The sequence below is a fragment of the Penicillium vulpinum genome, assembly GCF_028829585.1.
Source record: "Penicillium vulpinum strain IBT 29486 chromosome Unknown utg000001l_segment0_segment0, whole genome shotgun sequence".
In the NCBI taxonomy this organism is placed as follows: Eukaryota; Fungi; Ascomycota; class Eurotiomycetes; order Eurotiales; family Aspergillaceae; genus Penicillium; species Penicillium vulpinum.
This window is the reverse complement of record NW_026643241.1, coordinates 3,250,751-4,317,628: the sequence shown is the minus strand read 5'-3', so window position 1 is coordinate 4,317,628 and position 1,066,878 is coordinate 3,250,751. Positions and strand designations below refer to the sequence as shown.

At 47.4% G+C, this 1,066,878-nt stretch overlaps 383 protein-coding genes across 383 annotated transcripts; 199 read left to right on the top strand and 184 right to left on the bottom strand.

The window, feature by feature from the left end:
* Nucleotides 1-1,426: 1,426 nt before the first annotated feature.
* N7479_001558 (DDB1/RSE1 family protein) lies at nucleotides 1,427-5,492 on the bottom strand (the record flags this gene model as incomplete). Its single annotated transcript, XM_057249255.1, has 4 exons — nucleotides 1,427-1,453; nucleotides 1,509-2,793; nucleotides 2,983-5,056; nucleotides 5,249-5,492. 4 exons carry the CDS (start codon nucleotides 5,490-5,492, stop codon nucleotides 1,427-1,429), a joined length of 3,630 nt encoding a protein of 1,209 aa, XP_057113687.1.
* Nucleotides 5,493-6,001: 509 nt separating this feature from the next.
* Nucleotides 6,002-7,487, top strand: N7479_001557 (ubiquitin domain-containing protein DSK2; the record flags this gene model as incomplete). Its single annotated transcript, XM_057249254.1, has 2 exons — nucleotides 6,002-6,469; nucleotides 6,546-7,487. 2 exons carry the CDS (start codon nucleotides 6,002-6,004, stop codon nucleotides 7,485-7,487), a joined length of 1,410 nt encoding a protein of 469 aa, XP_057113686.1.
* A 2,008-nt stretch (nucleotides 7,488-9,495) lies between these two features.
* Nucleotides 9,496-11,846, top strand: N7479_001556 (transmembrane 9 family protein; the record flags this gene model as incomplete). The annotated part of the gene is made up of 5 exons (XM_057249253.1): nucleotides 9,496-9,580; nucleotides 9,646-10,997; nucleotides 11,048-11,500; nucleotides 11,551-11,771; nucleotides 11,828-11,846. The coding sequence occupies 5 exons, from the start codon at nucleotides 9,496-9,498 to the stop codon at nucleotides 11,844-11,846; spliced, it is 2,130 nt and encodes a 709-aa protein (XP_057113685.1).
* A 2,994-nt stretch (nucleotides 11,847-14,840) lies between these two features.
* On the top strand, nucleotides 14,841-16,670 carry N7479_001555 (putative choline sulfatase; the record flags this gene model as incomplete). The annotated part of the gene is made up of 3 exons (XM_057249252.1): nucleotides 14,841-15,251; nucleotides 15,310-16,287; nucleotides 16,353-16,670. 3 exons carry the CDS (start codon nucleotides 14,841-14,843, stop codon nucleotides 16,668-16,670), a joined length of 1,707 nt encoding a protein of 568 aa, XP_057113684.1.
* Nucleotides 16,671-17,252: 582 nt separating this feature from the next.
* Nucleotides 17,253-17,633, bottom strand: N7479_001554 (uncharacterized protein; the record flags this gene model as incomplete). The annotated part of the gene is made up of 2 exons (XM_057249251.1): nucleotides 17,253-17,399; nucleotides 17,598-17,633. 2 exons carry the CDS (start codon nucleotides 17,631-17,633, stop codon nucleotides 17,253-17,255), a joined length of 183 nt encoding a protein of 60 aa, XP_057113683.1.
* A 1,758-nt stretch (nucleotides 17,634-19,391) lies between these two features.
* N7479_001553 (nitrilase) lies at nucleotides 19,392-20,823 on the top strand (the record flags this gene model as incomplete). The annotated part of the gene is made up of 2 exons (XM_057249250.1): nucleotides 19,392-19,865; nucleotides 19,957-20,823. The coding sequence occupies 2 exons, from the start codon at nucleotides 19,392-19,394 to the stop codon at nucleotides 20,821-20,823; spliced, it is 1,341 nt and encodes a 446-aa protein (XP_057113682.1).
* A 440-nt stretch (nucleotides 20,824-21,263) lies between these two features.
* On the bottom strand, nucleotides 21,264-23,369 carry N7479_001552 (uncharacterized protein; the record flags this gene model as incomplete). The annotated part of the gene is made up of 2 exons (XM_057249249.1): nucleotides 21,264-22,345; nucleotides 22,400-23,369. The coding sequence occupies 2 exons, from the start codon at nucleotides 23,367-23,369 to the stop codon at nucleotides 21,264-21,266; spliced, it is 2,052 nt and encodes a 683-aa protein (XP_057113681.1).
* Nucleotides 23,370-24,426: 1,057 nt separating this feature from the next.
* N7479_001551 (MBL fold metallo-hydrolase) lies at nucleotides 24,427-25,120 on the bottom strand (the record flags this gene model as incomplete). Its single annotated transcript, XM_057249248.1, has 4 exons — nucleotides 24,427-24,558; nucleotides 24,624-24,885; nucleotides 24,934-25,064; nucleotides 25,112-25,120. 4 exons carry the CDS (start codon nucleotides 25,118-25,120, stop codon nucleotides 24,427-24,429), a joined length of 534 nt encoding a protein of 177 aa, XP_057113680.1.
* Nucleotides 25,121-26,500: 1,380 nt separating this feature from the next.
* Nucleotides 26,501-28,089, bottom strand: N7479_001550 (glutamate decarboxylase; the record flags this gene model as incomplete). The annotated part of the gene is made up of 2 exons (XM_057249247.1): nucleotides 26,501-26,615; nucleotides 26,666-28,089. The coding sequence occupies 2 exons, from the start codon at nucleotides 28,087-28,089 to the stop codon at nucleotides 26,501-26,503; spliced, it is 1,539 nt and encodes a 512-aa protein (XP_057113679.1).
* A 446-nt stretch (nucleotides 28,090-28,535) lies between these two features.
* N7479_001549 (acetoacetyl-CoA synthase) lies at nucleotides 28,536-30,846 on the bottom strand (the record flags this gene model as incomplete). The annotated part of the gene is made up of 5 exons (XM_057249246.1): nucleotides 28,536-28,688; nucleotides 28,759-29,099; nucleotides 29,337-29,611; nucleotides 29,677-30,689; nucleotides 30,742-30,846. 5 exons carry the CDS (start codon nucleotides 30,844-30,846, stop codon nucleotides 28,536-28,538), a joined length of 1,887 nt encoding a protein of 628 aa, XP_057113678.1.
* Nucleotides 30,847-31,492: 646 nt separating this feature from the next.
* Nucleotides 31,493-32,433, bottom strand: N7479_001548 (uncharacterized protein; the record flags this gene model as incomplete). The annotated part of the gene is made up of 3 exons (XM_057249245.1): nucleotides 31,493-32,138; nucleotides 32,198-32,355; nucleotides 32,395-32,433. The coding sequence occupies 3 exons, from the start codon at nucleotides 32,431-32,433 to the stop codon at nucleotides 31,493-31,495; spliced, it is 843 nt and encodes a 280-aa protein (XP_057113677.1).
* A 2,644-nt stretch (nucleotides 32,434-35,077) lies between these two features.
* On the bottom strand, nucleotides 35,078-36,497 carry N7479_001547 (uncharacterized protein; the record flags this gene model as incomplete). The annotated part of the gene is made up of 3 exons (XM_057249244.1): nucleotides 35,078-35,973; nucleotides 36,031-36,365; nucleotides 36,415-36,497. 3 exons carry the CDS (start codon nucleotides 36,495-36,497, stop codon nucleotides 35,078-35,080), a joined length of 1,314 nt encoding a protein of 437 aa, XP_057113676.1.
* A 1,955-nt stretch (nucleotides 36,498-38,452) lies between these two features.
* Nucleotides 38,453-39,172, top strand: N7479_001546 (uncharacterized protein; the record flags this gene model as incomplete). The annotated part of the gene is made up of 2 exons (XM_057249243.1): nucleotides 38,453-38,783; nucleotides 38,853-39,172. The coding sequence occupies 2 exons, from the start codon at nucleotides 38,453-38,455 to the stop codon at nucleotides 39,170-39,172; spliced, it is 651 nt and encodes a 216-aa protein (XP_057113675.1).
* A 1,090-nt stretch (nucleotides 39,173-40,262) lies between these two features.
* N7479_001545 (uncharacterized protein) lies at nucleotides 40,263-41,642 on the bottom strand (the record flags this gene model as incomplete). Its single annotated transcript, XM_057249242.1, has 1 exon — nucleotides 40,263-41,642. The coding sequence occupies one exon, from the start codon at nucleotides 41,640-41,642 to the stop codon at nucleotides 40,263-40,265; it is 1,380 nt and encodes a 459-aa protein (XP_057113674.1).
* A 2,709-nt stretch (nucleotides 41,643-44,351) lies between these two features.
* On the top strand, nucleotides 44,352-45,967 carry N7479_001544 (uncharacterized protein; the record flags this gene model as incomplete). Its single annotated transcript, XM_057249241.1, has 6 exons — nucleotides 44,352-44,406; nucleotides 44,502-44,676; nucleotides 44,787-44,830; nucleotides 44,900-44,967; nucleotides 45,032-45,132; nucleotides 45,193-45,967. The coding sequence occupies 6 exons, from the start codon at nucleotides 44,352-44,354 to the stop codon at nucleotides 45,965-45,967; spliced, it is 1,218 nt and encodes a 405-aa protein (XP_057113673.1).
* Nucleotides 45,968-46,743: 776 nt separating this feature from the next.
* Nucleotides 46,744-47,924, top strand: N7479_001543 (SDR family oxidoreductase; the record flags this gene model as incomplete). Its single annotated transcript, XM_057249240.1, has 3 exons — nucleotides 46,744-47,278; nucleotides 47,341-47,543; nucleotides 47,610-47,924. The coding sequence occupies 3 exons, from the start codon at nucleotides 46,744-46,746 to the stop codon at nucleotides 47,922-47,924; spliced, it is 1,053 nt and encodes a 350-aa protein (XP_057113672.1).
* Nucleotides 47,925-48,770: 846 nt separating this feature from the next.
* N7479_001542 (uncharacterized protein) lies at nucleotides 48,771-50,720 on the top strand (the record flags this gene model as incomplete). Its single annotated transcript, XM_057249239.1, has 4 exons — nucleotides 48,771-49,011; nucleotides 49,084-49,240; nucleotides 49,316-49,564; nucleotides 49,640-50,720. 4 exons carry the CDS (start codon nucleotides 48,771-48,773, stop codon nucleotides 50,718-50,720), a joined length of 1,728 nt encoding a protein of 575 aa, XP_057113671.1.
* Nucleotides 50,721-51,530: 810 nt separating this feature from the next.
* N7479_001541 (uncharacterized protein) lies at nucleotides 51,531-60,042 on the bottom strand (the record flags this gene model as incomplete). The annotated part of the gene is made up of 3 exons (XM_057249238.1): nucleotides 51,531-54,550; nucleotides 54,625-57,763; nucleotides 57,829-60,042. The coding sequence occupies 3 exons, from the start codon at nucleotides 60,040-60,042 to the stop codon at nucleotides 51,531-51,533; spliced, it is 8,373 nt and encodes a 2,790-aa protein (XP_057113670.1).
* An 808-nt stretch (nucleotides 60,043-60,850) lies between these two features.
* Nucleotides 60,851-68,929, top strand: N7479_001540 (type I polyketide synthase; the record flags this gene model as incomplete). The annotated part of the gene is made up of 6 exons (XM_057249237.1): nucleotides 60,851-61,054; nucleotides 61,115-61,201; nucleotides 61,279-61,769; nucleotides 61,844-62,028; nucleotides 62,089-65,326; nucleotides 65,401-68,929. The coding sequence occupies 6 exons, from the start codon at nucleotides 60,851-60,853 to the stop codon at nucleotides 68,927-68,929; spliced, it is 7,734 nt and encodes a 2,577-aa protein (XP_057113669.1).
* Nucleotides 68,930-70,967: 2,038 nt separating this feature from the next.
* On the top strand, nucleotides 70,968-73,325 carry N7479_001539 (FAD binding domain-containing protein; the record flags this gene model as incomplete). Its single annotated transcript, XM_057249236.1, has 3 exons — nucleotides 70,968-71,244; nucleotides 71,365-72,286; nucleotides 72,359-73,325. The coding sequence occupies 3 exons, from the start codon at nucleotides 70,968-70,970 to the stop codon at nucleotides 73,323-73,325; spliced, it is 2,166 nt and encodes a 721-aa protein (XP_057113668.1).
* Nucleotides 73,326-73,720: 395 nt separating this feature from the next.
* Nucleotides 73,721-74,090, top strand: N7479_001538 (hypervirulence associated TUDOR domain-containing protein; the record flags this gene model as incomplete). Its single annotated transcript, XM_057249235.1, has 3 exons — nucleotides 73,721-73,816; nucleotides 73,883-73,945; nucleotides 74,016-74,090. The coding sequence occupies 3 exons, from the start codon at nucleotides 73,721-73,723 to the stop codon at nucleotides 74,088-74,090; spliced, it is 234 nt and encodes a 77-aa protein (XP_057113667.1).
* A 2,723-nt stretch (nucleotides 74,091-76,813) lies between these two features.
* Nucleotides 76,814-78,349, top strand: N7479_001537 (tryptophan synthase; the record flags this gene model as incomplete). Its single annotated transcript, XM_057249234.1, has 1 exon — nucleotides 76,814-78,349. One exon carries the CDS (start codon nucleotides 76,814-76,816, stop codon nucleotides 78,347-78,349), a length of 1,536 nt encoding a protein of 511 aa, XP_057113666.1.
* A 521-nt stretch (nucleotides 78,350-78,870) lies between these two features.
* N7479_001536 (guanine nucleotide exchange factor SDO1) lies at nucleotides 78,871-79,959 on the bottom strand (the record flags this gene model as incomplete). The annotated part of the gene is made up of 2 exons (XM_057249233.1): nucleotides 79,879-79,959; nucleotides 78,871-79,820 (listed from the first exon to the last, which is right to left on the bottom strand). Exons 1-2 carry the CDS (start codon nucleotides 79,943-79,945, stop codon nucleotides 78,871-78,873), a joined length of 1,017 nt encoding a protein of 338 aa, XP_057113665.1. The 5' UTR covers nucleotides 79,946-79,959.
* A 602-nt stretch (nucleotides 79,960-80,561) lies between these two features.
* On the top strand, nucleotides 80,562-82,267 carry cp3 (carboxypeptidase C PRC1; the record flags this gene model as incomplete). Its single annotated transcript, XM_057249232.1, has 2 exons — nucleotides 80,562-81,048; nucleotides 81,102-82,267. The coding sequence occupies 2 exons, from the start codon at nucleotides 80,562-80,564 to the stop codon at nucleotides 82,265-82,267; spliced, it is 1,653 nt and encodes a 550-aa protein (XP_057113664.1).
* A 1,346-nt stretch (nucleotides 82,268-83,613) lies between these two features.
* Nucleotides 83,614-84,583, bottom strand: N7479_001534 (40S ribosomal protein uS13). Its single transcript, XM_057249231.1, has 3 exons — nucleotides 84,512-84,583; nucleotides 84,200-84,365; nucleotides 83,614-84,005 (listed from the first exon to the last, which is right to left on the bottom strand). The coding sequence occupies exons 1-3, from the start codon at nucleotides 84,513-84,515 to the stop codon at nucleotides 83,708-83,710; spliced, it is 468 nt and encodes a 155-aa protein (XP_057113663.1). The 5' UTR covers nucleotides 84,516-84,583; the 3' UTR covers nucleotides 83,614-83,707.
* Nucleotides 84,584-85,783: 1,200 nt separating this feature from the next.
* On the top strand, nucleotides 85,784-89,159 carry N7479_001533 (uncharacterized protein; the record flags this gene model as incomplete). The annotated part of the gene is made up of 2 exons (XM_057249230.1): nucleotides 85,784-86,492; nucleotides 86,557-89,159. The coding sequence occupies 2 exons, from the start codon at nucleotides 85,784-85,786 to the stop codon at nucleotides 89,157-89,159; spliced, it is 3,312 nt and encodes a 1,103-aa protein (XP_057113662.1).
* Nucleotides 89,160-89,737: 578 nt separating this feature from the next.
* N7479_001532 (peroxidase) lies at nucleotides 89,738-90,762 on the bottom strand (the record flags this gene model as incomplete). Its single annotated transcript, XM_057249229.1, has 2 exons — nucleotides 89,738-90,545; nucleotides 90,656-90,762. 2 exons carry the CDS (start codon nucleotides 90,760-90,762, stop codon nucleotides 89,738-89,740), a joined length of 915 nt encoding a protein of 304 aa, XP_057113661.1.
* A 696-nt stretch (nucleotides 90,763-91,458) lies between these two features.
* Nucleotides 91,459-92,082, bottom strand: N7479_001531 (uncharacterized protein; the record flags this gene model as incomplete). The annotated part of the gene is made up of 1 exon (XM_057249228.1): nucleotides 91,459-92,082. The coding sequence occupies one exon, from the start codon at nucleotides 92,080-92,082 to the stop codon at nucleotides 91,459-91,461; it is 624 nt and encodes a 207-aa protein (XP_057113660.1).
* A 366-nt stretch (nucleotides 92,083-92,448) lies between these two features.
* Nucleotides 92,449-93,657, bottom strand: N7479_001530 (3-isopropylmalate dehydrogenase; the record flags this gene model as incomplete). Its single annotated transcript, XM_057249227.1, has 3 exons — nucleotides 92,449-92,653; nucleotides 92,701-93,124; nucleotides 93,186-93,657. 3 exons carry the CDS (start codon nucleotides 93,655-93,657, stop codon nucleotides 92,449-92,451), a joined length of 1,101 nt encoding a protein of 366 aa, XP_057113659.1.
* Nucleotides 93,658-94,436: 779 nt separating this feature from the next.
* N7479_001529 (HSP70/90 family co-chaperone CNS1) lies at nucleotides 94,437-95,824 on the top strand (the record flags this gene model as incomplete). The annotated part of the gene is made up of 3 exons (XM_057249226.1): nucleotides 94,437-94,719; nucleotides 94,781-95,053; nucleotides 95,109-95,824. 3 exons carry the CDS (start codon nucleotides 94,437-94,439, stop codon nucleotides 95,822-95,824), a joined length of 1,272 nt encoding a protein of 423 aa, XP_057113658.1.
* A 1,613-nt stretch (nucleotides 95,825-97,437) lies between these two features.
* On the top strand, nucleotides 97,438-98,865 carry N7479_001528 (putative endo-1,4-beta-xylanase; the record flags this gene model as incomplete). The annotated part of the gene is made up of 5 exons (XM_057249225.1): nucleotides 97,438-97,490; nucleotides 97,556-97,712; nucleotides 97,762-97,894; nucleotides 97,953-98,066; nucleotides 98,129-98,865. 5 exons carry the CDS (start codon nucleotides 97,438-97,440, stop codon nucleotides 98,863-98,865), a joined length of 1,194 nt encoding a protein of 397 aa, XP_057113657.1.
* Nucleotides 98,866-99,082: 217 nt separating this feature from the next.
* Nucleotides 99,083-100,254, bottom strand: N7479_001527 (DUF2841 domain-containing protein; the record flags this gene model as incomplete). Its single annotated transcript, XM_057249224.1, has 3 exons — nucleotides 99,083-99,609; nucleotides 99,666-99,851; nucleotides 99,903-100,254. 3 exons carry the CDS (start codon nucleotides 100,252-100,254, stop codon nucleotides 99,083-99,085), a joined length of 1,065 nt encoding a protein of 354 aa, XP_057113656.1.
* A 4,069-nt stretch (nucleotides 100,255-104,323) lies between these two features.
* Nucleotides 104,324-104,641, bottom strand: N7479_001526 (uncharacterized protein; the record flags this gene model as incomplete). The annotated part of the gene is made up of 1 exon (XM_057249223.1): nucleotides 104,324-104,641. The coding sequence occupies one exon, from the start codon at nucleotides 104,639-104,641 to the stop codon at nucleotides 104,324-104,326; it is 318 nt and encodes a 105-aa protein (XP_057113655.1).
* Nucleotides 104,642-104,825: 184 nt separating this feature from the next.
* Nucleotides 104,826-106,116, top strand: N7479_001525 (uncharacterized protein; the record flags this gene model as incomplete). Its single annotated transcript, XM_057249222.1, has 2 exons — nucleotides 104,826-105,024; nucleotides 105,398-106,116. 2 exons carry the CDS (start codon nucleotides 104,826-104,828, stop codon nucleotides 106,114-106,116), a joined length of 918 nt encoding a protein of 305 aa, XP_057113654.1.
* Nucleotides 106,117-107,003: 887 nt separating this feature from the next.
* N7479_001524 (putative nuclear serine protease HtrA2/Nma111) lies at nucleotides 107,004-110,584 on the top strand (the record flags this gene model as incomplete). Its single annotated transcript, XM_057249221.1, has 4 exons — nucleotides 107,004-107,717; nucleotides 107,792-110,095; nucleotides 110,154-110,351; nucleotides 110,420-110,584. The coding sequence occupies 4 exons, from the start codon at nucleotides 107,004-107,006 to the stop codon at nucleotides 110,582-110,584; spliced, it is 3,381 nt and encodes a 1,126-aa protein (XP_057113653.1).
* A 1,256-nt stretch (nucleotides 110,585-111,840) lies between these two features.
* Nucleotides 111,841-115,887, bottom strand: N7479_001523 (uncharacterized protein; the record flags this gene model as incomplete). The annotated part of the gene is made up of 5 exons (XM_057249220.1): nucleotides 111,841-112,416; nucleotides 112,471-112,785; nucleotides 112,837-115,506; nucleotides 115,565-115,655; nucleotides 115,712-115,887. The coding sequence occupies 5 exons, from the start codon at nucleotides 115,885-115,887 to the stop codon at nucleotides 111,841-111,843; spliced, it is 3,828 nt and encodes a 1,275-aa protein (XP_057113652.1).
* A 304-nt stretch (nucleotides 115,888-116,191) lies between these two features.
* N7479_001522 (uncharacterized protein) lies at nucleotides 116,192-117,304 on the bottom strand (the record flags this gene model as incomplete). The annotated part of the gene is made up of 1 exon (XM_057249219.1): nucleotides 116,192-117,304. One exon carries the CDS (start codon nucleotides 117,302-117,304, stop codon nucleotides 116,192-116,194), a length of 1,113 nt encoding a protein of 370 aa, XP_057113651.1.
* Nucleotides 117,305-117,717: 413 nt separating this feature from the next.
* N7479_001521 (Proton-dependent oligopeptide transporter family) lies at nucleotides 117,718-119,833 on the bottom strand (the record flags this gene model as incomplete). Its single annotated transcript, XM_057249218.1, has 7 exons — nucleotides 117,718-118,372; nucleotides 118,422-118,608; nucleotides 118,666-118,805; nucleotides 118,856-118,964; nucleotides 119,019-119,167; nucleotides 119,238-119,415; nucleotides 119,467-119,833. 7 exons carry the CDS (start codon nucleotides 119,831-119,833, stop codon nucleotides 117,718-117,720), a joined length of 1,785 nt encoding a protein of 594 aa, XP_057113650.1.
* Nucleotides 119,834-120,588: 755 nt separating this feature from the next.
* N7479_001520 (uncharacterized protein) lies at nucleotides 120,589-121,096 on the bottom strand (the record flags this gene model as incomplete). Its single annotated transcript, XM_057249217.1, has 2 exons — nucleotides 120,589-120,870; nucleotides 120,929-121,096. 2 exons carry the CDS (start codon nucleotides 121,094-121,096, stop codon nucleotides 120,589-120,591), a joined length of 450 nt encoding a protein of 149 aa, XP_057113649.1.
* A 783-nt stretch (nucleotides 121,097-121,879) lies between these two features.
* nrps14 (PKS-NRPS hybrid synthetase psoA) lies at nucleotides 121,880-133,875 on the bottom strand (the record flags this gene model as incomplete). Its single annotated transcript, XM_057249216.1, has 4 exons — nucleotides 121,880-126,346; nucleotides 126,402-132,472; nucleotides 132,536-132,985; nucleotides 133,047-133,875. The coding sequence occupies 4 exons, from the start codon at nucleotides 133,873-133,875 to the stop codon at nucleotides 121,880-121,882; spliced, it is 11,817 nt and encodes a 3,938-aa protein (XP_057113648.1).
* A 389-nt stretch (nucleotides 133,876-134,264) lies between these two features.
* On the top strand, nucleotides 134,265-135,518 carry psoB (hydrolase psoB; the record flags this gene model as incomplete). Its single annotated transcript, XM_057249215.1, has 1 exon — nucleotides 134,265-135,518. One exon carries the CDS (start codon nucleotides 134,265-134,267, stop codon nucleotides 135,516-135,518), a length of 1,254 nt encoding a protein of 417 aa, XP_057113647.1.
* A 353-nt stretch (nucleotides 135,519-135,871) lies between these two features.
* On the top strand, nucleotides 135,872-136,614 carry N7479_001517 (glutathione S-transferase family protein; the record flags this gene model as incomplete). The annotated part of the gene is made up of 2 exons (XM_057249214.1): nucleotides 135,872-135,925; nucleotides 135,988-136,614. 2 exons carry the CDS (start codon nucleotides 135,872-135,874, stop codon nucleotides 136,612-136,614), a joined length of 681 nt encoding a protein of 226 aa, XP_057113646.1.
* A 1,223-nt stretch (nucleotides 136,615-137,837) lies between these two features.
* On the top strand, nucleotides 137,838-139,520 carry N7479_001516 (MFS general substrate transporter; the record flags this gene model as incomplete). The annotated part of the gene is made up of 1 exon (XM_057249213.1): nucleotides 137,838-139,520. One exon carries the CDS (start codon nucleotides 137,838-137,840, stop codon nucleotides 139,518-139,520), a length of 1,683 nt encoding a protein of 560 aa, XP_057113645.1.
* Nucleotides 139,521-139,899: 379 nt separating this feature from the next.
* N7479_001515 (aldehyde dehydrogenase) lies at nucleotides 139,900-141,706 on the top strand (the record flags this gene model as incomplete). Its single annotated transcript, XM_057249212.1, is given in 6 exon segments — nucleotides 139,900-140,181; nucleotides 140,257-140,311; nucleotides 140,331-140,459; nucleotides 140,601-140,658; nucleotides 140,712-140,927; nucleotides 140,983-141,706. The coding sequence occupies 6 exon segments, from the start codon at nucleotides 139,900-139,902 to the stop codon at nucleotides 141,704-141,706; spliced, it is 1,464 nt and encodes a 487-aa protein (XP_057113644.1).
* A 383-nt stretch (nucleotides 141,707-142,089) lies between these two features.
* Nucleotides 142,090-143,720, top strand: N7479_001514 (cytochrome P450; the record flags this gene model as incomplete). Its single annotated transcript, XM_057249211.1, has 3 exons — nucleotides 142,090-142,227; nucleotides 142,281-142,381; nucleotides 142,433-143,720. The coding sequence occupies 3 exons, from the start codon at nucleotides 142,090-142,092 to the stop codon at nucleotides 143,718-143,720; spliced, it is 1,527 nt and encodes a 508-aa protein (XP_057113643.1).
* Nucleotides 143,721-144,957: 1,237 nt separating this feature from the next.
* Nucleotides 144,958-146,128, top strand: N7479_001513 (uncharacterized protein; the record flags this gene model as incomplete). Its single annotated transcript, XM_057249210.1, has 2 exons — nucleotides 144,958-145,163; nucleotides 145,204-146,128. The coding sequence occupies 2 exons, from the start codon at nucleotides 144,958-144,960 to the stop codon at nucleotides 146,126-146,128; spliced, it is 1,131 nt and encodes a 376-aa protein (XP_057113642.1).
* Nucleotides 146,129-146,442: 314 nt separating this feature from the next.
* On the top strand, nucleotides 146,443-147,642 carry N7479_001512 (NAD(P)-binding protein; the record flags this gene model as incomplete). The annotated part of the gene is made up of 5 exons (XM_057249209.1): nucleotides 146,443-146,547; nucleotides 146,606-146,817; nucleotides 146,874-146,955; nucleotides 147,085-147,319; nucleotides 147,341-147,642. 5 exons carry the CDS (start codon nucleotides 146,443-146,445, stop codon nucleotides 147,640-147,642), a joined length of 936 nt encoding a protein of 311 aa, XP_057113641.1.
* A 218-nt stretch (nucleotides 147,643-147,860) lies between these two features.
* Nucleotides 147,861-149,174, top strand: N7479_001511 (aspartic peptidase domain-containing protein; the record flags this gene model as incomplete). The annotated part of the gene is made up of 1 exon (XM_057249208.1): nucleotides 147,861-149,174. The coding sequence occupies one exon, from the start codon at nucleotides 147,861-147,863 to the stop codon at nucleotides 149,172-149,174; it is 1,314 nt and encodes a 437-aa protein (XP_057113640.1).
* A 2,335-nt stretch (nucleotides 149,175-151,509) lies between these two features.
* N7479_001510 (Zn(II)2Cys6 transcription factor domain-containing protein) lies at nucleotides 151,510-152,001 on the top strand (the record flags this gene model as incomplete). The annotated part of the gene is made up of 1 exon (XM_057249207.1): nucleotides 151,510-152,001. One exon carries the CDS (start codon nucleotides 151,510-151,512, stop codon nucleotides 151,999-152,001), a length of 492 nt encoding a protein of 163 aa, XP_057113639.1.
* Nucleotides 152,002-152,406: 405 nt separating this feature from the next.
* Nucleotides 152,407-153,312, top strand: N7479_001509 (uncharacterized protein; the record flags this gene model as incomplete). Its single annotated transcript, XM_057249206.1, has 1 exon — nucleotides 152,407-153,312. The coding sequence occupies one exon, from the start codon at nucleotides 152,407-152,409 to the stop codon at nucleotides 153,310-153,312; it is 906 nt and encodes a 301-aa protein (XP_057113638.1).
* A 1,257-nt stretch (nucleotides 153,313-154,569) lies between these two features.
* Nucleotides 154,570-156,072, top strand: N7479_001508 (uncharacterized protein; the record flags this gene model as incomplete). Its single annotated transcript, XM_057249205.1, has 8 exons — nucleotides 154,570-154,611; nucleotides 154,665-154,674; nucleotides 154,744-154,767; nucleotides 154,828-154,944; nucleotides 154,997-155,028; nucleotides 155,088-155,205; nucleotides 155,263-155,459; nucleotides 155,521-156,072. 8 exons carry the CDS (start codon nucleotides 154,570-154,572, stop codon nucleotides 156,070-156,072), a joined length of 1,092 nt encoding a protein of 363 aa, XP_057113637.1.
* A 3,458-nt stretch (nucleotides 156,073-159,530) lies between these two features.
* On the top strand, nucleotides 159,531-161,284 carry N7479_001507 (uncharacterized protein; the record flags this gene model as incomplete). The annotated part of the gene is made up of 3 exons (XM_057249204.1): nucleotides 159,531-159,828; nucleotides 159,881-160,000; nucleotides 160,050-161,284. 3 exons carry the CDS (start codon nucleotides 159,531-159,533, stop codon nucleotides 161,282-161,284), a joined length of 1,653 nt encoding a protein of 550 aa, XP_057113636.1.
* A 664-nt stretch (nucleotides 161,285-161,948) lies between these two features.
* N7479_001506 (DNA topoisomerase 2) lies at nucleotides 161,949-167,494 on the bottom strand (the record flags this gene model as incomplete). Its single annotated transcript, XM_057249203.1, has 3 exons — nucleotides 161,949-166,952; nucleotides 167,020-167,352; nucleotides 167,417-167,494. The coding sequence occupies 3 exons, from the start codon at nucleotides 167,492-167,494 to the stop codon at nucleotides 161,949-161,951; spliced, it is 5,415 nt and encodes a 1,804-aa protein (XP_057113635.1).
* A 2,119-nt stretch (nucleotides 167,495-169,613) lies between these two features.
* On the top strand, nucleotides 169,614-175,173 carry N7479_001505 (putative GTPase activating protein (Evi5); the record flags this gene model as incomplete). The annotated part of the gene is made up of 8 exons (XM_057249202.1): nucleotides 169,614-169,961; nucleotides 170,026-170,636; nucleotides 170,699-171,055; nucleotides 171,116-172,465; nucleotides 173,241-173,464; nucleotides 173,520-174,135; nucleotides 174,196-175,030; nucleotides 175,084-175,173. The coding sequence occupies 8 exons, from the start codon at nucleotides 169,614-169,616 to the stop codon at nucleotides 175,171-175,173; spliced, it is 4,431 nt and encodes a 1,476-aa protein (XP_057113634.1).
* A 379-nt stretch (nucleotides 175,174-175,552) lies between these two features.
* Nucleotides 175,553-176,027, bottom strand: N7479_001504 (uncharacterized protein; the record flags this gene model as incomplete). Its single annotated transcript, XM_057249201.1, has 2 exons — nucleotides 175,553-175,825; nucleotides 175,899-176,027. 2 exons carry the CDS (start codon nucleotides 176,025-176,027, stop codon nucleotides 175,553-175,555), a joined length of 402 nt encoding a protein of 133 aa, XP_057113633.1.
* A 287-nt stretch (nucleotides 176,028-176,314) lies between these two features.
* N7479_001503 (uncharacterized protein) lies at nucleotides 176,315-176,509 on the top strand (the record flags this gene model as incomplete). The annotated part of the gene is made up of 1 exon (XM_057249200.1): nucleotides 176,315-176,509. One exon carries the CDS (start codon nucleotides 176,315-176,317, stop codon nucleotides 176,507-176,509), a length of 195 nt encoding a protein of 64 aa, XP_057113632.1.
* A 234-nt stretch (nucleotides 176,510-176,743) lies between these two features.
* On the top strand, nucleotides 176,744-177,745 carry N7479_001502 (SDR family oxidoreductase; the record flags this gene model as incomplete). Its single annotated transcript, XM_057249199.1, has 5 exons — nucleotides 176,744-176,819; nucleotides 176,870-176,928; nucleotides 176,981-177,355; nucleotides 177,408-177,605; nucleotides 177,662-177,745. 5 exons carry the CDS (start codon nucleotides 176,744-176,746, stop codon nucleotides 177,743-177,745), a joined length of 792 nt encoding a protein of 263 aa, XP_057113631.1.
* Nucleotides 177,746-177,946: 201 nt separating this feature from the next.
* Nucleotides 177,947-180,594, bottom strand: N7479_001501 (glycoside hydrolase family 92 protein; the record flags this gene model as incomplete). The annotated part of the gene is made up of 6 exons (XM_057249198.1): nucleotides 177,947-178,526; nucleotides 178,585-179,268; nucleotides 179,323-180,140; nucleotides 180,195-180,304; nucleotides 180,353-180,385; nucleotides 180,441-180,594. The coding sequence occupies 6 exons, from the start codon at nucleotides 180,592-180,594 to the stop codon at nucleotides 177,947-177,949; spliced, it is 2,379 nt and encodes a 792-aa protein (XP_057113630.1).
* An 863-nt stretch (nucleotides 180,595-181,457) lies between these two features.
* N7479_001500 (PHD finger protein) lies at nucleotides 181,458-182,421 on the bottom strand (the record flags this gene model as incomplete). Its single annotated transcript, XM_057249197.1, has 2 exons — nucleotides 181,458-182,188; nucleotides 182,241-182,421. The coding sequence occupies 2 exons, from the start codon at nucleotides 182,419-182,421 to the stop codon at nucleotides 181,458-181,460; spliced, it is 912 nt and encodes a 303-aa protein (XP_057113629.1).
* Nucleotides 182,422-182,718: 297 nt separating this feature from the next.
* On the top strand, nucleotides 182,719-185,108 carry N7479_001499 (Zn(II)2Cys6 transcription factor domain-containing protein; the record flags this gene model as incomplete). Its single annotated transcript, XM_057249196.1, has 5 exons — nucleotides 182,719-182,775; nucleotides 182,831-182,998; nucleotides 183,052-183,590; nucleotides 183,646-184,125; nucleotides 184,178-185,108. The coding sequence occupies 5 exons, from the start codon at nucleotides 182,719-182,721 to the stop codon at nucleotides 185,106-185,108; spliced, it is 2,175 nt and encodes a 724-aa protein (XP_057113628.1).
* A 546-nt stretch (nucleotides 185,109-185,654) lies between these two features.
* On the bottom strand, nucleotides 185,655-187,544 carry N7479_001498 (putative MFS multidrug transporter; the record flags this gene model as incomplete). The annotated part of the gene is made up of 5 exons (XM_057249195.1): nucleotides 185,655-185,923; nucleotides 185,974-186,103; nucleotides 186,163-186,275; nucleotides 186,326-186,450; nucleotides 186,505-187,544. 5 exons carry the CDS (start codon nucleotides 187,542-187,544, stop codon nucleotides 185,655-185,657), a joined length of 1,677 nt encoding a protein of 558 aa, XP_057113627.1.
* A 1,500-nt stretch (nucleotides 187,545-189,044) lies between these two features.
* On the top strand, nucleotides 189,045-191,065 carry N7479_001497 (putative MFS transporter; the record flags this gene model as incomplete). Its single annotated transcript, XM_057249194.1, has 8 exons — nucleotides 189,045-189,068; nucleotides 189,127-189,137; nucleotides 189,191-189,332; nucleotides 189,388-189,578; nucleotides 189,634-189,787; nucleotides 189,840-189,935; nucleotides 189,985-190,695; nucleotides 190,751-191,065. 8 exons carry the CDS (start codon nucleotides 189,045-189,047, stop codon nucleotides 191,063-191,065), a joined length of 1,644 nt encoding a protein of 547 aa, XP_057113626.1.
* Nucleotides 191,066-191,202: 137 nt separating this feature from the next.
* N7479_001496 (uncharacterized protein) lies at nucleotides 191,203-192,213 on the bottom strand (the record flags this gene model as incomplete). Its single annotated transcript, XM_057249193.1, has 1 exon — nucleotides 191,203-192,213. The coding sequence occupies one exon, from the start codon at nucleotides 192,211-192,213 to the stop codon at nucleotides 191,203-191,205; it is 1,011 nt and encodes a 336-aa protein (XP_057113625.1).
* A 243-nt stretch (nucleotides 192,214-192,456) lies between these two features.
* N7479_001495 (uncharacterized protein) lies at nucleotides 192,457-193,802 on the top strand (the record flags this gene model as incomplete). The annotated part of the gene is made up of 3 exons (XM_057249192.1): nucleotides 192,457-192,778; nucleotides 192,834-193,428; nucleotides 193,490-193,802. 3 exons carry the CDS (start codon nucleotides 192,457-192,459, stop codon nucleotides 193,800-193,802), a joined length of 1,230 nt encoding a protein of 409 aa, XP_057113624.1.
* A 561-nt stretch (nucleotides 193,803-194,363) lies between these two features.
* On the top strand, nucleotides 194,364-196,185 carry N7479_001494 (Carboxylesterase type B; the record flags this gene model as incomplete). The annotated part of the gene is made up of 3 exons (XM_057249191.1): nucleotides 194,364-194,519; nucleotides 194,573-195,067; nucleotides 195,121-196,185. Coding segments are annotated over 3 exons (1,716 nt in total), but the record flags the coding sequence as incomplete, so codon positions are not given.
* Nucleotides 196,186-197,548: 1,363 nt separating this feature from the next.
* On the top strand, nucleotides 197,549-198,580 carry N7479_001493 (uncharacterized protein; the record flags this gene model as incomplete). The annotated part of the gene is made up of 2 exons (XM_057249190.1): nucleotides 197,549-197,683; nucleotides 197,732-198,580. 2 exons carry the CDS (start codon nucleotides 197,549-197,551, stop codon nucleotides 198,578-198,580), a joined length of 984 nt encoding a protein of 327 aa, XP_057113622.1.
* A 693-nt stretch (nucleotides 198,581-199,273) lies between these two features.
* On the bottom strand, nucleotides 199,274-200,862 carry N7479_001492 (Beta-lactamase-related protein; the record flags this gene model as incomplete). The annotated part of the gene is made up of 2 exons (XM_057249189.1): nucleotides 199,274-200,680; nucleotides 200,734-200,862. The coding sequence occupies 2 exons, from the start codon at nucleotides 200,860-200,862 to the stop codon at nucleotides 199,274-199,276; spliced, it is 1,536 nt and encodes a 511-aa protein (XP_057113621.1).
* Nucleotides 200,863-202,762: 1,900 nt separating this feature from the next.
* Nucleotides 202,763-203,723, top strand: N7479_001491 (CFEM domain-containing protein; the record flags this gene model as incomplete). Its single annotated transcript, XM_057249188.1, has 4 exons — nucleotides 202,763-202,846; nucleotides 202,913-203,090; nucleotides 203,153-203,403; nucleotides 203,457-203,723. 4 exons carry the CDS (start codon nucleotides 202,763-202,765, stop codon nucleotides 203,721-203,723), a joined length of 780 nt encoding a protein of 259 aa, XP_057113620.1.
* A 1,027-nt stretch (nucleotides 203,724-204,750) lies between these two features.
* Nucleotides 204,751-205,946, top strand: N7479_001490 (carnitine:acyl carnitine antiporter; the record flags this gene model as incomplete). The annotated part of the gene is made up of 4 exons (XM_057249187.1): nucleotides 204,751-204,999; nucleotides 205,058-205,106; nucleotides 205,187-205,203; nucleotides 205,284-205,946. 4 exons carry the CDS (start codon nucleotides 204,751-204,753, stop codon nucleotides 205,944-205,946), a joined length of 978 nt encoding a protein of 325 aa, XP_057113619.1.
* Nucleotides 205,947-206,831: 885 nt separating this feature from the next.
* On the top strand, nucleotides 206,832-207,980 carry N7479_001489 (uncharacterized protein; the record flags this gene model as incomplete). The annotated part of the gene is made up of 2 exons (XM_057249186.1): nucleotides 206,832-206,981; nucleotides 207,033-207,980. 2 exons carry the CDS (start codon nucleotides 206,832-206,834, stop codon nucleotides 207,978-207,980), a joined length of 1,098 nt encoding a protein of 365 aa, XP_057113618.1.
* A 410-nt stretch (nucleotides 207,981-208,390) lies between these two features.
* On the top strand, nucleotides 208,391-209,094 carry N7479_001488 (putative ubiquitin conjugating enzyme; the record flags this gene model as incomplete). The annotated part of the gene is made up of 3 exons (XM_057249185.1): nucleotides 208,391-208,547; nucleotides 208,683-208,775; nucleotides 208,841-209,094. 3 exons carry the CDS (start codon nucleotides 208,391-208,393, stop codon nucleotides 209,092-209,094), a joined length of 504 nt encoding a protein of 167 aa, XP_057113617.1.
* A 501-nt stretch (nucleotides 209,095-209,595) lies between these two features.
* N7479_001487 (RTA1 domain-containing protein) lies at nucleotides 209,596-210,592 on the bottom strand (the record flags this gene model as incomplete). The annotated part of the gene is made up of 3 exons (XM_057249184.1): nucleotides 209,596-209,686; nucleotides 209,748-209,822; nucleotides 209,877-210,592. 3 exons carry the CDS (start codon nucleotides 210,590-210,592, stop codon nucleotides 209,596-209,598), a joined length of 882 nt encoding a protein of 293 aa, XP_057113616.1.
* Nucleotides 210,593-211,432: 840 nt separating this feature from the next.
* N7479_001486 (Zn(II)2Cys6 transcription factor domain-containing protein) lies at nucleotides 211,433-212,665 on the top strand (the record flags this gene model as incomplete). The annotated part of the gene is made up of 2 exons (XM_057249183.1): nucleotides 211,433-211,501; nucleotides 211,574-212,665. The coding sequence occupies 2 exons, from the start codon at nucleotides 211,433-211,435 to the stop codon at nucleotides 212,663-212,665; spliced, it is 1,161 nt and encodes a 386-aa protein (XP_057113615.1).
* An 848-nt stretch (nucleotides 212,666-213,513) lies between these two features.
* On the bottom strand, nucleotides 213,514-214,761 carry N7479_001485 (Male sterility NAD-binding; the record flags this gene model as incomplete). The annotated part of the gene is made up of 1 exon (XM_057249182.1): nucleotides 213,514-214,761. One exon carries the CDS (start codon nucleotides 214,759-214,761, stop codon nucleotides 213,514-213,516), a length of 1,248 nt encoding a protein of 415 aa, XP_057113614.1.
* An 807-nt stretch (nucleotides 214,762-215,568) lies between these two features.
* N7479_001484 (metal cation transporter MSC2) lies at nucleotides 215,569-218,356 on the bottom strand (the record flags this gene model as incomplete). The annotated part of the gene is made up of 4 exons (XM_057249181.1): nucleotides 215,569-216,433; nucleotides 216,483-216,701; nucleotides 216,757-217,905; nucleotides 217,956-218,356. 4 exons carry the CDS (start codon nucleotides 218,354-218,356, stop codon nucleotides 215,569-215,571), a joined length of 2,634 nt encoding a protein of 877 aa, XP_057113613.1.
* A 423-nt stretch (nucleotides 218,357-218,779) lies between these two features.
* N7479_001483 (uncharacterized protein) lies at nucleotides 218,780-219,333 on the top strand (the record flags this gene model as incomplete). Its single annotated transcript, XM_057249180.1, has 3 exons — nucleotides 218,780-219,026; nucleotides 219,090-219,286; nucleotides 219,328-219,333. The coding sequence occupies 3 exons, from the start codon at nucleotides 218,780-218,782 to the stop codon at nucleotides 219,331-219,333; spliced, it is 450 nt and encodes a 149-aa protein (XP_057113612.1).
* Nucleotides 219,334-219,492: 159 nt separating this feature from the next.
* On the top strand, nucleotides 219,493-220,299 carry N7479_001482 (uncharacterized protein; the record flags this gene model as incomplete). The annotated part of the gene is made up of 1 exon (XM_057249179.1): nucleotides 219,493-220,299. One exon carries the CDS (start codon nucleotides 219,493-219,495, stop codon nucleotides 220,297-220,299), a length of 807 nt encoding a protein of 268 aa, XP_057113611.1.
* A 177-nt stretch (nucleotides 220,300-220,476) lies between these two features.
* N7479_001481 (uncharacterized protein) lies at nucleotides 220,477-222,855 on the bottom strand (the record flags this gene model as incomplete). The annotated part of the gene is made up of 5 exons (XM_057249178.1): nucleotides 220,477-220,673; nucleotides 220,738-221,484; nucleotides 221,537-221,726; nucleotides 221,788-222,696; nucleotides 222,748-222,855. The coding sequence occupies 5 exons, from the start codon at nucleotides 222,853-222,855 to the stop codon at nucleotides 220,477-220,479; spliced, it is 2,151 nt and encodes a 716-aa protein (XP_057113610.1).
* A 2,433-nt stretch (nucleotides 222,856-225,288) lies between these two features.
* N7479_001480 (thiolase family protein) lies at nucleotides 225,289-226,691 on the bottom strand (the record flags this gene model as incomplete). The annotated part of the gene is made up of 3 exons (XM_057249177.1): nucleotides 225,289-225,489; nucleotides 225,546-226,490; nucleotides 226,545-226,691. The coding sequence occupies 3 exons, from the start codon at nucleotides 226,689-226,691 to the stop codon at nucleotides 225,289-225,291; spliced, it is 1,293 nt and encodes a 430-aa protein (XP_057113609.1).
* Nucleotides 226,692-227,165: 474 nt separating this feature from the next.
* Nucleotides 227,166-227,922, top strand: ubc2 (E2 ubiquitin-conjugating protein RAD6; the record flags this gene model as incomplete). Its single annotated transcript, XM_057249176.1, has 4 exons — nucleotides 227,166-227,207; nucleotides 227,384-227,448; nucleotides 227,507-227,731; nucleotides 227,796-227,922. 4 exons carry the CDS (start codon nucleotides 227,166-227,168, stop codon nucleotides 227,920-227,922), a joined length of 459 nt encoding a protein of 152 aa, XP_057113608.1.
* Nucleotides 227,923-228,712: 790 nt separating this feature from the next.
* On the top strand, nucleotides 228,713-231,735 carry N7479_001478 (putative kinesin family protein (KinA); the record flags this gene model as incomplete). The annotated part of the gene is made up of 5 exons (XM_057249175.1): nucleotides 228,713-228,717; nucleotides 228,773-228,798; nucleotides 228,869-228,963; nucleotides 229,018-231,443; nucleotides 231,507-231,735. 5 exons carry the CDS (start codon nucleotides 228,713-228,715, stop codon nucleotides 231,733-231,735), a joined length of 2,781 nt encoding a protein of 926 aa, XP_057113607.1.
* A 741-nt stretch (nucleotides 231,736-232,476) lies between these two features.
* Nucleotides 232,477-233,376, bottom strand: N7479_001477 (EF-hand domain-containing protein; the record flags this gene model as incomplete). The annotated part of the gene is made up of 4 exons (XM_057249174.1): nucleotides 232,477-232,656; nucleotides 232,715-233,010; nucleotides 233,083-233,168; nucleotides 233,366-233,376. The coding sequence occupies 4 exons, from the start codon at nucleotides 233,374-233,376 to the stop codon at nucleotides 232,477-232,479; spliced, it is 573 nt and encodes a 190-aa protein (XP_057113606.1).
* A 548-nt stretch (nucleotides 233,377-233,924) lies between these two features.
* N7479_001476 (transmembrane 9 family protein) lies at nucleotides 233,925-236,040 on the bottom strand (the record flags this gene model as incomplete). The annotated part of the gene is made up of 4 exons (XM_057249173.1): nucleotides 233,925-233,992; nucleotides 234,049-234,484; nucleotides 234,547-234,884; nucleotides 234,939-236,040. 4 exons carry the CDS (start codon nucleotides 236,038-236,040, stop codon nucleotides 233,925-233,927), a joined length of 1,944 nt encoding a protein of 647 aa, XP_057113605.1.
* Nucleotides 236,041-245,575: 9,535 nt separating this feature from the next.
* On the top strand, nucleotides 245,576-246,721 carry lcp5 (small subunit rRNA maturation protein LCP5; the record flags this gene model as incomplete). Its single annotated transcript, XM_057249172.1, has 1 exon — nucleotides 245,576-246,721. One exon carries the CDS (start codon nucleotides 245,576-245,578, stop codon nucleotides 246,719-246,721), a length of 1,146 nt encoding a protein of 381 aa, XP_057113604.1.
* A 497-nt stretch (nucleotides 246,722-247,218) lies between these two features.
* On the top strand, nucleotides 247,219-247,975 carry N7479_001474 (uncharacterized protein; the record flags this gene model as incomplete). The annotated part of the gene is made up of 3 exons (XM_057249171.1): nucleotides 247,219-247,231; nucleotides 247,282-247,494; nucleotides 247,566-247,975. The coding sequence occupies 3 exons, from the start codon at nucleotides 247,219-247,221 to the stop codon at nucleotides 247,973-247,975; spliced, it is 636 nt and encodes a 211-aa protein (XP_057113603.1).
* Nucleotides 247,976-248,184: 209 nt separating this feature from the next.
* On the bottom strand, nucleotides 248,185-249,812 carry N7479_001473 (flavin-containing monooxygenase; the record flags this gene model as incomplete). Its single annotated transcript, XM_057249170.1, has 2 exons — nucleotides 248,185-249,471; nucleotides 249,522-249,812. 2 exons carry the CDS (start codon nucleotides 249,810-249,812, stop codon nucleotides 248,185-248,187), a joined length of 1,578 nt encoding a protein of 525 aa, XP_057113602.1.
* Nucleotides 249,813-251,666: 1,854 nt separating this feature from the next.
* Nucleotides 251,667-253,664, top strand: N7479_001472 (uncharacterized protein; the record flags this gene model as incomplete). The annotated part of the gene is made up of 3 exons (XM_057249169.1): nucleotides 251,667-251,998; nucleotides 252,090-252,420; nucleotides 252,483-253,664. The coding sequence occupies 3 exons, from the start codon at nucleotides 251,667-251,669 to the stop codon at nucleotides 253,662-253,664; spliced, it is 1,845 nt and encodes a 614-aa protein (XP_057113601.1).
* Nucleotides 253,665-253,955: 291 nt separating this feature from the next.
* On the top strand, nucleotides 253,956-255,542 carry N7479_001471 (FAD-binding oxidoreductase; the record flags this gene model as incomplete). The annotated part of the gene is made up of 1 exon (XM_057249168.1): nucleotides 253,956-255,542. One exon carries the CDS (start codon nucleotides 253,956-253,958, stop codon nucleotides 255,540-255,542), a length of 1,587 nt encoding a protein of 528 aa, XP_057113600.1.
* Nucleotides 255,543-255,742: 200 nt separating this feature from the next.
* Nucleotides 255,743-257,945, bottom strand: N7479_001470 (putative 5'-nucleotidase; the record flags this gene model as incomplete). The annotated part of the gene is made up of 4 exons (XM_057249167.1): nucleotides 255,743-257,234; nucleotides 257,300-257,493; nucleotides 257,554-257,764; nucleotides 257,842-257,945. The coding sequence occupies 4 exons, from the start codon at nucleotides 257,943-257,945 to the stop codon at nucleotides 255,743-255,745; spliced, it is 2,001 nt and encodes a 666-aa protein (XP_057113599.1).
* Nucleotides 257,946-258,736: 791 nt separating this feature from the next.
* Nucleotides 258,737-259,657, bottom strand: N7479_001469 (HNH endonuclease signature motif containing protein; the record flags this gene model as incomplete). Its single annotated transcript, XM_057249166.1, has 1 exon — nucleotides 258,737-259,657. The coding sequence occupies one exon, from the start codon at nucleotides 259,655-259,657 to the stop codon at nucleotides 258,737-258,739; it is 921 nt and encodes a 306-aa protein (XP_057113598.1).
* Nucleotides 259,658-260,028: 371 nt separating this feature from the next.
* Nucleotides 260,029-261,872, bottom strand: N7479_001468 (uncharacterized protein; the record flags this gene model as incomplete). The annotated part of the gene is made up of 2 exons (XM_057249165.1): nucleotides 260,029-261,787; nucleotides 261,838-261,872. 2 exons carry the CDS (start codon nucleotides 261,870-261,872, stop codon nucleotides 260,029-260,031), a joined length of 1,794 nt encoding a protein of 597 aa, XP_057113597.1.
* Nucleotides 261,873-263,983: 2,111 nt separating this feature from the next.
* On the top strand, nucleotides 263,984-265,225 carry N7479_001467 (uncharacterized protein; the record flags this gene model as incomplete). Its single annotated transcript, XM_057249164.1, has 2 exons — nucleotides 263,984-265,031; nucleotides 265,089-265,225. The coding sequence occupies 2 exons, from the start codon at nucleotides 263,984-263,986 to the stop codon at nucleotides 265,223-265,225; spliced, it is 1,185 nt and encodes a 394-aa protein (XP_057113596.1).
* A 123-nt stretch (nucleotides 265,226-265,348) lies between these two features.
* On the bottom strand, nucleotides 265,349-269,236 carry N7479_001466 (5-oxoprolinase; the record flags this gene model as incomplete). Its single annotated transcript, XM_057249163.1, has 2 exons — nucleotides 265,349-266,668; nucleotides 266,720-269,236. The coding sequence occupies 2 exons, from the start codon at nucleotides 269,234-269,236 to the stop codon at nucleotides 265,349-265,351; spliced, it is 3,837 nt and encodes a 1,278-aa protein (XP_057113595.1).
* A 545-nt stretch (nucleotides 269,237-269,781) lies between these two features.
* On the bottom strand, nucleotides 269,782-272,146 carry N7479_001465 (transcription factor domain-containing protein; the record flags this gene model as incomplete). The annotated part of the gene is made up of 9 exons (XM_057249162.1): nucleotides 269,782-270,290; nucleotides 270,357-270,728; nucleotides 270,785-270,869; nucleotides 270,926-271,001; nucleotides 271,059-271,183; nucleotides 271,232-271,740; nucleotides 271,800-271,928; nucleotides 271,986-272,074; nucleotides 272,133-272,146. 9 exons carry the CDS (start codon nucleotides 272,144-272,146, stop codon nucleotides 269,782-269,784), a joined length of 1,908 nt encoding a protein of 635 aa, XP_057113594.1.
* A 2,302-nt stretch (nucleotides 272,147-274,448) lies between these two features.
* Nucleotides 274,449-277,566, top strand: N7479_001464 (uncharacterized protein; the record flags this gene model as incomplete). Its single annotated transcript, XM_057249161.1, has 7 exons — nucleotides 274,449-274,550; nucleotides 274,583-275,075; nucleotides 275,128-275,489; nucleotides 275,588-276,434; nucleotides 276,493-276,676; nucleotides 276,733-277,375; nucleotides 277,429-277,566. The coding sequence occupies 7 exons, from the start codon at nucleotides 274,449-274,451 to the stop codon at nucleotides 277,564-277,566; spliced, it is 2,769 nt and encodes a 922-aa protein (XP_057113593.1).
* A 1,056-nt stretch (nucleotides 277,567-278,622) lies between these two features.
* Nucleotides 278,623-279,834, top strand: N7479_001463 (putative 3-hydroxyacyl-CoA dehydrogenase; the record flags this gene model as incomplete). Its single annotated transcript, XM_057249160.1, has 3 exons — nucleotides 278,623-278,686; nucleotides 278,741-279,057; nucleotides 279,142-279,834. The coding sequence occupies 3 exons, from the start codon at nucleotides 278,623-278,625 to the stop codon at nucleotides 279,832-279,834; spliced, it is 1,074 nt and encodes a 357-aa protein (XP_057113592.1).
* A 633-nt stretch (nucleotides 279,835-280,467) lies between these two features.
* Nucleotides 280,468-282,267, bottom strand: N7479_001462 (MFS transporter; the record flags this gene model as incomplete). Its single annotated transcript, XM_057249159.1, has 1 exon — nucleotides 280,468-282,267. One exon carries the CDS (start codon nucleotides 282,265-282,267, stop codon nucleotides 280,468-280,470), a length of 1,800 nt encoding a protein of 599 aa, XP_057113591.1.
* A 773-nt stretch (nucleotides 282,268-283,040) lies between these two features.
* N7479_001461 (dihydrodipicolinate synthase family protein) lies at nucleotides 283,041-284,018 on the bottom strand (the record flags this gene model as incomplete). Its single annotated transcript, XM_057249158.1, has 1 exon — nucleotides 283,041-284,018. The coding sequence occupies one exon, from the start codon at nucleotides 284,016-284,018 to the stop codon at nucleotides 283,041-283,043; it is 978 nt and encodes a 325-aa protein (XP_057113590.1).
* Nucleotides 284,019-284,558: 540 nt separating this feature from the next.
* N7479_001460 (Aspartate aminotransferase) lies at nucleotides 284,559-284,789 on the top strand (the record flags this gene model as incomplete). Its single annotated transcript, XM_057249157.1, has 1 exon — nucleotides 284,559-284,789. One exon carries the CDS (start codon nucleotides 284,559-284,561, stop codon nucleotides 284,787-284,789), a length of 231 nt encoding a protein of 76 aa, XP_057113589.1.
* Nucleotides 284,790-285,811: 1,022 nt separating this feature from the next.
* On the bottom strand, nucleotides 285,812-286,128 carry N7479_001459 (uncharacterized protein; the record flags this gene model as incomplete). The annotated part of the gene is made up of 3 exons (XM_057249156.1): nucleotides 285,812-285,830; nucleotides 285,905-286,013; nucleotides 286,056-286,128. The coding sequence occupies 3 exons, from the start codon at nucleotides 286,126-286,128 to the stop codon at nucleotides 285,812-285,814; spliced, it is 201 nt and encodes a 66-aa protein (XP_057113588.1).
* A 1,067-nt stretch (nucleotides 286,129-287,195) lies between these two features.
* Nucleotides 287,196-288,596, bottom strand: N7479_001458 (aminoglycoside phosphotransferase family protein; the record flags this gene model as incomplete). Its single annotated transcript, XM_057249155.1, has 1 exon — nucleotides 287,196-288,596. The coding sequence occupies one exon, from the start codon at nucleotides 288,594-288,596 to the stop codon at nucleotides 287,196-287,198; it is 1,401 nt and encodes a 466-aa protein (XP_057113587.1).
* Nucleotides 288,597-289,480: 884 nt separating this feature from the next.
* On the top strand, nucleotides 289,481-289,762 carry N7479_001457 (uncharacterized protein; the record flags this gene model as incomplete). The annotated part of the gene is made up of 1 exon (XM_057249154.1): nucleotides 289,481-289,762. One exon carries the CDS (start codon nucleotides 289,481-289,483, stop codon nucleotides 289,760-289,762), a length of 282 nt encoding a protein of 93 aa, XP_057113586.1.
* Nucleotides 289,763-290,532: 770 nt separating this feature from the next.
* On the bottom strand, nucleotides 290,533-291,325 carry N7479_001456 (uncharacterized protein; the record flags this gene model as incomplete). Its single annotated transcript, XM_057249153.1, has 3 exons — nucleotides 290,533-290,991; nucleotides 291,063-291,165; nucleotides 291,285-291,325. 3 exons carry the CDS (start codon nucleotides 291,323-291,325, stop codon nucleotides 290,533-290,535), a joined length of 603 nt encoding a protein of 200 aa, XP_057113585.1.
* Nucleotides 291,326-293,351: 2,026 nt separating this feature from the next.
* Nucleotides 293,352-294,853, top strand: N7479_001455 (putative amino acid transporter; the record flags this gene model as incomplete). The annotated part of the gene is made up of 2 exons (XM_057249152.1): nucleotides 293,352-294,731; nucleotides 294,794-294,853. 2 exons carry the CDS (start codon nucleotides 293,352-293,354, stop codon nucleotides 294,851-294,853), a joined length of 1,440 nt encoding a protein of 479 aa, XP_057113584.1.
* Nucleotides 294,854-295,734: 881 nt separating this feature from the next.
* Nucleotides 295,735-296,342, top strand: aspf34 (cell wall protein PhiA; the record flags this gene model as incomplete). Its single annotated transcript, XM_057249151.1, has 2 exons — nucleotides 295,735-296,026; nucleotides 296,086-296,342. 2 exons carry the CDS (start codon nucleotides 295,735-295,737, stop codon nucleotides 296,340-296,342), a joined length of 549 nt encoding a protein of 182 aa, XP_057113583.1.
* Nucleotides 296,343-298,028: 1,686 nt separating this feature from the next.
* On the top strand, nucleotides 298,029-298,630 carry N7479_001453 (Six-hairpin glycosidase; the record flags this gene model as incomplete). The annotated part of the gene is made up of 3 exons (XM_057249150.1): nucleotides 298,029-298,223; nucleotides 298,259-298,399; nucleotides 298,484-298,630. The coding sequence occupies 3 exons, from the start codon at nucleotides 298,029-298,031 to the stop codon at nucleotides 298,628-298,630; spliced, it is 483 nt and encodes a 160-aa protein (XP_057113582.1).
* A 945-nt stretch (nucleotides 298,631-299,575) lies between these two features.
* tcsB (putative sensor histidine kinase/response regulator TcsB/Sln1) lies at nucleotides 299,576-303,170 on the top strand (the record flags this gene model as incomplete). The annotated part of the gene is made up of 7 exons (XM_057249149.1): nucleotides 299,576-299,659; nucleotides 299,708-299,742; nucleotides 299,792-300,358; nucleotides 300,418-302,664; nucleotides 302,720-302,843; nucleotides 302,893-303,032; nucleotides 303,089-303,170. The coding sequence occupies 7 exons, from the start codon at nucleotides 299,576-299,578 to the stop codon at nucleotides 303,168-303,170; spliced, it is 3,279 nt and encodes a 1,092-aa protein (XP_057113581.1).
* Nucleotides 303,171-304,070: 900 nt separating this feature from the next.
* N7479_001451 (aminotransferase class IV) lies at nucleotides 304,071-305,030 on the bottom strand (the record flags this gene model as incomplete). Its single annotated transcript, XM_057249148.1, has 1 exon — nucleotides 304,071-305,030. The coding sequence occupies one exon, from the start codon at nucleotides 305,028-305,030 to the stop codon at nucleotides 304,071-304,073; it is 960 nt and encodes a 319-aa protein (XP_057113580.1).
* A 453-nt stretch (nucleotides 305,031-305,483) lies between these two features.
* On the top strand, nucleotides 305,484-306,808 carry N7479_001450 (FAD-dependent oxidoreductase; the record flags this gene model as incomplete). The annotated part of the gene is made up of 5 exons (XM_057249147.1): nucleotides 305,484-305,509; nucleotides 305,573-305,710; nucleotides 305,776-305,879; nucleotides 305,934-306,037; nucleotides 306,095-306,808. 5 exons carry the CDS (start codon nucleotides 305,484-305,486, stop codon nucleotides 306,806-306,808), a joined length of 1,086 nt encoding a protein of 361 aa, XP_057113579.1.
* A 593-nt stretch (nucleotides 306,809-307,401) lies between these two features.
* N7479_001449 (uncharacterized protein) lies at nucleotides 307,402-308,208 on the top strand (the record flags this gene model as incomplete). The annotated part of the gene is made up of 1 exon (XM_057249146.1): nucleotides 307,402-308,208. The coding sequence occupies one exon, from the start codon at nucleotides 307,402-307,404 to the stop codon at nucleotides 308,206-308,208; it is 807 nt and encodes a 268-aa protein (XP_057113578.1).
* A 596-nt stretch (nucleotides 308,209-308,804) lies between these two features.
* On the top strand, nucleotides 308,805-309,500 carry N7479_001448 (uncharacterized protein; the record flags this gene model as incomplete). Its single annotated transcript, XM_057249145.1, has 1 exon — nucleotides 308,805-309,500. The coding sequence occupies one exon, from the start codon at nucleotides 308,805-308,807 to the stop codon at nucleotides 309,498-309,500; it is 696 nt and encodes a 231-aa protein (XP_057113577.1).
* A 568-nt stretch (nucleotides 309,501-310,068) lies between these two features.
* On the bottom strand, nucleotides 310,069-311,352 carry N7479_001447 (putative extracellular sialidase/neuraminidase; the record flags this gene model as incomplete). Its single annotated transcript, XM_057249144.1, has 1 exon — nucleotides 310,069-311,352. The coding sequence occupies one exon, from the start codon at nucleotides 311,350-311,352 to the stop codon at nucleotides 310,069-310,071; it is 1,284 nt and encodes a 427-aa protein (XP_057113576.1).
* A 749-nt stretch (nucleotides 311,353-312,101) lies between these two features.
* On the top strand, nucleotides 312,102-313,180 carry N7479_001446 (dihydrodipicolinate synthase family protein; the record flags this gene model as incomplete). The annotated part of the gene is made up of 3 exons (XM_057249143.1): nucleotides 312,102-312,255; nucleotides 312,305-312,849; nucleotides 312,905-313,180. The coding sequence occupies 3 exons, from the start codon at nucleotides 312,102-312,104 to the stop codon at nucleotides 313,178-313,180; spliced, it is 975 nt and encodes a 324-aa protein (XP_057113575.1).
* A 116-nt stretch (nucleotides 313,181-313,296) lies between these two features.
* Nucleotides 313,297-315,102, bottom strand: N7479_001445 (Zn(II)2Cys6 transcription factor; the record flags this gene model as incomplete). Its single annotated transcript, XM_057249142.1, has 3 exons — nucleotides 313,297-314,123; nucleotides 314,176-314,269; nucleotides 314,338-315,102. The coding sequence occupies 3 exons, from the start codon at nucleotides 315,100-315,102 to the stop codon at nucleotides 313,297-313,299; spliced, it is 1,686 nt and encodes a 561-aa protein (XP_057113574.1).
* Nucleotides 315,103-316,227: 1,125 nt separating this feature from the next.
* On the top strand, nucleotides 316,228-317,533 carry N7479_001444 (aldo/keto reductase; the record flags this gene model as incomplete). The annotated part of the gene is made up of 5 exons (XM_057249141.1): nucleotides 316,228-316,431; nucleotides 316,484-316,676; nucleotides 316,738-316,991; nucleotides 317,049-317,129; nucleotides 317,198-317,533. The coding sequence occupies 5 exons, from the start codon at nucleotides 316,228-316,230 to the stop codon at nucleotides 317,531-317,533; spliced, it is 1,068 nt and encodes a 355-aa protein (XP_057113573.1).
* Nucleotides 317,534-318,307: 774 nt separating this feature from the next.
* On the bottom strand, nucleotides 318,308-320,031 carry N7479_001443 (Major facilitator superfamily domain general substrate transporter; the record flags this gene model as incomplete). The annotated part of the gene is made up of 4 exons (XM_057249140.1): nucleotides 318,308-319,244; nucleotides 319,293-319,738; nucleotides 319,796-319,864; nucleotides 319,924-320,031. 4 exons carry the CDS (start codon nucleotides 320,029-320,031, stop codon nucleotides 318,308-318,310), a joined length of 1,560 nt encoding a protein of 519 aa, XP_057113572.1.
* Nucleotides 320,032-321,233: 1,202 nt separating this feature from the next.
* Nucleotides 321,234-323,562, top strand: N7479_001442 (N,N-dimethylformamidase beta subunit family domain-containing protein; the record flags this gene model as incomplete). Its single annotated transcript, XM_057249139.1, has 2 exons — nucleotides 321,234-321,314; nucleotides 321,409-323,562. 2 exons carry the CDS (start codon nucleotides 321,234-321,236, stop codon nucleotides 323,560-323,562), a joined length of 2,235 nt encoding a protein of 744 aa, XP_057113571.1.
* A 2,257-nt stretch (nucleotides 323,563-325,819) lies between these two features.
* Nucleotides 325,820-327,094, top strand: N7479_001441 (uncharacterized protein; the record flags this gene model as incomplete). The annotated part of the gene is made up of 1 exon (XM_057249138.1): nucleotides 325,820-327,094. The coding sequence occupies one exon, from the start codon at nucleotides 325,820-325,822 to the stop codon at nucleotides 327,092-327,094; it is 1,275 nt and encodes a 424-aa protein (XP_057113570.1).
* A 212-nt stretch (nucleotides 327,095-327,306) lies between these two features.
* Nucleotides 327,307-327,643, top strand: N7479_001440 (uncharacterized protein; the record flags this gene model as incomplete). The annotated part of the gene is made up of 2 exons (XM_057249137.1): nucleotides 327,307-327,405; nucleotides 327,455-327,643. The coding sequence occupies 2 exons, from the start codon at nucleotides 327,307-327,309 to the stop codon at nucleotides 327,641-327,643; spliced, it is 288 nt and encodes a 95-aa protein (XP_057113569.1).
* A 652-nt stretch (nucleotides 327,644-328,295) lies between these two features.
* N7479_001439 (Transferase) lies at nucleotides 328,296-329,693 on the bottom strand (the record flags this gene model as incomplete). The annotated part of the gene is given in 2 exon segments (XM_057249136.1): nucleotides 328,296-329,597; nucleotides 329,613-329,693. 2 exon segments carry the CDS (start codon nucleotides 329,691-329,693, stop codon nucleotides 328,296-328,298), a joined length of 1,383 nt encoding a protein of 460 aa, XP_057113568.1.
* A 922-nt stretch (nucleotides 329,694-330,615) lies between these two features.
* N7479_001438 (uncharacterized protein) lies at nucleotides 330,616-330,947 on the top strand (the record flags this gene model as incomplete). The annotated part of the gene is made up of 2 exons (XM_057249135.1): nucleotides 330,616-330,819; nucleotides 330,873-330,947. The coding sequence occupies 2 exons, from the start codon at nucleotides 330,616-330,618 to the stop codon at nucleotides 330,945-330,947; spliced, it is 279 nt and encodes a 92-aa protein (XP_057113567.1).
* A 310-nt stretch (nucleotides 330,948-331,257) lies between these two features.
* Nucleotides 331,258-332,025, top strand: N7479_001437 (uncharacterized protein; the record flags this gene model as incomplete). The annotated part of the gene is made up of 2 exons (XM_057249134.1): nucleotides 331,258-331,475; nucleotides 331,539-332,025. The coding sequence occupies 2 exons, from the start codon at nucleotides 331,258-331,260 to the stop codon at nucleotides 332,023-332,025; spliced, it is 705 nt and encodes a 234-aa protein (XP_057113566.1).
* Nucleotides 332,026-332,423: 398 nt separating this feature from the next.
* N7479_001436 (uncharacterized protein) lies at nucleotides 332,424-332,660 on the top strand (the record flags this gene model as incomplete). The annotated part of the gene is made up of 1 exon (XM_057249133.1): nucleotides 332,424-332,660. One exon carries the CDS (start codon nucleotides 332,424-332,426, stop codon nucleotides 332,658-332,660), a length of 237 nt encoding a protein of 78 aa, XP_057113565.1.
* Nucleotides 332,661-333,311: 651 nt separating this feature from the next.
* N7479_001435 (MFS transporter) lies at nucleotides 333,312-335,186 on the bottom strand (the record flags this gene model as incomplete). Its single annotated transcript, XM_057249132.1, has 8 exons — nucleotides 333,312-333,560; nucleotides 333,624-333,768; nucleotides 333,833-333,842; nucleotides 333,930-334,257; nucleotides 334,319-334,436; nucleotides 334,511-334,749; nucleotides 334,819-334,918; nucleotides 334,981-335,186. The coding sequence occupies 8 exons, from the start codon at nucleotides 335,184-335,186 to the stop codon at nucleotides 333,312-333,314; spliced, it is 1,395 nt and encodes a 464-aa protein (XP_057113564.1).
* A 1,236-nt stretch (nucleotides 335,187-336,422) lies between these two features.
* N7479_001434 (GNAT family N-acetyltransferase) lies at nucleotides 336,423-337,379 on the bottom strand (the record flags this gene model as incomplete). The annotated part of the gene is made up of 1 exon (XM_057249131.1): nucleotides 336,423-337,379. The coding sequence occupies one exon, from the start codon at nucleotides 337,377-337,379 to the stop codon at nucleotides 336,423-336,425; it is 957 nt and encodes a 318-aa protein (XP_057113563.1).
* Nucleotides 337,380-338,989: 1,610 nt separating this feature from the next.
* On the top strand, nucleotides 338,990-340,727 carry N7479_001433 (uncharacterized protein; the record flags this gene model as incomplete). Its single annotated transcript, XM_057249130.1, has 3 exons — nucleotides 338,990-339,188; nucleotides 339,324-339,997; nucleotides 340,107-340,727. 3 exons carry the CDS (start codon nucleotides 338,990-338,992, stop codon nucleotides 340,725-340,727), a joined length of 1,494 nt encoding a protein of 497 aa, XP_057113562.1.
* A 436-nt stretch (nucleotides 340,728-341,163) lies between these two features.
* Nucleotides 341,164-342,199, bottom strand: N7479_001432 (glycoside hydrolase family 43 protein; the record flags this gene model as incomplete). The annotated part of the gene is made up of 2 exons (XM_057249129.1): nucleotides 341,164-341,786; nucleotides 341,848-342,199. The coding sequence occupies 2 exons, from the start codon at nucleotides 342,197-342,199 to the stop codon at nucleotides 341,164-341,166; spliced, it is 975 nt and encodes a 324-aa protein (XP_057113561.1).
* Nucleotides 342,200-342,915: 716 nt separating this feature from the next.
* On the bottom strand, nucleotides 342,916-344,567 carry N7479_001431 (Winged helix-turn-helix transcription repressor DNA-binding; the record flags this gene model as incomplete). Its single annotated transcript, XM_057249128.1, has 6 exons — nucleotides 342,916-342,972; nucleotides 343,024-343,110; nucleotides 343,160-343,324; nucleotides 343,378-343,641; nucleotides 343,696-344,474; nucleotides 344,525-344,567. 6 exons carry the CDS (start codon nucleotides 344,565-344,567, stop codon nucleotides 342,916-342,918), a joined length of 1,395 nt encoding a protein of 464 aa, XP_057113560.1.
* Nucleotides 344,568-345,639: 1,072 nt separating this feature from the next.
* On the bottom strand, nucleotides 345,640-345,996 carry N7479_001430 (uncharacterized protein; the record flags this gene model as incomplete). The annotated part of the gene is made up of 1 exon (XM_057249127.1): nucleotides 345,640-345,996. The coding sequence occupies one exon, from the start codon at nucleotides 345,994-345,996 to the stop codon at nucleotides 345,640-345,642; it is 357 nt and encodes a 118-aa protein (XP_057113559.1).
* Nucleotides 345,997-346,038: 42 nt separating this feature from the next.
* On the bottom strand, nucleotides 346,039-347,112 carry N7479_001429 (Aminoglycoside phosphotransferase; the record flags this gene model as incomplete). Its single annotated transcript, XM_057249126.1, has 2 exons — nucleotides 346,039-346,749; nucleotides 346,825-347,112. The coding sequence occupies 2 exons, from the start codon at nucleotides 347,110-347,112 to the stop codon at nucleotides 346,039-346,041; spliced, it is 999 nt and encodes a 332-aa protein (XP_057113558.1).
* A 1,420-nt stretch (nucleotides 347,113-348,532) lies between these two features.
* Nucleotides 348,533-350,935, top strand: N7479_001428 (fungal specific transcription factor domain-containing protein; the record flags this gene model as incomplete). The annotated part of the gene is made up of 7 exons (XM_057249125.1): nucleotides 348,533-348,567; nucleotides 348,608-348,772; nucleotides 348,834-349,025; nucleotides 349,087-349,225; nucleotides 349,291-349,739; nucleotides 349,794-350,349; nucleotides 350,429-350,935. 7 exons carry the CDS (start codon nucleotides 348,533-348,535, stop codon nucleotides 350,933-350,935), a joined length of 2,043 nt encoding a protein of 680 aa, XP_057113557.1.
* A 204-nt stretch (nucleotides 350,936-351,139) lies between these two features.
* N7479_001427 (TauD/TfdA family dioxygenase) lies at nucleotides 351,140-352,480 on the bottom strand (the record flags this gene model as incomplete). The annotated part of the gene is made up of 3 exons (XM_057249124.1): nucleotides 351,140-351,803; nucleotides 351,866-352,131; nucleotides 352,184-352,480. The coding sequence occupies 3 exons, from the start codon at nucleotides 352,478-352,480 to the stop codon at nucleotides 351,140-351,142; spliced, it is 1,227 nt and encodes a 408-aa protein (XP_057113556.1).
* Nucleotides 352,481-353,138: 658 nt separating this feature from the next.
* N7479_001426 (formate/nitrite transporter family protein) lies at nucleotides 353,139-354,265 on the bottom strand (the record flags this gene model as incomplete). The annotated part of the gene is made up of 3 exons (XM_057249123.1): nucleotides 353,139-353,320; nucleotides 353,389-353,917; nucleotides 353,987-354,265. 3 exons carry the CDS (start codon nucleotides 354,263-354,265, stop codon nucleotides 353,139-353,141), a joined length of 990 nt encoding a protein of 329 aa, XP_057113555.1.
* Nucleotides 354,266-355,072: 807 nt separating this feature from the next.
* N7479_001425 (DUF3140 domain-containing protein) lies at nucleotides 355,073-355,490 on the top strand (the record flags this gene model as incomplete). Its single annotated transcript, XM_057249122.1, has 2 exons — nucleotides 355,073-355,209; nucleotides 355,289-355,490. 2 exons carry the CDS (start codon nucleotides 355,073-355,075, stop codon nucleotides 355,488-355,490), a joined length of 339 nt encoding a protein of 112 aa, XP_057113554.1.
* A 1,337-nt stretch (nucleotides 355,491-356,827) lies between these two features.
* N7479_001424 (acyl-CoA dehydrogenase family protein) lies at nucleotides 356,828-358,525 on the top strand (the record flags this gene model as incomplete). Its single annotated transcript, XM_057249121.1, has 10 exons — nucleotides 356,828-356,848; nucleotides 356,907-357,133; nucleotides 357,191-357,218; nucleotides 357,274-357,326; nucleotides 357,378-357,522; nucleotides 357,585-357,827; nucleotides 357,876-357,937; nucleotides 357,987-358,033; nucleotides 358,085-358,143; nucleotides 358,208-358,525. The coding sequence occupies 10 exons, from the start codon at nucleotides 356,828-356,830 to the stop codon at nucleotides 358,523-358,525; spliced, it is 1,203 nt and encodes a 400-aa protein (XP_057113553.1).
* A 1,084-nt stretch (nucleotides 358,526-359,609) lies between these two features.
* N7479_001423 (putative MFS transporter) lies at nucleotides 359,610-361,245 on the top strand (the record flags this gene model as incomplete). The annotated part of the gene is made up of 2 exons (XM_057249120.1): nucleotides 359,610-360,244; nucleotides 360,300-361,245. The coding sequence occupies 2 exons, from the start codon at nucleotides 359,610-359,612 to the stop codon at nucleotides 361,243-361,245; spliced, it is 1,581 nt and encodes a 526-aa protein (XP_057113552.1).
* Nucleotides 361,246-362,601: 1,356 nt separating this feature from the next.
* On the top strand, nucleotides 362,602-374,926 carry N7479_001422 (Acyl transferase/acyl hydrolase/lysophospholipase; the record flags this gene model as incomplete). The annotated part of the gene is made up of 7 exons (XM_057249119.1): nucleotides 362,602-363,571; nucleotides 363,626-366,722; nucleotides 366,790-367,010; nucleotides 367,065-369,285; nucleotides 369,348-370,039; nucleotides 370,091-371,935; nucleotides 371,994-374,926. 7 exons carry the CDS (start codon nucleotides 362,602-362,604, stop codon nucleotides 374,924-374,926), a joined length of 11,979 nt encoding a protein of 3,992 aa, XP_057113551.1.
* Nucleotides 374,927-376,127: 1,201 nt separating this feature from the next.
* N7479_001421 (zinc-binding alcohol dehydrogenase family protein) lies at nucleotides 376,128-377,276 on the top strand (the record flags this gene model as incomplete). Its single annotated transcript, XM_057249118.1, has 2 exons — nucleotides 376,128-376,684; nucleotides 376,745-377,276. The coding sequence occupies 2 exons, from the start codon at nucleotides 376,128-376,130 to the stop codon at nucleotides 377,274-377,276; spliced, it is 1,089 nt and encodes a 362-aa protein (XP_057113550.1).
* A 710-nt stretch (nucleotides 377,277-377,986) lies between these two features.
* On the bottom strand, nucleotides 377,987-378,706 carry N7479_001420 (uncharacterized protein; the record flags this gene model as incomplete). Its single annotated transcript, XM_057249117.1, has 3 exons — nucleotides 377,987-378,499; nucleotides 378,553-378,594; nucleotides 378,650-378,706. The coding sequence occupies 3 exons, from the start codon at nucleotides 378,704-378,706 to the stop codon at nucleotides 377,987-377,989; spliced, it is 612 nt and encodes a 203-aa protein (XP_057113549.1).
* A 499-nt stretch (nucleotides 378,707-379,205) lies between these two features.
* Nucleotides 379,206-380,898, bottom strand: N7479_001419 (Zn(II)2Cys6 transcription factor domain-containing protein; the record flags this gene model as incomplete). Its single annotated transcript, XM_057249116.1, has 2 exons — nucleotides 379,206-380,321; nucleotides 380,395-380,898. 2 exons carry the CDS (start codon nucleotides 380,896-380,898, stop codon nucleotides 379,206-379,208), a joined length of 1,620 nt encoding a protein of 539 aa, XP_057113548.1.
* Nucleotides 380,899-383,196: 2,298 nt separating this feature from the next.
* Nucleotides 383,197-384,994, bottom strand: N7479_001418 (cytochrome P450; the record flags this gene model as incomplete). Its single annotated transcript, XM_057249115.1, has 4 exons — nucleotides 383,197-383,377; nucleotides 383,436-383,599; nucleotides 383,664-383,748; nucleotides 383,868-384,994. 4 exons carry the CDS (start codon nucleotides 384,992-384,994, stop codon nucleotides 383,197-383,199), a joined length of 1,557 nt encoding a protein of 518 aa, XP_057113547.1.
* Nucleotides 384,995-386,441: 1,447 nt separating this feature from the next.
* On the top strand, nucleotides 386,442-387,897 carry N7479_001417 (acyl-CoA dehydrogenase family protein; the record flags this gene model as incomplete). The annotated part of the gene is made up of 3 exons (XM_057249114.1): nucleotides 386,442-386,566; nucleotides 386,733-387,663; nucleotides 387,709-387,897. 3 exons carry the CDS (start codon nucleotides 386,442-386,444, stop codon nucleotides 387,895-387,897), a joined length of 1,245 nt encoding a protein of 414 aa, XP_057113546.1.
* Nucleotides 387,898-388,779: 882 nt separating this feature from the next.
* N7479_001416 (uncharacterized protein) lies at nucleotides 388,780-390,566 on the top strand (the record flags this gene model as incomplete). Its single annotated transcript, XM_057249113.1, has 3 exons — nucleotides 388,780-388,975; nucleotides 389,038-389,055; nucleotides 389,116-390,566. 3 exons carry the CDS (start codon nucleotides 388,780-388,782, stop codon nucleotides 390,564-390,566), a joined length of 1,665 nt encoding a protein of 554 aa, XP_057113545.1.
* A 264-nt stretch (nucleotides 390,567-390,830) lies between these two features.
* Nucleotides 390,831-392,347, bottom strand: N7479_001415 (Major facilitator superfamily domain general substrate transporter; the record flags this gene model as incomplete). Its single annotated transcript, XM_057249112.1, has 4 exons — nucleotides 390,831-391,619; nucleotides 391,692-391,952; nucleotides 392,004-392,101; nucleotides 392,167-392,347. 4 exons carry the CDS (start codon nucleotides 392,345-392,347, stop codon nucleotides 390,831-390,833), a joined length of 1,329 nt encoding a protein of 442 aa, XP_057113544.1.
* A 1,790-nt stretch (nucleotides 392,348-394,137) lies between these two features.
* On the bottom strand, nucleotides 394,138-395,421 carry N7479_001414 (putative phosphatidylglycerol specific phospholipase; the record flags this gene model as incomplete). The annotated part of the gene is made up of 1 exon (XM_057249111.1): nucleotides 394,138-395,421. One exon carries the CDS (start codon nucleotides 395,419-395,421, stop codon nucleotides 394,138-394,140), a length of 1,284 nt encoding a protein of 427 aa, XP_057113543.1.
* Nucleotides 395,422-396,890: 1,469 nt separating this feature from the next.
* N7479_001413 (uncharacterized protein) lies at nucleotides 396,891-399,209 on the bottom strand (the record flags this gene model as incomplete). Its single annotated transcript, XM_057249110.1, has 4 exons — nucleotides 396,891-397,763; nucleotides 397,822-398,819; nucleotides 398,892-399,001; nucleotides 399,055-399,209. 4 exons carry the CDS (start codon nucleotides 399,207-399,209, stop codon nucleotides 396,891-396,893), a joined length of 2,136 nt encoding a protein of 711 aa, XP_057113542.1.
* A 292-nt stretch (nucleotides 399,210-399,501) lies between these two features.
* N7479_001412 (NAD(P)-dependent alcohol dehydrogenase) lies at nucleotides 399,502-400,767 on the top strand (the record flags this gene model as incomplete). Its single annotated transcript, XM_057249109.1, has 3 exons — nucleotides 399,502-399,832; nucleotides 399,883-400,511; nucleotides 400,564-400,767. 3 exons carry the CDS (start codon nucleotides 399,502-399,504, stop codon nucleotides 400,765-400,767), a joined length of 1,164 nt encoding a protein of 387 aa, XP_057113541.1.
* Nucleotides 400,768-400,978: 211 nt separating this feature from the next.
* Nucleotides 400,979-401,310, bottom strand: N7479_001411 (uncharacterized protein; the record flags this gene model as incomplete). The annotated part of the gene is made up of 3 exons (XM_057249108.1): nucleotides 400,979-401,084; nucleotides 401,135-401,179; nucleotides 401,231-401,310. 3 exons carry the CDS (start codon nucleotides 401,308-401,310, stop codon nucleotides 400,979-400,981), a joined length of 231 nt encoding a protein of 76 aa, XP_057113540.1.
* A 767-nt stretch (nucleotides 401,311-402,077) lies between these two features.
* Nucleotides 402,078-403,606, top strand: N7479_001410 (uncharacterized protein; the record flags this gene model as incomplete). The annotated part of the gene is made up of 3 exons (XM_057249107.1): nucleotides 402,078-402,392; nucleotides 402,444-402,816; nucleotides 402,876-403,606. The coding sequence occupies 3 exons, from the start codon at nucleotides 402,078-402,080 to the stop codon at nucleotides 403,604-403,606; spliced, it is 1,419 nt and encodes a 472-aa protein (XP_057113539.1).
* Nucleotides 403,607-403,654: 48 nt separating this feature from the next.
* On the bottom strand, nucleotides 403,655-405,559 carry N7479_001409 (Zn(II)2Cys6 transcription factor domain-containing protein; the record flags this gene model as incomplete). Its single annotated transcript, XM_057249106.1, has 5 exons — nucleotides 403,655-404,334; nucleotides 404,400-404,763; nucleotides 404,992-405,267; nucleotides 405,319-405,467; nucleotides 405,532-405,559. The coding sequence occupies 5 exons, from the start codon at nucleotides 405,557-405,559 to the stop codon at nucleotides 403,655-403,657; spliced, it is 1,497 nt and encodes a 498-aa protein (XP_057113538.1).
* A 917-nt stretch (nucleotides 405,560-406,476) lies between these two features.
* Nucleotides 406,477-408,831, top strand: N7479_001408 (uncharacterized protein; the record flags this gene model as incomplete). The annotated part of the gene is made up of 5 exons (XM_057249105.1): nucleotides 406,477-406,504; nucleotides 406,551-406,954; nucleotides 407,008-407,765; nucleotides 407,816-408,617; nucleotides 408,676-408,831. 5 exons carry the CDS (start codon nucleotides 406,477-406,479, stop codon nucleotides 408,829-408,831), a joined length of 2,148 nt encoding a protein of 715 aa, XP_057113537.1.
* Nucleotides 408,832-408,968: 137 nt separating this feature from the next.
* Nucleotides 408,969-411,455, bottom strand: N7479_001407 (Zn(II)2Cys6 transcription factor; the record flags this gene model as incomplete). Its single annotated transcript, XM_057249104.1, has 6 exons — nucleotides 408,969-409,433; nucleotides 409,484-410,723; nucleotides 410,784-410,921; nucleotides 410,987-411,066; nucleotides 411,100-411,292; nucleotides 411,379-411,455. The coding sequence occupies 6 exons, from the start codon at nucleotides 411,453-411,455 to the stop codon at nucleotides 408,969-408,971; spliced, it is 2,193 nt and encodes a 730-aa protein (XP_057113536.1).
* An 874-nt stretch (nucleotides 411,456-412,329) lies between these two features.
* On the top strand, nucleotides 412,330-413,653 carry N7479_001406 (aromatic ring-hydroxylating oxygenase subunit alpha; the record flags this gene model as incomplete). Its single annotated transcript, XM_057249103.1, has 2 exons — nucleotides 412,330-413,111; nucleotides 413,170-413,653. 2 exons carry the CDS (start codon nucleotides 412,330-412,332, stop codon nucleotides 413,651-413,653), a joined length of 1,266 nt encoding a protein of 421 aa, XP_057113535.1.
* A 561-nt stretch (nucleotides 413,654-414,214) lies between these two features.
* On the top strand, nucleotides 414,215-416,539 carry N7479_001405 (putative C6 transcription factor; the record flags this gene model as incomplete). The annotated part of the gene is made up of 5 exons (XM_057249102.1): nucleotides 414,215-414,276; nucleotides 414,328-414,439; nucleotides 414,508-415,003; nucleotides 415,057-415,970; nucleotides 416,021-416,539. The coding sequence occupies 5 exons, from the start codon at nucleotides 414,215-414,217 to the stop codon at nucleotides 416,537-416,539; spliced, it is 2,103 nt and encodes a 700-aa protein (XP_057113534.1).
* A 178-nt stretch (nucleotides 416,540-416,717) lies between these two features.
* On the bottom strand, nucleotides 416,718-417,704 carry N7479_001404 (uncharacterized protein; the record flags this gene model as incomplete). Its single annotated transcript, XM_057249101.1, has 1 exon — nucleotides 416,718-417,704. One exon carries the CDS (start codon nucleotides 417,702-417,704, stop codon nucleotides 416,718-416,720), a length of 987 nt encoding a protein of 328 aa, XP_057113533.1.
* A 781-nt stretch (nucleotides 417,705-418,485) lies between these two features.
* Nucleotides 418,486-420,308, bottom strand: N7479_001403 (uncharacterized protein; the record flags this gene model as incomplete). Its single annotated transcript, XM_057249100.1, has 6 exons — nucleotides 418,486-419,246; nucleotides 419,301-419,720; nucleotides 419,777-419,859; nucleotides 419,911-420,024; nucleotides 420,082-420,152; nucleotides 420,201-420,308. 6 exons carry the CDS (start codon nucleotides 420,306-420,308, stop codon nucleotides 418,486-418,488), a joined length of 1,557 nt encoding a protein of 518 aa, XP_057113532.1.
* Nucleotides 420,309-421,768: 1,460 nt separating this feature from the next.
* N7479_001402 (uncharacterized protein) lies at nucleotides 421,769-422,307 on the bottom strand (the record flags this gene model as incomplete). Its single annotated transcript, XM_057249099.1, has 2 exons — nucleotides 421,769-421,911; nucleotides 422,079-422,307. 2 exons carry the CDS (start codon nucleotides 422,305-422,307, stop codon nucleotides 421,769-421,771), a joined length of 372 nt encoding a protein of 123 aa, XP_057113531.1.
* A 257-nt stretch (nucleotides 422,308-422,564) lies between these two features.
* Nucleotides 422,565-422,774, bottom strand: N7479_001401 (uncharacterized protein; the record flags this gene model as incomplete). The annotated part of the gene is made up of 1 exon (XM_057249098.1): nucleotides 422,565-422,774. One exon carries the CDS (start codon nucleotides 422,772-422,774, stop codon nucleotides 422,565-422,567), a length of 210 nt encoding a protein of 69 aa, XP_057113530.1.
* A 1,329-nt stretch (nucleotides 422,775-424,103) lies between these two features.
* N7479_001400 (arylsulfotransferase family protein) lies at nucleotides 424,104-425,977 on the top strand (the record flags this gene model as incomplete). The annotated part of the gene is made up of 2 exons (XM_057249097.1): nucleotides 424,104-424,598; nucleotides 424,664-425,977. 2 exons carry the CDS (start codon nucleotides 424,104-424,106, stop codon nucleotides 425,975-425,977), a joined length of 1,809 nt encoding a protein of 602 aa, XP_057113529.1.
* Nucleotides 425,978-428,008: 2,031 nt separating this feature from the next.
* Nucleotides 428,009-432,360, bottom strand: fphA (putative sensor histidine kinase/response regulator; the record flags this gene model as incomplete). Its single annotated transcript, XM_057249096.1, has 3 exons — nucleotides 428,009-428,320; nucleotides 428,373-429,976; nucleotides 430,047-432,360. 3 exons carry the CDS (start codon nucleotides 432,358-432,360, stop codon nucleotides 428,009-428,011), a joined length of 4,230 nt encoding a protein of 1,409 aa, XP_057113528.1.
* Nucleotides 432,361-434,042: 1,682 nt separating this feature from the next.
* On the top strand, nucleotides 434,043-435,863 carry N7479_001398 (BCS1 and AAA domain-containing protein; the record flags this gene model as incomplete). The annotated part of the gene is made up of 1 exon (XM_057249095.1): nucleotides 434,043-435,863. The coding sequence occupies one exon, from the start codon at nucleotides 434,043-434,045 to the stop codon at nucleotides 435,861-435,863; it is 1,821 nt and encodes a 606-aa protein (XP_057113527.1).
* Nucleotides 435,864-436,260: 397 nt separating this feature from the next.
* On the bottom strand, nucleotides 436,261-437,339 carry N7479_001397 (glycoside hydrolase family 43 protein; the record flags this gene model as incomplete). The annotated part of the gene is made up of 2 exons (XM_057249094.1): nucleotides 436,261-436,935; nucleotides 437,016-437,339. The coding sequence occupies 2 exons, from the start codon at nucleotides 437,337-437,339 to the stop codon at nucleotides 436,261-436,263; spliced, it is 999 nt and encodes a 332-aa protein (XP_057113526.1).
* Nucleotides 437,340-439,798: 2,459 nt separating this feature from the next.
* N7479_001396 (Major facilitator superfamily domain general substrate transporter) lies at nucleotides 439,799-441,677 on the bottom strand (the record flags this gene model as incomplete). The annotated part of the gene is made up of 5 exons (XM_057249093.1): nucleotides 439,799-440,026; nucleotides 440,098-440,198; nucleotides 440,257-440,656; nucleotides 440,724-441,392; nucleotides 441,456-441,677. 5 exons carry the CDS (start codon nucleotides 441,675-441,677, stop codon nucleotides 439,799-439,801), a joined length of 1,620 nt encoding a protein of 539 aa, XP_057113525.1.
* Nucleotides 441,678-442,413: 736 nt separating this feature from the next.
* On the bottom strand, nucleotides 442,414-443,267 carry N7479_001395 (uncharacterized protein; the record flags this gene model as incomplete). Its single annotated transcript, XM_057249092.1, has 4 exons — nucleotides 442,414-442,617; nucleotides 442,669-442,952; nucleotides 443,034-443,133; nucleotides 443,193-443,267. The coding sequence occupies 4 exons, from the start codon at nucleotides 443,265-443,267 to the stop codon at nucleotides 442,414-442,416; spliced, it is 663 nt and encodes a 220-aa protein (XP_057113524.1).
* A 331-nt stretch (nucleotides 443,268-443,598) lies between these two features.
* Nucleotides 443,599-445,280, bottom strand: N7479_001394 (MFS transporter; the record flags this gene model as incomplete). The annotated part of the gene is made up of 4 exons (XM_057249091.1): nucleotides 443,599-443,747; nucleotides 443,804-444,555; nucleotides 444,616-444,999; nucleotides 445,057-445,280. 4 exons carry the CDS (start codon nucleotides 445,278-445,280, stop codon nucleotides 443,599-443,601), a joined length of 1,509 nt encoding a protein of 502 aa, XP_057113523.1.
* A 1,821-nt stretch (nucleotides 445,281-447,101) lies between these two features.
* On the top strand, nucleotides 447,102-448,646 carry N7479_001393 (SNG1 family protein; the record flags this gene model as incomplete). Its single annotated transcript, XM_057249090.1, has 1 exon — nucleotides 447,102-448,646. The coding sequence occupies one exon, from the start codon at nucleotides 447,102-447,104 to the stop codon at nucleotides 448,644-448,646; it is 1,545 nt and encodes a 514-aa protein (XP_057113522.1).
* Nucleotides 448,647-449,276: 630 nt separating this feature from the next.
* Nucleotides 449,277-449,936, bottom strand: N7479_001392 (uncharacterized protein; the record flags this gene model as incomplete). Its single annotated transcript, XM_057249089.1, has 1 exon — nucleotides 449,277-449,936. The coding sequence occupies one exon, from the start codon at nucleotides 449,934-449,936 to the stop codon at nucleotides 449,277-449,279; it is 660 nt and encodes a 219-aa protein (XP_057113521.1).
* An 880-nt stretch (nucleotides 449,937-450,816) lies between these two features.
* Nucleotides 450,817-451,656, bottom strand: N7479_001391 (RibD family protein; the record flags this gene model as incomplete). The annotated part of the gene is made up of 1 exon (XM_057249088.1): nucleotides 450,817-451,656. One exon carries the CDS (start codon nucleotides 451,654-451,656, stop codon nucleotides 450,817-450,819), a length of 840 nt encoding a protein of 279 aa, XP_057113520.1.
* Nucleotides 451,657-452,464: 808 nt separating this feature from the next.
* Nucleotides 452,465-453,913, top strand: N7479_001390 (uncharacterized protein; the record flags this gene model as incomplete). Its single annotated transcript, XM_057249087.1, has 1 exon — nucleotides 452,465-453,913. The coding sequence occupies one exon, from the start codon at nucleotides 452,465-452,467 to the stop codon at nucleotides 453,911-453,913; it is 1,449 nt and encodes a 482-aa protein (XP_057113519.1).
* Nucleotides 453,914-455,716: 1,803 nt separating this feature from the next.
* N7479_001389 (uncharacterized protein) lies at nucleotides 455,717-456,265 on the top strand (the record flags this gene model as incomplete). Its single annotated transcript, XM_057249086.1, has 1 exon — nucleotides 455,717-456,265. The coding sequence occupies one exon, from the start codon at nucleotides 455,717-455,719 to the stop codon at nucleotides 456,263-456,265; it is 549 nt and encodes a 182-aa protein (XP_057113518.1).
* A 1,570-nt stretch (nucleotides 456,266-457,835) lies between these two features.
* On the bottom strand, nucleotides 457,836-458,773 carry N7479_001388 (uncharacterized protein; the record flags this gene model as incomplete). Its single annotated transcript, XM_057249085.1, has 2 exons — nucleotides 457,836-458,337; nucleotides 458,391-458,773. The coding sequence occupies 2 exons, from the start codon at nucleotides 458,771-458,773 to the stop codon at nucleotides 457,836-457,838; spliced, it is 885 nt and encodes a 294-aa protein (XP_057113517.1).
* A 418-nt stretch (nucleotides 458,774-459,191) lies between these two features.
* Nucleotides 459,192-460,670, bottom strand: N7479_001387 (ankyrin repeat domain-containing protein; the record flags this gene model as incomplete). Its single annotated transcript, XM_057249084.1, has 1 exon — nucleotides 459,192-460,670. The coding sequence occupies one exon, from the start codon at nucleotides 460,668-460,670 to the stop codon at nucleotides 459,192-459,194; it is 1,479 nt and encodes a 492-aa protein (XP_057113516.1).
* A 449-nt stretch (nucleotides 460,671-461,119) lies between these two features.
* Nucleotides 461,120-462,140, top strand: N7479_001386 (uncharacterized protein; the record flags this gene model as incomplete). The annotated part of the gene is made up of 2 exons (XM_057249083.1): nucleotides 461,120-461,586; nucleotides 461,648-462,140. 2 exons carry the CDS (start codon nucleotides 461,120-461,122, stop codon nucleotides 462,138-462,140), a joined length of 960 nt encoding a protein of 319 aa, XP_057113515.1.
* A 1,608-nt stretch (nucleotides 462,141-463,748) lies between these two features.
* N7479_001385 (uncharacterized protein) lies at nucleotides 463,749-464,159 on the bottom strand (the record flags this gene model as incomplete). The annotated part of the gene is made up of 2 exons (XM_057249082.1): nucleotides 463,749-464,056; nucleotides 464,120-464,159. 2 exons carry the CDS (start codon nucleotides 464,157-464,159, stop codon nucleotides 463,749-463,751), a joined length of 348 nt encoding a protein of 115 aa, XP_057113514.1.
* An 849-nt stretch (nucleotides 464,160-465,008) lies between these two features.
* On the top strand, nucleotides 465,009-466,439 carry N7479_001384 (uncharacterized protein; the record flags this gene model as incomplete). The annotated part of the gene is made up of 1 exon (XM_057249081.1): nucleotides 465,009-466,439. One exon carries the CDS (start codon nucleotides 465,009-465,011, stop codon nucleotides 466,437-466,439), a length of 1,431 nt encoding a protein of 476 aa, XP_057113513.1.
* Nucleotides 466,440-467,774: 1,335 nt separating this feature from the next.
* Nucleotides 467,775-468,658, top strand: N7479_001383 (uncharacterized protein; the record flags this gene model as incomplete). Its single annotated transcript, XM_057249080.1, has 2 exons — nucleotides 467,775-467,988; nucleotides 468,075-468,658. 2 exons carry the CDS (start codon nucleotides 467,775-467,777, stop codon nucleotides 468,656-468,658), a joined length of 798 nt encoding a protein of 265 aa, XP_057113512.1.
* Nucleotides 468,659-472,383: 3,725 nt separating this feature from the next.
* N7479_001382 (glycoside hydrolase family 11 protein) lies at nucleotides 472,384-473,097 on the bottom strand (the record flags this gene model as incomplete). The annotated part of the gene is made up of 2 exons (XM_057249079.1): nucleotides 472,384-472,786; nucleotides 472,844-473,097. The coding sequence occupies 2 exons, from the start codon at nucleotides 473,095-473,097 to the stop codon at nucleotides 472,384-472,386; spliced, it is 657 nt and encodes a 218-aa protein (XP_057113511.1).
* A 2,972-nt stretch (nucleotides 473,098-476,069) lies between these two features.
* N7479_001381 (SLC26/SulP family anion transporter) lies at nucleotides 476,070-478,350 on the top strand (the record flags this gene model as incomplete). The annotated part of the gene is made up of 3 exons (XM_057249078.1): nucleotides 476,070-476,298; nucleotides 476,346-476,491; nucleotides 476,551-478,350. The coding sequence occupies 3 exons, from the start codon at nucleotides 476,070-476,072 to the stop codon at nucleotides 478,348-478,350; spliced, it is 2,175 nt and encodes a 724-aa protein (XP_057113510.1).
* Nucleotides 478,351-478,564: 214 nt separating this feature from the next.
* On the bottom strand, nucleotides 478,565-479,939 carry N7479_001380 (uncharacterized protein; the record flags this gene model as incomplete). The annotated part of the gene is made up of 2 exons (XM_057249077.1): nucleotides 478,565-479,506; nucleotides 479,547-479,939. 2 exons carry the CDS (start codon nucleotides 479,937-479,939, stop codon nucleotides 478,565-478,567), a joined length of 1,335 nt encoding a protein of 444 aa, XP_057113509.1.
* Nucleotides 479,940-480,594: 655 nt separating this feature from the next.
* On the bottom strand, nucleotides 480,595-485,561 carry N7479_001379 (kinesin-3 motor protein uncA; the record flags this gene model as incomplete). Its single annotated transcript, XM_057249076.1, has 2 exons — nucleotides 480,595-485,432; nucleotides 485,498-485,561. 2 exons carry the CDS (start codon nucleotides 485,559-485,561, stop codon nucleotides 480,595-480,597), a joined length of 4,902 nt encoding a protein of 1,633 aa, XP_057113508.1.
* A 969-nt stretch (nucleotides 485,562-486,530) lies between these two features.
* On the top strand, nucleotides 486,531-487,043 carry N7479_001378 (uncharacterized protein; the record flags this gene model as incomplete). The annotated part of the gene is made up of 3 exons (XM_057249075.1): nucleotides 486,531-486,698; nucleotides 486,741-486,751; nucleotides 486,965-487,043. 3 exons carry the CDS (start codon nucleotides 486,531-486,533, stop codon nucleotides 487,041-487,043), a joined length of 258 nt encoding a protein of 85 aa, XP_057113507.1.
* Nucleotides 487,044-492,080: 5,037 nt separating this feature from the next.
* hapB (CCAAT-binding transcription factor subunit HAPB) lies at nucleotides 492,081-493,166 on the top strand (the record flags this gene model as incomplete). The annotated part of the gene is made up of 1 exon (XM_057249074.1): nucleotides 492,081-493,166. The coding sequence occupies one exon, from the start codon at nucleotides 492,081-492,083 to the stop codon at nucleotides 493,164-493,166; it is 1,086 nt and encodes a 361-aa protein (XP_057113506.1).
* A 2,540-nt stretch (nucleotides 493,167-495,706) lies between these two features.
* On the bottom strand, nucleotides 495,707-496,528 carry N7479_001376 (uncharacterized protein; the record flags this gene model as incomplete). The annotated part of the gene is made up of 1 exon (XM_057249073.1): nucleotides 495,707-496,528. One exon carries the CDS (start codon nucleotides 496,526-496,528, stop codon nucleotides 495,707-495,709), a length of 822 nt encoding a protein of 273 aa, XP_057113505.1.
* A 1,811-nt stretch (nucleotides 496,529-498,339) lies between these two features.
* N7479_001375 (putative arsenite resistance protein Ars2) lies at nucleotides 498,340-501,159 on the top strand (the record flags this gene model as incomplete). The annotated part of the gene is made up of 3 exons (XM_057249072.1): nucleotides 498,340-498,439; nucleotides 498,497-500,529; nucleotides 500,581-501,159. The coding sequence occupies 3 exons, from the start codon at nucleotides 498,340-498,342 to the stop codon at nucleotides 501,157-501,159; spliced, it is 2,712 nt and encodes a 903-aa protein (XP_057113504.1).
* A 373-nt stretch (nucleotides 501,160-501,532) lies between these two features.
* On the bottom strand, nucleotides 501,533-502,927 carry N7479_001374 (uncharacterized protein; the record flags this gene model as incomplete). Its single annotated transcript, XM_057249071.1, has 1 exon — nucleotides 501,533-502,927. The coding sequence occupies one exon, from the start codon at nucleotides 502,925-502,927 to the stop codon at nucleotides 501,533-501,535; it is 1,395 nt and encodes a 464-aa protein (XP_057113503.1).
* Nucleotides 502,928-503,669: 742 nt separating this feature from the next.
* Nucleotides 503,670-505,484, top strand: flbB (the record flags this gene model as incomplete). Its single annotated transcript, XM_057249070.1, has 5 exons — nucleotides 503,670-503,721; nucleotides 504,098-504,208; nucleotides 504,256-504,343; nucleotides 504,397-504,963; nucleotides 505,022-505,484. 5 exons carry the CDS (start codon nucleotides 503,670-503,672, stop codon nucleotides 505,482-505,484), a joined length of 1,281 nt encoding a protein of 426 aa, XP_057113502.1.
* A 912-nt stretch (nucleotides 505,485-506,396) lies between these two features.
* N7479_001372 (eukaryotic translation initiation factor 3 subunit D) lies at nucleotides 506,397-508,253 on the bottom strand (the record flags this gene model as incomplete). Its single annotated transcript, XM_057249069.1, has 2 exons — nucleotides 506,397-507,967; nucleotides 508,046-508,253. The coding sequence occupies 2 exons, from the start codon at nucleotides 508,251-508,253 to the stop codon at nucleotides 506,397-506,399; spliced, it is 1,779 nt and encodes a 592-aa protein (XP_057113501.1).
* Nucleotides 508,254-509,908: 1,655 nt separating this feature from the next.
* On the top strand, nucleotides 509,909-510,384 carry N7479_001371 (hydrophobin family protein; the record flags this gene model as incomplete). The annotated part of the gene is made up of 3 exons (XM_057249068.1): nucleotides 509,909-510,158; nucleotides 510,217-510,281; nucleotides 510,343-510,384. The coding sequence occupies 3 exons, from the start codon at nucleotides 509,909-509,911 to the stop codon at nucleotides 510,382-510,384; spliced, it is 357 nt and encodes a 118-aa protein (XP_057113500.1).
* An 883-nt stretch (nucleotides 510,385-511,267) lies between these two features.
* On the top strand, nucleotides 511,268-511,701 carry N7479_001370 (uncharacterized protein; the record flags this gene model as incomplete). The annotated part of the gene is made up of 2 exons (XM_057249067.1): nucleotides 511,268-511,535; nucleotides 511,562-511,701. The coding sequence occupies 2 exons, from the start codon at nucleotides 511,268-511,270 to the stop codon at nucleotides 511,699-511,701; spliced, it is 408 nt and encodes a 135-aa protein (XP_057113499.1).
* An 884-nt stretch (nucleotides 511,702-512,585) lies between these two features.
* N7479_001369 (terpene synthase metal-binding domain-containing protein) lies at nucleotides 512,586-513,599 on the bottom strand (the record flags this gene model as incomplete). The annotated part of the gene is made up of 1 exon (XM_057249066.1): nucleotides 512,586-513,599. The coding sequence occupies one exon, from the start codon at nucleotides 513,597-513,599 to the stop codon at nucleotides 512,586-512,588; it is 1,014 nt and encodes a 337-aa protein (XP_057113498.1).
* Nucleotides 513,600-515,692: 2,093 nt separating this feature from the next.
* Nucleotides 515,693-523,183, bottom strand: N7479_001368 (type I polyketide synthase; the record flags this gene model as incomplete). Its single annotated transcript, XM_057249065.1, has 4 exons — nucleotides 515,693-517,055; nucleotides 517,124-517,539; nucleotides 517,589-517,873; nucleotides 517,928-523,183. The coding sequence occupies 4 exons, from the start codon at nucleotides 523,181-523,183 to the stop codon at nucleotides 515,693-515,695; spliced, it is 7,320 nt and encodes a 2,439-aa protein (XP_057113497.1).
* A 1,262-nt stretch (nucleotides 523,184-524,445) lies between these two features.
* On the top strand, nucleotides 524,446-525,097 carry N7479_001367 (FAD-dependent oxidoreductase; the record flags this gene model as incomplete). Its single annotated transcript, XM_057249064.1, has 3 exons — nucleotides 524,446-524,491; nucleotides 524,655-524,739; nucleotides 524,791-525,097. 3 exons carry the CDS (start codon nucleotides 524,446-524,448, stop codon nucleotides 525,095-525,097), a joined length of 438 nt encoding a protein of 145 aa, XP_057113496.1.
* A 1,591-nt stretch (nucleotides 525,098-526,688) lies between these two features.
* On the bottom strand, nucleotides 526,689-527,204 carry N7479_001366 (uncharacterized protein; the record flags this gene model as incomplete). The annotated part of the gene is made up of 2 exons (XM_057249063.1): nucleotides 526,689-526,823; nucleotides 526,878-527,204. 2 exons carry the CDS (start codon nucleotides 527,202-527,204, stop codon nucleotides 526,689-526,691), a joined length of 462 nt encoding a protein of 153 aa, XP_057113495.1.
* Nucleotides 527,205-534,467: 7,263 nt separating this feature from the next.
* N7479_001365 (uncharacterized protein) lies at nucleotides 534,468-535,181 on the top strand (the record flags this gene model as incomplete). The annotated part of the gene is made up of 2 exons (XM_057249062.1): nucleotides 534,468-534,959; nucleotides 535,020-535,181. The coding sequence occupies 2 exons, from the start codon at nucleotides 534,468-534,470 to the stop codon at nucleotides 535,179-535,181; spliced, it is 654 nt and encodes a 217-aa protein (XP_057113494.1).
* A 955-nt stretch (nucleotides 535,182-536,136) lies between these two features.
* N7479_001364 (uncharacterized protein) lies at nucleotides 536,137-538,766 on the bottom strand (the record flags this gene model as incomplete). The annotated part of the gene is made up of 3 exons (XM_057249061.1): nucleotides 536,137-537,696; nucleotides 537,901-538,708; nucleotides 538,762-538,766. The coding sequence occupies 3 exons, from the start codon at nucleotides 538,764-538,766 to the stop codon at nucleotides 536,137-536,139; spliced, it is 2,373 nt and encodes a 790-aa protein (XP_057113493.1).
* A 267-nt stretch (nucleotides 538,767-539,033) lies between these two features.
* On the top strand, nucleotides 539,034-539,909 carry N7479_001363 (uncharacterized protein; the record flags this gene model as incomplete). Its single annotated transcript, XM_057249060.1, has 1 exon — nucleotides 539,034-539,909. One exon carries the CDS (start codon nucleotides 539,034-539,036, stop codon nucleotides 539,907-539,909), a length of 876 nt encoding a protein of 291 aa, XP_057113492.1.
* Nucleotides 539,910-541,855: 1,946 nt separating this feature from the next.
* Nucleotides 541,856-543,016, bottom strand: N7479_001362 (uncharacterized protein; the record flags this gene model as incomplete). Its single annotated transcript, XM_057249059.1, has 2 exons — nucleotides 541,856-542,868; nucleotides 542,935-543,016. 2 exons carry the CDS (start codon nucleotides 543,014-543,016, stop codon nucleotides 541,856-541,858), a joined length of 1,095 nt encoding a protein of 364 aa, XP_057113491.1.
* Nucleotides 543,017-543,729: 713 nt separating this feature from the next.
* N7479_001361 (putative oxalate decarboxylase) lies at nucleotides 543,730-545,511 on the bottom strand (the record flags this gene model as incomplete). The annotated part of the gene is made up of 8 exons (XM_057249058.1): nucleotides 543,730-543,860; nucleotides 543,915-544,419; nucleotides 544,479-544,599; nucleotides 544,654-544,721; nucleotides 544,772-544,943; nucleotides 545,002-545,017; nucleotides 545,072-545,161; nucleotides 545,229-545,511. 8 exons carry the CDS (start codon nucleotides 545,509-545,511, stop codon nucleotides 543,730-543,732), a joined length of 1,386 nt encoding a protein of 461 aa, XP_057113490.1.
* A 6,149-nt stretch (nucleotides 545,512-551,660) lies between these two features.
* N7479_001360 (uncharacterized protein) lies at nucleotides 551,661-551,985 on the bottom strand (the record flags this gene model as incomplete). Its single annotated transcript, XM_057249057.1, has 2 exons — nucleotides 551,661-551,806; nucleotides 551,886-551,985. The coding sequence occupies 2 exons, from the start codon at nucleotides 551,983-551,985 to the stop codon at nucleotides 551,661-551,663; spliced, it is 246 nt and encodes an 81-aa protein (XP_057113489.1).
* A 1,896-nt stretch (nucleotides 551,986-553,881) lies between these two features.
* On the bottom strand, nucleotides 553,882-558,763 carry N7479_001359 (ABC transporter integral membrane type 1; the record flags this gene model as incomplete). The annotated part of the gene is made up of 9 exons (XM_057249056.1): nucleotides 553,882-554,587; nucleotides 554,642-555,421; nucleotides 555,473-555,544; nucleotides 555,594-555,717; nucleotides 555,769-556,122; nucleotides 556,176-556,338; nucleotides 556,394-557,139; nucleotides 557,213-558,479; nucleotides 558,548-558,763. 9 exons carry the CDS (start codon nucleotides 558,761-558,763, stop codon nucleotides 553,882-553,884), a joined length of 4,428 nt encoding a protein of 1,475 aa, XP_057113488.1.
* A 2,532-nt stretch (nucleotides 558,764-561,295) lies between these two features.
* On the bottom strand, nucleotides 561,296-562,174 carry N7479_001358 (class I SAM-dependent methyltransferase; the record flags this gene model as incomplete). Its single annotated transcript, XM_057249055.1, has 1 exon — nucleotides 561,296-562,174. One exon carries the CDS (start codon nucleotides 562,172-562,174, stop codon nucleotides 561,296-561,298), a length of 879 nt encoding a protein of 292 aa, XP_057113487.1.
* Nucleotides 562,175-562,732: 558 nt separating this feature from the next.
* Nucleotides 562,733-563,774, top strand: N7479_001357 (oxidase ustYa family protein; the record flags this gene model as incomplete). The annotated part of the gene is made up of 2 exons (XM_057249054.1): nucleotides 562,733-563,030; nucleotides 563,119-563,774. The coding sequence occupies 2 exons, from the start codon at nucleotides 562,733-562,735 to the stop codon at nucleotides 563,772-563,774; spliced, it is 954 nt and encodes a 317-aa protein (XP_057113486.1).
* A 684-nt stretch (nucleotides 563,775-564,458) lies between these two features.
* Nucleotides 564,459-566,252, bottom strand: N7479_001356 (MFS general substrate transporter; the record flags this gene model as incomplete). The annotated part of the gene is made up of 5 exons (XM_057249053.1): nucleotides 564,459-564,769; nucleotides 564,845-565,049; nucleotides 565,128-565,557; nucleotides 565,626-565,752; nucleotides 565,817-566,252. The coding sequence occupies 5 exons, from the start codon at nucleotides 566,250-566,252 to the stop codon at nucleotides 564,459-564,461; spliced, it is 1,509 nt and encodes a 502-aa protein (XP_057113485.1).
* Nucleotides 566,253-566,819: 567 nt separating this feature from the next.
* Nucleotides 566,820-567,551, top strand: N7479_001355 (uncharacterized protein; the record flags this gene model as incomplete). The annotated part of the gene is made up of 1 exon (XM_057249052.1): nucleotides 566,820-567,551. One exon carries the CDS (start codon nucleotides 566,820-566,822, stop codon nucleotides 567,549-567,551), a length of 732 nt encoding a protein of 243 aa, XP_057113484.1.
* An 883-nt stretch (nucleotides 567,552-568,434) lies between these two features.
* N7479_001354 (uncharacterized protein) lies at nucleotides 568,435-569,330 on the bottom strand (the record flags this gene model as incomplete). The annotated part of the gene is made up of 2 exons (XM_057249051.1): nucleotides 568,435-569,233; nucleotides 569,311-569,330. 2 exons carry the CDS (start codon nucleotides 569,328-569,330, stop codon nucleotides 568,435-568,437), a joined length of 819 nt encoding a protein of 272 aa, XP_057113483.1.
* Nucleotides 569,331-569,971: 641 nt separating this feature from the next.
* On the bottom strand, nucleotides 569,972-571,867 carry N7479_001353 (putative ab-hydrolase associated lipase; the record flags this gene model as incomplete). Its single annotated transcript, XM_057249050.1, has 1 exon — nucleotides 569,972-571,867. The coding sequence occupies one exon, from the start codon at nucleotides 571,865-571,867 to the stop codon at nucleotides 569,972-569,974; it is 1,896 nt and encodes a 631-aa protein (XP_057113482.1).
* Nucleotides 571,868-572,229: 362 nt separating this feature from the next.
* N7479_001352 (putative MFS multidrug transporter) lies at nucleotides 572,230-573,908 on the bottom strand (the record flags this gene model as incomplete). The annotated part of the gene is made up of 3 exons (XM_057249049.1): nucleotides 572,230-572,800; nucleotides 572,853-573,670; nucleotides 573,726-573,908. 3 exons carry the CDS (start codon nucleotides 573,906-573,908, stop codon nucleotides 572,230-572,232), a joined length of 1,572 nt encoding a protein of 523 aa, XP_057113481.1.
* Nucleotides 573,909-578,064: 4,156 nt separating this feature from the next.
* On the top strand, nucleotides 578,065-579,144 carry N7479_001351 (putative glycosyl hydrolase; the record flags this gene model as incomplete). Its single annotated transcript, XM_057249048.1, has 1 exon — nucleotides 578,065-579,144. One exon carries the CDS (start codon nucleotides 578,065-578,067, stop codon nucleotides 579,142-579,144), a length of 1,080 nt encoding a protein of 359 aa, XP_057113480.1.
* Nucleotides 579,145-581,595: 2,451 nt separating this feature from the next.
* On the top strand, nucleotides 581,596-583,348 carry N7479_001350 (cation diffusion facilitator family transporter; the record flags this gene model as incomplete). The annotated part of the gene is made up of 4 exons (XM_057249047.1): nucleotides 581,596-581,674; nucleotides 581,731-581,777; nucleotides 581,828-581,914; nucleotides 581,975-583,348. 4 exons carry the CDS (start codon nucleotides 581,596-581,598, stop codon nucleotides 583,346-583,348), a joined length of 1,587 nt encoding a protein of 528 aa, XP_057113479.1.
* Nucleotides 583,349-584,037: 689 nt separating this feature from the next.
* N7479_001349 (putative manganese ion homeostasis (Fr)) lies at nucleotides 584,038-586,100 on the top strand (the record flags this gene model as incomplete). Its single annotated transcript, XM_057249046.1, has 2 exons — nucleotides 584,038-584,364; nucleotides 584,442-586,100. The coding sequence occupies 2 exons, from the start codon at nucleotides 584,038-584,040 to the stop codon at nucleotides 586,098-586,100; spliced, it is 1,986 nt and encodes a 661-aa protein (XP_057113478.1).
* Nucleotides 586,101-587,476: 1,376 nt separating this feature from the next.
* On the top strand, nucleotides 587,477-589,167 carry N7479_001348 (sugar porter family MFS transporter; the record flags this gene model as incomplete). The annotated part of the gene is made up of 3 exons (XM_057249045.1): nucleotides 587,477-587,574; nucleotides 587,632-588,422; nucleotides 588,479-589,167. 3 exons carry the CDS (start codon nucleotides 587,477-587,479, stop codon nucleotides 589,165-589,167), a joined length of 1,578 nt encoding a protein of 525 aa, XP_057113477.1.
* Nucleotides 589,168-590,481: 1,314 nt separating this feature from the next.
* Nucleotides 590,482-591,090, top strand: N7479_001347 (oxidase ustYa family protein; the record flags this gene model as incomplete). The annotated part of the gene is made up of 3 exons (XM_057249044.1): nucleotides 590,482-590,503; nucleotides 590,565-590,692; nucleotides 590,764-591,090. The coding sequence occupies 3 exons, from the start codon at nucleotides 590,482-590,484 to the stop codon at nucleotides 591,088-591,090; spliced, it is 477 nt and encodes a 158-aa protein (XP_057113476.1).
* A 1,175-nt stretch (nucleotides 591,091-592,265) lies between these two features.
* On the top strand, nucleotides 592,266-593,227 carry N7479_001346 (uncharacterized protein; the record flags this gene model as incomplete). The annotated part of the gene is made up of 4 exons (XM_057249043.1): nucleotides 592,266-592,532; nucleotides 592,682-592,807; nucleotides 592,863-593,037; nucleotides 593,100-593,227. The coding sequence occupies 4 exons, from the start codon at nucleotides 592,266-592,268 to the stop codon at nucleotides 593,225-593,227; spliced, it is 696 nt and encodes a 231-aa protein (XP_057113475.1).
* A 645-nt stretch (nucleotides 593,228-593,872) lies between these two features.
* On the bottom strand, nucleotides 593,873-594,238 carry N7479_001345 (uncharacterized protein; the record flags this gene model as incomplete). The annotated part of the gene is made up of 1 exon (XM_057249042.1): nucleotides 593,873-594,238. One exon carries the CDS (start codon nucleotides 594,236-594,238, stop codon nucleotides 593,873-593,875), a length of 366 nt encoding a protein of 121 aa, XP_057113474.1.
* A 1,415-nt stretch (nucleotides 594,239-595,653) lies between these two features.
* Nucleotides 595,654-596,530, top strand: N7479_001344 (uncharacterized protein; the record flags this gene model as incomplete). Its single annotated transcript, XM_057249041.1, has 4 exons — nucleotides 595,654-595,709; nucleotides 595,730-595,953; nucleotides 596,026-596,156; nucleotides 596,234-596,530. 4 exons carry the CDS (start codon nucleotides 595,654-595,656, stop codon nucleotides 596,528-596,530), a joined length of 708 nt encoding a protein of 235 aa, XP_057113473.1.
* A 1,027-nt stretch (nucleotides 596,531-597,557) lies between these two features.
* On the top strand, nucleotides 597,558-598,172 carry N7479_001343 (GNAT family N-acetyltransferase; the record flags this gene model as incomplete). The annotated part of the gene is made up of 2 exons (XM_057249040.1): nucleotides 597,558-597,708; nucleotides 597,796-598,172. 2 exons carry the CDS (start codon nucleotides 597,558-597,560, stop codon nucleotides 598,170-598,172), a joined length of 528 nt encoding a protein of 175 aa, XP_057113472.1.
* A 632-nt stretch (nucleotides 598,173-598,804) lies between these two features.
* Nucleotides 598,805-599,794, bottom strand: N7479_001342 (putative extracellular guanyl-specific ribonuclease; the record flags this gene model as incomplete). Its single annotated transcript, XM_057249039.1, has 4 exons — nucleotides 598,805-598,917; nucleotides 598,968-599,195; nucleotides 599,277-599,447; nucleotides 599,509-599,794. The coding sequence occupies 4 exons, from the start codon at nucleotides 599,792-599,794 to the stop codon at nucleotides 598,805-598,807; spliced, it is 798 nt and encodes a 265-aa protein (XP_057113471.1).
* Nucleotides 599,795-600,517: 723 nt separating this feature from the next.
* N7479_001341 (DUF3632 domain-containing protein) lies at nucleotides 600,518-601,609 on the top strand (the record flags this gene model as incomplete). Its single annotated transcript, XM_057249038.1, has 2 exons — nucleotides 600,518-601,076; nucleotides 601,128-601,609. 2 exons carry the CDS (start codon nucleotides 600,518-600,520, stop codon nucleotides 601,607-601,609), a joined length of 1,041 nt encoding a protein of 346 aa, XP_057113470.1.
* A 941-nt stretch (nucleotides 601,610-602,550) lies between these two features.
* Nucleotides 602,551-602,978, top strand: N7479_001340 (uncharacterized protein; the record flags this gene model as incomplete). The annotated part of the gene is made up of 2 exons (XM_057249037.1): nucleotides 602,551-602,612; nucleotides 602,660-602,978. The coding sequence occupies 2 exons, from the start codon at nucleotides 602,551-602,553 to the stop codon at nucleotides 602,976-602,978; spliced, it is 381 nt and encodes a 126-aa protein (XP_057113469.1).
* A 691-nt stretch (nucleotides 602,979-603,669) lies between these two features.
* N7479_001339 (uncharacterized protein) lies at nucleotides 603,670-604,835 on the bottom strand (the record flags this gene model as incomplete). The annotated part of the gene is made up of 2 exons (XM_057249036.1): nucleotides 603,670-603,749; nucleotides 603,833-604,835. The coding sequence occupies 2 exons, from the start codon at nucleotides 604,833-604,835 to the stop codon at nucleotides 603,670-603,672; spliced, it is 1,083 nt and encodes a 360-aa protein (XP_057113468.1).
* Nucleotides 604,836-605,852: 1,017 nt separating this feature from the next.
* N7479_001338 (acyl-CoA thioesterase) lies at nucleotides 605,853-606,782 on the bottom strand (the record flags this gene model as incomplete). Its single annotated transcript, XM_057249035.1, has 2 exons — nucleotides 605,853-606,632; nucleotides 606,693-606,782. The coding sequence occupies 2 exons, from the start codon at nucleotides 606,780-606,782 to the stop codon at nucleotides 605,853-605,855; spliced, it is 870 nt and encodes a 289-aa protein (XP_057113467.1).
* Nucleotides 606,783-606,936: 154 nt separating this feature from the next.
* On the top strand, nucleotides 606,937-608,431 carry N7479_001337 (uncharacterized protein; the record flags this gene model as incomplete). Its single annotated transcript, XM_057249034.1, has 3 exons — nucleotides 606,937-607,326; nucleotides 607,386-607,969; nucleotides 608,026-608,431. Coding segments are annotated over 3 exons (1,380 nt in total), but the record flags the coding sequence as incomplete, so codon positions are not given.
* Nucleotides 608,432-609,258: 827 nt separating this feature from the next.
* On the top strand, nucleotides 609,259-609,741 carry N7479_001336 (uncharacterized protein; the record flags this gene model as incomplete). The annotated part of the gene is made up of 2 exons (XM_057249033.1): nucleotides 609,259-609,423; nucleotides 609,511-609,741. 2 exons carry the CDS (start codon nucleotides 609,259-609,261, stop codon nucleotides 609,739-609,741), a joined length of 396 nt encoding a protein of 131 aa, XP_057113465.1.
* A 411-nt stretch (nucleotides 609,742-610,152) lies between these two features.
* Nucleotides 610,153-610,599, bottom strand: N7479_001335 (uncharacterized protein; the record flags this gene model as incomplete). Its single annotated transcript, XM_057249032.1, has 1 exon — nucleotides 610,153-610,599. One exon carries the CDS (start codon nucleotides 610,597-610,599, stop codon nucleotides 610,153-610,155), a length of 447 nt encoding a protein of 148 aa, XP_057113464.1.
* Nucleotides 610,600-611,329: 730 nt separating this feature from the next.
* On the top strand, nucleotides 611,330-612,232 carry N7479_001334 (thioesterase family protein; the record flags this gene model as incomplete). The annotated part of the gene is made up of 1 exon (XM_057249031.1): nucleotides 611,330-612,232. One exon carries the CDS (start codon nucleotides 611,330-611,332, stop codon nucleotides 612,230-612,232), a length of 903 nt encoding a protein of 300 aa, XP_057113463.1.
* A 13,174-nt stretch (nucleotides 612,233-625,406) lies between these two features.
* N7479_001333 (homocysteine S-methyltransferase family protein) lies at nucleotides 625,407-626,351 on the bottom strand (the record flags this gene model as incomplete). The annotated part of the gene is made up of 1 exon (XM_057249030.1): nucleotides 625,407-626,351. The coding sequence occupies one exon, from the start codon at nucleotides 626,349-626,351 to the stop codon at nucleotides 625,407-625,409; it is 945 nt and encodes a 314-aa protein (XP_057113462.1).
* A 566-nt stretch (nucleotides 626,352-626,917) lies between these two features.
* N7479_001332 (sugar porter family MFS transporter) lies at nucleotides 626,918-628,812 on the bottom strand (the record flags this gene model as incomplete). Its single annotated transcript, XM_057249029.1, has 4 exons — nucleotides 626,918-627,603; nucleotides 627,684-628,014; nucleotides 628,066-628,619; nucleotides 628,698-628,812. The coding sequence occupies 4 exons, from the start codon at nucleotides 628,810-628,812 to the stop codon at nucleotides 626,918-626,920; spliced, it is 1,686 nt and encodes a 561-aa protein (XP_057113461.1).
* Nucleotides 628,813-629,852: 1,040 nt separating this feature from the next.
* N7479_001331 (uncharacterized protein) lies at nucleotides 629,853-631,294 on the top strand (the record flags this gene model as incomplete). Its single annotated transcript, XM_057249028.1, has 5 exons — nucleotides 629,853-630,034; nucleotides 630,087-630,412; nucleotides 630,480-630,817; nucleotides 630,886-631,048; nucleotides 631,113-631,294. The coding sequence occupies 5 exons, from the start codon at nucleotides 629,853-629,855 to the stop codon at nucleotides 631,292-631,294; spliced, it is 1,191 nt and encodes a 396-aa protein (XP_057113460.1).
* A 577-nt stretch (nucleotides 631,295-631,871) lies between these two features.
* N7479_001330 (putative UDP-glucose,sterol transferase) lies at nucleotides 631,872-635,134 on the top strand (the record flags this gene model as incomplete). Its single annotated transcript, XM_057249027.1, has 7 exons — nucleotides 631,872-632,025; nucleotides 632,084-632,720; nucleotides 632,777-633,013; nucleotides 633,073-633,840; nucleotides 633,891-634,662; nucleotides 634,721-634,859; nucleotides 634,932-635,134. 7 exons carry the CDS (start codon nucleotides 631,872-631,874, stop codon nucleotides 635,132-635,134), a joined length of 2,910 nt encoding a protein of 969 aa, XP_057113459.1.
* An 890-nt stretch (nucleotides 635,135-636,024) lies between these two features.
* On the bottom strand, nucleotides 636,025-637,870 carry N7479_001329 (uncharacterized protein; the record flags this gene model as incomplete). The annotated part of the gene is made up of 8 exons (XM_057249026.1): nucleotides 636,025-636,117; nucleotides 636,172-636,455; nucleotides 636,515-636,902; nucleotides 637,257-637,371; nucleotides 637,423-637,448; nucleotides 637,504-637,628; nucleotides 637,655-637,728; nucleotides 637,788-637,870. The coding sequence occupies 8 exons, from the start codon at nucleotides 637,868-637,870 to the stop codon at nucleotides 636,025-636,027; spliced, it is 1,188 nt and encodes a 395-aa protein (XP_057113458.1).
* A 718-nt stretch (nucleotides 637,871-638,588) lies between these two features.
* Nucleotides 638,589-639,540, top strand: N7479_001328 (class I SAM-dependent methyltransferase; the record flags this gene model as incomplete). The annotated part of the gene is made up of 3 exons (XM_057249025.1): nucleotides 638,589-638,633; nucleotides 638,685-638,974; nucleotides 639,039-639,540. The coding sequence occupies 3 exons, from the start codon at nucleotides 638,589-638,591 to the stop codon at nucleotides 639,538-639,540; spliced, it is 837 nt and encodes a 278-aa protein (XP_057113457.1).
* On the bottom strand, nucleotides 639,537-641,116 carry pfa4 (putative palmitoyltransferase with autoacylation activity Pfa4; the record flags this gene model as incomplete). The annotated part of the gene is made up of 5 exons (XM_057249024.1): nucleotides 639,537-639,976; nucleotides 640,030-640,108; nucleotides 640,175-640,474; nucleotides 640,522-640,693; nucleotides 640,743-641,116. Coding segments are annotated over 5 exons (1,365 nt in total), but the record flags the coding sequence as incomplete, so codon positions are not given.
* A 1,130-nt stretch (nucleotides 641,117-642,246) lies between these two features.
* Nucleotides 642,247-644,088, top strand: N7479_001326 (uncharacterized protein; the record flags this gene model as incomplete). The annotated part of the gene is made up of 3 exons (XM_057249023.1): nucleotides 642,247-642,558; nucleotides 642,612-643,054; nucleotides 643,110-644,088. The coding sequence occupies 3 exons, from the start codon at nucleotides 642,247-642,249 to the stop codon at nucleotides 644,086-644,088; spliced, it is 1,734 nt and encodes a 577-aa protein (XP_057113455.1).
* Nucleotides 644,089-644,131: 43 nt separating this feature from the next.
* N7479_001325 (uncharacterized protein) lies at nucleotides 644,132-645,793 on the top strand (the record flags this gene model as incomplete). The annotated part of the gene is made up of 1 exon (XM_057249022.1): nucleotides 644,132-645,793. One exon carries the CDS (start codon nucleotides 644,132-644,134, stop codon nucleotides 645,791-645,793), a length of 1,662 nt encoding a protein of 553 aa, XP_057113454.1.
* An 809-nt stretch (nucleotides 645,794-646,602) lies between these two features.
* N7479_001324 (uncharacterized protein) lies at nucleotides 646,603-648,459 on the bottom strand (the record flags this gene model as incomplete). Its single annotated transcript, XM_057249021.1, has 4 exons — nucleotides 646,603-647,739; nucleotides 647,790-648,100; nucleotides 648,154-648,229; nucleotides 648,280-648,459. Coding segments are annotated over 4 exons (1,704 nt in total), but the record flags the coding sequence as incomplete, so codon positions are not given.
* Nucleotides 648,460-649,419: 960 nt separating this feature from the next.
* Nucleotides 649,420-650,622, bottom strand: N7479_001323 (Semialdehyde dehydrogenase NAD-binding; the record flags this gene model as incomplete). The annotated part of the gene is made up of 4 exons (XM_057249020.1): nucleotides 649,420-649,916; nucleotides 649,968-650,282; nucleotides 650,351-650,556; nucleotides 650,606-650,622. 4 exons carry the CDS (start codon nucleotides 650,620-650,622, stop codon nucleotides 649,420-649,422), a joined length of 1,035 nt encoding a protein of 344 aa, XP_057113452.1.
* Nucleotides 650,623-652,651: 2,029 nt separating this feature from the next.
* Nucleotides 652,652-653,566, top strand: N7479_001322 (DUF2985 domain-containing protein; the record flags this gene model as incomplete). Its single annotated transcript, XM_057249019.1, has 2 exons — nucleotides 652,652-652,735; nucleotides 652,799-653,566. The coding sequence occupies 2 exons, from the start codon at nucleotides 652,652-652,654 to the stop codon at nucleotides 653,564-653,566; spliced, it is 852 nt and encodes a 283-aa protein (XP_057113451.1).
* Nucleotides 653,567-653,902: 336 nt separating this feature from the next.
* On the bottom strand, nucleotides 653,903-656,767 carry N7479_001321 (putative sterol glucosyltransferase; the record flags this gene model as incomplete). The annotated part of the gene is made up of 7 exons (XM_057249018.1): nucleotides 653,903-654,105; nucleotides 654,163-654,809; nucleotides 654,869-655,219; nucleotides 655,283-655,646; nucleotides 655,699-655,818; nucleotides 655,893-656,597; nucleotides 656,653-656,767. The coding sequence occupies 7 exons, from the start codon at nucleotides 656,765-656,767 to the stop codon at nucleotides 653,903-653,905; spliced, it is 2,505 nt and encodes an 834-aa protein (XP_057113450.1).
* Nucleotides 656,768-657,357: 590 nt separating this feature from the next.
* Nucleotides 657,358-660,009, bottom strand: N7479_001320 (beta-glucosidase; the record flags this gene model as incomplete). Its single annotated transcript, XM_057249017.1, has 3 exons — nucleotides 657,358-659,173; nucleotides 659,238-659,715; nucleotides 659,766-660,009. The coding sequence occupies 3 exons, from the start codon at nucleotides 660,007-660,009 to the stop codon at nucleotides 657,358-657,360; spliced, it is 2,538 nt and encodes an 845-aa protein (XP_057113449.1).
* A 2,352-nt stretch (nucleotides 660,010-662,361) lies between these two features.
* Nucleotides 662,362-663,534, top strand: N7479_001319 (Major facilitator superfamily domain general substrate transporter; the record flags this gene model as incomplete). Its single annotated transcript, XM_057249016.1, has 3 exons — nucleotides 662,362-662,519; nucleotides 662,661-662,877; nucleotides 662,935-663,534. The coding sequence occupies exon 3, from the start codon at nucleotides 662,935-662,937 to the stop codon at nucleotides 663,532-663,534; it is 600 nt and encodes a 199-aa protein (XP_057113448.1). The 5' UTR covers nucleotides 662,362-662,519; nucleotides 662,661-662,877.
* A 1,423-nt stretch (nucleotides 663,535-664,957) lies between these two features.
* On the top strand, nucleotides 664,958-666,783 carry N7479_001318 (uncharacterized protein; the record flags this gene model as incomplete). The annotated part of the gene is made up of 3 exons (XM_057249015.1): nucleotides 664,958-665,257; nucleotides 665,324-665,721; nucleotides 665,772-666,783. 3 exons carry the CDS (start codon nucleotides 664,958-664,960, stop codon nucleotides 666,781-666,783), a joined length of 1,710 nt encoding a protein of 569 aa, XP_057113447.1.
* Nucleotides 666,784-667,614: 831 nt separating this feature from the next.
* N7479_001317 (GNAT family N-acetyltransferase) lies at nucleotides 667,615-668,364 on the bottom strand (the record flags this gene model as incomplete). The annotated part of the gene is made up of 2 exons (XM_057249014.1): nucleotides 667,615-667,844; nucleotides 667,977-668,364. The coding sequence occupies 2 exons, from the start codon at nucleotides 668,362-668,364 to the stop codon at nucleotides 667,615-667,617; spliced, it is 618 nt and encodes a 205-aa protein (XP_057113446.1).
* A 1,320-nt stretch (nucleotides 668,365-669,684) lies between these two features.
* On the top strand, nucleotides 669,685-670,950 carry N7479_001316 (D-isomer specific 2-hydroxyacid dehydrogenase family protein; the record flags this gene model as incomplete). Its single annotated transcript, XM_057249013.1, has 4 exons — nucleotides 669,685-669,832; nucleotides 669,888-669,954; nucleotides 670,004-670,287; nucleotides 670,367-670,950. The coding sequence occupies 4 exons, from the start codon at nucleotides 669,685-669,687 to the stop codon at nucleotides 670,948-670,950; spliced, it is 1,083 nt and encodes a 360-aa protein (XP_057113445.1).
* Nucleotides 670,951-671,407: 457 nt separating this feature from the next.
* N7479_001315 (S8 family peptidase) lies at nucleotides 671,408-674,363 on the top strand (the record flags this gene model as incomplete). Its single annotated transcript, XM_057249012.1, has 4 exons — nucleotides 671,408-671,629; nucleotides 671,689-673,515; nucleotides 673,565-673,894; nucleotides 674,313-674,363. Coding segments are annotated over 4 exons (2,430 nt in total), but the record flags the coding sequence as incomplete, so codon positions are not given.
* Nucleotides 674,364-675,476: 1,113 nt separating this feature from the next.
* On the top strand, nucleotides 675,477-678,423 carry N7479_001314 (uncharacterized protein; the record flags this gene model as incomplete). Its single annotated transcript, XM_057249011.1, has 3 exons — nucleotides 675,477-676,555; nucleotides 676,586-678,023; nucleotides 678,127-678,423. 3 exons carry the CDS (start codon nucleotides 675,477-675,479, stop codon nucleotides 678,421-678,423), a joined length of 2,814 nt encoding a protein of 937 aa, XP_057113443.1.
* Nucleotides 678,424-678,914: 491 nt separating this feature from the next.
* N7479_001313 (DUF1295 domain protein) lies at nucleotides 678,915-680,014 on the bottom strand (the record flags this gene model as incomplete). Its single annotated transcript, XM_057249010.1, has 2 exons — nucleotides 678,915-679,242; nucleotides 679,311-680,014. The coding sequence occupies 2 exons, from the start codon at nucleotides 680,012-680,014 to the stop codon at nucleotides 678,915-678,917; spliced, it is 1,032 nt and encodes a 343-aa protein (XP_057113442.1).
* A 492-nt stretch (nucleotides 680,015-680,506) lies between these two features.
* Nucleotides 680,507-683,277, bottom strand: N7479_001312 (putative DNA mismatch repair protein; the record flags this gene model as incomplete). The annotated part of the gene is made up of 3 exons (XM_057249009.1): nucleotides 680,507-682,374; nucleotides 682,425-682,813; nucleotides 682,871-683,277. The coding sequence occupies 3 exons, from the start codon at nucleotides 683,275-683,277 to the stop codon at nucleotides 680,507-680,509; spliced, it is 2,664 nt and encodes an 887-aa protein (XP_057113441.1).
* A 3,478-nt stretch (nucleotides 683,278-686,755) lies between these two features.
* N7479_001311 (uncharacterized protein) lies at nucleotides 686,756-688,596 on the bottom strand (the record flags this gene model as incomplete). Its single annotated transcript, XM_057249008.1, has 4 exons — nucleotides 686,756-686,933; nucleotides 686,986-687,097; nucleotides 687,164-688,337; nucleotides 688,387-688,596. The coding sequence occupies 4 exons, from the start codon at nucleotides 688,594-688,596 to the stop codon at nucleotides 686,756-686,758; spliced, it is 1,674 nt and encodes a 557-aa protein (XP_057113440.1).
* A 934-nt stretch (nucleotides 688,597-689,530) lies between these two features.
* Nucleotides 689,531-690,427, top strand: N7479_001310 (OPA3 family protein; the record flags this gene model as incomplete). The annotated part of the gene is made up of 2 exons (XM_057249007.1): nucleotides 689,531-689,590; nucleotides 689,645-690,427. 2 exons carry the CDS (start codon nucleotides 689,531-689,533, stop codon nucleotides 690,425-690,427), a joined length of 843 nt encoding a protein of 280 aa, XP_057113439.1.
* A 329-nt stretch (nucleotides 690,428-690,756) lies between these two features.
* Nucleotides 690,757-691,570, top strand: N7479_001309 (uncharacterized protein; the record flags this gene model as incomplete). Its single annotated transcript, XM_057249006.1, has 3 exons — nucleotides 690,757-691,033; nucleotides 691,087-691,119; nucleotides 691,173-691,570. Coding segments are annotated over 3 exons (708 nt in total), but the record flags the coding sequence as incomplete, so codon positions are not given.
* A 2,047-nt stretch (nucleotides 691,571-693,617) lies between these two features.
* Nucleotides 693,618-697,668, top strand: N7479_001308 (class I myosin myoA; the record flags this gene model as incomplete). The annotated part of the gene is made up of 5 exons (XM_057249005.1): nucleotides 693,618-693,620; nucleotides 693,683-693,919; nucleotides 693,994-694,039; nucleotides 694,102-697,200; nucleotides 697,250-697,668. The coding sequence occupies 5 exons, from the start codon at nucleotides 693,618-693,620 to the stop codon at nucleotides 697,666-697,668; spliced, it is 3,804 nt and encodes a 1,267-aa protein (XP_057113437.1).
* Nucleotides 697,669-697,970: 302 nt separating this feature from the next.
* Nucleotides 697,971-699,003, bottom strand: N7479_001307 (uncharacterized protein; the record flags this gene model as incomplete). The annotated part of the gene is made up of 2 exons (XM_057249004.1): nucleotides 697,971-698,108; nucleotides 698,176-699,003. The coding sequence occupies 2 exons, from the start codon at nucleotides 699,001-699,003 to the stop codon at nucleotides 697,971-697,973; spliced, it is 966 nt and encodes a 321-aa protein (XP_057113436.1).
* A 953-nt stretch (nucleotides 699,004-699,956) lies between these two features.
* N7479_001306 (WD40 repeat domain-containing protein) lies at nucleotides 699,957-702,246 on the bottom strand (the record flags this gene model as incomplete). Its single annotated transcript, XM_057249003.1, has 2 exons — nucleotides 699,957-701,398; nucleotides 701,448-702,246. 2 exons carry the CDS (start codon nucleotides 702,244-702,246, stop codon nucleotides 699,957-699,959), a joined length of 2,241 nt encoding a protein of 746 aa, XP_057113435.1.
* A 1,221-nt stretch (nucleotides 702,247-703,467) lies between these two features.
* Nucleotides 703,468-703,947, bottom strand: N7479_001305 (Carboxylesterase type B; the record flags this gene model as incomplete). Its single annotated transcript, XM_057249002.1, has 2 exons — nucleotides 703,468-703,752; nucleotides 703,816-703,947. The coding sequence occupies 2 exons, from the start codon at nucleotides 703,945-703,947 to the stop codon at nucleotides 703,468-703,470; spliced, it is 417 nt and encodes a 138-aa protein (XP_057113434.1).
* Nucleotides 703,948-705,752: 1,805 nt separating this feature from the next.
* Nucleotides 705,753-705,978, bottom strand: N7479_001304 (uncharacterized protein; the record flags this gene model as incomplete). The annotated part of the gene is made up of 2 exons (XM_057249001.1): nucleotides 705,753-705,832; nucleotides 705,864-705,978. The coding sequence occupies 2 exons, from the start codon at nucleotides 705,976-705,978 to the stop codon at nucleotides 705,753-705,755; spliced, it is 195 nt and encodes a 64-aa protein (XP_057113433.1).
* A 1,544-nt stretch (nucleotides 705,979-707,522) lies between these two features.
* On the bottom strand, nucleotides 707,523-711,249 carry chsF (chitin synthase CHS3; the record flags this gene model as incomplete). Its single annotated transcript, XM_057249000.1, has 3 exons — nucleotides 707,523-707,608; nucleotides 707,670-708,475; nucleotides 708,530-711,249. The coding sequence occupies 3 exons, from the start codon at nucleotides 711,247-711,249 to the stop codon at nucleotides 707,523-707,525; spliced, it is 3,612 nt and encodes a 1,203-aa protein (XP_057113432.1).
* Nucleotides 711,250-713,678: 2,429 nt separating this feature from the next.
* Nucleotides 713,679-715,763, top strand: chs3 (putative chitin synthase activator (Chs3); the record flags this gene model as incomplete). The annotated part of the gene is made up of 1 exon (XM_057248999.1): nucleotides 713,679-715,763. The coding sequence occupies one exon, from the start codon at nucleotides 713,679-713,681 to the stop codon at nucleotides 715,761-715,763; it is 2,085 nt and encodes a 694-aa protein (XP_057113431.1).
* Nucleotides 715,764-717,427: 1,664 nt separating this feature from the next.
* Nucleotides 717,428-718,832, top strand: N7479_001301 (DUF2855 family protein; the record flags this gene model as incomplete). The annotated part of the gene is made up of 2 exons (XM_057248998.1): nucleotides 717,428-717,597; nucleotides 717,677-718,832. 2 exons carry the CDS (start codon nucleotides 717,428-717,430, stop codon nucleotides 718,830-718,832), a joined length of 1,326 nt encoding a protein of 441 aa, XP_057113430.1.
* A 180-nt stretch (nucleotides 718,833-719,012) lies between these two features.
* On the bottom strand, nucleotides 719,013-720,065 carry N7479_001300 (uncharacterized protein; the record flags this gene model as incomplete). The annotated part of the gene is made up of 3 exons (XM_057248997.1): nucleotides 719,013-719,291; nucleotides 719,342-719,788; nucleotides 719,853-720,065. 3 exons carry the CDS (start codon nucleotides 720,063-720,065, stop codon nucleotides 719,013-719,015), a joined length of 939 nt encoding a protein of 312 aa, XP_057113429.1.
* Nucleotides 720,066-721,381: 1,316 nt separating this feature from the next.
* On the bottom strand, nucleotides 721,382-723,502 carry N7479_001299 (fungal specific transcription factor domain-containing protein; the record flags this gene model as incomplete). Its single annotated transcript, XM_057248996.1, has 3 exons — nucleotides 721,382-722,133; nucleotides 722,188-723,328; nucleotides 723,374-723,502. The coding sequence occupies 3 exons, from the start codon at nucleotides 723,500-723,502 to the stop codon at nucleotides 721,382-721,384; spliced, it is 2,022 nt and encodes a 673-aa protein (XP_057113428.1).
* Nucleotides 723,503-726,167: 2,665 nt separating this feature from the next.
* Nucleotides 726,168-726,896, bottom strand: N7479_001298 (Carboxylesterase type B; the record flags this gene model as incomplete). The annotated part of the gene is made up of 2 exons (XM_057248995.1): nucleotides 726,168-726,563; nucleotides 726,840-726,896. The coding sequence occupies 2 exons, from the start codon at nucleotides 726,894-726,896 to the stop codon at nucleotides 726,168-726,170; spliced, it is 453 nt and encodes a 150-aa protein (XP_057113427.1).
* Nucleotides 726,897-727,155: 259 nt separating this feature from the next.
* N7479_001297 (uncharacterized protein) lies at nucleotides 727,156-729,780 on the top strand (the record flags this gene model as incomplete). The annotated part of the gene is made up of 5 exons (XM_057248994.1): nucleotides 727,156-727,222; nucleotides 727,311-727,424; nucleotides 727,708-728,160; nucleotides 728,219-729,064; nucleotides 729,122-729,780. 5 exons carry the CDS (start codon nucleotides 727,156-727,158, stop codon nucleotides 729,778-729,780), a joined length of 2,139 nt encoding a protein of 712 aa, XP_057113426.1.
* Nucleotides 729,781-730,055: 275 nt separating this feature from the next.
* N7479_001296 (uncharacterized protein) lies at nucleotides 730,056-730,933 on the bottom strand (the record flags this gene model as incomplete). The annotated part of the gene is made up of 3 exons (XM_057248993.1): nucleotides 730,056-730,265; nucleotides 730,322-730,804; nucleotides 730,859-730,933. The coding sequence occupies 3 exons, from the start codon at nucleotides 730,931-730,933 to the stop codon at nucleotides 730,056-730,058; spliced, it is 768 nt and encodes a 255-aa protein (XP_057113425.1).
* Nucleotides 730,934-732,355: 1,422 nt separating this feature from the next.
* N7479_001295 (ribokinase) lies at nucleotides 732,356-733,417 on the top strand (the record flags this gene model as incomplete). The annotated part of the gene is made up of 1 exon (XM_057248992.1): nucleotides 732,356-733,417. One exon carries the CDS (start codon nucleotides 732,356-732,358, stop codon nucleotides 733,415-733,417), a length of 1,062 nt encoding a protein of 353 aa, XP_057113424.1.
* A 79-nt stretch (nucleotides 733,418-733,496) lies between these two features.
* Nucleotides 733,497-735,454, bottom strand: N7479_001294 (uncharacterized protein; the record flags this gene model as incomplete). Its single annotated transcript, XM_057248991.1, has 4 exons — nucleotides 733,497-734,275; nucleotides 734,338-735,103; nucleotides 735,178-735,314; nucleotides 735,376-735,454. 4 exons carry the CDS (start codon nucleotides 735,452-735,454, stop codon nucleotides 733,497-733,499), a joined length of 1,761 nt encoding a protein of 586 aa, XP_057113423.1.
* Nucleotides 735,455-739,056: 3,602 nt separating this feature from the next.
* Nucleotides 739,057-740,907, bottom strand: N7479_001293 (sugar porter family MFS transporter; the record flags this gene model as incomplete). Its single annotated transcript, XM_057248990.1, has 4 exons — nucleotides 739,057-739,493; nucleotides 739,552-739,812; nucleotides 739,869-740,734; nucleotides 740,789-740,907. 4 exons carry the CDS (start codon nucleotides 740,905-740,907, stop codon nucleotides 739,057-739,059), a joined length of 1,683 nt encoding a protein of 560 aa, XP_057113422.1.
* A 697-nt stretch (nucleotides 740,908-741,604) lies between these two features.
* N7479_001292 (uncharacterized protein) lies at nucleotides 741,605-742,734 on the top strand (the record flags this gene model as incomplete). Its single annotated transcript, XM_057248989.1, has 4 exons — nucleotides 741,605-741,769; nucleotides 741,962-742,330; nucleotides 742,453-742,585; nucleotides 742,615-742,734. The coding sequence occupies exons 1-4, from the start codon at nucleotides 741,693-741,695 to the stop codon at nucleotides 742,732-742,734; spliced, it is 699 nt and encodes a 232-aa protein (XP_057113421.1). The 5' UTR covers nucleotides 741,605-741,692.
* A 294-nt stretch (nucleotides 742,735-743,028) lies between these two features.
* On the bottom strand, nucleotides 743,029-744,459 carry N7479_001291 (putative C6 transcription factor; the record flags this gene model as incomplete). The annotated part of the gene is made up of 1 exon (XM_057248988.1): nucleotides 743,029-744,459. One exon carries the CDS (start codon nucleotides 744,457-744,459, stop codon nucleotides 743,029-743,031), a length of 1,431 nt encoding a protein of 476 aa, XP_057113420.1.
* A 423-nt stretch (nucleotides 744,460-744,882) lies between these two features.
* N7479_001290 (uncharacterized protein) lies at nucleotides 744,883-746,361 on the bottom strand (the record flags this gene model as incomplete). The annotated part of the gene is made up of 1 exon (XM_057248987.1): nucleotides 744,883-746,361. One exon carries the CDS (start codon nucleotides 746,359-746,361, stop codon nucleotides 744,883-744,885), a length of 1,479 nt encoding a protein of 492 aa, XP_057113419.1.
* A 1,101-nt stretch (nucleotides 746,362-747,462) lies between these two features.
* Nucleotides 747,463-748,680, bottom strand: N7479_001289 (uncharacterized protein; the record flags this gene model as incomplete). The annotated part of the gene is made up of 1 exon (XM_057248986.1): nucleotides 747,463-748,680. One exon carries the CDS (start codon nucleotides 748,678-748,680, stop codon nucleotides 747,463-747,465), a length of 1,218 nt encoding a protein of 405 aa, XP_057113418.1.
* A 1,265-nt stretch (nucleotides 748,681-749,945) lies between these two features.
* On the top strand, nucleotides 749,946-758,024 carry N7479_001288 (uncharacterized protein; the record flags this gene model as incomplete). The annotated part of the gene is made up of 13 exons (XM_057248985.1): nucleotides 749,946-750,490; nucleotides 750,540-751,053; nucleotides 751,120-751,795; nucleotides 751,856-752,305; nucleotides 752,361-754,519; nucleotides 754,579-754,675; nucleotides 754,724-754,761; nucleotides 754,801-755,664; nucleotides 755,722-756,018; nucleotides 756,056-756,130; nucleotides 756,189-756,529; nucleotides 756,584-757,061; nucleotides 757,137-758,024. The coding sequence occupies 13 exons, from the start codon at nucleotides 749,946-749,948 to the stop codon at nucleotides 758,022-758,024; spliced, it is 7,422 nt and encodes a 2,473-aa protein (XP_057113417.1).
* A 1,101-nt stretch (nucleotides 758,025-759,125) lies between these two features.
* Nucleotides 759,126-760,181, bottom strand: zrfA (high-affinity Zn(2+) transporter ZRT1; the record flags this gene model as incomplete). Its single annotated transcript, XM_057248984.1, has 1 exon — nucleotides 759,126-760,181. The coding sequence occupies one exon, from the start codon at nucleotides 760,179-760,181 to the stop codon at nucleotides 759,126-759,128; it is 1,056 nt and encodes a 351-aa protein (XP_057113416.1).
* A 1,658-nt stretch (nucleotides 760,182-761,839) lies between these two features.
* On the bottom strand, nucleotides 761,840-763,883 carry N7479_001286 (putative bZIP transcription factor; the record flags this gene model as incomplete). Its single annotated transcript, XM_057248983.1, has 2 exons — nucleotides 761,840-763,046; nucleotides 763,102-763,883. The coding sequence occupies 2 exons, from the start codon at nucleotides 763,881-763,883 to the stop codon at nucleotides 761,840-761,842; spliced, it is 1,989 nt and encodes a 662-aa protein (XP_057113415.1).
* Nucleotides 763,884-768,015: 4,132 nt separating this feature from the next.
* Nucleotides 768,016-769,558, bottom strand: N7479_001285 (CCCH zinc finger protein; the record flags this gene model as incomplete). Its single annotated transcript, XM_057248982.1, has 5 exons — nucleotides 768,016-768,587; nucleotides 768,656-768,708; nucleotides 768,757-768,868; nucleotides 768,917-769,465; nucleotides 769,513-769,558. 5 exons carry the CDS (start codon nucleotides 769,556-769,558, stop codon nucleotides 768,016-768,018), a joined length of 1,332 nt encoding a protein of 443 aa, XP_057113414.1.
* A 1,275-nt stretch (nucleotides 769,559-770,833) lies between these two features.
* N7479_001284 (transcription factor IIF subunit TFG2) lies at nucleotides 770,834-772,105 on the bottom strand (the record flags this gene model as incomplete). The annotated part of the gene is made up of 4 exons (XM_057248981.1): nucleotides 770,834-771,211; nucleotides 771,271-771,467; nucleotides 771,517-771,784; nucleotides 771,848-772,105. 4 exons carry the CDS (start codon nucleotides 772,103-772,105, stop codon nucleotides 770,834-770,836), a joined length of 1,101 nt encoding a protein of 366 aa, XP_057113413.1.
* A 1,239-nt stretch (nucleotides 772,106-773,344) lies between these two features.
* N7479_001283 (acylamino-acid-releasing enzyme) lies at nucleotides 773,345-775,081 on the bottom strand (the record flags this gene model as incomplete). Its single annotated transcript, XM_057248980.1, has 1 exon — nucleotides 773,345-775,081. The coding sequence occupies one exon, from the start codon at nucleotides 775,079-775,081 to the stop codon at nucleotides 773,345-773,347; it is 1,737 nt and encodes a 578-aa protein (XP_057113412.1).
* Nucleotides 775,082-775,761: 680 nt separating this feature from the next.
* N7479_001282 (PCI domain-containing protein) lies at nucleotides 775,762-777,089 on the top strand (the record flags this gene model as incomplete). The annotated part of the gene is made up of 2 exons (XM_057248979.1): nucleotides 775,762-777,000; nucleotides 777,060-777,089. The coding sequence occupies 2 exons, from the start codon at nucleotides 775,762-775,764 to the stop codon at nucleotides 777,087-777,089; spliced, it is 1,269 nt and encodes a 422-aa protein (XP_057113411.1).
* An 837-nt stretch (nucleotides 777,090-777,926) lies between these two features.
* On the bottom strand, nucleotides 777,927-779,082 carry N7479_001281 (uncharacterized protein; the record flags this gene model as incomplete). The annotated part of the gene is made up of 3 exons (XM_057248978.1): nucleotides 777,927-778,712; nucleotides 778,773-778,843; nucleotides 778,896-779,082. The coding sequence occupies 3 exons, from the start codon at nucleotides 779,080-779,082 to the stop codon at nucleotides 777,927-777,929; spliced, it is 1,044 nt and encodes a 347-aa protein (XP_057113410.1).
* Nucleotides 779,083-780,577: 1,495 nt separating this feature from the next.
* On the top strand, nucleotides 780,578-782,307 carry N7479_001280 (aldehyde dehydrogenase; the record flags this gene model as incomplete). The annotated part of the gene is made up of 4 exons (XM_057248977.1): nucleotides 780,578-781,038; nucleotides 781,148-781,541; nucleotides 781,622-782,067; nucleotides 782,163-782,307. The coding sequence occupies 4 exons, from the start codon at nucleotides 780,578-780,580 to the stop codon at nucleotides 782,305-782,307; spliced, it is 1,446 nt and encodes a 481-aa protein (XP_057113409.1).
* Nucleotides 782,308-783,525: 1,218 nt separating this feature from the next.
* Nucleotides 783,526-785,460, top strand: osm1 (putative fumarate reductase Osm1; the record flags this gene model as incomplete). The annotated part of the gene is made up of 2 exons (XM_057248976.1): nucleotides 783,526-783,580; nucleotides 783,632-785,460. The coding sequence occupies exons 1-2, from the start codon at nucleotides 783,544-783,546 to the stop codon at nucleotides 785,458-785,460; spliced, it is 1,866 nt and encodes a 621-aa protein (XP_057113408.1). The 5' UTR covers nucleotides 783,526-783,543.
* Nucleotides 785,461-786,050: 590 nt separating this feature from the next.
* Nucleotides 786,051-787,211, bottom strand: N7479_001278 (uncharacterized protein; the record flags this gene model as incomplete). Its single annotated transcript, XM_057248975.1, has 1 exon — nucleotides 786,051-787,211. One exon carries the CDS (start codon nucleotides 787,209-787,211, stop codon nucleotides 786,051-786,053), a length of 1,161 nt encoding a protein of 386 aa, XP_057113407.1.
* A 1,502-nt stretch (nucleotides 787,212-788,713) lies between these two features.
* On the top strand, nucleotides 788,714-790,537 carry N7479_001277 (protein phosphatase 2A regulatory subunit CDC55; the record flags this gene model as incomplete). Its single annotated transcript, XM_057248974.1, has 6 exons — nucleotides 788,714-788,757; nucleotides 788,896-788,936; nucleotides 789,018-789,115; nucleotides 789,194-789,842; nucleotides 789,900-790,462; nucleotides 790,514-790,537. 6 exons carry the CDS (start codon nucleotides 788,714-788,716, stop codon nucleotides 790,535-790,537), a joined length of 1,419 nt encoding a protein of 472 aa, XP_057113406.1.
* A 695-nt stretch (nucleotides 790,538-791,232) lies between these two features.
* On the top strand, nucleotides 791,233-791,441 carry N7479_001276 (uncharacterized protein; the record flags this gene model as incomplete). Its single annotated transcript, XM_057248973.1, is given in 2 exon segments — nucleotides 791,233-791,236; nucleotides 791,251-791,441. The coding sequence occupies 2 exon segments, from the start codon at nucleotides 791,233-791,235 to the stop codon at nucleotides 791,439-791,441; spliced, it is 195 nt and encodes a 64-aa protein (XP_057113405.1).
* Nucleotides 791,442-791,851: 410 nt separating this feature from the next.
* Nucleotides 791,852-796,838, top strand: N7479_001275 (transcriptional regulator SIN3; the record flags this gene model as incomplete). The annotated part of the gene is made up of 4 exons (XM_057248972.1): nucleotides 791,852-791,952; nucleotides 792,023-792,087; nucleotides 792,178-796,130; nucleotides 796,185-796,838. 4 exons carry the CDS (start codon nucleotides 791,852-791,854, stop codon nucleotides 796,836-796,838), a joined length of 4,773 nt encoding a protein of 1,590 aa, XP_057113404.1.
* Nucleotides 796,839-798,034: 1,196 nt separating this feature from the next.
* Nucleotides 798,035-799,736, top strand: coaT (acetyl-CoA hydrolase ACH1; the record flags this gene model as incomplete). The annotated part of the gene is made up of 3 exons (XM_057248971.1): nucleotides 798,035-798,177; nucleotides 798,238-798,478; nucleotides 798,543-799,736. The coding sequence occupies 3 exons, from the start codon at nucleotides 798,035-798,037 to the stop codon at nucleotides 799,734-799,736; spliced, it is 1,578 nt and encodes a 525-aa protein (XP_057113403.1).
* Nucleotides 799,737-800,432: 696 nt separating this feature from the next.
* N7479_001273 (uncharacterized protein) lies at nucleotides 800,433-800,794 on the bottom strand (the record flags this gene model as incomplete). The annotated part of the gene is made up of 3 exons (XM_057248970.1): nucleotides 800,433-800,448; nucleotides 800,521-800,648; nucleotides 800,702-800,794. The coding sequence occupies 3 exons, from the start codon at nucleotides 800,792-800,794 to the stop codon at nucleotides 800,433-800,435; spliced, it is 237 nt and encodes a 78-aa protein (XP_057113402.1).
* Nucleotides 800,795-805,244: 4,450 nt separating this feature from the next.
* btgE (putative cell wall glucanase (Scw11)) lies at nucleotides 805,245-807,029 on the top strand (the record flags this gene model as incomplete). The annotated part of the gene is made up of 1 exon (XM_057248969.1): nucleotides 805,245-807,029. The coding sequence occupies one exon, from the start codon at nucleotides 805,245-805,247 to the stop codon at nucleotides 807,027-807,029; it is 1,785 nt and encodes a 594-aa protein (XP_057113401.1).
* Nucleotides 807,030-807,655: 626 nt separating this feature from the next.
* On the top strand, nucleotides 807,656-808,117 carry N7479_001271 (uncharacterized protein; the record flags this gene model as incomplete). Its single annotated transcript, XM_057248968.1, has 1 exon — nucleotides 807,656-808,117. One exon carries the CDS (start codon nucleotides 807,656-807,658, stop codon nucleotides 808,115-808,117), a length of 462 nt encoding a protein of 153 aa, XP_057113400.1.
* Nucleotides 808,118-808,434: 317 nt separating this feature from the next.
* Nucleotides 808,435-808,743, top strand: N7479_001270 (uncharacterized protein; the record flags this gene model as incomplete). The annotated part of the gene is made up of 1 exon (XM_057248967.1): nucleotides 808,435-808,743. The coding sequence occupies one exon, from the start codon at nucleotides 808,435-808,437 to the stop codon at nucleotides 808,741-808,743; it is 309 nt and encodes a 102-aa protein (XP_057113399.1).
* Nucleotides 808,744-809,616: 873 nt separating this feature from the next.
* N7479_001269 (uncharacterized protein) lies at nucleotides 809,617-809,874 on the top strand (the record flags this gene model as incomplete). Its single annotated transcript, XM_057248966.1, has 1 exon — nucleotides 809,617-809,874. One exon carries the CDS (start codon nucleotides 809,617-809,619, stop codon nucleotides 809,872-809,874), a length of 258 nt encoding a protein of 85 aa, XP_057113398.1.
* A 673-nt stretch (nucleotides 809,875-810,547) lies between these two features.
* Nucleotides 810,548-810,795, bottom strand: N7479_001268 (uncharacterized protein; the record flags this gene model as incomplete). The annotated part of the gene is made up of 2 exons (XM_057248965.1): nucleotides 810,548-810,637; nucleotides 810,703-810,795. The coding sequence occupies 2 exons, from the start codon at nucleotides 810,793-810,795 to the stop codon at nucleotides 810,548-810,550; spliced, it is 183 nt and encodes a 60-aa protein (XP_057113397.1).
* A 2,322-nt stretch (nucleotides 810,796-813,117) lies between these two features.
* Nucleotides 813,118-814,931, top strand: N7479_001267 (MFS transporter; the record flags this gene model as incomplete). The annotated part of the gene is made up of 3 exons (XM_057248964.1): nucleotides 813,118-814,042; nucleotides 814,111-814,552; nucleotides 814,619-814,931. 3 exons carry the CDS (start codon nucleotides 813,118-813,120, stop codon nucleotides 814,929-814,931), a joined length of 1,680 nt encoding a protein of 559 aa, XP_057113396.1.
* A 717-nt stretch (nucleotides 814,932-815,648) lies between these two features.
* N7479_001266 (GNAT family N-acetyltransferase) lies at nucleotides 815,649-816,236 on the bottom strand (the record flags this gene model as incomplete). The annotated part of the gene is made up of 1 exon (XM_057248963.1): nucleotides 815,649-816,236. One exon carries the CDS (start codon nucleotides 816,234-816,236, stop codon nucleotides 815,649-815,651), a length of 588 nt encoding a protein of 195 aa, XP_057113395.1.
* Nucleotides 816,237-817,362: 1,126 nt separating this feature from the next.
* On the top strand, nucleotides 817,363-817,859 carry N7479_001265 (uncharacterized protein; the record flags this gene model as incomplete). Its single annotated transcript, XM_057248962.1, has 2 exons — nucleotides 817,363-817,460; nucleotides 817,502-817,859. 2 exons carry the CDS (start codon nucleotides 817,363-817,365, stop codon nucleotides 817,857-817,859), a joined length of 456 nt encoding a protein of 151 aa, XP_057113394.1.
* A 2,897-nt stretch (nucleotides 817,860-820,756) lies between these two features.
* N7479_001264 (MFS transporter) lies at nucleotides 820,757-822,365 on the top strand (the record flags this gene model as incomplete). The annotated part of the gene is made up of 4 exons (XM_057248961.1): nucleotides 820,757-820,966; nucleotides 821,101-821,502; nucleotides 821,571-821,933; nucleotides 821,994-822,365. The coding sequence occupies 4 exons, from the start codon at nucleotides 820,757-820,759 to the stop codon at nucleotides 822,363-822,365; spliced, it is 1,347 nt and encodes a 448-aa protein (XP_057113393.1).
* A 608-nt stretch (nucleotides 822,366-822,973) lies between these two features.
* On the top strand, nucleotides 822,974-823,909 carry N7479_001263 (uncharacterized protein; the record flags this gene model as incomplete). The annotated part of the gene is made up of 4 exons (XM_057248960.1): nucleotides 822,974-823,189; nucleotides 823,249-823,313; nucleotides 823,371-823,407; nucleotides 823,535-823,909. The coding sequence occupies 4 exons, from the start codon at nucleotides 822,974-822,976 to the stop codon at nucleotides 823,907-823,909; spliced, it is 693 nt and encodes a 230-aa protein (XP_057113392.1).
* A 262-nt stretch (nucleotides 823,910-824,171) lies between these two features.
* Nucleotides 824,172-825,608, bottom strand: N7479_001262 (tetratricopeptide repeat protein; the record flags this gene model as incomplete). Its single annotated transcript, XM_057248959.1, has 6 exons — nucleotides 824,172-824,202; nucleotides 824,254-824,318; nucleotides 824,379-824,685; nucleotides 824,739-824,832; nucleotides 824,892-824,931; nucleotides 825,006-825,608. 6 exons carry the CDS (start codon nucleotides 825,606-825,608, stop codon nucleotides 824,172-824,174), a joined length of 1,140 nt encoding a protein of 379 aa, XP_057113391.1.
* A 784-nt stretch (nucleotides 825,609-826,392) lies between these two features.
* Nucleotides 826,393-827,303, bottom strand: atp4 (F1F0 ATP synthase subunit 4; the record flags this gene model as incomplete). The annotated part of the gene is made up of 4 exons (XM_057248958.1): nucleotides 826,393-826,418; nucleotides 826,471-826,693; nucleotides 826,753-827,207; nucleotides 827,273-827,303. The coding sequence occupies 4 exons, from the start codon at nucleotides 827,301-827,303 to the stop codon at nucleotides 826,393-826,395; spliced, it is 735 nt and encodes a 244-aa protein (XP_057113390.1).
* Nucleotides 827,304-827,508: 205 nt separating this feature from the next.
* Nucleotides 827,509-829,256, top strand: noc4 (ribosome biosynthesis protein NOC4; the record flags this gene model as incomplete). The annotated part of the gene is made up of 3 exons (XM_057248957.1): nucleotides 827,509-827,913; nucleotides 827,964-828,175; nucleotides 828,224-829,256. The coding sequence occupies 3 exons, from the start codon at nucleotides 827,509-827,511 to the stop codon at nucleotides 829,254-829,256; spliced, it is 1,650 nt and encodes a 549-aa protein (XP_057113389.1).
* Nucleotides 829,257-830,563: 1,307 nt separating this feature from the next.
* On the top strand, nucleotides 830,564-831,440 carry N7479_001259 (GPI anchored serine-threonine rich family protein; the record flags this gene model as incomplete). The annotated part of the gene is made up of 2 exons (XM_057248956.1): nucleotides 830,564-830,713; nucleotides 830,766-831,440. The coding sequence occupies 2 exons, from the start codon at nucleotides 830,564-830,566 to the stop codon at nucleotides 831,438-831,440; spliced, it is 825 nt and encodes a 274-aa protein (XP_057113388.1).
* Nucleotides 831,441-832,071: 631 nt separating this feature from the next.
* Nucleotides 832,072-833,167, top strand: N7479_001258 (uncharacterized protein; the record flags this gene model as incomplete). The annotated part of the gene is made up of 2 exons (XM_057248955.1): nucleotides 832,072-832,255; nucleotides 832,314-833,167. 2 exons carry the CDS (start codon nucleotides 832,072-832,074, stop codon nucleotides 833,165-833,167), a joined length of 1,038 nt encoding a protein of 345 aa, XP_057113387.1.
* A 1,236-nt stretch (nucleotides 833,168-834,403) lies between these two features.
* On the top strand, nucleotides 834,404-838,880 carry N7479_001257 (uncharacterized protein; the record flags this gene model as incomplete). The annotated part of the gene is made up of 6 exons (XM_057248954.1): nucleotides 834,404-834,460; nucleotides 834,530-834,555; nucleotides 834,608-834,662; nucleotides 834,713-834,814; nucleotides 834,873-835,208; nucleotides 835,260-838,880. The coding sequence occupies 6 exons, from the start codon at nucleotides 834,404-834,406 to the stop codon at nucleotides 838,878-838,880; spliced, it is 4,197 nt and encodes a 1,398-aa protein (XP_057113386.1).
* Nucleotides 838,881-839,896: 1,016 nt separating this feature from the next.
* On the bottom strand, nucleotides 839,897-843,559 carry N7479_001256 (ankyrin repeat domain-containing protein; the record flags this gene model as incomplete). Its single annotated transcript, XM_057248953.1, has 2 exons — nucleotides 839,897-841,871; nucleotides 841,971-843,559. 2 exons carry the CDS (start codon nucleotides 843,557-843,559, stop codon nucleotides 839,897-839,899), a joined length of 3,564 nt encoding a protein of 1,187 aa, XP_057113385.1.
* Nucleotides 843,560-843,896: 337 nt separating this feature from the next.
* On the bottom strand, nucleotides 843,897-847,326 carry N7479_001255 (MET18/MMS19 family protein; the record flags this gene model as incomplete). Its single annotated transcript, XM_057248952.1, has 5 exons — nucleotides 843,897-846,293; nucleotides 846,345-846,533; nucleotides 846,581-846,818; nucleotides 846,904-847,177; nucleotides 847,245-847,326. The coding sequence occupies 5 exons, from the start codon at nucleotides 847,324-847,326 to the stop codon at nucleotides 843,897-843,899; spliced, it is 3,180 nt and encodes a 1,059-aa protein (XP_057113384.1).
* A 154-nt stretch (nucleotides 847,327-847,480) lies between these two features.
* On the top strand, nucleotides 847,481-848,280 carry N7479_001254 (uncharacterized protein; the record flags this gene model as incomplete). The annotated part of the gene is made up of 2 exons (XM_057248951.1): nucleotides 847,481-848,131; nucleotides 848,182-848,280. The coding sequence occupies 2 exons, from the start codon at nucleotides 847,481-847,483 to the stop codon at nucleotides 848,278-848,280; spliced, it is 750 nt and encodes a 249-aa protein (XP_057113383.1).
* Nucleotides 848,281-848,490: 210 nt separating this feature from the next.
* N7479_001253 (ER membrane complex subunit EMC3) lies at nucleotides 848,491-849,529 on the bottom strand (the record flags this gene model as incomplete). The annotated part of the gene is made up of 5 exons (XM_057248950.1): nucleotides 848,491-848,681; nucleotides 848,733-848,894; nucleotides 848,950-849,316; nucleotides 849,393-849,426; nucleotides 849,480-849,529. The coding sequence occupies 5 exons, from the start codon at nucleotides 849,527-849,529 to the stop codon at nucleotides 848,491-848,493; spliced, it is 804 nt and encodes a 267-aa protein (XP_057113382.1).
* A 284-nt stretch (nucleotides 849,530-849,813) lies between these two features.
* On the top strand, nucleotides 849,814-850,504 carry N7479_001252 (signal peptidase complex subunit 2; the record flags this gene model as incomplete). The annotated part of the gene is made up of 3 exons (XM_057248949.1): nucleotides 849,814-849,850; nucleotides 849,894-850,204; nucleotides 850,277-850,504. 3 exons carry the CDS (start codon nucleotides 849,814-849,816, stop codon nucleotides 850,502-850,504), a joined length of 576 nt encoding a protein of 191 aa, XP_057113381.1.
* A 543-nt stretch (nucleotides 850,505-851,047) lies between these two features.
* On the top strand, nucleotides 851,048-851,772 carry N7479_001251 (uncharacterized protein; the record flags this gene model as incomplete). The annotated part of the gene is made up of 2 exons (XM_057248948.1): nucleotides 851,048-851,084; nucleotides 851,153-851,772. 2 exons carry the CDS (start codon nucleotides 851,048-851,050, stop codon nucleotides 851,770-851,772), a joined length of 657 nt encoding a protein of 218 aa, XP_057113380.1.
* A 498-nt stretch (nucleotides 851,773-852,270) lies between these two features.
* On the bottom strand, nucleotides 852,271-853,623 carry N7479_001250 (methylenetetrahydrofolate dehydrogenase (NAD(+)); the record flags this gene model as incomplete). Its single annotated transcript, XM_057248947.1, has 4 exons — nucleotides 852,271-852,354; nucleotides 852,429-852,518; nucleotides 852,580-853,213; nucleotides 853,427-853,623. The coding sequence occupies 4 exons, from the start codon at nucleotides 853,621-853,623 to the stop codon at nucleotides 852,271-852,273; spliced, it is 1,005 nt and encodes a 334-aa protein (XP_057113379.1).
* A 735-nt stretch (nucleotides 853,624-854,358) lies between these two features.
* N7479_001249 (F1F0 ATP synthase subunit alpha) lies at nucleotides 854,359-856,473 on the bottom strand (the record flags this gene model as incomplete). Its single annotated transcript, XM_057248946.1, has 5 exons — nucleotides 854,359-855,615; nucleotides 855,699-855,819; nucleotides 855,878-855,934; nucleotides 856,067-856,224; nucleotides 856,402-856,473. The coding sequence occupies 5 exons, from the start codon at nucleotides 856,471-856,473 to the stop codon at nucleotides 854,359-854,361; spliced, it is 1,665 nt and encodes a 554-aa protein (XP_057113378.1).
* Nucleotides 856,474-857,323: 850 nt separating this feature from the next.
* N7479_001248 (2-hydroxy-palmitic acid dioxygenase MPO1) lies at nucleotides 857,324-858,110 on the bottom strand (the record flags this gene model as incomplete). Its single annotated transcript, XM_057248945.1, has 3 exons — nucleotides 857,324-857,803; nucleotides 857,881-858,019; nucleotides 858,088-858,110. 3 exons carry the CDS (start codon nucleotides 858,108-858,110, stop codon nucleotides 857,324-857,326), a joined length of 642 nt encoding a protein of 213 aa, XP_057113377.1.
* Nucleotides 858,111-859,322: 1,212 nt separating this feature from the next.
* Nucleotides 859,323-860,138, top strand: N7479_001247 (DNA-directed RNA polymerase II subunit RPB7). The gene is made up of 4 exons (XM_057248944.1): nucleotides 859,323-859,605; nucleotides 859,665-859,745; nucleotides 859,805-859,974; nucleotides 860,036-860,138. Exons 1-4 carry the CDS (start codon nucleotides 859,357-859,359, stop codon nucleotides 860,043-860,045), a joined length of 510 nt encoding a protein of 169 aa, XP_057113376.1. The 5' UTR covers nucleotides 859,323-859,356; the 3' UTR covers nucleotides 860,046-860,138.
* A 754-nt stretch (nucleotides 860,139-860,892) lies between these two features.
* On the top strand, nucleotides 860,893-862,754 carry N7479_001246 (uncharacterized protein; the record flags this gene model as incomplete). Its single annotated transcript, XM_057248943.1, has 2 exons — nucleotides 860,893-861,204; nucleotides 861,258-862,754. 2 exons carry the CDS (start codon nucleotides 860,893-860,895, stop codon nucleotides 862,752-862,754), a joined length of 1,809 nt encoding a protein of 602 aa, XP_057113375.1.
* Nucleotides 862,755-863,622: 868 nt separating this feature from the next.
* On the bottom strand, nucleotides 863,623-866,910 carry N7479_001245 (putative RNA interference and gene silencing protein (Qde2); the record flags this gene model as incomplete). The annotated part of the gene is made up of 4 exons (XM_057248942.1): nucleotides 863,623-865,095; nucleotides 865,148-865,398; nucleotides 865,475-866,599; nucleotides 866,667-866,910. 4 exons carry the CDS (start codon nucleotides 866,908-866,910, stop codon nucleotides 863,623-863,625), a joined length of 3,093 nt encoding a protein of 1,030 aa, XP_057113374.1.
* Nucleotides 866,911-868,233: 1,323 nt separating this feature from the next.
* Nucleotides 868,234-869,481, bottom strand: N7479_001244 (Cytochrome P450 E-class group I; the record flags this gene model as incomplete). The annotated part of the gene is made up of 4 exons (XM_057248941.1): nucleotides 868,234-868,428; nucleotides 868,489-868,620; nucleotides 868,682-869,290; nucleotides 869,341-869,481. 4 exons carry the CDS (start codon nucleotides 869,479-869,481, stop codon nucleotides 868,234-868,236), a joined length of 1,077 nt encoding a protein of 358 aa, XP_057113373.1.
* Nucleotides 869,482-870,955: 1,474 nt separating this feature from the next.
* On the bottom strand, nucleotides 870,956-872,624 carry N7479_001243 (carotenoid oxygenase family protein; the record flags this gene model as incomplete). Its single annotated transcript, XM_057248940.1, has 2 exons — nucleotides 870,956-871,563; nucleotides 871,760-872,624. 2 exons carry the CDS (start codon nucleotides 872,622-872,624, stop codon nucleotides 870,956-870,958), a joined length of 1,473 nt encoding a protein of 490 aa, XP_057113372.1.
* A 492-nt stretch (nucleotides 872,625-873,116) lies between these two features.
* N7479_001242 (zinc-dependent alcohol dehydrogenase) lies at nucleotides 873,117-874,417 on the top strand (the record flags this gene model as incomplete). Its single annotated transcript, XM_057248939.1, has 4 exons — nucleotides 873,117-873,247; nucleotides 873,325-873,373; nucleotides 873,433-873,586; nucleotides 873,648-874,417. 4 exons carry the CDS (start codon nucleotides 873,117-873,119, stop codon nucleotides 874,415-874,417), a joined length of 1,104 nt encoding a protein of 367 aa, XP_057113371.1.
* Nucleotides 874,418-874,812: 395 nt separating this feature from the next.
* Nucleotides 874,813-878,941, bottom strand: N7479_001241 (uncharacterized protein; the record flags this gene model as incomplete). The annotated part of the gene is made up of 2 exons (XM_057248938.1): nucleotides 874,813-878,185; nucleotides 878,253-878,941. The coding sequence occupies 2 exons, from the start codon at nucleotides 878,939-878,941 to the stop codon at nucleotides 874,813-874,815; spliced, it is 4,062 nt and encodes a 1,353-aa protein (XP_057113370.1).
* Nucleotides 878,942-879,409: 468 nt separating this feature from the next.
* On the top strand, nucleotides 879,410-880,252 carry N7479_001240 (uncharacterized protein; the record flags this gene model as incomplete). Its single annotated transcript, XM_057248937.1, has 1 exon — nucleotides 879,410-880,252. The coding sequence occupies one exon, from the start codon at nucleotides 879,410-879,412 to the stop codon at nucleotides 880,250-880,252; it is 843 nt and encodes a 280-aa protein (XP_057113369.1).
* Nucleotides 880,253-882,379: 2,127 nt separating this feature from the next.
* Nucleotides 882,380-884,023, top strand: N7479_001239 (cytochrome P450; the record flags this gene model as incomplete). The annotated part of the gene is made up of 3 exons (XM_057248936.1): nucleotides 882,380-882,658; nucleotides 882,724-883,767; nucleotides 883,835-884,023. 3 exons carry the CDS (start codon nucleotides 882,380-882,382, stop codon nucleotides 884,021-884,023), a joined length of 1,512 nt encoding a protein of 503 aa, XP_057113368.1.
* A 1,627-nt stretch (nucleotides 884,024-885,650) lies between these two features.
* On the top strand, nucleotides 885,651-887,393 carry N7479_001238 (uncharacterized protein; the record flags this gene model as incomplete). Its single annotated transcript, XM_057248935.1, has 4 exons — nucleotides 885,651-885,776; nucleotides 885,833-885,901; nucleotides 885,966-886,411; nucleotides 886,466-887,393. The coding sequence occupies 4 exons, from the start codon at nucleotides 885,651-885,653 to the stop codon at nucleotides 887,391-887,393; spliced, it is 1,569 nt and encodes a 522-aa protein (XP_057113367.1).
* A 350-nt stretch (nucleotides 887,394-887,743) lies between these two features.
* On the bottom strand, nucleotides 887,744-890,030 carry N7479_001237 (MFS transporter; the record flags this gene model as incomplete). Its single annotated transcript, XM_057248934.1, has 12 exons — nucleotides 887,744-887,820; nucleotides 887,875-888,053; nucleotides 888,126-888,399; nucleotides 888,457-888,503; nucleotides 888,555-888,604; nucleotides 888,657-888,683; nucleotides 888,735-889,145; nucleotides 889,205-889,244; nucleotides 889,308-889,502; nucleotides 889,554-889,741; nucleotides 889,787-889,840; nucleotides 889,899-890,030. The coding sequence occupies 12 exons, from the start codon at nucleotides 890,028-890,030 to the stop codon at nucleotides 887,744-887,746; spliced, it is 1,674 nt and encodes a 557-aa protein (XP_057113366.1).
* A 581-nt stretch (nucleotides 890,031-890,611) lies between these two features.
* Nucleotides 890,612-891,516, top strand: N7479_001236 (nuclear transport factor 2 family protein; the record flags this gene model as incomplete). The annotated part of the gene is made up of 3 exons (XM_057248933.1): nucleotides 890,612-890,681; nucleotides 890,743-890,810; nucleotides 890,866-891,516. The coding sequence occupies 3 exons, from the start codon at nucleotides 890,612-890,614 to the stop codon at nucleotides 891,514-891,516; spliced, it is 789 nt and encodes a 262-aa protein (XP_057113365.1).
* A 1,393-nt stretch (nucleotides 891,517-892,909) lies between these two features.
* Nucleotides 892,910-893,996, bottom strand: N7479_001235 (fungal specific transcription factor domain-containing protein; the record flags this gene model as incomplete). Its single annotated transcript, XM_057248932.1, has 3 exons — nucleotides 892,910-893,065; nucleotides 893,139-893,602; nucleotides 893,660-893,996. The coding sequence occupies 3 exons, from the start codon at nucleotides 893,994-893,996 to the stop codon at nucleotides 892,910-892,912; spliced, it is 957 nt and encodes a 318-aa protein (XP_057113364.1).
* A 1,457-nt stretch (nucleotides 893,997-895,453) lies between these two features.
* N7479_001234 (aldehyde dehydrogenase family protein) lies at nucleotides 895,454-897,092 on the top strand (the record flags this gene model as incomplete). Its single annotated transcript, XM_057248931.1, has 4 exons — nucleotides 895,454-895,516; nucleotides 895,572-895,641; nucleotides 895,702-896,135; nucleotides 896,193-897,092. The coding sequence occupies 4 exons, from the start codon at nucleotides 895,454-895,456 to the stop codon at nucleotides 897,090-897,092; spliced, it is 1,467 nt and encodes a 488-aa protein (XP_057113363.1).
* Nucleotides 897,093-898,176: 1,084 nt separating this feature from the next.
* Nucleotides 898,177-902,831, top strand: N7479_001233 (uncharacterized protein; the record flags this gene model as incomplete). Its single annotated transcript, XM_057248930.1, has 10 exons — nucleotides 898,177-898,292; nucleotides 898,341-898,749; nucleotides 898,801-899,023; nucleotides 899,076-899,107; nucleotides 899,167-899,940; nucleotides 899,995-900,708; nucleotides 900,763-901,033; nucleotides 901,546-901,603; nucleotides 901,732-902,151; nucleotides 902,225-902,831. The coding sequence occupies 10 exons, from the start codon at nucleotides 898,177-898,179 to the stop codon at nucleotides 902,829-902,831; spliced, it is 3,624 nt and encodes a 1,207-aa protein (XP_057113362.1).
* A 782-nt stretch (nucleotides 902,832-903,613) lies between these two features.
* Nucleotides 903,614-905,030, bottom strand: N7479_001232 (heme-dependent oxidative N-demethylase family protein; the record flags this gene model as incomplete). Its single annotated transcript, XM_057248929.1, has 5 exons — nucleotides 903,614-903,936; nucleotides 904,002-904,074; nucleotides 904,138-904,328; nucleotides 904,389-904,463; nucleotides 904,520-905,030. The coding sequence occupies 5 exons, from the start codon at nucleotides 905,028-905,030 to the stop codon at nucleotides 903,614-903,616; spliced, it is 1,173 nt and encodes a 390-aa protein (XP_057113361.1).
* Nucleotides 905,031-905,641: 611 nt separating this feature from the next.
* On the bottom strand, nucleotides 905,642-907,259 carry N7479_001231 (uncharacterized protein; the record flags this gene model as incomplete). Its single annotated transcript, XM_057248928.1, has 2 exons — nucleotides 905,642-905,679; nucleotides 905,732-907,259. The coding sequence occupies 2 exons, from the start codon at nucleotides 907,257-907,259 to the stop codon at nucleotides 905,642-905,644; spliced, it is 1,566 nt and encodes a 521-aa protein (XP_057113360.1).
* Nucleotides 907,260-908,329: 1,070 nt separating this feature from the next.
* Nucleotides 908,330-910,846, bottom strand: N7479_001230 (GMC family oxidoreductase; the record flags this gene model as incomplete). Its single annotated transcript, XM_057248927.1, has 10 exons — nucleotides 908,330-908,461; nucleotides 908,524-908,708; nucleotides 908,771-908,896; nucleotides 908,951-909,236; nucleotides 909,288-909,348; nucleotides 909,402-910,017; nucleotides 910,077-910,120; nucleotides 910,185-910,438; nucleotides 910,497-910,650; nucleotides 910,704-910,846. The coding sequence occupies 10 exons, from the start codon at nucleotides 910,844-910,846 to the stop codon at nucleotides 908,330-908,332; spliced, it is 2,001 nt and encodes a 666-aa protein (XP_057113359.1).
* Nucleotides 910,847-912,329: 1,483 nt separating this feature from the next.
* On the bottom strand, nucleotides 912,330-913,181 carry N7479_001229 (uncharacterized protein; the record flags this gene model as incomplete). Its single annotated transcript, XM_057248926.1, has 1 exon — nucleotides 912,330-913,181. One exon carries the CDS (start codon nucleotides 913,179-913,181, stop codon nucleotides 912,330-912,332), a length of 852 nt encoding a protein of 283 aa, XP_057113358.1.
* Nucleotides 913,182-913,516: 335 nt separating this feature from the next.
* N7479_001228 (YjgF/Yer057p/UK114 family) lies at nucleotides 913,517-913,909 on the bottom strand (the record flags this gene model as incomplete). Its single annotated transcript, XM_057248925.1, has 1 exon — nucleotides 913,517-913,909. The coding sequence occupies one exon, from the start codon at nucleotides 913,907-913,909 to the stop codon at nucleotides 913,517-913,519; it is 393 nt and encodes a 130-aa protein (XP_057113357.1).
* Nucleotides 913,910-914,959: 1,050 nt separating this feature from the next.
* Nucleotides 914,960-916,670, top strand: N7479_001227 (Aldehyde dehydrogenase N-terminal; the record flags this gene model as incomplete). The annotated part of the gene is made up of 5 exons (XM_057248924.1): nucleotides 914,960-915,017; nucleotides 915,069-915,523; nucleotides 915,583-916,425; nucleotides 916,476-916,596; nucleotides 916,648-916,670. 5 exons carry the CDS (start codon nucleotides 914,960-914,962, stop codon nucleotides 916,668-916,670), a joined length of 1,500 nt encoding a protein of 499 aa, XP_057113356.1.
* Nucleotides 916,671-917,037: 367 nt separating this feature from the next.
* N7479_001226 (tetratricopeptide repeat protein) lies at nucleotides 917,038-919,077 on the top strand (the record flags this gene model as incomplete). The annotated part of the gene is made up of 2 exons (XM_057248923.1): nucleotides 917,038-917,205; nucleotides 917,281-919,077. 2 exons carry the CDS (start codon nucleotides 917,038-917,040, stop codon nucleotides 919,075-919,077), a joined length of 1,965 nt encoding a protein of 654 aa, XP_057113355.1.
* Nucleotides 919,078-922,755: 3,678 nt separating this feature from the next.
* On the top strand, nucleotides 922,756-923,711 carry N7479_001225 (uncharacterized protein; the record flags this gene model as incomplete). The annotated part of the gene is made up of 2 exons (XM_057248922.1): nucleotides 922,756-922,766; nucleotides 922,826-923,711. 2 exons carry the CDS (start codon nucleotides 922,756-922,758, stop codon nucleotides 923,709-923,711), a joined length of 897 nt encoding a protein of 298 aa, XP_057113354.1.
* A 526-nt stretch (nucleotides 923,712-924,237) lies between these two features.
* N7479_001224 (uncharacterized protein) lies at nucleotides 924,238-924,783 on the top strand (the record flags this gene model as incomplete). The annotated part of the gene is made up of 1 exon (XM_057248921.1): nucleotides 924,238-924,783. One exon carries the CDS (start codon nucleotides 924,238-924,240, stop codon nucleotides 924,781-924,783), a length of 546 nt encoding a protein of 181 aa, XP_057113353.1.
* Nucleotides 924,784-925,790: 1,007 nt separating this feature from the next.
* On the bottom strand, nucleotides 925,791-927,384 carry N7479_001223 (class I SAM-dependent methyltransferase; the record flags this gene model as incomplete). The annotated part of the gene is made up of 3 exons (XM_057248920.1): nucleotides 925,791-926,000; nucleotides 926,057-927,027; nucleotides 927,081-927,384. 3 exons carry the CDS (start codon nucleotides 927,382-927,384, stop codon nucleotides 925,791-925,793), a joined length of 1,485 nt encoding a protein of 494 aa, XP_057113352.1.
* Nucleotides 927,385-927,719: 335 nt separating this feature from the next.
* Nucleotides 927,720-929,263, top strand: N7479_001222 (putative cysteine synthase; the record flags this gene model as incomplete). The annotated part of the gene is made up of 5 exons (XM_057248919.1): nucleotides 927,720-927,977; nucleotides 928,039-928,098; nucleotides 928,170-928,288; nucleotides 928,354-929,030; nucleotides 929,085-929,263. The coding sequence occupies 5 exons, from the start codon at nucleotides 927,720-927,722 to the stop codon at nucleotides 929,261-929,263; spliced, it is 1,293 nt and encodes a 430-aa protein (XP_057113351.1).
* Nucleotides 929,264-929,390: 127 nt separating this feature from the next.
* Nucleotides 929,391-931,358, bottom strand: N7479_001221 (Myb-like DNA-binding domain protein; the record flags this gene model as incomplete). The annotated part of the gene is made up of 1 exon (XM_057248918.1): nucleotides 929,391-931,358. One exon carries the CDS (start codon nucleotides 931,356-931,358, stop codon nucleotides 929,391-929,393), a length of 1,968 nt encoding a protein of 655 aa, XP_057113350.1.
* A 261-nt stretch (nucleotides 931,359-931,619) lies between these two features.
* N7479_001220 (beclin 1) lies at nucleotides 931,620-933,257 on the top strand (the record flags this gene model as incomplete). Its single annotated transcript, XM_057248917.1, has 2 exons — nucleotides 931,620-931,704; nucleotides 931,747-933,257. The coding sequence occupies 2 exons, from the start codon at nucleotides 931,620-931,622 to the stop codon at nucleotides 933,255-933,257; spliced, it is 1,596 nt and encodes a 531-aa protein (XP_057113349.1).
* A 2,684-nt stretch (nucleotides 933,258-935,941) lies between these two features.
* N7479_001219 (Clr5 domain-containing protein) lies at nucleotides 935,942-937,353 on the top strand (the record flags this gene model as incomplete). Its single annotated transcript, XM_057248916.1, has 3 exons — nucleotides 935,942-936,117; nucleotides 936,263-936,507; nucleotides 936,641-937,353. The coding sequence occupies 3 exons, from the start codon at nucleotides 935,942-935,944 to the stop codon at nucleotides 937,351-937,353; spliced, it is 1,134 nt and encodes a 377-aa protein (XP_057113348.1).
* Nucleotides 937,354-940,052: 2,699 nt separating this feature from the next.
* Nucleotides 940,053-941,550, bottom strand: pex13 (peroxin PEX13; the record flags this gene model as incomplete). The annotated part of the gene is made up of 3 exons (XM_057248915.1): nucleotides 940,053-940,831; nucleotides 940,887-941,408; nucleotides 941,502-941,550. 3 exons carry the CDS (start codon nucleotides 941,548-941,550, stop codon nucleotides 940,053-940,055), a joined length of 1,350 nt encoding a protein of 449 aa, XP_057113347.1.
* A 691-nt stretch (nucleotides 941,551-942,241) lies between these two features.
* N7479_001217 (ER oxidoreductin) lies at nucleotides 942,242-944,202 on the bottom strand (the record flags this gene model as incomplete). The annotated part of the gene is made up of 3 exons (XM_057248914.1): nucleotides 942,242-942,386; nucleotides 942,447-944,038; nucleotides 944,101-944,202. 3 exons carry the CDS (start codon nucleotides 944,200-944,202, stop codon nucleotides 942,242-942,244), a joined length of 1,839 nt encoding a protein of 612 aa, XP_057113346.1.
* A 1,317-nt stretch (nucleotides 944,203-945,519) lies between these two features.
* N7479_001216 (uncharacterized protein) lies at nucleotides 945,520-946,479 on the bottom strand (the record flags this gene model as incomplete). The annotated part of the gene is made up of 1 exon (XM_057248913.1): nucleotides 945,520-946,479. One exon carries the CDS (start codon nucleotides 946,477-946,479, stop codon nucleotides 945,520-945,522), a length of 960 nt encoding a protein of 319 aa, XP_057113345.1.
* A 2,402-nt stretch (nucleotides 946,480-948,881) lies between these two features.
* N7479_001215 (alpha/beta hydrolase) lies at nucleotides 948,882-949,700 on the bottom strand (the record flags this gene model as incomplete). The annotated part of the gene is made up of 2 exons (XM_057248912.1): nucleotides 948,882-949,232; nucleotides 949,290-949,700. The coding sequence occupies 2 exons, from the start codon at nucleotides 949,698-949,700 to the stop codon at nucleotides 948,882-948,884; spliced, it is 762 nt and encodes a 253-aa protein (XP_057113344.1).
* A 720-nt stretch (nucleotides 949,701-950,420) lies between these two features.
* N7479_001214 (putative integral membrane protein) lies at nucleotides 950,421-951,430 on the top strand (the record flags this gene model as incomplete). Its single annotated transcript, XM_057248911.1, has 4 exons — nucleotides 950,421-950,651; nucleotides 950,731-950,954; nucleotides 951,006-951,139; nucleotides 951,201-951,430. 4 exons carry the CDS (start codon nucleotides 950,421-950,423, stop codon nucleotides 951,428-951,430), a joined length of 819 nt encoding a protein of 272 aa, XP_057113343.1.
* A 570-nt stretch (nucleotides 951,431-952,000) lies between these two features.
* Nucleotides 952,001-952,728, top strand: N7479_001213 (uncharacterized protein; the record flags this gene model as incomplete). Its single annotated transcript, XM_057248910.1, has 2 exons — nucleotides 952,001-952,624; nucleotides 952,681-952,728. The coding sequence occupies 2 exons, from the start codon at nucleotides 952,001-952,003 to the stop codon at nucleotides 952,726-952,728; spliced, it is 672 nt and encodes a 223-aa protein (XP_057113342.1).
* Nucleotides 952,729-955,766: 3,038 nt separating this feature from the next.
* N7479_001212 (glycoside hydrolase family 95 protein) lies at nucleotides 955,767-958,765 on the bottom strand (the record flags this gene model as incomplete). Its single annotated transcript, XM_057248909.1, has 8 exons — nucleotides 955,767-956,467; nucleotides 956,540-956,708; nucleotides 956,766-957,066; nucleotides 957,117-957,281; nucleotides 957,354-958,067; nucleotides 958,127-958,434; nucleotides 958,492-958,574; nucleotides 958,630-958,765. 8 exons carry the CDS (start codon nucleotides 958,763-958,765, stop codon nucleotides 955,767-955,769), a joined length of 2,577 nt encoding a protein of 858 aa, XP_057113341.1.
* Nucleotides 958,766-966,155: 7,390 nt separating this feature from the next.
* N7479_001211 (uncharacterized protein) lies at nucleotides 966,156-967,715 on the bottom strand (the record flags this gene model as incomplete). Its single annotated transcript, XM_057248908.1, has 6 exons — nucleotides 966,156-966,475; nucleotides 966,545-966,622; nucleotides 966,684-966,874; nucleotides 967,111-967,358; nucleotides 967,432-967,497; nucleotides 967,563-967,715. 6 exons carry the CDS (start codon nucleotides 967,713-967,715, stop codon nucleotides 966,156-966,158), a joined length of 1,056 nt encoding a protein of 351 aa, XP_057113340.1.
* Nucleotides 967,716-971,999: 4,284 nt separating this feature from the next.
* Nucleotides 972,000-973,637, top strand: N7479_001210 (FAD-dependent oxidoreductase; the record flags this gene model as incomplete). The annotated part of the gene is made up of 4 exons (XM_057248907.1): nucleotides 972,000-972,304; nucleotides 972,383-972,651; nucleotides 972,715-973,094; nucleotides 973,149-973,637. The coding sequence occupies 4 exons, from the start codon at nucleotides 972,000-972,002 to the stop codon at nucleotides 973,635-973,637; spliced, it is 1,443 nt and encodes a 480-aa protein (XP_057113339.1).
* A 267-nt stretch (nucleotides 973,638-973,904) lies between these two features.
* On the bottom strand, nucleotides 973,905-975,298 carry N7479_001209 (GTPase domain-containing protein; the record flags this gene model as incomplete). The annotated part of the gene is made up of 2 exons (XM_057248906.1): nucleotides 973,905-975,034; nucleotides 975,106-975,298. The coding sequence occupies 2 exons, from the start codon at nucleotides 975,296-975,298 to the stop codon at nucleotides 973,905-973,907; spliced, it is 1,323 nt and encodes a 440-aa protein (XP_057113338.1).
* Nucleotides 975,299-976,287: 989 nt separating this feature from the next.
* On the top strand, nucleotides 976,288-977,622 carry N7479_001208 (uncharacterized protein; the record flags this gene model as incomplete). The annotated part of the gene is made up of 1 exon (XM_057248905.1): nucleotides 976,288-977,622. One exon carries the CDS (start codon nucleotides 976,288-976,290, stop codon nucleotides 977,620-977,622), a length of 1,335 nt encoding a protein of 444 aa, XP_057113337.1.
* Nucleotides 977,623-977,855: 233 nt separating this feature from the next.
* Nucleotides 977,856-978,983, bottom strand: N7479_001207 (PAF acetylhydrolase family protein; the record flags this gene model as incomplete). The annotated part of the gene is made up of 1 exon (XM_057248904.1): nucleotides 977,856-978,983. One exon carries the CDS (start codon nucleotides 978,981-978,983, stop codon nucleotides 977,856-977,858), a length of 1,128 nt encoding a protein of 375 aa, XP_057113336.1.
* An 877-nt stretch (nucleotides 978,984-979,860) lies between these two features.
* On the top strand, nucleotides 979,861-981,295 carry N7479_001206 (uncharacterized protein; the record flags this gene model as incomplete). The annotated part of the gene is made up of 3 exons (XM_057248903.1): nucleotides 979,861-980,349; nucleotides 980,424-980,713; nucleotides 980,770-981,295. The coding sequence occupies 3 exons, from the start codon at nucleotides 979,861-979,863 to the stop codon at nucleotides 981,293-981,295; spliced, it is 1,305 nt and encodes a 434-aa protein (XP_057113335.1).
* Nucleotides 981,296-983,757: 2,462 nt separating this feature from the next.
* On the top strand, nucleotides 983,758-984,508 carry N7479_001205 (terpenoid synthase; the record flags this gene model as incomplete). Its single annotated transcript, XM_057248902.1, has 4 exons — nucleotides 983,758-983,924; nucleotides 983,992-984,115; nucleotides 984,151-984,187; nucleotides 984,258-984,508. The coding sequence occupies 4 exons, from the start codon at nucleotides 983,758-983,760 to the stop codon at nucleotides 984,506-984,508; spliced, it is 579 nt and encodes a 192-aa protein (XP_057113334.1).
* Nucleotides 984,509-984,541: 33 nt separating this feature from the next.
* Nucleotides 984,542-985,341, top strand: N7479_001204 (terpene synthase family protein; the record flags this gene model as incomplete). Its single annotated transcript, XM_057248901.1, has 5 exons — nucleotides 984,542-984,672; nucleotides 984,725-984,814; nucleotides 984,877-984,910; nucleotides 984,964-985,187; nucleotides 985,239-985,341. The coding sequence occupies 5 exons, from the start codon at nucleotides 984,542-984,544 to the stop codon at nucleotides 985,339-985,341; spliced, it is 582 nt and encodes a 193-aa protein (XP_057113333.1).
* A 1,014-nt stretch (nucleotides 985,342-986,355) lies between these two features.
* Nucleotides 986,356-987,813, top strand: N7479_001203 (uncharacterized protein; the record flags this gene model as incomplete). The annotated part of the gene is made up of 2 exons (XM_057248900.1): nucleotides 986,356-986,538; nucleotides 986,590-987,813. The coding sequence occupies 2 exons, from the start codon at nucleotides 986,356-986,358 to the stop codon at nucleotides 987,811-987,813; spliced, it is 1,407 nt and encodes a 468-aa protein (XP_057113332.1).
* Nucleotides 987,814-989,556: 1,743 nt separating this feature from the next.
* Nucleotides 989,557-989,763, bottom strand: N7479_001202 (uncharacterized protein; the record flags this gene model as incomplete). Its single annotated transcript, XM_057248899.1, is given in 2 exon segments — nucleotides 989,557-989,742; nucleotides 989,758-989,763. 2 exon segments carry the CDS (start codon nucleotides 989,761-989,763, stop codon nucleotides 989,557-989,559), a joined length of 192 nt encoding a protein of 63 aa, XP_057113331.1.
* Nucleotides 989,764-993,537: 3,774 nt separating this feature from the next.
* N7479_001201 (polysaccharide lyase family 20 protein) lies at nucleotides 993,538-994,296 on the top strand (the record flags this gene model as incomplete). Its single annotated transcript, XM_057248898.1, has 1 exon — nucleotides 993,538-994,296. The coding sequence occupies one exon, from the start codon at nucleotides 993,538-993,540 to the stop codon at nucleotides 994,294-994,296; it is 759 nt and encodes a 252-aa protein (XP_057113330.1).
* A 177-nt stretch (nucleotides 994,297-994,473) lies between these two features.
* Nucleotides 994,474-995,358, bottom strand: N7479_001200 (Mpv17/PMP22 family protein; the record flags this gene model as incomplete). Its single annotated transcript, XM_057248897.1, has 4 exons — nucleotides 994,474-994,623; nucleotides 994,773-995,090; nucleotides 995,207-995,208; nucleotides 995,256-995,358. 4 exons carry the CDS (start codon nucleotides 995,356-995,358, stop codon nucleotides 994,474-994,476), a joined length of 573 nt encoding a protein of 190 aa, XP_057113329.1.
* A 1,188-nt stretch (nucleotides 995,359-996,546) lies between these two features.
* N7479_001199 (Major facilitator superfamily domain general substrate transporter) lies at nucleotides 996,547-997,806 on the bottom strand (the record flags this gene model as incomplete). The annotated part of the gene is made up of 2 exons (XM_057248896.1): nucleotides 996,547-997,534; nucleotides 997,622-997,806. 2 exons carry the CDS (start codon nucleotides 997,804-997,806, stop codon nucleotides 996,547-996,549), a joined length of 1,173 nt encoding a protein of 390 aa, XP_057113328.1.
* A 1,708-nt stretch (nucleotides 997,807-999,514) lies between these two features.
* N7479_001198 (uncharacterized protein) lies at nucleotides 999,515-999,703 on the top strand (the record flags this gene model as incomplete). Its single annotated transcript, XM_057248895.1, has 1 exon — nucleotides 999,515-999,703. One exon carries the CDS (start codon nucleotides 999,515-999,517, stop codon nucleotides 999,701-999,703), a length of 189 nt encoding a protein of 62 aa, XP_057113327.1.
* A 785-nt stretch (nucleotides 999,704-1,000,488) lies between these two features.
* N7479_001197 (uncharacterized protein) lies at nucleotides 1,000,489-1,001,601 on the bottom strand (the record flags this gene model as incomplete). Its single annotated transcript, XM_057248894.1, has 1 exon — nucleotides 1,000,489-1,001,601. The coding sequence occupies one exon, from the start codon at nucleotides 1,001,599-1,001,601 to the stop codon at nucleotides 1,000,489-1,000,491; it is 1,113 nt and encodes a 370-aa protein (XP_057113326.1).
* A 36-nt stretch (nucleotides 1,001,602-1,001,637) lies between these two features.
* Nucleotides 1,001,638-1,002,153, bottom strand: N7479_001196 (Glucose oxidase; the record flags this gene model as incomplete). The annotated part of the gene is made up of 2 exons (XM_057248893.1): nucleotides 1,001,638-1,002,092; nucleotides 1,002,135-1,002,153. The coding sequence occupies 2 exons, from the start codon at nucleotides 1,002,151-1,002,153 to the stop codon at nucleotides 1,001,638-1,001,640; spliced, it is 474 nt and encodes a 157-aa protein (XP_057113325.1).
* Nucleotides 1,002,154-1,002,927: 774 nt separating this feature from the next.
* Nucleotides 1,002,928-1,004,232, top strand: N7479_001195 (uncharacterized protein; the record flags this gene model as incomplete). The annotated part of the gene is made up of 4 exons (XM_057248892.1): nucleotides 1,002,928-1,003,085; nucleotides 1,003,184-1,003,294; nucleotides 1,003,358-1,003,838; nucleotides 1,003,912-1,004,232. 4 exons carry the CDS (start codon nucleotides 1,002,928-1,002,930, stop codon nucleotides 1,004,230-1,004,232), a joined length of 1,071 nt encoding a protein of 356 aa, XP_057113324.1.
* A 3,510-nt stretch (nucleotides 1,004,233-1,007,742) lies between these two features.
* N7479_001194 (uncharacterized protein) lies at nucleotides 1,007,743-1,008,273 on the top strand (the record flags this gene model as incomplete). The annotated part of the gene is made up of 1 exon (XM_057248891.1): nucleotides 1,007,743-1,008,273. One exon carries the CDS (start codon nucleotides 1,007,743-1,007,745, stop codon nucleotides 1,008,271-1,008,273), a length of 531 nt encoding a protein of 176 aa, XP_057113323.1.
* Nucleotides 1,008,274-1,010,841: 2,568 nt separating this feature from the next.
* N7479_001193 (uncharacterized protein) lies at nucleotides 1,010,842-1,011,300 on the bottom strand (the record flags this gene model as incomplete). Its single annotated transcript, XM_057248890.1, has 2 exons — nucleotides 1,010,842-1,010,993; nucleotides 1,011,066-1,011,300. The coding sequence occupies 2 exons, from the start codon at nucleotides 1,011,298-1,011,300 to the stop codon at nucleotides 1,010,842-1,010,844; spliced, it is 387 nt and encodes a 128-aa protein (XP_057113322.1).
* A 1,375-nt stretch (nucleotides 1,011,301-1,012,675) lies between these two features.
* On the top strand, nucleotides 1,012,676-1,013,148 carry N7479_001192 (uncharacterized protein; the record flags this gene model as incomplete). Its single annotated transcript, XM_057248889.1, has 3 exons — nucleotides 1,012,676-1,012,725; nucleotides 1,012,828-1,012,966; nucleotides 1,012,987-1,013,148. The coding sequence occupies 3 exons, from the start codon at nucleotides 1,012,676-1,012,678 to the stop codon at nucleotides 1,013,146-1,013,148; spliced, it is 351 nt and encodes a 116-aa protein (XP_057113321.1).
* A 3,248-nt stretch (nucleotides 1,013,149-1,016,396) lies between these two features.
* N7479_001191 (terpene synthase family protein) lies at nucleotides 1,016,397-1,017,641 on the top strand (the record flags this gene model as incomplete). The annotated part of the gene is made up of 3 exons (XM_057248888.1): nucleotides 1,016,397-1,016,570; nucleotides 1,016,629-1,016,950; nucleotides 1,017,013-1,017,641. 3 exons carry the CDS (start codon nucleotides 1,016,397-1,016,399, stop codon nucleotides 1,017,639-1,017,641), a joined length of 1,125 nt encoding a protein of 374 aa, XP_057113320.1.
* A 1,980-nt stretch (nucleotides 1,017,642-1,019,621) lies between these two features.
* Nucleotides 1,019,622-1,021,273, top strand: N7479_001190 (uncharacterized protein; the record flags this gene model as incomplete). The annotated part of the gene is made up of 3 exons (XM_057248887.1): nucleotides 1,019,622-1,019,684; nucleotides 1,019,727-1,020,235; nucleotides 1,020,271-1,021,273. 3 exons carry the CDS (start codon nucleotides 1,019,622-1,019,624, stop codon nucleotides 1,021,271-1,021,273), a joined length of 1,575 nt encoding a protein of 524 aa, XP_057113319.1.
* Nucleotides 1,021,274-1,023,390: 2,117 nt separating this feature from the next.
* On the top strand, nucleotides 1,023,391-1,027,132 carry N7479_001189 (LEA domain protein; the record flags this gene model as incomplete). The annotated part of the gene is given in 2 exon segments (XM_057248886.1): nucleotides 1,023,391-1,023,731; nucleotides 1,023,742-1,027,132. 2 exon segments carry the CDS (start codon nucleotides 1,023,391-1,023,393, stop codon nucleotides 1,027,130-1,027,132), a joined length of 3,732 nt encoding a protein of 1,243 aa, XP_057113318.1.
* A 474-nt stretch (nucleotides 1,027,133-1,027,606) lies between these two features.
* On the bottom strand, nucleotides 1,027,607-1,029,198 carry N7479_001188 (uncharacterized protein; the record flags this gene model as incomplete). Its single annotated transcript, XM_057248885.1, has 6 exons — nucleotides 1,027,607-1,028,510; nucleotides 1,028,561-1,028,638; nucleotides 1,028,690-1,028,733; nucleotides 1,028,797-1,028,922; nucleotides 1,028,993-1,029,096; nucleotides 1,029,171-1,029,198. 6 exons carry the CDS (start codon nucleotides 1,029,196-1,029,198, stop codon nucleotides 1,027,607-1,027,609), a joined length of 1,284 nt encoding a protein of 427 aa, XP_057113317.1.
* A 601-nt stretch (nucleotides 1,029,199-1,029,799) lies between these two features.
* On the top strand, nucleotides 1,029,800-1,033,590 carry N7479_001187 (transcription initiation factor TFIID subunit TAF2; the record flags this gene model as incomplete). The annotated part of the gene is made up of 2 exons (XM_057248884.1): nucleotides 1,029,800-1,032,109; nucleotides 1,032,163-1,033,590. The coding sequence occupies 2 exons, from the start codon at nucleotides 1,029,800-1,029,802 to the stop codon at nucleotides 1,033,588-1,033,590; spliced, it is 3,738 nt and encodes a 1,245-aa protein (XP_057113316.1).
* Nucleotides 1,033,591-1,034,024: 434 nt separating this feature from the next.
* N7479_001186 (putative small nuclear ribonucleoprotein SmG) lies at nucleotides 1,034,025-1,034,513 on the bottom strand (the record flags this gene model as incomplete). The annotated part of the gene is made up of 4 exons (XM_057248883.1): nucleotides 1,034,025-1,034,084; nucleotides 1,034,146-1,034,220; nucleotides 1,034,338-1,034,409; nucleotides 1,034,484-1,034,513. The coding sequence occupies 4 exons, from the start codon at nucleotides 1,034,511-1,034,513 to the stop codon at nucleotides 1,034,025-1,034,027; spliced, it is 237 nt and encodes a 78-aa protein (XP_057113315.1).
* Nucleotides 1,034,514-1,034,734: 221 nt separating this feature from the next.
* N7479_001185 (uncharacterized protein) lies at nucleotides 1,034,735-1,036,039 on the top strand (the record flags this gene model as incomplete). The annotated part of the gene is made up of 2 exons (XM_057248882.1): nucleotides 1,034,735-1,034,816; nucleotides 1,034,895-1,036,039. 2 exons carry the CDS (start codon nucleotides 1,034,735-1,034,737, stop codon nucleotides 1,036,037-1,036,039), a joined length of 1,227 nt encoding a protein of 408 aa, XP_057113314.1.
* A 2,488-nt stretch (nucleotides 1,036,040-1,038,527) lies between these two features.
* On the top strand, nucleotides 1,038,528-1,039,586 carry N7479_001184 (uncharacterized protein; the record flags this gene model as incomplete). The annotated part of the gene is made up of 1 exon (XM_057248881.1): nucleotides 1,038,528-1,039,586. The coding sequence occupies one exon, from the start codon at nucleotides 1,038,528-1,038,530 to the stop codon at nucleotides 1,039,584-1,039,586; it is 1,059 nt and encodes a 352-aa protein (XP_057113313.1).
* Nucleotides 1,039,587-1,040,129: 543 nt separating this feature from the next.
* Nucleotides 1,040,130-1,040,638, top strand: N7479_001183 (uncharacterized protein; the record flags this gene model as incomplete). Its single annotated transcript, XM_057248880.1, has 3 exons — nucleotides 1,040,130-1,040,152; nucleotides 1,040,185-1,040,239; nucleotides 1,040,507-1,040,638. The coding sequence occupies 3 exons, from the start codon at nucleotides 1,040,130-1,040,132 to the stop codon at nucleotides 1,040,636-1,040,638; spliced, it is 210 nt and encodes a 69-aa protein (XP_057113312.1).
* A 3,297-nt stretch (nucleotides 1,040,639-1,043,935) lies between these two features.
* Nucleotides 1,043,936-1,045,667, top strand: N7479_001182 (uncharacterized protein; the record flags this gene model as incomplete). Its single annotated transcript, XM_057248879.1, has 2 exons — nucleotides 1,043,936-1,045,390; nucleotides 1,045,458-1,045,667. The coding sequence occupies 2 exons, from the start codon at nucleotides 1,043,936-1,043,938 to the stop codon at nucleotides 1,045,665-1,045,667; spliced, it is 1,665 nt and encodes a 554-aa protein (XP_057113311.1).
* Nucleotides 1,045,668-1,046,099: 432 nt separating this feature from the next.
* Nucleotides 1,046,100-1,046,591, bottom strand: N7479_001181 (uncharacterized protein; the record flags this gene model as incomplete). Its single annotated transcript, XM_057248878.1, has 1 exon — nucleotides 1,046,100-1,046,591. One exon carries the CDS (start codon nucleotides 1,046,589-1,046,591, stop codon nucleotides 1,046,100-1,046,102), a length of 492 nt encoding a protein of 163 aa, XP_057113310.1.
* Nucleotides 1,046,592-1,049,544: 2,953 nt separating this feature from the next.
* N7479_001180 (D-mandelate dehydrogenase-like dehydrogenase) lies at nucleotides 1,049,545-1,050,673 on the top strand (the record flags this gene model as incomplete). Its single annotated transcript, XM_057248877.1, has 2 exons — nucleotides 1,049,545-1,049,851; nucleotides 1,049,934-1,050,673. The coding sequence occupies 2 exons, from the start codon at nucleotides 1,049,545-1,049,547 to the stop codon at nucleotides 1,050,671-1,050,673; spliced, it is 1,047 nt and encodes a 348-aa protein (XP_057113309.1).
* Nucleotides 1,050,674-1,051,153: 480 nt separating this feature from the next.
* N7479_001179 (D-isomer specific 2-hydroxyacid dehydrogenase NAD-binding) lies at nucleotides 1,051,154-1,051,438 on the top strand (the record flags this gene model as incomplete). Its single annotated transcript, XM_057248876.1, has 1 exon — nucleotides 1,051,154-1,051,438. The coding sequence occupies one exon, from the start codon at nucleotides 1,051,154-1,051,156 to the stop codon at nucleotides 1,051,436-1,051,438; it is 285 nt and encodes a 94-aa protein (XP_057113308.1).
* Nucleotides 1,051,439-1,051,713: 275 nt separating this feature from the next.
* On the bottom strand, nucleotides 1,051,714-1,052,553 carry N7479_001178 (LITAF-like zinc ribbon domain-containing protein; the record flags this gene model as incomplete). Its single annotated transcript, XM_057248875.1, has 3 exons — nucleotides 1,051,714-1,051,939; nucleotides 1,052,020-1,052,229; nucleotides 1,052,279-1,052,553. The coding sequence occupies 3 exons, from the start codon at nucleotides 1,052,551-1,052,553 to the stop codon at nucleotides 1,051,714-1,051,716; spliced, it is 711 nt and encodes a 236-aa protein (XP_057113307.1).
* Nucleotides 1,052,554-1,057,292: 4,739 nt separating this feature from the next.
* On the bottom strand, nucleotides 1,057,293-1,058,404 carry N7479_001177 (uncharacterized protein; the record flags this gene model as incomplete). Its single annotated transcript, XM_057248874.1, has 2 exons — nucleotides 1,057,293-1,058,228; nucleotides 1,058,279-1,058,404. 2 exons carry the CDS (start codon nucleotides 1,058,402-1,058,404, stop codon nucleotides 1,057,293-1,057,295), a joined length of 1,062 nt encoding a protein of 353 aa, XP_057113306.1.
* A 475-nt stretch (nucleotides 1,058,405-1,058,879) lies between these two features.
* zfpA (uncharacterized protein) lies at nucleotides 1,058,880-1,060,899 on the bottom strand (the record flags this gene model as incomplete). Its single annotated transcript, XM_057248873.1, has 2 exons — nucleotides 1,058,880-1,060,342; nucleotides 1,060,398-1,060,899. The coding sequence occupies 2 exons, from the start codon at nucleotides 1,060,897-1,060,899 to the stop codon at nucleotides 1,058,880-1,058,882; spliced, it is 1,965 nt and encodes a 654-aa protein (XP_057113305.1).
* Nucleotides 1,060,900-1,066,878: the final 5,979 nt, after the last annotated feature.

The following is a 1,066,878-nucleotide window of genomic DNA, read 5'->3' as shown; positions in this document are numbered from 1 at the left end:
AGGATCCGTTCTGTCCTCACGCCCTTGGATTGACATTCCGCTTGATCAAAGTGCATAGGACTAAAAGAACCCGTCCACTAGCTCAATTCAAGGATCTGATATTCATTTGGTGTATTTCCAAGGTGCTTGAAAGGCCTGTAGAATAGTACTTTTCTTCTTTCCGGGGGGGTTTTTTTCCAGAATTTCCAGATCGTCATTTTCCTTTCAAACCAAAAGCCAGTCAACTTCAAAGCAAGTATATTGTACAAGCAGCGTGGGTCAAGGGGGAGGGGGAAGAAGTGGAGTGCGCCGTACTACGACATGTACGCCTTCACGCCCTTTGGACTCCACACGCCTAGCTACATTCCCCCTAGGGAGCCCGAGCTTCTGCAATGCTCGTAAAGTGGCCAATCATTGTGCTGTGTGGAACTCTGTTCAAGGATCGATTTCAAAGCAGTATTCCATTGACTTTCATTCCACGTTTGTAACACCCTTTGGCCATCACTGAGGACCTTCGGGTTTTCAATAACACACCCATGAGGTATGCATCAGGTTTCCCGCGGAGAATAAACGATGGAACCCGGAACTAGTTCCGGCCCCAGAGATTTCCGGCCATAACCGAGATTTTTGCTAGGCCGAGTTGCTGTTTTTTTAATCTTTCCCGGGGTGTCGGAGTGAACAACCGGAGAAGAAGGGGACTTGTATGGCGCAATTCAATCTCGGTGTACAAAGTAGAAGTCGGGAGACCGATGTCTGATGGTCAGGTGATCCATTGATTATACATCGAAGACCTAATGGATGATGCTTTTCGCCATATTCTACAGTTTGCACTTAATTATTTCAAACGACGTTCAAAGATATGGTAGATCATGACTCCTATAAAATATAACGTCCTTGACATCATCTTGAGCCAAATGGATCGGATTATTGAACTACTTCGTCAACCAAAGAGGCCGACTATTGTTGTACACCACACCTCAAACGGAAACACCATCAACAGTTTATAAAGAAAGATTTGGAATGGATTTATTTTTCATTCGGTCGCTAGAATATAACAAAAGGATTTACAAGGTTGTCCCAACTGATAAATTACGACGTAGACCCGTGGTGCATTGCGGATCAAATCGTACTCAAAAATCGTCGACGCGTTTTCACGCTTCTTCTTGTCTCATACAGCCAGCACTGAAAGTGACCGGCTGCATCCAGCTCAAGATTAGCCGAGGGGAAACGGCAGACCGAGCGAGGCAAGAGACATCATGAAAGAGTCTACGCGGCTAGAAATAGCCAGAAAGGGGAAATCTATGGAGTGCCATGTCGAGGCAATTAGCTTCAAAATTAGTCGCGGTGCAAAGCCGCACAATCATCATCCATTAACAAAGACGGAGGTATCTGAAGCCCGTATACAGGGCAGAAAGGAACACCGGTAGACGCCGCAACCAACCCGAAATCAATACGCCACCCTGGTTCGCATATCCTGAGAGATGTTAGTGAAATTCCAAACACAAACGGGTAAATATCTGGAAACTCACAGAAATCTTGCGCTCGATCTCACGAACAGAGCGATCGAGTTCTGCCGCAATCATCATCTTGGTATCATTAGGCAGCAGGAGATACATTTCACAAAGATCTCCATCAATGACGCCCTTCACAGGGGCATAGTAGCCGCGGTACATCAAATGGTCTCGTCCAGCCAGAGGCGGTTGCTGGGAAGCCAGCTGTGTCTCCAAAAGTTGGAAAAAGTCGACATCCTCACGACTGGCAAAAGGAACAAACATTCCAATTGTACCTTGAAGACCAGTCCAGACAACAATGTCACGGCCTCCGGCGACTAATTGAGTCTTGTGGATACTGGTGGGGATGTCTTGGGCGTAGAAGTGAATCATCAACTCCAGACGATGAGGAGTTCCATGGAGATAGCCCTTTTCATGAATGAGGTGCGCCCCAGAGCCATCCTCATCGGCCTGTTCGGAGACCTTGCTGGGGCAACGGACCAGCCACAGGTTTCCAAACTTGTCACCACCAGCAGTGGTTTCATAATCAACCATTGTTGTACTCGATGTCCAGCGCGCGATGGAATCATCAGCGAATGGAATCAAGACATTGTCCTGGTACTTGTAGACAACATAGGTGACACTCTCGCGGACGTCGCTGACAATGATTCGACTGCCTTGTGTCTGCAGACCGACGATGGTCTTGGGGGCCACGGGTGCTTGACATTTGCGTAGTAGTTGTTTCATGCCAAGGTCGTACACACGAAGAATGGGGCCGATACCTGCCAGGAGACGGCCTTGGAAACCAAGAAGAGCGAGAGGAGGCTCATCAACCTGGGTCTTGTGAATGAACTCCAACTCTCTGCCATCATCCTGGAATCGATAGATATGGATGAAGCCACAAGAGGACGAGGGAGGGTTGACTACCATATCCTTGGCAGTTCCCACGACCAGGAAAGTCTCATTATCCTGGCTGGCAAACGACACGGCGGCAACGCTGACTGCTGCCTCATTTTCCTCAAGGTCAAGAGTGGATATCACAGATTTGGTGGTGATCGGGTCCACAATCTGAACACAGGAAGCCCAGTGGCCAGTGCCTCGGGGATATCCGAAGTCTGCGGGTGGCAGCTCAGCAGCATCGCCATTCTGAGCTTGGGAATCCTCAATAAGTCTTTGGCGGGTGGCAGGAGATAGGACATTGTTGTCAGATTCAATGACATAGAAAAGGGGTTGCTCTGGGTGCTTCACAAAGCGTCGAGGAGTGTAAGAGAGAGGGATAGACTCTTGGAGCATGTTGTTGTCGAGTTTTTCCACAGTGAAGATCCTATTTTCAGTCAGTACCAGTCAAGAATGATTTGAAGATTCAACATAGTATGAGAGATGGTTGATCTCAGAAGGAACAATTGGAATTTTTCTTTTAAAGTTTCATCCACATAAAAGTTCGGATTGATTTTCTCATCACAGGATCAGGGGGAGCATTGGGGGAAATTTAGAGATGGAATGAACCACGTACCGTAGACTGCGGCCTTGAATACCGATCATGCCCTCCACACACTGCTCACTAGAGAAATTCCATCCCCATTCGAGCCCGGTGTAGTCCAAGGGTGTGAGCATAAAGCTCTTGGTTTGGACATCAGAGTATCCCAGCCAGGGACGGGCGCTGAGCGCCAGAACGGCTGTTTGGCCCTTGACCGACACCTGGGATAGTTTCACAGGCTTGGCACCGATGAACCGAGTTCTGGTATCCGAAAGCTCGCCAGTCACCTCGTCCAAAACAGTACGAAGGTAGACACCGGAGTAGAGACCGATGTGAAGATAAAGGGTCGTGCCTCCGGAGCTTGAGTCGGCCATGGCCATGATTTGCAGGGCAGATGGTGCAGATGTCAATGCTTGAACTGATTTGTTCTCGAGTGTTGAGTCTGGGTCCAGACTGAGAATGCGGACAGTAGAGTCATCACATCCAACAGCCAGGAACGAGCTTCGCATGCGGCCCTCGGGAACCTCTCCCATACTCAGAGATGTTACGGTACCAGACATCTGTCGTCGCTCATCATATTCGGCCAATGTTCCGTCTGCATCCATCTCAAAGTAGACAATTTCACCGGAGCTGAGTGCCACGGCAACTTGGCGTTCATTTGTGGCTGCTGCAACGATAGACCGATGCTGTGGAGCAGGCCATTCATTCACTCGCTGATCTGCGAGGATGTGGCGAATACCCCGGGGGTGAACTTGGACTAACGAATCCTCACCAAGTTGTTGCACTGCCAGAGTTGGAGCCGAAGAAAGGAATCCGGTGTCTGAAACTTCTTCGACAATTTCGCCGATGCTCAGGACGAGGGTACCATTCGCAAAAGAGAGAATGATGTATGTGTGGAACTCATCGGCGCGCAACAACTTAGTTGTCCATACAGCCGAAGGCACCTGTTGAAGGTCTGATTCCACGATCTCAGAAACCTCAAGTCCGTGCTTCAGAGTCCGGAATGTGCTTCGGGCCCCAGAACCACAGATTGTGTATATCTGGGGGGCATCATCCTGGCTCAAATTGAGAATTTTACTGTCAATCAGAGGACTCAAAGAATTCATGCTTTCCATGAGGTTGACATTTTCAGCGCCTCTTGGGTGGAAGTAGATAGGCGCCGAGGGAACGGAGTGATCAGCTGAGAATGAATCACTAGTAAAGAAGAGTTCATCAGGGTCGTCGCCAAGCTTTTCGAACTGGTAAAAGTTGTGGTTTCCAGATTCACTGGCGGCATAGAGGAAACCGCTCTTTAGAATCAGAAGGTTCGTTGACACAGGAATTGTATCAAAGTATTTGATCGTCAGTCTCTTCACTTCTCCGGTAGGTTTGCCCTGCTTGTCTTCGACCATTTCCAGGTTCAACTTGAACAGATCACCATCCTCGGTTTGGAGAAGGAAGAAGAAAGCGCCTCTCATCTTGTGCATGACTCCCGAGACGATCGAGCGCTTACGCTCAGGGTTCTCGGTGGCTCCGCTGCGTCGCGGGATAGGCACGCGGAACGCACCTTGGTTGGAATGACGGTAGGTTATGTTATCCTCCGCACACACCAAGACACCACTGGGACCATCATCTCCTCCTGGTACCTGGAAGAGCATGGACGCCGTGCGATCGACAGGGTCAGACCACTTGCGAACAACGTGGTTCAAACCGAGGTCAAGTTCGTAGTACACCAAAACCTTCTCGATTTCCTCGTACGCTTGACCGGTGGGATCCTGGTCAGCTTCCGAGTAGTCCACCTCGAGAGCAGCGAATACGGGGTTGTCATAACCAACGTCCAGGCAGATCATGGCGAACACCAAGGTCTGGGGTTTGTGGGCTTCCAGCGGTGAGGAGATGGTAAGCTCCGCCTGCGAGTTGCGGTTGAGAACATAGACCAGCTTGTTCTTTTCCACGGAAGCAATCAAACACGCACGTCCCTTCGGATCTACTGCGAGGTACTGTCCTGGCACGACACGACGAACTCCAGACTTTCCAAATGTTTCCATATGGATGCGACTGAAGCGGTTCTGGGAGGGAACATATTCAATGATCGTGATGCGACCCGAGTCAGAGCCGATAATGATGTAATCTATGATATTCACTCAGCACAGTCCGTTGATAATAAACCATTGCGAGTATCAACATCGCTGTCCAGGGCAGGACACAACCCTCCTCCAAGGGATTAGGTCGTAAGAGGACTGTGCTGCCCGGGAAGCTTGGAGAATCACTAAATTGTACTCGTAAAGGGGGAGACGAGGGGTGTAAATAAAAAGTGGCATACCTTTGTTACTTCCAGCTACGCGGAAAGCTGCGAGGGAGCGAATGATGCCAAAAACATCTTGAGAGAAGAGTGGTGTGATCTTGCCCTGTGCCGGGTCAGGCCGATGGATGGTCAGTTTTGAGCCTGACGCGGTGACGATCTGCTGGTCCCTAGTGCCTGCAAATTGGCCTAAGATGGCCTGTGTGATGGCAGTTGGGGGCTGGATCGTCAGGGAGTACATAAACATATGCGATGTGGTAGCCATGGTGGGCGACTAGGTATCGGTTTCCCGGTAACACACAGAAGAGATAGGAGCTTTGTACATGCAATTGCAAGTCAGGGGGTATGAATATTACATCAGTCCCATCCCTGCTGGGTGGAGTTAAGAAAGAGAAACTCCTCAAGTCCACTTGCCACGGATGGAGAGATGTGTAGCCGTGTGAACAGCTTCGAAGAGGTGAGGAAGAGAAAATATTCCTTCACGTGTGGGAGCTTCCACTAGCGCGTATTGCACGTGACATATGTTTCGACCGCCTTCTACGCCGCACCGATTGAATGCAAGGCAGATCACCTCCGCATAGCGGCCTCACTGACTCCCCTCTCTCTCGTATCATCTCATTTTCACGGCTTTCATCCATATCACAAGAGTTTATTCGATCAGACGTTTGATCAGCCCTTCAATACTCTTGGGGAATATACCCTTCGTCATTGGCCCATCTCCCGGTCATCACCCCACTTGCTCTACAATCATCATACATCATACATCCTTCAGTCATGGCCGACGAGATGGCTACCACAGAGCAGGCTCCCATTACCTTCACTGTCAAGTCATCCACCGATGCCAAATATACCCTGACTCTTCCCCTCACCACTCTGGTGTCAGATCTCAAGCAGAAGCTCTCAAGCCCCGAACATGCCGATACCCCCGCAGAACGTCAGCGATTGATCTACTCGGGTAGGGTTCTGAAGGACACTGAGACATTGGAAACGTACAAGATCAAGGATGGCCATACTATTCATCTAGTAAAGAGCGCTGCGAGCAACCAGCAGCGTCAGAACACAGCTGCCCAGCCCAGCTCAACTACTGGAGCCGCTGGAGCAACCCCAAGCCCCGCAGCAGCTGGTGTGCCCACCAACCTCGCCGCTGGTACTGGCAACAACCCACTTGCTGGCTTAACTGGTGCAAGATATGCTGGGTTCGCACAACTTCCCGGCGCGGGTCTTTTCGGTCCTGATGGTGGAGTAAGTGATCTATCATTGGGGATGGAAGTAATTTGACATACCTCCAACAGATGGCTAACATTTTTCGGCTACTTAGATGGGTCCTCCGCCAGATACCGAGTCGATGCTCAACATGCTCGAGAATCCTCAGTTCCAATCTAGCATCAACGAAGCCCTGCAAAACCCCGCTATGATCGACATGATGATCCAGCAGAACCCTATGCTTCGCGACATGGGACCCGGAGTCCGACAGATGATGGAAAGCCCAGAGTTTCGCCGCATGTTGACCGATCCGAGCTCTATTCGGCAGATGATGCAGATGCAACGAGCCATGGGAATGGGTGGCGGACTTGGTGGTGGTGATAATTCATTCCCCGCCCCGGGAGTGACGAACACGACCGCTGAGGGGACCCAAGGTTCCGGGCAACAGAACGCGCAAATAAATCCATTCGGTCAGATGCCTCAAAATCCGCTTGGAAATGCAAACCCTTTCGGTGCCCTCTTCGGAGCTAACCCGTTCGCAAACCCAGCCCAGCCTTCTGCCACCCCGGGCGCTACTCAACCTGGCGGTGCACAAGGTGCTGACTCTACGGACCGGTCAACAACCGCCGAGGGACAGACCCCTCAGGCTGCTCAGAACCCTTTCGCATCTCTCCTGAACCCAGCTATGTTCGGCAACGCTGGACAAGCTGGTCAGGGTGGCGTAAACCCGTTCAATCCTCAGCAGAATCCATTCCTGCGTGATCCGGCGCTACTTTCCCAGATGATGCAGGGAATGGGTGGACAGGGCGCAGAGGGTGGAGCCGCTGGTGCAAACCCTCTGGCTGCCCTACTTGGGGGTGGCGGCCTTGGTGGTTTCGGGGGTGGTTTCGGTGCCCCACAGCCTCCAGACACCCGTCCCCCAGAGGAGAGATACGCTGATCAGTTGCGGCAGTTGAATGATATGGGATTCTTTGAGTTTGAGCGGAACATTGAAGCCCTGCGTCGCGCAGGCGGCAGTGTTCAAGGGGCGGTGGAATATCTTCTCACCCACCCATGATGATTTCTGGGCTGCTTTCCTTTTTCTAGCACAGCCTTGCGGTTACTTTTCCGATGTATTCAACTTCTACTGATTTTGCGAGGCGCTGACAGGCTCCCTCGGTACCTATGACTTTTTCATTCCCCTTTTAGCATGCTTATCTTCTGTGTGGTCCTTAAAGTACCTAGTTTTCTGGATATCTAGTCATCATTCCAGATCAGAATAGCATAGGATTATTTCTAATTGATATGTCGGTCTTAAGTCCCATCCAAGTCTCCAAGAATTTCTAGCCATATAAATTATGTTAACCCGGAGCGCAAGTAAAAAGAACATGAATTTTATATCTTAAAATCAAAGAGCCTTGAATATACTAGTGGCCTTGAGATGTCCTGCTCTCACAAACGTCTCCCCGCCATCACATATCCCCCTGAATATATATCTGCAGTCCATCGTTCCCTTGTCTGACACACCCGATCGTACGAGACGAGGCTGCAACTAGTGTATAATATAGAGAATGATTCGTAGTACCTCATTTGAATAATTTTTTGTATCTTTCGATCAATTTCCGCTTCTAAGGGACGAGGTTACTTTGTTGACCACGGTCTGACTTGCACTGACGATTGCTTGTGCCACAACCTTCAACTGGCGCCGACCAACGGAAAAATCCAGACCCCTTCTTCTAGAGAGGTAGAGAACTGATAACTCTAGCAATAAAAATATGGCTTTCTCTATCTCATTGGCTACTAGAGAAAAAAACGCAACGAAACATAATTCTATCGGGTAGAGGGAGGAATAAGACCCAAAAGCCAAGTTATTTGTTTCTCAAATCTACATACTCGATGTCGCTTTAAAATATATATATTGAATATTCCAAACTCTCTAAATATCAGATTGATCATATAAGGAAGTTATAAGTACTCAAGTAGGGGAGAACAAACCATTCCCCTAGTATAAGATTCAAGGAAAGCAAACCAAAGAGGTAAAAAAAGGTCGAAACTAGCATAAGATTAACACTTGGCTATCGTACACAGCTGCCGTTATATCCCATGTTTGACTGCAAGGGGAGGTATTGCTAGGCCTAGAAATCTACGATTTGACATCTGATGCTGAGTGGAGGTTTGTTGTGATGTATATTTTGTTTTCATCTTGCGAAGCTTGATCGCTCCTCTCGCTTGAATTGGGACCAGGAAGAAGGATATCAGCGTAGACACTAAGTCATAAGGAAACTGCCGAGGATAAAACTAACCGTCCCACATATAGCACCGAGGCTAAATTATTGCGCGCACTAAATAATAGCTTATTTGACACACGTTGTATGATTGGATTTGCAAGCTCTTAGCGCATGAAATTTGAATCTACGGCATGAAATTGAGTACATATAGTATATTGTACAATAAATCTAGGGTTGCTCCAATTTTTGTATCTGCCTTTGAGCCAGTTGAGGATATACATATCTTACAGGTCTTACAAGTATTCTAAGGATAATTCTGAGATATGCGAACAGGTGTGGCCATCCATCCTTTTAGTGCCTTTGTCCGCACACGGCCCTGGCCCCTGCGCGTGGCATGCTGGTTATGTAATCCGGGGACACGCTGGAGGAGGCTACCTAGGGAAGCGTGAAGCTCACTATTATCACAAGCTCTCCACACTTGCTCAAACCCCTTTGTCAACAATAATATCACTGTGGCATTAAGTGCCAGTTTCATTCGTTACTTACCTGTCCCTTTGCAGGTTGTGGGCGAACTGAAGCAATCTAGTGATCTTCGGCAATCTACTATCCAACACGCTTCCGAGATCAAGTCTACCGTCGGACTGTCCATCGATCATCCCGGCGGAGAATCTCTTGAACTAGATACTGCTTACAAGATAATCGTCATTGGCTCGCTCGTTTCGATCTAACTTTTACTGGTCGACACACCATAACCCACCGACATACAACCCCCCTCCATACCTTGTGTACATGCTGGTTCGATAGCTGCCCGTCCACCCCGGGTCAAGCATAAAACAGGTCTATTTGCATCTATTGAATATGGCCATTGGTCAATTCCGTCCCCGCCAGTGGGCGCTGTGGGTGCTGCTGCTCGTGTCCTGTGCCAGCGCATTCTACATCCCTGGTAAGCACAAAGGCGTATTTTGGTTGGAATAAGCATATGATACTTACACCTTTCCCTCTCACCAGGATACTCGGTTACCCGATATAATGACAATGATCCTATTCCTCTTCTTGTGAACAAGATCTTCTCCGATCACACCCAGCTGCAATATGCCTATTTCGACCTGCCTTTCGTATGCCCGCCGAGCGGCAAAAAGCATGGCGGCTCCCCATTTGGATCTGGCCAAAGTATCTCGCTCAATATTGGAGAGGTGCTGCGTGGCGACCGAATCATGACCTCCGACTTCGAGCTTGCGATGGGAAAAGATGTTGAGTGTCAGTCGCTCTGCACCCGCGATCTTAGTCGGTCAGATGTGAAATGGGCTCGTCAGCTCGTTAAGGACGGATATGTGATCGAATGGATTGCCGATAATCTGCCCGGAGCCACGAGCTTTGTGACAGTGGATCGAAGCCGCAAGTATTACGCTTCCGGATTCAAGCTTGGCTATCGAGACATCTCCCCAGTCACCGGGCAGCATCGGTACTTCATCAATAACCACTTCACGATTGTCATCCGCTGGCGGAGCGCACCGGAAGGAGGGAAGGTGATCGTAGGCTTTGAGGTGTACCCAAAAAGTATTACCGCCGAGAACCGCCTGGAAAATGGATGTCCCAAAGCTCTACACAATAACAACGAGGGATTGGGGCTATATATCCCGCCTAACCTCTCGCGAATGCAAGAAAAGTATTCCGGACTGTCATACATCCCAGACGATGACGAGGATGACGACGGAAGCACAATGAAGGTCCCTTACACCTACTCTGTTTACTTCCGAGAGGATACTAAGGTTGAATGGGCCAACCGCTGGGATTTATACTTTACCAACCAAGGTGAAAGCTCGATAACCCATTGGCTGGCGATCATCAACTCGTTGACAATTTGCACCGTGCTGGGAGTGACCGTGTTCGTCATCTGGAGCCGTACCGTGGAAGGCGATCTCAAGGGTCGCGGCGATGGTGCTATGGACGATCGGAAGATGAAGGGCCAATCTCGACGCCGGAGTGGCAAGTCCGGCGAGAAGAAAGGCGAGGGTCTTCTCGATCATGGTGTGGATGTGGAGCGCGATGCGGACTACTCCTCGGACGATGAGGCTCTCGAAGATACAAGTGGTTGGAAGCTTCTTCATGGAGATGTGTTCCGTACCCCCGCTTATAGTGGTCTTCTTGCCCCCTTGGTTGGATCGGGAATGCAATTGTTATTCATGGCTTCAGGCTTGCTCCTACTTAGCTGCCTAGGAGTCTTGAACCCAAGCTTCCGTGGTGGCTTTGTTAGCGTCGGCATGGGCCTGTTCGTCTTTGCTGGCCTTTTCTCCGGTTACTTCTCAGGAAGGCTTTACAAGACCTTTGGTGGAGCAGCTTGGCGTAAGAACACACTAATCGTGCGTATCCGCTCCATTTATTCATGTGCTATGCTAATCTATGGTTTCAGACTGCTTTGCTCTTCCCCGGTCTGGCATTCTCCCTCGTGTTGATTCTGAACTTGTTTGTCTGGGCTCAAGCATCCAGTACGGCAATTCCTTTCAGCACTCTAGTCGGCCTCCTTGCACTTTGGCTCCTCATCCAAGTTCCGCTGGTATACGTTGGTAGCTGGGTCGGCTATGTGCGTGCGACGCCATGGGAGCACCCCCTGAAGACGAATGCGATTCCCCGCCAAATCCCACCCCAGCCCTGGTATCTCCGCAGCCCTCTCGGCCCTGTGGTGACTGGCGTCATTCCATTCGCGGTTCTTTTCATTGAGCTGCTATTCCTTTTCAAGAACTTGTGGCAAGACAAGTCTGGCTATTACTATGTCTTCGGTTTCCTGAGTGTTGTCTCAGGCGTGCTGATTGTCACGGTCATTGAGGTGACCGTGATTGCAACATACAGCCAGCTTTGCTCCGAGGTAAGAATGTTCTTGCCTTGCATTATATATCGCCATACTAACTTCCTTAGAACTATAATTGGTGGTGGCAGAGCTTCCTCACCGGCGGCAGCAGCGCTTTTTGGATTTTCGCCTACTGCATCTGGTATTATCTGTTCAAGCTCCACATCACCGGCTTTGTGTCAAGCCTGCTGTTCTTCAGCTACAGCTTCCTCGCTTGCGCTGTGTATGGGTTGTTAAGTGGAACCGTTGGCTTCTTGGCCGCTTATGCGTTCGTCCGGCGTGTTTACAGGTAAGACCGCTCCATCGAATCTGGTAGGCAACGAGCTAATTGTGAGAATTACACAGTGCCATCAAGGTCGACTAAAGGTTTGCACAACTACACCATCTCTTTTTTAACCTTTTCAACCTAGAGACTTCTTGTCTCATCTACCTCTTCATGCCCTGATCTGTCCGATAAGCATAGGTGAAGTCATCTACCACCACGGCGTATAGTGTTCTATTTTCTGCATTTTCTGACCCGTCCGAAATATTGAGTCTTCGTTTCCCACCTGTGTTGAACACAAGCACAAGACGCTCTTTCTCTTTCTCTTCCCTTCTTTCTTGTCCGTGCCCAGTAAACCAGTATTTCTATCAGACGCCTTGGTGAAGGCCTGTCATCTTGCGTCATATTGTTATATTTATATTTCGTATACGTTCGCCTGAGACAAATGAGGCTTCATTACAAATACACGTCTAAGTTTGAGTATTCATTAGTTATAATGTGTTGCAGAGTATCTCATCCTTAAGTTAAAAAATTTGTTCACATGAAGGAAGTCAAATGTTTGAAACCTATCTCTCGCCCTCCGATATCTAACCTCATTACTTAAATACACCCCTCAGTATCGGATCTATCTTTCCTTCTTCTCCTTCTTCAATCACTTCCATATTTCTCATATCCTTAACAAGCTAGAAGACACGTGCCTGACGGCAGGTACAATTAGCCAGAAAGCTCTACGGAATATTATCTTACGTTTGCTACATCCTATCATCCTAACAAGAACACTCCTTTTTGAAGGGACATCTCCCGGGTGTCTGATATACAAGATATATCGCCTTTTGAGGCCCTGTTTCATTCTTCTACTCGTTACGGAAATGAATACATTCAACACATTCCATTCCCCCTCCCACAGTGGAAGGGTTTGATTTTTAGCTATAGTTAAATTTTCAACATCAGATATTCTTGGATAGCCTAGAGGAGAAGGAGGGGGGGGGTAAGGCCTGATTCTATTAATGACTAGAACGGGCCTTGTAGCCCAAACGAAGTCTGATTTGATTTCAGCTAGAAGCCTCAAGCAAATAGGCATTTATCATATTAACAGATATTCTCTAAACAGCAACTGATGCTGCGAAAAGAGGTCACATTCACAGTCCATTACTCATCTAGGGTTTGCCTGAGCAGTCCTCTTCCCCAATCCCGCATGTGGATTCACTTCGACCATGATGATCGCTCTCAGTCAATGTATATCAAGTCATTACAGATGGATGGCAGTATTTTCGTCTAGAGGACACAGGCTTTTTTTTCTCTAGCAGAAAACCCTTTGTATACTATGGCGTGGTTAGACCTATTTCTGAAAGGAAAAAAAAGGCAACGTGTCACATGCCTCGGGGAAAAGATACTGATCAAGGCCTGCATATCGCAGTAGACTACGGAGTAGAGAATCTGACTATGTACATCATAGGTCTACATCGGGAGAAATCATCCCGTGCTTACTCGGCAATCTGTACGACGATGCAGACGTGGCCATGTGGAGTAAATCGGACATATAGCAATCGTGCATACAAGATACAACATAAAATGCAGGTTGATTTGGAGGTAGACGTGACCCTATGCTAAGAAACGGCGGTGACTGTGTTTCGCCTCCGAAGTACGTAAAGATTGTAAAAATCCGGGGATGATCTTAGACCGCTTCTCATGGCGTGCTCGGAAAGGGGGATTGCTCATTGTGGAGCTATGAGACATTGACATTGGCATTCCAATTCCGTCTCCTGGATTGTTTCTTTTTTTCTTCAGGGAAATGGAAATTGTTAGAAGAACCGATATAACAGAAAAAAAGAAAAAAAAAGAACAAAAACCTAAGAGGAAAACGAGTCCCACCGGCGGACTACTCCGTTGGCATTCTCACGACGTCTCGTTTTCCTCCCCGGTAGTGTAAAATGATGCAATGTGATTGGTTGTTAAGATAAGCAAGTGGAACCTCTGCCCCTAAGCCTCGCCTCTAACCTTGTTGGGCTATCCCAGGGAAGAAAGGACTGAGATGATTGGCTGACAAGGTAGATGACACGATCCTGTGGAGCTTAAGGTTTGGCTAGTGGTTAGCAATGGGATTGACTAGCCCTAAACAGGTTAGTGTTTACAAGGTGCTGTCACACTGGAAACGCTGCCATGGACGTGGGCTGTCAATGCCGTTATCCACTCCGGGGTCGAGTGCGCGTGTGAACTGAACTGAAGATAGACTTCGTACTAAAACAAGCTACTTTAGATTGATATACTTTAATTCTTATTATGGACTTGAAGGGGCGGAAATATCCCGTTGGTTTTACATGCACAATTGGTATTGAACTGGTATTGTTGTACTTCTCAATGTGACTGATGCAACTGGACCACACGCGACCAGTAAAGTGGCGACTCTCTGGGCACTTCCCCCTAAGGGAATTAATTGCCTACAATTGATAATGATCAAGTCTTGTGACTAGACATTCTTATTTACAATCTGGTTATTGCTAGAGATAACCAAAAATCCAATTGGGTAGGAATAAGTAAGTTCGGAGTAGATGATTCACTCCGTAGATCTAGTTCGGTATTATATTCATTACCATACCATACATACCATACCCAATATGTAAAATCACACCATCGATGCCTCGAATGATCCCATCTCTTTCAAAGCCTGAGAATACGTCAGTACCGGATCACCCCTGATCTCCGTTGCAGGCGGGAACTACTGTAATCTAATTTGGGCTACTACATATGTACTACTTTGTACAATATCGTTCTACAGGGTTTATGAACAAATAGGAATAGAATGATGTTATCTTTACCGTTATCGGGAAATATTACATTGAAAATACATACACCTTTTGTTTTCAGCCTTGGCCTTCATGGGGGTCGAGTTCTCTCGTTTTTTCCCCTTTTGGTCTTTTTGGGTTATTTTCTTTTTCTTTTTTTGGTCTTTTTTTCTTTTTCTCCTTTATTCCCCACATTCTCTCTCTACTTCATATATCATCCGCTCTCCCACACTTTTTTCCTTTTTCTTTCTCTCTTAATTTAGTTTCAACTTTCAATACATATTTTGGCCGTCCATTGGAACACATATTCATCATGGCGACCAAGAAGCCCAATATCCTTTACATCATGGCCGACCAAATGGCCGCGCCCTTGTTGTCTCTGCATGACAAGAACTCCCCCATTAAGACCCCTAATCTGGATCGCCTCGCCGACGGCGGTGTGGTCTTTGACTCCGCGTACTGCAACTCACCTCTCTGTGCTCCCTCACGCTTCGTAATGGTCAGCGGCCAGCTGCCCTCCAAAATTGGTGCATATGATAATGCGGCCGAGCTGCCCGCGGATACCCCCACGTATGCCCACTATCTGCGAAAGGAGGGATACCACACAGCTTTGGCTGGAAAGATGCACTTCTGTGGCCCGGACCAGCTTCACGGCTATGAACAGCGCCTGACCAGTGATATCTACCCCGGTGATTACGGCTGGTCTGTCAATTGGGACGAACCTGTACGTTTTTATGAACCGTGGAACCACTTTGTAGAACCATACTAATTACAATATGTAGGACATCCGTGCCGATTGGTATCACAACATGTCTTCCGTGATGGAGGCAGGCCCAGTCGTACGCACCAATCAATTGGATTTTGATGAAGAGGTAATCTATAAGTCAACCCAATATCTGTACGACCATGTTCGTCAGCGCACTGAGCAGCCTTTCTGCTTGACTGTCTCCATGACTCACCCTCATGATCCTTACGCCATGACCAAGGAGTTCTGGGACCTGTACAATGATGTCGAGATCCCGCTTCCCAAGAACGGAGCTATCCCCCACGACCAGCAGGATCCGCACTCGCAGCGCGTGCTGAAGTGTATCGATCTGTTTAACAAGGAGATGCCCGACGACCGCATCCGTGCCGCACGTCAGGCCTACTATGCCGCCTGCACATACGTCGATACCAATATCGGCAAGCTGCTGCGCGTTCTTGAAGACACCGGTCTGGCTGATGATACTATTATCGTTTTCACTGGTGATCACGGTGACATGCTTGGCGAGCGCGGCCTGTGGTACAAGATGACCTGGTTCGAGAATTCGGCTCGTGTCCCTTTCCTCGTCCACTCACCCAAACACTTCGCTCCGAAGCGCGTATCCGAGAACGTCTCCACCATGGATATCCTCCCTACATTCGCCGAATTGGCAGGCGTTAGCCTCATCCCCGGACTTCCCATGGACGGCGTCTCCCTCGTCCCGTATTTGACCGGCGGTGAAGGCCTCCGCACTGATACCGTCTACGGCGAGTACATGGGCGAGGGCACCCAGGCCCCTCTGATGATGATCCGTCGCGGCCGCTGGAAGTTCATCTACTCAACCATCGACCCACCCATGCTCTATGATCTCGCCAACGACCCAGAAGAGAGAACAAACCTCGCAGCCGGCCTACCCATCCCATCCAGCTCCACCCGCGCAGCCATTGCAGCGAAGCCAACCAACCTGGCCTCAGCTATCAACCTGCCAACTCCAAATGAAACCCCGCACGCATCGCCAGTTCCCCAGCGCGCAAACACGGCAGACTACCCCTTCCCCTCGGATACGCCCCCTCGCACCCCGAGCCCCGCCAAGATCCCCCTGCAGTGCCCAACACCACGGACCCAGCTAAGATCCTGGCTTTCTTCCTCGATGAAACTCATGCCCGCTGGGATTTGGAGAAGATCCGCCAGGATGTACTGTGCTCCCAGCGCCGCCGCCGTCTCGTCTACTCCGCTTTGATCAAGGGTACCAAGTCACCCTGGGACTACGAGCCGCGCGTTGACGCAAGCACCCAATACGTGCGTAATCAGGGTAAGGGTGTTCTCGACGATGTCGAACTCATCTCGCGTTGGCCCCGTGTGCTGCAGCAAGCTGCTACTGCCAATGGGATGTCTGTGTGAGCTATCCAATTGGGGTTACGTGGATATACCTATTGGTTCAGATATTCGTTGAAACGTTTTGATTGATTGCATCCTTTTATTTTCTGTGTTCCTCTTGCATTTCAGCATTATGATCTCTGGTTACATTTTGCGGCATTCCCGGCATCCATTTCATTTTGGGTTCCAATTTTTTTCTTTTTTCTTTTGATGATCATATTTTTGGATTTTATTTTTTGACTTCTCATTCTAATCATGAGACGCGTGCTATACCCGGGACTTATTTCCCCAATTTGCATCTTTTCATGTGGGTCGGTTGTGGTTCAGGCTGCATGGATTATTTTGTATATATTTGTGCTTTTGGTCCCCCGGGTTGGATGTCTTGTCCTGTACATTTGCTGTTGATTTTGGATTCACATTAAGTAATTATATACAATCAGACTGTCAATTGGGCTTTTGTATTTTTGTTTCTCCTTTAACTCTAGCTGCTCTTTTTGTATTTCCTTCCACGTTTGTCTTCAATTGTTCAAGTCCTGTGATAAACCATGGCAAACCACCCTTTTCGATCACGGGCTGCAATAGGATAAGCTTGTTCCGTGAGATATCTCACATCAATTCATCTTTGTAGTTGCGTAGCGAGAATGCGCTGGACAAGGATTTTGGGGCCTTGTACAACTCCCAGTTGCGTTTCCGGGACATCTCGTCACCTTCTGCATTTTTCCCGTCTTCGCCGGTCTTCTCACTGGCATTGTCCTGTTGATGACATACAGGTAAAAATAAATCCTTTCCACAGCAAGTGAATCTAGAGATAATCATGTCAGCCATATCATCAATAACTAGGATTGATTTTTGTGTCGAATAGTAAATGTCAAACCTGACTTTATGTGAAAGCGGCTCAGTTCTTAATATCTCTATAATTGGAAAGAGAAGAAACAAAGGCCCCTTACCTACTGCTTGCACACGGGTTGCACGAATGAGTTCCTTCATTTTCCGCACTGACTCAAACCTCTGGTCATCCAAGAGAACCGCCGAGGCGACTCGGAGTACAGACAGAGGTTTTCATTAGCTTCGGGAGATCGAGGATGCCTTGCTGAGTTCACATGTCCGAAATTGCTTTTGTCATGCTTCATGTCGACAAGATTGTCAAAATAACACGTTTTGTTTGGGTTCGTGTTGCTATGTAGCCACTTGGTGGGTTCGAGTATCACCTCCTCGTTAATACTCGGTCGATGGCGTGTTGTTGGTGCGGGCGGGGCTTGACATAGTTATACTTTCGACCGCTTCGTTGGTAGGAAATATGCTATAGACAGATCCACGTTGGGTCAGCAGAGAAGAGGAATTTCAGGGGAGGCAAGCTTACCTTTACCCAATCCCCACCGTAGAGGGAGATTCAGATGGCTTAGAGTAGGTAGAGGGAATCAGGGAATGATACGGGGAAGAGGAGGGTGTAAACATTTGAACTTTTATAGGCTGTCGATTAGCAAAAAGTCACATGTAGAATAATATTAGACAAACATCTTATTCGTTGATAAGAGAGCTCAATAAAAGCCTACATACGAAAAATCAACCTGATTTACGCATTATCCTTCTATCCTTTTATCCCCATTATACTAGATACAGAACTTCCAGAGCCTGCGTAGTAGTCTAATTCTACGTCGTATCCCGCACTCCTTGTTTCACCAACAGTCGGCCCTGGATAGTAATAGTCAAGAAGTCATGGATCTGAATTGCCATTGGATACTGCCTATATACAAAGGAACTCCCAAAATTTGTAGGGAACATCAAGCAATTGTGTGATATTATTTAACCTGAGGTAACGTGAAGGGAGCTGTCGCCTTCACTGACAGAACAGTCCTTACCGTTCGAATCAAATTCAACGACGCAGGTAGTTTCACACCAATGGTGATACCAATGAATGCAGGATCTTTCTATAGCCCGCAAAGGCCAAAATGATCGACAGATATAACGATCGGGTAGCAGGTCAAGCCGAACGCCACCACGGTAGGCGTATTTAGTTGAACTATAACGGAAATTGCAGCGCATCGTACTTGGTATGTACCCGGAAATCATACCGCAGATCGGTTTGCCAAAGAGGTGGCTATTCCGGAAAAGTCTACTATCGTGAGAGATAACTGCAGAAACTGTAATGCATGTCCTACTGGACTATCCCAACCCAGGAGACCTACGAAAGGAGGTACGGGGTAGGCTAGGCGGTGCATTTGACACTGCGCCGACTCTAGTGGCAACAAAATCACCTGAACGATAATTGTACACGAGACAATTCGTTTATTTCTACAGGTACCATGTTATCTCGGTGGGAATGAATCCATGAGCCTTAGCCCCAGGAATCTTGCGATTTCATGTACTTTGTAGTTAGCTACTTTCTTGTTGTTTCAGCTTCAACCCTAGCGGTACTTTAACCTCCTCTCTATCTTCTTCTAAGCTTCTGCGCGGGGAAGTCCTAGTTCTCCTATAAAGACTCGCCGAGCAAATAGAATGTTGATATATACAAAATGACCACTGTCGAAGTCCTACGACGCAGCTAATTACTCCTTGATATTAAAGGTATACAACACTAATATATCCCGATCCTTGAAAACTAATATAATGTCCTCTGGTACCCCACAGCCAATCTTCCAAGCGCACCCAAGGTTCAAAGCCCATTTCGTCATTGCCCAACCCAACCCCCTTCTCTTCACTCTCCCCAATCGCCAATCCCACCTCTAATAAAATCTCAATCCCAAGATGCCCTCCCTCACAGTAGCAGTCGCCCAATCCCGTACCCACGAATCCCTGTCCGCAACGCTCCGTGCCCTCGAAAGAACAAGCGCCCTCGCCGCCCGCCGCGGCGTCCACCTTCTCCTCTTCCCAGAAGCCTATCTAGGCGGATACCCGCGGAGCTGCACCTTCGGCTTAGCAGTGGGAAGTCGATACCCACGCGGCCGGGACCAATTCCTCGCGTACTTCAAGGCAGCCGTTGATCTTGGCGATACGCCGGCCGGTGCCGGGAATGAGTGGATTAGCCGTAGGCTGGAGATTGCAGAGGGGAAGAGGTTCCGGGGAGACGGGACGAGGGAGTTCCTTGAGCGTGTTGCGAGGGAGACGGGGGTGTTTATCGTTACGGGGTTGGTGGAGAGAGCGGGAGGTAGTTTGTATTGTGCTGTTGTTTATGTTGATCCTGTTAGAGGGGTTCTGGGGAAGAGGAGGAAGGTAATGCCGGTATGGATTGGATTTCTTTTACTCTATTTCTTTGCCTATTGTACTCTCTATTATTGATGTTCTGTCATCGGTGCTATACTGACCTCCATAGACGGCAGCTGAACGCATGATCTGGGCACAGGGTTCCCCCTCAACCCTCCGTGCCGTCACAACAACCCTAAACGGTATCCCACTAACAATAGGATCGGCAATCCGCTGGGAGAACTATATGCCGCTCCTACGTCAGAGTCTGTACTCCCAGAACGTCAATATCTATCTCGCTCCCACAGCCGACGCCCGCGAAACCTGGCTCCCGCTCATGCGCACCGTCGGCATAGAAGGCCGATGCTTCGTGCTCTCGGCGAACCAGTGCGTGCGACCCTCCGAGCTGCCGGAGTGGGTTACCGAGAATATCTGTGGAAGTCCGAACCGGAATTCAAACCCAAGCATACAGACAACTTCAAATCCGGATACTCCTGGCAAATCACAAAGCCAGGAAAGAAAACTGTCGGTCACTGCTGAGGGTCCGCATGAGATTGTCTGGCCGCAGAGTCACGGTGAGGCTCAGGGTGAGACCCAAGGTCAGGGTCAGGGTCAGGGTCAGGCGGAGAATCCCTCTACGAGGGATACTAAGCAGTCCCTGGCTACGGACTCGGGATTGCAATTGGATTACGTCTGTCGTGGTGGAAGTTGTATCGTCTCGCCGCTTGGAGAGGTTCTTGTTGGTCCGCTGTGGGAAGTCTGTACAGATGACATGCCGGACAGTAGCGATGCTGCTGTGACTGATTCCGCGCCTGGTCTGTCAGCTACCGAGACCAGTCCTGCTGTGGCGGCGGGTGATGGGTTGGCTATTGCGTGCATTGATATGGATGACTGTGAGCGTGGACGACTCGATCTTGATGTTGCTGAGAGTTATTCACGGAGTGATGCGTTTAGATTGGAGGTTGAGGGGTTGGATCTGACACCGCCGCCTTTGTAGAATTTTGATTTTACTGAGTAGGTAGGGTATATGGTATTGATTGGGGGCGTTTACGTGTCTGGGTATGGACTGGAAGTAATGGACCGAAGAAAGGAATAGGAATGAGATGAGCTACGAAGAATGCCGCTAAAGAAATATGCAATTGAAAAACTTTCCACTAGAAAAGACACAATCATCGCAGAATCACAGATTCTAGTCGTCAAGGTAAAAAAATAAAAATAAAACTCGTCCCAAACCCCAAACCCCAATTGCAAACTGCAAACTGCCACCGCTGTACGAAACGCTTTGGGATATCAACGGATATTAACAATCAATGATCTTCGTCGCCATGCCAGCACGTGAGAGCTCTGCCCGTCCTCTATATACACCCTCCACCGTTTTAGATCGAAACCCCTTCTAGCGGTTACCAATCTAATCCAGCTCTATTTATATACCACTGTTTATTCAACCAGCCACACAGGCGACTTGATCAGCACTGTTGCAGGGCCCTTGCCATGCACTTCAACGGCCAAGAACGCTGCAAACCGAATGCGCGGGGTGCTTGGAGCTACCTCTACAGGCTCGCTCTTTTCTTCAGTTGGTCCGGGCGCCGGCGCCGGACGACTGATCTCGGAGGCATGCTTTCGGCTTATCAACCCGCCAAATAAGGACTTCTTTGTGGACTTTTGCTGTGCCGGTGAAGTATTCTCTACTACTGTAGCGGTTGAGATAGATGAGATCTCTCCTTCTGTCGCAGCAGGCTCATCGAGCTGCTCTGGGTCAGCTGGTGGTGGGGGCGGGTGGCTCAGTGCTGGTAGTTGGCCTTCGACCTTCATGTATTGCTCGGCGAGAGAGATGCCCGGTAGGAAGTAATCGACGCAAACATCGCGGGCTTCGAGAGGGATTTTCTCGATGATGTTGATTGAGTTCTCAATGATCATGCGCACGCTTGCTTCTAACCCTGGCAGTGCAATTTCGTGCAGCTGAGATCCCATGAAGGTAGCAAGTTCCGCGATTAGATGCTCAACTAGCTCAATGCGATGTTCTTGGGCTTCAGGTCCGACTAAGGACTCACTCAATCCATCGAAGGTCGTGCGACGCCAGAAAGAAAGTCTGGCAGAGGCATTCTCTCGGTCCTCATCAGACGATGGTCGCTGCCGTCGCAGGTTCATTTCAATATTCTTCAACTGCATGCTGAGTCCTGGATCCAAGGATGGATGGAAATAACGCTGGAATACTTCTTCTAATAGCCATCGGCTGATTACCGCCCGTCCGACCGCGGTCATTTCTTTCGTGCCGACCGATAAAGCATCGTCGGTGACCATTCCATTTAGCCAGGATGGAATAATACGCCAGTATTTGCGCATGGAGAATGCTAGATCTTTAATCGCTCCATCAAGTCGCTGGAATCTGTTGGTATATTCATTATCGTCAAGCACGGTACGCGACACCGCCATCCGTTGGTGCGCTACTGTGTTCTGGAGATGCTGAACCTGCGCATCTTTCTCAAAGTAATATCGTTTCACCTTGGAATACTTGGCCTCTGCTCATCATTAGTTGTTTATCAAAAAGCGCCCAAATAGAAAAAAAACCTTACGGAGTTCATCATGCTTCTGGATCAATGCCCGCACATCCACTTCTCCGGACTCGCGGCGGTGTGCATTGGTGGGTGTGCACCGTCCGGGATCAGGCATGTTGTTTGACACACTACCCTGCCGACTCCGGTCTTGCTGATTCCTCTCCTGTTGCGGGGAACCTGCAGATTTTTGTCTGTCCAGCTGTAGAGATTGACCTTGAGTTTGTGATGCCCGCCCGGAAGACTGCATGGCGTCAGGATAATTGGACTGTAACGGGGAAAGCGCCTCGAGAGTCTGCCGGGATGGGGGGCGGGTATTCAATACCGAATCCTGCCCAGGGGAGAAAGGCTGTCCCTGTTGAATATGGTCCGGCGCGTATTGTGGCGAGTCGGGGACGATATCGGCAGGCGACGGTCGGACGTACTGTTCAAGCAGGGCTGGCTCGGGGTTGGACCGCTGGGTTTTGGTATAAAGTGGTTGGGCAGGTTGTACTGGCTGCTGCGACCAATCGGAGTTGTCTTGGGTGTGAGCAGGATGGGAAGGTCTGGGAGTTCGTGGAGCCGGTTGGTGTTGCTGTTGATAGGTGAGAGATTGCGGTGCGGTCACAGGTGAGGGGTTCTCCGAGTAGGAATGCCGGAGATGCGATGGAAATTCGTCGGTCTCGTCTAGGGTCTCCGACTGTAAAATCCCGGGTGAGGCAGGTTGTGAGATGGGAAGGGAGATTGGTTTGCCCTTGACAGAGATGGTGCGCTCGACACTGGACGAGAATAGGCCCTTTCTGCGCTGAGAGTCCTCAGGGGCAACGACGTTGACGGTCGGTCTGTCACGTAGAGGTTTCTGACGCTGGCTTTGCGACCGATTTAAAGTCTGGGGCTGATTCTGTTCAGGGCCAGGAACAGAGTACTCGAATTGTGAAAAGCGCCGGTCTAAATCACTGGTGTTGGGGTCCGGAGCAAACGCGGGGTGGGTCAACTGTTCGGCGCTGCGCATAGGATGATTACTTGTCCGATTCGAAGGCGACTTCCTTTTAAAGATGTGGTGCATCACTGCTTCTGATCCTGATTGAAAAAAAAAGGTAGGTGAGAGAGAGGGGGGAGAGGCTGATTTGGTCGATCTGGGGTCGATGGGCGGTGATTGGAGAGATCTGTTCTATATATAGGGTAAACAATGGATGAACTTGATCGGCTTGCACCAGAGTATAAAAGGGGAATTGAATGTCTTAAGTGATATGTTAATTCAATGAATATATATAGTATCTAATACAGTGATAATATCAATTAAATGAAATGTCTACAGAGACATATTTCATCTAGTCTATATCAGTCCTAACCCCAGGTCTATATAGACAGACATCCATCAAAGAAAAATCAATATCTGAAAGAAAAGCCAACTTCCTATACAGGTCGTTTTGAATACTCTCGATATCAGCAAATGAACACGAGCCCTATACGAGCCTCGTCACATACTACATACCATACTTCGGTTATAAACCGCCCCCAAATCCCTCAGGCGTTAAAAAAAAATAAAAAAAACAGGTCCGCTCTTGAGGGCGAAGCAAATTATAATCCTCGTATGAGGTACCATTCCTCATATCAAGAATAATAAGAATGGTGGACCTCGAAATATGTGATGGAGGGTTATTTTCTCAGCCCCAGGCCAACGCGTCAAGGGCTGAGCCCAAGACCAGACACGCGTACAATGTAAACAAAAACTCAATATCTTTCTAGTAGGATTTTTCTATTCGTGGCTATTTCATAACTCGAAAACAATACTGGTCCTTACGATCCAAAAACACAACCTTGTTCAATAACCCCGCTGCCTCGACGAGGCGCCTAAAATCTTCTAGCGGGCTTGCGAACACGTCGTAGTCATCATAGTGGATCGGAATTGTCAGATCTGGTTAGATCAGCTGAATCAACTGCAGACCCTGTTCCGCATCCATTGTCACCAACAGCGCTAGCGGTTCCATTAGTCTTCCTACTAAGGGAGAAGGAATTGTTGTGCCGCCGAGGTGAGCGAGCACGAGGTCAATTCGTTGGCCGGCGTATCACTTGGGAATCTCGTGCAGCTCGTCTACCATCACAGTATCTCCTGATATGTAAATGCGATAACCACAGGAGAAGTCTGCAGTATCGGTGTCATAGCCTAGCTCGAGCATCCAGCCATTGGTCGGCGGGAGCTGTTGGTATGTTAGATTGATAGCCGTCTAATTAGGAACATCCAGAAAAAGAAACCCCCACCCACCACATTGGCTAGCGTGTTGAGCTTCTCCACTACTCGATTAGGAGGCACATGTTTTCCCGGCATTCCTGTCACACGTAGTCGGGGCTGTCCCGGCCCTTTCGTGCCTTCAATGTTAACCTCAATTAACTCAAATGGATCGAGCGCCGACACAGATGTAAATGAGTCCTGTTTCTTGGAAGTGAGATGCTCCTTCGCATGTGGTGTAGTGATAATGAGTAGATCATGCCTCAAGGAAGCCTCGACCCTTTTATCGAAGTGGTCCCTAGAAATATCAATGGCCTGATCAACTACTCTAGGCTCTGAGACCTACTCGTGATAGTGGGAGAGAAGAACAAGATCAATCCGAGGGAGGTCGTGCAGGTCGACGGCTGGATCAGTGAGGCGCTCACTTGACACGCCTGGACCGAAGTGGACATGGTCGCCTGCGTGGAGGAAGTTGGGCTAACACGCTCAGTCTGTGAGCAATGAACTTCCGATCAAAAGCTGACATCAGTCATAGTCCGTATTCCAGCCCACTCTCTGCTTTATTTAGTACATGCTGATATATTTCTAGATGTGAACTGACATTATTGTTGTGGCTGTGCCCACGAAGAATAGGGATGCGTTCTCCTCCAGCTTCGTCGCCTTCGCTGGGGGAAGTTAAGCCTGGGTGGAAGTCTGCAGTGGAAGGTCTCGGGTTGGAGGATAATTCCTTCTCGGGTCGATTGATATTCGCTCCATGTCATATGGGTAGTGAGGGGATGTATTACAGAAAAGACAAGCATTACACACGGGGCTTTGGCTACTCTTTATACAAGTCTACGTATACATGACATCATAAACGGCGATAATTATCTTGTCATTTAGTAGGACGGAGCAATGGGATATCCTGGGTTGGATATTCTATGTTGTAGCCCTTCATGGGTGCAGCAGCACTTTGCCCCGACTGTGAAGTGTCTCTGTTGGTGGCTGCGTTGTTCAGACATTCGCTGTATTTTGGTCTGTTGTCGGTTTAAATGAGAGTAGCATGGCCTGAGACCCTGTCGTGGGATTGCATTTCTAGATGTAGTGTTAACTTATTGTCCCTCTTTTCAAAGTATGATTTGAGACCATATCCTTTTCTTTTAGCGTCCAAAAACGATGAAGACGATGAGGAATCCTCGATGCAAAGCTGTAGTTCCAAGGGAGTTTGATTGGGATTAACCTCAACGAGAGACTAGTCACGTAGCAGCAACTAGAGGGTCTGCTGTTCTGCCTTCCATTTTGTGATCTCTCAGATCATTCCCTGGTCTGATTCTTGCAGATAAGTAGGCACAGTGGGAACAGCGAATGTAGGGCCGCAACAGCACGGCTAAAGCAATTCTGTGAAGTAAATGGAAGGAGGTAGCGCCTGTATGCTCACACTTCAAGACATCTGATGAATCTTCGATAGATGTGTGAGAGAGGAAGAGCTAAAAGAGAGTAGAATGGGAAGGTGCGCAGTCAAAGTTTTCACGTCACAGTTCTCTTCATTCTCGCTTAATCTTACCTCATCCTGATTTTAATTTGCGATTATGTGGACTGTCATAGTTCTTACAAGTCTGAACTGTGGTGTAGATAGTCTATGTACGTAGTGACCAATAGAGATATGTGAAAGCTATTTCCCATACCCAATCAGTGGGTATTATGTTGTTCCTTATAAAGCTCCAAGCCATGGCCAGTACCTCAGGTTTAGTAGTTTGTTCATCTCAATTTCATGGCTCGTATGCTACAGCTATAGATCAACCCAGTGAGTTGGATCCTATTCTACCCTGCATGTGGCACTAACATAATTCATCCTCAAAATTACTCTATCCATCTCAAATCCTTTGGGAAACATGTTCCGAAGATACGCAAGAAACGTCTCGAAGAACGGAGAATTAACACACGCCATGTGTCTTGCCGGTCTTGCCCTGCAGTGAGTGTTTCTCTCCCTTGTAGTGAGGGTGAGTGCGCGACTCGTGCCGAGGGTGGTTGCGGTGGCTCTGCATATGCCTGCGGAGCTGTCAGTATGAAAATAAAATCATCTAGGGGGGAAAACATACGTCCTGTACTTGGCAATCATGGCCTTGTCCATAGAATTCAACGTTTCGATGGCAAGTTTGAAGTCCTGAAGCAAGCTGTCGCATCGGTTCATGCTGAAGTCTTCGCGGATGACGATTCGCATCATCTGCAGCTTCTCGCAATTGGGCGCCATAGTGTACGCAGGTACAATCCAGCCACGTTCACGTAGTTGGTGGGCCACAGCGAATTCATCATAGACACGACCGTGGTTGGGGGGAAGACGGAAGGCCACCAGAGGCAGGCCACGGCCACACTTTTCGCTCAGGATGATCATGCCCATCTTCTCAAGCTCCTGAGACATATAGTCGCTGATGCGAGTCAAGTTGGTCATGATTGCACGGTAGCCGTGCTTGCCCAGACGGATCAGCTGATAGTACTGCCCAATAACATGAGAAGCGCCCTTGGAGAAGTTCAGAGTAAAGCTGGCCTGGTCGGCTCCTAGGTAGTTGATGTTGAATACTAATTCCTGGGGCAAAAACTCTGGAGAGCGCCAGATGACCCATCCGACACCAGGGTAGACCAGACCATACTTGTGACCCGAGACGTTGATGGAAACCACCTTTTCCAGGCGGAAGTCCCATTCAAGTTCAGGGTGGATGAATGGAGCGACAAAGCCACCACTGGCTGCGTCAACGTGGATTGGGCAGTCGATGTTACGCTCCACCAGTAGATCGTTGATCGCCTTGACATCCTCGTATTCACCGGTGTAGGTGGTACCCAAGATAGCACAGATACCAATTGTGTTCTCATCCACCAAATCGACTGCCTGTTGGGGGTCGAGAACGAAGCGAGTGTCGGTGCAGTAGACGTACTTCTCCTCGATATCGAAGTAACGAGCAGCCTTTTCCCAGCAGACCTGGACAGCACTGTTCATGATAATGTTGGGGTGCATGTAGTCCTTGCCCTCAGCCTTGCGCTTGTTCTGCCATCGCTTCTTCATAGCCAGTGTTCCAAGCATGATAGCCTCGGAAGACCCAATGGTTGAAGTACCCATGGCATTATCACTGGAGGGATCAGTGGGAATATTGAAGAGTCTAGCAATCATATTCACACATCGGTTCTGGATCTCGGCGGAGTGCGGGTATTCCTCATAATCAATGAAGTTCTTGCTGAAAGATTCGGTCATGATCTGCTCAATCTCCTCTTCCATGTAGGTTGTGACGAAACTAGCGAGGTTGAGCTTGGGATTACCGTCCAGACTCAGCTCATCCTTGATCATCCGAGCGGCAACCTGGCGGGGCATCTCTCGCTCTGGCATTACATTCTGAGGCATATGATCAGCGGCAAAGTGACTGCCGTAGACATTGGTATCGAAGTCATTTATATCCGGAGGATCAATAGAGACAATGTCATGAGTAGGGGGGAGGACCTCATTGTCCTTCTTAACTTTGGCGAGATGAACCATAATTGCGAATAAAGAAAAGATAGAAGATCAAAAATAAAAGACCAAAAGGACTAAAGAGATCAACAATCTACAATTTGAACGAAAAAGCAGAAAACCCAGGAAAGATATGAGAGGGGGGAAAGACGCCGGCTACGTACCTCTGTCTCCCACGTGCGGGGGAGCTTTTAATGACGCACTTGATCAGCCCATCACTTTTTTTTCCTTTACTTCTTCTACTTCTTCTACTACCTTACTCTTATTCCTTTATGATCTTCGATGTTTCTATCCAATATCTACTTTCTCTCTCTTCTATGTATTCATGTACATAAAATTCCCGAAGGATGATCCCTAGTTGCGAAAGCTTGGTCAAAGCTTGGCAAAGCGAATTGATGATCCCGATGGAGCCGGCCTGCCCCCCTCTCAAACGCAGCCACGACATGGAAAAGGTCTAAGAGTCCACTCAGAGTTCAGAGCTTACTCTGCCGCAGAGTTTCCACTGTGGCGAACTGATAGTAGAAGTCCAGGCTCTTCGGATTGAGCAGTGTACCCGAGGGCTTAATGGTTTTCCCCGAGACAATCTGCTTCACAGGGAGCTCCACCTTTTTCAAGTTGACCGTGGTCTATGACGATAGACGTGGGTCAGTCCCGCTTTAAATATCTTGTTTTCTCTATGGATTACGATTCACATACCGGAATTTCAGGGGTCTCGAATATGAACATCGGTACATGGCGGGGGCTGAGCTCTGAACGGATCGCACTCTTCACTCGTGTAACAAGGTCCGGTGTGAAAGATACCCCTGGCTTCATGAGCAAAAATAGTATCACTCGCTCGTCTGTATCCATTGGTCGTCGCTGGCCTACGCATATGGAATCACCAATCTCTTTCGAAAATTGGCCCTCCAGTACCCGATAAATCTCTGCTGATCCGAACCGCACTCCTGACGGGTTGAGCACCCCATCAGCACGCCCGTGAAACACGATCTGTTTCGTAATTGGGTGGATTGAAATGAAGTCACCGTGTGTCCATACATCTGTAGAGTATTAGCGACCATAGTCATATGCACACAGAGGGAAAAGTAGCCCCACTATCGAATCTGCCAAAATACGCATCATGATACTTCTTGCCGCCCTTGTCACCCCACAAAAATGTGGGCATATTGGGAAAAGCAGATGTGGCAACCAATTCACCCGGAACACCCTCCTCCACGGGTACCCCCTGACTCCGTCGCCGCCCTCAATAGTAGAGTCGTAAACCTCCACGGGAATACCTAGACTGCCTCCACTGCACCCGCCAACATATAGCGGGACAACAGGGTTGCCGGTTCCAAAGCACCCTGCGATATCAGTACCGCCAGAAATATTATTCAAACGGGTATGAGATGGGAACCCTTCGTCGTAGAACCACTCAAACAATGCATCCCGCAGGACCATGCCAGTGCTTGTGACGACCCGTAAGGAGCTGAGGTTAAATTTCTCACGGGGCTTGATTTTAGCCTGTTGCAACTCATGGAGCCATCGGGGTGATATTCCAAGGTGGGTGACCCTGCAATAGATTAGCCTGGGGCTGTATATCGTACACCGTGGAGTAAATTTCAACAGACGACTTACTTCTCCTGTGCTGAAATGTCAAGCAAAGCAGTGATACTTGGAATAAATGGGCTTCCATCATATAGCACCACCCGCACCCCAAAAAGCAAACTCTGCACGGCGCACATATACATAATCCATCCCGTGGTCGTGTATTGCAAATTGACACAATCAGGCCCGAGTTCAGTATACAAACTCCCCTCCTTGCTCGTGTTTAGAAGCACGCCGCCAACTGAATGAACGATACACTTCGGCTGTCCTGTCGTGCCAGACGAGTAGACCACCAAGAACGGATCGCGGAACCTAACTCTTTCGAATTCGAGTTTCTCATTCCCGTCTGCCTTTGCAAGATACTCCGCCAGAGTCTTCACCTTAGGGATCGAACTGATATCTGCCGGCCGCGAAGAGAACCGAGGTAGTGAGACGACACCTTCGAATTCCGACTCGGACTCCATGCCTTGAACAATTTCCTTAATCTTCGATCGCAAGTCGATGGTCTTGCCATTGTAAACCGCCAAGTCGTCCATAAACAGCCAGCGAGGTTTGATCTGCACCAGTCTATCCAAAACGCCCTTGGTACCCATATCTGTGGAACTAGACGAGAAGATAGCTCCCAGAGCTGTCGACGCTAGGAACACAAGTAGTGTATCTATACTATTCGCCGCGCAGAGAGCAATGCGATCACCCCGAACGACCCCATTTGCCTTCATAGCCTGAACCATAATTCCGGTCCGTCGTCGGAGCTCGCCCCAGGTCATATGGACGACTTCATGCGCAGCACCTTCTCGGACTTCGCTAACGGCAATTTTGTCGTCTTCTTTGCCTGTTTTGTCGCCAACAACATGCGAGAAGAGTAGGTTCTCGGCGAAGTTCAGACGCACACCGGCGAACCATTCAGGCACGCTGTCCATTCGAGCAGATTCATCGACTACTTTTGTGTAGGATCCCTCGTGAATCAATTGGAAGTATTTCCAACAGAATTCCCAGAATGCTGAACGGTTCTTGATTGAATACAGGTACATATCATGGAATGACTGAGAGGGGTTAGATAATATAGTACGGCTTACGCAGGCTGGTTTCACTCACGTTGAACTTGCGTCCGATGGATTTCTCTAGGTCTCGCTGAAAGTGACCCATCTGGGTCGACTCTGGAGCCGGATGCTGCCATACTTTACGTGGAAGGGACGCCATGATGAATTGAAGGTGATATGTGGAGAATATAGAATTCCTCAAGCCAGTTTTATGCACATCTTCCAGGCTTACCGAGGCCCAAAACATCTGTCCGCGGGCCCAGTGTGCGGGGGTGGGGATGTGGGATCTGCATCTATTTTGGACACATCTCACATCTGCAGACTTATCGGAGTTCAATCTCACACCGCTCACCGCTCACATTTTTCTTTTATGCTGTATACATGAAGGTATTTTATTGTATCCTCGAGGTACCGAATCAGCACACAGCACGAACCGTGCGAGCTTATCCCGTCGTGGTGCGGACCTAAATACCAGTGCCGGACATCTAGCCGATTTATGTACTTATGTACGATTATTATTCCCATGCTGCATTTCCGAGCTTGCTTAGATATAGGAAAAATACAGCTCGCCTCATGGATAGACCATTACGACAGGCCTTAGGACAGCAGGCTAAGAATTATAGGGAAAGAAAAACCACTCAACACAAAGTAGGATATGTACATGTAGTTAGAATACACACCAGCAATATCCACTAAAGCCTATCGAGACAACCCACTACAAAACTTCCGCGTCACCAATGCCCGAAGCAGGCTACTATCACACGGATAATATAGGTGCGAGAGAATGTTATAGCATACCAAGTACTTCAATACCACCACGACGCCCAGTCTGCCGAATGATCCTCGAATCCACGTTTCTCCAGTAACTTTTGGACCTCCGACCTCCACCAGTGCGTCTCCTCGCCGGCGCCCGGATTGGGAAGATCTAATCCACTAATCAATCGAAACTTCGTTCGTATCCATCCTCTCGGGACATAACCAGCGATCTCCCAATCAATGATCCCAATAGTACCATCTTTCGGTACATCTTCCACAATAATGTTTCCAGGACCGAGATCGGCATGGTAAAAGACGAATGTCGAGCAATCCATACCCATCAATTGACAAACTTCAGTAAGCTTCTCAGGACGAAAATCCATAACAGTTCCGCGCTGGGTAAGATACTGTTCAGGGATGCTTTTTCCGTCCACACCACCAAGCACGTCTCCTTTCCAGCCTGCAAGGGTCTCGCAGGTTTTCACCACTGCCTCCACATAGCGATGTTTCCAAGTTTCATCTAGAGTAGGCCAGGCATCTCCAAGCGTCCGGCCAGGTACTCTACTAAGAAAGAGATAAGACCGGGTATCATCCCTAGCGTCGTGCAAGACGCGAGGAGTCTCAAAGTGAGGCTTTTGCTCGTGGACAAAAGCCAAGGTAGTAGCCTCTGATGTCGCGCCTCCATATGCAACTTGACTTTACAAAAGGCACTTCTTCCTATAGACCGGACCGCAGATCTCTCCCTGGCTTCATACACGAGTACAATTCTGGGATTATCGGCAAGTAGTGGAACGGTTGGAGGCGGAGGGGTGGGCGCGTTGGTGAGGGTGTAGCTAAGATTGTCGGCTGAGTCATACCAGGAAGAGGCATCGGAAAGATCGCTCGAAGAACGGAGAATCAGGTCGCCAATAAGCTAGGTGCTCTCATCTATTTGCTTGATGAAGTCTCTAACATGGTCTTCCATGGTCTGAGCTAGGGCAAATGGTGACATCTTTCGCAAGGGCTATAGTGTCAAATGAGTTGTAAAATGATGGGACACGACAAGCCAAAATATTTGAACGATGACACCGCGAACAACTGGGAGGATAAATATATGCGTTCCATAGCGGGGCGGAATGTAAACAACCTGGGGCCTTCACCGTATATACGTGCCAACCTTGGAAACCGCTCTAGGCCCTGGGGCCCCCTAAAAAAAATAATTACCTAATTATAGATTTCCATGTAGGTATGTAGTACCTACATACCTAGGTAACCCCGGCCTAGTGAATCATCTGGAAGCGGGGCCGCAATAATAACGCTATGTACGGAGTACCTATAGAGCCTTTAGTCTTCGTTTCAAGATACCGAATTTCATGCCACAATTTATTTGCTCCATCGTAGCTCAGCTTTCAGGACTGCTATTCAGAAGTTTGATGTAAATTCCAGGCTGCCGAGGACTCTTCTGTCTGAAAAGAGCATAAAGTATTTAGATAAACTTTGGATTCCTTAATAGTGTCGACAAAATTAGGTACAATAATAGCATCCATTGAAATAAACAGCACATGATATGTTGAATATCGAAAATCTCGTTGAAAATCAAATCTGAGAACTTAAAGACATCGAATTGGCCTTATATGGATGGGTGAACAGGCCACTCAATCCTCACTTGACATATGAGCAAATCTATACCATTGCCTATCATCCTGATAATCAGTATAGCTCCTGAAATTTTCGAAGATTGGGAAGAAAGAAGAGGACTCCTTTACCGCAATTTCGAAAATTACTTCGTACAAGAACTTCAATAGATCGAAACTACTCCGTATACTTGGAGCTATAAGGTAAAATCAAGTTCAAGATCTACACATAATATTTCGTTCCATAGCTTAATCTATCATTCAGAAACCAGTCCCGTTGGGTCTGGTTACATCTTCCTACTTGACCTTTTCCTTCTATACAAAGGTTCAGCTCTTTGCTTGGACTTTCCTTCCTTCTTTCATTCCCTTGTCTCCTTGTCTCCTTGGAAACGCCCAACGGCGCTAATTACAAAAACCACACTCGATTAAGTCGACTTTTCAGAGAATTTGCAGCCACAAAGACGCCATTCAATCTTGGAAGGCGTGTCTCCTGTGCATGCCGCAGGAGACGATATTCATAACCTATCTCATGAAATAAATCGGCCATCGCAAAGATCGAATGGTCTGTTGCATGGCTCAACCCGATACTTGCCACCCCAGCATAACCTGGGTGTTTGGAACCCGGAGAAGGAAAGAATCGACGACGTCGAGTGCCTGGACATTGGAGGTTTTTTTTCTTGGGCCAACCTATAACAGCAGGCAACCCTTGACTACTCCAAAAAAAAAGGAGCCGGTTCACGTTATCTAGTAACCATCCATGATCGCTGGAGCCGGATACGACCTGGTACCGTGGTCAAGATACACGAGTGAGTATCTTACCTTGGAAATACATTTCTGCTATTGCAATCTAACTCATTCTAAGGTGGGCTCCCAAAGATATTGGGAAGTAACATCTCGATGTTATCGTCTCGAGTAATGACCGAACGTCCGGCATTGAGGTCCTTTTGAAGGTCAGTCAGATAGCTTCATAGGAGCTAGTGCGATAACTAATACAGCCTTGTTGCAGCCAAGGCAATCCGAACCTGACTATGGCCTCCCAAATGCTGTTCCGAGACAGTGCACTGTACATTGTTATTCCTCTGGCCTAAGAGGCAGGCCCTGGAAATCTTTGAAGGAGGCAAACACCCCCGACGCATGCCCTGATCTCTGCAAACCTCATTGTGTGGAAGCAGGAAGGTCATCTCACAAACTCGACTTGCGAGAGCTAGTCGATTACTTTCTCTCTCAATTCCACCCAGCGTTGACTTACTCGTCAAATTCTTCAACATCGCGAGCGTGGTGCTAGGACGAGTTGCAGGCATTCTGTGGTGGAGATAGTTTCAGCGTGGCGTTTGTCCCTGAATCCCTTGTGCATCACAACCCGCCTCTACTCGTCTTCCAGGTACGCGTGAAACTGGAATTCCTGCGCAGAAGATTAAAGTTATACAAAAGCCTACGCCGAAGTGCGAAAAGTCCAAGGAAAGACTGCTCGTTCTGAAAGATTCACCTTCGTCCCCACCAAAGGACCAAGATAGACTTCATCGTGACCCCCTTATGGGGAGGAATCGGTTCAAACGAATGATGAAAATACCACGGAGCATAGGACCTCGCGATTACCACTGACAATACTGGGTGTGCAGCCAGCCTTACGTGATATTGGTGATAAGCTGGGGAGGAACCTTGGAAGATAGCTCGAGTCTTGAGGCTCCATAGTATATCTGGAGCTACGCATTGACGCCTGACTAGCGGTGTACATCAGCCAACAATTTTGGAAACCCAACGACTTCGCGGCCATCCACCAACTTAGAAACAATTAATCCTTTACATTATTCCAAAGCTGCTCCAAGACGCAAATAATAAGCACTATGATTCTGATTCTGATATATAATTTCAACTGGTGTATCATCAAAGCCTGACAAAAGAAAGAAAAAAAAACAAAGCCCGAGGCAACCCTGAGGGTGCCTACGAGTCCCTCAACAGCCTCAATTAGCGCACAACGGATATCATACACCGGCTCCCCACCGCGATTACTTTATGTTGTACTTATTTGAACTTGCGCTTCAACCAGTTCAGGAACCCACCCTTCTTCTTCTCAGCCTGCTCGGCCTTTTCGGCCTGCTCTGCTGCGGTCTCAGATGTGTTCTGAGTCTCTGGCTGGGCCTTACCAGCCTCCTCGACAGGCTCAGCCTTGGTCTCGGGCTTGGGGGCATCAGTCTTAGGCAGCGGCTCCTCGCCACGCTTCAAGGCAGCCTCGGGCTTCTTAAGCTCGGCTTCCTTGGCAGCAGTCGGAGCAGCGCCCTTGTCGCCCTTGTCGCCCATGGAAGAGAGGAGGGCAGCGTTCGCGGCGGCGACTGCTACAGGGGAGGAGGGAGTCTTGCCGGCGCCGGACTGAGGAGGGGGGCTCTTGGGGGCGGGCTCGACGGCCTTCTTTTCCTCAGCAACCTTAGGTGTCTCGGCCTTCTTCTCCTCGACGATCTTGGGTGTCTCAGCGACCTTAGCAGTCTCGGCAACCTTGGGTGCCTCAGCCTGAACAGACGCAGGCTCAGGGGTTGTGAGCACAGCAGCTGAAGCGGGTCCAACACCGGCCAAGGTCTCAATGGTCTTCTTGTCCTCGTCGATGGTAGCCTCGATCGGCTCCTCGTCGGTCTTGGGCATCTTGTGGGGCTTCAGGTTCTCCTCGGTGTTGAAGATGGGCTTCTCGTACGGGCGCTTGGGGTGGGCGCCATCACTCTCGGGAGAGGTGGCAATAGGCTCGGGCGCAGCGACAGCGGGAACGGCAATGGGTTCGGGTGCAGCAGGGGCGGCGACGGGCTCGGGCGCAACGGCAGCAGGGGCGGTGGTTGATTCCGCGGTCTTGGGACGCTCGACCAATGTTGCGGGAACGCCGGTCGCGGCGACCGAGGAAACGGGCTCCTTGGTGGTGGTCTCGGGGAGAACAGCTGCAGAGTCCAGGTTAGTGGAAATCATTGTCGCGTTTTTACTAATTCGCGCCATACCAGTGCCTGCGGCAGCGCCAGCTTCCAACTCGCCCATCTGGCCGGCCTTGGAGGCCTGTGCTTTCTCCACGGCCTCCTCGACTGTACCCTGGTTCTCTGTCGCGAGAGCTTTCTCGGCCTTCACGGCCTCCTTCATCTCCGCTTCCTTGGTCTCCTCCACAGCTGGGATCTCAGTTGCGGGAGTCTCGACCGCGGGAACGGCCTCGGGCGCCTTGCTGGGCTCAGCGACGGTTTCGGTAGGCTGTGTTACAGCCTCGGGTGCCTCAGTCTGCTCGATGGCCTCAGTCTGGCCTTCGGCTTGCTCGATCTGGTCATTGGTCTCGTGATCGGGTTCACTGAAGAGTTAGATTGATGTGGGTATAATGTTTGAAATTTTCAACTTACACCACGTCCTTGACGTTGTCTACCGCAGCGGCGGCGACGGGCTTGCTGCCCTTCTTGTTCTTCTTTCCTCCTTTCTTGGCCATGGTTGAGATTCAAGTGATTCTGCACTGGTCAGAATATGATGAAATGGTAAGTGGCAGAAGTCGACTTACTATAGTGAAGTGTAGGAAGGAAGAAGACAAGGCAAGGGATGACGCGGTATGTTCTCGTCTCTAGGGTTCTTGATCCGTGGTGAGGACAGTTCTGGAACACAAAGTATCACAAATTTAATCTCTTTTTTTTCGCCCTTAGTGTTATAGTTATTATTAGATTCAGAATGCTCTTTTTTTTTCAAATTTCAAAATCAAAATCAAAGACTTGTATTCGCTATATTTGTTCTCTTGTATTTTTAATTCTACATTCCTCCGCATGCGATGTCTTCTTTCATACTTCCCTTGTCGTGTGAGCTTGGGCCAGCCCTAATGTCTGCATCGGGTAAATAGGGTTGTGCCTTGCACGACTAGGGGCCGTTCAGGGGTAAATCAGGGCTCAAGGATGATCTGGGGAACAGAGCTTAAGATATCCCTATTCATTTGAGTTAATGGGGATTGGACACATTCCCGCTTGGAGAAGGGGCTGTAAACAGCGATTACATCATCTCTGAAACAGGCCTGAATATAGGTAGAAGATCACAATAAAAGACAAAAAATATTAGTAATTTAGAAAAATATGTACAATATATATATACAGTTATAAATAGTAAAATCAGCACATAAAATAAGTACAACATACATAAAATGCAAGATTCATCTTTGAAAGAGACCAAGTCAGAAATGGGTGCCCCCACTAAGATGTGTATGCTGCGCAGTAGTGGGTTGGGGGCGTTATTACATGCATATATAGGACGTCAAATAATGCCACTTTCTGTCTTTGATCCTATGAGGTCATCAATATTACACACAAAAAAGACACAGTAACAGAAAATGAGTCAATAAAACAAAAACATAAAAATTTAAGTGACCGACGCAGGGATCGAACCTGCAATCTCTTGATTCGTAGTCAAGCGCCTTGCCATTGGGCCAGCCGGCCAGAGTATATACGACGTGGCCAAAATGTGCATTATAAACCAAAACTAACACCGGGGACCAAAGTTACCTAAATAGGGAAAACCGGCAAAACTGTGCCGAGTGGGGGGCGCCAAATTCGACCTCGAGGCCCACCTGGGCAACTTTCTGATTCCGGTTTATTCCCGTGGGGTTGGCATTGACACATCCTGTTACGAACATCAAGTAATGATGTAACTCTGAGGCTCACAATTATTATTAATGGCCGATCCGTGTTTCTGGAAGACTTCGATGCAGATACGCCACTGACATTGTCGGGATGATCATGTATATTGACTGGACTTAATGACATATATGGAGATCCATTTATTTCGCCGATAGTACGGAGTACTTTATGTGCAATAGAGGATTGTAACAGTGACATTGTGCAAAGTTGGCTCGGGTCAATTGCTCGGGAAATTAAATAGAAATAGTACTATGTACTCCGTAGTATAATCTACAACATACGGAGTAAACTACTGTTTTAATCTCAATTATACGGGGAAATCCGAATAATAAGATGATAGGATAATAATAATGTCATAGTTCTTTGTGGATTTCATAGTACGTACAAAGTACAGAGGCTAATAACCAAATTTGCCCCAATATCTTCACCGGATATGGACCGGAGACGCTTCTGGGGAACCCGACTCTCTTATCTCTTGCCGTCGCATCCACGTTTACTTGGACTATTAAGCCCATAATTCCCACTTTTCCTCTCCTCTCATTTTACTCTTTAATTTCTTTCTACTTTTTCTTCTCTATCCTCTCATAGAATGATAAAATTGTCTTTGATCAAAAACCCCCGCTATTCGTGCTTGCACAACCTCCGCGTCCGTTCCCACTCTGGGTGTGGTATGCACTGAGCCATTTTCCCAGGAACCGCCCGCATTGATCTCTGAACTTCTTGAATTTGAATCTTGAATATCTCTGTTCACAATTCTTTTCTATCCAATATGACGTTCCGCGAGAAGGTCAAGCGGGTGTTCCGCTCAAACTCCAACTCCAAATCCAAAAACGATGGAAAGCCCAAAATCGATGGAAAGCCCAAAATCGAATACTACAGACGATCCGAGTGCCCTCCTTCTAAATTCCGCGGTCCATTCGACCGTGACCATCAAAAGAGCCTAGCCGCCTGGTCTTTCGCCGGTGCAACAGTCGAACGATCTCGTTCATTCGAAGTATCCCTGTCACCTCTTGACATTGATGAGGGTTACGGCGGTTACTCCCGACCCTCCAATACGGACGACTCGGTGTCTCCGGATAATGCAGTCGATGTCGATCCAGGTACGCATTGCCCCAGTCCAAATCGAAATAAATGAAAAAATCAATTCTAACTTTCATTTTCTCCAATAGTCTCCTCCAATCAAGAGATACTGGCTGAATCCTCGCCACGCGGTGCTGACTCCGGCGGCTCTCAGTCCTCCACTATCATCAACCCCTCCAGCTATAGTGGCTCAATGATGACCCTTATAAACGAGGGTTCCATCTATGAGATCCCGGAGGATTCCAAGGACTCGAAGTTCTTCCTCAAGGAGTCAGTTCGCTACTCGTCGCCCCTCGTCCGTGCCATCTCGCCCGCTATGTCCCCGTGCGTGATCTCCGCCCGAAAGCACCTGCCTTTCGCCCCCGAGGACCTCACTCGCGCCTTGGCCGCCGTACAGGTCTGCTCTTGATTGATCGATCCTCTTGATTGATCGATCCTCTTGATTGATCGATCCTCTTGATTGATCGATTCCTTCGACAATTTACTTTCGTCACATCCAAGCGATTGTTCCTTTTTTCATTATCCCTTCCATTCCTAAAGGCTCGATGTCTTTTATTTATTTAACCCTTTTTTTTTTTGGGGGCTCCTTTTGGATCCCTTGGGACCACGGTCGGACTTCGGACATCGTCCTCTTGGTACCTTACCGTTTTTGGGTATCAATGTCCACCATCCCTCAACCAGCGTACTGGACACGCTACTTCACACCCATCGCGGAATCTTTCGGTCGGCGATAGTCTTTCTCTCATATTTGTCACGCATTTGCATTGAGCGTATACCCGTTAAGGTTTTTGGCTGTTTGTTTTATTTTTTGGTGTGGTCTTTTGAGTCATTTCTGCTTTGATGGGTTTAACCCCCCTGGCTTCGTGAGCCATTGCTCTCTATCACGATATACACGTCGCGAATTGTCTCTCTTGGAAGGTCTAGAGAAAAGTTAAAAAGTCGCTAGAGATAAACTTCTAAACTTTTGGTCTTTCGTCTTAACTGTATACTCTTCCTAAACCTCCAAACTAAATAAAAGGTACACAAGAACTATATACTCCGTAGATCGCTCTAGATCTCACATCTTGCAGTTGTTCTCGAAGAATCTCTAACCCCGCCTCAGGCCAAGCTTTCTTCCCCCGCGCTAACATCGAACATCGTACTGTTTCGGTAATGGTTCGTGCGACCGGCGAGTTTAGTATTGATGGGTTTTTCGGTATGGTATCCGTCTAAATTCTAAATGGGATGACGCTTGTAACTTTGAGCTTAAATAACTTTGTTGTGAGGCTATTTTGATGTTGTCTTGATAGTATTGCCGTATATAGTTGGAGATGTACAATGTACTATTTGAAGTCTAAGTGTCGTTTATTAGTGTTACACCTAGAATATGAGGACCTGTGAAATCGACGCCAGTTTATACCAAATTACTTTAGAACTGTCCTTATTTTGTATGAAAAGTTATGTCTAAGTTTCACTTATAGAACTTGAATCCAATGGCATACTGAGCATCACACCACGACTCATGTGATAACCCGCTCCTTCAGCTCAATGCCAAATTTATCTTTTAGTTCGTCCCGCAACAGCCTGGCAATTTCCGCACTCGACCAAGGCGCCACCATACCCGTCGCCGGAATGCGCCCCTCCAACACAGCCAGAACCCCAACAGCACAGGGAAGTCCTACAAGTTTCGCCATCGCACTGCGAGCCCTCGGACCAACAGGCTCTCCATATTCAACTAGAGTACTCGATCTCTTTTCCACCGAACCACCCGCATGTTCGATATCAAAGATGTGCTGCAACACAATCATATCTCGTTCTCCAAGCTGGTAGGCCATTCGGGTCTCCAGCACGGCACAGAGCGTGTCAAGAGGTGTACCATATCCACCAACAGGCGTGGGATCAAAGAGACCAATCCACCGTAGACCTGACAATACACGATCGACATCGTCTTTATCCGTGACGAACGCCTCAATTTTCTGTCTAACTGCATTTTCAACCTCCTTCGGTGACAAGGACTCCGAAAGTCCGAGTAGGGAAATAGTCAATTGCACCCAAGTTGTACCCAACCTCTCCAGCACAGCCATTCGCTCTTGCGAGAAGTACCCAATGGCCACCAACGCGCGAATTATCTCAGGGAACCCGGCATATCGCAAGGTGCCCCGAAAGACGGTGTGTGCTTCGGGGATGTTATAAAAATCGCGGAAACCGACTGAGTCTCGGTTGGGGTATCCAACCAGGTTGAACCCCGGGAAAATGCGCTGTGGTGAGGCAGCCGCCATCAGATTCTTTCCGTCCACGGTTGTGACGTCGTTATCGCGGTACCATTGTGCGGAGTTGAGAAGGGCAAGGAAACCTCCTCGAGGACTCCAGGAGAACTTGTAACCCAGCGGGTTGTCGGAGTTCTCTGGTGCAGGGAGAGCACCACAGTAGCTCGTGAAGGCTTTTACTTTTCCGCCCGCTTTGTGAACCTCGTCAATCGTCTTTACGGCGTAAAGGTGGTCGATGCCAGGGTCGAGACCGATCTCGTTGAGGACTGTTATTCCTGCGGCCTTGGCTTGGTCGTCGAGTGCCCAGAGGGCGGGCGAGATGTAGCTCGTTGTCACGACTGGTTTGCTGTATTTGATGGCGGCTGAGACAACGAGGGCGTGGTGGACGTAGGGGATGAGGGAGATGACGATATCTGTTTGGGAGATGGCCGCGCAGAGGTTCTCCGGCTCGTTGACTACATCGAGAGCCATAGCTGTGGTAGACTTGTAGTTTGCGGTGAGGGCCTGGGCGGCACTTAGAGTGCGGCAGGCTACGGTGACCTCGACGCCTGCTTCGGAGAGCGCTTGGACGGCGGGCTCACAGACAAAGCCTGCACCCAGAAGAAGGGCTTTCTTCCCGATTGCAGAAGGCATTGTAATGATATTTTCTTGGGTTTGAATCGTGCTGAGTCACTGTTCCCGTATGGGAGGAACTGGATATGAACAGAATGAGAAGTGCAGACTATTAGCAATGCGAGATGGCTCGACAGAGTGCACACCTAGTGATGATAGGTTATTACAGATGATTGCAGGTGATGAAAGGTCACGACAGATGATGACAGACGATGACTATCTCTATGGGGCACTTGGTCGAGGCTAACATCGCTAGTGTCGTGCCAAGTAGGCCAAGCATCGCTAAGCAGTGGTTTTTAACCCCACCGAAGTTTACAGTCACGCCAATGATGGGATTATGTGTAGAAGGTTCATTGCATTGGCAAATGTGGCCTTTGAGACACTTGAAACGGAGTCCGTAAAGTCAAGGCTATGTTCCAACGTACTTAATCAAAACTGACGGATTTATTATCTGTATTTATACCCTTAGAAACAAAAACCAAAAACCAGCCGTAATAGCAAGTTGTAAAACTGTCAAACACCCGTAGAAAGTAGTCATATTAGGATCTTTTGCAACTTGCGAAATCGCAATGCCCAATGAATAGTTGATGTACAAAGTAGACACCAATATGCTATATATAAGTTTGGGAGAAGGATATGCTCCTAGGAGGACCACTGTATTCTCTTAAATTCACCATAGAATATGTGTAGAGGGCAATAAGCCGAGTGTGCCATTGACTTTAGGCTTCAATGGCAAACTATTTTGCCTTCTTTATGTCTCGTTTGTGGCCATGAATAATAATAACTATGTAAGCGCCCGGTCTTGATTCCGGATGTATTCCAAAGATTCACGCTTCGGCAATTGTACAGGATAACCCGGCTCGACCGAGATCCCAAAGTCAACACTTGGGAGGATCCGAAAGCTAGGTGGAGAAGGTGATGTTGGTTGACCAATCCTTTACAATCAACACTCTATTGTTTCATCCAGAGGACGGGACAGATGGCCTGAGCGGCGTAAGCAGATCTAGAAGGACACATATATTACTATGAACAAGCATTCTTGAAGGATCTTGAAGTCTTATCATAAATGTCCTAAAATCTTACTTAATTGCTGCGGTAATAAAAATCACAATCGACATTTTGCTATATTTGACGATCGACTTCCTGCCCCTCATACCAAATAAGCAAAAGCCCCTCGATTGTATTCGCTAGTTACTATTTGATATGACTATATAATGTTAGAACTGCGTTTCTCATGTCAATTTCTTAATACATATTCTTTATCACTACTTGGGTATGATGCAACGCGAAGATTGCTTAGTATTAGTACACTGCTTAGAAGATGCTGCCTGGAAGACGGCTGCCCATAATTCACGATCTCTGCCATTTCCAAGGCTTACAAGTTAGCTTGATGTGATCTAGCGATATGTAATCTTTCTAGTGTAATATACGTACTATGCTATTTATTTAAATATTCTCACCGTGTTACTATGCAGCATAGGATTATGGACGAGCGAACCTAAGCCTTTTCATCCTGTACTGCTTACCGCTAGCAACTAGCGTGGATAGCGGATATGGTGAATAGGAGCTTCCAGCCGGTATAGTCTAGGGTAGTATAGTAGGTGCTTTTCAACTCAGGTTTATCACCAAACATCAATTGGGCACACTTGTTACCTCCACTGTGGTCCTGGTTCAAGGCATTCTATGAACCGGTTATTTCCAGTTTTCCATATCAGCTACAGTGGACCCCATTCTATTTTGACATCATCGGCGGGAGTACCCGCCGGGGTGTCCCGCAGTCGGTCCCGTAGGTAGTCCGGTAGTCCGTCCCGTCGCCCATACGGAGTACGGAGTGCAAATGCCGTATGTGTACGGAGTACATGGATATCAGACTATCTGTGCGACCGTGCCCAGTGGAGACCCACACAAGATCCATAAACCTACCCCAGAGACAGGCGCCACCTGCACAAGAAAAATTCCGAGAGGTGTACGGAGTACGAAGAGCATGTATTCTCAATCTATACGGAGTAGCTAGTATCTTTTACTATGTAGCCCCTGTATACCAAACATACGTACCAAATGCGGAACGAAATCTGACTAGGTACAGTACTGGTAATCCATGGATGTGTAGAGGGTTTCTTCCCCGGCGGGCCGGACCCCACTACATAGATACTACATAGTCCTCCTCAACGTCGCATAAATCGTCGTCTGCCCGAGCAAGAACTCTACTACAACAATGCGGGCAAGGTAGATGTCGAACAGAGTGGATATTCAACGGGATGCTCTGCAGGAAACAAAGGCTTATCTGATAATTTACAGTCCTAATGCTTGGCATCTATCCAGTCTATGGCAAGTAAGCCACATCACTGATTAGGATTGGGGCGAAGGATTCAGACAAATTGCTTGGATTGCAACGTGAATTGTAACTGGTAGAGAGCCATGAGGGCGGCTGAAAAAAAGGGTTAGAAGCTCATTCAGCCGTAAAATCCCCGCCCTGGTCCCGAAGACTTTTATCTAGGTGATTGCTATTTCGCTGACGCCTCGTTGATTATTTTCTACGCTGACGGCGTGAAGTACACGCACAAATCTCAAATTGTACCCCGCCATCCCCTTTATTTGTGATTTCGGTCAAAGAATACTCGATAGCTAATGTTAAACCAGACATCAACCCAGCTGCAGATCGTTGAGGGCGAAGTACCTTCGTGGTGAAACTCTGAGATGAATGCACCCGAACACGGTGGCAGCATGCCAATGCGGTGGGGAAGAGAGGAAGATGAAATTCTGCGCGCTTGCGTTGAAGAATACAGTGAGCTTCTCTAGTTTGACAGACAGCCCTGATCTTGGAGAAGGAAATTATCAAAGGGCTTCCTTGAATGCAAAGCTTATGTTGGCTGTCGATAGCACAAATAGGCCATTCAACAGACTGGAGCCGCGTCGCCGCGAAGCTACCCTTGCGAACAAACAAGGACTGCCGCAAGCGATGGATCAATCGCGTGTGTGGCAGCCTTAGAAAGGGACCATGGGAAACCGATGAGGACATGACGTTGCGTGAAGCTGTAGCGCAGCATGGTCGAAAGTAAGCACTCCGTCGTGTGCTCATCGACACATTCCCATTCTCCTCCCCGTACCTTCTATCGAGCCCGCAATTTTTTCAAGTAAACTGACTCAGTAATTCGTTTAACGCAGATGGACACTGGTCGCCGGTGAAGTTGGGTCGCGATCTGCTGACCGTAGGTGGATGCTTCTCTCATTGATTAAATTCTCTATGTACCACAGTTCGCTAACAAGGTGGCTTCAAGAATGTGCTAAGCGGTGGCAACACAATTTGGATCCCAGATTGGATCATCAGCGGTGGACTCCTAAAGAGGTATGTATCCCTTCAAGCTATCGCAGCAGAGTGGCAAAAGTTTACCCGCTGAGGCTGTGATCAGGATGAGCTCCTTCTGGAGTCAGTAGAGCGCTACGGTCGAGAATGGAGGAAGATCCAAGAGAAGCACTACAGCACCAGGTCAGCTAATGACTTGAAGAATCGGTTCGTTTCATTTTTCGATCATCAGGAACTCTACTAATTTGCCGCTATAACAAGATTTAGTATTCTCTCGAAAAAGGTCACAAGCAGGCCGCCGTCTAGATCGGAGCTCGGATGTTTATCATCTCCGCCCTCCGTTGGTACGGGTGATCTGGGCCAGGATAGTACGGGCTCGGACACGAATTCAGCCAACACATCCGGTCTGGACCCAGTTGTGTTTCATGCAGAAGGGTGGGGCGGGATCTACAATTCTAATGATCTATTAAGCGACGTGGATCAGGCTATGGGGTCGACTATCAACGTACAACAACCACAGAATCAACAAATGCAACCTCAGAAGCAGGCCGTGCCATTGCAGCCACTGAGCCATTTTGATCCTTTGATGATTGATGATAACACTGACCATCTTCCTGTCACTTCAAGCTTATTCTGGCCTGTAGGCTTGACATCGCCGCAAAGAGCATGTTCAGGACTATCTACTCACGGGAGTTTCTCAAATACCATCCTCACCAGCGGACCTGACGCGATGTCTTACGACCTGTATAATCCCACCCAGACTGACGCTCGCGATGGCAATGGGCTTGACGGGAGTGGCAGGACTAGCAGCCATGTGGCAGATCTGCAGCTTGGATTTGACACAGTTGATCCTGTTCCGGACGGCATGAAAAACGACAATCTGAGTTCGCTTCTGGCGCACAAAGCGGGCCGACTTATCAACTGCAGCCCGGGCGGCAGTGTCTCCATTCAAGCCGAGGGGTGTGACAGGGAGGTTCTAAATTATGTGCTTGACGTGTTGCTCCCCATCCGACATTTGGTCAAAATGGAAATCAACATGTGAATCATGGGTTGCCCATAGGTATCGACTCTCCAAAGCTCAATCGCCAAGAACCTATTATCATGTATAAAGCTGTGTATAGGTGGGATTCACCCACCTACTCTCATGCATTAGCGTATAAAATTTTTTTTGCCGTATTTAATTGGTATTGTTATATCTTGATACTAATAAAACCAAGCACTTTACTCTGCATATATGCATATAAGCATAGATCTATATATATTTACTACTCCGTACTACTAGCATAAATTAACAAATCTATTTGCATACTAGCTGATTTAATGTAGTATTTAGTAGCCGCCCGTGCCGCTTCAATAACTGCCTGGCATCTAGCAGGCATACTGTCAATTAATCCAGAAAACAACTGCTCCGGGACTGCATCCTATACGCCAACGCATGAGAGTGGGTGGGCGAATCTCACGTACCTTTGCACAGAGATTCTAACTTCCGGCCTAAATATGCTCTTCGCAATTGCTAGGTCTATTATCAAACAAAGAGATGGGCTTAGCTCTGGGACCCGAGTATAGTATTTCCACTCTTATCCAGCTTCCGGCCCACCATCCATGCTCTCCCCTCGCATGGCGTCCCCCTCCCACTATGGGCCCCTCTCCTCTCGGATAGTGGGGTTATATGGTAGGCGAGGGGATTTGGGGTCCTCTTTATCTCTCTAGGCAAGCCATTTTGATCACTCACCCGCCTCCAGCTCTCCGCCCTCCAGTTACAGATAAATTCCCCTCGTGGAACCTATTAGCCCACGAGTCCGAGTCTCAACACTAAAAATGACCCGTCGCGTTCTTCTCACCGGGGGTAACGGCTTTATTGGATCCCATATCCTAGCCCAGCTTCTTGACCATGGATGTACAGTCTGCTGCACTGTTAGAACTAAAGAAAAAGGCGACAAGATTTTGAAGGACTTTGCCGGGCAGCAATCTCAGATATCGATTAAAATCGTCCCCGATATCGTCGCATCTGGAGCATACCACACAGCAGTACAGGAGACCCCTGCCTTTGACACCGTCTACCATACCGCATCCCCTTTCACATACACAAATGTGGAGAGCAATCTTGAGTTCCTCGAGCCGGCGATCAAGGGGACCTTGAACCTACTCAAAGCCGTGAAAGACAATGCACCGAACGTACAAAGGGTTATTTGGACTGGTAGCTGTGCCAGTGTGATTGATTACAACAACCTGGTCTCGGATCCCCCAAAGATTTACACGGAAGCGGACTGGAACCCGGTCACATGGGAAGAGGCAGTTCACGGCGATCCGTCGAAAGCGTACAGGGCGAGTAAACTCTTCGCCGAACGGGAAGGTATGTCGACTATTCTCAATTCTGTTGATGGAGACAGTACTAACGAGGTCTTCACTATACAGCATGGAAGTTCATGGAAGAAGAAAAACCGTCTTTTGACCTGGTCACCTTAACTCCGCCGGCGACCTTTGGTCCTTTGCGGCACTCTATAACAAGCATTAGAGAGCTGAACGAATCTAATTCTCGGTTGTGGAAACTTTGCCTAAACTCAACCAAGGATGCGCCTGTGCCGTACATGCCAGTACACACTTATGTCGATGTCCGGGTAAGTCGCCCCAAGTTGCTCAGCGCGAGCGATCGTGCTAATATAACTGAAACTAATTTTCTTTAGGATCTTGCAACCGCCCAACTCAAAGCTATGACTGTCCCAGAAGCTGGTAACCAACGGTTTATAGTCTGTGCCAGGCAATTTGACTTCCAGGATGTTTGCGATATTCTCCGATCGCACTTCGCCGAACTGGGGGAACGCACACCGCTTGGGAAACCCGGGACACGTTCCTTACCAGCTGGAGCATACAGCATCGATAATTCTAAAGTGAAGCAGTTCTTAGGCCTGGAGCCCCGGAGTCTTGAGGACACCATTTTGGATGTTGCGCGTTATATGTTAGATCTTGAACGTAAGGAAAAGCAAGCCCATGCTACCTAGATTGGTGTCATCATCCCACAGTCGCCTAGCCCAAAGAAAACGCCGAAACGGCAGTACGAAAAAAAGACAATTACCTATGTCTCTCATCCTTCTCAGCCCTGCGGAGCTTAGGCCGTAGTGTTTTATATCTTGAACCTGTCTGCAAGGGGCCGTAGCGGCCACGAGCCTCAAAATATTATCAAGACCACGGAAGCTTCAATAGAGCAGTCTCATCTGGAATCACTTCTAAGGTTGGTGTAGAATCTGATGCTTTATACTAGTCTTAGAAACGGTGTTAGTTGTACTATGTGACTGAATAGCTTTCAGTCCTTCCCCGTGGTAATAAGATATGCCTAGGAACAAGTTACCCAAGAGACTGAGATTGTACTACCTAGACCCCGGCTGCTCTATGAAAAATGAAAGACACCAACGTTGCTTATGGACCTCGGGAGTGGCTGGATTTAAGGCGAGTGGGGTTTGCCGCCATCGCTCCACTACTCGGGTCCAATGTGCGGAGTTTACCGTTATCTCCGGCCGTCTTTAACACCGAGGGTACCTATCATTGGGCTATAGCTCTGAGAGCTGCATTCAATGAAATAAGTTATGCAAAGGGTGGACGGACCCGAGTTGGGAAGCTCCACTTTGTCCACTCCTATCGTTAGGTAGGAAGCATATCTTCGTTGCTAGCTGGGTTAACGCCGAAAATGAATGCGTACATGTAGGTATGTTTGTAGCGCTGGATAAGGCTAGCCCTTATTCTAGGACGATCAAGATGCACCAAAGAACGCGGACCTCCTTTTTCTGACTCTCGAATCGCCTCGGGAATCACTCACAACCTCACCTCTTCCTTCACCCGTGTTCAACACAATGTCGGAAACCACCACCACCGACACCGAAATGCAGCATCAAGGGGCCGCGACTGGCTGGACCGACTCCAGAGCAATCTCGCGAGGCTTGAAAGTGCACCAAGATGAAGGCCGGTCACTCGGCAATGCAGTAAACAGGAATCAATCAGGCAAGGCGGTGTCTAATCGCATACAACCGTTGACCCTGGAATCATCGGATCGTCCGCCCCGAGATATACACGGAACAAAATGGGTGTTTGCTCGTAAGTTCTGATATGACTTTCGTGTTCTATAACTCCCGCGTTGGATGTATTCCCTAACAATTCGTGTTTTAGTGACGGCCATATTGTCCAGCGTGTTCTTGTTCGCGCTGGATCAAACGATTGTCGCCGATGTTCAGCCAGACATCATCGCCGAGTTCGAGTCAATAGATAAGTTGCCTTGGCTCTCAGTTTCCTTCCTTCTCGGAACTGCCAGCACCAATCTGCTCTGGTAAGCATTTGCACCGATTCGACCCGGCGCAGCCAAGTTGCCTTGGGCTAACTGTGAGATTATGTACATATGCAGGAGTCGGATCTATAGTCAATTCAATCCCAAATGGATCTATGTGCTCTGCGTAGCCTTGTTCGAGGTCGGTTCGGCTATCTGCGGCGCAGCGCCAAACATGAATGCACTCATTATCGGACGTGCTCTGGGTGGCCTGGGCGGTGGAGGAATGTACTTGGGTGTGATGATGATGCTGTCCCTGTTCACGACACCTGTGGAACGACCAAAGTATATCGGAACTATCGGGGTGGTGTTTGGTTTTGGCACCGTGTGAGTGCTCTTTCACCGAGTGGAGAGCAGACTGAATCTGATTACTGATTACTGACTATGCCATCTTTGCTCTAGCCTTGGACCGGTCATTGGAGGTGCCTTCGCTTCTAACCCCTCCACAACGTGGCGATGGGCGTTTTATATCAACTTGTGCATCGGCGGCGCTTTTGCGCCAGCGTATTTCTTCTTGCTTCCGTCCCGGGACCTGCGACCGGGTGTGAAATTCTGGGACCGGATGAGAGCAGTGGACTGGATCGGAAACACTCTTGTCATCGGAGTGTACGTCTCTGGGCTCATGGCCATTTCCTTCGGTGGCACCACCTTTGAGTGGAACAGCGCCCAAGAGATTGCAATGTTTTGTGTCTCAGGCGTTCTTCTCATCATGCTCTGCGTGCACCAGGTTTTGTCTGACCCGAAGAATCGAATGTTTCCGGTCCATTTCCTGAAGCACTGGGGCCTGTTAATCCAATTCTTGGTCGGGGCCTCTGCGGGGACATCGTCTTTTGTGACCATCTATTTCATCCCGCTCTACTTCCAGTTTGTGCAGCACAGTGGTTCCCTGCTGTCCGGTGTGCGGTTATTGCCATTTATCGGCTCCCTAGCGGCCTTTACTATGTTAAGCGGGAACTTCATGGTCAAATCAGGATACAGTATGCCATGGTATGTCATCGGCTCGGTCCTCGTCATCGCCGCCAACGCCATGCTTTACAAGCTTGATCTCTCGACGTCCAATGGATTCATTTACGGTGGGATGGTTCTCAACGGTATTGGTACGGGAATGTTTCTTAATGCTCCCTTTGCCGTCGCCCAATGGCTGGCTCCACCGCAGGAGACATCGAGTGCTGTTGGATTCATCATGTGTGCTCGAGGCGGAGGCCTTGCCATTGCACTGTCTATTGCAAACAGCATCTTCCTGAACCTAGCCGAAAATGGGATTCGCCATCAGTTTCCAACAATGGACAAGACACAGATTCAGAGTCTTACCTCCGGCGTCGGCAGCAGTCTCTTGGACAGCCTCAGTGAGGGCCAAAAGCAGGAAGTTCTCGCAGCGATTGTGTACGCGATCAGTCGTGTGTTCATCCTGTCCATCGCCTCCGGCTGCTTTTGTCTATGCCTGTCGATCTTCATGGACCGCAGAAAAATCAAGGTTGGCTAGGTAGCTGTCTGATTATTTTAGACTCAGCGGTCGAACATTTCGCTTTCATGACATGAATCTCGGGCTTTTCAAGTTCATATATATCTACCAATCGCATAGAATAGAAAGTTTCCTCATGAACCTCTAGCTACATTAATATAACTCTTTCAAGTTAGCTTGACAATTTCCAAGATTTCAACAAGCATCTTATTTATCATAATGTTGCAAAGTTCCTCGACACTTAAATCCTATGGTCTATATTGTTGTAAGTACTGCGGCGGCCCATAGGTTGGATGAGAGATCATAATTTTAATTTTTAGACTGGCAGAAAGTATATTACTACGTACTGCCTATACTATATGTGAAATCTAATTTAATATGATATTGGTAATTTGTCTAGCCCTGGAGGTACTATTCCTCGCTATAAGATCCCCTTTTTGTTAGAACTTGACATGTGCATACTGCCGCTTCAAGTTCGTCCTAGATATATTATTACAACGGTATATAGAGAAGTCAAGTTCAACTTCAAATTCGAAATGATGATCTGTGTGAATAAGGCAGTTTGATCCAAGGAAAAGAGTCCATTCAACAAGATATAGCTCAGGCTGGAAAGGAAGGAAAGAAAGAAAGGCAGGAGGAAATAACAATGTGGGGCGCGCAGGCGCGTATCCCCAGCACGTGATCTAAACGCCCAGGTCCATAACAATCTGGGATAATGCACACCCGTGGACTTCACTCAAGATCTAGGGTTGAAGGTTTGAATGAATGTTTGAACGTTGGATTCAAATTCTATACTGCTTTAAATAAGGTCCAACTTATACATAAATCGCATCAGTGCAAAAAGCCCGCTTTCCTCCAATACTCTACAAATCTAGACACCACTTCCTCACCGACAGGCCCGACTTCTCTCGCCATGGTGCTGCTATGCGCCTGGGCTTGCTCAGTATCTAGAATTAGTCCCCCACAAGCCATCCGCTCAAAGTTTGACTCGAGCCAGTCCGGCATCCCAGGTCGGGCGGCGGGATTCTCGGTCTCGGGTACGAGCGGCGAGGCCCTGACGCGCCGGACCCATTCCTTAAAGGGTACCAAGTCAGTCGAGCTGGGAATCCCCAGGGCGCGGGCGAAAAATTGATTCATCTCGTTCCACGGCTGGCCGACGGGGTTGTCGACGTGGTAGACAGGGTGAGACGCGTTCGGATTCAAGACGAGGTCGGCCATTACGGCGGCGCTGAGATCGACAGGCACCCACTGCATGATCCCGTTTAGTTCGGGCCACGCGCCCAAAGCCTGAGCTGACTTGATGAAGAAAGGCAGGTGCTCGACCGTGTTCCAATACCCACTGGTTGATGAGCCCGCGATCTGCCCTGGGCGGGTCACCTGGGGACGAAACAGGGCGGGAAACTTGTGAAGTGTCTCATCGAGAAGAGCCTCGCAGACCCACTTGGCCTCAGCGTAACCAATAGGCACAGTAGATGAGACGGGGACGCGGCGCTCTAGTACGCGGCCTGTGGTGCCAGACTGGCCGACGACGCCGATGGAGGAGACAAACTGGAAGCCGACCCGGACCCGGTTCCGACCAGGCGCAATGGCTGCATCCCGTGCCAGGTCCAATAGGTTTCTCATAGACTGAAGTTGGGGCGCAAACGCGGCGACAGGGCGGGTCCAGCTCATGGGCCAGGCGTTGTGTATAATGTGTGTGATATTTTGCACAAGCCAAGTGTATTCATGCACCGGCAGGCCGAGTTGCCGCTTGGCCGTGTCGGTTGCCAGTACACGCAGCTTCGCGCGGGATCGCGGCGCCAACTTGATACCTCGTTCCTGGAACGCCTCTTGTTGTCTTTGGAGGCCGGGCACGCTGGCGGAATCGCGGTTCACACATACGACCTGGGCAACCGTTGGATTTTCCGCCAGCTTTTGGACAATGTGGGACCCCAAGCTACCAGTCGCGCCAGTTACGAGAACAACAGCTCCACGACTAGGAGCTTGCCCATTGTTTTGCATCTTTGCCTGTAGTCGAAGCATATTTGGCGTAGCCCAGCCGTTGGCATACTGCTGCACCAGTCTCTCTGCCTCGGTTGTCCGCGCCCCATGATCAATCACTGTTGCCTCTTTCAAAGGAGATGCCTTAGGTGACCGTGGACCCTGGGTGCCTGATGCCATGGCCATGATGACTGTTTGGTACGCATTGGCCGACATGTGTCCATCCGTCCAGTCGACATGCCCGAAGCCGGCGTCGTGCAGTTCGCGCTCCCAATGCTCGGGCTCGGCGGTGGCATGCCTGAGGCCGGAATCGACCAGGCCGAAGACAAGAGAAGCCCAAGGGACATCCCGGGTCATCTGTAATGCCAAGAGGAAGCCGTCTGAGCGCAAAACCGGCCGCACGTTGGAGAACGATGTCACGTTAGAAGAGGCGTTGATCAGCACCAGATGTTGTCCATGTAGCGCTTGGTCCACGATATTCGTGACATCATGCACCGCAAAACGGATAAATGGGTACTGCTGCTCTAAACGCCGGCGGGCGCGACCGACCATGAGATGGGATGAGTCAGTGACGATATACTCGACCGGCCTGTCGAGAGCGGAAAATAGAGACGCCATCACGAGCGTCAATCCCCCGGTCCCAGCTCCTACTTCAAGCACCTTAAACGTCTCTCCTGCGTGGCTGGCAGGAAGGCGCTCAAGAACGCATTTCACGACCTCCTGGATCTGGTCATAACCAGCACGGAAGAAAGGGTACTCAGTATGTAAAGCCTCGAGCAGCGCCACCCCTTTGGCGTTGTCTAATATGATAGATGAGCCATCCAATTGGCTACTCAATATGGCTGTCAACTCCTGACCGGCATGATAGGCCAGCCGGGTGGCTGTTGCAAAGTTTGGATGCTGGGCCAGCAGATCTGGCACCATCGTGTGGCTCGTCTTAGATGGCACTGCCAACCAGGTGCGCGTTACTTGCCCTGTAGTAGAGTCAATATCTACCAGGCGTGCATCTCGCTCTAAGAAGCGGTTTAACCACTGTCCAAGTCGAGCGTGTTGCGGAGGAAATGACACTCGGTTTAGTCGCTGGCCCGGAGTGGCAGAGTGCAGAGGGCACCCAAGCTTGTCAAATGCCTCGACTATGAGTGCCGTACAGAGACGGTTGCTGCTGGCTAGAAAAGCCCGCTCGAATTGATCGACATGGTACTGGCCGAGTACTTTGTCAGTTGCTTGCTTGACTTGGTCAAATGAGATAAGAAGATCCGAAGCCGACAAGGCCAGCTTGCTAGGGGAGCTTGTTGGCACCACGATGGTCTCTGATGGCGGCGTCAAAAGAGGGCTTGAATCGGACCAACTATCAGACGAATCCACGTCATGCTCTCCTATAATTACCGCTGTCGAGTTTCCAGAGGAATCGTCCTCATCGCCAGACTGCTCCTCGTCATAATTTTCTCCGCTTGCACCGTTCGTCGCCTTCAGCACAGCATTCTCAACGCATGCTATAAACTTGCGAAGAGTGTTGGCGCTCATCTGTTCGGTCTGATCTAGCGTGCATCCAAATGCCCGTTCTACTTCACGACCGAGCTCCATGCCCATCAGAGAATCGATCCCGAACTCCGCGATATCGGCATCGAGGCCCATTTCATCAGTATCAAACCCCGTCACGGTGGCGACCAGCTTACAGACTGCCTCTGTCATATCCTTAGTCTGGACTTTAGATGATCTCTTTTCCCGTTTCGGGGGTTGGAGGTGCTCATTAGTCCTCTCAGGAGATCCCGACCCAAACATCGCATTCTCTACACAAACAACAAATTTGCGTAGCGTGGTAGCTTCCATCTGCTGGGCTGGATCCAGCGCGCACTTGAACATTCTCTCCACTACGTTCGAAGTTAGCCTTGTGGAACAACTGGAATAGATATATCCATGTATATATATATGCGATTTCACTTACCTTCACGACCAAATTCCATTCCCATGAGTGAATCAATGCCGTATTCGGCAATCTCGACATCCAGCTCTAGTTCGATGCTCTCGATCCCCGTCAGGCGGGCCACCAAGCTGCGCACTTCGTCTGTCATATCGCGTCGGACGGAGGCTGAGACCAGTTGCGCATTACCTCTCGGCGGAGACTTCGCTTGGATGGCATGGTTTGCTGTCGTAATACTGGCGTCGACGCTCCTAGCAGCGGCCTTAGGTTGATGCAAAGAGACATTTGGTGCAGATTTGATGCGCAAAACTGAATCATCCTTGGTCCTCATCTGCAGCATCCGGCTCATGGACGTTTTCGCCACGCGCCCCCACTGCACACCTAGCATGACTTCAGCCAGCTCTCCAGTCGTAGGATCGAAGATGAAAATGTCCGTCATGTAGGATCGCTCCCCTTGTCGTGCATGGCGGCCATACACGTGCCACGCGTCGATCCCCGCATGCGCGGCCCTTTGATGGGTCGGCGCCCGCATTAGCAGCTCAACTCCCTTAGCAATATAGATATCCTCGCTCAGCCTCGATGTCTCTGGACTCATCAGGTTGGTCCACATGCCGCCGATTTGCGCAAATGAGTCACTCAGTGGCACATCTAGCCAGGTGTTCGGCCGCCGGTGCTTCGCGTCCAGCTGCACCAGACCGGCGCACTCAAATCCGGAGCCCACGACATAGCGCACGCCGCGGTAAATATCTGAGTAATCAACTACCTGACCAAAGGCTCGGTAGACCTGACGGCCTTGAAGGATTTCTACCCCGTCCTCGTCAAGACCAGCGTGAAGCAGTTCCTGAGTCCGATTGTAACTGACCAGCCTCGCCAGCTGTGAAAACTCTTTGATATACTGTTGGTCTTCCTGTGAGCGCACTTGCACACACGCATCCGCATGCGTTTCCTCTCTGGCTGATTCATTCTCCACGCTGAAGAATCGAGCCTTCCATTCTTGAGTGGCATCAGCCGCCACCAGATCTAGATAGAAGGCTCGCGACGGATCGAAGCAGATTGGCGAGTGGTTGACCATATCACGCACCACAGGCTGCATGGCGCCGGCCTTCGCCCACTCTGGATGCAGACTGAGCACAGCCTCGATCATGATATCAAATTCGAGTGTGGCCGGGCAGATAGGCGCCGTGTGGGCCACCACGTGGGCCGACACCAGTTCCATGTATTGGTCAGACTCTGTATTGATGCGGAAACGGGCGTGATTCATGCTGCTGTCTTGATATCCGATAAATGTCCACAACGCTGATGGCTTCTGCTTGCCGCCTGCCTCTGCTGGAAGCAAACCGGTTTGGTCAAGGAGCATTTGGGCAGCCCTCTTATTGACCTCTTTCAACGGCGATTGGATAGGAAGCCAATGCCGCGAGGAGGGCGATTTGTCAAACTGATATGGTGGCAAGACCATCGTCGGGTAATCTGATGCCTGCAGCAAGTGGTGAGCCCAAAACTTTACCCGGAGACCCTGTTTCCAAAGCGCGACCGTGGCGTCGGCCAGGCCGTCAAGACCAGACTTGCAGTTGGTTACGGAAAGACTTTGGAAGTGTTGATCCGATTTTGTTGGCGCCAACGCTCGTGCGGCCATGGCCGTGATGGTGGAGTTCGAACCAGCCTCTAGGAAGATAACGTCCGGATGTTTCTTGGACAGGCGTTGCACGGCATGGTTGAAAAAGACAGGCTGGCGCATTTGCTGGGGAACGAAGGTCCAATCCAACTCTCCTTGGCTCGCCTCTGCCGTAGCGCGTTCGATGGGGATGACCGCTGGGTGGAATTTCAACTGCTTCCCAACCTCCCCCAAGCCGTCCACCAATTTGTCGACCAACTTGGAATGAAATGCGTTGGTCACGACGAGTCGTTTGCTCTTGACCTGGAAAGATTTGCCGTCTATCAGGAGTTGCACGGCGTCCAACGCTGCTGTAGTGCCAGCTAGCGTGAAGCTGCGCGGACCGTTATAACATGCAATGCTAACCGAGCCATCTGAATCAGAGGCACCATTGGCCGCTTGGACAAGATCGTGAACCCTCGATTCGTCGGCCTCAACCGCCATCATGGCACCGGATTCTGGTCCCCACAAATCACGCACCAGTGTGGCTCTCGCCGCAACAAGCCGCACCGCATCCTGCAGCGTTAATACACCCGCCACGCACAGAGCAGTAATTTCACCAAAAGAGTGGCCGACTACTGCGACAACTTTCGACTGGAGACCACAATCTTCCCAACTCTTGGCACAGGCATACTGCATGGCAAACAGCATAGTCTGTAAGTGGATGACATCTCGTACCTGTTCGCGCATGAAAATATCAGGGTAGATACTCGGAACCCCAAGAGATGTGACAACAGAGTCAACTTCATCCAGATGCTGGCGAAAGACGGGGATAGACTCATATAGATTACGGTCCAAGCCTATCGATTGGGAAATCTGGCCGCCAAAGCACAGGATCACCGGTCTCTCTAGCTTGATTGAAGTGATGCTAGTTGGGACAGCAGCATTTGACTCAGCTTCGACCCCCTGCCGCAGCTTTTCCTCAAGCTCATGAAGAGAACGACATGTGAAAATATAGCCATGCGGAAGGCCCCGGTTGGACTGTTGGCTCATGTTGAATGATATATCAGCAAGAGAATAGGGCGTTGTGGCCAACGAAGACAGATATGAAGCCAACTTGGTCCTGTAAGCAGCGATCGCGCGAGGATCCATGCCGGGAATCCAAAACGGGTACTGGCAGTTCTCGCTCGTGATTCTCGATCGACCACGCGAGGGCGCTTTGGCTTGCGCGACAATCATGGATGCATTGCTTCCGCAAGCACCATAGTTGTTGATAAGGGCCACCTTGTGCTTATCGTCCCATGACCGCAGCTTGGTGATTACCTCCATCATGTCATCCGGTCGCACGTCAATGTTATGATTCATTTTGGTAAAGCTGGCTTGGGGCGGAATGAATCCTTGGTGCATCATCATAATGACCTTAATGAGTGAAAGCACCCCGGAAGCACCTTCTGCGTGGCCTACAAATCCTTTGACAGACCCAATAGCCAACTTGTTGCGACGGCCAGACACGGGGCCTCCAAGAGCGGAGCGAATACTCTCATACTCTGCCGGATCGCCCACCGCCGTACCCTGTACTGAGTAATTAGCAGTGAAACAAGCTTTGTCAAAGAAACAATACGAGCTTGAAAACTTACCGTGCCATGAGCCTCCACCAATGATATGTCTTTTGCCGGTACCCCCGACTTACGTACCACGTCCGTGAGCAGACGGGAGAGAGAGGGTGCATTTGGTACAAATAAGGGCGTTGAGTTCTGATTCTGGTAAACGCCTGTACTGGGAATCGTTGCAAGCACAGGATTTCCGTCGCGCACTGCATCGGACAATTTCTTGAGAAAAACAAACCCGAATCCCTCAGCGCGACAGTAACCATCCGCATTGTCGTCGAACGGCTTGCACTGGCCAGTTGGGCTGAGAAAGTTCCCAGCCGCCATATCCTGGTGCCACAGCATACTAGTGATGATGCTGGAACCGCCGACCAGAGCTGCCGTACACTCGCCTGCCATGATGTTGAGACAGGCGGTATGGAGCGCCACCATAGAGGATGAGCACGCCGTATCTAATGTCATACTGGGGCCGGTCCAGCCGAAGAAGTGCGAAAGCCGCCCACTGATGAAGCTACGGAGTTGTCCAGTGGCAGTGAACGCGTTAGGCTCGTTGCTGAACGCGTTTTGATCGTAATCTACGGCCGCGAGTCCGTGGTAGACGCCGACATGCTTGTCTGGCTGGGACATTGCGAAGTAACCGGATTGCTCCACGGCTTGGTAGGCTGCCTCCAGAGCAATTCGGCCTTGTGGGTCTATGGCGGCCGACTCTCGCGGGCTGCGCTTGAAGAACCTGTGATCAAACGCGTCCGAGTCGCGCACGAAGCAGCCATACCAATTGCGTTGGCCCTCTGGGCCTTCTCGAAACAGTACATCCTGCGGAAGACGATCTCCGGTGATGATCTCGTGTTGACTCTCTCCCGTCTTGAGCATATCCGCAAACTCCAGCAGATCATCGGCCCCCGCCGTCTTCACAGACATTCCAATAACCGCAATAGAGTCTTTTTTGTCGTTGAGGTCCGGCGTGGAGGGTACCGGAAGTTGGAATTGACTGGGGATAAAAGAGGATGAAGGCTCTGGTACCCTAATTTCCGTGAGAGGCTTCACAGGAGGTGAAAGGCGTGCTGCATCATCCGGGACGTATATCTGGCGTTTTCCTACACGCCGCATCATACTCGGTGGGACACACTTTTGCAGACCCAGAGTCACCAACAGTGGCTGCTTATCCGCCATAACAGAGGAGAATGTTCCGAACCAGTTGCATTGGTGCACTAAAATTCCTTGCACTAGCATTTCGGTAACATTCGGCGCCTGCACCGCCTTCCCTTCGGCGCGGTTGTTGTACGTTGTCAGAGCCATTTTGTCCGCAGCCGCGTACTGTAGACCCTCCATGGCATTGCACATTTCCACGAGCATGTCGGCATAGATTTTCCATGCCGAATCCGGGCTATGAATGTGCGCCCGCATGCCCAGCTCCTGAACGATCGCCCCAGCCTCTGCCCGAAGCCGGTTCGATAAGAGCGGCGCGGTGTTCTCTGTTGTGATGACAGTGGCACGGGTGGCGTCGAACATCACCGCCAGGTACGAATCCGGGGATAAGGACTCAATGATGCGCCGTACCTCATCTTCTTGCTTGGGGCTGATCCAGGCTACAGCAAATGCCGTCGATCGGCCTTTGCCTCGGGCACTGTCCCACACGTTGCGGGCATCGGCGAGTGCGCCCAAGAGCATCGCCAACCGTACCGCCACCGAGCCATACTTTTCTAGCTCGTGTCGGTTATGTGCGCTGGCCACGGCGATAGCGCTTAGCATCCCCCCGCAAAACCCTAGGGACTCAAAGCGGTTCGTTTTTTCTGACTGTTGATGCAGCTGCTGTTGAGCAACAAGGTTGGCGTGAAGGTCTCCTCCGGCAGTGCTATCCTGGGTGAGCTCCAGGTACTGCCAATATTGCGTGAGCTGGATTAGGACCATTAAAGGAGTAATGATGATGTTTGGTAGTTCAGCCTCGGGCAACATGTTGGTCTGTTCATGTCGAAACCATGCATCCAAGTCGCTTAGCTGCTCGTGGCCCGGGATGGCAGCCCCAACTTCGGGAATCTTTTCTGAGAGGGTTTCCCAATAACCGGTTAACCCTGTGATCGCCTTGAGAATCCATTCTCGGTGAGGGCCTTGGGCGATGGGTCGAACATGTTTGTCCATCGCCTGCTTTGTAAAGGTGCCAATATGTGGGCCAAAGATGAATGTCGTCGCGAGCTCCCGCGACGCATCGACCGCGGGCCCTGCGCTATTGGTCTTTGTCCGTGACATAGTGTGTGTAAGATGGGCGGACGATGTCAAAATTTTGGACAAGGAAGAGTAAGAAGTATCAACAAAACAAATCGACAGAAAAAGAGGAGGAATCCGATGCACGACTACATAGGTCGTTTGTTTATCTCACTGGAATCCATTAGGATGCAATATTATAAGGCTGTAATTCAGTCCGACCAGAAGGAGTAAGGCTTAGGGCCTGGTTTGCTTCTGAGTGGCTGAGCGCCTCCCGTAATGCGGAGGGAGTAATACTCGGGCCCATGTCGACCGCGCACAAGGTCATTACGGGCCCGAGTATGATCCCGGGGCTTCGGGAGTAGAGTAATGATTGTACTGGATTCCTTATGGCACAGAGTAGAGCAGGATTACGATAACGAAACAGCATGTGAGCCAGAACAAGCCTCATTGGCTTATGATTCACGGTTCAAGAGTAGGACCGCGTTTTTATGGCTTGGAGGGCCGCCGTCGGATTTCTCTGCCTGGTGCATAATAAGCCTTTTTTCGGTCGACAATACTTATCTCAGAGATTCTAGATAATATCTAACGATACGAAAGACGACCTCGGGACGCATTCTAAGCCACCAAACAGAGGCCTGAGAAGATCTGCAGACTTGCGGATATTCACCCGTTCACGATCTAGGAATTCCAATTCGACGTCAGACTTATCTGGACGAATGAATGAACGCTGTGATTGATCTCATAGAAGTTTCCCGGATTGAAATTTATTTTGGCCTTCTCGTCACATCTATAGCCTGACAGGTCCGATCTACTATTTCCAGCTATCATCAATACCTCCAACCATCACAACATGGGCAGCACCAGCGTGGACGCTCAATGGGCCACTGAGCCCATTGCTATTATTGGCCTGAGTTGCCGGTTCGGGGGTGACGCCAGCAACCCTGAAAAACTATGGAGTATGCTAGCTGAGGGCCGAAGCGCATGGTCCGAGGTACCGTTGTCTCGGTACGGCCACAAGGGACAATATCATCCCGACAATGCAAAGCTAGCCACCGTGAGAGACGCTGCTTTCGTTTGAGGAATCGATCCTAAGTTGCTAACCAACGAACTCTAGACAAGCGTGAAGGGAGCTCACTTCATCGAAGAAGACGTGGGCCTCTTTGATGCCGCCTTTTTTGGCTTTCCGGCCGAAGTTGCTTCGGTAAGATAACCTCTTCAACAATACCAAGACATGCCGGTGTAATAGAACACTCACATACTTATGGTGACTCCCAACAGGCCATGGATCCTCAGTTTCGGCTCCAGCTCGAGTCGACTTACGAGGCGCTGGAGAACGCTGGCCTCACACTTGCTCATGTCGCCGGCTCTAACACATCAGTATACGCCAGCGTCTTTACGCACGACTACCATGATGGGATTCTACGGGATGGGGACAACCTACCGCGGTCTACTCTACTTGGTACGTTTTCGGCCATGGCATCTAACCGAATCTCGCACTTCTACGACCTTCGGGGTCCGAGCATGTCAATCGATACAGGCTGTTCCGGTGCTCTTGTATCACTGCACCAGGCCATCCTCGGTCTGCGCGCTCGTGAAGCCGATATGTCAATTGTTTGCGGAAGCAACCTGCTGCTAGCACCAGACTGTTTCAAGTTATTCTCTTCACTTGGCATGCTCTCGCCTGACGGCAAGTGTTACGCCTTTGATTCGCGCGCAAATGGCTATGGCCGTGGCGAGGGAGTCGGTGCTGTTATCATCAAGAGGCTAAGGTTAGTCCATATACGATTCGAAGAGATACAGAGAGTAGTGGGTGGTGGAGACTAATGAACATCAATCTCTGTAGCGATGCCCTGGCGGCTGGCGATCCGATCCGAGCCGTTATTCGCGAATCGGCTCTGAACCAGGATGGAAAGTCCGAAACCATCACGTCGCCATCAGAAGCGGCGCAAATTGAACTCATGCGGGAGACGTACCGCCGAGCCGGCCTTAATCCCAACGACACTCAATACTTTGAGGCCCACGGTACCGGTAAGCCAACTGGAGGCAATTCTGATGAAACTCTACTGACTTCAGCTTTTCTCTTCCCAGGCACACCAACGGGGGATGGCATTGAGGCGCGCTCTATCGCAACTATGTTTGGACGAGAAAATACAGGACGGACCCGGCCGCTGTATGTCGGCTCAGTCAAGACATCTCTCGGCCATACCGAGGCAGCATCGGGCATAGCGGCGCTGGTCAAGGTTGTCCTAGCCATGGAAAGGGGCCAGATCCCAGCCAACACTAATTTTGAGAAACCAAACCCCAAGCTGAAGCTAGATGAATGGGGCCTGAAAGTCGTCACGGAGATGGAGTCCTGGCCGGCCGCCGAGGGTGAGACGCGCCGTGCTTCCATCAATAACTTTGGCTACGGCGGAACAAATAGCCACGTCATCATGGAGGACGCCAGGCCCTTCCTCTCTCAAAGCTCCACTAGAACAAGGATAGAGAAGGATTCGGTTTTGAAGAGAGAGGTGCTCATTATGTATGGCCGCGACGAGCAAGCCTGTCAAGGCATGGTTTCTGCCGTTAAAGGGTACCTACAGGGCCGCACTTCCTCGACTGCTGACCCGGAACGCCTCATAAAAAATCTAGCCTGGACTTTCGGCATGCACCGGACGCGCTTTCCGTCGGGTTGGGTCTCGACACACACCGTGCAGTGGTCCGGCAATGAAAATGTGCTGGAGCAAGTCATCCATTGCCTGGACGAGCCTCAGTTCAAGCCAGTCCGCCTTCCAGGAGACAAGGTGCCGCGCATAGGAATGGTTTTCACTGGTCAAGGAGCCCAGTGGAATGCCATGGCGCGCGAACTGATCGATACATACCCCTTATTCCGGTCTACTATTCAGGAGGCGGAGGAACACCTCGTCAAGTTCGGCGCCAGTTGGTCCCTGATGGAGGAGCTGATGCGGGATACGGCCACGACTAGAGTCCACGACCCTGCGCTGAGCATTCCCATATGCGTTGCCGTACAGGTGGCCCTGGTTTCCTTGCTCTCGTCATGGGATATCAGACCCACGGCCGTCAGCAGCCACTCATCAGGTGAAATTGGGGCTGCATATACCGTCGGGGCCTTGGATCTGCGTCAAGCGATGGTGGTTGCGTATTACCGAGCAGCCATGGTGGGTGAAATGTCGCAGAGATCTCAGGGCCCCAAAGGTGGCATGGGTGTTGTTGGAGTTGGGGAGAGCGCCGCCCGGGACTATCTTGACCAGCTAACAAAGGCAAACGGCAAGGCAGTGGTTGCATGTGTCAACAGCCCCAGTAGTATCACAATTGCGGGCGATGAAACGGCCGTTCAAAAAGTCCTAGACCTGGCCACCCAGGATGACGTATTTGCACGCCGACTCAAAGTCGACACGGGCTACCATTCCCACCACATGATCCCCGTTGCTGAAGGCTACCGACAGGCCCTCCGTGCTGCTCTTAGCTCTGGAGACGGTGTAGAGGACAAAGAGCTAGATGTAATTTTCTCGTCACCTGTCACTGGGAGCCGCATTACGCGCACAAAACAGCTGGTCGATCCGGAGCACTGGGTCAACAGTCTGACACAGCCAGTGGAATTTGTCAATGCATTCACCGATATGGTGATTGGCGACATGAGCGAGCCGGCCAGCCACGGCCACAACGTGGACGTTGTTCTTGAAGTCGGACCTCACACTGCGCTAGGAGGTCCTATCAAGGAGATCCTTGCACTCCCCGAATTCGAAGGCCTTAGCCTGCCCTACATGGGCTGTCTCGTGCGCAACGAAAATGCACAGGACTGCATGCTCAAGATGGCCCTCAATCTCCTGCGTAGGGGCCAGCACATTAGCCTCTCTCAACTCGGCAGTGATACCTCACACGAGCCCCGTGTTTTGACCGATCTGCCTCCTTACCCGTGGAACCATAACGTTAGGAGCTGGGTGGAGTCACGCCACACCCAGTCCTATCGCGCGAGAGAGGAGGATTTCCACCACCTTCTCGGTTTCCCTGTGCCAGGCACGAATCCTGATGCAGCGTACTGGAGACAGCAAGTGCGAGTTTCCGACAGTCCGTGGCTGAGAGACCATGTCGTGCAGGGAAGCATTCTGTACCCCGGTGCGGGCTATGTTTGCTTGGCGATTGAGGCCATGAAGCAGCTTGCAGAGAAGAGTGACAAGGGCGCATCGCTGGCTGGTTTCAGCCTGCGCGATATCGAGATCCACCAGGCCCTTGTAGTACCTGACAGTGCGGACGGTATCGAGGTACAGACGGTGCTTCAGACTGTAAGTGACAAGGAGGTCGGCTCCCAAGGCTGGAAGAAGTGGGAGGTATGGTCTGTAACAGCAGACAGCCGCTGGGCACAACATGCTCGTGGACTCATCCAAGCCGATTTCAACGGTCTAGCGACAAAGACCGTCGGTAGCTTTCTGTCGGAGTTGGGATACGTCCGACGTATCGACCCTGATGACATGTGGGCCCATTTTCGTGCTCTGGGCCTTTCTCACGGTCCCTTATTCCAGAATATTTCAAGCATCCTGCATGATGCCAGCAACAAGGATACTAGACGTTGCGTGACAACCATCGACGTGCCGACCGAGAATTCCCCACTGGAGAAGCATCTAATCCATCCAGCGACATTGGACTCAATCGTTGTTTCGGCCATTGCAGCCCTCCCCAGTGCCGGTGCCTATGATCAGGGCCCTCGAGTACCACGGTTCATCCAAAACTTAAGAGTTTCATGTTCGATGCCTTCCGCGGCCGGCCACCAATTCATTTGCAACACCACGCTACCACAATTTGACGCACAGAAGCTCACGGCCGATATCACGCTCGTTAATGGCCATGAAGCTGTACTGGAGATGGAGGGCCTCGTGTGCCAGTCTTTAGGGCTCAGCGCCACCGCCCAAGCTTCGAAACCAGAGACCAAGGAACTATGCACCGAGATCAAGTGGGCACCAGACCTGACCAGCACCCTCTCGCTGGGGTCGTATGGTGCGTCACAGCTTCTGGAGAGGCTCGGCCCAGCAAATGAAATGCGGAAGTATGAGAAAGATGTGCTAATGCGCCTGAGGCGTATCTGCATTTACTTCTATCACGATGCGGTGCAAAGTCTGACTGAGCAAGACGTGGCTAACCTCGCGCCGCACCTGGTCAGGTACCATGATTGGATGAAGGAAGCCCTTGTACTTGCAGCCGCACAAATTCTAGGCCCCAACAGCGATACGTGGGCAAAAGACTCGCAGCAGATGCGCGAGAGAAACATCATCCTTGCCTCTTCACAGAGCGTCGAGGGGGAGCTGGTATGCCGGCTTGGTCCTATGCTTGTGTAAGCTTCCCTCAGAAAAAGAAGAAAAAAAAGGAGAAAATACCTCTTGAGAGCACGATTCTAACTTATAACAGGCCCATTCTCCAAGGCAAGTTCGATCCGCTCCAGCTCATGACAGAGGAGCTGCTGAACAGATACCAAACAAATGCCTTACGGTTGAGCCCGGTTCTTTCCAATCTCACCTCCCTGCTGTCCACCATCGTTCACAAGAACCCTCGCGCCCGTGTGCTTCAGATCGGCACAGATTCGGGAGCGGTCCTACGCCACGCGCTGAAGGTACTTGGTAGCGACGAAGAAGGCGGCCCATTCGTTGACAGTTGGCATTTTATCGACAAAGCATCGTCGACTTCCTTTGAGGCCACCAAGAAAGAGCTTTCAGCGCAGAGCGAGTATTTGGAGGTGAGCTTTAGCGAGCTAGATATTGAGCAGGACCCATCCGACCAAGGTGCCAAGCTGGGAAATTATGACCTTGTGGTTGCCATCGACACGTTGCACAAAACCAAGAATCTCAGGAATGCAATTACAAACGTACGCAAGCTGCTGAAACCCGGTGGCTCACTCTTGTTTGGAGAGACGACACAGAGTCAGATCGACCAGAAACTGGTCTTTGGACTCCTTCCCTCTTGGTGGACATCCGAAGATGCTGAACGTGGTTCGGGTCCTCATCTGTCCGCTCCCATGTGGCAGGACTTTCTCGTAGGTGGAGGCTTCACGGGCCTTGAGGCTGAGCTTCGCAGTTGGAGGTCAGATGAGGACATGCATACGATGAGCACCATGCTTTCATCGGTGCCTGCGACGTCCTTGGAGCTGCCCGAAAAGGATGTCGTCATCGTGGTAAGTAGCCAGGCGCCTCCACCGACGTCCTGGCTAGACGCTTTGCGCAAGTCCATAGCGCAGGTGCCGGGCAGGGAAATTTCTGTTTCAACAATCGAAGCTACCACAGCATCAACCTTCCTTGGGAAGGCTTGCATATTCTTAGGCGAGGTGGACCAGCCATTGCTGCACAATCTCGGCGACTCGGTCCTCCGAGGTATCAAGGACATGGTCACCAGTTGCTCGAACCTGGTTTGGGTCACACGTGGCGGTGCTATTGAGTGCGACAGACCCGAAATGGCTCTGGCCTCCGGTTTCTTGCGTGTCTTGCGAAACGAGTCTGTTGCTCACAGCCTCATCTTGCTGGACTTAGACCCCAGCCAACCCACGTGGTCTGAGTCAGCTTCCTCGGCCATTGTGCACATGCTAAAACATGGCTTGGCTTCCGAGGACGACGTCTCTTCCGCAGTACAAGAAAACGAATTCGCCCTGCGTGATGGTGTGCTCATGATCCCGCGCCTTGTTAAGGATCCAAAGCGAAACAGACTGGTCTCACCGGAAGGACCTGATTGGACGTCCCCTAGTTCTTTGCCGGAGGTACCTTTCCTTCAGGCAGATCGGCCGTTGCGTCTGGAAGTTGGCATTCCCGGCCAGCTGGATACGCTGGCATTCGACGTCGACCGCGAGGACGAGGACACCTCTGATGCCAACCTAGTTGAAATTGAGCCTCGAGCGTACGGGCTCAATTCCCGGGATGTCTCGGTAGCCATGGGTCAACTGCGCGACCGCGGGATGGGACTGGAATGCGCCGGCATTATCACGCGGTTAGGTCTGGAGGCTGCCGACCAGGGATTCGCAGTAGGTGATAAGGTTATGGCTCTACTGCCTGGCCACTTAGGCAGTCGTGCCCTTACGAGCTGGCAGCATATGGCGCATATGCCTGATGAAATGGGCTTTTCTGAAGCCGCATCGCTTCCATACATATTTAGCACCAGTTATATCGCCCTGATGGATATAGCAAGAGTCCGCCCAGGCCAGTCGGTCTTGATCCATGCGGCGGCAGGTGATGTTGGCCAAGCAGCAGTTATCCTCGCTCAGGACTATCTAGGTGCCGAGGTCTACGCTACCGTTGACTCCCCAGAGGAACGCGACTTGCTCACAGGTGAATACGGCATTGCGAATGAGCGCATCTTTTCCAGCAGGGATGTATCCTTTGCAAAGGGCATTCTCGCCGCCACAAGTGGACGTGGTGTTGATGTTGTACTCAATTCGCTGTCTGGGGCTTTACTGCAGGCCAGCTTCGATGTTGTGGCATCTTTTGGCACCTTTGTCGAACTAGGTAAACACGATGTGGAGAACAGCAGCCTTCTTAACATGGCCAGCTTCTCCCGGGTAGCAACCTTCGCGTCGCTCGACTTGATGGCAATTCTTCGAGAGCGAGGGGATGAGGTGCACCGTGTTCTTAACGAGGTGGTTCGCCTCACTGAGCAGTTTATTGTTCGGCCTATTCGCCCAGTCACGGTCTACCCTATAGGAGAGGTCGCACAAGCGTTCCACCATATTCAAGCGGGCAAACCCGTAGGCAAGGTCGTGCTGTCGATCGAGCCTGATGAACAGGTCCGGCTAGTGCCACGTGCCCCGATACCCAAGCTCCAACCAGACGCATCATACCTGCTCGTTGGTGGTTTGGGCGGTATCGGCCAATCTATTGCACACTGGATGGCTGCCCATGGCGCGCGGAATATCATCGTCCTTTCCCGCAGTGCCGGTCGTGCCGACAAGTCCGGGTCATTTGTGGCTGGCCTGCGCGAGGTTGGTTGCCACGTCGTAGCTATCTCCTGTGATGTCGCCGACAAAAATGACCTCGCGAGAGCTCTTAACATCTGCACGCACGACGAGAAACTGCCGCCGATCCGAGGAGTGGTGAATAGTGCAATGGCACTGCAAGATTCACTTTTCGAACAGATGACGCTAGAGAACTGGCAGGCCTCCCTTCGTCCCAAAGTGGCCGCGACGTGGAATTTACACGACCGGTTTTCGGATCCGGGCTCGCTTGATTTCTATATAATGCTCTCATCCCTCTCGGGCATCCTCGGCATTGCCAGCCAGGCCAACTACGCAGCAGGTTGTTCGTTCCAAGATGCGCTGGCACGCCGGCGACGATCCATGGGACTTCCAGCTGTGTCGCTCGATTTAGCTATTGTGAAGGATGTCGGATATGCATCCATATCCGAGGCCCGCGCTGTCTTGGACAGCTGGCGCCGAGCGGGCCACTCGATCATTCTGTCCGAAGCGGACGTTTTGCAAGCCTTTGCGGCGGCCGTTCTGTTTCCTCTCGACCAACCTCAAATCATTGTCGGTCTGAACACGGGCCCGGGGCCACAATGGGACTCCGTCATGGGCCACGATGGACGATTCCAGCCTCTGCGGTTTCGGCAGTCGACCGCCGCTCGAAGCCAGGCGCTTGAGACTGAGACGGACGGCGTGACAAAATCACTGTCTGTGCAACTGAAAGGGGCCAGCTCGCCTGACGAGGCAACGCAGTTGGTGGGTGAAGCAATTGCCAACAAGCTTGCGGAGGTCTTCATGATTCCAGCCAGCGACATTGACTTGACTAAGTCGCCTGTCCAGTATGGCGTCGACTCGCTGGTCGCAGTGGAGCTCAGGAACATGCTTACGCTTCAAGCGGCCGCTGAAATTTCCATCTTCAATGTTCTCCAGAGCGTGTCGTTGGCGGCACTGGCGGCGGATGTTGTAGCCAAGTCAAAACATGTGACTAAGGCGTTGTAATTACACCTCGCGAAATGCTGCTACTCAGAACTCACGATTATGACAGCAGATACCTGCCCGGCAAGTAGTCAAGGACTCAGGAGTCACGCCTCAGGACAGATGGCAATTTCAAAAATCTAGCTCACACCGCCCTACCTACGCCTATATTATGAATACATACATTTCCATTAACTATTCTAGTACTCCATACATATACTACATAGTATGTAGGTGTAGTACATATAGTTAATAATGCATATTTGATTCATACTCGTAACTATCAATATTTGATATTACCCAACTCCTAAATTATTAGAAAATACCTAGTTTCAGTACATTGATATATTATAAATTCGTAGGGAAACTGTCAAAGGGATATATAGATAAGCAAAAGGTCCGGTACAGAGCGGTGATGGCCAGATTCAGCTCTAGAGTCATAGGACTCTTAAAACGATCAGCCGTGTGGATAATATAGCTTAAGTACGGCTGAGTGGACGGGAAGCCCTGTTCTCCACGTAGTATGGTCGTATGTACCAAGACTTTCATTAGTATGTACATGTTTAGGTACGCCCGGAAATCTAGCTTTGTATTTAGCGATCTTGGATGTTGGAATTGATGTTGTTTGTGGGTGCTTTCCATTCTACTCCGTATGTGCTATCATTGATAGGCCTCTACAAAGCCCAAACCGCAGTGGGCTATGGGTTGGGCCGGGCTTCGAGGGCCCATTTTGCTATATAAATATCATCTTGGCATACATAAAGTAGCTGATTGATGACTGTATTTTACGTATGTTCCAACCTGTATACTCAGTAACATTTCATTATCATAGTAAGAAGTAGGAATTATCAACACTAATTCTAGTATTATAATACCGGATTTCATATAAAATTAATAATTCCCACGATGATCATAATAATGGTGGTAGTATTTTGCAATTGCCAAGCACTCAAAAAGTAATCTCAATACCCAAAAAAACCAGCAAAAAATGTATTAATTATGCAGTTGCGATGGATTGGTATGTTTGTATTGTTTGATGAATAATGGGGACCCAGTATAGGCCTAAATAGGCCCTATGGGCTCAAGGTATAAGCCCATAACACATCGATGGGCCCGAAGGATAGGCCCAAAGCCCAACCCATTAGTGGGCTGGGTTGGGTTGGGCTTTGGGCTTTGTGGGCTTTGCAGAGGCCTAGCTATCAATGTTATCGAACATTCTCCCGGCGTCAATACAAAAGCCTTCTTGCCGTAAAAACACCAGCTATAATATATCAGCGAAAAAGTGCCAAGATTAGTAGTTAATGAGAAGCATCCTAGAACATAGGGTAGTAATAGATATCTTGATGAGCAGGCTGGCGAATCGACCCCTCTTCGGCATATTGAGGCTTGTAAGCTTACCCGTACCCTCCATGAATACTAGTATGTCCATATGTAGTATATAACATTGAATGAATTGGACTGAAAGATACTGTTGGTAGTGGTGGTCGCGGCGAAACGGAGTGTATAAATTGTTCGGAAATTTCATGATCGGGACCGGTGATCTTTTTCTTTCTTTCTCATTCCAATTATTATAACCTGCCCCTGGACTGGCGAGTTACACACTAGGCACAAAAAGACCACTACATCTGAGCATTATGCTCAGATATTCCAGGCTCCGATATATATAGTGCGACATGATACCAATCCATTTAAGGCCCGGCGTAGAATTTCCGAATCAGTTGGAAGCGGCCCCAAACCTGCCAATATTTCGCCTTCTACGCTCTACGCGGCTCCGTAAGCAGGAATACTCCGTAAATTCCTACAGCAACAATCCGATGCACGTAGTATGCGGACCGGAGTGTACTCTTCTCAACACGAAACAACAGGAGCGCCTCCGGAGTAGAACAGCCAAGGTATAGCATGGTTGGAATCAATTTTGACATGCCATACCAAACCTGGCTATCGCCTTAAAAAGGGCATGGCATTGACCCGTTCGGCACACGAGTTACGGTAGGTACTGTGAGCATCTACGACATTTTCTAGCTGTCACGAAATTATTGGTGTCCGTGATTCAACAAGAAAGATGTCGAAATCTATTGAGCCAACCACTTACAAGAATGGCTTTAAGCAGCCATCCGAAGGCGAGCCTTGGCTATACCCACAGCCAGGAAAGGAAACGCCACCCAAGCCGCACTATGTTACACCACAGTCCGTTGACATTGCGACTGCGCCAGTCAATAATTCCCTTGGAGACAGCAAGCTGCGATCGTGGCCGACTATCTTCAATGGCACAAACAGTCCTGATGGAATCCCGGATTGGTGGAATCCGTCTTCGGATGTAGACGTTCTGATCATCGGTGGTAAGTAACATATGAAAGCACGTACCGGAGGGGTCAGCCCTGCTGCCAATTGGGATGAGAGGGGGAAAAAGGCAAGGCGCAAAAGGGCAAGCAACTAACACAAATATATGTATACTTCAGCTGGACCCACCGGTCTTGAAACTGCCTTGAGTCTGATTCGACAAAATGTGAGCTTTCGCATTCTTGACCAGGGAGAGATGCCTCTGCCGACGGGCCGGGCGGATGCAGTCTTGCCACGATACGTCGAGACACTCAACGCATGGGGCATCTCAACCGACGTTAGCGAGGAGGGTCCCATCATCGAGCGGACAGCTGTCTATCGAGACGGCAAGGTGCTCTTTCACGGACGAACTCATCAGTCAGACTCACGGTTCCGAGGCTTGCACGTTATCACGCAGGGTCAGCTGGAGCGTATCTTTGTGCGCGACTTGCTCCGCCATCAGATTCTAGTGGAGCGCTGCACCACATTGAAGGAATTCGAGATCTCCGAAGCGGAAAATCCAGAACGCCCCATCAAGGCGGTCATTCGTAATAACAAGACCGGACGGGAGGAGAGCATTCGCGCCAAATTCATGGTCGGCAGCGACGGCGCGTCTAGCATGATCCGCAAAAAACTCGAGATCCCCTTCAACGGCGTGAGTACCGATCTATACTGGGGTATCATGGATGGGAAATATGAGTCGGATTACCCCCATGCCTGGATATTTGGCTGTGTCCTCAGCACCGAGCATGGGTGCTGTATCATCATTCCTCGCGAAGATGGGCACATTCGACTGTATACACAGCTCAACATGTCTCTGATCGAGCGCGCTCGCCAGGCAAGGCAAGAACGAGACCCGGGCTTCCAGGAAGCTGGTGGACGAGTTGATGTCCACTCCATTACCCCAGAGGAAGTCTTGGAGCAATCGAACCGGATCTTTGCCCCTTACACGGTGAAGTTCGCCTCGCCATTGACCTGGTACGCTATCTGGAAGGTTAGCGAACGAGTTGCCGAATCTTTCTCCTCCGAAGACCTGAGAGTGCACTTGGCAGGCGACGCTGCGTAAGTCGAATCTAAAAGCAACCCCCAACTGGCAACCAAACCACTTCTTGGCAGAGGCTAACCGGGATATAGACATGTTCACAGCGTTTTCGGTGCCTTCGGCCTCAATGCATCAATTCTGGACGCTGCCAATTTAGGTTGGAAGCTGGGATATTGCGCTCGTGGTCTGTCTCCAATTGAAACTTTGATGCCAACATATGATATGGAGCGTAGGCTGCATGCCTCGAATGTGGTGTATCTCTCGGGCAAGTATCTTCGATACTGCTGCAATTCCGACATCCCAGTGCCGCACACCCATGAAATGGGTAAGGATCTCGGTGCCAAAGCAATCAAACACGCCGTTCGAGGTGAGCCGTATGGGTTCGCCAAGCCCGGAGAAACCCTTCCAGAGCATCTCTACCTCGCCGACTACTTTCACAAGTACGGCGCATTCATGCTGGGTCTTGATGTTGCATACGGCAAGTCAATGCTATTCCCCGCGCAAGATGAAGATTCCGCGCCGGTGGTTGTCGACAATGGCGTTCGCGCACCCAATCCACGAGTCAGTCTCAGCTCGGGAACTACTGGGTATCTCTTTGATGTGATGAAAGGTGCGGGCTATTTCCATCTTGTGGTCTTTGCTTCGTCAATCGAGGGACAGGCGAAGTACAACGTTCAGAAATTTTCTGAATCTTTGCGTGATCCGACGGGCTTCTATTTGCGTTATGGAGCCCGGGAGGTGTTCAACGTCGTCTTGGTGGCGAAGCGACTGCCTTTTGAGATCGATGGCATCTTGGCAGAGCCAGAGCTTCAGGGGCTTAGAGAGGCGGCAACCATTGTGTTTGACGATCAGGCGCCGGATGAGGACGGCCATACAATGTGGGGGGTTGATCACGGTACCGCTGCGGTGATTGTTGTCCGTCCCGATCTGTGGGTTGGACGAAGCGTAAGACCCGACCAGGTCGATGAGCTGGATAAGTATTTCTCTGGGTTCATGATCCCACAGGTAACAAAACAAGTCAATGGAGATGGGCCCAATGGAAAATCTCAGACATCCTAGTTACATTCTGATCGACCGAGATCAGGAAATATTAGACTGTCGCCGAACCCAGTAAAACCCGGGTCCGGGGGCCCAATCCAGGGTTTTTTATACAAATAAGTAGAAACAGTCTAAAATACGAGGTCGTATATCTTATACAAATACTGGCTGTTATATGCACTGGTGTCTATAGACTGCCGTACCCAGAGTCATGATTGTTGCACGTCTGAGATAAAATCCCTTGTGCTATCTGTTCGTGGCAACCATGTTAGATATACGGATGAGGTACATATGAGATCATCGTGACTCCATACAGTGCAATCCTCATTCAAACGAATATATGTAGCGAGATGCCATGTTAACGATATCTAGCATCCAGTACACTTCTTCTATCTTTGCCAGAAACACTGAACATCATGGGCGGTAACAAAGTTACAGATAAACACGGTAATATTATTAAACCTGGCAACTATGTTAGCACCAAAATCCGCGGCGGGACGCATGAAGGACATGTAGGTAAACCATGGCCGGAAAATTTTGTTGGGATTACAGAGTGCGCTAATTGCTCATATGTTTAGGTGGAAGAGATAATCACGGACAAGGAACGAGCGGAAGAGGTTGATGTGAAAAATCCGCCAAAAGTGAGTAGAATAATATGATCCGGGAATGTGATTAGATGCATCATGCTAAGGGCGTCTTGTCTTCGAACAGGTACGCTTCGAGAACAAGGATGGTAAAATGGTGGCACACAACCCAGGCACCTTGGAAATAAATGACGCGCAATAAATGAAAGCAGTCAGTATATTCTTATTTAGGTGATTGTGATGGGCCTTGTATTTGATGTCGAGTACTACGGGCCTACTGTATGGCGCAAATCCCAACTCTTTCAATTATTTTGTCGTGCGTAGCTGATTAAATAGGATAGCACGGAAATAATAAATGATCGCCATTGGACTGATTATTGTAATGCAATTCTACTCTATTTTACCCATAATATTGTACATGAGAATATCATATCAATATCAAGCGACTTGAAGACATTGCATGGACTGCTCAACGATCTCATAAGTCGATGCACTTAGCCACTAGATAGCGGGAAAGGCTAAGGACTAACTAGTACATTTCGTAGACCTTTCGCATTAGGTCGATGATCAGAACAATGTTTGTTCAGTAGCTACTTAGGTAGGCTCTACTCCGTACCGGAGAGCGAAATCAATGCTTTTAGGATCCTTACTCTGTTAATTCCCGGCGCGGATCGCCGAAATCTGGATAATATGTGTCGGGGGAAGGACCCTTCACGGATTTTGACGCTTCAAACGGACACAAATATAAGGGGTAGGCAATGCCATTTTGACTAATTGGCTTCTACTGCTATATACGTTTATAGGGAAGAGATCGATTCAAGTCAAGGATGCCATGATCAAAAGCATCGTAATTTAGGACAAGGTCTTAAAGTCTAAGCGAAGACCTGTCTCATTAATAGGTATGTAGGATATTAAGTTATGTCATCGTGAGGTTTATTTGCCCCTATATGTACGATCTTATAATCTGTCCATCTGTTAAAACAGCAGATCCAGTGACTACCTAGAGACACATTCCAGCATCACAGATACGGAATAAATTGTGCGAACTTCTAGGTTTGTATCGGAAGTAGTGTTCCAAATACGCATGTAGCACGTACGTAGCCTCTGAACATATATTCGTATTTCGATCTCATTTCTCCTACAAAAACTCAACAACTTCAATATTGGTTGATATATGCTTTTTTAGTCCCAATGGTTCACTGGGCAAAAGTAATACATCGATGGAAAACAAAGAAAATGCATTGGCTGTATGGCGGAGTGCCCATTGGTTGAAATTTGTCCCATTAAGTTTATCACATGATCAGCTTCGCCCTAGGTCGATTTAGATGAGATATTTACATGAGGACTACAGAACATAAGGGAAGCTAGGAAGCTCAGTTTAGTAAATTGCATAAGAATTGAGTGGAGCGTATGCTCAGCGTGCTGTGACGGCGAAGGCGCATACAATAGAAAACGCATTGCCAATAATAAAGCTGGCGGTGAAGTGCATTTTTCATCGGGGATTAGCAATTTCCCCAATAATTTCGGAAGTACTCCATGCTCCGTACTAGTTGGAAAGGTAAAATTTGGCGTTGAAAGAAACCTAGAAGAATGTGTAGTTGAATGAAAGATGTCCTCGGGTGGCTGAAAGAGACCCTTGGGGAAATAGGATCCACAGGCCAATTGAGGGCATAGGGGTATATCCAAAATATGACCTGTCAAATTTATACCCCTGTACTCGGTAGAATGCAAAATATCTCATTTTTAGGATAAAGTAATGCTCATTCTATGAACCGAGTCTGAACGTAAGACTGAGAAACGGCAACACGTGGAGCGGGAGCTGGGAAAGAATCACATCGTGGATTTGAATTCGGCCTGAGATAAGGCTCGGTCTGTGAAACAGTAACAACACTATTGGGAAAGCGCAGATGGTGTAACACGACATATAGAATTATGCCTTGGAAAGGCCTCAATTTTATTAACAATCAACATTATCGGCTTTGGTGGTAGAAGGAGCTAGATCCCTGCAAAGTAGCACGCCTCAATTACGATGTGGAATCTGATCATACTAGATTGAGATTAAGTAAATCATTGGCGAGGTTTAAGTCCCACTACTGTCACCGCTGCGGTTCATTGCATCTAGAAGGATTTCGGCTATTAGGACAATGATCGATTGAACTATTCCGTATTCCATACGGAGTATTCTAGCCTGGTTCTTGATAGCAAGATTCCAGACAAAGAATTCAAAGAGTACGGAGCAATCGACCTCGGGAAGTCTGATGATTGAGTGCGTTTGCTGTCAGTATGAGAAGCAAGGTCGGTGAGGATTGATTACCTCAAACCATCTCCTACATGCCCAGGTGGATAGTTCTAATGATGGGAAATAAATCTTACCGTAACTGCATCCGATCTCATTATTTTTTTAAATTGAGAGCCATATTGAACTTGACATAGCATAGCCTGTCAGATCCTCAGTTTATGCCCTTAGATGGTGAGTCAGATTCATGCTGTCAAGTGGCCCAGGTGTGGCATGTAATTTTCTCTCTAGAATAGACTGAATGATATATATTTATATTCTTATATTCTGCTGTATATAAATTTTCTGTACAACCAAATATACCCCATTCAGAAGTGAAAGAAGTTGGAGGAGCCAGTCAGATAATCTCAGTAAGACTAAATTGAGCTTCCTATCCAATTGGCCTGACCTGAGAGGTGACTATTTCCATACGGAGTACCTAAGGCAGGAAATTCCACAGTGTACTTAACGCACCTCCTCCCCACTGGTACCACGCTCTGACTTCTATTGCATGGTCTGAATAGGCAAACCTCACATTCATCCTGTTTCTCTTTTATGGCTCTTTCTGATCTGATTGTCAACCACTACACCCAACCATCTACCAATCCAACTTCTACTTTTCATCCCTTTATCTTAAGGATAAGAACATCATGCGTCGCTCTCTGCGCCGTTTTCTTTGCTTTTCCTCCAAATCATGGGACCCCGCTGGTTCCACAACACATAACACGGAAAATGTGGAAGATTCCATTCGCCTGAGATCTACTGGCAGAGCACCTGCTCAGTCACGGGTTGCTGGTCCCTCCCTGGAGGGGCTTGGAAGCGTACAGCCTCGGACTCACTCAGTTGCTCCCTCGAGATGCGATAGCAGCACACAAACCGAGTCGACAATTGCCTCAGAGAGTGTAACCAGAGCAACAACAGTATCAACCGTCATTGTCAACACTTCCACGGGCCCGGAGACTCTTGCCAAGCTCACTTCAACCTCGATATTGAACACGACCACACCGTACACTCCCATAATGCAGCCAGATGGCAGTCTGCGGGCCCCCCAGCTTACATTTGATGGCTATGACTCTTATGGGGGCCGGTTTGCTCCTGAATCAATAATGGGATTTCTTTACGAGCTTACATCATTCTTCGAAGCCACCGTCTCAGACTCTTCATTCTGGGAGGAATATGTCACGTTCCAGCGTGCCCGAGTCACACCACTGCACATGGCTGGAAAGTTAACCAGTCTGGCAGGAGGGGCCACTATCTGGCTGAAGCGCGAGGACAAAAATGAATATGGCAGCCACAAGACCCGCAACATCATCGGCCAGCTCCTGCTAGCTCGCCGTATGGGCCGCTCGGAGATCGTCACAGAATGCGCCTCAGCCAAACATGGCAAGTTCACCGCTGCAATGTGTGCACGTCTGGGATTGCGCTGTGTGGTCGCCATGGGTGCAGATGACGCTAGTGCCCAGGAAGAGGACGTGCTCGAGATGAAGTCACTCGGCGCTAAGGTTTTGATGGCTCGCGCCCCCTCTGGCATGGGTAGTCTCCGCTCTGCCATCACAGAAGCTCTGCGATATGCGGTCTGCAATCACGAATCTGCCTACTACCTCATGGGTAGCCCAGTGGGGCCCAGTCCACTTCCGACCCTAGCTCGCACGTTCCAAGCCCTTCTAGGCGAGGAGGTTGCAGCCCAAATGCACGAGGCAGTAGGTCGCCAGCCGGATGCCCTCGTCACCGCCGTTGGTAGCGGTAGCGGTGCAATTGGTCTCTTCAGACCGTTCCTTCATGACCCAGCTATTCGTCTGGTTGGCGTGGAAGCCGCGAAGGCAGCTGCCCTGACAGATGGTGGACTCGGAGTCCTTCAGGGTGCCCGGACTCTCCTGCTTCAAAACGACGATGGCCAGATCCTTGACTCGCATTCTATTTCACCCGACATGAACTTGTCTACCGTGAGCCCTGAGGTTGCCCATTGGAAGGACTCTGACCGAATTGAAATTTCCACGGCTACCGACGCAGTTGCCCTGGATGGATTTAGAACACTTCAGCACCACGAGGGGGTCTTGGCTGGTCTTGACTCGAGTCACGCAGTAGCCAAGACACTCGATCTCGCTAGAGAACTCGGTCCGGGTAAGAATGTGGTTTTGATGGTGACCGGATGCGATACTATTAGCGTTTCTGAGTTGGATGGCTGAGTTGCTTGAGGGGCACAAAAATGAGTTATGATGACGACTTTCTTCTTTTCGTTGGGAATATCCCATATCGCTTTCATTTTCGGAGTTACATTCTTTGCTTTCATTTGCCAATATCCTAGGCGTCTTATTGTACCATACTTTTAGTTACTTGCGAGTCAATGATATGCCCCAAAGCTATTGTACTTGAGATACTTCCAAGGTTGCCTTTTTTCCCCGTAGAGAGGCTCTTCTATGTTGAGTGGCTTCTTATTTACAAGCCGGTGCTTGATGCCATGTATGTTTTCCTTCCCTGCAAGGATTTCTTCATTCAAGGTTGTGGTCATCTTTGCTTTTTCCATGAAAATAGACTTTCTTCACCCCTATGTTGTAGTGCATTACCTCCAAATGAGACAGAACAAGTTGGCGAGTTGGCAAGTCAAAATTCAGTATATTCCAAGATTCTTTTTTACTTTTTGTCATCAGTCATATCGGTATATTGTATACAGTAAAGCCCCATAGAGAAATCAAACGACGTCATAATTTCAATCCTCATGTGTGACCGACATATCCAGAACCTCAACCCGACCTCTTCCGCGGGTCTCATTGCTCACCAGATCATTCAATCCCTTGAACGCACCGGGCTCAGCAAACCCAACAATCTCCCATTCATCCCCACCAACAACTTCTTGCGATTCAATCGATTCAATGAAGGCCATGATTTTGTCCTTGACGGTGCTTGGGGCTTTGGGCGTAGCTTCCCCATCAGACTGACCAGCCTCGATGTCTGAATCGTCCCTCTTTGAAGACTTCTTCGATCCCTTATTCCCCTTCTTGTTGTTCTTCGAGCCGCCGGAGGGGGCTTCCTTCTCCTTATTCGACGCAGCACCTGGAGCAGCCTTGACAGACTGTTTCAGCAGGGATACCGGGCATGTCACACGAAGACGCATGCGAGCTCGCATAACGGGGATGGGCTGCCAGGCGATGAGAGCCTTCATGGCATCCAACGCTTGACTCTTCGCCGAGCGGGTCGCCGAAAATCCCGTCCAGAGCGGCTTCTTCGGCTGAGAGGGTTTCTCCTCGCCATCTCCATTGGCCTCCGCGCTCGCTTGTGTCTGTTGTTGTCCGCTGGCCGAGGTCAGTTGATCCAACGCCTTGTGGATCATTCCGGTAGTGTACACGCGCTTGGTTGAGGGGTCGACTAGTCGACCTGACACGATATCCAGTACTTCCTTCTCCACTCGCTCGAGGATGTCTTTGCGCTCACGCTCGCCAACTTGCACTTCGCCTTTACGGAGGATCTCTTGTAGGATTTCCTCGCGAGAGGTACCGGCTCCGAAGGCTTTCACTAGCTCTGCTGATGGGGCGGTTTGTGCTTTGGAGACTGAGAGGAACACGGTTGGGACTTGGAGGACATTGTCGAGATCTTTTTCCGCGCCGGAACGGTATTCGAGCAGTTTGTTCTTGTAACAGGCGAGTTCAAAGCGCTTCTTGCCTGGATTGAGGTGAAAGGTTAGAGAAATCAAAGCGACACAGATAAGACAGAAGTGTACCCTTTTTTAGTCGGACTACCGACACGTTGGTGAATTTGATCTGGTTGGAGGGTTGGTTGATAGGCATTTTGGTTGTGAAGCCACTGAGGGCTGGTTGCGTCAATATTTGAGAAAATGCAGACACTAGAAAATGCGGTGATATTCAAGATATGTTTTTGAATACTATTTCCAAATGGATGACACGGTCAAGAGTGAAGAATATGTAGACTGAGTACAAAGTATTAAAAGTTGATTTGCGTCAGGAAATATACCCAAACAGGCTTAGTAGCAAAGCTCGTGCCCCTCCAGCCTGAAGGTAACCTTGGAATCCCGTGACTCATGCTGAATCATCCCATCATGGGGTCGGGCCCCCTCTTAGAGCCACTTGATTGGTCCAGCCAGCTCATCTTATCAACCCCGTCCCCAGCGTCATTGGCCTTGGACGGGACCTGCTTCTTCCTCATCTCACAAGACCAGGACATCATCGTCTTGCTTCTTCAAACTCATCAGCTTCATTTCAATCATCAGTATCTTGTGATATCTTCAAATTGTAGGTGATTGTCTTCCTTTGATTCATTTTTGAGAGCCATTCCGCAAACGGTTACTGATAAGAGGTGCCTGACTCCAGACCCCAAGGTACCCGCTCCCCATCAATAACTCATCATTACCATCATTTTTGCTGTGAAATCCAAACATATTTTGCAATGAGAGTCCTGTCTACCGCTCTCTTGGCGGGAGTCGCTTCTGCTGCTGTCCCGTCTTTCCAGCAGGTCCTCGGAGCTCCCAGTGAGAATGTGGAGAACGTAGCCCAGCAGGGTGCGGATGCATTCAAGCCCCTGCAAAACCTAAAAAAGCAGTTCAAGTCTCTCTCTGGTGAGGCTCGTCAGCTCTGGGAGGAAGTCTCTAACCACTTCCCGGAATCCATGGAGAGCGCTCCTTTGCTTTCCCTACCCAAGAAACACACCCGCCGTCCTGATTCACACTGGGATTATCACGTCAGTGGTGCTGATGTTCAAGACATCTGGGTAACTGGTGCTGAGGGCACCAAGGAGCGTGAGGTTGACGGCAGACTGGAGGCCTACAACCTCCGTGCTAAGAAGGTTGACCCCAGCGCTCTCGGCATCGATCCCGGTGTGAAGCAGTACAGTGGTTACTTGGATGACAACGAGAACGATAAGCATCTATTTTACTGTGAGTTCGGAAAACATCCGTTTATTACCTCAAGTTTATCTAACCTCCGAAAGGGTTCTTCGAGTCTCGCAATGACCCCAAGAACGACCCCGTTATCCTGTGGTTGAACGGCGGTCCCGGCTGCTCGTCCCTCACCGGACTTTTCCTGGAGCTTGGACCCAGCTCCATCGGTGCTAACATCAAGCCTATTTACAATGATTTCTCATGGAACAACAATGCCTCTGTGATCTTCCTGGACCAGCCCATCAATGTCGGCTACTCCTACAGTGGCTCCTCTGTCAGCGACACTGTTGCTGCTGCCAAGGACGTTTACGCTCTTCTCACACTGTTCTTCAAGCAATTCCCTCAGTATGGTACACAGGACTTCCACATTGCTGGCGAGTCCTATGCTGGCCACTACATCCCTGTCATGGCTTCGGAGATTCTCTCCCACAAGAAGCGCAACATTAACCTCAAGTCTGTTCTCATTGGTAACGGTCTTACCGATGGTCTTACTCAGTACGAGTACTACCGCCCCATGGCCTGTGGCGAGGGTGGCTACCCCGCTGTTCTAGATGAGAGCACCTGCCAGTCCATGGACAACTCCCTTTCTCGCTGCCAGAGCATGATCCAGTCTTGCTACAACAGCGAGAGCCCTTGGGTTTGCGTCCCGGCCTCGATCTACTGCAACAACGCCATGCTTGGCCCCTACCAGCGCACCGGCCAGAATGTTTACGATGTTCGTGGCAAGTGTGAGGACACTAGCAACCTGTGCTACAAGGGCATGGGCTACGTCAGCGAGTACCTCAGCCAGGAGAGCGTCCGCGAGGCTGTCGGTGCCGAGGTTGATGGCTACGATTCATGCAACTTCGACATCAACCGTAACTTCCTCTTCAATGGTGACTGGTTCAAGCCTTACCACCGCCTCGTGCCCGGTCTCCTTGAGCAGATCCCCGTCCTGATCTACGCCGGCGATGCTGACTTCATCTGCAACTGGCTTGGCAACAAGGCCTGGTCCGAGGCTCTTGAGTGGCCTGGCCAGAAGGAGTTCGCTTCCCTCGAGCTTGAGGACCTCAAGATTGTACAGAACGAGCACGTTGGCAAGAAGATCGGTCAGATCAAATCCCACGGCAACTTCACCTTTATGCGTATCTTCGGCGCTGGCCACATGGTTCCTATGGACCAGCCTGAGTCTAGCCTGGAGTTCTTCAACCGCTGGCTCGGTGGCGAGTGGTTCTAAACACTCGACCAAGTTACTCTATGATACAATGCGTTGATGAATTTATCATTACACTGCGTGTTATTGATCTTGTGACTGGCTATTTGCACACAATTTGACACCAAGTCCTATGAGGAATTGAGAATGGCCGTATTTTCGGCCATCTGTTTTCCTGCTGATTTCCGGTGGTTTGGCTTCTGTTTATATACGTCTACGCAGCTTTGAATTTAACCAATCTTGGATAGACTTGAACATTGAGTAATGAACAATCATAAAGCGTTAAGTATATGTAACCGGCCCTTGAATTTTTACAAAAATTACAGACACTCGCAAGCGAGGGTCCGCCACCTATATATGCAACATACCACCCATATAACACTGTACCTTTTACTAGGCACACCATACAAAAGGTACATGTGTAAATTCTTCTTTTTCCAACAATATTACATTGGGACCTTTCATTTTAAGTATAGCACTAATATTCTAGTGCTATCCTAGTACTGTTTTAAAATTTTAGGGCCAAGTTTCAAGGACGCCTTCTAGGTTATATATCTTATGTTAGGTGTATAGTAGGTTAAAATTTCAAATCGTGATACTAGAAGAAGGCTCCCTAAACCTTTTCTAGAAACTTGAATTTCGGATTGAGATAGATAGGGCTATGATATATGTGAGATTATAATAAGATTTCAAAGAAAATTCTAGTACTAAATTTCTATTTTCTATATTTCTGACATCGTCGACTTCGACGACGATTAGGAACCGCGAATTCGCACGTAATTCTTATGATATCGCACGTTTTGACTCGGATGTTTAGTTTATACCTTATTAATATAAGCTTATATGTATTTTAAATTGATTTTAGGCATAGTGGGTGGAGTGGTTGATAGTTAAAGAGAAAGTTGTGAATTGTCAAAAAGTGTCATATGGGTGGCGGACCCTCGCTTGCGAGGGTCTGTAATTTTTTTTAAAAAAAGTAAGAGGCGGTTAGGTGTAAGTTGAAGCTAGAGGTACATACATTAGATGTAGGCAGTGTAGATATCCATGGTATATGTGAGTGGGGTTGTTTGTGATAGGCGTAGATAGTCACAGATGGAGGGATATCGATTAAGAGTACCCCATAGTTGTTGATTGATGGCAAGCATGGGCCTTGTTCCACACCAATGGTCTAGGACATCTACCCCACAGCAAGATATTCTACCCTACGAGGGCCGAGGATATAGACCGGATCAAGGAGTTGGCTTGATGCACAACGGATGATCCCATAAAATCCAAGGCTGATAGCAAAGTACACGTATCGAAGAGATCGGGTCATTTCATTGATATGGTTCATTTTCAATTTTTTGAACTGGATCATGCCCAGCCCAGCGGGGAAAAGATCCCACGAGTGCTGCCCATAGAAACACACCGGAAATAACGGAATCCCTCCAAGAACCCCCGGCAAAAAAAAACGAACAGAATAATTTAGCCCTTCTTCTTGCTGACACCGACGGTGCGACCGCGGCGGCCAGTGGTCTTGGTGTGTTGACCACGGACACGGAGGCCCCAGTAGTGACGCAGACCACGGTGAGAGCGGATCTTCTTGAGGCGCTCAAGATCCTCACGGAGCTTGGAGTCAAGACCGTTGGAAACAACCTGGGTGTCCTTGCCGTCGGTGATGTCGCGCTGTCTGTTGAGGAACCACGAGGGAATCTTGTACTGAGTGGGGGTCTGAAGGATGGTCACGATGCGCTCGAGCTCTTCGGTGGTGAGCTCACCAGCACTATATAAAAAGTGTCTTGTCAGCTTTGCTGGTCTGGAAAATTTGTGCGATTGTTGTGCGATATTCCGCCCCTGTTCCTATTCCGCGTGTCGATTCAGGTCGAAAACAGCTCAATTCTCTCTCTTCAAGGGGTTCCTCCAATAACAGATGCATGGGAATGATTGATATTCGATGGGGGTTGTGGCGAAACGTACCGCTTGGTGAGGTCGACATCGGCCTTCTTGCAGACCAGGTTGGAGTAACGGCGACCGACACCCTTGATCTGGGTCAGCGCGTACATGATCTTCTGCTTGCCGTCAACATTGGTGTTGAGCAGACGCAAGATGAACTGGAAGTTCGTCTTCTCGCCGGTCACGAGCGCTGTTATCGAGAAATCCACATGTTAGCCAACATTCAATTTCGAGAACCGCCGTCTCTGCCACCGGTTCCTGCTCTTCTTCTTTTGGCAAATTCGTGGTTGTATATCATATAATTCTCTCAGACTGAAAGGAGGGGTCGTCACGTACACATGATGGGCGATGGGCGAGGATCGCGATGGGTTGTCGACAGAGGGATGGAGAGAGGAAGTCCAACTGAGTGACTTTGCTTGTGGGATCGGGTAATTGGGGCGCTAACCTTATTTGGAAGAGGGCTCGCTTGTGAGAGGCTAGGCCCGAAACGGCTAGTACATATAGCAGATCATGTGAAATCACATGACTGTTTATTTCAGTGTAAGATTCTTGTAATTTGCTCTGTTATTTACGAATATCTTACCTATCTTAGCTGAAGCCCTGACAGAGCGGCTTTGTTTTCCTCGACATGAAACTGTGAAGAACCCAGTCATCAGCCACTATAGTTTCTCTTTGTGCTTCGAGTAATCTTTCATCAGGTCCACATAGTGGGTTTTCCTGGTACTGTCAACCCTTTGATACATGCGCTTTTGCTCTTTCTCTTTCTTCAATCTTTGATTGAGTTGATTGAGTGATTCGATCAGTCTCTATTGGCATCCACTGGTCCATACACTCTTGGCTCATATGTTTTTCAGGCCGGACGATGCCAAACGTGCCCAATTGACTTCTTTTCATGGAAACCTCAGAGATTTCTGCTTCAATACCAATCACCTTCGCACTTTAATGGTACTTTCTCGGCTCGTGTTAGGTTTACTCACGGTCAAGCAAGATGGCAAGATGGCAACATGGCCACAACATCATTTGCCTGCAATGGATCCGGAACCTTGGTCTATGTGTACAGCCTTCCAATCTATTCAACGATCTTGAATAAAATTCAAGTTCTTTGTTTTGTAAAAAGAATCCCAAAACTCCACTGTTGTTAATATTAGAAGCTTTCTATTTTTATTCTGTTCTTTGATATCCTCTGGATTTGGCCTCGACTAAGAGACTATGAGCTAATGTGACAAATATAGAATTCCCCCACGCTCATGCTGCCCTGGCTCTAAACCTTTCCTGGAATGCAAATGCTTTGCTCATCAAGAAACAAGATGTTCCCATGGGTATTGGATTCGGGGCGCCCGGTGTGTCCTTTCATCTCGTGCTTACCATCTACATTATGACACTCTATTTCTTTCTGTTGGTAAATAGGGCATTCAAGCTGGCATTTCCGACAATGGATGCTCCTCGTTATCCATTAAAGCGCTTGGTTCGCACTGTTTCGGCCTTTGGTCGATAGTTTCCAATCTCCTCGGACCAATATAGGACACCCAAGTATTAGGAAATTGCCCTTGATTGAGCCTATCGTGGTAGATTTTGAGACCTCGATCTCTTCACTGCCAGTTTATCAAGATGAGTAATAATGGTTTCTCTCCGCTGGAGATCCCTCCGCTTTCCGATTTCCCAGACAAGCCAGAGGAACTCGAACATCCATCTCCGCCCTTACCCCTTTACGATTTTACTGTTCTTCCTGATCCGCCTAACGACTGGTCACATTTCAATGTCAAGTATGGAAGTATTCTAGGTGGCCGTAGTCGTTCCTTGAGGCTCCCGCAGCTGCAAGTGTTGTCGAAGCATTACTTCTGGGGAATGCATTATGAGGAATCGCATAAGACCGCGAAGACAACGAGAAAAAAGCCAAGTCTCAGGGCTCAACAGGCGATGCTCTTCAAACTTATCTACTACATGCAAGAACGCCATCGTCCGAAGACTTGGCTTGAAATGCTCAATGTTAACCGAGATACTGGACCACGACTCTTGAGATACGACCTCGATCCGCGCCCAAAGCCACTAAGTAGGTGGTACAATTCTCTTCCGGGTGTGAGCACAGCTATCTTGAATGCGTATATACGCCCTCAGGATGCACCACCAGATATGCCCGACTACGTCCTTCAACAGTATATGTACTCGGTTGACAGCTTGCACACACCACCCCCACCTGCACCACCTCCAGCGCCATCATTTGACGCACAACAAGAGGAAATCCTCCGTATGCATCTATTGCAACACATGAACCCAGGAGTCGAATTCACACCGGCTTTTTCATTGACAGATCCGCCGGGTGTGAAGATTCCGGGCCCTGCACCAGGCGAAAAAAGGCGTGCAGATGACATGAGGGAACCCAGAAGCAAGCACTCGAGAGAAATTTCACCCGGGGCTCCTGCCTACCGAGGTCGCCCTCGCTCCCCCCACCCCGCCGTTTCAAGATCCCGTCTTTGCTGCTGAGGATATCACAACTTTTACCTGGACGCCTAGTCTGGCACCTTCTCATACAGTGGCCCCCCTTGGAAATCACCAATTGGGTCCCGTTATGGCGAAAGCTATGGGCCCTGTTGACACGCGAGCGATTACGGATGCCGTGGAACAAGCCGTGATGAAGATCGTGTATGCTGATCTCGACCGTGATCCCCACATCCCGTCTATTGAAAAACCCGTTTGCCACCGGACCGCCCAGTCCTACAAGGATTTGCTCCCGATGAAACTCGGATCCTTCCCTACCACGGGGTATGTAAAGTTGTCGCCATTGACTTTTGACTGGGATCCAAATGGCACTACATTTCCGGTCCGGGGCCGTGGCCCTATCTGGGATGCAATGTCTTGTGCCACGGATGCTGTTATTGTAGCGGGAATGCTACTCGATGCTGGTTGTACCAATATAGATCGCGCAAACAACCGGGCGTCTGAGTTCAAACAAATTGAAAAAGCATTCATCGAAGTGACAATGGCGAGCTGGGAGACCATGGACGATAAGACTTCTATATTTGTGCGTGATGAGTGGCTCCGTATGTTTATCGATGGCTCAAGCGGCTTGCAAGTGGGACAGCCGATTCCTCCTTGGGCGGTATGGTCAGTGGCCACGAGAAGCTTTGCTCAATTCCGCTATTTTCACGTTGAGCGAGTGACCCCTTGCAAGTGTCAGTTCGGGATCCCGTTCTATAACTCCCATCAAGGATCTTGCATTTTACCTGGTTATCAACCGGGCGACGAAGAAGGAGTAGATCTCCAAGTGCTGATCGAGCGATGTTTCTACCCACGAAAGTCTTTCAGGTGTACTAGGTGTGGTGATCCGATGGGAGTTACTGGAGAACGAAAAATCGGTCAACTCCCACTGCGTCTAGTGGTAACGTCCGATATCAAGACGCGGATCCGAAATCACACGGAGAATCTCAGTTTCAATTACATAGACTATGAAGATAAGCAACAAGTCGCACATTACCGTTGGCTTGGCGGCATCTATAACAACGAATCTCATGCTCGTTTGTTTTGGACAGATACGAAACGAGGCGAGAAAGATAATGGGAATATTATGATGTACGACAGCCAAGTCAATTCCGGGGTTATTATCGGTGGAATCCCAGCATTTCAAAATGAAGAAAAAGTACCAACTGAATGGGTCAGCCGTCATGCTATTCCGCTCATTTTCTATGAACGAATCATGAATCCCACCAGCGATCTTTTGGCAAAGGCCAACAATGCGATGCTCGAGATGAGCAATTGCCTGAGCGAGAACAAGAACATTCTTGAAGAACATATCCCTTGGAAGCGATCTACTCCGCCACGGCAGCTGCAGGATCCATGGCCTCGTGTACTTTCATATAATGGTGAACGCTTCAGCAGTTTCAACCCCGGCTGGGCAACATCGAGTGCACCCGCCAGATCAGCCGCTCCACAAGCTGCTGTACCCTCTCAACCACAAACTCACATTGACCCGATGTTTCTTGATCCATTGGTTATTGACCCGTCGCTCATTGATCAATCGCTTTACTCGACAAACACACCTCCAGAATTCGATTTGTCCTCATTCTTTGACCCGACAAGGCTTGAGGACCTATCGAGCCCTGATCAAGCCCAATCTCAGGAGGATTACACCAATAACCATATATTCCAGTCGATGTTGGAGACTCCGCGCTGGCTCGGTCCACAATCTGAAATGTGGCCTGGGGGTCTGCCTAGAGATGAAGGAGCTTTGGACTTCCCTGAGCTGCCTATGTTGCCCGACTCGCCCGGACTAGGCAATAGCAGGGGTACTGGGTGGTCAGGTATTGCCATGGGAGATGCAGAGGAGACTATGTCCGAGTTTCGAAGCCGACACTTCCGCAGTACGCATGGTGATAAGCTCAAGAAGTCCGCGATGGCAAACTATGCTATGGCGAAGCAGGCCCTGGATCCAAGGCAGAGATATGCTATGAATTCATTCAAGATACATGGATACAGCTCAAGGAATAGATTTAGTGATGCAGATGAGGATGCGGAGGAGCAGAGAAGGGAGAAACTCACCCAAAGGAAGATAGAGATGCAAATGAAACTGGATCATGATCGGAAGAAGAGAGAGGAACGGAAGAAACAAGAGGAGCTCGACCGAAAGCGGAGAGAGGAACGGAGGAAACAAGAGGAGCTCAGCCGAAAGAGGATAGAGGAACGGAAAGAGCAAGAGGAGCGGAAAAGACAAAAGAAGCCTGAACTAAAGAAAAAGAAGAGAGAACGGGAAGAAGAAAAAGAAGATGAAAGTGAAGAGTTACTGGAGAAAGACCCGAAATGGGCGAGAGAGGAATACTATAAACAACAAAGACAAAAGGATGAACAGAAGAAACGGGAAGAGGAGAGGCCGAGGATATCAAGAAGACCGGGGTTGAGGAATTCGAAGAGGAAAAACACCGATCCAACATGGAAGCCTGGTGATAGTGACACCGATGAGGGAGATGAAGTATATGAAGCGGACTTGTCTTGATTTGATGTTATGTTGAATATATTTGAATATGTTACATATTTTAGTTCATTTACTTTGTAGTTCATTTCTACATAAAATTCAATATACGCCATTAATACTAGTCCGCACAGTCATCTGCCAATCAGGGGACTCTTATTTGATAAAGCCGAAACCCGAGTCTGTATACCGCGAGATTAGTATATATATTTAATACTAGTACCTTTTGACTAGTATGTACAAATCATTATTACCCCTTAATGCATAACAAGTCTACTGTAGCATATTAGAGTACAAAGTAATGTACTATTATTTGTAAGATAATAGTGAATGCAACGTTTCCCCGCAGTTTACCCCAGACTTGGACTTCCCCTTTCCCTCTTTTCTGTTTCTATTTCATCCTTCAGTTTGATTTCGCTACTTCAATAATTTGCTACAACACTAACAGCCAGTCATCTAGTCAGTTAACTTAGTCGCTTTCTATGATCTATGATCTATTTACATGTCCGGATCCTGCAGTTTGCAGTCCCAGATCTACCAACGCAGTGGGGAATTAATCCAAAAACAAGCCAGAAAAAAAACAACAACAAAAAGATGTCACTCTATAGACGCGCTCTGGGCGGGCCTGTAGCAGTGTTGCTCTTCTTCGGTGCTGAGACATATCCACCGAGAGTGCCGTCAGTGTTGGTCACATTACCTTGAGTATCACGACGGATACCAAGTTCAATCAACTTCGCAAACACCTTGGAGAAGTGATCAAAGAACAAATCTTTATCCTCGGCATACTGCTTAACCCATGGAGCAAATGACGGATCCGTTGAGAGCGCCATATCAGTCGGCAGCATCATCAACGGCTCCTCATCCTCATCAGCATCGGGATCCTCATACACAAACTGCGTGTTACCGGTCGCCAACGTGCGAGGCTTCCAGTCAAGCTGGAGCAGCAATTTGAAGAAAGAGTTCGAGAACCGTGTGGGGTTGGTCACCCACGGGCCCTCGAATCCACTGCGGTCGCCGTGGCACCGGCCCAGGTTGTGTCCGCCAGTCAGCGCTACGATCTCCTGGTCGTTGAATCCCATGCGGTTGAAGATGAACCGCAGGTGGTCGGCGCCCTGGGCTCCGTCTGGCAGTCGTCCCCGGGGTGGCAGCTTGGTGTCGTCGATCAGATCTGTTCGTCCGCCTTGCCAGGGAATGTCCGGTCCGCCCATCTCCTTGATCGCCACCACGCCGGCCAGAGTCCACAGATCAGAGTACGTGATCCAAGGGTGCTTCTCTTTAATCGGCTCTAGGAATGCCCGTCCGTGCTGCAGACCAGCGTTGGCCGGATCGCCACCCTCGGCTTCGTACCGCATACCGGCTCCGTTCGAACCACCGGTGTCAGTTTCAGCATCGTACGTGCCAGAGGAGTGCCTGTTTGAAATCATTGTCAGTCACATTGCGTTGGCAGGGGCTTATCGCGCCGTGGATCTGGGGTGGCCCGATCGGGAAACGACAAGGATTCAAGAACTATATTTACTTACCATGCTAGTCGCACGAAAACAGGTCCTGCGCTGCCATCGTCATAGCCAGGCTTCTTCAGGATGGACGCGATGTCCTTGCGGACGGCATCATAGTCGTGAGTGCTCATTCTCGGGTCTCGGCCGATAACGCTTTCCGGGGTAGATTGTTCGGGAAGAAATTGAACAAACTCAACGTCGGCTTCAAGAGGATCTTTTGAAGAGGCTAAAGTGAGAGGATTAAGGATCAGAAAGAGAAAAAAAAGAAAGAGAAAAACAGAAAAGGAACGGAAGACAGAAAAAGGGACCTCCAGACTTTCCACATGGAAGAGTGTCGGTGGATCCGCGGGCCGAATCAGCGTGTATTGAATGACCAAAAAAGATGCCGAGGTCCTGGAGTTCGACGACCATGCACTTGCACACCGTGATTCGATTACGACAATTTCCGACTGGATCCCTCAGTTCCGATGGTGATGGCCTAGATTTCCCATTTCAAATGAATTATCTTACAATAATCAGCTGAATAGAGGATGCATATGAAGTCACATTCGCCATCAAATGCCGACTCAGACCTCGGAATTCAAACGCCGACTTTGAGATTCAGATATCACACTAATATTTATAGGCAAATCCGCTTTGAACTACGCAGTACTTATGTATATTATTTGCAAGGTACAGTCGAAATGAGTGTCATATTTGACATTAGTCAAATCTCTTTTGCCCTAAAAATCCGAGCAAAACAAAGAAAATGTGTAAACGGCTTCCCATGAAAGCTCAGAGCAAACGAAGAATTATTTGAGAAACATTCAAGAGATATCTGAATGACATCAAAGATCTCCCTCATACTTAGATTCATCTCCGCTCTCTGCAATTTCATAATCTCCATCGACATCCTCCCCCATATCAACTTCAAATCCTCCATGGATATTGTCACTTGGAGTACACCTCCCCTCAATGACACTCCGTTTCAAGGAAGCTTGCAACATATCCAGCTCCCTTCGTAATTGTGCCACCTCCCCCCGCGCCTCTCGTAGTGAGATTCTCATCCGCTGCATCTTCGCCTGATATGCGCGACCCAGCCCATCAGCCTGTCCAGCCAATCTCGAATACTTCTTCTGCATCCACTTCCTCTCTTTACGCAATCTGCGCACCTGTCGATCTAGCAAGTGCCTCTGCTTAACGTCCGTGTCGCGGATCGTCTGGATCACTTTGTCGATGACGCCTGTGTGTTGTCCTTGGAGGATACCTTCTTCGGAGTACTTTGCGATACTTATGAATGTTGCGCAGATGTCGGCTGCGACTGATGCCATCAGCTCGCCTTTTGTAGTGGAGGTTTGTTGCTCTAATCTTTCAAGACGTAGAGCGCAGGATCCTGGTGTATTTTGTTGCTGGCTTGGTTGGTGCGGTGCCATCGCTGATTGGAATGGGATATTCGGCTTTTGGAATGACATGCTGAGGGCCCGGTTTCTCGTGAGAGACTCTTCTTGAAATGGACTCTGTGGAGGTATGGACGCTCTGAGCTTGAGTGGATGTAATGTTTTAGACATAGAGAGGAAGAAGAAGAATGGAAGAAGGATGAAAATGTCTCTAAGAATATGCCAATCTAATTATAACTTTGGAAGAATTGTGAAATCATGTAATATGTTATCTAATTTCCTTTCAACCCCAGTTTTCAGCTAACAAACATTGCCTTTGATCGATTTCTGTCTTTATCAAAGTTACACGCATTGATTGATCGGTGGCCAGTTTGACGCATATGCTTAGGGCTTTGTCTTTGAACCGATCAATCATAGATATAGCTATTCCTAAGTTCTATACTACAATGCAGACACAATCGCGTCGCCCAATTCTTTAGTCCCAGACTTACCTCCAAGGTCAGGTGTCCGAATCCCTGAGTCCAATACTTTACGCACCGCATCCTCCACACGTTGAGCCTCATCTTCCATGTTCAACGAGTATCGGAGCATAAGCGCGACACAAAGGATCATTGCAACCGGATTGGCAATATTTTGTCCCGCAATACTATAACAAAGTTAGCACAGGCGTATTTTCATCCTTCAAGCACTTACGTCGGAGCAGATCCATGTGTGGGCTCGTACAGCCCGTAAGGCCGTGTCTTCATCGTCTTATCACCAGGCAGACCGTTGAGACTGGCACTCGGCAGCACACCTAGCGTACCTACAATAGACCCAGCTTGGTCAGAGATCATATCGCCGAAGGTATTGTCAGCCAGAATAACGCCATTCAGGGATCGCGGGTTCGTTGCTAGAATCAATGACGCGGAGTCGGCAAGCTGGTGCACCAACTTCACTTGCGGGTACTCGGCTGCCATAGTCTTGTCTACTACCCGGCGCCAGAGTCTCGAAGAAGCTAGTACATTAGCCTTATCTAGTGAGATGACAGGCCAGGGGGGATTGTGTCGCAGTGCCACTTCGGCGGATAGACGGGTAACTCGTTGGATCTCGGCTTCGGAGTATCCCCATTCATCCATCGCTGTAGTAAAAGAAAAAGTTAGGTTGTTCTTGATTCACAGCTGAATCTCAGCCCAACCCACCGTATGTTTCTTCTTCGACCTTACGGCCAAAGTAGGCACCTCCGCAATTTTCCCGAACAACAACGAAATCAACACCTTCAATAACCTCGTGCTTGAACGGGCTGAACTCCTTGGCGACAGAGGCACTGGGCGAGGTAGAACAGCACGGGCGTAGATTTGCATAGATGTCCATGGCCTTGCGTATTTGGAGTAGTCCTCCCTCAGGTCCATCAAGACCACGACGTTGATTGTCCCATTTTGGTCCTCCAACTGCGGCGAAGAGCACTGCGTCTGAGTCCAGAGCTGCCTGCTTGACTTCTTCTGTCACGGACTTGCCATAGGCGTCAATGCTGCATCCTCCGATCAACTCCTGGCGCAATTCAAACTTGCGTTCGGGGGTCTCAAAGACCTTGAGGACTTTGATGGCTTCGGCCATGACCTCAGGGCCGATGCCATCGCCGGGTAGGACTAGGATGTTGAATGTTTTGGTCATGGTGCTGTGATCTTTGTTGTTACAAAGTATTACCTGGGATAAATTAGATGGTCTTTAGACCACTGGGACCCAGGACTATATACGTACTGCCTAGATCGGAGCTCGGTCTTTAACCCGACTGATGCGGGGTTTAGTTTGGTCGGGTTTTCGCCGATGATATGGCCTCCGATGTGCGGAGTTCTGTTGCAGCTAAGGAGGCATGCAAATTTTGTGGAGCTGTCAGTTGCGGGGATTAGTATACAAGCTCGTAGATGTCCGCTACCATCTACGGAGTACTAGGTAGTATTGTCATCGCTTGGTAGAGTAGCTCCTCGGGTATCAAGTAGTATAATATATGCCTCTTTTCCTGTTATAGCAGAAGTTTGATAGAATTACGCTCAATATTAAAGCAGATATAGTGAAGTATAACCCAACGGCAGGAAATTAATAGACTGATTGCCAACTAAAGAAGGATATCAAAAATCGATGCCTCAGGCACCAATATTAATATCCACATGCGGTTATCCGACTAGAAACATCCAGTACATCATGGAATATTTGCATGATTTTAAACCCAAAAATCTTCGTACAGTAGTCTATTTTCTTTTGGTCCATTCCTTTTTCGTCGCAAATCTTACATCTTTCCTCATCTCCAGCCCGACTAATCCGGTAATAGGGTTTAGGGCCGATAAGATCCCCCTCCTGTTTGCATCGTTTGCATTGCGGGCATCATTTCTAAGCATCTGGATCTCCAATCATCTCCAAAAGCGCAATATATTTTCCTGTGACCAACCCTCAAGATGTCGCGCATTGAAGAGCTTCCAGATGACTTCAATGAATCGCTCAACCTCAATGATGCCCCTCCCGAGGTCACCCAGCCCGGGTTCGACTTCTTCGCTCCTACAAACGAAATTCCCTTTCCAATCAACGAGGAGGGACTAAAGGCGCGCAAAACCGATCCATATGCCCCCGATCTTCCGCCAGCTATTGCCGCCGTTCAGTCGCACTCTTCAGAGGAGTTGCAGGCAATGATGAATAAGACTCCTCTGTTCATGACCGATATTGAGAACGCAGGTGACGAGAGTACGTCGGATCATTCCTTAGACATGATCGTTCCATTTGACTGACATAAATGGCTTCACAGAGGGTGAAAATGTACTTCTCGATGCCCTCCAGGCTCTGCAGAATGAAGGTACCAGGAGCGAGGTTGCGAATACCTTCAAGGGACAAGGCAATGACGCCGTGCAGGAACTCAAGTGGATTGACGCTAAAGAGTTCTACTCAAAGGCTATTGCTGTCATTAATGCCAAGGTTGATAAGTGGGAGGCACCCGAAGATCCTGTAGAAGAAGCTGCGCTGTTGCGCAAGTTGGAGGAGGCGTCTTACATCAACCGGGCATTGGCCAACTTGGAACTAGGTATGTCTTATCTCTCTACATATATGGGACGTTGGCTAATAAATTTCCTCTGCAGGAAACTACCGTGCCTGTACTCTTGACTGTGCTTCCGCCCTCAAGTTCAACCCCAAAAACGTGAAGGCCTTCTACCGCTCCTCCTTGGCACTCTTCAAGTTGGATAAAGTCGCTGAGGCTGAAGATGCTGCAGCCCGAGGATTGGCAATTGACCCAGCAAGTAAGGCTCTCCAAGAATCTGCCAGAAAGATTGCCGAGCGCAAGACCCTTTTGGAGCGTGCTGCCGCAAGGAGGAAGGCCGAAGAAGAAACGAAGCGCAAGAAGAATATGATTCTCAGCACAGCTCTGCGCGCCCGTCAGATCAGAACCCGCAAAACCGATCAGCCTCCTGATATGGAAGATGCTAGGATCCGCCTTGTCCCTGATCCTCTCTCGCCAGAGAGCACAATCGAGTTCCCAGTCGTCTTCCTTTACCCCATGGACGCCCAATCAGACTTTGTCAAGTCGTTCTCAGAGATGACTGCTATTGAGGACCATCTGAGTTACATCTTCCCCCTTCCTTGGGATACCAAGAAGGAATACACAGTTGAAGGTGTTGAATGCTTCATGGAGACTGTCACTGGTGGTTTGATCAAGGCTGGCAAGAAGCTGCCTTTATTGGAAATTCTCTCTGGTGGTAAGGTTGAGGTTATTGATGAGCTCGTCAGCATCCATGTCGTGCCTCTCTCCAAGACCGGTAAATACATTGCAGAGATGAAGGCTCGGAAGACTGGCTGAGCGGAACTTCATTAATATGAAGCTCAGCGCCCAACTTTCAACCGAAACCGAGGACTTTTATGGAATTTGAGTCCACAAAATCTTCACGCCCATGGGAGGAACTGTCTCCCTGCCCATCGACCTGCTGGTCTGGACTTGGCTGGAACAGTGGTACATAACCACTGTTGACGCTGTGCTCTGGTCCTACCACGGAGCAATATGGTGTTACAAAATCTCTGATACCCCTTAAAAGAGCCAGCCTTGTTTGTGTACATAGATGCATTTTCAGATTCTTATAGATATCATTGAGGCGGAAACGCCCCTCTGGAAACAAAACGTCCCATCATTCATCATAATCCAATATATCCAAGGCCAGTTAAAAATCATCCAGTATTGGCTTAAATTATCTGTAGCTATTCTTTGAATTATCTTGACCGTGCGATGTTGATCGCAGACTACATCTCCTATTGACGATAAATACGCAGTGCCTCCGGGAACATTGATGCTTGTGGAAATAGTGGGAAAAAGCCCAAAAAAAGGACGAGCTGAAAAGTGAGAACTTAAGGTCTTCGCTCTCAAACTACTACATTCTATTTCTAGCATCTCTTTCTTTCATACTCTGCTCCAGGATGTCGGATGAAGTCGGCCTAGGGGCATTAGCCGAAAATTGCCAAGCTCACAGGGGCAGCAGACCCTAGAAGTGTCGCTGGACCTGAATATTACCAGCATCCATCTTCCCGGTAACACATGTGTGTATGTCAGGGAACATGTCTGTCACAGCAAAGCTTATGCTTCCTGCAAGGAAAACAACTGACCGTGCGACGGTTCCAGCCCCAGGGATCCCCGGGGCTCGAGAATGTCGCTGCACTATGCAAGGATGGGCGGCTCGAGCCAACTCGGAGTAGGAGGAAGTCATGTCCGGCATAGAACGCATGATTGTATGATGTGTACTAAGCGCTAATGTAGGTTCAATCATCCAAAAGAGGGGATAAGCACCTGTCTAGCCTGAATGATTATTGTGGGGGAAACTAATTCACCCTGGATTATCAAATTGGCTCTGATTCGGGAAATATTGTACCTTTGGGGCTAGGCCAAGATATACCCCAGAGGAGTTGGAGGGGAGGAGAAGACTCGATTGACGACAGCCTTGAAGATTCCCCGGATTTGTGGAAGCGGAGAAGAGCCCATTTACCCGGTTGCTCCTTTTCTTCAGCTTCATTCTATGGGGAACATAAAAACGCCTCATTTTTTTTCCCTGAAGAAAATACGGAAATTGCTCCGCTGTGTCTCCATTCGTTTCTCCACCATGTGGCGCCGGGCCCCATGTCTATTTCTCTGGCTAAAGTGACGAATTTCATGCACGAACTCATACTTCTCCGGCATCTAAGGAGTAATCAAGCCTATTTGACTATTTGAAACGGCCGCGACAACTATGCCACGGCATGTCGGTCCGTCAAAATTGTCAGATGGGAAATCTACCTAGCGTCGGGGCAAATGCTGAACATTCTAAGACCCTGCCAATTTGGCTACCGCTGCTTATTTCTGACTATAAAAGGAGCTTGATTCTTTTGATTCTTCATTCCAGATCTAGGTTGTGATCAATTCGAATATTGGCGTTGATTATTCTCGTCGCCATGGTTCACTTCTCTACTATTGCCCTGGCATTGGCCAGTGTTCTTCCTCAGCTGTATGGTTGATCGTTCAGTTCCCAGCATAGTTTAACAGTGATTGATGCCCGTTTCTTTTCAATAGGACCCAAGCAACTGGATTGAATACCGCTGCTGTTGCAAAGGGAAAGCTATACTTCGGATCAGCCACCGATAACCCTGAGTTGACTGATGCTCCGTACCTTGCCCAATTGAGCAATACCGATGACTTTGGTCAAATTACACCCGGCAATGCGCAGAAGGTTGGACTATACTTGCTGTGGTATCCAGGTACTCGCTAATCATCGCTAGTGGGATTCGACTGAGCCTTCTCAAAACACCTTCTCCTATACCAAAGGAGATGTCGTTGCCAACCTTGCTGCTGCTAATGGTCAAAAGCTGCGGTGCCATACTCTAGTTTGGCATAGCCAATTGCCCAACTGGGGTAGGTTTCATTATCTCACGTTCCTTCAATCTGTGAATAGCTATTGATTCGTAAATAGTCTCAAGCGGCACCTGGACCAACGAGACTCTGATTGCTGCCATGAAGAACCATATCACCAACGTGGTGACTCACTACAAAGGCAAATGTTATGCTTGGGATGTTGCCAACGAAGGTCAGTACCGAACCTAGGAGCTGACGATATTATCATCAAGCAGCTAATGTCTAGATTGCTAGCTCTTAACGAGGACGGCACCTATCGTAACAGTATCTTCTACCAAACCATCGGCGAGGCATACCTCCCCATCGCGTTTGCAGCTGCTGCTGCCGCAGACCCAGATGTCAAGCTCTACTACAACGATTACAACATCGAGTCTGCCGGCTCCAAGGCAACAGGAGCCCAAAGAATCATCAAGCTCGTGCAGCAGTATGGAGCCAAGATTGACGGTGTCGGCCTCCAGGCACACTTTATTGTCGGAAGCACCCCTAGCCAGAGCGCGCAGACCAGCAACTTGGCTGCATTCGCAGCCCTGGGAGTCGAAATTGCCTACACTGAACTTGACATCCGCATGACTCTGCCATCAACTGATGCCTTGCTTGCTAAGCAGTCAAGCGATTACCAAAATACCGTTGCGGCGTGCATGGCAAACACTAAGTGTGTTGGTATTACTATCTGGGACTACACTGACAAGTACTCTTGGGTGCCTAGCACCTTTTCTGGTCAGGGTGCTGCCCTTCCATGGGATGCGAACCTGGCGAAGAAGCCGGCCTATGCGGGTATCTTGACTGCCCTGGGTGTTACATCTGGCACTACTACTACTACATTGGTTACTACCACAACTACTGCCAGCTCTGGTGGTGCTACTGGCGCCCCTCTCTATGGACAGTGTGGTGGCTTGAACTGGACTGGAAGCACAACCTGCGCAAGTGGAACCTGTACATATGCTAGCGAATGGTACTCACAGTGCCTGTAGGCTTATCAGGGTAATAATTCCTGACGACAAATGGGAACTAGACTAGCCTGTCCCCATCCACATTTGTATCTATCGCTGGATTTTTCACAAACACGAGCCCATTGTTGATTATACAAGTTCAAGTTGTCTTGTTCCAATGCAACCCAAACAAAATTCATTATCGTAAAAAGACATTATATGTGCTCCGGTCCGTGTGCTCCGGTTTATGCTAAGGCGCTCAGTAGTTGAAATAGTAGGGGTGCCCGTATGGCAACATTGTTCCTGCTGGCAAGTTTCCTGTCGAGGTCTGTGTATTTGGAACACCTGTATCCTGGGATAAATCAGGGGTACCATAGAACTCCATCTGGTTTGGGTGAATGCCAGAAACGCCAGGGTATGAATAGTGCGGCAGGCCACCGGGGTGTCTCCGATCAATCAAGTGCGACCCAGCAGAGTGTGATTCGTGTTTCGGCCTCAATTCTAACTGTGATGTCGACATGTCTGTAGAAGGGCCGACGGACTGGTATTGGGGGTTGTGGCCCAGGTGCATTGCTGGGTTATACGGATTGGAAGGGTTGTAAGAAGGCGCCCTCGGCAGGTCGCCCGGAGGAAGGTGGGCTATATCGATTCCGGGGATTCCGTCGCTGCAGTCGGATTCGGCGATGTCATACGATGAGACCGGTTCGATTGGTGAGCTTTGTCCGCTGGATGTGTCTTCGGCGATCTGAGGAAGATTGGTACGAGATATACACACGTTTTTTCCGTCTGTAAAACACATGTGAGCATTAGGGGCTTGGAAGGTAATGTGAGGAAGTATGTACCGGAAACTCCATCCAGAAACTTTTCCTCCTCCTCGCGAACTCGATATGCCTCATCCAAGATTTGTAAACGCTCGACCGGGAGAATCTGACGACGAATGGGCTGATCGCATTGTTTTAATCTGGCGGTTGTAATTCCGTGGGATTTACGCATCTCGCAGAGAATGTATACCAAAAGTCGGATGCGTTCTGATCGTTGTCAGCTTGGTAGACGATTCGGAATGAATAGTTCTTTCTTACCAACTTTCGGAAGATGATCCGGCTCCCTGTGGCTCACTCCGCGCGGCCACCACGGTGGCTTAGTTGCCTCTGGATCAAGCTGCTGAGTCCTTCCTTCAACAATCTTCCGCCCATTGTATGGGTAGTTCACTTGCTTGCGTGGCTCGACTAGTTTGACGTAGGCTTTGGCAATAATTCGACAGTTTGTTTGTTGTAGATTCTGGAAGATTTTCTCATAATAGAGACGCAAAAGGCCTCTATCTTTTATGGAGATCGAGGTTATTTGTTGTGAGGCCAAGCTAAGGTGCCGAGATCCAAAATTTTTCTTAGGTTGTGAGCTGGCTTGTAGAGGCCACTCGCCCGGCGGCCACATTGTGGGCCTAAATGGGGAGTCTGGTTGAGTGAGAACTTGCATTCTCTGCTGAGGGACCCCGCTAGACGGCACTTGGGCCTCCGGAGAAACTGTACTAGATCAGTAAAACTCTTCACGTGGGGCAGATATAAACCTTGCTAGTACTTTGACCGTGTGTTGCCTGTGCTTCTCTCGACAATGCCACTGCTCTGAGGAATTCATCCGTGACCCTAGGAGAGAGGATGGCTTGGCGGCTCTCTGAGATGGACTCGGAGGCCCTTTGGCAAAGATTCCCATCCCTATCTATATAGATCATTGCAAAGTGGGTATATTCATGTTCCTCGGGGGATTGCCGACACATCTTTTCTAGGGCCTGGCTAGGGTCAGCTCTGTCAAGGTCATTAGTCCCATAAAAAGGATATAAGTACCCTATAGTATAGACCTAGGGGCTGACCCCGGTTTTTGTACAGTTGGCAAGCAAACTCGTCGAGTTCAGCCCCCGAACCAGAAGGAGGGGAACGGAAGAAGTGGGGGGGGGGGGGGGGTTTCTACAGCAGATTTGGGATGGAAGAAGCGGACGAAATGAAGACCATGCTGCGACTACGGTCACACAATATCAATGCTTCTCGCCAGCTTGCGACTGTCGATCAATGAGTACCGAGCGAAACGATGTGCTTACACACATGGATTTATAAACAGTCGATGGGTCTATTCGGTTCCGGCATACTGCCTATCCGTACCTATGTACACAGCTAACTATAGTGTGCCAAGGTGGAGGCCCAACTTCAAAGAGCAAACCCCTGTGGGGACAAGAAAAGGATGGATCTGCAAAGCGCCAAAGCAGATACATACAGTATCGAAACGGACTGCGGAGTACAAAGTATTTTAGTTTAGGGCCTGAACTCGGACTTCTTTTCCCTTTAATTGGCCTATCATAATACCAGTGTATAGCCGCAGGAGAATCCCCCGAATAACACGATCTGCTTGAACTTGACGTTGTAACGCTCAGCCGCTCAGCTACTGTATATGCAGTCACCTCTCAACGGCATGTCATTTGCTATGGTGCAGAGTGGCTAAATGGCTAGGTGGGTATTTCCATGCCAAACTCTCGCTACTGGTTTGGTCTACTGAAACATACCCCTTAATAACCTGTCACTAGGCGTCTTGCTGTACAACTAATATCAACCATACCCTAACAGCACAATCAGAAATCTACAGGATATAGAATTGAGTTACCGCAGGATAAGAATAATAATCAGCCTCAAAAAGCCCTGTGGGACCTGATGGATATCAATTGATATTCGGTGAGCGAATAACAGGGGAAACGGATAAGAACCGTAAATGACAAGAACCACCTATTTTCCAAACCAATATTCGACTTTTTCACCAGAAAAATGTCATCTAAAATTGAATGAGTGATCGGCGGAAGTTTGTAGTGGACTTGTGCCCAGTTGCCTTATGCCCACCAATATTCCCGAAGTTGTATGTGTACTTTGTACGTGCTACTCCTACATCTCCTTGCTTACCCTCACGGGCTCAAATGCAGAATCAAACCCCGAAAAAGAATGCTTTGACTCCTGACCAGAGTGCTGGGTCACACCGTTTACTCTAGACACAGAGCACTAGTATACGGGCGCATCTGATGCATGCATACGGAGTACTCCGTAGATGCGCACTGCATTTCTGGTATATCTCTACGGAGTAGTTAGTTTGACAATATCACTGTACCCATTCCTATGCATGAGAAGCTTTCATCTAAGCATGCACTATGTTGTCATAAGTGGCTGGGATGAATACGAAGTATAATTCAAATTACATAGAAATTATAACCAAAAAATATCCCAAAAAATGTACAAAAAATATACAAAAAACAACACAAAAAGAAACAAAAAAGCACCCACTTTTCCGGCCGATACGGGCTTAGCTCGGTCTCACCTGAAAAGCCTCAAGTCCGGGACTTTTGGGTGATCGGCATGCGCCTGAAAGGGGTTGCTGACTCGCGAAAATGAAGATGCACGAAGATGTAATGAGCCACAGTTCAATTTGCCACAAATTTGCCACTATATGTTTCTCATACAGCAATCTGGCCAGAATTCTACATAGAAAGGACCTTATTTATAGATGTATAAAATATATAGACTTTGATCGGTAACATCGGCGACTACGTATGTAGTCATACATGTACAAAGTAGATTCTGTACTTTGTAAAAATGCACGTTAACTTCTCCATTCTAGGATGTTCTATTGTGGGGAAGAGTTGTTTTTGTTACTTTTCTTTGGGGGCATAGAGTCTTCTTCGAGGGAACATCCATGGATACTACTTCTTAGGGTGAGACACTTGATTTGACATGGGGCTTCATACTCCCATACAAATCATGCCGGAGAACATTCAGCAGCTAATTCCGAGCCAAAAATGAAGTCATAGTTTCAGCCCACATTTCGTAACCCTAAAAGAGTAATCTAGTAGGTAAACATAAAAAATCGGTTATCTGTCTAACGGTAAATCGTCGGGAAAGAGATTGAGTTTAAACTTTGGACTCATCCATGGGTAACTTTGGACTAGAAACTATCTCCTTCAGGTCTTGGCGAGCTAACAGCCTGTCAATCGCCATATTATGGAACCCCATTATCCAATTCGCATAAAGTGCGCATATCCGACTTGCATTTCCTGGAAATCGGGTCCCCTAATCGAGCCTGTGGCGTCTAGATGACGCTGTACCATGGCCCACAGTCCCCCTTTTAGCGTCCTGCATAGTGGCGATGCACAACTATGTGTGTTCGTGTTTACTTATCCAATAGACCTCTTCCCCTTAGCACAAAATTTTCCAAGTTGGGCTTCGCTTACACGCAGATTTTAACAATATGTTTTCGTTATCCCCTGCAGTTCCTATGAGCATAACATCACATGCCTTTTATGATGGCTAGACTTATGTTCTATAAACAAAGTTTAAAGGATCGACTACCAACATACATATGTATTACGTGATGTGTCGCTTACTCCGTAGTGCTGACATGCCCTAACCTTGGAAGTTCCTATCTAGGTGCTCCGTACAGGTTGGATGGTTTGTCATTCTTTTCTACAGAGTAGAATTCTCCATATGAATCTATGCCGTTCAAATAGTAGTTCCTGACCCGTCAGGTTTGCACGGTTTATCAATCCTTAGATCTTGTCAAGCCCTCCAAATCCCCTTTGTCATGTAAGAACTGTGTGCCCAATTCCCCGATACCGGGGCCATGGGTACTGATCGCTAGTATAAATGCCAAGCGATTGCTGCCAAATACATACATGTAGCCCTGGAGATAGTTACCTACTTTGTAGATGTACAACAAAGTACTAACCTTATTAAGGATATCTTTTTGTTATTCTTCTATATTCTTATTCTTATCGGAGAACTCGGCAAGCTTTTTTCCGTGAATAATTATCGCCACCAACCCCCCCCCCCCATAGATGTGAGCCGTCGGCAGTCTAGAATGAGAGGGAAGTCTAACGACGGTAGATAACGACCAAAGTACCAACATGGCGGTAAGCGGTATGACCGAATGTACAGAATAATAAGGGACTGAAGGTTGCTACCTACATAGGTATAAACAAGAAAAATGTCATATGGCAGGAAGCAGTTTGTTATCAAAGAGGCCATAGGCTGGACAGCCTATGGGTTAGCTTTCATAAGTTATAGTTGAACACTCGTTTGATATTTGTATGGTTTTCTGGTTATACTTCCTCGGATATTCTGCAATTTGTCTACGTCAAATTTTCAGACCTCTAGGTAGAAAAGGGAAATGGCACACAAAAAGATATGATAGTATTATCTTCCATAGAACGTCTCCATATCGGCTCATGCTAATAGAGTATACTCCGTATATTGGGACCACTTAATTCCTATGTTGTATGTTTTAAAGAAAGAGGCATCATCAGCCAATTATCCTCAAATATTGCCCAAAAAAAAGAAGGAAAAAAAAGGAAAAAAAGGAGTTGGATGTCGAGACAAAATGATGGTTCTCCTCCATATATTTCAGGCAACAATATTTATCGCCTGAGGCATAAAAATGAACCCGTGACCTTCGAATGTCACTTCGTTGTGGACGCCATTTACTCTCTCCGGTAAACATCAAGTACACTCTTAGAACTCTGAATCACAAAGTCAAGTTTCAAGTCAACTTGAGATATTGCCGTTATCATTCCAACATCATTTGAGTCTGTGTCTCCACCATTCCAAAAGCGCTCCGCTGCATTAGCCCGCCCACGGCCGGCTGATCCCTCTGAATCTGGGCACCAAAATTTGTCTTGTTCCGAGTCCCAGTACGCTGTGAAGGCCGTGTTCTCAATACATCCCTGCCTTTTGACTGAGCCAATCACCACTGTCGTTTTTGTTTCTAGCAGCTTCGGGGTCACGCCAAATCTCCCCATCCCTGGATTCCCCGTCAACAAGCGCCGTTGGGCCTTCACCGTCTCGTCCGTGCGGCCTGCGTAATCCAACTTATTGCCCACAGTAGCTTCCCTAAAACAAGGGGATCGCTAAAGAGAAGAAGTATTACAGGGTGAACAGAATCCCTGAAGCCACCCCTCAACCGTGATGGTCCCTCATTACACAATGGACCCCAATACTGGTTATCCCGCAGGCTATCCCGTGCCGACTCAGAGCCCCCAAAACCAACAGATGTCTTTTTACCCTAACTCCGTTCCCCAATACCCCCAATCAAAGACACCCTCGGCTCAACATTTTGGTGCTATGCCCATGCAGCCTGGTCCTGGTGGAGCTATGATGCCGTCAGGTTTCCCACAATCTTCCGGTTCGTTCCCCCCTCTCCCCCCTTTTTTCGTTATCATTGGTACGGGGCACCTGTCACCTTTGCCCCGATAGAGTAAAATTGTTACTCAAATTCTTGGGGAAAGGGAAGGGGTCTCAGGCGGCTCAAGATTTGATTGAATTATTTCCACTCAACCTCTCCCCCCCCCCCCCCCCCCCCCCCCTCCTCATACTTGTGTCACCTTCCCTTAATGACCCTACCGCTTGGATGAAATTGACCATGCCGCTATCAATGCTTTGACCCTTAGCACTGCTTGGCTTTTTGATCATTCGTCTCCTACCTACTGTGGCCTCTCCAGGTCGCTTTATTTTATTGGAATACATTGGACTGACCATATGCTTAATCATAATAGCAGCACCTATGGATAATTTCTCAGCGCCCTACACCCAGGCTCCCATCCCTAGCCCCATGGGCCAGTTCGTCCCCCCTCAAGGCACATCCGGCGCAAACATGCCATCTCAAGTAGCGCAGACCTTCTCTCAGAACATGGCTTCCATATCAGCGAACAACCTACTCGGCACACAACCCAAACCCTCTTCGCAAATGAACTCGCCCCAAACCGGCGCCACTTCTGCAGCTCCAAACCAGGCCCAAGCCCAGGCCCAAGCTCAAGCTCAAGCTCAGTTTGCGGCGCGTGAGAAGGCCCGCGTCACGGCCCTCCTCGACATCAACTCAGCCTTGTTGCAAGAAGTAGTGAACCTTCAAGCGGCCGGCAAAGCTGGCCCCGCTTCCAACCCCGATTCAAATTCACCGGCATCAGAACAACCGGATGCATCCAAAGCCAACCAGAAGCCGACTCCCGAATACATTGAGTGCATGCGACGCCTACAAGCCAACCTAGCCTACCTTGCGACTATCGCTGACCGAGCGAAGAAAGCAGGTGGCGTCGTTCCTCAAACGCCAGCAATCATGACACCACCTCCGAACCTTCCTGCTGTGAATGAGCTATATGCCAGACTCAATGAGCTTTTCGCGCGGTCTGGAAAGTCTTCTACTCCACAAAGACCCAGTCCTCCATCCATGCAAGGAAATGGCGGACCTAGCCCTGGCGCTATGAATGAGTCGATTATCTGAGGCAACTAATAGGGAAACATACAGTCCTCCACTTGATAAAACATGTCACAGATTATATCGAGCTCCTGATTCGCCCGCCATGGTGAATCATGCCACTATGGTTTAGGCCACCGACGCAAGCTTTGTGGGAGGTGTCGGCCCATTCTCTCCAACACCATGCATACTGGCTGAAGCATGGATCTTCCACCATGCGCACCATATCTACTAAAAGACCGAATGTATGACCAGTTAAGAATTTGGAAACAGCCATGATCTCTGTGATGTTTGACTGGGTAATACTCCAGAGTCCTCTCTTTGAAAGCATAGGATCATTTACCAGGAACTCTCATGTTTGAGTAAATCAGGCTACAAAGCTGACCCCCAAATTTGTACATTAGTTGAATGTAACATCTTATGCTTCCTATCCACATGCAAATCAGGCAGAGGCAGTCGGAGTTGAACAGTTGGGCGCATGAGGCTGCCATGGGATCATATCGTGCAACTACGCCATTTTTAACTTTAGTCTTATCGAAATTACCGCCTGTTTTTTCCGCCTTCTTTCAGCCTGATACCCAACATCCTATTATTTTTCAAGGCGAAGCATCTTCCAATGCTAGATATGAGAATTGATATGCTACAATATTGAGCCTGTTAATAATTGTAACCTGTCAAAACATAAAGATAATAGGCATGTATAGGTCTTGGTAATTGGTGATCTAGCTTTTTGCCGGCAATAATACTGAGATGTGGAAGAGGAGCCTCACGCCGCCCGTAAACCATCACGTGCCAAATGAAGCTCTCGGCCAATAATATGGGGCTGTTATTTCTCCGCCTTTGGGACTTGTGTTGAAGGGTCCATTTTGCCTCGATATCGGGGCGCGTACACATTTTCCCCAATTGTCTAGTGGATGTATCGTTCTTTGTCGGCTGTATCCAGAAGGAGCTTGCAAATCGCTACCGACTTCCCTTTGACATCTTATCAAGCTTCAAATCAATCCTCCACTCCTTCAAGGTCTCTAGCCGCTGATCGGTCATCTGCGTCACATTCCTTAGCTCCGCATCGTCCGTATCTTCAGGTGTTCCAATCGTCTTACATCCCATTCTCTGTTGCCTCATTAGCCGCAAGAGGCTCCCGGACCATCTCGTCCCTTGCCAAACACTTACGACCCCGTCTATCCCACCTCCAGAACTCAGATATCTTCGCTATGGATGGCAAGGGCGACATAGGTGCAAAGCGAAAGCGTAGCACTGCGGCGGCCAATATTTCCGAACATCCCAACAAGCAACTCAGACCTGAACCCGCGATCTTGACTCCTGATGACGCAACACCTGCCAACGGAACTGTCTATGAGGTCGAGGAGGGTGTGGATGAAGCTCCCTCGCCAGCTGTCATCCCCGCTACGGCGGACTCGCCTGAATGGCAGGCTACCATCGAGAGGGTCGTGAAATGTGCTGTCTCCATTCACTTTTGTCAGACTTGTTCGTTCGATACAGAGCTCTCAATGTCTAGTCAAGCAACTGGTTTCGTGGTGGATGCAGAGCGTGGCTACATATTGACCAATCGCCACGTTGTCGGTGCTGGTCCTTTCTGGGGATACTGTATATTTGATAATCACGAGGAGGTAAGTCGATCCTGCGCCATGTTTTGGTCAAAGCCCTTGCCTGATAAGTAACTAACCAACTTGTCAAATCACAGTGCGATGTCCAACCTGTATACCGAGACCCTGTTCATGATTTCGGTATCTTAAAGTTCGACCCCGCAAAAATCCGATATATGGAAGTCACTGAGCTTAAGCTCCAGCCAGATGGAGCGCGAGTCGGCACAGAAATCCGTGTCGTGGGTAACGATGCTGGAGAAAAGCTGAGCATTCTGTCCGGTGTGATCAGTCGACTGGACCGCAATGCGCCTGAATATGGAGAGGGCTACTGTGATTTCAACACAAACTACATACAGGCCGCTGCTGCAGCCAGTGGCGGTAGTTCGGGAAGTCCTGTGGTCAATCTTGCTGGCCATGCAGTTGCTTTGCAGGCTGGTGGTCGAGCTGATGGAGCCGCGACAGACTACTTTTTGCCGTTGGATCGCCCGCTCCGGGCACTGGAGTGTATCCGCCAAGGCCAGCCTGTCACTCGTGGTACAATTCAAACACAGTGGGTCTTGAGGCCTTTCGACGAGTGCCGCCGTCTTGGTCTGAGCCCGGAATGGGAGGCTGCTATACGTGCCGCAGCGCCCACCGAAACGAACATGCTTGCGGCGGAAATCATACTTCCAGAGGGTCCTGCGGATGGTAAGCTGTTGGAGGGAGACGTGCTTATCAAGGTGAATGGAGAGCTTCTTACTCAGTTTGTTCGTCTCGACGATATCCTAGACTCGAGTGTCGGCAAACCTGTCAAGTTGCTGGTTCAGAGAGGCGGTCAAGACGTTGAGGTCGAGTGTCAAGTGGGAAATCTTCACGATATCACCCCCGATCGTTTCGTGACAGTTGCTGGCGCCAGCTTCCATGATTTGTCGTACCAGCAGTCACGTCTCTACGCCATTGCCACTCGCGGAGTCTATGTCTGTGAGTCTGCAGGCTCTTTCAAGCTGGAGAACACCGTGGCAGGGTGGATCATTGATTCAATTGATAAGAGGCCCATCCGTAACCTCAATGAGTTCATAGAGGTCATGAAGAACATTCCCGATCGCACTCGTGTCGTGATCTCCTACCGTCATATTCGCGACCTCCACACAAAAGGAACTAGCATCATCTACGTTGACCGTCACTGGCACCCCAAGATGCGGTTGGCAGTCCGTAACGACGAGTCTGGTCTCTGGGATTTCTCCGATCTCGCCGATCCCATTCCTGCCGAACCTCCTGTCCCAAGAGAGGCCAATTTCATTCAGTTAGACGGCATCAGCCAGCCTGCTGCTGCTGAGATTGTCCGTAGCTTCGTTCGTGTATCGTGTATCATGCCGTTGAAGCTGGATGGATACCCGCAAGCAAAGAAGACTGGATTTGGACTGGTCATCGATGCTGAGAAGGGTCTAGTGGTAGTGTCACGAGCCATTGTCCCTTACGATCTTTGCGACATCAACGTCACTGTGGCCGACTCCATCATTGTCAGTGCTAAGGTTGTCTTCCTGCATCCGCTTCAGAACTACAGCATCATCCAATACGACCCCAGCCTCGTCAAGGCTCCGGTCAAGAGCGCCCAGCTCAGCACCAACTATATCAAGCAAGGCCAGGATACCATCTTTGTCGGCTTCAACCAAAACTACCGCATTGTCGTGGCCAAGACCACTGTCACTGATATCACAACTGTATCAATCCCCGCCAACGCAGCTGCACCCCGTTACCGTGCAATCAACCTAGACGCTGTGACCGTGGATACTGGACTCAGCGCACAATGTTCAAACGGTGTGCTCGTCGGCGAAGACGGTGTGGTGCAGGCCTTGTGGTTGAACTACCTCGGTGAGCGCTCTGCAAGCTCTCACAAGGATGTCGAATACCATCTCGGCCTTGCCACTCCATACCTGCTTCCTGTTACTTCCAAGATCCAGCAAGGAGAGGTCCCAACATTGCGAATCCTGAACATGGAAAGCTATGTTGTGCAGATGAGCCAGGCTCGCATCATGGGCGTCTCGCAGGAGTGGATTAACAAGGTCACCGAGGCCAACCCATCACGACACCAGCTGTTCATGGTGCGCAAGGTTGACAGCCCTCCAGCAGGCGTCGTCCCCGACCCCAGCACCAGCTTCCAAGAAGCCGACATTATTCTCACGCTGGATGACCAGCTCATCACCCGCGTTGCAGAGCTAGATGTCATGTATGAAAAGGAATTCCTGGATGCATTGGTCATCCGAAATGGCGAGGAAGTGCGCATCCGCGTCCCCACCGTACCAACTCGGGATATTGAGACAGACCGTGCCCTTGCCTTCTGCGGTGCTGTTCTACAGAAGCCCCATCATGCTGTTCGCCAGCAGATCTCCAAGGTCCACAGTGAGATCTACGTGAGCGCGAGGGTGAGTTCCGATCCCTCGGTTTTACATCCATTGGACAGCTGCTAACACTAATCTTCAGAGCCGTGGTTCCCCCGCTTACCACTACGGTCTTGCACCCACCAACTTCCTCACTGCTGTTAACAGCGTCTCGACTCCCGACCTGGACAGCTTTATCCGGGAAGTCCGCAAAATTCCCGACAACGAGTACTTCCGTATTCGCGCCGTCACCTTCGACAACGTTCCCTGGGTTGTTACCATGAAGAAGAATGATCATTACGTGAGTCCTTTGCCTTTGCAACTCATGCGCCAGGATAAAAACTTGAACCACGTGCTAATGTTTAACAGTTCCCCATGTCCGAGTATATCAAAGATCCCACCACTGCATCTGGCTGGCGCACCATCTCTTATGAGACCCAAGCTGGCGCTGCACCCGACGCTGCCAATAACCCCGATGCCATGGATGAGGCTGCTGGGGGAGGAGCTAGTGATATCGAGCCGGATATGCAGTAAGTTCTGGCTCAGTGTCGATATTTACTACGTTGGGGCTAGAGAATCTTGTATTATATTTTTCTCGGCGCTGCCAGGGGGGGGTGGGTTTGGACCGGGGTTTTCATTTTGTCTTATTTTTCTGTCTTTCATTTCCATCTGGTGTATCTGCCGCAAATGGGCGGCTGAGTACAAAATCATAAATAATGCACATGTGCCACATCTTCTTTAGTTTTCTTTCAGGTTGAAATACGGTTGTACAAGACTAGGTCGATTCTTTATAGATTGGCTATCAAATTATCATGTTCCTAGGACATTTGTGTCTTTGGACTATTTTTCTATTCTAGTAATCATTCATAGCCTGTACAGTCATGTTCCCGGCCCCAGGTCTTTTTGGGCCTGATTGGCCCAGATACAAACAAGGCTGGAGGTTCTGGAGTATGTCCCGTAATGGACCCCAACTACCTATGTAGGCAAGTGATTGTACGTCAACAACCATATCAGATACAGACTCTCCGGAATTATATAGGTAACAAAACACCATTTATTCGGTGTTTCTTTGGTTTTGCTTTTTCTACTTTAGTCTAGACACCCTTTGAATTATAGATTAGGTAGAAACAGTGGAGTGGCGCACCTATATATATTTCAGTCAGGATACTATGCTAAAAGGAAAACAACAACCATATTAGAACCGACAATATTGAACAAATTATGAATAAAGAAGGGCGATAAAATTAAAACATAAAAGATATAAAATGAATAGAAGCTCGAAAAGATAATAAGTACACCAAGAGCAAAATCAAAAACAAAAAAAAGATGTGCATCATCCGTGAATCGAACACGGGCCTCGTCGATGGCAACGACGAATTCTACCACTAGACCAATGATGCTAGTTGATGTAATGGACAGCCCTATTATGTCACATGAGCCTACAAAAGCCCTTGGCCCTAAATGAAATCCCAACTATCCCATCCATGGATGTACTCAACTTCAGCAACATGATAGCAAAACAGGAACATAAGAACATCCAATGTAGGCCAAAATAACAATTCATTAACCCGATGCACCGATGGATGCAAGTATGCAGCTGTTGTCTAAGACCATAAAGAAGTGACCACAAGAATAATACAAGATAACGCCATGAGGTAGATACACCCGTAACACCGACATAAACCAATGTCCACCACTAAATTCATAACCTCCAAAAAAGGCCGCCGCTGTTCGATGTACAGAGCAAATTACAATCCAATAAAAAAAATCCCGTAAGGTCATGTTGACCACTAGGTGTTGAATCTCCAACCACCATTGAGTCGCAGCCGCTGTCGTTCGGCAACATCCCTCCGAATCTCCTCTTGAGTAAGTCCATCAGGTCCGGACCAGTTTGCACTGCTGGTGCGGTCACGGTATTTCTTGACTTTCTTGTCGGCCTTGAAGGTTTCTTCAAGTGAGAATGGTGCAATTGGCCCGAAGATCGAGTCAACTTCCATACCATCCTGCTGCCGGAGAAGACCTTCCAGTTCCTTCGCCTGTGCCCACTTGGGAACAGGGAACATCTCAGAGTCAGAGTCGTCATCGTCTTCACTGTCAGTGTTGATCTCCGGCAAATGGATATTTTCGCCATTGGGGTACTTGGGAGATGACTTGGCTAATGGGCGCTGAGCGGAGCTGGGAGCAGCCTTATGTGCGCTTGGTGGAGGAGGCGCATGATTTGGTTCAGCAAACGGTATCTTGCCGTTCGTGTACGTGATTATCGGGTGAGCAGGACGTTGAGGTTGAGCATTTCTGTAGCTGGAAGAGCCCGACTGGGGCGCGATGGAAGACTGCCCACGGCCAAGGGTAGAAGGCTTCATAGAGTCCTGAAGTCAGCAATTTATTCGTCAGGATATTGCATGGGATCAGATGTTACTAACCTTTCTGATATTTGATTGACGGATGGGCTGCGCCATTGTGCGCACAGGTGGCATAGGATTGTGCTCATCCTCTGTCTTTCGCCGTTTGAACTCGCCAGTTGATTGCACGTTACTGGGTTTAGACTGCGCGGGTCGGTGGTTGGCTTCATCATTGCCTCTCTTTGGCGGCTTGGCGGGATTAGGTGGGGGTGGGTTGATGCTGCGGCCACCGAATGGCTGAATTGAGCTACCCAATCGAGAAGCAGGGCGGGAAGAACCCAGATCACTTCGCTGCGAAGACTGAGAATATGTCTGCTCATGCTGTAGAATTGGTCCCTGAATGCTGTTAGTGGTAGAAAAAAACCCTGATCGAAATACCATGCTTACCTCGTTAACTATCTGCTGGCTGCCTTGCCTGCCATGCTTCCGAGCATTCTCTGCTTGTCTCCTTTTGATTACCTCCATATGGGCAGCTTTGTTTGGATCTTCCTGAGCTGACCGTTCGCGGCGCTCCCGTTCGGCCTGGCGCTCCCGTTCGGCCTGGCGTTCCCGTTCAACCTGGCGTTCCCGTTCTACCTGACGCTCTCTTTCGGCCTGACGCTCCCGTTCAGCCTGGCGTTCCCGTTCAGCTTCAGCACGACTCCGCATCTCCTGGCGACGGGCCTCTTCCTGTTGTTGCTGTTGCAGCTGGGCAACGCGTTTGCGTTCTAGCTCACGCTTTTGTTCCTCCTTCTTGCGTGCCTCACGTTCTTGCTCCTTCTTGCGGTCGCTGGCGACCTGAGCCTTGCGCTGGGCTTGCGTTTGACTGGAAACGGAGCTCTTAAAGCTACTTGCAGAAGATGACGCATGTAAGGATGCATTGCTACCCTTCTTTTTCAGAGTTGGTTTCGGGGCAGAGCTAGCTACGGACACAATCGACTCCTGAGATGATGGGACAGGGAGTTGCTGGCGAGACATGGTGCTGCCAACACGAATCGACATGGGTTGCGGCGTTGGGCGTTTCATGGGCTCGCGAGTGGGTTTGAGAGGACGACGGTCATTTTGCTTGGGCTGAGGGATCGCAAATCTTGAGCTAGACCCCTGAACCGATTCAGGTTCGCGCGATTGTTGGCGCTGTGACTGCGAGGTCTTGTGTACTACCGAGCCTGCCCTCTCTTCTGGCTCGACTGACGAATTGTCTTGAGCGGATTTAACCTGGAGGGCTCTTTGCTTTTCTTGTTCCCGAGCTCTCTCAACACGCGCTTCTTCTTCTTGATCCTCACGCTCCTGTTCTTGCCGTTCGTGCTGGCGCCGTTTCTCTTCTTTCTCAGTTGAGCTTCGTGTCCTACGGCCTTCCGGACGTTGAGGACTGGGGATAGGAAGAGGGAGTGGTTGAGAGAGATGTTTGGCATTTTTAGCAAATATGTCAGCAGTTGACTGGAGGCGTGCTGGCTCAGGCGATGAGGGTTCCATCCGGGGGGTGTTGCCAGTGCTTGAGAATAAGCCTTTGGCAGATTTCATAATCGAGTGCAGTTTCAGTTTTGATGCACTGATATGACCATCGAAGCGCCTCGGCGAGCCCGTCGGGGTAGTAGACGCATCGGCAACGCCATGAGAGAAAGAAGAGTTTTGTTGGTGACTGTGCGGTCGTGGGGAAGAAAATATCGAGGCGGATGATTTGGGACGTTCAGGCTCTGTTTTCAATGTATCTTTTTTGTTGACCGCTCGCGCCTTTTCGAATTCAGCAAGCTTCTCCATTACATCTGTGGTCTTGCTCTTCGAAAGCTCAGATTTTTGGGGAGAGCTCAGAGGCTTGATCCAGTCATCGTCCACCGACATAGGCTCTGCAGTGGAAGACTCATGTGCCCTTTCATTCGAAGCTTCAGACTTTGCCTCAGCCTTGGAAGCTGCAAGGTCTGGGTAGGGAACCTGACCAGCTGGTAGCCCAGAAGCGGATGGGATTGACTTTCTGGGTCGAGATGGCGGGAGTTTGCCTAGCATGCTGATTCTATCATGCAAGGACTGGGTAGACTTTTTGCTGTGTATCCTGGTAGCCTGCTCAGGATCCACTTCTTCACTTGGTTCTTTCTCATCATCAATTTCTAACGCTCTGGAACCGGAATTATCATCTGCTGTAGCTTGCGGAAACCTTTGGCCGCCAGTCTGCCTGCCAAAGTAACTGGGACGCCCTGCGGTACTCATTTTCGCTAGGTCAATATGGCTTGTACGAGTCTTCAAAGGTTCCCGCGCAGGAAGGGTGGCAAAGCTCAGGCTGCTTTTACGAGCGAATGGCCGCTCTGGAGTAGAACCATCTGAAGGAGAGCCGATATCATCGAGATTGTCGAGAACTGTGTCGTCTTTCGTAGGATCTTCAATAGCATCCTCCATATCCCTGTCTACTAGGTGAGACTCTTGCGTCTGGATAGGTGAAGCCACCGGGGATACTGGGGCCTTTTCTGGGGATGGATCAGGAGTTGAGACTGCCAAATTACTCTCCTTTGGTGGTTCAGGATCCTCGTTCGGTTGCTTTTCCGAGATTTCAACATTTGGCTTCGATTCTGTGTTCTTAGTCGGAGTCGAGATTATTTCAGTCTCAGATTCTTTGGGAATCGATGTAGCCGGAAGCGTTGTTCGCTCCTGTATTGGAGTTGGGTTCTTGTTCGGCTCGACAGTCTCTCCGCGGGAGCGGATCTCTTCCCGCGCAGAGTGGAAGGAATCTTCATTTGTTTGTTGACCAACCGAAATTTCGACCTCTTGAGTACCCAGATTCATGCGTTCGTCGTCTTCAAAAGGCTGGGTAGAAGCCTGTGATTCTTGTTGCACGTCAGGCAGTACCATTTCATCATCATCGGGCATGCCATGATAGCCCGAGTCAGTATTGTATGTTGGGAACGAGTTCAGATTTTGGGTGAGATCAGGGTATTCGGATTGCGAAGCTTCCTCAGGCACGTTCTTGGTGCGGGGCACAGGCGATGCCGCCACGGGAGCGGGCTTAGAAACAATTCGATGAATGAATGGGCTCGGGCTGCCTTGGTTTTCCAATTGTTTCTGGGCGGATGAGAATATTTCACTCAAGGGCTGCAAGGGGACATTAGACAGGGACCACTGGAATCAATTCGATATGGAGAATACTCACCACTCGAGACTCCTCGGGGATACGCTTTCGAGCAGTTCGAGGCGTCTTGCCTCTCATCTTTCCGGGAGTCTTGAACACGTCCGCAAAGTTCCTGTGTCATTGTTAGCACTGAGCAGACGCAAAGCATAGTGTGCGGTCGCAACTTACGTCTGGCCCTTGGAGAAGATCTCGGTCATATGTTCATTCAACCAATCCATTTCGTGTCGGACAGGATATTCCACTTCTTCCATTTCTTGTTCCACTAGTTCGGCCATGTTTTCCTTCTCTGCTGCAATCCATGGTGCTGAGCCGACGGGCTTCTGCGCCCTCGCGCTTGCCGCCATAATCTAAACAATGCGCCGTTGGCGAAAATGGAGGAGATAAAATTAAGAATTAACGGCGTATGGAGATTTGTATGAATTGTAAATGCGCAATCATGGAGATTGTGGTTGTGGGTCGCGCTGAGTTGTCGGAGAATGGAGATGTCAAGAATCAAAACAGACCTAATCGGGTTCGATGGCAACGCGTGGGTCACGTGCTCCTTTGTGTTGTTATGGCACTTGACATTTTCGTTTTTATCAAACTTGAATTTCAATTGAAAAAGGAGACATTGGAAACACATTATATCACTTGTTATCTTTCACTACTTTAAGAATCCTCGTCGGAGTCCTCGTCGAAGTCCTCATCGGACTCCTCATCGGAGTCATCCTCAAACCCATGTGGATCCAGTTCACTCCTTCTAATGCGATTAACTCCATACCCATCAGCGATGTATTTAGCAACCACTTCCTCAGTAGGAACTGTCATGGGTATCCCTGCTTTCTCCAAGTATGATTCATTGATATATTTGAAACCAAAATCCCGAGGTAATGGGCGGCTCCAGTTGACTCGGAGAGGGGGATTCAAACGTTCCTGATCATCCAAGCGCTCTTGCGAGGGCCGCCAGGTCACAGTCGCAAAATAGTACTGAAGCTGACCTGGCGCCACCTCATCACGTACCCAGCGCCGTTTGCCAAGCATGGAACTTCCTGTCCATCTAGAAACCGAAGTATCAGCCTTGGCTGCGAGCATGTTGGTGCCGTCAGCTCGTTGGAATCGCCATTTGTCGGCCATTTCGCCCGCAATGTAGTTCACTTCATCTTTGCGTCGCTCGATGCTTTCAATATCGATATAAAACCTGGTGACGCTAGAGGGCAGTACGAGTCGTTTCCCCCAGGCTCCTTCGATGTGCAACTCCTCGTTTTCTTCCCACATCCAGGTGTCGGTGTATCGGACAGTGATCGTGACGGACTGGGGATAAAAATGACGCATCTGAAAGATTCCATCGAAGTCTCTGGTGCTCTCGAGCTTCCATAGCTGAGGAAACACTCGAATATGGCCGCCCCGCACTTCGCCATGTCGATCATAAATCAAATCTAGGCCTGTTTGCATTTCCTTGACCGTAATCATTCGCCCAGGAGTGCGATCCTGGACGGCCATCCAGAATGCATGCTCCGAACAGATGAAAGGCATAAACCATGCCTCCATATAAACCTTCTTGCAAGTTCGGAGCAATTCTGTGTAAGTCCGATGGCGGGTCTCATACCCTGGTCGGGTGCAGTATCCATATTGCCCAGGTAGTTGCGTGGTATCTGGGGCGCTTGTCAAAGAGTAGGCGAAGATCACATAGCGAATCTCTGGGGGGAGGATTGAGAATAGATTGCTTTGGGTCTGCTCGTTGTACTTTGTAAAACAAGCAGGAGAAAGGTTCAGCTCTGTCATTTTGAGCAAGAAATTTGTTTTAAGTGAGAATGGAAGTAAGAAGAGAAATTTTGGATATCGCTGTGCACAATATACGTCTTACTGCGCGGGTCGAACTCGGACCTTGATGCTGGCACGGTGCTGCCTGCGATATTAGCGGGGATTGACCAACCACATCATCAGGAATGTGTTTGTAGGTTATGCCTAACAGGGAAGCGAGATACATTAAGACTAAGAAACTAATCTCTATAATTCACAACGATGCACTTCAACTAACAATTTTCATTCTTTTCAAAAGCCAAATTATCATTGCAAAACTGCAAAGTCCATCGATTCCTTCATATCTCATCCATATCTCCCGCAGTCCATTTCAAAATGTCCTTCCTCTTGGTAATGTTTATCAATGAGGCATTTACTTGAAATAAGGGGTTTCCTTACTCAGAATCCTCTTTGATCTTCAACTTGTCCAGGCGTCGGAATAGAATCCACAGCAGAACGGTCGCTCCACCCAGAAGCCCCGTCAGGATGGCATACATCGTGGCCAGATACGGGTCCTTGGTGAGTGGGGTGAAGGCTAGGGCAAGACATGTCCCGATCCCAGCCATGGCGAGCCAAATTGCTTGGACTAGGGTCTTCATAGTCTTGGGTGCATTGTTATAAGCATACTCGGTCCCGGTGGTGAGGCAAAATACCTCTGCCAATGCTCCTCCAAAGTACGTTGGAACCTGGAGAAAGACTGAAATCTGGTTGGGAATAGTGTGATCATTGGCAGCAGCACACGCGAGTGGCGCATTGTAGCATGGTCCGGTCTGGTAGATAAGCTTCTGAATCACCGTGGTGTAAACCATGGAGAGGGTCAGGAAGACGAATCCGACTGTCATCCGTGAAATCGGTCCAAATGAGACTCGTCTTCTTGTTAGGTAAGGATAAAGTCCTTTTTGAATGATAGGCGCAATGATGATCCCCGATATGGCCCCAGAAATCTTCATCATGTCATTTGGAATCCCGTACGTGACCATCTGCCCAGCCTGGGAGATCAAGTTGTTGAATGTCTGATTATAGCAGAGCCAGTGAATAGGGAATAGGAGCCTATGTATCGGTTAGATTTTGCTATATAATAGAAATTGCATTGACTTACAATACTCGGCAAGTCAGAAGACTTCTCTTGATTTCTTCAATAAATGAGTCTGTCCAGGGGACTGGGCGACTGTGTTGATGAAGCTGGGCGCCTGGTTTTGCGGCATCCATTTTGAAACCACCGGTGATCCCATATTTCAAGGCAGAGCATACCTGGGGCATAATGTTGCTTGTTGGCAAATGCTGGACTGTTGTATCCAAATGTTAGTTAATGGATTTATTACCGTGATAGTAAGCACACTCACTAAAGTATTTGCGACCAAATAGTATCGGGATCAGGGCTAACCACATGGCGCAGCATGGGATCAAGTAGGCGAGCCAAAAACCAACATACCGTTCCAATAACGGCGTGGCATCGGCCACGAAGCCAACAACGTTAATGGCCCTGTTTTCCAAATTAGTCAGATAGCAAAAGGGAGATATCAGTATACTTACCAGTAAAATACATTATAGATATAGGTGATGGTCAACTCCCGGCTAGTGACAACCCTCACTCCGTTTTTCTGAGTCTTGATTCGAAATTCAGCTTCGTCATATTGGTCGGCTAAACAATATCAGCCTCTGGAGTGGTGCACCTGAGTATAAGATATCAACTCACCAATAAATGGCACTACAGTAGTTTTGAATGCGCCTGATCCAATAGCCAGCAGTATACAGGCAGTTATTACCCCGGGCAAAGCTGCGCCCTCACGAATGGCGATGGGCAGGGACGTAGCAAACAAAATAGTTGCCCCGATGGCCTCAATGCTGCTGTAGTATTAGCCATCAAACAAGTCGAAAGGGAATGATAAGATAAAGAAATAAAACTTCACAGTACATAGCAGAGTATATCATGGTTTTGTAGCGGCCCAGCCAGCTATCGGCAACAACAGCAGCAGGCACAGGCACGATATACGACCCGATTATCAGTGCATTGACGATGTTCGATGCAGTGGCCTGATGCAAGCCCAGTGCTCCTGGCACCTCACCACCGGGTACATTTTGCAGGTAATTCTCTGTAGACACAGTCAGTCAAACAATATTAGAAACAGGGAGGTAACACGCACGTAGAGGAGCGGTTGCCCCGTACCAGACAAAACGTTCCAGAATGCCCGCGAGGCATGCTATCCACAGCCGAACAGGAATTTTGTCAACGATGTGAAGAAGATTTTGCACTTCATCTTCGCTGGCCACACGACCGTCATCGTTGTCCGACGGGTTCGCTATACTGCGAATGGCACGGAGAGCCACATGGTCTTTGACATCAGAAGAAAGACTTGCATTCTGTTCTGTTTTCGGCAAAGAAAGAAAGGCACAGGCATCAGTATCATCACTCGCATTACGAGTTTCAAGAGCTATCACCAACCGTGACTGTAGGCTAGGCTCTGCGGTAATATCCGTAGAGCCGTGAACATCAGGCATAGGGCCCGACATTTTTGAATATAGATTTGTTTGGTAGCAAGGACACGTTCGACTTAGTTGACGGGAAAATCTTCACTAGGAAATGTGGATGCAGAGACAAGAGGGAGGGGGTTTTTAAGCTGGAAGAGCGAAGACGCTCTAAAATTTGGAGCCGTCGGGGACCGGCGGGCCTTCTAAAGCTCTTAACTGCATTTGGGGCTCCGAACCCCGTGATTTGGTGACAGGGATTAGATTTAGGACAAGCGAGTGCAACATGTTTATATGATGTGGGAGAAAATACTGCCATTTTACCACTAGACCATAACGAAAACCAAGTTCCTGTTTAGGGCCTAGGGCCATATCCCAGTCTGACATATGATGAAGAGATACAACCCACGCTCTCCAAATACCAGCGTGTTTCCCCTACTATCTTCAAATAGGCCCAATAACACTAAAATGCAGCTCTAGAAAATCAATTGCGCTTGAACCCTGAGTTGCGCCACAGTATACGGAGGCCTCGTTCTGTTGCTTATTAGCATTTCTTGCTCCCTCGCTTTATTAGTGAGGGGGTTTTCCTTCCAAGATTACTCTTTACTATTACCGCAGCGCGACCTCGTTGTATTAAGCAAGAAAGATAAAAATTTTGCAAGATTTCTTTTCCTACATGCTAATAACCCCTTTAGACTAGAGATGCAGCAGGTTTAGTATACTAGGGCAAGGTATATTGATAGATAGACAGGCTGCATTATAGAGTGTATACATGAATGCCAATTTCTCGTGCAAACGATTCAGCTCGAATGACCCTGCGTATACCACGAGGCAGCAGCCTTCTCCCCGTCGAAATACAACCTCTCACCCGTCATATTCGTCCGATCATAATACGCCGTAGCGCTATTCTGGCCCGAGGTGAAGGCCGCTGTCTCCTTGCCCAGTTGTGCATTCACATGATACCCCTTTCCCTTATCAGAGGGTTCGGCAAAATCGTAGTCGTCGCGGATAGTAAATGACTCTCCTGTATCGACAACGTGGCCGGAGACACCCTTGATGGCAGCTGCGTACGATTCTTGTCCCTGGAAAAGAGTGGTTAGAATGAAAATATGTGAAATTCCACACATGCGCAATCCATACATTGGGCATGGTATGATGCGTCACATAGGAGCTGTGCGAGTCGGCTCCACTTGGTCTGCCGGCCTCGATGAACTCTTCCACCTTGAGAGTATGTTCGCCATTTTTGGTCACCCAGTTAAGGGCATCCTTGCGAGGATTGCTGCTTGGAGTGACCTTTTCTCGACCCATGATAAGATTTGATAATATCTGTATGGAGATGGAGTTGATAAGAAATTTATAGTCAACAGTCAACATAATCCTTGCAAGACAAACAGTCCCATTTATATTCTGCTTCTCTCCCACAGCAGAGCCTCGTTTCCAACCCCGCATCAACACGAGCGACGAGGATAAAGCAGTGGTGTAGACGTAAGTCCACAATCAGCTCCACTATACGAGGCTGATTGAGGCAGTGCAATTCAAAGTTTGTATTATAAGTTCGCATCAGCCTTGCTCGACGTCAAACACACCTTCGATTGGAACTGCCGAGTGAACGCCCACTCACATGCCCCTTAGGGCCTCCGTTATTACCTTGATTTATTATTCTTATTTTTTGATCGGGTTTATTATCCATATCGAGGCCTAAAGCTATGACAGACTGTGACTCCGAGGCAGGGAGGAGGCTCTTTTGGTTCTTGGGTGTCTTTCAGATCCAACTTTTGATGCAAATTTATGTAGAAAAATGCAAGAATATGCCAAGATCTTCCTAGTTAGTCCTATTGATGCTTATTTATGGATGAAGTGTAGGAGCATTACTAAGATAGTTCTATGATACCGAACAGCATAGAGCTGGCTACAGAGCTTTCAAGCCAAAATACAAACTACTCGTGACGCAAGGGAGGCATAATGAACAAGAATTTGATGATATTGGTGAACTGAGAGGGTGGAGTCTAGCTACTAGGTAGATAAGCTGGCCGATTGAGCCTCATGCATTCTCTTAACACAAACCTAAAGTGTCTACAGAATACGAGTTCCTTATTCGCTTTTTAGCAGGCTGGGGAACACCGCGTCGGACTGATCCTGAACACCCCGAGCCAAAGCTTCAGTGGCTGCGTCCAGTTGTCCCGCCTTAACCGCCTTGTTCACCCATTCATCTATAGGCAGAGCATCCAATTTCTCGCCATGTTTTGTCTCCAGGTGAGCTTTCAGCTCTGCCACTGGGACCTTATGCTCTGCGCAATGATGCACGAACTTGAGACCCGTCAACGGCGCAGAGTGCAGAGCAGCTACTACGCCGCCCGCAACTTCCTCCACTGGCACCCAGTCGAAGTTTCCTCGCCACGACGTGAGAACAGGCACTGACTGGATCTTCAATGATGCATCGATGATCCGCTGCAACAAGTCGGTTTGGGGAGTTCCATCGCCAGTGATGTTGCTAGGTCGATGAATCCATACCGGGAGCTGGTGGGCTTCGGCGCATCGCTCCAGGTATACTTCGCTTGCCCATTTAGACGATGAGTATCCATTTTGGCCACCAGATGATGGGTGGTACTCTGCCAGCGAGACTGGTGCGAGAGTATCCATCTCGAATAGTCTCGCGACACCCCCTGAGGAGATATAATGGAAGGGAATGTGTCGGGGGGCTGCCATCGCCGCCAGTGCTTTTGTACTGTCCAAATTAGGCGCACGGAGAGAGATGTAGGTCCGCAGGAAGGACACGGCTGCACCGTTATGGATAATGCGGTGGACGCGTTGGGATAAATCCATGTATTGCTCAGACGACAAGCCGAGAAGAGGCGAGGAGAGGTCACCGGGATATTGGATAATTTTCGGGGATGAGACAACCGGAGATCGAAGAGTTCCATCAGGGCTGGTTCGGATCGCAATGCAATGGATTCTGACCACGTTGGGGTCATCGACTAGTTGTTTGAGGATAGCTGATCCAAGGAAACCAGTGGCACCGGTGAGAAGAACTTCCAGATTCGTGGTTACCTGTTGAGCGTTGTCTGTTTCGTCTGTGACTGGCATAGTCGAAGGCAAAACAGGCAGAGTCTCTTCATCCCAGTCAATGTGCGTAACGGAACGCAAAGGGTCCGCGGTCTCTAGTTTGCTGGCCATGGCTGCAAGCGTGCTTTGCTGGAAGAGGTCGGCTACTGGGACTGTGATGCCGAATTGACGGAAAACTAGGGATTGAAGCTTGACCAGCAAAACTGAATTGCCACCGACGCTGAAGAAGTCGCTGTCGGTAGAGATGGTAGCATCACCCAAGATGGGAAGGGCCTCGAGCCAGAGTTCCTTGAGCTGGAGTTGTGTATCGGTGAGGTGACCTGCATCATGCACAGATTGCAGCGTCGGAAGTGGCAGGGCATCCACCGCGGGTTGGTCTAATTTTCCAGCTGAGTTCACTGGAAGGCTGTCCACAACAATGATCCGGGATGGACACATGTACTGGGGGAGTGGTAGGCTGGTGCGCAACCCCTCGATGAATGAACTGGAGTCGGATGATAAGACTTCCTTGGCTGACAGAACAACGAAAGCCACCAGAACTTGATTACTGGAGTCTCCGGCCTCCAAATCTCCTCGGATGGTAGCGGCCGCATTGCTCACGCGACCGACTGACGTCCGGATAATTGTACTAGCGATGTCATCAAGTTCGATGCGGAAACCCCGGAGCTTCCTTTGGTTATCGCCCGCAATACGACCTAGGAACACGATGCGTCCATCTGGCAAGAACTTGGCCTTGTCGCCGGTGCGGTACATGCGATTCCACCCATTCTCGATCCATGCAGCTTCCGCAAAGGGATTAGGCAGGAATTTGGATGCTGTCAGGTCATCCTGATTGAGATAGCCCTGGGCCACACCGGCACCTCCCAGATAGAGCTCCCCAGCGAAGCCAACAGGCACCACTTGTTGGCAATCATCAAGGATGTATGCTGAATAATTGGGAAGAGCACGACCTATCGGTGGATGGCGAGTGTCTCGGGGTGCCGAGGGACTCAATTCGTTGGACCCATGGCAGGCGAGGACGGTGGCTTCAGACGGACCGTATGCATTTGAAACCTGCAGATTAGTGAGATGGAGCGCTCGGAACTCGTCGACCAGGTGTGAGGTCACTGGCTCTCCGGCCTTGAGTGCGAACTTCCACAGTGAGCATTGTCGCAGATCATCCGACCCGTACCGGATCAGGCTCAATGCCTGAGTGGTAGTCATGATGGTAAAGGTGATCTTCTCCTGATGCATCAAACGCGCCAATTGAGCAGGGTCTTTTCGAGTCGGAGAAGAAGCAACCACGACAGTGCCACCTCCGAAAACGCCTTGATAGATTTGTCCTAGAGAAACGTCAAATCCCCAAGACGTTTGTTGGAGCACGGTCTCTTGGCCAAGAGCATATCGTTCTCGTAATCCCGCAACACTATAAGCCAGATTGGAGTGTTTGATCACCACTCCTTTGGGGACGCCAGTAGTGCCACTCGTGTACAGGATACAGGCCACAGACGAACCCTTTGAAGCATCGGGATACTGGACAGACCGTGTCTCGCTTGCTCGTGGAGTAAACTGGGTGATTATAGCGTTGGTCTCAAATTCTCGAGCACGAGGCGCGGTGGTTTCATCACACAAGATCAGCGCCATTTGGCAGTCTTGAACCATGAGATTGAGTCGGCCGACCGGATTTTGCACATCGAGGGGCACATAGACACAGCCCGTCTTGTGAATTCCAATGATATACACGAGTATATTGCTGCTGGGCTCACAGTAAACGCCCACGCGGTCTCCAGGCTGGATGCCTGCCTCAACGAGTTGATGGGCGAGATCATCTGCAGCAGCGACCACCTGATCATACGACAAACGGGCGCCTTGATCGTCTAAGATTGCCGTGGCAGTGGGCTGAATGGATGCCCAGTGCGCAGCCCACCTAGAGAGGGTCAGAAATCGAGGAGAAGGGCTACCTGAGACTTGGCCGAGATGGAGGGCTTGCTTGGATTTCTCTGGTGGCGCTAGGTCGACGGTCTTGATGTCACGGCTGGGATCCTGGCACAAAACACTCAGAAGATGAAGGTAGGTCTCAACCACAACAGAAATTTCGTGCTCGGTGTAGAGATAGCGCTGTGACTGCACCGTTAGGTGAGTTGAACCATCCGAGAGCGTCTCAATTTCAAAGTGCAAGTCATATGCATTTCGAGCATCTTCAAAGTCAAGGGCATGGGCCTGGCATTGGCCTAGGGGGACAATTTGGGTGGATCCCATCTTGTAGTTGATGGCCACCTGGAACAGCGGCTGATGCAACGTGCTGCGAGGAACGTGCAGTTCATCCAGCAACTTGTCGACAGATACACGCGAATGAGCCAAGGCTTGGTCCGTCTTCTTTTTGGTCTGCCCCACAACGTCGGCAAAAGTTGGGGTAGTCTCGAGGCGGAATCGAATGGGCAGGAGGTTGACAAAAAACCCAATGGTCTCTAAAAACTGGGGGTCATTCTTATTGGCATCCGTCATTCCAATACATAAATCGGTAACCGAGAGTAGCCTGTGCAGAACAATCTGCAGGATGGAGAGGTGGAAATGGAATGGAGTACACCCCAGACCCCGGGCAGCTGATCGAATCCCTTCAGTCAAATCCGAAGGCAGCATCTGTGTCATGCTTCGTAGCTTGTACTCCGTCAGCGGAGCGCGAGATTTGGTCTCCGCAAAGTCTAATAGAGGTAGTGTGGGAGGAAGATCGGGGAACTCCTGCTTCCAGTACTCTAGATCACACTGGACGCGTTCTAGCTTTTCGGATCGTTGCTTGATGGCAAAGTCAATGTACTGCGGGGGCGCGGGGGGCAGTGGCCGACCAGCATATGCTATGGCTAGATCGCGAATGAGAGTTTGCGCGCTGAAGCCATCGAAGGCGATATGGTGGAAGCCAATCACTAGGAAGTGCTGCGATGGAGACGGCGAAATCATGATGGTTCTCAGAATTTCACCGTTCTCCAGGTCATAGCAGTGGTGGCGTATCTGATCAAATGAGGCCTCAACCGATGCCCCAACCTTTAATTCCACCTGGAAGTTGCTTTCTGTGAGGACTGCCTGGGTTGGGTTGTGGGATTTCGGGTCATTATAGAAGCACGTCCGGAGAGCCTCATGCCGTTGGATCACGGAACAAAAGGCATTCTGAAGAGTTTTCCGGTCCAATGGACCCGCCACTTTGTAGGAGATTGTCACATTGTAGGTAGTCGGGTCTCGGAGGTAGCCTCGGAGGAACCAGAGTCGCTCTTGGGCAAAGGACATGGGACTACTTCTCTCGATAGGGAGTTCTTCCTGGCGTGAAAAAGAATTTCCCGCATCCGAATCAGCCTCCCCCTTTTCTGATGATGCTTGGGAGAGATCTGGGCTTTGTGATAGACTAGAAGGGACACTGGAGGAATCGAATATGGAAGTGGCGGAAGACGAATTCTCCGTAATCGAGGGTGTTGGAACAGCTGACACACATGGTGATTCTTTGATGGCCGGCTTGTTTTGGACAACCTGGATTGCATTAGTGGGTGACAATATAACAATGGAGTATGCGATGAGAACGAACCTGCTGGGCTGGTGGGGCTTCAGTCTGGACGACAGGGGCTGCGTCTGTCCAGACCTTGGTTGCCGACTCGTGGCAGAGTTCAGCTACTGATGCACCTCCCAGAACCTTCAACACCGGAATGTCGACGTCGAGCTCCTTGAAGAACCAGGAACGGATCTCGACGGCAATGAGCGAGTCCACGCCCAGGTTGATCAGCGGCTGGTGCCGTTCGATGGAGTCCTTGGCTGCTTGCAACATGCGCTCCAGTTTCGTGCAAAAGGCGTCTTGGATGGCGGCATCAACATCATCCAGGTTTTGGGCCTGCTGGATGGATTGCGTCAAGGATGCCTTGGCCGTGGTAGCGGCCTCGGTCTGATGGATTTCAGTCACTGAATGATGGGAGAATCGGTGGTTCTCATGCCAAAACGGCTTCTGGGTGTCTTCGCTCAAGCTGTGCCGGCTCAGACCAGTGATGAGCTCTGGGGAGTGATCTGACTGGGGACGGCCCACTAGGATGGCCTCAGAGAACATGTCCAAGAACTCGGGCTCGGCAATGGGCATGTAGTTGTACTGACGTAAAGTCGACTCGTAGATGCCCGTTGAAGATACGTAGCCTACACCCAGGACCATGCCGATGTGGAAGACTGAGGCAGCTAGCCCGCGCTGCCGACGCTGTTCGGAAATAGTGGACATGAACATATTGGCTGCTACGTAGTTGGATTGACCTCGGTTGCCGACAATGCTGGCCAGCGACGAGAATAGGATGAAGAAATCCAACGGGCGATCATTAAAAATCTCATCCAAATTCTTGGTGCCTTCGACCTTGGGTCCCCAGACGTCATGGAAGTCTTTTACCTTGAGCTCGGCAAACGACCGATCTGCAAGGACCATGGCCGCGTTAGCAACACCGGCAATGGGAGGCATACTGCTTTCAATCAGCTCACAGGCTGCCGACAGCGAGCCTTTATTGGCCACATCACAGGCAAAAACTGAGACTTGGGCGCCATTTTGCCGCAGCTCTTCAAGCCAGGTCGAGCTGACTCGGGCTGGGTTGCGTGTGGTGAGAGCCAGGAAGCGCGCTCCTTGAGAGACCATCCATCGACAAAGAGCCTGTCCTAGACCTCCTGTACATCCGGCCAGCAGATATGTCTTGTCAGAATGGAATAGACGAGCTGGATCCAAGGATCGTGCAATTGACTGCACGACACCGGAATCAGTGAAATCGACAACACTGGAGTAAGGGATATCGGCCCGTGCGCGGCCAGCCAGATTGGCGATAGGAATAATTTCCACCACCTGAGAAGTTGCGATTTGCTGGCGTGCCCAACCGAATGCCTTTTCAAAAATACTAGAGGCAACAGGAGTGCTGCCTTGAGATCCATCGGTAAATAGATCGTTCAATGTTAGAACCTCACATCCTGCCGGCACGATCTGCTCCCATGGGACCGATGTTGTTGATGCAAAGTCCAGTACGAGCTTAGTGGATGAAGGCACACTTTTTTGCTGAGACTTCTGCGAGGCATAGGGATGAATTGAGACATTGCTCACTAGAACACCCAGCTCGCCTGCGCGTTGCTGAATGACAGCACCCAGCTTGTCGTCCGCTTGGTGTAGTACGACCGCGTTTCCAGGAGACACTCTAGACAGCAATTGCTCAGCCAATGCGCCAAACGCCGTGATCTGGAGGAGGGCCTGTCCTGATACAGCGCTCAAGACAGGGAAGACGCATGTTGGCGAAGTGATGACGGTGGAGCTGTTGGTCTCGGCAAATGCAATGACGTTGACATGAGGGTTGTCCACAAGAGAGCCGTAAGAAACAAAGGCCGTCGTATGCGGGCCTACTTGAATAGCTGAAAGGAGCGAGTACAGGACCTTCACCTTCAATTGGCTGAGGTGCATGTCCGTCACCGTGGCGATTGGCTCGGAAAGAATATAACCGTTGGCCCGAGGCAGAATCTCCACGCCGTCCTTTATCGATGAGGATGTTTTGATCACCATTTTCTGCGCGTTCAATCTATCGTTTAGGCGCTGATCTGGCAGAATTCGGGGAATGAAAGTCTGTCCGTTCTTCAGCAGCAGCTCTGGCTCTGAAGTCCACAATAGGTCACTCTCCGGCTTGATAGCCGATCCAAATGCCAACCGGACCAGAGTTTCAGCAATCACGGTTGGGGTGAATTCATCTATCTTTGATTCCATGTCTAGATGCTGAAGAGCAATATGGGGATGCTCAGCGGCAAGAGCGCGACATAATCCGATGGACATGTTTCCGTACGGGTCGCCAGATTGACATTGACGAGAAACCCACAGAAGACGTCGACATTGCGGAAGAGATAGCTGGAGTGCTTTGAGTTTGTGCTGGGAAAAGTCCCTGAGAATGCTATCATCCAAGTCCTCCAGGATTACAAGCACGGGAGCTTGTAGAGCGGCAGGATGGCCCAATAGATCCGCCAAACTGTCAATTTGGTAAATTTGAGCTTGGTGACTGAGCAGAGGAGTGAGCATGTGCTGTGCTTGGACAGCAATGTTGGAGGTGCATCCGCCAATGATGGTGGTGGAAGGCAATGACCACTGGGAATTCTGATGCAGTGGTTGCCGAAGCAGCATGACATTCTCATCCACCGCTTGAGAGACCATAACCGACGTCATATGCTTTGATGTATCGATAAAGTCGTGGGTAACATTATCGACGCCCGAGAAGCCAGTTTCTTTCAGGAGGGAGTCCCACTGGTCTCTAGTGATGGTTGGTCCCATACGACGGCCGTCATCACCTCCGAGCCACCAACCCGGTAACCCAGACATCATCAATTTCACTCGGACAATTTCACTTGTAACCTCCAGCAAGACCAGGAAACCACCTGGTTTGAGCAGCCGACGTACGTTCTGCATGGTGGCAGACAGGTTCTTGGTCGCATGGAGGACGTTGGAGGCCACGATGACGTCGAAGGTTTGGTCTCCATACGCTTGCTCGGAAAGATCTAATTCTACATTCAGGGGGCGGAATTTGATCTTGTGCGCCCAAGGCTCGAAACGAGTTGCGGCTGCTTCGAAAAATCCTGTGGAGATATCGGTGTACGTGTAGCTTTCAAAAGTCTCCCCCAGCGACTCAAGAATTCCCTTGGTAGCGCCACCAGTGCCAGCGCCAATCTCAAGGATCTTTGATCGAGGGTACCTGTGTGCAATTTGCTTGAGAACTTGGCCCATGAATCCGTTGGCTCGCTGGAAGCCGAGGCCAAATTTGTAGAAGCGATTCAGAACGTCATCACGAACCATGTGCTCTAACATGGTTGTCTCGCGGCGGACGACCTGGGGGAGGTGTGTTCCCACGGCTGTAATTAGCTGCAGGTCGACCGAGTCTGGGAATCGAGTGACCTGGTCAAGGAGCCATGATGGATCATCAGTGGCCCATTCCTTTCGGATAGTTGGGTGCGTTCCTGATTCAATCCACGGGAAGAGGTAATCAATCCACTCGAAGATGCATTGGAAATTCCACTCCATGCCCGGCACTTCACTTCGGTCAACCTCTGCATTCAACAGCCGTAGATAATAATAAGATAGTCGTTCACAAAGATTAATGAGCTGCAGGTCTTCGGGAGCATCGTTTTCGACGGCGGCTAAAGAGGAAATTCCACTTCCAATGTCCAGCTCCCATACATTTTGTGAGTAGAGCTCCTTGTAGTCGTTGGGACCGGGAGGCGTGAGGCATGAGCAGCGCAGACCTTGGATCTGCACGAGGGCTTTATTTCCTTCCCTCAAGGCATAGAGATCTAGATCGGCAGAGATCGCTTGTCCGGAGGCTTCTGCAATTGATGCGACCACTTGCACCTGGTCTGCGGCCTGCACTAAGGCCCCGTTGACAATGCGCAAGCTGGTGAGCTTTGTAGGAACGAAAGGGGCTCGCAGACTGCCATCCCCAGGCCAACAGAATGCGGCAAATATGGATTGGAATGCGGCATCTAGGATGGCTGGGTGAATGGAGCCAGCCAGCGGAGGTGATGGGATCTGATGTAGGGTCGCACTAGACACACCCGATCGGCGGCAGATGGAGTTGAGACTGCGGAATGCCCCTGTATAGTTTAGTCCAATCTCAGTTAGGGCTCCATAAAATCGATCGACGTCGACGTCGACAAAAGCTCCCTCCAAAGCCGCCCTAGGAGGGAGAATTTCGGAATTGACATCGCCAAACACCATTCGGACATGACCGCGAGCATTAAGTCTCCATGATCCCTTGCCCTCGCCCATTCGTGAATAACAGGCCCACTCGGCGGTGATCATGTCGGATTGAGAACCTGCATCCCTCGGGCTCAAGGAAAAGAGAACGTCAACACCTGGAGCATCCTCGGATAGGGAGATAGCGTTGGCAATATCTACATCGTATAGCTCCAGAAGCTGGATGCCGCGGTCCTTTGCCACGTCGTTGCACGACTCTATGGCCATTACCAGATAAGCCGCCGCTGGGTAGATTACCTGGCCCTCGACTTTATGTCCATTCAGCCAGGGCAACTCTCCGAGGCGCAGAGTCTGCATCCAGCGGAGGTTCTGGTCGATGTCTTCGGTGGAACGGGATCCGAGTAAAGGATGCCGTGGCTGAGCCCGCCGGCGATAGTTGGCAGATTTGTTGGATTCCCTCCAGTACGACTGCCGGTGATCCCATGAGTAGGCGGGTAGGCCTGGGATCCATTGAGGAGCGATGGAAAAGGCGGCAGCAAACCGTTCAAAGTCCACGGAGGACGAGCCTAGTCTCGTCCATAGGAAGCCAAGAGTGTCACTCAAGGCGCTAACATCATGGCGATCCCGCGACAGAGTGCCACTGTAAGCGATAGAACCAGTAGTCGCCTGTTTAAACGTCTGATTGAAGGGCGACTTGAGGGCGGGATGGGGACCCAGCTCAAGGGCGATATCACAGGGCAGTTCTCCTGTCACGGCCACCTCCACAGCGATGGAGAACAAGACAGGGTTGACCATATTATCGTTCCAGTACTCACCTGTCAGTGACTCGACGTGTTCCTCGCCCTGCATGCGGTACCCATGTACACTCGATACCCAGGTACAATCGTCGCGCGCTGGCTGAGGGCGGATTCCGCAGGCAGCCAGAGACGTGGAGTAGGGGATTGAGCATTGCTCCATGTGCGGCGAGTGATACGCTGTGTCGACGAGCAATTTCCGAGCAAATTTGCCCTGGTCATCCAGAAGAGCTTTCGCTTCATAAACAGCGTCCTCATTTCCAGAGAGCGTGACGCTTCCGGGAGCGTTCGAGGCTGCCACATCCAGACGACCAGGGAAGTACTGTTCACAAAAGTCGCATGCATCTTCATAGCTCATACCGGCTGCCATCATTGCCCCTTTCTCGCCATCGGCGCCTCTAGCCAGTTTCGCGTGCACTCCGCGATAATAGGCGATACGGATAGCATCCTCTGCTGTAATCATTCCTGCGGCATAGGCAGCACCAATCTCCCCAGACGAATGACCAATTACAACATTAAATGTGACGCCAGCTATTTTAAGCAGATCGACAAGAATGATTTGGACTGCAGTGCATAATGGTTGAGCGACACTAGCTTCGGCCAGTCGTGACGAGGCGTGATCGGCCTGAATTTGATCGGCCAGCGTCCAGGAGGGAGGATCGGGTAATTTTTCCAACGAACCCTGTAGCCGTTGCACAATATCCTGTGCTACCGAAGAGGTTCGCAGTAGTTCTCGCCCCATTGTGGGCCACTGCGCACCCTGTCCAGTGAAGATTCCGAGAATTCGTGGACGATCCACCTTCTGGTCGATTCGCACACCCATGGAGTCCTCTTTTGTGAGGGAGCCTTGGATGCTTTGAAGAAGTGATGCGCGGTCATGCCCAGAGAAAGCCACTCGAACGGCATGCTGGGAGCGTTTTGACTGCAGAGTCAACGAGATATCTACCGGCGATGCCCTGTCGGGTGATTCGAGGAGATGGTAATAGCTTTCAATCTGGGAACGGAGGGAGATCTCCGAGTTGGCAGAGAACACCAAGGGAATGGGGATGACTTTTTCACAGGTCTGAGAGAGCCCGAGATGCTTGTTTTCAAAACTCTCGATAATAGCGTGGGCATTAGTGCCACCGAAACCTGAAATTTTGCTGGTCAGTCAATTATTACGTGGCAAGGAGGAAAGCCCTCAAGGGCACCCACCAAAAGAATTGACGCTTGCCCGCCGGGGAGATCCGTCGGCTACTGTGGGCCACGGCAAGGCGACAGTGGGCACTTGCAATCGGTTCACCCATGGAAGTACGTCTGGATTGAGGGTCTCAAAGAGCATGTTAGGAGGGATCACACCACGTCGCACCGCCTCGGATGCCTTGACTAGGCCTGCTAGTCCTGCACAGCCTTCCAGATGGCCAATGCCTGTTTTCACCGAGCCCACAAACATGGGCTGGGTGGATGCCACCTGGCCCTGCGATGGTGGAAAGAATGCCTCGCAGATGGCTCGGGCCTCAATGGGGTCTCCAGCTGGCGTGCCAGTACCGTGTGCTTCAAAGTATTGACAAGGTTCCTTTTCTAAGTCAATACCGGCACGTGCATAGGTTTGACGGATCAAGGCCGTCTGTGACACAGAGCTGGGTAAGGTAATTCCGTTGGTCCCTAGAGGAGCACGAGTTAATGGATAATGGCCCGGATCAGGGGCCAAACAAGGTTGACTTACGGCCATCGGAATTCACGCCTGTCTCTCGGACAATGCAATGAATAAAGTCGCCGTCGGCAATGGCTCGAGACAGAGTCTTCAGGATAACGGCGCTGAATCCTTCTCCCCGAGCGTAGCCATCAGCTGCGGCATCCCACATGCGGCTGCGCCCAGTGGGAGAAAGCATATGCAGTTTTGACTCAGAGATCATCATCTCAGGGCCCAAAATCAGGTTGGCACCTGCCGCACACGCGACCTGTGATACACCCTGTCGGAGTGATTGCACAGCCTCGTGCAGGGCCACCAGACTAGATGAGCAAGCCGTGTCGATAGTCATCGATGGACCCTTCCAGTCGTAAAAGTACGAGATGCGGTTTGATAGGATACTTCTGGCAGTTCCTGTCGCCATATATTTTGGCATATCTTCCGGATCGCGGAGCAGCATTTCATGGTAGTCTCCGGTCATGCTGCCTACATAGACCGAAGTGTCAGAGCCTTGCATGCGCTCCATGGCACAGCCTGCCGACTCGAGGGCCTCATACACAACTTCGAGGAGAATGCGTTGTTGTGGATCCATGGCCTCGGCCTCGAGCGCGTTTGTCTTGAAGAACGAGGCGTCGAATTGACGAATGTCTTCGTCCAGTGTGTATGCATGTTGCACATTCATACATCCCTGCCGTTCTCCGTCGGCATCAAAGAACCCCTTTGCATTCAAGCGGTCAGATGGAATGGGCTTCAAGATATCACGCCTCTGTTCGAGGAGTTCCCATAGTTTTGCCGGAGTGTTGGCGCCGCCAGGGAAGCGGCAGCCGATGCCCACAATGGCCACGGGCTCTGGTGTGTTGATCATTTTAGGAGGAATCAATTGGTGTAGTAAAGAGAGAAAAGAGACAGAGTGATAATGAGGATATATGACTTCTATTCAAACAGGATATTGTTGAACCTGTGACACCAAAGTTGATGTTGAAGAAGTTGGTTGCAAAACGATCATAAAAGCATGCGAGGCCACCCAATTGATATAAAATTGCATACCAACGTTTTATTGGCCTTTCGCATCGCCCGTAATAATAAGTATCCGCATGCTGTCTATTCTCGGAGTCAAGAATTGAAAGTCGCCGAGCACCTAGTTAGCATCATAATATCAATCCCACCGATAGTCGTCCCATCCTCCAATTGCTGTTTCTTTGTTTTTCTTTCTCTTCCATCTGATTACAACCTTTATCATTGTATACTTACACGATGTACAAGATCTTTTCGTCAGACTTCTTCAATTTTGAGTTCCTGAGAATTCTGGGGAACGCCGGCTGTTTGGGGGCCGAAAGTGGCGAGTGTCTTGTTGCACGCGCTCAGATTAAGGATGGAGACCCTGAGAGCTGGTATAGAGCCTGGACAGAGCAGGCTGATAAAGCTATCGCCCTAGCAGAAGAAGCCCGAGCCAGTGATGACAACGTGGGTGCCTCGTGGGCGTATCTGCGCGCCGCCAACTATTATCGAGCGAGTGAATTCTTCCTGCATTGCAATCCTGAGGACCCTCGCCTGCTCTCTGCTATCACAAAAAGTGTCAAGGCATTTGATACAGGGTCCCAATTCCTCGACGGCGAGGTAAAGATTCTCAGCATTCCTTATGAGAATGGGGCATCGCTGCCAGGACGGTTGTTCCTCCCTGCCAAGAGAGGCCCTCGACCCCTCCCACTAATTGTTCAAACGGGTGGCTTTGATTCGACACAGGAGGAACTATACTTCTATGGTCCAGCAGGAGCGTTGCCTCGAGGATATGCTGTGTTGACGTTCGAGGGACCCGGTCAAGGAATTGTCCTGCGACGGGACGGTCTCCACTTCCGACCAGACTGGGAGAAGGTGACCAGCAAGGTGTTGGATCTTGTTGAACATGAGTTAGCAGGCCTGTATAACCTCGACATGAATCGGATTGCGGTCCAGGGGGCGTCGTTGGGTGGCTATCTCGCCCTCCGCGCAGCAGCGGATCCCCGGGTGCGGGCCTGCATCTCGTGCGACGGATGCTACGACCTCTTCGACATTACACGCAGCCGTATGCCAGATTGGTTCATTAATGGCTGGATGAGTGGATGGCTAAGCGATGGCTTTTTCAATGGGGTCGTGGGCTTCTTGTCGGCGACTAACTTCCAACTCCGGTGGGAGTTCGGACATAGCCAGTGGATCTACGGTGTCGATACCCCGGCTAATGTCATGCGCATGATGCAGAAATTTACATTGAAAGGGGATAAGGGCGGGGACTATCTATCACAGCTCAAGTGCAGCACGCTCGTTACCGGGGCTGGCGATACCTTCTACTTCACTCCGGACATCAATGCCCAGCGGATCTTCGATCAGCTAGGCCACCTCCCTGACAACCGTAAGCAATTGTGGATTGGAAAGGGGGCCGATGGGGGTGGTTTACAGGCTAAGATTGGTTCGATTGCGTTGATGCATCAAAAGATGTTTGCTTGGTTGGATGAGCAGTTTGGGAAGCCGTGATGATGACCCCAGGTCACGTTGATCTTCCATAAGCCTGAAATTTAGATAGTACAAGGCCATTCAACTTTCATAGAATCTACAAACCTCTTAGGACAACGAACGAATGTCATTGAGATAATGGAAATTTCGGTGGTACGCATTTTATTAGGTATATGTTAGACTCACAATCAAGGCGTACCATAATATCAAGCACGAGCAAACGAAATGGGGGGCAGCGGGGGCTGCATAACAAGTCGCCGAACATATATCAAGAATCTATACCTCTATGTATAAACACCGGTCGCTCCTGCGTTTTATTTAGCCCCCTTCCACTTTCCATCTACCTCGAGTATCGGGTAGAGAAATATCCAGCAATGGCCTACATCGGTAAATTATACTCGTACATGCCCAATGCGCGGGTCTTGAAGGTACAGTTACTCAACAGTTCGGAGCATTTTTATTTGCCCCATCCACCGCTGACCTGTCTCAGATCCAAGCTGCCGCACGACTCAACAACGTCAGCCTCGACATCCCTACCGACTTCCAATTCGGCATCACCAACAAGACGCCCGAGTTCCGAGCCAAATTCCCCGCGGGAAAGGTGCCGGCTTTTGAAGCAGCTGATGATGGACCCTATATCGCTGAGTCTGACGCCATTGCGCAGTTCGTCGCAAGCTCCGGACCCCAGGCTACCATTTTGCTAGGTTCCACAGCCGTGGAGCAAGCACAAATTCGTCAGTGGATCTGCTTCGCTGAGAATGAAGTCTACGGGCATATGTTATCTGTCGTTCTCTGGCGCGTTGGGTACCAACCCTACAATCCGGATAATGAGACGAGGGGTGGGAAGGCGCTTCGGGATGCTCTGGAGATCGTTGAGACACACTTGAGTCGAGAGAAAGGCTTCCTAGTGTGTGGAAGACTGACTTTGGCGGATCTGAGCCTAGCATCTGCACTGTATTGGGCTTTTATGCATTACTTGGATGAGCAGCTTAGGGGCGAGATTCCTCAAACAGTACAATGGTATAAGCGGACTATTGAAGAGGAGGGGGTTAGGGAGGTGTTTGGGGAGCCGAATCTTGTAAGTGTGAGGCGGATGCCGGAGGAATTTGTTGCGTAAGAATTGAAAGGGAGTTAAGAAGTACTGATCCCATTTATTGAAAGGTACATAGTATGTAGACTTATGTTCATTTGAGCCAAGGCATAATCATCTCTTCTCATACAAGATAATATATTCACTTGTGGTATTCCGTGAACTTTCTTTAACTATGTTCCTTTGAATGCTTCACTCGAAATTTGATATTCCAACTGCAAACCAGGCCCATGAAGCGAGATCGACTGTCCACGTGTATATACGAAGGAGGATCAGCCAGCCCTCGAGGTCCTTTGTGGATAAGCCATATTACGTATCCTCGACCATAGCGTGGACTTTAGGCACAGTCGTGGGCACGAAAATGAATGAGGTGACTAGCGGCCAATAGTGTGCCACCAGTATTACCAGTATACTAAGCTAGGCAGGCCGAGCTACCTAATCCCGATTGTTACCCCATTAAGATATTATATCTGCCTCCAGTTAGGGTTAGCGCGAGAAGGAAGCACGCGTACGGTATTGGGACCGAAGAAGACGCGGAAATAAGATGTGGCAGAAATTTATTACTTCGGGTGCGGTAGTCGGAGCAGAGGAAGATATTAGGAGAAAGTCCTGTTCCTGATTGAGCCAGTACTAGAGCATGCAGGTTGAGGTGATAAGTGGGGCGGTCCACAGGAGTTTACATGAGTAAAAAATGAGTCCGGGTGTCATGATGGTCGAAATAGGGGCAGATGGCGAGAAAAATCACAGACGAAGCAGAAGGGTTGCACTGGTAGCGAAAGTGTCAAGTGATACCGTGGTTTTGGAGGATTGAGGTGATGTTGAATAAAGATGCTACATGATTTCGGATATAAGGAACGGCGTACAGGCTGGTAATTGGTCGGAGGATCAATAGTGGCTTGATAGATCATATATGGAGAACGATCGCCATTGAAGGGTCATTCCGTACTCTGATGCGAGGCGCTACTAGTAGTATTGTAACCCTGTACTCCGTACACGGAGTACATATTCGTTGAACTGATGGCATGACATTTGAAAATTACCCTCGGGTGTGAAGTTGAAAAGGGGAAAATACCTCTCGGCGAATTTCCTCTCTACGGGGATAGACAAAGGAGAAAAACGCCGATATAGATAACATAAGGCAAAAACGCCAGCCAAGACCGACTTAGTCTAGTTTTACTATTCTCGTTCCTTTAAGCTATTGTCCCGGTCTTGTTCTTGATTTCCTAGTGTATGCTCCATCACCACACACCATGGCGGCATCGGAAAAGGACGCAGAAACCACTACCACGCCAGCCGCGGCCATGCCAGACGAGGCCACGCCAGACAGCAATTCTTCATCAAAAAAAGACTTGCGATTCTGGCTCGTCTTTCTGTCTATAAGTATGGCCACTTTCTTGGCCGCCTTGGATACCTCCATCATCTCGACTGCCCTGCCGACAATTTCGGCGGAGTTGGGATCCGGAGAGCTGTATATCTGGGTCATAAACACCTACCTGCTCTCCTCGACTGTCTTCTCGGCCGTATTTGGCCAGGCATCTAATATCTTTGGGCGCCGACCGATGACTGCCGCAGCTGTGGTAATATTCGCCGTAGGCAGCGCGGTGGCCGGGGCGGCACACAGCACGGGAATGTTACTTGCAGGACGCACAATCCAGGGTATTGGAGGCGGAGGCATCGCTACCATGTCGGAGGTGGTCATCTGCGACATGGTGTCTCTACGCGAACGAGGTATGTATGCCGGTATCATCGGGGCCGTCTGGGCCGTGGCGGCTGTCATAGGCCCTATCATTGGTGGCGGATTCGCGCAGGGTGTATCCTGGCGCTGGATATTCTACCTCAACTTGCCTATTTCCGGAGTGGCATTGGTTCTGATCTTGACACTATTGAATCTGCGCAATCCCCGCAAAAGCACTAGTATGAGAGAGCGCCTGCTTAGCGTGGACTGGGTAGGCAACACTCTGCTCACGCTAGGCGTCACTTCCGTTCTGCTCTCACTCACCTGGGCCGGTACGACGAATCCCTGGTCATCATGGCGAACAATTGTTCCCTTAGTGCTGGGGTTAGTGGGATTGGGTGGCTTCATGGCATACGAGGCCACGCCCTGGGTCAAAGAGCCCACAATGCCTATCCATCTCTTTGCCAACCGCAGCGCCGCCGCACTCTTCGCAATCAGTTTTGTGCACAGCATGATGCTTTTCTGGATCTGTTACTTTATGCCCGTGTACTTCCAGGCCGTGCGCGATGCCTCGCCTACCCGGTCCGCCGTCATGCTGTTCCCCATCGCCACCACTACAGCACCTGCGGGAATTTTGGCAGGTGGTATGATCACGAAGACAGGCAAATACCGCGTCTGGCATTTCTCTGGGTTTCTGCTTATGACGCTGGGATGTGGTCTGTTTACCCTGCTCGATGAGAACTCATCGACAGGCCGATGGACTGGATTCCAGATTCTATTCGGAGTTGGTACGGGCGTCGTTTTCACCAGCGTGCTGCCGCCAATCTTGGCCTGCTTGGACGAGTCGGACGTGGCCACTGCCACAGCAACGTGGACCTTTCTCCGCAACTTCGGCTCCATCTGGGGCACTGCAATCCCAGCGGCTGTGTTCAACACTCGGGCAAATGATATGTTAAGTTCCATCGCTAACAAACAGGCTCAGGCCTTGCTTGTAAATGGGGGCGCCTATGAACATGCCACTAAGGCGTTTATGGAAACCTTCCGCGGCGATCCCAGCCTACTCGCCGCCATCAAACATCTTTATGTGGTTAGTCTGAAAGAAGTGTGGCAGGTGTCCATAGCCTTCAGTGGGGTGGGCTTCCTCCTTGCGTTCCTGGTGCGGTCGTATACCCTGCGCGACCAGCTCAACACCGAGTATGGATTGAATACAGAGAAAACAGCTTCTCCGGAGGCCCCGAACCCGGATCCGAATATTTGAAAGGGGCGGCGCTCATGTACCGTGCCTTCATTTAAGCGACTCCTCTAAATATGATCTGTTAGAATATCCAGATGGAGTGGGAGACCAATCAAAATATAGAAGTGATCCAAGGATGAGGCGAATACCAGCTGATATTACGAATTGAGCCCAAAAGGCTCATCAAATCTCCTGCAGGGAAAGCCCTCATAGAGTAGAATGAAGATAATCACTGCCATAAAAACCCCCATACCGGATCAGCTCGAGAAGCCGCCGAATGAGTGAAAAATTCACCGACAGTGGATCAGGCCAGGTAAAGCCTTAAACATGGAGCTTAGCCACGTGTCTAGAAGTTTTCCGATGTACCAAAATTCTCTACTCCGTAGTAGGAAACACACGGGCCATGGATTTCACCACCTTCCACAACATCATCGCAGGCGAGCGGCGGAGTTCGTCAACTGAGTATTCAGGCACTTCACCTACTACCTTATTGTCGCTCTGGCCTGCACCGGTGGCATCTTCGGACGATGTTGACGATGCAGTGGCTGCAGCCCAGGCGGCTTTCCCATCATGGGCGGCCAAGTCTTACGTTGAGCGTACGCGGTTGTTAGATCGGTTCGCCGATCGCTACCTCGAGCTTGCCGATGAATTTACCAAGTTGCTACAGGTGGAGACTGGACGGAGTGTATGTTTTGCCCAGATTCTTCGCTAACACTCCGAGAATCATATTGGATGTTGACTGAGGTCGGTGGGTTTGTAGACCCAGGCATCGGCGATTGAAGTGATATGGGCGGCTAACTGGCTGCGATACCCTGGTAAGTTCTGGTTTATAAGGGATGAAGGATAGTCTAACCAAGGAAGCCCAATATACACTTCCGGAAAAGCGTCACGAGGATGATGAGAAAACCGTGCTTATCAAATACGAGCCTCTGGGGACTGTGGCTGCCATTTGCCCGTGGAATTGTAAGCTGTCATAGGTTCCAAAGTTGTCCCTAGGGTTAACTGTGGTTTGTGTGCTAATCTGTATAATTGGGATGAGTAGTTCCCTTGATGCTAGGTTTGTTCATTACACTTTCTTGTTGTCTTTAATACTGACTAAGGTAGCCATTGGTAAGATCGCCCAGGCCGTTGCAACGGGCAACTGTGTCATCGTCAAACCATCGTGAGTTTTAAGCCTGCTATTTCCAAGTCATCAGTCGGTTAACAGGAGTCGAGGCCCTTCACACCCTACTCTGCCCTGAAGCTGGTCGAACTAGCACAGGAGATTTTTCCGGCCTCGGTGATTCAAGCGCTGGGGGGCGATGACCAACTTGGTCCGTGTCTGGTGAAACATCCTGGTATTCATAAAGTCTCGTTCACAGGGTCCTCTGCCACCGGCAAGAGGGTAATGCGAGCATGTGCCGATACGCTCAAGAGACTAACACTAGAATTGTGATCACCCTATCTATCATTGATAGTAAACTGTAGACTAATCTACCTTGTCTAGGGCTGGTAACAATGTATCCATTATACTTGATGACGTGGACGTCGAACAAACTGCCCTTCAGACTGCACACGCCCTCTGGTTCAATGCCGGACAGGTGTGTCTCAATGCTCGGAGACTCTTCATCCACGAATCTATCTATGAACCTTTTGTCCAGGCATTGGTCGCCGCCACAAATGCACTAGGTGGTGATCTAGCCTCAAACGTTGGACCTATCCAAAACGAAATGCAGTTTCAACGCATCAAAAGCTGCCTAGAAAACTGCCGGAATGAGGGATATCGATTTGGCACGGGCGAGAATCACAAGGCTGTTGGACTGTTTGTTCACCCCGTCATCATCGACAATCCGCCCAATGAAGCGTCGGTCATGCAGGACGAATATTTTGGTGGGAATTTCCTTTCATGCGCTGGTTATCATGGATATTTCGCTTATACACAACTAGGACCTGTTGTTTCATGCAAACCATTCTCATCTCTGGACAATGTGGTGGACTTCGCCAATCAGACAAAAAGTGGCTTGGATGCAATTATTTGGAGCAAAGATATTGATTTGGCTGAGAGTGTCGCTGTCCGCCTGGATGTCGGCAGTGTGTTCATCAATGGGCCTCCAAAGCCGGATCCTTTTGTGCCTTTTGGAGGCCATAAGCAAAGTGGAATTGGAGTGGAGTATGGATTGGAGGGTTTGCTGGGGTGCTGTCAGATTAAGACGATTCATCGGTATAAATAGATATAATGAGAGTTTGGTAATGCATATATCTGAGTCTTTGCTCCATCTGTTCGATTGAGCTTATTTGGCCGAGCGTCCTTTTACATCCGTCATCTGTGTCTCTTGCAATATATAAAAGCACAAATAAGGCCTAGAATCCTCGGCAGCAGCAAGACAGGTGGGGTGGCTATAAGCCAACAAGATGTGCGGCAATTGGTGATTTTCCGAAGCCTGACTGGGCTGATGGTGTCGGCGACTTTTAGAGACTCCACACAGAGAGATTATTGCACCACTTGCTCGAATAGAGGACAAATTTTATGTACACAGTAGGACGTTTATATTTAGATAAGTACTATTCTTCCGTGTAAGGCAATTGTCTCCATCACTACCGATTTGTCCTCAAAATGAACACCAACAACGGCACCACGACGTACCATGTCGCGACGCATACCCAAGAGGAGTCTCTTTGGGACTACTTGACTTTCAAAAATATTGTAGTCACAGTTATCCTGTTTACTCTCATAATTCCAAAGGTTTTGCAGGTAAGGAAACCTATGAATGATGCTGCCGAAGCATGACTGACTGGCCAGCGCAGTTGATCCAGAGGGTGTTTTCGCCCCTCCAAAAGGTCCCTGGTTCTTTTGTACACAAGATAACATCATGGCCACTGAAAATATCTATCACCAAAGGTGAAAGGTAACGTCTTTCACACCAGTATTCTATGATTATGGTTCTTATGATGAACAGCCACCACTTTACCGTCAACCGGCATAAAAAATACGGCCCCGTCGCCGTTCTCGCTCCGGGTATGATCTCAGTTTCTGATGCCCATGAAATCAAACGCATTATTCAAACGGAGGACTGGCCCAAGTCCGAAGCCGTGTATGGCAACTTCCGCCAGGATCCCGACCGCCCAACTCTCATCGCTTACACCGACAAAAAGGCGTACTCACAACGCAAGCGCCTAATCTCGTCCATGTTCGGTCTCCGCTATATTCGCAGCATGCAGCCATCTATGTTGGACTGCATCACGGTACTAGTCAAGCAGTTGGAAGCTCGATGCCAAAGCGCCGGTGACGGCATAGTGAAAGTCGACATGCAGCATCTCATCCAAAGCTTGGCAGTCGACATCATCGGCATCACCACCTTTGGCCAGAGTTTTAATGTTGTCGATAATGGGTCTCACCCCTTACCGGATCGACTCAAGCAGGGTCTCAAGCTCTCTGGTCTCCTACAATTCATGCCCTGGATCCGCAGCATCCCTTTTCTCCCCACACGCGACCCGTACGTGAACAGTTTTACAGCTGGTGTTGTCGATAACCGACGGTCGCTACTTAAAGGAGAGGGAAAAGCACCCCAAGACCTGCTCCAGAAGCTTGTCGAGGCGTCGGACAATGAGATCGCGTCGGAATTCCGCCTTTCGGATGTCCAGGACGAATCTGTGATCTTACTAGCAGCAGGCAGTGAAACCACTGCAAATGCGGAGCTCTTCACCCTCATGATGCTAATAAGGAACCCCGACAAAATGGCCAAACTGTACAACGAGATTGACTCCTGGTATCCCGCCAATGATAGCCGCCCTACCGACTGCGAATACAGCTTTACAGGCATGACATATCTGCAGGCGTGCATTGACGAGGCGATGCGTCTTGTGCCAGCTCAGGCAACAGGAAGTCCACGTCAGTGTCCCACTGATCAAACCATCCTCGGATACCGGATCCCTAAGGGGACGACTGTTTTCCCTGTTACACAGCAGGTGCAGTTGGATGAGACGTGGTGGCCGAATGCTACCGAGTATCTGCCTGAGCGATGGCTCAAAACAAATGAAGAGGAGAAGCCGTACTGGCCGTTCTCAGCGGGGAGTCGTGTGTGCATTGGCAAGCATTTTGCTTTGCAAGAGATGCATTTGACGCTTGTGTCGCTTCTGAGGAGGTTCAAGTTTGCGTATATTCCGGGGCAGGATGAGTCGACTCATTTTAGAATTGCACAACAGATGAAGGCGCCGCAGTACATGATGAAGGTGGAGAAGAGGTGAAGGGATAGTTAGTCATTGTGTATAGTTATCAATGGAGCATAGTATGTGGAAATGTTTATGAATAGATACATTTGCCACTTGATTCTAGTGATAGCAGATATGCCGTAGCTATAAAAATTCTCATAGATACTAGCACATTCCGGCCTTTGTTTTTAAAAATGATCCTTCCGCAATGTTACTTTTGAACAAGAGATATAGATGTTTGCTACCATTTTTCACTACGAGAGTCTAACCTGTACAAGGAATGCTCTATATCTAATTATTCCAACAGCACTAGATACTGCCGTTATTTTGTCATTTGTGAAATTTCCATCAGCCAAGAATACTCAATTTCTTCTAGTAGTGACGTTGAGTAGACCTCCGCAAAGCCCACAAAGCCCAAAGCCCAACCCGCCCCAACCCACTAATGGGCTGGGGCTTGGGGCCGGCCCATAGCCCACCGGTGGGCTATGGGCCCAAAAGCACCAAACAATACAAATGTTCCGAAAAACGTGACTTTTTTAATTACTATACATATAGACCCCGTTTCTCGCCTTTATCTAGGGGTGATATTTTATTATTCTAATTGATATATAGTAAATTAATAGTGAAATATATTAATCACGTTTGAAAACGCGAGAAGACGCGCGGTTTAGAAATTTTATAAATTATAGAGTTTCACCAGGAAAGTGGTAGTGCTCCTATATACATAGATCTAAAATATATATCTGATATCAAAGCATACATTGACCTTTTTTCGACCTCCACTGGTTGGATTTTATTTAAAACTAGAGTATACACTTATATAGTAACTGCAACTATATCTTCCAAATTTAAAGTCTATACAATTAGTAGAAGGGTCAGAATACAGCGATTACAAGATCCTAGTTGAACCCCCTTAATGGGCTATAATGGGGGCCTTATGGGCCCCCACGAATGGGCTGTGAGTTGGGTTGGGCTTTGAAGGTTAAGCCCATAGCCCACTGCTGGTTGGGCCTTGGGCCCGAGGTCCGGGCCCATTTATGGGCTTTGCGGAGGTCTAACGTTGAGTGTACTAGTACTATTGTAGAAAAGTTGAACTGCCATAAATGGTTAGTGATTACCCAAATAGGCCTAGTCAGATGTTACACTGAATCTCGCCGGAAGTCGCCGTATACTAACAAAATCCGCCGCGAGTGGAGACCGTATACATCAGATCTATCATGGCATCAATAATGTATGACACTTCCAGTATAGTGCCTACTATCAGACACCAAACATGGCGTCCGACAAGACTCTCGCCAACAATGTTCCCATGCAAGGCAATGGCTTCTACAGCTCAAACTCAGCACTCCAGTATGCGGCCATGCTGAATGCACTTCCATTACTGTCTGCTTCAGTAATCCAGAAGAACACCAATGAGGGTAAAATGCAAAAGCGCCATCTGGCTGCCATTGAATATGGCTCTGCGCATGGCAATAACTCGTACGTTTATTCCGTCGAGACAAGCCCTGCACACAACCAGGACGCTAAATAATATTTTCAGTGAACTTCCGATGAAAGAAATTATAAAACTCACCGAGCAAAGCACAGACGTGCAGCTTCACTTCAACGATCGCCCTGAGAATGACTTCACGACGCTATCGCGAAATGTCACAGGGTTCCAGTGGCCGACAGAGGGAACTAGACGGGTATTCACCTCCATGGTGCCCCAGTCATTTTATGAACCCGTGGTTCCCCCGTTATCCGTTGATATCGGATTCTCTCTGGCCTGTCTGCACCATTTGGATCATGTCGATCCTCGTCCGGAAGGCCGGAGCCCCGTCGACCCAGAACGTCAGATCGCCTTGCGGCACCAAGCAAAGAAAGATCTCCGTCGCTTCCTGAATCTACGCGCTGAGGAATTTGCTCCTGGCGGCTCACTTGTTCTCTCATTTGTCAGCAAGGCATCAACAGGAGAGGAGAACTATCCCGGTCCTGTCGATGCGTGCCGCTCAGCTCTCATAGATATGGTCAAAGAGGGCTTGATTCCCCTAGAGGTTGCGGGAGAATTTGAAGTGCCGACGTATAATCGGACTTTGGAGGATGTTCGGGAATCCCTTGAAGAGGTGAAGGGAGAATGGGCAGCCGAGGAGGTATACGAAAAGAAGGTTCTGCATCCTGCGGTAGAGGAGTTTGCAGCAAAGAAACAGGCCCATCCCCAGGATATTGACGCCCATCGAATCAATTATGGAAACACCGTGATTGATTGGCTGATGGCTGTTGTTGGGGGATATTTTGATAAGATGCTCCGTCTTGGCTTGGGTGAGAATTACAGTAAGGCTAATGGAGAGCTATTGCTGGGTGAGTGGGTCAAGAGAACCAAAGATAAGTTCTTGGAGAAACACGATGTTGAGGATGTTTACTGCTGGTTTATCTATGTGCGTCTGACGCGGCTTGAGGGACAATAGATGTGATTTTTGTGTTTTACTTGTGCATACAGGCAGATAGATAGACACAGTCAGGAAAAGGACCTTCAGCTCACATTCGAGCTGGGTAGTAAGCTGAGATATTCTACGAGACTCTATTGGAACCTCCGACAAATTTGAATATATTTACACAGTTAGGCTATAGTTCTTAAAGTCCACCCATCCGATGGAGATCGTCACCGGGAAAGTCGCCGATACTCAACTCGCATATATATTGGTCAGTTTATCGCGAGTCGTTTCGTCTAGTAATTTTTCTATTCATATATCTGCATAAAATAAGCAGATACCAAGAGAAAATGGTGCGAATTGCTTTAGCTGGAGGACATGGCGGACTTGGGCGGGAAATTTTGGACGTACTAGCTGCAAGTGGGCAACATGAAATTCTTATCCTCTCTCGCCGGGTGAGACCGACCTCTATAATGTCTCCATAGCAGACATGACTAACCGAGCGACTCTCAGGACAAACCAGCCGATGAAACGAGAGAGATGGTGGGCTGGGCAAGGGTGGATTACAACGACAAGGAACAGCTAGTGCAGGCGCTGCAAGACATCCACACCGTTTTGTCCTTTATTGTCGTTGCACAGGACAAGGGGAATGTTTCACAGCGTAACCTGATTGATGCCTGTGTTATAGCTGGGGTGAAACGATTCGCCCCGAGTGAGTGGGCAGGGTATGAACATAGCCCTAAGTAAGAAGCATCCGAATATGAAATAACACAACCTCCAGTGCGAGCACCGACGGTCTTCCCTGGTACGCTGGAAAGACAGCAGTCCATCAATACTTGCAGGAAATCAACCGAGAACAAAAGGTAGTTGAATCTAATCTAACAAAAGAGTGCTTGAATGCTTCCGAGTTAGGATAATGATACTAGACCTAGGTCCTGGAGTACTGCTGTTTCCGCCCAGGCGTGCTAACTAACTATCTGGCTTACCCCCAGAAAACTACCAAGCACCTAGAGACCTGGGGAATTCATGTGGATATGCAGAACCGACGGGCCATTCTCCTTGCCGACGGGAAGAATCCAGGGTACCTATCTCTCACGACTGTCGAAGATGTTGCAAATGTCGTGGCCAAAGCCGTCCTGTACGAGGGCCAATGGCCAGAGGTTGGAGGTATTCGTGGGGATGAATTGTCTATGACTGACCTGGTGGCACTTGGGGAGAAGGTCCGAGGTAAGAAATGTATCAAATAAGTCAAGGCTCAGATCACTAATAAGGGTTTCGACAACTACATAGGCGGCAGCTTCTCGGTGGAAAAAATAAAATCAGTACACGCGCGCATGGGGCGGTTAACGGCCTCCTGGGCTCCCGAGATGGGCCACACTGTTGTCTCTGAAGGGATGCGAGAAGCAGCAGCCAAAATCTTTACGGCAAAGACTATTCTGTCCATCTATCAGGCCACCTGGAGGGTCTCGGATGAATGGAATCAATTACTTCCAGATCATAAGTTTACTTCCGTGGGGGCCTTTTTGCAGGAATGGTGGTCTGATAAATAATTCAGCTCAAGGTGTTCAATATTGTGGGCGCAATGGGGGCCGACTGCTACGGCAGGATCTATCTATAGGCTTGAAATTGGCCGACCCCTTTCAAAGCTTTTTCACTGGGTATTCGGTGCTTTTATCGAGTAGCTTCTATTAAGATGTCAAAAGGAATCCTTAGAATTGAAAATTATCAACTACTTTACTACCTAGACGATTAAATACCCTGTAGCACGATGTATTTTCTTTTCGCCTTCTTGGTCCTCTGCCTGGCTGCCATAGGGTATTCACACCCGTCAGGTCCATCCGCGTCCCGCCCGGTCTCCATTCCGGCTTTCTGGACAACATACGGATACGTCTTCAATATTACCGTTGGCACGCCTCCACAACAACTTGCTGTCCTAAGTGATTGGACATGGGTATCACTTTTCACAAGATCCGGACGGTGCAATGACGTGTACGATGTCTCGCGCTGTGTAACCGAAGGACAAGAGTACTTTGACGAGAAAAAGTCCACCACTTTCAAAAACACAACGCTTGGATCATTCACCTGGCCCAATACAGCCTTTGCGCCCGACTTCACCGTTGACTATGGCCGTGATTCGGTGTGTACAGGCACTCTGTGTACCAAGCGTACCATCCTCCAGCTATCCGACTTTCCCTACGACGGCGACATCATCCCAATCCAAGAATTTGGAGGCATCTATGGTCTAGCGCCAGTAACCCCCCATGCCGACCCCCGATTTGTGCCCCACTTCTACCAAGCCTGGAAGCGCGGCGAGACCAGCCCGCGGGTGGGCTGGAACTCATGCGCAAAGCTCTCTTCCTCCCAGCCCTGTCTGGACGGAGACGCTAAATATGTTTTCGGCGGATCCGATACCACCTTGTATAACCAGTCCGAACTGACATGGTTCCGCACCAAGAACACATCATACATTACCGCCACCAAATCACTGTACTATCCCCAGCCTAATGATCTTTGGGCTACGCGCTGGACTGGCGGGTGGATTGCAACGCAGGATGGGAACTGGTCCCGCAACTATGCCGTGGACTTCACTAATGTGGGCCATGACAAAAAGGCTATTACCACTACGGCCATGGCTATTTTGGATGAAGGGTCTGAGGGCCTGGGAACAGCCTTGTCAGCGGATGCGTATGCGCAGATGGTTCAAATGACCTCGGCTTCACCCGCGAGTAATGAAACTATCGCTGCGATCCGCAGCCAGGGAACCTCCAGCGGTACAGGCACACAGCAGCAGCCGTGGTATCTAGTCAACTGTACCAATACGGCGCATTTCCCGTCTATTGTCTACGAGCTGGATGGTCGGGCCAATTATACTGTTGGGCCTGAAGATTACATCCAGAAGTTGTATGCTACGGGAGAGTGTTATCTGAATATCAATATATGGCCGTATGTTGATCAGAAGGGAAATTGGAAAAAAGGGAATTCGAAGGTGTTGCTGCTGGGGCTGGGCTTTTTGCAAAAGTTGTACGTCGTTTTCGATTATGAAAAGTCGAAATTTGGTTTGGCACCGTTGAAGGCGCAGTAGACCAAGGTCAGGAGATGCTTTGTTACTATCCGATTATACATATACTCTAGGTCTTTCAAGGTCGGCGGTCCTAAAACTGCTGATTTATCTTAATAAAATACCCTCCGTGGATTGTTTATCACTGTGCTAGCTAGTCATTTTATTTAAGTTGACAATTCTGGGCTGCGCTATGTTAAAAAGATACAAGTAAGGAACTATGCAGCATGTAGTAAATCTATATAGGTAATTCTAAAAGGTTGATTCGTAGATCAATCACTATATTTAGTAAAATATGCGTAAGTTTCAGATATATACAAGCATAGTAGGTAATACCCCTATATTAGGGATACTATATTTGTTCGAATACATATTTTGAACAACAAGGAATATAATATATTGGCACGGGCCAGACCACTCAGCCCCATTGGATATACGACTTCTCGCCTTAGGTAAATTAATCAGGAGAATGTTCGTCAAGAAAGCTCAACAGGAATGCAAGTATCACATCATACTAACAGATCGGTTGGGGCAACAACGGATTTACGGATAAAGATCGACAGGAATCCCTATAAGTGTCAGACCATACTGGCAGATCAGTCGGGCTACTTGGCCAATCATGTCAGCATTGAGAGGGTGGAGACGAAGGGAAGGAATGAGCAGAGAAGCGCGAGTTTTCCTTATCGTCCACGTTGTCTTATGTTTTCCCGTGCCCAAACCTTTTGTGATTGGGCTTACGTTGCTCCAGTTGTGTTGTCAAATGGCTCGCAAGTTATGTTCCATCTACGTATTTTTTCATAAAATTTGGGGCCAATGTCGGCTCGGACCGAGGGGACGGTAGGCCCAGTGGGGAGACCTGCCCACCTGGCGGCCATGTGCGGGTCCGCACGGCCCCGGGGGCTGATTTGGCTTAGAATTATTACCCCCCGGGCTAAATCAGAAACCCCCTAGATCTCTATGTACGGTTATTTTTTAAGGTATAGAATCCATGTTTAGAAAACAGGTTGGGATCGTTTATATCCATACTGGCGATCCAAAATCTACTCTAATTTGACCTCTATACAGGGCGCTTTCTACTTCTAGCTCTTGCGCTATGACGTTGGGGACTCCAACCTCGCCCCTTGAGGTTCGGAACGACATTAAAATCCGCTCTACCTTTACTGTGGGTAAATTAGAGGAGCCAACCCGCCAACTTAGGTTAGTTCAAGCCCTGTGAGTGAAGGATTGCCTCAAAAGCGTAACAGCCAGGATTCGTACTTTTCCGCTAATGCAGCTAGATACGCTGGACACGTTGCATGTAGTACTACTGGGCAATAGATAGTTATAGAAATTTAAATGAATTAAGATAGCAGAATAGAAATGGGCGAAAGGATTCTTTCCCCAGCATAAGCACGCCTTTGTGTATTATGGCCGTTATAGACAAGACCGCATATGGGAAGAATGAGGGGAAAGAGGCGGCATACAAAGTAAGCCTAGGGTCAATATGTTTGTATAATTGCTCCACCTTCGATCGACTCTTCAAACCCCTCAATCCGGTAACCTCGACCGATTTTTAGACTCAAAGTACCCATGTCCAACAGACGCAAAATCTACGCTGTTCGATATGCAGAAATGCAGAGATTGCTGTGCCAAACGATAGTAGATGCCAAGCCCAGAAATTGTGTCGTCCACCTAGGAACGCACACCCGGTAGATCTCGAACCTGAACCTAATGTAATATACAGGTCCACAAGTTCTTGGCGGATGGGTAAAGGCATTACCGAAAAAGCAATATCGCGAGATCTAGATGTAACTGCGCCATTTGGGTAATTTGAGAAGAGCACGGGCAACCTAGTAAGTCCAGAGTTATGCCAAGCTGGACCCTTTTCCCGCCCGTTTTAATGATATCACTAAGGTTTTGAATAACCTACTGATTTCATAAGGATTTATTTATACGAGTTCGAAGAGTTCTTGATAGGACAAGCTGTCAACAGACATGGCTCCACCAGGCCCTACACAAATATCTTATGTAGTGGGAAAATGGCTGTATTATTTTCAATATAACCTAAAGAAATAGTGAAATGACAAGGGATACTATCCACAGTGCTGCTTATTGTTTGCCGCTGAGATTGTGGCTTAAATAAAAGCATCCGACCCCAAGATCCTTTATTCATGGTCGGCAACATAAGCGAGGCCATTATCTTGGGGGCCAAATACCAAGCCATGGTGAGATCCCATATAATGATACAATACTGAAGCCCACACCTCAAGCAAGGCCCCCAATTGCAAGTGGAGACGGTTGAATATATTCCTGGGTTTATCAAAGAAGCAAAGCCGGTTTTATCTACGGAGTACCAAGATTATTCTTCTAAAGTATCATAATGGCCAGCCCAGACTCAACCATACCCCAAAAACGACCTGTCGCACGGCAGGCCTGCAACCGATGCCACGCAGCTAAGCTGCGATGTATCCAATCCCCTAGAAACCAGCAATGCGCTCGCTGCATCAAGGCAGGGGCCGAATGTGTACATGATCCCCCACAAAAGCTGGGCCGACCTCGAGTACACAACCTCCCACCTCCTGACACCAATTCGCCGCCGCCAACCCAGAAACAAGACACGAATTTCAACACTTCATTGATAGACGATTCATGTTGGTCAACGCAAGATCTCAACTTGGTCCACACTACCGGCACCAGCCCTAGAAGCTCAGTGAATGCTGACACGGAAGATGCCACAACGGGGAGCAAGAAAGATGTCAATAGCAAAGGACAAAATCCTCCTCACTTGGAGCTGGAATTTTTGGCCGTCCCCCAGTCCCATTCAACAGAGCTAGAGTTTGATATTGGTAAGAATCTATGCACCGAACCTTGAAAGACTAAGGCAGCATGCTGACGGAGAGGGACGACAGACTTATACCAAACCGGGGACCAACCAATGCAGACTGATGACTCCTGCTTTTTCACTGATTTGTTAACCCCCGGGCACAACCTTGACTCCCCCCTAACTCCGCCATTATCGATGGAGTCTGCTGGTGTATGTCATGACTATAGAAGTTCTGGATACTCAAACCCACCGGCCCCGCCCACCTCGTCCTCTAATTCAGCACCCCTTCCATCCCTTGCAGATGAAAGGAGCTACTCCAGCATATCACCCCAAGAGTGCCCACCAGAAAACTTAGTGCTGGTACTGAGCCAGTTAACCGCCAAGTTGACCAAAGTCCACCGCCAATTAACCGGCAATAAACAGACACAATCACATTTGTCTCCGGGCCAAGAAATGGGGCAATTATCAATCTCCGATGACTGCTTCAGGGCCCAGCTTCGGGCCAATATTGAAGCCTCGGAGCAGATATTGGAGACCTTGGGTTGTATCAATGACCAGTCCCGCATCGACACTCCCGATTTAGCAGGGTCAAGGCAACCAGACACCTCGAATCTATTCGAACGGGGGCGGCCGCGGAGGCCTTCCACCTTTACCCATCGACAGAGAGATGGCCAGTCGTTTTCAGGTCCTTATTCAACGATGGGAAATGATCAAAATTACCCAGACTCTCCTCCCACAGATCCGCAGGACAGTATCATAACCATGTTGGTAATCTCGATCTATCTACGCCTGCTGCACAACTTTGACATCTTGGTGTCAATCATGTACATGCGCCTCACAGAGTTTGGACCGACCACGCGCAACTCTCAAAGCTCGACATCGGGCCTAGAAGTCCCCAAAAATGAACCTGGACCCAGCTATAACCCCGCGCTGCATGTTTCAATGGGCAATTGCTCCTTTTCTTCTCCCTCCACAGCATCGCTACAAGTACTCTTCAATGTGCAATTGATCAACACTTTTCTCGCGAAGGTAAAGATTTCCATCCAGCGCATGGTTTCACGGCAGAAAATATCGGAGGCATTTGGGATGGGTCACGATTTGTTCAACTCTGCATTTTCCAATGGGCACCAACATTCGGCGTCTTCGGCTGGTGTGCCTGGGTTACACTACCACTATCACGGAATCAGGCATGAGACGCCGCCAAGCTCCTCGCATGGGGCCCCGCGTCCTGATGAAGGGGTCTTTGCCGCTGGAATTTATAGAGCGGTTCGGGGAGTTCTGGGGGAGATTGACCATATGGAATCAAGCTTACAAGGTAGAGCTGACTCCATCCAACAATGGACGATTGAGAAGACTTGACATAGGAGTGAGTGAATGCGTGTGGTTTCACATCCCGATCGTCATGATGTATATAGATAGCTCTGTAATGAGATTCTTTAAGGATCGTATACTTTCTATTAGATCAGAGCTTGCGGGATTGCTGTCGCCCTGTTCTCATTAGTGTAGATCATATATGGCTGTCTATTATGATACTCACCGGTATAAACGCATAGAGGAGATCAAGTATACCCACCACTTCCGATAAGACCCCGTAGGCTCATCGCTGCCACCTAGTGCAGAAATACCTCTAGAAGAACAGTCGTATATTTTCCATCGCGAATGTGAAACCCGGAATTCTTTCGAGATAAATTATCTAGTTGTGACAAGAGTATTTCAATTCCGGTAGTAAATACTAGCGGATATGTCGATGTCTGCCCTATAGGTTTTAGGGCTTACTAGATTGCAGACATCCCTCTATAAATAGACGACTCTACATAGGTAGCTTTAAGATGTAACTTAGTAATCTATCTGTGGGGTTTCCTTTAGCTTATATACAAGAAATTTGGATCTAAATTATGTTTGTAGACTAAAAAAATCCCCAAATAGTAGATATGAATCCTTATACTATGCTGATCTCGGCTATCGGCAATGCTTAAACCTGAGCGGAATAAATCTAATCGATTGCTAATCTAATCTACTCCTATCCTGCATATGTACATACTTTGAAGTAGGAAGCAGCGAAAGCACATTTATAGAAAGCGGAATAGTTAGAAGGATGATATCGATTATTTCCTGAACTCGTCTAGGAGTTACCACGAGGGAGGCATCGTTTGAGAAGATCTGGAGGTCTGTGCTAGCATCGTCTCATCGTTGGATAAAAATAGTACGAAGGGGGAGGCATTATTCGCCGTCTCATTGTCAAGTTAAATATATTCAGTTATTTTTTTCTAGTATTTAGTAATTTTCATGTTGATCTCATCCTAATACAAGGGTATATTTTCCTAGTCAAATCAAGATTAATAGAGTCTTTCGTAGTGTACTTTGGAAATTCGTCATTCATAAGACCTGGAGCTGTTCGGGCTTGGCAACGCACATGACAGCATCACAACAACCTTGGAAGTCAAATCTTCCCTTATCTTGTTCTGGGCTCACTTTCTCGTCCTTGACTTCCCCCTTTTCTCCCCTTTAGTTTCTTTTCTAGAATTCACGCCTCAGCTCAGTTGATACGCTTCTTACGAATTTTCTAAGTTCACTTCTAAAAAACCCCCCTGAGTGCTTCTCAAAAATATCACCGTTATGGCTTCTGGTGACGTGACCTACCCTAACACGGGCAGTAAGGTAAGAAAATCAATAGATCACTTCAATCCTGCAGAACGGATATGCTAACTTAGTCAACTTGCAGTATTATCCTCTTTTCTTTTTCCGAGATTCCGTGACCATGAGACTGACCTTGACCCCTCTTACATTCAGGCATCAGCGATGTTATTACCAAGGGTAAATAGGAATTCCGAAGACATTGAAGTCACCAAAGCAAGCTGACCAGTTTCTCGACAGGCCCAATTGTCGATAATATGAAGTCCGAAGCATCCCGCACCAGCGAGGAGCTTCGCGATCTGAAAAACTCGCGTGTGACCCCTTCGACTACCACCCTCGATGGTCAACCATTGACCCGTATGTCATGAGACTGGATTGATCAGGTAGCGGGATATTAACAAGCGTTTAGCCTACCACTCCTTGATGTACAGCCTTTTGAGCGTGAGTTTTCGCCCGAGTCTTCAATTTGGATAACCCGACTAATATCTGTGTGTATAAAGTGGGAACAACCCCGTGCGACCGCCGTTTCCTACGCCAGTGTGATCTGTTTCATCTTCGCCGCTCGTTATCTGCCTCTTCTCCGCTGGGTCTTCAAGTTCCTGTACATGTCATTGGGATGTGAGTTGGTCGCGTGACCTACAGTCAACAGAATGGTTGGTTAACAATTGTGTGCAGTGACCGCTACCGTCGAGATTGCTGGCCATGTCATCCTTAATCGCGGAATCGCCAGTGGATTCCGCCCCCGCCGCTACTACACTGTCCCCAAGGAGACCGTTGAGGCTGTCCTCGAGGACCTTGAGCAACTTGCGGACTTCTTCCTGATTGAGTTCCAGCGCATCCTGTTCGCTGAGAATATTCTCCACACTCTTTTGGTAGGCTGCAACTTGCTAAGATTAAAGACGAATCAAAGGGCAGAAACTAACGGTTTCTCAGGCTTTTACTGCTGCTTTCACTGGCTACTGGCTGATCCGCTTCGTTCCCTTCTGGGGCTTGGCTGTGATTGCCGTGACCACCACATACTTCGCCCCTCTTATCTATATCAGCAACCAGGAGATCATTGACGAGCAGATTGTCAATATCCAGGAGATCATCCACTCCCAGACCAACCAGCTTCGGGACATGGCTGGCGAGCGTACCTCGCACGCCACCGGCTTGATGAAGCAGTATGTTGGCGAGTACAGCTCCAAGGCCCAGGGATACATCGGCTCCCGACGCTCTACCTCCCCGGAGGCGACCAAGATTGTGAGCCCGATCAAGCGTGAGACCGTTACCGAGCCCGTGAAGGCTGCGCCTGTGAAGTCTGAGCCCATTGCCGACTCCCCTGTCCCTATCACTGCCCCTGTTGTCGAGCCCGTCGTCAAGCACGAGGACTTCCCTGAGGCTCCCAAGGCCGCTCCTATCGCTCATGCTCTCGATTCTGACATTGTTGCGTCTGTGGAGCCGGCAGAGGAAGCAGGTGACCGTGAACCTCTTCTGGCTATTTGAATAGGTCTCAATGATACTAGGTCATTCTAACTAAGAATATTAATTGACCTCAAAAGTTGGGGGTCAATCAAATATTCTTTGGTGAATGGATATCATTATTCTGGCCATGGTTATTACTGGATATGCCGGATGGCACGTGAGATCGGTTTTTGAGTCACCTGTTCTTGTTGGGGATCCCTTGAGAATACATGGGACGCGCTCTGATCGCCAAATCCTCGTGTCGACGACGAACAATAAAAATAAGGATTCTTGAGCGATGAATAGGTTGTCATGTCTCTTGTTTCCCCTTTTCATTTTTCTATTTCACCCCGTTTCAAACCCACTGGACATTTTTATCTGTCTACTTCTTTTCTTCAAACACCCCTTGTCTATGTCTTTCTCGGGTTCATATTGTTTCTAATGGAATTACATTTACATCTACATAAATTCATCATCTTAACCTGGCTTTTCCATATCTCCCCAATCAAGAACATCCCTGCAGTGTGCCCGTCCTCGAGCCTCGCGCAAGGACCTCGACCACTATCTAGGCAACTATCATGGAATATTGTATGCGTACTACTCAACAGGAAACTAGATCCAATCCATATCCTGCCACATCCGTGCGTCATGACTCCCATCTGCGCAAAAGGCCTCGACCCAACCCACTTGGGTAGTTGCTCATTCCATGCAAGCGGCCTTGACCACCCAACCGTGCAAGGCAGCCGTTGAGTTTCATCCCGGTTCACCGACCCGGCTCCCTATTCGCCGCATCGCAATTCGGGCCAGCCTGTGACGGTTTTGCTTTTCCTTTTCATTGAACTTCCCCTCATCCCTCGAAGACTTGCCTTGTTCAGTCGTGCTTGGAACTGTGTTTCCTATTCACCTCTCACATCCCCCATATACCCCGGATTCGAGAGCTGTGGTACAGATTCCGGAATGTTGTTTGATATCTGCGGGGAGTGGGTATCTCGTGGAATCTCAACTGTCTTGAAAATCAAGTGGGGGTCGGGTCCGGTTTGTCATTCTGTGTTCAACGGGTCGAGGTCTGGATTGATAAAAGTGAGTACTTTGTCTGGTTGAAACCTCGATTTAGTATCGAGTCTTGCAGGTTCAGATGGGTATGAACGCTCCGTTTATTCCTTGTCCGCGGTTGAGACCTTGCTATCATGATACCACAGCATTCCCTCAGGAGTACGCTCAGCTCTGATCTGAACAATGAGTCTGCCGACTCACTTCTCGATAAACATGTGAAAAGAGGAACACCCCCCAAGGGTGACCTGAAAGAGCCAATGTTACTAAGAGCACTCAGATATAATTTACAGAAAATGAATAGGAAGGAAAATAACCGCTTGAAAAAGGCCTGAACACCAACAGCAACATCCCAATTGAGACATAGCATTCTTGCCCCTTTTCCAGAAGCCCGGGGTCTGAGACGCGTCGCAGATGCTGAGGGACACGCATGCCTGGGTTTACCGCTCTTTGGGGTTTTAATAGAGAGCAAGTTTAGCTAGCGGCAGAGTGTCTAAGACATTGGAAACCAGTCCTCGTTTCTGAACTCTCCTATCGGTCTCGGCTGTTGGGCACTCTTTGCAGACCGACTCCAATTCAATCGAGCCCATCTCCCCTCGAAAACTAGCCCGGTTGTGTTGACATCTAGTTGAACGCCTCAGTCCTCGACCTTCGCAATTTCTGACCAGCCAGATTGTATAGCGTCCTGCCGGCGTCTATATGCACCGTTTTCTGCAGTGCTCTGTAATGCTGCTGCCCCGACCCGGCACCGATTGGCGGATGGACCCCTTGTACCTGTTGGAAGTTTTATGCAGAATACACTAGACTGGTAGGTGGGTACAATAGTGGGTTGCAAAACGGACTGGGAGATGTTAGTGTGGTACTATGGTACAAGTCAGTTCAAGCAGAGAAGGAGGAAGAAAAAAAATACGGGCAGAAAAAGTGGGCTCTGACAGCCACCAACGTGTCGGACTACTGCATAGAAGGATGCATGGAAAGTTCTTTGAGGTCGTTATTATGTCTCTTGTGTCTCCGGAGAGTGCATGTCTCTGTTATACGCACGCTCTCAGACTTTAATAAGCGGTCTAGTAGAGAGTGCTATGGCTCCCAGAATGTGTATTCGACCAAGAAGGAAAAAGAATAAGTAGTGAAGAGTAAAACTACATACATTCAACATATAACAAAGAAATACTCCAATATTCTCTAATATGATCAGCATTTGTTTGTATCATTCAGCCTTACCCCGTTTATCCAATGTATAGACCGCTTGTACAGCCTAGGGAACACTCTATAGGCATGGAAGCGTGGGGTGCACCTAAGTAGATCCCTGTCAATTTTCCCAGAATCTTTGATCCGGTCAGAAGTTTATCTTTGCAGCACAGCTTTTCTTAGATGCACTTCGCGGACTCGCTAGGTGATGCAGCTTCCCGTTATACAAGGAGTAGTTGCCCTGCAGCTTGCCGTGGGTCTGAGACCTCTTTGATGCCCATCCTGTCGAGCCACCATGGGGTATATGTCTTCTTATTGGACCATTGAACTAGTATCCTAATGCTCCGGTTACTGCAGCACCCTAGCTCTAGTCCGGTGCCAAGGAAGATCTGGCATGGGTTCTTCGATAAGATTCTGAAGGAAATACGGTGGGACAACGGTTGAGCTCTCTACCCCGGGATATTAGGGCATCGTTAACATACTTGAGTATAGTATACATGTGTAGTATGTGCTTTGTGCGTGCCTATCACTGTAACGGGCTGTTTGCATGCAGCGGTGACTCTCTGCGTTTCCAAAAGGAAATCCAGGATATCCACATGGTCCCTGAAACGGTTGCTGCCATGCTTTTCTTTCACTGATCTCTTTTGGGGGAGATGTTTGGGTAGTCGCAGTTAGTGAATGTGAAACAGGTTATACCTCGAGATATGAGAGACACTGGTCTCAAATTCTCTGTATTTTGTAATTGCTTCCAGGGGCATCAATGGAAATCAATGCGCACTGCATCATCAGTCCAGAGTCGAAGATCATTGGAACTTTCGCTCCCACGCGGAGATACAAACAGCCCGTGGACTCGTCCGACTTCAACAAGGACCCTTGTGATATGAGAAGAGAGATAGAGAGAGAGGGAGAGGTAAAGTAACGGTGAAGCCCATTTCCATTCCGAGTGTCAGACACTCTCAGATCCGAGTTCTTCTATTCACCGCTGTCTTCTCTGTCTCCTATCTCCTCGAAAGTTGTCCGTATTTGCCAACAAACAAAACACCTGTGCTCACCTCTAGACGCTGTACAGAACAAACCTTCGAACAAAGGTCTTGGGTTGTCTTGCTTTACTTTGTTGCTTCTCGCAGGTTTGACTTCTCTGTCTTTCAGTCCTTCTGGAAAACTCCATTTGTTCCAAGAGACATTAAGCTCCTTCCTTCCCCCGGAGACTCCGTATTTCTTCAAATCTCCCCTTCCTTCAAGGCTAGCACTTGAACTTCTTAATGCTATCTATCAAATCCCTTCTGAATCCTCAGCCTGAAAGGCGATCTCCTTATCCATTCCCTTTCTCACGTGAAAAGCGGCAGAAGATGGCCAAGGACGCTCCAATCTTCCGTCGTGGCAAGATCCAAGGCGAGTGCCGCTATCCTCCTTGCGAGGAAAGAGATGCAGAGTTAGAGAAGGCTCACAGAGAGCTCTCCTTACGTCCCATGGGCAATATTGCCGACTATCCTCGTCATATCCCCTATGCCAGCGACAAGAAAACCTTCCAAGAAAAGACCGGCCGAGATAGTTTCCATGGTAAGTGCCCTTGAACATGCTTTGATATTCACGTCTGACTTATTCCATCTAGTTTTTCAATACACATTCCAAATACCCGGCGAAGAAAAGGAATGGCATGTTATGTGGGACTACAATATTGGCATTGTTCGGATTACACACTTGTTCAAATGCAACGGCTACTCCAAGGCAAGTTGATAAGATAGCTCTTCTATATATTCGGCATTTCTAACACGCCATAGACCACTCCAGCCAAGATGCTAAACCAGAACCCCGGTCTCCGCGATATCTGCCACAGCATCACTGGCGGGGCACTTTCCGCTCAAGGTATGATCTTTATACCCTCATATCCTGCCCACTGCCTCCTTGGATAGAGAGAGCTAATACTCATTTTGCTTTGCACATAGGATACTGGATGCCCTACGAAGCCGCCAGAGCTATGGCAACGACCTTCTGCTGGAAAATCCGATATGCCCTGACTCCCCTGTTTGGCACCGAATTCCCAGCCATGTGTATCCCTCCAACAGACCGCAAAAGCCACGGCCGCATGGTCATCCCTCCAGAGATTGTGCAGCGTGCCACCAATACCTCCAACTACTATCGCACTTTGGAGACGAAGTCTAGCACCAACGCCAGTCCTCCCGTAGTCAATGTGCCTTCCTCAACACATACTCTTCTCCACGATATGGGATTATTGAGCCGACACGAGTCATCCTTGACACTCCCGCCGCTCAAGATCCCGCGTACCAAATATGCAGATAGTAGTCCCAGTGCCAGGGACTCTTCTATGGAACCTTACTGCATGTCTCCCAAGAGCCAGTCGCCGATGTCTACCTTCACACCCATCAACCCCCCTCGCAGCTCCAATATACCTCGCTCGCGGATGGAATCACCTCGCACTATCCTCCGTGCTATCTCCGATGCTATGCGCCCGGAGAATGTCCCTGGGGGAATCAGCGAAGACAGTGACACGGAAAGCGATGGCTCATCAAACATGTACTCGACTCCAAATTGTCCTTCTGTGGATGAACATATGGAAACCGACAAGCGCGGTGTGCTCGAAGAGCCCAGCAACGTCGTATCAGACGTGCATACCATGCAAAGTGACTATGATGACCTAACTGACTCGGATGAGGATTGGCAAATGGATGATGCTAATGATGAAGACTACCGTGGGCCCCCTCTCAAGAGAACCCTCGGTGGAGCTTCGATTAGCAAGGACGGTTCTATAACTCCCGGATCCCAGACTAAGAAGTACCCCAGCCGGAAATCTCGCGCTGCGCATCCTCAGTCGTCGCCTCATTTCGCCCGTGAAGTCAAGGCTGCTGAAGCCCTTCTTCGTCTGCACATGAATGAGCTTGAAAGCATCGGGACTGAGACTGAGATGGATGATGATGAGTTGATCTCACCCTCCAGCTCTCGCTCTCTTCGTGGTGACGATTCTCGTGGTCGTAAGCGACGTCGAGCTTCACTTTGATGACTGATTACGCTACAAATTTGAAATGGGAATGGCGTTTATGGTCTAGGGGCTAAAGGATTTTGTTTTGTGTGGCGGTGCTGTCTCTATGCATTTTGTGAGGAATATTTGTGTGATTTGATGATCCCTTTAGTTGGAGCTGATGGTTTGCATGTTCAAGTTAGTGTTTGTTTTATTTCGCATGAAACAGGATTGAGAATACTAAATGAAGGATTAGCTGACACTTTATCAAAGGTTTCAAACAGCCTGTCTGAGGCTACGAATGCGACTTCGTTCTCTTAAGGGATAATTCCTTGATGGGCAATGGGCTAGACTGGACGGTATTAGGTGTTGAATGGAAACTGGAGACATGAAGCTATCATTTTATGAAACAGTTCCCTATGTTTGTCTTATTTACCAACGTTAGTGCCTATCACTGCATTCTAGTCTTTAAATCTAGAAGAACAATAACGATACTATGGAGGCCAAATATCAGATACTAGATGTTACTGAAAGATTAAACATATGTATTTGCCTTGCATACACTGGCTCTGCCAGATCTCCATAAAATACCAATAAACTAAGACATGGAGATGAAAAAAATAAAATAAAACCACAATAGAGAGCCTTGCAAAACAAAAGCAGAATATCCCGAATCAGCTTCTGGGCCTCAGTATTTCACTACTTAGTCGCTCTCATCTTCATCTTCGTCAAAGTCATCAGCCGATGCTTCTTCGTCGCTCTCATCCTCAATGACGTAGGACTTCTTCTGCTGTGCGGCGCCACGACGAGCAGGACGACTTGCGGCGGCGCGACGAGGGGCGGGAGCGGGCTCATCATCGTCCGAAATATCCACATTCACCTTGCCCATTGGGGAATCCAGGATATCGTTAGCCATTGCGTCGATGTCATCCTCTGAATAATCATCTACGATCTTCTTGCTAGTCTTGGCTTGCTTCGAAGCATAGGCCTTGGCCGCGGGGGATAAAGCTGGGAGAGCAGACTTGGGTGCGGGCTTGGGAGCTGGTTCTTTCTTGGGGCGACCACGACCCTTTGCCGCCGAGGTGGCGGCAGTGGCCTTCGGGGCAGCCTTGGCTTTGGGAGCAGCTTTACCCCGACCAGTTGGCTTGACTGGCTCCTCCTCCTCCTCCTCCTCATCGTCGTCGTCAAGCTCGATTGCCTTGGGAGCAGCCTTTGGCGCAGCCTTGGCTTTGGGTGCAGGCTTGGCACGTGAAGCTGGCTTGACTGGCTTGTCCTCCTCCTCCTCATCATCGTCAACCTCTATGGCCTTGGGAGCAGCCTTTGGTGCGGCCTTGGCTTTGGGTGCAGGCTTGGCCCGAGCAGCTGGCTTGACTGGCTTGTCCTCTTCCTCATCATCATCTTTGTCGTCGAGCTTGACGTCCTTGGGCTTGACCTGGATGGAGCGCCGTGGGGAGTTTTGAGGAATGAGCTTGCTGTAATCAGTCTCATCCGGGTCAAAATCGTCGTTGGCTTTAGAAGACTTCGCGGCAGCCTTCACGCTGGCACTGCTTTCTGAACGGGGGCGCTCCGAGAAGAGTTGTCGAGAATCAGCAGCCGAGTCACCACCAATGCCCTTGACCATCATGCTAACGTCTCCAAGAAGATCATCACCATTATCGCTGTCAGAGTCGCTAGGCGCTGAGTACTTCACAGGTTTGCGAGCACGACCGGGCTGCACTGCGGGCTTGGAAGCCTCAGCCTTGGCAATTTCCAAGAAATCGTCATCCGAGTCCTCTTCGACCTTGGGCTTGGGCTTAGCTACTCGTTTAGCGGCTGGTTTCGCCGCTGCCTTGGCTGTTGGTTTGGGCTTCGGTACCTCATCCACATCTACGTCCATCGTATCATCAGCTGGCTGAACTGATGCCCGTGAGGGATTGGGCATGTCGTCGATATCGACGAAGTCGTCCTCTTGTTTAGGCAGAGTCTTCGGCTTTGAGGTAGCACGGCTCTTCTTCGGAAGGATCTCCATGTCCATGTTGAATTCATCATCCGAGTCACCAGTTCCATCTGCTGCAGGAGTTGGGGTTGAGTTGTTCGAAGATTGATTGAGGAAATTCATCAAGCTGTTCTTGGGCTGCTCTTTTTTCTTGGCTGCGGCAGCCTTCTTCGTCTTGGGGCCCCCGAAGTCTTCATCGTCTGGATCATCGCCATTAGCAGCCTTACGCTTGCGCGAAGCCGCAGCGCGACCACCGCTAGTGGCCAGCTTAGTCGAGGTCCTTCGACCCATGCTAGCCACCTTGCGTGCTCGACGATCCTCATCTTCGAGCTGGAAGCGCCACTCGTTGATGAACTCGTCTAGATCGTGGGTCCAGATGTCTTCCTTGGACAGCTTGATTAAGACATCGATCTCTGTTTCCTTGTCACCAATCTGGCGACGGAGCTTCTCCACCCGCTCTTGAGTCAGCGACCACATAGGCATACCCAGAAGGTAGTCAAATGAACTGGATGAAATTTCAGCTTCCTTGTCATCTGACTCCTCTTGCTCTTCTGCTTCTTCTACCACAGGCTCATCTTCACCCATCTTGGCAGCCTCGGCCACCTTGGCAATTGGCCTGAAGCCCTTTTCCTTTAGTTCTGTGATGAGAACAGGCTTTTTCTTCTTGGAGATGACCAATTTGCCATCAATAATCATCTGCACGAAGCGAGCTTGGTTGCTCAGCTTATCCAGCTCTCTCTGTAGATCGGAAAGTTGGAATTGCTTGCGTCGCTCATAATACTTGAGACGGACGACGAAGAACTCCTTGAGAATATCGTCGACAGTGGCGTACTTGGTGATGCGGCCCTCAGGATCGAAAGCAACCAAATTGGTTGTTGCAATCGTCTTGGTCAGCTTGAATTTTTCTTCCAAGCCTTCAGTCAGAGCAACCTTCATGTGTTTCTCATCGAGTTGGATGATGAAGTGCACCTTGAGATGATTGTTGTAATCCCGGTAATCCTTGATGAAGGATGGCACCTTCTCAGCCTTGATGATCTCCTCCAGCTTGTCCTTGAAATCCTGTGTCCAGGTTCGAATAGGCAATTCGGTGATTTCGACCTCCTTATCACCACATTCCCTGATGATACCGCTAAATTTGAATCGATCCCCACCCACGGCCACAACCTCACCGGTGAAGCCACGGAACCAAGGCTGCATTGTCTCAGTAGGCTGGCCTGCCATCAGGCGCTTAAGGTTGTTCACAACGTCCTCGGGATTGTAGTTGGGTATAGACGAACTCCAACCAGTTCCGATACCGTCCGCGCCGTTGATCAAAATCATCGGGACGACAGGCATAAAGACCTCAGGCTCAATCTTCTTGCCATCGTCCTCGTTATATACCAACAATGGTTCATCGGCGGTATGGAAAATCTTGCGTGCAAAGGGGGACAGGCGAGTGTAGATGTAACGAGCACTGGCACAATCGCCACCACCTTGAAGTCGACTACCAAAATTTCCACTGGGCTCCAAGCAGTTAATATTGTTGGAGCCAACAAAGGTCTGGGCAAGACCAACAATGGTCTGCTGAAGGGAGACATCACCGTGGTGGTAGGCTGTCGTTCCGGATACATGACCTGCCAGCTCAACCACCTTCATGTCCTTCTTCAGGTTGCGGCGGAAACAGGTATGAAGCACCTTGCGCTGACCTGGCTTCAAACCATCCACAACGGAAGGAATTGAACGTTGGTTATCCGCCATACTGAACAGGATAAGCTCCTTGTTGATGAAGTCGGTATATGTGATCTTCGCGACCGAATGGTCCAGGAATGTGCCAGGTTTGTATTGACGAAGCCACTCTTTACGTTCATCGGCCTTCTTTTTGGAGAAAGCCAGCTCAATGAGTCCATCCTCACCCTCTTGCATGGTGTGGAACTCCTTGAGATGACGATCGAGGTCGCGGAAATAGACCTGGGCATCATCCGTGGTGCTGGTTCCCAAACCCTTGTAGTACTTGTTTTCCCAGCCGCGTTCGTGTTTGTGAGCTTCACGCCACTCATCATGTTCGGGCATGGTGAAGAACGACTTTTGCTTGGTCGGATTCTTCGGGTCACCCTTCCAAACTTTGATAATAGGTGTGATAAACTCAATGAGGAACTCAGGAATCTTGAGCAAGCTGGGGAACTGTGCTTGAAGGAAATTTATGAGCAAACCCTTGATGTGACTACCGTCGTGATCCTGATCAGTCATGATCATGAGATGGCCATATCGCAGTCCCTTGGTATCGGTGTACTCCTTCTTGTGCTGCAAACCAAGGAAGTTCTTGATGCTTTGGATTTCTACATTCTTTGAAATTTGGTCAAAAGAAGCATCGCGGACATTAAGAAGCTTTCCGCGCAGGGGGAAAACACCGAACAAGTCTGGTCCAACAACTGCTCTGCCCGCCATGGCCAATCCCTTGGCTGATTCACCCTCAGTCAAAATGAGGGTGCAGCGGTGACCATCTCTGGTACCCGCTTTGTTGGCGTCGACCAACTTCGGGTTATTCATACGAGTGCGTCGGCCAGTATCACCCTTCTTCAAGATCTGGTCGGCTTTTTGCTCCGCGAAATGCAGAATATTTGACATAACCTCAGTCTTCAAGACCTTCTTATAGAAATCTTCGTCGAGGGGACACTTGCTACCGAATTGACTGGCCTTTGTCGTCAACTGTTCCTTGGTCTGGGAGGTGAAGGCCGGGTTGACAATCAAGGCCTTCACAAAAATGAAGATGTGATTCCGAATCTGTGCCGACTTCAGAGTTGCTCCAGACTTATTCTTCTTCTTCACCTGGTCAGCCAAACGGGTACAGATCTGATCTGCGATGTAGTTAACGTGTGTTCCACCCGAGGTTGTTGCGATCGAGTTAACGAATGAGACTTGTTGGAAGGAACCATCCGAAACAGCAAAACCAATCTCCCATCGAGGATCCGGGCTGCATGTAATAATTTCATCCTTTGAGGGAGGGCCATCATCACCACGCTCCTTGCGAATAGCTTTGGTGTACATTTCCATATACCTTCGGAAATTGCGAATGGGGACACGTGTGCCGTTTAATTTGACAGCAACATCGGCGGTACCTGCCAAATCGTAGACTCTACGCTTCACGAGAGCTTCAAAGTCATCATCGATGCCGTCCATGCCGAATTTAGCAAAGTCTGGCTTGAAAGTGACCTTGGTGTAGTCATCTCCCTTAGCATCTGTGATCTTTGCCTTGCCCATCTTCGTCATGTTCTCAGTCCATGTTTGCTTGTACTTCTTCTTCTGACGGGAGTCCTGGGTTTCGAGATTGAATTCTGTCGAGAAAACGTTACAAAGCTTCGCACCGAAACCGTTGCGACCTCCAGTAACCTTCTGCTGGGTATCATCGTAGTTGGAAGAAGTGAGCAAATGGCCGAAAATGAGTTCAGGCACGTAGATTTTCTCTTTGGAGTGGATCTCGATAGGGATACCACGTCCGTTATTCCACACGCTGATTTCACCGGCCTCGCGGTCAATTGTGATCCGCATCTCGTTCATATTCTTGTCGTTGTGCTTATTATCAGCGGCGTTGACGACAATCTCGTCAAAGATTTTGTAGAGACCAGGGACGAAAGATACATCGCGGTACTCCATCGACTCGGTTCCGGAGTTGTACACCCACATCTGCTGGGTGGTGCGTTCGGTGGATCCAATGTAGGTATCGGGACGTTTAATAATGTGTTCAAGTTGAGTGAGCTGTGTTAAAGATTAGAAATAAGTATCCGGCCAAAATTATATCGAGCCAAAGGCCGCGGAAACTTACTTTCTGATACTTCTCTGATGCATTTCCACTCTTGCTCGCACTGTCAGCAGCAGCGTCTCCTCCGTGAGACTCATTTTCGACATCCGCAAGAGGCTTTGAGCCAGCTCTCTTAGGTGCAGCCGTCTTCTTAGTCTTGGGAGGGGTGTGAGAGAGCACAGAATCAGCATCGGACATTTGAATATCGGACATTTCGTCCTCGCTCTCGGCCTTGACCTTCTTCTTAGTGGCAGTTGACTTCACAGCAGGCTTGACCTTCAGTGTGGTCTGGGTGGTCTTTTTTGCGGCAGGTTTGGCAGCAGCAGCTTTCTTAGGAGCCGGCTTAGCTTTGGGTTTCTGGGGGTACAATGTCAGTAATCCAAGTCAAGCCTGGTTTCAACATGCTTTGCGCAATTCATACTGGTGCAGGTTCGGGAGCAAAGTCAGAGCTACCTCCGTCATCCTCGAAGACCGAGTCTTCCATCATTGAATCATCCATGATAAATATCAGTAAACAAATTCAGCGCGATGGAACGCTATGGGTAAAAAAAAGGAGCCCAAGTCAGGCCTCGAAATTTAAGCAAACAAATGATGTTAAGCAAACGAATGATGCTATCTTTCAATGCTGAAGAATGAATCAATCAAACTCCGGCATGCTCAAGCCGGAAAAAGATAAAGCAAGCAAAAGAGCGAAGAGAGAGAATAACGCGGAGGGGAAGCGCCTGTTGTTTTTTTGCCCGGGGAAGTCGCGACTGACAGGGGGGGCGGTGGGCACTTTGTAACCACTCGGATCATAATTATTCCTCACCGCCTACAAACGCGACCCGAATAGGCAATTCACAAACAAACGTGTGGAAACACGAAGTTCCCCTCACTTTGCATGGTTTGCATCTTCAGATCAATTCGTAGGTGAAATATAAGATAAAGACAGATATCTACAGATTACTGCCCGCGTGCAATAGCTTTGAGGTGACAGATCCCTTATTCTTTATTGAAGTTAGCACCACTACTCCAAAGTGAAGATCTAAATATAGTTTGGCGGGTAAAACCAGACCAAGTACTCCGTATAATCTCCCTCGAAGGTCAAATCTAACTGAATTCTATTTGTCGTCCCCTCTAACACATGTATGAGGAATCTCTCATATTCTTTTTAGGCAGTGTATGTCAGTTTATATTGCACAAGGAACACTTGGATGATGATATAAAGCAACTTTCATAAACAGGACTAGTTATATACAGTTACAGTCTACAACCCAGCCGCGGGGTCGCCTCTAACCCTAAAGTGATTCTGAATACAATGTATATTATCAAGATTGATACAATGAACGGTTGTCGTAATGGCCATTGGTTGAAATAAAGTCAATGTTGTGATGCATGGCTTTATTGTTGCAAGTCTCTTTCTAGCGGATGTGAGAATCAATATCGGTCTAAAAATCTATATACTACCTAGGTACATAGTTGTCGCAGGAACTCACCCCACCGCCTGGTGAAGAGGATATGCAACCCTAAACCCAAAGGTCACACGATACTAAACAACCATAACTGGCTCGTCCAGAGTCCGAGAAATCCCTCGAACTCCCGAAAAGCAGGCTAGAAACCATCACACCTTTGACAGCCAGACCGCATAGACCACGTCCTGTAGATCTCTACGAACATTTGTGAGCCCAGGGGACGGTACGGAGTAGTACGACCTACAATTTAGGTAACTAGTCTTCAAGGATTTATATAATCCTTTTCGAGCCAGCCAAGGTACGAAGCAAGTACAACAACGTTGGCTAGCCTTAATATTGAAGTGAAACGGGCAAGCCAGGGGGTGGTAATGGCGTTTCAATATAAGCCCGAGGGGCTCACCAATGAAATTGACCATATCTGAAAAATGAACCAATGAAAGACATGCAAAAATTACAGATGGATCCTAGGATGTATGAAAGATACAGGGCTGTAAAATGACAGTGCCCCTTTGACATTTAATCTTCCAAATGTGAGAGCGTACATGCAGGTGATATGCAGTTCAAATAACGGGATTCGAGACACATGCACATTCCGTACTTACATATTGTTCATAACTTCAAACATACTAGTACGGATTACTACAATATACTTGAAAACCATCCGACACCAACTTTGGATGGGGAATGAGTGTGAACAAATGAAATTAACACAGTTAATATCTTTATATTTGATACGGAGTACAAATATACAATATAGTCATTTCATCTTGGAAGCACAATATAGTTATTTCCACCAAAGTCCCATAATATATCCTTTTCAATGGTCAAACAGTCGGTGTATGAGGATCTACGGGGCCGAGACTCCACGAGGGGAAAGCTAAAGGGGCTAGTGAAATAGGTGGGATCTCTCCTGACTCCCTTTTTTTCCCTTTCACCAGCCTTTTCTCCTTGTACTGGATACAAGTCTAGATCAACATCCAGGCCCACTTCTGCTGGAAGGAATTGGTATTTCTTGAATACTCGAAATTTTGTCCGAAGTGCATAAACTATGCAGTTGAAACCCGCCTGAAATACTCTCCCTGCTATCCTCCGATATCAAGCATTGTCAACATTAATAACGCGTCTACATCCTTGGGATCACATACGATATTTTCGAATCGCATCAAAATGGAAGGTTCCGAGCCAGCATCTCCTACCGTTAGCCACGCGCTTAACCATGACTCGATGGTCACTGTCGCGTTATCCGATAACCAGTCCAGTTCAGAGCACACCCAACCGGATTGGCGCACTCTTGACATCCCTCCAACCCCAGTGGAGATGAGCCATCTCGGGAAGGAGAGTGAGGAGTCCTTTGGACCGGTGCCACTACGGGACGCGACGAGGACCACCCCTACCCCCGAAAGCCGAGGTACAGATAGGCAGAGACAGGCAGGCAAAATGTTTGATAACGAGGCGGATTGGGAGAACCTTGATAAGACAGAAGAACAAGAACCGCGTGGGGAGGGGTCCGATGAAGTACATGTGACAAGCTGCCACAGAATTCTGGAATGGGTGCTAACATTCTTTGACCTAATTTTAGTCTACGGCCCTACTCCTCGCTCGACTCGAACAAGAGAACAATGCTTTGGCGACCAATCCCAAATCCCGGATACCCGAGATTCCTGATGGCAAGATACACCAGCGGCAATCCCGCTCCGAGTCATTACACCAGATCAAGCGGCTCATTAGGGATCCCGCTCGGGCAGAGTTGCGATATTCGCAGCTATCTCCTCCTCCGATGACCGAGTTAGAGTTTTGGGCTGCGCTTGTTGCTGACTACCATCAGACTGCTCAGCGTTTACCAACATTGACCTCGAATAAGATTCAAAGGGGTGTCCCCCCGCCATTGCGAGGGGTGGTATGGCCTAGCCTAGCGGGCGCACGCGATCCTAATCTGCTGAGTGAATTCCAGAGACTTTCGGGCGAAAGCAGTCCGTACGATGGGTTGATCGGAAAAGACATCGGTCGCAGCTTTCCCAATGTCGAAATGTTCCGCGACCCGAACGGCGAAGGTCAACAAATGCTCGGCCGAGTGTTGCGATGCTTCAGTCTTTATGATACCAAGATTGGCTACTGCCAGGGTCTTGGATTTGTTGTAGGCCCTCTGCTCATGCACATGTCAGATGCTGAGGCCTTTTGTGTTCTTGTCCGGTACGCCCCCTCGGACAACAATATAATTTGGAGAAGTTGTACTAATGTGTAACGTATTGCAGTCTCATGGATCACTATAACCTCCGATCTTGCTATCTTCCAGACCTCTCGGGTCTCCATCTTCATGTTTATCAGTTCCAAAATCTTCTAGCACGACACAGGCCGGTCCTGTTCCAGCACCTAGAAGCATTGCACGTTGAGCCGGTCTACGTATCGCAGTGGTTCTTATCATTTTTTGCAGTGGCCTGTCCGCTGCCGATGCTTCTCCGAATTTATGATGTTATTTTTTTGGAAGGGGCATGCGAGACTTTGATGCGAGTTGCACTTTCCCTGATGCAACGCAACGAAAAGAGAATTTTGGCTTGTAGCGAATTTGAGGATGTGATGCAACTCTTGTTATCTCGAAGCTTATGGGACACGTGAGCATTGCACAAAGGAAACCTTGGCAACAAAGAACCCCGCTAATCCGTGATATCTAGATATGCCTTCAATGCTGATGATCTTGTTAATGATTTCGTGTCTCTCACTTCTCTCGTGACGAACGAGAGTCTTCAAACCCTTGAAGCCAGCTACAACCAATCTAAAGGCTCACCGGCCGGACCCTCTTTCCCGCAGATGCAGGCATCGGCTTCTGGCTTCCTTGGGCGCCTATGGGCTGGCTCGTCAAATTCTCACACATCAGTCAAGTCACTCAATCCGAATACTGGCTCGTCACGTCGCAATAGTACTATTCGTCGCACCACCTCTAAACAGAGCCTGACTTCCACTCTCAGCTCCATTGAAACCACGTCAGACGCTAGTACTGCTGCCACTGAATTATCAGCGGCTGCAGCTAACAACGATAGTCAAAAATCGCGTGTTAAATCTATCATGTCTTCACACCACAAAGACCGCGACCTCCACACCCAGATTGAAGACCTCTTGATGGCGCTCAGCGATCTTCAGCGCCAACAAGCTAGCCTCACACGTGAACTGCAGCAGGAGAGAGAGGAGCGCGAGGAAGATCATACCCTGGCCAAAGAGATGTTGAACCAAATCAGAGAACATTCCCTTGAGACACAACCAGCCGAACTAGTAACAAAAGCTCAAGCACGTTTTGAATCGGTCAAACCAAAACGTGTTTCAATCACACAGACTAAGCTCCAACTCAATGACGATGTGACTCGGTGGAAGGAAATGTACGAGGTGGAAGCCGGTCGTTGCTTGAATCTTACACGGCGCATAGACGATTTTGAACAGGAGAACTCGTCCCTGAAGGAGCAATTACGGGAAGCCCGAGGCCGCATTCAAGACGGTCATCGGGATCGACAGCGACTCGAGCGCATGAACCGGGAGCTGCGTACTCTCAAAACTCCTATCTCCGAAATGCCGCTAGACACAAGTTATGGGGTTGACTCTGGGGAGTCAATATCTCCTACTAGTGGTCTGCGCGAGTTCAAGCTAGCTCGCACCAACTCGACAAAAAGCCCCACATATACCAGGCGAACAAGCAGCCTGGGCCCCCAGAGCGTTTTGTCGACGGAGAGTACCAAACCTGCCGCCGAAGAGAAGCTACTCATGGAGTTGGTAACTGCTAAGACGGCAGAGGCAGTTGCTAGGCAAGACCTTGAAGAAGTAAAGTGCCAGTTGGATGCATTGCGGAAAATGGTCAAGACTTCTCAGGGGGTAAATCCTGGAGGCCGCCATTCCTTTGTTGGACTGTCGCAATCACGGATCAGCTTGGCTAATAATACACCCATTGAAGGCCCGAAGACACTTGGGACACCGCCCAGCAGCAATGGCGGTGGAGGATTTTTTAGTGGATGGGGCCGACGAGCTGGAACTGACTAGTGAAATCCCATTATGATGGGGATTCTGGAAGAGATACGTGTAAACTTATTGGAATGGCTGTTTGATATATGCATTGTTCGTATCACAGGCTGGTATTGGAGGTATGTTTTGTGCCCAACCTGGTGATTTAGTAGTTAAGTACATAGTGATATCCTATTGAGACGAGTACATATTCTGGCCTGGCTATGGAAATTAGGGCTATCAAGACCAATAAAAAGAGAAACAATAGATCCGGACGATCCGGATGCTGGCCAAGGCCCGGCCAAGATAAGAAAACAACGACACCTGATACTAATTTGGAATTCATGGACTAACAGCCCAGAAAGACTGCATTCTGGCCAAAATACTACTTAACAGGAATCATGATTACCTTAATCAATAGTCTTCCTCCCCTTTATTGTTCGGGTCTCTCGGGAGTCTCTCGGCAGTCTCCCTCTAGTCTCCCTGAATTATTCCGTCTATTATTGGCCGAACAAACAGATCAAGCCGAGCCAAGCCACTAGGGCCTCAAGAATAAGTAGAGAGTACAAAACGCGCGAGGCTCCCATATTAAATGTTTGGCTTCTGCAGATTTTAGATTCTAATGCATTTCTTTGTGTTGCTGCGGTGGATTTTCGGTTCTTCAAGGCGCCGCTTCGCTGCCGCCGCTGTGTGCCTGTCGGTGTTTTTGATTATTCCTTATTCTAGAGAAGCTCTAGTAGTTCCATTGCAAGTGAAGCTGTCAAAGTAATTGAAGATCCCTCCCCCCAATTGGTCAATTCTGATCTTTATCAGCGCCACCCCTACAGAACAATCCGTTGACCCGTTCCCGAGCGATTATGCTTGTCAACATCGAATTTCTTCTCAAGTGATCAACGACCCCTATCCAAACTATGATAGTGAGGAATGGAAATCGACATCAAAGGGGTCTTACCAGCCGTGTATTGGACCCCAAGGGCGACTCCTGAGCCGCAAAGATGAAGATATGATGATGAGCGGGTTTCGCTGGAACACTTCAGGTGCGAAGAGGAATATTTTAAGCGCCGACGGGAGAAACTAATCATCAGAGGCTAGATTTCCCAACACCAATTTTTGGATCGTATGAGTCGTGGAATTTGAACAACAGTCTCTGTGCCGATCGCTACTCCCGATATGGCGCATATGGTTACCTAAAGGGCAACAAATCCACCCAAATCCAGGATTGGCAGGGTAAATTCGGTTCCAACGAGGCCGCCGAAATAGATTGGGAGAAGGTGAACTGGGCCAATCTACAAAATGAGTGCCTGAAGCGCAATATCGTTCGGTATCGCACGCCACGATCCGAAAAGAAGATATTCGCTTTATACAAGTCACTGGATTCGGATTTGCAGCCTCGAGAGCCCTTGAACGAAACAAGCAAGACCCAACCCCGGACAGCCGTTATACTGCGCTCTTGGATCGGCATGAAATACACTGAGAATGACTTGTATCACATTCGATCTATGATTGTGGAGTTGTCACTGTATTCCGGTGCGGAATATGAGCTTATTCTCCTGATTGACTGCCAGGGCGAGGAATTGCCCAAAGAGGCTGATGATGCTGCCTGGAAGAAATTCCATGAGAAACATTTGCCACAGGAGCTGCGCAGCCTGGCGGTTTGGTTTAACGCTGATATGTTGAACGACTGGTATCCTGGGATTGATGTTCACGTGTATGTACCCGGGGCTTTCAGAGCTAGCCTTGAAAATTTGCCGTACTGACATTCTATTAGAGCTATATTACAGTACTTCCAGCCCACGCAGATCTTCTCACGACTACACCCTCAGTACGACTACATCTGGCAGTTTGAGATGGACTCGCGATACACCGGCCATATGTACGACCTTTTGCACAAGGCAACAGAATTTGCGAAACAACAGCCACGCAAGTACCTGTGGGAGCGCAACTCCCACTTCTATATTCCCGCTGTCCACGGCACCTGGGAAGAGTTCATGAAGAAGGTAGACAAGGGAATGCCCGGCCATGACAACAGCAGTGTTTGGGGCCCCCGCCCCGCAGAAGGCATCGACATTCAAGGGCAAGCTATTTTGCCCCCTGTGCCACATCCAAAAGATGAGCCAGGGAGCTGGGGTGTGGGCGAAGAAGCCGATCTGATCACCTGGTTGCCGCATTTTAATCCTGTTGATACGGACTGGCCTTTCCGTGACCGTGTCTTCAATTTCCCTCAAGACCAAGAGACCCCACGCTGGGCAGCTGTCGTGGCAATGTCTCGGGTCTCGGCGCGACTTCTCGGCCTGTTGCATAAGGATAAGGTGGATTCCGGAGTTGGACTCGCATCCGAGATGTCTCCTATATCCTGGGCTTTGTATTACGGTCTGAAGGCGGTCCAGATACCTCAACCGGTGTACCATAATGCCAAATGGGACCCCGAGGAATTGAACCGCCACGCCAACCCAGGTGAACCTGGCAAGGTCAACGCTGGGCACGACAGTATCTGGAGCTGGGGCAAGCATGATAATATCATATACAACACGACATTCATGTTTAACTCTGAATTCGCAGAGAGAATATACAGAGCCTGGTTCGGCTTTGATGGCGCGAAAGAGGTGAGTTCTTGGTCTTTTGGTCTTTGATATATTCCAGTGCTAATTGTATGCAGTGGGAGAAAACAAACCCCCGGCTCTGCCTTCCTCCTATCTTTCTACATCCAGTTAAGAACCTCGAGTCCGTGAAGACAAAAGGTGCTTGATTCTTTGCCCCGTCGCCCGCTTCTAACTCGCTTTTTGTTTTGATCATGGTCATATACCCCAAATTGATAGATTAATATAGATTAATATATATAGAGAAGGACATATTCAGCTTTTTCAGATCTGTGAGAGCATCAAATTTTCTACTTCCTTCTCCAAATACTAACCAGTTTATCTTTACTTGGCCTAAAAATAAAGCAGAAGAAATAATTAAAGATTGCACAAAAGGAGGTTCAGCTTCACTCATGAACATTTGGTAAAGAACATTCTGCGTAGTTCTCATTAAACTGAAAAGACACCCTCATAGGCAGACAACAAATGCCAGAAGAAAGACTGTGACAAAAGATCATAGTATGTCCCCCATTCCATGTATTTCTCTCCCTACTCGCTCTCCGAGTGGATTTCCTGCTTGATATTGCCGTCATCACCCTCAATCTCGGAATCAGCATCGTAAGTCTGATCCTTGGTCAGAGCCTCGTCCTGGTCATCATCCTCGTCCTGGTCACCATCCTCAACCTTGGCCGCATGGGCCTTTTTCTCATCACTCTTGGTAGAAGCTTCCATCTCACTGAGCTTAGTCTTCAAACGCCTGAATCTACATTCAGCGGCATTCTTCGTGATGCCAAAGTATTTGGCGACGGCTGGGATGTCAACCTGTGAGTTAATATTGTTATCATAATTCATGAGCAGACGAAGGCCAAGCGAGAGCTAGCCGGGAAAAACCAACGCGAATACCCGAGACCTCGTAGCAGACCCATAGGAATAAGAGCTGCTTTTTCAAATCAGAGTCTTTGGGCTCTTTGGGTTTAGATGGGCTTTTTCCAGCTGCCTTTAGGCTGGACTTCTTTGGAGCCATTTTAAGGGTGAAGGAAGGATGGGGTTCGGCGAAGAAAAATGCTGAACTGTTTGTGGAAAGATATCGGAAGTTAAATGGCTTCCAGGGAAGATAATGCAGTTCTGGAGGAACAGGATGAATAGTAAGAGAGAGGTAGAAGGATAGTTGAATACGTGAGAAAATAATCATAAAAAAGCAGACTAAGGAAACGAAGAAGGTGGAAGTGTTTTACATAGTCCCGGGTGTCATCTCCATTTCTTTCCTCTTTCCCTTTGCCTCTCTAAATTTCATCTGAATCAGATCTTACAATGGAAAATACAAATCCCAACGAAGCCCTGGCCCTCCTATGGGCCTATGAGCTCAACCGGGAGAACAAACAGTTGTTCAAGGGACTCAAGAAAGTGAATCGTCGTCTCGATGCTTGCCAGTCAACCACGTCAGCCAATTGTGCCAAAGGTCCACATCGAGGCGATCAGAAATTGAATCAACAATCGAAGTCATAGGTTTTTAGTGGGCATGGAGTGAAGCATAGCGGTACTGCATCATTGGCCTTAGGTCGCTTTCGCCAGAATTACCTTATCGAGGTCAGGCCGATTTTTAGCTGCAGGATATCGGAGATGACCCGATGCGGGGATACAGGGATGACACGTCTCATATCCAAATTCTTCCTTCTCTGTTGAAGCTTTGATTGTGTTCATACTATTATCTCAAGTGCAAGCGACGAACTATACGACAAAATGGTCCTCGCACAACCCCCAAACCAGCATGTCACGAAGGCCTTCGATCTCACGGGCAAAGTCGCAGTTGTGACTGGTACGGTATCTCCCAATCCTCAAAAGCATGTCAATAACATTTTCTTACAGGAGGCGCTCGTGGAATCGGTCTGGAAGTCTCAAGAGGATTGGCTGAAGCTGGTGCAAATGTAAGCCACACTACCTGATGATACAAAAGAATCAAATTCACAAACTATAAAGGTTGCCTTGATCTATCACACATCCGATACCGCAGAGACGATTGCAGCAGAGATTGCATCTACCAACAACGTACACGCAGCAGCGTACAAAGCCAATGTGGCCATCCAGTCTGAGATTGAGGCGGTTGTGCAACAGATCGCGAAGGATTTCGGGAGACTTGACATCATGGTCGCCAATTCTGGGATTGCCTCGAACACCGCCGCCGAAGACTACACGTCCGATCAATGGAGCGAGATCATGAAGGTTAATCTTGATGGTGCTTTCTATTCTGCCCAAGCCGCCGGTCGGATATTCAAGGAACAGGGTCGTGGAAATGTTATCTTCACGGCCTCTGTCAGTGCGACTCTGGTCAATCTCCCACAAAAGCAAGCGGCAGTATGTTTTCTATTAAAAATGGTCCTCCTTCATGTCGCTAATCCTTGCATAGTACAATGCGTCCAAGGCGGGAGTTGTTCAGCTCGCTAAGTGCTTGTCTGTCGAGTGGATTGACTACTGTCGTGTCAACTGCATCTCACCTGGGTACATCGCTACCGAAATTCTGGATACTTTCCCCAAGGAATGGCGCGATAAATGGTTCGACTTGATTCCTGCCAAGAGAATGGCCCAGTCTTATGAGTTGAAGGGAGTAAGTCTCCACCCATCCAGTTCTTCTAGAACTCAACTGACAACAGCCCCATCTAGGCCTATGTGTTCTGCGCCTCGGATGCATCTAGCTATATGACTGGCGCAAACCTCATTATTGATGGAGGGTACACTTTGCCTTAGGTTCAGGGAATAATGATGTTGCCATGGTTATGGATCAAGAGGCTACTTTAGGTGTTATGCGCGAATGAAAAGAATATTGCCGGACGTCCATATTTGGCCCTATAATAGCCAAACAGACAGTTATGCATGCAGTATATATATAATGTAGAAAAGAACTGCCACTTTCTCGGCAAATTTGATCCCCGATCCTAAATCAACAATTTACTGATAATCGCTCAAACTCGGCGGGAGATCCTCAATATGAGTTCCCCATTCACTCTCCTTAGGTCCCAATTCAAGTTCAAGCACACCACCATCAGCGAAGAAGTCATGAGTGATCCAGTTCTTTGTCCACGGTTTGCCGTTCCACTTGACACTCTGGATGTAGATGGACTTGTAACTAGGGTCGAAATTGATGTTGCGGATAGTGGCGACTTTTCCATTAAGGGCGTTTCGAATGCTGACTTCTTTGAAGTAGGGTGGAGTGATCAGGTAGACGTCCTGACCAGGCACTGGCCAGAGACCCATCATACTCAAAAAGACAAAAGAGCCCATGGCTCCGCTATCATCGTTACCGGCGATACCATTGACCGTTGTATTAAATTGGGATGGAATATAGAAGTGGCTCTGCTTTGCCGAGAGACCTGGCCGTCCTGAGTAGTGGAATTGATAAACGGGCAAGAATGCCTGTTCATCCCCCACGTAGAGTAAACCAGAGTCATGGAGATAGCTTAGCCGAGAGGTGAAGGATTCGGCACCGCCAAGTGTCTTGATAAGAGAGCCCATATCGTGGGGAGCATAGCTGCAAGTAAAATGTTAGTTGGGAAGATAAGCAAAATTAAGCACAAGTATGCACATACAAGGTATACATCCACGCGCTACCTTCATAGGTCTCATGGCCATCGGGATTGAGATAACACGAGGTGAAGTTCAACAGAGGACTGCAAAAGATCGGGTCCTGGTAGCCCCATGTGCCGTTGGTGTATCGAGGCTGTAAGAATCCAGTGAAGTTGGTGTCGACGCCATTGATGTTCGACTTCTGGTCAGGATTGAACATGTGGGCCCAGTTTCCAGATCGTTTCGTGTATTTCTCATAGTCAGCCTGGTGGCCCATGCCCTGTGCCATCTCGGCAATGCAAAAGTCGTTATAGGCATATTCTACCGTCCGCGATATACTCCGAGTGTGTGTACCTTTGCCATCGGGATCATAGTCATCAAAAGGAATATAGCCGAGGCTTTTCCAACTCTGCAAGCCACCGCGGCCTTCCAAATCCCAGTTTTCGGGTTCTACCTCTGCGTCCTTGACAACAGCTTCATATGCAGTATCCCAGTCGATACCCGGGACCTTTTTCAGATACGCATCTGCCATAACCACATCTGCATTGGAACCGCCTTGCGTGAATCCCTTGCAAAGCGACATGCGACAGTCAGGCAGATATCTTTCGTGCCTATAGGTATCAACCAAGCTGCGAATCATGAGGGATTGTGAGAAAGGATCAACCAGGGTCAGCATTGGATGAATACTACGGAAAGAATCCCATATGCTAAGCCATATTATTAGCATGCTACTCATCTGTTTCGAAGCTGAATTTGCTCACCAATAGTAGCTGTCATAATACGGCTCGTCACTTTCCCAGAGAGGGTTTTCACCGGTGTAGTCTTGGGGGCTGATGAATGTTCGGTATGCTCCACTCCAGAAGACTTTTTGCAAATCTGATGAAACTCCATCTGCATCCACAGAGATGGTATCCAGCTTCTTTCGCCAAGCAGATTCAGCAGCGGAAATTGTGCCCTCAAAATCAAAGTCGGGTTGTTCTCGCTCCGCGTTGGAGCAAGCCTGGTCAACACTTATGAAACTAACGCCAACGCGAGCAAGAATATTGTTGTCTTTGGGGGCGTGGAATCTAGCAAATGTACCGGCCGAGAGGGTAGACGCCGAGTTAGACGCAAGTGTCAGCGTCCGTTTGCTGGTGTCTGGTTGCTTTTTCTCCCAGATGCCTGTATCACGAAGCTCTGCTCCTTTGAAATCAACGCAGACATACGATTTATAACTGCCATCACCAAAGCTTGGGCTAAAAGTACCACTTCCCGTAAAGCGCCCAGTCGATCGGTCCACCTCGGCACTTCCACTTGATCGAGATTGAGGTAGATCCATCAAATCTAGAAGGACCACTGGACTGAGCGACTGGCTGGAGGTTTCATTAAACGTGAACCGATATAAAACAGATCGATTTGTAGTTGTCATTTCTGCGTGAACTCCATTTGCCAATGAAATGCTGAAATATCCCGGGCGAGCTTCAGGGGACTTTCTGTCCCAGAGACTAGCTCTATCGGATTGTTGCCATTTGCACTGCTTAATATCGTCATCGGGGCAATTTCCTTGCGCAAAGATAGGGAAATTTCCCATTGATGGGGACTTAGGAGCGAGTCAGATACAGGGCGTGTTTTCTAACTCTCTGCGAGAACTTACGCCGCCAGTCCCAGAATCATGCATGTGTGAGAACCCGGTCACAACCTCCGTATCATAAGCGAAGCCAGCCTGGTTCTCACCTGTTGTGTCTGCCACGGCTTTGGCCATACCTTACATTTGTTAGCCTTGCTAGATGCACGAAGTATGGTATGAATTACCAAATGGCAAAGTCGCGCCAGCAAATACATGGCCTGTAGAAGTTGTTAGCGTTCGCTGACAGAAAGGCTCATCATATTGGAAACAAACCTCCATTTGCGGTTCCAATTAAAGGATCAACATATTTCAAGACGTCAATTTCATCTGCTGAAGAATCCTTTGCGCCTCTCACGTTGGAAGCATAGAGGGCTGTTACGATGCCACCGAGTAGCCCCATACGGAGGGAAGGATGCTGCGATGGCATAATGGATTTAGGGGCTATCCACAACCACAAAATAATTGAACAAGTTTCCAACGGCTTGGCAATTAAGATGTAGAAAATTCGCGTTCTGCTTCAGAATTTAAGCTCCTTATTTATGGATTGGAACAAGTCGCGGGGAAAGCATTCCGAGCCAGATCGGCATGTGAACTGCCTTTCCAGGGGGAAGAGGGAAAATAGGAAACCGCCAGTCATGTCTCATCCCCTTAGGAATTTTTGGTCCAAATGACAATATGCAGGAGCAGTTCATCCATCGACGTAGCATCTCGATGCTTGGCCAAAGTGGTGTCACATCTATCTCCAGAATACACCATGCGACGTTCGTTTGTTCCACACAAGTGGAGAAGTTAAGGAGCGAAAAGCAACATGAAGATGCGCACGGAAGATACTTGAACAAGTATCCGATAAAACTTCATAATGACGCAGGTTCCTGATTGTCGATCGCTGAGGTTGAGGGGAAACAAATTACCCCGAGCTGCGGGGAACGTTGTCTCTCCAGGGATGGGATGGTCCGTCAGTTCCGAGAGCAACGAGACCGAGCTAAAGCCGTCGCTTCATGTAACCCTCTCCGCGTTACTTTGCGTCAAAAAAATATGGAGAGGGTTACTGGGGTGACATGATCAACATGGCGATCGACCGGTCGGGTTTTCGGCGAAATAAGGATTTCTAACATGCATCTAGAACGTCGAGAAATGGCGATTGGCAGTTATCACCATTGGAAATGACCATATCGAATAAATTGAAATCTCCAGACATTCGAGGTTTGTACTTTCACTGCAGTTGCAACTCTTCACCGGTCACTTCAACCTTCCTCGTTGAATATGAGTCAAAAAATGCTTTATGAACAGTCAAAAGAGATCAGCGGCAATGCTGTCCCAAGCCGTTCCCCTTTGTTCAGACACTGGTCTCTGGGTGGTGCTGTGTAAAACAGTCGAAGGGCTGGGAATGGCAGTGTCTCGGGGCGAGCCCCTAGAATCAAGGTACGCTTTGATTTGTGCATTTTCGCGCCGTAATCTTGAATATTCCTCTCGGATATTCGCCTTGTCTCGCATTGATGCCCGATTTGATTCAATCTCTTTCATCGCCATTCCAAGCTGATGCTTGAACTGTGACGATTGGGCCAAATTACCTGCCGCAGCATCTGGCAGCGCTAGATATTCCAGAAGCTGAGGGTACATCTCTGCAACAGGAGATACCTCAGCTGGCGTACTGCAAGCATCGACTTCATCAATACGGTTTAAAGTAGGGGGAGGCATCATTCGTGGGACCACTGAGGATTTACGCCGTGATATTGTTGATGATTTATCGCCTTGAATTGGAATATTTCCAGATAACGGGTCTGAACGGCTGATTGGAGTTGTCCCACCAGTACTTGGGGCAGGAGATGGTGGTACAGGGAACTGGGGTGGTGCATGATCCCAAGCTCTTGCCTGGCAAGACGGACAATGGAAGTTATTGGCAGAGCGGACCACATCCAATAGGCATGCTGTATGATAAGATCTACAGCATGTCTGGCAACCAATCAGACTGTCAGGGAGACGACACTCCCAACAAACTACATTATGAGGCTTCCCAGCATCTGCAAACATCCATTAGCAGATATCGCTGGTCAATTCGATGTAGTGGCACACCAATCCATTCGTGATATACGCGAATTTGTTCTGGGCCTGAAAGAACAGGCCGTGTTGAAGATATTGAGCCCCATCGGATTGGAAAGCTCCTTGGGTGTACATCATTGTCTTCAACAGACTGGGCTAATGGATTAGATTTACCGCATTGGCTATCAACAAGAATTGATGGTTTTCGGAGCATGATGTATAGTTTTTTCTAGAAGAGAAGTAGATGACGACAGGATGTACAAGAGGGAGAACGTGACCAAATTCCGAGTTCCAGGCGAGAAATCTCCGCGTTATTAGGTAATCACCACTTCAACGGCCAAGCATCTTGCATCATTCATTTCTAGAATTCTTGCCGTGGAATTGCATCTTCGCTGATGTATATCCGATATGTGAAGTAGCTTTGTCTGTTATAAAGACGCAACGCGGAGGTTCGTCGATGACCTCAAAACCCAAGCACTAAGCCCTGGAGATCGCAATACCGGCACCCACAATGCCTGGGGTGCCGTCTAATAAAGCCTGCGAGCGTTGCAAAAAGAGGCATCTCAAAGTTAGTTCGACTTCATTTGAACATGTATTTGCAGTTTGTCGCTAATCTGTGGCAGTGTGATGAGACTCGCCCTCATTGTCAGCGGTGCACTACCGCGGGGGTAGAATGCCCGGGGTATGTTCAAACCCGCAAGTTCATCGATCAAGGAGCCACAGTAAGGCGCCGTTATGCTCCATATCAGGAGCCCCACCCGAAACCAGGTTCTTCATTTAATTCAAGCAAGGTAGGTGGAACAGCCAAATATCCTTCCGCCCAGCCACTCATGCTTTGTGATAGGCCCCTGCGGAGCTGGTATCAGGCCCAATGCAGCCAAAAAGCTCGCAAGCAGCGCTCAATGAGCACATTTTGCAATGGAACCAACCTCAAGAGCAAGGTGATCCTGCTCTTCCATTGCAGTTAGGGGAGACAATGTTAAACTCCCCAAATGATCCGATGATAGTAGAGATGCATGGTCCTTCTAGCCAGCCAGAGATTGCTATGGGGGGTTCCCAGCAAACAGCTATGCATGCCCCAGAAAGCCCAGCTATCTCTATTCCTAGCTCCATCTCTGGCATCGAGGAAGGCAGCAGATCTACAAGAAACAGGATCTATAAGTCAATTTCACCAAATGCGGCAACAGCAGGTTTCCCAGCGTTTGATAACACCTACAATGCAATTCCAAATAAGAGCCCCGATTACCAAAGGGTCATCTCCGAAAGCTCATCACATCGAAGTGAAAGAGAGGAATTCCAAGATATCTTCTCGGAGCTCATGACTGGAACTGAACACGAGATCGCGTTCCTCACTCGACATTACTCAGAGACCATAGGTCCATGGTACGTACAACTGACATTTCTTTTTGCATGTACGGCGTATTGATAATGCAACTAGGTTGGATTTGTCGGATGCTCAAAAGTTCTTCACCGTCCATGCTCCTATTCGAGCCATCAACAATATGTCTGTGAAGTACGCAATTTCAGCGCTAGCAGCAAAACACCTAGCCCGTTTAAAAGGGGTCAAGTCTTCCACTGGTGGAATGTTCACGAGCCCTGCGACTACGGAAACCTACCCAAATGCAACTCAAGTGGACTGGTTCCTCAAGGCTGCCAATTACTATTACATGGCAGCATCAGATCTAAATAACACCACGTCTGATGGCTATACCACTGTGTCTAGCTCAGCTATCTTGGAATCCCCCTTTGAGATCGTTGGTCGATGGATCAGTTCCCCTCAGACTCAAGCAATCATGAAGCCCGCGAGTGAAGATCCAAACGACGTGGCGGTCATTCGAAAAACAGAGGAGATGCTGGCGACCGCCACACTCCTTACCATGTACAGGCTTATAGATATGCCCGGGGACGAGTGGCACATGTAAGATTTTCTCTTTGGTGGCTGCTATTTTATTACTAACACTTAGACCCAGGCAACTTGCTCGCATTCGTCCTTTGTTTGAATCTCTTCTCAGTTTACATTCGCCAGTATCGGCCCTGTTTTCTCATGGCATTCAGGCTGCCTTCTGGAATTTCGCTCGCCAAGATTATCTCGGCTCTTATTTCACCCGATCACCTACACACTTCGACCCAGAAAATCTGCCCCTCTGGCGGGCAGCAGGAATTTCAATTAATGATCAGAAATCCTTCCATCTTATCCGGAATGGGTCAACTCTATCACAAGAAGATCAGGCTGCAAATGGCTTGATATGGCTTGTCACGAAAGTCATCAACTTTCTCGCCAGGTCTAAACAATTACAGCTCGCGCAGTGGACAGGATCTCCGCCGGCAGCTTCAACTGGAATCCAGGGCGCAACAACAAACACCACTCAACTGCCATATCCGGACACAGATACCTGGCTCAAACTATGTTTCGATTTTCAGACATGGTTTGAAAACGTACCCGAAACGTTCCGTTCCTCTGTGCGGATCGAACGCCCCAGGGACTTATCAAAGACTGCCGATGGAAGTTACTTGCCATTTCCTGAAATCTTCCATGGCTTGACAACCTGTGCTGCTACCATGCAACATTACCATTTCGGGCGCATCGCATTGTTGCTCAATCGTCCGGCAGATGCGATCAGTGCGCCGTCTACAGCCTTTGACCGTTTACAGGGATATCGGGAGGTCACGAAAGAGGTCGAGTTCCGTTCCCGTGAAGTCAACGGCATTGCATTAGGCCGACCCCAGGGTGGAGTTCGCATATATATGGTCCCGCTTCTTGTCGCCGTCGGACAATGTTCAGAAAATACCGAGGAACATCAGATTATTGTTGATCTGTTACGGGGCGTCGAAGCCGATTTAGGCTGGACTACCGAATATGCTATTCGGAAACTCCAGGATTATTGGAATCAATGTCAATGATTTTACTTGTTTCATGTTTAAATATTAGGGACGATCAACTATAATGTTTCTATACGTCTATATTGTTTATTTTTAATTCGAAACATTTCTGTCTACAAAGTACTCTTGTTCGATATTGAAGTATTGCCGCTTGGGCTTCATCGGGAATTATTTCCGTGTTGGCTATGACATGACTTGATGGGATGATGGCATTCTTTCATCACGCATAATTGTGCGAGAGCAAATATATCACAAAATGGTTCGAACTTGAAAGTAAGCCCATTGTAATAGTAGATCAATTTTAAATTAAAATAAGAAAACTGATTTCTGGTCTAACGATGAAGGAAGGCCAAAAAGAACATCGACCAGCACGAAGAATGTCTCCATAAAACCAAAGAAACCAAAGAAAAGCTTTTCAATGCGACCGATTCCTATATCCTGTATCAATGAATGCATACTCCCTCCTTCCACTGTTTTAATGAGAATCTCAATCCAAGCCACGGCAAAGCTAGAGACATATACCATCTTCATGTTTCATTGGTATAAACAATTATTCCCACGGAACATTCAGACACTGGCTCTAGTTCTGGTTTCGCTCGAGGAACGCTCAGACAAATACCTCTCGACTGGATCTGGATCACCGGAACCACAGGAAGAAACCCTGCGGCCAGCCTTCTTTCGGTCCGAAGCCAAGGTCTGCGCGAATGGTGACAGTTCCCGAATCCTAGGACCTTTCCAATAGAACACGTATATTGGAATGGTGAAGAGGATCGCCATGAAGCCCAGGAAGGTGGATGGCCATTCAAGATGGTTTGTTGTACCCATATGGGTATACACTATATTTCACTGTCAGTGGATATTCTACTATAGAGTATTGGTAACTTACTCGGCACTGAATACATCGCTGCAATACCAGCCAGGAAATCACGGGCGAATCCATTTCCTCCTGTGGCTGAGGCGGCGTATGGACCATACGAGGCAATCATGTAGTCGATTGTGGCCATGTAAATGGCATACTTGATCATAGAAGGAGTTATTAGTGCTGTATCAAGAAGTAATTTTTCTCTTGACTTACATTAGCAATGGCAATCAAGGCTGAAAAGATCATAGGTGCAATCCAATGGACATGGGGTGGACCGAGACTAGTCCACGAGAATCCAAATAGGCCAATTGTCAACAGAGGAGCCACTGTTGCGAGTGAGTAATGAGACCAACAGACCAAAGCCGAGAATACTTACCCCATAGCAACCAATAAAGACGAGCTTCCGGCTGAAGGCCATCTGGGTCTTGCTTTCTAATCCTGCCATGCCGATGAATCCATGGAATGAACGAGAAATAGGCAATGAAATAGCCCACCAAAAGTCTGCGTAATCAGATTATCAGAACCAGTCTAAAATTCAAAGTCATGTGCACTCACGGAAGGAAAGAAAGTCCAGTGGTAATTGTATTAAAATGCCACTGCTTGTATACCGGCGTATACGATTGAAGGAAAGTGAAGATGAGAGAATCACTGAAGCCGCTGAGCAGAGAGAGGCACAAGACGATAGGCTCACGCACGAACATGATAAACGGGCGTACCCAAACCATGAACACCCAGCGGAAAGACATGCGAGTTTTCTTCAGCTCGTCACCACTCCATACCATCTCCCCGTTTTTGCGTCTTCGCCTAGCCTCTCTCGTGACGAGGATGCTGCACCTGGTCTCTGGAATGAAGAAGTGCAGTATCTGCACAAAGCCTCCGAGGATAAGCTGAAGCCAGAAATTCCAGCGCCAGCTGAGGAAGGTTGCCACAAAGCCCCCGACGACTGGGGCAATGACCGAACCTGCCACGGAGGATAGCACAATGAACGCTACGGCGTATTGTTGGTTCTCTGGCTCCCACATGTCTGCTACCATACCGAGAGTTACAGAACCACCGGCAGACGATAGACCCCCGAGAATGCGGCAAATAACAATGGTTCCAAAGTTGGGAGCCAGAGCACAGGGGATTTGCCATATGTTGACGAAGAACAAGCTGAGCTGCATGATTGGCCATCGACCAAACTCTTCACTGAAGGGCGCCCAAAACTCGCAGCCAAATGCATAAGCAACCAGAAATCCCATCTGACCAGTACGCGCAGCCTGCTCTGAGATGGCGAAGTGCTTCGCATACAGAGTGATGCTGCTGGCATAAAAACTAGCATTGAAGTTCATTGATGTTTGGACAGCAAAGATGACGGAGAGGATAGTCCATTTCTTCCACCAGGAAAAAGAGTATCCTAGCTTGTCGTAGCAGGCCCATTCTTTCAACTCTTCTCTGGCCTGTCCATCGGCAGCTCCATCTGCACCCTCTTTCTTTTGGCGGCTGGCCCTGGGATTTCCCCCAGGAGAGCCGATTCCATCATCACTATCATCTTGCTTCTCCACATCTCTTTCTCCATCTGTATGATTGGAGAAAGGATCTTCGTGATGGCTCATTGCAGTAAAGTATCCGATAAATATAATTCAAGGGCTCTCAGCAGAATAACACCCAAAAGGACAAAGGCCGCCATCCTGGGTATCAGGCATAAACTGGGGCCCCAGAGCCTAATTAAATGCTTTTGGGGGTTGTCCAGAGAAGTGCCGAGACTGCATTACATAGATAAAGCACCGGTGTCTCCGATTGGTGCGGTGGCCAGCACAGTCTGGCTCGAACAAGCTTTACCAAGCTTCTTCGCGTGGTTGGTGGTGTGGAGGTGACATCCGGGGATCATGACTCGGTCGATCATCATTGGGCTCATCAAAATTCTTCCCTCCACGGGGAATTAAAGACAACGCCACGACGACAGGCCGCAACTATAATCCGACAACGCGGAGATGTTTCGGGTCCAAATTTTTGCACCTTTTGAGCTTCGAAGAGAAGAAGAGAGCAGGTGAAATGGTCCGGAGCATCCTCCGGCACGGTACCTACTCTTCCCAATAGGGGTAATCTTGATGGCGAAGCCGGGATCAAAGATCGTGAATGACTATGGAAGAAAGAAGTGTCCATTATATCCTAGTGCTGGCAAAACAGCATAGCCTCAGGCAGCTACTAGTACCTCTCACCTTATTTCATATATTGCACATGTGCTATGGATTCATATTCCACAACTTCCTAATGATAAATCTCACATTGTATAAACGACTGCTGCGATTTTGACCAATTCCGTATGTAGTAATATGAATATATGAACAATATTCTAAAGTTCCCTTGTTATTAACTCAACTTTGCCACATCAATCGCTGCATATGCACGTCGATCTCCAAATAAGCGTCCCCCCTACTTCATTTTTCTTTTTCACCCTTACTTGGTTTGGACTTTAATTGAAAGAGATCTATCTCGGGAGATCAACACCCAAGATCAGCTAGATACATACATTTGACGACTCCCATCCCAAAGCAGTCTAGATAGACCCTTAAATACTACAAATATGCGGGGAAGTATCAAGGGACCTCCAGACGCGGCAATATTCCGCCAGGCATTTACCGAATGCCTATCAAAACAGACCTCGGGATAATTCTGATGTGAAGAGAACGGTTTAGCCTATGAGAATCTTAGCAAAAACTTAAAGCGCATGGAGACTGCGGGGAACCTGGGGGGTTTTGTGGAGTGTTTCAGTCTCACGTAGAGATAGACCTCCATGGAGCTACGATGTATGAATATCACTTGGGCTAGAGCCGTTTTTTGACTAGTCAGAGTCTCGCTAGTTGACTTGAAAATATGATAGATGCGCCACGCTTATGGACACAGGGATGCTATCGGTAGTTGTTTGCTTTGCTTTCCCGAATCCTATCTAGGGGTCCAATTTCCCCTATACGTTATGTTTGAAATATAACTTACACCGGAGCCAGCCCGACCTCATGAACTTGAGTTTAGCCATAGCTCCAAGATCACTTTTCAATTCTACCCAGCTACTTGTGACTTCGTCTCAAATCCAGCTTAAAAGGTAAATCGAAAACATGGAGATGAACTATGATGAAGGGGTGAGTCTTTCTTCTCAATTGTTTTTTGTGTCTTTTGGCTAATAGACCTCACATCTAGACGCTTCATCGGTATGTCGCATTGTCCAACCTGCAACAGCCATGCCTGCTAACTATCTGACTAGAATCGAGGAGGAACTGGGAACAGTGATCTACCCAGGGACGGAGATCATGACGGATGTTGGCTCTCATCATTTCGTTAAATCGTCCTCCAACTCCGATCGGGTGCTGGTGCCCCAGCCATCGCAAGATCCTCACGATCCATTGGTAAACACTTCTTAGGAAATTGACCGGATCACTCAATAACCAATTATGTTTATAGAACTGGAATCGATTCTGGAAAATGAGTGCCATGACAATATCCACTTTGACATCCTTCAGTCAAGGCTTGGGCCCTTTGGCACTGGCGCCTATGTTCCCACAACTGATGGAGGCGTTTAAGTCCGATTTGGCCGCCGTCGTGCAGTTCACGGGTGTCTGCATTCTGGTGCTAGGGTTCAGCAATTTCTTCTGGTGAGGATGGTTCATGTACATCGGTACGATCCTCGCTGACTCTGGCTTGATATAGGATACCACTTCAATCATCCTACGGACGACGACCAGTCTTGATATTTTCAACGCTGATCTGTCTGGTCAGCAATATTTGGCGAGCAATGGCAACCAGCTATAGCAGCTATATGGGCGCTTGTGTGCTCAATGGATTCGGAGCTGGTCCTGCAGAAGTATGTGTCTCGATCTCCCTCCAACGGATGAAGCCTAACCGTTCATATCTAGACGTCTCAACCAGAGATCATCGCGGATATCATGTTCTTACATGAGCGCGGTGCGTACAACACAGTGTATTTCACTGCCTATTTTGGGTCTCTTATGGTAAGTAATTTGGCAGATCAAAGCTTTGCTTGTTACTGACGTCGTCTAGGTTGGTCCTATCATCGCGGGTCCTATGGCCGAGCATAGTGGCTGGCGCAGTTTCTTCTGGCTGAACGTCGGCGTCCTTGGATTCGTGCTTCTACTTCAGATATTCCTTTTCCCCGAGACGAAATGGCATCGCATTCATCCAGATGAAATCGCTCAGTCCGCATCTCCCTCTGAGTCGGCAATCAACGAACCGGAGGCAGAGAAGCCGCCAGTCAAAGTCACAAATCAAGAGCACGAGAATGTGGAAACTGCCGAGCGCGATCCTTATTTGCACAAGGGTACTCCATCAAAGCAACAGTTCAAGCTCTGGCAATTGGATGGAAGCAACATCAAGACTGTTATTGTCAGTTTCTATATTCCATGGAAACTGTTGACCTTCCCCATTGTCGAACTGGCCGCGTTCGTTGTGTCATGGTCAGCTAGTTGTTTCCTCACTCTCAATCTCACCCAGAGCCAAGCATTTGCAGAACCCCCATACAACTTCGGCAGTCAAACTATTGGTTTCTTCAACTTCGCCATTTTGATCGGGAGTTTCATTGGATTGGCTACCAACGGTCTTCTTTCAGATTGGGTCTCCATGAAAGCCACAAAGAAGAACCGCGGTATTCGAGAACCTGAGATGCGTCTCCCAGCAATGATTCCATACGTCATCATCTCGATAATCGGCAATTTCATTGTTGCATTTGGGTACCAGTATAAATGGGACTGGAAGGTGAGTGCAATCATTCCTTGCTCGGCGGCTGTTCGACTAACTGGTCCATGTACAGATCATCGTCTTCATTGGATACACTGCAGCAGGCATTCAGGTTGCAGCCCTTCCGGCTATTACCAGCACATATGCAGTTGACAGCTACAAGCCTGTGGCGGGCTCAGTTTTCGTGGCTATCACGGTCAACAAGAACCTTTGGGGCTATGGCTTCAGCAAATTCATCACTGAGTGGGTGGAAAAGAGTGGCTTTGTCAAGCCAATCATGCTGAACATGTCGTTGGCAGCATTGTGGTGTTTCTGCGCCATCCCCTTCTACTTTTATGGTAAAAATTTCCGGGGATGGACGGCCAAGTCTTCAGTCCATAAGATGTGACAGCTGGATTCAGGAGTCCAATACAAATGCGAAATGAGAAACAGTTGAAAAGAAAAAAATTATCTTAAATGGCTTTTTGTGCTGTTGTAGCTGGTATCATTATGAAAATCGAAATGTAACGCCCGCTTTAAAAACACTCAATCGTCATCTTCGTCTGGGTCGTAGAGATCAAGGTCCAGCATCGCCTTGGGTTTCGGTTTCGGAGCTGGTGCTTGAGCATGCGCCCGCGGCATTCCAGCGGCCGATGATCCAGCTTGAGCTGCGGCCTTTGCAGCCTCGCCCGCCTGCTTTGTGCTTTCTGCGGGTGCCATCGGTGCCGGCGGTTCTGCGGCCCCAAGACCCTCAGCCTCGCGTATCAACCGCTCTACCTCCTTTTCTGGGTCGTCGCCAGCAGCAAGCTGAATTTGACCCATCAGTCCCATCCGTATCCGTTCCTCCATCGGGTAGGGCAGCATGTAGACCTGGCGCGTAACGTTCGCGGACTCGTCCAACCACTGCGTTGCGTTTTTGGTGACAGATGCCACTGGCTCTGCGCCCTCCTCTGTTGGATGTTCTCCATTTGTTCCAGTCATCGCCACATCTTTATCGGCGGGGGCATTTCCATGTTCTGGCCGTTTCACAACGCCTGTTGCGGCATCGGCTGCCGCTTCGTGGTTGTATTTGCTGATGCGACGTGCGAAATCCAAGAGTAATCTGTAGTCAATCTCTTTGATTCCCCGTAGCACTGATTTCTCTCCCCCAAGGTCGTCATCCGAGTCGGAGTCGGAATCGAAATCGCTGTCGCTGTCGCCGTTGTCTCCACAAGCTGTGCGGATCTCTTTCTCGAACCCTTCAATGTCCCCCACGATACCCTTGACTCGATCCTCCAGTTGCTGTGCCTCTGTTCGCAGTCGAAGAATCTTTGCGTAGTTTTCTTGGTGCTGTCGAAGGGATTCAATGGCGGAGGTTAGCGCATCGTCTGCATCGAGCAGGGCGACAGCTGCGGCAGGGGCTCCTGCAGCAGTGGGTGAGGTTGTGAGGCTAGTCAGGAGAGCATTGAGTTTAGATTCGACATCAGTCAGGGCAGACTGGACAAGTGCGTTCATTGTTGGGTTGTGCTCTTGGGAGAGCGACAGCTTGCGCGTGGAAATGAACGGGCCGAGCTCCATGATAGGTCACGTGGATGGTACCATCTAAGATGAATGCAATAAATGCGACAATGGCAATAATTACATGATGACTTTAGTTTTTTTCCCTCGTTTTTGAAAGGATATTCTTTGCACAGCTAAATATCATCCTTCTCCTCATTTGGTCTGAGTGGGGATGACAGCCCCCCCGGATATATAACGATCTCCCCAGCCACTTGGAAACCCCCGGATTTACTCAACATTTCAATTTCTATTTAACTGAAAATGACCGAATCGAGTTCATCCTCTGCTCAAGTGGAGTTGAGTCCATATGTGACCATTCAGCCTCCTCTTTCCCGATGTGGACACGGTCCAGGGCTGATCCTCATACGGCCTGTTTGTTATGCAACATGCCAGCAGCAAAACAAGACACTTGACCCAGAGCCTCTCAAGAAATGGGCTGAGGAAAGCTTTACAGTAGCACAGATCACTGTGGATGAAAAGTCTGCCATTGACGTCTCATCTCTACGAGAGCTTCTTCAAGAAGCTGAACGTGGCCTAACAGAGAGGCCAGAATGCGATACGAAGGAAAAGCTTGGATTGATAGGTACGGAAGTGTCAACCCGGCTCTTTCACTAGTCTTTACTGACTTCAAAAATCAGTCTATGGATCAAAAAAAGACTATGTTTCTCAAATCGAGGACAGTCTGCAAGGTGCACTACTTCAAGGCACGGCTCTGATCGCCGCAGTATTCTTCGAGTCTTGGAACATACCCTTCTTCCAGTCAACCCTGTTCCAGTTATCTATTCCAATGGAAGGCGAGAAGAAGGAAGGGCAAACTACACACATCTACTCAGATGTGTCATCTCCAGGCTTCATGATCCCAGGCCACCCGGATTTCAAGATATCAACAGCAGGGGTAGCTCATACTCGGATTGTCGGATTTGTTAAAAAGCACATGGGTGGCCCATTCTTTGACCTTGAGAAGATCTGGGATGAGCACACCTATTATGAATTTGAAGCTCGCTCGGTCGAAAAGACAATGGCGACGATGGTCGCAGAACCTTACGTGAATCATGTGCCAACTCTGACAGGAGGCATTGGACGAGCCCGTTTAAGCCACTTTTATCTCAACCACTTTATCTTCAACAACCCCGACGATACAGCTTTAGAGCTTATTAGTCGGACAGTCGGCACTGATCGAATTGTGGACGAGTTTATATTTGTCTTCACTCATGTGAAGCAGATGGACTGGATGTGAGTGATTTGGTTCCTGTGGTTCGATCGAGCAATTAACTGACGTCTTCGCCCACCTTAGGATCCCCGGTATCCCTCCTACCGGCAAGCACGTGCGCGTTCCGTTCACATCTGTAGTCAACATTCGCGGAGATCGCTTGTTCCATGAACATATTGCATGGGACCAAGCAACAGTTCTTGTGCAGCTGGGTCTGTTGCCCGAGTATCTACCCTTTCCATATGCACTGCCCGACGGATCTGTGCCAGCGCACGGGAAACGATTCGAGTACCGTGTGCCAGCAGCGGGCGCTGAAAGTGCCGCCAAACTCCAGGATGAGCATGAAGTGCCTTCTAACCAGATGTTCGAGTATAAGATTCGCGAGGTCGATGGTTGAAGGGTTGAGCCATGTCACTGTGTAAAAAATGAACATTCCAAATAAACAGCTCGTTCTAGGCAACAATCGTATATACCTTTCGGGATCTCCGGCTGAGGTTATGTTGCAGTTGGAGCCCAAGTACGGAGCAGGCGGAGTACCCCGCAGTCTGTGCTCGCCAACAATTCCCTTCTGTACTTTTGTATGAACGGAGCTCCAACCCTGATTTAGTGTAGCGTTGATTGATTCGAACGCAAATTCCGGGGAATGTCATCTCTTATTGGTGTGTTATTGCCGAGCCCCAAAGTAATGTCTCGCTTTGACATCATCATGTGTTTTGTTCGCAAAAAGGAACTGACCGCTGACTAGCCTTCCCACATTTCTCGCCCTGGAGGTAAGCTTAGGTTGCAATAATTGGTAGGGAAGCTTAGGCACTAGTACTACCTAGGTATCTCCCATTCTCCGTCCACCGGTTGGACCGTCATATATGGAGTACTCCACTCGGACCTATGAAATTGATTCTAGTCAATAATAATAACCTGACCCGACTTCGTTCATAACTAGTATTAATATAAACCTAGAAGCTCATGGGATTCCCTCTTCCCCGCGTGCTTATTCTGCTCTTCTGTGGTTAAGATGGTCCTGGTATTGTTGCTGACGCTGGCTTCAGCGTGTCTGGCCTCCAAATTACCGGTGGTTGATCTGGGATATGAGCTACACCAAGCAATTTCATTCAATGTCAGCTGACTCTTCTTTGGTTTGATTTTCATTACCCCTGACCCTCGAAATAGAGCTCGCATGACCTTTATAATTTCAGCAATATCCGTTATGCCGCACCTCCAGTTGGCGATCTGCGATTCCAGGCACCTATACTTCCAAAGCAAAACAGGGAACACATCCAGAATGGCTCTATCGGCAGGATATGCCCACAAGCAGACCCATTATGGTCGACAAAAGTCCAACCAGCCTTCCTCTTGAGTTACTTCTATAACCAGTCCGTCTCTCTATCCACCAACATCTCTTCCTTTGAGTACAAGCCGGCGGAGCAAGACCCACGCACCAGTGAGGACTGTCTATTCCTTGACGTCGTTGTCCCCAAAAAGATATTTGAACGCACAAAAAATAAGACTGCAGCATCTCGAAAGCACTTGGCGCCGGTGCTGGTGTGGATTTATGGCGGTGGGTATGTAGGGGGAGACAAGGGGAACTCAGACCCAACTGGGTTGATCCAGCGAAGTAGGCTGGGAGGTAATGATGGCATTGTCTACGTTGCTTTAAATTATCGAGTAAGTCAAACGATTCCTAGGTCGATGCCATGAGAATACTAATTCCTCTGAAGTTGGGTGCATTTGGCTGGCTTGGTGGTGACAGTATCACGGCCAATGGCACCGCCAATGCAGCACTCCACGATCAACGCTTTGCTCTTGACTGGGTATATAAGAACATTCACCTTTTCGGTGGAGACGCAACCCGAGTCACAGTTATGGGAGAGTCTGCTGGAGCCGGATCAATTCTTCATCAGATCACCGCCTATGGAGGCACACGGGGTGCTTCACCTTTCAAACAAGCCATTTTACAGAGCCCAGGCTGGGTCCCAGTCATTAGCGAAGAGCAACAAGAAGACACTCTGCAGCAGTTTTTGGGAATTCTCAATGTCAGCACGATTGAACAAGCCCGGAAATTACCATCGCACAAATTGATCGCCGCCAATGCGTACCAGGTCGCGACCAAATCTCAGTGGGGACAGTTCACTTACGGTCCTGTTGTGGATGGCAGCTTCGTGCCTGCTCTGCCGGGGCAGCTTTTGCTTCGAGGCGATTTTGATCACAACCTGAACATCATGGTCGGCCATAACGCGAACGAAGGGTTGATCTTTACCTCGCCGGACAGCGTCAATAGCACCGGCTTGGCAATTCAGATGAAGACCTTGTCGCCGAATACTCCCAGAAACGTGTCCGACTTTGTCTTGGATGTCCTCTATCCACCAGTCTATAACGGCTCCTATGGATACACCGACTCGGTCGCGCGCACAGCGCTCGCAATCTCGGATCTCATATTCCAGTGCAATACCGATTATCTCAACCGTGCTTTCTACAATGAGACCTATGCATATCAGTTCAGCATTCCGCCTGCGCTACATGGACAGGATGTCTCGTACACCTTCTACAACAATGGGAGCAGCTCTGTCGACAATGCGACTGTGGCGTTGGCTATGCAGGACTATTTTACTAGCTTTGTCCAGCATGGCGCGCCGAAATCCCATCTGACCCCGGTCTTCAGGAAGCATGGTGAGCACGCACAGCTCATGAACATTGGCAATAATACTATCCAGCCGACGCCGGACCTGACCAATAATCCACGCTGTCGGTTCTGGCAGACTGCGCCCTATTATAAACCGACATGAGTCCTGTATCGTGTTATAGGCATGGTGTGCACAGTGTGTTTATTAAATAGGCAAGGTCCGTTGGTGGAACTTCAGAGAGGATTTACTGTGTTCGACTTGGAGAGATAATTAATTAGGAATGACAAGATATCCTTCACACATACACTCCGTGTAAATGCCACGTGGTAGATTGAGGCCAATGGGACGTCCTGGGTGGGGAAAGTAGAGGGCTAACTCTTCAACATTGAAGTCAGATGAAAAGCGTTATTGGTGAGATCTCAATTTCTTGGCACACACGGCTTTTCAAGCACCTCCCGATTGATGTTTGGCTCGAAGGCGAACGCCTAGCGAGAATCTCTGGGGATATTATATGCCTATATCCCTTGGTAATTTTAACCGTGATAACCGGTCGCGATCCTGGTGTTATTCACACTTCCTGAAGAGGCAATTCCTGGGCGTGAGGTGGACTTGGAATTTTGCCGAGCCGTGTATGTAATGACTTCTCTTATTGATCTATTCTCAAACAAGCGATCTTGCAAGCCTAGCGTCCCATTCATTGGCGAAAAGTAACAAGAAGACACGCTGCGGCAAGTGTTAGGGATTTTCAATCTCAACACGATTGAACAAGCCTGGAAATTATCACTGAACAAATTAATCGCTGATGCGTACTAGGTCGCGACCAAGTCTCAATAGGGGTTAGCACAAAACGTTGTATACAACGTTGTGCAGCAGTGTGCGGCGTCGAGCAGATGTGGAAACTCCTCTTGGAAGAAAGCGCAATTGCACAATACAATAGAAATGGTAAGAACCAGAGTTTTTTTATTTTGTTTTGCCAAGAATTCCAATAATGATCATGCGGCCAGGGGATTCTGAAGTTCTTAAGGCATTTTTTTTATCCTATCGCGCTAAACAAGGGGACATGGAACAGATTTTCAGGGTCCAATAATGTATGAATTTGCTTGATCATGTCTGCAACTTTTTGACATCAATTACCACATTAGGGTTCGGCAGTCGAACCGAATAATGTTATTAGAATAGATAGATTTGATTGGTCCACACAATCCACGCTACGCTAGAACAAAGCCCGTTAGTGTGTTGATGTCACCATGAGAGACTAGGCTGTATTAAGGGATTGGTGAAAAGAGAGAACTACAAAATGATCGAGGTAAATTCGGATCCATTCGCTATTCTAGTATTAACCTATACCAAAGTGCTTTATAAGTTTGGTCGGAGTTGGATGAAAAAGAGATTGAGATATATATTTATGATAAGTCTACCTACGTAGATAACATTATAGACATCTCTCTTTTTCTTTCTTCTCTTTCTTTGTCTACTTCATCCTCGATCTATTTTTGTCTGTACTTCGCATCCCAAGTTGCTCACTATGCGGCTGCTATGGGCCATCCTCTACCTGGGCAATGCCCTCGCTGCTTCCATCCCGCATGCGGATTCTCATCAACTCCGACTTCCCTTCGTTCCTTCCCCTGATGACCTCGCAAATGGCGTCATATCAAAACTCGTGGGTGACATTTTACCAATTCATCACCAGTATACTAACATAACACAGTCTCTCAATTTCTCAATCCAGAATGGATACCTATACGCCAATGAACACCAAGTCTATCCTCCATCAGTGAAAATGCAGCTCCACGCACCTCTCTATGAAGGCGTAAACCTAAATAAACTCAGTACCAGGAGCGTGGATTTATCCTACACGCTCGAGACTCAACAATTGAGCAAAGATGACACGGGATCCACGGCGGATATGATCCGCGTGCGAATCGAGTTGCTCAGTCTGCAGGGCAACCTGGTGTCACCGCACGCAGTAGCCATCAATCTTCTCGTCCACAAAAGTGGCCAGTACGAAATGGACCGTCTCCGTATCGAGCCAGCTCGCAGCGGTGACCAGGAGGATCATTTCTCCCAGAATAGCCAGCCGTGGGTGATCAGGTACTGGAATACACAATTCGGTTCTGCTTTCGACAATCCCAAGGCCGAGACCATGATGCCAGCTCAGGGGCTAGCGCCGGTTAAAAAATATTACCCCCAGATCGTTGCTACCAACGCCGAACCCAGTGATACCGCAGTTGAACCTCAGTCTAAGGGTCCATTCTGGGCTGAGCAGGCCAGGTTTAACCGTCATCTTTACCACGACTATCATCCCAAGGACTCGCCTACGCGAACCATTCCTCTCATCGTTCTTCCTGTCTTGCTGGTTATTGTAATCGGGCTGGTGGTTTGCTTAATTGGGTTCCCTGCCGCAAATCTGCTGATGTTCTTGGGGGTGTGCCTTGGAGGGCAGAAGGTACAAAGCCACAGATCACCGAGTGTCTCAATGGAAGAAGGCACATTTTACGAAACTGTCCTCATGATCCCGCAGATTTGCGTAACAGACGCTTCCGATTCGAAAGTCTGACTTGGTCTGGGTGATTTGGGCGGCATATAATTTTCGGGGGAGGGGAGGGGGGTTTTACGGCGTTTTCTTGCATTAACATACCCTTATACCATTCATTTTTTTTTTGCTTTTCTTTTCTTTCTGTCATATATGTTGTTACTGGTCTGTATCTATGGCTCTATTACACTGTACAGGAGTGATGTCGATGAAAATATACTTAACATGGTCTTTTTCAATATAGTGCATAATTTGACCAAATCACATATAGTACGGCCGGCTGGCCCAATGGCAAGGCGCTTGACTACGAATCAAGAGATTGCAGGTTCGATCCCTGCGTCGGTCAGTATCTTTTTGCTTGTTAAAGTTGAAATTTTTGTTAAACTCCACCGGAACCCGAGCCGAATCGGCCCCGGCATGGCCGAGGAGTTGCGGATTAAAGATGTTAGTACGGAACTATACTAGTACATACAAGTACTGCTGTGTATTGATGTATGTATGTATTTGTATTTTTCGTATTGTCATCTATAAATTTTTCTTTTGGTAAAAAGCTTAATCTTGGAACTCGTCGACGTCCGGGACATCCGGGGATGTTCACGTTAGAATTGCTGCTATATTCAAAAAATTATTGATTCGAGCTATGGCTTCGGATCTAAAGTATATCTACTCCGAATCTCTATGTCGTATGCAGAGTAACAAGCTGGAAATCATAAGCCATCAGTCCTTGCGATCGAACCACATCTTTTCTCCATTCAAAGCGGGTTCCATATCCATACCCATTGCTGTGGCAATCCCATTGGAACCCACTATGAATTCCGTGGCGTAGTAACCAGAGAGAGATCCGATTTTCTTGGGTTGGTAGTAATGCGCCACAAAGAACTCCCCGCTTGCATGGGTGAGAGTGATAAGGGAAGGTATAGCACGGTCTAGCAGTTCTGCAACCAAATATCCGTCTTTGAGGGATAGAGTGATGGAACTGTACGCCGGATGCTCGTATCTCCCAACATATTGGTGTAACTGTAAAGAGTGGGAAAGAACAGGATCAGGAAGAGACGGATAAAGCCGTTTGGTGGCTTGTTCCAAACACTCGGACTTAGCTCCGACCTTGCCGTTTTCTGGTTTTGTCGCCTGACCCACTGAGCGCGGGATCCCTGGTCCACCAAAAATCTGATCCAGAAGGTGCATGTAGATCCCCAGCTCTGCATTTCGGGCATTGACTGTGTTACCCATCATAGCAAAGCCGAACCCCTTGCTCGGTAGGAAGCCCACTTTGATTCCAAATCCAGGCCAGCTCCCGCTGTGCCAGTAGAAAGGCTCGCCGCGGTAACTATCCACAAACCACCCCAGGGCATAGAGGTGGCATGGGGCCGGCGGTGGTCCGACGAGCTCTTCCCAATTCGAGATCACTGTGCGCGGCTTCAAGAGCTCTGCGTAGCCCTCCGGAGAGATGGGACCCTTTTGGTACATCATCGCGCGTAGCCACTTGGTGTACTCGAGTACGTTGCTCACCATGGCGCCGGCTCCAGTCACGGCGACATCGTTCATGTAAGGTTCTGCAATGTAGGTGTCTGTGTCTGGGTCCCAGGTGTAGCCTTGCGCGAGTCGAGGACGAAGAGATGGGTCCTGCGAAACATCTGTCACGGAGAAATATGTATCGTTCATACCTAATGGATCCCAAATGCGTTTCTTGAGAGTCTCGCCGAGAGGTCGGCCTTCGATTTGTTCCAATGCATGAGATACTGCCATATACATATTGTTGTTGTAAGAGAAGGTAGTGCGGGGAGCATATGCCATAGGAAGATATCGCAAGTTTCGAACTGCTTCGCGCAGTGATCTTTTGGGATCCACTAAATTTAAACACGCATCGTGTGTTGATAGCCCCGAGCGATGCGACAGAGCGTCTTCTATGGTAGTATGCATTGTGCTATAATCGTTCTCCAACACAAAATCATCTCGAAGTATGGACGCAATTGGTGTATCCCAGCGAATGGGAGATTCAGTATCCTTGCTATCGTCGATGGCGAGAGACATGGCCGCTGCAGTGAATGCTTTGGTCGTGCTACAAGTGCAGAAAAGAGAATCGGTGGTCATTTTGCGATCAGGAAAATCGGCAAATCCATATGCCTGAAATGTAGTTTTAGTGGTTTGTACTTGACAAGTGGATTATATCTCTATACTTTTGACCAGGTGCTAGAGCCATGAACCACTGCCATGGATAGTCCTGGGACTTTCCATTTGTCCATCTGCTCCTGTACCAAGGCATCGAACTCCGAGGTCAATGGCGAGTTCGAGTTTCTGAGAACCATTTTGGTAAACAAAGCTTGTTTTGCAGTCTGATAATTGTAACTATCTAGGTAGCCCTAGAGGTTTGAAGAGTTGAAGTTGGAGGATTTGGAGCGGGGAAGTCTAGATAAGCGGCTCGTAGTCCAGGCAGTAGCGCTGTACTCAATGTAACGTCAATATCACTAATCCTTGTTGGGAATTTGTGATCTTAGTGATTATACCATATAGAGTAAATATTACTCTGTACCGCCTAGCCTTGTCAGCATGATGGATTACGATATAAAGAGCTTCAGCATTGCGGGCATAGGAAGTCAGGGATAATAGTGTCTGAAACATGTCAAGGGACCAAGGGAAATCCTATGCAGGTTTCCAGGGACATAGTCCTCGAAGCGGGGTTGACATCTGCATGAACAGGAGCTTCAATTGTTGCAGGCTGGTTAGACAACAGCGGGAACATGCCGTTGAGTACGAAATACGGAGTACACCTGCAGTTGAGACGCATGCTTGACTTGGCGCGTATCCTAGACAACATCAAAATACTCTCCCAAGGCCCAAAATTGGCGATTGGGTATTAGGGCTTGATACTTGCCACCATGGTCACAATTTCACGTGGAGTCAGGAAGCCTGGTATATAAAATCTTCAGAGGCTTAGGGAAGTACCCGCAGCATTTAATAATATTATTGCATGGAAGCACGGAAGTACGGAGTAGCTACTCCATATTTTGAGAATAAAATTTATTTGGTACGTGACCTTTATGTGGCGTACAACAGTGCTATATCACATCCAATGCGGAAGTTTGATTTCGATCTGCAAAAGATTTTGGTTTTTGGAGAAAAACAAAAAACAAAAAGCGAAAAAAGAAAAAGAAGGAGAAGATACAAGGCAAATTGGTTTCAATTCTGATAGCACTCCTCCGTACATACGGAGTGTATAATTAGTATGTCCTGCAGGGGGTATCCCTTGAACTTGACGCCTTTCCCCTAAAAACAAAAAGTAAACAAATGGAAAATATAGTATGCATGATGTAATAGTATGATAGTGATAACTACTCCGTAGTTAGTGATACTAATCAAGGTAATAATAGCCTGTGTACGGAGTACTCCGTGTACCTTAGTGTGTGGCTGAGCACAGCCACAAATAGCGGTGACCAAATCCCAAGTTCCTTTTTTTGATTTTCAATAGTGCGATCGAATGTCTCCAGCCATTCAAGCCATTCAACTACATTCGGATTAGTCTCAGCTGGATCCCCGATTTGAATCGAATAATGGATCCGATTTGATCTCTACCATTCTTCCGGAGGAAAGGATGAGCCAATGTTAAGCTTGGTTACGGAGTACACTTACCATCAAATATTGCAGCCTACTCCGTACGGAATACCCCGTCGGCAAAATTGGAATCTAAGAAACACAACCTTGGAAAACCTCAAAAGCTGAAAATCCAATTCCTATCAGCCCTAACGATTGGATGAACCTATGAGATCTGCATAGGGAAGGGGTGCAAGCTATCTCCTGGGCGATCATCCCCCATTTCAGAGCCCAGATCCAGGATTGAGAGGGCGTGATGACTTCATAGGAGATCAGGCAATAATGGGCACTCTCTTTAGCCACGTTGGCTGGGTACCATAACAATCCGAACTGCATGGCCCTGTGAGGTAGCCCACACAGCCGATCGTCCATGGTGATTGGACTTTACCGCCAGCTTTGCCCACTTTTGTCCACTTTTGTCCAATATGGAGTCTCAATTTCTAGTCTGGGGCAGGTGGCTGGTGTTTTTTTGATGCAGAGTTTGTTTTTCAAAAACACTGAGAGCTCTGTATAAAAGGACTGCCCCCAGCTCTGGATTTCATTCAGTTCCCACTTTGCCCACAAAATTTCCTCTTTCTTTAACACTGACCCCCATAATCTTCCCTTTCATTTCCAATCATGAAGTCTTTCTCCCCCGTTGCTGTCGCCTTGATGGCCGCCTTTGGCATGGTCGCAGCTGAGATTTCCGCCTCTGATTGTGCTGTGAGTAATTTGATCCACCCCATTGAGTTGAAATAATACCCAATGCTAATCCTATCCGGTCTATAGACCATGTGTCTCTCCAACATGAACGCCCAGGCCTCCGAGTTGGGTTGCAAGACTGGCGACTTGGCCTGCCTGTGCAAGAGCGACAATTACAAGTTCGGTATCCGTGACTGCACCAAGGAGGCTTGCCCCAACGACGACGCCGAGAAGGTTCTCGCTGAGGCCGTCGCTAAGTGCCCTGGTATGTAACAAGTATCAATCATTTCTCAACACTTGATACAGTGAACTAACATTATATCGCAGGCGGTGTCGCTGGCTCTGACTCCAGCTCTAGCTCTACCTCTGGCTCTAACTCTACCTCCACCTCTGCCTCTGGTTCCGGTGCTGGCAGCGACGCCACTACCTCCGGCTCTGGCTCCGAAACCACCACTGGCGCAACTGGCTCCAAGACTGCCACCGGCTCCGACTCCAGCGTGACTGGCACTGACGCGTCTGGCTCTGCCTCCGGTGGGAGCGGCTCTGCTACCAAGACTGGCACCGATGCCAGCGTGACTGTAAGATGCACTTCATTATTTCTCTCCCTGAACCATGCTAATCATATCTCTAGGGCTCTGACTCTGCTAGCTCCACCTTGGTGACCAAGACCAGCACCAGCACCGGCGATTCTACCACTGCCACCACTACCACCACTTCCGCTGTCTCTGGCAGCGACTCTGACTCTGGCAACGGCTCCGGCTCCGACTCCGACAGCTCTTCCAGCTCCGCTTCCGGCACTGCTGCTCCCACCTCCAGCGAGGGTGTCGCTGCCCCCATGGCCACTGTTGGCACTGGTGCTATGGGCGTCCTCGGTATGCTCGCTATCCTCGCTCTGTAAATTTCCTACATGTGAAGGCGCAGAGGCCACTCTCATGTTATCCATGGTAATTTATGGGTTATGATTATGTGTCGCCGTTGTCTGGCTTGTACAGGTACAATATGGAACGGGTTCACGGTGTGTTCCATCATGTTTTGTCTTCTCTTTGCTCTACGGAGCTGTTATTTAATGTCAATCCAGCTTAATGAATGAAATCTATATTATGACATCTATCCTCAGTCTCAGGGTGTGAATATCAACCAAGTACACACTCCTTACTTCGTACTGAAGGCTTGAATAGTAAATCAAGCTCTCGTCATACTCTAATTCTCTTGGATTTGAATACCACTGCTATAGTATATATCTCACTCTATGGATGGAGTACAAAGCATGGATGTTTAAAAATATATATTTTATCATCACGCGTCCCACTGATGAGCATGTGGATTTCCATGTGATTGCGACCGGTCTACTATGTACCCATATTTCCAGCTTCTGACACATGTGCAATGCAGGTGTGCGCTTTATATCTACCCTGCATCTATGCATCTTAGGAACGGTTGCACGGAGTAGAGAGAGCTAATAGAACCTAGCCCTAATACGGCCATCCTTTATTCCGCGGGGAAATGTGGCGTGGTTGAGCTCTCCCGCTCACCCGGACTTGACGCACTCGGATATTACCAATGTTATAAGGAGCGAATATAAAAGCTCTTCTAGGAAAATCCCCCATTGATCCTAAAGTCTTTACAATATTTGATGCTACAGTACCGTTGTCTTCCTCTTTACGTGCTATTTACTACGGGAAGTCGGTTTTTCCGCTGCCGAGCCGAGGTTCACCTGGGTCCGGGGAAGCCTCCAGTCGGCTTCGGTGTGTCGGGTGGTCTGCATCGTCGCAAGATCTTCGGATATTTTTTTTTTTTTATCACACTATTAATTACCTTTTACATCTTACTCTTGGCTCCTGTTCAGTCTTTTGTTTCCTCTTCTCTTTCTCCTTCTCATCCTCCATCTCCGTCCCTATATCTTCCCCCGCTCCGACCCGCACACAATGTCCTCCTCTACTTCCCCCTCGGAGCAGCTGAAAGATGAGATCAAGGTCGTCGAGACCAAGGCCGTCAACCAGACCATTGTACAGTTGCGCTCTCTTGCAGCTGGTGCTGCCGGTGGTCTCTGCGCTGTTGTTGTTGGACACCCATTTGATCTGGTGAAGGTGCGCCTGCAGACGGCCGAGAAGGGAATTTACTCAGGTGCCATGGATGTGGTCAGGAAGACAGTTGCACGTGAAGGATTGGCTCGAGTATGATTATCACAAGCACATCGAATATTTCGCGACCGAACTGACAATGGTTTCGTAGGGATTGTATGCCGGTGTCTCTGCCCCACTCGTTGGAGTTACTCCTATGTGTAAGTTCCCCATAATCAGCTATGATGGGTCTCCCATCAGCAATCGGTCGAGTTATGAGCTAACCAGTACTGTTTCACAGTTGCTGTCAGCTTTTGGGTACGTTGTGTTTTTTTCTCTCTTGGAGCCCAGAGCCAGCTGCGCGCGCCCGGTCGGAAGCGATGCTAACTATACATTAGGGTTATGACGTGGGCAAGACTCTCGTGGACAAGTTCTCCGTCGTCCCCGTCAAGAACAACACCCCGCAGTACTCCATTGCACAGATCTCTGCTGCCGGTTTCTTCTCCGCCATCCCCATGACCCTGATCACCGCACCCTTCGAGCGCGTTAAGGTCCTCCTCCAGATCCAGGGTCAGAAGACTCTGGCTCCCGGCGAGAAGCCCAAGTACTCCGGTGGTACGGATGTCGTGCGCCAGCTGTATAAGGAAGGTGGTCTTCGCAGCGTGTTCCGTGGTAGCGCCATGACATTGGCGCGTGATGGTCCCGGCTCGGCCGCCTACTTCGCGGCCTACGAGTACATCAAGCGCACCTTGACCCCCAAGGATGCCGAGGGCAATGTGACGGGCGAGCTATCCCTGTCTGCCGTTGTGTGCGCCGGTGGTGCTGCCGGTATCGCTATGTGGATCCCTGTCTTCCCCATTGACACCATCAAGTCCCGCCTGCAGAGCGCACCGGGCAAGCCTACCATGAGCGGTGTTATCCGCTCGGTTTACGCTAGCGGAGGTTTCAAGGCCTTCTTCCCTGGATTCGGACCGGCTCTCGCTCGTGCTGTGCCTGCCAACGCTGCCACTTTCCTCGGCGTCGAGCTGGCACACAAGGGCATGAAGAAGCTCTTTGACTAAAGTTGATGAGAATGCTTGTGTGTGTACATACCTTCGGTTGGTCTCTTTTTGCAGCGTTTTGTGTCCCATCCACGGATGGTTGTCTGTGACCATGATTTGACTTTGATTGTTTGCATCTTTCTGGTCACGTTTTGTGTCATTTTAGATCTTTGGTCGATTTCCGATATTCTATAGAAGGTCCTTTTTTGTTTGATTGCTGGGAGTTGGCCATGTCACATTCCAAGATTAGATCTAGAATGTGTACAAGCTTTGAGCAAAATTTTCAGCCAATAAAATTTGTAGGAGGAATTTATCGATGGAATATAGGCAAACATATCCACTTTGCCTGGAAACAATTGAGGCTCAACAGGTATTTTTTCCATTTTTCTCCAACTCTCCACCTGCGCTATATCCGAATGGGTCTTAAACGAAGAAGTGGTGGCAGGATTGCCGAACCTCGCCTATGAGCGTGCGCTACGGCCTGGACTTAGCGCTAACACGTCCGGGGGCCATTTCTGATCGGGGCCATGCATGGTGGGCACGGAACAATTGGATGCCGATAATATCAGGGGGTTCTATTTTTAAACATTATGATATTGTACACTTTTGAGAAGTAAATAGTAAATTTATGAGCTATCAAAGTGGTAAAAAGGAAAATGGGCAAGTTTCAACAACTGGAGTGAGGTTGATAAAAGGGTACTTGGCAGGTACCTCGAGTTGTAAGTGGAGCGCGAACGAACTTAAAGTACTGTAAGAGTACCCATTGACTCCGGCGCTAGCGGTCTGCTGCCTGCTTTGTATCAGATAAAAGCCCCATCCTCCCCTCTATTTCATCTTTAATCTTCTCAAAGTTCCATCTCATTTTCATCGAATATATCTATATTCACCATCGGTGCCGGCTTCATCATGTCCGTCACTAATGCTCTTATACGTCGGGGCACCGAGCTTGCTGTCACTCACATGCAGTCGGATGATCCTGAGCGCTACCGGCCTAATGGAGGCTTGTTGGCTCTATTCGCCATCACTATTGTCTTGCTTAGTTTGGTTCTCTGGACTGTAAGTAATAAACATTTTTAGATGTAGTCTTGTGGAACTAACACTCGGTAGATCGAGTATACCTACGGAATGGTGATCGCTACTCTGGCTGCGGTTGAAGATACCAACCCCGATATCTACGTGCGCATTACCTCCGATCCTGCCGATCCCACCAAGCCATCCAACGAGGAGGATCCTGAGCTGGTTTCTGCTACTCCACCCAAGCCTATTACTGGCAAGCTGCGCACCACTCTGAAGCATCTACGCTCCCGTGCTGGCTTCTCGTCTCGCTTCCGTGGAATCGGCATGTTCATTGCCTATAACTTGGCCCTTGGCTTCCTGTCAAGCTTCTTCCCTGTTTCTGCATATCTGTACCAGTTTTTCGTTCAGTCTGCCGGGAGCCTTCTCCTGGCTACTTGGCAGATGGCCTGGGTGCACATTGTCATCTCCGAGCCCTCCCCAAAGCGCTTCTATCAGCGTATCCCCAGCTTTAAGACCTGGATTAAAATTGCCCCAGCTGCTGCTCTCCAGGATATCCTCACCGCTGCTGCTTTCTTCATCCCTATGGCCATTGCCAAATTTGCTGGCTGGCTCGATGTTTCCCATGACGAGGAGGTGCTGCCTTTGGTGGTCTTTTACCGTGTCATGGGTGTCACTTTGGTCCCTGCTATCCTGGCATTGCTGATCTCTCTGCCTGCTCGTGTCATCTTCATACGTGTGGCTGCCTCCATGCTTCCCGAGGAGGATGAGACTATCGTGCCATTTGATCGCTCTTTCGGAGGCAAGGTCAGTCCTGCTATTACCGGTGGCAGCGGCAAGATCGGCCTCATGGATGCATGGACTACCTTTGACTGGCCTGCCCGTGTCCGCTTTGTCAAAGTTATTCTCAAGACATTTGCCATGGAGGTGGCGTTTGGTATCTTCGCCATGCTGGTGCTTGGTGCTCAGGTCTTTTGGATTGTTAAGACTGCCAAGCCTGTCGACTCAGATGCTCCTGGGATGCAAATGAGCTGGACTTAAAAAATCACCGAGATCCGATGAATCTCAAGTGGTAGGTTGTGAAGAGTGTGGAACGTTGGTGTAATTGCTGCCTTTGCTATATCTATATCAGTGGGGTTAAAATGTTTGCCCCATGCAATAAATAGTCTTTCATCTTCCTTATGAGCTACTAGATTCGAACATCCTGACATTCCTAAGGTCCTCAAATTATATCTATATCTGGGTAGGTACAATAGCCGATTACATCCAAATGGTGTATACCGCCTCCCTATCTAGGCCATTTAAACCCCGCTTTAGCCTTACCGCCTTCATTTCTTTTTACCCCCCCCTCATCTTCTCCTCTTTGTTCACTCTCGACATTGAAATCAACTTCGGGTATCGACCGACCTACACATCTTTGTCCTTCTGCTTTCTCTTCCGCAGATATCAGCATGGCGACTTCTCCCGCCGGGCGCATGCTGTCCCGCCAACTGCAGCAGATGCAGTCCGATAAGGACATCCCCGGCATCAGTTGCGGCTTGGTTGATAATGACATTTTCGAATGGGAGGTTATGCTCATGATCTCAGATGATGTGAAGCTGTATGGAGGTATGTCATGATTCTGTTACACCTGAATTTCAGATCAAATTTTCAGACTGGTACTGTGGCAAACATAACGCCGCCTGCGATATTCTTACCCTGCGATAAGTGTGTTGAAGAATACTAACAAGTTTGCTTGTATAGGTGGTTTCTTCCGGGCTCGTCTGTCTTTCCCAACAGAATACCCTCACCGGCCGCCAAAGATGAAGTTTGAATCTCCTATCTTCCACCCGAATAGTATGTGGTTCCTGTTGAATTGCTGCTCACGGATAATTTACTCACAAGTTACTGCGCTTTGATAGTTTACGAGAACGGTGATGTATGCATTTCCATTCTGCACCCACCCGAGGAGGATAAATACGGCTATGAGTCGGCTGCCGAACGCTGGTCTCCCGTGCAAACCCCCGAGACCATCCTACTGTCCGTCATTTCTATGCTTTCCAGCCCGAACGATGAAAGCCCTGCAAATGTGGAGGCTGCACGACTATGGCGTGACGACCCTGCGGAGTTTAAGAAGCGCGTCCGCCGATGTGTCCGTCTCACATTGGATGACTAGTACACGATTTAATAATTCACGGCAATTTAAGATGGCGGGTTATGATCTGATTTAACATGGTGTTGCCGGGGCTTCTTTCTCTTCTTCTTTCCACTTCAATCTGCCGCGGTAAGCGGTACGGTTTTCTTCTTTGTTGCATAAAGCGAGCAATGCTTTGCCATGCTCTTGATCTCTGGTTACTTTGCGGTGCATCTCTGCGATTTTCATAAGGGCTGGAGTTTCATCCTGACATCTTTGTTTCTGGCTTGGGAACAAATCTATTTATGTGAACACTTCAATTCATTTATGTGAACATTTCAATCTATCCATGTGAACACTTCATACCACTTGACGTAAAATAAGCACAAATGTAGAGTCAATTCACTTTGGGTATTCATCATGAGAGGTTGCCCAATCGAAAGGGCACCATGATTAAAAAGCCTATCATTCCTGGTACAGGCAAACATGCTGAAAGAAATGATCTAAAATAAGGCCAAGGCGACTCATCAACGCAAGAAACGATTACGTGCGGTTCTTGGGCGCGAAACGCAATGATTTAAGGAAGATTCCAGGATGGAAGATCGTGAAGGCCAGACAGGCCAGAGCAACCATCCTAATGAGCATGTCAGCTAGGGTTCTCCCAGTACTGTCAAAGGAATTAAAAGACCACTTACATTCCATCCAAGAGAAGGAACTCATTCTCCTTCTGCATCAGCGGGTTTCCCCAACCACCAGCCATCTCCGGGAGACTAGAATTCGTGGTCAGTAAAATGGCATGTTTTGACTTGAACATTGGCTCTTACCGATAGATGCACCGAATCAGGACAGTGACATAGGCAAAGATCTCTGTACCGATGACGAACGGCATCCACTTGGCAACGAATGCCGAATCACCAGTGTCGAGGTTCTTCTCGCCTGTAAACCCATCACCACTCTTGTAGACCCTCCAGAAGAAGACGGCAGCAAAAAATGCACACACAATCATAGTCGCAATCTGGAAGGCGATACCGGCGATGATGATGTTGTCGCCTGCTTTAAGCATTTCAAAGTCGGCCTTGCCAGCGGCTGCAGCGACACCACCTCCTGCAGCTTGCAAAAGAAGAGACCCAATGTCGCATCCGATGAAAATCCAGGTAAACAGGCGCGGCTTCAACATTGAGTGTTCGGGTCCCAAGCTCATAATGATATGCTTCAATGTTAGGTAGACACCCGCTGCGACGAAGGTCGGTGCGAGAATGAGACACACGATCTGAAGTTTGAATGCAGGTCCGGACCATGGGTTATCGTTCATAAGAACTCGGCCAATGTATCCCGCCATTTCCATGAAGGTGCCAACAAGGAGAGCTATCAAAAATGTCCATGTTCGATAGTACACGCCGAGACCGGTTTGGCATATTCCGAGCACGCCAAAGAAGACAGTGAAAAAGATATTTCCGCCGAAATTAGGGTAATAACCATATGTTGTAAGCTCGACAGGACACCGTGGGCCTACTTCGGAGCAAGTATCGTAGCTCGCCATGTTGAGAGATGCAAATTCAAAAGAAAAGAGAGATGAAATAGAGGAGGAAAGAGAAGAATAGAGAGCTGGGGTAAAGGAGTGTAAAGTCCGAGCAATAATATGATAAGATGATAAGACCGCAAGGGAAAACAAAGGGTCTAGAGTCTCTCACCTCTCAATCCTAGGGAAACTCCTGGAGCATTTTGATATCAAATCAAAAAAAAAAACCCATCATCTTTCGGGGTCAACGCCAAGGGGTCGCAGCAACAATCGTTCTCACAGGTGGAGCCTTAAATTGAATTAAACAGGCTGAAACTGACCCAAATGCATTGTTATTGGCTGCTTATTGCCGTGCTCGTTTTCGTTCTCGTTTCCGTTATCCCACGTCGCTTACACTGGGCTCCACTGTTTTTCTATACGCTTTGATCTTGTCGGAGAATTGTTGCTTTTTTGGCCATCTTGATCTTTTTGTCCGATCTTTCTTTTCTTCTAGAATCTATATAGAATACACATTCTGACAATGTCGATCCATGTTTGAGTTTAGATCCTCTCTAGCGGTCTATTGCCACAGGGCTGATGTCTAACCTTGGTAGTCCATATTGGCTGACGTGGGGGTGAAATGGCTCTTTTTCATATCAAATGAGAATAATCTGACAATGAAGTAAAAGTAGAAACTGCACAAAATGACACTTCATATAGAAAATGGAAAATAGGACAAGTCACTGAATAGTCTTTTTATAGTTCTAATACACGTGACACTCCGCATTATCTTCTCTTCTCTTCCGCGCTTGGACACTTTCCACATCTCGAAGGATCCGAGCCAACCGGTTACATGGACCCTCAGGCACCGAGGTTTCCGAGATGCCTCCTCGCCGAGCGCATACAAAATCTCGCCAAGGCTGCGACCAGTGCAAAAGTCGTCGCGTTAAGGTTAGTTTCGGCTCAGGGTGGCCCCATAGATTGCCCCCAGGTTCTATCAAATCATAAGACTGACAGCTGCAGTGTGATGAAAAGGGGCCACCATGCTCCAATTGTATCTCGCGGGAACTCTCATGCACATATTTGAGAGCACCGTCTCGGTCTGATTCACGAGCTAGCCAGACCCCGGCCCCAGCCCCGTTGGCTATTGTAGAACCAACTCCCCTGCGGCTGGGTATACCTAGCCTAACATCTTCCGTTTCTCCAACCATTTCAGGAGTGCGAGATCTGGAACTTATGCATAAATTTTCCACCGAAACTTTTAAAAGTCTTTGCTCTTCCCCCTCAGAGCATGACGTCTGGCAAATTGCCATCCCTCGCCTGGCTCTTCGGTATGATTTTTTAATGAATGGCATATTGGCCCTTGGAGCTCTTCATATTGCTGCCACAAGTGAGCCACCGGAATCGCTGATGTACATTGATATCGCCCTTCAATATCACAATCTCACATTTGCACCATATCGCGCAGCGGTTGATAGTATCAACCCATTGAACTGCGAGGCTGCGCTGGCGCAGTCAATCATCACCACCGTTATAGGCATTGCTCTACCAAGGGTAATTGCTGCCCGTGGAGAAAGTTCAAGCATCACGGAGAATATTATCGTCGTATTTGAACTCTTGCAAGGTGTGAAAAAGATCCACCGGATTGGCGAATCTTGGATCAAATTAGAGCTCTTTTCCCGTCGAAGAAACTTTCGGGATGCCGGATCACTTAGTCTAGATACCGACACGCGCGCTGCCCTTGAGCGACTCGGCTCTTTGAATGACGAGGTCCTCGCCAGTATCGACCCCGAGCAGCATCGGGTCAACAACAATGCCATTGTCTACCTGCGGCACTTCTCAACCAGAGTTGCCAATTCCATTGACCCTGCTAACGTCCTGGCCTGGCTTGCCATGATCGACAAGGAATTCGTGGACAATTTGCGATGCCGACAACCTTTATCATTGTTAATCCTCATGCACTGGGGTGTGTTGCTCGGGGAGCTTAATGGTCAGCATTGGTGGTCTCGAGATTCAGGCCGGGCATTGGTCTCTGAATTATTGGACGCACTGCATCCCGGAGACATGCAATGGGCTAACGCTGTGGCTTGGCCCCGGAAAAAGATGGGACTCTGATGTATTATAGTTATTTTTTGGAATTTGCATATGTGGCTTTGTTTGAATCAGTAGACGAAAGATTCAAACCCAGATCACCAATAATGTATCTGGAGCCCAGATGGCGAGATCTGCCCAGGATTCCTTGAGAGTCTCAAAGTATGATCTCAACAACCCAGTTTGTACTTTGTATTGCCCTAATTCTTGAGCAATGCAATATACAATCTAAAGGCACTACTAGTCTGTGAATCAAAAAGTAAAGAAGGAAAGAAAAAAAACACCTGTGAAGAAGTTAGTCCTATAGATCAATATTAATAGATGATGTTCTATTGCTGTGTACTACGGACCATTTGTACTCGAGAGGGCTTGTTACGCAGATGTTATTCTTGGTGGGTGAGTGAAGATGACGAGGGGTACGTTGCTTGAGGGTGAGTGGCTAGGGGCTAGTTCTACGCTATTAAAGAAGAAATTCCGCCATTTCTCGTGCAGTAGAAGGGCTGGGAACTGACCTGCGATAATCTATAGAGGAAAACCATTTTGTTGGGGTGATTCTTCTCCAATCACGGTCAATTTAGAACCATGAGCGTGGGTTTCGGCGCGAAAGCTAGTCCCATGAAGACGCGTCCGGAGCATTGATTCGGGTCCGCTAAAACGGCACGCTGCTTTGCGAACAGCGCTGATCTATCGATTCTTTATTGCCTGGATGGCTAATAAGCTCTAACCCTCTAGCTCCATTGAATTTCGAGAGATTCCGGAGAGAATTGGGGGCATAAACTTGTAGATATTATGCATTCGAGCAACCATCAATCTGACCAATTTCATACATGTATATATACTGCAGCCAGCCTCCAGCTTTCCTATAGCTCATTTTACATCCGAGCTTTCTCCTTTCTAGTCCCGAGGACATCGTGAGTCCGTATCAGATTGAGCGCGTCTGCCTCATGCTTGCACACCTGCACGCTCAATGGCCCACTCACCTGCTTGAGCCAGTAGGACCGCCCGCAATCGAACAACCAGCTGCGAGTTCCTACTTGAATCAACTCAGCAAGGAAGCACTGCGGCATGCTGCGATCTTGGGTAAAGATGATCTTTGGGAACTCTCGCTGGACTGCAGGCGCAGCATTCTCCAGGCCTAGGCGGAATACATCATCGAAGGTAATCGGGTGATAGAGCTCGGAACCAACCTGCACAATCCCCGTGGTCCGTGCTGCTGCGTGTAATAGGCATGCATTTGCTACGAGATCTACGGGGATCTCATCCAGGATATTGGTGCCTGTCTGATAGCCTTCTGTGGCGTGCCAAACTTGTGTGGTATTCCGATCGGAGAACCAAAGCCTAGTAAACTTGGTGAGAGGCGTTGAGTCCTCCGATCCATATAGCGGGTAAGGGTGTCTCAACGCAGGACCGAAGATTGTTGGCCGCAGCAGTAGGATTGGAAGAAGAGGGAAGCGGCTCAGTAATAGACGTTCCATGAGATGCTTGGCTTCGGTGTAGGTAGACGAGAATTTACCCGCGTGCGGTGATGTGTTTAGCGTCAACATGGATGCTAGTTCATCCTCTGGATCTTCTTCGCCTCCCAATTGATATATCCGCTCCAAAACTGGGCCATCGGGAAGGTGACTATTGACATATGATGTAGAGATCTGGATGAGGAGTTTCAGTCGCCGGAATCCAGAGGCAACCCGCGCCATTTCCAGCGCAGGAAGGCAATTGCTTTCCAATGCATCACGAATGGGACCTTCAAGCTTGATCTTGGCTGCTGTATGAATAGCCAGCGTCACTTGATCTTGAAGTTGTCCAAGGACATCGGTTTTGATACCGAAGTTCACCGATTTCATATCGCCAATCACAAATTCCACTTTCTTCGTGTCTAAAATAGCCTGTGCATGATTTGGCATCGATTCTCTCAATTTTTCGATAGCCCACTGAGAGCTCCCTCGAACCAAAACGAAAATCTTGCGGGTTGGCAGTTGTAAAGCAAGCTTGTATAGGAGACAACCTCCCAAACACCCGGTACCCCCGGTCAGGAAGACTGTATGGCCCTCAAATATCTTTCCATATCCTCCTCGCACGACTTCGTCGGCATATGGTGATTTTTCGGTCGAAGCTGATGACATTGAATAGGCTGCATAAAATATTTGGGAGAAGAGCAGAACTAATATCTCTATAGAAGTATCTGTAAAAGAATGACATGAAGGGTTGGTTGGGTTGCGAGAATGTCGGAAGGTATATAGAACGCCGTAACATCTTTCGTTCAAGCCTGGAAGTCGATTGGTTGGTAGGACAAGACCCAATGTTACTCTTACATTTGTACGGTCTTAGGTGCTGGAGGTTATTTTTCTGGGGCTGCGGCAAGTTGGCTAGTGGCCCCGATTTGGCCAACAAGGCTGCATGTGGAAACCTCTAGGGACATGGAACGGGGGTTTCGCAGAATAACACAAAAGGTAGACCTTGACTTTCACGCCATGTGCTGCCGAGGTTCAATGTGATTGTGTGACCTGAAGAAGCATCGTGTTGCAATTCCTAGAGATCTGGCCCAAGGGGCACAGGCAGAGCTGCAGTCCATTTGGTGGGAAATGCAGAGCCCGGAGTAAGTATATCAATTCAGGACAGCCCATAACGAATAGACGGGTTGTACAAGTCTCACCTTTGAATGATTTCAAGATAAATTCCGCCTACATGTGATGCGATACAGAATTGGGTTTCGTAATTGAATCATTGAAATATATGCCTTCCACTTCCGATGAAGACTGTGGAGAAAACTATGTGCTGTTGACTGGTATAATTCCTCGGCGAACCGATCCAATCCTATCTGTACAAGAGAGATATAGACATCCGCCGGGGCGAAGCGATGGTAAACGCACCGTAAATCCTGGCTCCCTTTTGAGAGTAGTTGGTAATGGGTAAAACATGGTTGTCACCCATCAAAAGCCCTTGCTTCCACCGCCACACCAACAGCGCGCATCTCCGTCGCGCTCAACCTGGACGAGTATATCCATATTTTTCTCTCCAAGAAAGTCAACGGTCCGTTTACGTACGTCTTCCAAATCTGCGCCCCGAGAAGCAATGATGTGAATCACTCCGAAAATGGTCTGGGGTTTCTTTTCATGCGCATGTTCGTGGTCATGGTCATGGTCATGGTCATGGCCGTGGCTGTGACCGTGATCGTGGTCGTGGTCGTGGTGCTGCTCATGATCATGACCATGATGATGTTGACTGTGGCTATGATCATGGTGATGATCACAATCCCCATGGGTGGAATGGTCATGGGAATGGCTATGCCCGGAAGATACCGTCCCCGTATCATCAAGCCAGAATTTAGGCACTGTATAACTCACCACGCCCCTCAAAGTGCTGACTCCCGCTAGTGTTTCCCGGATATTATATTCGGTATCGGCTGGCAGAGTGAGCAATAGTGTTTTGGCCGTGCTGCTAACTAAAGGAACGGCCGAGGCGAAGATCAATATGGCAATGAAGCACGATGCCAATGGATCGTAGCCAGCCCAACCGGAGTAATGGACGAGAATGGTCGAGATGACGACTGCCACTGAACCAAGCGTATCGGCAAGAATGTGCAAGAAGATACCGTGCATGTTCTCATTGCCATGAGAATGATCATGACCATGATCATGGCCGCCATGAGCATGACCGTGTTCGAAACTGAAGATTCCGACCAAGTTGACTGCGAGACCAGCAATACTGACGATCAATAGCTCGCCAAGACGATGCACCTCACTCCCAGATGAGAGACGTTCCACCGCTTCATATACGATCTCCAGGCTGATAATCCTGCATAATGTTAGAATTTGCACTGACACACCGCTTTGAAAATACTCACATGAGGAAAATTCCATTGGCAAATCCCGACAAAGTATCAACTTTGCCATAGCCATAGGGGAACCGAGCGTTGGGGGGCCACTTGCTCATGACAGCGGCACATAAACCAACAACCAGCGCAAGACAATCAAAGAACATGTGAATACTGTCACTAAGCAGTCCCAGTGATCCAGTGAGGAAGCCATATGATAACTGGACAAGCATAAAGGTGAAATTCAGGCTGCGAAATGTTAACAGTAATTCAACAGCGACGGCATTTATATTTGATAACTCACCACATAAAGTAGAAGATGCTCCGGGAATCCTTTTCCTTGAGAATGCTGTGTAGCAACGGGTACGATTCGCTTTTATGGAGAAGCCACTTTGATACCCTGGAGGATTCCGAGGTGGCGTGCGAATATGAATGGCTGTGCGTGTGGTTATGTGTATGCGAATCTGTATGCAAATGCATGTCATCTCTTCGAGAGACGAAGAACGAGGCCGTAGCCAAGATACCACGTGTGGCATAAACCATGATTAAGTCATCCTGGGAATGTGGGGAACACAGAAAAGCTGCAGCTCCGGCGCAAATGGCGAGTCCGGTCTTTTGGGGAGAGCGGAGGCTAGGGGGCAGGGAAACCATGAGAGAAGTAGCAAAAATACCTGTGGGAATAAGAAGGTATATCAGTTCCGAGACACCGAAGACAAACTCTCGGTTGAAAAGTATTGTTAGGAGCGCAAGGGATAACCCGGATACAACAGCCAGTGGTGCATCAGTTGTAACCACAACAGAGGAGCGGCTCGGGTGTGAAGTCTTGCTCTGTGCAGCAACCAGACCTGGCTCAGGAATAGGTCCATTCTGGCGGAGGGAGGGGAATGGGGGAGGGGCCACAAAAACAGATCCTAATAGGGCAGCATATCCAATGGCTGGAGATACATCCCAAGCATGGTTTAGACCAAGGAAACTCGATATAATAATCACCATTAGCAGAGCAATGGATAGAATCTTGCGACTGTATTTCTCTTGAGTGTGCGAGGCCCCATTGATGAAGGCTGGAACCCCCGATGCGGTGGCAAGGAGCAGCGCAAATGCAACCAAAAAGCCTCCGACCTTGAGTGCTGCAAATATTGGCAGTGCCACTGAAACAATCTGTGAAAGTGAGGCTTGGATGCTCTTCACATTTAGTTTCGGCAAGTTAACGGATGAGAGCCTGGGCGAGCCAGCCTTTTGGTGGTTGATCCGTAGTATTTGACCACAGCCGAAGAGGACGAGCGCGATCGCTGTCAAAAGGCAGGTCTTTTGACCAACTTGTCCGATAGAAATACTCGCTGTCGTACCAGGTATACCTTCGCCAGATAGCTTTTGGTTTTGAGCGCATTGTCTCTGGTACCAAGAAAGCGCAACCCACGGCAACACGATGAGTGTGCCAATTAAAAGCTCGTGGCTGTGATTATGGTCAGCCTTTACTTGACAATCACATTCTAGCCCACATACACTTTCTCTGAACTATAGCCTGCCTGTATAGTTGTATCCGTAGATAACATTCCATGAACACCATTGGAGTTTTTCAAATGGTGATCATCTAGTGCATCATGGTGAAGAGATGACACACTATGGTTGTGATTGTGGTGAATACTGGAATGCGAGTGCGTGTGTGCGTGCTGATTGTGCCCCGATGATTGATGTGTATGTCTATATGAATAACTCGAGTTCACAGCATTGATTGGTTCCGGGTGTTCAGGAAAGCTGGCATCAACTGGTTTTGAGAGGGGTGGTGGAGGTTGCGCCCAGCGGTTGGATCGAGAGTGACCACCACGACTGCGACTGTGACCATAATTGTGTCCATTGGATGGTGGTGTGAGATCCACGCTCAGCGACGGTGCCCCCGTCGACATGGTCTTCAGATGCTGACGATGCGCAGCAGCTGGAAGATCCAGCAAACAGGATAGGAGATGGGGCACTGCCAAGATATCGGGGTGGAGCAGGCGATAGCTCAGATTAGCGGACAAGTTGTCGGCAAAAACAGCATTGCGGAATAGGATAATAAAGGAAAGTAATATAATTGGGAAAAGGGAGCGCCAGTTCAGGCTCAAAGAGATTGGCCACTTTGTCCGGGGAAAAGCCCGTCTTCCACCAAGGTTCTCATTAGGGGAATCACGTGAAAACTTATCAGATTACGTATCAAAGAAAGCTGCCCATGTGTACAGGTGTTAATATCCCACCTTGAATTACTTAAACTGCTGTTTAGGTCTCTATGGGCCATCAGATTGAAAGCTGATCAATACCATGAGCGACGTACTTGAAGTACAATTGCCATCATGATCGAGACCCTTATCAGCATAGTGTTCTGCCTGTCTAGCGCCATCACTGTGTTGATTTTGTTACTCCCTTCGCAATATCAGCCAAAACAAGCAGGACCTCCTCTAAGGTCCCCTGAGACAAAAAGTCGCAAGGCATATGTTCAAATCCTTGTTCTTGGCGATATTGGCCGAAGCCCGCGCATGCAGTATCATGCATTGAGTATTGCGAAACATGGCGGGGAAGTGGTAATTATTGGGTATAATGGTTAGTGTAAATATCTTGATTGAGACTGTAATATAGAGTCGCTAACTACTATATATGGAACAGAATCTGATCCTCACCCTGATATCATGTCAAACCCCAACATCTCGATTGTTCCGCTTCGCCCGCACCCCGCTTTCCTACATACTAGTAACAAGCTGCTGTTTACAATTTATGGCCCCTTAAAGGTGTTATTCCAGATTGCTTGTCTCTGGAAGTCCCTTGCATATACTACAAAGCCGTCCCAGTGGCTTTTGGTTCAGGTATGTTTGTGAAATGGAGGTTCTTTAATACTCATTTGAAGTACTGACTTGTCTTGTGGTAATAAAAGAACCCGCCTTCTATACCTACACTGGCTATAGCCTCTATTGTCTGTTTTTTGAGGCAAACAAGGCTTATCATTGATTGGCACAATTTTGGATATTCCATACTCGCGATGAAACTCGGCCAAAGCCATCCATTGGTAAAAATGTCGATATGGTATGAGAAGGTATTCTGCAGATCTGCTTCAGCCCATTTGTGCGTCACAGACGCCATGAAATCAGTTCTCAGGAAAGATTTCAATCTCCAAGCTCCTGTCCTGCCACTGCACGACCGCCCTGCCAGTCACTTCAGCCCTATCCTTGATTCCAATGCCCGGATAAATTTCCTCGCAACTCTACCGGAAACCAAAGAATTCCTCTTCTCTTTGAAAGCAGGATCTCTCCGGGTTCTGGTCAGTTCAACCTCATGGACTGCAGATGAGGATTTCTCGGTCCTTATCGATGCCCTTCTTCAGTACTCTGAACTGGCAAACACAACGAAGCCTCATCTACCCGAGGTTTTAGCCATCATAACAGGGAAGGGTCCACAAAAGGAAATGTACTTGGAACAGATTGCTACGCTGGAAAAGTCGGGAAAGCTACAGAAGGTCACAATTCGAACTGCGTGGCTGAGTGTTCCAGACTATGCTCAGCTGTTGGCATCTGCATCTCTAGGGGTCAGTCTGCATACCAGTAGCAGTGGGGTAGATCTTCCCATGAAGGTTGTAGATATGTTTGGAGCTGGTCTTCCTGTTGTGGGATGGGATCGTTTTGAAGCATGGCCCGAGTTGGTCACCGAGGGTATCAATGGGCTGGGCTTTGGAAGCTCGGAAGAGCTGGCTGAGCATTTGGTCAACTTGTTCGGCGAGAACGATAGACTGGACAATCTTCGTCTAGGTGCCCAGAAAGAAAGCTCTCGGCGATGGGACGACGAATGGAATCCTATTGCGGGCACCCTTATTGGCCTGACATAGATAGCTATTTGTAATGACATGAATATGTATGATTAAGTAGGCATTATTTGAAATCATCATTTGGCATTGTCATACTATTATTACATTTGCTGGCAAGTTTCTGGTCCTGTTGTGGGCATTGGCCACCACCAAGGATGCCTTCTCGGTGTTCTCAATGAAAATCCTGCCCAGGGATAACTAGTAACTAGCCTGGAATTTGACTGCGCAGTGCAAGCAGATATCAAACGTCTCAAAGAGAGCATCGAATGTTCGACCTTGTTTCTCGCCACGTGTGTATGCCACAAGTTCTTCATCCAAGGCTTCTTTGCGACAGACAGAACAATACTTGGACACCCCAGGTTCTTGAATGGCGAGGAAGGACAATCCGCATCGTTCTATATGAATAAAAGGTTAGCCTATTCGAACCAACAAATTCAAATCACAGAAAGTGTGACCTACCCCAGACATGGCCATTGGCGCACTGAGCCGACTTTGCCGTGGGCCACCCAATTCCCACATCGCAAATTTCGCACTTCTCGTAAATATGACCGCCAGGGCCAGTGAGTTGATCCATAGTCTTCGCAGCTATCGGGGCGGGGCCACTGTTGCATTTGGAAATCTCATCCCTCAGATCTGCGCCTGTTACTACTGCGAGGCGCTCTAGAGACCGCTGAGCGTGAAGTCGAAGCGACTGATCCTTTTCACCCACAATGGCACGACAGGCAACGGCATAAACCAAGCGTTGGCTCTCCGGGTCAGGTTGAATGTCGCCACTTTCACCAGGTAGCACAAAACGTATCACTTCTCCTGTCTGGTTGTGGCCGGAAGTTTGACGATCGGGGACGTGCGCTGTAAAAAGGGATTGTGTATTTGCCGTCGGCTCACCCTCTTCTGTAAAGACAATCATAGACCTGTCATCAGAGGTGATGCGATACTCAATCATGTCCGTTGGATGTGAAGTGAAGATAACCGCAGTCATGTTGCGATAGGATGCGAGCCCCCAGATTCTTGAGACTGACATTCCTCCTAAGTTGTGCTCAAGGTCATAATCATCCTGGAAATCTTCAATCATACGTTTCCACTTTGGCTGTTGTAGAGCGTTGTTACTTTGGAGTTGGTGAAGTTCTGTGACTAAGCCAACTCCGCCGAGTGTGCCTAGGTGGAGCTTGCATGTGTCGCTTTGTTGATTCATGGAAGTGAGCATTGCTAGAGCTTGTCAGCACTGCCGAAATGGCCTTATAGATATTGTATGACATACCAGCAATCGGTTCCAGGTGCTTTCTTTGTTGGCCCTTGTTGTCCTCTGTTTGTGGCTCATAGATCGGGTAATCACGGAATTCGAAGGCATCAGAATTGGCAACACTACCCATGTACACAGCGTAGGGCATAGATATGGTTATAAAACCTGCCATGGCACCCACTGCCAGAGCAATGGACGTGGAAGATCTCTGTTAATGGTTCATTAGCGAGACAGCCCATTTGAGCATGAATGTAAGAGATCGAGCGTACTGTATGGAGCCATCTAAGAGGGCCAGCGGTGTTGTGATATCCCCATTTGTCATTCAACCTGTCCAAGGGATGCTCAACCAAGCATGTGGCTAACTTGTACTCTTGTGAGAACTCTCCGAGCGAGCTTCTGATAGTGACTTCAAGTTTCATGAGCCGAAGCTGCGTTCCACACACCGCAGCTATCATAGCGACTGCGCAGCCGAAGTTGTCTGGGCTGATCGCTGGTGAAATCTGCCATGGACCACAGGAAAGTGCAGTGGTGCGCTTTCTCTCTCTGAGCGCCTTCTCAAAGAGTGACCCAGGGCAGACCATACTCTTTTTTGGTTCCAGGTTATTGAGAGTGTGGCGCGATAGAATTTGAAGATCATAAGGTCTGGAAGGGTTATTAATTCTGCGGACCTGCAACAGCATCACTTCATTGAAATCGTTCACTACTGTTAACAACGGGATTCCCCAGCGACTTTCGTGCGAATGTAGAAAGGAGGAGCCTGCGGTAGGCGCTGAAGGCTTCAAAGACTCGCACCAGGTGAAAGATCGAATGTTGACCTTCCGGAAGCCATGGCTTTTTGGATCCTGTGGTGGCTGTAGCTGTGGATAAAACACATGATTGGCGACAGTAACCCTAGTCCATTGCTTCTTAAGGCCAACAGGCTCCCAGAGCGACAGTACCAGATTCGACGTCAGCACAGCTAGCACACTACGTCGATATTTACCTAGTCCGGCAGGTGACCAAGCCAGGCTGATAACATTGCTTTCTGAAAGGTCAGCGGCGACTGAAAAGTCATCTCGATTTCCCGGGAGGTAGGCTGGCCATTCAGAGTTCGTAAACAAGTTGGCTCTAACACGAGCCACGAGCCAATCTTGGGTTGAGTTGGGGGCGGAATCATCATCCTTGCCATTCTTTGGCGTCTGTAAAAAAAGTCAGTCATATTCAACCCCATCAGATAACTAGATACATACCAGGATTTGGAAGTATTCACCCGCAGCGATAGCAAGCTCACCATCCGGGGACCAAGAAATGGCATTGGGACAGGATGGATGTAATGGTAGGGCCACAGGGTTCAACATGGTATCAAATATCGGGTTTTTGCTGCGCCAGCATTCTTGATAAATGAATTGTCTGCGAGGTAGAGTATGTGAAGAAGGAAAGCCGGGCTTTTGTTTGGGCGGCATTCTGCTGGTTGATTCCTGAGGAATCAGGCTCCAACCACAACCCTAACGTAATCCACTACCGAGTGACGCACACTACCGAGTGACGCACCCCCTCCCAAAACGCGTCAATTAATATAACCCTCTCTCTTCAACCACCCACTATGCCACCAATTCGTTCTCGATCGTCTAAAGATTCAACCGAGCAAGAGGGTAGGATCTTATTAGCTATCCAAGATTTTAAGAATGAAAAATTCTCTTCAATTCGTGAAGCTGCGCGCTGTTTTAAAGTGCCTGAGGCTACCCTCCGCCGCCGCCTCCGGGGTGTTCAAAACCGCGCGATTTTACGCGCTAACTCATATAAACTGACTGAGCTTAAAGAGCAATCTCTTGAAAAATGGATACTCTCTATAGATCTACGTGGAGCAGCCCCCCGGCCTGCTACTGTACGAGAAATAGCGAATCTTCTTCTTGAAAAGCGCGGATCTAGCCCGGTTCTTTCGGTTGGCGAAAATTGGGTTACAAAATTTGTTAAACGACGTCCTCTTCTCTCCTCTCGTTTCTCGAAACGTTATAACTACGAGCGTGCGAAATGTGAGGATCCAAAAATTATAAAGGAGTGGTTTGATCTTATTCAAAAAACTATCCTACAATTTGGGATCGATCCGGATAACGTTTATAACTTTGATGAGACGGGTTTTGCGATAGGATTAACGGCGACTGCGAAGGTTATTACGAGAAGCGAATACTACGGTCGGCGAGCACTTTTACAACCTGGAAATCGTGAATAGGTGACGGCTATTGAGTGTATAAATACTACTGGTTGGGCCCTTCCACCGTGTGTGATTTTTAAAGGCAAAGTCTTTATTGAATCCTGGTTTGACGGCCTCCCGGACGATTGGCGATTTGAGGTTAGTCCTAATGGATAGACCTCTGATAAAATTGGACTTCGCTGGTTAAAAAAGCTCTTTATTCCTACCACTTCTATACGTATAAAGGGGGTATATCGGCTTTTGATACTTAACGGCCACGGAAGTCATTTAACCCCGAAGTTCGATGAAATCTGTGAAGAAAACAAAATTATACCGATCTGTATACCTCCGCATTCCTCTTACCTTTTACAGCCTTTGGATATAGGCTGTTTTGCGGTGTTAAAACGCTCGTACGGCCGGCTGGTTGAAGCAAAAATGCGGGTTGGGATAAATCATATTGATAAACTTGATTTCCTCGAAGCATACCCTCTCGCACGAATTGAAGCTTTTAAATCAGAGACTATTAAAAACAGCTTCGGAGCAGCTGGTTTAGTCCCTTTTACACCGGAGAGAGTGATTTCGAGGCTTAATATTCGTCTTCGAACCCCTACCCCCCTTCTAGCCGGGGTAGTGATTGGGATCCAAAAACACCTTCGAACTATATGCAATTGCAAAAGCAAGCCTCCTCAATAAAAGCACTACTTCGTACGAGATCAAGGAGCCCCCCTAGCCCGCTCAATTCCGCTATCAACCAGGTTTTAAAAGCCTGCCAGATCACGATGCATTCCGCCGCACTACTAGAGAAAGAAGTGAGCGATTTACGCGCTGAAAACGAGAAGAAAAAGCAAAAGCGAACCCGATCTACAAGGACGATAGTCCACGAAGGGGATCTCTCAGTTCAGGATGTTCGTGAGCTACGTTCAGAGCCATTTAAGGCTCAAGTAGCGCGTATCAACAACTATCGTGAGCAGGTTTCGGAAGGTTTAAGGCCGCCCCCCCAGGCTGGACGAGCATGTGGAATATGTAGGAAGCCAGGACATAGGAGAGAGACATGTCCAGATAGATGATGATTTTAGTTTATTTAATTTAATGGCGTTTTGGTTGAGATAAATGCATTTGAATTCAGGAAGTTGGGTGGGGGTGCGTCACTCGGTAGTGTGCGTCACTCGGTAGTGGATTACGTTAGTTAACAATAACTTTGAAAGTCACGTCAAAGTTACTTGACGGGCGATTGATAAGAATAACGATATTGAAGACCTCACGCGCAGTGAAAGGTGAAAGAGAGATTGATTATTGGCTTTACAGAGGTATCTAAGAGATTAAGAGAGCAACAGAAGAGAGGAGGGGGTATAACGAGACTCCACGCTGCGTTGCGCAGTACATAATCATATACATGGAAAGGTCCGGAAAGAAATAGATGGATACTCTATGCAGAGGGAAACCTGGAAAGCAACCGCGGGTGAGTGAATATGTTATTCCAAACCGCAAGCAAAGGTAGTTGCCCCGACTAAATGGGATGACATCTAAGCTTAGATCGTTCATTGAAGGATATCAGTCATAACCATATTACCACCGAATACACTGCAAAATTTTGGTGAAATTAATCCACCCGATCCACTCTCTGCACAACCATCGCAGTCGCAGCACCGCCGCCGTTGCAGATGGCAGCCACTCCATACTCGCCGGGCTGCAGTTGGTGGAGTAATGTGACGAGAATACGCGACCCCGAGCTGCCGAGAGCGTGACCGAGAGAGATGGCACCTCCGAGCATGTTGACTTTGGCATTTTGCAAACCGAGAATCTAGAAAAGTTAGTCCCGGAGACGGGATATAAATGTTAGGTAAACACGGCACTGACCTTTTCATTGGCTTTGATGACAGCTGCAAAAGCCTCGTTGAATTCCCATATCGCCACTTGGTCCTTGGTAATACCAGCACGCTCCAGCGCAATCGGAACTGCCTTGGCAGGGGCCACTGGGAAGTCTACAGGGTCAATGGCGGCATCGGCTGTGGAAACAATACGGGCCAAGACACGGCTGCCAGCACCATATTCACGAGCAATATCCTTGCTGCCCAAAATCAGAGCAGATGCTCCGTCATTCATGGTAGATGCATTGCCAGCGGTTACGGTGCCAGTCCCATCTCGCAAGAAGGCAGGTTTCAGAGTCTTCAACTTATCGGCACGCAAATTTTCGAAGCCCTCATCTCGCTCGACAACGGTATCGCCTTTCTTACCTTTCACAGTGACCGCGGCAATTTCATCGGCGAACTTGTTCTCCTTCCATGCCTGCTGGGCCCGCTCATATGATTGGATGGCATATAAATCCTGGTCTTCCCGCGAGATGTCATAGTTCTTCGCAGTATGTTCTGCGCAGATTCCCATATGGAACTTGTTGTAAACGTCCCATAGACCATCCTTGATGAGACCATCCTCCAGCTTGATATCACCAAAGGGGGGCAATTGGCTGGCACGTGCCATATAATAGGGGACTCGAGTCATGTTCTCCATGCCACCAGCTACCTGTGCCTCTGCCAAGCCCAGTTGAATATTTTGTGCGGCAAGTGCCACTGCTTTCAAGCCAGAAGCGCAGACCTTATTAATTGTCGTAGCTTCGACGGTGGAAGGCAGACCGGCAAAAATAGACGCCTGACGGGCAGGTGCCTGGCCTACTGAGCCCTGCAAGACATTTCCCATATACACATCCGTAATCTTCTCGACAGGTACCTTGGATTTAGCTAGGGCGGATTTGATTGCAACAGCGCCAAGCTCAGGTGCTGATACGGAAGCAAAAGAACCATTGAACTGGCCAACCAGAGGTTAGTGAATTGTTCAGAACATTTCTCCAAATTCACACACCTTTGCTGTTGGTGTCCGAGAGGCACTCAAAATGTAAGCTTCCTGAATCTCTTTGCATGCCGGGCGTGTGGAACTGAACTGTCGCTGGGCGCGGAATGCGGGGAAGGCCCGCTTGGGGAGACGAACAGACAGGCCTGGGGAAATCATCATTTATTTTAGATAAGGATGAGTTGGTGAATCGATAGGATCTAGTAATGGAAGGGTTATTGAAAGGAAAGAATAAAGAATGAAGAGCTGAGGAATACTGTTGCATGTGCATATCGGAAACCATGTAACCGCCTATAACCGCCTCTCCGCTTGGGCCGAGGCACCCAAGGCGGTCGGGGTTATGACATACTTTGGAGCCCGGAGCACTCTTGATTCTAATCTAGCCTTTTTAGGCTAGTTTCTCCATTAGGGTATTTTATCCGATCTTCCCCTCTATCGCTTCGCTGCATATCGCCTTACCGTATCAATGACTTTCGGGTTTCCTCTCCTCCCTCCCTCCCCTCTCCTCCCTCCCTCCCCTTTCTTTGCCCTTCTCATTTGACTGCCTTCGGAAAGTCCCAATATCTCTAGCCACATACACACAGCTTTATAACACTTTTTAAATCGCCTTACGTCTTTCCCGATTGTTCTATCATGTCTACATCCGCCCGCCGTCGTCTCATGCGGGACTTCAAGGTACGCGTTAATATGATCATCTCGCCTTGGATTCTTCGAAAGTTTCTGCTGTATCCATAAATAAACTTAACTTAAATCATTCCTATGTTTCTTTTGGGCCCAATTTGCTTTCTAGATTCTTCCTCAGTGTCTGTGTCCAAGATGATTCGCCCCCGCTAATATTTCCATGCTCACAGCGCATGCAAACCGATCCTCCAGCTGGCGTCTCTGCATCTCCAGTCGCTGATAATGTCATGACATGGTGGGTTTCTCCTAAATTATCTTTCAGGGTCTTCACAATGGTTCTAATGAAATGTTAGGAATGCTGTCATCATCGGTCCCGCCGACACGCCGTTCGAAGATGGCACATTCCGTCTAGTCATGAACTTCGAAGAACAATACCCCAACAAGCCCCCGGGTGTGAAATTTATAAGCCAAATGTTCCATCCCAATGTGTATGGAACCGGTGAGCTCTGTCTCGATATTCTGCAGAACCGCTGGAGCCCGACATATGATGTGGCAGCGATTCTTACTAGTATCCAAAGGTAGGACTGGGTTAGTCATGAAAGATAAATATACAGATGCTAATATGCGGCTTATCAATTCTAGTCTCTTGAATGACCCTAACACCTCGTCTCCGGCCAACGTCGAAGCCTCGAACCTCTACAAAGACAACCGCAAAGAGTACACCAAGCGAGTGCGAGAGACAGTCGAGAAAAGCTGGGAGGACAATTGAAGAATCAAATTCGCTGAGCTGAGTTCGATGGGCTGATATTCTTATGAATGAGCACAACAGCTTGACCGTTTGATCTGCACAGCGTGGGGTTTCTGGCGCTTGGTATCTTATTCTTTCAGGTTGTGTATTCTTTTCTCGTTTTATTCTTTTTTCTTTTTTTTTTTGATATCTCTAGTTCATGGTTGATTCTTCATCCTGCGTCGGGTCATGTCAGTCATGTCAGGCGAGTTTACAAGGTTACATAGTTAGTAGTCGTCTCATAGTTAGTTTAGTTTTAGTGCATTAGCCTGCTTTTCCTGCAAACATTGTGCTTTGGTCCCTTGAGATATGCACTATAAAAACTAGAGCTGTACGAATGAGGATCCAAGCATATAATATGTTCAAGCATTATATCCTTGTATAGGTGGTTCTCGATACATTAAGCTTATCTACAGGGCTGTTGCATCTCCGAGTCCGGGGGCGGTAAGCCCAAACGGGGTGACTGTCAACAGTTGAAGTTCCACTCTTTCGCGTCTACCCCCCTCCCCTGCAAAGTCCCGTTGTAGGCTTCTTGCTTTGGCCGTTCTTTCTTTGCGGTCTGGCTATTGCTTTTATCTTTTTGTTCATTCCTTGAGCGTTTTGGTCCACGGTGCACGTGGACCCCCTGATCGTCAAACCCCTCCTCCAAGCCACACCGCAACAGACGAGTTCCCATTTGAAACGCCTCTGACGAACCCCGAAACCTATCTGCCCCTTCTTGGGGTCCATCTTCTAGCTTGTGCGTGTCATAGCCAAGACGTGCTCTACAAATATGGCGTGAGTATACGCTAGGCCCTATCTTGAGTTGGCCGTCACTAATATGGTTCCAAAGGTCCGCGGGGTCGAACACCATTAAGGGTATGCACAAAGCTGTCGCAACAAAATAAACCGCACTTTACTGGGACTGAGATTGATTGAACATATATAGTGGTTGCTAGATTCCGTCCGCAAAACAAGGTCGAATTGGCCTCCGGAGGTAAACCTATTGTCGAATTCGAGAATGAAGAGTCATGTAGCATCAACGTGGGTCTGAACTGAAGCCATAAACTGTGAGGGTTATACTGACAAATATTTCAGTCCCGAGAGGGCACAGGGGCCTTCACGTTTGACCGGGTGTTCCCTATGGACACCGCGCAAAACGACATCTTCGACTTCTCTATCCGACCGACTGTGGACGATATTTTAAATGGATATAACGGAACGGTTTTTGCCTATGGCCAGACTGGTGCCGGAAAATCATATACGATGATGGGTTCTGACATCGATGATGACATAGAGAAAGGTATCATTCCACGCATGATCGAGCAAATCTTCGCCAGCATCCTCACTAGCCCAAGCAACATCGAGTACACCGTACGGGTCAGCTATATGGAAATTTATATGGAGCGGATCCGTGATTTGCTAGTGCCCCAAAACGACAACTTACCGGTTCATGAGGAGAAAGCTCGAGGAGTTTACGTTAAAGGATTGCTGGAAGTCTATGTATCCAGCGTACCAGAGGTCTATGAAGTCATGCGCCGGGGAGGAGCAGCACGTGCCGTTGCTGCAACCAACATGAACCAGGAATCGTCTCGCTCCCATTCTATCTTCGTTATCACCGTCACCCAGAAGAATGTCGAGACCGGGTCCGCCAAGAGTGGTCAATTATTTTTGGTTGATTTGGCTGGTAGCGAAAAGGTTGGAAAGACCGGTGCAAGCGGCCAGACTCTGGAGGAGGCCAAGAAGATCAACAAGAGTTTGAGTGCGCTAGGAATGGTCATCAACGCGTTGACCGATGGCAAATCCACACACATTCCTTACCGTGACTCCAAACTCACTCGAATTCTCCAAGAATCCCTCGGTGGTAACTCTCGAACGACCTTGATTATCAACTGTTCGCCCAGCAGCTACAACGATGCGGAAACAATCTCAACCTTGCGTTTCGGTGTGCGCGCTAAGGCCATCAAGAACAAGGCCAAGGTCAATGCAGAGCTAAGCTCCTCGGAGATGAGGCAACTGCTGCGCAAAGCGCAAAGTCAGGTCATGAATTTCGAAAACTACATCTCAGCGCTTGAGGGCGAAATCGTCATGTGGCGCAGCGGTGATAGCGTTCCGAAGGAGCAATGGACTCCCTCACGGGGAAACGAACTTGTCAGTGCTGCGAGGGCTGAAGCCCGCGCCCCACGGCCGGGTACCCCCTCGCGTTTACAGGAAACTGTGCGTTCAGAAACCCCGCGCCCAGATTCACGGGTTGGAGATCGGTCCAGCACTCCCAGCCTAGTGCTGGAGAAGGACGAGCGTGAGGAATTCTTGCGCCGTGAGAATGAATTCCAAGACCAGCTTTCAGAGAAGGAATCACAGATTGTCAGCATGGAGCGCAGCCTCCGTGAGGCACGCGACGAGCTTAGGTCGATGAAGGAGAATGGCTTACGAACTGGCAAGGACAATGAGCGCTTGGGCACAGAAGTGAATGAGCTCCGCATGCAGCTCGAAAAGGTCTCCTATGAGAGCAAGGAAGCCGCCATCACCATGGACGGCCTCCGGGAGGCCAACTCGGAACTCACAGGCGAGCTAGATGAAGTGAAGCAGCAGCTTCTGGATGTCCGAATGAGGGCAAAAGAGACCAGTGCGGCACTTGATGAGAAGGAAAAGAAGAAGTCTGAAAAGATGGCTAAAATGATGGCTGGGTTTGACCTCGGTGGCGATGTGTTCTCCGATAACGAGCGCAAACTACAGGCCCTCATCCAGCGCGTCGATGCTCTACACCAAATCAGCTCGGAAGGTGAAGTCATTGCGCCAGATGACATTCTTGAACTTCGCACGAATCTTCTCGAGACGCAAGGCTTTATCCGACAAGCTGAGCTGACTGTAAACGACCGAAGTGACTTTGGCGAGCTGCAGGACAGCCGTCGTGCAGACTTGGAAAAGAGGCTAGATGACCTTCAGCGAGAGTACGAGGGTCTCTTGACCCGCAACTTGGGCGAGGGTGACGTGGAAGAGATTCGAGGACGACTAGAGCAGGTTTATTCAACAAAGAAAGATGCTGAGACTGCCGCGGCTGAGGATCTTCGTTCTGACATTTCACGCAAGGATGAGGAGCTGACCAAGTTGCGACAATCTCTTGTCGACACCCAGTCTCGGACCTCCACCAATGGTACCGCAAGCAAGACTTTGCAACAGCAGATCACCGAGTTCGACGCCATGAAGAAGTCTCTCATGCGTGACCTGCAGAACCGCTGCGAGCGTGTCGTTGAGTTGGAAATCTCCTTGGATGATGCACGAGAGCAGTATAACAACGTCCTTCGATCATCAAACAATAGAGCTCAGCAGAAGAAGATGGCCTTCTTGGAGCGCAATCTCGAGCAATTGACCCATGTACAGCGTCAACTCGTGGAACAAAATAGTAGCTTGAAGAAGGAGGTAGCAATCGCCGAGCGGAAATTGATTGCAAGAAATGAGCGCATTGCCAGCCTGGAAGCCCTACTTCAGGAGAGCCAAGAGAAGCTTACTCAAGCCAACCACCGGTACGCTTTGACTTATTCCTCCAATTTTTACTTAACATCGCCTGATACTAACTACACTAATAGATTCGAAGCTCAACTCACCGCTGTTAAGGAGCGCCTTGAAGCAGCGAAGCAAGGTTCCACCCGCGGCTTACCGAGCATGGATGGGAATGCGAGTTTTAGCTTTGGGGGGTCGCGCATCGCGAAGCCACTACGCGGGGGTGGTGACGGGCCGGCGAATGCGAACGTCGCGGGCGTACAATCGCAAGAAGCGACCGGGAAGCGCAGCAGCTGGTTTTTTGATCGCCGATGATCTCAACTCACCAACAGAAAGCTGCTCGTTCCTTGCCCAATTGCTTCTGAGGCTCGATGGCTGTCTGCCGTGCACCCCAGATCTTGTGCAATTCGTGCTTCTTTCGCTAGCATGTGGTTGATATTGACTAACATTGATCTATCTCGATTCCTCTTTACGCTGTCTCACGAGTTTCTTCTTTTTCTTCTTTGATCATCTGATCAGCAGCCTTTTCTTCTTGTTCTGATGTGATTTTGATGCATATTTTCTTTCCCATTTTTCCTTGCATTCTTCATTCCAGTACATTAGATCGAGCCCTGCATGCCGGGGACTGGCTCTTGCGTCTTCCAGATACCCTTGTACATCAATTCCAGATAGAATGGAGAAGAGCTGGTAGTTAGTCTGCGGCGGGGCCGAGTCGAGTGATTTTGATGTGACATTACTATATACGAGACCCTGTCAAAGCCAGCTCACCATTCCCACTCTATCTAAAGGTTATAGTCAAGTAAAGGAAAAAAGTCAGATCAATTTTCGAGTCGAAAATCAAGTTGATATAGACACTGTATACATTTCACTACCAAGTTTGTACTTGTCTCAAATATACAAAGACATGGGGGCTAATCGAAAAGATAAACACAAGAACACAAAATAAACTAAAGAGACATAGAGAAAGCAAAGAAAAACAGATAATACGCAATGCATCCCCTCGCCTGTCCAAAAGAGAATGCCTCACATTGCGCCAGTATTCGCCCAAGCAACAATCTAAACCAATCCGTCGTAAAGCGACAAGGCACTGACGATGGTTTCGTCCCGTTTGCTGCCTTCTTTGAATTCCTCGATGTCGAGACTGCCATTCTCATCTTTGTCCATCATCCGGAAGATCTTCCGTACGCGCTTCTCCGGGGTATCTTCGTCTTCGGGGAGTTTCACCATGGATCCGACCTGTATCCCCATTATGTATTAGCATATGACATCGTTCACAACCGTCATTTATACATACCATCTTATAGATCGCCTCGACAATGGCCAGCATTTCGTCATAAGTGATCTTCCCATCCCCGTCAATATCGTACAATTGGAACGCCCAATCCAGCTTATCCTCCATCTTGCCCCGCGAAGTCACGGAAAGCGCGCAGATAAACTCTTTGAAATCGATCATTCCACTGTTGTCCGAGTCGAAAACACGAAAGACATAGTTCGCAAAGGATGATGGGTCGCCGAATGGGAAGAACTGCCGGTAGATTTTCTGAAACTCTTCCTTGGTCAGGGTACCGGACGGGCAGTCCTTGAGGAATCCTAGACATGTCCACAATTAGCGATCGCTCTTTATAAATTCGTGCCTTATGCATGTCGCAAATATCCACATACCTTTATACCACTGTTGTAGCTCCTTCTTATCGAAATGTGTTGCCCGTTGCAACTCATCGAGCTGCGTCGGCGAAAGCTTGGATTGACTGCGGAACACCGGGTTAGCACTGGTTTTCTCCTCCGCATTCAGGTCGCGTGATATTAAACATGATCTCAGACCGAAGGTACGGCCCCGGCGACTTTCAGGCTTGGCTTGTTGTCCCATGAGAGAAAGGCGCATGCTGAATCCGCGAGATCCGTTCCCCCACGTTTTCGAACAGCGTGAGAGGATGGTAACACTTACGACTTTCCCATGATCAAAAACACCCCTCTGAATATTATCAAGCGCTCAAGCTCAAACCAAATCGTGGACTGACGGCCTTGTAATGAGCTCGGAGTGGTGACGCGGGGTAAAAACAAGCGGGATGTGTGGCTGAGTTGTGGCGAATTGTGGCTAGTATACGCAATAGGCTCCCCCAGCGATGTAAGATGAAATGAGATGATAGTTAAGTGAACTATTACAAGAATATCGGTGGATTTGAAAGATTGAAAAGAAGTTGAAGTTGAAGGTGGCGAGAGAACAATGGGGAAGGTCCAGAACATCCGAGGCCCTGAGCTTGGCACTTTTCTATCAACTTTACAACAATCTCATTACGCGTATATACATATAGTCAGTCCTCTTTCATTTCTCCATATCAAAAAATTTCTAGTCTATCTGAGATAAGGCAAACCTCTCCAAGCAATGTATGGGGCTTCTTTCTTTTAAAAAGAGGAAAATAAAGAAAAACAAGAATAGGGAAGTTTTCTTTCGTAAAAACCCCAAGATGCAAGGCTAAATGTTAAAAACACGAATAGGAAGACCCTTAGTCCACCTTAATTGAACCGTATATACGGTGGATGAATGCCCAACTGGCAAAGAAACCAATGGAACCTGGACAGAAGTCAGCAAAAAAGGCCCATCCGGAAGAGACGGGAATGAAAACGTACCAGTCAGAACAAACACAACGAAGGCGATCAGCGCCGAATAGCCCACATAGAGCACCGCCCCCGTTAATCCACCAAAGCTGACGCGGGTCGCCCAGAAAATGAGCGCATTCACAAAGACATATCCTCCGGTCATACCCGCGCCTATAAACGCGCGCCAATGCCACCGGTAGTTCTCTGCGCACAGCAAGAAATACACTAGCAAAATGGTCGTAGCTGCAGAAGTGATGACCATTAGGCCGTAACAGAGAAACAAGAACCCGAACATGTAGTATATCTTGTTGGTCCAGAGGGAGGTCATAATGAAGTACAGCTCGACGAAAATCGCAGCGAAAGGGAGAATTCCGGTCAGCAGAATCGATGGAATTGTGCGCAGGCTACCAGCCATCGGAGGAACCTGCCGAGGAATTTGGTTTGTCTTGGTAGGACCCTCAAGCGGCTATTGAAAAGTGAGGTTAGTCATTTGAATGCCTGGTTATTGGGGTGAGGTTTTGATAGTACCGATTGCTTGAATCCCAACCAGCTACCTGCCACGCTCAATGGCACACTGATAACAAACCAGATCAAGACCAGTGCCAACATAGTTCCAAATGGTACGGCACCGCTGGATCCCTTGGCCCAAACAAAGAGATTCAGCGTGAAGAAAGTACCAAATATAATGCCAGGGATGAACAGAGGTGTCATGATAATGTTGCGCCTCCAAGCATCGCCGCCGAATGCCTTATACACTCGCGCTGACACGTAACCCCCGATGCCACCAAAAATGGCGGAAATCAGGAGAATGGCAGTAGCCAGGAACCCACGGTTGGAAGGAGAGAGGAGGCCAAGGAGGGCAAATGCTACAAATGAAAATTAATACCCAATAGGAGAACAGCACCAGTCGGACTACCTACCGACAGTCACACCAGCCATCATAAAGAGCTGGGCGCCGCTGCCAGCCATCACACTCAGCAGTAGTGGAGACTTAGGACACCGGAAGACATCGCCATGGACCAACTTCCAGCCAGAATCCTCCTGGACCCCGTCTTCGATCGCAGCCGAAGTACCATCCAAATCATCGAGGTTGAACGATTCCAGCCGATTGTAGCGAGCAATATCCTTTTTCAGTGCGCGGACTAGAATCATACTGACCATGCCCACGAGGAAAACCACAAAGACAGCCGAGTTGATGAGAGAGAACCAGTGAATCTTTGGGTTATAGACTTGAAGATACTTATCCCACCGGGTAGCCCAGGCTGTAGGGGACTCCCTCCAGTACACACTATACGTCCAAGTGAGTTTGGTATCCCCATCCTCGTCGAGTGTAAGACCATTGCCCGGAGTACCACATTCAACGGTCCCGTCTTCTAAAGTCCGGGAGTCCTTCCGCGATTCGGGCTGGACAAGTACTCCAACAACGCGATATTTATTCTTGCCGCCGAAGCCCACCTTATGGTAGTCAATCACAATGTCGTAGTGGTTGTTGATCAGAGACTGTCCGTTATCATCTACATCACCCAGTGAGAAACCAGGGCTGTAGGATTTGGTCTTGGTAACACCGTCATAGTTCAACTGCGCGGCCGGCAGCCCATCCACAATCCAGTTTATATTGTAGCCCTGAGCTATTCGCCTGTTGACCCACTTTGCCCCACGAGCATCGATTTCAATCTCTCCACATACCGCTTTGCAGGTCTCGTTCTTCGCCATATGAAGCTCGAATGGCGAGGTGCGAATTCGATCACCGAATAGAATGCTCCCCAGAGATTCCCTTATATCTTGAGGACCATCTTCGGGTCGGCAGAACCCAAATGCCGGATGATAGTAGTCAAATGAGATGACTGAATGAAGCTGGTCATCACGAGAGAGGCTGGGAGTGAGGCGGTTGACGTAAAGTGGAACTGCCTGTCCTTCGTCGTAGGAAGTTGGTGCAACACCTGGCAAATAAAAGGCCGTAGTCAAAGAAGGGATTGCTAGTAGAGCCGATGAGAGAAGAAAGGCTCGGTCGGTGAACCGCATGGTGATTATCTCTATAGAATTTGGGAGCCTGGAAGTCGACCTCAATTGGTTGTTTGGGAGAGAATAGGAGTAGAACTCGGGTCTCAATGGATGATCGCAAAAGAATAGGGGGTTGTTTATAGCTAGAAGCTACCCTAGAAAGAGAGAGTCACGGTCTCATCCGTGAGAAACTCACGATACTCGAAGGGAGGTAAAACGTCAAAAGAAACAAACTGCGACCTAGTGACAGATTGGCAATGACGATCACTGTCGGCGCAGATACACCAGGATACCGGAGGATTTATTAATCCTAAGTATGCAGTAATATTTCTTATGTAATCAGGACAGTATAAATTGCCAGGAAGTCAATACAGCAATACGGAGGGTTGAAGACCATTGATTGGACCCATACATTTCCACCATACGGAGTAGTCGGACAGTTATGAGCCCGGTTCGCACTGAATAAGACTACTATATCGGTATATAGTACCTAGCAACTTGCTAGAAACTGTCTTATAAACCTCCACGAAGCCACTCCGCAGAAAGTTATCCCTTGTTTTATATCAAAACAACACAGTATCCAGCAATAGAAACAGCATCGATTCTCTCCGCCATAAAGGGCGATAAACTGAAGGATACACCGCAATGGCTCACCTGGTTTGCGAAGGTGCAGCTATACGCAATGCAAAAAAATGTCTGGGATCACTGCAACCCGGATACCCCGTTAACTGAACGACCTGATACTCTAAAGGAACCGGTACAACCAGAATATCCTGAAGAGGGCACCGAAACAGATCGAAGGAAATAGAGAGACTAAGTAGACGTATATAAAATAAGCTATACTCGATAGGAGAAGCAAGCAAAGGGACTGAGTGATATAAATAAATATATCCTTACCTATCTTGACCTAGTACACCACCTCGCACTGATTATATATCGTACACCGTATGATAGACTTATATATCTAAAGTCTCGGTTCGCTCGATCGACCGCGTATAAGGAGGAAATCCGAATAAGTTAGAAAGTGTTTACAATACAGAAGCCGACTAGAGATATCGATAAGTGGCTCTAAAAGTGGAACTCGCTAAGGGAGTAAGCGGTTAGTCTTAGTATCAAGGACAGAGATACTAATAGGGACTTCCTGCACACCGTGAAAGAAGTTCTACCTATATAGTAGTAAGGCAAATACCAGGAAATAGTGATAGAAAAGAAGGTGTACGATACCCGAGATCTCCTTAAATCATTCCGCGCGATAAATCGCGAGATAGGAGTATAGGTGGTGTTATTAACCACTCCTCCAAAAGGCGCTTTCTCGACCTAGTAAGGTTACTAAGAGGCGAAACCGGAAACAAAGTAAGAGAAGCTTCCGTTTAAGAAGAGACACTACCCTTATAGTAGCTCACACCCGAAGTATAAAGTTGCTACTTACTAGCTCCTAAACGAAGCGATTCGGCCAGAAGGGTATACCCTAAACGAAGGGAAACTAGAGAAAGCAAAGAAGAAGTTAGGAAAGGACTACGCTTAGAAGCAATAGGTAGATAAAGTGATAGCTGAAGCTCAGTAAGCTCAGTAAGTATAGGAAAAACCAGCCGAATCCGCCAACTAAGTTAGCTTTGCAACCACTTTTCGAAGCAAGCTAAGTGAAGCTATATAGATTAGCAAGTATATACTCTCTGTAGCAAAGGTAGGCGAGCCCTCCCTCCGTGACCGGTGGATTCTTGATACCGGATCAAGTGCGTATATCTGCAATAACCGAGCCCTATTCGTCGACTTCACACCTGATATAATTGACCTAACAACCGGAGATAGTACTACGTAGGTGCTAGGGAGAGGTAAAGTTAGACTTTTAGGGAGACACCCGGTAAAGGGAAGGATAGAGATCACCTTAAGCGACGCTCTATACTCACCAAGTTTCTATATAAGTCTCGTGTCGTACGCGATACTAAAGAAGAAAGGCGGCCTCTGGTACCAATATACAAACTGTATACGGGACCCAAATAATAGACCTATCGTCTGTGTGAACCTATAGGATCAATTCAATCTCTGGATCTTTGATAAGCTAGGCGAGGCTCCGCTACAATAAGTATATACTGTGTAGTAAGCACAACGGAAATCAGTGAAGCCATAGGAATCAAGGGCTTCCTCTGAAATTTAGCACCGACACCTAGTATATATTCAACCGCGGACTGTAGCAAAGCTTGCTACTATAGTAGACGGCGTTGTTCTTGACGATAAAGGAGGAGTAAGCACAGAGCAAGAATCTCTATATCAGACCTATAAGATAGGAAGTGCTCCGAGGCAGATTTCAAGACGATAAGTTAGACGTACCTTTAGACGTTTTAGAAGGGTGTATTTCGACCTAATTCAGCTGCAGCCAGCCTACAATAAGCACCGCTGGATATCCCACTTCTACCTAGAAGGACCGAGATTCCACTGGATTATGACTTACGAAGTGAAACCTGAATATCAATTGGCTAGACTTCCGCACAACCCAGTTTGGGTCGAAGGTCTCGACCCAGAACCCAACCCAGTCTGGGTCTGGGTCGAAACCTCATAACCCAGGCCCAACCCAGACCCAGTGACTGGGGCCCCAGAAAACCCAGTATAGCCCCAGTTCGACCCAGTTTCTGCATAAATTATGGCATAAATATTTAAATAACATACTGTCATTTTCCCCTATTATGGTTTCTATATCGAAATACTACACTCTCTACCAACAAGGGAAAGGAAATTTTAAGAAATTACCTCGTTCTTCAAAGCAATATATCTGGTTCAAGATTAATTACTTCTTCAAATGCTTTATTTCATATAGAAAGGTGGTATATATTGGCTGCTGGTTTTCTCAAGCGTACGATAGCATTCCATTTAAAATACAAAGTATACCCCAAGTTATAGATATATATATTCAATATATATCAATATAATATATATTTTCATCTATAGAGTAAAATAATTTTTGAATTCATTTATTTCTCTTCTTCTGTTTAATTTTAGAGCTTATATAACTATAGATAGATATCTAGTAAACCTTTACATTCAAAACTACTTACTACCTCTTAATCTACTTGGTATATACGACTTGAAGGGAGGGTAGGAAGAAATATTTTGAGAAGGATTAATAGAACTGGGGTGGGAATTGGGGTTTGACTGGGGTTTTACTGGGTTTACTAGGTTCTTACCGGGTTAAATAGGTTCTTACTGGGTTCTTACTGGGTTAAATAGGTTATGACTGGGTCTTGACTGGGTTATCTCAGGGGTATTTCTTTAGACCTATATAATTTTAGTATAATAGACCAATCAACAAGAGTAGGATGATTTACTATATTTGATATATCAATATTCCTAGACACTTCTACAACTTTAGTATATTTCTTCCTTTGTACGTTAAAGAATTTCTCCCCTTACATCCCTTTGTATATATTATATATCATTCTTATATTATATCTCAAAGCTAACTTTCCGACTTTGCATTGTCGCTCTATAGTGGTGATCTTGACGATCTCTTATATATTTCAACTGGACAAGTCACACCATCCGCAAGTTAACACACAATCGACTCAAACTTCCGAAGACCAGATAATCCCCTCCTAATCCCCCCTTTATTGAAACGCGTTGGACCCGACCGTAGGAAAGGGTTTATTCTATACGATACAATATTATATAACGATTTTGTGGACTAGTGGTTAGAGACTGACTACGGGAGGAAAAGCAAGCTTAAATAGGATTCGAACCGCTATACAGAGATCTGGAATAGCTACTATCAGGTAGCTCAGGGTATTGATAGCGCACCAAAGGTTATATACAAGCGCTGTGGGAAGATCCTAGAGTATCCTTATACACTAAGCCCGAACAGTACAGGCAAAGCGCAGTATTATAGTATATCAACCATCCAGAAACATCGGAAAACGGCTGGTTGTTTACGGTCGGAAAAGGGGAAGAAAGCAGAGATTACAAACTTCCTACAAAGAGAGGTATATTTTATATTATAAAACTAAGTAACTATACTAATTTATTATTATTCTAGGGAGAGGTTTCAGCAAGCATACCCTTCTTACAAGAAGATTGGGAGGAGGATCTCCTCCAATTTCTTACTCTCAACCGGCTCCCATTCTATCTAATCGAGTATCCATCATTCAAACGCATCATCAATAAAGCTCGTTCCGCCCTATCCCCTCCAGTGATCCTATCTACCGATACTATCCGTCGCCGATTGGGTAGTCTAGTCAAAGACCGGCAGCAGCGTATCCTTCGTACGCTACCTTCTGGCTCAAAGATATCCATTACGCTTGACTGCTAGATATCTCTATTCTCGTAGGTATTTATAGCTATTACTGGCTATTTTATTGACAGTGATTGGGTATATCGTGAGGTACTACTTAGGTTTAAGCCGCTTTATAGTATATATACCGGCTCTTACCTAAGTAGTGTTCTTATAGAAACCCTAGTAGAGCACAATATTAAAGATAAAGTATTCGGGTTAACAACAGATAATATATCAAACAACAAGACATTAGCTACTGCTCTCTAATAGGCTTTATCAGATGATACTATTATCACCCGAATACCATATCTTACCCACGTTATCCAGCTTAGCCTAAATCAGCTTCTTGCTCGGATTAAGGCAGTTCCATTAAATAAATCAGCCGAGACAAGGTAGACAGAGAAGCAGTTAAGGCTAGCCCAAGAAAATACGAAGCAAAGTCAGATCTCCTCTATACTAAACAAAGTCCGTTATCTTACGATTTACGTTAATATAAGTCCCCAGCGCAGAGAGACCTTTTACAATCTTCAGACAACTAATATCAAGATCGTTCCAATCCAAGATATAAAGACACGATAGAATTCTACGTTCCTTATACTTCGCCGGGTAAAGAGGCTACGTACTATCTTCTCTTTATTCTATACAGAGTATGATTGTGAGGAGATACTACTCAGCGAGCAAGAGTGGCGTTAGATCGACTATCTTCTTTGTATCACCGAGCCCTTCTTTAATTATACAACACAGCTATCAAAGACTCGAGATATCACTGCCCACTATATATTCAAGATCTACAACAAACTATTCGATCATCTTAAGCGATTATAGGCACAGCTACGCCGAAAGCGTATCCTATAGAAGAAACAGATACTAGAGGCCCTTAAAGCTGGTCGGTCTAAGCTTAATAAGTATTACTCCCAAGCTGATGATCTTCGAGGGAATATCTATACAATCAGTACAATACTTACACCGGTGAATAAATTCAAATTCTTCCTCTCCAGTGATTGGGATCAGAAATAGCGAGATACCTATCGACTTACTTTTGAACAAGCCCTTATTCTATATCAAGCACAAGTTAGAATAAGCAGTCGTGATCTACAAAGCTATCTAACGATAGCCTATCCAAGCTCAAGGCTAGAAGAGATACTTAATAGAAGGGATATACAACCACGAGCTATTACTGATGAAATCAGTCAATATCTTGATAGCGGTAAGTAAATACAAAGAGTATATACAATAATAATACTAATATATATATAGATACTGTTTCTATTAGGCCGCTTACTTTCTGGAAAGAGCACTAGGCTCGCTTTCCGGCCATTGCTGCCCTTGCGCGAGATACACTCTTATTTCCAGCAACTGGCGCAGGAGTTAAACGCCTCTTTAATACCGCTCGAGATATTTGTCACTATCGTCGTGGTAGAATAAAGAGTGAGACTGTCGAGGTATTAATGATATTTCTTTGTACAACGAAATTTAATATAGAGGAGCAGGAAGTAACACTTCTTGAGAAATTCTTCTCCTAGGATAAGCTTGAGGCGGTAAAAGAGGAGAGGGAAGAGAAGCTTAGTGAGATTGAGGTTGATCCAATTAGTGATACAGAGGAGCAGGAGGATGAACCGGAAGATAAACCAGGGGATACAATTGAGGTTGTAATTGAGGATAGACCAGAGGATGTACCGGAGGAGAGGCCCTTACCTACAAGTGAATATAGTCGTCCTTGCTCGCTATTATTACCACCAACCTGTACACAGACACGAGCATCAGGGAGAAAACGTAAAAGCAGGGAAGATGATTTATTTGAATACTATTAGCTTGCTTGACAAAGAATCCTCAATTATACGCATCTCTTTTACCCTTTTTACAAATAAAATTAGATATAATCAAGTAAAGCAAATACTCAAAATTACCGCGAATAAATATATAAGTTATATATTTAGAATCCTTAGTATGTTTGTTTAGTTTGTAACCCAGTTTGGGGCCCCAGACCCAGTACTGGGTCACCCAGTCCGACCCAGACCCAGTACTGGGTCGAAGGGTTCGACCCAAAACCTAACCCAGACTGGGTTGGGTCTGGGTTGGGTCTGGGTTTTACTGGGTCGTGCGGAAGACTACAATTGGCTATCAACCAGTTTGTACAACTTGTAAGAAATCAGTGGAAGCTGCCAATTAAGGCCTTCCACTACGACAATAAAGCAGCAGCTGGCAGAGCAGCGGAGTATAGTCTCACAAGCGATAGTATCCTGATATATCACTCCCCCCTAGGGCACTCAGAGATAAATAGGTATACTGAGAGATCAGGTAGAATGATTATCACCCGGATACGTATACTCGCCCTCGAAGGGAACCTCCTAAAGGAGCTATAGCCGGAGTTCGCAAGCGCCGCTGTATAGTTATTAAATCGTATACCAACGTATATCGCCGCCGAGAATCGGTGGGTAGTACCATAGGAGGAAGTGAGGAAGGAAGTCGCACCACAGGCGCCGAGGATAAACCTATCAAATATTAGGTTATATAGAAGCTTAGCGTACTGCAGGATTGAGAAGTAAGTACAGTCCGATAAGATAAACCTACGTGCAGAGATTGGCTTCGTAGTGGGATACCTTACCTCGAATATCTAGAAGATCTAGTTCCTATATAGTGGGAAAGTGAGGTATATCAGGGATACAGTCATTGACGAGACACGAAAATATACCCCTGATTATAAGAAATATCAGCCTATCCCACTACCAGCTATAATAGGACTATAGGAACTCACCGTTAAGGAGGTCGTATAGGTGATAAACCACCAAATTACTAGTTAAGAGGAGACTAGTACAATAGAAGAGAGGACTCAGGATCTACAGGAAGTATAGGAGCCTCAGTAAGTACAGTAGTAAGAGGAGGTTCCGCAGTAAGCAGAGGTCCAAAAGATAACAGTCAACCAACGAGGGACTACCCTAGTCTAGGGGGTAGGTGATAGGTTATATTGGCCGACCCCAGACCCTCTACTACAAGCACTACTAGGTTCCTTTCCGATTGAACAGCCCCTACTACCACTACCAATCACCCCACCGCAGGAGCAAGAGAGGTATACTAGCTCTGGTCAGGGGGTAGATACCGAGGGAGATCAAAGGGACCAGATCCAGTAAGAAGAAGCGGATCTTAAAACCACTGAAGACGAACTAGAGAAGTAACTTTAGGCAGAGCTACTGGCTCCGAGAAGAGAGATAATCGGAGATATAGATACCAGCAATATACTCAGTGGTAGGCGTAGACGCTAAGTAAGGTAGGAAAAAGACTTCGCCTACGCGATAAGCACTACCTAAGAAGTGGAACCGCCGGCGCTACTCTATACTTTTACCGCTGGCTTATACGCTGAGAAACTAGACACTCGCCGCTACCGAGACGACCTCCCACCACCGCTAAAATACTGGAAGGATATAATAAACTACCTATTTCAGGAAGGTTTTCTCGCAGCGATAAGGAAGGAGATTAAGTCCCTCTCTGAAAAGGGGACTTTTAAGGTTATTAAGAAACTAAGAGACCGAGGGAAGCAGATTCTCCCTCTTTTATAGGTGTTCTTATACAAATTTGACTAGGACGGGTACCTTTTGAAGCTTAAGGCCCGTATCTATATACGCGGAGACCTTGAAACTATCTCTCACGAGGAAAAGAGAGCTGCTACGCTAGCAGCAAGGACAGCGAGGATGATTTTTACCTTGGTTACTGCCTTTAATCTTAACCTAAGACAGAGAGATACTGTCACCGCGTTCCTAAACAGCAAGTTAGACCAAGAGACGTATATATATATACCTGAGGGATTTCAAAACCTAGGTAAATACTGGAAGTTACGTCGCGCGCTATACGGTCTACGGATTTTACCACGACTTTAGCAGCAAGAAGCAGTAAGCGTGCTCCGTAAGCTAGGTCTACAGCAAGTACCAGAAGACCTATACGTTTTTATAGGAAAAGGACTACTGGTTTTCTTCTATATAGATGATATCCTAATCGCTAGTTATACCAATATAAAGGCGTAGGCACAGCAATTAGAGCGAGATCTCGAAGTACACTAGGAACTGACCGATCATAGAGAAGCAGTATAGTTCCTAAATATACGAATCATTCGAGACCGGCAACAAAAGAAGCTCTGGTTATATTAAGATAGCTATATAACAAGTATTGCTACCCGATATCACTTAACAGAAAGGGTACCAGTCTATACTCCACTGCCGGTTGAGGAATTGACCCCTTTTCAGGGGGTAGCAACGCCAAAGGAAATCCTACTATACCAGCAAAAGGTGGGCTCAGCAGAGTATACCACTATTATCACTAGGCCCGACGCTGTAAAGGCGACCGCGAAGCTCGCGCAATTTCTTACGAACCCCGGTCCACAGCACCAGTAAGCAGCTGATCGAGTTATCACCTACCTCTACTCCACCCGGAACCTAGCGATTGAGTACAGAACAGCCAATACTAGGACCGACTCGGTGCAGTTTGTAAGTGACGCTTCGTATAGAGACCACCCGGATAGAAAAAGCTCAGCTGGGTATATCTGTTAAGTATACGGCGGTCTAATTGACTGGAAAGCAAGTAAGCAACCTACAGTGACAACGTCAACCACAGAAGCAGAGCTACTCGGCCTATCGGAGGTAGGAAAGCAGCTCCAATAGTGGCGCCGATTATTTCAAAACCTCGCCTTTACTCCGTCACACCACCTAACAATCGACTGTGATAACGAGAGGACTATCAGCTTATTGACAAGCGAGGACACAGCTTTTGAAACGAAGCTTCGATATATCGATATTCACCACCATTGGCTCCGCCAGGAAGTCCAACAGGGTCGAATACGGGTGCGCTGGGTGCCTATAGCAAGCATGGTTGCTGATAGCCTCACCAAATTGCTCACTCGGCAAAAGCATGAGAGCTTCGTGCGACTGCTCAACATGGTTGATATAGGCCATCTTATAGACTAGGAATTACAAGATGATACAGCGATCTCAGCAAGCATACTGGGACCGCTGAGGGGGTGTGTCGGCGCAGATACACCAGGATACCGGAGGATTTATTAATCCTAAGTATGCAGTAATATTTCTTATGTAATCAGGACAGTATAAATTGCCAGGAAGTCAATACAGCAATACGGAGGGTTGAAGACCATTGATTGGACCCATACATTTCCACCATACGGAGTAGTCGGACAATCACAGGATGCCTTGATGCCTTCCTTTTATCGCACGTGACCTGTGTTATCTTCGAAGCGGCCAAATTTTTTTGTTCCCGAATTATTGTTTTCATATAAACCATCAACTCTCAATCATGGCTCCAGTACAGGCGTCTGCACGCCCTCAAAGTCTATCGACATTGCTCGAGACTCTAAATAACTGTCTGTCGACAACTGCTCCCTCTCTACCCAAGCCACACAAGGATGCGCCTTCCGATGTGACGATCGAACCTCCCCAAGACGGCATCTCTCTCCTCGACACCAAGAGCGAAATTCTCCTCTCCTACTTGCAAAATCTCGTATTCCTGATTATTTTCCAACTGCGAAATGTGTCAGCGAAACAAAACCCGAAAGAGAAGAGCGAATCCACGGAAAATTCCCTCGAAGACGATATTCGCAAGAAGTTGATTGAGCTTCGAGTATTCCTCGAGCGCGGTGTTCGTCCTTTAGAAGGAAGATTGAAGTATCAGGTGGACAAAGTCATCAAGGCTGCAGAGGATGCGGAGCGGACAGAGAAGGCTCAGCCGACCAAGACCAAGACCAAGAAAAGCCGCAAAGTCGCGACATCAGACAGCGAAGCCTCATCGGATGAGGACGAAGATGCGAGCGGTAGTGACGATGAAGAGGACATCGATGAGATGGCGTACCGACCTAATGTCTCTGCCTTCGCCAAGGGAATGGCCGAAAAGAAGAAGGCCGAGCCCTCCAAGGGCGCTGTCGAAGCTCCTGGCGATGGCATTTATCGCCCCCCGAGGATCATGCCAACTTCCTTGCCTACGACGGAGCGCCGCGAACGCAAGGAGCGCAGACACATGCGGTCCAACGTCATCGACGACTTTGTTAGCGCTGAAATGTCATCCGCGCCCATGGCCGAGCCCAGCATCGGCAGCACCATCATCGACGGTGGCCGAACCGTCAAGACAAAGAAGGACCGAGAGCGCGAGGCAGAGCGTACCACCTACGAAGAGACCAACTTTGTCCGATTGCCGAAGGAGACTAAGAAGGAATTGGCCAAAAAGGGTTTCGGAAAGGCTTCCACATACGGTGGTGATGAGTGGAAGGGGCTCAATGAAGGTGCTGATAACATTGAACGTCTCACTCGGAGATCTAAAAGCAGCGGAGCCGCACTCGACAAGAGTCGGAAGCGAGTCCGCAACGAGGACGGGCAACGCGGTGATGGTGTGGGAATGGGCCAGATTTTCGATAAGAGACGAAAGAAGGTTGACAGCTGGAAGCGGTAAAGAGTGGTTGCAACAAGCAATTTCTATGTTCAAAGGCGTTTCCTTCTGGAATCCAATCACTTTGGAGTTTTCTTGATTACCCAAGGTCCATCTTGACCAATGCATATCTGTATCTATACTCTACGACATACATTGAAGGATATGATTTCATTTGATCAATTCAGTCTACGGCTGTCTATGTGTATATTTTATGCCTCACCGCCAGAATATAAAGACTCGGCATGCCGATAAAGACCAGCATCTAATATAACCCTCCAGTGCTCATACATATCAACCTTGAAATGATTGTGTATGGCCTCGATAGATCATGTTGTATCGAAAGAACAAACTTATTTATGTGGGTAGATTCCAACTTGGTATGACTGGGCGCATATGAAATTCACATGTTAAATCTAGAACTGAATATGACGTCATTGGATCCCTGGACCAACTCTTGATATCTTTGTTTCTTTTCTTCCAATGTTTGTTTCCAACAGCACTCTTGAACTTTGATCACAATGGAAAACCCAGGTGCGTTGTGAATTTGATCTTCTGTATTTATCTCCTACTAATCCTTACAGTGGCCGACATACCTACCGTTATCCGGCGACTGACACAGTCGCCGCCGTCTTTGCAAGAAACGGTCATTAAGCAATACTTCACCAACAATGCATCTTTTGTTCATCCATTCTGCCGAGTACCCAACTTCGAAGGTAGCAGATGGTGGATAACAAAGATATTTCAATGGTATAAGATCATGTCACCCCGGATTGAGCTAGAGATTCGTTCTATTGGTATGTCAATACGAGAGCTTCAAGGTGGTGGACAGCATAATTTTGACTACAAACTCTGACCAATAATCTAGCATTTGACGAGGAGAAGCTACGGCTCTACGTGAATATGTCCCAAATCTTCACAATTTGGCTTGTTCCCTTCCATGTCGCTCCGGTGACTCTCACAACGGTCTTGGATCTGACATACGAGTCGGCCAAGAGCAACGCTAAGACCAATGGCGAACATAGACTTTACTACATTTCCAAACAAGAAGATCTGTATCAAACATCGGAGTTTGTCAAGTTCCTAATGCCGCACATCGGGTATTGGGTTGTTTTTGTTTGGCACATCATTGCAACCCTCTTCTGTGTCCTGGGTGTGGCCTTGCTATGGCCTATACTGTGGTTGGAAGAAAAGGGTTATATACCGGGCCGCTTTTTGCGGGGGGGCAACTTGGCTTATAACATGGAGAGGAAGATTCCAGAAATCAAAGGGCAATGATAGGATTGATTTTCTATCTATATGTGGATATCATTGAATACAAGCGCTACCTAGGTTTTCATATCACATCCAATACATGAGTGCTTGGCAACTGTCTTTCGAGCCAAACCAACCAACAAAGCATTCCATTCAAATTAAGATGGCTCTTGGTTTTCACTGCGCATGTATCCTTCATCAGGATACTGGCCCAAATATCATATCAATCTAATTCAATGGGTTTTGTTTGCCTTGCGTTGTTTATTCAGCTCTCTGCGGAACGAGTTCTCTTGTTCCACAAACGTCAAGGGCAAGCCACGACCAATACCAAAGAACACAAACAACGCCCACTTCCAACGGAACGGGTTGACGACAAGAACGAAGAAGTACCAGTAGATCAGCTCAGCATAGGTAAAGAAGTCAAATGCTGCGGTGGGTGCCAGACGCTTCATGAATCTAGTGAAATCGATCCAGGTCTTCATCCACCCTTCAGTAGGCCTCGTCAATGGGTCGGTCAAGAACATGAGCAGGAATCGAGTGTAGATTCCAATATGCATATTGCCAACTGTACCAATCGCATCGACGTAGGTACTGTTGTTTGCGCAAATGTCCGGGTATTTAGGCGGGAAGACTTGAAGATACCAACTAGGCGGTCCGTAGGGTTCATCGAAACACTCATCGGGCAAAAAGTTCAATGAAGGCCGTTTGAAACCAGTTGCCATGACGATGATGTCTCCCTCAACCAGTCGTGCGCGGCCAGGCCCTCCCTTTGGGGCGCCTTTAGATCGGTAGTTGAACACCACACCCTTCTCTTCCACAGAAACGATGTCACCTCGTAACCAGTGGGCTTTGCCCTCGCGAATCTGGTTAAACAACTCGTCATTTGCCATAGGAGTTCCGGTAAATATTCCCTTGTCTGCTGGCGCAATGTCTTGAAGATCACGGTAGAAGAACTTGCGTAGCAACCATTCGGGAATCCATGAGAGTGATGTTTCCTGACCGAAAATATTGCACGCTAACAGAGACTGCACGAGTATATTTCGAGGGATAATCCATTTATCGGACCGGGAAAGAACATCAATCTCGGCAGCCTCATTCTTGACGGCAAACTCCAAGGCCTCAATGGCGCTAGCACCGCCTCCCACAATGAGCACCTTTTTGCCTTTGGCATTTTTGCCATCCAACTCAGAGGAGTGGTAGATTTGGCCCTTGAATTTTTCCTGGCCGGGGAGCGGTGGCATCTTAGGATCTCCACACACGCCGACCGTAGCCAAGATGCCATCGAAGAGGCCATACTTCTCTTCGTCATTGTTGATAATCCACTTGCCGTTCTTGTTCTTTTTCGTAGAGGTGACTTTAGTTTCGAAGGAAGTACATTTCTCTAGGTCATATCTCTTCCAAACATCAACGATTTGCTCTTTGATCTGTTGCTGGGTCGGATATGCGCTGTCGAATTGGACCGAAGGATGGAAACGGTACATCACACTGTGGACTTGTAATGCGGATGTGGAATTGACTCTCTACAAAGGTATTAGCAGATGTATTTTAATAAAAAAAATGCAGAACTGACACTCCAGATACCGCCCAATCCTTGTTCTTTAGGTCTGGATTCGAACAAATGGACATCGAAGCCATGGCCAGCACAGTGGGCAGCCGAAGACACACCGGTCAGGCCTGCGCCAATGACTGCAACTCTCTTTCGAGGAAGATTCGCGTTTTTCTGATTGGTAGGAGGTGGAGGTATAGGAGAAAATACATAAACCAACACCGCTTGCATAGCCATGTAGAGCCAGGTATATGTCTCTACGAATGGATGCCGGATGAAGGCCGAGAGCGCCGAGATGAGGGACCCAGAACCCATGATGTTTGCATAAGTGAAAATTGAGGTAATTGAGGACAATTGAGAAAGAAAAAGAATTAATAGTCAAAATATTTGTACTTTTCCTGCTGGAGTGACGTTATACCTTCTTTTACATCCATGTGATAGTGTATGTAGTTATATGACATCATCTATGGAGCCCTGGAGTGAACCTGAATTTTGGCGAAAGCCTAACATGTGATAATCTATAAAATATACTGCCTAGGTACACTACAATCTATTATGATATGCATATTAAGGCTTGTATTTGCTTGATTCATTCTTCATGAGAATCTCGGAGTATGTCTTCCCCATTCTACCATACCAGCTTTCCAAGGTGATACAGCAACCTTAGATCATCCCACCCCCCTTTAGATATGATCTCGGGACCACCCCCCTTGCCGGAAAATTTAGGTGACTATCTACCGCTCTTCTCACCGCCTTCCTGGCGAACTCCCTATAGTAGTAGACAGTAGGTACCCACAATTTGTATGTAAACCCCATACAAATGTAAGTCACTTTTGTCACATGAATCAGATAACTACATCTGTATGTAGTTAACTAACAAAACAATGAACTCAATAAACAAACAAATTGATACTCCAATTCTAGTTTACACCTATCAACTTACCTTTCTCCTTACCACTTCCTCATCAATTCAAGCTTCAATTTCATCCAAAAGCATCATTACTATGGCCTCCTTAGGCCTCGATTATGTACCTATATTCTGACTCGGAATCCGAGTTAGAGCGGGTTCCCGAGTCTCTATCCGGTACCGCACCAATTAACGAGTCGCCGCGGGGACGAGGACAGGGACGTAGACGTAGAGCTACCACCACTACAGCTGATACCACTATAGCTGCTCCTACTGCAGAACGTGGCCGTAGCCGAGGACGCCTATTACTGAGGACGCTGAGGATGGCACTGATACCGAGACCGGAGGACGGGGACATGGAGGAAAATGTGCACGAGGAGGTGCTTGTGACCTAGTATTATCAAATTGTAGAGGAGATCACTGCAGAAACCAATGAAATGAGCAATTTTTTCTGATCAAAAAACAGGTTTTTTTACTATGTAAAACAGAATTAAATATAGTAGGCAGAATATATGGCAGTTTGAATTTTAATTAGGAAGGTAGTACTGAAAAATCAGGTAAAAATCAGGCATAGAGGGTTGCTGTATCAATCCCCGTGGTCAATCCCCTACATACATATTTAACATGCATTATGTATGTAACTTTGGAAGTCTTCATGTGATGTACGGAGTATAGATCGTCAAATTATACTCCGTACCAACATGTCGAGATTGCGAGGAGCTTGACTTTGTTTATTTCTTCTTCGCCATTGATCTCTCTTATTTTTCAGCGCAATAACTGAAGAACTCGAGATGCTAGTATTTTTTATCAAAATTTGAAGGAAGAGAGCTCGTTAAAGAAGAATAGATGTATGTAGTTAGTAGACAAGTATATACTGTATATGTATATAGGTAGCAATCCAGATCTAGTAAAGTTTACATGTAGATACTACCTAGGTAGCTCATTTAATTTAGATCTAGATTACTATTACAACAATTGCAACTACTCAATCTCTATTGAGATACCTAATTGCTTAGCATGATTGAATATAGTTTAAAATTGAATCAACCCTTCATGGACATCTATGGATGGTTGTATACAAAGGGCGGTCACGAGTTCTGCCATCAATGCCGTCAACAGATGAGCCTCTTGATTCTGAAACCTTCCGGGGTTCAGTTTCTTTCACCGTTGAGACTCATGAAATGACACAATGATCATTCAGTCAAATTGATTCTTCTGGCTTGACTTTACCAGTCAATCGTCGACAATTTCGCTCTCTCAACATGGCCCAAACCCTCGTCCTCGACCAATTCCTCAGCAGTTTGCAGGAATTGGTCGAGAAGCGTGATGGAGCCAAACTTCAGGACTTTCTTCAACTCGAACCGCCGCTCTCTGATATCTACCAGCGCATGATCAGTGAACTACGACAGAACTATGCGCCGGGCTCCCAAGCCGACTCCAAACTTCTTCAACGATGCGAGCCTCTCGTGCCGCAATCCAAGGGTGGCTCATGGACGGCGTTTCCGACATTTATCAAGCTCTATTTGATCTTTCTACGTGATATGAACACGGATAACTTATTGGAAACATACAATCAATTGAAGGCACTGCTCAAGTAAGTTTTGCTGTCCCCGGAGGGATTCCGAATGCACTCTGTCCCACATCTTCGAGCTTGAAAGCTGACTCAACCTTCTCATCAACTGTAGTCAATGTGTGCTCGCCCTCGGAGATAGTCAAATGGGGGTGGTCGTTCTTCCTACTGTTCTCTACTTGTCCAAAGTTCTGGCAAAATTGGCAATGGGCCTCGACCGTCGACCGGATCTGATTGCGCATATTCGACGAATGGAAGGCCTTGCGGATCAGGATGAGAGCACCGAGAAGGTTACTTTGGTGGAAAAATCGGCCAACGTGGTGCGCGAAGCTTTCATCAAGTGCCTCACAGATCGCACCGGCACTCCAGGCCCTAATGGTAAGCCGGAGGGCAAGCGCATTGGTATCTATCTCATGGCCAATCTTTGCCTAAAATTGCTGTTCCAGGTACGAAGGCCTATCCCTGAATATCTCACCCTATTTCGGATCTTGATGCTAACGGAATGCAGTGTAACAAACTACGCAACGCCGAGCAGATGTTTGCAAGCATTAGCGCTCAATCCCCTCCCCTGGCCCACTTCCCAGCCTCACAGCGCGTCACCTACCTTTATTACCTCGGGCGCTACCTTTTCGCCAATAATCTTTTCTTCCCTGCCCGCATTGCTTTGCAGGCTGCCTACGACCAATGTCACCGCCAGGCCATAAGCCAGCGGCGCTTGATCCTCTCATACCTCATTCCGTGTAACATTATCTTGGGCCGATTCCCTTCCCAGGCACTTCTTCAACGACCAGAAGCACAAGGATTAGCAGAACGGTTTCAGCCACTGTGTCGATTAATTATCCGTGGAGATTACCTGGCTTTCCGACAACATCTCTTATTTGGCTCGCCGACCGCTGAATGGTTTGCGCGTAAAGGAATTCTGTTTGCTCTCCGAAACCGATGCGAGATTCTCGTGTGGCGATCTTTTGCGCGCAAAGTTTTCATGTACGGAGGTTCTTATGGAGGTCCGCAGGCGCAGGCGCAAAGAGGACCTCCACCAGTCCTTAACCTTAAAAAGGCTGTTGTGGCTATACGATGGCTACAAACACAGCACGCACAATCCGGAAATGGCCCGGCCAATGCTATGGTGGCCCCCAACCTCTATGGATCACAAGTCGTTTCCGAACCTACAGACATTGACTACGCCCGCCTGGAAGGGGCAGATGGAAGGGCCAGTCCCACCACTGATCAAGAAATACTAGAAAAATATGGTGATTATTTGGCCCCGGATGGATTTTACACCGAAGAAGGGCGATCACAGCCGAACCAACCGGGTCTATTGATCGATGGAGACCCAGAAGAGGATTATGGCGATTACGAACTAGATCCATATGCGTATGACTTCGACGACACGGAAGCAGACATATCCTTGATGCACGAGATTGAATCGATTTTTGCATCCATGATTGCACAAGGGTTGATGGGCGGTTACCTTCTTCATCGTGAGCCTCGATTCGCCGTTCCTGGTGCCAAAATCAAAGGCATCTTGCCCACAGGATTCCCCAATGTTTGGCATACTATCTCTGCACGCGAAATTCATGATGCCAGTGTTCCCGGTTGGGTGCAGTCTCGGGCGCCCGCAGCAGTCGGAGCAGCTGGAGGTGGTAGGGTAGTCAATCTCGCTGGAGCACGCCCAGTTGGGTCTCAATAGGGTTGGTTTTGCCTATTTTGTTTTTATTCCTTTTTTTTTTATGTTGATGATACCGATATTGTAGTTCTGAATTTGATCTCCTACATACAATCCTACCTAGCCATCTCACAAGTGTTACGCCGAATATCAAAACTTTAAATGCGGGGAGATATCGGGCCGGACTCTGATTCTCCTCATTCTCCTCACAGTTGCCTTGCATCTCATATCCCTTGCATTTCTTGCATTTCTTGCATTTCTTGCGTATTTTGGTTTTTTGGTTTTTTGCGTATATTTAACCTTCTTTTATCTACAATGGATCATACTGCAGCTGTACAAGAAATCTCAGCAAGGGTAGCTGACTTCCACAGTCGCCAGCAACCATTTCGTATATATCATGGTGCTACCAACAGTACTCGGCCCTCCAACCGATCTCTCTCCAACACCGTCAGCACAGAACCTCTCACGCGGGTCCTCGAAGTCGATACCAACCGATGTACAGCTATAGTCGAGCCCAATGTCTGTATGGATGCTCTGGTGGCTGCCACCAAGGCCTACGGCCTGGTGCCTTTGGTCGTTGTCGAGTTCCCCAACATCTCGGTTGGAGGTGGATTCTCAGGCACATCAGGGGAGAGTAGCTCTTTCCGTGAGGGATTTTTCGATCACACAGTCAATTGGATTGAAATGGTCCTAGCAGATGGCCAGGTGGTTAAGGCATATAACGATCGTGTCGAGACGGGATCGGGACCGGAACCGGCGGATAAGCACTCGGACTTGTTTTGGGGCACGGCATCTTCCTTCGGAACGTTGGGAGTAGTCACTCTATTGGAAATTCGATTGAAAAAGTCACAGCCATTGGTGGAACTGAAATACTATGTCAATTCCAACATGAACGACGCGGTGCGTGCCTTTGAAGAGGCTAGCGCTGATCCAACCACTGAATATCTGGATGGAATCGTCTATGCACGGGATAAGATCGTCGTTTGTGCTGGAAAACAAGTTGAGCAAAGTTCCAATGTAAAGCCGAGATGCTTTACTCGCCGACAAGATGATTGGTTCTATTTGCATGTCGAACGAATTGCTCAATCCAAGATCTCCAGCATCTCCGACCAAGAGAGTTCTCCTCGCATGCCAGATGCAGTGGACTTCATTCCTCTGACTGACTACCTCTTCCGTTATGACCGGGGTGGTTTCTGGGTTGCCCGTTATGCATTCCGCTACTTCTGTACTCCATTCATCTCCCTTACACGCTGGGTTCTCAACCGATTTATGCACACCAAGGTGATGTATCATGCCTTGCATGTCAGCGGACTTGGGCGACAATATATCATCCAAGATGTTGGTGTACCAATATCCACTGCTGCCGAGTTCTTGGACTGGCTGGACCGCCCTGAAAACTTTGGACAATATCCGCTTTGGCTCTGTCCGCTGCCACCAGGAAGTGCCGGTGGGTTGGAAGGACAGTCGACAAATGATGGCAAAGGACAACTCCTCAATTTTGGAATTTGGGGGCCTGCCATTACTACGGATCCGACCGGCTTCGTGGCTCAAAACAGAAAGCTTGAACACAAGGTCCACAGTCTTGGAGGAAAGAAATGGCTATATGCACATACTTACTATACAGAGGACGAGTTCTGGGCCATCTATAACAAGCCAGCGTATGATTCTCTACGGGCCAAATACCACGCACAGCATCTTCCATCCCTGTATGAAAAGGTCCGCGTGCATGAATCCGATCTCCCTGGTCCGCATCGGGGAGAGTTCGAGAGTGGCTGGAAGGGAACAGTCAAACGTGCCCTTTGGGACGTCTGGCCATTTTGTGGTCTTTACGGAGTTTACAAGGCTTGGAGAGGAGGAGACTATCTGTTACAAAAAGAGTCTCCCAAGAAAAAGGTCGATTGAATAGCATATTTCTAGAATATTCAGGGTATCGATGGATTTTGTCTAGCCAAAAACGCGAGGCAATCTAGCGCATATGCATGATGCAATATAGGTAAACAGAAAACATGATAAGTTGAAGAGGGCAGGAAAATCCCTGAAAACAAAAGAAAACGCAGAAGCCGAATCCGAAAGAAAAAGAACCTAAGGGGTGCAGAGTATGTCTATTCTACTACAATGCGTCCTTCTAGTCGAGGAGATATTCCTGACGTCCAGGCTGGAGTGAATTCACCTTCGCCGTCCATGGTATTCGGATTTCTGCACTGCAGACCTGCGTGCCGCATCCACTTTCGGACAACTCGCCGTGCAATTTGTAGACGATACTCTTCTTCAGCGGATGATTTCGCTGGGTGAGTGACGTAATTTGTGATTGGCTCTGAGGATGTGAGGATATTTGGATCCTCATCTGAGTCAGAATCCATGGCAGTGCCATTCGTCTGATCCCCGGTGATAACGTCAGTCTCCTGATCGACCTCTTCGGGAAATCGACCATAGTAATATGATGCCCGGCCTGTCCGTCGGAGAGGAGGCTTTGTGTGCCTTTCACTTGTTTTTGCTTTCTCGGTTTTGGGAGACGCTGGTTTCAGCCAGCCATCACCGTGCAGATTGCGATGTACAGTACCCCAGTGTCGGCCTAAACTGGCGCTCCAACGGCTCCATTTCCCGAGTACTTTGACACTTAGAAAATATTGCCGTAGGATTGTACTGATGAGCACACCATTTTCCTCAGACACAAGCTCCTCCACCTCACCTCCTTCGGCTTGGATAAGCAATGATGTGAACCCATCTTTTCCTCGGGCCATATAGCCACGTGTGGCAAGGAGATACTCACGATCCAAGTCAATGGGCTCGCCGCCAACACGAGCGAATGTAATACGTGACCCCGAAGGTGCGTCCAGTTTAAAACCGTAGGTGATATTAGATACTTGCGAGAATCGACCCTCTAGTGCAGGGAGTTGGCTAACCCCATTCTCGAGGGCAGCTAGCAATGCATGGCCACGAACGCGCAACAATACGACAGGGTCTTCGAAAGGGAAGCAGTTCAGCAGGTCCTTCAGCTTCAGTATTCCTGGCGGGTAGATTTGATCGCCGCGAATTGTGCCGCCTGCCATCATGGCACAATCAGCCGAATAGTAGAAGCGCATCAGGTCGCAGACAAAATTACCCAAATTAGATTCACGCTGGCGCACAGTAGAAAACCGGCCGTCGAGTGGGGTGACTGTGAATCCTATTGGCTTTTCTAATTTGGCATGGAGGCTGGCAGTAAGCCTGCCCACCATTGCCACTGTATCCTGATCTTCAGGGATTGAGCGAACAATGTCTCGCCGCACAATGTTGAAGTCCCAACCAGGCAAACCATCGGGTTTGCGGAAAGCCTCGATGTAACTTAACTGTTTGAAGTCAGTACCTGATCGCATCACATGGATACCATTGACAACGGCATGGGCGTAGAAGTGGTCATGGCCTCCAAGAATGATGTCAACAAGATCGGATGACAGGTTGTTAGCCAGTTTGTAGTCATTCGGTTCACGTTGGTGAGTGACAGCGACGACGAGGTCTGCGCCCTCATCTCGGAGCTGTTTCGCAAGCACTCGAGCTGTTTCAGATGCGGATTTGTAGATTAGATCGGGCGGAAGAGAGTTTATTGTACCGAGCCTAAAGTAGACCCGAGTAAGCAAAGAAATACAAGCACTAGAGGGATATATTCTAGGAATGCATACCATTCTCTTTCTCCAAGACCCAATACGCCAATCTTGAGCCCGTTGGATGAGATCAACATGTGAGTCTTTCCGCAGTCAGCTATTGGGGTATCATCTCCCAGTGCCGGGTCAAGAACATTCGCTAAAAGCCAAGGAAATTGACATTGGCTGGCCAAATGGCGGAATTGAGCGACTCCAAAATCGAGATCATGATTCTAGATAACTTAGATTAGCGGTGTACATATCCCTGGCGGACAGCTGGTTGCCATACTCACACCCACACACGCTACATCGGTGCCCACTGTGTTAAGAAATGGTACCATATGTCTGCCCTTTGTGACTGTACTTTCGATACTCGGGTTGAAAGCATCGCCGGAGAAGAAGGTGAGGATATCGGGCTGCCCGGCATACTGCGGGTGATGACGGTAGTGGTTTAGAATGGATTGGAACCTAGGCACCCCACCAACAGGCTCTGCAGAGCCAGCTCTATAAGAAATGATTTAATATCACGCTAGATTAAAGGTCATGGAGCTAGGGAGAGGAAAGGGGAGAGAAACGCATACTCGACGTGGTAGACATCATTATAGTGGATCAGCCGTAGATCCGGAGATCCAGTTCGGTCAGTGGAATAAGTGACGGATAGACCGTCTGTTTCGATGTTTGACATGACAGTCCTAACTTTAGGAAAGAATTATGGAGAGATAGTTGAAGAGAGAGAAACAAAGAGAGAGGATGAAAGGAGAGTAAAGAGGCGGAGACATGAGGGGAAGCCGCGGCGAGACCAGTGGGGTACAACAGAACCTATTTATAACGATACCGGATACAAGGATATCCCGACTATAACGATCAAAGTCCGTGCTTGAATTGATTTACTATACAAAAATCGTCAAAACCTCCTTTCTACGAACTTCGTTAATTCGCACCCTCATTATATACAGATTTCGTGACGTCATTTTCAACCAATTCCAACCAATTAAAATGCTCCACCGATCGATCTTAACCTCCTAGCCCTCTTCCTCGATGGCAGCTGTGATATCGATCATGTCGGATTGTGTCCTGCGAAGAAGGGATAAAAGCATTCGTTTTGGCGTTTCGAGGCCTCAATCGGTCAAAGAATCGATGAATGACGTTTATAGACACGATACGATATATGAATCAATGAAGTGAGATTTATTCGAGGAACTTTTTTAAAAGGAGAAAGTATGAGGCATGGAGGGATAGTAATATTGCTCTCGTTTCATAAATTCTAGCAACTGGTCTGTTGCATGGGGATAATAGGTACATGAGTTCTAGTGGTGGTCAGCAAGTATTTGTCTTGAAAGAAAACTAAAGGTGTGTTTAGTAGCGCGGTGATTGTTCCTCGTAGGTAGCCTGCTCTTCACCCAGCCGACTATCCGCATTTGTAACTTTTTGAACGCTCTGGGCACTTTTTTTAGAATTTGGGAACGCTGCACGGGTCTATTGGATGCTGCCAGCGTGGGAACCGAGGACACCTAGTGTTGTTGCGGCCAACATAGAAGAAATATCGGTGCTACCATCCTTTGCTAGCGCACAGTGGTCTCCCAGATCACGGAGTGCCTTGTCAATCTGTTCCGCTGCGCCAGATGCATGAAAGATGCGCGCGACAATTGCATGAATCTTAAGAAGCTCGGGACTCGGAAGATCATACCTTTGGTCGTACCAATTGAATTCAACGGTTTGAGGGAGGTCTAGTCGAAGTCGTGGGCGGTAGTTTTGAATGCGGTATTTGTGGGGCTGGGAGGTCTCTTCAAACGAGAAATCAAATCGCCCAAAGGACCGATGCAGCTCACTCGACATGGTCATCGCATCGGTAGTATCGTTGATATTCTCCCGTTTGAAGTTTATCGACTGGATGGTTGGAAAATGGCGGATAAGGTTTGTCCATATTATGTCTTTCGCATAGCCTTCAGACTCCGTTCTCCACCATGCAAGGGAAAACGGGATGATGTGCACGCACTCTGTGTATGTTGAGAGGCTGGTGCTGCTCGCATCAAGAGAATATTCATCGTAAAGTCCAGTCACAACAAATCTGCCACCATCACGGGCAAGGCACTCTGTTTTGAGGCGAGCTTCTCTTTGCATAAGCCCATCAGACTCAGAAGCGATATTTTCAATAGAGTCGTCCATTCCAAGAGGCGGGGAAAGACTTGGGGTCGAACGCAGCGCTCGCAATGGTGCCACCAGCCCCTTTATCAATGACTTAGCATGATCATGCAGTTGTTGATTGGTCTGAAGTGACTGGAGATGGTGGAGGAAATTGACCCTCCCATTTGCCGGAAGGTAGGCGTAGAATGCTCGTAATATTGGAATTGTCTTATCTTTGGGACCGATGGACTGGTATACATCAACTTTCTCCATGTTGGTAGTGAATCTTTTGATAGCAGATATTGTTAGAAAGATGCACTTGAAGAGAGACCCGTTAGAAGAGTGGGCCTTCCTATCTAGGTTTAGTTCCCGCGACAGGTTCCCCAATGACATAATTAAACTGCCAAGCCCTGGAGCCATATTTTAGTTATTCTTCCTCAACTACCACTTTGATAGCTGGGCACATACTACTGAGAGGTCGGGTATACCTCCCTGGTGTGTGATCACAGCCGCGACATTGGTGCCTGGTGCCTCGTATATGCCTGAGTGTTGGGGTATGTCATCATAGCTTGAATATAAAAAAAGCCAAAAATAGACCACAACGCCATGCAAGAGGTATCCTAGAATTCAATTAAAAAATTATTTCACAGCTTTTGTTCCGCCACTGTCCATCGCCGCTTCGTTCCATTTTCACGATCTACCGAGGACTCAGAACCTCCCCATAAACCACGCTGCGACTGTGTCCGTTGTGGTAACTGCTTCGTCCAGCCAATATCTACAGGCTTATCAAATCCACCAGGGATTACGGAATCTTGACTGACCGGCCGATCACCAAAGTTCGGCACAAAATTCTCCTCTGCATCCGCTTTATCAGTGGGCGATGAGATCGAGTTCCAAAGCCCAGACACAGAGGGAACACGAGAAGTAGCTGAACTAGTTGACGGACGCATCGGCAGCGTCCATGCCTGAGGACTAGTACTAGATGGCCGGTTTGGCGATTTCGGTTGGAATAGCGATGGGCGAGAGCCAAGACGATTCCGATAGGAAGGGGCTGGAGGCGGTGGAAGTACACGGGGGACGGAGGGAGATAACAGCGAGGTGAGCTGTGAGGGGTTGATCCCTGGGCGCAGATGGTCTGTTGACGCCACAAGCTGCAAGGAGTATTCCCGTGACACCGATTGGTTGGCTGGCCCCGGAGATTTAAGTGTGTGATCCATGTCATGCGGGGGCTTATTGACACGGTTGCGTCGCACAGCCATAGTGAGTGAAGCTGTGTTAATATCAAGTAAGACCGAGTGCCCGTTCAACGCGCTGATCAAAGCATTGCAATCCGCACCATGGGTGATGATAACAAGGACAGTTTGTGTATTACCATCATTTACCTCACCGTTCGACTTCGCCATGGAACCGTGTTCAGATATATCCTGCTCCCGGTACCAATTAATCATGTGTTGAAATCCATCGTGCACTCTTTCGTGCATGGTGCTCCATTCCTCGCCGAATTCGCCCCCTGTGCCCCAATAAGGCGTACGCATACTGTCCCACTGGTAGTCGATTCGCGTACATGCGTTCCGTGCATGAGCAACATAGCCCGTAGGAATGGGATCCGAGCTGGAAACGGCGTAACTGGGAGTTGGGGGTACGTAATATGCGTCTAGAGTAGGCGGCAGGTTCGTTTTCAGGCGACCAAGAGTCTTTTTTGCATGTTTGAGATGGATGGGTTTCTGAGTGTCCGTGCTGGCACGCTGGCGCTGAGATGTTGCCGAATGCAAGCGGCGGTCTTCATCAACCGGCGAAGTTGGATGCGACTGGCTGCGCCAACCACCAGGAAAATGGCCGGACGGCGTTCTTGTCAAACCATCAGTGGGTGGGATGACCTCGGCACGACGGAGCAATTCCCCTTTGGCAGACGCCACCATTCTATCCGAGCCCGGCGGGGGCGTGATTTGATCGAAGTAGTCAGGTGATAGCCATTCGCCCAGAAATGCGTCGACGCGAAGCAGACATCGCTGGTCGGGGGTTGATGAAACTGCGGGGGCAGTGGGAGCTGAACTAGTTGCTTCCGATGCTTCTGTGCCCGACGTTTGTTGGTTAATACCAGCACTCACTCCTATGGCAGTTTGCAGACATCGAAGGTAAGGAGAGGTATGGACAATGACGTTATATCGGGGGGGTAGGTCCGAGGATGTGGGGGTGGGGTTTGCCTGTTTATCCGAGGTCGGATGATGGCTCTGCTGACTCTCTGGATCTTCCCCGGTGAATTGTCGGGACCTTAGGAGACTTCCTATACGTACACCAAGAGCCCGAGACTGTACCCATCCACCGTAGGAAAGAGGTGGATCGAAAGGGCTTGGAGAGGTTAGGTGCCAATTTTTGTCTGCGGCATCAAGGCGGGCGCCATGTCTAGCAGCTTAGTGAGTAGTAGAAGCAGTACAATAGAAGTAAGTACCTACCTGGCAATAAACACAATAGGTGGTGATTTTTTCATCGAGGTTAATGTGTCCTTGGACCCCACGTCACTTTGTTTTTTTTGGTTCGCGGGGAAGATGGAGCGTTGTGTATCCGAGGCTTGCAGAGAATGAAGCAACCGAAATGGAAATTATACCAGAAAATATCAGAAAACGAGCCCTATGGCTAGTCAACCAGGTATCGCAACAAGCATATTGAGACTTGCAATAAGAAGAGGATGCGAACGAAAGTGAAGAGCGCGAAAGTTGAAAGAACCCTTGTTGCCAACAGGTGCATGTGCATGTGATGCTTACTAACCACCCCTCACGACCTTCCTACCTAGGGGACAAATATTACAACGTTGTATATAACATATGGCATCCCATAGCATATCAGGGAATATATTCAAATATACCAAGCTGATACTGTGGTGACATTAAGTTGGACTATCTGGTTTGACGTTTTCAATGCAAATATTCAAGGGGTTGTTATATGTAGTTCTTTCCGTGAGTATAGATCCTTTCCAAGGTTAAACTAATGATTTAGCCTAATAAGAGACGGCATAAACTATATATGTAGCCAAACGCCACCCTACAGAAAGCAATCTAAACCCAATGAGTCCATCTTATGTATATCAAATTTGCCAAAGATTTAGATCGACAACTCCAGTCTATCGGGCCCGAAAATGTCGAACTCAGGATTCAGCTTTGTGATTAGATACAAAGGCAGCTTGCTCCCGATTTTTGCTTAGTTTCTTTTTTACTATAGATTTGATCATTGAGCTATAAAGCACACTCATCGCACCCAGCCATTATCGGACATGGAAAAATATGATATCAATCTAAAGGCCTATGCAACATGGAAATCAAAGTCTTTGTCATGAATAGATGATGAAACTACCAAAATAACTTTTCTGGAAAGCTGTCTTTGTCAGTGGGGTCTGTATGGCACAATTCATGAATCAAGCTTTGATTTTGGCAGCGTCTTGATCTACTTGGTGCTACCGCAGGAATTTTAGGTCTAGTGCTGATCAAATTTTCTGGGAACCAGTCCGCGCTTGTATGCTGGAAGAGCCCCGGTGAATTTAGTTTTCTCATAGTTTGTTTTATTTGCCTCAGCGCCTTTACAATAATCGAACGCAAGACGCCATCTCTATTGCTCCTACGGTTAGACTGGACTGAATTGGACTGGACTGGACTGGGTGCCTGGGTTTATCGCAGCGTTCTTCGAATTTTAGGATTCTTTTCTACTACTGCTTCCAATTCGAGGAAGGCAATTCACCTTCCAGCGTGCCCTTTTCACGGTCTTTATCCTCCGTTCGGTCCAATTATTTCATCCACCTCAACCCAGACTTGCGAAAGTAATTTACGGGGCTAGCTTACATTTGAGTTTCAAATATTGATCACCTTTTCATCTATCATGCATCTACAATTAGTTTGTACGCTGCTTATGAGAACTATGATTGCTATTCCCTGTGGTAGTCTGGAAGTAAGTCTCTCTGTTATCCAAAGATATATTCGATCTTGAGCTCACCAACTGTTATATTACACTATCGACAGGTATGCTTAGCAATATAAACATTTATTTTTACTTCAGCGTAACATGTCTTTGAGGATGTGCAGCAGCTTACAACTTTGACCATGCCTACTCCAATTAGAGGGTGACTACAACTGCTAGCACACAGTCAATAGATGCCCAGAAGAGAATATTGCCGTATGAATATGAGTCCTTTGAGCCATTTTGATAACATAGGCTAACATGAATTGAAACGGATTTTGAATGGCAGACTGGTTCCCCGTATAGATCTCTGGTGTTAGTCGACCCTCCATAACACGGGACCTCATTTCCGACACATAAAAGAAGACAAAAAAATAACTATACGGCTAATTAGGAGAAATTGTTGTATAGAATACATCTACTATTCACGATTCAAGATTTAAGAATTCAAAAATTCAACAATCCAATATATAACTATAGCAATTCGGCAATCGCTTTTACTAGAAATGGACATAGCCGTGCCGAAATCAGTGGCCGATCGGGGCCGACTTCGGGGCCGTTATCTGATCCTCCATCTTTTATAGAGCCCCATGTTCCTTGTTCGTTTTCTTTTTGCTTCATATCCCAATATTGGAAGCTATAACTATAACTACGATGGCAAACACAACTCTTCCTCATTCTTCTCTGTGCGTCACCGCAACAGACTTTGAGAAAGTCGCAAAAAATGTCCTACCAGAGAAGTCATGGGTATATGCATCAAGCTCAGCTGCTTCTGGCCTGTCAATGAAGGCCAATCTCGATGACTGGGCTTTGATCAACTTCCGACCCCGGATCTTGAGGAAGGTTGATTCACTAGACACTCGAAGGAACATCTTGGGACATACCTCCCAGTTCCCATTCTTCGTATCAGCTATGGGTACACTGGGCAGCTCACACCCTGGCGCTGAACCCTTGCTGGTGAGAGGAGCAACCCGTAAAGGCATGCACACCATGATCAGTACGGCGTCTACTAAGCCGCTCGAAGAAATCATGGATGCTCATCTGGACGAGCAACGGTTACTCAACAATCAAAGCCCTTCGAACTTGTCATTCCAGCTCTACGTGCCTGTGGATCGGACAAGAGCCAAGTCCCTCATTCAAAGAGTCAAGGCAGCCGGATATCACAGCCTGTGGGTCACAGTGGATACTTCAACACTAGGAAAGCGTACTGCCGACCGCTACCTCCAAGCACAAGAAAATCTCGAGGCTGGTGCTGGAGATGCAAGAGACATTCACAATGAGAACGACTTTGCACCAGCGTTCGGAGGTCGGCAGGTTCCCGGTTCGGTAGATGGTGGTCTCACCTGGGAAGATTTGGACTGGATTGCATCAGAATGGAAAGGGCCACTTGTTCTCAAGGGAATTCAAAGTGTAGAGGATGTGAAGCTGGCTGTCCAACATGGCGTACAGGGAATTCTATTGAGCAATCATGGAGGCAGACAGATTCATTCCGCCCCAAGCTCATTGATGACCCTCCTAGAGATTCGCACATACTACCCAGAAGCCTTCGACAAGCTCCAAGTGTTTGTTGACGGAGGTCTTCGCGATGGAGCAGATGTCCTCAAGGCGTTGTGTCTCGGAGCCACTGCGGTTGGAGTGGGTCGGCCTTACTACTATGCCCTCGCGGCATACGGCGCCGAAGGAGTGGAAAGATGTACAGACAGTAAGTTGGGACTGGAACCTTGGAATTCAAGTCAATGTTGAGCTAACGGACTTGTAGTCCTCTCCGAAGAAGTTGAAATCACCATGAAGATGCTTGGAGTCTCTTCCCTATGCCAACTGCGACCAGAAATGGTAAACACCAGCCGGCTAGCGAATGAAATGTGGCGACCAGGATTTGGGAAGTCTAAGTTGTGAAAAAGGAACATTTGAACATTGTGTAAATTTATTCATGAGGCCAAAAAGTGCCACTGTATCTCTACCTGTGTATTTAATTGAGACTGGTATCCTAAAAAAAGTCACGCTCGCTATATAACCCATTCAAACAGCTCCCCAACCACCGCCACCGGGAGTGTTGATCACAATCCGGTCGTGTGTCTTCATCGAGACAGTATTTTTGCCGCCGATGTTGATACGGCGCTCAGCACCAGTTTCTTCATCCCGCGTGATCCACAGATTGAATCCGGTCTCCGCATCCTGGCCACCTTCGATTCCGTAAGGCCGATGGACGCGGCGCTCAGACAGAATGGAACATTGAATTGGTGAAAGGAATTCGATGTCACGAATCACACCCTCGCCACCCGGGTTCTTGCCCTTGCCGCCAGAGCCTTCACGTAGGGTGAATTGGCGGAGCATTGTAGGATAGCGCTTTTCTAGGATTTCAGGATCGGTGATCCGCGTGTTGGTCATGTGAACATGAATACCAGACTCGCCCTTCCAAGTTGGGCCAGCACCACTGCCACCAGCGATAGTCTCGTAATATCCAAATCCGGGCTTGATGACAGCCCCGGTGGATGGATCAAGCTTGGCGTCTGTACCGAAGGTCAGGTTGTTACAGCAACCCTGGGACGCAGCACAAGCCTGGAAGGCTTTGAACACGACGTCAGTGATGCGCTGGGAGGTCACAACATTGCCACCAACAACGGCAGCGGTCTTGCTGGGTGACAAAATGCTGGACTTGGGGACACGAATGTCAATTGGCGCCAGGCATCCCTGGTTCAGTGGCACATCTGCGTTGATCATGCAGCGCAGACAGTAGATGATGGCTGAGTGAGTGATGGCAATAGGAGCGTTCCAGCTGCCATACACCTCAGGACCTGTGCCCTCGAAATCGAAGACGGCTGATCCGTCGGTACCGTTGATGGTGACCTTCAATCGAATGGGGGTGCCATCATCCATGTAGTCGACTGACTCCAGTGGCTGGCCATTGAACTTCTTGTACAGCTCCTTGAGAAGATTGCGCACGGCAGACTCGGCGGTTTCCTGGATGGCGTACATGTACTTTTGCACGGTCTGGGTTCCATATTCGTTGAACAGAGTTTGGATCAAGTTGATTCCACGAGTGTTGGCAGCAATCTGCGCCTTGAGATCAGACAAGTTGTCGCTGATGCAGCGTGCTCCAGCGCAGCCGGGGTATTGCGAGGGCTTTGTGACAAGCAACTCGATCAAACGTGCCTCATCCAAGACACCATCACTAACAATCTTGTCGCCTTCTATGGCGGCGCCTTCTTGCCACAGCTCGGTGGATTTGGGAGGCATGGATCCAGGCAAGATACCACCAATATCAGCGTGGTGGCCACGGGAAGCCACGTAAAACATGATCTCAGAGCCGCCAGGACGGTCAAAGACCGGTGTAATAACCTATAAACATATCAGTATCTGACGAGAGTATTCAATGTGAAGATGACTTACTGTAATATCGGGCAGATGGGTGCCTCCACAACTGGGGTGATTGGCCACCAGCACATCACCATCCTTCAAGTTACCTAGCCACTTCTCGTGCTGATAACGCACGGCAAATTGCATCGATCCAAGATGGACTGGAACGTGGGGTGCATTAGCCACTAAACCTCCGTCAGGGGAGAACAGAGCGCAAGAGAAATCCAGTCGCTCCTTGATGTTGGTTGAAACGGAGGTCTTCTGCAGCGTACGACCCATCTGCTCAGCAATGGACATGAAGCGATGTCCAAAGATAGTAAGTCTGATGGGGTCAATTTCCGATGACACAGCGACGCCTCCGGAAGAGGCTGGGACTTCGTCCTCGAGATCGATGACAATGCAGGTGTCAAGCAGGTTCGCCACTGCGTTGGGAGCCACGACAATTGTTTGAGTTTGATCAATGATGACAGCCGGGCCGTGAATGCGAGAATGCTTCTGCAATTCACCGAGAAGATAAACCGGTGTATCGATTCGGCTCGAATCGCCGAAGTAGGCTGAAGTGGTGCTGTTGGGAGCGGTCGCGACATCTTGCATATTGGCTTCTTTCAGTTGAACCAAGGGGCTTTGCTCGGTCCGTACCTTGGATGAAGCGATAGTTCGCACTCGAACGTCATCAACAAGAACAGGTCGGTCGGAGTTGAAGTTGAATTCGCGGCGATGACGAATGCGGAATTCCTCCAGGAAATCTGTCGAGTTCTCGGGCTTCAGGATCATCAGACTGGTGTCGGAACCTTCGTAGCGCATGTTCAGGTACTGTTCATGGCGCACTTGAGTGGAAGGGAAGCCTTGGGATTCCATATCTTTGGTTGCTGCTGCCGACAACTCATCGATATGTTGAAGAAGATCAGACTGTGAAGACAGGTAGACTGACGAGACAGGCTCCTGCGACTCCTTGACAACCTCTGCCAAAGCAAGACCGTACGCTGATAGAACGGAAGAGTACTTGTGAATGATGATGCGGGAGATTCCGAGCGTTTTGGCCACTGAGCATGCGTGCTGGCCACCAGCACCTCCAAAGCATGCCAAATGATGAGATGCGGTCTCATATCCACGAGCCTCCGTGAGGTTACGGATTGGCCGGGACATAGACTCATCTGCGACCTTGAGGAATCCAAGTGCAACCTCCTCTGGGGAGAACTCTGACTGGCCTTGCTCTTTGCGTTCAATGTTGATTTTTTGTGTGAGTTCATTGAAAAGACGAGCAGTCGTCTCTGTGTCCAGAGCCTCATTCTCATTCGGGCCGAAGATCTTTGGGAAGTACTCCGGCAGAAGACGGCCTAGGAACAGATTGGCGTCTGTCACTGTGAGAGGGCCGCCCTTTCGGTAGCAGGCCGGACCAGGGTGAGCACTAGCAGACTCAGGACCGACATAGAACAAGCCATTGCGCCAAGTGAGAATGGAACCACCGCCAGCAGCGACAGTGTTGATATCAAGCTGAGGGGACTGGATCATCACGCCTGCAACCTTGGACGCAAATACATGTTCAAGGTGGCCATCAAATCTGGAGACATCTGTGCTGGTACCACCCATGTCGAAACCAATGACGGGAGTCTTCTCAGTGGGATCCCAGCTAGTGGCTGCAAAGCCGACCACACCAGCTGCGGGGCCGGACAAAATTGCCTTCAGACCGCTGAATTTGCGGAAATCAACCAGTCCACCATCGGATTGCATGAACTCAAATCGGCAATCCTGCTGGCTTTCCAAGCCACCTTCAAAGCTGGAAGATATGGAGTCAATATATGTCTTAATAACAGGCGTAAGGTAGGCATCGGCGGCGGCTGACATGCCACGAGGCACGATCTTGATCATGGGCTGAAGTTTTGAAGAGAGGGTAACCGAGAATCCCATCTCTTGGGCGAGCTCGCCGATTTGACGCTCGTGCTCAGGGTATGCGTAGGAATGCAATAGCGCCACAGAGATTGACAGAATCCCTTGCTCCTTGAGTCGTTGGAGCTCTGCCTTCACCTGAACAAGGTCAAGTTCTTCCACCACACGGAATTTCTCGCCGGTGATTCCCTCTACTATGCGGCAATCGGAGAAGCAATCGCTATCAGCAGAGGGATGGCAGGACAGCACACGTTCGTTGACCTCGACGACACTCTCCGGGAGTACTCCGGGACGAGCCATTGATAGGTCAAAAATGGCCGGGCGAGATTGGTCGCCAATTTTTAATAAATCTTTAAATCCTCTAGTTGTGAAGAGTACTGAGCGAGCGCCCTTGCGCTCGAGCAAGGCATTGGTTGCAACGGTTGTGCCCATGCGTAAGCAACCAATACGGTCGAGCTTCAATGGTTGGCCTCTTGGATGTGACTCCCCAGTGGCCAGCTCTAAAATTCGACGAATACCCTCAGTTGGAGCATCTTGATAATTAGAAGGATCCACAGAGAGAAGCTTCAAGATAATGTCGGGGCGGCCAGGTTGAATGGCGTGGACATCAGTAAATGTGCCGCCACGATCGATAGAGATGGTGATCTTCCCCGAGTCAGACATTGTGACTATGTAGTGTGAGTGGGAAGATGTGGGGTGGGTATAAGAAAAGAAAAATGCAAGAATAACAGCTAGAGAGTATCAGAAGGGATTTGTATTCATTTATATTATAAAAGCTCGTCCCGATACCCCAGCACTTCCCCAATGATTATCGTGCAGCTCGCTATTACATGCAGGTCACGTGTCGGGCCGATGGGTCCGTTTTCGGTTTCCTCGGTCCGACACATCCACGGCTTGATAATCCACGGCTTGATAATCCACGGCTTGATAATCCACGGCTTGATAAGTTATCAAGCCGCGGGGTTTGAAATTGATGGAGGGGAAGATAGGGGCTTATGTATTTGATCTAGTACGGAGTTAATAATAAGAATAATAATAACAATTTGTGGAGAAAATACTCCAGTGTATGTGGGTCTGGTCAATTCATGTTTGGCTCGTAGGATATGTGTCAAGCCATATAAATACTACGTAGGTACTAAGTCCTACACATAAGATACAATTATGGAATCATTTCGGAATGATACATATACATATACATTTGTTTTTTTTTATCGCTTTAAAGTATTCTCAATCCAGTCAGTATCCATGTCAATATCGATTTGATCCAAAGCCCCTTCCCAGAGTGCTGGATCATCGTTTAGATCGAACTGGAAGGCAATATCCCGGAAAGAGGGGAGATCTGGCTGTTGTGGCCAGTTATAAGTAAGCACTTGCGAGGGTGCTAACTCTGCACTCGGATCTGGAGCATCGTCTGACACATTTGCACCGCTTTCAGTCATCGGCGTCACAGGACACCTTTGACCTGCAGCAACAGAATTTGCCGCTTCGGTGTCCTTTTCTTCAGCAGATCTAGGTCCAATAGCCGCCCGTAATTCCAACAGTAATGTGTGACGCGAGTCCAGATATGTATTTCCGCGATCTGCCATCCCGCGAAGAAGGTTTAGTGCAGTCTCCATGGCCCGGGCACTGGTTTCATTAGGCGGAAACGCGGCATTGACCATGACCAGCAGCAGTGCAGCGGAGAAGATATATTCGCCATCAAGGTATCCATATGTAGCTAGAAAGTTCGGTTAGTCGGGGGGATTTATGACAGAATAGATGGAGTTATATCGCGATGGCCTACCAATAAGATTGTGTTTTGCAGCTGCATCCATGATTACAGTGGTTGCTCGTGCTGCCGTGATGCAGCTATCAATGACGGCGACGGTATTAGGGGCCAGCCCTTCTTTCCAATCTTCTGTTGCGGATCCAGGGGTTTCCGCGTCAAGTCGCCGTTGGATGACATAGAAGACCAACGGGCGCGCAGTCATGTTCACGCATGAGTAAAAGTGCAGGTTGATTGAGACAGACTCTCGATTTATATGGGTGTCGAGTGTTGTGAAATCAATGCGGAGCCGGTCTGGTACCTGTCGTAGCCAGCCAGAAAGATCATTTGTGATACTTTGGACAGAAGCAACAAGGTTGGATCCAGATCCAGGTTTCTTTCTGTAGATTTCTGATGTGGTCATTCAGATCAGCTTCAATACGAGAAAAGGCGAAGAGACTGTTTACCTTCACCAATGCGCCCCAATATACGGGACAGTTTTGTATAATGGGTAAGAACCGTTGATGGCCATGGATCAAAGTTTGATCCGCCCTAGGTGGAAACAATCAATCAGCTAATAGCTAGACATACCAGGGGAGGCAACATACCACAGTCGTAGGCCAAGTTATCCCAATGTCCTCATCGTGGATTGTAATAGGATTGCCAGATTTGACCGAGAGTAGCCTGTCCATAAGTGTGAGTCTTGCTTTCGGAGAAAAATAAGATCATTGGCCAAATTACCGGTCCAAGCTGTAAACAGACCACCAAGCCCGACGTCGACGGTTGCGATCTGCTTCACTTATTGAGGGGTCAGACACCTCTTGATGTAGGCCTAGGGATATAGCCATGCGCAGAGCGAGTCCGATCTGATGTCGTTAGCGGTACAGCGGAAGGCCAATGGAATCAATACATACGTAGAGGAAAGCAGCGTCCCGTCTGTTCAGATTCTGCATATAGTATGCCACATAGCATAGAACTTCAACGAAGAGAATTGAGCCCTCTTCGTGAATATCTGGCAAGAAACGTAACGCATGCTTGAAATACTTGAAGCCAGGAGGACCTTCCTCACCAATCCACTGGTTCACACTATACATCAAGCCAAAAGAAATAACTAACAGTGTCTGACAGTATACTAGGCAAGATTCACGATGTGAAAAGTCAAGTGGTTGGTGGTAGACTAGATCGAGCCGTTCTTCAAACTCCAAGGGTTGAATAAGGGAGAAGATGGTACCAATGTAGGCATATTGTACCCAGAATAGTCGCTTCGCAAACTCAAAAGGAGGTAATTGAGGTAATGAGCCACCAACTGGTCTTCTCAATGATGAAGGGTCATCGTAAAGTGGGCGCACATCCCATGCAAGGTTTGTGGAGCCGGGATTGAGTCGTTTCGCGAGATGTGTGGTGGACGAAGCACCCACGAAATCTGAGGAAAGATTAGCAGGACATTGATAAGAATAAATTATATTTCAACTGGATACCTACGATGTTCTCCTGATCGATTCAAGAATAAATTATCCGTCCCTTTGTACCACCAGTCGTCGCGTTCTGGTGGCCCCTCAGAGTAACGATTGGATATTGATGGCTCACTTGACGGCGTTGGATGGCTACCTTCTATTTTGACTGGTTAAATTGCTTCCAGATGACTACCTACGTAGATATGAAACCAACCTACCTCGCGACGCAGGAACTTGCGCTTGTAGTTGACGATAGTAACTGCGAGGGTCAGCCTTGACTCTTTTTCAACGATCTTGGACTGACTTCACCTCTCCGTTATTGAGACTCGCTTTTCAGCCTCTGAATATACACAATTCTTACCCGCATCCACGCATGCTGCACAAGGGTGGGGTGGATTGCCGGCACAGCGAGTTTTTCTAGAACGGCAGCGGTTACAGGCTACCATCGACCTTCTTGAGCGATCTTCCGTATGACGTGAGATGCCTGCATTTCCAAGAACCATATTGTTTGATGCTAGATGTTAGATCTGTACACAAATAGACTGGTGGTGAAACATTGTAGAATCAAACACTCAGACCGGGACGGAAAGCCCCGGTTTCTCCGCTTTTCGCTTCATCTTTTTCGGCCCGACCTCCCAAGGGAATATGGTACGACGATAGGAGACAATTAGCCTATATTACTTCTTTTTATTATACCGATGTGTCTGGGTAAAAAGAAAATGGTGCATTCTGACGCATTCTGATATATCCACAATTTTTAAGCGTCTTCGGAGGCTCATTGTCCATAAACGCCCACCCCACTTACAGAGAGTTGGACTGTATGATCAAGAACGACAAGGGTCAAAGACGAAAGAACCGTTCAAAACATAGCAACGCCATTTGCGGGTCTTGCAACACCACCAGGAACCTGAAATACTGTGGTCAGCTGGGCACTGGAGAGTGTAATTTGGCTAAACATGTCTTCAATAATGGCGCGCCAAGAAAAGGGTCCAGGGCCATCTCCTGAGACACTCCTGGCTAAGCTGCTTAAGATAGAATAAGTTCCCGGTCGGGACACCCTAGTCTGCCAGCAACCACTCAGCGAGGGAGGAACAAACCCAGATTATGGCATGGATATGCTTCAAAGCTTGGCATATCTCCCCGAGTTTTGGGCGGGCATGAAGTATGTAAAGCATTAGTGGTCGAAATCTTGTAAATAGAGAAACATAACAGAAACAATGTTGTTTTCGCAACAGAAAAGCGATAAATTTGAGTCAAACCAAGCTAAACCCAATAAAAGAAAGATACTACATCATCCATAAGAAATGAGAGACCTTGTGATTATGGCCTAGATGTCTCAATCTTGTGAAATATATATTTCCTTTTTGAAATCTAAAATCTGAAACCTCAACTTTTATACTTTGTATAGAGTAAACTCATTTACTTTAAAAATGGAATATACTAAATGAAAGAGTTTAAATGTCTAAAAATAAATGATGGTCATCATGAAGAGATTCATATTTATGTGCTGTACTTTGTACATCGCATAAGGACAATTGTGTACACGTATACATATCTTCGAGCACGTGACACCCCTGGACAACACATGACACACATTATTCGCACTGCATATCTCTGTTGCTGTGGTAGCGCTACTCCAGTATTCTTGTTTTTTTCTTTTTACTCCCCACATACTCAATTTATAATGGCTGGATAAGTGGAACCTTTATGGGCCAGTCGCAGATTTAAAATTCAGCCCCCTGAAAGACACGGCCGATCGTTTTCTGACGCCTTGTCGTCATCCCCAACAGTCGCCACCCCCCAGCCACGCTGTGATTGCTTGGCGGGGAGGCATTGCACGGCCTGCCCTTGTGAGCATGGAGGCTATACTCCGTGCAGCTATTCAAGATCAGTCTCTCAGGGGGTGTTTCGGATGGTAGAAGGGATATGTATATTAATTGGGGGAGCCTGTGATGGGTCATAGAAGACGCCTATTGACCAATGCTATGGGGCATTGCGTTCTTGACACGCAGCTTTTTACATGTTCGACGAGTTATGTTCGTCGCAGCAAGGCTCAGATCACAGACTTAAATCCATACCCATATAGCAGTACCTTGGATATCGCGAGAAGTACGGAGTATAATCAAGGGGAATGTTATTCGGTGGTTGGGTCTATGGGTCTCGCAGCCCCCAATCGTTATGCGATGCGTGCGCAGGGGAAAAGCGGTTGGCAATGCCCAATACAAGTGTATGCCCTGGGATGGGGATCCCTGGTGGATACTCAGAAAGGTTGGATGACGAACAACAATTGCTGATGTGCCGGGGTTCCACCTAAGTCGCCTTTCACAGCCCGCATCGTTGGCACCTCCAATCAAATTCTGCACCAAAAATATCTCCTGGGTTAGTCGATGGCATCTGGAGCCATTCTCTTACGCACATCTCTCTTTGAACGTCAACACTCGCTCTTTTCTACTCGGGTCTCATATTGTTTCTCACATAGGTTCGATCTCTGGACAGGTCGCCTGGAATAGCTTGCTTTCAACCTACCCCGCGAGATCATTGCTGCGCTATTGCGCCGTTGTACCTGGAGTTTAAAGTTCTAACCTTGATATTTTCTTTTGATTTTTGAGATACCATTCCACCGGCTAGATCTCTATTCCCCTTTGACCAGTCCTGGAGGGCACGCGAAACACGCATCATGTCTTTTCCCCATAGAAGCACATCGCCTCATTCGCCTCATTCGGGTAACTCTTCTCATTCACCCCCGGCAAGCGAGAATAGCATGTATGGTCCACGAGAGGTGAGTGACAAGAAATCTGGAACGAAAGACAGAATAAATCCCCGCCAATGCAGCAGCGGATGCTAACACAGTTCGTTCAACAGCAAGCATACGGCTACGAGGACAAATCAGAGAACATTGACAGCCAGCAATCTTTGCTCTACCGCAATCAGCCCAGCCCATTCAACGCTTCCTTCGACGACCCATATGCCTCGAGTGAATCCCTCCGTCGCTACACACTACAAGATCCTGGAGTCACGGTCTTCCCCGATGGTCCATACCAGGAGCCCACAGCAGGCGTTAACCGTCGCTCGGGCATTCCATCGGGCATTCAATCACCTATGTCAGAGACCCCATCAGAAGCCTGGCAGAACCGACAGGCACCTGGCTCAGGGCTGCGGCGTTATGCTACGCGAAAAATTAAGCTGGTCCAGGGCTCTGTCCTCAGTGTCGACTATCCGGTCCCGAGTGCCATCCAGAATGCGATTCAGAAGGAGTACCGGGAATCGGAGGAGGGCTTCCCGGAAGAATTCACCCATCTGCGTTGTAAGTCTTTATGTGAAATAATGGTGATGCGACTGGAGCTAATCGCATACAGACACCGCGGCCACCTGCGATCCTGACGAGTTCACCCTACGCAACGGATACAATCTGCGACCCGCTATGTACAACCGACACACCGAGCTTCTGATTGCCATCACCTATTACAACGAAGATAAAGTTCTGACCGCCCGCACACTCCACGGTATTATGCAGAACATTCGGGATATTGTGAATCTGAAGAAGTCGGAGTTCTGGAACAAAGGTGGCCCGGCCTGGCAAAAGATTGTGTGCTCCTTGGTTTTTGATGGTATTGATCCTTGCGACAAAAATACCCTTGACCTGTTGGCCACAATTGGTATCTACCAAGATGGTATTATGAAGCGCTCCGTCGATGGCCGAGAAACAGTCGCACATATTGTGAGTTCCCATAGTTCTTTTGATTCGCCCCAGCAGAATCTGCCATCCCTCTATCCCGGTGATTTTATAGTCGACCAAAATCCACTAACAAGACCTAGTTCGAATACACTACGCAACTTTCTGTTACCGCCAACCAACAATTGATCCGGCCCCAGGGTAACGATTCGTCAAACCTTCCTCCTGTTCAAATGATTTTCTGTCTTAAGCAGAAGAACAGTAAGAAGATTAACTCCCACCGCTGGCTTTTCAACGGTTTCAGTCGTATCCTTAACCCCGAAGTCGTGATTCTTATCGATGCCGGAACTAAGCCGGGGAAAAAATCACTCCTTGCATTGTGGGAATCCTTCTACAATGATAAGAACTTGGGTGGATCTTGTGGTGAGATTCATGCTATGTTAGGAAAAGGGTGGAAAAACTTGATGAATCCTCTTGTCGCTGCACAGAACTTTGAGTACAAGATCTCTAATATCCTCGATAAACCCCTTGAAAGTGCCTTCGGGTACGTCAGTGTGTTACCAGGTGCCTTCTCCGCGTATCGCTATCGCGCTATTATGGGTCGCCCCTTGGAGCAGTACTTCCACGGTGATCACACACTCTCAAAGCAGTTGGGAAAGAAGGGTATTGAGGGCATGAACATCTTCAAAAAGAATATGTTCCTTGCTGAGGACCGTATTTTGTGCTTCGAGCTTGTAGCAAAAGCTGGATTCAAATGGCATCTAACGTACGTGAAGGCGTCAAAAGGCGAGACCGATGTGCCAGAGGGTGCAGCCGAATTTATCAGTCAGCGACGTCGTTGGCTGAACGGTTCGTTCGCCGCTAGTTTGTATGCAATGATGCATTTCGGACGAATTTACAAGAGTGGCCACAATATCCTACGGCTGTTCTTCCTACATATCCAGATGATGTACAACTTCGCGGGTCTTGTTATGACCTGGTTCTCCCTCGGTATGTATTGGATCCCGTGTTCTTTGGTGAATTTTATACTAACTTATGACTCAACTAGCCTCTTTCTGGCTGACTACTAGTGTTATCATGGACCTTGTCGGAACTCCTAGTGAGGCCAACAAGGATCAGGGATGGCCTTTTGGTAATGACGCCTCGCCAATTGTGAACAACTTCCTAAAATATGGATATATTTTCTTCTTGATGCTGCAGTTCATCCTAGCGCTAGGAAATCGACCAAAGGGGTAAGTCAAGATCCGAAGAAATTGCCTCGAAGTGCCTATCTGACCATTTGAAACAGTTCACGTCTCGCATACACGCTTTCGTTTATTTACTTCAGTGTCCTTCAAGTCTACGTCATCGTTCTATCCTTCTACCTTGTCAAGAACGCCTTTACTGGAGGTACACTTGATTTCTCTATGGACGACGGTATTGGCAACTTCCTCCAGTCTTTCTTCAGTTCTTCCGGGGCAGGTATCGTTCTGATCGCTTTGGTTTCGACTTATGGCATTTACTTCATCGCAAGTTTCCTGTACATGGATCCCTGGCATATGTTCACGTCCTCATGGGCATACTTTGCTGGCATGACCTGTTCGATCAATATTCTGATGGTTTACGCTTTCTGCAACTGGCATGACGTTTCTTGGGGTACTAAGGGTTCAGACAAGGGCGATTCCCTCCCCGTCGTTGAGACGAAGAAAGATGATGCTAAGTCAAACTTCATTGAAGAAGTTGACAAGCCTCAGGCCGATATCGATAGTCAGTTTGAATCGACAGTGAAGAGAGCGCTGGAGCCGTATGTCGTGCCCGAAGATAATGATGAACCAAGCATGGACGATGGCTATAAGGCTTTCCGAACCAACCTGGTGTTGATTTGGATTTTCAGCAACTTGATCCTTGTACTGTGTATCACCAGTGAAGGAATTACCCGTCTCTGTCTCACAGTATGTATCTTGTTTAACTCTACGCTGCGGAATACACTAACTGAAATGTGCAGAACACTTCTACCGTCCGTACCTCTAAATACTTTGCCGCTATTTTGTGGACGACCGCCGGTCTGTCGATTTTCCGCTTTATTGGATCTCTCTGGTTCCTGGGCAAGTCCGGTATCTTGTGCTGTGTCTCTCGCCGTTAAGACCTTTCGACGCATAGCCAGTTGTAAATATCTGTCTTTTGGCTTGCGTTGTTATTTTCGGTCTCCTTTGGGGTAGAATTTCGCTGGTTTGATGTTCATGCTCTGTATTCCCCACGTTTGCAATCGCAATGGCATCTATGTTTTTTTAACTCATGTATATTGGAAAGGAGTGGCCTTTTTGTTTTGCATACACGATAGAACTAATTTATCGACTTCAACATATTATGAGAATGAGTTTGGACCTTCAAGTGTTACACTCTGACTTGTACTTTTGTTCTTTTCCCCCCGCGTCCCCCGACATGCCGTTCCCGCATATGCACCCCAGTTCCTACTCCATCCGATGTAAATCATATATTCGAGCCGATTTTCCGAGAAGTGGAGCGCAGATAGACACAACCGTATCATCTTCTGCTGAGCATCGGTGCCATCTTTTAAAAGTGGCCAGGCTGTCGGAGGACTTTTGAGCAAATAGTAAAAACAGACCTCGGACCACAGGATTCCGAGAGACCCCCTGGTATAGGCCAGGGAAAGCCAATGCCAACTTAGCTTGGTTTCCTCCCGCCCGTGTGCTTTGGCTGCTTTGGCTTCGCATCCTATCTGCACACCAGCGTCATTGGCTGATCCCCCCGCATCATCTAATATTGATTTCTTGTCTGACTGGTCTTTCCCATCAGCCCGGATGCCCATGGAATCGCTCATTTGCTTATGCAAAAGCCCTCAATGGAGACAATCTGGGCATGCATTCTTGGCTCTCGGCTGAGTTACCGTTGTTCCCGGGTTTATTTCCATATTCTGCAATGCCATGGATTAGGGAATGGTGTTATCCAAACGGATTGGTTCGTTCCCCTCAGTATTGGGGATTTTGTCTGATTAGGACTTTGTAAAACTGTCTGACTACAACCCCCTGTGTCCGCACAGGCAACTAACTTGTATAAAAGCCAGCTTATGGTCCGCAGTTAGTAATTTTCTTTGCTTATCTGTAAATCTCACTGCTCTATCTAGCCCCAAGATCGTCTCTATTGATCCACTTGAATAACCCCAATTGATCTGCCCTCAATGTCGCAATATATCCCCAATATTCCTACCAATTGCCTTGCCAAAAAGGTCGTTCTTATCACAGGTATGCCGAACCCTTCCTGACTTCACTGCTGTCATCTTATCTCACCTTATACAGGTGGTGCTAATGGCATTGGTGCGAGCCTGGTGACGCAATGCTTGGAGCGTGGTGCCAATGTATGCATTGGTGACCTCGATAACATCTCCGGCGAGCGTCTACTAAAGCAATGCTGCGACAAATTCCGCCCAGAAGAAGACATGCCGCCGCGCGTGATTTTCCAGACCACGGATGTCACCAACTACCCATCGGTACTGGCATTGTTTGATCTTGCTTTTAAGACATACAAGCGCATTGATCATGTTGTCTCGGCAGCTGGTATCGTAGAAATAGGGAATTGGTTCGATACTTCACTCACGCTGGAGACCGTTCGCCAGGTAAGCTATTGCTGATTGGATAAAAACGGCTTGGTCAGGCCTTCCTTTTTTTGAAAGCATCTAACAATACGATCTTACCTCAAGACCCCCTCTCACAAAGTCATGGATGTCAATCTCCTTGGTTCGATGTATGTTACCCGAATCGCCTCTGTCTACTTACGCCACAACCGTGGATCCAATTGCGACCGATCGATTCTACTATTCTCGTGTGTCTCTGGTTTCAAGGACAGCCCGTCTCTTTTCATATATCAAGCTTCCAAGCACGGCGTCGTTGGCCTCATGCGTTCCCTACGCAACTATATCTCCTCTCCGTACAAACACTATCTTCGTATCAATACCGTTTGCCCCTGGGTGACCCAGACAGATAGCATCAAGAAAGTTGAGGCACAGTGGAAGCATGCTGATCTTCCTATCAATACCCCCGAGCAGGTTGCTACTGTGGCCACCGGAGTATTGACTGATCAGTCTCTCAACGGCACATCCATGTTCATTGAAGGTGGCCGTGCTTGGGAAATTGAACAGAACATCGACCGACTAGAGAGCGAATGGCTAGGTGAAGCGCCGTCTAAGGCGCTTGCGTTGGGCCAGGGACTGCTCGATGATGGTTCTATCTGGACTGCACCAGAGCGACCCCGGAAAAAGAGCACTATTTGTGTTGGAGTGCCGCCGGGAGTACCTCTTGACAAAATCAATGGACTCACTAATGGTGTGAAACATGTTGTTTCTGGTGGAGTGACCAATGGGATGTCAAATGGGTTGACCAATGGTGTGCACTAAAAGTGGTTGCTTTTGGAATTTATTTTTCTTTACTCATGACGTGATATTTGATATATCGGACACGGGCAATATAGGATACTAGGGATGGCCCCGGGAGGTATCAAGAATGACGAATGACGACTGTTTACTGTTTATATCCTCCTACTTATAGTTCGAATTCAATCATGGTTTTGTCTCTGAGGTTCAAAATGGCTTGGATGGGATAACGGTCTATACCGATGGAGTAATGAATGTCGATCTGATCTTCATACTGACAGTGATGGGTAAGCTGTGCCCATGCGCCGCCATTGACGTCATTCCCTATCGAGCCGTAGAGTGTCTCTACTAAATAGAGAATAATATAAAAGCAAAATGATACATCAAAAACCTGAATGTTTCCTACGATTTGGAAGCCTATATTAAGAGCTCAAGTATGAGTTAAATAGTAGTACAAGATCAAAAATCTTGAAGTAGAATTATAATTAACAGTGATCTATGGTATATGAAATCCAACAAAACAAAAATTAACAGACGAAGCAATGCAACATTCCCATTGGAAAAGGACCAGTCCAAAAAAACCGGATCTTTTCCCTATCGATATGCCCGACATCATCCAAAACGCCCATATTCCCCTTCTATAATCGATGGCTTGGATTATTTGAACGACTCCCGTGTATGCACCCGGTCGATGTTGTAAGGGTTGGCCTCATACGTGGGCACGCGATGGATGGTGTGGGTGGCATTGGTGGAAGTGCGCGAAAGTGTGTGATGAATTGAGTTGACATCCGCAGAGGTCTCCTTAATGTGAGGGAGCGATGCGACTTCATCGTCTCCCGAAGTGGATGGGCACTTCTCAGGCTCAGGTTCAGAAGGCTGCTCAGAGGCCTTTTGCATGCCTCGGAGAAGATTTTGAACAAAGGCCTCCGACTGCGCAGAGAACGTGCAGTGTTTCCGAATGGACAATCCATATTTATAGAGCAGGAATGGGAAAGGCACGCATGCAAGAGCCAAGAAAGCCGGAACACAGGACGCCCAATGGATTCCGAGATCTTGGTACATGTAGGTGGTGAAGAGCGGGAATGCAAATCCGAACAACGACCGCAGCAGTGCGTTGGCTGCCAAGACGGATGCGGCGAAGATGGTGTAAGCATCGATTAGGTAGTTGAAGACACTAAGGAAGACGAGCAACATTCCGAATCCGAAGGGAACTCCAGCAGCGACGCTTGCAAGCCAGTGGACAGATGGATCATTGGTCCATGCAAACCAGAAGAGTCCGATAGGAAGGGCAATCGAGCCCAGCATACATGGTGGGAGGCGGGATTCTGGAGGCGCATAGCCACCGTTCTTCTGGAGGAGTTTCGCGTAGCGCTTGTTTTCAGGAATTGAATATGCAACCGCACCAAGCATACCAATCATGACGCCGATGAAAGCTAAGCCGCCGACACCTTGGCTCCATCCACGATGGACCTGATATACAATGGGGAAGGCACCAAAGAGCATATAAAGGGTTCCGTAGATGATGGCAAGGTAGATTGAGAGTAGTAAGACGATGGGTTCCTTGAAAAGAAGAATCATAGGTCGCGAAAGAGAGAGTTTTAAAGCGGCTTTCAAAGTCAGACGTCCCTGATCAATATCTAACTTACTGCAGTACACCTTGCCTGTAAGCTTAGAGAGAGTCTCTGCACGCCGGCGAAGAAGAACGGGGGCATATGTCTCAGGCTTCAATGCAGCTCCTAAGAACCACATGGTACCACAGAGGATAGCCAAGAGACCCATCACCCACTTCCAGCCTCCGCTAGACTCACCGAGGAAGCCACCGACGATAGGCCCAATAACAGGTCCTAGGAATGGAGCTAATGCGAAGGCCGACAAGGCCAATCCTCGTTCGCGAGCCATGAACATGTCGGCGATAACACCTCCCGAGTTAGTGAGGGGAGAAGAACCAAAGGCCCCGGCAAAGAATCGGAAGACCAGCATGGTCTCGATGTTTGTAGCGCCCGTACAAGCAGCACAAAAGATTGTTAACCCGCAGTATGTTGTGACGAAGACAAGCTGGCGACCGAACATTTCACTCATCGGGGCCCAGATCAGAGGACCCAGGGCAAAGCCCAGTACATAGAGGGATACCCCCAAGGTCGCAACCTCAGTTGTTACGCCAAATTCTTGTTTAATTTGAAGGAGACCACCAGTATAAGCAGACGAGACCAGAGCAACGACCAAGGTCTCGAGGGCGGCGACCACGGTGATGAACCATTTCATGGATGTTTTCAACTGGAGAGGGTTTTGAAAGTCCTTGGGCATCCATTGCACAGCATAAGGATCTTCTTCGGTCCCTGAGCCAGCATAAGGGTGGTCAGCAACCTCTTGAGTGATAGCGCCGGGGTTGAGAATGAGTCGCCAAAAAGGGATAGAGGTTGGCAGCTGCAAGGAGCTGGCAGTCTCGGCTACCTCCATTGTTGATCTGCGTGTGATCTGCCTTAGGAGATATAAAGTATGGAGTAGAATTTTGACAATGTAAAAATTTTACTAGAGACGATAGACCTAGTTTTATCCATATATTTACATGATTTATAAACGAAAAAGCAATATCGGAAACACTTCTTGTTTTAGTTGTTAGTGGAGACATAGAATAACAAGCTGCATATTTGCTCGACAGGAAATAAAAGAAATATGGCTTTTTCTTAGAAAGAGAAAGAGAAAAGAGACCCAAATATACTAGAAGACCCTCTCATTGGCCTTCAAGATCTTCGAGAAGCCGACTATCTCCACTTAGACCCGGCCCGATCAGTAATCCATTCGGTTTGCCCGACATTTTGCTGATTAGACGAGTTTTTTTTTTCTTTCGAGCCGAGGTTCATTTGGTAGTTCTCGTAATATTATACGTATTTAGGGCTATATTATCTATGTTCTTTTGGCAAAATACCATTTTTTTATGGACAAGCACCTAATACTATCACAAATAATAGCAGTGGACCGCATTTGAACCAAAATTATAGTCCATTGGGGATGTAGTCACGGTGTGATGTGATTATCAAATGTCCCCATTATGGACATCATGGACGATTAGAGTGCGTGTGATGGATGCTAGCGCTGCAATTACCCGGTGGGGCTAAGGTGACTCAAGGAAAGGGGCTAAACGACAATCTTGACTACTCCGTAGACAATAAATTACAGTCAAAAAGATACCAGAAACTGATGCTCATTTTCATTGACACATGTCTAAATCATTACAGACTCTTCTCGATCTCAGCAACCTCAGCCATGACTTCACGGATCGTAACCTTGGCCCCCTCCCCCACCTCCTCGTAAGGGTGTCGAGGGGCCAGGTTATCTACCGCATTCTGGATCCCGGCCAACTTGGCAGAGTAGCAAGCCACAGCATGCTTAGTTGACGCAATTCCACTTTTGATGGCGCTTTCAGCGAGCGCCGCTTTCCTTTGGAGTGCCACCGCCTCCTCAATCTGTCCCTTCTGATACAAAGCATAGATCCGAGCCGTGACTTTAGGAAAGACGTTGGCGAAAGCGGCAATACACCCAGCGCTTCCAGCAGCTAGACCGCCAATCAGGAAATCAGACTGCCCACCAAAAGTCGCAAACTCCTCGGGCGCAAATGCTGCAGCCAGTCGGGTGATCTTCCCCACGGATCCACAAGTCAACTTGACCCCGACCACGTTCGACCGTCCACTAGACGCCGACTCTCGTGCGATAGCGGTAATGGTCTCGGAGTCCATGTCTACCCCATTGCACACACCGGGGAAATTGTAGATTACTACTGGAAGAGGTGCCTTGGCTGCCACTTCGGAAAAGAAGCGCTTCACCACGTTCATGTTGGTGGCTTTGCCGAAGTATGCGGGAGGCAGGACAAGGAGGTAGTTGGCGCCGGCGGCTGCGGCATCCTGTGCGAGCTCGAGTGTCTGCTTAGTCGAGTGCGCACCGACTCCGGTCATCAGTGGGAAATCGGGCCCTACGGCGGCTCGGGCAGTGGAGATGAGCTGAGATCGCTCTTCTCGAGTGAGGAGGAAGGCTTCTGAGTTGGTCCCTAGAATCACTAGACCCGCTAGCCCGGTTGTGGAGAGATAGGAAAAGTACTTGGATTGAGAGTCGAGATCTAGTGAGTCGGTGTCATGGTGGAAAAAAGTGACCGCGGGGCACCAGACTCCGGATAGAGGGACATGAGGTTGAGGAGAAACGGGGTGAGAAGCCATTGTAGAGGTTGTAGAGGTATATGTCGGAGTATGTACTATGTAGTTAAAACTGTAAAAATGGCACTATTATTGTTAGTAGTCTCCGTACAACGTGAATCTCTTATAAGATATCCATATCTGATGAGATATTCCCCTCTCGGATCAAAGTGAGGGGCAAACGGCCATATCTCCGATGAATTTAAGCTATTTGGCCGCTGTTTTGGCGTTTAACTTGCCATTGTCGGATCCCAGAACCGATGAAGCCAATCTCATACATAGATCAGCACTCTAAATGAGTCCGATCTCGGGTTCTCCACCCGACCAACGAATCAGAAGTCTTTGTATATGGTTTGCTTGACTCGGTCCTATCTCCGACCTAGATTTACTTGGGTGGAGTCATACAAGTGCAGTGAGCATTTGGGTAGCTCGGCCTGGAACCCGAGTATGATATCACGTCAGGTATGACTCCCGTCAACATACAGCTTCCTTTAATACTAAATACGGGCGCAGATCAACTATGCAGTTTCTCCATCGTACTCCTATATTGAGCCGATTTACACAATGCCCTCTGAACCCATCACCCGGAACGGTACTACTCAGTCCTGGTTCGATCAGGCTCGTTTAATCAAACCCGATGCAATTTTTGCATTGACTGCTCAGTATCTTGCAGATAAATCTCCCACAAAAGCCAACTTGGGCCAGGGTACGTACCGTGTGACGAGCATGCGAACCCGTGGGTTCTTCCCTCGGTCCGCAAGAGTCGAATTTGCTATCGCAGGAGTTGAATCATGAATATATCCCTATTGTCGGCATCGCAAATTTTCGCAAAGAGGCTGCAAAGTTGGCGCTGGGCCCACAATCTTGTCAAAAGCAACAGGACAAAATACTAGCAATTCCAACTTGGGACTTGTCATACCATTGGAAAAAAAGGCTGATCAGCCTGTAAATAGTTGGCGACTTGCCAAAGTCTCTCTGGCACTGGCGCACTGCACTTAGCTGGACTGTTGCTAAGAGCTTGCAAGACGCCTCTTCCTAAAGTATACATCCCTGAGCTGACTTGTTCAAACCACCATCAGGTGTTTTTGCCCCTTAGTTTCCAATGTGAATCTTCGAGATCCGGCAACCCAGGGACAAAAGATTTGGACATTGGTTCTAATTATTCTGCATTGAAATCGGCCGAGCCCAATTCTGTGTTCATCGTCCATATATATGCTCACAGCCCAACAGGATGTGATCCAAGCAACTATATGTACATAATTTTATTGACCTATCCGTATGCTATAATACTGTTCTTACAATAACATGATACATACGACCATAGGGTATGGAAAACAGGGCTTCCCGTTCGCTCAGCCGTACTTAAACCATATATATCTAAGGATATATATGCCAGTCAAATATATAACTTCTTTTCACACCCTAATTATCTTACATACACTACTACTATCATTTTAGTACTATTATGCTAACACAACCCCTTGCCGCACGTAACACCGGCCCGCAATTCCCCTGGTTATTCCAGCAAATGAAATTCTAGAGGCATTCATAAAGCACAACGGCTGTTGCTCACAGGCTTCTGCAGTCTGAATGAGTATGTAAGATACGATCTACTTTATAACCACTATTATACCTACTTTATTTGATAGATAGATATTGACCTCATAGTAGATAATGTATCTAACTGCATTACTGTAAGAGAAGCAGAAACACCAAGTAAATCTTTATTGCAGAGCAATATGAAGAGAGGGTCCTCTCATCACCTGCACAAAGAGCTGCTTCGCCTTGATTACCCCTCACGAATGATGGGGTATAGTTCACGCAGCTAACGCCTCACTTTAAGAACTATGAGTTAACGATAAGAGACTTCATTAGAAATTATGAAGAAAGAATGAAACGCACTGACGTACAACGCAAACCCTTCCAAAGCAACCAGACCGGAAACAACGGTTGGCGCCTGGGCACCTTCCTGTGTGGGGCTTACCCATCGGGTACCCCGCACATCCTCCGGGGCTGAGCCTGCAACTAATATGTGTATGTGATTCAGTCACTATAACATACATATGCGGCGCTGGATTGAGGGGATGAAGGCAAAGGAAATGCTGTCAGCTCTTGAATGGGGCGCTTTTAGCATAACAATGGAATTCGTTGGCGGAGTGTGGCCTACGTGTACCAATTAAATTTGTCCTGCGCCCGAGAGTTTACCCAGGTCCATGCAAGCTCTACGGCGACTCTACCATGGGGTTTAACTCTTCCAATCATCTGTACGATCACCACCAATATTTCAACAATCTTATTCTTTTCAATAAAATAACCCTGTGAGGTGCAGGTGCGGCTGTAGCTGTAGGGGGAAAACGTGACCTTCCGTCACGCACATAAGTTATGTGCTCTCGAGGTCTATTTCTCCTCTCTCCCTCCCCCTTCTTCTGAAGTTTTGCATGTTCCGTACAGCTGCTGTTTCTCCAGCTTGTTTGGCACTTGAATTTATATTTTTATTGTGACAAATTACGAGAGTATCATGGGGGAAGCTGACGATGCCCTCAAAGACTTCATCGACGGTATACCAGATGATAAGCTGACTGGGATCAGCAATCATACCTTGCACAGTGATCAGAACTACAGGCTTGATAACCAAGGAGTAAGCCAACGGCGGTTTTGAGTGCAGCCCTTCGAGTCTCGGGTCAACAAGGCCCAGTCGAACGGTCACCTGGTGCTTAATATTGGTTTCACTAGATCAGACGAATGTGCAAGAAACTAATCATTCAATGTTATCTCCCGCTAGCTCACATCCGGCGATCCCCAATACTACAACCTTCAAGTTCAAGTAAACTCGAGCCCGAGAATCAAGTCTCTTAAATCCAGTAAAAAGAGGGGGAGCCGCACGGGTACCACTGTCGCCAAACTCCTTGTCCCAGTCAAAGATACCTGGTCGGCCAAGGAAATCCGGGAGAAGCTTGGGAAAGCCATAATGATTTAAGACTTCGTCGTTTGGGAGCCAATCAAGGCAAAGTGCGGCTATCAATAAACGGGTGAGAGCAACAGTCCCGTGGCCCGTTGCATTTGATTCGGAGAACTAATACTCATGAAAAGGATGAATGTAAGAAGTAGAAGACTCTTATTTGATATTTGGGGGTTTTTGTGGCGCACAAGTCATGTAAAAAGCGCATACCGGGACAAGGTAGAGGTGCTTGCCCGCCTATTCTATGACATAAGGCCTCGAGGATTGTCTAGCAGTTCCTGAGCCTTATCAATCCTTTCACACAGGCCCTCAGGGTTGTTTCCAGAGGTGACATCTTCAATCCACTCTCGTATGACCCGCGCCTCGAAAACATTATCGCAACTCCGTACTGCATAATCAAAATCTCTTTCGCGCTGGGTTTTTTCAAATACATCCACCCATCCAGGTTCCAGAGCTCTCATCGTATTCATAAAGACGCCACGAAGAAGAGTAAGCTCATAATTCTCCAAGTGCTCTAAGTAAAGATCGCAGGGTTCTCCATCCTCTTCATGGTAATATGTTGTTCGATCGGGCTCTGTGCGTCTAATTGGCCCTTCTAAAAATGCGGGATAATTGCAGGCAGCCCACAAAGGAAGTGCTGCGACACATTCCCAGTCTAAGACAGCAGCCAGCTCTCCGTTGTCTTGGACGAGAATATTTCGGTTGGAAAGGTCATCATGGACGATGATCGATGGTTCAGGGCTGTCTTCAGAGTGGTCCTCATTGGGCTGAAAAACCAATGATAGGAGGTTTTTCAGCTTTCCAATGATGTCCAATGTTCTTGTGGCATCTTCCTTCCTAGCTTCCTGCTTACGATCAAGATCACTTGATGGTAAACTAGAGAGCTTTGATTGATAGTTCCTTTCCTCTAGTACCAGACGGGACAGCATCCAGTCTTTGCTAGAATTGAATGGCCCCCGGTGAACATCCTCATGAATACTCGGCCCCCAGAAAAAGTCCATTGAAACGATTCTACCCACGTCGGGAGGGCCTGGGATTTTCGATTCATTCAGGGCCGATGCGTTCGAACATACTGAGCCCTCAGCAGGCCAAATAGCTTCATCTAGCCGGGAGCCATCGGCAGTACATGGCTTTTCATAAATATTCCCAATCCTCTGGAGTTTGTTCTGAAAAAGCTTAGCGGAGTAAGCTGCGAATTGTTTGACCAAGGTCCTTTTCGTAGGAAATGACAAAGAGTGCCATGCATCTGCTAAAGGCGTCCCCGACGCTTTAGTCATGAGGATCCATTCAAATCCAATTGAATTCGCTCGGGAAGTTTGGTAAGCGAGAACCCGAGGAATCGGGATATCTGTGATATGGGAAATCCAGGCCATGGTCGACACTTCGCTCATAGTCTTGTAGTACGGATCAACTGGCAACGCCACCCGCATAACGAAATCCTGATCATCGACTTTTGTGACATAAATTTTGTTCAAGCCACCTTGGGCGAGGAAGGACACACTCACTGTGCTTTCTGGGCGTAGCGACTGTATTGTGTGTTCGATTTTCTCAAGATCGGGTTCCATTGTCCACTCAGGCTCTAGGCCAAAGAGGTGTTGAACCCAGACGACGCCCTGAAACCGGTCCTCTAGGGAATCTTTCATCGTGGGGGGAGATGCAGTTTTCCGTAGCTATGATTTGGGTATGGAAAGCTAAGATGGGGTGGGGAAAACGGGTGAGTTGAGAGTTAAGGTTTAAGAGTACGCGTGGGTCGCGACCCGGAACAAGTTAGGCAAGCTTAGGAGTCACCGCTTTAGAACTGCAAGACTTTCTGCCGTAGCACCGGAGCAGTTCATTATTGGTGGCATCTCACCGCCCTGGGCTTAATCCGATGCCTCCAGGGCTGCTTTAAACGGTAAACCTACCGTCTACGTAATTGCACCAAGCGGCAGAATAACCAAGGAAACGATGAGTCCGTGATGGCTTTGTCCAAATTCAAGCTGCATAAAGGCAGCTAACGCACTACCCCAGTCTCTATAGCTGCTGCTCCCCCCCCAGTCATCATCAACGCAGACCAACGTTTCTCCGGAATTTGATCACGGCCATAATTTGTCGGCTCTTGCTAGACCTTCCTGTAAAAGGTGATCACCCGACTCATTGCTGCGTTATAGAAGGCAGATTAACAGGTGTAAACCAGAATCAGGTTCTCAATTTGTTTGATTTAGTCTATAGGACAAACGACGAAGTAGTAAAGCAACAAGGTATGGCCGTATTGTTGCATCAACGTCATGCTCTGCTAGTCACTAGCAGCCGTGCTAGCAAGGCTTTTGAAGACAGAATTTCATGTTTCTCTCAAGTTTGAAGAATCAACGCCCTTGGTTGATTGAAACCTACTGGATTGGGGCTTGCGCAGAACTCCTGGGGTCTCATTTTGTACAATCAGATTGCAAATGTCAACAGCACTGACTTTTTGTAAAGGAAACATTGATGTCAACAAATGTAATTGCTGCTTTATTTGTTGTTGGAATATAGATTCACCCGTTCAAAAATGTCTCAATTTAAATTACGCACATTCGCGTTAGTTGTTTTTTGGGGGTCCGTGTTCGACACAAGACTTCGTCACTTGGAAAGCTCCGAACGAGAACCAGCACAGCCGTTTGCGGATAATAGCCCGGTGACAGATGGCACCCCTACCGATATGAAAGCTATGGTCATAGCAAACTACCTGGAAGATCTCGGACCACTGAAGAGGTCCCTTAGCCATTCCACCCTGGTCACTGCCTGTCAGCTCGCTCTTGAGGGCCGTGGTCCTCTAGATCTTAAAGACTAGGTTATAGCCACTATTGCCTGGCAAAAAGCCTAGATGCGGCGGGTGGACGGGTCATTAGAATATATGGCTGGGCGGGGGCTTATCATGGATATTGTCGACACAGAACTCGCCAATCAAGCACTAGCGGACCGCCATGAAGACCTCGTGTAGCCTGTGGCTGAAAAGTTGCTTGAGGACTATAGGCTGGATTTTCTATTAGAGCCCCCAATATGAGGCCATGTCCGTGTTCACTTCAATGATGCACAGAGCCGGTTGATTAGAGTTGTGGCTTACAACTGGCTGATGCACCCGGACGAGTTCGATCTTGACCGCGTGTCGAAGGAGATATTTGCGTTCTTTTGTTAGTTTGTTTCTCGCTCTTATCATTAATGCTAAATACTAGTACTACAAAAACTACTACAAAAACTACTACAAAAACTACTACAAAAACTACTACAAAAACTACTACAAAAACTACTACAAAAACTACTACAAAAACTAGACTTCCCACCCACTCGATTGTGTCGTGGGTGTGTCGCCGTAATTGCAGTCAAATGTTCAACAATGGACAAATTGACTGTCTCCTCATCGTCCCCATTTTCCTCTTCTAGGTTTCGAACGACCTGGATCGGGCGGAGGCGGCTGCTCGTTATATTCGCAAGGTCATTACTTGCCATATTCCCCGGATACCAGGTTGGAATTGATGCGTTGAAACAGACTAGCTTCAATTCCTGTCTCAGGTGATAAGTCTGTCAATTGCCGACCAGACGCACGGATTGCTCACAAAGGCCCTAAGTCTTCTCAGTCTGTAGGAAACTTAGGCTGCATGTCATCCACCGAATGATCGCATCCTTGCGTTCCTCGTTCTCGTTTTCATTCTTGCTGGCAAGATCCATTGTCTTACCCAGCTTCACCGTGAGCTCAGGATCTCCCTCTTTCCCTCCTTTCTTACACTTTCCTTTGGAATAGAAGGCTTGGATCACGCGTACTTGACGAGCGCCAAAAATGGAGATCAACAAGGCAGCGATGCTCGGAGTCCCCGAGAAGGTAGGCTGACGGGATCGGATACCAATCATTTGTACTAACACGGAAAGCTTACTTGCGAGTATACTACTATCGCCAGGGCAGTCGAAGCTGAAAATGGCTATCTGTAAATGCGGGTAGGGTATTTCCTGGTCCTCAGGATCTCGAATGCAGAATTCATCTAGACTCAGCGGGCACCACGCCCAGGTAAATGGATAGCTGAGGGTCTATGATTTTTGTAAAAAAAAAAAAGTAAGGGCCGGTTAGCGATTATACATATCCTCTATTGTATATACACCGAGTTTTGATCGAGGATTGCGTAAGGAGGGGAGACTCTGTAGCCGTGGCTGCAGATATTGCGTTCCAAGATCGCAAGATAGATAAGACACGACAGCTTGGAGCTGGATATTGTACGGTGGTATATAGATATTGTCACCGAGCTCGGGGGTTTGAGCTTACTAAAAAAGAAAAGATAGAATTCCTTACGGGTTTTTATATTGTGAATGACAGTAGTCTTTACCGCCTAAGGATCAATCGAGGTTCAATATCAACCTTTGCCATCGTGGGTCTCACCAGCACTCTTTCCAGCAGTCCTTTCAAACGTATTTTTTTTTTCGCCAACGTGGCCTGGTCTATCTAAGATGTGGCGGACAACTCTCGCCTCGCATATCAATTGCTGGCCTCAACAAACAAAACGTGGATTACGTTGGACAGTCGATTACTGAATGTTTGAAGCAAGGATGCTAGTCGAGACCTAAAGAATTTTCGTGGTAGTGGGATTTTAGTGTGTAGTCAATTGCCCAGGGGCTTGGCTACAGGAAAAGGACTGATTATATGCATAGAATATAGGAACACGAGACTCCACATATTTGTCCTGAAAATCTTACCTGTTTAGGGAGGCCAATTGATGACAAGATGACACCCTATCAGGGCATCAGGGACCTAGAAACTCTACTAGTCAGAGCTGACCATCACCCCGGTGGAGCATCGGTTGCCTGAACATGATCGTTCGTTCCTGTTATAGCAGCGATATTGTCTATTAATTAAGTGCTTGCGTGATTGAGTAAATAGAAGAGATAAATGTCAAGCGGAAAACCTCTCTTTATAGACCATACTCTTGCATATTGGACCCATCTAGACTTTCTCATCGGTGTGTTGAGCAGATAGTATTATGTCAAGATAGCCATAATCATCATGTAAGGGTTATCGGCTTATTACCGAAATATAAGACAACAGGCTGAATTTTGCAGTGATCCACACGGTCGGGGCCGCGCGTGAAAGGTGGAACTAGTCAAGTACATAGCGGGCACAAACTTCTAAACTTCTATACAGGGATCTTCAGTGGAACTACTCCGTATACGCATTGGGTATAAGCAGGTTAAAATCACGCAATGTGTGTGCAGCCGTTTCGAGTAGCATCATAGCCGAGATGACCCGCAGCTTCCGTGTACTCCGGTGTCTTTGAGCGGGGGAACCAGTCTGGGGAGGTTAAGCGATATAAGCAATGGTCATGAAGTGCATTGTACCTTAATACAAAGTACTAGAACAAAAGTTGGGGGAATTAAGTTCATTACGTATATAAGGATATATCTCCAGTGGTGATATCCATGACCAGCTCTGGGGATCTCCATTCCCCCATTTTGAGTTTTTGAGAATATAGCGAATCATATGGAATGAAAAGTTGCGGTATTTTCCCACATTGAAACTCGATGGCGTTGGTGGCGCTCCACATCTCCTTTACAACATAAAAATAGGATGGTGTCTGAGGGTAGATAGGATGACTTGTTATGCATATAGGATATATGTAGAAGTGGAAACCTTGTATTCTGCACAAAGTAAGGAGGTAGGATAGTGTTAGATATTACAGATATCATATTACACAGTCTCCCGAGGCCCTTCCGAGGTCTGTTTGCGGTAGTCACATGACCCAGCCAAATCTTATCGGTTGCCCAGACGGGTGCGAACGCCCAGCCAACGCACCCCGAGTCTTTCATTGGCAAGTCGGCTCTCGGGATCTACTGTGGCGTGATTTAAGAAACATGCTCTATATCACTTCAAATGTTCTTTTTACGGAGTAGAGCTTTCTATCTAATTGCTCTTTCCCCCGCAATTAATAACGCGGGGAGAAAACTCCATGTAAAAACGTCTTGTCAATGCGTAAGTATTAAAGTGGTCCTTTAAAGTGGCTCTTCACTGTCTAACACCAATACTGAATTTCCTTTACATAAGACTTGTCCCACATCTTATCGTGGCGTTGGGGGCAGTACATTTCGCTTCCATTTGCCCGGTTGACTTGGACTTGTGGTCTTGTTCCATCCACTTGTCATCCACTTCTACCCATTTCCAATGGATCTCTCTGTTTCCGGTCAGCTCGTTGGATAGCCGATCTATCGGAGTGGATCAACGTCGTACTCCACGTGCTGGAGTGACCAAGCAGAGTTCACAAATAATCGTTAGTCATGGAAATCCTGCTTTGCCTCCCGATAGTGCCGCATTCGAAATGCGCCGAAATTTGTCTTTCTTTATATACCCGCTTCCCACTTTCCCCCCCCATTCTGACCGTAGACTAGCCTCACTTCCATCCACCATGGGCGTCGATAATATCTCTAACGACCATGAAACTGACAAGGTGATGGATACGGAAGGCGAGAAGGTCGCATATGGAGATGTGCCTCCTCCACCCTTTGAGGCGGATATGGTCGGGGAAATGAGTGAGGCCGAGAGGAATGTCTATGACCACGGCATCAAGAAGTTCAACCGTCTCGGTTGGAAACGACTCACCATTGTCCTCATTGTCGAAGCGATTGCGCTCGGTAGTTTGTCCATTCCCTCCACCTTCGCAGTACTAGGCATGGTCCCCGGTGTGATCTGTTGTATCGGCATCGGTCTCATCGCCATCTATACCAGTTACATTGTTGGAATGGTCAAATTGGCTTTCCCCGAGGTTGCCAATTATGCCGATGCGGGTCGGTTGTTGGGAAATCGGTTGGGGTGTGGTCGCTTTGGATATGAGCTCGTCAATGCCATGCTCGGTCTCCAATTAATCTTCCTCACGGCCTCGCACTGTCTGACGGGAACCATCGCATTCCTCGACATCACCAAGAGTGACATTTGCTCGATCATTTTTGCTGTCGTTTCCGCCATCATCCTGCTCTTGCTTGCCATTCCCCCCAGTTTCACCGAGGTGGCTATTCTGGGCTATGTCGATTTTGCATCCATCATCACTGCCATCGGAATCACAATTATCGGTACTGGTGTGCAGGCGACCAACTCACCCGGTGGACTTTCCGGAGTCCCATGGTCTGCGTGGCCGAAGGAGAATGTCACCTTTACCGAAGCTTTCATTGCTGTGACCAACATCGTCTTCGCGTACAGTTTCGCCATGTGCCAGTTCTCCTTCATGGACGAAATGCACACTCCTCGCGATTTCATCAAGTCGATCTGGACCCTAGGTATCACCGAGATCATCATCTACACCGTCACCGGTGCCACGATCTATGCCTTTGTTGGCCAGGATGTTTCCAGCCCTGCGCTCACTTCGGCTGGAACTACCCTCAGCCGCATTGCATACGGTGTTGCCCTCCCTGTGATCTTCATCAGTGGTTCGATCAACACCGTTGTATTCGGGCGCGTGGTTCACGGTCGCATCTTCAAGAACTCTCCCATCCGCTTCATCAATACCAAGATGGGATGGTTGACATGGTTGGCTATCATCACCGCCGCCACAATTGCCGCATTCATCATTGCCGAGGTGATTCCTTTCTTCAACGACTTGCTTTCGATCTCTTCTGCTCTTTTCATCTCCGGTTTCACTTTCTATTTCCCTGCCATGATGTGGTTCATGCTCCTTCGGAAAGGCGACTGGAAAGAGCCCAAGAACTTGGTCCAGGCAATTGCCAACACCGTGATTTTCCTGATCGGTATGGTGGTGCTTGTTGGAGGAACCTATTCCAGCATTGACGACATCGTAAGTTTTTTTTCCCCATCATCTATCTTATGACAGGAATGGCGGTGCTAACTCACTCATAGATTATCAAGTACGACAAAGGAGAAGTCGGCGGTGTCTTCTCGTGTGCTGCTCCCAAGTAAGGCCAATCACTTCCTTATTATTAGCATATCTCAATATGGGTTATGAGCGTGCTCAAGCTCGCGCTTGTACGGAAATCCCCTCAGCCCTGGTTTGGTTTGAGATGGGGAATTCATTTCTAGGCGTTGCATCTTCATGATTCACGATGGAATCATGGAGCAAGCGAAATATGTAGATATATTATAATGTTCTCATTCAATATTCATGATAAAGTTATGTTATTCTTTCCAAGATTGACAAGAGTATGATGTGTTCGAAGACTTCGTGCTTTTGCCCCTGAAGAAGCAAAGGATGAGCTAGTGAGAACGATGAGCTTCAATGCTATTTATAGATATATTGTTTCGCCGATACAGAAAGCCATTAGACCCTGATTGGCCTTGATTCGGATCTCATGGGTATAAATCGGAGAAATATGGAAAAATGTGGGGAGCACATGAAGTCATTCAGGGTCTGCAAGGTATTTTGCCTCGATATTGAAGCTGGAAATTAACGTCTTGAAAACTTTCATGCTCCAAATTCAAACAATCACTTATGGATTACTAGATATTTCCAATGAATGATATGGATCTGGGATAGTATACCCCGTTAAGTATACCCCGTTAACGCTAAGGGATAAGACACTGATTGAACAACGAGAGAGATCGGCAACACCGCCCCATAAAATAGTCATACTGGTGTCATTTTGCGGGATATCTGCGCCTGTAGTCTGATATATAGACTCTATAAGTGAGACAACCTCGGCGACGGCAGTGGCGCTCAAGTATAAAGAGAGGAAGCATTTCAGCATCCCAGTCAAATCCAGAAACATCAACCATCAATCCTCTCAATTCAACCATTCCTACATCTCCCCAACCCAATCTTCCCATCCCCCCAATCCGCCAACATGCAACTCAAGAACCTCGCCATCGCTGCCTCCGTCAGCGCCGTCGCCTCAGCCGCCCCTTCCACCCAGTCCAAGACCTTCGGCGTCGTAGCCATCCACTCCGGCAGTGCCGTCCAATACTCCGCCTTCAACGCCGCCCAGAGCAGCATCTTCGCCGGTCTACCTAACCAGGGTGCCAGCTGCGCTCGTCCAAAGGAGCAGCAGGCCACCTTCTACATTCTCGACGGTGCTCTGTACCTGTATGATCAGTCCGCCACTCCCCAGCAGATCTACGTCGATCGTTCCGGCATGGGTATGTTATCACCCTCAACTCGTAATCCAACTAGGCGCAAATAACTAATTGATATACAGGCCAGGGCAAAATTGGATACACTACCGGTGCTCAGCCAGCTCCCAAGAACTCCGAGCGCAAGGGCTGGACCGAGAAGAATGGCCACCTCCAGTTCGGTGGAAACGATCTGATTGCCTGCCCCAATAGCATTGACGGTGCCTGGAGCATTTGGGCTTCGGCGGGTGTTTCTAACCCTGCTGGTAACTCTGACTGTGTCGGCATTGCTGCTCGTGTTGAGGAGACCTCCAACCCCAATGGCTGCAGCTACACCCAGTAGATGTTACTGTGGAGGATTAGTTTGTAGATTTGTTAAATGTATATACTTTTTACATTGCATAGCCTAGGTGTGGCAAATGCAGGCAATGGTCGCACCTTCTTGGACAAATTGAAGCTTCAAAACATATATCTCGACAATATCATTCTATTGTAGGAAGGGGAGATAAAATCAAGAGCGTAATCTACTCAACTTTAAAAGCATACCTTTTATCCAACAGACTCTCATTGGTATCTCAAAGTAGAAAAGTTAAGAACAGTATTGTAAGAGAATAGTGCAAAATCTTTCCGGAAGGGTTTCTTTTAGACCACAATTTTATTTTGAGTTACCTTTTATGTTAGTATACCGTATAGGCTATTTCCATTGGATGCAAAAATAACGATAGTTAACTATGGTCGAGATATAACGTATTTCACCTGCAAGTTGGACACAAGCGCTACTCCGAAACACATAATTAACTAGAGTAGGACCTCCACAGTACAATTCTGTGAAATACAACTTGACGTGGAAACAACGGCAGCATATATAGTCTTCCTGGTAGCTCAATGCTTCAAAATGTTTACTTGATATCCAGCATATATCTAGCTTCTTTGCAAAGTCTAGAAAGTATTTGTGACCAGGATTGATATATATATATATATTTTAATCTTAGAGCAATGTAATTCAATACCATAATACTGCAGCCTGTCAATCTTCTCAAAATTGACTGTATATGGCGTTGAAAAGCCTAAAGTACCTTTTATATATGTATCCTGTAGAAAAGGTACCTAAAATCAAAACTTTGTATTGGACCCTTGCGGATCCCGCAAAGATACAGGAATACACAAATACAGATTACGAAACGATATTACTAGGTGATTTTCCAGCCAAATATTGCGGTATCAATGCCTGGTACGTATATGGTACCGCCAATGGGGCCAAACCCCTGAAACAGAGCCCCTAAATTCTGACTATTTCAAATTAAAAAAAGAAAACATTTCCCCTTCTCTTCAGGGCTTATTTTAAGTTTACGTATTTGTTCTAGGGCTTGCTTCTGTGTGACCGCAGTATGTTCAATAATTTCCAGACATTCGTCGTTGCCCTCCTGGTAGGCACTACTGCGGCTAGGCCTCTGCAAAGCCCACAAAGCCCAAAGCCCAGCCCATCCTTCGGGCCCATCGATGGTTATGAGCTTATACCTTGAGCCCATAGGGCCTATTTAGGCCCATACTGGACCCCTATTATTTATCAAACAATACAAACATACCAATCCATCGCAACTGCATAATTAATATATTTTTTGCTGGTTTTTTTGGGTATTGAGATTACTATATAGGCTAGGCTGTATATAAACATTTTGAAGCTAGTATACGTGAATCATTATATTCTTCCTCTTCTTCACCTTCTTCTTCCTTTACAAATTTACAAGTAAAGGTATAGAAAGAAATGATTCAAATGATTTGATTTGATTAATAAGATACTAGAATTAGTGCTATATTCATATAATTCCTACTTCTTACCATGATAATTAAATGCTGAGTATACAGGTTGGAACATGCGTAAAATACAGTCATTAATCAGCTACTTTATGTATGCTAAGATGATATTTATGCAGCAAAATGGGCTTTGCAGAGGCCTAACTGCGGCAATCGATCTCAAAATCAATGATGAAGGTAGGTGATTCTATTAATATATCGATTGGTTCGAATGATGCCTGGCATGAAAGTAGAATCTATCAAGAATGCAGCAGCGATTGCGGCCTTCAACACGATGTCGACGTACACATCCAACATGACAGGTCGTATTCCAGGCAAACTTGATGGGACATGGGGGGAGGGCGGTGCCTTATTCCAGACGATGATCGAATATTGGCATTTTACTGGCGACGCTTCCAACAATAAGGCTGTGAGTCAAGGCATGCCCGATATACTAAAAACCAGACCTATTCCGACTGGGCGGAGAAGATCTGGAGTGCCAGTGTTCCGATTTTGAACACCACCAATTGGAGGATTGTCGATGGGTTAAAAGCTGATTGCAAGTCACACCAGGATATGCAATGGACTCATAACTACCATATCTCAGTGGGGCCGCCTATATGTACAACGTGGTGAGTACTCGAGTCTACTCAAATTGGAGACACGTAACGATCGCTAACATGAATAAAGATAAATGGGGAAATATCCAAATGGAATTCAGGAATCGATGGTCTCCTCAACACAAGCTTCAAGCTCTTCTTCCCACAGAGCTACGGTGGCAAAATCATGACAGAGACCAGCTGCGAGATTACCAAAACTTGCAACCGATATCAATAGTTTTTGAAAGGTCTTTTTACATCCGATCTTGCGGCTGTCACCCGTATGGCACCTTATACCAGATCCTCGATCCTCCAAAGATTGCAGGGGTCTGTTGTTGCAGCCGCCAAGCAATGTACCAGCAGAGGCAATGGGACTCTTTGTGGCCAACAGTGAAAGTCAAAATGGGATGGTACTACAAGTATTGGAGGCACAAAGCGCTACCAATCTATTTACCTCTAACCTGGTTGCCTTCGAGCACATGGATGTTGCCACCCCAAGATACGTCAACCACTCCTACTGAGATCCAAAGTGAAGCCGCAGGCGGTACTACCCGGGAGAATGCAGGCAATCTCCTAAGAAGCCCCTTCGATTAAGATGTAAATCTATATTTATAGATGGGAGTTTAGAGTTATTTTCTATCAGATCTAATAAGATAAAAAAAAAAAAAAAAAGATATCCAATCGGGGGTCGAGAAAGCCGACCGACGATGTCCAATCGCGTTGGAGTTTGTTCGGCAATTTTCTCCGAAGTTCAAAAGCCAACGATTCCGATATTTTAAAACACATAACAACATAAAACAGGATAAAAACAGGGTAAAACAAGACCAGTCGCGTGTCAGATCCGCCACTCGATGCATCTAGTTCCCCTCTGGCCCGTTTTTTGCCTGTTCTGGAGGGTCTTTTGGGGTTGACGGTTTTCCCTATTGCCTCCCCCCCTTTTGTGGCCGAATTTGCCATTCCACTTTTCACCGTCGGTTCTCTAGGAACCTATTAAAATTATAGAAAAAAAAAGAAGAAAGAAAAGGAATACCTGAAGAACTCATGTAGGTGTGACAAGACGAGGTCTTGGCACGGATGTTAACTTTCAATAGGTATCTGGACTTCTTTACTCTTCTGTTCCTTGACCGTGATAGCTATCACGCAGACTCATCTATTTTACCAGTCCTTGGTCTTATGTGATCGGATGCGGATCCCCATTGCTCTGCAGCTTGGGCTGCTGGTGTTGCTGACTGCGCTCTTGGGGGTCGCAGCGTTAGCAATTGCAACGGTAGAGAGTCCCCAAATCCGAATGAGAACCGAATCTGATCAATTTTAGTGGTTTACCACCTACAACTTTGTAGTGGATGTTGAGTATGTGCTGCTCTCTAAATATGCAAGCCCAAATCTAACCTTTGAGCAGATCGCAGGGCCTCGAACTCGTTGCGATCACTAAGGCCAGTCAGATTGCTTCAAATTTGGACCTTCTCGAAACAACCTGCAAGACCATCGCGACGCGAATCCTGATACAATCAGCCCTGAAACGTTACTATGCGGGAAATAGGTCCGAGGAGAACTGGACCAATCCTATAGCGGATGTTCAATCGGCCCTTGGTAGTCGGGGATACTTGGACCTTTACCAGGCCATCATCTACTCCAAGAATGGCCAAGGAGGAACGACCCTGCTTAACCAGACAAGTGAATCTGTTCCGGAAATCATCCTTCCATATACGTACTCGAACGGCACTTCTGTGCAATTGGGAGATGATGGACCAGGCTATCCCCCTTCTCTGTATCCGAATATGACTTACCGTGGCGGGTCAAGCGATAACGATCCGACGACCGCCTTTTCATTCCCTGATTATGAGCTTGGATTGAACTCCGCACTGCTTCTTGGTCCATTGAAAGTCAACAACTCCTTCTCTCTCCTGTCATTGACCCTGCCGATTGTCAATAACACTTCAGATACAGAAATCTTGGGCTTCATAAGGTGAGTAGCTTTTCCAAAGGTCGAATAAATGCAAGACATCGAAATTGATCATCCCCAAGTATTGTCGCTAGTGCCGCGAACCTACAAAGTGTCGTTAGCTCGCGAGATGGGTTAGGAAACACCGGCCAGGTCCTCCTCATTGGACCTTCACGACGAGCAAACACCTTCTCTCCCACCGAGCAGCCCGCAACAGCCACATCTTCCGCTCATGCTGCCGCTCTTAGTGGAGCGGAGGTTCACTACGTCTTCGAGCCTACCCCTTTGCCCAGCCAGGCTAGTCGGCACACTGGCATGTCGACCGATATTCCGTTTGTCCTTTCTACATACCCGATGGCTCTAAGAGCCATGTTGCAACCATACCAGACCGTGAACAGAGCCATCAGTGACCTGTCAAGCCGAAATGAGCGAGGGGCGAATGTTGCCGTGGGCGCAGTCCGTCCTCAAAACACACTCGTCGAATGGGTTCTTCTCGTAGAAGAGACCCACGCGGAAGCATTTGCACCAGTTGTCCGATTACGGAAGATTATTCTTGCCTGTGTTCTTGGCACAGCGGGAGCCATTGTCCTCATTGTTCCTCTTCTAACCCATTGGGCAGTTGCTCCTATACGAAGATTGCGTGCAGCAGCCCAAAAATCCGTCGAGCCCGATATGTCACCACATCGTCCTACCTCGGGGCCACAGCAAATTGGGTCGGTAACTGAGGATGAACACGGCGATACAGTTGAGCAAATTGAGGAACTGAATGAGAAAGGCTCCGCTGGCATGTGGGTGAAACGTCTGCGACGTCCCTTGGGGCGATTCAACAGTTCTGCAAGCACGAGCAATTCAAAGAGTTCCCGAGGCTTCCAGATACCGGCCAGGGTCAAAGAAAGAAAACATTGTGTCACGGATGAGCTCACGGAGTTGACAAAAACTTACAACGAGATGTCGGATGAGCTCACAATTCAGTACAACCGGCTAGAGGAGCGAGTCGCTGAGCGCACTAGAGAGCTTGAAAAGGCCAAATTGGCAGCAGAGACCGCCAACGAGAGCAAGACATTGTTTATCGCCAACATATCTCATGAGCTCAAAACCCCTCTCAATGGAATCCTCGGCATGTGCGCTGTGTGTATGGGCGAGGATGACCTGTCCCGGATCAAAAAGTCGCTCCAGGTGGTCTATCAGTCTGGCGATCTTCTGTTGCATCTCTTGAATGATTTGCTCACATTCAGTAAGAATCAAATTGACCAGGCTATCCAGATCGAGGAAAAGGAGTTCAAGTTGTCTGATGTTCGATCGCAATTGGCTATCATCTTCCAAAATCAAGTTCATGAGAAGAATATTGACTTCAGCGTCAGATTTGTTTCTGGTGCAGTGACCGAGCCAAAGGGCGCCATATATCGCGAAAATACACTGGAACGGACCCATTCAGGATTGGGTTCAACACAGTCTGGCAGAATGGCAGACATGGTTCTTTGGGGTGATCAACATCGAATCCTCCAGGTACTGATCAATTTGGTCAGCAACAGTCTCAAATTTACACCTGAACATGGGAAAGTGGAAGTTCGCATTCGCCTTGCGGAGGAACCTTCGAGTCTTGAATCCCATGTGGCTCTGAAAGACACGCCTCGACGCAACTCAAGAATACGATCCCATACCGCCTCAAGTGCCAACTCCTCGGTGCACAGGACTGCCCTTGTGACCGACGGTCAAACCAAAGGACAAAGAGTGTCGCAGTCTAATCTTCGCCAGCTCAAATTCCACTTTGAAGTCCAGGACAACGGCCCAGGTATTCCTGCCCATCTCCACCGGCGTATCTTCGATCCTTTCGTTCAGGGTGACCTAGGATTGAATCGGAAATACGGTGGAACTGGCTTGGGTCTCAGCATTTGCGCTCAGTTATCCCGTATTATGGGAGGTGACATTCTGCTAGAGAGCGAAGAAGGACATGGAGCTCTTTTTACTCTGAGAATCCCCTTGGGATATGTCAAAGAAGTGCCCCCAAGCACGCATGCCTCAAGCATTCCAGGATCACGGACCCCAAGTGTCCTGTCCTTGGAAGAATTTTCCAACACTACGCGAACACCCTCAAACCACGGATCAGTGAGGAGCGAACCTCCTGCGCCTGGATTCGAGAAGTCAGAAATCCAACCACGTTTGGTTGGATTGAGTCAACCATTTTTCACGCCGACTGTTCCATCCCCTCCTACCACATCGTCCGGCAATTTGCCATCCAATAAAAACTCAATTGACAGCGGCGATGGCTCCAAACGGATACGCGTACTAGTTGCCGAAGACAACACTGTTAATCAGGAAGTAGTTCGACGGTGAGTGCTGATGAACTTGTGTATGAGATATTTCAAATGCTAACCTCGATACTAGAATGCTTGCGCTGGAGGAGGTGTATGATGTGACAATTGTCAAAGACGGCCAGGAGGCATATGATACTGTCAAATCAAAGATGGAGAAGGGAGATGTGTTTGATCTCATCTTTATGGACATCCAAGTAAGAAGCCCTTGCTTTCGCAAAGTTATGAAGATGCTAATCAATGCAGATGCCCATCCTCGATGGTCTCGAGAGTACCCGACTTATACGACAGATGGGCTACTCCGCACCCATTGTCGCATTAAGTGCTTTTGCAGAAGAAAGCAACATCAAGGACTGCATGGATTGCGGGATGGATATGTTCATAAGGTTAGTCGATGAGAAGCAAAAAAGCATTCATCTTGATCTGCAACTAACAAAAACAGCAAACCCATTCGAAGACCTGCGTTGAAGCAAGTCCTTAGCAAGTTTTCCACCATCATTGAGGAAACTGAATCTGGCTCTTGAGAATGATACATCATCCTTCACATATACGGAAGAGAGATGATGTAGCTAGCAGCCAGCTAGGCTAGGCGTTTATCTATTCAAGACATACGGTGTACATAATAAGCCTATCTAGGCATCCTACAGCGTTTCAAAAGCTGGCTCGAAGTATGTGATATAAATATGTAAATAAGGCTATGATCTACTAAACAGTTTATCATCTACTCATGTTACTAGTTGTTCCTAGATATTCTGTTTAGATCTCCTTTCTTCCAACCACTTCTTGGTTTTATATCTAGATGGCAGAAGAAGGCTGATGATGAATTGCCACAGAGAAGTCCCCAAGAACGCAACCTCACAGACGGAAGTTGAAGGGAAAATCAGAAATATGGGTGGAAACCATAAGAGTAAATGAAGATATCGCTGGTACCTACAAGCGAAACACTTATAATTCGTTCCTTAAAAACTATGATACTCTCCACCAAAAATGGGTTTTTGGGACTGATTCCATACCCCTTACAAATCAGCCTCTGTACCTATATACCTACTCTCTAGTAGTAACCCCAACTCGGCGTTTTAGCCTAGTTCATACTTCAGTTGGATGGAACATCTGCATAGTCATATGCAACTAGTTAGACTGCAACAGGTTAATTGAACTTTGATTGATTGATTGATTGAATATATGTAGATTTGGACAACTAAGTTTATAAGGGGCTCAATACGCTTAAAAATGTGAGCAGCAATGGGTTTATAGAATGTCAATTAAACTGTGACTTGAACTTTAGTTGTTTTAGAAACTCGGATTCATTAATAACATTGGCAATCCCACACTAGTAGCTTGCAGTGATCCCCTAACTTCTATATATTGTCCTGAATAACCAGATCGTGCATCGTGAATGGTGAAGATAACAGAACGGGAGTAACCTAGTAGGCAATCTCGAAGCTGTAGGTAGGATCATAGTGGATAGCCCAGTATCCATCCCAGATCTTCTTGGTGACAGGTCCAACCTTTCCATCCTTCACAGGCTTGTTATCAAGGCTGGTAATGGGCATGATACCTCCAGCAGTGGTACACATGAAGATCTCATCGGCATCATAAGCGAGTTGGACAGGAACCAACTCAACCTTAATCTCAAGGCCGCTGGCGTGGGCGACATCAATCACACTCTTGCGAGTAACACCCTCGAGAACTCCACGGGCAGGAGTGTACAAGACATTGTCCTTGACAAGAACGATGTTGAATCCGGAACCCTCGGTGAGGTTGGTATCACCGTCAGTGAGGAAGGGGTATTCGGCGCCACGATCCGCAGCCTCGAAAAGACCGCGAACGAGATCACCCCATTGCAGGTTCTTGACAGTGGGGTCAATGCAGCCAGGGGGCACGCGGCGAACAGTGCGTGCGATAATGGCGCTTCCACCAGTGGGCTGGACCTCGGGCTCCATGCACCAGACGTAGGGCTGAATGAACATATAGATACGGTTGACGATATCGCCGGGGCGAGCGCCGCGGACACCCTTCAGTCCACGTGTGACAATGATTTCGACGAACGCGTCACGGATGCCACTCTGTGCAACCATGTCGACCAGGATCTTCTTCACCTCCTCGCGGGGGAGAGGGAGCTGCATGCGAATCTTGGTGCAGCTGGCTTCCAGACGGGTGATGTGGTCATCGAGGCGGAAGAAACGTCCATCCCAGACGGAGGGGACATCGTATGTCAAGTCGCTGTGCATGAAGCCCTGATCGAGGATGGGGATGCGGGCCTCGTGGAGGGGAGTAAGTTCTCCCTCAACCCAAGCGACACCCTTTGCGTAGGGGTGGGTGCTTGTCGCAAGAACGGCCTGGCGCTCCTGGTAGGCAGCGAAGATCTTTTCCATGGTAGCCATGATGACTGATTTGTTTGGGAGTGTTGGGGAGTTTGGATGTCTGATCGGCACAATTGCTTGAGGAGGAAAGTGTGTGAGTAAAGCTAGATATTCAAGCAGATATAAGGACTTTTAAGTGCCTCTGTATGCCCTCGACATCGCGATCGCCTCGAAGGGAAATATCTGATACGATGCTTATGGCTCAATATGGAAGGTGGCCATCGGAGCTGTTTTGCGACGATGCGAGGATCCCTTGCCTCCCCGATCGGGTAATATATAGATCTCCCGATCGGGAAACCAGGTTAGTCATCGGGTCCAGCGGGCCTAGACCCACTCAGGTAAAATCGGTGAAGCCAAGAAAAATATTTGGAGATATTTAATTTTAATTGCAAAACAAAGCCGTTCACTGCTATATTACCCTCTTTACCCCGTTTTTGTTTAGGGGGTTGGATCTCGAAGTAAAAAAAACACATCATGACGAAGAATATTTTGGTTATCGGGTATGTTGACCATTGAGGATGACCTATACCGATAAACAGAACAGTTGTTGATGTTTTGATCAGAGCTGGTGTTGCCGGACTGACGACAGCTCTTTTGCTGTCGAAGAAGTCTGGCTATAGCATCGTTGTTGCAGCGAAACATATGCCTGGCGACTATGACATTGAATACGCATCGCCATGGGCCGGTGCAAATTACATGCCGTAAGTCAAACACATGGAGCCAATTGAAGATTTTATAATGATCCATACCTAATTCATGATTTCAGCGTATCTATCACCGGGACAGACGCCGCGGAATGGGACAAAAACACATGGGGCCCACTTGAAGATCTCGCGAGAAACAACCCTGGAGCAGGTGTACACTTTCAAGGTATAGGGCATATCGCTTTCTATTCGGGTCCCCTTTACTAAAAAGTTGGGATAGAATGTGAGATTCACAACCGAACGAAGGATGTCGGGTCAGCAACAGCTGAATGGTTCAAAGAGCTGCTATCCTCTAACCCTTGGTTCGCCAAGGTTGTCCCAAACGTGAGCTTTAAAAGACCGTTGATGTTTGTTTTTTTACCATGATACTAATTCGAACAGTTTCGGGCACTCCCTAAAGAGGCTCTTGGTCCGGGCATAGATTCGGCCACAGTCTTTACCTCCGTTTGCATCAACACGGCAATCTACCTCCCATGGCTTGTTTCTCAATGCCTGTCCAATGGAGTCGTTTTCAAGCGAGCCGTGTTTGATCATATTCTGGATGCTACCGCATCAGGCGTTCACCCGAACGGCCGTGTTGACCTAGTGGTCAATTGTACCGGCCTGATGGCGTCCAAGCTTGGTGGAGTGCAGGACACCACGGTGGTCCCTGCACGAGGACAGATTGTTATCGTCCGGAACGATGCAGGAAAAATGCTGGACATGTCTGGAACGGATGATGGCGAAGAAGAAGCCTGCTATGTTATGACCCGAGCGGCCGGTGGAGGCACCATCCTCGGCGGGTCTTACCAGAAGGGTAATTGGGAATCTCAGCCCGACCCGAACCTGGCAATCCGTATCATGAAGCGAGCTGTCAAGATGTGTCCTGCATTGACTGACGGAAAGGGAATTGAACATCTGGATATCATCCGTCACGGAGTTGGGCTGAGGCCTGTTCGAGAGGGCGGTACGCGAATCGAAAAGGAGCGCATTGGAGGAGTTTTGGTAGTCCATAACTATGGCGCTGGAGGTGCTGGGTATCAATCCTCGTATGGATGTGCACAGGCCGCGGTCGACCTGATTGACCAGGCCTGGAACGTTCAAGCTAAGCTGTGAAAGCGCTAGTAATTAGACCTAGAAAGATTACATCCTTAATCCCTGTTAGAAAGCATTTCGAGCATTCCTTTGTATTAACAATTATCTCATTTAACCTAACAAAACCTATTGTGACCGATACACCGCTAGGTATGCACCTGCATCAGGTAACTGTGCGAGATAAGAGACACCTCGTGAGGGGTAAAGGGGGTAAATCTATCAATTGCTAATTCCCCAGAGGGTTTATCTTTTTTTGAATTAGTCTAGATGTAGGCTCAAAGGAGAGAGATGTATGGAGTATAGAGTGGGAGTATAGAGAGATAACCAAAGTCCCGAGGCTAGTCCCGAGGGAAGGTCACCTGCTCAGATTAATTCCCTATTCTAGAAGGAGAGCGGGACGTTTACTTCCCTACAACAATACACTAAAAAAGAGAAAAATAGTCTATCTTTCAGCATCTGACGTGATGATTTCTGATCAAGGAAAGAGAACAAATTCACTTGGATTTGCCCAAACAGATTGCCATACATGTGCTTCTTTGGGCGAAAAGTGCGACCGGCGTCGACCGCGGTGTTCAACATGTCTCGGTCAAGACCGCAGATGTGGTGGCTTTGCAATGCCTCTCTCATGGGACCCTAGGCGGATGTGGTCGGACAATCCTTCGGCAGCTGGTACATCCAAAGACCTACCGAATGAGGAGATCGTCACCGACGCCTCCCCCAAGGCTGTCTCCACTGCATTTGCCGCACGGTCAGACTCACCCAAGCGTTTCCGCTTTGTCAAGGGTGCTTCTAGACCAAAGAAGCGTCGCCGAGCCAACTCGCCAAAGGAGCAAGCAAGCCGAGTTGTAACAGAGAGCTCGTCGGGTAGCCCAGAAGTCGTGCCTAGAACCGCACCCCAGCACCTGGAGATATTTGATGACCACCAAAGGGGCAATAGCTTATCTGGCCTAGGTATGTTCAACTTTCCATATACTTGCAATGTTTCAAACATATATGTTGCTTACAACTTCTTAGAACTCCAAGACGCACATTTCTTTGATGATTTCAGTGTGTTTGACTCCATAATTCCTAACATTTTTGCGTCCACTCCCTTTCTCGATATCGACCCACAGGAGACACTGGCAACAGGACCTCCTGGTCTGATGGAATCACCCAAAATGACAATGACACCTCTTTCCCCATCAGACAGGTCTATTGAGCCAGCGTTACAGAGTCTTCCAACTAGTTCAATGGTTCAAAACATTGACCCAATGTTTCGAGATCAAGCAGAACAAAGTGCTCTAGTTGATTTGGTCCCACGAACAATACAAGAACCCACAAATCCTTACGCTTCGGCACGTCTTCAAGCTGTTCCTATGATATCTGAAATCTCATCTAATGACCATGAAAGGCTCCTTGAATTGTGTAAGACTTCTGCATGACTTCCCATTTTATGAGAAGAGATCAAGCTTATGATACCATAGATGACTCCGAATTCTGTGTGCTGCCCCTCACAGGGGACATACCTGGGACAGTGAATCCATTCCGCTGCAAACTTCAAGCATCTCAACGCTCCCGCCTTCTATTTCATTCCATACTAGCACTATGCTGTCAGCACCTAGGCCGTTTGGCTGGCAGCTGGCCAAGTGCAGCTGCTGAGCATCGCCGGAAAGCTGTTCAGTTACTTGAATGCGCATTACAAAGTAGCCCAGTACTGAGCTTATTGGAGCCTATATTAATACTTTTTACTCTCGATGCAAGTCTTTTGCCTCGACCATACATGTGGCTGAATGCTAACCCATGGTCCTAGTGTACCCTCTCCGCTACCGGGAATTGGTCAACTCACCTGATGCGGGCACACTCAGTACTGCAGGCCCATGGTGGCCCAAGTGCATTGACGACACCTCGGATTCGGTCACAAGTCGCAATGTTTATCTGGTAATAACCTGAAAACTCTTTGGCCCTGACGGTTGTGTTGCTGACTATCAAAACAAGGTGGGATGCCACACTCGCCTTGATATCCCGACAGAGTCCTATTATGGACCAGGCATATCTGGACTTTTTAGTGCGATGGGAAAAACAAGATGAATGGTCTTTCTTCGATCTGACTGGGTGTCCCCGAGAACTACTGGTTCACCTATTTCAACTTGCCGAGTTAGCCAAGCAGTGCGAGATCGCCTTATCCATGAAATGGCTTACTTTCAACATGACTCCTATTCAAAAAATAGAACATGAACTGATCGCGTGGAAGAACGACGCAGACTCTTCATCAAGTTCAGATAACTCCAATTTGACCGAAGAAGAGGCAATAAAGCAACTCCACGAGCAACAAGATCGCTACCACTGTGCTGAGGCTTGGCGATATGCATTGCTCCTCTATCTTGAATATATCTTCAAGAGCGATCGCAAAAGACGGTCTATCGGCGTCAGTAGACTGGCACGCAAGACAATTGACCACATTCGGTGCTGCCGACGAACATCCCAAACACAAAAGCAACTTCTTATTCCGGTTTTCCTCGCTGGTAGTGAGACCTCAGATGAAGATATGCGCCATTTTGTGAAAGAATACTGTTCTTACTGGGGTGAGAAATCTCGATATAGCATGTTCAATTCTGTTCCGGTGCTTTTTGACGAAATTTGGGCCTCGGGAAAATGGTGGGGTGCCGTGATTGACAGCAAGACCCGACCTGGTCCTGGTCATGGACAGGGAACTACGCAATTATTATTTGGATAGTGCTGGTGATAGTAATTATATTGTTAACGAGGTTTGAGTCTACCAACTACATCATTCGTTCATATTGGTAATCATGTTCATATTTCAAGTTGTGATTAACACATAATATAGACATCATACACTTATTCACTTATTCACCGATACTTTTGAAAAGGTGGGGAGGTATCACTATAGAAGGTGCAGCAGCGATAGGTAGAGAGACAATTAGCAAACAGGAAGCTAACTCGTTTTGTTCGAGGATACGTGATATATATTGCAGTGGATTCCAGGGAGGCCTGGGACATCACACCAGCACAATTTACCCACGAATCCCACAACTGATCTTTATTTTGAGCAGTTGGAATCTTTGTCTCTACCACTACTAGTGAAATAATTTAATGAAAATCATGATATTTTCTGTAATAAATTGCCTAGCTACAGAATTCATCCTTCTACCACCATCCTACCACCATTCTCGTGTCCTTCCCTCAATCATGCTATCTGAAATGACGCTCTAGTATATACATATACACCCAGGTACAATGTAAAATCAAGCCTTCAAGTGAGCACTCCTCCAAGCGGAGTATAATTAGCAAGAAACGCCAATGAATTCCTTGGAGACCTCAATGTAGACGAGGTCGTTGTTGGTGCCCTCGTAAAAGATTCCGTATCGGTTACCGCCGAGGTCAATGATATCGGAATAGGCCATTGCACCAGCCTGGAAGACGACACCAGCAGACCAAGTCTTTCCATCGTCGCAGGAGTAGCGGACTGTGCCGTTGCTTCGGCTAGTCTTGCTGTTTGCGTTGGTGAACAGGAGAATCTTGGAGTTGGCGGAGCCCTGTGCCGCATCAGGGTAGGCTCGCGTAATTGCTCCATTGTTTCCTGGATCAGGGAGCTGGGTCTCTGAAACTGGGACTGTCCAGTTCGCACCACCATCGGTTGAGGTTGCCACCTTGCGGTATCCGCTGCCGTCACTGGGGCGCGAGTTCATCATCAAAGTGCCATCGGACAGCTCGACGACTTTGTTCTCGTCCATTCCGGTGCCGATGACATTTCCCTTCTGCCAAGTAGCGCCACCATCGTCGCTGAAAACGCTGTAGGCTTGCGAGATGATGTTACCGCTGGGTTGGACGACTCTGCCGAGGAACTGCTGAACCAGGCGGCCGGCGTATGTGCCATATCTGATCTGAATGCCTGTTCCAGATGAGGCAAACAGTCCAGCGATTCCACCGACATTGGCAACTCCGTTCACAGTGCTACCCAGGGGCTTGATGGCCTTGGTAATAAGAGGGGGTGCACCAAGAACGCTCGATGCAACAGGAGGTAGAGAGGGCTGGTTGGTTGGGTCGGTGGACCAGCTAATTCCCTTATCGGTCGAAACCGAGACTTCGGCACTAACGATACTCAGATTGGTATCGTCGTCTCCGACAACGCCACCGAGGTATCCCTGATTCTTCGAGAAGACATGGAAATTGAAAACCTTTCCAGTCTTGTAGTCGGACACGTAGCTTGGGTCACTGAAACCGTACTGCTGGAGGGTCGAGGTCCCGGCTTGACCTTTGGCGATGTATGTGGGCGCACCCCAAGTCCGGCCGCTATCAGTACTCCGTCGCTGCATGATGGAGTTCGGGGCGGGCGAATCACCTCCATTGGGGCGCCCGTCATACGAGGCTAGGATGATACCATTCCACAGGTTGACCAAGCCAACAATTCGGTAGTACGGATAATCTCCGACACCCCTGCTGGCCAGAACCTGTGTGGAGGTGATGTTCACACTCGCTGCAGGGGTTGCAACAGCAAGGATGGCACACAGAGATAAAGCGCGCTTGATAGAACCATCGTTTCCAGACTGGAACAATGTGGAGAGCATATTGAAGTTACTCCACCGAGAATGTTTCAAACAAGTGGTTTTGTGAGTGAAAGAGGAGATATAGAAATAACAGGCTGAGAAGATAATGGATTACTATTTTCCTGGAGAACAGGGATACATTTATAGAAGATTAAATCCGATTAGATTCGGGGTTGATATCTCAATCTGGACAAGGACAATATGGACGAAGGGAAGTTGCAATCTATTGAGTTTGATAGACGGGAAAACATAGTATAGTAGTCTAGTAGTAGCATACCTAGTAAGAGTAGCATAGTAACATTGCATCAGATAGTACCTGGTACTTTTGACTTGGCACACGTAAGCTTCCCCGCAAAATGCCAAAATGCAGATATGGGGAGAGATACCCACTGGTCCCCACTGCCCAGGTGGCTCCGCTGGTTTATCTTCACCATGCTGACTGCATTATCGCAATCTTGTTCCTCTAACCTTGAAGAACATAAGTGAACAACTAAATCAGCCACCCGATGCCACACGGCGCCATGCGATATCAACCCCTCTTCATGACCCCACAAGATATCTTAATGCGATCGCGAGGATCCGATCGGAGATCCGATCGCGTCGCAAACACAACCCGATCGGGTCCAATATCAACGTATCAATCCCCACACAAGGTGGGATAGGCAGGCATCTACAGCAATAAACCGCAGTACTTAATAACTCTGAAAATTCGAAATAATAATGGAGAAATACTATTATTCATAGCATTCACAGTGATCTACTCTTCAAAAATGGCATCCACCAGCACCAAGATTAACAAGTCCTTTCCTCCGGGAATTCACGGCCCTTCTATCACCTTTTTCCAAGATGATCAGCAACAGGAGATTGACTGGCCCACCCAAGAACGGCACTTGGAGTACATGATCACTTCTGGAATGCACGGCAGTAAGTTTCGATAGTCCAAATCCACAGAGTAGAGCTAATCGAATCACAGTTGTTCTTGCCGGCTCCAGCGGTGAATCAGCCACTCTTAGCGTCGCAGAGAAGAGCATGTTGGTCAAGAAGTCTCGTGAGATCGCTGACCGCCACGGAAAGTCCGATTTCACTATCAGCATGGGTTGCTTGGCTGGCTCCACCCGCGACATCATGGTCCAGATCCAAGCCGCCTACGAGAGCGGTGCTGATTTCGCCCTCACTTTGGTTCCCTCTATCTTCCACTGGGCCATGACCCAAAAGGCCATTACCGACTTCTTCGAGGAGATCGCCGACCGTGCCCCCATCCCCATTGTCATCTACAACTTCCCCAACCTTCTCTCCGGATTGGATGTCAACTGCGACATGCTCGAGAAGCTTGGTGCCCACCCCAATATCGCTGCCGTCAAGTTGACCTGTGGAGGTGTTGGCAAGGCCTCAAGAGTTGCAACCCAGTTCGAGCCCGCTCAGTTCACCAGTGTATCTGGAATGAGTGACTGGCTGGTCGCCGCCTTCGCCGCCGGAAGCACTGGTTGCATTTCAGGTGTTGCAAACATTTTCCCTCGTGTAAGAGCAGACCTCGTCCTGGACAGAAATTACAGATTACTAATATGTTCGGCAGGTTATGGTTGAAATTTACGATCTGTACTTTGCCGGTAAGTTCGCCGAGGCTACTGCACTGCAGAAGAAGCTTGTTCTCCCTGAGTGGGGAATCGGAACATCGGATGTGAGCGGAATGAAGTGGATTATCTCCAAGGAGCGCGGTTACCCCCTGTCTAGCGCACACTGCCGCCGACCATTCCCCAAGTTCGACGACGTGGAGAAGCAAGAACGTGTCGTCCGCTTGGTCGCACCCCTTCTCCCCGTTGAGGAGGAGCTGAAGGCGAAGAAGGTGTAAATAGAGATGAACATTATACATATTGATGCCCGCTAGATGATAGAAGAATGAAACAAAAAATCGCAAAATCACCAGTTCCATCACATGTCATGTCAACAGTCGCTGATGATTAGAGTTCAAACAATAGCGAATGTGGTATAAAATAGCTCCAAACACACAGAACGAATGTCCACGCGCTTTCCTCCTTCACGCTGTCTCCTTTGGGTCTCTTGTAGTACGTCGGCAGTCATGTTCGCGTTGGTGAAGACATGCTGAAGACCACGAATGGTTTCAAGAATCCACTGAAATTCCTCATAGTCATCTTCTTCAGTGCCCCATAAAAATAACGGCCACAGCATATTGACCGGTATAGATTCATTATTGTTGACCATGCAATGCACTATTTCCTTGATTTTAGCCAGCGCTGTAACCGCCGCCTTAGAGCGAACCAAATGCCGGTGTGCAACTCGATGGAGGTGAATGTAGCAGGCGTAAAAATTAGCAAGATATGTCTGGAACGAGCGAACAATAGTGGACGCGAGCGGCTCGGCCAGAGTATCAGTACCAATATTTCCAGCCACAGCATGATCTGTGAGTGGTGGTCTCCGGTCATACAAGGATGACAAGTCCGCCAAAATATCAGCGGCGATAGCCATCACTTCAGTTTCGTCCTCCACGCTCCCTCGGCTACGATGATTATGAGCAATTCTAGTGATGCGGCCGGTGATGGTCTGGACTTCCATGAAGAAAGCAATTCCAGGCTGGCATAGCAGATCATAAATCACCTCGTGCGCTCCGGGATTATGGGCAGAACCCATGCTTTGTGGCGTCGAGCTCGGGGAGGTCGTGTTTTGGGGAGAGGTACAGGTATAGATTCCAGATGTGTCGTTGACCAAGACCCCTTCCCCACCAGCCGATGCCGCGCGAGCGTCCAACAGACGAATCCAAGAGATTATTCGGAGCTCTAATACGCCGTTAGTAAGACGAGCATCAAATCAACTACTTCTTCTACACACCTGTGGAGCCCAAAGCACTCCTCTCTGCTGCTTGTAGCGCATCATGCGCCTTTCCAAGATTCAAATAGGCTAGATCCAGCCGCGCAGTAAGGAACTAAATAGCAAGTCAGCTAAAATGAAAAAGAAAAAAAAAAGTTTAGTGCGGGGTCGAGTGAAACCGACATTTATGTATGTAAGGAAAAAGATGGTCGCCAGAACATATCTGAGCTCACCACTACTAATTATTAATTCCCCCATGGATTTTTCAAACCGCTGCGACAACTCTGTCGCAGCATTATCATAGTACTGTTGGTAGTCCGCTGTGCCCCCTGCACTTCCGGACTGTATAGCTTCAAAGGCCGCGATTGAAGAGCGGAGCATTGTGGAAGAGGTTGCCATGGTTTCAAGCAGTTCCCGCGCAGAAGCACATCTCGGGCCATTCTCAACTGGGTCAAGAATTGGTGGCAGTTGTAAATGTAGCGAATTTTCAGCATCCGGGTTGGCGACTGGAGATTGTTGCGGTGACTGTCGCGGAGGGAGAGAATTCGGGGAATCTGCGTCGCTAGATCGCGCCTGCTCATAGGAAGCGTTTCCTAAGGTGGTAAAATCACCAAAGTCTGGGAAATAGACATTTTGGAACATATGAAAACCCTCTGTGGGGGCATTCAGGGATTGGAAGTCAAAGAGCTGGGGCGGAGGAGACATTTGATTGACCTCCAAAGAGACGTTTGACTTGAAAGGATCGTCGTTCTGCAAGGGGGATTGTCGTTGCGGCTCGGGGGCTTTCCAATCACATTCTAAGTTCAAACGCTGGCAATGATAACATCGAGGTCTGCGTTCGTTGCATCTAACCTTGCGACGTTTACAGGTTAGACAGCCATTTCGCGACCGAGGACCGTATGGACGACGGTGAGTCTCTTCTCGAGCGATGAGAGGTAATGTACTCATTATTCTTGGATTTTTTTTTTGGTTAAGGCTATGGAAGAAGGGGAGAGAAAAAAATAAAAAAACAGAGGCCAAAGATCAGGCCGCGATACCATCACGAGCCGATTGACTCTCCACTCCGATAGCAAATAGCAAAAGTATTCAACCTGCACCATGCCACCATGCCAATCCCCGCCTATAGTTATTATTGGCTTGTCCAATCAGTTGCCTATTACAGGACCCCCGCACGCCAAGGTTTGATGAATAGTTCTATGATTTCAAAATGGAGGCGCTAATTCGATCCCCCATGGAGATGTGGTATTCAATGTGGTTCTGCAACACTACCATATCCCTGCTACACTGCTGCAACATTGACATTTCGATACATGCCATGTGAATAATGTGAAACTACTCCGTAGGTAGAATTACTACTAGAATTACTAGTGGTTAGATAACGGCTTAATACCCAGATAGGCTTTTGCGGGGGACCCGTTAGAGCTTGCAAAATGAAAATATTTTTCTACAAAATTAATTAGATTGGTCTATTGATTTAGTGGTTTATATATTAAGCTATCTCATATATGCACATACGGATAGGTTCATCAGGTACTCGGACGTTGGGCATTAATTTCAACTTAGTAAAATCTACTAAGTAACACTAGTATATATACTACTGCACGTTGTAGATTAGTAGATTAGATACGAAGTCGTCCACGTGTGTATATGTAATATGGGTTAGTCCCCGTGATACTATACTATAGCACTACATATTAAGCTAGTACACACTAAGTAATAACTAGAGTACCCCGCGACTTTCCCCAAAACAGAAATTCCCCTATCTGCCTGCCTATTCAAGATAAAAATACCCCTTTCCCTTTTGGGTAGGCGAGCGGCTTTTCTGTAATAGGCAACCGACATCGGCTCTCTCGGTTTCATCGGTCCCAATCGGTCCCCATTATCTTCCCCAACATGCATTCTCCTCTCCCCCACCATAACCGACCCGACGATCGGAAGCTTCGTACAACGTAGATGTATGTGCTATCGTGAACAACATTAGGAATTATAAAAGGCACGTTGCTCAGAAATAAACCAAAATACAAGCCAAAATTAAAAACTGTTCAATCCTCAACCCTTTAAAACTCATTCATCATGTCGTCTCTTCCTCCTGGAGTTGCTAAGTCCATGGCCGAGACCAAGGTCGAATATAGACGCCTTGGCAACAGCGGTCTGCGTGTCTCTGTTCCCATTGTTGGATGTATGAGCATTGGAAACCCCGAATGGGCAAACTGGGTCATTGGCGCCGAGAAGGCCCTTCCCCTACTCAAGGCCGCTTATGATCGTGGTGTTAACACTGTTTGTGCCCTCCCTGTCTCCTGATTGGAAATTGAAAGCTAATTGCGCCTAGTGGGATACTGCCAACATTTACTCCAATGGCGACTCCGAGAAAGTTATTGCCCAAGCCATCAAGGAATACCAGATCCCCCGCCACAAGCTGGTGCTCATGACCAAGGCATACAGCTGTGTTGGAGAGCAACAGTTCCACGCCTATCCCATCATTGAGGATTTGAAGAAGACCAAGGATTATGTCAACCAGTTCGGTAAGTTTATACCAACTACTACATTTGTGAAGTAGTCAGACTTACTAACTGTCGTTCAAAGGCCTCTCGCGCTCGGCAATCTTCACCGCACTTGATAACTCCCTCAAGCGTCTCGAGACAGATTACATTGATGTCTTCTGGATCCACCGCTTTGACCCCGACACACCAATTGAGGAGACCATGCACGCTCTTCACGACCTTGTCATTGCTGGAAAGATTCGCTACATCGGAGCCTCATCTATGTGGACTTACCAATTTGCTATGATGCAGGCATACGCCGAGAAGATGGGATTGACCAAGTTCATTGCCATGCAGGTATGTACTAGTCAAAATGCCCCGACTAAGACATTCAGATTGCTAATTTGGAAACAGAACCGTTACAACCTGCTGTACCGTGAGGAAGAGCGTGAGATGATCAAGTACTGCAACCTGACCGGTGTTGCTGTTGTCCCTGTAAGAAGACCCTTACCATCTTGAACCATTTACAATTCTTTTGACTAACTGTTTTGCTTTCGTATTAGTGGGGCCCACTTGCCGAGGGCCAGCTCGCTCGTCCCCTGAACATTCGCGGAACCACTACCAGATCTTCTGGCGGTGATGAAACTCCTTCAAGCATGCGCCCTGAGTCCATGGAAATTATCAACAGAGTCGACGAGCTTGCCAAGCGCAAGGGATGGACTATGTCGCAGGTTACACTTGCCTGGCAGCTAAAGCGTGTGACCAGTCCTATCATTGGTTTCAGCAGCGTCGCCAGAATTGAGGACGCTTTGTCCGCACGTGGCAAGGAGCTCACAGCCGAGGAAGAGAAATACTTGGAGGAGGTATACACCCCCGTCGAGGTTGAGGGCCACTTCTAAGGGATTAATCTTTTACATAATCTCCCTGTTGAAGCGTCATGGTCCTCCCCCAGCCATGTCCATCCTGGTTTACCTCTTTTCGCCGATTTTATGATTCATGCATCATAGGTCTATAGATATTATGAAATAAAATTTTTGGTTATAAACATTGCTGCTACACTTGTAATTGGTCAACCTCTGTTGCCAATTGGGGCTATATGAAAACGCTTCAAACTAAGCTAACCCTTACTAATATATATATCCACAACTAACTACCCAAAACGTGCTTCAAGGTTCGCTTATTTTAATTCACACATAACCTAATATCTACTCTTGCTTAGTCGAGAGTAAGAAAAAGTTTAACATTAGATTTTATGTGTTTGAATGTGAGTATATATTATGAAAATGAGAAAACCATGAAGGGAAGGAGTAAGACTGTACAAATCTACCTCTCCTAGGTGTGGGAAAAAATACATATTTTACCACTAGGCCATAACAAAAACCAAGGCTCCTTTATGGCTTGGGGGCTTATTTTAGTCTGTACCTGTGGAGGTACTAATGAATTGGATACGATCATGTGACACCAGGGATTCGAACTGTATGGATAGGCATTCTAAGTGTTTTGCATGTCAACCTTTTCGAGTCATGAGAGAAAATATTTTTTCAATAGCGAAATTTCTAAATACAAGATATATCATGTCCAACCTCTATCCCAATTCACAACCGAATTTTATCTATAATGCTGTAAACCAAAATATGCACCGATACCGTCACAGGGGTCCACCGAGACCTCCATTAATAAACATACACAAAGTCCTCATTCTTCCGGTCAGTCAAGTCCACAAATGGTGCTGCGTCCTCCCCTGAAGTTGGTGCCTGCACTTTCCCGTTTGTTTCAAACCCAGTGGTCATGGAGTTGTCTTGGACCTCCGCCGACTTTCCATTTCTGACTCTCTGTTTACTATGCTGCTTATTCAACCAGAAAAGATTGAAGACTTGGATGACCACAAGGCCAATCAAAGCAATAAAGATCCCGAGAACAGCCCGGATGCCGGGAAGATAGGAGGGGGCCTGCTCTGCGGTGAACAGAAGCGGTCCAGCGAGTGCTCCCGCAGATGTACCAGCTTGGTAAAGTGCCATCGTGGTGGAGGTCTTGGCGGCACCAGCCGTGTTTGCCACGACCCATGACAGAAGTAGGGGATTTGCGGCAAACAAAAAGGCACAGAGATAGTAGGCCAGTAGCAGCGGTCCCTGATTTTTTGATACGTCGTGTGGAAGTGCGTAAAGAATTGCGATGCCCACCACTACAGGGATCATAAAAGTGATGATGACAGCAGATTTCAGCTTTAACTTATAGGCGCACCAGCAACTCGCAAGGATGACGATTGTTTGCATAGCACCAAATGGTATGTTGAGCAATGAAGTGTCGAATGCGTCAAACCCGAAACCTTGGACAATAAGAGGGCCAAAGGTGCTCGTCATCGCTGATCCCATATTTGGCAGTAAGGCCATAATAATCCAAAGCCAAGACTTAGGGTCTAGGACAACTTCGACAACTTGGGACCAGTCAAAGTCGTAGGAGGCAGTACCGGTATGATTTGCGCGGAGGCGCTCCACACCCTGTCGTCGCTCGTATTCGGTGAGGAAGCGGGCGGTAGTGATATCGTTGTCGAGTCTCCAATAGACCACAGGTGCGCTGACAATAGTAACCAACCCAACAACAAGGAAGATACTACGAAACAATTAGCGACATTCAATATCATGATTCCGAGTGACTTACATTTGCCATGGCTTCAGCACCTCCGAGGGAATATGGCCAAGACCATACGACAAAGCAGAAGCTACCATAGTCGCCGTTCCGTTCATGGAATTCCAAAACGAAACTCGGAGTGGTTGTTCGACGCGGCGATACCACTGGCCAGTGAGGATAGTGAAGAGAGGCAGGCATCCGGCTTCAAAGAGACCTAGGAAGAAACGAACGGTAACCAACCCTGCGAAGCTGTTGCATGCAGCAGTACTTGCCGCTGCAATTCCCCAACAGAGGACCATGGATGGCATCAGAATACGGGGAGGGACCTTCACAATGAGCCATGCCGAGAATGGCTGCCACGCGATCTGTGCGATAGGGGCAATGGACGAAACAAGAGAATACTGGCTTCCCACGAGACCCGCATCCTTCTGGAGACCGAAAATGGAAGCAGTTCCTAGGACACCCTTATCCAAGACCTAACAGGCGGCTAATCAGCATCGTGGATGATGGGTGATTGAATTTGCATCTCTCACCTGCAAGAAGTATACCCATGTAAGGATCACTAGAATGTTTCGATCGGTCTTTTTCCTGATTCTAATGTTCTAAATGGACATGGATTAGCAAGTTCTTCGTTTCCCAGAGAGCGTTGAAATGTACATACGTCTTCATTTGTGAGAATCACAATCTCGCCATCTTCCGAGATATCCGAGTCGGCCCTTCGGTGTATAGAGTGCGAGTCCGGAACCGCTTCGATATCGTGATTGTTCATTATGAGCGAGCCTCCCTGGGCAATATCAAACTGGAGAGAGAAGTCTTGAATGAGCAAGATGAGAACCTGGTCGAGAAGACTATAGAAGAATCTTATAAAGCCACCGGAGGAGTCTAACCAGGGTCTCTCTACCTATAAGAGCACGATCATGGAGATTTAATTAAACGACCACTTCATCATGGGCTGCCGATCTCGCACCCTTAAAGTCTGGGGTAAACCGTAATCTTGTTTCCCCATAGTGGGCCCCGGGTCGTTAGCGTATACTACCCTGCCCTCTCCTACCAAAGATGGTAATGTTGGGATCTCAGAACCCGACTTGATTGGTGTTGTCGCATCGAGCCTTCGGAAATTCCCGCCCCCAATATCATTATCTCACTGAATTAACATCTACACCAAGAGTTTACTTGAATAATATCATTTTCTAGATAAGATATCTTCCGGGTAATATGCCCAGGTGTAATGTGTGGGATTCAATTGGCTTTTCTTCTTATTTAGCCGGCAGTTAATTAAATTTTGACTACGGAGTAGGTGAAACAAAAGATACAGAATACAAATCCAAATCCACTGTGGATGAGTAGCGTAACATTCGACGATAAGCCTACAAGCGAGGGTGATAAGCAGATGTACTCGGACCCCACTGGATAAGAGGAATACCTAGTCACTCCGAATCCTCGTGTAAGCGATTGGTGGACTAGATCTGTATCCCGACCGGATTTAGATCAGGTGCTAGGAACACGCGTCTAAGATGCGAGCTTGGGAAAAAGCCCCCGATAGCACTAATACACTTGCCGTCAAGCCCATCCCCAATTTGGGCCTAGCCGATCGGGTGTCGGGAGGAAGCTTTGTGTGTCACTGTCAGAGGTACTATACTCGTTGTCTTGGCCAATCGGTTTCTTCACTTCAGTGGCTGATTGAAGGTAGATAAGTGGTGCATCTCTGCTCTCATTCCAAATGTAGCAAATTTTTCAGTTACCAATCCTGGAATTCTGGTGAGCATCTGTCCTAGCTGGAGCTAAAATGCTTTAAAAGTTAGCTTCCTCTGCTAATAATATGGACAGACGAACTCTCAGGTCTTTTTCTGATCTGACCAGGAACCAATCAGCCCCTCTTTTCCCCTTCAGTAAGCGCTACTTTCGCACTCGGACCAACGCTTTGGCCCAACACTAAGGAAGATCTTGAATTAACCAAATGATTTTGTAGACATGTCTTCCGATCAAGGCACACAAATTATTGGTTATGCTCAGCCTTGGATTGTTTCTCCTGGAGACCCAGTTGACATCAAAGTAAGTGATTTGCTTCCCCACGGTATTAGTGTCAGGGGCTGTTCCCCAGATCATCGCTGTACCTCGGTACTTCCCAGGCGCTAACCCGTTTTAGGTTTCAAGCACCGAAAAGGAATATGATCACCGTCTAGTCCGCCTCGTTCAAGGTTTTAGCGGTGCTCATGCTCCCCCCGTTGTGATTGAGGATATCACTGAAGTCCCCGTTGGCCACCACGAGGATGGTTCTTATCAAGATGCCTGCGCAGGCTCCTATGCTCTTATCCCATCCTGGGCTGAGGTGGCACCTGCAGCTGGAGAGGGCTTCGAAGTAGAGTTTCACGCACAACCATACCTGCTTGACGTCGGCTATTACTGCCAGACTCTCGTATCTTGCCTCGATGTATCTTCTCGAACTGGTTTCGCTGTCGTTTTGAAAAACTCAAAGCTCGAGTTCTTCATCGGCACAGGAAAGGAAATCCAGGTTATCCAGAGCCAGCTTCTTGTGAACCGCTGGCGTTGGCTCAAAATCACCCTCAATATCGTTAACAACACGTTCACCTCGAGCATCCACCAGTTGAACCGTCTTGCTGAGTCCGCTCCTAATGGCGAAAAGATGTCTACTGCCTTGTCGGCACCTCTGGTTTTGGGATCAAATTCGTTGATGTTTGGTGCAAGCATGTTCAAGGACATTGATCAACAGAGCTCTAAGGCATCATGCTATTACAATGGTCGAATTGACTCTCCTTCCTTCACCCTGACAAGCTCATCACCGCGCACGGTCGCAAAGTATGACTTCTCCAAGGAGATCTCCAGTGACGGCATCGTTGATGTTTCTGGAAACGGTCGCCATGGTGTTTTGATCAACGCACCCACACGGGCTGTGAAGGGATATAACTGGGATGGCACTCAGCCCGACTGGACCAAGGCTTCGTACGGATATGGAGCCATTCATTTCCACGAGGATGATCTGGAGGATGCGAAATGGTCCACAAACTTCACCATTACTATCCCCTCAACAGCTCGCTCCGGTGCATATGCCGTTGAAGTCAAGTGCGCTGACGGAACAAGCGACATGATCACATTCTTCGTCCGACCTAATAAGAATTCCACGGCAAAAGTGGCCTTGGTTCTCACAACATTCACATATCTCGCGTATGCCAATGAGCGCATGTACGATGAGACCAAATCGTCAGCGATGACAACTCCGGATGGAGTTACTATCGGGCCAGGCAACACGTACTATGAGACTCTGTCCCGGCGACCGGATTTGGGTCTCTCGGCCTATGATGTTCACACGGACGGCTCCCCCAATGCATTCTCCAGTGCGCTGCGACCGATCCTCAATCTCCGACCGGGATACGTACACTGGGCCTTGGACCGGCCTCGTGAGTTCAGCGCTGATCTTCTCATGGTTAGCTACCTGGAACGTTCGGGAATTCCTTATGATGTTATCACCGATCACTGCTTGAGCATTAGAGGCAATGAAGCAACCAAGCAATATGAAACGCTCATCACCGGATGTCACCCTGAATACCACTCTATTACTTCTCTGGACGCTTTCAGCTCATTTGCGAAGTCAGGGGGTAACTTGATGTACTTGGGCGGCAACGGGTTCTACTGGGTCGCTGATGTTGTCAGTGATCGGCCTCATCGCCTTGAAGTTCGGAAGGGTGATCAGGGCTGCCGGTCCGTCACATTCCCTGCCGGAGAACGCATGCACAGTCTCACCGGAACCCTCGGAGGACTCTGGCGCAGTCGTGGTCGTGCTCCCAACTACCTGTGGGGCATTGGGCCATGTGCGTTCGGTACTGGACCCGGAAAGCCTTATGATATCGATTTGAAATATGCACAGGACCCGAAATATAACTGGATCTTCAAAGGCATCGACGCAACTCAGCCGCTTGGTGAACATGGCTTTGGTGGCGGTGCCAGCGGCGACGAGATTGATCGCCTGGATTATGCGCTTGGCACACCTTCCAATGCGGTATTACTGGGAAGAAGTCAACAGCATGATGATTCCTTTGGACTGTTCAACGAGGACTCCATGTTCCCCATGGTGGATACTCTCGGTTCCACTTGTGACATGGTCAGAAGTGACTTGGTATATTATGAAACCTCGGGAGGTGGCGCGGTATTCTCTGTTGGCAGTATCAACTGGTTCTGCAGCATGGCTTGGGATAATTTTAATAGCAATGTATTTACGATGACCGACAACGTGGTGAGAGAGTTTGTGAAAAGAGGAAAGGGTCCGGGTGAGGAGAAGAAGTGAGCCAACATGACGCTACTGCTAGTCCAATTTCAGGTTATTATTTTAGACCTTATTTCTCTCTTTCCTTTCCTGGTATTTTTCTCTTCTATACTAGTAGCTCTGGGTGACACTTGGTATCTTCCGGAGAAATCTCGGGATAATTCGATCATCATATTGTTCTTTCTTGCCATGGAAGACGTACAGCAACTACACCGATATCTTGCACCGCAGAAAGTTCGGTTTTATTTAATCCTAACTGGTCTGAACTAGCTAAGATCTCATTGACTACAGAAGGAGAATCTTTTGGACCGCCCAGTTACTCGATTTCGGCTTCATTCCTTTGGTCTAGTCTTAGTGCATCTGCATAATGTATCGACTGGATCTTTGCAAAACTGGTATACGAGGAGCGCAAAGAGGTGACATATATCAAGTATTCGCAACTGGCCTTTTCTAGGAATTATATGTACTTCCTACTTTTTCTAACAACATGTATACTACTCCCATATCAGGTCCTGTGTCAGGTCAGTCCCTCGGACTAGGCATGTGACAAGGCAGGTGCCGGTAGCAGCTTGCGTTGGCTTCACCGGAAAGGCTACTAGTCAACAGCACCACGTAGAGGTCAAAGCTGATGGCTGTTGGATCTTCTGGGACAACGGGAACAGCCCCAGAAGACCCCGATCTTGATGAATGACCGGTCTTGGCGTAAGATATGTGTGATTGATCACTCAATCTACTTCGAGAGTCAACCCTTTTTTTTTCGAACTTTTTTTTCCAAGAAAGAAACAGAGAGCAATCTATCGTCGATAAAGAAAGAGAGAGCAAGTTATTCGTCGATTGGTTCACTGGAGGATTCATCCATACTAGGTAGACTCTGTGCCTTGGAAGGTGGCGGGGATTGGGCTGGAAGTCTGAAAGGCATGTTTTAAGGGAGCACGTTATCAGAGTGGATACTAGCTCGCTTGCTCGGGGATCCTCCTGGCGACGTGAGAACAAATTTCTCGGGGAAGTTGTGCATCTGGCGTTATCCCGTTAGACACTGAAGGGCATGGAAGTCAATAGTTTGTCTCTATACTCTCTATTATCGTACCTTTTTCTTTGTCGTCTCGCTTTTGTTGATCGGGTTGAACTGAGAAGATGGGGCTTGGTCATGGGAGGAAGGGGGGCTTGATGGTCATCCCAGGAAGTACGTGGCATGTTAATCAAACGGTCATGGAGACCTGGTTGGGCCTTTTCATGAGACAAGGAGCGAGATCTGCTAGCAGGGCCTTGGACTGCTCTAGGCAATCTGGACTCGGAGAAAGCTTTGCATTTTGAGGATGAGTTATTGACTAACTTACCCCCTGCGACTGTGGTATATAACAATTGTCAGCTTGTCATCATGGAGGCACTTCATGCATTTTTTGGTACACCATATACTTACCGATCCCAGGAACATCATCTCTGTTGACGTTGCCTACTCACTAATACTATAAAAGCTACTACACACTCAAAAACTGCTACAAAAACTATTACAAAAACTACTGCAGAAACCACTGCAAAGACTACTACAAAAGCTACTACAAAAGCTACTGTAAAAGCACTACAAAAACTACCAAGGCACATTTTGAGAACATGCTTCGGATGGTCGCAACCATCAAACAAAATTTCACAAATATGTAGCGCACCTAAAGCAATCCGAATGCCGAATCAATCCCGGTGTCTGGTTTCCCAAGATAATTAATTTGCTCTTACCCCTTTTGCTCATTGTTTACTTGCATCTAAAAAAGAGTTCGCAGTCTTCATCTATGACATGTTTTTATCCTAGGCTAAGTGTATATACAGTCAGGTGATACTTGTGTCATTGAGGGAATTAATACGTTACGGTTGCCAAGAAGCGCCTCCCGAAGTAGTTTAAACGGGTACATACTACATACTAGTACGTATGTAGGTAGTAGTGTGTATAGTAAATCTCATTTCTTAAGAATCAGAGAGCATCTTACCCATCTTCTATTCCCTCTCACAGATACTTCTATATCCTCGTGCAAGTGTTCCCTTCACCTCAAAGGAGCACCCTCAGCGTCCTCAGGAGAGCTTGCCCGGGAAGGAGTCGTACCTAGGCCGAGACCTCGTTCCGTCAGGAATCACCACCGTCACCTTCCAAGCCTTTCTTCATCTCTACCTTCACTTTCACTTTAGTTTTAACCACCTGGGGGGCTTCTACCTCGGCAGCTGTGCCGCCTTCACACTTACGGTCGCCTTTTTGCTCATTTGGACTCCTTTTCTCAACCTGATCGCCACAATGAATCGTCGCAACCAAGTGAGCAGTGATGAGTCTGGTGGCTCCACCATCCCACCGACCCTACTTACGAACCAATTATCCGCCTTATTCGATTCTTTACGAAATGAAGAACTCGAATTAGAGTCACACCTTATTTATACTGAACCGCGCGAAGTGTTAAGCCGTATTCTATCTCCAAGTTCTATGGTTTCAACCTCACCATCGCTCACACTGTTCAACGCTTCACAAAAAACAGCTTCTGTTGGGTTTCGCAGCATTGGTTTTGGCCAATGTGGCATTGTTTTCGAGCGGCCGGGCCGTGCTTACGTCGTCAAAATCGCCCGCCCATCATTCGAAGACGCCCTCTGGGAAGACTTTCAAGCACACTTCGCGGTCTACCAGGCATTCACGAATCAGCAATCGGTGGAGGTACGGGTTCCTCGGATTTTCTCATATGTGCCGAAAACAAACAGCAAATGGTGGGATGGGCATCTCGATCTTTTTCCCCAATCGAAACTTCCTTTCCCCCTTCCGACAATGGCCTTGATCACAGAGCGGATATTCCCGCTGCCTAAGCTTGCCCGAAAAGCTCTGATTGACGTATATTGTCCTACACCATTACAAGCCGCGGTCATGTCTCATGATACCAACCGTGATTGTCTAGCACGTATCTATCTTGGCCGTCGCCGTGGGGTAAATGAGCTGCCGCCACCGAACTTCACTCTCAGAAACTTCAATCTATGCCTAGATCAAATGATCGAACTCAATCTCCCAATCCAACATTATGCTAGAGCTATTGGACAGACATTGGCAATTATGCATTGGTCGGCGAACGTTGATTGTTATGACGTCGAATTCGTGCTAGGCAGTGAAGGCGAGAGAACTTACACCCAGGATATTTCGCGTTCATTGGGGCTCAGCATAGAACAGGTTACCAAGATGCCCCCCCACACAGATCTGGAGAGTATGATACGTGCGAAGTTTGAACGTCGAACCACTCGCATCTGGGTTCTCGATTTCAATTTATGCAACATATGGAATGAACAGAGGGGACTTGAAAGGCCAGATGAGTTGATAAATCATCTCGTAGGATCATTTTTCGAAAACGATCCATACTACCCGCGTCCATCTCTTGAGCTCGAACCTGAAAAGTCCCTTTGGCTTACTTTCAGCTCGTCGTACCATGATACAGCAGTGAGCCTCCTCTCAGTTCCTGAAAAGGACCCGCGCCTCGCATTGCTTCCAGCAAAGTTTCTTGATGCTTGCATATTTCGACAATCACAATATCCAGCCTAGGGAAATGGCGGGGGATTCGGCTGTATTATTATCTTGCAGCCCTGGAGACGTCATAGGCTTTGCTGATATCTGAATTGCTTCCGTACAAACTTAATAAATAAATTGGATCTACCAATCTGAACTCGCCTACCCCATTTCTCTTTCCCATTTTCATCTCTCTTCTCTTCGACCACCCGCAGCCTTCTGTGATTTTTATTCCCTATATCTACGCTATGTCCAATCCCAATCTTGGTAAGACAGATACCACCGTCTACGGTATCTCCACCGATATTATGAATTTTATATTTAGAAAGCTCGACAATGAGTCTCGGGTAAGTATATCTAAATCGTATCAGTAACCCTGATTCTAATATTTACTAGTGGTTAATCAAACCAGTCGGTGTCGTTGGAAATGGGTTCGAACAAGTGCTTAGTCTGCTAGTCTATATGATGGAGAAAGCGGCCTCCGCCTCCAAATGTATATCTTGCCAGACACAACAAGGATCAGGGGAGTCTGACCTGATCTTCGACTATATCCCTGAGACAGATGATAAGATGGATGTCAAATAATTTCGTCGCCGCATTCGTCCTCTGGCCTTCTATCTTGCGTCTTCTTCCTCTTATTCGCTGCGCCGTCTTGATATCCTTCTTATTCTCCTTTCCTGCTTCGTTCTATCTTCCACTCCTTGCTTCGTTTAGCTTAGCGCCTATCATGTGAAAGAGTTTTCATATTCTCCTCTCTCTTCTAGTTTGGTCTCCTCTAACATAGACGGAAGAATAGCACACACATTCTTTATATATAGCTAAAGTCCCATTTATAGCCATCTACTGATAGCAGAATGTTTACTACGAAAAGCATGCTCGACTTCAAAACTTAAGGACCCGGACGACTATCCCTAAAACGGACCACCTCCGTTCTAGTACTGCTACTCGGGCGTAGACCATAGCTTGGTATAGTAAATAGTGCCGTGGTATAGTAGTGAGTCTACTGTCAGTCTCAGAAAAGGATCCGTGCCTTACATTGCTTCCAGCGGACTTTCTTGATGCTTGCATGTTACGACAATCACAAAATCCTGCCTAGAAAAATGGTGCCGCAAGGGGTTTGGCTGTTGGAACTTGAACTGTGAAGTGGAAGAAATAAAGCCAATAGTGGGTAAATTATATGTTCGTAAGGATATTCTGTGATATTTACAATTGGTTGCCCTCTCAATTCATGAAGAGTCTACCTAGCAACACCATATTTCGTGAATAATGGATCATTCAGCAATCGGTCCAAGGAACTACCTTCCACGCCGACAAGGATCTCCATACCACCATTCGGTAACACCGGGAGCACAACTTGACAGCCGTTAATGCAACCAAGATGGGGCACTCGTACAGCCTCAATATTGTTTCCTAGCAGCGGTCCCCACTCCAACCCGTACAATTTGAAGTTCACCCATGAGGTTAGCACACAGTTGAAGCCGGGGACATCCAAAAATGCGGTAGGTGCCAGCCGATCGACGTCTTCAAGTTGGTCCACAAGAGCCACCACGTCATCCGTAAATTGGTCGTCGGCGCGCAGAATCGCCTTGCGGATCTCCGTCGCCAGATCAGCCAAATTCAGCGTGCTAAGTATTTTGCGGACAGGCAACGAGACTGCAACATACTCCAGGAAACATCCCAATGTATCTGGGTGTATCTTAGGATCTGTTCGCTGCCGCCCATCAATTGCAATATTGTAAACAGACACAGGGTCACCCTCCAGGGTCTCCAGAGGAGACTGTACTGCCATCACTGTACGCCAGAGTAGCGCCGCAAGAGCATCATTAGTTGAGATCCATTTTTGACTGGATGGCTCGGTCGCATTGGCTGGGGATGCGTCTGCCTTAAGTGCTACCAGAGATTCAGGGGAGAAATAGAACACTTGGCCGCGATGGCTCAAGGAAGTCATCTTTGGCGGGGCTCCCGGAGGTGTGAAAGGAAGCAGAGTATACTCTGGATGATCTTCGAGCTTTCCAGCATTCTTGCCGGATGGTTTCATAACTTGTTCGCGATCTTTCCAGATGGCCTCTGGAAGTCGAATGGGATCTACGATGCTCAGTCCCTGAGCCCGGCGACACTCCTCTGCCCATATGCTTGTCCAAGTATAGAATGTTGAACCGTCTCCGGCCATGTGGAGGATGCACCATGTTAAGATCAACCCTCCCCGGATAAAATTGGCCTGCACAATTGAGATTGGCAGTCGCTCTTCAGCTGAAGGCCAGACAGATCGGGGACAGAAAGTATCGGCGTCGAAGGAGGCCACGGGGAAGGATTTATCTTTCAATTCCGCATAATCAGCTCCAAAGGACTCACGCAGGTCCTTGACCACGATGTGTGCTGCGTGTTCGTTTGCCTGTTTCTCAAATCTCATCACACCCTTTTGCTTTGAATCACCATCGGGAACGGCTTCGCATCCGACCTCTGGAATTCGTCCTATGAGAGCTTGGTACCCGGCTTGGAGTACCCGAACAGCTTCCTCCAAATCACAATCGTCATTTAGCTGAAAGGGAAATACATAACGAAGATAGCCCTTGGGCCCGATACGCTCCAAAGCTGTAAGCTCAGGAATCGGTTGCTCATTCATAACAGAGCTCATGTTGAATCGATTGATTTGAGATACCTGAAAAATGAGGTTTGCAAAAGGAGAGATAGGGATTTTTAAACCACGAGAGGGATAAAAAGAGATTATATCAACGGGAATACTGTATAGGCTCTACTTTAACACTTGTACAAAGTACAATTTTACAAATTATCAGCGACTGAAACTAGTCCTTTACAATAAAACTGTGATATTTTAGTTGGTTAAGAGGGCTCAATGACTATCTATTGTTAGGCATCTCCATTAAGGATGAAGATGCTGGTCTAGCGCCATGTGGGACGCAACGTCGTAATTTCACTAAAATATAGCGCGGATAGCACGGTTGTCGATTGTGTAAAATAATATACTCAGGTACTCAATTTGCTCTTATTTTTTTTGATTGTTTTTTATTTGGACATCATATATAGTACCTTTGCTAATATAATTGTTATATTATCAGACAATTTCCGTCTCAATATATTATATTATTAGCATTGGCAAGTTGCTAGATAACCTAGCGCCGCAGGTTTTGGCTCTAGAGCCCTAGTGGCATGGACTATCCTAATAATGCTACAATGGCCCGCTTCCTTGACACCGGATGTTAATGTACTCCATCATTTCCGGTAATTCTTTGACTATCAACGCACTTTATTGGTAGGATCAGCGTTTTTTAGCGGACGCCGATCACCTGTCATGGAATGAGCCTGTGGGCAATTTGGTTTTATTCTCTAGGCAATATCTTCATGTGGTAAGGTGTTTCTCTGCAGCGTACTTATGTCGTAGGTTCAGGGGTGAAGTTTCTTGCTTCCTTGGCCGGCGAAGAGAATTCATGATAGCGACAGGCATTGTCTCATTTGGTTCGCAAATTTAAGAGCTGGTCCTGGCAAGCATCTCAGTTCGATGCTGTGAAGTTTCTCCCATCACATACGCACATACTGCTATGAATGTGGACCCGGCCATTCTCGCTGTCTTTGGGCCGGCCCCGTCGAATATTGACCTCACTGCCAGTGAGGTATCTGTTAACAATGGCGTGGTAATTGCAATGCTCTGTCTCGCTACTGTGTTTGTGATATTACGATTTACTGCTCGAATTGTTCTCCAAAATGCCCTTATGACGGATGACTGGGCAATCATTGCGGCATTAGTGAGTTAACATTTAGCCTTCGGATCGCATTTACTAACTGTATTCTCTCAAAGAGCTTCATATGCGCTACCACTGGAATAAGTGTCGCGGGTAAGAACCGAATTTTCCTGCAAAAGACAACCGTTTAACGGGCCGACGGTGTATCTAGGTGGCACTACTGGTGCAGGAAAACACATCTGGGCAATCAAGCTGGGAGAACTGATGGACTTATACAGAGTAAGAGAATTCCCTTAAAGGCACGCTACATTATTTTAATCCAGCTTTATTCAGCTACTATTCACCTATACTTTCATTTATGCCTCGGCCTGCACTTGCACCAGACTCTCCATTCTTGCTTTCTATGCGCGGGTCTTTTCCCCATTGGAACAGTCTTTGAAAGTGGCTCTGGTTTTTGGCTCCTTCCTCACAATCTCTTATCCTGTCATCATTTGGGTCACCATGGGTAATGCTTGCAAACCGGTCTCCCACTTTTGGACACAATTCGGCGGCACGAAGGGGAAATGCATCAATGTGAACCAATTCTTCCTCGCGTTAGGCATTCTGAATATGCTGAATGATTTGATCATTTTAATCATCCCCTTTCCGCGAATCGCTAAGCTCCAAATGACGCTGCGGAAGAAATTAGCGATTTGTGGCATTATGGCCGTGGGAATCTTGTAGGTCCCCTTCCTTCTTCTTTCCCTTGTTCCATGAACGGAGCTGAGCTATAATCATTCCAGTGTTTTCGTTGCCAGCATCGTGCGAATCTATTTTCTCTCTGAATTTATGAAAGCCGTCGATGTGACTTGGCTGATGGGACCTGTCTTCATCTGGTCAACCATTGAGCCATCTGTCGCAGTAGTTTGTGCCTGTCTGCCCCATCTTGCACCGCTTGCTCGACTGGCTCATCGGTCAATATTATCAAGTTTGCATTCACAAAGGACCACTGGCATTTCTTCGGAAAGACCAGAAGGACTCAGTGGTTCGGGGCAGGGTCTCCAAAAGGGAAATAAAATCAACAACCGTGGACCAACATTTGACTACGGGTTAGATCAACTGAAAAAGTGCGCAAACGACGATGAAATCGGACTAACCAACTACGTCACTGTTGATCCCAATGGAGGCATGCATCCTTCAAATGACTCCGTCTCCGAGGATGGCCACAATCACTCGATTGCTGTTCATTCAAGTTTTGTCCAGTCGGAATCACCTAGGCCGCCCTGGTAAGGGCTTTATGGGCTATATCGGACTGGATAAAAAACTCATCCATAAAAATCATTCAATAGACAATTTTCATAGGAAGAGACGAGTTAGATTGCCTCACAAAAAATATTGATCAATAAATGAAATCACGTCCCGTGTGATTCCTCTGATTCAATGAAAAACAGGTTATATATAGTTAGGTAGACTAGCATTTGTCATCCAAGACAGCCTGCGGATTCGTTTTCTTTCTTTCTTTCTTTTGTTATTTCCGATGCGATAAGAAACCGGTTATTTCTAGATCAGAATCTGCCTAGTTGCTGGACTTCTTCGATCTTTCTCCTTAGCCGCCCGACCGACTATCTCCAACTTCAAAAGCGACCTTTACTACCAAGAAACTAGAAAATACACCGATTCTACTCATCATGACTGTCATCTATCTGCGGTTTTCCCAGAACCCCGCTCCTGAACAATCCATAATCCTCGTCGCCGAAACACTCCAAAAGATCAACACCGATCTTAGCGAGTCCGAGCGAACTGAAGATAGCATTACCTTCACTTCTCCGGATCATAATGTCGACATTTACGGTGATATCTTCGAATCTTGGCTGGATTCGGATCCCCCGGTTATAAATACCTGGCGAATGTTGGCACACGGTTGACAATTGCCTGGTCGTTGGTGCCTGGTCCATGAGGCTGTCTATTGCTTGTTTGCTTCTTCCTCTCTGTTTATTATTTTCCCTCCAGTTTCCTATTATCTTGCAATGTAATTGACTGCGCTTCCCGGTTCCTGCTTCCCGCTGTTGATAGGTTGTGTGCCCGTACATCTCCTCTTCCTCGGGCTCTAGGTATTGGATGATAATTTTTTTAAAAACCCGGTAAAATTCGATGGTGAGGTCGCTTACTGGGTCTCTTATCGCGCTTTGTTCTCCAAATTTTCAGCTGCATTTTGTGCGTGCGATAGGCCTATTTTGACGAGTGACCTCTAATTGATATGGCTTGCTCGCGATTTTATGCTAGGACCGCCCCCGATTGACGAAAATTGACGGTTATCCACATACGAACCCGCTACTCTCGGTAGGTACCTACCTCAAGGACCCACTACAAGCGTGCCATCTTCTCAATACAACCAAATGGCCTGAAGGAAGTGATCCTCTACTACCCGTTGATCTCATGAAAAATATCGTCGGCCTGTAGTGCAGCTACACTTTCAACTACTCCCCAAGCCGGTTCTACTAGCGTGTGGGTAATATATCGGGAAGTGGAACATTTTTATATGAGGGGCGAATCAATGAAAGCTTTTGCGGTATATATTAGACAGGTATAGCCTTGCTCTCGATTTCTTTTTCCTTGGTCTTATAGAACCACAGCGGAGCAAGTCCAAATATCAAAGCCAGAAGGGCTAACAGTGTATTTCCCCAGCCAAGCCCAAGCTTGCCGTACATTTCTGGGCCAGACAGGGGCACGACACCACCTATCAGACTACGGACGAGATTGTTCGCGGCAAGAGCACTAGCAGAGTATGCGGTAAAAGCACCGACTAAATATGTTTGCACGCTAGTCTGTATGAATAGAAAATTTCGCATTAGTTAGGGCTCAAATTTAGAAGCAAAGAGTAATCTCACCATTGAACTTGAGAAGCCAACTCCAATAAAAAATGTGCCTATGATAGGAACAATCCAATGAACGCGATATTGCGCTGTCCAGCCGTAAATGACGAGTCCAGTAGGCAGCGAGACGGCAGCGGGAATTAACATCAGGAGATGATATCTAGATCAATGTAATAAGTTAGCATGAGTAATTGAAGTGAGCTCAAACTTGTAGATGGACTGACTCTGCTCTCTCTATGCCGTAACGCGCTGTTAGCTTTGTGTGAATTTTATCACTACAGTGGCCTAGAAATAGTTGCATGGTACATCCAAGTCCCATACCAAGGTATGTAAGCCCTGCAAGCCCTTGACTAAATCCGTACTGTTCTTGGAATACCGCTGTATATGAGGTGAACAAGAGGTATATGATGCCGTAGATGAGACCCATATAAAGTGCCATAACGATGCTGACTGGGCTTGTGCAGAGGAGCTTCATGGGACGCATAATAGCCAGCAAAAATAGTTGCTGAAATGGTAGTGCTGATTTAGCTGCGGATTGAATGTCTGGGTCTCCGCTTTGTTTCCGTATCTGGGCAGCTTTCAGTTCGAGAAGCGTTGGACCATATGTCTCGCGTAAGAAGATAAATCCAACAAGAGTGGTAACACCACTCTAGATAATGATGACTATAATCAGAATAAGAGCAAAATTGATATAGAGTATAATCACATACCAGAATTGTCAAAAGCCAGAAGATCCATCTCCAGTCGGCTTCCTGGGATATGAACCCACCGGCCACAGGTCCCAGGACTGGAGCAAGCAACATGCTGAGACTGAAGACACTCATAATACTAGGAGCGAGAGCCATATTAGTCATGGAAACTCAAAGACCAAAATAGCTACTGGCCAGAAACAATACACTCACAACCCTCGCTCGTGCACAGGAACCAGATCTGCAATAGTTCCACCGCCATTTGTCAATGGGGCACCTCCCATTATGCCAGAAAGCAACCGAAATATCAGAAGTGATGTTGCATTGGGTGAAAGTCCACAGCATGCTGTACAGACTGTAAATAAAACGTTGCCGCCGTGGTATATTTTATTTCGACCATATATCTCGGATAGCGGTGCTAGTAGCAGGGGCCCTATTCCGAACCCAATAATCTGTAGAAGATACTATGTTAGTAAAAGAATGTCCCCAGAGAGGCAGAGAAGGGTTTCAGTGAGACTAACGTAGATAGATACTGCAAAGTTCATCAACATGGAGGATGTGCCTTCGAACTCGTTTTCAATTTGTAGCAATGCTGGAGCCATCATTGAAGATGCGAGTGGACTAGGAACCGACGTTAGCCTTTTCGTCGCCGGCGCCCAAAATTGAGCAAGAAATCGCCGTACGTTGTGAAACGCATCATGCAGACTGAGCCGAGAACTTTGTTCTTTTTGCTTCGAGACCAGTTTATTGGTTTTTCGGGGTCGTCGGGGCCATTCCAGTCTGCTACTTTCAGCAGACTAGAGTTTGATGATGCACCCTCTGATGAACAAGAAGAGCCGGGCGCCAGTTTAGCAATCCTCGCATCCTGCGACTTGGTTTCGCCGCTCATCATCAGATTGCAGCAGTGCCGTTTGGGAAAATATACACCTTTTCTAGATTGGCGTCGATTTTTCAAGGTCAAATTGAACGAATTTTGTATAAGACACGAAGGAATAGTAGTACCAAAAGAGCAGCTAAGCCTCTCTAGTCTATATACAATAGTCCTTTTACACTCAAATTGGATACTGATGTCATTATAGGGCATTCCGATGTCCGATCCCTTGCTAGAGTATACGTCAAACCCGCACGTAATTACTTTAGTACCTTGTTACTTGATGCCTCCTGGTCTGTCGATCAAACTTAAATTATTAACGTTTTGCATCTATGATACTGTGTTCTGTGCCATAACTCCGTATATATCGTCAATCGTGATATTATTGATTTTCGACTCCACCCTAGTCTTGATCGATTTTGAGAATTCTCCACATCAATATTTATCCACATGGCCATTTATTGTGGTCCAATGGAAATGGCCACGTCAACTTCCATGTAGATCAAGGGAATAATTGATCAGCACCCCTGCTGATCTTCAAACGCCGCAACCGTCACGCAACGTGATGATGAATTCCAATCTCTCGGCATTTTGCATTTTCCAGAAGAAAAGCTTCATATCCACACCTGGGCGAGCGGTCCGTCAGCCACAGAAGATCATTGATTGACGCGGGACCCTGCGGCTGTAAGACAGGTGACCTACGCTAAAGTTGTTTCTAGTTCAACGTCGATCACCTCCAATCTGATTCTTCACACGGGTAGCAGGACTAACGTACCCCCATGAAAGAGGTAATGAGATTTCTAATTAGCATTTTAAAAAGTGTGAGATAAGAGTATTCGAGGTACTGGGGCTCGTTATTCAAAAGTTATTCGCCAGGACACTAGACGTTTCCCAGTAGTCCTCTAGGAGTAGACACGCCCACCCTTCATCACCCCTGTACAAAGCTAAGGATCTTATTTTTCAACTCTAAAAGGCTATGTTCTGATTGACATATATTAGCAGCGAGGATATAGTTGAGGAGTTGATATCTGAGAGGGGGGGGGGTAAAAGGCGATGGCTACGAGGCACATTCATGAATATACGCAAGGACTATTAAGTATATACACAACCAGCTTTGATAGGTAAAAGCAACTCTAGAGACCTTGCACAGGGATTGAAATCTTAAAACAACAAAAGGATACGAGGGAAACAGAAGCGCCTGAAAATGAAAATGGAAATGGGTCTAGTCGGCCATACTAGTCGACCTCATCCGCCTCAAGTCGATCGCTTGGTGAGGATCGGCTTGGTAAAGGCAAGTCCAAACCCTTCTTTCTCTGCATTTCGGCCTGTTCCAATCCCCGGCTTAGCATGAATTGTAGCAAAGTCATATCCTAGGCGTTTGGCATCGATGAGCCGAGCCCGGATTAATGCTTGTTGAACTCCACGGCCGCGGAAATGTGGCGTCGTACTATCAATGTAGAGATGTGCGACACGGCCGTATTTTGTCTCCATCAACGCCATAGCCCCACACCCGGCGACTCTCCCGTCAATCTTGCCAAAATACAAATTGGTATCGGTTCTCAACGTTGCTGTCTCTGCTAAACTCCGTAAGACCTCATCTGAGCGGCCGTCGCCTTTGAATCCAGCAACCGAGGCGCGGACAAATGTCCCCACCGCGGTATCATTGGCCGGGGCTCGGCAGACAAGCATGTTGGATCCGAACGGAAACTCAGCCGGTAAATCCACGTTTGGGTCAAAATCAACATGGATTCCTTGTAGAGACCGAGCATAGATATTGAGGAATCCGTCAACCACATAGCCTCGTGTGGCGAGGGCTTCAAGCACGCTTTGGTCGGCGTAGGGGCAGAGCAAAATAGAAGGGGTCAGATTCGCCCTAGCATGGAGATCCTCGATATCAGAAAGATCATCCTCGGTGACTTGTCCTTTCATGCCAAGGCCAAGTGTGCGGTTTAATTGCTGGCCGAGATCAGGTGTAGTGAGAGCAGCCACACCACCACCTGCGACGGAGTGTAGACTGATCTTTTCGTCAGGAAATAATGTCTTGCCAACTTCCACTTGGCGAGACAAATGGAGGATGTGAGCCTCTTCAATCTGGCGAATGGTATCGAGCTTGTTGAAAAGTGGTCTTGTCACAGCAGGTGAAGTTGGTGGTGCTGCTGGTTTCCGGTGCTCTGTACAGAGGCTGGAAGTGCTAGTGTGTACCACGAGCATAGTGAGGATAAGCGTTTGGGTCAATGTACCCAAAAGCAAGATGGAAAAAGCGAAGGTAGGGAAGCAAAGATGGATGACAAGGAGTAGAGGTACGTAAAGCTACGATGAGTGTAATGAACATATGTCGAGTTAATGTTATTGATCTCTAAGAATCACTTCAACTTAAATATGTTACTCCAATAGTCCCCATGACGCATCGTTTGCTGAGCTATCTCCTCACCTCCTGCATTCTTCGCTCTGACCATATGGTTGATTGCGTATACGGATCTTGCCGTGGGTGAGCAGATCCCGGAAGTCTATCAGATTGACAGTGGGGTCATAACTGCAATATAACTTCCCCTTATGAGATATGTTTCAAATCCAAATACCAATTGAGGAGGGTGACGAAGATGCGTGCGAAGCCGATCAGATGATCAGTCGATGGATTGATTGTTTGGCTAGACCCGTGAAAGAAAATTGTTGTTTAAATGTCCGGTGTTAGTTTGCCTCAGGCTCCAAGGTAAGATCAGCTCTCATCCGAGACATATAGGGGTTCAGTTTGGCTATGAATAAAAAGCATTCTGATCCTTTTTCTCTCCTTGTTTGTCCAAGAACTGTTGACTGCTGCGTAAATCTCGACCACGGAATACTCCATATAGTTTATAACGCCTTTATGTTTACTATAACCAATGAAGAAAGGGGTTAAAAAAGGTTGGGGTGCAGCAAACTTGGCAGGGCGTCACCTATGATCCCCCCATTCCAACCGATGCCAAGATCAGCCCTCATCATAGCTCTCTTATACCGATGCTCTTCATTCCAATTATATCGTTACGTATGTTACTTGAGTTTTTCCTTTCCTTGATTTTCCCCCGTTCGACTACTCTGCATAACGTATGTCCTGTGTTTCTCTCTTTCCCCTTGTCTTGGGTTGGAGGACATCTACTATCTATGAGGCCAAAATATACAAATTTGGCGAATGGACATGAAGATTTAGTTGCCAATAGGTGGGTAGCGGGTGCCTCTTAATCCTTGATAAAACATCCATGAGAATATCCATGAACTGTCACAAACAGAACCTGCTCACCGCTATTTCCAGCCATAAGCGCAGTGCCTCCAGAGTAGAGCCCCTGAGGCAAACCTAATGACATTCTTTGTGTCTTCTGCTCAAAGACCCTTCCTTACCTAGAGGGCCTGTCGCTTTTCGTTTTTTCCTGTTCTACTGCCACCGAAAATCAATTGCCGATGACAATGGAGCAATATCTCTTAGCAAATGTATCGCGATATCAGTCTCTCGTGCAGCGTTTTGTGCCACAGCCACCGACCACAACTGAGAATAAAGACGTGGCGAACTGCTCGAACATTTCTGTGGCTATTCGTATACGGCCTATATTAGATCATGAGATGGTGTCCGGCCAGGTCCCTGCTATTTTTCCTCGAAGTGAAAATGGAGTAGTGGACCTTCATGAATTGAAGAGGGTGGTGAGAGGCCTACCTACGTTGAATGTTAGTCGACCCAGTTTTGAGAAAAAGGTAAAACATGACCACACCTACTTATATATTCCTAGTCTTCTTCATTCAGGGTTGGTAATGTGTTCGGTGCCGATTGCGCGACGGAGACACTTTATACGAATATGCTTCGACCACTTCTTCCTTTCGTATGGGAAGGAGGTATAGGCACACTGTTCGCATTTGGACAAACAGGCTCCGGCAAAACTTATACTATCAGTGAAGTGGAACGACTTCTCGCGGAGACATTGTTTGATGGGGCTTGGGCAACTCAGCGGAAACTACATGTTTCAATGTTTGAGCTGGCCGGGAACTCCGCATATGGTAGGTGATCTACCGAGCAACTCGAATTTCCTACCCGCATACACTTTTATATTCCGGAAAAAAACGCATGTAAACCAAGCACTATGGGCATTATTAACCTAATACAATGATATGCTGATTTTCATTCATGATCAGACCTTTTAGACTCGCGTGCGCCGTTCTCGATCCTCGAAGACTCGTTTGGCAATACACAGCTTGTTGGGGCCCAGGAACTTGCTATCAATAGCAAGTCGGAATTCTTAGCTTTGATTGAAAAAGCCACATCATTTCGACAAACTGCCGGTACAGAGAAAAACGACGGATCCTCACGCTCACATGCAATTTGCCGTATTAGGGCCGTGAACATATCACCAGAACCTTCGGAAGATGGCATCCTCTACTTGATTGATCTCGCAGGGTCAGAGGCAGCACGAGATCTTTCTAATCACAGCGCTGATCGCATGAAAGAGACACGTGAGATCAATATCAGTCTCTCCATACTCAAGGACTGCATAAGAGGGATAGCAAGTACTAACAACACGCCCGAAACATCCAAAAAGCGCCAGAAGGACCAGTATATTCCATTCCGTCAGAGCACTTTGACCAAGGTCTTGAAGCATGTGTTTGACCCGTCTGGTACTCGAAGCTCGACGACTGCAGTATTAGCCTGCATCAACCCAAGCTTTTTAGACACATCAGCAAGCAAGAATACTCTTCGTTATGCCCATATGCTTTGTGCAACTGAGGTCAAATATCAGTCGGTCGAGCATAATCCTGCGATACCCAAAACATGGAGTAACAAGTTTGTTCGAAGTTATATCACCAAAGAAGTAAGTTATACATGGTAAACCTGAATTGTCGCTCTCCCATGTTGCCATAATGCTGATATTTGAGAAGTCGGGTAGTCCTGTGATTTCACCCTCTATTCTTGCACCGCAGGAGTCAGGCGCTCAGCTTTTGGCGATCCCCTTGAACAAATTCATCGCCCGCTGTCTCCGTACCAAGGGCGTGACGGACAATCAAGCCAAAGCCTTCCATGCCAAGCTTTGGCGCCTACATATCGACTCTACACATGCCCCTCGGTCGGACCAGAAGTTAAACGGTGATCTAGTGCAAAAAGACCACACTGCCCGGGAGAGCGTGTCACCCATGACCTACATTTCCAGCCGTGACTTGATGTCCAAGGGGGACATGCGCACATTTAAAGATCGCATTCGACCCGGCATGGTGGTTTGTTGTAACGCGATGGTTGATGTCCCTTGGACTTCGTCTCAGCAGAAACTGGTCATGGTTCTGTGTCCACAGAAAGTCGTTGGAAAAAACATGAAAGATGCCCTGGGCAATGAGATTAATTCAGGGTATTGTTTATCACAGCATGAGAACACAGAACCCACAGGAGCCACTCACCAGCGCTATCTATGTGCTATGGTCTTGTCTGGAGGTTTGGCAGACTCATACGAGGTCAGCATCTGGCGGCAAATTGTTGTGGATCTGAGTTCTATGGAGACAGAAATCTCACTCGAGTATGATCCTGCCACAAGATACTACCACATCTGTTGAATCTTGCTTAGAGTTAGAATTGCATCCTTCCTTGATAGATTGTGACTTCACCCTTTCCGACGAGGCAAATAAAGCCACTGCGCTGCTTCTGTATTAACGGATTCCACTCTTCTCTCTATCTTTTCCCTAGTAGGCAATGCAATTATTTGATAGACTAAAAGGTGATTGATTGAAAAAAACTTTCTTGGGAGCCGTGTACCGTCAATCTCACAAAATAAATGAACTCACATACATGGCTCTCCTTCTTCGGCAACATCAATATATTATGAAAGCTTTACATTCTGGTTAAAGTAAACAAGTGACTGTCACAATCTGAGTAATCTACTATGCATGTAAATATCGCTACCTTGTGATGTACTCGGTTATGTACATAATAATGCTCCATTTCACCCGTCCGGGACTACTTCAGATCATTTCTCCTCTCAGTTAACCAGCTTTAGCTTGGCTCACTGTACGTATGTGTCCAAGCAACAGGCTCCCCAAAGTTTAGACTGCCATCAGAATCAGTTCCCAGCAATTGGATCATGGTATACCGGCTATCATCACAGGCGCCAGAGCTCGATGTGGTCGCATGATACACGATCCAAGTCTGCGAACCATCTGGACTCTGGAAAAACGCATTGTGACCAGTTCCATAGTTACCATTCGCCGAAGTAAACACACATCCATCTTGCTTGCTCCAGGCGCTCGCTTCCGTAGGAGTCGTACTACCGTCCCAGGCTAGGAGGCCAAGACAATAACTTGAAGTCCAGCAATAAGAGGCCGAGTAGGATATGTATGTAGTTCCCCCGAAATATAGTGCAGCTGGGCCCTCGTTAACGGGTGTTCCGACCTGCTCCCATGATTCAGTCGGTTGCGAAATGACGTAAATGTCCCCCGTCAGAGAGACGAACTCCGATCCTAGGTTCTGAATACATAGCGATTGGTAGGTCACACCATGGAAACAGGAAAACATCAAGTGATTCCCATAGTCGTTGAAACGAATCACCGAGGCGTCGATCGCCCACTCGTTCGTCAACTGTCCAGTGTATGTGTAGTCATCCCACGGGGAAGCCCCGCCTAATGAAACACTATCAGTCAATGCTTTGAGTTTGCGCTTTGTTGGAATTATAGACAGTACCTGTTAAAACGTGTAAGCGTTGTCCATCAAGACTCTCACTCTCACCAGCAGTGTAATAGATGTACCATTTGTCACCCAGGTAATGCACTTCGGGAGCCCAGAAATTGCAGCAGTGAGATGCAGTAGTCGTGGAGTAGACCACTTTCTTTGTCGCAGTCTCGAGACTTTCCACTGTAGTTGAACGCGATATCTCAACATCGCTCCAGGTAGTGGTAAGAAGATAGTAGTATCCATCAGTATACACAACAAAGGGGTCACTTCCACTTGGCTTTCGAATAGGATTGTTCCATGCTAAAGATAAACTGCAAAAGACAAGGAAGCTAATGAAAATGGATAGAGTTCTGTTGATCATCTTGTAAACGAGTTGAACTTGTGTTTGATGCCTATGCTATGAGATGAGACGTACAAAGCCTTAACAAGCAGACAAACCCATTGCCTGTTACTTTGAATGACGCATTTGAGCTCGACGGTCGATTTGTGGAAATTCACTCAAGCTTAGTATTTCAGCAAAAAAGACTTGGCCCGTGTTTCAGTATGCCACCAGATCGACAAGCCCCGCAAATACGGAGAATGTGCCGTTGGCATGAGGGAGATCCGCCGGGATGTTACGCCTTTTGAACTGCAAAGCCATACTGTAACTTTATATGGAGGACCTGTGTCTGGATTGGCGCACTTTGTTGGTGATCCTACGGGGTACTTAGCTCCGAATTAAGGCGAGTTGAGTTTTTCCATTCACTTGGATGCTGCGATCGATTCTTATATTTTGCTTCAGCCCATGGGGTGAATGACGTAGACATTTTGCCCCTCAGGGATATCCATCAATCTAGATGCGTAGAATTTTGAATCAGGAAGGTAAATAGCGACCGTAGATAAAAGAAATTTGAATTGAGGCAATCGATATTGACTTCAGACATAAATATGCCATGTTAAATGAACCAAAAGAGCAGAGCGTTGTAAAGGAGTGTTCAGAGCAAGCTATGTTGAATAGCGACGGAAGGAAGGAACGATAGAAAAGAAAAATAAAAATCGATGAAAGGCCTACACTTTCGGTGATGCGCTGAAGTGACTTCAATAGTCATCTCCACGACTGATCACCTCCTTGCCTGATTCTCGCAACAGAATGGTCTAGAAGGGTTAGCATTGCAGGCTATTTTATAATGAAGGAGGGCAACAAACGTGTTCAAATTGCGCAGAATACGATCCTTTGACGTCCATCAGAGGCTGGTAGACCTCTACATACCCGTTTGATGCAAGGCTGTTCATCTACTCACTGTAAGCACACGATTTCGATGGTTGAACTATGAGAACTCACACCAGCCAGATAACGCTCGACGCCAAGCCGTTCAAGATAGCGGCGGCAGAAGACGAGGGAGCCAAAGTTTTCGTTGATTTTCTGATAGAGGGACTTGGCGCTGGCAAGATGCGACGTGATCTTTTTTGGTGCGGATGGGTCTTTACCATAACCATACACCCCAGGCTAAAGAAATACGTGAATATGTGCCGACTGCAGGCAAGGAGGATAAAACGTACCCCATCAAACAGATAACCACGACCGGTTGTCCCGAATGTTTCGATGGCAAATATCTCCCCCAATTCCATCTTGGTGTTGTCATTGTTCCTGACAAATGGGATAGACTTCCCGGCATGGATGCGATACTGCTCAATATTGTGTCCAGTGATGTTGCGTACTGCCTTGACAGGGAACGTCCGGCCATTGATATCAACCTCGTAGCTTTCCATCGCTTCCTGTATGGCAGCGCTTACATCGCTAATGCGGACGTCGACCCCGGCATTCTAGGAGTTGTCAGCGGTGGTCTAGCATTTTAAAAAAAAACGGAGATCGGTCACCTTGATGCCAGTATTGGTTGCGTCCTTGACAGCGGTAAGGAGATTGTCGTAGGTTGGGTCAAAGGACATTGTGAAGGCACTATCAACAATCCAGCCGTTTATATGAACGCCAAAGTCGACCTTCATGACATCGCTTGAGTCCAGGACCACATCCTTTTGACCAGGGTTCGGCGTATAGTGCGCAACACAATTGTTGAGTGACAGGCCCGTGGGGAAGCCCATTCCGGATATCAGACCTTGCCCAGTCTCAAGGCCAGCATTGTCGAGCAACGCTCTCACACCATCCTCGATTCCCACAGCAATCTCCGTGAGGGTCTGGCCCGGACGAACGCTCTCTTGCGTCCAGTGTCGCACTTGGCGGTGTACCTCGGCAGCCTTGCGATAGTCGTTCAAGAAGGTGTCATCTTCGATGTGGTGACGGGACTGGTGTCGGACTTCCTCGGCGGTTGTACGGGCGGTATTTTCGACCACAGACTCATAGATTTGAGCTTCACCATGTGGATACTGGCGATTGGGAAAGAGTTCGGCGAGAGGAATTCGCGGTGGTGAAGATTGCTTCAACACAGAGGACTTCTTCTTCGGCCTTCTTCGTTTCTTTTTCGGATTTGTTGAAGGTGCAGTTTGCGAGTTCAACAGGGTAACGGTGCAGGTGATATTATCGCCATCGGCATCGTCATCTGCGTCTCCTTCTCCGAGCGAGCCATCGCCGTCGCGAGACCAATGGGCACCCCGTGGTTCCCCACCAGCGGCGTTCGCCTTGGTTGAACTGGGAGGAGCATCTGCTAAAGGTTAGCTGACTGTAATGAAGGTCGATTACTGTGTGCCATACCACCACCTCCCTGGCTGTCATTCTCTGCTGTTTTAGAGCCCATGTCGACATGAAGAAAAGTAATGCGATATGAGGGGAATGTCAGACGGTGGAAGTACCAAGTAAGCAAATTTGGTGTCCACGGGTGAGGGGCGGGCCGGCCCCTACTCGGCCCCAGGTAATATTTTTGTTGTGTTTGTTTTATTTGCTGTGTTTGGATGTTTCTGTTTCAGTCATAGCATCAATCCTCCAACATTTTCTCGGCAAAGCACGTCTCTTTTACTCCAATTCTCTTACTTTTATAAACCAGTTAAAACTGACCATTGCATAACATTACAGCTGACCCAAAGTCTACAATTTGCCTAAACAGAGGGCATTGTGAGCGTAGATACTATGATTGATCTTCCGTCCAAGACGTGGTTTCATTGTGGGAATAGAATCATCAAGTTGAGTGAGAGATTTGTAGGGGAAGAAATAAAGAGGCATTTAGATACTCTTTGAATCGATTAGAACATTCATAAGGGCTGGATAGTGAAGGACCCGGAAGATGCCAAATTCTAGGTCCTCCGTATAAGAGCTACTTATAGCAACTGCTTCGCCGCGAGATTCACAAATCGAATAAGGAAATCAAAGCTCTCGGGATAATATATAAAGACCTTAGGCCAGACAATATCGTTTGGAGTGAAGAGCGCGGACGTGCTTTGATCATCGACTTCCACTGTTCCACTTGAAGACGTCGACCGGTCAAGCAGAGACCGGGAGCTGTAAAACGACGACTGAATCATATGGAGGTAAGAAATACAAGATGTCTTCATATTTAGTGATAAGAAAATATTTTCTCTATCTGTTAAATTGGCGATTTTGTTTTTGATAGCCAAATTTCCATTGTCACCTATATATTCCTAGGTAAAGTGCGCTCCCTGCTTACATGCTTCCACACCACCCGAGTCATTATATGAGCCGGACCTCGGAATCATATACCCTCATAAGACCATCATAAGACAATTGCAGTTTGTCGTTCAATTCTAATATCCAAGACTCTCGTGTACAAGTAGAGATTGAATAGGCAAGGAATAATAAGGGACAAACTGCGACGTGGAACAATTCCCGTCAAAGCTCCTAGAGCAATCAAGCAATCATTCTATCCACTCGCACTCGTATGCTCGAGTATACTCATCCGGGTCCCAAGCCAAAGGTCTCGTGTCTATCTCTTCAAATTTCAGCTTTACACATTCATCTATGTACTCCTTTTCTTTGGGTGTCAAGAGATGAAGCCTTTCCTTCCACACATTGTCAAAGCCAAAGCTTTGAGTCGGTCCAAAGAATGGCTGGTCAATCTTCTGCCAATAGATCGAGTCGAATACAAAATTATTCCGTGCGGCATACATGACCCAGAAGTTCCCGCTCTTCCAACTGTCTCGCATTGGGCCAGAGAGACGCTGAGTCTCCATAAGTTGACCGGCGCGGATTGCCTCATCCTCGCAGTCATTCATGGCTTGAAGAAATGTTTCAAGTCGTTTCTCATATTGTATGCATCAGTCATCGAGCCCTTTAGGCCAATATTCCGGCTTTTCGAGAAGAAGCCACCAAGGCGGTGCATGAGAAAATTCGACAGGGGCGGTGTATGTAAACTCCCAGTCCACCACTCCGACAATATTCTCAGCTTCATCGACGAGGACACTCTCTGGTCGAAAGTCATCGCACCAGATTGGAAATGGGCCAGCCTCATGGCACAGCCATTTTTCTCTCAATTTCTGGTCTCGAATAAGTCTTCGGAAAAGAAGTCGCGCCACAAATTTTCGCCGGTAGTCATCCTCGGAGTCAACGGAATCGTTCCTTTGAATTATGAGGTGTGAAAGCTGCAGTTCCGCCAGGGCGTCAAAGTACGACGATGCTTCAGAGTATGTGCTATTCGGTATTTTCGATCGAGGTAGTGTTCCCAGTTGCACAACTTCATTCATGGAATATGATAAGGGTCGATTCAACACCTTCCACGTCATACTCCTTGGGTCAAGCCCAACAGACCCTATCTTGTTGAGCGTAAGAGTAGACAACGAAAGAACGATTTTGGCCAATTTTCTGTAGAGGTCCCCCAGCCTGACCATATCGAGGTTGAGATTAAGAACTGGACGGACGGTTGGATCTGATTCCGGATTTTCAAGAAGCCTGCAGATACTCTGTTTGTGCTCGAAATATTCCATGATGATAAAAGGTCCTAGGTTTGCGGGACTCTCTTGTTTCTGTCCCTAGCGAGAGATAGAAGGCACCGGAATCGGGATTTGGTGTGATTCTTGGGTTTTCTCCAAAATAAACTGCATGACCCTGACTTCATTGAGGACTTTCTCTTCGGGAAACATAATAATACCAGGGAATGGAAACCGGATGATGGCGGTTGTATCATCGGTAAAAACTATCCGAAAGCAGACATTGAATCCACCCAACGCGAAGATATCAAACTCGCGCCATTCCCGAGGATAAAAGTGCGTTGCAAGAAAGCGACCAACTGCATTGAAGGGGTCCTCGTCTTCCTCGAGATACTTATACCAGCGTCTGTAGACAATCGTCCCTCTTTCCCAGGCTTGGTCGTCGTAAGCAAGACGTGGTTTCATTGTGGGGATAGAATCATCAAATTGAGTGAGAGATGTGTAGGGGAAGAAATAAAGAGGTATTTAGATACTCCTTGAATGGATTAGAACATCCATAAGGGCTGGATGTATATAAGGGGGGACACGGACGGGGAGAACCCAGCTTTAATCCGAGGGAAAGGAGGCAGAACCACGTTGCGATTCTAATTATGTGGTGATACTGCATGCCAAGTTGTAGGGTTCCTACTCATAGCATGTCCTTCCATTGGTGGTTAATGACGGCTCAGAGAGTAACAACCAAGTTGACTTGAAGGGGGAATGTGCTTGCGAGCTTACAGAGCTTCTTAACGCCCTCTTCCTTTCTCAGTTATAGTATCTTATTGGTAGATTGGAAATCGAGAATGGGAAGCTAGGCAGAAACTGGTAGATGCATCACATGGCACTAAGCACGGATTCGGCAAGCACCGATAAACTGGTGGATCGAAGCGCCGTTCAAAGAATCGTGTTCCGCTAGCGAGCACTGGATAAAGCACACAATTTCTCACCTAGGCAATTTACCTAGAGTCTCCAAACGCTAGATTTCGTCCCTCAACCACAGCGAGTCCTAGGATTGTTTGAGCTTTGGACAAAAAATGGTGCAAAAGCCCCTGCGGAAGTTTCTTGTTAAATCCTCGTACTTGGTGTTCCTGGCTAAAGGGCATTCAACCAGCCATCCATACGATAGGGATCTTACATGAGGTGACGCTTGGAGCTTGACGATAGTCTCCCGAGGCCGTCCTGAGGTCGTCCTGAGATCTTGCTTGGCTATTACATAAGCCAAAATAAATGCCAAGACCCCCGTTAGTTTGGAGGGATTTGGTCTCCGACAATCTCTCCATTTTAACGGGGACTGTGTTCATATCCTACACGCTAAGCCCTTTGTGGAAAGATGGGTCTTCCCCACATTTTCTGCGATTTCGCCATTTGACATGCATATCCCGCCATAACATTTTACCCGACCAACCGATAGTCCGAAGCCTCCTCTCAATGTTCACATTCCTGGACTGTTGTGGACTATCGACATCCTCATTGGTATGGGTTCGAATAAGAAAACATCGAGATCACGGTTTGGTGGGTCACTCTCTCAGCAAAATGGGTCATTCCGCTAATATGTCTAGGCTGTCGCACGTGCCGTGCCCGAAAAGTGAGAAACCATCTTTCTACTCCAGATGATATGGCATTCTAAAGCATTCAATGATATTTCACAGGTCAAATGTGACGAAAAACCTGGCGAATGCGGCAACTGTGCTCGACTGCGACTGGTCTGTTCCGGCTACACAACGCCGTTGAGGTCTCAAGCAACCACGGATGAAATAGACCAAGGAGATCCACCAAGAGGAAAGAGGACATTTCGCTCTTGTGTAGCATGTCGTTCTTCAAAGACTAAATGCTCGGGTGAGCAACCATGTCAACGATGCCGTTGGAAATGTTCAACCGAATGTGTTTATGCCGAGTCTACACAGCCCACTTGGGTACGCAGAGTCAATGCGACCCCAACAGGCAATAAGAACTCTTCTCCATCCCAGCCCTCTATGCCTGAACGATCTTTTGAACCGACACCGTCTAGACGGGACAGTCCGCCTACGTCGCAACAGGCTTTTGCCTTGGTGGAAACCGCCGGGAGTTCATCATCTTCACTTGACTGGTGAGCCATGAAGAACTTCGCTCATATATCCATCTATTGGGCTCATACTCACTGGTCATAGGCTGGGTACTCACTATCTCCCCAACTCATCGAGAATCGCAATGCTAGTCGAGGAGTATTTTAATAATATCCATCCTCTACGCGCCTTTGCTTTTATGCACAAACCTTCTTTCCTCCAACGTTTGGACGGAGAACTTTCAAAGAACTACCACAATAATGCTCTGTTACATATTATCTGTGCATTGGGAGCACAGTAAGCCTAGCCCACTGACATCGCGAAAGCAAGGCCCGATCAGCTCATATCTATCTTAAAGGTTTTATGCTCTGTCATACAGCGAGACGACAGCTCCACTTGAGCCCAAATTTATCCTTCTTGCAGGCACCCAGTGGGCTAAAATTGCCCAGCGACTCATTCTTGAGACTATAGATCGTGTGACCATTGAGAGTCTAATGGTGCGGCCTCTTTGAAATTCAAGCCCATTTCTATGCCACAATGTTGTTACTGATAATTTAGCCAGGCGGCCGTTCTGCTTCATGATTATGCAGTTCGATTGGGAAACTTTGCAAATGCGTTCATGCTGAGTGGAATCACTACTCGCATGACCCAGGCACTACAGATCAACCTTGAATATAATACCGACATACTCTGCCGGGATACTGGTAACGGGCTTCCAGTCACAGCAAAGGAATCTCGTCGCCGATTAATGTGGAGCTGTTATATAATGGATGCGCTTGTTGGCAGCGGAGTAGACCAGTTAACGCTGATGGATGAAAGAGATATCAAGATTCAACTTCCATGCAACGATCGCAACTTCACTCAGCAAGTCCCTTGCCTCACAGAAACTTTATATCCTGGAAGCTGGCTCAAATTTATCCCGGAAGATTTAGACACAAAGTCTCTGTTGCCAAACATGGGGATAATGGCGTATTTTATTCGACAGATTTCCATCCGCAAGAGGGTTTTAAGGTAATTGCAATCCTATTTTCCTATTATTTCCGAATTTTTTTAACATTGGACAAGATATATTAAGCATTTGGGAGAGGCTATGGTTCCTTGGGATCCCGCGTCAGAATTTGCGCTTCTAGATTCAGACTGCCGGGCATGGTATGACTCTCTACCTGCAAGTCTACAGTTCACACCCGATGCAATATACATTCGCAAAGACACTTCGCAATTAGGCGCTCTGTGCTTGCTCCATTGCGCGCATTATCAAACCGTCTGCGACCTATATCGATTAGGAGCCCCTGCGCTTTACAAACTCCGAGCCGCTTTCGACTTCCCTCCTGAACAGGGGGAGTTTCTTCGGCATCTACAAAAGGTTCTCTTTGATTCAGCTCGGGCTTTGGCAACTATCATTGGTCAGACGGCTACGCATGGTCCCCAAATGTTGGCAGACTCTTGGCTTCCGACCATCGTGTATGACAGCTGCCGGATCATGGTATATCATTTGACTCACATCCTGGATCCGCGTTCAGAGAATGCGAAAGCTCTTGTACGGGCTGCAATCCCTCTCCTCCGCAGTAACATCAATGTACTAAAGTTAATGGCATCACTCAATGCAATTGCAAGTTCGCTCGTTAGTCCTCTTTCCCCTGTCTGCAATCCCTAATTTGAGTGGGCCCCCGGATTACTGATCTGTTTCTTGCTTATCCCAGGCCTCCGCGGCAGAAACAATGCTTGATCGTTCTGGTATTGAGTCTGAGATGGTCACCCAGAACATCATACCCGATGATCCATATCAGTCAGCAGATGAGGAAGAAACTCCTGTCCAAAGTGCGCCGGACTATGTCCTTAACCCCTTGACGATTTTCCGAATGGCCCGCAAATCGATACCTGAGCGACATGCCCCCGAAAGGGCGAGCAATACATCCGCGCCTAATAGTGTCCTCCCCGAAAATACCGTCGATATGGATAATTCCCCTTGCGAAGTTATTAGCGAATCCCGGGTAAATAGTGGCCCGGCTGAGTTAGAAGTTGATCAGCCGAGCCTTGAGGAGCTCCAAACTCTATTCATGTCCGATCTTGGATGGGCTTGGCAGCCCGCGGACACAGCTGCTGGATCAGGAACCGAGGGAGCTGGGCTGTTGCCATGGGCAGGTGGATATCCCATCACTCAGCCACAACCCTGGTTGCCTGTGTTTCCATTTCCCCAGCAAGGTTGACGGCGTTTGGGCTAACTTCCATGTCATACGTCATTTTGAGTTATTATATAGCTTTGATGATCTCTTTGATCTAGCTATTCAGAACATGTTTGGTCATCATTAGTCCAACGCCGGATTTGGTTTAAGCCATCAATCGGCCTGGTAGTAATATTCATAATTTCATAATAAGATGTTTTAGTTAAATTGTTACAGGAATTTTCAGGTTCACTCCGCATCCAAGGGACAAACAGGAGGGGTATCGTTAACCTGGATACCTCCACGCTTCCTCTCCAAACTATCGTGGTATGGAAGCTTCCAACCTCCTTCCGATTCTGGGGCCGAGAGCCAAAGTCGCATCAAATGGCGGCGTCGGGCAGGGCGTCCGCTCTCATCAAGCGCTCCAGCTGGGTAATCGGTGTAGGCGGTTCGCGCATGGAAGACATGTGTATTACTCAGGAATTGAATATCACCTGGAGCAAGAATCATGTGTAGCGAGAGCTCAGCGCAGGTCTTCTCAAATATCTCCAGGGCGTATTTCTGTTTGTCTGACAAAGGAGGGATGCGTGCGTCAGGCCCTGAGTTGAAGCGCGCCAGCGATGTCACGTTATTGGGGTCGAGCCTTGTGTAGACTCGTGGGTTGGAGCGTGTCTTATCGTTTTCAAGGTAGAAGACGCTGCATCGCATCCAGGGTTCTTCGCCTTCAGATTGCTCACCCTTCCGGTCGAAATACCAGTTGGGCTCACATAGTGTTTCTACCACATCAGGATGTCTCTCCTGTAGTACATTGAATACATGATGAGTGGACACGATGTCTGATTCACCACCAGACAGAGATTTGGTGATGCAAAGGAGACCGACAAGGTCGGATCCGTCGGTGTGGAAGTATTGGCTAGTAAACATGTTAGCTTTTGGTTCGACACAACCCCACATCCAGTATAAGTAGGTACCTACCGAGCATTTGTTCGGTAGATGCGAACTTTGTCAGTTCTGGTTGGATCTTCTCCTAAATCTTTGACGTGACCCAGGACATGACCACGGCCGTTTTGGCTGGTGAAGTAGCCCAAGTATGTGCCAAGGCCCATGTATGCTGTTGCACACTTCTGGAGATCCCATTGTTCAACAGGGAGGCCTCTGAAACGGAAGAATCCTTTGCCATTGAGCAGATCCTGACGGAGATTTTCCATCCGCTCGGATAAGTTGGGCAAAAGGAAGTTTGCCTATAGACCAGTTAGTTTCCACAAATCGTGATTTTCATGCTGATAATCATACCTTTGTGATTCCAGTTAAAGGAATGCCACTCTTGATAAACTGATCACTGGCACCGCTGATCTCCGCAACTTCATCTGAGGTAAATCGATGTGTCCAGAGGTCATCATTCTCGCGATATTCCTCGGCTTTCCACAGTGTAGGCCCGGTAAGGACTTTCGGGAACTCGGAATAGGGCCGAACTAGTGAATATACGGGAGGGTGCTGGCCGGATGTTTTGAATCCATCTGGGAACACAGATTGCTTGACGGGCTTCGAGAAGGTCTGAAGACCAGGAGTTTCCACGAGTCCGGGGGCCATGGTTGAACGAGATTTGATATGAATAAATAATAACAGTGGTTCTTTGTAGCAGGAATCTGTTTGCAAGCGTCCCTGAATAACCAGTTTGATCTCTCCTCAGAAACGGATTCTGATTGATATATATACTACTGTCATTCTGCATCCACATCTAGTGGGATGAAGGTTGTTCGGCTCGTCGGGTCGATCGGTGTCGGCCTGTCGCTTCATTCGTCATACCTAATACCTCACGACTTGCATCAAAACTTGCTTAAAATATCTCAAGAAAATGTAGAACACCACTGGGACAGCTTGGACCCGAAAATACCTAAGTTGTTCTGCACATAGTAAAATCATCAGAATGCGATGCTGGACTGTTGTCACGGCTGGTCGGCTAATATGGCGACATGCCAAAGCGGGCAGCACGCAATATCTGCCCATAGAATCGCAATTCTTGGCGAATCAAAGTGATGACAAAGATCGGCGCTGTATTGGAATAGCGATATATTCGGGGAGTACATCGATGTATACAAAGAACATAGTTATATATGCATGCTTTGATCAACACATATACCCAAAACCCCGATCGCGTGATTCAATATATTAGATTAGATAGGTGCATATGTACATTTTTGTATTCTAATTTGGGTCTACCTTGCCCCATCCTGACTTATCGTGGGCTTTACTCATTCATATGTGAGTTCTGGTCGCCGAAGCTTCCAGCCGATGCCTCGATGTCTGCTCGCTTAGTCGTAGCTTGATATGGGCGGGACACTGAGTCCAATGAGCTGTTCCGGACTTTCTCCTTTCCATACAAAGGCAATGTATTTATATCGAGAAGGTACATGTACCAATAGTAAGTCCCTATACTTCCTATTAGTTTGGGCGCTCTGTTCGCGAAGATAAGCGGGTTTACTGACCACAAAATATACCTCCACCAATGATATTTCCTAATAAGGTCGGGATGATACCTTTCCAGATGTATAGGCCGATTGTAATATTTGGCGCTCCAAGCCAGATCCCCAATGGAATGAATGTCATGTTTGCAACGACGTGGTCAAAGCCCAGGGAAACAAAAGCAAATGTAGGCCACCAGATTCCAATAACTTTGGATGCCAGATCCCGACCTTGGATACCAAAAAAGCAAGCCAAACAGACTAGCCAGTTACACCCAATGCCACGCAGGAATATCATGTGGAAATCAGGGGTGACTTGCTTTTTTGTGGCAAAAGAAATGACAGCGGACTTGAACGGGTCTGCAGAAAAAACATTTCCATCTATAGGTCCAACATTAGTCACAATGATTTGGAGCAATAGGGATGTGAGAGTCAATTCCGTACAGCCGAAGATGATAGCCACGACAAATAAAGATCCGGCGAAGTTTCCAAGGAATGTCACTGCCCAGTGAACCAACATTTTCGACCAAGGCAAGCGCCGGTGAAGCGCTGCAACTGTAGTAAACTGATATGCACGTTAGTCACTTGGTCATCTAACTTGAGGTTACTATGTTCGTTTTGTGGGAAATCATACCATAAAGGATCCAGTGCAAAGGTCTGCACCTGTTAGGAGGATCATACATAGACCATAAGGAAACACCAAGGCACTGATGGTTCGCATCAGACCTGGGGCATTTTCTTGAAACCAGGGTGTGGCATTGGTACTGAGAGTAGTTCCGCAAGCGAATGCAAGTAAACAGCCAGCTGAAACTGCACTAAAAAACACCTTATCCAATCGCATATTCCCCTTGTGTGCGCCTGTGTTTGCGACAGCCTCGATCACCTCTCGAGGAGAGAATGCATCGAATGTCATTTTGATCAGAGGATAATGGTAATCAATCGATTGGAGATATTCGATATTTGTTCGGTTAGTGATAGCCCCTCCGTGGGCAAAACAGGCACATAACTCTGGAGGGTCAGTAGAAATATATCATTTTGGCTCGACAATTCCCTTCCAGGTGCAATGGATGTCTTATCTCCCACCTCAGCGGGAATCCTCCCTTGCATGGTTAATTGCGAATAGTTGGTGCACTCAGATACTTCAAACCCAGACCTGGTATGATCATTGAACTCAGATAAGAGGTTCAAGGTTGGTGACAGGATGACTGAATAATGAGCATGTTCAAATTCCAACGATCTATCGAGTCAAAGGAGAATGAGTTATCAGAATCAAGAGTCTTGGCAAGATAAGGATATATTGTCGATCGTACATCTCCGCGGATGTATCTATGTATAACTATAGTTAATTGTAAATGCTACGATATGCGTGCTATATACTTTGAATATCTATGTATAATGTACATTATCTATTAGGGACGCACCTTTGGAGTTTATGCAGCGCCTCTAGGATGTAGGTACTCCGTACCGGCCTTGTCATTGTGACATGGCAACCTTGGAACACCTTTCCCCATGTGCTTCCGCCGCTATGACGTCAACATCGACTTTGCGAACATAAATTCGTTCTCACTAGGCAAAATGCAATTAATATTACTCATGAATTGTTGCATCTAATCGAGAATCCAATCTTTAGTTCTCACTAGGACAGTTCCGCAGTGTAAACAATGAAGGACAGAGACACCGTGATTGAGTACCTCTCCCTTGAGAAGCTTAATAAACAAAAATGGTTGACAATCCGACCAGCGAATTCAACGATCTCGTGAATATGACTCCAACTGAGCTCCGTGGTTGGCTTGAAGAAGAGCAATCACTGACATCGGGTTGGGAGGGCAGTTCCGGTGAGACTATTGGTCACGAAAGGTAATTATTTCCTTGTTCAGCCTCGGTCGCAGGATTCCAGCGACTAGAAAACAGAAATAAGCGCTGAAAACCGCGATAGTGGCCGAAGGATTGTGCGGATCCTCGAGCACAATCCCACCGCGAACCCGTCCGACTACAGCGATCAAGACATAGACCACATGCGTCGCGTGGTATCCTACTGCAAGCGCCATTTAGCGCAAGAAGAGCGAGCCAAGCATGATACGAGTAGCAAGAGTTACCGATCGCTTAAAAATTGGGGTCATGATGCACTCAAAGAGTAGGGTCGGGTACTTGCAATACCACATGTATCAACATGGTGAAATCGATTATTTTGTCGAGTTTGTTAGAATGGAAAGATTAGCCATGCTTCGGGGCATTGGACAAGGTATGATATGTAAGATAGTAGTGAACAATCTGCACCAAACGATAGAATCTCAAGACGCGTTCTTCTGTTTTGTGCCTTGGTGCCTTATAAAATAAAAAGTGTCATGTGACTCATGCCTGTAATAACCAAGTCACATGATACATGCTTATCTGCACCAGTTCTTGCCCATCTGGGCAGGTGCAACTTCCACGATTACCTGGTCAGCTCAACTACTGTGTTCTGGCAGCTTTCCAACCTTGAAAGGTTTGAGCTGGATCTTAATAATGAAGTAGTTGAAAAGAAGAACATTTACAGATTAGTTGTGTTGATTCCTCTGCCAATTATTGGCTTATTCTTGCTTTTTAGTGATCAGGACTTGCCCCTTTGTTTCCCTCACTGAGTAGAACTGAGCACGCCCCTGAGCCGTCTCGTTGACCTCACCTGATCGTTTACATTACGTAAGCGTGTTGATCTGCCCAAATTCAGTCGCCGCTCACAGGCGGTGTCCGCCAGGAATCGCTCCAGGAAATGCCCAGGTGCGGTGTCCGAGTCGCGAGCTACGGGCCCAAAGTAGCAATCAATCGTAGATCGTCAACACAGTGTATCCTCAAGGTTCGGAAATATTCACAATATTATATGGGGGGTTAAGTGATTCTTAACCTGATAATATATATGAAGCCTATGCTGTGATCATCAAACAGTCGGCAGTTAACTATCTGCCGAACTTTCTGCCATATTTCCCGTGCTTCTAGGCGCGCCTCGGTCCTATGTGCATACATCCCGGCCATTCCTCGGCATTCCGCGATATGAATGCCGGGGTATAGGGGCCCTTAATACAGTCCACAAAAGCAGTACCAACAGCTGTTGTTCCGGAGACCGTTATATGCCTAGCAGTAACGCTATCCGTTCGTAGTAACCAATGGCGTAAAGTCGCGTATTGTTTCCTTCCTGTAGCCGAGCTGGGAGAGAAATCATTGCCGTTAGAAAATATATATATATCTCACATCGACCGTTGTCATAAATCCTGCAAACATATTACTAGGAAAAAAGTACCAAAAATTCTACAGCACATTACCTCAACAAATATTGCATGTTTGGCTGAGTAATCTCCTAGCCCTTGTCATGTCGATACTCTCAGATGATGTCAAAGCCAAATGGCTATTCGGCTCCACGCTGCCCTTTGCAGAACCCGCATGGGCTCGAGGCTGTCCTAGTCCGTATTATAAGGATAGTCACAGACGCCTCCGGGCAGCTATGAGGGTCTGGGTCGAGGAGGTGACTACTCAATCCTTACCCCATACTTAACTGGGAACCTTGATCCTGACTCTGGCAGAACCTTATTCCCAATACCCTAGAATGGGAGACATCACCATCGCTCCCAGACTCACTCTACGAGAGGGCGGCTAAGGATGGTCTAATCATGCCTATGGCGTCTGGGGCTTCTATTCCGCAAGAGTGGAGAGGGAAATATCCCATCATCGGTGGCGTTAGCCCTGAAGAATGGGATGGATTCCATGACTTGATTATTCACGACGAGTTTGGGAGAGTTGGTGGAATAGGGTATGTTAAGAACAGCGCTGGATATGCTGATGCTGAATCACGCTGACCCCTTGGAAGTATTGAAAATGGTCTAGTTGGCGGTGCTGTAAGTTTCATTACCTATAATCTTGATGAAAAGGATATTTCTAACACCCCTCAAGGTTTTAGCCGTGCCAGCACTTCAGAAATATGGTTCAAAGCAGATCAAAGACACGTATGTTTATCCTTAAAATTTAGTGATACTAGCTAACGCTGTAGAAAATAGTGTTATACCGGACATCCTCTCGGGTCGCTTTCGGATAGCCCTGGCTATCACTGAGCCTGGAGCTGGCTCTGATGTCCAAGGAGTGCAGACAGAAGCGAGGGTATCGGACGACGGGTCACACTTTATCGTTGACGGAGAAAAGAAGGTCTGAATACCCTTTATCGATTCGCATACGTCGTTCAACATCAAGTGTTAACAATATTTTAGTGGATAACTTCCGGCATGTATTCGCATTACTTCCTAACCCTTGTTAAGGAAACAACAGGTGACTTTACGCTGTTGGTCATACCACGAACGGATGGCCTTACCACTAAGCATATCACGCTCTCCGGATCGACAGCGGCTGGTACGGCTTTTGTGGATTTCGATAGTGTCAAAGTCCCAATGGATATGGTCGTTGGCGAGCGTGGGAAGGCACTCAAATACATTATGTCCAACTTCAACCACGAGGTCGGTGCATTTGCCCTATAATTGCAGACTACCACTAATGTAAGGCAGAGACTTTTCATTGGATTCCAGGCTCTTAGATGTGCTAGAGTCTGTTTGGAGGATTCCATAAGGTTCGTACCTCAGTTCCCATACCATTACGCCCTTTAACAAGATGTCAAGCCACGCGATGAACCGAGAAACATTCGGCAAGAAGCTTGTTGATCATCGTGAGTCTCCCTTCACGTTCAAGACATTGAAGATACTGATGTGAAGGACAGCCGTTATCAGGTTCAAGATTGCCAACATGAGCCGAGAGACAGAAGCTTTACAGGCGTGGGTCGAGGCAAGTACTATCGAGTCAATGTGAATTTTGCATCAACGGTCACTAATTATAAGAATAGAGCTTGATTTACCAGCTCTCACAGCTCTCCTCTGAAGAGGCAGTTCTTCTTCTAGCTGGTACAACCGGCCAACTCAAGGCCCATTCCGGTATTGTCCTAGAGCATGTCGCGCGTGAGGCAATTCAGATCATGGGTGGCATTGGATTAACTCGTGGCGGTCGGGGAGAGCGTGTTGAACGTATCTGGCGAGATATCAAGGCTATCACCGTTCCTGGGGGTAGTGAAGAGATTCTTTTGGACTTGGCAACACGGCGGGCGCTCAATGTCACTGCAAAGTTACAGGCGGAGGCAGCCAAAGCGGGCAAGAATAAGTTGTAACTTATGAGGCTAGTGTCATGGTGGAACTCAAACTTGACAGTGTATCACTAATTTACATATGCCATAATCCGCATATACCACAGCTATGACGGAGTCAATTTCGATAATATGTAGTTACTAAAGTGAATTCTTTTTTGAGACTGGGAAAAGTTCGTTAGGAAGAACGCGGAGGACATGATCATGCGTTCCCTTCGCTCTTGTCTCCCTGGGACGAATCTTGAAAGGCACAAGCCAACCAAGTGGATAATATTGAGCATCAATGATGAAATTAAAGATCGGGGACTCACTCCCGGTCCGGAATAAGCTTAGTGAGCATGATCCTGGTCGCCCTCATAAAAGCAGCGGTAACTAAGGATAACGAAGCCCGGGGTAAAGGAAATGTGTTATATGCAATCTACAGTGACCTATCTACATACGCATGGACACATGATTAATAAACTACATGTAGGCACCCTACGGCACCTAAGTGTAGTTAGTACCTTTTTTCCATTCTAGGGGGACTGGTTTAAATGATATTTATTAATATCGTGAGACATATGGTCTTGCTGATGAGAAAATACTCCAATCATTATCGAGTTATATTTGCCGCTGATTCTCGGCATCTGCTATTACAACTGATAAGCGGCCACTTTGTACAAACACCGACGATTCGCTTCAGCCCCCGAGTGTCAAATATGAAAGATACAACTGCACTCGTGTCACGGGTTCACCCCCACGACCCCCGAGTTTCGGTTGGTCTCGGTATTAACGGGCTGTCCGAATGGGGATCTCCACTCCGAAACTCCAGGATGCGTTGTCATGTGGAAAACAACGAGGATATTCTAATCGATTGGAAGAGACAGAAAGCACTAATCGATATGTGGCAAGGCTAGGTCGCTAAATGTCTTGGCTAAAATATGTTGGCTTTAGAGTTTCGTGGGGGGAGGATGCGGAGGCGTGGGGGGAACATGGGGAAAACCAGAATTGGTAGAACGGATGACGGAAGGGCTGATCTGAAAACGTGGGGTGATAAAAACTGGGCTATATATATGGTTTGATCCTTGATTCTGTCAGCCAAGGCCCAAGGGATAGCCATTTCTCTACAATGCAAGACCCAACCATGTCCAAACCAAATGTTTTTCATGATGAAGCGGCAGAGCAGCACAAGGGGGGAAAACACATCGATAATAGTGGCATCGTACGCGTCTCCTTGACCGAAGAAGACAGCAAGCGTATCTGCCGCAAGACTGACAGGACAATTCTTGTTGTGCTCGCCTGGGTCTATTTCTTGCAGATCCTCGATAAGACAGTCCTTGGATACGGTGCGACCTTCGGTTTACAAAAAGACACAGGACTTACCGGAAACGAATATTCGCTGGTCGGCTCCATCTCACCCATTGCGCAACTTGCCTGGCAACCATTTTCCTCATACCTGATTGTCAAGGTTCCCCACAAAATCCTTATGCCAGTGCTATGCCTTGGCTGGGGAATTGCACAGACATGCATGGCTGCGTGCCACAACTTCAACTCCTTGATGGCCGCTCGCTTCTTTCTAGGCCTGTTCGAAGCTGGCTGTCTTCCTCTATTCGGTGTCATCACGAGTCAATGGTACCGCCGTGCAGAGCAACCGATACGCATCGCTGCGTGGTACAGCACAAATGGCCTAGCAACCGTCGTTGCGGCTGCTTTATCATATGGACTGGCACAAATTGAGTCGGATATCTTCAAATCATGGCAGATGTATGGAATCAAAGCCTCAAACCATCGACAGTTGTACATTCTGACTCTCTTTTAGCATTTTCCTCGTTGTTGGCCTCATAACCGTCGCCTCTGCTCCGGTCGTCTACTGGCGCTTGGATAACGATATATCCACCGCTCGGTTCCTCACTGAGGACGAGAAAGCTCAAGGAATAGAGCGCCTCCGAGCCAACCAGACTGGAACTGGAAACACAGAGTTCAAGTTCAGTCATGTCCTGGAGGCCTGCTTAGAGCCTAAAACATATCTGTGGATTGGAATGGCAATGCTCCTCAACATCGGCGCTAGCGTGACCAACATCTTCGGCCCACTGATTTTAAGCGGTCTTGGATACGATAAATACAGGACAACTCTCTTGACCATGCCATTTGGCGCGTTACAATTCCTCATCATTCTGTTGGCCAGTTATCTTGCCCAAACTGCTCGTCTGAAGAGTGCTATCATCGCGGGTTTCATGCTGCCCGTGATAGCTGGTCTATCAATTTTGTATGCAGTACCTCGGACCCAGTCTGTGCAGGGCGAATTGCTTGCTGGCTACTACCTACTCGCATTCTTATTTGGCGGCAATCCATTGATTGTGACCTGGATCATCGGCAACACGGCAGGAACCACAAAGAAGTCCGTTATCATGAGTTTGTACAACGCAGCAAGCTCAGCAGGAAATATCATTGGTCCGTTGCTCTTCAATGAGAAGGACAAGCCAGCCTATCAGCCAGGCCTGCGCGCCTGTCTCGGCATTTTCAGCGCCTTGGCTGCTGTTGTTGTCATCCAGTGGGCCAATCTATGGTTCCTCAACAAACAACAAGCCCGTCGGCGTGTGCAAAATGGAAAGAGAGCTGAAATAGTTGATCTTTCGATGCAAAATGATTATCGCGAAATGGAGGATACCCTGGAGGAGTCTGGACTTGAAACTGTGCCAGTTGGAGATAATGCGTTTCAGGATCTGACTGATCGGGAAAATGATGAATTCGTTTATATTTACTGAAGCTAGTCGCCATATGCGGTTTAATATATGCGAATTGACTCATAATATCAGCTATTCCATAGAGTGTCTCATTCTTCTCTCATTTCTCTGTTATTGTAAGATGAAGGCCTCAGGCCACATTTTGCGCCTTGGTGCCTGAGTAACCGACGCGCGACATCCCGAATCGGTGGATGCATGTCGATTTCTCTCCCTCTTGTTTCTCTTATTTTTCCTATCTCTCTCCGCTCTTTCCGTCTGTTTCGACACTCTTTCTCTGTACTTTATCCCTAACTGGTTATTTCCACCTCTTGCCTATCCTGATCTGACTCGCATTTCCTAGATAGGGGGTGATCTATTTTCATCTCCTGCCTAGAGAGTATGTGATATATTTGCATTTCATACCTAAAAAGAGTGGGCTAGATTTTTACCTCTTGCCTATAGAGGGATAGGGCGGCAAGCAGCACAAGCTCCCTGGGCCACGCCCAGGCCACGCCTATTTGCCACGCGTTAATCGTTCAAACTACAATATGCAGCTATCATCGGATATTAATAGTTGAAATTTGAATATTTCCGAGTCTAGGAGTCACATCGACTAAGATTTGTGGCTCGTGGAAATGTGGTTGACAACTGAAGCGTGGGAATGGCCCAGGTAAAAAGGGGCTCTGTATTGGGTCCCGGTCTAGGTATGTATGTAGTTAGATGAACCGTAGTATTGAGCTTACCGACTACTGACTCTGTAGGAATATGATTATTAGGGCGAATATCCTTTTTGGAGTCTCCTTGCGCAATACCACCATACAATGAACACAATTCGTCCGTACGACAGATGCTTATAATCCCTGTGTACAGGTCATGGATTGCTTGATTCCCTTGAAGAGATCTCGAACATGCAAATGCGACAGGCAATGCTCTTCGGACTCGGACTCGGTCTTGATATTTCAAACTAGGCGGACTGGCACTCCCTGGGAATCTAGGATCTTGGGGTTTCTAAATTTCTAGTGGAACATGAAGCAGGAAAATACAGGAAGTTGCTCTGCACACATGGCGAAAACCCAGTGGATCGCGTGTCTTCATCATGATTTGTCTCGTTTCATATCACAACCCCGGAGGCAGGCCTCGGAGTCGGAACTAGCTGAAACCAATGACAAGCTGATGCGAGATTTGATGTCCGAATTGTCCTGATCTGACAACCAAAGCGAGCCTCGGCACATTGATATGTACCGCTCCCCGTCGCTGGCAACTAGAGTGTGAATGTTGCGGAGAAAATCTTGTCTCCATTGTCCATTATTGATACCCTATAGAATTTTCATTGCAATACGCACAGTCACACATTGGTCGTACCAGCCTATATAGAGTCAGTGAAACCTGAGCTACACAATGACAGGCGATCTTCAGCATACCGGGGAACCGATTGCCATCGTGGGAAGTGCTTGTCGCTTTCCCGGTGATGCAACAACACCCTCGAAGTTATGGGACTTGCTCAAAGCACCTCGAGATGTTCTCAGCGAGATTCCAGAAAGCCGATTCAGCACCAAAGCCTTCTACCACCCCGATGGCCTTCACCACGGCACTACGAATGTCCGACACTCCTATTTGTTGTTCGACGATCATCGACTGTTTGACGCCCAATTCTTTGGAACCAAGCCAGTGGAAGCAAATTCGATTGATCCGCAACAAAGACTGTTGCTCGAGACTGTTTATGAGGGACTTGAAACATCTGGTATTCCCATGGAAAGGCTACAAGGGTCTAACACTGGTGTATACGTTGGGTTGATGACCAATGACTACGCCGATATGCTAGGCCGTGATGTGCAGAACTTTCCAACTTATTTTGCATCAGGAACTGCTCGAAGCATTCTATCCAATCGAGTCTCCTACTTTTTTGACTGGCGTGGACCTTCCATGACCATCGACACGGCGTGTTCTTCCAGTCTGATTGCCCTACACCAGGCTGTACAGAGCCTGCGAAGTGGCGAGACTGATGTTGCAGTGGCGGCAGGAACCAACCTTCTGCTGGGACCGGAGCAATACATTGCAGAGAGCAAGCTAAAGATGCTCTCCCCGACGGGCCGCTCACGCATGTGGGATAAAGGTGCAGATGGATACGCACGTGGTGACGGAGTTGCTGCTGTCATACTCAAACCATTGAGTGCAGCACTGGCGAACGGGGATCACATCGAGTGTATCGTTCGGGAGACAGGTGCCAATCAAGACGGTCGCACCAAAGGAATTACGATGCCAAACCCCATGGCTCAAGCAGAGCTTATTCGGACGACGTACGCTCGAGCTGGACTCGATCTTTCCAAACCCACCGACCGACCACAATATTTCGAAGCTCATGGTACCGGTATGTCATAATCGAATGAGGTTGAAATGAGTAGTGTTTTGCTCACCAAACCAGGAACTCCAGCAGGTGACCCGGTTGAGGCGGAAGCCATCAGCACTGCATTCTTTGGACAATCAGCCAAATATCAGCGTGATGGTAACCAGGAGGACCCCTTGTATGTTGGGTCCATCAAAACAGTAATCGGCCACACCGAGGGCACGGCTGGATTAGCTGCCGTACTCAAAGCATCGCTTGCTTTACAACATGCCGTCATTCCGCCAAATCTACTGCTTAACGAGCTAAGTGCCGCGGTACTTCCCTTCTATAACGACTTGGAAATCCTTCAAGCTGCGAAAGAATGGCCTCAACTCCCAGAGAACACCCCTCGCCGTGCTAGTGTCAACAGCTTTGGCTTCGGTGGTGCAAATGCGCATGCAATTCTGGAAGGATTCGATGGGCGCCTGCTTGCTCATGGTCGGAATGCCACAGCTGGTAACTCGACAGCACTATCACCATTCAATTTCTCTGCCTCCTCCGAAAAATCGCTTCTCACCAACATCGCAGCATACTCAGCATATCTGCGAAATCATTCGGATGTTAATATCCGTGACTTGTCATGGACATTGAACTCTCGGCGTTCCACCCTTCCAGTACGACTCTCAGTACCTGCATCAAGCTCAGGAGAGCTTGCTGCAAGGCTAGATGAAGCATTACAGACATCGGCAGTAACACCAAGCACACAGACGGGAAGCATCCGCGAACCAAAACTTCTTGGGGTTTTCACAGGCCAAGGAGCACAGTGGGCAAGGATGGGTGCTGAGTTGCTTGAAAGCTCACCAATGGTCAGTGATTGCATCGCCCGTCTCGATCGGTCTTTACAGGAACTACCCATAGAACATCGTCCTGTTTGGTCGTTGAGAGATGAGCTTGTTAAAGATAAGTCCTCATCTCGGATTGGTGAGGCGGCGTTTTCGCAACCTCTTTGTACTGCGATTCAGATTGCGTTGGTTCAGCTTCTTCGGGCAGCAAATCTGAAACTCACTGCAGTCGTTGGCCATTCGTCTGGAGAGATTGCTGCAGCGTATGCCGCAGGATATATCAGCGAAGAGGATGCTATCCGTATTGCCTATTACCGCGGATGGTCTCTTCAATTCGCAAATGACCAGGAAGGGCAGAAAGGGGCAATGATGGCTGCCGGAACATCATTTGAAGATGCAAGGGAGCTTTGCGAGATGCCGACACTTGAGAACAGAATCTGCGTGGCGGCTAGCAACTCCTCCGCCAGTGTCACACTTTCAGGAGACGCCGATGCGATCGAAGAGGCCAGAGAAATTCTTGAAGATGAGAAGAAATTTGCTCGCCTATTGAAAGTGGACAAAGCTTATCACTCACATCACATGCTTTCATGCGCAGCTCCTTATATCGTAGCCATCCGCAAGTGTGGTGTCACCATTCAGCGTCCACCGAGTGGTAGTGCTACTTGGATCTCTAGTGTGTATGGCGACAATATTGAAAACGTGAATGATAATCTTGTCGACACGTACTGGAGCAACAACATGGTCAAGCCCGTACTATTCTCCCAGGCTGTCACTTATGCAGTTGCTGCCACTGGGCCATTCGATATGGTTTTGGAGATTGGCCCTCATCCAGCGTTGAAAGGACCTGCAATGCAAACAATTCAAGAAGTGTCTGGCCAGACATTGCCTTACACCGGGACGTTGAACCGCGGCAAAAATGACAGCGAGGCTCTCTCATCCGCACTCGGTGCCCTGTGGGTTGCCTTAGGTGAGAGCGTCGTGGACTTCGCAGGGTTTGAAATGAAGGCAATGCAAAAGCAAAACACCCGAACTCCGGAGCTTATCAAGGGACTTCCATCATATTCATGGGATCATGACCGGGTTTATTGGCACGAATCTCGATCATCTACCGCAATCCGCACGGAAAAGGAACCATTTCATTCCCTACTAGGTGTCAAATGCCCCGACGGCACAGACAATGAGCTGCGGTGGCGCAACTATCTACACCCTAGGGAGGTCTCTTGGCTGGCACATCACCAGGTTCAAGGCCAAATGGTATTCCCTGCAGCTGGGTATATATCGGCGGCAGTTGAGGCTGTCATTCAAAAGTATGGCCTGAATTCTGTGCAACTGATCGACTTCCATGATGTGGCCATCGGACAGGCGCTGGTGCTTGAAGAAAACGGGGGAGTGGAAACAATTTTCAGGCTTTCTATCGATCAAGTCCAACCTGATATTGTATTTGCGTCCTTTGCCTGTCATTCCGACGCCAACAAGGGCTCATCCAATATGTCTCTCCACGCATCTGCCACCCTACAAATTATTTTGGGTGACCCCAAACACGATATCCTCCCGCCACACGCCCAGCCGCAAGGTACATTCCTGGAACTGGAATCCGACCGATTCTACAACTCAGTTTCTGAACTTGGGTTTGGGTACACCGGCCCATTCCAGGCCCTTTCCAACCTACGCAGGAAGATGGACGAGGCATCGGGTTTGATCGCTATCCCAGTGGATCCCGAGACCGAAAGATCATTGATTATTCACCCGGGCTCTCTTGATGGAGCTATTCAGTCAATAATGCTTGCTTATTCTTTCCCAGGAGATGGACGTTTGCGCACCCTGTATCTTCCCACCCGAATTGATAAGCTTCGCATCAACCCGAGCGCCTGCGTCGCTCTTGGTGCCCCCGGCACAGACCTGTCATTCTATTCTGCCGTCACGGATGCCCGCTTCGCCGAGCTATCCGGTGACGTCGATATTTTTTCCGCAGATGGGAGACATACTCTGGTCCAACTTGAAGGACTTCATACCACACCGCTGAGTCCATTGACATCCACCAATGATGTTCCCTTTTTCACCGAAGTCGTCTGGGATATTGATAGACCCACCGTCCGGCAGCCACAGGGAGTTGAATCTATGCCTCCCCAGGACCGTTCCCTAGGGACGGATCTCGAACGCGTCGCCCATTTCTATTTCAAAGAACTTGAAAATTCGCTTCAGCGCTCCGATCGTGAAAATGCTACTTGGAACCATACACATCTTCTCTCATATGTGGAGCATTGTACAACTTCCGTTGCTACTGGAAATCATAAATTCGCAAAGCCAGAATGGGCTAATGACACTATGGACAATATTACTCCAATTCTGAATCGGTGAGAACCTGAGCTCTCCTTTTCACCCAATAAACCGAAATTGAAACGTACTAATTCATCTATATAGCCATTCCAACAGCATCGACATCAAAGCGCTATGTGCAGTGGGGGAAAATCTTTCTGCTATCATTCGCGGCGATATGAATTTACTTGAAATCCTGATGCGTGACAATATGTTGGCGGAATTTTATGCCAAAACGCTTGGAATAGACGCATACTTGGATGCTATCGCTGAGACGGCTCGCCAGATTAGCCATAGATACCCCCATATTAACGTTTTGGAGATCGGTTAGTCCGCGCACAATTTCCAAACTATATTCGATACTAATAAATGTATTATAGGAGCCGGCGCCGGCGGTACTTCAGATCGAGTCATTCGTGCGATGGGATCTTCGTTTGCGTCATACACATATACGGATATTTTGGACTCGCAGTTTGATGATGCACGTGAAAGATTTTCGGATTATCAATCCAGAATGGCATTCAAGGTGTTGGACATCGAGAAGGACATCGGAGAACAAGACTACGAAAAGAACTGCTTTGATCTTGTCATTGCTCCTCTAGCCCTGTATGCCACCAGAAATCTCGAAGCAACCCTCACAAATGTTCGTCGGCTACTCAAGCCCGGTGGGTATCTGATTATGCTCGAACTGACGGACGCCGATGTCATGCGTTTTGGGCTCATACTTGGTGGCCTACCAGGTTGGTGGTTAGGTTACGAGGAGGGAAGAACATTATCCCCCTGCGTGTCTGAGGACAAATGGGAAGGATTGATGCAGAAGGCTGGATTTTCTGGTTTCGAGGCCTTAGTGTCGTCTTCTGAAACCTCGCCTCTGCCATTTTCCGTCATGGTTACCCAAGCTGTTGACCACCGTGTTAAATTCCTTCGTGATCCCCTGGCAACTAATCATATGCCGCTGGGTGTGGAATCGTTGACAATCATCGGAGGAAAAACTTCCTTGACTGCTGATATGGTCGCTGATATTACCACTGCAGTCCGCCCCCACTACAGCAATATATACACGGCCAGTTCTTTAGGCGACCTTGTGTCAACGAACTTGCCGGTTATGGGATCAGTCATTAGTCTGATTGAATTGGATGGACCAGTTCTGAAAAACATGTCTCCTGAGAATCTGAAGTCATTCCAAGAGCTCTTCAAACAAAGCAAGATTGTTCTATGGCTGGGGCACGGTGCTCAAGGGGAGAACCCCTACGGAAACATGTTTGCAGGAGTTCAGCGCACATTGGCCATGGAGATGACTCACCTTCATATACATTTTGTCAATCTCCATTCACTTCATGATGCTGATGCCAATATTATCGCAAAAAAACTCCTCCACTTGGAAGCTGCCGAAATTTGGGACCAAAGTGGCCAGCTCGATGGAATGTTGTGGTCCAATGAAAGGGAGCTGCTGCTGGAGAATGGGCAGTACAAAGTTCCCCGGTTCCGCCTCAATTCTGACCGAAACGATCGATACAATTCCTCAAGGCGTCTCATTATTAAAGAGGTTGAGCGTTCCGGGTCTGTGGTCACAATCCAACCAACAGAAATTGGATATCAAATTGAAGAAAAGGACCCCCGAGCCTCACCCGCTTTCGCAGATGATGTGAAGATTGACGTGACTCATTCTTTACTCCGTACCGTCCGTATCACTCAATCGGACAATTACTTCTTGGTGGTCGGAAAGAAGGCCTCAAATGGTGAACGTGTTGTCGCCCTCTCCCATACTCTAGACTCTCGGGTCTGTGTGCTGCATGGCCTCGCGGTGCGATGTGGAGATTCTGAAGAGCTAGGCATTCGATCGATGCTCACCCTCTACTTCCATTTCATTGCCATTTCTATGCTGCAACAACTTCAGTCAGGAAAAACACTTGCTGTGTTAGACCCTGACTTCTCCCTGTCACCGGTCCTTACGAAATACGCAAACGAAAAGGGCGTTCAACTTGTACTTTTAACAACACAGGAAGGGCATTGCTCATGGCCATGGATCCGAATCCACCCAAAGTCGACCCGACGTGAAGTACTAAGCAAGTTACCTGGGAATATTTCATGCCTTGTCGATATGGGCGACAGCTCTGATGTGACTACCCTCCTAAAGACATGCTTGCCGACAGACTGTCATTTCGAGAACGAGACCACCTTGACTACAAACGGCTCCCAATCTCAGCACATCTCAGATAGAGGACAGGTGGCTCTTCAGCTGCAGAACACCTGGTCAAGAGTACAATACGACCTGATGCCTGTCAATATGCACAAGTTTGTTCCGTTAGGACTCCAGGACCTGATTCGTGCACAATCGCCGCGTGCGAAGCAATCTTTAATTGTATGGGGTCAATCACAGCTTGCCGTCCAGGTTCGCCCTGCTACCAAACAGGTCAAATTTTCAAAAGACAAAACCTACTGGCTAGTTGGACTGACAGGTGGGCTTGGCTTGTCCCTTTGTCAGTGGATGGTTAGACAGGGGGCACGATATATCGCGATATCAAGTCGAAACCCAAAGATTGATGATCAATGGCTGCAGAGAATGTCTGTTCAAGGCTGCACTGTCCGAGTATTTTCAAAGTAAGCTCTTGTTGTGTTTTTTCCCTGGGTCCCAGCAACTTATGCCCGGCTAACACGTCCAGTGACATAACGAATCGGGAATCCGTCCAAGCAACCCATCGCAACATCAGCGCAACCATGCCTCCCATCGCCGGTGTTGCTCAGGGCGCTATGGTGCTCCAGGACACAATGTTCATTGATTTAGATCTCCCTCGCCTTGAGAAAGTTCTCCGTCCTAAAGTTGAAGGTAGTATTTTGCTTGATGAATTGTTCCCAGAGGACACCTTGGACTTTATGGTTTTCTTCTCGTCAATGGCTGCAATGACAGGAAACCCTGGCCAGGTTGCCTATAACGCTGCAAATATGTTCATGGCAAGCCTAGCAGCCCAGCGCCGGAACCGTGGCTTGGCAGGACATGCGATTAATATTGGCGCCATCGTCGGTAACGGCTATGTGACGCGAGAGCTTAACATGGGTCAACAGTCATACCTTTACCGAGTTGGCCATACATGGATGTCCGAGCAAGACTTCCACGAGGTGTTTGCTGAAGGCGTCCTGTCCTGCTTTGAGCGTGTAGGAAGCGCTGAGTTATGCTGCGGACTCAGAATTGACGATGATGAATCAAAGAGTTGGATTTCTAACCCAATGTTCCAACATCTAGTCCACAAGTCTAGCAATCTTGTGGTCGCTGACAAGAAAGGGAAATCCGGTCTGTTGATAAAGACGCGCTTGTTCGAGGCAACTTCGAATGAGGAAGTCATCGAGATCTTGCAAGGTATGGTCATCGCAAATTCTATCCCCAGTTGAAACTAAATATTTTCCCCAGATGGGTTTGTGTTGAAACTCCAGTCAGCTCTACAGGCTGACCCAAGCAAGCCTATGTTGGATATGAGTCCAGATGAGCTTGGTGTGGATTCACTGGTCGCTGTTGACCTTCGATCGTGGTTCCTCAAGGAGTTGGGGGTCGACATGCCAGTGCTGAAGATCTTCAACGCGGCGTCGATTCGCGAGCTTTTAGCCACTGCTGCAGAAACTCTGCCAGAAGCTTTGATTCCCAATTTGATCCCCGGCGAACAGGTTGCTAAACCATCGCAACCCAATCCTTCGGTGGCTGCAACACCTCCCCCGGCAGATTTGCACGTGGATATAACAGTCTCAGAAACCAGTCCCAGCTCCGTGGAATTGAAATTTGCACTTCCGGACGCGACAAACGTTTACAGTAGCAGCTCTGCAACGTCTTTAATCACTGGAGATTCGAATTCCGAAAATAACGATGATACTTCTTCATCTCTTTTTACTGATGACAGCGAAATGGGTTCCCCAAAGCGTGAAATCCAAAGAACGGTGCCAATGTCCTACGGGCAGTCGCGCTTCTGGTTTCTAGAACATCTGGTCGAGAACAAGACGGCATTCAATATTACACCGACATTCGAGTTGTCTGGTCGGCTAAAAATCGAGGGATTTGCGAATGCTATACACACCGCGGCACAACATCACGAAGCCTTGCGTACTTTCTTCTTCACAGATAATGAGCAAAACCATATGCAAGGTATTTGGACGAAATCTTCCTTGCAGTTGGAGCACACTGCAATCTCGGATGAGACAGAAGTTGAAGAGGTCTCGAAGCATATGAAGGCACACATGTTTGACCTTTCTGATGGCGAGGTCATGCGCGTTCGGCTGCTTTCGCTCAACCCAGAAAAGCACTGGATAATATTCGGCTTCCATCACATCAACATGGATGGTATTAGCTTCGAAGTGTTTTGGTCAGACGTGGAAAAGGCATATCAAGGCCACTCCCTTTCCGAAGATGGGCTTCAATATCCGGATTTCACTATGCGGCAGCTTCGTGAATATGAAGAGGGCGCCTGGGCTGGGGACCTTGCTTACTGGCGAGCACAATATACAGAAATCTCCCCTCCAATTCCCCTTCTTCCATTCGCCATACAACCTATGCGCCCCAATGTTGCTCAATTTGGGTCTCATGTTACTGAGATTCGCCTCGATGCCAATCTGTCGGATGCAATTGAGCGGTGTTGCCGGATGTTCAAATCCACACCCTTCCACTTCCATTTGGCAGTCTGGAAGACCCTCCTTCTGCGGTTCTTTGATATGAAGGATGTTTGCATCGGCCTCGGAGATGGGAATCGTACGGATGCTGACATTCTGCGGAGCATTGGACTTTTCTTGAACCTCCTTCCTGTGAAGTTCTCTCAACAGCCAGGTCAATCCTTTGGAGAATCTCTCAAAGAGGTGCGGAACATCACGCAGGGCGCATTTTCCCACTCGCGTGTGCCATTCGATGTGATCTTGACAGAACTCAACGTTCCAAGATCCGTATCACACAATCCTCTGTGCCAAATAATCTTCAACTATCGACCCAAGGTCGAGCAATCACGAAGCTTCTGTGGTTGCATAGCCGATGGTGCGCTTTTGGGTGGCGGCGAAACCTCTTTCGATCTTGGTCTGGATGTTGGCAACGTCGGTGCCGGCGAGACGCTAATTCATCTAACGGTTCAGAAGAGCTTGTATGGAATGGAGCATGCTGAAATCATGCTTAGCTCCTATGTCAATCTTCTCCAGTCTTTCGTTCAAAACCCAGCGACTCGGGTGACCTGGCCGGAATTATATTCCAATGATGACCTCCAAGAAGCAGTGGCTGCAGGCCGAGGCAAGTCAATAATCCCTTTGCTACATCTTAGTCATTTGCTAAATATAGTATTATACAGGACCGGAGCTGCGCGAGGAATGGCCTATGACTATAGTCCACCGGCTGGATGAGATTGCGTTGCGCTATCCGGACCGCGTCGCATTGAAGAACCATGATGGGAGCTCCTTGACTTATGCCGAAGTCCAGCGTCGGATCGATGTTATCGCCAACGAGCTATTGCAGAATGGGGTTGGCACAGGCACTCGTGTTGGAGTTTTCCAGTCCCCGAGTGTGGACTGGATATGTTCTCTCATGGCCATCTTGCGTGTCGGTGGTGCTTACATTCCGTTGGACAAAAAGGTGGGGATGGAGAGACTCGCGATGATCATGAACGAAACACAAGCACCGATAGTATTGGTTGACATGAACTCGATGTCTGACTATGCACTTTTGCACACCACGGCGAAACCCGTCGACGTGTGCAGCCTAAAGAGCCCCACTGCGCGCGCCGTCCAAAACATGGCTGTCCCAAGCCAGACAGCGGTAATCATGTATACCAGCGGATCAACTGGTGTTCCGAAGGGGATTATGATTGCCCATTCAGCATATATTCACCATGTTCAGTCATCCAGTGGCGTCTGGAAATTGAAGCAAGGAAACGAGATCATTCTACATCAATCATCCTATGCGTGGGATGCGTCTCTGTCTCAAATCATGACCTCTCTCTGCTCTGGTGCGACCCTTGTGATTGCAGCTGAACTCACACGAGGTGATCCCGTTGCGCTGACACGACTCATCGCATCGGAGAATGTGACATGCACTATTGCGACGCCCACGGAATATCTCACCTGGGTGCGTCATGGTCGCTCCCACCTGAGTAACTCTCGTTGGTCAACCGCAGTATGCGGTGGTGAATTTGTGTCAAGTGGCCTGATGAAAGAGATTAATTCTCTTCGTCGGCCTGGATTTAGACTCATAAATGGTTATGGGCCGGCGGAGATTAGTATTGCATGCTCGAGCAGTGAAGTTCCCTACAACCTGCCAGATTCCACATCAAAATCCCTTACACATGCTCTTTATACTCTACCGAATTATTCGGTTTACATTGTCGATGAAACAATGAACCCTGTTCCCATCGGAGTGCCTGGTGAAGTAGTTGTTGGTGGTGCAGGAGTTGCCCAGGGATATCTTGACAGTACCAAAACAACTGCACACTTTTCAAATGATCGACACGCGAGCAAATTTTTCCAGGACAAGAACTGGACAACAGTCCACCGCACTGGAGACCGCGGAAAACTCAATCGCGATGGGGGTCTTATTCTCCTCGGGCGCATGGATGGGGATAACCAAATCAAATTGAGGGGAATGCGCATCAATATTGAAGAAATTGAGACAGCGATTATCAGTTCTTCAGCTGGGGCTATCACACAAGCTGTTGTATCCGTTCGTTCAGATGCAACTCAATCTGGGGATCAATTTCTTGTTGCCTTTGTCATAATGGCTACCACATACGATGCCGACAATGCGGTTCAATTCCTCAGGCGCCTTTCCCAAGAGCTGCCATTACCGCATCACATGCGACCTTCTGCTATCATTCCAGTTGAAAGCATTCCTCAAAATACCTCTGGCAAGACTGATCGCGTCGCAGTCAGCACACTTCCCATTCCGTTGATTTCATCCCAGTTATCGGACGACAACACTCTCACAGAATTCGAGCAGTCATTGCGTCAGCTCTGGCAACAGTCGCTACCACGGGAACTTACTATCTTTCACTCAATTGATTCCCAGTCCGACTTTTTCCACGTTGGTGGAAGTTCCCTTGCACTTGTCAACCTACAAGCTCTAATCAAGGAGCACCTTGGTGTGTCTATGGAATTGTATCAACTTTTCGAAGCCAGCAGTCTACGTGAAATGGCGGCTAGAATTCAAGACATATCTCGCCCTGCAATTGAAAGAGATGTGAATTGGGATACAGAGGTTGAAGTCACATCCGACCTCGCTTCATCTCTGAATCATGGTGGTACTCATATTATCGCCTCGGGGCTTAAAACTGTGGTGCTTACCGGAGCAACAGGTTTCCTTGGCAAAGAAATACTCCGAGGACTCCTAGAAGATGAAAAGGTCTCGTTCATTCATTGTCTTGCGGTCAGAAAACGATCTGAGGATTTACCTGAATTATTCACCCATCGCAAAGTTCATTTGCATCATGGTGATCTGGGGGCTCCTCAACTAGGACTCTCGGAATCTGAGGCCGAATCAATATTTTCCTGTGCCGATATTGTTATTCACAATGGCGCAGATGTGTCGTTCATGAAAACATATCAGACCCTCAAGCTAATCAATGTGGCATCGACAAAGGAACTCGTGAGACTCGCATTGCCCCGTCGTATTCCATTCCATTTTGTCTCGACGGCTGGTGTTGCACGACTTGCCGCCCAGGAAAGCTTCGAGGAGATATCTGTATCGCCATATCCTCCTCCGTCTCGACCAACAGACGGTTACATCGCTGCCAAGTGGGTGAGCGAAGTCTATCTAGAGCGAATCAACCGCCAGTTTGGTCTTCCCATATGGATACACCGCCCATCGAGCATCACCGGTACCGATGCACCGGAACTTGATCTCATGGGTAATGTCATGCGGTTTACCAAAGAAACCCAGAAAGTGCCAGATTCAAGCTTATGGACGGGGGTCTTCGATCTTATCTCTGTACAGTCGGCTGCTAGCCAACTCCTCGAGGCCGTTTACCAATCCGGCGTCACTGAACTAGCTACAAAGTCTGTGAATTATCTTTATGAGGCTGGGGAGATGACCATTGGGCGTGATGAGATTATGCCATTGATGGAACTGGGCTCAGGCGAACAATTTGAGATTGTTTCCCTCGACGAGTGGGTGAATGCTGCCGAACAAGCAGGAATGAGTGTGTTGCTGGGAGAGTACTTGCGCAGGGCCTCCGATGGACAGGTCCTCCTCCCCAAATTGATCAAAACTACTGGGGTTTCCGAGGATGAGTGAGAGCATATCACGAGGGTTCAGAATGTATGGAAATAACTATAATGTGACAGAACCAATCAGTTAGTATCGATTACTATGTAAAATAATTCAATGCCTATAGCCAACACATGCCATCGTGCCACGAAAATGAGGAGAGATATATATTAACAAGCTCTTTAAGACTACAGATCAATAAAAATAATTGGCTCTTATGTGTACTCCATATGTGGCTTAGGATTTTTGAGTTCCTCTTGTCAATATATCTACCCTTGGTCGAATAAATTTCAGAACCCTGCAGTCTCGATTGTCCTCTGGCTACCATTGTAGTCGAATGGGTACTCCAGAGACTAGACTAAGTAATGTAAAGGCATCTTAGATTTCAGGATAGACAATGTCTTTTGCCATCTGTTACGTAGACCTGTTCCATCCTCTGCCCATCGCCTATTTATTCTTATATACCGAAGTCAATATCCGTAGATCGTAATTAATTATATAGCTACTATGCAATTTGAAGTCAACACTAGGGGCAATACAAACTACAACCCGCTTGAGAGTCGAGTCGCCTTAATCTCTTTTCCTTATTCTTTTTTTTTCCCTTTTCTCTCCATCCCGTCATCAAGCCCCGAGCCCGAATATGCAGTCAGCATCAGATATTTTCAATGCAAAATACTTTTAATCTAGACCACCGACCCATTACTCTCCTGGGTTTTGATAATGCTAGTTCTTTTCAATTGGACGAACTTTTTGGCTTACAATGACTGAACCTCGCCTGGATTGAAATTTATTCCTGCGATACCACACAATGCGCATTGATTGTACGCAGCGAAAGGGGTATGTGAAACCATATCGGCAGCGCTAATCTTGCATTCGTGTGTTGTAGCATTGGAACAACACCGATTCCATGTTGCACTGCGAACTAACTAGGAAGCTCAACAAATAGTAAGCTCTAAGTTTTCCAGCGCATGATAAAGCCCATTTATTATCCTAGGTACACCTCGTCAAATATTTCCGTACAAAGCTAGAGAGGTTGCAACTATGACCAGAATCCCTAATTTTAAATCCATCAAACAGCTTCCCAGAAAAGGTGCTGTCTAGTTCGTTTTCCTTTCTCTTGGCTTTTGATTATTATTTTCCTCCTCTGTGTTGTACCGTGGTTTTATATAAATGAGTCTCCCAACTATACCCACAGTCAATATTCTACCATCATTTTATAAAATCAAAGATGGCCTCTCAGGATAAATTACCCTCAAATCAGACTGGCATCATTCAACATGAAGGCGGGATTCTTCAAATTACCCATGGTCTGCCTGTCCCAGAACTTGGGTCACACGAAATGTTGGTGAAGACTGCTTCCGTGGCTCTTAACCCCTGTGATTTTAAGATGCCATTGAGGTTCCCGACTCCAGGTCTCTGGGATGGGTGTGACTTTTCTGGCACGGTGGTTGCGTTAGGAAGCGAAGTTGCTGCACAGGGGCGATTCCGTCTTGGTGATCAGGCTTTTGGTGCCGTTCAGGGCTCAAATATGTCAGATCCAACATCTGGCGCTTATTGCGAGTACATTCGAACCGACCCGGATTTTGCTTTCCATGTTCCCAAGGGAATGGATCTTGCCGATGCACCCTCCCTCTCAGGGACTGCAATTGCGACTCTTGGGGTTGCTCTGTTTTGGTCGCTTCAATTGCCCGGAACATTGCTCACGCCAGCATCCAAATCGGAGGATATTCTGGTATATGGAGGAAGTAGCACTGTAGGACTACTTGCCATTCAGATGGTGAAGCTGTATGTATTCAATTTACTTCCTATTGCTTTCAGTATAAGTAACTGATCCATCGTTCTTAGTTGCGGCCATCGTGTAATCACAACATGCTCCCCTCACAACCGCGATTTGGTGATATCGTACGGGGCGGATCTTGTCTTTGACTACAACTCTCCAACCTGTGCCGAAGACATTCGAGCAGCCACAAAAAATACCTTGCGCCATGTGCTTGATCCATTTGCAGAAGCCAAGACCCTGCGGATGTGCTATGCAGCCGTTGGTCGCACTGGAGGGAGGTACTGTGCCCTTGAGCAATATCAAGAAAGTCTCTGCTCGCGAAAGACAGTCAAACACGAACTAGTCATGGGAGGGGCTATCTCCGGACGAGGTGTCGAGCTCCCAGACCCATACGGTATTCCACCACAACCCGAGATTGGAGTCTGGGCTCGGTCATGGTACCTAGAGCTCCAAGAATTGATAGCAAATGGGAAGCTTAGGCCCTGTCCAATTCAAATTATTCCAGGCAAATTTGAAGGTATCTTGGAGGGTTTGGACATGCTGCGAAATGGAAAGGTTTCGGGGAAGAAGCTCGTCGTCCCTATGACCACAGAATAAAAAGCTTGCGTTAAGTAGGAGACATGATGGAAGCATAGCTTAATTTCTAACTATTTGAGAAAAAAAATATTTTGACCAACCGTATCCCATATCACCTTGTACACATGTGGCTATTCATTTTTGGGTCGTCTGGTCGCCGGGGTAGTCTACCTTTGGACATTCATATACATGGTGAAGAGGGGAACGCTCTAGGCAGTATGCTCTCTGGCATACGGGTCGATTCAGCAGCTGCAACCAGGCTGTATACCCCCCATGGCATACAAAGCGAACCGGGACGGCAAACCAAGGAGTCAACCAAGAGAGGTGTAGGAGTGTGTATTGTCAATCTGTAAACTATCTACTACTTGTAACCTGTAAAGCACTAGCTGCACCAACTGCTTACATAAATTATCCGCTTGCACAAATTGAGAGGATAGGTGCCGGCGCATAGTAGTGGAGGACCATGTCCCCTACTACAATGGGTATGTCCCTTTGTTGTTTCCTTTGATGATCTTCTGCTAGCCAATACTATAATGTTTAGACAGAGAGAGCTCAGTATTATCAGGTGAGTTGAGTGAAAAGTGTTTATCTTATTAGATCAAGATATAATAATAATTTTAGATGCTAAAGTAACTAACCTTGGAAGAGTATTAGATGTTTCATACGGTGGGTTTGAAAAATTAGATTTGTGTTGAAAATACAGAATTATCAACACAGACAGTAGGGGAGATCTATTTTGGACCATCGTACACCATCTTCGCAATAACCTTCTTCTCCTCCTTAGTCGTGCTGATGTTTCGAGTGAGGTATCTCTTTCCCTCGAGCTCTTCAAATCCCCAAATAACTTCCGCTTCCCATCCCTTTGTCGTATTATGAGCTAATTCCTGAATGACCTTGTCGCTCAAGCTAGCCACCTTCACAATTTCCCGGATTGTGTCTTCCACTATCTCGGATCTGTCGATAAATTGAAGCTGCATCTGTACATCTCCGAAGATAGGCAGCGAAGCGTCTTGCTTGCTTCCATCGATGAAATAACTCCCTTCGCTGTCAAAGCCACCTGGATTGACAGTCTGTGTTACACGAAGAGATGTGACAGACTTCGAATTATCGGCCAAAACAGAACTTTCATCGTGCTTTTCCTCTGTGCATGTATCCTTTTCAGCAGATGGGGATGTGGTCTGCCACATTTGCAACGAAAGCCGGGCGTGTCGTAAGACCTTTCGGATAACCCAAGGTACGCCTTGCTATTATTTCTTAGTAAAGAAAATCCTGCATCTCAATTCACTATTTCTCTTACCAGGACCATAATTTCATCTGGATCAGTTGAGAGTCTTCGGTTCTAATCATCATATTAACACTTGTGTTAGGCAACTAGTAAAATTGGAATAACATACCAATACCCAGGTTCCAGTGAGATCAGGAACAGCATCTTTGCAATGGGGTTCAGCCATTGTCAAGGGTTCGGATTCGAAAAATGATTTGGGAAGACTTCGTTTCTTCTTTTTGTGAGATGCATCTTTCTATGATTGTGGGACGAACCATTCCTTTTAAGAGAAGAGCCGAGTCTTCTCTATTCCATATTACTGGGATTATTATATGGATTCTAAATCAAGGTCGGACTCGGACTCGGTGTCCGAATATGCAGGGGAAGTCGAGCGCAATTATTTATTAATGCAAGGACTAGGCAGCCCGTCAATGCCAGAGTCTTGGGCTGAAAAGACTTGAACACGGCATATTTTCCCTTCCAAATGCTTATGGCCGGTTGCCTACTCTGGCAGTAATCATAGTAACCCTACATCGTTGTTTGTTCATGAGGATACAGTCCTCAACCCCATCTAAACGTCCCTTGATCTGATATCTATATGTGTCTCTATTCTTATTTTTCATTGGTTCATAATGTCAATTACCTATATTGTCAGGTCCTAGAGCGGAACTTTTCAAATAGCACTATTAAATAAGGACTGGGTCTTTAACGAGTTGCCGCAAGCACTCCATTATTTCCATCAAAGACATTTCACAAGGATCTTGTTCTTGTGCTTGGACAATCTCGCGGATCGAGGTCGACCAATCCATCCGTCGAACTGTTTCAGATGGGTCAAACTCTCGATCGGGTCGGTGTTGAGCTGAGCCTGACCGCAACTGAAGGGCTCGATCAAGCTTATCCATCATTGTAGAACTGAACTCCACCAATAATTGAACTTGGGCGATGAGATTTCCATCCAAATGAAACTGCCCGAACCGTACTTTTGGTAACAGCAGAATCGTAGCTGCATCAGCTGGAGGAATGATCAGAAAAAGCTGATACAAGCGCATGAGAACGGCACGATATATGCGAACAAGTGAGCAATGTGCTTCCAATATGCCAAGCCACAGTACTATGTCGAATTTCGGGATTGTCGGTGTTGTTCGATCCGGAGATGTTGTCGCCGTATGATACCCAGAATCATGTGGGGATGCTGTACTAACATCCTCATCCAAACCACTGTCGCAGGCGTCTGGAAGCATCAAAAAAGAGTCCTGATATCCGCTGTTCTCTGATACAAATTGCTGTGTAGCAAGTGTAGCATCCAAGGTTTCTTCAGTTGTACCACACAAGGATTGAACAATTTCCAAAAGCCAAGAGGAGTGATCAAGCAGACGATATATTGGAAGGTCGAGGGTTTCAATCGACAAATTAGAATTTTCGTAGAAGAGCGAGGAAGATTCTAGGAGCATCGACCCGGTCTCGAACAGCTCCAAATCTTCAAGAAGCCCCATTTTCAATCTCAGGAGACTCTTGCGAATATCTTTCATAGAGAACAGGACTCCTTGGCTTGTTGTCATTGGGGAAGGCTTTCTTGGAGTTTCAAGATCTGGACAATTCAGCCATCCAGGATTCGGAAGATCTTTTATTGTAAAGAGCGATTCGTTCTCGCCACCATTGATACGCTTCGTCTGAAAAGGCTGGAAACTTGCCATTTCAGTGGCTTGTCTGGCACCTGATGGGGCATCACTGGTGAAAACAGAGGGAAAACAAGTATTTGCCTCGTAAGGATATATTTGATCTGATGGCATCCAATCAGAAGGCTATGATGATTGATAGTCAGCAGCTGAGTGGCGGGTTTCTGGGTGATTTATTCCCCCTTCGGTCCCAACTTACCATGTTATAAGCATCGGTTGACCAGTTTGCATGATGTTCACCCCATTGCTCAACAGGAGGCATGGCTGTTCCAAAGTCTAGGGGCATATTAAACCCAATGTCTGCTGTGGAATAATGGAAGTTGCCTTCAGGGAAACCTGGCATTGACATTACTCCCCCCCAGTACTGATGTTCTTTGATATTGTATCTCCCTGTGATTGGAGGAGAATGCAACGACTTCTTCACTCTAGAGTCGGATGATTTGTGTAGAATAGACATTGTATCATGCCTTTGATTAAATCTTTGACTCTCACACTCTTCTCGGGCAACCTGGTTTTGACCATGATTTGAGGGCAAGATGACCGGTGCAGGCTGGTTCATACTTGTGATACAAATTTCTTGGGCCTTAAGGCATCGCTCACAAGACATGCCATTCATATGATCGCGCTCGCATCGCAATTTTTGCCCGCGACAACGATCACAAGCAGACCGTCGAGAGTGCCGATAATTGTGAGTTGGATGCATTTGTAAGGATCACAAAAGAAGCAGAAGACAATATTCGCTAGGGATGCTGATATTTTCAAAGACAGGTCATTGATGAGAAGCTACCAGCGGCAAATATGTACTTTGTTCTCCACTGGAATTGGATACAATACAGGAACCCATCAATTGGTTCTAATCATTCCCATGAACACATCTAAACAGACTTCAGGCTCGAGGAAAGATAGTTCTATTCAAAATTGGTGTCAGGGAAAATGGCTAAGAAAGCGCGTGGTTTGGTACCACCGCGCCTGTCTACCTCTCCCTTGGAAGACGATCTACAACATTCCTGATCATGAGTCTACATTGTGATTCGTTGGATACTCTCAATCTTTTCATACCCAATTCTGAGGTATGACAAGTTCTCAGGTCATAGCAACTTAAACCTCTCACAACATTTGTATAGACATGCGAACATGCAGACAGAAGTTTAAGGGTATTTTCATCGCATCCATGAACCGAAGGCTGAGCCCCAGAGTCCTGGTACAAGGTGCATCAGGATTCATGGAAGATGTTACACCATGCTCAATTGAGAGTAATCTATGAGCGAGCATATCTGCTGTGATACAAAGCAGGTGAGAATTGTCTCACATAGCGCTACATCTGAAACTTGAGCTCATTCTCACGGTCAATGGCCAAGAGGTTGGGAGACGCCTTCAACAAACCTTTGATCTGCATCAAAGATGTCGGTAGAAATGACGATCAGCGCAATTTCATATTCAATAAAATATCATACGAAATCAAGTCATGGAGACACAGGTCATTCATCTACGGTACTTAAAGTCAGCCAGTTGGCCAGAGAGATTGCTACAGTACCTATGCTGTGCATTGGAGGCTAGTTTGACGCCACTGAGGCAAATTTATGCCTAAGAATCATTAAACGGACACAGACTACCATTAAATATTCAGTTAATACTCAATAGGAGGTAGATAACTCTGATTTGGAAGATCGCAGATCATATTAAGCCCGGGGCGACATCAAAGTTCGGAGAATTAAGGCTATCCTAGGACCCAGCTGAGAATCTTCCGGCTTGTCGGTTCTGGCCCGTGGTATTTTCTTTTTTCCCTCCTGCTGAATTTCATATTTTACCTCCACATCCTAAAATCCACCGATTACGGAGTATTCTATTGTCAACTGTCGAGGGGCGGAGAATGTGAAGTAAGGGGTTCAAAGCCTGACTACAACTACGCCCCTGTCCCCAGTGCGCGGTTGGTTTGAAACAGTGAAAATGTCGATCATAGGAGGGCAAATATTATATTAAGTATAATTCAAGGACATATCTATCCACTTCCTTGTTTATTCCTATCGTGTAGAAACCCCGTGCCCTTTACCTTTCATGTTAAATCGCCGATGCTATGCATTATTTATATTGAGGCTGGCAGCCACTTATATCCCTGATTTGCACCTAATCTATCCGCTAGCCCAGTCCCAGGTGAATAAAATCCATTAGAAGGTTATTGGTTTTTGGCACAACTTCTGTGATTATAGTGACTCAGTAGACCTCCGCAAAGCCCACAAAGCCCAAAGCTCAACCCGCCCCAACCCACTCATGGGCTGGGTTTTGGGCCCAGTCCTTAGGCCCATCGGTGGGCTATGAGCCCGGAGTCAAAGCCCACTGGGCTTTGAATGGGGGCCCAATAGGGCCCAATAAGCACTAAACAATACAGACACCCCGAAAAACGTGACTTTTTTAATTACCCTATGTTTAGACCCCGTTTCTGGTCCTTATATTAGGGTAATACTTTATTAATTTAATTGATACGTAATGAAGTATTTGCTAAACTTATATATCACGCTCAAATACGCGAGAAAACGCGTTATTAAGATACGTTTTAAATTACAGAGGTTCACTTAGAAAGTGGTAGTAGTCCCCCGGGGGCCCGCGCAAATCCCAAATATATATCCAAAATTACAACATCAATATTAACGTTTTCCGCAATATCTCGACCTCCACTAGTTGGATTTTGTTTAAAAATAAAAATTTTACTCTATATAATAAGTGGAAGGTCGGAATACGGCGATTACAAGATGCTTGTTGAACCCCCTGAATGGGCTATAATGGGGGCCTTATGGGCCGCCACGAATGTGGTGTAGGTTGGGTTGGGCTTTGGGCCCGGGGTCCGGGGACCGGGCCCATTTGTGGGCTTTGCGGAGGTCTAGTAGTGAGCCAGCCTTTAGTAGTATTCCTAGTCAACTAACTTCTTCATGAAACTCGACTAGACTTGCACAAAAATTCGCCAATAGAGAAAGAAGTCGAAGAGCCTTCATAGGGGATTTTCACTCTAGCTAGGATGTCCATTCCAATCCTTGATCATAACGCGAACGCCTTGACTTCCTTTTCGCGGGAGACCATTGAACATATCTCTCACAATTCGAACATCGTCTACCGTAGTCTCATATAGCTCCATCTCAAACTCCCGGAAAATAGTGGCGATTGCTAAAAGAATCTCCGCTCGCGCGAGGCTAATCAACATATATTAGTAAACGATTGAAATGTAATTTTCGGGGGATATCTACATACGGGATGCCAATGGACTGTCTTGATCCTTTGCTAAACGCAACCAGATACTTCTCGAGGTGTTTCCTCTGTTCTGGATCCATCCATCGCTCTGGGATGAAATTTTGCGACTCTGGGAAGATATCTTCATTGTAGTGCATAAATAGGCTGGTCATGCCAACATGTGTCTGGTGTATATCGTTAAAAGAAAACGCCTAGATAACTTCAAAACCGGAAATAGAGATATCGTACCCCGGGAGGAATGATCCAGTCCTTGTAAGTCATCACTTGGTCTGGGGAGCTGCGTTGAAGTCTTGTTGCCACGGCGTTGGAGATTCTTCATGATGGATAAATAAGCAAATGGTAAAGTGGCGTCAGGAGAGTTGAAAGACAAGATTTACACATCTTAGACCTTCCAGCATAACAGATATCTATTTTCTCGTTAGATATTGATACCTCGTGAACCAAACCTTCCGAATGGAGAAGCTTACAAGGTACGGCATTGCTTCGTATTCCACCAAAGTTGCTGTCCCCTCAGGGTCGAGTCGGTTGAGCTCATCTCGTAGCTTTTGAAGCTTATATGGGTTGTTGAGTAGATGGAAGGTGACTGTTGTCAAATTTCTCGCCGTCGTTTCTCCTCCTGCCGATATAACAGTGAAAACCTCTTGACTCAAGCGACCAGCCACCTTCTCCTCTGCGGGAAGCTTGCTGTCTAGCAGCGCATGAAACAATGTACCTTTCGGTACACTAACCTTATCATCTACCGAGGTCCCACCAGCAGTTTGACTATCAATGACCAATTTTGCTAGGCGCAAACCTTCCAGTTTCTGATCAATTACTGGGCCGATATGAGGGTTGATTCTCACAACAAGCCATTGTGGAAGCAGCTCAAAGAAGCTCAAGATCCAGCGAAATTGTTTGAATTGAACTCCGATTTCCACAATTGCTTCGATTGTCTTTGACCACTGTGGTGTGAAATCAGGGTCATCCAAATAATGGAATGATTCACCCATAGTATACTCCACAACCACGTCTGTCGTGTAGGCATTAAATGCATGATAAATGTCCAGCGGTGTATCTCTTTCTTTCCAATCTCGCATTCCTTTGCGCAATTTGTCGATTAATCCCCGGATCATAGGCTCCAAGTGGCGAATTCGCTGCTGAGAGAAGAATGGGTTCATAGGTTGTCGGCGTATCCGATGGCGGCGGTGGTCGACTGAGCCGAAAGAGGAGGCAGGTGCCCCAAACATGCCAGTCAAATGTAACGATTTGTTCCTCGGTGTGTCTCGAGAGTATAGTACTTCATAGTAATCTGGGTCGTCAACGTGTAGTTCGAAAGGACTGATTCGGACAATCGGGCCGTATTTGCGATGCATCCCGGCGATTCGAAAAGTGTACTGTCCTCCGAGGAACGAATCGTAATAGAACTCGTACCACATTGTCAGAGCAGCCAGTTTTGGTCCAGGGAATTGAGCGAGTGGTGAAAACCATAGTCGATATATTGCCAACCACACTCCATAGATCACTCCAACCACGCCAAGGGCCACAATGGGCTGTGCGATAACCAACTTACACCATTCCATGGTCGGTGGGTTTAGAGACAAAGGATGAAGATGCCTAGGACAGGGAAAAATGCAAATTCAACTCTTTTAGCTCACTGTAGATGGTACCTTGTATCTCCTTGGAGTTTTGCCCCGCCCCGGTCAAGAAATACCTTATGCTACCAAGGCGAATGAATACGGAACGGTTGTTGGAATCCATACTGTCGGTAACATCCCGCATCGCACCTTTGAGGAAAAGGAAAGAGGAGAATAAGAACACCTGGGGCCTCGTGCAGTTACAATCTTCCGCAGCCTATCGCGGCACACCCGCGTCAGCAGAAATAGAAGATCTTATAGAAACTAGTTTGGCTGTGGGTCTAGACAATGTGTCCAGAACTCAGGATCATCCATTTCATTTCTTAGAAGAGGTTCGGATTGATAATTTCCAAGCCCCATTCAAGAGCACGGGGCCTCAGTGGAACCTTCACGGATCCATCCCATCCCATTCCGGAGGGACAAAGCGTTGAGACTGCCGAGAGGTGAAGAATCGGAAGCTAAGAGAATAATGATACCGATAGATACAATAATTCAAGGAGTTAGGTTCGGTTCTTTGCCTCGCTTTACTACCGTTCTTTTTCGTCTTCAAGGGTGGTGAGGTAGAGATGTTGGCAGTTGATGAAATTAGGTCGACTGTTCCCATTTGGGAATAGTGGGAAGTGTCAAAAACAAACCCACAACTCCATTGTTCAATCAATGTTCATAACACATGTGACATTGACGAAATAGGGGAATATCAATGACCATGCTTCTTACCGTAATATGTGAATATTCTCTCAACTTGAACCATGGCCGAGCTGAAGATCATGATGCTCAGACGTTGTAGCGAAACCTTGGTGACAACCCCTTTGCTCAGACACGACAGTCGTAGCAAATAATTAGCTCGTCATATGAATAATAAATCCAAAGGGCCTGGCGTAGCACTTCTCCTAATGCACCATGGTAACCTGTAAAATAGCGGGTGATGTAATGTATATTGTCACATCACACTGATATGCATACAACAGAAGGTTTGCTTCCGCCAGCCAATAATTCGTATTTAAACATGTCGCACATCCCGTACTCATTCCCTTAACTTTTGGAATTTGCAAGTTCTCACTCATCCTACATTGTGGATTGTGGAGAGATGGGGGGATGGGGAGGCAAGACCCGAAAATCCCCTCGGCCCCTCAGCACCCGCGCTTCCATATACCCCATTCATCTAATACACATTCATATCGTCCTTTTTCGGCAGTTTTTTCTCATCTCCAAAAAAATTATGCAAATCTTGTGTGTATACGGAGTATATATCCGGATGTTAAACCGAGATGCCTGATCGCCGAGGTCCGCTTGGAATGCGGGGAAGCTGAGCATTACATACCTGCTACTCCGTACATAATACTATGTACCTAGGTAGCCTGCAAGGCCTATCGTTATTAGCAACAAAATCACCATGAATTTCGATTTGCCAGCAGATCTCCAAGCTCATTTAGAGTCTATAGATTCTTTTATTCACTCAACTATTCTCCCGTTGCAGCATTCAGACGACAATAACCGCTTCTTCGATCACCGTCGTGAGTATGCACGGACCGACTGGGAAAACAATGGAAATCCAAAAAAGGAATGGGAAGAGCTATTAGGTAGGCTAACAAGAATCCGGCGATGAGCCTGGCTGATAGATCAATAGATAAGGCGCGTTCACTAGCTGATTCCTCTGGCTTTTACCGATTCGCGCTCCCTCAAGTTTATGGGGGCAGTCACATCCAAACGTGAACGTATGGATGTCCGCTATTCGCTATCACTTGTCCCCAAATGCTGTGTATGGTGGTGGTTTGGGGCTAGCCAATGATCTACAGAACGAGCATAGTATTGTTGGAAATTTCCCGGATATTTTGATGCTTCACCATTTTGGCAACCAACAACAAAAGGATACCTTGATTCCTGCACGTCTGCGGGGTGAATTCCGAACAACATTCGGTCTTACTGAGCCCGGCAATGGAAGCGATGCAACATTCATGTCTACTACCGCTCGTCAAATTCGGGGATGGTTTGAGATCACGGGAGCAAAGAAGTGGCAGACAGGGGCGCATCACTGTGCCCACTTTCTCATCTTTGCGCGAACTTCTGGCCAAGAAGGATCAGCACGAGGCATTACTGCCTTCTTAGTCCCTCGTGATACAAAAGGGTTGCGCATTGTTAGTTACGAGTGGACGTTGAACATGCCCACCGACCACGCAACGGTGGAACTGGATAGTGTATGGGTTCCTGGATCGGCGGTTTTGGGATCGGTCGACCAGGGGCTAGCCATCGCCCAGACATTTGTGCACGAGAATAGAATTCGTCAAGCAGCCAGCTCCTGTGGGGCTGCGCGATACTGCCTGGATCGAAGCATCGAGCGCGCACGGGCGCGGAAGGTATGGGGAGAGGGAAAGACTCTGGCCGATAATCAGGCTATTCAGTTCCCGGTCGTTGAGTTGATGACACAGGTGGAGATGTTGCGACTATTTATCTTGAAGACAAGCTGGGAGATGGACCGAATTGTGGCGGAGTGCCAGTCGTCCAAGACCCAGCGAGCGCCGTGGGTTGAAATTGAGCGCCGTCTTTCGGATCAGGTGGCTATGTGTAACTTCTGGGCAAATCGATTATGTTGTCAAGCTGCTGACCGAGCAATTCAGGTAATTCCACACCGGCTGACTGTTGTGACATGACTGACCGATCAGATCCATGGGGGTGATGGATACTTTCGTCACTACCCCTTTGAACACATATATCGTCATTTCCGTCGGTATCGGATCACGGAAGGCTCAGAGGAGATCCAAATGCGCAAGATTGGAGCATACATATTTGGATTTGCTGGTCCAAAGAAAAAGGACATGGAACATGCTGAGCGTGAAAAGGCCAAGATTTGATCTGACCCCTGACCTAGTTAGGGTCGGGACCAGGCCATTATGACAAGCGTAGGGCCAAATCCGCATCAAATCTTACCTATGTAGCTGGAAGTGAGGCAAGTAGTACCGGGGTATGAAATATGGCTGTTTTAAGAGATTTCTTGCGTTGTTCTACGTAAACATGTATCTCCAAGTCGGATGTTTTGATGTGGAACCTATGGCCTTGGATTTCAGGCTGTAAATAATTTGTGGCCTTGTGGCCTGATTCCCAAGGCTGAAGATCTTCGGGCCTCCCGAAGTTTTCCCGAGAGGCAAGTGCTACAATATTATCTTGTGTGGGTAGTGAAAGTAGGTTGACCTATATTAAAATATAAAAGAAGCTATGTACCAGCAGATCAACTAGACAAGCTCTTTGCAAAATTTGTATAATAACTGTGCGCATTCTCATATTATACATCCATGGATGGTAGCTACCTACCTACTTTGTGCTTTGTACATAATTTTAGGTAGCTCAATCCTGAAGTTTTTCAAAGTGGGCTTCATATTAAGTACCTGTTGGAGGATTATACTTTATTTTTTTAGCTAGCTGCTCATTATATTAAGTACTTAATTCCAGTCGGTACCTTCTCTTTCGGATGTTGTTCCAACCCTGGAAGGTTCGGCGCCACTTACCTAAAACGTTTAAGATTTTTTGCTCCACCCACGGATCTGATTTCGCAGCCGCCACTGAGCCAGTTCGAGCTCTGCAGAAAAATCTCTGAAGACTTGGACAACATTGAAGGCAAATGAAACGGGACGATCTTGGACCGCCAAATATACACGCCATATATACAATAAATGCTGTGACAACCTCATCATATTCAAATCCAGTTCTAATCGGATATACCTCGTGGTGGCCCTATCATGTCCGACATGGCCTCTCCCGATGCCTCCGCGGTACATGATACCAAATCATCTCCAAATGTGATCTCTGCGGAGTCCGATAATGCCTTTGAAGATACCAAGAAGTCTGATGCCGAGCAAAATCATACCAAGAACCCCAACCCTGGGGAACTGAAGCGCAAGCTGAAAAGTAGGCATCTACAGATGATTGCAATTGGTAAGTCTTGGCTTTCTTGGTCGAAATGGGTTAAGGGAGATGCTAATTTACCTTGGTTACAGGTGGAACTATCGGCACAGGTATACTCTCTCGCCCTCAGGTCTTTGGCTGAACGAATTCGAACATCTAACCTCTCCCAGGACTCTTTATTTCTAGTGGCACTGCTATCGCCCAATCCGGCCCCGCTGGCGCGTTGATTGCCTATATGTTTGTCGGTTCGATTGTCTATTCTGTTATGAGCTCGTTGGGCGAAGTTGCAACCTATATCCCAATATCCGGTGCCTTCACATCCTATGCAGCCCGGCTGATCGACCCAAGTCTTGGATTTTCTATGGGTTGGATTTATTGGTTCAACTGGGCCTCCACATTCGCTGTCGAACTTACCGCCACCGGTACAATCATTCAATATTGGGATTCTAGTCTGAACATCGCAATTTTCATCGGAGTGTTCTGGGTGTTCATCACGGCTATGAACTTCCTCCCCGTCAATTTCTACGGCGAGGTGGAATTTTGGTTCTCAACTATCAAAGTGGCCACTGTGATCGGCTTCATCATTTTTGCTATCTGCATCGACGTTGGAGTGGGAGAGCAGGGCTATCTAGGCTTTCGCTATTGGGGCACGCCGGGCGCTTTTGCCTCGTACAGCCCAGAATTACCAGTAGCTATTGGCAAGTTCGTTGGTTTCTGGGCCGTTCTTATCCAAGCTGGATTCTCTTACCAAGGCACGGAGCTTGTTGGCGTGGCCGCGGGAGAAACCGAAAATCCCCAAAAGACAGTTCCGTCAGCTATCCGCAAGACGTTTATTCGAATTCTGTTCTTCTTCGTTTTGACAATTTTCTTCATCGGACTCGTGGTCCCCTACACCAATCCCCGCCTCACCACTGCGACAACCAACGCATCATCATCACCTATGGTCATCGCGGCTGACTTGGCAGGAGTCAAGGTTCTTCCCAGCTTGATCAATGCTGTGCTCTTGTCTGTGGTCTTATCTGCCGCAAACTCCAATGTGTACAGTGGCAGTCGAGTCCTGACTGGACTAGCACATGAGGGATTTGCGCCAGCCTGCTTTGGGTGGGTGACCAAGCACGGTGTTCCATATATCAGTGTGATGTTCACCGCTTTGTTTGGTTTGTTGGGTTTCATGAACGTTTCCAATGACGCGGGGCAAGTCTTCACTTGGCTTGTGAATCTTTCCAGCGTTGCGGGTTTTATTACCTGGGCCTCAATCAATGCGTGTCACATTGCGTTTATGCGCGTATTGGCAAGCCGCGGAATTTCTCGCGATACCCTTCCATATAAGGCCGTGTTGCAACCATATCTCGCTTGGTATGGTCTCTTCTTCAACATCCTCATTGCCCTCACCCAGGGCTTCACTTCTTTCATCCCGCATTTCCGAGTGACGGACTTCTTCATCGCGTACATCTGCCCCATCGTTTTCGCCGTGCTTTATATCGGACACAAGGTGATCTTTCGTCCGTCATTTATCCGTGTAGCCGATGCTGATATCGACACTGGCCGCTTGCACTATGAAAAGGAAGTTAATCCTCCTAAGCCATGGTACGCAAAGGTCTGGGGCTGGGTCAGCAAGTAATACATACAGCACATCTATCAATGTTCGATACCTTGTATTTACTTTCTTTACGTCAAAGCATTTCCGCTTGGATATTTGCAGTACCCTTATGTAGCATTATATCTCAGATATAAATAGGTCATTCTCGGAATCATGTATTTATCACCCATTATGCTCTCACAAATATCATTTAAGATGATACCTCACCCCGGATTTTTTTAAGGGATAGCCTTTCGTGACGACATCAACGGCCCACAGGAGATGGTTGTATGTTGCCATAGTTTTTTATATCCACTTCAACTGCCGGGCCACCACAGAGAGGCCGCCCACCACTGCAGTGGCGCCGGTGCATACAACAAGGGTCCCGTAGCCAGTTCCATATGTACCCAACGCATGTCCTTTCCAGTTGTCTGCCTTGAGCAGAGCCTCACTTAGGGGCCCACTTGCCACATTGCCAATTCCACGCCCTGTTTCCATGAATGGGAAAATGACAGTCGCATCTGCTAATGGATTCGCTTTCTGCACCTCGTTAGAGACCCCCGCCCATGTGGAGGAGAAGCCACCAGCTAGGAGACCATAGGCAATACAAAAGACGTATAGAGGAGGCATTGTATCGGCGAACCCCCAAATAAAAAAGACCGCGATAACGGTGCCTACAGTCGACATGAAGATACAGGTAGTGACGTGATATCGGTCGGAAAGGAATCCCATGATCACAGAGCCAAACACTGTGAACAAATTGACGAGGATTACTGTGAGAGATGCCATGTAGTCGCTCGCACCTAGACTGCGGGCGTATGTCGGAAGATAAATGGTCGGCAGGAAGAATCCGATTGCTTCGAGAGTGTTGCCAAGCTGGTAAATTATGAAGACTTTGTTGTACAAGAAACGAAAATTGAGACGGTGATACGCGATTTCCGTCGTATGCAGCCTCGGTCGATGAAAGTAGAGAAAAGGCACAGCAAGAATGAACAATGTCACTGATGATATTTGAAGCGTAGCTTCAATCCCATACTGGTTCAAAAGCCACTGGATGGCTAGTGGGAAGACTATGCCGGAAACACCAGACCCGGCCTAGGGATATATATCAGTTCGACTTGCCATAAGAAGGAGCCCCGAGTGCAAAGTATTCGTTTTGTAACTCACCCAGACAATACCAAAGGCAAGCCCTTTTCGTTTATCGAACCACTCTGACATGAATAGGATGGTAGGAGTATAGGCAAAACAGCCACCAATTCCAAAGCCAATTCCTTGGGACAAAATAAGATGCATGACGTTGGTGGAAAGGGAACTCAGTGCCAAAGACAAACACATGATAACAACTCCAATAGTTGACACCCAGCGAGCAATCTTTGGCACTAAAATCATCAAAATGATTGCCAACGGAGCAATCAGATATGCGATACCCTGGGTATTATTAGCAAGAAAAGAGCGACCTTAGATATCTTGACAACTAACCATCGCACAAGTACCAATAACTGCGATGTTATCAGATCCTTTGAATGGCGCATGTGTACTATAGTAGTCTTGAAATATACCAAAAGCAAATGCATAACCTAATCGCGTGTTAGTTTCAACAATAAAGTCTATGTTCGACCAAAGAACAACAAGGATCACGTACCCCAAACCAGAGCCTCAAGCATCGCAGAAGCCATAAGGAACAGCCATGCTTGAACACCTCCATCAACTGGTGGTAACTTTTTCTCATCGTCTAGGATGATTCTGCTGTCGGACTGTTGGTCGGAAGGTATGAAGGATGTACTCCGGCTAGTGAAGCTGGGAGTATATTCCTTGGACTCCATGGTGAAAGATATCACGACTCTGTGGTCGCGGACGTGGTGAGGATCTGGAAGTACAGTTGAATTGCGTGCGAAAGCCACGGGGGAAATCCTCCTTTGAGAAGGGTTTATATTCAACGCGGCCCTTTGAAAATAAAGCCAGGATCGGCGTAGGAAAGGCAAATAAGCTAATGGAAGCTAGCTGCATGACGAAATAAATCTCCCTGACAAGAATCCTTCCAATTAGCATGCCAGGAAGGTAGCGCAAAAGCACATACCTGGAATCCAGGTGGACTTGGGCCCCAGCAATGTGATGGTGAGCCCCTAGATGTACCGATATGGTCAGTTTTACACGTCACGCGTATACGCAGATTGTACCATGTTGCTTCCTCGGTTGCCTAGGTCTTTGATTGATGCCAATAGGCACAATGGAAATATGTTCTTCATAAAGTATTTCTCTGTCATTATTCAATGCCCGCTGAGATATCAGGCAGTGTGCTACGATTTGCTACGATTCGAAGCTGTGACGATCGCACGCGGGATCCGCTCTAGAAATAGCCCGAGAGAAATGACAACGGTCCCCTCAAGGCTTGGCCCACAGTGTGGGTGTACGAACCGCCCCGCTGAGCGGATCAAATGGGAAATGGAATGTTGATCGGGATCACTGCATAGCAGGGCTGGTGGGCTCGGAGAATTCCATATTGATAACAGGTATCTAACCCGCTGTCATTGGCAGAGATAAGAACCAAAGGAGAATTATCTTTTCCCCTGCTGGAAAAGGTTCGTGGCTGGGTAGATCCAATCAGTATAGATCTCCCATCTCTGAACGATGTCATGTACAGACGCAATTTGGAACTCTTTGCACGTGGTACGCTCTTTCGACACTACCAAGTGACATAGATGTTAGAATACCATATCCCTAACAAGATATCGTGACCGAATGGACCAACAGACAACATAAAGCCTTATACCTCTTCAAACACTGTGGGGTGAGGTTGAGCAACATTCCAGCCAACGGAGCTAACGTAAGTTTATCCATCGAGCCAGAAAGTGTTATCTCCTAGCATTATGTATTAGAGGTTCCACTCTCATCATACATATTCGAGGACATGTATGTCATTAATTCTTCAAAAACTGGATCTTTATTATAGGCTGCAGTTATAGTCGTGCATTTAGTCTCAATATTTGTCAACTCGGGAAACGGTTCAAACAAGTTTAATACAGTCATAACTATGTGCGGCTTGCCTTGTTAAGTTCATGACTGATTAGATTCATGTCTTATAGAATATTAGAGGAGGTTCTCCCCTGTCCTGTAGCCGGTGAGGTCTACACTAGAGGCCTGGGCTTGATTTCGGTATTATGTATATAAGCGGGTAATTCTGCCCAGGTGCCCGGGCGCCCACGCCAGCCCGGCCTCGGAGAGGAGGCGCCACCTAGGCATCCTGCTCCCGGTTTGATAACTACATGTACTCAAAGACATTTAATTACACTAGTCCTCTGATAATATTTAATTTTAACTTGTAATTCTGGGTGGATTCTTTTGAGTAAACTTTTACATCATCAATGAATATGATTTTTCCTTTTTTTTGGCGTCTCAAGCCCGTTTTAATGCTTATTTTCAGGATCCTTTCTATCCTCTACCTGAAGGATGTCATTAGTTAACAACACAAAGTAGACAAGGTTTAAAGGGTAAAATGTAAAATTTCTGTATTGGATTCTGGGTGCGTGTGGTTCGTATATTTTCATTATCATTAAACTAAATTGAGCTAGGAGTGCCGGACTGCAACTATTGACAAAAGATAGGTAGTTAAGATCTAGAAGTCTGCCGCGTTCGGCAACTTTTCAGGAGTATCACTTCGGAAATTGTTTGTGATCAGATTCCCGAAGGAAGGCGACCAGTCCACGCGCGGAGATAGACTCTCTAATCCCCAAAGCTCAGAGACAAATTTAAGGATAGAAGTATGCGTGAACTCATTCCCGTCGATAGGCTTGTGCTGGACTAGACCTTTGGAAACCCAGGGCGATATTAAGACTGTAGGAACGCGAATCCCGAGACGATCGAAATGGAAAGTGTATTCCTGGCCATCCTGGGCCTTTTCAGTATAGGTCAGACTGTCCCCGGCTGGAACGTCAGTGGGAGGCGAAACATGATCCGCAAAGCCACCATGCTCATCCCACGTCAGAATAAAGAGTGTCTCATCCCACTGTGGGGAATTACGAATAGCCTCATAGATGCTTTTGACAAAGTTCTCACCCATATTGATTGGGGACGGAGGATGCATTGACATGTATGAGCAGCACTCAGGGTTGATCCAGGTAAATTGTGGCAGTGCCCCAGCTTTGGCATCAGTATAGAACTGGGAAATCGGAACAACATTGTCTTTAGCATTCTGCGCGGTCCAGTCATAGAACATAGCGTCGGGTAAAAATGCAGGTTTTGACTGAGTCGAGTTTTCGTAGTTCTTCCAAGTAATTCCCTTCTCTGATAGTTGCTCGAAAATTGACTTTTGTGGCAGAGAAGAGGTCATGAAATCGTTATCATTGCGGCCATGGCCATGTGAAGTGCCAGAGGTCAAGTAGGCACGGTTGGGGTTTGTGGGACCCGGAACTGCAGCAAACCAGCGATCGAACAAGACAAAGTTCTGAGCGATGTTATTGAAGACGGGGATATGGTCCGGGTTGAAGTAATTAATCGCTTCGGCTGCCCGGTTTAGATCGTCCTTCGGGTACGAGGCCCGTTGCTCACTGATGAAACCATTCATGGAGGACTTGGCTCCTACAAGGGGGTGGTAGGTGCCAAATACTTGCATGTTACCACCCGCGATACTGTGGTTTGGGTCATCCGAAGCGATGTTCTTCGCACTAGGGCTGGCGCAGACCTGGTCGGAGGTGGGGATTGAAACATTGGCAGGGTTGCAATATTGTGGATTCTGGGGGCCATCAATGCTTGAATCATAGTCCAGACCGCCAGCGAAATGGTCAAAGGACAAATTTTCCTGAACTAACACCACGATATTCTTGATATTGCTCATACCCGACGAAGCGGGCATCGCAGCGGCACCCAGACTTAGGGCAACAAATAGCAGAGAACGCGCCATGTTTGGAGATGAAAATAAAAAGCTAGAATCGATGAGTTGACGAGATTATAAGTCTTTCAATTTCTTTTTTTTTGATTATTTGACCTCTTAAAAACCCCCTTCATCGCATGTGGCTGCATGACACAGTTCTGCGTGGTTACCACGCTGTTTTCGTTTTGTCGATCGCCAAAAGCCCTGAATCCCTCGCGTCGGGGCATGGGCCATGAGCTCACTGTTATTGGTCAGGAACATTTTTTAGTACAAATACAACAAAAAAGGGTCAGATGTTCCTGTCTTTTGTGCCATCTGATATAATTTACCTTGATAGTTGGGCATATTGTAACCGAGTGTAGTATATTCCGTTCCTCTCAGCATCTCATCCTGTTTTTTTTTCTCTAGATACATGATGACAAAGGGGGTGCATCGGGTCGTTCTAAGATTGTTGGAATAACCCCTTGTTCTCTCACTTGAAGGTTATTTGAAATCCCAAAACTTTCTCGTCACCGTACTTTGTATATTCGCTGGCTCTGGTGTGTATTTTACGAATCTTTTGGCTGAAATAACTATTAGACTCGAAACGAAAAGGTTCATAGGTCAAAGCATATTGCCTATCGAGTTTGGCGTGACAAGTCTGTCTTATGACTGTTATACGTACTTTTTGTTCGAATATCCCTGGCGCGTTGTAGGATTAGTCGGACTACACTGTTATTCCTCTATTGCCCCAAAAAGGTCATATCTCTCGGTCATACCTTGATCATATCGCCCATTTTGACCTGAGCTGATCAGAGGGGTAAAGTCACCAGGGAAGTCGATATGAGGTTTAGACGCAGGGTAGTTAGGCCGAGTCACCTGGTACTTCTCATAGAGGAAATAAATGGTGACAACAGACCTGGACGACAGCGGCAAACAAAGAAAGGATAACGTTATGTATAAGCATTGTGTCACTGTTGGCTTTGTGATACTTGCATATCTCCTTATTGGGTTGTTTGTTTAACGTTAAAAATTGGCACCAAATCTGTACGGGATAACTCTACACATGTTTCTGCAACATAGGTAGGTAGCATAGGTATTTTCTATTTTATAGCAAATCCTGCAAAACTGCTAGTTCCCATTCTAGCCTGAATTAACAAAAAAAAGAATGCAACGACGGCTGCATGATTCGAACATGCGCCCGCGAACGGAATTGATTTCTAGCTGTTGTATTGGTTAGTGAATGTTGGGTGGATCAATGTTGTGAAGAGAAACGTACTCAATCGCCTTAGACCACTCGGCCAAACCGCCAGTTGATGATTTGGGATTCCAAATTGTGCATCATGAAATTAACACAAAGTTTCCTGAGGTCGGAACACCCTGATTCTAATATATATATCATCACGACGTCTACAAAATAAATGTCAATTTGTGCAACTCCGAAGGAAAAATAAAAGTTCACAGACCTGTATTTAGCCTATTCTAGCATGAACAATGATCAAGAATATCAGACCTCATTCTCACAGGTCGACAAACTCTCCGCGAAGTAGCTCATCTTCCTGGATCCGCTCTAGGTACCTGGCTACCTTGGTTGTCAATGTAGCGATATCATATCCGAAGAACTTGTATGCCGCTTTGCCCGGCAGACTATGACCAAAGCGTGTCACGCATATGCCTGCATCTGCGTACCGTTCCCACCCATTTGGCGCATATGGCTCAATTACCACGGCTGGTATGCCGCGGTGACGCTGCAGGGTGTTGCGCTTGTACTCGAGTGACTGTTTCTCAAACAGGCGCTGGCAAGGGAAGCTGACAACGCGTGCAGTAATGCCCTTCTGCACCTTGAGTTGCTCAGCAACTTCCACCGCAAACGAAAGTTCAGCTCCAACCCCAATCAAAGTGATAGCAGCTGATTCGGCTTCAGAGAGGACGTATGCGCCGAGGGCTACGCCATCACGACGCGTGTGCTGGAGTTGGGGCAGAGTTTGACGAGAGGTAGAAATGATACTTGGGGTCTGCTTGGCGCCAATGGCAGCAATCCATGCACCAGCCGTCTCTTCGTTATCAGCAGGACGGATGTACAAAAGGTTTGGCATCGCGCGATACAGATTTGCCAATTCAATAGGTTGGTGGGTCGGTCCATCCTCGCCCATACCGATAGAGTCGTGAGTGGCGACGTGGATAATTTGGAGGTGCTGTAAGGCACCCATTCGGACAGCGGGTGCGGCATACAGGTAAAACATGAAGAAGGTCGACGTGACCGGAATGATAGTGTTTGGGGAGTAAGCTGCCATACCGTTGGAGATAGCAGCCATGGCATGTTCGCGGACACCATAATGAATATAGCGGCCAGAATAAGTACCATTGATGCCACATGTTGTGCGGAGTTCAGGCTAATGATGTGGTTAGCAATTATTCCAGGTCATGCCAATGTAAGTTGTTCTGACTCACGTGTTGGAAATCAACTTTGCCAGGCCAGATCATGTTTACAGATGGCGAGAGATCTGCAGTACCGACCATGAAAGAGTTGATATTTTGGGCAATTGGGTTGAATACTAAACCAGAAGCTGCACGGGTGGCAGTGGGTTTATCAGGGAAGCTGGTTGGAATATACTCCTGCCAGTTGGCCGGAAGCTCGCCACGCACGCGGGCCATGAACTCGGCTGCCAGAATAGGGTGCTGGGCAGCGTAGTTGCTTACTAGCTGATCCCATTCTTGAACCCACTGCTCTCCGCGCTCAGGAATTTCCTGGAAGAACTGGCGCACAGAATCGCCAATGACAAAATGCTTCTCCGGGTCAAAGCCGTAGGCGGTCTTCATATTATAAATGCTCTCAGTGCCGAAAGCAGCGCCATGGGCAGCCGCTGTTCCAGCAACGCTGCTGTCAATACCAATAACTGTCTTGATATTAATGAAGGTGGGCTTTTGCTTCGATGAGCGACCCTTTTCCAATGCACGAACAATGCCCTCAATATCAAAGCAGCCGTCTGTCACCTCAATCACATCCCAGCCACAGGCACGCATCTTCGTGTTCACATCCTCGGTGTTGGTAAGGTCAACTGAACCATCACAGGTAACCTGGTTGTTATCGTAGATGACAGTGAGGTTGTTTAGACGAAAATGTCCAGCTAGCGAGATTGCCTCGAGACCAACACCCTCCTGCAAGCAAGCATCGCCAATCATACACCAAGTGTGATTGCTTACCACATCGAAGCCAGGGCGGTTGTAGGTAGCAGCGAGATTCTTCGTCGCCATGGCCAGGCCTACAGTATTCGCAATACCCTGACCCAATGGTCCAGTTGTCACTTCGATTCCTTCTTGTTCAATCTCCGGATGCCCGGGGCATAGCGCATCGACGCGATCAGAGTGGTACGATTTGAGCTGTTCCAATGTCATGGCCTTGTAGCCTGTAAGATGCAAAAATGTGTATTGGAACAGGCAAGTGTGGCCTATAGGACAGTACTTCAGTATACATCACTCCTGGAACTTTATCAATTTAGAAGAATACATGCAAGACTGACCATTTGACAGGACGAAACGATCACGGTTGAAGAACCCCGGAGTGTGGGGTGCATAACGCATAACATATTTCCATAGCGCAACACCGATCGCAGCCATACCAATAGCACCACTAGCACACAATCAACTTCAGGACAAACTGACATAATGTTGGGATTATCATACCCGGGGTGCCCCCCATTAAACTGCTGGCAGAGATCTGCAATCAATAACCGAAACGTCTTCAATACCAAGTCATGATCCTTTGACAGTTTGTGGACTATAGGCATCGCCGAGCTGTGGACGCCGTTGACGCTGTTGGGCTGAACTTCGACGAGCATATTATATGAGTCGTATATAGCTCAGTAATTGGTAGGATATCCGAATGTACAAAACTGGAGGGGAAGCTCCTTGAAATAGTATTCCGAGTAGTAATGCTTAATATTTCCTAATCGGGCGACCATCCCCAGGGCGGACGCCACACCGGGGCGGGCATCAAGTTGGCAACTCTATCCACACCAAAACGGGTATCTGGAGCCACAATATACCAGATCAAGTACACTTTGGGCTACCGCAGCGCCTTTAAAAGAATGGAGGTTGCCCACTCCTGTGAAGTTTCACAGAAAATATACAATGACTTCGGTACTTCTAGATCAGGTAAACCGCCAACAGGTCCTGGGAAGCTCAATGGGTGATCGCGTTCCCCTCAATGTCTCCCATCCCAATCCCTCATTGCAGGTGACCGCAGACCACAAGCTCAAATCCGTCAACACACCTGTTTATGCCCCCAAACCCGGCGAGGTATTGGTTCATATCAAAGCAACTGGAATTTGCGGATCGGATATTCATTTCTGGAAAACCGGGCGCATTGGATCGTTGGTATTTGAAGGTGACTGCACCATTGGGCATGAAGCTTCGGGCATCGTGCTGCAGTGTGGTAAGGGGGTCAACCATTTGAAGCCAGGTAGACATACATCGTCGAGGTTGAAGATTTTTGAGCTGATAGTTTGATAGGTGATCGAGTTGCTGTTGAACCTGGCGTTCCCTGTGAACACTGCTTCCTCTGTGACGAGGGACGTTATAACCTATGCGAGGATGTCCAGTTCGCTGGCGTTTACCCTTACGAAGGTACCATTCAGCGTTACAAGAACCACCCTGCGAAATGGCTACACAAGCTACCAGATAACGTAACTTTTGCGGAAGGCGCACTTCTCGAGCCACTTTCAGTGGTGATGCATGGCGTCAAGACGGCTGGTCTTTCACTGGGACGTGGTGTAGTTGTATGCGGTGCAGGCCCCATTGGCCTGATCGCCTTAGCTGCAGCACGAGCCTCGGGCGCACACCCTATCGTGGTGACAGATCTAGAGCCCTCTCGACTGGCCTTTGCGAAAGATTTTGTCCCTTCCTGCATTACCTATGAGGTCGACCGTACAAAGGATTCCAAGGGTAATGCAGAGGCTATTCGTGCTCTCTTCGGGTCTGAGGAATATTTTGCGCCGGAAACTATCCTCGAGTGTACTGGCGTGGAAAGCAGTGTATGTACCGCTGCATACACTGCACGGCGGGGTGGCACTGTGATGGTCATTGGCGTAGGAAAAGCGATCATGAACAACCTACCTTTTATGCATATTTCTCTCGCCGAGGTCAGTTATATGGGTGTTGCGGTAGAGTGAATACTAATGCTGACTCTACTAGATCGATCTCCGATTCATCAACCGTTATCGTGACACCTGGCCCCCGGCAATCGCCTGCCTAAGTGGTGGAATCTTGGACCTAAAGAAGCTGGTGTCGCATGTATTCCCACTTGAAAGGGCTGAGGATGCGCTTCACCTGTGCGCTGATACTCGAAATGGTAGTATCAAGGTGTTGGTGGTCGATGAGCAGGAGGCTTCCGTATAGATATAATGATAAGAGAAGTTGCTTTCGAGTATTACAACCCAGCACTGCTTTATCTAGCACTCTATCCAGATAATCTTGATCAGTCTCGACTGAAGCAAGAGAATGAATATTCAGCAATTGAAGGCTTGATTTGATACTAGTTATATACCAATTCAGCCCTGACAAAATGCCTACATCAACTCCTAAGCCCTACTTCGACCATTGTATTCCCTCAAAATGATGATTGGCAAAATATCGACTCGATAACGGGAATTGGATCCTTCGAAGAGTGGTCGCCAGGGCTCAAGAATGTGTTGTGTCCGGTACAGTCAGGACCGCTGTACAAGGGTTAGTCAGAGTCCACTTGATTGTTTGGCACCGGACTTACGTGAAGAGACGGCATGGCTTTCTCAAAGACACAGTAAGAACATCTCTGTGACTGGTTAGTCTCATCCGAAACATGGTAGTTGGAAATCAACCTCACTCTTCCTCGATCGCATGGCAATCATTCAATGGCACATCAATGCCACGGCTCTTGTCTGCTGTTTCAATGCCAACCTGCATGGTCCCGTTAGCAATACGACGTGGGTTTATGTTAGAACATGCGCACGATTGTTCTTTTGGAGTTCTTCGCTGCCGATACAGAGAGAAGCATCAAGCTTAGAAGCGACAACTGTTTGAGGCCGTACATGACGCAGATGACAACCAGATATCCAATGATAGGAGATCTGAGGATAGAGGATACTCGGCAGTGCCTGGAAGTATAAACAGAAGGTCGATGGCCCTTCCTGCAAGGAGATGCCATCTGTCTTGTCTCTTCTATCCCTTGCATCTGTTTCTCCTGCAATACTGCAAGTGCCAGGGGTTACGGACAACTGCGTTGTAAGGTCATACCCCTTTTTTACAATGATCTCCCCTGGACAGGGTATTCCATAGAGAGGATGAGAATGTGACCGCTGATTTAAGATGTACTTAGTACTAGGTTGTGATCGAGGTGTAGTGGCGATCTATGAGTGCTCCTAAATCCTGGGGGATTTTGGATTGAGTAGATATAAACAGCAGATTGAAATGATATTTTTGAGGTTAACAAATTCTTGTCAAAAGTCTTCCGAAGTGTTCTGTATTAGTGTCCAAGGAGAAGTTGAAGTGGCAGAAGTCTCCCGACCTCGGCTCCCACTTTTAACTTCAACTTGAACTCAACATCTTGGGTTGTTTTCTTCGGATTATATCAATTATTCTAGCATTCACAGTCCCTTTCCGACTCGATGACTCGATGATTCAATTCAATTCCCTGTGAACTGGGAGAGTCATCACACACCTCTGATTGCGCCATGAACGACTGGTCCCAACCCGACGCGAGTATATCCAATTCCCATGATGCTGCATTTGCCTCTCCATCAGGCGCTACCAGCTGGGCCGATGGATTCACCCATGATCCAGGCTTCCTAGCATCCCAAGAGGAGCTACGATGTATGCTTTTCAATGTCGCGGATTCTACAGCGCCGACTCGTGCACCGAGCCCAGATACCCAGGGTCAAAACACCACACAATCGCGCGACAGAGAGCAGACACAAACACGTCCGGTGCTGTCAAATCTCCGTCGAATTGAGTACTTGAAGAACTATGTTGGTCAAGTAGCACCATGGGTGAGCGATATTGCTTATAATTTTCTCAATAATCGCTGACCCCGACCGCAGCTCGATATGTTCGATTCGCAATGTACCTTTCGAGTGCAGATTCCCGCACTGGCCCGATCATTCCCCGCCCTAATGAATGCGATCCTCGCGATATCCGCCCGGCAAATGGAAAGGAAGGAGGGGATTCAAGACTCCTTTGACAGCTTGGAGCTTTACCAGGAAGCAATTCGCTTGTTGAGCCCGCTGTTGGAAATGCACGACCCTAAAGTTGTCGCCGCCTGCGTACTGCTATGCTGCCTTGAGATGATGTCTGCACGCGCGCAGGATTGGCAACGTCATTTGGAGGGGTGTGCCGCACTTTTCGACGCCTTCGAAATGAATGGGTTCAGTAGCGGCCTTCTACAAGCAGTGTTTTGGTGCTATGCACGCATGGGTGCGAGTTAATATTGATGGTCAAATGACAAAAGGATGTAGCTGATTTGTAATATCTAGACTTATGTGGTGCGTTGATCTCTGATGGGACACAGGGCACTCTTCTTCGGCCCAGCAAATGGCTCCCGCCTGGATGTCATGAGGATGATGCTGCACAGCTCTTTGAAGCTGCGCAATCTTCAGACATGCATGCCAACTACGCCGTATATCTCTGCGCAAAATCGTGCGAGCTGGTGGCTGATCGTACTCAGTTTGTGGAGCTAGGGGTACAGAATGACTGCGCCGGAGAGGTCTTCAATCGCCGCTGGCTGCGACTCTGGAACGATTTGCAGCACTGGCTTGACAACCGACCACCGGAGCTGTTACCAGTCCACACAACAACGACTAAGCCATTCCCTCATGTTCTTTTCCTCCAATGGGCGGCTATATCCTCGAACCAACTATACCACACGGCATGCATTTTGCTGCTCAACTCGATGCCCAGATCTATCAAGCTGCAACCGACACCTGCAATGTCTGCGCTGTGGCATGGGAGGCGCATTTGTGGAATTTCGCTCGCCAATCCGCACCACGGATGCTTGAACAATGCCATCCAGCCGCTGTGGATTGCGGGACGGCTATTCAGCCACGTGTCTGAGCACGCGATTATAATCGGCCTAATCCGTCATATCGAAGCCGAGACTGGATGGGGCGCTTGCTGGCGTATCCGCGACCTGGAACTCGCCTGGGGGTATCGAATCTCACGGTCAGATCGGACTATTGATAGACAGCGGTTTCCCGTAACAGGATGAGCACCGTGTTGTATTACCTTGAACAATCTTCCTAGATATAATCGTTTACTATGTCTCATCAAGGAGGCACCACTCAGTTCGCAGGCTCTGCAAGCAGTTGTTTGTGTTCCACCCTGTCACCGTACGGATGCGGTCAAATCCACGCACAACTTCATGTTGTTGCGACTCATGTGTCATCCGGCGAGCTGCCAGCAGGAAGGATGCCAGGAGACATGGATCCCAGCACTCCTGACGATCATTGTGGAGAGCAATGCTGCATATTCGCTGCGCGTGCCACAATGGCGACATGGCAACAGAGTGGAAGTCGGCGATGCGTGCGGTACGGGGCCGATTGCGTAGTAAGATCAACATGGCAGTATGGTATAACTGGTTGCCAAACAAGCCTGCTCCATTGGCAAACAGAACAACCGGGAAACTTATTTCTGGGCCAGCTAACTGATCATCCATCTCTAATTCTAGCATGGGTTGGAATTCCCGTGGTCGCTCACGATACCATTGTTGCAGTTCTTCCACCAACTGAATCCATACGTGGAGGGGGGATCGCTCAGGTGAAACCTCTTCGTTATGGACAAATTGGATCGCTCTCGCGCAGAGCCATAGAGGGCGGTTTGCGTAGAAGAAAACCATTTCGAATCGATCAGCCGCGAGATCTACTTCTGTGATGTATGGGAAAGACGGGGGAAGCGGCATGCACGTGTCGCTATCAGTCGCTAACGCTGTCGCAAGATCTGTGGTGGCCGAACAAGTCAGTCAATAGTGATCAAAACTATAGATGTTGTTTTGTAGCTCATACCAAGCCTGAAAAAGAGCCAATAAATCGCAGAATTAATATCTCTGCCCACCGCGTGGGAGCTTAGGGCCTTCATGAGGTCATGATCACACGGTCTTTCGGTGTTCCACATCGCAGAGATATTCGAGATATAGTCTTTCACTTGATCTATAACGATTTTTAGTGCGACATATGTAATCTCGACCTGACTATCTGAGTCAGTCTGCCGAAGGAATGTCTTCCCCCTCTCTCCGGGTGACCTCTGTGGATGAAGCTGGTGGAAAGAAGTCTCGGACAGGTCAAGGATCGAGTTCCATATAGGCGACGAGATCATCGCAAGCTGAAGACCTTGGATTCCGAATGATTGACCAAGATCGCACATGTCCAACTACTGCAGTCAGTACTGTGCAGTTTGTAGTAGTTTCAAAAAGCTCACCCAAGGGGCTATCTTGTAACGATAATGCCGTAGCAAGGCTTGTGTTTCGGTGGGTGAAATTGTCTCGACATATGATACAGGTGACTGTTGTATACTTTGCGAATTGAACGGTGATTGATGCAACAAATTCGATGGTATCATTGGAGGCTTTGAGATGACTCTCCTTGTTGATGGGACTACCAAGTCCGACAGCCCCAGATCCGGTTCATTCATACCAAGAGCTAACAACCCGGCGACTGCGGATTCATCATTGCCATTAAGGATTGTATAATTCTGTTCCTCAGCAGTGTGGGGGACTGGCTCTGGCCAGAATAGCACATCATCGTCTCTGACATTGCTAGGCGTGTTGGGGTCGGCTTGCTGTGGTTGTGGAGTCACCTCAATGCGAGAGGATGATTCAACCAGTGTATGATCATTAGTTTGATTGCAGTCTTTTGAAGTCTCTTCGGTGACGAACTACATATATATGTCAGTTCTCTGGTTTGTGATTGTCACTGGAAATCCTACCTGAATCGCCTCATAGTTGGCAGATGATGTCTCGACTTCTGATGGTCGAACAGTGCGTGCATTCTTCGTCAAAAAGCTCAATTGAGGTCCATATTGGCATTGGAAGTTCCGGTCAATACAGTTTCGGCATCGCGGTTTGCCTTCATCGCCTGAATATTTATTAGGCTTGAATATTTCACAAATCAAGAAACACATACATTTTCGGCGACGAACTCGACAGCGCATGCATCCAGTACGACATCGCGTCAGTCGAGTTTGCCTTCGACGCTCCATCGTAGGCCGATATTGCAGACTCCCGTACTGTCAGAGGGGAGGCAGCGGGTTACCAATCTGGGAATGTGTACCAAGCCGGGCTCCACATCCAGATTAGGAAGGCACAAGCACCGTCACCTGACCTCAGACCCATCACATTTTTTGCTTTGTCACTGTTTACGGGCGCCGGCCCCGGGGCTGCTTCTTCAGCCGTCCACAGGTCCACGGGTATCCCATGACTAGTTTCTGCTTTTGCACTGCATTTGAGACGTTGAAACCGTTATCGTGGATGGCATTTTTAGAAAGGAACCTTGGAAGGAGGGAAGCTGTCAATTCTCATTGCTGACGCTCCTGCTCACCTTTACCTCGGCCAGATGGATCTGTGTTATGAACGTAGTGTTGAAAGCCGAAAAAGGAATCAAAGACAAACCGTCAAGAATCAATTTCAAAGTCCCAGAAGAACGGGTCATTTATGTATTTTACATGCATCAAAATATCATAGATGAGACGATTTAATGGGCCTTGAAAACATTGATTGATGCATATGAATCAACTACAGCGTACACTCACTGAATTATGGGAGTGCATACACTGTATATATATCTGTTGAGGTCAAACTTGACATTTATCTTCGTATTAATTTTCATTCTCCACTTACTCTCATTCTATAGTTCTTCCAAAATATGTCCTTAACTATTAATTCCCTACTATCCTCCAGGCGTTCACAAGCAAATGCTACGGCCTAAGAGGATGATTCTTATTGTTGTCGCGACCCCACAAGAACAATATGAAGATTCTCCGAACTTCGCGCTACTCTTCGTATTGTTGCTTTTTCATTGTGTACTTTTGGATTAAAAACTGTCTCTTTTTATTCTTCTCTCTCTCACCCATTCAATCATTTGAGCTATGGAACGAGTCGTCGTTGTCGGAGCAGGTTGGTAGCAGTTGACAATCAAATTATACTTTAACTAACTTATTAGGTCTTTACGGTCTCATCGCAGCGAAAACGTATCTACAAATCGCTGGGGAATACGACGACGAAAGCACAGCCAGAAGCACCGATAAACTACCCGAAGTTCCGCTGTGTTTTACTGAGAGCATCGATGCTTCCCCAGCAGAGTCCTCCGAAAGTCGCCTTCTTGTGATCGACTCTGCCTCAGATATTGGGGGCACTTGGGCTGAGGAGCGCCTTTACCCAAACTTGTTGAGTCAGAACTCATATGGCCTTTATGAATTCAGTGACCTACCTCTTTCCGAAGTTGTTCCAGAGGAACATGCGGATGACACACAAAATCAGTTCATTGCAGGCTGGAAGATCAACCGCTATCTCCGTGCATGGGCTGAGAAATGGCAGCTCGAGAAACACATACGATTGAATTGGACGGTAAGATACTCTCAGTCCGCTCTAAAATTGTGAGATTTCTGATTGTCCTCTAGGTCGACCACATCAGCCGTCTAGAAACTAAAGAGTGGAAGCTCAACATCAGTGTGTCCACGTCCCCGGGTCGGCGCATAACAATATTATGTGACAAATTGGTCTTAGCTACAGGACTGACCTCGGTACCGCATATGCCCAACACAAAGGAGTCATCAATGGCCTCTGATAACCCTGCTCCAGTCATCCATGCCAAGGATGTTGGAGAGTGGGCTCGAGAACACCTGGGATACGAGCCACTTAAAGCACCTGAGTCCGATGCAGTTAGCATTCCGGCCAAAAAATCCCCTTACCCACAACTACGATCGGTTGTTGTTTATGGTGGTGCGAAATCTTCCTTTGATCTGGTACATTTCTTTGCGACTCTACACCGCAACGACTCAAAACTGCACCTCAAGTCTAGACAAGAAAGTCCCGTCCAAGTAAACTGGATCATCCGTGATAGAGGTGCAGGCCCTGCGTGGATGGTGCCGCCGATGTCTACTCTCCCAAATGGCGACACAGTTGCAAGTGATGAGGCTGCCAGTTCCCGATTGCTCTCCTATCTCACCCCGTGTTGCTACGAGACTCCGAAACGTCTATCTTTCGGATCCGCCGGTAATCTTCACTGGGAGGGCTCATGGCTAATGCGGCTATTCCATGGGAACCCACTAGGCCGATGGTGGATTCGTTGGCTCTGGAGGTCGATTGATAAAGGCTTGGAGGACACGGCGCAATATGATTCAGATCCGAAGATGGCAAAGCTTCGGCCAGAGAACAGGTAAGTTTAATGAGAGGTCATTTGGAATAATCGATGACCGATGGTTTTAGTGTTATCTCGTGCGCATCCGGTATTGGTATCGCAAACCAAGGAGATCTCTGGGAAGCAATTAGATTACCCCATGTCAACGTGTACCGATCAGCAATCACGGAAATTGTCGCTACCAGCCCAGACAAAACCACAGATTCATCCACAAAAGCCTCAGTACACTTGGCAGACAGCAATTGCATTGATGAAGTGGATCTAGTTATCCACGCGACCGGATATAAACCAATAGTCCCGATTCGGTTTGAACCTGCAAGTCTCCGTCTAGAACTGGGGCTATCGGCTCTGATAGACTCGGCGGGCAATGGTTATGGCAAGGATCGCGAAATTCCAGAGGAAACACCGGAGAGAATCAATGGACCACTGGAATCAACCATACAGGATCGAATTCAACGCTGGGAGGATATAGATCGACGTTCTGAGGTAATGGTCAGGAAAAATTTGAATGCGACAAGATGTGCTCTCACAGATAGGAGTCCTCCCTCATGGGCTGAATCTCACAAGCTGGTGCCGTATCGCCTATTCCGCCGGATGGTTGCACCTGAACTCGTCGCACAAGGTGACCGCTCCCTTGCAACACTCGGTGTTATTTTATCATCAACTATTGCTGTTGTTGCAGAGGTTCAAGCTCTTTGGGTAGCAGCGTTCTTGACGAGAGGGCTCGACTCCCCTATAGACATCACGTCAACCCCAGACCAAGCTCTCTCGCTTAGAGATATTTCCCCGGAAGCTATGGAGAATTCTATCTCGGAGGATGTGGTGCTGGGATCATTGACGGGGACTGGCCTTGAAGTTGAGGCCATTCAGGTATGTTTGTTGCATCGATGACACCACGAGGATATCTTAATCTAATCATCCCTATCAGTACAACGACATGCTCCTGCGCGATTTGGGATTGAATCCGCACCGACTCGGGGGTGGGTACTACAAGGAGCTGACAGGGGTGTATAGGCCTTCGGTGTATGCTGGAATTGTGAACGAGTGGAGAAAGAGTCGAGGTTTGGCACAGAAAAAACCGTAGGTGCACTAAGTGCTGATTATCCAGCTTAATGATTTCCTCACAACTTGATTTATTATTATTACATGTAATTTTGACTGCTCCTATATATTTTTAAATGTACACTGTTCTCTACAGCCCACAAACTCCCCTTGATTATATCACAAATGCTCTGCCATATAATCTCCTAAGATCATCCAATCTGGAATATCCGGCATTGCAGCCCCAATCAAATCACCACCATTCCTTGTTTGAAATGGCCACTCAGGAAAAGGGCCTTCGTTGATGGGTGTAGATATTTGGTCAAGGTTTGGCAGTTCTGGGTTCATTCGCCCTCTCTGATCGTCACTGTTTTGCTGAACAACCCCTTGAGTTCTCGATGGCATTCTATTTGCTTGGATTTTGCTTTCTTTAGGGATAGCCAAATCCCCGAAGTTCATTGTCTCGGCTCCTGATGAGCAGCCAAAATCGAGGATCTCCCACATGAGACTCTCGTCTGCAGCGGACATTCTAGGCATATTCGAAGGGGTTGGCATTTTCGATAAAGCGCCCGAGAATCCTTCCTGGTTATAATAGAGTGATCCATAATTTTGGTGGCGAGCGGCAAGTTCATTCACTTTGTTAACCTAGGGAAAATAATCAGCACTTTGATCCGATATTTTGCTGGCAGACTTACCAGAACGCCCATGTTTTTCCAATACACAGACAGCTCCGTCATAAAGTCAACAAGAACTCGAAATTCTTTATTAAGTAGCAGAGCAATTTGTGGGTTTTTGCTGCCAGTGTGCTCTAGCTGAATTGTTGCTGCGATCGCAGCCAAATATCCTAGAAAAGGATCACAGGTCTCAAAGTTGACCTCAGACATCTCCCTTATAAATCGAACTATCCATCGAGAGTGAAGAAGCGATGTCTCAAATGACTTTTGCAGAAACGTTGCCGAAATATTTCCGTTAAAGTTGCGAAGCTTGGTCATAATCACGAATGGGTGGTGTAGCAGGCCCTGGATTGAATGGAAAAGGAACTGGACATACACCCAGGTCGAGAGGTATGTGCGTGATTGTGGATCTGGATCTTCTCGGGCACGGCTTTTGAAATCAACGTTTATATATCGATGTGCGTCTGCAAAATGTGTTTCAAATTGCAACCATTCTGACTCGAGGATCGCGAGAGCTGATCCGGTTTGCCAGGGAGGAAGCGAGTTCTCGGCAAAGGATTCAAAGACATACTCTGTGGTTTTCCCCCATAAAGAGTATAGCCTCAGGAGACATACAAGAATACCAAGATCAACTTTCTGCCCTTGTTTTCCTGGGCCATCATGCAAAGACCCGTGAGAGAGTGATTGATTATCACTGAACAGTGCTTCTGTCTCTGGGAAAGGAAATGGAAGTGTGAACTGCTTGTCTGAGAGGGACAGTGAATAATTTCGGGAAGCACTATAAGTGCGATCGAGCATGAAAAAGGCCCAGGTAATGCGCTTTCTCGTTTCGATCTCTGGGTCATTTGAGAGATATGAGTCCTTTGTTTTATTCAACCCCACGGATTGAATGGCACGCAATCCAAGGGCGACCGACGCATACCCTCGATGAGCTTTTCCATCAGCAAAATCTACCTGGGCCATAAGAAATGTGCCTTGGAGAAATGAAATGCCCATCTTGCCGTCTTTGTACTGATTTGACAAAAGGTTCCAAGCTTTCCCCGAGAGTGTTTCCGCATCAGGTATGTCCCTATGCAGAGGTCCGCGAGATCGTCGAGGCAGACGGGAAGTGAGGGCCACTAATGGAAATGCGACCTCTGATGGCAATGAGCCGGTATGTCCCAACAACCACGTTTTTGAAAAAAGACAATATGGCTGGTCATGAAAGTAGGTAAGGTAGGTCTCCACTTCCTGCTCGATAAATGCATCTGGAAAATCCTTTCTGTTTCACTTGCATTGGTATATTTATGATGAGCAATGGTGGGTGGGCATTCAAACTTACTCAGAAGGCAGCGGGTGATTATCTGGGCAATCCATTATGTCGAAGTCATCATAAGAAGCCTCTTGCAGCTCACGATCATCATTGAGCTGGGTATCATTCGATATTTCCCGTAATGAATTAGACCTTGGTAAACCTTCTCTAAGGTGTTCCAAAAGCATTTTATTAGCGACTTCTGCGGCTTAGATACGAGGTCTTGTCCATACTGGAGTAAAAGTGCCATCATGTCTAGTCTTTCTTCGATACGCTGAAGCCTCCCAGAGCTTGAGACATCCCCCCTTTCAATCTGATAAATTTAGCATAGTCCCTGATGGCACACCAAATCCAATAGCTGGTCTGAAATAGAAAGCGTAAATACCTCATTGCTGCGTTGTGTTCCCTGGCCCGGCACAGGAGCCGAAACCGAGTGTTTCTTCACACCGGATGTCTGTGGTCCGTATGAGCAACGTTGCCCTAGCCTGTGACACAGCGAGCATGCCGGTTTCTCGCCTGGGCAGCGCGCCTTCTTCCGACTATTAAGATCACATATTAGAAGTCGAAAGTCGGCAACCGGGTATTGTGGCGATCTTAGGATTTTTCATCGGGGCTTGGCACATACCGACAAGGACCACAAGCTTGCCGGGTTCGCTTTAAAGAAACTTTGTGTATTGTGTAGTTATCACCCATTGAGCTCATAGGGAAATTGGCTAAAAAAATAAGTTTTATCTGATCAACGCAACTTGAAGATGTTGAGTTCAAGCGGCCCCCCCCGTGCGGGGTACGAACTGGGACAATTCGGTTGCCGATATGGAACCCTACAACTCTACAACTTTACAATTGGCGTATTCAGCGCATCTCAATTATGCAGTTTCTATTACTCTCTGACACTATCCTCCAGGATATCAGCAATTTGAGTCAGATAAAACCAAGGTCTCACCTGCAGGGGAGAACAGGAGGAAACTAGCCTTTTACCCCAATATTCCTACACCCACCGCTCATGTGATCGGCTAAGAGCAGCTTATGCGGGGGAAGTTTTGTATTGGGGATTGCCTTCAGCCGATTCGTTCAAAAATAATATATTTTTGATCAAATTAGGTACAGATAAATATACTATTTTGGTTGCGACAACGATGCACTCCGGTCTGGCCTTTATCTTTATAATCCCCGAACATTGAGATTATGCAGTATGGATACTTCCTGTTCCGCACTCATTTTACAAGTCCGGTGGGCAACCCGACCACCCGAGTGGCGTTCACCCAGCACGGTAATTGCAGCCGCCAACCGATTTCCCTCTGGTCCTGAGGTTTTTATACATTCTATGAGATTTCAAAAAGGTCGGGCAATGGACGGTTGAGGCTCCGTTCCGATCCTGTGATCGGTCGACCCCTGTAGATTTGATATCCTCATAGGGAAGTATGAACTCATGATCATGGTACCAGTTATTGGGATCTAGATATTCTACGCCTATATTAAGGAACTCACGTTCTCCTCTAGATCACAGAATTGGCAGAGTTTCAAGACAGTATATCTCAATTGGCCTTTATATATAAACTTACATTTGGCCTTCAGAATGTCAATGCTCAAGAGTTACTTCGGACTTGGGGAGACAGAGGCATCCCCCACCCCCACCCACGACACTGTTCACCCTCTCCCTGCCTCATGGTATTCTTCGCAGGATATACATGAACTTGAGCGACGCGCCATATTCTGTCGGAAATGGCTTCTGACCACACATAAGCTTCGCTTCCGCAACACAGGTGACTGGCTCCGATACGAAATCGCTGGGTACGCCTTTATTTTGGTGAAAGATCGCGAGGGAAATATCAATGCTTTTCACAACGTCTGTCGACACCGTGCATTCCCGGTGGTTACCAAAGAAGGTGGTACATCCGGAATCTTCTCTTGTCAATATCACGGATGGTCTTACGGTCTTAATGGCAAACTTGCTAAGGCACCCGGGTATCAAGATCTGCCTGATTTTGACAAGAGCAAGAACGGCCTTCTTCCAATCCATGTTCATATTGATGTCAATGGTTTTGTCTGGATAAATTTAGACGCCGGCGAGAAGCCCGAGATCTCGTGGGATGATGACTTCAAAGCAATCGATCTACAGCCACGTTTCGAGGGGTTTAATTTCGAGGATTATAACTTCGACCACACCTGGGAGATGAGTGGGGAGTACAATTGGAAGATTCTAGCAGACAAGTACAATGAATGCTACATTCCCTCGACTTCCAACCTCAGCTCATATGCCCTCGATACCAAAGAAGGCGAATCCACATCCGAGGAGATTGCAAAGGGGTTGAAGATTGCCAGCACTTACTATTTCCCCAATGCTGCTATGACTGTCTCGTAAGTGCAATTTTAATTGTCCCCCAATGTATCCGATTTGTACTAATTGTGCACGCAGGCCGCACTTCTTTTTCATGCAGCGACTTGTGCCTACAGGCCCAACCACATGCTCGGTGCGTTATGAAGCTTACCGCAACAAGAGCTCTAGTGATGGAGAGTTTGAAACCATCACCCAGGTTTACAAGGGTATCATGTCCGACGATAAAGATCTTTGTGTCGAAACACAGAAGAATCTCAGCACAGGGGACTTTGTGAATGGGCAACAACACCCCACAGAAGAGAGACTGGTCTACCTCCAGACTATCGTCCGTGAACTGATCACAGCGCACAATAAGCGGGAAGAGGATGCAGGGGAGAAGATTTGGCCTGCGCGACAAAGACTCCCCAAAGAAGAGACGGTCAGCAAGGAGGACATGGACTTTTGCTCTAAGCTGACAAGCAATGACACGTCGGCGTTGACTTCGGGGGGTTGTTGTGGGGGAGGATGTGGAGGTGGACCTCCGACTATCGCAGCCACGGCATCTGAGACTATGATAGTTTGATGAGGTGCATAAAAGCCTTTACCTTTTAGCTTTAATATTTTTCTTATTGTGAAGATGACATGTTACATGCAACCATCCATATCACGAGACCGTCTAACTCGAAATCATAAGCATCAAGGAAGGTCATATGGACATTCTTATTCTAGACAAGATTATTAAAAGAAAAACCTGACCAATGATATAGCACGGTATACTGTTGTACTTTGAAAGTCTAGCCATGCAGGCCGTTTAGTAGTTGCAATATCAATTCTAGTCAAATTGACAATCTCTCGAGAATCACGCGGATAGTTTAACCTTTTTTAGTATAAATTTCAGGTTATATGCACGTCAAGAGACCCGACCTATCAGAGGCGAGATGAATGAGGAGAAAACCATCAAAGACACGTCCTCTTCTCTCTTTCGATTATTCCAAGACGGTCTGGGCGATTAACTTGCATTATCTCATTATCTCTTAAGTAACCCCCCCTCTTTTAATCTTGTGGCGATCTCACCTCCCTTATTTATCTTAACTGCTGTCGATACCCCACCAAATCCCATCCCGATTTTCTATTTCCCCCTTTAATGATGCCACGAGAGAGCGCCCGCGGAAGATTGCGGTCCCATGAGGCCTGTCTCAACTGCAGGTAATGACATCACCCGCCGATCTATAGGGTTGGAATCTGATGTCCATACAGAAGAAAGAAGACCCGGTGTCCGGCTGAGAAACCGTCCTGCTCAAGCTGTGTCCGCCTGAATCAGTCATGCCTTTATACAACAATCGCTAGAGGATCACGGGGAGGGCAGTCTGTATGTGCTTGTTTGTGGCTGTTGATGGCTAATCATTAACTTTTTCTTCTTCTTCTTCTTTCTTATAGGACGACAGGCTAGCATTTCTCGAGGAGAAGGTAAACCTTATCTTGAGCGGAAGACCTGCTCAAACGCTTCCGTCAGAAAAGCCACAAGAGACAGTAAATAGAATCTCACAAACACGTTATCCTACCACACCACGTCCATCATCAATCGAATCGAGCACAGTCAATGACCCATTCTTCCACGGGCTTGGCTACGAGGACTCGAACTCTCAGCCGTCATCATCTGCAATTGCCAAAGCTATTGATCTTTACTTTTACTATTGTCATCGACAACCGATTTGGTGCTTTGATCGTGAGGAGGTTTCAGATCCAAGTTATCTGTCAGAAGAGCTCGTTTGTTGCCTGCTCGCCTTGACCTCACGATTCTCACGAGATCGTGACCATTTGAAACATTATGGCGATAGTGCAAGAAGCCTGATCATGCTTCGTATGGCCAATGGCACAGTGGAGCTTGAGACCATTGAGAGTCTATGTCTGCTCTCATATTCCTCATTTCTAGGTTCGAGCCTCAAGTACCAAGTAAAGAATTTCCAAATACTCATTTTATTCTAGATGGAGATATACACGTCGGTCGCTTCCATCTCGGCCTTGCTCTACATCTGTGCCGGTCAGCAACGCTGGATCTTGAATCTGGTCATGCCGGCGAAGGTCCCATGGCCGAGCGAAAGAAGCGTCTATTCTGGAGCCTCCAATGTCTGGAGCAGTCATATGGGCAGCAAAATGGGTTTCTCTGCGTCCCATCAGAGGTCATGCGCACCTTCTACGTGGCTTCTAGTAGCGACCGCGCAAAACAAGATGGGACGGAGCAGAAACCTCCACCACTGCCGAGAGATGATCTGGGTTGCTCGAAATCATCTGATACGGGGATATGGAGCTTAGCAGCCCACTTTGGTTGGGTTTGGAGCAAAGTGCGAACATATGTTTCCGAATGTGCTCGAAACAGGCTCAAAGAACCCTGGCGACACGATTCGATGTACGCCATGGTTCTTTCCGACCTTACAGAAATTGAGAACAAGCTTTCCCACTGCCATCGATATGACTCGGTCAGATTTTATGAGCGAACAGCAGAAGAGCTGAGATTGAGCCGAAATTACTGGACCCCATGGCTGAAGTTACAGTTCACTTACCATTGCATTTTGACTGTCCTGAACCATCCTTTCCTCTATATTGTGGCATCACAATACAACGACAATTTGGCAATCCCGAACGCTTTCTGGAGACGGTCATCTGAGTTGGTCTTGTTACACGCTACTTGGCTTGTCCGAATGATAGACATGGTGTCTGAAAAGAAGATGCGACTGATCGATCCGTTCTTTGGACATGCTGCCGCTATTGCAGCTACAGTGCATCTGTACTACTGCTGTGCCGCGGATCCCCGACTAAAGTATAAATCCAAGGTTGATTTCACAAAATGCAGAAGGTTCCTGAAGAGCTTTGTCTCTTTCTCTCCTGCTTGTGGGATCTTGGTGAGTCTCATGAAACTAAAAAACAGCTACCGATGCTGACATATGTGTAGGATCAAACGCTAGATAAGATGACTAGGATTGCTTCTGGTTCGGAAAACATCGATTATAATTGGGAGCCTGAGAAGATTCACCTCAGTATACCTTTAATGTGGGATGTTCTCCAAGTCAACTGTAAACCCAAGCAACACGAAGTGTCAACGGGCGGCTTGCTACATCCATCGTTGACGCCAACCGTCTCTACAGAAGATGAAGAGGACAATCCGGCTTCAACTCTAGAGGTTATTGTTGCTATGTCCCCGAATGTCACAGTGAACACTACGGATGGTGGTCAAGCTGCCCACATTCCACCAACCATGCCGCACATATCTTCTACGCCGGCTTCTTCCGACCTGGACTTTGGCGAGAAGCTCGTTGCGCCAGCCGACAGTTTAATGACCAATACCCCCTGGCTATGGACAGATCCCTCGCAATTTGTTGATATGGAGAACAATATGGGATATCCAGATTCCGAATCCACTCTCGGAAACGTTGACGGATTTTCGACTTGGTGGGATTTTGGAAACTTATAGGAATATGTTCATTGACTTCTACTGCGACGTTGCTGTCTTCTCGGGCCGTAACTTTCGACCCAGCCCTCCCCTGGGTTATCTTTTCCAGAGCCCCTATGCGAAAAATACCCCTGTGCGGAAAAAAACACTCCTAACAAACCCCAGATGAAAACTTGATTCCCACGCGTCCCCGATCAAGTTATGCCGCTGCGACCGTCTTCAACTTCTCCTGCAAGGCAGCAAAATTTCGTTTCATAGCAGCATCGGTAAACTGAGCCCCAGTCACCATCGGATACTTCTTTGCAGGCCCCTGAATCAAAGCATCCTTACAGGGCTGATTGAAGTAAGCAATGCTGTACCGGTCGCCGAAATAGTCACCAGGCTCGCAGGGGGCCTTGACGCGATGGAAAGTTGACTTGAACCGGTCATCTGACCAGGACATGAGTAAATCGCCAATATTGCACACGATCTCACCAGTCTTGGCCTCCACCTTGGTCCATTTGTCCCCAATACCGAACTCCGTCACCACCTCGCGACCGGGACAAATTTCCAAACCACCCTGGCCGTCCTTCTGGAAAAGTAAAGTCAAAAAGTCCCAATCGGCATGTGCCCCTGCGCGATGATACACCTTTCCGTTGGAAACTTCCGGTAACGCAAAGTAATGCAGTAGACGCATAGTGGTTTGCGAGTTTGGTCGTGAGATTCCATGGCAGTCGATGAAGAATTTCTCCGGGAACCCTAAGCCCCGTGCAAAGCATCGCATCAAACATTCCGATACTTGTTGGGTGCGATTCATGAAATCAAGAGAAGCGGTCCGGAAACCAGGTAGGTCGTCGTTCTTGACCCAGAGGTCGTTCATATTCTCGCCAAATTGCAACTGGTAGGACTCTTTAGTGTCGGGTTGTCCGGTAGATGGTCGAACTTGTGAGTTCTTTTCCCATCCGACGTTGTTTGGACTCCAGGGGACGGTTGCTTTGACCTCGTCCGGTAGATCGAAGAAACTTTTTGACGTCGCAAACATGGATTCGATGTCTTCTTTGGAAATTCCATGACCGATCAAGATGAAGAATCCGACATTCTCGGCGGCTTCGATGAGTTGATGAGTGATTTCATCGATCCGATCTTCGAAATCGTGTAGCGAGATTCGTGGAACCTCTCGTGAGACGTATTGGGTTTCAGATGCCATGTTTATTAACGGTCCAGGAAGTTTGCGTATGAGGAACTTTCCATATGTACAAACGGCGAGTATGAAACCATTTATAGGCCATGGATGTCACACAAACTTGTCACGCTGTAGAATATACGTGCATCCTACGTGCGGGGGAGGGGTTCTTCGGCCAAGCTGATAAGAATAGCGACAAGGATTGCACTCGGAGTAGAGCATTATCAAAATGGAAGTTGATGTAGAAGATAATGTCATTGCCAATCGTTTTAGATCATCGCCATTTGGTCTTGGGTTGAAAGATAGAGATGCCTATCCTAGTGGACACTAATCCCAAACAAAGCCTACGGATACACCTACAGGGCGTTCGTTTTCTAGGGCACAATTATGATCAAATCAATTCAACTAGATAAGATATTACTAAATACCTTACTTTACTAACACGAAAACTCGGACACCGGAGGTCCCCGAAAACGCCCTTAGAAAGTCGAGTGTGGACGAAATTATTCCGCGTCGAAATGAGTACTCTGGTCGGCAGGATTCTCACAAAGCTTTTGGAGCTCAATGGTGTAATCTCGGGCTCTCGGATTTTCGGAGTGTCGGCCCGTCGGAATTTCGGACTCAACACTACTCAGTTAGATGCCGATTGCTTTGGGTATCAAATATGTCCAGATCTCTATTAAATGTCATATATACACGCAAAAATATGGTCCAGCGCTTGGTGCCAAAATAAATAATGCGTTTGAACACAACTCTTTGAGTCAATTGGCTGCAAAATTGATCCAATAATAACCAAAGCGTGGCTTTATTCAAACTTGCGCACATGAATCACAGGTGAACGATATACTCGGCGGCCATGCACAATGTATAAAACAATCGCGAAGATGACTACCGCTCCGAAAACGAGGATAGACCAATTCATATCCACGGGGGTCGGGTTGTTGGCGGTTGGGAAGAATGTGAAAATAATGGCAAAGCAAAGCCAAGCCAGCGAGAACACATTGATCGCCAAGCCGAAGATACCGAGCGAAAATCGCGAAGGGGGAATACCACCTGGCTGAAATCGGACCCGAATGACTGCGGCAATGGGCAAGATGTAAGTGGTGAAAAGGGCAGCGATCATCACAGATGCGACCGCGTTGAAAGCAGCGGTAGATCCGATGTTGATCAAGCTCAGCAGCACGGTAATAATAGTCGATACCAACACGGAGCAGACGGGGATCTGGGTGCGTCGGTTGACGTGAGCGAGGTGCTTAGAGAACGGCAGGGCATCATCGCGGGCAAAAGCGAATGTCTGGCGAGAGACTGTCGCAAGAATACCGATAGCGCTGCAGACTTCAAGGACAAGAATGATAGCAGCGACACTATTGGTAGCGGCCATGGAGCCGGTCGCATGGTTAACGGCTGGGAGGAAGGAGAATCCACTCGGTGGATCGAGCACGTCTTTTATATCTCCCATTTTATATAGCAAGGTGATGAGCATAATAAATCCGAGACCGCCGTTGATCAGCGCAGTCGAAACCATACACCATGGAACCACCAAAGCAGCGTTCTGGACCTCCTCGGCTAGTAGACGTTAGCCATTATCACGAATTAGGAACGCTATGATGTTTGACTTACACATATGTGTAGCAGCATCCGGGCCTGTCCAGGAGAAGATCGGAGTCAGCTGGCCCACCAGACACGCAAGCCCCATGCTCGGCCATTCGCCGGAGTTTGTGAATTCCTGCCACACAGATTCGCCAGAGGCCTGTCCTGGAGACATGACCCACATCAGGACAACGACCGCAATGAATCCGAAGAGGTGAATGGCGAGGATGAGGCCCTCCATAGGAGGAAGGATCTTGTAGCCCCAAGTATTCACCACCGTTCCGACGGCGGCGATAGCGATGGTCAGCAGTGTTCCATGCCAACGCTCAAAGCCATACACCCAACCGGAGGGATCGGAATAGTTGAAGACCAGTAGTCCTTGAATCAGAGTACCGCAAAGGTAGCAGATACTAGCAAAAGCAGCCTGCCAGCCTAGCACCGAAAGCCATCCTAGAACGGGATTAGCGCTGGAGATCGTCCGGTCGGATTCGAGGCGTGCGACTAACCGGTGAGATAGCTCAAGAATCGTTGACATCTCGGCCAAGCAAATTCACTGACCCAGTGGTACTGTCCACCCGATGTTGGCGAGCTAGCGAAATCAATCTCTATGCACAACATGTAGAGGCCGAATCGAACTTACATAGACGCGATCTCGGCCATGGAGATCACAGCGGAGAAGAATCCCACAAATGAGCCAATATATACATAGATCATACCGGCTCGCCCGCCATCAATCAAGCCGTATGTACTCGTGCTGCGCATTCTCCATTATTCCGGGTGCTCTCTCGTAATATCGCACGTCCGAACTCACAGCAGAATCGACTCCCATGTGGCCATTAACGTCGTGGTGAAACCTAAGATCGAGTAGAAACGGAAGTTTCTCTATTTCTGATCAGTACTGAGTCCTGTTCTGGTCAATGCGCAACTCACCTTGAGCTGTTGGGTCTTTCCTAGACGCTGCATGTCCCAATCATCCTGGTCGGTCGCATCGATGCGAAAGTCCTGGGACACCATATTCTTGTCCAATACCCTCTCCATGGTAATTTGCATGGAGGTACAGTAAAGACAAAAGGAAAAAAGGCAATCAGACCATGGCCACCTGGGCAAGGGGCCCTAGATGTCATGGTCAAAGGGGGGGAGAAGGGAAGGGAAAGAAAAGCGCGAAAGTGGAGCCAAAGAAGAAGTTTATTTGCTGCAGGATATAAGTGACGCATGTGCATGTACCTTTATTCCTACCTACAATATGTATATGGTGTATATTTTGTACATTATTATACCTTATAACATATACAAAAGCATAGAACTATGACATCTAGACATGTTCATATAACATTTGTGATATACAACTTGGCATTGTACCTGGAAGCTTATGAATATTCTTCAAGGTTCAGGTACTCAAAATTGGAGTCAAATGGAGATACAATGGAGATACTACAATGGAGTACAAAATACATCGAATATGATTCGATCATCGCCCCTATTAACTTCACACTTGGGATCGAGCCCTCCACAAAAACCATCTGTTTTCTTAAACTGCAGGTCAGAGCCCCGACAAGGTTAAAATGTCTCATACTGAGGATATTTATGAATCCAGGATAGAGCAGGGTTGTCTTTATACATCCTTGTCTGACAACGTGTTAACTCTAAGGATAGTTTTACACAATATTGTCCAAACGGTGACACTTCACCCTACATGATTGTATGTTGATCTCCACAAATAATCGCTAATAGTTCAAGAACAATAAGGTTTGAATGATTGACATAGAGGATTCAATAGTGCATAGTATTGTGTTCAGATCAAACCGGGACGTAGAATAATATGTAACACTATGCTAGACCATCTGCATCAGATCTTTTACCTCATGCTAAATAATGCAAGTTCGAAGATTGTTTGCCGATTTTCTAGACAAAAATATGTTTTAGTGAAATATTATTGGACTATAGAGTAAATCTTCCAATGTTTCATAGCTTTTATATAATATGCATACTAATAGCCTTTCACCTTTCTTTAGAGTTGTATATGGCTACATATGTATAATTTGTAAATATAGAGCAGATAAAATTGAGCCGATGGTTATTTATTTCGGGCCCCAATTTCAAGAATGGGGGCTTTTGATCTAACTACCAGGTTGTACGTAATTTTTTTCCCCCTCTTTGGCGTTCTCTAGATCATGTGTGGCTTGCTGGAGTATGTACTCCGTACGGAGTAATCACATCGGGAGATCTCCCTGATAACATAATTTATGTCTTCCCTTAAGCCACGTGGTTAGAAATTCGGCAACAGCGCTAACGGAGTAGCTCCTATGAACATGCAGCTAGGCCAATACAGTTAAAGCCCAAGGAGTTTACCAGGTTGCTCGGATTATACTCCCGGCATTCTTCCGGCGTCCGAGATACATGCGAGCAATAATAAAATAAAATTGAGGAATACGATTTCGATCTTTCTTGCGCTCAGAAATAAAAATACAAAGAATACCAATTTGAGGTATTTGCTCTCCTCACAACCTTTCGAGCCGTTTGATACATTCGATCAATGCATTGCGGGTGTTGGAAGTACCCACTGTGTGATCTTTGGCACGAATGATCTCCCGAATATCTGCCCTAAGAATCATACCGGCCGGGACATTCCGAGACTCATTGTCTGAAGTCTCAGAGGTCTTGTTCGTAACAAATTCATCAAGAAGACCACAGCCCGAGACACAACGGGCCAGGGTTTCCAAGTACCACAAACGTAATGAAAGAAAGCGCTATAGAAAGTAGATCTCTCGTCATCCGTTTCTCTATCTAAGGGAGCCAGGGTATTCTTACCATTGCGGGGATCAGACAACACACCGTCTTCCACTCCGAAAATATGAGACACCTCTTCTGGGCTGGGGATCTTTGGCACCAGATGAGCTGCCCTCACTGAGGCTGGCAGGTTAAAACCCGAGAATGTGGCACCACGATGCTTCTCCGTCAGACCGTAGTACTTGTTGACCTCTTTCTTGAACGTCTTCTGGTAAAATGGGGGTTTCCGAAGTTTTGACATCGCACCCATAATTATGGGAGAATGGTATCGACATAGGCCCTCTAAACAAGTCCATCATCTAGTGGCTCCTTCATCCTCATGCGCTTGATTTCTATGTTTGACTCTAGGTCTTCCTATAGTAATGTGCGTTGGCGTTTGATCACATCAAGAGTCTGCGACGTGGTTCGAAATCTTCTCAAGACAGGCTCAATCCCTTTCTGGAGGGCAGCGGAACTCAGTAGCCTTGAAGCACTAATCTCGTCAAGCCCTTATTTGACACAGCTAATTTAAGCCTTCTCCTCCTGAAGACTGGCTATCTTAGCGTTAAGGAATTCAGATGCGGTTGGCTGTAACGAGACTTGGGAACCCTGAAACACCTTTGAGGATATGCCCATACCCATAGATCTTTCTTGATAACTGCGTAAAGCCTGACGGCGAGTTTCTGGCATCAGAGAGTAAATTCTATCCGAAATCAGGAAAGGTGTTTTGTCGGACATCTTGAGACCAAGAGACTTGAGATGGAAAGGCCTGTTGTAAGCGGAAGGAGGAAAGATTTAAAGTGAGAAAGTGAAAAGGTGAGAAGGTGTGAGGTATACTTTGTAGAGTCAAGATGTACTAATCAGACATATTAAGGCACATTCAGGCAGCAACTCTTATTCGCCAGGGCTTGTTTCAGCTTATATAAACACTACTTGGTTTTGAAAATTCACAATCCGACCCCCTGGCCGCTATGCCTTCGCAGTATTATTAATTTTTTGGTCGGAATAACTATGGTAATAAGGCCATAGATATCTGGCGATATGATACTTTTTACTGGCCACTGTGACTTTATTGATGAGAAGTGAAGCCTCGTCCTACATAAACCAGGACATTCTTCAAGTCGTCCTTATTCGAAGATAAAAACCCCTTTATCTATTCCTTGAGTACAAGACAATCCTACTATCTTCTGTAGGCACCGAAATAAATATGTACGCATCCACCATCTAATATGTCCAGACGAACACTCCACAACTTCTTGGCGTCACAACATGGAGAATCAGCTGCGTTGCGCGTCTTTTTGTTCGTGACTTATCCATGTTGTATGTTGTACGGAGTACTACTCCGTATGTTAACTTCCGTTTTAGACAGATTCAACTGTTTAATATCCTCTTGTTACTAAACCGAATGCAGACATTAAGACCGATCCCCGAGGTTTCGTGAAAAGGAGAGGGGCAAAGAGATCGGCAAAAAACCGGTGGCCTGTCATTGAACTGTATTTTCGATGAACATTTTGTTTTCCTTTATATTGAGTAGACAACATACTATAACAGTGTCATAACTCTGGATGGAACATTGAATTCTCTTATCGGATACCAAGAGCGGAACCGCCACAAATTAGCGCCACATCTTGAGTATGATGTTTGATCACGACGCGTGGACTGGTGGCGTTGCAGTTCCCCTCGAAGATATATTGAAGCCCCTTCTTCTAACTGGATGATTGATGGACAATTACCGTCAGGTACCCTCCCGGCAGACATCCTCGTCACTGGTTGGCACAGACGCGCAATTCTTGAAGGGATTTTGACCCACGCGGAGCTTGGCAGACCATGATGTTTCTACGGAAATCCGTCAGCCACCAAATCACCATACGTCTGCTTACCTTGTAGTTCCACTGTTCGTGTGCCAAGACCAAGTGGTTCTTCCCAAGGAGTCGGATAGACGGCGGCGGGGAACCGACGTTAAACGAGGATGTGAAATTAAACCGTGGTGTCCCGGCCCCTACCTCCGACGCAAAAGACTTCTACTATTTCTCTGTTCGAATCCCCTGTTTCATCCACCATGCTCTAATGTTCTTGCGGTTTTCTTCTGGCATGCTTCGCCTGAGATCCTGGCTTCACAATGATCGTGTGCGCACGCGGTTTCCCTTCCGATGCATTGCTCTGGTTCTCGCCGCCATTGGGGGCCTCATTGTATTCTATCTGTTTGCTATCCCACAACTTCGCAGATTCCGGTTCCACGCCGGCCTGAGCTGGTATGATCTAGGAGGTCAAGGGTTTAGTCCAGACCAGAATTACATTTCCTTCGATCAAGAGTCGCCTATTGTCGAAATCACCCCATCTGGCGCAAAATGCGATCCCAGGTACACATTCCTCGCACTTCGGGGCGATTCAATTGCCCATCCCGGTCCCATGATCCTGGATCCTGCTGGAGAGCTTGTATGGAAGAAATGGAACATGTATACAACACAAGACTTCAAATTGCAGCGGTACAAGGGAGAGAACTACCTCACTTATTGGGAAGGAGAGACAGCCGAGGGTATTGGACAGGGCTCATGGTACATGGTAGGTCATATGTTGAGCTAGCTCACAAATGATTTCGGCTCTCTAATCATCTTGCCAAACCATAGCTCGATTCGACCTACACCCAGAAGTATGTGGTGTCTCCAGTCGGCATATATGACGGCGACCTGCATGACTTCCAAATCACTTCCAACGACACCGCAATTTTGATCATGTACGACCGTATTCCAATGGATTTGCGCAGTATCGGCGGCCCAGAACTAGGATGGATATATGATGGAGTGTTCCAGGAAGTCGACCTCGAAAGTGGAGAACTGCGATTCCAGTGGCGCACATCCGACTTTTACCACCCGAGTGATAGTTATTATCCGATTGGAGATGCAGGTCAGGAACGGGCATCGGCATATGACTACTCGCACATCAACAGTGTGGACAAGGATGACCAGGGCCGGTACCTGATTTCGATGCGCCACCTTCATACTGTTGCATACATAGATGGCACCACCGGTGATGTCCTCTGGTCACTAGGAGGGATGCGGAACAACTTTACCGATGCATCGGATGGAGCTGCCACCGATTTCTCATGGCAGCATGACGCTCGTTGGGTAGGACCAAACCACCTCAGTTTGTTTGACAACGCGGCCTACAGTAACGACGACCCCTCTGCAGAGAGCCGCGGCATGATCATTGATCTGGATACGGAAGCGTGGGAGGCAACTTTACTACAATCTTTCGAACACCCGCACGATATGATGGCCGTTTCTCAAGGGAACGTGCAAGTACTAGACACAGGGAATGTGCTCGTGGGGTGGGGCCATTCTGCAGCTTTCACCGAGTTCTCCCCAGATGGCGATGTTGTATGTAATGTGCACTTTGGTGCCTCTGCTTTCTTTACCTTTGGTCGTGTCGTCTCCTACCGAGTTTTCAAGTTTGACTGGGTTGGTAATCCTCTGACAGCCCCCGACACTGCACTCACACCGGAGAGTGTATTTGTCAGTTGGAACGGTGCCACCGAGGTAGCAGAATGGCGAGTTGAGGCATGGGACGGTGAAAACCTCAGGAATATGAGCTTCGCAACTGTTGACCAGGTTCCTCGCACTGGTTTTGAAACTGAGATCCCACTGACCTCCGAAGTTGATTCATTCTTCCGCGTGCGTGCAATCAACTCGAAGGGAGAGAGTCTCGGGGTGACGGAGCTACTCCAACGACTACCAGCCTCATCATCGGAGATATCTTCCCTTGTAAGCACATGGGCACTAGCTTTCATTGCGTTTGTGGTACTTGGCTGCCTCATTTACGGTGTTTATTTCGTTGTTCACCGTCGATTTCGACGAGGATTTGGGCCCAACGGTACTTATCAATTGGTGTCCCACAAGGATGCAAACGAGGGCGATGATGAACATGATCGTCTACCATTATAGAAAGCCAGCGCCTGAGATTGCTTCCGCATGTATATATACCTTCATCTACACATATTCAGAAATGAATTCCTATACATTTCCTTCGTGAATCATGGTGCTTAAGAGAATAGGGCTGCGAATATTCATATTTGCTTCCATGGCCTGCCTTTTTCTCTACGAACCCATAGGAACACTCATTTGCCAAGGCGGAGAAGACTTTGAAAATATGGGAACGCGAAGGGGAGCTCGATGCAAGAGTTGGTCTCGTAACTGACCTCGGATAGATTGCCTGTTCGAGATGGGGCAGTGCTGGAGATATCGGTGTACCAAGACCGCACCACGATATCCACAGAACAATCGCATAATGTTTGCCAACCTGAGACTTGTCCAAAAATGGCGCTTCGGGGGAGAGAGGGCTTTGAGGGGCCTCCTTGGCGTCGAATATCTGTGATAGTTCAACTGGAAGCGCCCGCCATGTGGCGCGGCGATCTTGGCACCGCTCGTAGAGTCCCGCTCCCAAGCCAAGCCAAGCCGAAGCCACAAGCCCCCATTACTTTAGTCCCCTCCCCTTAACCTTCCATGATAAAATTAGTTACTGGATGTATGATTGGCGAAAAAAAAATAAGGGCGTTTTCTTCATTTTCATCGCCAGAATCAGAATCGTGACACTAGTTTATTCTCGGCGAGGGAACAATTCTGGGTCCCAGACTTCCCCAAGATCGGGAATATCAAGCATCTGATATCATAAGTATATCATTGTTGATGTCCAGAACAGGATGACGATACCAAGAATTTGAACTCTCTTTTTACTTACATGGCGTACCTTCCCCTTTTAGCATCACGTTCCACGAAATCTGTTTCGTTGGTTAGAGGTATTACATTGACGATCCCATGGCAATTTGATGATCAGGGGATGGTAGGAAAGAGTAAAGCAATATTGATGGGTTTAGATAGTAGGGCAAACCAATGGTAGAATACTGTCGTAGTAGGGAATCCGTTTTGAGTAGATGGCAGAGCTGATCTCCAAAAATTCTGGGTAGAGGAAGTTCAAAGGACCACATCGAAATCAGACTGTTAAAATAACATCTTTACCACAGAAAAACCAGTCGATAAGATTATACCTGTATACCTATTAAAAATACACTTTATTATGTACTATTATGTACTATGTAAAGGGACCGTTGACTTGACTCGAGTTAGTTTTGTTTTTCTTGTAGCGGTGTCACGTTCGTTTCCTAACATAATCACACATATATATATGTGTATTTTCCAGCGTTGTGACTAGGCTCTTATGTTCAAGATTAGTATGGTGGATGTTTTAGACTCACATGAGCATCAGCACTTTGGCGGTAAAGGCGGTAAAGGCGGTTGAGGAGATGCTCACAGATAGAGGAATTGAGCAGCGTAGGTTGTGAATGAATAGAAGAATGTAGTCTCAGATCCATCCACAGATGTCTAGCAAGCTCTTGGAATGATACCAAACTCGAATCACTAGTGACTTGTGATCCAAAATGAAAAACTCTCCAATTTCTTGGGCGATGCCAGAGGACTTGACAAAGATAGACCTGAGACTGGGGATGGAATGTTGCGCTTGGAACCTTTTGCCTCACAGCCCCAACGCTCACAGCTCAACTGAAGTGTACAGTGCCTAACTGTTTCTCCTTCGCAATCGAACAATAGTACGTAGGTAGAAAAGCGAAAAGAAAACATGAAAAATGCAAAGACATGAAACTATGTGCAAACATGCATCTGAAATGTCCAATTGGGTATCCGTATATTTTCCTGGTTCAAGTCACAAAAAACGCCAGAGAAAATCCGACAGGCCCATTTCGTATACCGGGGCCTGTATATGCAGATACCTAAACACATGTCACTTGGACCGCAAAAAAACAACATGAAATAAATCACAATTATCCACCAAATGTGTGTGTTGGATGAGAAGGGAGGGAAAATGGAGGGTAGAGTGCAAGAGCACGGCAGAAAAGGGGAGGAGATGGAGACAGAACGCCCGGACAGGTAAAGATGGCTGTCGGGTTGTCATCGAAAGATTGGTTACTTGGAGTTGAACCATCCACCATTTTCCCATTCTCCTTCAGGCGTGTATGTGGCTGCTCGTCGGGCGGACGGATCGCAGAGACCGCTCAATAAAACGTTCAAACGAGCAAAATTGATAGGTTTCATGACCCAACCATCAAATCCAGTATCCATATAGCTTTGGCGGTCCTTTTCAACCAAAGATGCGGAGACAGCAAAGATAGGTACTCGGTCATTGCGTATAGCTTTGTCGGATAGTGCTTCTTTGGGTGTTCTGGATTCGAACTCGCGAATCGCCCGGGTGGCTGCCATTCCATCGACAATCGGCATCTAGGGAAGATTAGTGAGAATGAAAAGAAACGGAGAAGCGTTTCCAGCGTACCTGAATATCCATCAGCACCACATCAAAGTATTTGATGGATGAGGCAAAAGCAATTGTGCAAGTTTCACCATTGCCGGTCAACTCAACGGCGTGGCCAAGTTTGGTCAACCGCTTATGTATGATCTTGCTATTGATTGGATCATCCTCGGCGACAAGAACTTTGAGTGGGATGTGGTCTGTTGTTGAAGGTACAGAGGTGAGTACGGCGGAAGATGATGTCTCAGAGGACGGAGCTTGTGATGTTTCTGTAATTGATGAAAATCTCGGGAAGTAAGAGTTATCCTCCTTGGTAGGCTGGATTGGTGGGGACCTGAGACTGGCGAGATGTTGTGGAATTCGCAGAGCACCCATCGGCACTCCTGAGTCCGTAATATTCTCCAGACCTGGAGGAGGAGGGGTTACAAGTGGCTGTAATGTGAGTGGCGGGGTATGCGTGACAGAAGACAGCGTGGGCAATGCACGCTTTCCAGAGGATGGTGATGCAAGAGGAGAATGCGCATAACTGTTGCTGGCACTCTTAGGGCTCGATGAAAAGTTCAGCCGTCTCAGATCTAAATCCTGGCTAGTGCTTCGCTTAAGTGGGGGTTCTTGCATGGCACTGATGAGCCGATCAGCGTGGCTTCTCCCACTGTGTCCACTACGGGAACTACCACCACTGCGGAGGCTTTCAGAACTTCGTCGCCTGGTATCACAAAACTCATGTGCTCCAGGAATTAGTGTAAACTCCTTCTCTGAAAGAAGAGGCGTGGTAGGAACGACAACGCTCTTGCGAGTAAGTTCATCAGAATCTCCATCCACGATTGACCCCTCTGGCAATGGGAATTGCAATATAATCTTGAAATGACTGCCCTTCCCTTCTTCCGATCTGACAGCAAGCTGGCCCTGCATGTTATGAATGATCCTTGCTGCAAGAGCAAGACCAAGACCCAATACACGTTTTTGCGGTGGGTTCTTCATTTTCTGTTCTTCTTCATGGTAATAAGTATCATCGGTTGACACTTGTTCGAGTTCATGAAAGAGGGTCTCCAATTTGTCTTGCGACATGCCCACTCCCGTATCAACAACTATCACCTCCACTCCCACATGGCCTGGAATGGTTTGAGTGGCAGAGCGCCACATTTCTGTCGTGACCGCACCAGACTTCGTATGTTGAATGGCGTTCGAGATCACGTTCGAGAGAACTTGCCGCACACGACGCTGGTCCCCGAGAACCGACTTAGGAATGCCCGGATGTACTGAAACAGTATATGAGATGTTCTTCCGCTTGGCATCGCCAGATAGCATATCAGCCGCTTCTCTAAAGGTTGATTCAAGGTCGAATCTCTCATCTTTAATGAGATTTTGGCCTGTTTCGGTATTCGTCAAGTCAAGGAGATCGTTGATCACATAAATTAGTGATTTGGAAGCAGAATGAGATTTGGTCAAGCTCTCTCTGGTTTCATCGTCTAGAGCACCCTCAAGTGCAATCTCCAAATAGTTAACGATGGCATTCAAGGGGGTCCGAACTTCATGTGCAGAGTTGGCCAGAAGTAGTCGAGTGAGTTGTGAGTTCTGCATGGCAGCCTCCTTCTGCCTCCACACTTTGATGAATTTACCATAGACCACTGTTGCAAGTTTTGTCAGCTTCCAAACAATCGAGGCAAAGTATTGAAATCTCCCATGAAGAGAACTTACAGCACAAGACCGCCGCTGTCTCCACGTCCGTCTCTGTCCACTCTCTACTTTGCGATAGAACTGTCTCCCGCCATGCCGTGAAACTTTCGCGGGGTTCAAGATATCCTGCGGTCTGCTTTCGCTTCTCAATCTCGTAAGGATTACCAGCCCACTTGATCTCTGTGAGATGTCCACGGCGGAAAAATGCGATGAAGTCACTACCACCAGTAGAGAGCGGAACATATAGTAGACCAGAGATTACCTTCAGTCCCGGGGCGTAATGCAAATCAGGGAAATCCTTGACGATATCGTGTGAGGCAAGCACTGCATCCAACTGACGTACGCGAAGGAATTCTATCAACGCAAGCACCTCCTGGGAATTATTGTTGTCACCAAGAATTTTTGTTTCATCGCGAATCGATAAGACTCCGTAATCTGCATCAAATAGTTGCAGCAGATCATCCGACGAAGCAATGATGTAGCCTGAGGGGTTGGCCTCGGTCGGGACAGTGTTGATTAGTTTTCGGGCCTGAAGGCGAGAAGCATATGAAAGTCGTTCGATGTTTCGAGATACAGTGTCTCCGAGAAGCCGGCACATTTTGCGTATTGGAAATGACACGCGCATACCGGCATTTCCGTAACTATGGCAGGATATCAATCCCCAGAGATCGTTGAAAGCGTTGATGCTTATTGACATTGAAGACCTGACTTTCATGTGTGCCAAATATTTCACGTGTATTGGGGACATCGCGCGAAGATAGGCGTGAGTCATGTCCAACGGGGATTCGAGATCCTCCAAGGTCCGACACACAAGTCGAGAAGTGACTTGGTCGCGATCATATAAAAGTCTGACCTTGTTGATTTTGTAAAGTTCACGGGCTTGTGCGGGAATGTCGGAGGCAGGGAAATGAAGACCCTTGTAGAGGTCAATAGTAGTGTTGGGGTCAACTAACTCGGCAACAACCATGCCGTTCCAGCTGCTATCAAACTGATATATCAAAACTCGGTGAAAGCCAGTCAGCTCCTTAACCAATCCCGCAGTTGTATTAAGTAGCTGATCTAGATCATTCGTCCGCCCCAACTGCTCCTGTATTTGAGTCAAGATACTAAAAGCTTCCATTGGAGATGCCTGGCCTTTCCTACGGCGGGCATTCCTAAGAACGCGGAGAGGCTGGCTGATGTTGATTGTGCTCGCGGCAAGTTGATCTGGAGTTGGAATAATGCCCAGGGTGTCCGTGGGAACCGCCGGAGTGTCGAGGCCCTCAACATTCAACGGGTTCACTTCGTCATCCTCACGCTCGAACTCGCAGATAATCAAATCCTTTTGCGCCTGAGAGACATGGGTGGCGCACCAGAATTTGCACCGCTTGCCATCAGGTGTGCGGATGGATATATTGAAAACCTCCGGCCCATCGATCGATGGATCATGTGCATCATCACGAACAAAGTCGATGTGATCCAGTAGTGTCTCCGCCTGGTCCTCACTCAAAATATCACAGAAGCTTTTCAACTCAAACAGTTGCTTGGGCGAATATCCCAAGAAGTCAGCCGAGTTCTCGCTCACAATGCGAACTACAAGCTGATTTGGCGACTCCTCACGGAGGGCAATCATTAACCCGAAACTCTGAATCGCTCCAGGGATGCGAATAGGCTCGTCCTCGCAGTATTGAAATGCTTCTCCATCTCGCCCTGTGATGACAGCATGGCCATTATCCGTCATGACATGTTTGAAGCGGGCAGTAGCATAAGCATGGTCTTCATAGTTCCCACGCTGGGTGTGGGAGGATGGAGGCGCGGTGGACCCGCTCCCACACTGGCTGTCGCTTGGGGCAGGTTTAGCGTAGATTTCTGGGTGTTGAATGACCTCCAATGCCAAGGAATGAGTCGCAAGTTCTGTGTTGTCATTTATAGCATGTGTCTCATGACGTGGAATGTCGGTGGGGATGGTAGGTTCGGCGTGCTCGGGATCGGGGTGATGAGGGTGATCGGAAGAAACCGAGGAAAGTGAGTTCCATGTCCGTTGGTCGATAAACGGATACTGTCGCGCCCCTTCTTGGATTGGCGATATCGCATCCCGGGGGTGCGCTGAACCCGAAAACTGGGGGGTAGCTGTGTGGTCGACCGAAACAACCGACCGAATAGGAAATACGCGGTCGGCGGGGCCAAAACCAGTGCTTGGTGGCTGCTTGGCCGATGCGATGGACTGGGATCGATCTCTGGCCTCTGACTGTTCTTGTTTTGTCTCTGAGGGCTCTATCCGTTTCGAAGACCTAACACTCTCGGCCCTTCTGCGCGGGGACGACAGCCCGATGGCTTTGGGATGTGGGGACGTCATCTCCACTGTTTAGACTATCGGAATGAATAGAGCACAGCTGAATGGCCGCATGACAGCAGGCTAATGATCTCGAGGGAAAATGGAAGATCGGAGCGATCCTGCGGCAAGATGGTTGTAACGTTGTACGGGCCATACTCCGGGTAGTCTATTATTACTGCCAACCCACTTCAGATTTTGACATAATAAAAATTGACCGCCCGGCTCACCGCTGGATTTCCAATCTACAAAAGATCCCACTTTTTACACTACCTATGTACATAGGTACTACTATTATTAGATACATCTGTACAAAGTAATCGCTCTATTTTGGACTCACTACAATTATACGACAGTAGAACATGGGTGTTATATATGGGATTTAGCATTAGACTTGATAGACCCTATGTTAATATATGTTCGGCCTTCATAATACGTAATATTCCCGGAAAAACAAGAGCCCCAAATAGCGCTACTGACCGACCCTTGAATTTTTTTTACAAAAATTACAGGCTCAAGCGGGGGTCCGTATGTTGTAATTTTTGTACCAAATGTCCAAGGGCTGGTTACATACAGTCACTACGCATAAGTGTTAACACCCCTTTGAGACCCATCTATCACACCGCCCAAACGTCACTCTACCGCCTACCAAACGCTCATACAACTTATGCCATAAGGCACCCAATTTATCTGAAGCACCCGTTAAGAATTGCCTCTAGAATTTTAACGTTAATTTCTATTTAGGAAGGCAAATTTTTGCATAACAAGGCGGCTTTAATAGCTACCTAGTGAATCTTGAGGGGAAAATTATGCCGGCAGAATATTACGTAACTACTCTATGTGGGGCCAGGGGTGCTAAGACTTATGCGTAGTCACTGTACTCCGTATGTAGGTTGACATTGAAAACAAATGCATATTAGGAGCCAAATATATCTTGAACAAAGAAACAGTACACATAGTACTGTAGAACATTAAGAATCTTTGAATAACTACATTTGTATGTACGTATAAATCTGCCTGCCTACTGTCGTGCCACCCATTTTAAACCACCTACGCATTGCTGGGTTATATAACCTAAATGTGCAGATCCTTCCATCAACCATTCCAATGGCCGAGCAGTAACTTGGTCACCTTCTTCCTTGGTCTAGTGGTGATGATTTCCGCTTGTCATTAATACCGATAAGCGCGGGAGACCGGGGTTCGATTCCCCGAGGGAGAGATTTCTTTTTTTTTTGGCTCTTGTTCTGTTATTTTTCTGTTTTACCTATCATTGTACGACATGAATTTTAGGCAATTGTTTAACTATTATTGTTCCAGTTCTAGGCCATGACGTGGGAGACGGCACAGCACCTAGGAGCCTGCAGCAATAGTGAGTCAGGTCCAGGCAGACGCGCTTGGGAGCCCAACAGCCGTATCCAATCTCATCCAATCAGTTCTACGAACTACTTCAAGCTGCAAGGCAATGCTAGCTGAAGAGGCGTGTCAGGCGCACACTTCAGGCTCAGCCCGTCATCTCCAGAGGCGGCTTCAGTGTCCGAGCGGGGACAGGCCAACACATGAGGCTCTTCGGATCCCTATAAATAAAAGACTTGACTACGCTTGACTTTGACTATGCCATTCAGGGTTTTCCATTTCCCTCCTACCCTATTAATTGGAAACCCGATCGAAATCATTCCTAGAACTTGAGCTCTGTTGACTCTGTGGACATGAGTTCAAATCAAACTATCCCCACCACAACGGGGCCTTTGTCCACGACGGACACGGCCATGTTGGAGGTCCTAGTTCCCGGCTATGGCTTCATGTCACGCATGTTGATGTCCTACCTCAATTTTGACGTCAGCGCCTACCTTCAATTCCTAGTCGGAGTCGCTGTCTTCGGTGCAAGTGCTCGATATACTTTATTCGTGATTTGGGCATATTTCAATGAGTTTTTCGTTTCAAGAGCCGAGATTCGCCTAGACGATGAGGCATTTCATTATCTGATGTTCTGGATCTCACGTCAGCCGCATATGAAGAATACAAATCGATTTATTGCAGGCATCAAAACCAACAGTTACTGGAGCGACAATGAAACCGACGAGGAGGATCTCGAAAGAGACGAGGAGGATGAGGATAAAACTTCCACCGGCGAGAAAAGCGATACTTTCGATTCTTATTGGGCCAAGGTCACCACCCGGGACAAGTACAAGAGAATGCAATTTACTCCCTCCGAAGGCTGCCACTACTTCTGGTACAAGAACCGTCCGCTCATGCTCGAGCGCATAAACAGGGACGGGGGTGCATGGTATGTAATGAACAACGAGCGGATTTTCCTATCTTGTCTCGGTCGGAACCCAGCGATTTTGAAATCACTGCTAGCAGAGGCCCAGCAGGCGTATGTTGAGCGTGACAAGAACCGCACGGTGATCTACCGTGGCTCGCGAGTCAACGCCGGGCAAACTTTCAACTGGTACCGGTGTATGGCGCGGCTACCTCGTCCCCTCTCTACCGTTATTCTTGATCAAGAACAAAAGCATGACTTCCTTGACGATATCAAGGAATACCTGCACCCTCGCACGCGGCGCTGGTACACTAACCGTGGAATCCCGTATCGGCGTGGATACCTTCTACACGGTCCTCCAGGAACTGGCAAGACGAGTCTGTGCTTTGCAGCGGCTGGACTCCTTGGATTGAAGCTCTACGTGCTTGATCTAAATTCCACGGCGTTGAATGAGGAGAGTTTATCAGCCCTGTTCTCGGAACTACCACGCCGATGCATTGTCTTACTTGAAGATGTCGATTCAGCAGGTGTTACAAAGACGCGCGCCGCCGCACCTGCTTCTACATCTACCCCAGATACCCCCGCGAGCGATGCCACTCCCAAGGTCGCCGGCGTCGAAGCAGATGGTACAGCCACCAAAGAAGACGATAAGAAAGGCGGAATTACACTTTCAGGACTTCTGAACGTGATTGATGGTGTTGCCGCCAGTGAGGGCCGCATCCTGATTATGACTACCAACCACGTAGACAAGCTCGACCCAGCTCTTCTCCGCCCTGGGCGTGTCGACATGAAGGTCATCTTCGGGTACACCAGCGAAGCAGATATCAAGGAACTTTTCACCTCGATCTACGCCACGATGGACAACGATATTTCGCACAGCGCAGCCCCAACGATGCACAGCAATGGTAGCAATAGGTCAGTCAAGTATCCGACAGCCACCATTGTTAGTAGTACTGCCAAGGCAAAGGACGAGATTGCCCAAAGGTCCGAGAAGAGTAACGGGAAAGTGGAAAAGGCCAAGGAGGAAGACCTGAAGGCTGTTGTATCCCTCCGGTCCAACATTTCCAACTTGGCGTCTCAATTTGCTGCTATCATTCCGAGTGGCGAGTTTACAGCTGCGGAGATCCAAGGATATCTTCTCAATCACAAGGAGAGACCCGAGGTAGCAATTCAGGGTGCAGCGGAGTGGGTGCAAACGGCGCGAGATAAGAAGCGTGCTGGAGAGGGAAAAGGAGAGGGGGAGGTAGAGGCGAAGGATAAAGCTTAGGTCCATGCAGGCGTGGATTTCTAGAACGATACGACGATACGATATACACATAATACAATTCCACTATATTTATGTCCAGATCAAGATATTGATCCCCAATGATGGGTTCAGATTTGCTGTAGGAGCCTTTCTCACTTAGTTTCTCCAGAATCATCTTTGACTGTATTATTTTTTGGAAAAGAGACTAGTATGGAATTACGCTCTGCGCAAATTCAAATTGTATTTATATTTTTCAAAAAGCAAAAGAAGTATACCATTGGTACCATATCACATGTAAGGCCTCAGAACCCGGGGTATATATACATCAAAACGACCTGGGTTCAAGGAAGTCCTACGCAAAGCCAAAACTACAATACAAAAAACCATAATGATTCCCAAAGAAACCAATTGAAACCTTTCAAGCAATTGATGCCGTCGTCCCATCCAGAATCACATCAGCCACATACATACACCTACTAGTCCTCTCCTCAGTACAGAATCCATGGAACAACATCCGATCCCCACAACCACAAACATTCCCTCCACCAGGTGAAATAAGCCCCGTATTCTGGGAATTAATCAAAGGAACATTCTTTTTAGTATAAGGCCCAGTAATACTTTTAGACGTAGCCCAGCGCACATCATAAGCGGGGTCCGTAAAGCAGTGGGTGGAATAAAACAAAAAGTACGTATCACCATGGAGAATGAGATTCGGCGCCTCGACAAGGGGGCCGTCATTATCGGCTGTATTGCGATCAAGGATCTGCACCGCATCCCCGATAGGTGTGACACCGTCGGCGGCAACTTTTTGCAACAAAACTGGTGTGGAAACAAGCGGCTCGATCCCATTGTTACAGTCTCCGCCGTGGCCAACGCTATTACCGTCGACTTTGAAGACGACGTAGCGACTTCCATCTTTGTCTTTAAAACCAGCTGGGTCAATTGAGCCTCCCCGATCGAGGCGGCATGATAGGGGTGTGTTGCTTGGGACATAGGGCCCTGTTGGATGGTCTGCTATGGCTGTGCCGACACAGTGGTGTCTGAGTTTTGATTTTGCTTCGCCGGAGTAATACATAACATATTTCCCATCGTCCTGGAAGATACATATTTAGTTATTTGTTTTGGGGTAGTGTTGATTTTAGTTTTTCGTTTCCGGAAGCCGAGGAAACTTACTCTCATCACCACGTCTGGAGCCCAGTGGTCATTTTCGGTCTCCCATGTTGATAATGTGGGGAGGGCTTCGATATCGAGAAGCGTCCATGTATTAAAGTCATTGGATACTGCGACTTGGACTCGCTTTCCATTTCCGTTGGTACCGAATGCGTACCATTTGTTGTCCGCCGCTTTCATAAAACTGGGGTCTGGGAAGTTGGTGTTCAGTCCCAGCCAGGGGCCCTTTCTTCGCGCTTGAACTAGAGGCGAGCCCAGGACGGGGGAAAATAGGGACAGGGTTAATAGAGCCCAAGTGGACCGGGATTTTATGGAAGAAGGCCGCATGTTGGACGAAAAATCGAGTGAAGGAAGTTATAAATAATAAAGACGGTGATTATTTAGATCGAAAGTGATCAGACTGGGGGAGGTAAGTCCTTATTATATGTAAATTTGACCGTACTGTCTTAAGGAGGGAGGGGGCCAGAGTCCGCATTGGATTTAGGGTACCAAGAGGACCAAAGTGAGACCACATGCTCGGCGTCTACTTGGTTCCGAGAGGGATAATTGCTGTGAGCCGAGGAGAGGAAAGCAATCGAAAGAAGCCAACAACCGCACGCCTGATATGGAGATCCATCAGGTGGCATCGGGACTCGGCGAGTAAATTCGGTGATCCACTCATGCGCGCGAGATCATGCTAGCGTTTTGCTTGATGTTGGTTGGTTAGGAGTTTTTTCTTTTTTCTTTTTTTCTTTTTTTCTTTGTTTTCAGAGCCCAATTACCGGACCGCCGTGTAGAACATGTTGTTGAATGCTAAAAGGTACGGAGGGAGACAGGAGGCGTTTCATGGCTTGCAAAGGAATGGCTAGACCACCAGTGGACTCCAAAAATGAAGGGAACTAGAAGAATGAGCCAAGATGGAGCGAAGCAACGTGAGACTCTAACAAGAACCCTCAAAAGAGATTTTCTTTTCTTTAAAATGCCTCACAATCGAGAATACTAGTATACCGAGGACACAACAGATAGGGTTTGGCCTCAAAATATTGTTTTGTTCGAGTCTATTCCGTAGATTAATTCTGATTCCGAAAAGGACTGGGTATTCATCCGTCCACTACAATATTACAGGGGCCATGCGGATCCACGTTGGGCTTTCGAATTAAATTCATGTAGATTAAATCCGAGGAAGTCAGACTGAGATTCGTAAAGCCATACCACTGCGTACGGAGTAGATATTAGGCCGAAAGATCTCCCGAGCTAATCTTGTGGAGTTTGACTAGAATTGACTAGGGACAAGAATATGTGGATAAAATTGCCAAGCTTGGCCAGATGCCGCAAGGGACTCCAGGGGTCTTATGGCTGTCGATCAAGGTCAAAGCTTCGAAAACCGGGTAATATGACCTGTGCCTTGAATCTGGGAATTTTACTATCAAAGGAAAGAATTGACCATATAAGGAATGCAAGGGCGAAAAACGCAGACAGAAAAAGAAAGACCTAGAAAAATAATTTGTATGCAGCCCAGACATGATACCTTAGACAAATTACCCCTAGCTTGGCGATGATGATAGGCCGGGAGAATAGGGACTGAGCCACCCCCAGGCCCCTGGCCCAGCTGGGTCACACGAGGCGCATGGCTTTCATGTGCTGGCACTCTTGGTCACATTGACACATGGCTCTATAGCCATACAACATCATTTCAAAGTGAGATCCCGACATGTTCTGATCGGAAATGGAACAACATTGAGTTCATTTATTGTTTACCCCGCATTATTTGATATGGCAATGTAGGTCAGGCTCAACAAGTCGGTGAAGACTTTCCACTTGAAGCTCATGATGTCACCGGGGGCTATGCGTCAAATTAGTTCCTATGATCGGCATCGGTGATAATATTGACACACTAGTTTTGATCATTTTTTGCATCTGTATCAATGCGGAGGCTAGGGAGACTAGTGTCTTCTGATTCTTGAAAGGGTATGAGTAGCTTTTTGTTCATGGTAACTACATATATGTAGCTAGTAGAAGCCATCTATGGATAAGTCTGAACTACTTATACGGAGTACAGACATTTCTATGTATGACCAAGGTCATTCCTTCCCTTCGTTTTTGCATGTAACAGTGGCCCAATAAAGTGATTAAAATCTTTCTGGAAGGCGCGAAGTCCCTGCCTGTGAGTATAAGCCCCCCTCCTCTTGAGGACCCTAACCCAACCAATACTGGAAATCTGGAGAGAAAAGCGTAGAGCATGAGATTTTGAACGAGGAGATCAAGGCATCTGGTTCCGATTCCGACTCAACCTTGTCGCTCCTCTTGTACTGTCATTTCGACTGTTCAGCTGGAAGCAACCTTCGAGAGCTAATCACAAACTTCAACCTCTGCTAAGTGTTTTGCACCCAAGAAGTTGCTATTAATGGTAACAATTTAATCAAGTGATAGTGGGTTATTCGAAACTGAGATTCCTCGAGGAGAAGAGCGAAGAAGAAAAGAAGCTGTTTATTTTCCTACAAACAAGCGAAGGTCTCTCAATACACGCAAGCTGAACGTAGCTCTGAAAATTGATTTCTGCAAAAGCAACATCCCCGAAAGATAGAAGACCTGCTTCATCTTTCGTTCTCGCTTTATATTTATTGAAATAATTTCCATTAACCTGCCGGCCGATAAGACCACAGCCTGTCTGTGTCCCATAACGCCTGGCTTTCGACAATCACTTGCAATAAAGATACATATATCTCAGCCCAAAGACTTTGTGAATCGTCAAGGACAAAGGCAGATTTTTAGGATATATCGGCACCATGGTCATCATCCACCGGGACCTAGTGGGCAAATCGGAAGTCCAATCTTTTGTTGCCCTCATCTTTCGTGGTGCTGAGGTAAAGGTGTTTCTGCTCGAGATCCATAGCATTCCAAACCTGTTCACGTTTTTTGTTTTTCTGAATATAGTAGAACTTAACGAAGATGGTGATCAAAACGTTCCATCCCACAAGTGCCAAAAGAATCTTGTTTCCCCTTCGGTAAAAGGGCTGATCATCCGTTCGATAAATCTGACAAAGAGGAAATATTAGTCATAAATCAACCATATGAAAAGAAAGATTAGGGGCATTAGAACACATACGTTGGATGCAATGATAGAACTTGCTTGGGTAATCATGTTATATACTGCACTGCCCACAGTGCGCGTGCGCACAGAACCGGAGTTCCGGGAGACCAGGCTGACTATAAGAAGAACAGGGTCAGAGACTCCAAGGTTTTGTGAAAAGACATGAGTACTGACCATTGATAGAATGAACATAAGGGAAGCCAATAACCAACACTGTAACTGCGTACCAAGTCCATGGACTTGCAGTTGCCGGCATCAGTTCTAGTGCCATCAAAAGAGGGAAAATCCAAAAAGAATAAAATAGCACAATGGCCATGCGGTTGTTGATCTTCTCGGACACCCAAGACCAAAATACCAGTTGAATCAAGAACAACACCGTTGCAGGAATAGTTAGAAGATTAACCTTGAATGTATCAAAGCCAAGTGACCTCAGGAAGAGGGTTAGATATGCTCCTTCGGGCGTGACAGGAATGAGCAGCGTCAGGCTCATCAGGTACATTGGCCAAAGGTCGTAGTCCATGAGTGAGTCCCACATAAGTTTCAGGGTTAGACCTTGACGGTTATGCATGCCACCCTACATTGGTTCGCGGTTAGTTTGTGTCTGGGGTAAATCTTGAAAGCAAAGAGACCTTCGTACGTACCTTTGCTGGATCATCTCGCAGGACTCGATTGACCATGATGACTTCTTCTCTCTCTGAGAACCAACCATCTTTCCCTCGAAGCCAGCTTGCAGTCTGGGTAGGACTCGGAGGTAGATAGAACCAAGAAATGACACCAATAATGAAAGTTAAAGAACCCTCAAGAACAAACAGCCACCTCCAGCCTTCCCACCCACCGACGGCTCGCATGTGCAGAATTCCAAAGGCCATGAACGCTGCTAGTATAGAAGTACTGTTGGATATACAGTAGAAAAAGGCGACCCGCATGGGCAGCTCTTTGTTGGTGTAGAAGTAGGATAGGTAAAGGAGTGCGTCGGGAATAAAGCCACCTTCTATCAGACCAAGCAGTGCTCGAGTAGCATAGAAGCTCTTTTCGCCAGTGACCAGGCCCTGGCAGATCCCGACTACACTCCAAAGAACCATCTGAATGGGAATCCATACGTCAGGGCCTAGCTTTTTTGAGATCATCTGCGATGGGACCTCTGCACACAGGAAGCAAAGATAGAATATCGTCATCCCGTAGTTGTACTGATTGGTTGATAACCTGAGGTCAGTAAGCATCCCGTCGGATAATGCTTGTCCGATATTACCCCGATCCAGCTGAAGGGCAAAGAACATTATACAGACCCAAGAACAAATTCTGTAGTCGAGCTATATTATTGTCAAATGTTAGTCGGCTAATTCGTAATATGGGAATCCTGGGATATTCATTACCCTTCGAACCAGTGTTTTCTCTTCCTTCTCCGTCCATTCAGCAAGTGGATCATATCGATGTTTTCCTTCGTACTCCGGAATAGGTTCATAAAAATCCGGTGAGCTACCTGCAGCCAATACACCAGTTGCTACATCGCTCTTGGTGGTCGAGGCTGGCGTCTGTTGGACTACTGTGACAGATGCCTGCTTCGGCTCAAGGGACAAAGAGCTTTTGCCCGACATTTTCAATCTTGAGTTTGGGTGATAACTTGTATTTTCTTGGATTTGGGTCTTTATATAGAGTACATATTGTCGCTCGTGCCCTACGCCTGATAATTGCGCAATTCTAGCAACGTAGTATGTCAAGCCAACGAGATGTCACGTTGTGTAGTCGTGCTGCGGAGAAATTCTAACAAAAAATTATACTTAGAAGGTGAGATTTGCGCCTCCAATGATGAATCAAATACCTGGTATGTCCTCAATTAGCATGATAAGGGTGAATCTGGTTAAGCAAAGGGGTCCATGCATCACACTACTGCGGACAAAACCATATCAAAATCCTGGTGGGAGCACCAGGGACGGACATGTAAAAAGTATATTGATGCATAATTGAAATCTAAATGAATCTCGATGCCAAAAGAGCGCTTACAAAGACCATCATAAGTGCGAAGCACGAGTCATGCCCAATAGACTCGATTAGAGGTGAGCCTTTATCGAACAAAATCTTGTCATTCAACGCGAGATCGCGTCACCAAGTACAGAGTAGATAATGAAATTACCCCTCTATTAGGTATAGTTAGTTATTGTTTGCATTGCATAATAGGGTCGGGTAAATTTATCTAATATGGCGAGGTATCGGCTAAATTTGCTTTACTTTCCATATTTTAAATTTAAACTATAATTATATAACCCAAGAGGTTGTTGAGGATGGTCGATATTGACTAAATTCAAGTTTCAAACTAACATGCCATGCAAGATTTTAGAGTAAGACTCGGAAAGACTTGTCTAGGCTGGCGTCTAACTGCAGAAAGTCCACGAGACGTCCCAAATGATCAATCCCCCAGAAACCTTCCTTCGCCCCCTGAGAATCTATACAATCAAACCAAGGCAAGCCAAAGGCGCCGGAAGTGAAAGCATCTCGGGTACCCTCACCCAAAACGGCTTTTGCCTCAGTACCTTTGAACTGTAGAACAAGATTAGAGAGGAAAGAACGTGCCCACTACACGAAACATACCTCATCCAAAATTCGCTTGGCGTTCTCGGCGCCAAGCTCACTCTCAAAGAGAGTGGAGAAACCAGGCTGAGTGAGCACATCTGAGTTTCCCTCTTCCCAGAACCCACGATAGATCTTTTCCATGATGGGAATCAGCTTATCGGGGAATTTGGTAGACAGAAGGGAGAGAGCGAGTTGAACGTCCGAAGTGGATGCGGGAAACCCTTCTGGGATGGCTTCGGACATGGGAACCTGGAAGCGACGAGCCCAATAGATACGCTCTCGGTTAATCCATTGGAACTTATCTACGACGGTCAATCAGCGTACTTGAAATATAGATACACATTACATAGTGTTAGAAGAAGAAAGAAGGAAGAGCAACCTACTCTTGACTGCAATGGGAGGTGTGTTTTGACATAACTGAAAAAGGTCTCGCAGAGAGACGGGGACATAGTCAATGTCACATGTCGCGAATACGGGGGATGTCTGTGGACAATTATTAGCTAACTTTTCATTCATTAAATTCTTTGGAACATTCGACTAACCCTCAATGCATGGAATGCAATACAGCTGAAGGGGCTGCCAATGTCGAAATAAAAGATTATTTTAGGAGCAGTCATGATGAGAATAGTATTGTTTGAAGATAGGGTGAAGATTTGCTCATATTGAAACGCTGGATTTGAGCTCTTTGTAAACAAGGGCATGGTTTTATGATTATTCATCTTGGCCGGAAGGTTGAGTTGTGAGGGCTATGTTTCCAGGTTCCCAACAAAATTTGGACCTCAACCTTAGAAGCTGGCCCAGGAACAGGCAACGGCAGATCTTAAATATGTCAGGCTTATTATTCTACAACATAAGGCGGATGAATTGTGTGGATGACATTTCTATATTTGGTTTAGTATTCACTAACATTTGGGATCAGAAAGCATGTCATGTACTGAGAGTATACCATCACTTGGTGCTGTTCTCTCCGGTTTCATATTTACTCATAGCTCTCAATCTCTTCCCGCTCTTGAAAAACACCCACGGAACAGGCAAAAGTGCTACTGCAATAAACCCAAGCAAGCTAGAAGCCCACCCTGTACCGAGTCTGGTGTACACTATAAGACGAGTAAGGATATAAATTTCGATGTCATCATAAAAGGCAGGTACTCACTTTGGACAGTAAACAGGGGGAACACAGCTCCGAGTCCATAACGTGCCAAACCATTTGCGCTCATGGCACTTGCGACAGTGAGACCATGATAAGTATCAACGAGGTACTGCGTTGTGCTGACGAAGACACATAGATTTCCCCATGCAAAAACAACGATTGCAACGACGGGACTTGCCCAGGAGATATCAGCTCTGGCAGTCCATGCAAACCAAAAAAGACCGATAGGCAATCCAACACTACCTATCAGTGCTGGATAGAGACGATACTCGGGTGGTATTTGTCCGTCCAGATGCTTTGAAGCTTTGGGGAGGTAAAGGAAAAAATTGCATAATATGACAGTCACAGTTCCTAGTAAACATCCGACCACAATGGTCAAGAAGACAAGACCGGACTCTTCGATGTTGAAATGATAGATACCTTGAAAGATCAATGGGAAGGCTGCGAAGAATGAGAAGAGTGTCGCAAATTCACAAGCAATGTAAAGGCAGATGAATCCAACAATAGGCTCGGCTAGGAGCATGCGGATAGGGCGGAGTAGGGAAATGGTTAAAAATAGGCGAAGCTGCGAAGAAAGAGGAGATGATAGGGGAAGGTCTAACCCGAGCTCCTTGGCACGACGACGTTGGATCCTAGGGTGAAAAGTCTCTTTCGCCAATGCTATTGTGACCCCAGTGAGGATTGCGAAGAAGATCGTTGTCCACTGTGTCCAACGCCAGCCCTTCCGATTGACGACGAAACTTCCAATGACAGGCCTAGTAAATAGTCAGCAAGACGGAGGTCTGGGAGATAGCCTCGATTAGAGAAATATTGACCCTAGACCAGGACCCAAAAAAGGCGTAAGAATAAAGATAGCCGAGGGTAGAGCGCGTTGAACGGGCTTGAATGTCTCATTGAGAGTTCCGGCTGCAATCGACAGAGTCGGTCCGTAGCAGAAACCAGCCAAGAAACGTAAAACACAGATCCCAGAAAATGTGGGGCAAAACCCAACACCTAGAGTGAATAAAGTGCCCAGAGCAATTGACCATATGTAGACTGGATGTCTGCCGACGGTTTCAGAAAGAGGTCCTCCAACGACAGGACCAAGGGCTAGGGCGAAAACGTAGAGTGACAAGGGTAAGATAGCGACAGTGCTGCCAACCTCGAATTCTTCCATCAACTGCGAGTGAGCAGGTGATAGTATAGACACTCCAACGGTTCTGGATGATATGTCAGATTTCAAGTCACGTTCAAATTATGTGGAAGGATTAACCAACGTGGTAAAAGCCGCCCAACCAATCATCGCCACTTGCAGAACTTTGTGACTTGTTGGCCAGTTGTAAGGATTGCTTGGATCATCGTCCCAATTCCATGTTTCACTGAGTTCTGGTTTCTCCAGAGGTGTGTTGAGCGCGTTTGGGAGCGCATCGTCGGAGGGCGATTGTAAAATCTCCACGGTGCCATGCGTATCGGCCTTCGGGCCATTTTCCAGTAGTATCATATTGATGATATCCTTGGAATGCGAGTAAACAAACTAGAAGAGCTACGGACCGTGTTTTATGGAAGGATAGAATACAACGATAGGGTAATCCGCAATTGCGACCTCGGGAAATTGCGAGATCACAGATTATTTCTCACTAAATCTTCTGCAAACCCAAGGTCGAGGTTATATAATCTCAAATATCTGCCAAGTCGCGTTCATCACGCAAAAGCAACGTTCAACACTCTTTGAGGGGGCTAAAGCGGGGGCTGCTCGCGGATGATCAAAGGTGGTCTAACCTCCAGAGCCCAGTCGACGAGCATCTCATTGGTTGGAGGCGATAGCGCTAACCCGCTTGTCCGAGAGATTTTTTGATTATTGAACATTTGATTATTCAACATCCCTGTGCATTTTGGAGGCCGAGATTGGTTAGAACAGTGATTGGTATGTTGAGATTGATATTTGGCTTGTTGGGGGGCTTTTTCATGGTTGATGTCTTTCTTGCTCTCACCTCCAGTTTACCACGTACTGACAAATAATTCCCCCCATCCACCCCAATTCCTAATAAGAGAGCCTCTGGGTCCAAGGTTTGGGCATAGATTTTGTATCATATGGGGACAAAAAGGAATCTATATTTTGCACATCATCAACTGGTATCACTAGCCAGCCATGAGTTTTTAGCACACCTAGAAGTTCGATTATTACCTCATATCTGCCATCCATCCGGTCACAGCTCATTATACCGATCAAGCGATAGATTTGTAAACATCATGGAACTGAATGCGGAAGGAAGGGAGACAGCGAAGAGAGGTGCCACCGCTATTTGATGGTGTTGGACAAATGCGTGGGTAAGTATGCTGGCGCTAGTAAAATGATCGACAGTGGGCCAGATTGGCGTCGATAGCTCGGTAATGGACAATTGGACATACTTTTTGCCATTTTCCCGGAGTATTCACTGGAAATAAATTCGAAACATGCTCAGATCGCGCAGATTGCAACACAGGTCGGGTTACAAATCACATAGGGCAAGCTCTTTGCCGAAAAGCCAAGCCACTGTCGTGTGTGGCTTTTGCTAGTAACCGCTTGTCTAGCCCAATCAATTCATCAATGCGGCTGCTAACGTCAGATTTCGAGTTAACAAGCCGACCGTTTTTGAGAAACGCCGCAACCACAGAGCTTCCTTGGCACGACCAGTTGTTTCTATCATCTCCTGTTTGGAAAATTTGTGTTGGTTGTATTGGAGAGGGATTTTGCAACTCAGGGAGGGATATTCTACGCTTGTATCCACCTTTTAGACAGGTAAGCGAACTGTCACCCCTTATCTCAAAACTCCACCCTGGGGATGCCGGTAATCCGTGGGGCCGATAGCCGTGAACAAGCGTATGTTGTATGTCCTATGCTCCACGGACCAAAGAAAGCCCCTTGCTCTTCCACATGGAGGCTATACAACTGTAGTAGAAACATTTAAGAGATATTTAGAAATATGCTAATATAGACCAGAGCTTGGTTTGATATAGAGAGATCCATGGTTAGCATAGACAAAAGAGAGAAAAACATGTGAGCCTGAATACTCAGGTTTTGATTTCCAGAATTTCCAGAAAACCCTGGAACACTTGAAATGAGACAAGTCTTACTTTTTATCTCGTATTTCTTCGGAGACTTTTCGGTCTTCGGGCCTACTTATAATTTTCTTCCGACTTCCTCGAGGGACTTAATGCTTATGTTTTTTTGACTTTTCTTACTTGCTTCGAGGTCAAAAGCTTCATCACAGCCCAGACTTCTTCTATTGTGTGACAAACCATACCACCCTCGAGCTGCTACAGAGCTACCGCTCCAGCTTACATGAAGTTCTACCCTAAATCTCGAGTGGAGCGGCCTAGCATCCACCACCCATCTGTTCGGCCGCGTCGATTGGGTCTCCTAAAGGCAGCTGCTGTCAATCTCGTGCTTCTCCAAGTTCTATTCCTTAGTCTGTTCTGTTACATATTCGGGTCCCTCTTCCAGCAGTCAGGACACATTCACAACATCAATGTTTTGTTCGTTGACTACGACGGCGGCCCCATAGGTGATGCGGCCCGTGCCGCGTTCCAAAAGCTCAAAGGACCCAGCTTTCCAACTTTCATTGAACAGCCTGCCTCCGTTTACCCTCAACCTGGCTCGATTGAAGGTGCGATCTGCGACATCGAATACTGGGGAGCGCTATATACTACAGCAAATGCATCGAACGCATTGAGTGCCGCATTTGCAGGTGGACCAGCTGCGTCATCATACGATAAGAACAACGTTCTCACCTTAGTGTGGAATGAAGCGCGCTATCCAACGGTAATTGACTCTGTCCTTGCAGATAGCGCCAAATCATTCTCGGAAGCTGCACGTGTGGCGTACTCACAGGCCAACGGCAAACTGTCTCTGCAGACTATCAACAGCTCTGATTCTGCCGCGCTTGCAGCATTCTATGACCCTTGGAAATTGGCCAGCAACAATCTTCAACCCACATCACAAGGGTCAAGAGTTATCTACAACACGCTAGTTATCATTTTGATCCTGATCCAGGAATTCTTCTACCTGGGTACTATCAATGGATTGTACGCCCAATTCAAACTCTACACATCGGTTTCACCCCATCGCATCGTCGTTGTACGTCTAATCATCTCTGTGGTCTACACACTCATTGGGGCTATGTGTACAGCCGGTGCGATCTGGGCATTCCGAAGTGGTTGGGACGTCAATGGAAATCAGTTCGCGCTCACTTGGCTGGTATTATGGCTCTTTGCGCATCTGAACTTCCTTTTCCTAGACGTTTTCACCATCTGGCTTCCTCCTCCCTATGTACCGATGGCGCTGATATCGTGGATCATCGGGAATATCACTTCCATTCTTCTCCCATTCGAGCTGTCACCTGCTTTCTACAAAGTAGGCTTCGCCTTTCCGGCACATGCTGTCTTCCAGGTGCTCATAGACGTCTGGTCTTCTGGCTGCAATCCCAAACTCTATTACTCGCTACCTGTTCTCTTTGTCTACGAAGTTCTCGGTATCATTTTGAGCTCAATTGGCGTCTATAGAAGGGCTCATTATGCTTGCATCAAACAAGAAATGGACGAAAAGGCCTTCCAAGAGCAGTTCGAAGCCACACTCCGTGAGAAAGAAGAGGCTCAGCTGGCCAGACGGGAAATGATGAATGATTACGAAGGAAGCGGAACCTCGGACAGCGGGGATCAGGAAGAGAATGCCATGCAAAGACGAGCCACAGAGACAACAATCAAATCTCAAGAACAGGCGGACTTGGCCGATATTATCCACCGTGAGATGTCCCGGCCGAGGACTGAAAGACAAGATACCAGACGAGAGAGCACCGGTCCGTCTTTTTCCTTGCCTTACAGAGATTGAAGAACTTCTCGACTTGCTTCTAATTGTGAAAAGCGATCTGTATACTTTAATGCTTTCAAGAAAATAGTTAATTTAGGAAGAGTGTATATAATATTGAAAGAAGTCTGTACACCATCATCGAAGGAAGAATCCAGTAAATTGGGTGGACATAGAGTCGGTCAGTGCTCCCATACAAAGCCACATTCCACACGGAGTGTTGCCCTATGTACCACTAGATGCTTTATGAATGATCATACCTGTTTGTTAGATCAAATGATCCCTGAACATGCATTTCTTGAAATAAACATCGCTATCTAGATCATGTGGTGGGAGATCTAGACAGACAAAGTTAAGGTCCTCCCTAGCATAGGCTGTGTAGCGTAATAGATAAGAACGACATCAAAATCCCTCTTAATGAGATATAGGCCCTGGGTTCACGGTCTGCTAGCCTTGGGGCTATGCATTTCTGACTATCCCCATCTTCCCTCTTCGACATTTGATACATCTCCTTTTTGGTTTTCTAGAAACTGCTATCTGGCCATGAAGCCGGCTTAGTTATCAGACTTCAACAAGATAGCGCAACAAATATCGATTGAACTAATCACTACTATAGAGAGGATGATTCGTGCCAGAGCTGTCCTAAATCTATAATCACGTATCTAACGCTTCCTTCCCCGCACATAGCCCATCAGCAAAATCAGCTAACGGAGTAGCCCAGCTCGGACCAAGGAGCAGGCGTGCGATGTAGTTGTCATCGCTGTGATCCATCTCACTCTCTTCTTCACTGGCCTCCTCACTGGCGTCTATAACGGACACCTCAGTCTCCCCACATGGCTCCTCGTCAAAATCAACTATGATTTTAGCCCATTTTGAACCAAGGAGCAACCGTGCGATATAGTTATCATCGCTGGAATCCATATCGCTTTCGTTGTCACTAGAATCTGCATCGGCATCCCGGTCAGCCTCTTTGTCAACCGTCTCATCCTCGCCATCGACAACAGCAGCAGAGCAAGGAACCATGGAAGATTCAAGGATCATTCGGTCAAGAGAATCTGCAACCATAACGCTACAGTTTATGTTACTCTTGAGAAGAGCGATTTGTCCAGGCAAACCGCTTTGAAGGGTGTGACAAAACTGCGTAAAACGAGGATCTTTCCCGAACTGTGCACAGAGGCGGGCCAGACGAGAAATTGCGTTCAGTCTTGCAATTACCAGAAAGCGGCTCTCGGGGTTGGATCGGAGATCGTCAATTTGGTGGTTGAGGGTGGTGAGCATACGCTCGTGCTGCTTACTATCATTGAGTGGCGGCATTGCAGTAGAGTGTCCTAAGGATGTCAGTATATGTAGTGGGTGGTGCTTACCTAGGTATGGTAGATTGACTCCAGGGTGTTTGTGTTGATCATAGATAAGGTCATTGATGCTGATGAAGCCCCGATAATGCGGCATAGGGACTATTTATATTCTTTTGGTTCTTCTGTTGGTTTGAAAATGTTTCATCCATAGACAAAGACCGCTGTTGTTTATAACAAAAGAGTGAATGAGACAACGTCATCGTTGTGGCCTATGCCATGCGACAAATGTCTAACTGTTCCTACAATGAGCAACAGCACACCCTGAATGAAATGAAAAAAATATATCTGTCAAAAAAATGTAAACATGGGGATCGGATCGATTGGCCAGAGGACGCTTGTTTTCAGTAGTGACCCTTGCAAATTACTTTCGGTTTCTGGAAACAGTGTTCGAATGTCATCACGCTGGCTGTCGCGATATAACGTTGTGACATAAGAGGTGTTGTGTTGATTTTAAATTTTTTCATTTTTTATTTGCAGGTGGATTTTCGTAGTAAAGTACAGTTAGTCGATTGATTAAGCGGTAGGAAGTCTTTCCTGATATGCTTTGGACAAGACGTCGTCACATAGTTTCTGGCACATGTGTAAATGCCTTCTCATTGGCCTATACTGGACAAGTGGGGTCAACAGCATGCTCATGATCAAACGCACGGCTGCGGAATGGGAAACACGACCTAGCATATAAAATGGTCTGGTGTTTTTCCCTGAAACTGGCGCAGTTAGGCCGCAAGACACACCTGTCAATTCTTTCCAGCTCTGTGTTGAAGTCCTTCCGAGGATGTACATTGAAGGAACACGGACTTGGCAGGGATTCTTCGTCAATGGGTGGATTCGGTCTCCTCTCAGTCAGAGAGCTTGATTTGCCCACAAAGAACAACATCTTCCCCAAATGGATACCATTTGACATTCTTCAATCTCGCTGCGGAAATCGCATTTCCACTTTCATCAAAGCGCCTAGCAGGGGAGACGACTACACCACCTTCACCTAGCCACGTGGGAGCAATGGTTATAATGACACTGTTCAGCAAGGGCATATAAATTGGGCTCAAAAGGGATTTGATAACCTGGCCACCACCCTCTATCATGACGCTACTGAGACCGTTGGATTTCAGGGTGACAAGCAAATCTGGCCAGTCAATTTGATGTCGGCCGGTATGCAATCTGAGCATTTTGACCGAGATAAATCTTCCGCCGTACCTCTCCAGCAATGCTTGCTTCCCGGCGTTTGGAATTTCAAGTCCGGTGATGATCCATGGGGCAAGGCCGCGGCCCTCTCTGCAAAGTTGGAAGAGCTTGCTGTTGTCTGAAAACTCCCATCGGGCTGTCGGATCAATCACAACTGGTCTAGGCTGGCCCTCAAGGCCCTCTTGGCCATAACCACCGACTCCTGCGATTCGACAGTTGAGACCGGGATCGTCTGCCACTGCCGTGCCAACGCCAATGATAATTCCGTCATGGCGCGATCGCAGATAGTGGGTCATTGCCTTAGACTGGGGGCCTGAAAGTACTGTACGCGCTCCAGGGGACAGAGCGAGAGACGAATCAAGCGAGGTCGCGAATGTGAGTGTTGTGAAGGGAAAATTAGATTGAGGTACTGAGCCATCCTTGGGCGGTAGGTGGGGCTCTAAAAAGTCCCTATCTGACTCTGGGAACTCCAGCGCATCTCTAGGTGCTGGGTTCATCTGGATTGCTGTAGGTTTTAAATAATGGTTCCCTCAATAATTGCTGTTGGAGATAACGAAGATCTGAAGCTCGGTCTTGGCGGTGAGATCGGGTTTATATGTCGGTGCATGAAGACCGGCATACCGGAGGATTTATTAATCCTTCATGTTTTGTAATTAATATTATATAATCGAGGCTTTATATAAATTGTATCCGGAAGCCGATACAGAAATACAGAGAGTTGAACCCCATTGATTGGACCCCCTATTTTACAATACCACTTGCTCCAACATTATATTGCTGCCTCAGGCTGAGGCAAGACCGACCCACTACCAAACAATATCGCCGAATGGCGATTGGACAAACGCCAAGATGGGACATCCGCCAACAGAGGATCCCTGTCATGCAGTCATGCTCCTGGAATAGCGGGGGCTTTTACGCGATTCCCCTGAAGTCCACAAATCCTCCTGTCCCACCTTGTTTAACCATCTATATTGAATCTCACATACATCATGTCAGATCCACATACCCTTTCGCCTGGAGACCAATCAACCTTGGTGATACGCGAAAGGGAGAAGAAAAAAGAGGACTAGTGCATCGAAGGTCCGCACGGGATGTTTGACATGCAAGTAAGTTTCCAGAATCTGGGGCTAGAATCTCGTACCAGGTGAATGCTCAATGGATGAGAAGATCCGCAGCGCGTAAACACAATGCAGAGATCTACCCAGCCCTACGGCATAGGATCTCAGCTGGGTAATTAGGCCGGTGCTAACACCCGTTTCAAGATCTCGTCACAAGAAATGTGACGAAACTCGACCCGCTTGTACTATGTGCACTCGGGCTGGACGCGTATGCCAAGGGTATACGGCGCCACCCGATAAACGAACCCGTGAAGTCCGAGATGCGCGCACCGCGAAGACAAATGGTGGGGCTCTAAACATTGTGCATGTAGGCCAGCAACAAGCCCAATGCGTTGGCCTGGTCCATGTGGTTGATGGGAGTCAAGTTGGCTTGTCGCGGATGGAACGCGACTATTTGTATTCATTCCGTTCATATACTGCTGGCCAGTGTGCTGGGTATCACTTTGACCCATTCTGGCAGGTTCTTGTTCATCAAGTCAGTGAATCTTGCCCTGAGGTGCGCCATGCAGCTATTGGTATCGGTGCCTTGCATCGTAGATTTGCGAATCCCGATTCCAACCGGAATGACATTTTCCCACTCCGGCAGTCCACAAAGGCCATTGCTTGTCTCCGCACAGCTATGATGAAGGATAACCAATCGGATCCCTCGGTTACGGAGAAGATCTTGGTAGCCTGTGTTGTTTTAGTTACATTCGCCCTATTCCAAGGCGATGTTGATGCCGTTCGCTGTCATCTGCAAGCTGGCACTAAACTTCTCTGGGAGTGGAGAAAGAAAAATTTCAGGAACCCAGTTGCTTCGGTTTTATTACATACATTTATACAACTCCACATCCATTGGGCAAGCGCTACAAGGCTCCAGGATTATATAGGAGGTTTCCCCTATCTTCAAGAACTTATCCATGACAACCTCGTCGATATCTCTGCATATACCGATGAACTGTCAAAAGCGACTCTCCTAGTGTCTGTTCAATCTTGGGCGCTAATGTTAAGTGACCCCGTGTCACTTGACCCGATGACCACCAATCTCTCAAAAGGATTTACATGGGACACCCCTGCAAACAAGGTCCATCGATTTAACATGCAAGTGGAAGAGTGTACTGTTCTTCACCGGAAGGCGGCCTCTCCCACAAAGCTCCGTGCCTTCATGGTCCTCCAGATACAGATTGAGATGATGCAAATTGTCCTCGCCTCAACAAAATTTTCAGGCTGTGAAACAGAATGGGATAGTCTCTTACCCCATTTCCAGGCTATTGTTGATACAGCAGAAGTGTTGTTGAGTAGCTTCGATCAGTTGTCCGATCCACTATTTTCTGCCAAGGAAGGATTCTTAGGGGCCCTTATGTTCTGCGGGCTCAAATGTCGTGATTGGACGGTTCGGCAGAAAGTGTTGGCTATCTGCCGGAAGTACCATCGGCGAGAAGGAATGTTTTCTACCACCGAAGCTGCTCTCCTGTTACAGCGTATGTACGATGTTGAGTCTGCAGGGATTCCACCGGGAGAGAAAATCCCAGAGTCCGCTCGTATCCCCAATATGTACATCGCGGAATTTCCCAACCATTCGAAATTCCAGACCAAAAGTCACATCAAGTATTGTGACAGGAATGGGAATTGGTACAGTGAATGGCTGTCACCATGATGCTTTGGGCACCTTGTTTAAAGGGAATTAATGATTGAGACGAGGTTCATGACTTATGTAAGGAGTATAGATTTCGGGATCGATTTACACAAAACAATGTTTCCGGACTGTCTTGAACCAAGGTATGCGAGGGAAATGTATGTAGAAAACCCCTCCAAGGTTTGTACACACTATTATCATTAGATAGAGTGATCCAAGAGGATTCTCAAAGCTCATGCTAATGTCGCAAATCACAGTGGGACAAAGTGGGCCGTAAGTCGCTCCATCTAGATACCACTGATGGGCTATTCACATAGGTAGGGTAGTAGAATAGATTCGCTGGATCGCACCTCTTCTTGATGAGCACTAAAGGTAGGTAGTTGTACCGCAAAAGTTCGTTGCGATCGGGCTTTATTTCAGTTAGTAGAGTTGTTAATTCCCAGCGTGTGCGAGGTAATTTAGAGCTGATGTCGATTGGAGGGCAAGCTTCCTCTGTGGGACTAAATTATCCGACTGGGGCAGCTCCTGAAATGTGGAATTTGACCACGGCGAATACACACGTGCATTCATTGGTGTCTTGGTAAGTACCGGGGTAACATGAGATAGCCACTGGAAGATCGCGGATCAACTTTCCCGAGACCGTTGTATTGAGGGGCATCCTATATGCTCAGCGAGAACCAACAAGGATCTCCTGGTGTCTCAATAGTGAGTCGGTCGCAAGACGGACGAAAATGCAGCGTGGGCGTTTTTTCGGTTGAATTTTGTAAAATCGACTTCCACATTTGCATGAAGCCTGAAGACTCGCATAGCCTAAACTAGCGAATTTAAATAGCGAGATAAGCTTCGATCACATCGCTGGGCTTGCCTGGAAGATAGACTTGGATGTTGAAGTCAAAAAACCATCTCTGGCGAACATCTTGTTCAAACCATACACCTGCATTTCCCCGCAGGTGTCATGTGAAAGGGAAAGGCAACACGATAATGCTTCATAACAAATGAGAGTTATCCTGCTTCTATCTTAGACATGTCTTGTATGATTATCAAAAAGGCTGGGCAATCACGATAACTTCCAGATTGAGGAGGTCTAGGTTTCACTTGTCGCTGCCTAACTCGAAGGGTAACCCAAAGGTCACACGACACACCTATTCCAAAATTTCGGAAGAGCGTTAGCAACGAAAACGTCCCGCAGAGCTCTGCTGACTATACTATGTTGCGTTTGAAAAATTTCTCGTCTAATGGATGCAATAAATATTTTAAATACCATAACAGGGGTTGAGGGTTCGCCCAATTTCAATCCAGGCGGCAGATCAAAGTTAGCGCTGTGGATGACTTCTTTAGTCGCCTTGAGGCCGTGCCTAAGTACACACCCAATAAACAAGCAATTCCCTCATCACAGGCACCACTCACAGGAAAATTGACTCGTCCAAGAGTGTTATTGAAAAATAGTTTCACGGAGTACTCGAGGTGTCCCACCAGCATAAGGGGTGAGTTTCTATCATACTCTTAGATAATCGCCTATATCTAATTAGGGCTGTGTTGCGTATTGACCTCCTTCCAGCCCCGCCAAGGTCGTTTTCCAGCCTGACAGGGTCCCCTAGCCTTCTCTCTTGCGCGGAGGTATGCAGTAGATCAAATAACCGTAGCCTATCACATTCATTCCGAGTTAGGATGTACACAAATAAATGAGCGGAATGACTCCTTATGAGTTCAATTCCCAAAGATTTATTCACTATGAATTTAATGTGAGCTACATCGGAGGGTCCCATCTATCATCACTTACTGGGATTTTACTTTCACTGTCGCGGCCTTGTTAGTCCCGTGACTATGGAAAGACTTCCTACCCCAAAAGGCGTAGTAACCGAACTCTCAGTGAGCGACCTCGTTGCTATAACCTGGGCAGGAGCAGGGCTGGGGATACTCTTTACGTCTGCTCGCATCGCTGTCCGAATCGTGTATATGAAGCGTCTACTAGCAGATGACTACTTCATGCTACTCGCCTTGACATTTTTGATAACGAACGCAATTTTACAAACCCTTCAGGCACCACATCTCTATTATATGGTCCTCAACACAACAGGGCCAGATATTGTCCACCATGGACTTCGCTACACCTTTTACGAGTTTGCGATCATTGGGATCTTTTGGTCCGTCTTATGGAGCGTAAAAGCCTCCTTCCTGGCGCTATTCTGGATGATCTCTAATGGGCTACCCCGGTACCGACGGGTCTGGTGGGCGACTGTTGTGTTCGCAGCCCTAGCATACATCGGATGCTGGGTTGCGTCGGTGTACACCTGTCATCCGCCATCCAATTACTTTAAGTTTGGTAGAAAATCTTTCATCTTTTTGAATTTCTGTTTGTCTAACGATTCGTAGGAAAATGCACAAAGCCAATTGATCAGACAGGATCTGTCATCTCCATATCGTATAGCACTACAGTGGATATTGTTACAGACTTACTGAGTACAAATACCCCTTCATCCCTCTATCATATGTTGAATTAACACTATTAAACAGTCATGTCTCTCCCGCTTCGCATTCTGTGGGAAGCAAAGATAAACCTGCAGCAAAAGATCGGGTTAGCGGTAGTGTTCTGTCTTGGATTTGTAATTGTCGCAGCAGCAATTATACGGGCAATTGCAATTACCGGAAAGGCATACTCAGATCAAGCAGCACTTGCAGTATGGGGTGTGGTCGAATCTTCAATCTGTACGTTTATTGTTAGCACATTTACGATGGAATCCTAATGATATTCGAAATAGCTATCATAGTCGGATGCCTACCTCCATTCCGAGTTATCATGTCCACCAATCCAAGCACTAACCAGTCTCCTTACGGAACCTCTGGTGTCAGGCCCAATTCCTATGATCGAAATCATTCCGCACGTAGGAACCACCGTTCCGACATAGCCAGCTGGAGTGAACCTCCGTTGGCATTACAGGATCTTGGATCTTACCAAAATGATCTAGATTACAGAATGTGTGCACGGGATGTGTATATAAGTGGCGGCCAGAGAGCTGAGCGATCAAATAATGTCCTACCTAGTGTGTCAGAAGAGGCGCTTAGAGGGGATATAAAGATGGTACAAGAATTTGTGAGCTCAATGTTATTATCTACGATGTATAGATTTTCAAATTGAAAGACACGAAGAGCTGACTTAAACGTGTTTACAGAGCGTGATATCTTCGAGGTGATGCTTTTTGTATGTATGCGATGGGTATAATACAATACAATTTACCTTTGGGGGCCGTACGGGAGGGGGAAAGTTCCATATTCTTCTTGGAAAAAGGGGACCCAGGTGGTCATGGGTGGATTAAGGAGCTTCCGTGTGAAGGGAGACAATTTGGAGGTAGAAAAACACAAAATCTTCTAGATGCTGAAGACTTTTTGGCCCAGGGGGGGGGGGCGCAATTTTCAGATCCAACAAGCTTCAAGGCCCCTATCAGTGGTGGAGCTAGCACTGCGACCTCGCGGCGTCAAGATACGTGCTAGTGGCAGGCTCCTAGACTTTACGGAGTCATTTGCTGTCGAATCCGGGAATTCCAATTCTTTTGAACAGTGACTTAACCTTTTCGTTTTCTCTAATTGCACTTTTCGACTTCGTAGCAACCACAAATATAAAAGAGCGTACGGAGTATTCTTTTACTATCAATGCATCTGGTCCTAATATTTTTCTGCCCGTTGATGCCCTGTCTTGACACGTGCTAAATCAGGCAAGCGCCAAGGTTGAGCTCCGGAATCGCCCCGGCCCCGGCCCCCGGGGCCCCCAACAATATTACATAATATAACATCTGCGTCCCGAGGTCGCCCGCTGTAGTCCTCCCCAAATATGTGTGTGACTAGAAGTGCTCATTCAATTGACTATGCTATAATAAATTATAAAATCATGTAGACGAAGAGAATTACTACCCCGGGATTATACAACTAGGCCGTGTCCTTGCGATATTTACTCCTTCCTAAACAGTCGCGTAAATTTATTCGCGCTCGTCTTCCCCGCCTTCCTAACCTTACCCTTTCCCCTGTGAAGCTCCCGCAGTCGCCAGAGCATCCCCAGAGTACTGGCCACCACAATACTTTCCCCAGCGGAGCTCTGACTAGGAGGAAGAAGCAGCATACCCTCGCTGTGCGGCAGCGAAAACGAGTCGTCGAGCCCGATGTGATAGTAGACGGCCTGGATATCAGCACTGCTGGATCCTTCCTGCTGCGATACAGGGTTGCGGACAAGTGTATACCGCAGGCGCCCGTGCTTGCTGGGATGGATCTGCCATTGGAAAGTTGTTGGATCATTGTCGCCATCGGGGACCTTGAAGGTGAAGTACGGGTGTTTGACAATGCCGGTGCGAGTCGACGAGGCGGAGATGGGGTATGTGGTCGAGATGGATATACTGGTTGCGCCTGGGCTGCCCGAGGTTAAGACTGCAGCTTCATCTTCGGTGGTAGATATCGCCCTATAGGTATGAGTATCACGTGTTTGGTGACATTGAGAGAAAGTGTAACGTACAATTCTATCTCGGCCGAGGATGAGGGTGCTCGGAATTTCACCGATCCTACTACCTCTTCTCCATCTCCTAGACCATTGAAGTCCACATTGTACGAGACGTGGATATCGTCTGTTCCATCGCCCCGCGGTTTTGGCATAACTCCCACGGCTACTGCGTATTGAGTGCACCCGATGGGGAGTGTGCCCGTAGCCGCGGTGTACTGGGTGGTCATATCATGGACGTCCAGGTGAGCTGTTTTTCCGTCATGACGAGGGATATATAGCGCCCGTGACAGGTGCGTGAGAGCCGCAGCATCTGGGTGTCCGATTTTCGAGGCGGCGGAGCGGGTAATTTGGTTGCGCGAAGTGTATTGTTCCCAGCCGGGGACGCTTGATTCAGCCATCCTTGCTTATTGAAAATATTCTGGGGAAATGGTAGCTTGGGATATCAGTGAAGGAAGGGTTTATGCGATTTGCACGATCACTGTGGTATGGAGGTAAGGTGGGGAATCAGAGGTATATACGGGGTATATATTTGAGTTCATGTAGATGTCTGAGCAGCTGATCAACGCCCGAGGCTGCTTACCTACATGTATATTGTAGGTATTGGTGTAATGGTGGCGATGGCATTGACAAAAGCAATTCAAGGCTCTAGGAAAGGGGGCTAGGACTAGCGCTAAAAAAAATGGGGAAGAACTAGTGTTATACAAAGTCCATGTTCGGATGGGGTAGGCTCCCCGGATATTATTTAGATGGAATCTTTCAGCCGTTTAAATATGAAGGCGACATCGTAGGCCTGGAGAGGAAAAAGATAATCAACCATCAATGATGCTCCTTGCTCCATTTAATCTCTGCCTCTTGTAGCTGCAAGAAAATTGACTGTTTCATCTGCCAAAAAAATAGCAGTTTCCTACCACTAACATCCGCTGCCCGGTATGGATTCGCCCCGTGATCCAGCAAGGAGCGAACTATGCCCTCATTGTTGCAGTAAATGGCATATGTAAGCGGAGGCTGGTCCAAAAGATCATCAATATCCGGGTCTGCGCCATGTCCTAGTAACAGGTTCACCATCGCTTCGTCAGATTTCTCCACAGCCCAGAACAGGGCGCGATCATACAATTTGTCAGCTCCACCAACAGGGCGTTCAGTACACTCCACATTTACATCCGCCCCGTACTGCATGAGCAATTCCGTGAGCTCTAGATTACCACGCTGCACAGCAAAAAGAAGAGGTTGTACCCATTCCTGGTGATGACCCCACGTCTTCGGTATCTCGGATGAATAGAACTGAGGGAGTGCGCCATTTTGGAGTAATATCTTTGCAACTCTTATATTCCCCTGTGCAACTGCCAAAGTCAACGCTCTGGTACGGTGAAAACGCATAGTTCCCTCAACCAAGATCCGGACGACTTCCTCATGGCCCTCGCTCACTGCGATCGTTAAGGGTGAATGCCACTCTTGCTGACCGAAAATCAAGTTCGGATCCGCACCGTATGCAAGAAGCAGTGAGACCAAATCCCCCATTCCGTTGGCCGCAGCCATAAAAAGCGGAGTTTTCTTAAATTCACCGAAGACGTTTACTTGCACTTCATGCGTGAACAATAACTGGACCACCGGGGCCCGCCCACCAAGAACTGCCGCGAACAAGGCCTCTGTCATCAGTTCTTCTTTGTCGGGCTCATCTTTATCAAGATCATCCTCATTTCGCATAGGAGTCGACACAAGCATATCGACAACATCTACATGCCCTTGAAATGCTGCCAGCCATACAGGCCGGTGGCCTACCAAGCTCCGGATCCCTTGCTGGGCTCCGATATCTAGCAAGTATTCGGCTAGAGAAGTATGGCCGTGGATAGCAGCAAGTGCCAATAGCGTGAATCCATCCGGGTCACTTATATTGGACTTCACTCCGCGGTCAATCATATATCGGACAATATCAGTATGACCATATTTCGACGCTAGTGAGATCGGATGCGACTGAAAGTCTCCGAAGCGATGTGGGGCCTGGCGTCCGAATTGTTCCCTGCTTGGACCCTGTTCTCTCACTTCGCCCGTCGGCTGTTTTTTCGGTAGTGGGGCGCCGGCATCTAGCGCATTTTGTAGCGTATTCATCCGGCCATTTTGGGCCGCCCAGTCCAAAGCAGAGCTGTTGAAATGGAGCACATTGTATTTGTAAAGGTAGGGGTTGCAAATCCCATGGAGGCGGCGGTTTGACCGAGCCAAGGCAGCGATAGATGATTCAGATAGTAACTGCGAGGTGATCAAGAGAATCAATTCAGCCGGTAAATGTTCGATGGACATTCTCTGGACATTCTCTGGGGATTCTCTGGGGGAAGTATGGATTGTGGAGAGAGGGGGAAATGATGGTCGTACCACATGATGGAAGCTTCTAAGCCACGAACGAATTAGATTGGCACTAAATTACGGAGTAGAATCAGCCTCAATTCAATCGATTCATAATTTATCCGGCTTATACGGATTATTCCACTCTTTATGTTCTACTCCGTATACGACGTTGCACTATTAGTTCACGCCCCACGCTAGTCCAGAAAGTATCACGCCCAGCCCAACAGGATCTGTTCGCCCAAGAGTGTCTACCAATTATCCCTTCACGCTTCGGGATTATCTCCACGAGACCCGACCCCTGTCCGCGTTATAAGGGAGCCTCAATCCCCGGTTTATTTTGATTATATTTTGATTCTCAATTCCCTTAACGAGTGTAGTTTTTGACTTTGATCACTCTCGCAACTATGCCCAGCATCACCATCACTGATGGGTACACCTTCAATAATTGGGGTCCGTTGACCACCACCTTCACCGCGCCCGCCAGCTGCGCAACTTTCAATGATTACATCATCAGATCGAAGGAGCCGATTGTTCTCTCTCAATTTGCGGCGCAATGCTCTACAATTGGTTATTATCATGATTGTATTCCGACAGGCACCACTTCCCTACCTACTTCCCAGAGTATCGATCCGTATACTATGTACGATCAAGCATACTACTCCCCGGGCCTACATTGTCCGTCTGGATGGAAAACAGTGGGAGTTGCCGCCCGTGATGGTGACAAGTCCGTAAGCTCGTCTGGGGTTTTAAGTGTCGCGAGCCCTACCGAAACTATCACGGGAACCGTCGACATCCCGAAACAACTAAACCCAGTTACGCTGTTAGGGAAAGTTTTGGACCCAAGCGAGACTCTGGTGATTTGTTGCCCGAGGTATGTGTCACGTGGAATCCGCTTAACGAAAGCTTCATAACTAATTCTGTTCGTTTTCTAGTTCTATGACCGCAGACCTTGATGTCGGCGGCTGTTACTCAACTGCCTCTGCTTACAAGCCCAGCATCGGGTGTGCTGCTAACCTTCCTATTTCGGATTTTGGCACATCCACAAAAACCCACGTCGTGAATGGGACTACCTCGACCGAACTCCTTCTTTCCCTTACTTCTTCCCATCCCATGACTGCTGTTACGACAACCTTCGCGGCTTCAGATGTGAATGACTATATCGCACTCTCTGTTCTACCTATGATTCCACTAGTGCACCATCAGTCTGACCTTAAGGACCTTAATGAAACAGGAACATCTGGAGCTGGGTCCACAAAGACCGGCTCCATAACCGCTGCATCCACCACGGCTCCCTCTACGTCTACGTCTACTCCGAACTCTGCGGCAAGAATCGCCCCAAGGGTCAACTTGTTGAATGGACTTGGTAGCGTCCTAACTGTATCGCTCGCTGCGTCTGTTCTAGGTGCGGCTGTCATCTTCTCGTGATACATCATTTGTAGTTTGAGAGTCGCCTATAGGCACCATGAAACTCCATCTAGCCCCTTCAAGACACGCAGTTCTCAAGGATGACTTTTGTTTAAATATTCATATGTAACACAATGTCGCTTGAAATGTATTCGAGGGCGAGTTTGGAAGCAGATACACCAGCATCTGAATTGATAGAAATGGGCCGGAGTGAGGCGGACTGGGCGTATTTTAAAAGAGCTATATGCGCTGCATGGGATGCACTTGATCAAGGTGTAATTGACGATTTGATCCGATCTGTACCTAGAAGATTACTTGCTACGCGCAGAGCAAGAGGTTATTACACCAAATATTAAATGCATTGAATTCTTTGGCCATTTACCTACATTTTAATACTAATTTATATATATTTACTGCGTTGGTGGTGTAGATATATATAGTTCGAAGTGGTTATATATATTTGATGGGGTGCGGGTAAAATCCGGTTGTCGCAGGACTTATCCATGCTCATAGAGTGTATGTCATCCAATAAGTAGAAGAGTTTCCAGTCTACTTGCGCTATTCCGCTTTTCTCGGAGCATGTGTGGAGATCCAATCAATCAGGGTTTAATAGCACCCCAATAATTATCTCAAACTCGATCTCAAAATAGCAATCTAGTAGGAATAATTCTGTTTTGCTGTGCATTTGCCAGAACTGACCATATTATTATACGTGTCTCCATCACAAAACTCTTTGTTGAAGTGGTATGTCGCGATGAAATCTCATACTCTATTAGTTCTTTCAGAATTATCGATCATTAATGAAGATTCTAAAGAGGATAGCATTGCTGATTTGATCCACGTCGCTTATTCTAGTTCCAGACACCAGCCTTTGTTATAAGCATAGGGTTTAATAATGTGTTGAATAAATGATTGGAATTCTTACAAAGTACGACAATATCTATAGCCATTGGATCAACCTCGTTCTGGACGGATTGGCGAGTACACCTAACTGTGTGTCCGTGCTTATCGATATCGGTCGTAGTGCAAGGGTGCCAGGCACTGTAGGACGAAAGTATAACGATACGCGCGGAGGACAATTGGTGGATCTAGGTATCTAGCAGTGCTGACGGAGCAATGATGAGGCTAAATCGATAAAAGGGTCCGAAGTGGTACACTACATCATGACAAACGAGCGTGAGAGTAGTCAGAGGTTTCCCAAGACCGCACGAGTCAGCTGAAATCCCTCCGCCAAGGGGGTCAACCTCCTGTTGGGACATACAGTCAATTCGCGCTATCTCACATGGCTTTAGGATACTAGTAAGTAGGATAGGGTAAGTGGATGCAGAGGTAAACACACCTTGCCCATTTGTACTTACTAACAGGCCCTTGCATTTTTGTACAAAAATTACAGACCCTCCTTACGGCAAAATCCATGGTAGGAGTAATCTCAACATACAGATTGCACAGGTCTCATAAGATGAGTTTGTAGGCAAAAACAAAGTCTTTCTTGCTGTCGATCCCGGTGCCATGATATCGCATGTCAATCCACTGGCCCCACCGCTTACAGAGGTTCTCTGGTGTCCTACTGCCGGAATATAGGCGGTTGATCTTGAGCTAGCCATCTCAGGTGTTGTCAATACCAGTTATCTAACGAGATATCTCAGAATTGAGCGTGTGATGCAGATAGTTTCGAATCGACATGTTTTTTTGTTCCCAAAGGCGAAGGTTGTTGCCAAACTGTTCGTCAGCGGAGTTTGGCTTTGATTCTTCGGCGGTAAGCTCAGCGGCGGCAGCTCCTGCTGTAGGAATTGGGCGGCCTAATGTGCCCTCGAATAGAGCACAGTGAATTGGTGTAGCATGGCCCAGAACCATCTCAAATCGGATCCTCCAGCGGGTCCAGTTGGTCGTTCTGACCAAAGTGGGAATGTGAGAGGCGAGGTCTGGAAGGTCGAGTCCTACTCAAACCGCGAGTTAGCCAAGTCATGTTACCAACTCATGGAGAAGATTTCCATCTTCACTTCCAGTCGTCGCTAGACCAGGTCCGGTAGAAGAGGACATGGTTGGGGTTTGAAAATGCGGTGGGATGTAGAAGAGATGACGCTAAGAGATGTGAAAGGCATGATAGAAGAGCAAAAAGGAAGGAGAAGTGAGTGGGGGGAGAAAGTTGGAAATATAAAAAGTTGAAACAGAGTAGTGGACAGTAGTTGACAGTAGTGGACGCAGCAAGTCAATTCCTCTCAATTAGGAAACAAGATTCGTAACTGTCAGATTACATAGCTCGTAGAACCTAGCTTCTACAACTCTCTACTCGATCAAGCTACTAACATTACACCATGCACTTCGACGTAGCCGTCTCCTGACAGTAACTAATGTTACGGTGGATGTTCGAACTTCCATCTCAGCCCTACGTACATAGGGAGAAAGCCTCTTCATCTAATGAATTGTTTCGAAGCAACCATGCACCTAAATATCCTCCTTTTTGGGCCTCGCATTTCTCTTCTACTATTTACAGTCCAACCAACAATGTCCCCACGGGGTAATTATTCAGACCCGAGTTAGGTTCTTGGCGAAAAGCTTGCATCGGCGATGCATACAAACAAGGTTAGGCGTGAACTGAAGATATTCAGGCTAATTGTGGTTTACTTGAGGGGAATAAGCAAGCCACAGGCTAATCATACAACATTTAAACGGTCCTTTAGCCCAGAATCGTGACAGTTATTCAGATAATTGGCAGGATTCAGGAAGAAAAATGTAAGGAAGCTTTTTTTTCGGGCTGGAGGAACGAAGTGACTGCTAACCATTGATAACCAGTTATTTCACTGAATAGCTACTAGTTCTGCCTATCTGGTACTATAACTTAAATATTAACCTTGAAAGTCTCATATCTAACACAGTCAACAACAAAGAATGTCTCCATTCATTCAAAGTTTGTTCTGCCTAGCAACAGCGGTGTCCTACACCCGGGCTGCTGTACTTTCTTCCAGCAAAATTGCAACAGTGTCAGTCAACGCAAATGTCAAGTTTCAAGAGCTTGATGGGTTCGGCGTATCGCAAGCCTTCCAACGTGCCGGAGACATCTACGGCAAGGAAGGTCTCTCTAGCAAGAATACCGAACATGTGCTGGATCTTCTTTTTAGTGTCGACAAGGGCGCTGGGTTTGCAATTCTGCGCAATGGCATCGGTTCCAGTAACAGTTCAACAAGCAACTTCATGAACTCCATCGAACCCTTCACACCCGGATTACCGAACGCACGTCCGCACTATGTTTGGGACCGCAATGACAGTAGCCAGTTTCCGCTAGCCCAAGAAGCATATGACCGGGGTCTTGTCAGTCTTTACGGCAACGCGTGGTCTGCACCTGGATATATGAAAACGAACGGAGACGAAAACAATGGCGGATACTTGTGTGGAGTGACCAATACTTCTTGTGCATCAGGAAACTGGATGCAGGCATACGCAGACTACCTAGTCCAGTGGGCACGCTTTTACAAGCAGTCTGGCATCAAGGTGACCAACATCGGTTTCTTGAATGAGCCTGGATTTGCCGCGTCGTATGCTGGCATGCTATCCGATGGGACGCAGGCTGCAGAATTTATTCGTGTTCTTGCCAAGACAATTAAAACTTCTGGTATGGATCTCGCCATCAATTGCTGTGATGATATGGGATGGGAAGGCCAAGAAAATATGATGGCAGCGCTTCAGGCGGGTCCTGATCCCGCAGAGGCATATTTGAGTGTTATCACAGGCCATGGATACGAGTCGGTCCCAGATTTTCCCCTCTCAACAAAGAAGAAGACTTGGGTGACGGAATGGGCTGATTTGTCGGGCGGTTTTACCCCTTATACGTTCTTTAAGAACGGTACATCCGGAGAGGGCATGACATGGGCGCGCAATATTCAAGTTGCGCTTGTGGATGCAAATGTTAGCGGTTTTCTTTACTGGATTGGGGCTGAGAGTTCAACTACAGACAGTGGTCTCATCAATCTGATCGGAGACGAGGTCATTCCCAGCAAGCGTTTCTGGGCTTTCGCGCAGTTCAGTCGCTTTGCTCGACCAGGAGCACACCGTGTAGAGGCTACAAGCTCTGCTCCTTTACTCTATGTTAGCTCATTCCTTAATCGTGATGGCAGTCTTGCCACTCAGGTTATCAATAACGGAACTGAAGCGTATTATGTTAGCCTGAAGGTCGACACGTCGGGGCGGATTCACAAAGTTCAGCCATGGGTGACGGACAATGAGCATGACTTAACGGCATTAAAGCCTATTGATATCGCTAAGGATGGTACTTTCAAGTCTATTGTTCCTGAGCATTCTATGATGACGTTCGTGTCTTCTTGATGCTAGGGTCTTGAAGTGGTTGGGGACATTGGATTACGGCGTCTAACTTGGACAAGGAGAAATTCCCCACAACTGGGTTGACTACTCTCTGATCCCAAGCCTAGTTCTGAGCCTGAGATCTTCCCTAAATTTTGTCTCACTGTATTAAGCCCGCCCCTTCCATTGGGGCGAGTAAGAGGGCGATGGTATGCACGTGGAAGCTCTCCTGGTCCTGGTCCTCAGCCTCACCCAATTGGAAATACGGTATCATGTCGCGTCAAATGTATAAATGGGCATTTTTTCTTCTTTTCCCACTATTCGGCCCTTCCATTTTCTTTTACAAAAATTACAGACCCTTGGAAGCAAGAGTCCGCCACCCATATGACACTTTTTTTGACAATTCACAACTTTCTCTTCAACTATCAACCATTCCACCCACTAAACCTAAAACCAATTTGAAATATATACAAGCTTGTATTAAGAAGGCATAGACTCGACATACAAGTCACGAAAGTACGATATCGTAAGAATTACGTGTAAATCCGCGGTTCTTAATCGTCGGCTTCGACGACGTTAGAAATATAGAAAATAGAAATTTCGTGTTCTAGGGAGCCCTCTTCTTACGATTTGAAATTTTAACCTGCTCTACAGCTAACATAAGATATATAACTTTGAAGACGTCGCTAAAACTTGCCCTTAAATTTTATAAAAGCACTAGGATAGCATTAGAATATTAGTGCTATACTTACAATGAAAGATCCTAATGTAATATTGTTGAGAAAAAGAAGCATTTACACATGTACCTTTTGTATGGTCTGCCGTGTAAAAGGTACAGTATCATATGGGCTGTCCCAGTTCCAACCCGTGACCTGGGAAGGTTCCACGGTTGCTGCATCTCTAGGATCCTTCCGAATTGGGACTCGGAATAACTCCTGGTGGTAGACCTGAGGTTTGCCGAAGCTTTTAGAAAGTTCTTTGTGTTTTCTAGTGTGAGGCGTTCGCTTCCAAGGTTCAAATGTTGTTTCTTGACTCTCTTATCATGATGATGATAACGCGTGATAACGTACTTATCAATCTTCCCAAAGTCGAATCGCTTCAAATTTCCCAATTCGGACGGGTTATATAAGCTGGGTCAACGCGGGGCTCACTAACTAACTAGTGTTAGTTAGTACCCGGTTCTAGCCAAGTAATCCTATACCCGAATATGCAGGAACATCGGAAGATAAATTTGGTAGCTGCAACTTCCAATTGGCTTGGATCACCGAAACCTGCCACGACTTTTGCTTAGCACTTTCGTTATACAACATAAAGGAACTGGTGAACACCAAAGATAATCGGGCTAGAAACCTTCACACAATGTCTGCCACTGGTGCTCAACTAGGCTCATCATGCGGTTTCTCAACCCGCATTTCGCTCCGATGGGTTCCAGAAATCCCTGAAGAAACAACCGACACAATTGTGCTTTCCGTGGGAGAGTGGTTCGTTGATTTGCGAATGGATAAGAAATCCGGCGACATCGATTGGGCAATGGCCGGTACTAGAATCGAGGAAAATCCTAATGAAATCCCACGTTCGTTACCCCACGTTCGTTACCCCACGTTCACCCATTACTATCGTCTACGTTCTTGGCTGAATAGCTACTAATTTTTTTGACAGTGAAAGTTATTTTCACGCGCGAGTTGGATTCCCTGAATGAGATCGGCATTAAGGATGTTGGTAACTTCAGCCCCCGTCCTGATGGAACCGATCTTGAGAGCGGGGAGATGCCTCGCGCTGACCTTCCTGGTGCGCCTATGACGGCTTTTGAGGAGGTCTGGCAGGAGCTACCCTTCAGAGAGGGCCCTGAAGGGGCGAAGAAAGGAATTTCGTGGATTCTAGAGTCCGATGATGCTCCTCTGGCTCTGAGTGAGCAGGAAGGACAAGTGACCGTGAACAAGATCTTTATGGGCCGCATCTGGGGAACCTATTTGGCATTCCAGCAGACTCAGATTCATTCTAACCAGAAAGATGAGAGCGGAGTGTGGTCTGTGAAGAGGTCGGGAGGTGAAGTCAGTGCAAGAAGAGAAGAGTGGAGTTCTAAGTGGGAGGATAAGTATGTCGTGGGCCCTGATGGAGCTGCCGTGCCCTCGATGAAAAACGGCTTTGATGGAGAAGGTGAGGGCACATGGAGAATCCCAGGGGAGAAGGTGCTTATTCAGGGAGAGTCGTTCATTGTTCGGGCCTTCGAAGAGATTCAGTGAATATGGACCGTATAACCAAGGAAGAGGCGCACGGCCTTTTGCAAGCCATGTTGTATAAAATTTCCATTGCCAGATCGAAACTCAAAAGGCGACACGCTAGACGGTCTCTCAGATTATAATCAGTCAAAGAGCAAACAAAATGAGTTCTAACATTGTATCAAACACCCGGGCATTACCACCAAAATATGACCTTGAACCTGAGCTTCTCCATGGCATAGCGGACACAATTGCTCTAGATACGAAGGTATCCTCCAAGTCAATCAGCATCATACATCTGGAAGCTTTTTGCGATTCAATTATTCGTCCGCACATCTCTTTTCCCAGACGAGGTGTGGCACTGGAAAGGTAATTCTAGAAACGAAACAAATGAAGCAACAATTACGAGAGTTATATTTGTATCAATTTTTGCGGACGAGGGGGAGAAATGAAAGGAGAGAGAGAACAAAAAAACGAACTATCCAACTCTACAAGCCCATCATCTGATCTCCCTTTTGGGCAACAATTAACTAGCAAAATCCTGTATAGCTTCCTTCCGTGCAACACCAATTACATACGACCATAGGGTGTGGGAAACAGAGCCTCCCGTCCGCTCAGCCGTACTTAATCCCATTACGCTACGCGGCCAATCCTTGAGGCGCCCTGAAAACCCAAATGACAAAAGGATTTGTCTTAGGGCGGGTGTGGGTGATATGGGTGAGGATTCTAGAGACCGGGGTGATAGGTGAGATTCCTACCTGAGCATGCTTGCTGTAGCGGCAATGTAGTGTTGTGATTATGAGCTGGATGCCTAAGAACACCGTAGCGAGGACTGAATGGAAAGGAGGTAGTCTCTAATAGATTCAAGTGGAAAAAGTGGGGGGACTTCCGCTAGTGCTGACCAGAAAATATATACCCCAGCCATGCCCCCCATCCCCCCATTTACCCCGATATCATTAACCCCACCACCACCAACATCAACAATATCAGCATCCAGCGGCCCGAGGCGACAAGTGATGGGTGAGTATGTTTGGCATACATAGCGCAATTTCAAGGGCGGAATTTGCAATTTGAAGAAGCTTTATCTCAATTCGTCGTGTTGGTTACCTATATCTCATCTCTTATTTCAGCTCGAGCTGCCTTTCCACCCCGTGAATACATCCGGTCCATTGGTTGAATGGGCCGCGTTTAAGGAGATTTCATACACGTTGGGATTGATGAATTTCTTCCTTATTTATTGGACAATCTCTTTCGCCTTTCTCTATGCTGGTAGGCTTGCCCAGGAGGACCTCCCCACTGCGTCTCGGGCGGGTTCTCTCTGCCTCCTGATGATCATTAACGGTCGTGGCGTTGTCGGTTGTGTCTTTCGAGTCTCCTTGCCGACATCAAGTTTGGGTCATTGAATGTCATGACGTACTTCACGCTTTTGAACAGCATTGCTCTTTATGTATGGCGATGCATTTGAATCCCTTGAAACCATGTACGTACTTTCTGTATTTTATGGTCTCTTTGCAGGCGCGCTGCTGTCTCTCCTTTCGGCGTTGGCGCCATGCCTCACGGCTGATCATGCCTCACGACTGATATGAGCAAACTCGGGACTCGAATTGGTATGGTGATAACCATTGGTGCGTTCTCGGAGCTAACTAGCACGCTTATTTCTGGGGCTTTGATCGAGGAAGATGGGTGGAGCTCCAGGTAACCTCAAAACTTTACTGCATCAGCCATGATGGCTGCAGCGCTGTGTATTGCTGGGGCGCGAATTTCCAAAATGGGATGGAAGCTTGCAACAAAAGCCTAGATTTTATTCCTATCATTATGTACATTATGACTGTCAGCTATCCCCGAATACAGCAGAAAACACCCTTCATTCTATACACTTCTAAACATTTTAGATGCCATGTACTCCGTACAGTCTAGAAACAACTGGAGGTGATCAATCCTTGACTCATTTTGTGTCTGCTCAAAACTCACAAGATAATTAGCTGTAATCTCATGTGAGCGGTTCGTTGCAAAATGAGTAAATTTTGGCGAGTGGCGCAGCGCCAGACTGCGCCAGAAAACATCCCACTTTCTTCAGCCTCGCTGGTATTGTCATATATGAGGCATACTGGGTCTATTTTCTGTCGACACTGGCTAACAAGTAAACGAGACATTAGAAAGATGAGAAGATCTGTACTCCTTTCAGTCCTTTTTTTTGTCGCAACATGCGCGAATGAAGAGACAACAAAACATGAGATAAATACTCATGGTTCAGCTCCGCCAACTCTTACTTCCGCTTACTCTAACGTACCTCCGACGCAACCAACTCTCACCGCCACAGAGGAAGACTATATAGGAGTACCAATCTATCTCTCTATTACACCAGATGGCCAGGATCCACTTGGGATCTCGAAAATAAGCGACTTCTACGGCCCAGGATCGTGGGCAGGATGGTTCATTACCATAATCTCCGCATGGCTCCGAGTCTTCAAGTCATCAGAGAAAAAGTTCGACTTGAATACGTGGTTGTTTCTGCTCGGAACTAATCGGGCGGCTTTCGATTTATTGTTTGGAGTCCTGACGAGCAGAAAGCTTGCGCCCGAGTCACCGACCTATGATACCGATTTGAAAGATTTGAAAGGGTCAATTGGCGCTGCATTTCTGGTCACTTATTGGGGAGTCATCCATGCGCTGTTGCAGTACCTTGTGACTCATTTTACGTTCGACAGTCCCCAAGTCCGAAGTCGTCGATTGTGGAGTCTCGAGCTTGGACAAATACTGCCTTGGATAGCCCTGAGCAGCTGCCTTTCAATTGAGAGAACAAACATTCCTGCATTTTACTGGCCTGGAATAGACAGTGTGTATCATGAACTCTTCCTTGTAACTGCGGCTGGAACTGCAATCGAACTTCTGCCCTTTATGGTACTCATAGCCTACGCGGAAGAGGGATCGGGGTTGTCATCCATGGTAATTTTTATTACGAATGGAGCAACAGTCTATGTTAGAAGATCGAGGGTCTTGTCACAATGTGCCTTGGTAATCGCAGCGGCCTCAATTGTTGTACTCTTTATTTCCATGATTATTATTTCAACTACCGCCAATGATCCCTGGCTGGTTGGGTGGATACCGACATTGATATTCCTGTGGCCTTTCTTCGGCCCTTGCCTATGGGTGATTGGGTTGGTTACATCGATCATTACATATGTTATGAATGCCTATCTCAGTCGACGTGTCGATTCAGAGGAATCTTGCGTCTTTATACCCTGTGCTCCACAATCGATCAAGGAAGAGGATCAACTTTATACGTTGTTGGGAGGCTTAATACTCTTTCTGGTGTTTGAAGTCTATCCGATCGTGAGAAGACCCTTGAAAAGGCTTGGGTTACTTTTGTTTCAAGCTTTACAGTGGGTCGTCAGAAGAGGATGGAGTTGGCGAAGGTGAAGAGGAAAGGGAAAAGGGAAACGAGGAGGGGGGGGGGGGGGGGGGGGGGGGGGGGGGGTATACCCAACAGCATCGTACCATCCCAAAAGACCTGCCCTCATTATACATATGCATAGGCTCTATACTGTACCTAACTAGTCAGAAACTAGTAAGCCAAACCCTACTAAAAGGAAGCACCGGAAGATTTATGGGATCCTAAGCAAGTTATAGGCACACATTTTTACATCCTTAATATTGGATATGTCCATAACAATAACAGTCCTTCAGATCAAGCTTTACTAGAACTAAGTAGACATCTCGCATGAAGCCACTGCAGGGCTTTCGCATGCTTATGAAACGGTGATGGTCGAGGATCCACTGCTCTCGTATCCCTCGGTGCTGACAATTTGGTAGTTGTGTGTGGAGCCGAGATTCATTCCGAGAGAAGCCCAGGCGTTAAAGTGATTAGCAGTAGTGACTGTTCCGCTGCTACGCTTGGTCCGGCGGATGGACCAATACTGGTTGAAGGTCGCAGTTCCTGAGATGGAAGGCTGGTTCACCTGCTGATGGGTGTATATATCGTAGACGGACCCATCGCTGGTCACGGTTCCCTTGAAGGTCATGCTGCTGCCTGGGTTGTATTCGCCATAGCTTTCCATAATGTAATATTCGACAAGGGGGCTAGTGGTCCACCCGTAGACAGCTAGGTAAGCATTTCCGGAGGGATTGAAAGAGCCGGAAAAGTTGATGTTTCTAACATAGTGTACTTGTAAGTATATGATCAAAATTAAGTAGGTGGTATCGGCTTACCGGGCGCTGCCAGTAGCCCAGCCCTTGCCAGAGGTGAAAGATCCGCAGTTGGTCCAGCTGACGCTATATTGACCCGCAGCACCGTTGGTGTAGGAAACACTACCACCACCATTGGTCCAGAAAGAATAGAAGTAGCCATTGTTGGTTCCTTGCGTACTTGTAGTGATGGTCTGTCGCTTTTCCAAATCATTGGGAAGCGCAAAGGCGCTTACAGCAGCACAGGCAGCTACAAAGAGGCTTGAGAAAGAGACCATGATGAAGGATCAGATGTCTTTGGTAACTGAGTAAGGCGAATGAACTGAAGTCTGTTGTCCTGTGGCAGATAATTTCTTCGGGAGAAGAGCTTCCTTTTATATTGACAGGAGGATGTGGGGCGTGTTTCCAAACAGTTTCATGTCCTGAGTGTCTTGAATCAATTTAGCCAGCGACCCATTTATCCCATACTCATGTCTGTCGTAATTGCACTAATCATACACGGACCATAGCCCCTTTCCTACCAAGTATTAGCTCTAGTCCATCATATCCTCAATTAGATCCCTGTTCATTCAACCAGCCTAAAATGAGATTTATCAGTGATCTAGCCAGTATGAAAATATCCAAACTCTTCAGACGGCTAAACTTCGCCAAATGAAAACAAGGATGTTGAATAATTCAGCCACCAGCGCAGGTCCAAATGCGGGGAAAGTCATCACGGCTGTAAGGCTGTAATGGGTGTAGCTGCTTCAGCCTAGGCTAAACCCAAGATCAGGCAGTTTGAAAGCCGGGGAAACGAAGGTTACGTGATCCTTTTTTTTTGCCGACTATTTGATTATCCTGGAGAACAGTCTATATAAAGTCAGCGAAAACGTGACAAGGCGGCCGATCCATGGATCAGCGGATGATGAATCTCGGCGAGTGGATATCTTCGTAGATATAAGCAACACGAAAAGGTAAGGCCTATATCTACCACGATCTGAGTTTTGAACCGCAGCTATGCAGCCAGCTCGAGGCAAGTCGTTTATTGATAGTAACCTTGGTAAAATTGCCTCTCGAATCACCGAAGAACACGTGCCAAGAATATCCGAAGAATGTGGTCCAGTTTCGAGGCTTGGCAAAGCAGAATGCAAAACGTCATAATGAGATGCTATCAAGCGCAATGGACAAACGTGATCAGCATCCCTAGGAGAGTGTCGTGAGCCTACATACACTAACATGAATGGCACAACCCTGTTTTCAGATGTCGCTTATTCAGTTGTGTTGCAGTTTGTAGGTGCTGTTAAGTACCCATGAGCTTGGCAAGTACTACCTCAAATGTTTCCATCACAGCTGATTTGCTCCCTATGTAGCTTGCATGATTGCCAGACCTATGTTGTATATATATACTCGGTCGATTTCGGCTGAATCTTAATCGGACAATTTTAAGAGTGTCTCAGAAGTGCAGCGCCCCACAGATAAGCCACCCATTCGGCTCGCTTGAGGCTTATCTCATCTTAAATATTTGGGATTAGAGAACTCGCAAACTACAAGGGAGAGTGCAGTTTTTGAAGAAGTGTGTGCATGACTATGTTGGCCGTCAGGTGGTTTCACCGCGAGCTTCGGGGAGGATAATAAATACATAATTTCTCGAATATTCGGGATCCGAATATGAGAGCGATAACATCATTCTACTAGCTGTGCATTTCTGTCTTGTTGTCGCCACTTTCCTTGGTCGATGGTTATAGAATTATTGAGAGGTCATATGACATCTCCCTATTTGCTTCCGAGGCCCCAGCATATATGCACGGAGTACGGAGTAGTAAATGCGCAGATAGTGTCTTTGCGCCTCATACACTAAGGTAGGATTGATTCCCCTTGTTGTCATAGTAGTTCTAGACCTATCTTCTCTCAAGAATGTTCCAGGCCTCGGGTGTCAACATCAACAAACAGAGCTGAAGTCTGTATTTGACCAAGAACGAAGCATTCATGAAACTCAAAGGGTATCTCTGTATGGAGTACTATTTACCATATGGTCTATTTAGGTATCATTATGAAAAGCCAACAGCTCATATTATTACAAAATTTCTCCTTTCCACATAACTTCGAGTACAATAATATACATCGAAGTGCCATCCACATTCTCTCAAGAAAAAGTTATATGTATAACCTAACAAGGATAGCTGGCCCCATGCAGCCTTGTGTAGGAACTTTTCGGACATACTCTTCTCGGATATTATTTTTAGGTATCTTTTTTTAGATACTTTGTCCCCCTTATTGAGGTTGTGCATACATAGTTGGATTGAATGATAAGGATATTTGGCGGCAGAATATAGGCGGTGAAAAGGTGTAAAATATGTGATAACCTGTTTTTCCAGATACTATGACAAAGTTCCAGATCCAACTATGAAACTGCAGACTATGACATTTGCCATGGGTGCTACTCTCCCCATACTTGAGGCTGGTGCAAGGAGTTATGTTGCAATGCGCCCCTGTCGGCACCTTTATCCCAAGGATAATATGACTCCACTGTGGCCCTTCTTTCCATGGAATAGTCAGTGCTTGGCATCATTTGTGGACTTCAATTTACTAATACATACCAATGGTCACGCGACCAATCCTCGGTACCCAAAAATATGCTCTAGCCACATTCCACTTTATCTGCAACATGACTGATATCAAGCTGCAAGATACTACAATATTGTAACTCATTTGTGAGGCTAAATTGATTGTAATGGATACACAATTGATAGATCAAGTATATTTTCCCTATGGTTAGGGGCAAGATAAGGTTAACTAAGCCTGTCTCGTGGCTGGTAACCGCCGATCGACCGATCTCTGTCTGGTAATCTTTGAAATTGGCACGGCAAAATTAGTATTGGCACAGTGGAAATTAGCCTATTTTGGGATAGTATCCCTTGGCACTGGCTTTTCAATACAAGTGCCATTTATGGATAGTACAGACCACTATAGTAAATGACACAATGCTCGGTTAACCCATGAATTATACATGTAACCCTATACAGGTTAGGTGACTATGTACTATGCAGGGGCATTGATCTAGGGGCTTATCACGAAATTATCATATGGCTACGGCTTAAGGCTACATCATTTAATATCGTGATATGTACTATTCAAATATATGGCACTTGTATTGAAAAGTGGATGCTAAGGGCTACTGACCCTAAAGAAGTTAGACCAGTGTGTCAATCGTTTTCTGCTGTACTAAGTGGTTTTGCCTTTTTTGCCATTCGGTTTCATATTTTCTATCAACATGAGGTCCAGGTCAGCCTTCGTCAAGAAGGTGCTTGGCTTGCGAGATCCTCCCAATCCACGCACTAAGTTTGAACAACCTCATGAGGCAGATCCAACGGTTCTAGAATGGTTAAACGATGGCGTTCCCTCCAGACAACAGGTTGGACATTATTTTGTGAGGCTGCTGCCTTTCTTACAATGGATCCGACACTATAACTTGCAATGGTTTTTGGGAGATTTGGTTGCAGGTAAGTGCCCTTATTGAATTGATCTCAGCCTCTGCTAACTGTCCTAGGAATAACGGTTGGAGCTGTGGTAGTCCCCCAGAGTATGGGATATGCCAAGCTGGCTAATCTTCCCGTGCAATATGGACTCTATACTTCTTTCATCGGCGTTGTTATCTATTGGTTCTTTGCAACGTCCAAAGATATCACGATAGGGGTAAGCTACCCAGGTATCCTATCCAGTACTTGCATGGGGCTAACAGATCAATTGTGCAGCCCGTAGCTACCATGTCAACAGTTCTCGGAGGCATTATCCGCGATGTGCAAAAGGACCACCCCGAGATTCCTGGTCCGCAGATCGCCCTAACAGTCGCCATACTATGCGGAGGCATAATCGCATTTATGGGCCTAGCACGGTTAGGCTTCATCATTGACTTTATCCCCGTTCCTGCAATTACAGCTTTCATGGTCGGCTCTGCTATAAGTATCTGCTCGGGACAAGTCAAGGGGCTGCTGGGCCAGACAGCAAACTTCGAAACGAGCACTCCTTCATATCGAATAATCATCGACACACTGAAATATCTTCCCTCCGCGCAAGGATACGACGCCGCCATGGGCCTTACCGCACTCGCACTTTTATACGCACTCCGATCTGGCTTTAACTATGGAGCTGAAAAGGTTCCACGATTTGCCAAGGTCTTCTTCTTCCTCGGTGCTTTGCGTACAGTTTTCATCATCGCTCTTTACGCTCTTATCAGTCTTGGCGTCAACCAACATCGCCGCAACAATCCCGCCTTTGCTTTGGTTGGACTAGTGCCTCAAGGTTTTGACCAGGCGGGTGTCCCTGTTCTGAAGCCTGATGTAATCAAGCTCGTCGTGTCCCAGCTACCCGCCTGTGTGATCTGTCTCCTCATCGAGCACATTGCAGTCTCGAAGACATTCGGACGTGTCAATAACTACACAATTGACCCCTCGCAAGAGCTTATCGCCATTGGTATCACCAACCTCCTTGGTCCCTTCCTTGGTGCTTTCCCAGCGACAGGTGCTTTCTCACGCTCGGCTATCCAATCGAAGTCCGGAGCACGCTCCCCCTTTACTGGCATCATAACCGCCTGCGTCGTCCTAATCGCCATGTACACTTTGACCTCCGGCCTCTACTATATCCCCAAAGCAACACTATCAGCCGTCATCATCCACGCAGTTGGAGACCTGATCGTTCCACCCAACACCATCTACCAATTCTGGCTCATCTCACCCCTAGATGCCGTCATCTTCGCAGTGGGTCTGATTGTCGCTTTGTTCAGCACGGTCCCAAACAGCATCTATACAACCGTCTGCATCTCTGTGGCAGTTCTGTTATTCCGACACGCAAAAGCATCAGGCCAATTCCTCGGCCAAGCCTGGATAAGCGACGAAAGCAAACAGATTCCTCTCTTCCTACCTATGGATGACCCAAAAGCGAACCCCTCTATTCAAATTGAGAAACCCCGCCCAGGCGTCTTCGTCTACCGCTTCTCCGAGGGCTTCAACTACCCCAACGCCAGCCACTACTTCGACACTCTCGTCCAAACAATTTACAAGCACACGCGCGGGACGAATGCAGAGCTATATACGAAAAAGGGCGATCGTCCCTGGAATGAGCCGGTCTCTTCTAGTACAGATGATTCGCATCTGCCGATGCTACGTGCTGTCATTCTTGACTTCTCCGCTGTGAATAATGTCGATGTGACCTGTGTGCAGAATTTGATGGATATACGCACCCAGCTGGATCGTCGGTCTGCACCTATTGTTGTGCAATGGCATTTTTCCAGCATCAAGAATCGATGGACAAAGCGTGCGCTAAATGCGGCGGGCTTTGGATCTTCGCCGAGTGTCAGTGATAAGGGAGATGAAGCGCCAAGATCACAATGTTCGGACGGATCGACAGATGAAGAGAAGGGTGGCATGGAAATGTCGGTCTCATCTGGAGCGGCGGCTGATGCATTGCTGAATGCGGGTCGGCCATTTTTCCATGTTGATTTAACAAGCGCGCTGCGAAGTGTGGATGTATATTTAGCTTCGAATCCTTTTGCTTAGGGGATATTACATAGTGGAGTTTTACTTGGGTCACAGAATAAAATGTGCATTGTGATGTCAGTCATAAACAGTCACTCCATATTTCATGTACAAATCGGAAAAAACATCCGGGTCATCAATATCAACGCTAACCGGGAATATCGCCAAAAAAAAAAAAAAAACGCCTATATGCAATAAAAACACAATCATGAAATTCCAACTGATTCAGAGCTCATCAATGCATCAGCACCCAAGTATCATAGGGAACACCCCGAAGCCGGGTCTTTCCATCCCGGCCCGTTGAAAACAAGGCCGGCTCGAAATCACAAGCCGCCGAGTACTGCCGAACCAACTGACGCCAGTAGCACGACTCAGCAGCAGGAGTAAGATACCGATCACGGAAAGTGCGCACCGCATTATTAGCGATCCGCTCCGCAATCTCGGGGTTATCAATAAGATAATCTATCTTGGGCGATAGGTCGGACCAATCCCGATTAACCTCAATATAATTTGCATCCGGACCAGTTGAGATTAACGCCGCATGATGGGCCTCGCGCCATTCGAGAGCATGGGAGATGACAACGGAACGGCAGTTCAGAAGATACTTCCCACGACCAGAGAAGCTGCGGCCCTCTGTGTGCGCGAGGAACATATACCGGCAGTGATCTTCAATGGGAAGAAGATTAAAGCGGATATCATCCTGGTTATCCCAGTCAATGACACGCACGCTCGCCCAGCTACGACCCAATGCAGACTTGAGGAGCTTGCCCCGGACGGGCGGGTTCGTCGCCAGACTACCTCGCCACACGAGCTGTTTTTTCTTCTCCTGGAATTTTAGGCCTGGCACGTATGTACCGTCTGCGGTAGTTTCACCGTCGTCGATTGCGGCGATGCGGCGCCGCACTTCGTGATACGGGCCGATCTGCACTTCTGGCCAGGCCCAGTAGCCGAAGTCGGGCATTAGCCAGACTGAGGTGTCTGAGTCGCGTTTTGAGTAGGCCCAGATGGGGCTCGAGCCGGTCGTGTGCTCTGCAAAATCTTCTGTAGTGAAGATGAACTCGATACTAGGTAGGAGGTGGCGGTCTGGGAATGCTGTCAGGGCGCGGTGGAGGGAGTTTAGGGTGGCGCGTGCTCGGGATGCTGTGACGGGCATGGGCGCGTAGTCGACAATATACAACTAAATAAAATATGTTAGGATCGGGTCCTTTCAAGTTCACAAGGGCAATCAATGTTTCACTCGCCTCTCCTCGATCAATAATTGCCCGCACCATACCATCGTCTACTGTCCTGGAGTCCAGCTCCTTATAGGAAACAAGCTTATTTTCTCTTAGTGTAGAGGACTTGTCAATCTCAACAAATAGCTTTGGAAAAGCAATGCGGCACTGGTCCTCGGAGAGACCGTGGTTATTTCCGTCGCGTGCAACAACAAATTCCCAACCCGCTGAAGAGTTCACAGGCGGGGCACAATACTGCTGTCGCAATTGTGGCTTAAGATTAAATTGTGATGCGCGGCCAGGTGCACCGGTACTGATGATGAGGAATGTAAGGGTAAACAGAGACACCACGGCGCCGATGGCCAGGTAGCGGAATGAGGGGCGTTGAGTGAACATCCTTTCTAGAATAATTCCAGCTTTGCCCTCTTGGGTGTTTAATGATGCTCAATTTGAATTTCCATCTGGGTTCTTAGCCTCGAAGAAATGAAAACCTGATATTTCGTGGCCCCAGGATTGATGTCACTTGTGTCAGCTATGATTGTCTCCATGGCAACGCTCCAGGTGGGGGGGCAGTATTCTATGTGGGCAAAATGCTGATGCAGGCATATGAATTCTAATTATATCCAATACATATCGGTACCCAGTGAAGACAAACAAATGGATAGGTTGGTAGGCTCTACGACTAGTTTTGTTCATCTCCCTCGTTGGATGAACTAAGGATTTAGATCTATCAAGTAGAAATGCAGGTCAAACTGAATCAAGGTTCTTTAACGAAGCGAAAGAAACTATGCGCAGCCGAATCTCTAGTCCCAACTATATCGGATTATTATGTACATAAGAGGGAGAGTGCCATAGCGAGTCGATATATTCAAGGGGTATCTCAACATGTCATGAAAGGAAATGGCAAAACGAAAGAATAAAGTAGAAAGTAAAGGTAAAAGGTAAACTTAGATCTGTAGTACCATAAGACAGGCAGGCGGAGTACAAACGCTCAAGCTTGTCCACAAGCATGTCCGCGCGTGGCTAGACTGCGAAATTCTAATCAGCATCATTAGACGCCATTTGCGGGAGCTCGGGGGCTGTTGCTGTTGAAGTAGCTCTCGTCTATCTTCAAGATCCATTCCACCTTTTGTGCCTCAGTTCGAGTGGCGAAGAGGAAGGTGTTCTGGGTTCCATAGACCGCGAACACATTAGGCCGTCCCTTAGCAGACAGCGAACGGTCGGATCCAGCTCCTGAGCCGTCTAGCAGTCTTGCGAAGTCGGGCGCATGGTCGACACGCGCATTACGGAGGTTGATAGCGTTGATCTCGTCTCCCTCTGGGACCGAGTAGATGTGGAGGTACGGCCGGCGGAGCTCCACGAAACGACGCACCCAAACGTTGTTGGTATCATCGGGCGTAAGAACGTAGCCCGTTTTTAAGGCGTCGGGGGCTTTGGGAAGTGTTTGGATGGTGGCTATGAAGCGAGGCTTGAGGGAAAGTTTGTCAGAGAGGCCGTTGGTATCCGAGTTTTGTATGTGCGCCGCTCCGTCTGAAGGGGGTTCGGTATTACTTCGGACAAGGATTGCCTCTGTTGGGTCCTGCTTGAGCGACCACAGCTCAAGATACTTCCGTAGAAGCTTGGATTTGCGTTCATTCAGATCGGCGCCACGCATTGGAGTTGACCTTCCAGTACGAGGTAGCGATGGAATGAGACAACCCGCGCTGAGAGCACCTCGGGCAGCATGAAGTTCTGCGGCACGCTGCCGGCGCTTGCGGTTGGCAATGTAGTCTCGTACCAGAGAAACTTTTCGAGGAGCCCAAGTGTTTAAAAGTTCCTCGCCTTTCACATAGTCATTTTGGGTGTTCATACGCCATAGATCAGCAGCGCGCTTAGCTGAAATGGGCCGAATAACTAATGAGTACATGCGAGTCGTCGAGTGTACAACACGAATCGAGTTCCAGAATTGCTTGAACATCGACTGCTGGCGGACGTAGGTACGGCCTTGTATCTGAATTGTCTGATCTGCCTCGAAAACAACTGGGTTCTGTAAACGACTGGATACAAGATCCCAACGGACAGTCACTTGGACCCGATATTTTTCTGCCGTCACTCGGTCAAGCAACAGAGAGCCATGTAAACTTGAGTCCCACTGGCCGACAATTGTGACATGAGAGGTTCCATCGGCATTATCCCTGACCGTGGGTTCTTGAACAAACTTCAAGGGGACATCAGGAGTCTGGAAGTCCTGATCTGGGATCTTGCCCCAGGGATCGAGGAGGCGGACAGAACCAACGCGGATGTTGTTGATATCATCCCATGGAAGACTTTCTGTTGAACTGTACGTAATGTTGACCGATATGCGGCGCTGCAATCCTTGATGAAGCTGGGATGTCCCGGCATCGAGACTGCTGCTCTGAACAACCTCCACGGGGAGGTATTCACCAGATTCTGCCATTTCGAGTATTTGAATCCTCGCAAAGACATCATGACGTTCTTCTGAGTAAAATTCTGATTCTGGGATTCGAGGAGCAGTTCGTTTCTGCGGTAAAGGCTCCGCTGAGTCACGCATATCGTCCCAACTAAGAAGCTTGTCAAGATGAACCGATGTCACACCAGCATAAACACAGACTTTCAATGCAGCTGTCCGTGGACTTGACAGCGGTAAGCTCATGCTGTGCACACTCTCAAATCGAACCGGTCCTTCCTCAAATCCTTTGATCATCTGAGTTGTAGTTGCGCCTCCTTCCTCTGAGATACCTGGCACAAATAACTGCGCATGTACATCAGTTCCTTCCCACTCTGCGAACCCAATCATGTCCCGCATGACAACATTAAATTTCAGGGTTGAAGAGGGCGCCTGCGCAGAGGATGGTTCGAGGGAGAGGCGAACGATTCCGATGACACTCTGGGTGTATGGCGAGGTTATCTCAACGGAAAAGTCTTGGACACGGGTTTCAAAAACAGCCGTTAGTGGAATGTCGGCATCACCGATAAGAGAATACTGGGGTGAGCAAGGTTCAGAGAATGGATTATCAAGTTTGAAATGTTGGATGTAGTCGGGACGGTCAATATATTGGTGTAATTGCCGCATGGCTTGAACGCGGCGCTGGAGCTTTTCAATCGACCACAAGTGAATCACGGACTGTTTGAAGTCGATAACTCGAACACCGACACAGGGCTTCTTGGCCTCATCAAGCAGGATGTCTTCATCGCCGGAAATTCCGTTCAGCACAAGATCATAAGATGACTCCATATTGTGACCATGGTCGACAATGGCAAATTGGAAAACCACATGCTTGTCCATGATATGGCTCATAATTTGTGCTTCTTTCAGAAGAGAGGCATGTTGCAAAATCTTCTCCGCCATTCGGACGTAATTTCGCTGGGACCAGTGCCTGTACACTGAGCGTGCGACCTCAAGTTCACGTTCATCCAACTTGGCGAACCCATTCTCGAAGATTTGAGGAACTGGCTTACCCATATCTCGGATGTGGCTTTCAAATGTCTCCTTTTGTTTGCGCAGTTGCTCTTCGAATTCTTCCTTAGCTGTCCGCAGTGCGTACTCCATTCGCTCTTTCTCAGTGCGTAGCTCGGGTGAGTCTGGATCAGACGAAGCCCCCACGGTCTTGAGTTTTTCTTGGAACTCTTCCTTGCGACGATCCAGCTGCCGCTGCATATCTTGACGAGCCTGATTGAGTGATGCGACGCCATTGATTTCATCATCGTCATTCTGTCGGGGCGTGCTTGGCATGGTTATAGCAGTGTCTAGAGAAAAGTTGTCGAGGGTACCGTTGGACATATACTTGTCTCTAATCGGGAAGGAGCTTATAGAGTCGGAATCTTCCTCTTCCGGAAGTCCACGCCGTTCAGCTCGAACCTTCTGTACATCCTCTAGAAGTGTATCCAGTTCATCGTCAGGCAAATTAGAAATCTGATCAGGTCCAACCATAGCATTGACAGCTTCTCTGCGTGCTAAGAACCAGTCTGTCTCACGGCTACGCTGTGAAGGCATGGGTGAATCTGCCCTGGTTGAATCGCCATCCATGTCAGATCCTGTCTTGCTCAGATTTCGATCATGGGTTTTATTTGGCGCCGGCGATCCAAGCTGGCTTGTAGTGACTGAATGGCGGAGTAAACTCTGCTCGACCCGTTCAGCTCTGGCTTCTTGGGGATGATTGAAACGGAAAATATGAAAATCACCAAGGATAATTCGGAAACCACTCTTGAGTCGAGTAGGCTTATCAACTCGCATACCGTTCACCATAATAGCAGCACCTTCGGCGGGGACAATAGTCACAACATTATCCGCATTCTCAAAAGTGCAGTGCTTCTCAAGGATCTTGGACCCGTTCAATCGGATCTCAACAGTTTGATTTTGATCCACATGGCCAACCGTGGTGGTGCCGGGTTTGATATTGTAAACCAAACATTCCGCAAGAAGGGGATCGTCGCTGAGGTTGACCAAATGAGGCATCTTCTTTGGCGTGCTCATTCCAATGAAGCCCTTTTCAATGTTAATTCCCAATTCTTCTAAAGCTGCTTCACGTTCCTTGTGGATAAGCTCTGTATTCTGCAGCTTCTCCTCCCAAGTCTGGTTAAGGTCTTTGTAGAGCTTCTCGCTCTGGTTCAGCTGTTCTACAATCTCCGCTTTGCTGACCTGGGTGACGGTTCCATCCGGCTGTTGGATGGAGACCATCTGTTTCTCCAGTGGTGTATCTGGAGGATAGTACTCCTGGGGGACTCCACCTATGGCGCCAGCTGCTCCTCCCGGTGCGACTCCGCCTCCAAGTTTTGCTCGGAGCTGTGCCAGCTCCTCTTTGAGTTCGCGAATCATGCGTGCATTTGGATCTTCGTTCACAACAGCATGGTTCTTGATTCGTTTCGCTGAATCGGCGTACCGCAGAGTACCAAGAGTTTCGTCAAAGTTAATATCTGCAGGAGAGATTGCTGCGATCATGGAAGTCATGGAATTTCCACCCAGAGAATCCTTCAGCAACCATGTCAGAATTGAATCACGATATGGTACCATGGATGCATTCTTCTTCTTGCCGGCAGCAGTCTTACCAGCAGAGACATCAGCAAGCGCAGCAATCACACGACCAAGTGTTGACAACGAGCGATTGATCTCCGCACCTTCCTTCAATCGTGCGCCGGTGGCTCCAGTCGAGTTAGCTCTTTCTGAACCAGCCAAATCAACCAAACTGATTTTCGACACCTTCTCGGTATCCATCGAAGTCTCTTTATCGTGTCTCTTTTGCGTCAGAGTCAAGGTAAAAACGGCATGTGATCGACTTGAGGTTTCGTTCATGTTGGTCGCGGCTACCGTTCGGGCTTTGTTACCCTCGTCCATCAGGTTCTCAATTTCTTCGAAAGATCCGACGACAAGTTTGGCCAGATCCTCGACATATGGACCCGTTGACGGATGTTCACGTACTTTCAGATTGCCTTTGTTTGACGGGTTGAGCAAATCTCGTACCCGCTCGTTATAGATTTCGAGGTATGACACCTCAACGGTGCAATTCAAACACTTGTCCTCCTGAATTGCATTTATACGCTCAAACATTGACCGGCAAATCCGTGGAGTGACACCGTATTCTTTGCCATAACCCATCATGGAGTAAGATTTTCCTGAACCGGTCTGGCCATAAGCGAAGATACAATTGTTGTAACCCCCAAAGGCATTGTCCAGAAGCGGAGAACCTAGGTCGTCGAAGAGGTCATTTTGGTCGGCGTAGTTTGATGAACTCTTATCAAACGACCAATATGATCGGTCAAAGGCGAAAACCTTGTTCCCTTCAACAGCGCCCTTCCCACCCTTCCGTGATTTATCTTCTGCGCCGGGTGGAGGAGTGAGTACGGTCTGGTTTCCTTTCATCGACACAATACATTTTGCGCCTCGCTCGATCTCTGTAGAAAGACAGACCAGTTAGCCTAAATCCCAAGGGAGAACCCCTCTCGTGATATCTACTCACCTCGACTATTGAAAGGCCGCACCCGCACCACCACCTTAATATTTCCACCGCCGCCTGGAGCCATCTTTGCTCTCTAACCCATGCAATGGGGATTTTTATTAACAAGGGATGTATATGAAAACCGGAGTCCGGACCTGGGATGCAAGTGGTGACAGGGGTACACCGATGCGCGAACTCCGCGAGGAGCGCGGCTTGAAGTTGAAGGTATGTCGCAGGGGAATGAGTGTAGAGTTGGATGCAGCTAAATAGCTGATTTTTTGGGAGTGGTTCGTAGCGAGATTCGAGACCGTGGGTGTCAACAAAGACGTCATGTATCGGTCCAATATTGATGTTGCGCGTCTGCGATGTTTTTTTTTTTTGCGGGGGAGGTTTGATGATGTGCGGGGACGCTGGACCTTGCAGCGTTGAAAGTTGACCACCAAAGAAAACCAGCCACAGAGTCGGTTTTCTCGAGGCACAAAGCAAAACAAAATGCGATTCTGGTCGAGTCAACAACAATGCGGAAAAGCCACTTTGGTCCGGGGGGTGATGCTGAGTAAGCGCTCCACCTGTCCATGGGTCCACGGACTGTAAGGGGCTGGAGTCTTGGGATTGTCGTTTATTGTACTCCGTATGGAGTATGTCTCTCGGTCTATGAAGGGGCTTGTCCTGAATAACTATGTTATAATCATGGTTGCTGTTGTGTTAATTATATTTTGGCCCAACCACAGAATATAGTTATACTACTTCATACATACTTATTCCGCCCATATTTACATCAATGTGGGCGAGAATAGAGTTATGAAGAGGTCCAGGCCGTATCTAGATGGCTTCTAAGTTTTTTTTTTCTATGGCATATAAACGTCCGTAGGTGACCTCACCAAGACGCTTGCCTGTCTTTCTAGATGCATCTTATCAGGTATTATTCTCTTCTCTGACAGTCTGCGCCGACCTTTGACTTCCTTCATCGATCATTTCACTGAAATATGGGTCATAGACACCCATGTTGAGGTACTTGTGAAGCTATGGTCATGGTGTAATGTATTATTAGACAATGAAATCAAAGCTATCAATACCTTTCAAGTCTCATGATATCCTCGGTGAAGAGGTCAATACTATGAACTCAAAGTACCAGGCCCTTCTACAAAGACTAACAATGGTTTCAACAACAGTCCATCAGCTATTAAACGGGGACTTTCTCTTGGACTATCTCTTGGCCTCGGTATCCCTTTAACCGTAGCTGCGATTTTCTTGTGTACTCTAGATTCGTCACAGGTATGATTTCTCAAGACTCTCACTTGATAAAGATGTTCAACGCGCTATATTCTACTAGATATTCATATATACCACAACACATGAGTAACGAGGAAGCTGAAATATATATCAAAATACACAAGGCGACCCGGCGGAGTGAGATCTCCTCTAGTGCAACTACCTATGATTGTGTTCTGATTATTAAACTTTTGATCAGAAACTCTCACTGGGAAGCTCTGCGGAAGTCTTTGGTTTCGAAAAGAAACAGGACATTCCGGAGGTCTATGTCATGGACAACACACCCACGAACTAACACATCACCCACACATGGTAAAATTTGGGTTCAGAATGAAAGGTATTAATAAGTGTATGGCTCATAGCATCATGAACAGCTTGGAGTGAAGGACCTATTACTTGATTACCTAGCTATATAGCTTGATTTATCCATGGATACAAATCTAGCCAGTTACCAATCGATTGCTTCTCCCTTCAAAGTACCATAGTCCCACCTTCAATGTCTCCTTGTTCCTTTGCGTCTCTTAATTTTGCATGGAAATTATAGCATGATCCGTATACTAGTTATGTAACCTTGGCCAGGTTATACTGTAATCAGGACACAACCTTGTATCCAGATTCGGACGCGGCCTTGTCTTTCTATACTTTTTATATCCGATATCATCGATTCTCCTTTTTTTTTCTAGCCTTGATCTCGCATACGATGGCTGTTCCTCTCAAGTCATATTAAAATTACTCACCCATATCGCCCTAAACAGAGTCGAATCGAAGTATTCGGAACATTCCTTTCATCCAAAAAATTGGCACACGTTTTCCCAAATCTCCACAATTGCACTCGACGTGGGCCCAATTATTGTCATTTCTATCGGGATAGGAATCCCCGTCACCATCGCGTTGATAATACTAGTCGTGACATATGCCAACCGCAGGTAAGTGTCTGAACTTCTCTTCTTCATGAAGCTTACTAACAATGTCTATCCATTTAGACATCCAAAGATGCCTACAGTTGATCAGGTAGAATCTACACAAGACTAGCTCAATATATATCATGCAATCCGCCCACGTATTAGTCGCCCTTCCAGGCTATTTTTTATCTATTATTGTTGACAGATGCCTTGCAGTTTCCCTTACGGAGAAGATCCGCAGTATCTTGGAGGCGCTGAGGCTAGTTAAGAAGCCAATAATCCAGGAGGTCTATGTGATGGAGAATGGGACCAAGGTCTCAAAGTGATACTATGGCCACTAGAGTTGACCATTTAGCTGTATAAAGGGGCAAACAGATATGGACTCCGCATAGGCGACCTTTGGCGCTTTAGCAACTCTTAGGGCGGATGACTTTTCGCTTATTGATGTAGCCACTAGCTCACTATCGATATTCTTGTCTTGTTGTGATCGACATCTCTGATATACTTCGTATCCGCATTGGTATTCTATACCTATCGCGCGCCAGTCGGCGAGCAGCTCTCTTGTTTTGATTTTTGTCATCATGCTTTATCTAATATTTACCCAAAACGAGCGCATATTGTACCAAATAACTCGATCACTTAAGATGAGGTCAAAGCCCTGAAGTCTCAGAATGATAGGACGACCACACTCCGATGTACTCTCTCTATGCAGGGAACTCTCTAGGATTTACTTTGATTAGCATTGAATTTAGTGGAAGATAGCCGACTTGTTACTGGACAAATTTTGCTAATTTGCGAGGTAGTTATATATTTCAATGCGTGTTATGATACATGACTCTCATATATATTCCCAATAAGGAATGCGGTTGTTATAATACAAAAGCCGCGAATATCGGTCGGAATCAGTCAAAAAAATATAATAGGGAATTTCTCAGTAATATTATCTTATCCACGTAAAATTTCCGTATAAAGTACAAATGGAAACTCGAAGGTGAAGGTCCGTATGTTGTAGTCAAGCGGTCAAGCTTCTTACACGTGGTGGGTTTCATCGTCCGGAGATCGGTCCCATCCGTCCCTGCGAATCGGGGTTATCATCTGCGCTGAATGGCCCATGAGAAGCTACTAAAGTTGAGTAGAATGCACGTGGGGATTAACCTGATAGTATAGAAAGTAAGTATACTTTGTATGTATATCTTGTACCTTTTTCTTTGAATTGCCTGATAACTGAGCTCGAGATGCGATTTGTGGGAAAAGATATCCGAGACAAAGCGAGGTGTGGATATTTGAGCCGAAGATAAAATCTACGGTGAGCAGAATTGTTTCGACCGCCAGTTTGGATGTTCAATAATAGCAACACGCTACTATAACAACGGTCTCCATACGGAGTACGGAGTATATTGTACATGTATGTCCTGGTTAATTGGATTGCGTCATGAGCTCGGCTAGAGCAAACCCTTGAATGCGCCATACGAGTACCTAGGGAGACCTCGTATTTCTTAGTGAACATCTACATAATGATACTCAAGACCTTCCTGCCTGTGCCAAATAATAAAGCCATCACTCTGGCCTGGATTACAATGTTGCCGCCCGGGGAGATGATTCCATTGCCGCCAACTAAGAGATCTCATCACACTCCTGTAAGGGCCGTAAAGTGCTGTGAATAACAGACCGTACTAAAATAAACCCTGACTTCTTTGGAGGTATTCCCCCCCCCCCCCCCCCCCCCCGAGTACATTGTACATGAGCTTTGAAGCAAGGGTCATGGATGAGATGGGACATTAGGTGGAGGAGAATTCCCTAAATAGGGCATATGGCCGAGATACGCAGTGTTCACTGAGAGTAGGAAAAAGCAAAGAAAAAGTAGAGCTCATCCTTTTGGGTATCAGAAGTGATAATCGTGATCTCGGGAGCCGAAGTCAAGCTGACGAAAAAAAGGACCTAAAAAGAAACGAGGCGAGTATTAAAATGAGGCGAGTGATAGCGTGGGCAGACATGCATCCGAAAGTGCGGTCTGATTCAATTGTTCAGATTTGGGTTTCAAGGGTAAAGCAAGATCTGGAGGAGGTTTAGTGTTTGGAATATGTTACATATATAGTAGATAGATATATGTTTTATACAAAATGAAGTTAAGAAAAAGAAGAAAAGAAACCAAAAAGAACAGAAAAGAGCATGATCGTTGAAGGTATACTTCCCGTACAAAAAAAAAAAAAAGCTAAGGCCATGCGTCATAACTCTCGGGTTGCACATGACGAGAGCTCGGGAAGACCGGATTTGTTTTATTACTGTATTGTTATATAAATACCATTGGGGGCCAGTTGGGTGACTATGAACATATATTAACCAGTAATGATAGATAATTGCATGTAATTTAATGTAATCCGATGTAATATCGCAGAAAAGGCGGCCTCAACAGCGGGGAGTAAGGCGGTCTCTCAGTCGGCAGCCAGTCAATCTCCTACAAAACTGCCCCATCCGCCCTTTTTCCTCGCCTTTCTTCCCTCTGCCTCTTCTCGTTGGTTGCCCGCCCTCTCCAGTTCATCCTCCAATCGCACAGTATCATCTCCCCCCTTTTTTACATCATTATTGGTGAAACCCTGCCTTGCATATTCTTTCTCTATTGGTCTTATTGGCCTTGATACCATAACTGGGGTAAGTTATACTTGCTTTTGCACTACAGCAAACTACAGTACTACACGCAAATTGTATGCTTTTTGCTTTCTATTGCTTTCTATTGATTTTCTTTGTTTGAATCTACCCTCTCATCTTGACATTCTCATTACTGGGTAAACACACGTCACTTTTATTTCCCATTTTTATTCTCTGATTGTATCCCCTATATCCCTACAAAGATATACCTGTACTCCTGTACTCCTGTACTGCCGGTTCTATACTTTGCGGAACTGCCCGGCTTGACATCAGTGGCTCCGGTGCCGCACAGAACCACCGCCTTCTCTCTCGTTGGCACGATTCCCTCGATCTCCCCCTCTCCCCTCCGTTGGTCAAATCATCTTCTACCCTGGGATCCCTTGATTGCTTGGGATTGGAAAGTCACCTTAACCCCGGAGATTATCCTTTCTTTTCTGCCCTACCTATTAAGGTAATTGCTAAACTCCAATCCCACGTTGCGCGCGCTTTTGCATAGCTCGTGGCAAAACAACGCGTGCTAAACCAAAACACACTTCCTCATTTCACATTTCCCTATCCTTGCTATTCCTTCTATCATTGGCTCTCCCTATTTTACCTATGCGCGCGATTGTGTTTCATATTTCTTTTCATCCAATCTGCACGCGTCCCTAGCACTTACATCTTCCCTCGTGGGTATCCGGTTGGATCTAACATATGACATATAGTCGCGCAAAGTGATTCCTCAGTTTTGGCTGGGTTTAGCTCTCAAATATTCACTTGGTCTGTTCTGCAGAATTCGATCGACAAGGTAGGTTCCCTGCATCTCAACTCCCGCTTTGCCAACGCATACATTCTCTCCTCCCAGTCCTGACCGGTCTAACCCACCCCGGATTTCCAAAAAACACACCCCCCTCTCCACTTTACCACTCTGTATTGACAGCGCATTGGTCGTTGATTCATCGATACGATTGGCTAGGATGTTAAAATGCTAATGTCGATCCATAGTGTTGGTGCGTGGAGACTTGGAGGCGCATTCTGACATCAACGCCCAGGCGTTATCTGTCGCAAGTCGAGGCTGTCAGCACCGCCCGGATTCTACGCTGGACGTGGCAGAGCAAAATCCCCTCAGGATTGTGTGAATGAGGTAGCCTGCCGACCGTGCTTGAATTATACTGCTTTGTCTTCACAACCTTCCATCAGGTTTGTTCTGACTTGACAACGCATCAAGCCGACATCTAGTTGAGGTACCCCCCGGCACCGCGCTGCACCACAGCCCAACCACGTTACACCCGACTGTGGGCGTAAACAATTTTGCACAAAAGAGTCGAAACCCTCCGCAAGCCATTCGATATTATTCTCGACACACAAGAGGTTGAACCGAAAGTTTCTGTTGAGGAAACACAGATATTGGCTGTTCACTACGCGCCTGCAATTTAAGGTACGTGCCTGGTCCCTGTTGTGTTATTTTGGTTCCCCATACCCCCACCCGCCAATCCAGTGACCGCTCGGCGATGCGCTCTGCTGACGCGAATCCCCGAGCCTGCAGACTATTTGTCGAATCATCAGTCGCCTACCCCAGCACTTGTGGTGACTCTGTCCCTCATTGCTCGCGTTCTGCGATCTCGCTTTATTACATCTACCAAACAGACGTCGCCGTCAACTTCGACATATTTGGACCTACCATCCAAAAGCAATCCTTTGGGTCTGATTGGTGATCTTAATATATTAAGTCGTCACTTTATCGATCCACTGAATAGGCGCCGCGACCTGTAGTGTGACAGGATCCACTATTACAACTCACCAGTATGGAGTACCCTCCTCAATACCAACAAGCCCATGGGCAACATCCACATGCTCCTTCTCACATCCCTGGACCTTACCAAACCGGACCACCCAACGCCGGTCCCCCGGTTGGATCGATGGCTTCACCCACCAATGCACAGGCACCCATCCAACCTCACTCGACCCACCAAAGCTCCCCTATCGTTCCGTCGCAACCTCATTACCAACAAGCACAGAATGGACCCGGAGGTGTTCACCAACAAATGAACTTTCCCCAAAGCTATGGTGTCCCTGCGCCCATGGCCCAAGGTTACGGTATTTCGCCGACGCAGGCTGCCGCAATGGCAACTGCGGCTGCGTCTGGGCAGTTCTACCCCCTTCATCAGGACTCCATGGCCGGCCAGATGCCCCAGGGTTCCCGAGCCTCGCCGCGCATGGCGAGCATGCAGATGAAGCAGGACCGTGACCCCCGATCGCCACCCCAGATGCAAAATCAGATGCCTCCGATGGGATCGCAGGTTCAGATGCCGCCAAACCAGCAACTTTCTCAACGTCGCATGAGCCATGTCGGTAGTCCCAACGTACAAAGTGCACAGCCCGTCATGAGTCATGTCGGCCGGGCCCCCATCGCTGCTCCACTTCCCCAGGCTCCCGTACAACAGAACCAGCCCTCACCTGACATGGTACCTGGCGGCAACCAGGAAGAATCGCCACTGTACGTGAATGCCAAGCAATTCCACAGAATTCTGAAGCGCCGCGTAGCGCGACAAAAGCTGGAGGAGCAACTGCGTTTGACATCCAAGGGTCGCAAGCCTTATCTGCACGAGTCACGACACAACCACGCCATGCGAAGACCGCGTGGACCCGGTGGACGTTTCCTGACTGCAGATGAAGTGGCCGCTATGGAGAAACGAGAGGAGGTAACGGGTCAGCCTGTTACTTTCGAGGACCTCAGCAAGCCGCTGCCAACCGAGAATGGTGGCGGCCAGAAGCGCAAGTCAAGTGAAGTCCACGGCGATGGCTCAAACTCTTCTAAGAAAACGAAGGTAAACACCAGCGCTGACGGAAGTGAGGGGGACTCCGGCGAGGCCTCGGATGAGGACGGCTAATCGCCCTCATTTTCATTTGTTTTTCACCTACATGACTGTGAACACAACACCACGTCTTGCTGAGGTGACTTGCGGTATTGGATTTTCTTTGTTTTTCTTTTGTCGTCACGGCTTTATGGATGGACGTCTTGGACCTTTTCTCTAGCGAGCGATGTGTATGGATCCCCCGCTTTCTATGCTCTATGCCCCATTTGATGTGCTTTTGTCTGATATGTTCTTGTCTCATGTGCTTTTGTTTTGATTTATCTTACTCCCATTTGCCCTGATGTCTGTTTATATTTTCTATGCTGGGACGATTTATTTCTTCTTCATTCCCCCTCTTGCCTATTTTATCTCATCGATCCTCTTCCTCGGTGGCTTCCTCGGTTCGTGGGAGATACCTTGTACAAGAATGACAGTTTCAAGCATCTGCACTTTCACTCCGTTGAAAGTGATATGTGGGACTGGAGAGATAGCATGCTCTCTGCTTTACTCTGTTCGAAATTGACTTGCCTGTTGGCCCTCATATTGCATGTAGGGGCTTTAAGGGCACATGGTTGTGCTTTGATATGCCACCTTATAATCTTCGACAGTTAGCAATCGGCTAAATATTCGAGCTTCACCCGGATGTGCTATCTCCATTCTGTTCCCATGGTTTTATCCACCTTTATGTTTCTATTATGAATATGCTTCTGGCAATCTCTTTCATATTCTTCTTCTATTACATCTCCGTTTCCTACCCCTCTTCCTCCTTTCATTCTGTTTCGGTGTCTCGTGTTGCGGGTTTATGGGTCTCCCTCCGGCTGGGAATTTTAGAGTGGGTCTCCATCACTGGTAAAACAGATCGGGATATCGGTTTTTCGAAAGACTGGTTTGTGCTATGAATATCATTTGAATTTGAGTACTGATAGTTTTTCTTTCCTTTTTATATTTTTTGATTAGGATCTGGCAAGATGATGCAGGGCAAGCAAGGAAATTGGATTGTAGATTTTGAAACTAGTATGGACATATTCGATTCTTATACATTCAATGTCTTGTTGTCTCGTCCTAGTCTTTATCTGTTAGTAGTACTTGCGATATCTGTATTGTAGAATTTGGGAGACTTGTATTTCTCTATTGTACACAAGGAGAAATTTCGGTTGATAACAATGTATGAGCGTACATACATGTAGTCTGTCTTGGAAAAAGCAATTTCCACGTACAATCATACATGCATACTTCACCCACCATGAATTGGTTTCTGTGATATATCAGCTGACACCGGAAATAACATGCATTGATCTTCACTGGCCCATATGTATAACATATATCTCTAGAGATGCCCATGTGGGTCGGGGCGTTTTGGCAGAGGAACAAAGGACTATCAAACAGAGCATCCCAGAACACTAAGAGTGTTTGAGCCCCTGTGTCTGATTCATTCGACATTGCCTGGGTCTGTAGGCCCAGCGATGGTCAGATGACGTGATCAGGTTTGTTTTCTTGTGTTTGCTATGTCCTTTGTTGGTGCTCATTCAATCCTCTTCTGGTTGTTAACAGGACAACTTGTGCAATCTAGATATTGTTTCGTCTGAGCTCTTGCTTGGCTTAGAGATCTGAACTTGTGCACCATCCAAACTGCTTTCTTTGAATCCAAGCCCGAGCCTTAGTTTTTCATGCATAATCTATTTCTCTCTCTCTATTTCTTATCAACATCAAGGCAATTTCCTTAGCGCAAAGGCGATAGGCTAATGAAATCCACTTACAAATATGGAGGGAAATTATAGGAACATGATGCTTCTAAGGTAGAGACTCAAAATGTCAAAGAATTACTTGGTAGAGTCTGGCACAAGAAAGAATATCCCAGTACTAGTCTCTGAATGTTCTTGGAAGTCCATTGCAAGATAAAGGACCGGGGAGTGTGGGCATAGAGAGGGTCGGTTCGGGTCGTTGGGAGTCATTTTTAGCCGAAAGGGCATGCTGGCGCGCTCTTCTGGTCTGCCAAACTCTAGACTTGTTCACGAGAGGTGGGTGGAGAGAAGGAAGGTGTGGCAAAAATGGGTGTATGGGACTGAGAGGGGAATAGATTGAAAAAGACAATAATCAGAGAAAAATATATGTATATGAGGGTGATAGGAATCAGAGATCCTGAGATATTTGCTTCCACCTGGCAAAACTGGGTGTGATGTTTGACTGTAGTGGAATGAAGAAAATAGAGAAGGAGGTAATTCATTTCCTTCTAGTAGTGCTCCTGGTTTAATTGTTGAGGCTTTTCATATTGCTTGAACATCTTGCTCTTCGATCTCAAAGCATCCAATCGACCAGTATAATAACAGTAGACGTCAAGTGCAAGACATGTCGACAACCGCATCTGGGAGACACAAAGTCATGATTGAACCCAGCGTGCAGTATCAATAGAGAGCTGCATATCAGCGTAGAGTTTCATGCCGTGAAAGCTTGCAGCTGGTTATCGAACTATGTTCATATCAAACTTTGGCACCGGCTGCCAGCAACAGGTAGATCCAAAACACGTCTGAATGAAGATTGAATGAACACTGGCCATGAACTCTGCAGTTCGCCGGCTCTCACACAGCTTCCCAATCCATGGCATCGACCATGAATCCCCAATCCGCCTCGGAGCCTGCCTCATCCCCAGTGATCTCATCCGGGCGGATGCACTTGTCAACATGCTCCCTTGCCCGAGCATATGATTCTTCTAGACCACCAAAGATATCAGAGATGATGCCCTCGAAGTCAAAGCTCGCAAGCGTCACAATGTCCTTTCTTTCGCCTTGCTTTTCTCTCTCTTCTGTGGTCAGATCTGCAGTTTTCCACCTATTCCGCAGTTCCTTAGCCTTCTGTAACTGCAGATAGACAGTGCCACCGCCAAGAACTGGGGATAGTGGAGTTGATTGCTCCCGCAATGCCTCTAGTACATTGGCGTGGTATCGATGAATACCAACAGGCCGACCGATGCCATTTCCATTACGTGGCGGTCCTCGAGGTGATGATGTCACTGAGATATTAAATACTGCCAACAAATGAACAATGGCACGTTCAAGCAGAGCATAATATTCATGGAAATCAATCTTGAACATTATTTCAGCGTGGGCGATATCCTGTGCCGATATGACATCGCTGATTTCCAGTGTTGCAAGACGGTATCCTTCAGCTAAAAATGGAAGTTTCCATCGCAGCCTGGCAACAATTTTCATAAATCGTGCCAGTTCCTCGGTTGGCGGCAGCAAACGGCCATCTTGGGGTGTGATAGTCGCCGGGCGGATGCTGCTGTTACCATCGGGATTGTGGTTATTGGAGAGCCCGTGCCGGGGAGAATTTTGACTCGCCGGGTATTGTTGTTTCCCCCCATTCCCGGGTGCCCAGCGAGAGTTGAACAGACCTGACATGGTCGTTCGATCGGAGGTAAAATGTGGCGTGTTATGCTGATGTGATTTGGCGGGCGTGGTGGTCCTGGTCAACCAATCAGCGATCAGCATGGTCCTATCAAATGTGTGTTCGTAAAGGCCTGTTGAAATAGTGAATTGAGTCCTCTTACCTTTCCACGTGTCATCTGTCGAGACCAGACCGGAATACATACATGTACATAGTATATATTACTGCATTGTGTCTCAGCTTATCACCTTCCCTCGTTCTTGTTGAGTTTTGATCAGCCTGGTGCAGTTCAGTCTATGATTGAGTACCAGACCCAAACTCCCTATGCAGCGTTTTCTGTCGAAAGGGTTAAGTGACACATATTTATGTACATATGTAAGTGTATGAGGGGAGGCTGAGCTCTAGTGAAACTGACTTTCTTTGTTTGATAATGACTAGGCAAATAGAGTCCGACTTTCTAATCCGAAATACATCTATGTTTTTCAAGGACTGAACATCATCTAGGATTGTTTTTTCCCCCTCTCTGTACACTTAGCCCCATAATAAAGAGCAGGAGCTTCTTGGCCATCTACCAGGGATTAAGCATCATACAAACCTGCTGTACAAATAGTAGTCCGTGTGATAAATCGGCAGTGCAATTGAAATCTACTCAAGTACGGAAGAAAAATATGTATGTACATATCTATAAAGAACAAGTCAAAACAAAACTGCCATATTTGGATGACTCCGTACCCCGGCGATTCATGCATGGACGTATCACTTCGTTTGCCAGCGCTAGTCAAGCGAAAAGTGACCCGGCAACCAACATAAATGCTCAGGGGCCAAGAAAAATGAAAAAAAAGTTGATAAACGGTTGAGTGGAAAGTAGTAGCACAACGCCGAAGCACACCTCCATGAAGGAAATCATCGACAATATTGAAGTTATTTGAACCTCTTAGCTATTACAGGAAGTTATACTTCGTTCACTATTGGAGTGACTAACCCTAGCTCACGTTTTTCAACTTCAACCAACTTTTCATCCCTCTTCCCCTAAAAATTACAGATTCAACTGTTGTTCAAGTTAGGGCAGGCGATTGTCATCTGGACTTGTTCCTGACAACCCGCCAATCAACAGATACCATTCATCCCCGTGACGCCATACCCTTTTAGGACAAGCGCCCCAGCTCTCTCCAGCTTCGTCCGCCTCCTCGGCTTCTTTCCTTCATCACCAACTGTCGTGTTTCGCTTCGAGGCTTCTTGTAGGTGGCCCTCTTCTTTCTCCAATTAGCTTTCTGTTCATTCTTTGGCTTTCTCCCTTGCCCCTTCTCTTTCTACCATCCTATCCTCTGACCCTGCTTTTCCAATCCCCTTCTTATTTTCTTCCTTTCTAAGCCGTGGCGCCAGCTGCGCATTGCTGGATCTTGTGGGTTATGACTCCATGAATGCATAACAGCATTGGCTCTGGCCAGCCTTCTTCATAATCTCTCTTTGCTACCCGAAATCACCTGCTGCAAAGATGTTCCAACCCCCCTGCCAAGTTTCAGGGCCGACATGTCGCCAGCAGCAGTGTGTTCTTGTCTCTCTCTTTTCCCTGCACCCCTGCCTCTGTTATCCCTCGTGAACTTCCTAGCCGCCGCCATCGCTATTTCGCTCTATGAAGTTACTTGGTCTGATATTGACGAATACCGAATCTTAGCTCATCCTGCGGTTCCCGACGACTCCTTGATTCATCAACGCAGACTGTCGTGCTTGCGCTTTATCCACCTGGGCTTGAGTCCTTGGGTACATCGATACCTTGATCGCAGCTAAGGCGATAGAGTATATCTATCTCGGAAGGTTTAGAACAATGGATTCCTACGATGGGTATGGATCTCCTGGAAGGAACCGTGAATCGGATTCCTTTGCGGGACGCCCTACAGGAGAATCGTACAGACGTCGGTCGCCTGGTAAGTCTATCATTCAATCTTGTTAAAGAGAGGTGGGCGAAATTGACTTTTAACCAGTCTCCCAAGATCGACGACGCGCACGACCGCGCTCCCGCTCGCCCGTGATTGACCGGTACGAACCCTCGGAGCGTCGTTCTCACCGAGAAGACTTTTACAATAATTCTCGGGAGCATGCTGCCCGAGAACGCGAGGACCGCCGACGTGCTCCCTCGCCAACTGTGGCAAACATCGACCGCTACGTGCCTGGACAAGATGGCGCCGGTGGCGGCAATCGTCCTATCCATACCAACCCGATGCCCAACCCTCTTACACTGGATTTCCAAGTCGGATTCAATTGGTTTGCTGAGTGGTGGAGATTGGAGGAATCCGTGAACGAGGAAAAAGAGCGCGCCAAGAATGGCGGTCGTCGAGTCAAGGGAGAGCGTGAGGCGCGCGAGGATCGCGAGAAAGAACGCGCGCAAATCCAGGAAGCTTATGATACCTACAAGGTTGATCTGCAAATTCGACTGGCCAGACTGTTTGTTCAGCAGCACCGGAACGAGGAGTGGTTCAAAGAACGCTACGTTCCTGAAGTCAGAGATCCTCTTCGCGCCCGTCTGATGTCGGTTCGACAGGGTGCATATGAACAGTGGGAGCATGATATTGAAAATAACCTTTTCAAAGACTTCACTCTTGAAGGCATCTACAAGAGCGATAGCGATGGTGCCGGTGGTGTGGTCGAAAAGGAGGAAGGTGAGACTACGGCTACCGCTGAGACCATGGGAGTACTCGACCTACTTCCAGTACGTGGTGGAGACCTTCGTGACGAAGCCCTTGCGCAGCCTGCGCTCCTTATTAAAACCCTCGCACCAAACGTTAGTCGCAGCAAGATCGAGGAGTTCTGCAAAGAGCATCTCGGAGAGGAAGATGGAGGCTTCAAGGGGCTCAGCCTCAGCGACCCAAACCCCTCCAAGAAGTTCCATCGCATGGGTTGGATCATGTTGCACCCTTCTACAAACACCAGCACAGTGGAGCGGGGAGATGGACGAGACGAAGAATTCGAAAATATGGACCATGATGGAGGTGTTAACGGTGGTGTCACAACCAACCCAGCTGAGAAGGCTCTCGAGGCCGTTAATGACAAGACCATCCATGATTCTGTCCATGGTGACTTTGTTTGCCATGTTGGAGTCCATGTTCCCCCGGCTCAACCGCGCAAGAAGGCTCTTTGGGATCTGTTCTCCGCGCCTGAGCGAATTGATCGTGACCTCGAGCTGGCCAAACGTTTAACTGCCAAGTTGGACTCCGAGATGAATATCACTGTGGATGGTTTCACTAAAATCGAAGAGTATGTTGACGACCTTCGCGGCAAAGGTGAGCTCCAGCCCCCTGCTACGGGACCGGTCAGTGCCAAGAAGCAGAGAAACGGATATAGCGATGAAGGAGATGAAGGAGATGAAGGAGAGGAAGGAGATGAAGGAGAGATTGAGGAAGGCGAAGAGAAGGAAATTCTAGACGAGGAAGAAGTTGATGATGAGGAACTTGCAGTCAAGAAGAAGAAGCTGGACTTGGTTGTTGAATACCTGCGCCGGGTCTACAACTTCTGCTTCTTCTGTGTGTTTGAAAGTGACTCAGTCCATGAACTTGGCCGTAAGTGCCCTGGCGGACACCTTCGTCGTCCGCGCACCGGACTTTCCACCCAAGCCAAGGAGGTGGCCCGAGCCAGTGCTCTTGGCCAGCCATTCCCGGCGAAGAAGAAGGAACCTAGCGAGGAAGGAGAAGACCTTTCTTCGCCTGTCCAAGAGAAGCGCGGACAGCGTCATGGCTCTAAGTCTGAGCAGCAACTTCAGCGTGCTTTCAACTGGGTGAAGACCTTTGAAGACAAGTTGCTGCAGATTCTGGAGCCAGAGAATGTCGATCTCAGCAAGCTTGGCGGCAAGCCCGTTGACCAGGCGCTTGAGGATGAACTTCTGAAGTACATGAAGCAGGAAGATGACTCCAAGTACCGGTGCAAGGCGCCTGAATGTACCAAGCTCTTCAAGGCCGAAGCCTTTTGGCGCAAGCACGTCGAGAAGCGTCATACAGAGTGGTTTGAGGGCATCAAGAAAGATGTAAGTGGGCAACCATTCGACAATGATTGAGTGTACTAACAGTCCTCGTAGCTTGCATTAGTGAATGCCTATGTCTTGGACCCAGCACGCATTGCCCCATCCCGATCGGATGCCAACAGCAACGGCCACTTCCCACTCGGTGGACAAGGCCACACCGGCACTCCTCGTGGATTTAGCCTTGCCAGCATGCCCTACGCCCCCAATGGAAACATGCCTACCTTCTCTCCAGGTGGAATGCCTGGCATGATGGGTTCACACGCAGGCGGGTGGAGTGGAAACGCAATGGGACACGACGGCGGTCTGCACCAGCCCGGACCCATGCGTCGCGGACAGAACCGCAACAACCGGCCTGGCCCGTATGACCGTCGCCGATTCAACGGCAACGGCCGACTGAGTCCTCCCCGCGGTATGCCCGGCATGTATGGTGGTGGTCGTCTCCCGCCTCCTGGTGTCAGCATTCCAGCTGGTCATCCCGCAGCCAATATGGCCGCCGGCAACCCGTTCCCAGACTCCATGGGTTCCAATGGAGGTCCCATGGCGCCGCGCGAAGCCGTCCAGGGCCGCAGCCTGAAGAGCTATGAAGATCTAGATGCGGTCGACGCATCAGGCAGCGGCGAACTGCAGTACTAGTTGCCTCCCTTGATTTGATCTCACTTTTCTTATCTTTTTTATTTCCTTCCTCCAATTGGCGACCTGGCGCATCGGAGGGGACCATCGGAGAATCTGCTTCAACTTGCTCATTTATTGAACTCAATCATTTCCATTGATCTCTCCTTGTTTCTCATTATCGTCCCCAACGGAATCTTCTTCTCTTTGTCATTTCCAGCATGTACAATAACACTTCTTCTATCAAAATAAGGAATCGAAGATTCAAAATTATGAAATGACATTATTGCCATGCAATGCGTATTGGGTATAGATGTTAGTTTTATGCATAATTTACAATTTCCAACCAAATATTCAAGACTCGCTCACTCAATCCCGAAATTAAACACACCATGTCCTATGGCATCTGAATAACAACATCCTCCCCCGCATCCCGCCACTGAACACCCATCCCACGAATCCGCCGCTCACTCGCCAAGAAGAGTAGAAGGTAGACGTGCATAGCGACCTCACCCCACGCATAGACTTTAAGAGAGACGTGCATGTCAGACGAGATCGTTGACGGGGCTGGCGTCGCAGCCTCGAGAATACACCAGACGCCCCAGCCCGCGCGGCCGTCCCTGCCTACGAAGTCCGAGAGAAAGGACCAGAAGGCATGGAAGAACGGGGAGGGCCAGGATCGTAGGTTCTCTTTTGGCTTTGCGTTGGGAGTAAGACTTGTAGTTCCAGGCTTGAGGCCTGGGGTTGAGGTTGGGGTTGGGTCTGTAAGAAGATCGGGTGGATCTCGATTCTGGTGTTGGGGTGGTTCGATAGCGAAATGCATAAACCAGTAGCCCCGTTCTAGGGGGTCGAGGGGACGGGATTGGGTGGATGGTTTGTAGGTGCGTGCTGGGTTAAGGCGCTCTGTGAGCATGGATAGGGTTGGGGTTATGTGGGTAGTGAAAGGGGAAGTGGAGATTGGGGGTCTTGGGGGATGGATCTCGAAGGGTAAAGTGGAAAGAGTGATAGGATTAGGGGGGTTGGCGTTTGCAGGAATGGGAAGCGAGGGCGTAGCAGGGTGTGTGATGGATTCACCTGGGCGTTCTTCGTCTTGAGCTGAGCTGGATATTTCGATGGGGGTTTGTGGGAAACTAGTGGGGTTGTTCTGGAAGAGGGTCACGCTATGAGATACAGCGGGCTGGTTCGCTGGAGGAGTTGGAATTGGTGTTTCATGTGCAATTAAAACCGGGTTCGCCGGATCAGGCGAGGCCGGGGCTGTGCGACGTCGTTTACGAGGTGGAGGTGGAGCAAGCTGTGATGGAGGCGATAGTGCTGCATAAGATGTCTCGGCATGGACTAGTCCCTGGGCGATCTCTGGCTGGGAATCTGGAATGACACTGATTAGACTCCCGAGGGAGTCTCGGGAGTCTGAATGATTTGAGATGATATGCTCGCGTGGAGTGACGCCATCCCTTTCAAGGACCGAAAGAGGATCCGAAGATAGGGTGATGTATGCGGGCCGTAACGCCTCCCGCAATATTGGCAAAGCCTCGTGTTGAGTCGTCCAAGGCACCGAGGAATGCACGGCGGCATCGGCGGAGAAGGGATGCGGGTGATCTCGATCGGGACCTGGAGAATTGCTCTCCATCAGTGGCTGGCGTGACGCACACTGGAATTCCAGAATAGCGGCAACCTGGGCCCAATAGCGTGCATCATCTTGAGCGGTACTCGCGGCGCCAATGTGCACTAGAATCTCGTGAGAGTCGGGGATCTGGATCTCGTAGATGTCCATTTTTTCCCTAGAAGCGCCCATTGTGATACTCCGTATTAGGTGGGCATTAATGGGATCAGGGCAGACGCCCAATGATCGTATTATTTGTCAAAGTCAAGGATATCCCCGATCTCTCGAATATAGGAGGAGACTATTGGATGCATCATGGAAGGTCTCCAGTGGCTGTTGGACGAATATGATTGGTCAGCATGTTCGACTGATCACACCTATAAACCTTGCATGTACCTGATACTTGCATGGTACTTGCCTTGTGGCGCTAAAGTGGCTGTTAGAGACTGTACCACCCATGTACTGTCCATGTGGTAGGAGTTCCCACTCTTCACCAAACGCTGCAAAGTCCAAGTGTTGATTAATTTTTTCCCCCTCTGTTTTCTGCCTATTCTTGTATGTTTTTCAAATGTTTTTCAAATGTTTTTCATGTATATTCCAGGCTATACCGGGTTATACCAATTCTGTGTGTTTTATATCTAGTCTCTAGGTATCTATATATTACTCTCTACGGGGTTGACCGTTTGATTTGCAGTGGAGCCCCTAAGACAGATCGAACGCCTTTTCTATTTCATAAATCAATTAAGAATATAAGAAAATAAAAAGTAATTTAAAAAAATGAAACGAAATAAAACAGCTGACAAGTTAAAAAAAAAGGAGTTGTACAAAAATCGGCTCCATCACCAATCCACCTTTCCTTTATATTATACTCCAATCTACAACATACAAGATCTTCCTTCACGACCTTCTCAAACTTAAACATTCCTAAACTCTCATGGCTCTCAGCGGTGGGGTATACCCAATGGATCACGCGATGGGGTATTCTGGTGAGTTCCTTCTTTTCTTTGATCTACTTGGGTTTCGCGACGGTTTCGCGATCGGGGGGTATCCAGCACCCCACAGCTCTACAACCCACAACATATACCAAGATGCATGGGTTGAATTCAACTTGTGTGCAAGCTGGTGAATCTGGACTTGGTGAAGCTTGAGGGGAATTGCAGCCATGACGGGTTTCCCCGGTTATCGCCACCCGGGAAGCTATCCAGAGTTGATCAATCTCTCCCCGCCGGCCCCGATACCCCCCCCCCCCCAACCAGAAGCAAATATCCACTGTTTTATCACATCTCGATGGCTGACATTATGGCGCCAATGCTCCTCCGGCTTGGCCCACGGCCCCGGAGTGCACGGTGCAGGATACGGTAGAAGAACCACAGACCCCATCGAACAAAGGCTTCGGAGCTGAAATATTCAAGATCTTCGGAGGAGGCGGCAGTGGCAGCATTGCTAGTGGTGGTATGAGGAAGACCACGCGAGGTGAGTGATTCCGATCGCTTGATCGGACGACAACTGAATTTTTGCAGATGGTCAGCAGCCCAAACGCCGTGGCCCCAAGCCGGATAGCAAGCCTGCACTCACCAGGCGGCAGGAATTGAACCGTCAGGCCCAAAGGTATTTTTTCCCCCCCGAATTCAATCATCATCGGGCTGGACTGATCCACACAGGACACATCGCGAGCGAAAGGAACGATATATCAGACAAATGGAGGTCGAGGTATCGCGGTTACGGGAGGCCTACACCACCGATATTACAGAAGCCGACGCATCAATTCGACAACACAAAGAGATGCTTCATTCAATGCGATTGGAGAACGAAATCCTGAAAGAAATCCTTGTCGCGAACGGAATCCAATACGAAGCGGATTTAGAGCGCCGCCGGGCGGAACGTCCACCCATGGTGGCTTATCAACCGAGCCCCGTTGCTGTCGCTCCCAGCAGCACTGCGTCGCAGTCTGCCCCTATTGCCCACTCGGCGAGCAACCACAATACCACCCCCGCAACCACGATCTCATCTGGAATGAGTCCCCGCGCCAATGGCATGGACCATCCCGAGGTCTCGGCGCCGATTGGATATGTATCCCAACAGCAAGTGTATCACACGAGTGCAGTCGAGCATTCCATGGGCATGGATCATTCATTGTGCGGGCCCGTTGATACTATGCAGCCCATGCCAGCTACGCAGGGAGGTGTCTTTGAAACGGACCCCCAGTTGCAGGTTGACTTTATCCTAACGTGAGGCCCATTCCAATCTAATAGCAAACTAGACGAGCTAACGAATATATCCATACAGACTCGAAGGCCCTTGCCGCGAACACACAGACTATCTCTGCCGGCGGTCGATCACAGAAGCCGAAGACGAAGACATGCCGTTCTCCGGACACGCCCTGATGGCAACGTGCCCACCGCCTAGCTACATTGCGAAAACGACACACGAACAACCATACCCGCACAAGGCACCGGACCTCCCACACGCAAATCTTAGCACACTACTCAACCTCAGCCGGCAGCTTGTGACAGAAGGACAAATCACGCCTATCATGGCCCTGCAGTGTCTCAAGAACCACGAGCTGTACTCGACGCTTCGGCGTGAGGACGTGAAGATCATCATGGATACTCTCAACACCAAGGTCCGTTGTTACGGTTTCGGCGCTGTAGTCGAGGACTTCGAGTTGATAGATTGTCTGAGCAGTGTGCTCGGCACTAAGGTCGATCTCGGCATGTCCGGCACAGCCGATGACTCGATGTATGGTTGAGCATGGGTCAAATGCAATGAAAATGATTATGATCTGATGTCCGGAAAATCCCTTTGTCTGTGCTGGCTCACTGTCATGGAGTGACTCGGCGCCCTTGCTTGCTGCCTGCCTTTCGGTTTTGATTGTGCCTGTGAAGTACTTCATTTTCAATTCTCTATTTCCTTTATTTTTTTCCCTCTTTCCTTATCAATCTTTTCTTTCGTTTCCGTCTTTGTGACCCCAACTAAGAGGGTTGTATATAAGTGAAAACCACCGAAGGTGGAGATGATATCTTTCCTTTCTTTCTCGCTGCCCACCTGTCAGCCACAGCTCTAGGAGCAACCAATTATATTGCTTTTAATCTTGCTTCCAACAATCTGAGTACACAGCTTCAATGACACTGAGGTTTATATGATACCTAGAACGTAGACGGCCCTCTAGATGCGCATATCCATATCCAAAAAGGAGGATTATACAGACAATCCCTAAACTCGGCAATATTAGACATCCTCAACATGTAGGACCGCGAAAGCCTATAGAGCCACCGAGAAGGCACCCAAGATTTTCCTTGTGGCCTCCGAGAAAGTCGTACAAAAGTTAGTCCATCGTGATCCTCGACACCTTTTGACATCTTTACGTCCCCAAGCAACCCATACCTAATGGAACCCCATTATCAAAATCAATCATTATTGGAGCCTGTAGAATAATTTGCGTAACAGGCTTATTAATCTGGGGATATGTCAAAAAAGCAAGACGATTTGCCCGCGGACGCAGAATTCTGTAGTTATTCTAGTTGATATATGAAATTTGTCTGGAAAATGAAGTGTATAGAATGGATTATTGGTCAGACTCTATAGTCAAGAGTATAAAAGCATCAAATTTTAGGTCGAGTACGTATGCACATTCGAGGAACATAAGTCATCAGAAAAAAATCTACTCATCAGCTTCATCGGACTTGTCATCCGACTTCTCCTCCTCAATCTCCTCATCCTCCTCCTCGAAAGTAGTAGCAGGGACGCTGTACAGACGCAGGACAGACTTGTTAGGGTCCTTGATGAGGACGTACTTCTTGAGCTTCTCGGCGGGCTCGTCGGAGTCAAGAGCACGGATACGGTCAACAATAGTACGGACGATACCCCAACCGTTACCGAGGTTAAGGTTCATCTGGGAAGCGAACTCGCGGGGCTTGTAGCCAGCAACGCCGAGAACGACGTGGGCGGCAGGAGAGCGGGGGTTGACACGGGAGACGAAGCCGAGCTTCATGCCGTCGGCCTTGGCCAGGATAGCCTGGGTAGTCCAGCGGGCGAGCTTGGCGCTGTTGTTCTTCATCTCGGTAGCGAGGACGGCACCACGCTGGGAGTTGAGCTTGCTGCGCCAGTCGAGGGCACCGCCGGAGCCCTGGGCCTTGGGGTCGAACTCGTTGAGGGCCTTGATGATGAGCTGCTGGTCCTCGGTTCCGGTGGGGCCGCCCTTCACAACAGCGTCGACCTCTGTACGGACGATCATAGAGACGGGCTCCTCGTCGCGCTCGAGGGAGATATCGAAGCGGCGGTACTTGTAACCCTTGGAGGCGAGGGGCTCGGTCTCCTCGGTCTCGTCGTAGAAGGGGTTGGGCTTGGAGAAGGAAACCTTGGACTTGTCGGACTCGATCAGAGTCTGCAGGGCGAAGTTGTGGTTGATGATGGTGGCCTCCATGGCGAGGGCGTTGGGGGTGTTAATCTGCTCCTGCTTGCCGGCAGCCTCGGCAGCCTCGAGGGGCGCATCAATGGCGTTCTCGTTGACGCTGACCATGTCGAAGGAGGCACCGTCGCGCTTATCGAAGAAGATCTTGTCGCCCTGGTGGACGATGACAATATCCCAAGAGTAGACACTGCGGGTGGCGCACATCAGCATGGACAGGATATCGGAGGTAGCGAAGACGGTAGCGGCGTTCTTCTCGGAGAGCTCGTTGATGACGGGATCCTGGGAGGTGGTGACGTTGTAGGCAGCACGATCGAGGGCCTGCATTCTGCGCTCGGCGTTCTTGACGGGGGGCTTGTCGTAGGACTTGTCGTAGTAGTGGAGGAAACCGTAGGTCTCGAGGTCCTCACCCTCGGGAGCATCGAGGTTCAGTTTAGACAGACGGGTGAAGTCAACTTCCTCGAGCATAGTCCAGTCAGGACGAATGTTGACAGAGGCCTCACGGATGCGCTGTGGCTTGTCGTAATCTCTCCAGCCGAAACGACGGCCACCACGGCCACCACGAGCACCGCCACGGTCACTGAATTGGTAACCACTCTGCTGACCACGGCTAACATTAGGACCAGCACGCTGGAAGCCACCACGTCCACCACGCTGGTTGGCAGCACCGCGCTGACCACCACGGCCACGGAAGACGGTACCACCGCCACGGCCGAAGCCGCGCTTCTGGACACGAGTGTTATCAACGACGGAGAACGAGGATTCGTCCTCGGCGGCTGCGACAGTGAACAGGTTGGAGGTACCGGCGCCGTACACCTGCTGGTCTGTTTGAACTGTTAGCTATTGCAATTCGACTGAAAAGGCCGTTGGTGGGGACAGAGAAAAGGTGAAAAGGAACATACCTCTGAAACCACGGTTGTACTGGGGGCGCTGGTTTTGACGCTCCTTGGTCTCGGCAGTCCAGTCGGCCATGCGGCCCAGCTTGTCGCCCTTAGAGAAAGGAGCGTATGGCACACCGGAAAGCATGTTATTATCGGCAGAGGTGGAGGGGCCCCAGGTGTCCTCCGAGGGGAGGGCGGCCACCAGGTCGGCAAGAGAAGTGGTAGGCATTTTGATTATGATCTATGTGCAATTTGCGCTGGGCAACTGCTCAAAAATCAAGAAAGGTAGAGGGGTGGGTGATCGATAAACCCCGGGGAATGTGGTGTGGATTAATTGAGGCGGGAAGTTTTTTGTGTCGCGAGGATGTGGCGGTGTGGACAAAGCGCACCGCCACACGTGCACCGCCACATGTTTCCATATCAGCCCTGGTCACTTTGTGTTCATCTTCGTTATGACTGGAATAGATTTTGATCTGAATTTCAGGAGATATTTGAGAGATATTGAAATCCCATAAGGTTTATGACCATGGCTGATGACGATCCATTATATCCTGACTCTAAAGCTCGGCGCCTTATCCTTTCTAGTTTCTCGGCACAGCATCGAATTGATAATTATTGACAATTATCGAACCCTCTCAAAGGTATGACGAGATAGTTCGAAGAAGATGACCTCGAGTTTCAGGTGACAGACCAAACTAAGGCACAACGCCGATATCTGCTTCCAGTGTTGGTCAAATGCGTTCACGTAACTCATTCAGACACACTTATCAAGATCATCATGAACCACGACGACAATCAGAGAAAGCCAGCACCTACACAACCTCAAGTGATCCAATGAAGTGCAATGGTCAAACCGATCGACTGCGCCGAGATCGAAGTTTACCAATACCTTGGGATTATCACAATATCCCTATCCTCTTGGTGCCCGCGAGCTAGTTCAACATTGTGCAATCAACGATGCGAAACTTATCTGAAATGTCTCGCTTTGCTCTACCGCAGTATGCGCTCGAACGGGAGGGAAATAACAAATCATAATTTAGGGACACCCATGGATACAATTTCAGACTGCGGAGACTATGGATGACACTATGAAGCACATATTTGCTTTTTTTTAAATGTATCAATTGAATTCTGAGGCTGGTTGATAGTGTTGACTGGAGGAAATGGGCTCCAGTTCCTTACGGTGGATCGACATCTCGGCAATTCTGATTCGATACTACAAGGCAGATCATCCCGGAAACTGGGTCCACTGATAAGGAACTCCCCCATCTGGAGAAATAGAAAGGCAATAACGGGGGTTTGCTCCGCTGGCTATTGGTCTCGTACATTGACTTGGCATTGACTTGCAACCAGTGACTTTAAGTCATTCGATAATATTGAGCATGGACCATCAGTGATCGACAGCCAAGACAGCTCGCTTGGAACTCATCTGGCTCATGTATGTGCACATCATGAACTATGTCAGATTCAATTCAAGGAACCGGTCACTTTTTCAGGAACGGGAACTGCTGTTCCAGCACCTCTGTACCTCGGTTCGGGGCCCAATCCTCTCAATTGACCTCTTATATTGCGGCTAAATGCTATCTAGAGTTTTTTTTAGATCGTCTTGCCCGCCGAGATTGGAACGACTCGGAGAATTCATGTCTACGACTTACAAACGGAGCTTTTCACAAACCCACCCAAATGATAAGGATACTCAATTTTTGGAAATAGGGTGGTGTCAGGAGCAATTGATGCCTTGGGTGTCTTGTCGCGAAAGCTATATAAGGATCAGGATATTCCACGGATTCAAGACATCATCCACGATCACAATCCTTTCTTCATCACAAAGACAACTACTTCTCCCTTCTTCGAACGATAAGCTCAAAAAAAAAATCCATCAAAATGAGACTCTCTATCCTCTCCGTCCTCTCTCTCGTTGGTGCCGGCATGGTATCTGCTCTTCCCCAGGAGTCTAACCTCTCCTTGAAGCGCTCCGAGTCTACCGAAAGCCATAAGCCTGATACCTCGGAATGCGTCGGCACCCTCCTCTGCTGTGGAACTCTCACCACTCCTCTCGACCCCGTTGTCGACCCCCTTTTGTTAGCTCTTGGCATTGATGCTGCCAGCATCGTTGGATCAATTGGTCTTCTCTGTATGTTTTGACTCGCTCAGGTTATTTAAAATAGGAATTGTTCTAACATTTCTCACAGGCCATGGGTACGAGAAACACAGCTGTGACACCGAGCCCCAGTGCTGCACCGAGGCTAACATCCTGGTAAGTGATAATCTTCAACCCAGACTCTTCCGTAGAGATTCCATGACTAACTGATCTTTAGGGCGGCACTCTTGCCCTCGGATGTGCGGATTTGAAGAAATAGATCCAGTTTGATGAGACTGTCGACACGTACATATATGTTGTCTCTAAGCGAATTTCATATGTCTGGTTACCAACTGAGGATGTACAGCTGGGCATTCTTTCCCAGGGGATGAAGTCCTCTTCTAATTTCTCTAATAGCAATGAATTTCTACTCAAATTGATACCTGTCAGAGTTGTAGGCGTTTCAATGTCGACCAAAACTTGGGATCTATCCACTCATGATTTACAAGAATAGCTGGCTGCTTATGCAGCCCTGTGAAGTCATTTTGATAGTCATTCCATATGCCTATCCATATGAAAGTCGAATCACCGCTAATGATAATAAGCACGCATTTTTACGACAAGGAAGCTGTGATGATCGTGAGCCATCGTGGCTCTTGATAACCCTGTACTCATTTACGATCTAGCCCTATGTGGTCTCGTGGCTTTCACACAGGGAGAACCAAGACACCCTGTTGATATGTAGTTTCGGGCCATTTCGCTCGATTTTTGATGATTCGATAGAACCATGATAGCAGGAAACTCAGTAAGCCATTTACTAGTCTTAGTTTCCACATTACCTCCAAGGGCCAGGGGCTGAATATGGTCGTCATGTTCTCTTTTGTTGGACAGAACAAGAGATCGACCTTGTCCACTACCATGGAGCATATCCAGAGCCTTTCTGGGCTATAAGCCTGTCTATCTGAACTGATATGCGCTATAGCCTCTCCTGTATCGCGTTGATTTCTATATAAAGATCATATTCCCGCGGTGATGTTAAAGTTCCGACCTCATTAAATCTCATAATACCATCATCACAATATCAGCACACGCGAGCTTTCAACGTGAGTAATCAGCTTCCAAAATATTTCTGTGGATCTTGCCTCATACTTTGATAGTACAGAATGTGTTACCATCCTGAAGGCCCTGTCATATTTAAATGTGGACACACTCTGCCACAAGGCACTACGGTCCCACATCCTGACTGTAACAACTGTGGTGTGATCAACAGAACTGTGGCAGCCGCCAGCACCACCAATCGCAAGTTCAATTGCCCGCCGTGCGGTAACAAGCTCAATGCTTACGCACTTCCCGGCCAAGATTTCCAAGGCCACTTGCTTACTGTATACAGTGATGACTATCGTCTGTTCCTGCCGCGGAACTTTGATGCAGGTCAATTTCCACCGAATTCCAAATAGGGTACCTTGCCCTTAGCATCGCTAAGGTTCTATTAGCGTTCCAAGGTTGCTACGGTGGATCTCTTAAGTTATGGGGTAGCGGCACGGGAACGGATCTGATTGTGGACTGCGCACCAACTATATTCTTTCATTTGCAGTAGTACATGCCCGAGTAGTTGGCAGTATAAGTAAAAGTCGCCTGTGCCTTACACTCAACTTCTGCATCTATACTTGAATTCAGCGCAGTCAAACACTCGTTTTTTGGTTTGTTGTGGCAAGGGTGAGGTCCGAGGGAGTACTGTGGATTCCGGTTTGAGTGAGCCCACGTGATAACTCTCATATAACTTATTGTCAGAAATACGGCATGTATTACTGGGTAAAAACAGCTAGATATATTATGTGACAGCCAGTACTTGGTATACCCTAGGTACAAAAAGTGTATTAGAGCTAGTCAGCAAGCCGCATAACAGATTGTCAAAATGCGGATTTTTATCATATTTTATTAGTTAGAATTACATATATTTGATTACCTTACCATACCTTGTTTTTATCACATTTTCTGTCAGTTAGAATGGGAAGCGGGGCGCTTAAATATGAATGCATAGTACGAAGACTTATAGGACTCAGGTTTCAAAACCCCTTCTGGGGGTGGGAATTAATGCCTGAGTGCCTTATTTAGCACCGCCTTTTAGGAGTATTACAAGTAATTTATAGAACAGCATGGCACGTGATGACACATTTCAATACGATTCAGTACTTGAAACTGAGCCATAAATAAATAGATTAGCATGTTTCGGATTAGGGTTCGAGAAAGATCTTACGAGAGCAAAGTGGTGAAACTGATTTCGATCCATCCTGTATGAGGCTTAGATTGCTGGGATAAAGAATTGCTTTAACAATCTGAATCTCAATTTTGGCGTTATCTTTAGGCATGGTGATAGAGAAATTGATGGTTGAATGTGTGAGGTTGAATTCTGGAAAAAATTGCAAGGCCCGGTTAGATTGTTGCAACAGATTCGGGCGCACTGTATCCGTAGGAGTTTATTCAAGTTTGAGAAGAAAGCACGTCACGATCATCAGCATCACCAGCAGCAAATTCGGTGGCATAGCGCTTCGTATCCTTCATAACCCAATCAATATATCCGCGAATCCAATACTCGTACCCTTGAACAAGGCCGCAAAGCTGTGGACTAGCAGATAGCAAGATCTTGTGAGACAGTCGCTTAAAGCTTATAATCTCTGCTTTTACCCGCTCAGCTGTATAGTCGACGCTTTCCTGTAATGTATATCCGGAGCCCGCATACGTGCCCACCATGTTCCAAAACTGACCCGGTTGACGCATCTCAATACCCAGGCTCTGGATATCATTACTCCAACAGACAATATTATTCGCGTGACGACAAAGCCTTTGAACATCAGGGTGATAATATTCATCAGGACCAACGGCTCCAATGTTTGCTGCATCTGATAGTGCGAGACAAGGGTTCATCCCGCTCGTATGGCGGCGAATTGTTTCGTATTGACGAATTCCCACTGGTTTATCTTGCAGATGACTGAGTATCTGCAGAGCTGCCGTAGTTGACCACAAACGCATCCCTTGAGCAAAACGTTCAAAATTCTCTGCTGCTAATAGCCGGCGGAGTTGTTTACAAACATCAAGCCAAGCCAGTTCACCGTAAACAGGCTTTTGGCTTGCACAGTTGAAGTCCAGCACGTCGATCATTGCGGTGAGGTTGCGCAGCGTATCAGGGCTCACCTTCTCAACTCGATCAACGAACAAGTCATCGGCGAGAAAGAACCATACAAAATAGTTGGCGATTGTTTGTAACAACTCAGGGCTGGCGTTTGGATAGCAACGCGCGGCAAGCCAAGCGTAACGTGTACGTTTGACCCGCTCTTTATATGCTGTTTGGTTGGGAAACAATTCATATCTTTCTGCCCATTCCAACATACGAGTTTCAATAAGTTCCACGTTTGGTGAGATTCTCTCAGGCCATGGCAGTTCGAATGTTGGAATTCGAAGCGAGGTGAACTCGATTTCAGCAATTATATTACCCATAATTGAGATTCTTTCAATATACAAAAGTAATCAGATTGGTTTGACAAAAATGGCGAATTCTTGTGGTCGGTAATTGATAATGCCCAGCAAGATGCACTGTGGCTTCAAACCAGTCAGCTTTGCATAAGAAATTGATTTGAAACTGATATTGTCTGAAGACAGTATCCCTTTATTACCACAGGCAATCTGAACATACAAGGCTGAGGTCACTATGCCTCGGTAGAAATGGGGGTGTACAAAATCTGGGATAGCTAGGTAAATAGATATATCTTTCGGGTACTTTAAGTGGGGAGGCTTGGAATTTTATTATTTATCTTAAATACTTCTCCCTTTCGGTCCCCCATCAGATCAAAAGCGAGAGAATACGATGTTGCTGTGGCGCTCAGATATGGTCGTGTAACAATTGCGCAGTTCCATGTCATCGCGCATGAGATGAGATTATAGCTAATGTGAGCCGACACGATCAATAGATTAGCGCATCAATCCCCAGCACATGTTTCTTGGGATTTATAGTAAGGAAGCAGCACGTTTTTTTCCGTTGGTAAATCAGCCTACAAGGAGATTACTTGTGCCGATAGCAAGGATAAGCTTAGTCTATGCAAGCAAAGGGCATAGAAAGACCTGGCACATTCCGCAGAGCATTCCAAGATAAAATGAAGCACTTTTTCTTTGCCTGGAAAAATATGTGTTATCTGCTCATTAGAACACACTTGGAGATCATAGCGAAGTACGTCGTCAGCTGATTCGAAGCGGTGTTGATAGCCCAAGTCTTCCAGCAACAGATATAGAACTTTGGTACAGAAAGATAATCGAGGCGATACACTTTAAGACTTAATTTGTTCCCATAAAAGTGGAGATCAATCTAGTGTTCTCGATCTCGCAAATTCCTAGAGTCCATTTAGTACTTGAGTAGGAAGGAGGCGCAAGCAGGCAAGGGACGATGGTACGACAACCATGGTAGCACTGCCAGCCAGGTTCCGATAGCTAACAAACATGGATCAGAATAATGCAATAATCTAGTAATTTACGGTGCAACACCTAGACCGGTGATATAATTAGACTATTCCTAGAATGGTTACGCGTATCCTGGAATTAAGCCCGGGAGTACTGTACCACACAGGGAGGTGGCAGTTGTGGGGAGGTAGGAAGAAGGGTATCCTACGTCCTCTGCGTCAAGACGCTTCTTATCCTTCGTTCTCTGTGCCACAGGACCTAACATAAGATATGGTGGAAGCCGTTTCTCGAAGCGATATGACCATATCTTACTGACTTCATGATTTGAACCCGCGCGTACGAGGGCCCGATTTGCCCATTCTGTGAGCATCTCGGGGGTGACAGGGAGGTGCAAATCACGCATACGGACGATCCATTAGACCAAAGCTTCCTCTTGATACTCATCAAGAGCTTTATTTCTTAGATGTACGGGCGCTACGAGCCTGTTGTCCCTAGGCCTCTGCAAAGCCCATTTCGCTGCATAAATATCATCTTGGCATACATAAAGTAGCTGATTAATGACTGCATTTTACGCATGTTCCAACCTGCATACTCAGTAACATTTAATTATCATGGTAAGAAGTAGGAATTATATAAATATAACACTAATTCTACTATCTTATTAATCAAATCAAATGATTCAAATGTTTGATTTATTTCTTTCTATAACTTGACTTGTAAAGGAAGAAGAAGGTGAAGAAGAGGAAGAATATGACGATTCACGTATAGCTTCAAAATGTTTATATACAGCCTGGATAGTAATCTCAACACCCAAAAAACCAGCAAAAAATGTATTAATTATGCAGTTGCGATAGATTGGTATATTTGTATTGTTTGATAAATAATGGGGGCCTATCATAGGCCTAAACCCTATGGGCTCAAGGTATAAGCCCATAACCCATCGATAGGCCCAAAGGATAGGCCCAAAGCCCAGCCCACTAATGGGTTGGGCTTTGGGCTTTGGGCTTTGAGCTTTGGGCTTTGTGGGCTTTGCAGAGGCCCGCTAGGGCTTGTAGGGACTTCGATAAAAAGGAAACGAAAAAGTCAGAGATTGTGACGGAAGTTTCTTTCCCAGAACAACCGCTACAGTATATACTCTGTCAATTCTTCTTGTCTCCCCCGAACTTCCTGATGAGCCCTTGAATGACACGCTCACCCATCGCAGCCAGACTGGCGGATGCCATGATCTCCAAAACGCTAATATCGAGCCCCAGGGAGGCTTTTAACCAGGACCGCATTTCCACAGCAGCCAAACTGTCAAGTCCGACATCAACGAGGGAGCGAGAAAGGTCGATCTCTGAATCATCATCGACCGGTTTCATGAGAAGGTCGAACACCCATTTTGCAATCTCTTTACCAACGAATTCCGTCGCTGTTGTTTCTGAAAGAATGGCAGAGTCTATAGCAGCCGAAGACATGAAATGCTTGAGTTTGTCTGCCAAAGTCTTCTTCTCGGTAGGCGCAGTGTCAGCGGAATTGCTACAGCAAGCAGTTAGGCGACTATCGAGTATTATTGTCTTTCCACTGGTACCCTCTAGCATGCCGGCGGTGCCTCTAATTCTAGTGATGAATTGCGCTAGGTTCGCGTAATGGCCGTCCTGGGTTTGTGGAGGAAGGCTATGAGATATGGCAACTGTGATGGCGTTGAACAAATCCTTTTGGCTCATGCGAGTACATTCGAGCAATTTGAGTTTATCCAAGATCGCCGGGTTATTGGCGACATGCCCAATACCTTGGACTACACCAATGTCAATGACAGAGGCGGGCAAATGGGAGCGATGGCGAAATTGCACGAACGCATCCATGAAGGTATTCGCAGAGGCATAGTTGGCCTGCCCCGGTATTCCAATAATACCACCCATCGAGCTGAAAAGGAGGAAGAAATCAAGATTTTGGTCCAAGCTTGCCTCGTGCAGATTCCATGTTCCTTGTATCTTTGGTCCAGTGGCAGCGTTCCATTCATCCAATGTCATATTGATCAGCGATGCGTCTTGTAGAACCATAGAGATGTTGGAAATGCCTTTCAATTTGGTGGTGCAAGAAATGGCTCTCTTAACGTCCGATGGGTTGCAGACGCTTCCCTTGACTGCTGTCACGGAACAGCCTTGGCTTTTCAGTTCACGGAAGAGGTTATTATTAGACTCTGCATCGGCGCTTCGGGACAAGAAGATGAGATGTCTGGCACCATGCTCAACCATCCACCTTGCTGTCCCACCACCCAATCCTCCAAGCCCCCCGACGAGGAGGTAAGACGCATCACTTTGGAAGCTCATGGTCTTGGGAGGGCAAACCGCCTCAATAGACGTATTCTGTGAATTGATTGAGACCCTAAGCTTGCCAATATGCTGACCAGTCTGCATGTAGGCAAAGCATTGTTGTAAATCGTTCGCAGAGAACGTCTTCACAGGGGTAATAGGTCGGATATGACCCTGTTTATAAAGGTCTATAATTTTCTTCAACAAACTAGAACACGCAAATGTTAGTGACATACAGGTTAAAGCTGGTAAGAATGTCTCATGATGATTACGTACCGTTTGCTTTCTTCGGGCCTGCACTCAACGTAGTCGATGATGTCGATAACAACGTAGGCCATGTTAGGATGGAAGACATTCATGGGAAGTTGCCCTTGATTGACTGCTGTCCACTTAGCAAGATTGACCAGCTTACCAAACTTGGCGACACATGCACAAGAAGCCTGAAACAAGTCTCCAGAAAGTGAATTTAGAACCAGATCAACTCCGCGCCCATCAGTTGATTTCATGATCCTGTCTGAAAAGGACGAGTCACGCGAATTGAAGACGTGGTCTCGTGGGATACCGTACGATGTCCCAAGGTACTCCACTTTGTCCTCATTACTGACGGTGGCGTATATGATTGCCCCAATCATCTGACTGATTTGGATGGCGGCAAGGCCTACACCACCAGAGGCAGAATGAATGAGAACCGTCTGCACATTGAGTCAGTGGTTTATCTCCCAAATATGACGGCACAAATACCTGGTTCTTTTTCAACTGTCCGACATCGCACAGTCCGTGAATGGCGGTTGCAAACACAAGCGGCATGGCTGCAGCATCCTCGAGCGAAAGGTATTCTGGGATTTTGACACACCGTGATGCTGGAAGTATCACTGACGTCGCAAAGGTTCCAGGACCAAAAGCACATACTCGGTCACCGGGGCAAAGATCCTGAATTTGTGCACCAACTCGGAGCACAATCCCAGCGCCCTCAAGACCCATGACCGTACTCGGTAAATCCAAAATACCCAGAGAGATAAGGATGTCCTTGACGCGTCAGCTTTCTCTAAAGGTACCTAAAGACACAGATACTATGCATACCTTGAAGTTTACTCCAGCAGTGTCCACTTGAATCTCAACCTCATCATCGTTCAATAAATGGCCCTGCTGCTCTGAGTTGACAGTCCATGCCAAGGAGTCAACAATACCAGGTGTGCCGATATCAAGAGATAATCTAGTGTCTTTGATGTTCATATCCGATTCTTGAATCCGCTTTAACTCGTCCTGGACAGAGAATGGAAATAAACGTCCCACATGAACAGTGTCTTCGTGAATCGCATATTCGTATTCGGGGTAGACATTCTCTCCATAGGCCCGATTATGAAACGTTTCAAAAACATCAATGACAAGCCCGATGCTTGTGTACTTGAGAACATCGACCTCGCATGTCGCAAAGTCAATGCCAAATTCAGAGCGAACTGTTCGTGCAATACCGACAGTAGGCGAAAACCGAGGATTTTCACAGTTCATCTGGATCGGTCGGGTCACCCAAAGGACTCCGGAATGCGATCGCTGGATTTCACGTAAGAAAGACTGAAAAGCGGAAAGCCTGCTGCTGATGAGATTGTTGAAGAATGGAGATGCTGTATCAAGAAGAACCATGACATCTTCCCCATCTAGCAAAGGCTGATCAAGTCCCTGAATACTGACTGTATATCCCCTAGAGCGTAATTGTTTCTGCATCTGTGCAGCGATTTCTGATGACGTTATATCAGAAAGTAACGTGATACCTCTTCTCGGAGGGGCCTCGGACAAGCAGGACGGGCTTGCAATCATGAATGCAAGGCTATGAAGCGGTGGTGCTGCATCAAACGCAACGTCGTCGAGGCCATTAAAACCAGTATCCTTCAGGGCTTTATCCCACCGATCAGGCGAGATATAGGGCTCGTCCGTTCTACCATCTAACTCGCCCGTCCACCACCCGGGCAGAACCCCGACAATGAAATTGGCGAATTTGGCCTCCCCGCAAAGCTCCTCCAAGAGTAGTTTGCCCTGCGGATGGAGTAACTTACGAACATTGGTGAGTGTCTCGTGCAGAATTGGTGTGGCGTGTAAGACATTGGCTGCAATGATCAAATCAAAGGACTCTGGTTCGAACCCCTGATCTAAAGGGTCTTTGGTAATGTCAAGCGTTTTGAAAATCATGTTTGAGTGGGAATTGAAACGGTCCTTCGCTGCTGGGAAGAACGCCGCAGAGATATCTGTAAATGTATATGTCGAGTACATTGTCTGAGAAAGAATTTTTGCGGTTGTTCCTCCTGTGCCTGCTCCAATCTCAAGAATTCGCTGATGTGGCTGGTAGTGGCCGAGACAATCAAAGAATGGAGCACGGTCAACCTCGTTTAAGTAGTTGTATAGTTTATATAGAGTATCGTCGCCCATGAGAATTTCTAAAGCTTCGATTTCACCTTTGCACATCGGCACAATGTTGTCTAATACCTTCACCATTGCCTGGGCGCAAGATGCCGCTGGTGTAGCTAGAATCTGGTCAACCAAAGATTCTATGCTTTCCTCGGATGTCGGTTTAGGCTGTCCTTGAAGCCAGTCTTGGTACTTTCGAAGGTGTGGGATACTTGAAGATACCCCCCGAGCATCAAGACGACAGAGAGCCTTTTCAACGCACAGCAAAGTCAAACAGTTTAACAATACCGTATGCTCCGCCCAGTTTGAGGGTGAGTTGATCAGGTCGGCGAGGTTGAGGAATTGTATACTTGGTCTCCAATGTAGTCTTGCCCCAGCTTTAGAATCGCCTTCTGCAAACAGAGGCTGGTTCGCTCCGAGAGGTCGAAGAACGGTGTCTTTGAATCTCAATAAAATATTGCCGTCAGATCCAAACGCCTCACCACAAGCGGTTATCATGTCTTTCTTGGGGGCATCGGCCCAGATCGTGACGTCTAAATCAGAGGCACAATCGTTGATGCTGATTTCCGCAATACTCGTTGGAACAGGCAGTGTCTCGACCTGCCAATCAAATCCTTTGTATATTGCACCGTACAAAGTGTGGAAGAAGGAATCCAGTTGTGTAGGATGTACCGGATAATATGTAGACTCACTCAGCCTAGACACAATCTTTCCAGACACAATATTACTGGTGGTTGAGCAAGAAAGTCTTTCAATGCCTTGAAAAGCTGGCCCAAAACCAACACCACCCCGTTTTAGTGTTTTGTACCAGCTAGAAACGTCGATGTCGCGAGGCAAGTTTTGTTCGTGCTTGTTTTTAGCCAAGGGTAGGTCATGACCCTTGGCTACCTCCCCAGAACAGTGCTCGATCCATTTCACTCCGTTGTGTGAACTGATGGTAAAATTATACCATCTATCGTGACGACGCTTCCACAGCGATGTCACGATCTCTGTCGGATTTGACTCGCTGAGAATCATTGCTGTATCTAGAACCATTCTGCGCACAATGAATCCCGCTGCTGTGGAGCCGACCTGTCTCACGGCCTCTCCAGCCATCATGATATAACCAGCGGCCGGAAAGACAATGTTTCCCGAGACCCTATGATCCCGAAGCCATGTTACATGCTCTAGATAAAGCACATTTCTCCAACTTGGCTCATTGTCTGTACTATCAACCACTCGACTTCCCAAGAGTTCGTGTTTTGGTCCTTTGCGGAATCGCCATTCTTTATTCTGACGGGGCTCGTATAGACTGGAGTAATTGTGCTGCCAGGGATAGGTTGGCACATCCGTGAGGACCTTGGCACTTCGATCTGGGTTGGTGAGCAGGTTGAAATCGAAGGGATACTTCTGCGAGTACATTTGACTAATGGCAGAAAGGAATGACTCGGCACAGTTCTTGTAACGAGCCAGACAAGAAACATAAGCCTGGCTCACTTGGCCCTGGTCTAGTGTTTGGCGGATTGGGCCGGCGAGAGTGGAATGTGGCGAAAGCTCAAGAAATAGAAGCTGACGGCTATCTTGCCCGGCGAGGATATTTTTGAGAGCAGCTTGGAACATAACAGGAGACTCTAGATTTGTCTGCCAGTATTTCGATCCCACAATATCTCCGTCACTCAGTACATCGCCAGTGACCGTTGAGAAAAAGTGGACACCCTGGCACTTTGATTCGACCGCACCACCAAAAAAGGGATCAATCAATGAGTGGTATGTTTCTCCTATAGCCTTCATGTGATGTGAGTGGTACGCAGTATCGCACTTGAGTCGCCGAGCCAGGACTTCTGGTCGTGCCACACTAATTGCCTGCATGGCATGCTCTACTTCGTCGACATCACCAGAGATGGTGACACTAGACGGGGAGTTCTCACAGGCGAGAACCACACCTGGTCTCAAGAATTGATAAACGTCGTCTCTTCCCATCCCAACCGCAGCCATACCTCCGGCTTGTGTCACCTTTCCGGCCACGGCGCCCCGGTAGAAGGCTGAAATCACGGCTTGGCTTGCAGTCAGCCTCCCAGCAGCGTAGGCTGCGGCAAGCTCCCCGGAGGAGTGACCAATGACGGCGTAAGGCATGATGTTGAGCTCGAAAAGGACATCAACAAGTGCGATCTGAAGTGCAGTGCATATCGGCTGCGAATGGGATGATAGATAAAGTTCGCTTGTTCCATTTTCCTTCCCGATTTCATCAATGATAGACCATGCAGGGGCATCTGGTAAATCCTGCAACACCCTATCCATTTCCAAGAGTGATCTTCGAAAGGTGGCATTGCAATGGTAGAGTTTCAGACCCATACCTGGCCATTGAGCGCCCTGGCCCGCAAACACCATGACGATCTTGGGGGCAGTGGAGGGGGTCTTTCCAAATGAAGTTGTAGTAACTGACATGTCGCTGCGTACAATTGATGCTGCCCGGAAAGGCAGGTGTTCCCGCCTCGCACCCATGGTGTACGCAAGATCACGCAGGGAGCCAGGGTTGTCCGTCAGATACGCGAGATTCTGTTGAATCATTGCCTCGAGTGAATCCTGGGTGTTGGCTGAGAAGAGCAGCACTCGTGGTACTGCGACGTTCTCTTCAATCAATGGTGAGCTTGGTGGAGTGAAGTTCTCTGCGGACTCGATAACAACATGCGCATTGACACCCCCCATTCCAAAGCTATTCACACTGGCTCTTATACAGCGGTCTTGAGGCCAAGGGGTTGCCTCCACAGGGACCGTGATTCTCTTGGCCTCGAACGGGATCTTGGGATTTGGGGTATTGAACTTAATATTTGGTGGGATAATGCGATGCTCAACAGCCAATACTGCCTTGATGACTGAGGTGAGCCCCGATGCACCTTCAGAATGTCCGACATTAGGCTTGACCGACCCAATATACACTCCCTTATCCCCGAATGTATTTGCAATTGCTCCTACCTCTATAGGGTCACCGACGGTGGTACCTGTGCCATGACATTCCACAAATGAGGTCTGGGCCAGGTTAGTAATGCCGGCAGCGTGATACGCTTTCTGAATGACATCCTCCTGGGCATCTGCACTAGGGACAGTGAACCCCGCAGACTTTCCATCTGAGTTCACAGCACTGCCCCGAATAACTGCACGTATAGGGTTTCCGTCACGGAGGGCGGCTTCTAATGGCTTAATGTAGATGGCATTAACGGCCTCGCCGCGACCATACCCATCTGCGTTCGCGTCAAATGATTTACAAGACCCATCAGACGAAAGTACGCCCTTTGACGTCATTATCATAGTCATTGTGGGAGTGAGAATAAGATTGTAACCAGCAACAATGGCGGCTGAGCACTCCCCTTTTTCGATTGAAAGGCACGCCTGATGGAGCGCGACAACCGATGAAGAGCAGGCCGTTCGAATACTCAGACTTGGCCCGTGGAGATCATATTCGTACGAGATCCGGTTCGGGATAGCAAAGTCACCTCCAACCATTAGTGGGTACTTGCCTGAGGTTTGTTGATCGTAGGTGAGACTTTCGGTCCAGTCATCGCCAAACGAGCCCACAAAACATCCAATATCTCGTCCTCGGTAATCAACCTCTCCGGCACTTTCAAAGCACTCCCGGACCACTTCTAGCAGCTGACGTTGCTGAGGATCGATATATTCCAGTTCGAGTTTTGTAAAGCTGAAGAAGCTAGTGTCGAGGGTTCCAAGGTCGACAGATTCATCCAGGAAATACCCGTACTCCGATTTCGTTGTTCCGTGCCTTCCCGATTTGGAATGGTAGCTCGAAACGTTGTACCGAGTATTTGGAACTCGTGACCTGGCATCTCCTTTGGCAAGAAGAAATTCCCAGAGCTGGGTATCGTTGGAAATTCCACCCGGTAATCTCATGGCCATACCGCAAATGGCGATTGGGTTGGAGGTACCAGACAGAGGATCATGCATCTACATATTCCAATTGAGTTATTGTCAGGAACAAAGAGTCTTGAGCAGGAAATACGTACGCTGGTAGATATATTGGAAGATTCTGTAGAGAAATCCACTGACTTAGTCTTTGGTTTTGTACTTTTTCGGAGTGCGTTAAGAAGTAGATTTAATTTCAAGATTGTCAGATAAGTATAGTAAGCCCGAGATATGCAGATATTGAAGATACTAAGGCCTAAACTTTGGAATAGATCTAGCTTAGTCACACACTGTTATAGAGAACGCGCACGCTTTGGACATTGCCTACCTGCCATCAGTGTTCCCCACTCTGCACTACTGTCATGAAAACAAGTACGCTATTTCATATGTAATAAAACTATTCACACCGTGCGTGTTTGGGTATCCATAATACGAGAATTGGACTTCATACAGCTGCAGAAGGAACATCGAAGATAATGAAAACCTACGCATCCTGTAATTTTGAGGACCTAGGCCAGGAATATATGTCAGAAATATGGTGGATCAGCATGTGGATGGGTATTTACCCAGAATATCTTACGAACATCAACCCTGGAATATCACACACCTTACATAAACGTGCATATTGCTCTTTTTCAGCATGTCCTACACGACTGTCAAGTTAATAGTTTTTAGAGAGTTTGATATTGCCATTCTGGAACCCATAAAACATTGGTCACTAGTTTTTATCAATGTACTCAAGGGACGTATTGGACAGACTGAGAATATGGGATAGAAGAATTTTGAGGTAACTAGACTGGATCTAGTAGATCGTAACTGGCAGCAAGAAGATATAAAATACTAACTCCGTTGTAGTACAGCAATGTCGCAAGGATAGGCTAACTTCATCCGCCATAGCGTTCCCCACCGCAACTCCTTTGATTGGCTGGGTAAGGTGAACACTGCCTTTTGTAACCCCACTGTTTTTCCTGTTTCTTCAGCGCCTTCATGGAAATGAAGCTGTGTAACTGATCTGCACGCTATCAGGCGCACAGTAAAGTATATACCAGTTTACAATGGCAAGAAATGCTCCAGGGCTGCGGTGTTGGAAAGTATGATTGGCATCTCATAACCCTCAATTAGGTCATCTCCACCAGCATATATTGTATCACACAGAAGAGGGGCTGATATGCTTGGATTATGGCACCCTCATGAGCAGTCTTACAGAAAGTCATTTGCTCTACAGAAGGGGACAGATGATACTTCAACCTTTATCCACTGTGAGATAAATACCAATCAGCAACATCCTAGCCTCCTAAGTCGCGATGCCAAAAAGGTTTCGAGTCGTTGTGATAGGCAGTTCTATCGCTGGTTTAACCTTCGCCCACTGCCTCGATCACGCTGGGATTGACTACATAATCCTAGAAAAACACGAAGATCCTGAAACGAATCTGGGAGGCTTCATTGCAGTCTTGCCCAACGGGGCTTGTATTCTTGACCAACTAGGACTTCATGATGAGGTGAAATCTGCTAGTGAGCCAATTAGAGCGGCTCATATTACTTACCCGGGCGGGTTTAGCCTCACGCAATGGTGGCCTAGTTCTATCAGCCAAAGGCAAGTACATAGAAAAGATATATTGGAACGAGCAATTTCTAACCGTCATCTGCAGGCTAGGGTATCCCTTTTCTATTATCACTCGCCCACAATTCCTCCGCATACTGTACGAAAATTTGAGAGACAAGTCGAAAGTTCATGTGAATAAAAAAGTGGTCAGCATTCACACGGCACATTCTGGAGTATCTGTGTTTACAGCAGACGGCGGCACATATTACGGTGATTTGGTTGTGGGTGCAGATGGTGTTCACAGCATAACACGTTCAGAAATGTTGAGAATTTCCAGAACTGAACAACTGAGTCAAGCCAATAAGGAAATGAGCAGTAAGTTGTCTTCCTACCCATCAGGTCAAAGTAATTGATTATGAAGTGGGTAGGTTTTTTTGCGGATTATAGATGCGTGTTCGGCGTTTCAAACCCAGTCTCCGGTATTCTACCTGGAGAGCAAGCAATCAGATGCTGTGATGGGTTAACAATTTTTGCCTTTGGGGGAAGGAATGGCTTAGTTGGTTGGTTTGTGGTGCAAAAGCTGGATCAAAGACATTACTATCCAAACGTTCCTCGGTATTCACAGGCCGATGCTATTACCTTGTGCGGGCATCTCATCAGTGTAAATGTCTGGAAAGAGACAAAATTTGGTGATATCTGGGAGAGGAGGAGGTCATTGATGATGACTGCTTTGGAGGAGGGTATTCTACGAACTTGGCACCACGGTCGTATTGTGTGCATCGGTGATAGCATCAATAAGGTAGAGTTTTTCACCTTGGTAAATTACAGTGACATCTGATTACTGATATTTCGGCTCTAGATGACCCCATATATGGCTCAAGGTGCTAACATGGCAATTGAGAGTGCTGCAGCGTTAGCGAATAAGTTGCATCACCTGTTACAGTCCAAGCGCCAAGAGAGCCCCTCGGAAGCGCAGATTATCAGTATGCTTGAGACCTTCTCTCGCACCCACTATACGCGAACAAGGATAATAAACTTCCTTTCCCAAGCTGTGACTCGTATGCTTGCGCGAGACGGAGTTATTAGCACTTTTTTGGGACGGTACATTGCTCTTAGATTTGATTATCTCACGAGGTTTTGGATGTCTAGAATGCTAGAAAGAGGCGTGAAACTTGACTACATACCACTTTGAAGAGTGCCAAAAAGGCTCCATCGAAGGCCAAATGACCGTATAATCAAGGGCTTCATCCTGATTACTTTGATTTGTGTTCTGTTCCTATCAATACCTACTAGGGCAGATTTCTTATGAGAGCACAAAACAGAACCAATGGACTCCTCTATCACAATCAAATTAAATACATTTGCGTCTCGCTATAAAGATAACATCCAAGTCTACCAGCATCTAAATTAGGATATATATAAGTTATAGTAGCCATCAAAGCCTCGTCTATCGTCGCTACCCTGAAACACCTCAAACGTTAAAAAGATATATATCTTTGCGCGAATCTAATTTTTGAAATTGCACCACAACGCCGTACGCTACAGCTCCTATTTTCACTGCAAAAGGTTAATTGAACTTGGATTGGATTGGATTGGATGGGATTGGGTAGAATACCTCAAGCGTTGATATTTCCACACAGCCAAAAACAACATACATGACCCTCGACTACATGTAAACAACTAGGTATCTTTTTGGATAGTGATTTTTTTTGAATATACAATACTTAATAAAGTAAAACAACTAGGCAACATCAGCGCTCTGAACGTGGGACTATGAATGAATATATAATAATAAAGTAGCCTCTCCCACTCCAATGGCCATTTACAACTCTATCAAAGTGATATTTACTTAATAAAGTGAAGGGGCCATCAGATACAACATTGTTTGGTCAGCGCCCCAGTAAGCCAATGATACAACGAATCATGCTCTCAAAAAGATTCCCCTTGGACTACGAAAATAGCTCCCTTACCCATCGACCTCGAATTCCCAGTCACGTAATCTAATCAATCGTTTTTCTCCGTCAATGTTTCAATCTCTGAGATTTTGTCTCTCTTAGCGAGTACCATCACTGATGCAGCATAGGGCCCGATAAGAATTGACTGCCACAGCACGGTGAGGTAAAGCTTTGGGTAGCCAACCTGTATTTTTAGCTGGTGACATTCGTGAATATATAGAGCCGTACTCCAAATCACCATCGCAAGAGAGCATATAACATTGTCCCACTTGAAAAGATCAAACATTAAATCGGCCGTCGGTGAAGTGATTGGGTATCCCCATGGCCGAGGTGGGATAAACATCGTCCCTAGGGCTGAGAAGAAGGTGTCGATCATTGACTCACGCCCTTGGCTGATTGTCATAAGCCCCAGCATGGGCAGAATATGGAGCGCAGCGCCGCAGACGAGGGTGGATTTATACAGAGAATCAAGCTTCGGCTTAACAGAGGGTGGCGTATAAGACTTTCCATGATGAAGCCATGCTAGTACTGTTCCTGCCGCAATGAAGACCGAGGAGATAGTCATCAGAATAGATGCGTGCTGCTGAAGGCTTGGGGGAAGTCCCACGGAGGCAGGGAGCAGTACCAATGAAGATAACGGCAAGTAGAAAAACACTATTGTGAAGCCTTGTAGCTCATAGAAGATCATTGGATTATTCGGAATAGTATCTCTGGTCTGTCGATGTGGTCCACGTGGAAGATGTCTCAATGCAAGGTACACGGGAGTGAGAACCATGGCCCCAAGTCCTAGGCACGATAAGCCTTGAATGAATATCCTATATCTGTCAGCGTGGCCGTAATTGGGTATGAGGTACATGAAAAAGAATGATTCGTACTCCTTTGCAACTTGATTCCATGGTTTTGATCGTGAGTGCTCAAGTGCGCACAACATCCAGATTACTCCCACACTCCCGTACAAACTAACTAACTGCAAGCTCCCAGCAGAAACCGCTGCATCACTAACTGGCAGATATGTATAAAAGTAAATTACCAGGATCTTGTCAATAAAAGAGATGCCAGTGTAAGTAGATCCTATGAATTCCTCACTTCAGCCTTGCCGAAGGAATAATGGGAAAAAACCATTAAGAAGGGGGATGATATAAAAGATCATGAGCCCACAAAAGGCGAGGAAGAATAGTGTGGATTTGACTCTCTGCATCATCATGATATGTGTCTTTAATGAGATTGGTATGGGCATGAAAGTTGATATTGTGAGATATATATCAGCTGGGAGATGGTAATGGAATAAATAATAAAGTATTTCAGATACACGTCTAACAACATCCCCAATTTATAACCATGCTGTCTACGCGGGGTTTACTTACTTATCATACTAGGTAGTTACATATGGAGTACGGAGTATGTACGAAGTACTTGTCACACTTCCTACCCTCGTCACCCCACTTCTAACCATTATTCTCTGATGTATGATCACGGCAAATTTCTGTAATGAGTATATGTATCTTCCCTCAATGATCTGCAATAAAATAAAGCCAATTCCATAAAAACAGCAGAAATAGTGGTGTCGTTCTTCGTATATGCGGGGGACAATTAGTTACTACTTAGAGTTCCATATAGCTCAGTATCCTATGCTTTGAAATATTCATAGTTTGTGATCGGTTGCCAACAAGAAACACAGGCCTAATTTTATTTCTAATATACTTGTCTTCCTAAATACGAGTGCAAGGCTAAGGCTTGTTATTCAGTTTTTATATTTGAGAATAGTAGGACTTGAAGACATCTGGAATAATGAAGAAACCTATTTTCTGTTAATGATGTTTGGATTCAAACAGAGGTCGGTGTTATATGTATAAATACATAATAGCAGCTTCTTAATGAGTTGCACAGAAACATATGGAGCTTAAGATTCATGAAATGTAAAGATCAACAGATGTATGAATACTCCATACCAGGTTCTAAAACATGCTGATGATGATCTTGCAAACAATGGCTCTTAGGCCGCTTAGATACATGACGGCGTAGACTGTCAGAAACCAAGGTCGAATACATGGTGAAGACAGGGTAATTTACCTGGAAATCATATGACAACTATTAGTACCTTGGTTACTATACAAGAGTCCACGGGTGCATATTACAGTTAGTCATCGATGTCCGCACAGATTGTGAAATTGCGGGTTTTTGTCATTTTAGAGAGTTAGAGATTTCAATATCAGTCATTTTTTACATACATTGGTTATACCATAGGTTTCTGTTATAGACAGCTGCGGTTTGCGGTGGAAACTGCAGGTAAATCACACTGGCTATTTTTCTGCGCGGTTTGATTGGTTGCCTTCATAATCCACAACAACACCAGGTCTCCATGCAAAGCAATAAACCTATCATCTACTTCGCATCTCATGCAGATTTGATGACCACATTGCAGGTTTTGACTCGCCTCTGCTGTATTTTGTATCACGCCCTCATATCGACCACCATATATGCTCCACCCCACTCTGAAATTCTCACGCCCAGTATGAATACTAAAGCGCCGGGGGAGACCCGTAGGAGGTAACAGACTTGCGCCATTTCCTGTGAGTCGGGATTGCTCATAAATCTTCACAAAACGAAAGAGATTGATGCATGCTAAAGGTATGGGTGCTTGGGGGGGAGATTATGGGGTAGCTGCGCGGAACATTTTTGATGGCAACCTTTGAATATGGTGTTCTGTGATGAGGCGGCAACCTTCCCTATGCTGTATTATTTTTATCAGCGCTGATTTCGTATCATCTCTGTTATTTAAAGTCTTTTTTTTTGGCATCGGAACGACCAGGTGATACGACTGAGCTCGGATAGATTATGTAGGTAATAGTCTCTCAAGTCCGCATTCTGCTCTTTAGCGTGCTGCCGCGCTTTCTTTTTGGACCAAGCTGTCGCTAAAAGGACTCTTCCTGGAGGTTGTAATCATGGTTTTAAAGTCATCCCATAGGAAGACAGCCATTTTATCCAGGTAGAGACCAGGCTTCTCCGAAGGTAGTCACAAAGAGCTTTTATCATCAGTGGTGTCACAGTTCGTTTCGGCCGATTCGGTTTTGGGGGGCATAGATACCTTCAAGTAGGCGTAAGTTAATGCTTATATTAATGATCGTAAGCTTGGGAGTGACATGGTAAAGGATTGGCTTTCTATCATATCATATCACGGATTAGATGAAGCTTCGAAGTAGGGAGCCTAGGAGCCACGTCATTTCGCCTGATCTTGTATATTGAACTCTTGCAGACAGGCGGGTGGTGGCAGTGGAAATCTGCCTCCTGCCATGGATTGAGGGGAACACGAGGTAGCATGCGTATAGCACTTTCGTATAAAATATGTCCAGTGGTGTCTTCCTACTGTATTGTGAGATGCGCCTACCGGTCTAGAGAGAGGGGCTTCACGGCCTATCCCATCAGGGCTCACGGCTATCGGATTTAGTTTCCGGGAATCTAGTCGTAATACTGTGAAAGTGTATAACTGAATTCGAATATTACTGTAATGAAAGAGTAGTAATAACAAATAAACATCGGTGCACGGACATTCAGGTAGACCAATTAGAAATGCAAAAAGTATGAGTAATACCCGCGGAAGATGACGCAAGGGTCATATGTTATGTTTTGATGTTTTTCGTGGTCTTTGGGATCGCCTCTCCGGCGTGGGTGTGTAGGGCTGTGGTGACACCTGGGCATTGTTGGCTGTGTCTGGTCGAACCATTTGCGTTTCCTCATTGTCGACATTTGGGCCAGTGATTTCAGTAGGATTGCAGGATGGTTGAATGGTTGAGGTAGGATACTATCATCTTCAAACAAGGTAGTTGATTTGGAGGGAGTATGAGGGGTGGCTCTTTGGGACCAGCTGTCATGGTGTTTGTGTTTACCAATTGTTGAGGAAGGAGTGGGTGGCACAGATTGTGTTGTGGTTGGAAGGAGGTGTATAACATCCGTAGCAACTGCTAGTTGGCGGTTTTCTTTAGTGGCGCCGAAGATTCGTCCAGTCAAGAAAACGTGGGTGTTTATGTTCAGTGGTGGAAAGTTCGCCCAACGTTGCCCGTTCTTGAAGCATGTGGTGATGGGGAAAGTGTGATGGCTTCGTGACGAATTATTATAAACTGTGCATTGGAGGCAGTAATTTAATAGAGTTGAACAACTGTTTAGTTGTTCCCCACGCCCAAGAACGACGCCGAGTACTGTCACGATAGGTTGAGCCGCTTCGGGCAGTGCATGAAATATGAATATGTATCCTCTTGATCGCCCGGGTGGCTAGACTGTGTTAGGACTTTTCTTGCGGGGGTTGCGAAAGTGACTGACCGATCAACGCTGTTAGCGGGGAGGATAATATGAAAATCCTCACTGTTGGAGGAGTTTGAGAGAAAAGAGCCCCATGCATAGACGAAAGCGTTTGGTTGGTACAGGTCAGCTCGATTCCCCTCATTAAAAAACCTGATCAGAGTAGGAATGTCGTTATGTTCAACGTCATCTGATTTTATATCTTTATCTGTTATATTGAGTGAAACACGTAGTTGCATGGATAATCCTTTACCGGGGCGTGTTGGATCTGGTTCAACATGCTCGATGAAATCTCTAATGTGGAGAATGGCTGGGAAGGATGGATTTGAAGGCATTGTAGAAGTTTGTTGCTAGGTTATACAGTTATAGTAGGGCCCTTGACCCAATGGTGGTAGAAGTGAGAATATTGTGGACATATGAAGTTTTGAAGGGGGGAAACACCAAGGTACGAAGTATAGGATATTGTAGGTTTGAAAATCATATGCGGGGTTGGATAGTTACAGTAGGACTCGATTGAGCTATATTAGGTTGTATGATGATGCGTACAAATACGAACACGAATAATATACGTTTAAACGCCCTCGCCACTAGTCTAATAAAAGAGCAAAATGGAGAATCTAAGTTTCTTTTGAGTGTGAGATATTACGTTGCTGGTGTGTATAACATGCGAGAGAAATGATTTGTGGAGATGCAGTTAGCTACGCGGAGTTGATGCCTTGCCAGGCATTGAGAGTTTCAACCCTGAGTAATTGCAAACGCTGCCTTTCATGTAACAATTACGGGTCTGGGTTATGTTGGAGGTCACTCATATGAATCGGTTGTAGGAGATGGAGGCCAGCGAGTGATCGTAGTCGCGATAATTGTACATATGTTGAACAATATCTTCGATGGGAATCTTGAGGTCGATTACGGCGATCATATTTGAGATCAACAATGGCAGAGTCGAATGTGGCACCTTGGACTTTGTAGTCGGTAAGACAAAAGGCCGGGCAGATGGGCACTTGGCGTCCTCTCACTGAATATCCTTTCACTGCTATTGAAGCCTCGAGTGGGAAAATAGGCAGGACGTTCTCTTGAAGTGACTGAAGGGGAATTGATTTGGTCCGATTTGGCTCGAAAAGGAGACAGGCCGGAGGCCTGGTGCAGAGAATATAAAGATCGTCAAGCACGTGGAATTCGGCTGGACAACCTTAGGAATGAGTTTTGAAACCTTAGGTGATGACTCATATGCCACATCCAAGACAATTCCTATCGCTTTTCCAGTTGCTCTATTGACTAATCCTACAGGGGTGCATATGTTCGTTAAAATAATTGCCGGCATGGAAGCGGTATATAGAAGGAGTCCGGGAAAAGGAATCTTCGTCCCTTGCTCCGGAAGACTCAGCAGGTCATCTGTTCGAAGTCGCAGATTCGTTGCGTTGGAGGATTTTGTGCGTGTGTGGAGGGCGGGAAAAACGAAAATCTTCTGAACTTTAGCCCGAGCAAAGCGCTCAACCTGAAAGCAGTTTATGACGTGTCGGAGAGCATTCAGCTTCGTGATTGATGTCGCCTCTTGCAGATCTAGAGAGTCGAGTGATGTGATTACTTTAGAATTTAGGGTCAGCACATCATTATATGTAAGTGTGCCAGATCTCGCTCGAGTGAGGAGGCTGCGGTATTGTAAGTCCTCGGTTTGTCGCATCTGTTCGTCTAGAAGTATGACTTGCTTGAATTGGCTCCAGATAAGCTTTCCGTATTGGTCGGCCTCGCTTCTTGGAAGTTTCCACAACGGCTGGCCTTGTACTGGAGGAAATTGCTGAAAGTCACCCATGAGTATCACCACGGGTGAACCACCGAAAAGATGCGAAGAATCTCTGTCAACTGATCTGGCGGCTTTAAAACGCATATTGATGATTCCGAGCGCTGATTGATCTATCATGCTCACTTCATCTATGATCATAATGGTTTTCTGCGACCAGAGTCTGCGGATCCTGGTACTGATCCCTGCTTGCCGGAAACGATTTAAGGAAATTCCTAGGGAGGTATGGTACGTGTTTCCTCCAATGACATCGGCAGCAGCCCCGGTCGGAGCCATGAGAATGACTTCGTCTTTGCGGTTGATCAAATCCATACCGGCAACAATTGCTTTGACGACCTGGCTTTTACCAACAGCCCCCTCGCCTCCTGTATATATAGAAGGGTTTGAGTTTGGTGGGAAATCCCAGGAGGATGATTAGAATAGCTGAGAGCTTCCGACAAAATCTTTTCCACAACTAAACGCTGTTTTCCATTCAGAGGAACAGTCTCACATACGAGGAATGTTAGCGATGCGCCCGTGGAATTTGCGCCCACTCGAGAGTCTTGATAGAGCGCGCCAAAAGATATGTTCAAATCAGTGAGGAGACGCACAAGGAATCCATCGGCAATCTCGATGGATTCCTTGTGCAGTATGTACATATAGCAGAAGACAGGTCTCTAATAAACTACCTCCCCTTACCCATTTATTGCGGCTTACTGAATATTCTATCCAAGCTAAAGTCTCGGCGGTGGGTCCAGGGAAGAGTAGACTCCCGCACCGGCCCATAAAGCCCAAAGCCCGACCCAACCCAACCCGTAAATGGGCCGGGTTTTGGGCCCGATCCTTAGGCCCATCGATAGGCTATAGGCCCGGGGTGAAAGCCCACTGGGCTTGAATATGGGCCCAATAGGTCCCAAACAATGCAAACATACACCATAGCCCACTGCGGGTTGGGCTTTGGACCTAAGGTGGGGGCCTATTTGTGGGCTTTGCAGAAGTTTAAGCATCACAGTATAAACAGCCCTGTGGGGCTGTTCCATTAAAGGCATAGTCTGAGGAATCATAGTTGCTCCCTGATTGGACGTGGAGTGTCATTGAATAATCAGTGAGTGTCCAATGAGGGGCATCTATATATAATTAGTCATCATACACGTGACTAGTCTGGGCCCATCACTGACTCTGAGCTCGTGCTGATATCTACTCTGAGAGCCCGAATCTGAGCGCCCTCATTAAAGCGGCGGCAGCCCAAATAGGAAAACCCCACCCGCCAGGGAAAATCCGGTACACATAGATGTATATAAATAGTTCTATAAGGACAATAAAGAGAGGGTAGTCCTAGACTGGGAGTTCAAAGCGTTTCGAAAATTGGGAGTGGAGTTTTGTGTTGTTTATTCTAACTTTCCATCTATCATGTCTGAGAATAATTGGCCATGCGAATGCTGGGTCTATCATCGTGGGAATAAGTGGTAAATATAAACAGCTCAATACTGAATACAATGTATGTTTCGGATTAATACATATATGTGCATAATACTACTACTGTAGTAGTAACCTCTCAATGTTTCAAGTATCGGAAACCCGTAGGCAACAGCTTTTCTTACCGAGGGTGGCTCGGATCCTCAGCCTCACGCAAAACCCCGGACTTCCCCAAGAATTTCTCAACATAGCCACACTTTACTCTAAGTAACATATCTATATCCCAGAAGAAAATCACCCATATTTTATTCGAGGTCTGATATTTGAATTTTGAGCACTACCATGAACAACGACAACACCCCTTTCAATGGGGACGGCAACACCGTAACTCGGAGCTGTCTCAGCAACTGCATCATCAATAACTCTTGCGTGAAGCGATCCACACTAAGCGAGTGCGTGATATCGAAAACGAAAAACATGAGCCGGATCACGGCTGAAAAATCCCAGTTCCACGACGCGGCCCTGATCGAGCGCAGCGATATTACAGACAGCATTATACAAACTCAAAGCTCGGTGTGCCGATCCACAATTGGAAAATCAATCATTCAAGACAAATGTACAGTGAATCGGAGTACTCTGACCGGAACGACAACCTCAAAAAGCCAACTCGAGAGAGCTACCTTGACAAATTGTGTCATCACTGAGTGCACTATCGAACGATGTGACTTTCAAGGACTGGTCCTTAAATATGGAATTTGGGAGAGAAATGAGTTAGTTGGGAAGACCGGGCGTCAGGATCCTGTTTTTATTAGGAACTATGGCTCGAGGGCTGGGGTGAGTTTATTGCATATGAATCATGAACATGAACTTGTATCAACTGACGATCTTCGATAGCTATCCACATCTGTGGTTGTTGGATCTACTATTTCTAGCTTAGATCCCAAGGATAACGCTCAACATGCTGTTCCTCCTCCTAGCTATAATGTCGACTCATGTGCTAGTGGGGATAGTGGGATTGATTATGGCCTTGATTTACCTCCGCCCTACAGGCCTTAGCATAATGTGGAAGAGAAATGGTGTGTCTTGATAAGTAAGAGGCGCTTTTTTCTGTTAGTTCAATGCCCATGACCTGTTGTGGTGCGTTTTCCGGTAGAATTTTATAAAATAACTAGTGAAGAATATCACGATCTGTGGATGACATGGGAATGGTTTGCGAAACAATCCAACTGTTACCCTACCAGCAACTAATCAAAATTCTACTAATAATCAAAATCAAAAGCAAAAACATACAACAGTGAGGATTCGCTAGTAGTTACCTACCCAACTACTCTCACCGGCGTGTGGCTTAAATACAGCCGAGCGGACAGGAGGCCCTGTTTTCTATACCCCATAGTCATATTTACCAGAATATGTTCGGGATAGTACTATATAGAATAAATTGAGGAGGGATAGGGCCGCTTTACGGTGGTGGGACCCTGGGGGACCTAAGGGTGAGGGGACAGGGTGAGAATCACTCAAGTCGCGCGACAACCACACTGACCCCCTCAGCTGAACAACAACAAAATCTTATTGAGTTTTACGGATTTCAGCAGTTTGGAACCGAGAAATTGGAATACTACCATTATGCTGATCAAAAAAGCGCAAAGAACAGTCCACATTTTATTAGGATGATTCATCAATCTTATCCATCTATATTAGGGAAGGCGCGCTGGTATTATGTACCGGAGGTTCAGGTTAGGTTCAGCTTCGCGCTGAGATCTATTAATTTCTCTCCGTTCCTTTTTACTTTAGATTATCTAGTTTATCTGCAGTTGTAGAGAACTTGCAGATTCGGCTCGTTGCATCTTACACTGTTACCGGCCTTTCTCTTCTGGGAGCGACGTGGAGTTTACAACTTGGCAGTCCTTAGTATCCGCATCTGCTTGCTTTTCTGTGACACAGACACCTTTATCTGCCTCTTTTTGTTTCTTCACCCCCCGACCTCACATACAGCTCCCTTCGTTCCTGCAACTCAATCTTTCTTCATTATCTTTTCCAGGTTTCTCACTACATCATCTTTGCCGAGATGAGATTCATGGCGTTCTTGTGCAAGGGCTCGACGTACTTTGTATGGGGATGTGCCGAGCGATGGTGTAGCTAAAGAGGCCCCAGACGTTGTAGGGTTAATCCCTTCCACCGGGGATGGCTGTTTTGCTGAGCCGCCACAGTCTACACATCCGACACATATAGAGGGAGTGCTACCTTTATCGGGTAACATATGCCTCGGGACATGTTCCTCGATATGACGCAGTCTTACAGTTGACAGATCGGCTTCTATATTGCGGTCCAGACTCTTGAGCAGGTCATACCGTACTTTAAGTCTCAACCAAGCTAGGGATGGGAGGTCGAAGAAAACAATATTTAGACTCTGTCGCGCTTCAGAATCGTACTCAAAGCGTGAGGGGAAGGTATTGTCAAACTTAGAGAGGCGGTGGAGTGTTAGGCGCTTCTTGCTCACATCGGTGAAGTTGTGGTTGTAGGGTGGAGCGTATTCATCGACTAAACTTTGAAGATAACCGGCAATATCTTGCATTTTTTTATGACAAAATTGAGACAGATCTTGCAGTATAGTGAGGCGTCTTTGGGGGCTGGAGGGGGCTTGAACGAGATATTGGAGTATGGATTGTTGTAGATGGTAGTCTCCAATCTCTTTAGCGCTCTGGGAAAGAATCTTCAGCCTGCTCTCGATGGTCCAATTGGAATATATGGTTGCTTGCTCCGGCTGAGAGAGGTCTGACTCGGTCTCCAAGTCACTTGGTTGAAGATATTGGCGTCTAGGGGCAGAGTCCTGAGACCATACCCGAGCGGCAAGCCTTGACTGAATGACCGACGGTTGGAATGGGATACCCATCCATAGCCCTCGTGTAGCCTCAAGGAGCACCCAACTTAAGTATGGTCGAGTGTTGATTAAATGGGGAAATGTCGAAAGTATGGACGTTGCTAGGCAATGTGCCTTCTTGGAAAATTGACGTTGAATTGCTAGGACAAATTTGGGGCTGGTCTGAAGGTTGAAAAATGCCGTAAATAGAGAGGCATTGGCAAGCTCGGTGAAAAGAAGCTGTTCATCGTTCCTTGATATTCCCTCCTGTCCAACAAATATATCCGGTGCTCTGGATAACTCGTCTAGATCGGCAAAGTCTTCTAACGTCCCATCGGCGGTATACTGGCCACAAAGCTCATCCCCAAGTAATGGCAATATGGCTCGTAATATCCGGTGTGATTCCCATAAGAAGCCTTCCCTGACTAAAAAGCGATACCATTCGCCTAGTCGAGGATATTTTCGTTTTGGGGTGTTCTTCACAGGATCTTGTGATATCTCGGCATTAAATGTCAAGTTGTCATCAGAACGGGAAGATGGCTTCTTTAAATGTCTCCTTGACAATTTACGGGAGTGGAGGGCCCCCGATAAGGTCGATGTGACTGGGGGCGTCGGATTCCACTCCAAGAGAATTCGAAAAGTTTCGTTTTGTAAGAAAGTCGAGTGAGCGGTTGCATATGCGATAATGCGCAAACAGGCTTCCACAAGCTGGATCTAGGAAGGAATTAACCCAATGTTCACTAATGTTCCACCTAAACCACGCACCTGAATTCCTATGGACCATTTGGACCAAGGTGGATCATCTTTCGATCTGCTCTGCTGGAGTCCAAGTACTTCCACTGTCATTTCTAATGCAGGTATCAACGCACCCCTAGTATATATCTCCGCTAGAGATCTGACGAGTCTCATCAATCGTACCTCTTCATCGGAATATTCTACCCGAGGGTCTTTCAGCCGGTTAGAGAGGAAATCGTGAAGATGGCCGAAGCTTCCTTGCTCTAGGAGAAGGTCTGCATATTCGGCTACAACAGGGAAGAAATCCACATAAATTGCCAGTCGTTCCTCGAAAAAGTGGGACGCCTCCTTGAAATACCCTAGTCTGTTAAGTCGAGACAGACACTCTAGATCCGGATTGATGTCTACGGCGGCATCCAAGTCAAGGTGAACGGTGACATCTTTGGCTTGGTCGCCGGAACGTAGTATAAAGTCGGGTGATACAGTGTTTATCCTTGGCCTCTCTCTGATTTGACGTTGAATAGGTGGAGGAGGCGGGTAAGGAGTGAAAGATGGAATAGAGGACCGGCCGGGGGCATATCCAGGTGCGGGTGGCGCAGATCCTTGCCAACCTCTTCGATGCTCTCGACGAAAACTGGTAGGGTACTCGTAGGCCGAATCGGCACTATCTGAGGAATCTAGTGATTGTTGTCTTTGGCCTCGAGGGAGAGCTGACTGATTTTCTGAAACCATACGTTGCGATGTTGGGCGACGGCCCGAAGCAGAGCGTGAACTGTTGCATGGACGATCGAGGCGCGAAGTTCTGGGTCGAGAGGCTGAACCAAGTGGTTTCAATTCCTCAGGATATGGCAAATGCGCCCACTCATCATAATCCTGGTCCTCGTGATCTTCTAAATCGGAATGTATAGGTACATGGATACCAGACGAGCCCTCGTGGTCGGAAAAGGAGTGGTCCGAACCGCGGGGATCTGGATCAATCGAGATACTGAGCCTACTTGCGGTGAATAAAGATGATTGGGGGAAGACAGTGGAATTAAAACATACGTCATATAGAAACTAGATATGGAGCGATGGTAGAGAAATTTCAGAGGGAAGACTACAAATGAGGGGCGAACGCAGTCGAGAGATTAGTAGGTCTGTTGCCGCTATCGGACCAAAACCTCATTTTACCACATTTCATTGGGGGAAATAGTTTTGGCCCGATGAAGGTAGGTAGTAGACTGTTCTACCTTAGTAAGCTGCATAAGTAGGCTGACTTGGATGAAATGAAAAGCAAAATGAAAATAAAGGCAGATTTCCTCTTTACAACAATAACAATGCCTTTCACTCATTCTCGCTCACAGCCCATGAGATATGTCGATGTGTGCCAAGCACAGTCGAGTGCCAGTCTCTGTGACATTAAGGTCGAGAGGACTCGGATCGACTGTTGTTTTCTCATGTCTAAGACGCGCTGGGGGCAATTGCACAACAAACCCTCCGGCGTGATGTATCTAGATCTAACCTTTCACCAGCCTACCAACTGCAAACTCGCGGAAGCAACCATTACTATGAATTTTCAAAATACGCAAGAAACTCGACTTTTGCCCCTCGAAAATATCGAAGTCACGGAGTTCTTTGGCCCCTCAATTCTGAGCGGGGAAAAAAGGGAACGACAAATATCAACGACCCTAGAGGTCAACCCTAAAGTGGGAACTGGCAGCAGTAACATTGAAGGAGCTGGCTGGTCCCAAAGATCGGATACAAGCTATGCATCGCGGTGGAGATTTACCGGGTCGCGTTTTGTCGCAGAACCTTCCTCGTCTCTCGATGCGTTGAATTCTCGAAGCAGCCGATACCAGCAACTCGTATGGCATTTGGAAGAAAATGAGCTGGAAAATCAGGCCATTCACCACTCGACTGTGCACTCTGCCGTTGCATTTCATCATGACTCCAAACCTTTTTACCTCGACCTTCAAATAGAAGTGAAGTTGCATCGGTGGCACCACCGACTTAAGCAGCGGTTGATCTGTCCGCCGCGCAGTCGAAGGGTATACACCAGAGCCAAAATCGACGCTACATCCAATGTAGCTCCAGATCCAAACTTTGTACAACTCGCTAGAAACCTCGATCATGCCATGATAGACACGAATTTGCACCCCGTAGTTGGTGGGTTCACGTCATCAACCACATCCCTGAAAGCATTCAATCACTAACCCCCGTCTTGTAGAGGTACCGGACCCGAGACCTATACTAGTTGATAATTCTTGCGGAGACAAGGAGAATGACACAGAAACTAGTGCCAGATGTCTCCCAAACGAGCATCTTCTGGCGTTAGTAGGGCAGCTCACTGGCCAGGATACACCCAATTTTGTGGCAATGAAACCCAGATCATTGATAGATAGTTCGACCTCTACGCTCGTCGAGTCGAATACTACGCAAGAGCTAAAAGAACGAGCCGATCCAGATACTACTATCTCTGAGTCTGAAGATACGCTTGCTCCTGCTCTCCCAAACCAACACAATGGTTTCAATGCAATTCGGAAAAGTGTACTGCGCGCAGTCGTCTCTGTTTTATGTCAGGCATTGCGGCTCTTAGCCACACTAATTGCGTCGTTGATTGTGGGACTGAATAGATTGCATTCAGCTCTTGTTCAATTGGGGGAGTGAAAACGGGCTGTGGTGAGTGTATAAATGTACAGAGCATATAGGAGACTGTCAAACCAACGAAAGAACGAGCAATTTGATGCTTAGAAAGCACATAAATACTTGGAAATTCCCAGCGTGCTTAAAGCTGTGGTTCCCAGTGACCCAGCGGGATCAACGAAATACAAATCATTACATGGTGAAGGAAGTAAAGTCGGACGATTAGATCAATTAGTGAAAAGGGCTTTGCACCCAGCGGGTGGTTTGTTCCTAGCGCGAATTCTATCAGGCTATAACAAATTTTAGATGTATCGATTTAAATTTCTAGTACACGATTTTGATCAACCTCCAGAAGTGAGACTTCTGGTAAATATCGTCCTTCGCTTAGACGATTTGCCTTTTTGATGTCGGCTAGCCTTCTACCTCAAGTATTGCGCTCTCGGGGATTTATCCTGCTAGAACTCGGATTAGGGGCTCACTTCCATGAGTGCAGGTGTTTGAATATTACGGGGGTTTCTCTAGGCCTCCTTTTTCTCTCTTGGCTTTCTATACATCGTGAAAGAAAGAATATTTCCTGAAGCCCGGCTTCTACTTTTATATTCGGGGAAGAACACTCATTTTATCTAACTTCAGATGCCGCCTGGTAGATACATTAACCCGTGCACGTGAGTAGAGGTTGCGGATTGCAAATACAATTTTATAGGTCGAAAATACGCTGCTTGCCAAAATCGATGCTACGGGATAGGAACGAGGCTGCCACGGTATCCAGGGCCCCTTCAAGGCTTTGTGGACGAATTTAGGCTCTCCGCAAATGCTTCATTGCGGGGCGAGGCTGTCCGAGCAGCACATAATCCAACTACACCAACTATAGCGATTGTAGCGGCAGTTTTCCTAGGAAATGGGCGCAATGTGGACGAGATTGTGCTAGATGTGAATAGAAAGAAGATTAAAGAACGAAACTAAATTGTGAGACATGAAATGGGGCCATCTGACCCCCATTTGCCACAGCACTAACATCCCTGCAGCTTTATTGCTTGCAGCCTGTCGGGGCTCCTCTAGTTTCTATTGTTTATTACAATTAGACGCGCTCACCAGGTAGTAGCGTTGCAATTTTGTGCATTTACATTGGTAATATAATTTTCTCTCATGCAAAGTCCAGTACATACGACCATAGGGTGTGGAAAACAGGGCTTCCCGTCCGCTCAGCCGTACTTAAGCCACACGCCGGTGAGTTAGTAGTTGGGTGGGTGACCACCAGCGAATCCTCACTGTTGTATGTTTTTTTCTTTTTTTTTTGTTTTTCTCTATTTATTAAATCTAGGGTATGCATGTTTGGATAGGGAGGGACCACTGGCCATGATACTGGTGGTGGAGGAGAAAGAGAAGCAAACTTGTCATTCGGTATGAATGCTTTGAATCATATAAGCTTCAAGTGCTCATCTTCAAGCTTCTTAAAGCAATGTAGTCTATTACTTTTATCTTTATTGTTGGCGCTAGACCCCATCACGCTTTCTTGCTATCGATCCGTCAGCGGCACGACCTTGCCTGTATGCGGACATTTCTTTGCTTTGGCGTTGATATCCGCGCCTCCCTGGAGGAGCATCAAGATGCCAGCCTCGAACGCTCTATCTACGGACATATGCAATGGAGTCCAGCCAGTATTGTCATACACATCAAGATCCAGACTGCGTTCGTACTTGTCGCGGTGGTCAAGTAATTGCTGGAGTATTCCGAGTCGCCGATGCAAAACAGCCCAGTGCAGTGCAGAGCGACCATCGCAGTCATACACGCCTATCCGAGCACCGTGGGAGAGTAGTAGGCGGACTACAGAATCGTGGTTCTCGATGATCGCGTGTATCAAAGGCGTCCGGCCGTCGCTATCTTGCTTATTTACATCCATATTACCACGGAGTAAAAGAACACGAACAATCCTCTCGTGGCCTTTCTGAGCGGCGATGTGAAGCGTGCTAATCCATCCTTTGTTGTCTCTGGCCGAAGTAATAAGTCCTAGCACTGTATCATCGTTGTGTGATTGCGGTAGCTGAGGGCCTGGACTCTCCGGGCGAATATCGGAATCGGACGTTCTGCGATGTAATGACAGAGTATGATTGTTCCCGGGTGGAGAAAGCGACCTTAGATGATCGCTTGTTGTGCTGTGAGAAGGTGTGCTGATTGAAGCAGAGCCGGGGGATTTGTTTTGTATAAAATAGGGTTGTGTTATGCTTGACTGGACATGCGACGGATCGGGAAAGGGGAAGGAGAAATCATGGTTGAATTGGTACCAGGACTCATCAATTGCATCCAGATCGAAGTTGTCTCCCGCCCATAGCTCCGTGCTAGTTATCGGAATTTCGGTCGGAGATGAAGCTCCTGCCACTGTGGGTAGCTCATTTGCGAACAGAGGCAAAAAGTTCATCGGAAAATCCCCATTGTTATTGGCTGTTGACGTCGATTGTGATGGTGCTCCGAATGCTCCTTTCGGGTCCTGAGCCGTCTCTAGAATGGCATCGTCTGCCTTCCGCTTCTTTTCTACATATCATCACAACTTCGATCAGTAGGGGGGTTGACACAGGATATTGGATAATGGCGACTGACCCCGGAATTTACGTTGAGCCAAGCGATTTTGAGTACGTCGCCGTTCTGCAGTATCGCTCATGAACTGGACATTGACCTCCATCGTCCCTCAAACTGGTGTGTCAACCAGCAATAATGGGAATCATCGAACCCCGGAAACTCAGCCTCGCGTTGAATGAATAAGCAGAGCCCCGCCGGTCATAACGGGGGCGCAGCCGAATACCGAGCTCGGGACCTCTTGGTAGTTTCTGGCGCAATCACCCTTGTCAAAGACGGGTTCCTCATTCGTCTTAGTCAGTATCGTGTTGGCAACGCGCACTCCATAGAGTTTCCCTTAAAATATCACTCATAATGGTTTGACTCATGAGCTTCCGATGGAGAGCTGACGTGAGGCTTATTGAAATCTCCAAAAAGAAAGTCGAATAGGGGCATTGATAAGTGGGTGCGTGTGCCTGATGGGCTCGGCCCGTGGCCGTAATTGAGACACTAATTTTAGGACCTAACCCGAAGTAGAAGTAGACGCCCCCGAGGTACGACCATCTCCATGGGTATTTTTATCATACCCTCCACCGGTTAATAACTTAAAACCAGGATCACCGACTGTATAACTGCCTCGGGAGATCAGGTGATGTATTCGACAGAAACAGTAGGATTGAACTACGAGATTAAAGAGAACAATGAGCTCCTTATCCGGGGACACTACCCGGGAGAATTGGCTACTTGCTGTGGCACATTTTCTAGTAAAAATTTCTTAAATTACTACTTCAACGAAACCTATAGATTATAAACAGGAGGATGGTTTGTCTGTGAAGCAATCTAACTGCTATGACCAGCGACAACAAATTGCTTCTCGGTCTTGAGGTTGTTAATCATGTCATCACTGAGGTTCAGTGTATCCGCAATGATTTGTCTTGGCGTAGACGCGATCCATTGACCAAGTGCCATATCTACTAGCTGTCAATACAGGAAAACCAAAACATATGGGGAGGAAGAAAAAATACCTGTAAATTCGGAAGCCTGGAGCACCTCCAAAAAGACCAAGTTTTCATCCCCGGTATTCTCAACATAGTGGCTACTGGACTTTGGGAAATAGCCAACATCGCCAGCAGTATAGTCAAATGTAGTCGCAGCATTCGGGGCAGTGAAAAGCGTGGCTCGGCCCTGACCCGAAATAAAGAATGTCCATTCGTCACTGGTTGGATGCCAGTGGATTTCGCGCATGCCGCCCGGATGAACGGTAACAACAGCGGCAGAGAAGTTTTTTGCGATGGGGAAAGTGAGAGGGTCAACGATCTTGACTGAACCGCCGGCGACTTCGTGGGCCGGCTGCTCCGAGAAATGATATGAATAGCTCTGATCGCGAGGTACAAGGCCAGAAGTTGTCGTCACATTCTGTTTCTGGATGTCTGCTGGGGCGGGTGTGCCCTTGAAAATGTAAAGTTCGTCGTCGGGGATCTTGTCAAATGCTGATACATCAACACCAAAGTTCTTTGAGAGGACCTCTCTCTATGTTGCGAGTTAGCAAATTGAATTTCATTTTTAATCCGAGAATTGCTTCTCCTTACCGGAGTGTGGAGGAAGACCTCTGTTGCGAGAAATGTATTATCCTCGCTGAAGTCTCCATCGTCGAACACGAGAAGGAACTCGACTCCAGCATCGAGGGCTTGAATAGAATGAGGTACGCCACTAACGGTCAAATAATTAGCAGAATACATTATTTATTCATATGAGAATACTTACGGTGGGAAGTACCAAACATCGCCGGCAGCAACGTCATCGATAAATGTCTCTCCGTTCTCGTTCACAGCCTGGCGTTCTGGTTAGTATTGATTCTAAGTATTCCAAAAGAACCAAATACCTGGATTCGAGCTGATCCATTTAGCACTAAGGACCATTCGGCGGCCACATGCCAGTGAAGTTCACGGTAACCAGCGGGTGACAAGCGCATATTCACGCCAGCCATAAGTGTCGCATCGGGCATCACATTTGTGTTCTCTTGGCGAGCCCAACCAGCTCCATCGATTCCAAATCTTGTGAAAAAGAAAACATGAGTATCTCCACTTTCTTTGCCTGGAAATAAAACTCTACCTGTTGTGACTCAATCCTAGAATATAGTAAGCAAATTGTACATTTTCTCCATGAAAATTAGTGGACTTACCCATTGGCCACTGTGCATTGATGGTTTGTCCGTGGTCAGTTCCGGGAGGTGCAAGTTTATCGCTATTGATTCTGTCATAGTAATAGTTCCCTGCAATAAATGTCAGTCAGCTTAGTATCCAGTCAACTTGGCGAGATAGCATCGATGGCGCTCATACTCGGACCGGGATCATCAGAACCCGTAGAACCACGAATCGGCTGCGGATTGTCGGCTTTCTCAAAATCAAGGTATGACCCAATTTTAGGATCCTCCTTCTGCCCGGGAAGAAGAGTATACTTAATGTCCGGTGGTGAGTCGCTGCCACCCTCGTTAGATGTTGAATATCCAACTAGTGAGTCGCTTCCTCGTAGACCGGGATTGGGAGCATCCCTGCGAGCAGGGGCACCATGCACTAATGGTAACACGGCAGGAAGTAGAGTAACTAGGGGTGAGAACTTCATATTGGTATTCTCGGGAGGCTCGGATGGAACTGGGAAGGAAATAGATTGAGCGAGAATGAAAAATGATCTACTACCACGTACCGGGCGCCTTTTATATGTCCTCCCAAAGCTTGACGTTGGCGAACAAAAACTCAACATTATCAATTAGAGGCTTATGAATTTACCCTCGTGTTTTTCGTATTGCATCATCATTTCCTCCTGATCCGATGAGGATTTTTCCATAGGCTCGCAGAATGAAGCTGGGATTCCCCTCATGGCGACGCCAAACGATGCAAGGCAGCGGAGCCTCGACTCCGAAGCACCTGATGTGAGTCATTATGATTCGCCAAAAGATAGAGCCATGAGGGGAGAGAAGGGAGGCCTTAATGTGAGACCACCCCTCACCTGCAGCAGCCAGTACAAGCTTCAATGTAACGCAGTACTCCCCTCAGGGATTGATTAAAAACTGCCAGAAGTGGAAGAGGTCGCGGGATCATCGATGGCTGCAAGTTGTCGCAATACCAACCGAAGCCGGAAACGGGATACGCCATCGAAGCAATAGCTTCGGGCAGACGCAGGTGGCTTGGAAATAGGGTCGGCTGACTTGTCCAAAGTGCTGCCGGCCCGGGAGCATCACAGGCACCTCGAGCCAATCCGGACATTATCAAAATGAAAATAGACCCGCTCTATATGAGCAAGGACACGTTCTGGAACAGCAAGGTTCTCTAAAAATGTAATGTAAATAGAATCCAGACTGTTTCGATTTGTCAACAAGGTGCATACATACGTCATGAAATTTAAGTATGTTGCACAAACAAGAATATATATCGACCGGATCATAGCTATCACGAGTAGAGGGGAAAATGGACGACGGTATATTGGGAATGTGCTAAGCTTCTCAGCCAAGGATGCCGAGAAAAGCCTAAAACACAGAAAATCCCCGCCATGCCCGTTATCCCCGGCTGTGTCGGTGACGCGAGTGGATACATGACAATTTCCCCCAACAGGTGGATCTTCTATCAACATTCAATCAACATCGGCTTTTATTTCCGCGTGCGGGGAAATCGCCACCAGTAAGCTTGAACGTGTATGAAAGTTGGAGATAATTGATCCTTGTGTGAAAAAGTTTGGTAGAGGAGGGCGCGTGGCTGGTTGGTTAGAAGTCCAAAGAGACTTCCTTAGTCTTGGTATTATCTCCGTGTCTTACTTGGCCGGCTTAAGCTGAAGGGGGTATGCTGCGAGTAAGGCGGAGTTAGCAAGGAAACAATTGAGAATGGAGGTGGCCTACTCAAAGGTAAGGAGGAACGTGCTCACTTGATTTGGACAGGGCTACAGGGGCGCAGTTCCGTGACGACGCGCGATAAAAGTATCTCCGTAGACAAAATTTATACAACAATATACCTGGAAAGAAGAAGCAGTTCGAATAATTGATTGGTTTTAGTTCAAGTTCCAAATGCGACTAAACATTCAATACTCCGTATACCATCTCCAATTCTCCCATGCTTGCTACATATATTGAGATATGGAAATACAGAAATATAGACAGGGGTTCATCCGTAAAAGCGACTCCACTGCCCAGAAATGCAATCAATCTTAGAATTCGAATACCCAGACCTTGGCTTGACCTTTGCTTAATATTTTTCAGCCCTAGGCTGATATATTTGCAGCATACGTGTTCAGTGTGAGGGTCAATGTATCGAATGCTCACATCAGCTTTATATCCAGTTTTGGAGCCCGAATGATTCTAGTTTTGGAGCCCGAATGATTGCCAATAGTAATCTCAAATTTTTACTGTCCCCAACAACGAGATTGAAATCGAAGCTGAAAAGATTATTCCCAGAACCCGAACCAGTTTATCCCCGATTTTAGGTGCACCCGCGACTGTCAAATCCAACCTTAGAGTCAAATTCAGCCCTACCCGGATGGCATTTGGTAAGGATCCGCATACTTATTCACTGCTCTGTTTAGATCGATCATGCGAGACATTTATCGCTCAAGTAGACCTATAATGTAAGATGCAAGGCACGTCTTGCTTCATAAATTAAGTCCGTTTACATGACACATGTGTGTTGACGGTGGGCTTCATCAGAACTCATTATTAGGCTATATTCAAATGCATATCGAACGCTAGTAATGCCTAACCCAGGGGTAGGCAAGTCAGTAAGGGGCTCCACGGTTATGTAACATTCGATAGACAAGGCAGCAAGATAGCAATCTGTATTTCAACTGCTCTGCAACCCTAGGTACCTTGGCATTATCAATGGCTACCCCCGACCGCAAACTGGTTCACATATTGTTGGCTCGGCACCACAGGAATTGTCTGCGAGAATAGTCACCATCTAGAGCAGGTTATCAAGCCCGCCCCCCTGATAGGCAACCTTCAAAGCTGCAGCGCAGAAGCTACGAAAGCAAGATTGCATAGCGAGAACCAATCTATTTCATGCGTTGAGCGCAAAAAGGTCATTTACGAAATTCTACCGAAGGACCCAACTATCCTTGATTGCCTCGCAATTACGGACAACGGTATACACCTTCCTGTTTTACGAATTGAAAACATACGTGAATACCTTGAGCTCCATACCCAAAACACCCAGACCCAAATCCGAGAACAGTGGGTTATAGCGGCTGCTGGTGCTACATGTATACGCCATCGCTTTGGAGTTATACGTGTGGAAATCTGTGCACGGAACCTGTTGTTGTGGGCGACCTATCGGTTAAGATTTGCGGCTTTTCTAGACCGGCCATTGAGGGCCAAGCTCGTCTCGCAGATCGATATCAAATGTCCTCAGACTGCTCGCGGTCTACTACGACGGATATTTTTGCACTTGGGTGTCTGATATTTGAGAACATGACTGGCCTTCGCTTACATGATGAAATCGATGATGTTAGTATCAGAAAATCAAAAGCCGCTATGCTACTGGACAGTACTCTAGCATTGGCGGGTTCCCTCGCCAGGAGATAATTTATAAGCGCTGGACCTGTCAATACAAAAGCATTGACGAAGCTAAGTATGATCTGTAGAAGGATCATTAAGAAGTGCAAGTGGTCTAGACAGCCAGTCATTGGCTAGAGGTTCATTCTGCACTGCATTAAAGATTGGTTTGGTTGAAGTGGATGGCTTGCTTGAATGGGTGAGATCGGTAAGGTCGGCGAGGTAGGTGGGAGTCGTGACGTAGCGTAATGAGTTCTTGTGGAAACGACTTGTTGAAAGGAATATGGCATGGATGATATGAAGGAAGAATGAGAAGAAGTTGGCTGGTTACCGGTGGTTGGCAAGGGGAAGAGATATAAGAGGCAAGTGACACATGAAGAAAGTGAGAGCTAACTTTGTTAGCTCACAGGGAGAACTTGTCTGGTGAGAAGGTGTGGTTTTGAGAGGTAGATCGAAGGAAGGTATAGCCTAAATTCAATACCTTTATGTGTATTTACTATCCCAATATATATAGGTACTTCGTTCTATTCACTGCATCACATCCGATAGTTGTTGGTATATTTTGAGGATTCAAACCTCGAAGCCTATACATGGATTCGGAAAATCTTTAACACCACTTTGAATGTTTTTTGGACGTCTTTTCAGATTATATTTCCCCCTTCTAGTGTTAGAGCTAGATGGATAAAAACAAGTAAATATCGTGACCATCGTTCTACCTATGGAGACCATCGGAGTCAGTTGGCACCCGAATTGGTCCTGTCGATATGCATTGACTAAGCGAGATAGCCAATGACCGAGGAGTCTGTCGGCGGGAATGGACTTGCTTTCGGGGGTTGAACCAGGTATTGCGGACCGATTGGTGATTCGCAGCTGGCCCTAGAAAGACGTGACATGCTCTTGGGTGTCAGATAGCCTATGCGGCTAGGGATGAGAGATACTGATAATGGCCGAATCATACCCCTTCTTGATTGAAATTGTGGACAAGAAAGGATACAGTCTGGAAGACGATATTCTTATATTTTGCTAACACCTCTCACACAGCCAAAGTTCCATCAACGACATCACTTGTTTCCGCTTTGGGGGTATGCTCACCCAAGCTGGGGTTCAGCTCGATAATTTGGATGTTGTGGTCAGTCGAGACAATCTGTCTATCGCTATGCTGTCTCGGATCTCGACACTGAATCAAGAATCGGGGTAGTTAAGTGATATGAGGCAGTGATCTGATCGGTCTGTTCGGGGGTTTCAGTCGGGGGTGGGGGGGTCCATTTTATTTGCGTTGTATGGAAGCATCCGCCATATAGTGTGCTATAGATATCAGCTTCACGGAAGGCGGAAGGTACACGCGCTGCGGAGACATTTGAGTCATGACCTTTCTGAATCCATTCAACACGAGACTAGAAGGAATCTGTTATGATATTCTGTTGAAGATAGAAATCTAAAAGGCCAGTTCTTCGAGAATGATATCTGCGATGCTATACCAGATGGCTCTGTCGGGTGAGGTGAGTATCGTTGGGTTCACTTTTTTTGGAAATAAAGGAAGACAAGGAACCGACCTTCGGGCTCAGGGGCCTAGAGAGACAAGAATTTGCATGTTAGTCACCTGTCTCCGTTCATCTCCTATGGGATCGGGTCTCCTTTGCATCCGGCGCTTTGCTAGGTTCTCAAATTCAGTGATGCTAGATTTATACACAGAGTGCACGATAGATTAGTCTGGCAGTTAAAGTTTCTTCCTTGGCGGAGAGCCAAGGAAGTTTTGCAATTCTGGGGAAAGGGCGTGACTCCGGCAGGGGTCAACTATTTTCCATATGCTATTTGGATTTCGAAACATACACGAGAAAGAAAAGAAACATAGTTCGATTGAAATAATGGCTGCTTCTAACTCGAGAGATCTTAGAGCGATCGAAACACCTGTTTATGTCTCTCTTTGGTTCCTTCCTACCAGTCGAGTCATACACATCTGCATGGACCAAGTAGAATTCTGGGGGTACTCCTACGCCGTAGGCTCGGTAGGCTCGGCAGCAATTAATTTCACTTACTGAGAGGATACTGAGCCAATCATGTCTCACTCCTGTGCTAATGGACAAGGCTAACCACCGAGTTTAAGAACACCAAATTACAACGCTCCCAATAATCCTTTCGCAGGGCTTTCATCAGAGAACGTTCAAAGGCTGGTTTAACCGGGCAATTACTTACTTTACCTACCAATCTAAGAAGCCCATTATTTCCCGTCAACCGACTCGATAAGGAAATTCCACACACGAAACACAAACGCGGGGTCGCCAAGCCCCTAGACAGAAGCTAACGCATGCACCCATCAACAATGAGATCATCCTAGGGGCCAAGCCCAGCTCAGTGACGACGCCTTGAATTAATCGAAGAGATATGATAGGACAAGAGGTTGTTTACAAAGTGTCTGCCTGAGGTATTATGTCTCGTGTACAGTTGAGGCGAGGGGCCGAGCACACTCCTTATTCCTTTGGGCGATGGTGAAGTGGATCATCTCAGATTCTGGGGGTGGGTTCTTCAGCCGAGTGGATCTGACAGTTCTCAGTTTCTACTTCGAGTGACTTGTTTATGTGTACTGGTACATAAGTTGAATGCTAGGGGTGCAATTATTTTGGGTATTCATACAGTGGACGTTCGATGTGTGTGTACCTTGTTGAAAAAAAAAACATCTGGGCCTTCGCTCTGTTTACACCCCTGATTTGAGAGCGCGTATTGCTCCTTGGCTGGTGTTAGGTCTAGTCTGGCCCTATTGCCTGTGCTGTTCTGGGCAGTCTGTTATTCTGTCATTATTACCACACGCTCTTCAAAACTTGATGGTCATCGCCGGTACCTTCGGCTGAGCGATGTCATTCTTACCATAACATATGATACCTCTACATACCGAAATAGAGGCAGCGAGTTGATATAGATACCTACAATATGATGTAGAGTCGGGAGTACTTGTAAGATATTCATTGTGATAGTATTGATGTAGGGTAAAGTAGCCCTTAAAACAAAAACGCCAGGTCTATCTTGCCATTCTATGGCGAAGGTTCCAAAGACCGACCGAACAAAAGAAAGAAAGGTCCCGCCTAGGACATGAGTAGTTCCTCTGGTCGCATGCAGCTGATGTCGATGGATACATGTCGACAAGGTAAAAGGGGGTATGTGTGTGAATAGTAGTGGAAAACATGCGTGAGTTGTAGAATCAAGTAGTTGAGTCGAGTAGGCAGCAGTAACTGGGCTGAGCACTCTACCGAGCAACACGCTTCAGATATCGCATCGTGAGGTACACAGCCGCCATGCTGGTGTACAGACCACCACCAGCAGTGATCCAGACAGGACGGTGAACGCTGAAGGAGGTTCGCAGAAAGTTGGCTTCCTTGGGTTGTCTCTCTCCTTTGGGTAGTGTTAGCTATGTCTGAATATCAGGAGCAAGGTGGATGAGACGGTCGGAAGACAAAAGGGAAGAACATACCCTGCTGGAAGATACGCTGGCGCAGATTATTCAAACCCTGCCTTGAGCGGGCAGGGAGGGCTTGCAGTTGCTGCATGATAGGACCCATGGCTGCTGACATCTTGGATGTAGTGTATTGGATTGTATAGTAATGGAAAAGTGAAGTTGATGGATAGAAGTGGATGGAGAGGAGAGTTTCTTGAAAAGTAAACAGTTACACAATCAGGAGACACATAAAAGAAGGACTTATATACACTTTCCAGTATCATCTGACTTAATGCGGGGTTGGGAGTCAGTCAGGACTTGGGACTGAGGGAAAGGTGACATCTAGGGCATCCATGTACGGTGGCAAGCCAATGGTCACAATGCGTCACATAATTTTGGAATTCTAGGCTGAGTTTCAAGACCCAAAACATCCCCATATGGCCTAAATGGCCTTCATTTGATGTCGTGGTGATGATTCAAGTCAGTTAGCTTTCCAACTTCCACGGGTTGTGTTATCTACTTCGAGGTACACAGTTATCCGTTTACAGAAGACTTAAACATTAAAGAGACTTGACGTGGTAGAATTCTTAAAAATAATAATAACCGCCTTTGTGGTTGATAGTGGGCAGTGCCAGTCGATCATCATGGGCATTAGCCCTCTCCCCACATTCTCTGTGTCGAAGTGGTCTTGACTAGCCTTAATTGTATGCTATTGGCTAGGTTTGGCATCAGAGACCAAAATTACATCAATACATGTATATTAAGACATTGTAAAGTACCTGTGTACCTTCAGCTACTTGCAACTGTACATTGTGACACACAGACAAATAGGGGGCTGTCTAGGCGAGATGATCACCCTGCTATAGGATGGTTCCCCTGAAAAGTGACACAGGCTAAATTGGGATATATTATCTATGATTTTATATTTACTTTCATTATTGCTATATGCGTATAGATTTTATGATGATAAACAAAAGTGGAATGTCGTGGTGGAGTCCGGGGGGTTTGGCCCGGTCCCACACAAATCTGGGGGATTGCGGGGTTAGTGGGCCTGGCTGAGCTTAGATTGACTCTGAACTTCAAGACTGGACATGTGCCCTGGTATGGATTCAGCTCTAGAGGGACCTTATTATTAGCGATATACGAAAGTTGATACACTCTGTTGCCATTTGTGAGGACAGCATTTGGAGGGAGAATACTTCATCACCCGACTCTTGGTGACAGGAAAGCCTGAGGCAAATATACATTGTCACCCGACAGAAAGGAGTATTAGGGCAAGAACAGTCCGAAATCTGACTCAACTTTATGTAGATCTACACATTCGTAAAATAAGCATACATTTGAGGAAAACTAGTTTCATTAGAAGTATAAAAGGAGCTAAAAATGAAGCAGGCTAAGAGCATTCTATCCATATCGTTCACCTGAGACAGAATGTCAATGCTCATAAGATATCTAGCCTGTATCTAAAAAGGCGGCGATATAACACTTTCTATACCGATAAGTGAAGGTAAGACCAAGAGAGCCTCTTAAATCATAGAACTTAAAAGCTACTACCACAAATTACTGGCTATAGAAGAAAATATGTTTTCTTAGAATAAGTCCGATGCTTTCAGAGAACCCACAGGTATTAAAGCAAGGGAATTTAGATTATGCTGGTATTTTTGCGAGTCTTGTATGACCTTTTGGATTCGAAGTTTGCAAAGCTCTCACAGTCTCACCTATAATTCCTCGTGAGGAGACGGTTTTCATCTCACTGCTTCTCAATATCGCTGAATGAGTTTGACGGGATTGCATGTCGTACAAGAACAGGCAGACACAGCATGCCTTACTCTCTTATAATGTGACTAGTCCTTCACTTGAAATATTGAATTCTTTTAGCTGAATGATTACAGATAGCATAGTGACATGATACTGAGTCATAGTCAGGCAAGAAAATTAGATTTGATTCAGCCTTCACGCCCTAGTTGCAGATAAATGTCAGTAACTGTTACGGATGAAAAGTTCATTTTAGTCTGATTGACCTCGATGCTACTCATTTCTGCGACGCAGTATAAAGCTTCCGAAACTCTGACTCGCGCCCCAACAATGCCCCAGGAGCATCAAACTCTATCAGTGACCCATTCTGCAGAAGCGCCACGCTATCAAAGCGCTCGATATGCCGTAACCTATGCACGACGGCTATCACCGTTTGCGCCGCACACTCCTGCTCGATTATCTCAAGCATCCGGACTTCGGTTTCCCAGTCAACGCTGCTAGTCGCCTCGTCCAAGATGAGCAGCGGGCTTGGGGTGGTCAAGGCCCGGGCTAGTGCCAACAGTTGCTTTTCGCCATATGACCAGTCCAGCGCGTCGAGAGTCACATCCAGCCCGCCCTTTGCGCTGAGCGACTCCCATAGGCCCACTTTCTTGATAGCGGTGACAATCTGCTCTTCTGATAAGGTGCCTCTAGGGTCAAAGCTATCACGCAGCGTACCAGGGAGAAAGAAGGGGTCCTGTGGGATGACAGTGATCTGTGAACGGAGCGCGGCGGGGTGGATGGTAGAGATGTCCACGTTGTCTATGGTGATGCGGCCCTGGGAGAGTTCCAGCATACGCAAGAGGGCCATGATGAGGGAAGTCTTGCCGCTGCCAGAAGGCCCGCAGACGGCGATCTTTTGGCCGCAGGGAATTTTCAAGGAGAGGTCTGAGAGAACGGGTTTATCGCGAGGACTATCAGACCAGGAAAAGATTGTCAGCAACCTATTGAAGGGGGTTGGAGGGGGAGGTTTTGTCAGCTACTTTCCATCTACATACCTATATCCCGCGGAGACATTCTCGAAACGGATCTCTGCGCGCGTCAGCCAGCCCGCTTCTATCCCCTCTGATGCTTCGACGGGAGTCTCCTTCATAAATTCTTGCACGCGGGCCACGGCACCGAGTGAGATCTCCATCTCCGTCCATGACTCGATGGTGGTGTTCAGGTTCTGACTGATAGAAATAATCAGGTTCAGTGCAACTCCGATTTCACCGGCGCTGAAACGGTCCTTAAGGGAGGTGACCACTGCGACGAGTATAACCGCGAGGAGCATGACTAGCATATCCAGCGCCAGCTTGAGACCCTGTCTTATACAGTACAACATGTAGAAGGGCTTCTGGGTGACATCGAGCTTAGCAATGCATTGCCGGTGGAACTCCGGTTGCCACTGCAAGCTCTGAATTACCGATAGTCCGCTGACGGTCTCTTGAAAGTGGGAGAACAGGAGTGCCTTGGCTTCTATATCCAAAAGACGGACCTGGCGGGAAGTCCGGAGATAGCCGTGTTGGAGGACCCAGATCGCGAGTAGCATGAATGGGAGCGCGATGGTAATGTATTTGCCGACCACGCATAGGATGACCAGGCTGACGACGCATAGACTGAAGGCTGGATGAATGATGTTAATGAAAGAACCTTGATCATGTGTAGTGATTAGATGCTTGCCTTCCACAAAGTTTAATGCGGTGGTAGGGAGCGCAAAGTCGATCAGCTCCATGTCTTGACTAAACCGATTCATAATGCTTCCACTATCTGTTTTCTGGAAGAAACTGAAGGGCGCGCTGGAAGTTCGTTAGTCGAGGCTTCTGATAGCTGATGGTCTTTCAATATACCGTAGAACAGCTTGCAATAGGTCCGAATGCAGAGCTAGGGAAGTGTTGCCAACAATCTCAACGATCAACATCCTACATCAAGATAAGCGACTTTCCAATGCAGGAGGGAAAACGGTCTTACCAGCACCCGGCCCCGAGGGAAAAAATAGCCAACAGAGAAATGACTGTATAAACCCCGAGATATTTTCCCACATGCGAATTCGGATCAGTCTCATTTGCATTGGACCACCATTCTAACCAAATTGCTAAATAACTAGCTTAGCCTCGATTCTTTGAGAGCATATGAGCAAACTTACAGGAGAACTGAGTGGTGAAGCCGTACGCGAGCAAAAATAAGGCAAAGAAGGCTACTTGCAGGAGCCCTGCTTTTCGGGCGTAGTAGCTGTAAATAGACCAGCTGCCATCTCGCCTCGCCAGGTTTTTCTTCAACTCGGTAGATTCGGATTCACTTCTTTCGCTACTTGCATGCCTTGACAGCGGGTTGGGTTCTGTTATTTCGTTGGATTCTGCGTTCACTGCGTCATCATTGCCGTCAAGTCTGGACTGTGTATACTCGGGTAACTGGTCGATCAGTTCTTGGTATGTGCCTTGCAGAATTCTACGACCGGTTTTGAGGACAATAACTTCGTCCGCATACGGAAGTAGGGATCCTAAGGTTTTCATATTAACAACCTTGCATCAAGGAGCCACAGGATATACCCACGAGTATGAGTCGCAAGAACCACGGTTGTACTTGTCCGTCGCAAGATTCCATCACGTCCAAATAGACGCTCGCCCACTATGCGAGTATTTTGTGCATCTAGTCCACTGAATGTATCATCAAGAAGCACATTTGGGAGGCGGGAGTAGACTGCGCGTGCAAGAGCCTAGGTTAAATCAGCATTTAGTCCGTGGCAATGGATTTCCCGGCTATTCTCTCACCACCCGCTGTTTTTGCCCACCGCTGAGACTTATTCCACTACTACCAGCAATGTGCATGCTTCCTTGGGGGAATTTGTTGATATCGTCCACGAGTCCACAAGCCGAGATAGTAAGATCATACCATTTCTGATCTAGTGCTGTCCAGCCAGTGATGTTATCCTGGATGGAGCTGTTCATAATCCAAGGAGTTTGCGGACAATATGCTATATTTCCCGGGGCATGGTACATAGTGCCACTCTCAATCTGAGTCTGGCCCATGATGGTATCCAAGAGAGCAGATTTTCCACACCCGACCGAACCCACGATCATGACAATCTTACCTGTAGGAATGGACAGGGTTAGATCGTGAAGAACGGCAGGGCTTCCAGCTGTCCAAGATATGGATGCGTTCTGGAATGACACGAATTTGTCGGACGAAGCTGATATCCCAAGGGCCTTGGCAGCCACAGAAAGCTTGGAAAGCTCAACACTATCACCCATCGAAAATTCAGGTTTCGTCTGGGCAGGAGGCAATTCACTTGATCTTTCTCGCAGGCAATAATTCTGAATCCGGTCGAAGCAGCCGATAGACTGTGTTACTGTGGGCAGCGCCTGGATTAACGCCATCAGAGGCGTTGTCAAGATGGAGATAAGAGAAAGTGTTGTAAATGCCTGCGTAGTGAGGATCTGCGCATCGTGCTTGGTCACAGCTATAATCGTATACACAAGAAAGACCGAATACGGCGCAAGGTCCACGGAAATAGACGCTAACCAAGACATAATCACATTTAGTTGGTGCTTTTCTAAGAGGTTTCCTCACTTTCAAAGAACACGACTTACATAGTATGACGATTCCCACGATAAGCTTTCGAAATCGCCTAGAGGCACTGAGCTCGACCTTCCGATACCGAGTAATGATATTAAACAAGATGACTTCGAGTCCCATCATTTTGACAGCTTTCATATCCCCCAGCATTGCTGTGGTAGCTGCTAAGCGTTCCTGGATATGTCCCACCCACTTCTTCTGCGCCTCTCCGCATTTAGCGGAAACAGGAGTAGTGGCAATAATACATACCACGGCGATGACAGCCGGAAGCACACAAGCGACATATACTTGACTCTCTAGCAGCCAAATAGCAATCACCACAGAGATGAGAGAAGCCCATATCTCATGCAGCAACCGCATGCTCATTGTGATACGTGTCGTATCCGTGCCCATGAGGGCGACCGCGTCCCCAGTTTTTGAGCCGGTTGTACTTCGTAGCGCCAGAGTTTGCTCATGAATCATGGCAATCAGACCCGACCGTACGACGGTCGCCAGTCGGCTGGCCTGGCGGTAGTAGCTCGCTGTGCAGATGGCGATTCCGGTGTAAACGAGCGCATATGCCCCGACCAGCGCATTTCCATATCGCTGCCTCTCCGCGGTCATCGGGGAACCCATCCACTCGATTGTGGCGGAAAGCAGAAACGGCTGGCAGAAGGTGAATCCTGCGAGGAGAATCCGCGGGATGATCGCGGAGAGAAGGGGCCGATAGTATGCTCGGAAGGTCGCTTTGATCAGTCGGTACTTCCCGTGGCCGTTGGACCAGGTTTGCGCCAGGCGCGCCTCTGCGCATTGTCCCAGTAGCTTGGAGTCTATATCTGTCAGGTCTTCCAGGCAGATAATGGATTTATAGGCGTTCCGAAAGAGCGGAAGGACCCAGAAAAAGAGGTTGCGTCCCCAGAATCCGTGGATCTCTTCGATCGCAACATTTTGGTAGAGTGGCTTGATGAAGTTGACTTTCCGAGCAGACTCCAGGACAGTAGTCGTGACAACAATAATATATATAGCCGTGAACAGTCCTCGGGGAACTGGAATGGAGGGGATGAGCCATAATGTGCGCAAGTGAGGTATGTAGAGAATAGACAAGGTCGAAAAATAAACGATGAGCGCATCAGACGGCTGGATAGCTCGTTGATCTTCAAGAAAGGACAGAATAATCGCTGCGAGTGTTGCGACTATATTGATCGCTGCCGCCGGAGTCGAAATCTTGGTGTGTAGTGCTACGGTTTGCACTTGGTAGACAGTAAAGACGATATGCAGCACGAAAAGCACAAACAGTAGGATCTAATGTTCTTGAACAGTGAACAAATGTACATAAATCATCCCAAATCCGATGGGAAATACAATCGTACCGATTTATAGATTGCGAATTTGAGGGAGTTGGACTTCACGGCTGACCGTCGCAAGATCTCGAGTCGAGGGATGAGCCATAGTAAGAAAGCGAGTGACGGCAAGATACTGAAAATGGCATCTTCAAAAAGCAGAGTAAAATCAAATGCTCGACATTTGATATCGACTCGAATATTGAACTGATTGTCACCATCGACAGGACAAATGTTCGAAACCATCCTATTCAAACGTTGAACCTCTGTCTCTACTCCAGAGTCAGTCTCAAATTTTGAAATGACCAAATTTTATGGTCCCACAGGTTTAAGGAGATAAGAGACTAAGTGCTCAAAAGATATAGGCTACTGGACTAGCCTAGTGTGATATCGTAATAGTAATTCACTGGTCCTACTGGCTGGAGTTGTTTGAGGCGCTTTTATTCCGTCGGATCCCCGCTTCAGTTCAGGGGTGAGAGATCGGATAAGAACCCCCCAAATCCTACATGTACAAGGAAAGGTTTGATCTCATAAATGATGTTGATTTTAGGTTGAATTTTCGCCATGGGCTATGATTTGATTATTTGGATGAGGTAGATCACTTAATGGGAGGCCATCTCTAGCACTTTCTTGGTCGCCCATACAATCCCCCATATCTCTTTTGTTCAATAACGTCGAGATCACCAGTGACAACATTATACAGATGCAGCCCATAAAGGAAACAACACTCGGTACCTTGTTCCAGAAGAGTGCATCGACAATCAGCGCGAGCACTGCCTGGGCATAAATCATATTGATTCCTCGCTGCGACTTTGCTGTAGACAGACCGGCTGCAAGTAAAACGTCCTGCAAGTCTTATTAGCCCGATTCAATTATTTTAGACGGTCGGATTGCGAATAGAAAACATGACGTGTAAAACTAATGTAATGGGATATCCTACCATCAAGAATCCGAACACGCCGACCGCGAGAAGCAAAAGACAACTCGACCAGTCTAAGCGTGATATATTATCCCACTTCACGATCCCAGAGCTCATGACACATGAGATTATTGCGGCAAGTATTAAGGTAGCCGCAGCAAAATATTTGACGCTTGTCAATGGATGAGTCCTGGTCCCGATGTAATGAAGGGCTATGATTGCAGTCTAGGTGGAATATTTAGTAAATCAGAGTCCTTCCGCTTCCGATAGCTTGGAAATTGACCATTCCCCCTTGTGCTCCTAGGATAGCAAATCCAACCCCTGCACTTTTGAACACGTTATCTATATCCCTTGTTCCTGCCCGCCCCGAGCTAGGTTCAACGTGGGTGATCAGTCCAATACCTGTTAACGATGTTAGCCCAGACATGATCTGAACCCACGAGACTGATCCTGAGGAAATGATTCCTATGACTGCGCAAGCCCCCATCGGGGCCAAGAAATTTAACACTGTCGCCTCCGCTAGAGAAAGATAGATTAACGAAACTAAGTGGTGGCGATTATAGTCAGTCTTCATTTTTCAACTTAGGCTTTTGAAAGCAAATAGAGAAAAAGGCAATCGATACTTGCAGTAAAATCCGATCACCCCAAATGCCCCCGCGACGCCTCGCACCATCAACAACATCTGCAGCGAACCAGGCTTTCCACTGCTTGTGTCCTTCTCGGAAAGAGGGGGTGACATGGGCTTTGGGGAGTCAGGTCTCCACCAGAGATAGACTATGCTCGCCACGACGGTAAAGGCCATGCGAATTCCCAGTATCTGGAGCGGGTGAACGGTCGAGCTGCCTGAGGTCTGGAGAGACTTCGCCGAACTGTTCAGAAATACGGCGAACAGTTGTGAAAGCAGGATTAGAAGCCAATCTCTGTTTTCCACGTATCGTTTGCGACACGAATTGATCATCCTCTCACTACGACTCATAGCGAAAAATATGGGGTAACATAAACGGATACAATTTGCCTCGGACATTCGCGACTATGCATTTTATGATTGATGATTTTCCGCTCAATCTCGTTGTCAAACGCTTTCCAAAAAAAATAGAAATTAGAAATAATAACACCGTATGCAACTAAAAAGGAAAAAGGGGGCATGTAACGCTATTGTGGCAAAGAAGATCGAACAGAGGATCAAAACCTATCAATTATGAGTAGTTCAATTTTAGTGAATCTTTCCGACGAAGCAACGAATTGGAAGGCCGATTGATAGGGAGGAAATGAGGACAGGGATATAGATCAGCAGGCGCTCATTCGTAAAGTTTTGCCCGGGGCTAGGATGGCGACAGATAGCTAGGCGTTTGCTAAGCACTAGCAGGGTACTAAGAGTGGATACACACATAATTTAAGATAGAGTATAAAGTACGGGTGATGCACCGGGGCACCACCGGCATAAAATTATCCTACTTGTGAGACAACCTCGGCAAGTCGAATATGAAAAGATTCCGTTCCTCAAAGAGACTAAATGCGGGGAAAATAAGAAGAAAAACAACTGACACTTCCTCTTCCGAAACTCCTGAGCCCCAATTAGGATAAAGCCAAGAGTTCAATATAACTTCCTATACCCCCACTTATCAGGTTTCAGCAGGCAAAAGCCGGAAATCCCCGATTGGCGACACAAAAGGCGATCCCATTTTCAGTATTTGCCCCAAATGGCTCGGACAAAGAGATGGCTTATCAAAATCCATAGGTAACTGCACTAACAGGTACTATATTCCTACGGAGTACTCCGTACTCAGTAACTAAACTAGTCAATTGATAGCAAATGTGATATTTCCATCATGCATGAGAGATAGATAACATTATAGCCTCTAAGCTTCTAACTCTAATACTGCCCAGAACACATCCATAGTATCCCACTTGACCATCCCCTCGGGGCGTAATGCCTGCGTAGACTGCTCGACGGCTTGAATCGCAGCTGCTAGTGACTCGTCATTTTCTAGTCCCTCCTCTCGGATCCATCCTTGGAAGAGCGGTGATGAGACGAATCGAACCTCCAAGTCTCCATCTCGCATCTTTTGCGGCGGCTGCAGATAACCGGACCGGGACTCACGCCATCCAAACTGTCCTGCGAGTGAGACTATCTCCTCCGGTGTTGGCGCGCTGCGCACATTGGGCTCACGCACTCCCGTGGCTGCTGACTTGCGCAGTGCATGGAAGGTAGATTGCGCGCGCGCCGCTAGTACATGCGGCACCTGCGCTGGGCGTGACGCCCGTAAGCCATACTCTGCTAAACAGAGGTAACGCACTTTCGCGTCAGCAAGAAGTCGGAAGACTTCCGAAATCGCGTCATGACTTGGGAAATACCACAAACAGTGGCACAGGACTGCGCAATCAAAGGGACGATTGCTGTCACGATCATCGCGCAGCAGGCTGGCAATGTCGGCACGTCGAAACTCGATCTGGTCACCCAAAATGGAGGCCTTAATGTGCTTCTGAGATTGTGCTACCGTGTAGGGACCACCGTAATCTGGGGGTGCCGTGTCGATGCCCACGATATGCCCGTTGGGACCCGTGGCCACTGCGAGCACTAGGCTTGATTCGCCTTGCCCACATCCCACATCTAGCACACGGGAGCCGGGATCAATCTGCCAGGCATCGCTAAGAGCGAGTCTGTGCAGGAATTTCGGTTCCACGCTGGACTCGCGTGCACGCTCATCGTGGAGATAGCTTGCCAGGAGGGTATCCATTGGGTAGTAGGTGCCGAGGTACGGAAAATGATAAAATGTTTCGACAAGAGAAGTACTGGCCATATGCAGGTCAGCTTCCCTTTCTCAGCACGCAAGATATTTATAGCGTGTTCTTTCCAATATTATGCCAAGCTGCACTTGATAGGAGATAAGGACCTCTGTCAGCCGCCATGCGATGTCGGGGATCAAACTTGCTTTGCATGGATGAGACAAGGATGGTAAGCTTTTCATCAGATCGCCTCAGATTGCCTCACATTGCGTTAGATCGCCACCCTGGGTGGTTACATCGAAACCAGCCAGGACTAGGTATTCCAATGCGCGTGTCAGCCTCGGTGCATGGGCCATTTATCGTACAAATCACCTCTGATCTATGATACAGTATGGGTACACTAGAGATACCGTATTACCAAAACATGTTATCTCCAGTTAGAATAGCTAGCGACTATAGCCAACGTTGAACCTACTTGCTTATTTGCATCTGTTGTGTTGTCTCCAAACTCATTTTGACCGTAGATCCTCCTGCTTTATTGCCTCCACCATTCTGCCAATTTACTTACCATGCCTAATATCCGAGCGCTGGCAATGGACTCTCTTAAAGGTAGTCCTCCTCGTTACTCATCCGATTCTGAAGCAAACGAGGAAGACGGACAGTTCTTGCGCCATGTTCCAGGAATTCAGGAAGGGCCAAAGTCTCGTCAAGCTCGAATGGCATTATCGCGGACCTGGTGGATAGCGACTGCGCTGAACCTGTTGCTATTCCTCGTCTCCGTGTATATACTGTTTGACTCGCACCACCTGCTGCAAGATCTTCGACAGAACAAGAACAATGTTTTAGTCAAAGAAGTGGATTTCTTTTGTAAGCTCCCTAATTTCTAACGATTTTTTATCCGCGAGGCCAATACACGTGTTCTACATCAGTACTAACCAACTATATAAATATACAGCCCCCTTCCTCGACCAAGTCAACATTCCTCTCCGCGATATCAAAATCAATGGCAGCCTTCTAGATATGGACACCTCCATCTTCCGAGCACCGCCCTCGCCCGAAGTAGACCGCGCCTGGAGTCGCATCAGCAGCCTCGCACCCCATGTCATGAGTGGAGACGACGTTTTGCGGTTGGGCAAGGACCCCACCAAGACCGCTCGCTTCACCGAGGACTTTGGATTTGGTGAAGATGCCCACATTGCTGAGTTGGATGTCCTACACACGATTCACTGCTTGAACGCCATCCGCCGCGATGTCCACTGGCGCCACTACTACCTCGACACGTACCCAACTGGCGAGTTTCCAGAGCTGCACCGCATCCACACAGACCACTGCCTCTATGTCGTACTACAAAACCTCATGTGTGCGGCTACGTTAGATGTGGTGACTCAGCCCTGGGTTCACGGCCAACTGCACCCATTCCCGGACTTTAGCATCAACAAGAAATGCCGCGATTTTGGGTCAATCTTGGACTGGCATGAGAAGACGATGGTGAGTGATCTGGATGCATATGCAGAGCTGCGTATGCCCGAGGGTCATGTTCCATATGAGATGTCGGAGGAGTTTTATCGGGCATTTGGGGTTGAGGGTGGGGAAGAGGAGCATCACCATTGATTTGTTGTAGATGTGTTCCGTTTGCTGAGTAGTTGCACATTTCTTCGGCGATAAACCCATGAAGACAGTAACTATCAGATGGAGGGCCTGGAATTACTTATCAGAAATATATTTTCGGCGTATTGCCGTTAGTTGAATATAAATATAAGGGTTGAATTATCTAGGCTGGACTAGACTCAGGCCTTTACTATGTGTATTGGTCTATGCTACGTATGACTTGAAAAAATCTCGGCAGACTATTACATCCATGAGTACATAAATGTAAATCAATCATTTATAAAATTGAGCTCATATATAGGAGGAAACTACCTGGAGACCTGTCTGTGCAGAGTGCAGAGCACAATAATCGCAAAAGCATAAGTATAGTATACACTCCAGTACATGTATAGACATCTAGGGATTTATTTTAAGGAACGGTATGGCTAAAATTTGACATAAACACTACGAATAGAATGGAATAAGTTTTTGAACATATTTAAGGAACATTTGAGGTTATATGTAAGAGATGGTTATACGTGGCCTATATAGTGATCAGAATATCTAGCGCACGTAACAATGACAAGTGCTTCAAGTATTTCCATATGTATCGGTGTAGTGCCCCAAATGTAACTTCCATATAGAAATCCACCTGTGCGCGACATTCACTCGTAGATGGTGACAATTGGAAACGTGTACGTTCTACCTCTAAGCCAGCCCCGCTTCTGCGCTTCCCGCCACTGACCCTGGCCTTTCGAGACGGATAAGGAAAATGACCGCTGTCATCGCTCCACAAAGGGCGGCCGAAATTATGTATGGCATGCCCAGCCAGACACCACCTAGATTCATTCCCCAGCGGAAGGCCCACGACATCATAGGTCCCGCCAAGAGCGATCCAAGGGTATCCATCAGGGCCAGAGTGCTGTATAATGTACCCATCATAGTTGGATCCGTCAAGGAGCTGATCAGGCTTCGTGCAAAAGTTGAGAATCCGGACCCCGCGGTATAGATTGCGATGCCTATTTTTTATTCACATCATTAGCCAAAGGAAAACACAAACTTTCTTGAGCGTGACAAGAGGTAGTGGAAGTTACCAAACATGGAGAGCCCGACTACTGGGGCGATTCCTATGATCGCAAACCCGATAGTGATGGCAACTATGCTGATTTGAGCAAGGTAGAGGTCCTTCTTTCGTGGCTGTTGCTCAAAGCGCTTGCTCATCTTGCGATCTATCCACGGGAGGATCAACATGAATTGCAGTAGCTGTGCCGCAGCTCGGAAGGAGAAAAGCCAGCTCGTCTGAGAAATAAATGGATGTCAGCATGTATTTCAAATTCCTTCCCAGCTTGAGGTAAAAGAGGATATTTTTCCTTGTACCTTTGCAATGGGCCAAGAATATCGATTGGAGATATACTGTAGGAGAAAGGCCATAGAGTCCCGCGCAAACGTCGAGATGAGAAAAGAAAGTGCGAGAAGGGCGATGTTCTTCTGCGTAAAAATCACCCGCATGCTATTCTTAAGGCTGTAAACCAAAGCCATAATGCTCCCGGAGTCTTCCAAAGGCGGGGTCGACAATTCCTCATCGTCATTGGAGCTTGGGATCTTGGTGTAATCGCTTTTTTTATCTCGGACAGCATAGCGATTGGTCTCGGGCATGTACCATGAGAGGGTAATGGAAATAGCACCACAGACGGAGTTCAAGAGAAGGGGAACCCAGAGGCTTTTTTTCATCAAAAGTGAGCCAATTGGGGGCGAAATGATTTCCGCAATAATCACCACTGCGTTGAAGTACATAAAAATCTGCGACCTGCATTCACGCCCTTATAATTAGTGCTGACGATTGATAGAAATACTAGCTATTAAAAAAGAGTTTACCTCTTAATCTCCGGCGTTGAGTCCGTAATGACCATCATACTCACTGAAGCGGCTACATTGCTGCCGCCTCCAATGATGAGAGATAGAGACGATAACCATATCGCCTTGATTGGTAATCCTAGCCAACCTGCGTGCCATAAATTAGCGCACTGCTTGTGATAATAAAACTCGACTTGAAAAAGATAACCTACAAACGATCAACACCCACGTCATTCCAATAAACTGCCCCACGAAGCTCAGCGTCATGATCAATCGCCTTCCATACTTATCTGCTAGAATCCCATATGGTAGGGCAAGGAGAAGTCCGGGGATGTTGTCGAAGAACGATTGCCATCCAAGCAATTGAGCTAGCGCGGCCTGAACAGGTTCTTCCTTACAGAGATGCTCAGGAATCCCCGCTTGTGACGCCGAAGGATCCAAATCTTCATAGTACTGCTGGCATATGATCGACTCCAAGAGACGCAATTGCGGTGCGGCACTAATAAAGTACCCAATTCCCATCAGAAGGTAGATAAGAGTACAGAAAATCGCGGGGCGCCAGTAGACAGTGCTAACATCATTGTCTTGATCTGGACTTGGGTCTATTGTGGACTGATCAGGCTCTTCGAATGTTTGGTGATGAGCCATTCTTTCAAGTGTAGATTGAATGAATGTTGGGAAAATATCGCGCCTGCTAGGAGTGGATGTGTAGAATGGAGAGAAGAGGGGATTGCACGGAGATTGCATGGGTAGGAACTAGCCGTTTGAGATGAAAGATACCAAACCAATACGATACAAGCATGACACAACGGTACATACTATCTTACATACCATTACATACCATGGCCGCTTCTCCGCCGGAGATCCGACGGGGCAGCGGCCCGTCCCGTTTCCCGCATTCTAATACCAAGTTCCAAACTGGAAGGTAGCCGCTCAACAAAACACAATAATCCTAGTAAAGTACATTGCGTCCATTATCTAGATCAAAAAAAAAGTACGTGATAGCAATTCCGATTCCCAGTACTGCCAAACAGGGAGTGAAACAGGAATTCAACCCGATCCACACTGTACGCTTAGACTTTGACTAGGAAGGCCAACTATTCCCCACTTCCATAGTAAATTCAGCACCAGTCACATCTTGCCTTCCATTCAACCATTCCATCACTCTCCATTTTTTCAATATTTTTCTTCTTGAAAACGCAATCTCAAAGAATCATGCTTGGAGTAGTAGAGACTGGCTATTCTCGAGTATCATCAAGCGATGGAGGGCTTGATGAGCTCAAGCACGGGGATGGGCTGCAAAAGCCTAAGCCCTGGAAGAGGAATGGTCTTGTCTTGACCATTCTCGTCAGTGCCTTGACAGGTCTGATCTTTGGCTCCATCTCCTCAACCTTGACAACTGCGGCCGTCAACCATATCCACCTCAGCGTCAACACCACCGAGACTGCGTCTCCTATTCATGTGAGCGATGTCAACTTCATGAACGACTGCGGTGACTCGCCAGCCAAAGCGCGCGCCCAAGGCTGTGCTTTCGATACCATAATGCAACTGTGGGTGCCGCCTGCCTGCCAGGACACCCACCTGACCGACCGGTTTGTGGCCGAGGGCAACTGGACCTGGTATGCCGACCAACGCGCTCATAATCCCATTCCATATGAGGTGCTAGAGCAAGGCGAACATCAAGTGGCATTTGCGGCGGACCATTACCATCGTGCCCACTGCTTCTACACCTGGGAGGCACTGGTGCGCGCTCTCCGCAATCGCAGTCCCATCATGGAGGAAATGATGTCCTACGATCATGTCATGCACTGTAAGATGATGGGGTTACAGCCCACGCCAGTTAACTCAACCATCGGTGTGGAAATTCATCCAGGATATACGCGCTGTGCACCTTACGAGACGTGGATTCGCAATTTGCCGGAAGATGAGCATTCCTCTCGAGACTAGGCACCAGATGCCCTTGGATATATATTTGTCGCCTTATTTTCTCTATTTGTCAAAGGGGCGAGTGGATAGGAAGGGGATATCGATATTTTTGTCATTAGTCTGCATTCAAACGTCATATATTGTAGAATCAAGTGCAGCAATACGCCATTGTGGACTTTGAAGTGACTTGCTAGCTATTGCGACTTGCGTCAACAAGGTAATACTCGTATACTAAGAAAATCGTATCCTAAATTGAGACTATTGCGGATCAGTGAAACTTACGTAGATTGACTGAGCGCGTGGAAGGTGGTAGACCGTAAACTCCCTAGGTCAATTTGAGCTCCACACCACCCTATCCATAAGTGGTAATCCTCTAAGACTCCTTTAGTCCGGATATAGATTTTCAAGCGCAAAGTCAAGTGAGGGGTATCACAACCCAATGCCATATCTTCAACTGTCCCTATCTTCGTGGCGTACGGACCAGTCGCGATGTAAGTGTCAGACCGGCTAATCTGGTCAAATGAGGCAAAGACGGCACGTCTTTCGTAAGATTTACTAGTGTAATCCTCTTGCGTGATGATTAGCGTATTTCCTCGTGCATATCTAGTCTCATCGGCCAGGTTAGGATGTGACCCTGGAATCCGCTAAGTATTGTACCAATTGATCCCGGCATCGGTGATAGAGAGTGCGTTGTTCGAATTCATTAGAATTTCCGAGGAGGGGTTGGTAAAAAGCGTATCGCTGACGAGAATGTTGCTCTTTGTCCCGAGGTCTGAAGTACTATAAAGGGTGCATAGATCCCATCACATATCGTTCTATCCAGACAACGACAGCCAGTTCAGTTTCAAATCTTTCTATTCAGGAAAATCGTGAAGCCACATCTCCAGTCTTCCGTTCTAATATTTCATCGGTCTAAAATCTTCCTTGCAATATGCATCAATCCAAGGTCCTCGTCGGTGTTTTTGCCATGCTTGTGTCTACGGGACTTGCACTGCCCGCTGGCAAGCAGTACCTCCACGTGACCTCTGATGTCCTGGACAAGCGTGAGGCTGCCAAGCAGTATCTCCACGTTACGTCCGATGTCCTCGACAAGCGTGACCCTGAGGCCGCCAAGCAGTACCTCCACGTGACCTCTGATGTCCTCGACAAGCGTGACCCTGAGGCCGCCAAGCAGTACCTCCACGTGACCTCTGATGTCCTCGACAAGCGTGAGGCTGCCAAGCAGTATCTCCACGTTACGTCCGATGTCCTCGACAAGCGTGACCCTGAGGCCGCTAAGCAGTACCTCCACGTGACCTCTGATGTCCTGGACAAGCGTGAGGCTGCCAAGCAGTATCTCCACGTTACGTCCGATGTCCTCGACAAGCGTGACCCTGAGGCCGCCAAGCAGTACCTCCACGTGACCTCTGATGTCCTCGACAAGCGTGACCCTGAGGCCGCCAAGCAGTACCTCCACGTGACCTCTGATGTCCTGGACAAGCGTGACCCTGAGGCTGCCAAGCAGTATCTCCACGTTACCTCTGATGTCCTGGACAAGCGTGAGGCTGCCAAGCAGTATCTCCACGTGACGTCCGATGTCCTCGACAAGCGTGAGGCCGCCAAGCAGTACCTCCACGTGACCTCTGATGTCCTCGACAAGCGTGACCCTGAGGCTGCCAAGCAGTACCTCCACGTGACCTCTGATGTCCTCGACAAGCGTGACCCTGAGGCCGCCAAGCAGTACCTCCACGTGACCTCTGATGTCCTCGACAAGCGTGACCCTGAGGCCGCTAAGCAGTACCTCCACGTGACCTCGGACATTCTTGACTAGATTGGATGCCACCTGCTGTCCCTTCTGTGTATGTCCTCCTACCAAACAGGAGGCGTGCTGTTTAGGAGAGAGGGTTTATATTGGACTGTCACGATTGAAAACTAGTTTCTACAAGCCAGATATCCTCACTCTAGGGCATTATATTATTTCTGCCTCTTGTGTCCTTTTTGTACCCTTTCGGATCTAGACAGTTGCCTACAGTTGGAATATTCTTTCATCACTATGTGGTTAGTGTAGCTTTGAACTGTAGTTATTTTATTCCTATAATGTAAGCTGCAGTGGTTAGGTAGGTAGGATTTCAACGGTCAAAGGTATTCCGAGGTTTATATTGGTCTTAGTTTTTCCGAGCCTAATAGATTTCAAAGTACAGAAACCGCCATTGGGCTCAGTTTGCTGCGAGGGGTTGATGTGTTATAGGTAGTGCATAACATCACGCAATGAATCAAGAAGTCAACTATCATCATATTCAACGATGTTAGTAACTTGTATAAACGTGGTTCGATCGCCGGGTGAGCATCCAAGGTTGCTCCCAGAGCGTCTATAGGAATAAGAATGACGTGTTGTAGCTGAAATTTTTATTTATATATAGGGTATAATATACAAGAATACGGAATACCTAAACAGGTATAAGCTAATCCACGGCTACCATGTCTAAGTTCACACCGCGAGGGGCACGGCATGTCCGACGTGCGTCATCAGGCATACTTGTCCAAATCACCTGATTGACCTCCCTGCCAACCTGCTCGATCGCATCCATTGCCCAAAGCACATCCAGATGCTCGTACTCTTCAATTACCTTTGAATGAACAAGGCTCACATGAGGCTCACGGCCACTCTGGAAACGATTCAGGAGTCGACGACCATCAACAAGAGCATCGGAGCCTCCGATCCAAAATGCAAACGGGGGTGTTCTCGGGCCATACCAGGGGCTCTGAGCCGGAGCTCCCAAGCATGCATCTCGGGGATCGTCGCCATGCTCAGAACCAGGATCTCGCATATGTATATTCGCGTTTGTCTCATGAAGGAGCTCGTTATCTGTGGACAAAATGCATTTATGTTTTGCGAAGCTGTCGCTTCCCAGCCACCAGCGCATTAGCTCAACACTGACATATACAGGAGCGAACTGAAACATTCTATGACGCAGATCGCGCTCCCAGCGCGTGTCTGACCAGTCGAACAAAAAGGAGAACACCCAATATGCTAAGGTTCCATATATCCTAGACGGAAGCAGACGCTGGGCTGTCATCATGGAAGGAATGAAAGAGTGGATTCCGAAGATGAGGCGGAAAATTGCCGGAGGGAGAAGGGTAATGAATCGGAAATACGGTCTGCTCACAAGCGGACCGGCATATGCAGCCGGTGCAAGCGCGCAGAAAACCGAGATGTATTCACCCAGCTCGGGACGATGTTCCTTGGCTAGGGCAACAAAGGTCTGTGTAGTTCCTTGGGAGTGGCACACGAGACCTAGCTTCTCGAACCCAGTCTCGTAGAGCACACGCGAAGTGAGTGCTGCAAGGTCCAGCGTTCCGAGATGTCGAATGTCCCAAGACCACATACGCGGGTCGTGGGTCGACAATGTGGTGTGCTCTGGGTGTGATCCACAGCGATTATTCCCTAACCACACGTCATATCCAGACTTGCAGAGGTAAAACGCCAGACTATCCTCGTCATTGGTACAGAATGCACCAGCGCTTTGCAGCAGCCCATGGACCAGGAGAACAGGATATCGACGGTTAGATTGTGGACGGGATGTATTCGGCATTTTCGGCTTAGTAAAAACATCAGGCCCACGCTCACGTCGCTCTTCTGGTGATAATGCCTCGTACTCCTGAGGATTGTAGACATGCCACAGGGTGATAATGAAACCGTCCTCCGTCTGAACCCGAAATGTTTCCACGTCGAGACCAACTCGGCGGGCATAGTATGCAACGTCACAAATCAAAGGGTCCTTGCCTCCTTCCAATGACGGGCATTCTTGGCACTCTTCAGGTCCCTGTTCTTCGTCCATATCCCTCTTCTGTTGACGTAGGGCCCACCTCCGATCGATGCTGGCCCTTGCCTTCCTGCGTTGCTGTTCCTCTGTATAGAATGACCTCCTCGTATCTGGATCATGGCCACTCAATCGTAGACGAGCTTCCGAAATTACGACTCCGGCTGTGCGGAACAGGGCTCCAACAAATATGACCGTCAAAAAGCCTAGCGACAGAAAGAAGGAGGCGACAATGAACGCACAGTACTGGGCTCTGCGAAATGCGGATGGGGGCCCGTACGACGGCATGGGTGGGAAAAGTGGGTGTTCTGAAGTCAGGAAATGGAGTCCGGGCGAAGGTAGCTTTTCTCTACACGATGTCCCAGCGAGCTCCATGGCCGACATAGCCTTGCTATCGCGGGCATCCTTCCCCACGTTCCATTTCTCCTCGGGTTGTATTCGGTTGGATAGGATGTCTCGTGTGGCTGCGCCGGCGTGACTCGACTCCGCACGTGCGGTCGATATGAGGGGTTCAAGCGGAATTGTTGTGACCGTCATTGTCATAAATTTCTCTCTTCATCCGGGATCCAAAGGGCACATTATGATATCTGCTTCTAGGCCCCGGGAATGGCGAGTAGAGTCCGGAGCACTAGAGTTATAAAATATCACCATGTATCACCGTGATTACCAGGGCCATGCATGCCAAGGCGCCCTGGACGGAGTCACGTGAGACTCCAGGCACAGGATCTACTCAGCCAATCGGAGGTCCCATGTGCATTGCTCTATAAATAGCATGACAAGGCATGTCAACTGCTTACGGTTTCTGCAGATTCCACCGACGATAATCTTATTTTAAATTGTATAGATAAAATGCCAATATTATCTCTAAATAAATACAAACTCGAGGGGTATCAAGCGTGTCAGACTTCGGCAGCTCTTTCATTGCCCCCTGCTGCCATTGCTGCTCTTTCATCAAGTGTAAACTCGCTCTTAGCCTCTCGGATTCGCACGAAAAAAGCGACAATAAGAAGGCCTAGTATGGCTAGTCCGGTTTCATACCAAAAGACAGCCTTATAGCTGTCTTTACTACCTAGCTCAGATGTCTGGGTATGAACAATATCTGCAAAACCAAGCATCACAGAAATTCCCATGTGCAGAGTGCAGTTGATTAATGCACCAGCTAAGCCTTGCCTTGATTTTGGAAGGTTTGTAGTGATGAAGACATTGGCAACATTGAAGCTGATGTCAATGCCGACTGTGCCGCATATCATCGCCGGGAATACGAAAGCCCAGTAATTTCCGCCAAGAGGGATAACTGCGAAAAACAATCCAGAACCCACGTAACCAAGACATGATATCAACATCAATATCGTTCCTGGGACTTTGTGGAAGATCATCCCTCCTCCCACGGAGAGAATAAGACCACCAATTCCCATAGGCGCAGTCCATCCCACGATTTGCATTGGGGAAGCACCCATTATCTCAGACATACTATAGATGTTGTCAGCACCAGTCTAAACGAGATCACAATGATATAACTCACTAAAGCACGGCATAGAGCAAAAATATGCCCAATGTACCATAAAGAAATAGCAAAGCGATGACCAGAGGGAGCATATACTTGACTCGAAAAACGTCACCAGGTAGCAGAGGGTTCTCCACGACCCACCCTTCCACATAAACCATGACTCCAAGGAGAATGAAGCCAAGAACGAAGAATAGAGGGATGTATGGTGTTTTCCATCCTTGTGGCGCATAGGAACTCTCAGCAATGGCAAAAACAAAGAGTACAGCGGCCGGAATAGAAAGACACGCTCCAGGCCAATCCATCCTGATGCCCAGTTTTCTCTTCTCGGAATAATCGCGCGGAATAGAGAAGAGTGACAACGCTGCTGTGATAGCGGAGAGAATCGCTCCAAAGAAGAAGTACCATCTCCAGGTGAGGTATTCACCGGAGAGTCCAGAGAAGAAAATTCCCACGAAGAAGCCCAATGCCGCGCATGCACCGTAGATACTGAAGACCATATTTTTCCTCGGTCCCGGTCTGTATGTGCTACCAAGAATCATGATTCCCGATGGAAGGAAAGCAGCCAGAGCAAAACCCTGCAATGCTCGGCAGATAATCAACATCAGCCATGTTTGGGAGACGCCACATAGGATGGATGATATAGTGAGCCAAATAGCGCCTGCGCTGTAAATAATATATCCACCGAACATATCCGTTAATCTGCCGAAGATGAGGAGCGTTGAGGTTACAACCAGCGATAATGCGGTAGACGGCCATATCGTGGAGGCTTCGGGAAGGTCAAGCTCTTTGACAAGCGTTGGAAGGAGGACATTTGAGCCTGAGATGTAGTATTCCTGGTAAAAAGTCAGAATTTTGCCTGATGGTGTAGCGCCATCGTCGATGACCTACTGCAAGGATTTGGGACATGAAAATGGAGAGACAAAAAGAAACCTCTGACCAAGGGCCAGCAAAGCACTTTGGGCGCTCTCTTCCCAATCTTTCCAAATCAGCAGTCTCTTGATCTATCCTGGCCTGCTCCGTAGGATACGGCAAAGCCTCATCGCTCGGGCTAGAAGCCTCTCGTGCGCCCATGATACTTGATCAAAAAGCGTGTCTTTTCTTGGTGTTAGATTATAGGTGAGCAGTGCACCATTGTATGTGTGGTGTTGTAAATATTTTTATAGCCATGGTAGATGGCATTTCTAAGCGATGACGCCCCTAACAACTACACTGCCAGACCCAGTAAACTAGTATTATCTGGTGAAAAGTACCCATTTCTCGAAGACAAGTAGAACTTCTTGCACAAGGAAGAAACATGATTTGTGGATGAGAATAGATTCTGTGTTAAATCTCCGCGCCAAGACTTCTACTTTGGGCTTCCTCTTTAGGAAGTTGTGGGGAGTGGGGCTGACGAAATCGGAGACGACGTTGAGCATCGACCTCATTCAGGGGGCTTCTTCGATTGGACATAACTATTCAGGATTCATTGAAAATGTTTTATGTGATGTCTCGTTGTCATCGTGTATTTTGCGCAGAACTTTGGCTCGATATTTTGCTGCTCAGCCAAGTTTATCTGACAATTGAATAATCTCCTGACACTTTACCCCTGTGGCAGCCCTGACCAACGATCTATGTAGAGCATTCTTGCCGTGGTTAGTGACCAAACTGTTATATATGTACATACTCCGTACATATGTTCAGTCACATGTTTAGCCCCGCTTTGAGGCTCTTTGCCTTTAGAGACAACAAAAATAGTTGTCCACACTCAACGTTAAAGTTGAATTGCCTTTTTGGGCGATTGGCGAGTTCTAAGCTTGAATTCTGTCCCTTTTATACTCTAGCATCCTTGTAATATCATATCTAATATTCATGTATCAGAACTTTGACGATGCAATACTTTTGGCATTAATTTCAGACCGTCCATCGAATCAACACAAGAGATAGAAGCCAGAGCGACCGGTGAAGAGTCACAACCCCACTCCACACGACGAGAGAACCGGTGACACAGAAGATCTAACTGTGCTAGGCACCGATCCAGAATATGAACAATACTGCATAGAACTGAAGAACCAATTTCTCGACCAACTTGCCGAAACACTAGCTCGCTTCAAAACTGATGCTCCGGCCAAAACATCGAATGATGCAAAACATGTTTCCACGGCTATGATGGTCTGCAATTAAGACGAAGAGCACCTTACGATATTTTGTGCTAAGTATGAAGGGCTTGGGAAGGAGAATGATGACTTTCTGGCTAGCAATCCCGGGACGAAATGCCTCTCAGACGCGTTTCCCCATTCACACAAATACAAGCTGTGTGGTCAATTGTGCGGATTTTGTTGCTCAGCTTGTCGCATGGATTATTGCTCAAGGAAATGTCAACCAAGAGACTGGTTTAGACTTGTTTTCATCTGCTGTGTCAAGAATCGGCACAATGACGTGGAGTATCTAAAGATCCTCACCAGGAAATGGTCTACCCTGATGAACGACTTGGTCTCCCGAACTCATATCCGAAGAGTTCTCTTTCGAAATGACCATCTCTGCAAAATTTTCCGATTGAAGGTTTGCGCACAAGAAAAAGAAATTGCCAATCTTTTCTCCATATACAACAGTTTGACCTACAACTTTTCGTCAAAGACGCCTCGGCTTTTTGTCGAGCACCATACTCTAGGTGGGTTTATTGAGCTTTAGATCCAGATTAACCCGAAAACAACAGTTCCCTATCATTGTTTCTCAGTCGGTGTCTGTCACGCTTCCTCCATATCCCTAGTCCTGGTTTGCAGTATATTTACCAGCTTTGGTCCATACAAAAGATGGAAAAAAACGTTTTGCATTGTCTCTGACAGTGTTTTATCCAGACCAGACCATGTCATTACATTTTTGTATGGGAGTCTTCTTCAAAACTTCAACAAGATCCCTAATGCCGGTGACCCAGAAGGGATCGGATTTGGCGTTTGTTATTGCACAAATAAGGCCCAGATAGAACAGCTTGCAAAGGCTTACATACAGCTTGCTACCCCCGCATCGCTCGGTGAAATAGCAACAGCATGGATGTCAGATATACTACTTGATATCATGGCGACTGAAGGTATTGCAGTATCATCTCTCGTTTTTGATGGAATCTACCCCAGGCAACCTTCCCGCGAAACGGACACCTACTGTCTCATGCCAGAGGTCTCACACGGTCTCAATGGTTGTCCATGCTATCCATACAAGAAGGCTAGATTCCAATCACATTTAAAAGATGAGCATTTGCTCTACAAGCAATCCGATGCGGGATACGGATTCCATTTAGTTGATACCTAGGAATGCTAAAGACTACTGAAATTTTATTCCGATCTTTTCGCAAATTCGAAGTTCAATCTGCAAAAGATGCAACAAGTAGAATGACATCTAGATGCATAGAGCATATATCGAATCCTTGGTTACGGTTTTTTTGCCATATAATGTGGAATGAACATCTTACGGATGGAATATTTCCCAGACTTACCTCTCGATTGGAATTCCAGGGCTGTTATCCGTTTTACGAGTATTTTACTCATCAACTTCCTGTCTCTGAAGGGCTGGATCATGGCTTCAATACGGAAATTGACCGACTCCGTAAGCAACACGAGGGGAGACATAGAGACCAGGTTTCTAAATCATAAATCGGGAGTGACCCGTACTCGCCCGAGCACCATCCGAACATCCAACATATGCCATTTTTCGCTATCTCTTTTCGATTTTTTGGTTCCCTACGCTCGACCTACTGCGACCGCGATATGCCTTTGTACGCTGCAGCGCGGTGGTTTATCAAGCACCAGAATTATCTCTACTATCCCATACCTTTAATAAGTCATTTCAACTTATACCGCCTAGCATGGTTATATCTACTGGATCCACAGCAAGCGTCCCGTAAAGATTCAGTATAGTGGTATCGCTACCTTGAAATTACTAGTCAGGTGTTCTTCTGGTTTTGCTACGGCTACCGACCGCTTTATCTCTCGATCCGGACATAGTCTTCCCGCGTCGCATTCTTATTCATCTCGAATATAGTCACCGTCCCGTTGTACGTCCAACTTACGCTTAGTCACTTTGCTATGTCGAGCGCCGATAGGGGTCTTCACGACTCGTTTGCTCAGAAGCTAGTCCGGACGACGATAGACGTCAATTGCTTACCTTGGTTGGACTTTATATATGGCGTTCTCAATTACCAAGTAGTGTACTATTTATTCCCTCGTCTCTGGAGATATAACCTCCACCGGGTACAAATTTATCTCACGGAGTTCTGCGACACTGTTGAAATTCCTTACGTGAAATTTACTTTCACACGCGGAAATAAGGAAGTCATTGGCAGACTAGGTGAGGTTGCTGAGCAATTGAGAATGATAGAGGAATGCAAAAATGTTGCTGCAAAGGATTTGATCGAGGGTCATCATAGCCTTTGGTTGTTTGTTTTTGTTTTGTTCTTTTATTTTGGGACATATAGCCAAACATACATATACTGTAGGTAAAATTATCTAGATGTATGGTAATATCAATTAATAAGGCGAAGCGAAATTGGCCATATACATTATAAAGTATACTATGTGACTACCTAGATCATTGGCAAACCCCCAGCGCCAGATAAAATGATCATTCATGGCAATAAGATTTTCCACCTGCAGGTTAGAACCTTGGAACGTTGCCAAGTAGACTCTTATTCGGAACTTTAAAGAAACCGCACTTGAGGTTTTCGGCACTGAGATGAAATTCCAGATACTCAATCCGAGGGCTCACTTCCAACACACCATTTGCGATTTCTGCTTCTCTTCCTTGGCTTTTCTTGCTATGTCAGCCGAGAGATGGAGTTCTTCTACTCCATGACTCGGCTTATCTATTGCAACTTGTAAGATACAGTTTAGATAGTCATTCTACACAAAGTAAATTAGCATACCTGTAGAAGCCCCATTTTCAAACATATATCTTTGATGTAGAAGGTGACATGAAGCAATCAATTTAAATGCCACAAATTCCGAGGACGCCCCGGATGTCAGATAGTAACCTCGTGCGCGGGTGTTTACCCTTTCAGGAATCTTCAGTGGCGATCAATGTAATCAATGTAACACCCCTCACAAACTGAAGAATTTATCCACTGATTCAGCAACAATTTGGACAATCTAAAACTACCTCAAGATAAAATAGGAGTTCTCAAAATGTTCATAATTCCCGAGGGGTAGTATATATGCAACGATAGCCACGAATTGGACAGTTTAAACAGCCTGCAATCAAAATGAAATTTCCCACACACCTTCTTCCTTTCTTCCTCGCTCTTGCCCCTTCAGCTTGGGCTGCTTCCCCTAGCGATCTTCAAGCACAAATTGGGCACCATGTTATCTTTTCTTACCCTGGCCTTGAGCCACCAGCCCATCTCCTCGACCTGATCAAGGAAGGCAAAGTCGGTGGTATCATCCTCTTCGGCGAAAATGTCGGTGCCAACCTCACAACCACAATCGATAACTTCCAGGAGACCTATAAGCAAAGCCCGTACTATTCAGGCAGTCCATTATTCATCATGACGGACCAAGAAGGCGGAAAAGTGCGCCGCTTAGCCGGCGGACCAGTGGAAAGTGCTAAGCAAATCGGCCAAGCCGCCGATCCGGAAGTAGCAGCGACACAGATGGGCAAAGATGCCGCAAGTACCCTCGAGAAATTCAAGAACAACGTCAATCTGGCTCCTGTATTGGATGTTTATCGCGAGGCTGGAGACTTTACCGATGCCTACCAGCGCTCCTTCAGCAACTCATCCCGCATCGTTGGAACATGCGGGTCTGCGTTTATCAGCGCACAGCAGTCAGCTAATATCATTGCATCTGCCAAGCATTTCCCTGGCCTTGGTGCAGCAGGCGCAAGCGAGAATACGGATGTGCAGCCCGTCACCATTAACTTGACTACTGAGGAGCTGCACAAGGTGGATATGGCACCGTATACTCAGGCCATCGCGGCAGGTGTGGACATGGTCATGACTTCCTGGGCTATTTATCCTGCTTTGGACCCGACCTATCCCTCTGGACTGAGCAAGACTATTATTCAAAATGAGTTGCGGGGTAGACTTGGATTCAAGGGTGTCACTATCACTGATGCCATTGAGGCGGGAGCGCTAGAGGCGTTTGGTGATCAGGCTGCTCGTGGATTGTTGGCCGCACAAGCTGGTATTGATATCTTGCTTGCGGCTAAGAGAGATGTCACGCAGGGAGAGGCTATATATAACGCTCTGCTTGCTGCGTTGCAGGCCGGGTCGTTGGATGAGACTTCGTTCTCAGCTGCCACCCAGAGAATTCTGGAGGTTCGGAAGAAGCTTGCTCCTGTTTAGATAGATGATGGATTGTTTGCTTTTAAATAGACCGAAGCTGTGTTGTCTAGAGTTGCGTTGACTTCGAGGAAATAAATTCTACCATAGATTTTGTATAGCGAGAGTGACGTCGACAATGATATATTCCTGTTTCTTATTTCCCACGCAGTGCAACCCTGTAAATAGATAAATATTGATCAACCAGAGCTTTGTCTAAATCAGATTAGAAGCCGAATAATCTACACGATTGCCTCGCCTGCTGATAAGGCTCCTTGCAGTTGGGGAATCAACTCCGGTAAGCATTCAATTATGACCGCATCCAAGGGGGGAAATCTAACGCGTTGGAATTACCAAGAACGAAGTTGAACCCTTCTAAAAGATTCGTGCCAGGAAGGATAGCGCACGCTCGTTCTGAAAATCGGGCCAATCGTGACATTATCCGAGCCATACATGAATGAGACTTTGTATGGCGATCACTATATAAGGCTTCTCTGGCAGATCTTGGCCTGTCCATGTCAAGGACAATAACTTTATTCTCACATCCAAATAATGACGAGACTAACTACACATATCATATGCCACTTGATAAAAAAATCCATGTCTGCTCGCACTGATAACAACAACCATCGCGACTCCACCACCACCACCACCAACAATGGCCATTTTTAGATGAAAAAAATATACCAAGCCAAAAAAGAAACCATTTGACCGACGCAGGGATCGAACCTGCAATCTCTTGATTCGTAGTCAAGCGCCTTGCCATTGGGCCAGCCGGCCGTTATGAAATTTCGCCCAAATGTGGACTATAACCGAAAACGAGGCGGGACCCACTTTTATGGGTCTTATTCTCATAGGGGACATTTGTGTACTCCGTACAGTCGTCGCAACTGGACTATATTTACTTATTTATGTATGAGACTACTCTAGAAGTAGTGCAGGTGGCTTGTTTTACTTTTGGTGTATTTTTTGGCCGTTTTGTATCTATATCCCCCATGTCGCAATAACCGGACACATTATATATATTACCACCCAGCCTATAGATACAATCTCTTCTACTAGTTAACCCTTAACCAAAATCTAAAATATAAACCATCCAATTTCATACTCACTGCTGCTGTACAGACCCATGGTTGAATATCAACAGACAAAATGCTAATTGTCGCCGAGGTATTTCCTAGTCAAGCCAAGCAGATGAACTAGGGTCATATGGAAAGTAGAATATACGTGAAGTACGAATAACCAAGTTAGTATTTCTATATAGAACGCTGCTACGGTGGGAATTGACGTTCTCATCCACGTGATAAATCTTGTAGCCCACATGGTTTACCAATAGCGTCAAATAGCTTGTATGACTAGTTTAGGGACAGAGGCATGAAAGGCAAAGTTCATCACATGTCGGCATATATTTGCTTCTTTCTACAATACTCCGTGATAGCGATAGAAATTTCGTATACATATAGCATTGGGGATAAAGCACACCAAGTGGTTTGCGGTACGGTGTACAAACTAGACCGACGTCGTGTTGGTGCGAAGATGTGAATATTTGCATTTAGCACAGGCATTGGTTCATTGAGCCCCCACTATTCTAGGTTTTACTATTGCAAAAGGCCGTACACAATGCGTCTGCTGATAAAAGAGGACCAAAGATACCACAGGGAAAATCGCGATTTAGGGCTTTCAAACTGCGTGATATCCTGGTATCGAGGTTTCCCAAGAGCTTAGCGAAGTGAGTACCCTACATAGAGAGTTAGGGTGTATAAGTGGGTATTACCGAGAGAACAGAGGAACTAAAGTATACCCATAACCCCCGTAGCACAGCTACAGTGATCAGTCCCACAGGAACCAGTTGATTTTATAATAATTCGTGGTGTGGCTACGATCCTGTACGGAGTACAAACATCACATGAAGCTATTTCAATGGGTGCTTTCACAGAGCTTAAAGGATACCGATAGGACCATATGTGATTTTAACATTAATGCATATTGTGATTAGAGGATAGGAAGGAATCTGAATTGGTTCGGAGGCCGAAACAATTTCAATAATGAAGCTCCGGTCCAATGGGAGATTTCCTCTAGAGCTAGGCCGATCATGAAGACAGGTGGACCCTGAGATTTCTTAGGATCAGGCTGTGAATATAAAAATATAACGAAGGCCAAATTTGCTCTAAGTTGAAGTAAATCTATTGTTTTGAGACATGTGGGAAATTGGCGGAATAACGAAGTACCTTGAAAGAAGTCTCGCCACTATCGGGAGGTGGTTCCGCCCTTCGCCATTTCGAGCTCCACTGCGTCAGCGGCCTGTGGTTATCTCTGGCGCTCTTATTTTTCGTCCCTTTCAACCCCTCCTTTGTCTAACTCTCTGTCACTCCCTTTCCCCATTTTTCATTACAGGTTCTCTACCTATTGAGTAGAATCTTGCCATTTTTATTCCGTGGAGCTCTGATTGAGCGCCGCAAACCTCGAGCCACCATCATGGGGCTATCCAAAACGAACAGGATCTTGATCTTGCTGGTCATCGATACAGCATTTTTCTTACTTGAATTAATCACTGGTTCGTCTATTGGTAGATTGGCCGTATGCGACCGGGTTCTGACTGTACTTTCCTAGGTTATGCCGTCCACTCCCTTGCGCTCGTCGCCGATTCCTTCCACATGGTACGCCACCATCTACGAATCTGCTCTCCGGCTGAAACTGACCTGAATAGTTGAATGATGTCTTGTCCCTGTGTGTCGGATTATGGGCCGTGAAGGTGGCGAACCGCGAGACCAGCTCCAACACTTACACCTATGGCGTAAGTTGATTGTCATACCAGCCGAGAAGGACGATCTGACAGTTGGATTTCTTTATGCAGTGGCAACGAGCGGAGACACTTGGTGCCTTGGTAAATGGTGTATTCCTAGTCGCCCTGTGCATGTCGATCTTCTTGGAGGCGACTCAGCGATTGTTTGAACCCCAGGAAGTGCAGAACCCCCGATTCGTCTGCATTGTTGGCTGCTTCGGCCTAGCTTCCAATATCATTGGATTGGCGCTATTCCATGACCACTCCCACGGACCCGGCGGCGGCCACGACCACGGCCACAGTCACGATCACGATCACGACGACCATGATCATGACATCGAGGCTGGAGGTGACCATGATCACGATCATGACCACACACCGGTCACTGATCAGAGTGAGAGCATGGCGGGCGCTACTGCTGGCTTTGGCAAACCCGCAAGCTTGCCTCAAACCTCCATCACCCACTCTACCACAGAGCCATCCCGAAAACGGAACGACACCCAAGCCCGCCCAAGGATATACAGTACTTCGGCCCGTGGATTTGTGAGCCCCGACGATATTCCCGTGCTTCCAGAGAGACTGAGACAAGGGATCATTGCGGCCAGCCAATACCGAAATGAACAATCATCGGATTCAGAGAATGGCCATGACGAGGATGAGATTCCGTCTGAGCGCTCAGGTCTTCTGAGCCACCGCGATCGCACTACCAACTACACTGACGAGGAAGGAGCTCCGATCCACGTCCACAAGCCCCGCGATGAAGATGTCCACAAATCTCATAATCATGCTCAGCCTAAGCCGAAGGACCAAAAGAAGGGCCACAGTCACGACCTCAACATGCGTGGTGTCTTCCTTCATGTTATGGGAGACGCCCTTGGAAATATTGGTGTGATCGTTTCCGCGCTTGTTATCTGGCTGACTGACTATAAATGGCGCTTTTACGTCGACCCAGGCATTTCCCTCGTTATCACACTGATCATTCTTGCATCCGCTATTCCATTGTGCAAAGCCGCCTCTCGTATCCTTCTTCAAGCCGTGCCCGCCGGTATGAGCATTGATCACATCAAGGAGGATATTGAGGGTCTTCCTGGTGTCATTGGCTCACACCATCTGCACGTTTGGCAGCTCAGCGATACCAAGATTGTTGCTTCAATCCATCTTCAAGTGGACACCGAAATCAAGGGTGAAGGCTCGGAGAGGTATATGCGTCTGGCCAGACAGGTGAGGCGCTGTCTCCATGCCTACGGTATTCACTCTTCGACTATCCAACCTGAGTTTGCGCCGGAAAGTGATACCGAAGAAAATGGACAACCATCATCCTCTCGGGACACCGATGACCATGTTCCTAGCCGAGCTGCCAGTGTTCGGGAGGGTGACCCTCAAGCATGCCTTCTGGAGTGTGACGAGAACTGCGCCCGCGGAGGCCAGTGTTGCCCTAAGAAGTGAACTTAATACCCTCATGTGGTGACTTTCCACATACTTTCGTTTCTCGTTTGGTACCATGATCCTCAAACATTCCACCTCTACGGTGTTCCTATCCAGATACCCTATCTTTTATTCGTCTCCTATTTGTTCGGGCAGATTCACATAGACCTGTGTCACTCATTCCCAATATTAATTGCCTGGTTTTCTTAGAAGTGCTCCTCTCCTTTCAGCCAACTGCTTTTGGGAAATGCATGAGAAAGCATGCCATGCAATATCATCCTAGTATCTGCGGACATAGACCCGCTGACCTGCTGTATTCTTTGAGCTGCATTTTTTTTATGTACTTCTACTGTTATCTTTAATTCAAGACCTGCGAATCAGCCTTGGAAATGTATATGAGTAATTTCTATTGTAGATCATACCCCTGTTAAGGGTCTACACGTGACCACCCCATGTCTGGCGATCGACACATCTCGACCCAAAGCTTAAAACAATTGCGTGTCTGAAAATCCCCCTGTCTTCAAATTGAACACCATGTTATGAACTTTTTCCTTTTTTGATCCTTCATATTTCATTCCTTTGATTTGTTCTTTTCAGTCGTATGCTCAGAGCATGACCAGTCATTCCTTTTATTGAACATCAACCCCGTTTCGTCCGGGGTCGAGCCACCTTGTCACTTAATTTAGTCTTGCTGTCAAGCTAAACCAAACATGACATTCGCCTACCCACGCAACACGGGCGCTTCTTCCCTTCCCTCCTTCAACCAAAATCAGTCGTCAACATCGCAAAATATTCTCAGTCGCGCCTGGGACTGCATTCCCTCAGCAAAACAATGGCTGCCCGGGAGTGTTATTCGGGAAATGGGCAGAAACCAGGAGAGTGAGGGGATCAAGGCAAGAACAGTTAACCTTGTCAAACGTATCTTTACGATACCCAACGCCATTATTTTGCTGTGGATATTCTCGATTCGGTGGGGTGAACGGACGGTATTCCAAGACAGCATCAACCAATGCCTTTGGGATAGCTGGGAAGAATGGGTAAGTTGGGAGTGGCATACCTGTCGCAACTCATTCTGCTTGCCTTATTTGGTACTAACAATTGGATGTCTCTCTAGCCTCAAGGCGCCACACCACACCACATTGCCTTTATCGCCGACCCCCAACTCGTTGATCCCCACACTTACCCCGGTCGACCATGGCCTGTGTCGACGTTGACGGTCAAATACACCGACCAATATATGCGACGGTCATTTTCTTTGATACAAGATTTCCTCGAGCCGGACTCAGTGCTGTTTCTTGGTGACCTTTTCGACGGTGGTAGAGAATGGGCCACGGCTACAACTAGCAGCCCCGAACAGCGGTGGAAGAAGTACAAGGACACCTTTTGGAAGAAGGAGTACAAGCGATTTGTTAAAATCTTCTTGGACCCGTGGGTAACATCCGTGAAGCCACCTGTCGATGGACGAGGGCGCAAAATGATTGCTAGTCTACCTGGCAATCACGATCTTGGGTTCGGTAACGGCATCCAGGAACCCGTCCGTGATCGATTTGAGTCCTTCTTTGGAAACCCCAACCGCGTCGATGTTATTGGGAACCACACCTTTGTTTCAGTAGACACTCCCTCGCTGAGCGCGATGGACCAGCCTGATCCGTTGACGGGTAGTTCTCCGACCGCCAGCGATGAAAACCGTCTCCAGCGCCCGATCTGGAAAGACGCAGATGACTTCCTGGATAAGATGGCTATTTACAAGGCCAAGGCAGAGACGGACGAACTGCGAACGTTCCAAAACCAGAGTGAAGGGCATAATGTGTTCGATTATCGTATTGTTGACGCTGTCGAGCCTAACATCCACCAAAAGCCCCAGTCAGCAGGCGTTGGGCTTCCTACTATTATTCTCACTCACGTCCCTCTCTACCGCAAGCCAGCGACTCCCTGTGGTCATCTCCGCGAACACTACCCGCCAACTCCATCAGACGAGGAACTGACAGAGGACGAACCTAACTCTCTGAGAATTGCCGGAGGATATCAGTACCAGAATGTCCTCACGCAGACCATTTCCACCGAATTGGTTTCCAAGGCAGGACCCAACGTCGTCCAGGTGTATTCCGGCGACGATCATGACTACTGTGAAGTGTCCCATCGGGAATTCAACGGCTCGCCCGATGAAATTACAGTGAAAAGCATTTCCTGGGCGATGGGAGTGCGTCGCCCGGGCTTTGTGCTCACCAGTCTGTGGAATCCAATCGACCCCAAGACTGGCAAAGCGATCCAAGACGGATCACCACCCACTATCCAAAACCACCTCTGTCTCCTCCCCGACCAGCTGGGCATCTTCCTCTATTACCTTACTATCCTCGGCCTTAGCGCCTCCATCCTCCTCCTCCGTTCTATATACTGCGTCCTCTACACCCCAGAACCATCCCCATCCGGCGCCATTCTCCCCCTCACCGAGCGCCGCTCTCTCCCACATCACCAGCACCAGACCTCCGGTGCGTCCAGCTCTACCCCCTCATCGGCGGGTGGCTTGGCCAGTCGCAATGGCATGGCAGCCTTCCCCCGCTACCCCGGCGCTAAATCCCCGCAAGATCCTTATCGGGGTATAGACGATGACTTTGGAGGCGTTACTTCCAAGGAGAAGGCTGCATGGCGTCCCGCCTTGGCTACCGGTCCCCGCTCCACGGTGTCCCTCATCGCCCGGGATCTGTACCATTCTATTAAGTTTGTGGCGCAAGTGGTGCTGATTGTGTATTTCATCCTGATCTGGCGCTGGTAGCTAGTCCAGTCTTTTTTTTTCAGCGAGCATCAAAACATAATAGACAAGCATTTTGCCGGAGCATGCCGAATTTGGGCGTAGTCTTAGTGTGATCGTGTGACCTTTTCCTAGCACCCCGGGATAACAATAGGGAAAAAGTACGGGCTAGAGCTCAAAATGCTACATTGAAATACTCCACTTCTTGGCAAAACCACCTGACCGGCACGTTTTTATTCAAAGAGCCCGATACCGACAGTCAAGTGTCGCCGACGATTCGCCGGGACTGACTAACCTCGGGAAAGCTCCGGGGACTTCGGGCTGTCTGTCCAATCCGCGACTCGGGAAAAATAGCTGCACGGGACCCGTTGAAGCTTTTTGCTTAATTTTTCCCCGAGATTGTTTTGGGCCTTGGAATAGTGAGACTTGGGGAAATTAGTGTCTTTTTCCATGCTTTTTCTCTCAAATTGTACGCCGGTGAACACCATATTCTGATCATTCCTGGTTACGGAAATCTTGGGGTATGCAATCCATGTCTGGGGAAATTTGGAGGGGAAAAGATGAGGATTTGAATTTACAATATACTATCCAGTCTAAATAATATTTTGTACTATATTGTATGTGATCTAGGAACTCAACTAGTTACTCTATACCAATGACTCAACTAATTTCAGATATAAAACCCATAGAATCATGTGAGAGAGAAAAATCCCGCTTCCTTTTCCCCCAGATGCGGCACGCCGATTACCGATCGGCATTGTCTCAACTCGGGTCTCCCCCGTTTTCGGCTGTCATGTGGTATGTAACTATTTTTGTAACACAAATATTATATAAACGCAATACTATGTAGTATGTACATTTCATACATTTTACTAGTATATCTATAACATTGTAGTTTTTGTATCGTATGTAGATACAATGTTCAGGGCAAAACCTTGGGAAAAACCTGGGGGAAAAACAAAGTCGGTTCGGCGCGAAAGCCAATTTTCCGATGACAAAGTAAGACACTAACTGCATTTGGCATCTCCACAGACTAGTCCTCCCCAAAACATCCAGATGTCCGAATGGATGGGGTGGGGGGAATATGCTATTCTGGGGGGTTTTTCGCCTTCTATAGGCTTGGGGCTGTTTTCGGCAATTTGTTGGCATATTTCCCCCATGTGGTTTGGGGGTTTCATGGAGAAGTACAAATAGAAGACCATTGACCCCCAGGTTTTCACTTTCTTCATTACTCTACTTATTCTACTTCCTTCAACCTACTCTACTACTCTACTACTCTACTACTCTAATACTCTACCTACTCTACCTACTCTACCTCTTTCAACCCTTCCCTACTGTGATCTTCACACTCAACACATACACACTTAGATCAAACTTCCTTCCATCTGACCACATTCACAATGGGCTTCGCTTTGAAGAGGCCAGATGATGCCGTGGGCTCTGCTGCCCCGGCAATCATGATTGGATTGTTCGTTGCATTCGGTGGTGTTCTCTTTGGGTATGTACCTCACACATCTATACTCCTATTACTCCAGGTCTAACAAGCACCATCTAGATATGACACCGGTACCATCAGCGGTATCCTCGCCATGAAGAAATGGCGCGAGATGTTCTCGACCGGCTACATCAACCCCACAGACAACCTGCCTGATGTCACATCCTCAGAATCATCAATGATTGTCTCTCTGCTCTCAGCAGGCACATTCTTCGGTGCCCTCGGCGCCGCCCCCATCGCCGATAAATTCGGCCGCCGAATGGGCATGATCATGGAGTGCTTCGTCTTCGTCTTCGGTGTCATCCTCCAAACCGCCGCAACCTCCATCCCCCTCTTCGTCGCCGGCCGCTTCTTCGCCGGTCTGGGCGTCGGTCTTCTCTCTGCCACTATCCCCCTCTACCAGTCCGAGACAGCACCCAAATGGATCCGCGGTACCGTCGTTGGCGCCTACCAGCTCGCGATCACATTCGGTCTTCTCCTTGCTGCTATCGTCAATAACTCCACCAAGGACCGTGATGACACTGGGTGCTACAGAATCCCTATCTCCATCCAATTCGCCTGGGCTATCATCCTCGTCGTAGGCATGCTGCTCCTCCCCGAGACTCCCCGCTTCTTGATTAAGCAGGACCGCTACGAAGATGCCACTAAGGCCCTCGCTCGCGTCCGCCGCATGGACGTCAACGACCCCGCTCTCATTGCTGAACTCGCTGAAATCCAGGCAAACCACGAGTTCGAAATGCGTCTCGGAAAGGCTACCTACCTTGAGATCGTCCGTGGATCCCTTGGCAAGCGTCTGGCAACTGGTTGTGCTGTCCAGGGTCTGCAACAGCTCGCCGGTGTCAACTTCATCTGTATGTTTCCCCATTCCAACCAATGATCCTTTCAACACATCACTAACAAAACACAGTCTACTACGGCACAACCTTCTTCCAAAACTCCGGCATCCAAAACTCCTTCGTGATCACCCTGATAACCAACATCATCAACGTGATCTCCACATTCCCGGGTCTCTACATGGTCGAGAAATGGGGTCGCCGCCCCCTCCTCCTGTTCGGCGCCGTGGGAATGTGCGTCTCGCAACTCATCGTCGCGATCGTCGGCACAGCCATCAACTCCGAAGTCTCGAACAAGGTCCTCATCGCCTTCGTCTGCATCTACATCTTCTTCTTCGCCAGTTCCTGGGGCCCCGTTGCCTGGGTCGTGACCGGTGAACTGTACCCCCTCAAGGCTCGTGCCAAGTGTCTTTCCATCACCACCGCCACCAACTGGCTGCTCAACTGGGCTATTGCCTACGCCACGCCGTACATGGTCAACAGCGGGCCTGGAAATGCCAACCTCCAGTCTAAGGTTTTCTTTATCTGGGGTGGATTCTGCTTTATTTGTGCCGTGTTTGTTTACACTTGCATTTATGAGACTAAGGGCCTTTCGCTGGAGCAGGTTGATGAGCTTTATGCTAAGGTGCCCCGTGCTTGGAACTCGGTTGGATGGGTTCCTTCGGCAAACTATAATCTCGAGCAGCTTGAGATTGATGCTGGGGAGAAGAGGTCTGAGGGTGCTATGCATCTTGAGAGCGTTGAGGCCAAGACTGATGTTTGAGCTTGATGTTTTGGGATGTTTTTACGATTTTCTTTCTGGTTTTGTGGACGCTTGGGTCTGCTTTGAGCGCTTTTATTTTAACTCAATGGTTCTATGGGCTTGATTCTCTTATTTATTATTGTGATATCTATGGAATATGATGATTTTTATTTCAATCTGGTTTGAAATTCTTTATTCGTATCTTTAGAGTAAGAGAAATGCCGCATACATGGTTGGCTAGTTAATGTAGGCTATATGGGCATAATCCTTTTGTTTTTCCCCCTATAAGTGGTTCTTATGTGTGTCTTCTTTTCTCTTCTAAGAAAAGACCAATGATGCAGTCAACCCTATGGTATTACGAGCTAACAGAGAACCGGAAGAGAAGACACAGAGGGAGACTAAGGAAGGAGCCTTCACACTACAAGCAAATAAACAGGCAGTCTAGCCTGAGGTGTCAGGCAACAACCAGGCGCCCAACGTTTTCTACATGAATACCAGAGCTTAAACAATTATACATAGATCTAGTAATACCGAGATAGATCAAATCCAGGATGCTCTGCAATATACAGAAACTCGATCTACTAGCTACTAATAATGAATTCAAAGTACTACATAGTAATAATAATCGTATCATGCATGACGATACCACGCAGATACAGGCACTGTAGCTGCATAAATCGTCTGTATCGGCTACTATTTCCTACATGAACATAGCACATAATGTATCAATTGACCCAAGTGATTGGACCACTTGCAGAATCCATTCATTCCATTGTTTTGGTGTGTATGCTCCTACCTATAAGTGTACATTTTGGAAACCAATACCCCCAAACCCATCACCATCCCTCTATTCTTTCTACTTGATGGCAAGTCTTGTTTCCTCACTCCAGCATTACAATGGCCGCGCATGAAAATTTCCAGTCTCACGAGGACTCCTCTCTCGAGTCAGGTGGAAGTGATTCGAACTCAGCACTACTTCCTCGCGCCGAACCTTGGAACTACCAGTCCGGAGAATCTTCCTCGTTTCTGGGAGGGCAGATTTGCAATTCTCGGAATTGGCTAATCGCTCTCAATGTTCTTCTGTTTCTTGTTACCATAGGCCTGTCGGCTACTGGCATATTTTCTAGGATTACAGAGGATTGTCATTGCAGTACAGACTCGTGGACAACCAAGTTCGAGGAAGACCGTGAGGACAAAACCCTTCTCTCGCAAAAAAGGCTAAAAAAAGGAACCGGCTAACCAAGAGTTTTCTAAACCATAGTGCAATATACAAGCCGGGTTACATTCCAACCTCATTCATATTTCGGCGGACCACCATCAAACAGGACAGATGAGATGTGGAAACGGCTTTCTCCCCGTGAGTGCAACCTTTCCTTTCAGTTAAGAAATATGATCAAAACTAACCAATTATCTATCAGCTGGTGATGGTATCATCGAACTTCCAATCGCAGCCGCAAAGAACCTCCCCGAGTCCCTACCCGCCCCAAATAACCCAGAGACAGCACTAGTCTACGGCGTATCAGTCTTTCACCAGCTACACTGTCTGGTACGAATTTCAAATTTGGATTATTCATAACGGATCCTCCATATTCATAAAATATTTAACCATTCGTGTAGAACTTCCTCCGATTCGCCTATTACCCCTCCTCCTTGCAAGACATGGACGCAGAAGAAGTCGTCTTCCACCGCGACCACTGTCTTGACTATATCCGACAGGCTCTCATGTGCCATGCAGACCCTACTTTCGAGCCAATGACCCAGGTAGGAATCAACGGTATGGGAGCGACCCATCAGTGCCGAGATTTCGATAAGATCTTTGCTTGGGCGTATGAGCATCGGTCGAATAAGGTGTATGGATCGGGGTATACTGGTGGCAAACTTACGCACACACCTGCCGACAGGAATGATTTCGATGAGAGTCTGCATGCTGGACATGGTCATTGAGAAAATAGATCTATAGGCTCGGCTGGAATTTCCTATGTGGTTAGGTTTAGTATCTGAGAATGTGAAATGGGAAATTCGAGGTTCTAAACTTGCAATATTTGCCGAATTAAATACAGTAATAATTATCTCGAGTGTATATAGTATTTTTCTTTAGTTCCTTGCGTCCTGCAATCGTAGCGTCTTATAATATTTATGTAGTCTACTGCATTAGGACATTTCATATCTGGAAATCTGGAAGCCCTTGCCTTGGACATAACTTACACAGTATCAATTGGGCGCGTAACTCAGTTGGTAGAGTGTTCGCTTTGCATGCGAAAAGTCCAGCGTTCGAATCGCTGCCCGTCCATTTCATTTTTTTTTCCCGCAAGGAAGAATAGTGGGGCATTTTTCACTACCGCGGGTTATTCTTGTTGGAAATATCTACCAAGCAGACTTCATCTCAAGTATGAACCGTCGATTCTATATGTACGGTCTTTTTTGGTCGGGCGTTTGTCTATGTATGACTCTTTAGGCCAAAGCAACGTTTCGGGCAATATGTCGGTCAAACATGCATTTACGTAGTGATTTTCTACGGTCGGGCTCTTTTGTACGTAGTTCCACAGCTTAGCCCTGGAGTCCGTCTAGACCACTTGGGAGGTTGGAGGCATTCGGGTAGGAAAGGCCCTACACCTTTGCCTGGTGTCTTTCTGCGACATTGAACCAGTACAACAACAATATAGCATACATGTGCATATGCATGTCATCTAATCTTCACAAAAGCTAAACTCCAGTCTAGTCAAAGATCGGCACTGCACATCTCCTCTGGCCAGATCTATGAATATTCACAAGTGACTGCGTTTTGAGACCCCCTACATATGTTGCATTCAATGTGGTATTTCACCGAATATGCCATGAAACCTGCGGTGTCTCTGTCTTCCCCGCATATCGTCCGCAATACCGTCCGCAATACCCCTTGTTTTCTCTCTGTGTGTCTTGCCTGTGCTTTATTCCGATGAGGTCTGACGCAACTGGATTAGCCAAGGAGAAATGAGGCAGTTCTAAGTAGCAATGACCTGAAAATGCAAAATTAGTATCTTACCAATATTGCTGCAGCTCTTACTCATTTGGCTCCTCTATTCGGCACAACTCCCTTTTTCTTTCGCTCTGATTCTCTACTTTCTTTGCGGACTAACATCATGCGGGCTTCGAATCTAAGAGATTCCGATTTGAAATACCGAGAAATAAACCACAACGACGGAGAAGATATACCACCTCCAGTGCCTGAAGACCATAGGCATTGGAATCTTCTCCTATACATTGTGATCTCAATCCTTGCAACTGGGTGGACTACGACCACAGTTCTCTGTTGGAAATTATCTACTACAGCACCCGCAATTAATGGCAAGTTCCCGCTCGGCACGCTCACCCCTATTCCAGAGGATGTGTTTAAACCAGTGAGGAGGGTATTTCAACCCGATGACAGATATATTGGAAATTCGAGAGAGGTAGATCACCATTGGGATGAGCTAGTAGCTGGTGAGATGATAAAACTCTTCCCTTCACATTGGCTTGTTTACTCACATTTTTAATTACAGGTCATGATGCCGTCTAGATCGAGGACCCTGACAGGTGGGGGTTGCCCGAGGGCATCGTCGCGCCATTCGATCATCCAAACGAAACCGATCCCCCAAAACACGATTTCTACGTGATCTCAATCCTTCACCAGCTTCACTGTTTAGTGCGTTTGAGACTGGCATATCTGAATTAAAGATTTTTCTAACGCTAAATAACAGAACATGGTTCGCTTTCAGTTCTGGCAGGCTCGGGACGGTGTCGACCTCGATACCGAACACGATGCGGTCAAATGGAATCTACATGTCCTGCATTGCTTTGAATATCTCCGGCAAGCGATCTCGTGTGGAGGAGATCTCATAATAGAGGGATCAAGTCCGATCAAAGTTGGAAATGGTAAATTCAACCCTTTTTTGTTATGTATTATTCGAACTAATCTAATCCTTTGATTTCTACAGGGCATGCTACTTCGGTTACTGGCTGGGGAGTTCAGCATGACTGTATTGATTTCGAGCTACTGCGTCAGTTTCAGATTGAACAGGAGAGAAAATACAATCTGACCTGGCAGCATGATTTCCTTGGCTGATAGTGAGGAATCAAGGCTGGCTCTTTGTATGGGTGGTAGTGCCGAGGCTGAGTTGGCAGCTCATCAGGCAAGGCAGTCGATCTACAAAAATTATAATATTGAAGCAGGCTACTAGAATTCAGTTAAATTTCTTTGTCCCATCATATCTGATATCCAATCCGCACTTCTTTCTTCGGGTAGATGTACTACGCGTGCTGTGTACTGATAGCACAATTCTTGAGCAATCAAACGATGCCTAGGGTTCTTTTTGTATAATATTTGCCCAGAATTAAATTAAGGTGTCTTGATTGAAAGATATGATGTATCAGTTGTTTTTTTCCCCCATATTTAATTTAAGTAATCTTATACGTAAATCATGCTAAGAGGGTTGTAATTCCTGGGTCCTTCGGTGCTTCCGATGCTATTGAGATCATTTTCTTGGGAACAGATGTGTCCCACCTGGGCATATTGATCTATTAATAAATGCGGTTGCATAATTATAAGCTGAATTATAGTCTTAACCCAATTATCCCAGTACTTTATGCAGAACCCGAAATGTTATATGAGATTTGATTTAGAAATGAAGACAGATCAATTTAGGTACACACAATATCCCACTTCCATTGCAATCAAAAAATAATTTTTTCCTTGGCCGACCCAGTTTGGCTACGCGACCTCGGGCTTTGCAAGCTCTTCAAATTCTCGCTTCGAGGAGGAAGACCACACCCAGGCCGGCTCCGGCTTTGTAGACCCTTCAATCTCTCTCTTGGAGGATGAGGACCAGACCCAAGCTGGCTCTGGCTTTGTAGACACTTCCACCTCTCTCTTGGAAGATGAAGACCAAACCCAAGCTGGCTCCGGCTTTCCAGACCCTTCCACCTCTCTCTTGGAGGATGAAGACCAGACCCAGGCCGGCTCCGGTTTTCCAGATCCTTCGACCTCTCGCTTTGTAGCCTCGGGATTGATAGTCAACCCACTGACTACTGCAGCTAATGCAACAGCCAGGACTGTCTGAGCGATACTGAACCTCATATCGAAGACTAGATATAATTAGCCTGTGTATACTGGGTGTAAATCTAACCGGGTAGCTTTGATATCTCACAATTATTCGTAGGCTGGAAGTTGGAAGGTTGAAATGTGTTTGGAGATTTTGAAGTTCGATTGACGTCGATGAAAAATAGATTTTAGGTGGTTAAGATGCCAAGTATTTATAGGGAATTGATATGCGCATCTTTCCCTATAGATTCTCGTACCCCTTTGAATAATGCCCCCGTTTGGATGGCATTACAGGTTAGGAAGTTCCTAGCGAGTTCAATGAGACTGGGTGGGCCATTTTCGATGGGATTCCCCTTTTTTTAGCCAAATACCACTATTTAGGGTTGAAAAGTATTGAATATTTAGAAAAAGAATATACCATGCCGTTGGTATGAAATATCAAATACCAAATAGTAATAATCTACACCGTATCACAGCTCCAAGCCACCTCGAAAGCTCCGGCCTAGAGCCCCGGGGCCTCGTCCCGCCTAAAGCTGAGGGTTACGTGTACTTCATTCCGATCATGAAAGATTGCATATTCTTACCGATTCCCGCGCCAATCTACTTTACAGATCTATCATGCATGCTAGATCTCATGCCTTTCCTGGTCCCATTCCCTGTATACAACCGCAGCGACTCCTTGCCCCGATGAAACAATTGACCGATTGAGCCGAAGATAAGGTGGCTGGCAGTGAATTAGTCGATAAAATTGTTTGAAAAAGTCTTATGGAGTAAAATGTGATAGAAGTGACTTGCTTTTGCTAGTGGTTTGTATATAAAGTACCAGCAATTAGGAATTTGCAACTGATTTTCAGGCAGGGAGGAGCGCTACTTCCTCTGCGGCCACGAGCGGGCTGTCTCCGACTTTTCATCTTTTGCATCCGTAGTTGCCTCATTGATCAGAAATTGCCTTGAAATGCATCAAGCTAGGGATTGCTAATTAAATATGTTATCGCTTTATGGAAGTAGTGGAACATTCCCTTAGATCGTACAATCGTATCTACGATTTATAGATCCTAAATATGCACCCAAATTACAGTAAATGCCAGTAGTGCTCACCGATATTTCTGTTCAGTGGGATGGTAATACCTAGTAATCCACTAGTATTTATCAATAGGCCCTTGTGCTGTCCCTGCTCAAGAGATCTATTACATGCAGGTCCCAAGGAAGGAACTTCTGCCCATTTCAAGGGTGTTCCCCAAGAACAGAAACATTTCTTACTCTGAGACGCATTCGATGATTGCTGCTTAATTTTCCTAAATACAACCCTTTCCACTCAAATTTCATTATAATTTTACTCTAAGCATTGTCGGTCAACCAAAAAATGAAACTTCCAAGTATACTGTCATCAAGCTTGTCCAGAGGTTATACACTTAGAGGTGTATATAATGAGAAGCATCCGAATTTCAATGATGACAGATCTACCTCTGGTGAAACTTTGCTGGGAGAAACTAGGATTCAATATCGTGTATCCAAAAGACTTTCCAGGGCATATCTTATTCTTCTGCCCGTAGTCTTTGGACTGGGAATTGTTCTAGGGTTTACTAGTCTGTCATTCTTTGAGACCCCTGGATTTATTTCGGGACAGCATCTACAGACCCCCATACCCAACGAGATCTTTAAGCAGCGATTGAAAATACCGTTTGTGCCAGACGACAAATACTATGGCAGTGGCGATGCCGCCAATAATGCCTGGAAAGACATCACGAGCGGTAAGCTGATTTATCCTCATCCCACCAGGGATAAATGTGGTTGGCAAAAGAAAGCTAATTTTCAACTCCTAGGAGGTGATTCCATCTGGCTGAAAAATCCATCAGATTATGGCTTACCCAAAGGTATTTCTGATCCTTTGAATACGGATAACACGGATGAGCGGTTCTATGTCTTGTCAAATCTCCACCAACTTCATTGTGTCGTAAGTCAGACAGTGGTTCTAAGAAAGAAATCGAACTTGCGGTATTTCAATGATTCTGACTGGTTACTATTCATTAGAATGTTGTTCGAAAACGTTTTCGCCACTATGAGTCTCACATTGGACAACCCGTCAACGAATCAGAGGCGATTTTTGCAGCCTGGACAGAGCATACTGACCACTGCTTTGAATATCTCCGGCTTTCTATTACATGTGGAGACTTCTTAGTTTTAGAACCTGCCAGTCCACCGGGGACATCGCCAGAGCTGACAGCTGGCGGTCTGGGATGGGGGGTAGTTCATGAGTGTATTGACTTTGACGCGTTACGGAAATGGCAGGCTGCCAAGAGGCAGGAATCTAAAGAGTCAATACTTTAGCCTATATTTGCCTTGTTAGAAAAGATCCAGGTCTAGGCTGCCTATTAATTTTTACCTATCTACAGCATTATAATACAGTAGACGTCTATAACATGTTCTAAAATGTGGCATTATTCTAAGGTTTTATTACATATGCACTAAGCTGCCTGAAGAACTTGAAAGAAGGCTTGTTTTATCTATCCCTGCCAATATTTAGCCTACTTTCCTCTCATTGTTGCAATATAAACCTCTATCTTTCGCATTTTTTAATACTAATAACCTCAGGTGCGTACTTGAGATGTGGCCATGTTTTGTGATGTGTCGCAAAAAATAACTACTTTTATGCTGTTAAGATTAATAACATTGAAATTACCAGTTAATGCACGGGGAATAATGGATAGCAGCACGAACCGAAGCCACGATGATCGAAGCGATCGATTCCACTCTCATAAAGCTTCGAATGAGATCTCATGTACGTACATAGATGTATGTACTGCGATAAGTGGGGGTTATGTATACATCCCTCATGCTGCAAGGGTTGAGATCTAGATGTCTTTTTAGAGGCCTGTTTAGATGCCTTCTTAGGATAACCAGTCACAAACTGTACAATGTAATAAAAGAGAAAATTTCTACGAAATGGCGTTTGATTTATAATATCCATATGATTGTAAGTACTTAATTAATTAATCCTTATACTATAATATGTTACAAATCACGTAGATGGCCAATGTTCTGCTGGCAATAAAAGCCGATAGGACCAAAGTCCTCAGTGTCATTACCAGTCAGACCCCTGACGTTAATCCAAATAACGAGAATCCGCAATCTCCATTACAGATTATGATTTTAAAATCAATATAAAATAGGCCCAAGGTCAGATGATGTAATCTAGAGAGCGCATGGAGCACGAAAACCAATTGACTACTCGCCAGTTGGTAGTACAGCCAGGAATCTCTACTGGCGTTTTTTAATGTCACAAGTCTCACTCCTGCTAATTACTTCATCTCTGAGAACTTAGCTTTTAGGCCAGTTTATTGCTAAATAAGCACCTATGTTGTCTTCGTTCAAGGCATCTCCCACGTTCTCGATTGAAAGCAGACGCCTCCAAATCTCCTACTTTTTACATGACTCCCCCGAGCACTGTCTTTTCCTGGTAAAACTATGGAACACCAATGAGTTTATGAAAACATGCCGCCGCACCGGTATTGATACGGCAGAAAAGACCTCCAATTTCCTTCGCAACCGCGTCCACGCCGACTACGCCCGGAACAACTAAGGCTTGTTTCTAGTCTCGTCAAAGCCGCATGAGTGCGCATCTTTGGCTGAAAGCACCTCTATCGGCTCCGTGTCATTGATGCAAGGCAAGCCATCAAATGATTACCTGGTGCCTGACATTGGATATGCCTTTCTGCCTGAAGAGGCTGGAAAGGGGTATGCCACCGAAGCTGCACTTGCGTTGCTGGAGTATGCGAAGAGGAAACTGGGAGTTGATTCGGTATTTGGATTATGTGGCAAAGATGATAGTCACAGTGCGAGATTGTTGGAGAAGATTGGGCTCGAGTTTCGAGGACAGAAGAAATTGAAAGTTTTTGGAGGGAAGGAGAGTGCTGTTTTTGCGCTTCCTATAATGAGCCAGGATCTGACGTTGTACGGGTTAGACGATTGAGAATAAAGACCCCAGCACTGTGCTGTGAGCTAGAGTGCCTTATAAACATATTCGGTTTGCAATATGACTAAGGTCTGAAATCTATCCATACATGCGCGAAGAGAAAAGGAGAGTAGAGACCAGGTTACATGCTCTCCAATCTCTAAGAATTGTTGAAGGTTGGCGATAATTCATAATAAGTTACCAACAAATCCAAAAGATCAGTTCCTAGGTTTCTGCTGAACATCTTCACGATCAATGTTAGCTGAAATGATTGCACCAAGGACTTTGAAATCGAGACTGTTACCAAGGGAATGAGTGGCATACTCGAATATCTTTGGACGACGTCGTCGTCTGGCTCAACAGTCGGCCTCTCCACTCTCCTTCCAAAATTAGATGGAAAGATTGAATCGCGAGTCCTGCACATCAACGAGCAATTTGAGGAACTACGAAAAATGAAAGTAATCAAAGGAAGAAAAATAATCCTCACTCGAAAATCCAAATAGCCTACCGCCTACCGTGGATGGGCGATGTCGCAGTCTGACTTCAACCGAACACGAGATATGGAAGAAAGAGAAAAATGAATTTGGTTCCTAATATTTAGTTCCTAATATCTAACCCCCCAAACAGATCCCAAAAAGCAACCATCCAGTCTAATCATCGTCGACAGTGCAGCGGGAGAAAGAAGCCCCAGCATCTTCAATCATCACTCCAACAAAGTTGTCTTTGTAGTCGGTAACAACGCGGTACTTGCCGGGTACACCGCCTATTACAATTTTCAGTCTCGATCCAACAACCATAGTCTCCATGACTTACCAGTCCAAGTTCCACCTTCAATGATAGGATACTCGCGCAGGTCCTTGGTGACACCCTCAAAGACCTGGCCGTTACCACTCTTGTTACCGAATTTGTGCGGGTAGCCGCCGACACCACGGTTATCGAACTTCTTGCACTCCTTGAATGCATTGCCGACAGAGTCCTTAGAGAGAGTGACGCCGTCAGAGCACGTAGCGCTACCGACCTTCTTCTTCTTGGCGCGGGTGGCTAGATCGTCGACAGTGTTGTCGGTGGAGTCCGCAGGGATCTCAGTCTCAGTCAGATGGACGCTGCCCTACTCGTTGTTACCATTCTCCTCTTTCTCTTTGACAGGGTCAGGTTTGGTGTTTGCGACACGCGTACAGGCCGTGTAGGCACCGCCGACGGTTGTGCCAGTATGCTGCATCACACCGCGGAAGTCACCACGGTTGTCCTTGTAGTCTGTGACCACACGGTACGCGCCAGGTACACCTGCACTCACTATTCAACTTGGGTCACAGTCTTTGCTGTTTGAGAAACTTGCCGCCGGTGTACTTTCCACCCACGATGATGGGGAATTCCCGCAGATCGGTGCTATCGGGGATATTGTTGAATACCTTTTGGTAGTTGCTCTTGTTGCCAAAGTGGGCTGGATACTTGCCTACTTTGCCGTCGTCATGTGTTTGGCACTCGTGCAGAGCCTCGCAGATGTCATGTTCAGACAGGGTGGTGCCGTCGGGGCAGTGGAAGTCGCTGAGTTTGGCGCGCTTGCTCAGCTCGGGGAGGGGAGAGGCATGGGCCAGAGCCACCAGTCCGTAGAGGACGATGGATTTTAGGTCAAAGAGCATTTCGAGAGGCTGGTGCTTTGGACAATAGTTTAGAAGAAGAATAAGACTTGTGGGTAGGAATAGATTGCGTTGATGCTGCTGCTGCTGATGAGAGATTTGGCGATATTCTCATAGCTTTTTATGTCCAGGTTCATGTAGATCATCTCCATTCTAACTTGTGTCTAAACTCGGAACACTGATGGAACGTCTCATGATCGACAGCTTAGGTGAGATGTGTTCAATATTGTGGGCTGAGCTGCATCCATGATTTGACCCCCAGGCTCAGTGAGATGGCCTCAATATTCACGGCTAATGTGCACTGCATGATTAGGCGTCTAGGATTGGTAGAAATACTACCTACCCAGCTAAGAATATGGTTGATGCCTCGCCCTGCTGCGAGGAACCGGGCGAGAATCACGCTAATGCACATGCAGGTACTTGCTTCTTTTGCTGATAATACCAGTACTCCTCAAGTATTCCTAATCGATTAGAAGTATGTAGCTTACAGCATCTTGGGTATTTAAGTAGTTGTGTTAATCTGAAAGAATACCGTACTTATTACGAGTGGCTTGCATTAGGGTAGTTCTCGCCTGGGTGTCGTAGGGTTGGGGCTAAGAGTGGGAGCTGTGGGGACTGGGTCATGAGGGAGCTAAGACTTGGGGCTGGGAGTTGGGGCCGGGAGTAAGCGCTAGTACAAGCGCCACAAGCCTAGGCTAGCCCCCGCAGCTTAGACGCTGAGTGTCGATGTCACCCAACACAGCCCACATCGTGCAGATCTCAATTATACCTCTTCCTTCTTTTACTTGCCCACTCGAATTTTCTACTTTCCACATTCTCCATCTCAAAAATACTTTCAATATACCCAAGAACACCTCCTTTCTTTGGTTACCTACACACACCCTCACTATGGGAAAAGAGAACTTCATCCGACAAATTGAGAACTCGGTTGAGTTCAAATTCCTCGATAAAGTACTAAAGGAAGAAGTCACGGCACAAGATGCAGTCCAAGACGTCATCAACATGACCATGAGTGCATTGTCCATTCATAATCCAGACAAACATAACGGGATCGGTCTCCCAGACTACAACGTCTCTCTTGCGGTAATGGAGCTCGCTCAACGCCTGGAACCACCCAAGCACACCAGGCTTGTTGAGTTTATATGTCATCTCCAGAAGAAAGCTCCTCTTGATCCATGTACGAGCGAACACCTGAAGGTCCAGGGCGATACCCTCTGGACAGATATGCCGTCGTTCGGCTATACGGAGCTTGAGACGTGGTACGAGTTTGGTGGCGATTACAAAGGTGATCCGATGTATTTTCCAGTTTAAACGGCCAAAACGCTAACGTATGTAGACCCATGTGATGGAGCTCTAGATTCTAAGCAACGAGAACGATGGGTGAATCTCAACGCTTTCCTCGCGCAGCTCACTCAGGCTGCAGAAATTCACTATCCACTTCCCAATGAAGAAGTGCGATACTTCGCCCTGGATAAATCACTGCGAGCAATCTGGAATATGGCAATGGCACTTGAGAACGAGGACCCTCCTGCATCGCTGGGAGATACGGCGGTGATGGAGGCCACTTGTCAGTGGTTTATCTACGCTGCGGGCCGACTGTGGGCGAATGTGCTCAATAGGCGCACGTATCCTGGGGCGGCTGGCGCTGGGCCAGGGAAGAGATACGGAGAGAAGGGCTGGACGGGCTATACCGAGGAGCGATGGGGAATCTGGGAAGAGGCACTGGATGAGGCTAGGGCTCAATGTCAAGATGAGCGGATGGCAAAGCTCATTGATGATGCTTTGGCGAGTCTGAGGAGGGCAATGGTGAATGAATAGCGCATAGACGCATTTAGTTTCAATGGACATTCATTTTTCGTTTTTTGTACGAAGTAGGATCATCCCGATCAGAGGTTCTTTCTTTTTCGCTATTCATATACTCAAGTCATGGCCACCTTATGGTCCCTTCCTATCCAAAATACCCTAGATCTTAAATACACAAAAACAAAAAAAGAATAACATACAACAGTGAGGACTCGCTGGTGGTCACCCACCCAACTCCTAACTCACCGGCGTGTGGCTTATACGCAGTCAATAGTCGGGTGGGTGCTGCCCGGGTGAGAAGTGGGTAAGCGCCGCTTTACGGTCGCGCGACCGGGGGTGACAAGGGTGAGTGCACTATAGACAGGGTGAGAATCGGGGTGAGAATCATTCCCAGTCGCGCGACCGCCGCACTGACCCTGAATTGACGCCCCGCTGAACTCAATCTAAATATTATGGACTACCGCATTCTATCTAAAACAGCTCTCAAGGCCTCGGTCTTTTGGTAACCTCCTTTATAATACCCACGAATTTGCTTAAAGATTAACAATAAGAGTAGCCTCAATCTACAGTAATATTCGAAATCGGGTTTACCTCCAATCTTTCTCTATTTATTTCCTAAGACCCCACGTATAGTGAGCTAGTCCGTATTAGGATAATACCGCGCTAGCCTTTGTATTGTTCTTGTACCTTCGATAAGCGCACCTTCCGGCAGCTATTCAAACTGAACTCTGGCTTGCTTATATATACTCCGAGTTCCACTAGTATAGTTATACGCGGATAGGCGAGGTTATATAACTCTCCAGGCCCTACCTCCGCGGGTCATGGATCATGTCTCTACATAGATACATCGAGTCCTGCGAACCTCATTGGGAGAGGTCATGACAATTCTAAATACTATCTAGAATCCTCCGCTTCTAGCGACGGTATGCGTACTATTTGTCTCGGGCTTGGCGATCATGGCCTGGCTATTCTGGGAATTTCGCAGGAATTATGTTTGGCTTATTAATCGTATTTTTATGTGAGTGTCGCGTATTAATGATACGAGATCTTTCCTAATTCTGTTAGCCCCACGCTTCTGAATGCATTAGCTGGATTTCTTACTACGATTGTTAGCCTATACACTGCTTATGATGGCGATTGGTCTATTATGGTACTTTTGACTGTGATTACCTCTGACCTATCCGTTGCCTGCTCCCTCATCCTGCTATATATCTATAAATTTGGCAAACTACAGAGACTGAAACGGGAACACAATCAGATGTTTCGCAACTACGAACATCCTCCCCATGTCCAAGAATTACCCACTCTTTATACGATGTTATTACAGAGAAATGGTATATTGGATATCCTGAAGGCTACAGTAATTCTAGCAGTTTTAAACTGAAGCTTTTCGTTGTTCATCTGAGGAGGTGACGGAGGAATTTACAATTATGGAACGCCACTAGCGCTACTTAAGCAGAGCTGAAAGGGCTCCTAACGCTTCAGAATCTAGAGAAATCAATTATACTGCGCCGCCTCTCCTCAGCCTTAATTAAGGTCGCCGCCGGAAGAGTCTCTAGCTACGAGGTAGCAATCCTGTTTGGCAAACACACGGCCTCGGCGGTCGAGACTGCGCAGATCGGTACGTAAATCGCGCTATAATGGCAGCTACCCTTCCTAGGTTATTTTTTTTACGTCAAGGCATGGTTGTATAGGAATAACAAATTATTTTGTTTTCCCTTTGCTATGAAAGTCATCGATAGTCATTGAGGTACAGATACGCTCGAAACAAGCTCCTTTCATTTCTTCTCTTTAGACCTTCCTGAGCCAATAAGGGGCGATGGGTTGAAGTATGGAAAGAAAGGAGAAAAAAAAAAAAGCAAGGACGGAGCAAGAGATAATGACTTTGTTCACGGACCCGAGCTTGCTAAAAAGTGTAGAATGTTCCGGGAAGGTAAAAGCCACTGGTTTCCAATCCTAGATCAAGGCTTCCGTTGATTCCAATTGATGGCCGTTCTATGTCGCGTTGTGCTGATATCACGTAAGAATGTGACCTGCAATTTCTGTGCTTCCCAGCATTGAATTAGCTTTTGACATCATGACGATGAGATATCACGATGCAGTGAGGTAGCGAACGCATGCTCAACATCAGCCTTGCGGAACCCCGGTACTCGACCTAGAATGACAGTACTGTGTAGTAGTTCTGTCAACGTTTTGTAAGTATATCTTGGCAACCCATCACGACATCTTCGAACTTACTGCGAAAGAATAAGTCAATATCAAGGATGCGATCTGCTTTCCTATCCGGTATCTTAGGAAGTGCACAGTATTTTTTCAGGGATACTCCGCGCTCGCTAATATATCCTTCGACATCTTGACAATCGAACCATTGACCCCCGAGCCCAAATGTCTCGAGCGCTTTCTGTTGATTAAAGCTTGTATCCCCATCCAAACAGCTCTCAGCTATTGCCATGCTGCCAAGAATCCGCCTTGGCATCCGGCGATTTGGAGCGAAAATTGCATTTCCAGATTCGTCTTTGGGCGGGTAGTGTGTCCCAGCGCCTCCGATACAATAGAATGGGAGGCCCGGTAGCTCGAGTTTATCTCCGATTCCCCCTGTCACCAACCTTTTGAAGTATGGATATGTCTTCTCCCTGTCTCGTATGCAGGATACCAATCTGAATACCCGATAGGTGGCAGTTGGAGACGAGCGGGGGTCGATGAACAAGCGAAATGCATGCTCCAAGCAATAACGGTGCAAGCTGCGGGTAAAACTCGTTTCTTGAAAGTAATAGGAAAGATGCTCGCTGTCTGAAAGTGGACGTTCTACTGAACTTCGGCTTTGTATCGCTGAGTGACCGTCATCCAGATGAAAACTGGATGAAGTCGAAGAGGAAACACCTTCTCCAAGCAGATTTTCGAAGCCAGGTTGTAGTACTGGTCTCTGAAAAGCCACATATTCAATGGTATCAGGTTTTGGACTAAGATTTGCCTTTTCAGGTGCAGCTGAGCTGTTCTCTGGACTTTCTGATTGCGGTAGAAAGATTGCTGCACGTAGCTTAATCAGTCGCTGATAGATTGCTGGATTACTGACAGAGGCATCATTCTCAAGGTTGGCAAATGCATCTCGGATCTTCCCAATCTGATCTTCCAGCTCAGATACTCGCACAGTTGTATTCTGTAGAATCGTTTTCTGCTTCAACCTGTGTACTTTTTGAGCCTGTCGGAGTTGGTTTCTCCGCTCCTGCTGAGTGTCAGCCATAGCCCGCCCAAAAGAATTATATTAGCATAAACAGTTCTAACCTGAGATAAGACAGACGCACCTGGTGCATCTAGCCGCGGTCTACCTGATCGCTTAGAGAGGCGTGGTGGATTGTTCCGTCTATCCACTGAAGTGCCTTTCTCCGGATTAGTCCTTGATCTATTGTTAAGCATTTCGGTGTCGTGGGTCAAGGGCTTTGTATGTTTTGTCATGGCAAGGGAGCGAGATGGTATTTTTGAGAGCAAAAATATATCGGTGGATTGGGCAGGAGAACTAGTATGGAGCGAAAAGTCGCATGGAAAACGTTATTCTCACGAATACATGGTTCTACTCTTCCCACAACAGAACAGGAACCACATAATTGATCTGGATGGTGTGCTGATGTTTCTATGATATTCTAATCACTTGACGACCTCGGCTCTCATTACGTTGGGGTTGACCTCGGCTCTCATTACGTTGGGGTCAACCACGTGGGTCACAACCAAATCTTGAATAGCCAAGCAATCAAACTTTGACTGGGTTCCCCAACAGTGGCAAACTTCTTCAGACCGTCCAGTTCTTTTTCGACTTCCGAGAAAATACTTTTGTCCGACAATGATAGTAAAATGTAAAAGATATCCTAGGCACGCATTCTTTCACCGGGCCAAAAGACCACTACATCTGACCCCTTGTTCAGATTTGTCTAGAACTGATACATACTAGAAGTTTCGTTGAACATGCCATAATGCAACGGGTGCATTTATCGATGACGTGAAACTAGAGGAAAAGCAGAAAGAAGGTGGTTTTTCAATTTCTATGGAAAGCCCGCTATATTAAGAAAGAGGCACTGAATGACAGATAAATATGCGGAAACTATTTAAAGCTTTCAGATAGAAAGCAAAACACAGCGGGCCAAAGGCCTGAGGTACAGGCAAACAAGCATAGCCTGAAACACAGGACCCATGCCCAACCAAGCAGGCCGAAGCAGATGCCTGATTAGGCCAGCAAGATGAGGTACATCGCAGAAACGGCTCTCTGTTATCTCCATAAGAGATCAGTGTATCTTCCAAGCGCGATATGAATCTCGCCCTCGAAACAGTTGTTGACGCCGTCCCATCCCAGTTTCAATTGAGCAACTTCCAAATCCCTTTTGCGCCGTGCCTCAATTTCTTGCCAGATTAAACGAGAAGTTTTTGCTTCCTCAGATCCAGTAGGGCTAGAGCCTATCTCGGTATCTATAGACGGAAGCAGGTTACATTCCTTTAGCATTTTTTCTGGAGGGAAAGTTTTCCTCCCTTGCTTGAACACGTATCGCGAGACTGCAGACGCGAATACACTTCGGCGCTTCTTCTCTTGCATCACCGCGGCTCCATTCTCCATCGAACGAGATGGTATCTCGGAACTATCCTTCTGGAGATAGAATTGTTTTGGCCGATAGGCGCCCCGGACGACAAAATGCGTCACGATATAGATCCATTTCTCATCCCAACTCAGAACACGCGACCAAACTTCAAATGGCTGATATGGCTTGATCTCTCTGTGAAAAACACACTGAACACCACTTAAGATCATGACTGCAGTATTGTGCGTTGGACGGAACGACAGCCGCTGGCTGAACAGGAGAAGACTAAGGTTGCCCCGCGAGATATCCATGTCGGTGAAGTATGTCGAATTGGATTTGTGTATATTGTAATCGCATTCGCTCAGGGGTGACCTTGTACGGTGAATAGCGGGAAGAAAGATACATTCTGGGCTCAGGTGGTCGATAGTGACAGGGGCGATGAAGAGTCGAGTCAAAAGCGTTCGGATAAACCGAAACTGTGTATAATTTGTTAGTGACATGACTTTCTATAGGTTCGGTTGTAGCAAAATACTCACATGCCATACCCATGGCAGGTTCTTGTATGCAAGTAGTAAAATCACCAGAACTGCGATAACCGTTGGTGTATCGAGCGCGAAGTTGGGCATTTTATTGTCAGAGATAACAGTGAAAGGAGATTACCGGAGACGAGAAGACAAAATCCAGGAAAGGGATCCTATCTTTTGTAATAAGAAAAATGATCCCAGTTTCACTTTGTTGAGAATATCCCCAACGTACGTGTCTAGATGTCGTTGATTAGAATATCTCGGCATTCCGATCTATGCCCTCCCTACAAGGGCGCTTCTGGTTATAAATAGTATTCAATTCGCCAGCAACCAGCCTTATACTTATGATTTTTACACTTCTGTCTCTATTTTGATGTCCGGTCTTACATCCATAATGGTTGAGACGGTCTCGATTTACAACGCTCATCAACTCGCATATCTTGCAGTGGGTCTCTCTGTAATCTATATTCTGGCCGTGAGGAAATATCGTTACCAACGAGCCAGTTCTGCTGAAACAAAATATTACCAAAATGGACGTCCATTATCGGAGATGACTGTGAAAGAAGCCCATGAGGTGGTGCGCAATCTACGGGAATTGGAATTTCCATTCTCAATGCACCTCTCTATGAAACTATCTCTGCTGAAGGTTTTGCTTTCTAGATATCTCCGTATCCGCTTCATGTGCTAATTAGTTTCTCTTATCAGACTGGTTCAATTCCCACGATGGCCAAGTTGTTTGTCGCAACTAGACAACTAAAGGACAAAAATGCGTCAAAACGGGCAGCAGACACAGAAATCATTCTGAACGAGGTTCACGACAGAGAACCTGGGTCCGACTCTCATCTGCTTGGAATTTCCCGCATGAACTATCTGCACGCCCGATTCCGGAAAGCCGGCAAGATTCTGGATGATGATATGCTACATACTCTGGGCTCTGCTGTGCTCGATATTTTCCAAACCATTGGATCGATCGAATGGCGAGATCTCACAAACGTCGAAAAGTGTGCGATTGGTGTTTTTCATAAAGCTCTTGGTGACGCAATGGAAATCCCGTTCACACATCTCCCGTCACAGAAGGACGGTTGGAGAGATGGGACCCATTTTGCTGAGGAGATTATGGACTGGACATTGAAATACGAAAGGCGAGTTGCTGAGCCGACCAACGCTACTCGCGAGATCGGACGGCAGCTCATGAATCTGGCCACATTCCATCTTCCGTCTGCGTTGAAACCATTTGGAGAGCGAATGATTGCTTCTAGGGTGGAAGGTTATGTGCAGGAGAGTATGGGGTATGTGCCAACGATCGTTGGAAGTGACTCAGAGTAGACGCTGACGGTGGTGACAGATTTCGGAAGCCAACAAGCCTTCATTACACTCTGATGGGAGTTGTTTTCAACGTCCGAAAATTTATTTTACGATATTTAAGCTTCCCCCGGCCAGAGAGCAAGAAAGTCCACATGCTCAGTAGCTCTCCAGACCCTGTCACCGGTCTGTACACAGCCAACTTCTGGATTGCCCATCCTTGGTATGTGAAGCCAACCTTTTCTAATCGGTGGGGTTTCAAGGCTATTTTGGCATGGACAACAGGTGGGACTTCTCTGACGGACGGGGGTCTATGGCGAGCGGACGGTTATGACCTGAGAACTATTGGCCCGACTGCCCAGGAGACACGCGGAGCAGATGAAATGGAGGAGATATTTGCAGACTTGAAGAAGCAAGGATATGCTGATGGATGCCCGTTTCATTCCTGAATTCCAGGCCCGATATCTCTGTTCTCTCACATGTTACATTTTTCAACAAAGTAGGTTTGTGGTAAGGACAGTCTCAAAAATACACGAGATACCATCAGGCCTAGGATAGCTCCGTGTGGGGGACGGATGGCTCCGCGCTTTATTATTGTGTAGGGACACCACCACCCTTGAGCCCAATGACTCTTTGAAAGAATGCTATAAGTTCAAACCGACTTTAAATTATTCAGTGACAAGATACATATTCAAAAGGATTGATGTCAAATTGTGATCATGTCGAATAGTTCAATGTATCTCAAAGCGTACCCTCATGGTTCGTTCAACCAGCTGCAAAATGGGCCTGGATCTCCCTTTCTGCCTTTGCTACACTCCGATTATACTTCAATCAAACAATCTTTGATGCACCTTGGGCAGGCCAAGTGAGCGATTCCTCGCTAGGTCGAACGTACTTACTAGAGTGCCACCGCTAACTCCCTGAATAGCTGTGAAGCAATAGGAATAGTTTCGCTCACTTTTCCAGGTTGCAATAGGTAAACAAAACCGACTGAGTGGTCTATGATCCCAAATTATTCAGTATCAAAGGCGCTGAAGCCACGATTGAGCATGTCCAGAAGCTCGCTTACCAGTCCCACAGGCGCCCTGTTACATTCAAAATACTATACAGCTGTTCTTTGTTGAATGGGAGCCACCTGGTGGCAGTGATGGTACTCAAAAATGTCAATATCTGCTGGATGTGGATATCAATAGCATCAAAAAGATAGTAACTGACCCGCCAACCTTCAACGTCCACGGCTATGTGTCATACCAGGGCCATATTTATGTTGCGACCGATGGTGCTGGAAGAAGTGAGAGCGGCAGTCTGGTTCAAATTGATCCGTTCTCTGAAGAAAAAGGTTCTTCTAAATAATTTTTTCGGGCAGCCGTTTGCTGGGTTTGATGATCTAGAGATGGATCAAGAAGGAAACTTCTACCTAAGAGACTCCAAATCAGGATGGGTATGTGACAAAGTATTGAATTGTGCTCTGGCTTTTCTTGTTTTACCGCAAAATAGTGAATTATACTGACTTGCTATCTTCTCCTAGGGCCGTGAAATCGCCAACTTCACCCCTCCAACCAATCCATCGATCTACTTCGTCAGGAGCTTAATAATGCAGTCGAAGGTTATCTGGACAACAGAAGTCAACAAAAATGGAGTATTCATCTCTCCAGATGGGAAAACGCTCTACATTCCGGATACGGGCGTCTCCAATTTTCGACCCTCAAACAAGAACCCTTACGGCAAACGAGTTTTATGGGCATTCAACATGTCCTGATCAGGAGCAGTAATCACCAACCAGCGTATATTGGGGAATCCAGTGTCATATTTCTATGATGGGATCCGCGCGTCAAGGGAAGGACGGCTATATACAGGTTCCGGTAATGGAGTGGATGGGATTGAGCCGGATACTGGGTTTGTGCTGGGGAGTATTCCGGTTTGAGGGGGATCAAACGTGGCAGTGAGCCTGGCATTTGGGGGGCATGGGATGTGGATTGTTGGTAAGGGGAAAGTTTGGCATGTAAAGAATATCAAGGCTCAGTTGATGCGGGATTGGTAGGACCGTGCTACTTTTTAATACTACTCACTGGGACGATAGATTAACTAAACAAATCAGTTAATAAGGTCCACTAAAATTGACTCCCGGTAGCCTTCGGTTATACATACATTTGGTCCAACAAGCATAAATTCAGACTCCCATCGCGGCAGAAGAAAGAACTTGTGACGCGTATGTCTCATAACAGAAGACTCCCAAAGCAACTCCAGCAAAAAGATCCGTGAAAATCGTCAAAAACCAGAACCATGGGATCTGAGGAACTCCTCCAAAGAAGTGAGCCGGTGTGCGGATGCCCAGGGTTGCATAGCTGCCAAGATACAGGAGCGATTTTCGATATTTACCAGACATGTACAGCCTGTATCCATAGAATCCGCAAAACGTGTGAAATGGATAGGAGATGACTATCCCAATGCGATATGCTTTGGGGCTTTCGTAGATGAAAGGAACTGGAGGATAGTCTGCGGCCCGAGTGTAATTTTGCGTGTAGTGAATGGTGGTTGTAAACATCAAACAGAAAAGGAGCATTCGCAGGCGAGGCAGTTCTGCAGAAGACGAAGGTGTAACGGTCTCCGAAGACATGATTATCGGGTCCTTATTTTGGATTTTTGGTCCAAGTTGTTTTTGAGGAATTAAAGCAGCGAGACGAATGGATAAGCGTGCTAAGGGTGCAATAGCCAACAAAGCTTGCGATCAGGGCGACAGAGAATATAAACCTTCGTTCAAACCAGCAAGTAATATTTTAAAAGTCACTCCAAGTGATGTGTTCTTCGGTCTCACAATTGGAAGAAACCGAGGTATTAGAATATCGTTTGTCTTCCGAGTCACCCAGATATTCTAATCAAGCAAGAAGCACCTCGGTGAATTTGATCATTCATTAGCCAGCTGCCTCTGCAACATGTAGGCAAAACTGAAGATTGGCCCTGGTTTCCAAAGGGCCTTATTGCAGTGTCGGCACAATCATAGAAATATAATCAACAAAATCTGCAGCAGTGATTCAACTTGCCGAAACTCTACCAGTAAGATCATTTTAGTGAACCTAGCGCGCATTAAGAAAATAATGTATATCTTAGCTAGTCTTCAATAACTTCTATAGATCATTTCATGATTATAATAGCAAAGGGTGAGAATATGAAGCCTTCCAAAGGTTTATTGCTACCTCGGCATATTCATGATTCATGATCATGATTCTTCCCTATTTAAATATCGTGAACGTTCCAAAATATTGAATTGATTCATATTTGGTTTATACTCATGGTATCCTAGCTAGTTGATATTTGTTCCATAACCTCAAGCATTTCATTGACAGCCAATGAACGACTCCGACATTACCCTCAACCGCCAAATCGGCGTTAAAGCTATACGGCCTGGCTGCTATCGTTCTATTATCAATCCGACACGAATGGGCAAGCTCTCATCAACTGCATTCGGAGGGAACTTGTTGGCAATTGCAGTGAATTCGACATACCAGACTGTTTCATGTCTTCACCACTTATATTCCATTTGTGGGCACTTCCTCCGTCCCGCCACAACAGACCGCAAGCTGATTTGCGAGGTGGAAAATGTACGGGATGGCAGGAGCTTCCAGACGCGAGTCGTAAGAGTCAGCCAGGAAGAAGATGATGGTTCGATGAGAATATGCCTCGTCGCATCGGCCGATTTCCATGTCGAGGAATCCGCATCTATGGTCACATACAGCCTTCTCCCGCAATCTAGTGCATCGGCGCCTCTGGCGTCGGTCAATACGAAGCATTCTGCGCACCATAGATATGGTCTTTACAAGTATATTGAGAAATTCACGGAAGTTCAACCAATCTTCCTTCAAGAAGGCGACAGAGACCGAATTCCAGAGACCGCTCCGTCAGTGATATCCAGCGAAAGATTTCGAGTGCGGGGTCCGCTGGAAAGTCAGGCTGAAGAGCTGTCCGCTCTTGCTTTCTACATGGATCGAGGTCTTGCGTACATCCCTGCAAATCATAGTGGATATGAATTGCTAGACGCAAGTGCTTGTGCCACTTTGGATTTTGCCCTGCGGATATTCCGGCCACAAATCACCCTAAAGAATTGGCATGTCTCAGAACAGCGAACTGTTGTTGCAAACAAAGCCAGGGCTTTTAGTGAGGGGCAAGTGTGGGACGAGAATGGAATTCTCATTGCCAGCATGACCCAGCAAACTATGCTGCGTCCTAAACCAGGGTTTATACCGCGAATTTGATTAACAATTCAATTTGCAAATAAACGCCTCATCCTTCTAGTCCGATTAGGTGTCCACCTAGGTCAACCTAGCTTAGCATACTCCTTTTGTTTTCTTGTTTTTATGTGTCTCAGGCGTTCCTCCGTCTGCTTGCCATTTTCTGTTTACCCACTAGCCCAATGGATAACGTATTTCACCACCGAGTGGCCACAACCACCGAGTGGCCACCCTACCCAAAACGCGTTAATTAATTTAATCCCTTCTTCTTCAACCACCCACTATGCCACCAATTCGCTCTCAAAGCTCGAAAAATTCAATTGAGCAAGAGGGTAGGCTTTTATTAGCTATCCAGGCTTTTAAAAATGGAGATATCAGTAATATTACTCTCGCTGCTCGCACTTTCAATATGCCGCGTTCAACTCTCCGCCGCCGCCTTAGCGGCGTCCAAGACCGCGCGACTTCTCGCGCTAATTCGCATAAATTGACAGAACTTGAAGAGGAATCTCTTGAAAAATGGATTATCTCTATGGATTCTCGTGGAGCAGCCCCCCGGCCCTCTTCCGTACGAGAAATAGCGGATCTTCTTCTTCAACAACGTGGAACTACCCCGGTTCTTTCGGTCGGCGAAAATTGGGTTACGAAATTCGTGAAACGACATCCTCTCCTCTCCTCCCGATTCTCGAAACGGTATAATTACGAGCGTGCGAAATGCGAAGACCCTAAAATCATTGGGGAGTGGTTTAATCTGGTTCAAAAGACGATCCTTCAATTTGGAATCGACCCCGATGACGTTTATAACTTTGACGAGACCGGTTTCGCGTTAGGATTAACCGCGACCGCGAAGGTTATTACGAGAAGTGATATAACCGGTCGGCGTAAGACTTTACAACCTGGAACTCGCGAGTGGGTAACAGTAATTGAATGTACGGGTGCTTCTGGCTAGGTGCTTCCTCCGTGTGTGATTTTTAAAGGCAAAGTCTTCCTCGAATCTTGGTTTAAAAGCGTCCCGAATGACTGGCGCTTTGAAGTAAGCCCTAACGGTTGGACTTCGGATGAAATTGGACTTCGTTGGCTCGAAAAGCTCTTTATTCCTTCGACTTCTTCGCGTACGAAGGGGAGGTATCGGCTTCTAGTACTCGACGGTCACGGAAGCTATTTAACACCGAAGTTCGACGAAATCTGCGAACAAAATGGTATTATACCAATTTGTATACCTCCGCATTCCTCTCACCTTTTACAACCTCTCGATATCGGCTGTTTTGCGGTACTAAAACGTGCGTACGGTCGGTTTGTTGAATTCAAAATACGGAGTGGGATAAATCATGTCGATAAACTTAACTTCCTCGAAGCATACCCACTTATACGAATTGAAGCTTTTAAATCAGAGACTATTAAAAATAGCTTCGGAGCAGCTGGTTTAATACCTTTTACACCCGATCGAGTGATTTCAAAGCTTGATATTCGTCTTCGAACCCCGACCCCCCCTCCGAGCCGGGGTAGTGATTGGGACCCAAAAACCCCTTCGAACTACGTCCAATTACAAAAACAAGCTTCGTCAATTAAAGCATTGCTTCGTATAAGATCAAGGAGCCCTCCAAGTCCTCTCAATTCCGCTATAAACCAGGTTTTAAAGGCGTGCCAGATCACTATGCAATCCGCCGCACTTCTTGAGAAAGAAGTAAGCGATTTACGCGCCGCCAACGAGAAGCAGAAGCAAAAGCGCACTCGATCCCGAAGGCAGATACCCGCCGAAGAAGGCCTCTTAGTTCAAGAAGCATCTGCATTAATTATGCAGCAACTGGAAGCAACTGAAGCACCTTCCCCCGCCGCCGGCATACCTAGAGAATCGGGTTTACAACCACGTACAAAGCCCCCCCGGGGATGTGGAATATGCAGATTGCCAGGGCATAGAAGAGAAACATGTCCAGATAGACCAATTAGTTAGTTGAATTAATTTAATGGAGTTTTGGTTGAGAAAAATGCATTTAAATTTAATATGTAGGGTTGGGGTGGCCACTCGGTGGTTGTGGCCACTCGGTGGTGAAATACGTTAGGAGACGACTACAGTACAACGCTAGCGCTATTAAGTGGGTCTAGTAATGTTTGCCCGAGTCCACGTGGCACGTGCATGTATAGTGGTGTATCATAAGTATTGAGAAGAGGGTCAGTGCGGCGGTCGCGCGACTTGAGTGATTTCTCACCCTGATTCTCACCCTAATTCTCATCCTGTCTATAGTGCACTCACCCTTGTCACGCGGGCGACATCCACCGAACTATTGACCGCACAAAAGCTACATGTAGTAAACACGAGCCAATCATAAATCAGAAAAGCTTTGCTCCTAGAATAATGAAGCCGGCAATGTTCACCTGTTTTATTCTTGAGCCAATTCCTGTCGGGAGACATTGTCTCGATTGCATTTCCTGGGGATCCACCATGGAGATACAAACTTTCTTATTCGTGATTCATAAGCTGTTTTAATCGATTTTGACTCGATACGGAAGTGTGGCGATCGAGATGCGCTTCTAAAAGAGCTTGAACATTTACCAAATTCCCCAGAGGATTTATCGCGTCGAGGGGGAGGAGGAGTCCTTTGAATTGTCTTTGCTACCTATTGTTAAAGTGGTCCAAGTGGTCCGAGTGGTCCGAGTGGTCTGAATGGACAGAGTCATCTGAGAAGACTATGCAGTCTGAGTGGACCGAGTAGTCTAGAGCTTCTCCAAGGTGGAGCAAGGAGTAGAATCTGCTATCAATCAGCTGTGGCCGGAGCTAGATAATCGTTGGATTGTCCACTCGGCCAATTTTGCTAGGAGGACAGTACCTGAAGGTTGTTTAAAATAGCATCTATAATGAGTGGGGATGTTAAAGTGGATCTTAAGGCCAGTCTTTGCTTCTATAGATGATTCGTCCCTGAATAGCAATATTGGGGCGACATATCTAAAAGAGACGATCTACCGATGTAGGTTTGATTCTAGAATACTTTCCAACAAGTCATATTCCTATCAATTACTAATGCTGGTTTTGCAAAATAGGATGGGTAAGCAGACGTCTCTCATTCGCCTGCTGGTGAGGGAAAGCTGTTTGATTTATCGATTTTCTGGACACTTCACAATGCCGAAGAGAACTTCGGTAGGCAGTAGCTCCATACTAGTTGGATCGATGAATCTCAGCCGTACCAGAGTATTTTAGGAGGTGATGCTAGGGCATGCAAACGAGCCGGGCTCTGCGGCTTTTATATAGGTAACGCTAGAGTCTACATCGGGCCGATGATTTTCCAAGAGGACTAAACATGCTGTTCTCAATCCCAACGAAACCTGAAGACAGAATAGGTATTCCTAGGGACAGAGTCGGTACTCCTAGAGATGGATTGGTGATCCTGGGGACAGAGTTGGTATTCCTAGAGATGGACTGGTGATCCTGGGGATGGACTGGTGATCCTGAGGATGGACTGGTGCTCCTAACTGAATTGAGAATATATACAAAATGCATGCAATAGAAGGAAAGAACTGCTCGTAGAGTCACAATGTTGATGCAACGTAGGGTTTTTGTATTTTCAACGATAATAGTATTAGAATGAACGAAACACCAAAGACTAGCTGAGGAGTGGTGAGAACATGATGGTAAAATATTAAGGGTAGGCCTGCGGTTGGTGATTAAACGATGAGTTGGCTCAGAAATCCGAGTACGGAAGTTTCATCAAATCTTCATCTCCTGAATTTGAGGTAAGCCAATTGTGAAATTAATAAACACAAAAAGGATTGATTTTCCTAAGAAAATAAAGGTTGCTATAATCACACCTGCTGTTGACCGATTCTTCCAATGTTTATACATCGGTTAGCTGTCCACAACGAAATTCTGGTATAACTGGACCTCAGCTTGGTGCGTTACTATTATATCGTTGACCGGCTCCTCAACATTTGTAGAAGCCAACCGTTTTTTGATGCGGCAGACATCAATATAGCCGTGTCAATAAAACTCACCAGGAACAGTTTCAGGTCTCCGTAGGCCATGACTCCAAAGACCACGGATTCTGGAGAGCGACACTGGTTTTCAACGCCCTAACACTATAGCCATTCGAATCTTTTTTAGAATTAAACAATAATACCTGAAATTGAACTGACATTCTATGTGTTGAAGTAATTAGCAAAATGCTTAACGTATTCGGTAAGCGAGTTGGCCATGTAAGCGGGTTCGGCCACCTACCCCAGTTTATTAGTTTTAAATGCATTTTTCTCAGCCAAAACGCCATTAAATTGCTAACAAGATCCTGCCCTCTTGCTCTATTGAATTCCGAGAGCTTCGGGGGCGATTCGGTGGCATAGTGGATGGTTGAATTAATTAAGTGCTAATTCATGGACGCGTTTTGGAGAGGTGGCCGAACCCGCTTACATGACCAACTCGCTTACCGAATACGTTATGAACACTCAGAATTCTACATATAGTTCTCTATTTTGAATGGAAGTAAGGAACTCAAAGGTAGAGACTCATCCGATTTATCTGTCCATTCCTTATAGCAACACGCCCCAGTATATGACTGTATCTAGATATTGAGGTATCAGATACCATGTTTGACTGTCTGATTCCACTTGCTGTAAAAATGCGTGCTGTGAGTTGTGAGCGTGAGACTAAGGAATATTGTATAGGAGCCCAACCTCGAATAAGTAAGAATACGATGATGAGCGTATATGCTCCGCAAAGTGAATCGTATACTTCGACAGCTTACGCCCGGTTTGTGGGGCTCTAGCTTGGTTTTCAGTTTTGTTCAGAGATCTCTGTGGATCACCGAGGTGAAGCAACAGTGATCCAAATTTTTCGCGATCTAGCTCTATCGATGTAGGGCCATCATCAACTATACTGTCTCCGATATTTGCTGGCTAAATCAGTCTTTTATCGATGAATCGAGGTAGTATATAACACTTACTTACCTATCTTAATGCCCCTATCGGAACATAGGATAATGTTGTCACAGTTGACACGCCGGTGGACTATCAGAAGCTGTTCATGAATATATTCAAGACCCCTGAGAATGCTCCTGCAGATACTCGCGAGATCGGTCTCACTTAAATTTACGGCGGAAGTTGAGCCAACTTGCGAAAGATTGACAGCAAATCTATAGTAGTTGTAAACCAAATAAATAGCTTTGCTATTGTAAAAAGCCTCTACAAGGCCCACTACATTTTCATAGAATGCAGCTTGCAGTTTGGAGAAGCTAGGAGGCTTTTTTTCGGCGGTTTTTGTGTTGATCAGGACAGTTGAGTATCCAAAATAGTTGCCAAGGCTAAGCAATCCGTGGCCCGCCTGATTGACTTCCCAATTTATAGAATACTTCTGGGTGGGGGTCTAAGGTAAGGAAAGCCATTTCTAAATTGGATTTCAATGTTGAGATCGGCAGAAAATCTAATTGAAAATCTTACCTCTCAGAATAAGGCGCATCGAAATTGTTTTCAGCAACTGTCGGGGAAGGATTATTCAAATATTCAAGCTGAGTCATCTTTACCATAGCGGCATGGACTATTGTTGGCGAGCTACTGGTACCGAAGAAGGCATACTTTATGATAATTTCTATCTGGTGAAGCATTGTTCATTTCCACAGAGCATAATTGGACAAGGAAGTCGGGATTCGCTACCTTTTCGATGTCGCAGATGACATCCAAAGCCGTAGTGTGGATATTCATTGCCAGGCTGTGATGGGGCCGCGGAAAAAGTAAAAGCTAGTGCTGTTTCAATATCGAGTCGATTCCTAGACACCTGACTGAAGCTCGAGGTGCTCGTTCGACCTAGTGGCAGCTTTGAAAGCGGATTCGCGGACACGAAGCCAGAGTTGCGGACACGAAAGCAGAGTCGCGGACGCCAGAGCATTTTCTTTTCGCCGTCGGGCGTTAAACCCCCCTTTTCGCCCCGCAAAGACCTAAGACAAACACTAGCTATTATTAACAGCGTTGCAGAGATCTGATTATGCACTCGGGCCACATCTACTAATGCTAATAGGTAACAGACACCTTGTTTGATTATCCCTGGCCGCCAGGAGAGAAATCAAGTAGGAAAGATAGGTAGCGAAGGGGTATAAATACGCGCCTGGTTCCCGCCGAAGTAAATGAAGAAGTTTCTGCTTCTTTGCCCAAATGACTTCTTTTACCGTCACTCATTTTCTGACTACGCCGGAGGCAATATACGGGGCAGTGCTCGGTCTTACGGCTTTCTCATTTCTGTTGTACCGCCTTACTTTATGTATATGCTCATTATTATCTACCTCGTGTTTTATATCTTCTCGTGTTCGACCGTTTCTATTGCGTTATATGATTTATACTCGGTCTTATTGGCGATTTCTCGGACTTAGATATATATCAAGGATATATTTAATCTTAACAGTCGTTTATTTTGCCGGCACTGGTATCTACAATGTTGTACGGGTTCATTCTATTTAAGATACTGGTAATCGAGCAGCGAAGCTCTTACTTATTAACTTATTCCCAATATTTTTGGGTGGTGGTTACGAATTCACAGCTCGTCTTCTTAGGGTATCCCTCTTAGACTGCGACATCGCCCGTCCATGGGCACCTAGGAGGTGCCCAAGGCCCGTCCACGGTGGGCCTTGGGCTATTTGGATTTTCGAGTGCCCGTCTATAACGCCCAAGGCCCACGGGTATACCCACGGCGGGTATGCCCACGATACCCACCATTGTATAAAGTCACCTAAAATAGACGTATAACTCGCTGACTTTGTATAATAAATAACTGTTATTTACACCTATTTTACTAACTCTATATAAAATAGCAGTTTTAATCTACAATATCTATAAATTTTACTGAAATATCTATATATATAAGAAACTAGTATATATATAATACGACTTGGAATAAAATTTTAATCGAAATACATTATATTGTATGGTATTTTTATTAACTTATTAAATTATACTGTAATAGCTTAAAGATATATATTTAAGTCAGTGGTATATACCTAGTATTTTCTATAAGTAAAATACTACTTATAGATTCTACTTTATCTCTTACTCTGGTATATTTCTTATAGGTAGATCGAAAGATAATTAGTATAATTCTTATTTTATAAGCTTATATCACTAAATTCTGTCAATTATATCACTCAAAGACTTATATTATTATTCTAGGAGTTTTAAATCCTTCGATTATAACTCAAGATAGGCGTTTAGGTATATTCCTATAGGTGTACCCACGGGTGTACCTACGGGTATACCTATAGACAAAGACACTTATAGCCAATCAGCTTATAATATATAGTGGGTCTACACTCAATTTACGATCTATCAGATCTATACAAAGTACCCCTTTTACTAGTAATCCTCGTTTTACACAGTCGCAAGTTACCTATTGTAAGTTCAGATCACTCACTCTCCTATAGTCGTTATATTATCCCTTATATTATATTAACTATATCCTAACCTAGTACCTATACCGCAGGGCCTTCTTCACTTCCTCCGAGCTCCTAACCAGACCTCTCCTACGTCGCCGATATATTTAATCCTAACCTTAATCTAAATATTGATCCTAGTCTCTTTAATAGCTAATAGACTTCTATCTCACTGATAGAGTCCGAGTTCACTTAACCGGCTATTCTTAATTGCTCTCTTAAACGCGTCGGCCCCGATCGGAGAAAGCAGTTTATCCTCTATAACGCGATAAACAATATATCTAAAGTAAAGTTTATCGAGTAGTGGCGTACTACAGTATACGGCAGCAGTACTGAGATATAACAAAGGCTACGATAGGATACAAAATATATATTAGATATCTAGGAGAACTTCGACTAGGTAGTATATTATATTATAGGCGAACCTTTGGTTATATATCGGACGTATAGGGTTATATTACCTTATCTAAGTACAAAGCAAAGCGGTACCAATACACTTAAGCGGTATCTAGCCTTAGGTAAATACCAAAAGGGTGGTAAAAGTAAGGCTATATAACAGTCGATTAAGGAGACTATACAGTATATACTGGTAAGTCTTATATTATTATACCCTTTAAGATAACTAATATATTATATATTAGGCACTGGAGTTATCTTATAACTCAAAATTCTCGAATAATAAATAGGAAAGAGAGCAGATTGAATATCTTACCAGTCTAAACCTCCCTTTCCGGATACTTAAGAGGAAGCAATTTGCTTCCTTGATTCGAATAGCACAAAAGGCTCCAGCTAAACCCACTTTACTCTATCCTCGCACTGCTTAACGCCGGCTTAAGAAATTGGTCGACGAGGAGTAATATTTAATTCTCGCTACCTTACTATAAGATACGAAGCTCTCAATTACCCTCGACTACTAGATATCGCCTTTTTAGTAGGTATTTATAGTAATCACAGAGTACTTTATCGACCGAGACTAGAATTACTGTAAGCTCCTACTTAGTTTCGAACCACTTAATAGGGTGTATTCTAGTGTGAATCTAAGTAAAGTACTTATAGAGATCTTTAAGAAGCTTGATATTACTGATCGTATATTAGCGATTATATTAGATAACGCGTTAAATAACACAACTTTAGTATAGGTAGTTTAAGACTCTATTAACTCCCTTAAACTACCGAATAGCCCGGTGGTTATTCGAATCCCTTATCTTATATATATTATCTAGCTAAGCCTTCGCGAGCTACTTAGATCGGTAAAGGCCGATCCCTAGAACGATACTACAGATCGGAATATTTCTAATATCTAAGCCTAAGCCTAAGCTCGATCACTCTATACTTTACAGAGTGAATAAGTTATTGTATAAACCCTTATCAAGGTAAGTGTATCACTTTGTTTATCACTTAATATATCTAATAACTATCTAGATTCGAGGGCTTACTGTGTTTATTAATATAAGCCCCTAACGTCGCGATAATTTCTTCCGTCTCTAGACTAATAGAGCAAAACTTACGCCTATCTAAGATATCTGTACCCGCTGGAATTCTACCTTCTTAATACTTCGTTATACAAAACACTTCAGTAAGCCCTACGATAAATACTATAATAATATTGGGACTTAGAAATACAAACTCAGTAAGGTAGAATAGCGGTAGGTCGACTACCTTCTGTATATCACAGAGCCGTTCTATCGCTTTACTATAGGGCTTTCAAAGACTAAAGAGATAACGGTATATTATATTTTTGGTATTTATAACGCCCTCTTTAAGTACTTCGAGGAATCGATTGTATAACTCACTCCGAAAACTATACCTTAGAAGAAGGCGATACTATAAGCCCTCAATACTAGGATAGCAAAGCTTACCTCTTACTATATAAAGATAAAAGAGATCTATAGTAGTCTCTACGTAATTGGAATAATTCTTACACCCCAGTATAAGCTTCACTTCTTCTTAAGTAAGGTGTAGGGTATATCGGAGAACGATATAAACTAGAGTGATTAGTATAAGGAAACGCTTCGCTAGTTTATAGCTCCTTACGCCTAAAGATATACTCAGATATAGTCCCTACGAGAAGAGTAACCCCCTAAGCGTCACTCAGCCAGTATAAGTGACCTAGACACCCTCCTTAACCTTCTACCTTATATCCACTCTGATCTATCAACGTCGGAGTACGAACTTACTAGATACCTTAAAAAGCGTACGTTATATTCACTGTTATTACGAGTAGGAATACTAATACCTATAATAGTAAGGAGAAAGGTCGATCCTTTACAATTCTAGAAGGAATATAAGAATAAATTCCCAATTCTTTTAAGTGTTACTCGCGATATTCTCTCTATTCCTGTAATAGGCGCTAGAGTTAAACGTCTTTTCAATTTAGCACAGGATATCTACCACTACCGATATAGGCGGCTGAGTGCGAAGATAGTCTAGGATATTATAATATTCCGGTGTAAAGCCTAGTTCGATATTAAAATAGAAGAACTACCCGATAAGGATACGTCCTTAGATTTAATATAAGAAGTAGACGAACAGAGAGAGGCTAAGCTTACTACTGATATACCTAAACCAATCAGCGATAGTGAGGATTCCGAGGATAATAATCCTATTGGACTAATCGAGTATAAGTTTATAATAGAGAGTCAGCTTCCTTATCCTTCTATAGTGCTAAGTACGCGGAAGCGATAGAGAAGTGAGCTAGTCGACAGCGAAGATAAGAGCAGTCCTTATCTCCCTTATTATAGAGATAAGGGTAGCACTTAAAAGCGCCCTAGTTTAAGAGAAGTAAGGAAGCGTAGTAAACCCAATAATAATTAATTTATATCGTATTAGTGTAAATATATAAATATAATAAATACCTAAGTTATTATACAAAGGCTTCTAAGGCTTATTTCTGACCCCGGTTAAAAAAGTGACAATATATCAAGTTGTTATATAAAGGCTTCTAAAGCTTATTTCTGACCTCGGTCAGAAAATTGACTGTGGTGTTAAGTTATTGTATAAAGGCTTCTACAGTTTATTTTTCTGACCGAGGTCAGAAAATTGACAGTAGTATTAAGTTATTGTATATATAATCGAATTACTCAAAAATACAGAGAAAAAATATATAAATAATGCAGGTCACGAGGTCAAGAAATTCTGCTTACTAAAAAGGCCTATAGGCGCCCACGGTGTCTATAGACAATAGGCCCTAAGGGTAGGGCCCGTCTATAGGCGTATGGATAGTGCCTATCGCCCGCTTATATAAGGCCCGTAGGCACTGCCCACCCGCCCGTCTATGGGCGATGTTGTAGTCTATCTGTCACTACCGCCGAGGTAGACTTAACACCGACACTATTCAGGATCTTATAATATATCTTTGTACGTCGAGGTTTAACTTCGAAGAAGCCGAGTATACGTTTCTGAAGGAATTCTTCTCTCGCGATAAGGTCGAGACAGCCAACGAAGAGTAGAATAATAGTCTTTATATATACGAGTTTGATCCGATTAGCGATAACGAGGAAGATAGGATAATAGTAGAGATCAGTAATAGAAGGGAGGACGAGCAGCCTACTCTATCAACTAGTAACAAGGATCACGTTCCAGAGTGTGATATCCCACTACCTATACCTAAGGAAGGGAATACTCAGGTACGTGGATTTGTTAGATCCCGGAAACGTATAAGGCAGGATAACGATAAATAGGAATACTATTAGCTTTAAATTGATAACTGTGTTATTTACAATCTAAGTATATATAGGAAATATAGTATAATAGTAGCAGTCGAAGAAGGTTTTAGGCACTATTTCTGACCGCGGTCAGAAATAGTATAGGCTAAAGTGGCTTTTCACGTATAAGTAATTTCTGATAGCCGTTAGAAATAGTAGTGGTGTATTGGAATTAGAGCGGGCTGTAGGAGCTTTTACCCCCTTAAGGTGAAAAGGAAATACAATAAGATACAGGTAAGAAATACATAATTTATATAGATACAACTCTTCCTATATTTGCACTGTTTAGTAACCCGTATAGGTAACCCGCAAACCCGCGCGGGTTACCTAAGCAAACCCGAAACCTATTGCGGGTTATGAAAGTCGACCCGAAACCCGACCCATTTGCGGGTTGGGTTTTTTCGGGTTTACGGGTTTGCGGGTTTTGGCGCAGTCTAGTAATAAGATAACTCAATATCTCGATAGTGGTATATTTATAATCTATTTCTTCCCTATACAGGATAATACTAATATATTTATACTACTAGATCTAATTGATATTGAACCTCTTTAATTCTAGCGGGAGAACCAATCTCGTTTCCCTGCGATTGCGTTACTTACTCGCGATATTCTCTCTATCCCAGTAACTGGTGCTGGTGTCGAACGGCTCTTCAATACTGCTCGGGATATTTATCACTACCGCCGTGGTTGTCTGAAGTCCGAAACAATCGAGGAGCTTATATTGTTTCTATATACAACAAGATTCAATATTAAGGATTCTGAGGCAAAGCAGCTTAAGTAGTTCTTTACACTCGCTGAGATTGAGTCAGCGAAGGAGCAGAACGATAAATATACAGAGGATACTGAGCTTGACCTAATTAGTGATAATAAAGAGGAAGAAGGAGTAGATAATAGACTGCGAGAGATATCTCCTTATTTAATAGATATAGATATAGAGGTAACAGAGCCAGAGTTACCAGAGACTATAACTCAGAGACAGGCCTTAGGGAGGAAGCGTAAGAGCAGGGTAGATAAGGATTTTAAGCAATATTAGAGAAATATATCCTGGTTTAATTATTTGATTTATTCTCTATTTTTTCTAGAAGAGCGCTGTAAGTAAAATACTCAATATTACAAGCAAAAAATACATTAATTATACAGTTATACGCTAGAAGTCTGTTTGTCTGGTTTACACTATATTGGGGCCCCAATAGGTTACCCAATGGGTTTTGGGTTATAAGCTATAACCCAAAACCCATCGTTGGGTCGAAGCAATAGACCCAAAACCTATTTTGGGTTGGGTTGGGTTGGGTTGGGTCCGGGTTAGAGTGGGTTGTGCCGAAGTCTATATAAAACATGGTTTATAAGCATATCATTTCCTATTTAGGATAGGTTATGTATATATAATCTTCTTGGCGGGTCCAAATGGAGGGTCACTGCCAGGTGATTGGCCCAAATGTCGATCTTTTCTGTTGTCAACGTGACGCAGGGGGCTGACAGATTGACAAAGGATATAACGTATTTCACATGCGAGCGGCCACCACAACCGAGTGGCCATCCCAAAAACACATAGTAAATATAATAAATTGCAATTTCATATCTCAACAACAACATTATCATTTCATTTCATTACTTGTCGATAGTCATTGATAAGTCCCATTAGCACCATATATCAATTTCATAGTTAGTAAACAGCAGTAGTATATTAATCACAAAAATTACCAAAAATTACGTTACTAAAAGCTAGATATATATATATGGCAATCACAAATTCATAAAACTTCTCTAAACTTCCTAAAGAGGCTAGATATTATCTAGAAAGAATTAAGCTATAAGGAACACCCCTTACAACCAACCGTTGTTGAGATATGAAATTGCAATTTATTATATTTACTATGTGTTTTTGGGATGGCCACTCGGTTGTGGTGGCCGCTCGCATGTGAAATACGTTACTGACTAAAGCTGCCTTTTGTCTTGTAAATTTACAGAACTAAACTAGCTCCGGTATACCGATTGCAGAGGCCGCTGCTACTCGTAAGTCTACTAAAATACCTAATACCCCGATACTTAACAAGAGAAAGGAAGTTCGCTTTGAGACTTGGGAAACTATTATTTAACAAAAAGTTAGGTAAATACCGCAAGAGTATCAATATGCTCTTCATCCGTGCCACAGCAACCCCCTACCACTTTCAGCTCCGGCAACATGTTGAAAAGCTCATTGAAATCTTGACCCCACAGCGAAACATTACCCCGATCTAGAACCGGCGTGTTGTCAAGTTCATCGTGGCTTTTAAGGCTTGCATTGCCTCGAATCGACCCGATCCTCGACCTCACATCCTCAGGGAGATCCCGTAATGCTGTCATAATATGGTGTGGATGTGCACAATTCACCCCAAAATACGTTGTATAATTCTCTGTCAGACGATCGACTTCGCGAATAACATCGTCAAGGGTTCTTCCTCCTCGCAGCCGTCCGTCTGTCTCAATGCTAAACGAGACGAGGATAGGGAGATTAAACTCACGCGCCACAGTCACTGCTGCGGTGGCCTCATTCAGGTTCGTTACAGTCATGATAGATATCATGTCTACACCCTCTTCTGCGAGAACGCAGACTTGGGAGTGGTAATTTTCCCGTGCCTGAGAAAAGGAGACCGTGTCTGTGGAATTCTCGTAGGCATCTTGAAGGGGTCCAAGTGTCCCACTGATGACGATAGGAGTACATGGAGTTTCAGTCTTGTGTCTGAGGCCATGGAGAATCTTGACCGCTGTGCGGTTTAAGTCGAGGATTTGTGGGATAGAGAGGCCAAGCTGAGAAGCCCATGCAGGAGAGCCACGCCATGTTCGAGTTTCGAGTACGATGCCGGCTGAGTGGGTGAGAGCAATATTTATATAGCTTTGATATATGGAGAGGATAGTTTTTGCGCCCTCTTCTGTACTGAGAAGTGGGAGGGCAGAGAAGCAAGGGAGATGAACATTCTTTTTGTAGACGAGAGTGGTTTCGACTCCGGCTTCGGTGAGGAAGAGCTTCGAGGACGTCAATTGCGGGAGGACCTTCGGTTGCGAGGCCATTATCTGGAGTTATTGAAAATTGCCGTAATGGAGAGGTGAGGGGATAAAGGAGAGAAATGAGGGAGTGGACACTTGCTATTAGTGCGGGGCGCTTAGTGGATCCAAAGGGCGTGCCAACACAACCGCCCATGTTATGCCGTGATAATCGAAAGTGATGACAGGTTTTACATATAAGAGTGTGTCTAGTTGAAAACATAGGGAGAGGAAGGAGTAGGATAAGCCATTGCTTGCTTGTGCGAGAAAAGTACCTAAGTGAAAGAAATCACGAATCACCAAAAAGAAATAGACTTTCGCATCCTAGATGGACTATCTTTCAAGTATAAATATTGTTTGATATATCGAACAATGCTGGGTTGCATCCTTTACTTGGTGGGCCTATATGCATATATGCCTTGTTTAGACGCGTGAAAACAAAAGGGACTATCTATAGTAGGCAGAGACAAATGCCCAGAGCAAATAAAAACGTCACAAGATTCATAGATGGCTACATAACCACTGGAAGAAAAATGCAGGTTCATACAAAATATGCACTGCATTGAAAATAGAACCTGAAAGCAAATCTCCATCTAAGTAAGTTGATGAGTGCCTTCGAGTCCATGAGATCGCCCCGCGACATGGGCCCAGATTGTAGCCTCAATTCTTGTGCGCTGTTCTATCTCCGCGCTCGAACTGTTATCCTTAAAGACCGAGTCCATTTCCTCCAAAGTTTTCCCATTAGTCTCTGGAACAAAAAGCCATGTCCAAACAAACGAAAGAGCACAGAACACACAGAAGAACACATAAGTTCCATATCCAGTGTTTTGCACAAGGGGTGGGGTAATAAGACCGATGATGAAGTTGTTGAGCCAGTTCGACATTGTGGCATACGCCATTCCCTTAGCACGTAGCGAAGAAGGGAAAATCTCAGCTGGCATAGCCCAAGGGATAGGACCCCAAGTAGCTCCGTAGGTCAGCATGAAGAAGCACAGGAAAGCGACGCAAACCCAGCCCTCTGTTGAATGCGCAGGCCAGTTTGATTGGTATTGGCTCATTAGCACGGCGATGATGAAATGCGCAAGTACCATGCAGCTAGCACCGCCAAAGAGCAACGGTCTCCGACCGAATTTATCCATTCCCCATAGTGACCAGAAGCAGGCTAGCATTTGGCAGATGTTAATGACGCCAGACATATGGAGCTGCATTTCGTATCCTAGACCCATGCCTGCGAATAGACTGGGTGAGTAGTATATGAGGGCGTTGACGCCGCCGAACTCTGAGAAAAGGATATGAGTTAGCCCGTGTAAGGAGTGAAAGCAAGGGAAATTGGTTTCATCACGACCGTCAAATACTCACGTTGGAAGAACATCAGTCCAATACCGACATGGGTTCGCTTCCAACATCCCTTGCGGAAACAGTCCAGATAGCTCCAGATATGAAGCATAGCACGGCTGGTGTAACTTCCATCCTGACACTTTGGGTGTCTCACAATGCTCACTTCTTTGCAATACGCCACTTCGGAGCGAATCTCAACCCACTCTCGAATCACTCGCTCGTCCGTGGCGTCAACACCGCGCAATTTGCAGAGAACCTTGAGTGCTTCTTCATCTCGGCCTCGAGCAGCGAGCCAACGAGGTGAATATGGTAAAAAAGGAATGCCGACGCCGAGGAATATGGCCGGAATCATCTATCCACGTAGTTAGGAAAGGACAGATTATCGCTAACTGGGAAGACATACCTGAATGAGGAAAGGAAGGCGCCACGCCCATTCACCAGGAATGTATCGTGTACCATAGGTGATATAGAAAGCGATCACAATAGCAGTAACAATAGCGAGTTCTTGCAAAACGAGCAAAGTACCACGAATCTCCGGTGGCGCAATCTCAGAAATATACAGCGGTGCCACCATAGCCAGCATGCCGACACCAATACCTCCAACAAACCGGGCACCTACCAACATTTCGAAACTCATAGCTCCCGTCTGTAGGGCGGAGCCAAAGAGGAAGATGATTACTGCGACCATAATAGACCACTTGCGAGAGATCTTGTCGGCAATCCATCCCTGGTTCATTGCTCCAAGGAAGGCTCCTAGCTCGATCATGGCAGTGAGAATTCCTTTCTGGAATCCTGCACCGGGGGCATCGGGGCCAACCTCTGGGAATCGTTCAAGAAATTGGTCCATTGTAAGGGTTATGGAGACGACTCCTTGGTCGTACCCGAACATTGCTCCGCCCATCGTTGCGAATGCGGCACATGCTGCTACATACTTGTTCGTGAGGATACCGCTTAGGCCTGTTTTGCATAATAGTGGATTAGTATGTGATGAACATAGAGAAGAAGGGTATCATGAGTAAGGGGGGAAGGCTATACCAGATTCGCCATATGGTTGTCTTTCTGACATAAGGGGAGGTATCAGACTAGATGGATCCGATTTTATCTCGGATTCAATATGTTCTGTCTCTGGGGATGCTTTCTTGTCTGCCATGATCTTGTTCCTTCAAGTTTGATAGGTAAAAAGTAGGATATAAAAAGTGGACGATAATGAGATATGTGTCTTAAGAGAGGATCTTAGTATCCAATTGAGGAAAAATAAGTGAGGATATCTTTCAAATATAAACAAAATAGTGGATATGTGAACTTTCGACCATCCAACTTACACACCCAATCAGAGCAACAGCAATTACCCCAACCAAGTTGCCCCTATACATTATACCGTGCAGTTTATTTAGTGTTAAGACTTGACGCCATCGACCGGGACAAAATGCGGGGAAACCCGCTGATCCATAGGCTTTCAAGGTTGCTCGCGGGGCCCCAGGATGTTACCGAGTCGGACACCTTTTCCCGGTTCGGACACCATTTTCCATAGCCTGTTGGAACATGGTCTAGTACGGGAAGTGATCTTGGCGGGGACCTATGAGTTCCTAATCCTGCGCTGAGACGATGTATTATCGACTATACTAACATATATACGGAGTAGATCTATCTAGCTATCGTGATACTCCAAATATGGCATCTTATATGACGAAAAACCGTTGTAGGAACTATGCTTACACCATTATTTGACGGATTTCAGCTATTCATTTCCAATTATTCTTCTAGCTGTAACACAAAGAGGGGAAAGGATGCCCAGAAAAACCTCTTCAAAGGATCTCAATATAATGTCTATCATATTATTGGTTATAGATCAGATTGCAACGCAGAATTGAAGAAGAATTGAAGGAGAGGCGAAAGCGGAGCGGTGTGAATTAGTATGCTGAACCAATCAAATGCCCGTTGTTCGATGTGCCGAGGGCTATATCCCGTACTGTGTGCTATAGCCAATCAATTATGTTGCTAACGTTGCAAGGGACCTCCGCCCCAGCCCCTCGGGAAATCCAGTTTGTCCCCCTTGTCCGATAAATCATCAAATCTCGGCACCTACCCGCACCTCCCGCACTAGGCAAGACTTATTTGCGGCACATGACAGTTCAGCCCATGACGTCCTCTCCCTCCAAGTCTCTACTCTCATTTGTCAAACATCCGAACATGGATTTGTCTTTATTCTGCCAGAATAATCTTCTCTATACCCAGGAGAAACTGTCAAAACACAAACCCGGGGGATATCACCCAGTTACACTTGGTGATACCTTTAAGAATGGTCTTTACGAAACCCACTATAAGTTGGGGTATGGGGGATTCTCGACTGTGTGGCTTGCGAAAGATAAGGAGTCAGATCATCAACCTAACTATTTTGCCAAGACATGGCTAATACGATGCCAGTCAAAATCAATGGGTCTCGTTGAAAGTCATGATCGCAGATTCGTCAAAATCGAACGAGTTACAAAACCTGAAGTTTCTCGAAAAGCATTCCGGCGGAAACCTTTCTTCAAACCATATTGTTCAGCTGCTTGATGACTTTACCCACGATGGCCCTAACGGAGCTCTTCAATGTCTTGTATTTGAATTACTTGGCCCTACACTTGATATGGTCCTCACAGAATATTCCGAGGGGAATGACAAGCTCAATCCGGAAGACATACTTCGAATGTCTATGCAACTCTTAAAGGCTATCAAATTTATTCACAGTATTGGGATGTGCCATGGTGGTAGGAGCATTCTTTCCTATGCGGCTTTTGTAGCGTGACGTAATTGTGCTAACCTCTTATTGCTTAGATATCAGCGGCCGTAACATCGCATTTCCTTGCAATAATATGCTGAATCATGAGAAAGATGTTCTAGATGTTCTTGGGCTACTAGAAATCGAGTCGCTGGCCTATATTGATGGCTCGCCTTTGGACAACGGATTGCCGACCCAGTTGGTGAAGGCAGCGGAATGGATCGATTTTATAGACGAGGACGAGGAAGACATCCGGCTTATTGATATGGGAGAGAGTTTTCTCCCAGGCGAGGAGCCTGAAAAGTCAGCTCAGCCGAGTATTTTGCGAATACCTGAGACAATTTTCACGGACCGCTTTGATTATCGCCTCGATTTATGGCGTGCAGGTTGCATAGTACGTGAATATATCCCTTCTCCTTCAATCCTTCTCGGTTTACATACTTACGGAAAATCAAACTCTAGATTTACGCTTTCTTGTTCACGAACTATCCATTTCGGTATTTTGACAGGGACGAATATCTGATCTTCCAAATGATTGATTTTGTAGAAAGGCTGCCAATCGAATGGGAGCCTCAGTGGAAAACAATCCAGACGAAAATTAGCCGTAATCTTGAGATAAATGAAGGTAAGCAGTTTGATATATCAAACAATACAACATTGGAAGATTTTTCTGCTAATTCCGCTCAAAGGCTACGAAACATCAAAGTTTGAACGCATGTTTGCAGAAAATGTACACGATCCGGAGCTTCAACCCTTATTACAGGTGGTACAAGGATTGATGCGATTCCTACCATCTAATCGCATTACTGCAGAGGAGGCACTTGAATTGTTATACAGCAAAATGCAAGAAACAGGAACCACAACTGCATAATCTGTTCTACAAATGGATTTCAATGTTCGACACGAAATAGGGAAACCAATAGTATTCTACCTCGGTAGATAAATACCCAAAGGACTATCCACCATGGAGCTGGGGCATATTCAACCAATGACTAAGCATGATCATCAGGGTCACCTGGGCACTTTCCGAGGTCCAAGTCGGCGCTGATCCCGATCAAAGACCCACAGTGGAAGATCCGGGAAGGGTCGGGACTACGGCAGTCGATTACCGCCACTTCACATTTTCTCATACTAAACCTTGACCGCTTAGTTCACCGCTGGTCCCCAATTGGTGTCGATGCGAATTAGTCTATTCCGATCGATGTATAAAATTATACTGCAGGCAAAATTTTAAACTGGGTGCACTGGCGGTAATAGACTGCCGTACTTGGGACTATTCTGACATCATCGAGTAAAGCTGATCATATTCTTTTTTTTATAGTCTTTGATCCCGGAAACTATGGTCAATTTTAACACGCGAACATACTCATTGCTGCTAGAATTTAGTGTAACATACACTAATCCTCCTGCCAATATTCATTTGACATCAGGCCAATCTCCCGCCAAGAATGGCCACGGCAGGAGAAAATTTGAGGCCCAGGTCCAGTCGCCATGAGTCAATCCGATCGGAGGACTGGCCTGAGAGCATCGCAATGACTCTCTCCCCGCACCGTGAGCGGAAGCACAGTGGAGAAGGACGAAACGGCGGGGTTAAAATCTTGAGTTCGTGAGCAAGCAACGCGTTACCAACGGTGGCTAACGGTGACTCTTTCTTTTGTAGGTGATGGCCGACTTGATATAAAGCTCAACGAGCATATGCCACAGCTCGCAGGCCTATTGAATCGCATCCAAACAACAACTGCGCCACCAGACCTAGAGGCTTTAGAGAATGAACCGACCCCAGAACCAATACCAAAAGATGAGGGGAAAGATTTCCCACTGAAACTGAACATCGTCATTCAAGTTATCGGATCTCGAGGTGATATCCAACCGTTCGTTGCGCTAGGCAAAGAGTTGAAGGCATATGGACACCGCGTACGGCTAGCAACACACCTCATTTTCCGGGAGTTTGTACTGGAGGGCGGCTTGGAGTTCTTCAACATAGGTGGTGATCCCGAGGAACTGATGGCATTTATGGTCCAAAATCCGTCCCTATTACCCGCATTCCGCACGATTCGCAGCGGTGCCATCCAGAAACGCCGGCGCGAAATGAAGGAAATTATATACGGCTGTTGGAGATCATGCATTGAAACAGGCGACGGTACAGATCTGCATCAAATCAAAGAGGACCCCTGGAGTGACGAGGTGGACTATCGTCGAAGGCCGTTTGTTGCCGATGCAATAATTGCTAACCCGCCCAGCTTGGGCCATATTCATTGCGCGCAGCGGCTGGGAGTTCCACTTCATATGATGTTCACGTGAGTTGATTTTCAGGGATAAAAAATTGAGGGACATCCTAATGGAAATTTCCTAGAATGCCCTGGTCGGCTACCCAGTCGTTTCCGCATCCTTTAGCAGTTCTCCACCCACAGGAATGCAAGCCAACGGTTGCAAACCTCGTGTCTTATACCGTTGTAGATATGATGATTTGGGAAGGTTTGGGAGATCTTGTCAACTCGTGGCGGAAAAAGTGTCTCGCACTTGATCCGTTAGATTCAATTACAGCGCCAAGTTTACCCCAGCGCCTCGGTATTCCATTCTCATATCTGTGGTATGGGCTAACTAGAAGTCGGCGCATTCGAATCATTCACTAATTACGTTTTGCTTCAGGTCGCCAGCATTATTGCCAAAGCCCCGTGACTGGGCTGATCATATCGATATTTGTGGGTTCAGCGTGCTACCTTCAGAGTCAGACTATAAACCCCCGAAAGAGATCGCCGATTTTCTTAAAGCAGGACCCACTCCACTCTACGTTGGATTCGGCTCTATTGTGGTGGAAAATCAAATCAAACTAACCCAGATCGTGTTCGAAGCGATAAAGAACGCCGGCCAGCGTGCAATCATCTCAAAAGGCTGGGGAAACCTCGGAGTCGACGAGGTCGATGTGCCAGATAATATCCTCATCATCGGCAGCGTACCACATGACTGGTTATTCCGGCATGTATCATGCGTAATTCACCATGGTGGTGCGGGTACCACAGCCGCAGGGCTTGCTCTTGGACGTCCAACCATTATCGTCCCCTTCTTTGGTGATCAACAGTTCTGGGGAGGAATCGTTGCGGCAGCTGGGGCCGGGCCTTTGCCTGTGCCTTACAAGCAACTAACAGTTGAAAAGTTGACCGATGCCATCAAGACGGCACTAAAACCTTCAACCCAAGAGAAAGCGCAAAAAATTGCGATGAAGATGCAGACAGAATCTGGTGTGCAGGATGGAGTGCGCAGCTTCCATAGGCATCTCAAGTTGAAGACTTTACGATGCGCAATATGTCCCACCCGTCCGGCTGTGTGGCACATTAACCAGACTTCCATCGGGCTCAGTGCGTTTGCTGCAGCAGTACTGGTTGAAATGGGGGCCATCAAACCAGAGAATATTGCTTTGTACGTTGGCCTTCAGCAAGTTATTTTCGGACAACTAATCAGCTATGCAGACACCGAACATCCGAATATGACACATACCGCAATCCTGTAGGCCCTGTCAGCGCAGGAGCTCAGGTGCTAATCGGGGCCATTGCAAACTTTGTAACCGGGATCGGTGAGGTGCCTTATGAAATCTTTACAGATTTTGTCACCGCTGGTCGTGCAATAGGTCAGACTCGTAAGGAGAATGATTCCTCGAGAAGATTTTCATGGCGGAGGAAACACCGCAGAAGTCAAGATTCAAGCCTGGGTAGTGATGAGGAGCAGTATCACGAGTCTGCCGAGTATCAACAGCCTGCTGCAAATTATCAGCCTTCCGAGCACCAACAGCCTGCCGAAAACTATCAGCCTGCCGAGTATCGCGAACCTGCTGAGTATTATGGGCCTGGTCAGTGCCAAGGACTTGGTGGGTCAAATGACGATAATGATGATGGGATAAGCCTCGATACGAACGACGATGCGGCCGACAACGCGAGATACAACAAAATGAACAATAATTTATCAGCTAGTGCCGTTGGCCAGAAACAGGGCCTGCCGCTTGATCAATCAGAACTCTTGAGCTATCTAGAGTCACCTCAGGGGACTGGTGTTATCTACGAAATACGCAATCACAGCAGTCGAATGTCGAAGAAATTCTTGAAAAGCTTAATTTGGCTCCCAACAGACCTTACGCTTAGCATGTCCAAAGGATTCCACAATGCGCCGAAACTGTACCATGACCAAATGGTCACAGACACACCGAAAGTTGTTGGTTTCCGGAGTGGACTCCACGCAGCTGGAACGGTATGTCGCCCGTTCTCGGCGATCACAAGGTCCGAACTGATTTTTGAACTTTCTATAGGAATTTCGAGATGGATTTTACTACGGTATCACGGGCCTGATTACCCAGCCTCAGTATGGTGCCAAGCATCAAGGAGCGAAAGGGATGTTTAAGGGAATTGGGAAAGGAATTGGCGGTGTTTTCCTTAAGCCCCCAGCAGGTATGCTAACGCTATGCGTCACTCACTCGCTTTTTTACCTTCCGCGTCTCATTCTGACTCAAATTCTTCTAGGTCTCTGGGGACTCTTTGGATATCCCTTAGTTGGGCTTCGCAGAAAGCTGCAAAAATCTTTAGGCAGGTCCCAGGAGCTTGGCATTATGGCATCTCGGATAGCGCAAGGTATTGAAGATATGCAAGCATCTACCCCTGACGAACGTGCAGAGGTTGCTAGAAAATGGCACGTTCTTGAAGAAGAACTTCGTGCCTCTTACTGACGAGACCTTTCGAACAACTAAACCACATTACGCTCACCAAACTCTTCTCATATCAGCAGTCCCCTCATGTACGATAACAGTGGAAGGATTGTATTCCTGTACATATATGCATTATCTTAACTATTTAATAACATAAGAAGTTCACGAACTGAATCAAACGATATAATTGTTCCACTTTGAAAATATTTTGCTTTATCTACAAACTAGATTTCCTCAAGGGTAGCTCGTGAGAAACGAAACACGACGAAGAGATATCTGTATTGTTCAAAAGACTTGAATAAATGCAAAATAATGCATTATGCGATATTGCAGTTTGCTCTAAAACGAACTTACCCCTTCTGCAGCTAGTGTAAGTAATGCCAGGAGAAGCTCGCGCTTCCGCTTCTGACCAATTATCATACACATAGCCGTCGGCATGATCAGTTCATATAATCGAGGTTCACTACCATCCTGCAGTTCACTAGCTATAGCTTGCTCGGTCCAAATTGAGGAATGGTCTTTATCAAGCAACTTGGATACCGCAGAATCGGGTGAATACGAGGGACCTTGAATGCCAAGAAGAAAGCGTGGGTTCAGACGGACTTGGCCCCAGTCGGGTACCTTATTATTGCTCCATCGGGCGCAATATGTGGACCAAGTGACATTAAAGGATCATCTAATTGGTTTTCATATATAAGAGTAGGGAAATAAGTCAATAGAGAAGAGTTTCTATATTGTATTCCAGCTAGTCTTAGCCCCTAAACACCGTTCTTGGTGAATCATGGCTCTGTTATGCAACATCGTTTTAGTCGTCAATTATTAGAATCGTATTTGCTTAGCCTAGCTATAAGGCTGATAATGACTAGAGGTGCCAAGAGAGGCTTAATGCGAACTGATTCCACTTTCGCCACTCACCTGCCCAATATTTGTCGAACAAATACAGATGAGCCTATATCAAGCTCAATTATGATAGCAGTGGACACAATCAACACCGTTAGGGTGATCTAGCCAGTGTCAGTTACACCTCCAAGACCAGAAAGCATTTGCATCACACTTACACAACCCATTAATATCCCCACAGTGTTCAATTCCCATCCTCCAGCATAGATCTTACCCCTAGCAATAGCACTCTGCTGCCTCCAAAATCGATAGGCTCCAACCAAAGCCACGAGAATAGCCACACAGTAACACGCGACCGAGAGGGGTGTACCAACCTGACGAAATCCAAGACGGTCCGCCAACGCATCCGCCGCCTGCAGACGAAAAAGCTGCGCGATCAGCACGCCTTGCTGGGTGACGGCGATGGAGGTCCGGATATACGCGAGGAATGTTCTCTCCAAAGCTGCGATGCAGGGTTAGTATTATGCACATTCGGCAAGCTGCAGTCGCAGTCGCACGCACCGAAGTAATCTCGACTACTCTTATGTGGAACAGTTAGAGTAACATTGTGCGTCCAAATCCGAATGAGCTTTCCCCAAGGCCCCTTTCGAGCTTGTCGGCGGCGTTGCGCATCGGCACGCAATGCGAGAGCGCGTGATGTGGTTCGGCGCGTTACAACACGATATTCATCACCGGATGAAGCAGACGGTGTTGAGTAGTCTAGCTCATTGTCCTCATGTGTTTGGAGCTGTTGGAGCTCGTGCGCTTCGTGGGAATCCAAGTTGTTGTCGTTGTTGCGCGGTCGGATGTTACGCAAAATGATACCGGATGGTCGTCTAGGACCAGAAGTTTGAGGATGGACTTCTGTCATATTTTCACAAGTAATCCCAGCCTGGTGATGACAGCATGGCTACTGCGAGATACGTTGTTTACTGCTGTCTAGGGATGGGTGAAGGGTCAAGACAGGTTCTCCACGGATCGACGTGGTTTTATCCCCCGCATTTTGGTTATCTACTCCTTAGCTTAGCAAATGCGACAGCTTCCATGTATGATTAAAGCTATATACCCTAGCTAAATGCAACCTACTATAAGATTATACATTTGCTGACCAATAATAGGATAATGAGTAATTAAAAGAATAATAAATTGCATAGTGTCTACAAAATACATGTATTCCATCTCTTTACATTTTCTCAGAACATGTGAGCTCTCCTCTAGCTCATTGTAATCATTCTTCCTTTTCTCCAGTGTGCTCAAGTTTTACCCACTGGTATTGCTTATTGATAAAAACCTCGGTCTTAGGAGGAGGAACGCTGTCAAACAAGGTAGCCTTCAGAAAGACTTTCCCGGGGGCCTTGTAGTTCTTGGTATACACTGGGCTATGATGGGTGTCAGTCATTATTATTACTGGACTTGTAATCATTACATACCTGCCACAGCTGGAGCAGAAATAACGCTATTTTGAGGTTCATATATTAGTATTCAGAAACTGATAAAGGAGCTATTCTTACCTGAACAGCAGTGCCACCGACACACTCCTTGTCCCCACAGTACTTGTCCTCGTAGCTTTTCAATATCGCATTCGGATCGTCGACGGTCAATTCATCCTCATAGATAAGGTAGTTGACGGAGAATGCTAGAATGGTTGTAAGCAAAATGTACATTGTTGCTCAGCCTCACGGAATGAACTGACGACCGCCACCGGATCGCTTGCAACAATCGCTACATTCGCAAAACTATTTTAGTACATGACCATCGGAATAAGAGATTTCAAAGTTCGAAGCAGATCCCATACCAGTGGCAAACAGCTGAGCTCGGAGGTTGTTGGGGAAGAGTGATGCGAACACTCTGGCAATTGCAATGACCTTGATAAGACATAGCTTTTGATTGGCTAGTGGAGCTGTGGTTTTGTATCAATATGCAGCAACCTTGCTAGCTCTGACTTCTAATATATTTGTGCAAGGGTGAGGGCGATTTTGCTTCGAAAATTAGTGGGGAAATCGTTCCGTCATTGCCGTCCACGGGTATACCCACTTATCCAACGTCATCGCGTGTTGTGCATCTTGACCTGATTACTGAAAATTTCGAGAAAGAAAGGGGAGAGAAAGTGGTTAACTGTATGACGGGCAAATGGTGATGTCTTTTGATCACGGCTTTGTGATTCTAGAGTCATTTCTGCGCATATGGACATCTTATGTCTCAATCGGGTTGGTTAGTGAAACTCGTGCAGCCCGTACAAAGCTGCGCAGTTTTGGATTTCACTGTAAATCCAAAAGATTCACCTAACTATTGGACGAGCGAAATATTCTAGAGCTTTACGGAGTATAGGTCTGTGCATTTCTCACAGAGTATATGCCCGGTCCGATATCGGCCTCATTATACTACCTCCCAACAACTGTCCACTCTACGGAGAAAACATATAAGAGAGCCTATCCGACTCTTCAAAATGAAAATCATTGCAAATTCCACGAAGAACATAGCTCTTGAAACATTACCACGTGTTGATTAACTGGCATTTCGCTTGTTCCTCACCCATATTCCACGCCAAGACTACGACTTCTCCACTTCTCCATACTTCCCATCGGTCAAATAAACCATGGCGTCCAATACCGAGGGTCCTAAAGACCACTGGTCAGCCGAAGTAGGTAAAATTCCCCGAAAATATGTGTTTCTCATCGCTAACACAGCCTAGGCATATTCCGCCTCTGCATCCTTCGTGCATTCCGCGAAAATCACCGGAAAACTCCTCACCTCCCTAGAACCCAAGTCAACTGACAAGGTCCTTGATGTCGGTTGCGGCGATGGAAAGTTCACGGCGAACTTCCTTCCTGCCATAGAGACCGTCTTGGGCATTGACTCATCTGCTTCCATGATCGAGTCTGCCAACAAAGACTACGCAAGTCCTAAGGCCAGTTTCCGCGTTGTGGATTGCCGGTACCTGGAGAAAGAAACCTCCATTGTGAACGGATCATGGGATAAAGTGTATGTCTTTGATTATAATACATGGTACAAGATGTATGTAACTCGACTTCTAACACCCAGACAGGATCTCCAACGCAGCCCTCCACTGGATCTTACGCGATGAGTCGACGCGCATGTCAACACTCCGCGCAATCCACGGTTGTCTGAAGCCAGGTGGCACATATGTGTTTGAAATGGGCGGACATGGTAACGTTGCCGAGGTTAAGACAGCCCTTATCTGCGCACTGGTGCAACAGGGTATCCCTGTCAAACAAGCGAGAGAGACGAGCCCTTGGTTCTTTCCATCTGATACCTGGATGAGAAATGCTCTGGAAGAGATCGGGTTCAAGGTTGAAAATGTTGAGCTCGAGTACCGCCCAACAAAACTCACCACTGACGCCAAGGGTGGTTTGGAGGGATGGGTTAGACTGATGGGCGCCCAGTTCTTGGAAGTGCTCCCTGAGGAGAAGCGGGATGCTGCAGTGTGGCAGATTTGCGATGTGCTCCAGGATGTGGTTACTCGTAGTGAAGATGGGAGCCAGTGGCTGGGATATGTGAGACTGAGGGGCATTGCGAAGAAGATCTAATGATTCAGATGATTTTCGTTGGAAAGGGTTCGGTTGGTAGATTGCTGCTGCTTCCGTCGCTGAATGAGAACACCGAGAGGAATGTCTTCCTCATCATAGAATTCTGCTTCCTCATCCACCCCGAAGTCGCGTAGTCGTTCTCCTTCGGCGTTTCGCCAGGACTCTTCACCCTCGCCTGAGTCACCCCCGGAGTCAGTTTCGGACTCTTCGCTATCACTTTGAGCGTGGTCATCTTTTTTGAACCGATCGTGAAATGGCTTACGACGTTGTAGACCCTGAGTTCGCTGGAATCGCTTCATATCTTCCTGTTTACGACGATTAAAGGCATCAATCTCGTCTTGAATAGTTGCATATGTAGGCATGTTGATATTACTTGGTAGCCTGGCCGGAATCGGGATTCGATCTGGATCTGGAGGTGGCCATGACACACCAGGATCTAACAGAAAAGATCAGTAATCAACAAGCTAGAATACCGACTCACACACTCACCCTCGAAGTCATTGGTCTCGAATTCCCAGCCAGACCGACGATCGGGTGTTGCAGCCAATGGCCAAAACCAGCTTATGACCTAGAGAAACATTAGCTTACTTGTTTGTTTGTCCGGAATACTTGGACCACGAATAGTTATACTTACATTCGAGCTCCCGCCCATACTTTGCTTGATGTTGGCCCAAATCCCGATGTCGTATGGGTACTCTTGCTTTTTGATTTGAACTCGAATTCCCCCAGGACCCTCAAGATACCCACCCAGTACACGGGCTCGACGGACAAGGGTAGCATGTCTCTCGATTTCCCAGGTTTCAATAGTAGTCGTGTTACATCCAATAGACCAAAGGCTCCTAAGCAGGAGAACGAAGAGACCAAAAACTGTAAGGGTATTCACCACAAGCAGTATAAATAAGTGGATGAGCTGCCCTAATGTGGGGCCAAGATACTATTCAATATTAGCGACATGAATGGTGAAGTACTTCATTTACTTACGCTTGGCAGATGACTGTTCTTCCATACAAATGAGGCACGCTGCCAGAGAAGAGTCTCTAGATAGGACATTCCAACAGTCGCATAAAATAGAAAGCGCATGAAATGTGGGAGGGTAAAATGTGAGACGCAGTTCGAAGTCCAGGGGCAATGATGATCCATTTTGGGAATGCATCTGGGAGAAGATCAGCAAAAATTTCCACAGCAGGCATTCCTCATCGAACCTTTTACAGGTCTTGCAGTGGTGAGCGCGAGGAGGTTTGTAAGCTTCGCATCTACGACACCATCGCTGGCGACCAGCAAGTGCGGCACCTTCCAGCTCTGTAGGTTTCGGCCGCTGTTCGGCTTTAGGAAGCCGACCGGGATCTACGAAGCAAGTTCGATAATAGCATATCCAGATGCACAGGGCGAAGATATTTATCTTCCAAGTTTCGTCCTTTTTGAGTGGCACAGGCTCGAAGTGCAGAAAGAAGTACTGTGATGTGTAGGCGAGGAAGGCGATCAGCACACTGACGCCGGGGATCGCGAACTTGGATATTGAAAAATCCTCGCTCCACATTTCGGCGTCTTTAGCCGTTTGAGTGAGCAAGACTGAGAATCTGCAGAGGCATGCAATCGAACGTGTTGTTCTGTGGACCCGTCCACGGCCGTCCGTGTGGCTGTGCTGACTAACGAGACTGTGACAGCCCAGCCCAGGTGGAGGCTTCGAAGGTTCGCGCGTGGAATATCGTATACGGAATATACTTTGTAGCGTAAAATCGACACTGAGAATGAATCTACCTTCTTATATTTAGAACGCCATTTCTAGTTGTGGATAGGGTTTATATATTTCAAACTTCAGTCAAAATCAAACCTCAATAGGGCCTAAAATGGAGGAATAGTGTCGAGACCCGTTTATGCTACTTGCTACCGTAAGATCCACTCTTAAAAGCATACTCTGAGCACGCACATCTCATTGAATAAAATTGCCTAGATCATTCGGAAATAGGTGATCATAGCAATATGAAGGATATAAAGTAGGTACTGAGCACTTAGACTCTCTCCTACTACTATATAGGCTCTGTTTGTCTTAATGTTAGCTAGCAAAATAAGTTTTTTAAGGTTTAAACGTCAAAGTAAACAAACTAAAATATATATCAGAACACATCATAACACTTGAAACTACCAGCAACGCACCAAGATTAAAGCTGAGCAGTAATTTTCGAAATACCTTAATAACCTTAGACAAAGCTATTTATGTATGTATTCGATATAGAAGAGAAATTGTCGACCAAACTTGAAGATACCTAGGGGCCAACGACCCTCACGTGATCCAACGGGCCAAGCAACCAGTGTTTATCGATTACCGCTTTGAGCAAACTGTTATGGTCCGACTCTTTCTACTTCCCATCCTCCCCCAACCCTCGCTTGAGGTGCTGTGATTTGTTTTCCGAGCTTTGTACAGTTTTAATTCTTTAGCGCTTTGAATTTCGGTAAGTAATATCTCTTATTTTCTATGTGTTCCGTTGTCAACTGAGAGGGGTTTCGGCTTCCCGACAGTGGAGCGAATTCTGACTTGCTCGTTGCAGGGATACCAATATTGCCGGAACTTGATACTCTTCGCACACTACCACATGGTCGCTTTTTTTTTTAATGATCTTCACGCTCGATACCCCCTCCGCTACACGCTTCCAGCCACAGATACTATCCTAATTCCCGCCAAAAGAAAAAAAAGACGACCCGCCAAGAATGGAGGCCCTCTCCCCGCGCACAACGAACCAGATGATCAAACCGAAGCTGGCCATGGATCGTAAAGCGTTCGATAAGAATGCTGTGGTTCCAAGTAACAAGCAAAAGCTTGCAACATCCAAAAGCTACGCCGATCCGCCGCCGTCAGTAGTCTCAGAGCCGGAAGATGGCGGGGAGCGATACTCAATAGGCGCATTCTTGGGAAAAGGCGGCTTTGCTGTTTGTTATGAGGGCACATTAGCTCGCAACGGCCGGGTGTATGCCATGAAGGTCGTCAAGTCAGCGATGCCCCAGAAAAAGATGGAGGAGAAGGTATGCCGAGCCTCCAGACCGACCATTTAACAGTACCTAATTTTTTGTCGCAGTTTCGAACCGAACTCCAGATTCACTCTAAAATGCGCCATCCTTTCATCGTCCAGTTCCACCGCGCATTCGCTTTCGAATCCAGCACCTATGTCGTCCTGGAGTTATGTCCGAACGGGTCGGTAATGGATATGTTTCGAAAACGACGCTGTTTCAGCTTGCCAGAAGTGCGCCGGTACATGATTCAGCTTTGCGCAGCGGTAAAATACCTACACAAACGATTCGTCGCTCATCGTGACTTGAAGATGGGAAATTTGTTTCTCGATCACAACATGAACATCAAGGTTGGGGATTTTGGTCTGGCGGCTATGATTTTGTCCGACAAGGATGCGAAGCGACGGAATACGCTATGCGGTACACCCAACTATATCGCCCCCGAAGTTTTGGACAAGAGCAAAGGTGGCCATACACAAAAAGTTGACATTTGGTCCGTGGGTGTAATATGGTAAGAACGCCGCGATACGAATCACGAAATCGATGAACTAATTTTTGCATTTTAGCTTTGCCATGCTCGCTGGATACTTGCCATTCCAATCCAAAACACAAGATGAAGTTTACAAAAAAGTCCAGAACTTGAATTATGTCTGGCCCAAGGAATCAGAATCCAGTAACTACATTCCCGAGGAAGCAAAGGACCTAGTCAGCCGTTGTTTGAACCTAGTGGACGAGGAGCGACCAGATCCCGATGACATTGTTGAGCACCCATTTTTCAACATGTACGATGGGTGCATTCCTCGTCAGCTGGACCCCTCATGCCGATTCAACAAGCCAATATGGCTCAAGGACGCTTCGCCTCAGGGTGATTGTGTGGTAAGTGGGTATGGCTTGGACTCGGATGAGAAGCTCCGAGCCTATGTGTACCAGGTGGACGACCCCGCCCAGCGATATCATTCTTGCAAAGCTGCCTTCTACTCACTCTGCGGCGTGGGACGTAAGCCTGACGGAACGGCTCGGAAATCTGTTGGGAGAAACTGCTCAAAGTCGGCCTTTTCTGAGTGTGATGTAGAGGACTCCAGAGGTCTACGACCAATAATACCCTTGTCGGCAGATTATGTTTACCGATGGCCCCATGACCTCGAAGGAGATTGGTGTCTCCTGGAGAGTTCCCGAAAGGTAATCCGGAGTGAGGAGTCTATGCTTAACAGCAGCACTATGTCCCAGCGGAGTGTTTCCATTCGTCCCAATCCTATGGCAGCATCACGGACCAGTGCCGCCCTCGCAGCTGCTCAACAACGCCGAATGGAAGGACAGAGTCATGCCGCAACGCTACGCCAGCAAGCGCGAGTGCCTCCTATCTCTCCCCGGAGGGCCCCTGGAATCGGTGATCCCCCCTACTCTATCCTCCAGGCCATATCGAGATATATCTCAAGCCGAGCCAAAACCCCCTTCCGCTGCGGACGTGCCAACTGGAGGCTTGGCAGAGCGTCCTATTCGGACACGAAGGATGGTATCTGCATCGCAAGCAACGGCGCTGCGTAGCAATGACATTGATATTGCCCCACAATTAGCCAAATCCACAAGCATGCCATCAGGTTTGACTGTAGGCAAAACACGCTCTCAGTCTCGCAGATTGGCAGCCGCTGACCAGGAGTTGATGCAGCCTTCCATCCCAACTAGAGAACGGCAGTCGTCTGCCCGGCCGGAAGAGCGAAAAGTGATCACCCGTCAGACATCCTTACGGTCTATATCCAGAGCAGACCTCGGCGCTAGTGTCGGACAAGGCGATAGACGGAGAGACAGCCCCATTGAAGAGTCCGCTCGATCTTCACTGGCACAGTCTAAGTCTTCCGCCGAATCTAATGGGCTTGGCCGATCAGATTCCAATGGTATTGCTCGGTCTAACAGCAAGACAGCCAGTGGCAGGGCACGTTCGAGTTTGGGGCTTAGTCCTCTCTTCCACGCAGAAGATGCCTGCAAGCTTCTACCTAGGACTTCGTTGACTGAAGTCAACACTGACTTGCGTCTCATGCTGACCAACCTGGTCAACCACGCACCAAGTAGGCGCAGAGGAGGAGCACGGAAACAGCCTCATGCCTATGTTATCAAATGGGTGGACTACACCAACCGTTATGGTATTGGATACGTTCTGGATGATGGCAGTGTTGGATGTGTTTTTAAGGGAGAAAACGGGCAGCCGGCGACGAGTGTTGTGATTCGAGATGGCGAGAGACACATCCGCCGAAAAGCGCGTAGCGTCACGGATGGCAAACAAAAACCGATTTACTACTCCGAGGCTGATCAGCTAGTTCCTCGTACTGGAACTGCCGTTGAATTCTATGAGAACCGTGACGATGACTTGCTAGGATGCCGCGGCATCCGACGAGCATTGATCCCGCCCTCACTCTTCGATGTCAAAAGCTCAAAGGCAATGAGAATTCGCAGCAACACAGGAACCGACCTCGAACGAGCCGATGCAGAGAAAATCAAGCGGATGAAACTTGTGGACCAGTTCGGTAAATACATGATCGGGGCCCTTGGTCGACATGGCGACGAAGGCATCATGGACGAAGACCTGCCTGAACACAACAGTGCTCAGTTTGTCAAATTCTACCAGCGCCTGGGCAATGTCGGAATCTGGGGTTTCGGAGACGGAGCCTTCCAATTCAACTTCCCCGACCACACAAAGCTGGTAATCTCTCCCGGCCGCACCCGTAGCTCATCCCCCTGGATCGACTTCTACCACCTCTCGTCCTCTGCTGCTCGATTCTTCGCCTCAAAAGGCAAGATGCATCCAGCAGGATTTGACACTCGGGCCGTGGCCTCCGACGAGGCTGCCACCTTCCTGAGCATTGCAAACGGAGATTCCATCAATTCTACCGAAGACCGTATCCGGGATATCCTCGATGCAAATGCCTTCATTCAGAAAATCGCCTTCATCAAAGACACTCTGAGAGTATGGATCAAGTTCGGGCGGCTTGGAGGTCGTCCTCCCTCAATTGACTCCTCTTCTGATAAATCCATGCCCGATGAAGCATTCTGGCAAGGAACGCAGGAGCGCTCGCAGCCTAATAGCCCTGGAACGAAGTTTGTCTGGGTGACTGTCGGAGCACCCGATGGCGATGGCCAATATCGGTCCGTAATGCTCAAAGATAGCGATCGGGAGCTAGAGGAAAAGCACGTTGGGATGGGATACGATAAAGAAATGGATATACTCAAAGACCGGCTACGTACACTTGGTCGTTGATTGAATCTGCCTTTTTCTTCTTCTGCCATTTATCATGTCCCTTTTACGATGTCACGACCTTTTGTTTTTGTTACTGGTGTAATGCTTTATGTTTATTCTCGTGAGACGAGATCACGAATGAAGTTCAGCTTCCTAAGTTGGCGATAATTTTTGCCCAACACTGTTTTTGTTTCTTTCGGCTACTTGCAGCAATATGTATAAATGCCATGCACTGTCCCGTATTACTGCCCTATGTAGGATGGCCACCATTTCTAGCTTGGACGATTAAACCTCCCCATATCAAATTATCCGTATTGTATTGTTTCTTCACTGTCCCTCAGTCGAATAATGTCTTCCGAGGTTTGCTCCCTACGAGCCAACAACCTTTCCGCTGCCCTTATGTCGGTTGTAATACCTATACTTATCTGTAAAACAGCTCGTAGCCCAGCGGCTAAACAGGTGCATTGATTTACGTTTCTGCACCCTTGGTAGTGTTGAGTATCATAGTAGTTGGGCTTTCCCCCCCCCCTTAGCATTCTTAGCTCCTCAATCGTCTCACATTTTCATGATACACGTCTACTTCAACGCAGACCCCTTCATGACACGTAGTTTAACAGACTGCCCTCGTAGAACTCTGGATTTTGAAGGATGCTGTTGAGGCCTGACAGACTACTAAGAGAGTCGAAGGGATCAAGACTTTGATTCGTGTTGGACTTTGATCAAGTGAATCGTCTTATGATATGCGTGAAGACTTCGATTATCAACATCAGTAAGCGTCATTGCTTTGTACATTATAGGCCTCCATCAATTATGTCGGAAAAGAGCATCCACTACCACGCCCAAGGTCGATGCTCTATGACTATTCTCCGGTCTCTCCTCATCTCCAAGTCCTTCAAACTGTTGATGGACTCATCATCATAATCGCAAAGACCTTGATTCGTCTCTAATGCACGGTCAAGATCGTAATGCTCCGTCAAGAAACTGATCAGCATCGCCACACCCGAAATCCCACAACAGACGATCCACACCGTGCGTAAACTGTCTGTATACGCTTCTTTCAGATTCATCTTGTCAGCGCCATCCGCCATTGCCTTGATAACTTGGACCAACCCCGCAGCATCCTTGCTGTACGCCTCAGCCATAGGAGCGAGAGCAGAATACCTCGAGATATTGGCGAACATGCGGTTCTGGAAGACGACACCGCCGACAGCAACGCCGATAGCTTGGCCGAGAGCACGGAAGAAACTAAACATGGCAACCGCTATGGCGAGGTTCTCAGGTTCTGTCGAGGCCTGCACTGCATAGCCAAGAGACGGGAAGAGGATCCCTAATCCAAGACCGGGCACAATGTTGAGGAAGATCCAACCGAGCATACTGGTATCCGCCTTGATCAGACACATCAAACCAAGTCCAATAGTTGAAAAGGCCCATCCAACCCAGATAGCCCATCTGTAACGGCCAGTTCTCGTGATCAAGACGCCGGCTACCATCCCACTTGGAGCGACAGTGAATGTCTCGGGGAATAGAGCAACACCCGAGATAATGGGGCTATACCCCTTCACTGCTTCATAATACAGAGGGAGATAATAGAGGGCACACCATAGAATCAAACCCTGCAAAACACTCCCAATGAAAGAAGCTATTGCCGTGCGGTTCTGGAATATCACAGGTGGGACAATCGGATCGGAGGCAAAGTAATACTCGTAGAATCCGAAAACAATAAGCCCAACTCCTCCTACACAAAGAGGTACAAGTGTGTGCCACGAGTCCCAGTCGTATGAGATACCACCCCAGCTGAGGGGAATTAAGAAGGACGACATGCTTCCAACGAATAGCACGGTACCGAGATAATCGATCCGACGGAGCTTCTCGACTAATGAACTGGGGGCAAGCTTGAGGTTCAAGAATAATATCACGAGAATTCCGCCGACCCCGATAAATGGGAAGTTGATATAAAAGATCCACCTCTGCTCATAGTCAGCATGGATAATTGCGGGTTCACCGTACACCAACTTACCCAAGACACATCTTCAGAGAATCCGCCACCAAGAATAGGTCCCGTAACGGACCCAGCACTCCACATAGCACTGAGGATACCGAAATACTGACCACGCCATCGCAGAGGGACAAGATCAGTTATGATGACCTCGCTTAGAGATATAATGCCGCCTCCGCCGACACCTTGGATTGATCGACCGATCAACATGTAAGTAAAATTATTGGCAATTGCTGAGATTATCGCGCCGACACAGAAAAATATAAGGGAGATCATGATCATAGGTCGACGGCCGAAAATATTAGAGAAGGAGGCGAAGCTTGGTTGGAATACTAGGGGAATGTTAAATGGGTTGATAGTATCGTGGAAGCATAACATCACTTACCTGTCGAGCACAGCAGGAACGAAGTTCCACTCCAGAATGCTTCGATGGCTGTTCCATTGAGTTCTTTCGCAATTTCCTAGGCCTAGTAAGTTTTAAGACATCAGATTAACTCGCTGAAGTACTGACAGGTAAAGCAACAGATAGCGAAGTGCCATCCAAAGCGGCCATCAAGGTGAGAACAGACAAAGTAAAGAATACTAGGATTCCCTTTCGGCCCAAAGCAAATTTTTCATCGTCCAATTTTCTTCTCCTTTTCACATCTGAAGATGCTCTGCTCATATTATCGTAATATTCGGACCTTCCGGGTCTATAGAATGGAAAATCTGAGTCCGACATGATGAATATCAGGAATGACGACGACAATCTAGCAGTCAGAAGGTAGATGCAACGCTCAAAATGGACTTAATGGTTTAGAGCATATATTGCAAAAGAAAACAAAAAATTGAAATGGGGATTTACATTGTAGGTAGATAAATGGTATGTAGTAAAACAAACGTCTACTCCACGCGGAATTGACAAGATCCCGTGTACAGTTTAGAATAGGACGAAATACTACTCGGTCGTGGATCAGAAATATTGAATACGCTAGCTATTACCTAAATCTTCATGTTATACACGGGGAGATATTTCTCAAGGGTCTCCACGATAGCTCTGGTTAGCGTTTGAATGTGGCTGCAGCAAACCAGTTGGCTTGCCAACAGTCGGCACAATTCCTCGCCGTCCCCAGTCGGACTCGGATAATTGCATCGATTTCATGACGTCTCGTCTGTTTCAGTTTGGTTGCCTTTCTTCTTTTGGTATTAGACAACCCTCTGATTTGGGCTAGGGCGGTTTGGTAAGATCTTAATCGCGGTCATGCCTACATCTGTTGACTTCATTCAAAACTGAAATACGTTGCTGTGCCTTATGATATCATGAACTTGGACTTTGAATATGATGAGATTTGAGGATTTGAGCCATAAGTTTTAATATGTGTCGCCTTTACACTTGTACTACGCTAAAATATCATAATGATTGTTTTTGCAAGGGCTGGGACATGTCTCGAATGCGAGGAACTGGAATCTAGCCGAATTGAAATGTCCCTAGTCAGCATTTAAACAGTTAGACCGCGCATCAGAATCTCTATTATCTACCGATCGGGAATATACGACGAAACAAAGGCTATTGGGACCTCCCCGCATTTTCTGGAATCAAACCCATTAATGCGAATCAATACATGCTCTGAGATCATAAAGAGACACATGAAACCCCCACTCAGGTCAGATATTAAGAAGCGTCTTGCAGTAGCTGCCACTCGCCGCGAATAATCTCAGGTAGTTCATCCACCAGACTGGGCCGTGAGGGATTCCATCCCAGGATCTCGCGGGCCCGCTGTGAGCGACCACGAGAGTTCATTCCCCAGCTAAGAGACTCATATCCTGCATATTCCTTGGCGTTACTGGGGTCAAGTGCCTCAGTCTTTGCCTCTGGTAAGTATCCCAGCTTTACCGCTACCTCTGCTGTAGCTTGAGCTAGCTCGCCCCAGCAGTGTTCCCCGTTTTCGGTAAGGTAGTAGGCCTTAGGACCCCAGAGCCCATCATCAGTTCGGCCTGCAATTGCCGCGTCGATGAGTAGAGCATAGACGTCAGTCAGGTCGTGGATGTGGACGTGATTTGAAATTGACTGGCCGGCGCCGATTATCGGGGCCTTCTGGCGGCGGAGCGTCATTTTTGCTAATACATATACCTGGCGCGAAATTTGGCCTACTGGACCTCGACCCTTGCCTGTTGGAGATTTAGTACAAGGTTTCTCTTTTGTTGATGGTAAATGCGTACCGTAGATCGTAGGCGGACAAACAAGTGCCGTCTTGAGCACATCGGTATGCTTGGTTCCAGCCTCGAGGATGAGCTTGTCGATATTCCGATGAAATGCATGATCTGGTAGATTGAGTAATTCATCCACTCCATCCCAGTCATTATAGACGTGCTCGCTTCTATTTCCGTATTCTTTCTTGTCGCTATCCTCCCATGTCAGAATACCAGTTCCCCCGGTATGGAGTAAGTAGCCTGGGTTCTCCTTAGTGTGACCAGCTACAATACCAGAAATAATGGCCTTTGCGGCTCCCACATGGTCTGACGCATCCGCAGTGTCTATTTTATAGGAGTAAGCAGGGCCCATATAGTATTATGCTAGCACTAGTTTCGAGTTGGATACTTACGCAGCACGATGTCTGCGGCGGCACTTTCTCGCTCCAGTAAGGCTGAATCGTCTAGGTCTCCGATTATGATACGGACAAATGGGTACTGAGCCTTGACCTGTTCAGCCTTCTCGGTGCTGCGAACAAGGGCAGAATATGAGAACTCCGGATGATTGGCAACAAGCGTGGCTAGGGAATCACCTCCGATGTAGCCTGTGGCACCGGTACTGTGGCATTGTTAGAGCTGAGCTGTTTAGATTAAAAGCCAAGCCTCACATGAATAATTTGGTCATTTTGCGAATATTGAAGGAGATAAAAGTGGGAGGCTCGACGTCACAGGTTCCCCGCAATATCGATATTTTGAGTAAGATACACTAATTATCTCGATTCAGATAACCTTGCAAATGATGCTTTTCGAAGTTTTGGACGTTGCTTTTTTAATTGAAAACAGGGAATATCGTAACCCCGCAGTCCTGCCAGGTGCAGGGGACACAATATTGGATTTATAAGCGGGTATCTTGGCGGGAGCCCTGGAGATGAAGATATACGGTATCTTTCATATACAAGAATTTCGCGGGCTGAAACCTCCTGTTAGTCAGAGTAATATTGTTTTTGTTTTTGTTCAAAGGAGTGCAGGCTTCGAAGCAAGCTTTCTCGCTTCACGGTACAGATCGAAGCCATTTCTACACCGACTAGAACCACCGAGCTCGAATTTAATGGACTGATACTGAAGTCATCCCCATGGTTAGGCCGCGCCGTGGTACAGTTGACATGGCACACCATCAATTGGGCCTCCCGATCTAAAATCCCTAGAGTGGTGTGGTACGCAGATTCTCTCCGCGCGGTACATATCTCCTACGACAGAATGGACGGACCACGAAAGGAGCAACCTCCGTGAAAAAGGAAAACCCCTCAGAGATCTCTTCGTAGGGAAACAGAGGGTTATCTATGTTGAGAGGTTCAAAAGACAAGAGGGACCATAAAAGGAACTTTGGATGAAATACCCTCAGAGTACTTATAGGGAAACAGAGGGCTATCTCTGTTAAGATAAGTTCCAAAAATTGGCTCAATGAGACAAGCTCAAAGAGCACATTGGGGGGAAGCTCCTAGATGCGCGATGGAGAGAGTGGGAAGTGACGTGATGTATCCGCAGAGGTCGTGGGGGTACTAAGTCCCATGCGGGACTGTTCCGGGCCACAACATACTTCGTGTCATTTAGACTAGGAGCTGTTGCCCCTAGTCTGGCAGTCGGTCCCCATGCTGCAGCAAAGACTCCATCCAGTACCCTCAGAGGTGTGAAGTTCTTCATGTTTGGGGCAGGCGATGGAACCCGGAGCTGGATGAAGAGGAAAGAAAGAAAGGAGGAAAGTGGGGAGGGGGCAGGTATTTATATTTTACCAGTCGCTCAAGGCAATACGGGTGGGTAATGAGGTATGACTTGGAAAGTAAGGCGGCCGGTGACTTAAATAGATGGGGGAACTGGGGTAAGCGACGAGTTCTGACCTAAAATGGAACCGGGGACTAAGCTATCTTGTGAACCTTAGATGACCGGAAACTTAGACGGAAAAGAATATCACGACATCAGCCATAGCTCGAATAAAGTCTTTCTATACAAAAAGCTACAGAAGGTAAATTCACCTAGAGCGCTGGTAAATTAATAGAAAAAAAGGATTCGCCCTTGGACGCGATGTCCAAGTTAGGTGTTGGATTCTTCCTTGCAGGGTTCAACATGGACATATCACAAACCCCAGGGATAGGATGTGCTCACCAGTGCTGTCTACACGGGATAAAGTCAAAATAAATTATTAGCACAATAAATTCTGGCGCCATTGTGTGAATGGGTTGTAGTTTAGGAAGTACTGTGTCGTAAACCATGGCTCTCTGTATGTGATGTTGCTTTTGGTGATAGTTTGTAGAAGCGGAAGTTGACAGCAAAACATTGAGAGAATAGTAATTCCATGATTCCACAAAGTTTCTATAGTGTTCAAGCGAATCACCCTCTCTAATATCACAATCGAAGGGTCCAACATTTTGATTGCTCAGCTTAGATAGGCAATGAATACGAATACGAGTAAATCGGCATTCTATTGGCTGCTGAATCAACCAAACGACCCACCTACGGCAGTCCCACATAGGATTGAGTCTATTTTGGCTCACATTGAATCGAATCAGGGCCCTGTTGGTGTCGACTTGAATTTATGGAGGATTTTCTTGCGTGGCAAACCCATGGAAGGTTATTTTAAATTATCTGTGTAGTCTTATATTTAATAATTACCCCCGTGGCCAAACCACTCAGTCCTCCGATTCCCATTTCGAAACATAATGGACGAGAGATTGTTAGCAAATATTGATCCGATGGAAATGGACAGTACTGGAGTTGCTAAAGTATCAGCACACATTGACCAGGTCAGCATCTCGAGTCACTCTGATTATAATCTTATAAAAATTTATCACTGATGCCAATTTCAGATGACTGCCTCCCACGATACAGTCGAGACTATTCCTAGCTCATGGCAAGAAAGATCCCACGCCTTCTTTCGGTGGATATACACACCATTGGGGGCTTGCATCACAATTTACGGTCTGAATGTGGTCGCATGGGGCGGAATGCTCTTCCTTTTAATGTGCAACGCTGCGCCCGCAATGTGCCATCCAAGTTGCGATAGCATTGACTCATCACGTCGCATTTGGATTGAAATCGATTCGCAAATCTTAAACGCCCTTTTCTGCGTCACTGGACTTGGCTTGGCACCGTGGCGTATCCGTGACCTTTACCAATGGTCTTTCTGGCGATTGGGCCGGTCGGAAGAGAGTCGACGAAAAGGGCTCGATCGCCTTGCTGAGATCCATAAGAACTGGTTCCTGAGATCTCAAGAGCTGACTCTGCTTCCTATAAAAGCCCAACAGCTGCATCTAGCTGAACAGGCCACGCCCACCCCGTTGTGGAAAATAGATGTTGTGGTATGGGGTAATATCCTTAACACGGTTTTTCAGATCTGTTTGGCTGTTTGTATGTGGGCGATGAATCGCTTCAACCGACCAAGTTGGACAACTGGTCTTTTTGTCGGACTTGCTTGTGCTGTTGCTGGAGTTGCTGGGATTTTGATGTGGTTGGAGAAAAGACGTGTTAGGAAAGCCAACGAGCACCCCGGTGCTCTTCTTTTGATTCCTCGTGCTACGCAACCAATTTTACCAGATAGAAGGGGCGGCAAGTATAGCTCTAACCCGCAATCGTAAATTAGAATCTGATTAGGGAGTGGAATAGTGGGAAGAATTTCTGGGTGTTGTCCGAGTTGTTTTCCCCAGTTGATTTGATTAATTACCACCATTGCAATGAAACCCTTTTTTCAATAATAACTCTGCTTCTTGTCTCTTACAGAGTACTAGCTATGTGAACCATTTCCCACGAGTCTAACTGTAGAAACGGTAAATATGCCAACTCGACATTGCGATCACTGTATCTAATTCAATTCTACCTGAAATTACGCAAACACAAGTTTGAAGATTGTCATAGTTCAAGTGATTATGGTGTTTAAAAACAGGACCATCGCAACACCCAGGATATAAGTCTACCTATGTATTCGATGACCATGAAAATGTATCAAATGAGTGCAGAATCTCACGCCTCTCTTCATCCGTCATCTGCATCTTGCTTGTTTCATAATACCCATTTTTTAGTCGTGCACCGACTATGGCTTTGTGGCTCTTTGCACGAAAGGCCGCCTCAATGCTTTTAGCGATTCCTTGAAAAGGATAAGCCACCAGTCCGATTCCCGCTAAGCAAATATACAAGTCAGTTCTGTTTGGTTTCACGGATTGAGAGAATCACTTACCAGAGGGGACCTTTGTTGCAAGCCCAATAGTACCTTTGGCAAATCCTTTGACTGCGCCTAGAGCACCTTCTTCTTTTGCCCCATTGACAGGTTGTGTAAAGAGACCGGTGAAGCCATCACTCATGCCATCCATGAAATTCCTACCGCCAACGATAGCTCCGGACTTCCAATCCTGAATTGCGCCGTAATCCTTGGGCTTTTCCCCATATAATCGCGGGACCTGTCGGAATCCTTCTGCGGCGGCATGTGGAATGTCGACTATCACTCCTTTGAAGTATGATCCGGTGAATCTGCCAAAGCCTTTCATTGTCGCGCCTGCCATGCTACCTGCGACAGATAGCCCATTTCTGCTTTTGTCGGGTCCACTTTTGGATCCAGGCTCAACGGATGGGGACCGAGGATTATGCGAGTTTGCGTCGTCAGGTACAGATAGTCTTGTTGACGAGGGTTCCCGCGAAAGCGGGCTGCGAGGGGAGGCCCTGGCTGATGGGGTTGGAGAGCGACCACGTTTGTATTCTTTGTATGGGTTGTAAACCATATCGACTGTCGATTGCAGCATAGTTGACCCGGTTGTCGTAGCTGCAGCCAACATTCCCGTTATGGGATCCCATCGGCGATGTTCAATAACAATTGGATTGACGACGTGACTGATCGAGCACGAGCCACTGGTTAGCAGGTTCCTACGATTCCAAGTCAATGTACTTACAACTGAAGATGCTTTTCATTTATCTTTTGATGTTCAAGCAAAATCTGCACCGCCGCATTTGAGAGGTTCAAGTCGCTCTTGCCCTTTTTGTACCTCCAGACTGCAACCTGGCGTGGCATTAAATTGCACCTCATTTTGTCTACAGAAAGGTTTCGATGGAACGATTCCACTGCGGCTGTTACACCCAATTCGGTCTGCATTTTGACGGCTACCTTACGTGCGGCTTCTGTTGCCCCTGGGGTGAGGCAAAATTGGATAGCAGCGGTCAGTCTCTCACATTCGAGAGATGCAAATGGAATGGGTCTCGGTCCAGCCCCAGCTCTAGCAATCATGTTGCCCCAGAAAGGTTGGCTAGGAGTATCAGCATTGATAATATTTTGCAGGTGAAGGTCAATTGAGCGATTGGTAACTCACTCGCCAAAAAAGGGCACAATGGCAGTCGGTCGGCCATTTTTGAGACCACAAGCTGTAGTTCCAGCACCCCCGTGGTGAACCACTGCAACGACCTGTTGAAAGAGCCACTCATGCGGGCAGTCATCGATATAGTAGATATTCGGGTTTGGACTTCCAACTAGCCCACTCCAGCCCTTTGAAATGATAGCACGTACACCTGCCTTTACCACTGCGAGAACAACGGTGTCTATTAGCTTTTGGGGGTCCTCAACCACAATGCTACCGAAGCCGATATAGACAGGAGGTGGACCAGCCTGTAGAAACTCCTGCAGCTCTGAGGGTGGGCAATATGATGGGGAATCTCTGAAGAAAAATCCGCAGACATCTAAGTCGTTTAGCTTTTATCATCTCAACAGATAATCAAAGTGCTGTCATACCGATGTGACTTGGCCAATCCTGTGGTTTTGCCACAAGGGCAGGAGACCAACAATATGTGCACGGTATTTTCAATGCTTCAGCGAGGCCGGGTCCTTCTGTCGCGGGGATAGGCTCCAGATCTATTGAGATCCGCCATCGATTGATCACATCTCCTAATCTGAATATATCATGTCAGTCGCCTAACCCCTATTACTCCATGAGTGAACTTGCCCTTGCCATGTTAACCACTCGACAACTCCATAAGAAACCCAATTTGCAGTGCGAGGATCCATAGCAGAGGAATTCAGATTGGCGAGAGGATGTGGAAACGCCCTGGTACTACTCCACGGCATCGTAAACATCAGATGGACAGGAATGCTTAGAGCCTGTGCACAATGAACATGTGCAAAGCTAGGGGGATTGGCAATTATGGCGTCTGCAACAAATGGCTCTTTGGTGATTGGATCATCTTCAATGCAAGATCTCCAGCACCCATCGAGCATTGTTGCTACCATATCCTGTTTCTTTTGCACCTCCCCTTCGCGGAGTGTCTTCATTTGTGGAATCAACCCAGGATTTTTGACCATGAATGCCATCAATTCTGTAGGATCTCCGCCAATTGAGTAGAATTCTAAGCCTGACTCTTGTACGAAGGCGGCAAAGACACCGTGTGTGGCAATTCGAACCCGATGGCCATGCTTTTGTAATTCATTTCCGAGCGCGATAAAAGGCTGAACGTCTCCACGACTGCCGACAATTTGAATCACAATATTCAGTTTCAGTTCACATGAGGTCACTTTCTTGGTAAGGTCGATATAGTCGGGAGGTGGATTGTGGATGTCTTCTTGCTGCAAGTCGATGATTTTGGCGAGCGTTCTCGCGATCTTGGATTCGAGATTCACATTAACTCGGCCATCCCCTATGAAGAGTATTAGAGAAGGTCGGCAAATCATTATCATCATGGCTCGGCCTACCTTGCACGTTCCCTGATTCTGCCACGAGTCCACCGTCGGCAACCAACGAATATGGAGGAGGCGTTGACTCTTCCGCTTCTTCTTTGCCAGTCCCAAAGATTTTGGAGGTTCGCATGCTGTAGAACTTGAATTTCATGAGAAATCAACATCAAAATCTGGGAAAGTTGAACTAATAGCAAATATGTACAAGATTTGGAAGCTACCTAGACAGCCTCGCATTCGTATCGTTCGCCTGATGGGGATTAGTGGATCCGAAATAAAGGTCTAAGATTGGGTCCGTGCGTCCTGGCTAGCCCCTTTTGCACATCCACCCGCTGATTTTAGCCTTTCCGATTTTCGGGACCTTGGCATTCAGGCAGCAAAGTCTTGAAAAGGGATCTCGTTCCTGATGCCGTTCGTGGCGAATAGTTCATTAATGATATTTCGCCAGAGATTTAGAATATGTATCAATCGGAGTGATTTAGCTTGGCTCCAATTATCCTCTACAAGGCTCTGTCGTATACCTTGCCCAATCGAGATATACTCAACTCAAATTACGCTTTGGGCAAAGCAACCTATGGAAAAAGAGGCATTGGTCAAGACAAAAAATACATACGTATCAGGAATTTATATCACTTGTGGTAACGTGCTCAGCACTTATATATGAAACCACCCCTATGACTTGCAAACTGGAGGCAGTGGGAAAAGTAAGCGGTATTTGGAATATTACAGGCCATTCCACCACGAAGTTTGTTCGACCTCAAAGCCAGCCGATAGTGGAATTTCAGCGCTAGATGTGCCCACATGAACAACGTAACGACCCATCTCTTGAACCCACGCGCTTCTATGCTCATCCCAGAAACTGGTAGCATATTTCGTCTTGATCTTAATAGTCACTCTCTCAGTCTGCTGTGGGCGGAGGACCACTTTTTCAAAGCCCTTGAGCTCCTTGGGTGGTCGATTGATACTTGGACTCTGCTGGGAAACGTAGACTTGGACAACTTCTGCGCCCTCAATGTTTCCAGTATTCTGGACATCGAGAGTGACCAAAATCTCCTCGTCGGTATTTTGGAGAGAAAGTGAGCTTAAATTGAACGTGGTGTAACTCAGCCCATGGCCAAATGGAAATGCAACTTCTTTCTTGCATTTTTCATAGAAGCGGTAGCCGATATAGACACCTTCGCCGTACCTGGTGCTTCCTCTTTCACTTCGGAAGTTCAAAAAGGCCGGGTTATCTTCGTTGCGGTGCGGGAAGCTAAGCGGTAGCTTGCCACTCGGGTTAGCCGCACCGAACACAACGTCCGCGATGGCATTTCCAGTCTCGTTGCCGCCATACCAGGCGTGAACCAACGCGGGAACATCATTGAGCCATGGCATAGTCACGGGAGTTCCTGACTGTATGATCACAGCTGTGTTGGGATTTGCCGCTACTACCGCAGCAATGAGCTTGTCAGTTCCCGGGGGTAGATCCATAGTACTCCGATCGTAACCCTCGCTTTCCCAATCGCTGTTCAGTCCGGCGCAGAGGATGACCTGATCAACCTTCTTGGCCAATTCGACTGCTTTTTGGATTTCAGTCTCGAGCTCGATCTTTGGAACACAGCCAGCTCGAAGACCACCCGCGCCGAAGGAAGTGGCACCTGCAACGTTGAACGTTCTGGTCGGCAGTGTACCAAAAGTGATTCGAACTGTGTAGGTCTTGTCCTTTTCTAATTTGATTGTTCCAATTTCTTCGATCGTTCCGGAGCCAAAGAAGCTATCACCAGGAGTCTGCACAGTTTCGTTGTCGACAACGCACTGATCATCGACAAACACTTTGCCGGTGCCTGATACCGAAAGACTGAATTCATACTCTGAAGTCTCTTCTGGTGTGAGTGTGCCATCAAGCTCCAAATAGAACAGATTGCTTTCGATTTTCGGGTGTGCATAATCTGCGAGGAAAACGTCTGCGGTATCGACATATAACGAGTCGATCATTTCTCGATCCTGTTTTGACGGTGGCTCGAGGTAGACTTTCATATCAAACCCTGCTAGACCGTTACTTGCTTTGGTCAGCCGAGATAGAAGGGGCATTTTCTTCCAACCCGGAGCCCCTAAGGAATATTGAATATCTGGGAGTTGTGCTCTGAGTCCCTCAAGAGGACTAATCGCATAATACGGCTTGAGTGATGCGGAGCCACCCCCGCAATATGCTGCAAAATTGGCATTCGGGCCGATAACAGCGGTTGTCTTGTTCTTCGTGAACGGTAAAATGCTGTTATCATTCTTGAGCAACACAAGACTTGCCGAGGCCAGAGAACGAAGCAAAGATGATGTTTCAGGGGTATCCGCAGTCAGCTCTTCCGCGTTTTCTGGAATTCCAAGAGGAAGAACTTTCTTCACAAGCTTCAACACCTCTCTCACACATTGGTCGAGTTCAAAGGGCAGTAGTTTACCACATCCCAGAGCTTGCTTCACCAATGTACCACGCATATAGGAGGGTCCTGGCATTTCCAAGTCAAGGCCTGCTTGAATTGACTCGGCAGTGGAATAAACTCCAAACCTAAGTGCTATCAGTTCACAGCCCAGAGCCCAGAAGGCTGCCACATTCATTGATATATACGTACCAGTCAGACATCACCATTCCATCAAAGCTCCATTCCTTCCTCAAAACATCAGTGATGAGCTTCTTACTCTCGCTTGCATGTGTTCCGTTAACTTTGTTGTAGGCTGTCATGTAACACATGGGCTTTGCGTCTCGTTGCGCGATTTGGAAGGGCATAAGATAAATCTCTCGCAAAGCCTGCTCTGGTACAAGCGCATCCACAGACTGTCGCTCATGCTCCTGGTCATTGCAAACAAAGTGCTTCAGGGTGGCCGCTACCCCCGTAGACTGGATACCGGTGATAGTTGCAGCACTCATGTTACCAGCCAAAACCGGATCCTCGCTGAAAGACTCGAAACCTCTGCCGCCCAATGGAGATCGCTGCATATTGGTTGTGGGTCCTAATATAACCGACGCTCCTTTGGCAATAGCCTCTTGACCTTGCAACTGGCCACCTTTCTGGACTAGTGTAGTGTCCCAGGTAGCTGCGAGGCCGGTTCCTAGTTGCAAATTAGAAATTGCACCCAACAACGCTGGGAGGAATACTCACCGCACGGAAAGCATGCTGCAGGTATACCGTTGAAGAATCTAGTTCCTCGCACGCCATTAGGCCCGTCAGTTAGACGAATTGAAGGAATACCAAAGCGATGTATGGGTGCAGTGTGCCAAGGGTCGCTGCCAGAGATCAGAGCGATCTTCTCGTCAACAGTGAGTAGAGGTAGGATATGTTCCACGTCAAAGTCAGCATGGACCGTTTTTTGAACATTCACGTCATTCATAAATTGTTGGGTCATGATGAAGTTTCAAAGAGAATTCGTGGCGGATAATCGTTGAGTGTTGGAAGAAAAAAGCGTTCGTCAACGTAAAAAGTGCGGACGAGTCCATTATATTTGATAAATGGAATAAAAACACTAGTTAATACAGCCCAGGTTCTTTTTAGTTCCCCTTTCGGTTTGGAATGGCAGGCAAGAGAGTAGGCCACTTGTCGGTATATTTCCCCCCGACCGGCTAAACCCCGGTATTCCGCGATGGGTCATTTATTCACATATGAGACATTCCTTTCCCCACCCGCCATTGTATCTAAGATCCCGGGATTCCGCTGACTTCTTGATTTCTTGCTTACATTCCAAATCCCACCCTGAACCCTGCTGTCGTGTATGGCTTGGATTGATTCGGTTATCCCAAATACCCCACCTTTATGTCCCCCGGAGAAATGCCGAGAGAAGACAACTGCAACCTGCGGAAAAGACAGCGAGAGGAAAATAACGAAAGACACTCATACCCGCGGAAACGGGAGACATAAGCATGTCAAACTTGTCGACAAAAACGAATTAAGTGCGATAATGAGAGGCCCGTGTGCGGTTCTTGTGTGGGATTGCGAATACCGTGCATTTACCGAGAAAATGACAAATCCACGTAATCCATCAACTCCCAACTGAGACAAAGGAAATTCACTAAGGATTCTAGGTTTGACCCAGCTAGCATTCTCATCTTGCAGCGCCTAGATACCCTAGAAGAGTTGGTCTGTGAATCCAGACTGACCCCGGGCCTTCTACCGGCAACAACAGAGCCATCTTTGGCGCACATCTCACCAAGAAATGCGGGATCGCAGCCCACAGAAGGGAGACTACAAGCACTGAAGAAGACGGAGTCATCAGCATTGTATCATATCAATGTCGAGAGTATTTTGAGTTGGCCAGTCTTTCAATCTTGCAATATTGGACAAAGACAAGATTTAAGGGCTTTACTTAAATCCCCAAACGGAATTACAGAACTGAATCCTTTACCTGTCTCCTTGGATTTCGAAAATGGCGGATCTAGGCAGCTGCTCCAACGGTTCATCAGACACGTTCATATCTACAACCCCGTCTTGGAAATTGATAAAGTGCAAGAGTATATGAGAGATACGCATTTTGATGGTCTGGATTGGGATGCAAAGTCATGTCTACTTGTCAGTAAACCTAAAAGCATCAGTCATATGCTTCGCTCATTCCCAACAGCTCTTGATATATGCACTAGGAACTATCTCCGGTTGATAAGATTCACGAAGGTTTGCCACGCGATCCCGAGTTGGTAGCATTTGCGCAAAAAGGGCTGCATATGTATGCATCTCGAATTGAGAATAACGAAGCCGGTTTTTACCATTGTCAACATGGCACCTAGCTGATGTTGCGGTCCTGTCCACGTAGTGCCTTTGTTTTGTGGGATGCGGCTCGTCGGGGGCTCGTTACTTTACTTCCTCCCTGCTGGAAGAATGGCGTTGAAAAGGTGATGCAAATGCTAAGATACTGGAGATTTGAGGCTAAGGATATCGCTACTCAGTTAGAAATACTTGAGGATCTGATGAGAGACTTTACGGAAGAGTGTTAGGTTGTTGTGAAGTCAAATTTCTCCCGATGATAGGTTTCATTATGTACAACAATGATATTCATGACACGGCCTTCCTGTGTGATGCCGTGGCGATTCTAAGATATTTTAATTCATGAATGTGAATGGGTAAATGCAGTTTATATTTACTCAATTGGCCTTCAAAGCTAGGTGAATGTCTTCAGCCCCGCCCATCATCTCTTCATGGCCATCTGGAAAGACCACTCGAATGGGCATACTCGGAGACTCCCCCCACAAGAACATGTTAGTTTAGTAAAACCGTTCTTCTTTACAAGCAAGGGGTTTTCGAAAATCAGACTCCATCGACCTGCCACCTGTGCCTGCAATGTCTTCTTCTAGGGCAGTGATGCCCGAGAGCAGTGTGGACGTGGTCCACTGGTGGAGGCACAAAAATTTACGCTCGCTGAATATTCCCATGATATTTCCACTGCTGTCTCTTTCTACTCAAGAGTATGTTTCCAAGCCGTTTTCTAATGAGGAATCTGATTGCTTGTCGTTTGGAAGCTAACATTCGGCAATAGGTTTGATGGGTCGATGATGAATGGCCTCCAGGTAGTGGAAAGTTGGCACAGCTATTTTGGAGAACCCAAAGGAGCTACCCTCAGTTTATCCAATGCTGCCTATCCAATCGGGGGCCTAGTGTCTATTCCATTCATATCATTTGTCTGTGATGGTTTTGGTCGACGTGCCGGTCTTGCCGTTGGTGGAATATCTGCTGCATAGGGGCAGCGCTCCAAGGTGGTGCACAGAACATCGAAATGTTTGTGATTGCCCGCGGGGTTCTAGGCTGTGGAAAAGTCTTCCTTGGGGCATCTGGCTCCCCCTTGATCACGGAGATTGCACACCCAGCACACCGAACTTCAACAACAGCTATGTTCAACACAACCTACGCCCTCGGAGCAATTGTTGCGGCCTGGTCGACCTTTGGGGCATTTCGAATTGATGGCTGCGCTGCATGACGAATTCCATCTGCCCTTCAGGGCCTTCCGTCTCTTGTCCAACTTCTTGGCTTATACTTTGTTCCAGAAAGTCCACGCTGGCTTATATCCAAAGATAGAAACAACGAAGCGCTTGAAATCCTTGGTAAATACCATGCGGAAGGCAACACGGATGATGCACTTGTTCGTTTTCAATTCAATGAAATCCAAGAGGCTCTCCAATACGAACGCAGTGCGAGAAAGTCTACCTGGATCCAGAGTTATTTGCAGTTCACCCGTTCTCGTGGAGATCGGAAGCGCTTGTTTATTTTGTTCTGGAGCGCGTGTTTCGCCCAGGTATGTACTCACGACCAATATCCATCTCATAGTCATTGAAGCTAATCCTAAATTCAGATGTCGGGAAACGCCGTTATTTCATACTACCTTTCGCCAGTTCTCTCGAGTGTCGGATTGACAAGCAGTCTAAAACAAACGTTTATCAACGCAACCCAGCAGATGCTTTCATGGTTTTCCTGTTTATACTTCGCCACTCTTCCCAATAAGCTTGGACGTCGAGTTCTATTCCTTGGTTCGGGAGGGAGCATGTTCCTTTGTCTCATTGATATCACCGTTGGGAGTGCTGTGTTCGCCCAAGATTCTTCGAACAAAGCTGCAGGTGGCACAGTGGTTGCATTTCTATATCTCTTTTCGCCATGTTATAATTTTGGGATAAATGGCAATCTCGGGCTCTATATCGCGGAGACCCTGCCTTTCCATCCTCGCATGAGGGTTCAGGCTTTGTACCACTTCTTCGCCACTTGCTTCACCCTACTAGCGACCTACGCGTTTCCTATTGGACTCGAAAATATCGCATGGAAGTTCTATACGATCTTCATTCCGTGGGTTGCCATCGAGTTTATTGTGGTATGCTTCGTCTATCCGGAAACCAAGGGATACTCACTTGAAGAAATCGCCACAATATTTGACAAAGAGCCCAGCTCCTCTTGGGAATGACCTATGTGTGGATGGCAAGGATCGTGATGTTGAACACTCTGAAATTGTTAGCAAAAAGGTTTTCCTTTCTCTCGAATACAAACTGCATAACAGGCTTATTGCTGCTTTCTTCAGACGTGAAGGGGTCATATGCGCAATAGAACAAAGGGAAAGGTTATCTGCAACCAAAATGATTCATCGTCACATTTTATTGCCTCCTAGCTACGCCAAAACGTTGAGATAGCCTCATCTCCAAGGCAGAATAGGACATCTGCTCCTCCCCTGATTGATCCTCTCTCTCTCGGTCACTGGCTCAATTCAACACATGGGTACTTTCCTACTTTACATTCTCTACAAAAAGCAATCTGTTTAATTTAATGTCCGTCTGCACTTGGAACCTATCACAGAAATGCAGCCATACGTTTGAGAGATATATATGTTGACAGGAAGTGCTCTTTAGTGCTCTGTAGTTGTTCCATGAGAATATTAGTCCGTATTTCCCCAACTTTCCCTTGTTGGCCTTTGAAATTTCCGCGCGATCCCCGATCCAGAAATCTTCCCCGAGTCTCGGATTTAGCAGCTTCACTCATTCACAGCTACCTGCCCTACCCTTTAACTTCCATTCGAAAAAATCACGCCAGTGTCTACATATGTATATCCTGCAACACCCGTTGGTGGGACCTTGAGCCAATGTCTATCAATCACCATGTCTACCATACGAAACACAATTGCATGACTCGATCTCGAGCTAAGTCTCCATAACGCCTCGATCCCGCTCTGTGGAGCCTATTTCAGCCAATGGCTGCCATGACGGCTTGATATTATCCCTCGAGGCCATCACCCCAGTCCCTATCAGTACCCACAAACTTACGTGTCGCGTTCCGAGGAGAATATGTCCTCGGAGAAAGCCATGCAAGCTATGGAAGCCTTATCGACTGGTTGAATGAAAGCTTTCCATTCGTAATAGTTTGCTCGTTATTCATTCCCAGGACGTTAGTGTATGTAGCTGCCCCTGCAAATGTTACTCGATGCTCTTCGGCTTGCCTAATCCGATCGTCTAATCCTGTATATCCTCTTCTAGCTAACTCCGATATGTATCATGAGCGTACCAGAGGACTGTAAACCCCCGCTTGCTGTACTAACTTCCCTGTCTACAGAGCGGGGTCTGAGGAGACTGTGGATAAGTCGCCCACACTCGTCCACCCTAGGCAGCGTAGATCCTAGTCATGCTATGGGTCTACCTTCATACTCTCGGGTGGGGCTTTTGCTTATCTACGTAGCTTGCTTCCCACTGTGCACAAATTCCTGCGACAATACGTGGTACATTCTCAATAAATAAGCAACGGCTGACCCGGTGGTGACATTTTCCTGGTGTTGAATACCGTCGTTCACATTTAACACGATTGAGTCCGTTTGAAGTTTATCATACCCACTTTAGCCCGCAATGTCGAGCGATGATGATCACATCAGACCGGCTAGGAACTTCGAGGCACAGAGCGCATTTGCATCTACCCTAGTGAATGATGTCGAAAAGGCAGGGCCATCCAAGACCAGTGAAGTGCCAGACAAGCAGCACAAAAGCCTCTTCGGGCTTGCAATCGAAACCCCCAAGATCCATGCTGGAAGCGATGCTGTCTTCGCGGCCAAGGCCCAGCTGTTGAATAAGGCGCTGCTAGACATGGGCATGGGGCTGTATCAATGGATGTTGTTTTTGATGACAGGCGTTGGCTGGTTTCTTGATAGCGTAAGTTCTTATGTGTTGTACAGAGAAAATCCGGTTTTGGTACTGATTAAGTTTGTTCGAGAATAGTTCTGGGTCATGTCTTTCCTAGTTATTGCCCCATCAGCTGCAAATGAAGCTCAGTTCTTCTTCCCTGGTGATAACACGGATTATCTTTTTATCAGCTTGTTTGTCGGCCTCACTGTCGGTGGCACAGCTTGGCCCATGATGTCTGATACACTGGGTCGGAAGTGGATGTTCACTAGCACAATCGTGCTAATGGGAATGGGCGGCTTAGTTGGCGCGGGCATGCCTTCGTTCACAGGGTTGTGTGTTGTCGGATGCGTTGTCGGATTTGCTGCTGCTGGTAACCAAGCTGTCGACGCCATGATTCTTCTGGAATCGCTGCCTGCTTCCCATCAGTACTTGGTGGCCCTGCAAGGCGTGTTCTGGGGACTGGGACAATTGGTTGCTGCGGCAGTGGGATGGTAAGCAAGATCCAAACCATTCATTGGAAACATCACTAATCAACATGTAGGGCTTTCATCGCTCTATACACATGTGGCACCGGCCCTGATGAAGTGAGCACCTCTCAATCAATGAGCCAGAAACGCGCTCTCGGCCATTCAAGTAGCGCCATCTCCTCATCTAGCAGCGCCTCATCCTGCCACTACGTCAGCAACAAAGGCTGGCGCTATGTATGGTGGACCTTCGGGTGTATGACTCTCTTCCTGTATTTGTGTCGTTTTGCATTGAACCTGCACGAAACACCAAAGTTTCTCCTCTCACGACGCCGCGACGCAGAAGCAACCCAACTCGTCAAGGACATTGCACTCTACAACAAGCGCCAGACATGGCTTACCGAAGCATCATTTGCACGGATTGATTCTACAATCGACGGCTCCGAAGCTGAACTGCGCACAAAATCTCGCTCACAAGGCCTTGTTTCGTCGCTCAATATTTATGGCTCCGTGTGTCTTGTCCTGCTGTGGAGCGTGATGGGTTTGACTTTTGTGCTTCACCAAACTTATATTGATAATTATCTCGCGGCGCACGGTGTAGTCCAAGTCAGCGCGGCAACAGTCTCGAGGTCCAACCTTTACAGCCGGTACCTGTATATTGCACTCTGCGCTATTCCGGGCCCTCTCGTGGCGGCAGTCTTAGTGGAAGTGAAGGGCCTGGGGCGGAAGCGCACGGGAGCTGGAATTGCTGTTTTAACTGGGCTGTTCATGCTTCTCGCTACTGTGGCCCGGTCTCGCAATTCTGCGCTGGCTTTTGAGTGCATTATCAACTTCCTTCGCTTTGCTGGTGTGGCTACACTGATGCTTTATACCGTTGAGGTAGTGCCGACTACGGTGCGTGGGTACAGCCTGGGCGTCATGGGTTTCTTTTGGGGAGTGTTTGGCTTGATCGCGCACATCATTACCACTTTTGATAGCACTGCAGTTTCAGGTGGAGGTCCAGTTTGGTTCTGCGGTGCGGTGTGGATTATCATGGCTATTGCGTGGTTGGCGCTCCCCCTTGAAACCCAAGGTAGAGCAGCGGCGTAGACGATCAACCATGTTGCACATACACTTCGTACATATTCAGGTTGTTCTCTTCCCGCAATTTTATTGCGGTCCTTAATGTAAATTCCATAGCACTTGATCGTTATTGGTCTAAGTCTTCAAGTCTTTCTTACTTAGCAAATTTCAATCAAACCATCATGTTCATTCCTAATGGCCTCACAAGACCTAAATCCCACAATAAAATTTCATAGCATGACGGGGCGGCGGAGCTTGGATGACGGTTCAGCATTTATTTCTACATACATGTCACCTTCCATGATGGAATCGACTACTTTTCAGCAAAGGGTTCTTAACATGTAACGTACCTAGTTGATGTCTGGTTCAAGAAGCACGAATGTGCCAAATCTTAATTAAATATCCTCACGAGAATCTTGCTCGCTATCTCGGATGCGTGGTGAAGGCCGGTCAGATCGCCAAGTTTTGTTTCGAAAGATATGCAGAGACACTCGCAGACCATCTGATGAATAAACACTGGCGGTAGATGCATAATGATAGCTTTTTTGGGCAATTTAAGGCAGGCACCGGTTATCTACACTTTCAATCTTGTCCATAATGGTATCCACTGAGATAATGTCATGTTTGCGATCAGCAAAGTGATGCACCGGTGATCATCTACTTCAATTCATGTGCCACAAGGGGATTTCCCCTCCGAGCAAACGGGGCGAATTGTCAGAAAGAGCTCAAATGTGGGGTTTGAAAATTATGAGTTTCCTCAGGAGTTGGTTCAGAGGGAACTTTATGAGAGTGGTGCGCTGGTTTTGACCTCACATGGTCGGAATACTTTGTATTGAATTTTATTCAGTGGCTCTATTTCTATTGAGCATTGGGCGAGCGTATCATTCCCACCTGCACATAGTTGGGGTACGGCGAAAAGGTATCAACTTCCTTGAACCCATATTTCGCATACAAGGGTCTCCCAGCCGGAGATGCAGATAGATAAACCTCCACACCTTCAGCATCTGCGCGCGTGAGACCCCATTTCAGGAGCTTCGAGCCCAGTCCCTTGCCTTGGTAGGAAGGGTGAACACCCAGCATATCCAGATCTATGCATCATGGTTAGTGCTGACTTTCCCATTCATGTTTGTTCGAGGAAAAAAAAACATAAAGCAAACCCCAGAGGATTCAGGCAGGAATAAAGAGCAAAAAATAAAGAGGAGGAAATGAAGAAAACTTACAATAATGAGGTCTCTCTCCCATCCACTTCTCATGCCGCGCCTCCATATCAACGAAAAACCGATCGCAAAGCTCCTTATCACTGCTAGCAGGCCACACGATCTGTTCTTCGTGTCGATCGCGATCTGCAGCCGACACGGGACGCTTCCATTTCGCGAATGCGACAACGGGGCCACTTTCCGACCCTTCCGCCACCTTCAAGAACAAATCGTTGGTCTCGCGTGCAATTGAGCGCGTAATATCGGCGCTAAAAGCATTCTCCCACCATTCCGTGACATCTGGCGTGTTGGGAAACATGGTTGTGTCGAGGCCGCTACGGAAGGTGGCGTAGAAGAGTTGTGTGAGTTCGGGCGCGTCGGCGGGGGACGCGGGGTAGACTTCCAACGACATTATAGGTGGTTGTATTTGCAATTTGTGCGCAACAATGCGATGAGAATGTACAATGTCTAATGGGAAAGTTTGTGTATTGAATTGGACTTTTGGATGGAGTTTCGAATGGGGGGATCTTGGTTGTGGTGCCGAGTGGGGGGTGGAGAAGGCTCTTAGGTGGTTTTCTACCAGAAGAGTTAGTTCTATAAGCAATAAACTCATATGACTCGCCGCCGTGCTAAAGGCAATGGTCTGACTGTGTATATTGCATGGAAGTGGGAATAATATGCCACCCTGTCAAGTTCGTCATAAAGGCCTGGTTCGCCCCTTACAGCAAGTCTTTCGACCGCAGATATTAGACAATCTCCACATCCTTGCAGTTAGTACTCTCAAATTATACCTAGACATAGGAGTTGAAAAAGGTTTTAAAGTTGACACGAAGTATTTGGGTGCTGTACAACATACTGTTCTTAGCGCAAATCCAACGGCTCGTCTATCCGCCGTAAAGAGGTAGTCGTCGATATTTCATCTACTTGTAAGTTTTAAGCAGAATTGGCCTGGGGCAGTCCAGTTCGTGGGAAGCGCGAAAATAAAAACCATGCAGCTGTTCTGTCTGTTGCCTCAGGCTCATAGGCTCGGAATAAGCCATCGCGTCTGCACACACCCGGCAGGACCCTTAAATGCGGCATTGCGCGAAGGTGGAAATACCGAGCGACGAACGCGTGGGTCATTGGGTTTCTGCGTTTTGCTATCGGTACTATTGGTCGTCTCTCAGATTTTATGTTCCGATACACGCACTCAACAGTGAAGACTCTTGTTGTGCATCCAGATCACGAAATAGGACAGCTGGTCAATGATTGACATTCGTCTATTCGCGTTGTTCACACTCGCTTCCGGCAGGTGGCTGGCTCGGCATAGGCGGGACATCTATGGAGCACAAGCCGAGGTTTTAGGCTCAATGTTGATAATAATCATCTCACAGTATTTTTGTATCATCGATGATGCGATCTCTTGCACTAGATATCCTTTAATTACAATATCTTGTCCCACACTGGTATTACCTTGAAGCGTTCTGAGACCATATCTAAGCAAAGTGTCGCCATACCACGCCATTGCGCATAAACCACCACCATCTCCCCAAAAATGGCGAGCAGTTCCAATGAGAGATATCCGATCGGTTCACAAACAATCATTACCCGTTGCGATGTCGAACTGCCTTTCTAAGCCACCGAGGCGGGGAAGTTCGATAAGAAAACCGTTGCCTCCGCCCTGTGACACTTCTTAAAATCTCCAAATATCCTTGGGGACAGCACTCATCTTTGAACCTATTTTAACGCAATTATGGGTGATGCACCGTTATCATCAGAGCATGTGCTGGTCGTTTTCTACCGCGCAATGCCAGCAGAGCTGAGCGATGTTATCCGGCACAAATTCTCCAATGCCGAGGTCACTATTTACCAGTCTCAGCAAGGTATTCCTTTGCCATCTGGTAAGTTACTATCATCTTCAAAGTTTCATATGATAGAAACTAAAATCTCGCATAGAATTATATCAACGTGCTACCGTCCTTGTGACTTTCACGGATCTTCCAGAGCTCAAGGACTCGAAAAAGTAAACCTCCACCCCAATCAATTTTACTGTTCATTAACCAGTATTATAGCCTTAAACTGATTCATACCTTCTCTGCTGGTGTGGATCATCTTTTGAAACATCCAATTTTGCGAGAAAGCGATATCCCCATCACTACAAGCTCGGGTATCCACGGTCCTCCAATTGCAGAATGGACAGTGATGAACTGGCTAGTATCTTCCCGGAAATATGTCCATACCTATGAGTCACAGAAATCGCACATATGGGGAGATAAAAATGCGTACACGCAAGGTCTGCATGATCAAGTGGGCAAGAAGGTAGGTATTCTAGGATATGGAAGTATCGGGCGCCAAAGTACGTTTTACCCATGATTGCTCGACAACATCGAGCTACAAATTTCACCAAAGTAAAAGCCTCCGCTAACAACCGACAGTTGCCCGCGTCTCGCACGCATTAGGCATGACTGTCCACGCATACACGGCTAATCCACGCCCAACACCTGAATCCCGGCATGACCAAGGCTACATCGTGCCTGGGACTGGAGACCCAGACGGCTCAATTCCGGCCTCGTGGCACCACGGAACAGACCGGGAATCCATCCGCTCTTTCTTGGCTACAGGGCTCGATCATCTGGTGATCTCACTTCCACTGACCCCAGAAACAACCCGTCTTCTCGGCGCAGAGGAATTCGCCATTCTATCCGACAACTGTCATCATCACGCGAGCAAGCCTTACGTGACCAATATCTCGCGAGGCAAGGTTATCGATCAGAAGGCGTTGGGCGATGCATTGAATTCTGGAGTCTTGGGTGGTGCTGCCCTTGATGTTACTGATCCTGAACCTCTTCCTAAGGATGATCCTCTGTGGGATGCCTCCAATGTTCAGATCAGTCCACATGTCAGTGGTCTTGGGATGGAGTACTTCCCGCGCTCTCTCGATATTCTCGTGCTAAACTTGGGACGCATTGCTCGGGGTGAGCCATTAATCAATGCTTATGTACGAGGCAAAGGGTATTAGCCTTTTTGCATGTATATACTTTGTAGGCATTTATTTGTTGTATCAATGCCCCAGCTAGACAGCCCCCGAATGTACTGTGTGACATCAGAGGTTGAGGATCATAAGTCAAATAATCCAAAGTACCCCCCCCCCCCCCCCCCCCCCGTACATAGTAGAAACCAGTGCGCCATAATTCATTTTGACAGCAGTATTGTTTGATGACAGAATCCAAGGTACAAAGCAAGGTATGGTCATCAATGAATATATAGAACTTTATCCCACCAAATATGACGAAACCCTCTATTTAAACAATCTGTGATGATACCCTGTATCCTAGTAATTCAATGTTGTAATTCGGCATTTTTAGCATAGGTGGCTCAGCAGTTTTCAGCTGAGAGTCTACCCCGCGTTCCTCGCTAGTCTCAACACTACCCAAGGAACTTCCCAATGACCAGAGCGGCTTCGCGATGTGCTGAGAATGGCTACTGAGGATCCGATAGACTTTGCACGCGCCGCCATATCCCAGGTAGCCACCATCGCATGTTCACTAGGTGCGAAGTTGAAACTACCGGTGTGCGGGCGTCTTGGAGGCGAGCTCTACATAGTCGCCGACTACATCGACAGGGTCGGCCTGGACCAAGAGAAGCGACTACGATTACGAATATCCAAGTTACTGCGCGATGTGGAGGCCATATGCAATGTTAGTTATAATAGAAAGCCAGGATTTTGCTAAACAAAGACTAAATGTGTTCAATCTAGTGGCCCCACGAAGTACCTAGAAATGGCTACCCGCTCCTTGAAGCCATATGGGAGTCGTTGCCAGGCACAACATCCTATGAACACGCGCAAACGAAGATACAGCGAGGAATTGGACGGCTTACGGGAAACTCTCGCGTTGCTGAAGAAGTCATTGCTCATATTCAGAAATTCACCAGGTCCGATCGCAGGTCAGCTAAACGCGACGAACGAGACGATACGACTTTCACAAAAAGAGCCACTCGACCAAAATTGTCCCGGTATGCCAACGAGTTGACCTATCGCACGCTGCGCGAGCAAATGTACTGTACATGTCAAAGGAATGGATTGAGAGAGCAAATGCAGAGAGAACATCTGGTGTCTCTCTTGCTGCGGCCACCTTCCCCCCAATCGAGCAGTAACACCTTGGCGCAGTTTGAAATGCTTTTTTCCTCGACTCCTTTTTGGGATGATAACCATCTCGACCACTGGCAGGATGTGGAGCTACTCGTGTCAAACAGCATTCTTACCGGCAACCAAAAACACGCCCGGTTTGTGGACATAAACAGTGCACACGATGAAGATGATTTGGCAAATCGTCTGTCTTCAAAACCAATGCGGCGACTCGAACAAGGTCAATTTTGTACGTTGATTGGCCAGGCAGCAAATGGGCGCCTTTGCGTCGCCATTCAGAAGGAGGGACTCCAGCATTGCATCGAGCCTCTTAAGCAAAGAATCGATCATGCCCCGGGAATATCATTAGCGAAGATTCTTACGAGCAACTGTCGACTGACAGCTCGTATGAAACTTGTGCTGGCCTATATTATAGCCTACTCTGTCTGGCAGTATTACGATTCAGAATGGATGAAGACACAATGGACAAGCGAGACCATCCATTTTATCAAGGAAAAGACTGCTGCTAGGGATCAGGCCAAACTTTTTACCTGGAAGCCTTATCTAGCGGTGCAATTTAATGACAAAGATCCACAGTCCTACGAATATAACAGGATCGATGGAATTGTCCATTACTATCCAATAATCAGAGCCCTAGGTATTATGCTGGTCGAGATCGGCATCGGGCGTCCACTTTGCAAGGATGAGCAGCGCTCGCAACCATTGGCCGCCAGGTTGAATGGCGAGCTGCTGGAAGCCGTTGACTGCACGAGAGATGAGAGGCTCTGGAGGAACTTTGACTACCCTGACTATATGAGTGCGGCTCGCCATTGCCTGGAGCCTGGCACATTTGATCAGGAATTTGACATCGAAGAATCCTCCAGTCATGCAGAGAAGCGACGTCTCAATCAGCGGAGGAACATTTTGTACGACAAGGTTGTGTTTCCGCTTGAAGATCTGCTCCAGGGCACAAAATGGATTGAGGGGTATACAAAAATCAATCCGCTAGATATGCCTGCTGAAGTCTCAACAATACAAAATCTGAATATGATACCGGAAGATTCTGATTCGCGCAAAATTTCGAGTCCTAAGAAGAGCCGTACTCGGAGTGAGAAAGATGCCAGCAAATGGCTTTCACGCCTAAGAGGTTTCAATCGTGAGCTGGCTCAAGTTGCAACAGCAGTTGGATTGGGTGAAAATTCGCGGCGAGTACGTATCGCAGTTTTGGACACTGGATATGACAATAATGCTCCTTTCTTCTTTTCTCCCGGTGTTCAGAGTCGCCTTCGAGGCTGGAAAGATTGGGTGGATGGGTCTGACGAACCCGAAGATTGCCATGGACATGGCACCCATTTAGTGTCCCTCATCCAGAATTGTGCACCCGAAGCAGACATTTATGTCGCACGAATTGCCAAAAAACCGAGTGAGCTCTTGAAATCCAGCGAGAATGTTGCAAAGGTTCGTGCTTACCAGGAGTTAACAAATATCGTTATGCTGACCTGTTTAGGCAATTCTTTGGGCAACTAGCGAATGGGAAGTTGACATAATTTCCATGTCATTTGGTTTTTCAGACGAGCAGTCATGCATTAGTGATGCTATCCGTGAAGCGCTATACAGAAGGAGAGACTCAATCCTTTTCTTCGCTGCAGCGTCTAACGACGGAGCGAACGACAGGGAGATGTTCCCGGCCAGACATGATTCTGTTATCTCAATCCGTGGGACCAATGCATATGGCGACTTTGAGTATTTCAACCCACCTAAACACGAGAATGAAGCCGCGGTCTTCGGCACACTTGGTGTAGATGTTCTATCTGCATGGGCCAATTCCGATGAGGAGGTATATAAATCTGGAACATCTATTGCGACGGCCATAGCGGCTGGTATAGCGGGATGTATCTTGGGATATATAAGCTCTCACCCTCCCGAAAAACCGTTCTATAATACCAAAAGCCGCGCATGGACACGCCGAGGAATGCATGAAATCTTCAGAATATTGTCATCAAGCACACTCAAACCAGGGTATATGTATCTGACGATATGGGATTTGGTAGGCAAGTCTGAGGATGCACGATGGGCTAAGATAGGAGGCGCATTGGATGGGCTTTGAGCCAATTGGTTGTATATAATAGTCAAAGCTAAATCTGAGCTGACGAAACACAGCGAACTTGAGAGTTCCCTATTCCAAACTCTGACACACTCATAGCTCCAACACTATCATCCCCTTGCAAAGTCTCTGCTGTAGCTGGACTAATTAGAAGCTCCCCCACGTCATCCAAATCCTCATCAAACTCCTCTTCATCATCGTTGCTTAGATAGGCGGCCCTGTGTTTGTATTCATCATATTCAACCCTATGCCCCTTCCAGCCCTTGACTTCTATTTTTAGAAGTTGATATGCAAAAACAAATTCCTCCCCTGCCCGCCACTTATCTGCCTCCTCGAAACTGGTAGATGTCGTCAGATTAACACCAGCACCAACCTGTCCAATCGGCGAAGGAGCGTTGCCGCTAAAGTCAATCCCTTTGTTGCGACTCTTCTTTTTCTCCATGTCGGCGGTGAATCCCTTCGCAATCATAACACCGGTAACCATGTAAACAGGCGTCCTGAATCCGGGTATTCTCGTAGCCCTAGTGACAGCTTGTACCCGAGGAACCTTTAGACGCTCTTGAATCTCCTCCAGCGGAGGATCATCAACAAAGTACATTGTCTCCAACGATTCCATTGTATAGTTTGACTGCACATCACTACTGCGGCCACCTGAGATCTTTCCTGACACCGTCTGCAGGAATTCCGCCCATAAACTTATCGAGACATCACGGTTATCTCCTCGAGTGATTCTCCACTCGTAGTCTGTGAATTTTTCTACTCGTGGGTAGTTTTCCTGTAGTGTTTCCGTATCAACAGTCGTCAGGGCTCGGTGGGGTCGAAGAGGGTCGGAGATAATATTTCCTAACGCGATAGGTCCGGTTCCGGGCTTGAAGTGAAAGTTGGGCGAAAGGATATACGTAGGCTGCTGCGCCATTTTTGTGGACGTTGATTATGGGACCGAAAAAGTTGGGAAGATGCAAATAATTTGAAGACAAGAATTCTATTTTCCTAGAACAAACCCCAGGTGGAGGGCCAGGTGGGGGTGTCTAGCTGACGTGTGGCGTTCTCGAAGTAGTAAGGCTAGAGATTACCAACATGAATATGTCTGTGATCATTCATCCTCCTATGATATTCTAAAGCTGTTGATTATCATATGTAACTAAAAGAACCCCACGTCTTCTTCCTTGGCTTTCTTCTTTCGAATGACACTTCTTGGGAGAAAAGCATTGCTTGGTGGTATACGACCCCACCTGTCAGCCCCTCTTTGGCCGAGAGACCATAGCTTCCTCGTTGCATAGAGCGAGCCGAAAAGGCCTCAGCTACATTCAAAGCCATGGAAGAGGTTATTTCCATATCAGAAGCTTCACAGGTCTGCGTCGAACGCTTCGCACGGTGCGTTGAAGTTTCAACACTGAAGGGAAATGAGTGGGCTGAGAACCGCCTTGCTGATCTGAATCTGTGGATTTCGAGTACTGGAGCCTGTGCCCGAGGACGAGCTAGCTTGGAATCCAGATTAGCCTCGAGACCCGAAGCTCGTGATGTCGTCATTAATTTATTGGAGTTAATCGGTAGCATGGTTGATGAATACTGCATACAGATGCAGCATGAGCCTTTGGACAGTTATCACGATGAAGACTCTATTTCATCTTATGATGAAGGCCAACCCCGACCATTTTCTCCATGGTCCGACGATTCCAGCTCTGGTGAAGAGTCGACAGACGCCTATGATCGCAAAGTTCCATCGGGAAACCTCATAAGAGAGTCAATGCATAATATCGAGTCAATACTAGATCAACTTGGCCGTATTGGTGTTGCCATTCGTCGCTCCGGGCGGCGCTCAAGGTTGCAAAAGGCGGACCAGCGATTTGATGAAAAAGAGCACGAGGAGTTAAAGGGCCATCTCATCGCAATGCTACTCACCCAATCAAAGTCTCATCCCCTAGAACGTGACTCAACAAGATTGAGCGAGGTACAATTACGACTTGTACTCTGTAATTTGAAGCGTCGAAATCGATTTTTGTACGCACAACAGCATTCCAGGGGCCTCGATGCTAAGGATGACCGACATGAAACCCACAAGCGATACAAGAAAGTTGTAGGTGCAGAAGGAGACGATATCACAGAAGAGTCGGGCTTGAATCTCTCAGGGTTGGGGCTAAAACGTGCCAATAACTCGATCGTCACGGGAACCAGTGCGTCTAACGTGTCCGATAGCTTCAATTTACAACCGGAAAAAGCTGCTGCATCTGTTGCGTCCTCATTAATATCCACGACGGCGGTTGATCTGGATTATCCTCGGCCCCCTCAAATTGAGAAGGATGCACATTTCTTTCGCTGTCCATGTTGCTGCGAAGCACTCCCTGTAAAGACGGCGGACACAAATAGATGGAGGTGGGATTCTTTGACACGGATGTAAGAGCATAAAAGCTAATATGAGAATAGAAAGCATATTGCAGACGATTTGAGTCCTTATACCTGCATTTTGGCCGGGTGCAATCAACCTGATGCTCTTTTCAGTACCAAGGAAGCTTGGCGCCAGCACATGTTAAATGGGCACAGCAGCATGACATACTGGGTCTGCTTTGCATGTGGCAATGGGCTTCAGTTCAATGACAGGATGGCCTTTGAGCAGCACGTGAAGTCCATTCATACAGCAACAATTACCCCAGACCAGATCCCTGTTCTGGTTAAATTGTCTAAGAAGACCCCACCAAGCGAAATTCGACAATGCCCACTGTGCAATTGGGCAGAAGAAGGGTTTCAAGTTGATAAAGATGTGCTTCTCAACCACATTTCCAAACATATTCACTCTTTTTCGTTGCGGGCACTCCCTTGGGCGGATTATAATGGACACGAGAGTGATCAGAGGATTCGCGACAGCTCCGAAAAGGTTTACCAATGGCTCGTCGAGAATGAGATCCAGGTGGATCCTTGTTTGGAGCGACCTCCATATGAGAAGAAAATTTTGTACTCTGAATATTTCCAGCAAAATGCTTACTTTGCCGGAAGTTCTAGAGCGTCCTCTTCAGGTGACCCTGATTCCGATGAATCGAGAGAAAGCGAAATGGGGGAACTAAGGAGGTCTGGGGAATCGATTTTTCACGAGGGTCCCGAGGCTGCGAAGCTAGCAGCTCAAAGGGCAAAAGCCGAAGCAGATATAGAACTAGTAGTTCCTTCCTCAGACAAACATCTCCTCTATGACGCCGGCGCCGACGCCAAAGCCATGCAATCCGCACTCAACCATACCCGCAATGTCGACAGCAAAACCATCATCAAGGTCCTCCCCAGACTGACCAGCGACGAGATTCTCCTCCTCCGCCTGGAATACAAAGCCCGTGTCCGATTGCAAGGAAAGGGCATCAACCTCGCCAAACACCTCCGGCTAAAACTAGGCAGCTCCAACTTCGGCAAAGTTGCCTACGCGACCGCGCTCGGTCGCTGGGAATCAGAGGCGTACTGGGCTAACTGCTACTACCAAGCCGAGACGTCATACCGGGAACTGCTGATCGAATCTTTGATCGGTCGCTCGAACGCTGCCATCGGTGAAATCAAGTCCTGCTTCCGGGACACAAGGTACGATAACAGTTTGGAGAGATGTATACGGTCGGAGCTTAAGGCAGATAAGTTCCGCGTCGCGGTTCTGCTGGCGCTGGAGGGGAGAAGACAGGAAGATCGCGAGCCGCTTGATCCAAGGCTTATTACGCAGGATGTGTCAGATTTGCATCAGGCGCTTGTCTCTCGCGAGGGTGGGGAGACGGCTATGATTAATATTATCATTTTGCGGAGCGATTCGCATCTCCGTGAGGTGCTGCGTGCTTACGAGGATACCTACGGGCATAATTTTGTTCGAAGGATGATTGCGAAGTCGCGGAACCTAGTAGTAAGTCTACTTGCATCTTTCGAAAAATTATTGCTACTCGTCTATCTTATTTTGTTCGCTCTCTCTTGCTTGAAACTCTCGTACTAATATCTTTCTACAACAGGGTGAACCATTAGCCCACATCCTCAACGGCGCCATCAACCGAAGCATGCGCGACGCCCTTCTCCTCCACCAGGCCCTCCACGAATCGAAATCTGACAAAGAGCGCTCCACGCTCCTGATCTCGCGACTCGTACGACTCCACTGGGAACCACGACACCTTGAGCAAGTAAAGATCCAATATCAACAGCGGTATAGCGAGCGCATTGAGGATGCGATTGCAGAGGAAATCTGTTCGTCTGCGACCGGGGAGGAATGGGGAGAATTCTGTATTAACCTTGTGTATACCTCGTCTCCCTAATCAACTAGATAAACAAAGAATAAAAACTATTCTAAAGCATTATATGTAGAACAAGAAAGACTGGTGTGAACTAATAGCAAACGCTTACTGGTACAGAGTAAAAGGATGTAAAGAGCGTGTATTTCATAATGAGCATTGGGCTCAACTATATAATTGCCTTCTAGGCTTACAAAAAGCTATAATATAGATTTTTCTGTATTTCCGGCTGATATACCCCTACGGCAGTCTGTACACGATGGCGCACTGGCGTCTATATACTGTCATACTTGTATTCACCTAGTAGTTCAATATTGCATTTCGAGACATAGTAAAAATAAGAAAAAAGAACACAGGGATTTGAAGAACACCATCAAATCCCTCCCAAAATACTTGGTAGGATAGACCTGGAAATTCAGCCACTTTGGCATGTTTGAATTACTATACTTTTTTATTTAGTTTTGGCGAACTAGGAAGACTCGCCGGTCTGGCAAACACTCGACTCCCTACTCTTATTACATATCATAAGCACCTCTTAACCCCTCCTCAATTACCACAGCGATAAACCCGCAACCAGCAACAGCCAGTGCCCATGGATTCACCAAGTCCTGCAAACCAGGCCAGATACTATTCTTCTCCCTCTGCCACTGTCGCAGCTGTCCATAATTATGTGGATCGTCAGACTTATAGCGCTCTTCCTGGCTAGCCTCGGTTTGCTTATCACCACCCACAAACCGCAGGAAGAGGTAGTTCGCCATAGGCCCCAGTATTATAACTGGATTGAATGGGCCAGCCATGTTAAGCACAGCAAATGAAAAATGAACCACAGTGTCCCCGAGGTAACTAGACAACCATTAGCATATGTTATGTAGGGCGAAGGGTGATTTATATTATCTCGACAGCAAACTTACTTTGGATGCCGCACCAAATCCCAAACACCATGTCTACACAAATCGGTCCGTTCCTGTCGATGCAGTTCAAGCTGTGTATCTGCCATAGCCTCCAGGGCAAATCCAGCTCCGAAAAGCGCAACGCCAAGCGCCCGCACAATATCCATTACATCATCACCCATTGGAAGCGTAGCTTCACTTGTAGTAAACGGAACTGTGAACGGCAAAGAGATCACACTCAACACAAGAGCTTCCGGTAAAAATATCTTGAAAAATGCACTTTTCCAAAAACCCGGCTGTTTTTTGACTACGCTGTACCGCGAATCATCGGTCCGGCGGTTCAACGACCGGCATGCGACCCGGGCAAAGAGTCTCGTGCCCCAGATCGTAACGCAGTTTAGAAGAACCTTTTCGGTCCATGTTAAAGATTCATAAGCTGCTCTGAATGAGATGTCGTGTTTGCACATCGGTTGCCCGATGGCGGTCCACCAGGCATTGAGGACTTGGGCGGTGGGCCAGAGCCAGTCTTTGAGTTCGACCCGGTTTGTTGCTTCAGCTGCAATGTATGTTGCTAGCGAGAGGGACGAGTATAGGCCGAATGAGGGTAGGAGAGTTGATCTTAGGATTCCCACATCGCCGGGTGTAATCTGGGTTTTGAGCGGCGGAGAGTGAAGAGAGCTAGAGGCCTGGTGCTCTAGAGCTGAGGGGGGTATGAGAAATGCCATTTTGGCATATTATCTGGATTTTTGAAGAGCCAGGCTACATACCAATTGTGAATTGGTTGTTTTATAGCTCGTTTGGTGCCCAGGTGTTGATGTCAAGATTATGTAACGTTGAAGCGAGCATCCGTGGATCATAAGGTCACCAGCTGGTTTTGCCTATTATCATTGAATTAAAGATAATGGCATTGACTATTTGAAAATAAATGGTACCATGCACTATGGGTATAATATGCGAAAGGTAGTTGATATAGGGAAACGAAAAACGTGAAGATTGACGACGTCAGTAGGCCCGATTCACATCGATAATACACTCTGACGTATATCTTGTACCGAATGCCAACTGATAAATTGTCAAAGCTCTGATATTTAATATATAGAATAAATAACAGATAATCTTCAAAAAGATAAATAATATGAGACATGTGAGGGGAGTTGTGGCGTATGACAGTTAGCGAAGAATACCTCCCTCAAGGTATTATATGGATATAGCCAGCTCTAATTGGGTTGCGCTAATTGCGAACTTCTCAAATGCTGTGAAATAGTGGCAGCAAGATCAATTTCAACACTCAAAGGCTTTGATTCATCCTTGTTCTTGTATTGCTGCTTCATGATAAGCATCAGCCGTGTATTCCAGAGGGGCAAGCAGGTTTCAAGATCAGATGCGGATAATGCTGTAGTTCCATTCTCGTTTTCGGTATATAGATCTTCTGGCAAATTCTGCTTGAATGAATTCGAGCTAGACGACAAGTCAACCGACCAGGTGTAACCGAGATCATGCAGATCGGAACCATCGGGTATACGTTCGAAGGGAAGTCTGCTAGTGAGTAGTCTCCGAGCCTTTCCGTCATTTGTTGAAGGTTCATCAATAGGATAGTCCCTTTCCTGACGGATCAGATATGCTCGCGGATCATGAGGAGACAGCATTGTGGCAGAGACCGGCTCGCCGATCGAAGTTTGAGACGAAGTTAACGCAGCTTTTGCGGCAAGATACCGATTACCATGAGGCGAATGTGATATTGGAGCAGACTGGGAACCAGACGGTTTATCATTCTTCTTGAAGCGTGTGCGACTGTTCTGGATGGCTTCTTTCTTCCGCCTTTCGAAGTCGAGTGCTTTTTCCAGATCCAGATCAGATGATTGCTCATGGGTGACGCCTTCGTGAAGTTGAGCCGCCCATCTTTCAAGAACCGGAAATCCTCGACCACTATCCATTGCCTCTGTAATATGGTCACCGTGGTCTTCGAGGGTGAGGCTATTATTAGATGGACTGTCCGAACAACCATCATTCTGCGCATCGACATGTATAATATTTGGCGAACTATCCGCAGGTGATCCAAATCGTTGCTGGGCAAGTAAAGATAGTGGAGAGTCCGGTTCTTGAGTCGGTGCTTCCTCAACAGGGTCTTGCTGCAGTGAGACTTGTGTGGTTCTCTGAAACCAAGTATCGAGAGCTCCGTTCCCATATCGATCTCGATCACGTTCCCTCTCAGCGCGTCGGGTGCTAGAAATGCGATTACTCTCAGGGGAGGAATCGGTTGATCCTTGTGGATGATGTCGCCGGCGCCTCACTGGCGACCCAGATGCAAGTCGAGAAGTAGAAGGACTTGCTAAGTCTGAGTTGGGAGAATGTTGGAAGCCTCGCGATTGACTCTCCCTTCCGATCGGCCCCTGCAGGCTACCACTAGATAGATCAACGGGGCTTGCTTGGTTGATAGAATTGCTTCCGCGTCCCGATGTTTGAAATGAGGCATTGATTCTGGAGATAGACCATGGATTGACGAAGCTAGAACGTTTGGTTCTAGCAGTGGACAGTTCTTCTTGACTTTCGGGGCCTTTGCTGCTAGAAGGAACCACAGGCGAGAAATCGTACTTTGACTGAAGTGTCCTCTGTGAGAGAGGTGTGTGGGGTATAGCTCCACGGAAGGGGTTCTCAGGATCGCGAGTCTGTGTGGGAGGATCAGTAGCTGGCTTCCTAGCCATCAAAAGTTCAAACCCTCCTGGGGCTCTATCGGATCTGCTAGCACTCTCTTTGCCCTGGTTGGAAGTTCTTGCTTCCCTCCCATCTATTTCTCCGTAGTGGTCGCGAAACAAATTTTCTACCAAGGCCAAGACTACATCTCGATCTTCGAAGAGGAGATCATCTTTTGCTGGCTCGATGTTGACATCGTATGTTCCTTGGGGACAAAGAATTTGCAAACAGAGAAAAGGATCGCTAACTGATTTGGTAGATTCGTTTTTGGATGCGGCGGCGCGGACATATGGCTTGAAAATTTTAACGATCTCATGTCCAATCCCTCCGCTGCTAGAGAGAGGGCGACCATCCACACTGATGTATTGGCCTGAACCGTTGATTCTGGAAGTATCTAACTTGTTTAGTAACCATAAAACCGAACGTTCAATTAGATGAGCTTACCAAATTGTGTCTTGGGAAGAAAAGCGATGGCTTCATACTCTTTTTGATCTGATAATTCTCGCTGATTGCGGGCGGCATTCTGGGAAGAAAGCCGCTTCATGATACAAGAAGAAGCCACTTCTGTCCCCGCTACCTTGATAGCTGCATCCGAGAGCGATGCGTCTACGCTTGGCGCGTAGGTCCAATTGCTGTTTTCAGTTTTTGCCTTAAGAACTTTGAGTGAGAGTCTCTTGGATGGCTGAGCTATAGCATATGCGTGGAGAAGCTTTTTGATCCTCGTGAGATTCCTTGTAGCACCCTTCAAGGCAGTCTGCCTGCGGACAGGGATGTGTTTGAGGAAGTCCGTGATGCGAACAGTTGTGCCCACAGGATGTGACATCCGTTGTGTTCTGAAATAACAGGTTAGCAATGGGGCAGAAGCCAAAGAGATTGTGCGGTCAGCATACCCAATACGCTCTCCGTTTCTTCCATACTTCGAAAAAAAACCGGCAACTTCAGACTCAACCCGAGTGGTGACAGTGAAGACCCCAGACATCTCTGCGATACTTGCCAGTGCTTCACCACGGAATCCCAATGATGACCCTCCGATATTTTTGAGATCATCTAATGTCTGGATCTTGCTGGTAAAAGCTCGCTTGCAGACATGTTGCTGGTCCTCTGCAGAGATGCCATGGCCATTGTCCTTGAGCTGTATGACATCGACAGTGTTGTGGGAAATTTCAATTTGCAATGACGTAGCAGAAGCATCCAGAGCATTGTCTACAAGTTCCTTGACAACAGAGTAGGGATCCGAAATAACAGATGTGGAGCCAATCGCCCGGATTGTTTTCTGAGGAAGAGCTTCAATCGGCATCCTGCACGCCAGATATTAGTTGCTCATCTCGGGAAGCATCAGAAATCGTCTCATCCAGATGACTGAAGCTCAAAAAAAAACATGCGAACAATCTCAATGGGTTATATTGGATGAATGTTTGACTCGGCCAATGCCTATGGAGGATGGATAGGATTGTCTTGGCATCCATGGTCACGTGCCAGGGGTGCCTTATGATATCCATAGTTGTATGGTGGTAGACACATTTTCTCCCTTCCTGTCTGATTCTCTCTTCAAATTTACTTACGCTCTATGTTTCCTTTTTCTACTGTCTCAAGATCATAAATTCGATGCCTGTTGATGACTAATAACCAAGCTCCTGAGATCACATGACCATGCTTACGGTTCAGTATAGTGGCCCCAGACAGCAGAAACCTCTGGCTCGATACTTCTCGCTTCCTTCCTTTATTAAAACCCCATAGAACTTGATAAAAACTGTTGTCCATAGGTCAATATGTTCTGCCATACTTGGAAATTCTGCCGGGTTAGAACATAGAGCTTGTAAGGTTCCGGTCCCCGCATAGATACATTCAGATCGAAAATAACTTTCAATCATACCTGAATACCAGCTCACAAATTCTTACTTGAACCCTCCATCATTGCTGAGTAAATTTCTCAATTTTGAGAAAGGCTGCTACTTTATGAGGAGCTTAAGCAGTAGTCTATGTAGTACTTCAGCTAATTCGCTTCAACTCCGAAGGCAACATCTTACCAAGCCTTAGTTTAGTGGAAGTGAACGTAGGGAGTACATCCTTCTTAACTATTTGAGTTGAGCCTAATTTAGTTCTCGAGACTGAATTGTGCAAGGTCCTTTCTAAGATAGTCTACTTGCGATAGATGAATCGCAACGATATTATCTTCATCTTCGTACACGTTGATAGCAAGGTACCGTTGTAAAAACCTGATCTACAATGTCAAAATGTTTGGACTTGGATGATTCATATAAAGAAAGAGACAAACTGTTAGAGAGATACAGAGTCTACAATGAAATGTAGGTGTGTCTGCAAAACTCTTGAATTGCGTGAAGAGGAGAAGAAACTATCTGCAGATTGAAGACTGGTAGCTAGGAGCAAACGAGAGGTTACGTGACCTCCAACACAAACACATGACATAGAGCGGAAGATTATACGAGATTTTTCCACCTTCAATAAAAATAGTCTTCATAAGCGTAACGATGTGATCAGGAAATCCATCCTTTTGGCCTTCGGGTACTTCGTGGCACAATCCATCCTTCGTCGAAATTTGCCAATGATAATTCCATAACTGCCTAATGTTGTAGGAGCTGTCAAAACATCCAAAATCGCCAATGCCCACCGTATATGGACTCTCCCCCAAGCCTTCCTTGCTCAATAAATTTCGAGGGTTGGTAAAAACATGGCTTTCAACCAGTCAAAGTTGTGTTGAGGTGTGCCTGACTTCTAGATGCTCAGACTCAAGCCATGGGAGTTGTCCGCTGAGGGTTGTTGGATTTTCCAAGATAGCCAGCAGTTAAATACTAAGTAAGAGTGGCTACATCAACAAATTGTCGGTTGCAAGCATCATAAACCGCAACTTCGCGGAGGGAAAGATGCCAGAGGAACTCATCGTACTCGGTGACAAGGAATATATATATATATAGAGCCCCCTTCTCGCGAGCGATTAGGGTGGCCATAGCTATAACACATATTACATGAACTGCAGTGCTGCTCCCGGAGAAGATGCTGAGGTTGAAGTAAGCTCCAATTTAAGAATTCATTCTTTGCTGCGGCATTTTTTTGATACGGCAGCGAAGTTTGGAAGAAGTTTGGAAGAAGTGGCAATCTCTATAATACCGTTCGATGTCCCAGACAAAGCTGCAGAAAGGCCAAGATCAGGTTTCTTTCTATTTTCATATGATCAATTAGCTCGTGAAGATAGAATTACCTGGAGGTTCTAGGATCAAGGAGACAAAAAAATCTAAGCCCCTCAAGGCCTTTGGGGCGAAATGAGACATGGTTGGATTGGTTGCGATTCTCATTTCGACAGGGAATAGGTACGTACGCCAACGCTGTGGCCCAGTGAATTATCCGGGAGTTGTGGGGCTTAATTCCGTTGACAGCAGCGTTGATGTTTTGGCTATTTAGTCAGCTTCAGTCTTAAAATTTACACAGGTACTATGTCTAGAGGTTGCGAGTAAACATACTTCAATACGTCAAGCAACCTTATGGTATACTTCTGCGCAATTTCCGAAAAATAATCCCTTTCCGGTTGTTCTAGCCAAGGGCAGCCAACCATGGTATAGCTGTATCTCCTCATGGCGGTATCATCTACAAGAGAAAATTGCGTTTCCCTAGTTGTCTGTACCAATCATCTGAATGAATAGATAATAATCAGTATAAATAATTAAAAACTAGTAACAGAATGACTCACTTGGGCGTTGCGATGACGGCATTTATAGATATATTTTGGGCTCCATGCGCTCCAGTGGCGAAATGTGTTCGGGTACATTGTAGTCCGCAAGGACTATGTAGAAAGCACCAGCAAAATGCTTTTACTCAGGGCAGCTTCCAAACAGGGACTTCATATTCCCACGCGAGTATGACCGCATTGATGTCCCAATTTGGAAGACAGGAAAATCTGTTTTCATATACTTGATATCGTACTCGCTGAGTCTTCAGATATCGCTTTTCCACAGTACAGAAGCCCCCCCAAGAGGCCAAGGATGTCAGACAAACATTCATCGCCCAGGTGGAAGGATCGCTCTAAGCTTTGCAATTATAGGAGAGGGTTAACCTTGTCTTATAGAAGAATGAATATTTAGTGCCTATATCTAGGGCTTATATCAAGGCTCTCAAGAGATAAACCAAAAGTGACTCACTTTGACCTTAATGCTAGGCGCATCACAGTTTAGCTAGCCATGGTACATAAGGCTTTATATCTGTAGCGACAGATTCACTCGACGGGGAGCGATAGAGGCGAGATAATGAAACAGGTGGAAAGGAAGAAGCAGCAGGTATACTTGAAGAGACCACAAAAATACAAGTGTAGCGCATGTTTGAGTGGCCAGCTCATCTGGCTACTCCTTTTGCATGTACCCTGACTAGATTAACTGCATTTATATATAGAGAGACCATGCTTCCTTCAAATCCTCATATACTAATACACAGGCTATCTAGCCCAGAACGGCGGTGATAGGTGGTAGATAAATCTATAAAACTTACCGACAGGAGTGCAAGAGAGAAAGCAAAATTGATTTCTGGCTGATAGGTTATATACACATGCATAGGTAGCAATCATGCCCTGGCATGCAAGTCGCAAATTCAAACAAGCCAACACTATATGGAACCACGGAAATAAGAAGAATGTTATGGATGGTGTTATTATGTAAATTAAATATATATACTAAATATAACTATTAACTAGACTAGTTTGGGATATATCGCGTCTCAGTCTATTGCTTCAAACAAAACAGGTAGTCTCCCTGCGATAGGTAAGAGACATGTCAGCCCCAAAGAATATTCATCTTTGCCAGTATATTGTCTTTCTTGATCGGCACATTATCCGGGTCGTTGTTGGCCTCGTCTATTGCTTGTTGAACTGGTACCATCCTCAGAGGAAGAATCTCTGTCTGGCGGATCCACTTATAGCCAAGATACGCGAAGAGGACCAGTGGAATATCCCTAGTTCCAAGGTTAGTGGATTGAGCTCAATACCACAAAGAAGAAGACTCACAGGTAGGACGAGACGAACGAGGCAGGATCCCAGTTTCCAGCCGTGAAAACCGTGAATCCTCCAGTCAAGAGAATCAGCACACAAGAGACCAAGGCGAACCAGCTTGTATATCCTTGATAATGTCAGTATTCGAATCTTTCAAAGACTCAATCATTGAAAACCAGACTGGGATACATACTGGTAATGCGATTATGCCACGGCAATTCTGTTGGTGATATGCCCTGCTTATCCAGCGCTTGCAACAAACGAATATGGTTCAAAGCGATGGTGATCCACGAGACCAAGGTACCAGCCGCGGTCAAATCAACGAACCACCAGAAGACATTCATGGCATTGTTGGAAACACACATGTAAGCGAGGAGAGAGAAGGCAACCTGCAAAAGCACACACATGTACGGTACTCCCCACTTGGAGGTGCGTAGGAAAATCTTCGGAGCATGGCCCTTGATCGCAAGACCATACAAGGTTCTTGTTCCCGCCAGAATACTCTGGTTCGATGCAGACCACGCAGAGGTCAAGCATACGGCGTTCACAACGGAGGGAATAGCCTTGATACCTGCATCGCCAGCGGCAATGACGAAAGGACTCGTAGCTGCGGTGCCAGAGTCTGAGCCAAGGCGTTCATCGGCGCTAGAGACCAACATGCCCACGACCAGCACAGCGGCGAGGTAGAAGATAGAAACTCGTGCAAAAACCCTTTTGCAGGCCTTGGGGATATTCTGTCGCGGGTTTTTTGTTTCGGCAGCGGCCATGGCCAAGGATTCCACGCCTGCGAACGAGTAGACTGCATTGGTCATGACAGCCCAGAAACCGAGAAATCGTCCCCAAGACCCAGTAGCAATGTATTCAACGAACGGGCCAGGGTCTTTCCAGTAGTGGAAGCCACGTCGAGGCACACCTGGTATACCACCAAGATCGATAACAAGACCCAGGATGACCACAAAGACAACCAGGAGGATCTTGAGAATGGCGAAAATGAATTCGATCTCGCCATAGACGCGGATGAACGAGATGGCGACAACCACTGACACCACTATAAGAACAGTCACCCAGACGGCAGCATTGATATCCGTCCAGTACTGAATAAGAACGACGCTGGCGGAGATCTCACTCGGAACACTGATAAAGCATCCATAAACAACATTCCAGCCGACGGCAAACGCTAGCGCGGGATCAACCAAGATCTCTGCGTGTCGCACAAAAGAACCAGTGACTGGTAGCAGCGCTGAGACTTCTCCCAGTGCAAATTGAATGCAGCAGACTACCACGCCGATAAAGAAGTAGCCTAGCAAGGCACCCAGAGGACCACCGGTGGCGATCGATCCACCCAGACCAAGAAAGAGACCTGTACCCTATAGAAGGTCAGTGATAAAGTCAAAGTCTTCACGATGGTGCACATACAATTGCGCCCGCGATGGCAATCATTTGAATATGGCGTTGCCCCAGACCCCGGATCAAGCTTTGGCGTTCATATTGGGTAACGATCTGCCCATCGTCGGGGATAGCAGAGTGCGATGGACCCGACTGTGGGGAGAATGTTTGATCTTCCACATTTTGAACAACATACCGACTCCCTTTCTTAGAAGAGCTTTCCTCAAATACCCCTGCCATGGCGTCGTTGCAAGAAAGGAAAAGCTATCAAGCAGAAAATATTTCCACGCTAGAGGTCAAGCAGGCTAATCACACCATTTTACTGGTCGATGAGGAGAGGGCCCGGGGCTAATTTTTGTTATCTTGGTTAAGCCGAGCTTTCGCGTAACGAAAATTATATTAAGGGCGACATCGCTTCAGCCGAGAACTTGAAGTTAGGGGGCCGAAGGATATCAGTTTAAATGGAAATAACATGCATGAGATGATTGGTTCATTATTAGCTGCAAAGTGTTACAATTTCAACGGAAAAGCAACATATATTGAAAGGGAAAGAAACGGTACAATGTAGAATGTACAACGTGCAATATTTATTTTCACTCGGGAGGTTTCCGAGCTCTGTTCCAAGGTTGTAATTCCCACATTAGGCTTGGGCCATTGGAATGAGAGGCTAGCCTTATGTGGATGATACAGGACACCGGTGTGGCATGTGTACTATGTACTATGTACTCCATCTTTGGGAGTATCAGTTTATGCAATATCTAAATATTATGGGATGCTAGCGGTTTTCTTTCCGACTGTGTTGGATATAGTTAATGCTATATAGAGAAGTTATCCATACATTTCTGTAATAGCAGTTTTGTCTTATCTCTCACCTCAAAAGGGGGAGGAAACTGTGGTCTCAGCGATTTTTATAAGCAAAAATCCAATAGTTCAAGTTTAATGACATCAAACCTAGGAATCTTCAGCAAATGTTGTTACTGCCAAGCAAATGTATCAATATTATTGGATATTGGAAATAAGCATCCTATGGTCGCTGCACCTCTTCCTGGGCGGGGGCCCTGAAGATGATGATGAGTAATCAATTCGGGACGCCGGGGCCACCGCGTCGGAGGTAAGGAAGTGACTCAAGCTTCCCGACCTTGGTTCATGTGCTTACTCTCTCCATTCTCCAACTATGTCGTTAACATTAAAGCTCTCCTCCTTGGCAATCCGGACCCTTTCCAAGCCCATCGCTGTAAGTTTGCATTTCGAGCTTAACCCTGCCAAATCCATAGGCTGACCCACATAGTCTCAAATCAAAGCTCAGGCCCGTGAACATGAACGGTTTCGCAAGATCTGCGTCTCTATGGCCCAAGCCCTTCACCGATTTGATATGCGCCTCCGACTAGGCTCCCTCCGCGATAATGCAGCCTCCCAACGTCGAGCTGCTGCCGAAGCCGAAGCTCGAAAATTCAAGCCTTCAATGCCCACCGTTCGAAACGCTGCCGAAACGAAAGCCGCAGAGGAAGCAGAGGCCAAAGCCAAAGCTGCGGCAGAAGAGGCAGCTAAACCACACCACTATCATATCCGTCCCCTTTCTGAGTCTAAAGCTATCGAGTCCGGCGCCAATTTCATTTCAGAAACCTTTCTCTTCATGGTTGCCGGCGGCCTGATCCTCTTTGAGTCGTGGCGATCACGGAGTAAGGAAAGTACACGGCGGGAAGGTGTGGAGGGAAGATTAGCAGAGCTAGAACAATCCGAGCAAGCGGCTCGTGAAGCTCTAGTCGCACTAGAAAAGGAGCTACTCCAGCTAAGAGCCAAGCACGGCGACTTGCCCAAGTTGTCTACGAAGAGGATTCTGTCCCCTGAGATCTATGAACAGGCCCCAGAGCCGGAGACCCCAATAATTGCAAAGGGGTGGCTCTCACGCATTTCCTCGTACATTACTTTCGGTCAAAGCGCTGCGAACACAACCGAGTCTGCGCCTAGTACCCAGCCTACAACAGAACAGGCAGCCTTGCCGCCCCAATCTCCAGACCAGTCTACTGCATCAGCTAGTCTGAGACCATCATCTGCATCGAAGAGCTCGTGATTGCTAATGGATTGGTATTGATTGGTATTCATCTCATATCTAGCGATTTCCTATTATAGAAGATTAGGCGTGCATTTGCTTTTATATTCGGTCAAGATACCCCGTTGAAACGACCACTGCAAAGAATATTAGGAGTTGTTTTGTTTTTGGGAGTAGGAGTTGCAAGGCGGACTTGTTGATACTCTCCTCGCTCTTTCCCTGAAATGTACATATACACATCACGTCCATACAGGCAACAACTCTTCTCTTTGATTCTTTTCTCTTTCATCGGTCCTTTGCATCTGACGTCTCCTATTTCAATAATTGGGTCACTTGTTTCTCTCTCTGTCATGTGTTCTGAATCTCCTACTAACAACTCGTCTCTCTCTCCTCGCTCCACCGCGAGCCCGCTCAATTCATCAGTTCCGTTTATCCCTATATCTACGCTTGTCCCTCAAACGGCAGATAGTGGCAGTCTTCCACCACCTGTTTTCATGTCGACCGCCGCAATGTCTACGTCTCTCCCAACGCTTGGCCTTCGGGGTGAATACAACCCAGAACTTCGGAAACGCGATGAATGGCCCAGGCTGGCTACCAGTCTCACTGCTCTTGGGACAATGAAAGAAGGTGTGACACTTCCACTGATTTACTCAACATTTGGAGCTGACCGTATCCTCTAGCTTCGCTGGGATCCCCGAAAACAGATTTCAGTTGTGCGTTTCCTTGACTCCTTCACAAAAGGTCTAAATGCTAACTCCCATTTAAGCTCTGTGGGCTGCTCGAGATGCCGATTTTAACTTCGAACTTACCTACCAAAACCGAACCCTATCAACGTTTGATCTCCTTCATCAGATACACTCCATCAGGCTGAATGCGCTCTTATTGACTCCAAGTCGACTACACGTAACTACAAGACATCAGACTGCAACCGCAATCCAGAAGTTCACTGAGGCTAACAAGAATTCATTGGGAGTGATTGTGTACTTGATGGATGCGAGATCGTCCGGTAACGAACAGGTCGAGGCAGTGCAGTCTCTCAATGCACTGCACCATTGCCTTTCACTGGGCTTCGCAGAACCACCGCCTGTTCTTGTTGTGTCTGATGCATCTTATCTTCTAGATTGCATAGGCGCTTACATGAAGAGTGTCTCACGGGCCAACCCGGTAAGTTATATTTGAGCTACAAAGCTTCCTTTATGTTGATCATTTGCTAATATATCGCAATTAGATTCCAGTCAGCGCCCCTGGGGACAAACCTTTGTTGCCTACGCCTGGGTCTACGTCATTTCCGCCTTCGAAGTTTTCGTTTTCAGCTCAGGCCAAAAAGTGAAGCCCGAGGGATGCAGTTCCGAACACTGGTCGCTTTTTCGAGAGGAAATGTCTCTTGCCGGGGATTTTCAACTGAAAACAATTGACACAGTGTTCTAATGAGTGGTATAACTTTTATTGGTCCCATGTATGATTATATGATTGCATCCTAATCCACATCGCCGTATCCTTTAATCGGCCCTTTTAGTTCCATCTGTCACCAAATGTTTGTTCTACTGTATGTAGACGCAGAAATCCAACCTTTCACTCCAGAGGACCACAATGTCAGTCAATTTCTTTCTTCGTGAGTCTTGCTGAAGAGGTTGAATCACGACGTTGCAAGTCTCACTTTAAACAACATGTAACTATATCTACAATTTCGCTTGCCCTCTGTCGCTATCCTATGATTACCTTTGCGTTCATGTTGTATTCATGAAACACTGCCTCTCAGGATCACTCGTGGGTCCATTTAAAGATCCGTGAAATCTTCCATTTAGTTACCACGAAGAATATTGTGTTTGCCCATAGATGTCTTGTCTTCCAGGTATTACGTGTTTATATAGCTAGTGTCACTATGCCCCCTTAGGGAAGCAATACATCTACTCCCTCTTCTCCCATATATATTCGTACTCGACAAAAATCAACAAGCACTGGCGCTTCATTTCATTTCTTGACATGTGGTTGTATATGGATGGCTTCATAGTCTACATGGAGGTCGAAAGTGGGATCGATATTACTATACAACACCGGTTCTTACCGAAACCTCTGGTGTTCAGTCACTTCATTGGAAATGGAACTGTGTCAGCCCATAGGCATCGTCCTCCACATCATCCCCGAGGTCTCAAAAGAGACGATTACTTCGATGTCTACACCAAAATATCGAGAGAGCCTCCTGCAAGCCTGACTTCGGCAACCAGCAAGACAATCTGCACCAGCAAGGATTTGTCCATTAGGAACTCCCGACTTTCAATAGCTACTAGGGCAATGTCCACCTCTATATAGCTCACCCCGCTATTCGAGTTGGATAGCAGGTAGCCTCGACTCTTCCCTCAATTCTCAACACCTGTTTTTTTATTTAATTGTGCTAGTTTCAGCTCCTCTAACTTGGAAGGCGGAGTGTATAGATTGAGTCTCCCACCTTGTCTGGTACAAGTCCAGTCATTTTTCTCGCCACCCACAATGCCAATGCGCTAGAAATTGATAGAACGGGCCAATTTATTTGTGAAAAAAAGTACCCGACAGACTGTGAGCTTAGTGGGCAAGCTCCACGGCGCCTTTGAAACTTTTTCTTGTTGGGTGTTGGCTGAGAGAGCAGGTCTAGTTTTGCAGATTCGAAGCTACATAGTTGGAATTCAACATTTCATGCGATATCGAGAATATAATCCATAGATGACCTCCGCGCTTCAAATCATCCATCTGTGGTGGGCAGGTCAACCAAAGTTGCGGGTTAGGCAGGAGTATATTCGCAAGGGATATGCCCAATGACGTCGGTGTATCTATTCTTGACCGCATGAGCCACAAGCCTTCACGCGCGTGGCTGACAGACGAGGTTTGTAAAAAAAGGAATTACCAACAAAGATTGTATTGAACAATAAGAATGGCCTATCTCAAAGAGATGACTCTTAGTAACCGGATATATTGATCTCGGAGATATCCAGTTCGCCCCCTGAGGCAGCAACGGAACCAGGAAATGGATCTGTGGCGCAGCTGTTTGCTTCGGTTTGACTTGTTGTACGTAAGTCCGTCTGGGCACTTCCCTCTTACAATTACCTAGAATTGATTCTAGACTTCCTATTCACTCCCAATTCCTGACTCTTAACTTGTCAACAGAATTCCCCCATTCGGTTGACAGGTCAGATTTCACATTTGTCGCCTGGGCGATCCCCCGAGAGGTTGACACAAGATGGTAGGTGGCCTACCGCATTGCGACCAGATAAGAATCAAACTGACCCGGCGATTGCGGTATAGGGCCAGTCACGACGCCCCGTTGGCGGAGAAAAGAAGAGCCGCTTTGGGCGCTCCAAAGCAGTCGCCGATGTTGGCGATGGCCGGCAAGCGGGAGGAAAGCCGCAGGTCAGGAAGGCCGCCTTCGAGAGTACCAAGAAAAAGGAGATCGGCGTGTCAGATCTTACACTGCTCAGCAAGATCTCCAACGAGGCCATCAACGACAATCTGAAGCTCCGGTTCGAGCATGACGAGATTTATGTAAGGGATCACTCTCGCACGCGGACTGCGGGGTTGTGCGCGAGCACGAGTATAGGCTGACAAGAAACTATTAGACTTATATTGGCCATGTGTTGGTCTCAGTAAATCCTTTCCGAGACTGTGAGTTGCTCTGCGAAGAGGTTTTGGTTTTCTATTTGCTAACAGACTTGCGATCATCACAGTGGGTATCTACACAGATAATGTCCTCGATTCGTATCGCGGCAAGAACCGCCTCGAAGTTCCTCCCCATGTTTTCGGAGTCGCCGAGTCCGCATACTACAATATGAAATCCTACAAGGACAACCAGTGTGTCATCATTTCCGGAGAGTCAGGTGCCGGAAAGACCGAGGCCGCGAAGCGCATCATGCAATACATTGCTAGTGTCTCCGGTGGCGGCGATTCGTCTATTCAGCAGACTAAGGAGATGGTATTGGCGACAAATCCGTTGCTGGAGTCGTTCGGTAATGCAAAGACACTGCGCAACAACAACTCGTCCCGATTCGGAAAGTATCTAGAATTGGAGTTCAATGCCAACGGTGAGCCTGTTGGAGCCAATATTACGAATTATCTGCTGGAGAAGTCACGAGTTGTGGGACAAATTGCGAATGAGCGAAATTTCCACATCTTCTACCAACTCACAAAGGGTGCCCCACAGAAGTACCGTGACAGCTTCGGTCTTCAGCAACCCCAGTCTTACCTCTATACGAGCCGCTCCAAGTGTTACGATGTGCCGGGAATCGACGATGTTGCCGAGTTCAAGGATACACTGGATGCGATGAGGGTGATTGGAATGAGTGATGCCGAGCAGGACAATGTTTTCCGCATGCTGGCAGCTATTCTCTGGATTGGAAATGTTCAATTCAGCGAGGATGACTCTGGTAATGCTATGATTAGCGACCAGTCAGTTGTTGATTTCGTCGCCTACCTGTTGGAGGTGGATGCTGCTCAAGTGAACAAAGCTTTGACTATTCGTCTGATGGAGACTGCCCGAGGAGGGCGCAGAGGTTCCATATATGAGGTGCCACTGAACAGGGTCCAGGCTTCAGCCGTTCGTGATGCTTTGGCCAAGGCAATTTACTTCAATCTGTTCGATTGGATTGTGGAGCGCGTCAACCAGTCACTGACTGCTCGAGGGTCGATTACCAATTCAATTGGTATCCTGGATATTTACGGATTCGAAATCTTCGAGAAGAACTCTTTCGAGCAGCTGTGTATCAACTATGTCAACGAGAAACTGCAGCAGATTTTCATTCAATTGACTCTCAAGGCAGAACAAGATGAGTATGCCCGTGAGCAGATCAAGTGGACTCCCATCGAGTACTTTGACAACAAAGTGGTGTGTTCGTTGATCGAGGACAAGCGCCCCCCTGGTGTTTTCGCCGCTTTGAACGATGCCTGTGCAACTGCCCACGCCGATTCCGGTGCGGCCGATCAGACGTTCGTTGGCAGGCTCAACTTCCTGTCCCAGAACCCCAACTTCGAAGGTCGCCAGGGTCAGTTCATCATCAAGCACTACGCTGGTGATGTCAGCTACGCCATTGAAGGAATGACGGATAAGAACAAGGATCAGCTGTTGAAGGACTTGTTGAACCTTGCCCAATCTAGCAGCAATGAATTTGTTCACTCGTTGTTCCCTGACCAGGTCAACCAGGATGACAAGCGTCGCCCACCTACCGCCGGTGACAAGATCAAGGCATCAGCGAATGACCTTGTGGCCACGCTCATGAAGGCACAGCCATCTTATATTCGTACTATCAAACCCAACGATAACAAGGCCCCCAGGGAGTACAATGTCGGCAATGTCCTGCATCAGATCAAGTATCTGGGTCTCCAGGAGAATGTCCGCATTCGACGTGCTGGTTTCGCCTATCGCCAGACATTCGACAAGTTTACCGAGCGATTCTACCTGCTGTCCCCGAAGACTTCGTATGCCGGTGACTACACATGGACTGGTGATGTAGAATCTGGTGCGAAGCAGATCTTGAAGGATACCCGGATCCCTCCCGAGGAGTACCAGATGGGTATCACAAAGGTCTTCGTCAAGACTCCGGAAACATTATTCGCACTAGAAGCCATGCGAGACAAATATTGGCACAACATGGCCATTCGCATTCAGCGTGCCTGGAGAAATTATCTCCGGTACCGCATTGAATGTGCGATCCGCATCCAGCGCTTCTGGCGCCGCATGACTGGTGGACTCGAATTCATCAAGGTCCGTGATCAGGGACACCAAGTGCTCCAGGGCCGCAAGGAGCGCCGGAGAATGAGTCTTCTCGGCTCTCGTCGGTTCTTGGGCGATTATCTTGGTGTCGGAAATACCGGTGGTCCTGGTGAAATGATCCGCAACGGTGCAGGCATCAGCGGTTCAGATGATGTTGTTTTCTCTTGCCGTGCTGAGCTTTTGGTCTCTAAGTTTGGTCGTTCTAGCAAGCCTGTTCCCCGAATTCTTGTCTTGACGACTCGTAATGTCTTCATTGTTGCGCAGAGCATCCTCAACAACCAGCTTGTGATTTCAGCGGAACGAACCGTTCCCGTTGGGGCAATCAAGAGTGTCAGTACTTCGAATCTCAAGGATGACTGGTTCTCGCTGGTTATTGGGGCTCAGGAACCTGACCCGCTACTTAACTGTATCTTCAAAACGGAGTTCTTCACTCATCTCACCACTGTCCTGCGTGGCTCTCTGACTTTGAAGATTGGAGAAGCCATCGAATATCATAAGAAGCCTGGCAAGTTGGCCACAGTCAAGGCAGTCAAAGATCCAGCTGCTGGAAACGTCGATAGCTACAAAAGCAGCACAATCCACACCAGTGCCGGTGAGCCTCCTAACTCCGTCTCGAAACCTACTCCACGGCCCAAGGCAGTTGCTGCTCGCCCGGTTACCAAGGGCAAGCTACTTCGTCCTGGTGGCCCCGGTGGCGGCCCTTCGAAATTGTCTCAAGCTGCTCGCAGGCCTGTCCCTGCGGCTCAACCTCTGCCCCGGTCCACTCCACAGCCTGCCGTGGTACCACAACCTGCTGTCCAGCAGCGTGTTGTGCCTCAACCTCGCATGGTATCTCAACCTGTGGCTGCTGCCGCCGCTGCACACTCTCGCAACGAGTCTACGAGCTCCATGAGATCTACTAACTCCATGAGGGCTCCTCCACCACCTCCTCCTATGGCACCTCCTGCAGCCTCAAGTAAGCCCTCTGCTAAGGTCAAGTATGATTACAACAGCGACCGGGCCAATGAGCTTTCCATCATTAAGGGCGAAATTGTGGAGATTGTATCCAAGGAAGGAAATGGTACGTACCCATAACATACTTGGTTTTGATCATCACTAACTTGTCCTAGGATGGTGGCTGTGTAAGAACACCACAACATTAGCGCAAGGATGGACCCCCGAATCCTACCTTGAAGAAGTAGTCGCTGCTCCCGCCCCAAAGCCCATTCCACCACCACCTCCCATGACACCCCGCGCAACCCCCAGCCCTATTCCAAACGGCGCTGGAGCCGCTGCAGCCGCAAAGGGCAAGCCCGCCCCGCCAGCTCCCCCGGCCAAGCGTCCCAACATGGCTGGACGCAAACCCGCTCCCCCGCCCGCTCCGCGGGATAGCGTCGCGAGCATTCAGTCTGGCGACTCCTCAGGCGCCAGCGGCCGCGGAACGCCCAACAGTGCATCGAACGCCAGCCTGGCAGGTGGTTTGGCCGAGGCACTACGGGCACGACAAAGTGCGATGCAGGGCAAACACGACGACGACGATGAGTGGTAGAGTTGACAAATTGTTTGTTTATGGTCGGTCGCGGTGTTGGACATTTCTGCGCTTAGCGTTGACCTTTTGCGTTTTTTATTTTTTTTCGTTTGTGAGGGCCGTGGCATATGCATGTGCAGGTCAGCGGATCATTGTTTTTTTCTTCTTCTCCCATTGTCATTACATTTTACAGTAGAGCCGAGTTCAATATATACCGTTTCGCGCAACAAAATCATACGAAAGGTTATCATGTCATTCTGGATGATGTTCATCTCTCAAATCAAATTACAACATGCACATATGCAGCGATGCAATAAAACCATTTACAAGAACTTGCTGGCAAGGCTCATAAGCCCACTAGCACCACCACTGCTACCACTGCTACCACCACCCTGATTCTTCATATACATCTTAAGCGCCATCTCCGCAGCAGAGTTAATAGCAGACTGCTTGTCGCCAGACTAAATAACAACATTAGCATTAGCATCTCTTCACCCGTCATCCCCAAGCGAAGAAAGAAGAACATACCACATTACCCCCAGACCCATTCTTCTCATCAAACAGCTTTCCAGCCTGAGCCATAGCAAGTCCAATAAGCTTGTTCTTATCCATTCCACCCTCACTGCTTCCACTGTTTCCACCGTTGCCACCACCAGTGAACATCTTCAACGCCTGCATCGCAGCACCAGCACCAATAGTGTTGGAATCATGGTTCTGGTTAGATCCACTGCCAGATCCGTACATGGCCTGGTGCGCATTGGCAGCCTGCTGCTCGTCGACGTCGTTGGAGGAGTTCTTGCGCTCCTTGAGGAAGTTCAAGGCGCTGCTGAAGAGGGACTTGTCTTCGCTGCTGTGGTTCGCCTGGGCGTGGGTGGCGGCGCTGCTGAATTCATCATCGCTGTCGTTGTTGTTGTGGTTGGAAGAGGAGTTGTTGTTATTGCCGTAACTTCCACTGTTGGAGTTGTTACCATAGCCTCCGCTGTTGTGGGATTCCTGGCGGCCATTGTTGTTGTTGTTGTTGCCGTAGCCGGAGGAGTTGTTGTTGTTATTGCCGTAGCCTCCACTGTTGTGGGATTCCTGACGGCCGTAGTTGTCCTGGCTTTGGTTCTGGTTGCCGTAGCCAGAGTTGTTATTATTGTTGTTGCCGTAGCCTCCACTGTTGTGAGATTCCTGGCGGCCGTAGTTATCCTGGCCTTGGTTCTGGTTGCCGTAGCCAGAGTTGTTGTTGTTGTTATTGCCGTAGCCACCGCTAGATCCACCGTAGGAGTTGTTGTTATTGTCGTCGGTGTTGTAGTAGCTGCTGCTAGCGCCGCCGCGGTTGCCACCGCCGTATTGCTGGTTATCGTTGTACGACATATTGGCTTTAGGGTTGGGGTGAGTAGATGAAGGTAAAGATTGAGTGGTTTAAGAGGTTGAAAATAGACTAAGATGCGAAACTATGACTTTAATAGTAAAACTAAAAGAAGAGAATGGAATGGAAGATCTTCAGCTGAGGATGGAGGGGTTGCGGGGCGTTTTTGTTGATTCGGGCGATGCGCTGTTCGATCGGATGGAGTGGATCGGAGCTGAGGCCAATTATGAGCGAGTGGGCTGTTTAGTGGGTGTTTTGAGAGATGGACTATTGATTTTGCATTCATTTTGGAGAATTTTAGCGATTTTAGCGGTTTTAGTGTGGCTTAGGTGATAGTTCGGAGTTTGTAGTCCAGTTCATAGGGGGGTCTGCGGATTTTACATATACTACAACATAAAGCCGATGACAAGTAAAAGGAAAGAAAGTGGTGCCTCCATATTCGATGTATCATATTTTGCTGAATTTATTGCAAGTCATATTACTGGCTCGCTGTATTCAGTATGCAAGACACCAGTACTACCACTGTACTAAGTATATGTACAACATATACGGAGTACATCGTAGGCATCGGAGGTTATAGTTCTTATGACATTATCGGACTATATTTGCACCGATTTACAACGTCATGTGACTCGTATATAGTATACAGATCACAGATCGGGATGGGTATCTGATCAGTTATCGAAGGACTGGGATTAGGTTGAGAAGATACTCGTGCTGTCAACTTGAGAGGGAGAAGTGTTTAGCGTATAACACCTTAATTGACACGAGCCTACAACATATCATGAATGCACATCCACTACTATATAAAAATCAAAAGAAACGAATACTATAAACAGCCTCCAACTCCATAGCCCAGGGTATCAGATGCAGAAAGATCGCAAAGAATACCACCCAGAAAAAAAAAAAAAAAAAGAGAAAGAATAAAAACAGACGACAGAAAACAAGAACAATCAAATCAAAGCATCAACGCTTCATGCTCCTCATCCGACAAATTCCTCAAAAACCTCAGTCCCCGCTCCCTCTTACTCGAAACACACCTAGGATCCGTATCCAACTCCTCCTCCGTAAGCCACTCATTCGGTAAATCCGTCAACCCAACACGCTGACCCCACTGCCTGCGTTCATACTGCATGAACCCACCAAAGTGTTGATCCGTATTGGCAACCCAGATCTCTGCGCTGTCAGGCGAGTAGTCCGCACCACCAATTTCACCAAAGAAATCGTGCACTTGTCTCGAGCGGAAGAGCTGCGCATCGACGATAGAAATACGATCTGCAGGCTCAGTGCAGAGGAGAGTACGTGGACCACCGCCGACGGGGGAGAAACGCAAAGAGCGGTATCCCGCAACGTCAGAGTCGATAGTTTCAAGCGGACGCCAGGTTCGCGCGTCCCAGATGATGACTGTTTTGTCTTGATTGGAGGTTGCTATGTGACGCATATCTGGCGACCAGGCGCAGGCGAAGCCGAAGTCGCGGTGGCCGCGGAGTGGGTGGACGGGACGACCCGTGTCGGATTCAATAACCCATGCATCTGGTGAGTCGCCAATTACGACGCGGAGACGGCTGTCTGGGGATGTGGCGGTGCAGTTGATTGGTTGAGAGAGCTCTTGGTCGGAGGTGAAGATGTTTGTTTCTGTGTCGAGGATGCGCAGGTGTCTGTCGTTTGAGGCAAAGATACCGCTTGGGGATGGACCTGTGCGATTGGGGACTATGTCTACATGATTGGTGATGCCGTCGTTGAAGTCGGGGGTTACTAGACCCTTTGTGGCGGGGCTGGATCCGCTGGTGCTGCGTAGGGCATATTCGCCGTAGAACCCACCTGCGATAGTGAGGCCGTGAGCTGTTTTCATGGTGGAGATCTTGACAGGCCCAAGGAAGCCTGATTCTGGGTCTGGGTAGCTCATGTCGATTAAACATTGTGCATCGCCGGTTGTTGGGGTCCATGAGAACACTTTTGAGTGGGAAGCGAAATGGACGGTATTAGATGCAGGGGTCGACATCAGATTGCGAAGCTGGAAGTGCTCAATAGACGCTTTGTGTGAAGTGTGCATGGAACCCTCGCGGAAAAAGGTTTCATGTTGTGGAAGGTGCCTTGCGTGGCCGACATGCAAGTAATCCAGGTTGCGATACGGAATGTACCAGGCATCGCGTACCGCGCGTGCATCGGACCGTGTCACTCGCAAGGTTTCTGACCATGGGATCTGCTGTAGATCGTAAAAATTGCGTCTCCATCCAGACGGCCGAACAATCTCCTGCGGCGGTTTCCAGCTAATCATCTTTGCAAGTGGGCGAAGCTGTGGTGGAATTCGACCTTCCGTATGGAAGCCATGGGGAATGACGTTTATCGAAACCATCCAGCGCTGGATAAATTCATCAATAGTAAGATTCCGCTCATATGCTAGAGAGCAATTAGTTAGGGTCTTGTCTCATAGATGGGAGGACCTTACTGGACGTGTGGATTATAGATGCTGAGTGTGCTCCAGGGAATTCCATTTGATCATCGCCAATATTTTGGGGGAGATCCACATCGATATCTTCATAACTGATACTGTTATAAAAATCGTCCAGGTCGTAGTCTGGGATTTCAGCTTGATGTGTAGGGCGTTCCTTGCACTGATAGTAATACTCTTCTTCATCTGGATAAAATCGGAGAAAATCTTCAAGCTCATCATCAGATGTTGACTCGGGCGACGGGTTGTCTTCCATCGTAACTGATTCATAATCCATAACCATATCCTTGTGACAATCCTCGATGTCGCTGTCTGTGGTGATGGCGATATTTTGCCGGCCTGCAGTGCGGTGAATCAAGTCCCGGACAATCGTTTCCATATCGCCGTCGCCACTCGGGGTCGAGCCAAAGACAAACTCCGGTCTAGCCAAAGGCGTATCTCCCCTTCCAGATCGTTGAAAATGATCCCGCTGTCCCGACAGCAAAGGAACCCCCGAGTCCAAATGTCGATAATCCGGAGGACTGCCAGCACTGGTAACAGCGTTGACAACTTCGGAGACCATAAAAGAATCATCATGCTCATTATCCACCGCAAGAGGATACTGAGACACGGCGGCAAGCGCTGCAACGCCCACATCATGTAATCGGCGGTCGATCTCGGAGGTCATATTCGTCGGAGGCGAAGCAAATCGATCGTCCGTGGAAAACATATCCAGATCCAGAGTCGAGTTCAAGGCCCTCGCATCGTCTTCGCGACCAGAGAGCCCATTACCAGAGGTATGTGAAGAAGGACTCATGGCTCGCGATTGAACTGAAGGGCTATCGATATCACATGACACATGGCGCGATGGAGTGGGATCTAAGCGGGCAGAGAAGTCGGAGGAGGGGTAATTCGTGGAGTCACAGTTACTGGAATGAAGCATCGCCCAAAAGGGAATTCCGATTCGAAAACAAATAAGTTTCCCTCAAAGCCAAAGTCTCTCTGCCTTTGCTTCTCTAGGCACCTTGCAGCAAGGCGGGACGGGTGATCACGTCCCAAAAGGGTCAAATGCGCAGGGATGGCAGGGCGGTCGCACAAGCGGAGGAAAACAATCCAGTAAGCACAAAGCCAGGAGTACAGTCACCGGAATTCATCCAGATGCTTTTGTTTTGCAGCTGAGTTCGACCCCACACTGCACTCGTGGCGTTGGCAAACAGATGACGCGAGGGAAAAAGCGGAGAGTGGAAAGCGGTCGAGACAGAAATGCCGAGTTCAACCGACTCATGTTGTAAGGCATTGGCCTTATATTTTATTTTTATTTAATGTGATCTATCACATAGTTAAACCCCCCTTTACCGCCGAAAGCGCTATGATAGCCCTCTACTAGGACAAAGCTTTTACAGAAAATTGAGTCAATACAGTAGCTGATCAAAGAAGGGTACCACAGGTAATAAAACAGGAAATACTAATAGCAAGAGAAAACAGAATATACTACTTCTATGATACATAATACATATGCAAAGACAGGGAACAGGCATCTCTACATGCAAGAAATACGAGCGCCCCATCCGAGAGCAATGAAGGAATGAGTCAAATCCTCAAATGAAAGGAACTTTGTGTCTTTTAGTCAAAGCAATTGAGCGAACACCACTAGCATCTCCGGTTGAAAGCCGGGTCCTGGGTGATCGCCAAGTTGTCATTGTTCAGACGCACGGTCCCAGCCCTAGGCACTGACCATGAGAAAAGAGAAGCCACTCCAGACCATCGATGGAGCTGTTCGAGATGCCATGTTTTTCAAGAGAATGTAGTCCTGGATGGGAAAAGCAACAGTTCGGTTCACGGCAACGTCAACCACACTGTAGGATGAGACTTTCTCATTTGGAGTGTACAAAGTATATCCGGTGTCCTGTGCGTGCATGCAGAGCTGGCGATACATCGAACCAATAGGCATTCAACCCTTTCTTGAAAGCGGACCCCCAATGCAGCGTTCCAGTCAGTTACAGCATCTGCCACCGTCAACGCCACTCTCTGATAGCTGTTAGTGTATCTCATCGATCAAATACGGGCGGATAGAGTGTCTTCGTGAACCTATGTGTGATCGATGGATGGTGGGGCCGCTGACATGAACGAACGTGCTTGATAAGCGTATAATATTCCCGAGGTCCTCATTTGTATGCACCGTTAGCACCGACACCAGCCCCTCCGAGTTTTGAGATCTCATCTTGGCAGATTGGTCGTGCTCTCCACGACCGATCATCTTCTTGGGATCCGCCTTCACAAGACTGCCATCTAGTGTGAGGCCATAGATAGCCGAGGTGTACAGCTGTTAGATACTGATTGAGTTTGCATTCGGTGACACCAAAACATCACAAGAAAGACTGCGGACCTTAGTAAGCGATGTAACGTTTGCCCAGTCGAGGAAGTCTTTAAAAGTATTTTCGTGGTTTCCGGCCGATCTACAGGGCACATAGGTGGGGGACTGCAGCTCTGATCCTCTGTATGCAATGATGTGGCGCATGATGGAACCGCCGCCTCCAGATTCACCAAATACGGTGACTTGCCTCTTGTCTCTAAAACGATGGATATGGTCCAAGGCCCACTATAGGATAAGACTAGCCGTGAAGCCCGGCGTTGAGTGGGCCCTCTTCCGCTTCGAATGAAGATCTAGATAGGAAACTGAACGCACCTAGTCAGTAGTTGAGAGCAACATGTACCACTCCTTCAGAGTCACTGGTCTAGCTACGGTCAATCAAGCCCTCTGATGATCCAAATGATGTCGGTACTAAAGCCGCCGTCTTAGTTCTTTTTTATTAGCACTTCGTTATCGATGTAGGATTTTGGGATAATTGCCATGGATCCAACCCAAAACATGCGACAGCGTTCTATATTTTCTGGTGCGATAACATATCTTACGAGGCACTTAAATACAGAGTCCTACACACTATCGGCACACAGATGTTTTCCATCGAACGTCACTCACTAGCAGAGCGCCATATCGGACATTGAAGAAGCTATAATAACCATCAGAATTCTGCAATTCAGCATTAGATTTTGCAGTAGGAAAGCAGAAAATCTTGCATCTCAGGAAGCTTGTGAATTTGTGGCTCCCTGATATATTTATACCTAACAGTACTCGACATATATGTGAAATCGATGATGAAAACTGCCTTCTGTGGTACCAAAAAAGTAGAATAATAGAAAGAAGAAGATTCTAGTTTCTTAATAGTTTCTTAATAATATAGGATTAGCGGTAATTGTAGTCAGCACCTCACATATATATGATCAAGTACAAGCATAATATATATATACATAGACTTCAGGCACGGAGTAGATAGGATAGTTTATGAATAGACACTTCATACTCTCGCTGAACAATATTGAATTTCGATTGAGCCTTTATCGAAGATCTCTTCATACATGTCGCGATGTCTATCCTCCCTTCTCTACTCTCCTTGGTGTTATATGTAGGCTATACTTTGATCCCTGCTGCAGCTTCTTAAAAGGTCGGTGTAGCCTGGTGTGCTCGTGATAATATTTCATTGTTGACGGATTACGATCCATAATCTACAAGATACAGTCATATCATGGTTTAACTGGCGAGAATGCAAATTATTTGCAGTCAATTTAGGTGGCTAGTTCTTGCAGGAGGAATTATCACATGCAGCCTAGTTAGCCCCTGTGGGAAGCCTCCCTCAGGTATCCGCCAACATAAACAGTTCATCCATCCACTCATAAGGGCCGATACACTCTCCCGAGCCTCATCCATGTCTAAATATTCTAGCCAGGTAGTATACCGGTCCAGAAAATCGACGATGGAGTCGAACCTTGGCTTCTGCCCGTAAACCGTCGTAGGATTATCCAAAACTTCGGCATAAGAAACGACCACTCGCCATACCAAGTCCTTGTAACTCTGATCAGAATCTTTCTCGTCCCATCGACAGTAGAGATACATGGATAAATGCTGTACCATGTATCATACTCGCCTGTTTTGTACTGAACACCCCTCCCGGTTAGGAAGCCAACTCGCACTTCCAAGTCGCGATGCGCATAGGTTTCCACAAAGGATTCTTGGCAAAGGTAATAGCGATTTAGGTCTCTTATCAGATCTTCTCGGTCTTTGGAAATACCAGAGGTTTGTGTCATATATCTTGCAGCCGGTTCGAAAGGGGCCATGCCTGCGTAGCGAAAGTCTGGGTCCTCGACCCCACTAGTGTACTTGAGAAAGAGATCCAGATCGTGACCAGGCGGGACTCCAAAATAGTTGTCCTCTTCATTTTGAAAGGCCACCTCATTACACACAGTTTGAACGGTGTCCAGAAACATCTAGCACCATTCATCTGTCACCAAGTTTGGCGGGCTGGCACCATCCATAATATGCTTATGGTATAGCGATTTGATATCAGCTAGTTTTGTGATATTCCCTCCTCATGAGACTGATGGATAGTTTCTGGTGAAGGGGATTGATCCAAGGATCTGGGCATCTGACTGTCAGGCCAGGCCACCAGTTATGCATCTCCTGCAGCTTCTCCTCCTCGGTAGAGAGATTCATGGCTTCAATCTCATCAATTCGGCCTTAGAGAAATTTCCCATTCGAGGCCTCCATCTTGGTGCGGAATCGTTCCACGGCCAGGCGCAGATTTTCATCCGTGTCGTCAGATGGCTGGGTGGTGTTCTCCATCCTCTAGTGATAGAAAAAAACCAAATCTGGGTATGGTGGTAGTGGAGCAGGGTAAAAACAGCAGAAAGCTAACGCTTTGAAATGTGGAAGGAAGCCTAGGTGGCGTCACCTAGCGTTGTGGTGGAAGTCTCATTCAATCTACTACTAATATTGATTCTATCTGATATAGAAGTGTAAAGAGCGCCTCAAAAAACCCTGCATAGAACAATCGTATGCAAAAATTTGACCATTATACGCTTTTACTATGGAGTTTCTATATAAAGGATAACTAACTAGTCTTGCAATTTTCTATCCGATGGTAAATGTGTGTTGGGTGCTTAGCAGGATTATTAACACCATCACAACGCCTAGAGGACTTACTTTAAGGCCTCCCTATGCCCCTAGAGCACAGGGATACCAAAAACAATGAATAAGGCCACGCAGGAGGAATCTTATAATTGGCTTATGCTATGGCTACCAGCATAAGTAGAAATGCCAATTGCTGTGGATTGATCTTAAGGGAAATAGAGGGGGCAAAGCACAGGACAGTGCGGACAATTCGCAGTAACATTTTCCAATCCAGAAGATGGGGTATGCAAGGAATGACAGAAAGGGATATTGATCCAGACTCATACAGTTGGGTAGAATGTGGCAGGCAGAAATGTAAGAGTTGACAACTGCACTTTTCGTTGATCTCCGGTCTTGAAAAGGTGCATGTGGAATTTGTAAGGGGAAAAAAGAAAAGAACGCATGCGCGAACTGGCAAAAGATGATACATCATAGAACGCAGGGGATATGCAGATGCTTAGAGTGTTCATTCATATTTGGATGAGTACATAGATAGTAGTTGTAGAAGATCGGATATATATATATGTACGTAGTTCACGGATTAAACATGCGAACTAATGAAATCTGACCAGGCCGTCTTCCTAATTGATCGCCCCGAGCCTCGCATATGCAGGAAGTAAATGCACGGCAGACTCAAGCCCGACCAGCCAGGTGACTTGCGCTTTGATCCTGTTGGGTAGGGTTTGGGCTGAAGAGGGGCGATATAGATGACGTGCGAAGTCTCAGCCTCTATCTAGTAGTTCGTGTTGCTTTGGTTGTTTTGCAGGATTTATGTGCTATCTCGATCACGCCATGTTGATTAGCATGACAATTAATTCCTGAAGTCACTATCTACGGGGCAAAGCGCTGGGTCCAACTCGCCGTACAAGCCCGAGAAAATGCTTGAAACAAAAAATGAAGAAAGGATCAAAGCAAGATATGAGCGTGAAAATAATCAACTCGTCAGTCGTGCAACACCTTGAACTATATTATAGAAATATTTGAACGCCGGTATGTAAATGGTACAAAATCACGAAACCAGATGCATCCGGAAGAAACATACAGAAAAGCGAAGAAGCGGAAAAATAAAATAAGTGCTGTCGCTTTCGTTAATAATGGGAATATGCGTCATGCTGCGATGTATAAGGATCCGTCGCAGCATGAGGCTGTGACCAAGCACTGCGTAGACGGCGTTCTGACGAGAATGTTAGGATCCAAACATACATCAAATCATTTCAAGAGAATAGGAAACATACCTTTTTCGAAATCACGCCACCTCTTCATCGTGATCTTCGTGCTATCAAACTCGCCCTCGGCATCACCGTGTCCCTTATCTTGCTCACCATCAGTCTTACGGGTCTCACCCCAACTGAAGTCATCGAACTTCCAGAACGCATACATGGGCAGAACGAAGTTCCAAACCGGAAGTGAGATGAGGTAGATCAGCATCCAGAGTACGTAAACGAGTTTATGCGCAGTGACGACGATCAAAACACCAGGCAGACCCAAGACAAGGGCGAGAAGAATCAGCGGCATGACCTGGACTGGTTTCCTGACGATGGAGATGATGACGACGTAGATGGTGAAGGAGATGGCGGCGGGCAGAACGAGGGTTCCGATGAGCTCGATGAAGATAACGAATTGCATACTGAAGCAGAAGGTTCCGCACAGATCGCGGACGAGGACCAGTTCGAATAGGTTGTGGACGGTACTGTTGATCCAACGACGGCGCTGGGAGAGCAGGATCAGGAATTCGTCCGGCACGACTGTTTTGCAGACGGCTTGTGGGACGAAGATCTGCTTGCGCTTGGGGAAGGTCTTGAGCATCAGGGTTGTTAGGTAGCGATCTTCGCCGAGAAGGAGCAGGTTCTTCTTGTGGAGGGTGTCGACGACGTTTTCAGAGTAGTGCTCGACGATATCCGGGTTTGCGAGAATGGGTACCCAGTAGTTCTGGCCACCCTTGGGGGCTTTGATGCGGTACATGGTGAAACATCCAGGGAGACAGGTTACACCACCGAAGATGGATTCGAATGCTTTGGCTTGGTGGTGAGAAATGAAGTACCTGTTGTGTAATTAGTTATTGTGTTGATCACACTATCAACAGTAGAGAACTTACTCGAAGACCTGGATCATTGTTACCCAGCTGTCGGTCTTGTTGGCAATCTTGGTTTCTCCACAGAGACCCATGATTTCGGGGTCCTTGACCATGGCCGAGACCATGTGCGTCAAGCTGTCTGGAAACACCTTTGTATCGGCGTCGACCATGAGAACAAGCTCGTAGAAGTCCGGTGGGATGCCTGTGACATTCCACAAGCCATTGAACATCTCGAACTCGAGTTCCGTCATGCGCTCGTCGAACATAACCTTCTGGAGGAAAGACATTAGAATGATCTGACTGTCTCGCTTGCCTCGATTACCAGGCTTCGACTGGGTTGCCTCCTGGGGAGTTCCGCACTTGACAACCACCATCATGGGAACACGCTGTTGCTTATCTATCGGGACGATCGAATCATTGCCGTAGTCATAGAACCCGGTGTACACCTTGGCCATGTTGTGTCGCTTGGAGCCAGTAGCCACGGCCACGTAGGAGTAGGGCTGAACCTCATCCTTGGGGACAACAGGGTCCCTGAGCATGCCCAATACAATATCTGGTGTGGAGAATTCCTCTCCCTTACCCTTGATGACACCATCACAGATGACCAGGATCGTTTTGTGGCTGTTCGGGTAGTCGGTCATGGCAAGAGAATCGATAGTCGACCTAATACCATCATGACCTTCGGAGTAGCAAGTAACCAGACAGAGACTATGAGCTAGAGGGTAGCCGAATGGCTGCCATTCAGGTGGAGGTTGAGGAACGACAGCTTCATGAATGAAATCAGCAGGACCGGCACCCTCATGATCCGTCAATACTGTGGAGTAACCCGTATCTTGCTGACCCTGACCGGGAGGAACCAAGCTAGTCCGACTAGCAGCAGGATTATGCCGGGAGTTGTCAGCGCTCAAACTGCCCCCACTGCCGTTGTGGCTTGACTTGTACATAGTGCCGGGGTTGGAGCTGGGCATGAGATGGGAGGTCGAGTTCTGGCTAGCCATGGTGACATAGAGCGGTTTTTGCTTGCTACCATTGGTGCTGCTCACATTGTATGGGCTTGAGAAACGGGAAGTGGTCGGGAGGAAACTGGCACGCTTGTTAAGGCGATCGGGAATGATAGGATCCACAACTCGTGGAGCTGGCCGATAGATGTCATTGGACCAGTCTTCAATCTGTTGATTGCGAGTCTTGGCGTCGGAGGACATACTCGTGGCTTGCGCGGCAAACCTGGGTGCCAGGAACCACTCAAAGATCAGGGCAAAAGCGAACTTGACACCCACAATGGCGAGAATGAAGATCAGGGACACGTAAAGCACGACTTTGGATGCGATACAACCAACAGTATCCGTATCGATGCTGCCGACTTTGGTAATCTGCGCCAAGCACTTGCCAATCTTCTTCTCCCGTCCGCTTTGCAGGTAGTAGGTAAGATCAACACCTCGGATATTAGGATTCTTTCGGAGTTCGTCGAATTGTTCGGGATATGACACCTGGCTACGGTCAAACCAGGCGAGAAGGTCGAGATCGAGTACACTTCCGGAGTATACCGCTAGATTTCGACTCTTGTTCTTCGTATCTTCCCATGTGTAATACACATCTCCATCACTGTTCAGCGAATAGAAAGGCTCACGAGCTCTCTTGCTGGTATGGCAAGCCCAACCCGTATAATACTCAACGGTCAAATTCGGCGAGGACGAACCATCCTGGTTGAAAGGCGCGCAGGGGAAGTACCACCCGAGATCTCCATCGGAGTTGGTTGGAATATCACTGTCAGGCGTGGCAGTAATCAATCCTTTGCACGCACCATTGACCTGCTGGAAGAAGAAGCTGCCATCCTGTCCGCCATACTTGTGTGGCAAGTCGTAGATAACATTCGAATCGGCGGGGATACCAGCAACAGGGCCGTGTTTGGAACCGCTCAAGTCATATGCTCTTCCATGGAAGATCATGTAGTTGGAACTGATCTTGTTAGCCTTCAATCGAAGTGGAGGCGAGCCACAAACGGTAGCCGTGAAACCGAAAGTCAAGAAACCAACAAAGGCACCGATCATCAGAATGATGCTGATAAGGCCAATCTTCTCTCTCCAAGCAGTGCGCTGCTCTTTCTGTGGCATACCGAACCATTTCATCACAAAGTCCGGAATGAAAAATGTAAGCACTGCACAGTATGTAGGCCATAACTCAGGCGGGCCACTCTGTTCAATAACTTTCAGCCGTCTTTGTTCATCTGCGGCTCCCTTTGACGACCTCCGCGAGCCTCTCTTCTTCTTCTTCGAGCGATGCCTGCTAGGAACCCGTTCCATGGGTTTGTTGACATTACCCTGCGCACCGTATAGACCATCCTTAGTCTTCATATCCATGCTACGCGAGCTGTTCGTCTCCGCCTCGCCATCTTTGTGTTCCAATAACGGATCATTTCCTGTCGTCGAGGGGAAAACGGGCATATGGCTTGATCGCTGCCGGTAGTGATAATTGGGCTGTTCACGATCTTCTCGCCTGCGCTCTGGTTTAACCATGCTCTTTTTGCGTCTCACATCGCCGCCCCGGTCCATGCGCTCTTCATCCGTGTCCATTGTCCTCCGGTGGCTGGAGTGTCGACGACGGTGTCTGTGGGAGGGGGAATTGGGGTCGTCACTGTAAGTGCCAGAGTCGATATCACGTCGACGTCGTCGAGAGGGTTCGCGAAATGCGCGGGCTTCTTCGCGCCGAGCTGAGGGCTTGCCTGGCCTCTGCGGCAAAGACATTTCGTTCCTGAGTTCCCGATGTCAGTCAAGACAGACCTTATACATCCAAGCTTGCTTGGATGTATTTGAGTTTGCAGTTGGCGGCGCACTCACTTCAGTTATTTGCTCATCAACAGCAGGGTTGTGAAGACTGTTCACAATATGGATCTGTCGTTTCCCGCCTGAAACATGTCAAATGCGCTGACCCAGTCCTCGATAATTTGATCTATGGGACTTTTCCGTTCAAAATCTCCTCTGATCTATTGACCAGAAACTAGAGTGGGTTGCAAATTGGGGGAGTTCTCGAAACTGATACGGTCGGCCTGTGCAACGAGGTGGAGAATCAACAAAGCCCCCACCTAAGCAAGAAATCGAAAGATCAACCAAGAGCGAATGTGATAGTAGTTAGGAACGAATGTAGCAACGAATGATTAAAAGAAAAGAAATGGGAAGTTCTGAGACAAAGACCATGTACACGGGACTCTAGCGCTTGGCCTGGGAGAGGTTAGGCTTGTTTTACCATATTAAGACAAATTACACTAAACAAAAATACATAATTTCTTTTGCCGCTAGGGGCAATATCATAACTAATTCGACTATTTCGACTAATTCGACCAATTAGACCAATAAGATCAATAACCCTTCCACAGCTCAGTCTCATCCAAGGTTCATTAATCAACGGGGAATGGCGAGATTTTGCTAACTCCATAGACACCAGGGAAAAATCAGCCGAGGAGGCATTTTTTCCCCCCCTGATCACGGGGTTCAATTTCTATTTTGGGCTCAACTAGGCTGTTTTCTTAGTGCGCTTAGTCTTACTACCACGCTAAATAGCCAATTGCCACTTATACTTCAATATATCAGGGCATAAATAGTCTATTAGGCTATCGGCATGGCAACAAGAGACTAAAATAGAGAGACAAAAAAGAAAACAATAAGCTTCCCCAACTCTAATTCATCCCCTAACCCCTGTGAGGACCTATAAACAGCTTTGTGATACATCTATACCTCTGTAGCCAGACCGAGATCATACCAAGGCTACTAATATTATATGTTACGAGTCGGTGTGATGATCTAGATCAAAAGAGAACAGGGTATAACAAAAAGGTAATGTACGGCATATACTCCGTATATGTACGAGCCCTTGACGAATCACTAATACTTGTGCTACCAGTCTAGATTCTTGTCAGCACAGAACGCATTATGTGATGAACATATGTAGCATTGTCTTTGGTATAAAATCCAGGATACCCCTGTATCATGTACCCCGATGCCAATTCTAATGTCAATGCCCGATCTAACCAGTATGATCGACGATTGGTGGCCGATCATCACGGCAATCCCCAGAATCCATACAGCCCATGAGCCCCATAGTGCATATGCACTGTTCCGGTTTGAATCCGAAGACGACATCCCTTCCATAGACATTCTTGGATCATGAAACGAATGTATCATGCCTGAATAATTCCCCTTTTTCATTCGGAAACAATCCAATTGAGAACCCGACTTGGCTTGGGATTTGCTGGGAGCGGAGAGGACTTGACGGTGGAGCTCGGTATACCCTTGTCGGGCCACGTTCTTCGGCTCTTACTGGAATGCTGACGCATCAGCAGATGTACAGCTTCAAGTGGGAGTACCCAGTACTGCGAGGAATGCCTGATCTCATCAGCTTATGTCGTCATACGAGAGTCCTCGGGGGTTTGTCAGTGCTTTTGACGGTGCAGTTAACTGCAAGGTGTATACTTTGACAGATGTGAGCAATTGGATAAACTCAATTGCTGTTTTCCTAAGGAAATACTGAAAATGGAGCTGGAAATAGAAATTCGTCATTTTACGCTTAAGCCCCTCTGTTTCAAAGGAACTAAAAACTACTCCGTAGAAGCTCACCTGATTTAGTACGGAGTGTCCGTTCATATAATGCACATAAGGAGAGCCTTTAGTTCCACTTAACTGCCACAGACCCCCGGAATACTCGGATATAAGAGGCGCTAAAGACACTAAAGACAATATGAACCAAATGCCACTTAGAGTTGTTATAGTCTCCACAAAGAGGGGGATATTTTGTAAAGTACTTTCCTATGTCTTATGCGCTGAGCATATGGCATGTCTCGGAAGACTGTATTTGTCCGATAGGCATCAACTTATTTTGGTTATACGAGAGAAAATGTGCCAGACGCATAATAATAGTTCATCCCCACTCTCTATTAGCGCATATGAAACATAAAGAGAAAATGAGAAAATGAGAAATAAAACAATAAAAAGGATTATTTGAAGGGAACTAGTATTGTTAGTTTTTCTTTTTGGCCTCCCCTCGCTTCATCTCTTAGTCTCTTCGATCTCTAATAGTACTCGTGTCCACTCTTTCTAGTTTTTTTCTCCTAAACTTCTCAGTCGTTTCTGTTTATGGATCCTTCAAACCCTCGCTTTTGACCTTTAATACCCTCTACAATATGGCTAGTCCTGCTTCGGGATACCGCCAGGCCCTGCCTTCTCCCCCACCAGCTTACCTCCGATCATCACCTCCATTCACCCCATCGAAATCACCCCGGACCATCCCAAACCAACCCCAGAGCTTGAACATCAACCTCGCCCGCAAACCAATCCATACATCGCACTCCGAAACCTCTCCCGTCCTTCAAAACTCACCACGCTCACCTGTCAAAATCACACATACTGCAGACATCCCAAATGCCTCCAGCGTGCGCATCGAAGGCGCATACAGTGGGCCCACCACGCCACAATTGGAGCTCGGCGAGTTCGAAGACATGTCGCTCGACGATCCCGTACAGCCGCCTCAGCAAAGCTGGAATCCTGCCAACCCCCCGAGGCGAGACTCACCACAGGCCCCGCATTACACACACACGCATCCATACGGTCACACCCCAGCGAGCAGCGGCTCGTGGTCGGTGGTAGAGCCACAGAAAGAGGATGAACATGGAAACCCGAAAAAGAGCGCCTCCTCGTTAGAGCGCGAGGGTCAGAGCTATAACGGCTCTTCGCGAGGAAGCTTGGATAGCGCGGCGCAGGCGTCGGATAGCTACGAGCCTTTGACCTACCACCACCAGCTACAGCCGGCTGCGGTACTTGCAAGGAAACCGGCACCAAATGCTGGAGATAACCCATCCGCCTCGACGGATAAGCTGGCCGTCAGGCGATCAAGGCTTTCGCGGCCTCTTTCAGTATACTCCTCGACCTCGGAGGGGGGTCACCGACGGAACCTTTCCGCATCACCTTATCTAAATGCGCGATCTTCATCAGGAACCCCCGAAAATAGGACTCTATCATTCCTCGATCTGCTCAACACATCATACCCCCAGCCAGGCCCGTCAGCAGCGCAATTTGACAACTCGCATCTCAAAGCCTCAGTCGGAAACCACGCGTCTCTCCTTAGCCACAAAGAGACATTCGAGATGTACCTAGCGAACGTAAAGAAAACTGACGAGCCGACAGTGCTGTACGAATTCGCCGTGTTCATGGTAAACTCGATGCGCGAGATGCCAGCCGTGGACCTCGAAGATTCCAGCCCAATAACACGCGCCCGCCTACTCCGTGAATCAAAATCTATCCTCCAACGCCTCGCAGACCGCAGCTACCCCTTCGCACAGTACTACCTCGGTGATGGGTACGCGTCCGGCCTCTTCAATAAAGGCGTCGAGGATCACGAACGCTCCTTCCCGCTCTTCCTCGCAGCCAGCAAACACGGCCATGTCGAAGCCTGCTACCGCACAGCGCTCTGCTACGAGTTTGGCTGGGGGTGCCGCGTCGACGGTAGCCGAGCAGTCCAGTTCTACCGCCAAGCAGCGTCGAAAAATCACCCGGGCGCCATGATTCGCATGGCACATGCCTGTCTTGCTGGTGATATGGGGCTGGGCAAGCGGTACCGCGAGGGAGTCAAGTGGATGAAGCGCGCGACCGAATCCGCTGATGCGCAGTATAACTCCGGCCCGTACGAGCTCGGTGTGATGCACGAGAGGGGCTTCGGTGATGACGTCTTCGCTGATGCTACTTATGCAGCGCAGCTATTTACCAAATCTGCGGAGCTGGGCCATGTCGAAGCTTGCTATCGTCTTGGCGATGCGTATGAGCATGGGAAATTGAATTGTCCGCGCGACCCGGCTCTTAGTATCCATTTCTACACCAATGCTGCGCAAAACGGGCATCCGGTCGCGATGATGGCGCTTTGCGCGTGGTATCTCGTTGGCGCGGAGCCTATGCTCGAGAAGGATGAGAATGAGGCATATGAGTGGGCTTTCCGAGCTGCGAACCTCGGCCTCGCCAAGGCCCAGTACGCTGTCGGCTACTTTACCGAAATGGGCATTGGTTGCCGTCGTGATCCCCTCGAGTCGAATGTGTGGTATGTCAAGGCAGCGGACCAGGGCGATGAGCGGGCCAAGCATCGAATCGCTACAATCAGAGCTGCGGCAGAGGGTACACATCCAGCCGTGGGTGGGCGCAATGGGGCGACACGAAATGGAGGCCGGCTGAAGAAATCTGAGCGCAAGGACGAGAGCCCAAGTCATGACCAGGGTGAGTGAACCAAACCCGATTTACATCCATGCACATTTTGCTGACTGCATATGAATTATCCAGAAACCGAAACCGAAAAGCCTGCCAAACAGAAACGATTTGTCATCTTCTAATCTCCCAAACCAAACCCATTTATGACCTGATCTGTTCCAATGATATCAATCGCCCAATTTCCAACCATCTTCGCCCAAATCCTAGTTACATTGGGGCTCTCAACAAGCATTGGAATATGAACGCAAGCTGATAATCCCCTGACGAGAATAGTCTATGAACGACATTACATACATAATCCCCATCCTAACCTCTGCATATCACTCCGCGCAAGCAAAGCGCGAGCATGAAACCTGTCATTTTACAAGCGATCTGGATCTGAATCTGAGTCTTCAATTCACATGCCCATTATTGAAATCTTGTGCATTTCTCGAGTATCGAGCTGATACCTCAAATATGTTTATACCAGTCTCCTTTCGTATCTATTCTGCATCCTCCATCTCATCTTTCATCTGTCTGCGTGGTGATTGCCCCTTCATTCCTTTGCTCTCGGCTTCATCTTTGCATGAATCTAATCATCTACTCCGTACTCTTCGCTGGTTTCCTAGGTTCTTTTTCCTGACCGGCGTTGTAAAATTCTTTTTTGTCGATCTATCACTCTAATGAGGATATCTGTGTGCAACTTTATCGTATTCTGGGGATCTCTCATAGACTCCTACAGCTTAATTCCACTTGTTCCGCCTTTGCTCATGAATTTTCTTATATATATTTAGTGACTTATCTCTTACTTCCTATACGTGTCGATTTGTTTCGCTAAGACTGGGCAAATGAATATAGTATTCTGGACCGCTTTATATTTCCCACACATCAAGAAATGAAGAATGTTATCGAGCTTAGCTTCAGCTTTGTCTACCCTTATGTTATAACATTTGCAAGAATAACCTCCTAGTGAGCCAATTTGCTAAACTGAATGTTGTACTCTTCGGGAGCCTCTAGTGGCCGACTAGGAAGCGGGAGGCTTGCCGTAAAAGATGGGGCTTCAATGAAGCGGGGTATTTGTCACTCGTATAGTGCAATATCGCGATTTAGACAACTAGCATCTGTATAGATGCAGGGGGGCAGACCAGTGAAACAAAACAGCACTCAGGCGCTCCATCCATGTTGCTTCGTGACACTCTATCTTAAGAGGACTTGCTATTGAGATTCCCTAGTGCAAACGAGTCATCATTTCCACTTCCGTAGTCTCCTTCTGGTCAGATATTTAGTCTCAATGAGCCCGCTGTAATTTTTCTCCTTCGTGATGTATCTGAATGTCAAGCTCTAGCTGGTTTACCTCCATGAGCCAACTTCATTCGTCCGCATTCAATGACTGTGCCTTTGAGCCTCATATAATTTATCATACAAGGTCTTTCCCGAGTCGGCTGTTTGCATAGGTAGTTAGATATTATGAAACAGAGCGCACAGCCCCGACACCCTATACTGATGCGGCCACCTGCGGCCACCTGCGGCCACCTGCCGGCCCTCTCCCTTCCTAATAATCGTGCTGATCCTCGGCCTTCTCGGCTGGTGGGGGTTCCCCGCCGGATGATCTTCATGGCCCTGATCAGTAATCAATCAGCTTAAAATCTTGGAAGAATCAATTCCTTCTGTTCCACAATTTCCTCACAAAACTCATCAAGCCATGGGTGTTCATGTAGTTTCAAAGCTGGATAACCGCCAGCATGCGAGCTTCGACATCGGAGTTGCTACCCAGAGGGAACTATCAGGGTCCTCAGTAAGAATTCGCACTCAACTAATCAGCCTCACTTCAAACAATCTGACCTATGCCTCAATGGGTGGGTTCTTGCGCTGGTATGTTTCCAATATCCACACGGACTAAAAAGACTGTCCAAAATCGACCTGAAATGAGATTCTTATGAACTACTCGCAGGTGGGACGCGTACCCTGTATCCGAAGACTATCCCGCACCATACAACGATCCATCAGCATGGGGAATTGTTCCAGCCTGGGGCTATGCAACGGTGGAAGAGACGACTATTCCAGAATTATCCAAAGGAACACTCCTTTTCGGATTCTGGCCCACGTCCAGCACACCAACCGATCTCAAACTCAAACGCGGCTCGCCAGAAGGCCACTGGATCGAGATCAGTGACCATCGCCAGCAACTGATGCCACTGTACAACCGCTACACAGTAGCTCGAACATCGAGCTCAATCTCTGAGCTGACTAGTACGCTCAATCCTCTTTCAGATTCGGCACAAGATGAGCTAGATCGTATGGCCTGGAACACGCTTTTTATTGGCGGAGTGGCTGGGATCGTTCTCAGCGAGTATGTTTTCTCGTCAAACCCAAGCCAACCTCCCATCCATCCACTGGGAAACAAACCTGGGTTGCAGTGGACCCTGTCCGACGGGGACTTGTCATCCGCGGTCGTAATAAACCTGGCTGCGTCGACTAACACGGCCCGTGTTTTTTCGTACTACCTGTCGCGAAAGCCGGATAGCTCAGCACCCCTTGGACTGTTGCAGGTTACCTCAGCTGTGTCACGCATCGAGGAAGCAGATCGGAATTTACCTACTTCTGTTCCTTCCAAGGTGGTTGCATATGAAGATATTGGGTCCGAGGAGTCGGCAGAGTGGCTAGCTAGCCGCAAGGCTTCCAAGATTGTCATCGTCGACTTCGGTGGGCGTGAGAATTCTCTCACAGACACCCTCTCCCTGATCAAGAACCATGCCGAGTTGCAATCTTCCAAGGTTGTGATTGTCTCGGTTGGCAAGGAGCAGAAAGTGTACTCGGTGGAGGACCTGATTGCTGGGGGTGCAGAAAATGAGAAGCTTGGAAAGGTTCAATACAACACTTCTGGTGTGCAAGACACCATACTCGAGTCTGTCGGGCCGGAAGCCTACTTTGCAACAAAAGCCGTACAGTGGGAAAAATGGCTGGATGATCGGCACTTGAGCGTGCCAGGAAAGCAGATTGTATTCGGTCACGGTGTCTCTGGTGCTGATGGTATCGAGGGGGGTTGGGATAGACTGTGTCAAGGACAAGTACGAGCTGAAGAGGGATTGGTCTACAAGATGCAGTGAGACTTCGAACTCGAGATGAGATGGTTTGAACACAGTGTTTCACATATTTAGTGAGAAGGAAATCGTGAAAACGAAGCCCTCAAGATTCTGCATCTTATTCTGAAATTTATTAAAAATTATCCCGCATCCATACCATGGTAGAAATGAGACAAAAGAAAAATGTGTCCAAGCTCAAACAAACTATACGAGCTCTTCGTATCGGGGAGCAGGCTCCGTGGTGTGAATGGCTGCACTTTGCTCACTCGAAGAACGCACAGAATTGATCTCTGCTAGCGTCGGATGTTCACAAAGATCCAGTTGAGTAGCTGCTGAAACGATCAAGTCCGAAAAGCGATTGCTATAAGCTGGAGGAGGACTTCGGTCCCCATGCATGCGCTGGATATATCGCCCACGAATGGACGCATTTTCTCCAATTATATCGGGTGTCATATAAATCTTAAATGGCATAACTTCCGTCATCTAGTTCCCCGTCAGCTGTATGTTATAAACCCTCGAAATTATTTGCATACCGCAGTTGTTACACCCCCTGTCTCATCATGGAACTGCGCAGTGATAGACAGTTCATGGCTGATCTTGATGTGTCTGGTCGAGATACTCTGCGAGCAGGCGTCGAGACTCTGAGGCAGAGATACTGGTGCGGTAAAGCGCCATTCAATTTCCGAGATATCATCTGCCGGAGCCTCATCTCTGTGAGAGAAATTGATGGTTTTGGAAAAAACGGTTTGAGTTTGCGCTGCAGTGATAAACCGTAGGTTCTGTCGCACTGACTCTGCAGCAGTAGCTTCCAACCGCGCAGTCTGTTTCTCAATCACCTTGATTGTGACAGTGTTGAGCTTGGCGTATTTCAACAGCGGTGCAAACCAGCATTCCACAGGAAATGTACTACCGAATGGAACGTTCCGGTCAGTGATGGAGAGGGAATACTGGATATTTTCGTTGGAGTGACCCTGGAGAGTCTAGATGGTTGGCTTCAGTTATTTGCATTTAGCAAAACCTTTACAATGCAAGGAACAGACTAACCAGTGGGCAAGGTGATCTCAAATGACTCGTCTCCAAGTCAGAAACCTGATAAATCCTGAGCGGCCGTGAGACCACAAAATCGCTTTTAAGGCGTCGCTCGATAACAGCCTCTACTCGATATGTGTGGTATTGATTGTTTGCACCGGTTACCGTGTCAAACATCTTACTTGGAAGCGGAATATCGAATAAGAATGTGTGGTCTCCTGTCGGCATTTGGAATGCGTTGAGCGTTCTCGAAGAACCTAGTGGCTGGTCTCGCTCGAATGTGATCTCTTCACGGTTATCTGGCGATCCAAAGACTCCCTCAATTGGGCTATAAATAAGTAAGCAGATAGTCCTCAACGAACATACAAGCTGGGGGGAGTCCCACATCGCTAATATTCCTCTCAATCTCACTTTGATACTCTTGACCGAGACGGCTTGACTAAGGGAGAGATTGAGTTTTCCAGTAATAGACAATGGATGCCGTTCTTCTGATATAAAAATGCATGCTTGATCCAGTCTAAGGGAATATGCGTTAGGTTATCATGGGAAAGCTAATAGGGATAATCATACTTCAACTCAGAGCCGGTAATGTGTTCGCGGAACATCGTCAAAAATTCAAGCAATATTTAGCTTGATAAATTATGTGTCGGGTTAACAACTCCAATTGAATTTGAGCCGGCGAATTAATAGCGAGTGAATCATGGCGCATTGTTTGGCTTTATACTCGTGTCGCGACGGAGCGGACATTCCTAAACGGGGTCGGGAAGTTGATTCCAAGGACAAGAAAGAACCCTACAAGCGCAATCATTCACCACGGAAGGAAATGCCGACATTCTTGTGAAGCTGTCTACATACGTATGCTACAATAAGTCGCGAAAAGGCTCAAATGTTTCAAGGTTAGTCCTAGAAGGTTTCTTCTTGCGACTTTGCTAGGGGTATTCCTCGATCTATACTCGAGCATCTTCCCATCATACGACTGCTACTTCTGTAAATATATACATTATTAGAATACTTATATTCCAGTATATTAGAGCGAAGAAGCATACAATATATTAGCTCTCATACACTCTTTATCCAGCGACACACCGCTAAACTGCTTCGCGTATGTCAGCCGCTGGCCGCTATTCTTTTGACCATACTAGTATTGTTATGGTACCCGTAGACTATCCGTCATACCTATCGTATGGCTGAGGATTTATTAACTAAATATAGTAGAGCTTTCCACTATGAATTTGATACTCTTGGCAAATTGAATACTAGTATCGGAAATAAACCTATCCGAATGTTATAGGAATTACAGCCGCGTGGTTAAGGATTGCGGCCACCGGAAGATATACCCAAAGTCGTTTAGCGTGGGATGAGCGTCCGTCCCCCCTCTCTTCTTCACATCTGATGAGTTCCTAATATTTACTCTGTAGCACCATGATCAGACGACTGTACACCCTATACCATACTAAATACAAAAAGAACAGAAGAAGCACACTCAATATGTACTGAAACAAGATTTGCGACAGATATATCGTTTCATCGGTGCACATTTTCCTTCAAGGTAGATGGTGATGAACAACGTCGAAGTCAGTCAGGTCGAGATCCAACAATAGTTGATCATCCGAGTAGTTTGGAAAACTAACATCAAGGAAATTGCCGAAAAAGGTGTCAAAATCTTCAATTCCCGTTGATGTTAAAAATGGCGTGCTGTCTACTTCGAAACTCGAAGGTTTGTCCGATCCCAGTCGATGATCAGCTAGACGATGTGCGCTCTGAGATCCTGTATTAATGCGTCTCGCCACCTGCGCAATGTCGATAGCCGAGTGCGACTGCGCATTACTAGCGGAAGCAAGTGGCTGTGGAGATATATGGTTTGATTCAGGCTGAGAGTTTAGTCGGGTGATATCGATTTCTGAACCTGTGGAACGTTCCTGATCTATGGTGGGTTGGATGTTGTTCAACACACGCTGGCCTAGGCGAGTCATCACAGCAGCCGACCACCATGTGGTGCCGATTTTCTTCAGACATTGATGAAATAGACGGAGTTGGGAAATCGCCGTGTGGCGCGCACTTGGCAGTTTGCTTTCTCTGAGCTGTTTGTACGTCACCGAGAAAACGAGAGAGATGGTGTAACCGATCATGGGAAACGGCAGAAAATTCCGAATATCTTGATTGCAACTGAGCGACGCGATGGTAAGGATCGAATGACTTTGTCGGATTTTTGACGCTCGTGGCTGTGAACGGCCTTGCAACCCGCTGGAATGTGTTGCGAGAATAATAACAGAATGATAAACAAGCTCGAGGGACTCTGTTGGTCTAGGGGTTAGACAATGTTGCAACTAAATGATGGAAGGTTTCATACCAAACAGGTCTGGAGACATGTCCCAGGCCTCACAGTGCTCCACAATATCTTCGAAGAAGGGAAGATCGAGATTACTCTGATCCACACCTTTCATGACCGGTCGGTAAAAGTGAATCACTTCTCCGAGCTTATCGGCAATTCGAAGCCAGACACGAAACGGTGATTGAAACATTGAAACAACGTCATCCACACCTTGACTCCTGTCTCCGTCGTGTATCATTAGAGGCCTGCCATTCATGGCGGCGTTCCATCGGTCTAAGCTCCACAGACACCAAAAGACTCCCCTGGAAGATGTACCAGAGTGTTGGTCTGGCCTCAGCAAATGCAACCCCATGGTCTGGGCATGGTGAATAGCCTGAGCTAGATTCAAAGAACAATCCTCGGATCCGGTGGAGCTCCATTCGTGCAGTGACAGAAGTGCTAGGATTTGAATGGCAAGTACTTTTTTCTCGGCCCTTCTTGAGATGTTTTGCATAGCATCAGTGTAAATGATATTACAGAATCTATCCAGCGGGAGGAGTTTTGAATAGGGACCAAGACATAGGAAAGGCACTGCACCACGGTCCTTCGCTGCAACAAGACAAATCACTTGCACAAGCCGCAGAGGAAGACTGCCCGCTCTGTGCTGGGCTCTCACTTCGTCTTCATCGAGAAGAGGGAGCAGTGGATGAATCCGACGAAAATAGATATCTATCAATGCCTCTTGGCAGAATTTGGAGGGTAGCCAGTCGGGGTGAACATGGGTCCCTGGTGCTGTTTGTGAAGAAGAGCCAGGAGTTTCGCCCTGTTCAATCGCGTTCTCCTCAGGGCCCAGCCATGCACCTACATCCCCTTTCTGGGATAGACCCTTCTGCAACCTTGACTCGTTATGTTCCATGAGAGTCGCTATAGGGTTGGAGTCACACGCAAAACGACGAGACTCTTGACTACCCTCTGCAGCCGTACCTGTATCAGGGGTGATATGCGATTCGGCCCTTTGTTCAACTGGGTTTTGGAGTGGGGAGCTACTTGATCGCTCGGCTCGTGGCGATGCAGATCTATTTCGGATTACTGGCTCCCGCCTTGAACCTTGAGATGCAACACCTTGGCTACTTGTGACACCGGATATGTTGGGAGAAGAAGACCCATCAGCTAACTGCTCCTGGGGGGTGTTGTGATAGCACCGTTTCTGGGGAAGTCAGTATACAGCCCTGGTTGTTGTAGGGCTATCTAGGACAGAATACGACACCTTTTTGTGACGACAAGCATTACATGCACGCCGTGCATGTCCCCTCGCATTTGTTCCATCGCGACTAATCAAGAAGGTCAACTCCATCGTGAATGATTCTCATATGTCTCATTCATCTTGTTGTCAGGTTGTTGCGGTGCTCTTCCCTCTCGGGGGCGGGAACAAGAGATACGCCACCGGAGCGGCGACCGTGTCCCAAAACGGAAAGTCCGAATTCATAGCAGAACGCAAGGATGATCAGCCACCGATATGACCCGAACAAAATATAAATAAATTATTGTGATATACGAAAGAAGATCTCAGTTTAGATAGAAGACTTCATGTGCTCGCTATTTGGTAAGACGTGATACTGTTGGCACAGTGGTCTATTCTCTTTGGGCTTAAGTACCCCTTGGCACTCATTTCCACATGGTACTTCTGTAGTCAGCCCCAATATCGAAGCTCCATAATTTCCGGTAGTTATAGATGGGTGGGGCATGCATGAGACTGAGTATGGACTTGAACGGAAAAGACGGAGTAGATGCTCCGTACATAGTTGAGTGAAATTCCAATGCTGCATACGAACAAGGACTAGATTGAGGGATTTCTGTTCGATCCCTACGGAGCAGTGCCAAAATAGGTGAATATAGCAACAGTTTCAAATAAAATTATGGCAATTGTGATGGTCACTGCTGCGGGCTAGGTGAAAATGGCGCTTGGATCCTTGCGGAGCTACGGAGTACATACTCCGTAGTTATCCCTAGTTATACACAGAAATTCGTCTATGTTGGCTTTATACTGCTTTCATCTACTATAATAGAGTAATGACACGGAGAAAAAAAGATAACTAAAAAATATATCAGAGTGTTCTCACATATAACTTCCCTGATTGATCTTGGACAGGTTGTCAAGAAGCGGAGCATTGAAGCTTGTATTATGCCTTGTACCGTCAGATCTAGTGCAAAGAGCACGGAATTTCAAGTATAGCGGCCTGTTCTAGCTTAGCATGGATGTGCAGGCCGCCATAAAATGCAATCTCTGTTGACCGCCATGATCTAGATCCCCCTGAACTTACCTGTGTCTCACATCCAGTTTATCATATATTATTCCCTCCCGATCCATCCATAGTTGGAAATATCAGAGGTCTCACACAACACCCATTTCTAGCAAAGTAGATACCTTGACTTCCTAACCCATTACATGTATCCAAAGGTTAGTTATAAGCCCGGGGTCGATATGACCTTGATTCATCAGATATGGCATATTTGACTGTCTCCAATTTGTCTTTGTGTGGAAACCAGAACCTATGTGAGCTCTTCTGCCCTCAGTTGCATTTCAATCGACTGAACTGCATATCCGGAATTGCATGGTTGGATGTCAGTACCGCTCTTGTCACCAGCCTTTCTCGGACTGATTTTTGGAAGGATAGTTGCAGTGCCAGCAGTCGATCCTATCCAGCTCTGCCCATTAGGCCAGGAAATTTGAGAAGTATACCGTGATGTGATGTATAGAGCCAACAAACACAGATGGATAGAAATGATTCCTTTCCTTTCAAAAAGTAATCTGGGAAAGCTGGAGACAAGAGCAGCTAGAATCTAACTCTGAAGAAGTCGATATCTAGTTCCTCCAAACAAGATGCACCGAATATGAGGAACCAGTTATATTAAACGTTATGCTATGTAATTCAACCTCTGGTTGGGGACCTGATTGGAGATGCTATGTTTATTGAATCCAGATCATACCTAACTAGCTACGTATCGACCCGAGGCTTACTACAACTGAAAGATAAGCAGAGTTAGGAAATCAAAACCACTAGGTAGGGGTGAGATATTGAGGAAGATCTTTGATATATCGAAGTACAGTATACTCCATATGTTTTATGAAATTAGAGTAAATACATAATATGTGACACAGGCCGCATGAGGGGCCGACTATTCTTATTTTCTTCACAACAATCGATACACATGTTGTAGGTAGTCTCCACACATCTGCGGTACATCCAATACAAGCAGCTCGCTTCTCCTCGCCTCAATATTTCCATCCTCTGAGTCAGCCCTATTCTTGGTCAACTTAGCTCTTTTTAACTCCTCGCTCGGAATTTCCCGCTGGCGGTACTGTTGTGACCCGACGGATCATGCTAGCTAATGGCTTCATTCCCCTATCTTATTCGAACAATCTACTCTTATAGGACTTCCCTTGAGTGAAGTATAAGCTCTTCCGAGGAGAAAAGTTTATTCAATAGAGTAAGAAAGGACTTCGTTGTGCCGACATTTCTCTCACATAAAGCAAACCAAGAGCGACATCGGTGCTTTCCGGGGGGGTTCCCTTACGAGTCGCTCCTGTGATCCCTACATATGATAACAGACGGTAACCATCTAAAGATATATATATATATATCATATATATGTATTTATACTGAGCCTTAATACATACTGTGCTCGTTGAAAATCGAGTCATAATATATTGCTGCGGAACTGAACAGGATACTAGGAATTTTTGGGCCCTTTTGAAGCTCCAATTGTAGGCATCTTCCCTTGGTACATGTATCTTGCAGATAATATGCATTGAACTCGCTAAGCGTGTAGCTATATACGATGTTGAGCGAGTCATTCTTGGCGATGAATCGGTCGAACAGAGATATGTCTGAGTAGGCGTGTATGAAGAATGAGGCTACTCCAGTCAATCCACCAAAGGGAATGATGTTAAATGGGTCAAGTTTACGGGCTTTGATGTATTTCTGGGTCGGAGGAAGCTGTTTCGTCGGTCTCGTAGCCTACAATTGAATGTAGGCTCGCCACGCTTCCTGGTCATCGAGTAGCTCGTAGCAGGCGATAAAGCCCTGCCAGTTCAGCTGGTAATCTATCGATACAATTATCAAACCAATGGGTTCGCGGGCTACCGGCTCAGTCGTCTTTGTCGTATCATGAACAGATATGGGCCGTTGTCTTCGATGAAACCACAGTCGCCCATGCATATAGACGAGTACCCAAAGGAGCTTTTTGGGCATTGATAGGCCAGTGTCGTCGAAGTAGCCCTTGGCAGACGCATAGATGGTCAGGTTGACACAAGCTTGCGCATCATATATGACTGGTTGTTCACCAGGCACAACCCCTCCTGTCGCGGTACGTCTGCCCGAAGGCTGCGGCACCTGCGGGGACGTAGCACCATACTACATAAAGTCTCCATAGGGATGGTAGACTCAAGTCATAGGTTGTTCATCAGCATGCTGGAAATTTATTAGGCGGCCAATGAGACTATCGAGCTGTGGGATGTGAGTAGTTGTCAGTTATTCTCATCACTAGTAAAAAGTGAAGGGACAAAGGACAAGACAAGAAATCCCGCCAGCGTATGGGGATGTCAGAATTAGCGAAGCAGTCTGGAAAGGGAAATTACTTGGGCGTTAAGAAGCTATGACGATGTATACTCCCTAGTTCAGGAGACTCACTACAATCTCCACAAAAAAGGGTGTGCTGCCTGGCTTAGTGCCAGGCAGCAGCCTCATTGATGCCCGATCCCTCAGGCCACACAATTCTTAACTGCGTAACGACACCTTCGTGTTTTTATTTAAAGAGCGACTTGTTTCCTCCTGTTCTATCTTCATCGCATTTCTATTACTTTTTGTTTGCCCCCCGGTCTTTTTCCTCTCATGTACTACCTCGTACATCTCAATCTCGTCCTCGATTAACTTTCCCCTCTTCAACCTTTACACACTGCATTTTTATTTTCTACCCCTAGTACCTAGTCTTGATTAGCAATACGAAATGCCGGTTCGAACTTTCAAGAAGCTGGTGATTGCTGTCGCCGGGACCTTTCCGAATTTAAAACAAGGTATGAGACCACCCCCCTATTTGCAAGCCTGGGAGGCGGCCTTTAGGTCATCTCCACCACAATTTGCACGCTGACCAGATACTTCTAGCTGACTTGAAGTCGCTTATTGAGAAGAATGGAGCGACTTTCAGCACCTCGGTCACGGATGATTGTACCCATCTAGTGACCACTGAGAAAGATGTGGAGAAGCAGACCACCAAATGTGAGTGCACTACCACAGGCCATGACAACCTCCGAAGTTTGGAATCCCCGTGCGCTTTCCAAATGGTTAATTCATTATCATGACACTCAAAGCCGTGGCAGGCGGTGTTGTGGATGTCATTGACCATATTTGAGACACTTGTTGTGGCCCCCTGAACACCGTTTTTTGTTGAAAAAAAAGTGACAGGTCTACATGGTGTGCGATAGCAAGCAGCGGTCAATCTTCCAAACTTTCGAGGTGTCACTGTACAACAATAGGACTCTTTTATTGATTAATCCACTAGACAAACAAGCTTCCCAAGTCGCCAATTGTCATATTGTCGCACTTTCGTGGCTTCTTGAATCAGCCGAGGCTAAGAAACCGTTGCCGGAGTCGAAGTATTCCTTCAGCCAGGCCGATCAGGCGTCCCAGGCAGATGAGGACACACAGAAGAAGACTACAGACAGCAGCGCATCTCTTCCTGCAGAAAACAAGCGTACTACCAGGAAGCGAGGCGCGGATGCAGCTTCTGCTCAAAATGATGCCGACAACACCACAAACGACAGCCAGAAGAATGGTGCAAACGGCAAAGCTAAATCTTCCGAGGATAAGAAGCCAGCAAGCAAGAAACGAGGTGCCGATGAAGATCTTGATCAAAAAACTTCAAACAAAAAGACAAAGGACATCCAGAAGACATCCACAAAGGCGCTTAATATTCCAATTGACGAGGGCTTCGAGGCACTGGGTAAACTCAAGGGTAAGTCTGCGGTATCAGAACTTATACGTGGGTAACAAACTGACACACTTTCCCACAGACCCCAAGGTCTACATTGACAGTGCAGGCCTCATCTGGGATGCCACCCTGAGCCAGACTGTGGCAGCCAACAATGCCAACAAGTTCTATCGCGTCCAGTTGTTGGTCGGTGCAAATTCAAAGTACTATACCTGGACGCGCTGGGGTCGAGTCGGAGAGCATGGGCAGTCGGCTTGTCTTGGGGACGGCAGTTTGGAAGATGCAACGAAGCAGTATGAGAAGAAGTTCAAAGACAAGTCAGGCCTGAAATGGGAGAATCGGCTCGATACCCCTAAGTACGGAAAGTACACGTTCCTTGAGCGCGACTATGAAGAGGACGACGAAGAGGAAGAGGCTGTGAAAACGGGGAAAGCCATCAAAGAAGAGGAAGATGAGCCTGCCGCCCAGAGCGTCTTATCCACAGGGCTTCAAAACCTCATGGCCTTCATCTTCAACCAACAAAATGTTCTCGACACATTGGCAGCAATGTCCTATGACGCCAACAAGCTGCCACTCGGAAAGCTCGGGGACAGGACTTTGAAAAGTGGATTTTTGGTTCTGAAACAGATATCCGAGCTGATGATTACTCCAACTGAGGCACAAAAGAAATACGGCGAACCATATCATAATGCCATAGAGACATTGAGCAACAGATATTTCACCTTGATTCCTCACGTCTTTGGCCGCAGTCGGCCCCCGACCTTAAGCACAAATGCACAGATCAAGAAGGAAATCGAGTTGCTAGAGGCACTGACAGACATGGATGTTGCGAATGAAATCATGGTATCATCTAAGTCTAAGCAAGACGATGACATCCACCCTCTGGATCGCCAGTACGAGAGTCTGGGCATGAAGGAGATGACCGAACGTGAGTATAGACCCTCGGAACCCGAAATATCCCAAGAGACTAAGATTTCCTATGTAGTGGACCCCAAATCAACCGAGTTCAAAGAACTCGAACACTACCTCCAGAACTCGCGTGGCAAGACACACAACATGAACTACAAGGTGGTGAACATCTTCCGCATCGAGCGCCAAGGCGAAAATGACCGTTTCAACTCATCCCCCTACGCCAACATCCCAAACAGCGACCGCCGCCTTCTCTGGCACGGATCTCGCAGTACAAACTTCGGTGGTATCCTCAGCCAGGGTCTCCGCATTGCACCGCCCGAAGCACCGGTCAATGGCTACATGTTTGGCAAGGGAGTGTATCTCGCAGATATGTCGAGCAAATCCGCAAACTACTGTTGTCCCTACAACAGCCGTGGAATGGGATTACTCCTTCTCTGTGATGCTGAACTCGGAGCGCCCATGCTGGAGCTTGACCGCAGCAGCTATACTGCTGGCGAAGAAGCGCGCAATGCTGGCAAGATTGCGACACTCGGCAGGGGCAAAAACATCCCTGGTGGATGGAGGGATGCTGGGTGTTTGAGCCCGGCTCTGGAGGGTGTGAAAATGCCTGATGTTTCTATTGGCAACAACGACCAAGATACAACACAGTTTGGTCTGCACTACAATGAGTACATTGTGTATGATGTTGCGCAGATCCGGCAGCGTTATTTGTTCCAGGTCAAGATGAACTGAATGGTTTGCTTTCATTTTTGCTACTGGAGTATTGGGTTAGGGATGGCGGAGTTATTGAGCGGGATCTACTTCTTTGTGTTATTAGTTTGTTTGCATCTTTCAACGCCATCTTAATGTATGGTTGAGAGTCTACATAGTACTCGGAATTGAAATTAATTCAAACATGAATGCTAAGCATGTATAAGCAGGTCAACTGGTGTGTAAGGTGGTATAATATTAAAAAAGAAGATAGAAGACATTAAATCCTTCATAAGCCTATCACTACTTCGCTACCTTTATTTCTTTGGCTCTTCTTGGATAGGTCCAAAGGCTAGTGGACGAGGCTTTCCCCAGCCATCACAGGGAAGGAAACGCCATGCGCCCGAATTTCGACGGGCAAACACATAGTTTACCACTGTCTCGGCCATGGGAGGTAGTGCTGGCCAGTGAGTCCCACCCTCAAAGGTGACATCTCGCAGTCCAAGCACCATGGGAGGGACAACTTGCTATAATTTTGATCAGTTTAACTTCATCTTCTTTGTTCAGACATAACGTAACATACCTTGTCTTGCTTGGTTGCCTCGACCACACAACTCTCGTGGACCTTCATCAAACCCTCCGAGTCATAATCAATCATCTGGAGAAGACTGTTAATTTCATCCGCTAGATGTTCACGGAAACTGGGGCCCATCTCTTCAATGGTCCTGCGGACTATCGAGGCATCGTAATCCGCAGGTTTTGTTTTGACGCTATAATCTTGGAGTATTTTCAAATGTGGCTGGAATGCGTGATGCTGTTCCACGTTGTCGCCCAGGAATCCAGGGGTTCCAATCACCCTCTCAAACCCCGGGAACATCATTTCTTCTTCCATCGTGTGATGATGGGATACCCAACCTGACCAGGACTTGATAAAGAATAAAAAGTCCGCGATGTCTTCTAGCTTCTCGAGCTGCTCTGCCTGGTGGTAGATACTATTCAGAGCACGGAGCATACAATTATGCGTGTGGGTCATCTCCGTCGCGATGTGAATGGAAGCATGTTTTGACTAGAGATAATCTGATCAGACGGATATCAAATTAATGTATGGATAACCACTAACCGCATCTTCTTTTGGGGATGGGATCAATGGCCACGGTGTATCGGCCCATATTGGAGCTCCACCGGAGACTATCATGATGGTCTTGGGTGTAGAGTACTAAAACTTCTGATATAGAATATTTAGTAACTATTCTGATGGCTGGTTTTGAATTCCAAGCCAACAGAAGGTGGGCAACGCACGCGGTATTAATACATAGCGATATTTGGGCTGAAGGGGGCTGCTTATTAGACTATGAAAGTAAGCAATCTGACCGCATATCGGGGTCCCCAACCATCAAGAGAACACAAGCGCTACAAATACCATAATGAAGCTGGTAGTGGCGTTGTGCTTGTAGTGCTGGCACAAGGTTCCTATGTTTGACTGGTCAAAAGTAAGCCTCCTAATGGGTCAGACCGCTACGTCCGACCCCGCGAACTAAGAATAGATAGAGCCTCAAAGCGGCTGGATAGTGTATACTTAAGGAGTGTTCATAAGATAACAGATCTAAATAGAAAAAGAACACGGAGAAGACAGTAGTCGCCTACCGGCTTCGAGACCCTGAGTTGGCCGACTTGAAACGATGTGATGCACGAGCTACCTACTGTGGAGCCAGCTAGATGCAAGCAAAAAGCTTGAGTTAGGAATGTAATGAGCTACAATCTAGATCTATGTCAGACTCGGGGAATAAATTCCCCGAATGGGGTACATCACCTGTCTAGGAATACGAAGGCTGTTGTAAGCAGTTCGTTGCCAACGACTCTTTCGATCACAAATTCTCCGAAATAGACGGAGTAATCATTCATCGCCTCAAATGTCAACCAACGCCTTTGCCTAATTCAAGAATTTTGGAATCAATCAGGTTCTAGGTGACTGGCATTGTGACCTAAACAAAGGCATCTATGCTACTCGTCCATGCATGAGATGATCCAGACTATCCTCCGCCCATGGCGACCAGACAATATGCAGGCAAAAGGCGCAGATATTTGGACTAAGGATAATTTCTATCACAGGTCGCTCCAAAGGATCCATGGTCACCCCGACAGAGGCGGAGGCCAAAATTGACGATAAATATCGGGCGGATGGAGGAATCAGGAGGCAACTATTAAGAGTATAAATTCATAATTAGAATAGCGAGCGACAAGTTTCTTAACGAAACCTCTTTTTTCTATCTGTTACACCTTGGAGTCCAGGGTAAACCGCGGCCTACAGAATACCGCAACATCTCTGCTTAGTCAGTGCAGTTTCTGCGCTAAGCCATATTTGGCATATTTGGTGGGTAGAACTAGCCTATTCGGGTAGAACATAGCCTACGGCACCCACATCAGGCAACACGTGTAGACCGCGGTACGTGGGGAGACGGAGCTATCCAGACCGCGCCAAAAATAACGAAGGTCATGTGGGACAATCATTGGAACAATTAAACCCTCAACATCCCTCAATTCAATTTCCCTCACTTCAATTTAACCTGCTGAAGTCCACATCAAGATTCCGAACCCCCCGAACACCAAAACCACCAAAATGACCACCACAACCCCACCATCCTGCCGAAAGCCCCAAATTAGCATCATCGGCTCCCTAAATATCGACTTCGTAACAGCAACCCCGCGCTGCCCCGGACCCGGCGAAACCCTCACAGCAACCTCCCTGACCGTCTCAGCGGGCGGTAAAGGCGGAAACCAAGCTGTAGCCTGCGGCCGCTCCTCTTTCACATCCCCAACAACCCAAGATGTATCAGTGAACATGATCGGCGCCGTCGGAGCCGGTGATCCTTACTATACGACCCTTCTACAACCCGCGCTGGAGAAATCCGGCGTCGATACAACATCCATCGAACAATCGACTGTCGCGCAGACGGGGTCTGCAACCATTATCGTGGAAGAAGCTATCGGCGGCGAGAATAGGATTCTCGTCGTTCCTGGCGCAAACCATGCCGGAATGCTGAGTTCCGTGGAGAATATTCTTACTGCGCTCAAGAGCCAGCCTAAACCCGATATCGTCGTTTTGCAAGGCGAGATTCCCCGCACCACGACGCTGGATTTGTTGAAATATTTCAATGATACATCTATCGAGGACCGCGCCAAAGTGGTGTTCAATCCCGCCCCTGTGTTCCCAGAGGGTATTCCGCTTTCAGCGCTGCAAGGGACTGCCGTGCTTATTATGAATGAGACAGAGGTTGTGCAGATGGCGAGGTCAATCGAGGGTCTTCCTATTGGGGATGTTGTTGAGAGTGATGATTTACAGCCTGAAGGGTTGGCACCGCGGTTCCATGAGCTAGCGGGCGTTGATATCGTTCTGATTACTCTTGGTGCGAAAGGGGTTTATTTCTCGACAAAGAGCGGCCGTACTGGTATTGTTGCTGGTGTTAAGGTTGCGAAGGTTGTTGATACCACCGCAGCTGGGGATACGTTTGTTGGGTATTTTGCGACTGCTGTGGCGCGTTTCTTGGCCACCGGACAGAGCTTGGAGGCGTTTGATGATGATGTCGAGGATGCAGTTTCAACGGCGAATGCTGCTGCTGCTATGTGTGTACAGACACGAGGTGCTATGCAGAGTATTCCCTTTGCATACGATATGGAATAAAGGAATTAAATGATGGAATTGTGATAATAGGTAACATTTATGAAAAGAACAGTAAATAGAAATAGCGTTTTGGGTATAATTATGAAATCATAGCGTCAGATTCATCGAATTCCTCCTCGTATCGTGCCAGGTTCCATGCAGCTTGAAGCTCGTCGGTCTCTCGGCCTAGTTTGATGCCCGTAGTTGCCGTGATCTTGGAAAACCGATCTAGTAGAGCTGCTTGCTGGGATTCGTGTGTCATCTCCTTGGCAATAGTGAGAAGACTCGCAACTAATATCGGATCCCATTGTTCGGGGGAGTCATTGCTTGTTGCGATCCCGGCGATCGACTGCGCGTGCCAGATATGCGAGGTGACGGATCTTGGTCCGGGGAGTGATTTCAGAAGCCGTGGCTTATGTGTGAGCAATAAGAGAGAAATCATATGGTAGACAGCGTTGGCGACCAGCGCCATTGGTGTCGTGTAGATGAGGATTGGGAATGAGGAATCGTGGTCTGCGTCGATCTGGTCGGCTTCGCTGCCGCGGATGTCCACGATCTGCCGCACGTTGACTGGTCGCTCGTTGTACCATTTCTGGCAGTCAGACCAGAGGAATGTCCATTGCGATAGGGAGTGCGATTGTCGTAGAGACGGGAATGCTGCTAGGTCTGGTGACGGGACTGTATGGGGAGGAGATATTTCTGGGCCGCCATGTATTAGGGCGAGACAATAAGCTAGAAGGCACAATATGTGATTGTATACGGAATTGACGGTCTGAGGCCGTGTGGATTGTGGGTGGTGTAATAAGGTGCCATCTCGTCGTAATAATGATCGAAAGGGCATAAGTGGTGGTTTTGAAGAAGATATTGAGCCTGCGAGATCTGTAACGCCCAGTGGTTAGTCTACTGGCTGGTTTGTTAGAGACGTTAAGAGGTTGTCCTACCAAGTCGAAGGTAAACCCAAAACAAAGCGTCACCAAGCTCTTCTCCCACTGCTCGTGACGCAAAGTCACTTATATGCTCTATTCTGGGGATCAAAAGGCCTCTCCACCGTTGTGGTCCAGCAGGTAGAGCATCTTGAAGTATCAAGAGGGTATGACCAGCATATCTAGCCAAATCATATTCACGCGCCAGACTCTCTTCTGCTTCCTTTCGGAATTGCTGACTGCTTTCCAAGTCTCTGTTACTTGGTGATGCCACAAGAAGGCGTTGACTTGCTGACAGCGCAAGGACTGCAGCTTGTAGAGCTCGGTTGGTTCGCGAAAGAAGAAGAACCTGTAGTCCGAACGGGAGCTCAGGGTCCCCAGTATCTATCCAAGGACCAACGTGGTACCGGAAATGTCGAAGCAAGTCAGTCTCATGACTTCCACTTGTAAGGGCTCCCCGTCGCTCGACTGGTCTATCACTGGTGTCAGATCTGTACCCGAAGTATGGAGCGCTATTCATATATCGAGCATCTGGCCCTCTCCGTTCACCAACAAATGGGGTTGGAGGCTCAGAAAAGTTGAAATTGGGGACTTCTGATGACAATATGTTTCGGAATTCAAATGCACGGCGCGTATCCCCAGGATCATCAGGGCAGTCAGTCGAGGACTGTAATCCGTCTAAAGAAAACCCAGCATTGCCATCGCTTTGAGAATCATCTCCAGCCCTCTGTAGGGCCCTTGATTTCTCTTTATTTGCACCTGCAAGGGGTGTTTCATCGACAAACTAATCAAAATCAGCCTCACGTCCATATCACATCATCAAGTAGACTTTCGAGTCCACTCCATTGCCATGCTTACTGTAATACTCCTATACTCCTGTCTTGACGCAGCAGAAAAACCCCCCTCACGCTGTGGCACAAACGCCAAATCAGAGCTATATTTACATGCGAGCCCTTTAACCTCACAGTTGGCACAGCTCGGTTTCTGCTCATCGCCTACAATGTCAAACCGTCAGTTCTGGTCAGAAAAAAAGAAAAAAGACCACGTGACGCGTACATTTTCGTCTCCTTTTCCGACAGGTCAGGCAACCAGTCCGAACCCGCTGCCTAGCCGTCGGTGTGGGTTTCCTGGGCATGGTGAGACACGATATATGGCATTACCCCAGATGTTGCACAAAAGAAGGATCGGAGGCTCCGCCGTCCCGATATGTGCTCGACTGGCGGTGATACTATGGGTCCGTGCGGCAAGCACCAATGGGGACGCTCGAACCGAACGGCCTACGGTGGATGGCTGCGACGGATCAATCATTAAGTGATTTTATATGAAATATCCTACAGACTTGATTAATTCTGAGGTGGAATAAATTCTGAATGATTCTCGCTTTTTATTACTATTCAACGTAAAAGATAGTAGAAAAATCATATCTTGGCAGAGGAATGAAAAGGTATACTCCTGTCAACCGGGTGAGATACGATGACCGTATTACCTGTTCACACACCTTGTGTTGGTGTGCGCAGTGAGAGCAACTCTTCGATATTGCGGTATCGGACACGCATCGGATCTGTAGCGGGACGCGAGTTCCACTGATCTGTGATTCCCAATCACGCTTTACCACGCGAAGACAGCACAGAAACAAGACATTTAATGCTTTACTCTGCAGCATTTCGTAGGCAGTCTGCTCGACCAAAGAGATCATGTCCCACTCCTCCAAGTGTTTCCAGAAACATTTCCAACCAGCGTTGTTGAGAAATATCGTTTTACCATAGTTGCTTCTGGAGCCAAACACGCAGCCAAGGTCATATCAGTGGTTGTCGCGAGAATACCACCTTTGTTGCCTGTTAGACCCAAGCCCATTCGCGATATCAATTGTAATCTTCTCCCACTAAGGGAGCCCATCCGGTCGTGCTCTGGTTTAGGCCATCCCACCCACCGATCTGCTGCTTTTTCTACACCCTTCGTATTCTTTTGGTGGAGAAATAGCAGCCGCTGTCGTGGAAAAGATGGTGGATCGGACAGAATCAGAGATAGTTGACCGTACAAAAGCCATATAATCTTTGGGATATTGAAGCTGCTGTGCTGCGTGAATTCCATTGAGGCCAGATGTGGAGATTTGACATCACAGTTTGCACCCGGCGGACGGGACTCGGACAAGCCTAGACTCGGCCATTAAGTGTCCATTTTATTTGTTTCCATCGATACGCATTTTCATCTTCTGAACGGAATTATGACCTTGCAGCGGATTCTATTCGACCATCGAACTGAACGGCTCCAAGATGAACGCGTCCGTTTCGCTCTCGCCACGACCAGGCACGAGGAGATTCTGAATGCTAATCGACCAGACAAAGGAACTGGCCAATGGCCTGTTGGAATCAGCATTTAAGGCTATGTTCATCTCCCAGCCATACTATCTCATCACAAGGATTCCGTGTCTCGGTACCTCTCCAATATTATAGGCAGTCGAAGATGGATGGACTTCGGTAAAATCCAGATTTGTGAAGAATTTTCTTCTTCGAAAGGTCCTTGCGTGCTTGCTGAAGTGAACACAAAAATGTACTCATGAGAACAGTATAACGGCGATCATTCACACATTTAGGTGTAAGAGATACGATGGATCAGCGCGCTGAAATCTTTGGAGATATCCCAACGCTGAATCAAGGTATGAGAACTTAGCCTTAGTTATAGCCGTGGTAAGCTCAACCGAATCCGATGGTTGAAGCCGTTAGAAAGGATTAGTGATTTCCACCCACTTGGTGCAATTTGACCTCATTTGGTTCGATTGTATTTCCACTGTAATATTTAGGCCCTGTTTCAAACCTAACTCTGGCTTGGAGTCGATGGTGTGGACCGAGGTACCAATCCGGAAGTGTCTCAAGACCATCGCTATTTTGTGCTGTTGTGTCGATGCAGCAGTCTCGGTAGTTCAAAGTTTATGACTCTTTAGAGCTAGAACGCCAGATAAAGATGGTTGAAAAGACGATCCCGGACCGGACCAGGCTTTCAATGACGTGGGTTCCTCAGAAAATACCGATAAGATAACTGGATAGGCTTCAATGGTATGCTTGATGTTCATTCCGCAGGACGAAATTTAACGAAGTCGAAAAGTCAAGCTCTTTATCCATTTCTCCCTTCGCCGGCAAGAGAAATGGACAAATACCAGACACAAAGTCTAGAATCTGCACATCACACATCCTGCGTGGTTCTTTCTGCGCTTTCCAACAAGAAGGATCGGAGGGAGAAAAAAGAAGAAGAATTCCGGATAAGATGGTTGTTGATGTGTTGAATTGTTGGGGATGAATATCAAATTGTTGTTCATAAGAGTTGCTGTTTTGATGCGCATCATACCATCTCAATGTCTCAGTTGACTTCGTGTCCACAGAACCTTTTTGCTGTGGCATATCTCAATGGATATTACAGCCTCCAATAAGTGGCAAATATCTATCATGTACGGCAGATACATGGGAGATAATGGGTGGTTGTAGATGAGTTGGATTGACACGCCAGTGGCTCTGTCAAATTTCTCATGGTCGCTAGTTTTATTGAAGCCTCGTAGTCTGCAATGATGTTGCATAGTTGACTAAGTAAAGTTCATGTCCTAAGAATAACAGTCCATGCCACTATCATTAGTAACAGTATGACCAGGTCACTCAATGTTCGTTGAGGTGTATAGCCTGGACTGTCCTTCATCACCGAAGGATGTCATACCCTCTGCTATTGATGTGCGTGTAAGAGCTCGAATCAAAAAAGAGTTTTTTTCTGGTTCTTCCTGCACCTCGATTGGCAGCTTTCTCGTCTATATAGATATTGCAGCCTGTGACGAGTCGTCGAAGCTCCTGACAAAGCATGAGTTCTCCACAGGATTTACCAGACGCAAGGCATCCCGTAATTGCGGAATTCGGGGATCAGCAAGGACTTTTCAAGGTCGATAAAAAGCAACGGAGTTGAAGGTGTATTGATTCCCCAGATCTGCCATGCTGCGTCGTGCATATGGCGGGATCAAGGTAATCGTCGAGATACCATTGGCGACATCGGGAGAAAAGTTTCGTCTCCTATCTTTGTTAGCACCAAGCTCATTTGTAAATAATTCTATCTCGTTATAGAATGGAGCTTACGGCATGTTTATCCTGATTCTTGATTGTCTCCTAACTTCCCTGCTCCTGCTCTAGTTTCAGATATTGCCCAGTTTCCCAGGCCTCAGGGGGTGTCCATCTGTGCAAGCGGCTTGGGCAATGAGCGGGCCCTAACTCGTGGATGTATTCTCTCCGCCTCCGAGTTTCTGGGGTTCAGCAATTTTCGTGTCCAGCGTGTGAGATTTTCCATTTGACTTCCAACTATGGGCCACTGATTGTTGGAGGGGAGGATGGAAATGAAAAGAATAAGGGGGTGGGGAAAGGAGAGTAGCAATGGGGAAAAGGAAAAGAAAGAAGGAAAAAATGGAAAATCGTCAGAGCCTTATTTGGCTTTGTTTACTCCAGGAAGGTTCCAGCCTTGGAAGGTGCGCCCCGCCGAATGGGGATGGCAGGAACGATCTATACGTTATCATTCTTGCTGCAACAATGCTTTATAGGGGCAAGAGCAATCAAACGCCATCCGCGTATGTACACAAGAATAAAATACTGCCAAACATACAGTTCTACAAAGTGGAACCAATATATGCATGAAAGAAGTGATTTCGTAAACGCTCAATAAATTGTAAACTAAAGGAGACATTGAGCCCAGGCACATTTTTATAAAGTCCGCTCAAACCTTCTCAATATACTGAGATCTCTCATTTTTCTCGAGATCACCACCATTACCAGACATCCGCTCAAGGAACGAAGTCAAGCCCACATCGCGTTGCGCTTCACGGAGAAGTTCTGCATCCTGCTCGCCGGCATTACTCTTGAAAACACGATCCATATCTTCCAAAGACGCGCCCTTGGTTTCAGGCAGGAAGAACCAAACCCAGACAATGCCACAGGCAAGGAAAGCAGCGAAGAAGATATAAGTACCCCATTCCCAGTTCTGGAGCATAGGGGGAACAAAGAACGCGATAGCGAAGTTGTTGATCCAGTTGCTGAAAGCGCCGATGGAGGCACCCTTTGCCCGAATGGAGAGCGGGAAGATCTCCGAAACGAGAGTCCATGAGACAGGGCCCCAGGTGGCACCGAAGCCTGCAATATACAGCCAGATCAAAGCTAGGAGGTTTGGTTAGCAATTGCAACATGGGCATCGCATGGGAAATTAGTAACTCACCAACTGCGGTCCAGCCGGCTGCTACATGGTTTGGCCAATCGTGTTGGAACTTGGCCACAATCACGCCAACGATAACCATGCTAGCGAGCATAACGATCGATCCACCCAGGAGCATGGGCTTGCGTCCGACTTTGTCGATGATCAACATTCCGGGGATGGTACTGATGAGGAAAACGACACCGGTCACACCGGTTGCCAAAAGAGCAATGGTACCACCAGTCAGTCCGAGGCTGACGAAGACATTGGAAGCGTAGTAGATGACTGATAGATAATGGTTAGCCAGACATTGCTAAGACTTCTCAGACAAGTCAACCTACTAGCATCGACACCACTCCATTGCTGGAAGAACATAACCAACCAAGCAATACAAACGCGCTTGAAGTTATCCATAGACCGGAAGCAGTTGGTGTACTGGGCGATCTGGTTCATGAAGACACTCTTCTTCTCCTTGTCTGCGAGCTTAGGCGAAGCCTTGGCAAATGCCCGCTCCTCAAAGACAGCCTCAGCCTTAATCTCAAGGTACTCCATCTGGACAAGCTCATCGTCAACAGTGAGCTTCCGCATCCAAGCAATAGTATCCTGAGCCTCCTGATCTCGACCCTGCTTGACCAGCCAGCGGGGAGAGAAAGGCATGAACCAAATTCCACAAGCAAGCGCAACAGCAGGAATACCCTGAATAATAGAAGGCAGACGCCAAGCAAGATCCGACTGCCCAGCTCCAGTCCCACCAATATTGTTGCTACCATAGCCCACCCAGAAAGAAATCATGATTCCGAGAATAGTAGCGAACTGGTAGAATGAGACAAGCAGACCACGCATTTCGGGAGCTGCCAGTTCGGCGTTATAGAGCGGCCCCACACCACTGAACAAGCCGACGCCAAGGCCGGTGAAGAATCGGCCCGCGTACAACATGGCCGGGTTACCGGCCGTCGCGCCGATGTACAGGTAGCTACCGAGAATGACCCAGCAGCAGGCGAAGAACATTGTGTATTTTCGCGAGTAGACTTCGCCCAAGATACCGGCTGCCAGGGAGCCGACGATACCGCCCAGTTGCAGGATGGAGGTTAACCAGCCTGTTGCGGTGGACGAAGCTACTACTGTTGGGAAGTTCTCTGTGAAGCGGGTCATGACCAAGGACTGGCCGAGGACACCTTGTTGGTAGCCATATTCGAAGCCACCGAATCTGTGAGGTGTTAATATTTAGGTGTGTGGATTTGGATGTAAGGGAATTTCTTACGAGGCGAAGAAGGCAATAGCTAGGACTTTGGGGTTGTCGAAGATTGACTGCCACATGGATTTCTTTGCGATTTGAACTCGTGAAATAGATTCCGCATCATTGGATGATCGGACTGTCATGCTGGGCAATATTGGAGAAGAGTAATTTCCAATGTAGCGCTAGGAGATGAAATCTGGGGAATTGAAAACACGGGGGAAAGAGGGTCTGAATATATACGCTCATATTTGGAATTGAATTGAATTCATTTGATTTAATTCTGTCATAGTCCGAGTGGCACCACGTGTGAAGAAGAAAAAAAAAAAAACCTCAAACCTGCATGAACTTCTCCAGTTTCTCGTCAAAATCCCCAGGAACCCCAAATTTAGTTGATTTTTGTGGAGGCAAAATGGTGGAGGAACTAACTCGCTAAACCCTTTTTGGCGGTACGTAGCCTCCGTTCTCCCAGAATGGCGAATGGCTCCGACAGCGGGGACGGGACAGAAGTGAAAATCTCGGGATGATTCGGTTTCTTATTTTGGTCTTTCGGGCCCTGTACGGGCTAGCCCGACTTAGGCTATAACTCGGTCTCGGCGGTAAAAAAAGGTGGGTGTGGAGTGGCCTGTTATGTCTTTTTGTGGAAACCAGAGGCACCGTCCTCGCGAGATCCCTCCTAATCGGGATGTTGAGATATTCAAGGTAGTATCCGGAATGAACCGTTCGTAGTCTGGGGTTGAGATGGAATGTCAAATTTCTGCCAAAGTGTCGACAGATGTAAAGATATCCTGCACTGTTGAGTTAAGTTGATCTAACAGCGTATCCTATAAAATATACGCACAGTACTTATCTCGATTCCTCTTTGACCCTACAATGCATTGGTCCACATCGGATCCGCAGCTCATTGCTCATTTTCGTCACAAGCGGGCCAATGCCCCATATCCAGGATAAACACTACCCCATCATGGACAATGACTACATAGTACATTATACGGCAGGATTCGTGTCGTACCTGGTAGTCCTAGATGGTTCTAGGCTTGGGATATCCATATTAACCTATATACATCATCGCCATGATGTGCGATGACGAAGCCATAATGAAGACCCAATATGGCTAATAGCTGTTCTCAGATGGTGCTTCACGCGGTCGCGACGCTGAAGACCCGAAATATAGCCTGCATTCCAGTCTCTCCTGGGCAGTATGGCCGCTAATAAACACACCCAACCGTTTGCAACATGGGAGATGATACATGGCAAGCTGCCCTGGGAGAGGGCATTTGCGCGGGAGACTAGGACGTTAGAAGCCAATGGCAACGAGCCGACTTCGGGCGACCTGGACCGTATCGTCGAGGTTTCCACGGTTTCCCCACGGCCCGACCGAAGAACTCGACTTCGGCAGTGCAGATGGTCCACAAATATCCCGGGCAGGTATCCATTGACCCTCTGCTCGAGCACTGGCCGATATTGCGCTTGCTATGCGCATATTGATATGCAATTTCCGTCATTTGCCAAGGATTCAGTGATTATAGGTGGATATGCTAATTTGAATCTGCTGGAGACTACCCAGGGGTGAGTCATCTTCCTGATATTTGATTGCTTCTGTGGTTTTATCACTGACTTCAATGTTGAATAGACCAGTCGCGTTTTCCGATCGAGGAGTGGTAAAAATCCACTTCGCCCAACTCGTACAGCGAACTGCCCTATAAGTATTACGACCTGCCATCCTGTCTCTGCGATGAGACAGCCGCTGCGCTGATGGTTGACCCATCTCTGTCTGTGAACCAGACTTTGACCATGTCCATCGGGTGTATTTCATTCGATTGCGTAACTCTGGCTAACGACCCCCTTTCAAGTGCTCCTGGGCGTGGAGATCTGCTTTTGCAACTCTAGCTATGGGGGGTATTTGGGAGGCGAATTATGTGTTCGAGGTTGATTGCGGGAAGACCAAGGGGGCCATCATGCATTCCCCGTAGTATCCCAAGGCTCGTCCAGATTTGAAGTAGGCCGGTCGATTTGGCTTTGCAAGACGGATCTTGTCTTGTGTTCCAAGTATTTTGGACGGGCTTGAACCCCGATAGGGGCCGCGGATCGGTGTATAGATTGGTTGTAATGCATGAAATCAATTTCATCCTTGTGTTACCGGTTTTGCGCACTTTGCTTGCCAGTCGTTGAACTACAGTTCGAACATCATAGGGTCACAATCTCATCGGAGCAAATGCAAGGCACTGAGCCGTAACAGAATTGGCACTGTATCATTTGAACCAGCTTCAAATCACACCCAAGATCTCCCCGGGTTCGTACCCCCAAGCTCTCTCAAGATCCCTGAGTCGCCACAAAGCACCCCACCCAGTAGTGCGCTCAATAATCTTGAACAACTTCGCAACCTCAACATGCTCACTATGATGGCTGAGTAGCTTCCCCGCAATGTAAAGCGGCTGAATAGCATTAATCAAATTCCCGCTATGAGGATTCGTCAACGAGATCCCACAAACTCTGCGAGCATGCCAAATAGACGAATAATGCGGTTTGGAAGGAGGCGGCCCCCTCTCAACAGGCCTCATATCCAGCATCATAATAGACGCAGCATGATACAACTGATTTCCAGAAATAGCCGCCCAATGGGCAAACAAAATCTCGGGAAATATTTGCCCACGGCCCATCCCTGTAGTCTTAATAGGCAGCATAGCAGGTGGGCGCTGCTCAAGCCAGTACTGCAATTCTTCCCAAAGCCGACTCCACTGCTCTGAAAACGGACGTGTATCATCAGACGCTTCGCCCAATTCCAAGAACCGCGTTCGACGACAAGAAAGGTCGCAAGTCTTCGCGCACAGGTAAACCGCCCAGTTAGCGTGCATATCAGCAGACGCACGGCCCTTCTCGCAGAACAAATCCCGGATGATATCCTCCTGCGCTTCCTTCGAAGAAGCCCGCGGCATAGCCGGGACCCATTTATCTAGAGGGAGGACTGTACTCTCAGTGCCGTTTGAGATGATCGCGCCGCACAGCTCCATGCGCGCATAGCACCAGAACACAGCTTGCAGATGTCCGCCTGAAAGCCCATTCACGTTGAACGACTCAAAGAGCGCGGCGCAGCCTTCCACGTGCCGTCGCCAGTCGCGCGGGCTCACAGACATCAGCTCCATCACGGCGAGGATGCATACTGTCACGAGGACGTTCGGATCTTTTGCTTGAAGTAATGGTGCCAGAAGTCGGATGGACTCCTGGTACAGCTCGAGGCTATCGTAGGCTTTGTCCAGGCAGGCTTTTCGCTCTGTTTGCCGTGCGGAGAAGGCGAGGATTGCGTAGAACAGGGCTGGTGAGCCTTGTGCTAGGATGGGGATGTGGACGCCGAAATGGCGCGCCTCATCGAATTTATCAAGGTAAGGTGCACATTCTGTTATCCAGTTTTTTAAGTAGAAGATTAGTCGGATTTTGGGGATTGAGATGGCCCGCGTGAAGTCTAGGCTTTGGCGTGGAGGTCGGGGCTGAGGTCCTTCTGTTGGTTCTAGGGGGGCAGGGGATGTGTAGGTTGCTGGCTCGAGGCTTGCTACTGCGGAAAAGAGTACACAGCGGAGTTCTTCTTGTAATTCGAGGAATCTGGGGTTGGCGGCGTAGTCGTCTGCGCTGGAGAATGTTCCTGGCGATAAGAAGGCCTCTTCTTCGATAAGCGGGGCGGCGCTGTTGAAGGTGTCCGGCATTCTTGATTCAGGACGTAATGGGGGAATCGGTTCCTCCATACTGAATATGGGCACAGACTAGAAATTTTGCAGAGTCCGGGGATTTCTGGGGTAGAAGGACGAAGGAAAAAAAGGCGGAGAATATCCGAAGAAAAATGCCTCTCAGCCTTGGAAGGGATGGTAAAGCGTCTTAGTCACAGAAACATTCGGATCTATTTTATTTTATGAGCGCAGTTCTATATGGATAACTCTTCTGGTCATTGATTTCATTTTTGTAGGGTTCAAAGGCCATGTGATATTTTTTTGTTCGAATGGTCAACTATATATATATATATCCATTTCCGTGTGACGGCAAACGGCGGGATTCCACGACAAACTTCTAAAATTACTGTGAACGCAGATTTCCTCTATTCTAACTCATATTAGTGAACATTTGATCATTTCTCAAGGACAATAATCGACAGCCCCCACGTCGCCGCTCCACTCGAAATGCACCACATCTAAAACCTGCCTCAGCGTTGTCGGCTCTAACAAGCTCCGAGTAGCATCAGCAAGCCATGCGAGATGTTTCTCTGAAGATCCTTGGCAGAGAGCATAAGACTTATCCATCTCAATTCTCTTTTTTGACACTCGTGGTCCATCATTGCCAAGAGTACCATAGGGCCTCAGCGCTTCAATCAACCGTTCATATCGCGTGGCCTGAGACACTGACACATATTCGCACGCAGATTGTTTTTGAACTTGTTGAATCCCCCTGAGCAACTCATAGACCTTATGATGGGCTGACATGATAGCCCAGTTGCAATACCCCATGACAACCAGTGCTCCCAATTCGCTCGACTCAATCACATCAGCCACTAAATCTAAGCAGTTCCCAATCGTCTCATCAAGATATTTGCATAGATCACCTCGAATGCCTCGGAGTATAACATTCTCACGTTGCTTGCGCATAGTATCCCCACGGAGATCAACAAAATCACTAATATAAACTGTCGCCTCCACGATCCGCGAGAATTGCTCTTCAGTCACCTCCTGGCCCGTCCCAAGTGAAGCAGTCATAACTCCATGGAAAGCAGCAACATCGATGTGTCTATGCACCCCGAGTCCCGTCATCCGACTTCCATAGATGCCATCTGGCAGATGAGAGCGGGTGTGATCGCGATAGTAGCCGAGAACCCGACACTGCACGATGTATGCATACAAGTTATTAAACTGCCAGTCTGTGACCCGACCGGCCATATTGCAGAGTTTCAAAAATGACATGGCCGCCGCGCCGACTTGTTGGAGTAGCTTGAGGCCCTTTGCATCTGCGGCCTCGCAGTAGTCACCGATCAAGATGTCGTTGCATGAGTCAGCCACAGCGCGAGCCAAACCTTCATCACAGAGACTTCCGCCGCAAGATATCACGCCGAAGTACTTTGCGTCGGTGCAGATCTTGAGTTGCTCGGCGGTCGGGTATAGCTGATTTCCGATTCGAGGGTTGGTGTCGACAGATGGGTTTGGGCGACGGTCTGGTGCTTGGATTCTTGGGATGGAAGATAATATATCTGTTCCCAGGCATATTTTGGGAGACTCTTGTATATTGGTGTTTGAGTTTACCAGCTCATCAACTGCGAGTCTGAGTTTCGCTGGTGTGAAGAGACCGGTGTTATGCCATTCGTCTTTTCGCTCGATGACTTTTTCCATGACTTCCTTCATGCTTCGAATAGCACGGCATTCGTGTTGCCCAGAGTTACATTTATTTTGTAGCCGGGTGGCAGGCTCAATATCCTCGCATGTACACTCGACCTGGGGATCATATTGTTCGGAAAGGAGGTTCGTCTCCTCACATGAAGGGGGCGTTTGTCCACCAAATGTGATTCTTCCATCCTTGAGATGTTGTTTTAGTGAGTGGATGACATGCATCAGACAGGTGTGATCCATTAACTGGTATATATTTTTCTTCTTCGAAAAGAGAAGCCAATTCGTCCAAGCTGATGAGCTGCTTCGGCGCTGTATCATGGCCATCCGAGATGAAGAGCCAACCATCCACCCATGCAAGATATACCTGCAAGATTGTGGGCTGAAAGCATGGTGGCAGCGCCTTTGAGATCATTGTTCAAGTTTATGATTATAGAGGTGTAGATGAGAAGCAATGACCAAAAGCAGCGGCCGCGAGTCACTATTTATCTTCTCTATTTGATCTGCCCTCCTATCCATCTCGAAGATTGAGTATTTAGACACTGCAGCTCGCCATCTTATTCTGAGTCTTGGCTCAGCTCCACATTCCTTTATCAAAGACCATTCAACACGATACGCCACATTCTAGTATACTCGCTGTCAGCCAGATCAGGCTGAAGAATGTCAAAATCATATAGAATAGGTAAAAGATCACCTTCTATTCAGCCACATGCTGCCCACGCTACGGCCATGCCGAAAGGCTATTTTGTTTGGGGATGAATTTTCATCGGCTAAATTTTCCTATTTTCCTTTGGGAGGGGTTTCTGCTTAGTATAGCCAGCACAACCCATTTATTCAATGCTATTTTTATCCTCTCAAATGTTTGCTTACTCGATTTATTTTCTGACTACAGCAGGTGAGATGTGCATAACTTGGAATTAGATGGATGGGAATCAATCAAGGCAATTAAGTAAATGGAAGGACCAAGGTATGAATACTGCAACTGAGTGTATGTATAACTGCTTTTTTCCATGTTGGTTCGCTTGTTGGACACCACTTGGATTGAGGAACGAACTGTCACCCAAATTTTATGATGATATGAATACGCCAAGACTTCTGGAGATGGTGAAGCATAGATATTCTGGGGCTTTCTACGCACTAGAAAGCCCATGGCGTTATTACACGTCATATTGATTTATTTTTAAAAATAATCTCTGCTTAATGCAACTCAGTGAAAGAGCCATTCGACACCATATCCTACGACTCGTCAAGAGAAATACCATAGAAGCGCTAACTCTAATGCATCAAGGATAATCGTTGAAGAGACTTGCGGACAATACTACCAACAAAACCTAGTCATCCCTTTTAAGAGATATTCGGATAGACCTTATTGCTTGCTATACTAGCACTTTCCAGCTTTTCCAGAAGAGTCTTCGCCAGCCGCTCGATACGGAGTTTAAAGAATAATTCTGGGTCATGATCTCCAAGGTTAAGTCCCAACGGACCCGCCACCTGCTTCAGATGAGCAGACCGCGTACACTCAATTTTCCAGTCCCGTGCAAATTGCTGGATCATGGTGTAAAACTCAGGGGCCGTGACCTCTCCGTGATCAATCCCAGCTTTTCGTACCTGCTCGACCGCTCCCTCTGGCGCATGGCGGCGCATCCGCTCGAGCAATTCCCCAATCGACCGAGAGACATATAAATCAGCGCTGGCATGGACCACACCCATTGTTCCTTGGGCAATATGGGCCAGGCAAGTGCGAGCCACGAGGTCAACTGGGATCTCATTGCAGGCTGCGTGTGAAGGCAGTGTTTGCTCGAGCTTCAGAGGCCCGTATTCAGCGTCTCCCAGAAGTATTTGGATGAAAGAATGTATGGGTATGGCGCCATCACTGCCATAGAGTGGGTAGGGCTCTTCAATTGCCGGTGATATGAGACAGGGCCGAACAATGAGGATGGGGAATTTGTGGTCGCCACTCAGAAGCAAACATTCTGCTAGGTGTTTGGCTAGTGCATATGGAGCCGCGAATTCTTTTGTATAGGATGACTTCCCTGTGACAAGAATCTTCTCTAGTTCATCGACCGGGTCTCTGTATAGAGGATAGACTTGCTCCTTGATCACGCTGTCGGGGAGAAAGCTGGACACATATGTAGTTGATATGTGCAGGAAGCGCTGCAGTTGAGTGAGACTGTCTAGTAGAGCAGCTAGCGTTAGATGAGCAGTGCAATTGATGGGTATGGTCTCTGCGAGATCTCGAGATAAAGCAATGTCACCAGCGGCATTGATCACCACTGTGGCCTCATTTTGTAAGCGTAATAGATTGGCAGGTGAGAGACCGAGGTTAGGCTGGGTCATGTCGCCGAGAAAGAATTGAATCTTGCAAGTGGCGATAATCTCCTCCACTTGTTCTGGCATCGACTGCTCCCATGCTTCAATTGCCCTTTGCACGGAACCCCGCACCAGTACAAATATTTTGGCAGTTGGGAGTTGAATGGCTAGCTTGTATAACAGACAGGCGCCAAGATTCCCAGTCGCCCCCGTGAGGAAGACGACTTGTCCTCGAAACCATTCACTGTCCATCTTGATCAATTGTTGTCTGCTGCTCTTGGGTTGGAGTTTTGTGAGTATATTTACAACATAAATGGTGTACTGACAATTTTGCTGGGACAATCAAAAGAAGGTACTTGAGTAGTTTTCAATCAAATGGCGGTATAAAAGTACTATTTGACCAGACTTATATCCAGATATCAGTTACCTGCTATAAATTTTGTAAGCCTTAGTCTGATGTCTAGTGATAATACAGCAGGCCATTGCTTTTAGGCATCGTTCCTCATAGGCAGGTCCGGCATGGATTTATTGAGGGCAGAGAAAACGAAGGAAATGGCTCACCTGTTAGACGATTGGTGCCGATCAAAAAAATTAATATCTTGCTCCGTGTGAAAGAAAATCAGATACTCTCCATATTGGCGTTGAATAAATTCGAAACAAATAGTCGAGACCACCATAGTGCATCCCAGTTCCGAATATCGGAATGCAACAGTCTAATCGGTGTAAAGCATTCGCGCTCAAGGGATGTTGGGTTGTACTCGGCCACAGCTCAGAGTATATCTTACCCAAGGTACCTTTTATGTGCCACTTCAGGGACCTAACATGTATATGGAGGTGGGTTACGTTGAACTCCCGGGGGGTAGGAGATTGGGTTGGACATCCGGAGGGTTGTAGGCTGCTTGGATCTAGATCTCCTTTGGGTTGTTCTCGCCTTTGGCGTATCAGACCCTAGTGATGATAGCCGAATACCTGATCTAGTGGACTGATGTTCTTTATTCCAGTTGAGCTTTCCTTTTTGATGCAATAACATCATCTCCAATGAGACCGGTTCTTTGATTCTTTAATGCACGGTCTTTTATATACTTGCATTGATATGGAAAGGATTGTAAAGATAGCAGTTCGGCATCTAGTTGTGTTGCAGTCACACATGCGGATCTAGGTTGGAGTAATGTTGAACAATGTCGAGAAAAGAGTGTATTCCGAGGGCAAGCTAGAACTACTTGCGCATTTTATTTCTTTGTAGTGTCTAGCAATATGACTGACCAGCCATTCAGGTACATATTATTCATCCGATAGCGGAGGATTTCGGAGGAAATGTGTGTCTAGCACCTCACAGAACCAGGATATGTAGGTACATATTGTGTGTAGATTTGGCCTAATCACCAATTTGTGAATTTACCCATAGTAAAAAAATCCAATACATCGTAATATCAGAGCTCAAACCACAGTTCAACCTTTGCTTTGCCTACTCTGCAGCCATCTTGATCCAGTCTCTAACTATCCATCATTCGACCAAAATGAACTCGACAACTGGACAAGTACAATCATCATGCAGAAACCACAAGGAGGATTTTGGGGAGCCAATTGCTGTCATTGGTATGGCAATGAGGCTACCAGGTGGTATTAGATGTGGAGATGAATTTTGGGAAATGCTCGTGAAGAAACGAGATGGCTTTTGCGAAGCGCCTCCCTCACGCTGCTCCAGAGAGGCGTCTAGCAGTCCCGATTGTGGAGATCTGAGCGAAACGAAAAAGGGGTTCTTTTTGCAAGAAGATCCAGCTTATTTTGACGCGTCTTTCTTTTCTGTTCCTCCCCACGAGGCGGCACGCCTGGACCCCCAGCAACGGCTCTTGCTAGAGGTGGTTTGGGAGTGCCTGGAGAACTCGGGGGAGACCAAGTGGCGCGGTGAGAAAATCGGTTGCTTTGTTGGTGTTTTTGGCGAAGATTGGCTAGAAATGTCGAATAAAGATCCTCAGTATCTGAATCAGATATATCCTATCGCCACCGGTGGTTTCGCGTTAGCAAACCAAGTGTCGTATCGGTTTGATCTGCTGGGCCCAAGGTGAGTGCGGTCCGCTGTCTTTATCTCAAAAAGCTCTGATCCCTTCTAGCATGACTATCCAAACGGCTTGCTCTTCATCCCTGGTCTGCCTTCATGAGGCCTGTCAAGCACTTCGATCTGGAGAGTGCTCAACAGCTCTAGTGGGCGGGACAAGTCTTATATGGAGTCCAACCATGACAGATGCCATGACCAAAAACATGGTTTTGTCACCGAGTGGTATTTCTCATACCTTCGATGCTGAGGCAGATGGTTATGGTCGTGGTGAAGGGATCAATTGCATATATCTCAAACCATTACGGGACGCACTTCGTGACAACGATGCGGTCCGCGCTATCATCCGCTCCACAGTAACCAACCACGACGGCAAGACCCCTAACTTTTCTCAACCATGTCCTATATCTCAAGAGAGATTGATTCGGCACGCGTATAAGATTGCAGGAATTGATGCTATCCACGAAACGCCTGTTTTTGAATGCCATGGGACTGGAACAGCTGTCGGCGATGTCATCGAGGCATCAGTTGTTGCAAAGATGACCCAAGGAGAAGAAACATATATTAGTGCTGTCAGTATTCTCTATTCGCAGAGCTTTTCACAATGAATCTCATGACTTATGTTGCACATTTCACAGGTCAAACCAAATGTTGGTCATTCTGAGGGTGCCTCGGGTATCACAAGCATCATTAAATCTATTTTGTCACTTGAACATAAGACCATCGCACCCAATATCCATTTCAAAACACCGAATCCCCAAATCCCATTCACCGAGGCAAATCTTCACGTCCCCTTAGAACCAACTCCGTGGCCTGCTGGGAGGCCCGAAAGGATCAGCGTGAATTCCTTCGGTATTGGGGGATCCAATGCCCACGCTATTCTGGAGTCCCCCTCTACAATATCTCCAAAGTCTCAAATCACATCGCTTGGAGGCTCTAGCTCACAGCTCTTGGTCCTGTCTGCGCACACTGCAGACACTCTTCGCAATCGCATTGGCCAGATCACTGACTATGTAAAGAATCACCCAGACCGCCTGTATGATCTTTCTTATACTTTGGCTTCGCGAAGATCGCATCTTTCTCACCGGACCTTTGCCGTGGTGCAGCCGAGTAATCCCATTCTAGACGATGCGGCGTTTTCCATATTCAATACCAGCTCCTCAAATGTCACCTTCGTGTTCACAGGCCAGGGAGCTCAATGGCCTGGAATGGGGCTAAGGCTTTTGTCCAGCTTTCCAACATTCAAGCAGGATGTCAAAAAGATGGATGAAGCACTTCAGCAGCTACCTAATGGCCCGAATTGGTTATTATATGGTTAGATTGAGGCCCCTACCCTCGAGGCTACAAGGATCTTTTGCCTAACGTACATACTAGATGAACTAAGACAAGAGAGTTCAACTGCTCGGGTCCACGAAGCCGAGTTCTCTCAGCCTCTCTGTGTTGCGCTTCAAATTGGCCTGGTAAATATTCTCAATGGTTGGGGAATTGAGCCTTCCACAGTTGTCGGACATTCGAGCGGAGAGATTGTGGCTGCGTATGCTGCCCGAGCTATTTCGATGAGGACTGCTATCGTTCTAGCATACTACCGAGGCAAGGTCGCACAACCGCTAGAAGGCTTAGGCGCCATGGTAGCCGTCGGACTTGCTCCGGACGAGGTGACACAGTACTTAACACCCGGAGTGGTTGTTGCTTGCCACAATAGTCCGCATAGTCTCACCCTATCAGGAGATAATGACTCGGTTGACCGTGCGATCAAAAGCATCAAGGCAGCAAATTCAGATACACTGTGCCGCCGGCTCACAGTGAAAATTGCTTATCATTCTAGTACATCGCTCCCTTGCACCCTGCTCTGGTAGGCTTGCGCTTACATTATTTGCAGACCACATGAAAAAGATTGGCTCTCAATATGAAGATTTTATCTCCAGCCATATCGAACACGAGCCAGGAATGATACCTTTCTATTCCAGTGTGACTGGCGACACAATCACTGACGCTCGCAAACTAGATGCATCATACTGGCGACAGAATCTGGAATCACCGGTACTTTTCACAGAGGCTATCCAAAGTCTACCTACTAGTGGAACCCCGGTCTTTGTAGAACTTGGGCCACACTCAGCCCTTGCCGCCCCTTTGCGACAAATCTTCCGGATTTTGACGGCGAGATCACCGGTCTATATTCCCACCTTATTTAGGTATGATGAAGATGTCCAAGGCCAGCTCCTACGAACGGCAGGACAGGCCTATGCAAGTGGCATTGGAGTCAATCTGCGAAGCATAATGGAGCCGGGCAACACGCTGGTAGACCTTCCACCTTATCCTTGGCAACATGATCGCTCCTACTGGAGTGAGAGTCGACTGAGTAGGGATTGGAGACAGCGCAAATTTCCGCACCATGAAATTCTTGGTTTGCAGGTCGTCGATACGACTGACCATGAGCCTTCTTGGCGCAATCTAGTGACATTGGACAATGTGCCATGGCTTATGGATCATGTTATCCAAGGCACTGTCACATTCCCTGGTGCTGGATTTGTCGCTATGGCAGGTGAGGCAGTCCAGCAGCTGTATCCCGACAGGGATAGTTATTCAGTGCGTAATACCACATTTATAACACCACTGCTGTTCCACGAGGGAGATCAGATCGAGCTGGTGACTAGCCTCAGTCCGATCGAAGTGGCTGACAGGGTCCCATCTGGCTGGTATGGTTTCAAAATCATGGCCCATGACGGAGAACGATGGACCATGCATTGTCAAGGTCAAGTAAGGGCAGGGGCCGACCATCCCCCAGAGCCATTCCCGATCTCTTCCTATAAGCGAGCTGTGCCATCTGAGGGTTTGTACCGTGTGCTCCAAAGGAGTGGAATAGATTACGGCCCTCAATTCCAGGGCCTAGAGCAGATCACAGCAGATCCCACCGGACCAAGGGCAACTGCCACTGTTCTGGGCAACCGCAGGCTGCCTGGGAGCAGGTATTCGCTGCATCCTACGGCAATTGATCAATGCCTCCAACTTATGGGCGTGGCCTGTTCTAAGGGCTTGCTACGGCATCTCACAACTATTTATGTTCCAGCTATTATAAATTCTCTGTTTGTCGGACCAGGAGGTCCACCTATGCCAGCAAGCGCCCGAACCAAGGGTGGTACAAGGGATGGACAACTAGGCGATGCTATTGCCATGCTAGGTGATCGAGTGGTCCTCTCTATTCAAGGAGCTTACCTTTTCGCCTTGGAAAAGGATCACATAGATTCTGGAACTGGGCTCGCAGGCTCAGTAAGCCATCTTGAGTGGAAATCTGACATTGATTTCTTCCCCTCGACAGCACTTCTGTCTACACCACATGATTATACATTACAGGCCATGAATATCAGAGCCTTGGGTCAGCTATCTGCGCTTTTTGTTCTGGAGACGGCGGAACAAATTAGAGATGTCCAACCAGCATCATCACATTTCACAAAATGGAAGAAGTTCATCCTGGACGCAGCTTTCAATACTAAAACAAGTGGAGAACAATCTATCTACCCAGAGTCAGATCAATGGGCATTAGTAAGTTCTGCAGACAGACAGGAAATGATACAGAAGGTGTCGAGGGAGATCAAATTTACGTTTGATGCTCCACTTGCGGAGTGCATGCAGGTCATTTTCGATAACTGCAAAGCATTCACATCTGGAGAAAGTAGCTCATTGGAGGTCCTCATGAAGGACAACCTCCTGCATCGCTTCCATGCTGCGCACACACAGTATGCTGACTGGAACCCGCTCCTCCCGTTACTCTGCCATTCCACTCCTGGTCTACGGGTCCTTGAGATTGGTGCAGGTACCGGCTCTGCAACCGCAATGGCTCTAGAACTTCTCAAATCCACGAGTGGGGAGCGCATGTATGGACAGTACGTTTTTACCGACATCTCCTCGGGCTTTATGTCCGCGGCAACGGAGAGATTCAGTTATGAGGAGTGCATGGAATACAAAGTTCTTGATATCAGCCTAGATCCCCTTGAACAGGGGTTTGATGCCCATAGCTTTGACTTGATCATTGCGTCCAATGTGAGTTTTTTTACTAGAATGGGTAGTTCCAACAGCGTTCAACTCACGTTCTTCTTCAGGTTCTCCATGCTACCCCTAGCATTCACACAGCACTCTGTCATGTGCATCGTCTTTTAAAGCCCACCGGACGCTTCTTACTCCATGAGATTAGCCCAGGTAGGTTACGAACCTCAAGCTTGATGTATTGAGCTGACCCAGCTATAGAGATTTTACTTGCAAATTTCACCATGGCAGGTTCCTTTGTCTAGCCCTAACATCCGTTTTGCTTACATATTTTATAGGGTATATTTCCCGGTTGGTGGCTGGGTGAGGATGACAGTCGAGCAGAGCAACCGTACATCTCACCCAAGAGATGGGATCAGGAGCTAGGAGCTGCAGGTTTCACTGGAGCAGATGTCACGGCTTATGATCAAAAGCCGCCATATCATATATCCGCTAGCATGTTGTCACGACCGGTGGACGCGATTTCCATACCTACTGATATCTGGCTGCTCACAGGCAATTCTACCCTGTGTCAGTGGGCGAGTGATATTGAGTCGCTATTTCGTGACGAAGGCTACAGCACTACTAGGACTACCTTGCACCAAGCGCCCCCCAAGGGCAAATTCATCGTATCTCTGCTGGATCTGGAAGGAGCCCCAATAGGTTCCCTTCCAAAGAACGACTACGAGATATTCCAACGCTACATAGAGCAAGCGCAAGAATCCCAAATCCTCTGGGTCACACAGTCAACCTCCCATACCTGCTCGGATCCAATGTTTGGCTTTGTTCATGGGCTCGCTCGCACTTTACGGGCAGAGCTGTTGCTTGATCTCTCAATTCTAGAGGTTCCCACATGGGACGCGGCGGCCGCAAAGGCCGTGGTCCAGGTGTGCGAGAAGATACAAAGATCCCGCGCGCACTCCCTTCCCGATCCAGAGTATGAATTCGCATTTCATGAAGAGAAGATCAAAGTCGGCCGATACCACTGGACACCTCTCATTGAGCAACTCGCAAGCCCACCTCGATCAGACGCGTCCCGAAAGCTAACTCTGACGGCATACGGACTTTTGGATACGTTACACTGGGCCGAGAAAGAGCCATGCTATGAATTAGATAAGGGGCAGGTTGAAGTTGAGATGGACTACGTAGGACTGAACTTCAAAGTATGTTCCTGTCGTCCCAAACTAATCTTGTATAGCTCGCTAATTAAGATATTCCAGGATATGATGGTTGCAATGGGCTTTTTCGGAAATAAAGAAGATCTCGGCCTCGAAGGCAGCGGTATTGTGCTCCAAGTTGGAGCCGAGGTGACGGATATTACAGTGGGGGACCGTGTGGTCTTGATGCATTCTGGGGTTCTGGCCTCAAACGTTATAGTGCCTCGAGAAGCTTGTATCAAGCTACCGCAGGGGTTATCAATGGCGGATGCTGCCACGATGTTGACAGGCTATGTCACTGTTCTCTATTCGCTTCTTGAGATTGGTGCTTTGAAGAAGGGCCAGGCAAGTCACTATTGTGTTCTTTGGCTATTGATAATAACTGACATGATACCAGTCCGTCCTGATTCACTCGGCGTGTGGCGGAGTCGGACTAGCGGCTCTCCAAGTATGCCAGGCTGTTGGTACTGAGGTCAGCCCACTTCTCAATGAGTGATCTGGTTACGGGAGCTGCTAATCAGTCAATATAGATCTACACCACCGTCGGCAACGATAAAAAGGTAGCATATTTGATGGAGGATTTCGGTTTACCTCGAGACCGGATCTTCAACTCTCGCAACACCTCCTTCCAACCGGACTTGATGCGTGCCACCGGTGGACGGGGAGTTGATCTAGTGCTCAACTCATTGTCAGGTAACTTATTACACGCTTCATGGGAATGCGTTGCGAAGTTCGGTCGGATGGTTGAACTGGGAAAACGCGACTTCATAAGTCATGGAATGCTTAATATGAGCCTTTTCGAAGCCAACCGATCATTTTTCGGCGTTGACCTTGCACAAGTTTGCAAGGAAACTCCGGATATTCTCAAAAGGTTTGTCCCGGGTGGATGCTAAGAGAAAAGGAAGGCTAACTTGACACATCGCAGTACCCTAGCAACATTTTCAGACTGGTATCGTCAAGGAAAAATCGGACCTATCAAACCTGTCAAAATTTTTGACGCGGTTGATATTGTCAGTGCATTCAGATATATGCAGGCCGGCACCCACCTAGGTAAGATTCTGGTGCGTATGCCATCCGCCGTAGACACTTTGCCTCCTCCAGTTGTGAAAAAATTCCCGTCATTCCGATCCGACGCCGCTTATCTGCTCATTGGCGGGCTCGGGGGTATTGGGCGATCCGTGTCAACATGGATGGTCGAACAAAATGCGCGAGAACTTGTATTCCTCTCACGGTCAGCTGGCAAATCTGAGGAGGATCAATCATTTATTCACGAACTTGAAGCGCAAGGTTGCCAAGTTATTTGCGTGGCAGGTAATGTAACCAACCTCACGGATGTAAAGGAGGCTGTTGCCGCATGCACGCGGCCTCTTGCTGGTGTCCTCCAGATGGCAGTCGACTTGAAAGTAAGGATTTTTCTGTCTTTTTACTCCAACGTCGTCCCGAATATGGACAGTGACTAACCTCTGACGTCGTATTAGGATCGACTCTTCCTACAGATGAGCCACGAGGAGTGGGAGGCTGCACTGGCGCCGAAAGTCACTGGAACCTGGAACCTGCACCATGCCACATTGCAACACTCACTGGATTTCTTCGTCGTGTTTGGCTCAATTGCCGGAATATGTGGTAACACTGGCCAGGCCAATTATGCAGCGGCAACTACATTTTTGGAAGCATTCACCCGCTATCGACGGCAGCAGGGACTTTCTTCCTCTATCTTGCACCTCGGTGTGGTTGGAGATGCGGGTGCTGCAAGTCGCAACTCCCGATTCCTTCAAAGAGTACAATCAATTGCGCTACATGTGCTCCATGAAACTGAAGTGATTGACGGACTCGCTGCAGCGATCAATATTTCCCCGGTTGGTGGTTCTAACGCGAGCGGCGCAATAGCAATGGGACTCGCGCACACGAGGCGGCGCGCCGACCTCCCAAAGGAAATCTTCCTCGGTGGACGCGACGCTCGATTTTCGATCTATCCCAACCTTGAGTCTACGAGCGCTAGCCCTGGCGGGGATCAATCCTCTCATGCAAATGCATTAAAGGCCCTCCTTGCTCAGATACAAGCAGATCCTTCATTGACGGGCAAAAAGGAGACTGAGATAGCCTTGATGAAGGAACTGGGCAAATTTATCAGCCATAATCTTACAGGGCAGACACAAGATGAAGGGCCAGATTCTGCGGATGACACTGAGACAATGGCCGCCATAGCAGTTGATTCCCTCATGGCCATAGAGGTTAGGAATTGGCTACGGAGGTCTCTGGGCCTGGAGATTCCAACGGTGGAAATCAACCGAGCAGGTACATTAGGTGGCTTGGTGAAGGTCGTCTTAAAGGGACTTGGGGAGAAATATGATCAACAAGCTACCTAAGAAGTTGCTGCTGGTCAGTTGCAATTAGATAGCTAGACAGAATTTTGATACATAAGTTCAGAAGATGCTTTCAAGTTGGTCTCTTGGTCACGTCAAATTTGGCCTAAATTTCAGGCCCTTTGTCCTTAAAATATAGTTGAACAGACAACATCACAACTCCTACACAATATGCATTTCATAAATTCCCAGGGCCATCGAGCTCCTTTAGTCGATCCTTTCGAGTGGTCGACATCGTGTTCGAACCATTTTCGCTATTACAGAAACTGACCTCGACATTCCGATTTAACAATAAATTCTGCCAATTCAGCAGCCGGATATTTCTTAACACATGCATCATTATCAACAATTAATTATGGACACCGAACAAAAAAGGAAGTTCCTTCGACCAGAGTTTCAGGCCGCGCGGCTTTCTCACTGACTGCTTCACCTGTTTCCACTAAGATTTCAAGAAAAAAAATTGCGCCCGCTATTCTCGCTTCCTCTTAGTGGAGTAGGCGAGATTCTACCATCATGCCATCCGGCAAAAAGAAACGTCCCCGGGAAGGCTTGAACTTCCAACCTCCCGATTAACAGTCGGACGCGCTAACCAATTGCGCCACGGAGACTTCTATGGATCCCAATGATCAATCAAAGCTCTGTTATTTCAAGTGCAAACAGGTTTGTGGTCTTCGCAGCTCGTGCAGCGAAGAGCCCTAACTTTCTGGCAAAGATATTGAACGAGGTACGCAGGAGGGGCTCGGCAATGAAATTTTTATCTAGCATGTCGTAGGCGTTATGACTTAGAGAAAGTCAATGGAGGCATTTTGATCAATCATAACATGGAAGTTGCCTCGGTTCTCAACTGGTTTGGAAACGAGCAACGGCACTTGGTGACATTGATTCTAACATTACTGTCTATCGTACTCGTGAAAAGGAAAATTGGAAAATTGGAAAATTGGCAGAAATGCAGCCGATCTGCGTATCGTTTCCTCGAAACTCAATTAAGCTGCCAGTTTTTAAACTAAATTATATCCATTATCGCAGTTCAACATCTTACAATTCACCCATGTGCACCTCGGGGCCGAAGACACACCATCTCTAGATCTCCAACTTAATTCCCGTTCAAGCCCACTTCCCAAGCAGAGCCATAATACCGGCACCAAGAATCATAGTCAGGACCATGAAAGCTAACCTCCTGTTATCCTGCGTGCGGTGGGGATCAAACAAGAAATCACGAGCAAGAAGTTCAACTAGACCAGTGTACAGCAAGATTCCAGCCGAGATGGAGTCCAGCACACCGGACACAACATTGGCAGTGAACGAACCAGGGTTATAAGTCGTGCGCACACCAAGACCAATAGCAATGGCAATTGGAGTTGTCAGCCCATAGGCAGCACACAAGAACCAAGGCAGCCAGCTTCCCTTCTTGAATGGGATACTCGACATACGCGCCCCAATACCAAGTCCCTCAAAAGACTGATGGAAGACCAGAACAGGGTAAAGTGTAGCAAACTCATCACCCGCAACACCAAGGTTCAGGCCAATAATGACAGAGTGGAAGATAACCCCGAACTCCAAGATCAGCAGCGCAGCAATCTGCTGTTTGACCGAGCGCTCGATTGCCAGCTCTTGAGTCTGCGACTCAATTTCCTTAACTTGCTTGTCGCCTGAGTGGCATGCTGAAACGCGCGAGTCCACACGCTGCACTTCACCTCCACTTGCCATCATAGGTTCTGGGTCTTCGCGACAGATACCGTACTTCATCTCGACCCAGCGCTCGGCGCCGAAATCCATGAGAAAGACAACCATCAATGATGTCAATACAATTGCCGGACACCACGAGTAGTCTGCCCAGTGGCCAGTCAGTCCGACGCAGGAGTTGCCACCGATTTCGTCATATGCGGGATCGAGGAGGTGAATGAAGGCTGTTGCGATGATCACACCGGCACCGAAGTACTTGGCGAATAGATAGACGTAGACTGGGATGCGCAGGCGTGGTGCGCGTTGTGCTAGCACGGGGAAGAAGGTCGCTGCTGAGGAGACGACAAGGATTACGAAAATGGCGGAAATTCGCGCGCCTAGTTGGCCGTTGTATTCGTTTCCCTCGGCATTAAGGTAGCAAACAATTTGAGCGGCGTCGGCTGTGTCCAGGTCAACATTGTGAGGATCAAAGGACATCTTGGCGGGCTTTGTATATTGGTATATCGTCCTTCGATGATGGAAGAGGCAGGGAAATGAACACGATAATCTTGACCTACGAATATTACAGGAATTGTTTGTCCATTTTATATCGGAGAAAAGTTCCCATTTTCTTCGGGTTCTCCGTTGTGTTGAGGACCTTGGGACGTTTCGGCCCCGATTGTATTAGCTTGATAATTAGCTTGCACTCTTTGTCGGAGGTTGCATTGACTAGGTTGTTTAATTCATGTTGAAGCCTCCAATATCATTACATTATCTAACTGGTTTTCAAAGTTCCTACGTGGTGTGTTACTATTGTGCTTAAGAACTTGGGCTTTGTTGGATGTCAAACGCCCAGGCGGGAGCAAACATCAGCCCTATACACGTTATTAGGAAATCAAGGCTCGGAGAATTTCTTGTCAAAGCTTGGAACGATGCAAGCATTTCACGCAGGTCTTGCCAGTGGGCCAAATCCCGTGGTAGTGATTGGGTATCAACACCATGAGTTGCCCCCAAGGTCCTTCAGCTAAGATTATGCGTGGGTCAAATCACATCACGTTTTCTTTTTATCGGGAGGATATGACTTAAAATGACAGGTGGTGCACAGTAGCTTGAACTTAGATGTCATTCTACCATTGCATATGTATATTCAGAGGTGTGGATAGTAGGTAATTCCAATATACTGACCCGATGTCCGCGATCCGCAAAGATATTTCTGTCCTCGGACCCGGACATAAGGTGCTAAGTCGGCTAGATCGAGTCAATAATAGATTAAACAATAGCCATTCCATCGCAAGAGCAGTTCATGTCGTGGTGAGATGTCACATTGTCATCTCTTCATCACATTCGTGGGCGTTGCCGCCAGCCATCTGTGGGTTCAGCACAAAATCACTCAGGCTAAAAGATACCTTGCAAGTTAATTCTATAGTCTAGGTGCGAACTTCTAGGGCTTAAAAGCCGAGGATCAAAAGAAGACGTTTGAAAACATGAAAAAGCAAGTTCATCCAGCCCGAAAGCAAGAGACCATCCCATTCTATTCCTAATACCGGACACTGTCCCAGCCCACATCACCAAATAGTAACATAAAACATAGTTCATAAAACAAGTCATAATAGGCACAGTTGAATGCAATCCACACATGCAAGGTTTCTTCATAACACGTTTCGTTTCTCGTACCCCATGTCCAAGATCTCACCCCAGTTTGCAGAGAGCATCCCAAGTCTGTACACATAAACACATAATTCAGTTTTCCACCATGTCGTTCGTATAATATAGTTCCCCTTCCATCAGTCAAAACAAGAAACAGAACAAGCCAATCGCTAAAATCATCACATCACTAAACAGAGTCCTGTGCCCGAGTGAACCTGACCCTGGGACCGAACTGAAAAAAAAATCAAAACATCGAAAATTATGTCAAAAAAAAAAAGATACATAAATAAGAGAAGAATAAAAACTGTTGCGTGATCTATCGTTGCACGCTAGAATTTCGAGGGCCATTGCTAGCCCGTATTTTTGAAGAAGAAGGAGATAAAAAAAAGGGGGCTAGATCAAGCAACAATCCCGAAGGACATCGCAAGAAATGCAAGAAAGGTAAAAGAAAAGAAGAAGAAGAAGAAAAAATACGGTCGTATCGCAAGACTAATCTCGAGAGAAAACTCTCAAGAATAGAAAATACCCTCCACCTTCACGGGAGTATCGTGATCCTGACCCTTCATCATACGGCGGAAATCCCGGACAACCTTCTCAGGCACACGGTCCCACATCAATGATCTAGAGTGCACATCCGAAGACAAAGCGGAGTGCATACGACTCTGCTGTGCGACGGTGTCACGCATCGCAGCAAACGCCTGCTGCAGAGTAGATGGCTGCTGTGGCTTGAAGTCTACACTATCATCCTCGAACGTCGTCAGGGAGTTGTACTGGTTCGCGTTCATTGTGAACACCTGCTCGCGCTCCTGCTCCTCTGTCGGCATCGCGAACGTGTTGTGCAGCTGGTCTAGATTTGAGGGGATGGGTTGCGCAGATCCCATCTGTGCCATCTCCATGCCGGTGATTGTCACCGGTGTAGGCCCGGTTGTTGTCACATGGTTGATGGAGTGGGAGTGGGTCACCTCGTGGCCCGGTGATGAGCCTAGCATTGCTTTCAGTACGTTGGCTGACTCGGCCCGATACTCTTCGGAGAGTTGGGTTAGGGAGTGGCCCGGTAGGGAGGTACTGTTTGAGGCGCAGAAGGCACCGAGAAGCAGGAACATGCAGAAGGCATTCCAGTTGATCGGCAGGTCTGACCCGTTGGTGGATTTCTCCGGGGCCTTGACCTGCTGGCCAACCTGAGAACGGGGGGTTTGGACACACTCTGGTTGCACAGGAGGTCCAGTAACCATCAAGTCGTCCCACGATTGGCTTTCCATGGTGGGGTTCTCGAAGCTGGTGAATTCACCAGACTGGCTTTCTTGAGCGGGATTTACGCCGCGCTTCAGCTGGTTAATTATCTCCTCCTGTCTCTTGTTTGTCTCCTCCAGTATGGCATTCCTCTTCAACAGATTGGCTGTCTCGCGCGTGTTCCTGAGGATAATTTCATCTTTCTCCATGTCCTGGCGTTGGATGTGCTCTGTCAACTGCGCATTGTAGAGGTTCAACTGGTGAATCTCGTACTTCAAGTTGTCCATTGCCCTCTGCATGTTCTGCAACTCCTCTTTCAGTTGCTCGATCATTCCTTTCAGTTGCTCGATTATTGCTTCTGGCTGCTTGATCATTGCTTTCAGTTGCTTGATCATTGCTTCCAGTTCGCTGATCCGGATTTCAAGTTCCTTAATCTTCTCTCCTTTTTCTTCAGCTTCCTTTTTCTTGCGTTGACGAGATTGAAGCCTGTTGCAATAAGGTTAGCATCTGATCCCAACTCATCGCATAGATCTCAACTTACGCTGCACATCGATTTCGCAGCAGTCGTTTGATAGCCTTGAACTCCTTCTTCTTCTCCTCGTCGGTGCTCTCCCTGATCGCGTCATCGATATTGTCCAAGGTCAGTTCAGCGGAGATTGGAATGCGGGAATTCCTCTTCCGAACTCCTTCTCCCCGACGCTGCGGGAAAGCAGCAGGGTACCTCGGGCTCCTTCTCGAGTGCATCTCTGCCTCGGCCGGATCCATGGGTGCCGGCATCCAGCCCTGGCTTGATTGCGGTGACATGGCGACACTGCCAGGAGTGGGAAATGCCATACTCCCACCGTACGAGACGGGGTTTAATGGCATAGTGTTGACGGGTCCAACCGCACCACCGGAAAAAGGAGCGTTAGCGCTCTGGTCTCCATTGGTAGCATAGTGATCATAGTGCATGGTCGGAGTACATGAGCCTGAGCCTGAGTCTGAATCTGACCGCGACATGGACCACGATGCCTGTGGGTAGGAAGGTAATTGCGGGCCGTCGATTGGCATGTACGAGGAACCCGCCGAGCTCATCATGGCATGCCCGAGCTGTGAATGCGAATTTGACTGTGACTGGCCGCTAGTATTTGAGTAGCTGGACCAGACGGAATCCCGATGTGAGTAGGCGGATGGGGCGTCATAGGAGGCACGGCGGTTGTTGGAAAGGTCTTCAGAACCTGGGTCCAAGATTCTGTCATCCAACACACTCATCTCGTCGTCTTCTGGTGTCACGTCTAACGATGGTGATTGTTGGTAGAATTCAGACTGGAAATATTGTGCCATAATGAAGAGGCGGTGTGTGTGTGTGTGTGTGTGTGTGTGTGTGTGGGGAGAGGGTGGGGGAAGATGATGATTTATTCAGAAATAGGCGTAGAATTAAATCACCAAAGAGGGAAAATAGTAGGTAGAGATATAGAAATCGAAGATGAAGATAACGGTGTAATTGTGCAGAGGGGAGAAATATGCTGTGATTTAGTTCCGGGGGGGAAGCAGGCTATGTATGAGCAGATGCAGTGCTCGTGCGGTTGACATTGTACCCACAGGTACCGAGTACCCATGCGGGTGATGGAGAATAGGCTGTCGATCAAGTACCCAGTACTCATCCAGCGGTCTGCGCGCGGGAGTAGAATTATGGCCCCCGGAGCAACATCTCCGTTATTGGCTGCATTGTTTTGCTTGGGCAGACCTGCATCTGTTGATGTTTGATTATTTTGGTTAGTATTTTGGTTAGTATTTTGGTTATTCAGCTTTAATTTTCTCTATTTGGATTTTCTTTGATATTTTATTTTTTATAGGACTTTTTTCCGTTTTAGTCTGATTTTTATGATCCAGTCTCGATGGTAATAGTGGCAGTTACTCGTTTACAGGTATGGAGTAATTACCGGCTACATATGTATACAACATCAGTACGAAGTATGTACACTAATATTGTATAGAGGATTTCCCTTTTTCTCTTCTTTTTCTCTGTACTTTGTCCTCCGTAAACCCGAAGCCATCACCGAAAAAATCTTCCAACATTAAGTGGGGGGGAAATCAGACGCTGGATTTATCGATAAACGATAGCCTATCGATCGATCCTCGTTCCGCCGGCTTGAGACAATCCCTGTCGCGGGGAGTATATGGTCTGTGCTATACCTTATTCACGGCGCTTAGGTAGAATACTAATTGCTACTTGGGACTTGTCCTGCACGTCTACTTGTAATAAGTATTTTTAAGTATCTTTCAGTACCTTTTCGGTACTAAACTCATCACTCATGAATGGTCAGATGTCCAGTTTAGATGTCATCCTCATTTGTATCCGCCGCTAACAGCCAATCATTCCCGAGTCAGTGCGACGATCCCTTTGGGCTGCGATCCACGGCGGTTTGATGTTTTGCTTTTTTGCTCTTTTAGTACTTATCTTAGGATTATTTTCTTTTCCCCCATTACGATCTTTGATGCTTCGGTATAGAATGAATCTTTGGGACGGGCTCGGCCCGTCGATCCACTGTTGGGCCACGGATGAGAAAAGGAAAAAAGAAATGGGAAAAAACGGGGGAAAAAAACAAAAACAAAAAAGGCACGGATGTCATGCACTGATCACTCGTCCCATCCAGATGACGACTGCACCCCTCCAAAATCAAAATCCGTCTACGGAAATACCCTGAAGATTAAGACTTTGGCTAGAGCGAGAGCTTGGGTTGAAAATCCTAGACGCCTGATCATGTTCAACCTAGCCGTGATCTACTTGCAGCTCTCTCTGCAGCTTCCATATGGCTGAAGCAGCCATCTTTCCAATTCTTACAAGCTCACAGACCACATTTAATTCGTGATCGACTATGCGGAGTGCAGGGGCATGATGCCATCGTATTTGACGGATGCCTTCCGGCTTGTCTATGTGCTGCGGGGTGAACACCCCCCTAATCTACCACCATTATTGCCCTAATATACCAGGATTAAATTTGGGCTGTCACTCAGCTGCGGTTACTCTTTGTTTTCCCTCCTACTTCCCCCAAAATTCAATAAGCCCTATGTTGAGCCTTGCCGCCCAAAGCGCAGACCCGGTTCCTGTTCCTGTCAGTTCCTCTCGACAACTCCCCGGAGCACAAACCTCCCTCGGCGGCAGCCCCTGAGTCTGTTCGCAGTCTATACATAGTACAGAGAGAGCCTGTGATAATGATAGGTCTGTCACCTGAGCGGCAGCTCGGCGGGTGGGAAACTTGGCCCGGATAAGATCTGGCGGTGAAAAAGCCGAGTCCGTCCAATGGAGACCCAGTCTACCATCGGCCACCCCGTTCACTACTATATTAGTCATAGACAGGCAACTCTTTTCAGTGCAAGGTACCCGATGGGATTTTTGTTTCTGCTCGGCAATAACGCGTCTACATCATACAGTACAGTCATCTGAGAAGCTGGGACCCGTATCATGGTAGTTACGTTATGTACAGACCGAGTATCCAGCACCTCATGCCTTTCCTCATGCAAGACTTACACTTACGCACTTCATGCGGTGAAGGTGAAACCACTGTTTTGCCATATGACTCAGAATGAAACTGGTGATCGACCTTCTTTGAACGAGCTAGAAGGTCATGGCAGGTCCACAGCTCCACCTGGGCACTCCCATTCTATTACTTATGTAGCAAATGGTCCACTTCTTCCACGGCTCCATACAACTTCAATACACCGTACACTGTATGTGCCCAAAGTCTCGAAAACATATCCCCGGCACAAGCTAAGCCGGATATGATCTCAAAGCCTCACTTTGAACGGTACCTGCCTGATATGCCGTGCACCGGGTACATTGGGCACATCATATGGGGGCAAACCAATGCCTAGGATTGGATGCAACCGGATCCCTAAATACTCCTTACTGGGCTTCTGTTATGCTCCACATGCCGAATGAGGAACTTGTTGACGTTTTTCATGTCTGTGGCCTGCCTATCGGGGAATCCGTCTTTCCTAGACCCGTCGGTAGAAGGACACTTGATCTCTGTGCCGAGGAGCATCGTTCACCGATCTAATGACTCATTTTCTGGCAGGGCGAAAGTAGGATGAGAGGATTTGAGAGTTTCTATCGCTTGCTGCGGTTGTGGCCAGGCAGCACGTCGTCGAAATGGGTTTGCAACGGGTGGGCCAAAGACCTACGATGATCGGAATTGTGGGACAAAGAAGCTATTATTCAGTATTTCGGGTAAACTGAGTCACTATCTCTCTCTAATTCTGTTCTCGTCCGATAGAATGTCTTTCTCTGCTACTATTCTCATCCGATTGATTCATATTCTTTTGTCCGATGACGTTCTGGTCTTGGTCTGAATAGACCTTTTGTCCTGCACTAAAGCCCAACCCAACAGAGGATTTGGACGTAGTACGATGATTAGTCTCATGATTCAATCAAGCTCAAGGGCCAAAACCAACACTAGATAGTATTGATAGGCAAGGGTCGATATGTGTGGCTTGACTTAGCCGCCGACGCTTTCAAGTGTTGGTGATACACAGAGCATAGGATTGTGACCAACTATCCAACAACTAGATATCACCAACAATAGATCACTTGGTTCATATGTACGGAGTAGTGATTTACTATCCATTCTGGGTAGACCTAGACTTGTCGCCGATTTGGACAAGTACTTGGCATTTTTCTGTTCAACTTGCTCAATACAAACCGTGGCGTTGATCACGATGTTACTACATATTTGTAAATGTTTTAGATTTGAACTCTGACTATTATCTATAACTATACCTACTCCCAGATCAATATCTGAAGCCTAAATTTGTATCCATGCTTTCTATGTCACTAGGTGCTATTTGATATATCCCTCCACGTCTTCACTTGAAAATTCTAGGGCACTGATATGCTAACCGCACAGAAAATGCTACGTATACACTACAACCAACAAGCACACAAAGGCATTCTAGACTCTGGTAATGTCTCGCTCAGCCTGCTTTCAATATTGCTTTTGTGACTTCAGCAAGTTCCACAGGCTGGGGGCCATCCTTGCAGGTGTCGGAAGGATATCCTAGGGTGTGGATTTCAATATTGCGCTGCCTACCACACAGGTCTATTTAGTTATCAAATATCATGCAATAGTGAGGCTTATCCATTCCTCGACGGTCACACAGCTTCCTATTTCATGTCGCCAGTCAGCAGGACATGGACCCTGCAGTTGTTTCCATCACGGTCACATGGCTCGTCGTGTGTGGGTTGCAGAGTATACCCCCTTGTCGACAGGTCCAACTATGATCAAAAAATATAGAGTCTAAAGAACTAATACACGTACAGGAAGAGACCTCGACTAAGCTATTCAGTTTCTTTTTTTTTTTTCAATTTCCTTTCAGCTGCATACTATCGACATGTTTTTGGGGTATGGGCAAAGCAAACGAAAGGCAAGAATGAAAGCGCACTATCCAATCAACTACAAATGGCAGGATTTAGGATTTAGAAGCGGATAAAGTCTTGCTGCTGCGACAACTCGCCGCTATCCACACCTTCGATCAGTTCTTCGGGGGAATCGTCGAACGCATCCGAGTCAACGTCATCCGAATCAATAGCATCGTAATTCTCTTCCTCGCTAGACGGGTCAGAGTCATCCTCACCCAAATCAGCTTTACTAGCAGCAGCCGCAGCAGCCTTGCGGATCTGGCCCGCGCGGTCGACGTGTGGCAGCTGGCAGCGCTTCTTGTGGCAGGCACCAGTGTTGGCATAGTCTGGGCATTCATGGACATGCTTATCTTCGCATGCGTCGCCCTTCTCGCAGTATCCTAGTGTTGCAAAGGCACGGCAGACGGGGGCACCGGGTGTCACGCGAATGTGGGCATAACGACATTCCGGATTGGCGCAGCGTCCTCTAAGGAAATGCATACAGGTGGGGGAGCGGTGGGGCGAGGGCTCATGGGATAGATCACAGCTACTACCTGCGGCACATTGGCCTGTTTGAAGGAAGTCCTTGCACATAGCGACCTTACTGGGGTCATGGACAAATTGGCAGGTCGGGCCTTTGTAGCATGTGCCTGGAAAAACAAAAATATTAGCTTTTGGAAATGCTGATAGCAGTATGGCCCGTCGGAAAACAAAATACCGGTTGTTGTAAATCTCTTGCAAAGCTCATCGCGTTTCTTAACAGTGTGGCCCCTATGAAAAGGTCAGTATATGGTAGCCATTGCCAAAATCAAAACTCACTTCTTCATAGCTACAGCACCTAGACGGTGTAGGTTTCCGTTTTTGCTTCGCACAAAGGACACATCGGCCACTGTGACGCGTTTGGGGGTATTGTTGGCAGTACTGGGGTCATCTATGAAGGGTAAGCAAATTCGAGGCGAAGAGCGAAGAGAATACGCACTTGAAATACGAATCAGTTTGCTTCCGCCATTTGCAACCCTGAAGGCGACACCATTGACAAGAATTTGATGGCCAGCTGCAGGGTTTGCAGTGGTGGAAACCATTGCATTAGCACCTGGACCCTGGGCATATCGAAGCACTTTCGCTTTCTCGTACTCAGTTTTTTTCTGTTCTTTAAGCTTGCGGGTTCGTTCCATATCCTTGGTCCTATCCTGTGCTTTCCGATCGTATACAGCAGGGTTGATCAGCTGCATGTGGCGATCGTGCTTCACAACCCAACCACTGCCAGTCGAAGATGGTGTTGGAACCACTGCGCTGCCGTTGCCACTTATCGGTGCGGGGGAGGAGCTTGCACTGGGATTTGAGCCAGCACCTGCAGTGTTTAAAACAAGCGTGCGATGCCGGTGGGGAACAGCTGCTCCCCGACGTCCTCGGCCGCGTCCCCTGTAGTATGGGGTCCATCCTGGATGAGAAGGGGCATGACGAGACACATATTGAGACTGGTGGTTAGCTGGCTGGGCCTCTTGCGTCTTGTGGCGGTTTATTTGGCCTTCTCGGGTTAGCTTTGTGTTGACGGTAAGCTGGTATTGAACCCACCTGCAAGCTGGCCGATCTTGGCCAGGAGATCGTCATTTTCGCTCATGATGACTATCTGAAGCTAAGAGGGCAAGTCAGCGGCAGATAAAAAATATCTGAGGGTTTCTCAGATTGAGATCGAAAGCTGGGGGATATTTCAGAATAAGATCTGAGCTGGTGATGCGGATGAAGCAAGCCGCGCCCATTCAGCGCTGGATCCCGAGAGTTTTAGTTTGTAAAGTTTGCATACTCTTTGTGCCTTAGGCGCGCCATACGAGTGGCGAAGAGGTCCGTGCTCGGATGACGAGGACGTCACCAACTATCAGGCTAAACAGTATGTACTAAGTATACTGAGACAGAAAAACGCCTCTTGGAGGCCTGAGCAGTTACCTGAAGCCAAAGAAAAACTTACTTCAGTATTAGCACTTCATTTTAGCGCCACTAGAGACCATATCCATTCCGAATAAACACACCAACGAAACCCGTGAACCTCGCGCACAAGTGCATAAAAAGCACTTCACGATTAAGAAGACATAACTAGTGTCTATGTATTCAGAAGCTTGTTGATATACACCCGCCGCCTACACCAGCGATGACGAAACAATGTGGAAACTAAATCCTTGCTCAAAATCATCCCCAGTGGATACGCTACTGCTATAGTTCGACTCTCACCAGGCAATCTGAACCTTACATCAAAGCCATTCGATAAAAGGCGCTCCTAGGCTGACAATTCCAGGCCCATTAATTGTCGGTTCGACGCGCTGAAACATCATGAAATGTCTGCAATTTTGATGGACGCAGCTTCCGACTAGGCCAAGGAAATGCTCACAAGGTGGTCGGTCACTACTAAACTTAGAGAGATATGAGGTTCGAATATACCAATTGAAGGCCACCTGAAATCACTAATCGATATCAAGTGTAGTAGCAGATAGAAATTCTTACTCTATTATCGAGGCTAAGTATCAAGGGATAACCACCCTTTTTGTATAGCAATTCTAGCCAACAAGCTTGATCCGCTCTAACATCTTGTAATAACTCGTAGATATGCCCGCGTATACCACCAGCCCATGTCAGTCAGTGAGAGTTCCTTTCTACCATGTACCGCTAAGCACCCATTCACCTCCCCAACACTTCAACCACTAATGTGTCAGCCTTGTGCATGAAAGTTGGGACTATTGTATAGGACGAAGGCCAACATTGTATGTAATTCATTTGTTCATTCCATTCTATTGCTATTTTCCGAATTAAACCGGGACTTCCGGCATCTCCTTGAAAGCCTTAACGCCAGGGCCCTGCTTATGCAACATATCGAAGCCGTTAATTGTCTGTTGTCTGTATGTGTTTAAACGTTCTCAAAATGGACGTCGTCCTGATCCGTAGCCATTCCAGAAGCCGGATCTTCCTCTGACTCGAAAGGATCGTCGGCTCCTGGTGGCAACTCTGCCTTTGCATTTTCCATCGCATTCGAATACTGGCTGTGAGTTGCCTCAGGCTTCAGTTCCCAAGTCATAGCGAAGTCACCAGCCTTGACAAGGTGTGCAACCATCTCCAAAGTCTGCTTGAGATAGGCCTCTGGCTGTGCCAGCCGGGCTTTGAGTGTCTTAAAGGGCCAGTATTTGAATTCGCGGAAGCACTGGAAGATAAGGTCCAGAAGCTCGTTCTGCGGCATACGGGTAGACTTGTTCTCTTGGGATTTTCCTTTGGAAGTTCGTGTGGCTTGCTGCAGACGAATTGAGTATTCTTGCCTCAAAAAAAGAAACTTAAGTGCAAAAGACATACCACAAACTGTCCCCTTTCGGTGGGAAGAGCATGGCGCGCCTGGATGATCTTCCCGGGGATTTTATCAATGAAGACGGTTTCCTTTCGAGGTTTCAGAGCTTCCAGCGCTCGCTTCTCAGAAATCCGTCGGAATTCCTCATTCTCCACTGGAAGACAATTGAACTCTTCACTGACCGCGCCGGCGAGGGCGGTATGTTCTAAGAATTGTGAGCAAATAAAACTTACCATCTCTGCAATATGACATACTTGGTATCGTCTTTCGCACATAGGGCTCCCATCTCTTGCCCTGTTCCCGCCGCTTCGCTTCACGTTTCTGGGCTTCGTACAGAACCGAGCGCATTTCGCCAAATGTAGCCATGCGGTTCTCGACACCGGGAATATCCTTCTCGGTGAAAACGTACGTATTGTGGGTGAGGTGTGATCCAGTACCTGATGGGTCGACGGTTTGACGCTGGAGTGTGTAGTCCTTGGGAATTTCCCGATTATCTGGGCGATCATGTAGGCGCAAACTGACCTGAGAAACGGATAGGCGTCAGAATCTGCTAGGAACTTGCTATACACATATCTTCCCACTTACCCTCTTGATGTCGTTCGGTGTCCCCTCCACTCTCATAGTACCAAGCTCGATCTCTTCATCATCGTCCAGGTGGGCCCAGTGCTCCCACAGCGATCGAGGCAGTCGGGAGAGCCACACGTTCTGACCTGCTTGTGTAAAATCTAGATCTCCGGCATCTTCGTAAAGGTCTTCTTCGTCTATGTCCCTAAGGACGATGTCCTTGCTGTCAGGATCTTCCTTGAAGTACGGGCGATCCGGGTCCTGCTTGACCTGGGCCATGCTGGGTGCGGGGTCGCTCGAGGACAGTCAGAATTGAGAGGAAGTGATGGTGTAACAAATGCGACCGTCGAGGCGCCACTGGATTTCTGGGGTGAGAAAGTGGTAGATGGGGTGAGAAGCGCGTTTGAGTTACGAAGTCCGCGCCACTCAAGTCTGGAGCTATTCAGTCAACCCTAAGTGGTAGGCGGTGAGTGCCAGCTCTTTCTGTACATACTATGACGACGCCCGTGCCCAGGTGCTTTTCGACTACCCACCTCTTTACTAGTATTAGAATGCATATCTAGTAATTTCACTCAGTTTTGACCTAGTCAAGGTGGGTATTTACCTGGGGATACTGAGGAAACCTCAGGGCCTTCTTGAGTTATTCTTTCATAAACCTCCCGTATCATAACAATCACCTTTCATACTATATATATGGATCCCAGAGATAGACTTACCCCAACGTATGTTGTAGAGAATAGACATCGGCGCAGCTTCCGAACCAAACCCCAGGCAATCAGCCATAGCATACCCTTTAATATGATTCATTGTACGGATTGAATAAGGGTTATATCACATTTTATCAAGTACATATCCATGGGTAGAAAATAGGAATAATACATTTAGTCAACCGCTTATACGGCATCGCCATGTCTTTTTAGTAGTTTTTTGCTTCTTGTCTGATATTTAATTGCCTAGATTTTTTCTCTACCTATGTGCAGAATAACTCATATCCAAGATTTTATTGCAGATAAGAACGCCGTCTTATAGTTGGGGACTGACAGACAAAATCATAATGGAAAAAAAAAACAAACCATGACACTAGCTGATAAAAAAACGATGCTTACGCAGGTTGATGACCTCATATAACTTGCTTTATCTCTTGTGATATTTCATACATCTTGTCTTGTATGCTTCTTCAACCAGTCAAGCACAGTGCGGTACCATAAGAGCAAGTTCTCGGGGTTCCGGATCTGGTGGCCTTCATCCGGAAATATGAGCAGAGCACTCTCAACTGACTGCAGATTTAGGGCGTTAAATGTAGCCAATGCATCAGAGACAGGATGCTGACGATTTTGCTCTCCGTGGATGATTAACTGTGGTGTCTTCCAGTTCCCAGTGTGCTGTGCAGGGTCCCATTTTCTCCACGCCTCTGGATTCAGCCAAGGTGGTCCATCCAGTCCATGAAAAATCAAATGATGTGTGTCGCTAGCTAAATGAGAGAGCAGGTTAAAGGTGCCATTATCTGAGATCAATGCTTTAAACCTGCGGCTCGTGACCTTGCATCCAGTTGACCATGTAGCCTCCGTAACCGAGACCGAGCGCCACCGCACGCTCGGTGTCGACGTAGTCGAGGGACCAGCAGATATAATCAAAGCCTTTTTCTAGGTCCGAATACGGCTTTCCAGCCCACGAGCCTTGTATGGCATCGGTAAAGTCATGTCCGTAGCCCGTACTTCCGGTGGGATTTGGCGCCACGACGATGTAGCCGTGCTCGGCAAGAAGTGCGAGATGGCAACGCAGGTCCCAGCCTTCTCTCCAGCTTTGTTGCGGACCATCATGGATAATATAGAGCAGGGGGTACTTCTGCTTTGGATTGAAGTATGATGGCTTGATAACCCATGCGTGGATCTCACGCTGTTCGTCACCCGGAAGCCGTATCTGGTCAACTTGGCTTCTTGAAAGACCAAAGTCCTTTCCACTGGAATTTTGTATGGGCAAACTGCGAGAACTTTGGGTCGGTATATCTTTAATGACCAATTGGTTACTGCTAATAAAGCTGTCGCAAGACACTAGAACCCGTTTTGATTTCCCAGGCAGGAGTGTGAAGCCTGTGACAGAACCAAACGGAATAAGATTGTCAAATAACTTCAAGTCGGCTGGAGACGGTTCGTTTGGCCAAACTTCCAGGTTGAGATGGTAGAGTACTTGACGTCCTTCTTCATCAACCTGGACCAGTAGAGATCCGTTAGAGGCATATGAAATTGCCGACGGGCTAAGATTCCATTGTCCCCTGCCATCAGCGGACGCAAATATCTCTTTGCTTTCCCCTGTCTGGAAATTTGTCACCACTACAATTCGATTTTTATCACCGGCGTAACCATCCTCCTTCTTGCACAAGAGGGCCACGGTCCCTCCCTCATTTACAGTGGGGGAGCAGATAGCACCTCCCAAGCCACGGTATCGCCAAGCATGGTAGTATTCATCTGTTGGAAGTGAGCCATCCCAACCGATCATGGGACACAAGTAACACGATGAGGCTGTATGTGTTGATTGGTCGGACTCAGGGTCTTTGGCGACAAACGCGATATGATAAGTATCTTTGAAAAAGTCCAAAGAGTCTTCATCTAATGACCCACTTAACTCAACATCTCCGAGCTTGAAGTATTCCATCAAGTTCGTCATAGGTGTCATTGTATATTGACCCTCCGGGGCCTGCGAAGGACGCACGAGTTCTCCGAACCAAATCACATTCTTGGGACGATGTGCACTGCGCCCAGGGAGTGCAGTTTGTGGTTGGCTGGGAATAGGGGCACGTATCCTATCAACAGGATTGAAAAGTGTCCCATCTGTATTGGCCTGGCCAACAACTGCAAAAGATAAATCATCGTCAGAGTCCTCCTTAAAAGTAATAAATCCTACTTTGAGGTTCTGGATTGGCCCAGGAACAGTTCCCACCACATATTGTGCCCTTCGAAGACGAGCATCCCTAACAACAAAGCGGGTGGACCCATTGTCCATGGCCTCCAGCCAGATGAGTTGCTCGCTGTTGCCGAGCCATCCCGCATAATTGGCATGAGGGTTGTCGGTGATAGCCCAGGATCGCCGAGTGTTCATTTCCCGCACTCGAATTTGTCCAAGCTCGCTGTGCGAGCGAAATGAGTAATTCCGCTGTGTGTATACAGCGAGATTCCCGGATGCATCTGGGATAGGGTGACTGCATATTGGTGCTTCAAGTAGGGCCTCGGGGGTCGACCTATAATTATGTAAGGCCATTGTGCTTTGTGTAGTAGATAAGGTCTTGATCCTCCAGGGCTGCCAGGAACAGTGAGGGGCATCAGTAAGCGAACCAAGAGGTGGACCAGATAGAACAAGGCAACAGCCATGGCAATAATCAAGGAAGTAACTGAAATTGAACCTAAATATTTTGATTAATTATAAACATGATTGGGACCCTTCTCAACTCGAAGAACTAAAGAGTGTACCTGGTATGCACTACGGAGTAAATAAGGCTCCACTGCCGTTCTCCCTTTTGCATGGAACAGCATCTCATTGCATCTAATCCAGATATAAAAGCCCTGCGCATAACTCTTAGATAGGAGAATGAAATGTTCCACTAAATATTCTCAGTAAGATGATATGCAAGACTTGTTTTGGTACGACTGAGGATTGGAAAGCTATAGCTGGTTGAGAAGTAAAAACGTCAATAGTCAACCACCTCAGTCGCAAAGTGCAATGCACCCAAATACAGTGCATTTCTAGCTCTGCATAGTTGACTATGAGACCTTCATAAGACCTATTCTACCTATATATGGCCAAATCAAGAGCTCCATCGTTCTATATACATGCAGCCTGGGCAGCTCCTCTTATCGATAACAGTATCTCGGCTGTCCCCAACTCTTCCCCCCATGACCACCACTCTTTACCACCTCTCCTTCGCTCAATCGATCACCAGCATGGCCTCCCAAAAGATGACCAACGCCCTAGCGGGCATCGAAACAAACACCCAACAATCCACAAAGCTACAGCAATACACCGACCTCCTCAACGAGATGGTAACAACCTCCAGCGGCCACGAACTCGCCCAAGATCTCGTCTACTTCCTCGACTCAATCCTCAGCGAAGAAGTGAGCATCGTCGCCGCCCGCCCCCTCCTCGACGCCTTCATCACAGTCCTCCAATCCCTCACCCCAGAAACAAAAATAAAAGTCGGCCAGCACGCCATCACCCTCCTCCACACGCGCTCCGCCTCCGTCGAAGAACAAGACTCGCAAATCCGCGAGATCCTCGCAGACGCGTACGAATCACAGGAAGAATATACAGCCGCCGCCCGCGCCCTACAGGGAATCCACATCGATAGCTCGCAGCGGCTAGTCTCCGACGCCGCTAAAGCCCGCCTCTGGATCCGCATTGTACGCTACTATCTCGAAGACGACGACACCACCAGCGCCGAAGCCTTCCTCAACCGCATCAAGAACCTCCCCTCCAAATTAGAAGATCACGATGCACGGCTCCACTTCCAGCTCTCCCAGGCCCGCATCCTTGATGCCCGTCGCCGCTTCCTCGACGCCGCACAGGAATACTTCAACGTGAGTCTCGCGCCGGGCGTCGACGAGGAAGACCGTCTGACAGCCCTATCCGCCGCGATCCGATGCGCGGTCCTTGCCCCTGCTGGCCCACAGCGCTCCCGCTCCCTCGCCCGCCTATACAAAGATGACCGCACGCCCTCCGTTGAGGAATTTGGTATCCTAGAGAAGATGTTCCTCGACAGACTCCTGACGGCGGATGAAGTTGCCGCATTCGCGAAGAAACTTGCCCCGCATCAGCTTGCTGTTACGGCGGATGGAACGACCGTTCTGGATAAGGCGGTTATCGAGCACAATCTCGTGGCGGCTAGCAAGCTGTACGAGAATATCCATGTTGATGACCTGGGCTCGATTCTAGGATTGCAGGATTCTGGCGATTTATCTGCTGGCGAGAAGGCGGAGGCTTATGCCGCGCGTATGGTTGAGCAGGGACGGCTGCGTGGTCGTATTGATCAGATCGATGGGGTTATTTCATTTGATGCCGATACGCTTGGTGGATCCTCGGCGGGTGCTTCTAATGGGACGAAGTTGAGGCAGTGGGATCTTGGTGTGCAAGATCTTGCGGAGGATGTAGAGCGTGTTGCGACTAGTATCTCTGATCAGTTCCCGGTATGTGTTGGTTTTTGTTCTGTCTGAAGTTGGTTTTCTTGCTAATATTTTCCTTCTAGGAATTTGCCACGAGCCGGATGGTGCATTAAATGGTCTGCTCTATCTCGTATGTGCCTCCATCTGATGAAAGATCTACGAATTCATGCCTTCTACCTACTTGCATATCCTTTTAGCCAGCCTGGGAAAATGAAAATCAAGCTACATTTGCTGATTTCTCGCCTCTGTATCTTCGAGGACTATACTTAATTATAAATTATGTCGCTGAAAAACGATATCCATGGCCTCATAGACTTGTGTATCTTGAACTAATGCGCTTCTGGACATTTTGGATTAATTTGATGAATGTATCCGATAAGTCCAAGTGCACACGCAATCAAGTTGTATACAGTCTAAAGAACCAAAGCTGGAACACCAAACCGATTATATAAAATATCGAACACAATAGACATAGTATGAATGGTATCGACAAATCATATTCTGGTTGTCGGTGAAGCCGACATATCAATATCAAGAATGGCAGGTAAAGTTGGTAAGGGTAATCGAATGCAAGAAATGCCGTGGCAATTCGGATATGCATGCGCATCAGGTGGAGGAAAGAATATAGAAAGCACGAGGTGGATGGAAGGAGTTGGCGACGTCCAGGTGGCATACTGATATGCCCGCTCTGGGGTGGGAAGACCCTAGCTCTGTTTGGTCCTATTACGGTTTCCAGTAGGCTGTTTCGGTCCTAGCTATGGCTGCAAGTGGCCATAGCCGTAGCGTTTTTCAGACAAAGTGTCTATTCTTTCTGCACAAATTCGATCATCTCGAAGCAGGCTCAGCCTTATCCCCAAGAGGGTATAAGCCCCATTCGCTCCAATGTCCCGTCTCAAGAACAGAGTATAGAAGATATCATCACATCGTAACGGCGTAAGCAGTACACCACCTCAGTGGTTCAGCATGGTAGTGGAGTCATTCCCGGGAAGGATAGAAATATCCGTCTGAACATTAATAGTCCGTGGGTGAAGCTCATCACCAAGGTGCCCCTGCGATTTACTCTCGACCTGGGCATTGTACATCTTAATGTACTCGAGATCTGGCGATCGAGGGCTAGACTTCGACAAGAACAAAGAGTTGTTCGTGTAATCTGTATTGAGATATGCCGGGCCCGTTCCATTGCGTGAACTCTTCAAATTAAGCGCCGGGAACAGACCCCGGATGATGGGCAAGTTGGAGCAAATCAAGCCAACAGCAGGCTCGATGTGCGTCCACAGAGTCGCCTGGTAGACCGTGAAAGTCGGGTCCATTGGACTGATCCAGAAGAGCACGACGATGCGGTAGATACTGGCAAAGCAGACGAAAGTGCCAAGAGCGAACACCCCATTTAGCGCGAGCTTATCTTGCCATGCACGGTGCAGGTTCCAGATCATTGGGATGGGTAGGATGAGGATGACGAAGTCCATTACTACATTAAAGGCTTGGTTGACGATGATGAATTTTTGTGCGTCGAAACATGTTCCGTCGATGCTTTTGTCCCAGTATGCGCGTAGGGGTCGACATTGCCCTGCGCATGCTAGGAAGATTCCTGTGCCCCAGGCGGCGATTAGGCAGTTTAGGGCGAAGGTGACTTTTTGGAATTTTGGGGTTGAGAAGAGTCGTCGGTAGAAGCAGATGATGGAGATCTTTATACAGGGGCAGAGGAGGAAGTAGGTGAATTGGTTGGCGAGGAAGATCTAGATGGTGTTAGGCTGGGTTGTTGGTTGTTGGATATTGGATATCTGCGGGGTACGTACCTTCCAGTAGTTCATAAGGGTTTCAGAAGAGAGATCCACGATATGGACGCCATTGCCTCCAATTGTACACCCTGTGGTAGCGGTTAGTATTGAATTAAATCACAATCTGGAAGAGTCACCTACAAAGAATCAACTCGACCAACATGGCAATGAGGAGCACCATGGACACCAAGCTCAAATAATCATCGATGCCGAACCCAACTCTCCTCCGAATGCGAGCAAAGACTCGCAACACCACTGAGATAAAACACAGCCCGACCAAGACCGAAACGATCTCAATCATCTGCCATCCCTTCTTGCTTGGCGCCATTGCACTTCTCAACACGCAGCCCAGTACTAAATGAGTGTGGGTGCCACCTAACAGAAAAAGGAAAGGTATGGATAAATAAATAAAAAAGGAGTGAACGGGTAACACACAATCCCAGGGCATCCGTCGATATAAAGCCTGTACGGAGCACTTTGTAGACGAATATCCAGTTCATCCCGGAGCGCTGGTACCCTAGTCCAGCTCAAAATTCCCACATTCCACTGTTTCTATCCACTCACGCACGCCTAGCGGACGATCATTGTCCTGATGGGGATCACGGTTTGTGCGGGATATATGTACGTAGACTTAACCACGTGGATGATGTGATGAGATCTGCATTCTCACGAGGGGAGTCTGGTGTTAATAGCCGACCCCTTGATTCTTGTTTTCTTATTTCTTTGTTTCCTGACAATATATGTCGTTGAAGGGTATATACAAAGGCATGCAAAGTGTATATAAAGCATAGCTTTCCATTGTGTCGGAATAATGGGGTTTTCTTCACAGAATAGGTCAGTGGATCCAAAGTGGAGATTATTAAATTGGGAAGGATATCCCTGCGATCGCCATCTGATACCACAACTATCCGAGTCATGCTTTGAGAACCTTGTAAGGATCAGTAAGATCGACTGTTGCCTGTACTATTGCCTTTAGACTATTAATATCCTATGTTATACATTATACTCCGTGCTCCCTACATACTTCATGAATTATAACATTCAACCTTCACGAACAGAATGACCATGAAAAAGCCACCCGCACCTAAGGGCGCCACCAAGGTCTCATCCCATCCACGGTTAGCTCCTCTCCCGAGTTTCGGTCAAACTTGACATGTAGATCCAAGTCAATAGCGTGGAAATACCGCGCTATTAAATTGCCAAGATAAGAGTGAGCTACTGTGAACGCACACGGATGTAGAAATAGGTATGGACGGGGATATATGTGCATATGTCGTATATCATATGTAGACCGCTCTGAAATCTGTAAGTGGGGTTTTACAAAGCCCTGGAGATAGTTACAAGGTCTTTCCCCCTCGCTTGCAATTGCAGTGGGGTTATTGAATGTCACAATCTTCAGTTACCTCATATCTTTGCCGATCACTGGATACCCCTGAACGTGTCGATTGCCAAAATTGGGCACATGGAGCACAAGTGTCAATTCTCAGTGGAGGAAAAAAACCCCGCATGAACTCTTATAAAGGCAGAAAAAGGCGAAAATGATGTTTGGTTCTGTCTTAAATAGTCATCGCATAGCGCGGAATAGTGCAGGCGACCTAGGTGCTTCAGGCAAAGATCAGCCATCCGGTCCGCATTCTGCTACAAAGTAATTCAATCGCTGGAACAAAGATGGAATACGATGTAAGAGAGGAAAAAGCAAAAAAAATATTTCTCCCGAGGGCTCAATCATAGTCTCTCTCTTTTCTCCAACATTGGACCTGCATACATCACATATCCTATACTCCATACCTCTATCTATACCCTACAACCAATCTTCCCCCACCATGACAATCCAACCCACCGGCCTCACAGTCCCCCTCCTAATCAATGGCCACGAAGAAATCACCCCCCAAACCTTCCCCGTAACAAGTCCCTACACCAACAAAACTATTTGGACCGCCTCAGCCGCAACACCGCAAGATGCAATCCGCGCTGTCGAAGCAGCCAACGCCGCCTTCCCCTCATGGTCACAAACAAAACCAACCGTGAGACGCGATATCCTTCTCCGAGCCGCTGATATCCTCGAAGCCCGCCTCGAGACCAACGCCGAGTACATGCGCCAGGAAATGGGCGCAGACGTCGGCGCCTCTGCGGGCTTTGTGGTCCCGCTCGGAGTGCGCATGCTGCGTGAGGTTGCCAGCCGTATTACATCTATTTGTGGAAGTGTGCCTGTCGTAGAGATGGAGGGGCAGAGTGCGATTGTTTTCAAGGAGGCGATGGGTGTTATTCTCGGGATTGTACCATGGTTAGTAGCTCCAGCTTTGATTTATTTCCTTTGGTGGTTCCGGGAACGGGAACTTTTATATTTCCATGGAATTGTATTCAGTTTCCAGGGCTAATGGCTGCTTCTACAGGAACGCTCCCTACGTCTTCGGTATCCGTTCTGCGGCTTGCGCGCTCGCAGCTGGAAACACGACAGTCCTTAAATCGTCTGAAATAACACCCCGCTGCTACTGGGCTATCGGCCGCGCCTTCGAAGACGCCGGTCTCCCCGCCGGCTGTTTGAATATTATTCATTGCGCCCCGCAGGATGCCCCCAAGGTCGTTAATGCCATGATCGAGCATGAGGCCGTGCGCAAGATCAATTTCACCGGTAGCACAGCTGTTGGTCGGAAGATTGCACGCGCCTGCGGTCAGAATCTTAAGCCTTGTCTTATGGAGCTGGGTGGGAAGAATAGCTCGATTGTTTGTCATGATGCTGATTTGCAGACTGCCGTGGGGGGAGTATTGGCGGGAGCGTTTTTGAATGTGAGTTTGAGATACCCAGGTCTATATCCACCTCTACCTCCTCCAGGTCAATAACTAACCCAATTCTCTTTCTGCATTAGTCTGGTCAAATCTGCATGGCAACCGACCGAATCCTCGTCCACACCTCCATCCTTCCGGCCTTCACAGAAGCACTAAAAAAGGCCCTCGCCGCCGGCGCCGCAGCCTCATCCCTCCCGCCGACACTCGTGAACGTAGCCTCCAAGATCCGCGTCGAAGCCCTCATCGCCAGCGCCGTCTCAGCAGGCGCACATTTCATCTCCGGGTCTGCGGATAGCATACCGACCGACTCGGGGGTGCGCATGGCGCCCGCCGTGCTAGGCGGCATGAAGGAAGATATGGCGCTGTGGCAGGAGGAGTCTTTCGCATCTGTTGCGGCGTGTATGCCGTTCGACAGCGAAGAAGAGGCGATCCGTCTCGCAAATGGGAGTGGGTATGGGCTTTCGGCGTCTGTTTTCACGGAGGATCTGCGGAGGGGCTTGGCGATGGCTAAGCGGATTCAATCTGGGTATGTTTTCGGACCTGTTCCTGGCCTAGATTTTCGTTGTTTCAACTCTGGGTGGATTCGGTGGGTTTGAATCTGTTTTGCTGACTTAATTGCAGGGCGGTCCATATTAATAGTATGACGATCCATGATGAGCCGGCTCTTCCTCATGGCGGTGTGAAGAATAGTGGCTGGGGTCGGTTCAATACTGATGAGGGATTGAATGAGTTTTTGGTTACGAAGAGTGTGACCTGGATGGATTAGGATTATGATTTATGTTGAATCTGGCATCAGCGTTTTTGGTTTTTGATTTTGTCGCGCTGTTTAGCTGCACATGCATTGTAGGTCTCCTGCCTGTGGTCTCCTACCTGTTCCCAAGGCCTACATGATGATATCCTCGAGCATGTCCATTTTCGTGCCTATAGCTATTCTCATCCGAGTAACCTGGTGCAACAGTCCCGCCAGCGCCTGGACTCATATACTTTCTCGGTGGGTATTAACCCGAGCAACCGTCATGGAGTGAATTGGCATTCTCCCAATAATATGTCGAAATTGGCAACAACAAGAACTGATAAAGGCCAGATATGAAGTTGAAGGGTTGTCCCCAGTTTATGCTATACAGAATAATGCAAAGAAAGCTTGAACATCGGCATTTGAACTGAAAAACATACGGTGACTTAGATGAGGTCATCAGGCCCACTGGGGTAATTCCCATCCCCGGATTGGGTCAGACCCACATTTCTCTTTCACCAATCACAGGTCACATGTTCCTCATCCGGCAACTGATTTTACCTGTTTCCGGCCATTTTCTATGGGAACATGATGGCTCTGTTGGATATCATGTCCGTATTATATACATTTTGTACACATTTTGTATACTTTGAATTTAGCCATATAGAGGATTCAAAGATTCAACTATTCAAATATATTCAAAGACTTTGTACTTTCTGCTCATCAGACCATGCATAAGTCGGAATCTTCGGATCGCAATTGTTATTCCGAGGCTCACACCTCCTCTTGTATGAACCGAGGGAAGCCGGAATTCAATGTACGTTGTTTCTCTGTTTCTGAAACACTATGTGGTACTTCTTTGAGCTTTCTAAAGTACTAGTTCCGTCTTTTTTTTCCTATTCCCTTCCCATCACGGGAATTCCTTAAAAGGTCTGGAATGTGGATGACGCAGACGCATGTGAAAATGAAACATTGTAGACTGTCAAGCCTAAGATGTAACTATGTTCTAGTTAAATATCATATCGCATGTGATCCCCTCTTAACTTCCCCAGATCGTGTAATGAAAAACAGACAAACCAGAAGCGGCCAATTAATATTACAGCGGGTACCCCCATCTTTCATCTCCCCACGTCTTATTTTTTGTGCCTCGGCCGATAGACACCGTCGGCATCTGACCTCCCCCGAACCCTCCTTGTCTTAAAGATCCTTTCTTCCTCTCTCTTTCTTTCTTTTCTCCATATTTACCTTTATCCTCTACAAAATAACATAATGGCTGCACCTCAAGTAATTGTGGTCGGTGGTGGCCGTAAGCTTCTCTCCCCGCATTCTCTCTGTGTCCCTAGCTAACCCTCTCCAGTCTCCGGCCTCAGCGCCGCACACACCGTCTACCTCAACGGTGGCAACGTCCTCGTTTTGGATAAGCAGGCTTTCTTCGGTGGTAACTCTACCAAGGCCACCTCCGGTATCAACGGTGCCCTCACCCGCACCCAGACCGACCTCGGTATCCAGGACAGCGTCAAGCAGTTCTACGAAGATACCCTCAAGTCGGCCCGTGACAAGGCCCGCCCCGATCTCATCAAGGTCCTGACCTACAACTCCGCCTCCGCCATCGACTGGCTGCAGGATGTCTTCAACCTCGACCTCACCCTCGTCTCCCGTCTCGGAGGACACACTCACCCCCGCACACACCGTGGCCACGATGCCAAGTTCCCCGGTATGGCCATCACCTATGCCCTGATGCAGCGATTGGAAGACCTCTCCGAACAGGAGCCCGGTCGTGTTCAGATCGTCAAGAAGGCCAACGTCACCTCCATCAACAAGTCCGGTAACAATGTTACCGGTGTTACCTACACTATCAACGGCGAGGAGAAGGTCGCCAACGGTGTCGTCGTTCTCGCTACTGGTGGCTACGCCGCTGACTTCAGTGAAACCTCTCTTCTCAAGAAGCACCGCCCCGACACCTTCAATCTATCCTCCACCAACGGCACCCACGCTACCGGTGACGGTCAGAAGATGCTGATGGCCATCGGTGCTAACGGCATCGACATGGACAAGGTCCAGGTCCACCCCACCGGTCTCGTCGACCCCAAGGACCCCGATGCCAAGTTCAAGTTCTTGGCCGCCGAAGCCCTCCGCGGTGAAGGTGGTCTCCTCCTCAACTGCGACGGCCAGCGCTTCTCCGACGAGCTCGGCCACCGTGATTACGTCTCCGGCAAGATGTGGGAAGAGAAGGAGAAGGGCAAGTGGCCCATCCGTCTCATCCTCAACAGCAAAGCCTCCAAGGTCCTCGACTTCCACACCCGCCACTACTCCGGTCGCGGTCTGATGAAGAAGATGACCGGCGCCGAGCTCGTTGCCGAAATCGGCTGCGGTGAAGCAGCCCTCAAGAAGACCTTCGATGAGTACAACCTCATCGCCGATGGCAAGAAGAAGGACCCCTGGAACAAGCGTTTCTTCCACAACATGCCCTTCAGCCTCGACGACGAGTTCCACGTCTCTCTCATGGAGCCCGTCCTTCACTTCACCATGGGCGGTATCGAGATCAACGAGCACGCCCAGGTCCTCAACGCCGAACAAAAGCCCTTCGACGGCCTCTACGCCTGCGGTGAACTCGCCGGCGGTGTCCACGGTGCCAACCGTCTTGGCGGTTCCTCCCTCCTCGGCTGTGTCGTCTACGGCCGTGTCGCAGGTGACTCCGCCTCCCAGCACCTCTTCCAGAAGGTCCTCAGCAGCAGCTCCGCCGCCTCCCAGCGTCTCGGCCAGATCTCCCTCCACATCGACCCCAACACCCCGGGCAAGATCTCCGTCGAGTGGGGCGCTGCTGCCTCCGGCACAGCCATGCCCGCTCTCGCTGCTCCCGCCGCTGCCCCTGCTGCTGCCGCCGAGGCCCCCGCCTCCAAGCCCGATCCCGCCACTTTCCAGATCCCAGAGACCGAGTACTCCATGGAGGAAGTCGCCAAGCACAACTCAAAGGACGACCTCTGGGTCGTGGTCAAGGGTGTCATCCTCGACCTCACTAACTGGGTCGATGAGCACCCCGGCGGTGCTAACGCCCTTTACAACTTCATGGGTCGTGATGCTACTGAGGAATTCGCTATGCTCCACGACGATGAGGTCATTCCCAAATACGCCGCTCAGACTGTGATCGGTCGTGTTAAGGGCGAGACCCCCAGCTTGGAGCTGTAGAGGTTCTCTCGTACCCTTCTTCCTTATGTCTCTTCTCCCTGACGACCGCCTTCCTCCCTCGATGAAATATGATCCTCCAGCGTGTGATCTCTCATACCCCCGTTTCGTCTCTTTCTGCTGTTTCGTGTCGTGTCGGCTTTGGCACGCTTGCTTCTATCGGTCCTCGGGATCCATGATCCTGCTTGGGTCAATTTTGGTTCTTGTGTAACATACATACATAGCTTATTTTGGAATATATTCTTTGGAATCATAGATGGTTTTGCATTTGTTGTAGTTGTAGTTATGGTAGTAGCTGTGGTAAGTGATCCCTCTATTAGGGCTTGGGGTTCGCGCCTAGAAAGCCAATCCCGAGCGATAATTGCCGAGGTAGGTGTCAACAAGTTTTACCCGGCCATCTTTATACAATACGCCAAATACTCACTTCCTTACTAGCTCTCGTATACATATCCAACCTAATATTTACATATACATGTACATGGTATATCAAAACCAAAACCAAAAAGCCCTACTACAAGATCACGTAGAACATGTACCCCAGCCCCCCTACTACATGTAGTACACCGCAATATAAATCCCAATACAGAGTACAATTACCCCTTCATATGCATCAAAATCATCTTCAACCTCCTCACAGCAGGCCCATCGCCCCCAGCCCCCTTCTCCTCAATCTCCTTCCTCGCCTCCTCAAGCACAGGCTGCAAAAATCCCCAAACCTCATCATGATACCTCTCCTGAACACCAACCCAATCACCCGCACCAGGAAGGTTCGCTAACACAGCATCGCGGAGAGAAGTAGAAGTAGAATTAGCACCAGAGCCCCTGGAATATTCCTCCCCAATCCCACCCCCACTCAAAAACATATCAATATCAGGAACGAGGCTTGCCCCTGTTAACCTTCCGACCCTCTCGCTGTCCTCCTTCTCTTTCTCCCCGTCCAACCCCAACCCTTTCCGGAAAGAATCAAGCATCTCCCTCTCGCCCGCAGAAAGCGGGGCCGGCATGGCGGCAATATCAATCTCGGTATCTGGGACCGTTGTCGGGTCCTCGAAATTCGGGTCGAAGTTTGTATCGGATAGCAGGGAGACAACGGCTGCACCGTCGTCTGCGTTTGAGGTATATGCTGTTGTCTGCTTGGGTGCTTCGTGCCATTGGCGCTGCCAGACGGTTTCGAATTGGAGTTGGTTTGGGTCGTGGGCGCGCGTTTTGCCTTTCCAGGTTGAAGAGGGGGTTTGGAGATCTTCGTGGGATTGATTTGTAGTTGCAGATGTGGTTGTAGTTGCAGTTGTTTCATCTCCTAGTCCTATCCCATCATATCCGTATGTATTTCCCTGGAACTCGTCTTCCGTCAAGGCGGGTAGAGCGAATCCACCCGTCGCTGTATCGTGTTCGCGAAAAGCTTGTGCTGCAGATGCAGACGCAGACCCGGACCCGGAACCTCCATGCTGCGGTATAGTATTTTGTGCATATATATCCCTACTTGTCTGTGCGTTTGGGAGAGAGGATGGACCAGCTGGTTTGCTGCTTGTGCTTGATGCTAGGGTATGTGTGAGGTCGGAGCCTGGGTTGAACGCGCTTTTTGCTAGGCCTGTTGCCGAGGTTTGGATGCGGGTTGCTAGCGAGGGGGCGGGGGCGGAGGGGGTGGAGGGGGTGTTTGAGGTTGATGATGGGGCTGGAGCTGCAGTGTTGGAGCTTTGGGTTTTTGATTTGGAGTTGGGGTTGGGATTGCCCCGCTTGTTCTCTTCGTTGGTCATGGCTTTGGGGTTGGGGTTTGAGATTAAGGGTTGGAGGTTCACTCTGTAGGTAGGGTATTGTGGTGAGGTTGAAATGTAGGTAAGGATTGGAATTGGAATTTGGGATGGGGTAGCTCTTGTCCGGCTGGTGTTCGGCTTAATGGCTTGGGCCGGATGATATAGGGAAGCATGTGAAGGTCGACTAGAATATAGAAAATTGGATAATATGGATAATATGGGGGATATAGTATATTATATAACAATTAATATAGTTACTGGATGCTTTTAGTGATAGGATCTTAGAATTAGGCTCATTTGTAAATATCACAGCTCGGGATTCGTCAAATATATACTTCTAGAACCACTTGGGCACATATGATACCCATGGATATATATATATCTATCGATCCTCAACAGTAGCCTATAGATGTCCCAGATTTGAATAGCTTCAATTGCATCTACTTAGTGCATCCCCTACTAGATAGATAGCATATGATATATGCCAATGCTTAATTTGGCGGAGACCTGCTTGGGCCTCAAGGATGACGACAGAGGCGTGCATAGTACAGCTTCGGGCATATGGATGATTGAATACAGAATTGAAAAAGATCGCTCTGGTTTAGTAGAAGCATCTAGCCTGATATTAACCTAATATTTCAATTGATATTCCATCTCTAACATCCAGTGGTCGGTTGTATACGGGTTGAAAGACCGGAGAGGGGCGTAAAGGGCAATGTTACAGTCACTGGCAGTGTTGATGTCAGCATGTTCCAGGTACCCTAGGTATGCCCGACCTAAATTATTTGAAGAATATTCAATTTCATTTTACATCGAATTTATTATTTCAATATTCAACTTAAGAAATACTAGCATACTTGATATTGACGGTGCCCAAGATTGTTGGTATCTTCGTAACGAACACACTCTCCCCACCACCGCCTCAACTCATCTGGGCAACTTCACTTCACAACTCTTTTCCTTGTCTTTCTTCATCGCCCCCGGACCAAGTACGCAACACCATCCCCCTCCCAGCTTTTTATAAATTCTGGAGTTTGTTCTAACCACCTTTGCTTCAATAGAAACTTTTCTCTCATCCCCTCTCAAGCTCTGCTGCGGGTCCACTCATAACAAGCACGTTCACCTGTGTTTCATCAGCTTTGCCATCTCATTCGGCAACAGCTCTTTATTCCCCAGCTCGTCTTTCCAACTTGGATCGTTCTAGCTGTTCACCCCCCTCCCCTGCCCCTCTTTCCGACTTACCGCCATCCACACTCGAAACCCCTCTCCACCTCCGGTGACCGACTGTTCTCTCTATTTACGCTTTCTCCATTCGTTATTCCCATCCGACCGAATTCTTTCGTGTCGGCTATCGCGCCCATATCGTTTTTCAACGCGAGTGATCCTTTGCATCGACAATAGAGCTTCCGGAGGCATTTGCCAGCCCGCTTTTCCAACCCGCCTTTCCGTCCCTCCTATCTTGGTCCTTGCCCTTGTCGCATTCAAGGGCTAGCTAGAACGTGAAAATGGTAGACAGAGATCCAGGCACACCTACCTGGAAGTTCACACAGTAAGTTTGCCCGGATCGCACCTTTCGGACATTCCCGCCGCCCTATGGCGGTTTCCATTTTTCTCTTCCTTTTGTCCAGGCGCCATCAACCCAACCTCACCACAAACAGTCATTGAATGGCGGTTAACTTGGTATCAGATGCTTCGGCGACAAAGGCGATGTAGAAGATATTACAGAAGGTAATTGGCAGCCTCCCTCGCACTATTCGGCCGAACCTGGTCAATTTCCACAGAGTGCATCGACTGACACGCGCTCTTCAGCGGACATCATCTCCACCGTCGAATTTGACCACACCGGTAACTACTTGGCCACTGGTGACAAGGGAGGAAGGGTGGTATTGTTCGAACGAAACGAGACGGTAGCCCACCCCCTCCGGTCTTGTTCAATTTTTCAATTTTTTTTTGTTTTGCCTTGAGCTAATCATTGAACAACACAGAAAAAAACCTGCGAGTATAAGTTTCACACAGAGTTCCAGTCACACGAGCCAGAGTTCGATTATCTGAAGTCGCTAGAGATCGAAGAGAAGATCAACAAGATAAAATGGTGTCGACGACAGAATGCATCCCATTTCCTCCTTTCGACGAATGACAAGACGATAAAGCTATGGAAGGTTTTCGACAAGTCGCTGAAAGTGGTCGCCGAGAACAACTTATCGAATGAACTCACCCCCGCGAACCCTGTCGGGGGTGGAGGTATGGCTCGCGCACCCCGCATCTCCTTCAAGGACCCCTCTGCGCTCAAGCTGCCCCGTCTGACACACCATGACACGGTTGTTGCCGCTGTTCCGCGGAGAACATACGCCAACGCTCATGCGTATCATATAAATAGCATATCCGTTAACAGCGATGGTGAAACCTTTATCAGCAGTGACGATCTGCGAGTGAACCTATGGAACCTCAACATCCAGGACCAGAGCTTCAACATCGTGGATATCAAGCCAGCGAATATGGAGGAACTCACAGAAGTCATCACTGCGGCCGAGTTCCACCCGGTTAGCTGTAACTGGTTCATGTATGCTAGCTCCAAGGGCACAATCAAGCTTGCGGATATGCGACAACGGGCGTTGTGTGACGAACATGCCAAGCGTGAGTACAAGTAGTATGGAGTTGTGCCAATTATCTTTACTGACTGTTGTATTGCAGAGTTCGAACAAGAAGAGGATGCCTCGTCCCGTTCTTTCTTCTCGGAGATTATCTCCTCAATCTCCGACGTGCGATTCTCCAACGATGGGCGGTACATCGTGTCCAGGGACTACTTGACAGTGAAGATTTGGGATGTCAACATGGAACGCCAGCCAATCAAGACCATCCCCATTCATGAGCACTTGCGCCCTCGCCTCTGTGATACGTACGAGAACGATAGCATCTTTGATAAGTTCGAGGTGGTCTTCTCTGGTGACGCGGAGAACGTTATGACCGGAAGCTACAACAACAACTTCATGATCTACCCCACAGAAGAACAAAAGGATACGGAGATTGTGCTCCAGGCAGACAAGTCGGCATTCAAGGCAAAGAAGGTTGGTGTACCCACGCCGATGAGCAAGGGTAACGGAAAGAAGGCCGGTTCGCGATCCGGCAGCCCTGCTGGCCCCGGCAGTCGTATGAAGAAGGAGACCGATGCCGACCAGATCGACTTCAACAAGAAGATCTTGCACATGAGCTGGCATCCATTCGAAGACAGCATTGCCATTGCGGCGACGAACAACGTAAGTCTTTGGTCTCGGGCCAAATACCAACACTACTAACTGCGAATACAGCTCTTTGTTTTCTCCGCTCTTTAATTGCACCAAGTACCGTTGTACCGTCACAAGGCCATTATCATTTTCCATGGACAGGCGCATCTAGGGGTTGGATCGGGTGGCTGGAGGGCCTTGGTGAACAGGCAAGATATGAAGAATGAAAACCAGAAAATAATGATAGCAGCAAGCCACAGGTTCCATAATCACAGGACTCTCCCTTCCCCTCCCCCACTCCCTATCTCTGCTTTCATTGTGGAATTTCATCTGTTCGAGTTTTGGAGACCTAGTTTTTCTTCACCTATGTCCCCTTTACTCTTTTTTTCTGCTTTTGCAGTGGTGTTGCCAAAGGCGTATGGTGGCCAACTCATGATAGAGAATGTCATGCCTGTTTCAAGGCCTTTCCATAGTTAGTACTGAAATACCTATAGATTTGGTAGCTAACTAGTATTGGAATGTTAGAAATTCTCCCCTAATTTTGAGCGAAAAAAGACAGTATAATTTTATTGTTTAAGCCTCTTTCTTGCATTGCCTATTATATTCTCTGACTGAATAGGAAAATAGGGGAAAAATACATGAATAAAGGTACCCTGAAAAAAAAAAGCTGAATAGAGGCCACTCGAGGCATTGTTAGCCAGCCCTTACCCTCCGCCCCTTTCCGTGGCTTGACAAGCGAGAGGTACCCCCGGCCTTCAGAGCGAGTCTCATTGTGCAGATTGATGCATAAGATATACTATACAATGAGTAAGTATCTATAGCTCTATTCAAGCGGTTTATCTCCATTCATGACTTCATGCTATTCACATTGATCACCTCGTCACCCCATGCCTGTCATGTTTTTCTGCCGGCAATGGCGGGCGATGACGAAGGCGGACTGAAATTGACCTATCGCACAATACAATGCGTGACTAATGTAACATCTCCCATTGAAGCAAGTCCCGCCAATTGAGACGAACAATACCGTAATGAATGAATTATGAATACAATTCGGAGAATCAAATGTCCGTTAATCATGCACTAAACTATAAGAGGTTAGCTCCGGCCAGGAAAGCCTCCACTGGAGCCCGCGATCGGTCGCGCGCAATTCCATCACCCCAGTTTGTGTCTCTTGTCTATCCATACTTCTCTACCGGTTCTTTCTTGCTGCGTGGAGTCGGTTCCTGTCTTCTTATCTGCGAGACTCCGGGTCATGCTGTGACCCTAGTGCAACCCGAGCGTTGCCAGTCGATTCCTACACACGAGACTACGAGCTCCAGCTCTTCGATTACCCAGACCCTTACTTTTTCTCCCCTCCTCGACCCTTGTTATCCGTGAAACCTACCTTTCTACTTCTCTCCTACTGGGGTTCGTGCATACATCATGAACTCTGGAAACGATAACTGGCACTCCTCCGGTGGGCCGCCGTCGCATCCTGGCATCGATCAAATGAACCAGCAGCCTCGGCCCCTGGGGTCTTTCAGGTACGAGAAGTCGTATATAGTACAACTGGCTTGATATGTATACTAACATGGCATTCTTGCGCTTCAATAGTCAAAATCCCTCTCAGCAAGGCCAGGCCTCCCAGCCCTCGGGCCCAGTACTTCCCCCTCCAGGTGGTGAGTGCCTCTGTGAACTCCGGATTTCCTTGCGGGGATCCCATGATAGAAAAAAAAAACCAGTTTAAACTAACTGATCACTTTATTAAGGACCTTACCACCCTAGTCAGTCAGGTGGCCACTCTCTTCCTGGACTGGCAGAATTAAGTCAGACCCACGGAGGTCAGCACCAGCCTTCCGCGTACGGCCAGCACCCAGCAGGCCCGTCGCATAACAACGGCCATTCTCTTCCCGGAATTGGTCAAGCCATGCAACACGCTTCTCCACAGCTCAACCGCGAGCGGGAGCGGGACTCCAGGGAGCGCGAAATCATCGAGCGTCAGCGCCAGGAAGAAATGGCTCACCGTGAGCGTGAGCGCGAGCGTGATCACCGTGAACAAATTGAGCGGCAGCTAGAACGCCGCGAACAACCCCACCATCCTGTTCAGAGCCACACTGGTTCGATTCCCCTCCATCAACCCGTGGCCAATAAAGTCCCCAACTCCATTCACGGCCCGGGTGGACTCCTCTCGAACCTTGGCGGAAACCCGCAGAACGGCCACCAGGGCGGACCTCAGTCTGCTGCTGGCTTGTTCGGTCCTCAAATGCAACACGGCGAAGGCACACCTCGCTCGTACATGCAGCATCCAGGTGGTCCGCAAGGACAGCCTATGATGGCATACAATGCCGCGGGACAGCAAATTCCAGGCAATGTTGCTGCTCTTGCCCAGGGCCAGCAACCTATTCTGAACGATGCTCTCAGTTACCTTGACCAGGTTAAGGTGCGCTTTGTTGACCAGCCAGATGTCTACAACCGTTTCTTGGATATCATGAAGGATTTCAAGAGCCAGGCTATCGATACTCCTGGTGTGATTCAACGTGTTTCGACACTGTTCAATGGTCATCCCGCTCTTATTCAAGGATTTAACACCTTCTTGCCTCCTGGCTACCGCATTGAGTGTGGTACTGAAGACAACCCTGATGCAATTCGGGTCACAACCCCATCTGGCACAAACACTCTCAGTATGCCACGCGCAGGACGTCCCTTTGAGACAATCACCAATGTTGTACCCCCCACCAGTGATCCGCATGGTCGTTCTGATTTCTATCGTGACCAGTCTCGACCTGGCTGGCAACAAGGACAGCAACAGGATCAGCAGCAAGGCCCCACTTCTGGATCTTACTCCCCTGGCTCAAGAATGATGGGCGGCATGTACCAACAGGATGGACCTGGACCCGCTCAGGAGCATCACTATGGATACCCCACTCAACAGGAGCAACAAGCTGCATCAGCCATGACTCACCAGCAAGACCACCGTGGAGTGGCACAGCTACAAGGTGCTGCCTCTGCAGCATCTGCTGGACTTGGCAGATCGTCCCTCATGGGAGTTTCCGCTGCTGGACAGAACTCTAGTCTCACTCAGCCGATGAACAATTTGGCTGGCGTCGGAACTGGTATGCTCCAGGGTGCCCAGGATCTGAACAAGCGTGGTCCCGTGGAGTTCAATCACGCCATCAGCTATGTGAACAAGATCAAGAACCGCTTCTCAAGTGCGCCAGAGATCTACAAGCAGTTCCTCGAGATACTCCAGACTTACCAACGGGAGTCAAAGCCTATACAGGATGTCTATGGACAGGTTACTCAGCTGTTCAACACTGCCCCAGATCTCTTGGAGGATTTCAAACAATTCCTGCCGGAATCTGCCGCGCATGCCAAACAAGTAGCTGCACAGCGTCAAGCCGAAGAGCAGGCCCCTCTTAGCAACCTCCGTGGCGAACCTGCAGGTTTCACCTCCCAGACTCCTAACCGTGACGTCAAGATGCCTCCTCTGGGCCAGTTCAATGTGAAGGACCCCAAGGAAAACAAGAAGCGTCGTGGTGGTCCAGGTGGTGGCGTTGGCTCTATCTCGGGGCCTGCCGGTTCTGAAGCTGCTCGCTTGTCTGAAGCAGGCCGAGGTGGCCAGACTTCACAGTTCGGCAACGCTAGCAAGAGACCCAAATACCACCATGGAAAGCCTTCTGTCGACATGGCAAATGTCTCTCCCACTTTGGTTCCTGCTCTTCCAGAGCCTCTTCCTCCCTCGGTTTCCATGACACCTAGCCAGGAAGAAATCGCGTTCTTTGATCGTGTCAAGAAGTTCATTGCCAATAAGCAAGTGTTCAGTGATTTCCTGAAGCTTTGCAACCTGTACACTACAGATCTCCTCGATCGTCACGTCCTGGTTAAGAGAGCTGAGGGATACATTGGTTCCAATGCTGAGCTCATGAGCTGGTTCAGACGTTTCATGAGCGCCGAAGAGCCTGAGGATAAGCTCATCGATCCCAAGGCGAACCCGGAATCTGGTGTGGTCAATCTGGCTCACTGCCGGTCTCTTGGACCTAGCTATCGACTTCTTCCCAAGCGTGAACGCCAAAAGCCCTGCAGTGGACGCGATCCGCTTTGCAACGGTGTTCTCAATGACAACTGGGCCTCACATCCCACCTGGGCTTCGGAAGATTCTGGCTTTGTTGCGCACCGCAAGAACCAGTACGAAGATGCTTTGCACCGAATTGAAGAAGATCGCCACGATTACGATCACCACATCGAGGCTTGCAGCCGTACCATTCAGCTCATCGAGCCCATTTGCCAACAATTCCTTTACATGAGTGATGCGGAACGCATTGCATTCAAGTTGCCACGAGGTCTCGGTGGCCAAAGCGAGGCAATTTACCAGCGTGTCATTAAGAAGATTTACGACCGTCAGCGCGGCGAGAAGGTCATCCGGGACATGTTCCTCCGTCCTTGCCACGTCCTTCCCATCGTCCTTTACCGCCTGAAGCAGAAGCTTGAGGAATGGAAGGCCTGCCAGCGTGAGTGGGATAAAGTCTGGCGCGAACAGATGCAACGAGCATACTGGCGCAGTCTTGACCACCAGGCCATCGCTACTAAGCAAACTGACAAGAAGCTCTTTGTCGCCAAGAACATCCAGCAAGACCTGCAGACGAAGCTTGAGGATGGAAAGGCTGGTCGCAAGGGTGGCTGGGCCCCACTTAAGTTCCAGGCTCAGTTCCAGTTCAGCGATACTCAGGTCCTCCTGGACGCTGTCAACTTGCTTTTCGTGTACTTTGACCGCAACACCAATGGCTTTGGTGCTGATCCTCAGCGACTAATGAACTTCCTCAGGGATTTCATTCCTACTTTCTTTGGCCTGGACCGTTACACTTTCAACTTGTACATGGATGAAGTCTACAACGCCATCAACGATGACGATGATACTTATGCCAATGATGATGTCTCGAACGGAAGCCGCAAGGGGGCGGACTTGCAGAAGCTGGATCTTCTGCGTGAGGCCCTTGAACGTGGTGATCAGACTGAGAAGCCTGTGAAGGAGGATGGTGTTGTGAACAACCATGATGAACTCCCTGTTGTCCAAGTTGCTTCCACTGTTTCTGAGTCTGAGGACTCCTTTGACGTGGCTGAACTGCGCTGGATGGAGCATCCCGGAAAAGGCAACTTCAATCTTGAGCATGAATACACACTCAACGAGAAGTACAAAAAGAAGGAACACCACATGTACTGCAATCTGAACATCTTCTGTTTCCTGCGTACCTTTGAGATCCTCTACTCGCGTCTCCTGCGCATCAAGGAGCAAGAGGCGTCCGCCCGCGAACAAGTCCGACGTGGTGTTCTACCCAAGGCTGCCCACGATTTGTGCTTGATCGACCGATTCCCTGGTGATTTCTTCTATGATGTCTCCCCCGAAGCCAATCTTTACAAGCAGATCGTGCGTATGTGCGAGGAGGTTATTAAGGGCGATATCGACCAGGTTCACCTGGAAGAGACCCTGCGTCGCTTCTACATGCAAAGCGGATACCTGCTCTACAACCTGGAACGCATTTTCTCCTCCATTTCTAAGTTTGTGGCGTCCATCTTCACCGGTGACTCTCGCGATCGCAGCTCCGATATTGTCAATCTCTTCTTCAAGGAACGTGAGAAGGAGGAGACTACCCACCACCAGGAGATCCAGTACCGCAAACAAGTCGAGCGACTGGTCAAAGATGGAGATATCTACCGTGTCACTTTCGTGAGTTTTTTTTAATTCCCATGAATGCCCTGACAACAACTAACAAATCTTTAGTACCCTACCGACCGCCGTGTCACTGTCCAAGTGATGACTAGCGAAGATGCAACCCTCGACAACGAGGAACTCACTCCTGAGGAGCGCTGGTCCTACTACGTGACCGCCTACTCGATGCGCGACCCCACCGAAGGCGTGCAATTCTCCAAGATGCGCATGCCCCTACTGAAGCGCAATCTTCCCCCCAAGCTCGAAGAAGATGAAGAGTACGAGCGCTACTACCGCACCCTGCAGCACCACGACGGTCTGACCATCCGCATCTGCGCCAACAACTACACCATGTTGTACCAGCCACCCACCTACGACTGGTTCTGGCGCTCCAATGCCCCCATCCCAGAGAAGGATGCTGACAGCGAGGCCGTCAAGGCCCAGGCCGAGGAACTGGCCAAGGAGAAGGCCGCGCTTAAGGAAAAGCGCCATGACCGCTTCGTTGAGAAGTTCGTCAACAACCCGGCCTGGGCCCGCGGTCTCAGCAAGGACCAGGTGGACGAGAGCAACCAGCGCTTCCGGTCCTGGGTGGATGGCACCCTCATTGACAGTCCCGCCCCGGGCCGTGAGGGATCTGCGTCTGGCTCTGGCTCCGCGGCCCCCGCCGCGGAGGCGGAGAAGGATGACGGCGCAGATGTTGAGATGACTGATGTCGAGGCCGCATAGGCGGCATTTGTGCTGGGGTGTAACTTTTACGACGGGTCAGTCCCCCCCAAGAGTGGGGGGGGACTGACATGCATTATTGTTGTTTGTGGGGGGGGGGGGGGGATGGACGGCGTACACGATGAGGAAATTGCGATGAATAGTTCTTTGTTTTTTCATCTTTTCTTTTTTTCTCACGGTTTCCGTAGTCTGTATTTGTATCTCTCTTTTTCTTCTAGTATCTCTTACTTTATTCTCACAAATGAAATGGTCGTGGAGAGATAGGCCTGTTTATTCTTAATTTAATTTACTCAGAGTGTATGTCCTCATAATGCCTTCTCAGTAAATAAGCCTACATGTGTTACAAAGTAGTTAATTCAGATCTAAATGAAATATGCAGACTAATTTGAAATTATACAGGAATTGTGAAGGGCCAATTACTCCATATGGACACCTATCCAGACACCCTAATACGGCAATTGCCTCGAACTTCCGGGGTAGAATTGGATTCCTCCGGATCATCGGCTTCTTTTACTCCATCGGCACGACTAGCGGCACTCGATGGACCCAATGGCGTGAAATGGATTATCCAATGTGCAGAGTGGAAATCTCCGTGTGGCCGAACTTGCATAGCCGATTCCCGAGACGTGGAGTCGGGGGAAACTCGGGGGTCTGCTGGATTTGTCTTTTTTTCATGTTCTTGGATGGTATGTTGGAGTATTTATTATGGGATGATTAGGGATTATATAGTCAATTGAAAATGAGGGTTAATAGTGGTGATATGGAAGTACACAGAGAGTGCAGGTGGGAAAAGGGCATGATTATGTCAAAACCGAGAGATCACCGAACGACCAGTCAGCGCCGAGTCAATGCCGTACTTGACGTCATGATGAATATTCTGCTGCGATAAGCATCATCGAGAGGGAAATGGTGGGAAAGGGGATTTAAGTGGAATTAACGGGGAATAAGGAAAGTAATATGATTTGTATTGAAATCGATATTCAATTGTGAAACTATACAATAATAATTATAGAATATTTATCCCAACTATACAATTGCGAACACCCTAGCCCTATCCCAAACTTCCCTTCTTCCGGAGCTATCGGCCTTCCTTTGTGGAGACCTTTGCCCGTGGGGTTGAAGAAATTACTTATACCCCCAGATCCCCTTCCACTCTTCTTTTTTCCCACATTTTTGACACTCTCCCCTCTACCCCTATCATGTCTGCTTCGGCATTGTTGAAGAGCCGTGTACGGCGCCCATCTTACCTCAAGAAGCTCGCCAAAGCTGAGGATCTCATTCACCACTTCCCCAATGGCACGTACATCGGTTGGTCCGGATTCACCGGTGTCGGTTACCCTAAGTATGTAACACAGACCAATTGGATGTCAAGCGCAGAACTAGAACACTAACGTCAATTCAGGATGGTTCCCATTGCTCTCGCAGATCACGTCGAGAAGAACAACCTCCAGGGAAAGCTGAAGTACAACCTGTTTGTCGGTGCTTCCTCTGGCGCAGAGACTGAGAGCCGCTGGGCCCGCTTGAACATGATTGAGCGCCGCAGCCCTCACCAGGTCGGAAAGGAGATCGCCAAGGGAATCAACAATGGCCAGATCAAGTTCTTCGATAAGCATCTGAGCATGTTCCCCTCGGATTTGGTCTATGTAAGTTTCGACATTTTCTAAGTTGAAAGAAAAAAAAAGATCGGCCCGCTAACATTTTCCGCAGGGCTGGTACACTCTGAACAAGCCTAAGCCCACAATCGATGTGGCAGTTATTGAGGCTTCCGCCATCACCGAAAACGGAGGCATCATCCCCGGTGCCTCCGTCGGTGCCTCGCCCGAGCTGATCCAGATGGCCGACAAGGTCATTATCGAAGTCAACACCTCCATGCCTTCCTTCGAAGGCCTGCACGACATCACCGGCTCCGATCTTCCCCCTGGCCGCAAGCCCTACCTCGTCATGGCTCCCGAGGACCGCATCGGAACAAACTACATCCCCGTCGATCCTGAGAAGGTCATCGCCATCGTGGAGTCCAACTACCCCGACCAGACCCTCCCCAACGCCCCCGAAGACGAAGGCTCCCAGGCCATCGCCTCGAACCTCATCGAGTTCCTCAAGCACGAGGTCAAGCACGGCCGCCTCCCACCCAACCTCCTCCCCATCCAATCCGGCATCGGCAACATCGCCAACGCCGTCGTCGGAGGCCTCAGCAAGGGCGGCGCCGACTTCAAGAACCTGAAAGTCTGGACCGAAGTCCTGCAGGACTCCTTCCTCGACCTCTTCGATAGCGGAAACCTCGACTTCGCAACCGCAACCTCCATCCGCTTCTCCCCCGACGGATTCAAGCGCTTCTACGATAACTGGGAGCGCTACGCCGGCAAGCTGCTCCTGCGCTCGCAGCAGGTCTCCAACAGCCCCGAGATCATCCGTCGTCTCGGCGTCATCGGCATGAACACCCCCGTCGAAGTCGATATCTACGCCCACGCTAACTCCACCTGCGTTATGGGCTCGCGCATGCTGAACGGTCTCGGCGGTTCCGCTGATTTCCTGCGTAACTCCAAATACAGTATCATGCACACTCCTTCTGCTCGTCCTACCAAGACCGATCCTACCGGTGTCAGCTGTATCGTTCCGTTCGCTACCCACATCGATCAGACTGAGCACGATCTCGATGTCGTCGTTACTGAGCAGGGTCTTGCTGATGTTCGTGGATTGTCGCCCCGTGAGCGTGCCCGTGTCATCATTAAGAACTGCTCGCACCCTGATTACACCCCTATCCTCACTGATTACCTTGATCGTGCGGAGTTCGAGTGTCTCCGTAAGGGTATGGGTCACGAGCCTCACATGCTCTTCCAGGCCTTCAACATGCACAAGAACTTGCAGGAGAAGGGTACTATGAAGATTGACTCTTGGGAGTAGAGTTGTGTGAGTGTTGTTGGTAGTTGCAGTACCTCGTTATTATAAAACCTGGTTATGCGGTTAGGGCGTTTGGGGTATTTTTTTTAGCGGCTTTTGTACATATTATATTTGAAATATAAACTTTTTCTCTGGATTGTTTTGGTTGTAGATTGGTTCGTAGGTGGCTTCTCACTAGACAAGGTATGTATGTAGCTATATCCGGGGTAAAACAAGGCATTAGTTAGAATATGAAGTGGAGTTTTACTACTGATCTACTGGACTCCATAATGTTGTCCAATTTAATTTGTATTTGTACCTGGTACTCACATACAACGTCGACCCCTAGACCATAATAGAACCAATTGGGTCAAGAATATCATTCGATCTATACAAGCTTATTTGACTCGTTTCAGTTATAGAGTAAGACCCACGGTAAGGATCTATGTATCTGTGTATTATACATCCAAATCAAGCAATATGTATACAAATAGATCAAAAACGTTCAGAAAAATAAATTATATAGAAACCAAATCTGGCCACACCAGAAACTCCTATATCAAGAAAGATATGGTATAATAATAAGCAAAGCTCAAACAAAAGATCCAACTCCAAAAGAAAAGCATGTAATCATCTCAGTCTTAATCCCCTTTTAGTCCCCATGTCATCTATCAGACAGAGTCTAAGAATCGAATCCGAACTAGTACCTCATCTAAGAGATCAAATACCAGTGAGTCTATATCAAAGTCAGCACTAATGTCCACCAAATAAAGCCATAGCCACCATAGATAGCATAGATACGACGTACCGGCTCCAGAGGGACCCGAGAATTCCAGGAGGCGCAGACTCAGACTTGCGACGAGCCCAGCCGTGATCGACGTTGTAGTGCTTCACATCTTGTAGTCCGGCGAAGAGGCCTCGTCCTGCTGTTGCGCGCTTTGGGTGTGTTAGTTAGGATGCTAATAGTGGATGGCGATGGGAGTACATACGCGATGCTGTGTAGCAGAAGCGCGAACCCAGTAATCTGCGCCGTAGTCATTTTGCAGACGGGCGTGCTCGCTATCGGTTTCCTTGGCAGGCATTTTGATTGAGTTTGGTTGTTTGGTTGTGTGGTTGTGTAGTAAATGTGACTGATGATAGTATCAAATCAGGTATGAAGTATGAAGTATCAAGTAACCGAAGTAGGTAGTAGATATTGTATGAGAATGTCTTTGTGTGATGAACAAAATAAGCCCGTGTAACCTCCCAGCCTTATATACACCACGTCCCATAAAGCGATCATAGCGATCAGCTTCAAAACATAGCAAATATGGCCTGACAGCATTGAGCCATGTCGGTGTATTCCGAGAGGCTGGATCACGGGATGTGGCTGTCAGCCTTTTCTGGGGCTTAGTCTGGGTAGCATGATCTACTCTTGTGTATCTCGGATTGATTTGACCCGGGTTGGGTGTGGTTGGGATAGTGACGTGCGATGTGGTGCGATTTAGTCGGGTTTTTCCGTTTCTGGGGTTTGCCGATTGTTATTCGACGTCAGATGATTGGGGACTTTTTTGTTAGTGGCATGATCGGGTGGCACGGTGATGGTCAGATTTGCGGCAGAAAATGGAACAAATGTATACTTTGGCGGTGATTTATTAAGACGGAGAACATCTTGGAGCTGTTGGAATATATTCTTGATCTGGTGCGACGGTCTTGTCTGGATATTTTGGAAGAATGTGTTCTGGTATGATGTACAATCCAGTGGGTAACATCGAAAGTTGCACGGGATATGTTTAGAGCACTTCACTCCAGAGTTCCAAGATTCGACATTTCTATCACAACAAAATGGTCTATTTTCTCTGCTATTGCAACTGATTCCTTCAATATACATTGATGTTCCGCATCCGAACGAGATGATACTGTTCTACACCGCAAGTCAACTATACAGCACACAACAAAGCCACAACAAGCACACCCACCCTAGGCAGAGCGCAGCACATAACTACAATGATTGAGAACATCTTAGCGGGCTAATCCATGAAGCTGTCAGTTTATACCAGTTCAAAACACTCACCTCCACAGATCTAACCACTATATATAACATTCTCCCATCGTCGCCTCTTGTACCTCGACATCTACCTTCTCATCCGAAATTGCTCCATACACCCTAAATTATTCTATGCCAAAGTCGACATACATATCAAAGATCAGGTAGGTAATATGTAATCTAGATGCGAAATTACATCATCTGAAAATCGAAATGTAGAACCGAGAAAACACGATTATTCCAGCGTCGGACTGGCACATGGTATACGATGAACGGCTTCGTATACTCCGTTGATTTCTGCGAGATACGAAAATGACGGGAACATGCACCGGATTGTTGAACGAGTGGATATCGGCCTTATTTGTTCGGGGGCAAGGATGTTGGACCGGAGTTCGTCACTTGTGACATCTTTGGATGAGTTCAGAGTGAGGCGGCATGGAACCAGTATATTATTCACAAGAACTTCCACAAAAACATGGGCGCCCGCGCTATCATTCTCTGTCAAAATGTTCAATTGTAGTTATATCGTTACGTATGTTGTATAATTCTATCATACTACCTATACTTGTGTTCTACTAAATATAGTTTTTGTAGGGCCGGGACAGCAGGCTAAGTGCTGCTGGCATATATATATAGTGAAAAATTAGTTACTTCCAAGTTGGATGTAAAGAGAAAGAACCCGAAAATTTCTTCTTATATTAGTCGGCCCAACCTGATACTAGTATCAACTACTCCGTACATGTATCCGTGGATGTAATCGTGCCAAGCGCTTAGCACATCTTGCACGAGGATAAGACTGCAGATATTCCGATACCTTCCAAGGTTCGAGAGATCAATTGAACACGCATTAGCAATAGTTAGAAAGCACTGGACAAGCCATTGATATCCGAAATAGAAAAAGGGAGTATGATTAAGGTGAAGCGAGGAGGCACATTCCAAACTGTCATTCCCCATGTGGCCTGCGTGATACAGATCTCTCACCCGAATATTTGAGATGTGGAATGCCAACCTAAACCCGACATGTCCAAAGATGATCGTTTCTAAACAATCATATGCAGGGAAAACCGGGATGGCCGAAAAAACGCGCCTGCAGAAATTTCCCCGGAACATAAACCCACAAACCGTTGGACATTTGGACCCTTGGAACCTTTTATAAGGCCAAAACATATACCTAATTAACAAGGCTGACAGCAAATCGCCACAATAGTCTTCCGCACGAATAGAACTGATTTTCCAGATCCCAAATCCACAAAGGCACACGCCGACCCCTGGAAGCCCCTGAATAACCTCAAAAAGGGTATTGCCAAGCCTCGACCTAAATGTCCAATCACTCTAGACGCTTCGAAGCCCAGATCCGCTTTCTCCTTGGCCTTCCGATCCATTGGAAATTGTCATGGCCAAGAGTGTTTTAGCGGTCTGGATCATTGAGTTGTCCTTGGGCAGTTTCTTTGTATGGTTTTCTTATTTTTAACTGAAAGCAGGGTGGGTTTACTCCGTAGTGGTTTATTATTCAGACTGGGCCTCAATACGGACACGATTTCATCACGTCCCAACCGCTTTAACCTTCACGGTTAATTAAACAATGCAACCAATCCCTGGGGTCATTACCGACTGGTGTAAGACATGATTTAATTCAGGAGTCGGACCGCTAGTTGTCTATAATAGTAATTCCATAAATAATACATGGCGGTAATCTCCACAAGGGAAACACGCACAACCCTCGGCTGTGCCCCAGCATCTGTGATCTACTCCGTACCCCAAGAGTCTTGGTCGCCAGACAAGAGATCCAGACTTGCGTGCTCATTGTGATCAGCACTCAGCACAGGGGATGGCAGAGGATCCGTTGATCTGTTCGCACGGAGTACCCCGTATATACTTCCAAGGTTACTTCCATTGCTTCCAAGATTGTTCACCGTATATTATTGCAAATACTGCATAACTCTCCATGTGGGTGTCGGTTGTGTCGGATAAGTCAGGCTACAATGTTTTCATTATTTTATGGCCACACTAGGTAAGTGACTATGCTCTGTATAGAAGGTGGTTGTTGACGCAGTCTTTCCTGTTCTGTTCTGTGATTCCGGTCAAGCTTCGTGCCCCATCTACTCTGTAACAACTTTGACTTTATTTAGGCTGATCGGCTTGCGTGTGTATGTATGTATGACCATGTGTATGGCTTGAGGGAGATCGTCAGGGGGCGGAAAACAGCGCATATTTGACAACAAAGGTGATGTGTTGTTTCCATATGTTGATATAGAACATACTTGGGTTCTCATGAGTATGACATACGAACACATGGGGATTCGACAGTATCTTGGCATTGATATCCGTGGTAACCCGAGACACCTATAGTAAAGAGAACTTCACAAAGTACTCGTCCGTACAGTGTATGTTCAATGTATATGTATTTGAGTAATATAAAGATCAGCATGGGAAATTAGAGGCTGGGATGTCCAACCAATCAACAACTGGCCTGAACTCCAATTTACCTGCCACTTTACCAATTCGGGACTGGCCGAGTACGCTATGAGCCCCACATGGCGAAAGAGAATTTCCCGTTTTTGTTTGTTTGGGGGGACTTGGGAGGGCTTGGTGGCTTTGGGGGGGATTTGTCTTGTCTCACTCAATGAAACATCTTTCTATTCGATACTCCACATATTCAATGGATTACTTTCATCTGGGCAACCAGAAACCGATTTCCAAAGTTGCCACCAAATTAAGCCACAGAGGGGCAGTGGTGCCTTACATGGTCTGACAGGATAGATGAAACCTTGGCTTCGTTTAGGTACAATGTGGCTTTTCAGGTTAGGAGTTGAGAAGCCTCACTGCGGCAAGGGACTAAGTGTGAGACACTATTTTGGAAGGATATGGAAGGATGAGACCTGTTGATGATCCGTGTGTATTTTGATAATAATAGTACGGAGTAACCGATAGTATTATATGAAGTACTTTATAAAATTGTCTATTTCGTAGATATAAATGAAATGAACGTTGGGCGAGAATAGAATGTATAGTTGTATAGTTGTATAGTTGTACCTGCATATATACTAAGACACTCATATTCAAAACCGTCCAACTGTTAAACTGTACTCCGTACATAGTCGTATAAATACCAATACCCATATGCATCTCTACTTTCCACTGCCCGACCCGTGCGGGCCAACCACATACAGCCAACACTCGGATGTTCAACTATACAACCAATCAAAGTGGCAATGTGCCTGAATACACATCTAGACTCGTCCAGGGGTAATTTTAGTGTAGGGTAAATTAAATTGGGAAATTCACGATCGGTGGGACCTATCTGCCCTTTTTTCTCTCCTTTTTTCCTCTTTTTTCCCCCTAACTAACTCCCCCCCGGTAACCATTTCTCCAACAAAAGGCCTTGCTTGCCCCCAAACACTCTCCTTTTTCTCAACCCACGTTCCTTCGATTCTATCACTGACCACCGCTTCACTCGTTCAGCGGGCATTCACTCTTTTGCGTGGCTGATATTAATCTTTTCAATCATGAAGGGAGCTATTTTTGCCGCCGCCTTGGTCGGCTCTGCCTTGGCCGATGGTGTCCACCGTCGCCATGACGCTTTCCACCAGCGTCGTGAGGCCTCAGCCAGCTCTTGGGCTTCCAGCGTCACTTCAACTCTCCCTCTGGACCCCGAGGAGACCTGCGGCTGCACTACCAAGGTCATCACTTACTACGGCGCCGCTACCTTGGTTTCTACTGAGACTATTGCTCCTCCTCCTGCTTCTTCTCCTTCCCCTCCTCCTTCCTCTACTCCCCTCCCCGAGTCCACCACCACTCTCACCAACACTGTGCACTCCACCAGCACCAGCACTCTGACCGTGACTGTCTCGGGCTCTTCCTCCTCGGCCCCGGCCCCGGTCGTCTCTAGCACCGCTGTTGCTACTCCTACCGTGGAGCTGCCCACCCCCGGTGTCAGCACTTTCTCCACCACCGGTGTCTACACCATCCCGGCCACCACCATCACCGTCTTCGACACCACCACCGTCTGCGGTGCCACCTCCACTGAAGTCCCCAGCGGCACCCACACCTACGGTGGTGTTACCACCATTGTCACCACTGCCACCACTGTCGTCTGCCCCTACGCCACTGTCAAGCCCTCCGGCAGCACCGTGACCAGCGTCATTGAGACCACCACCTACGTCTGCCCCAGCGCTGGTACCTACACCATTGTGCCTCCTACCACCACCTCTGTGCCCACCAGCACCGTCCTGGTCTACCCTACCCCCACCACCGTGGTGCCCGGTACCTACACCCAGGATGAGTCCGTCGTCACCGTGACCCGCACTGACTACACCTACATCTGCCCCGCTCCCACCAATGGCCTGGCCTCCACCACCGCCGCTGTTGTCCCTACTGTTGTTGCCACCACCACCGCTGTTCCCACCAGCACTGCCGTCCCCGTCAGCTCCAGCTCCAGCTCCAGCGCCAGCTCCACTACCTCCGCCGTCAGCAAGCCCAAGGCTACCGGTATCCCCACCGATCTCGGTGAGGGCCAGTGGGGTATGACTTACTCCCCCTACACCGACGGAGGCGAGTGCAAGACCAAGCAGGAGGTTCTCAACGATCTCACCGTCATCAAGGGCAAGGGCTTCAACCTGATCCGTGTGTACTCCACTGACTGCAGCGGTCTCGAGTTCATCGGTGACGCCTGCAAGGAGCTCAAACTCACCATCATCATGGGTGTCTTCATCGATGGCTCCGGTATCTCCGGTGCCCAGGAGCAGGTCACCGAGATCTCCAAGTGGGCCGAGTGGGACATGGTCGAGCTGATCGTTGTCGGTAACGAGGCTATCCAATCCGGCGTCATTGATGCCGCCAACCTGGCCTCTTTCATCCAGTCCTCTTCCGCCAGCTTCAAGGCCGCCGGTTACACCGGTCTCATCACCACCACCGAGCCCATCAACGTCTGGCAGCAACACGGTGCTGGTGCTCTCTGCGGCGCCGTCGACATCGTCGGTGCTAACATCCACCCCTTCTTCAACGCCGATGTCACCGCCGAGAAGGCCGGTGAGTTCACCAAGGGCGAGTTCGAGGAGCTCGAGCGCATCTGTGGTGGAAAGGACGTCATCAACCTCGAGACTGGCTGGCCCAACGCCGGTTCCCCCAACGGCGCTGCCATCCCCGGTACCGCTCAGCAGGCCGTTGCCATCAAGTCCATTGTCAAGGCTGTTGGCTCCAAGTCCATCTTCTTCTCCTACTCCGATGACACCTGGAAGAACCCTGGTGAGTTCAACGTCGAGCAGCACTGGGGTTGCTCTGGAGTCTTCTAAGCGAAACGACTCTTGATGGATTTTTGAAATTTTGTTTTTGGTTCGGTTCTGCAAATGCAAAACTTGTACAGGAGGACTAGGAGTTTTCCCTTTCTCTGGCTTGGTGGTGTGTCTACGGACCACGGTCGGCCCTTTCTTCCCTTCTTGGTTTCTATTTTAAATTCGAACTCCTTGGTAGATACACCTTTTATTTGACGTTGTCTACTGACCTGGTTGCACCCACCGTTTTGATCTCTTTGTTTATGTTTTTAGTCCTGTGTATATTTGCTCATTTATGCCTTCTTACGAGTTTGGATTCTGGTAGTCTTTGTATGATGTAGTTAGTAATCCATTCCCGACTCCGTAGAGCTGCCATGCAACCCGCTTCCGAGACATTGGGGCTGTGCATACAGCCTCAACGCACATCGCCCGATACCGAGGCTTAGCACAGGATGTCCACGGATATCAAATCGGCACTACTATTCATTTAACCATCTCTCAAACATCAGACTTTTGAACCTTCACCAGAGATATAAACCGTCCCCAAATAACAAGCACCGCTCTTTCTTCCCTATCGGAACCAAACACAGACCAGGTCCTAATCCAAATCTGAATCCAAGACACATCAACTCCCTAAACCACCCACCATGACATTCCCATTCCCATTCGAAAACGAATCCTTCTACATGCGTCCCCTCCTAATAGTCGAATCTGTTTTCGGGACATTCTTCACAATATTGATCTACCTCGTCATCCCGATAGTCGTGGCACTCGCCTTAATCGCCGCCTGCGCCTTCTTATTCTTCGCCATACTTGCAGCGGTGTTTGGTAGGAAAGATATTGAAGTGAAAGAGAAGAAAGAGAAGGAGAGAGAACAGGAAAACATTGAGAAGCAGGGAAAGACAGATACAGAAATATCTACTTCGCTTCTGGCGTGTACGGGTGGCTCGGATGATACACTCGACTTGCAGAAACGTCTGGAGATTGAGCTTGAACTTCTTGGTGAGATGGTGGATGCTAGACGGGAGAGACTGGCTGCTTTGAATTTGAGGAAGAAGGATTTGGGGGACGAGGGTTCGGATTTGGAGGTTTTGGAGAAGATAGAATAGGACTAGTGATCTCTACCAGGTATGAAGCTTCAAAGGAAGGTTGTTGGTAGCGAAAGGTTATACTTCCCAAATAGGAAAACTACGCATCTGACTTTCAACGGACCAGAGTTCATCTCAAGCTTGAACGGACTACGAAGTCCGGGGTTGGCGAGGCTATTCGTCATCCTGATGTTTCTTCATTCTCACCATACCACTTCTTGCTACGAACCATCTATCCTTTCAACCAAACCCACCTATTACCAACATACTCCCATAACTTGCATCTCAAACCACCAAAATCGCACTTCGAATACCTACCAATTATCCATACACCCAAGATGGAGCAGGCGGGCCAGGATTTCTACGGAGGCGGGTTCAACGACTGGCCCATCCTTCTACGTCCACTATGTGGAACTCTGACGCTAGTCATGGGGACTGCTAAATTCATTTTCTACATTCTGTTACCTCTTATCGCCACCGGGGCCATCCTATTCGGAATCGTTGCGCTGATAATCTATGTGATCGGAGCTCTCATTAGCTTGATCCCTGGTAAAGGCAAAGATGGCACACGGAAGAAAAGTGACGATGATAAAAAGGCCCGCGGAGGTGTTGAACGTCGTCTAGAGGCTGGCGAGTTTAAAAGTTGAGGTCGTTGTGGATATTGTAAGGGTTCTTTTTATGGGTTGTTGCTGTAGGGTTATGGGTATGAGATAACGGCCAAAGAACGTATCACTTTTGTTTCTTTTGTTGGTCTTCTTTCTATATAGAATGTTTGTTTAGGGAGTTTATTGAGTATTTCGCTTATTGAAAATTTCATTCACAATGTTCCTACGTTGGTGGCTCATCTTCTTGCACGACTAGCCGTCTTCTAAGGTCAAGCTGAGCCATGCGGAAAAAGAAACGTCCTACCAGATTAGTGCCAGTACATATAATTGATCATTTTAGAGTATACATATGGCATTTTGCGGGGTCAGTAGGCATTTGTATTTATCCCCGCAACAAAACCGCCTGCCTATTCTAAAATGTGGCGATCCTTTAGATTTGTGGGGGTCTTGAGTCAAGAAGGGCTCTTGATCGACTTCCAAGTAACAGCCTTGGGAATATTGGGGAACCTTGGAAGTCCTATGTTCCCAAATAGGAAAAGTATCTGTCTTTCCCTGGACCAGGGTTCATTTCAACTTTGAATACCTAGTGTTGAAGATGCAGGTATGTTTGACAGACCGAGCAGTCTTTGGATAATCTTCATAGACAGGGTATTTAAACCCTGATTTGATAGTTTGACAATTTAACAACTTCTTCTTCCTGCATCATCCCTCACTATCTAGTAGTATTCCACTACAACAAATAAACAACTCAAGTTCAACGCACTGGCGAGATTCCTTACTACGACTACCATACTTCCTTCCTCCACATCATAGCTATTACCGATAACCAATATAATTCTATCACTTACATCTCGAATCGAATCAACCAAATCACTTCGAACTCTCTATTTTCAGATCATCCATATACCCCTCGAAATGGATGACTTGGCGACTGGATTGCTCGGAGACGCGTGCATGCAATGTCCTCTCCTTCTACGTCCATTGTTTGCAACAGTCTACATGGTCATAGAGGGTGCCAAGCTCACCTTTTACATCTTATTGCCTTTCCTCGTCGCTGTAGTCATCTTGATCGGAACCATCACAGCATTTTTGATACTACTACTCGGGTCGACCGAAGGATCTTCAAAGAAAATTGCCGAAGGACGACAAAGACGGGACACCGAAGACAAGTGATCATGGAATAGGATCCAGGGAAGCATCCGATATTGTCTAAAGGCTGGCGAGTGCCAGTTTGAGATTGTTGTCGACCTTGAAAGGGAGACCAATGTGTGTGGGCTCCAACTGGAAAGACATGTACGGAACATGGACAAAGGACGGCTCCCTTTGCTTTTTTTTTTGTCGGAGGCCATCTACGGGATGTCTATTCAGGGAGTTTATTGGATATTTCACTGCGTTACAGGGCCGTCTTGTCGAACGACCAATTATCTTCCAAGGTTAAGCACCATGCGAAAAGAGGAATATCATACTAAAGGGTAGGCTTTGTGATAGCTGCATCGAACCAAAGCTACCATCGCTGTTCTACATTTTTAGGTAGGCTAGGAAGTATGAAGATAAATCCATTATCAATGCAACGATTGAGAATTTTTCAAATTCGAGAATTATATACCATTAACAAACTAGATAGATACAAGTGAAGACATTGAGCATAGGACCAGGGCAAGGGTTCCTCTGTGCAGGTTGCATCCTCATGCCAACTCAAAAAGGCATCATGGTTGATCGGGTAGGCTAATGCCTCCCGTATCATATTGTAACCCCAAGAAAAAAAGCTGCTTATAGTGGCCTACAAGTCTATCATCCGCATTAGCATCTTAAACCAAATCAATCACGGAGATATTGCGTGGGGTCGCTAGGTACTTACACCATTGGATCCGCAAGTAAGTCCCTCACAGCAGCATCCTTCGGCGGCACAGTTAGCAGCTATGCAGGCCATGGTGTTCTAGTGGTAGGGTTAGAAATGGTTTCTCCGCATTCTCCAACAATATAACCATCGAGCGGACTCACAGATTGGCATGAGATTGCGGCCTTAGGATATGCTTCGGGGAGTGCGACGGTAAGAGTGGCAAGGAAGCCGAGGATGATGACTGAGGCGCGCATTGTGAATTGAATTGGTGGAAAGAGTCGGAAATGGGGTATCTAGAATGGAGACAAGTACATAATCAGCGACCGATTCAAGTGTAATAATAGAAGATACAGTGAAAACGGTGCGATATGCGGGTTTGGACTGGATGCAAGGGTAAGGGGACGGTGTAAAACAAACACACCTTGAGAAATAGCAAAAAATGCGAAGATCGAAGAACGGGGTATTTGAAATCGAAACCAGAAAAGCAAAGACAAACGCATATCAGGCTCCATCAAAGTCTTATAGCTTGCAGGCATGGAGCACCAGAATGACATAAGCCACGCACCGGCACGAAGATCTATTATTGAATCGTCTAAAACAGGACAATTGGAGGATCTACAGGGGTAACTGTGGGATCGATCGGCGCCGATTGGATGATGGCTGGGGCCGTCTTGTCGTTCTCGCAGGCGGGTGCCCTATAGCGGGGATTTCTTGCATCAATGGATGCAACTCCCGAGTAGCACATTACATACAAATTTGCTCGAGATCCTGATTGATTAATGAAGATTTAATTCAGAAGGAGGGGGCTGTTTTCGCCTCCTGTTATAGTGGGAAATGGTGTGTAGAACAAAAATATTGACAAGGCTACCCACTGACTTCATTGAGGAGTATGAAGTCATTGATAGTGGCGGATGAAGCAGACCTTGTGCAACTTGGACTATGTTGATAAGCTATGGCTGTTGCTGTGTTTATGGTTCAAAGGACACAAGCATCCGGCGCCCCAGTTGGGACTTGCATGGCTGTTAGCAACGCGGTGCGATGTCACCAGCCGCTTGGTGTCATAATTGTAAGGGGTCCGTGGTGGTGCACCCGCTGAGGTTGGTGTTCTTGCAGGCTTGGCGGTGACACACGGGGCTTGCGTGGGCTCCCCAGGTGGGAAGGGATATACGGGGTGGGTCATGGTAGCTAAGGGGCTGGGGCCATGACACTGAGATTATTGCACTGGAGGCTTTTGCGAGACATCATTTAAAGGAGACGGTCATGCATTTGAAATAGACGAGATAGCATAAGCAATGTGCAATTGATATGTAAACGTGATACATCACCTAGACATAGTGAGAGGCTAGACACCTTATGGCTCAGGCATCAATGGAGAAAATGCAGCCCTGATTTGAACGTCCAAGATAGGAAATATATACAGTCTACTCCGTATACAGTTCTAGACAGGCTGTATACGAGACAACGACCGGCCGCCCAGCGATTGGCTTCTCCAAAAATGGTCCAGCTGTTAAGGCAATTGGCGGCTCGAGTCAAGGGTTTAAAGATTTAGATACCACCTACACAATCAAGAAACAATGTTGCATGTGTTCAAAACATTTCTGGGCAGCCCGCTCGCAGTGAACACGATCTAATCCAGACTCTTAAACTTTGTGAACATCTTCACGACGTCTTGAAATTGCATGATACGCCATATACAACGCTGTGAAACATCTGGGGAAGAAAGTCGGTTTAGAGTTTCTCGAGTCCTTGCCGATGCGATCTTGAGTAAATAACTTGACACACACAGGAATTTCAGCGCAACAGACTGTTCGTGCACCTATCGATCTCTATTTAGAGTATTTAGTCCTGATTCTTGGGCCAATCGAAACTCTAGCTATATAGTCAAATTCCACCTTTTATTCAACGCATTAGGTCCGTCACAACCTCAATATAAGTGCAATGATTTAGCATTGCTCTGGTTATAGCTACTGATGTGCTGCGTATCAGTCGCATCCATTTCAGGCCCGAAGACACCCGTCTATTCGGAGCAGCATTACCCCGACCAGCTTAGTGGCCCTGGGAGGCGGGTACTAGTGGGAACGAGAGCCAGTGGGGTTCTATCTGGTTGATTATTGGCTTAAAGTCCCCATATGCTTCATGATCACAAAGCTTGGCAGAGCCTGGAAATAATGGCATCGTCTTTTATACAACATTACAGCTTCAATGAACGCATTAACTCGCTTTTCAAGGAGGATTTCGGCATGTTCCAGTCCAAATGTCCCCCAACCCCTTCATATTCTGATTTAAAATCACAGTGAAAATTTGCTAATCATTACTAATGGTCTATATCAATTTCCCTCTCTCATTCCAACACCGTTGCCGCTATGTGCTTAAATAACCATCTCCCCAATCTTATTTTGAAGGCAACTGCGGGCACTGGGTGCTTTTTACTTCTTTTTTTTTTTTTTCAAAGTTATTGCATCCACTAGAAGAATTCGTCGCTTACCCTATAAACAACGCCATCTTTTCATCTGTTCCGGAATATCCTCATTTGCGCAATCGAGGACTCTCGGACCGAGGGGAAAAGTACCCAAACCATGCCAGCCATGAAGAAAACCAGCAGTTACTTTCGGATACCTCTATATCAGCTAGTCCTGTTCCAAGATATCATCACCGATGGCGTTCTCAATCACGAGTGGGACGGAAATGGCACGGCGGAAGATCCTTATTTGGTCGACTGGCTTCACGAAGATGCTCGTGATCCCCACCAAATGCAAGATTGGCTGAAATGGTCCATTACACTTCTACAAGCCGCTTCCTTTTTGTCCATTACTTTTGCTTCGTCTGCACTTTCAGCAGCCAACCCCCAGATCCAGGAACGGTTCGGAATCAGCACTGAGCTAGTTGTTGCCGACACCTCGCTTTTTGTTCTTGCCTTTGCCATCGGGCCAGCTATCTGGGCTCCACTTTCCGAGCTCTGGGGTCGTCAGGTCATCTACTTCATCACGTACGGGTTGACTACACTATTTGCCGGGGCAACAATTGCAAGCCCGAACATTGCGACATTGCTAGTTTTACGGTTTCTCGCAGGCGCATTTGGCTCTTCGGCTATTTCCAATGCTGGTGGTGTTGTTTCGGACATGTACACAGCTCGTGATAGAGGGCTGGCTACAATTGCTTTTATTGGAGCCCCCTTCTTAGGTCCTAGTCTCGGACCGATCACTTGCGACTTTTTGGCAGTGTCAAAAGGCTGGGAGTGGGTTCAAGGACTTACAACTATATTTAATGGGGTGGTGTTCCTAATTGGAATTGCTTTCATCCCGGAGACTTACACTCCAGTCCTGTTGCAGAAGCGCGCTGCTAAGCTCAGTAAATTGACTGGAGCAGTCTACAAGAGTCGCCTAGACGTTGGCAATGCAAATCGGACTGCTAGCCAGACCTTCACCAAGACCATGGTCCGGCCCTGGATCTTGCTGTTTATGGAGCCGATTGTGCTGCTTTTGTCCATCTATATGGCTATCAGTAAGTTCTCATAAGTTTTTTTAATTGCTCGTTCTATTCTTACTAAGAACCAATAAAACTATCAACAGTTTACGGAACAATGTATATGGAGTTTGCTGCCTTTCCAATTGTCTTTGAAGAAAACCTCAAATGGCCCCAGAGCACCTCCGGCCTGTCTTTCCTTGGGATGATGATCGGGCAAATTCTTGGATGCGCATATTCAATCCTTGACGATAGCCGGTATAAGAAAGTCGCCGATCGCACAACCCACGGTCGCCCACCTCCTGAAGCTCGACTCATTCCGGCAATGGTCGGAGCAGTTACCCTTCCCGTTGGACTGTTCTGGTTTGCCTGGACTAACTTTCCCCGCATCCATTGGATCGTCTGCGAGATTGGAACTGTGCTTTTCGGGTTCTCTCACGTATCCATCTTCTTGAGCGTAGTGAACTACCTTGTCGATGGGTATACTATCTATGCGGCATCGGCGTTAGCGGGTAATGCTGTCATCCGCGCCCTTTTCGGCGCGGCATTGTATGGTTTCGCCCTTTTTGTCCCTGATTAAAGCACTAGCAGCAGACTAACTTGATATCTATATAGCCCGCTCTTTACATCGCCAATGTACCAGAATCTTGGCATTCACTGGGCCTCGTCAGTCTCAGCTTTCCTCGCTGTAGCTTGTCTACCATTCCCGTGGATCTTCTACAAATATGGACCAGCAATTCGCCGCCACTGTCAGTACGCTGCGGAGTCTGCCCGGCAATTAGATGAAGTGGCAGACCGGATGCGGACGCAGGTTGAGCAGAGAACAGTCAAGGAGAGGTCTGAAAGTGCGATAGGTGATGGCCCTGGCTCGACTGGTTCTCATGATGAAAAGAATACTGGTGCAGTTGAAAGAAATGAGCTAGCGTGAAATAAAATTAGCGTTTTATATTAGTGCCTTTTCTATGATGACTATACTCGGATATGGCTCAACCTGGCTTCAATTTTATATAATTGGTTTATTTCAAAGGTTCTACATAAACGTCATCTGCACAATTTACGCTTTCTACAGCATTCAAATAACTAAAATGCGTATAGAAAGAGATCCAAAAAAAACATCCAAAAACATACCGGAGTGTTCTTACGGATAAAGTCCCAAATATCATTGTGATTCAAATATACCCATGTCGTCAAAGACAAACGCCGCATGAGCTGCGAGCTGATCTTGTATTCAAAGCTTTAAAGACTACTGTCTTCGGAAGTGGTATCTATTTTGGAATTCCTTGTGCTCGATGTATTGAGAATACTTTCTTTCTGAAGGCATGAAAATAATCACTTATGTGATAAGTGATTATTTTCTACAACCTTGGAAACATCCAGGTCGTTCGATACAGGAACTTTCACAGTTGTTATATCCTACCGGCCATTTGCAATCCATTCAATGCTTTTCTTTGCTCCACCGTAGATAGTAAATTCTCGATAGGACCTGGTAAAATACTAACTTTCCCAGCGATTTCCTATAACATTCTCAAACGATTCTAAAAAAATATATGAAGCTTACCTATGTGCATATGTATATATACTAATTTCTGGCACTCAAGACTGTCCGTCCACCTTCCTTTAGTCGTCATCTCCTGCCGTTTTTCGTTCACGATTTGACCTCTCCCTGTCTGATTTGCTGCCACTCCTTCTTGAGAATCCCCAAATTCACTTCATCCCACCATTGGTCATCCTTAAATAAGCACTCCCTTCTCCGTCCCTCCTCCTGGAAGCCAAGTCTCTGATAAGCCTTCTGAGCGCGAAGATTCCAACCAAGAACATTGCACTCCACCCGGTGCAGACCAGCATTCTTGAATGCCCAGTCAAGCATCCAGTTGATTGCCTCAGTGCCATAACCTTGGGTTTGATATTCCTTCTTTATATCGATACCAAATTCTGAGCAACGGTGATGAGCCATATCTGGACTTGGAGACTTCAAGAAAAGTGTGCCGATGGGCTCAAGTTGCATCTGATTGGCTGAATCACCGGTGGTCCTGTAGATAACCACAAACAACAGCGAGTGTTCAATAAGATGCTTTCTGATATTCTTGGTAAATTGGCGGTCTACAGGTCGTATGAGTGATGCACAGGAGTTTGTGAAGGCAACCGGATCACTCTGTATGGAATGGAAGAAGGCATCATCCTCAGGAGAATTGAAACTATGGTATTGTAGACGATCGGAGCGGAATAGATCCATCAGGATGGACGTGGCTAATGGAATGGCAGAATGTTGCCGTTGGCCAGGAGAGGAAGGAGAGATGAGGGAGTAATAATATACGAGAAAAATCCATGTGAGGGGATCTTTCTTTGGTCAGGTGACAAGAACAGGGGCATAGCATTTAAAAGATCGCAGTGATTATGATTTCTCACCATAACCTGTGTTCTGGTCATTTACGTAGTAAAGTTTACATGGTCTGTCTTCCAGGACTGGTCTGTCAGGTACGGCGGAGGAGCGTTCTGTAGACAGAGATGACAATTAGTATGACAAAGCCAGCTCAAGGCGTAGAGTTTTGGGAACATATCAAGTAACACGATATTTCAATTATTGTCGAATCCTTTTTAGTTAATCTTAGTCCTACGACAGGAAAGAAGGAGACTACCTTGGAAGAGCCCTGGAGAATTAGAAGAATATGTTACGAAGTTCAGGACTAGCTTCCTAAAGGGCTCTGCTCAACACATGATATGTAAAATTGGAATGCTCAGGGAAGGTAAATTAGAGGGCCGTCCATTCTAGGAAGGTGCTTGTGTCAAGGGTATCAACTCTCGTCCATCTTTGTTTCTTTCTTTCTCTAGCCCTCACACCATTTTTCTGGAGTCTACAGGGACTATAGTCACTAAGTGTCTATATCTCTATATTCATGTACGCATAGGGATTATGTATTAACATTCCTAAATTGGTAACGTCTGCCATATACAAGGTCTATAACTAACTCAAACTCCAAGTCTCGTGCGAGCTTTTTGGCTAAGAATTTAGAGCCCATCGGTATAAACTTCCTAAATCTAAGGATAATATAAATAACCCCTATTCGAGAGAGATACAAATGTATAGTTCAAGGGGCGGTTATCTGTAAAGTCCTTCTATAAGAGCTAGCTTCCAAGATACAACATAGTAAACTTCTGATGTATTGCCATGTGTAAGGTATGATAATCAAATTATGTATGTCCATTTCAAAAGTTAGTGTCTGCGTTTTTATTTGCTTTTTATAAGAAGACTAGCGTGTAATGGCGGTACATACCACTAATACCCCTCTTTTAGCCCCCCTTTTCTTTGCCCCTATATGTACTCCGTATACTCTTTTCTTCTACTACTACCATCTACCACCATGGGCCATGATATTTATAAGCGCGCGATTATAGTAGCTTGCAAAGCTAATGGTGTCAACACTACTACTCTATCAGAGCAAGTTGGTCTTCAGAGCAAGTTGGTCTTCCGACGCGCACAATTAATGGCATATATAAAAGGGCCATTGAAAATGGCTTCGACCCAGAGTCACGTCCTTGGAATATTTCTGACGCTATGCTAGCTGACGCCCCTCGCTCTGGGAGGCCGACAAAGCAGTCATCAGATGTCAAAAGCCAGGTGCTTTTGAAAGCGCAGCTTGGACAAGAAAAGTCCTGCGCTGATATTGCTGAAGAATTGAGCCTTGAAGGACTTGATATCTCTTCGAGTACTGTTTGGCGGATCCTGAAAGATGCTGGATTATCAAACACGAGACCTACCCGGAAGCCTCCTTTATCAAAAGCTGTTTCCACCAGCACCCGCCAGGATGACCAGCCGGCAAATCCATCAAAAGCATCCGATTCAGGCTCCTCATCGTGAGCTGATAATGCTAGGTCAATAAAAGGCCTTTGGGGAGATGGGCTCCTGTCATGTGGCTGCTGGGAGCCTTCGACAAGTGTCTGTTCTAGGCTAGTTTGATGTCTTGCCCACTGAGATTGGACTTTGGAAGATTAGAAAGATGTTATTTGGACTGCTGAGACTTCTGTTCTTTTACTTCACCGACGTGGAGGATAACAGATCACCCTATGCACAATATAAATATTAGCAGATCTCTACAGCTTGTAATTCGCCGAGCCTATAAATTAGCAGTAAGCCTGGGCTGTATACTATATGCGTATTGATCACACTAGCTTGTGATTAGACTTCCGCACCGGCCCACAAAGCCCAAAGCCCAACCCGACCCAACCCGTAAATGGGCCGGGTTTTGGGCCCGGTCCTTAGGCCTATCGATGGGCTATAGGCCCGGGGTGAAAGCCCACTGGGCTTTAATAGGGGCCCATTGGGCCCCAAAGAATACAAAAATACTAAGTTAAACCCCCTAAAAGGGTTTCCAAAATTACCCTTCGTTTTATCCCCGTTTCTCAGCCTTATCCCTAATGTAATATTATATCAGTTTGAATAATCTAGAATTGATTACTAGTAATTTCTCTAAATCACGTTTAAAAATATAAAAAAGCGCGTTATTCAGATAATTTATAAATTACAGAAGTTCCCTTAGAAAGTAGTAGTTCTCCTATACAAACCCAAAATAGTATATATCTCACCAAAATATTAAGATTAATGGTATCTCGACTTCTACCGGTTTGATTTTATTCAAAATTGAAAGATATACTTATATAGCTAGTCCAATTCTGAATTCTGAATTTGAACTTCATATACCCAGTGGAAGGTCGTAATACAGCGATTACAGAGGCCGATAAGGGAGGTTAGGCCCATAGCCCACTGCGGGTTGGGCTTTGGGCCTAGGGTGGGGGCCCATTTGTGGGCTTTGGGGAATGTGATGCCCAACTCTTGGACTTCTCAGCCCCCTACTCTCTCCAGCCACATACCCCGCTGCCCCTGATCCACCTTCAACTCTTCAAGATTAATTTCCAGACTAATTACGGAGTGCATAGCCGGAAGACTTTGGATTCCAGATGAAATACCATGGGCTAGTTAACGTCGCTACCCGTCACTTTCAACAACCACGATCGTGCCACACAGAATGCCAATGCTGGCAGTGGTGCTCAAAACAATAACAACTCCCATAGGGCGCAATAAAACAACTGTTGAGGTAATGGGAGTGAATACAAGCCAAGAGACCACACCCATCTTAACTAACTCTTTGCAGTGACTTTGGCTAGCGAAGGCCTGAGCCCTGAAGTCCAACAAACAGAAGGTTAGTCCGCTATTTCAATACTACTTAATGTGCAGAGCTTTCTCGGATATATAATCTATGGCGCTTACACATTTTAGACCAAGAAAATATTGATAATGGTTCGCATCGCCCGAGTATCTACCAGAGAGGCTATTACTGATTTTGTTCGCAGAAATCCTTAAATCACTGGCCTTCCCGGAGATGCTGGATCGGCGAGATAACATCAAACAGCGTCATGAAAATACATGCGAGTGGATTTTAAGGCTGGAAGAATATAAGCCCTGGAGGAGCGACTCCCACGGTCTGCTATGGATTAATGGCAAGCCTGGCGCAGGCAAATCAACACTGATGGCTTACATGCACAACGAACTAAAGGGATGTGATACGGGAAACAGCATTCAGCTTGACTTTTTCTTCACTGCTCGAGGAACAGAATTGCAGCGCAAACCAGTAGGGATGCTCAGGGCGGAGTTTGTGATTGATTTAAAAGCGATTGGATGCCAACGCTGATGTCAATGACCAAGGTGGATTTTCTTTGGGCTGGTCTAGGGAAGGTAGATCAGGGAAGAAAGTCTCTCTGTATGATGCCGAGGAAAGGATAGCTACCTAGGTAGATGGAAGAGATGAGGGGAAAGGAGCAAATCCATTTCCAAAAAGACTTCATCACGCAGAGAATGCTCAGCAATTTTCTCCCAAATGGGGTGAGTCACGTATCCGCCTCCTCTCTTTGTCTTGCGCGCTTTAATAGTAGATGAGCAGGAATGAGATAGGGCTGCAGTTCATATTTTTGAAAGATTTCAAATCCTCAAGCTTGCGATTCAGAGGTGCGGGAATGACTTGCTCGGCTCTAATCCTGGAACTAAAGAGCTCAGTGCCAATGATTGGTATTTGAGTAGACTCTCATGTGTGCATGCTTTTCAGGAATTCCAGCAATATGACAGTCAAACCTAGCGATATAACCGCCCAATGCCCTTGTTAAGCTCCTCTTGAGTGAATTGGGAGGGCATTGGCTGACCGTTCTCGGAGAATTGAGGAATTGTGGTTGGGGGTGTCGGGGAGTGAGATAAATCTGAGGGGATTTAACGCCATTTTGATAAAACTGGACAATGAAGTTCGGGAATTGGAGGCCGAACTCATGGGGGCACGCTATCCCCAATCAGGTACAGTGCCCGCCATGTGAACCTTAGAATCCACTTCTCCAAGACTCCAAGTCACCTGGTCACTTTCAGGAAATCACTTCTGTGGACTTCTGTGGACTTATGTTTCAATGTCCAATTTTGGGTATGATATGCACTTTATTCTCTACTGGACTAATAACTCTTATGTATTGGTACATTAGTTGCATTATGATTTCAACACAAAAAGAAATATGCAAGGATTGCTGGCCGACCTTCCTATTTGGGAGAGTACCCCCGCTCCGTTGCTGATTGGGAAACTTGCTCAGCTAACATTGAAGGGTTCGAAAAACCAGACATAAAGTTATTTTTGGATACTATAAAGCTCTTTGATCTACTGCTCCATTCTGTATTTTCATTTATTTTTTCTAGTTGAGGTTCACAGTCGATTTAACAGCAGAGCCATGTCCATTGGAGTGCAAGATAGAGATAGTCCCCAGACCGCGATTGATGAAAACCAACCCCTCCTCCAACATGAAAACCAGCCCTCATCGTCTGAGTCGTCTTACCAACTCACCGAGGAAAAATGGAACTACCCGCGATCAAACATTTCAAAGACACTGGCAACATTCTGGAGCTTCCTAATAATGGGAGCAAATGACTCCGCATTCGGTGTAAGATCCCAAGATATACAATATATCCATAGCAGTTGGAATCTTATACTAACCGAACACCGTCATCCAGCCACTCATTCCATATGTACATCAACCCCACCAAATCTCAAATCCCCCTTCTAACACATTCCTAGCTCGAAAAATACTACACCCTCTCACATACAAGCGTCTCCCTCGTCTTCCTCGCTCCAGTCATCGGCTATATCGGCGCCGCCGTCCTGAACGAGCGAGTGCACTGTGCCGTAGGCCGACGAGGTGTAGCCTTCATTTCATCTTCCTGCCATGTGATAGCTTACATCTTGAACTCTGTACATCCGCCATACCCCATCCTCGTTGTGTCATTCACATTCGCAGGTCTGGGAAATGGCCTTTCAGACTCCGGATGGAATGCCTGGATTGGAAACCTCGATAATGCGAATCAATTACTCGGTCTGCTTCATGGGTTCTACGGCGTAGGTGCTGTCATCAGCCCTCTCATTGCATCGTTTCTTGTTGCGGATGCTGGCTTGCCGTGGTACTACTTTTATTACATTATGGTACGTGGGATCTTTCACCCACTAAATCTTCTGGTAGGGACCAGGATCATAGTGGCTGATTTCTCTAGGCTGGAGGAGCTGCAATCGAGTTTGCTGTCTGCGTTTCGAGTTTCTGGGATTCTACAGGAGAGTCGTTCCAACTCGCTAAGAAACAGCATCCCGGCGATACATCCGAGAAAGCGGGTTTGTGGAGTGTTCTATCTACGATGCCCTCTGCGCGGGTTACTTGGACCTGCTCAATCTTCTTACTTGGATACGTTGGCGTCGAAGTCGCGCTAGGAGGATGGATCGTGACATTCATGAAAGAAGTACGACATGCCGCACCATTTGCTAGCAGCATGACGTCTACAGGGTTCTGGCTCGGGATAACTCTTGGACGGTTTATGCTTGGATTCGTGACTCCTTTAATGGGCGAGAAGCTTGCCATATCGGTAGGCTCTCCTAGCACATCTTGTGCATTTAAATCATACCGGAAGCTCACCGTTCAATAGGTCTATATCTCGCTCGAGATAGTTTGTTGCACCATCTTATACCTGGTTCCGAACTTCTGGGCTGGCGCGATCGCGGTATCACTGCAGGGATTCTTTTTGGGTCCGTTGTTCCCGGCGGTTATCGTTGTTACTACGAAGCTTTTGCCAAAGCACTTGCATGTCAGCGCCATTGGGTTTGCAGCAGCCTTTGGAGGTGGTGGCGCGGCTGTTCTTCCGTTTGTTGTTGGAGTACTTGCGCAGGCTAGAGGTGTTCAGGTTTTGATGCCGTTTATCATAGCACTTTCGGGGGCGATGTTGCTTCTTTGGAATTTCCTTCCAAGGATGCCTAAAAACACCAGGGCATCGGCTAACAATAATAGTGGGGCTTGTTAGGTATGATATGGCTTATGAGATGTCAGGAACTGCAAGTCCAGGATGATGGGAATAGTGGGATCAAATCTGATGTGAACGATGCTAGTATATGATTGTGCAGAGGCCATCCCAAGCTGTAAATACTGCACGTCAGCCCGATAAAGGGATTCCAAGTAGCATAGTCCCACAATGTAGACAACATACAAACCACAAGATCAGTCCGCCGCTCATACAGGTCAAAGGGCTGGGCTGAGAGGAAGAAGAAAAAAAAAAAGGTTGAGGGGGGTTCTCTATATCTCTTCATATCCAGGGTCCACGATGAGATCATACCCCGAGTCGTGTATTCAGGTCAACGCACAGCCCACCGTGGAGCTACGTATTGAACCTGTTGTTGCCTGCGACAGTCAGCGTCTGTAACCAATTCAAACCTGTATATCAACAACAAATCAAAACCTAGGCAAAGCCACAACCATCGGCATCGAATATCCCAGCCTCATAGCCCGCAACCCAGAACCCAACTTCCTCTAGATCCCGCCGACCTTCATTCAAAATATTCCACCCGGGCTTGATAGGCTTCTTCAACGAGAGCAACGGCTGGAATCAATCAGGTCACCGATCTCTGCAAGACAATGAAAACAGGCGGTTTCACAGCGCTCGGGCTGACACCGAGTCGCGAGGACCCTAAGATATCGATTTGGGAGACCCGAGCCTCTGAGGGCAAAGATGGCAAGCACGTCCAACAATCGGGTGGAGTGTTGGCTGCGGCTGCGGCCGCTCTACCGATCGATAGGAAAGTTGAAGGCAAGTGCGAGTCCAGCGCTTCAGGAAGGCGGGTCTTGTCACGGGTAGTCTAGCTAGGCGGGAGAAGATCCCGGCTCCGTTTGGCAAGCCTGTTGCGAAATAGACATCGGAGAATGCTAAGGCACTTCTTGCGTCAGACCTTGCGACGGATACTGAAAAGAATGGGCTGTGAATTATCCCATTTGTTTGGGTTACCAATGAGTATGCTATTCATATGACCAATAGCAACGACAAGGAGGTTAATGCTGGCTTGTATATTGCGGTAACTAGTGTTAGGAAAGCTGGCGGTGAGGGTAGGACATTTAAAAGTTGAAGAATGGGGGTTGAACGATGTATCAGGATCAAGGGGCGATGATCATTTTTGGATCAGATCCTGTTTTGATTTTCAGTGCTATCTCCAGGACGATGAGGGACTGGTCGTCTCATTCAGCGGATCACATCATAAGCCGCGTATGTTCCAGAGATTCCGCAGCAAGGTGGGTTTTATCCAGCGGTTGAGCTATGCCATTGTGTTACTTCCAGTTCACCAACCGGGTTGGCCTCTGAAACAATCCACTGCCAACAATTCCTTGCATGGAGGTGATGAGCTCATCGATGAGTTATATTTCGAAGTTGAGAGGATTGTTGTGAGCAATGGTGATATCGAGCAAGGAGAGAAGACTGAGAAGAAGGAAGAGAAGGTATGGGTGGAATTAGAGGCGAAAAAGATCGAGATCATGAGGAATACTATGACCCGTGAACTTGTGCCACATTTATTGAGTTAGCCTGAGATGTACATTTAATATTACATACTGAAGAGAAGGTGAGCCCGGAGAAACCTTGGAAAGGCATACTGGGAATTGGTTATGAAGAGTTGTCATCTAGAATATATATATAGTCGTCATGATCTGATGCTCAAATTAGACATCATGAATGTTTGACATTACACGTAGGAAAAGTTAAGATACATCGAGCAGTGAGACCGTGGAATACATCAATCGTAGAATAGAGGTAATAATTACCTACTACCTTTGTTGGAGAAACACATTACTTTGGGTTGTACTTGTCTTTCCAGATCCTATAGTATCCGTTAGTTTCCAACTCCAAATCCTCAGTCATTTCAACATACCATGAATTCCCAATGGTAGGGCACCCATTCTCCTCGGCAAGTCTGTAATACTTGGCCGCTTTGAACTATAGCAACACCGAGTCAGATAGGCACAGAATATATATCCAAGCGGAGATCGCACGAACCTTGTCTTTTTTACCCCCAAATCCCTCCAGGTAACACCAGCCCACTTCATTCATAGCATCAGTATCACCCAAGTTCGCAGCAGTTTCATAATACTGTCGAGCAGCAGCAGGATCCTTTGCTACACCCCACCCATTGCGGAAGCAATTCGCCAGCTCGAACATGGCCAAAACGAGCTCTCCTTTTGCAGATCCCCCTTTTTTAACCCCGGCACGGAGGGCCTCAGCCTCAACTGCGGCTGAGTTGGATGCTGCGGCGGAGAGATAGGTTACGGCACGTGCGGGATCTACAGGACATCCCCATCCGTGTCTAGACATTTATTAGCATCCATAAATTTGAGAAATAGCTAGGCATGCTATTACCGTAGTGCAAGGCCATAAAGAACCTGACTCAGAGGATTATTCGCGCCATTTGGATCAGCAAGCTGTCCGAACATGTGAGTTGATCGCTCGAGATCTATGTCCAATGTCAATCAACATATATTTCCAGCTAGACATAAAAGAAACAAAACTCACCACCAGATTCATGCAGTCGAATCGCCTCTTGAATATTGATCTATAAACTGTCAGTTCCACATTCCAACCGCCAACACGACCACCACGCAAAATATATAAGCAGTAAACACTTACATCTTCGTTCCGATCCAGACCAATCCGACTCTGGCCCGAGCTCTTCGGTCTAACCTGCTCCGGAACTCCAAGTCCTAAACCTAGCGACGCCTCCCCCTCACCCTGCTGCCCCGGCAAGGACGAGCCGGAGTGCGCGAAGTACGGATTCCGCTGCACAAGCACAGTAGCCCTGTTCTCCCACAACGCCTCACGCTCCTGCTTACTCGCGCTACGATCATCGTCGATCTGCGGCAGATCCGCGGGGATGTTAGCGGAGGAGTCGCGCGAGTTACTGCGACTGCGGTGGTCGAGGTGGAGGAGGTTTGAGAGGCGGTGCTCGCGATGCGGTGGGGATTGCGAGGATGCAGAGGTAGGTCTGGGAGAGCGGTTGAAGAACTGGAAGCTTCGCCGTGGAGACGTGGGCTCGTCTTGAGTTGGTGATGATAGGTATTGGGGTTGGGGTTGGTTGGTTGGAATAGATAGCGGGGTAATTATCTCCTCGGTGTGCGTGTCTGAGCGGATGAGCTTGAACTCGGGTGCTTGGGGTGTTGTTGGTACATTTTGGGGTGTTTGAGTGGTGCTGAGGTCTTCGCTTTTGTGGAGGATGTTGCGTAGTGAGGGCATGATGCGCATCTACTTATCCGGATGGCAGCGGGGAGTGGATCTGGGGCTTTTTGTGCGTGTTTGTGTGATACTCGGGCTTCTAGGTGTGAGAGAGGTACAGTCAGGAATACTTGTAGGGCTGAGGACGAATATGAGACTTGAAAAATAACCCATTGTGACAATGATAGACAGTGGCTGTGTAAGGCGGCTTATAACGGGCTGATGATTGGAGTCGGGAGAGTCTTGGCCAGCGGCTAATAGGCCGCACACAATTGAATATTAGATTGGACTTGAAATACTTGGATATCCTAGCCCTGGAGGGATGTATACAACGACATGGAATTCCCCAGATGAGACCTTAGTATAGATCTCTTATCGCATTCTCCACGGGCCCCCGGGGGGGGGGGGGGGGGGGGGGGGCCTGCATTAGACCCTGCATGTCATAGGGCGCCTCAGCTGCCACATGGACTCAGCCTTTATCTCGGGGAATACAATGTTTACCTCAGTATTACATAGATCTAGAGTCGTACCAGTCACGTACATTCAAAGGGAACTCTTGAGGATCTCTTTGTATCATATTCTGGTCAAAGTGTTCTACGATGGAACTGGCCCGAAGAGATTCATGTGCCAGACATGAGCCGGGCGGTATTTCCAATCCCAACTCGCTTGATAACATGTCTTGAAACCATGCCTGTCTGATTATAGAGTAAGAATCAAAATGGTATTGCAAGGTCTAACTCGGCAGATGCAAATAGCCCTTATAGTTTTGTACACAATGCCGAATGCAGTGAGCTACTGAGCCCATTTACAGGGCCTTGGACGCCATGATGCCTGGGAATCGTTAGCAGTCTGCCGTGTAAATGTCAGTTGGTGGATAACTTACGCTCAACATCAGCAACGCTCTGCTGGAGGATCTGCTGAAGAACCTTGGGGCTCTCAAGCTCCTTCTGGATCTTGGCAATGACGGACTCGGCAAGCTCACGCTGCTGGCGCTGCTTGACCTGGTTCTCGTAACGCACCCACGAGTCGAGGACCTGCTTGGCCTCGGCAGCGAGGGCAGTGCGCTGCTGGAGCTCGTAGACCTTAGACTCGAGTTCGGCGGTTTCCTGAAACGGACTGTCAACGACCGACCCAAGTATCAACGCGTGCGACCGAGTATTCCTACCTTGGAAACAGCGAAGAGCTGCTTGGTAACCTCAACGACTCCAGACATCTGGGAAACGTTGTCAATACGCTGCTTGACAGCGTTGGTGTGGTCGGCACGGGCAGCGTTCAGGATGTCCTTGTGCTTCTGGACCTGACCCTCGGCCCACTCGCGGTAGGCGGGACCACCGTACTTGCCAACAGCGGTGAAGACAGACAGCAGACAGAAAGCAGCGACAGTCTCCTCGTTCATGACGTACAGCTCGTTGCTGATGGCGGCGATGGACAGACCGGCGACGGCGGACAGAGTAGCGGTCTTGGTGACCAGGGAGTTGCCGGGGATGGCGTTCAGGATAGACTGCGCCTTCTTGGCGGGCTCCTCAGCGGGAACGTTTGAGGCCTGACGAGAGGAGGTCAGGTTGGCAGTGACGGCAGGGACACCACGGGCGGGAAGAGCCGGCCGAAGTCGGGATGCGCCTAGGGTGAGTTAGTAACTAAAGGTATCGAGTCGATCAGACGGTCGCGGATCGTAAAAAGCATACCAATGGCGCTCTTGGCGAGACGTGAAGCCATTGTTGCAGATGGAAGAATCTTGGTCAATGGGGTGGGTGAACGGAATTGAGGAGACTTGAGGTTCGGGATGGCTAGGAGGTGAAGACGCTAGCCATTTCGGGCGGTGGTTCCGTTCCTCGGAAAAACCAGCTTCCGAGATGGTCCAAACGATAAAAAAAAGTTGCAGATAACCCGTTCACGGTACACTACAAGACATCTGCCCAGGATGCCCACAGCTGTTACGGATTCGAGCTCGAAGAAGCGCAAGAGCGGCAAGAATGCCAGCGGCCCATCCTCCAAGCGCCGCGCTGTTGCCGAGGACAATCTCGCCGAGAAACTGTCGACTATTCAAGAACTAGAGAATCAAATTGCGGAGTCGCGAAAGGGCTATAACAATATTGCGACCCTATTGTCCATGCTCAATGTCGAGAAGTCGGCCAAAACCCCCGAGATGGCTGTAGCTGTCTCTCTCTGCCGTGTGTTCAGCCGATTGATCGCCGGAGGAAATTTGACCGAGTCAAGCCGCGCCGCGGAGAATGAGAAAATCGTTGTGGCATGGTTGAAAGAGCGTTGCCTTGACTATCAGAATGCTCTTGTGGCTATCATGCGTGAAGCAGATGCTTCCTGTCAGGTATGTGTGATCTTGATCTGCCGGGGGTTACTATTGCTGACGATCTCTAGATTGCTGCTCTGACGCTGAGCATGCGCATTCTCAAGGAACGTCTCGCCCATATTCCGGGTTCCGAGAATAATCTTTGGTCGACGGGTCTCTTCAAAGATATCTTTGCAGCAGTCGTCGAAGCGAACAACGGCCAGGATCTACAGTCAGAAGCTATTACCAAGTTCGTGAAGGAGTATGAAGATGTGAGATATTACACTTTCGCACAGATGAGGTATGTATATCTTTCCCGCCATCTGGTTTCGTGGCTAACTCATAGCAGTGATTATGCCTCTACGAAACGATCCCCCGAAGTCCTCGAAACTCTGATTAAAATCCTTCAGACCTGCGATGAGGTACCTGGACCGGAACACAAGTTCGAAAAGTTCTACGCGAAACGAGACACCAAGAACAAGCGCTTAGTTTCAGTCAATTCCCACAAAAAGCAGGCACAGGAGGCGTGGTTGGCCATTCTACGAAACAATCTCGAGCAATCGCAGCGGAAAACCCTGTTGCGTATGATGGTGCACAACATTGAACCGTGGTTCAACCAACCAGAACTACTGATGGACTTCTTGACGGACTCATACAATGTCGGTGGTGCGACATCTCTCCTCGCATTGTCTGGTCTCTTCTACCTGATCCAGGAAAAGAACCTGGACTACCCTCAATTCTACACCAAGCTGTATTCTCTGTTGGATGCCGAGCTGCTGCACTCGAAGCACCGATCAAGATTCTTCCGACTGCTGAACACATTCTTGTCCTCAACCCATCTTCCGTCCACAATGGTGGCCAGCTTCATCAAGCGTCTGGCTCGTCTTGCACTAAACGCCCCTCCATCCGCCATTGTGGTGATCGTTCCGTTCATGTATAACTTTTTCAAGAGCCACCCCACGACTACATTCATGATGCACCGATCTATTCAGGATAAAGACCTCCTCGCCCAAGTGGAAAAAGAAGGCATGGACGATCCTTTCGATCCAAACGAGACTGACCCCAACATGACCAATGCCATTGAGAGCAGTATTTGGGAGATCGAGACTCTTCAGTCTCACTTCCATCCTAATGTTGCGTCCATTGCCAAGATCATCTCGGAGCAGTTCACCAAACAAGCGTACAGTCTGGAAGATTTCCTTGATCACACGTATGCGGGCATGGTAACTGCAGACCTTGGAGTAGAAGAGAGAAATCTCAAGAAAATTCCTGTCGTCGAGTACCGGATTCCCAAGCGGATCTTCACAGATCGTCTGCTAGAGGAGGATGGCGGCGTGGACTCTGGTCCGGGAAGTTTCATGCGGGAGTTGTGGGAGTTCTGAGGGTTCATATATCAGCGTATACCAATTCAATTTGTTCGACAACGAAGTCTCCTCGGGCGTTGAGACGATGCGATGTATAGTTGTAGTTCTCTGCATGGAAGAGAAGGGACCATCTACCAACAGATTCCTTACTACAGGTCTAACCCTAAAACTTCCAACGCTGAAAGTAAACATTAGATATCGGCATCGGAGGAGTGGCCATAAGACGAACTCACTGTCAGGTCAAAGAAATCTACAACGTACTCGGCATTTCTTAGGGCTCATTCCTATTTCGATCACCATGGGTGAAGCTAGAGTAGCACTATGACCCATCTACCTAGCCACTACTAATCACGTTGTATGGATCGACCTCGGAGATACTATGTAGGTACTCTTTTGTCCCGCAGCAGTCGGGCATGTGGCTTCTTCGAGCCTACTCAAATCATTATTTTGCTATTGCTGATATTAATTTATATTCATGTAAGCTTATGATCTAGAATTCAGCATATTGATACGGCCAGATCATTGAGTCGGAAGGCCGGAGTAATATTCGGTATTCCTCGCTTCATATGGATGGCGATCGACCTCAACCTGCAGATCACACCAATCAAACTGCGAGCAACCTTTGGTATGGGATCGATCGTAGAATAGAAGAAGGCCCGAGAAATGCTTTATGGACTGCAAGAGATGATCTTGGTGTTTACCACAGCCCTATAGATTGATTGATCCCCACCACAACAATCCGGGAAGGGATGACATTCTAGCATGTGCCGACGAGTCGTGTTGCTCAGCCACTCCACTTCATGCATATCATCAATGAGTATGAGCCCTCTCCTGTATTACCGAACAATTCTTGTTCGCTGTCAGCCGCCATTGGAAAAGTGAAGCATTGCCGCAGCAAACCAATATGTACCACAAGAGACACTGAACTACATTATAACCTCTCACACTCTTACCATTGAAACAGAGAAAGTTCTCCGAGGCAAAGCGGGCTAGCTTTGGCTCAAGAATTCACAATGCTCGCCCGCAGGAATTTTCCATTGCCTTTTCGGGTAACATGTTGATGCTTCACCATTACGGCTATCGGAATGCAACATTCTCCCCAAACGCCCCTGGGTCTCATCGTTAGAATGCCAACAAGCAATTCCAACCTGATTTCTGTGGGTCTGGAAGAGATCCAGGCACTTGTTTCCGCAAGTTAAGAATCACGATGCGCCACCAAAGTTCTTGAAACTGTCTCACGTTCTCCATCACGAGCTGTTGTACGCAATCCTTCTGCTATAACCACACTTTCTTTGAAACCCAGCTATCAATCGCCTCTCTCCACAATGTACTTCTCCAAGAGTATTGCCCTGACGGCTTCATTTGTGACCCTCGCCCTCGCCGGCGACCCTCTGGCGTTCACTTCCTGGCCCAAGGAACCTCTCGAAGCTGGCAAGCCCGTCACCCTCACATGGATTGGTGCTGCTCCTGACCAGGTAATACCCATCTTACTTGGTTTTAATTCATAACAAAACTGAACCCGTTTAGCCCGTGACAATCCTCCTCCGTCAAGGCTCCTCAGGCGACCTGCAGGACGTCAAACCCATCACTACCGAGGGCAGGAACGGCACCTTCACCTGGACACCTGACAACGACGTGAAGGAGAACAACACCTATGCATTCCAGATTAGACAGAAAGATCGGATGAACTATACCGCTCTGTTGAGATCGGCCAGCAAGCCCGTCGCTCATGTTGAGCAAGCTCAGGATGGCACTGAAGGCAAGGTGCCGACTACATCTTGGAAGGACACTACCCCCGAGACCTGGGCTGCTGCTCCTACTACTACTGCTCCTGCCGCTGCCGCTGCCGATCCTCCCACTGGTCCTGCTGACGCTGCTGCCAACCCGCACCCTCAGACAACTGAGGGTAACGCCTTCGCAGACCAAGGATCTCATCCCACAACGACCAGCACGACCAGCTCTAGCAGCCCTAGCAGCACTACCAGCAAGGCCCTAATTGCCTCTTCTGCCGCCCCATCTGGCAGCCCTTCTGCCCCGCCTTCTGCCAGCTCACCTCCTAGTACTGTGGCTACCAGCACTAAGGATGCCGGCTCCAAGACAGCATCCTCCACCGGAGCCGTGCAGACTGGCGCTGCTTCTATCCAGCAGTCTTCCGTGCAATTTGTTATGGGCATTGCCGGTCTGTTGGCATACCTTGTCTAGTTCGGTTATTTACTATGGCTCTGGTATCGTTATTGGACTTGCTGTTTGGTGGAAATCACCCCAGTCACTCGTTACACAAAACTGGTATACCTTCTTGTATATAGAGTACCCCTGAAAATCGTCAATGACCAGGAGGCCCGCGGTGTTGAAGAAGTGATAAATCACTTTAGGAATAATAAAATCACTCAGATGCAATGAAAAAGGTCCGAAACAAAACAAAAAAGAAACAAACAACATCAGACTGTAGTCCTAGCACCCCTGCCGCTAGCGCCGTGGCGTTCCTGACAGACGGGACGCGGAGTTGGAACACAAAGAACGATCGATCGACTGATCTTCTGCTTCCACCTTTCTTACCGCCACTTCATTGTGTTGGAATATTCTGCAGCTTGGATCAGGCTAGTTTGTTTTAGTGATATTTGATGATCCCTATCTCATGAGACAGTGCCCTCATTGATCATAGGCCTCCCTTGCGATGTCTAGATGAATAAGCAAAATCCTAAGACAACGACCTCACTTCTAGCTCAATTAGCTTCTAATACCGGTATGAGCCTTTCCCTTCACAGGCCTACTGGTTTTTTGCTCCCATATTGCTCTCCCATCTGGTTCCTCATGACAGGCGCGGGCAGTCACCATGGGGGGCTTCAAACGGGTCATGAAGCGTCTCAGCCCTAGCAAAAATCTCATACCGATTGCTGCTGACCCCCCTATCCGTGCAGGAGCGCCACAAGTCAATCTCCCGCATGTGGACACGCAATTGAACATGCACCAGCATAACGGATTCCCCGAAAACGAATCAGCCACCGAAGGCCAGAATGGTTGGTGATCCCCATCCCACTCCCTCTGCCTCACAAGCTTACAGTGCCCACAATCCAGGCGACTACAACCAGACCTCCTTGTCTTCCTCAAACCCTCTGATACCTTCCGCGAACCCCGCCGACACGAGCAATGGCGATGCCCACACATCAGAATGGTCAGCGGTTGGCCATGCAGCAACAGGGAAATCAGGACGCGTTATCCACAATCTCCAAGAGGAAATAGCACGTCTAACACGCGAATGCTCGCTCTACAAGTCCCGCGCGGAAGAATACCAAAGAACAAACGAGGCCTATAAGATCCAACAACAAAACATGAATGAGCGCCTACGGAACCTTGAGCAAGTCAACGAAACCAACCTCAATTCAATTGCACGGAAAGACCGGAAGCTGGAGGAACTAAGAACGGAACTCCAACACGAGCGCAGCAAGCGGCAGGACGCGGAAATGGATGTAAATCAGACCAACCAGATGATGCGCGAGGAGCGCGAGAACCAAAATCGCGAACAAGCCCGGTTACTAGAGATCGCCAAACACCACGAGACACAGTACGAGGTGCTATCCAGCGCAACAAAACGCGAGAAGGCGGAGTTTGGAAAACGCATCAATGCCATATGGGCCGAGTTCACGACTATCGCCAACGCCCAGAAAACACATATACACTCCACCGAGCGGCTGGAGGTTCTCGCGGATCAGAAGAATAGGGAATTCGACTCCCTCAAGGAATCTTATGAGAAGCTGCTCGCCCAGCACTCCGCGTATAAGGAATTGAAGGATAACGACTTCCGTGACACGATTGAATCGGCCAGATCCAACAATGATAATATTGCAGGGGTTCTTGCTCAGCTGAGAGAGACCGAGACAGAAATGAAGTGGGCGATCCGGCTCAATGAAAGCCGACAAAGCAATGCTTAATTTGAGCTTTGTCTTCGTTCATCGTCAGCTCTTATTTGATTCGACGTCCAACTTTAACCATACGAATTGTCTATTACCATCTCCCTCCCCTTCTCTCTGCTATCTGCCCGGATCCCTCAATACCGCCAAATCTGACGCCAGACCGCCCTCCAAGTCCCCTTTCCACTCAATCCCTTGTCCTGACAACCCACACCCTCACCTACCACTCCTGTTCATTTCTCATAGATCATTCTTGGCCGGTGCATGGCGTTTCGTTTCCCTTTGCAGCAGATACCCGTGGCAGAGTTTAGTTCGGCCGTGTACCATTCGGTTTTTGTATTCCTTTTTCTATTTTTACTTTCACCTGCATTTACATTTTCATTTCCATTCGATTAACTCCGTGCATCACCTCCTATCCATGTTCTACTGTTGCCCCTGTTAGATATGACGTTTGACGACCTGCATATTTTTACCCGGATATGATTACACCGTGATGAACAGGATGGCAAGTTTTGTTTTTTTGGCCTGTGTTCAAAATACCATTCAAGAGTGGCTACATATTTGCTTTCTGCCTAGATGCCATGGGCCTGTTATTATGCTCAACTCGGAAATTTATACTCTTTTGATTTTTGATTATTTCTTTCTATCTGCTCTTTGTATCTTCCATCGATTGCTGTAATTAGTCCGATCATTCTAGATATGAGATAGCATCGCGTGCTCACATCCCATTGCTTGCCACTGACTCCAAAACTCATAGACGCACGCACTGGGGTGTTCCTTCCCTTCGTGAAAGTGAATATCTCCATTGCCATTATAGGAATCTTGGAATAGCTTCACCTCTTCCTCCCTTTTCCTCTCTCTTCCTTCATCTCTTCCTCGCCCCTCATCCTTCATCTTCATCTTCATCCTCATCTCATGTGCACTGTCAACTACGTTGTGCTCTATCGAATCGATTGCCTAGGTGCTGTTCACCCAGTGCTTCTGCGATCGATTTGTCTTCACCCGCCTCCTACTTAATCGATTGCCTCCTTCCGGGCCCAATCAACCTTCCTCTTGCTGAATTGCTTCTTTCATTCATGTTTCAACCCAATACACTTCTACAAAGTGATTGAAGGCCTAAAACATTCCGTCATCAATTCGCATCCATCCAACTGACGCGCGACTTAAATCGATTCGCGTCCATCCCACTTCAATCCATTCAAGGCCGCATCAGTTCTTACTTGCCCACCCATAGCCTCCAACAAAGCGTTATTCAAGATGGCTACTAGCCGGACGCTGTATTTAACTTCAACGTGGTCACTGGAGGATCGAGGGGTAAGTCTATACTTCGCATCTGTGTGCTCAACATCCTGCAAGGACTGGGACTGACCAGAGTTGGAATAGATCTCAGAACTCCGAGAAAAGCTCAAGTACGGCACTTACTTATGTATACTTATCTTGACCAAAACTGACTCTTTATAGTGCATTGAATCCCGGTGCTTCGATCAAGGTGCAATATCTTGGACGTGATAAGCATGTAAGTTTTTGCCTGCTAGTTAAAATGACGGCTCTGATAATCCTACCCAGATCTTGGTTGTCACCGGTCAGTTCGATAACCAATTTGATTCCGAAGTTACATCACTGCTTGCCAATTACATCGAAGAGCATCGCAATGATGATCTACTTGAGGTATGTTTCGATATCTCTCTAATTCTCATGTTATACTAAAATTCCTGCTCTAATTAAGATGCCGAGGGTCCGTCAACTTCCGACTTCGACCAAATTCGATCCCAATTCCCTTCCTAGCTATGGAAGCGATGTGCAGCCAAACATTGAGACCCTCGTGGAGGATATGATGCCGGCACAACCCACTAGCGATGGACCCATTGTCAAGTTCTGGTATCCCTCGCAGGTGGCATTGGGCCCCATCTCTTCTGTCTCGGACCTTCTTGTACTTCGCCTTTCCGAAACGGTAGATGCAGAAATTACAATTCATGGAACCCGAGGGCTCCGTATTTCTGCACAGCACATGGGCAACATCGATAAGGCAATGGATTTACTCGACTCCCTTGAAGAGTGCTTGGTATAGCCTTCAGTCTTCCTTTTCCGAGTCTCCTGTGTTGATCTTTTCTAGGACCTAATCGAAAATCCAAACCGAGGGCTGATCATCTTCACCCCAAAACGGGACAGCGCTACCTTTCGCATCATGGCATATGCAGATATCAGCGCGACTGCCTTGTGGCGTATTTTGATCAAACAAAATTCCTCTCTCCAGTTCCCAAAGATAATGACTCTGGTGGTCTGTGAATTCGACGAGCTCGCTAACGAGTTCCGCCCACTTCGCAAACTTCGCCAGCCGCCGCAAGTGGCCTTGAAGGAAGCGAGCATTACCCGAGACTGGAAAGACTATCATTTACGAGAGATATGTCCGAAAAACGATCCCCTTCTAAAGGAAATTGATCAGCATCTCGCGCCCCAAAGTGAGATCTCTCATGAAAAGAGCGATTCTCAGCACCCGTATCTCTCTACTGGAAAGGCAAAAGATGTCGACAAATGGATCTCCCGAGGTGTTGCTAAACGGCCTTTGTCGATCGACACTCATGCGAAAGGTCCACTAGAAAATGACCCAACCTCCCCTGAGCTTGTTGCATCTAAGCCTCCACATGAGTCCAGCGTTTCCGCGCCACGGGATCAAAGACGGTGGGGTCCATTCAAGCCTAAGCCTGTAGGCATCAAAGGACGCGCTATTCTACTACCAGATGGAACTGTAGCCCCCTCTAGCCAGTCTCGACCAGAAAATCCAATAGATACCCCTTATGGCCCACATGTGTCCGTGTTTAGCAGACTCAGCTATAGGGAGCGGGTCAGGGGCCAACCGATAGCTGGTTCGTCTGTCTCGGTCCCTCAAGAAAAAAGGCCCATTGGTATTCTTCGCAGTGCGACTGATTCCACTGCTCCAAGGGCAACTTCCAAACAATCAGGAACAATTTCTGAGACAACCGGTCCTGCTGCTTCTACTTATTCTACCTCTACCCAGGAACCAAAAGCAGTTGTCACCTCTGGCCTCCCATTCGTATCCACTCATTTAGATACAACCCCTAAACAGTCGGGAGATGCCTCACATGCAGCTAATTTGGCTCTCTCCCCCGCTAATCAAGAAGAAAAACCGACTAGCGCTCCGCACCAACCAATTCGCTCTAGATCTCCAAGAGTTGACGAGACCCAGCCTCTCGGCACACCTGAGGCAGTGGATTTACAGGTGGATAAAAAGCCTCGAGGGCGAAGTGTTGATTCGGTGATGGGGGAAATTAAGCTAATGCTTGAGACTGCCAAGATCACGAGGGACACTGGAACGGAGGAATTGTCTGGCAAACCAAAGACAACAGATCAAAAACAGTCAAGCAGCACATCCACTGGGCCGGACCTCAGCAGAGAGAAAACAGAAAATCTCGGCTCCCTCCTTGATTTTGACTGCGATGTGAGAAGTTTTAATAGTGGTCTTCAGCACATTGCTACGCTCGATCCGCTAGCCATAGTCCCACCAAACGTTCCGGAGCAGGCTACAGCTGCTCAGCATGACCAATCACAGCATGGTGAGGCTCCCACCTTTGCTGAAACTGGTGATAATTCTTATATTCCCAATATCGATGATACAGCTATGCAACATCAGCGAACTCAGAGCATCTCCCATCATCCTGAGCCAATCCAGGATCTGATGATCCTCCGTGCGACGACTTCAACCCCTGTTCCTAGCGAGCCTGCCCAACCAGAAATTGCTGCAGATACGCCATTGTCTGATTCGAATGTTGTTGGTTCTTGCCATAAGAGCACGGCATGTGAAGACAAACAGAAAAATGAACAGGCTCCTGAACGTCGCAGCAAGGCCGATGAGATAGCAATGGAATATCTGCTCCAGCAGATCAAGGACAATCCTACCCCAGTAGTCCCCAGCATTGAGGATATTGCCCTATCTCTTGATACTACCCCTGGTGATCCTGCACCTCGAGATCTCTCTTCTAGCTCGCATGATAGGTTTCCTCGTGGTAGTATTCAGCAACGTCAACACTCTGATTATGGGGCCGAGAATGTGCCGTTTCTTCATCCAGACCTCATTGATATCTCATCTCAGATGCTTTCCCCTCGTTTAGGGGTGTCTAATTGTGACTCTGTACAACAATCTGACTCCAAAAGTGATGAGCAAGATGCGGAATCTAACGTGGGTGAGAACCTGGCTGTCTCGGAAGAAATTCAGACAAGAGAATTCCGCGAGACAATGTTTCATCAGCGGCCTCCTGATAAGCCTTTCCAATGGGTGAACGAAGTAACCAAAGTAGCGAGCATGGCAAAGACTGAAGCCCACTCTGATAATGACAAGCAAAAAAGGAAAAATACTGAAGCCAATGCAGAGAACGAGGCAAAGCTTGAAGCATCTCTTGTTAATTTATGGCAGCGAAGAAAAGGATCCAAATCAACAGAGGGACAGTCACTAAAAGGCACCGCCTTGGCCATTAAGGAGGCTTTGAAACCATCTAGAGAAAAGAAACTCATTCATGACTCAACCGAGAGTCTTTTTTACTTCCTTCAGCCGATTCTTGATGCAGTTCGCATCTTCCCCGGGGCGTTGAGCCTTCAAATCCAGTTCGGTCTCATGTTCATGCCCAGCGTGCCAGCTTCAACTAAAGAGAGGGAGATGAGCTACAGGGAGGTCCACCAGCTGTTCTTCTCTAAACATAACTTGACACCGCCTCCAATCTCGTTTTTCGAGCGCTTGACTACATCTCCTGCGGATATTGACTACCTCATTGATTTGGAGGTGAACCAATCTCGCCTTTTCGACCAAAACTACAGCCACCGAGGCGTAAAGTACGAGTTCTGGTGTCGTGTTGGTCTGAAAAAGACTATTGTTATTTCAGTTAATGGGCAGGGACATGCTATGATTCGCTATCCTGAAGTGTCCCTAGGCACGGTACACTTGAGTTTCCCTTCGCAAGTCTGGGATGCAGCTGCTAGGGTACAGGGCTTTATCGAATACATCACGGGGGCTGACCCGGAGCTTGAAGAAGCTGCACGAATGATGGCAAAAAGCATCCGGATAGAGCCAGACAATCAACAACTCCGTATGCTAGTCCGTCTTCCCCCGCCGTCAAAGATCAGAATCTATCAGGTGTCCATGGAACGATGGAGCCGTCACCCTTACTGCTCGGAAAGGAGCAAGGACTTGTTTCTCCAAATCACCGAAACTCAAGAACTCCTTACCGCACCCTCCGTCCTGGATCCGGGTATCATGGTTATTCAGAACGCCCCACTTGAGAAAATGGTCAAGGACGGGAAGCAGTGGTGGCAAGCCTCGATTGTCAGCAGCAAAGTGGATGGCATAATGAAATCAAATTCCTTCCTTGAACCTGGTGAACGCAATGAGTCTTGGTGTGCGACTGATCTCCTTGGTGCAGACATTACGAACGTCATCCCCACTGCAAACCAGGAGCTGAGTACCCTCGGAGCCGAAGTCGGTCATTCGGGAATTGGAGCAATGTTCCAACTTGCCAAAACAGTCGTGCAGAAAATCGATGCTGTGGGACACTGGAACAGAGGCCCTGCCAGTACTGAAAAGCGCACTAACACCTCGAACGACCGCAGTCAAGCTGGTACAGGTACGCGCAAGCAGTCGTCCACTGACTTGGGGAAACAATTAGTGCCCTGGAGTCCGACGCCGCCTAGATCCAATGAGAGTAAGCCTGATAAGCACAAGTGGTGATGAGATAGGGAGTATGAAGATGAATCTCCGAGGTTGGAGCGGAAGTGGGACAGATGTATTCTTGTCATTGTCGTTCGATTCTTAGGATCTTTATGGGTCTGTGTACCCGGACGACATCATGTTTCATTTAAGGCTTAACACAAAAATCAAAAAAATCAAAAAAATCAAAACAGTACCCAGAAATGTCTGATAATTTAAGAATCCCCCTCTAGTTGGTTAATGTAGTTGTATAGCCCTATAGTAGATATAACTATATATCTTTAACTCTATTCACCACTGAGTATTCTAGTCACTTTTATATAAAATAAACTACGTTGAATGTTCAAATAGAGTCGGTATGCAAGATGAAGTTTATACCATGGCCAAATGTATAGACAAAGCAGCCAGTAGTGTTGTAAGATAATCCGGAGGTAGCCAAACTAGGCCTTGATAATGACCTACATATTAGGTTCTGAGATAGCACACCGCGATGTACCAGTGGTCTGGCTAGGTAGGTATTAGAAGATGATAGGAATCAGTCACTACTACTATTTTATGGATACTAGAATGGTATCTATATTCTCTATCTTCAATTCAATCCTCATATTTGCAATATGAATTCTCCGTTTCCGGCAGTCATTTCCTTGGGGGTGAATGATAATATTCGACTATTTGATTTGGTGGCTTTATTCTTATTCGATTCACACTATTAGTGAAAGTATCAAGTCTCTGCGTTGTGCGTTATCAACAGTTTCATAAAGTCTCAATTCAGACAGCCACAATACCATCAGCGAAACGACTACGTGGTCTCAATGATAGTACCGACAAATTCACGATCTTTGTTATAACCAGACATCTTAATCCAAAACTCAACACGAAAATCTTTTGGTAAAATCATACAGTGAAATTATACGAAGTGGAAAAGGGACGATACATTGGACGAACAAACCACTGTCAATATAGCAGGGTATCCCTTCGCGCCAGAGAATTTCCATAACTCAACCACATCAAGACGGCCTCCTGCTGGTTTAACCATTCTATCTAGCAGGGGCCTTGCCATATAATTTTGCTGCTCGCAATGCCTGCGCCACCTTGGTGTGGCCTCCTTCTACTGCTGCTTTGAGAGCTGTTTGACCAGAAGCTTTAGCCGGAGGCGCATCAACATCTGCGTTTGCTGCTAGCAGTGTCTTCACCACCTCAAGGTGGCCTCCTCCTGCTGCTGCTTGAAGAGCTGTTTGGCCTTTGTAGTTAGTAGGAGGTGCGTTAACGTCTGCTTTTGCTGCTAGAAGTACCAGCACCACCTGAAGGTGGCCTCCTCCTGCCGCTTCTTGAAGAGCTGTTTGTCCAGAACGTCTAGCTGGAAGCGCGTTAACATCTGCATTTTCTGCTAGCAGTGTCTTCACCACCTCAAGGTGGCCTCCTCCTGCTGCTGCTTGGAGGGCGGTTTGCCTATCGTATCCTGCTGGCGCGTTGATATCTGCTTTTTCTGCTAGGAGTGTCTTCACCACTTCAAGGTGACCTCCTCCCGCTGCCGCTTGCAGAGCTGTTCGGCCATTGTGTTTAGCGGGAGATCCGTTGACATCTGCTTTTGCTGTAAGAAGTGCCTGTACCACCTCAAAGTGGCCACCTCCTGCTGCTGCTTGAAGGGCTGTTTGGCCACCATTTGTAGAAGGAGATCTGTTGACATATGCTTTTGCTGCTAGAAGTGCCTGTACCACCTCAAGATGACCTCCTCCCGCTGCCGCTTGAAGAGCTGTTTGACCACCATTTTCAGCAGAGGATATGTTCACATGTGCTTTTGCTGCTAGCAGTGCCTGTACAACTTCAAGGCGACCTGCTCCTGCTGCTGCTTGGAGTGCTGTTCTGCCATTTACTTCAGCATTAATTTCAGCCCCTGCTTGAAGCCACACTTCTAGGGAAGGAATGCATCCATCTAGTGCAGCATACGACAATCCTTGATTCAAGACGTTGGTGGTGTTGTTAAGGCGGACGAGCACCTCACTGTATCGATAACGATTATGAATATTGGCACTGCGAAGGACTTTATCCTTCATATTTTCGGACAAGATGTGAGACTGATGTCTTGAGTAGTATGAAAGTAACCCGTAATGTCCATGGGCAAATGCCCATTTTATAGCCTCTGGTATATCATCTCTCTTGTTCTGAGTCTGTTCCTCTGACTCCCATGGTCTGCATTCAGGAACATCATCGCCTTCTATGCACCGGCAAAACAATCGCCACATATTACTGTTTGTATCCGTAGTGAAATCAGTCAGATGGTTAAGCCAGTAGTCCCTGGCGTAATTGAGAAATCGGAAGCCCCCCTCCAGCTGGAAAGAATCCCGATCTCCAATTATTTCTTGCGTCGTTCTCTCTACCTCTCGAGTGCTGAAATGCTGCAGCTGGCGATGGTGAGATAGAAGCCTTCGGGCCATCTGACTAGTAACTCTGGTGGAAGAGTAGGTGGGCAGAATACTAGTGCCGAGCTGAATGGGCTTAATAGGAGTACCGGACCCATTCTTAAATTTCGTTAACTGACGCTTGAAGTTGGTGAAATCCAGATATGTCATGCAAAGAAACCCAAAATGCCGGTCGACACCTACCATGTCGAATTGCGCTGTGTGCTGACCATTTGTGATAAAAAGTCGTTCTTTCACACTACGGTGAACATAATGTATAGTGTCTTCCTCTTCATCGGTGAAAGTTAATCCGCAACAACCATTGATGACCCTATCCATGTCATTAGGAACCTTTCCATGGTCGAAGGATTTTTGCTCGAGGGAAAGACTGAGGGCTTCTCGATATTCCATGACTGTCAATGGCCGCTTCACTACCCCGCAATATTGTAGTATTCTCATGGCCTGCCCGGCCATCTGTCCCTCTTGAACACGACAAAGCTTTCGATCATAGAGCTCAGCCAAACTGTGTGGAAGATGTTTCAGTGCTTCTAGGATATCGTGATCACAATTCTGTGCGCAGAGCTCTTCAATACAAAGACTTGCCCAAAGAAACCTATGTTTTTTTGGACTCCGTCAGCAATGTATTTAAGATTGTGTAGCCATATAGCCTAATCCTGACATGTGCCTTCGATTAGGCGGCTTGAATACTTACATTCCGTCAGCTTTATCCCTTAAGGTATTATATATTTCCGGGATGATTGTGTGATCCCCAAGAGTCAAAACCTCATCTTCCAGACACTTGTCCAAAGTCTTGGTGATATAGCGATCCATGTCCGGCTTGACCTTTTTCTCATTCACCATAATCCTGTACTGTGGTGTGGTCGATTTGAGCCGTTTTTCAAGACCAGGTCGTCCCGCGCAGAGGATTTTGAAATCAGTATGGTTGCTGCAGAGCTCAGCAATAGCATGTGTCACTGCTCGAATTTGACTGCCATCACATTCGTCCAGTCCATCCAGGATAACATAGTACTTCATGTTCTTGTCGATTTTCAGATGAGATAACAAGAACTGAACAACATCAGTCGTGTTAAGATCCCGGGTGATCTCCTCTAATGAGAGTAGGGTTTCATATTCGCTTTGCTCAATCTGAGTATCGAGGATTTGACGAGCAAGGCTTCCAAGAATGTTCCTCGCAGATAAAGATGCCTCATTGTCGACGCGACAGAAGTAGTAGGATACAGTCTCATTGCTCTTGCGAGCCGCATGTAACTGTAACTGAGCCACCACATAAGACATGAGCACTGTCTTGCCCATGCCTATGGTGCCTAGACACCAGAGTATCGCAGTTTGCGGATCGTCCTTCCACTTCTCAAAAGCCATTTCTTTCTGAAGCCATTCAGCTGTGGCTGAGACGCGTTGCTTCATGGTCTGCCTCCAAGGAGAAATGTGGTTGATAGGAGAAAGGTTTTTTCGAATGCTTATCTTCAATTTCGCTATTTCCCTTTTTTTCATATTCATTCGCGACCGGCTTGCGTCGGCTTGTGCATCGGCTTGTTGCTTGAGTGTTTTTTTGTAGAAATCTAGAGCTTTTGGTCGGAATGTTGAATTCTCTCGACTTTCATACTCTAGCAGGTTTTTCGCTTCTTGGTCTGCTTGTTTCGATGCGAGTGATACCTCCAGGTTTATGTTTTGTGTAGCTTCGCCTAGCAAATCTAGAAACAGCTTAAACTCGGATTCAAAGGGACTTATTATCGACGAGATAGTTTGCTTAAGGACAGTTCGACGAGAGACTTCGATAATCTTGACACACAGATTAATGATGATGGCATAGAAATCACAAAGGGCACGTTGGAGACCAATGCAGCTGGGATAGAGTAGCCCAAATTGTTGATATGTTGGAGAATATCTGCCGATACGCATAATCATGCTCGTGACTTTATCAAAGTAAGAAGCCACATTGCTCGCTGTCAATATAGCAGTCTTTATACCTCCCCAAACTAGGGCGGCGACTATCGGATTAGAGCTAACAAATGTGTCCACAACATCGGTGAACTGTTGCGTAGCCTCTAAGAATGTACATAGCCGCGGAGCCACGCACCTCCTCGTCGTGCTGCTATTTCTAGCATCGATTTCTGCGACAAATTCTATGACGCTCGCAATATCTGGTGCTGAGACGCTTTCTTGAAATTCTCGTTTTTGCTGCTTTGTCAAGGTATTCTGAAAATTCTCCAATGCTTTATTGAGGGATTGTGTGGGGTCTGCCCCCTGCAATCCTGCTCTTGAAGAGAGTTGGGAGGCCATCCAGGAATCCAGGAGGCTGTTTTTGATACACAAGATAATTGGAACTTCGCGGAAGTATTTCACAACAATCCATCGGCATTCCCATGGATTTTGTCGTTCAGAATCAGACCTCAGGAGGCTCTATGAATGGTAAAATTATAATAAGCGGGGTCAAGGTACTTTTGACAAACGCCGCTAGAACTAGGGTTAGCTACCTGAATGTAAACGTCACGTGTCCAGCACACTTATTTTATACTGATGCTGAAGGTATCCTCAATGTAGAAATCTATGCTGAATGTATGATAATAAACAACCTCTAAACTTAATGCGAGTATATTCACCCCTTCTCCCAAAATAATCATTCTTCCTCTTCTGGCGCATCATCCACACCACGCAGCCAAGCGGCTCTAGCATCAACCGCCGCCTTCCGCACATCACGCTTAGGATCATCAAGAACTGCTCGCAAGGACCTCAGAACCTGATTCTTGACAGGAAGAAGAGGCGAGATACCCGGTGGCACACGCGCGTTAGCCGCAGCGCCGGGCACCTGGTACTTAGCGAGGAGGTTGAGGCATTTCAGAGCATCCGCGCGGAGACGAGGGCTATTAACCGCACCAGGGCCGACATTCGTAGCTGTTGTTTTCAGAAGTCTCGTGACAAGGCTCTGGACATGGCCACACTGGTCAATTACAACGACGCCGTTATCACGGATAATGACGGCGAGGGTATCGAGTGTTGCTGTGCGGACAGCGACAGAGTCAGCGGTCTGGAGGTCGAGGGATTGCAGTAGTAGGGGAAGCAGGGTGGGGAGTTCTGGCATGACGAGGGCCGTTGGGATTGTGGAGAGGATGCCCGCGAGGGCGGTTAGATGGGATGGTTTGATGTGGTCGGGTGATTTGGGGGCGGCGGTGGAGTCGTCTGTGCCGGCGATGTTCACTTCGCGGATACGAGATGAGATTAGGGGGATGACCGTTGTGAAGAGGCGCTGTCTGCAGAGGAGTCGGATTGTGGCGCCGTTTGTTGCGGAGAGAATGTCGTCTTCGCCTAGGATTATGGAGAAGCCTTGTGCTGCTGTCGCGCTAGTTTGCTGGTCTTGGGAGGAGAGAAGGGCAAGGAGGGATGTTATGATGTGGGTGGTTGTGGGGGCTATGCGAAGGATCAAGGCTTTAGATAGCCAGAAGATGGTACGGATAGTTGCAGGGCTGAGGCTCTGTGACTCTGTGTCCCGGCTTTGGAGGAGAGAGTCGAAGAGCTTCTCGGCGATTGTCACATCCTGCTTGGACAGGAACTTGTTGACGAGTAAGGCTAGGTGACGTAGGTAGGCTTGGTGTGTTGCCGGTTCGGTGCTCGAAACTGAACGATGGACTAGATCCAACAGCAAAGCCGACATATCTGGGTTGGTATGCGGGATTTTATCGCTGCAGTCCTTGGATAATCCCGCGAGAAGGTATGTCGAGACGATTATCGTACGTTCTTGATCCGCACTCGTAGTCTGGGTGAACGGAATAGGCACGAAGTCTTCAGAGAAAAGGCTGTAGACATTTTCGGCAACTTTTTCCTGCTTCTGAATTGAAACAGACCGCACAAGGAGATTGCAAAGTCGACCCAAAGTGTCAAGCACGGTGGGATCGTTGAGAATGCGGTTCTTTGCCTTGCCAGCGGCCGCTGCTGCGACATCGCGGCAAAGTCCAACCACAACCCTATCGAAGTACAGATCCACACTCTGGTCTTGTTCCATATTTCTTTGCTGCATAACATAAAGCAAAGTGGCGAGGATAGCACGTGGGTAAGCAACTGACCCGGGTTGCTCCTTTTGCAGCAGAATAGAAAGTTTGCTAAACAGACGACGGAAAAGTGTCTCGAAAATGTCCCTCTCGACGCTGATCTGAGCAAGGGTCTCAAGGGTCGGCAGATACAGAGCATCCGAACCTTCATCTTCCTCTGGCAGGGTTGCCACAAACGCAGGGAAAGTGATATCCACAATCAGGCGGGGCTTGTGTTTGGAAATTTCGGCAAGGGCAGCGATTGCTTCTTTTTTGAGATCATTCCGGCCCACAGATTCCTCCTTAAGAAGGATTTCGTCAAGGTATTGCACGAAAAGTCCAATCTCATTCTCCTGGAAGAAATTACGCAAAGTCGACAGGCGCAAGAAGCCCTTCAAGGCAGTCACCCGGAAGGAAACCTCTTCCTTGGCTGCACCCATCAATGCTTGGCCAAATAGGTCCGAGAATTGGTCTTTGAATTCAAGTAGCGGGTTTTCGATAGCAGCTTCGCCACCTCGGGTGGTCCACTGTCCAAATACGGTTGTAGCAGCTTCGAATAGGACATTCAAAGTTTCGAGAAGTGCCCTTTGTTTGACGATTCCATCCGCTTCCTGGTAAAGTGTGAAGATCGGGGCTACGACTGTTTGTACAACGAGGATGAAGGACACGGGCGAAGCAGCCGCTACACAGCTGAGGATCGACTGGGCCGGTTTTGCCTTCTTGTTTTGAGGCTCTTGGAGTTGCTCGTTGCATTCCTTGGTGATTGGCTGAAGGAACTTCGCAAGAGGTAATTCTTGTGACACTTCGGTAACTCCTTCAGATAGCCGTTGGGTGATTGCCTGCAGAGCCTCAAGGGAGTTTTCAGATAAGAACTCCTCTTGGGCATTGAGAATCTCAAACTTGAGAACTTCCCATATGGTAATAGAATACTTAGATACTGTGTCGGGGTCGTATGAATGGATACATGCGATCAATGTACTAAGCGCATCTTTCTATAGATATGTTAGAAAATTTCAAGATCATGACGTGTTGAGCAATCTTACCTTTACATTGGGGGAAGTAGAATCAAGCTTGTCCAATAAGGCGGGGATAGCATGAGGTGCAAAATGCCTTGTCGAAGAGATACATTCTTGAAGACGACCCTTCAGATCCTGTGCGGTGATTCCATAGGGATCATTGGGTGGGGGTCGGAATGTGATTGGGAAGTAGTTGTATACCGAGTCGAAGAGGGTCTGTCTAGTGTTAGCGGAGTTCAGGACTGTATAAAAATTACGCATACCTCAACGTGGCTCGAGATGTCCCATTCTACCATAACCACTTTCAAGATCGAGAAAACAATCATCAAATTCCTCGGGTCTTTCTCTCCGGTCATGATATCAACAATACCCAGAAGTGAGATCTCTCCCATATCACGCATAGCTCCGCGGTGGTTTGACATCAGATCATTGAGCAATTGGTAGACGTGGAATCGTTGTGTTTGGGACCGAGACTGGAGATCTTGGAAGTTGGAAAAAATTCTATATCAATAAATCAACATTGGGTCATCATTGAATTAAGCCTTATCCCCGGTGAACACAGGGATACAACCAAAAAATATCTTACGCTTGTGCAACTTGGGTAGCCAAAAACTTGTTAAAACGGTCCAGACCCTGCAGGGCCTGCAACCCATCAACAGCACCTCCATCCTCAATTCTATCACAAAAGAATGTAGTCAAAACTTGTATCTGTTGTCTTGAGAGGTATTTCGGCGAGAAGGCTTTGATAATAGCCGTAAGGTAGGAAATCGCTTTTCCACGTAAAATAGGGTCTTCGTCGTTAATATATTCGCCAAGGGATTGGACGGTATCAATTAGAGTGGCCTTTTTAGTCTCAACATCTATAACCACCCCCCTTAGTAATGCAACGAGTTGAAGTGGTCTCGAGTGCGGGGCGAATTGGCATACCTTGCGCGATTCCCTCGGCAATGCGCTTGGCTTCTTCTTTGTCGTGGTCCACGACCAGCATAAAGCTCTGCAGAGCCGACATAACACCAATCGGTCAATTAGGAGAGCCAAACGTGTAGATTGCGGGGGCAAGATCAAGCTCGCATCGGCCAATTTCTTGTGGCAGGATGCCCTTGTCGATAAGGGTCAGGTGATTATGTTATCTCCCGGTATCACGTGCCAAGGCCTGTTGCGTCATGGCTGTAGCGAGACCTGCTTCTCTGTCCGGCGTCATTGGCAGCAAGATGGCTCCAACCCGCAACATGGGATCGAATCGACTAACAACATCTATTTTGTTTGCATTTATTCTCACTAGCTCAGCATCTGCACTTTGGGGTCTATCATCCCCCTTCCCTTCACGTCAACAGCCACTAGCTCTTGAACACAAAGAGCATCAGTCAATAATGGATAAGATTCTCCCTGGTATTGTCCAGCCACAGAAGACAGCCCCGGACGAGGATGTGAACTCGAAAGATAGCGGTAATCCTATCATCTCAGATGTCCTACCCAAGACCAAAGGTATCAATATCTTTGCGCGCTTGACCCGTGACTTCGAGCCAATCGCCAATCGCCTTAACGATGCATCCAAGAACATTACAGTTCTAGCTCCACGCAATAGTGCAATTCAGGCTCTTCCTCGGAAGCCCTGGGAGAATCCAGAGGACTACAAGAAGTTTGGAGAAGTAAATGCGTATGAGGGCCAGGATGGTCAAGACCGGGCGAAGCGGAACCTGCAACGATTTGTGGAGGCTCATCTCATCCCTGCTAGCCCCTGGAGAGTTGGGGAAGAGGTTGAGACACTTGCAGGGGAGAAGTTGAAATGGACAAAGGAGGGTGATAAGATATTTGTAGGTTTTGTCCTCTGCGAGTCGTAGGTGTGGTAGCTAACTCTCTATAGATCCAACCTGGCAATATTGAAGTCGAATCGGTTGCGGAGAAGGTCCATAATGGCGAAGTCTGGATTTTGAATGATGTTATTAATTACCGTCAAGAGTAATTATGTAGTTATAAGCTATGAAATACGAGCAACGAAAATTGTGTCATATGAATCATTCAAGAACATTCGAGTAAAATTATATATCTACAGGATTGCGGCTTATTTAGAAACACGGAATATTCCATTCTTTATGCTGTCCAAATTTAGCGATGACCTCAAAACAGGTATATACACCAACATTAGACATCACATGCAACGTCAAAGGGGAGATTAGATCCCCGCAGGAGCAAAATTTTGCAAGATTCTCTCTTCCACTCCATCGAGAATGCAGAAGTGCTCCATCACTTCCAAGTTCTCTGCTTCGTTCAGATACAGCTTGTCGGGATCTTGGCCGGGCTGGAGCGGGTTCATCATCGCGGCAGGGTTGGCCATGCCCATCTGCTGGGCCATTTGGCTGGCAGCTATAGATTATTAGTGACAGTTCTTATTTGAAGGCCGGGATAGATGCATACAGTTATCACTACCGAGGATGAATCCAAAAACGGACTGAAGGCCCATCAAGTTGAGGAAGTACCAGGACAGACTGGAGACCCATTGTACATCAAGGTCACGAGTCATCACACCAGACTGCAGCATCGACTTGAACCGGATAGTCAGCGGGAATGGCAATTTCACTGTAGAATTTGTAAGCTCGCTGTTTATGTCCATTTATATCAAAGTGCAACATACAAATGACAAAGCCAGAGAAGAAGGCATTGATCCAGCTCATGATCAAGGTTTGCGGAATCATCATCATCATGTTTCCCTTGAGCATCCCCATCATAGCTTCCATGCCCGCAGGGTCGGTCATGGGGTTCGCGGGCGGTTTGCCACGATTGTTGGGGTCCTTCAGAAATGCGCCGCTGCGGAATCCAGAAACCATGTAGTTCTTGCGCATCTCGAAGGACTCGCGGTCGAGCACGGAGCAAGCATTGTTGCGAAGATTCACACCTCGGAGAAGAGCAAGCCGCTCGCGAGACTCGGCAAGAGTAGATGGCGATTTGGGGGTCGAGTTCATCAGGACCGTGGCATAGTGGCGAAGGATTCCGGTCAAGATCTATTCCAGAGGGGTTAATTTCAGTCTCGGAAGCATCGCAAATATCTAAGCTTCAAGCACCGGTTGTAGATCATACCATGACAATTGAAATGGGAAAGAGAATCCAATAGCTATAAGCAAATGGTCAGTCCAACTTCCGCTTGATCAAATCATGTTCTCTCACAATAGAGCCGGATCCCTAAGGATGGTCTGCTCATCCCCCTGAATTGCCATCTTGGGGCAGAATTAGAATCAAAGAAGTGCCTCCTTTGAACCAAACAATAAATCAGTGGTGGGTGGAGGTGGGGGATGGAAAGTTGAAGGGGCCGCGAAGGAGAGGTCGCCAGGCGGAGAGGGATGTCATTGGTCCGCGTTAGCTCCAGCTTTCTCCAAAGGGCCACGCCGCATCTTTGTCCTGTGATAAACAACAGTCCTGTCTTGACCACTGAATGCTGAACCACACTCGATCTTTTGGTTTTTAAAAAAACTCGTTCTTCACATATATTTTTGAATCTGTCATGGCTTCCAACAAGGTGCCGGTCTACTCGACCAACGGTCCGTAATCCTGATCTACTCTATACAGTAACAACACTAACAGTGTGTGCAACAGATCTCAAGTCTACGAGCGACGATGCTCTCCTTCCTTACCTCACCAACCTTCCTGCACCATATGCTTTCACACCGGACTACTCGAAGTCAAACATCCGCTTCCTGCTCGGATATACTGCTGTCGCAATCGCAGGGTTTACTTTCTACGCAGACCGCACGCTTGGCTGGGAAGCAACTAGCTCGCCCTGGATTATCGCGGCAGTAGGGACCTACTTTGTCTTGAACAGTATTCTAACATACTGGATTTGGGCCGTCGAGGCTGGCGAGGTATACTCCGGAAAGAGGAAGACTGGGGAGACGGTATGTCACTAGATCTTGGGCTCTTGGGAGATTCTATTTTGTTGGCAGGTTACTAACAGAGCTTGCTTATAGATATCTGTCTCATCATCAGTCCAAAAGTTCTCCAAGCTCTACAAGCTGCATGTCATTTATAAGTCTGCCTCTGGCAAGGTCCTCCAGGACAAGCGGTGTGAGGCGCCCTTCACGACTTGGTTCTCGGTAGATGGTGTATTCCACCCCGAGCCTTTCCGTCGGTGGGTGGCCAGCGAGATTGATGTTCTGAGATTGGCGGCGAAGGAAAATGAAAAGAAGTCTGGCTAAATTGGAAGGTTACCTATCCCTATCTATTACTATCAGAAGTTATGTTTTCGGGCCTATTACAAAACACAAAGCTAGTTCAATCTACAGATATGATTGAGAAGAGCACATACAAGTTCTACCCATCAAGAAAAATTGGGGAGTCACGCAACTTGCTTTCTGTGTTGTGCTTCGAACCTTGTGCATAGTTAATCAGATGTCTGTATCTAACAATACAACGACATACTACTATGTATGGTCTGTTAGAATATGATGTCCTACATAGGGCTATGGAATTCACGTGGGTCTCTACTTTCCTGAAAGGAGCCTCGAAGCTTAACTACGCTTTCCAAACTTGAACAAGTTCCGAGTTGACTCGAACCTTCCAAGTCAAAGTCTTAGGGCACGACAAGCTTGAACCTGAGACAATTTTGTCTATGATCTGCACCCATCACATATCAGCTTACTGCTCAACTACTCTTAAACTATATATTTTTTTACTTCCAGTCAGTTCAAGTTATCAAGACACCTTCGCAGCTATTTCCCACAGTGCTGAAGACCTCCAATATGAGGCATATAGTATCTGTCCTACGTCGACCTCGGGGTAAGCTCTCACCCCACAGAAACCTGCTGTATGAGTGAAGAGCTGTACTAACACTCAGACCATTTCAGCTCTCCCGCAAATCACATTAGCCCTTGTCTGGGTTTCCCATGAGGAGATTGAATCACTCGTCAATGCCACCGAAACACTTGAGATCAAACGACGGGAACCGGGCATGAAATACACTGCGAGACCCACAACCGGTGCAGCAACTACGCCGTCGGCAACTCAACCTGAAGAAAAGCCAGCCGAGTCCATTGCTGAGCAAACCCTACAGGGCCAAATCTACCATATTCAAACCAAGACACTTGACCGCCCAGTACATTACATCAGTCACGTACGCCTCATACTCCTGCCACCTGGGCTCCAATTCATAGCATCCGGGGTCCAGGACTTAGCGCCTGGGATCCGAGTCATGATTCCTCGAGCTACAACCGCTTCCATGCCTCTCTTGCCTGTGCTTCCTCTGAGATTTCTCCGGGAGATTCTCATCAGTGAAAACAGCCCAATGACAGCGACTCAATCCCTGGGGCATGTGCTGGCCGGGGTGGATCAGTTTGCTGGATGGAAATCTGGCTGGTCGGAGGTCTTCTTGTGGTGGCTGACTTTGCTGAGGCCATATTGGTATTGGGTTGCGCTTGCTCTGTTTTTTCTCCTTCTGCTTATTTTAGTGAGCGTCTTGCCTGGATAGACTTGTTGTTTGTGGTCATTGGTTGGTCGGCTTGGCTCTTTCATTCTGGAAATATCTGACGGGAAATTGGGAATTGCCAGAGCCTTAGGGCTGTTTGTCTGTATAGAAGTATTTGTTATTCTCGATCCTAATTATTCTCGGGACAATTCCATATTGTATTAATATCATTCTTTGAGCCCGGCTGGAAGGTTTTCTATTGGAGTATGATGGAATATGCTAGTCAGAGTGTGTAAATAACAAGCTGTTACTGGTTCGCAAAACACAGTCTTTGTTTATGGAAAATAACAGACGTGGTCAAGTGAGACAATCTCTAGTTCCAAGCATGGAATGCAATTGGCAGATATATATGCACAGGAAACAAAAGAAGAAAGAAACATGAACTTTCAGAGTATAATCGAAATGGCTAATATCAAACAGAATATCTATAATTTTTTACGGAATGGCCAGCTCAGGGCATGGCCATCGAGATTGAAACGGTAATAATCGATAGTGGGCGACCTAAGATGAGGCCTCAAGAGTGCCAGGTCGTTCTGTGGCCTCGGCGGGCTTGACATCGTCCATTCGCTTGTTCTGGATGAGTCTCTGTAAATTGATATGTTAGATGATGTTGCAAAAGCGTTACTAGAGTTTGAATGAAGTATATAGCCGAAACATACCAGTAGGTTCCGCAACAGAACGACAATGGTGACCTTGCCAATAGAGGGAACGAAAAGCGAGGCCTTGTCTCGGACCTCGTAGGGGAAGTTCTATATCAGAACAGTCAGCAACAAGTTCTTGACCAGACTCAAAAAAGCAAAGGAAATATACCTTCTCGCTAGAGAAGTTGACACAAACAGCACCCTCACGCAGAAGGCTAGTATCAAACTTGTACTTCTCACTGGGAACACCGGTGATAACCACATCGCAAAGCGGCACAACATCCTTCATAGTCTTTCCCTCAAGGTCAACAACCTCATGCGTGTTCTTGCGCAATCCCTCACCACGAGTAAACTTCTGCACGCCAGTAATATCAACTGAGTAAACACAAGCACCATCATTGGCCAGCAGAGCAGCAAGCGGACGACCCACGACCTCAGAGCGGTTCACGACGCAGATCGTGTGTCCGAAGAGACGATTTCCGTAAGGGAGGATGGTGTTGTAGATGTTGAGATACTCGAGGATCTTGATGTTGGCCAGCGGGGTGCAGGGCAGGATGGACTTCTGGCGCTTGGCTTCGCCGTCCAGAAAGCGGATGTTCTGGTACATGTTGAAGATGTAGCGGTGGCTCAGGCCCTCGACGTCTTTGGTGACATCGACGATCTGCTGCAGGTACTGGTCCTGGCGGGTGCCGAAGATGGGGTAGTAGACGATTATGCCATCGACGTTATTGTCGGTGTTTGCGTCCAGGATGGCTTGTTCGATGTCGTCGCGGGACACTTCGCGCAAGGAGTACTTGAAGCCACTGAGAAGGACATTGCATTAGTGGTTTGTTTCCTTGCTTCAATTGGAATATTGGCAGTGCTTTTGGGCTTGTTTGGTTGTTGTTTTTTTTTTTTTTTTTTTTTAGACCGAGGGGTATGTATGAATCATACTAGGTACCCCCACCAGCCAGCCCACCAAAGAAGCCATTTGAGCCATTGAAGTCGGATAATATCAGAATATTGTAGACACTCACTTCTCCTCGCAGGTCTTTTGTGTCATCTGCGCGTACATTAGCGCGGCAGGGTCATTATTGGCCAGCAGGCCGACCAAGTGAGGCGGCTTCTCGAGAGTCTTAAGGCCCTCGTGGACTTCGGTGAGCAGACGGTTGGCAACATTCTTGCTCAACATCACCTTGCAGGAGGAGGGGGGTTTATCGGTGGGGGCAGACATGACGGCTATAGAGCGATAGTAATAATATAATCAGCAATAAAGGGAAAAGTGAAGTTCGTCGGACGCGGGGGAATTAGCCATCTCCAGGAAAATTCTTGATCGCTTATCGATAACATATCGGATGCCGGTTTCGGCTCAACTGCCGGGTCGTGCGTTTTGAATGATATATCGAGAGATATAAAAGATCGAACATGAGAGCTTGGACGGAACTAAGGCTTATAGGTTTTGCTGTCAGTTGATTGACGTATATAAGATTATGGAGTTGTCGTATTTAGACATCCCGCCGACCACTTGAATACATCCTTTGGCAGTCGTGGAGAAACATAACTACGGTTTACAATTACAGTATAACCGATTGAACAAATGAAAATAATTGCGGTCCAACATTGAGAGCATAAGGAGACCAGACGGAATTAGAACGGTCGTCCACCCATCTTGCGCCCCCGATGCGCGGATAAAATCTAAACGTACAGGATATAATCACATTTTGGCAGACCAAAGTCATTTTAGTTCTTGCTTGGAACAGCACTACGGGAAATCCTTGGTCCACTCCCCAGGATCATGCAGATAATTACATCGCTACATCCAGGGGCAGACTGGGATCTCCTGGCAAGCACCGGCACCAAGAGGAACAGAAAAACGATGGGCTCAAAATTGTACAGGCTATCTTGTCTACACATATAGAGTCAAGAAAACAAAGCCGACCACGAAGGATCATCCGAGTTATTTCTTCACTTATGCGTTGAAGGTGGAGTTGAAGGCAGAGATAACCTTCTTGAGGTTAGCCTCAGAGTCCTTGGAAACCTGGCCGTCCTTCTCGATGGTGGCCTGGATCTCGGGGTGGGAGCTCTTAAGGTGAGCGAGGAGGTCAGCCTCCCAGGTGAGGATCTTGTCGACGGGGATGGTGTCGAGGAGACCGTTAACACCAGCGAAGATGAGAGGAACCATGTCAGAAACAGCCATGGGGGAGTACTGCTTCTGCTTGAGGAGCTCAGTCAGACGCTCACCACGGGCAAGGGTCTGCTTGGTGGAGGCATCGAGATCGGAACCGAACTGGGCGAAGGCAGCGACCTCACGGTACTGAGCCAGGAACAGCTTGAGGGAACCGGCGACCTGCTTCATAGCCTTGACCTGGGCGGCGGAACCGACACGGGACACGGACAGACCGACGTTAATGGCGGGACGAATACCCTTGTAGAACAGCTCGGACTCCAAGAAGATCTGACCGTCAGTAATGGAAATGACGTTGGTGGGAATGTAAGCGGACACATCACCACCCTGGGTCTCAATGATGGGCAGGGCAGTCAAGGAACCAGCACCGTGGGTCTTGTTCATCTTGGCGGCACGCTCGAGGAGACGAGAGTGCAGGTAGAAAACGTCACCGGGGTAGGCCTCACGTCCGGGGGGACGACGGAGGAGCAGAGACATCTGACGGTAGGCAACAGCCTGCTTGGACAGATCATCGTAGATGATGACGGCGTGGCGGGCGTTGTCACGGAACCACTCACCCATGGCGCAGCCAGTGAAGGGAGCAATGTACTGCAGGGGGGCGGCCTCAGAGGCAGTGGCAGCGACGATGACAGAGTACTTCATGGCGTCCTGCTCCTCAAGGGTCTTGACGAGCTGAGCGACGGTGGAACGCTTCTGACCAACGGCAACGTAGATACAGTAGAGCTTCTCCTCCTCGGTGGCGGAAGCATTGTTGTTCCAACGCTTCTGGTTGAGCATGGTATCGAGAGCGACAGCGGTCTTACCGGTCTGACGATCACCAATGATCAACTCACGCTGACCACGGCCAATGGGCACCATGGAGTCGACACACTTCATACCAGTCTGCACTGGCTGGCTGACGGACTGACGGGGCAGAATGCCGGGAGCCTTGAGCTGGGCACGGCGCTTCTCCTTGGTGTTAAGGGGACCCTTTCCATCAATGGGGTTACCGAGAGCATCGACGACACGGCCGAGCAGCTCGGGGCCGACGGGGACCTCGACCTAGGTTTGGTGTTAGAGATATTGGCATGGGACTGATGGATTCAAATTGCAATATCAGAATGAACCTAGGGGTGGGTGCTTACAATCTCGCCGGTACGCTTGACGGTCTCACCCTCCTTGACGAGACGGTCGGAACCGAAAAGCACGACACCGACCTGGCCGGCCTCGAGGTTCATACACATACCCTTAACGCCGGAGGCGAACCTGAAGATAGGTTAGTTTTCATGTCGGTATAATGCCAAGACTTTGGGGGTTCACATACTCGACCAGCTCCTCAGCCTGGACGTTGGACATGCCGTGGACACGGGCAATACCATCACTATTTAAAGCTCAATCAGTTTCTGTATCGGTATTTTGTCGAATGTTGATAAATAATGGCGGATTCGATGGGATTGTAGTCGGGGACCGAATTTTTTTCGCGCCCCAAGCCGCCCAGGGAGAATTGACGTACCCGACCGACAGAACACGACCGGTCTCGGCGAGACCAGCCTCCTCAGAGACACCACGGATGCGCTGCTCAAGGATGGAGGAGACCTCAGTAGGGGTAGCCTTGGCCTCAGTAGCGTACGAGCGAACGCCGTTGAGAGGACCGGCAGCAGCCGCGCGGACCTGTAATGGACGAAAAACCTGTTAATGACCGACCCAGAGAAGGACAATGTGCCTAAGCCATCATTGAAGTATCGTTGTCGAAGTATGATGAGGTATGAGCATCGATCGAGCTCAAGATTGAGATGAAGGATGTCGAACTGGCGATGGACGAAGGCGGCTGGGATGGGATGGACTCACCGAGGCGATGCGGCCAGTGGCCGAAACAGCCGCAACGGAGCGGCTGGACGACCGCAGAGCGTTTCTGAACATTGTGAAAGGGGGTTCAGAGGATGTGAGGATGAATTCTCTGAGGGAGAGATGTAATTGGGGAGAGAGAACGGGAGAGGAGAGAGGATTGTGGACGGGAGGGAGAGCTTTGTCGTCGGGGGGAGGATTGGATTCTCAGGACTCGCGCTAAACCGTTTCGGACGCTGGGCCCTCCGAGGTGGCCCTAGTGTGAGGACACGGTGTATCTCCTACGCTTTTCTTATTTACTACATTGTTATATAGTCTTATTTTTTATTTAAAACATTTATTTCTATAAATTCTATGAATTTTTCAAAATGTTATAGAAGCCCATAATGAGTTACTTTCGATTTGTATAGCCGACCGGAAGAGTGTGCCACGGGCCACTGCCCTTCCGTTTTTTTCTCTTCTCGGATCGGCGGAATTCCTGGTCAGGTGAATCGCTTATGTCATGGCTTGTCACGGCAACCGAAGATGAGTGCCCAGGGACTTCTATGCTTTATATTGGTTATTGTGCTCTTATTTCCTTCCTTACTTATTTCTAGGTCTATATACTTGGCATTATGATAGTACAATGCAATAGACTCACATATTAAACCAGACAGCAACGCTTATTCCGCGGGAAAAGGGATAAGTACATCCCAAATTAGCCAAACGACAATGCGAGATAACACTCGCAAAAGGATTTAAGAGGGAGAAAAAGAAAGATAAACAAAACACAAGCAATCGCTCTGCTAATAACATAGATATGAACATGAATCAAGACGCCCATGAAACCACTGAATCGTCAACCAAGACAACATGAGAACATATAGCTCCTGGTCTTGACGAGCGATATCTCCCCTTGCTGCATGATGCACGCACAAGCCACCATCTACTGCTCCACCTTGCCCCTGCTCTTGCTCTTGCTCTTCTCATCCCGCTGCTTCCGGAACTTCAGAATCTCCAGCTCCACGCCCTTCTCAAAGCGCTTCTTGAGCTCCGGGCGATATCCAAAGAAAAACAGAACCTCCATCCAGACAAACAACGGCGCAAGTAGGAAAGCCTGGACAAGATTGTCTAGCAAGGCGGGGGCACGCTTCTCAAACACACCGTGTCCGACAAACTGCGCCAGCCATGACACGACGTGGATGGCCCCGGCCCAGTAGTTCACGATGATGCCGTACGTGCTGAGGAAATAGTTTCCGTAGTATGCAGCTGCAATCAAGGCGGGTGTGAGTAGGCCCCCGGCCATGGGCTCTAGGAGGATATAGAAGGTGGCGTATATAAGAGCGCCGATGGTGCCGGCGTTAACGGGCAGGTATTCGATTTGGAGGGCATCCGGGAGTGTGACGAGGGGAGGGCAGTTACAAGCCTTTGGAGTCGCTGTTAGCACTTTTGTACACTAGGGATATCCTGTTTAGGTGGTGGAAAATGCCGAGATGCACGTACGAGGATGATGCCGGTGAACAGTAGGGTTGGGACGCAGGTGACGTGGATTGCGACGTTGACCTGCGTTGTTAGTGATCTCTGTGTGTGATTGGCGACAGGGGTAGGGTCGCTATACGGGATTGCTATGGTAGGCTCCGTACTAGATCACAGTCAGCTATATGTTGTAGTCGTTCTGGGAGTTAGATGTGGATGCTTACGAAAAGCAACTGTTTCTCAAGGTTAAGCGCCATCTTGCCTGGTGGAGAACAAAAAGATGGGGAATTCTGGGGGAAGAGAGTTGCGGGGTGATGGGATTAGGCAAGTGGCATCATGTTTTATCGGAAAGCGTTGAGTGGTGCAATTGATATTCAAGGGTCCTGGCGTCATGTGCTCAGGCCGAGGAAGACGTTGGTCTTGGTCTTGGTCTTGGCAGCGTAATTGGTATACATACATGGACTGCAGGGCAACCCGCCTTCTACAGGCCTATCAGCCCATCTAAATTATAGTTTTGCTAAGATATCCTGCATTGCAGGTAATATATTATACGTTTATGATTGGGGTTCTCTCCCGTGTCTCATTAAACTGGTCGTTGACTACGGAGTATATGATATTGTAAGGTCCTCCGGGGCTAGTACGAAATGTTCCGGTGTGGCATTAGACTATGTTTTCCTACAAGCTTAGCTGTTTTTACTTTCGATGTCTTTGGATTTATAGGGTGAAGATCCAGTAGGGTCTTCTATATTCCGAATTGTAGATTTAGAGCTCGGTCATAATATAAATCTCACGAAGTTGAAGATACAAGAAGGCAGATATATATAGTGTCATGGTATATGTTTGAGCCAAATTTTGAACACAATAACCAGTCAGAGCCGACCCGGAAAGGCTATATATAGCATAAAAGTCTTACTATAAGTTGAGCTGGAGACGTAAATTCAGCAAAGTTCGTGACTTCTGTACATGTTGTCAAACATATATGGTCTATATAGATCATCCAATCGTTCTTCACATAAGCAGCAATCCTCCACTCGGTCATGGCTAAATTATCATCACGCACACTGTTGAAGACATTTAACTATTCGAGTAAGTGACATACTCAATGCAAAATGAATGTTCAATGACTTCAAACGTGCAAATATCGAGTCAACTTTCCCCTGTGCGATAATCGTACCACGTGACTCCGCCCACCCAAACTTGGCCCACCAGACCGGAGATGCTCTTACGAAGGGAAAGCTTGCGCCTGCAGCAACTGTATCTGCCTCCTCGCTCAAGATCCAAGGCAGATACAATTTCTGCCACTCCCACGGGTACTCGGATCTCATTTCGCTCATTTCTGGCTGCCACGTCTTGTTTGTGCTTCACCGTTGCAGGTCATGAGCTCGTGGTCGAAAACGCCGTCCCTCGACCTCGATTGACAGCATTACTGTCCCGAAAGCGACTTGAATCTTTGCACTCCGCACTTCGACATTAGCGCATTTTTATCCAACCATAGCCGCGACAATGTTCTTCCTAAAAGAAGAGACCAAGGTGATCTCCATGCACCCGTCCTATTTCGGACCTAACATGCGAGAGTACCTCATCGGTCGACTCAACGAGGAGGAAGAGGGACGGTGCACAGGTGATCACTTTGTGATCTGTGTCATGGACATGGTTGATATTGGCGAGGGGCGGGTGATGCCTGGAATCGGAATGGCAGAATACACCATCAGATATCGTGCGATCATCTGGAAGCCGTTCCGTGGAGAGACGGTATGCACTCGGGATCCGAGGTTATCTGCCACCTTTGAATTCCTGCTGACTGAGCTCAGGTCGATGCCATTGTTACTTCTGTTAAGCCCACGGGTATCTTCACCCTGGCGGGCCCATTGTCTGTCTTCATTGCGCGAAAGGTATGTTTTTGTTTCCTCTGACCATGAGTCTGTAAGTTTCACTGCTGACAATCTGTCAGAACATCCCCTCCGATATCAAGTGGGAGCCCAACACCGTGCCGCCGCAATATACTGATCATGCCGATCAAGTGATCGAGAAAGGAACCAGTCTGCGGTTGAAGATTCTCGGTGTCAAGCCCGACGTGGCTGCTATCAATGCTATTGGCACCATCAAGGAGGATTATCTTGGGTAAGTCTTTCGAACCGCACCCAGCGCACATGGCCTTTCTAACGTGGTTTCTCTTCAACAGACCTTTGTAATGAGACACGATTGCAACACATACCCACCCTTTTTCACCAATACGATAATCTACCATGCTATCTATCGTGCCCCGAAGATACGGCAAGTGCTTGGACCGGCTTTACTGCCTAACAGAGAAAAGAAAGAACTGGCCGATCAGGAGCTGGAGTTTGACAATTCCCTGCTCAATACATATGCCATACTTTGACTTGAATGGCCATATTTCTATGAAAGCCCGATCATGTCTTCTACCTGAGAGTGTCGGATTTCGGTGTTCGCCATTGCAGACAACTGGAATGACTTCTGACTCGCTAGAGATTGTGTCAACCACTGGGCATTTTCAATCTAGTACTCTGAAATGTACAATGTACCTCATGTTGCATGTCTAACCCTGTGCAATCCATACCCCCTGTAGAGGCTGAAGCCTTTAGAGTGTATCAGTTGCCGGAGGGACGCGCCCGAGCCAAGCCCCCAAGCCTAGGCCTGTATGGTGAAACACTGGCGTGTTTTCAGGTTATTTTAGAGGATTTCAGCGCGTTTTACTATTTGCATTAACTTCATTTACATTATTTACATTTGCATATATGCAAGGTACCGAGTACTAAATGGTTCTAGCGTTCCCCCTGTATAATATTTTGTACGGAGTACGGAGTACGTTGTACTCCCCGTACTTGGCCTCGTAGAAACAGAAACTACCGTTTCCTTTCCCTTCTCTCCTTCCCTTTCTTTTTTTTTTTTCTTAGTTGAAAAAAAATAGTTTGTTTGTAACTTCAATCTCATCTAGCTCACTTTTAGAGTATTCTAGAGTAGCTTTCTTCTCTGGAATATCGTCCTCCTTTCAAAACACCTCTCCCTACACAGTTGACAATGTCCTACTTCAAGACCGAATACCAGCGGTTTCTGGATAACCCCAGAACTGCTAAATTGGCCGACGATGTGTCCATGATCTATGTTCCTACTACGACGAAGTTCGAGCAGGCCGACAATGTGATCACTCATGTGTTGAAGAACGCAAAGGTGGTGAAGACCAAATCGAACCAGATCATCAGCGCCATTGAAGGATCGGATTCGCTATGTCTCGACATGGAAACAACCCTCGAATTCACTGAGGGTGGCGGGGTTTATCTCCCCTCGCTCGACGATAATTTCCTGGCCGACCGTGTTGCGACTTTCCCCACGGTAAATTCCCCGACGCGCGTCGCGTTATCAAAAGCTAATGCAGCGTCTTGCAGATTCACATCGTCCACTTCGACGCCAACCAACTTATCAAGCAGATTCGAATTTACTGGGATCAGGCTTCATTGCTGAAGCATGTCGAGGTTATTGGAGCGCGCGGACGCCAATGGCCCATCCGTGATGGGAAAGACCAACTCCGTCTCCTCAAAATCGCCGAAACAACGCGTTTGGCACCCTCGCAGTCTTCTCAAAATGGAGAGACTAAGCTCCCCGACCGCTCCTCATCCCCGGGCAAGCGCCGTATCAAAGATCCGTACTCAGCCAACTCCCTGACTGAGCTCATCTCCCCGAACAAGGAGGTTGCTGATGGCGAAAGCCGCCCTAAGTCATCTAGACCCGCCCCAAGCAAGAGATATACCCAGGACCCCTATGGAGCGGGCTCCTTGAATGAGCTTCTGTCCCCATCTAAGAAGGCACCCGCCCATGTGGCTCCCTTTGCGCCCTCATCTGCGCGACCTGCTACGCGCAACTTCAGCGATATCTTCCTGAAGGATGATGATATGCCCGACTCGCCTTCGAAGTCACGCAGAGCTCCCCGAGTTGATGAAGATGAAGAAACGGCTAGAACAGGGCCAGTCGACGAAGACCGTCATTTCTATAAATCGGTCCCCGGAAAATACAACCACTTTGAGATTGGCGGCGAAGAAGAGGCTAGAGCAGGGCCCGTCGACGAAGACCGTCATTTCTATAAATCTATCCCCGGTAAATACAACCACTTCGAGATTGGCGGCGACAACTCGAACCGCGAGGTCAAGGCAGAAGTCAAACAAGCCAAGACCCCCCACTCAACCCACTGGGACTTCGACGACATCGAGACCCCTGTCAAGGGCTCGCGCGCCCCTCGTGGAGAAGAAGTACGCCACTTTGGCTTCGGCGATAACGAGGAAGGCACCGGATCACCGCAAGCAAAGCCCAATGCGACCAAGCCCCGTCGTGACGCAGACCGCCACTTTGAGATGACCGATGAAGAATCTGAGGACGACGGCCGGATCATCAGCTCATTTGGAGGCCGTGGCAAGCGCCTCTACGAGAACCGCCTCTTCGATGACAACGGCCAGCCCGAGCTTTCCGAGCGCGAGAAGAAGAGCGAGCCCCTGGCAACAGGCGGTAACGTCGTCAGCCGTAACAAGAACTTTGTTTCGCAATTTGAACTGGCCGACAAATCGCCCGCCGCCAAGGAGAACAAGCCTACCCAGAATCACGACCAGCACAATAAGATGATGGAGTCCCATTGGGATAACTATGACGAGCAGTCACCTCTGCCCACCCAAAAGCACGAAAAGCACAATAAGGCAATGGAGGCACACTGGCACAGCTACGACGAGGCATCTCCTCCCCACCCTACCCAGAACCACAACAAGCACAATAAGATGATGGAGTCACACTGGGATAACTATGACGAAGCGTCCCCGGAGCCGATTAGGAGGAATGCCACCGCACAGCGCAACCCTCTCGGCCACAACCAGCCCAGCTGGAATCATGGAGACAACTGAGTGAGCTTTCGCTGGTCTAGGGCTTAGCTTGGTACTCCGTATGTATCCCTTGTCAATGGAGATGTCGTCTCATCTCCGTATTCTCGTTACACGACAAGCGCGCCCTCTTTCCGATCACGAGCAATGTATCGATACCCGCATGAATTTTGGACATTTGTCCTTGAAGCTGCAAAATAACCCTAAAAAAGAACCTAAAAAAAGTGACTGAGGGCTTTCCTTCACTTCGCGCTTGGAACCCTGCAGTTGGAGTGCAGTGTGGAATGCCTGGCCTGCGTGTATTATCTTCAACCCTTGCCTTCTTGTCTATTTTCCTTCTTTTCCTTTATTTTTTTATCCTTCCTGTACCTTGCCCTCAAAATGTCACTAGTTTACAAGTTTATTTCCACGAGAGCGGGACTCGTTTATTTGTTAATTTAATGGTGTGATACTTTGATTTTTCCGATTAGTAAAATCTCTTCTACTGTAGGTATCGTAGAGAAACATAGTATATGCCTACTCAAGGGTCGTAGAAGATGTTATCGTTTGAAGATTCAATTGACTCTCACAGCTAAGTCATAATCCACCATAGTAAAATAGATGTTGATAGACGTCGATAGATGTCAATCTCGTGTAATCTCCGATGTCCAAGTATCGGAGCTGAGCGAGACGAAATATCCCAAACGATATTTCCCAAAGACCAAGGATGAGCGAGCGAATGTAAGTTGGTTTTCCAGGTCCAAAATATGATATGCTTCCTCCAGCAAATTGTTCCCATTCCTCCAATTCCACCATCAAATCCATTCAAGTCGAGTCATTTAGATTTCAAAAGATACGCACACATATAGTAGATATCCAATAGAAGACCAAACGAAAACTCAAACAATTCAGCCTAGATGTAGAACATAGTCTCGGCAATATTAGGATGAATCTTGACATCCGCCGTACGGGAGATATCCGTTGCCTCCGTGCCACTGGTGCTACCACCAGAGCCATCAAGAGGCATAGGGTCGAAGAGATCACTCAAGAAGCATCGAGCACGGGTACAAACAAGATCGGCATAGTACGCCGGCGGGCAGACACTAACCGCCTTCGTAGCACGGCCGAACATGTAGCACATTTTGTGTGTGAGATCCTGGAGGACATCAGCCGCGCCGGGGCCGGTGCTGTTAGCCGGGTGACGGGGGTAGAAAATCTCGTCCCAGACGGTGAAGTAGTGAGCTGGACGGGCTGTGCCCTGGAGAGCAGAATGAGCCTGGAGGAAGAAGTCCCAGTCTCTGGCCTCGGAGACGCCGCGGTCGACGACGGTTCCGGGAGTTGGGTTCTCGCGGTTCGAGTCCTGCTCTGTGGTTGGGTAGAAGCGGGTGTTGTGGCGCTTTCCGACGACGATGATAGCGAGACGAGGGAGACCTTTCTTCGTCTGGTCTGCTGGGTAGGTCTTCTTGCATGCTTCTTGGAGCAGGGGGAGTTCCTCGTCGATAACTTTGTTGTATTGGCCCTCTGAGACGCCGTCGCGGTAGACGATAATGTTTTCCGGGAGAGCCTTGTTTAGGTTTCGCCAGTGACGGAGGCGCGAGGCGAGCAGGGTCTCGAGGTCGGCGACCATTTCTTGGCGGGCACCTTGGACGCGGATCTCAGCGGGCCATTGGGCGAGGGTTGCGTCCACGGAAGCGACGATTCCTGCGACGCTGGGGGCTGTGCTGGCAGAGCCTGGCGAAGGGTGGGTCACGTCTATGCCGACTAGCATGGTCTTGCCTTCGGAGATGATTCCGAGGTCGGCGGTGCGGAGGGCTTGGTTAGCACCGCCTAGTTTTAGGTTGATTTTCAGGCCAACATTGGCATTGTACTGGTCGTTGGAGTTGATGAGCTTCTCTGCGAGGACGTTCACGTTTCGGATTCCGAAACGGACGTCGCAGACTTGCTTGACGCAGTTGTAAATGCCAGTGTCTTTGGTGTATAGTATACCCAAGATGAATATTGGGTTGTGCTGCTTTTTCAGATCATCGACAGCTTGCTCGATATCAGCGGCGTCGTTCTTGCCGGTTAGAACGACACGTTTGCCTTGCTTGTGGGGTTCCACGGACATTCCCATATCCTTGAGCGTCTTTCTGAAGGCCATCAGAGATGCGTTGAGCTGATCTGGGCTTTGGAAAATTTGCCGGGAGCCTTCCTGGTCAATATAGAGATAACTCCAGGATTTCATGGCTGCAGGCTTAGAGAACTGGATTTGGCGCATGTTCCAGCTGCCAAATTGAGTCCTGATTTCCTTGGTCCTGTTTCCGTCTTTGTAGTAGACATTTGGGGCGGGGAGAACGCGCCCAGGAACCGTGATCAGCTCAGTGGAAGAGTTAACACCGAAAGCAGACTGTAAAAGGTTAGATATTTTGACAGGATCTTCAGACCGAGAGAATGCTTACTAGTGTGGCATTCAATGGCTCGCCTAGTCCCAGCACGCCAACACCCTTGGTGACAATCGACTGGGCGTTCTGACCCGGCTTTCGACCCATAACGGCGAAGCGGAGCATGCTGGCTGTCTGATCGCCAGAAAGCTTGGATTTAGCTGGTTGGCCAGGCTCCACTTCGCAGACCTCAACGGGGAGATAGACAGGTCTGTCGCGAGACCCGACATTCACCACAGGGAGGTTTGCATTTAAAGCCATGTTGTACTCTAAGAGGAAAGTCAGCACAACACGAGGAGAAAGCGAGTCGAAGGAAATGTAAATAAAAAATGAAGATAAACGGACCCTTTTTGAAGAAGTCCGCAACGGTGATGTAGCGACCGGCTTCCGCAGGACCAGCCTTGGGCGCTTTCTTTCCCTTCTTAGCCTTGGATTCGGACACACCAGGCACGGCGACGGGCTGAGGGCTAGATTCGGCTAGGAAGAATTGCACATCTTGGGGACCAGCGCCGTGGCGGGGAACCTTGGGCGGGTTGGGGGAAGAGCCACCATCACCACGGTTGGCTAGGCCATAGATAGGCTTGATACGAGGCCGAGGCTGACCGCGATTGTTTTTGCGGGTGATATGGGTGATGCGAACACGTAGGCTTTTGAGAAACTTTTCCAATCGATAAGTGTTCCTGTTGCCGTAGCCTTGGATCAGGTTCATCAAAGGTCCCTCATTGTAACAGGCCAGATATTTGACCTGGACGTTCAAGAGCACACGAGCAGTTGCGGCACGCACACTGACAAAGAATCCACGCAGGACGGATAGACCGCCGCCAAGGTTGAACGATTCCATGGTATCCTGACGCAGACTGTAGTGTCTGTTGGCCCCAACAGAGACGACCTGGTCGTCGGTCTTGGGGTGGTGTCCCATGATCATGTTGAGAGCAGCAACAATCTCAGACTTGGATTCAAGCATGGCACCGGCGTTGGTGGAGGTCAGGTAGTTAACCAAGTCAGCAGGATTGACCTCGCCAGTATACTGGCAAGTAACCTGATGTACCCTGGGTGGATCCAGGTAGTCATCATCCAAGTGCTCTTTGTATCGCACATCGAATTTGCCCTCGGTCAATTTGACACACGAGATTAGGGTAGACCGGAAGTCCGACGCAATACTGTTCTTCTGTTGTGGGAAGTGCTCCTCCAACAGCAGACGCACAATGTGTCGGGCCTTCTTCCCCACAGGTGCAGCTCGGCCGGCTGAGTCGGCTGCAATGGCAATGTTGTAGCGGAACAGCTGCCTGTTAGGCAGAGTTAATGGCAGGTAGTTCGCATACAAAGTCACTGGCCTGCCAGTTGTGCCGTAACCGGGACGTTCGGGATACTTGGCCTGCCTGGGGGTCTTCTGGCCGCCCACAACAAGGGCTTTGGCAAGGTCATTTTCGGTCTTGGTGACGGTGGGGTCAGGTGGTGGGATAGCTTCGCCTTGTCTATAAGCAAAGGCCCCGAGGATTAGATTTGTTTAATAAGCAGCGAAGAGTGCGAGGCAAACCTGAAGATAGGTGGGCCAAAGTTGGTAGCTCCCCCACGTCCTCCACCTCCACCACGGCCGCCGCGAAAATCACCTCTACCACGAAAATCACCACGGCCGCGGAAATCACCTCTACCACGACCTCCTCGATCACCTCCACCTCGAAAGTCGCCTCCACCTCGAAAGTCACCTCCACGACCTCTATCACCACCTCGGCCTCTGAAATCACCTCTGAAATCACCTCTGAAATCTCCACGATTTCCATCGCCCCTACCGGCTGGGCGGAAAGCTAAATCACCGCGATTATCTCCGCGACCGCGACCCCGACCCCGATCGGCACCACCGCGACCTCGATCACCACGACCACGATCACCTCCACGATCACCTCGTCCACGACCTCGATTGTCACTCATAATAAGATAGACTCGGGTACAGATGGCTATATGGGTTGGAAAATGAAAAATAAAAGAGAATGATAGTGGGGAATGAGGGAATGGGGGATGGACGGCTTATTAAGTATTTAGAGTGGATGTATCATCGATCATCACCAGGTTCTTTGTTTGATGTGTTGGCCCTAGGCAACAAGGGTATATAGTGTGATTGTATAAATAGGCTGACAATTGGGCAAGTACTTATAGGTGGTTACAATAGAAGCTTCTATTTGTAGGAATGATGTGTCCATGACAGGCTTTCCTCGCCTATTCCTACGCTTTTACATAGTACTACCTAGAAATTTGATACGGGTACTACAAGTAAGGAGAATGTGCTATGTACACGTATGTACATGGTGAGATAAGAGTAGAATTCAAATGTTTCTTCTCACATCTCTTCTATTTGGGGGGTTTTTTCCCTGCAGCTCTATTATCGTTCCGTTTGCAGTTGCTGCGGTTGACCAGAGTACGGATAGATACATGGAGTATTGGATAGCGGTGTACTTCTAGTCTATTTTTGTGATTGAAAAAGGGTAGTACATATATTTACATTTCGGTTGCTGTAGCTTTACGTGTACGTTCGAGTACATATGTCAAGACACTACAAAGTACTCTTTTCTCGCAACGGTCGTCTAATTCTGACCGCGCTAACCTTGGAAAGAGATCATTAAATGAAATTCTGGAAAAAAAGCACTTCAGCGATTTAGTAGAAGCTGAGCATAAAGCTTTAATGATATTATTGGTGGTTACCTGTAATTACTATTTTCTTAGAATAAATTGGGGCCAACGCGGGCAGGTATGGTGGCTTGGCTTATGAGTTTAGGGATTACGGATATCCAATGATTTCATCCCGTAGGCTTTGATGTTGGTGTGTTGCTGTTGGTGCTGGACATGCAGTTTCTTATTTTTGTATTCGATATTACATGCTACTAGGTGAGACCAACATAATAGCCAGCCCTGGAGTATTTCGTAGCCACTAAGTTGTTAATACCAGAAGCGCTATACTCCGCTTGGAGTCATAATATAATATAAGACACCAAAAAAGAACATTTCAAGTCATATAATGTGTGAAACTTCATATATCAGCAACCCTCAAACAGTCCTTGAGGTTTGCTAGACATAAAAAAAAAGCAAAAACTTGGCCGTAAGTTTGAAGATTAGCCCTTCGCAGGTCTCCTCTCTTCAATCCAGCACTTGTAAGATGACCAGGTGAACCAGCCTACATCAAGTTCCCACCGCTGACCTGGATTTTTAAAGCGAATATCGAAATGACGCACCACTTCAGGGATGACTTTGGCCATCTCAAGCAGGCTGATATTCTTGCCGAGGCAGACACGCGAGCCACCGCCGAACTAAAACCATAAAAATCAGTATTTACGCAAAGCAAAGGGCTTATCGAGCTATTCACGAACCGCGAAATTCAAGGCCGGACTTAGCGGTTTGTTTGCATCACCCTCGAGCCATCTTTCAGGACGGAAAACTCGCGGGGAATCAATCAGTTCTGGGTTATAGTGCAGTGCCCATGCACTGATGCCGACTTGTGTCTGAACAAAATAATTAATCTCGATGACACGATCAGTAATGTGTAGTAAGATTTTTACACACCTTTGCTGGGAAATGATATCCACTGAGGACGACACCGTCTTGCGGAACCTCTCGTGGTAGCATTTGCGCCACGGCCGGGTGCATCCTAAGCGTTTCCCTAATTATTCCCTGTAGATATGGCATCTGCTGCGCTTCTTTGAATCCAGCCGGACTCGACAAAAGTCCTGCACGTTCATGTGCATCAATCTCATCCCGGAGCTTCTTGAGAACCATTGGGTTTTGGTATATGTAGAAGAAAGCAGCACTTAGAGTGATAGCTGTAGTATCAGACCCAGCGATGACGTTCGAACCACAAGAACTGAAAATAGATCCTTCATCAATTTTCCCTTTCAGTTCTAGATCGAGAAGTTTGGCGAGGAATGGTTCAGACTTTGGGTTCTCATTGGGCTCAGAGCCGACTTGACGAAACCGTTGAATCGATTCTCCGATGAATTGGAACAACTCATTATGCGGATCTTTCAATTTAAGCAAGGCAGCAACCCTAGTGAGTACAACATGTAAGAAAGGGAAGGGACCAAAGCTCATTTGATGTTCCGTGGCCACTTTAATCTTATGTAGGAAACCAGTGCGGTCCCTTTCTGTTTCCATCATGTCGAAACTTCTATCCATCTGTGACGTTGTTGGCGACGAAATTTTGCGTGTGAAAGTTGGAGACTTACCGTGATATAACTAATTACATCGAAGGCATAATATTGTAAGAAAACTGGGAGCTGAACGAGCCTCCTTGTCTCGGCGAATTCACGGAACTTGCGCATTAGCACCACATTCATTTTCTCGACAGCCCCTTCGTAATTGACCATGGTCGACACGGTGTATAAGTTGACAATTTTCTTCTTATTCTCAGCATGAACACGCACATCTCGCGTGTTCAAGATATTCGGCCGATCTGGATGACCTGCCGCTGCGTACCAGTCTGATTTGACAAACCCCCGTTGTTGCGTATATAGTCTTCAAAGCTTCTGGGGTATTGAAACTATAGCGGTTTGGCGCAATACGTACGACAGGTCCTGATGCATGCGAAATCTCCGGTCAGCTAGGGTTGCAAAAGCCAAGAAAGAGAGGCTTCTGACCGTATTTCTCATGTAGCTGTATGTAGGTTTCATTAAGCCCATTTCTCCGAATGGCGTTTAATTCCCAGAAACTCGAAAAACGAGCGAGGAAAGGACCCGGGACCTTTCTCAATGGAGAAAAGAAGAGATTGTAGATGGCATGAGGAACATTCCAGAGTCCAAGACCAATGGCAAGGCAAATGATTACATGCAATATGTCAAATGACATGTTGATAAGACGTTTTAGTTTCGTGTGTAAAAGTCTTGATATAAAATTTCCCTCTGTGAAGAGTCTAAAACTCCTCTAAGAGAATGAAAAAAACCTTAGAATCATGATGCACATATAACCAAAGGACCCGGGTAGATCCTAGTTCTTGAATTGCCGAGTAGCTCGAGTGACTACTAGGCTGCTGGTCAATAATATGTGATTATACATGCATAGTGGGTAGGTGCATCTATTATTGCGGACTCCGCTCTTCGTCTTTCTTTACCCCACTGTTGCAGCTGTTGCATGCTATGTAGATACTCTCCACTTTCCAATTTGGGCAGCCGAAGTAGCAGCCCTTTCAGTGGCGGAGGTATGCTACCGATTATTTTTTGGTTTATCCTTCGCTTCATTTTGGTCTCATCCCTTATATTTATAGGATAGCGAAGTTGAGCATAGCCTGCGGATGCCGCTCGCCGATCACTCGGACACCGATCACTCAGATGGTACTTACGTGGCCTACATACCCCTCACGGCCGGCACCAACAATTTCGTATTTCCAGTTAAGTAGATCAAATACCCATTCCTGCTTTCTTTCAACTTCTCTAGAATTGGAAGCTAAGAGAGAGCTTCACTTATGTTGTACATCAATAGACGATTGAACTCCTCCACACGCTTGATCCGAAACTACTGCCTTCCTGCAAATAACGGAAGACCAGTTCTGATTGTGATAGTCACTTTACTTTGGGCTAGGAAAATCAATGCTAATGGTCTAAAAATGGCCAAATTGAAGCGAAGTATTAATTTGATATACGATCGGAAGCCTATATCCTACGTTTTTGCTTTTTCTATACGGATTAGTTCCCCGCAAAACACCCCAAACGCCGGCTCGGACCGGGCCGAATAGGGGATGGTCGATTTTATCTTTCATTCATCACGATCATAGTACCTACTGAAAATAATGCAAGAGATATACATCTCCAACGCTGATTCCATTTATACTATCATCAGAAGCTACTATTACTGTGAGACAAGCTGTTTCTGCCATGGGAGCGGCTCGGTTGCCGCACGCACTGGTCCAACTTCACCCCCTTCTTCTCTTCGCTTTTGCCAAGCTGTTATGTCTTTGTGATCGACAAAGTTTCCATGAAGCCCCAGGCGTAACTTGAAAGGTAGACGAATAGTGGCAATGGGGCCATCCTTCAGATTTTGGGCGTCCAGAATCACAATGTCGTTTCGTAAGACATCAAGGTGATTAAGAAACGCGATGATATATCCGTCACCTTCGATCCCGCTATCTTTCGGAATGAAAGTGGGTTCTTGGAAGGTAGCTGTTGGGCCTGCCCAGTATATATCCCTCACCTTCTTATCCCAGGTGAAATGACCTAGGCAGTTGAATAGACCTCCTGCGGGTGACCCGCACTTTTCAAAGTCATACGGCCGACTTGGATCGATCAATGCCTGCCAAAAATGCTGATATTCCTTCGTAACGAAGCGGTCATCAATGCGTGAAAATTCACCGTTGACGGTGTTCATGATCTCAAACGGAGTGACACGCGTGTCAGTCTTCGATTTGGGATCGAAGACCCAGCGAACGGTCTGATTAGGTGTTTTGTTCCTCTCTGCCACTGTTCCAGCCATTGCATCCTCCGGGGGAAAAAGAAAAAGACATTTCCGCCAGCAACGGAGAGGTCGAAAACGATTTTTCCTTCCTCGTTCTCATAACAGCCTGCTACGTGTCCATGGAAACCTGGTTTTTCGTATGTTAGCTAATTTTTAAAATGAAGGTTGAAAAAATGAGAAAGAAAAACATGTCCGTCTTACCATTGTCTGCTCTGAGCCATGCAATATCTTCCGGCTTTCCACCTCTTCTAGGTACGATGCCGTAAAGCTGATCCTCCTTGGGGTCCCATGCCCAGTGTCGTCCTCCTTCCTTCATACGATCGAGGGAGGACTTCAGAGGGGTCATAGGTAGAACCAAGTAGTTCTCGGATAACCCGCAATCATGGATCATGCCGCAAAAAGGTGCTTCATACCAAGCCTCTTCGGTCTTTTTACCGTTGGGATCAATGGTGTATACCACAATATCACAAGATCCGTCATTTCCATTCCCACCGGCCTCATAGCCAAAGCAGACCATTTCTCCTGTGACTGGATCGAATTTTGGGTGCGCAGTAAAGGTGGGTGATAACACTTGACCGTCAAAGTCATAACGCCCGATTGTCTCCAAGGAAACTGGGTCCATTGCGAATGGTGGACCGTCTTCCTTTGTGGCAAGTAGTGCACCTCTCCAGAAGAAAACGTTTGTATTGGCTGCTGTCCGGATGACCGCTTCTACAGATGGATGATCTGTAAATGGATTCCGGTACTTGCCAAAAAGTGATTTTCTTTCCGCGCTTTCGACTTTGTAGCGGTCGGTGTGGACATAGCGGTGCTTGAAGTCTACTCGACCGTTGGCGATGCGAACTGCGCTCACACTTCCGTCGCCATTGAAATGGATATCATCAGAAAACATTGGAGGGAAGCGATGGTCTGGCTGCACGCGGTAAAAAGTGCCATCGATATCGGTAGGAATATCTCCATCTACCTCGCAGTCAAAGACGTCACCTTCGAGGCGAGATGGTTTATTGAAGCCATAAAAAGTCTCGGTACTGGGAAACTTCGCTCGAGGTGCTCCGTTCGTTACCATCGTGATCAGAAAAATAGAATAAGCTATGTATCGAGCGAGTGATTGATGGTATTGTTGTCCTGAAAAGAATTGAGTTCAATATCTTGCTGAAGTACTTGATTTTATATACTGTATTCATAAAGTTCTTTCGCTGCTCATTCTCCGTATTTTGTCGGGAGCATGGAAGCGATTGCCGCTCTCGGCATCATGAGATTATTTGCACTCATTATCCCTTTTATACACAAAAACATGCAGTCGGTTTGATACTGCCGAAATATTTTACAAGTTTAATTCAACATAGTTCTTTGATTTACCGGGATTCCTGTTTGCGGGGGTCCTTCTGAGGCTGACATTTCCGTTGATTCTAATATCCATGGATGTCTCGGTCAATATATAACACTGTTCTCCCCATAATCATGTCTTGGATGAACTAGTGCTTACATTTCTACTCATCACTATTCTACCCTCAATCTGTTGGCCTTTTATCCTTTCTTAAATTCGTCATAGATCAAGATGAAGGTTTCCACGCCAGCCCTACCGATGAAGCAGAAAGCTGCAGTCTACAACTCGCCCGGATCAGTTTCTATCGATATCGTGGAGATTGACATTCCTGAGCCAGGCCCAGATGAGGTTTTGATAAACTTGTAAGTTCTGTCAATTACTTGGTTTGCAGTAGACAATATATCCCCATCAGTTTCTATGGCTCACAACTCGCCTATAGGACCCATTCTGGCGTCTGTCACTCCGATCTCGATATAATGACAAATAGTGTATGTTTAACTCATGTGAAAAAGATCAAAATTATTGATTCAACTGACCAGTCGATCAGTGGGCAGGCCTTCCACCGACCCCACAGGGACAAGTTGGCGGCCATGAAGGAGTTGGTCGTGTCGTGAAGCTGGGTTCGGCAACAGGCAATTCTGGCATAAAGATTGGAGACAGGGTTGGTGTGAAATGGGTCGCAAGTGCTTGTGGAAACTGCGGTGAGATTATAATTTCACAGCTATGAGACTCGTTGAATTCTACTGACCTAAAAATGCGCAGAACCATGCCAAATGCAGTCGGACAGCCTTTGCTTTAACCAGAAGGTGTCCGGATTTTACACTCCTGGAACTTTCCAACAATATGTCCTGGGTCCTGCCAATTACGTGACTAGGGTCCCAGATGGAGTAGAGTCTGCTCAAGTCGCGCCTCTACTCTGCGCGGGGCTTACTGTCTACTCTGCTCTTAAAGGTAGCATGACCGCACCTGGGCAGTGGGTTGTCATCTCTGGGGCAGGAGGCGGACTTGGACACCTAGCAGTTCAAATTGCCAGCAAGGGAATGGGATTCCGTGTCATCGGTGTTGATCATGGATCAAAAGCAGAATTGGTCAAGGAGTCAGGCGCCGAACATTTTGTGGATATTACCAAGTTCCCTGCAGATGATGACGGCGCGGCAATTATAAACCACATCAAATCTCTAACTGGAGGACTTGGGGCTCACACTGCCATTGTCTGTACTGCTGCCAATAGCGCCTACAGCCAAGCGGTTCAATTCCTAAGGTTCAGTGGTACCCTGGTCTGTGTTGGAATCCCTTCAGGCGAACGAAAGCCAATCGCTAGCGCTTATCCTGGGATTTTGATCGCGAAGCAATTAAAGATCATCGGATCGGCTGTTGGCAATCGTGTTGACGCTGTTGAGGTGTTGGACTTCGCTGCTCGGGGAATCGTCAAGGTCCACTTACAGACGCTGCCAATGGAGAAGCTTTCCCAGATTTTCCAGGATATGAAGGCAGGAAGCTTGCTTGGGAGAGCAGTGATTGATCTTTCTTGAGATCTCTGTTGTCATTTACATTCTATATTCTATTGTATTCATTGGAACATAGCAACCTGATAGCTCATACTTCCATGATAGTTTACCAGAATTGAGCTATTACTCAGAGGTTATACGTAGAAAAGTTCCCTGCACAATTTATGCTTTTTACCGCTTCGTATACATGTAAAAAGACACTTGAGAAGATATATAAAGAGAACACGCAAAAACGCATTGGAGTCCATGAATTCCAACGTTTCCATTATTGGTCAGGATGCGCCAATTGTAACTATCGAAAAAAAAAGTCAGCATGACTAGTATCATCCCTATGCCGAAAAAATAGAACATACTTCAAACCTCCACAAAAAGCTAGGTATAATTTTATGGATCTCCATTCGATATACCCTGATTTTGCTCTAGAAGTCTCTTGCCTTTCTCGGTTCAGGGTGGGTTCTATAGAGATCAAGCAACCAAGCTTGATCGTTTGGCGTATTTCGATTGAAAAGTTCATCCATAAGATTCCAAATTTGCTTCATCAAGGAGACCCATTCCAATTTATCCTCCAGCTTCTCATTTTTGTATGGCTCTAAGATCGTAAGAAGTTGATCCCACCCCTCAAGTCCAGTCTGGCTGAATGCATCGCTATCCGGCAAGTTAGCCAATAGGGATCCCTGTGAGTCACCAGAAATACCCTCCATCATCTTGCGTAATGCCGAAAAAATGGCTCCATCGGTCTCTATTTTGACACGTTCTTTCTTGACATGCTCGTATGCACCAGGCGTGTCGTGATTGGCCAGATAAATCAACAAGAGATCTCGAAGAACTGGCACAGACTTCTCAGAAGTACGTGCGAGCATGGTCTGTTGAGCATCATATTCATCGATGGTGTCCAGATCGGCTAATCGGCGGCTGAGTTGACGAAAGTTCGAGGCCAGTAGTGTATCGCCATCACGCTCAGCCACACTGAGGCCGCTTAGAGCTGCCTTTATAGCCCGCGGGATATTGCCGTTGCGGATGTGAGTGAAGATGGGAATGAGTTTGTGAATGTACCAGGGTCGCATACTTGCCATGAAGTCAAGATCAGTTTCCATGAACGTGAGGATGTCCATAATCCAGGCATTGATGGTGGGATTGTCTCTATTTTTGCCTGGTGCCATTATTGATCGACGAAATTTATTCATGGCAAACGATGTCATAGCGGCATGATCCGGAAGAGGATCAGAATCTCGTGCGGCAATGTCTTCGTTGATTTTTTGACCTTGAAGGGAATCGCCTTCGGGGAGAGAGAGGTCACTCATGATAGAATCCAGTAGATTAATTCTCATATCCCAGCCTCTTTCAACACCTTGCACTGAGATGTTAACCTTCTCCCGGATTTGTTCAAGTGCTGCTGCTTGGCCATGGTCTGTACTAGGTGACCCCAAAGTAATCCATCTCTCATTGAGCCAGGCCTGTGTTTCTGCAATGACGAAGTCTTGGTGGTAGATTTCATCGCAATGTATCCCACAATCTCTCATAGCTTGCACACGGGCTAAAAGAAGCCTTCGCACCCTCAGAGGCATGGCAAGTTTGTCATCCAAGCGATACTTCTGCGCCATCCAGATGACCCAATTTAAAAGACCCAGAAAAAGGAAATGGTTGAGGGAACTGGGGAGAGGATCTGTGTGAGATTCAGGCATGAGTGCTGCTAATCTTTTGATAGATTTAAGAGCAACGTGTATCAGAAACCAGGTACAAAAGTCCTCTCTGGAGGCAGTGATCGGGGAAAGAGCGAAGAATGACGTCCATGCAAATCTGCGAGTGTCCGACGGAAGCTCGATTCCCATGCTTGAAAAGATATCGACCTTTTGGCTTAATACAACAACCGCTGAGATCAAATTCCATTTTTCCATTTCGACAAAATCAAAGGACGGCGACTCAACGGCTCGTAATAGTTTCGCGTCCCCGGACCTGAAATCGTCGACACTAGGGTTGGCATCACCCATTCGGGAAGCTCGATTTTCCATGCAAGTAACAAAGTTGATAAGAATGACATCGTAGGGCAGCACTCGCAAGATACGACGAAGCCAGATAGTCAGAGCAGGATGAAGCTGATATCCCTGTTTTCCGTCGACTAGCGGTTTTGTTCGGCCTGTGATTAGTTTGGCTGCCACAAGCAGCCGCACAACACATGTCAAAGATTCTACAATTTCTACCTTTGATGAGAATGACGATTTAACCCTAGGCACAGGAATCTCCTTCATAATAGACCAAAGTTCGAATGGTACGAAGGAATTGCGCCCTTCGGTCATCGGAATATTATCCACAACATATCGAAGAAGTGGGATCTTTGCTGATATATCGTCATTTTCAAAGATGTCAAGGATCTCCTCTGGATGTGGCATGACATCAATCCACAAGCCAATTGAAAATAAAACACACATGTCGGGGTACCGATTAGATTGAGCCAGATGCTTCAAAATTGCGATCATGAGGTGGTGGGTACGGTCGAGACCTTGGCTGTCACCTAGGTTGAGAGACAAGGGTGCGGTCGACTTCTTGGTAAACATATCGAGGTATGATGTCTTGGTGATATTTTCGTCGAACACAATATCCCACGAGAGCACAGTTTCTAGCCCGTGAAATCTTCCCCCCAACGAAGTAGACAAGCTTTTCACGACGGTGCGGTTGTATTTCAAAACTTCAAGTGTGCAATGAAGATGTGTGTCTGGTGACTGTGGTTTCTCTGCTTTATCTAGCTGTGGGAATATAATTTCGGCATTGGAAGAAGTGAGTTGAAAGACTTCTTCGGTAGACATGGAGACACCAAGCTGGAGCGAAGTCTCGTTGGCCCCATCAGGGGAAATTAGTAAGGGCATACATGTTGCCACTAGCAATTTGAAGCCGGTAATTGATAAAAGCCTAGCAATACGGAATAATCCCGCCCATTTTTCGGAGGTATCATCACTTTGAGATGAAGGATGATAGATCTCATCAATTCCATCCAGGAAAACGAGAAGGTCTTGACCCTTTGCTGCTTCCATCGCTTGGAAGAGATATGTTTTTGGATCTGATTGTATAGGTAACGCAGCATCTTGCCCAAACACTGATCGCCATATGCCTTTTGCGACGGCAAGAAGTCCCACAGAGCTGTTTGTATCATAGTTAGCTTCTGCAAGCGACACATTCACGTAGGCAGTGCGCTTGAACAGCTTTGTCTCTTTCCACCACCAAGCCAGGTGCCTCATCAGTATGGATTTACTGTTGCCAATGTCAGCTGACAGGAGAACAAATGAGCTCTCCTGCAGCAACGTGCTCAACTGGGAAATATCATCTTCCCTGCCGATTAGCTCGGGCAACAGCACATTGGAATTTTCATCTGCTGGTTGAACATTTGCCAGGCGAAAGTCCGCTCCATTTATTGAATAGACAATAGGAACCATCGAGTCCTGTATCTTGACATTTTCCCCAAAGCGAGCCGGACGAGAAGGATCATTGTGCATGGCGCGGCGAGAAGAGTGCCCGGCCTCGATAAATGATTTTCCATTATGACATAGTGCCAAGTAGAAAGAGTATGTGAGAATTTTTGCCGCTGTAGCTTTCAACTCGTATCTCATAGCGAAGACACCAGTGACTCCATGATTCAAAAACTCGAGCGCAAGGTGACTGAAGGATGAAGTGACTTTTGCAGTACGGCAGGCACATAGGACGACCCATTGAACGCCGTTTCTTCGCAAAACTTCTGCAACAGAGGACGCGGTGTGGCCTGTTCGATGCTTCGTATTCGAGTCTGAGAACTCCAACACTGGTCTATTCAGATTTGAAGATAGTCAGCAAGAAAAACTTTAGTTAAGAGCCTGTTTAACGATTCCCTTACCCCTTATCGCGATCAATACTTCCATGAAGGTCAAAATGAACCAGATGCACCATTTTAGAAGGCGGTCTCTGATTGAGAATACTCTCAAATTCCTCAAATGTCCCGGTATGCACAAATTCTAGTTCAACTCGAGGGTCTCCCGCTAAAGTTTGCACAAGAGGTAGGGTTGTGAGCCTGGGATTTAGATCTGCCTTTTTTTTTGATCTTGCAGAGACAATCAAAATCCGCAAAATTCCTTCGTGAACTTGAACACTTTGAGGAATTGGAAGGGTCGTTGGGGAAGAGTCGCTGAGCAGAACTCTATGGATGATTATGGGACAGGGGATCGATTTGCAACTCTCGAGCAGTTCCCAGTGGAGCTTGTCAATTTCATTATGATCTTTAGATAAGATGATACTCAAAGTAATAGAGCTAAAGCTATCAAGGGTTGTGAAGGACTCTGCGACGTCAATCTGAAGCTGCTGCCATAGCGATCCCGTGTAATTCTGAAGTTCTGCAACTGCTGCATTGGCTCGGTAGTTGGCGAAAGGGGAATCAGTAAAATCCTCAAGATACCACTGTATAAGATCCTCTGATTCGGGTTTGGAGGGGTCGTGCAGATCGACGACCTTGTCTTGGCCGTCGCCACTTATGATCACCCTCCAAGACCGGGGGGACAAGGTGGATACTTGACGGCAATAAAGATGCATTTTGAATGATTCAAACAAGCGAAGATAAACAGTTCAAAAAATAGGAATGGTTATGACTCCTATACGATAAGACGCGTCGGTAAATATTTCACCCCGCGACGCCAGTGGCTGTGTTGATGGTCAGCTGGAGAGCCAAGACTGAAGACTATTACTATTTCTCGCGTTTTCCATCGAGAGAAGATCAGGAAAATTCCTGTAGGTGAAAATGATTAGTATTCTAACGTCTGGCAAAATACAATCAACTCTCGGGACTTTGGTTGTATTGATTTCCTGAGTGAATGAGGCTGAGGCTGATATTGCCGAAAATGACAGGGGAGTGCGAACAGGAGCCTCTACCCGAGGAGTAACTACGGAGTAGCTACTTTGTCATTGGCTTCTCTTCACTTTTTCAGCTCTGGAACTATTGAATTTGTTCAAATTCGCACTCATTCTCGATTTTCCAAATCTGATAGATCAACTGCCTCCAAAATGTCAAAGCCAAGCTTCTACTACCTGGAACCCCTCAACCAACCCCCAAGCTCAGAGATAAACAACCTTCTCGGCCGCTTTGTCTTAGACCGATGGAACCCCGGGGTGCAAGGCTACGAACCAGAAGATCCGTCCAGAATTATCACAGAAGAATTTCGAAGTGAAGATCTTCACTTTGAAAATGCCGAGATGTGCATCACTTCTGTTTCGCATGCCTCCACTAATGCGGGTGTCCGCAGGGCTCTCATGATAGGCGGGTCTCACACCAGCGAGGGGGATGTGGTATTACGCAGCGCCCGAGTGACGAAAAGAGGAATCAGAAATGCTCGCTCAGCTTTTGATGCGCTTATGGACGACAGGGACGTGGTGGATAGTGTGAAGAGGTTAATGCGAGATTCCGGAATGCACACTGTGTGGATGATTACAGCCATCCTTTTTGTTGATAATGCGCATATCAAGACCAGCGTTTCAAAAACAAGCCAGTCCGACGCAAAAACCACGGTGAAAATGCCTATTGCAGCAACTGCGGGGATCGGAATGAGGGGGTTTGAGATAGAAGCTGATGTATCATCTTCGAGCCGGAAGACATCGGGCGCTAGTATGGAGGCCAATATGTCCGGCAGACACGTTTTCGCTGTACAGTATTGGCGATGCGAGCATCGGCCGGTAGATCGGCTGTTAGATCGGTGGAGAGAGCAAATGTCTCTTCGTGGGAGAGGTATTCAGAAGGTTAGCACTGGACACAGGGGATTGGGAGATTCTGAAGATGAGGAAGAGGATGAAGATGATAATTGGGATGCTGAGTTGGAGGTTTATGACCATGATGTGGGCGACAAAGAATAAATAGAGAGAACTCAAGCCCTCGTTGCTTCAATAACAGCGCAAATTAGTATCAACTCCGTACTCCTTACCTCTATAGAACATAGAAGTGAGGAACCGATACGCTTTCAGCAGTTCCAATTTTTTATTGTTTCCATATTAAAACACATAGAAAGCGACGCGAAAGATATCCTAAGTGAATTTAGTGATACCTTGGCACGGTGAGGATTAAAGTGTTTTCCATTTTGGGCGGCCGGTGACGTGACTTCAGAAGTTGGAAAAATAGTTTATCTATCATATCACTTTTTTTTTTAATATTGATATCTATGGATAATCTGTCTCGCTTTTTTTTATATTAAGAATTCCACTCGCGATAGAAATGGAATCCCCCAAGAGCTCTAAGGGCTATTTCTACTTCAGCGAATGGCGCCTAAACTAGTTAGCAAACGGGTCAACCCACATCCAACGGCGCAGTGCCATCAATTTAATTCCTGCTGAGTACACCCTACGTGAACCAACGCAGCGCGACGAAAGGCTACGCCATAGGGCTATGGCCTTGCAAAAGGCCACAGCTGTCGAGTCTGATATGACTTAGCTTGAAGACGTAAATGAAAAGCTTGAAGAGGCAAAAAGACAATATTCAACAAAACAGCAAGCCCTGGTTTATGCGTGAAGGAATGGTTCAGGATTGCTCGGATCGAGGCGGATGTTGTAGCCGAGGCTATGGATGCTGTACAAACAGACAACTTTCTGAAAGGAAGAAAGGCAGGGCGATTGCACTTTGGAATGCTGGTGCTGCATCAGCTTTCGGGGCTTTGACCTTACAAAGGAAGACAAGAAGGAGATCAGGAACGATCTCAAATATAGGTTTCAGAAGGGCTGTTCGCCCTATCTTATGAATATAGTAAACTGGATGTTTTGCCCATTGAAGCCCGAGGCGGTGCCAGAATCGAAGTTCAAGTTGCAGAGAATTTTTGGAAGGGGGCGTAATTGACGATGAAGTCTCATGAAAACGCCTGCTCTACCTCGCTTGAGAATCGTTTGCTCGCCATGTATCTCCTGAGCTATATATCGCTTGTCTTTTATTCAGAGATTATGGACCGGCTCTTCTTCCTTAGTTCTTTCTGCTTTGCCTGCGTATAATCTTTGAAGAGCTTGATTTGTGGCTATATGTGGAAATATTGACTCTAGATTGTTGGAATCTCATCGGGACTCCTTCAATATCTACTTTTTAGGTGATATCTAGCGTCTTTAGCCAGTTCAAAAGATTTCTGACTTTGTGGTTACAATATATATATTCCTGCCACTACCTTTCGACAACATAATTTCCAATGCTATGATACTGCACATTTCCGATTTTCCTGATATTGATAGATGTCATTAATTATTCTTATCAATTGCTATCGACAAGTAATGACATGGAATAATAATGTGGTTGGAAACTGATCGTTGACAGAAAATTATTGGCTGGGGCGTCCCCAACAGGCACGTTTTCGAGATGGCGGCTGTGGCCGCTCGCATGTGAAATACGTTGATTCATCGAAATTAACAAAATATGGCATATGACCTTGGCCGCTAGTCCGTAGTTAGTTAGTTGATCATACCCTTCGCACACGTTATATAACAACCACATTTTCAAATATGTAACCTTTCAAGGTTCCCCGCGAGCAGGAATCATTACCCCGGACAACTCATCCATTCGTTAAACGCCACAATTTCCCCATATTTAGCACATTTACTGTATGCCAATTATATAACACATCTTTCATCGTCGCGTCGGCACTCGGAAAAATGTTTAACAACCGACTTAACAACCGACGAGTCCTTGCAACCCACAATTTACGCTATTCTATATCAAGTTACCCCCGTATTTTAATACCACAAACATGAACTCTTATACACAAGCCATAAGACCTAAACCGCGTCGGAATCATCTAAGCGATACCTGTACCTATATGCTACGGCATTGGATAAACATACTCCGAAGTGTTTGAACATCGCGGGCTTCATATAGCGAAGTCCAAAAATGTAGAAGCTCGATAATTTAAAAAGGCTACCATCAGTCTCTGGCCGTTTTCTACACTGTGGAATTCTAATTTCAATCCTCTTGATCCTTGAAAACTTCTCAGTATACTCGGGGAATTTGGCGAAATGTTGATATGGGGATTTGTATTGGCAGCGAGTCTGGTGGCTACATTAGTCTACCGGCACTTTTTCCATCCGCTCTCCCACATCCCCGGACCCCGAATAGGAATAACAACCCGTGCCTGGCAGAGTTGGCGTTACCTAAAAGGACACTGGCATGAGGATATTCTTGGACTACATGCCCGGTATGGACCAGTGGTACGCATTGCACCAAACGCGGTATCTATGCTCGATGCCACTCAGGGACTACGGACAATTTACGGTCATGGCACCAAAGCGACGAAGGTAAGTGTATCATGTAACAAATAAATTTGACTCTACAGAAAACTAATGTTTTTTGAATAACTCAGACCGACTGGTACTTGATATGGAACAGCAGTGGGAGGATAGCCAACACCTCCTTCAGTGAAATAGATGTCAGTGAGCATTCACGAAAGCGCAAGCAAGTTGCGAAAGCCTATGCAATGACATCTATTCTCAGAATGGAAGATTATATTCAAGCTGTTGTTGATCTGAGCAGAGAAACTTTTGCACAATGCGTTGCAGAGGCAAGCAAAGGCGAGGCAGTTCTAGACATGGCCGTGTACACTCAATCATTTGCGTTCGATGTTCTGGGAGAAATCGGGTTTGGTGGCAACTTTGATCTTTTGAAAACAAGAGGCCAGGGACCATCTAAGTCTATTGTCGAAGCAATTGATTTGAGCTTCCTAGTGCTCGCAAACTCGGGATACCTTCCTGGAAAGCTTCGCTGGCTCAAGTCCAATGGAATCAGGCGTATCTGCAAATTATTCAACATTGACCTAAGCAAGCTCCAACAGCTGTTCCAAGTGACACAATATGCCGACGAGATGGCCATGAAAAGGAAACAAGAGAAAGCATCGCGCACCGATCTCCTCCAACAATTTATCGATTCCAAGACTAGTGACGGCAAGCCGCTAGACCACCCAGAGCTACTTGGAGAAGTTGTTAGCCTCTTGGGAGCCGGAGCAGACACCTCCGCCATTGGTATTCGAGCCGTCTTGGGTCCCCTGGTTGTGGATCGCACTTGTTATACAAGACTTACAGTAGAGATTGACTCTTTCTATACCTCTCAAAATCTGGAAGGTCGGGAGATAAGATATACAGAATGTCTTGAGTTACCGTATCTGCAGGCGGTAATCAAAGAAGGCTTACGCATGCACCCATCTATCCAGTTCCAACTTCCTCGTTTTGCCCCTGAGGGTGGCGTCACGATATGCGATGCATTCATCCCTGGGGGAACCGAGATTTCTATGTCACCGTTGGCAAGTAACCGTGACAAAGCTGTGTTTGGAAAGGACGCAGACGTTTGGAACCCGGATAGGTGGTTGGAGAGCAACGAGCGATCGGCTTGGATGGATAAACATCTTGCCACGGTATGTTCCGCAATATCTCGCTTTTCTGATGTTATCTGAAAGTTACTAATAATCTTCCTCGGGGTAGTTTGGGTATGGTGCGAGATCCTGCTTGGGGAAAAATATCGCTTTGGTGGAAATCAATCTCTATGTGGTACAGCTGCTTCGCCACTTCAAACTCGAAATCGCCAATCCCAGCGAGCCATGGAAAGTCCACACCTGCTGGTCGTCAAGTCAAAAGGATATGTTTATGAAGGTCGTCAAGCGGAATTGGTAGTTGGGTGTGCTTTGGCCAAATGCTTTCTAAATCCTGTATTTCAAACCGGAACTTTGGAAAAATCCGTGTATAATGACAGCCCCTGAGTCATATGTTTCAAAGGAAGTCTGAACGAAATTGTTTGGATTGATAGAAGTGACTAAAGATGGCACTATCCAAATTTAGCATGTTGGAACTAGGAAAGCGAGGTAGGCCAGCAATTCAAAGACCAGCCGTAAAAAGAAAAGGAACAGGCAACGCGGACACGTGAAATTTGCGAAGGATGCGATATACGTAGTTCTCCTTTGACTTCTTTCCAAGGCTGGCTAGTTCTTCCTTTCCCAGCCATCCACTATTACATAACTTTAATAAACGCACCTGGGCATCTGGGCAGACAAGCCCTAAGGCTTGAATGGTCGGATAAATTCCATGCAATCAGCAAAAAGGATAGACAATAATGATCAAGCTCTTGCTCCTGTGGGCTGAGTTATCTGTAGGATCAGACTGAACATACCACCATTGCCATATGTACTCCGTAAAGTTGACTACATTTAGGATGAGAACAGAGATTAGCGACTTACCTATCTTGAATCTTGCCGCTGAAATAAGAAATAAAAGAACCGATTGGCTGCATGGGTATAGAGTATGCTCAACGAGGACAAGGTTACGCCACCCGATCGGGTCTTCTTGAATGTTGAGTTCGCTTGAACGAGGTCGCTTATTCAAGACCAAAAGCACAAAATTAATTCGCCCGTCCTTCGATTAAACCCCAGCCTCTCAGTTCAAATAACCCGGTCGGAAAAAATGCCGTCAGCCAATCGCTGAGGCCGAGCTCTGACCTATTGATTAAGTGGTCTTATCCTACATTGGCGTATTACAAGGGCGTACTTAGTGTATACATAGAGTACAACATACGTATGTTTTTCTGTAATAACCCGCCAATCAACAATCAATCACCATCGGCTGCACAAAGGAAGAGGGGCTTATCAATGCTACACTGCCGATCCTACATTCTCCGATGGAATTTAGTTCTAGTGCCTCACAATCATAATATCGGTTTAGAGGATGGAGCTGCAAGCAATCGGACAATCCAAACGGGATCCCCTGTTATCAACCCAGATCCGAGATAATAGATTGTCTCAACGGGGGATGTATTGGTCGTTTCTGAAGGATTTTGACGCTAAGTGTATGCATCTAAACCCGATCCATTTGTCCGATTAGAATATATTAAACATATTAAACATATTAAACATATTAAACATATTAAATATATAGAACATTTAATTTATTTCATTCCGTACTATCGTTCAAAGGAGAAGCCTCTTATCAAATTCATGGCTCAAGCCCCAGGCCCCACTTGGGCTACTTTGGAGAAGGGGGAAGACCGTTACCCCGGACTCTCCAGATACCTACGCGATCGGCAATATTGATTGGAGGATAAGTCGTAGGCAATATTTCAAGGTTCTGATATGTTATCTGGATAGTCTAGTTGCTCTCTGGGGAAGGTTTATAAGATCCAGGTGATATTCCATCTTGTCCCATCTTGCATTGTACTACAGTTCTCTCCACTGTCCATAACCACACTTACAATTCATTTGGATTGAGTTGAATTGTTTACTTTCGATTGAAAGAGTAGCAATCACTCAAAATGTCGACCCCAGATATTGAATATGTCGGGGACTCGAAGTCCCCGGTCAACCCCAAGGCCGATTCCGAAACGAACACCTCCACTGCGGAGGTAGGGGAGGTGGTTATCACTCTCACCAAGGAAGAAGTATGTTCACCTTAATGTCCTCTGACACAAGAACATCGCTAAACATCTCCTTATAGAATGACCGAATCAAGAAGAAGACCGACCGAGTCATTCTGGCTATCCTTACCTGGGTTTACTTTTTGCAGGTGAGATGAAACCGACAAAAGAAAAACATACTTCACAGGATATTTACATGATATCACATATTAGGTCTTGGATAAAGGTGTTCTTGGCACTGCGGCTCTTTTCAATCTCCAGGCCGATCTGGGACTCGTTGGAAACCAGTACTCTATCATTGGATCAATTGCACCTATCGCCCAGCTCGGATGGCAGCCATTCTCGGCATGGATTCTTGTCCGAGTTCCTCCCCGCATTCTGATGCCGTGTATGGTTCTCGGGTGGGGAATTGCAGTCACATGTATGGCTGCCTGCAACAACTTCGGAACCTTCATTACCGCTCGTTTCTTCATGGGACTTTTCGAAGCCGGCTGTCTGCCCCTCTTCACTATTCTCACTAGCAGATGGTATCGTCGTATTGAACAGCCAGTCCGAGTCTCTATTTGGAATGGTATGAACGGTACCGCCACAATGGCGGCCGCTGCCTTGTCTTATGGCCTTGGTCATATCCAATCGGACGTCCTGCGGCCGTGGCAAATGTTAGTCAAACCCGATTTTTATAACATAATAAAACATTACTAATGAGTATATAGTATCTTCCTTTTCGTCGGATTGGGCACAGTTGTTACCGCGCCCTTCGTTTACTGGAAGCTGGATAACGATATTACTACCGCCCGCTTCCTCACTGAGCACGAACGTCAACTCGGTGTGGAGCGTCTCCGCGCTAACCAGATGGCCCCCACATCCTATGACTTCAAGTGGAGCCAGGCAATTGAAGCGTTTATGGAGCCTAAGAGCTTGCTTTGGATTGCGCTTGCCTTGCTGCCGAACATGGGTTCCGCCCTACCATCTCTTTTCGGCCCGCTTATCGTTACTGGATTTGGCTTCGATAAATATGAGACATCTCTCCTGAACATCCCCTACGGTGCTCTGACCACTATTGTGATCATTGCTGGCTGCTGGTGCTCCTACAAGGTGAAGCTCAAGTCCGCCGTTTTGGTTGCCTTCATGATCCCTGTCGTGGTGGGCACTGCTATGCTTTACGCAATCGATCACAGCCCAGCCAACCAAGGACCTCTCCTCTTGGCATACTATCTTACTACCTTCCTGTATGCCGCTAACCCAATCCTTCTCTCCTGGGTTGTGGGAAACACTGCCGGAGCCGCCAAAACTTCCACCGTCGTGGCGCTTTATCAGATCGGTACCTCCGCCGGAGCCATGTCAGGCTCCTATCTCTTCAGCTCTGATCAGGCTCCCAACTACCTTCAAGGAATTCGGTCTGTGCTGGGTCTCTTCATCGCCTTGATTGGAGGCGTGGGAATCCAGACTGGCATTCTATTCATGATGAACAGACACCACAAGAAGCAGAGAATCAGCAACGGAAAGGCAGGAGATATCAAGGATATGTCCATGACTGCTGAGGTTGGAGTACAGGGCAAAGCACAGGAGCAGACAATAGGCGAGGTTCCATTCAAGGATGTCACAGATTGGCAGAATGACGAGTTTGTATATATTTACTAAGTGGAACAATCCCTGCGAGGCCTGATCGCGGTCGAGAAGAGGGAGAGGACGAGGTATCTTACAAAATTTCCGTGCTATTTTAATATTGGAAATATAATCAGTCTCTGTTGATATGTTTATTTATACTGTGCCCGGTCTTCAATATTACCGTTGATTTCCAGTGTTCTGATCAGATCCGGTTTATTTAACAAGAGACCAAAAGCCCTTGGCTTCATTAATGTAGTGCCAAAGAGCCTCCTTAATGTCATTCATTTCTTCAAAGGAGGAATAAGAAAGTTCAAAACGAGTCTCGACACCTTAGTATGAAGCAAAATGGTTGGTTAAACCAGAACGACCCAGGAAATACCCCCTTATTCTTTCCCAAAGTAGAATCGTTGCAGCAATGCCAATCTGTGTATGAATAGACGGTTACACTTTCCAAAAATGTCTATAAATAGTCAGCCGCTGAAATCTATTAATTAGCTGCAAATGATTTACTTACACATTGGAATCAAAGTTGCAACTAGGCAGAGTGAAATTATCCCATAAGCCCGGAAAATAGACTGGGCTCCGTCTTCGGCTGCCCAGGAGTTGACAAAGCGTGCAAACCCGAAGAACAAGAGGTTCTTGAACGTCATCTGTAGACAGAAGATTTCCGTGGTCTCAGAGGAATGAGCATCCCTAATAACTTGTCAGTTTTATCTCATACACAGGGGAAACCAAGAGTAGATGAAGTGCGAGAGGGAGACATACAAGATGTAAAGACTTGACGATACAGTCGACACTGTAATACCCAAGCAAATACATCCATGAAGAAATGAGCCGAGATAGTAGCCCGTCGAGAAGGGGTGTTCAAAGAGCCATACAAACACGAAATATCCCAAGGCCAGGACGGCAGCGGAAATCGCTTGAGTTAGAATTCGGAATTCCGGTTCATAAATCCCACGATTTATGCGGACCATGATTTTAGTGATCAAATCAGTCACCCAGGCACTGCCGAGGCCGCCAATCATACCGCCGAGCATAGCTATAGGTAGGCTTGTGAGATGGGATTCCCTATAATTTCAGGGCGACCGTGACTTACCTCCAACATAGAAATATCCGTTTTGGGCGGCATTCAAATTATATGGCCTGTCTTGGTTAACCAATGAACGACCTTCATATCCAAGGACTAACACTTACGGTGCAGACCATAGCTGAGCGAAGACATATGCCAAACTGACCCATAGTCCCTGCAATAGTTAGACAAGATATATACGATGCCCAGAGATATGTAAAATTTACCACGACCGCACCGGACATACCCAGCGACTACCAACGAAGTTAGCAAGTATATTTTATATCGCGTGGATCGAGGCTCACCCAAATAACACCTGGGTTATGAAGAACAACAAAGGGTGCCGCAATGAGTTTCCAGATATTCATGTCGCTGTATGTTCCTGAGAAGATTGCGAGAGTCTGCAGATAGGTTTTCTTTGGAATATTGGTAGACGGATTTGGGGTCTGTTGTTCATCCACATTCTCTTCTTGATAAACCTCCGATCCCTCGTCTGTCTTTTCCTTGGAGTCAGTTATATGGGTTGGCATCTCAATATGCTCAACAACTCCGATAGGACGGCGGAATTGAGTCTCGGGGATAAAAAAGAATGTGAGAATCCACGCAGCTGCGACAAATGGCAGGTGAATGATTAGCATATATCTCCACCCCAAATTTTGGGTAATTGGGCCTCCAATGATATTGACTACGCTCGAAAGGCATGTCAACGCAATCACCTTGGATATGGTTAGCAAGGAGATCCATACTGTAACTATGAAAACGGGGGCAACCATACCATCACTCCAGTTCTGATACCACGCTCATGGACGAAGTATCTAACAGGTCAATTAGATATCATGAGAATGAATATAGATAGACAAGACTTGAATGGGACGTACATATCCCCGATTGCGGCCAGCGACAGCGACTCAAATGCAGTTGTCCCAAAGCCTTGGATGAGTCGGCCGGCAAGGAGTGTTGAATAATTTGACCCAGAGGCCACGCAAATGATTATTCCAATCAGTGCCATCGTGCAACCGAATAGGTATTGGGGTCGTTTGCCGTACTTGCGAGCAAATGCCGAACAGAATGGACTGGGACATTTTTCAGTTTCGGAATGTCAATCGGGAAGGGTTCACTCTTACCCGTACAATCCAACAACCAGTAGCTGGTATCCCGAGAGAAGAGCAACATTATCCAACGAGACTTCCAAACTCTTTGCCATAACTGCAGTCGAAGATGCAAATACTGGTCCAGGCACCGCAGCCAGGATGACAGTGTTGACGAAAAGTGTCAAATACAATAGATCCTTCTTCCAAATCGACCAATTCTTCTAGAAGTCAATACATGCTAAGAAGGAATGACAGGTTATGCTGACCAATGGATCGTTTGGATCATCTGACGGTTGAGGATCCAAGATGATTGAAGGGTCCTGAACTTAGTCAATAGACTGAATAGGACAAGTTTGGATATCTTGATACGAAACGTACTTTTGGGTCATGCTTAGCGCCAGGATGGTAATTCTGCTCATTGTCGGATCTCTCAAAGAGAAGAACTGTGCCAGGGCAGTCCTCCGAGCCAGTGGGGCGGAGAATGCCCATGGTCAAATTGAAGGGTGGCATGTTGTGATCGAAAATTGGGGAACTTCGGAACAAGGAAGTAGATGAAAAACAAAATCATACGATTATGATCTTGTTGCGGGAAAGAAATCTGGGGAAATCTGGGGAACTCTGGGGAAGCCGGAAATCGTGCCATATTTATCGAATACACTAAGGCGTACAGTATTTGGATTATACTTGGCAATCTAGTGTGGCTGCAGTAAATACTAGATCTGGACCTCCAGGACTCCAGGTTTTCGTGACTCTAGATGCATTTCCAGGCGAAATAATACGAGCTGAAGCTGAAACTGTAATCCGATACCATATATCGGTCTAATACAACCGATATGCGGAGTATACATCCGTTGCTTGGATATGCCTCCGGCCTTTGTCGGTATGTTTGTGCCGATAAATTGGCTCTCACGCTAGTTATTTCTACCCCAGCCATTGATACAATCAAGCGAGAAGAAAAGTGGGTTATGGGCGCGAATGACTTCCGTTAGTTGAGAACTATATAAATATCGCCCTCATAGCGTATAACCCAACCATTCAAACAAACCGGAACAATCGAGGAAAGAATTGAACACAACGTCCAACCACCAAACATGGCTGAAGATTTTAAAGCTCTGACAGCTGAATTGGCCTCTTTGAAGGCAAAGGTGTCTCGTATCAGCGGTGAGTCTGCATGCAATTGGTACATCTTTCGCGGAAGTTAATTGAATGGTACCTTTTTCAGATGAGGCCGAACTTCGCAAGCTGCATTTCAAGTACGGCTATTATCTCGACAAATGTTTGTATCAAGAGGTATGTATGAAAGGCCCAAGATTAAGGTACTTCAAGCTGACGAAAAATCTTCAAGGTCGTGGATATGTGGTCTCAATCGCCCGATGCGTTCATTGAGTTCCACGGAGGAAGATATCGAGGAAAGGAAGGCATCCACCGACTGTTTATCGATCGATTCGCAGGCAAATTCGTGAACGGCCGTAATGGGCCTGTCCAAGGTGTCCTCCTAGACCATGCGATGCTGCAAGATATCATCGACGTCAATGAAGAGGGAAATCATGCCTGGGGAAGGATGAGAACCTTGATGTCCGCTGGCAACCATGAAAGTATTGCCAAGGATCATCCCCGAGGTCTCGCTCAATGGTGGGAGGCAGGACTCTACAAGAACGAGTATATTAAGGAAGACGGAGTCTGGAAGCCGTATCGCTACAGATATTTCCCCTTCTGGCAAGCCGACTTTGACAAAGGATGGAGTCACACCAAGCCGGAATACGTTCCCTTCCCCAAGCACTGCTACCCAGAGGATCCCCTTGGTCCTGATCAACTCGTGGAAACTAGGAATTTATGGCCAGACACAAAGGTGGTTCCTTTCCATTACCCTCATCCGGTCACCGGGAAGCAGGTCAAAGAGAGTGATTTGTTGGCACCAACATTGGATGGCGATTTGTCCAAGAGTAGCGCAGCTCTGTCAATTCGTGACCCCGATGTGCCAGCCACAAAGTTATAAATATTGTGACACCCATGGATTGATCAATATATTTGTGTTATCTGTTAGTTTTGAGCACCCAGATTTCATGGAACTCTTCATCAAGAAGGTTCAGAATTAATCTGGTCTATAAGATGAGCCTATGGTCTCTTGTCTTGAAATATTGGAACGATTCTATAGATTAGATGACAGGCTGAGGAATCTTTTTCCTGGGCTGAATACATACTTATCTCATAAATTTCGGGGTTGCATGTAGCTAAAGCAAAAATAGCGCAAGATAATGAAATTTGCATTTGTACAGTTGAATCAGTTCAATTGCTCCAAAAATGAGATCTAGTCATTGAAAAACGGGCCATCTTAATTTATACAAGTGTCGTGTTCCAATCTATCCAAATCGCATTCCAACTGCGGAAGATCTAATCCCGAGAATATCGGGAATGAACTAGGATCAAGATCGATTGTGGTATCAGACATCCCAAAGAGACTAAGAATCGTTAGAACAAGGAGATACCACGAGGGCCCAAAGGGGAGGCAGTTGATACGTACAAATTGAACGTATCATTCAGAGAATCAAACCCTGACATAGATAGTTCTCCACTTTGCACAGAATGTGAAGGACCAGAATTGTTTGGGATCATACCCCATTGAGCTAGTTCAAAGATCACTTCGGAGATCATATTCTCACCATATCCTTCAGCTCCCATGGCCTGGAGTACCTGGAGACATTTTCGCACATTGTTGAGTTCATTATCCCCCTTCGAGAGAGCGAACGCTGAAAGTAAAACCTGCAGAACATCTAAGGCAAACAGAAAATCCAAGGCAATGAACCTCGAAAAGGTATTCTCAGCGACCATTTCTAGCAGTATGAATAACATACGCTCCGCAGAACCGACACAGAGAGTACTAAGTGGCTCAAGAGCTGGCAATTTACCCCTTCCATACATGGTCTTCTGGCATATGACATCATATAGAAGGAAAGGCCGTGTTATAAGTAACCGGACACCATGATACCTCAAATGGAGCATCGCGATAGGCCTATGAAAGAGGCGCGGGGCTATCGTGTCGGAAATTTTGAGATGAGGAGGAAGACCGTTTGCCCATTCTTGTAAAGAAGATATGGCTTCTCTGATGATTTTCATCTCTAATCGCTGGCCACCTAGGAATGGTTTATTGTAAACATGGTTGCGCGCGGTTTTTGCCAATTGACTAAGACTGCTACAAGCAGCCAAATAGTCTGGAGGGGTATGAGAGCCAGTTGGTAGTATCTGAAATACATAAATTAGATATATTTCGCACCGTAAAGACTGGACGAGGACTTAGACACGACGTACCATTTCGGAAGGTAACCTTGGATGGCAAGAGTCCTCAATTGCACATGGCCTCCCTAATCTCAACGATAGATCCTGATCAAAAATCACAAGTGACCACCAGAGTCGCCGGGCGTGTTCTTTCTCGACGGAGCCATAGAATGCGCAATACGTATCGCAATGTAGTCCAAGCGAGCGAGCAATTTGTACAGCCAGGCTACTGTATAGATATGCGGGATTAGAAAAGCCGTGCGATTGTAGCGCTGTTGCCTAAGTAATGATGAATCTTGGTGAGCGCTATTCTTCAAAATGGGGAATTTTAACCAAATCACTTACTAAGATTACCATCGCTCGAACGCTATCAAGTGTTCCTTCATCACACACCGTTGAAACATATGATTTTGCTTGTTCCAGGTACTCTGTTGCTGTGGTGTTGCTACCCGAGCCATTGGTGCCAATGTAAACGATTGCGAGGATTGAGTACAGTGAACATAACCAGGAGGCCGTCAGGCTTTCCAGTGGGGTGTTATACGTCTTTTCTAGCTGAATGTGGAATCTGTCCGAGGAGAAAAGCCAATAGAGACAATGTACTTCCTCAAAATAGCGCATGATAGATGCCTGGCATTCTTCCAAAGGGGGCAAGCTCGGGCTGCTTTGTTGAGATCGGGGGCTTGGAACAGGCATAGCGACCGTAACCATCCCAGGAACCACGTCCGGTGATTCTGGTGTGTACATCTCATCGACCGTGAGGCGCCGAATAGCAGCATTGAAGGACAATCCTGATTCAGGTCCCATATAGCCTAGTAATCATCAGCTCTAGGCTTCTTAATACGGGGACTGACTTTTGTTTGACCTACGGTATTCACCCAGGGAATCTGCTAGCAAGCATCCTAGCTTTTGATGGAAGCAAACAGCATCCTGCAACACAGCGTCCTCCGCGTTCGGCTCAACATCGGAGTTTTCCCGTGAATTCACCTCCGGTGTCGTCCGCGTATTCTCCCGAGGACTAGGAGCTATAAATGAAGGGACCGAGATGGGCGTAGTCGGGACGACTGGCTGTGCAGCTATGGGGGAGGTATTGAGCTGCAGCTGCGATGGAGCAGTATTTTGATGGCGGCATTGCTGCGCAAGAGAACGAAGGGTTTCCGGAGTTAGGTCGTCATCTGGAAGGTAGCTCTTCAGGATGTCTTGCATATCGCGGAATTCATTCTCGGAGACAAAATAATACGGTCTCTGTCGTCGTTTCGTTAAATCAACATGACAGTCGGTCCCACGGTTGCGGCAATGATCGCAAGGGCCTGGAACTGAAGTTTTTGACGAATTGGTAAGATACTTTCATTATCGCGATGCGAACATATGAAACACAGGGAGATGCGATTATTACCTGGATTATTACACTTGAAACAGAATTAGCAGCAATTCAATGCGATAAAGACCGAGAGAAGAAACATGTGTGTCGCTTACCTTTGTCTTTCGACTTTTACAACGGTCACAACTTATCACAGCACGAGTTCTGCGACCAGATTTAAGATGTCCAGCCATGATGGGAATTGTTTACTCAGACTCGGGGGCGATAGAAGGTTGCAAACAAACTTGGAAGCATCGGCATCTCAATGATGAGGTAACTCCCGTCGACGAGTGTGGGGATTGCGGGGATTGCGGGGAACCAGATCCTCCAGGGCTCCAAGGTTGGAATGGGTTCTCCCATGTTTTGATCTCTCTCTATACACAGCAAATGACTCATGTTGTGATATCATTGTCATTTCATTCATAGCAGGTGTTGAGGCCTACAAGCTGAAACGTCAAAGAGAGGGGAAGGGGGTTGTCAATTGTAAGAGACCAGATATCAGAACTAGCAGTGGCCTGAAACCTCAGGCACCAGTCTCATCAATATTTTTCTAATACATTATCTGTATTAATTCATGATCTTATTTACTACATAGGTATCTTCTAGTAGTACTGTAAAAGGCTTAACTAACTTGGTTATTTATGATGAATAAGAATAGTTGGCCGAGCCTCTGTCCTTGATGACGTTGGTATATTTGGGACGTTATAGTTATGTAGGAACACTCTGATGTGTTTCTGGAAGGGGATTTAGACGTCATTTTAGATATATACAAAGATTTTAAGAAGCGTAAACTGTGCAACTAAATCTTCTATGTATAAACTTTCATTGAAACTAGAAATCTAAGTAAATCAATCGCCAAACTATATCTCCGGTATGTTGTTTCCGAGATGTTGCTGACACACGGCAGTATCAATCCGTGCCAAGGCATGGATGCTTCCAAGGTTATCCGAACCACCTAGTTGTCTAACATTCTTTTGGTAGACATGTAGGTAATTATTCCTATACTTTAGCGGGGTACAATGAGTAGAACGCATCGGAGAAAAGATCCCCGCATACGGAAAGAATCCATCCGTTGGACAAAGCCCCTGCGTAACTGCAAGACAAAGCATCCGAGTAATCTAGCCGGGACGTAAATTTGGGTTGATGTTAATTAGGTTATCTGAAGTTGGTATCGGAAAGGAACAAAGATATAAAAGAGAACGAATGAACCGTCATCTTCAATCTTGTTGACAATAACCGTCCTATAAACGCCATTCTCACCTCTTGTTAGAACTTTGCTAGAACCTTGCCGGAAGAAAGCAAAATGGGCTCTATTGAATCGACAAAGATTCGAGAAATCGAAACACGGTTATTCATTAATGGAGAGGTTCGTGCTATTTGCATCTAGATCTAGATAGGCGACATACTCACTGCCGTTGAAGTTCGTGGAATCGTCCGACAACCGCACGTTCGACTTGATATCGCCGACGACAAATGAAAAGTTTGCCGAAGGTATATACATTTTTCTATAGTGAAAAGAACATATGGACTAATACTATTGCTTGTTTGAAGTCCACGAAGCGAGTGAAGATGATACAAACGCAGCAGTGGCAGCCGCAAAGGCAGCCTTCCCGGCGTGGTCTGCGCTCTCGCCACCTCAGAGAGGGGCCTACTTCAAGAAGTTGGCCGCCTTGATTCTTGAATCGCACGAGGAACTTGCTCAACTGGAAGCTATGTCAATGGGTCGTCCTGTCTCGGGCTATTTTGATTCCTATGCAGCAGCGATCACCTTCGATTTCTTTGCTGAGAACGGCTATCAGGCTCTAGGAACAACCAGTCTTAATACCCCTGGTTATGTCAACATGACTGTTCGTCAGCCCTTCGGTGTTGTCGCTGCCATTATTCCTTGGAATGTTCCGATTTTGTTCCTCGCGGGCAAGTCTGCCCCTGCCTTGATTGCGGGAAACACAGTGGTGATCAAGAGTAGCGAAAAGGCGCCCTTAACTGTGAGTTCCAAAATACCAGTTATCTTACTTAGGACAATAATTCTAATTACATTTTAGTCCGCCAAAATTGCGACGCTTGTGGAAAAGGCCGGCTTTCCCCCGGGTGTGATCAATATCATTTCGGGACATGGTCAAATCTCAGGCTCCGTTCTATCCCACCACATGGATGTCCGTGTGTTGAGCTTCACGGGATCGGGAAGAACAGGGCGTTTGATTCAGACTGCTGCTGCCGAATCGAACATGAAGAATGTAGTTCTGGAACTTGGTGGAAAATCCCCGGCGATCATTTTCCCCGACGCGGACATCGAAAAGGCCGTTGAGGAAACGAAGCACAGTATTCAGTGGAATAGCGGTCAGGTGTGCATGGCAAACTCGAGAATCTATGTCCATGAATCGATTGCACCCACCTTCATCGAGTTGTTCAACAAGCGATTTGCCGCCGTTTCAATCGGTGATCCGCTTCTGCCCGACTCGAACCACGGACCACTGGCAGATGAAGCGCAATTCAAGCAGGTCAAGGCTTATATCGAAAAGGGGAAGGAATCCGGTAAGATGTCTCTGGGAGAAGAGACAATCGATCACAATGGGTTCTTTATCCCACCCACGGTGTTCCTGGAGACGCAAGAGGATGCACAAGTGATGAAAGAGGAGATATTTGGACCTGTGGTTAATATTAATACCTTCTTGGATGAAGATGATGTGGTTGCAAAAGCCAACGACACTGAGTTTGGTCTCTATGCTGCAGTCTATACCAAGGACATCAATCGGGCCTTGAGAATAGCCAAGAAACTGGAGTCTGGAACTGTCGGAGTTAACTGCACTAGCCCAACTGCGGCTCACGATATGCCGTTCGGAGGGTATAAGAGCAGTGGGCTCGGAAGGGAGGGATGGACTGTTAGCCTGAACAACTTCCTTGAGACGAAGACCATTCTGGTGAAGGTTGAAGAAGATGCTTGAATTGTGGTGATAATGCCGATGTGAATATATGTATTAGATCTCACTTTTTCAAATACTTTTCCCCTTACGGAGTACACGCGTACGGAGTAGATCCGACGCACGGATACTCGAGACATGCGCCCATGTGCGCCCATGAGTCACTTATCATCATTTAACCAATTGGCATCAAGCCAAGGAAAAAGAAGCCTAGTTATATTAAAAAAGGAGAATGGACCGGCATGATATCGGGGTTGAGAAAGGGCTGAGACTCGCTTATCCTTCAGAGTATCGAAGGGGCAATAGACCATTTCAACACTTGAAGATATATTCTTCCGCTATGTATCCCAACGGGCTTAATTTTAAATTTTGATATGAGATCATCTGGCGATAAGCAAAATCGGACCGGATTAATCATCATTTCGTCGGGCCCTCCACTTGCAGGCCCAGCTTCATTTTCTCCTGATCATCTCTTTGTTGTTATCCTTGACTCGAATGAGCCTTGAATCGCGAAACCTGGATCAAAATATTTCATTAGCGTCCCGAGTCTGATTTCGGCCCCCGACCACGCTTATCCACCCACACGCTATTTCGGTGGACCCCTCCTTCAGCCTTCGCAAGCTTCGCCAACGCACATCCGCTCATCGCATTACCCCGAATTTTGTCTAGCGATACTGCGCCGCCTAGATCACATACCTGACCGCTCAAAATACTTGCCAACCACATCGACCCGACCATATCTTTAAGTTCCAGGTCTGGCGCGGTTGCCTAACGAATACGAACCAGATCTTCTGGCATCGACGTTGCGCAAAACTGTGCATACGTTGCTACGACCAGGGAAGGGAACAAAATAGATTTTGGAACCCCGCGCAGAGATTCACGGGCTGCCTTGGAATCAGACTACGAAGATTTTTTCTCGGATGAGCAGGTCAACTGAGTGGTATATTTGATTCGGTCCTAGGACTGTGCAGACGGCGACAGCGTGCTTGAGAGCCCCGCCCGGTTAGATCGCTGGCTTGACGTCCACTGCGTCATCTGTGGCTGCGGGTTCACTGAGGATATTGCAACAATTCGATTACCATACGTGCTCATACCATCTCCCCCAAAAATGACTCCGACACCTCCTTCTACAAACTCCTCGAGTGCTGGCCATTCTCCAGATTACAGAGTCGTCCGGAAACGAAATAGGGTCCCATTGTCATGTGGGCCTTGTCGACACAGAAAGTAAGCATTCAAGACATGGTTAAAATTTCTTGTTTCTAACAGCTCCAGGCTGAAATGCAATCGTTCAAATCCCTGCGAAAATTGTGTCAAACGAGGAGACGCCGCGTCATGCAACTATGCGCAAACCAACTCGCGCAGGAAGAACCCGTCGCAGCAGTCGTCCAACACACCAGATGATATGCAAAACCGCATCGATCGGTTAGAAGGCTTGGTTCTTTCGTTGATGACAAACGGCGCTCAGTCTGAGGGTCCGGCTGCTGCTATGGCAGCAATCTCCGGTGATAGTAGTGCGGGCTCGGCTCAGTTCTCCCATGACTACGATATCGAGGAGGAGGGCGTGGAGGGCGCCGAAGACAGCGAAACGGACCAGGTGACGAAGTCGTTTGGTGTCATGAAGATGGAAAATAACAAGTCTTATTACATCAGTGAAGCCCATTGGGCGTCTGTATTAAGTGATGTAAGTTTGAGAGGTTTGACCAGACCCGACTCTTTCTAACCCGCCGAATAGATCGCCGAAGTGCGAAGTTTCTTCCAAACGCACAAGAAGCAAGTTGATGAGCAGGTTGAGAAACTCAAAGCGGCCCGACCAACTACTGATGCACCAGGCGCCACTTTATTATTTGGTGTCACTAAACCGATGAGCCGTAGCGAGATTATGGCTAGCCTGCCATCTAAGTATACAACTGACATTCTTGTTGCTCGCTATTTCAATTGTTATGACCCTGCAACCCGTGAGTATCTGCTATTTCCACAAGCCGTGACTTGGATACTGACTTGATCCAGATGTTCTCCATGGGCCCACATTCCAAGCACAGGTAAGCTTCCATAGAAGAAGTTCACCGTGTGTCCAAGATTCTGACTCTGATTCTGCTAGTATAATAAACATTGGGATGATCCTGCGGCGACCGAACTTGTCTGGATCGCCATGCTCTTTGCAATGATGAGATTGGCAATGCTGTCTTACCACCGCGAAGGCGATGAGCCACCTGAATTCCGGGGCAAGTCCATTGACATGGCTGGGGGATTCCGGAATTCTGTAGCACAGTGTTTGACATTGGCTGACTACACAAAACCTCACCGCTTCTTGATTGAAGCGCTTGTGTTTCACTTGCATGGTGATTTCTCTCAGACCCGAGAGGCGGATATTTCAATCTGGGTTATGACCGGCGTTGTTGCTCGCTTAGCAATGCGATCGGGATATCACCGTGATTCCAAAATGTTCCCGAACATCACACCTTTCCAGGGTGAGATTCGACGGCGAGTGTGGACATTTGTGCGCCAAGCCGATATTCTATTCTCATACCAGGTCGGGTTGCCGGCCATGATACGGGGTACAGATAGTGACACTGAACTGCCACGGAATTTGTACGATGATGATTTCGATGAAGACTGCAAGGAACTCCCACCACCTCGTCAATTGAACGAGCCAACACCAATCGCGTATCTGATTGCTAAAGCACGCCTGTCGTACTCATTCAGTCGTGTTGTTGAACAAAGCTCTGCTGTCTCGCCGGCTCCGTACGAAAAAGTGATGGAAATTGACGCGGAACTCCGACAGGCAAGAGATTTGATACCTGATCACTTGCATATTCGGCCTATGGAGGAGTGCCAGTTGGATCCTATTAATATTATCATGTCACGGTTTGCCGTAAGTTGCCTCGAAGTCACCGCAATTTGTATCAATACTAACCGTTTGTTGAAGGTAATGGCCGTGTACAACAAAGCTCAGTGTGTGCTCCACCGCCCGTACCTGCCTCGCGCTCGAGAAAATCCTCGTTTCACCTATTCTCGAAGGACATGTATCGACTCGGCAATGGAATTATTGGAAGTCCAGAAAATTATGCACTCGGAAACGCGCAACGGACGTCTACGTAGTCGCCAGAGCCGAACAACTTCCCTAAGTTCAGCCGACTTCTTACTCGCCGCAACCATTGTTGCTCTCGACCTATACCAAGGCCTGTCATTCCAGGGGACCGGTCGGCCATCGGGAGACACGTACACATGGGGCCGAGAGCGGCGCGATGAAATGATTACTGCGATACAACTCTCGAAAACTATTTGGGATGAGTTGCGTGATGAGAGCATGGAAGCATGGAAAGCATCCACCGTTCTTGGTGTGATGCTCAGCAAACTGCAGATGCCGGTCCCAGGTCTTGAAAATAGCGCTGGAGCTGCTTCATTTGAGCCACACGACGAGAAGCAGAATGCTGCCATGACCCTCGGTCTTCTGAGCAGTGGAATGAGCCCGATGAACTCTGGCCTGCCGCAGTTTGCTGATCCCATGTTCAAAATGGGAGATTTGCAAATGGGAACAGGAGTAGGTGGTGTGGGCGCCTCGGCCGAAATGCCGGGTGTGCTTTCGCCCTTTAGCAGCATGTTCGCGCAGATGCCGGACATGCAAGCTAATTTGGATTGGGTTAGTTTCTTTTTCTTTGGGACCTGGGTTTCAATGCTAACATGTTGATATTAGGATGCCTGGGACACATATATCCAAAACCCAACTCTCGACGCGACAAATCAATTCTGGCCTATGATTGATGCACAACGCCAAATGCCTCTACAGTCTGGAGGCATGTCACAGCCTTCCGTGTCTAGTCCCCTAAGCTCAGGGCAGGTACCATCGACGAGCGGTGTTCTGCGGCCATCGACAATGTTCTCAGGATCCACCAACAGTCCGGATAATGGTGTGCCAGTACCAGGATACGGCACGACACAAATGCCTCAACCCAATAACGGTAGAGGTCAGGGCTCTCTATGAACGAAATGTATTGGTATAATGCCTGATTTATTCTTCCCATTTTTGCCAGAAACTGCTTTGCGCTGGCTGTTTTTGATACCTGGAAATGTAAGGTTCGTTGGTCGGATGACGTGAGGTAATGATTGAAGTTCTACTTCTCTTTGCTGGATGGACATATATGCGTGAGGGCGGCGATGATCGCTATTCTAGTGGGGAATTTCACGGAATTTGATAAAAGCTGTTGTCTTTGAGGGGGAGAATATGTTGGTGTTGGAGTTGGTCAATGTATCATATCAGGAGGCTACTATATCATATTTCCACTCTAACTTATCAGATAACGTCTTATTCGTGTTTCATATTTACTTGAATCCTGAAGACTTTCTATCTAAACTATCCAGCCCCATAATTCTGTTTATTGCTTTGATCTACTTCGTTATCATTGGCGTAACATAGGTCACGTGCAGGGACTTATCTACTAGGGAAAAAGTTATCTGGCTTTGCGTAGTTCCTCTCCAGCCAACATATTATTAAAATACAAGATCAACACATCTTGTGTTGTTTTAATTTTTAAGATGTGAGTGATACCGAATGAATTGTTCGAGTCCGAGTCCGAGTTCGAGTTCCTATACTCTCTCGATCTCTGCCCTTGCTGATGCATGCCGCATTTGAAGATTGTCAATTTGCTAAACAATTCTCTCATAGGCATTGCTTCCGCCGAGCCGTTTCTCGGCTTCAATTGTCCCCAGCCGCCTCGCGTTCATCGATCATCACCTCTAGCGCAGTGCTACGCTCAACATGTCCCACTCCGATGCTCGCCGCTTCGTGGTTCGCCTACCCAGCCATCACACAGACACGGTTGAACTCTACCAATGAAAGTGGGCCACGAATTCCCGTTAAATATGTTGAGTCTGTCGCACCGAAAACATCCCCGGACCAAGTCCGCCTGGAGAGAACCGAGCGCCGTCGTCAGTACATGAGCGAAGGCCCTGTACCGAAGACCACCCTGTACGTCGGCAACCTCTTCTTCGACGTGACTGCCGAGGATCTACGCAAACAGTTTGAGAAGTACGGTGTCGTAGAGAACGCACTGATCGTGCACGATGCCCGCGGGTTGAGCAAAGGGTGAGTCCTCAAAGCCGACATTCGGCAATGCAGCCCAAGTCCCACACAGATACTGACTCAGTCTCCCTCGTAGTTTCGGCTACGTTACCTTCAGCACTGTCGAGGAAGCTACGCAAGCAATCACGCAACAGCACGGAGGCATTATGGAAGGCCGCGAGGTGGTGGTGCAGTTCTCCAACACCACATACAGATCCATGGCCGACAACAAGCCCAGCAAGACCCTCTACCTTGGCAACGTCCCCTACGAATTGACCGACCAGGATCTGCAGGATTTGTTCGATGATGTCCCAGGTGTCACCGATGTCCGTATCCCCGTCGACCGTCGCACAGGATTGCCCCGTGGATTTGGACACATCGACTTCAAGGACCTGGCCAGCGCCTCCAACGCCAAGGAGGTTCTCTCCCGCAAGGCGCCTTACGGCCGCAAGCTTACTGTCAGCTTTGCTAAGCGCAAGGTCTTGAGCCCCGAGGAGCACCTGCGTCAACAGCAGAAGAAGATGGAGAAGAGATCTCCCAACAATAAACGTACGGGTGCTCAGAATACCGGTGTGAGAGAAGTGAGAGATGTGCTGGAGGTGAATGAGCTTGGAAAGGTCTCTGAGCCGAAAGAGGCCGAGCCTATTCCTGAGGTGAAGGAACCTGAGCAGGTGGCTGAGAAGACCGAGACTGAGCAGAAGTAGTAGAGAGTATTATATGTGAGTAATAAAGTGTACAATAGTGTCCCAAAATGACTACCGGAAGCATTTTTCAAATCTCGATGTATATTAAGCAGCAATGATCATCTATGGATAACTATCTACATGTACTTCTATTTGTCATACATGCTTTCTGTTTTTCTACCTAAGTAGGGATAACTGCACACGGGATGTCTTGTACGTGTGGATTCCTATGCCTGGTCATCAACCGACGACTCAACCTCGACCTATGAAATTCAATAATCAAAACTCGCTGCAACTCAACATTCCATAACAAATTAGGCAGGTGGAAATCGCCATGCGAAACACCGAATGAATGGATCTCTTCCCTCGACCTCCGAATCTGTGTTTAGAGTGGAGAGCGTGTAGCTCTGGAGTCGAAGTGACAGGCTAGTTGGTTGGTTGGCTGGGTTGGGTTAGTTAGAAGGAAGAAGGTTCTATTCTTTGGAGGGAGCTTCATATATCTTTAGATCTGAGTATGTAACCTATCATGTTACCATATTTCTTGAAAGGCAGTATATGGTATCTAGGCCTCGAAGAAATTTATGTACAAAGTCACCTGGGTAGACAGATGAGTCTATAAGTTCGAGTCCACGAGAGCATATTTTGCACTCCAACATATGGCCAATTTCAGTAGATATACCTAATATGTCACTACCCACTCAGTTTGTATTTTAGGGTTTTCAACTGGGCAACTAGTTTCTAGCTATGTACAAAAGTTCGCCTCACTCCCTCGATTCCAAAAGTCAAAGCCCAATAACCGAGATTTAGTAAGGGAATTCCCCCTCAGTGCCTTCCATAAGTCCGCGCTCCTTCTGTAACTGATCCTGCTCATCTAGATACGGCATCAGGGTCTTATCCCAACTGGACTTGCCTTTATAGTAAGAAACAGTCTCATCCCAATTCCGAATAGCCTCCGCCAAACGACCGGGAATATAAGGCTCCTGAGCTACTTTCGTCACCGGTTCGAAATATGTGCGAATCGTAAATAAAATTGCCCCTGAACGAGGCAGCCGACGTAGTGTCTGTCGCTCTGAGCGGAAGTGGATCTCTTCAATGGTCAGACCTTTGGCGTTGGCAGTGGCCCATGCTGGTAAGTAGAATCGTTAGAATTTGCTTTATCCATAGAGAAAGGGAACGGGGAGGGGAACGAACAGGCAACTTCTGTTCCTTGTTGGTCACCCATGCGGTGGGACCAGTGGAGTCCGTCGTCGAGTTGGATGAAGAACTGTAGTTTCTGTTAGAACTATATCTTCTTTGGTTAATGATGGAGGAACCGAATCGAACATACATTATTTCTCTCAACTGGCTTGTCCGGAGTAAGTCTCAACATAAACTTATTCATGGATCTTTGTAGTTTTGCCGCATAATGAGGAACGCCGGCTTCGAAGTGAAGTGTATCTAGGGACATGCGGAATTTCTCCTTAAGGCGCCAGAAGCCTGGGAGGCAGACGGCAGCTGCGTCGAGATGATATTCTCCGTCTATGTTGTGTTTGCGTTAAGGATTATGCATTGTGAATTTTCAAGCAAAGAAGGACATACCATCATTCTTCATCATCAGCACTAGATCATCCTGAACTAGCAGAGCTGATGTTGCGAGAGCCTCATCGGGTGTTGCTATAACCTGTGTCAGCGAAAACTCTCTTGACAGGAGCGAAAAAATTTGAACATACCCGCTGGGAATGCAAAGGCTTCTCCAGTAAGACTGTTATGGACTTTCCCTCCTTCCAAACGAAAGGTCTTGGGATAACGATGTGTCAGATGACGGACCAATTCCTCATAGAGCTCAAAACAAGCATCTTTCGTGACAGGATTATCAACATATTTGACGTGTTCTTTAAAATCCTTTTTCAATTCCGCTGCTTTCATATCATGGTATCGAAGAAAATAGGAATCCATTTCGATCCAGTTATCCCAGTGCAGTTTGCGAATTCCCATGGTAACGAAGTTGGGTCCATGTCGGAAGGGGCGATACATTTTGGGAGAGTCGGAAGTTGGATCATCGGGATGAGGACTGGGAAGTGGCTTGATGAATAATGGTTCTTTCTTCTCCAGTTGTTGTATCTGAAGAGAACTGGATTTACGGTGAATTGGCCATTTCACTATTAGCCATGTGAGGATGGACACGAGTAGCCCTAGGAAGGGAAAGACACCCGATGGAAGGGAGATGTCAGTGGGAATCATTGTTTCATGCAATGTTGAGTTCTGATTGTAAAACACTACACTTCTAGTATAGCTGATGGGGTGCAGGTTTAAATAAAGTATGCATATACATTGCTCTATGTCCTAGCTAGATCGGCACTCTAGAGGATGCTAAACCCACTAAACCTATTCTGGTAAATTTTCTGACCACTCCGACCAAGTAGGTTGATGCCCACCCTCTTAGGTATCCAGATAAGCCCGTTTAGGTATACAGATAAGAGACGTGGGGTCTCATACATTATGGGGATCCATGCTTGAGTACCATGGATAGGGCTACATTCAACAGTCTTCCCCGCAATTCGGCCATCGGGATCTCTCGTATCTCGCTCCTTCCCGAGGTCTCCCTGACTTTCCCAATACGGGCAACCGTGGGAGATGCTGTCATATTCTTGGCCCACCGTTGTGGGGTTGAAAAAAAAAAAACATTTACGGGTCCGGCCTATAGGTTGTATATAACAGCCATAGCTTCGGCATGACTATCTTTGATTACGTTTATGAAGTAGTATTATGTAGTGATAGAAATATAATCGATAATTCCTGTGGCTATGTGAAAGCAAAGTAAATAACACGCTATATAAAAATCCAATCCTAAATTAAGAATGCTCAGCTTCTTCTAGAGGCCCTTTGAAATCTGTATTCAAGTTAGTTTTCTTATCTTCGCGTTGAGGGGGGTGAATTCTTACATCTCCGCCCATGGAACATATACCAAGCCATACTTAAAGCAACACAGCCCACGAATACAACCGACGCATAGGTCATAGTTTCACTAGTGACCGGTAGTGTGACAGGCATGCTGAACAGAATAACTTGGAAAGCAATCCACAATAGCGCAAGAACATTCGCTGCCTTCCCAATGAGAGGGTTCAGCTTCCAGCGCGACTGGCTAATCTCCACGCGGTGATCAACGAAGAAACTGATCGCGATGGGAATCGCATATGCCACCGCCAATGCAATCACACCTACAGATGCAAAAGCCGTAAATGCACTACTGCTTCCGAGGTAGGTGAGTCCCAGCAGCATCTCAACAGTAGTAACCAAGCATAGCGCTGCCAGCGGGCTGCCCCTGACAGTGGAGGACCAGAGGTGCGAGAAGGGGATTGCATTGTCACGCGAGAAGGCCCACGTACATCTCCCGGCTGTGGTTGTGATGCTGATGGAGCAGAAAAGGGCGACGAATAAAACGAGGATCATGAGGACAATTGAGGCTGCAGGTGAGCCTGTCACCACGTGGATGATATATGGTAGGGCTTGGCCGTATGGCGCGTCAATGATGTCCGCTAGTGGTGGGAGCGTGAAGCAAATTGGTACGGTGAATACCAGTGCTGCAGCACCGGCGACAACGGGTACCAGGCTGATCGCTGTGGGAATCTGGACTTCGGGGTCTGTACATTCTTCTGCCATCGATGTCACCATTCCTAGTGCGGAGAATGCGTAGGCTGGTGGTAGCAAACCGATGAAGAAGGTGAAGTTCTCCTCCCAGCCGGAATAGCTGGGGTCATATCCAACGAAGCCTGTGTAGGCATCATGACGACCGGTCTTTGCAAGGACGAGGAGCGTTATGGCGAGTGTGATGCATGTGACGACCGAAAACGCTGCGGAGAGAGTGTCGATGAGAGGAAGGAGATGGTCGGCGAAAAAGCATATCATGAAAACCACCAGACAGATAGCGTAGAAGATGAGAAGGAGTTGCCAGGAAGAGGCTGTCCAGGCGGGATAGAAGATGGATACAGTTGCAACGATGAGAGAAGCGATTCCGAAATTTACAGAAAGCGATATGGTCCAGTTTCCAATGAGCCAGATCCAGCCCGTGACAAATGAGACCAACTTTCTGCTCCCGCTAGTCTTTAGGAGGCGGAATGACCAGTGGTAGATACCGGATGAGGTAGGGTATCGTGAGGCGAGTTCTGAGAGAGATAGGGCAACGCAGGTATCCAGTGCCAACACGACTAGGAGTCCAATGAAGAGAGAGAGTTGGCCGCCGCCATATACGGCATTGATCAGGGCGCTACCGACACCATAAGGAATAGAGGCAATCGACAGGGACATGAACAGCATGCTCGACAGCTTGCGCGTGCGGCGCAGCTGAGGCGTGTATCCCAATTGGTACAGCTGCTCATCTTGGTATGTGCCTAGCCCATGCTTTTCGAGATTTTCGCATGAGCCTATGCGGAGGTCTTGTTGCGCCATATTCTTCTCTGTGTTCTTCTCCATTGTTTGCCCCGATTTGGAATTGAAAAGACACTGGCTGGGTTATAGATTCATTCCGTGGGTATGTAGCATTGGTCTTTATACCGTTTCCCCACTACATGATCCTGGAGAAGAAGCTTTGTTCTAGTCCGGTAAGGGAAATTATTTGGGCCATTTATCTTTTTAGCCCGGTTTAATCAGGAAACCGTTAGATATGGTCACTTATCTACGATTTTCTCCCGAGGTCCAGGACTGTTATCATGGTCCTAATGGCCACATCCATATATACCCACTAGGAAGGCGCATGTACTATGTAAGCTTGGAACTAACTATGTTTATGGTTAGACGATCGCGGGGTAGAGGCTGGCCCATGGGACTGATTCGGCTAGTCTTATCGGGTACCATCCACGGATGTCTCGGTGTTGTTGAGCGGGTCAATATTGCCGTGCCCAAAAACTTTCCCAATTGGGTTTAACGTGTACGTGTGTCAAGTCGATTTATATTGCATCCGGAGGTTCGTCCGAAGGCAAATAACGTGCTGGTCTTACCTTGGGCTTTCTTATCTGAGCTGCCGCTTTTATGAGGATTTAGGCTCACTAAGTAAATATCAGCATGGGCTTATAGGAACCTTGCTCAGATCATCCAAAGGTTTGGTGAATGTAGATCCCCGATCCCAACATCGATCACGAAAAACAGAAATCACAATAGGGCTGGGGAGTAGGAAGAATAATCTTTCCAGTACTTCGGATGAAATAACATGGGAACGCAACTAAAGCGGCCGCTTATATATATCTGATTACGTAGAATGCTAGAGTATAAAGTAGTACTATTGTTACACTTATTCCCTCTCCATTTGTTTCATAGTATCATATATTTATATTCAACTATCAAGCAGGTGATTATAGTGATATTTATCCATTTGCAGCTCTAAATCCCTTCAAATTTGGGATTTCCATTTTACCTATGCTAACCTCTATGACTACGAAATGTTCTTCGTTCGCCTTCTGTTTGAAATTGACTGTTCATTTGCGTGGCTATGCTAACAGGAACTGAATATCACAGAACAATTTGTTCATTTCACATCAAAAAGAGACTCAGAGGCGAGAAAGATTGGCGAATTCGGATGGAGCATGGTAATTAGGGACCTTCATATCCAAATCGGCTCCAGAGTAGCCAAGGTCCTCTGCAACCAACATTGCGCACTTTTCGCCGATAAGGAGGGCAGTCTATCGGTTATAATAATCAGTATTTGACAAAACCCCAGAAAACCAAGCAAGGGAAAACTCACGCTGAAAGTGTTGCAGCCAACATTGTCAGGGCAGATGGACAAGTCGCAAACCTTAAGGCCCTTGACACCGTGGACATTGAGGCGCTCATCAACAACACCTCCATGGGGTGCGATGGAGTTGCCCTCTCGTGGAGCCATGCTACATGTGCCAAGGCAGTGCCAGGTTGTCTCGACGTGACGGGAAACTGAAGTAAGAGTGTTAGCTTCTATGATCCGAGGGATTTCCAATTCCATGTTCTGTACTTACCCCACTTCTCAATGTGCTTGACATCTTCAGCACTGTACTCCATAGTATCACGAGCTTCATGTGCATTGGAGTTGAGGGTTGAAGCCGAAGACTGCTTTCCAGGTTCCAATGGAGTGGTCCAAGAGCCTATAATAATTTTATTAGGACAGGATAACTCGACAGGAAAGAATTAGAACATACCGTGTTGGATACCGGCAGAGATATGGTTCGTGCCGGCATATGCCTTGGTGGTGGCCAAATCCATATCTTGCGCCCGTGCTGGTGAGTTGAAGGCGAACTGAGGATGCATGGCAGTGACCTCTCCAGCGTACGAGCTCATGCGTCGGGCAGTCTCGCGTGACTTGATATATCCCCAGACCAGAGGGGCCATATCGCGTTTGTCATTCATGAAGCCCGCGTCAAAGTCTGGGACTTCGTAAGGGTCGGCCGACTGGATGTGGGTGTGTCCACGTGAGAAGGGGTATTCCTAATATCTTGTTAGCACTAGAGAATTAGAATTAGTAATTTTGTATCATACCAGGAAGTGGAACATTGTAAAGAATTTGCCAGGGGGCATGTGCATATGGTCTCCGAACCAGCTATTCGTGGGTTAGCGTCGTGACATCTAAAACAAAGCAGATGAAATCCTTACCCAGAAATGATAGAGTAATGCATGACAGGCTTATCAGGCTTGTTCCGGAAGTACGACTCATACCCCTCTGTAAAGTCTGGGGTCGGCCACTTCTTCATATCTCCTAGCTCTTCCTCGGTAGGACGAATCTTGACACCGGCATCGATACCGTTAGTGGCCAATGGACCGGTGCCCTTCTTATCCCACTCATCGAAGACCTTCTTCTGAACTTTGGGATCTCCACGAATGAAGTCATCGAAAGACTCAACGTCGGGCTTGGCGCGGTAGACGGAGAAAGTAAGGTAGTGATCCTGGAAGTTGCGGCCCACACCTGGCAGGTTGACCAGGGGCTTGACACCAGCCCGGCGCAGCTTCTCTGGGTCACCGAAGCCAGACCGCTGGAGAACAAGTGGAGAACTCATTGTGCCGCAACTGAGAATGATTTGCTTTCGGGCCTTGAAGATCCTGCGAACTGGTTCTCCGCCGCTGAGAGGCTTGGTTGGAACTGTCAGGACTCCAACAGCACGGCCGTTTTCAACAATTATCTTCTCGACTTTGGTATTGCATTGGAGGTGGAGGTTGGAATGTCTGGCTCGGGTGCTGTGGACATAGGCGTGGGCTGCATCGCTTCGTCGTCCTAATACCGAGTATTAAAAAGGTAATGATACCGATGCAAAATTAGCGTGTTTTTCTTACCTGTGTCGCGGTTGATCCATTTCAACCAGTGTTCTGCGCCGTGGCTGTAACATTATGGCTCGTTGTTAGCAACATAAAATGATAATATATATATTGTGGACCCCATACGCAGTCTTCAAATCTTGCAAGTCATCAGTGAAGGGAATTCCTTGCGTTTCAACAGCACGAAGGAAGTCATTCTTGATCGGGTACGTATAGTTTCCGAATGAGACCTTGATAGGTCCCTCGTGGCCATGCAGTTCCGGGTTATTGCTCGCACGTTGGTATGTTTCGTGCTTCCTCATCAATGGAAGAAGTTCCTTAGTTGTCCAGCCCTTTGCTTGGAAGTCGTCGTAATCGGATGCAGATGCTCTGGTGTACATCTTCGATGTATTTAGCTCAGTGCCACTGGATCAAAATGTCAAATAAGCGGTCAATTACCATGAAGTTGATAGAGCTGCCACCTCCAAGAATGTTGGCGCATGGAACAATAGCCTGGCGACCATCCAAATGCTCAGATGGCCTGGATTTATAAAACGATGCCGTCTTCGAATCAAGCTTCATGTTGTTCGGGTATATACCAGGCCGGTAAACCCTAGCTTGAGATGAGAATACATTCTCTCAAAGTGGTAGCCTCAAGGTCCTCACCATTGGTTGTTCAAGTTATCCTCGCCTGCCTCAATCAACAAGACAGACAGCTTAGGATCGAGATTAGCGAGGCGTCCCGCAGGGACACATCCCGAGCTACCGCCACCGCAGATGATGATATCAACCTCGTCTGGGATGGTCATGACTCTGAATATATTGACAAAATAGTGAATTGAGAATAGTTGTCAAGAAAGTGGTCGAGGGAAGAATCAAAATTTTGACGAGACCTTCCAGCCGCGCCTTATATAGCTGTGCTTTTTGCCCATGGAAGTATCTATACACGCACTTTCTCCAAATCGAGTCACGTATACAGCCGATGGCCCTGTAAATCAACCCCGCGCGCGGAGACAGAGTTCAAGCGCTCGAATATGGCTAAAATCGTACTTATCCTTGTCGAAAAGGGTGGTTTTTGATGCACTCCAAGGAATTCGTTCCCAACCCTCCAGAGACCCCCAATCGAGCACATCATATCAGCATAGTAGAAAGCAATAAGAACATGACCCTTACGACACATTAAAAGAGGAACTGATGATTCTATTGCCCTGTCTTCCAAGTTGACTATTTCCTGTCATATCATAAACAGCCCAAAGCCAAGACCTCTCTAACGGCGCTCTTTGAAAAGTTCCCCGCATTTCATATATGGCTGTCGTCAGCTCAATTCATTGCCTAGACCAAGCTATTGCTGTTTCTATGCATGCCAAGAGTCCTTGCTATCTCTTTATGCTGTGAGATGGGGTACGGATAAAGGAAGCCTGCGTGGGGGGTCGAAAGCAGGTTGATGAACGCATCGGGCGAGGGATTATAAGATTGGTTCTCCTGGTCCTGTATCTAAAGCTATTGCCATGTATATGTACACATATATTGCTTATAGAATGATATAAATTGCACCAATAACCAAAGGACGACTTTTCGTTCAATGTCATGTTTTTAGCCGTTTATCCTTCTGAGAATTCGCTACAGAAGAGAAAGTATACTACAAGACCTGACTCAATAGTTCTAAGAACCATATATGATAAAGTTTGATACAGTGAACTGATATTCTAATTCAGCGAGAATCGGTTCAGCCGGGAAGCACGATTGAACTCATAATGTGGCGCTGCTTGGATGCATTAGTCTCCTCCGCAGATTCACAGTCCCCGCACTATCAATGCTCTAAATACATAGTAATTTTGCGGGGTAAAATTCATGTCATGGAGAAATATTGTTTACGGTAGAGGCGGCAGATGTACATTGCCGACCCAAATTCCCATTGGTGGAAATTTGGCACTTCCGAGGGAATTGAAGCTGCATGGTACTTTTATATGGAGTACACTAGTAGGCTATGCTTTTTTAAATGGGAACTATCGCTCGCGGTATAATAATCCCGAAAACTAATCTTGGTCGTCATCACTGGATAAGTCTCGACCACCACAGTACACATATAAGAGCTGCTTGCGAACCAGACTCATATCCAAATGATCGAACCAGCTACTGTACCAATCCAAAAATTCGACGATGGAATCAAATATTGGATTCCGGCCGTAGAGGGGAGTGGCCTTAATAAATAATTATTAAATTTACCATTAAAATTTATATAAGAAATAGTAAGTGGGTGTATTTATATACCTTTTAACTGAAAATACTTATTTACAAGGTTGGGTTGGCGCCACCAGCGTGAAAAATGACAACCCGCCATGCCCAATCCTTGTGACTTGGATCAGGGTCATCCTCGTATCGACGACAATAGACATAGGCGCTATACCATTCATCGTATCCTCGACGCAAGCCGCAGCCAGTGTGAAGCCCGACCTTCACCTCTAAGTCTTTGTCGAAAGTGCTGTAAATAAAATCCTCACCTAGCAGGCTGTATTCAAGATAGCGCTTTAGTTGGTCTCGAGATTTCGCTATATCCGGAAGAGGCAGTGCTCGGATACTCGGGCGATCCGGAAATGCATAATGACGGATTCCAATATAAGGCACGGGCTTCCACGGACATATCCCCGAGTGACGGAAGTCCGGATCTTGGACACCATTGGCGTATTTGATGAAGTGACCCAGATCATCACATATTGGTATATGGAAGTTATGATCCCCATATTTCTCAGCGGCTTTGTTACACACACTTTCGAGGGTCTCAAGAAACATTTGGCGCCATTCATCTGTCACCAGCGTCGTCGGATTGACCCCATCCATATGCTCATGAAATGTGGTCTTCAGGTCTTGTAATCGCGAGACATTTGCCATCTCGCGAGCTTGCCGAACCATGTCTCTGGGTGCATCATCACTCCAGTTACTCTGACCCTTATCTCCCAAGTTATCCCAGTAGCGAGACATAATTCTCAATTTTTCTTTTTCGGTCGAGAGATGCATAGCTTCGATCTCATTGATGCGGTCTTGAATGAACTGCCGATTTGAGGACTCCATTTTGGTGCGAAATCGTTCTACGGCCAGACGCATGGTCTCACCGGGGTTGGTGTCCAATTGTGTGCCGCTCGACATTGCCAGTATTGACGGATTAATCTTCGTGGGAAAAGCAGGGAAACGAAACTGCTGAGCGTGATATTTGTTTGGTATCCAGCTTAGGGGTACTCCGTAGAGGTGTGCTCAATTATACTTTGAGATCAAAAGCGGCAAGAGGTGAGCACTAAAATAGAAAGGTCGCAAGTGCCATATGTGGACCTCTTGGCTCCCATTTCGCAGTCATTCTTTATCTCACAGATAAATAGTTGCAATTATTATCGCACTTGATCTTTTTCGAGGTTACAATATATGTTTCCATTTGCAAGTAATATACACGAATTCATCACATGATAAAACCCGAAAGGAAAACCCAACTAGTAAGGGCAATGAGCCTCGACCTCAATCTCGATCACCATTCCCTCAATTCCAAGCTTTCCAATTTCGACACAAGTCCAAATGGGTCGATGACCAGGAAATACCTTCTTGAAATTGCCGGTGACTATCTCAAAAGTCTGATCCATGTTGAGATGATAGCTGCGCACTGCATAGACATTTTCCCACGACATACGCGAGTCAACGCTCTTCAGTGCCTTTTCGACGTTCTCGAAAGCGATAGCCACTTGTTTCTCGACGTCGGGGTGGACATTGCCACTCTCGTCCCAACCACCTTGGCCAGAGGTTTTGATAGTGTTTCCGATGCGGACGGCTTGTGAGTAGTGGAAGGATTCCGAGTTTGCCTCGGTGCCGGCGTAGTTGAAGAATTGCATGGTTGTTGTATTGGTGGATTTGAAGGATGGATGCGACAAGTGGCAGCGAGGAAGATAGAGAGGAGGTTAGGAGTCTAGGTGGTAGTCAGAGGAAATGGAAGTAGCCAAACTATTTAAATAGCCATTTAAAGCATTCTTCTTGGAGAATGTACAGAAAAATGGGGCATTTCAGATACGGCAAGTATTCTGACCATGGCCTTCAAGCTACCCAAAAAAGGTATCTATACAACGTTTTAATTAATTGTGGAGGTTTGATAGAATAGCCAAGCAAAAAAAAAAAAAAAAAGAAGAGGTACTTCCAGACCCACGAACCTCATTTGTTGGGACCGCTACCCCCTTCAAACTCGGACCCGGTCATAATTACCCTGAGGGTGTGGGGGCCTCATCCATCTACCCTGTTCAGCCTTAAGAGGTGCAGCGACCTTAACTGTGCCCTGGGGTCATGAAGCCCAGAACCAATTGAAGATATACACGCTCAGCATCCCACGAGGCAGACTTCCGAGCCCCCATCCACTGAGCTAACCGGGGCAGATCCAGAAGTGACAGCTTGTCTTTGAAGTGACATATATAGGATCATTTCCTAATTGGGACATCCAACTGGCCCGAGGTCGATTCCCCCACAGGATGGCTTTTATTTTACGCTAAGCCATGCATCTCATTTTAGCAGTCCCATTCTCTTCTATCTCCTCAATGTTTCCGATTGAAAGGACCTTTGAACCTATCACAGGCAGTATATGGGCTTGTGGCTTGCCTGATAAGGCATTTTTATCGATACACGATAATAACCTAAATGGGAAAGTATTTGGGCCAGGCGATCTTCGTATTCGATGTCTTCGATGTCAAAGAAACTCCCCGGACTCCATAGTATCGCGGGTCCTCCCATAGGGATCCACATTTCCCAAATAGGCAAAAAGATAGGCCACAAGTTTTGCTTGGCTCGAAAAAATGTTATTCGGGTACATTTGCTGGTTGTCCACTATATGTTGTAAGATATAAAAGCCAAGTCTATGATTCTGCAAACCCCCAGAAACTCCAATCTACATTTTCACAATGGCTCAATCTATCCAATTAACGGCTCCTAACCAGACCACCTATTTACAACCTACTGGTGAGAAGTGCAATTCCTCAGCTTGGGTTCAGTGACTGATTATTTAAACAGGACTATTCATCAATAATGAATTCGTCCCCTCTGTCTATGGCGATACTCTATCAACTGTTAACCCCTTCGATGAATCCCTGATCGCCAGTGTCTCATCCGCTGGCCCAGAGGACATCGACCTCGCCGTAGCCTCTGCTCGAAATGCCTTCAAGTCAGAAGAATGGCAATCCCTGACCGGATATGACCGAGGCGTCCTATTGACTCGCCTCGCAGATCTCTGCGATCGCGATAAGCACATTCTCGCCACAATCGATGCATGGGATAACGGCAAGCCATACGAACAGGCATTGGGCGAGGATGTTGCCGAGGTCATTTCTGTCTTCCGTTACTACGGCGGCTGGGCAGACAAGATCCAGGGGCGGACCATCCCGACCAGTGATGCCAAGTTGGCTTACACGAGACATGAGCCTATTGGAGTGTGTGGGCAGATCATTCCTTGGAACTATCCTAGTATGGTATGTTGCGGAAGCGCACCCTTCTCTCAGGCTGTTGAGGCAATACTAATACGAAGTAGATGGCGGCGTGGAAACTTGGACCTGCTCTCGCCTGCGGCAATACCGTTGTCATCAAAGCTGCTGAACAAACCCCGCTCTCAATCCTTTACCTCGCTTCCCTGATCAAGGAAGCAGGCTTCCCCGCTGGAGTGGTAAACGTTGTCAATGGCCCCGGCACCACTGCCGGCGCCGCTATGGCGTCGCACCAGGACATTGATAAGATCGCTTTTACCGGTAGCACCAACACCGGAAAAGCCATTATGATAGCGGCAGCTTCGAATCTGAAGGCGATTACCCTCGAGACAGGAGGCAAGAGCCCCTTGCTCGTCTTCGATGACGCCAACCTCGACCAAGCAGTGAAGTGGTCGCACGTCGGCATCATGACCAATATGGGCCAGATCTGCACATCCACTTCACGCATCTATGTGCAGGAGAGTATCTACGAGACTTTCGTCGAGAAATTCAAGCAGTACACTATTGAAAACTCTATTGTCGGAAGCCAATTCGACCCCCAAGTTAACCACGGACCTCAAGTATCTGCTGCGCAGAAAAGTCGCATTCTGGGATATCTCGAGACTGCCAAGCGCGAAGGCGCACAGCTTGTTCTTGGAGATGAGCAGCCTTCCCCGGATGCCAAGGGTTATTTCGTCAAGCCCATTATCTTCAAGGATACGAATCGCGATATGACTGTCGTACGAGAGGAGGTCTTTGGTCCCTTTGTCGTTATCCAGTCCTTCAAGGACCAGAAGGATGCGATTGACAAGGCTAATGATACTGAGTATGGACTTGGTGCTGCTGTATTCACGGAGAACATTACCCGTGCTCATAATGTCGCTGCTGCTATCCAGGCTGGCATGGTTTGGGTATGTACTCACAGATATAATTATTCATGGCATATACTGACACTCAACAGATTAACAGCTCGCAAGACTCCCACTTTGCTATTCCGTTCGGTGGATACAAGCAGAGTGGTATTGGGAGGGAATTGGGTGAATATGCCCTTTCGGCCTATACTCAAGTAAAAGCGGTTCATGGTCAGTATCTTTCTCACAAAATTTGCGATCAGCATGCTGATACTCTTTTAGTAAACCTGGGGACTTGGCTTTGAATATACTAAGAAACCCCGATTCGACGTGGCGTTTCACGAAAGCGAACGCCACTGTATATGAATAGTAACAAATATAGTAACAAATAAATGAATTCAAAAAGTTAGCCAGAAAATGAAGCATTCAATTATCTCAAAGAGTAAATGTTTTACATATGATTGTACCTGATATCTCATGAATCTCGTGACTCCGTGGTCCACACAAACTCCGTCGGGGAACCTCGGCTGAAGGAGGCGGAAAGCTCTTGAACCCCACGTCAAGATATATCCGGGGATGCACCTTCGCCTTTAACTTGCCTCTAATTCCCTCCGAATTCATTTTTACATTAACACTTACCTCATTACCTCACCTTTAACCCAAATTTCTACTATGTCGTTCCTCGGTGGCGCAGAATGCTCTACGGCAGGGAACCCCCTCACACAATTCACAAAGCATGTCCAGGATGATAAATCACTACAGCGCGACCGGCTGGTCGGCCGGGGACCAGGCATGCAAGAAGGCATGCGCTCACACAACATGATGGGAGGACAGGACCAGGTGAGCCATACAGCCCGCAACAAGCCCGCAAAAGAAAACAACAACTAACCTCAGCGCTGGGAAACTCCTTATTAGATGATGGACGAATTCATGCAACAACCAGGACAACAACTAAACGGACCCTCGCCGCAACCGTTCGCAATGGAGCACATGCGTCGTGAGTTGGATAATTTCCAGACGCAGCCAGCCCGCACTGGGTCGCCTGGGTGGGCAGGAGAGTTCGACTCGGGCGAGCAAGCGCGCATGGAAGCCGCATTTCCGGGCCAAATGAATAACGGATCCGGGTTCAATCCTGCCGAATTTGCCCGCTTCCAACAGCAGAGCCGTATGGGTATGCCGCAGACGTCGAGCCCCGTTGTCCAGAACGCGTCGCCTATGATGTCGGGGTATCAGCGGTCGATGGCAATGGGTGGTTTCATGGGCGGTATGGGCAGTATGGGGATGATGCATCAGCCTATGATGGGTGGTATGGGGATGCAGCAGGGGCCTATGGAGGGACAGACACAGGATAAGGGCAAGGGACGGATGGTGGAGCTCGACGATGAGAATTGGGAGGCGCAGTTTGCTGAGATGGAGACTGCGACGGTTGGCAACGAGGCCCGGACGGATGAAGAGGCCAATGCGGCAATTGAGGCGGAACTGAATGATTTGGACAGGTCAGTGCCCTCCATTGACGCGTTTGAGTCTGTATGGCAACGGGTCCAGGCTGAGACCGCAACGAGCAGGAAACTTGCCGAGGAAGATGACTTTAAAGTCACCGATAATTTGCATGTTGGTGATCTCGGTGACTGGGATGGATTTGATAGTCTTAACTCTCGCTTCCGGGATCCCCAGCTTGGCGACTATATGTTTGAGGAGGATAATGTCTACCAGGCTGTCGGTAATCCCTTCGAGGAGGGAATGAAGATCATGCGCGAGGGTGGTAATTTGTCGCTGGCAGCGCTAGCTTTTGAGGCTGCGGTTCAAAAAGACCCGCAACATGTGCATGCTTGGACGATGCTAGGCTCTGCGCAGGCGCAGAACGAGAAGGAGTTGCCCGCTATTCGTGCATTGGAACAAGCCCTGAAGGTCGATCCCGGGAATTTAGATGCATTGATGGGCTTGGCTGTCTCGTACACAAACGAAGGTTACGACTCAACCGCCTACCGCACACTCGAGCGTTGGCTGTCTCACAAGTACCCAACAATCATCGACCCGAAGGAAGTATCCGGCGACTCAGACCTCGGCTTCACAGACCGACAACTCCTACACGACCGCGTAACAGAACTATTCATCCAAGCAGCCCAGCTCTCCCCCTCAGGCGCTCAGATGGACCCCGACGTACAAGTCGGACTGGGCGTTCTTTTCTACTGCGCCGAAGAATACGAGAAGGCCGTGGACTGTTTCTCCGCCGCCCTCACCTCCACCGAAACCGGCAGCACCAACCAACAAGAGCAGCTCCACCTCCTCTGGAACCGACTCGGCGCGACCCTCGCTAACTCCGGCCGCTCCGAAGAAGCCATCGAAGCCTATGAGCAAGCCCTCAACATCAACCCCAATTTCGTGCGTGCCCGCTATAACCTAGGTGTATCCTGCATCAACATCGGCTGCTATCCAGAAGCCGCACAGCACCTGCTAGGCGCGCTATCCATGCACCGCGTCGTGGAACAGGAGGGCCGCGAGCGTGCACGTGAGATCATCAGCGACGGAGTGCATCCAGATGGCCTCGACGACGAGCGTCTCGAGCGCATGCTACATATCAGCCAGAATCAGAGCACGAATCTGTACGACACGCTGCGTCGTGTGTTCAGCCAGATGGGTCGTCGGGACTTGGCTGACCAGGTTGTCGCCGGCATGGACGTGAACATTTTCCGCAAGGAGTTCGAATTCTAGGTTATTGTTGATTGATCTATTGGTTGCGTACATGGAAAGGTATCGGATATATCTTTCGGGTTTCTGGGTTCTGGCTGGCGAGGCCTGGCTGCATTGTATCTACTTTTTATCGTTTGATGGCTGCTTAGATGGTATCTACAGGCCATAGAGGAAAAAGCACTTCCTCATGTATATGTTTCATGAATGCATTTATTCCTATCTTGAATTTGCCCAAGTACGTAGGTGGTCTCTCCGGTGGTATGGATGAAAGGGAGTCGGATTCATCAACTCATCAGCGACCTTCTCAGGAGCCACGGCCTTTTCCTTTGCAAATCGACCCTAACAATCTGCACACAGATAGGCATCCCGTTCACAAGGTCAATATCATCTAATAAAAAGGGAAACTCCACTGAACAAAACCAACCACCATAATGACAACCCAAGCAAACAAACACTCACACTACAAATGATTAAAAGCATCCTAGTCATTCCTAATATAATGGCTCTCTCGATCATGAGGAAGGTGTCTCATTGCTTCAGGAAGGCGAGTTTTGCTGCTTCAAACTGGGTTAGTGGTGTGAGACTCATAGACGGACTTTGATATTGATTTGGGTTTGGGTAACGGGGGAGGGAAAAGAGGATGTTATAAATATTATAGCCATTGGTCCGACAACGGGTGGGACAAGGTAGTTCTGCTACAAACCATCGAGATATATCAGTACTGACTATGCTTTCAATATACGAAGGAGGAGAATCAATGGCATTCAGGGAGCAATTCCGTGATACTCTCCCCGTCGTTGGTCATATAGAGTATAGAAACTATAGATTTGAGGGTACTCGGGTTGAGCCATTGATGTCAGTACAAATTCCTAAAACGCTGTTTCCAGAGCCCCAGGGGCGCCTGCGCTGCCGAAGCTACCGTCTGACATTAGGACGTGGTTGAAGGCGTTGATGGATTGGCTGAATACGGTTATGAGTCTGACATCTAATCGACTGGTTTAGTGAGTTTGTTGTCGTCCAGAGCGCATATGGAAGACGAAAAAAGGAGAACTTACCCTTATAGATTGCGGCACATTGGTCTTGACATACAGCACTGCACCCATCAACTCGACTAACTGCAAGATGAACTATTGAATTTGGCTAGTTTATCGGTCAAGCGCACCCAACCTAAACACTAGCAATGCGACAGGAGCAACCAAAAATAGAAAATGAACGAATGAAGAAAACACACTAACAGTTGGGCCTCTGCAAAGCCCACAAAGCCCAAAGCCCACAAAGCCCAAAGCCCAGCCCAACCCAGCCCACTAATGGGTTAGGCTTTAGGCCCATCCTTCGGGCCCGTCGATGGGTTATAGGCTTCTACCTTGAGCCTATAGTGCCCATTGAGGCCTATACTAGGCCCCCACTATTTATCAAACAATAAAAACATGCCAATCCATCGCAACTGTATAATTAATACATTTTTTGCTGGTTTTTTTGGGTATTGAATTACTACCCAGGCTGTATATGTAGTGAGGAATCAAGTATTGAATGGGTAGATGTTGGGTTTACAGATTTAAATTAATGCAGGTGTCATTTGGAGGTTCACAGATTCATATTCCTTCATCTCAGTAATGTTGGCGCAGAACCCGACTAGACAGTGCTGAGCTGGCTCCTCCAGCTTGAGCGTTGAGCAGAATGCTTCATCTGCATCCGTAGATGGCCAGATCGGCTTTGGCTTGCAATGGAACCCTCAAATTGAATACCGCCAATTCGCTGTCATTAATTCTTGCTTTTTCAGGTCTTCTGTTGATCAGAACATCCCACATGAATAAGATCAGACTACCCAGCGTATTTGACAAAGAGCCGACCCACCTCATTGTACCTAATTTCAGGGAAGTATATGAGGGAACACAACATTATGCAGGACACAGCTACGAATTCGAAGATGAAGACGATATAAAACGGCCCTAGGAGCATCACAAGAACAGACCATGGCAAACTTTCCCAGTTGCCCTTGATATCCAGATTCCTGGTCCTCTGTCTGCGATTGTCTTGTAATGGATTCACGGAAACAGCGACACGGATAAAAATAGCATGTGCGGGGACCATGGCTCCAAAGTATGTGGTTCCAAACGTGATAAAAGCAATATAGAGTGCAATTTCTCTTGAGACCATAGTGAACTCATGATCCAGAAACCCCAATGTACGAATGGCATAGATGGTAAGATAAAAGCACGAGTTCCACGCAGTGCTATACAATAAAGTAGCCGGGAAGATATCGAACCATATCGACTGATTGAAAATGCGTCGATGCAAAGGCACTTGCGAGTGTAAATTGAGGACGGTATGCACATTGGCTACCTTGAGAGTTGAAAGCGTCAGGTCCGATATCACACTCAGGAGAAAGCACTTGATAACACTGGAGCCACGCGCAGGGAATAAGGAAAGAAGAGAAATTTTCAATAATCGATGAACAACGATGATTGGTAAGCCTCGGAAATTATGTTTGGAGAATTTCCACCGTTCTTCTCTTGGCGTCGAGGATGCGATGAATGTCGCAGTAACATTCCTATCCACATATGCAGCCTTCGAATGGTCAATGCGCTATTCTATGCATTCTCTTATCCGTACTCATATCTTTGCGAAGAAGATGAAGACTTACTAGGACAAATCCAACCGCTGCCACAGCCAAAGCCAACTGAACAAGTTGCAAATCCATCACATCTTTGCTCACATGTGGGTACTCCCTGAGATAGTCATCTCCAGTGAGATCCGAAGACATGGTCGAGAAGTGTGATCACTTGGCTGATTTGGGTGGGATTATACACTCGCAAACGGAGTGGAAGTGAAGTTTGATAATTATATCCAGAGGTTGAAACTCCTGGGCTAAGGTGGGAGGTTTTGGGGCTCTAATGCATGTTGATCACAGAGAAATGGCTTATCATTGGACAGTAACTCCTAGTCAACCCCACTAGTTAGGGGACGCAAAGCTTGCGAGGATCTGTGCACCGCTATCACTATCTTAAGTGACCATTGTTAAAGCTATCTCACTACTATATACCTTGTGTGGATAAAATTTTGGCCATTTTAGTACAGGCGAGTGTGTACGCTTAACTGAGGAAAGCAGTAATCCGCAGCAAAGCCGACCATGGTATAGTGTATATTAGAGTTAGACAAGTTCATACAAGTCGCAAGTAGGATATCCGGAAGTGTTATCGCCAGAGCAAAAAGGAGTCGATTTGGTTCGGTTGTTTGACTCTTTTTGAGATTTATATTGCATCTTGAACTGATAGCACCCGAACCAAGTGAAAATCAGCGAAAAGGTACTGATCAATGACCCAGTAGCGGGCGTGCCTGCTAGAGGCTTTCAGTAAACACTGTAGCGCTTAGTTTTCGACTTGGGCTTTTCATGCATCTGTATTACTGTGTTCCGCTGGAAGACCAGGCCAAGCAGACCTCATGGACTCTGCTGAGGCAAGTTGCAAACCATTGAGTTTATTTACTGGATTGGTTCTCTCACATCGGTTCCTTCTTTACTTTCTTGTTCTCTCTCACACACAAAAATGTGCGCCTTCCCGTTTGACTTGACTATCATGTGACAGAGTTGTTCCTTCCTTGTTAGGTCTGTCCAAGTACACAAAACCCCCTCGTGACTTTCTCTCCTCTCTCTCTCTCTCTCTCTCTCTCTCGCTTACTTATTTCTCCGGCGTAGTCACAATGGAACCCACGTGAGTAAATTGCATCCAAAGAACATCCAAAGAACATCTAACAATGAGGGAATCTTCAGCACTGCGAAGAAGCATGCCAGAGTTGAAGACCCGGATGACGACGATGACTACCCTCCTAGGTACAGACCACCCCCATTCTGCCAGGACTGTGGAGCGAGATCTCACCCAGGCACGTGTCGTCCCCGATGCTATCGCTGTGACAAGCGACACATTGGGATATGCACTGCATTCTGTAGGAAGTGTGCAGAGGTCGGTCACTCCTGGCGATACTGCAGACTATTTATCCCCGACCATATATGGCGCAAACAGCGTGGCCGGCGCACTATTATTCAAAACGTCAAGATTACTGTGCCCATAGTTGACCCTGCACCGGTAGTCACTGCAGCCACGCTCAACACTGCCATTCTCGCTCAACTAGATACCGCCCTTGGTAGGCTCCACAGCAAAGCCGGTATCCCTATGGATTCACGTGTTGTACTGAACAATGTGAACATCACGACCATCCTCGCCCCGAAGCCTATTGCTCCGGACACCCCCTTACTGGAAAGAGTTCAAAGAATTCCGACTGGGCCTCGATCTAGCATCCCCAAGAACAAGCCCGCTCCTGCGAAGTCTAGCGTTGCTCAGTCAGGCTTCCCTTGTTGCACGTTGACCCAACCGACGAACATCTTCGCTCCCAAGACAACTGCTTCTATTGCACCAGATACCTCATTACGGGATAGAATCCAACGAATTCCTACTGGGCCTCGATCTAGCATCCCCAAATGGAAGGTCGCTCCTACGAAGCCTGCCTCTGCTCAGTCGGCATTCGCCAGTTCCAAATTCCCCCAGCCGATCTTTGGCCAAACTGCATTCTCCCTGCCTACCTTCATACAAACTAACGACCTCAGCATAACTCCAACCTGGCCTCATCACAGTCAGCCTTCACCCGACTCGAAACACTGAGCTGCTTGCTTGTATCAGGGAAGAGATGAATTGAGAGGCAGCATACTAGTGGGGGTATCAAGATGAGATACATGTCCATTGTTTTGTATTATCACCATCCCGCCATGCGCACGCTATTTGCCTTTCTAGCATAAGCTAATAGCGTCGATACCTTGTTTTGAGGTAACGAGAATACTATTACCATAACTCCTTTCAGCCTCATCAATCTAAGCTTTTAATTGTTGTTTACGCAATATATCCCGAGGTTTCATGCATAGTACACCACTGTCTTGCAGTTCTAGATATGGCTCACGACATCACTGAGGAAAGTATATGTTCTTCAAACTTGTTTCTTCTGCTGTTTTGGGGTCCTATGCCGTGAGTTATACTACTCAAACATATTTTATAGAGACTTTTAGTGTCCATCATTTAGGATTTTGCGGATCGACGATGACACCGATGTGGTAGCGATCGGCCCAGATCCGCCACCAAAGGCCCTCTCTCGCCCCTTAAACACCACCATCATAGACCTAGAGCTTGAGCAAGCATGTCTTCTATCTTTGTCAGACCCCCAGACTTCAATTCTAGCGAAGAAGCTACCTGCGTTCCACCAAGCGACTTTATAGTCGGGACATGGCACGTAACCCACTCTACCCTTCCCCTGTGGAAAGACAAGCGCAACGTCAACATCACCTACGAGCTACTCCCCGCAGATACAGCCGGGGTCCAGAAGCTCGACGACTTGGTACAATACCAAGCCCTTGACTCTGAGATAATCAAATCCGTTCATGGCGTGGACACCCCAACACCAGATAAACCCGGCGCCTGGGATTGGCGCGGCAAAGGTTGGCTGATGATCGCGAGCTCACACTGGGAGTGTCTTGGTTTCGGTCCTACCGATGATGACAACCAGTGGATTGTTACCTACTTTGCTAAAACAATCTTCACGCCTGCTGGCATTGATATCTACTCGAAGAACAAGAAGGGGCTTCCTCAGACTACGGTCGATCAGATACTTAATGCTCTCAAGGAGCTTGGGGTCAAGGATATGACAGACCTCGTTAATATCGTGTTTCAGATTCCTCAGAACTAGGGGACAAAGCTAGATGCTAGTTATTCATGTGTTTTTACATTCTATGGGAATGCAGACTGCTCGGTTTGTTGAGACACGACCCGAGAGCGCGACGGTGATATAACTTCCGCGACTTTGACATCTCCAACTTCGAGTCAGGGATCATCAAACTGGTCAAATTGGTGTCTCTAGAGCCTTGATTCATGTTCACCATCAACTTTGTGGAAGACGCCGGACATGGCTGTCTCTCGGTGGCTCACAATTTCCCCCAATTACCTGGCAAGCAACCATCTAACCATCTAAGGATGGTTCCAATGATCGTCACTCCCATGAGTGGCCTTTTATCGCAGATTCTGGAGTTTATCATCCGAGATCATGTTTCGCATCTCAATATTTTGAATCTACCGGCTCGTTGGTATCGTGGGACTCTCATATATATACCAGAACAATCTACATATTTGATGGCTCCGACGTGTGACCAAGATGACGATAATTTCCAAAGTCTTGTATTGTGAGAATGTGTAAAGGGACTCATACTTTTTCCCCCTTCTTAGGCTTGACTACCTAACAGGCCAGCATAAGACTAATATCCTATAGACCAGTGAGACAATATTAGGAGAGAGTTGGAGTTGAATACCATGGCTTAAATGATAGGATTCAGTCTATTTGACTGCAGTTCAAGTTAGTTGGCTAATAATCCTTCCTGGATGGCTGAGTGGGTGAGAGACATGAGGTCATCTGATTACTGAATGGAACAATGAGCCCGGGTGATACCGTATTGGGAAGTTCAGTCAATGGTGAAACTGGCGAGGGTTTCGATCCTGCGCTGGGAGTAATTGGAGGATTATCATTTTTTTTTTCTTTTTCACCGAGGTATTTGAGTTGAGTACCCTTTGTTTGTCGGGTTAGATTATTATTCAAGAAGACATGCGGTTGAGGCAGATATATTCCCACGTAAACAAAGGAGCTTGTGCGGTAAGTAAAACCCACAACGCATAGTTAAATGATATTGACATCGAGATATTTATCTACACGGTCATCAACATGCTGGCATTCTTATACCAGCTGAGCAGCGGATTCTCCCCATTCCGCGTCTCTGTATCCTCAATGTAAGCCCAACGGTTCACGAACTCCTCATGGCTCGTGACCTGCGTCAGCTTCCCTGTAATAGCACGATACATATCCTCGACGACATTAAAGTCCGTCGGGAAGAAGATATCGAAGTAGCCTTGGTGGACCTGCGAAGAAAAATTAGCCAGATTCAAAGCTCACATCACAGAAATGATCCACATACAAAAGGAGTCGACACCGGCACTGTCTGTCGCTGATACCGAGTCTGCACAACCGGCGCGTTGATTCCGGGCACAGCATCTGGCAAAGAACTGAAGTCACTGGAGACCAGACGGTGGGCTGGGAAATATTGATTCAGGACATCGAAGAACTGCATCAGTCGGGTGGGGATATACTCCGGCAGGGAGTATTCCTTTTGGAAGGGAGCGGCGGAGCGGAGGCCGCGGAGGAGTGGTGGACCCAGCGGACTCGGGAAAGGACGGCGGGCGGCGGCTTGGCGCACGCGCAAGAAGCGAGCTGCTACTGGGTCCAGCTGGTTGTTGTAATACTCGTGGAACTCGCCGTCGGAATCGATCAGCACACCACCCTGTTGTGGCGTTTCGGTGCCGTGCTTGTAGCGGATGGTGTCGTGGGAGAAGTTATCGAAAACCTCCAGAGCCAGGAAGAAACATGGAGAATGAACGTATGTGTCCCAGTCGAAGATAGACCGATTTATAATCTCGACGCGGTCCCGATGTCCCTTGGCAGTGAGCTTGTCGGTCAGGTTCTTGTACTGTAAATCTGCCAGCGCGGGCGAGATCTCAATGATCTTGAACTTGGTGCGTTGGTACACCTCGTGATCGGTGTCGCGGATGAAATCCAGAATGTTTAACATCATTGTGCCGTTTCCTGCGCCCATCTCGTAGATGATCAGGTCGTGGTACGGGTATAGGGTCAGCTTGTAGTTTGACACCAAATACCGAGCAATTGTCTCGCCATAATATGGTCGGAAGAGCTCTGTCGGTGTGTGCCACAGTTGCCGCGCGATATCTGGGTTCTCCGCATCAAGCTTGTCTTCAAACTCCGTGTATCGTTGACCAAGGAGTCTGTGGAACGCGGGCCCGTCTTCGATGTTGTTGAAGTCAAACGGTTCTCCGGGACTGAAAATGGTCGCATGTTTGGAGAAGTATCCGTAATGCGGGTTGTAGAGGCTGTCTAAAAGCGCAATGTCAGAACTAGTCTCGTTGCACTTGAGCTGCCGAACTCACCGTCAATGAACTCGCGCGTCAGCATCTTGACCTGCCGCGGCCGTTCGCGGCGGTTGCGTAGCTCCTTTGCCGTCACTGTCGGGTATTTCATATACTCCTCATCGATGTTTTTGGGGTAGTCTCCTCGTTTAGTCCAGAGCTGGACATCATCGTGTGGTTTGCGCTTCACGTTGAGAGGTGTGCGCCGCGTAAGAAATGATCGGGATTGTGGCCGGACAAGTACGGAAGGTGATCGCCTTAATGATCGACATGATGGATGGCGGAAGAGCTGTCGGAACAGCTGGGAAAGGACTGGTGAGTCCATTGTGGTTGCAGAGCTAAGCTCTTACGGTCGTTCCGGGGAAGAAGCACGACATTGTCTCCGGATAGCCTTTCTGGCCTCAGGCATGACACACCACGTGCCTCAGGCAAAACTCATAACCTCCAACTTCTTCGACGTTTTGGGAATTACATGGTTCTTGAAGCCGAACACAAGTTGAATACAAAGAGAATTCTTTGAATTGGCTTTCAATATCCCTTTTTATCGAGGAAGTACATGCTGATTCCTATTTTCCATCAAAAAAGCCCGATGGTCCGAGCTTCAAATGTTCGGTCTATGCACATAACCTCAAGCTTCAAGACATAAAACGGCATTGGAAGATGCCAGATCATTCGGCAGCGTATATAGGCACAGCCTTCGTGGCCGGTGTCTGCTTAGTACTCACATACCAAGAACTCACGCGTCCAAAGCGTGAGGATAATGTGACAGAACAAATATCTCCAACAAATGGGCTAATCGCCCGAGCTGGCCCGCCCACTATCGTGGAAGGCATTGAAGGCTGCATCGGAAACACCCCTTTGTTCCGAATCAAGTCATTGTCAGACGAGACGGGATGTGAGATTCTAGGCAAAGCAGAGGTATGTACCTAGTCTTAGTATTTCGTATACCACTCCGAAAAAGAGCTAACAACGCCCACAGTTTCTGAATGGCGCTGGCCAGAGTTCCAAAGACCGAGTTGCACTAAGCATGATTGAAATTGTATGCCAAAATACACAAAACGAAAAAAAAAATTCCCTCTGCACTAAACCAGCATCACTAACACCAACCAGGCAGAGGAACAAGGTATCCTGACGCCCCATTCAGGCGACACAATCTACGAAGGAACTTCGGGATCAACCGGCATCTCGCTAGCAACTCTAGCCCGTGCAAAGGGCTACCTAGCACACATGTATGCCTACGCCACTCCGATTTCTCCCCCAATAACGAAAAAACACTAATGCACATGCAACCCAGCTGCCTACCGTCCGACCAGGCAATTGAAAAATCTAACCTGCTGCTGAAACTCGGAGCAATCGTAGACCGGGTGCCGCCAGCACCAATAGTGGAGAAGGACAACTTCGTCAATCGCGCACGAGCACTGGCTAAGACGCACACGGCCTCATCGGGCATTACCTCTGCGTCAGCGGAAGATCAATCCGATCTCCCCGCGCCAAACGAACGCATGACCCGTGGCCGGGGCTTTTTCGCCGACCAATTCGAGAACGAGGCTAACTGGCGCGCCCACTACGAAGGCACTGGTCCAGAGCTGTACGCCCAGTGTGGGGGCCGCATTGATGCTTTTGTAGCGGGGGCTGGGACGGGCGGGACCATTTCTGGTGTGGCGAGGTACTTGAAGCCCTTGCTGCCGAGAATTACGATTGTGTTGGCCGATCCGCAGGGGAGTGGGCTTTTTAATAGAGTGGTCTACGGTGTTATGTTTGATGTTAAGGAGAGGGAGGGAACGCGGAGACGTCGTCAGGTTGATACTATCGTTGAGGGGATTGGCATTAACCGTGTCACGGCGAATTTCGAGGCTGGAAAGGAGATGATTGATGACGCGGTGCGTGTCACTGATGCGCAGGCTTTGGCTATGGCGAGGTGGCTTGTTGAGAAGGACGGGATCTTCATTGGGAGTAGCAGTGCAGTGAACTGTGGGTTTATTAACTCCTTGCCTAATACACCAGTGTTTTACTAATGGATTCTAGGTATCGCCGCTGTAAAGACAGCCAGGAAACTTGGCCCTGGTCATCGGATTGTCACAGTACTTTCGGACTCTGGCTCACGACATCTGTCTCGATTCTGGGCTAAGGCAGGAGATGTTGGTGGCGCTGTTGATACTAAGCTTGAGGATGTTATGAATGCACGGGACGAGGACTTTCAATAGATAGATTAATTGAATATGGTATGGTAGTGGTTATGGATGTGGATGTGGATGTGGATACATAGATTCATCGATCGTCGATCACTGGCACCCTATTAGTATATTTGCACCCAATCACCATATTCAGGAGTTAAATAAAAATGCCCAGGAAGGTGCTGGGAGCTGACACCTTACTGACACTTATGTCGGTCGTTTCTTGGATGCCGGGCTGCTGAAGCTCTTCCTGGGCAGTGTCTTCGGATGGAGCATTGTTATCCCCCGACTCATCTTCGATTCCATCCATGCCTACGTCAGATTCCGACTCGTCCTTAATCTCGTCGTCGTCCGTATCATCTTCCTCTGTCGTTTCTTCCTGCTGTTCCTCTTCCGACTCCACGTGTTCCTCGACGTTCCCTATCATTGCAGAGGTAAAGCCCTCACCAACGCAGGCACGAAGCAGCTCAAACTCAATCTCATGTCGCGACCGGCCCTTGAACCGATTTTGTATCTGACCCCAGGTAAGATCCGATTGGGTGCTGAGTTGGGACAAAGCTGCCAGCTCAGGCTGCGACCAGGCAGCGGAAAGGAGAGGCGGACTGGCGAGGTGGCGGGTCCAGTGATTGTAGAACCAGTGCCAAACTGTGTGGTAGTCGCGACCTGGCAACAGCTGCATCACGTCGCTGGCCTTCTTTTCTTGCTTGTACATCATATACACGATAAGCTTTGCTTCATCGGGTGTCACGGGCAGTCTTTTGCTTGGGGTATTTTCCATGGGCAGCGGGGATGAGGCCTGGATGCTGGCCGTGGTCGTGGCCTTGGGAGTTGAATCACATTGTACAATAGAATCTAGTAGCAGTTCATTTTCTGATTCTGCCTCAGGCGCTTCTTTTTCTTGGTCACTTGCTCCGCAGCCTCCTGGGAGTTGTTCTTCAGGCACTCCGTATTCTTGCTGATTCGGTTCGCAGACCTCCTCTGCAAGGGATGCTTCAGGCACTTTGTCTATCTCATTGCTTGTTCCACAGTTCCCTTCTTCGAGGTGTGCGTCAGGCCCATCATCGTCGTGATCGCTAGTCTCACCGCCCCCTTCTTGGTCATCACCTTGGTCATCAGCTTTGATGACAGGGGCTGGCTTCTTCGAAGGAGTAGATGGACCATCTTTCTCTTTCGTTGGAATGAGGCGCTTCCCACGGATAATTTTCACTTTCGATGGTGTGGGCGATGGCTCATAGTCCTGCAAAGGGTCATCTGACTCATTCCCATCTGGCAGAGCCGCAAACGACCAGTCGCGCGTCACAGGGCTAGAATGATATTTGCGCTTCGCGGCCGGTCGGCGCTTACTCGGCGTGGGTTTGGGTTTCGTTTCTGTGCGTGGTCTACGAGATCTGCGCAAAGCCCAGACCGAACCACTCCCTGGCGGAGATTGAAACCTAGCAGGTGTAGAAAAGCCCACGTTTGATTTGCGGGTTTCAGCGGTGGGTGTTGAAAAGGATGGGGGGAGATCTGGGACTGCCCAAAGTGGATCTTGCGGTTTGGAAACTGGGATAGGCTTGGTGAGATGGGGGACATGTTCCTCCTTGGCCGTAGGACTGGACCCTACAGTCCCCGATGCTTTAAAAGTAAACACGAAATCCAAAGAGCTATCTATGTCTGTCTGTAGCTGTTTCGAGGGCGACTCGTCATGTAGAGCATCCGGAGAGTGACCGCCGGGAGAGGATGCCATAGAAAAAAATTCCTCATCCTCTACCTGCGTGTTGTTGTCGTCGTCCACATCAGATTCTTCCGATCTATCCAGTTCAGCTTGGGAGAGCCATGATTGTGTCTGATCCCCAGCACCGTGCTCGCCTCGCATCCCCAGAATATGCCCATTGTCAACCACTATGTCCCCGGTCTGTAGGTCAATCTCATCGCCAATGTCGGTGAAGTCATGGCTATATTTTGCGAAAATGCCTTCGAAGAGAGACTTCAGTCGCGAGTCATTTTGCGCGCGCGCGGCAGGGAGATCAAAGTCTGCCAGGGGCTCTTCGTTGTCTTCGGGGGTATATGATAGACGTGGTCTCTTCACTGGTCGTTCCATATTGTCCTGTATGGAGTGGTCCATGCCGCCGTCCGGCTCGTTCATGATTGCGGATAAGAAACAAGAGGCGCGTGCGTCCCTCAGAAGTGATCTATCATCGAGCGCGTGGTAGAATACCGCATAATTAAATTTGGCAGCGGTTTGTGTCCGATCATAGAGTGAAAGTGTGGTGTGCAGGCGCAAGCGCGAGCAAATATGCGGTAAATGCAAAACAAACCGAAAATGACGTTCCCCGAAGCTCCCAGCCCTTGGAGCTCCGCAACTTCCACTCCCCCACAACACCCACTATCATGAATTAGAACCACCATGTATTGCCAGAAGTGTCGCACGCCGTTGAAGCTGGATGGCTCAATAGAGTCACTTAACCCAGCTGCTTTTGACCTACTATCTAGTAAGTTCACACAAGGCGATCGTTCAGATCCCCACTAACCAGGCGGTCTAGACTCTACAGGGAAGACGGTATCAGATACTGGAGCTGTCTCCTCATCAGCACGATTGTCGTATCCGCCCGAACACCGCGACAAGTATGACCAGTCCTCTAGACATGCTACGCCGCCGGTTTACAGACGGTCTATCCCCGCCCCGCGTGCAGGAGGCCAGCCCAATCCCCCGGCAATACCCCGAGCTGAGAGCGGCAATATGTCATTTGTGATGCTTACTGAGTCTCAAGTTGCGCCACCACTGGTCAGTGAGAGTACTTCGGCTGCCCGAAGTAAGCGAAACCATACATCAGCCCAACTCCGCAACCCGGAGGATGGGTCATTCGTTGATCAAGTGGAGAAAACAACGCGGCTGTTCGAAATAGTCTCGGCGCGCTCAGACATCGACCATCCTATATGTATAGAGTGCACCGAGCTGCTTGTGGAAGGACTGCAAAAACGCTTGGCTGGGTCTACGAAGGAACGAGACGCCTACATCTCGTTTCTTAGGAATCTGAATGGGTCGATCCTGACCACGGAGGAGCTGCAGGCGGCAGAAAAATCATTGAATGAGAGCCTCGAAGCGGAACAGGCTGCATTCTCAGAGCTGCAGGCTTTCGAGAAAGAAAAGGCTGCTCTAGACGCAGAGATTGCGAGCTTGGAAATTGACTCGCGACGGCTAGATGCGGACGAGGAGAACTTTTGGCGGTCTCGCAATGCGTTTGCTTTGACGCTCACGGAGTTTCAAAACGAACGTGATGCGCTCAATATGCGTTATGATCATGACTCGCAACAGCTTGAGAGACTGCAAAGGACAAACGTCTACAATGACGCGTTCTGCATTGGTCATGATGGATATTTCGGTACCATCAATGGCTTACGGCTAGGTCGGCTGGCCAATCCTTCCGTTGAGTGGCCTGAAATAAATGCTGCATGGGGACAAACAGCCTTACTTCTGGCTACAATGGCCGAGAAACTCGGATTCCAATTCCAGGGGTATCGTCTCAGGCCTCTGGGATCTAATTCGCGGATTGACAAGCTTGAATACCCCAAGCAGCCATCCGGTCAGCCTGTCGAAGGAGCTGCACCTAAAGTGACCCAACTAGACCTGTTTTCGTCTGGGGATCAACTGCTTAATCTTAATTGGCTTCACCGTCGCTTTGACTTTGGTATGGTGGCGTTCCTGGAGTGTCTGCGCCAGTTGGGAAAGTTTGTTGAGAAGACCCCAGCGCCCGTCATAAACCCTCGTCGAGGCCAGACCGGCGCCACAGCACCGGGGTTGAAATTACCCTATGAGATCAAGCAGGATCGGATTGGCGATGCCAGCATCAAGTTAGGCTTCAACAATACGGATGAGACATGGACTCGAGCCTGCAAGTACACGCTCACTTGCTGCAAGTTCCTTCTCGCGCATGCCAGCAATATCGCTAGCACCGGGTCTAGTAATTCCGCTGCTGTCGCGGCTGCTGCCGTGGCAGCCGCCGAACAAGCCCGACAGACAACGGTCCCAAAGAATAAGCCATGACACCAAACCCAAGCTCTTGGTTTCTTTTCTTTCTTTTTCTTTTTCTTTCTTCTTTCTTCTTTTTTTTGGGTTCCAAAAAAAAAAGAAATACAAAGGTGAGGCTGCAGCAAGTATTCAAATGCCAGTCATGTGGCAAGCAAATCACGCAGGATGAAAATTGAAGACCTGCAAAGTGCATCACTTTTCGTACTTTTGTCGATAAGCTCCCAAGTAATGTACCTTGTACATTATAGGGGATGACAATGACGTGCCAGAGGTTTCAAAGACTAACCTCAAGATTTGATTGGCTTGTCACAACAGATTGACGAGGCCCAACCAATCCCCTGACATATGTCGGCTGAGTGCAGGACTGGGGAACCTCAATAAGTCGGAAAGAGAGAAAGTGCCTCCGAGATGCATCGCCAGACTGCGCGCTACATCCTAGTACCTGCATGCGATCCGAGCCGGTGAACGATGGTCCGTGGACCTATGAGCGTGTCGGCGGCAGATATCTCCGTACTTTGTAGACTCCACGCGGGATGGCCGTTGTATTCCTTTGAAGGGAAAGCGCGGTTATTATTATTTTGTATATATATATATTGTATTAGGAATTAAAAGAGCAGGGAAAAAAGTACCCCCCGCACTTTTAACAGATCATCTCCATTCGCGGGTTAGTTTGGAGCTTGGATATCGGATTTGGGGAGAAATATGTGATGTCCTTTTCTATTTCGTTTTTTTTTCTTTGCTTTTTTTTAGCTCTTTTCTTTTTTTTCAAATGTTTTTGGAGCTGAATATTCCTTTCACCCCCTTTCCTCTCAAATATGATTGTACTCCGGAGTACTCGGCATTTCACTTATTCGGACCTCGGGATATCAAAGCTCTCCAAAGATACCCATCCCTATCGGGGACTAGGATTCTACTCCCCGAAAGACAAAAAAAGAATTAAAAATAAAAATAAAAAGTCCGTAGATCACTGCAGCCCATCTTCAACCCCATTCCCAGCGCTAGTTCTTGGGTTTAGCAGAGTTCTAGCCCTTGGGATATGGGCCACGCGTGCAGAGTGATAACAGGGGTATGTGCACCGTTGTATATGAGAGTAGGATTGAGGGAAAAGATATAGAAAAAAAGACGATCATACTTTCATACTTTCATACTTTCAAAGGGGCAAAAAAAAAAAGAGGAATCGATCTAATCGCCGAGAGGGTACCATGCCTATAAGTACGGGAATACATCACCTCCTTACATTGTACTCCGTACTACCTAATGTTCCTAGTCCCCGACAACATAAAAATATATACATCCAATACGAAGAGGTACTTCTGACCGGTCGCTAGGAAGTCCTCCGAAACCAAATCAAAAAAAAAAGGGTAGCACGGACCTTGCATCGTATGTTTCAACGAGTCTCGGCCGGAGAGATGAAGGATCTGACCCTTATTTATAGATAAATACTGAATACTAGGGGAAATTGGGGAAATTAACGACAGGGTAACCTTGTCTAGAGACATCAAAGCGCATTTCTGTCTGATTTGTTTTTTTAACGGGCTTAACGGTCTTACTCCTTACTTTGGTTGACAGTTGAGATCTGGCACGTTCGGTGTGGCAGGTGTCATATGGGGATGTAGATCTAGATCTACTAATGTATACTATTTAGTAGTATATATATATATATATATATGTATGTATGTATTTAGATCCTCATGACGTGGCTGATTGATCCACGGACCTGGGATTTTTAGAGGATCTTTTTAGACTCGAAGACAAAGACCTGTCAGGGAAGATTCGGCCCGCTCCCGAATGGTTTTTTTTTTTTATCTGCAGGTTATATATTGGATGTATTATAGTTCTTATATAGTATAATATAGTATAAGTACCGGTGGATGGAGTATACTTTGTATTAATATATAAGAGTACGGAGTATATTGTTACAATCTACAACTAGGCAACGGAAAATGCATCCAATTTGCGGCCAGTGCACTGCATGTAATAGTTCGCTTAGGCTGTAAAGATCAAAAGTACTATATCCACTCGGATTCTAATAGAAATGTAGAAAATATAGAAAATATAGTAAAAAAGGACTAGTAAGATATAGGATAGTTAAATATTAAATCGAAAAAAAAGCAAATAATAATGGAAAAAAATGAAATAACATACACCCTTAGAATTATAACAAAAAGACCCAAAGCCCGTACGGAGATATTCTCCTCGTCGATCGTGACAAGTTGCCTGTGCTCAATGGAGTCCACTGGACAAGCTCATTCGTCCGGGGAAGCAGGGGGTCGTGCCTCCGCGTGCACGTCGCCGCAAAGAGAAGAGAGAATCTTCCTTGGCCCTCATCTCTTGCCTGTTTGCTATTTTAATTTGATTTTTTGGAATGTTTTGATGTTTTTTTGTGATATTTTGTGATATTACTTACAGAAATATGTATATTATATATTTCTTATATATTTCTTATATTTCTATATTTTAGTACCCTTTTTAGTATCCTTAGTATCTTTTTTAGTATCTTTTTTAGCATCTTTTTTAGTACATTGTTTTTTTTTTATAAATTGACTTTTATTTGATTTTTTCTTTCTTTAACATATTATGATTTGCATTCCTTAAAACAATTTATTAACCGTCGGAACCTCTGTTTTGCATACTAAAACCTCATGAGACAAGTATGATATGAGAAACCACAACTCTATCTTGATACATTCTTAAACATCATGGAGAATAATTACTCGACTCCCATCTCCCCTCAATCGCCAAATGTCTTTCGACCCCGCCGATCGGACGACTGGCACGAATATCGTGAAATCATCGAACAGCTCTACCGCAACGACCAGTTGAAACTACGAGATGTGAAACGAATCATGGAAAGGGATTATAAGTTCTTTGCATCGTACTACTATCCTTTTCTTTTTCTTCTTCATCTTTACCTTCATCTCCCTCCGATTCTTTGGAATATGCCTTGCGTATTTCATCCTATAGATCTATCATCTCCCCTCCTTTCTCAAGCAGTATCGCCTAACTCCCAAGTCCATTAGAGAAAAACAATACAAAGATCGTCTTGCTGCATGGCATGTTCGAAAGAACATCAAAGCAAAAGAAGTCCATCTCATGCTTCGCAAGCAACAGAAGCGCGCTGCCCAAGGCAAACAGACAGCCTTCCGGGTAAACGGTCAGAATGTCGATCCAAAACGTATCGCCCGCTTCGTACGTCGCTATGGGACATCATGGGATACCAATCGAGGCAAAGAGCCAGAGACTGAGCCACAAAGCCCTGAACCTCGTGAGTTGACATCTATCTTACACCGAATTGATATAACTAGAGGCCCTTGGGCTATATCTAATCCCCCCTCCTCCCCCCACCCCTCACCCAAACCACACACACAGCTACTAACTAAGCAACCCAATTCCAATAGAAACACCCTCCGACATGACCTGCTATACACCAGAACCAACAGACGAACACAGCATCACCACCCCCATCTCACCACTCCCCGACATGCAATCGCCAACTCAAGAGATGCCGCCCTACCCGCTCGGCTCATACGGTAATTCCACAGCCGTTCCGGTGAGTGTGTATGTACCGAATGATATTGATGGAAGATATTTCGCTCTAGACCCAAACCACCTCGAAAACCTGCCCGATCTGGAACTGGAAGAATCACCGGCCATGCCCATGTCCATGCATTCAACCCAGCATTCATCCCAGCCACGTCATATCCAGTCCTACCACCATTCAATAGGGAACCATCTCTCACACGGTGCACATGCTGCACATGCTGCACATGCTGCACATGGGTCTCACACCTCTCACGTCTCGCACGGTGTACACAACTCTCACGACTCCCATGCTGTAGGTGTACAAGGTGTGCACAGTGCTCAAGGCGTGCAAGTGGTGCAGGGTGTACACGGTTCGCACTCTGCGCATGGTCACCCTGGACCTGCGCCAAGGGATCTCGAGGATGCTCCTGGTGAAGAAGATACCCACCCTCCTGACTGGAATACGGTTGAATCGTTCCAGAACAGGTTGCAGAATTTGGATTATACACTTACGCAATCGATGTCGAAGTGGGCGAGGGATCAGGATCCTAATCAGGAGATTCCTCATCATGAGGGATTGGGGATGTGATTTTTTGATGGTGTTGGTTTACTTTGTTTGAGACTCTTTTTTTCCCTCTCTTTTTCTTTCTTTTTTTTCACATTTCTTTCATTGCTTGATTTGCTTTCTATGTGTTGATTTCCCACCCCCCTTCCCCTTTCCCCATCAGCGTGTGAGCCTGTTTTTCTTTCTCTCTTTCTCTTCTCTCGTTTTTTTTTTCTCTTCTTATCTATGTATATGGTTATGTTTCCCATGCTCTGCTTCGCATTCTCACCTCCCTTCCAAACATAGCCCACCCACGGGAAGGAAGACTCATAGCAAGGGCGTTCTATTATGGATTCTCTGCGTTTTAGATTGGTGATCTATGCATTATGGCATCCGAGTCTCTGTATATGCAATTGTGCTGCTTGTCAAGTATGGGTAGCACGAGAAGGGGGGGTTGGTCACGTCTCAGCTCCACAACAACAACGATACCTATCCTTCCGCTCGACCGATATTATTGATCCCTTTCGACTCGACAAACCCTGGCTCCGGTCCCAATCTCAGCTATGTCTCACTCGGCACGACATTCCCTGCGTCTCAGAAGCAACCGTGCTGCAACCCTCATCTCGAATCTCTGCCCAACACTTCCACCACGCAACCCCCAGCCCTGTCGTCTATTACCCCGATCAACCTAGTCAATTTACCATTCGCTCCCACGATCATACTTCGCTTAACTTCACCCCCAGCCGAACTCAATTCTGTGCCAGCCCCACGGCCACCCCCCGTTTCTCCTGGGATCCCCCATGCACAACATACTCCGGATCGAAACGACTGAGACCCGGCACGTTTAAATATCTCAAACAACCAGTTCCTCGTGGGATTCGTAAAAAAATACTTTTACACTATTATTATACATCATGGCTATGTATATATTCCCAGCACAGGAATCATCCTACGGGATGCTAGTAACGTACATTAACACGTATGTCGATGTGACACAATCCAGACAGAAGGAGTAGAAAGTGTAGCGCGAAAAGCATTGAACTGAATTGATCAACGTCTGTTATCTACAATGTTCAGAAAAAAATCAAATTCTGAACCATCTAACCATTTAAGCACATTATACTCCGTACTCAGTAGCTTACGACGAAAGTACGATGACAACAGTACATGCAGCACATAGGCACACAAGATCAATATGCTTTCAAGGATGAAGTACCACACAAACACAATCAGCGGCGACAAAAAGGCACACCCTCGACCCCTTACAATACTCCAGTACTCCATTAAGGACACTATACATTGTAACATTGTACATCAACCTTGGGAGGTCATATCCATTACAAACCACCAACCCAAGGAGTCCAACCCGGCAAATCCCACCTCAGTAACCTGCAAAAAGCCAAAACGGCCCTCTAACGCCTCGTACAAAATACACCTCCAACCCTAACCGTTCCAGGCATACCGTACGAAGCGGGTATCCAAGCCGGATTACCAAAAGCCAAAACGCCGCAATTTCGCCTCACCAGCCCCAAACCCAATCCAACCGGGAGTGACTAGTCCGCGGGAGGCAAAAGCTGCAGGGAGCCGGATGCAGGCGTGGGAACTGGAGCTAGCACTGGAACTGCAACTGGGACTTGCGACGGGGATGCGGATCACGGAGTAAGGAGCAGGGGGGTTTGTAAGCGAGGTGACGTGCGCGGGTATGTGCACATGCGCCTGCATGGGAGGGATGGGAGGGAGGATTTACGCATTGGGGATTAGTGATTTGCATATGGTGCGGAGGGTGGATTAGGGATTTGCCTTATGGCTTAGAGTTACGGTATGTACTCCGTTCTCCTTGCTCCAGATTTGGTGCATGCTATACGCATCGCATATACGATGGTGTACAATATTGGGGCGGGGATCTCGTGTTGTAAATGTAGGGTATATATATCTCCGTATAGAGGTAATGTACCCATCGGCGCAGTAAGGTGATGAAATATGCAAAGTACATATATGAAAGCAAACTACAGAGATTTATATTGGATGTATCGAGTGTCAAATGTTGCGGTGGAGACGGATAGTACTACGGAGTGCCGGGAACGGACGGGACGGGTATGGAATGGCCCACTGTGGGCCACACGAGGAAAAGTCCACGAGGGGGGAAGTATTGAATAGGAGTACGAAGGATTGGATAGGGGGATGTGATATGATGTGGTACTTTTGTGGTTAGAAAGGGGAAGGAGGGGCTTTTGTTTCGAACTAGAACTAGTTTGCAGTGTGTGTGCATTGCACTAAATAAGTACTAAATACATAAGCCAAATGGGATCGGGGAGACCGTCGCTAAAATGAGTCCAATCCGATAGGACGATAGAAGGAGAAGGAGGAGCCGGAATAGGAATAGAGAGGTAGAGGAGGTGGGGAACGGGGAGACTACCCAGGTACATGTAGTAATGAAAATATCATGAGTCCTGGGTAAGAAGGAGATAACCACTGGCATCAAAGCTAGGCTGCTGCCTGTACAGCAGATCACAGGTCATAAGAAGAATCGAGAGGATCCAAAGGCACGCTCGGGGGATATAAGGATGAGCCAAAAAAAAAAGCTCGAAGGGATGGAAGCTTTTGGCCGCATAACGTCACTATCAGAAAATCATACCCTACTCCATCACGTATAGCATTCCAAAGACAAAGGTAATGACAAGGATAGATAGGAGAAAGTCCCAGGCAAGAGCACCGGGCGAAGTCTATATGTCATGACTCACGGCTCATGAGTAGAAAGTGCTCTTCTGGAAGCTCTCAGGCGAGATATCGCCGATCTTGCTATTAAGCTCGGGCTTGCCCAGAGATGACAGGCTTTGTGTGCGACCTTCGGCCACAGAGTCGCCCTTCATTGTAGAGGTGCTAGTAGCCGGCTCGCTGCCTGCTGTGATAACCTGCTGATTGGGTCGGCGCTGGATAGTCTCCAGGTACGGGCCGGGGAGATATCCGACGCGGCCGTCGCGGGCACGGCAGCGCCACCACTCGGAGGCATTGCCCATAGGATCAGACTTGCTGAGGACGGCGACGATGTCGCCCTTCTTCACGGCCAGGTCGATGCCGTTGCTCTCCTGGGTCTCGGGAGTGTAGTCGTAGAGGAGACGGCAGAAGTCCAGCTTGGCCGGGTCGAGCGCTGCTGAGCCTGGCTCGCCGTTGGGGCCGACGAGCTGCGCGCGGCGCTTCGCCTCTTCCTCCTGGTTTCGTGCCATGGTCTTGATGAGCTTGCCCATCAGGTAGGGGAGACCGAATAGGGCAATCAGGAACATGAAGAAGGGCTTCTTGGATGGCTTGGTGGGAGCTGGCGAGCCATCGGGGAGTGTTGCTGCGGCACGGCCGCCCATGAAAGCTGCAAAGGCAGCGGGGGTCAGAGACGTCGCGTCAGCTGGCGGAGGACGTCCTGTGAGCTTAGCGATCAATGTGCGGAACCACCGAATGAGGGTGAAAATTCCCAGGGCGGAGCCGAGGGTGTTGCGCAGGTTTCCAAATTGTTCTGCGACCGAGACCATTGCTATAAAACTGAGTCAGCGAGTGTCCGTGAAATATTTCTTCTCAAGAAAACCAACCGAAGAATGAACTGTGCGTAGCCATGTACGTGCTCTCGAGCATCTGAGCAAATCCACCAAACGCACCGACGATGCTCTCAATCATGTGGAAAGTGGCCTGGGTGCTCTGCCCAAACGAGTTCGTCAAGCTGTTCGGATCATTGGGATCTTGTCCTGGCATACCGCCGTACATCCCTCCGTAGCCTCCCATACCACCCATACCGCCCATCATGCCGCCTCCATAGCCTCCATAACCACCACCGCCGTACATACCGCCCATGGTGCCGAAGCGGGAATAAGGTGATCCCATGGCACCCATACCACCCATTCCGCCATAGGTAGATCCGTATGCGCCTGTTCCAAGGCGTGAGGCTCCATATGGCGAATAGTTGGAGGCGGTGTTGTTGACGACGGAATTGAGAGTGCTAGGGCGGGAGGGAAGTTCGGGGGCGGTGGACGTTGAGACTGCGGGGCTGGCTGTGGAAGTCATCGCGGTCGAGACAGCAGGGCTACCGGCGATAGGTGCTGTTGATAATGCGTTTCCTAGAGAGAAGAAGAGGGGAGTTAGTTGGGGTGGACATTGTGGATTGCACTGATTCTGTGGCGCTAGAATATCGGCAATCGAAAAACACTCACCAGCTGCACCTGCTCTCTCCCACGGTTTCGGTGGCGAAGGCGTCGCCATGGAGTTGTATATTAACGAGATCGCATCGAGATACGACGTTGGATTCAGATGAATTCGCGAGGCTGAGAGGATGAGAGACGAGAGAAGAGGGAAGAAAAGGACGCATGTGGCCGGGAGTGGAGATGCCGAGGTCGGGGTTTGCCGAAGAAATACGGGGTATCTTTGTTTAGTATACAGACCTACTTTGTAGGTACACTGTAGATGCATTGTATTTCTGAATATCTAATTATCTATATAAATCATATCTAATTATCACATTCATCCTGTTCACCCTATTTGCCCTATTATCTTCCACCTGTTCGGCGAAATCTCTTCGGTCCTTGGTGGCAAAACGCATGTACCTAGGGCGACCGAGGTAATCTGAGATTAATATGAGCAAAAGTAGATCGAAGAATTAGTGGATCATATATATGATGTAGTATGTCATACGTATCAAAGTACTAGTGCTTATATTCACTTTCTGTCTACATATACAGCTTCAATGTGTACCGCATTTCCCCTTCACGACCAACACCACATAGGCCTAGATATATATATGTGAACACACTCTACAGTAAAATTCAACTCAAAGAAGCATGAAGGAGTATAGATTCACAGAGTACTCCGAATACCGAAAATCCAGAGTCTATTAACGCCATAGCACAGAGCGATATATGTACAGATGCCAATGCAAAGATGAAATACAGGGAACTCATAACTCGTCACGATTAGCATATGCAGCAGGTTGAGTATGTGCACGCGGCTGCGGCGTCTTCAGCTTCCACATGCGCGGAGGCACCGGCAATCCGAGCCAGTAATTGTACAATCGGATGCATTCTGACGCGCCGATTTGGAAACTGCGAGAGTCGGTCAGTAATTAGTCGATGCAAATACAGCAAACGCAAGCTCAAACTTACATTGTATGTGGGAGGTCCATCCAAGACTGCCATATATGTCCAACCGTACCCCAGATCATATTCCACTCAGAGATGAAATCCTCATAGAGTCCGTCATCTGGGTTAGGCGGTTTGCGCTCCCAGGGGTATCGCTCTGGGGCCTCGCCTCTGCCGTAGACAAACCCGTCTTCGGCTCCTTCGCCTTCATAGTAGAAGTTGTTATTCCCGTCCTTGAACACGCGCCTGTTGTTGGCGAGGGCATTGGCATGGTGGGAGGAGGGCACAGCGCCGTGAACGGGGAACATGTGAGTAGTTCCGGTCAGCAAGGCTCGCTGCATACTGCGCGAAGCAGCGAGACTGTGCGAGATACGACCGAGGGTATTGATGAGGGCGACCAACTCGGTGCGGCGTAGGGGCGGGTTCTCGCCGTTCTTGGTTTCGTCGTAGTCGAACAGCACCTTGAGTGCGGTTCCGTAGCCGTTTACTTGGAGCTTTCCCCAGAGGCGGCACTTGTCGCAGCCGACGCAGTCCATCAGGCGACTGACGTTGCGGAAGCGATTGCGGAAGTCCTCCTTCAGGCCGACAGTGTTGGGATCTTGGAACATGATCTTTTCGTCAAAGATTTTGGGGAGTTCCGACAGAGTCGCTGTTAGCTTGTTGACGCGCTTTTTGGTCTCGCGGTCTTGCGCTGGGTCGCTAGTACAGAACGTGTACCCATCCAAATGCTTGCGGAGTTTTGCCACGGCGCGCGACACTAGTGCGAAGTTGAAGTACATATTTGAGATGCGCTCTGGGTGGTCGAAGAGTCTGTCCTTGTAGCATTGCACGTTGGGATGCCACTGGCCTGTGGTTTGGTTGAGGTAGTCCCAGCACAGATGTGTGGAGATGGAAGCATGCATGCCACTCAGCAGCCGGTGGAACACCCGCTTCTCTAAGCACTCGTTATCCAGCGGCAGGCCTTCTTTTCTCTGCGACTCCTTGTGGAGCACGTTGCGGAAGTCAGAGGCTGCCTGGAGGCCGCCCATCGGGACGTTCACCGACTGCTCATCCAGTTCATCAGCAACGGGCTTCAAGAAACAGTTTTCGTTGTAGATCGCATTCCACACTTGGTTTGCGCCTGCTCCAGTGTATCCTGTATATCGCTCCGGGTTGTCCACCAAGCTCACATAGTCTCCCTTCCCGGCGGAACCCTCGTCCTCAGGGATACAGTAGTCTCGTTCGTCACATTCGTCGTCGTATTCCACCACACAACTCTCGCCGACATCTTCACCCAGCTCTCCCTGGAGTGGGCGTTCTTTCGGACGCTCCGCTTGGATCTTGCGGGGTGGATGGTTGGCCTTGGGGCCCTCTAGTTTGCTAAGTTCCTCCGCGCGCCAGGTCAACGGAATATCTTCCTCTGAATCAATAGTGTTCACGGCACAGGCGATATTGCCGCACATGCTATTGGCATCGCTCCAGAAGGGACACTCCTTATTGAATAGGTTGAGGCGGTAGTAAGAGAAGAAGTCTGTTTCCTGCGTGAGGGAGTTGATCGTCGTGAAAACCAGGTCGTTCATGCCGTTGAGCTCGCCATATGAGACGCAGGCATCTGACACCATGGCTGAAGGTTCAAGCTGAAGAGAAATAGACTGTCAGTCATTTGTATTGAGTATCCGGGGTACTTGACAAGACTTACAGCACACTTTGTTGGGTCCAGTGAAGGGTTATGTATGCCGGCATGGCTCAAACCAGCAAATGCAAACACTGCTGCATAGAGCAGTCTCGCGGAAGACCGCATCTTGGTCTTCAACTTGTGGTATATGTAGATCAAGCGTGTATAGAGTCGCTGATTTTTGTATATGCAGGGTGGCGCAAAGGCCAGGGATTCAACGGAAAGGTCTGTTCGATGGGGACAAGTCGCGAAGTTTGCGCAGTGATGGTCTAGAAAGAAAAAAAAAAAAGAAACCGTCTCCACAAGACAAGATAAAAGAATCAAGAATGTCAGGGTCTGCAAAGTGGACAAGCTGGCCTCGAAATGCGCGGAGGATCGGCCGATCGCCAAGAAAAGATGATGGCCTGATTCATTCTGGACTCTGATTGGTTGGCTTATTGAGCTTCTGTGGACCAATTTGGAAAGTGGCAAGATGGAAATTGACGTCGTGCCACATATACTACATTGCTATACTCGACAGTACATTGTTATATACTACAGTGTCATGATATAAGTTTGAAATATAGTACAATTGATCGAAATAGTATAATCATTCTCTTGAACAACATGCCACTTTCAAACATATATTAAACATCTAAAGTATGTACTTTGACTGGACAAGAACACTGCTTATTGAGACACGGAGAAATCGTCTAAGAATACAACCACTCAGATCCTTGTATGAAGAATTCTCCTAGCCATAACTGAAACGGCGTACAAAGAAAAAAAGGTTCGTTGTTTGTAGTAAGGCGTAAAAACTTTCCGTTCACTAAGAGTGCATCACTTATTATTAGTGGAAATACAAGACAGATATATTAGAAGAAAGTGCCGTACAGTAATGGTGAGTAAATAGACAGCTATATTGAATAACTGTACAGTTTGCTCAATACTCTAAATAACCTTGACTTATTGCCTTATTGGCCCTGCACTCTACACCAAAGATATACTTCATATTGGAAGGTACGAACATGTAGATCTAGCAGTAGTTTCTCTGGCGGAAATACGATACAATCGAGTATCAAGTGATCGATTATTTAGCAGATACAAATTATGGATTCCATTAAGCTCAAGTGTGCCAAACTTGGAAATATATAGCCCAAAATGTATTCAAAGAACATATCGGACTATGAGGACGCAATCTACAAGATAATAATTTCTTGTATGTATAAAATGTAATGTCATATTCCCAAAGGGGGGATATTACATAGTGTCCATCAGAACAGAAGGGAGTATAAAATAAGAATCTATAAATCCAAAGTCAGCGTAAGCAATAGCCACAAAGATAACTAGGATTCTTGAACTCATCAATAGTCAATGTTAGATCATGCCTTGCAATGATCTAGGATCCAAATTGAGGAGCTTAACTGGGCTCGATTGCCCATTATTCTGCTGATGCTAATGACCTTAATGGCCAGCGCTAGGGTCCTGACGGGATTGATCCCTAAACAAAGTTTCCCCGACATTGGCATTCAAGATAGATATAGATACATCAGTGTCAGGGGCAGGTATATTAGACGGTAACTGCATAGCAGGTCGTGGTGGCACAGAGGTAGTCGGTGCACCGGGAAGAGCACCTCCACCAGGGAGGGCCTGTGGAGTGAAAAGGGACGGAACACCGGGAAGTACCGGTACTGGCATAAGGGAAGCATCGCCATTTTGCATAATATTAGGTAGTGGAAGGGCGGATCTAGCATTTCCACGACGTCTCGGGCGACCGCGTTCAGAGTATGGGGCAGCGCGATGGCGTGTTTGCTGTGCCACACCGTAAATAGTATTGGTTGGGGCGGGCAAATTAACACGGACATGTGGATGTGTGCGAACTGGCCCAACCGTTCTGGCTGTCTTGACATGTGGTTCAGAGCCGCCTGGTGTATAGTATGGCGGGCCATCAATATGCATGATAGTGGCCGGCGGCGCGACAGGATTGCGTGTAGGGAGCTGACGGGGGAAGACTCTCATCTCGGTCAATTGCCAACTCGCTAGCAACTGTCCCAGATGGTCGGCTACGCGGGTGTGATCCCTCTGCTGCAGAAGATCCACAATAGCGTAGCCCAGTTGGGCTTGGGTATACCAGCAGGAGTACCCGAACTCTGTGCCGAAGTAATTCTGATGGCGTTGAGCACGGACAGTAAAGTACTGGGGAGGAGCATCACGGACAATGTCACTGGGTGGATAAATAGAACCCATCATCTCTCCGGCTCGTCGAAAGGCCGAGAGCTGGAGATTAAGCTGGCCCATACGGCCAATGATCTCGTCTTGGTTTGCTGGGTAGTTGTTCCGAAGACCATGGATAATCTGCTCCATGAGGGTCCAGAAATTAGCATGCTCCTCGCGGAACTCGATAGCCGGTCCACGTCCTGACATGGTTGCGGGTTAATAGATAGATTGGTGGGATGGTAGTGGATAGTGATGGGTCACCTAGTCTTGTTGGTTCAAGGTTGCGAACGTAACTGCTCTAAGTGAAAGGCAATCAATGTATAAATAGTCTAATGAGGGTTTATTGATGAAGTGGTAGAAAAACCAACGGAGTGTAGTTTGGTGAGTCGAGTATTGACTTCGAGGTTTATATATGTCTTTCGAGTTCGACGTACCGGGTCAAGTAAACAAGAGACTATTCTTATACACAAAGAATATATAAACGAAAAAGAACTAAATGAAGTTGAATGTCATTAATCTTGTCGCTTTGTTGCTTGCCTTTGTTACTCGGGATAAGCATCAGAGACACAAGGATACTAACAAAGTACTGAGCATTGATTCCGGTTCTAGATTGTACTGAAATGTGTAAATTATCTCTTGGCAGTTTCCTTGTCTGATCTTTTATGTGGGGGTAGTGACAAACTAGATATACAATATCATTTTGTGCCGATTCCCAGGCAGTTCAAACGATCTCATAGAAGTCAATCCCTCGGTATAGTATATGAAAAAAGAATAAAGCAAACGATGCAAACTATAAGTTCCTAACTCGTGTAATCTGAATTGAGACTGTTGACCCATCGCTCTAGCAGGGATTGAGGTCTCGCGAATATCCTACCGAGTATGTACGGAAAAGGAGTTAGTGATTGTGATTGTTACGTGGCATGTTTCAGAATCCTTGCTAGTATTTCAGCTAGGAAATGGTAATTTTGTTTGGATCTCAGGCCTACACCTTTCGGTCCTACTTCGTACTTTGCCGCAAAGGTTCGAACGGCTGGCGCGACCGCTCTATGGATATCCGTGGGGACATAGGGTTGTTCCCGAGGATTCTACAGGAAAATATTGTATTAATATGTATTTTTTGAACAGCCCAAAATGATACAAATTGATGACTAGGAGCTTCAATTCACCTTCGGAAGATTCTTGTGTCGGGTTCCTAGGCATGTTTGTAGTTAGTATATCGGAGTGCCCACGCAGACGAATGGGATACAGTATACAACAATAACAAGATTGCACTGGGCTGAAATTGAGACATAAGCCCGAGATGATTTTGATTCTACATAAACCTGTCGACATGCATATATGGGACAATGCCCAGCACTCCTGAGGTCGAAGCGTTTCACCTTCTATTTTAGTGCCTGTCTCTTGCCGCTTTTTTCGAAGGTGGAAAAAAAACATCAAGGGCCCTAATATTACGTACTGGACATACCTTCCTGTTCGTCCCATGAGAATGAGCTTCTGTCCATGGTTGACAGCGAGAGAAATATCTCGCAGAGCAAGTTCTGAGGAATGTGAATAGGCGACTGAATTGTCTTTAATCTGCAAATTTCCTAAAGATGGCCATTGTGGGCCAGAATCCACAGTACCCCCGGCGTTATCTTCGCTTGGGACGCAGCCCTTAAGCTCTTCAATTGAGAAATGGCACCAATACCAGGTGAATCGTAAGAAAGGCGATAGGCAAGACCTACGATACGTCAGTATTGGGTCAAAAGTCAAACAAAGAAGTTTCTTGCGGTCGGTGACTAACAATTCTTTTCCTGGCTCGTATGATAGCTGTGTTCCTCTCCGTGTGTCGAATATAACGAGTTCGTTGAAGAACGCAAAAGACGAACACCAGCCAGAGCGTGATCGATCTATGCGCGTTATCGAACACCGATGAATACTGCATAGCTATAGCTGGTACATTTGGGTAAGCTATTTTGGTTTAACAAGCTCGGAAGCTTTCTCATGTGGTTGGTGCCAGGTTGGAGTTGGTTGTTGAGTGGGTAGAAGAGATGTTGCGTCTGAGCGGATATCGCGGGATTGTGTCGGTCGCAAAAAGTGGCCGTGATGGCATAATATTCCCAGCAACGAAGAGGTTGGGAGTCTATCGATCTTGCTTATCACCACCTCCGGTGTCTCTCTTTCTCTCTTAAGCTCCTAAGACCGAGGGAACTGTTCACGGCCAGCCTCGCCTCCTGGAGACCTACCTAGGTTGACGCATCAGATAAGCCGCCTCCCACGCTAGCGAGACACAATAGTATCCTATTGTATGGTTAAACCCCTGGGCAACCAAGAGGAGAAAAAAGAAGAGAAAAAGAACCGCTGCACTTGATTTCTACATAAACTGGGTTTATAACAAACGAAGGTTCCTCTCAATTGGAATGCCCGACTAGTCAACCTAACGGTACTGTCAACACTAGTATGTACGCCGTACAAGTAAGTACCTATGTGTAGTTGCTATGTCCAGATCAGACATGGATGTATAGGGGGTAATCCATTTTGGGTATAGTCTGTGGTCACACCGTCGACCCCAAAAAGCCACTAGCAACGACAACGTCTCCTCTTTGCAAAGTTAAATTCTGAATTGCGGTTTATATGAATTGGCCAATAATCCCCCGCATTAGTCCCACCGTCTCGTCGATTCGATTGGCAAACGGCGCGCAGTGACTAGACGCTATTTCCCTGATGATCCACGCCTTCTCTGTGGCGGCCATCATGCCAGATTGCGCTTCCTGTGGCACCGCAACATCCTCTGTAGTGACTATAAACGCCAAACGCCCCTGGAACGCCTCATCCGCCCAGGCCGGATGTGGCTGGGGTGAGGTGAAAGCCAAGGTGGAATGTGGTTCGACTGCTGCGACCAGAGACCTGGCCAAGTGGGGATCGACATCGGCCGCAAAGTTTCTAATAGGATCATCCACGATATTGAGATTCGCCGATGGCTGCAACAGGTCAGCAAGTTGATAGCCTTATATACGGGGGCGAAGGAGTCATATCACCTGATCGGGCAAGATCCAGGCGGGGAGGTTTCCGCCCTGAAGACCGGCACAACTGAGGCCTTCGGCCACGACAAAGGCACCCAGGAATATGAGCCCAATAACACCACCAGCATTTTCCTTTTGTGCCCGCTGCGATTTGGCTAGCCCGCTAGCGGCCGCAGAGCCGGGCATGCCGGCATAGGAGTGCATAAAAACCACAACATCTTTGCCCTCATCCTCGACCAGATACCGGAGAATCCCAGTAATAGCATCGGTGTCGGCCTGGCAATCGGTAACGAGTGGGTCCTTGGGGTCTAACGAGGGGTATCCCGCGTAGTGGACATCGTATCCAGCGACCCTCAGAGCGTAGATAAATGGCTGGTAGAACGCCGGAGTGATCCAGGCTCCAGGAACAAAGAGGATAGTGGTCATTGTGTCCGATATGTTCGGCTTGTCAAGAAACAAACCAGGTAAATGGTGGACAACACCCTAATATACTACTTACACTGGACCCAACAAGTGAACAACTACTCCGTACTACAATATTGGTACTAAGCATCTTGAGGTCGTCTCATTTCCACCTGCAGGGATGCACCTAGCATCCATGCAATTTCTGGTTTCGTTTACCAAAGCCAGGATTACACCGCCAATTAGCCATAAGGACGCGTAGTGTTCGAGGTCTGAGCTTAAATACTACCTAGGGGCTCAATCGCCATCCCAATTTGGACTGATAACCATACAGGGTATATTAACAGCACACTAATCCAGCCATGATTTACTTGTTCTGGTGTTATTAATTGCCCTCCGTCCCCAGTGTGTTCTCCAGTCTGTCCATGCCGTTATGGATCTCACCCCTCCGACCGGCATAGATCTGGATGCATCCCATCAGTCCGAGCTGTACACAAAGTATTCAGCTACTTATGGTCTAGCAGTAATTGCTGTAGCATTGCGCTTGCTATGTCGACTGAGGATCTCTAAAGTCCGATTATGGTGGGATGACTATATCATGTGTGTTGCATTGGTACAGAGTATCCCCTCCACGCACTGCACTCGAGTACATAATTTCTATAACATACCAGGATCTCTTTGTTTGATTGAGAATTACTGACTGTAGTTGCCGACTAGGCATTTGCCACAGGCAACTTCATCGACATGATACTCTGGGTAAATCGAGGTGTTGGCACCCATATCTATCCCTTAGGACTGACTGGCGTCTCACATTTCTATATCAATCTGTTCGTCTGCGAGATCCTCTACACGCTCTCTCTATGCTTCACCAAATACTCCATCCTGCTGTTCTTCTGGCGTATCTTCAATCTTACCAACATTCGCATTCCGATCTATATCATAGCATCCTTGATCACAGGCTGGGGCCTGGGTATAGTACGAATCCCGGAACCCTTACTTTCTTTTTTCATATCGTGCTATAAGCCAATGAACAAAGCTGATAAATATTCCACAGATCTTGACAACCATTTTCCAATGTGTGCCTGTCCAAGGACTGTGGGATTTCTCTATCACGGCACACTGCGGTGTGAACATCAACGACTTTTTCATCGGCAACGCAGTCCCAAACATCATCACAGATTGGGCTCTGTTGATTTTGCCCCTACCATATGTGTGGAAGATCCAGCAAAATACCACCCAAAAAATTGCGTTATGTGGAGCTTTTGCAATGGGAGGGTTGTATGTACTACCCTTTCTGCCCGGATACTTCCAGTATGCTAATTAGCGTAGCATTTGCATCATTTCAATCATTCGCTTAGTGGTCATGTTAGACTCGTACAAGACACCATCCGTCGATGTCACATGGGTTTTTATTGGCCCTTCCACTTGGACGGCCGTGGAGGCTAATATCGGCATTGTATCTGGTGAGATTCATTTTTTTACCTGTATAAATCCTATGTTATGCGATACTAACAAAATGCCAAGCCTGTCTCCCCTCGCTTGGACCCCTGATAAAATTAATCACTCGGAAGGCCAGTCTTGAGGAGACCAACGATGACACTTATAAGCTATCCAACTGGTATGGACGCTCATTAGTATCGGCAAAGAGCGGGGACCGCCTGGAATACAACGTCCACATGGCTGGAATTGGTGTGAGGACAAGTGTGGATGTGGAAACCTACCAACAATATCATGACAACATGTTTGAAGTGTGAAGAGTAAAAAAGGGTGATACCCGAGGAAGTTATCCCAAAGAAACAGCAATCTTGTCGAGGTACAGAAATTCATTCAATCATATCCAAGCCGAATACCACGTCAGTGTTAAATCATTAATGAAAGTTGGGACGGCATTTAAATTGGAATTTAGTGCTATGCCCGAAGTAGGCCTCCGCAAAGCCCACAAAGCCCAAAGCCCACCCCACCCCAACCCACTAATGGGCTGGGTTTTGGGCCCGGTCCTTAGGCCCACCGGTGGGCTATGGGCCCAATAAGCACTAAACAATACAAACATTCCGAAAAACGTGGCTTTTTTTTAATTACCCTATGTTTAGACCCCGTTTCTAGCCCTTATATTAGGGTAATATTTTATTAATTTAATTGATACGTAATTAAGGGTATCGGACTGCGCAGCTCGCTTATGTGCGCAGCTCGCATGTGAAATACGTTAACTAGTTAGTTAACTAACTAACTAACTAACCCACCTGTGGACCTGTTCCTGAGGTGTTCGTTGCCTGACCACCTGCTCCAACCTCCTTGGTGGAGACATAACTCCCAAAAAGAACACAATGGTTCCAACAAGCTGTCTATTGACAGACATAGATCCCTCTAGAATGAAGTTTATCAGGGAGATCACGCGCTCTGATGCATCTTCGATATTTGAGGTAGATCTAGATGGACAAAAGTATGCATTGAAGCTTTTCCACGATGACGGCGACCCTAAATATTCTAATCAGGGTCGTGATTTGAACCGATTTCGCTGCGAATCCAATGCATATCAGAAGCTTCTAGGCTCTGGCATCTGTGAGCGCGGCTTCGTTCCAAAATGCTACGGCTACATCGATCGAGTGGATCCGGCTGCATTCTATCCTGTTTTCCAACATTTCGCCTATAACAAGTTCAAGCCGAGAGCAATATTACTTGAAGATCTCCCAAATTCAGAGAGTTTAAACTGCGTGAACTACTCGGATGCTCTCTATCCTCAGGCAATCGAGGGTATGAAGGAGATACACAGGGCGGGCGTTCACCACCGAGACATCTATCCCAGAAACCTTCTCGTTGTTCATGGAAACCCCAATAGGCTGGTCTGGATTGGCTTTGATATTGCAATAACCTTCACAGACTTTGGACCTGAGGAGTTGGCCCGCTATGATCACGAAATTGCGCTTGTGGAGGGACTTGGGGACGCACTAGTAGGGGCTTCATTGCCCATACTGGAAGAGTTTGGCGTGCTGACTGGTGAACACAGAGAGATGACCAGGCCGAGGGTCTCCCTCCGAATACAAAATTTTATTGAGCATTCCAGCCACCAATTCTGCGCTCTCCGCCGATGTTCCGCCAGAGCTGTGCACGCTGAACCCTTTTCTTCACCAAAATCTCATTAGGCCCCGTGATCGAGTAGTTAGTCAATAACCGTCCGGTTAAGTCTCTGCATCTCTCGCCAACGAGGTTATTCTATCATTATCTTCCTCGTTGATCCTGGCTCCGTGCTTAAGTGGCAATTTTGCAATTTCCAAGTTTCCACAGATCGAGAGAGCTGAATGTAGTGGAGTATTACCATCACTATCTTGGCAGCTCGGATCAGAGACATCTTCCAAGAGGAGTGAGGAGTCTAGTCAGAGGCACACTCAGATAGAAGTATACCATGAACAGCAAAGTGTGTCTCTGGTTGCGCCCTTAGCCGCTCTGAAGCTCGAAAGAGGCGCCATAACCTGGAGAATTTTAAATCATCATGGGGTCCACTCTCCGGCCTGTTTGTGTTCTCTGATGCAGACGAATACCAACCAGCCATGGCTGGTGTATTTTAATAATAGGTTCATTGGACAGGCAGTTGCTATCTCTATCTTGGACATTTAGACTGACCCCTCAGTCAAGCAGCAGCTGCAATTTTTCACAGCTGATCTCCCACCGTATCCCTTCAATAGCCTAGTAGAGTACGGTGTGTCCCTTGCAATTGCGGGTATCTGTCTTCGCGCCATCTCCCAGAACCCCTGCTAGGCACCATCATGTATCAAGTTTCCACAAAACTCAAGGACGCGTTCCTCCCCATATACTAAACTGCAATTGTCCTACTTCCCTATGTGATATTGGCGGTCGTAATGGTATATACAAGCTGCGCACCCGAGGAACATGCGCCGATCCATCTGTGAGCTCGAGATCGTGCAACATGCTCGCCTGGTAGTCTCCAGCAATGTGGCGAGTATGTCGATGGATTTGTATAGGCCGAAGTATGCTCTCAGAAACCCAATTCCATTGCTCCTTTTAATACCATCAACTGAGCGACGAACTCCGTGCCGATTATAAGTGTCCGCTCTGCGTTTAAGAAGGGAAGTCCTGATTTTGGAATATGAGCACTCCCAACGTGTTCCTATTCTACAAAAACTAGTCAGATAGGCAAGTTCCTACAATCTCAGTGCTGTCCTCAATAGCGTCTTGGAAGTGGGAACAATAGCTGACGCTGGATTTCAAGAGATGTATATGATCCTGGATCATGTTAAAGAATATCATACCAGCCGCTAAACAAAATGTTAGGATGCTGACAAAAGAGCATTTAACCTCAGAAGTTATCATTATGATCTTTGATAGAACTGATACACCCTGGTCCCGCTAGTATCAACCCTCCACCATCTCCTACAATGACATTGATGTACCGCAAGCTTCAAGATGAGGTGTGGACTGTGATGCCCACACTGGACTCTCGACTTGCTATTTCTAAAATTGATACGTCGCTATTTCTCAAGGCATATGTCAAACAAGGCCTCCGAATCTCATGTCTTAGTTGAATGCGACTACCTCGAACTGTCCCTAGGAATGGATGGAGTTTTGGAGGGGACTATCTGCCGGCTGGACTAAGCTGACTGTCTTTACGTTCTTTATATAGTGATTCAGGATGTGAGTCACCGTTTGCAGACGATTGTTAGCAATGGTCCACTGTATTTTCTCTACGATGAGGGTGGCTTTCCCTTTTATGCTACCTACAAACTAGCGCGATAGTGAGTAGATGACGACCAAAAGCGAGGGATGTTATCTCATTTCCATTTATTTTTAAAGGGAGCGCGCCAGTGTGTTAGACCTAAGTGAAGTCTACTAGGATTGAGTATATACACTAGGGTTGGATATATATATTAATGCTGATATTTGTATAATCTATCTCTCATAGCACTGAAAATTGTGATATCCATGTTTGTTAGAAAAGTTAACTCAGTAACATATTGAAAAGGGTCTCAAGACACGGGGGGCAATTACTGTAATACTGGATGATGCTAGTCATGTTTAAATTAGTTTGGCAACATACTGACCGCATCTCAATCAAGATTCTCTTAGATATACATATCTAGTTTGTACAGTCATACTTTGACCAAATTCGTCAGGGTTCGGGTGGACATACAGGAGACTTTGCAAATAAATCCGAACCATCGAGGCTGCAGGCCAACTGGAAACGAGACATGATCTATCCCATGATCTAGAAACTGCTCTGTTTCCCCCGTCTCGCATCGTTCATGCCCTGTACCAGTTTTATGTCCATTTCATATATAAAATATGATAATCGTGGCGCATGTGTCTACAGATTATCATGTATGTAATATGTCCCACACTAGGTATCACAATCTGTTATCGAATCAACTTGAACAAATCTTGGATGGGGCTGAAAGCGGGTATGCGTGATGGGGTGCACAGACTTCTTTCCCCACGTTACCAGTAGCCTAAACCATGCCAAGCACACAGACCCGCTTGACACGGCTATGGCGTGGCCCAAGGAATGGACCTCCAACACGTTTAAATAGACATCGGGGCATTTGACTAGGAAATGCACAGCATTGGGGCTCCTATAGTGCCAAGGCTATACAGTGACAACGTCTACTGACCCCTTGCTTACGTTAATTTGTTGTAGCAATCAATATCACAAGTGGGGCCGAACCCTTTCTTAGCCCCTAGGGTGATCCTTCAACCCCTTAAAGAATACGGAGCCTCCCGGTTCTCTTGGTGATTTGATAGGGTCAGCTGCGTTTATTTTCTGCCCAGAGCTCATTCCAAATCGCTGGTTTCACTGTCCTTAGCCAACTGAAGGTCACCTAGGGAAGATATCAATGCAATCATCCATACCCACAATCAACTTTCTGACTAGGTCCAGATGTTAAATCTTTCTATTACAGGGTATCTCCTATTGTAAGATGATCCAAGGGACACTTCAATTGTTGCATCTCATCTATTTCATCTAAGCTCCATGTGTCGCTAGCTCGAAGAGCTGTCTACGCTATGAGTGAGTCGGTATCTTGCCTACATCGATATGCCACGAGAAGTGGTCCAACCACAGACATCTCAACCTGCCCAGGTCTAATGCTGCGCCAGAATACCACCGTCCCGGTCGTACACCACTAAAGGCAGCGAGCGGCCGTCTATAGTCGCTTCCGTCACTTTACCGTTGCCATCCCATTTGAAGGTGATACTTCCACCTCCACGAACCTTCAAACCCATAACAGAACCAGATCCCCATGCAGATGGGATGGCAGGACCCAAAATGACTTTGTGAGCGCTGGTATCACCAAATGACTGTGGTATATCAGTCGCCAGCATTGCGAGTGCAGCACCCGCAATGCCAAAGTTGGCGTCTATCTGGAAAGGCGTCGAGAGGTAGAAGGGCGGTTGGGATGATGTAGAGCCGGATAAACCATTTGGTGCAAAGTTCATGTCAATACTGTACTTCAGCTCCATGTATCTGTTCTCGCGAAATGAGACCCAGTCAGCTTTAAGTTTCAGATGTGGGGAGAGAACGCGAGCTCGGATCATGAAAGTGGATACTAACGCCTGATCTGTATTATTTAGCGCCGCCCAGCACGCAGAACGCCATACTTTCTCCCATCCGGTGTTGGAATCTGCGGTTCCATTACCGCGAGAATAAAGGGTGGTAGTGACAGCATCTATGATCGTTTGGTTGTCGCCGTGCACGCCGGAAATGGCGTACCCCGGGTACCATCCATAGAGCTCAGACAGATGACGGTGAGTATCGTTTTTTTGATCCATCTCCAGCTTCCACTCTATATCCCATATTAGTATGTGTCCTAGTCTAATATACTAGACATCTTGAACGTTCCAAAAGATCTGCATACCTTGAATCTGACCCCATGAGCCCACGTGAACCCCGCTGTCGATACTTTGATACGCCTTCTTCACGCTCTGAAGGAAACCCTCACTTTCATCACCCGAAGCCTCCCAATCCATGATGATATGATCGAAGAGTTCCCAAATGAGCTGTTGCCAGTGGGCACAACCAAAGGTCTGGAATAGGGAAATTAGCAAAATACTAGCCGATAGAGACACTGGAACGTATCCTACAGTGGAACCATGCTCTGGTGAGTTGCAAGGAATAGCAACCAACGATCCGTCTTTGAAATATTCATCTGTTGTTAGCATTGACAGCCAGTATTGTGCCACCCCCTTGATCATCGGGTATCCCGTAGAACGGTACCATTCAAGGTCCCGGGAATAGTCATATCGATCCCAGACATGTTTCACTATGTCGGAGAATTTGATTAGTAAAGTAATCAGCATTTCATCAGGTGGGGCCAAGAAGTATTTCTTACTCATCCATGCAGCAGATGCTGGGTAGTTCGACCAAGAAGCATCATTCTCTTGCCTAATTATGTGTTAGAAGAAGTATAGCACGAGATCCATCCTTCTACTCACGCCGTATGCCCGAATATGTTCACGTTGGTGTGTGTAACCCAGCCATCTGCGCCGTAGAAGAGCTTTGCGCTCTCAGTACCTCGTGGGACCCAAGTATTTTCCATGTGATCCCATAAAGGGCCCATTAGGTCTCCTAATCCCATCATTTCGGTGTGCCAATGGTTCCTAGCAAAATGTCAGATAAATGTAGCTGCGATATTCCATAAGAAAAGTATTTGAAGTAAGGAGATCCTATACATTTGTAGATTTACATTGATATGGTAATCCGCGCTCCATGGACGAGCCATGTCAGGGGCCCAATTGCCTTGCAGATTAGGGGGAAGCGACCCTGGTCTCGAGGACGCAATAAATAGGTACTTTGCGTAATCTATAATCAACCCTTCAACGAATGGATCTCCTTCTGAGGTTGAATAACCATTTATCAATGTAGTTGTATCGACCTCGGCGGAATCCTTTGGATCTGGAAGATTCAAGGTGAATTTGTGCATCCATGACTGGTGGTCGGTTATGTGGGTCTTGAGGAGGGATTGGTAGGACTCCTTAGATGCCGCCTGGACAGTTGACAGAATATTGGGATACGGATCCGGTCCTTTAAAGGAGTATTTGTCTACGCTGTTGCCCTTTGTCTGGTCATAGTTGGTACCAGTACCGACAAGAAGCAATAGCGACTTCGCAGTACTTCCGGTGACCACAATCTCATTTGACGAGGTGCAGGTAGTTGATGAGGGTGTGACAACTTCAACATGCGCATCAAATATCATGCCGATATCCCCCTGGTTAGTATTTGCCTGTGTCTGGCCATGAAGCCGTATACTGTCCGAGGAGCACGAAGTCTTGGAAGGCGGTGTCGTTCGAGCCTGATCTTTGAAGCCGATCGTCACATCTGGCAACACATCAGAAGCCTCGATATAGTAGACGCAGACCTTTGCTGGATACGAGCAGAATTGAATCCTATAGCACTGTTAAAAATGATCAGTTGAACAAGCGTGAACATCGCAAAGGGGTATTACGTTTCAAAGTCCACTCCATTTGAATTGTAAGTGACCTCATGAATGGCGGTATCAAGATCTAGGGAGCGCCTATAAGATGTGATATTCTGGGTGCCAGAAATACTGACGGTGAGCTGTCCTAAGATCTCATATGATCCATAATCGACGTCACTACCATACAAGGCAGATTCATCTACAGTAGAGTAAGTAAAGGATGACGCTCTCCAATATTCAGGCGACTTGCCTCCAGTCCCATCCTTAAAGATTGAATCCCGAATCCCTGGTAGATACTCCGCTAGCGAAGATTTGGGGTTCCCGCCAACATAGCTCTGTCCGCTTCAGAATCAATTTCTACTTCGTCGCAAGAATAATTGTGAGATGCAAACCTTGTTCGCAAATGGGCCACCTGACCACAGGCTGTCATGATTGAAGTATACGATATCCTTTCCTGCGATACCCAATGGCATGGCTGCCAGGAATCAGTCTAAGGCGACTGAGGAACGAGGATAAACGAAGAAACACACCTCCCTGTTTCCCATTTCCCAGGGGATACGCTGTCATCTCAATGTTTGACGCATCAGCAGGCTCAGTTGACCACATCTGCTTTGCCGCAGTACCAACTGCATTTGTACAGAGAACCGCAATGATGGAGATTAACATGATGCAATGATAATCTGGAGTCCGGGCGCTCGTGATGTTCTGTTCTCGAGCAGTAAATAAATAGCACAAGGAAGATTAATTCAAGATGTTCTTGGGGTTCAAGTCATTAAATTGGCAGTAACTGCGCTCATATTTCTCCTGCTTGGTACTATTGTGTGGCCATCCGTAACAGCCGATCGCAATATTGATAATGCAACACCGAATTACCCTCATAGCGGAGAAGGTTACATGAAGATTGTGGATTCTGTGGCTGAGGTTCCAACTCTTTATCTATTTCGAAATCGACAGATTGTTCATGGAAACTAGATTCCCCGCAGCTCGGAGTATTTATAAGATGCCCCTTTAGGTATCTCCCTTGCGGTGTTTCCCGCTGTTTTACCCCTCTCCTCATGTCAGGGGAACAAGACCAGCATAGCACGGTGTAATCTTGAGAGTTGCAGGATGTGACACCACGTTCGCCACGTCGATGCGACATAAATTGGTCCTGCATTGTTGTTTGACCAAAGATGACTGGCGGCCTCTTGGTTTCGTGAGTTTTCCTCGAAGAACAATTCGCATACCGATCGGGGCCAAAATCTGTTCGACTTGTTGATCGACCAATGAAAAGCTTCAAGTATCTCTTGCCGTCGCATTCGCCGGAAAACAGCGTGATAAAGACTCTCATCGGATGCTGAAATGCCAAATGCGGCCTGTAATTGATTAGAGGAAGTGAAGCTTCAAAATGTGCAATACTATCAAAATTCAAAAACACGAATCCACAGCATGGTGAGTTAACCAGATGTAAGCGCGTTGTTGTTGGGGTCATGATGGGCTTGGGGAATTCCTCAATGCAAAATGCAAACAACATCTATTTGGGTGCCTCAGGCTATCGGATTCTGTCCGACTACTCCGTATGGTGGAAATGTATGGGTCCAATCAATGGTCTTCAACTCTCTGTATTGCTGTATTGACTTCCTGGCAATTTATACTGTCCTGATTACATAAGAAATATTACTGCATACTTAGGATTAATAAATCCTCCGGTATCCTGGTGTATCTGCGCCGACACACCCCCTCAGCGGTCCCAGTATGCTTGCTGAGATCGCTGTATCATCTTGTAATTCCTAGTCTATAAGATGGCCTATATCAACCATGTTGAGCAGTCGCACGAAGCTCTTATGCTTTTGCCGAGTGAGCAATTTGGTGAGGCCATCAGCAACCATGCTTGCTGTAGGCACCCAGCGCACCCGTATTCGACCCTGTTGGACTTCCTGGCGGAGCCAATAGTAGTGAATATCGATATATCGAAGCTTCGTTTCAAAAGCTGTGTCCTCGCTTGTCAATAAGCTGATAGTCCTCTCGTTATTACAGTCGATTGTCAGGTGGTGTAACGGAGTAAAGGCGAGGTTTTAAAGCAATCGGCGCCACTATTGGAGCTGCTTTCCTGCCTCCGATAGGCCGAGTAGCTCTGCTTCTGTGGTTAACGTTGTCACTGTGGGTTGCTTGCTTACTTTCCAGTCAATTAGACCGCCGTATACTTAACAGATATACCCAGCTGAGCTTTTTCTATCCGGGTGGTCTCTATACGAAGCGTCACTTACAAACTGCACCGAGTCGGTCCCAGTATTGGCTGTTCCGTACTCAATCGCTAGGTTCCGGGTGGAGTAGAGGTAGGTAATAACTCGATCAGCTGCTTACTGGTGCTGTAGACCGGGGTTCGTGAGAAATTGCGCGAGCTTCGCGGTCGCCTTTGCAGCGTCGGGCCTAGTGATAATAGTGGTATACCCTGCTAAGCCTACCTTTTGCTGGTATAGCAGGATTTCCTTTGGCGTTGCTACCCCCTAAAAAGGGGTCAATTCCTTAACCGGCAGTGGAGTATAGACTGGTGCCCTTTCTATTAAGTGATATCGGGTAGCAATACTTATTATATAGCTATCTTAATATAACTAGAGCTTCTTTTATTACCGGTCTCGAATAATTCGTATATTTAGGAACTATACTGCTTCTCTATAATCGGTCAGTTCCCAGTGTACTTCGAGATCTCGCTCTAATTGCTGTACCTACGCCTTTGTATTGGTATAACTAGCGATTAGGATATTATCTATATAGAAGAAAACCAGTAGTCCTTTTCCTATAAAAACGCATAGGTCTTCTGGCACTTACTGTAGACCTAGCTTGCGGAGCACGCTTACTGCTTCTTGCTGCCAAAGTCGTGGTAAAATCCGTAGACCGTATAGCGCGCGACGTAACTTCCAGCATTTACCTAGGTTTTGAAATCCCTCAGGTATATACGTATACATCTCTTAGTCTAACTTACTGTTTAGGAACGCGGTGACAGTATCTCTCTGTCTTAGGTCAAGATCAAAGGTAGCAACTAAGGCAAAAATCATCCTCGCTGTCCTTACTGCTAGTGTAGCAGCTCTCTTTTCCTCGTAAGAGATAGTTTTAAGGTCTCCGCGCACACAGATATAGGCCTTAAGCTTCAAAAGGTACCCGTCCTGGTCAAATTTGTATAAGAACACCTATAAAAGAGGGAGAATCTACTTCCCTCGGTCTCTTGGTTTCTTAATAACCTTAAAAGTCCCCTTTTCAGAGAGGGAGTTGATCTCCTTCCTTATCGCTGCGAGAAAACCTTCCTAAAATAGGTGGTTTATTATATCCTTCCAGTATTTTGGCGGTGGTAGGAGGTCGTCTCGGTAGCGGCGAGTGTCTGGTTTCTCAGCGTATAAGCCAGCGGCAAAAGTATAGAGTAGCGCCGGCGGTTCCACTTCTTAGGTAGTGCTTATCGCGTAGGCGAAGTCTTTTTCCTACCTTACTTAACGTCTACACCTACCACTGAGTATATTGCTGGTATCTATATCTCCGATTATCTCTCTTCTCGGAGCCAGTAGCTCTGCCTAAAGTTACTTCTCTAGTTCGTCTTCAGTGGTTTTAAGATCCGCTTCTTCTTACTGGATCTAGTCCCTTTGATCTCCCTCGGTATCCACCCCCTAACCAGAGCCAGTATACCTCTCTTACTCCTGCGGTGGGGTAATTGGTAGTGGTAGTAGGGGCTGTTCAATCGGAAAGGAACCTAGTAGTGCTTATAGTGGAGGGTCTAGGGTCGGCCAATATAACCTATTACCTACCCCCTGGACTAGGGTAGTCCCTCGTTAGTTAACTGTTATCTTTTAGACCTCTGCTTATTGCGGAACCTCCTCTTACTGCTGTACTTACTGAGGCTCCTGTGCTTCCTGTAGATCCTAAGTCCTCTCTTCTATTGTACTAGTCTCCTCTTAACTAGTAATTTAGTGGTTTATCACCTATACGACCTCCTTAACGGTGAGTTCCTATAGTCCCGTTATAGCTGGTAGTAGGATAGGCTGATATTTCTTATAATCAGGGGTATATTTTCGTGTCTCGTCAATAACTGTATCCCTGATATACCTCACTTTCCCACTATATAGGAACTAGATCTTCTAGATATTCGAGGTAAGGTATCCCACCACGAAGCCAATCTCTATATATAGGTTTATCTTATCGGACTATACTTACTTCTCAATCCTACAGTACACTAAGCTTCTATATAACCTAATATTTAATAGGTTTATCCTCGGCGCCTATAGTGCGACTTCCTTCCTCACTTCCTCCTATAGTACTACCTACCGATTCTCGGCGGCGATATACGTTAGTGTACAATTTAATAACTATACAGCGGCGCTTACGAACTCCGGCTATAGCTCCTTTAGGAGGTTCCCTTCGAGGGCGAGTATACGTATCCGGGTGATAATCATTCCACCTAATCTCTTAGTATACCTATTTATCTCTGAGTACCCTAGGGGGGAGTGATATATCAGGATACTATCGCTTATAAGACTATACTCCGCTGCTCTACCAGCTGCTGCTTTATTGTCGTAGTAGAAGGCCTTAATTGGCAGCTTCCACTGATTTCTTATAAGTTATACAAACTAGTTGATGGCCAATTGATATTTAGGTTTCACTTCGTGAGTCATGATCCAGTGGAATCTCGGTCCTTCTAGGTAGAAGTAGGATATCCAGCGGTGCTTATTGTAGGCTGGCTGCAGCTGAATTAGGTCGAAATACACCCTTCCAAAACGTCCAAAGGTACGTCTAACTTATCGTCTTAAAATCTGCCTCGGAGCACTTCCTATCTTATAGGTCTGATATAGAGATTCTTACTCTGTGCTTACTCCTCCTTTATCGTTAAGAACAACGCCGTCTACTATAGTAGCAAGCTTTGCTACAGTCCGCGGTTGAATATATACTAGGCGTCGGTGCTAAATTTTAGAGGAAGCCCTTGATTCCTGTAGCTTCACTGATTTCCGTTATACTTGCTGCACAGTATATACTTGTTGTGGCGGAGCCTCGCCTGGCTTATCAAAGATCCAGAGATTGAATTGATCCTATAGGTTCACACAGACAACAGGTCTATTATTTAGGTCCCGTATACAGTTTGTACGTTAGTACTAGAGGCCGCCTTTCTTCTTTAGTATCGCGTACAACACGAGACTCGTATAGAAACTTGGTGAGTATAGAGCGTCGCTTAAGGTGATCTCTATCCTTCCCTTTACCGGGTGTCTCCCTAAAAGTCTGACTTTACCTCTCCCTAGCACCTACGTAGTACTATCTCCGGTTATTAGGTCAATTATATTAGGTGTGAAGTCGACGAATAGGGCTCAGTTATTGCAGATATACGCACTTGATCCGGTATCAAGAATCTACCGGTCACGGAGGGAGGGCTCGCCTACCTTTACCACAGAGAGTATATACTTACTAATCTATATAGCTTTACTTAGCTTACTTCGAAAAGTGGTTGTAAAGCTGACTTAGTTGGTAGATTCGGCTGGTTTTTCCTATACTTACTAAGCTTACTAAGCTTCAGCTATCACTTTATCTATCTATTGCTTCTAAGCGTAGTCCTTTCCTAACTTCTTCTTTACTTTCTCTAGTTTCCCTTCGTTTAGGGTATACCCTTCTGGCCGAATCGCTTCGTTTAGGAGCCAGTAAGTAGCAACTTTATACTTCGGGTGTGAGCTACTATAAGGGCAGTGTCTCTTCTTAAACAGAAGCTTCTCTTACTTTGTTTCCGGTTTCGCCTCTTAGTGACCTTACTAGGTCGAGAAAGCGCCTTTTGGAGGAGTGGTTGATAACACTACCTATACTCCTATCTCGCGATTTATCGCGCGGAATGATTCAAGGAGATCTCGGGTATTATACACCTTCTTTTCTATCACTATTTCCTGGTATTTGCCTTGCCACTATATAGGTAGAACTTCTTTCACAGCGTATAGGAAGTCCCTATTGGTATCTCCGTCCTTAATACTAAGACTAACCGCTTACTCCCTTAGCGAGTTCCACTTTTGAAGCCACTTATCGATATCTCTAGTCGGCTTCTATATTGCAAACACTTTCTAACTTATTCGGATTTCCTCCTTATACGCGGTCGATCGAGCGAACCGAGACTTCAGATATATAAGTCTATTATACAGTGTACGATATATAATCAGTGCGAGGTGGTGTACTGGGTCAAGATAGGTGAGGATATATTTATTTATATCACTCAGTCCCTTTGCTTACTTCTCCTATCGAGTATAGCTCATTTTATATATGTCTGCTTAGTCTCTCCATTTCCTTCGATCTGTTTCGGTGCCCTCTTTAGGATATTCTGGTTGTACCGGTTCCTTTAGAGTATTAGGTCGTTCAGTTGACGGGGTATCCGGGTTGCAGTGATCCCAGACATTTTTTTATATTGCGTATAGCTGCACCTTCGCAAACCAGGTGAGCTATTGCGGTGTATCCTTCAGTTTATCGCCCTTCATAGCGGAGAGAATCGATGCTGTTTCCATTGCTGGATACTGTGTTGTTTTGATGTGAAACAAGGGATGACTTTCTGCGGAGTGGCTTCGTGGAGGTTTATAAGACAGTTTCTAGCAAGTTGCTAGGTACTATATACCGATATAGTAGTCTTATTCAGTGCGAACCGGGCTCATAACTGTCCGACTACTCCGTATGGTGGAAATGTATAGGTCCAATCAATGGTCTTCAACTCTCTGTATTGCTGTATTGACTTCCTGGCAATTTATACTGTCCTGATTACATAAGAAATATTACTGCATACTTAGGATTAATAAATCCTCCGGTATCCTGGTGTATCTGCGCCGACAGATTCTCTATAATGTATTTCACATGCGAGCGGCCACCGCAAGTGAGCCACCATGTCTAAAACACATGGTAAATGCGATAGATTACAACTTAATATCTTAAACAGCGGTGGCCCTCGGGAACTTTTACTTTTAGCCTAACGGGTTTTATATGATATCTAGTCACTTTAGGGAGGCGAGGCTAGAGAAAATTAATGATTTGGCGACTGAGATATATACATATTTCTAGAGTCTGGCGACATAACCTTCGATGCCGCGATGATGTAAGTGTTCTATTTCTTCAAAATTGGTATATGCCATTTAAAGTGCGTATCGATACCTATCTACTGATGGTAAAAATTAAATAAAGTTATGGTGGTTAAATGATAGAGCTGTACTCTATCGCATTTACTATATGAAGGTTTCAGAGATGCCTCGCTTATGGTGGCGGCTCGCATGTGAAATACGTGTTTTCTGATAGAGGAAAGAGGGTCCTATCCACCTTAGGCAGTACGGCTGCCTCAATGCATTTCTATCTCGTATCTGCAGTCCGATCAACCCCTGCCCTGGGAAAGTCGCAGCCCTTCACTGCCAGCTATGTCCGCTTTGTTGCATACACCCTTTTTCCACGCGATGCACGGTGGTCTGAATTTCTATCACATTATCAAGAGCAGTCTTCGGGATGGAACTCCCTGCACGACAGGATAACCTGCATCCCGCTATCGAAGATTCAATGCGCATCGGTGATACCATAGGTCTCTTGCTTGCAGAACCGGGTTATGAGGGAAGTCTTGGCACGCGAGAGACAGAAATCAGTCCACCCATGACCGATACAACGGTGGCTCCCATCTTACGGTTTAAGAGACCAGACGTTGGATAATTATTTGACTACAAACATATTTCTAATCTGATCGATGAAACATAGCATGGACCGATGATTTGAATTCTCCAGAGCCGCATTCTCGATCCCCCCGACCTGGGTTGAATCTGAATCTATATCATATGTACATGAATCACTTGGCGTTCGCTAGGAACCCGAAATCGTATCCGGTGCCAACTCAGATTCTTGGCATTGCATCGCTTGGCTCAGCCACCATGATGCGAGGCCCCCAATTATTACCAATTTAACGCCCGGGCAGATCTAACTAGGTGGAGGATCAGGCCCGGGGCCCAAACATCAAGCAATTTCGGCATTTCGGTGTATTTTTGACCGGATGAAACTTTTGGAATTAAATTATAGAATATATAAGAATTGAAAAAATTTGTAACAATTAACAGCTCATCACATGTGTCTTCACGTTGTAGTCTCCCTTCGCATGGATAATGCGCTCTTGGCTCTCATTAACACTATCCTGCAAAATTGTCGTCCCCATTCCGAAACTGATCCTGTTTTTCTTGGCAGCTGCGGGCTCATTCCCTTTCACATTGCGAAGCTCATGCGATTCATCGCTGTTTGATGCCTTGTCTCCGGCATTTGTGCTTGAGCCGAATCGACAAAAGAGAGGCAATGGTCGGAGTGAGGACAGAGAGCCTGCGACAAGGCCCAAATTGAACTCAATGGCCATCCAGTACAAGGATGATGCCGAATCATCTGTGAATGACAGTCAGTTTAAGCCAGGCGCCGAATAAAGCACAGGAACTTGAGGTAGGGTATGCTTACAGGTAAGGTCTGTAGTGCCATTGCGGAGATAATCCAACGTACTGAAGCGAACGACTGGAGAAATGCATGCGATTATACCTGGGACCGAAATAAGTATTTGTCAAACTCGAATATGCAACAATAGTGGGTGTGTACATACCCGATCCAAAAATTGCCACCAAAGCAATGATCTTTCGCGTAGGCATCTGTAGTCTGCATAGAATAGCCATTGGGGCTAGCAGGATGATGACATCACACACGAAGATAAGAACCGCCTGGTATAGTGTGATCTGGAACAGTTTGTATTGGGTAAAACATGTCGGATTTTTGACAGATAGGTCATAAGAAGCACTGCCATCCTGCTGATTAGTGTGTGTTGGTAGACGCTGCTAGGGTCGGGGCTTTTTTGTACCTCGGAGGGTTGCATTGAAAGGCTAAAACGAAAGAACCGGATACCGAGAATAGGACTTGAAAGACAATCATGCTCATAGTAAGACGATTCATCCAGGCTAAACATGGAGGGGGTTGCAGTCAGCGCCGGACCATGGTAGGCCATTGGGAATTCTTCAAGTTAGCGAAAGACTTACGTTTCACGAAGATCCGTCGTAAAAATACCAGCAAGCTGATCTTCACTGCTAACGAGGTGTAGAGGTACAGGCACATCGCGACGTAATAGAGCTATCCCTAGGTCAGCGATATATTCGGCAAGGAGCAACTGTGTCAATGCTACCTTGAGCCACATTTCTCGACTTTCAGGAGATACACTGGTGAAATGCAGGCCTTCTCCATAATATACGATTGCGATTCCCACCCCGTTAAACGTTTGCGTGAATACCTGTTAATCAACTCAGTTAATCTTCTTCACAAGTGGTCTATAGTGTGCAATCAAAGCCGAGACTGGGACATACCAATGCGATGCAGACGGCGATATCGTCCACTCCAAACACATTGACGATGAATGCTCTTGTATAAAGCTGTAGGTATAATCAGCTCATGTACCATACTCTACCGGATTTCTCGTATTCGACGAGGGCCTTACTCTTAAGCTGCAGACAACCATGGAAAGTATTCCTGTGCTAATAATCAGACCATAGATGAGCGACTGCAGGTACCGTTCATCTGCTGTCGGGGGTGGTATGGCAATCGCCAGCTCGGCAATGGTGGTAGACACCTCGGAACTTGAGTTGGACATTGTAGCGATTAGAAGAGTCGGGGGCCTTTTCAGGTAGTGACTACAAAGAGCATTACAAGTTAAAAATCAGGAGATGCGAATATCTGGGTCAGAAACTGGGCGAAGCGTGTTTTATGACCTAGAAAAAAAAAGAAGAAAATCTGTATTGTGACTCGTATCCTGCAAGTTTCGTGTACTTTTGTGCATAACCCTCAGACCGCATGCGCAGATCAATGAATTACATGTCGACTCATCCTATTGTTAACTTGTTTTAGACAATTTAAGCCGCCGATCCTTATTTGCCTCTGTATAATCTCCAATGATTTAGGTGAGATTCACCTATTCTAGGCTAAGTATAGCCGTTAGCTCAGTGGGGTTGAATGTGGGGGATCCCGTCCCGTCCAACCACCAAATAGGAGATCGCCCAAACCGTTTAGTATCTATTGGATACGTCCTAAGGGAGGTAATAACTCATATCAGTGGCTGCAAATTAAGATGTTTCCGATGTGAGCTATGGACTGTCGACCTCTGGAGTCAGGGGACAGTGCCAAACTAAGAAGCTAAGTCACTTAATGGTCGTAGTACCTAGTCACCTACTGAGGTAATCTGTAATAACGACATCGGGAACTAATTCAAGACGCAGGTGCAACTGTGCAACTTCATCGGACCAGGGGTTTTCTCACGCACCTGCTCTGAGCGTTCTGGGGTTCCATAACGCCACATTCGATCTGGCGTTGCGTACATCTTCGGCAAAACTTTTGAGATTGACACATTGTGAGAAATCAGGAGGTTGTAAGTTCTATAAAATAGTTATCGATTCTCCTACATAATTGCTTGCCACTGCGTTTGGGATAATTTAGCTTCGGCTTGAACCTGATGTGTTCCTGTCGCTTTTACATGGCGCTAGCTATATTTGAGGAAAATTTCTCCTTTTTCCGCGCTCAAAATTCATAGCACTCCATCATCAAAATGGTTGGCTTCCACCATCTTCGCTGTTCACTTTATCAGCTCGATGTGGACGAATCACAACCACAAAAGTACTACATTTTACCGTTAATTTCTCTTTATGCAAGACCTTTCTCCTCTGGTGTCTGGACTTGAGACTCTGAAACTGAATGCATCTCGATCGGAGCCGTCAAATCCGCCCGCTATCAGACCTATCCCTCAGTAACATATGAGAAAAGGTGGATCCTTTTCCATCGGAGGTGCTTTGAATTTGTCAAAGAAGTTTCATACACACAACTTTATCTCCTAAATGATGTGGTTGAGCCAACTTTTCTCAAACGATCGTCGCCCCCTAATAGCAACCATGGTGCTTTCTCTTTACCCGTACCTTTGCTTCCCTGCACTTTTACTAATTCTTTTGATAAATTACCATCCGAAATCCAAAACATGATACTCGAATACGATGTCGGACATTTGCTATTTGTGATGAGAACAACATCCCAAATAGCCATGCAGCGTCAGGATCTCAAGACCGTACCCAAGCAGAGATTCAACCAGGGGATATTGACTATGAAGAGCGATGTACTAAAGATTCATTCAATTGATATTGGTGGCAGGATCTATATCAGTAATCCCTCCGATTCAACTGGCTTGATCCCAACACAACAACAAGCCAGGACTATAAGCTGAATGCAAGCGGCTATCTTGCAGTCAAAAGTGATGGCTTTGGAGTGATCGACATTGCGTTCAGTGAAACAGACGCTGGGCCTGAAGGGATTCTCCATAATCGCAATCGCATTGGCTGGCGAATCCAGTATGAGGTATCTATCATCCGATATGCTGATGTACGTCGGCTTCAAATTATCCGCGATGTAAGCTATCCAATTCCCTAATCCCATCAGATATAATCCGTACTCCGTACTCCGTGGACTAATATGTCACAGGCTTGGAAACGCCGCGCCATTGTTCCGTTGAATCGAATTAGAGCAGAAGAACCATATTTTCATGCGCGACCATTTCTCCCGCGAAACTCTTAGGTTGATTCTAGCTTCGTAGTAGAATCAGAACTCACTACAATCTATTTTCATATTTCACTCGCTTGACTTATATTCCATTTGATACGAGGAAGAATATTGCATTCGACATTGATCCTAGCCGGTTCGGAATCGATCATATCACAACCAACCATCCAGAACCACCGGAACAAAGGACGACGGTCTAATTTCTAGAACCTCCAACGAAATTAAAATATATCCTCTGCGGTGTTTCAACTGGGGATATTCATCCTTCCAAATATCCATTCTTCCAGGTATACTGAACTTGCTCCATATACTTAATATAAACTATCACTAAATTTACTTAGTTCATGATTGACGGTCGCTGGCAACCGCCCCTCCCACAACGCTGCATTGCTCTGGCAGAGCCCATCTTAGTTCAGAATATCTTAGGGATTTGGTGGGGTGAGGTCTTCCCATTCATCCCTAACCATATTGGTATTGTTGTGGCAAATCATCAAAAACACGGTACCAAACAAGTCTTTACTAAAGAACTTGACAATGTCAAATATAAATTCATAGTTTAATTTTTCATTTAAGATTCTAAAAATGGTGTACAAGAGTAGACTTTAATGTTGTGAATCAGAATTGTATGATATCCATCCTCTGTTGTAGGAAAATCTCTGGAAAAGCGGTAATGAACAGTACCTTCCAAGGTTAGTACCTGGGTGCTCAGCCCAATGCCCAGGTGCGCAGCCTACCATCTTCACCAAGTGTTAGACCGCACGGGTTGAATCCAAAGCCCAGTCCAATGCAAATATTTGAGTTTAGGCGCTTTCTGTAGGATATACATACAAAAGGTACATTGAAGTCTCCATGGTTTAAATATATATATTTTGACCACATGACTGTCTTTGGATCAAACACAGACAATGCTAAATTAATGTATAGGCTACGTGACATAAATATGGAGACCTTAGGTGGAGATAGAAGAAAGGCCTAGTCCATAGGGAGTACTCCGTAGAAGGGAAGACTTTTTGAAGTTTTGTAAGCTTATAACAGGGGTTCTTGATATTATTTTTTTTAGTACATTTAGATAACAAAAATATTTTAGAGATAACACTATGCTTTTGAAGTTGAGCAAGGAGATATGTTGATAGTAATTCATTTTCGTATAATTGAATGATTTCCAGATATATATGTTTGAAAGGGATACATGCTTATTTTTTTGAAGTACGGAGTTTGTATAATAGACAGGGTGCTAAAATTGAATATTTCCAACCCGTGCAAGTGCAACGGGAATTGCCCAGGTAGCTTGAGCTCAGGTAGCCCAGGTAAGCCCCCGGGACCGTGCGGATAGCTGAACAAAACAAACATTCTGGAATGTCACATGGCATAAGCCCTAGTCAAACTCCGTGCAGTTCCTCCCATGTTTTTCACTCAAATAACCACGAGAACGCAGGGCCAATGCAAGCATCGAGACCCTGTACATCGAGATCCAGTCCCCACAATTCAGCCGTTAAGCCGGTTTTCTTTCTTTTTTTTTTCCCTTTCATCAGATGTAAGGGGCAAGGGGCCGCGTTAATAGAGTGGGCTTACTCGTGATGCGCAAGTGAGTGCAGCGTGTCCTTGGCGCTGCATGTCAATCTCAGGCCATCTCAACATTTCGAAAATAATCAGGAAATCCACTGGCTCTACGGAGTATCCCTAGGTTGTATCCCTAGAAGCACGACCCAATGATTAAGATCGTGCGCAATTGGATTGTCCCTGACTTCGCAACTAAAAAAATAATACCGAATTAGTGGTGTATATTCCTCCTTGGATGAGGATATACTTTAGAAATCTTCATGGGATATCCTTGCAACTACGTAACCATCGTATTCCCAGCCCCAACCACATTCACCCGGTGGGTCTGTTTCACGATATGCACACAAAATTTCCACCTTTCGCACGCCGCAGGAATTCGGTATCTTTTGTATGCCATGCTCATAGAAAGGGTACAAAACGGTACATATGCATAACATTTGAATAATCTGAAATTGCTTCATTCTTCACACAGTTAGGGGAATATAAGTATATCTATATATTCAGAGTAAGGGAAGTCCATTTCACTTGATATATTCAACTCGAAGAGAAGTGCCAGGTTGTGATCAGAAGTTGCACAGACCTCGAGAACGCGGGGGTTGGGAAAACAAACGGTTATGCTTTATGCATTCCCCCTCACTTTCTCTTCAACGGTCCCCGGAATATGAACGAGGCATTTGTTTACATCTATATATATTCTTATTACTCCGTGCCCTCCAACTTCACGAAACGACATCTTCCACACTTCAGCCATCTTTCTTACTTCCATTCAATTCCACTCATGGCGTTCAATCAAGAAAAGACTCAGTTCAAGGTCCTCATAGCCGGGGGAAGTCTAGTGGGACTTGGCTTAGCCCTGGCTTTGGAGCGTGCCGGAATTGATTACGAGCTTTTTGAAAAGGGAGACTTTGCAACACAACTGGGGGCCTCTATTGGACTACATCCCCATACCATAAAGATCCTAGAGCAACTAGGAGTATGGAAGGATATTGAGAAACAAGTTGTACCTCTGCAGGGTCGAAACCATTATGACGGAAATGGACACTGCTTTGAGGAGTCCCATGTGCTGCTCCAAATCAATGAAATGTATGTCTACATGTGATATGTTATCTGTCTAATGATGACACGGGCCGAGAAAAGCAATTTGCTAATGACATTGTATAGGCTTCGACGTCCCATTATCTTCATAGAGCGGTGCAAAGCTTTGCAAGCTCTATATAACCATGTAAAAGACAAGTCGAAGCTGCACGCTCAAACTGCTATTGCTTCATATGAAGAAACCGAGCACGGTATCATCGTCACCACCGAAGATGGCGAGGAGCACCATGGCCATATTCTCATCGGCGCGGATGGAATCCACAGCAAAGTGAGGAAGCTGATGTCTGACGAAATAAGCGTGACCGATCAGGCTCTAGCTACACAAATAAACCAGGGTTTGTCCAGCCTTTCTGTGTTCTTAGCCTCAAAGCCCATCCCGCTGACTTTCTCGATTACAGCATTCAAAAGCGAGTACAACTGCATCTTTGCCGTTTCTCGTAACGATCCTAAGAACCAGTTCTTACCCGATGCGATGGTTCATAATGTGTACTACAATAACCACTCTGCAGTTGCAGCCACTGGTGTGCATGGCCTTGTGTTTTGGTTCCTTTTTGTCAAGGCTTCCAAATCGACGAGAACCCCCAACTGCCCACGATTCACAGACGAAGATGCACAGGCAACTATCCAGAAATATGGAAGCTCGCTAGTAGGGCCTGGATATACTGTGAATGACTTATGGGGCGCTCGGGTCAAAGCCACAATGGTACCACTGGAAGAAGGTGTTATCCCCAAGTGGACTCACAGCCGGGTGGTTTTGATGGGTGATGCTGTTCATAAGGTTCGTACCTCCTGTTACAATTCAAAAGAGTCTCTGACTAATTTAATTTTACAGGCTACAGTCAACCCTGGATTAGGTGGCAATTTGGCTTATGAAGGTATCGCTCGTTTGACCAACGGTCTCGTGCCTTTATTAAGACGGAACCCCATGCCATCCCTTGAGGAATTGACTGAGGTTTTCGATCAGTATGTTGCTGGTCAGAAGCCTCGGGCAGAAACAGTCGTTGATGTTTCCGGTCAAATTACGCGCTATGAAGCCCAAGATAGCTGGGTTCTCAAATTTGCAGCTCGCCACGTTGTGCCGTGGGTCAGCGACAGGCTCAAGGCCAAACTCTATGCCAGTTTCTCAAGAGCCGGCCCGTCTTTGGAATATCTCGCACCACCTAAGACCGAGGCAGATCTGGCTAAGCCTCCTAGAATGCCCAGCGTTGGAATTTGCCGAAAGCTGATGACATTCATGGGAATGAGCGGCACTGCTGCTATTTTCTGGCACATGCATAGCCAGAACCGTTTGCTCCCCACGTTCTCCGCATTTATGAGATGATGAAATTATTGTTTAGTTGTGCCCATGTTTGATGTTTTGCAAATGAGGCTGGTTAGAGAGAGCGCAGACAGCAGCGTCATGCGGGTCATTTGATACCTCTGTCTACGCTGTCCTTTTGTTTTGGTTTTGTTCAACTTGGAGTTATTTTGTATTACCAGGCAGGAGATCACTCTCCGCCATGCTCGGTCTGATGTATACCGATGTATAGACCAATGATTATGTTCCCGTTTCCAGTTTGAAATTACTCCGTGAAACCCTAATAACTGCTCAACCAACCACGTGTCTGGTGTCCAATAGGCCATTATGTCCCACTGTCGACAAGCCATCATAGTCGGATTCTGCGTCGGACGCTGCTACCTCTGGTGAGGGTGTGAAGTGCTTGGATTGTACGTGATTGCACAGTTCGTTCAGATCTGTAAACTCCTCAACGCAGAACAGGCATCCCTGGTACAAGGGTTCTGTTTTCTTCGGGCGCCTGTTCGTCAAATTTCCGATTTTTCGACTCAGGTCCTTGACTCGACCCTCCATCCGGTCGCGCTTGCCTCGAATTTCTTGTAGGTCCTTTTCATATTTCTTTTGCATTTCCTCCATCCGTTTTTGATGCTGTCGACTTTCTCTACGTAGCCGCGCCTCGAGTTGTTGGATTTTCTCTTCATGCATCCTCTCCATGCTAATCTTAAGATCCTGCATCTCCATATCCCTTCGCTTGAGTTCTTGGGCCTGTCTCTTTTGGTCCTGTCGGAGAATCTCGCGCATCTCCTGGTCCCTTTCCGCTTTAATCTCTTCCTCTCTCTCTTTCATTTCTTGTTTCATTTTCAGTCGCTCCTTTTTAAACTCGCTTTGCAGCTCCTGTCCTGCTGAAGTTTGATCCAAGTTTTTGTGTGAATCAACCATCTCGGTTTGAATGGCCAATTTCATCTCATCAGGCCGTTCGTCTGTGCTAACAGGGACAAACTTGGCTAATATAGAGAGCGCGGAATCAACATTATTCCAATGTCTCTTGACATTGGCACCCTTTTTCACAAAGAAGCCCCAGAATTTGTCGGTATTTTTTAATGTGAGCTCCCGGCTCTCGCCAACAGAGCTATCATCAAGCCTCTCCCAAAACGTGGTAAGGAAAACCACGTTTTTAACACCTTCATCACCACATAATTTTTTAAACATAGAAAGATTCCTATAAGCACATCCACCCATACGGTTGTCGGAGATACGGTGCAGATATAGAATGCCACTGAGGCAAACCTTTTGTTGGTATTGCCTCGTCAACCAGGTAGCTATTTCTTTAAGAATGTCCGTGTCGTTACGAGTCGTATCGTCGAAGCCAGGAGTGTCTACAAGGTAGACATTGGCATTGGGACCGAAGTGTTTGCATTTGTACACGAAAACTTCCTGTGTGCCTATATGCAATAATTAACACGGTCTAAACAAAAGGATAGCCTCCTCGGCATTAATGCAGATCAGGGCTTACAAGATTCAAGAGCACCTGGTTCACTTATGGCAACTCTCTCCTTTGTGCAATGCGAAATGAAGGTGCTTTTACCCGAGCCTGTCATCCCCATGATCGCGATATATATATCTGATTTCCTGGCTTTTGGCTGGCTCAGTGAATTCTCCCCGGGCGACTGGGAAGGTCGCTTCACGTTTTTAGATGTAGAGGACATCGCGTTCCGACGTCCTTGCGTTAAGGTTGATATTAAACCACGAGTTACACTAGTTCAAAATATGTGAAACGGGATATTACAGATTTTAGTTCCCGAGAAGTACATCTCAATATAAAGGTCTTGAAGGAGGGATATCAGCAGCTAACTTGATATGTCAGTAACTATAATTTTACAGGATGGAAGCAAGAAATTCAGGCCTTCCCCCCAATTTCACAGTCTTATGCATGATCGAGTCGCAGCTGACGTTGAAATTCACACGTCATTTAAGGCTAGTTTAGGTTTCCAATAATGATTGCAGTGTTCGTCCAACAGTTTAGAGTACAATAAATCTATTCATAATAATCCAGACGCATACAGCGGCTAGGCCTCACTCATGGCATTTATGAAGACCACCTATCCCTCAAATTTAGCTCAATTGGGGGTGTTATCTGCAGTCAATCTGTTCTAGACGCAGCCACCAAAGATCTGAACATACTCTACGAATCGCAAGTCTCCACCCCCTCGTTTTATAGGATTATATCGCAAGCTTCACTAGATTTTATTTGTCCCTCGTGGGTACCCTGATGAGACATCATGTGAGGGATGCTGATGCGCTGTCATTACCCCGCAGAGGCATAATTCAATTGGTTATAAATACCGAGGAAAAACAATATTTGCATTTGCATTTGCATTTGCTTGCTGGGATGCGGCTGAACGCATCACAGCCACGTTATCCCCAGGAAGTGATAATACAACACATCACCAAATTGACGCTATCCCCCAGGTATAGGTAGTCATTGCTGCATAAGGACTCATACTCCGTATATAATACCATCTTAGAAGTCCAATGTGGCCATATTTTCTCAGGGGGAAATTTCTTTTTTTGTTTTTGTTTTTTGGACGAAGTGCAGATTGGAAATATGACACAGCAAGTATTCGAGCTCTAATTTTATTTCTTATTGTTAACACCCAATAGCCGCCCAAAATCAACGGGTGTGGTGATATTGATAATGGGTATCACCGGGGTTGGGAAAAGTAGCTTCATATCAAAGGTTACCGGACATGATTCTGGCATTGGCCATGACTTGACTTCGTGTCAGTGCAAGCACAATCTGTCCACTTTGACCATGCTAATATGGAATGAAGATACAAGGGGTGTTGAGTTCTATAGTATGGAGGTCGAAGGCAGACTTGTCTATCTTGTAGACACACCTGGATTCAACGACACGTTTCGATCGGATCACGAGGTCCTTTTGGAGGTTGCATTCGTCCTATCTCAAATCTATCGAGAAGGCATGAAGCTAGCTGGAATTCTATATCTGCATCGTATCTCAGATAACAGAGTCACAGGATCGGCGTTGAAAAATTTGAACCTTCTAGAATGCATGTGCGGCTCAGATGCAGCGTCCCGAGTGTTTTTTGTCACGACAATGTGGCACTCGACACGCGAGGAGCATGATGAAGAGGTGCTTCGAGAATCGCGACTGGTGTCCACAAGAGAGTACTGGGGGCGGTTCTGTCGCTATGGAAGCCAAACAAAGCGATGGGCTGGCACTCAGTCCTCAGCCTTTTTGATGATAAAAGCATTAATTTCTCTAAGCGACGATAAGGGGTATGAACCACTGCTTATCCAGAGAGAGATCGTCGACGAAGGAAAGTCGCCTAAAAACACAACCGCTGGCCAAGATCTTGCAGCTCAGTATACAGCGGCCGAGAATAAACTATTAAGTGACCTACACTCTGTCCAACTGGAGGAGCCAGGCTCTCAATCCGAGATATCAAAGCTAAGAAAGGAGATTGAGGGCCTGAGACGTGCACAAAGGAATTTAAGCGTGTCAACTGGGAGCCTATTTGCCGAAAGAGAAGAGGTCTATGGGAAAGTCCTGTTGAGAATGCGTGATTACCAGCATACCCTCTCAATGCAGCTTAAAGAGGAAATGCGAAAATACCGGCAACTACAGGATAAGATAAAGAGCAGTCAGTATGCTGCAGAGGAAGGGCACGGTCACTTGAAAAAAAATCACGCTAAGTTTCATTGCAGCGATGAAGAGCCAGATATGTCAGAAAATGCGCTAAGACTAAGAAAGAGAGACGTGGCAAAGCGGAACCTCGTTTCATTTCTGGGGCTTTTGGCTGGAGTAGGCATGACTGCTGCTGGCACTGCGACAGGAATCATTCCATTGGTGGGCGCAGGTGTGGGATTTGCTGTCACCAGTGCCAGTGGAATGAATTTATCGCGAAAAATTCGAGGAACTCGGGGCGAAGGGCCGTATGGGAATGATGCTCTTGCGTCGAACTCCTTCACAGCAGCGTCCGGTGGAGCGACTATTTCAAACCTAGATTAGGATCATAATGAACTGATAATTATGTTGTAACTCTAGCCAAACCTGAAGTGTGTTGAATAGTTTTGGGCAGAAGGTGGGAAACCGCACATGTGTGTCCATATGGGAATATGTAGGAGCATTCTGATTTCTGTGTCATGTAACCTAGTCTCCCAATTTTCTTTCCACTTTCTTGCAGTAAAGCTATTCATATTTGAAAGTTGTCACATATCCTATCCATTGATGGAAGTTTTCCCTCATTCACTGTGCGCGAAGACCGATACCTCAGAATACTTTGAAATAGCCTCATTAATCGGAGAGTCTGATGTTTGACGAAGGCCAAACCCCAAAAAGGCGACGAGGGTTCGGTGAATAATTTCAAATCCCTTGAACCCATCCAAAGTCCCAACCATCATTTGAATGGCCGGAACCCTTTCGACAGGCAGGGCCAGGAGCTTCAACAGATACGACAGGTCGGAAAATGTGTAATGTTGAGCATTAGCCATTTCTAGTTCCAATTTCCACCCCCGGAGATTTGACCAGGTCTCTTTCCACGTTGGGTCTGTCGTCTGGGTTTTGCTTTCGTGTCCGAACAGGAGGAATGGTCCCTTTAGCCCCTTTTGGACTACCGGCCCAAACATCGACCCGTCTAGGTTCGCTCCGGCGATAATCCGACTATCTAAAAGCATAGCTGCGGCGGTGGCCGCACCACCAACCGAGTGACCATACATCGCGACTTCCTGAGTTCTCAAACCCGCAGCTTCCGTTCCAGGGAGTAGGGCTGTGACACCAGCCTTTCTGCTCAGCTGATCCAGCACGAAGCTCACATCGCGCGCTCGGGTGGTGACATCTAGTGGAACCTGGTCGTCAGTGATATTTTCGGCAGTCACAACACTTCCGTCCGGGAACTCGAGGAACTCGGTATCATAGGGGTGGTCAATAGACACCACTATGTACCCGACACTGGCCACGGCCTGTGCAATGACATTATAGAACAGTCGTGTCGTGCCGAGGGCAGGGGAGAAGATCACCACTGGGAAGTGGAGGTGATGTCCCTTTGGAGGCTCTGGGCATGCCTGGAAGGAGAGGGATTGAAGGGACCCGTTGGGCAATCCGTATGCGCTGTACAGGTTGGAGTAGTACTTGGCCGTTGCAGGCGGCAGGTAGTCGATCGTCTCGAGGTCGACGTTGCAGTTGGTGGGCGCGAATACCGAAGTCATCACTGAACGTGGTCCGTGGTGGGGATCAAATGGATCGACTCTGGTCTTTTCAATCATTTTTGCCGTGTTGTAAAATACGTCATATTGTCCGGGTGGGCTAGGGATCACCACCGCAGAGACGGACATAGCCACAATAGGCAGGAGACGAAGAGTGTAAAACATCATCGATCGCTAGAAAAGGCACTCCTGGATAAAATTAGAGTAAGAACGAAACTTTCGAAATCCTGTTGACGAAGACGATGAGATATTGACCAGATACTCAAAGGGTCGCCTACCCTTTATACATCTGGGAGGGAAGAGGCGGAGTGGTAGCCTAGAATTGCCCTGTATACCTAGGTATCAAAGCACGCGTTGCGATTCAAAAATAGAAATTTCTTCCTGACAAAGTATGTTACTGGATTGGAAGTGACAGAGCGTCAGTTGATCAGATCCAAGTCTGTTGCCAAGGACTATCCAGAATTGTTGAAGTAATATGGATGCCTGTATCGCGATATTACATTGTGATCGGGTTAGCAATCGCCTGATTCGCAGCCCTCTGTCAGAGGTCTCGCTCAAATATATCCATTCTCATCGGGCAATAATCAAATAACTAATGTTCAAATATGGTTGTTGAAAGGGGTTTACGTTGATTGGAAAACATTGCATAATGTGGGTCCTTATCTCGCGGGACCCTTTCCTAATTAGGCTAGTGGAATCTATCCCGCGAGATTACTTCCCAACTTGGTTAGCGCCATCAGCTACGTTGCCGCCTGGTGTCAGACTAGGTCTCGCTCGAATATAACCATTTCCATCGTAGTGCTCAGGGGGACACGCGTAATTCGTGTGTGTTAGCAGATTCCTCAAAATTATGCCATCACCAACGACCTTGCAACGGAGAATGCTCGGCCCACTGGACAAGCGAAGGCGGGTGACGCGCTGCCTCGGCTGCGCGAAACGACGCATCAAGGTCTGGGATGTTAAACTCCAATTACATGAGATCAGTGCAACTAAATATCAGTAGTGTGAAGGGGGATTTCCATGTTCTCAATGCATCCGTCAAGACATGATATGCGTTGCCCAGCAGCAGTCGGGACATGGTATGGCTGTGTTTGTCAATAAAACAAAGCAAGATGATTTTGATGGAGGCCACCGAAGTGCTGATCGGAATGGCGTGACTATTACAAATAGACACAGCTCTGGGATCCACCCGCTCGATTTTATCGGGAAGGACAAGGGTTCCCGCCTTCTTGATTATTTTGTCTCTTTTATTCAGCGGAACATGTTCACGATCAGCTTCTCATCAATAGTTCCGGATTTGCTTCCCTTAATTTCAACTTCTCCGATCCTCTACCATGCAGTGATAGCGGTTGGTGCATTGGATGCAAATAGACACACTGGTGGACGCGGAGTACAGGGAGAGAACTCGCCTTATGTGGATGCCATGAGCTCCTATCACATGTCAATTGGTATTTTGCGTTCATGTGTGGGGAACAAAAATGTGATGCAAAGAGAGGACGTTCTCTGGGCTACTTTCTTCCTAGGGCTGTTTGAGGTATGGTTCTATCACAAAGAGTGTGCCCTATCGAATGCAGCAAATTCGGGTTTGACTGACATCTATACACCTAGCTGCTCTCCGACGATTCGGGTGAAGGCTGGGTCAAGCATATGCTGTATGGAACATCGAAAATGCTCCAGCTTGCGGGACCAAGCGATTGCATGTCACCCGTCCGAAGAATGTTCTACGACCTATTTCGTACCCTCGAAGCCAGCCGAGCCTTACTCTATGATGACGAAACAATTCTTTCTCAGGAATGCTGGGATCGACTCCAAACAACCCTATCAAGCAAGGCCACTCGGTGGGAGCCCATGGATGAGATTATAACTCTGATGATTCAGACATCCGCCTTCAGCCGAAGGTAAGTGGGCACTCACAACTGAGCAAATTGTTCTGTTTTAATAATTCAAACGACAGAGCCGGTGCAATAATTGATATGATTCCTGAAACAGAACGGTTCACGGATCCATCAGTTGCTCTGCTTGCGGCTGATGGACTCAATGCCCAAGAAAATATCTATAACTGGCACACGAAAACGCTGCTGCAGCTGGTCCAGGATGGCCCTAATGAATATTTGAACTTAGCTTTGCTGTATTATCACGCTCTGCTAATCTTTCTCTCCGGCAATTATGACTATTTTCCCTACTGGGACAATATACCGGCCCCAGTCTTATCCTCTGGTGAAGTTTCTGAACACTTGAATACAATCTTGTATCTCTCGGGGGAGGTGTTGCGCTACTCTAAAATCCCGGGAGTGATGCTGCTTTTCCCAGTAACCGTTGCAGGAGCTCGAGCCCGGACGGTTGAGCAACAATCCGAATTACTGAATCTGCTTGACCTGGTCGTGTGTAGGGGTTTTGTGGTCGCAAATAAGATACGGGATGGTTTGCTGGAACGGTGGGCCAAGAGGGACAAGAAAGAGACAATGCATCTTGCCATATGAAATAATTCGCCTCAATCTGATACTAAACGAACAGCAAGGTCCTCGCCAGCGAAAATATACAGCGGTCAGTGTTCAAAACCTGAAACTGCTACCTTGATGCTGCGATTTGGCATGATAGAAACATATAAGCACCTGGGTTGCTATTACAAAGGCCTTACTAGGAAGTTCTGCCACCCTCGGGCAGGCAAAATGAAGCTTCATCTACAGAATTGCTGTTGAGATATTTCGAGATTGATAAGACGCACTGCAAGCTTGCTACTAATGACAAAAGTTTATCTCAGATTGTCAAAGCAACTTCAGGGAAAGTTGAGAGTCCAAGCTATTGGACAATGCAGGGTTTTTGAATTTGTCCTCTGCCACTTTACCTTCTTTGCAACATCTTGAGTTGGCAAGGCGTTCTTGATTTAGGGGGCTTGACCAACAAGATGGAAAACTGCTTCATGTATAGCTCAGATACAAGAGCCAAATCTTGAAACGTGCAAGAACGATGGCAACTCAGGGCTCACGGGTTTGTGTTTTCCATATATATTGTGCTGGGAGCTTGTTTTTTGTCCAACCTTGGGACATTATGTTTAGTCATCTAAATTTGAATAAGAAATAACAGTGCAATCTTTTGAAATAAGCTGCACAGGGCTATTTAATCGCTTACAGTATTTCTATGTCGTAGAAGCGGTGCTATTCGAGGACCTTACAATTCACTGTTATTTGCCAAAAGGCCGTACTGTATAGCCTACTTCTAGGCTAACTAAACCACATACGACCATAGGGTGTGGAAAACAGGGCTTCCCGTCCGCTCAGCCGTACTTAAGCCACACGCCGGTGAGTTAGTAGTTGGGTGGGTGACCACCAGCGAATCCTCACTGTTGTATGTTTTTATTTTTTTTTGATATTTTTGTACTTTGAGTCTAGTCTTGCATACATTCGCGCTAGCGTTGGCGAAAGTCAAAAGAAAAATATGGGAATAGTTTCTTTCCATAGGCCACCATGGAGTACGGTGTAGAAGTTTACTGGCAACCCTTGGATTGTAGCACGACATATAGAGCATAGGCTCTAGCACCTGTCACACCAGCTACCGTCATCGAGTATTATTTCTAATAACAGGAATATAACATCATCATTCAGGATTTGCCTTATATTGCTGGGCACAGGCTCGCCGCAAGGAGTATATAAACTCTTGGCATGTAAATCCAAGCACGCTCCTGAAGAAAACAACAGTGACGTTGACATATAGGAGATGGTAGTGCCTTCGAAGCCTGCACATGAAATTCATGCTCTTTGCGTACAAAGTCCACACCTCGTTCGATGATGAAAGAAGAATTGAAAGTGCTATTGGTTTGACGAATTCAGGGTTCCGGTATATGAGAGACAGGGCTTGGGGACTTTCTTTGATCGAGATCAAACTGCTGGAATGAATTACTAGACTCGTTGAAAAATGGGATTTTAGGAGGTTACGCCAGAGCCATGGTCCTGAATTTACAGTCAAAACAACAAACGATACTAGACTGGAAATGAGAGTCGTTACTACAATTGATGCAAAAGAAATAATTGGAAGGTGGCAATTTAAGAAGAGGCGTTTCTAGGCAAATTTGATTAATGACACCGAGCACACCTTTGTTATTGGATAATTGTGATAGATAATCACTATCTGGATCTGTAATGAGCGTTGTGCAAGGATGATAAACAGAGCGACAAGAAACAGGGAGCGAACTGTAGAGTAGCCCGGTATATATGATGACGAAAGGCATATGTTTTGAGAGACATGTCTTCTAATATACCGGAGTGGGAATAACGCTTGATGCAGAGAAGGCCTTAGGGCCCAAATCCAAGCTAGCCAAGTGCGAAGGGGGCAACAGAGGGGTATCATGTTCCGACATCTTGAAGAATTGCTCGATCTAGATCACAAAAGCACAATCTCCTTGCCACATTAAGCCAGTGCAAAGAGAGCAGGGACATATATGCAGGCTCTCCTCTAGGCTCAAGAGTTGGTTGGGGCCGACAATGTTTTCTATTTGTGTTTGTGAAGAATCCGTACTAATGCAATTGGATGCCGCTGGCCGACATAATTGCAATACATTCGTCTAGTATTCCCTATCTCTTCACATCACTATGCATGATATTGTGTTACTTCATGCCTCTAATCCATTGGAGAATAGTATAAAATCCAGAGCGGTTGAGGTTTCCGATGAACTTGTAGAGCAGATCATTGCCACTTCGAGCGAGGATCTTTGTGATGATATTGGTGAACCATAATTAAGCTGCAGTAGAAGCAAGCAAGTCCGCATTCCCTGTACTGCAAAACAGGATTAGTGGGAAGCAACGTCAAATGATAAAGTAGCGGTGACAAGACAGAAGCAGTGAAAATGTGGTCGAACTATAAAAATGGGTAATATGCAACGCCTTGATTGACATCTCAGTTCTTTTATTTTTTGCTCTTCCATTATCGAAAATAAATCAAAGCAAGAATGACCGATTCGATTGATCCAACGACTTACACCGCCCTTGGAAAATCAATCTTGGGGCAGAAGGTCACTATTCCGAGTATCTACAACACCTTTCCCAATTGGAACCCTCGACAGCATCCAGATCACGGAAGAGCACGGGAGGAGGCCCTGAATCCGTGGATTCAAAGGTTAGTTTTAATGGTTACTTTGCGTCGCCAATTGAGGCTCCACATGAAGCCCGCTGAAAAATTCAAGATGGGTGATTGACCAACGCACTGCTCGAACGCTGGAAACGGCCGACTTTGGGAGTTTTGCCGCAGTCTGGTGTCAAGATGCCCCGTTCGATATACTTTGTACAGCGGTGAAGTATTTTGCCTGGGTATGTATTTCTTCAACTATTGCCACACATTATAGCTGACCATCATATGTCAGTATTTTGTATACGACGATTGTATGTCTTTCCAGCTTTTTGTTTTTTGTTTTTCCTGATCGACTGACGAGGGGAATTATGTGCTACTCAGTATTTGATTGTGGAGCTTTGAAACATGATGAAATCCTTGCTACCAAATACAAAGCAGCAAGCCACCATTATTTCAAATGTTCTCTACTTGGTGAGGGTGAGAAACCTGATCTAACTTGTTTCGATATCGATCTCCGGAATGGTCTTCAGTGCTGGGACGAGATCGGAGAGCATATTCGTGAAGTTTGTTCTAAATGTGAGGTTTTATTCAATGCCGCGATGAATTGCTGTTTCTACGATAGTGCTGACTGAAACGAAGCGACTCGCGAAGTTTTGTATGACGAGATGTCACGATATATCGGAAGCCTCAACAATGTGGACATTAATTTCGCAGTCCATGAAATCCCCACAGTCGAGGAATACTGGGACCGACGTGAGGCTACCGCTGGAGCCCATTGTGTGATCGCCACACTTCCGTATGTCCCCCATTAAAATACGTTTTGTGAGCAATAACTGATTTTTGTTGAGATTTATATACGGAGTGGATGTTGATAGAGCAGATTTCCAAGATCGGTCTATGCGAGACTTGTGGAGACATACCTCTCATTTTGTTCACATGTTAGTCATTTAACATGGTTCTCAGTGTTCCATTATATGAAAATTTCTGACAGAATATCCAGAACCAACGACATGCTTTCGTTCCGGAAAGAGATAGTACGTACCTATCCCATTTACTAGAATGAATTGTGGGTTAAAAAGAATCACAGAACGACGGTCAGATTGAAAACCTGATTACTGTGTTGATGCTGAACGATCAAATTGACTGCAGTACGGCAATGACTCGATGCTATCAGCTACTTCACAATGAAGCAACAAGCTTTCGTGATGCGGGAGCATACCTCGTTCAAAAACACCAAGGAAGATCCAGACTCATCTCAGATATCTTTATAAAAGGATGTCTGAATGTTGCAATGGGCCTTGCTCACTGGAGGTTGGGTTGAAATCTGAAATGTCTCTAAAATCCGACTGACAAATGTGCTAGTTATCTTGGCGATCGATATTTCAAAGCCTGGGAACGGGATGAAAACAATGTGATAAGCTTCACTGTCACACCTCGCAAATTTCAGGAACAAAGAGTTGCCTAGCTTGAATTTTCGGAGACATCAATGGAGACAGCCATTCTTTCTCGATCTTCACGGGAGCATGCATTACTCACCGCTGTTCAGTTCAGTCCCTTGATCATGTTGACCATCGCTGCTATGGCACCACGGCTGGAGAACTTATTCTTCCCGCGGGCGACATGACCGCCTCAATGAACAACTCTTAGCTAGAAGTGGCAATGCATCTGCAATTTTAGTATGGCATATATTCAACATCACTTTCTTCATTGTGTGTTAGATCTTTTATTTGTATCAAGTCAGAGTATCAGACACAAAAAGAAATTTAGGTAATTGACCATTTCTATCTAATAGCCGTCTTGAAAACATAGAATCAATTTACTGGAATACAAGACACTTGGTAGGGTTTGGTTGGTACTGTTGTAGATCCTGCCAAAATTGGCCAGCGGTTCCTCACGAGTGTTATAATCAAGGGCAGGTGTATTACTATTTTAGCTACTTAAAGCGAATAACGGAGCCATTGTTCAATTTTCTGAAGCTAGTTTTGAGCACGACAGTCCTAAGCGCCAATTAGGACATGGCTAAGTACTAAATCCTGCCATGTCAGAGCCTGCAAGGCTCAGGCGAGCAAGACTCACAGTATTATTACGACCGCTATATGCCCTGCGATATTTATTCCATGTCATTGAATATTCGCCCGTTGATACAACACAGAGTGCCATTGCCAGATCAGAGTGGCAAATCTAAGCGTATTCCTGTTTATGTATGCAAATGGACCACTTTGGCCGACATCATTATTGTTGGATCTGCAAATAAACCAGGCATCCATGTGGTACAAAGATCAATACCGCACAGCACTCGCAACCCTTCTACAGATAGAATAAATCAGGTTTATCACGTCTAGATACTCATGGTATTGGACAAGGCCAATCAGGATTTAGGGCTAGTCATCTCGGTTAAAAATAAGGGATAAATACAAGCAGCTCGAAAGAACCAAAACTGGCTTCGTTCATATTCCCCCGTTCAATATACAGACCAAAAATGGCAACAGTGGATTTGGACTCTCCGACATACACTTGCAGAAGTGCTAACTCTTTGACAAACTACAGTACCATTTATGTGGGGTTGGTTGTTGATTGTGTGCTTGATCCAGGTATCTTGGGCGATAAAGCTGCCGAGTTGGTTGCGGCATGGCCAATTCTTGGTGGCACGTTGCTGAAGAGCGTAGGTGGATTACTTTTTCCTTTCTATCGTACTTTGCTGATTTCTCTTTAGACAAAACCATGGTCATTCACTTGTGGCTCCACTGTCGATTTTGCAAGTAGAACCATTGAACAAGTATCAAGTTGCTATCTTCCACTCAATTGGGAGCCTAAGGATCAACCGACAATCCTGGAAGGTCAGCAGCCGTCCGAAATAGATGAGAAATTTATATTCGATGTCGGTTTCAACGACACTAATTTCAGCCTTCGAGTAACTCTTCTTTCGGATGCTACCTTTCTCTGTTTTGGAATAGCACATCATATCTGCGATGGCACGGATTGTTTTGAGGTGGTTCGCGCATTCTGTGACCTACTATCGAAGAAATCGATCCCTCGCTTTGCTCTTCCACCTGATGCAGAAGGTACACGTTTGTCGGATAAAATGATTGCTAAGACTGAATGGACCAAAGAAAAGCGTGATATGTATTACAACACTCACGCGGAAAATTTGGACAATGGGATTTTCAAGTTTGGAAGACTTCTCTGGCGTGTGCTATCAGCAACATTTGCTGAAAATCTCGGGTTTGCCGAGAAGCTCAGTACCAAGTTTATTCATGTCCCAGGTGCTTGGGTGGACGAATTACGGGCCAAATCGCAGGAAGAGTTGAACCGAAGTCTTTTGGATATCAACCTCACACGGAATGATGTTCTCGCTGCATGGTACTTGAAGACCATTTATTCCCCTCAGCCTTCGTCTCAGGACTCGGTGGATTATTACGGACCCATCAATTATCGGCGTTTCATCAAACCTGCTGAGACTGGCACCTACTACATTCACAATAGCGTCGGTGTGCTTCGCTGCAAATTCTCTGTTGAACAGTTGCGAAGAGAGCCCATCGCCAACATCGCAAGAGACATACGCCTCAAGACGTTGCAATACACCTCTCCTGCTTCTATTGAACAATATCTCCGGTTTTCCGAAGATCACGCATCCGCACCTCTTGCATTGAATGCTCGCCGCGGTGGAAACCTCGCTGTGGTCTTGCTTTCCCAGTGGACATCGTTCAATTACACTGGTCTGGATTTCTCTGGTGCTAGTCTCGATAGACAGATTGCACCTGTCGTAAGCTTTGTCAATCCAGCAGTTACAATTCCATTCAACCTTACAATTGGACCAATGGTCCTCATCGAAAAAAATGGATCAGGGGGCTACTGGATTCGGGCTTCGAACACTTCGTCTGGTTGGAAAGCATTTAGCCATTTCAGCAGGATGCAGAATCTTTTCCCGGCGGAATGAATATTTTTTTAACAGCCAAAAATCAGCTTCGCAAATGACTAGTGTTGAATCTTCATCTCATAAGACACTTGTTGCCTGGTAAACCGAGCCTTAGTTTAGATGACTTTGTTGGAATTTTCTGGTTTGAATGGACATTTCTTTTTTCTTCCTCTCTCTCGTGCTTGTAGCCTCAACAACTAGTATAGAGCTCCTTCTCTTTTTTTTCTGTAAAATCCATGGGAGAAAGATTTGTTACGTTCTAACATTGATCTTTGGGAATACTTACAAGAAGAATGATACGAAAGACTCATCCTAGACTGTTGCTTGGGGGTTAAGGGCTCGTTGAAATTTGCCGCGCTGAGAAAAGACAAGAAACAAAAACATGCAACACTGATGATACTCTGTTCACTCGCCGTCTTACAAGGGCTATGTGAGCGAGCAGGAGGACAGCCAAGGGGTAACGCCACCCGCAAACGCTGTGCAAACTCTCTCCTCCAGTGATCATGACTCATGTACTCACAATAGAAAGCCCAGATGATGACATGCGGTAAGAGTTCAGCGAGTGAATTGACAGTGGATAGTTATAGAAATGGCCTCCTTCACAGTTTCAGGCAAAGGGATGGAATAGAACAACCCTAGGACAGTGTGGCGGAAGAAGAACAATAGCACCCGTTACAAGTGCAGTGCAAGGTCAACTGTAATCCCTTGATCCAAGCACGCACGTGAGCGGCAGCTTTTGGGTTGCATAGTTGGGCAAAAGGCGGGCAAAAGGTAGGGTCTCAGTGATATGAGGGAGCCATGCAGGACAGATAGCAAGGGGAAAGGGTACCTCGTTTTGCCGGTTTTTCTAGGTGCTTATAGTTTTCTCCCTTTCTATATTTCAGGTTGAATGATTATTAAATCCACATTTCCACTTTCATAAAGCGGTCGTCTAAAGGGCCGGCAACCGCTTTTCAGCTGTTGGCATGCCTGAGGGCAACCCCGTATAGCACCATATAATCAGAGCAAGCTACATGGGGCCAATAAATAGACCAGCACCACCGAATATATCGGTCTTTGTTCTTGTTGATGAATCTTTTAAATTGCCTGCGGCTTTTTTGTTTGAGTTGAGGGAAGTTTAGACTCAATTTTTCTTAACCAAAGGATAGGCAATCTAAATCTCAAAACTCGGTGGACTTCGGCCTGTGGTAATTTATCTTGCCTAACGTTAACCACCCTAGCTGCACTGCACGTTTGGCAGGTCCTTTTTTTTTTGGCTGTAGTAGGTGTTAGGCCGCACAATTTGAACCCCAAGGTTATGACGGTTGGGGCAAGAAGGATATGAATGAGAACGAAGATGAGAGTACGAGGGAATTAACGTAAAATCGGGATTGGCAGCCATACACCGAAATTTGAAGTGATTGACAGAGGAATTGCCCTGCTTGCCGAGACAAAACCAAGGTTTATCACCCGAAACACGATTTCATGAGCCAGAACACACCAGAGATATGTATCTTTCGCGGAGAAGATCTATTCGTCTCCGAATACAATCAGGTACATCCGTTACTACGGTTACTCAAACAAACACCACCTTGGGAAGAACTACCGTGGCCCTGGTAAGAGACGCTAGATTGGTGCTGTGCATGGACCTCGCTATTGCAGGAATTCTATGTAGTAGAGAAGAAACACAACCGAACATGCATCTGCCTATCCTCAGGTTACTGAGTATCCTGCACGTGTATGAAGAAATGTGTCTGTCTGTAAAGCTAGGTGTGTGCAACAGATTCAAGTCAAAGCACAGCTGTCGGAGACTCTCAAGTGCCCCTGATCAAGCAGCGCTGCTGTATGATGCTGCTCATGATCACAATTAGCACGAGGATCCTGGTGGGGCATCCAATTCGACCACGACACGTCGTCTTCGTTCCCGCCAATGACTCGACGATACGCACTCGTCCACTTGAACGGAGCGATCTATCTAGTACTTACCATCATAATTTTAGGTCTTTCAGATGTTAGCTAGTCCTCTCTCTTAGGATAAGCATGCCGTGGGGCTGGGTCAGGGTCCCATGAGGGCCTGAAACAAAAAACGGTTTCATCGCCAAAGAGAGTCTCAGTGGGGAATTTACTTCACTGGAGTGCTCCCGTAGCGATCCAGGATTGGTGTATCATCGCTTCTAGATTAGGCATGGCTCGGGCCGTCAACCTACCCGTCTACTAGAGTCTTATGATCGCCAGGTATCCATCTCCATTGCCTCGGCAGCCTACCCACAATCCTTCAGCTATCCACCTTTTATATGGTAACTAAATTTACTCCCAAGGTTGTGTGCTTGGATCAAATAATCTACGTAGCATTACTAGCACACTTTCTATAGCAATGTAACTATCTGGCGGAAAGAACTTCTGTTGTATGTGGGTTACTAAAGTACCCGTGGACCAGTATCTACCTAGGTAAGCCATGGCTATGTCCACAGGTCTCGCGGGGTAGGGTGTCGCGGGGTAGGGTGTAGCATCATCTTAGCATTAGCTTGGGATTGGCTTGGTATTACCTTGACCATTATATCGTTGTTAAGCTCACAGTAGTATGTACATACATATGTAGTCTCATTAAGGGATGCGCGACTTTTGTGATAGGCTAAATGGAGCAGACATATTCAGAGAAAAACACAATATCTCATCTCTCTATATCATCAATAGAGAGAAAGCGAACATCCCATTTCCCGTTCATGCTTGTTGTCCAAATATACGATGGCACACACTCCACGCACACTGTATTTGTTAACCTTCTTTCCCGAACTCTTCAATGCCCTCTTCTATTCTCAATTTCTCTAGCGAACCTCCTCATGTCGCCACTTGCTCCGAGACGGTGCCATCGGATTTCTGTCTTCTCCTAAATTTTATCAGCTCTGCCCACCTCTACTAAGCGATGCACTTCTGAGTGCCGAATCTATTGACAATTCTGCTTCCTAGCCTGGTTGCTTATAATATTCTCTCAGTCCTGCTCGCAGAGACCCGCTTCTTCTGCGTTATGTAGATTATCCTTCAGTGCAACCAGCTGCGCCTCGTGTCTAGGTCCTGCGATCACCGACAGTAGATAGCTCTAGCGTTTCTCTCTTGAATCCGCTTCAGGCTGACTGTGCGTTAGGTCAAGTATGGGAATGGTCACAGTAATAATGATAATTATGAGTACTTCCAGAGTGCTACCTGGGCCCTTTGGCGTTAAGAGCGCAATAGAAAACCAAAATCAAAGATAAGATATATAAAATTGGTGACTCTGGTTGTCACCCATCCACCTAATAACTCAATAGCGTCTATGTTTTCCACACCCGACGGCGTACATGTTAGATTCACTATTGAATTATATTGTATAGACCTCCTAGAATTATGATACGAAACTAGAATGAACCGTGGCCTCCGTCATATCAGTAATTATTGTTGATCAATATCATCCAGGCAAGCGTATGACACAACTTGGGGACAAAATATAGTTATAACCTTAGTTTAATGGCATCGCCAGAGCGTTTTTGATTGGCGACTCGATAGTCTAAGCCATGTTCTAGGCATACAGGCTATGTAACTAAGTAGTATCGAATGAGTGAAATACCTAATGCAAATTGCGCAAACAAAATTATCCGTAAAACAAGATTGCTTCCTCTCTCCTCCACTCGCCCGTCTACGCAGCGGTATAGGCGCCAGCTAGGCCTCTGCAAAGCCCACAAAGCCCAAAGCCCAAAGCCCAGCCCACTAATGGGTTGGGCTTTGGGCCTATCCTTCGGGCCCATCGATGGGTTATGGGCTTATACCTTGAGCCCGTAGGGCCCATTTAGGCCCATAATGGGCCCCCATTATCTATCAAACAATACAAACATACCAATCTATTGCAACTGCATAATTAATACATTTTTTGCTGGTTTTTTGGGTATTGAGATTACTATCCAGGCTATATATAAAGCTATACGTGAATCATTATATTCTTCCTCTTCTTCATCTTCTTCCTCCTTGACAAATTTACAAGTAAAGTTATAAAAAGTAATGATTCAAATGATTTGATTCAATTAATAAGATACTAGAATTTAGTGTTACATTCGTAAAATTCCTACTTCTTACCATGATAATTAAATGTTACTGAGTATACAGGTTGGAACATGCGTAAAATACTGTCATTAATCAGCTACTTTATGTATGCCAAGATAATATTTATGCAGCAAAATGGGCTTTGCAGAGGCCTAGCTGCCAAAACCCTATCTCTGGTAAATGTGGATGCCTTGAAGCCTAACTTTGGCCTGGCGGCCTGAATTAAAAACGGCAGAAAAATTAAAATACCTGAATTACTATGACACTTCCCTTGATAATCAAAGTAGCCTGATTTTGCTGGCGTTTAGAACTCTCAAAAACGAAGCTTTTGGCCTCAATACAAATGGAGATATCTCAATATTTCTGGACGATTTGGAAGGGCCAAAAATGAAGCTTTCCATCCCATATAAATGCGTATACCTCCATGTTTTTTGACCCTTGCAAATCGTCTAAGAAAGTCGCGATATCTCACTTTGCAGGGAAGCCAAAAGCTTCGTTTTTGACACTGGCAAATTTACATTACATTGTATCTGGCGGTGTAAGAAGCGGTCAATGACCAGGCCAAAATTAGGCTTTAAGGCATCCACATTTACTGGGAATAGGGTTCTGGCAGCTGGCGACTATACCGCTGCGTACCCGTCTATAGCCTTTGGTATGACTCGGTCTATATATGATATGAGGCCGCGCTGGATATCGCAGTCCAGAATTCAAACGGGAATACTAATATTTAGACCATAAATTTGAATTAAGCGGTGCACAAACTAAACATTATGAGCTTGGGCTAAGCTTTCGGCGATGTTATCACGATCGTAGGGCCTGCTCAACGCCTGTTCAACAACACCGCGGCCGAAATACAAAATTACCACGATAACCCAGATCATTTTCGACAGTGGTCATATTTGATTCTGATCATTGATTTTACCCTTGCTATAATTATTATTTTGTGTACCGGCTGATGGCATTGTATCCGAGTCAACATTTGGATGTTCTTGGGGATCAAGGTGCCATTTCGGAGACCACTGAACGACGAAACATCACTTTTCCTTTGAAAAGAAAAGAAGAAGCCAATACAAGCAAAATCCAGGGTAAGAAGGAAGAGATATTGCTGACGTGAAGCTATCTGAAAAAGGCAAACACCTCGTGCCTGAACTAAAGCCAAATCTCGCTAGGCGCCCCGTGTCTACTCCGTACCCCCTCATCTACCTGACACTTCAACTTCCATCACCCAAGTCACCTTTCTATGAAAGTGAGACAAAAGCCCACCTTTATCAGCCTTCGCACTGAAAATGTAACCCTGAGGCTAGCCGCTCAACAGCTGACTCCTCCCCCTCCTGCATGATCTGCAGGATTGCGGGTCAGGGCCTCCAAACTGCGACTCAGCCTGCTTATTCCACCCAATAGCATTCCTCTAGGCTGTTTTCCTGCTACTCAACTACTACCTATTATGGAAAAACTTACCATGGTAGCATCATCCCAAGATAATGGCTGCTTCGGCTGAATTCCCTTTTAGGGGAAGAATCCGAGTATTTCAAACATCACTGACAACAGTCCAATAACCTTCACAAGCACATCGGCATGTTTCGCTCAGTTCATTGCGTTGAGGTGGAGTTCCGGTAAGACCAATGTGTTTAAAACCCCCGTTAATCCCGAGCAAAATAGTTCGACACATTGATCAACCCTTCATCTTCTACGAAAATGTTCGGCAAGCTCTCCTCAGCAGCACTGTTGGCCCTCAGCCTGACGGCTCAAGCAACTCAAATCTTCAGTAACACAGGCACGACCTCTGGCTGGGATGCCACCAACAAAGAACACTCCGGCACCGTGCAGCAAGTGACAAACGTAGTCTACGAGGGCCCAACCGCCTTGAAAATGACCCAGATCTACGACTCCAGCTACACAGGCCGGTACCACTCAGAGGTTGTTAAGAAGAACGTCTACAAGCGCGGCGACACAGGCTTCTACGGCTTCGCCTTCCGCCTGCAAGAAAACTGGCAATTCTCCCCAGCCCAATCATACAACATCGCACAATTCATCGCCGACTTCAGCGATACCGGCTGCGACGATTTCATGCCTTCTAGCATGGTCTGGCTTGTCGGTGACCAGCTGTACACGCGTGTCAAGCAGGGCAGTATCTGTGCGCAGAAGACTGTGACTTTCCCCAGTCTAGCGACTGTCACTGCAGGCGTCTGGCATAAGATCGTGATCCAGGCCACTTGGAAGTCGGATGGAACTGGTCAATATAAGTTGTGGTTGGATGGAAATAAGCTTTTGGATAAGAGGGACATTGTGACCACCATTGATGATGATCGGGCTTTCCAATTCCGTGTTGGACTTTACGCTAATGGCTGGTATGATGATAAAGGGATGAAGGGCACCCAGGGGACTCGGTCGATTTGGTATGATGAGATTGCTGCTGGAACTGTTTTTGCCGATGCGGATCCTGATCAGTGGTAATTGACTGGGGGCACGGGCAATAGAGACTGAACTCTGGCTGTTCGTCGGTGATGCTGTCCATTGGAACCTGCCGTGTTCAAGGAAGAAAAGCAGTATTATTGTTGGATTATCTGAGATAGTTTTGTGTCCATTTTCGGTCCAGTAGAGAAGAATAAGAACCAAATCTAACCGTTTGATTTACCCAGACATCAGACTGAGATAAATAGCCCAAACAACTCCAAAAATGTTACCTACAAGCAACCTCCGATTAGCAGGCACCACTGTGAAATTGAGAATAGACACAAGTGGCCAGAGCTTCAATCCACCGACCATAATAGGCCAAAAATCCTATGACATCAATATCAGCACTAGGAAATCACATTCAACAGCCAAGCTTCAATCCTTCGATCCACGATCTCGCGTCTGCCCCCTTTTGAGCGGAGAAACATTGGAGTCCAAACCAGCCTGAGATATATTAGGTTCACGTTTTGACATACCGATTGAATTTGTCCAGTGATTGTATCATAGTCCAATCCCCGCAGTATCCCCATCGTCAGAATGAAAACAATGGTGTTCCAAGCGCCGCCGATAGCCTGATCAATAACAATCTTTGCGACTGTATTGGTGAAATTCAAAGATGGCTTTGATAGGGTTTGTTTATCGTTTTTGTTTTCTCTTTGGTCGGTCTTCGAGTCGGGCACCCGGCCGGGAAGCCATGATTCCAGAGTTCCCAGCCAGAGGTAGCTCAGTGGTGAGGTGATGAATGCACAGGTTGTAAATTGCATCAGAGACTCAATGTCTAGTTCAAAGGTGGTCTGTATATTGTGTTAGTTTATTTGGATTGTCCTCAGAATCTCGAGCATAAGCTACATAGTTGATCTGGTTTCACCCCTGGCAGATGTCAAAGAAGCCTTCCCCGCATCTGCCTCACAGCTTGAACATTATAGCAATTCACGGTGAGTAACAAATAAAACCAGAACTCACATTGGCTCGATAAGCCTTAATCCCCTGGGCTAACACGTTAGACCCCGCATTGATGAGCGCGGCCTGCAATGTGGCTTTGGCAATCGGCGGGATGGCCATGGTGTTCGTTTATTCAAATTTCGCTGAGAGCAGTTGAAGCTGGAAGCTGAAATTCCAAGACCAATATAAATCACTAGTAAATTCCACAGCAGGAATTTAAGATATCGCGAAAACTCATATGTTGTATTCTGAAATTCACAACACGATTTCCTCAGGGTCCAGAGTGGGTCAAAGTGGGCTAACCCACAAACGTCGTCCGTCGTCCGATGCCGATGCTAATTATATCTCGACAATATATATAATACGACAGTAAAACTGCTGGGGCAGTTTTTAGGATATAGCGAATACCAAGTTTTAACAATCGCATGCAGGCGCCTTAATTAACGGACTACTGTACAAACGAATTTACCCCTTGCTATGAAACTCGGTTTATCGGTGCTGACTCAGCAGTTTTGAACGCTTCCAACGATAACTAGGTACCTTAGGTAGGTATGTAGGTATGTACCTACCTAGTCCCTGTAAAGGCTCGGGCCACCTCTCACTCTACAACAATAGCAGTAAGTCTAGCGCTTCGTCTAGCGCTTCGTCTTAGTGTGAAAATCGCTTAATTGTAGATAAGTGGGGTTTTAGATTAGCCAAAAGGGTGTCGGATTAGCCAAGGGGGGTCAATATAACAATCCCCAAAATATATGTAGGCGACCCCCTTCGCCTACCACCATGCAGAAGAACTAAGAAAAACAAAAACATACAACAGTGAGGATTCGCTGGTGGTCACCCACCCAACTACTAACTCACCGGCGTGTGGCTTAAGTACGGCTGAGCGGACGGGAAGCCCTGTTTTCCACACCCTATGGTCGTATGTGTCAAGATCAGCATCGGAAACTAATCTATTCTAAATATGGAGTCATGAATGAATACTATCGATAATCTAAACTAAGTGGAAATTATCTTTTCGATCAAGAAGCTCGCTCACTAGCAGTATCTCGCCGATGAGGCCGTACCCTCCATTGCCCGCACTACGTGGATCATCAATCTAGTTTGAGAATAGATGTGATTAATGAGGGCTGTGAGAAGAGTTCATTGTGTTTATTCGAAACCATACAACACTGGTGAAGAGCTCCGGTTAACACATATTGTTTGTTGGCTGTATATCAGGGAGTTAATTATTCAAGCTTCATTTCGTGCCATGAACTTTGTTAAGAATAAATAGATCTAGACCTACTGATCCGCTTGATGACCTCACTCTATTCAGTCTGACTCATGCTCGAAATGCTGCCGACCCAATTCTTCCGTCTCCATAGTCAACTCTTCCACAAACAGAGAGGTCAAAAATCCCAATACTCCAAACGCTGCGAGTTCATACCAGATTGTCTGCATGGCGTCCTTGTACGCCTCTCGAATACGGTCCCGCAAAGCAGGAGAGATGTCGGCTGTTCGTAGGTAGGGGATAAAGCTCACGGCCTCACTGGGGTCTCTCAGCGATGCTAGAGAAGCAGGCAACGCGATCCCCTCGATCCTATTGGCGAAAACGCTGCTTAATGTAGTGGCACCAACTGCCAGACCAATGAGAGCACCAAAAAGTCTGAATGCAACCATTATTCCCATCGCGAGGCCCTGGTCATCAGCTGCAGCACTGGCTTGCATTGGGATTGGAGGTACGCTGAATATCGTGCCAATGCCTATCCCTGCAATCACCTGGAAGTTAGCAGTCATGGCTTGTGACGAGGATTGGTCCCACACTGCGAAAATACCACAACCAATAGCAAGAAATACCCAGCCAGTCCAGATTTTCCACATGTATTTCCGGAAAAAGTCAACGGCGAAGGCAGCAATTCCGGTGAAAATAAAGACTACACAGCAGAATGGTAGTATCGAGATGGAGGATTTAAGCGGTGTCTCGAGATAGACTGCTTGGAAAAACAGAGGAAGATATTGCAGAAGAGTATAAAGCACGAAGCCATGGATGAAACTTCCAAGCAGCGTCATTCGTGCTGTTTTCGAGCTGAAGATACGGTAGGGGAACACAGCGTCTGTCTGATACCCCTCATAAAATGCAAATCCCACTAAAATCAAAACACCGATGATCAATGGAACTATTGTTCGCCACGAACCCCACGGATACATATTCCCTGCCCAGCTAAGTGGTAGGGCAAAAAGAACACAACCGCCCGTGAAAAGGAGCATCCCGAGCCAGTCTATACGGCCAAGCTGGGAGCGAAGGGACTGGTCAATGGGTCTCAAGCGCATAAAGAAGATGATGAGAAATAAGGCAATGCCAATTATTGGCAGATTAATCTAGCCGATCCAACGCTACGTGACATACTCACTGAAGACTGCACCGAGAAGGGGACCCGCGATGCATCCTGTAGCCATTGGAAGGGATAGTAACCCCATATAGACAGCCCTCTCTTGCAGAGTAGTGATATCGGCGACAATGACCTCACTCAGAACGTCAAGTCCGCCGCCGCCCAATCCTTGTAGCACACGTCCCACAATCAGAACTGCCATATTGTGCGCGAGGGCGAAGACGATTGATCCAATACCAAACAGTGCAAAGGCCGCATAAAGAGGGATTTTACGGCCGAATATGTCTGAGAAACTGGTATACTAAATAGGCTGGATGACCACGACTGCTACCGTGAACGAGATGTTGGCCCAAAACGCCGTCAAAGTTGTACCCGAGAGTTCATCAGTGATAGCCTATTGAAGAAAAGGGTGAGCCGTGTTGTGATTTTAAATCAATGGCTGTGTATATAATTATCGGGATTGCGACAGCCAACGTGGTGGCATCCAATGATACCAAGAATACCATCAATAGCAGTGCTGTGAATGCAAGAAAGAATGATAAAGGCTTTCTCTTTCGGCTTTGTTGAACTGCTTCAGGGTCGCTCGCTGTTGGCACGTCTGATACATATTTTTTCTCCGTACAGTCGCATTCAGATTGGGATGCAGATTTGAGCTGACAATGGGACAGAGATGGAATTTTAGGATCTCCCGAAGATGATTGGTCGAAACATTCTTTAGTGTTCAGTGCAGATTCTATTGGTAAAGACATTCCTTAGATCTGAATTAATCAAAGCTTGGTACTCCAATTTCTCCCCTAGCGGATAATGTATACAAATACCCCATAAATGCCAGAGATTATCAAAGTGACCGGTTGGTAATGAGGTGGATTGGTAATCGGCAATCGAACCTTAGAAGGTCTCCACGGCTCCATGTCTATGCCGTCGTTGCATTCAAATATCGGGGCGATAACCGTAGACATGGCGTGATATAATCCTTGTTATTGTGCGTTCTTTATCTTACTGCGAGTGGCTGTGGTTGGTGAGATTGAAAAAAAAAGGGGAGGTTAAGCAAAAGTGGACTGATGGAGAACAATCAAGCCGCAAATCAGGAGAATGTCGGGGAAAATCGACTACATCTGCTCACCATCTCGCCATTTTTCTTTCTTTCTTTTTTTTGGAGACATCGGGGAATAGATACGTCGATTCGTAACAATACACAGCCAACAACTTCCAAATGTTCACCTTTGCCGGTTATTGGCGCTTCTCTGGCTTATCCCCGAATACGTCCGGCGCCTTGGGAATTAGTTCGAAGATTCGTTTCAACACCCACCATTCAATTAGAGTCTCTCTGTGCTTTTGTTTATTGAACATGCATGAAGGAGTTTTACGTCTTGTAGTAAGTATGGCCCAACCGGGGGCTGTTGTGAAGAAACTATGAAGTGATTAGATTGGCCGCCGATAATCTGGCTATCGTGCGCAGTTTGGTGCTCTTTTCTACTTCAGCGGCTGCCTATAGCTGGTTTGGATAAATTCTAAAATCTATGCTACACCACTGTTTGCTAAACGAGCCTCAATGATCATGCTGGTAAGTCTTGAAAGAGATTAACCTTTCACAGCTTGTCCTTTACAAAGGAAATTCAAACTTACGCAAGGCCTTTAGCTTGCTGTCAATGCAAACACAAAAGGATACGCTGTATTTGGGAAAGCCCAGAGTGCCTGAACTGTGCTAGGCTAGGTTATCAGTGTGAATGGTCAGAAAAGGGAAAGAAACACAATCAAACCAAGATACTGTGGGTCGTCGAGCAGAACCACATGCCGATTTACTGGTATTGATGCCACACGCCTGCGAAATATCCTGAATACTCTACAGATCGAATGAAATTGCCGATCTATGCAACCGAGTTGAAAGCTTAGAAAATCTTGTGGTCACAATGAATGGCTTGCTCTGTGGTCCTCCTATTCCGGTGAAAGCGCCGGCCCTCTTCTATGGCGATTGCGGCTCTAGGCCCTCCAAACACGAGAATATGAGACCAAATGGACACGGAGACGATATTCCTGTACAGCAACACCGACGGTGGAGCGTTGAGACCCCGTTAGAGCGTCAGAGGACGGAATCCTGAAGCCATCAAGACCATATGTGGTAAATGCGCCATTTGTACCCCGATCGAGCAATGACAGCAGGAAATTCATACACAGTCTAAGGAAGTGCCATGTCTCCCTCCTGAGCTAGTACAGGTCAAGCCAGTGTTTACAGAAGTCACCCGATGCCCGATATTGGCTCTTGAAGATCGAACCCACTATTACAATGGCTTTTTTTCAGAAGGATCGGTATGAAACTACGTTATACAGATACGAGATACATTTTCTTGTCACAAACAGGTTAAAAGTCTTGAATCCGATGCCCAAGGCTGATGAGGAGCTCAACACAAACCTGGGCCTTTCAGGTCTTGGAATGGACTTATTGGTAGCGATAGAGATGTGCATGTGATGAAAGCAGACCTTCCGCTTTGATATCAGTGTTTTAGAAATTATGGGTAAAGGGACATCGGCCATGCTTGCTAGCCATATAGTAGATGGAATTAGGAAAAGCTTAAAGTAGTGTCGGTGGTATCGAATTATTTCAGTCTACGACAAGGTTGTAATTTGGTGATGAGATATTGAGGTACCGAAGATGAATTGGTTTAAAATCAACGTAATCGTTCATATAAACAGTCTAAGAATTATTCCTGGTTTGTGTGGCTCTGTTTTAATTGGCGCGATCGACATGTAGGATAAAAACCTGAAAAGAACGCATAAGCCCCGGCTCTCGCAATCTCAAAAAAGGTCTCTCTGCAAGGATATACAGATAAGTTGAGTGGGTGTCCCGCCGTCCATGAAAAGGATCAAGTGACGACAGTGGAATCGACTACATGGCAGAATGATAGTCGGCAAGAACGGCTTCCGAGATCCTCTCGGCCATGCCGTAAAAGACAGTCATGACATGAGACGAGACTTGAGTTGGAGGAATCGACCTGTCGATCACACGCAGACTTTGAACGCCATAGACCCGAGCAGCGGCGTCCACGATACCACCAAATTCCTCCGCCATCATAGAACATGTACCAACCCCATGGTAGTTGGCACAGAAATTCTCCTTGACGTAGTCGGCCCACTCGTCAAGAGTAGCGTTGTACGCTAGTTTGTTTCCGGGAGTAGCCTCGCTGTTGAAATGCTTGCTCATTTCATCTTTGCTGGAAATTTCACGAGCCAACTTCGAAGCCGCGGCTTGGCCAAGCAGATCAAGCTCATTCGAGAAGAATTGAGGGTCATAAGCGAAACGACGTAGATATGGGTCACTGTTCATGATATGGACATAGCCGCGAGTGAACGGAATAAGGTCCCACAAGTCAAGGGTTAGTTTTCCACCAGTTTCGATGAAAATCTCGGCAAAGGAGATGTCTGTGTTTACAAGCCAGTCGCGATAATTCTGGTATTGAATCAGGAGGGCGGTTCCGTTGTGGAACCCGCCCCGTAAGACAACCTCTTTGGCCCACTCTTCAAGTTTTGTGTTCAGGAGGTGGTGAGCACGAGGTGCCTCATCTCCGAAGGTTTCATTGAAGGTAGCAAAGTACGCAGCCTGGCCCTGACCCGCACCAATTGAGTTGATGTTGGACTTGACGGTTGTGGTGGTTTGGTCTTGAAGATTGAGACCAACCGGCAGATCAACCAGCTGGTCAACGCTAACATTATCAAGGACAGTCTTCAACCCAATTCCAGAATGCTCGAGAATTTGTGGGGAAACGGCTGATCCAGCGGCCAAAAGAACTTCATGGCGAGCATAGACATCAAAGTTAACATTTTTATGAGTACCAAAGTTGACTCCGACGGCTTTCGGGGTGGAGGTAGCGTTATTGAACAAAACTCTTGCCACCATCTGACCAGTCAACACATTGAAATTTTTCCGTTTGTAGTTTGGCAGAAGCCACTCTCGGGCAGTGTCTGACCTAGTCTGATCCTCGTGTAAACCGTTTGGGAACATCGATATACCGTGAGGAATCCCACAGCTCAGATCTTTTTAAACAGGGATACCGGATTTGTTCGCAGTATTCATGATACTTTTGATCATGGGAGAAAACTTCTCTCCGGTGTCTCGAGGACCGACTTTGACGACACCATCCGTGCCATGGCAGGCAGGATCAAAGCGATGTCCAGCAGCAATTTGGTCAGGGTTTGGAGGACGGAAGGCCTCGATCTTGTTCATATACGGGAGCAGATTGTTCCAGTTCCATCCCTTCATCCCAAACACTTCTTCCCAGGAATCATTCTGTGCCTTGTGTGGGCGTGTCCAGGAACCTCCATTCACGAGAGTTGACCCTCCCAGTCCCTTGCCTGAGCGAATAAGCTCAGTCCGGTTGTGGACGGCAAGCGGAACCGTTTCGAAGGCGTAATCGACGGAGGTGCCGAAGATATCACCATATTCGTTGAGATCTTCGATAATGGGACCGTCGTTCGATTCGTAGAAGCCGCTTTCTAGAGATTTTGGCACCTAGAAGTGCAATGACGACTGTGCACCAACGGAGACGGGAAGCATATCCAACATGAACACTGTCGATCTCTCTATTGATGATGTCGGTGAATGCAACAACGACCACAGTGATAGAGAACCGATCCTGTTGGCTTCCTCGCGTCCCGCGCTAGCCAGCAGGACCTCCAATCGGGGTTACTTTTCTTGATCGATGATAACGATAATCTTGGGCATATCCCGAGGTCGGTATACCGTATAGCGAGAGTATCTCGGCATACCGATAAGAGATATTGCCAAGACAGCCAAGATTCCGGATGATGTATACCTTGGGGAAAAGACATATTTGCCAAGCACGGAAGCTCAACCAATCTTGTTTCCTAGACTTGAAATTATGGGTAGCAGTATTGGCACTCCACTGGGTTTCGAGCCAACCAGGTAAATACCGTGAACCTCGTGTTCCTGCAGAGATCCGGACCGACTCATCCCTGCCCAACAACTTCCCGGTCAGAGCTTGCAGATCACCATTTCAGTCACCGTAAGTAACGTCGACGGGAAGATAGACCTAGAATTGAATTGCTTTGAAATGACTTTCGGGCGGCGAAGCAACTCCATTTTCATGTTACTCTTGGGATAGTCCAGATCAGTCTTGCTGACAGCACTCCAGGACTAGCCAAGAAGCACAATCCAAGATGACGTTGGCAGACATTTTGCAATACTGTACAGTGCTAAGGCTACATATGTAATTCCCACTTAGTGTGTCCGTACTTATTTCTTTCTTTGATACTACATACTTGACTTTCCTATTGTTTTTGTTTTTAGAATCCACATCAACCTTTCAAAATGCGTTTTGTTCTTTTGTCCGGAATTTTGTTCGGTGCCACCTCCATAGCTGCCAAGATATATGCGGCGTCTTATTCGGGCACCGTGACTACTCTGTCACCACGAGGGGGAACGGGACTAATGACCTGTCAGTCGTCGCTCAGACGAAAGCTTGCGGGGTCAGTCCATCGTGGTTGAGTTTGGACAGTAAGCAGGGTCTCATTCTCTGCCTTAATGAAGCGATCGGGGCTCCCAATGGCAGTCTGACTTCCTTCAGAGTCAATTCCAATGGGTCGCTGACAATGCTGGATGTCCTTGACACCCTGCCCGGTCCGGTTATGTCGGCTATCTATCTGCAAGGCTTTTCGTTGCTGTCGCACACTAATAAGTACCACTGATAGGCCACGAAGAAAAATTGTTCAAAGTCACGCCAATATGATCAATTATCTAGCGAAGCTTCTGCCGTCACAGCCTACACATTTGACTCAGCATCAGCCCATTTGAACAAAACGCAGGAGTTTACATATCAGATTCCTGCTGCCGGTCCAGTACCCGACCGACAAGATGTCTCTCATCCACATGGAGCTATCGTTGACCCGACGGGCCGCTTCGTTGTGGTTCCTGATTTGGGCATGGATAAAATACATATCTTCAAGATTTGTCCCTCCAGCAGCCTTCTCCTACCTCAGACGCCATTGGTGGTAAACCCCGGATCTGGGCCACGACATGCCGTGTTTTGGATACCCAAAACAAGGGTTGGCTCTGTTGATAACACGTTCTTGTATCTTGTCTCAGAACTTGACAATACCTTCAGCGCATTTAAGTCTCACTATACCCACAATAGCCTAACCTTTGCTAAGGTTCACAAGGAGAATACATACGGCGGAAATGCCGCACCAAGTGGCTCCAAGGTCTCAGGAATCCAGATCTCAGTACGTTCAATCTTACTTCATCATGTTCACGGACAAAGGAAGAGCACTTTGTTTAACAGCACTTAATCTTTAGCCCGGAAATGAACGTATTATGGTATCCAACCGCGGTGATGCTACCTTTGGTGAAGGGAGTGACACTTTCGCCGTTTTCACCTGCTTCACTGCCAACGGTAACGGCGACATGAATGTCTCATCTGTCGGATTGTTTCCCGCCTACGGTTCTTTCCCACGTGAGTTTGATTTTAATGAAAATAATGGAACAATTGTGGTGGCATTGCAAAACAGCCATGAAGTGGCTGTAATTCAGTGGAATGAACAAACTAGGAGCCCAGGGAAGCTTATCTCCAAAAAGAGCTTGGATGGGGAGATTCCTGCTGCAATTTGGGGGCCCTGAGTGCAATTACAACCAATGAGGGGCCAGTCTGTTGAAATGGTTTTTGCGCCAGGAATCAACCTGTGTTATATTTCCAAAGTTCGAAAAATATCGGGATTGTAGACACCTAATATAGTCTATTCGATGTATAAAATGACAAAAGCATAGTGCGAAGTGTTGAAATTCACAATTTTGCTACCAGAACTAAATGTCTTTCTCTCTATTCCTAAACTTAATTATTGCATGAGAAGTGAACGAAGTCGATGAATGTTCGATAGTGGAATGACCTCGTGTAACAGCTATTGGACCATTTGCCTCAGGCCGCAAATACTTTGCCTCAGGCATAAGTGCCTCGATTAACGTAATCCACTACCGAGTGACGCACACTACCGAGTGACGCACCCCCTCCCAAAACGCGTCAATTAATATAACCCTCTCTCTTCAACCACCCACTATGCCACCAATTCGTTCTCGATCGTCTAAAGATTCAACCGAGCAAGAGGGTAGGATCTTATTAGCTATCCAAGATTTTAAGAATGAAAAATTCTCTTCAATTCGTGAAGCTGCGCGCTGTTTTAAAGTGCCTGAGGCTACCCTCCGCCGCCGCCTCCGGGGTGTTCAAAACCGCGCGATTTTACGCGCTAACTCATATAAACTGACTGAGCTTAAAGAGCAATCTCTTGAAAAATGGATACTCTCTATAGATCTACGTGGAGCAGCCCCCCGGCCTGCTACTGTACGAGAAATAGCGAATCTTCTTCTTGAAAAGCGCGGATCTAGCCCGGTTCTTTCGGTTGGCGAAAATTGGGTTACAAAATTTGTTAAACGACGTCCTCTTCTCTCCTCTCGTTTCTCGAAACGTTATAACTACGAGCGTGCGAAATGTGAGGATCCAAAAATTATAAAGGAGTGGTTTGATCTTATTCAAAAAACTATCCTACAATTTGGGATCGATCCGGATAACGTTTATAACTTTGATGAGACGGGTTTTGCGATAGGATTAACGGCGACTGCGAAGGTTATTACGAGAAGCGAATACTACGGTCGGCGAGCACTTTTACAACCTGGAAATCGTGAATAGGTGACGGCTATTGAGTGTATAAATACTACTGGTTGGGCCCTTCCACCGTGTGTGATTTTTAAAGGCAAAGTCTTTATTGAATCCTGGTTTGACGGCCTCCCGGACGATTGGCGATTTGAGGTTAGTCCTAATGGATAGACCTCTGATAAAATTGGACTTCGCTGGTTAAAAAAGCTCTTTATTCCTACCACTTCTATACGTATAAAGGGGGTATATCGGCTTTTGATACTTAACGGCCACGGAAGTCATTTAACCCCGAAGTTCGATGAAATCTGTGAAGAAAACAAAATTATACCGATCTGTATACCTCCGCATTCCTCTTACCTTTTACAGCCTTTGGATATAGGCTGTTTTGCGGTGTTAAAACGCTCGTACGGCCGGCTGGTTGAAGCAAAAATGCGGGTTGGGATAAATCATATTGATAAACTTGATTTCCTCGAAGCATACCCTCTCGCACGAATTGAAGCTTTTAAATCAGAGACTATTAAAAACAGCTTCGGAGCAGCTGGTTTAGTCCCTTTTACACCGGAGAGAGTGATTTCGAGGCTTAATATTCGTCTTCGAACCCCTACCCCCCCTTCTAGCCGGGGTAGTGATTGGGATCCAAAAACACCTTCGAACTATATGCAATTGCAAAAGCAAGCCTCCTCAATAAAAGCACTACTTCGTACGAGATCAAGGAGCCCCCCTAGCCCGCTCAATTCCGCTATCAACCAGGTTTTAAAAGCCTGCCAGATCACGATGCATTCCGCCGCACTACTAGAGAAAGAAGTGAGCGATTTACGCGCTGAAAACGAGAAGAAAAAGCAAAAGCGAACCCGATCTACAAGGACGATAGTCCACGAAGGGGATCTCTCAGTTCAGGATGTTCGTGAGCTACGTTCAGAGCCATTTAAGGCTCAAGTAGCGCGTATCAACAACTATCGTGAGCAGGTTTCGGAAGGTTTAAGGCCGCCCCCCCAGGCTGGACGAGCATGTGGAATATGTAGGAAGCCAGGACATAGGAGAGAGACATGTCCAGATAGATGATGATTTTAGTTTATTTAATTTAATGGCGTTTTGGTTGAGATAAATGCATTTGAATTCAGGAAGTTGGGTGGGGGTGCGTCACTCGGTAGTGTGCGTCACTCGGTAGTGGATTACGTTACTCCGTAGATAGTTCGGGGTAGACTTCCGCAAAGCCCCAAATGGGCCCTACCTTCGAAACCCAACCCAACCCACAGCCCATCAGTGGGGGCCTATAAGGCCCCCATTAAAGCCCATCCTAGGCGGCGTCTGTACTCGCTGTAGTACGACCTTCCACTAGGTATATAAAATTCAAATTTAGAAGCTAGGATTATATTACCTTGATAAGTATGTATTTAAATTTTGAATAAAATTTAACGCTATTAATCTTAGTGTTTTGGTGAGATATATATTTTGGGTTTATGTAGGAGTACTACTACTTTCTAGGTGAACTTCTGTAATTTATAAATTATCTAAATAACGCGCTTTTTTATATTTTTAACCGTTACATAGAGAGATAACCAGTGATGAATTCTAAATCATTCAAACTAATAAAATATTACCTTTAGTATAAGGCTTAGAAACGGGGGTAAAACGAAGGGTAATTTTAAAACCCCTATAAGGGGGTTCAACTTCTGAATTCTCGGTATATTTGTATTGTTTGGGGCCCATTTGGGGGCCTATTAACCTGCAGTGGGCTTTGTGGGCTCTGCAGAAGTCTAGTTCGGGGTTCTTTAAGATTGTCTCCATTACAATACAACTTTCTCCTTCCTGCTTTGGTCCTACTCTGTAGTTCCAAGGATAGCAAATCGATGGAATCGAATGCTAGAGCAGCGCTCTGGGCTCAGGAGGTAGGATTGTTCGGTGGTTTCAGGCCAAGGTCGAGGCCGTGTAGTCAGTCAGATCTCCTCCCTTCTCTCTCTTCCTCCCGTCCACCCCGCCACATAGTGAATGCATATTCCCTTTCTCTTTTCGGGGATATCTTGTCGGATAGCGTTCCTTAGAGACAGTCAGTTAATCACCACATGAGATGCTCCAGAGGCCACCTCCCACACAATCCCGGCCGGGCGTCGTGAAAGCCCCTAACTCGTAACGCTATGCGGGGAGGACCAGTTCGGAGAGGACAAAGTCTCTCAAGGTCTGTCGAGGTGCAGAAAAACAACTAACAGGCCATATATTAGGTTCGGCTGAATATAAGTGTTATGGATGTTGATTGGTTAAATCAGCCTCCCCCGGCCCCCAATTTTGGGGTAGCTCGGCAGATCGACCTATGAGACAATTTCCCTGTGTCAATACGAGTATCCTGAGACGACACTCTGCTCACTTGAGTAAGAGTCCGTGTGTTAAATTTTGTTGCCTTGAAGGCTCACCTCCTTTTTCACTTCCCACGAGCACTCCCGTACGCATCAACTTTTTTTTTAACACCAATTCCAACACCACCCAAAATGCCATTTATCAAAAGCCTTATCCTGACGACGGTGCTATCTGTCGCTTCAACCGCTGCGAAAACCGATTGCCCAGTAGGTTGGATGCCAAACACCTTCGACGTCACGAGATGTTGCTCCGGCAACATGGTCGTCGACGAACAAGGCGCATACTGCTGCGTCTACGACATGAGACTCTACAAAGAGGCGCTTACCAACACGGCGTTACGCTACGAGACCGCCACCGCCACCACAACGTCCGAGACCGACTGGTCCACCCTGGAAAACTCTTGCATCGCAGAGGTTCGCTTCACAGCCACAGACTACTCAGCCCAGGTCTCGTCGGCGTCGGATAAAGCCGAAGCTACTCCCACAGATAGTTCAATTAGCGAGGTCACCTCCACCGGTACTACGGCTTCTTCGACTAGCTCTGGTACGGTCTCGCAGACTTCGACTCCCACTCCAACTTCAAACGTGGCGATGCCGCTTGCTACAGCCGGAGAGGGATTGATTGGTGGTGCGGCATTTGCTGCTGCTCTTTTCATGCTCTGATCGAAAGTGAAGTGATGTTACAAATTTGGCCCCTATTTTGGGTTGGGTTTGCGGGACACTTCAGGGGTATTTCTTCCCCACGATAGTTAGACACAAGCTTTGGAGATGGATGTAATCGCTTATATACACCGAAATTCTGGCCGAAGTGTTAGAGTCATAGGTTTGAGTCACCGGGGAAATCTTATTGAATTACAGGAAAGATGCAAAGAAATAAAAGGAGATCGCGTGCAGTGTTACATTCTGGAAGCCCTGCAGCGCTAAGTCTTTTTTAAAGTCTTGGCAGAGCTCGGTATAAACGAACGAGAGCCAATAGATTGATCCCGAGCAAAACACGTGCGCCCAACTACCCGCACTTGGGGTTCCTCATGACCATTGGTCCCTTATCGGTGGCACCTTCATCTCGTATACAATATAATGCTGTTCAGCCTCAGGGAATATATCCTACGAGCAGGTCCACTGTTGGACTTGGTTTTATTTCTCTCTTCTCTTTCCCATTATTCCAGACGGACACTATACGAAACCTCGTGGGCTTAGCTTGAAGTTCCTAGTGGACCATTCAAAATGCATTCTCTTTCAATGTCACAATTTTTCCAGTTAGCTTCGATCATGCTCCAATTCGCAGCATCCGAGGAAACTTCAACTATTGTGAGATTTTGCGGGAGACACACGACTACTAAAATGCCTGCTAACTCAACATCAGACATTTCCTTGGGTAGGATTCGGCGACAATTATTTCGATAAAGACGAAGGTCGAGTTATTGGCTTGGTATGTCCGCAGTTATATAGCCCTTTTTAAGCAGTGAGCCCAGCTGAAAAGTAGAATAGGATGGCGACAAAACAACCTATGCAGTCAGTTGTCCCTCAGCCGTGACACCCTGTGATAGACACCCTATGACAGTTGTCTTCCAACCCAACTGTGCGTTCACCTGTTAACCCCCAACGCTAAAGCTCGAGGCTAACCAAAAGATAAGCTTTCGAATACGTAGTGGAGATGGACTACAGCACGTAAGGCCCACCGCGCCAGAGAATCATCCTGACATTTGACTGACAATTTCATAAAGATTCACGACGTCTGGGTGTACCTTTACTGGTTCCCCATTTCCAACGACTGCAACTTGCTCATTGACCCAGTCTGTTCAGGCTGATTTGAGGCCCGTGATAGGAAGCACCAGATACCAGGTTCCAGGCACTAAGGTGGAGCGTGTTATTTTTACTGCCAGTATGGCAATTGCGGGCGCTTATACTCCAATTAATACGGGAACTTTGACTGGGACTATCAGCAGTTCTGCAAGTCAAGCTTCGCAGACATCCAGTGGCCCCTCAGACAGTATGGCAAAAAGTACAAATGTGAGCACCGATGCTGCAACCACTACAATATCTGGGAACTTTGCTCACCAGACACCCGCGCCTTTGGTTCTGGTCGGAGGACTCCTTGCTGGGGCTATGTTGCTATAAAGTAGTCAAATCTGGTCAATGAAGTGAACTCCACACGATGTTCATTACTGGCAGAAGGTGTGTGTGGATGACATATGATCTTTCCCAGTACTCCGGGGTATCTAATCACAGAGTTTGATACATAATTGAACAATATGGGGTTGCTGTTACTGATATTCTTTTTAGGTGGGGTGAGATATATCACATGTAAACTACTTCGTTACTTGATCCAAAAATTAAAATTAGTATCTCTATACATACTAAGATCAACATTTTAACCTTAATTGCAAGCATATATTCTATCTATAGCTCCTTCTCCATTCCACTGAATCCTCGCTCAAGGTGTCATTTTGCCTATTTCTTTTGGTTCCAATACAAAAGCCCGTGCAGACTTGTTGATCTTTGTAAAGATTAGGGGTAAAAGATAGTGAATTGAGTAGGACTACCCCAGATCACAAAGGGCACATATAGAGAGACAGAGAGTGAAAGAGAGGGCTTCGGTTTTTATTGCCGTTCTCCGAGTTTTTTTTCTCTTCTGGCTTTTTGTTCTCTTCTCGTTTTTTTTCTCCTCGGAGTTTTGGCTCTCGTCGGGGGTTTCATTCTTCTCGGAGTCTTCACTGTCTTTGCTCTCCACAAACTGTTTTGGACGGAGCTGTTGAAGTAGAATACTGCGAGAAAAATCATAAAAAGTGAAGAAGTTGTTAATTGTAAAACTAATAAAAACAGGTTTAAATACCCTGTAAGTAGAAAAACATCTAAAGAATGCTCAGTCTGACAAATATAGACGCTTGTATCTATCTTCAACACCGGTATCTTCAACAGGAACAAATGTTTGGCATGATATAAGGCATCTCCGCCGGCTTTGTAAACCCTCAAAATATAGGACTTTTGCTCCTCTACCTCCTTGATCATGCTCAAGATAGAGCCAGTCGTATACTCCTTCAATTGCCTCTCGCTAGCCTCGCTTGCTGCCTCCCTAATTTCGTGAAGTCGCTTCAGCCAGTACATCCATCTCCATGGTATGAACCCAGTGAGTGATCGCTTCCCGAACTCCGACTCGATGAAATTCTTAACTCCCTGGCTCACCTCGCTGGGGCAATCATTCTACAATAGCTCCGAGAGTGTCATCAGATTTTACGCAGCCTCGTCAAACCACGCAAACGCAGCTAGCAATAAATGCATAATCTCTAGTGAACTCATGGTCCTTCTTGGATTCTTATCATCTGGGTCATCGTCAGTGCGAAGCTCTTGTCTCTCCTCAAACAGACAGCGGAAGAGGACAAGGGCTACCTAGCATATCCTGTTTTTGTAGACACGAGTCGACGCTAGGTTAGCTAGGAATGAGGCAAAGTTCATACGCTGAGTGCCAGCCATTGGTAGAGCATTGTCGATCCATAACTCGGCCATGTTACCAACCAAGAATGGCAGGTCATTCCATAACGTACCATCGACTGTTCGTGCGATATCGGTCCCGTATAGCCCCGCCATAGGCCTGGTTAACGGCCCCTTTCCCTGGATGCGGGGAATATCAAGGACTACACGGTCGTGTTTGAGCGTTTCATGCGATGTACGTAGGCTGAGCTGGAGGTACATATACTATTTGTCATAAATGTATCTTTCAAGGGAATCCACCCATCTCCAACTTTGCAGTATCGGTCGCTGATGATCCATGTTCAACTTGGATTCCTTCAATCCTACTTTCTTATATCGCTTCGGTAATACTTATTAGACTGAATTCATGGTGAACGTTATAAAGAGAAAAGTATAGAAAATAAAATCGATCAGAAGTGTGCGATTCGTCGTAAGACGTCGAAGGTGAGCTCTTTTTAAAAATGGTACTAAGGATGTACGAAGGACTAGAATTTGAGAATGAGACCTGATGTGCGCGATAACGCAGAAATGGAAGTATACTAACAACATTTGGCTATTGAATTGGAGGGGAAATAATCCGTACGGTACGAAGCATGAATATAGGCACAAATTTTAGAACAGTATGGAGGCCGCCATATTCTGAATGCTACCTCGTATGCAAACAAGAATCAGGGTCCGGCGAATGTATCAAAATATATAGAAGTCTACTTCGTAGTAGATGATCAATTAGAGCGAGATTCCCTCCTAGAGATGTGAGACTATAACGTGCAATTGGCAGCCATGACACTGTAAGATGAGCTCCGGAATAGATTCGTTACGAACTGATTTCAGGGAGAATGAACAAGACTTGGGAGACCTGCAAGGGTATTGATGTCGTCAGAGTCGATTTAGGTTGATAAAACCTATTTCCTTATGTTTACGGGAATTGGAAAAACTAAACCCGATCGTTACTATCAAGACCAGTGACTATCGCCGTTCTTTCTTTCGGAGACATATCAACGCAAGACTTGTCAATAAACTTTTCAAAACTACGCCAAGCACCATGAAACCACCCGCTGACTTGTATATAGCTATAAAACTAGGCCAAGGCAGAGACATCTTACGAGTGTGACAATGTGACAATGATCAAGTCCGCAGCTTGCTGCTTCAAACCATCCATGTCACTACCTCGACTTTGGGAAATCTTCAGCTCTTGCCGCTTAAGCTTGTCTTTGAGACATGTTCCCTAGTAGATGTTCGGTCGTTATTCAATTTTTGTCATGTCAACCGCCGTACCAACAAATTGTCAAAGCAACCCGTGGCTACAAAGCGGCAATCGCATATGATCCTGAGGCTAAGGCCTCCCCCGTGATACTAAAACTCAATATTGCATCTTGCTTCACGACATACGTCCATTAGTCTTGCTTCTGTGTTTACTCCACCGATTTGCCATACTCAAAAGGTAGTAAGAGGCGCATTCTCCTCATGTTGTCACTGAAAATTTCACCAAAATATAGACAAGGCTTTCTATATGCCTATGCTCTAACAGAAACATTTGGAACAGGTTGTTGTAACAATTGCGCAACGGCTAGGCTCGTTGCAGATTGGTTATGCCATCATGGGTGGCGCTGCTGTGTGCCTTATGGCACCTGACGAGCTACAGAGGATGTGGGTCTGGTGATCCGTGTCGACGATCGATCTATTACAGCCTACATCCTGACTGACAAACTCATAGCTTCCTTTCCTTCCAATTTCGGCGCAGTAAACCAGTTCGGACACAGTTCGGACACATCGTCCCGGGTACAAACTCCGATTGCCTAGAGGCCAAATACGTCTTGTCGAGCTCGAGGTGTTTGATCAGCGAAGCTGGCCGATCAGACCTCAGTATGATCTTCAAGTGGCTATTCGGGTGACACAAAACATCAACAGGTACCCCGTCAAGCTTTCAGCGCTGAATGGATAATACGAGAGAAGATCCGATCACAGTATCAGCGACATGGTGCCAAGCAAGCGGTTGATCTCCAGGATGTGGAGAATCTCCCGAGTTATGTTGGCCCTGGTAAAGCGGAGCCCAACTTTGATCATGACTAGGAACTCCACGATTCATTGTCGACCTTTTTGATGCGACGGCCGAAATTGCAGAGCGAGCTCAGCGATGCTATCAAATGTCACGCTATTTTTTTTTTTTGGCAATTGGCACTATTCAAATTTTCTTCTCTTCTCAATCAGGTTACTAATTAAATCAAATTCATTTGCCTAGATGATGCATTTCGCCTCCTCCTGCCCAGCTCAGACCGCACGCTTGGGTGATATTGCTAGTCATGGTAATCCTGAGGTTGCGCGTGATTTTTCTTTTTGCTCCGAATATTAGCGCTACTTGAATGCATTTGGCGGAGCCTATCCACTACTCGATACGATATGAAATCCTCGAGTCTAGACGATAGTTATATAGTTACATTAGTATACATCACGGGAGAGTTTGAATACATCGACAGAATATGTCTTTTCTCACTTCTTGGACCTCGTCAATTGATGCTTGTGCGACGCATCACAGCCATACTCCACGCCTAGTAAACGCGCAAATATTGCCAGAATCCCAAGGTTTTCACTTCTCAATCCATCAATTCCCCATTGCCCAACGTACCGCTATATCTTCCACAGTAACCCATCACAGTAACCTAGTACATTCATGGAAATCGAGCATTCCCAGGTTAGGCTGCGTATGGGTAAACATGACTTGGCTCCGCTAAGGCATAGACGAGCTCGCGGTTGGGGCACCTGGACATTCCTCATAACAACAATCACCGGAAGACGATTTCGATGTCTTTATTCGAGAACATTTATCTAGAAATAAACCTTCTGGTGGGTACATAGGTAGTCTAACCGGAGGCTCCGAAGTCCCGATTGGTCAAGCTGTGAATGTGCCTAATTATGTGCTAAATTTCTACCTATGAGGTCATGTACCATATAGTATAGGAATCATATCTTCGGTCTTATTTTCACGGATGTAGTTTTCCAGGTAGAATGTTCACCCTCAATCGACGTTAGGATAGAAGTGTACATAAGAGGATGAATGTAATTTATAGCCAGCCTGAGGCAAATATGATTTGATGACTGAGAAATTCTTTACTGTCTTGATGTCTAATGTGATCTTCCTGAGATAATGCTCTGATGAGGAGTGTTATGTGAGACTATCATCTATTCTAAAGCAGAGTAACTCTGAATATATTTTCTTGCGACCTCAGTTCTCTCTTGTATTGAGATAGTAAGAACTAGTCTTTAGGTAGGAATTCTATTATTAGGTCTTATCTTGTTATATCGCTCTAAATCCGGAAGTACGGAAGATTTGGCTCGCTAATAGGATCTAGCCCGTAAGCCCTACATATGCATGGATGTTGAGCCTTCCACTGGGTGTGGACCTGTCACTAAGTTGCCACGATTCTAGGCTACTTCGACAGGAGTATTTAAGTATGCATCAGCAGCCTCCTCGTCATTACAGGTCCTTTTTACAATGTGAAGAAATGATTAACAGGGGGGGGGGGGGATGTAATATAGGAGGGGTCAGCTCAGGGACATAAAGCGCCCCCAAACTATCGCGGGGTCCTGAATATATTTGTGGAGATCAAATTCCTAAAAAGGTCAGCCAAGAGGTCTACTTTCGACAGTTGGGGCCAAAAATGACGGCTCAGGCCAAAACTACCCGAAGGATCGCTGAAGGGTTTCTTGTGATCCACTTGGGCCCGCTTAAGAGGAACTAGATCCCGGCACTATATTCACTGTTTATATTCGCCAAGGTGGGGTGGAAAATCATTCGAGGGGTATCTGAGTAGAGATTTAGCTTGAATTAAATAGTATAATAGTTGAAATGAAGTTCTTTTTTGATATATAGATCGAGAAACAAGTGAATTGGAATACACGTAGTTGTATAAAATCATGAAGGCCTGACATTTTAGGCAGACATGCATGCGAATCGCCACCAATTATTTAATGCATACATATGTACTATGTACCAACACAGAGGTGTCAGGTTGTGACGAAGGTTAAAATTGATAGAACCAAGGTCTCGGAATCTATCTCACCTCATACTGAATTTGGCCATTACTCTACTCCGTACGCCCTGAATTTTTGTCTACACAATAATACCAACCGATAAGGAACCGAGAAGCTTTCATGGAAATATTAGGCGACGGAACATTTTCATACTGTTTACCCATTTTGAAATTCACCACTCCCCTGAAACTTACATATGTTGATGAGTATGATCAGTCTATAGAACGAAAATCGTTAATGGCGTTGACTGAAGAGAGCGATCAAGGCCCATGTTGTAGCAAGAGAAATAATATGCAACTATTATGCTTCATAACTATCGGCCTCGATCCCCCTGGAGATTTCGGCGCTTGGCTCCGGTATTACTTTCGCTAATGCTGCACATGTTTCATATTAACCGTCTCTCGCCTATTTTAATTTGTAATCTGTGGCGTACATCATACCTAGATAGGATGTTTGATCAGTACTCCGTATTTTCAACATCGATTGGCTACCACTCGCAGCTATCTATTGAAGCTAATAATGAGCAACTTTTGCTTTTTCTTTTCCGTCAATAGCAAATTTGAGCATTCCAAGCTTGAAACGCACGTCCTCCCGTGGACGACCGGATATCCACATCCTTCGGTCCCCGATTAATTCCCAGATTTTGTCTATACTGATCAGCAGGCTTGTATATCCTTATGGGGTTACATTGGCGTCGTATGACCGGTGCTTGGACAGTCGTCTCTGATATCCCCTAGGCTTCTAGAAGACCCCTGATACAAGCGCATAAAATACTGCATACTAGCATAATAATCCAATGTATGTATCTCTTGCTTCATCTAGACTGGCCCACACCAAGTGGGGAAAAGTACCCGACCTAACCCGCCATCCGTCTTGCCACGTATGGACGTGTGCATGGACGCCTTCCAAGCGCCCCGCACCTAGAAGTTCTATGCGGTGTGGACTTCGACCCATCGGAGCTAGTTTCGTCCGAGGAAGGGAAGATTTTCTTCGCATGGGGATGCGAACCAGTATCCATGCGTCTATAGCTTCTCCCGAGAAACCGTTAGTTCTAACTCGGGCGAACTAGTCGACCATATGACCTATCATACTACGAGAAATAAATGAGGGAATTTTTCCACGTGCACCCCAAAAACAGGAGTAACGTCATGAACAAAGAAAGTGTCTTGGCTGTTAAAAAGGTTCTCAGAGGAGACTGTCCGTGGTATCCGTGCTAAGCTCGAGTGGATATATAAACTGGGTCAATCGTCGTTGGGTATTCCCCCATTATCCAAACTTGCAAATTGAAAATGGCTACATGCGATTATACCTTTCCACAGCACCATGGGATCGCCTCTCCTAATGGTCGAATTTACCTTCCAATTAGGGTAGCAGGCCATATACCCGATTATAAGCGCCTCAACGAACAGCCTGTTATCAAATCATGTGAAATACCCCTGGGAATACGCGATGTATCCCTCCAGGTTAGCCAAACTATATCTGCATCTTCATTGAATCCCCAACTAAATAAGTTGAATGTAGCTCAAGATTCCTCATTACGACATAGTTCCTATCAATCCAGCCCCTCCATCGGCTGTCATCTATTCTCACGCTAATTTCAAGTCTTCCATCCAACCGGAGAAAGCTGGACATACCAAGGACTTTTATGAGAGATGTTTTGCAGAAGCTGCTGCAATTAACCTCCTTTTCCCCGACGTTCGATCGGAGAGCATCCGCATATGCATGACTGCGTGGCTGGCTGCAAACTGCGCGGCAGATGACATACTTGAAGAAATGACCCCAGCTGCCGCTGCACTTGCTTTGAAAGAGGCAATCTTGAAACTGCAAGGAAAAAAGGCAAATGGTATGTATATCAAGATCAGCAGCGGAAACATTACCAGCAGTGAAGTTGACCCCTATGGATAGTCTCTTTGACAAACAAGGTCGCGTCAATCCTTTGCTTCTTCCAAGAATATTGCGTTCAGAAACTTGAACTCTGTGAAAGCACTGCGCGCGAGCTCAGCAATGATATATGCGATATGTGTGAGGGCCTGCTTGAAGAGCTCCTATTTCGTCAGGGCATTTTGCCCAACAACCTGGAAACCTATCTGCAATTCCGTGGTAAGACGATGGGGATTCATCCATTCTTCACCCTGATCCGTACACTGCACCAACCAATCGAGAGGGAATATCTCTCCAAGTTGCGAGATCTCCAGAATCGAATTAGTCTTATCCTAGGGCTGCAGAACGACCTTGTTGGCCTGGAGAAAGATCGTCGGAATGGCGAGACCATGAATGCAGTCTTGGTGTCATTAAAGGAGCAAGCGGGGATGGATGTGGATCACATGAATAAGCTATTACCCAGGACTATTCAGGATGTGTGTGGTATCCACAATCTTTGTGTCTCAGATGCAGTGGAGATGCATGAAGGACTATACGCTTCCTTGAATGGGGATTCCCACGAGGCGATTCTTGAGACTGCAATTCTTGCCTTTGCAGACACACACCTGAAATGGTGCGCATCGTCTAAAAGGTATCAGGCAAAGGTAGAATAGATAACTGATTAGCCGAGTTGTTTTTGGGCTCAATATAGATAGGGCGTTTAAGGTATTCGATTGAGTTGTCTCCACTTTCTTTACTACCCTGCAGGCGCCACGATTTGCTAGGCACGAGCATATGCAGTATGTAGTGTAATAGGCCAGGCCGGACTTTTGGCCTTGCGGCTCGTGTGATGTGATAAGCCACATTCAACCTGCATATAGATCACACAAAAGTGGCGGTGAGACATGTGGCGATGAATTTGTGATTGGACAGCCAATTTGTTATTGTATGCATGGATGCTGTTGGCGAAAAATGGATAGCTATTTCGTATGTTTCAAGTAGAAATACAAGCTCACCAAGGTCGAATAGTTAGATCTCTGACTCGATGGAGTGCATAATTATGGATCATTTGATGCTACCGCAGATGCAATTTGCAGCACTCGTGATGTCGCCTCCCTGGTGAGGACCATACGGAGCATACGGAACCATGCACAGGGCTGTCGGCAAGTTTCGGTATCAAAAGTCACATGGGCACATACACATGTTGTATGGCCGTAGAATTCAGTTTCCCATCTTGGTCCGAATATGATTGATCTATCCCAACTAGGAAGCAAGGGGCGGATCAGGAAATCTGCCAAGCTCTAGGCGTGGTCGAACAAAGAAAATTTGAGTTAACTTGAAAATAGGTACACGATAGCTCGCGGTGTGTTTCCTGTTTGGGTTATTTTTCTTTCATGTATGCATCCAGTTTGGGCCGGTTTACTCAGTAGTTATTTGGATAGCTCCAGGGCTGACCAGGCACTGTGTCTCAGCCCGATACGACACATCCCCGGAATTGATCTTGCCTCCTGTCCATCTCTCTCGGCAGTTTTTGTCGATCTACAGAATGGTCCCTATCTTACTAACTTGCCACACTCACACCTCGCACAGTGACGGAGATTCCTTCTCAGATGAGATATTTCCCCAGCAGTGCTCCCCTCCTATCCTACTGTCACATCAGCCATGCATCTCTACATCTCAATCTGTATGTAAGAAGACTTTCCCGGCAATTTCACTCCACTATACGGAGTAGTTTAGTGAGGTATAGCCAATATCAATTTCAAAAACTAAAACGTGGCTGATCATCGCTAACGCGAACGGGTGACTATATTGCACGAATCCCGTAGTCTATACAACATATGTACGGTGTAGTTACGGGGTACATCGTACGGAGTAGAAACAGGGGAATTTAGATCCGCTATCTGAGTGGAGCCACCAAGAGACACAATTAGCTTGCGAATATTGGCGACCATGTCCTGCCTCATCGGATACTTTATACATACAGATCGTGAAGATGTACCAATGAGGCCTACTTCTAGTTTTGGATAGTGGGGGAATTTTTGTACAAAGACCGGGGGAAAATAAAGAATTATGTTATACAGCCCAACTGCTAGACCATAGCAAAAACCAAGGCATCTGCTTATGGCCTAGTGAGGCTGTCACTTTCTTGTCTGACAAATTATAGCCTAGACGTTTGGGCAATATCGCTAAATCGGGATGTCTTCGGAAGAATACGATTGGAGAGGTCAGGGCACTGCATACTGCAAGGGGGCGGTCCTACAGGAGAACCTTGGAAGATTCATGGCTAGACGACTAAACTAGGTCTCAAGGCTGTTCTTGTCTCGGCCGGATAATCAAAAAGGCCTCCTCATAAAGAAAAAAAAAAAAAAAAGGGAACAAATGCCGATCGGTAGCCTTCACTACCCTACCTACAGTATCCATGACCCCACAGACCCCGATTATATAACTTGCACAGCCACCCGACCCCGTTGCTCCTGACCACTTAGGACCCTTCAATGTTCAGCATTCGTCTTACCTTCATTCGGGCTTGATTGTTGCCGACTCTTGATCCTATTTGTTAAATAGCTGGTCGATAACCTCGAATAACTCATTCAAATTCACACTTGTCCCGTCGACCAGGTATCTATTTTTGTGTGCAAACAACCTTGTAAGCAATGGATAGCATGAATGCACCGCCTCGCGCCAAGCCATTGACTGCGCCCACGCGATATGCCACTGTCAGCTAAAGACTCTCCGCTTCATTGACTTGACCATCCTAGGAATGTGACTCGAGCTACACCAGATTTCAAGTCTTCTTCCGTGGCACGATTTCTGGTCTTGAAATCGTTGGGATCGTCGCGAGCATAGTTCAAATCGCAGACCTCGGCGCCAAAATATCAGTCAAGCTCTGCTCTTTCTACCGCACTGTCAAAAATGCCAATGACTCTATGCGAAGTCTATCTAGTGACGTGTCTCTTACTTGCAGTGTTCTTCGCGAACTTGGCAAAGCCCTTGATCAGGATTCCCAGACGAAAATTTGTTCGCCTGGGGCTTTCAGCACTACTCAAGATGTCTTGAAAGAATGCAGGGCAATCTTCGAGGAAATCGATAGTGAAATTGAGAAGCATGACCAAGAAAAAGGAACGAATCGACTTCTTCGCGGGGTTCAAAATATCACACTAGGATTCCAAGGCCCATATCTCGATTTGCTGAAGAGTAATCTGGAGAGACTGAAGTCTACCATGTTGCTAATGCTAAATGTTCTTATGTATGCAGGGCAGCTTCGCAAGTATGTTGAAACATATATATACTGACAATCAGCAGGAGGGGTGCCAAAGCCCCACTCACCGATCAGCAAAATTTAATTCAACGCCTTCTCGAAGAAAAGAAAGAGAAGGACACTACATTTCACCAATTAAGTCGCCCTGCGTCCACGGTCGTCTTGAAAGTAGACGAACCCCTGCAGGGGACTACCAGAGCTTTAAGCATAGAGCCGCAGCCTCCTTTACCACCGGATCCTTCTCTGACCGAAGTTAAAGAGTATTTGACTCTTGTCAGAAGGCTGCTCAGCGAGATCGACGCGTGCCACCATAGCTTAGAAAAGAGCCGGGTGCTCAGGATCAGGAATGGAGTCGCAAATGTGCACTCGATGGAAGTGTCTCTTTTCCAACACACCCACGGGCATTCTGCAACTCGGGATCTTCATGACCCCTTTTTCAACTTCAGAGAATCTTGTCTTCCTAAGCCCAATACACAACAGCAATACCACCCAGAGCGGCTTTCTCCCAATGGTGTCGCAGAAGCACAAGCTGCAGAACTAGACGAACAATGTATACCGGATACCATCATTAAAGCCGATGACAGTTTAATCGATACCTCACCGACACATCATCATCATCATAACAGTCATTCACCTGATCTCGGGAGGCGTCGAGTTACCCGGTTTTTCAATGCAACTAGTTCTTTTTTCGTCGGAAAACAGTACAAGAAAGTCGACAAGACCGAGTCTGACATACATAAGAGACCATTTCACCTTAAAGCCGCTATCGATGGCTATCAGTACCCAGTCCAACCCCAAATTCAAGGCAACCACGGCGGCGTACCGCAGTATATGCAGAACCCGTGGTATATGAACCCCACACCTCAGCAGACTAACAAATATGAGGAAGCCGTGTCAAATCCCATAGCTACAAATAATCCACCTCCAGCTTTCTCTCATATCAAAACAGTGGATCGGGAACTGGAAGAATTGATGCTACAATGGACAACACTGACGCGAGAAGAGATGGAGATAGATGTGGAAGGGGAATTGAATGCAAACAAGTGATACTTGGTGATGACTTGATAATTTTTTTTGTATAGAGTTCTTTATTCACAACTATTAAGTTATTCGATTTCAAAATATGTGTACAACATATATTGTATGTTGTAGTTGATCTTATCCGACTTGGGTAGTATTCAACAGTGGCGAACATCACCAAATTTTTCCTAATTGGGTTGGCAACGACGAGGAGTCAAACTCCGATCGATCTTGATTGGAAGTCAAGTCTAGATTAATTTCAAAACTGAATGAGTGAATATTAATACTTGTTTTATATTTCGCAAGGGTCATCTACACAAATATATAACGACGGGGTGGAGTACCACGCTTAGATGAGAGCAACGAATAACTATATCATACTATATCATGCGATATATAGATCCAGGTCCCATGTGCTATATTCTATGTAGTGCAATATGATCATACAATATAGAGCTGATCCCCCAAGAGATTACACAAGCTGCCAAGAGGTAGAGGCAAATCTTGATTTCTGGAGTTGATAATCGGGGAATTTCCACTGACCTGTTACACGACTATGTTGTACATATTGTACATATTGTACATATTGTATATATTGCTACTGCAATTAAATATTTCTTTTTGAGAATATAGAATATGAAAGATTGACAAGAAAAATAAGAATATTCCTTGAATTCGGACTATGATATCAGAAAATGAGTTGTGTGGCTGAACTCTCCACCCAAATAGATTAATATGATCTCATACTGCCCTCTCTTGACACTCCCATGTCTGACAGGACCTGAACCGTAGCCCAGTTTTGCTTGTTACTATTATTTCTATCTGAATATACATTTCATGAATTGTTACACAAATATCGTAGGTGAAAACGTCATTTGTTGAACAAGATGCTTATATTGTATTGCGTGCGGTAAATGCTTCCTATATCGTAACTGTTCACGTGGAGAAACATTAAGTAGAATGCACTGTTCAAGAGTTTTCACACAAATTTCTGATGTAATGATGATTCGGGGTACAGGGAAAAAAAAACTAGAGCCGGCGAACCAGGATGCTTCTTTCATTTCTTTTTTCCACAAAACAGGGACAATGACAGGCATTGACAGAATTGACAGGTACCTCCGGGAGGCAAATTTCAAGCAAATTTGGACAATATCGCCTCTCTGATAGATCTCTGATTTGTTCATTTCCCACGTTTACCATAGCGTGGCTGCGGGGAGCATCCAGGGTAATATCTAGACATTCGACCAATCAGCTTGCTTTTTGTATGTTAATTGTCCGGAAAGCCTAGAACCTTGGGACTGCCAGGAACATAAAATATAGGAAGAATATCCCACTTCCTCTCGGACAAGGTGCTATCGTGCAATAAAATATCTATAATTCAATAGACGCGTGTTACTATAGACTATCGGTGCCTCTGAGTTGTACAGTCAAACTCCCGTGTTGAAGCAGCACAGAGCTCAATCTTCTTCTACACCCCGATTTAGCCACATTGCCCCCCATATCCCAGTTACAGCCCTCTGATTCGTGCGTCCACCCTGCAATATTGTATGGATCAACCATTTCCCAAACAAATCCTCCGCTTGGCAGGTCAAATCGACCCACTGCATGATGCCGATGATGCTACCTATCGCCCTACCAGGTCCTAGCCGCTGCACCGTGCATACGATGTTATATGTATAGATTAACTCCATGACGATCCCCCGAGCAGGGATTTAAAACAGAAAATAATAATAACAAAAGGCCATTATGATATCAATGGCCCATGACGTAGTATGCTCTGCAGTGCTCTGCAGGTATTGTACCTGGTTACAGTTGGGATAGTATACTTGGTTTGATGATATCAGAATCTTTGCAGTCTTTATATAAACATCTTAATCTGCTGTAGAGGTTCATCATATTATTATTTTGATCATTCAAACCTGCTATATTTCTACCAATCTAGAATCTACCACTTATCATCCCGAACTATAGCCTATTCTCGGGATTTGTACATTATCATTCCACACGCATACGTTTTTACGAAGTATACCCACGACTCTTTAACGGAAACAACTGCATTGCTTTCAATTTGCAATTATCAGACTGGATTTTGATTCTCTATACCAACAACAATCTCAAACATCGAAACACGAACGAAAACAGCCATGTCCTCCCCAGCCGTGAGCAAAGCACCCCCCAAGTTGGGTTCCAAGGCCGGAACTCCCGCCAAAACTCGCAAAACTTCTGCCTCCAGCGCAGCCAGCAAGCCTAGTACTGCCGCCGCAAGCCCCAAGCCCGCAAAGAAGGCCACCCCTCGCAAACTCTCCCAGAAAGCCCCCGAACCACTCGACGACGACATCGAAGAGCAATCGATCCCCGAGACACCCTCCCCGAAGTCAAAGAAGCGCTCCGAACAACGTCGCCCCGTCTCCCCACCCGACGACGCCGCCTCCCAGGTGCCTTCCGCCTCTGGCTCCGCTGCCCCCCCTCGGCCGCAGCGCCTCCGGTTTGACCAGCAAGGCTAAGAACATTGCCGGAAAGACAAATGAGACAGCGCAGAAAAGCACCGAGAGTGTCGCGAATGGCGCCAAAGATACCGCCCAGACTGCCATCGATAACCTGCCCGTGCCTTTTGACCTTTCTGCATTGAAGGGTCTTGAGGTCGCCGAGGGCGGAAATATCCTCGGACAAGACGGAAACCCCATTGGCAAGGTTGTTGAGGGAGATGCTGAGGATCTTGTCGGGCAGGTTGTCGGCGATGATGGAGAGATTGTCGACGAGGATGGTGACTTGATTGGTCGCGTTGATATCCTGCATGAGGTAGCCGACCAGGCTAAACATGCCGCCGAGGATGCCGCTGATAACGCACAGGAGGACCTTGGAGAGGTTGATCTCGACAATGTTGTTACGGATCTCGCTCAGCTTGAAGGACTTCCTGTTTCTGATGGCGGCGTTATCAAGAACGCTGCTGGTCAGATCGTTGGCCGTATTGTTGAGGGTGACCCAGAGGATCTTATTGGGTATACCCTCAATGAGGATGGTGAGATCGTCGATGAAGAGGGCGATGCCATTGGCCGCGTTGATCTGATTCCTGTTGAGGAGCAGAAGAAGGCCATCGAAGGTGCCGCTGGCGATGCCACTTCCAAGGTCGATGACGCTAAGGACGACCTGGAGGATCAATACGAAGATGCTGAGGATGGTCTATCCGCCACTCAGGCCAAGACTGTGGATGGCGTCGCCGATGAGGTCGAGGACGATGTTCCCGATGTCGAAGGAACTGCCGACAAGGCTAAGTCTACTGCCGAAGATGCTGTCTCCGACGCCGCCTCAGACGCCGCCTCCGACGTCGAAGATGCCGCCGATGCCGTGGATGGCACCGTTGACGGTGCTAAGTCCACTGCCGAGGATGGCAAGAGCAAGATCGACCTCGAAGACAATGTCGAAGGTGCCAAGTCTACTGCCGAAGATGCTGTCTCCGACGCCGCCTCCGACGCCGAAGACGCTACGGAGGCTCTCGATGACAACGTCGAAGGTGCCAAGGATACCGCCGAAGGTGTTGCCCCAGACGCCGAGGACGCTACTGACGCCGAGGACGCTACTGACGCCGTGGAAGGTGTTGTCGACGACTCCCAAGATACCGCCGATGACACCGCGGAAGAGGTCAAGGACACCGCGGAAGATGCGGCTGAAGACGCCGAGGAGACCGCCGAGGAACTTGCGGCACGGACCCCCGACATCAAGACTCTCGAAGGCATGGTCTGCAACAAGCGCGGCTACATCATCAACCAAGCCACCGGTAAGCCCGTTGGCGAACTCACTGAAGGAGACCCTAAGAAACTGGCTAAGCTCGGCGTAACACTCGACGACAAGGGCCAGTTCTGGGACAATCGCGGCAATGTGATTGGTCAAGCGAAGGCGCTACCCATGGAGGAGGATGAAGGCGAGGAAGGCCCCTTCTCCGGTCTAGAGGGTCTTGTCGTCACCGAAGACGGCTTTGTTGAGGACGAGAACTCTACTCGCGTTGGCCGTCTTGTTGAAGGCGATGCGAAGAAACTGAGCGGTCGTGGCGTCGATGAGGATGGTGAAATCCTCGACCGCAAGGGTAACGTCATCGGACGCGCTGAGCGCCTCGAACCCGAGGAGGAAGAGCCCGAGGCTGAGGAAGAGGCTGGTCCTGATTTCTCTGCTATCAATGGTCTTACCTGCAACAAGGCTGGCTATGTCATCGGACCCGAGGGGTACCCGATTGCCCGTGTTGTTGAGGGCAATCCTAAGGAGCTTGCTGGCAAGAAGATCGAGGACGGCGAGATCTACGACGGAAAGAAGGTCATTGGCCGTGTCGAGCTCATTCCTGAGGATGAGATCGAAAGCAAGCCCGAGGGTCCGTTCGCTGGTATGGAGAGTCTCTTTGTAACCAAGGACGGATTCGTCGAGGATGATGAAGGATCCATTGTTGGTCAGCTTGTCGAAGGTGACCCCAAGAAGCTGCGTGGTCGTGCTGTCGACGAGGATGGCGAGATCACCGACAAGTACGGCAATGTCAAGGGCCGTGCTGAGCCCTACGAGCCTCCCCAAGAGGAGGAACCTGTCGAGGAGGACCTCTCTATCCTCGAGGGCAAGGTTGTCAATAAGTCTGGCAACGTTGTTGACCCCGCTACTGGTGCCGTCGTCGGACGCATCGTCGAAGGTGACAAGCGCCTTGCTGGATGCAAGGTCGACGGCAAGGGCCAAATCTGGGGTGACAATGGCAAGGTCGTTGGACGCGCCGAGCTCATCCCCGGCGCCGAGCAGAATAAGGCGGAAGGACCATTCTTCGGCTTTGACAATGCTGTCGTCGGAAAGGACGGAGTCGTCCTTGACGGTGAGAAGATCATCGGACGTCTGATCGAAGGTGACGCCAAGCGCCTTCTCGGCCGCAAGGTTGACGAGGATGGCGATGTCTCCGACAAGAACGGCAACACCATCGGTAAGGCTGAGCGCTGGGAGCCCGAGGAGAAGAAGCGCGAAGTGAACCCCATGTCTGGACGCAAGGTCAACAAAGAGGGCGAAGTCCGCGATGCAGACGGCAACCTCATTGGCAAGCTGACTTCGGGTAACCTGGCCACGCTTATCGGAAAGGTTATCGACGACAACGGCTATGTTGTTGACAACGATGGCAATAAGATCGGCGAATGCACCTTGCTCGAGAACATCCCCGAGCCTGAGCCTGAAGAGCCCGAAGAGCCCGAAGAGCCCGAGGAGGAGGAAGAGGAGGGACCTACTCCCGAAGAGCAGGAGGCCGCGGCCAAGGCCGAGAACGACCGCCAGCTCGCACAGAAGATGATATCCATCCTGAGCCAGACTCTTGATAAGGTCAAGCCTATCTGCAAGCAGATCACTGATGCCTGCGACAAAGCTGACCGCACGCCGAAGGACGAGCTTGACGAGGAGAAGCTTGTTCAAACCGTCAAGCCGCTCCTTGAAGAAGGTGGCCGCATTCTGCAAGAGTGCAACGGTGCCATCCGCGGTCTCGACCCTGATGGACGCATTGCCGCGACAGCCAAGGCCCGCGCTGCTGCCCGTGATGCCACCCCCGAGGAGTACCAGCTTGCCGATATGATCAAGGAGCTGACTGAGACGGTCGTCAAGTGTATTGACAACGGCAAGAGACGCATCGCTGATATGCCTCATGCCAAGAAGAAGTTGAATCCCCTCTGGGGTTTGCTCTCTGAGCCATTGTTCCAGATCATTGCTGCTGTTGGCTTGTTGCTTACTGGTGTGCTTGGACTGGTTGGTCGTCTGCTTGATGGTCTTGGTCTTGGTGGATTGTTGAGTGGTCTTCTTGGCAGTCTTGGATTGGACAAGTTGATTAATGGACTCGGTCTGGGTGGCTTGACCGATGCTCTCGGACTTGGTGGAAAGAAATGAAAAGCTGAATTGGTTTGAATCTTATAATGGCGGTGCTTTTGTGATTTTCTCTGTCTTCATGTTTTTGCCAGCGTTGGTCTTGGTGTTATTTTTCTAATTACCTGTACTATGTATGATTGACTCTTCTTTCAAGATTAATGAACTTGGATTTCATTTTGATTCATTTTCATCTATTCACAAATATTAATATTCTCGTAAGTACAAGTATGCAGCAGGGTACAATTTCCATGCTTGGTTTCATCAAAATCCACTCGGGATTGTTATATCTCATATCAGATCAAGATCATAACACATATGTAGAGGAAGAATGGCCATGTTCATAATTACAATGAGGTTGAACATTTAAACAATGCACCGCCCAGGGCGTTTTTATGGCACGGCCAAGGGGAAAACGCAAGGCCAAAGGACGAATGACCCAAATAAACTAGTGTCGATCGTAGATTCTTCCATCAAGATGGAGTGGCGTGTACTAAGTTAATGGGTCTTGGATGTGTCAGTCGAAGCGTGAGACCGATCTAGGTGGGACGATTCACCAAGGTCGCGATAAGCTCTATCTCGCGCAACACCTTTATCCTTTCGGATAGTAAGGCAGTTAATGCCGAGGAAAGTGGTGATGCGGTTGATAATGAGGACCGCCCAGTGCATGTAGATGACCAGGGCGTAGATGAAGTACAGCCGCAGATAGAGCAGTTCCAGCCATGGAGCAATGGCTGGTAAGCCGATCATCGGCAAGTTGACGAGGACCGCGCCACCGATGAGAGGGGCCTGCATCACAGTCCAGTAGGGGAAGGGCTGTCTCAGGAGGTGGGCCAAAATGATCATGGTAGTCATGCGTCCAAACACGAACGCAAGAACCCAGCAGAACAAAACCAGGTGGTTGTCGGAAAGAATAGCCGAATGAGGCGAGAACAGCCAGGCAATGTTGGAGAAAGTGAAGATGATCATCGGCACCCATTCCTTCAGCAACGGAGCGAACGGCAGGCCCTGCTTCTTGCGGGCTTCGGCCACATTCATAACACATCCAGGGAGATGGCCAAGGAAGAAGCCACCCAGGAGAATGGGGACCCACAGGTCTTTGATCGAGTTGTTGCCGAAGATTAGAGGGAAGTTAAGGAACCCCACAATGGGTTGAGACCATATCCCAGGGCCCCAAATTCCGGAAGCAATCATACTTCCAATGGCGATGAGAAGGCCCTCGGTAGGGCCATTGAAGTAGCCGAGGTAGAGGGTGTGGGTGTGGAAGGTCTCCCATGTCGAGAAATACATGGCCAGGCAAGGCACGAGTGCGGTCCAAGCACCAAGATGCGTGGCTCCGAAGCCCATTGCGGCGGTCGAAAGCAGACTGGCAAGAGTGCAGTTCAGAGAGTCGATACCGTGACTGTAGCTGATTAGTGATCCATCCATGGCTCTTCGGAAAGTGGTACAAACTCAAAAAGTTCTCCGAGTCCGCTGGACGTCCCGGTCCGGCGTGCCTGTTTACCATCCACATTGTCGAGGGTCGAATACCTATCTCGTGTGAGTCGGAATCATATATATGGTAGGTAGCCGGTTACTCACATCCACATGCCAAGAGCAAAGCTGTAGTAAATCCATGCGGGGCCCTGCAATATCTGGTTAACTCGCCACTTCCAATAAATCACCGAGGAAGGAACAGGAACACTCACGGGTCCCACCATATCTGGCACGAAAATCTCAATTATAAAGATATTGGCCACGATCCACATAAACCCGAGAAGGGTCACCATATTCGGGGCCATCCACATCGGCACAACCTCGACGAAGGCATTCCACTAAACAGGGGGAAAGTCAATTCTTCGTTCTGAAGTCGCGCGACTCGTGCAGGGTCTCAGGTTGCCATACGTAGTGCTTCAAGATATACTGGGAAATAAACGACTTGTCGACACTCGAATACTTGTAGGACTTAAGGGGTAGGAGGTCCTCGTCTGAGAGGCTATCTTGGGTCTCTGTAGGGTTCGAAGGTGAATTAGCAAATAAGCCACAGTATATATATCATGACCACCGTCTCCGTATCACCAACCTTTGACCATGCGATAGATTGCACTCATTTTTGAAGATTAGGCCGTGTTATGCGCGGAGTTGTAGTATAGTTGGGGTAAACACCAACACCTCAGTTCATAGCGAGGCGGGCAAACAAGTGGGTGAGATGGACAAATGCACAGCAAATCAAATCATGCCTTTAAACACAAATGTTGACCCTTGAGATTACGTGGAGAAAAGGAGAAGTGGAAATGTTTCGAGAGTGGTTTTCAGGTCGAAATCACGTGCCTTGCTCCGCATCGGGAACGCGAACAAGGGAAGCTTGACTTGACCGAGACCACCAGGGATTTGCTGGTGCATTGTTCAGATTTGAGTCGCATTGTTGCCGCTAATTGTACCCTCGAAATCATCAATTGCGCCTCACTTCAGCCTTTGATTCACGCACACGATCTACCTCAGCGCCTTGCGATACTCGACCGTCTACCATAATCGCGTAATCTCCCACCTCGCATTTCACTGTCATCTGGAGCTCGAATCTGCGCCACGCGACGTACGCTTCGATTTCTTTCAGTCCTCGAAAATACAATCATATCTCGAGTCTGGTTGGACATGACGGTGGATGGTCTACAAAGCGCTCCCCGCGCATCTCGTCACTGAGGAATCTTCACGATGCCGGGTGTTGTTGAACTCCCCGTTGGTGCTGCGGCACGCCCGTTTGACCTGGGGTTCAGTGTGGGACATCAAAAAGTCGAACTTGAGATTGATCTAGCCTCTAAGAGTCTCAAAGGAAAGACGGAAATCACAATTCACCCTCGTCGCAGAGATCTAGGGACGATTTGGTTGAATTTTCGACAGGGCGAGGTCAAGCAACTGAGCGTTAACGGCAAGCCTGCAACAACAAAATACACCAATCAATACGAGTCGCTCCAACTCTACGGCGTACAATACCACGAGCGATTGACACCAAAGATCCATAGTCTCTTACAGACTCCCCCAAGACCTACCCTGCCCATCACGATTCCAAAGGGCGTCCGCATCGATGAACTAGATCCATCTTCAGCCGAAGCGCAGGATCAAATCGCCCTCCAATCTACCGTCGAAAATGTGGATGGCCCTTCTAGTGCCAGAGCGCCAGAGGCAAACCTCCCACGATTCACGGCTCTGACAGTCAACATCGAATTTGTTATTGATAATATTCGGGATGGCTTACAATTTGTCGGTGTCGAAAATGGAGATCGACGCTATCCCCATGCATACACCACCAACTCGCTTGAATCTGGTATCGGCTGTCCCTTGTTTCCATGCGTGGATGATATATCCTCGCGATGTACCTGGGAGGTTTCCATAACATGTCCTAGCTCTCTTGGTGATGTCTTCGACCGCAAGAGCAAGAACCAAGACGCATCTGATACAACAACTCCATCTCACCCAAAATCACAGACCCGTCAACTTTCTGCGGACGACGAGGGCCTTGATATGTCCGTGGTATGCTCTGGCGATTTGACTGATGACATTGTCGACCCCAAGGACCACACCCGCAAAACAGTTTCATTCGCGTCATATTCACCATTGGGAGCCTTGCAAATTGGGTTCGCCATTGGTCCCTTCGAGTATGTCAACCTGGCCGACTTCCGCGAAAGTGACCAGGATGAACAACTTGGCCAAAATGCGATTCCGTTGCACGCATTCTGCCTCCCAGGCAGAGCCGACGAAGTTCAGAATAGTAGTTTCCCTATGGCTCAGGCGATCGACTTCTTCTCTTTGTCATACGGGTCGTATCCATTTGGCAGCTACAAGATGTGTTTTGTCGATGATCTTCCCACTGATAGCCTTCCCACTGCATGCTTGTCAATCTGCAGTAGCCATCTGCTCTTCCCAGCTGAGATGATCGACCCTATGTATGACTCCACTCGGGCTCAGGTGCACGGTCTGGCATGTCAGTGGACTGGAATCAACATCATTCCCAGCGAGCCCTCGGATACATGGGTGACAGTTGGTGTGGCATGGTACATTACAGATACGTTCATGAGAAAGCTTTGCGGAAACAATGAATACCGTTTCAGGTTGAAGCAGATGTCTGACCAAGTCTGCGAGTTGGATTTCGAGCGTCCCTCGATATATGACATGGGCAACATCCTTAAGGTCGACCCCTCCGAATATCGTTTCGTCGCATTGAAAGCGCCTTTAGTCCTGTTCATTCTTGATCGTCGACTGACGAAGGCGAGTGGCAAGGCTACAATGTCCCGCATAATTTCTCGACTTTTCTTGAACTCTCGCATGGGTGATATACCGAATGGAGCTGTCACCACGACCCTGTTCCAGAGAACCTGTGAGCGCCTGGGACACGCGAAATTAGACGTCTTCTTCCAACAATGGGTATATGGCGCGGGATGCCCACGATTCCAAGCGACCCAACGATTCAACAAGAAGAAACTCGTTGTTGAAATGATGATCAGACAGGTCCAATCTGAACCACAACCTCCTCGCGATCTCGATAAGGATTCCTTCTTGCGTGACGTGAAGGAGGAGGTCCGGCACGTCTACGCGGGCGCAGTTCAGCCGGTCTTCACAGGGTCGATGACCCTCCGGATTCACGAAGCAGATGGAACTCCGTATGAACATATCGTCGAAATCAAGGAGGGGGTGACGAAGTTCGATATTCCATACAACACAAAGTACAAGAGGCTCAAACGCAACAAAAAGCAGAGAGAAAGAGCCGTCGCCTCAGGCGATGCTGAAGTCCAGGAAGAAGTTCTACTCTACTGTCTGGGGGATGTGCTTCAGACAGAAGAAGAGGCACAGGCTTGGCGTTTGGCTGACTGGACGAAAGAGGACGAGGAGCGAATGGGGCAGGAATCCTATGAGTGGATCCGAATGGATGCAGACTTTGAATGGATCTGTAAACTGTCTCTCGGTATGCCGGGGTACATGTATCTCTCACAACTTCAGCAAGATCGAGATGTCGTGGCCCAGCTCGAGGTGCGTTATATTGCTATTTTCAACGAGTTGAAGCATGATGCTAATATTCCCAGTCGCTACAATACATGACTGCTCAACGAGAGCACCCTCTGATTTCCACGATCTTTGTTCGCACACTCATGGATAGTCGATACTTTCATGGCATACGTACCACGGCTGCGCGTGCCTTGGTAAAACACGCTAAGGATGAGGTGGATTGGGTTGGACTGTATCATCTTGAAAAGGCTTTCCAAGAGCTTTTCTGTCTCCCAGGATCGCCCATGACTCGCTCGAATGATTTCTCTGATCGAGCGGCCTACATCCTCCAACAAGTCATCCCTGAGGCAATTTCAAAAGTCCGTGACAACAGTGGCAAAACTCCACTAAGGGTGAAGCGATTCCTTTTCGATAAACTCAAGTTCAATGACAACTCGAACAATGAGTATTCAGACAACTACTATGTCGCCTCCTTGATGAAGTCATTATGTCATGCGATGCTTGGCAAGGGCGAGTCGCGGACAGATGAGGAATTAGACCATTTCGATATGGAACGTGTCATTGAGGCTCAGGCCGAGGAGCAACTGGACAAGGATACCATTGCCGAGTTTGACCGCTATCGACGAATGGACGAATGGTCTAGCTCTTTCCAAAACCTCTACTCTCGAGCTGCACTTCAATGCCAGGCGCAATTGATGCAAGCCAAGATGATCGACCTGGATTTGATGCGTTTCATCCCATATACGCGAGCAGGAACGTATGATCTTCTCCGGATGCAAGCCTTCCAATGCTTGGTCGACCTAGATATTTCACAGAGCCCAGAGCTTCTTCGATGGCTCATGTTCACGTTGTCGACCGATTCTTCGCCCTGGATACGCCACCAATCTTTACGCTTGCTCGGTCAGACCCTAGCACAGATTGCCTTTGGTCGTCCCCAACAAAGCGAAGCCTCCCAAAACGATGGATTGATTATCGAACAAGAATCTTCCACCCAAATCCGCCGAGACGATATCGCACGACGCCAGACCATTCCTGGTGCGATTGAAGCCCTCAAACGAGAGCTTTCTGGCGACACCTTGATGAAGGAATGTATGTGGGCAGCGTGCAACTCGCCGTGTATGGGTCTCTTGGAGCTCTCCGAACTCACTGACCTTTGCCGTACCCTCTATGACCCAAGCACCTCCAAACTCGTGCGGATGAGACTCCCTCGATATTGGAGTGTGCAAAACCAGGGACAAGGCAAACTACGGTTCTATCGATCTACCAAAGCTCGGATGGGTCCGTCCTCCAAGCGCAAGCGCGAAGATCAAGGCATACACCCACCTTCATCAACCCGTATTACGTTCAAACAGTCCAAGACTGGCCTGACTCCAGGAACTCCAACTCCTACCTCTCTCCCCAAAATCCACATCCCCAGGCCATCTCCTGCGCAAGGCGCAACTCCGAAAGCTCCTGCCTCGTCTACACCCAAGCTAAAGATCAAGTTCGGTGGTAGACCAACATGAATATCTCACGATGTCGTTTCCAGTATCACATGTATTTTATCATTATCTCTTTATTATCTCTCGCCTTTGCCATTGACTCAGGCAAGAGGATGGAATCCAAGCATGCTCCCAGGCGCGATGTCGATTCAGCTTTATCTTCCGATTTCAATACCAAATGTGCCCTATGTTCATCTCCCCTGGTAAATCTCTAGAGTAGGAGTATCTGGTGAAAAGGTCATTTGGATAGCCATAGTAGTCTAACATGCGCCCTGGCAAACGAGCAGAAAAAAAAATAGAACAGAAAAAAAGGTTTTGATTGTTCCCATGAGGGAAACCGACCCAGAAACTCCCAGTAGCATTAGATCTTTTCCCAGCACTCGGTGATAGAGTGGTGCCTATGTGCGTGCCCTTTCAATCAAAAGAAACGTCGTAGATCGTGTGTGTAGATGTGTGGCTTATTTATCGGTAATGCGCTCGAGGGCCTCGAGCATTACAACGGAGTTACCGCGGATGACCTGGTGGGACGAGGATCTGTTAGCGGGATTCCCAATACCTATAGATGAGGATTCAACGTACAATCATGCCAATGGCAGACTTCTCTCCGCCTTCCTTCTCCTCGAATGCCTCATCCAGGACAATGTTCATGAAGACCTGCGAAAGCATTGTTAGTTATTCTGCGCTTGATCGGTACGGCCGTCCTCCCACTCTTCCGGCGGGGGAGCTGCTATCCCAGTATCAAGATAGCTGGGTCAATAGGTGTGGACATACATCGTAGCCTCGAAGGATACCAATGACTTTGCGGTTGCCGTTCAGTTGGCAGAAGACCCGCTTCTCCATGTACTGCAGAAAAGACGCGACGTCAGCTGAGATCTCAGGACAGACAAAAAGAGCACGGATTCAGGAAAGGCACTAACCTTCTTCAATTCAGGCTGAGCTTGAGGCATCTTGGGCGAGTTGGTTGGGTATATTGGGGTTTGGCAAGATTCAAGTTACCGCAGTGGCTTTGGGAGTTTGGTGCAAGCTGGGCGGGAGAAATGATATTCCGGATATGAGATACGCGATAAGAGCTGCCCACTGTTCCAGGTGTGAAGCTCGCTCGCGCACTCACGCCACCAAGTTGAATCACTTTGTTTTCTGCAATATTGATTGCTACGTACTTCCAAAGATGAGTTCTAGATTTGCCAATCGCAGAAAGCCACGTAAGGTTGGCGGTGATGACGAAGAGGATGATGAAGGCGCTGTACCAGGTATGTGGGCTGAGAATACTTTTTTTTCTACATTAGATATCCGCCGATTAAGGTGAAATCTGACATGGAGATTTGCAGAGCCAGTTGTTAAGCGTCCAGCTGCCTTCAAGCCGAAGCAAAGATCTAAATTACAGTTATCCTTTGGGCCCGAGACGTCGATGAACGATGGAGACGAAGAGAGCGAAGTAGTCCTACCCAAGCGCCACGGTCTGGGGCGCAAGGCAATGGAAAGGGGTGCCGGTCCACTGCCTTCAGTCTCAGCTGAAAGGCTAACTGCCAGAGTCGGCCAAGACCCAGACCGGCCTACCTACAGTCATGACTACTTGAAGGAACTTCGCGATTCCACACCCTCAACGCCGAAGACAACCACCGACGACGAAACCAGCACGGCTGTGGATGTTGCAGCTAAGTTTGGTGAGATTATGACTGTTCCGGCACAAGCACACATTCCGAGCGAAGCCGAGATTCGGGAGAAAAAAGCCCGACGCGCACGCCTGGCCATGGAACACGGTGCGGAGGACGACGGCTTCATTTCCTTGGACGCCAACGATGCAGCCAACGTTGATGACTGGGATGCGGTTGCACGAGGGGAAAAGAAGGTCGAAGATACAAGGCTGGTTCGGGACGATGAGGACTTTGCGGAAGGGTTCGAAGCCTTCACTGAGGATGGCAAGATGGCGCTCGGGCGAAAGGCAGAGCGCGAGAAGAAGAGGAAGGACAGGGATGCAATGCGTGACCTCATTGAGGATGCTGAAGGTGTCTCCGATGAAGATGATTCTGACTTGGAGGAGAAGGCTGCCTATGAAGCCGCCCAGGTCCATGCGGCCATGGGTCGTGGCAAGTCAGGTGGTCTTGATCGTCCAAAGACTCCTCCCAAGGTGACATCTCTTCCACGACTTGCTAGCAGCTTTGAAAGATTACGCACGTCTTTGGCATCCATGGAAGTCTCGAAAACACAGATGATCAGCCGGATGGAGGAATTGAGAAAGGAGAAGGCAGATATCGCAATTCGTGAGGTAGAGATCCAGGCGATGATCAAGGAAGCCGGCGATAACTATGAGCGACTTAAGAAGGAAGCCGGTGTTGATCCGAAGGCAAAGCTCGATGCTTCCAGTGGAGCTTTAGAAAAGCCCCGAGGATTGGAAAGTATCGGTGCTCCTGTTCCGATTAGAGATACCTCAATGTCAGATTCCTCGGATTCTAGCTTTGAGGATTCTTCATAGCGCTTTCCTTCTTGTACCTGTACTTACCTGCTGGGCGGCCTGGGTGCTCAGCTTCACCTAGGTCGCTACCTGATTCCCTTGCATCGTCTTCGTGGAGTCACTCTTGTTTCCTTTTTATACCCAATGAACGAGTTTTGAATTGTATTTCCATCTTCATTTACCTCACTCTTCGGTTGCTTACCTTCTTTTACTGTTTTTTTTTTTTCTTCGAGCTATATATTAGATCCCCCAACCACTCTCAACCCGCCATTTAACCCCCATCATTAAAAGACAGCCCTGATTCGACGCCTCACTGACTGGCACGGACAGGTGTCTCGCAACACTGCAAATCGACTTGGTCGGGAGAAAAGTGAGATGGACAGTATCACTTCACTCTCAGGAAGCTGTTTACGGTCAACCAAACATCATCAGAACTTGTGGACCTCCGCCCGGACATTTCGGAGAAGACTTCTTCCCCGAATTCAGAACGAGAACCGGCGTAGGCGGGCAGGAGACAGCCAAGAGAGATATGGCACCGGTACGGACATGAAAAACCATCGTCATAGCGAACTACCTGAAAGATCTCGGTCCGCTAAAGAGTGTGCTCAGCTATTTCATCCTTGCAACTGCCTATCAACTCGCCCTTGAAGACTGTGGGTTTCTAGATCCTAGAGACTATATAACCTTGGTTTCAGGCCACTCTGCCGTACACGATCTCGCGCATTTTCCTTTTCGCAAGGCGGCCACTCGTCTGACGAACGAGTGACCTGCCGCACTTTCTAAATCATCCGTCAAGTGTGTCCAGTGCGGTACAGTTTGACTCTAAGAACAAGCTATCCCGTCATCTGCCTGGCTGTAGCACGACAACTTCGGCATGGTGCGAATGACCCCATCACCACACAAACAACTTCACAGTTAGAAACTTCAACGTGTGCCTTGATCGGATGATCCAACTGAACCTACTTATCCAGCATTATGCCCGAGCCATTGGGCAAGCTTTGGCGATTATGCGTTGGTCAGCAAACGTTGATTGTTAGAATGTTGGATTTCTACAGCATATGGGAAGAACAAATTGGACTTGATAGCTCATCCCGTGGGAGCAGCTTTTTAAAAACGACTCAGTTTACCCTTGTCAATCATTAGGCCTTACATTTTCAGTCGTCTGAAGTCTACAAGAACAGAGCGGGAGTGAATTTCAGCGACCAGTGAGTTTGACTATGGATTATTTGAGTTGATAGACTAACGCATTGCATTGACATTTTAGCTACTGATCTCCTAAGATCGTGACGAAGATTTCGTGGCGTTTGTGCCATTTCCGACGGAATACGCTACTCTCGGCTCGTCATTCCCCGCGATACATGAGCGAGGCTACTACATATCAGTCCCAGAAAAAGATCTGTGACTAGTGTTTATTTGCACAGAAGTTCCTTTGTAATGTGTTACAAAGATGAAAAAATTAGCCCAGGGAAATTGATGTTGGGATGAGAGTATCACTTCTGTCAATCCCCTAGGGTGGACACTTCATTATCTGGCTCAGCTGCTTCAGGGGAAGCCTTTGGCACCATAATTTGATAGTACTATCTTGGGTATCTCGCTGCAAATGATGCAACAGTTGTCTCACTTTCCTTTCCTGCTATTGAATGAAAACCAATGAGCCATAGGTAGAATTTTGTACTTAAATATGTCTACATTATGACGAGAACAGCCAATACCCTGAAACAGAGGTGCTCTAGTACCCCAACTATGTATATATTAGATGTTTTGAGGGAAAAGGGATCATCAAAAAAGGCGTATAAAAAAGACTTTCAAAAACGACTCCACAAAATATTCCCAATATTACGTGTCAGATCGATCGGGTTGTAGGAAGAAGCAGAGAGCGGTGAATTGGTCTCTCTACCTGCCATGCGTTGGACCCAACTTACATCTTACATCCATTGCCATTCGCTCCTGGTGAATTCCGATTAACTCCCATCGCAAGCCGTCTCGTTCATTCTGAAGTTGAGATGCGGACGGCTATAGGGGGTCTTTGCATTTTCCTAGGAATCGGATCCCACAGTACCGGCTTTAACGTCCGCTTCGACATCCGCGTGTATGTTATGCTCATTATCATTGGAGCAATGGTCAATTCGGTCACTCGAATTGTCAACAAGACGGTGCGGCTGGCCGAACCATCTGGTCGTTTGCCTATGATTTTCTCCTATTATGTACTCTGTACGGAGTACCTCAGCATTCTTGGAGACTCTCACTCTACCAGTTGACATATCTTGAACATGTCTTTCACACAGAAAAATACCCATCCTTTCCTTGTCGACAGTATTTACCTACATTTAGTGAGGGGTTCTAAGAGTTGTATCGTAAATACCGGATAAACTAACAAGCCGTTGTTTATTACATGCCCTCTAGGGCTAGTCTTCTAACAGTTGTTAGCTTGGTGCCCCGCGTCCAACCAACACCCCTGGAAATCGTTTTCTCCCTTGCTTCAAACTCCAGAATAGGCAATTGAAAGAGTATGGAAATTTTTGAGACTACCCTCCCCAATGGAGGTACAATCTCTGGACGATTCAATTTCCCGACTACATCCCCAACTTCCAACCATGTACCGCTGATCGTCTGCATTCATGGTGGCAGCTATGATGCGGAGTACTTTGATGCTGATGACGACCATTCCATTCTCAGTACCTCAGTACCGGCAAAAATACCCGTCATTTCCTTAACCCGGCCGGGTTACGGATCCAGTTCCACTGTCCCAATGGATGCCATGGATAAAGACACCACCTACGGCCAAGCCCAGGGAAAGTATCTGAATTCCACAGTACTACCATTCCTGTGGGAGCAGTACGGCAAAAGTTCCGGAGCAACAGGCATCGTGCTCCTGTCTCATTCTATTGGCGCGATGATCGCCATTATCGCAGCGGGATCCTATACGGGAACCGAAGGCTACCCACTGTCAGGACTTATCACATCCGGGATAAGCACCGAGCTGACTCCGGGACCGCGAGCAGTAATGCTTCATCTATTAAAGGAGACAACAGGCGTTGTGCAATTCGATGACAGCCCAAAGGATGCCATAATGCTGCAAATCCCCATGAATCAATTCACGGATGAAAAGATGTGTCGCCACACAAAGCGTCTGAATTGGCCTGTACCCCCGGGCGAACTCCACGATATCAACATGACTTGGCTAGATTATTGGCACGAGTACTCGGACCGAGTCACTGTTCCGGTCATGCATGTATTGGCTGAATTCGACGGGCTTTGGAGTTATTCTCCACAAGTACTGGAGGATTATAAGAACGCTTTCCCGAATAGTCCGCATATCATCAGTGAGGTGGTTCCAATGGCTCCTCATTGTATCGAGTTGAGCCTCCAGAGTAAACCTTGGTACATGAAGTGCTGTTCTTTCGCCATGCAGTGCGCTATTTGGGATGTTCTGCGGACAACCTTGCCTTCTCCTCCTCCTCCTGTGCCTGTGCAAAAAGAGGAAGAGGAAATTGACTCGGAGACCGAGGGCGCTCCCCGTCAGGGTGCTATCACCACCCTCGTCTATGCAACAACGCGTTATGAATAGTAGAGAACCTGAAAGAACTGTGTGTCGCATTGCGTACATGTACATAGAATGTTCTATCCATATGTGTATATATGTTTATCTTTGAATTAAAACCTTAGTAATCACTTGTAGATTATGAACATGAGCGATTTGGAATGACCAAGTCCACTTTGACCACTCCTAGCTGAGGTGTCTCACATCAAGTTTGGTATCTAGCCACACCTTCTGATTGCTTGGCTCCTAAGAATATGTCCGAAAGTAAAATCCAAAAGTGACGAAAAGTATCTTTTATTTTGTAGATATACAATACATGAGCTGTATATACAGGGATATTTTTATTCCGAGTGTCGAAGAGTGTAGGTCGTGCTACCGTTTTCCGGAAGCACTGTAATATTTGCACTATTATATATCCTGCACACTCTTTGGGAGATCAGGACGAGTACTGATTTGGTGTATATGGCGTATCGCCTACTCTGCCCTTAAGAAAGTCTCAGATCCTCGCTGATATTCAGAAATCTAACCTCATTTTGAGGATATTAGGGGAATGAACTAGTACAAATTAGGATGACTTTACTACCCATCAATCGGTACATTTATGACAAGATCACTAATTTGATAGCCGCTTGCTGCTTGGCATGGAGATCAAAAGGAAAGGGAAGAGATCACTGTGCTTAGTATGTGCTAGCTTTAAAAGAGAGATATATATATGAAGCTGGCAAGATGTTTTTATTGTCTAGTCTGCACACCAGCTTGCATTATTTTCTCTATGGTCTCTCTTTTGCCTTCCTCGAGAATTCTCCAGTTGCCTACTATGCACTCGCTCTTTCAGGAGCTCACAATATTTTACGCTTTTACGGCGATACTATAAACTGGTGATTGTGTAGCTTACCCATGATCTAATTTTACTAACATTGCTCTGTACTGACTGACTCTTTGACTAGTTGGTATCCCAGGACGACGAATATGGCCGGCGGAAGCGGGAACGCGACGAAGTGTTCAAACGTCTGGTCTCTGCACCGGGGATGACCGTCACTGATGATCTCTCTATGGCAACTCCTACCACTAAAGGATAACAATTTGAACTTTGAGCTCTATAGGGGCGCTAAATCTAGATCGGAATGTTATCTCATTGCCTTATTATATTTATGTAACATTTCCTCCTACTCTGTACTCTATTAAGCCGGCATGATAATGAGTTTATATTGCGTGATCTTTGTCAAATGAATAATGAAACAGCGATTTCCTCAATCCAGAGCGGGAATATCAAATCTTGTTAATTGATCAAGTTTTGATCCATAAGCAGCATCTCCCCTGAACCGCATAGAAGACTAGTTGAAATATTCCCGGCTCTAGGCGCCATAATTCAAGATCTGCAACTCTGAAAATAATGCATATTTCCCGAAACCTTGAGTGGAAGGTGAAATACTGTGAAACAAAAACCAACATGGTGTCACATTATGCCCGTTTAACTGGGAGTTGTTAGCGCAGTAACCGCGACAGTGTATAGCTACATGCCAGCAAGCCACGATCTGGAATGTAGTAGGCTGGATGATCCTCCCACATCTGAATTGACTCGTATGTCTCACATAGAGACCCATATACCTGGTATGCGACAAATAAAGTCTGTCTCTGTAAGGAAGGAGCCGAGTCACCATTTGTGGGCGTGGAAGAATCCCCCAGCTTCTATGTCTCAACTCCAAAAATATCACAGCTTTTTGGTCTTGTTCCTAGCCCAAGAGCCGATGCGCTTCATTTTATTTATGGGACATTTTAGTACAAGTATTCCAAATAAACTACACTAAAGCACAAACTAAAGTACCTACCCACAACCCCGGTATCCGGGATCCGCGAGCCCTAATTCAGCCAATCAATAACCAACAGATAACCAACGGACAACCAACAGGCTTCCGAGAGACCTCTTTCAAATTAGACAGCGCCAACCTCTCCTTGCTTTTTGACAGGTTTGTGGTTTTTCTAGCCTCTGGTTCTCCACTGATCATTCTTAGGTCCACTGTTCGTATCAACACAACTAATTCAGTTCTGTCTGTTTCCATCCCGCCCTTTCCCCAGCTTTGTTTCAGATTTTGTCTAGGTCTTAATGCCTGACATATAGGATAAATCTAGGTCATGGTGTCCATAAAATAATATTGACAACACAAGCAAATATGGTCTGCATATGCGTGAAATAGCGGTCGATCGGGCACCTGGAACCTGGAAAAAGGCAAATCCCAAAACCCCTAACGCAGAAACTCCACCGATATGTAACACCAACAGAACATTGCTTCAAAGAAAGGAAATTTCCTAGGAGCTTACCCACAGAATTAGGATTTGAGGTTCTCCCCCTAGCTAGGGGAGCGGATGGAACCTTTGCGCGTTCGTGCTGCTGCAGGCTCGTTTTCGATCTTTCCGGTTTCAACGCCACCTAGGCCATCCCATAGATCGTTGAATAAGCTTCTTTTCAATAGCACCGTTTTTAGGACGTTGAAGATCCGGGGAAAAGGGGCCCGGAGGATTTTCTTTTACTAGGGTTTGCGATGTTTGATTTATATTTCTCTCGGCAGTTGTGGTCGTTAGTTCCTTTTTTTTTTGTTTTTGCTTTAACATGATCTTACTTTATTCTAAAAATAACCTAACAGAAAGCACTGTGGCTGGTATCAGGTCGATTTTCAACACTCAATCTCATAGGACCTTCGATGAACTCATGTTGGCGCGAGGAACTCCTGTGTTGGACGCTAGAGCCTCAAAATACTAGATAGGTCAAGTCCGTCGGCAAAATCCTCTCCAACCAGCCTCCAACCAGGAAATTTCCCGTGCTGCTATCCTGTTTATTTTGCTTTTTTTAAAGCAGGTTGGATTGGCCCCTTTGGCCTGATTGGCTTGATTCGCCCGGATGCCACTTAGCCTTCCCCAGAAGCTCTCTGTAACTACCCGCCCAGGATGGAACATTCCGAAACCGCCCGAGCCACTGCCAAGTCATGGAGATTTACACAGTTTGTCGATCAGGTAGACCTGCAGACGGGTGCATAGCCCTAATCAGGGTTGTACATGGTGGACATCAGTTATGTCCGCGGCATACTATGTTGGGACCGTTACCAACGGGGATGCAGTTCCGGGGACAATTCACCCAGCCTTGAGTATGGAATAAAATATAGCCATGAGGGAAAGAAAATAAATATTGAACGCAGTTATATTTTGTTGAGCCTAACGGCTGGAAGGGATGACCTTCTTAAGCCGTCGAGAATACAACCAGTCCACTATTCGCTCTCGTTTCACTTCTCTTCTAGACATACATCTCCTTCCCGTAGTATCGAGGTTAAGTCAAGAGATGACGCTAGACAATAGAGGAAATATCTGAAACGCTCGGCAAGTGGATCATGAGTATACGACTGGGGTCCCGCGGGTTTCCAGACCTAGGATTTCTGACGTGGCTAGGGTTCAGGTATCCCTGAATATCAACCCATGTCTATATTTCTCTTTATTTCTCTCTGTTCCCTCCAGACACCCAGAACAGGCCGAGATCTTTCTCGTTCATCTAGTAATGGCACGGGCCTCGGTTGAGATTAAACGGGCCGAGAGGTTGAAATGAGCTGGCGGAATGATAGACATGGTTCATGTGTACTGGCTAGGTCAATTCATATTGTCTATTAAAAGACTCCGATGATATCTCCCCTAGCATGGATATGTCTCCCAACACATTGATATAAGCTTGACACGATTCCTTCCCCCATCCTCGACTTCCAACTTTTATACTGTCTCTCAAACAATCTCTCCTTGTTGGCAACCTGCAACCTGAGATATCGACCTGATAGAAATTTAGACCTTCACCTCCTTTCCACTAACGGCCGAATTCCCGACAAATCTGAGACCGCATTGCATTCAACGGCTCGACTTACAGCCCAATCCCCATCAAGGCCGGTCTCTTAAAAGCCGCACAGCTGTAGCTTTTCGCAGAATAACTGCTACTCAGGAGCTACTCAGAGCTTGCCTCTATTCATTACGTTTATCCAAAGAGGCTTCTGCACTGCACATCTCTTGTGGGATCGTCTTCTGGAAGTCAGCTGCGTGCCATCATATTCATACAGTGAGTGATGCCCAATCAGTTCTGACAGTTCTGGTGAAACCTCTCCATATACAACAAAGCGTTAACCTCTCATAACGGTCAGCCCTGCAGGTCTCCTCGAAGTCTCCACATTATATCCGGTGTGTACTGGCGGACAAAGAGGAAACCTCCGGGATATCGGTCTTCCACACCCAGCGACAACCCGCGTACAACACTCTCCAGCAATTGCGGTGAAGTGTGGAAGACAATAACCACTCTATTCTTGCTCACTATACTCTTTTTATAATTCTATTTTTATTTTCTGGTCGAAATGGTGGACGTGCTGGCTATTTCTGGGGCACCGAAGTCATGGATGGCCCATCCGAAGGAGTACACTGAGTTGCCTGAACTGATTTCCGCCTACTCATCGGGCTGGAGTTCAGATTATTTTGATAAACAATTTTCCTCTTCCCCCACAGATTGGTATTCAGTCTTCTACCCATCCACAACACATTCCCATTTGGACTTTCATTTGCTGCATCACTCTTCCACAACTATTCAAACACAACAACTACCTAAAAAACTCACTAGAGCGATGATGGACCAACAGCGTTTGCCCAGACAGCCCATGTCTCTCATGGATGATAGGCGCTACTTGCCACTCCGAGTGGAAGATCCTTGCGCGACTGCGTATTCGCAGAGCGTCTCTCCATTCATGACGCGTCTCGACCTGAACAGCACTCTTTCAAGCAATGGAAGCTCTTACTGCGAATTTGATCTTGAGTCACTTGAGCACTTTGACGAGCCTTTCACCACTCGCGCGGGGGAAACACATGCTGGGCTGGTTCATCCAATACCACGGAGCAATATTTCCATGGTGACTAGCAACTCCTTCCTCTTGAACACCGATGAAATACCTTTTTCTCCACCCTCGGAACTCCCAGATAATTCATGGAGTGAGCAAGCCATTTTCAACACTCACTTCAATATTCCAAACCAAAATAGCGCCAACTACCCCATGGGCACACCCTTCAATCCTCACTCACACAATGCACATCTGGCGCAATCCATCACTCCTCCAAATGCAAAACCTGTGAATTATCACGAGGATATATCGTGGCCTGTTTGTCAACCAGCCGACGCGACTGATATCTGCTATCCTACTCGTGACCCCAATGTCTCGTCGGCGGAGGGCAGCTGGCACACCCACAACGCATACAGTGCACCTTGGCCTGTCACCAATGCTTACACCTGCCCGAACGAGTGCAATGAGCCTTTTTCCCATGTCTATGGAATGAGCAGTGCACAATCTATGCTTTCTTTTGGTCCTACACCCGTGCCTTTGGGCTCATCAGCGCCCATGGTCCACCAGTCCTATCTGCCTACTTCTGTGCCCTATGTAATCTCCATCGAGGCATCTAAATACCACCTCACGCCCCAGCCAATGTACCTTCCAAGCACACAGCCAGTTCCCTCTGACACAGAATTTGGATCCCCAGACCAGAAATCAGCAAACAGCCTCAGTCCATCCTTCTCCGCCTCAAGCAACGAAGCAAAATCCCCACAGCAGAGTGGAGAAGGCCAAAGCAGGGTTGAAGGAGGCTCGCACTACAGCAACGAGCGGAACTCATTCCTTATCGACTGCAAGCGTCGCGGACTATCATACAAGGACATCAAGCGAGTTGGCGGCTTCAAGGAGGCGGAGTCTACACTCCGAGGCCGATATCGCACTCTTACCAAGTCCAAAGACCAGCGAGTACGAAAACCTAAATGGCAGGACAAGGATGTGAGCTACCAAACTTTTCTTTGTTTGTTTCTAAAATAAGCCAGACTAACATGATCCTAATCTATAGATCCGACTCCTTTGCGAAGCCGTCAGAACTCACGCCGAAACACAAGATGTGTATAACTCATTGACCAATATCAATATGAACATGAATGAGCCACCGAAAGTATCCTGGAAAAAGGTTGCCGAGCACATTTGGAAAAATGGGGGATCTTACCATTTTGGAAATGCGACTTGCAAGAAGAAGTGGTGCGAGATTCACAACATTACTCTTTGATTTGATCATTGGATTAGTCCCTTTCGAAGTAGGGGTGGTTGGTTAATTGGTATCCCTTTTCTTTTGATATGAAATATGTTTGTCTTTTTATTCACATTCAGCTGGTCTGAGTCTCTGTATTGTAGCGTTGCCTCGTCTCTGTATACTGTTTCTTTTGGTTGTTGTTCTGGATATTGGAATTCAATGTTTTATTTACACATAATTAACATTATAGTTACAACAAATTGCTAGGTCATATCGAATGTGATAAATCCATAATTTTATCGGGATCTATCGGAATGGAACTTGTCCTCTTCACCCTCGACCTTAGGACCGGAGGCTTGGTATGATGCCTGAGGATTATAAATGCAGTGCAAATGGCAAAACAAAACAAAATAACGAAAATTAGTTCTACGCAGAGCAACCCAGAGCAAAAGAAGCCATTACAGGCTTTCAGAAACCAGAGGCAAGACGTTCCAAGAGTGGAGCAAGCATCCACGGTGCATCCGTTGGCCCCAGGTGAATCAGGAAAGTTTCCAGGAGAACCTCTCTCGTGAGGTTATCCTCTATGCGACATAGATGGAGGCCGAGCAGTACCTTAGCGTCCTCGATTCCTAATGCAAGTCTGTTCCTCTCTCCGTCGAGGCTGCTTCCGAGGGCATCCCTGCGGTCTACCATGACCGCGAGCTGGGTAATCCCACTGAGTATCTGCTTTTCAGCAGTCTCCCGCCGTAGGGGAGCAATACCCTGGATGGGAATTGTCCCACCTTCGCTGGTGTGTACTGCCATAGACTCATATGAGAGCGACAGGGAGACGGAATCGGAGGAGTTGTAGGTGCCTGACGAGACTAAGGTTGTAGCGGAGGATGAAAAAGAGGCAGAGGATGATGATGAGGAGGATGAGAAAGAAGACAAGGAGGTGGTATTGGAAGTTGAGGAACTCATTGCAGTTGAATGGCACGGCGTAATCTTTTGTTATTTGTAAAGGTTGGCAGAGTTAAAAGTATTGGTAGTTGGCCAGTGTCGGTGAAAGTGTTGGGGGAGTCGAGGAAATGTAGGAAGCAGGGAGTCCGAGGAATATAAGGCATAAATAATGCTCAAAGTAGGATTAACACTAGGCTATATAATTACGGGATACGGAGTAGGAGGCCACCAGAGTTGCCTTTGGTGGTCTTGAATCTATTGTTAGTATCGAGTTGGAACAACACTCTTACATCAGTAGTATGTAGTGAGGTATCAATGAGAATTTTCCACACTAGAGCCTTGTCAATGTGGTATTTAATTTCCACAATCTACAATCAGCTCTTTTCTGAGTTAACTATCAGTTATCAACGTATGTCTCATATAAGCGATGGAAAGTATGTGAGGCAATCAATTTCACTTCACTTTTCCTATCACTCATTACCATCAAACTCCTTACTCTAGACCTAAGTTGTATAATACTCTAGCACCTTCATTCTTTTCTTTTCATTTGTACTATGAGCATTTTTCTATTTCTCACTCTAACTTATACATCCTTTAGTAGCTCTGCCTTCAGGGGAAGCTCGACTATACCTACTCGTTAGAATACAACCACGCGGTTAAATATTTATTTTTTCCTTTTTGGCAGTGAGATACGATATTGTTTGCTTATTCATATACTCACCTTCCTATCACTGGCTCTTCAAAGCCTTGACCGGGCAGGTATCAATTAGACCTCATCAACTATCTCTCCTTCACCTGACCATACCACTTATCATCCATCCTTCGCATTTTTCTTGCATCAATTATCTACTGTCTTCAAAGTTTTTCAGACTCATCATTGTGTTCACTACCAATCTTCTGACCTTTATTATCCTCTTACTGAGATGCCCTACTTTATTGCATTACCTCAGAGGTTACTAGTTCTCTCCTAAACACTTAATTCTGTATAAAGTCGTCCTCCAAGTCTCGTGAAAGCAGATTATTTTGGCAGACTCAATGAAATGTGATATGGAACGGCATGGAGCTTCTAATGAACATGCGTTCGCCCAACGAGCGTGCCACAGACGGTATGTGGTAGCCGTGCAAATCGTGCAGAGAATCTCTGAACTACGAAATCAAGTGGATCGCCGTCACCACATAGTAAACTACCGTCGACTGGACCCTGACCATTTCGAGGCACCTTGTTCCCTAGATCGATCGTGAAACTTTCAATATCATGCAAATAATCCGGGCTGTTCTTGATAACAATACAGATCAATATCTTCTTACGGTAATCTTTCAGGGCCTCATTAGCAGCGCCTTATCCTAATGAGAACTATGGGGGTACAGGGAGTTCAAGACTTTGTCTATGTTATGTCGCAATATATATATCGGAGCCTGGAATATCTGACAATGAGCCAGTCGATATTCCAAAATTGACACCTGGTGATATTGGCTACATACCTAACGGGTGGATTGATGCTATGAACTATGCCAAGAAAGAGAAATGACTGCATGCAGCTCATAAAGAGGTGTAGGCTCAAATCAAAAACGGAACATAGCGCGCAACTGATCGCAAGTCTAACAAGACTGGAAGAAAGCTGCTTACGCTTCGCTGGGTTTTCGATATCAAGAAAGATAATGGACATTACAAAGCTCGTCTTGTCGCCCGTGGCTTTAATCAAGTGGTAGGCGTTAACTTCCTATAAATTCTATACCGTTGTCGCTAAGCTAATAAGTTGCAAAGACTTTTGGGCATTTGCTGCTACGCTTGATTGGCGGCTCCACTACCTAGATATCAAGACTGATTCCTTGAATGCAGATATCAAAGAAGCAATTCATGTTGAGCTTCCTAAAAATCACACTTGGCCATCCATACGAGGGCTCGATGGCCCTATAAGTACACTGATATTGAGTTTCGAAAGAATGCTCTCGCCAATCTACGGCACAATGCGATACATATATGAAAATTTCCTTGGGTGGAGATAGATTTGCTAGCATGATTGATACATAAGTGTAGGGTATGAAGTAGTTACGATTTAGCGCGTTTAGCCGATTATGAAGTGAATATGCTAGCATAATCCAATTTAGGCACCGTATGATAGGCTAGTGCGCTAACTTATATCTGCTTCTTACCCTGCATTTGAGTAAGGTATCTATTGTACCAGCATATCCACCCACACTTGGAATAATGCTCTTCTACCTACCAAGGAGTGATTATTTTCAGCCCAATTTGGTCAAGCTTGTTTCGCTATATCGTACAACCTCGATCTAGGTATGTCCGACTAGGCATCAAAGAATGTGCCAGCAAATCAAGAATTCAAGCAACAGCAACCTTCGGCTAATTTCGAATCGACAAATTTCACGTTGTGGATTTGCAGCTTACCCAACCTTATGAGGTCGCAATGAGGTAATGTGGGGATCTACAACAGTAGAAATCGTGAAAACACGGGTGATATCGCAGGAAGCGCATGACTTGGGTAGTTGGATGGATGGCTTGGGGTAACATGGCTTGGTATTCCGCTGCTTTTCCTTTTTGCCTGGGTTTTTGCATTCCAAGTCATTTTATGCAAGGTAGTCAGACCAACAGCTTTTCTAATTTAGAAATACAACAATATTCCCTTTCTCCTTGGACTTTCGTTTGGTATACTTAACATTTTCATCAATTCATAATTGCCTCGGTGGTTGAGATGTCGGATTTCATTAGCCGGCGCATCGATACCCGGGCGGTCGCTCAATAGCCGTGTCATAGAACTGGCAATAGCCGCGATGAGCATCCATAGAAGAGTCGGAAACAATTATTTTAACTCATTCCGCCTTGCCAGCTTAGGAATAAAATTCTTATAACAAAGTTCTACATAATCTCTCATTATCGTTGCCCGAGACGTCATTATATACCCCTAAACCCTTATTCCAACTACCGATCCGATCTATACAACCCGAAGCAACCACCAACATGGTCAAACCAATTGTTCTCCAACTCGGCGACGACATCCGCTGGAATCACGACCTACTCAGCAAGTTTCAAGATGTCTTCGAGATCCGCCGGTCCTACAGCATGTCTCGGCCGGAGTTTATCCGAGCCCTGAAAGAGCGCAAATTCGGTGACTTCTTCGCCATCTACCGCCCATTTTGGAATACCGGAGGTGAGATGGGAAACTGGGATGAGGAACTTATCTCTCTGCTCCCAGATTCTTGCAAGATCTATGCCAGTGCTGGTGCCGGATTTGATTGGGTCAATACTGCAGCTCTAGCGAAGAAGGGTATGTATACAATTGCACAAGACGATTCTGAAAGCAAAGGCCAGAGAAAGAGAAAGCAGCTGACAAGTTTCAATCTATCTAGGAGTTGTTTACTGCAATGCTGCAGCAGCATGCACAGAATCAGTGGCCGATGCCGCAATCTGGCTTATCATCTCCACATTCCGTCTCTTCTCCTGGTCACACATTGCCGCACGCACACTGGATGCCGATGCATTTGTCGATGCAAACCGCAATCTGGCAATGGTCTCGCATAATCCCAATGGCCACACACTTGGAATCATTGGATTTGGACAAATTGGACGGCGCACCGCCGAAAAGGCCTTCCTAGCCATGAACATGAAGATTCATTATTATGATATCGTTCAGATGCCTGCACACCTCGAAGCTGTCTCAAAAGCCACATATCACAAGAGCATGGACAGCCTGCTCGCCATCTCAGACTGCGTCATGGTTGCTACACCGTTTAGTGGAGAGACACTCCTCAACGCATCTCTACTAGCGAAGATGAAGACTGGATCTCGCCTCATCAACATCGCTCGTGGAAAGTTGCTTGACGAGGGTGCCCTTATTGATGCACTTAAGAGCGGCAAGCTCGCTGCTGCTGGACTGGATGTTCACTACGATGAGCCGCACGTTAATCCCGAGCTTGCAAGCATGAAGAATGTTGAGATGATGTCGCATAATGCTGGTGCTTCGGTGGACGCACACATCGGGTTTGAGAGACTGGGTATGGAGAACATCCTTGCTTTCCATCAGACTGGAAAGGCTGTCACTCCTGTTAATGCCCATCTGGTTGCTAAAGCCACTGGATCTAAGCTTTAGAAAGTGTTATATTGAATGTACGATTGTCCATGAGCCTTGTTAGCTTGCTTGGTCTCACGACATCCATGAACTTCTTATACTGTATGGCTTGTTCCCTCGATGCGACGGCCACCCTTGTATCGTTTCCACTGAAGGTTGCGCGTTGCCCACCGTCGTAACGATAAGCTTATGGATTAGTATTTATTCGTGAGATGTTGCAAAACGGGTTTTCTTCCTTACATCCGTGTACCATCCATCCATCCAATCTGTCCTCGGCATACCAATTACTTCTTCAATCCTTTGTCTGAAACGTCATTCAAGCTCTTGATCTTGCCGCGTGTGATACTCCACGCCAACCCTCATACCTCAACCCACCTCTCCTTCCTGTGCGGCTGTTGACGCCACCGCAAAGTATGTACACATCAATTGAGACACATGCTCTTCAGCAGTCTCATTCCATGCATGAAAAATATCAAACATATGCTAACTTACTTAATAAGGATGAGTGGCGTCCAGTCCACCCCCAACACCCTCACCGAGCGCCAGTTCCTTGAGCGGGAAATGATGAATCTGGGGGATTGCATCCTGCGCCGTGAGCGCCTCGCAGAAAGCCTCCCTGTCAATCTCGAGGAGTTTGAGGAGTTGGGCCGCCACATCGCGGAGGCCAAGGTGGAGATTGCCAAGCAAATCCGCCGCGTTGAGGACCCCTGGGTCTCCGACGGCCTGCAGCGGTTCTACCTTGTGATGATTGGGAACATGCCCAATAGGGATGGGACTATGCCGTGAGAGGGACGGGGGGGGGGGGTGTTATGGTTCGGACCCTGGCCCATGCTGGCGTGGGCCAGGGTCCATATGAATGAAATTCAATTGCTTCTTCAGACTTCATATTCCATTAGATGATAGTAAGATAAAGTAAATCTGAGAATAAATGCATGTACATCTCAGAGTAAACAAATCTAAGCATGAGATATATCTCAGAGTAAAATAAAAAGGTATCAAACAAAGCAAACCCGTGAGAGCAGTACATATCCTTCACTCCTTAAACATTGTAGATCGTCATCCTAGTTCTTCTTAACAGCCTCTGGTGGTTGAATGTGCCCTGGTGCTTCAATAATGGCGCCGGGGGAGTCAGGCCCAAATGTCTGTACCGGGCCCTCGTGAGGGTGAATAGCAACTTGCACGCCACAATTTGAACAATAGTGATGCGAGTCGTGGCACATTTCCATGCAAAATGGTAAAAATGCACAGATAATGCCACCTAAGAGACAGCAACAGGCGGCAGCCATACTGTAAATTGAAAGATTAGTATGTTCCGAAGTAAAACAGATCAAAACGTGAAGTGAAGATAGAGATAGACCAATGCTTACGTTGTGGAACTGGTGCTCTCTTTGTTGACCCTGGTCTGAACCTCGTGGAAACAAAACGGACAACTGATCCGTCCGGGATCTTCGCCAAGTTTGGCCAGTGGAATGACTCTCTGCGCAACTGGAACTTGTGGTCCGACTGGTGTGCCTTTCTCGGTGGTTTGTGGCAATGTGACTGCCGGTGCAGGAGTCGTTATTGCGTCTTTGTCGTATCTGTTTTCGCGTTAGCTTAGGCCTATTTTGTTTGGGTCGGAAATCATACTCATCGTATTGTGGGGGAGGTCCAATCTCTGCCGGTATGATCGCCATTGGGTCCGTTGCCGGCAATGATCTTGTTGTGGCTGTGACTGGCTCCGGTGTCGGCGTAGCTTCAGGTACTGTGGGCAACGCTGCGGGTGACTCTGTCGGCACCGCTGTGGGCGAAGTTGTGCCATCAACCGGCACCGTTTTTGGTACAGTTGCAGCTTCTACTGCAGAATCTGTAGTTGGTTCAGTGGCCGGTGGAATGGGTACGATCGACTCTTTGTTGTGGTCCATGGTGGGCAATCTGTATGTAGCTTGATATTTAAGAAAAGAAAAGTACCAAAGATCAATAATAAGTCCAAGGCTGTTCTTCTTAAATATTGACAGAGTCAGAATATGGGAGCTAAAATCAGTACGAAGAACACAGTGGGTCAAGGGTAATTTGAGGCTTAAAGGCCATAAACAGCATAGACCCAAGGGGCCCATATGGCCAATAAAGGAGGCAATATCAGCCGACGGAATTTCAAAGTCTTCCTGGCCAATCAGGATGCACTTTTATAGATCACATGGGTTTCAAGCTTGGCCCGTGTCTGCGCCCCAAATCAGTGCCCTGGTCACAGCCTCCCCTAGTGAGCTTTAGCTTGGAAAAAAAAAATCAGCCTTGTAATGAGTCACGAGAAATTCCCCATTATTATAGTGCTATATGTATACGGGCATGGCCAGGGTTACTTTCGGACTTAATGCATATAACGTAATCCACTACCGAGTGACGCACACTACCGAGTGACGCACCCCCTCCCAAAACGCGTCAATTAATATAACCCTCTCTCTTCAACCACCCACTATGCCACCAATTCGTTCTCGATCGTCTAAAGATTCAACCGAGCAAGAGGGTAGGATCTTATTAGCTATCCAAGATTTTAAGAATGAAAAATTCTCTTCAATTCGTGAAGCTGCGCGCTGTTTTAAAGTGCCTGAGGCTACCCTCCGCCGCCGCCTCCGGGGTGTTCAAAACCGCGCGATTTTACGCGCTAACTCACATAAACTGACTGAGCTTGAAGAGCAATCTCTTGAAAAATGGATACTCTCTATGGATCTACGTGGAGCAGCCCCCCGGCCTACTACTGTACGAGAAATGGCGAATCTTCTTCTTGAAAAGCGCGGATCTAGCCCGGTTCTTTCGGTTGGCGAAAATTGGGTTACAAAATTTATTAAACGACGTCCTCTTCTCTCCTCTCGTTTCTCGAAACGTTATAACTACGAGCGTGCGAAATGTGAGGATCCAAAAATTATAAAGGAGTGGTTTGATCTTATTCAAAAAACTATCCTACAATTTGGGATCGATCCGGATGACGTTTATAACTTTGATAAGACGGGTTTTGCGATAGGATTAACGGCGACTGCGAAGGTTATTACGAGAAGCGAATACTACGGTCGGCGAGCACTTTTACAACCTAGAAATCGTGAATGGGTGACGGCTATTGAGTGTATAAATACTACTGGTTAGGCCCTTCCACCGTGTGTGATTTTTAAAGGCAAAGTCTTTATTGAATCCTGGTTTGACGGCCTCCCGGACGATTGGCGATTTGAGGTTAGTCCTAATAGATAGACCTCTAATAAAATTGGACTTCGCTGGTTAAAAAAGCTCTTTATTCCTACCACTTCTATACGTATAAAGGGGGTATATCGGCTTTTGATACTTAACGGCCACGGAAGTCATTTAACCCCGAAGTTCGATAAAATCTGTGAAGAAAACAAAATTATACCGATCTGTATACCTCCGTATTCCTCTCACCTTTTACAGCCTTTGGATATAGGCTGTTTTGCGGTGTTAAAACGCTCGTACGGCCGGCTGGTTAAAGCAAAAATGCGGGTTGGGATAAATCATATTGATAAACTTGATTTCCTCGAAGCATACCCTCTCGCACGAATTGAAGCTTTTAAATCAGAGACTATTAAAAACAGCTTCGGAGCAGCTGGTTTAGTCCCTTTTACACCGGAGAGAGTGATTTCGAGGCTTGATATTCGTCTTCGAACCCCTACCCCCCTTCTAGCCGGGGTAGTGATTGGGATCCAAAAACACCTTCGAACTATATACAATTGCAAAAGTAAGCCTCCTCAATAAAAGCACTACTTCGTACGAGATCAAGGAGCCCCCCTAGCCCGCTCAATTCCGCTATCAACCAGGTTTTAAAAGCCTGCCAGATCACGATGTATTCCGCCGCACTACTAGAGAAAGAAGTGAGCGATTTACGCGCTGAAAACGAGAAGAAAAAGCAAAAGCGAACCCGATCTACAAGGACGATAGTCCACGAAGGGGATCTCTCAGTTCAGGATGTTCGTGAGCTACGTTCAGAGCCATTTGAGGCTCAAGTAGCGCGTATCAACAACTATCGTGAGCAGGTTTCGGAAGGTTTAAGGCCGCCCCCCCAGGCTGGACGAGCATGTGGAATATGTAGGAAGCCAGGACATAGGAGAGAGACATGTCCAGATAGATGATGATTTTAGTTTATTTAATTTAATGGCGTTTTGGTTGAGATAAATGCATTTGAATTCAGGAAGTTGGGTGGGGGTGCGTCACTCGGTAGTGTGCGTCACTCGGTAGTGGATTACGTTAATGGTGCCTTAATGCCTTAGTTTGGTATGGCAGAAAAAATGACGATACCTGAATTACAATTACAGAATCCCTTAGGCAGCATTTAACCATTTCTGCCATACAAATCAATACATCACATGATTTTTAGGCGGTTTGAACCTGAATTCAGTGATAACCCTCCAAAACTTGACAACTGCCTTATCAGTATACTCCACCAATATAAGCTCAAGAGATTTGGTTTTTATTGTATTAAATAGAGAATTGGCGGCTTATCCAATATAAGACGTTTTTCTATTTTTAAAAAGCAGGTTTTGTGGTACAATCTAGACTAAAAACAAATACTATCTGTGATACAAAACTGATCAAGTTCTACGTACTCGCTAGCTGAGGAGAGAGTGGTAAAGAAGAGACAAGAAAGAGAGGGTAGATATAGTCAAACAATTTATTTCGGCTCGAACAATAAGAGAGCGGTATTTCTCTTATCTAGAAGGTATCATTCACTTTATTTAATGCTTTGAGGTGGTAAAGAAGATATCGAGTTATTCAAAGGGTTAGTCCGGCGTACTAGTTATTCCGTACCGAAAGCTTTACAATACACTGGATCCTAGGGTCTAAAGGCGGTCAGTATTAAGGCCAACATCAGGCAAAATTAAGACCAAACTAAGGCACCAAGGCCGCAATACACTGCATTAAATCTGAAAGTAACCCTGGCCACTATGCCCCTGCGTACCATGCATCTTGGCAAGCAAATGTTTCACTTTAGCTTCTATGCAATTATCAGCTTTTTTTTTTTTTTCTATTATGGAGTATCAAATTTGGGCATATTAATCCAGGTCACTGCCGATACTACCCAACAACTAAGACGCTGTATGGAGTAGTTAGATCATGATCAAAAGCAAACTGAAACTTTCGTATGGCGGGTGATATCAACCTATATGGTACAAAAGATCTATCATGCATTAGGCTTAGTGAGTATAACACTTCTAAGTATAGATTGATCCTGGACCGATTGCCCGAGATAATCACCACATATCATCGCCGTCGCCACTATTGATGGCGATTCACTACTGGGCTTCTGACACAACCAGCACTCTTCTTCCACAGGAAGGCGGGGACTTGCTATCTATCAACGTGTATTCTGGCGTCTACAGAAGCCCCTATACCATCATATCCACCACGACTACGCCCGGCCGCCAAGATGAACAGAGCCGCCAATGAAACCACCACCTCCTTCCACGATGCACACTTCCAACCTGATAACTCGACAAGAATCACCGAGACCATCGAGTTGCAGAATATGAGTGAGATCCCAAACTTTCACAACGGGATATGACGACATGTCGTCAAGGCAGACAACCTGCCTCATGATATCCAGCGATATGATGGCCTTTCGATCAAATCTACCTTAGAAAGACCCTCGGACGAAGCTAAATCTGCCAAACTGAGAACTTGACTATCACATTGACTTGCACCAATGCCTACTCGTCTCCTATACTCGATCCCGCCGCTCTACAATCGAACTGACAAAGGAAATTGGGGCTTATGGAGTCACGTGCGAACTTGCCAACACCTTCCTATCTAGGCAGGTGTCTTCTTTATTTTTGTATCTAACTTCTGGCCGTTCTTTTTGATTTTGTTTCTCGCTCACAATGGCTCGCTTTTAGGCTCACGCTTGCCCAGAATTCACAGCATTCACCAAAAAGACCAGAACTGAGATCACACCGTTCCGTTTTCCCTACACGATTTTGGAGGTCCTATGGTACTAACAATCCCATCTATGTATCTAGTACTTTTTATTTCTAGTCAATCTAAACCTGGGATGAGCGATGTGATGGAATATCTAAATAAAGGCAAGATATCTCAGGCTAGGACGGTCGCTTTGGCTTTGGCTTTGGCTTTGGTTGGCTTTGGCGTTATCATTCGCTGTTCTCGTGACAACAATTAGTGTTGCTGAGTCGATAGCTGTCTCCTAAATCTTTTGATGATCGGATGAAAGCAATGCATTAGGAAAGGGAGTCTCTCATCTCTATAACTAACATAGTTGCTTCCCAGGACCTTGATGATATACCTATCCCTATCAGTACATTCCCACTCCCATTACTAATATATTAAGAGAAACTCAGCAGGCTATAAGATGCTTCAGGTATTACGCTGGCAGTGATGTAGTATATTGTGTCTCCAGCCCGTCCTTGCTACACATTCGGAATCCATCTTCCATCTTCTATTTTCTATCCATGAGAACGCAGCATCTGAGAACAAGTTATATTTTCTATTTGGAGATCATGATAGAATTATTTTTAGTATCAGGTAGATAGGAAAAATACAAGTAGGTCTTTACTCAATGTGTACACCTCCAGCAATTCCATTCCGGGTATTTGATTCTGGCATGCAAGTAGTCTGTCTACCACCCGCGCAGCTATACAACAACCCCAACTATTCACAGCGAAGGCCCACGGGAATCCGTACGAGGATATCCAATGGTAGCAAGGACCTGAGTTAAATGCTCCGGATTCTCTCGCAAAGCATCCCACTCACCCTCAGCCTTAACCATCAGCGTTGCAGCAAGGATAGTACCATTCAGCGAGAGCAAGCCGGGGTCAACAATATCGCGCGCCGTCTCGCTGTCGATGGGAACAAGCGCAGTCTCCTGTCTGCGCGGGCAGATCATCATCGTCGAGCAGGTCATGGCCAGGTTATAGCTGATAGACGCCGGTCCTTGTGTAGGGAGCGGCTCGGTATCCTGACTTGGTGTTTGTCCGCGCGTCGCTGCAGCTGCGGCCTTGTAGAGGGTTAGGTAGATCGCGTGCAGGGTCTTGGCAGAGGGGTTTGGTGGGATTGAGAGAGCGAAGTGGGCGAAGGGGAGACCTGATAGGTGATTGAACTTTGGTGTTGGGGATGGGGAGGTGGGTGGGTGGGGGGTGAGGAGGTCGATCAGTGGGTGCCAGGACTCGGAGCCTGGCTGTCGCATTGCTTCAACGGGGAGGAATTGGAGGTGGCGGTGTGGTTGGCTTGCGCCGCTGTCATCGCCGGAGTTGAAGAAAGCGAAGAGGCTCTTCGGAGAGCCATTTGCAGATCGAGATCCATCGCTGTCGGTGTTCCAGGCTTTTAGACACTCGTATGCGGCCTCTAGGTCTGACTTGTCGAGGATATCCGTCTGCGCACGCCAATCTCTTGTCACGAGGAGGAAGTGATTTGGGATGACGGGGAATTTGTTGAGAATGAGGTTGTAAGCGGGGTTCTCGGGCGGGAACTGGGCGATCAGAAGATCTGGAGATGGATTCTCAAAGGGATCGGGCTTTGGTGTTTTCGGGCCATTATCGAGCTTTAAATTAGAGGGTTTCTTTGCGAGCGCAGGGCAGTAGCGAAGTTGGTACTAGATTGGGAGGTTAGAATCGTCGCGGTCGGAGTCTTTGCGTCACTCACTGATATCCCTGCGGCATTGATTATGGACAGATGAGTTGAGGAGAAGACGAGATGTCCGGTATCTCTAGCAGTTGTAAATCGCCTTGTGACCAGAGTGGAGAGGTTTTCTGAGAGTCCTAATTGCATCGTGAAGGTTGAATGGAGTTGATACCGGGGGAGATGGCAGAACACGGGGTGTGGAGATCGGCAGACGGTGTCTTAAGTCTCTCTTGGTCTTTTCTACTTTTAAGACTATTACAGTTGTCCAAATTGAAAAGAAGAAAAATAATGTAGAATGTTTTTATTTTTATATTTTCATTCAGGCACTCATTTTGGTCTCCAATTAATACTGTCCTGGTAGGATCCCGACCAGCAGGATCTGGCATACAGGCATGCAAGGCCAGCCTGGAGAGAAAGCAGACAAGAAAAGTCATTCAAACGTATCAGTCCCAAGGTATCATCCATAATCCGTATTCAGACAACTCGCTCGTCAAGACGCTGCTGTACGGAAACATGAGACATGTAAAGAAGAAATAGACAAAGACCTCCAAAGGTAGGGGAGAAGGGGAATAGAGAGTAAGGAGTAAGGAGTTAAAAGAAGAAAGAACAAAATGAAGATCGTTTAAGCCATTAATTCATTGATCGAAAGCTCATCATCATGGGACTGGCATAGTTCTGGCAATAGCATCGCCGGCTGACCCATGATGTGAGCCGAAGGACCATTCAACCAAGGGCCACGCTCCTCCTCGGTAGCATTGAGCACACCCTCAGCGCGCTTCAACGTCTCGACATCCAGATCGGTAACGTAGGCATCGCGGTTGGTACCATCGCCAGCACCACCGGGGAGTCTCAGACGGACCTCGAACTCATTATTGAGCATCATCTCATCTTTCCACAGACGGCGCCGGCCATCAAAGACACATAGCACGCGCTTCTTGGTCTTCATGGTGCTGCTGGGGCAGCCCCAGGAGTTGGGGTAGTTTCCGCGATTATTGCGGCGACGAGTTGCAACAGCACGGGGAGCCTTGGAGGAATTCTTGGAGATGGCATTCCCGGAACCGATGATAGGGCGGGAGGTGGGGATGTTTCCCTTTGAGGATTTGGGCTTAGTCTTCAGGCCGCGCCAGCTGGAGGGGTCGTGGGTATCGTCTTCATCTTGATCTTCGTAATCGTCGAATTGATCAACCGGGCCAGCCACGTCGTGTAGTTGATGCTTTTCCATGGTCTTTTTGACATCATCATCCGAAGCAACCTCTGCCAGACGCTGCTGATTGATCGCCTCCGAAGGCTCTTCTTGCTGCACGACGCGGAGAACGCAGTCGTCCAGATGCTCGTAGAAGTCCTGGGCGTTGCTGAAGGTCGATGAACAGGTTGAGCACTTTCCTGTTGCGTCTGGACTATAGTTGGTACCCTTCTTGGCTACGCCAGGGCTGCGCTTCCGGCAGTTTGGTGGGGTTTGTTCCACACCGTGGACGGAGGTTAGGTGGCGCTTGAAGACGTCGGCGCGGTTGAAGCTCTTTTCCGCGGGAGATCCGGAGCCTGGACAGAAACCGCACACCATTGTTCCTTTGTAGTGGGTCAGGGTGTGGCGGTTCTTGTCATACTTGCGAGCGAAGCCCTTGATGTGGTACTCGCAGTTCAGGATCGGGCACTTCTCTGGTCGCTCTGACTGGTGAGTCAACATGTGGGCCTTCAGATCTTTGAAGACTCTGCCACAGTCGGGATATAGACAGCGGCCTTTATCTTTTGTCTCTTCATCTGGCTCGATGCTGCTCAGCGCCGGGCTGTGTTGCGAGCGTCGGGAGTGAATTGAGGAAATAGACGATCGCCGATCATAGATCGATAGTGGTCGTGAATGTGACCTGTGTGGAACCATGAGTGGAGATGGCCCAGTGTGTTGTATTGGGTGTGAGCGGGGGGAGGTGTGGTGCTCTGCAATGTCATTATATGGGAGAGGTGACGGGGCGGGAGAGTGAGAAATGTAATTAGGTGGCACGGTTGAGTAGGAAGAAACGGGTTGGTCAGGATATGAGATAGTCGGAGTAATTCCAGGGCCTTGTTGCGCCGGTTGAATCAATGAGGGATCTGTTATACATTGTCAGTATACCAGACAGCTTTTGCGATTGATATCGAAACATACCGACGAAAGGATCTGGGAATTTTTCTTGGTAGAGCATATCCATGTCCAAAGCGCTTCCCATGTAGTCCTGGGAGAAAAGATCGTTCATCACTGCGGCTGGTAAACCCAATCCGTGATTCGTATTCACCCAATTCTCCTGGAATGCATGGGCGGTTCCTGAGTATGGTGACCCCATAGCCGAAGAAGATGCGCTAGGAATTGACTGCCCTGAGGCAGCAGACCCAGTGGGGATATATGGCTCTGTAGAGTGAGAGGCGGAGTGCGAGGCGGAGATTGAAGGGGGTGTAGCAGGTATGGAAGAAAAATAGGTAGGCTTCTGCAGGTCTGCGGATTCCAACAAAGGGTGGGTATCGTAGTAGGAATGGGAAGCATGGGATACATCATGTCCTTGCGTGTAGTGGGGGAGACTCTCAACGGGGAAAGAGAACATGGAGGAGGAATCCATGGTCATGGGATCGAAGTATGGGAATTGTTTAGGCCTAGCAGCTTCGACAGCCATCATCTTGGATCTGGCTTGAAAAGGAAAGAGAGTGAAATCGGGGTTGGATTCAAAAGTCGTCATTTCTGTAATTTAGAAATGCAATGCGCGATGGCGATCCTAGTCACCGAAAATTGGTCAGTATATGCTGTCTCAGAGAGTTGCGACGCATGGACATACCGGTGATAAGGTTTCTGGGTAAGATCGCGGCCCGCTCGGCAAACCAAAGATGCCAACCACGAAAATGAAGCAACGTGCGCAATTGACAGATAGAATAGATACTCATGTAATGAGGTAAGGAGGTGCGCTATGGTGTTGCGAGGCAGGGAGGTCTCCAAATTGCAACTCCACAGACGCGGGTAGCGAAGCAGTATCGGAAGCAAAAAGTCAAGGGAAATAGGGTTAGTCAAGCGTATTCCCAAAATGATCGAAGGCGAGGGTCAAGTCAATGATTTAGATTCATAACAGACTGGGGGAGGGAGGAGAGGATATTATAGATGTCAAAGAGGAGGAAGCATTGTTAAATGGTGACGATGGGCCCGCCCTACAGTAGTTAGTTATAGTCTTGTGTCTAGAATTATATTTTTATTTAAAAAAAAAAGGGAAAAGGAAAAAAAAAAAAAAGGAAAAGGAAAATTGAATTGAATTAAAAACAAAACTCTTTGAAAACTACTCCATAGTAAAAAAGGAAAAAGCAAATAATAAATTATAAAATATAAAATATAAAATATAACGATTACATACGGTATTTTTGGCACGAACCACTTGAACGTGTTGGGGCTGTGAACAGGGACAGGGAAACTTAGCGCCCATGCAGATAAATTTGGGACTCTCGGGCTATTATTATTTTATCTGCACATGGGAATCCTCATGGGTCTCTATCTACGGAGTAGTCATCTGAATATTATTCTAGAGTAGATTAATTACTGTCCATTAGTAATATTATGCCTCTACCTGCTTAACCTCGGGACCCTGGAAATTTGTGTACACACTATTCTTTACTATAGTATGCACGGTACTCCGTACTCCGTACTTGTCTAGGCCTTCAGCTCAGCCTTCGTCAGGCGTCCTATATCTGCCCATCCCGTCAATAGTCAATAGTCAATAGCCCACTATATAGTAGATCTGGGTTCTGACAGCTCGCCTACCTTTATCCACTTTTGGCTCATTCTGCCCTACAATGTATGTACGATCTCCAAATATCTTCTCCCGGATTGGTTTCCGGTGGAAATATTGGTTTTCACAAAAGTACCTGCAGCGAGAAGATAGATCGTCCATCGTGCTCCTGAAAACCGAATTAGTCGAGGGGGTATGTTGTATATTCAGATGAAAAGCAATTATAGTGCAAACTAGTCCTTTGCTTTGAAATCCCTGCACCACAAATTAGATTTTTAACGGGGGGTCAGGAGAAGCCTCCTGTCAGAAATTCAACCATTGCACGAGAATGGATTACATGTACGGAGTAAATGATTAATTGATATTTTTCTTGTCGTCATCGGCACCTCCGTTCTACATAGTAGGGGCTCTCTCCCGTGAGCTTGGCGCCATGGCCCCTTTTCCCCCAGAAAACACCCTTTAGCCTCGTCGCCTCGGTATGCATATTGAGCTAACTTACGAAGGTATACAACAATAGCACTCATCTTAAATGAAAATTATATGTTGTACCCTTTAAAATATAGTCTATCCCGCCACTCCGGGTCAGAATACTCGTCCAACTCTCTTTGCACCAAATCATGTTGGGAGGAAAAGCGGACTAGAGAATAGTATGCAAGTATAAAGTAAGCTAAGGAAAAAGTATAATACACTCAGATCTGGGGGAAGCAAAAAAAAAAAAAAAAAAAAAAGAACAAGGACGAGTACGGAGTATACGGAGTAGTATTCCGTACTACATCTCTATAAGGAATGTTAGAAAACACCGAAGAGGATACCAGTACGGAGTTCCATACATATAACACACAATTACGAATACAAATCGAAATTCCATGAGTTCGGTCGATCCCTGACGGGTCCCCCATCCACTTCGCATCCTCCATAATTCGGCAGGCCAACCGCGTGCACGGAAGGGTGATTCGTTCATGTGTCACAGCCCAATGAAAAATGAAATGAGGGACTCATAGCTCCTCCCCAATCAGGGCCCCTAAAGGCCTTCCGGGCTCGATGTGCGTTCCTTAGGGGGGGGTCGGCTCGGTGGGTTCATGTTTGTTTCGCCCGCTATTCTTTCTTGGTAACCATAACAGGCGATCATTACAGTGTGTTGTATCAAAAAAAAAAAATCCTTGTCTGATGATTGTCCTCTCCGAACTTGTCCTTGGCTGCCGTGCAAGAGCCGCATACTTTTCGATTATCACTATTTGGTCTGCTTCTTTCTCTTGGTTGCCTTTTGCGCTATTTCCCAGTTAGGAAATCGGGGTAGCAGTTCTCTCCTCCTTGTTAGATTTACAATTCATAATAACAGTATGTTTACAACATACGTTGTACGTCTAGAGACATATCGTACATCCCTTAATCACGATCTCTCCTCGGGGTTGCATATCCGAAGAAGAAAACCAATGGTGGGTCTGCTCAAAATGGACGAGAGAATGTCAATCTATTTTTTTCCCGGATGCACGGTGATAAAAGTGACATTCTCAATTTTTGGTCCGAGATTCAATTGCAGATTAATACGGTTTTATTTTTGTTATTATTATTCCTTATGTGTTTAAATAGTGTACTTTGTACTCTGTATGAAGTACACAGAACAGCATGGTGGTGATTAAATACCAGGAAAAGAAACCAGAAGCAATCTCCCCCTAGACCTTCCGCATTACCCATTGACCACTTTTATTTATTTAGATCGTCTACTCCGTAGATTTTCCTACACTAATTACGCCATATAGCCCTAGCCGGTACGGTACAGGGGAATATCAATGCGAGCTGTCACTCGGAGTGTCCGTGTTAGGGAGGTACTGATGCCCCAAAAGACAACTAGCGCCACAACTACCTTAAGCCACAGACCCACGCTGGTTTGTCCCAATCATAAGCGAAAGAAGACGAGCTTAGAATTCCTCACGTAGCCAAACAACGTAGGGAATGGTCGGTCCACATCCCTGAAATCGAGGCGCAGCTATCATAAATTACACCGCTGACTGAGAGGTTCGTATTTATCGGCGATCCCGGTGCTAAACCCCCGTGGATTCAATAGACGTGAGACGGGTCCATCCCAATCCTAGTTAAACTCATGTATGCACAGTCTAAATTCTAGATTGTGCTAAACTGGGGGAATGAGGTCATCTCCGGCCCGTGTGTTGGGTTGACCGATTGTTTTGCCCTGGTTTTGCGGGTGTGAGATCCTTGGCCTAGTTAAACTAGCGGTCGGCATCCTAGCATTTGCCTTACGCCCGGGTTTGACATATGTACCTACCCGGGCAATGAGTTAATAATTGCAGGTTTACTTCTGTTAGCCATAATTTGTTTAATGGTGAGTGGCTACAGGGATTTGTAAATGTAACATATGACTACCTAGATTGTCAATTTTCAACGTCCACGTCAAACATACACCCAAAACGTCCTCGAGCGCATTGGCCAGTCAGCACCGAGGAGTGGTCGTTGATTAAGGCTGTCAGGCATTCACACGTGTGATGGAGTTATTCTACTGTACCCAATCATTTACTAGATCTGCTCTCCCTGATTTCCCGCTTTTGGCCCCCAACTTCTTGGATATTTCTACTGAAATGCTGAAACACTCAAAAACACACGTAAAGCCAAGCATTTGAGTCTGACATTCCAGGCTCTTCTTTTCACTCAAGGATGATTAGAGTAGCCAATAACTATCCACTCCAGCCATTGCCATGGCATCGGGATGGCTGTGTTCCCGTTTAGAGACGTTGGATGGGATATTGGCGCTACAACCGGTATAACGTATATGCCAAAAAGGAGGGTAATCCGGCGACCCCGAAGGTTCCCCTTTTAGGCCTGCCGTATGGAAATTAAAAGCACGGTGATCAAAGAGGCTCTTATCAGTCTTTACGCTACCCCTCCAAGATTGGTTGAGAAGATATACCCAATGCGCCAATGTTGGCGTGTGGAAATGAGGTTAAGCCAAATATTAAAACAATGATAAACATGGAACTAGTCCGGGTTCCGGTCAGTCGCCCGTGGTTGACTCGAACAGAACCCTGGAACCCCCCGACTTACATTGACAACGTTATTTTGTACTTCCAACTCCAATATTTACTTTGATGTTATTCGTGCTCAGATCATCTGGGGGCCAAAGACAGTTTCCAGAGTGGCAAATCTACCCCCCAAAACGTTGGTATTTCCCCAGTTTCGCAGTTTAATACCGAAAACCAAAACATTTCCAAGAATAAACCAACACTGAAAGAAGCGACAAGACATCCCAGGCGCAGTTGGAAATCACAAAAAAGGCTATATCTAGACTATTCTAATTCAGTCCTCTGTTAACGCTGGATCTACTCTAACAATTGCCGATCCCAACAGTTGAGCCTCCTAGCCTATTCGTCGCAGGACATACCAACAGCGGCCCTAAGCCCTACAGGAGTAGCGGGCAAGATGGGGGGTGGGGAGGGGGGAAGTACATATGCACGAGGTTTAATCCCTGCGCGCCCGCGTGGTGTTTCTAAAAACAGATGTGAAACAATGCAATGTGAAACAGACGGAGGGGGAGAAGATCACCGTCATCGAGACGATCGTACATATTTACACAGAAAGCTAGTCTGGTCTGGGAATCTAGGATGGCGCAGGTATGTTTTTTTAGGAACACAGCATGAACTTGCACAACATGAAGACGGGACTAAACTAATTGGATGTGTATCTATTATTCTTATCCAATGTATGGTTACATATTTAGAGTTGGTAAAGAGGTCGGCGAAGGCATGGTTCATGGTTTCTCTGGTCCCCGCTGATTGAACTTGCTATACCACATCCACCCTTATTCTCATTCAGTCCTTCCTCGGTTAATTTAGAGTGTCTTATTGTTTCGATGTAAATGTTTCAGACCCCAAATCTTGGCCATGTGTGGGGGATGTTGGTGCACGAGCGCCATATGCCCAAGGACACATTGGGGATTGTAATAATAAGCGCTTCGCAAGCATTCGTATTCTTGTATCTTCGTCCAACAACTGTCTCCCAATAGCTTGTCAAAAGAGCCCCATCTAGCATTTAGCGCTGTTGTTTTCCGGTGACCAAAGACAGCAATCTTGCCGATCATCAAAACTGCCGTCTAGCACACGGTTAACGGTTACAATTGCCAACAAATACCAACTTGTTGGGTTTTACAAGCCTTAACTTAATATCAATCTGGTCTCTTCGAGACTCATTCGCCTGGCACTTGATGGTTGTTTCAAGAAGCGATATTTGTGTCTCTCAACCGCGCGCCACCAAATTATGATGGACAGGGGCTTCCCTGTCCAAATAATGAAATCCTTCTAGAATAACCAGGAATCCCTTCCAAGTTGCACGACAGAATGGCCTCGACTACAACCTGTCAAATCAAAATAATATATCGCAACATACTCCGTACTCGATGTCCCAACAATTTCCAAGTTCATCTATTCCCCACGCATGTTCCATTCTCTCCGAAGTACGTAGAACTCACAGTTGGAAATATCCCCGATACGAGTTTTGAAGGTACCACAATGTACGGACTACTCGGTACGGATTAGATGTAGCATCCAACGGCGACTCCGACGATACAACTCTACCTAGACCTGCACGCTTCTTCTTTTGTGTTCAAAATACCGAAGCCAAACAACTAGAAGGGCTCCATCGACCCAACGGCGGCCGGCCCAAAATCTCCGTCACGCCCACATCCTCGTCCCGCCGTGCTCAAACTGCACCCATGTGCAAACTAACGTCTCCTTGCAGCCCGAATCGCTATCATACCAACACCAACACCAACATCACCCCCAATTTTTCCCTTAGCCAAGTGGAGATATCGAAGTGGAGGCTCAGGGCGCGACGAGCCTCACTTTTTTTTTTCCTAATTAAACAAGGAAGCGGGGCGGC

Coding starts and splice junctions, on each gene's coding strand:
- N7479_001534 (XM_057249231.1), bottom strand. Junction 84,006..84,199: donor GATGTCGACCTCACCAAGCG/GTACGTTTCGCC, acceptor CTTTTTATATAG/TGCTGGTGAGCTCACCACCG.
- N7479_001247 (XM_057248944.1), top strand. CDS start 859,357: ATGTTCTTCCTAAAAGAAGAGACCAAGGTGATCTCCATGCACCCGTCC. Junction 859,606..859,664: donor AGCCGTTCCGTGGAGAGACG/GTATGCACTCGG, acceptor GACTGAGCTCAG/GTCGATGCCATTGTTACTTC. Junction 859,746..859,804: donor CTGTCTTCATTGCGCGAAAG/GTATGTTTTTGT, acceptor ACAATCTGTCAG/AACATCCCCTCCGATATCAA.